General features: G+C 43.4%; 6 protein-coding genes, 1 long non-coding RNA gene, 1 other non-coding gene and 2 pseudogenes across 14 annotated transcripts; 3 read left to right on the top strand and 7 right to left on the bottom strand.

Annotated features, from left to right (window-relative positions):
- Positions 1 to 7,965: 7,965 nt before the first annotated feature.
- Positions 7,966 to 11,953, bottom strand: LOC128573818 (uncharacterized). The gene is made up of 3 exons (XR_008376556.1): positions 11,748 to 11,953; positions 9,687 to 9,719; positions 7,966 to 8,173 (listed from the first exon to the last, which is right to left on the bottom strand). It is a non-coding gene; the product is annotated as an uncharacterized LOC128573818 (long non-coding RNA).
- A 54-nt stretch (positions 11,954 to 12,007) lies between these two features.
- Positions 12,008 to 27,564, top strand: NAA20 (N-alpha-acetyltransferase 20, NatB catalytic subunit). The gene is made up of 6 exons (XM_053574265.1): positions 12,008 to 12,131; positions 17,896 to 17,920; positions 21,027 to 21,117; positions 21,980 to 22,115; positions 26,522 to 26,667; positions 27,052 to 27,564. The coding sequence occupies exons 1-6, from the start codon at positions 12,079 to 12,081 to the stop codon at positions 27,135 to 27,137; spliced, it is 537 nt and encodes a 178-aa protein (XP_053430240.1). The 5' UTR covers positions 12,008 to 12,078; the 3' UTR covers positions 27,138 to 27,564.
- A 2,407-nt stretch (positions 27,565 to 29,971) lies between these two features.
- CRNKL1 (crooked neck pre-mRNA splicing factor 1) lies at positions 29,972 to 46,539 on the bottom strand. The gene is made up of 14 exons (XM_053574248.1): positions 46,358 to 46,539; positions 44,028 to 44,180; positions 43,121 to 43,212; positions 42,089 to 42,247; positions 41,467 to 41,633; positions 38,805 to 38,983; positions 37,330 to 37,500; positions 36,222 to 36,413; positions 35,431 to 35,490; positions 34,638 to 34,718; positions 33,394 to 33,633; positions 31,806 to 31,907; positions 31,105 to 31,353; positions 29,972 to 30,190 (listed from the first exon to the last, which is right to left on the bottom strand). Exons 1-14 carry the CDS (start codon positions 46,406 to 46,408, stop codon positions 30,023 to 30,025), a joined length of 2,064 nt encoding a protein of 687 aa, XP_053430223.1. The 5' UTR covers positions 46,409 to 46,539; the 3' UTR covers positions 29,972 to 30,022.
- An 85-nt stretch (positions 46,540 to 46,624) lies between these two features.
- On the top strand, positions 46,625 to 414,618 carry CFAP61 (cilia and flagella associated protein 61). Its single transcript, XM_053574251.1, has 27 exons — positions 46,625 to 46,719; positions 51,267 to 51,416; positions 68,149 to 68,299; positions 71,408 to 71,484; positions 72,351 to 72,418; positions 72,619 to 72,745; positions 91,941 to 92,073; positions 104,153 to 104,312; positions 158,780 to 158,862; positions 163,435 to 163,509; positions 168,046 to 168,212; positions 169,939 to 169,978; positions 172,763 to 172,902; positions 207,979 to 208,105; positions 213,704 to 213,781; positions 218,232 to 218,438; positions 223,178 to 223,312; positions 254,007 to 254,134; positions 269,995 to 270,093; positions 274,923 to 275,091; positions 289,742 to 289,916; positions 305,671 to 305,963; positions 335,588 to 335,915; positions 337,820 to 337,911; positions 343,168 to 343,373; positions 405,094 to 405,184; positions 414,210 to 414,618. Exons 2-27 carry the CDS (start codon positions 51,274 to 51,276, stop codon positions 414,408 to 414,410), a joined length of 3,693 nt encoding a protein of 1,230 aa, XP_053430226.1. The 5' UTR covers positions 46,625 to 46,719; positions 51,267 to 51,273; the 3' UTR covers positions 414,411 to 414,618.
- Positions 58,850 to 59,080, bottom strand: LOC128573813 (small nuclear ribonucleoprotein G-like; annotated as a pseudogene).
- LOC128574288 (U6 spliceosomal RNA) lies at positions 73,153 to 73,259 on the bottom strand. Its single transcript, XR_008376665.1, has one exon. It is a non-coding gene; the product is annotated as a U6 spliceosomal RNA (small nuclear RNA).
- Positions 82,687 to 84,702, bottom strand: LOC128573811 (heat shock cognate 71 kDa protein-like; annotated as a pseudogene). The gene is made up of 2 exons (XR_008376553.1): positions 84,136 to 84,702; positions 82,687 to 84,043 (listed from the first exon to the last, which is right to left on the bottom strand). The product of XR_008376553.1 is annotated as a heat shock cognate 71 kDa protein-like (transcript).
- Positions 414,619 to 421,696: 7,078 nt separating the features above from the next.
- Positions 421,697 to 424,518, top strand: INSM1 (INSM transcriptional repressor 1). Its single transcript, XM_053574250.1, has one exon. The coding sequence runs from the start codon at positions 421,869 to 421,871 to the stop codon at positions 423,402 to 423,404; it is 1,536 nt and encodes a 511-aa protein (XP_053430225.1). The 5' UTR covers positions 421,697 to 421,868; the 3' UTR covers positions 423,405 to 424,518.
- A 14,926-nt stretch (positions 424,519 to 439,444) lies between these two features.
- Positions 439,445 to 821,931, bottom strand: RALGAPA2 (Ral GTPase activating protein catalytic subunit alpha 2). 6 transcript variants are annotated; one of them, XM_053574245.1, is made up of 41 exons: positions 821,641 to 821,931; positions 792,090 to 792,200; positions 784,879 to 784,931; positions 762,651 to 762,708; positions 755,663 to 755,706; positions 738,667 to 738,844; positions 737,765 to 737,880; positions 725,593 to 725,731; positions 723,694 to 723,893; positions 715,392 to 715,619; positions 691,451 to 691,618; positions 690,308 to 690,445; positions 685,965 to 686,113; positions 680,535 to 680,646; positions 673,860 to 674,097; positions 670,431 to 670,595; positions 666,376 to 666,516; positions 659,683 to 659,817; positions 657,964 to 658,058; positions 653,065 to 653,155; positions 651,633 to 651,809; positions 637,878 to 638,071; positions 636,963 to 637,061; positions 636,577 to 636,732; positions 611,748 to 611,876; positions 597,986 to 598,114; positions 597,159 to 597,217; positions 592,882 to 592,990; positions 586,564 to 586,674; positions 585,234 to 585,302; positions 584,821 to 584,958; positions 580,588 to 580,771; positions 572,981 to 573,752; positions 572,104 to 572,175; positions 562,955 to 563,078; positions 560,590 to 560,745; positions 552,064 to 552,222; positions 529,287 to 529,414; positions 467,527 to 467,648; positions 452,544 to 452,583; positions 439,445 to 440,131 (listed from the first exon to the last, which is right to left on the bottom strand). In XM_053574245.1, exons 1-40 carry the CDS (start codon positions 821,744 to 821,746, stop codon positions 452,579 to 452,581), a joined length of 5,757 nt encoding a protein of 1,918 aa, XP_053430220.1. In that variant the 5' UTR covers positions 821,747 to 821,931; the 3' UTR covers positions 439,445 to 440,131; positions 452,544 to 452,578. The 6 variants fall into 6 exon arrangements, with proteins under 6 accessions (XP_053430220.1, XP_053430217.1, XP_053430218.1 ...); XM_053574242.1 differs by lacking the exon at positions 439,445 to 440,131 and adding an exon at positions 442,810 to 449,526; XM_053574243.1 differs by lacking the exon at positions 439,445 to 440,131 and adding an exon at positions 442,810 to 448,987.
- On the bottom strand, positions 816,578 to 817,003 carry LOC128574136 (39S ribosomal protein L42, mitochondrial-like). Its single transcript, XM_053574820.1, has one exon. The coding sequence runs from the start codon at positions 817,001 to 817,003 to the stop codon at positions 816,578 to 816,580; it is 426 nt and encodes a 141-aa protein (XP_053430795.1).
- Positions 821,932 to 947,689: the final 125,758 nt, after the last annotated feature.

The raw sequence follows: 947,689 nt of genomic DNA, 5'->3' as shown, positions 1-947,689 counted from the left end.
AATATAATTTTTTCAGACCATTTTCATGATGGTGAATCTGAGACTAAAAGTGCAGTTTGCCATTTAGTTAACCCCGACAAGCTGGAAACATGAAAGTGGTGGTAAGGAAAGGCAGCCCCATCGTCCCTCTTCTTACCATCCCCCCACTTTGCAGGGTGGATTTTCCATCCAACAGTAGGTTTTAAAATGCTCTTACTCTATTCCAAGGCTTCTTGCCAAAAATCAGGCTCTGATCCTTTTTACAGCTTGTTCAGTTCCAGCCAGAGACTCTCAGGGTGAACCAGGCCCCGCTGCAGACATGCCCCGCCCACACGGTGGGTGTCCCCAACTCAAGGGCCCCTGAAGTTCATACTGGAATAAATGGTTCCCAGCTTTGGCTGCACCTTGAAATCACCTGGGGGGGCTTTTTTTTTTTTTTTTGTAGAGACAGAGTCTCACTTTATGGCCCTCGGTAGAGTGCTATGGCATCACACAGCTCACAGCAACCTCCACCTCCTGGGCTTAAGCGATTCTCTTGCCTCAGACCTGGGGGGGCTTTTAAAACTCCAATGCCCCAGCCACCCAGAACATCAGAACCTCTGTAGATGGGACCCAGCCAGCTACATTTACTTAAACTTCCAAGGTGCTTCTATTATGAAAACAGGGCTGAGAACCCCTCCCCCGTTTACATTAAGACATGAATCTTAAGATAAAAGCACACATGGGAGAGGTGACTGTTACCACTGACCTCTGACCAACACCTCTGCCGCCCAGCAAAAATACGAAGCAAGCCACGTAAGTAATCATAAATTATCTGGTAATGACGTTAAAAAGCAAAAAGGAATGGGTAAAATCAACTCAGTAATGTATTTTATTTAACCTATGATATCTCAAATGTATTTCAACAATTAATAAAAATATTACAGGTTTTTTTTTGTGTGTGTGTAGAGACAGAATCTCACTTTATCACCCTGGGATAAAGAGTGCCATGGCGTCACACTGCTCACAGCAACCTCCACCTCCTGGGCTTAGGCGATTCTCTTGCCTCAGCCTTCTGAGTAGCTGGGACCACAGACGCCCGCCATAACGCCTTGGCTATTTTTTTGTTGCAGTTTGGCCAGGGCGGGGTTTGAACCCACCACCCTCAGTATATGGGGCCGGCACCTAACTGACTGAGCCATAGGCACCGCCCATATTACAGGTATTTTTAAGTATACATCTTTCTTTCTTTTTTTTTGACAGAGTCTCCCTCTGTTGCCCAAGTTACAGTGTAATGGCATCAGCCTAGCTCACAGCAACCCCAAACTCTGGACTCTAGCAATCTTTCCAACTCAGCCTCCCAAGTAGCTGGGACTTCAGGTGCCCAGCATGATGCCTAGTTAATTTTTCTATTTTTAGTAGAGACGAGGTCCTGCTTTTGCTCAGGCTGGTCTCAAACTCCCAAGCTCAAGCAATCCTCCTGCCTCAGCTTCCCAGAGTGCTAGGATTACAGGTGTGAACTACTTGCTCATGGCCCAAAGAGGTATTTTATATTTTTAATTTTTAATATTATCTTCAAAATCTTGTGTGAATTTTGCACTTATGATGCATCTCATTTCACACCAGCCATATTTCAAATGCTCAACAACCACATGTGACTAGTGGCTACCATACTGGATAGGATAACTTCTAGCATATTAATCAAAATGGTTGTAAAAGCTACAAAAAAATTAAAAAAAAGAGTATGCATAAATAAAATAAAATCACATCTGCAGGATGTATCTACAAAGAAACACACACATGCACACTGTCAAACATATGTACTTATTACTAGCTGAGAATAAAAATAGCATCTCGTCTTTCTGGGCACTGCTGCAAGACAGGCCTAAATTAATTCCTGCTGTTAATTCCTATGGCCGAGCACCACACCCCACGACCATTAAACGTCAGATGTTATTGTCATTAGATAATCAACTGCTTTGACATTTTCTCACTACTGCTGATTGTTATTTATCCATTCGTGTTGTTATCTGCTGGCAAGTTTCTTGCGAAATAGAAGAAAGGCTGTAACAGGTATCAACAGTTTAAGACCAAAGTGTTGGAGTGGGGTGCCTGGTGTGGGAGGACCAGAAGCAAAGTCAGCACTGTGCACTGACTTTGCTGTAGTTGCTGGTGCCGGTGGTTGCGCAGAGTGCTGTGTGAATCAGGAGTAACCTGTTCCTCCCAGCATCCCCTACTGGCCATCAGTATCATCAGGCCCACAGCCAGTGGCTTTTGCCAAGAAGAGGGAAAGGGAGCAAACGGGCTTGCACAGATGAGTCTTGCTGGTGTCCCTGCAGTGGCCAGAGGAGTCTAAAGTAGCACTTATCAGAAAGGAATCACAGCAGAACCTCCGTTATGTGACCACCCAAGGGACTGTACCAAGTGGCCGATATGTGGAGGTGGCCAAGGTAAGGGACCAGGCCTGCTCTGCAGGTGGTGGATGTCTGGTCCGTAACAGTGAGGTCAGTTTAAGGAGGTGGTCAATACAGGGATGTGGTCAGCTACGGAGGGCCTACTGTGTTTAAATAAAAGCATAATTATTCTCAGCAATTATATTCCCCCATGTTTTCCCTTTTTATTTGGTTATGTTCACTATTCACTTAGATATATATACACTTAGATCGTTTAATAAGATTTTTCTTTAAAACATTATACTTAACCCCCAAAAGTATTTGATGTGATCATCTTTATTTCTAATGTCCTGGATTCTTATTTTTTGCCAATTCTACAAAATTTTATGAGAGAATGGACTTATTTTTCAGATTGTAGTTTCGGGCAGTTTTACCTTTCTCGCCCTTACTTTTCTCTGCAGTCGACTAATGGACAGTCCCACACGGGACAGACTCATGCACACACTGTGTTGTGGGAGGAAAACCGCAAAGAGCAGCAAGCTACTGAGGACTCGGCTGGTGCGAGACACAGAAGTGAGGGCACCTGCGAGAACACGGGAGCCCTGGTCTCACCAGCACATCAAAACAATACTTGGCAAAGTGCAAAATCTCACTTAACAGACGGTTTCAGTGTCTTGCTGTGAAAATATAATCCATGGGCCAAGCATCACGTCTTTTGGGAGCTTGTTACAATCTCAGAGCCCGCTAGCCTGCTGACCAGGAATCTGCATTTTGAGACCCCCTGAAGATTCACATGTACCGTTGTAGTTGGCGGGAGAAACCTTGGTTCTGAGCATATTTGGGGCAATGGCATTTGCACAACTGTTAAAAATAAACAAACGTAGTAGGTGGGCTGCTGTTGTAAACCTGGAGGAAAGGAACAGAAAATAGCTTGTGATCCTTACTCAAAGTAAGACTTAACATCGCCTAAAATCACTTGCAAATCCACAAAAGGCTTAAAATGCAGCTGTCAGGAAACATGTTTTTGCTCCATTGCTTTACAGGATGTTAAATTTTATCCTCCTTGCTTTGATAGGGAAAAGGGGCCTAAAGCTCCTGGGGAAAAGATTCTGACAGGGAGGTGGAGTGGATGGGGGCAAAGCTAAAGATTCTGCTGATTTTGCCTGAGCTTGGCTTCCCTCCAGCGACTGCATGAGGGCAAACAGAGTCAGGAAGGGCAGCTGAGTCAGGAAGTTCTTTCTGTCCTCTCCAGCTGTGTGCACATTGGCCCAGCACACAAGCAGGGACCTCGTTAGGGAGTCCACAAAATTAACTAGTCACACTGTCTGCACGTCATGTAGGGAGTTTCTGAACTGTTCTATTTTCTCAAAGGACAGCCAGGTTTTTAAAAAGCATTTCATTCCCTGAGGACCATTTTACTCATTGGTTTCTAGAAACAAAGTTCTACTTTAATAAAATGTATTTGGTGACCATGGAGGAAATTATTCAAAACATCTTTGGAAAAGTGGGCTCCTGAGGAACCCACAGCAGTTGATTTCAAAGGAAAAGAGCTGTGGGCCTTACAGAACTCTTTTATTTCTCCAGGTAATAATTCTGCACAACTCTCAGCCCTCATTTGTTTTTCAGATAATTTTGCCCTATCTTTTTCTGGAAGTGGAGAGAGATTTAAAAAAAATAAAATAAAGGGGCGGCGCCTGTGGCTCAGTGAGTAGGGCGCCGGCCCCATATGCCGAGGGTGGCGGGTTCAAACCCAGCCCCGGCCACACTGCAACAAAAAAAATAGCCGGGTGTTGTGGCGGGCGCCTGTAGTCCCAGCTGCTCGGGAGGCTGAGGCAAGAGAATTAGGTAAGCCCAAGAGTTAGAGGTTGCTGTGAGCCGTGTGACGCCACGGCACTCTACCCGAGGGCAGTACAGTGAGACTCTGTCTCTACAAAAAAAAATAAATAAACACAACGCATAGGCAAACACCAGCGGGTTTCTAATGGAAAGTGGTAGTACTCTGCACCCCGATCCACTCTGACACCCCCTCCCCAAGACGCTGCTCCAGCTGTGTTCCATCATTTACCTGCATTATTTGCCCTAACGTGTTTATACTGCTGTTCATTGGTTTCTTTTTCAATATTAGATATTAATTATCGATTCCATATTATTGAAGGTGAAGATTTAACCTACTTATATGGTGGTTCCCCCTTAGGATGACCATGTGGCAACCTGGTCATTTTATTGGAGGACCAAAAAGCATGAATATCTGTGGGACTCTTCTCCTGGGTAAGTGATTTCCCCACAAGAAAATTCTCCCACATCCTGCTTGGAGAGTGCAGGCAGAACGGGGACCAAAGACCTCATTCTTGGTAAGGGAAAACACCCCCAGAAAAAGGGAAAAACCGAGAAATAAGCTGAGCAAGGCAGAATAAAAATAGGTTAGCTACCTTACTTTTCAACCAGCAGATAAATTCCATTATCTGAGCAGTTCCTGCTTTTCCTAGAAGCCTGCCCAGTAAGGGATACAGCTTGCAAACACCCCTGCTGGTCTGTAAACACTCTGAAGACGACAGTGATGGTGGAGGCAGCTACAGCAAGGCCTAGGAAGATGCGTTAACCAGGCTGTCCCCTACCCAGTCAACAGTCAAGGCAAATACCCATTGTGGGGATTTGTGTTATGGCCAGGGCAGAGATGGGGGAACAGCTCCAACCCTGAAATATGGGCAGGAAGGCTTGTATGCCTTGATCACAGAGGAAGATGCCTCTGGGTTAGAGATAAGAGGAAAATTCTTCTTTCCCACTGATTCTTCAGAGGAGACTGATGCTGGTGGTGTCTACTCCACAGAGGCTTGGAGGAGGTTGATCTGTGTGCAGGCCCACAGGCAGGAGGCTGCCCCCACCCAAGGCTCAGGTTCTGGATTTCTCAAGGCCGCTCAGACCCTTAAAGTTAATGATTATAGATAGAGTAAGGGCTGACGTGCTTCTTCAGAGAAACTGCTGACATTCTTGTTCCCTTCCTCAGCTTACTCTCTGGGCTAAATGAGCAAATAGCTTTCAATAAAACCTGAGTGGGACACTCAGGGCCATTCACTGTGAGCCCCACAAGCTGGCAATGGTCCCTTGTGTTTCCCACCTTCAAAAACTCTATTCTGCATGGCCTCTTTATCTCTCACCGCTTCTAACTTGACTTTTAAGTCGATTGCTGCCAGCTCCCCAGGTCTTAAAGGACCGTGCCCGGGGTGGGACCTGGCAGGGAGTGTGGGTGGGGTGTGATCTGACTGCCAGTGTGCTGGGAGCGAAGCTGGCAGGGCTCTCACCTTGCTGTGCACTGACTTCCACACTCACTCCCATTTCTGAGGTAGTGTTGTGTCTTAGCCTCGCTCTTTGCTGCCTGTGCTCTGAGAACTCAGGGACACAGCTTTGTAGTCTCTCTGGGGACTGACACACGTGTCTTCTCCCTTGCCTTGCTACGTGGTGGCTTCTCCACCTGCAGGTGGTTAAGTTTTACTTTCTCCCGCCTGCGCAGTGTGTTTCCTAGCATCCGAGATCTTGAGGCTTGTTTTCATCGCCTTTTGTCCTGTCTTCCATTCTCTTTGTTCCTGTAGATTTATGCTGTTTGTTTTTTTTTGAGACAGAATCTTACTCTGTGTCACCCTGGCTAGAGTATAGTGACATCATCATAGCTCACTGCATCCTCAAACTCTGGGCTCTGGCGATCCTCATGCCTCAGTCTCCTGAGCAGGTGGGACTGCAGTGTGCCTGCCATGCTCAGATAGTTTTTCCATAATTTGTAGCCCCCGGGTCTTGCTCTTGTTCAGGCTGGTCTCGAACTCCTGGCCTCAAGCAATCCTCCTGGCTTGGCCTTCAAAAGTGCTGGGATTATATGTGTGAGCTACTGTACCCATCTGTTTGATGCTCTTTTAAAATTTTTTTTAAAAGTTCTCTTTACTTCTCATTTTAGTGAGTTACCAGTAGGGAACAGATGTGTGCAGGCTGCCTTGTTTAATTAAAACCTACAGTCGGTTTTTAGTTTGAATAGTGGACACATTTATACATCCTAGTTTGCACAACTGAAAATAGAGTACCATATGGGTGGTCAGGGTCAACGCATCTATCTGCTGTCATTTTATTATTTTATAAAAAATAAAATGTTTATATGAAGGCATCCAACAATCCAAGCTGTCTTATTGTAAAGTGTGCTGCCTAGGATATATCAAAATACATATTTACTGGGCGCTTTGTATTTTCCATATAATCTGAAGGAAAGAGCAACAACAGATGAAACGCCAAGTTGTTTGCTTGTTTTAAACGCGGGATTTTGCAATGATGGATTTGAATCTAGGTCAGCACTATTCACAGAGAGCACATGGTGTTTGTCTCAATGAGCAGGAAAATGTTTTGTGATTAAATGTGGTAAAAGAGCTTGTAGTTTTTTCCAACTAAGCAGTAAAAAGAATTACTCAATGTAAAATGATAAAGAAAGAGGTCTGTGAGTCATATTTAATGTGGGGAAAATGTGCAGTCAGGACGGAAACAGTGCTTTGCTGCCTGCGAATGACAAAATCCAACACTGAAGCAGAAATCGATGACCACGTCTCCGGGAAGCCCAAGTCACTGGAGGACTCTCACGGGATTTAATGTAGCTCACGTTTTTCAAATAAATTTCTTTTCTTTTTCTTTTTTTTTTTTTTGAGGTGATCATATGATTTTTATTCTTTATTCTGTTATGTGGTGTTTCACTTTTTTTTTTATTAAATCATAGCCGTGTACATTAGTATGATCGTGGGGCACCATACACTTGGTTCATAGATCGTTTGACACATTTTCATCACATTAGTTAACATAGCTTTCGTAGCATTTTCTTAGTTATTTTGCTAAGACCTTTACATTCCACATTTACTAGGATTCACATATACCCTTGTAAGATGCACCACAGGTATAATCCCATTAATCCCCCTCTCTCTACCTACCTCCCCCCTCCCTCCCCTCCCTTTCCCCCTTCTCCCTATTCTTAGGTTGTAACTGGGTTATAGCTTTCATGTGAAGGTCCTACATATAAATTTCTTGAAATGATAGTAACTGTGATGAAAAGGCCTGGGCTGATGTTTTTGTTTTGGTTTTTGTAAGTCAGGTTTATTAAGGTATCACTTTCACACAGTAAAATTCACTCTTCTTAATATATACTCTATGAATTTTGAAAGACACATGTGGTCACGCAGCCACCACCATCTTCAGTTCTAGCCCTGGGAACCACTGTGTGTTTTCTATTCCTGTATCTCTGCCTTTTAAAATGTTATATAAATGGAAACATAGACTATGTAGACTTTTAACTCTGGCTTAAATATTTGTGTGTAGGTTTTTATGAGAACGTAACTTCTCATTTTTCTGGGATAAACGCCCTGGAGCACAAATGCCAGGATAAGTGGTTAGCTGCATGTTCAGTTTGTAAAGAAACTACCAAACTGTTTTCCAGACAGTTTTCCAGCCCTACCATTTTACACACCCCACCAGGTATGTCTGAGTGATTCCACTTTGAAATTTTTGGTAAATTTCAGTGTTCCACTGCTGAAATTGTTAGATTCACTAAGTTTAAACATAGCTTTATTTCTGGAAGTGTCATTATGAACAACATTCTAATATAAACTAAGTCACTTACAAAAGGAAAAAGAAAATCAAACTCACGCTGGCCTTATTTCTTTTGCCCCCAGAAACTTTATACATCAGAAAACAATGGAGTAATGATGTTTACAAAGTTCTGGGAGAGGAAAACATGGGACTCGGGACTATCCAGCCAACATAGACAAGGGAGCCCTGGGAACAGATCCCCAGCACCACGAGGCCTGAGGAAAAACAAAGCAAAACAAGAAAGAAAAAACTATCATGAAATCCAGTCAACCCATAAACAAATCAAAATGAAGAATGGAATAGGAACATCATAATAAAAAATGGTGGGGAATTGGTGGGTGTTGCATCCTCTCAATCACAGACAATTACAGACTCACAACAACGGACGTGGCCTGTATCTACAAACCCTGAAAAGTAACAGTAATACAAGCAATGTAGATAATCAACAGACATAAAAATCATAATCAGCTCGTGTTTCATTGCAAAGAGTCAACAGTGCCCTAAATCGAAATTTATATGTGTATATTTCATACACATACAATGCTGTATATTTCTTTAGAGAAAACTTTTAGGTACTCATATTTCTGTGTGGTTGCTCAGCAATCTCTTTAGTTTTAATTCAATTCTTTTTTCTTCTGTTAAACATAAGGAAAATTCAGTTCCTCATATTTAACAGTGACATATATAATATCTGCCCCTTTTTAGTGAAGGCCTTTTTCTCATGTTCCTTAAACTATATAGAGAGACATCTAAGTTCCCCAAGGGTTAACGTGGTTTGGTCCCAGATGGTAAGATTTTGAGTGATTTGTTGCTTTCTTCTTTTACATTTCTAAAGGTCCTTGATTTCTTAATAATGTTGACGTCACTTTCATTAAAACAATACTGGCTTTTAAAAACGTAAATATCGGGCGGCGCCTGTGGCTCAAACGAGTAGGGCACTGGCCCCAGGTGCTGGAGGTGGCGGGTTCAAACCCAGCCCCGGCCAAAAACTGCAAAAAATAAATAATAAATAAATAAAATAAAAAATGTAAACAGACCTAAAAGGCATTTTTAAAAGCCATAAATCAAGTGTGTGGACATGTAGAATTTTCCAGGCGGAGCCAGACAAGAGAAAAAGCCCCAGAGGCTGCACCTGTCCAGTGTAAGCTGCTCATCCTGGAACCCAGGCACGGACACTCCTGAGGCGCTGGGTGTCTGTAGCTGAAGGTTTACCTCTCCTATACTCTACAGTTCTGGATTCCTGTTCTTCAAAATGCAAAATACCTAATTTCATGGATTTTCCTTAACAAAGGTTTACATAACTCTGACAGGGTGGCCAGCACTACACTAAATGCTTTCCAAATACAGTAAGAACCTCCACAGCTGACCACCTCCCTAAACTGACCACGTCTTCAGTGACCTAGTTTTCACAGACCAGATGTGCACCACATGTCCGTATCAGTACAACAGCCCTAGTTCCTCATGTCAACCACCTCCCTGGGTTGGCCAGTTTGTTACAGAAGTTCTGCTGTGACAACTCATTTAATCTTCATAACAACCCAAGGAGGTAGAGGCTGTGATATGCACACCCTTTATGGATATAAAAACTGGGGTACAGAGAAATGAAATAACTTAGTTGATAACTTGAATATCCCATTTTCAAACTACTAAGGATGATATTATTTTCTAGATAATCTCCATGTCACCTTTTTCATTCAGCCATCCAACTGATATTTGCTGGGTACTTACCAGGCATCCTTCCGGATTAATTCTCAGGAGGTGCTAAACAATGGAAATTGGTAGCAGTTTTAAAATAAGTAGAAAAACAGGAGAGAAGGAAGATTCAGCTTGCGCTTCCTCTGTTTCTCTGGGCTTTCCTCCATGTCCCTTGTGAGAGGCCCTGTGTGGGAGTGTAGCTCCAGGACAGCTCTGATCTGGGCCTCAAAATGACAGCTCCGAACCATGATTTCCATCAGTGGTTACACACGGGCCACCCAGCATCCAGTCTCTGTCCGCGTCAAGCGCGGCCTTTGTGTTAAATCCATGGTGTTTTTGTAAAAATCAAAATCAGGCTAATTAAGCCATTACTTAAATAGGTACAAACAAAAGGTTTGCATACATTTCTAATATTTATAGTGCTAATAATTCAGAAACAAATAATTACAGAAACCTTCAAAATTTCACAACCAACAGAATTCAAATCAACATGCGTTCAGGAAAAAAAAAAAGTGAAATGGCCAGAAAAAGATTTCTGGGCATCCTGTCTAGGACACCCTTCCAAGTTTTCTTTGCCTTTTATTGTCTTTGACCTATTTTACAAACCTGTAAGCTGTAGAAAATTTACAGTAGTGAAAATTATCCTGGTCCACATACATACAAATGCAGTGTGTTACATCCAGCAGAGACACCACCGGTTACCGCTCTGTGAGCAGGGATCAGTGTTACACCTAATTCGTAAATACACTTCAGCATTCCTGACTACCTCATGCATTTTAATTCTTCTTTGAACCAACTGTCATCTCTTACTGGCTCTTTCTGTAATGAATGAGTTAAAAATCTTTGACATAAATTCATTTTTATATTTGTACAAGAAACATAATTTTGCCTTTTCTAGAAATGATCCTTTAATATTCAATTAACATAGCAATTTAATATTCGTTTAATTAAAATGTAAGGTTTTGCTGATATGAGATCGCCTCTAAAATTCCTCCCTGGCAACAGGACCTGTCTCCCGTGGCAGTTGTGGCAACTGTGGACATAACTTTGTGACTCCCAGGGGCTCCCGCATCTGCATTTACACTGTGTGTTGTTGGGATTGTTATCCGGCCTACCCAATTCCTCAACCACCTGTTCCTCTCCTCCTGCTGTGCCTGGGCTACCCCTCCAGGCAGCCTTGGAATTGAGACTTCGTGATGAAGTATTTGGGTTGGTTTGACCTCTGCAACTTGTTCCTGAGGTCTACTTCACTAATTGGATGAAAGAGGGGTGAAAGAAGCTGGGAAATCAGGTGAATTAGGTTCTTGTCTCAGCCTCTGGACCTGCTCTAATACAGCAGCCACCGCCCATGGGGCTGAGACTTGAAATGTGGCTGGTGCAATTGAAGCGTGAAATTTTTATTTATTTAAATTACTTGTTTTTATTTGTTTTCAGTGACCGCCCACTCTTGACTCCGAGCCCAGGCGGCCCCATCCAACAAATTATTTGCGAGTTAATTACTTGCGTTTTCGTTTTCACCAAATCCGAAGTACCGAAGCATGGAATTTTTAACTTTTAATTTTAACTAAATTTAAAAACTGATGTTCAATGTAGTTATTTGAAAACATACTCTATCTGGAATGTCTTGGATATGTGAATCTGCTTTTTTTTTTTTTTGTAAGTATAAGCAACTTTATTACCTGTATAGGATGTGAATCTGCTTTTTAACCATACATTTTATGACGTCTAAATACAGAACAAGTTCTCCTAACGGTGAGGGTGGATGTAAAATATACACATACCTACATATATAAAAAGTGTTTTCCATGACAGTTTCTCTCTCAGATTCACACATGGGGCAAATGTAAAATACACTTTCAAAGTCTTTCAGAAAAAGAACGTAAAAGATCCCGCCAATGTTTTTTGTATTGATTACATGCTGAAATAATAACCTTTAGCGTATACTGGAAAAATATATTATTAAATCACTTCCACCTTTCTTTTTGTTTTTAAACGCAGTACTGAAATTTTAGGATCACATCAGCCACCCCACCCCTGGAACAGGCAGCTCTGGACGGGAATCCTCCCACCCTTCGGCACCTGTGCCTTCCTCACTATGCGGCCCCGGGGTGGTTGTGAGCTCCGCTTGTTGCGTTGGTTCCCTAGTCCCGGCACCTTTTTCTTCCTCCGAGGCGATCACGCCGCCTCCTTTCCCACGCACTGGCCAGGAGGGGTGCGGGGCTCCGCGCCCCGAGCGCCCCCTGCGCGCCGGAAGACCTTGCCGGAGAGCGGTGGCAGTTCCACACTCCCTCCGCCAGAGGGAGCTGCGTCGCTGCTCTCGTTGCCAGGCAACTCGTGGCCCGGAAGCAGTTCCGCGCCTCGCACCGCCCCGCGGCCGCTGCGTGCGGGGTGGCGGCGAGCCGGCCTCGGGAACTGCGGTGGCGAGATGACCACGCTCCGGGCCTTCACCTGCGATGACCTGTTCCGCTTCAACAACATGTGAGTGCAGCGCGCCCGCAGCCAGCCCTGCTGGGCGGGTCCCCGACTCCCGGCCCCGCAGCTCGGGCCGTGGCCGCGCCCCGCCGGCCGGACCCCTCACCCCGCCCAGGACTCGCCGATACGGGGCGCCTCCCTCGGGGCCGCGGCACCCGGGCTGGACGCGCGCCGGCCTTGGTGACCTTGGCCGAGGTGCTGGTGGGCGGGGGCGGCGCTCACGCGGCCTCTCAGGGTCGCTGTCGGGACGCGCTGAGCGGGGAGGAGGAGGAGTGGGGGGCCCCAAGCCCCGACCCCGCCTGACCCCGCGGCTGCCGACCGTAGGGGGGGGAGGAGGAGGAGGAAGAGTTGGGGGGCCCCCGAGCCCGCCTGACCCCGCGGCTGCCGACCGTAGGGGGGGAGGAGGAGGAGGACGAGTTGGGGGGCCCCCGAGCCCGCCTGACCCCGCGGCTGCCGACCGTAGGGGGGGAGGAGGAGGAGGAAGAGTTGGGGGGCCCCCGAGCCCCGACCCCGCCTGATCCCGTGGCTGCCGACCGTAGTGGGGGAGGAGGAGGAGAAAGAGTTGGGGGGCCCCCGAGCCCGCCTGACCCCGCGGCGCCGACCGTAGGGGGGGAGGAGGAGGAGGAAGAGTTGGGGGGCCCCCGAGCCCGCCTGACCCCGCCTGATCCCGTGGCTGCCGACCGTAGGGGGGGAGGAGGAGGAGGAAGAGTTGGGGGCCCCCGAGCCCGCCTGACCCCGCCTGATCCCGTGGCTGCCGACCGTAGGGGGGGGAGGAGGAGGAGGAAGAGTTGGGGGGCCCCCGAGCCCGCCTGACCCCGCGGCGCCGACCGTAGGGGGGGAGGAGGAGGAGGACGAGTTGGGGGGCCCCAAGCCCCGACCCCGCCTGACCCCGCGGCTGCCGACCGTAGGGGGGGGAGGAGGAGGAGGAAGAGTTGGGGGGCCCCAAGCCCCGACCCCGCCTGACCCCGCGGCTGCCGACCGTAGGGGGGGGAGGAGGAGGAGGAAAAGTTGGGGGGCCCCCGACCCCGCCTGATCCCGCGGCTGCCGACCGTAGGGGGGGAGGAGGAGGAGGACGAGTTGGGGGGCCCCGAGCCCCGACCCCGCCTGATCCCGCGGCTGCCGACCGTAGGGGGGGAGGAGGAGGAGGACGAGTTGGGGGGTCCCGAGCCCCGACCCCGCCTGATCCCGCGGCTGCCGACCGTAGGGGGGGAGGAGGAGGAGGAAGAGTTGGGGGGCCCCGAGCCCCGACCCCGCCTGATCCCGCGGCTGCCGACCGTAGGGGGGGAGGAGGAGGAGGACGAGTTGGGGGGCCCCGAGCCCCGACCCCGCCTGATCCCGCGGCTGCCGACCGTAGGGGGGGAGGAGGAGGAGGACGAGTTGGGGGGCCCCGAGCCCCGACCCCGCCTGATCCCGCGGCTGCCGACCGTAGGGGGGGAGGAGGAGGAGGAAGAGTTGGGGGGCCCCGAGCCCCGACCCCGCGGCTGCCAACCTTAGGGGGGAGGAGGAGGAGGAGAAGTGGGGGGCCCCGAGCCCCGACCCCGCGGCGGGCTCCGCGAAAGCGCTGGCCGCGGAGGGCGGCTGCGCGCGGCGGGATGAGTCCGCTGCGGCCAGTCCCTGGTAGGGATGGTTAAACTGTATCTGGGCGCGATAACATTGTCATCCCTGTGCCGGGTGGAGCTGGTGCGCTCGTCGCCACTGTAGTTCTGTTTTTAGGTTTAGTTACTGTAGCTGCGCGTCCGGCGCAGACTTTCGTCTTTTGCGAAGAGTGGGGGTGGGGTGGGGTGGGCAGGTGAGGCTCCCAGCACGCAGTTACGCAGGATCTTTACCTTTTTTTTTTTTTTAACTTTTATTATGAAAATTTCTGAGCATTTAGGAAAGTTGAAAGACTTTTACCGTGAACTTTTTTTTTTTTTAGAGACAGAGTTTCAAGCTGCTGCCTGGGTAGCGTGCTGTAGCGTCACAGCTCACAGCGACCTCAAACTCTTGGGCTTAAGCGATTCTCCTGCCTCAGCCTCCCAAGTAGCTGTGACTACAGGTGCCTGCCCCAATGCCCGGCTACTTTTTGGTTGCGGTTGTTGTTGTTTTAGGTGGCCTGGGCCGGGTTCGAGTGTATGTGGCCGGCGCCCTAATCACTGAGTTACAGGTGTTGCCACTTACTGTGAACTTTTTAGACACTCCACAGTTGACATTTGGCAGCATTGACTTCCTCACATACTTCTCTATCCATCTGTCATCCAGAGCCACTTTTAAAAACAGGACCAAGTGCTTCAAGATTCAAGTGGGAGGAGGGTAGGAAGAAGGGACGTTGAGGTGAGGTAGCTGGAAACATTTCAGAGAGGGGTGAGCCTTGAAGGGTGGGCAAAGTGTTGGTAGGTGAGAAGGAAAGACATTCTGGAGAAGGAAGCAGGTTTGAAGGTGGGCAGATTTGAACTGTGCTCTCCCTGCTGGGATCAGTGTGGATATAGTGGTTGGTTTCTGTCACTGAGCAGTCAGGGAGAAACAGGCAAATTCGGACTTTGGTTTCATCGTTGAGTGGTTTAGGCTTGATCTTGTAGGAAGAATTTCCTCTTTTTTTTTTGGAGACAGTCTCATTATGTCACCTTCAGTACAGTGACGTAGCATCACAGCTCACAGCAACCTCAGACTATTGGGCTTAAGTGATTCTCTTGCGTCAGCCTCCCAAGTAGCTGGGACTACAGGCGCCCGCCACAATGCCCAGCTATTTTTTGGTTGCAGTTGTCATTGTTGTTTAGCTGGCCGAGCCAGGCTTGAACCTGCCAGCCTCTCTGTATGTGGCTGGCGCCCTATCCACTGCACTACGGGTGCCGAGCCAGTAGTAAGAATTTTCTATTGGGCCTGTCGGGGTCAAAGCAGCATAGCTACTGTGACTTATGTCAAGAGTTTTATGTAATCCAGTTAATCCCCACAATTCTCTGCCTGCATTTTATACATGAGTAAACTAAGGTTTTGCAAGCTCAAGTGCATCGCCCAGGTGACGGGCTCCCTGAGGTGGGAGTGAGTAGAGCAAGGCCTCCTACCCAAGAAGATGGCTCTGGAGCAGTGGTCCTTAAAAAGAGTTGGGCCCTGAAACTTCTCGGAGAATCTGAGCTGTTTGCCAAACTCCCAGCCACTGAGCTCTGTGGGGTGTGAGTTCACTAGAGGAGATAAACCTGGCAGGTGAGCCCTTTGGAAGACCTTAGCAGTGGCCCAGAGATGATGACTTGACAGAGGCCGCAGTGTGGGAGCTAACAGGGTGCCTTGAAGCCTCAAGAATAGACAAGACATTGGTGAATCAGGTTTAGCTAACGAGCTAGGAGGGGACACCACTGCTTTACAGAAGGAACACACACAGGACCACTTACAATAAACAATAGATTTTAGAGAATCATCTGGCTTGTTAATAACGCCCTCTCCAGAATATGCCAATAGGGGAGCCCCAACTTCCTCCCCATTTTCTTACTGCTTTAATGAGGGCATTTTGGTAGAAACCTCAGAATTTCTCAGATTTGTCATTGCAGTAGGAATTGAAAGAAGAAATGGATATAAAACATTTTACTAATTTAACAAGTATTCTTGGAAAAATAGCTGAGTGCCTACTGTGTGCCAATGCTAGATATGCAGCAATGAACAACAAAAAAAAGTTGGTGTCTTTGTGGAACTACATTTTAAAGGGGAAACAAATACACATAGAACCTAGTGTTAAGTACAAAGGAAAAAATGGAAGCAGGGAAAGGAAATCGTTCAAGGAAGGTGTCTTTGAAGAAGGGCCTAGGGAAAGTGGTGAAGTGAGAAAGGGAGTTAATGTGGATATAGGGGCAGGGAAGCTTCCAGGCAGAGGGGAGGATGGTAAGTACAGAGATATCAGTTTCGAATAGGATAAGGAGGTGAGCCAGGCTGGGGTAGAGTGAACACAGGCATCTAAGGGGACAACGTCAGAGAGTTGCAAGGGGTAGGTCTTGGAGCAGCCTTCATAGGAGTTGAGCTTCTCTGCCAAGTGCGCTGAGGAACCCAGGTAGAGAGGTCACATAGGCATCTGGGTATAAGGGTCTCAAGATTAGGTCTGAACTGAAGGTAGTCGTTTGGGGTCAACACTGTAGCTGGTGAAAGGTGACCTGGAGGGTGGGTTGTCATTGATGGAGTGAGCATAGAGTCTTCAGAATGGCATCTCAGGGCATCAAGTGTTAGTGTTAAGAAGACTGAGTGGCTCAGTGAGGTGGGAAGAAACCTGCTGGCAGGTCTCAGAAGCCCAGTGAAGAGAGGGTTTCAGGCAGAGGGAGTGGGGAACTCACCAAAAGCTTCTGAGGGAGACGTGTACATCATATTTGTACACTTCTTCCAGGAAAGAGACAGAATTAAAGATGCAGACGCAAGAGAGAGAAAATTGCAGGCCCCAGTTCCAAGTGGCGGGAGGAGGGCCCACACCAGCACTCTGCACAGCGGCCCAGCCAGTAGCAGTAGCATGTGGGTGCAGAGGCGCATAGTGGGCGGTTCCGGGCTGGACTTGGTGAAGGGTTTCTCCTCAATTGCTGAATTTTCTTTGTGATGAAATAGGCAGCAGCTGAGATAGAGAAGGGACCTTTTGGGGAGTGGAGGGGAGGCTGGAGGACATGAAGCAGTTATTGAGAAATGTGGGAGCCTGCTGCTCCAGATGGGGGGCCCCAAGGTTGTTTTGAGAATGCTGCAAGGTCAGAGTAATTTTCATGATAATCCTGAGATGATTTTTTGCCCTTTCCACCCTCATTCTCCTAACATCTGCATCTGGAGTTTTCCAGATGTGTGATCTTTCAATAGCAAGGATGCTTGAGACTCCACTGTCTTTTAAGGAGGACTTCGCAAAATCATTAAAACAATGTCATTGTTGTCATTAATTTTTTGTTTTGGAAATACAGTGAATTTTTCGTACAGTTACTTATTATGTTACCATGTAATTGATTTATTTTTAAATGAATATTTTTAAAATTAAGTATCAACAGATATAACCCACATAAACAAAAGTTCTTTGGGGGTCTAGAATAATTTTTTAGTGTAAATGGGTTCTGGAGACAACTTGGAGAACTGCTGGACTACAAAAATATAGTATGCCTCTCTGGCAGGGTCCCGAAGAAGAATGTGAGTAGAGATGGGAAGAGGAACAACTGAGAGTAGCTGGGTTTGAGCCTGGCAAAGTACCGACTTCACTAATTGAATAGTAAAGTGAAGGGCAGAGCGGTGGGGATGGAGGAATGCAGACTTGGCACCGGTGCGATGAGATGGTGAGGCATCCAGGCACCAGGGCCTGGCTGGGGAGGCATCCTTTGAGAGCAATTCAAAGTATAGGAATGGGGGTGGTGGGGAAAGAGGTGGGAATGCAGAGGAGAAGTGGGGTGTGAAAACTGAGTTGGGGGAGGGCCCGTGTAGACAGCAGAGTCAAGGAGAAAGTGTTGACGAAGAGCCAATCCTTGTAGTCAGATGCCACAGCAGTGAGTCTGAGCCTTCAGTATGGGATTCATGCCTTTTTGGTCCGCGGTTTCATTAACAAGTTATTGTCATTTAGAAAATGCCATTAACTGATGTAGATTTATTAACTTTAAACTATTTTGTAAAGCAGCAGCAGTTAAATGAAAATGTATAAATACCTTTATGTATAGTCACTGTGACAGCTCATCAGGGCCCTGAAGTTGGTTGTCGGGGAAGCCTGTTGTTTCTCTGCCACACCCTGCTTTTAGTTTAGCAGCTTATTTAAACTGGTTTTTGTAAACACTGCTTACTGTTGACATTTCGTTTCTTTCAGTAACTTGGATCCACTTACAGAAACTGTATCCTTTTGTAAAAAAAAAGTTGAATAAAGATCTACTAAGAGTAAAGAAAATGGGGAAACAAGGAAAAAACAGACTGGAATGCTGAAAAAGTTTTTTTTTTTTTTTTTTTTGTAGAGACAGAGTCTCACTGTACCGCCCTCAGGTAGAGTGCCGTGGCGTCACATGGCTGACAGCAACCTCCAACTCCTGGGCTTACGCGATTCTCTTGCCTCAGCCTCCCGAGCAGCTGGGACTACAGGCGCCTGCCACAACGCCCGGCTATTTTTTTGTTGCAGTTTGGCCGGGGCTGGGTCTGAACCCGCCACCCTCAGCATATGAGGCCGGCACCCTACTCCCTGAGCCACAGGCGCCGCCCGGAATGCTGAAAATTTTAAAAACTTGTAGGCCAGGAAATAACGTAAATAACCCTGAAAGCGATTTAAAAACAAAACAAAACAAAAAACTGAGAGCAAGAGTTGTCTTAAATCTTCCTGACAAACTGTTAACATAAAGAGCTCATACCAAACTCTAACATTACAACTCCCCACCCACCTTGCCCTCAGTAGTGAGCACGGCTGTGGCTTATTTCTCTGTGATATGAACAAAGTGCAGGTGAACAGTCCCAGGTGAGCCATGGTTCTATGGAGTCACCAGTGACTGCTCTGTGCAGTTTAACCAGGGTGGCTGCCAGAGCAGACAGCATCACATCCACGTTCCTGGCAGCAGAACCAACAGAGGGGAAGGTCAGAAGAGTACCTTTGGGAAGTCGCACAGCCCTCCTTTGTCTCATTTACCTGCACCTGTCTCTTGCCCCTACCAGTCTAGTCCTGTCTACAATCCAGACATGTCCCAGCTTTAAACTGGGATTTGCTTCTAAAATGAATAAAGGATTTTTGGTAACAATTAGCAGTCTCCATTATGCTGCTAGTAAAAGATGCTCGGATTATGCTGCCATAACAAACAATAACCCCGTATCCTCAGTGGCTTAAAACACAAAGTTTGATTTCTGGGTTATGCTCTATTGCTATTGCAGGTGGGTAGGAGGATTCTATTACCTGACAGTTTACCAAAAGAGGGCACATAGAGGCTGATGAACATACTAAAGAGTTTGGTTTCACCAAAGACAAGCGATTAAAACCACAATGTGGTGCTGTGTTTTGTTTCAACTCATTCAGGATTTTAAAAACGATAAACTCAATGCTAATGATGGTGAGGGGAAAGAAACAGTCCCAGGAATTGCTAGTGTCAGTAGAAACTGCTGCTGTCTTTCTGGAAGGCACTTTGGAAATGTAATACTCAGTAATTCCATTTCTTCAAAGCTTAGAATAAAAAATAGAGACAGTATATGTCAGGGGTTGGTGAACTAAAGCCTGTGGGCCAAATCTGGTCCACTGCCAGTTTTCATAAATTAAATTTTATTGGGAGACATCTGTGCTGGTTAATTTACAGTAGAACCTCCACAGTTGACCACCTCCCTACATTGACCACCTCCTTAACTTTCATAAATGGACATGTACCACATGTACTCAGTATACAGTAGGCCTGGTTCCTTATGTTGATGGCCTCTGTGTGTGGACCAGTTTGTTAACAGTCCCTTGGGTGGTCAACTTCCAGAGGTTCTATTGTATATTTTGTTTGCGGCTTTTATAGTTGGAGTAATTGGAAGAGAAACTATAGGATCCAGAAAGCCTAGCATATTTATTATCTGGCCTTTTACAGACACAGTTTGCAAACTGAGTCACATCATTGCAAAAATTATTTATTGTAAGAGAATTATAGTATTAAAAATGTGGAGTAACATTCATATGCAATAAAGAAATTGGTAAGTAAATTAAGGTATATTAATGATAGATTTTAAAAGCTTTTTGAGAAAATAGAAAGGACCCAGCTGTCCTGTCAGGAGACAGGACATTTAAATTGTTTTTTTACACAAGGAAATGCTATACAGAAATAAAAAGTAACTACAGGTACAGGCAACAATAGGACTATGTATCAGAAACAAAGTTGAATAGAAAAGGCAAACAAAATATAAAGTCATTTGTGTTTTAAAAATTATGGTTGATTAAGGATATCACCAGTTTAAAAAAGTAAAAGCTTTTTGAATTTCAAATGACACAAAAATTTTCACTGTATGGTAAGGGAAAATTAGAATGCAAATCAACTTACATTGTGTAATTCTGATGACTTTTAAAATTCACAGTAAAGTCCTTAATCCAGAAGAGTCCGTATTTGAAAGTCACTTGTTGGGTCCTTGAGGAGAGGTGGGTAGGACTGTCTGGGGCTCCTCCGTTAGCCAGAGGAGAGATGGTTCCATGTGCATCAGTGGCTGGCTGGCTTGCCATGTTAAGGGTTGCATTTGAGAAGTACTCAAAATAATGACTGTCAGAAGAGATTCTGAAGAATTTAAGATTGGACGGGTTTTCTAGGAACTCTTTTTAATTTAAAAATGTGTGATTAATGTTGTCATGTCAAAATTGCATCAGAAAGCTTCACTAAGAAGAATTAGAGGAATGAGCACATGTGAGGACATCTTCCACTGGAAGAGTTAAGTCGTGAGCAAAGGACTCAGGTGTTTACTCTGAATATACTTGATTCCTTGAGTCAGCTTTTGTCTGCAGTAGCAGAAATGGAGAATTTGAATCAGTGGAGAGAAAAAACGGGGTAATTGTTAAGTTGCCCCTGGAAGGAGTTTAAGTTGTAAAGTTACTTTCACAGTCTGATAGCTGTAGCCAAAGTAGGAACTAGCCATTAATTTTCAACGTAATTCTGGAAACATAAATGTCCTTAGCATCCACTGTGCGCCCATACCAGGGAAGGAGTGTGACGTTCATCATCTAAGGAACGAGTAACAGCAGCAGGTGATGTAAACAGAGGTTTAGTTACAGTGTGATCAGTAGAGAAACAGGTTGTAGAGCTTTGGAGTCCTGACTCCATTCCACACGTGAAGTTGTATTTATCCAGGCTATTTTGTTAAAAATCAGCCAACCTAAATATTTCAAGTCATACAGAACTGGGGATAAAGTAACAATATACGTTTTAAAGGAAGCTTTTTTTCAAAATATCCCTTTAATAAAGAAAACATTTTACTGTCCATTGCTTTTTACGCTCCTTAATAAGACTCTAGTATGGGATTCCCTTTTACTTACAGTACCTCGCCCACTGGCCAGAGTATTTCATCGTTGCAGAGGCTCCTGGTGGAGAATTGATGGGTTATAGTAAGTATAATACCACTAGTGTCTTGGGGGCCAGTTAAGATTTTGATTAGGTTTCAACCTGATTGTTTTAGACTGCAGGATTGGAATATAATCATGAAGACTATAATTTTATTTCCTTTTCAACCATTTGACAACCCACTGATCTCTGCTATGTTTTAGGTATTGTGCTAGGCCCAGGGGATGCAGCAGTGAACCAGACAGACATGGGCTCAGTCTTAGATCTTTCATTCTACATTAAATTTCTACATGCTTTACTTGGGACATAATGCAGGATTGCAGCATCTTCATTGAATGAGTAGCATTACTAATGAAGATTCAAGCTGTGAACTGTCTCAGTTTTATGTATACACATACTGCAACATGTAGATATCTGAAGAAAGTGAATGCCCTGGTTCTTTGTTCAAAACTAGTTGTGTTTTATAGCCGGGCGTTGTGGCGGGCGCCTGTAGTCCCAGCTACTCGGGAGGCTGAGGCAAGAGAATTGCTTAAGCCCAGGAGTTGGAGGTTGCTGTGAGCTGTGTGAGGCCACGGCACTCTACCGAGGGCCATAAAGTGAGACTCTGCCTCTACAAAAAAAAAAAAAAACTAGTTGTGTTTTTAGTATGGCATTCTTTTTTGTGTATCATTCCTTTTTTAAAAAAACTATTTCTAATTCTGATTTTAGAAAAACTTCGAATTTTAAAACTGCATGTTACATTTACAAGTTTCTAATAAAGGCACTAATCATCAGCTAGACTACCTCATTAAAAATTGAAACTTGTCATTAGTTTCCTTTATAATAAAAATATACCGAACAGCACTTCTTTGTTTATGAGTAAATTGGCGTGTCTAATTACTAAATGTGATTTGTTGCTGTTTACAGTTATGGGTAAAGCAGAAGGCTCAGTAGCTAGAGAAGAATGGCATGGGCATGTCACAGCTCTGTCGGTTGCCCCAGAATTTCGACGTCTTGGTTTGGCTGCTAAACTTATGGAGTTATTAGAGGAGATTTCAGAAAGGTGAGCTCCTGTTTTTTACATATACTTGTTGATTTATGTACCCCTAAGTCTTTCATTCTCTCTTGTGAACATAAGATTTTTTTTCCCTCTTGAGAAAAAAATATGAACTATCATGCTTTAGTTTACAGGAATTTCATTTTCAGTCTCTAGGAGTCCTGACAACAGTTCTGTGTAATTGTTTGTTTTTGCCATTGAGGAAAATTAAGGCAAAGTGATGGGATACCTGTAATAAGCCTGTAAGTTGGGTGACTGATGGGCTCGAACACTAGCTCTGAAGGTTTCTCTTAGTAGTCTTGCCATTATAGCATACGTTCCCAAATTCTCTGCTAACTCTGCGTTGGCATCTGAGTAAATTTTTAGTGCTCCTAAGTCAAAAGAAAATAGTTTTCAGTAATTATGTTCTGTTTAATAAGTATTTACAGTCTAAAAGCTAGTAGTCATTTAGAAATACATGAATAAATTGAAGGAAAAATATTTTTATTTTATTCTTAAAAAAACTATGGTCACCTACTAATAAGATGTGTACACCTGTTGGGCACTCAGACCCGGAGACATCCAGCACAACCACGCGCATTGCTGTTTCACAGTAATTTTCATGTGGTGCTGGGTTTTTTAATCACAGCAACTGCCAGAAACCCAGATTTATAAAAATAAAAATGTCATTGAAAGGAATGTAGTATGATCTAATGTTGAATTTGTGAACCATTTCAAACATTTGAAATATCCCATGGCACCTGCGCTGAGTTTGGGGCACCTTGGGGTGCCTCAGTGCAGTCTGGGAACTATCAACATTATGGCGTTTGTTTGTTTTTTTTTAAAGAAAAGACCTGTTGTATATAGCAAACACCCTCACTATTATGAGCTAAAAGTGATACAGTAATTAAAAGGGAAAGCTCCTGTCCCCATCTCCCATTCGAGAAGAAATGAGAGAGATGTGTATAAGCTCGATGTCAGGCTGCCATATCTTTCTCCACTGTAAATGCCAAAAAGTATAGTAGGAAGGAGAGTAATAGTTGAGGAAAAGGGCTTTTGAGGCTTAATTTTCACTTAATTGTTAAATTTATTAAAGAGAAGTTTAAAGAAGTAACTGTAGCTTGACAAATGGTCTTAGCCAAGTTAGAGAAGAGAAGAAACAGTATTATCTGAAAAAGAAGTTAACTCTAGTTTTAAAGTTCTCTCCAGGCTGAACAAGGAAGGGAAGAAAATTTTTAGCAAGATTATAAGGACAAACCTTGTTGAAAAAAGGTATTTGGCATTATTGTATAGTGAATAGGGAGTTAGGAAATGGGTTCTCATGGGTTCTAACTAGCCATGACCTTGTGCATGTGATTTAATGTATTTATAACAAGCTTCTCTGTCTCTTTAAGTCGAAAACCACTAACTTATCAGTTTCTAAACCTTCATTATTTTAGAACAGTTGCTAAGATTTAAGTAAATATATACATTAAAAATAGAAATAGTATATAATTTCCAAACAAGTAGAGGAGGAAATAAAATCAAATAATGAAATCAATCCCAAAGGAAAAAAAAAAAAAGGAAATTAAACTGATAAAGCAAAACACGAAACAGGGATGGTAGCTATAAATCCAATTATTGTCAGTAATTACACAGTAAATATTAATGGGCTAGTGATTCCAGTGAAAGGATAAAAATTTTCAGAACCATATTCTATTTATAAGAAATAGGTATAAAGATTAACATACAGGAAGACTGAAAGGAAATTTTAAATTACTGTGCAAACTCTAACCAACAGTTACCATACTTATATTAATAATAGTTACATTATAGTTGATTAAGTATTACTATTTTTTTAAAAGGCCACTATTCCACTACTAGGCATCTACCCAGAAGAAAAAAAATAATTTTATCATAAAGACATTTGCACTAGATTGTTTATCGCAGCTCAATTTACAATCACCAAGATTGGTAACAACCTAAATGCCCATTAACTCAGGAATAGATTAACAAACCGTGGTATATGTATAACATGTAATACTGTTCAGCTGTGAAGAAGATGGTAACTTACTTAGATCTTTTGTATTAACCTGGATGGAGTTGACACATTCTTCTCAATAAATTATCAGAGAATGGAAAAGCAAATATCCAATGTATTCAATAGTAATATGAAGCCAGTAGACGGTCTAATTCATGCCCACAAAGGAAAAAAATTCAATTCAAGTTGGGGGAGGGTGAAGAAGGGGTGGATTGGCGTGCTCCTATTTAATGGGCACAATGTGCCCAAATTTGGGTGCAGGACACAGCTACAAGAGAGACTCTACCTAACAAATTCAAATAGTGTGACCTGGTTGTTTGTACCCTCACATTAACCTGAAATTTAAAAAAAGGGTCCTTGCATAGTGATAAAAATTCTACTCTGTATGTATACTATGGAATACTACTAAGCCATGAAAAAGGATAAATTAAGGACTTTTGCAACAGTTGGGATGGAACTGGAGACCGTTATCCTATGTGAAGTATTTAAAGAATGGAAAAACAAACACGCTTGCTATTAAACTGGAACTAACCAATGAGCACATATGTGCAGAGAGGGAAGTACAACAGTAGAAATCAAGCAGGGGGGTAACAGGTACAGTGAACACTGGCCAGGGGATAGGTGCACTTACAACCCTGACTCAGGCATAACAAAATCAACACATGTAACCAAAAATATCTGTATCCCTGTAATATTTTGGGGAAAAAAATTTACTCCATCATGGTGTAACATTTAAAAATTTTATGTACCCAGTGACATAGATTCAAAGTAAAAATGCAAAAATGGTCAAAACTACAAGAAATAGGTCATTATCATGGGAGATTTGAACATGCTTTCTGATGAAATTGGTTATTAGCATAGAACAAAGGTAAGTTTTTTCTAGATCAGATAGTAAATATTTAGGTTTTATAAGCCAGCTAACGTGTCCTGCGTTTTATTTTCCTTCTTTAAAACAAATGTTCAAAGTTGCAGAAACCATTCTTAGTTTGAGGACAATACCAAAACAGGTTGTAAGCCAATCCCTGCTTTAACTTCCCACAAAGCTATGGAACAGAATCTGAGAATCACCCAAGAATACGTGGATTTTAACATACCTCAGGAGTCACTGCAGATCAGGACATTGTTCAGCTAAAGTGGTGGGACAACTGGATATCCACATGGGAAGAAACACAACTCAATCCCAGATTTGTTAAAAATCTGTATGTGAAAAGCGAAACTAAAAATACAGGCGAGTGTCTCCATGACCTCTTAAACAAGCGTATGGAGGGCTGACGTAAGGCTCAGCTATTCAGCTTCACAGAAGTAACTTTATCGAAAGACACTAGGAAGACAATGACAAGACAAACCACAAATTGAAAGAGCAAATTTGCAAAATCCTTACACAGTGTTACGTATCCAGAGTAACTGAATGATTCATAACCTGTAAGATGGGAAAAATAAAAACGTCTGATGTGCTGAGCCTTGCTCCTATGGAAGTGGAGTCCCAACTATTTCTCTGAGAGTGTAAGTTGGTACAAGTTGGTTGGAAACAGCTACCACTAAAGTTGAAGATGTGCACACCCTATGACACAGCAATGGCACTCATAGCTAGACCTGGGTTACCGTACCATGAGACTGAAAAGAAGTATTTACGGCAGCATCGTTTCTAACAGTAAAAACTGGAGATGTGTATCAGTAGGACCATGGATGACCATGTTGTTGAGTGTGCAACAGAACGCTAAACAAAGTGAAGACGAGCAAGCTCCAGCCCACGAGGCCGACTCCAACAATACTGACTTCCAGAGGCCAATCACAGGACATACCATGTGTGATTCCATTAAAGTTCATAAGCAGGAGAAACTGTAACAGGTAGTGATCTACAGCGGAAAGCGAGGAGGTAGTAGTATGGGCTCCAGAGTCAAGGCAGGGAGGCTTCGGGGCGAGTGAGGGGATGCTAGTGACCCGAGGGACCTGAGAGCTTCAGGGTAACCGTTGTCCTGTAGCCACACTTGGACCATTGCCACATAGGTGCCTGTTTCATAATCTTCTGTTTGTACATGTGGGTGAAAAAACTACGCTATGACTACTCTAGAAAATGAACACGTCAGTTACTATGACGTAAAATATATAGGAATTCAGGAATTGGAGCCAGGTAGCCGAATTGTTTTTTTAAAAAGGTTTTTTGAATTTATCTTTTAAGAAAACATGTATTGTAGCTTTTGAAAAACACAAGAGTCCTGTTTCTGTACTGTGAAGTAACTGTCCTAAATCCTAAGTAGTAAAAACTACCATGTAAAGCTTCACGGTCCTAATTCCATTATACTTTGAGTAGTGGTCAAAGCCAAGTAAGAACAAGTGTTATTTTAAAAAATATATTTCTATTACTTTTTTGGGTTTCTCATATTCTAACATTTTCCTTTTCTTTTTTTAAAAGAAAGGGTGGGTTTTTTGTTGATCTGTTTGTGAGAGTATCGAACCAAGTTGCAGTCAACATGTACAAGCAGTTGGGCTATAGCGTGTACAGGACGGTCATAGAATACTATTCAGCCAGCAACGGGGAGCCCGACGAGGATGCTTACGGTGAGTGCCCTCCCATGGCACTGTCCCCGAGAGGAAACGGAAACATTTACATAAATACTTAAAAGAATCATGTTTGGCCTCAATACTTAAATCTCCTTTAACTGCCTTTATGAACCTGTTAGTCATTATCTTATTTTCCGTAAATTGACTTACTGTGCTACAGTACGAACATTTGCCTCATGAGCTGAATCCTGGGGAGGGTTTGGTTAGTATCTGATATACTTCCAATTGGCACATTTATTTATAAATACATTTTCTTAAAAGCCTGGTGGAAGTAGGGGTAGGGAACAAAACCTCTTTTCAGAACCTTTCCTATGTACTTTAAATTTGACATGAAATGTCAATGTATTTGGTTGTTCACATTGAAAATTTGCTTCCTTGCAGACATGAGGAAGGCACTTTCCAGGGACACAGAGAAGAAATCCATTATCCCGTTACCTCATCCCGTGAGGCCTGAAGACATCGAATAACCCTGGGCAGTGGTTCTCAGGCAGATGCTCCAAATGTTATGTGGACAATATTATTTTCATTGGGTGATCTTGGAGTTCTACTGGAGAAAAATAATTTAGGTCTGAAAGACTTGATGAAAATACAGGTTATCAACTTACTTTAAATCTCATTGTTTTCAATTAGCAATATCATACCTATTAAAGCTGTTCTCTGTAATAAATTCAATCAAAAAGGCAACTGGGTCAGAAGGAAACATATCATGGTTCATAACATTCACTGTGTCGTAGGGAAAAGACTTGCTCCAGTCTCCTGCTAAATTGTGCCTGAGAACCACTGCTGCATATATATATATATATATATTTTTAATTTTGTATTGAACTATTGAAGCTTTAAAAGCATATATGAAATGTATAAATCTAAGATGTATAATGAAATACATTGTTGACTATGAATGTTTTCTGGAAGTTCATTTATAAAACTAAATCAGGATTGTGAAATATGTGATTTTTAAATTTGTAATTTTTATATATAGTATTTTTAAATGCATGCTCAAAACAATCCCTGCCCAGCATTCTCAAGCTTCCTTCTTACTGTGTAGTAAATTCTTCCCAGTTACTTGTTCTTATATTGTTAGTCCTGGATCTTTTCTCTTCTTACAGTACTTTGCTTAAATCCTCTTTCTAAATATAAAAAGATGCTGAGGTTTTTTTTTTTTTTTTTTAAGAGGAAAATGAACCTAATTCTTAAAGAAAGGACATGTAACTCTTATCACAGGCCAACCACATATTTCCCTATGTAGTTTTTATCACCTGTAATATCTGAAAATACCCAGTAAGTAAAATATGTAACTAAAGAAAAATCCACAGGAAATGATTAAAAAGCTTTTACTTTGAAGGGACTTACTTTGATGGAATTGAGGGTAGGAGTGCAGTGAATTGTTTTCTCACGAGACAATACCTCTTTCCAGCATCTCACACTAGTACTTAAGCTTGCTGTAACACACACTATATTGAGAACATCACTGATCTTTGCACTGATCTTTGCCTGTGTATACATGCAGCATTAACAGAAGAGGTCATTCTAGAAAGAGGGTAATTGTCTTTCATATTAACTTTCTGTTCCTGTTTTAATTTCCCCTTAACTCTGGACTATCAGAAGCAGTGGTTCTCAACCTTCCTACTGCCGCAATGTATTTTCATTGTTAAAAAGGGGTCACAACCCATAGGTTGAGAACCAGTGATCTAAAGGATATTAAAATCACAAACTGTCCTCTACACTGACTAGACAGACTGTAGTACTCAAAAGTGAGAACCAATGTGACAGTCCAGCAGCTGACACCAGTGCTAATTTCATTTGGGCGCTCAACATTTCCCCAAAGTGGTCGAGCTTTGTAATAGCTTGTTTACCTATGTGCTGTGACAGCCAATGTCCCGTGTGCACATAAATTTGGAAGGCTTTGGTAAGACTTAAAACTTGTTAATGAAGTCTTTCTAGTTAGGCTTTTTGGAGCCTTTGACAAGGTTCCGAACCTTAGGAGTGTCCAGTAGTGATGTTGCCATATTGTTTCCTAAACTTAAATGGTGGACTGACTTCTAAAGTCCCAGTAAATATCTCCCAATGTGCTACAGTAGAAACTACTGTAACTTCTGAAACTACTGTAACTTCTACTCATAACTCCTGACATGTTAAAGAAATATAAGCAAAAACACCTAAAGTAACTATGCTAAATAATAAAACCTTTAGAGCAACACAAGAATGGTAATGTATTTGCTAATAACGTTGCTCATATTCTCAAGCAAATATTTTTTTCTATTGCAAAGCTCAACAACTTTGGGAAAATGACAGCCTAACGGAAATTAAGACTAAAATGTTCTTGGTAAACAAGACCTCATTCAGAAATAAAGTCACTAAATTATTTTCTTTTTTTTTTTTTTTTTGTAGAGACAGAGTCTCACTTTATGGCCCTCGGGTAGAGTGCCATGGCGTCACATGGCTCACAGCAACCTCCAACTCCTGGGCTTAAGCGATTCTCCTGCCTCAGCCTCCCAAGTAGCTGGGACTACAGGCACCCGCCACAATGCCCGGCTATTTTTTGGTTGCAGTTTGGCCGGGGCCGGGTTTGAACCCGCCACCCTCGGTATATGGGGCCGGCGCCCTACCGACTGAGCCACAGGCGCCGCCCCACTAAATTATTTTCTAAGTAATGTTCTAAAAAGCACTTGGTATAACTGGCCACTATTAAGAAGGTAAGAATATTTAGAAGTTAATCCACACATAGCTCTATAAGGAATGAACATATTTAAGAAAGTGGCTTGGAAGAAACCTTTTATTGGGTACTATACTATGAGCCAAGCATTATCCTTTCCTAATGTAATCTTTAATATTGGCTATCAAAGTAGTAGCCTATTTTATGAGTGAGAAACCTGGAAATTAAGTTGAATAATCATGGCACCACTGGGAAGTGCAGTCATGTTTGTGTTTCAGAAGATAGGAAACATGACGGGCTTCAGATGAATGCCTCCATCACTACGAAGACCACAGTGAGAAAACCACACCTGGAAAGGTACTGGGGAATGTAACCTGAAAACTTGTAAAACCTCAAAAGTCTGCAGGTTCACCTAGGATGGATGCTAATCATTGCCTTAATTATGTTCCTAACATATGATGCGGACAAAAGTTAGAAAGGTCTGGACTCATCAGACGAAGAACTCCAACAGTAGAAAATTCTTTACGTACATTACCCCACCCCTAGCTAACCAAAGAGCATTTTAAAAATAATTACAAAGTAGCTATTAAACATACCAATCAATTCCTTACTGGTGAAATATATAAAAACTTCTAGGAGTCACAACAATTCCAAACTATTAATTTATAAAAATAAAAACATTTATCTACAACAAAAAGATCAGGCGTCAGTCTCCTCAATGTCCTTGTCTGGATCTTGCTCAGCGTCCTCCTTCTCCTGTTGCTGTTTCTTCCAGAGTTTGGCCATGGCCAGGAGCTTGAGGTTAGGTTGGTTGGCAGCATCTTCCGGAAAGATATAATCAAAGTATTCTTCCCAGCCTGCATCTGACTGTAGAAATAAAATAATTAAAAGAAAACAAACACACAGCTGAAATACTCACTTTACCTGAATCTCAGAGTTCAAATTCAACTTAACTACATTTCACAAACAACATCAAAGTCTACTACAGAAAGAGCAAGAGTTGGGTCTGGAAGATAGGAAGTAAATAGGCAGCTGTGGGACTGGTGGTGCTGCTGCAACTGTAGCTCAGAGAACTGAAAACCTGGTGGAAAAAATTCTAAAAATCTATAAGCACAGCTCCTCTATAATCAAACAAGATATTCAGGGTCTCCAAATCTGTCATGAAGTTTTATGTTTAACGTTTAAAAATTATAGAGGTTTTTTTACTCAGTATTTACCCTGTAAGCAAAAGCCATACATCTGTGATTATTCCAACTCGCTGCCCTCACAGGCTCACCTTGCTTCCCAAATACTGTTCTGAACAGACCCGGCTGTAGTTGCAGCTCCAACACCTCTTGCTTAGCTTACAGAAAGAACCTCCTGACGGTCTTATTCCTCCAACCTAAGCCCCTTGAGTCCACTGGTATGATGCCAGCAGTCTGGTCATATCTTATGGATAAAAGCCCTCAGTGACTCTCATCGAACTCCATCCTACCTTCTAAAGAGTCTTCTCTAGATTCACTCCTCCCTGAAAACTGAGTTCGTTTTCCTCCACACTGCCTGCCTGCTTAGTCTAGCAGCACACACTTCAGGTAGTTCTTGGGTTCAACCCCCTGATCCCTGTGCCAACCAGCTCCCGTCCTCTATTCCTGGCTGGACGATACATTCTGCCCTATTAGTCAGATTTCAACCACCTCCAACTCCAGGCTTTCTGCTCCCTTTCTAAGACTACACATCTCAAACTCAGATGTATTTCTACTCAGGTGACAAGAGATGAACAACTCCAGGGCCCCAGTTCTTACCCCATCATCAGCCTGGACCTTTCTTCTCTTCTTGACTTTCTCTGGCATGAGTTTGTCCACTCTCTCCTTATCTGATGCTGTTCCAAATTCTTCTTCAAAACTTCGCCAAGATTCCAGCAGCATAAGTCTCTCTTCCTTTTCTTCACAGTTTCGCAAAGTTTTGTTAGCTTCTTCATAAATCTGTCTGCATTTAGCCAAACTTCCTTCCTTCCCTGAAGACAACTCAAACTGAGCAAAACTGATCCACACCTTAAAAACAAGTTATCACAGAATGAATGACCCATGTTGCCCAGAAGACAATAATGTCGCACTAAGTTAGCACTTAAAGCTAAGTGCTAATTAATGACATCTGAAGGATGTGTTCATCTCCAGTGTTATGCAGAATGTAACATATTGAATATATGCTTCAACATAACACTGATTCTATATCCAACTGGGTGTCTGACCATGGTCTTAAAATCTTAAAGAGTTTTACTTCTCCTTTTTCAATCCTGTGATATCCAGGTTATTCACATGCAGTACAAAACACCAAACTGACATGAACTGCTCATTCCAAACTCCTCTGAGACCCATGAGTTTTCTTTAAAAGAAAGTCATTTAAAAAAAGAAATACTTAAAATACAGAAATATATAGAGTCTTCTTCAGGACTGCTGATTTAAGCAAAACCAAAGATTATAGATGTATATACAGCACAGGGTACCTTGACATGTTGCGTCCGCTGAAGCAATCGTCGGTAAAGATTCTGTGTTCTTTCAGTTTCTTCTTGTTCAATTTCAAAATCAATGTATGATTTCCAAAGCACCTAAGAAAGATAATAGTTCAGTCTTGACGTTTACAAAGCAGCATACCCCTATCCAAAGCACAGCGTAAGTATCATTCTAGCCTATGCCCAAGAACACAGGATTTTTACTGAACAATTAACACACTACATATGGACAGGATAAATAATATTAGCATTTACAAGCTGGTCAAAACTTAGCTAGAATTCTAGATTATAGGAATAAAGGGCTTGGATTCAGTCTTGGCTTCTCTTTGAGATTTTTTCAAATGCTTATCAAGAGGAGCTGAGAAACTTTCCAAGAGACTCCCATGTACTCTTCAATAATCCAATTATGTGCAATTTAACTTTTGGGGAGAAAACAGGTCCAGATTAGCCAATATGTAACTCCACTGTAAATTCCATGTTCAAGTTCGAATTCAAGGCTGGGCTCATGCCTATAATCCTAGCTAGCACTCTGGGAGGTGGAGGCAGGAGAGTTTCTTGAGCTCAGGAGTTTAAGACCAGCCTGAGCAAGATTGAGACCCTATCTCTACTAAAATTATAAAAATTAGCTGGGCGTTGTGGCAGGTGCCTGTACCAGCTACTGAGGAGGCTGAGGCAGAAAGACTGCTTGAACCCAGGAGTCTGAGGTTGCTGTAGCTAGGCTGAAGCCATGGCACTCTCACCCGGGTAACAAAGTAAGACTCTGTCTCAAAAAAAAAAAAAAAAAAGTTTGAGTTGAAGTAAATAATCATTCACAGAACAGGTACCTACCAGCTAGGTACAGCTTGTCAGGACACAAAGAAACTGTGGCCTGGACACTTACAAGCTGGCATTCTAGTGAAGCAGCTGAGGTCGACTGACACATAAAACCCTGACCTACTGCAGTCAGCGGGGCCCAAGCCACTAAACGCAAGGTCAAGTAGTGCACAATTAACAAGATGGCTGGGTGAGTGTTGTGGGTCCCGAGAGATTTAAGTTGGTCCCAGCTGTGATTTGGCGCCACCCTGTGGCTCCAGCTTTACTAACGGCAGCTCAGCACTTCCAGGAATTCAGGATGCTGCCTAGTAGTTTAGGGAACATCCTGGGTTAGGTGGCGCCTCTTGGATTGGCCTGCAGAATGCAGAGACATGCAGTTCCCACACCCATCTCCCTGGGTTCCCCAGATGGGGTGACCTGCTGGATGAATGCTTCCCTGGCCTTTTCTCCCCGACCCCTTTAGCCTTCCCTGTTTGAGAAAGGAAGGGAGCCAATTACCCACATCCACAGTATCCCAATGCACCTAGAGTGTCATCCTGGAGGTCGACTGTGCTCTGAGGTCTGGCTAGGGGCTACTTCCCCTGTCCCCACCCCACCCCACCACCCTACCCACCTTTCTATCCTATGAACAGAAAAATACCATCTGTGTAGAAGAGACTGTAAATTAGTGACATCATCTTTGTACTTTAAAATACACATTTAGATGCTCATCTAAAATAAGACTAGAGAAGTGTCTAAAACAAATTCATATCCAACTTGAGAGTCTCACCTCTGGCATGTCTAAGCGAGGCTGGCTGATGGCTAATTCGTAGATTGCTCGAGCTCTGTCAATGTCACCAAGGATTGTCTCTAATTCTGCAAATTTAATCCACGAAGTACAATTTTCAGGTCCAAATTCCAGGAACTTTTCATAAAGCTTCCGGCATCTGTCAAATTCTCGAAGTTGTAGTTCCAATTCTATGTAAACTTTAAATAATTTGTTTTTTGGACATTTGCCAATGGAAGTTCCCTGGAAAATAAAATGGCCAGACCACTGTCATTCCTTAGTGGATCACTGCACAGTCACTGCACTGTCCTAGAGGCTGTTCTTTGTTGAAGAACCTTATGGATTCCACAGGCCAAACCTTTCTTTCCCTTGTGGTACCATGCTATTCACACCAGTTCTTGACAAAAGATCAAGGGAAACCCCTCCAAATTCATTAAGAGGCGGTGTTCCAGAACTATTTGGACAACTATTATGGATTTTAAAGTTTCTCAGGATCTCCCCAGGAATATAGATGTCAGATGTATAAAACTTCCTATAAATACAAAAGTAATCAAAGAATAAAACCTTCCTTGCCACCCAGACAGCGTAGGTTATCTGAAGGATCAGTAATTAAACACAGTATTTGATCTGAAGACATTTTAGAAGAATTATTAACAAAATAATGCACTTTTTCTTTTTTCTGAGACAGAGGCTCACTATGTCGCCCTGGGTAGAGTGCAGTGGCACTCACAGCAACCTCCACCTCTTGGGCTTAAGCGATTCTCTTGCCTCAGCCTCCCGCTCACTACAGGTGCCTGCCACAACACTCACCCATTTTTTGTTGTTGTTGTTGCAGTTGGCATTGTTGTTTAGCAGGCCTAGCCCGGGCTCGAACCTGCCAGCTCTGCTGTATGTGGCTGGCGCCATTAACAACTGAGCTACGGGCACCAAGCCAAGAAAACAGTGCATTTAATATACTAAAAATTTGCACAGGATCAGACCATCAATTCTAGTATGAGGTGAGATCTAGTAACTGGTACCTGGAGAAGTTTCCAATGTTGAAATAAAATGTTAATTTGCCTTAGGTACTAAGAATTTAAGCATTGTTACCCAGTATTTTTTCAAAGGCCATCTGTTTTCTACCATGTTCCAGGCTATACAAGCATTTTTCTGTTGCTTTTTTAGTATGAGTTATACAATTTGTCAGCACTCAGATTTTAATTTCCTTCTCACAGAACTTAATGAGACATCTTGATCCCTTTACTTACCAAAGCTCTTCTCGCAAGTGATAAATTTTTCTGTCTTATTTCAAATTGCGCATACAGTATCCACATTTTGGCAAATGTGAACTAGAAACAAAAGCATAAAAATATCTATCTTAAGAGGCTTATTTAAACTGAATTAAATTAAGTTATTATAGTAAAATTAACCAAAGTCATTGGTAGATTCTGCAAAAATTTCAGAGTGAGATGTATTTTGCTTATTTATAAGCAAAGATTTATTTTACATGAATTAAAAACAAACATATCACGAGCAGATACTTCACTGCGCTCGTGACACTGTGGCCTCTACTTAGCATAGGCTTTGCTTTGTGGGTATGCTGCTAAGTGGGCAGAACGTCCCACCTCTATCCTAAAAAGTAGCTCAGTCCAGATTTCTATAGCACGAAACATTCTGTTTCTTTTGCTGGGAAATATGGCTGAGGGAACATCCCAACCATCTATAGAAAGGCACAATCCCAGTACACATTCAGCATTAGCGACAAACTCATCTCTCTCCCACGTGTTGTAAGATCTTTGCACGTATATCTTCCTCCTTCCACTCAGGCTATGAAAATTAACCAACCCGTTCTGAATTTCTATCTTACCATCTACACTATTCATTGGTCACTCGATGCAGCCTGCCTTCTGACCTATCCTGGAGCCCATCTCATTCTCACTTGTGCTTTCCATGGCGCCTGCCACAGGGAAATATCAATAAATATCACTGCACTGAGTTATTTCAACGTCACAGAAGGGGATTTGGGCCAATTTGGAACTGAACATGTTGGAGCACACGTACCTTTTTGTGAGGAATTAGTTCCAGAGAGGCCTGGTACACCTGTCTCGTCCTCTCAGGATCCTGTATGAGGATAAGAAATTTCCACAAAACAATGAAGCCTGTTGTTGACACTAATTTTACTAGTTACTAATTTTACTAATACTAGTAAAAATGTTACACCCCCAATATCGTTTTCACATGTTGCTGTTTTCAAACCCTGATTTCATTTATGATTAAAAGTATGAATTTCCTTTGGCCACCAAACTTTGGTTTAAGAATCACCAATGACACAGCCATCAAATTCTGAGCACTTCCTTGTAGAAAGGCTTTTTTGCCTGCTAGCAGAAACAAAGATGACTCATCTGAAATGACTCAGACTAAGAAAAAGAGCTCATCTTTCCCTATTAACTTACATATGACCAATTTCTGAAACTGCCTCTTGATTTTTACTAAAAGCAAACATGTACAATCTACTTGTAATCCCTATTTATGAGAAAATCCAGGAAACTGTACATAACCATAATAAGGGCTGGTTCATTATTCCCTTTCAAGTTCCAGATGATATCTTATTACGCCTCATGTTTTAAAAAACAAACAAAAAACCATCTCTGGTGTGACCACAGAAGGCACGGGCAGTTTAAAATTTTGCAGAGAGAATATATAAATGTACGACCAACAGAGGTCTGTAAGAATTTAAAACTAAGTTTCTCTGTTTTAAGGATTGAAAATGCCAGTTACTACCCATGGCGGGCGAGCTGTTGAGTCCAGGGTGAGGAGACCATTAGCAGCCGACAGAGAGGCCCGCTCTTCACCTTCGCCTCCAGCTCTTCGTAAAGAGCGTAGTTGATCCAAAGGTAGACATAGCGCTTCCAGTGCCTCTTCTCCTGAATGGGGGGGACGTTGGCGATGGCTCTTTCATAGACTTCTCGCACCGTTTCAGCCTCTGCATCACTTTCCACCAAGCGCAAGTAATCAAACCATGCATCATAATTGTGAGGATTAGCCTGGAAAGACAGCCCACTTACTGAATAAAAACAGAAACAAAAGCTGCGCTTGTTAGGCTGTGGGGGCTGAAAAAAAGCATCAGACTGACTTTCTATATTTTAGCAATTGTTTTCCTAAATTTTGTACATTCTCTCATTTTAAGAACACCATCCCTGAGATTGTGTAAACAGAAAAAGGAAAAGAAGACGTAGACAGATTACCGCCGGCCAGGGATCCCGTGCAAGACCCCCTCCATCTACAGCCATCACTCCCAGGATACCATCAGATGCCTACTCTGATCACTGCACTTGTTTACATATGTAACCAAGTATCATTATGTTGATGATAAATTTCATTTGTAATGATTCATAATTGTGAAACCTGCCGTTATGATTAATGGTAATTTATCCTGAATATATCTTACGAACCTACCATCTCAATAGACTTAGTCCTTTGATGGGGGTATCTTAATCTAAGCATAAGTATTTTCAAATACACAGCTGAAGAATGAAGGAAAATGCTACCATCTTTGAACTGAAATGAAAATAGTACATTACAGATAGAGATGGGAATGGAACCCTATCTACTCCACATCTTTCATTCAGGCAGTTAAGCCAAAAGGTGATGAGGCAGTACAGGTTCTGGATCAATCTGACTCCTGTGCGTTTCTTTTGCTCAAGTTTACAGACACAGTCAGCAATCAACACAATGACTTTCAGCATGTGAGTGGCAGAGCAAATCTGAGTGCTGTTTGCTTGCCTCTTCTATCAGCCATGGTGATTCCTACATGTCTGAAATAAGCTACCAATTTACCACAGACACATCCTCATGGCAGTGATCATGGGCAGCCCTACCTACCTGTTGCTTCTTTTATTGTAGGCTGTATGATCAGCACATCTGAGTCACGCACAGCTCACTGTCTAGCCCAGCACTCACCTTCACTTCCTCTTCATACTGGAATCTCCGTTTGCTCACGATGATATCTTCTATACCCCGCCTATCACCAAACTTCTTCTCAAAAATGGTGTAATTTTTAAAGAGTTCTTGGGCCTCTTGTTTTGAAATTCTATCCAGGGCATACTTGTAAATCACGCGTACTCTTTCAAACTAAAAGCAAACAGGATGATTACCTTCCAGAACATAATATTCTCATCCTAGTCACAACCTGGAGAGTAAGCAGGCCATAAAATACTACTTATGTGATATCTTTTAGGGCCTTACAATGTTCAGAATAAAACTTTTCTCTCTTTTGTTGTATGAATTTCTGTCAGAAGGGACATCCTTGTTTGAGGTCCACATTTAATGCTGTCTCCCTAATATTTCCGGGTAGATGTCTGCTGCCCCTCACAAACTCAACAGGCCCAAATCGAGCTTTTGTTTTCTCCCCACCAAATCTGAGTCTTTCCCAGTCTCCTGACCTTAGTGGGCACCATGACGGTCACGTACTTGTGGGCGTCCTCCGTGGCGCCTCTCCCTAGACATGTCCTGCCATTCCTGCCGCCTCCACACCAAGCTCCATTTCTTACCAGAACCATTTCAAAAGTCTCTCCACTGTTCTGCCCAGGTCCACTTTTGCCACCCTACCCCCATACATTCTCCAGCACGTAGCCAGAGTTCTCTTTAAAACATAAATCATATCCAATCACTCTTCTGCTTAAAACCCTTCAGTGCTGCCCACTGATCTTAGAAAAGCATCTGAACCCCCAGCAAACCTGGGCCAGCTCTTGACCAGGATGAGTACCCTTATCCCAAACGTTGGAGAAGAGACTGTTTCAGCTTGCAGGTTTTTTTCAATTTTGCGATTTCCATTTCACTTGCTGATTCAGCACCCCTAATCTGAAAAGCCCAAGGAGCATTTCCTTTGAGTGTCATGTTGGTGCTCAAAAAAGTTCTGGGTTTTAGAACATTTTGAATTTCAGATTTAAAAAGATCAACCTATGTTTGGATGGACTTCAGCCCACTTCTTTCAATCCGATTATTAGAACTATTTAAAGGAATTATTTTTTCCCCATATATACTAGGGAAGAAAAGAACTGATTTGTGGATCAATCTCCGTTTAAATTCTAAATTCTATTTTCTGTTCTCAGGGCTTTTGGCTTTTCGTTTCTCACGTTTGTTACCTATAAAGCCCTTTAATCAGGATGCCAAATCACTCTCAGCATACAGACATTCAGATTTAAGAACCTAATTTTCAAAGTACAACAACATTAAGATGCATAATACACTGTTCAGTCACTCAGCTCCTAATCTAAAGCTTTTCTTAAAGTTGTATGCTATTTTCTGTAAGAATCTGCATTTCTTTAGTTTAAAAACATTTTCTCTAAGGATAAGGAGGAAAAAATGGAAATAAATTCATTATGCACAATTAATAGGGTCTAAGTTATTTTGCGATCAAGTTCTAGCATACTTACTTCTTTCTGATTTTCTTCAAATTTGGCAAAGGCAACATAAAGGTGTTCATCCATATGTTCATCTCCAAAGAATTCAACAGCTCTCTCGTATACTTTACGTGCATGAGCAAAATAAGCATGTTTTTCTTCAAAGCGGGCATACTTGATCCAGTTCTTAACATCCGGGTGCACGAGGACAAGTGCAGGGGAATTAAGGAAATGCCAGGCACATCGGCACCGCTTCAGCAAGTCACGACTGAACACACCCCAAGACCACACCAAACTCTTCAAACTCTAAAGCCCCCGACGATTCAAAACATACACAGCAGAGAACACACACACACAAAGGTTCACGACTGAACTGTGGCCTCCACAAGGGCCAGCCCTGTTTTGTTCATCTCCATCTTTCTCCAGTGCTTAGTCAAGATTTTAGTAATGGCACAAACACAAGTGTGGATCAAAGAAATATCCTGACCCTGGTCACTAGCCACGTGACTGTGGACAAGTCAGGGAACCTGGCCGAGTCTCAGTTGTTTCTGGCCACAAAACGTGGTCAAACAAGTGGAACCTGCTGTGCTTGTACTCAGTAGGAACATTAATATCTGAACTGATGATTAAGGAAAAAGCAACACGGCCATAAAAAGGAAAACTGCTAACTGCAGTCACAAGTTTTGAATTGCCATTTTATTTCTTAACAGGACATATTTATTTTTACTCTACCATCCTTTTAGAAATCATTAATTTCTTTTTTTTTTTTTAGAAATCATTAATTTCCAAAGCAGTACTACATTCAAATACAGCAAATACTCTAAGAGCATTGGTTCTACAGCGGCTCTGCTGGGATCACATCCTACCTCCATCACTGCCTGGGGATTCCCGTCAAGCTACCCAGTTTCCTCACCTGTTAAATGAGGTAGTTCCTACATTGCAGTGTTGTCATGAGGATTAAATGATAGTATTTGTAAAGAGCTTAGGACAATGCCTGGCACACAGCAAGGGCTACAAAAGCTATTGTCAAACTAACAATATTAAAACGAGTAGAGGTAATTAAGATCTTAACACTGCATAATAAAGTTGATTCTCATTATCTGCAGTAGCTATGTATTATAAAGCCACTGGGAACACTTTTATTATTGAGTAATGAACATTGTTTCTAAAGAAAGTGTATACAGACACATACCACACAAGATTACATCTTAGATCTAAAGAAACAACTCATCCTGGCAGGTTCTACTTTCTTTATCTTATAAGAGAAAAAGTGGTTCAGGAGTGTTAAGGGGCTGGCAGAGACTGCCCCACAAACAGGAGCCAGAGTGGAGCCTCAAACTCCATCTCACAGGCCCCAGAGTTGGAGCTCCTCGCCCCACACAGTACTGGTCGCCCCATCTCCATCTGGGCCTGGACAGATACATGAAGCTGGGATGAGGAGGCCCTCCGTCTCCACGGCTTCTGCCTCCGTGAGAACATGCACACGGGGCAACTCAAACGTTGCACTGTTCTGCAGTGTGCAGACAACTCTGACAGGGCTGTCATTAGTGATTTGGGCTCACAAACAGATTTCAGAAAGTATGCTAATTTCTAAACGTGGAATATGTGAATGATCAGGACTCAATTATACTTTCAACTTTTGTAAGTGTTTTCCTGTGTTTCATTTAATCTTCACAAACAGCCCCAAAGACATATTTTTATTCTTATTTTTAAAAAGAGGACATCAGGGGTCAAAAGAGTTAATTGACTCACTATGCAGCCAGTAAACACACCAAAACCACACCAAACCTACAAGCCTTTACATGAACTCCATTAATGGTACCAATGACCAATACAAACCCTGTAAAAACAGAGCTGGCCACAGCAGCCAGGACCTTAGTGCAGTCAGCCTTTCGTATCTAAAGTTTCTGGTTTCTGCAACTGCGTATCAGCCAGACACAGATGGAAAACATTCAGGAAAAAACCCCTCCATCTGTACTGAATACGTGTACACTGTCTTGTGTCATTATTCCCCGAATGATACAGCATAAGCGCATAAGCGACATGCTCTTACTCACCCAGGCTACAGTGTAGCACCACAAACACAACTCACTATAACTCTGAACTCTGGGGCTCAAGCCATCCTCCCATTGCAGCCCCTCAAGTAGCTAGGACTACACAAGAGCCTGCCACCACACCTGGCTAATTTTTTAAAAAAATTTTTGGAAAGATGGGAGATCTTACTGCATTGCCCAGCTGGTCTTTAACTCCTGGGATCAAATGATTCTCCCAAAGTGCTGGGATTACAGGCACAAGCCACCATCCCAGACCTTATATTATATATTGTAAGTAATCTAGAGATGATTTAAAGTATATTGAAGCATGTGCACAGGTTACATGCAAATACTACACCATTTCCTATCAAGGACTCAAATGTTATCTGCCCAAGCTCCAGGAACCAATCCCCAAGAGGTATCATTGCCTATAAGGAGTCACAACATTAGTACTAAACTATAATTGAACCCAAAGTCTCACTAGGAAAGACTCAATTACCCAGACCACAAACTCTAAATTTGACCAGTCTACGCCCTATGTATGTGAGGTTGATGAAACCTACTCTGCTGACATTAATGACCGACCATCCACATGCCTTCCTCTATGGGAGGAGCAGCACCCCGGACATAATGGCACCACTCAGGTCTAGTCCAAAGGATATAGCGTTCATAAATGGTACGGGCCCGATCCACCTCTTTGTACCTCAGCTCAAAGTTGATGTATGAATGCCAGGCTTGTTCCTCTGGCTGCCATTCCATCCAGCGCTCAAACACCTGCCGGGCGCCAGCAATGTTTCCCAACATCTCTTCCATATATGTGTACTTGTACCTTTAAAAAAAATTATCCAAAAGTATCCATCGTGGTCAAAATGACTTAAGGAAAAAATGATCTTTCCTAGTTTTTCCACTGTTGAATAGGAAGATGATTTAAGGTTTTATCTTCCCTAAAGGGTGAATTAAACATGCTTTCTCATGGAAATATAAATCTGAAAAAGGATGTACCACTGGAAAAAAGGCTGTTTTATTTTCTTAAAAGTTGCCTAGTTTGACAAGAAGTTTTTTCTGCATAAGAAACCGCAAAGTTTTAGTTTGGATACACAGCTATTAAACATTGTAATTACGACCGAACAGACTATGAGACAGTAAAAGGCACTAAGAGTATGTTTAAGGAAAAAGTAGGAGGTAAGGTTAGACACAATGATAACCACGTACCTCATACACATACACAAACATGCGCAACTTTTCTACTTTACAAAAGGCTGTTTTGTTGAATCAGAGACTCACCAGAACTGGTTGACCCGAGGCAGAGTTGTTATGGCCCGGTCCCAGATATTTCGGGCATGATTGACCTGGCGATTCTTCATTTCCATTTCTGCATATTTCAGCCATAGAGTAATGTTTCGATAGTCTACATCTAAAGCACGCTCGTATATGGATCGAGCCCTTAAGAAGCAAGATTTGGAGGGTATCAAAAGTAGTATCTACAACATATGTAGCAGTTACTTCAAACTATATGCAACGCCCTGCTGTTTTACTGGATGTCTACTATGAGCCAGGTGTGGCTTAAAAAAATGAAAAGATATAAGACAGACTTGCATGCAATTATAATGCATTGCTGAAATATATTAAAGTCAAGACCTACACAAGAAGCAGAGAGAAGAAATGAAAATGTCTGGTGGAAAAGGCTAGGTAACTCCAGAATTGAGAACTTGAGGAAAGTTCCAGTTTACAAAGATGTCATGGTTGGTGGGGACAGGTGCTCATGCCAGAGAATGGCCAAGCCTCACGGTAAGGACAGATAATGCATCAGAGAGAGGAGAGTTGGGGGAGGTAAAGGAGGACAAAAAAAGCAGAACAAGAAGGGCCAGACCACAGTTTTTATCTAGTACGCCACCTGATTTTGGCTGAACACTATTATTTTTAAAAAATTTCAGTATAGGGCGGGGCCTGTGGCTCAACTGAGTAGGGCGCCGGCCCCATATGCTGGAGGTAGTGGGTTCAAACCTAGCCCTGGCCAAAAACTGAAAACAAAACAAAACAAAAAAACCCCTCAATATATGGAAAGCAGATGAAACTGCACCTCTCTAGCTACAGGCATGCTGGCAGAAAACCCATCCAGAGAGCCTCCTCCTGCCACTCCCCTTGCTCACCACGGTGCTCCTAAGACCCCTCAGAGAAACCCTAGGATTCCAAGAACAAAAGTTGAAAATTACTACCAGAGGCACACTCTTTGTGCTTTAACTTTTAATACACTTTTAAAAACTCTGTTAACTCATGAGATCTTTATGTACAAAATAACATTCTCAGCAATTTTACCTCTGAATCTCCTTCAGACTTTCTTCCCATTGTGCATATTTTATCCAGTTACTAATCACAGTCCTGTTTTTTCTTATGTTATCTTCAAAAGTCTAGAAGACAACAAAAGATGTCAAATAAAAGGAAAATTCACTAAAAATGACTTCATTCTTGCCCAATAAAAGTCTTGTCCTAAAAAGGTTATTCATTTTGTTTTTATGTAAGAAAAATCACATCCTGGAGGCCCTGAATCCTAAGAAGCCCACTGCAGAAAGTTATAATTGCTGGAGTTTCTTTAAAGTTTTACAAGTGAACAAGGAGAAAACTTTAGATACAAAGAATTATAGAATTATTGACATTTTCTCCTGTTGTCCATGACAACTAACACATTAAATAAAAAATTTTTTTGATTATTATTTAAGTCTTTTGGGCAATTCTCAGAATTTCATACATAACTCATTGAGAATAACAAATGAATAGATACAACTGAATTTCTAGTTTAAAATAACCTCACATTCTAGAAAGAGGAGGTCAAATCAGATCCCAAAGTCTTCTCGTGGTCCTTCCCAGATCCCAACTCCTGGCAGAAGGCAGTACAGACAGGACGCGACTCAGCCTTGCTAAGTATACGCCCCCCCCCACCCCTGTCCCGTGTCCCTTGTTCTGTTAAACTCCCTCCTAGCTTTGATTTAGCCCCCAAAATAATGTCTCAATTTATTTATACTTTAAGCAGACAACTTATGGCATATTTTATATAGGTTAGCAAAATGCAGTTATGCAGTATCTGGTAACCAGAAATTAAATTATTCATGTGGCTAAAAACATCACCCTTATCTTACCTTACAGACGCTAACTGATAAGGAACTTTTCCAACTCTGACCTATAATTCTTAACAATTAATAGAGCAAAAGCAACCACATTGACCGACCTTCCTTTTCCTTAGTTTGTAGTCATTTAATTCTTCTTCATCTGTGATCTTCTGTTGAGGTGGAGGTGGAAGAAGCTCAAGTTCTCTCTCTTTAGCTTCCCTTAAGAGTTGTTCGGCAGTTATCTGTACTTCAGCTGGAGCTTTGTTTTTTACCTTTTAAGAAGGAAGACATTTCTATTTTTGGTAGATGGTCTTCGTATAGGTTTAACAAAAAAATACACAATTTTTAGAACATAACCTTCATAAGAATTACCACAAGATGCCCTCTTTGTATGACATGTTCCCATTTCTCTGTGAGACTAAACAGAAAAATACATTATGTTTTCTCTCTTATACATGGTATCTTATTACAAAGCCATAAGTAAAAGTCTGAAGAGGAAAGAGTGGCAAAAATAATACCAAGTTTTCTCTTTTAGATGAGTATTATAATAAACTTTGGGGATGTCTAGGCAAAATTCTCACCAGAGGGTTTGCTTTATCAAGATGTGTGTTGGCTTGGTGCCTGTAACTTCAGTGGTCAGGGTGCTGGCCACATACACCTAGGCAGGTGGGTTCAAACCCAGCTCCAGCCTGCTAAACAACGATAACTGCAACAAAAAATAGCTGGGCGTTGTAGCCAGTACCTGTATTCCCAGCTACTTGGGAAGCTGAAGCAAGAGAATGGCTTAAGCCCAAGAATTAGAGATTGCTGTGAGCTGTGACGTTACAGCACTCTACTGAGGGCGACACAGAAAGTGAGGCTCTGTTTCAAAAAAAAAAAAAAAATTAAAAAAAATTAAAGATGTGTGCCATATTTCATGTAGCATTAAAACCTCTATTTACAGAATTCTTCAACTTGTTTTAATACCCCTCGTGGATGATTGGGTTTTGTTTTTCAGAGTACCTTAAGTCAAAGACAGTAACTTCTTATCTAAGCTTCTTAAAATCTTAGAGTTGTGCTGCTCAACACAGTAACAAGTCACATAAGTCCAACTGTCCAAATTGACACAGGTTGTAAGTGTAAAACACAATGATTCTGAAGACTGATTATGAAAAAAAGAATAAATGAGCTCATAAAAATTTTCTGTTGTTTACATGTTGAAATGATATTTTGGAAACACTGGGTTAAGTAAAATATATTATTAAAATTAATGTCACTTGTTTTTCGTTTTGCTTTGTTTTTATTTTTAATATTAGCTATTTTGCATTTTTATTGGACCCAGTGTGCCCAATAAAAGTTTACAGAATTGAATTATAAGAAATGTGGGGGGGGGGAAGAAATGTGATTTAGGGCCGCAGCCGTAGCCAGCTACATACACCAAGGCTGGTGGGTTCGAACCCGGCCCCAAACCCGGCCCCCGCCAGCTAAGCAACAATGACAACTGCAACAAAAAACAGCTGGGCGTTGTGTACATGTATGCACCGTTATAGTAAGAGCAGCTTCACCGCCCCCCCCTCCCTCCCTGAAACCCTTACCAACTACTGATCTTTTTACTGTCTCCATAGTTTTGCCTTTAGTCCCAGTCCCCCATAGTAGCCTGTAGCCCCAGCTACTTGGGAGGCTGAGGCAAGAGAATCGTTTAAGCCCAGGAGTTGGAGATTGCTGTGAGCTGTGACGCAACAGCACTCGACCCAGGTGACAAAGTGGGACTGTCTCAAAAAAAAAAAAAATTGTGATTTAATGCCACACATGGAGTAATGACCAGAACCCTGATAGCTCATGTTTAGTGAGCACTTAAGCGCCACTGTGCCACTTGTTTTATGGGCATCACCTTTGAGCGTCATCTAAATGGATATGTAAACGTCCAGCTCAGAGAGCCAGCTAAATTGGAAAAACAGACCAGAGGGAACGCATTTGTAAGGGCTCAGGACAAAGCACTGGTAAGTATCAGCCACCGATGGAAATAACGGGGAATGAAGCTTTCGTTGAATTAAATCACGCCACTGCACAACTCCTGTCCTCTCCTCTCATTCCCGACAACACCAGCCAGGCTAACTCCTACCCAGCTTTCCAGTCTCAGCTCGCGTGTCACGAAGAAGACCCCGTCACACGGCCTCCCTAACTCTCGCCCACCACCCAGTCTGCTTGCCGGGACCCCCGGCCAGGTCGTCATTTTACACCCACTCCGGCCTGGGGTCCCGCTCGCCGCCGCATCCCCGACGCAGCTGCCAAGCACTCCGCGCCGCGCCCGCTTCGCTGAATCTCCGCCCGTCCCCCGGCAAAGGCCGGGCCCACGCGGGTCGCGCTGCCGGGTGACCGACCGGCTCCCGGCTGCCCCTTCTCCTGCCCTGGGCAGCAGCAGGCGGCGGCCGGGCCAGACCCCTCCCTCAGGCCCCTCGCCGTCGCCTACCTTGGCCACTTTGGGAATCCGCTGCTTCCCGGCCGCGGTGGAGGCCGCCATGTCTGCAGCAGCGGCCCTCGGGAGACCCGCGGCGCACCCCGAGCCCCAGAAATCTGCTGCGCGGAGTTGGCGGTAATGCAAAGCCCTCCGAAAACAAATGGGCCCGGAACCGGAAGCGGAACTCGCTGTGCTGGCCTTTGACCTCCCGTACGCGCCGTGACGCAGGCAGCGCCGTTTCCAAGGTGATCGGGCTGCGCGTCCTGCTGGAAGCGGCGGGTGGCGAGCGGCGTCCCGGAGTCGCGGGTGCGTGGGGAGCGCCTGCCGGCCCCGCAGCGACCCCGGGACTCGGTCCAGGGCGCGTCCCTAGCCAGGTCAGTCCCCGCGACTGGGCTGACCGTGTGGGGACGGGTGGACCTTTGAGGCCTGCGCTCTGCTCGGGGACTAGCAAGCGAGGTCCTGCCTGGGTGCTGGAGGGCGGGGGACAGAGGCCGGCGGCTCCCGCTGGCTCTTGATGTTATAAATTCTGTGGATTTAGACAAACGTATAATGACGTGTATGCACCATTATAATAAGAGCAGCTTCACTGCCCCCCCATCTCCCTCCCCGAAACCCCTGGCAACCACTGGTCTTTTTACTGTCTCTATAGTTTTGACTTTTCTAGAATGTCATACACATATGATTGAGATCACAGTATGTGCCCTTTCCACATTGGCTTCTTTCACTTAGTAATACGCATTTACATTTCCTCCACGTTTTTTCATGCTTGTTACCTCGTTAGCTAAAAGAATTTTCACAATTTCAAGTCCCTTTTGGTGTTTGAAAAATATATATTTATATATTTATGTATAAAGTAATAACACATCTACTTACGCAGATACTGCTTTCAAAAAGTTTATGTAGATTTCTTTTCTTTTTGTAGTTTTGGCCGGGTCCGGGCTTGAACCCGCCACCCCCAGTATATGGGGCCAGTGCCCTACTCCTTGAGCCACAGGCACCACCCTAGATTTCTAAAACTAAAGTCAGTTATAAGCAATATGAAATGTTTGCCATAACTCTGTCACTCATATTATTTAAATATTTTTTAATCATCTTGTTTTTCAAACTTTAAATGAATTGAATGAGAAGATTTTATATCACTATCATAAAGAGGGGTCACCTAACAAAATAAACATTTGTTAAAATGAAAAGATGTTTCCTGTAAGTGATTTTCCTTAAATTTGTAGCTGTAAATAGTGGCTTTAAAAAATGAATAATTTAATCATCTCTAGTCTCTGTTCAAAGGTACAAACACCTTAGAATACTTTCTTTCTTTCTTTCTCTCTCTCTCTCTCTTTTTTTTTTTTTTTTTTTGAGACAAAGTCTCACTCTATAACCCTTGGTAGAGTGCTGTGGTGTCACAGCTCACAGCAACCTCCAATTCTTGGGCTTAAGTGATTCTCTTGCCTCAGCCTCCCAGGTAGCTGAACTACAGGCACCTGCCACAATGCCTGGCTATTTTTTTTTGTTGTTGTGTTGTCATTGTTGATTGTCATTGTCATTGTCATACACCTGCCAGCCTCGGTGTATGTGGCTGGTGACCTAACCACTTAGCTACAGGCACTGAGCCAGAATACTTTATTTCTGATTGTCATTCTTCTATCTCTCATGTTTTTCTTGCATGTAATTCATTTCAGCTTTTTTTTTTAAGACAAAGTTATCATCATTCTTTTATCCTTTTTGCCATCAATACCTGCATGTTTACCTCCTCATCTCCCAGCATTTCATCTTGAATGCTAGTACTTTCTGGTTTTAATTTTATTCTTCCTGAAGTACACCTTTTCTTTGTTATTTCAATCTGATTATTCAAATGGTATTTTCTTCCAGTCTTCATATGAAATTGTCTTTATTTCACCTTCATTTTTTAATGATCATTTAGCTAGGTATAGAAGTCCAGGTTAACAGTTACTTTTCCCTTTGTAGTTTAAAAATACTATTCTAGTAATATGAAAACTACAGCCCATTGGCCAAATTCAGCCCTTCATCTATTTGTTTGGCCTGTGAGTTTAGAATTTTTTTTTTTTTTTTACATTTTAAACATTAGGAAGAAATCAAAAGAATATTAGATGGAACCCCCAAATTATATTTTAACACAGTCAAATTTCACCATCCCTAAGTAAAATTTATTGGAATGCAGTCATGTTCCTTTGTGTTTATTTTTTTTTTCTGACTGTTATTGTGCTACAATAGCAGAGTGTATTAGTTGTGAAGAGAAAATTTGGCTATAAAGCCTAAGGTATTTATTAGCTGGCCCTTTACAGAAGATGTTTGCTAACCCCTCTACTGCTGGCTTCTCTTGCTGATGAGAAATAGTCTGTCTTTTATTGTTTGCTTTGGTCTTGTCTTATCTTTTCTTTTCTGTTCTTTTTTTTTGAGATAGAGTTTCACCATGTTTCCCTCAGTACAGTGCTGTGGCATCACAGTTCACAGCAACTTCAAACTCTCGGGCTTAAGTGATTCTCTTGCCTCAGCTCCCCAAGTAGCTGGGACTACAGGCACCTGCCACAACACCCAGCTATTTTTGTTGTTGTTGCAGTTGTCATTGTTTAGCTGGCCTGGACGGGATTTGAACCCGTCAGCCTTGGTGCAGGTGCCAGCACCGTAACCACTGTGCCTCGGGCGCCAAGCCTGCTTTAGTGTTTTCTACTTGCCATTGAAGTTTTATAGTTTCAATGCTATGTATTTAGGGTTTATTTTTATCTTTCTTGTCAAAAATGAGGATTCATGCATGTGTTTCATCAATTCTGAAAATTCAGTCATTATTTTCAAATACTTCATTTTTTCTTTTTGGAATTCCTGTAAGCATAGATTTTTTTTCATTCTGTCCTACATATGTCTTAATTGCATTCTGTATTTTCTAATTCTGTGTTGTCTTTTCTAGATAATTTGTTCATAATGATTGTCCAGTTTATTGCTTCTCTTCAATCTTGTCTGTTTTAAACCCATCCAATTAGTTTAAATTTTAATAACCATATTTTCCATTTTTATTATTTCTGTTCTTTTACATTAGTTAGCCTGTTCTCGTCTCATTACTTTTATTCCTCTTTTTATATTTCTAATTATTATAAGCATACTTGCTTTCTGGTCTCTTTCAGAGTCTGTTCTCTAAAGTTCTTGGTAACCCTCACACACAGTGTGTATTAGAAGGCCATACCCATGTTAGTCAAGAATTTGGATTTCCCATAAGTATTATTTTTTGTTTTCTACCTAAAGTTTTGAGTAGAGAAAGCTTATTTGTCATTTTTTTAGGCTAGTGGGTTTAATTTTTCTAGTCCTCCCATTCACCGAGGGGCCCATCTTTCCCACTTTTCCAAAGTCTTGGTTGAATGCATGGTTTTAGTTTCAATTCCATTGGAATAAGGTCTGTGATATCCCTGTTGAATGTTAAAACTCTGCCCCAGAGCCCGTATCAGATCTGATCACTTCTTGAGCTGCTGCTAACAGCATCATTGCTACCTGGGTGGAGAATTTATCTTCCCTGCTCTTTTCCTTCTTTTGTTCTTTTTACCCCCTATGTTCAGCTTTTCAATTATGTTTCCTTATTTTGTGTTGTTCTGAGTTTTTATATACTTATATCATTAGTTTATATCATTATTTGCAAACAAGATGTCTCGTTCCAATTCTGCTTTTAAGTTAAAACCAAAACCAGGAATAACAATACTTATGGCTAGCTTTGACAGAAGTCTAGACATTATTAATTTCCTTATCTTGTTGTTTTCAGCTTATTAGCTAGTAGGTAATAAAATGATTTTCCCTGGCCAGACACAGTGGCTCATCCCTATAATCCCAGCTACTTGGGAGGCTGAGGCAGCAGGATTGCTTGAGGGTAGGAGTTTTAGAACAGCCTGGGAAACACAGCAAGACCCCAAGTCTAAATATAAAATAAAATTTAAAGACATAGGTGTGGTGGTGCTTGCCCATAGTCCCTGCTACTCAAGAGGCCGAGGGGGGAGGATCCTTTGAACCCGAGAGTTTAAGGCTGGAGTGAACTGTGATCTCACTACTGTACTCCAGCCTGGGCATCAGAGCAAGACCCTGTCTCTTAAAAAAAATGAATAAAATAAAATAAAATAGTTTTCCCTAAGAAAGAAGACAGGCAGGAAAGAATAGAGAGAAAAGCTAAGAAACAGACATACATTGGGACATTGAGAGAGAGATGGAAATCATTTGTAAACTTATTTCTGCAAGCAGAATTTCTCAAAGTGTCTTTCTGGAATTTTTGACTCTTCACTATTCTTATGTTAGAGATTCTGTTTAGAAAGAGAGGGGGAAAGGCTGAGTTATACAAAGGAAACAGGGCACTTTGTTACGGAACTTTTGAAAGACTTACTGGGCATGGTGACCCACCATGGGAAGGAACGCCATGGGAAGCACTTCTTACATTTATTTGACCACAGAACATTTTTTATCTCAAAATATCTCTTAAGTCTGCTGTCCTTCAGGACTCCAGTTTGGGGAACTCCATTTGGAACACAGGCAGCAGCTGCCAATATTTCCCCTGGACCTCTTGACCACATGCTGTGGTGGCCAATTAAACATAAGAGTTCACTGAATCCATTAATTATCCTTTCAATATTTTCCAGTCCTACTGTCAGAATATTTTAAAGTGGCTTTGTTGGAAACAAAGAATACAGATGCAGAAATTTCTAGACAGGCCAATTCTCAGAAACATCATTTTCCTGTAGAGAAACATGTCAGCTGCTTTGCCTTGACCATTGTCACAGACTCTACCCAGGGGAGAATGCGTCTCTCCAGTGCTCCCAGACCACATTCACCGTGAGTGTATGGAAATTAAATTAATGTTCAGTTTTATGTGTACTGCAACCAGAGTAATTTGCCACATCAGATTAACAGTGAACTATTTTCTCTCTTTTTGGGACAGGATAAAAATGTCAATACTTACTTCTCCAAGAGGAAAGGCAGAAATTGTTCACTGCCGAAGAACAGAATCACAGGATATTTATTGTATCAAAAGCCTCATTAGGAAATTTACCCAGAAGCTGTTTGGGAGGATTAATATCATCTATCTTCTGTAAGTACATAGCTGAGTAAGCTCAGGAATGTTCATCAGCTTCATTACATGCCAGACACAGATCCCACTGCTTTGTCTTTGTGGTACCCATGACAAGGAAGTGGGCAGCTCACTGCACAGTGACAAAACCTATAGCATGAAATCTCTGGGAACTGTGTCCTTGAACAACATGCAAACTGGAAAGGATTCTCATGGGTTTTGGGTTCTAGCAAACTTGGGATCAAATCTCAACTGCCACACTTTCTAGTGGGTTCACATGGGGCATGGGATTAGCTACCAGATTTTGAGAATTTATTTATGTCAGATTCTGTACCTTGCCAACATTATTTCATTTAATTATCTTGCCACCTCTCTGAAGTAGCTACAGTTGTGCCTATTTCACAGATGAGAAGAGGAGGCCAGCCCAAGGCCAAGCAGTGAGCAGCCAAGCGTGGATTTGCTTTTAACCACTACCGTTAAAATTGTCTTCTAAACTTTAAAATGTGCATAAATTATTTTCTTAAAAGATCTTTTTTTCCCTCTTATTTATAGACCTTCTGTAGACATCAGAATATAAATACCTTTTAATCTGTCCTCGTGTTTTTTTTTGGAGACAGGTTCTTGCTATATTACCCAGGGTGAAGTGTGGTGGTGCAATCGTAGCTCACTGCAGTCTTGAGCTCCTGGGTTCGGTGATCCACCCTTCTCAGCCTCTGGAGTAGCTGAGACTACAGGCACATGCCACCGTGACCAGAGAATTTCTTTTTTCACTTTTTTTAGAGATGGGGGGTGGGGAGGTGGCCTTGCTATATTGTCCATGCTGGTCTCAAACTCCTGGCCTTGAGTAATCCTCCCAAGATCTCCGGGATTACAGGTGTGAGCCACTGCACCCAGCCCGTTCCTCATTATTTTTATTAAAAATATGAGATAGTCTAGTATTTTGGATTTCAGAAGGCTTCACATCAAATATAATTAAAATGTTAGTAAACTAAGACCAGCCTAAGACATTATAGTCTATAGTTTCTGCTTACCACACAGGTAAGTGTGATATAAGTGGGCACAATTTTAGTGTAAGACAGTAGGAAAGTCTGCATAAAATGCTTTAAAAATGTATATACCAGAGAACCCTCAAAGAACTCAAGCTAGACTTCCCATTTGATCCTGCAATCTCATTACTGGGCATCTACCCAGAAGGAAAAAAGTCCTTTTATCATAAGGACACTTGCACTAGACTGTTTATCATAGCTCAATTTACAATCGCCAAAATGTGGAAACAGCCTAAATGCCCACCAACCCAGCAATGGATTAACAAGCTGTGGTATATGTACACCATGGAATACTATTCAGCCATTAAAAAATGGAGACTTTACAGCCTTTGTATTAACCTGGATGGAAGTGGAATACATTGTTCTTAATAAAGCACTATAAGAATGGAGAAGCATGAATCCTATGTACTCAGGTTTGATATGAGGACAATTAATGACAATTAACAACACAGTGGGGTGGGGGAAGGGGAGAGCAGAGAGAGAGAGAGAAGGAGGGAGTGCTGGGGGAAAGAAAGAGCAGAGAGAGGGAATGTGGGAAGGGGGGTAGGTCTCGGTGTGTGCCACACCTTCTGGGGGCAAGACACGATTGTAAGAGGGACTTTACCTAACAAATGCAATCAGTGTAACCTGGTTTCTTGTACCCTCAAAGAATCCCCAATAATTAAAAAAAAAAGAGGAAAAGGCTTGGCACCTGTGGCTCAAGCGGCTAGGGCACCAGCCACATACACCTGAGCTGGCGGGTTCAAATCCAGCCCGGGCCCACAAAACAACAATGACAGCTCCAACCAAAAAATAGTCGGGCGTTGTGGCGGGCACCTGTAGTCCCAGCTATTTGGGAGGTGGAGGCAGGAGAATTGCTTGAGCCCAGGAGTTGGAGGTTGCTGTGAGCTGTGATGCCACCGCACTCTACCCAGGGTGACAACTTGAGGCTCTGTCTCAAAAAAAAAAAAAATGTATATGCCAAAGAAATGATTCCAAGTTTTGGCATTATAGTGGACTAAATACCTTAATGATGTCCACTGGATGTGAACAACTAAAATGTTGGCATTCACATACACACAAACAGAAAAGCTAAGGACTGTACAGAAAACATGATCACATTGAAATCGGAACCTCACGAGATAAGCAGAAACCAATACCAGCATTCTCCTTGAAGATTTGTGCCACATTCTAGAAACTTCATGTTTCTGTTAAGACAGCTTTGCAAAGAATGGTAGATAACTACTCCCTCCGCCCAAGGAGGAAAGTATGACATCCCTTTGTATAAATTAGGGATCCGTACTGTACCAATGAACAAATAAACCCACTAAATAAAAATGAACAGCATGGAGTGGAGGGGGGATAAAATCTCTCCTGAGAATTCATGAGCACATGCTGATTTGAGATCCATGTTAATTATTGGCATGGTCCCCAAAACCATCAAGTGGAGAATTTAATTAAAAATGGCCACAGGTTAATAGTGTGTCAGGAGACTGGCTGAAGTAAATGCAAATCAGCTCTGAAGGGATACAGCTTCAGCTCAGACTTCCAGTAATAGCCACAGATGAGTTTCTAAGGAACATGAGCTTACAGTCAAAAATAATAAATACACAAGGAAATGTGTACCGTTAGTGAGAACCAATAAAAACAAAGCTCTCAAAGACTTTAAATATTAAGTTATACAAAAAATATAACTGCATTTACTATGTCTAAAACAAAAAGGTAAGATTAAAAAGATGGTCCAAGAATAAAAAGATCATAAAAGTGAATAAGCAGGTTCGAACAAAAGTAAAATAAACCATCTAGAAATGAAAATATAATTGATGGTAAAAGCAGCTGAGGAATTATACATCATTATAGACACAGTTGAAGACATAAGTAATGAGCTAGAGGATCAATGCCAATAAATTATCTAGAATTGAGCACGAAGGGGAACAAAAGATACGAATAGAACATGGGGCCTACTCTCATTAGACTTCTAGAAGGAGGTAACAGGAAGGCTGAGTTAATATTTGAAGAGAGAATGGCCCAGAATTTTTCAGAATTGTTGGGAAGCCCCAATTCTTAGATCCAGAAAACTCAGTGAATCCCAAACAGGATAGATACATGATTAAATCTGCAACTAAATCCACTGCAATGAAAAAGAAAAATACCACAGCTAAAGAGATCTGAAAATTAATCAGAGAAAAGGCAAATTATCTGCAAAGAACTAATGCTAGCCACAGTGATAGCCAGAAGACAGGAGAATACCTTCAGGATTTTAGAGAAAGTAATGATTTAGAATTATATATGCAGCAAAACAATTTTTCAAGACCTAGGGGGAAATGATTGCATTTTCTGCCCAAACCGAGATAGTTTATCTCTGGACTCTGCATAAAGGAAATCCTTGAGAATATGCTCTCAAAGAAGGAAAAATATCTCAGCTGGAAAGCTCAAAATACAAGAAGGAATGTAAAGAAAAATATGGGCAAAAATGGGGATAAATCTAAGAAAAAAATATGACTTGTATAAGACAATAATTATAACTAATGTGTGAAATATAAATCATATTTTAAAGCTAAAATGCAGGACAAATACAACATATAAATTGGGGGAAGCATGACCAGAATGGGAGTAATCTTCAATTTTTATTCAAGAGGAGAATGTGACAGGTAGTGTGTTAAAGAGGTTTCCCCTCCCTCCCTCCCTCTGGTGAACCCTTGCTCAGTCCCTTATTTATGTACTTGTTCACTCCCTTCTCACACTGAATTAGGGCTGGCCCTTGAAACAAATGAAAAGCAGCAGGAGTGATACTCTAATTTCAAGTTGTCAGAAGTCTTACAACTTCCATTGGGTCTCTTGAAATGCATCCTCTGAGAACCATATCGGTAAAGCTCAAGTCACATGACCACATGTAGGTGCTTCATTCCATCGCCTCAGCTGAGCTCCCAGCCAACAACCACCATCAGCTGCAATGCATGTGAGTGAGCCATTTTAGACGTTGAGCCTTCAGGTGACTTTGTAGCCACGGTTTGACTACCGTCACGTAAGAGATCCCACACAAAAACTGCCCAGTCAAACCCAGTCAACCCACACAATTGTGAAAGATAACAGTAAGTTGTTGCTTTAAGCCTCCGAGCTTTAGGATGCTTTATGATCAGTTGATAACTGAAAACAGAAGGTGAAGACTTTGTTAGGAATATATGTTAACGTGGGTAAGATAATCATTAAAAAAAAACCAGATAAAGAGATTAAAGGTGCTGATCTATAGAGGGAAAATGGCATGAGGAATCAAAAACAAACCCCGAATCTAAAAAAAGGGCAAGAAAGGGGGAAGAAAAAAAAGAAATAAAAAACATAGGCTATATTAAAATCACATAAGAAGAAGATAGAAAAAGTTCAGCTATATCAGTAATCATAATTGCTTTTGGACAAAATTCTTCAGTTAAAAGATTAAGATCAACAGATTGGCTCAAAACAAAACACAATCATTTAATTGTGAGACATACCTAAAATATAACGTCACAGAAATATTAAAAGCCAAAGTATTGGGAAAAAAGACAGGACAGCCAAAACATTATCCAGAAAAAGGGGAGGAAGCTGGTTTTACTATGACATTAGCAGACATCATAAACTTTAGGGCAAAAACCATCAGTCACTACAAATAAAGAGGGTCACTATATAATGATACAATGTTTAGTTCTCAAGGGAGTTATGACAGCTTTAAATTTATATGCTCCTCCTAACACAGTCCCAAAATATATAAAGCAAAAATCACTAGAACCAAAAGATAAACTAGACATATTCACCATCAGAATGGAGGATTTTAATATATCTCTCTTAGTAGATGGGATATCAAGCTACTAAAAATTAGTGACTATATAAAAGATTTCAGCAATTACACAATCAAAGAACATGATCTAATGGACCTCTATAGAATACTGTATCTGATATTGGAGAATAAAAAACCTTGTCACATACATGGACCAGCAGTTGTCAACCTGTGGGTCACGGCCTTAGGAAGGTTGAGAACCACTGTGTTAGATCATCTGTTAGGCCATAAACTTCAGTGCTCATGCAACACATTTCAGTGCTGAGTATCATACATAACACATTCTTCCACATAGTGCCATGGAGTTAGAAATCAGTAACAAAAAGATAGCCAGGAAACCCCCATATATTTGAATATTTTCAAATGCAATTATAAATACTCATGGGTCAAAAAAGAAATAAAAATAAAAATTGGAATATAGTAAGAGTTGAATGAAAACAAAATATATTTTAATGTATTTTAGTTATATATTAAATTTGTTTAATTACATAATTATATATTAGATTTAATTGTATATTACATATATAATTATAACATTAACTACATTATACTATCATATATTAAATATACCTACTTACATAAATATAAATAGATTACGTATAAAATATGTACATTTAAATTTGTGTAATGCAGCTGAGTCAGGTGTGGAGTTTTATTGCAGTGGAGGATCCAGTGTTTCCCTGTATTCCCCAAGGTCTCTGTATCCTTCCCCTGCTGTAGTCCCCACCTGGTAAATCTGGGCTCGGCCTGTGACTCACCCGGTAGAAACAGGGCTGCCCTGGTCCCAGGCCCAGTCTTTACAGTAGCCTGGCAGAAGCGAGAGGCACACTCACTCCCAGGTTCTGGCCTTCCACAAGCCCGACAGTCAGCACTTCCCTCAGTATTTGAAATCCTGGACCTGCCGGCCTAACCCTAATCTCAGCCTTGCTTGGTAGCTTTAGATTTTGTGCTCTTGGAGCCTTATGCCACCATGTAAGAAGTCTGGCCACTGTGCTGGAAAGACCATGTGGAGAAACCACCTGGAAAAGCCACATCACAAAGGGGAGGGGTGTGGCTGTGTGGAGGAGCATTGCAGAGCCCATCCCAGGGCAAGAAGGAAAGCCCAGGTCAACCTTCCCAGCAAACCTCGGCCCAAGACGCGAATGAAGAAGCTGTCTGGACGTTCTTGCCCCCAAAGATATCCCTACTACACCCTATCAGAATTTCTTACCCATGAAGTCAGGAGCAAATAGAGCAGTTACTACATTTGGGATGGTTTGTTATGCAGAAATAGATGAACAAAATAGCAGGTCTTAGAGGGAACTTATATCCTTAAGTGCTTATCGTGGGAGATAAGAAAGGTCTGAAACAAATGGTCTGAGTTAACCGCTAAGCTGGAACAAAAACTATAGAATCAACTCAAGGAAAACAGAATAAAGGAAAGAAAGGGTGAGAACACATGAATGAAATAGAAAGCAAGCGTCTGGTAGAGAGTAAGCAAAGCCATCTCAGTTCTTTAAAAAAGGCTAAAGAAAGGAAAAGATTCTGACAAGATTAATCAAAAGAGAAAGAAAACCTGTCAAAAGAATGTGACAAGGATGTAACTACAGAAGTTTCCATGATTGAACAGTTAATAAAAAGGTACTATAAATGCACAATCCCTTAACCAAATCCCCTAAGAACAGTGCTTCAGAACTTTTGAAATTAATTCCATTTATCGATCAAATATTGAACTCCTCTAGCAAGGGCTAGAGCAGTTCCCCATAATCACATACATTGATACTTCTGTGACAAAAAGGTAAGAATATTTTCTAAATTGGGTCAAGACTATACAGTAACATCACTTAAAAGTCCAATTTTGCTGCCAACTGATAAGCTACCAATTTTCAGAGTTTTGTGGATTTTGAGGTGATCAGGAACCTATATAAAAAACTTCATGTCATAAATTTTAAAACATAGGTTCCTAGGAAAATAAATTTTCTCAAAATCAACAAACATAACGGGCAATGGAAACCCAATAAATTGGATCAGTAGTTTTAAATCTTCCCACCAATAAAATAGCAGACACATCTGCCTTTACAAGGCTCTTCTACCAAACATTCAAGGATTCGTTACATCCCAATTAAATCAAGCTTCCTGGGAGCAGAAAGACAGACAATACTTTCTAGCTAACGTTATGAGGCAAGCATAATGTTGGTATCAAAATCAGACACGGGACATCTGGTAGCTCCATTTTCAGTTTTTTGAGTAACCTCCTTACTGCGCCCTGTAGTGGTTGCACTAACTTACATTCCCACCGACAGTGGACGAGGCTGTTTCTTCACATTCTTGCTGGCATTCCTTACTGCCTGTACTTTTGATAAGCCATTTTATCTGGGTAAGATGATGTCTGGTCGCAGTTGTGGTTTGCATTTCTCTGGTGACTAGTGCTGTAGAGCATTCTTCACAAACCCATTGACCATCTGTGTCTCCTTCTGAAATGTCTAGTCAGATCCTTTGCCCATTTTTTTTCTTGACTATTAGAAAAGTTTATTTAACAAAAAGTTGAATATGAAAATGTATAAGACTCGATTTTGACGTCATGGTAAAACAGGCTCATTGGAGATGGGACATGGATTTATCTGCAGAACAGCCATCATTTATACTCGTTCCAAGGCTTCTAACATGATGATACTGTTTCCTCATCTTACCACCATTCCAGTGTTGTTTTTTTGCCCACTAGTTGCCATCTCCACACATTCATCTATCACAAGATTCATAAAGGGATCAAACCCCCGCAGTATTCCTTGGACATGTCTTCCACCATTTAATTTCAATTATAGCTTCTTGTCCATAAATTTTTTCAGTTTGGGAGGGTGAGCTTTGCTCATGGTAATAACTCCACCAGATCAAAGATGAGCAGAAACGTAATTCACAGCCTCCCTTTACCCATTTTTTAATTGAATTATTTTTCCTATCAAGTTGGAGCTCCTGTGTATTCTAGTTACTAATCCCTTCTCAGATGGGTAGTTTGCTCATGTTTCTCCCATTCTGTGGCTGTCTCTTTGCTTTGCTGTGTGTAAGCTTTTAAGCATGGTGCCATCCCATGCGTCCAATTCTGCTTGGGTTGCCTGAGCTTCAGGGTTATTACTCAAGATGTCTTTGCCCAGACCAATGTCCTGAAGTGTTTCCCAATGTTTTCTTTTAGTCATGTAATAATTTCAGGTCTTAGATTGAAAATTTTAATCCATTTTTATTTTATTTTTATATATGGCAAGAAATAAGGGTCTATTTTCACTCTGCATATAGATATCCAGTTTTCCCAGCACCACTGATGGAAGAGAGTGTCCTTTCTCCACTGTATGTTCTTGGCAATTTTATGGAAGATAAGCTCACTAGATGCGTGGATTTATTTCTGTTTTTTCTATGCTGTTCCCTTGGGCTATGTGTTTGTTTTTGTGCTAGTTCTGTGCTGTTTTGGTTACTGCACGTACGTCTCTGTGGTATAATTTGAAGTTAGATGATATGATTCTTGCTGTTTTGTTCTTTTTGCTCAAGACAGCTTTGGCTATTCTGGATCTTTTGTCGTTCCGTATGAGTTTTAGGATTATGTTTTCCACTTGTGTAAAGAATGTCATTGGTATTTTGATGAGGATTGCATTGAATCTGTGATTGCTTTGGGTAGTGTGGGCATTGTAATAATATGGGTTCTTCTAATCTATGAGCATACATCTTTTGTGAGTATGTCATCTTCAATTTCTTTCATCAATGTTTTAGTTTTTATTACAGAATCTTTCCACTGCTAGGTATATTTATATCCAAAAGAAGGGAATTCAGTATATTGAAAAGATATCTGCACACACATGTTTATTGCAGCACCACTCACAATATTGAAGATTTAGAATCAACTGAAGTGTCCATCAGTGGGATGAATGGATAAAGACAGTGTGGTACATTAATATGGTAGAATATTATATGGCCATAAAGAGAATGAAATCCTGCCATTTGCAACAACATGACAGGATTTGGAGATGGAACCAGAGAGCATTATGTTAAGTGAAATAAGCCAAGCACAGAAAGACAAATCTCACATGTTTTCACTCATACGCAGGAGCTAAATATTAAAAACAATTGGTCTCATGGAGGCAGACTAGAATGATGGTTACCAGAGGCTGGAAAGGGTAACAGGAAGGGGGAATAAATTGGGTATGATTAATGGTTGCAAAAATATAGTTAGATAGATAGAATGAACAATATTTGATAGCACAACAAAGTGACTATAATCAATGAGGTAGGTATACTTTAAAATAATAGAGTGGAATTGCCGTGTTCTTAACACAAGGAAATGGTAAGTGCCTGAGGTGGTGAATACCCCGGTTTCTCTGATTTGATTAATTCATATTATATGCCTTATTCAAAACATCACACATACTTTGTAAATACATACAGCTATTATGTACCCATAATGATTAAAAATAAATTTTAAAAAATCAGACAAAGGAGCAACAAGAAAGGAAGGTCAACAGCCCATCTCACATTGAAAGAGAAATGAAAATTATCTTGCTCATAAACATAGATATAAAAGTTCTAAAGAAAACATTAGAAGATTACCTAACAAAAGACATGAAAGATCTCTATAAAGAGAACTATGAAACTCTAAGAAAAGAAATAGCTGAAAATGTTAACAAATGGAAAAACATACCATGCTCATGGCTAGGAAGAATCAACATTATCAAAATGACCATACTAACCAAAGCAATATATAATTTCAACGCACTCCCTATTAAAGCTCCACTGTCATATTTTAAAGATCTTGAAAAAACATTACTTCGTTTTATATGGAATCAGAAAAAACCTCGAATAGCCAAGACATTACTCAGAAATAAAAACAAAACAGGAGGAATCACACTACCAGACCTCAGACTTTACTACAAATCAATAGTGATCAAAAGAGCATGGTATTGGCACAAAAACAGAGAAGTAGATATCTGGAACAGAATAGAGAACCAAGAGATGAATCCAGCTACTTACCGCTATTTGATTTTTGACAAGCCAATTAAAAACATCCAGTGGGGAAAAGATTCCCTATTTAACAAATGGTGCTGGGTGAACTGGCTGGCAACCTGCAGAAGACTGAAATTGGACCCACACCTTTCACCATTAACTAAGATAGACTCTCATTGGATTAAAGATTTAAACTTAAGACATGAAACTATAAAAATACTAGAGGAGAATGCAGGGAAAACCCTTGAAGAAATTGGTCTGGGTGAGTATTTCATGAGGAGAACCCCCCGGGCAATTGAAGCAGCTTCAAAAATACACTACTGGGACTTGATCAAACTAAAAAGCTTCTGCACAGCTAAGAACACAGTAAGCAAAGCAAGCAGACAGCCCTCAGAATGGGAGAAGATATTTGCAGGGTATATCTCTGACAAAGGTTTAATAACCAGAATCCACAGAGAACTCAAATGCATCAGCAAGAAAAAAACAAGGGATCCCATCGCAGGCTGGGCAAGGGATTTGAAGAGAAACTTCTCTGAAGAAGACAGGCGCACGGCCTTCAGACATATGAAAAAATGCTCATCATCTTTAATCATCAGAGAAATGCAAATCAAAACTACCTTGAGATATCATCTAACTCCAATGAGACTAACCTATATCACAAAACCTCAAGACCAGAGATGTTGGCGTGGTTGCGGAGAAAAGGGAACACTTCTGCACTGCTGGTGGGAATGCAAATTAATACATTCCTTTTGGAAAGATATATGGAGAACACTCAGAGATCTAAAAATAGATCTGCCATTCAATCCTGTAATTCCTCTGCTGGGCATATACCCAGAAGACCAAAAATCACAACATAACAAAGATATTTGTACCAGAATGTTTATTGCAGCCCAATTCATAATAGCTAAGTCATGGAAAAAGCCCAAGTGCCCATCGATCCACGAATGAATTAATAAATTGTGGTATATGTATACCATGGAATACTATGCAGCCTTAAAGAAAGATGGAGACTTTACCTCTTTCATGTTTACATGGATGGAGCTGGAACATATTCTTCTTAGTAAAGTATCTCAAGAATGGAAGAAAAAGTACCCAATGTACTCAGCCCTACTATGAAACTAATTTGGGGCTCTCACATGAAAGCTATAACCCAGTTACAACTTAACAATAGGGAGAAGTGGGAAAAGGGGGGTGGGTAGAGGGAGGGGGATTGGTGGGATCACACCTGTGGTGCATCTTACAGGGGTATTTGCGAAACTTGGTAGATGTAGAATGTAAAGGTTTTTTCACAGTAACTGAGATAACGCCGGAAAGGCTATGTTAACCACTGTGATAAAAATGTGTCAAATGGTCTATGAAGCGAGTGTATGATGCCCCATGATCATATCAATGTATACAGTTATGATTTAATAAAAAAAAATGAAAACATTAGAAGAAGAGTCTAGTAATGAACTAAAAAGATAATATATCATTACCAAGGTGAATTGATCTTGGAATTCAAAGTTGGTTTAATATTAGAAAATTGATTAGACTAATTCAAAGGAAAAAACAACTATGTAATCATCTCAATCAACGAAGGAAAAACATTTGACCAAATTCAACATTTATTCTTAGTAATCACAAAATGAGAATATAAGAGAACTCCTATAACATGCAAAAGCTATTTATCAAAATCTTTATAAATACCATAAATAATGATAAAATATTAAAGAATTCTTTCACAATAGTGAATGAGGATGTCTCGTAATGGCTTCTGTTTGACATTGAACTGGAGATTCTAGCTATTGTGGTAACAAAGAAAAATAAATAAAATATATTAGGATTTGAAAGGAAGAAATAAAAATTGCCATTATTTGTAGATGGTATATTTTCTCTATAGAAAATTAGATGAAATATGTAAACAAATTGCTAGAATTAATGCAAAAGTTTAAAGTTGCTGGTTATTAGATCATTAAACAAAAACTAATTGCACTTTCATTTCTAGTAATGAATAGTCAGAAAACATTTTACTATTTATATTCATGCTAAAAAAATGTAAAGTACCTAGTGGTAAAACTGACAAAACAACGCCAAGCCCATCTTGGTGTAAATTGTTAATTATTGAAAGACATTAAGGAAAACCTAAATCCAGCAGTCCCCTTAAATGAGCGGAATTTGTTCCAAACTCCCCAGAAGATGCCTGAAGCAAGGGAAGGACCACAACCAGTTGCCCATTTAAAGCCTTTTCATATTAACTAAGCACTTATCCTGCACTGTAGCCATAACTTTGCAGTTTGAGGTGGTTCAAAAAAAATGGCATGGATTTCTTTTTCCAGCTTCATAATTTCACAGATTGAAGATTTGTTCTTATTGTAGATCTTAGCAACCTCAGCTTACAATTTTTTCCTTATTAGGTGGAGAATTTTCACCTCTTCACTTAACAGAAGCACTTTATGGCCTTTTTTTTGGGGGGGGGAGGGGATATCCAGATCACCAGCATAACTACTGTTGTGCTTTGGGGCCATTATTAAGTCAAGTAACAGTGACTTGAACTCAAGCACTGTAATACCAGACGGTCCATCTGAACACCAAGGTGGCTACGAGGGGAGGAAAGGGTGGCAGGATGCACAGCATGGGCCCACTGGACAGAGGCCTGGTTCATGTCCAGGCGTGCTGGAGCAAACAGTGCAAGGTTTCATCACATTCTCAGAGCAGCCCATGTTGTAACACTTACCAACAGTTTATTTCTGGAATTTTGCATTTTATGTTTTCTGACCATGGTTGACCACATAGGATAAGGGGGACTACTGTAAATCAATGGGTATACCACGTTTTGGATAGGCAGATTCAACATTACAGAGTCAATGCCCCCACCCAATCAAAATCCTAACAGCATTATTTGTTGACCTTGGTAATATGAGTCTAAGTTTATATGGGAAAGCGAAGGATCGGGATAATCACAAGGTGGAAGACGTGCTCAGGAATGGCTGCAGGTGTGCAATCAGGGCAGCGTGGTGATGCAATCGACAAAAGACGGGTGGGCCGGGGTGGAGATCCCAGAAACCAACATGTCCATGACATCTTGATGATGACCGAGGCCAGCATGTGCAGATCTGTGGGAAAATGATGTGCCATTCAATGAATGATGCTGGAACAATTTATTATTCACATGGAAAAGAAAAGTGTAAAGACCAATCTGATATCATACAAAATTAAAAAAAATCAATTCTGGGTAAAATTATGACATAAATATGGAAAACATCCAACATCATTGACAGAATCTCCTGGATTCAAATTCATTCATCCAGCTTCCTGGTGGCCCCCACCCCTTGGACACCTCGTTGATACTTGGAACAACCTGGCATGATCTTCCCTTCCCCTACCTTCAGTCCAACCCCTCTTACCTTCCCCATCTCAGCAACTTCAGCCTTCCCCTGGCTGAGACCCCAAAGAAGGTGCCATCTTCCTGCTTTCTGTCACATCCCACGTGGGCAAAGGCTGTCAGCTCTGCCTAGCCTGATGGGAGGCAGAGGATCCACTGTCCCTGGGATCGCAGATTCTTTCTCAGGCTTTAAGAGCCAATCTTTTTATGGGCTCTGCAGAAGATGGAATGCAGAGGTGGGGTGTGCTACAGCTGGAGCCTTTCTACAGAAATTCTCCAAAAGCTCACCGAGATCTGTTTTCTCAAGTCCTATACACAGTCACATTCTAGTTGCCTGAAAGTGGCCTTTGAACAGCCAGGTATTTCAGTAGGCAAGCTTATATTTCTGTTGAGTCTTGGAGTGATTGTGAGGGTACGTCAGATTCACGTGTATCATGTGTTTGTATTTCTGATTTGAGAGAAATGAAAGTATAATTTATATCATGTTGGAGAGGAGTAGCTAAAAAAAAATGTATGTTAAAAAGGGATCTTTATAAATGAAAAAGTTGTGACCTACCTTAGAAGCTAGCATATGTTCAGATGTAAAAATAAATTTACATGTTCGGAATGACCTGGAGCTTCCAGAACAGCTGTTACCAAGCCTAGGTAGTCTTTTGTTTTTAAGATGAGGTAAGTCTTGTCCCCTGGCCAGTCCATCCCCAAGATTTAGGAACTGACTTTATAGGGATTTCAAAGAAATGATGGCTCTTTTTAGGTCTTTTTGTCTGTTTTCTTTTATTGACTGGTTGCTCAGTCACAGAGAACTGATCTCACGTGACCATCTGGCTAGATCTTAAAGGTGAAAATGAGGAGAATGGGCATAGCACATGAGTTGGGAACAAGCTAAAAGAATCCCCCATGTTGAACGCAGATAACCCAGCGGCAATGGGAGTGGGTGGAACACACACCCAGGGTGCCGTTCCCTGTGCGACGGGTGCAGGGAAACTCTGGGGGCTCCTCTTTTTTGGTTAAACTAAGCAAAAAGGGGGATATTGTTTCGCCAATATTTCCATCAAGTATAGTTACAGAAAATAAGTTTTGATTGTATTTGGAAAATTTCCTAACCTGGCTGAATAAATGAGAAATCACTCTAATGAAAAGAGCTACCATGTCTATTGTGTATGGAATATTTGTATTAATAGGGTTCTTTGAGTTGGGCTTTGGCTTACTACTATGAACAGTTTAAAATCCAAGTTTTAAAAATATGCCTTCGTTCTGCATTTTTCTTCCCCATCTCTCCCTTCTTCTCCCTTGAAGATTTTTATCTGTCCTTTAGAGGTGACAAGAGGTAGAAAGTAAATACACGAAAGGATAATGCTGCAGAAGTTAATTTTTATGATCAGCTATTTGGAAATCCTGGTCTGTTTTCCCACTGAAACAAAAGAATTCATGGCTGGCTTCCCAGGCCAGCCCACACAAGCTTGTTTAATCTGCATTGTCTGTGAGTGTGGTACTGTGCTAATAGCACTGTAGAACCCAACCTCCATCCTGAGGTTCCCATGGACAAGTGCATTCCAAGTTTGAATTGGGAGTCTAGGAACACATTGTCACGTGCTTCCCTGAAGATTTGGTGGCTGCCCTGTCCCCAGTTTCTGCCTATCTCGTCCTCCTGGCACTGTTGTCAGTGCTGGCATGTGTGGGATCTTGTGCCATGGCCACCTTCTCATCTGAATTAGAGGGAGAACTCTCAGCAGAGAAGCCCAGGAGCCCAAAAGCTGGAGGAAGCTGCCTCAGGGGTGAGAGAGAGTCCAGGGCTTCAGTGACAATTTACAGAGCTACATCCTCCTGCTAAAGGGTCCCCCGTGTGTGTATTCTAGAAACCAGAGGGACAATCCGCTCCTCCTTTCACTGATAGCCAGTGCTTGGGCAGGACCCCTGGGCCAGCTGCACCCCTGGCTTATCCTCCTGGGGCTGAGGGTGTGACCAGACATGGCTGCCTATGACTTGCTGAGAGAGGGGACAGTGGCCAATGTCCTGAGCACACCATTCCCCAAAGGTGTTGGTATAGCTGGTGCCATACCGATGCTCAGGGTGCTATTTCCTGAACGTGATGAAAAATTTTTGTTCTAAATGTTGTATCTTTATTTTTACAGTTAGCTTTTATTTATAGCAAGGGATACTGATTTTCCATTTCCTATTAAAATATTCTTTCTTAAGCCAAAATTAAATTGATTTAAAGAAAAAAAATTGAAGTTTGAGAAGTGCGTGTATGTGAGAGTCTGCTGTTTGGTGAACTGCACTAATAGAATGATAGACCATCAGGTGGGAGAAAGCAGCTACAAGAGCACGGCTTGTGTGGTTCCATCGTTCAAACACACCAAGTGCATTTCAACATAAAGTTGCCCTCAACAGCGGAGAAATCCAGAGACATAGAAACCAAAGTGTTGGTTATCTGTGGGTGGGGGGATTAAAGTTGATTTTTTTTCTATTTTTTTTTCTCTTCTTGCTTGTATTTTCTCATTTTTGCCTGTACTAATAATGTTTTCCTTTTATTATTTTCCCCATCATCTCTACCCATCCTCCTTCAATTATGTGTTCTTCTGCCTTATTCTGCTCAAGAAGGAAAATGGGCAACTCCTGCATCATTTTTTGAAAGAATATTTCAATCATTTTTCCTCCAACTTAACAATAAGCAATAGAATACATATTGCTAAACGGTCTATGAACTAAGTGTTTGGTGCCCCATGATCATATTAATGTACACAGCTATGATTTAATAAAAAAAGTACATATTGCTAAAAAAGTGAAAACTTCGTTTAAGTTTATGTGTGAATGGCCTTTGGTGTAGTAAACGATGTGCTGTCTCTAAGTGATGGCTCTTGCTGTCTGGAAGGGCCGGAGTAGCTGCTGGGTGGATCATCAGTGTCATCCCTCTGTGACAACCTCTGCAGTGAGAGTTGGCCGGCCTGCCTCTCCTCCCGGGGTTTTGTGAACTCTCTGGGTTGCTGCAGCTTATACAAGCCCCCTCCGAGTCTCCACTCCTGCAGGCGGATCAGGTGGCATCTCAGATGCTCCGGCTCTGTATGAATCAGTTAGCTCAGGGACCCAGGGCTCAGGGCAGGGGATGTGCGCAAGTGCCAGTTTGTCCAGGAAATTCCTTTTTCTTTTTTAAGCACTGAAAGTCCTATATCCTGTGTACCCGCCTCTGTCCTGGACAAAGAGAGACTTTTGGCCACCCTCACTAGGTGTGTTCAGACCCCCGACACTGTGGCCTTGACAACAGGGAGCAGATGGGGAAAACTGTGCAGTCCAGTCTTTTCCCTGCCAGACTCCCAGGGAAGAGTTCTAGACACTTACTATCATGGGTACAGTATCTTCCCAGGGAAACATGATTTAAAATGAAAACTTCAATGATAGCACTGGTTGTCCTGAGAAATCCACTCCCAAAGTTGCTGGGCATCATTCCCGACTTTGCAGAAGATTATCACACGTCAGACTCCAGTAGCCAAAGGGAGGGGAAAATGACACGTCCTCAAAAGGGAGGGGAAAATGACACATCCTCATCTCACTTTCAGTAATTTTATTCACAGTTGCAATTCTACTCACTTTCCACAGAGAAAAGGCAAACCTTGCCATAACTCTCTGCAGTGACAAGGAGGAGGTCATGGCTCAGGCCACCTTCCTGGACTACCCCAACTGGAATGTCGCCAAGCAGGATGACTGGGTGTCCGTGTTCCGGGAGCTCGACAGCGACCTCCCATGCACGGTAAGAAATCCCACACAGAGCTTACCAGAACAGCCTGGACTTTGAAGGAAAGTCCTGTGTTTGGAATTATATCTTTGTGGATTTGGCACTGAGCGGTGCAAAACCCTTACTGAAAGTGTCTGACATGACAGTTAAAGCTGGGGTCAGCTGGTAGGCAGGGAAGGGGGGCTGAGAATAAGGCCAGAGGGGAAAGGGAAGGGGGGGCAGTAGCCAAATCAGTCTGCCACTGGTGAGGCCCAGAACTCCATCCTGCGGGCCGAGGGCGGGAAGCAGTGGGAGTGTCTGCCGTGTGTTCCCCGGGCACCGGTGTGCGAGGTCTTTGATATGCCTGGAGGGCACCTGTCACCTACACATCTGCCCATGTAATAATGATGATAGAGCCTCAGACTTATGCCACATTCTCTGACTTTCAAAGTGCCCTCACAGATTTTGGCTCATTTGATGTCTTCCAGCTGCAGGCACTTGACAACCTGTCCGGTCTGGGCTAACAGGAGCAGGTTAGTGGTTCCCAGGAGTCCGGACTGGGAAGCTGATGCCAAGCCAGAGCTTTCCCTGCATGCAGCCTGCCGGAGCCAGGCCAGGGACTGGCCCCAGTTTCTGTTGAGTGCCGGGGGCTGTGACTCTGAGTAGTGCTCTTGCGGGTTGGTGGAATTCAGCAGCGCGTCCCCAGAGTCCTGATGTCAGAGAATGGAAGGCCAGATGAGTGCATGAGTGAATTCACCCTCCCACTGTGCCTGCATGGGCACACATGTGCACGCACACACACGTGTGTGCACACACGCACATGCATGTACACATGCACACGCGCATGCACGCACAAACACACGCACACATGCACGCACACACGCACACACACGCACGCACAAACATGCATATGCACACACCCATGAGCACACACGCATACACACGCACGCACATGCACACACACGCACACCCCTAAGCATTGTCTTTTGTGCTGCTTTCTACTCCTGCCACCCCACACCCAAGCATCATTGTCAGAAAAATTATCCCAAACTCTGAAATAGGCCAAAAATATTCCTCAGTCCAGTGCTTGTGCCTCTGACCTTCTCCTGAGCGGCTACTTGGCAGTTCTGTGGGGGCAGCAGTTCACGCGTAGACTTTTGTCCATTTGGATGTAAATAATTCCCATCCGGTGAAAGAGCTTGCTTCAAAGGTTATGGTTTATGGCCCTCTAGGACTCTAGCCATTTTGTATCTAACCCAACAATATTATTCTTATATTCCCCTATTAAATCACCAGAAGTATCCGGCTTTTCAAGTATAAGGAATTGATTTTGTCATCTCATTAATTGATGAGTTGGAGTAGCGTGAATCTCTGGCACGTGTTCAATTTGTATTTGCATTAGGGTTATGATTTTGCCTTTTGAATATTATAAATTAACACTCTTTTTTTTTTTTTTTTGCAGTTTTTGGCCAGGGCTGGGTTTGAACCTGCCACCTCTGGCATATGGGGCCGGCGTCTTTGAGCCACAGGCACTGCCCCTAAATTAACACTCTTATTCATAAACTCATTTCTTGTTCTCTTGAGATTGTTTCTTTTTGAGCTATTTCCAATAGCAGCCATTAGCCATCAGTAGCTATTGAGCACTTGGTCTGTAGTCAGTGTGAATTGAGATGCGCTATAAGTATAAAATATACACCAGATTTCAAGTACATAGCAGGAAAATAAAAGATGTAAAATATCTCATTAAAGATTTTATACTGGTTATTTGTTAAATGCTAATAATTCGATTATATTAGGTCAAATAAAATATATCAAAAATTAATTTCACCCTTTATTAATGTGCCCACTAGAAAATTTTAAAATACATGTGTGGCTTGAGTTATTTTTCTATTGGACAATTGTAGTAAGAGCCTTAAGGTTTAGTGTACCACCTATCCTAGGGATATTTGCAAGCAAAGCAATGATTTTTATAAAGGTAAAGAATAAATTTTGAATTATATTTCCAATAGAGGAGATAATTTGGGAGACAAATCAAGTAAGTAATAAATCAGGTGTTCCTAAGGCTAGTCCTATTCAGAATATAAGGCAGATGCCGAGTAAGACTATTGTAGGATTAAAGGAGCTAATACATAGTAAGTACTTAAAATCGTGTCGTCATCACTGTCATCAGGACTTTATGAGGTTTGTGTTTGCCTTTGGGGAGTTTTCAAGCTCATGAATCAAACTCGTGCTCTTCTCTTGCCCTTTTTTGCACAGTACAATTCCTTCTGAGCACTTCTGAGTCACACACTATCAGACGGGAGTGGAGACGAGGCACAAGGAAGTGCAGCTGGTCACCCAAAGCTGTCTCGAAAATAACTCAGATAAAAAGAAACACAGGCAGGCCCCTGCTGTCTTGATTTGGGTGCAGTCAACCACCTCACCTCTGCACAGAGGGGTACTGAATTGAGCAGCTCAGAGTGGACATGTAGAGAACCACTATTTGTTATTTAAGCCACTTAAGAGTCTGCAAAAGTATGGGACAAAGCTCTTTAAAAACTTGGAAGATTTGACTTGAAACTCATATTAGACTCTCACTGCTTTGAGTTTTCAGCTCCCAGGATTTCTGGATCCCAAGAGTAATATTTGATTCTGACTCTGGGAATGTTGAACAAAACAAGCCATCAGATTCATAACGTGGCATCTGCCTTCCACCCTTCAAATTCATAAGAGAATCTTTCCCTCTTGTCACATGAATAGGGCAGCAGCTGCTGACACAAGAGCCCTGGGGAAAGGGTGATTGTCTTTCACTTGGCATGGACACCCTGAGGATGAGACTACTGAGTTAATAATGGATTTCACTCCCCTGCAGGCTCTTCCCTGCCCACAGCTCACTTGTGAGCGCAAGAGGAAGGGCAGGCGCTCTGCCTCCTTCCTTTATGATCCCTGTTTCCTTGAATAATTCTGAGCTAGGAGGACAGAAGGCTGAAAGCAGAGCCAGTGAGACAGCTCACAGGCCGCCTGGTTGTCTCATCCTTAGATATAAAATACCATCTCCCAGTGGCAGGCAGCGGTGTCTGGGGATCCCCTGAAACCCTCCTCCCAGGCTGCTCCAACCTGCACAAACGCTGACTCCGCCTTTAATCCCTCTTCTCTCTTCTTCAGCCTCTGAATACGTTGTTCATGCACCTCTTTGTGGCTGTGGATGAGTATTCCACCGGCTGCTGCAAAGAGATTATTCGGTGAGTGGATGGGGCTTTACAGATGGTGAACATGAAAGAGACCACGTAGAAAGTTTTGAAAGATATTTTAAAAGAAGAGAAATTCTTTGCACCATTTAATTTGCTTGCAGTTTAGCTATATTAATGTATTTTTTTTGAATAGCAATGATATTTCTGAAATAAAATAATTCTTTGACTCTATTCTCCATTCCACGAATGTTTTTAACTGTTATCACTTGAGGCAGATGACTAGTAGAGTCATTTAAAGCAACAGATTTGAGGCCAGGCATGGTGGTACACGCCTGTGGTCTTAGCTACTCAAGAAGCTGAGGCAGGAGGATTACTTGAGGCCAGGCCAGGCAACATAGCAAGACCCTGTCTCTAAAAAAAAGGAAAGAAAAAAATGGATTGGGGGAGAGTAGGAAGAGTGTAGTAGTTCTCCTCCATCTTATCCTGAGAAGCATCCTGAGTGACAGGGCACACGGAGAGGAGGTCGGCAGAGCCACTGAGTGACCGGATGCGTCTTTGACAGCCTGCACAGACATTTGGCGTGGGGATGGCCTCAGCTTTCAAGTCACTTTGTAATGTCACACCACGCTATCCAGATGCCAGGTCAGAGGTTAATATCAGCAGAAATCTGGTGTGCCATATGAACATGGCACCCTTTATTTTCTCTGCCCTCCATCAGGCAGATAGAAAAGGGGCCCTCTGGAATCCAAGGAAAAGTAGAGAAGAAAAAAAAATTGCCTTTGCAGGCCGGGTGCAAAGGAGCCATGTGGCTAGATGAACACCCCCCACTTTTTTAGTGATAGCTTTATCTGCGTCAAGTGCCAGCTAATACGGTTGCTCCATTCCTAACACTTGGCTCCCCTGTCTTTCCTTGCCAGAAGCGTGTTTAAGGCAGTGCCGGAGCTGCACTTCATCTTCCTCACAGTACCGTCCTACATGAGCATTGGTAAGGTCCCCAGGCGTGAGCACAGATCGGTGCTTGGGGGAACGGGAAATAAGAATACGCTCCAAGTCCTAAATGCACCACGTCCGGTTCTGATTATAACAATTACAACACAATTGAGCATGGAAACTATAATTTGTTCTGAAACCCCGAAGTTATTCCTTGGCAAAATGAGGACATGTTTCTTTGTCTCTGCGATTTAGGCTCAACCCTCATAACTGTTTTTGACCAAGTGGGGAACGTTCCAAGTCTGACGTACTCGGAGGACTTCACTGTGTACATGTGTCACCGGCACAGACACTACCCCCAGCTGTACATTCGCAAAGCCAGGTAGGGTGGAAATCGTGCCTTGTATAACCTGAGCTTCACTGAGAGCGTCACCGTAAAAAGAGTCTTAAACAACCAGGGCTAAGTGAGAATGGCATGGATTACAGTTCAGCGTTACTTTGTTTGGAGAGGTTTATAGTTCCCCTTAATGACACAGTTGCAGAACTATCTGATGATACTCATTTGGTCCTATGTGGCTGTGAAGTTACACATTTACTGCTTGGGGCTTTCTGAAAATACATCATCCTCGGTTCTGTAACAGAATAACTTTCCAATAAAACAAACTTAAAAATGAATCTGCCTGTTCAATTTTCCCAGTAAAACCCACCCATCTTCTGACATTCAGTAAAGGAAGATGCTGTTGACCCCAGGGAGGAGTTTTCCAAGTGGAGGGTTTTTTTTTTTTTTTTTGAAATATGGAACGCTTCACGAATTTGCGTGTCATCCTTGCGCAGGGGCCATGCTAATCTTCTCTGTGTCGTTCTAATTTTAGTATATGTGCTGCCAAAGCGAGCACCCAAGTGGAGGGTCTTTACTGTGATGCGCCCCACGTGACATGCCCCGTGTCCAGCCATCTTAAAGAGCCAGCTGTGTTTTCCAAAGACAGCCAGTAGGCCGTTTCCCACGTTGGGGGCTTCTGTGCTGTGATCTTGCCATTCATCTCGTTAAGCCATGGGGTCCGCATCCCCTCTGTGTGAAGCTGGGCAGATGTGACTGCTTCAGCCAGCAGAGTGTGCAGAAAGAGTGCTCTGGGCCTTGGGAGGCTGGCTGGGAAGCTCCTGCCTGGCTCTCTCGGGATACTTGCTCTGGAGGAAGTCAGCCGTGTTTAAGAAGGCTGCGCAGGCCTCATGTCAACACCAGGGTGGGCAGCCCCAGCTGGCGCCCGCTGACCTAGCATCAACTGCTGCCTGTGTGAATGAGCGCAGTAGATGTCTAGCCCGTGTATCTGCTGTTCAGCCGATGCCTGACCTCAGCCACAGGGAAGACCCGAGTGAGCACTGCCCAGCTGAGCCCTGCCAGAGTTCCGGCTCACAACATTGTGAGCGAAATAGAATGGCTGTTTGGAAATAACAGTGCATTATGAAATCATTTCGGGAGGATGATTGCTTGGCTTATTTGATGAATGTTAAAGTTCTTTAGTTCTTTTCTTGAGAAAAGTACTGAATTTAAATTTTTAAAAAGTGAGAACAGGAGTGTGGTATTATGGCATCATCAGTGAGAGTCCTCAGTGCTGGCGTCTGATAGAGCTAGATTCTGATCTTGGTTGTACTACTCCCCAGATGAGTTAACTTACAGAAAGAACCTCTGCAGGGCTCTGTTTCCTCTCCGTAAGTGGGGATAAGCTCATTGTCTAGGGAGGGGGTTGTTGGGGTGAGCCATGAGCTCATGAAAGTCAAGCACTTCCTGTCACGTGTAAGTGCCTAAGAAATATTAAATATTATACAGGCAGCCCCAGGATATGAACAAAATAGGGTTTGTAGATTGGTTCTCAAGTTGAATTTGTATGCAAGTTGGAATAGGTATATTTACTTATTACCTGTAATACCCTTCATTTGTGAGAGTTGTATATAAGTAGGATGTTTGTAACTCAGAGACTGCCTGTAATTACAGAGGGGCTTAGAGTTAAGTGAGCAAGAGAGACCCACCTGCAATAAACTATAATGTGTGTAGCTCAGAAGAGGGAGGAGCAGGGACATATGAAGACAACCTCATTGTAACCTCCCCCGTCCCCCCAACACGCCGTTAAATGTCCCTCAGTGAGTAAATGCTTTTACACTTCCGAACTGTGGTAAATCACGCGATGGATATTGCTCAGCAATTTAGTGGAATGAACTATTTATATAAAAACATCATGAATTAATCTCAGGAGGTTTATGCTGAAGGCAGACATAAAAGCAAAAGATGTGTACAGTACTGTGGATTACACGTTTATGATTTACCGAAACAAATCTGTAGAGGTAGGATTCAGATCAGCGGTCGCCTGTGGTGGGGGTAGAGTGAGGCTAGCACGGACGAGACAGGTTCCAGGATGACGGCGATGCTCTGCCTGTGCACGGAGGGTGTGCAGTTGTCCAAACTCATCAAACTCTCAAAGTCTGTGTACTGGATATTATTGTGCCGCAAAGAAAAAGCAATTTAAAATAAAAAAGGCTTCCCAGAGTAGGTGACCTCTAAACCTCATCTGGAAGGATGAGTCAGAATTCAGTCAGAGGGGCAAGAGGCAGGAAAGCTTCTGGAAGGACCATTCACAGGCAGGTAGACAGGTGTGTCTGCTGTTCCAGGTGTGGGGAGGAAGAGCAGACCACTGGATAGCAAAGGCAAAGCTGGAACTCAAAGGCTTGATCCTGGAGCCAGCAAGGAGTCCTGAGAGGAAAAGAAGGTTACAGGCTGTATATTAAAAAAAATAACGCTGACTGATCTTCATATGGTCAGTAGCTTAAACGGCAGGAGCACAGAATAGTTTAGTGGGGCCAAGAATTAATACAGGTGGGAATTGTGGCAGTGACAGATCACAGAGACCCGGGTGGGGAAAGGATCAGGGCAGGTTTACAGATGCAGAGACACGCGTCAGAGGGAAAGTGGCACTTGGTTACCAGTTAGCTGGAGAAACTGAAGGATCAGAATGAGTTACTGGGTGACTCAAGGTTTTTAGGGGTAATAATGGTGATATCATTAGCTAAAAGTAGAAATAGCAGATTTAGATGAACAAGAGAGAGTTGCAAATAGAAATCAAGAGTGAAGCCGGATGGAGATGCAGGTTATGAATCGACAGTTTGTAGGTAAAAGTGAAGGAGATTGTCTTATTGAGGAGGAGATTTTAAAGTGGAAAAGCAAAGGACCAGGGCAGAATGTTGAAAGATGAAAATGACATAATAAGAAAGAAAATCAGAAGAGAAGACAGGGAATGTGATAGATAACAAAGACTCCTGAAGTGGGCAGAAGATGCAGGGAAATCAGACCATTCGAGCATAAAAGAAAGAGGCCATTAAATTTCACAATTTAAACAGGCAGAGATGAGACTGATAAAATTGATACTTCCAGCCAAATTGACCAAGAAAAAAGAAGACAAATTACTAGTATCAGGAATAAAACAGATGCTACAGATGCTGAAAAGATGGTAACAGAATGTTATGGACTATGTCAGTAAAGCCAATGATTTAGATAAAATAGGCCAATTTCTTGAAAAACACAACTTACCCAACTCAGAAGAAATAGCAGGAATCCTTCCATATCTATTAAAGAATGAATTCTGGGTGAGAGGGAGAGTCTGCCTGCCTGGGCCCTGGCTTCTCCCCCACCCCCTGGTCTGATTTGCTTCTATTTTTGTCTTGTTTTCATGGCTCTGAACTCTGACTTCCCCAAGTCTACATCTCAGTTTTCTCTCAAATTCATCCCTTTGGATCCTCTGTGCCAACCTTGGTCACTCAGTCACCACTCCCCCATCTCTGGCCACTTGGTTTGGGTTCTGATCATGTCTCTCTTTGAAAGGCAAAGTTGGACAGGGGAGATCAAATGGCAGTGAACTGAGTAAATGAGAGGTAAGGAAGTGAGGCGAGGGAATAGAAAGCAGAGAGGAGGAGGTCAGAAACGTACCTGCAGCGGTGGAATGTTATGCAAACCGTGTAATGCAATTCCATGTTTACTCTCCACATAGAGCATTTGATTTGCATTAGTGAGCCTGACAGCACGTGTCTGAAAGTTCACCCAAAAGTAGAGTCAATACAGATACAAATTACCCATCCAATTAGGAAAACTAAAATTCCTCCTAGAAAACTACCTTTCATTACTTTTTATTATTACCTAAAGACATTACAATCCTCTCCTTATAAAACCCGTTTGATTATGATACAAATACTAGTGAAAGCCAAAGGCATTCTGAAGACAAGAAGTTTTGTGAGTGGCAGCGCCTGTGGCTCAGTGAGTAGGGCGCCGGCCCCATATGCCGAGGGTGGCGGGTTCAAACCCAGCCCCAGCCAAACCACAACAAAAAATAGCCGGGCATTGTGGTGGGCGCCTGTAGTCCCAGCTGCTCAGGAGGCTGAGGCAAGAGAATCGCGTAAGCCCAAGAGTTAGAGGTTGCTGTGAGCCGTGTGACGCCACGGCACTCTACCCGAGGGTGGTACAGTGAGACTCTGTCTCTACAAAAAAGAAGTTTTGTGAGTGACATAACATTTTTAATTGATTCTCTCACACCATTCAAATCTATATTCCCGACTTAATGAAGTTTCTCTCGTTAGCGTCAACAGAGGCAAATAGGCCCTCTTGCCCTTCAGGAATACACTCTACTTACAAGTAGGTAGTTTTAACATTACGTTATGAGAAATCTTCACAAATTATTTAGGATATTGTAAGTAGTCTAACAATTGCTCTTTCTGTGATCAAATATTCTGAACATGTAATCATATGTATGTGCGGGGAGTTGTATGTTTTAGTTTAACATAGAAGCTCATCCTCTTGGTGGCTGCCTGGCATATAATGGCCTGGCCATGACGTGGCTCTAATATAGTTCACTAGTTATTCTTTATTATGGTAATTTAACATTTCAACATTTCAACATTTTCTTTAACAGTATTGTGGTAAAAAACCTTGTATATACATCACCAAGTACTCGTGCTATTTTGTTTTCTATAGTATAGAACCTGAAAGAATTTTGGGTAAGAAATAACCAGATATTTGCATAAATACTAATATTTTATTTTATTTTATTTTTTTATTGTTAACTCATAGCTGTGTACATTAGTGCAAACAAGGGGTGCAATGTGCTGGTTTCATATACAATCTGAAATATTCTCATCAAACTGTTCAAAGTAGCCTTCATGGCATTTTCTTAGTTATTGTATGTAGACATTTGTATTCTGCCTTTAGTTAAGTTTCACCTGTACCCATTCTAAGATGCACCGTAGATGTGGCCCCAACCATTACTCTCCGTCCACCCTACCCTCCCCCCTCCCTTCCCCTTCCTTGGCCCTTTCCTCATAGTCTTGTGCTATAGTTGGGTTATAGCCTTCATGTGAAAGCTATAATTTAGCTTCATAGTAGAGCTGAGTACATTGGATACTTTTTCTTCCATTCCTGAGATACTTTGCTAAGAAGACTATGTTCCAGCTCCATCCATGTAAACATGAAAGAGGTAAAGTCTCCATCTTTCTTTAAGGCTGCATAATATTCCATGGTGTACATGTACCACAATTTGCTAGTCCATTCATGGGTCGATGGGCACTTGGGCTTCTTCCATGACTTAACAATTATGAATTGGGCTGCAATAAACATTCTGGTACAGATGTCTTTGTTATATTGTGGTTTTTCGTCTTCTGGGTATAAACCTCGTAAAGGAACTATAGGATCGAATGGCAGGTCTATTCTTAGGTCTCTAAGTATTCTGCAAACATCCTTCCAGAAGGAACGTATTAGTGTGCATTCCCACCAGCAGTGTAGAAGTGTGCCCTTTTCTCCACATCCACGCCAACATCTCTGGTTTTTGGATTTTATTATATGGGCTACTCTTACTGGGGTTAGGTGATATCTCAAAGTAGTTTTGATTTGCATTTCTCTGATGATTAAGGATGATGAGCTTTTTTTCATGTGTTTGTAGATCGTGCGTCTGTCTTCTTTAGAGAAGTTTCTCTTCAAGTCCCTTGCCCACCCTGAGATGGGATCATGTATTCTTTTCTTGCTAATACAGTTGAGTTCTCTGTGGATTCTGGTTATTAGACCTTTATCGGAGGTATAACCTGCTAATATTTTCTCCCATTCTTAGGGCTGTCTGCTTGCTTTACTTACTATGTTCTTGGCTGTGCAGAAGCTTTTTAGTTTGATCAGGTCCCAGTAGTGGATTTTTGATACTGCTTCAATTGCCTGGGGAGTCCTTCTCATAAAATATTCACCCAGGCCGATTCCTTCAAGAGTTTTCCCTGCACTTTCTTCAAGTATTTTTATAGTTTCATGTCTTAAGTTTAAATCTTCTATCCAGTGAGAATCTATCTTAGTTAATGGTGAAAGGTGTGGGTCCAGTTTCAATCTTCTACAGGTTGCGAGCCAGTTCGCCTAGCACCATTTGTTAAATAGGGAATCTTTTCCCCACTGAATGTTTTTAATTGGCTTGTCAAAGATCAAATAATGGTAAGTAGCTGGATTCATCTCTTGGTTCTCTATTCTGTTCCAGACATCTACTTCTCTGTTTTTGTGCCAATACCATGCTGTTTTGATCACTATCTATTTATAGTACAGTCTCAGGTCTGGTAGCATGATTCCTCCTGCTGTGTTTTTATTGCTGAGTAATGTTTTGGCTATTCGAGGTTTTTTCTGATTCCATATAAAAGGCAGTATTATTTTTTTTAAGATCTTTAAAATATGACAATGGAGCTTTAATAGGAATTGCATTAAAATTATATATGGCTAAAAAAAAAAATTATATATGGCTTTGGGTAGTATAGACATTTTAACAATGTTGACTCTTCCCAGCCACGAACATGGTATGTTTTTCCATTTGTTAACATCTTCAGCTATTTCTTTTCTTAGAGTTTCATAGTTCTCTTTGTAGAGATCTTTCACATCCTGTGTTAGGCATACTCCCAAATATTTCATCTTCTTTGGCACTACTGTGAAAGGAATAGAGACCTTGACTGTTTTTTCGGCTTGGTTATTATTGGTATATATAAAGGCTACAGATTTATGGATGTTGATTTTGTAGCCTGAGACATTACTGTATTCCTTGATCACTTTAAAAGTTTTGTAGTAGAATCCCTAGTGTTTTCCAGACATACGATCATATCATCTGTGAAGAGTGAAAGTTTGATCTCTTCTGACCCTATGTGGATACCCTTGATTGCCTTTTATTCCCTAATTGCAATGGCTAAAACTTCCATTACAATGTTAAATAGGAATGGAGACAATGGGCAACCTTACCTGGTTCCTGATCTAAGTGGAAATGATTTCAATTTAACTCCATTCAATACGATATTGGCTGTGGGTTTGCTGTAGATGGCCTCTATTAGTTTAAGAAATGTCCCTTCTATACCAATTTTCTTAAGTGTTCTGATCATGAAGGGATGCTAGTTATTATCAAAAGCTTTTTCTGTATCAATATTGTGAGAGTCCGGCAGACATTTTTAATGCTTTTGCAACTGTGGAAGTTGAAATTTGATCAAAATTTTCTGGGTGGTTTTACTTTTGTGGTGGAGGATTACGCTGGTCTTTATGGAGGATAGGTCTGAGAATATCCTGGAGAGCTGGTTTAGTTAGGGCAATTTTCTTCAACATGTGAATGCCATTGAAGTATTTAATTTCTCCATCATAAATGAAACTCAGTTTAGTGGGTACAGGATCCTGGGTTGAAAGTTATTTTGTTTTAGGAGATTAAAAGTCAATAACCATCCTTTTCTAGCTTGAAAGGTTTCAGCAGACAGAGCTGCAGTTATTCTAATATTCTTGCCCTTGTAGATGATGGTTTTCTTCGTCTGGCTGCTTTCAGAATTTTGTCCTTCATATTAACTTTAGTGAAATTGATTATGATGTGTCTGGAGGATGTGTTATTTGGGTTGAGTCGTGCTGGAGTTCTGAAACTGTCTGCTATCTGAATTTCAGAATCTCTTGGCATGTCTGGAAAGTTCTCCTTCATCATCTCATGGAGAAGAGGCTCTGTGCCTTGTGAAGCCACTTTGTCACTTTAGGGTATCCCTATAAGATAAATATTAGTTTTCTTCTAATTATCCCAGAGCTCTCTGAGAAAGTGATCTGTTTTTGCCCTCCATTTCTCTTCCTCTGAGAGTTTGGAAGCATTCGAAAGCTTTGTCTTCAAGGTCAGAAATCCTTTCTTCTGCTTGCTCCATTCTGTTACTGAGGGATTCTACTGTGTTTCTCAGATCTTTGAGGGCTTCAAGTTCTTGTCTCAATGTGTCAAAATCTTTGGTCATTTGGTCTTTGAATTCGTTGATTTCTTGAGATATCTTTTGGGTTACTGCTTGGAATTCTAATTCGATCTTATTTGCTATCCAGATTCTGAATTCGATTTCTGACATCTCAGGTATTTGTTTGTGCATGGGATCTTGTGCTGTGTCTGTCCCATTGATCCTTGGGGGAGTTGATCTACTCTGATTATTCATATTGCCAGAGTTTTTCTGTTGATTTCGCCTCATGATTGTTTTTCACCGTTGCCTCTGGCCATCCTCAGAGTTGGGGAGGTTTCTCTCCAAGATTAGACCCCAGTGGGATCACTCTGTTGTTGCTGGATCTTTGTAGCAAGTGACCCTGTGTAGTTCCTCTGCAGCTGCCCCAACCAAGGAGTTCTGGTTGTGGAAGCAGCTCCGGAGTGTGACACTTCCAGATCCAGCAACAGGGCAGGAGGTGGTGTGCATGGTTCTGGGAGTGCCTGGCACCCAGTGACTTTGGCACAGAGAGCCCAAGGTTCCAGCAGTCTCTGGTCAGGAGAAGCGCTCTGAGTAGAGCCAGGGTGGGGTCCGGAGGGCACGCGGCTACCAGACTCCCTGGCCAGACGAGTGGGTTGCTTCGCACTCCTGCTCAAGCTCTACCCAAGGCAGTTCAACTGAGTTCCAAGTCCAAAAACCAAAACAGTTCACAGATAAGGCCTTTCCGGTTTGCAGTCTCACTGCTGCTTGTACTTACATCTGCCAGTGGGATTAGGGCGATTGAACACACGCAACCACTTCCCAGTTTTCCACTGTTTTTGTACTCCTGTTGAGGTCCAGAAGTCCCGTGCTGACTCCCTGTATCCTCAGAGGGATTGATTATAGGCAGATCCCACCAGCCAGAGATGCCTAGAGTCTTACCTCCCCAGACTCACCATGCCCAGTTGCAGGGAAGCTGTTACTCGGCCTCCATCTTCATCCAAGATCCAATACTAATATTTTAAGATAAATGCTACCAAATTATTCAACTGAAATATGTCAATTTATATTTCAACCAGTAGAGTTCTATCTCTTTACACCCATATCAATGCTGGGTATTTTCCATTACTGAAACTGTTTTCAGTCTGTTAGTCTCAAACAGTATTTTGTTGTTCTAAATTGTATTTTATCTAAATATGTGTGGATTAGCGTGCCATTTTACAGTTTCCATTTTAAATGAACATAATACTTGGATTTTATTTATTTACTTATTTACATTTTACTTGGATTTAATTTCCAGTTAAGAAATTATCCTGTTGGGTGATTAAATAAACATGTGTCTGCAGAATAGGCAATTCTTTGAGGGAGGTTTGGAGGAGAGGTATGAGTTACTGAGGAAGGCACATTTCCAAAAGTATTTTTTTCTTGAGACAGAGTCTTACTATGTCACCCTTGGTAGAGTACCATGGCGTCATAGCTCACAGCAACCTCAAACTCTTGGGCTTAAGCGATTCTCTTGCCTCAGCCTCCCAAGTAGCTGGGACTACAGGCACCCACCACAGCGCCTGGCTAATTTTATTGTTGTTGTTGTTGTTCTCATTGTTGTTTAGCAGGCTAAACAACTGGCTGAGTTCAAACCCATCAGCCCTGGTGCACGTGACCAGCACCCTAACCATTGAGCTGCGGGCGCTGAGCTAGTATTTTCTTAATGTGTAGGCAGTATTCCCAATTTGGAGAATTGTCATTTTCTTGAGGAATATATAGCTTAAATAAATACTTTCAACATATTCAGCAAGACATTATTATTTGTTATTACATAGAAAATGTCTATATAAATTTATTTTTTTTCCAGACAACTGTATGGTGCCAATTTTAAATACAGCTTTATTTAAGACATTGCATTTTCCACTTACAATACAGTACTTTTAAAGTGCAATGTTATTTCCTTCCCCTGTGCGCATGTTCCATATTCAAGTATTGAAAATGCCCAGTAATTCACTATAGCAGCCCAACTTTAACTCTGCCACGTAATTTTCTACAAATTTGGATCCTTCAATATTTTACTGTGTGGAACAATGCTGCATCTACACTTGGACTGGCTTAATCAACCTCTTCAATGGTGGGGCCAGAGGAAGCACCACCAGAAGGAGGACACCACCACCAGGGAAGCCTCCCGGCATTCCTCCTGCACTCTGGTACAACTTGGTAATGATGGGGTTGCAGACTTTCTCCAGCTCCTTCTGCTGATGTTCAGATTCTTCCTTCTCTGCAGTCTGGTTCTTATGAAGCCAGTTGATAATTTCATTACACTTGTCAAGAATCTTCTGTTTGTCCTCATCATTGATCTTGCCTTGAAGTTTCTCATCTTCAACAGTTGCTTTCATGTTGACTGCATAGGACTCAAGTGAATTCTTTGATGAAACCTTGTCCCTCATCTTCTCATCTTCAGCCTTGTACTTCTCAGCTTCTTGGACTGTATGTTCAATGTCTTCCTTGCTCAAACGTCCCTTGTCGTTAGTGATGGTAATCTTATTTTCTTTTCCTGTACTCTTATCCACAGCAGAGACATTGAGAATGCCATTGGCATCAATATCAAAAGTGACCTCAATCTGAGGAACAGCACGGGGAGCAGGAGGTATGCCTGTAAGTTCAAACTTGCCAAGCAAGTTGTTATCCTTGGTCATGGCACATTCACCTTCATAAACCTGGATGAGCACACCCGGCTGGTTGTCAGAGTAGGGAGTGAAGGTCTGTGTCTGCTTGGTAGGAATAGTAGTATTGCGCTTAATGAGCATAGTCATAGCTCTACCAGCAGTCTCAATACCCAGAGAAAGAGGAGTGACATCCAATAGTAGCAAATCTTGAACATTCTCAGATTTGTCACCAGATAGGATGGCCGCTTACAGGCTGTAAGCAACAGCCTCATTGGGGTTGATGCTCTTATTCAGTTCTTTTCCATTGAAGAAGTCTTGGAGAAGCTTTTGAATCTTGGGGATATGGGTAGAACCACCAACCAGGACAATGCATGAATCTGTGACTTGTCAAGTTTGGCATCTCGAAGGACTTTCTCTCTAGGCTCCAGGGTGCCACGGAACAGATCAGCATTCAATTCTTCAAATTGGGCACGGGTCATGGAGGTATAGAAGTCGATTCCTTCATAAAGGGAATCAATCTCAATACTGGCCTGGGTGCTGGAAGATACAGTACCCTTAGCACATTTGCAAGCAGTACGGAGGTGACGGACAGCTCTTTTATTCTCACTGATGTCCTTCTTATGTTTGTGCTTAAACTCAGCAATAAAATGGTTGACCATTCAGTTGTCAAAGTCTTCGCCACCCAAGTGAGTATCTCCAGCTGTAGATTTGACCTCAAAGATTCCATCCTCAATAGTGAGGATTGACACATCAAAATTGCCACTTCCAAGGTCAAAAATTAGCACATTTATTTCAGCTCCAACCTTTCATTAAGAAAAAGAAAATCACATATATAAATTTTTGATAACCAATTAAACGTTAAGTAACCTAGACCTGCACCAGAAATGGCACATACCTTTTTGTCTAAGCCATAAGCAATAGCAGCAGCAGTTGGCTCGTTTGTAATCCTAAGAACATTGAGACCAGCAATAGTTCCAGCCTCTTTGGTAGCCTGACGCTGAGAATCACTGAAGTAAGCTGGTACTGTGACCACAACATTGGTAACAGTCTTTCCAATATAGGCTTCTGCAATTTCCTTCATCTTTGTCAGAACCATGGATGACACCACCTCTGGATAGAAACTTTTTGTCTCTCCTTTGTATTCTACTTGGACCTTGGGCCTGCCTGCATCATTCACCACCACGAAAGGCCAATGTTTCATATCAGACTGGACAACAGCATCATCAAACCTGCGTCCAATCAGACACTTGGCATCAAAAACTGTGTTCGTGGGGTTCATTGCAACTTGATTTTTCGCAGCATCACCAATCAATCGTTCAGTGTCAGTAAAGGCAACATAACTTGGAGTGGTTCGGTTTCCCTGATTGTTAGCAATTATCTCTACTTTTCCATGCTGGAAAACACCCACACAAGAGTAGGTGGTGCCAAGATCAATACCAATGGCAGGTCCCTTAGACATGGTTGCTTACTCATTCAGCCGGTACGGATTAACGTAGAACACACAGAAGACCCAGGAGCTACCACCGCGTTCAATCTATATAAATTTAATACTGAAAATGGCCTGCACAGCAGCAGCCCACCTAACAATTCCAGTCTCTGCCTCTGTTTATTTTTGCACTGCTGTGTGCTCAGCCCCGTGAGTGTGTGGTCACAGATGGTTTTTACTGGCCTCCCTTCTTCCTTCCTTTCCTTCCCCTCCTTTCTTCTTTTTTTCTCTCGAAAACTTTTGTGCTGTGAACTATACCCTGCACGGGGACGAGTCCCACAAAGCTTGTAGTAAACCTTCACCTGAGGTCTTGCTCTTACCGCCTCTGATGGCACATCCACAGAAAATCTGAAAGCAACTCGCAAGAGAGGCATAGTCGTGGTTACACAAAGATGACATTGGTGATTTGTAATGAGGAGGGGACGTTTATAAAAAGACAATTGGATAGCAGTGAATTCATGTAGAAATCGTGACACTATGGCAGTCAGTGCCTTTGCTTGCAAAAGATGGGAAAGCTTGATACATTTTAGAAAGCCCTCTATACGAAGTGTTCATGTTAGAGCTTTGGTACTTGCAGATTCAGAAGTTCCTGTCTCTGGGGAACACAGTTATGTGGACTGTGTCCCTCCTTAACAACGCTGGAAGAACAAAAGACGGCTCATAATGTCGAGCGGGCATGGCCCTGTGAATTTTAGGCATCCTAATTTTTCGTATTTTCCCCACATATTTTTTTTGACATCTGTTTCATCAGTAGTTACTTTACACTGATAATTAATGGTGAAGAACATAGTTCTAAGACTAAACTAGAAAAGGGTTTGGGGATGTAATTATCTTTCAGCCATTTGGCGAGCAACATATTCAGAACCAGCGAATTAGCACTGTAATCCCCTGTCCTGTTTCTTTGATTCACCCATGTGGAAAATTATGCTGTAATCTGCCCCTCTACTTAGACACTAATTAATGAAGTTACTCTTCTGTATTTTCCATAATACCTGAAATAAAGCATAGCCACTTCCAGATACGCCTTTAAAATCTACGGTGGGTATAATGAATCATTGGTGGCAGGTTTGAGATGTTCTCAGATTCAGAAACTATTGGCATGGTCTTTCTGGGGAAACTATCTTTTTCAACTCCTGACGGGGATGGGGAAATTCCCAGCCAAGAAAGGATCATGTGCTTCCAAACAGTGTTGTACAGTAGCTAAAATTTCTCTTAAGGGAAAGCTGCTCTTTTGCTGATAACAATGGCTAACCAAATTATTCCTCTTTCAAGTAGAAGAAAGAAAAATCAGTTATTTAAAACTTAAGACTGGCAGGTTTTAAAAATGTTTTTAATTGGAAGTTTTTAAATATTAACTTTTTGCCTCTTAAAGTGACTATTTATGAAGCATCGTCTCAGGCTTTTTAGAAATCCATTTCAATTCGATTCTGAAATTCGGGTAATTTCAGATGAATGGGCATTCTGATGTTCAAGTTATGAATATCATAAAGAACTCAAAAAGGTGGGGCAGAGCAATTACGGGCTTTACCAGTGATCTTCCTGAGCCCTGGTAAGTGACTCAGCAAATGGAGTTCTGTTGACAGTCCCACTAGGACTGTGCTGTGCCAAGAAGACTTTTGGATCAGAACCTGGTATATAAATGGTAGGACTTGTTATTGGCCTTGGGACATTGGGGCTTAAAATCCTTCATAATTTTTAAAATTGCAACGTATTTCTAAGGATTTTCTAACGTTTTTCTAAAACCCGTTTTAAAGTTCTACAATGAAGTGTTGCACGGTTTAGAAATGATGGATTTGGTTTTCTTGAAGAAGACCTCTAGAGGGCACAAGAGATCTTGGAAAGGAGAGGGTGCTTTGTTTCACATTATTTGAATAAAAAGAAGTCTTGTTGGTGCCGACTGTAGGCTTTCCTACCCATGTTGAGGCAGTGTTCATGGCAAAATGCTGGTTTAACCAGAACGTTCTTTAGCACTCTCGCTAAACTGGATTCTCTGTGTTGTTTTTCTTTCTTCACTGGTTTCTTAAAATATGTGCACACACCCACAGGTTTGAAGAAAGATATTTATGGCATTTGAGGTGGCAACAGAATTACTTTTTTAATGGCACATTTTTAAGCCAAGTTAATGAAATGCAAATCCTCTCTGGATATGGAAAATACCGTCAGATAGGAATAAGACAGCTGTGCCAGGACTAACGCGAAGGTGGCCTGCTGCTGCTGCTGAGTGACACCTCCCACACCGGCTTTCCATGAGTGACGTCGCGGTGGAAATGGTCCCACCTCCCCGAGTCAGGGAGAGCTGGCCTTTAGACTGTCCTCTAGGGCAGTCGGGATGACGGGTGATGAAGTAATCTTGGGATTTGCACGTCACCGGCTGCCAGGAAGAGTTCCTGGAAGCCCAGCTACCTGACGGAGCAGGGATGATGAGTGAGATTGTTCCCTTAGCTTTGCCACCTCCTGAGTTTAGAGATACCCATTCCCCAACTGAGGTGTCCATGAGAGGCTATTGATTTTCTTAATGTTTGGATTCACCTCCATCTTCATCTGGCACAGTTTCAAAATCTTAAAACTTTTATTTCCTCTAAACAAGTTGAAATAAAATATTCTACAGCTGATTTTATTAACAAGCATACCTTTGCTCCCTCCAAGCCACATTCTGAATGAAAAATATAAAGGGACTTTGCTTTTCACTCCAAGCATTGTTCTTTCCCCATTGCTCGTTGTACTGATGAACTCTGACCGCGCGTGATCTCCCCCGTCAGCAGCCTGTGCGGCTCCTCCGTGCCAGGTACTCACAGACAGGTGCAGTTTTCCCGCGTCAGACTTGGCCAGGCTGCACCCATTGTCTCACTCGGAACTTATGTTTCAACATTTTACTTCGTAAATCGTTGTCCATAGCTGGGGAGTTCTGTTGCTGTGGGGTAAACTCTGTCATATGCCTTTTGAGACTCTCTGAGGCTGATGTCATACGTTAACATTAGCTCCTGGGATGATGCGAGGTCCTAAATTGTCAATTACCCCATCGAATGCGTTTAGCTGAACAAGTTTCTCTTTATCCATTCTGGGGAATATCTTAAGCGAGAGCCTCTTCAGAACGCCAAGATTTGTATTTTGTTTTTCTTTTTTTTCTCAGAACTAGTATTGAGGCCTGATTAAGAATAACTTTGTTAATGGGCTGCTGGGGCTCATGATTTGGCCTGGAACCTTGTCTCTCTGACCCTTACTCCTGATTTTGATATCTGTAGCAGAATACTTTTGTGTCCGTCAAGTAAATAAAAGCCCATGGTGCTCAGCTGATTTTGTGTGATTACTATCTTGATTGATTTAAAATGATTAGGGTATTGAATTATTTTTCCATTATTTAAAATGTTAACAAATATTGATGCAACCTTTTTATTTTTGTCAAAATGTTTGAATATGGATTTTTTTGGCTATTCTGTCCTTGAATCTTTTTTTTTTAAACCCATATCATCAAGGATTCTTACAGAGAAGCTAAGTGGGCAAATGAGTTGTTCCTGCAAGGCAGAATATTCTAGGTTTAGCCAGGGTTCTGAGGGCTCGTGTGGAGAGCAAACCCTTGCTGAGGGCTCACTGTGCACCTGTGAGGCTCGAGGCTTAGGGCATGGTTTTGTCACCACATTACATCCTCATAGCTAGTCTTGTCCCGACTCCTTTTGAAGAAGAGAAAAACAAGGCTTAGCGTTGAAGCGACTTTGCCAGCGTTCCTTTCAGGAGAGTCAGAAGGCTAAGTAGAGGGGCTACGGAGCCACCACATGGGACCATGGCTTCAGACTTAGCCATCATGCTCCTCAGTCTGTGAGTGTCTGCGGGTCCCTTAGTAAGGGCCTGGCCCATAGTGGCTGTTGCTGTGGGGTTGCTCGCTATAAAACTGGTGCACCACTCCCTCTGTGTCCCCAAGGAAGCATATTACCTGGTTGAGAAGATGCCACAGCTTGTCATAAGAAATTTACACCGGAACTGGACAATATGGGTCCCGTGGTGACCCTGGCATTGGATTCCTGGGAAGGGAGGAGGAAAGGGAAGAGTCCCTGGAGGGTGCAGAGCTGAACCCCGGTGTGTGGGGCAGGCACAGGGTTCAGAGTGCTGGAGAAGAATGGAGGTGGACAGGAGGGAAGGTGGCCAGGTCCCCTTCTAGACTGTGAGTGGATCAACTCTTGTCACTGTTGGTGATCAGTGGACAGGAGGGAAGGTGGCCAGGTCCCCTTGTAGGACAGTGAGTGGATCAACTCTTGCCACTGTTTGTGATCAGTGGACAGGAGGGAAGGTGGCCAGGTCCCATTCTAGACAGTGAGTGGATCAACTCTTGTCACTGTTGGTGATGAGTGGACAGGAGGGAAGGTGGCCAGGTCCCATTCTAGACTGTGAGTAGATCAACTCTTGTCACTGTTGGTGAGAAAGATGGGAAGATGGAGGTGAAGGACCTTGTGCCCATCCCAGAAACAGAAAGGAGGTTGCAGGAGTTTTTGAGAAAGTGGAGAAAACAAGTTTTAGACATAATGGCATGGCTGGAGTCTCAGCTACTCGGGGCACCAAGGCAGGAGGATCACTTGAGGCCAGGGGTTCAAGGCTGTAGTGAGCTATGATCGTGCCTGTGAATAGCCACTGCATTCCAGCCTGGACAATGTAGCAAGAGCCTGTCTCAAAAAAAAATTGTTGTGTTTTTTTTTTGTGTGTGTGTGTGTGTGCTTGCCTATTGGCATTAGAAAAAATAAACAAAACAAACAAACAAACAAAAAAACCCAAGCAGTGTTCTAAGATTAGTAACAGTGGATGGATCATAGAGTTTATACCCGTGGTAGCCTACGGGAAGCAGGTGCGGTGATTCCAGCTTCCGTAGTAGAAACCCTCTCATTCTGCTCCTGCAGACTGTGGACGTTCTCCAGTTGTCCTCTCTGGTGTTTTCTAACTAATGATGATGAAAACAGCAATAACCCTTCACATATGTTCTTATCTGACCATTTATACCATTTTTATGACAGTTGAGAAAACTGGGACATAGAGAGGTAAAGTACCATGCCAAGGTCATTGCTAGGACGAGGCAGAGGCAGGATCCAGACCCAGGAAGTCCTGCTTGGCCGGATCTTTTTCTCTCTAATCTTTTCTAAAGAGCACCATACACTTGGACATACTTCTGGTGGAGTCTTGGTGCAGCTGTCCACAGGTGACCACTGATAATGTTTAAAGTGGTCATATAACCACAAAAATAGCTGGACAAGTGGTCGAGACTCCTTTTGAAAACTTAGTGAGGGCTGAAATAGCTTGAAAAATGACCACAGCATTAGGAGTGCAGTCACCTTTGTTGTAAAAGCAGTTGGTGTCTGTGCCTGCCCTGCCTTGTTCTCAGCACCAACGCTTCCACTGCTGTCCTGGTAGGACGGAGTAAGACCGTTGGTGATGACATCAGAGCCAGGTTGATAGTGCAAGAAAAAATCTGGTTTCCTGGTAAGGACCCCCTGTCAGGTCTCTCCTTCCAGAGAGGGTTGACAAGAGATTAAAGACTAAGATCCAACCTGGGGAGTCATAGGGAAGGTCCCCCCGGCTGCTACCGTCTCTGTTTTTTCTTTCTTGTACCATGGTCTGTTAGCTAACCCTCTCCTTAGCTCTGAGGTTTCACAGAGCAGAGATCTGTTTTTCAAATATATGCGTTAATATTTCTTCATCAAGATACTTTCTGTTTTTTTATGAAAACCAACATAATTCCAGAAGTTATACCTGTGTCACCAGAGGTGACACTTTTGTTCTGGGAGCAGATGGAGATTTTCATCCCTAGGGCAAGGAGTCCTCCAGTTTGAAGCTCTGGGTGGAGGGAGTGGAGCTCTGGCAGGATCAGGGAATTGTTCCTGCAGGGGCTAAGAGAGTGGTGATGGGCTGGCTGGACCATGACCCCTGGCCCCCGAACCAAGGACTCCCCTCTCAACTGTTTTACTTCCTCTTATGAATTTTCAAGAAATGTCAAGCAGATGAAACACACAGTGTGGCTCTGCAGCCAGGTGTCTGTGACCTCAGGCATAAGCGTTCCTCGTCCCCAGGAGCCTTGCTCTCCTCTTCCCTCTGTGAAGTGAAGGTGGCCTCCCTCCCGGGATTGCTGTGGGAAGTTGAGCAACAGAGATCATCTGGATATAGCCTGATGTGCGTGCTGATCACTCAATAGAGGGAGTTGATGTCAGTGCCAAGGAGAGCACCCCAGAAGATAAAGTGGGGTGATGAAGATGGCAGAGTAATGAAGTGGGGTGTGTGTGGGGGGGAACAAAGGTTAGTAGCCAAATCAGATGTAGTAGAAGATAAAAGTAATACAAACTGGAACAGGAAAAGTAGTATAAGAACATCCCAGGCAAGTAAAATAAAATGCTAAACTTACCGAGGAATGTACTGAAAAGAAGGAGGGAATGTCAAATACGGTAGCAAGATGGAGTCCACGAGCCAGCATGGCCGTCCTGCAGTAAAGCAGAGTCTCGCTCCCCCGAACACTCCACTAGTTGTCTGGGTCACTGAGAATGTCCTGAGAATGGCAGTCAAGGAGCATATCCCCAGGATAGTGACCAGAGCCACCTTACCCATTTTTCCCATGGGAAGTGCAGTGATGTCTCAGGAATAAAGGGTTTTTGAGAAATTTCTAAGCAAAGTTAAGCATTGTTTGTGGTAGAGCTTCTCAGAGTTCTTCCGAGGTAACTGTGGCACTTGAGGAGGAGACCTGTGGAAGGTTGTTGTTTGTAGGCATTGGAATTCTCTGGTAGGGGATGCGATGCTGGGAGCTGGGGACCATGTCATTGAAGCGGTGTTTGTTGGAACACCCTTGGAAAGTGCTGCCCCCAGCTTCTAGTCCTTTGGCCCGTGACAAATGCTGCTCTACACTTCACATCCAAACATGCTGATTGTTTTCCTGCTACCTGGAATGTTCTACCTTTCAGGTTTCCTCCCCTTCTCCTCGGTCAGGTGTCCCTCCTCACAGAGGCCCTCCCTGACCACTGGATCCTCTCGTTTCCATCCCAGAGCACAAATCACTATTTGAAATGTTTGAACGTTATTTAAATTTATTAACTTCTCATCATCTGTTTCTCCTACTAGAATGTAAGTTCATTTCATGAGAGTATCGCTGTATCCCTGGTACTTACAAAAGGGTCTGGCATACGGGAGTTGCTCTGTGGAAGGGACCGGTGAGTGAATGAACACTGAACTTGCGCCTTTCGGTTGTACAGGGTGGAAGATCATGACGAACTCATGCCAGTGTTTATGCACCACAACACTGTTCTGAAGGAGACTTACGGCGAATACTTCCTGGCCGAGCTCATAGAAGCCCAGGATGAAGAGAATCATGCTGTCGTGTGTGAGGTCGGTGACTGACCCTCCTGGGGATACGCTGAGTGAGGGAAACGAGTTCTGTCCTCCTGGTCTGTGGCACACCCCTGGAGCAGCCCTCCCCTTGTCCTCTTCCCAGGGCCCTCCTGTCCCCCCCTTCCGGGGGCCCCAGGCCAGCTTCTGAGCCTTGGCATTGCCCTCTTCCCAGGGTTACCGGCCTGAGGCTTTCTTTCATAAGGTCCCCTCGGACACACAGGCTGCTGTAAGTTCCCTGCCCTGTTCCTAGAAGGAGGATTACAGCTAAGGGGAAGGAGAAGATTGGCCCTGGGTGTGCAGGGGGATTTCTGGGTATCTCAGGATCTAGACATCAGAGATCATGAACAAGAATTCTGCTGGCAGATAGAGCTTTTTGAGTTGGAAAGCGCTTAATGTTTCTTAACTTTTTGTCTTGACATAATTTCACACTTACAGAAAATTTGTAAGGACCCAGATGTCATACACACACACACACATTTTTTCTAAACCATTTGCGAGTAAGTTGTGGACATAATGTCCCTTTACTTCGAAATACTTCAGTATATATTTCCTAGAAGCAAGGCTGTTCTCTTACATGACTATTATATTCTGACCCAAATCAAGCAATTTTGATTCCTACAATACTATTATCTAATCTACAGATATATTAACTGAATGTCCCATGAATAAATCCAGGGGGTTCATTGCATTCCAGCCCCCTGGCTCTGCCGTCTCTCTCAATCCAGAGGACACCCTGGTCCACCACAGTCCCGTGGGATGATTGCACAAGATCTTTGACGAGGCTGGGTCAGTTCCGTTTAGCACATCTCTCAGTTTGGATTTGTTCAATGTTTCCTCACGATTTGATTCAGCTTCTATATGATTAAAGGGTGTTGAATGAGTGACTAACATAAAAATTCAGAAAGTGTCTATGACGAGTTGAATGTCTAGCTTTTCTAAAACAATCAGGTCTGGCCTCTTAGGTCCGAAAGACAGAACCCACACCCTGTAGTCCAGCGGTTCTCAACCTGTGGGTCGCGAGCCCTTTGTAACAATGAAAATACACTGCAGCATTAGGAAGGCTGAGAACCGGTGCTCTAGCCCATCATTCTCCACGCACTTATTTCTCATGTGCTGCAACTGCAAGGGCTGTTTGATGAGTCTCCATTTTAGTGAAACTTGGAATCCAAATTTCTCCAAGGCTTTGGTCTATATCAGAGGTTCTAAAACCTGGTGCATGTGAGAATCATCTGGAAGGCTTTTAGGCTGTCCATACTGTGCTAAGGGACTTGGATCCAGAATATATAAAGAACGCTTAAAATAGGAGAGGGTCAAATAATACAATAAAATGTGCCAAAGGGTTCAAATAGGTATTTCTCAACTGATAAGCACATGAAAAGATGCTTAACATTAAGGAGATGCCGATCAAAACCCCGCTGAGATGCCACTTTACCTCTGTTAGGGTGATTGTGATAACAAGGGGCAAAAGCACATGCTGCAAGGAGGCGGGAGTGCGGATGGCGTAGCCATTTAGGAAGATAGTCCGGCGTTTCCTCCTCAAGTTAAACCTAGAATTACCATTTGACCCAGTAATTCTATGCCTAGAATTGAAAACATGTCCACACAAAGACTTGTACACACACGTTCACAGCAGCATCATTATTAATAATAATATCCCAAAAGTGGAAATGGCCCAAATGTTCATCTACTAATGGATGTGTTATATCCACACAATGGACTATCATTAGGAAACAAAAGAAAATGAAGCACAATGGTGCACGCTGCATCACATCTGAACCTTGAGAGTGTTACGCTGAGGAAGAGAAACCAGGTGCAGAGACCGCATTACGGGACCACCTTCATGTGAAAGCCTAGTGTAGAAAGTCCGGAGAGGAAAGAACCACAGACCAGTGTCTGAAGGGAGACGGAAATGGCAAGTGACCGATAACGGGTACGGGGTTTCTTTGCGGGGAGACGAAAATGAATTAGATAGTGACGAGGGGTGTACAACCTTGTGAGTATAATATTAAGTAAGACCACTGAATTGTACACTTTTTCAGGATTATTTTTATGGTAGCTGAGTTTTATGTCAATTTTTTAAAGCCTGGATGCTTGGAGTGAATGCAGGCCGATTAAATAAATCTTGTGGAGTGGAACACAATCTGGGTGTTTTAAAACCTTCCCAGATGATGCCAGTGTGCAGCTTCGGTGGTGAACCACTGATCTACATGGCGGTAAGACACACCTGGTGAAGAAAGGAATGAATTTAGAAACATAGGGGCATTAGTTTCTGAAGGTGAGAACTGGCCCTAAAAATTAGATTCTGAGGTACTACATTGAAAGGACTTCACTTTATTTTTAAACATTTTATTTTTTCATAATTTGGGTTTCTGCATTGACCTTTACCTTGCTTTCTCACATTCTTATTTGGTCATTAGCTTCAGGTTCATGATTTAGGAAGGGTTGAGGAGTATTGGATCCAGGAGCACCATTTGGAAAGATTACGTCTTCAAACGACTAGGCAAAAACAACTGAGAAGTAAAATGATTCCTACAGACCCCCAAAAGGACCTTTAATGACCAAACTGTATCCACCCAGTTTAATCAGGTCTTTGTTTTGGGGAAGCTTTTAATTCTTTGGTTTCAAAGTAGTAGCTTCACCCCGGATCACTTGAGTTAGTGCTTATGGAGAAGCTGCGGTGCCCTCCTTCCCCAGTTCTTTCTCTCTCTCTCCCTCTGTCTGTCTGTCTGTCTCTCTCTCCACGTTTCACGCTTCCAGAGTGTGAAAACATAAACCACAGAGCAAAGCCACAGGCTGAAGATTGCATTCCCAGCCTGCGGGGACCCTCTGGCATTGCAGAATAGGCACAAGTCCAGCCTGATCCCCTCCCCCAGGCCAAGCTGCCTCGGGCATCAGAGTTTTGTGTTCTGTGGAGAATTCCTGAACCTCCATCTAAATGTGGAAGGGCAGAAATAGGACCTGTGAACTGACCTTTAAGGGGACGTCCAGTCTGAACTGATTGCTTCTGATGTCGGAAGCCTTTTGGCTTTTGGGGTTCAAAATTAGTGCTGTTACTGCCCTCCCACCTACTGCCCTGGGGGCCCTTTAGGAGCTTGTTCTGGCTCAGGAGGGTTGATTATTAAATCCTCAGGAACTTTGCAGGCTGCTTGTTAAACACAGCCATTATTAAAAATTAAATTGTGTAAATTTACAGTGTAATAAATTGTATTAAACTTAATACTCAAGATTCATGACCCCCGATTATTTTACTATTTTTTAATTTCAAAATATTGAAGGGGTACTACTACATGTGTAGTGCTAAGTCCAGACTTGAGTTCCTTGTGCCCTGTGGGTAAGGTTTTACCTCTCATCCCCTCCCGGCCTCCACCTTTGTTGCTTTCCGATGAGCTTTATGTCTCCTTGTGCCCATGTGTGCCCGTTGCTCCACTCCCACTTGTTAGAAGGTGGCATCTGTTTATCCATTCCTTAGATACTTGGCTCCTGTGTAGTGATCATGTTTATTGATTTGCATTAGGATAATGGTCTCCGGTTCCATCCAGGTTGCTTCAAAAGCTGTCATCTCTTCTCATTCCTCTCTGTATTTGAGTAGTATTCCATGGTGTGTGTGTGCGTGTGTGTATAACAAATTTTCTCACTCCACTCGTGGATTGATGGGCACGTAAGTTGGTTCCACATCTTTGCAATTGCGAATTGTGCTGTGATAAATATTCAAATGCAGGAGTCTTTTTGATAAAATGACTTCCTTTCCTTTGGGTAGATATCTGGTAGTGGGATTGCTGGACTGAATTTATTTCTTCGAGGAATTTCTGTGCTGTTTTTCGCTACTGTTTTTCACACAGGCTGTACTGATTTGCAGTCCTACCAACAGTGTTAAAGTGTTCCTGTCTCTCTGCATCCACACCAGCATCTACTATTTTTTGACCCGTCTGATAACAGCCTCTTTCTCTATTTGGATACATTTTATTTCTTTGTCTTGTCTGATTACCCTGGCTAGGACTTCCAGTACAATACTGAATAGCAGTGTGACAGAGGGCGTTCTTATCTTGTTCTGGTACTTAGGGGTAATGCTTTCAACTTTCCCCTACTCATTATGATTTTAGCTATAAGTCTGTTGCATATGGCTTTTATAACGTTGAGGTATGTTTCTTTTACATCTAGTTTGCTGAGGGTTTTATCATGAAAGGGTGCTGGATCTTGTTGAATGCTTTTACCACATCTGTTGAGATGATCATATAGTCTTTGTTTTTGCTTTGCTCTATGTGGTGAATCATGTTTATTGATTTTCATACCTTAAGCCATCCTTGCATCCCTGTGATGAAACCCAGTATATCAAGACAGACTATTTTAATGATGTGTAGTTAAATTTGATTTGCTAGTATTTTATTTCTGTGTTTATAGATACAGGAATATTGGCCTGTATTTCTATTTTTGCTGTGTCCTTTCCTGGCTTTGGTGTAAAGACGATATTCGTTTTATAGAATGAGTGAGAAAGGACTCCCTCCTTCCCAATGTTATGGGATAGCTGCCGTAGGATTGGTGCCAGCCTTTTGTAGGTCTGGTAGCATTAGGCTGTGCATCTGTTTGGTGCAGGGACGTTTTTGTTTGGAAGACTTTTTTTTACTGCTTCCATCTTGCTGCTCATTATTGTTCTGTTAAGGATTTCTGTTTCTTGAGTCACACTTGGCAGGTTGTGTGTTTCCAGGAATTTATCCATTTCCTCTGTTTTCTGGTTTGTGTGTGTAGAGATTTTTGTTGTATGATATGTTGTATTTCTCTAGTGTCCGTTGTAAGGTCTTCCTTGTCATTCCTGATTGTGCTTATTTGAATCCTTTTCTATTTCTGGGTAATCTAGCGAGTGTTCTATCAATTTTGTTCATCTTTTCAAAGAACCAACTTTTTGTTTCTCTGATCTTTTTTCTTTTTTGGTTTTAATTTCTAACTTAGTACTTACTTAGTGAGCTTTGTTATTTCTTTTATTCTCCTGGCTTTGGGTTTGGTTTGCTCTTCTTTTTCTAGTTCCTTGAGACGGGTTGTTAATTTGTGATCTTTCTAGATTTTTAATATGGGCTTTTAAGTCTATTGATTGCCTGTACTGTGTTCTATAGATTTTGATAGCTTGTGTCCCCTTAGTTGTTCAATTTGAGAAACCTTTTGATTTCCATCTTCATTTGACCCTTGACTCAGGCATGATTCAGCATCAGGGTGTTTAATTTCCATGACTTTCTGTAGAGTTGAGGATTTTTCTTGAAATTGATTTCCACTTTTATTCCACTGTGGTCTGAGATGATACATTGTATGGTTTTGATTTTTTTGAATTTTCTAACACTGTTTTGTTGGCTGGATATGATCAATCTTAGATCATGTGCTAATGAGAACTGTGTATATTCACTAGTTTGGGGGTAGAATGTTCTGTAAATGTCTGTTAGGTCCATTTGTTCTAGAGTTCCATTTAAGCCTAGTGTTTCTTTACTGATTTTGTGCTCCAGTGATCTGTCTAGTTCTTTTTTTGTTTTGTTTTGTTTTCTTTTTCGTTGGCAGTTTGGGGCCAGGTTCAAACCCGCCGCCCTCGGCATACGGGGCTGGTGCCCTACCCACTGAGCCACAGGCGCCACCCTGGTCTGTCTAGTTCTTTCATTGGGGTGTTGATGTCTCCAGCAATTATGATGCTACTGTTTATCTCTTTGCTTAGATGTGGTAGATTTTCTTTATGAATCTGGGAGCTCCTAAGTTAGGCGCATATATACTTAGGATTGTTATGTCTTCTTGTTGAATTATTCCCTTCACTATTATATAATGACCATCTTTGTCTTTTTTCTTTTGCCATTGTTGATTTAAAATCTATTTTATCTGAAATGAGAATTGCTATATATTTGTTTCCATTTATATGGATTTTTTTCTGTCCCTATACCTTGAGTCTATGTAAGTCTTTGCAAGTTAGATATGTTTCTTGAAGACTGCATGTACTTGTTTTTTAGGTGAGGGATAAAGACTATTCACATTCAGTGTTAATACTGATATCTGGAATACTGTTCCTCATGTTGGAGGATACCTTGTTGTTTTGTTTTCCCTCTTGTGCTGTTGTTTTATAAGAGCTGTGAGCTGTAACTTTTGGGTTTTTTTTTACACTGATGGGCTCTTCCATGTACAATGCAGTTCTGAGTATTTCCTACAGGGCAGGTCTAGTTGTGACAAATTCCCTTAGTGGAGTGGTTCTCAACCTTCCTAATGCTGCAACCCTTTAATACAGTTCCTTGTGGTGTGGTGACCCCCAACCATAAAATTATTTTTGTTGCTACTTCATAACTGTAATTTTGCTACTGTTATGAATCGTAACATAAATATCTGATACGCAGGAGACCCCCAAAGGGGTTGTGACCCACAGGTTGAGAACCGCTGCCTTAGTGTTTTCTTGACTGGAAAAGTCTTTATTTCTCCATCACTTATGAAACTTCGTTAAAATTCTTGGCTGGAATTCTGTTCGAGAAGACTAAAAATGAGATTGGATGGTAAAAGTGGCAGCTAGTGGCTCTCAGGGACATATTCTATAAGGTCTGAATTGTTTCTCCACGTTTCCTCTCTATATTCCCTGGGTCTTCTAGATCTGTGCAGTGTGAAAGGGTCTTTACCATTATGGGGGGCAGAGACCTGGTAAGTGGAGGGAGACCTGGGTTGGGAAGAATTGAGGCTTCAGATGGACGGCGGTTAGGGATAGAAATTGACCAGAGGAGGGGGTGAGGTGGTAAGAAAACAGGGAGTAGGTAATCATAAAGAATAAAAGTAGGGTCCCAGTCCCTTCTGGCTTGTAAGGCCTCTGCTGGGAAGTCTACTGTCAGCTGATGATGAGTGTTGCTTTGTAGCTTCACTGTTGCTTTTCTCCTGCTGCTTACAGGATTTTCCCGTTCAGTTTGATTTTGGCCAAGTTGATGACTTGTCCTGCAGATTCCCTGTTTACTGTGAATCTTCCTGGTGTTCAATGACCGTCTGGTATCTGGATATCTGAATCTTTGGTGATGTTGTAATCAACTATTCCATGGAATAGATTGTGCTTTTTGCTTTTTTCTTCTTCTCCCTCAGGGAGACCTGTAATTTGTCTATCAGTTCACTTCACATGGGCCCATGTTTCTGAGAGATTGTTCATTCTTCTTTTTTCTCTTTTCTGCATCTTTGATTGACTGGATTAGTTTGAGAGCCTTGTATCCAAGCTCTGAAATTCTTTCTTCTGCTTTGTCTAGCCTGTTATTGAAGCTTTTTGCTATATTTTGAAATTCCCTAAATGACTCTTTCATTTCTTTAAGTTGTTCTATCCTTTCTTAGACTGTCTATCCCTTCAGCAAGTTTTTCATTTGTGCCCTGAAATATATTTTTGGTTTCTTTGTTTGTTTTCAACTTTCTCTTCAATCCTATTCATTTTTTTTTAACCATCTGTATTCTGAATTCCATTTATGACATATGAGTAATTTCCTTTTAGTTGGGGTCCACTTCTAAAGATCCACTGTGGTCGCTGGGGGTATCTGACTAGCTTGTTTTCTTCATGTTGTTCTCTTCTCATCTGAAACCTCTTCTCTCAGCTCAGGGCAGGCATATTTCAGCACACCTGTTCTCCTAATGCAAAGAAGGAGAGGTTGTTAGATGGCATTTTGGGGACTTACTCGGGAGATTGACCTGGCGGGGGAAGAGCAGATATACTGAAAGCCTATAATGCAGCTGTTCTGTGCTGCCCCAATCCCCTGTGATAGTCACGTTCCAAACTGGTGCTGGATGATTTTGGTGCTGAGTTGTGGAAACTCAAGTTGGGGACCAAGTGAGGCCCCTCCAGGGAGGCTGGCATTGCAGATTTCTCTGCTCATTTCTCCCTGCAGCAGTGACGGTGGCAGCTGGGGGAGGCTATCTAGGCAGTGATCATAGGTGTCAGGGCTATAGGTGTTTGATCCAACTCAGCCCAGGTGTGATGGCAGCTCAAGGCTAGTGAGTCCCTGGCAGAGTGCTGGACTGTTGGGAAGTGGCCACCAGGCAGCCAGTAGGAGCAGCAATGGCAGGGCCATGGGTTCCGACAGCAGCACTGCAGCCTTGAGGGTGAAGCTGCACTGCCTGGCAGCTGCACTGGAGCCTCAAGGGCAGGGCTGCCTGGAGACTTGGGGTTGGGACCACGGGGCCAGGTGTTCCTGTGGCACAGAAACTGTGGGGGTAGAGACGTGGGATGGGGTGGCGGCAGTGGAGCCTTGGAGACAGAGCTGCAGGGCTGCGGAGCAGCATGGGAAGGAACCACTGGGGCAGAGCCTGGTGCTGGGTGGGAGCATGGGTTGGGGCCAGGCAGCTGGTGCTCTCCCCTGTGAAGGTCCCAGAGCCAGGTGCTGTGGGGCTTCTCAGGTGGTGTCTTTGTGCCTGTGCTGCTCAAAACTAGGAGTGCTCAGCTCCTAGTCATAGGGTGCAAGAGGATGGTCCTCTCTTCCTGCTCCCTCCTCAGCCTGGCGGGGGCAATGCAGAGGCAGCTGCAGGAAAGCCGATCCCTGTGTAGACTAGGTGCTCAGGGCCTGAGAGCTCAGAGTGGCATCAGGTGCCACACCCAGGAACGGAAGCCGCCAGGTCTGTGCGGTGCCTGCTGTCTGGCACAGTGTCCTGCACAGACTCCAAGCAGCTCCCTAATCAGCATGGAGGGTCCCAGAAGTGGGGGGCCCATTACAGTTTGGGTCGCAGTGTCTTCAACATCTCTTCGCCTATCTTTCCCCACGTGTGGATGCCTCCCCCATTGACCTTCTGATCTTGCCAAGTGGATCATCCACAACTTTCTCCTTTGCTTAGAATGCCCCCCATTGCTTCTCCAATGATTCACAATTCTCTATCCAAGAAGGCCCATCCATAGGTGGGCATCCACTTGAAACCCTTGATCCTTTCCTCGAGAGTGGCATACACAGGCTGCGTGCAGTCCACTGTCTTGTCCCTCTGTAACAGTTACTTTACTGCTACCTATGAGGTGGAGGTTTTTATGTCTGCATTCTCTTGAGAGTGGGTATAATGTATAACGGCATGCTACTGCAACTTGAGGTTGGCACCATGAGAGTATTTACACCACTGACATCAGTCAATGCTACAGATCCAGGCATATTTTCCCTGCATACTCATTGGGCAATTACTGGCATACCATACTTTGAGGCAGCCATCCCTGACCAGAGCTAACTGAACAAAATATAAGGCCTACCCAGAAAGTACCCAGCAGCATGTGTGTCTTACATGATACTTTCTGGGCAGCCCTCATGCCTCGTGTCTGTCTCTTCTCAAACCCACCATGGCAGTTACAGGTCACACATGCAGAATGCCTGGGAGCTGTGCCTGTGCCCCTGGGAAACCCCGACTAGTCAAAGCGTTCTTAGGTCTGAGGACTTTCTTCAGCTTGATAGCTACTTTGGAGAAGTTTTGAGTTGCCACTTGGATGCAAGTTCCTCGTCACAACTGTATCCTGGCTCACCTCGACATCTGGTGTTTGCTCCAAGCTGGGATTTCAGGGATAGGAGGTTGGAGGCCAAGGGTGCCTCCTAAAGACAGATGGGCAGAGCATCTGCTTTGGCAGCAGACAGGGCGTGGGCAGCAGTGGTCTGAGTAGGGTCTGCTGACCCACAGGCAGGGAGAGCCTGCCAGGCCAACCATGCACGTGGCATCAGGAGGAGAGGAACAAAGCAGCCCTGGTCACAGGAACACTGTCCCCCGGAAATGTGAGTGGCTGCAAGGCTTTTTGGATAGAAGCATAAACAAGTGTACATGTGAGTGTAAGTGGACCTGTTTATGGTCCCATAAGGCAGGGCCCCTGTGATTATGGTTTTCTAGTGATCTAACCTCAGGCATCATTATGCAGGTTCACAGGATAAGCAAGAATGACCAGAAAATGTCCAGTTTTGTTCTCTAGGATGAAGTAATTGAAGACGCTGTGGTAATAGAAGGTACTTCTGTCCCCTGGAAGATAGATGATAGCCTGAAGTCAATGTAAAACAGTCCCTTAAATCCATTTATTATTTTTTTTTTTCAGAAAATACATGCACAAAGATTTGTGTGTGCATTTGGATACTCCTGCAAATTCATCTTTTAAAATAGTGTATCTCAAATCATTTGAAAGAAACCCAAAGGGAAAAGCAGACACTTCCACAATATGTCCTTGCTCTGTTTTTAGTGTATAATTGTGAACTTTTGTAAATTGTTACAACCCTGGACAAATGATGGGAATATAACAGGTTGTAGAATTGGAGACCGTTAAATCTTTGTTTCTAATGGCAAAACATGTTTTTCTCATTTTCATCAGAATGTGTGATCCATGCCATTTGAAATCAAATTCCAAACACAATGAGCCATTAGTGTAATAGCTCATTACTAACAGCGGTCTTATAAATAATACATTCTTATCATGCACATGCAGCTCGCCGTGAAGCCAGCAAAAGGTATTTGAGGCCATCGAAGTCTCTTTGCGCCAGCATGGCTGTAGATTAGAAGGACATCTCCATGTGAACCAAGATGGATGCCAATTTTCCCTGCAGAGCATGAGGCTGGCCGTCTCTTTCTGCACATATGGTAGATGGATTGGTTAATCAGCGTCTGCTGAGTCTTGGGCCTAAAATTATAGAGCAGCCAGACAAGCACGGCGAGGCAGCCTTTGTTCACGAGCGCAAACAAGACAAACAATCACTTGTTATTTGGGAAAAAAATTAAAATGTTTATTTTGGACTTTTATTAAAGTGCCAATGGCTTTATAAAACAGCTGTGTAAATCCAGACTTTAACAGCAAGTATCATTTTGGGGGACCTGTATAAAAAAGGAATATGCATGGAAAATTAATTTTTTTAAATTTCCCTTGTATTTCAGTATTAAGGGGAAAATAAGGGGAGTCTCACATTTATTTTACAAACGCATGTTTAAGAACAAATGATTTTTAACTGGAAGTCATATTTAAGAACTAATAGTTTAATAGCTAATTTTTTCTGTGCCATTTAAAAGACTGAGCTTTATTACAGTTGATTTTCCATTTTAGGAGATTAAAGCATTAACCATTTTCTCTGCCTAGGCATTTATGGAAAGGTGCTGCATTCTTGGGAATAAGGAATGCCTGTGAATAAGCTCTTCTGCTTTCTGAATGGAATGGTTATCTCAGAAATGAAGTCTGGACACTTGAGAGACAGGACCCAGGAAACTCTGGTTTCTAATAATCAGCTGTCAGAATTTGCTTAAAATCTACTTAATAATCAAGGTCGGCGCCTGTGGCACAAAGGAGTAAGGCCCTGGCCCCATATGCCGGAGGTGGCAGGTTCAAACCCAGTCCCGGCCAAAAACTCCAAAAAAAAAAAAAAAAATCTACTTAATAAATACTTTCCTTATAGAAAAGAATAAAACACAGAATTATTAAAGTGACATAATAATTAACTACAATCACGGTCATCTCTCAATGTGGAATATGAATTAAAATCTGTTGTTAATTTATAATATTATAGTATCAATAATATTGATCAAGATCAGATAATTACTCATATTCCCACCTGTGTATTCCTCATCAAAATCCTAAAATCACAGAGGCCATTGCATAAGGGTCACAACCAAGCACCTGTTAGGGTGCCAGGAGGTGATGTGTTTGCAGATGACCTCTCCTGGTGAGCCAGCCCGGCCTGACTCAATTGGATGGGCTCTGGAACTGCAGGGAAGGAGGGAGGAAGGTGGACAGGAGGGCCAGGCATGCTGTGGACTAAAAAAAGACAGCAGGTAGCAGAGGACATGGGGCAGGCGGGGGCATTTCTGTGCAAAGGGGGCAAGTGTTAAGTTCCAGTAGTTTCCCTCAAGGACTCTCTGGCAGATCTCCAAATTAGTTACGTACCTCTAGGATTGTCCACAGTGGTCACTCATCAGACTTTTCTTCGAGGATTTTTGTATGTGCTGTGCGTTGTGTTAGATAATAGAGCTATGTAGGAAAGATACTTCTTCGTCCTTTAAAGATCTCAAAGTGCCTGCCAACCCCCGACTGACCACATGTTGAGGGCTCGAGCAGGTTTCACGGTGGGAACCATTTGCAGTCTGATAGAGTAATGCGGCCTTCTGGACATTTCAGGTGGAAGGCGCAGCGGTTGGGTTCATGAGCGTGTGCTCAAGAGTGAACATGGAACTGTTACATGCCTGCTTTGACTTGGGGCCTTTCCACGGACTCTGTTTCCCACATCCCGAAGATGTTCTGGAACCACCACAAGAGCTGAGTGTCCAAGGAAGTCAAGGTACTGTGGCTATCACAGGGACATGACAAAAATTAAATGCAACTGTGCTGTTGGCTAAGTGAGGGAGCTGAACAGGGCATCTTATATTTCCTTTCTCCAATCTCCTTTATGGATGAGTTCCCACAGTTAATCACATCCCTGCACAAATATCTATGAACACAGGTAGTCAAAAGTACGCAGGTGTGGTTAGCTTTGCAGCTTAAGGTTTCCCAAACTCAGAATGTTCACTTTTGGAATGTTCATGGTTAGAGTCGATATAAACTATGGTGAAATAGTTACCAGCATTTCAGGATTTTACACAACACACACACAGCCAAATACAGCAAGTAAAATTTTTGAATCAAGGACTCAAGAAGTTCTATGCTTTTAAGGCTTAATCCCAGCCATTAGTGCTTCTGTGTTTATATCTTTGACAAATCATTATATAGTATAGGTCTAATACAAGTAGTCATTTTTAACCGGCTTAAGTTATAGAATCAATTTTAAAACATTGTCTGTGTCAAGAATTTCAGCAAGTAAATCAAGTAACTTTGAACTTTTAAATGATGTTTTAATTTAAAAAGGTCTTACTGCATGTGCAGATACCTTTGCAGTTAAAGTATTTGGCTTCTTATGGCAGACAGATGTAGGTCGGCAAGTGACCTTGGTTACGTTAATTCACACTAAACCTGACTTTCTTCATTTGTAAAATGGGCATGATGGTAATAACTCCCCCAGAGAGGGGCTGTGAGGTTCCACTGAGCTGACCCATGAAACATGCTGTATACAGTGTCTTGAGTAAACGTAGTGCTCAATAAATGTGGCTCATCATTAGCAATTCATATCTCTTGTGGCTGGGCTTTCATCTACCTGAGTCTTCCCAGCATAAAATCAGGGTATTTTGAATTGCTCTCTGCTTTCTCCTTTCTGAATTTCCCGATCACTCAAAAATAGGAAGAAGGCTCGGTGCCCATAGTTCAGTGGCCAGGGTGCCAGCCATGTACACCTGGCCTGGTGGGTTTGAATCCAGCCCCAGCCAGCTAAACAACAATGACAACAACAACAACAAAAAAAATAGGCAGGTGTTGTGCCAGGTGCCTGCAGTCCCAGCTACTTGGGAGGCTGAGGCAAGAGAATTGCTTAAGCCCAAGAGTTTGAGGTTGCTGTGAGCTGTGATGCCACAGCACTCTACTGAGGACAATAAGTGAGACTGTCTAAAAAAAAAAAAAATAGGAAAAAGAGTACTTTCAGTGGTGCTGGAGGACTTGTCACTCTAAGCAGTAGCAGGTGACCATTTGGCTGATCTTATCCCCTGGATGGGAAAACCAGGCATGTGGGTGTGTAGACTTCACATGAATGTACATGCTTGTTACAGAGACTTTCCAAAGCCACAGATGGACAGGTGTTTGCCTTTTAGACTGATGACAACACCCTTCCCAGAAGAGAGATTTACGGTCACTGTTGTTTAAGAGCAAAGGCTCACTCGTCCGTGCTTCTCAGTGAAGAGCTATCATAGGAGGGTTCTCAAGGAACTTTGTAGCATAAGACAGTCTTCAACCATAAGTTGTCATTGTCATTTTCAAATGCGTAAATTCTTCTTTGAAAGCAGTAGTTGCTTCCCTCCCCCACCCCCCACCGACAAGTGTCTCTTGTTATGAGAACCAAATTGGAAAGATAGAGCCCCTCACAGTGTGTTCCTGAGCGGCTCTGATGCTGCTGCTATTTCATACATAGAATGATAGAGCATTCCTCTCTCTGGAGCAGCGTGAAGGGATAACAAAAAGGAAGTCTCTGCACAGCAGGAAGAGCGTCCTCCCAAGGCACCGGATCAGCCAGCACCTTGATCTTGGACTCCTCGGCTACAGAACTGAGATAAATAAATTTCTTGGGTGTGAGCTACCCACCCTACGGCATTTCTGTCATAACTTGAACTAAGATACTGTGAAAAGTTAACTAGTTATTTTATTTAAATCACTTAGGATAGGGATACAGAACATGATATCAAAAAGCATTAAATATAAATACTAATACATAAATAAATGACCTAAATTTATAGCAACTAAAGAATTCACAATTCATCTACAGTGTGTGATAATCAAAAAGAATACAAGTACATAGATTTGGTAGCATTAAAAAGTAGATTGATAACTGATTAAAAGCAAATGCAGAATATATGGTATATTTAATTTTTTTAATTTAAATTAAATTTTTAATAAAAATTAAAAAAAAAGAATATTCCTGTCTTTGAAACTTTACTGGAGGATGAAATTCAAAATTCAAGCTGAAGCCCGGATTTAAAAACACACAGAATCTAACGTATCTTGATCTACAGAGACACTACGTGAAGTCCTACTTCTCTCTACTCCTTTAATATCTTTACTTAAAATCAGTGGATCTAGGACAGAAGGGTAAGTAAAATCAGAAAACTTTTCTGAGCCTTGCTTATTTTTTGGAAATAAGCTTTATATTCATTGACACAGAGATGATTCTTTATGAAATTTTCACCAGGGAGCTACTATTGTAGACTTACAAATAATCCAGGGATGGATTCACAAATCACCAACAGCCCATTATGTCTAAGGAAGGCGCCATCAGCACATCTGCTGCCATCTTCTTATCAACAACAACAAAGAATAAGGCTCCAGAGAAAATTTTAAATGCACTGTGATCTGTTATGAAAGTCTCAAGTTAAAGGAAATATAATTTTTCTAAAATGTGAACTAAGATTCTTGTTTTGAATCAGCAGACATCCTTGTGTCTCGGGCCTTTTCTTTGGTGCTTTTTTTTTTTTTTTGTAGTTTCTTGTTAATTCTATTGCATATTTTTCTTTTATTTTTTTTTATTAAATCATAGCTGTGTACATTACATTTCAAAGGATTCTTCTATATATTAGCGCATAACGTGATATAGGAGAGCTGGGGGAGGTGACGTTTTCATACCTGCTTAGCTCCCTCAAGGCTTTAAAGCTCGTCAGGGCTGACTCAGAATGCAGACCCAGCCTCTCCCTGTTTGTGTGCAAGGTGACGTTCTTGGCGAGGTGACTTTTTATCTTAGATGGCTTTGACTGAAAACTCCAATGGTGAGTCTGCTGCACTGGTTACCCGGTCATTTTTTTTTTCACTTCAATGAGTGATTTGATGAATGATCACTTTAATGACTCATCAGAGACCTGCCCATATCCCTCAGGCTTTATTTTGTGTGTGTTCTGTGCAGCTTCTGTCTGCCAGAATCTTCACCTTTGTATCTGCAGGTGTTTCAAGAACTGAGGCGGACCATGCTGACCTGCATGAGAGGCAGGTGGAAGGGCCACAAAGTTCAGATCCCAGAGCAGGCTTTCCCTGCTTCCCTGCTGGTGCTTGCTCCATCAGCTCCCAAATAAGTGGTTGTGTTTGAATCTTTAACCCAAGGTGTGTGTCCAAGGGAATTCAGGCCAAGACCCTACCGGTCTGGTCTTTTCCTACCAGCAGCGAAAGCATTTATTCATACATGACTGACCCGAATAGGGTATAAACAGTCCAGCTTCCTCACCCTGTAGGTGGGTTCCGCCATGGGGTGAAGTGCAGCTGTTCACGGCGGGAGTTGGAGTGAGGGCACAGATTTTATTAGTTGTCGGAGTGACGCCACAGATTTTATTACCCTGTTTCCCCGAAAATAAGACAGTGTCTTATATTAATTTTTGCTCCCAAAGATGTGCTAGGTCTTATTTTCAGGGGCTGTCTTATTTTTCCATGAAGAAGAATACAGAACACATTTATTGTTAAATGAAAATAAAGGAAATTTATTACCTGTATATGGTACGGTAGTACGGTAGTTGTCAACACAAACCAGACAAACTGTGAATCCTACCTTCAGCCATCATGAGGGCGGTCGCGAGCATCAGGCGGTGTCACCAGAGACCGACCGGCACTCACCACCTTCGCGGTGTCCGCCCGCTCTGATCCTCCTGTTCTTCTACACGCATCTGCGAAAGTCTCCTCCCCTCTCCCGCCCCCCCCCCACCACTCACTCCGACCTCCACTCTGCCTCCACACAGCAGTGACGTCAGGACTTCGTGTAACGTCACTGGTTGCTAGATGCCAGTCGGGGCGGCTCTAGCAACCAGTTTAAGGTAAATTAATTTTCATTCTGAGACAGAGCCTGGGGGGGCCTTATTTTCGGGGGGATGCCTTGTGTTTCACCCAGAAGGAAACCTGTAAGTAGGTCTTATTTTCAGAGGATGTTTTATTTTCCGGGAAACATGGTAGTTGTCAGAGTGACGGCACAGATTTTATTAGTCGTCGGAGTGACGGCACAGATTTTATTAGTTGCATGCGTCCCCCCGTCTGACTCTTCTTCACTCTCCTCGTGGTGCTTCCTGGGATCACTTCCCACATATTCCCAAACTTTTGACTCAGGTCTAGTCTTTCCCCATCAGTTGGGAAAACCTGTCGTTTCAGACCAACCTCAACCCTGTCAGGAGTCGAGTTGTTAAACTGATCGCTTCTTTCTCTAGTTTCCTACCTGCATTATGATTTGACGACTGTTCTTTATCAAGCGCTTAAACAAGCACTTGCAGCCTTGTTACAAGTTTCCATTGAACCTAAAAAGTTTAATATGTACATTCAATTTGCATTTTACCTGAACAATTTATATGTGTTCCCATAGCTCCCCATGTTGTCTATATAACCTTTTACATGGTTGTATTAAACTTTGGGACTAAACTGGGAGCCGTTCTAAGAACTGCTTAAGAATCCTTAAGTTCTAAGGATGTAAACTTTGTCCAAGTATAAACAACTATTCAATGTTTATATATTTTTTATTTAGTGGCAGACCTAGTTTAGAAGTAGCAAATTCCTATGATATTAGAATAATTTGTAAAGACATAGTTATGGACACTTAAAAGGATTTTCTGCTTATGTGGGAGATGGTACTAAATGAGATCTAAAATCCCCTTAAAAGCTCTGGACACTTACTGAACACACATCGGGATGTTTCATATACCTGGACACTTTATGGATATTTTCCTTCAGTGGCCATCAACTGGCTCAAAACGATATTTTTTCAGTTGGCCCCAGCGCTGGCCTGGCCTGATGGTTAATCAAGCTGTGTCTTTTGTTAGCTACATCATCACAATAAAGATTTTGGAATCAAAATTGAACGGGCAATTTTCTTGCTGATGCATAAGGCAAAATAGGGCACAGCCTGTGTTTCCACAGCTGTATTGGCATCGCCGCATTTAATAGTTAAAATTAAAAAAAAAAGCAGAAAACAAAACTTTTGTTCGTCTTGTAGGCTGTTGTGATCTGGGCAGCATGAATCTCTGTTTTAAAAGACCCCTGCAAGGTTCAGATTTGTAAATCTCATTATGGACCCAGGGCCCAGTTTACAAAATCTCTGTAGAACTTGATGTGCTCCTTGGCAGGAAGAAATTTAATTTTGTATAACAGAATTGTGAGCTTTCAAAAGAATACCCAATGAAGCCCCTTGTGACTAAATCACCCGGGAAAAGTAGTGCTTATTATACATTTAAAATGCCCTTCAAAATGTAATTTTTGTAACATCCGCATGTAAAACATGGCAATTGTTGCCTTTAATTTTTTTTTTAAATTACTCTTGCTGTTGGGAAATATTTCTTTCTTTCTTTTTTTTTTGGTCTCACTCTTGTCACCCTGGGTAGAGAGTTCAGTGACATCATAGCTCACAACAACCTCAAGAGATCCTTTTGTCTAATTTTTTCTATTTTTCATAAAGATGGGGTCTCACTCTTGCTTAGGCTAGTCTTGAACTCCTGAGCTCAAGCAATCCACCAGCCTGGGTCTCCCAGAGTGCCAGGATTACAGGTGTGAGCCCCACACTGGCCAGGAAATGTTTCTTTACGTCTTATTTAAATTCTGTTCATTGAACTTACATTTGCTTCAGGTTCTCTCCTCTTTGGGGAAACATCTGGAACCACTCTCATGTGCTGGAGCTGAGAAACAATGGCTATATTAAGTCTTATTTATTGTATGTTAAATAGTCCCAGGTCTTTTAGCCTCTCTTCCTGAGGTTCCATTTTATATCCTGGATTCCCTTCTATTCCACTTTATTCTTCTTTTAACATGGACTCTAGTAGGAACGAGACACTTCTCTGGGCATAGCAGTATTACTGCCAACGTGTTTGCATGGTCTGTCTCCGAACATCTATTTTAACACCCAGTTCATTCTGTAGTTACTTAATCAGTGGCACAGTGGGATTCTGTAATAGTCTTTGAGCTGCCATAACTAAGCATCATAGACTGGGGGGGGGGGGGAGCTTGAAAAGCAGTTGATTTTCCCACAATTGTGAGGCCAGAGTCAAGGTGTCAGCAGGGCCGGCTTCACCCGAGGCCTCTCTCTCTGGCTTGTAAATGGCCATCTTCTCCCTTTGCCTTCTAAGGGTTTCTAAGCCCTTTTAAATGTCTTCAAAAACAACAATAAAAATTTCTACTTTTTATTTATAAAGACACCAGTCATACTGAATTTGGGCTTTCCTTGGTGACTTTAACTTGTCGCTTTAAAAACCCTGTCTCCAAATACAGTCACACTCTAAGGGGTTAAGACTTCAGCATGTGAATTTTTAGGGCAGAGAGAGAAACATCGCAGCCCGTCAGAGCCTCTGTGCTGTTACCGTTCCTTCCTCTGGTCCCTGTCCGGGTGGAAGTGGTGGGATGTGCTCAGGGTGAGGCCTGTTTGGGTATTTCCCCACTGGCTGGATGTAAGTTGCACCTGTCCGACCTTCTGTCCCTACAGTGACACCCGTCCCCACTGAGCGGGCTCCTTGCTGCTTCTGGTTGGGTTTCACGTCACCCTGGGAGAGGAGCTCTGCTCTGCAGCCTTCAGCGTCCTGTCAACTGCATTCCAGGAGGCTGAGTGGGTTCTGTGGCCTCCTTCCCATCCCTCCTCTTGGTGGCCATGTAGTCTTTTTACCTCCTCAGCAGCAAGTGCCACCAAATTTGCCATTTTTTCACTATGATTTGGTCTTCGAGCATCTCAGCCCCCCTCTTCATCTCCCTTTTCTTCCCCCAGGTCCTGCGGAATGGTTCTTTGGTGCCTCATGGCCCAGGCTGCAAGGCTGTGCCAATACTTAACATTTATATAAAGCCTAACATACTAATTTATATTTGTCACAGTTTGAATTTTATTTTTTTTTGAGCCACTGAGTATCTTTTAATGTATGAATAGCAAAATTCCATTCTCAAAGCTTTAGCTACTCTTGCCAACTTTGGTTTTCTAGAATTGGCTATATGCCTTCTAGTGCTTTACTAGAGATGTGGCGAAGCCAGTTCATCAGACCAGGCCTGTGCCCAGTCTCACAGGGGTTCAAGGCACAGCCCCCTGATGGGCAGCTCACCAGGGAGAACGTGACCCAGACCCGAAACACAGAACTTGTTGTCGGGGGCACTGCCCCAGAGGCCATCTTGGTGAGCTTTTCAGTTATTTAATAAAGCCTGTTGCTAATTTTCCATCTTTATTCTGATACTGGTTTCTAAGCCCTTTTCAATGTCTTCAAAAACAACAACATCAACAAAAGATGGCAAACCCCTTAAGAAGCTATTATTTTTGCAGAGAGCAAGACGCCTGGGGTCTGCCTTCCGACTTTCCTCTTCAGCACGGAGCGACCTGTGATAGGAATCAGCCTCGCTCTCCAACAGTCAAATTCATTTCACAATGCCAGAAGTACAAACGCATTTTTATATAGGGCCTGGAGGTCTTTGAAAGAAAAGTGGTTTTATTTATATTCGTTATGATCATTATGTGCTGGGATTATTTTCTCAGTAGGCAATGTCTCTTTTGCCCACATATATTTATGAAGCAGGGGAGAGGCATTTAATGAATTTCAAGGGGGTAGTGTATTTGCTTGTAAAACACATCTCAATATATTCACATGTAAATAACCCTTTCATTTGTTCTCTCTGGTGACCTTTTTCCTTTTGGGGGTAGATCACAGTTTGTTGTTGTTTTTCATTTCCAAATAGAAGGCTGAATGATAATAATGAAAGATTATGCAAAAAATCCATGTTTAAAATAATGTTGATATGCCACTTGTGTTGCAGGATAATTATAGTAATTTGGCTATTACGCTATATGGAGTCAGGAGTTAGTTACTAGAAAACACAGTGATAGGGGTGATTCAAGGGATTTCCGTCCCAACCGGCTGTTTGATCCTGCTGACTTTTCTCTTGAAAATCAATTGCTTGCCGAGAACACTATGAATTCCTCCTTGATTAAATTGGCCCGTTGGTGGCCTGCGCCCATTGCACTGAGGTCACTGTGAGTTCTGTTGACAAAGGGATTTTGACAACTCTTAAAACATTATGAGCCACATTTAATCTGAGCAAAGCGACTGAGGAAGCAATTACTAAGAAAATCACAGTTTTTGCACATGGCAACAAACAAAGGAAAATGTTTTCATTCTAAAGCCCAACATGAAGCAGTCATTTTGCTACCAGGTCACAGGCCTTCTTTGCTTGGGTTTTTGGTGTTTTGAGACCTCCAGGGACAGATTCGCTTGCTACGCAAAAGACCTGGAAGAGGCACCTTGGAGGCATCTTTGACTTTTCCATTTCTCTTCAAGGTTATTCAGATTCACCTTTTCTATTTCTTTTGAATCAATGTTAAAGAATTAGAGTTTTCTAGAAAAGCTTAATTTAGTATATGAAGATTAAAAAAGTATTAGCATATGGGGTGGTGCCTGTGGCTTAGTGAGTAGGGCGCTGGCCCCATATACCAAGGGTGGTGGGTTCAAACCTAGTCCCGGCCAAACTGCAACCAAAAAATAGCCGGGCATTGTGGTGGGCACCTGTAGTCCCAGCTACTTGGGAGGCTGAGGCAAGAGAATTGCCTAAGCCCAGGAGTTGGAGGTTGCTGTGAGCTGTGACGCTACAGCACTCTACTGAGGGGAACAAAGTGAGACTCTGTCTCTGGAAAAAAAAAAGTATTAGCGTATGGTTATGTATATACTATATAGGTGTGTGTGTGCATCATATATCCATCATATCTATATATATGCATATATTTACCTGTATGTAAAAAAGACCCTTTTTTATTGAGTGCTGATTTAGATGTGCATGAAATATTCTGGGATAAAAAGAAAAATTAGCAAATCATAAAACTATACAAAAATATTTATAATAAGTGTGGAGAAATATTCACCTTCCCTAAAACTGAAACACAGATTAAAACCCAACCTCTCCTCCCACTCCTTTTTTTGCCTACTGAGTTGTAACTATGTGTTAGAATTAAAATACTTAGTTCTGGGGGGAAAGTACCACAGTGAGCTGTAAAGTAGCATAATGAGCCGTCGGATTTTCTGATAGCTCTGAAGGTTGACCAGCATGATACTCTGGAATACAATTTAGTCGTAGGTACCAAGACCCACAAAATGTTCATATTCTTTGACCTCAACTATAGCAAACCTAAGAAAATATTTCTAATACTATAAAAGTTACATATTCCAGAATATTCACTATGCCTGATCATACCACTAAAAATGAAAACAAAAAAAAAATCAAAAAGAGCAAGTTAAAACCCCAAATTTCCCACAAGAGGGATATGGCAAAAATTATAAATACTAGACAAATAAGCAGCAGGCTTTAAAAAGAAGGTTAGAAACAGTAAGGGGAAATGATTAAAAATAATCTTCTATAAAAAAATTAAGGCAAAGTGAACTGAAGTATAAATAAAACTACCAATGACACAGGCTATGAAGAATTCTGGGAGGTAAGGAATTAAAATGACAAGGTAGTACAACAACAATGCTTTTATTTCCTGTATTTTTTAGAAAGTGGAAACAATCTTAATTTTACAGAAAAGTTGCAGGTACTTTCTTCCCCATTCTTGATCCATTTGGGAAGAAGTTGCCAACGTGATGCTGTATCGCTTCTGAATACTTCAGTGTGTATTTCCTACAAAGAGAGATACTCTACAACCTCAAACATCCTCCAGAATCAGAGAATTAACATGAATTTCTGAGTACTGTTAATCTGCAATCCCCAAACCCCATTTCCTTTTCTCCACTTGTCCGAGCAATGTCCTTCAGAGAAGACAGATCCAGCCCAGAGGAACAAACCTCAGTTTGATGTCAGACTGTCTTTCAGCCAGAGAAGAGCCTCAGTCTCTCCTTGACTTGCATTGTGTGATCTAGACACTTCTGAAAATCACAGGCCCACAATTTTGTAGAAGGCACTTTAATTTTATTTTGTGTTTGGCTGGTGTTTCTTCAAGATGAGGTTCACCTCATGCATATGGAACTCTGAGTTCCCAGTCTGTACTATCTGCTATGACATTTTCAGTCTGTCTCATCACTAATAAGATTAACACACAATTAAGACAGATCAATAAGAGGAAGAGGTTATTTATTGTGTGCATGGTAAGAATCACAGAGTGATTATCAGTATCCCAGTGGGGTCCATATATTTTTATACCTCTTTCTAGAGGGGTGGGGGAGATGAAGAATTTAGGTAATGGTATTGTTCCTGTTTAGGGACAATAAATAGTTACTAAGGAGGATGGATGGATGGGAGAAACAGATTGACTTGTAAATTAACCTGAGAGACAGGAATTATGTTTAAAATAATTTGGACCAGGTCTAGTTGCATTCTTGATTTTCTTTCCTGCAATATGGTTAGATAAGGGGGAAGAGAAGGGAAGGCCATTGTTCTTTTGATGAGTCCATTGTCTGGTTACGCAGATAGAGGGAAAGCCCCTTCCAAGGGCCTATTGATCTCTAAGGTCCTGTTATGAAAAATACTCTTATACCAAGGAGTCATGTTTTGTGCTGAAATTTTATGAGCTTCTTCAACCTCATTGGGAAAGTACGGAAGGTTTCACTCATTTTTTGTTTGTTTTTTGAGACAGGGTCTCACTGTCACCCAAACTAAAGTACAATGGCATCATCATAGCCAACTGCAACCTCAAATTCCTTGGCTCAAGCAATCCTCCTGCCTCAGCTTCCTGAATTGCTGGGACTAAGCATATGCTACCAAACCCAACCAAGTTTTCTATTTTTTGTAGAGAAGGGATTTCACTCTTGCTCAGGTTGATCTCAAACTCCGAGCCTCAAATAATCCTCCTCTCTTGGATTCCCTAAAGGCTAGGATTACAGGCCAGAGGCACTTTGCCCTCAGCCCTCTACTGGTCTTTTTGATGCTAATGGGAATGGTCAGTCTTCTTCTGGGATAGAAACTCCCCGAGGTGGGGAGGGTTGTGGCAGCTGAATTAGCATTTAGGATTAGGGTTAGGGAGGCTCTGGTCGAGTTTGGATAATTTTTTTCCTGTGGCTGCTGATAGTTTTGATGTTTTCAGTTTAAAATAATCTCCATACCACATTGGTGGGATTTTAATACCTTCATTCCCCACGTTTGAAACTTCTCAAGAAGTTTCACAAACAAGGAATAGGGTTGATTGCTATGGAGAGCAGTCTAAGGCTAGAAGTTCCGAGGTAAGAGATCTGCAAAGGGGAAGATAACATTGAGCTCTTTAGTGCATTCATTTTTCAGGATAACAAGGCTGTCACTGTGGATATCCTTTATCAATATAAAATAACTATGTTTGTCCCATATAATAAGTTTAGCTTTGAATTATATTTAATATGATATAATATTTCCATTCCTGGGCCCATACTGTACCACAAGAAATTTTATAATGAAATGTTCAAAACAATGTCTTCCAAGTCTTGGACACAGATAATTTTGGCTAGGGACTAGGAAGAGTGCATCCTAGACAACTTGACTCAAGTCTCTTGCTCCATGTTCTTTTGCCCTTCACATTTAGGTCTACCTACCGTCCACACGTAGCTGATTTTCATGGATAGAGTGGTATAGTAATCACATTTTATTTTTTTAAAGTATGGATAGCCAGTTGACCAAATACCATTTATTGAAAAGGCCATTCTTTCCCCCAATTGCATGCAGTACCACTTTTGTCATAAATTAAGTGTCCATAAATGGGGCACCTCTTGGGAAATCTCTTTTTATCTGTCAACAGTATACTGTCTTAATTACCATAGCCTTATGATAATTCTTGGCAGAGAAAGCCTTTCTACCATGTTTTTTTATTCTTTTCTTTTTTTTTTTCTTTATTGTTGGGGATTCATTGAGGGTGCAGAGAACCAGGTTACACTGATTGCAATTGTTTGGTAAATTCTACCTTGTTTTTTAAGATTGACTTTTTAATTCTTAGTTGTCTGATTTTCCACATAAATTTGAGCGTTAGCTCAAAAATATAATAACTTTTGGGATCTTGAATGGTATTGCTTCAAATTTACAGATCAAAAACTCAACAGAAATCAAGTAGGAAGGGGGAGGAGGAGAAGGTTGAAGTCATATGTAACAGGTCAATGTACACTATCTGGGTGTTGGGCACACTTAAAACTTTGACTCAAGCAGTACAAAAGTAATCCATGTAACCAAAATATTTATAGCCCTATAATAATCTGAAATGAAACAAAGCAAAAAAAAAAACCAACAAATTTTAGCTTGGCACTAACCTATTGGATGACCATATTACTTAGCCACTGAGTCTCATCTCCCGTCATAGCCCACTTCTGACACCACTTGTCAGGGCCTGGCCAGGTCTCGGGCCCGGCTTAACTAGGTTCCAGATGCACACTGCTAAGCTACCTTGCTCAGGAACAATTTCTCTTAGGTGCCTGAGGGCTATCTTTAGCTGATGGGGTCGGGGGGGAGAGAGAGAGAGTCTTTGAGAGAGTAAAGCAGTCTTAGTGTAGACAGATCTTAGCCTTTAGTAGAGCTTGGCAATCTTCAGCAGAGAGACGCTGTGCTGGCGTTCTGTAGGCAGGAGAGACAGAGTCAGAATAAGCCGGTCAGGGATAGAATGCGTTCCTGACTGCCTTCTCCTTCAGCCTAATATAAGGCTGATCTCGTGCCGCTCAACACTACAGGTGTAGAGACTTCCAATTCACCAGTGCTCTCATCTCTCAAGCTCTCACGCTTGGTAGGAGAGCTAAATCCCTCTCCATGCCCTTTTCACCAAGGTTTTCCGTTATTGAGCAATACTGTTCTTTCTTGTAACTCTTCCTCCTCCTAGCCATAGGCTATATGGGCTGCTACAATCTCCCATGTATAAATTGTGGGGGGGGGACAGGGGTGGATATTAATATGTCCTCTGTAGAGTAGTGTGAAAAGCAGAAGGCAATGTTTGGAAATATTTTTGAAAATCTTACACAGTAAGATATTATGTCAATGCCAGGTTTTTACAACAAACCTGACCCCCTCCAACAAAAAGTTAATTAAATTGAAACGTTTTAGTGAATATTTTTTAAAAAACAAATTTATAGAACAGTTTGGGAACTGAAGTCTTTACAATTTATTATGACTTCTAATGACCAAATGAGATATGACCCTCTATTGAGGGATAAATTAATTTCTTTCTGCAGCATTTTGTGATTTTTTACATAGAGGCTATGCACATCTATGTTAGATTTATTCCTGGGTATTTGGTATTTTTACATCATTGTGAGTATATTTTAAAAACCTTTCTTTTCAGATTTTTGTGATTGTTATGTAGAAATGCAATAGATTTTTTAAAAATTTTTTTATTGTTGGGGATTCATTGGGGGTACAAAAACCAGGTTATACTGATTGCATTTGTTAGGTAAAGTCCCTCTTATAATCGTGTCTTGCCCCCAAAAGGTGTGGCACACACCAAGGCTCCACTCCCTCCCTCCTTCCCTCTCTCAGCTCTTCCTTTCCCCACACCTCCCTCCTTCTTTCTCTCTCTGCTCTCCCCTTCCCCAACCCCCACCGTGACCTTAATTGTCATTAATTGTCCTCATATCAAAATTGAGTACATAGGATTCATGCTTCTCCATTCTTGTGATGCTTTACTAAGAATAATGTGTTCCACTTCCATCCAGATTAATACGAAGGCTGTAAAGTCTCCATTTTTTAAAATGGCTGAATAGCATTCCATGGTGTAAATATACCACAGCTTGTTAATCCTTTCCTGGGTTGGAGGGCATTTAGGCTGTTTCCACATTTTGGTGACTGTAAATTGAGCTGCAACAAACAGTCTAGTGCAAGTGTCCTTATGATAAAAGGATTCTTTTCCTTCTGGGTAGATGCCCAGTAATGGGATTGCAGGATCAAATGGGAGGTCCAGCCTGAGTTCTTTGAGGGTTCTCCATACTTCCTTCCAAAAAGGTTGTATGAGTTTGCAGTCCCACCAGCAGTGTAAAAGTGTTCCCTTCTCTCCACATCCACTCCAGCATCTGCAGTTTTGAGATTTTGTGGTGTGGGCCATTCTCACTGGGGTTAGATGGTATCTCAGGGTGGTTTTGATTTGCATTTCTCTAATAATTAGGGATGATGAGCATTTTTGCATGTTTGTTAGCCATTTATCTGTCTTTAGAGAAGGCTGTATTCATGTCTCTTGCGCATTGATATATGGGATTGTTGGCTTTTTTCATGTGGATTAATTTGAGTTCTTTATAGATCCTACTTATCAAGCTTTTGTCTGATTGAAAATATGCAAATATCCTTTCCCATTGTGTAGGTTGTCTCTTTGCTTTGGTTATTGTCTCCTTAGCTGTACAGAAGCTTTTCAGTTTAATGAAGTCCCATTTGTTTATTTTTGTTGTTGTTGCAATTGCCATGGCAGTCTTCATCATGAAGTCTTTCCCCAGGCCAATATCTTCCAGTGTTTTTCCTTTGCTTTCTTTGAGGATTTTTATTGTTTCATGCCTTAAATTTAAGTCCTTTATCCATCTGGAATCAATTTTTGTGAGTGGGGAAAGGTGTGGGTCCAGTTTCAGTCTTTTACATGTGGATATCCAGTTCTCCCATCACCATTTATTGAATAGGGAATCTTTCCCCCAAGGTAGGTTCTTGATTAGTTTATCGAAGATTAGGTGATTGTAAGATGTTAATTTCATTTCCTGGTTTTCTATTCCATTCCAAATGTCTATGTCTCTATTTTTGTGCCAGTACCATGCTGTCTTGACCACTATGGCTTTGTAGTACAGCCTAAAATCTGTTATGGTGATGCCTCCAGCTTTGTTTTTATTACTAAGAACTGCCTTAGCTATACGGAATTTCTTCTAGTTCCATACAAAACACAGAATCATTTTTTCCAAATCTTGAAAGTACAATGTTGGTATTTTAATAGGAATGGCATTGAATAGGTAGATTGCTTTGGGAAGTATAGACATTTTAATGTTGATTCTTCCCAGCCATGAGCATGGTCTGTTCCTCCTTTTGTTAATATCCTCTGCTATTTCCTTTCTGAGGATTTCATAATTTTTTTTATAGAGGTCCTTCACCTCCTTTGTTAGGTATATACCTAGGTATTTCATTTTCTTTGAAGATATGGTGAAGGGAGTTGTGTCCTTAATTAGCTTCTCATCTTGACTGTCATTGATGTACACAAAGGCAACTGACTTGTGGACATTGATTTTATATCCTGAAACATTACTGTATTTTTTGATGACTTCTAGGAGTCTTGTGGTTGAGTCTTTGGGGTTCTCTAAGTATAAGATCATGTCGTCAGCAAAGAGGGAGAGTTTGACCTCCTCTGTTCCCATTTGGATTCCCTTTACTTCCTTGTCTTGCCTAATTGTATTGGCTAGAACTTCCAGCACCATGTTGAATAGTAAAGGTGACAGAGGACAACCTTGTCTGGTTCCAGTTTTCAGAGGGAAAGCTTTCAGTTGTACTCCATTCAGTAAAATATTAGCTGTGGGTTTGTTATAGATAGCTTCAACTAGCTTCAAAAATGTGCCACCTATGCCTATACTCTTCATTGTTCTAGTTATAAAAGGATGCTGGATTTTATTGAATGCTTTTTCTGCATCTATTGAGAGGATCATATGGTCTTTATTTTTGCTTCTGTTAATATGGTGGATAACATTTATAGACTTGTGTATGTTAAACCAGCTTTGCATCCTGGTTGGGATGAAACCTACTTGATCATGATGCATGACTTTTTTGATGATAAGCTGTAATCTATTGGCTAGGATTTTGTTGAGAATTTTTGCATCTATATTCATTAGTGAAATTGGTCTGAAGTTCTCCTTTTTAGTTGGGTCTTTTCCTGGTTTTGGTATCAGGGTGATGTTTGCTTCATAGAATGTGTTGGGAAAGATTCTGTCCTCCTCAGTTTTTTGGAATAATTTCTGCAGTATGGGAATAAGCTCTTCCTTGAAGGTTTGGTAGAATTCTGGTGTGAAGCCGTCAGGACCAGGGAATTTTTTTTTTTTTGTTGGAAGCTTTTTTATTGTTTCTTTAATCTCAGTGCTTGAAATTGTTCTGTTCAGGAGCTCTATTTCTTCCTAGCTAAGTCTAGGGAGAGGGTGTGATTCCAAATATTGATCCATTTCCTTCACATTGTCAGATTTCTGGGCATAGAGTTTCTGGTAGTATTCAGAGTTGATCTCTTATATCTCTGTGGCATCAGTTGTTATTTCCCCTTTATCATCTGATTGAGGTTACTAGAAATTTTACTTTTCTATTTCTAGTTAGTCTGGCCAATGGTTTATCTATTTTATTTTTTCTTTCAAAAAACCAACACATTGTTTCCTCAATTTTCTGAATGATTCTTTTGTTTTCAATTTCATTGATCTCTGATTTAGTTTTGGATATTTCTTTTCTTCTACTGGGTTTAGGCTTAGATGGTTCTTTTTTTTCCAATTCCATAAGATGACTTATGAGTTTGTTGATGCGCTCTCTTCCTGTTTTTCGAATGTAGGCATCTACAGTGATAAATTTTCCTCTCAAAACTGCTTTTGCAGTATCCCGCAGGTTTTGATAGCTTGTGTCTTCATTGTTGTTATGCTCAAGGAAGTTAATGATTTTCTGTTTTATTTCTTCCTGCACTCAACCATCATTCAACAGAAGGTTGTTTAATTTCCATGCCTTTGGGTGGGGTTGAACGTTTTTGTTGGAGTTGAGTTCCACCTTTACTGCCTTGTGATCTGAGAAGATACAAGGTAAAATTTCAGTTCTTTTGATTCTGTTGAGGTTTGTTTTGTGGCCTAGGATATGATCAATTTTGGAGAATGTTCCACGGGGCGATGAGAAGAATGTATATTCTTTATCTTTGGGATGGAGTGTTCTATATGCTTCTGTCAAGCACAGTTGTTCTAGGGTCTCATTTAAGTCTCTTATATCTTTGTTTAATTTCTGTTTAGAGGATCTGTCCAGCTCTGTAAGAGGAGTGTTAAAGTCCCATGTTATTATGGTATTATAGGATATCATATTGCTCAGACTGAGTAAGGTCTGTTTCAAGAATCTGGGAGCATTTAAATTGGGTGCATAAATATTTAGAATCGAAATGTCTACTCATTGTATTTTTCCCTTGACCAGTATAAAGTGACCATCTTTGTCTTTTTTAACTTTAGTTACTTTAAATCCACATGTATCTGAAAATAAGATTGCAGCTCCTCTTTTTTTTTTTTAATTTTTATTGTTAAATCATAGCTGTGTACATTAGTGCAATCAAGGGGTACAATGTGCTGGTTTCATATACAATCTGAAATATTCTCATCAAACTGTTCAACGTAACCTTTGTGGCATTTTCTTAGTTATTGTGTGTAGACATTTGTATTCTGCCTTCAGTAAGTTTCACTTGTACCCATTCTAAGGTGCACTGTAGGTGCGGCCCCACTCATTACCTTCCCTCCACCTTAACCTCCCCACTCCCTTCTCCTTCCTTGGCCCTTTCCCTATAGTCTTATGCTATAGTTGGGTTATAGCCTTCATGTGAAAGCTATAATTTAGCTTCATAGTAGAGCTGAGTACATTGGATACTTTTTCTTCCATTCCTGAGATACTTTTGCAGTTCCTCTTTTTTTCTGAATTCCATTTGCCTGAAAAATTGTCTTCCAACCCTTCACTCTGAGTTTTAATTTGTCTTTTGAAGCTAGGTGTGTTTCCTGCAGACAGCAAATGGATGGCTTGTGTTTTTTAATCTAGTCAGCCAATCTATGCCTCTTCAGTGGGGAATTCAAGCCATTAACATTTATTGAGATAATCAATAAATGTGGTAGTGTTTTATTCATCCTATTTTGTGAGAATCCATTGCTTAGTTTTACCTTTTGCATCAGTGTGGAAGTTAGGTTCTGTCCTTTAATTTCTGAGTTCTTACTTTGCTGTTGATCCAGTGTGATGGTCAGTGTGTAGAACAGGTTGAAGTAATACCTGTAGAGCTGGTCTTGTTCTAGTGAATTTCCTCAATGTTTTCATATCAATAAAAGATTTGATTTCTCCATCAATTTTAAAGCTTAGTTTAGCAGGATATAGAATTCTGGGCTGGAAATTGTTCTGTTTAAGTAGATTAAAGGTAGATGACCATTGTCTTCTTGCTTGGAAAGTTTCATTAGAGAAGTCTGCAATCACTCTGATGGATTTGCCCCTGTAGGTCAACTGGCACTTACTCTTGGCAGCTTGAAGAATCATTTCTTTTGTCTTGACTTTGGACAAGTTCATCACAATGTGTCTCGGAGAAGCTCGGTTAGAGTTGAGGTGACCTAGGGTCTGATATCCCTCTGAAAGGAGTGTGTCAGAATCTTTGGTGGTATTTGGGAAATTTTCATTTATAATATTCTCTAGTATGGCTTCCATTCCCCTGGGGCATTCTTCTTCCCCTTCTGGGATACCTATAACTTGTATGTTTGAACACTTCATAAAGTCCCGTAATTCTGTCAGTGAACATTCTGCTTTCTCTCTCTTCTTTTCTGCCTCTTTAACTATCTGAGTTATCTCAAGAGCTTTGTCCTCTACCTCTGAGATTCTTTCTTCTGCATGGTCTAATCTGTTGTTGATACTTTCTGTTGCATCTTTAAGTTCCCTAATTGACTGTTTCAGTTCCTTCACCTCTCCTATATCCTGTCTATATTCTTCAAATTGTTCATCTCTTATTTGTGTTTTTGGATTTCCTTTTGGTTATTTTCTACTTTATCAGCAGTTTCCTTCATTGTCTTCATCATTTCCTTCATTGTTTTCATCATGTGTATTCTAAATTCCCTTTCAGTCATTTCTAACATTTATTTATAGGTGGAATCCTCTGTAGTAGCTTCCTCATGGTCTCTTGGGGGCAGAGGGGGTTGCTCTTGACTGGTTTTTCATGTTGCCAGGTTTTTTCTGCTGATTCTTCCTCCTGAGTGATTTATTTTATTGTTTCCTTGCCCTTATTTTCCTTTCACTTCCTCTTGCTCTTTAAGTTACTGTGCCTCTGGACTAGGGTTTCGACGAGTCCCAGTGTGCCAAAACCGATCTCACTCTATGCCCCTGAGAGCTAAAGGTGTAAGGCATCTCAGTCCTTGCCTTTAGGCTGCTCAGTCACTAGATTACTAGCTCCCACCTGATCCTTGCTCTGAAACCCTGAGGGCAGAGCTTGCCGGGGCAGTTCTTCCACAGTGGCTCTGCATGGCCCACAGCTGAACACTATTAGCTCTGACTGGCTCTGCAGCTCTGTCTGGGGCCCTAGACAGCGCTTAAAGTCCTCCGCACTCTTGCCCAAGTTCTCCCAAGGTAGTTCAACTGAATGCCAAGTCCAAAAAAAACAAAACAGCTTACAGGTAAGGCCTTACCAGTTTGCAATCTCACTGCTGCTATATTTACAGCTGCTTGCGGGATTAGATTGAACGAACACACGCAATCGCATGCCGGTTTTCCACTGTATTTGTCCTCCTCATGGGGTTCAGAAGTCTACTGACTCTCTGTGTCCTCGAGGGGATGTTTATGGGCAGATCCCACCAGCCACAGATGCCTGGGGTCTTTTCTCCCCAGCCTCACTGTGCCCAGTTGCAAGGAACACTCTTGAGTTCACAGGCCAGAAGTTTGCAATCAGTTTCAATAGGTTGAAATCAGGGCAGGGCTGAAGAAGCTCCAGACTGGGAAATCCATTCCTTGCCTCTCATGCAATAGGTTTTTTAATATGAATTTACATTTTGCAATCTTGCTATACTGACTTATTAATTCTAACATTTATCTATAGATTGTTTTATATTTTCTCCATAAAATAGAATTTTTTTATTTTTTACAGTCCGATCTTTATACTTTTAGTTTTTTAATTCATTGGCTAATACTTTTAATAGAAGCTTTGTTAGCAGGCATCTCAATATTAACTAGAAAACTTTTAGTTAATGACTTTGTAAATACTTGTTATCAGATTAAGAAAGTTTCTATGAGTTTTTTAAATCAGGAATGGTTTGATTTTTTAATCCAATTGAATTATATAAGATGCTTTTTTCTGTGTTTACTGAGATGATCATATGAATCTTCTCCATTATTCTGTTAATGAGGTGAATTACTTTGACTTGTATGTTAACTATTTTGTTACTCTTAGCCCTTTTAAAAATCTGATATGTAATGAACTTAAAATTGAGTCTTGATGTATTCTTTTTCTGTAATGTTGGGTTTTATTTGCTAAAGTTTTGTTAGGATTTTGCAGCTATGAGTGAGATTGGCCTGTGATTTTCACTTCTTAAACTGTTTTGGCTAGATTTTGGAAATGAGGTTATTCTAGCCTCATATAACAATTTGAGGCATATTCTGTCTTCTACACATTGGAAATTGATTACTTAGGTTTTCTTTTTTTAAGTTAGCTTATTATTTCCAAAGAATAGAAGAGAAATACTTTTGGGATACGTGTGACAATTTAATACATTCATACAATTTTTAAAGATCATGTAGTGTAATTGACATATCTATCACCTTAAATATTTATCCTAATGCTAGAAACAGTTGCATTATTTTGTTCTAGATATTTTGAAATACACAATATGTTACTGTAAACTATGATTGCCCAACTGATCCATCAAACACTAAATTTTATTTTTTCTTTTAAACTGTGTATTTTTACCTGTTAACCAGCCTTTCTTCATGCCCTCCTGACTACCAGCCTTCCTGGCCTGTGGTAACCACCAGTCTACTCTCTATCTTCCCAATATCCACATTTTTAACTCCCACATATGAATAAGAACATGCAATATTTGTCTTTCTGTGCTTGGCTTTCTCCATTTAGCATCATTATTCCAATTCCGCCCATGTTGCTGCAATAGGATTTCATTCTTTATTAATGGCTGAAAGATATTCAATTACGTACCACATTTTCTGTATGTGTTCATCATTGATGGGCACTTAAGTTGATTCCATATTATGGCTCTTATCAGTAGTGCTGCAGTAAATGTTCTGAGAGTGCAGATCTCTCCTCAATATATTGATTTCCTTTCATTTGGATATACACCTAGTAGTGGGATTGCTGAATCATGTGATAGTTCTATTTTTAGTTTTTGAGAAATCTCTCATACAGTTTTCCATAATGGTTGGTACTAAGTTATAACCCCACCAATGGTGTATAAGGGTTCCCCTTTCTCTATAGCCTCAGTAGCATCTGTTATTCCACATCTTTGAATAAAATCTATTATAACTGGGATGGGATAGATGCTATCTCATTGTGGTTTTAATTTGCATTTCTCTGCTTACCAATGATGTTGAGCATTTTTTCATTTATTTTTTGCCATTTTGTATGTTCTTGTTTGAGAACTGTCTATTCAGATCTTTTACCCATTTTTGGACTGGATTATTTGGTTGTTTCTTTTTTGCTATTGATTTTTTGAGCTTTTTATGTATTGTGGTTATTAATCTAGATCAGATGGGTAATTTGCAAATATTTTCTCCCATTGTGTGGGTTGTCTCATCACTTTGCAAATTGTTTCCTTTGCTGTGTAGAAGCTTTTTAACTTGGTGTATATCCCATCTGTCTGTTTTTGCTTTATTAGCTTGTGCTTTTGAGGTCTTACACAAAAATATCTTTGCCCAGAACCCATGTCCTTGAGCATTTCTCCAATGTTTCCTTCTAGCAGTTTCATTGTTTCAGGTCTTAGATTTAAGTTTTTATGCATTTTTTATTAGATGTTTGTATGAGGCAAGAAGTAGGGATGTAGTTTTGTCTTCTTCATGCATTTACCCAGTTTCCCCTGCCCCATTTCTTGAAGAGACTATTCTTTCCCCACTGTATGTACAATGCCTTAGTCAAAAATTAGCTAGTGGTAAATGCATGGATTTATGTATGAGTTCTTTATTCTGTTTCATTGGCTTTTGTGTCTGTTTTTTATGACAGTACCATGCTGATTTGGTTAATGTAGCTCTATAGTATGATTTGGAGTCAGATAGTATGATACCTCCAGCTTAATTATTTTTGCTAAGGGTTGCTTTGGTTATTCAGGGCCTATTGTGGTTCTATATCAATTTTAGAATTGTTTTTTCTATTTCTATGAGGAATGTCATTGGCATTTAGGTAGACATTGCATTGATCTATAAATTTCTTTGGACAGTACTGTCATTTTCACAATATTAATTCTTCTAATCCATGAACATGGCATATCTTTTTATTTTTTTGTGTACTCTCCCGTTTTTTTCATCAGTTTTTATAGTTTTCCTTATATAGATCTTTCACTTCTTTGGTTAAATTGATTTCTAGGTATTTTCTGTTCTTTGTAGTTATCATAAATAGGATTGGTTTCTTCATCTCTTTTCAGTTGTTCACTATTGGCATAAGTATATAAATGCTACTGAGTTTTGTATGTTGGTTTTGTATATTGCAACTTTACTGAATTGGTTTCTCAGTTCTAACAGTTTTTTGATGGAGTCTTTAGATTTTTCTAGGCATAAGATCCTGTTATCTGTGAACAAGACTGATTTGACTTCTTCCCCTTGAATTTGGATGCCCCTCATTTCCTTCTCTTTTCCAATTGCTCTTGCCAGAATTTCCAGTATTATATCAAATAAAAGTGACAAACATGGGTATCCTTGTCTTGTTCAGATATTAGAGGAAAGGCTCTTAATTTTTTCATTCAGTGATAGTAGCTATGGGTTTGTGGGTTCTAACAGAATAAAGAACCCATACATAAATATATGGATTTTATTATTTTGAGATATGTTCCTTCTATACCCTGTTTGTTGAGAGTCTTTATCAAAAAGGGATATTGAATTTTATTGAATACTTTCAGTATCTATTGAAAATGATCATGTGGTCTTTGTTCTTGGCTCTGTTAATGTGCTATATTTTGTTTATTGATTTTTATATGTTAAACCATTCTTGTACCCCTGGTATGAATCCCACTTGATCATAGTGAATGATCTTGTTTTATATTTGAGATGAGGTCTTGCTGTGTTGTAAGCAATCCTCCTATTTCAGCCTTCCAAGTAGCTGAGATTATAGCTGTCCCTGGCGGGGGTAAATGATATTTTTAATGTGTTGTGTTGTATTTCGTTTGCTAGTATTTTGTTGGGGACTTTTACATTTATGTTCATTAGTGATATTGGCCTGCAGTTTTCTTTCTTTGTTGTGCCCTCGTCTAATTTTGGTATCAGGGTAACCCTCATAGAACAAGTTTGGAAGAACTCCTTCCTCTTTATTTTTCTTAAAGAGTTTGAATAAGACTGGTATTTGTTCTTCAAACATTTGTTAGGTAGAATTCATTAGTGAAGTGTTCCGACCCAGGCTTTTTTTTTTTTTTTTTTTTTTGTAGAGACAGAGTCTCACTGTACCGCCCTCAGGTAGAGTGCCGTGACGTCACACGGCTCACAGCAACCTCTTAACCCTTGGGCTTACGCGATTCTCTTGCCTCAGCCTCCTGAGCAGCTGGGACTACAGGCGCCCGCCACAACGCCCGGCTATTTTTTTTTTGGTTGCAGTTTGGCCGGGGCTGGGTTTGAACCCGCCACCCTCGGCATATGGGGCTGGCGCCCTACTCACTGAGCCACAGGCGCCGCCCCCAGGCTTTTTCTTAATTAGAGACTTTGTATTACAGCTTCAAGGTCTTTACTCATTGTGGTTTGTTGATGTTTTCTCTTCTTCATGGCTTCAGTCTTAGTAGGTTGTATGTGTGTAGGAATTTATCCACTTCTAAATTTTCCAATTTGATTCTTTACATTTCTGTGCTCTTAGTTGTTATGTCTTCTTTTTTGTTTCTGTTTTATGTATTTGGGTCTTCTTTCTTTTTTCTCAATTAGTAAAACCAAAAGTTTGTCTATTTTATCTCTTCATTCCATTGATCTTCTATATTTTTTTCAGTCTCAATTTCATTCACTTCTCAGATCCATATTATTTCTTTCCTTCCACTAAATTTGGGTTTGGTCTATTCTTGCTTTTCTAGTTTTCTTAAGGTACATAATTAGGCTATTTATTTGAAATCTTTCCACTTTTTTGATTTAGGCATCTATTGTTATAAACATCCTCCTTAGTATAACAGTTTCTGTATTCCATAGATTTTGGGATGTTGTATTTTCATTTTTATTTGATTTTTTAAATTTCCTTGTTAATTTTATCATTGTCTCATTGTTTGTTGGAAACATGTCCTTGGATTTCCGTGCACATACATAAACTACAAAATTTAGTTTCTGAGGTTTCTCTTATTATTAGTTTCTAGTTTTATTCTATTGTAGTCAGAAAAGTTGTAAGTTGATGTAAATTTTACTTTTTGAATTTTTTGAGGCATTTTGTGGCTTAGAATATGGTCTATTCTAGAAATGTTCTATATATTGATGAAAAGAATATATATTCTATAGCAGTTGAGTCATTTTCTGTAAATGTCTGTTAAGCCTATTTGGTCTAGTGTGTAATTTAACTTGGATATTTCTTCACTGATTTTCTGTCTGGATAATATGTCCAATTCTAAAAGTGGGGTGTTGAGGTCTGCATCGATTATTGTATTTGAGTCTGCCTCGATAAAAAAGAAGCACCCAGTCTATCTATCTGGGTGCTTCAATGTTGCATGCATATATATTTAGAATTATTATATACTCCTGCTGAATTGAGCCTTTTACTATTACATAATGAATATATCTATTATTACCATGTTTTGTCTTGAAATATATATTATCTAACAGAAATATAGCTATTCCTTCTCTATTTTGGTTTCTGGTTGCATGAAATATCTTTTTCTATCTTTTTTTTTATTAAATCATAGCTGTGCACATTAATGCGATCATGGGGCACCATACACTGGTTTTATATACCATTTGACATATTTTCATCACACTGGTTAACATAGACTTCCTGGCATTTTCTTAGTTATTGTGTTAAGACATTTATATTCTACATTTACTAAGTTTCACACGTACCCTTGTAAGATGCACCGCAGGTGTAATCCCACCAATCACCCTCTCTCTGCCCATGCCCCCCCTCCCCTCCCTCTCCCCTTTCCCCCTATTCTTAGGTTATAACTGGCTTATAGCTTTCATGTGAAAGCCATAAATTAGTTTCATAGTAGGGCTGAGTACATTGGATACTTTTTCTTCCATTCTTGAGATACTTTACTAAGAAGAATATGTTCCAGCTCCATCCATGTAAACATGAAAGACGTAAAGTCTCCATCTTTCTTTAAGGCTACATAATATTCCATGGTGTACATATACCACAATTTATTAATCCATTCGTGGATCAATGGGCACTTGGGCTTTTTCCATGACTTAGCAATTGTGAATTGGGCTGCAATAAACATTCTGGTACAAATATCTTTGTTATAATGTGATTTTTGGTCTTCTGGGTATATACCTAGTACAGGAATTATAGGATTGAATGGCAGGTCTATTTTTATTTATTTATTTTTTTTTTCATTAAATCATAGCTGTGTACATTAGTATGATCATGGGGCACCATACACTTGGTTCATAGACCGTTTGACACATTTTCCTCACACTAGTTAACATAGCTTTCCTGGCATTTTCTTAGTTATTTTGCTAAGACCTTTACATTGCACATTTCTAAGATTCACATATACCCTTGTAATATGCACTGCAGGTGTAATCCCATTAATCCCCCTCCCTCCACCTACGTCCCTCCTCCCTCCCCTCCCTTTCCCCCTTCTCCCTATTCTTAGGTTGTAACTGGGTTATAGCTTTCATGTGAAGGTCCTACGTTAGTTTCATAATAAGGGACAGTACATTGGGTACTTTTTCTTCCATTCTTGAGGCACTTTACTAAGAAGAATATGTTCCAGCTCCATCCATGTAAACATGAAAGAGGTAAAGTCTCCATCTTTCTTTAAGGCTGCATAATATTCCAGGGTGTACATATACCACAATTTATTAATCTATTCATGGATCGATGGGCACTTGGGCTTTTTCCATGACTTAGCAATTATAAATAGGGCTGCAATAAATATTCTGATAAAAATATCTTTGTTGTGATGTGATTTTTGGTCTTCTGGGTATATGCCTAGTAGAGGGATTACAGGATTTAATGGCAGATCTATTTTTAGATCTCTAAGCATTCTCCATATCTCTTTCCAAAAGGAATGTATTAATTTGCATTCCCACCAGCAGTGTAGAAGTGTTCCCTTTTCTCCACATCCACGCCAACATCTCTGGTCTTGGATTTTGTGATATGGGCTAATCTTACTGGAGTTAGATGATAAAGTAGTTTTGATTTGCATTTCTCTGATGATTAAGGATGATGAGCATTTTTTCATATGTCTGTAGGCTGTGCACCTGTCTTCTTCAGAGAAGTTTCTCTTCAAGTCCCTTGCCCAGCCTGCGATGGGATTACTTGTTCTTTTCTTGCTTATACGTTTGAGTTCTCTGTGGATTCTGGTTATTAAACGTTTGCCGGAGACATAACCTGCAAATATCTTCTCCCATTCTGAGGGCTGTTTGCTTGCTTTACTTACTGTGTTCTTGGCTGTGCAGAAACTTTTTAGTTTGATCAGGTCCCAGTAGTGTATTTTTGAAGCTGCTTCAATTGCCCAGGGGGTCCTCCTCATAAAATACTCACCCCGACCGATTGCTTCAAGAGTTTTCCCTGCACTTTCTATAAAAATCTACTATTTTTATAGTTTCATGTCTTAAGTTTAAATGTTTAAACCAGTGAGAGTCTATCTTAGTTAATGGTGAAAGGTGTGGGTCCAGTTTCAATCTTCTATGGGTTGCCAGCCAGTTCACCCAGCACCATTTGTTAAATAGGGAATCTTTTCCCCACTGAATGTTTTTAATTGGCTTGTCAAAGATCAAATAACAGTAAGTAGCTGGGTTCATCTCTTGGTTCTCTATTCTCTTCCATACATCTACCTCTCTGTTTTTGTGCCAGTACCATGCTGTTTTGATCACTATCAATTTATAGTATAGTCTGAGGTCCAGTAGCGTGATTCCTCCTGCTTTGTTTTTATTTTTGAGTAATGTCTTGGCTATTCAAGGTTTTTTCTGATTCCATATAAAACGAAGTATTATGTTTTCAAGATCTTTAAAGTATGACAGTGGAGCTTTAATAGGGATTGCATTAAAGTTGTATATTGCTTTGGGTAGTATGGACATTTTAACAATATTGTTTCTTCCCAGCCATGAGCATGGTATGTTTTTCCATTTGTTAACATTTTCAGCTGTTTCTATTCTTAGAGTTTCATAGTTCTCTTTATAGAGATCTTTCATGTCCTTTGTTAGATAAACTCCCAAATATTTCATCTTCTTTGGCACTACTGTGAATGGAATAGAGTCCTTAACTGTTTTTTCAGCTTGTCTGTTGTTGGTATAAATAAAGGCTACCGATTTATGAGTGTTGATTTTGTAACCTGAGACACTGCTGTATTCCTTGATCACTTCTAAGAGTTTTGTGGTTGAATCCCTGGTGTTTTCCAGATATACAGTTATATCATCTGTGAAGAGCAAAAGTTTGATCTCTTCTCACCCTATGTGGATACCCTTGATCGCCTTTTCTTCCCTAATTGCGATGGCTAAAACTTCCATTACAATGTTAAAGAGCAGTGGAGACAATGGGCAACCTTGTCTGGTTCCTGATCTGGAAACAGATGGAATGGAAATGAGTTCCATTGAACTCCATTCAATATGATATTGGCTGTAGGTTTGCTGAAGATGGCCTCTATCAGTTTAAGAAATGTCCCTTCTATACCAATTTTCTTAAGTGTTCTGATCATGAAGGGATGCTGGATATTATCAAAAGCTTTTTCTGCATCAATTGAGAGAATCATATGGTCTTTGTTTTTTAATTTATTTATGTGTTGAATCATATTTATAGATTTATGTATATTGAACCAGCCTTGAGACCCTGGGATAAAACCGACTTGGTCATGATGTATAATTTGTTTGATGCGTTGCTAGATTCTGTTTGTTAGGATCTTGTTGAATATTTTTGCATGTATGTTCATTAGTGATATTGGTCTATAATTTTCTTTTCTTGTTGGGTCTTGTCCTGGTTTGGGGATAAAGGTGATGTTTGCTTCATAGAATGTGTTGGGTAGTATTCCTTCTTTTTCTACATTTTGGAAAAGGTTGAGTAATATAGGTACTAGTTCTTCCTTAAATGTGTGGTAGAATTCTGATGTAAAGCCATCTTGTCCCGGGCTTTTCTTTTTAGGGAGATTTTGTATGGTCGATGCTATTTCAGAACTTGATATAGGCCTGTTCAACATTTCCACTTGATTCTGGCTAAGTCTTGGAAGGTGACGTGCTTCCAAGTATTGGTCAATTTCCTTTATATTTTCATATTTCTGAGCATAACGTTTCTTGTAATATTCATTAAGGATTTTTTAAATTTCTGCAGAGTCTGTTGTTATTTCGTCTTTGTCATTTCTGATCAATGAAATTGGGAGATTTTACTCTTTTTTTCCTGGTTAGGTTAGCCAAAGGTTTATCTATTTTATGGACCTTTTCAAAAAAACAACTTTTTGATTTATTGATCTGTTGTATAATTCTTTTGTTTTCAATTTCGTTTAATTCTGCTCTAATTTTGGTTATTTCTTTTCTTCTACTGGGTTTGAGGTTGGAATGTTCTTCTTTTCCAGTTGCTTGAGATGTCTCATTAAGTTCTTAACTTCCTCTCTTTCTGTTCTCTTGAGGAAGGCTTGCAGTGCTATAAATTTCCCTCTTAGGACTGCCTTTGTGGTATCCCAGAGATTCTGATAATTCTTGTCTTCATTGTTGTTTTGTTCAAAAAATTTGGCAATTTCCTTCTTAATCTCATCTATGACCCAGCTATCATTCAGCATAAGGTTATTTAACTTCCATGTTTTTGTATGAGTATGCAGATTCCTGTTGTTACTGAGTTCGACTTTTATTCCATGTTGGTCCGAGAAGATGCAAAGAATAATTTCTATTCCTTTAAATTCACTGAGGTTAGACTTGTGACCTAAGATGTGATCAATTTTGGGTTATGTTCAGTGGGCTGATGAGATGTATGTGTATTCTGTTTTGTTGGGATGAAATGTTCTGTAGATGTCTGTTAAATACAAAGGTTGGATGGTTCGGTTTAAATCTAAAATTTCTTTGCTCATCTTCTTATTGGAGGATCTATCCAACACTGCCAAAGGAGTGTTGAAATGTCTGACTATTATGGAGCTGGAGGAAATCAAGTTGCTCACGTCTGTTAGAGTTTCTCTTATAAATTGAGGTGCATTCTGGTTGGGTGCATAAATATTAATAATCGAAATCTCATCATATTGAGTATTACCCTTAACAAATATGAAGTGACCATTCTTATCCTTCCTTACTTTTGTAGGTTTAAAACCTATTGTATCTTCAAATAGAATCGCAACACCTGCTTTTTTCTGATTACCATTTGCCTGAAATATGAATGGCCATCCTTTCACCCTGAGTCTATATTTGTCTTTTAAGGTAAGATGAGATTCTTGTATGCAGCCAATATATCCCTCGTTTTTTGTATCCTGTCAGCCAACCTGTGCCTCTTTAGAGGACAGTTTAAGCCCTTCACATTAATGGGGAATATTGATAAGTTTGGTAAAATTTGGGGTATTGAGTTTTTGGAAAGTCCAGTGGACATTTTTAATCCTTTCGCCACTGTGGAAGTTGGAGTTTGATCAAAAGTTTCTGAGTGAGTTTACTTTTGTGGTAGAGGATTGGGCTGGTCATTATGGATGATAAGTCTGAGAATATTCTGAAGAGCTGGTTTGGTTATGGCAAATTTCTTCAACATGTGAATATCATTAAAGTATTTAATTTCTCCATCATAAATGAAACTCAGTTTAGCTGGATACAGGATCCAGGGTGAAAGTTATTTTGTTTTAGGAGATTAAAAGTCAATGACTACCCTCTTCTGGCTTGAAAGGTTTTAGCAGAGATATCTGCCGTCATTCTAATGTTCTTCCCTTTGTAGGTTACGGTTTTCTTACGTCTGGCTGCTTTGAGAATTTTTTCCTTCACATTAACTTTAGTGAAGTTAATTATGATGTGCCTGGGGGATGTCTTATTCAGGTTGAGTCGTCCTGAAACTGTCTGCTATCTGAATTTCAGAATCTCTTGGCATGTCTGGAAAATTCTCTTTCGTAATTTCATGGAGAAAGGCCTCTGTGCCTTGCGAAGCCACTTCATCGCTTTCAGGGATTCCAATGAGGCGGATATTAGCGTTCTTCAAATTATCCCAGATGTCTCTGAGATAATGATCCATTTGTGCTCTCCATTTCTCTTTTTCTTTGAGGGTTTGGGAGCATTCAAAAGCTTTGTCATCAATGTCAGAAATCCTTTCTTCTGCTTGCTCCACTCTGTTACTGAGGGATTCTACTGTATTTTTCAGATCTTTGAGGGCTGCAAATTCTTGCTTCCATGTGTCAAAATCTTTGGTGGTTTTGTCTTTAAATTTGTTGAATTCTTGAGACAACTTTTCAATTGCTCCTCAAATTTCTAATTCCAACTTTTCTTCCATTCTATTAATCTTGTTTGCAATCCAAATTCTGAATTCAATTTCTGACATTTTGGCCATCTGTTTATGAATGGGATCTTCAGTTACATCTGGGGGAGAGGGGCGGTTGATCTACTCTGGTTATTCTTGTTTCCAATGTTTTTCTGCTGATTCCGCCCCATGATTATTTTACACCGTTTGACTAGATGAGTGGATAAAGAAAAGTTGGGTTCGGGCCTCCAGGAGTAGTGATTAACCAGCCCTTTGCCCAAAAGCTGGGACTGGTGTCTGTGCCCTTTCCCCTGGAGCTTTGCTGAGGACATGTACAGTGCTATGGCCTGATAAAATGGGGAATTGCTTGGTGTGGTGGGGCTAAGTGGCTCTGTCTTGTTTTCATCTGGTCTGTGTCTGACCCTAGTGAAACAGTTACTCTGGGTTGTAGTCTCAGCTGTGAAGAAATACCAGCAATTAAGTCACCCTGCCCCCCCACAGGCAACAGTTGGAAAAGGAAAATCAAACCTTCCGACAACCACACACCCAGGGCACCACTTGGATAGTTATTGGGTGATTGGCTCAGTTCAAAAGGTCCAAATCAATTGTCTCAGTCAGCACCTGTCTCAGGTGGAAGAGTTTAAAATGTCTTTGGCAACTAGATCGTAGGGGTCTGCTGAGAACTCAAATATGACTTGCTCCGGTGCTCCGTGAGGTCAGGAGGACCCACCCAGCAAATAGATTAGGGAAGGTTGATGCCAGTCACTGATAACCCCACAGGGCTGTGACCCAGTTGCCTCCAGTGAGCAGATACTCCAAGGGTTTGCACCTACCTGAATCACAAGGAGATCTATGTTTCTTCAGCCAGGCCGCTGCGCTCTGCCTCTATCTAGCAGGGGGAGGTAAGGCCTGACAATTGGGCGCTTGATGGAGGCTGGGGCTGTTCACTCAGTTACAGCCCCACCCCTGATTGATGTTACTGACAGAAGAGAACAACTTTGTGGGAATTTGTTTCTGTCTCAGCTAAATTCCCCTGCAGAAGAAAAGCTGTTTTGAGTTCACAGTGAGAGAGGATACCTGAGAAGGGTGAGGTCTAGTAGAACAGGTCTTCTCAATGAGACCACAAAGATACACATGCAGGGTCCTCTCCACAGTGACTCAGCTCTTGGGAATTTTTAAACTTAACTTTCCAAGTTCTGTGAAATCCTGTAGTTCTGTAGGGGTGGAAATAGCATCTCCTGCTTGATTCAAACTGGCCAATGAGAAGGGTACCTGTGGGGTGGAACTTTTTGACTGTCAATAAAAAGGGAAAGACCAAGACAGTCAGGGAGTGTGGCCATTTGGAATTCTTCTATGCCATAAGCTCTTAGCTGGTGAATAAAGCCCTTCCTTTCTCTTTGGGTGTTTGGGTGCTCTTTCTCTCCATTGGGCCTTGTCTTCCTGCAACATTTTTGGTTCCCTGACTGGGAAGTGAGATCACCCCTGGAGAGAACATGCACCTGGTAGTTGCCATCAATCCTCTGGACATCCACGTGGGGGCCCCTGATTGGCCTGGATGACGTGAACCACCGAGTGTGCCAGGGAGGCAGTTTGGCCTCCCTGTGTGGACCCCTCGACTGGGCTGAGAAAGGACCTCGTTGGTGGGTCTTCAAGAGTCAAACACCAGGAGGAACTGGCATGCAGGAACAGGTACCTAAACAGGGAGACATCTAAGGCAAAGTATGATCGATCTGGGGATCCCACTGCAGTTTTACTGGAAGAGAAGCCTGATCAACTCCTTGGGCATTAGATCACTGGCAGGTCTGTTGAGAGGTGTGTGAGAGTGTGTGGATGTGGTGTGATTGAGAGAACTCTGAGGGTGGAGTTGGACCTCCGTTCATAGGGCCTAGGGGAGTGTTGGTTGCCTCCTATGGCTAAGTGGCAGCTCGAGTGGGAAATCGAGGCTGTCCAGGTTAAGAAGTGAGTTGGAATTATGTGCATATGAGTGCTTTGAGAATGACTGAGATGCGTAACAATAGGTGGGGTTTCACCGCCTCCCCCGATTCATCGGGTGAAAGGAATCTGTGAGTGTGCCCTTCTTCCCTGCTCCAACTTTGCCCCCTGGCTATTCTGAGAGAATATGGAAGTTTCAGGTTTTCCACTTTCTGTCTTTGGTGGCGGCCACATAGCCATGTGGGACTTGGGAGAAAATGAAAAGACATTAGAAAGGATGTTGTTGTAGTTTTGTTACTGGAATGTCTTCAGTGAGTGTTTGGCCTCAGGAATTTGAGAATTGAGCCCATGGGCCATAGATCAATAATAAAATGGCATTTTGTTTGACTGAGGGGCATGCAGAGAGAGTGGAGAGTTCCAGAACTATTGGCAGAGGGGTTGTGCCTTGAAAAATGTTGCAGTTCAGGCAGTCCAGTGAGCTCTGGATGGCCCTTGAAAATCTTGGGAAGAGAGTGTAAATCTCATGCTGGATGAGGCTGTATCGATATAAGCAACAGGCCTCCAAAGTGAACAGCCTCTGGAAGGGGTGGGGGGTGGAGGCCCAGATCGGAGGTTTCCTGCATAAGTCCTCTTTCTAGGGGTAAATAATTAGCCCTTAGAGATATTTTGGCCAGGACTTGGTAGATGGAAAAATACCTTTACAAACTGAAGGGGTGTTCTAGCAAATAAATGAATGCAGCGCCTCACCTTGGACAAGGTTATTAGGTCTTTGCTGCAGTTTTTGTCTGGGGAGGGGATTAGGGTGTGTGCTCCTTAGTCAAGGTGGAGCCATCCAAAAGGTTTTGGGCTGCTTTGTCCATGACCTTTCTGGGGCTCAGAGGGTTTGTGCCTCAAGATGGGAATCTAATGTGTAAGCTCACCTGAGCCTGAAAAATGGGGGTTCTCTGTCCAGCCCTGAGTGGGAAAATCCTGTATCAATGTTACATCTCATAAAATGTCTCTCATTTGTAAAGTGTAATAATTTGGTTGTTTAAATTGTTGGGGAAACTGAATCTTTGTCAAAGGATAGGATTCTTGCCTTTAAAACCTTCTAGTTATCAGTTTGGCTGAGTGAATGGGTGACTTCATGGTAAACTGGGATCCTGTTTTGTGGAAAGTGAGTTTTTGAGAGTAAGAGAAATTAAACAGAAAGGAGAATGGCATTGTGTAAAGAAAGAATCTTGTGTGATAAATTTTGTCCTGAAACAGAATGGTTGTGTAAGAAAGTGAAAGGCAGGGCAAAAGTTAAAGAAAGTTTAGAATGTTTGTAGATGGTCTGTGCAGGTTAAATGAAGCTCATAAAAGAGAATTTGTGAAAGAATTTACATGTGATCGAATTGACTATGTATTTCCTTTTAAATCTTTTGGCTTGTAATTTTGTTTAAACAAATGTTTTAGGCCTTTGATATTTGACAAACCTTCCAAAATAAAAACTCTAAATCTGGGGCTTGGCACCTGTAGGGCAGTGGTTACAACGCTGGCCACATGCACTGAGACTGGTGGGTTCAAACTTGGCCCAGGCCAACAACAACAACAACAACAAAAACATAACTCTAAATTTGGTCTTCTTGAAATATTAAGACCATTGAAAGTCATGGGAGAACAAATTAAACTTGTTTCATTTATTAAAAATATATAGGAAACGTTGTCAAATATGAAATGGTGATTAATTTTGTGTGGGTTAGGGTTATATATATGTTCCAATATTATAAAGCATTGGTCTGTCCTAACATATATTGTTGGTAATAATTTTAATTCATCTAAAAAAAGAAAGTATTTTTTATGTAACTGGCTGAGTCCAAAGTTTATCCTAAAAAAGAAAAAGAAATATTAAGAGAGGCTGATGAATTCTCTCAAATTCAAATTCCTGATGTCTTTGGAATTAAATACCTTCAGACTAAAAAGCAGATTTTTAGAACTTTCATTGGAAAGTTAACATGTCTATGAGTATTGCTAACCTAACTTCAATAGAACAGAAATCAGTTACATGGAACTGGGCTAGTTTGTAATGATTTTTGTTCGAAATGTTGATTCTTTCTGTGTTCTGTTTTCCAGAAGTCAAGAAAATAATTTTCTGTCTTTTGAGCTAGTTGTAGCTTTTCAAGCAATGTATGTACTTATAAGCAGAGTTTGATACATGTATTTTTCTCTCTCCTTGATTTCTTCAGAATTTGAAAGCCATTTGTAAATATTCTTAATTTCTGACAATACAGTTATTTGCATAAGTTCAATAAGAATCTGTTTTGTTCTATAGGACATGATGAAGGCACTGGTTATTTTACCAAGGCTTTGGCTAGAATAGCATTTCCAGAGGTGTCCAGAGTGCGTTAAGGAATTAAGGTTGACTTTATAAGGCCAATAAAAAAAGCCCTTTGGAAAAATGGCCAGATACCCATCAGTAACATTTCCTGATCTGTGGTAAGTAATGAAGGTCGCTTGCTGACAGGTCTGGGAATCAAAATGCACTTGGGGACCTCAAGAGAAGAGGAATTTACCCAGTGCATACAGGTATCTAATGGCACAGATGAAACCTGGGCTCCGAAAGGCTTTCAAAAAGTTCAGCCTGAGATTCCTTATAAAAGGTTCTAGCAAAGCCAATTTTAAAGGAAAGAAGATCCTAGATGGCTAATAATTAATTATTCTTACTGCACTTTATGCAAATAATCAGACCCCATATACTGAAGGTACAGTTTATTTTGGCAAATAAGTTAGTTCTACTATAATTTGCCTTTAGTAAAAAGAGAAATTGGAGAGAGAAAAATAGTTTAAAGGAGGAAAAAGAGGCTGTGGTCCACCTGTATTTAGATCCCAGCCTTGTCTGCACTGTCAACTCATAAAATGAGACATAACTGTTTTACTAAATTGATCTGTTAAATGGGACTAAGAGAATGGCCAAAGAGTATAGAATTATATACAGTAATTATATTTACTCTAAGACCTTAAGATTCAACAAAGGTGGCCTGTTGGCTACACTGGAAAAACTTGCGCAGTATTAAATGTTATCTAGAATTTCCCAGTAAATGGTGTAACTGTAAACACTGCATCCTACTCTGCTGAATCTGCTGCCAGCAGAAGCCAAGTGGCTCACTTGTCTGAACTTAAAAGAGGCCTTTTTCAGTATAAGGCTGGCTCTGGGAAGCCAGAAGCTGTTTGCTTTCCAGTGAGAGAGACCAGACATAGAAACAGTACACATGGACCAGGTTGCCACAGGGGTTCAAAACACCCACGATTTTTGGAGAAGGGCTGGCTCGTGACCTCCAGAAATTCCCGGCTGAGGAATTAGAATTTGTGCTGTTCCAATATGTCGATGACCTCCTTTCAGGACACTCTACGCTGGAGGGCTGTGCCCAAGGCATGGACTGTCTCTTACGACATCTAGAGGTATGTGGCTATAAAGTGTCTAAGTGGAAGGCCCAGGTCTGCCAGCAGCAAGTACATTATCTAAGATTTACTATCCAGCAGGGGTAGAGGTATCTAGGCATGAAATGGAGGCAGGTCATTAATTGCCTCCTCAGCCCCACGAGCGAAAAGCAGGTTTGGAAATTCTTAGGCCCGGTTGGCTTCTATCATCTTTGGATCCCCAACTTTGCCATTTTAGCTAAGCCCTTGTATGAGGCAATTAAAGGAGAGGAGGGAGAGCCCTTGGAGTGAGGAGGAGAACAGGAACATGCCTTCTCCCAGCTAAAGATGAGGCTAATGGCTGCACCTGCATTGGGACTGCCAGACTTGACCAAGCCCTTTACTCTGTATGTATCAGAGAGAGATAAAATGGCTATGAGTGTGTTAACCCAGCTGGCTGGGTCCTGCCCAAGGCCTGTAGCCTACCTCTCTAAGCAGTTGGATGGAGTGGCAAAAGGATGGCCACCCTGTTTACAGGGCTCTAGCCACTACTGTTCTCCTTGTGCAAAAAGCCACTAAGCTGACTGTTAGACTTTCAGAGTGAAAGTGCCACACTCTGTGGTCAATTTAATGGACACTAAGGGACATTTTTGGCTCTCTAATGCAACACTCTGAACCAAGCCACGCTCCTTCTAGTCAGTGGAAGAGAAACTGAGCATGACTGTATGGAAGTTATAGATAATGTGTACTCTAGCAGACCTGACTTGCGTGACCAGCCCTGGACAGATGCAAACTGGGACTTGTACGTAGATGGAAGCAGTTACGTGATGGCACAAGGTGAATGGTGGGCTGGGTATGCAGTGACTTAACAGAGACTGTGGAGGCTAAGTCCCTACCTCAGGGGACATCTGCTCAGAAGGCTGAGTTAATTGCCTTGACCCGACCCTTAGAATTAAGCCAAGGAAAAAGTGTAAATATTTTCTCCAACTCTAAGTATACTTTTCTGACTCCCCAAGTATGCAGGGCATTGTACAAGGAGAAGGGACTATTAAATTCTGGAGAAAAAGACATTAAGTATCAGCAGGAGATAACTTCAGTTGCTAGAGGCAGTATGGAAACCCCGGAAAGTGGCAGTAATGCACTGTCATGGACATCAAAGAGATGCTTCCACCATCACTAAGGGGAACACCAGAGCTGACAGTGAGTCAAAGAGGGCTGCCTACCAGCCGTACCAGACGTCGTGAGTGGCTCCCCTCTTCCCAAGGGTTCCGGAACTCACCCCTATCTACTCCCAGGAGGAGAAGGAATGGTTGGCAGTGGAGGGGAACCAGGAAGCAGAGGGAGGATGGATAAAGATGCCAGACTGACGAGTAGCAGTTCCCCAGATTCTAGGAGCCACCGTGGCGACAGGAGTATTTGATGAAACTGCTGGGCCAGTACTTCTACATCTCCCACCTGGCAGCCCTGGTCAAACTGTCAGTCTACAGTGGGTCACTGGCAGCCAGTTCCACACGTGCCAAGAACCAGTGGTACCCCCAGGAATAACTTCTACCTTCCAGGTAGACTTTACCAAAATGCCCAGGTTTAGAGGGAACAAGTACTGGCTGGTGATGGTCTATCAGACTTGGAATAGGTAAAAGCCTTCCCCACCGGGATAAAAAGACTCCTGAAGTAGTAAAAATATTGCCCAGAGAAATCATCCTATGGTTTAGGTTGCCACTCTGTTTTAAATTTGACAATGGGCTAGCCTTCACAACAGAACTAGTGCAAATAATAAGCTAAAGCTTTGAATAATTTATAGGCCTCAAAGCTTAGACGGGGTAAAGTGCATAAATAGGACCATAAGTGCAGAAATTGGTAAACTCTGCCAGGAAGCAAAGCTTAACTGGATACAGGTCTTGCCACTGGTGTTGTTCAAAGAGGCCTCTGTCAATTCTCTGCAATTTAGCAGGAACTCCTAAAAGAACTGGAAAAACCTGAACTGAATAGATAAAAACCCTAAAAAGAGTAACAAGGAAAATCTCCACTGGGGTAATTAACTGTGTTCTGTTTAGTCTTTTGTGTTTGTACATCTTTTCTCTCTGGAAGATCAAGGGGACCAAGGGGTCTGGAATCAGAACCTGGTCCCCCTGAAACCAAGGTAGAAAGGACTTTACACCATCATCCTGACCACATGCACAGCAGTGAAGGTGAAAAGAACCCTCACCTGAAGTCATCACAGCTGGCTGAATAGGGCTTCACTGCCCCTTGGAAAGTAAAGGTAACTTTTAAGACAATCAACATGCCCTGCTCCAGCCACATACCGGGAGCTGGCTGGTCAACGCACGGCTGAGGCCTGAGGAAACTCCTTGAGGGACTTGTCTTAATTGGACTTTGGGAAAAGGGGGGAAATGTCACAGGAAAAGTAAAAACTCATAATGTATATTAGCCCACCACCCTGGTACTAGTAAGGCCTGAGTAGAGAATCCAAGAAGAGTCACAGTCCCTAAAACCTCAGTGCTGAAAAGTAATTAATTTTGGCACCTGCAGAAACAAGCTGATATTGAGACCCCAAATTAAAATATATTGGAGTCTCAAAAGGGGGGAATAAGAGAGGATAGCCAAGAAGGGTGAGGTCTAGAAGAACAGGTCTTCTGAAGGAGACCACAAAGATACACCTGCAGGGTCCTCTCCACAGTGACTCAGCTCTTGGGAATTTGTAAATTTAACTTCCTGAAACTTGGAAATTTCCAAGTTCTGTGAAATCCTGTAGTTCTGTAGGGGTGGGAATAGCATCTCCTGCTTGATTCAGACTGGCTAATGAGAAGGATACCCGTGGGGTGGAACTTTTTGACTGTCAATAAAAAGGGAAAGACAAAGGCAGTTGGGGAGCGTGGCCATTTGGAATTCTTCTATTCTGTAAGCTCCCAGCTAGTGAATAAAGCCCTTCCTCTTATAAACATGGTGTTTGGGTGGTCTTTCTCTCCATTGGTCCTTGTCTTCCTGCAACAACAGAACCTGCGCCTCAGCCCCTGTCTTTGTTGCTACCTGGTAGTTTGTATTTGCAGCACGGTTAGCTGTCAGTTCTAGCCTCCTGCCCTCCTTTGTCTAGGCTGATGATCCCCTGAGGGCCGGGTGTGTCTTAGGCTCATAAAGCAGTCCTCTGGGTCAACCCCGCCCTGGGAGTCTGCAGGCACTGTGTGCGTTTTCTAGTCCCTGTGCTCCACTCAGGCTGGTACTGCCTCGGGCAAACCCTTTACTCATGGGGCCTGCGTTTCCATCCCAGATCTGTTCCACTGGTGGTTGCCACCTGAGAAGATGCCCGGCTTCCTCTGGTTGCCCAGAGAAACAGGGAGTATGACTCCAGAATATCCGGGAATGAGCCCTATTGTTGCCAAAAACGGCTGCTGTTCTGCGCCTCGGGGCACCGCCGCTCCTTGTGTGGTTCCCTCTCAGCCGACCATCCTCTGCTCACTCCCATGCCACAGAATCAGCACTGACCAACAGCAGTCCAGTCCCTGTCCACACCTCTCGAGAAAACACCCAAGAATCTAGACTCCTGGGGGACAGGCCTCCAGACCTCAGAGTGAGAGTGGAGGGGAGTGCTGGGAGATCAGAATTGCAGATAGAGAATATACACAGTTTTAGGCTTGGCAGGAGAACGCTGTGGCACCCTAGTAGGGGAGGTAGGTCCAGTTTTTAGAGGGTCTTTCCCGTGGAGTATAATGGGAGGACTTTTGAACTCTGCTCATTTGTTTATGGGGTACTCCGAGCCATTCTCATGGGGGAGAGGACTCCCATCCGCTTGGTGATGGATTTTATACCTTTTGTTTGTATCCTTGGGGTTGTACCTTACCTCAGCAGGGTTGTTGTGCGTTCTTCAAACTACTCTCTTGGTGCAGCTCTAATCTGCCAGGTTACTTGCTAAATTTCTGTCCTTTAACTCTCCTTCTGGATGGGAGCCTCTGTGGAAAGCTGGCTTCAGTCAGCCATCTTGGCTCTGCCCCTCCTCAGGTCCTTTGTCCTCCTGTGCGCCGCATCCCCACTCCCGAGCGCCCGCCGTGGTAGGAGGGCCACTCTTATCATTTTTTTTTTTCAGTTTATGTGTATCTTTATAGATGAATGGTTTCTTGTAGATAAAGTATAGTTGGGTCAGATCGAAGAACTCCTTTTAGCATTTCTTTGTGTTGATGAAATCCTTCAGCTTCTGTTTATATAAGAAAGTCTTTATTTCTCCTTCATGTCTGAGGGATATTTTTGCAGGATATAATATTCTAAGATTAAGGTTTTTTTCCTTCAGCACTTTGAATATGTTGTGCCCCTCTCTTCCTGATTGTGAGGCTTCACTGAGAAGTCTCCTACCAGATGTATTGGAGCTCTTTTATATGTTATTTTTTCTTTCTTCTTTCTTCCCTTAGGACCCCATCTTTATCTATGATCTTTGGGAGCTTGATTATTAAATGCCTCATGATAGTCTTCTTTGGGTTTAATCAATTTGGTGTTCTACGACCCTCTTATACCTGAATAGTGATATCATTTGCTAGGTTCACAAAGTTCTTTGTTTGGCAATATTCTTTGAATAAACTTTCTACCCCAATATCTATATCTGTGTATATATATATATACATATGTATATATATACATATGTATATATATATATATGTATGTGCGTATACATATATATAGAGAGAGAGAGAGGGAGAGGGAGAGAAATAAATTGCCCTAGGACTGCAGCCTTCTGAGTTTAGTTCAGGCCCTGGGCTGCTTTTGTCAGCTGGTGGTGAGGCTAGCTGGAAGTTGGGTTTCTCTGCCCAGGCTAGTCTAAATGCTCCCTCCATGGGCCCCAGCAGAATTCTTCCCTGTGCCAGGGCAGCCCCGAGTTTCTTTTTTTTTCTTTCTTTTTTTTTTTTTTTATTGTTGGGGATTCATTGAGGGTACAATAAGCCAGGTTACACTGATTGCAATTGTTAGGTAAAGTCCCTCTTGCAATCATGTCTTGCCCCCATAAAGTGTGACACACACCAAGGCCCCACCCCCCTCCCTCCTTCCCTCTTTCTGCTTTCCTCCCCATAACCTTAATTGTCATTAATTGTCCTCATATCAAAATTGAGTACATAGGGTTCATGCTTCTCCATTCTTGTGATGCTTTACTAAGAATAATGTCTTCCACTTCCATCCAAGTTAATACAAAGGATATAAAGTCTCCATTTTTTTTAATGGCTGAATACTATTCCATGGTATACATATACCACAGCTTGTTAATCCATTCCTGGGTTGGTGGGCATTTAGGCTGTTTCCACATTTTGGCGATTGTAAATTGAGCTGCAATAAACAGTCTAGTACAAGTGTCCTTATGATAAAAGGATTTTTTTCCTTCTGGGTAGATGCCCAGTAATGGGATTGCAGGATCAAATGGGAGGTATAGGTTGAAATTGGTCTGTTCAGGAGGTCTATTTCTTCCTGGCTAAGTCTAGGGAGAGGGTGTGATTCCAAATATTGATCCATTTCCTTCACATTGTCAAATTTCTGGGCATAGAGTTTCTGGTAGTATTCAGAGATGATCTCTTGTATCTCTGTGGGATCATTTGTTATTTCCGCTTTATCATTTCTGATTGAGGTTACTAGAGATTTTACTTTTCTATTCCTCGTTAGTCTGGCCAATGGTTTATCTATTTTATTTATTTTTTCAAAAAACCAACTCCTTGTTTCATTAATTTTCTGAATGATTCTTTTGTTTTCAATTTCATTGATCTCTGATTTGATTTTGGATATTTCTTTTCTTCTACTGAGTTTAGGCTTAGATTGTTCTTCTTTTTCCAATTCCATAAGATCTCTTGTGAGATTGTTGATGTGCTCTCTTTCTGTTTTTCGAATGTAGGCATCTATAGCGATGAATTTTCCTCCCAAAACTGCTTTTGCAGTATCCCACAGGTTTTGGTAGCTTGTGTCTTCATTGTTGTTATGCTCAAGGAAGTTAATGATTTCCTGTTTTATTTCTTCCTGCACCCATCTGTTATTCAACAGAAGATTGTTTAATTTCCATGCCTTTGGGTGGGGTTGAGCATTTTTGTTAGAGTTGAGTTCCACCTTTAGTGCCTTATGGTCTGAGAAGGTACAAGGTAAAATTTCAATTCTTTTGATTTTGTTGATATTTGTTTTGTGTCCCAGGATATAATCAATTTTGGAGAATGTTCCATGGGGTGATGAGAAGAATGTATATTCTTTATCTTTGGGGTGGAGTGTTGTATATGCGTCTGTCAAGCACAGTTGTTCTAGGGTCTCATTTAAATCTCTTATATCTTTGTTTAATTTCTGTTTAGAGGATCTGTCCAGCTCTGTAAGAGGAGTGTTAAAGTCCCCTGTTATTATGGTATTATCAGATATCATGTTGCTCAGACTGAGTAAGGTCTGTTTCAAGAATCTGGGAGCATTTAAATTGGTTGCATAGATATTTAGAATTGAAATGTCTTCTTGTTGTATTTTTCCCTTGACCAATATAAAGTGACCATCTTTGTCTTTTTTGACTTTAGTTGCTTTAAATCCACATGTATCTGAAAATAAGATTGCAACTCCTCTTTTCTTTTTTTTTTTAATAGGTAATCAAAAATGTTTTAATGATTAATGTTGAGACACTATTTAACACTGTGTGTATATCCAGATGAGCTAAGCACACTTTGACAGCACACTATAGAATGTTACAGTTTCTGTACTGAAATATGTAAAGACATCTGCAAATTAGTACCTAGGAATGAAGGCAGACATTTATAAATATACACATTCTGGGTTTGATAAGGTAAATGTAAACAGATGTCAAGACTCCTTTCAAACAGAAAACCCACAAGACTAATAGGAGAACCACTGGCTCCCTGTAATATGAATGTGCAAAATTAAAGCATGGTAAACTGATATTTACATAAATATAAAACCAACAATTAGTTATACATTGTCAATGACCTTCTAAGATGCGTGATGAGTGGTTTGATAAATGTATTTTTACCCCAACAGAGAAGGTATTCAGAGGCTAAATCCTGACACTTTAAAATGACACACATAATAGTCCCCATCTGTTTGACCACTGCCTCAAGTGTGAGAGACATGATTTTATGATAAGCAGTCTGCAGTCTGTTATTTTTAAACAAGACATTCTAAACAAATTTTTAGATTCTAAGCAGAAAAAAATTACAGGTACTGTTAGATTTACATGGAACAAGTTAAGTTAACTCTATCCGATTTATCAGTTCTCTTATGCTGTAGCTCTGTTTAATTTTACCTTAAAATTTTCTTTTTCTTTCTTTCTTTTTTTTTTTTGAGACAGAGTCTCACTTTGTTGCCCTTGGTAGAGCTCTATGGCGTCATAACTCACAGCAACCTCCAACTCTTGGACTCAAGAGATCCTCTTGCCTCAGCCTCCCAAATAGCTGTGACTATAGGCACCTGCCACAACGCCTGGCTATTTTTTAGAGATGGGGGTCTCACTCTTGTTCAGGCTGGTCTCAACTCCTGGGCTCAAGCAATCCACCTGTCTCAGTCTCCCAAAGTACTAGGATTATAGGTGTGAGCCACTGTGCCCAGGCTTACTTTAATATTTTTTAAGGTTCTTTATCTCCCCTTTGTTAATTTTGGTAAACTAGGCACATTTTAAAAGGAAGTTTGTGTCAAAACAGACAGCGGTACAGAAATCAGTTCAAAATTGGATGCTGGAAACCAGTTTCTCCCTGCCTATGTATCTGATACTGTCAAATGATAAGGATTCAATCTCTTCTGAAAAGTATACATCTTCTCTTGCACTGGTGGAAAGCAAAACAGACTTTTTGTTTTCTGTATAAAAACACTTAGCACTTGGAGAGAAATTAAAAAATGGCCTACTCACTCTACACTCTTCCTAAAATCTTGAGGACAAAGAATATATATTTAAGTTTCATCAAGACTGCTTTAGAGCCCTCTCCCCTTTTTTACGTTATTAATAGTGGCACTCAAAATAAAAAAATAAGATCTGTTAAAAAGTTAAACTGACTGTTCCACTAGATTTGAGTCAGCCTGATTCAAAGCCAATATTACAAAACTGAAGGTGCCGTTTCTGATTTCACATCTACAAGTCACTTGAAATTATATGTCACACGCTAGTTTCATAAATCACGGTCTTTGATTTTTCTAAACAGAGTTATCACAAGTGAATACAAACTTGAAACATACCCTAATTTAAATTAATAAGCTTTGGGCCCTGCTTTTTAAATTTTAAGGCATGTGTGTTTCTCTACTGTAACAACATTGTACAAATTTACATTTACAATCACATGCATGATCTACAGTAAAAAAAAAAAAAGTTTGGATTACAGTGTTTTTAAATTGTGAATCACAATTCAGCACCTATCATGTTATAACTAATAAGGCAACAGCAGCGTTGTATACTACAATACTCCCTTTCCATAGTCTAGCGCAGGGTGGAGGTTGATAAGAGCCCAGAAATGTTAGAAATCTTAATCTACTTGTATAATCTGTATACGTTTTCTAAGGGTTTTGAACTGATGAAAGGGGTCCTACACGAGTCACACTATTGTAGGCTGGACTAGTTACAGCAGCTGTTAATGAGCATCGGGCACAACTCATATTGTGCTTACAATCAGATGACGTGGTTTGGAGGTTTTCAACTCTTGGATTTCAATCCTTCCTTGGCTTCCTTGGCTTCACATTGTTTTCCAGGTAAGAAAAGCTGTTGGTGTGTCCGTTCGCAGCAGCCACGGACCCGTTCTGGTGGTCCTTCAGGTGGTCTTTCCTCCAGGAGGTCCCCTTCCTATTGTAGGTCTGAATATAGAATTTTGTGAAGAGAGCAATCAGGGAAATCATGTATCTGATCTGGAAATACAACCAACCGAGAGGGAATGTGCACGGCCAGATGACCCCACAGCTGGTCTGGACGATTGTCAGCACAAACAGGTTCATCACAATGTGTCTTGGAGAAGCTCAGTTAGAGTTGAGGCGACCTGGGGTCCGATATCCCTCTGAAAGTAGTGTGTTAGAATCTTTGGTGATGTTAGGGAAATTTTCTTTTATAATATTCTCTAGTATGGCTTCCATTCCTCTGGGGCATTCTTCTTCCCCTTCTGGAATTCCTATAACTCGTATGTTGGAACGCTTCATAAAGTCCCATAATTCTGACAGTGAGCGTTCTGCTTTCTCTCTCTTCTTTTCTGCCTCTTTTACTATCTGAGTTATCTCAAGAACTTTGTCTTCTACCTCTGAAATTCTTTCTTCTGCATGGTCTAACCTGTTGCTGATACTTTCCATTGCATCTTTAAGTTCCCTAATTGACTGTTTCAGTGCCTTCAGGTCTGCTATATCCTTTTTATATTCTTCATATCATTCATCTCTTATTTGATTCTGTTTTTGGATTTCCTTTTGGTTATTTTCCACTTTATTAGCAGTTTCCTTCATTGTTTCCATCATTTCTTTCATTGTTTTCAACATGTGTATTCTAAATTCCCTTTCTGTCATTCCTAACATTTCTTTATAGGTGGAATCCTCTGCAGTAGCTACCTCATGGTCCCTTGGTGGGGTTTTTCTGGACTGGTTCTTCATGTTGCCTGGAGTTTTCTGCTGATTCTTCCTCATGAGTGGTTTCTTTTATCTGTTTCCTTGCCCTAATTTTCCTTTCACTTCCTCTTGCTCTTTAAGTTCTCGTGCCTGTGGACTAAGGGTTATAGGACCAGAGGAGTGAGAAGGTTGAAGAGCAAAAAAGCGATGAAAGAAAGGAGGACCGAGTGATAAGAAAAAAAAGAAAAATAGAGAAAGGAGAGGGGGTGGGTAAAAGGAATATTGACAAAAAGAAGAGAGGCACAGAAAGAGGGAGACAGAACAGTATAGGTGTACAGTAGGGTACTTTGACACAACCTTAAAAAAAAACCACCTTCTGGGTATGCCCAGTTGGGTGGTTCGCTTGAGGTCAGCAGCTCTTTGCTAACCTGATCAGACACAGTACCCCACCTTCACCCAGTAGAGAGGAAAGACAAAAATGCTATAAATCAAACCAAAACAAGCAAGCAGAAAACTTTACGGGATAAAATTGGGTGAAACACTGAATAATAGCAGTAGAAACACTAGCAAAAATGAAGTTCTAATTATTGAAAAAGACAGCAATGGGAAATTATAATTAAACTAGAAAAATTGAGAAAGAAAAAGGATCTGTATGGAAAAGGTTGAACTTATAAAACAAAACAATATCAACAACATCAAAATAAACAACAAAAAAAAAACAACCAACCCCCCCCCAAAAAAAACAAAACACAATTAAAAACAAAGCAGTATGTATATGTTATTGAATATTGTCTGGGCAACACGTGGTCTTCTGGGGTATGAAATGTTAATCACAGTTCTGATACAACTGGAGGGTGCTGATTTCTCAAACCCCAGCAGGTAGACACCCTAAATCTCTCTTCAGCCCACTTAAAAGGCACTTTGAACTTGTTCACTTGCTGAGCAGAAGCTTTCCCAGGAAAGTGCTTGTCACTGGAATCACTGCTGAAGTGCCTATCCACTCACCCAGTGTGCCAAAACTGGTCTCCCTCTGCCCCTGAGGGTTAGGGCTGCAAGGCGGCTCAGACCCTGCCCTTAGGTTACTTGGTCGCTGGGTTACTAGCTCCCACCCCATTCTAGCTCTGCGACCCTGAGGGCGGAGCTTGCCAGGGCAGATTGCTCACAATGGCTCCCTGTGACCCACCGCCAAACACCATTAGCTCCGTCTGGTTCTGCGGCTCAGACTGGGGCCCTAGACAACGGCCAAAGTTCTCCGCACTCCCACTCAGGCTCTCCCCAAGGCAGTTCAACTGAGTGCCAAGTCCAAAGACACCAAAACAGTTCACAGGTAAGGCCTTTCTGCTTTGCAGTCTCGCTGCTACTGAACTTACAGTTGCAGGTGGGTTTGATTGAACACACGCGACCACTTGCCGGTTTTCCACTGTTTTAGTCCTCCTCTTGGGGCCAGAAGTCTCTCACTGACTCCCTGTATCCGCGCAGGGGTGATGATAGGCAGATCCCACCAGCCAGAGATGCCCGGAGTTCTGTCTCCCCAGACTCACGGTGCCCAGATGCAAGAAAGCTGTTACTCGGCTGCCATCTTCGGTGACTCAGCTCTTAAGAATCTGTAGACTTAACTCCTGGGACCTGGAAATTTCTACTTCTGTGAAATCCTGTAGTTTTGTGAGGGACGGAATAGCTTCTCCAGCTTGATTCAAACTGATCAATGATTCAAACTGTGGGCTGGAACTTTTTGACCAGAGATAAAAAGGGAAAGACCAAGCCAGTTGGGGAGCATGGGATTTGCCTATGCCATTCACTCCAATGGCTGAAGTACAGCCCTTTCTCTTATAAACATGGCATTTGGGTGCTCTTTCCCTCCTTTGGGCCTTGTCTTCCTGCAACAGCTGAACTTAAAAAAAAAGTTTGTCTTCTCAACAAAAAAAATTTTTTTAAGTTACAACTCAGACAGATTCCATTGTAAAAGCTAGTTATGTGGTAGCATATTTAATACCAAAAAAGTCAAAACCATTTACTTATGGTGAGTTTATTAAGCAATGTATGGAAAGGCCAGCAGATATAATTTGCCCTCGTTTATCAGTCAGGATCCAATCAGGAAAACAGAAACCACTTTAGATATTTCCAACAGAGGGAATTGCTCACAAAGATTACTAACTGCAGGAAGGCATTACCACCCCCAGGCCGGAGGAACAAAAGGGGAAATGGTATCACATCGAACCTACAATCAGAGCTACTAAAACCGCTACTGTTGGAACCAGGAAGGCCTAGCCTTCCCCGTGGCTGCGCCTGCTGCCCTGCGGAGAGGTGGCCAGGAGCCTGATCGCAAAGAAACCCGAGTTTCTATATAAAGTCCACAATCACTTTGCTCTTCCTCCCCTAGGATTCCCTTTCCACTCATTGTGCTGACGTAGCATGGCCTAGACGGCCTAGGCAACACAAGATTGCCTTTCCTGCCTCTTCAGTGGTCTTTCTGATATAATGGTAAAACCAAGCACTATGATTGCTCACCTAATTTTGGGATTTTCTGATAGGGCTTGCTTATGTGGGTAATTGTTGAATTTTGTGTTCACGTGGAGAGACCGTTACTGGAGGCTTCTCTTCAGCCATCTTGCTCCACCCTCTTTGTGAGTAAGGATCTCAAGATGAAGAGATTGTCCTTGATTGTCTGAGGATCCTAAGTGCAATCACGGGTATCCTTGTAAGGGAGAGACAGAGGGAGATTATACAGGGGAGGGAGAGGCAATATGATCATGGAAGTGGAGTTTGGAATGATGTAGCCACAAGTCAGGAAGGCAGAAGTCTACAAAAGCTGGAAGAGACAAAGAACAGATTCTCTCCTACAACCCTCTGGAGTGAGCATGGTGCTGCTGAAGCCTTCATGTCAGCCCATGGTTACTAAATTCTACCTTCTGACCTCCATAAATATAAGAGAATACATTTCTATTGTTTTAAGCCACTAAGGGAGCAGCAATTTGTTAGAGCAGCCAAAGGCAAGTAACACAATTACAAAGAAGACTAAAGGGAAAGAGCCCAACCAAAGCAGAAAAACATGTTGTGAAAATATGGATTTCTTCACTCTTCAGAAAAACTCCTGGAAAGAGTTATCTGTGCACATTGTTCCCACTATCTTTGTTGTTGTCTCCAGGCTATTTCTTGTCATTCATATCACAGCTTAAATGTCAGGAGGACTTCTCTGACCACCTTATCCAAAGCATCCCCCGAGATCTGATTTTCTACATTCCATCCATAGTATTTTCTTGTATACTTACTAACGTGCTTCAGCAGTGCAAGGCCATCTTCTGTCTTGTTAATTGCTGAACCCCCAGCACCTAGAATGTCTGTCTAACAAATGGTAATGGTGAAACATGTATTTTTAAATGAGTGAAGGACCACTCAGTGTGTTTTGTTCATACCTAGGCTGTAGCTACTCTCACACAGTAAGATAGTGTGTTCCCTGGTCACTTGGGAGCCTTTAAGAGTAAGGTGTGCAACTCATTTATTGTAGAGTATCTGTATCTCATCGTCCATTGAACTTTGCATTGAGTAAAGTTAACTTGAATCTCTCATCTTTCCTTTTTCCTCCTCTTAAAACTGAATGCCTTAAATACATTAGTCAGTCTTCTCTGAGGTTATCAATAATATTAAAACACTAAACAAAAATGACCATTTTATAATATTTTGAAGATAGAAATTCATATTTACAATTAAACTTGCTTGGAATTTTAATCGCATTAGTAATAAATAAAACTGTTGTTCTTTTTTTTTTTTTTTTTTTTTTACTGTTGTTCTTTTTAAAAAAGTTGGGATTATGCAGTTAACGATGAGTCCTTTCAATTAGCTCTCAATCCTGGTTCTCTCTCACCTCCCTACAAATAGCCATGGTCATAACTTTAGTATGTACACTTCCATATTTCTTTTTTTGTAAATTTATTTAAAGTTCTTGTATTCACAGAAAAAACAAGGCAATGTTTTTCCCTTTTCAAGGCAATGTTTTTTACATAAATGGTGTCATATGGGTATGCAATGGTTAAAAATTTCCTTCTTCAACTTTTGAGGAACTAATAATTCATTTTTTTACAGAAAGAGACATTTTTGTTTTGTTTGAACTCCCCTGTGATCACACTAAACACAGGGTCCCATGCAAACAGACTGCCTTTATTCTTTTTAACAGCTGCAAGATCAAACACTTGCTATGCATAGGTCCAGGACATTCCTTTTGCTTCTAGGTAGCAATGCACTGTATGGAACATACTATATTTGTCCTTGGATGGGTATTTGGATCATTTCTGTTATTGTGTTATTGCAAACAGGGCTGCAAGAAGCATCCTTTGTACATGTCTCCCTGGGCTCCCTGCAAGACTTTCTACAGCCTGTATTCCCAGAATGGTTCTGGGCAGACTTAGAGATACGCTGCCACCAAACATGGCTGTACCAGTGGCCTATCTCTCCAGTACTGAGTGTTGTCTGAATTTTTAACTTTGTCCAGTTTAATAGGTCTGAAAAGAGATACCATTGTTTTAATTTTATTCTCCAAATACTGTGAAGGTTAAACACTTTTCATGTGTTTATTGGTCACTTACATTTCTTGTCCAATTATTTCCTTTGTCTCTTGGGTTGTTTCTGTTTTTTGGAATTCAATCATTGGTCTGTTATCTGAGTTTCAGATATTTTCTTATTTTTTTGAACACTTTTGTGGAATTTTTTTTTTTTTTGAGACAGTTTCACTCCCCTGCCCCAGGCCAGAGTGCCATTGTGTCATCCTAGTTCACAGCAAACTCAGACTCCTGAGTTCAAGTGATCCTCCTGCCTCAGCCTCCCAAGTGTGCCCACCACAACGCCCCAGTTAATTCTTCCATTTTTATTAAAGACAGTGTCTCACTCTTGCTCAGGCTAGTCTTGAACTGCTGAGCTCAAAGGATCCTCCTGCCTTGTCCTCCCAGAGCTTTAGGATTACAGGCACGGGCCACCAAACGCAGCCACCGAACTTTAAAATTTCAGTGTGGTCAAATATGTCAATTTTTCTTTTATGAATTCTACCTTCTGCATTTTTAAGAAAGGGTCTCCACACCTACAATATCATAGAGATATTTGCCTATATTTTCTTCTAGTAATTTCAAAGTAGGCTTTTAAATTTTTATTTCTTTTCTAATTTGTTTAAATTTCAGATTCATATGTGGGTACAAACAATTAGGTTACATTATTTGCATTTACTAAGTAAAGTACAAGTTGTAGTTGAGCTCTTCACCCAGGAGGTGTGTCATAAGGTGAGAGCTTAGCAATCACCCCTCTCCTCCCCTTTCTTCCCCTCTCCTCCCTCTTTCTCTCTCCCCCCACTTGAATTTAATTATGTTTTTCTCCTGAGTGGGTGTGGACTTGTTCATCTACTGGCTTCACATTGATATTGAGTACACTGGATACTTAGTTTTCCATTCTTGTGATACTTTAATGAGGAGAATCTTCTTCAACTCCATCCGGGTTAATACAAAAGACGTAAAGTCTCCATCTTTCTTTATGGCTGAATAGTATTCCATGGTGTACATACACTATAGTTAATTAATCCATTCAAACCCATTCTTGAGTTGATTGGCACTTGGGTTGGTTCTGTATATTGACAATTGTGAATTAAGCTGTGATAAACGTTCTAGTGCAAATGTGCTTATGGCAAAATGACTTTTTTACTTCTGGATAGATGCCAAAGTATGTTTTGTTCTGTTTGTGTGTTTGTTTGTTTGTTTGTTTTGTAGTTCTTCACATTTAAACCTTAAATCCTTCAGGCTATAATCTATCTTTAAATGCCTTTTTTTTTTTTTTTGACATAGAGTCTCTCTTGGTCGCCCAGGCTAGACTGCAGTCCTATCATCATAGCTCATCACAACCTCAAACTTCTGGGCTCACATGATCCTCTTGCCTCAGACTCCCAAGTAGCTAGGACTATAGGCATGTACCACCACAACCAGCTAAGTTTTCTACTTCTTTGTAGAGATGGGTTCTTGCTCTTGCTCAAGCTTGTTTTGAACTCCTGACTGTCAAGTGATCCGCCCACCTTGGCCTCCTAGAGTGTTAGAATTACAGGTGTGAGCCACTGCTTCTGGCCTGCAAATGATTTTTGTGTGTAGAATTAAATAAGAGCCAAAACTTATTTTTTCTCACGTGATTAGATAACATTATCAGATAGTTTATTTTTTCTGCAGCAATTTGAAATGTCACCTTTAATATTTATCAACATTTTATAACTGTCTGAGTTTTATTCCATTCTAGTCTTACCCCAATAACCTACTGTTTTAATAACTGTGGCTTTATAATATGTCTCAAAATTCAGTAGGGAATTTGACCCACTCTGTATTCTTCTTTCTTAAAACTTTGTTTAATAACTATTCCTCCATATTTACTCTTTGTAAATCAATCAGTTTATTTCATTACTCACAAAAAGTGTTACTGAGATCTTTGATGGATATTTAAAATAAATATGAAAGACATAAGGTAATATATAGATTATTATATATTCCTAAAACTTTCAACATGTATTACTTCACATTCCCTATGTGTTATTATTATTCCTATTAAATAAGGAGCCGGGCAGATCCTGAAGTCCATACAATTTGGATACTTCTTTAAGAATAACAATGAAAAATTATGAATGTAAACTAGATACTGTGTGTGGAGGGCCTGTGCTAGGGAGGGAACTAAACCTATTGCTTTATTAGCTTCGTGGTAAACCCACTTGAGATGAATAGTCTCACCTACAGAGGAAGTCCTGGAAAGTTGTGCCTTCACTCCTGCTAGAGTAAACCATCAGTTCATGACTTCTAAGCTACTTGAGGTGGTGGAAGCCATAAAATAACACATTGACAGCCTCGGCCATCTTTTTAGTTATATGTTACCTAACATCATTGCCTCTGTTTTCCATGGGATAGGATCTCACATTTGAGGATCTCAGGGAACACCATGAACAGTGACTAATTAAACTTCACAAAACCCCAGAGACACCAGAAAGAGAGATATACCATCACCTTGCCCAGTTCTGAAATGCAGCCACCTCTAGGGACAAGCAGAGCAGCTGCTTAGTAGCAGACTGCAGCTACTCAGGGCAGTGTGGCCAAGGCAATTACTCACTGCAGTAGGTGACTGTCTCATGAACATCAGACTGTCAGGCCAGTTACCAGGGTTCATCACAAAATTAGTTCATCACAAAAATGACCCAAGCTTTAACACTTTTTAGATTTTAGTAATCTTCTCCTAATTACAAATGAATGTCTGCCTTCCTTTTAGTTGTACTTTTTGTAGTTATTTAAATTTAAACCTTAAAATAGAAGAGAAGTATCTTTTTTAAAAAATAAAGTGTACCTTAAGAATAGGGAGTTACTGGCATACCATTTTCTTTGTTCACAAGTGTGCTGCTAAGCAAAGCTAATTATTAATAGTAAAAGTCAGAATGGTGAATATTTTTGAGTTGAATATTGACTGGACATGGACATAAGGGAATCTGGAAATGCTTTATATATTCAGCTAAGTGATTTCTAAATAGAGGTGGACATAGGTAGAAATTCACTGAGCTATGCGTTGTATGTCAACAACAAAGTCAATTAAAAAGCTGCTGCTGTCATCATCATGAGAATGCTGGGACCCCACATAGACTACCTGGAGAATGCTGCAGGGTGCAAAGTATACTCGTGAACCAGCAATGTGACATTTTCTATTTTCCTCAAAGCATTTTTTTCTAGACTAGAGCTCCTAAGTGCTTTGCCCTTCTCTTCTTAGGACATTTTCCCTTCATGCCCAAAGAGCTACCTTTTAAGCTGAGATGTGACTCTCTCTCGTTGTACCTTTAACACTGTGTACCTTTCCAATTATGCCTTTTACACTTCCCTTGGCATCTAATTTTTCTCTTAGAATTTCATTCTATTTCATTCACCTGTATCTTTGCCAGAGTAAGTATAAGGCATTAGTGATCTGGTAATTTGGGGCTGAGAGGTCTCTGCAGGGGCTGTTGCCATGGCAGGCACTAGAACAGTGGGAGGGGGGAAGAGAGGACCCTGGGCTGCCTCTGGCCTCACAGTGTCTGATGTGAAGGTTGAGAACAAGAAAGCAAAGCAGTGTGGTGGCAGCAGCCCATCTCTGGAGCCTGCCGACATTGAGCTGCATCTGTGGCAGCTGCTGAGGAGGGCAGCTTCTGGCAGAGCATCCTAGGGCTGCTCTGAGTTGAGGCCCCAGGGCTGAGGGCAGATGTGGCAAACACAGTGGGTACCGGTTGAGGCAGAAAGCAGAACAAGCATTCCTGCAGCGTCCTCTCCCTGATGGAAGATTTGAAAAAAGGCAGGGAAGGGGGGCAAGGAGGGATGGAGAGAGGAGAAGGAGGAGCAGGAGGAGGAAGAGGTGGAGGCAGAATGGGAATTTTTTTTCTATTCTACATGTTAGTAAAGGCTAAAAACATGAAGGCTACCCTGATTATTGACTTTCCAGAATGTGTTAAACCAGAGTGCTCAGCTCCAGATCTTCCTGGTTAGAAAATAGAAATGTGTACATCATGGTCACTGGCAGACCAGTATTTCCAAACAAAGACTAAGCCACCCGTGTGCCACACATGGCATTCAGGTGGCACCAATGCAGCTGAATGTGGGGTCTTTTCCACCTTCTGTCTTAAGATCTCTTCAAAGTCTGCCATCCACGAAGTTGATAATTTTTTGTAAAGTTCAAAGGGAAAAGGAAGACCACTATTGAAGGATCTCATTGCCCAGCGACTGGTGGAGGTCAAGGGCCACCTGTAGGCCAAGCCAAACCAGGCCTGGGCCTGTCACCTCCATGACCCCGCCAGGGAGCAGCTGTCTTTTATCTCCATCACACAGATGAGGGCACAGAGAGGAAGGGGGAGGCATTCACTCAGGATCCCTTCCTCAGTGTTGGCACTGGGTGGGCTGCAGAGACCCTGCTCTTCCCACCTCAAGGTAATGCCCTTTGGAATAAAATTCTTCAGACATGCTGTAGTTAAAAACACAAGGCCATGCTGACCAGTTTCCTGTGGTTCTCTAGGTGTTTATCACCTATTTTCTGTGCTTATTCTATTCTTTCTCTCACAGATACTGAGCTCAGCCAGAATTCCCAAAAAACAGTTGAGGAGCTGCAGGAACCTGTCACTCCAGCAGCCATGGAAAGCACCCAGGTAAGGGAGACCATTCCCCTATGTCTGGGGGCAGGGATGGACGTCGGGGCCACATAGGACATGAGGGGTCTCTGTTGCTGGGGCCATTACTGAGAAGTTCTGATGCTTCACCAGTACTGGGGCTGGAGAGACCACAGACCTATGTGTAATAGATGAATCAAAGCCTCATTGGCCTCCAGAATGCAGGTCAGAATGGAGTGTCACCCTTTTCTACCTTCTTCCCTCTCCATCCCTTGACTTCAAGGGGCTGAGGCAGATAAAGCTGCTCATTCAAAGCTCACTGGGAAATCCAGACTTTCTGAGAAAATGTACACAGTATCTGAGAATGAGGCAGCATTTTCCTTTCTGACTTCATTGACCCTGCAAACCACAGAAATGCTACCACAGCTCCAAGGAGAGCAACTAGGCTTCGTTGTCTTTGCCTGGCTTAGTAGGAGCCTCCCTTGCACCCTCTTGCCACCAGTGAGACGCTAATGAGTGCTGTGTAGTGCTGTTACTGCCCTACCTAAAGGTGGTGCATCCTCACCAAGGGTCTAGAATCAGCCATGCTATAGATTAGATGGGCCCAGGAATCCACCCATCTTTGTCTCTGCCCACCTCTGACCACTAGTGGGTTCATAATAATACTAAGATGCCCACATTTCCTGGGCTCTGGGTCCTCACATACCCCTATGGGGCCTCTGGGTTTGTCCCTTGTGTCCTCAGGAGCAAGGCTACTCAGTTCCCCTCCTTTTCAGAAGGCTTCATCAAGGGGATGCCACAAGAGTAGGGAAGACAAATGGGCTCACTTGTAGGCTAATGTTCTCAGCATGGTGCCACATCAGTGCTGCGTGTAGCCAGAATCTTGTGGTATGTTTCACTCCACATCTCCTTCAGCCTCTGTCCTACTCACTTTCCTACCCAGCTGGGCCCAGAAACCCTTCCGCATCCCAGGATAGGACAAGGTGCAGTACCATTGTTTCCTGGCCTTCAGCCTCCTCCTCTTTTTTTTTATTTCGTATCTTGGACAAAACTATGTTCTCCTTTACCCATCAACTCATGCAAAGAAAATCTTAGGAAGAAGACTGAGGGACGCAGAGGAAGTGGTGGGACCAATCCAAGATGGCGGCTGAGTAACAGCTTCCCTGCAACTGGGCACAGTGAGTCTGGGGACATAAGACTCCAGGCATCTCTGGCTGGTGGGATCTGCCTATAATCATCCCTTTGAGGATACAGGGAGTCAGCAAGGGACTTCTGGACCCCAAGAGGAGGACAAAAAAAGTGGAAAACTGGCAAGTGGTTGTGAGTGTCTGATCGACCTAATCCTGCCGGCAGCAATGAGACTGCAAACCGGAAAGGCCTTACCTGTGAACTGTTTTGGTGTTTTTGGACTTGGCACTCAGTTGAACTGCCTTTGGGGAGAGCTTGAGCAGGAGTACGGAGAACTTTGGGCATTGCCTATGGCCCCAGACTGAGCCGCTGAGCCGGACAGAGCTACTAGTGTTCAGCTGTGGGCCGCAGGGAGCCATTGTGAGAGAACTGCCCCGGCAAGCTCCGCCCTCAGGGTAGCAAAGCAAGGATCAGGCGGGAGCTAGTAACCTAGTGACTGAGCAGCCTAAAGGCAGGGACTGAGCTGCCTTACCAGCCTTAACCCTCAGGGCAGAGTGAGACCGGTTTTGGCACACTGGAGCCTTGGGCTGTTGCCCTGGGTAGAGTGGCGTGGTGTCACAGCTCCTAGCAACCTCAAACTACTGGGCTTGGTGCCTCCCAGACCACCATAAGAGCTGCGCTGCAACCCCCGACCCGCGACCTGCACACGCTGGGCCTCCGCATGCCCTGACCAGGAACTGCGGGAGCCACGCAACCCTGCATCCTCACTCCTGAACCCTCCCTGCCTCCACACCAGCCTGCTCATCTGGCCAGGGACTCTGGTAGCTGCATGCCCTCCGGAGCCCTCCCTGCCTCTGAGCAGAGCCTTTCTCCTGGCCAGAGACTGCTGGAGTCTTGGGCTCTCTGTGCCAAAGTCACTGGGCGCCAGGCACTCCCAGAACTGTGCGTACCACCTCCTACCCTGTTGCTGGATCTGGATGTGTCACACTCCAGAGCTGCTTCCACAACCAGAACTCCCTGCCTAGGGAAGCCCCAGAGGAACTACACAGGGCCACTCCCTACAGAGATCCAGCAACAATAGAGTGATCCTGCTGGGGTCTAATCTTGGAGAGACACCTCTCCAACAGAAAAACTCAGAAATCAACAGAAAAACTCTGGCAATATGAATAGTCAGAGTGAACTGGCTGGCAACCTGTAGAAGATTGAAACTGGATCCACACCTTTCACCATTAATTAAGATAGACTCTCACTGGATAAAAGATTTAAACTTGAGACATGAAACTATAAAAATACTTGAAGAAAGTGCAGGGAAAACTCTTGAAGGAATCAGCCTGGGTGAATATTTTATGAGAAGGACTCCCCAGGCAATTGAAGCAGTATCAAAAATACACTACTGGGACCTGATCAAACTAAAAAGCTTCTGCACAGCCAAGAACATAGTAAGTAAAGCAAGCAGACAGCCCTCAGAATAGGAGAAAATATTTGCAGGTTATTACACCTCCGATAAAGGTCTAATAACCAGAATCCACAGAGAACTCAAACGTATTAGCAAGAAAAGAACATGTGATCCCATCTCAGGGTGGGCAAGGGACTTGAAGAGAAACTTCTCTAAAGAAGACAGATGCACAATCTACAAACACATGAAAAAAACCTCATCATCCTTAATCATCAGAGAAATGCAGATCAAAACTACTTTGAGATATCACCTAACCCCAGTAAGAATAGCCCACATAACAAAATCCCAAAACCAGAGATGTTGGCGTGGATGTGGAGAAAAGGGCACACTTCTACACTGCTGGTGGGAATGCACACTAATACGTTTCTTCTGGAAGGATGTTTGGAGAATACTTAGAGACCTAAAAATAGACCTGCCATTCGATCCTATAATTCCTTTATTAGGTTTATACCCAGAAGACCAAAAATCACAATATAACAAAGACATCTGTACCAGAATGTTTATTGCAGCCCAATTCATAATCGCTAAGTCATGGAAGATGCCCAAGTGCCCACGAATGGACTAGCAAATTGTGGTACATGTATACCATGAAATATTATGCAGCCTTAAGAAAAGATGGAGACTTTACCTCTTTCATGTTTACATGGATGGAGCTGGAACATAGTCTTCTTAGGAAAGTATCTCAGGAATGGAAGAAAAAGTATCCAATGCCCTTAGCCCTACTATGAAGCTAAATTATAGCTTTCACATGAAGACTATAACCCAACTATAGCACAAGACTATGAGGAAAGGGCCAAGGAAGGGGAAGGGAGGGGGGAGGTTTTGGTGGAGGGAGGGTAATGGGTGGGGCCACATCTATGGTGCATCTTAGAATGGGTACAGGCGAAACTTACTAAAGGCAGAATACAAATGCCTACATGCAATAACTAAGAAAATGCATGAAGGCTATATTGAACAGTTTGATGAGAATATTTCAGATTGTATATGAAGCCAGCACATTGTACCCCTTGTTGCACTAATGTACACAGCTGTGATTTAACAATAAAAATAAATTAATTAATAAAAAATAAATAAATAATAAAAAAGAGAAAACATCAAAAAAAAAAAAGGAATGAACTATTGATCCATGCAACAACACAGAATAAATAATGCTGAGTGAAAGAAGAGTAAATACTGTATGATTTCATTTATATGAAAGTCCAGAAAATACAAACTAATGTGTAGTGACAAACATTGTGTCAGCGTTTGCCTGTGGTCAGCAGAGGAGCAAAGGGTGGGAGGGAGGGGTACAAAGAAACGGGGAAGCTTGGGGGAAGAGGGTTTGTGGTGGTTATTTTCCTACAGGTACAGAAGGTATACTTTAAATATGCATAGTTTATTATGTGTCAATTCTACTGGTGGGTCACATCTGTAATCCCAGCACTTGAGAGGCCAAGGCAAGTCCATTCCCTGAGTTCACAGGTTCGAGACCAGCCTGAGCCACAGCAAGACCTCGTCTCTAAAAATAGCTGGATGTTGTGGCAGGTGCCTGTAGTCCCAGCAACCTGGGAGGCTGAGGCAAGATAATTGCTTAAGCCCAGGAGTTTGAGGTTGCTACGAGCTATGACACCATAGCACTCTACCAAGGGTGACCAAGTGAGACTCTGTCTCAAAAAAAAAAAAAAAAAAACTACCTCATTAACTAAAAACATTAGCACAGCTTTCAAGTTTAATAGAAGAATAAGAATAACGAAGTAATAACTAATATCTGTAGAGAATTCGAAGGTGCCCACCCTGGGCTAAGCACCCATTTATCTGACAGACTGTCCTTATTTTACCCTCACAACAACCTTGTGAAATAGATAAAGTAGATACTCTTCTCGTCCCCTTTTCAAAGGTGAGGACGCTGGCACTCCATCTGTTTCCCAGGGCCACATCGCCAGCAGGCAGTGGAGCCAGGGTTTGAAGTTTGGGAGCTTGCTCCAGAGCACGGGCTATAGGCCACTAGGTGTCAATTAATTTTTGTGTTTTCTTGTTGCCATTTTCAGGAGAAAGTCATAGGAGAAGCTGCGTCTGAGGAAGCTTCATCTGCAGTCCAAAGTGGAAATACGTCTGACATGGAGGTAGGGCGTGAGCAGGGCCCACCTCCAAGCCCGCGGGTACCCGCTCCCTCTTCCAGGCCCATCTGTCTCTCTCTACCAGTTCCTGCCTTCCACAGACCCTCAGCTGATGAACTCTTACCCCACTGTGATTATCCCTTTCTTCTGAACCTTCTGTACAGCTTAGACTATAAATTACATTTTCTACATGAATTATTTCCAACAGTTTCAGTGAATAGTTTTTCACTTCTCGTTGCCCAAACAGAAAACATTGGATGGTGTTTTCCCCACACCCTATGCACAGGTGCAGCCCGCCTCCACACCTGTGTGGAGCACACTTCATTCCTGTGCGCCTCAGGGTTCAGCAACTGCTCCCTCCCGGCAGCTTCAGGCCAAGGGCTGGTGGCTGTCCCTGGGCACTTCACCACCCTTTCCTGGTTTCCCTTCACCCCACCCACATCTTTGCAGGTGGTCCTTTGTTAACCTTTTGACTGCCAGTGATGCCTTCAGGGGTTTAATACAGGATGTTCCTTTGGCACAACCAATGCCTGTAGACAGTGTTCATTTTACAAGAGAAACTGGACAACACATTACTGTTTATTACCTGACTTGAGTCTGTAAGCGTCATATGCTTTGTTCTCAATATTTTTTGTGGTTGTGCCTGAATTAATTTGTGTACAGGGAGTGGATTCCTGTACACAGGGAGTACGCATAAATATGGGGTACAATAAATTTAAAGTGTCGTTAAGTTTAGAAGACTCATTCATGGTTGGGAAAATTTGGATATAGAGGTAGCTTCAAAACAAACTGTCAAGTACTTCAGAATCTGATTTGGAAAATCAAAGCATAGAAGCTATTTCAAATTTATAAGAAGTCAATCCTCAGCAACTTCGATGGAGAGAAAAATCTAAAAATATAGATTTTGATGCCAATATATCAGGAATAAAAGCCAATATTCATAACAAATCATCAAATTTTCAGCCCATCATCTCAGAACATCTGTTTAATTATATTGTATGATGTTGGAGGAAGAGCCATTTGTGATAACAACCATTCCATCTCACGGAAAGGCATTTTTCATGAAAGTCCAGCAGTCCAGCAGGATAGGCAGAAGGCCTGCCGGAGATGTGCTGTTTGCACAAAACATGAAAAGCGAAGTGAAATGTGGTATCAGTGCACATACTGTGGGGTCAGGTAATGCATCAAACTGTGTTTTGAGTTGTACCACACAAATAAAGGATTATTAAATGTTTACTGACATGACAAAGTTTTAATATTTCATATTAATTGTTGTTTGCATATTACTTTTTTTTTGCAGTTTTTGCAAAAAACCCAGGGCTGGGTTTCAACCCGCCACCTCCAGCATATGGAGCCAGCACCCTACCCCTTTGGGCCATAGGCATTGCCTTGCATATTACTTTTTTATAAATATAAATATGAAATATTGAAACCAAAACCAACTTGGGTGAATTATTTTGACTAGTAAAAAACCAAAGCACGTCCAGCAGCTGTGCATCCCGAGGGTGCGTGCACTCACCTCACACCTCAGTTGGCATGTTTCATTTCTGAGTGCTCTGTCCACTCTGTTGGAATGTCCCTTCCCTTTCCCACTGAGAATCTGAGGATTCAGGAAGAGACTGGCAGGGCTCTGTGGACCCTGTGGATCCTGCTTAGGACGGCAAACTTTTCCTCAGGAGCAGAGGAAGGCAGTGGTAGGCTTTAAGCAGAAGGCTGGCATAGTCACAGACATTTCCCGCCCCAATGAGACCCTAAGGGCCTCTGTGCTGGGATGACCAACCAGCAGAGTGGGCCTGAGAAGCCCATGGAGTCCCTGCGGAGGAAACAGGGCGCAGGGCTAGTCACATGCATGGAGGCCCTGGGCCAGGTTCACTGAGCCCTAGTCCCAGGCGTTGAATTCTGCCAGAGAGCCAGAGCCGCAGCCCTCTCCTCGCCAGATTCTGACCAGTGAGGGAGTCTACCCAGAGGTCAGCTAGAGATAGGAGTACCCTGTACCCCTTAGCTGACACTGAACTCGAGAGCAGAGCTCAGATCTGGAACACAAAAGGATTTCCCATTTCTCCCCACTGAATTCAATGTCCACACTTCCTCACTCTTGGGGCCGAAGTCTCCCTCTCCCAGACTAACTGTATGGGAGGCTGGAGAAAGCAAGCAGCCTGGGAGCAGGACGTGCTGCCAGAAAGAAAACGCAGCAGGGCCCGTTCTTTGCACCTCGAGTTAGACCCCCACCTGCAGTCCTTTGCACTTAGCCTTCCTGAGCACCCTGAGGCCGAGGACTACAAGTGCCTGGTCTCTCCAAAGGCTTTACGTGCAGCCGGTCAGGCTCTTTTGGGGAGAGCCATCAGCCAATGAGTGAATCTGTACCCCAGATCTTCACCTCTTTGGGGGGGAGCTCTGCAGCGTGTCCTCCTGTCCCCCAGAGATCTCGGGGGCTTGAGTTCACAGTGGTAACCCATACCTTAAAGCACCCTGCGTTCGTGGCTGTCCCTCCCTGCCTCACCTCCCCACTCCCATCACAGAATTTCCTGACTTTATTCCCTGAGTCAACTACTAACTCTACCCCTAACCCTAACCCTAACCCTAACCCCTAAGAGCCTTAGCTCTGAGAGCCTTAGCTCAGGGTTTGCTCCTGGGGGAAGCCACCTGAGGAGACCCACTGACCGACAGGCCATTCCTCGTGCCCTGGGAAGGGGGGAGTGGTCACGCAGCAGAGGGTGGTAGTTTTCTCTCTGATATTTTCCTAAAGGGCAGCCACTGCTTTACGAGCCCAGACAGGGGAGTGGAGGGAGGGACGGGACGCCCCTACCCTGCATCCAATATAAGGGAGCCCCAGAGGACATCTGGGTCAACAAGGGGGATCAGTAGCTCATTTTTATCTCCTCGCCCTTCCGGAAAAGAACCACTAAAAAAACCACATGACAGCAAAGGAATAAAAAGGGCACAAAGACAAGACAAAGAATAGATATTGGAAGATGAGCACTTTAAAAAATAGTGGGCATAAAAAAATCGATAGAGCCGTTTACCCTGGCTTAGCTCAGCTGAGGAAGGTGAGGCGCTGCAGCTCTGTGAGAGGAGAGGTGGGGGAGGGCATGACTTCTCAGGCTGAGAAGGTGGAGTGAGGTCGGGGCTCACAAGGAGGGGTGTGCTGGGCAGGCTGGAGTGAGGAGACACTGGGTTCTCTGCAGACTCCACTTGGCTTGTCACCCACACCCCGAGAGAAAGGACCGGATAACCATTCTCTGGAGAGATTGGACAGAGGCAGTTCCACGTGTTGACTCGGCCTGCCGAGGAGAGGGATAGGGAAGGATGGAGAACAGACAAGTGCGTGGAATCCTCCACGTCAAATGGACCCTCCTGCAGCCACATCCTCTGAATCCCAGAAGCCAGGTCTTTGCATCTGTTTTCTACTTCTGCTGTAACGTCACCACAAACCTGGTGGCTTAAAACAACATAAATGTATTATTGTTACAGTTCCAGAGGCGAAAAGTCCAAAGTGGGTTTCAGTGTGCTAAGATTCACGTGAAGACAGGGACCTCTGTCCCCAGAGGACCTGGGGAGTTCTGGAAGCCACGGGCACTGCCCGGCCTGCGGCCTCCCTCCACGGTCAGAGCGGGCAGTGCCGCATCTCCCTCTCTGGCCACTCCCTCCCGTAAGGACCCTGATCACCACGCGGCCCAGCTGGATAATGCAGGCGTCATCTCATATCAAAATCCATAACACAAATCCTTCTGTTCTGTAAGATCACACATTTCTACAGGTCCTGAGGGTTAGGACATGTACACTCTCACAGTCCACTGCCCCGGCTGTCACAGTTCCTCATGGAGGAGATTTGGAAAATATAAATCCCTCAAAACTCACGGGTCCAAAGCAAAGGCCTTCAGAGAATATCCCTGGGGATGGCTACCCAGGACAATGCCCTAGTTAGTTAGCCAGTGGCTATGAAGTTTTAGGGAGCTAGAAATGTGCTATAGTGATAGAAGAGCTTAAACAACAAACGAAGACCAGGAGAAGACCTGGAGCTTAAGAAACAGGAGTTACAGACCAAGAAAGCAAACAGAAAGGCAGAGCCACAGCCCAGGTTAGAGCAGAGGGAGAAAACGTGAGGTTCAGGTTACATGTACTGTTTCAAATGCCTGATTGCTTAGAAAATCACAGTGACCAGCACATGGAAAATCTGATAAAGCAGGTAAAAAAATTAGGAGACCAGTGAATAAAAACAAAGTACACAATTGGACACATACCGTGCTGTAATCTCTACCAGTCTCTAATCTCAGGCTTGTGGTTAAATGATGGGCCCACAGCGAAGGCCAACTGAAACCATTTGTTTTCTGACCTTCATGTGAGATCTTATTTTAATCATTATATAAATTTTGAATATCCCATTAAGAACATCTCCTTAAAACCAGGCTCAGCGTGATTGTTATCGGGGAGACGGTCATACCTGTCCTAGGGACACTGTCATGTGGGGATGATGCAGCCACCAGCACTAAGCTGCGGGAGTGGATAAGGTTCCCATTGGTTTCTCCTCTCTCCTTGTTCTAGGACATGGAAAAACTCAGACACATCCCCACAGGTCACGGTGCCAGCAGTAAGGCCTCAACATCCACCTCGCTGCTGGAAGAGCCCCGCCACTTCCGCCCCATCTACAAGGGGGCCTCAGCTGCTTTCTGCATCCAGCTATTCTGTATTGATGAGAAATATGAAGCAAGGCAAGTGCTGACCTGCAGGTGTCTGTGACAGTAAGAATGTCCCGTGGTGCTGGTGGCCCAACATTGTCATTTTCCAAACCTGTATCCATATCCTAATCTCCTGGGGAATTTTTTAAAAACGCAGATTCCTGAGCTCCACCCAGAAATTCTGGTCCATAAAATTTGGGTGAGGCCCAAAGAAGTGGGCAAGAAAGGTGCCCAGGCCTGGGCGCCTACACAGCAGTTGGGATCTGGGAAGTTATCACTTACATATTCACACACTGCTCCCATACCCCTAAGTTTGGATTTCTGGGAGACTGTGGATTTGGGTTGCTGCTTATTTAGAGTCTTTTGGTTGCAAGTAACAGAAAATCCAGCCAAACTGGCTTTGAAAAAAATGGAATAGTTGCCACATGTAAGTAAGGGCAAGCTCAGTGGTAGGACTATTTTAAATATGGCTGGATGTAGGACTGAGGCAGCCAAACCAAGGAGCAGGTTCCTCTCTCTGCCTCTTTGCCCTGGCTCCTTGCCTTTGGCCCCATTCTCAGGGGAGCGTTCTAATTCCAGGGCCAAGACCACTGACAGTCTCAGATATGTGTGAAAATTCACTGAGGAGCACATCCTGGTTTGGGCCTGGCTTTCCAGCAAAGTCCCATGAGGCCCGTCTGGACTGCATTTGCTTCTGAGCCTGTGTGTGCTGGAGCCCACAAGGGAATGGGCTCTGTCCCTTCCCTCATGCTTTACCCTAAATCTGCAGCGGGAGCCTCACCCAAAAGGCAGGATCAGAGAGGGAGATAGTGGAACACACAGCAACAACCCAGGCAGCAACAAGGGGGAGGCATGGCACCAGGCAGAGCCCGGGTGTCCCCAGACCTCTCCGTCTCCCCACCTCCCCGAGAAGACACGTATGTTCAGCGTTTGCTGTCCTTGTCGTCTGGGTGTGGACCCCTGCCCTCAGCGCCAAGATCACACATCCTGCCAACACACCCACCTACTCCACCATCTGTCCATGGGTGCATTTTGATAGGGCAGAAGGTTCTGAGTATCTTCTAGATGACCAAGAAGATTCTGGGAATTTCCTTTTAAGAGAATGTATTCATAAACACATTCCCAATCTCCCAGCCCCTCTGGAACCATTTGTTACTTTTATCTTTTTTGTCTTCAAGTTTCTGTAGTGATCTGGAGGGTTGAAAAGGAAAATTTTTTTATTCATATTATATCGAAGCTATCTAAAAACCGGTAAAACCCTCTATACTTGTTGTTTCGTATTTATTTTCCCTGTGCATGTAGATACTATTGTGCTCAGAATGTAATCTTTGGATTTTCAAGCAGAAATTCAATAACCCATGTGGTCTGCCTGTGAATGTGTAAGACATCGCAGTAGGTCAGAAACTTCCACATACGAGAGAGGAAAGATCAGAGTAGTCTGAGATATCTCTCCGTCTCCCCTCAACTCTCCCAAAGAAGAGGGAAGAATCTTGTTCACAGAACAACCATCTTTTATTTTAGCTTTCAAATGCACAGAGATTGCTAATTGCTGTGATAGTTCCTTTAGTTCTGCAAAATACTTTATGACTGACAAGTGAAGCTGATGACTCAGGCAACCAATTACTGTTCAGCTAGACACAAATTCTGACTAGTGGTTGGTAATCACAGCCTGAGGGGAAAGGGCCACAAATCTCTGTAAATATCTCCGGATGCGGCATTTGCTTGAAGTCTGTGACAGTGCTGACTGTCTTGTTTACAGGTCACTGGATTTTATGAATTTTGTCTTCAGTCTTTTCCCTGTAAGTATATGCTGAATTTTCAGTGACTGGTTTTGTTAAGTTGGAGAAGCTGGGGAAAAATAAAATGCCGTATTTGTCATCCAAACATTGAAAATGTTATGAATGTTGAGGTCTAAACTGCTTCTGTGTTCTGAGAAGAGGATCAAATGGCATGTCACCAACTCTTAAACATAGACAGTATATTGTCATTTTCTTTCCTTTTTTTTTTGAGACACAGTCTCACTTTGTCACCCTGGGTGGAGTGCCGTGGCCCAGCTCACAGCAACCTTCAACTCCTGGGCTTAAGCGATTCTCTTGCCTCAGCCTCCTGAGTAGCTGGGCCCACAGGCACCTGCCACAACGCCTGGCTGTTATTTGGTTGCAGTTGTCATTGTTGTTTAGCTGGCCCGAGCCAGGTTCAAACCCGCCAGCCTCGGGTTCGAACCACTGAGCTACAGGTGCTGCCAATATTGTCACTTTCAATCAGTCTTCAGTCACACTATTTTAGCAGTTTTCTTTAAATGCATAATTTCTTTCAGAGACAGGTTTACCAGTGTTTTATTAGAATCAAATCACTCATGGTAGCACATGAGTGATGAAATGGAAGTGAAGTGGCTGCGGCTGTTATATTACTTTGTAGCTTATGTTGGCTTGAAGTATTGAAGCTGTCACATTGCTTTTCTGGGGGTGGGAAAGTGAGAACTGTGGTTAATTATTTGGCCTGCCTTTCTTTCCGTACTGGTCATTCAGGCCTGACCCCAGGCCTGGCTTGTAGGATGGGCACACCCCACATTGGTGAAGGGGCCTGACGGACACATCCAAGTGCAAACAGGACAGGCCACGTCCAGGTGCCCCTAGCTTCTTCCCTGCTTCTTGTTTCATTGTCTGGGGATATCACTTCATTAAAGGGAAGAAAGCAGAGAAAAAAGATAATTGAGGGATAAATGGGTCTTTTTAAATACTGTTTTTCATGATTGGCCTGTCAGTTAAGCCAACAATTATACTCCTCAGTTGGCTAATTTCAAGCAAACTATCCATTACTTTATTTTTCCTTAATACTTTTTCTCATGAGATAAAAACAAATATGGCTTAATTGTTTTGCCCAAGCATAATGTCATTTAGGTGTTATTTCCTCATTATTTTTTAAATACAATGAAGCTTTGCAATAAGCAATATGCTTTGCATGGTGATTTTTAAGGCATTTTCAAAGCTCATCTAACAATGTAGATTACCCTGTCAGTAGAATTTACAAAGCCGATTTCCCTCAAAGATTCCCCAAAGAAACTTCAGTAAGTTTAACTCTTTCCTGTTCTAAAGCAAATGGAAAGGCAAATCTTTAGCTTTATAAAAGGTAAAAGACCTGTTTACATTTCAATACTATTTGATTTTGGGATATGGGGACACGGCAACAAAATACCTTAATTACTTATCCTTGATCTTTCAAATTCAAGTTGAAACAACTCATTATAGTTAGTCTCACTCTCCCAGAGGAAGCCCACCCAGACTTGGCACCCCATCCTTATTTTCAGTTTGAGTATCAGTAACTTGACTCTAAATTTCCCCAAAAGGAGCTCTGTTATTTTGCTAGAAAAAAAGGAAGATAAAGTCAAACAATGATTCACTCCTTTGGGTTGTGCAAATGTCCCCAGGGCTTGGGATTAGCACAGGTAATACCTTCACAGGGTTCAGGGGGAGGCCAGATCCCAAAGGGACAAATTAGCTCTGGGAGGAACAGGCTGCTTCTGCAGGGACCTGGTGGAGGATCAAGTGGCTTCCCAGAGCTCAGACAGCCAGAGCAGCACTCTCCTCAGACGAGGAGTGTGAGCCACTCCACAGTTCTGAGTGCTCCAGCAGCCAGATGAAAAAAAAAAGGAAAAAGGAACGGATGAAATCCATGTTATAATCTTCTTTAATTTAGTATGTCACAAATTTAATCATTTCAACATGTAATCAATATGAAAAATTGTTCTTTTTCTCATACTAAGTCTTGGAAATCCAGTGTGTATTTTACAATTATTGCACATCTCAATACAAGTAGTACATTTTCATCAGAAATACTTGATTCCTAAAATTTATAGTTGGATAAGTAGATGCATATGGTCAAGTTGGATACATAGAGTCACACAACGTAAATACACATAAAACTTTTCTAATAATGGAATTGCGTATCAGTTTTTAAATATAAGTGAATTTAAATTCAGCAAAATAAAAAATGCAGTTGCTCCGTCATGCCAGCCACATTCCAAATCCTCAGTGGCCAGATATGCATCTGCTAGCCAAAGCCACTTCCTGAGTTTGATGTGATCTTAAGTCTGTTCACCCAAGTGGGTCCATGTCATTATAAAATACACATCCGTTTATGTATAATCACAGGCTTTTATAGCCAGAAAAGGCCTCGTCTCACAGAGGATGAGAGATGCAAGGCTACTCAGCACAGGGCCTTCGCAGGGACATCCCTGCTGCCTCATTTACTCCCCGATGCAAGGGAATTCGCAAATGCAAATGGTATTAGATTCAAAACCTACTCTACAAGAGAGAGGCTGTGCTGATGAGTACCACTGTTCATGGGATTCATTTATTTAGGCTTCAGACCCCCAGATTATTTTCTTCATACTCTTGTGGCTGCTTAGCTCCTAGACTCTTTTGTGCTTACTTTCCAAATTATAGGAAAGTTTAGCTTGAGTTTACTTTCCTTAATGAATGCATTTTGCTTCTATTTTCCTTAGTGGGTTTTTAAAGCAGGACTTGGTTTATCGATAAACCATCTTTTTCCTTTCCCTGCATCCTGGTTTCCAATGACGTCAGGACAAGAACTTCTGTATCATCTCTCTGCCGCATCTCACCCCTGAGTTTGTCCTCATCCAGAACTTCGTCAGGATGGTGCCCTTCCACAACTGCAGCCTCGAGCAGGACCTCTACGTCTTCCATCGGGCTGGACTGCTCAAGTAAGTGGACGCATTCAGTCGAGTGGCAATTCACGACATGGAAAGGGAGAAAGGAATTACTTAATATCATTTTAAAGATTGTCCTTTATTAGTAGAGGGCTTGAACAAGGGATTTTAACTAACACATTTAGGGAAAGAGTAATACTGAGAAGGGATTTGTACCATCAGTTATAAAACACAAGATAGCTTCACAATAATCAGAACAATGCCACATCCAGAGAGTCTGTGGATAGAGCATCGTAGCACAGGAAAGAGTCTCACCAGCAAGCCAATATGTGCAGTATGCGTGTGAATGTGTACACAGACATACATGACAGAGTATGTGTCACAACAGCAGGGAAGGAAGTGGTGGGACAAATAAAGATAAAAAAACTTTTCATATTCTACAGTAAAGTAGATTTCCTGGTAAACAAAGAGTTAAATGTAAGTATTGAAAACAAACAAATTAGAATTTATACTTACGATGCTAGGTTCTGTGCCGAGTTCTGGACATACAACAGGGAACAACAGACATGGTCCCTGCCTTTTCAAGTCTCATGAACACTCACCTAAATGTAACACTGCTGTGAGGGGGAGTAACCAGTGACGGGCACGTGGTGCTGAGAGTATGTGACGTTGGGAGATTCAACCCAGTCAAAGGAAGCTTTCCTGAGGAAGTAATATTGAATGCTACGTGAGGAATGTGAATGGAAATCTTATCATATCTCAGAATGGGCAAGTTTTTTATAAAACATGAGAGGATAAAAATAAAGGTTTTTTTTCTATATAAAGTTTTTGGGGACCAGATGCGGTGGCTCATGTCTGTAACCCTAGCATTCTGGGAGGCCAAGACAAGAGGATCTCTTGAGCTCTGGAGTTGGAGACCAGCCTGAACAAGAGTGAGACCCCATCTCTACAAAAAATAGAAAAATTAGTTGGGCATGGTGGCACATGCCTGCAGTTCCAGCTATTTAGTTGGTTGAGGCAGGAGGATCGCTTGAGCCCTGTTTGAGGCTGAGCCACCATTCGAGGTTACTATGATGATGCCACAGTACTCTGTCTCAGGAAAAAAAAAATCTTTTTTGAACCACCACAATTTAATTAAAATGTAACTAATTAAAAGGAGGATATTTTAGGGCGGAGCCTGTGGCTCAAGGAGTAGGGCGCCAGCCCCATATGCCAGAGGTGGCGGGTTCAAACCCAGCCCTGGCCAGAACTGCTTAAAAAAAAAGGAGGATATTTTAAACAAATGAGACAGAGAAAATGTTGGCATATTTAATATATGTTGTTATAGCTTTAATAAATCAATAAAAAAATCATTTAATACCCAAATAGAAAAACTAACAAAAAGCATGGCAGACTGTTTACATATAAAGAAAAACAAAGTCGCTGGATGTTTACGAATCTCCTGCCTTATCACTAATCAGAGAAAGCAAAATCAGGAAGCCAAAACAAATCTGAGATAATATTTTTGGTCCGTTGGCAAGAATTAAAATATAGAAATTTTCATCTTTAATGAGACTCTTGTAGGGCTGGTTAGAATATAAATTAACATGAAATTTGAAAGAGCAATTTGGCAAGAACTCTAAAGTTGTCCATATACTTTGACCTTTTAATTCTACACCTAGAATCCTAACAAACAAATCAGAGATGCAAACGAAAATTTATGGATGGAAGATTAAAAAATATTCACAGCACTCTCAATGTTCAATAGTAAGAAAATGTTCAAAAACTTTACAGCATCTCTAGAAGGAATCCGTATTTATGTTTACAATTTGTTTGAAGAGTATTTTATGATTGGAAAATGTTCAAAATGTAATGGTAAGCAAAAAACTATAATAATATAGAAAATAATTGTTAAGTATGACCACATTTTTAAAGAAAGGAGAAAACCATGTGAATAAAGTAGACTAAAAGCCCTGCAACCCAGGACCCTCTGCCTCATGTCCCAGCTGCCGGGTGTGTGAGCACCAACAGCGTGAAGCTAGGACCCAACCGCAGACATTGCTCTGGACTGAACCTGAGGGCTTTACTGGAGGTCCTGCCCAGCCCCAAGGGCAGCCTCTATCCAATAGGACCAGTGTGTGTGTGTGTTGTGGGGGCAGGGAGGGTAGGAGAGGCAGTATGGAGAGCAAGCTCCAGCCTCGAGGTGGGGCAGCTGCGAAGGGTCTTCCCAGGGTCGAACCCCAACCGTGCCAGCTGGACGTTTGGTGTGATTACATCACTTGCAACCCAGTTTTCCCCTCTGCCCCACGTGTGTTTCTCATGCCCCACAGTTGTGGAAGTCCCAAGAGCTCACCCTAATAACCTCTGGCGTGCAGATTCTGTAGATGGCCAGTGGTTGCCTCTAGTCTACATGGTAGTAGGAACATCAGCTTTGGTTTTTAATTTTTTTTTTTTTTTTTTTTGAGACAGAGTCTCACTCAGTCACCCTTGGGTAGAGTGCTGTGATGTCACAGCTCACAGTAACCTCAAAGTCCTGGGCTCAAGCGATTCTCTTGCCTCAGCCTCCCGAGTAGCTGAGACTACTGGCACCTACCAAAACGCCCAGTTATTTTTAGAGTCAGGGTCTTACTCTTGCTCAGGAGGGTCTCAAACTCCTGAGCTCAGGCAATCCACCCGCCTCAGCCTCCCAGAGTGCTGGGATTGCAGGCATGAGCCACCGCGCTCAGCTGTTTTTAATTTTCTCCCTCATATTGTCTTAATTATGGAATTTTTCTACAGTAAGCCTGAATGTAAGCTAGAATTCTTTTTCTGGCAGGTGGTAGAAATCCATGAAAATGACTTAAGTAACAAGAGATTTCCTGTAGCCTGGTCCTTCTTAGCGGGCCCGGGATGGTTTAAGTATCTTCAGACCTTGTATCACTCCAAGTCCAACAGGAAAAGGATGATGCCTGTGCTTCTTTTCAGAGACCCCAACATAAAAGCCTGTCTGTGCGTGCAGCGCAATTCCATCTGATTATTTAGTATACGTGCGGTAACAGAGAGACCCCAAGCACAGTGGTGGGAGCAGCTTTGTGCCAGGCACCTGAGGGCTCAGACAGGAGCAGGTGGTCTGAGGAGAGTAGCGGCTTCTCCCATGAACTTATCCAGGGACCCAGGCTTCTTCTCTTATTGCTGCTCCGTCCCATAGAACAAGGGTGTTCACCTGACATATTTAGAGGGAAGTCAGGGGGGTCTGTGAAGTTGGATGGGAGGAAAACTGCATCTTGACTTCATTGACCTCTATTCAAACTGTGTCCTTCCATTGTGAATGGAGGCAACAGGCTTAATCGTGTCAGCAGAAACCACAGCTTTGTAGCCAGAAGAAATCTCATGTCGTGCTGGACGTGTCTCCAGATCTCACACGCACTCGCTCTGCTTTAAAATTTCAGTAGTTATTTTATTCTCAGCCAGAATTTGTTATTGAGTGCATTAATGAGGAGGCACAGGCATTACTCTAACACACATTTTTAAAAACATTTTAATAATTGTATTTCAATATAATCTATTTCCCTGGTAATCCTCTGTCTTTTATTTTACACATTTAGAAACATTTATCTGGGAGGAGTTCATAGCATCACCAGACTGTCAGTGGACTCTGTGACATGTGAAAGTTTCAGACTCACTGCCAGAGTAGACTTTCCTCCTTGTGTTTAGAGCTAGCTTGGAGGGCCATAGCACGTTTCAGTTCACTGGGAAGGGTGGAAAGGGAAATGGGTGGAAGGCACTTTCCTTTTATGGGACACGTATCATTTCTGTTCCTATTCTGTGGGCAGGAACTTGGTTGCATGGCCCTCCTCAGTCACACAGGAGCCTGGGACATGTGTCACTAGTGGGTCAGACATGTGTCTGGTAAAAGTTCAGCTGATTCTGTTATTAAAAGGAAGAGGAAAAAGGACACTATGGCACCATCACATCTAGTTTTTATCTTGCATATGTATAAAAGTTCCAGAAAGGTACACAGTTTTATTGACCTTATGCACCTCTGAAGAGCAGGACTAGGAAGTTGGGGTGAGGCGGTAACTTATTTTTTTGCGTTATGCTTATCTGTTCTGTTTGATTTTTCATTTTTTTTTTTTTCATTTAGTGTTGGAGAATCATTGAGGGTACAATGAGCCAGGTGATACTGCTTGTGTTTGCTGGGTGAAGTCTCTACTAATAGTGTCCTGCCCGGAAGAGATGTGTCACACATCACAGCCCCACACCCCCCTCCCACCTTCCCTCTCTCTGCTCCCCCATTCTCCACCCCCCACCATACACTAGCATCAGTTTTCCTCATATCAGAATTGAGTACACTGTATTCTTGCTTCTCCATTCCTGTGATGCTTTACTAAGAAGAATGTATTTCAGCTCTATCCAAGTTAATACAAAAGATGTCAAGTGACCATCCTTGTTAGTGGCTGAATAGTATTCCATGGTATACATATGCCACAATTGGTTAATCCATTCCTGGATTGGTGGGCATTTAGATTATTTCCACAATTTGGCAATTGTAAATTGAGCTGCAGCAAACAGTCTAGTGCAAATGTCCTTATGGTAAAATGATTTTTTTTTCCTTCTGGGTAGATGCCCAGAAATGGGGTTGCAGGATCAAGTGGGAGGTCTGGCTTGACTTCTTTGAGGGTTCTTCATACTTCGTTCCAAAAAGGTTGTACTACTTTGCAGTCCCACCAACAGTGTAAAAGTGTTCCCTTCTTTCCACATCCACACCAGCATATGCAGCTTTGAGACTTTGTGATGTGGGCCATTTTCACTGGGGTTAGGTGATATCTGACGGTGGTTTTGATTTGCATTTCTCTGATAATTAGGGACAATGAACATTTTTTCATATGCTTGTTAGCCATTTGTCCGTCTTCTTTAGAGAAGCTTTCTAGTCATCTCACTTGCCCATTGATATAGGGGATTGTTGGCTTTTTTTTGTTTTCGTTGCTTAACTTGAGTTCTCTGTAGATTCTAGATATCAAGCTTTTTTCCGATTCATAACGTACAAATATCTTTTCCCATTCTAATGGATCTCTGTTTGCTTTGGTTGTCTCCTCAGCTGTACACAAGCTTTTCAGTTTAATTAAGTCCCATTTGTTTATTTTTGTTGTTACAATTGCCACTGAAGTCTTCATGAAATCTTTCCCCAAGCTTATATCTTCAAGTGTCATTCCCATACTTTCTTTGAGGATCTTTATTGATTCATGCCTTAGATTTAGATCTTTTATCTATCTTCAGTCAATTTTAGTGAATGGAGAAAAGTGTGGGTCTAGTTTCAGTCTTTTACATGTGGTTATCCAGTTCTCTCAGCATCATCTATTGAATAGGGATTCTTTCTCCCAGTGAATGTTCTTGTTTGGTTTATCAAAGATCAAGTGGCTGTAAGATTTTGGGTTCATCTCATGCTGTTCTATTCAATTCCAGATGTCTATGTCTCTATTTTTGTGCCAATATCATGCTGTTTTGATCACTATGGCCTTGTAGTACAACTTAAAGTCTGGTAGGCTAAAGCCCCAGGTCTTGTTTTTATTAGTAAGAACTGCCTTAGCTATACGGGTTTTTTTCTGGTTCCATACAAAATGAAGAATTAGTTTTTCCAAATCTTGCGAGTATGATGTTTGTATTTGAATAGTAATTGCATTGAATCTATAGATTGCTTTGGGAAGTATAGACATTTTGACAATGTTGATTATTCCCAGCCATGAGCATGGTTATGTTCCTCCATCTGTTAATATTTTCTGCTATTTCTTTTCTTAGAGTTTCATAATTCTCTTTATAGAGATCCTTCACCTCTTTTCTTATGTATATTCCTAGGTATTTCATTTTCTTTGAAGCTTCTAATAAGGGAATTGTGTCCTTGATTAGCTTCTCATCTTGGTTGTTATTGGTGTATACAAAGGCTACTGCTTTGTGGACATTGATTTTATATCCTAAGACATTACTGTATTTTTTTTTTCATCACTTCCAGAAGTCTTGTGGTTGAATCTTTGGGATCTCTAAGTATAAGATCACATCATCGGCAAAGAGGGAGAGTTTCACTTCCTCTGCCCCCATTTGGATGCCTTTTATTACCTTCTCTTGCCTAATTGTATTGGCTAGAACTTCCAGCACTATGTTGAATAGTAGTGGTGATAGAGAACAGCCTTGTCTTGTTTCAGTTCTGTGTGGAAAAGCTTTCAGTTTTACTCCATTCTGTATAATATTCGCTGTGGGTTTGTCATAGATGGCTTCAATCAGTTCAAGAAATGTGCCACCAATGCCTGTATTCTTCAGAGTTCTAATTAGAAAAGGATGTTGAATATTATCAAATGCTTTTTCTGCATCTATCGAGAGGATCATATGGTCTTTGTTTTTGCTTCTGTTGATATGGTGAATTACATTTATGAACTTGCCTAGGTTAAACCAACCTTGTATCCCTGGGATGAAACCTACTTGATGGTGATGTATGACTTTTTTAATGATAAGCTGTAATTTCTTGGCTAGGATTTTATGAGAATTTTTGCATCTATATTCATTAATGAAATTGGTCTGTAGCTCTCCTTTTTAGGTGGATCTTTTCCTGATTTTGGTATCAGGGTGATGTTTGCTTCATAGAACATGTTGGGGAAGATTTCTTCCTTCTCATTTTTTTGGAATAATTTCTGCAGTATGGGTATAAGGTCTTCTTTGAAGGTTTGATAGAATTCTGTACTTGAAATTGGTCTGTTCAGGAGATCTATTTCTTCTTGATTAAGTCTCAGGAGAGGGTGTGATTCCAAATATTGATCCATTTCCTCCACATTATCAAGTTTCTGGGCATAGAGTTTCTTATAGTATTCAGAGATAATCTCTTGGATCTCTGTGGCATCTGTTATTTCCCATTCATCATTTCTGATTGAGGTTACTAGAGATTTTACTTTTTTGTTTTTGGTTAGTCTGGCCAAAGATTTATCTATTTTATTACTTCTTCAAAAAACCAACTTTTTGTTTCATTAATTTTCTGAAAGATTTTTTTGTTTTCAATTACATTAATCTCTGATTTAATTTTGGCTATTTGTTTTCTTCTGCTGGGTTTAGGGATTGTTCTTCTTTTTCCAATTCCATAAGATGGTCTGTGATTATGCTGATGTGCTCACTTTCTGTTTTTTGAAGGGAGGCATCTAGCATGGTAAATTTTCCTCTCAGGACTGCTTTTGCTGTATCCCAGAGATTTTGGTAACTTGTGCCTTCAGTGTTGTTATGTTTGAGGAAATTAACAAATTCCTCTGTTATCTCTTCAGGAACCCAGCTATCATTCATCTCAAGGTTGTTTAGTTTCCAAGACTTTGTGTGGGGATGAACAGTTTCGTTGGAGTAGTTGAGCGTCACCTTTATAGTCTTATGGTCTGAGAAGAGCCATGGTATAATTTCTATTCCTTTAATTTTGTTGTGGTTTGATTTGTATCCTTGGTTGTGATCTATTTTGGAGTATGTACAATGAGCTGATAAGGAAAAATTATATTCTTTTGCTTTGCAATGGTGTGTTCTGTATATGTGTATTAATCCCATTTGTTCTAGGGTCATGTTTAAGCCTTTGTATCCTTGTTTAGTTTCTGTTTAGAGGATCTGTCCAGTTCTGTCAGAGGGGTGTTGAAGTCCCCGACTCTTAAGGTGTCATGGGATATCATATTGCTCAGACCCCTCAAGGTCTGTTTCATAAATCTGAAATCATTTAAGTTAGGTGCATAAATGTTTAAAATTGAGATATCTTCTTGTTATATTTTTCCTTTGACCAGTATGAAGTGTTCATCTTTGTCTTTCTTTTTTGCGTGTGTGTTTTTTTTTGTTTTGAGACAGTGTCCCACTCGGTCACCCTTGGACCCTTGGTAGAGTGCTGTGGCATCTTAGCGCGCAGCAACCTCAAATTCTTGGGTTCAAGTTATCCTCTTGCCTCAGCCTGACAGGTATCTGGGACTACAGGCACCTACCACAATACCTAGCTATTTTTTAGAGATGGCATCTCACTCTGGCTCAGGCTGTTCTTGAACCTGTGAGTTCAGGCAATCCACCCACCTCAGTCTCCCAAGTGCTAGGATTACAGGTGTGAGCCACTGTGCCTGGCCCATCTTGATCTTTCTTAACTAAAGTTGCTTTGAGTCTGTTTGTATCTGAGAATAAGATTGCAAACCCTCCTTTCTTCGATTTCCATTTGCTTGAGACACTGCTTTCCATCCCTTAACCCTGAGTCTTGATTTATCCTTCAGGACTAGGTGTATCTCCTGGAGGCAGCATATGGAAGGCTTATTTTTATTTTTTTTCCAATCAGCCAGCCTGTGCCTCTTTAGTGGGGAATTCAGTCCACTGACATTTATTGAGAGTATCGATAAGTGTGGTGGAATTCTATTCATCTTATTATGAGATAGTCTGTTGTGTAGTTTTATCCTTTGTGCCATTGTGGAAAATAAACTCTGGCCTTGGCTTCTAGGTGTTTACTTTGCTGATGGTCCATTGTGGTGTTCAGTATTGAGAATAGGTCTAAATATTTCCTGTACAAATGGTCTTGTTGTGGCAAATTTCCTCAGTGCTTGTATATATGCAAAAGATTTGATTTCTCCATCAATTTTGAAGCTAAGTTTAGCAGGATATAGGCTTCTGGGTTGAAAATTACTTTGTTGAATGATGTTGAAGGTGGATGACCATGCTTTTCTGGCTTGGAAGATTTCAGTTGAAAAGTCTGCCATCATCCTAATGGTTCTGCCCTTGTAGGTTATTTGGCACTTATTCCTAGCTGCTTGCAGGATTTTCTCCTTCATCTTGACCTTGGACAGGTTCATGACAATGTGTCTTGGAGAGGCTCTGTTAGAGTTGAGATGACCTAGGGTTAGATATCCATCTGAAGGGAGTGTGTCAGGATCTTTAGTAAAACTTGGGAAGTTTTCATTTATGATAGTCTCCACTATGGCTTCTGTACCTTTGGGACAATCTTCTTCCCCTTCAGGGATTCCTATTATCCATGGAGTCTCGTAGTTCTCTAAGCTCCTGCTCTGCTTTCTCTCTCTTCTTTTCTGACTCTGTAACTACCTGTGTTAACGGAAGGACTTTATCCTCTGACTCTGATGTTCTTTATTCTCTGTTGTCTACTCTATTTTTGATACTTTCTACTGTTTACATTCCATGATTATCTCCTTCATCTCTTTAAGCTCATCCATGTCTTTTCTATATTCTACATATCTCTCATCTGACTTTGGTTCTGTCTTTTCATTTTCTCATCCATTACCTTTATTGTCTTAATCATCCATACTTTAAATTCCCTTTGTCAGATCCATTAATTCTTTATGGGATGAGTCTTCTGTAAAAGCTGCCTTGTTGTCCCTTGGAGGAGTTGCTCTGTTTTAGTTTCTCATGGTGCTTCAATTTTTCTGTTGGTTCCTCCTCATGTCTTTCTTCTTGTTCACCTCTTTGTGCACCTTTTTCCTTCTCAGCTTCTCCTTTGCTTCAAATTACCTTGTCTCAGTTTATGTGATGAAGAGACCACTTGGTGTGAGGCCAAAATGAGGAGAAAGGTAAGGATCAGGCAGGGAGAAACGGGAAAAAGAAAGAAAGAGTAAAATGAAGGGAAGAATAAAAGAAAAGAAGAAGAAGAAAATTAAAAAAGGGAAGGAGGAATAACAGAAGAAAAAAACCTTGGAGAACAGGAGAGAAGGAGGTCCGGAAGAGAGGCCAAGAGTGATGGAAGAAATGGTATTGATCAGGATGGTGCTAAGGCCGTGCTTGTAACTCAAGGGTTTTGAAGGGGCTGCACTAGGAGATTTCCTCGAAATCAGGAAATCTGGCTCCACCAGCCTGCATGGAGCCAGATTCTTCCTCTGCCAAAACTAGGAAGGGAAGGAGAAGAGCAGAAACAAAAAAACACTAAAGAAAAATTAAGAATGAAAACAAAATAGAAAAATTCTGTGGCATGGTCTTGCTTATAACTATCTTCCTAAGGCCAGAGGTAGAAAGGTGTCTTAGCCCCCTTGAGCCTGATCACTGCTGTGCCCTACATGCCAGACCATAGCTGTGCCCCCCAGCTCTCAGCAAAAATAAATAAATAAATAAGAAAAGGAAAAATAAATAATATTAAGATAAGAATAGATAAAAGAAATTAACAATACCATTGTATCTAATAGGAGAGAGAGAGGGAAGTGGCGTAAAGAAAGAAAGGAGAAAGACAAGAAAAAGGGAGGGAATAATTTAGCTGTTGCAGAGCTGGTTATTGTGGGAGAGATGAGAAAGGTAGAAGAGCCTCTGTACAAAGAGAGAATGTTCTGGAGTGAAGTATGGAGAGAGAAATGAGGCTAACATACTGTAACCGAAAAATACAGGAGCCCTTGCTCTTGATCAAAATAAAAATAGAAGTTAAGAACCAAGCATACAAATAAGCAAGAAACAAAGCACGTCAATGCAAAGTATTCAAAAGCTCTAAAGAACCAAAAATAAGATAGGTAACCTCAGTAACAAATAAACAAAAGAACAAAAAAGAAAAAGAAAATACTAACAACAAGAAGAAAAAAGAAACAAAATAAAATCTAATTACACACACACAATTTATGTGTAATATTTAATTTATTAAATATAATTTAATTATATATAATTAGTTTATATTATAATTATAAATTAAAAATTAAAAATATATATCATTATAAATTAAAATATATAAATTAAAATATATATTATATATAATTATATATATAATTATAATTAGTTTATATATGGTGGGAGAATCCAACTTTAGTCCAACACAAAAATATTTGTTTTGCAATATATTGCCAGAATATCAGGTGACACTGCAGTTTTGTGGGACCGACAGCATAGCTGACAACCTCTCTCTAGAACCCTGGCATAAACCAGATCCCCAACTTAATTGTCCACAGTGATCACCTCATTATTTCTTCAGCACTCAGGTTCTGCAGGGTTGGGAACTCAGATCTCTCCTGAATACTTCAGAGGCAGGTCTCACTGTGCCCCCAGACAGTAGTTCTTACGTGGTGCTGGAGTCCGTGAGTCTGTCATGACTAGAAGATCAATCCTAGCAGGTGAAACTAAAATGGCTATGTTCCCATACAGGGGCCTGGCCTCATGACCTTCTCACAACCTTGCCATAAAGGCCAGCCCCTTGTTGCCAGGACCTTCCCAGAAGTACTGTCTCTACTGTTGCCAAACCACTGGCAAATCCACTCCAGCTAGCCCTCAAATCTGGCTGCTGTATACTGTTGGGGTTTGCCCACTCTTCCAGGCAATCCACTCAATGCACTTGCCCTGAGAAGTCACTTCCGGTACCTCTGTGGCTACAGGTGGCGACTGCTACCCACCCGGGTCTCCCACCACAGAGGGACCGGGCAAGACTTGCCTAGTGTCAGATCTCTGCCCTCACTGCTCCAATTCAAGTACAGCAACCAGCACCCCACCCCAAACTACAGCCCCAGGCAAATCTCTTCTGCAAACGCTGCAGGACTAACTCTTATTTCTTAGTTGCTCTGGGAGAGCTCGGCCTGACACTCTTCCTAATTCACCGTTGATTTTTTTGTTTCAATTCAAGTTTTTAAAGAAGAGTTTTAGATTCTCAGCAAAATTAAGGAAAGAATAAAGAGAGCTCCCACCACCTGCCCTACCCACATGCACACTCTGCCATCATTAACATCCAGCACTAGATTCGTTGTTAAAATCAATGAACTGGCATTGACACATCATAGACCCCATCCACAGTTCACTTTAGGGTTCAGTCTTGGTGTTGCACGTTCTATGGGTAAGGACAAATACGTAAAGGAGGTACCTCCCATTACAGGACCACACAGAATGGTTTTGCTGCCCTGAAAGTGCTCTGTGCTGTCTATTCACCTGTCCCTCCCCAACCCATCAACCACTGGTCTTTTTATTATCCTCATAATTTTGTCTTTTCCAGAATGTCATGTAGTTGGAATCACACAATGTGCAGCTTTTTCAGATTGGCTTTTTTCACTTAGTAATAAACATTTAAGGTTCCTCCTTGTATTTTCACAGCTTGATAGCTCATTTCTTTTTGGTACTGAATATTTCATTGCCTGGATGTTTCCCAGTCTGTTTATCCACTCGCTCACTGAAGAATATCTTAGTAGCTTTCAGGTTTGAACACTTACGAATAAAGCTGCTATAAACATTCATGTGCACGTTTTTACGTGGACGTAAGTTGTTGATTCATTTGCGTAACTACAAAGAGTGCAGTTGCTGGATCCTATGGTCAGAGTGTGTTTAGTTTTATGAGAAGCTGTCACAGTGGCTTACGAAGTGGCTGTACCACTTTGCATTCACACCACCCATGGAGGGGGGCTCCAGCGCTGGCTGTGGTGAGTGTTTGGGTTTTAACCTAATAGTCATCTCAGTGGCTCTCATCTTTGCTGTGATGACAGACGGTGTTGAAGCGTCTTCATATCCTTGTCTATCACGTGTGTAGCTTCTTTGGTGAGGGGTCTTCTGCCTATTTTTTAACTAAGTTGTTCCTCTCTCACTCTGTTACCTGGGATAGAGTACAGTGGTATCATCACCACAACCGCAAACCCCTGGGTTCAAGCAATTCCCTTGTCTCAGCCTCTCAAGTCGCTGGGACTATTGGTGCCCACCACCATGCCTGGCTGATCTCGCTCTTGCTCAGGCTGGTCTTGAACTCCCGAGGTCAAGGAATCCTCCCATCTCAGCCTCCCAGAATGCTAGGATTACAGGTGTAATCATGGGTCTGTTACTTCTTCTTCTTCTTTTTTTTTTTTTTTAACTTTTTTCTTTTCTGAAAACAGTTTTATTGAATTTTAATACACATAAAATTTACCCTTTTTTGGTATACAGTTTTATTAATTTTGATAAACAAATTTAGGATTATAATGGCCTCCAGAAACTCGGTATTAGAAAACATAATTTTATATACACTGAGATTCTAAATTTTATTGTGATTTAAGTAGAAATTTTTTTTAATTAACTTTACCCTGTCTACATTGTGAAGCAGGGTGCATGGGTAACATTGAGTTCTGACTTGGAGTTCTCCTTCAGAGAGGGAGAGCAGTCGGAGGGCGTGGATGGAGCTGGGTCGTCAGTAGGACTGTAGCGGTGGCTCACTCTCGGGGGCTCCATTACATGGTTTATATTCGTGTTCTTTTCTTTCACACTCTCTCTTCTACTGTGAAGAGAAAATAAAATCTAAATTTTTGAAGTGATGAGACTTCTGGGAATTACCCCTGGTTTCGGCAGCGCCCTATTTTTTTCTTTGTAACAGTTTTCAGTGTCAACTTTATTTAGTTTTTAACCACTTGCATCTAAATTTGAAGCAAATAACATACACCTGGGTTCTTTTCTGAAAAGTCAAAAACTCATAAGCTGAGATAGTTTTCATTTCACGTCTTTCCTTCCACAAGTCATGTGTTTTTGGCACTGTTGCCGTCTGAGCCCTCAGGGAGGGCTGTCCTTCCCAGCCACAACACATCAGGTACTTGGCTTGCACATTTAAACTAGATTCTAAGTATAAAGGCTTTTTGGTGAAATTGCACACTGAGTCTTAGACATAGCTTTGCCTGTCAAGATCTCTTAATTCTTAGAGGGACTACAATATCCTTCTTCCCTCTGCTCTGTTAAACCCCAAACTCCTGCACCCACTTCAGACATCTGATCTCGGCTGGATGAAGGAAAGGAGTCTGGCTGACCTGAAGGGCATCTTTCAGAAGAAGGACCGCCTCACACCCTTCCATCCTGGCAGCATGTGTATTTCTGAGAAATTATAGGGCTAACAAGTAAATGTGGAGGAATTTCATTTGTACAAAATGAAATTCAGAAACTTGAGCCTGGAAATGACCACAAAGAAGACTATCCATCACCTTTGTTTGGCCTCTGGCATCAGCCTGAGGGGACCCTTCCTCCCCAGAGCCTTCCCTTTCTATCCATCCCCCACAGTACTCCCTGAAAGTAACAAGATGTTTTCACAGTTTGTCCCCCGCAGGGGCACAGGAGGAGTCCGGGGTTGGCAGCCAGTGTCCTTTGTAAGTCAGGGCTCTGGAGGGTGATGATCTGTGACGGGCAACCTCCATCTCTGAGCAGACTCATACTTGGTTATTAGTAAGAGAAAACTTACAAGGTTTGCTCCCCTTTGTGTCAGGAGACCATCCGGGGACACTGGCAGCTCCACGAGGCTGTCGCAGCTCAAGGCCCTTCTTGCCCCTTAGCACGTGGCTTACCTTCTCAAGGCCGCCTCATCTTTTCTCAGGGACAGTCTTTAGTTCATGTGCTCTCTGTTCTACTGCAATCACGGTCCAGGGATCAGCATCCACTAAGGACTTACTGAAGTGCGGAGTCCCAGGCCCTGCCCGCGCCTTCTGAGTCTGTATTTGCCCAGGAATCTGTTGCTAAGAGGTGCACCTGTTGACTTGGATGCTTGCTGAAGTTTGAGAAGCACTGGGGATACTTCTGCTTTTTATAAATAAATATCTCATTTGGTAGAAAAGAATCATGATTCTCTCTCTCTTCTAAGTATGAATTTTCTATAACGTGTAAGCCACACCTACTATAAACCTTTCATTATCTGATAATTTGGGGTTCGGTTGAGTTATAAACTCCCTTCTTTATTGTATCAATACACCTTTAGGCCAGATTTTTTTGTGTGTGTGTGTATGAGATTTCATATACCCTGGCAATACGAGTATTTCTTTCTTTCTTTGTTTTTATTAATTAATTTATTTTTATTGTTAAATCATAGCTGTGTACATTAGTGCAATCAAGGGGTACAATATGCTGGTTTCATATACAATCTGAAATATTCTCATCAAACTGTTGGACATAGCCTTCCTGGCGTTTTCTTAGTTATTGTATGTAGGCATTTGTATTCTGTGTTTAGTAAGTTTCACCTGTACCCATTCTAAGATGCACTGTAGGTGTGGCCCCACCCATTACCCTCCCTCCACAATAACCTCCCCCCTCCCTTCCCCTTCCTTGGCCCTTTCCCCATAGTCTTGTGCTATAGTTGGGTTATAGCCTTCATGTGAAAGCTATAATTTAGCTTCATAGTAGGGCTGAGGACATTGGAAACTTTTTCTTCCATTCCTGAGATACTTTGCAAAGAAGAATATGTTCCAGCTCCATCCATGTAAACATGAAAGAGGTAAAGTCTCCATCTTTCTTTAAGGCTGCATAATATTCCATGGTATACATGTACCACAATTTGCTAGTCCATTCGTGGGTTGATGGGCACTTGGGCTTCTTCCATGACTTAGCAATTATGAATTGGGCTGCAATAAACATTCTGGTATAGATGTCTTTGTTATATTGTGATTTTTGGTCTTGTGGGTATAAACCTAGTAAAGGAATTATAGGATTGAATGGCAGGTCTATTTTTAGGTCTCTAAGTATTCTCCAAACATCCTTCCAGAAGGAACGTTTTAGTGTGCATTCCCACCAGCAGTGTAGAAGTGTGCCCTTTTCTCCACATCCACGCCAACATCTCTGGTTTTGGGATTTTGTTATGTGGGCTACTCTTACTGGGGTTAGAGGATATCTCAAAGTAGTTTTGATTTGCATTTCTCTGATGAATAAGGATGATGAGCTTTTTTTCATGTGTTTGTAGATTTTGCGTTGGTCTTCTTTAGAGAAGTTTCTCTTTAAGTCCCTTGCCCACCCTGAGATGGGGTCACGTGTTCTTTTCTTGCTAACACATTTGAGTTCTCTGTGGATTCTGGTTATTAGACCTTTATCGGAGGTATAGCCTGCAAATATTTTCTCCCATTCTGTCTGCTTGCTTTACTTACTATGTTCTTGGCTGTGCAGAAGCTTTTTAGTTTGATCAGGTCCCAGTAGTGGATTTTTGATACTGCTTCAATTGCCTGGAGAGTGTTCCTCATAAAATATTCACCCAGGCCGATTCCTTCAAGAGTTTTCCCTGCACTTTCTTCAAGTATTTTTATAGTTTCATGTCTTAAGTTTAAATCTTCTATCCAGTGAGAGTCTATCTTAGTTAATGGTGAAAGGTGTGGGTCCAGTTTCAATCTTCTACAGGTTGCCAGCCAGTTCGCCCAGCACCATTTGTTAAATAGGGAATCTTTTCCCCACTGAATGTTTTTAATTGGCTTGTCAAAGATCAAATAATGGTAAGTAACTGGATTCATCTCTTGGTTCTCTATTCTGTTCCAGACATCTACTTCTCTGTTTTTGTGCCAGCACCATGCTATTTTGATCACTATCGATTTATAGTACAGTCTCAGGTGTGGTAGCATGATTCCTCCAGCTTTGTTTTTATTGCTGAGTAATGTTTTGGCTATTCGAGGTTTTTTCTGATGTCATATAAAACAAAGTATTATTTTTTCAAGATCTTTAAAATATGACAATGAAGTTTTAATAGGAATTGCATTAAAATTATATATGGCTTTGGGTAGTATAGACATTTTAACAATGTTGATTCTCCCAGCCATGAACATGGTATGTTTTTCCATTTGTTCACATCTTTAGCTATTTCTTTTCTTAAAGTTTCATAGTTCTCTTTGTTGAGATCTTTTACGTCCTATGTTAGGTATACTCCCAAATATTTCATCTTCTTTGGCACTACTGTGAAAGGAATAGAGTCCTTGACTTTTTTCGGCTTGGTTATTGTTGGTATATATAAAGGCTACAGATTTATGGGTGTTGATTTTGTAGCCTGAGACATTACTATATTCCTTGATCACTTCTAAAAGTTTTGTAGTAGAATCCCTAGTGTTTTCCAGATATACGATCATATCATCGGTGAAGAGTAAAAGTTTGATCTCTTCAGACCCTATGTGGATACCCTTGATCGCCTTTTCTTCCCTAATTGCAATGACTAAAACTTCCATTACAATGTTAAAGAGCAATGGAGACAATGGGCAACCTTGCCTAGTTCCTGATCTAAGTGGAAATGATTTCAATTTATCTCCATTCAATATGATATTGGCTGTGGGTTTGTTGTAGATGGCCTCTATTAGTTTACGAAATGTCCATTCTATACCAATTTTCTTAAGTGTTCTGATCATGAAGAGATGCTGGATATTATCAAAATCTTTTTCTGCATCAATTTAAAGAATCATATGGTCCTTATTTTTTAGTTTGTTTATGTGCTGAATTACATTTATAGATTAACATACATTGAACCAGCCTTGAGACCCTGGTATAAATCCGACTTGGTCATGGTGTGTAATTTTTTTGATGTGTTGTTGGATTCTGTTTGTTAGGATCTTATTGAGTATTTTAGCATTTATATTCATTAGTGATATTGGTTTATAATTTTCTTTTCTTGTTGGGTCTTTCCCTGGTTTGGGGATTAAGGTGATGTTTGCTTCGTAGAATGTGTTGGGTAATATTCCTTCTTTTTCTATATTTTGGAAGAGGTTTAGTACTATAGGTACTAGTTCTTCTTTAAAGGTTTGGTAGAATTCTGACGTAAAGCCATCTGGTCCTGGGCTTTTCTATTTAGGGAGGTTTTGTATAGTTGATGCTATTTCAGAGCTTGATATAGGCCTGTTCAACATTTCCACTTCGTTCTGGCTAAGTCTTGGTAGGTGGTATACTTCCAGGTATTGGTCGATTTCTTTCAGATTTTCATATTTGTGAGAGTAGAGTTTCTTGTAGTATTCGCTAAGGATTTTTTGAATTTCTGAAAGGTCTGTTGTTATTTCATCGTTACTATTTCTGATTGATGAAATTAGAGATTTTATTCTTTTTTGTTCTGGTTAGGTTGGCCAAAGGTTTATCTATTTTATTGATCTTTTCAAAAAGCCAACTTTTGGATTTATTGATCTGTTGTATAATTCTTTAGTTTTCAATTTCTTTTAGTTCTGCTCTGATTTTGGTTATTTCTTTTCTTCTGCTGGGTTTGGGGTTGGAGTGTTCTTCCTTCTCCAGTTGCTTGAGATGTCCCATTAAGTTATTAACTTCCTCTCTTTCCATTTTCTTTTTTTTTTTTTTTTTGGCCTATAACATGTTTTTATTTAATAATATCTGTTACTATTTGAAAGCTGATGTTAATATAACAATATAACATCCTTTGGTTAGTCATTGGTATGTCTTTTTAAAAATTTATTATTTTACTTTCAACTTGTGTGTGCTAAGATTGTTTACATGTAGTTCTTGTGAACAGCATATATGTGGATTTTTAAAATCCAGTCTGCCCATCTTAAAACTAGAATTTGTTTTTTTTTCTTATTTTTATTTTTATTTTTTTTATTTTTTTTTAATTTTTTTATTAAATCATAACTGTATACAATGATATGATTATGGGGCATCATACACTCACTTCATAAACCATTTGACACATTTTTATCACAGTGGTTAACATAGCCTTTCCGGCGTTATCTCAGTTACTGTGCCAAAACATTTACATTCTACATTTACCAAGTTTCGCAAATACCCCTGTAATATGCACCACAGGTGTGATCCCACCGATTCCCCTCCCTCTACCCACCCCCCTCCCTTTCCCACTTCCCCCTATTGTTAAGTTGTAGCTGGGTTATAGCTTTCATGTGAGAGTCCCAAATTAGTTTCATAGTAGGGCTGTGTACATTGGGTATTTTTTCTTCCATTCTTGGGATACTTTAATAAGAAGAATATGTTCCAGCTCCATCCATGTAAACATGAAAGAGGTAAAGTTTCCATCTTTCTTTAAGGCTGCATAGTATTCCATGGTATACATATACCACAATTTATTAATCCATTCGTGGATCGATGGGCACTTGGGCTTTTTCCATGACTTAGCAATTATGAATTGGGCTGCAATAAACATTCTGGTACAAATATCTTTGTTATGTTGTGATTTTTGGTCTTCTGGGTATATGCCCAGCAGAGGAATTACAGGATTGAATGGCAGATCTATTTTTAGATCTCTGAGTGTTCTCCATATATCTTTCCAAAAGGAATGTATTAATTTGCATTCCCACCAGCAGTGCAGAAGTGTTCCCTTTTCTCCGCATCCACGCCAACATCTCTGGTCTTGAGATTTTGTGATATAGGCTAGTCTCATTGGAGTTAGATGATATCTCAAAGTAGTTTTGATTTGCATTTCTCTGATGATTAAAGATGATGAGCATTTTTTCATATGTCTGAAGGCCGTGCGCCTGTCTTCTTCAGAGAAGTTTCTCTTCAAATCCCTTGCCCAGCCTGCGATGGGATCCCTTGTTTTTTTCTTGCTGATGCGTTTGAGTTCTCTGTGGATTCTGGTTATTAAACCTTTGTCAGAGTTATACCCTGCAAATATCTTCTCCCATTCTGAGGGCTGTCTGCTTGCTCTGCTTACTGTGTTCTTGGCTGTGCAGAAGCTTTTTAGTTTGATCAAGTCCCAGTAGTGTATTTTTGTAGCTGTTTCAATTGCCCGGGGGGTTCTCCTCATGAAATACTCACCCAGACCAATTTCTTCAAGGGTTTTCCCTGCATTCTCCTCTAGTATTTTTATAGTTTCATGTCTTAAGTTTAAATCTTTAATCCAATGAGAGTCTATCTTAGTTAATGGTGAAAGGTGTGGGTCCAATTTCAGTCTTCTGCAGGTTGCCAGCCAGTTCACCCAGCACCATTTGTTAAATAGGGAATCTTTTCCCCACTGAATGTTTTTAATTGGCTTGTCAAAAATCAAATAGCGGTAAGTAGCTGGATTCATCTCTTAGTTCTCTATTCTATTCCAGATATCTACTTCTCTGTTTTTGTGCCAATACCATGCTGTTTTGATCACTATCGATTTGTAGTAAAGTCTGAGGTCTGGTAGTGTGATTCCTCCTGTTTTGTTTTTATTTCTGAGTAATGTCTTGGCTATTCGAGGTTTTTTCTGATTCCATATAAAACGAAGTAATGTTTTTTCAAGATCTTTAAAATATGACAGTGGAGCTTTAATAGGGAGTGCGTTGAAATTATATATTGCTTTGGGTAGTATGGACATTTTGATAATGTTGATTCTTCCTAGCCATGAGCATGGTATGTTTTTCCATTTGTTAACATTTTCAGCTATTTCTTTTCTTAGAGTTTCATAGTTCTCTTTATAGAGATCTTTCACGTCTTTTGTTAGGTAAATTCCCAAATATTTCATCTTCTTTGGCACTACTGTGAATGGGATAGAGTCCTTAACTGCTTTTTCAATTTGACTGTTGTTGGTGTATATAAAGGCTACCGATTTATGAATGTTGATTTTGTAACCTGAGACGCTGCTGTATTCCTTGATCACTTCTAGGAGTTTTGTAGTAGAGTCCCTAGTGTTTTCCAGATACACAATCATATCATCTGCGAAGAGCGAGAGTTTGATCACTTCTGACCCTATATGGATACCCTTGATCGCCTTTTCTTCCCTAATTGCGGTGGCTAAAACTTCCATTACAATGTTGAAAAGCAATGGAGACAATGGGCAGCCTTGTCTGGTTCCTGATCTGAGTGGAAATGATTCCAATTTAACTCCATTCAATATGATATTGGCTGTGGGTTTGCTGTAGATAGCCTCTATCAGTTTAAGAAAAGTCCCTTCTAGACCAATTTTCTTGAGTGTTCTGATCATGAAGGGATGCTGGATATTATCAAAAGCTTTTTCTGCATCAATTGAGAGAATCATATGGTCTTTGTTTTTTAATTTGTTTATGTGCTGAATTACATTTATAGATTTACGTATATTGAACCAGCCTTGAGACTCTGGGATAAAACCAACTTGGTCATGATGTATAATTTGTTTGATGTGTTGTTGGATTCTGTTTGTTAGGATCTTGTTGAATATTTTTGTATCTATATTCATTAGTGATATTGGTCTATAATTTTCTTTTCTTGTTGGGTCTTTTCCTGGTTTGGGGATAAGGGTGATATTTGCTTCATAGAACGTGTTGGGTAGTCTTCCTTCTTTTTCTACCTTTTGGAACAGGTTGAGTAATATAGGTACTAATTCCTCTTTAAAGGTTTGGTAGAATTCTGACGTGAAACCATCTGGTCCAGGGCTTTTCTTTTTAGGGAGGTTTTGTATAGTTGATGCTATTTCTGAACTTGATATGGGTCTGTTCAATATTTCCACTTGATTCTGGTTAAGTCTTGGAAGGTGGCGTGCTTCCAAGTATCGGTCTATTTCCTTCAGATTTTCATATTTCTGAGAATAAAGTTTCTTGTAATATTCATTAAGGATTTTTTGGATTTCTGATGAGTCTGTGGTTATTTCGTCTTTGTTGTTTCTGATTGATGATATTAGAGATTTTACTCTTTTTTTCCTGATTAGGTTGGCCAGAGGTTTATCTATTTTATTGACCTTTTCAAAAAACCAGCTTTTTGATTTATTGATCTGTTGTATTATTCTTTTGTTTTCAATTTCATTTAATTCTGCTCTAATTTTGGTTATTTCTTTTCTTCTACTGGGTTTGGGGTTGGAATGTTCTTCCTTTTCCAGTTGCGTGAGATGTCCCATTAAGTTGTTAACTTCCTCTCTTTCCGTTCTCTTGAGGAAGGCTTGCAGTGCTATAAATTTCCCTCTTAGAACTGCCTTTGCAGTGTCCCAGAGGTTCTGATAGCTTGTGTCTTCATTGTCATTTTGTTCCAAAAAATTGGTGATTTCTTTCTTAATCTCATCTCTGACCCAGCTATCATTCAGCATAAGGTTATTTAACTTCCATGTTTTTGTATGGGTATGCAGATTCCTGTTGTTACTCAATTCAAGTTTTATTCCATGATGGTCCGAGAAGATGCATGGAATAATTTCTATTCCTTTAAATTTACTGAGGTTAGACTTGTGACCTAAAATGTGATCAATTTTGGAGTAAGTTCCGTGGGCTGATGAGAAGTATGTGTATTCAGTTTTGTTGGGATGAAATGTTCTGTAGATGTCTGCTAAATCTAAATATTGGATGGTTAGGTTTAAATCTAAGATTTCTTTGCTCAGCTTCTTTCTGGAGGATCGATCCAACACTGCCAAAGGAGTGTTGAAATCTCCAACGATTATGGAGCTGGAGGAAATCAAGTTACTCATGTCTGTTAGAGTTTCTCTTATAAATTGAGGTGCATTCTGGTTGGGTGCATAGATATTAATAATTGAGATCTCGTCATATTGAGTATTACCCTTAACAAATATGAAGTGACCATTCTTGTCCTTCCTTACTTTTGATGGTTTAAAGCCTACTCTATCTGCAAATAAAATTGCAACACCTGCTTTTTTCTGATTACCATTTGCCTGATATATGGATGACCATCCTTTCACCCTGAGTCTGTATTTGTCTTTTAAGTTGAGATGTGACTCTTTTATGCAACAAATATCTGGCTTGAGTTTTTGTATCCAGTCAGCTAACCTATGCCTCTTTAGAGGACAGTTTAAGCCATTCACATTGATGGAGAGTATTGATAAGTCTGGTGGAATTTTGGGTATCGAGTTTTTCAAAAGTCCAGTGGACATTTTTAATCCTTTCGCCAGTGTGGAAGTTGGAGTTTGATCCGAGGTTTCTGAGTGAGTTTACTTTTGTGGTATAGGATTGGGTTGGTCATTGTGGAGGATAGGTCTGAGAACATCCTGAAGAGCTGGTTTACTTATGGCAAATTTTTTCAACATATGAATGTCATTGAAGTATTTAATTTCTCCATCATAGATGAAACTCAGTTTAGCTGGATACAAGATCCTGGGTTGAAAGTTTTTTTGCTTTAGGAGATTAAAAGTTGATGACCAGCCTCTTCTTGCTTGAAAAGTTTCAGCAGAGAGATCTGCAGTTATTCTAATATTCTTACCTTTGTACGTTATAGTTTTCTTTCGCCGGGCTGCTTTGAGAATCTTCTCTTTCATGTTAACTTTAGTGAAGCTAATTATGATATGTCTGAGAGATGGCTTATTGGAGTTGAATCGTGCTGGGGTTCTGAAGCTGTCTGCTATCTGAATTTCAGATTCTCTAGGCATGTCTGGAAAATTTTCTTTCATAATTTCATGTAGAAGGGCCTCTGTGTCCTTGGCAGCCACTTCATCATTCTCCGAAATTCCTATAACCCTTATGTTGTTTTTTTTCGAATTATCTGAGAGCTCTCTGAGTGAGTGATCCGTTTTTGCTCTCCATTTCTCTTCCTCTTTGAGAGATTGGGAGCGTTCGAAGACTTTATCTTCAATGTCAGAAATCCTTTCTTCTGCTTGCTCCATTCTGTTACTGAGGGATTCTACTGTATTTTTCATATCTTTGAGTGCTGTAAGTTCTTGTTTCAGTGTGTCTAAGTCTTTGGTGGTTTTGTCTTTAAATTCGTTAAATTCTTGAGACAATTTTCGAATTTCTCCTCGAATTCCTAATTCCATTTTATTAATCTTGTCTGCAAACCAAATTCTGAATTCGACTTCTGACATCTCAGCCAGTTGTTTATGAATGGGATCTTCAATCACATCTGCCGTATCTTTTCTTGGGGGGGTTGATCTATTCTGGTTATTCATGTTACCAGAGTTTTTCCGCTGATTCCGCCCCATGGTTTACTCCCTTTGGTTTTTCCCCTGGGGTTTTATCGAGGGCCCGTACAGTGTTGTGGCCTGAGAAACTGGGGCCCTGTCTGGTGTGGTGGAGCAAAGTGGTTCTGTCTTGTTTTCAGCTGGTTTCTGTTTGATCCTATTGCAACTTCTACTCTGGCTTGAAGTCTCAGCTGTGTGGAAAAATCAGCAATTAAGTCACCCCGCCTGCCCACCTCTGGCCCCAGTTGGAAAAGGAGAATCAAACCTTCCTACAATCGCACACCCAGGGCACCGCCTGAAGAGTCCTCAGTCTATTAGCCCAGTTCAAAAGGTCCGAATCAACTGTCTCAATTGGCACTTGTCTCGGGTGGAAGGGTTCAAGAGGTCTCTGGGAACTGGATCACAGGGGCCTGGTGACTCCTCTGACACAGCTCACCCCAGTGCAGCGTGGAGTCAGGAGGAGTCACCCAGCAAACAGAGCAGTCTGGGAAGGTTGACGTCTCCTTCCCCACTTTGCCCCTCCGTCAGACCCAGTCACTGGTATCTCTGCAGATGGCTAACCCAGTTGCCTGCAGTGAACAGACACTCCAGGGGTTTGCACCTGCCTGAATCGCAAGGAAGTCTGCCAGGCCCCCGCAGACTGCCGCTATCTAGCAGGAGGAGATGGGGCCTGACATCTTTGAGTGTTTGATGCAGGTGATGGGAAGGAGGTGTTCACTCAGGCTTAGCCCCGTCCCTGATGCATGCTGCTAACAGAACAGAACAGAACAGAACAGACAACTTTGTGAGGTTCTGTCTCTGTTCCTGTCGTCGCCTACAGGAGACGGGCTGTTTTGAGTTCAAACGTCTTTGCTGCTGGAGAATTGCGTCTGAACACCTCTCTGGGTCGGCCCCGCCCTGGAGGCTTCCGGGTTTGTGAGCCGTGTCACCGGTGGCCTCCTCTGGTTGCCCAGGGAGACAGGGGGTGTGGCCTCAGAATATCCAGAAGTGAGCGTTCTGCCGTTAAAGAAAAAATGGCTGTTGATCTACCTCCAGGGAACTGCTGCTCTGGTGTGGGCACTCAGGCGACCCTTTTCTCCTCTGTCCCGCGCCCCAGAGTCAGCACTGAGCGGCCGCAGTTTGTGCTGGGTCCACACCCCTTAAGAGATCCCCCAAGAATCAGAACTCTTGGGGGATGTGCCCCCAGACCCCGATTGGGAGTGGGGCAGGGGGAAGCTAGAGTTTCATTCAGTTTCACGCAATACTACGGTCCGGGGAGGGCTCCTGCACTGCACCGCAGGGAAGTGCCGCCAAGGCTTGATTTCCCCTCAGCAGAGTGCCCTCTCCTCACTCACGTGTCCCAGAGTCAGCGCTGACCTGACGCAGCTCAGGTACTGTGCACTCCCCTGGAGAAATCACCCAAGGAGCCGAACTCCTGGGGGATAGGCCCTCAGACCCCGAGTGAGAGTAGGGGTTCTCAGCTCTCAGTGGGGAGGCCAGAGTCTGATTCAGTCTTGGGCCCCGTATGCCCGGGGAGTGTTGCTGCACTGCACCGCAGGGAAGTGCCGAGGCGTGACTCCCCCTCAGCCCGGTGCCCTCTCCTCACTTGCGCGCCTCAGAGTCAATGCTGACCAGTCGCAACTCGGGGACTGTCCACTCCCCTTGAGAAATCACCCAAGGATCCGAAGTCCTGGGGGACAGGCCTCCAGACCTCAGTGGGCGGGAGGGGAGCGCCGGGGATTCAGGGTTGCCGGCAAAGGATTCCCAAAGTTTTATTCAGCCCTATGTCCGGCAGGAGAACGCCACGGCACCCCAGTAGGGGAGGTAGGTCCAGTTTTTAGAAGGTCTCTCCCGTGGAGTGTAGTGGGAGGGCCTTTAATTTCTGCCCGCTTGTTCTATTGTGGGGCTCTAGAGCCGGTCTCATGGGGGAGAGGGACTCCCGTCCGCTTGGTGGTGGATTTTGTACCTTTTGTTTGCCTCCTTGTGATCACAACTTGCCTCAGCGGTGTTGATGTGCGTTCTTCAGCCTTCTCTCTTGGTGAGGCTCAAGTCCACCAGGATACTTACTAAATTCCTGTCCCTTAACTCTCCTTCTGGACGGGAGCCTTTGTTGAAAGCTGGCTTCAGTCCGCCATCTTGTCTCCCACCCTTCTCCATTTTCTTGAGGAAGGCTTGCAGTGCTATAAATTTCCTCTTAGGACTGCCTTTGCAGTATCCCAGAGGTTCTGGTAATTCATGTCTTGATTGTTGTTTTGTTCCAAAAATTTGGTGATTTCCTTCTTAATCTCATCTATAACCCATCTATCCTTCAGCATAAGGTTGTTTAGCTTCCATGTTTTCGTATGGGTATGCAGGTTCCTATTGTTATTGAGTTCAACCTTTATTCCATGATGGTCTGAGAAGATGCAAGGAATAATTTCTATTTTTTTAAATTTGCTGAGTTTAGATTTGTGGCCTAGGATGTGGTCGATTTTGGAGTATGTTCCGTGGGCTGATGATAAGAATGTGTATTCAGTTTTGTTAGGATGAAATGTTCTGTAGGTGTCTGTTATGTCCAGATGTTGAATACTTGAGTTTAAATCTAAAATTTCTTTGCTTAGCTTGTTTTTGGAGGATCTATCCAGCACTGCTAAAGGGGTGTTAAAATCTCCAACTACTGTGGGACTGGAGGAAATCGAGTTGCTCATGTCTGTTAGAGTTTCTCTTATAAATTGAGGTGCGCTGTGGTTAGGTGCATAAATATTAATAATTGAGATCTCATCATATTGAGTATTACCTTTAAGAAATATGAAGTGTCCATCCTTATCCTTATTTTGGTTGGTTTAAAGCCTAGTGCATCTGTGAACAGGATTGCAATGCCTGCTTTTTTCTGCTTTCCATTTACCTGGAATATAGATGACCATCCCTTCACCTTGAGTGTATATTTGTCTTTTAATGTAAGATGCAATTCTTGTATGCAGCAGATATCTGGCTTGAGTTTTTGTATTCAATCAGCCAACCTGTGTCTTTTTAGAGGACAGTTTAAACCATTCACTTTAATTGATAATATTGATAAACCTTTCGAGAGTCCGGTGGACATTTTTAATCCTTTTGTGACTGTGGAAGTTGGAATTTGATCAAAATTTTCTGGGTGGGTTTATTTTTGTGGTGAAGGATTATGCTGGTCTTTATGGAGGATAGGTCTGAGAATATCCTGGAGAGCTGGTTTAGTTATGGCAAATTTCTTCAACATGTGAATGTCATTGAAGTATTTAATTTCTCCGTCATAAGTGAAACTCAGTTTAGCTGGGTACAGGATCCTGGGTTGAAAGTTATTTTGTTTTAGGAGATTAAAAGTCGATGACCATCCTCTTCTAGCTTGAAAGGTTTCAGCAGAGAGATCTGCGGTTATTCTAATATTCTTCCCCTTGTAAGTAATGTTTTCTTTCATCTGGCAGCTTTCAGAATTTTCTCTTTCATGTTAACTTTAGTGAAATTGATTATGATATGTCTGGGGGATGTCTTATTTGGGTTGAGTCATGCTGGAGTTCTGAAACTGTCTGCTATCTGAATTTCAGAATCTCTTGGCGTGTCTGGAAAGTTCTCCTTCATAATCTCATGGAGAAGAGACTCTGTGCCTTGTGAAGCCACTTGGTTGCTTTCAGGGATCCCTATAAGACAAATATTGGTTTTCTTCGAATTATCCCAGAGCTCTCTGAGAGAGTGATCTGTTTTTGCCCTCCATTTCTCTTCCTCTTTGAGAGTTTGGGAGCATTCAAAAGCTTTGTCTTCAAGGTCAGAAATCCTTTCTTCTGCTTGCTCCATTCTGTTACTGAGGGATTCTACTGTGTTTCTCAGATCTTTGAGGGCTGCAACTTCTTTCTCAATGTGTCAAAATCTTGAGATTTTGGTCATTTGGTCTTTGAATTCGTTGAATTCTTGAGCTATCTTTTGGGTTACTGCTTGGAATTCTAATTTGATGTTATTTGCTATCCAGATTCTGAATTTGATTTCTGACATCTCAGCTATTGTGTTTGTGCATGGGATCTTGTGCTGTGTCTGCCCCATTGATCCTTTGGGGAGTTGATCTCTTCTGATTATTCATATTGCCAGAGTTTTTCTATTGATTTTGCCTCATGATTGTTTTTCACTGTTGCCTCTGGCCGTTCTCAGAGTTGGGGAGGTGTCTCTCCAAGATTAGACCCCAGCAGGATCACTCTATTGTTGCTGGATCTTTATAGGGAGTGACCATGTGTAGTTCCTCTGGGGCTGACCCAGCTAGGGATTTCTGGTTGTGGAAGCAGCTCTGGAGTGTGACACACCTGGATCCAGCAACAGGGCGGGAGGTGGTGCGCATGGTTCTGGGAGTGCCTTGCACTCAGTGACTTTGGCACAGAGTGCCCTTGGCCCCAGCAGTCTCTGGCCAGGAGTATGGCTCTGTGCAGAGGCAGAGAGGGCTCCAGAGGGCACGCGGCTACCAGAGTCCCTGGCCAAATGAGCAGACCAGTGTGGAGGCAGGGAGGACACAGGAGGGAGGACGCCGGGTTGTGCAGCTCCTGCAGTTCCTGGCCAGGGCATGCAGAGGTCTGGCGGGCACAGGTCGGGGGTTGGGGGTCGCAGCGCAGCTCTTGGAGGTCTGGGCGGCCCCAAGCCCAGGAGTTTGAGGTTGCTATGAGCTGTGACGCCACGGCACTCTACCCAGGGCAACAGCCCAAGGCTCCAGTGTGCCAAAACCAGTCTCACTCTGCCCCTAGGGGTTAAGGCTATAAGGCAGCTCAGTCCCCGCCTTTAGGCTGCTCAGTCACTAGGTCACTAGCTCCCGCCCAAACCTTGCTCTGGGACCCTGAGGGTGGAGCTTGCAGGGGCAGTTCTCTCACAATGGCTCCCTGCAGCCCAGCTCAGTGGCTCAGTCAGCCCTAGACAATGGACAATGCCCAAAGTTCTCCGCATTCCTGCTCAAGTTCTCCCCAAGGCAGTTCAACTGAGTGGCAAGTCCAAAAGCACCGAAACAGTTCACAGGTGAGGCCTTTCCAGTTTGCAGTCTCACTACTGCTTGTACTTACGGCTGCTGGCGGGAGTAGGTCGATCGAACACATGCAACCACTTGCCAGTTTTCCACTGTTTTTGTCCTCCTTTTGGGTCCAAAAGTCCCTTTCTGACTCCCTGTATCCTCAAAGGGATGATTATAGGCAGATCCCACCAGCCAGAGATGCCTGGAGTCTTATCTCCCCGGACTCACCATGCCCAGTTGCAGGGAAGCTGTTACTTGGCCGCCATCTTGCTTCACCTAGGCCAGATTTTATAAGAATATGCAGACTATTAATGGAAACAAGCCTCCCATGTACTCAATACTAATTTGAAGCCGGTAGATGAACAAATACAGGCAAACAAGAGGGGAAAACACAATTAAATTCAAGAACAGCAGAGGGGGAGGGGGGGGACTCAGAAGCTTCCACCTAACAGGTGCACTGTCGGGGGTGTATGGCATGCCCCTGGGAGAGGACTTTGCACTGTGGGGGTGTATGGCACACGCCTCCTGGAGAGGACTTTGCACTGTGGGGGCGTGTGTGTGGCATAGGCCTCCTGGGGAAGGACTCTACAGTGTGGGGGCATGTGTGTGGCACACACCTCCTGGGGAAGGACTCTGCAGTGTGGGGGCATGCATGTGGCACACGCCTCCTAGGGAAGGACTTTGCAGTGTGGGGTCGTGCGTGTGGCACAGGCCTCCTGGGGAAGGACTCTGCAGTGTGGGGGCGTGCATGTGGCACAGGCCTCCTGGGGAAGGACTCTGCAGTGTGGGGACGTGCGTGTGGCACACGCCTCCTGGAGAAGGACTCTGCACTGTGGGGGTGTGTATGGCACACGCCTCCTGGAGAAGGACTCTGCAGTGTGGGGGCATATGGCATGTGCCTCCTGCCGAAGGACTTTGCCTAACAGATATAACAATTCAGGCTCGGCACGTGTAGCACAGTGGTTACAGAGCCAGCCACATACACCAAGGCTGGCAGGCTTGAACCCAGCCCAGGCCAGTTAAGCAACAATGACAACTATAATCAAAAAATAGCTGGGTGTTGTGGAGGGTGCCTATAGTCCCAGCTACTTAGGAGGCTGAGGCAAGAGAACCGCTTAAGCCCAAGAGTGTGAGATTGATGTAAGCTGAAGCCACAGCACTCTACTGAGGGCGCCACAGTGAGACTGTGTCTCAAAAAAAATTAACCTAATCATGCGTACCCTTATATAAATCCCAAATCAAGACATTTTTATGCGTTTTTTCCTCTCTTACCCATCCCTAGTTCCTTGCCCTGCCTTACCATACAGCCCCACCATTAACTTGTTTTTCTAAAACTAGATTTTTAAATTGCAGCATTTGGATGAACAGTGAGAATACTTTCAGTTGGAAATGAAAGAAAACCCAGTTCACAGTGGGCTCTGCCGTGGGGCGTTTACTGGCTCCTGTGAGTGAGAGGCCTCAAGGTCTGTGTGCCCAGGCCTTGGTTTCTGTCCTTAATTCTGCTCTCCCCTGTGTCAGCTCCATCCTGAAACTGGCTTCTATCATGATGGCAAAAACGGCTGCTGGGTTCCAGGGAGGGCTGTAGGGGAGAGTGCTGGCCGGCGGTGTGCTTTCTTCCCCAGAGCGCCCCGGCAAACCTCCACCATGCACCCGATAAAACACCAAGCTTCCACCGTGTGCAGGTGCCTGCAGCATTCCAGGTGCTGGGAAAACAGAAGTGCTGCACAGCCCTGACCCTTATGGGGAGAAAGACAAACAGAGAAGAGCCCAGACACAGGGTGTAGGTGAGGAGGGCAGCAGGGGAAGGGTGCGGGGTGCCGTTTCCCCACAGCGTACAGCTAAGGTGGGAGGAGCCGTGTGGGCGCAGCGAGGCACAGCTGTGACACCTGCTCTTCTCATGCCGTAGTTTAAAAAATATATGCTGTTCTTCCATTTTTTGTTTCACTTCTCTTGACATTTGGCATGAATTGCTTCTGCTCTTAAGTTTGGTTACTTTAAATTTCATGACCTCGTGCTCTGGTCTCCTACCTCATTTCATTCTTCTTCCCTTGGGAAATTATCCTTGTGTCTGTCATGTGTCCTCTGGCCGTGCTGGTGAGCAGGGGGACTGATAACTCACGTGTTGTTAGTGACGGCTGCCTTCTCTGTCAACAAACTCCGCGCTCAGCTTCCTGCTCATTTTGTTTATTGACTATGATTCTTTGAGATGAGAAAGTTTCCTGATAACTTTCACTTTACACGTGGACAAATTAAATGCTTTCTTTTTCAGACTTTTACTTGCTATGGCAACCTCTGGGATGACTCCAGTCTTATTATGGGAGGCGTAAGTGGCATATGTGACTCTTTTTCCATTTTCCCTGCTGGCCGGCCCTGAACCTTCCCTCAGCTTCTCCTTCCTCTGGCTCGTTCATTGGTGGAGAATATGTTTAGGTGACTGGCCACTTGCTCCATCTTGCCACCCTTTCACATTATGCTTTTTTGAAATTTGACATTTTTTATTTGGGGGAAATATGTTCCAAACTTATACAGTCAACTAATGCTCATTATACTAGGAATTATTTTCTATAAATAAATATTTACTACTGAGTTAGATCATACAACCGTCAACTTCGCTCAGTAAATAAAAATGCCCTGAGGTTGTTGGTCCTTAAATGCTTCCTCCTCTCAGTGTTTTCATTATTTGCTTTTCTGTGGGTGGCTCACTCCTGCCTGGTCACCACTTTTCCTATTAAGTCACCACTGTACCTATTTTAGGCCTGTGTCATTGTGGAGAGTGTTTTAGTATTATCAGTCCTCAGCTCCTTCTGCTTTTAATCAGCTTCCTTGAATAGAACCCAGTAGAAACTTCATTTTTTATTTTGTGATTTTCTTGTTTGTTTGTTTTTGTTTAAACTGAAATATTGATGACTGTCAAGTAGTTTTATGATTCTATTACATAGATCACTCCTTGGGAATTCAGAAAGATTCAGATCACTTTCTCTCTTTTCAGAATTTTATTTTTGTTTTACTGGAATCAAAAAAATGCCCTGTTTTCTGTAAAGTTGAGTGACTATGCAAACACATAAATTTGTAAGTGTCTAAATAGCTCAGTTTGGGATTGAAAAGTGTTAAATCTTTTTCCTTCTACTTTTATATATGATTTTCAACTTTGTTATACATGCAATCTGATTAAATACTATAAATTCTGACCTTTAAGGTCAGAGTCAGCAAAAAAATGGGAGAAGGAGAAACCCTTTCATTGTGGAGCAATTGAAGAGGCTATGAAACTTTAAAGACCCAGGAAGGGGTCAGTGGGTCGCCTTTCCTGGACAGGTGACATTTCCTGAGGTCTCGCAGCTTTGGGCAGTCAGGTACCTCAGAGAGAGAGAAAGTGTAAGAGAGAAGTGACTTGGGGAAGGGTGAGGAAAAGAGACTCCTTGGGAGACCTTGCTTTTTCTGTGGATAGATAAAACCACAGCTAACCTCCCTCACTGATTCAAGGCGGCTTTAACATCATGCCACACCCTCAAGACAAGACAGCTAAAACATGATGGTTACTAGAATATACTTTTGCTTCCAAGAAGTTTGGGCAAGGTGACAGGCAGAATAGTCAGAGGGAGGTGGGAGTGTTCCCCGTCCTGGTTATACGCCTGGGACTAGAAGAAGGGGGCTACCATAAAGGCTACAGCCACAGAAGGGAGAATAGAAGCTTCTACATGGGACTTGAGGAGAGATGAAAGGAGGGCCACATGGAGCCACTTCCAGTGAGCTGCTAAGTCTGGCATATCAGTATTGCAGTGGACTTTGTTTTGTGGGGCATTTATTTAGCAGATTGAAAGTTCATTCTGCACCTGGCCTTGGTTTCGTTTTCTAGACCCTCAGAGGTTAATCTTCATCATTTATCCGAGAACACATCAAGAATAAAGATATCTGCTTTATAATTTAATGATGTATTCTCCCTCTGCTTTTGTGCACTTATAGATGACATTATATGTATTTTAAGGTCAATTTCACTTTAATTAAGAATTGTGTATTGATATAGTTTGAATATTTGTCCCTTCCAAATCTCAGGTTGAGATTTGATCTCCAGTGGTGGAGGTGGGGCCTTTTTCTGTCTCATCGGGGATTTGCAGATATCTGCAAAATATCACCTGTTGCTTATGCTCATCAATGCAGAAAAATTATGGTAATTATCAGACCACTGCTGAAGCAATGAGCTCATATATTGTGATCTTACGTATCTTATTTTATGCACTTAAAAACATTATTCTAAGAGAAGCCCTAGAAATAAAAGAGGTCAAAAACACCTCCATTCCTGGGATTTGAGTAGGAAAGTCTTGGGATCTGATTTACCCATTTTAAAAACATCACTTGGCAGCTTGGGGGAGGATGGACTGTTGGGGGCAAAGGTGGAAATGTGAAGACACAGTAGGATGAGTTCTAACAACACTGGGGAGAGGTGGTGCGCGGTCAGCATTGGAGGGTTTGAGAAGTGGGTGGATTCTTAGATGCATTTTGAGGGGGAACCAGCCTGATGTTGGGCTGAAAGAGGCATTTAAGAAAGCCAAGAGGAGGCCAAGGGTGGGCCTGAACTACTAGAAGGATGGAGTTGCTGTTAATTAAAATGGGAAAGACAGCCGGGTGGAGGGCTCTGGAGCGTGAGCGTTGAGATGACTGTTGGCCAGCCAGGTCTTTTTCATCTGGAGGATGCAGTGTCCTTTAGATTAAGCCTACCCAAGTCTTCTACAGTATTTTAAGTCTTTTGTCTGATACCAGTTTCTGATTAACAGTGTATTAAACTCTACCTACCTTCTCCTAACCCTGTCAATTTTCACTACAGTATCCTGAGACTGTGCTGTTAGACACATAGGGTTTGACATAGCTGTATTGTCCTCGTGAATTTTTACTTTAGTTATTGAATGATGACCTTTTTCTCAGAATGATTTTCGCCTTAGGTCTCGTTCACCTGATATTTATGTAGCAATACCAGCTTAATTTTTTGGCCCTTAGTTCCCATTCCCTTCTCCTTTTTGTTTTCCTTTCAGCTTTCTGTGATGTTACATATTTTTTTCACAGCAGCTTTATTGACATGTAATTCACATACCATACAGTTCACCCACTTTAGGTGAAGGATTCTGTGGGTTTTAAGTATATTTACAATGCTGTGCAGCCGTCACCTCTGTCTGGTACTGAAACATTTGGCCGTCACTCCCACTCTCATCTCACCCCAGCCCTGTCAACCAATAATCTACTTTCTGTCTTTATAAATTTGCCTATTCTGGACATTTCATATAAATGGAATTATACGCTATGCGACCTTCTGTATATGGCTTCCTTCACTGAGCACAGTGTTTTTAACGTTCATCCACGTTGTAGCTTGTGTTGGTATTCCATTCCCTTTATGACTGAATAATGTTCCACCTCATGCATATAGCACGTTTTCTTTATCCATCCACCAGCTGATGGACATTTGGGTTGTTTGGATCTTTGGGGGCTATTATGAGTAAGGCTGTTAGGAACATTCATGCACAAGGTTTTGTACAGACGTATGTTTTTAATTCTCATGAGTAATTTCCTAGTACATTTGTGGTCTTGTTTTTTACATTTACATCTTTAATTCATTTGAACCAGATTTTGGTGTAAAGTGGTCAAGTTCTTGTCTTTTATTTAAGAGTTGCTCATAAGTATTAAGGTGATATTAATTGACCCTCTTTTTACCTTATCAACATTGGGAGGGATCACATTGTCCTACTGAGTAATAAGACCCTAGTGACTAGACAGAATTCAGTGTAAGACCAGCTGCATACCACGCAGGACATGCTACAAATTGCAAGTGCAATTACAAGCGTAAGGTTCTGGAAGTTGGGCACACCTCCACTCCAACCGTGACAAACAGGCTTCCAATGTCTGCACGGGATGCACCTGGCTGAGGGTGGGGGGTAGGAGGTCCACACTGAGTGCCAGCTGGACACATCACAGCACACCTGCCCAGGGTAGGAACTGTTCTCTACAGGTCACGCACCAACTCCCACCCTCTCTGTGCCTTGTCTAGGAGCTTGTCTACGTGTGAAGGGGGATGGCTGAAGGTGGGCTTCCCCAGAATGCAGCCCAGTTTTCACCCTTGGCAGAAGGAGGTAGTGGTTGTGAGGCAGGGATGAGAAGGTGCTTTGGGGCCTAAGTCCCAGCTGCAAGGAGCAGGTGAGAGAGAACCATCAAGGAGACACAGTGGCAGGTAGGACCATGCGTGAACAGAGGCTCAAAGCCCCCGACATATTCCATTAGCTCACTCAGCTTCACCTAAAAACACAAAATCAAAGATAAAATTATTAAGAATTTTAAGGCAGTAACCTCAGGTCATTAAATTCCAAGAGGGACGCCCTTCAAAGCATGCAGTGCTTTGCTGTTCCTGGGTCCCACACTCATGGAGACAGCCTGGGTGCAGTGTGATTTCTTAACTTCCCAGCATACTTTAAAAATCTGGGGGAGTCTTTGGGGGCTCTAGGTATAAAATAAAAATGAAAATAAAGCACCATGCTGAGCATTTCTAATTAAATGCAGTTTAAGTGCAACTTTGTGTTGTCTTTGGTTAATGGCATTACCACTGATTTTTATCTTTGCACATTTGTGTCTGTGTTTCCAGGTTTTATGCAATGAAATGAGTTGCTTTTATAATAAAATTATTCAAACCCCAATGTTCTATATAAATATATATCTTACTGAATATTTTCTATATAAGTATGATATATTATAATTTTGTCTCAGGGGGTCACATATTTAGTACTTTCATCTTAAAAAAATATTTCTCTCCTTACTTACCCAGGTCCATTAATATCAGATTAGCCACTCTGTTGGATACTCCTGGTGTGGAGAATCTCGTCAGCACCCTCCTGCTGAATAAAAGCATACTGGAGGATTTGACCCAATATAACAAGGCTCGCAGAGACCCTGTAAGTACCAATGTGTCATAATATGGGACCACTGTGACCCACATGGATTCAGCCCTGAAGTTTCTGGACCTCAGTTGGGAACCTGTGGTGGGGACTGGTAGAGGTGGGTTCGGAAGACGGGAACAAGAAGAGAGACCATGGAAACCGGGGTTTAAGGAAATGCGGCTGTTTTCCTGACTGGTGGACCCTAAGAGGACTGATAAGATCCCCCAAATCCTTATCATGAAGGTGGGAAATTTGGACTTTGATCCAGATAAATGCCACAAAATGAGATAGAGCTTGGTGCTTGGTCTTCAGAGCTGGCAGATACAGTATGAAAGTAGCTTAGGAATCGTGGGTACTGGTGCTCACCCAGCAGCACTGGGCATTAGATTCAGGGCCCAGGACCCCATCTCTGCCTATTGGATGATGAGTCCCCTTGTTGAGCTGGATGAATCCTCAGGGATTGGATGGGCAGGGAAAGATCCCATGTGATGAATGTTGTGTTCTAGTTTTCTAGCATGGCAGCGTGTGTGCGCACGATGGGCAAAGGCCAGGACTGCGGTGGCCTCACATTAACACCGCTAGTTTAAAGGCCATGCCATGTAACTAGACATGAAATGATGCATATAGGGATAGAGACAAATAGTTGCTTTTTTGATACATTTTATTTAGAGATAAATTTATTGAAGTATAACCAGTACACAGTTTGATAGATTCCACAGTTTGAATATATGGTGTAACCAGCACCTGTTCCAAGAAACAGACTAACCCCAGCCTGCCAGAGGTCCCCCCGATGCTTCTGTTGGGGCACTTGACCACCATTTGTTGCTCATTAGAAGCCTTCATCAAGAAAACAGAAAGGGAGAAAGTCAACAACCTAATGGGTCATCTCAAGTAACTGGAAAAGGAAGAACAATCCAACCCCAAACCCAGCAGAAGAAAAGAACCAGAATTAGAGCAAAATTAAATGAAATTGAAAATAAAAAAAGAATCATTCAGAAGATGATCCAAATTTGGAATTTGATCCAGCTAAATGTCACAAAATGAGATAGAGCTTGGTGCTTGGTCTTCGGAGCTGGCAGATACAATATGAAAGTAGCTTAGGAATTGTGGGTACTGGTGCTCACCCAGCAGCAGTGGGCATCAGATTCAGGGCCCAGGACCCCATCTCTGCCTATTGGATAATGAGTCCCCTTGTTGAGCTGGATGAATCCTCAGGGATTGGATGGGCAGGGAAAGATCCCATGTGATTAATGCTGTGTTCTAGTTTAAATGAAATGAAATTGAAAAAAAAAATCATTTGGAAGATCAACTAAACAAAAAGTTGGTTCTTTGAAAAGATTAATAAAATTGATAAGCCTTTGACTAGCCTAACCAGAAACAGAAAAGTAAAATCTCTAATAATCAATCCAGAAACGGTAAAGGAGAAATAACAACAGATACCACAGAAAACTCAAAAAATCCTCAATGATTACTACAAAAAACCTCTATTCTCAGAAATATGAAAATCTGGAGGAAATGGACCAATACCTAGAAGCACACCACCTTTCTAGACTCAACCAGAAAGAATTAGAAAGTTTGAGTAGACCTATATCAAGCACTGAAATAGCATCAATTATACAAAATCTCCCCAAAAAGAAAAGTTTGGGACCTGATGGCTTCACATCAGAATTCTACCAAACCTTCAAAGAGGAACTAGTGTCTATGTTACATAACCTTTTTCAAAACATAGAAAAGGAAGGAATCCTACCCAATACATTCTACAGAGTAAATATAACCCTGATCCTCAAACCAGGAAAGGACCCAAGAAAGAAAGAAAACTATATACCAATATCATTAATGAACATCAATGCAAAAATATTCAATAAGATCCTAGCAAACACAATTCAACGACACATCAAAAACACCATGATCAAGTTGGTTTTATCCCAGGGTTACAAGGTTGGTTCAACATATGTAAATCTATCAATATAATACACCACATAAATAAAATAAAAATCAAAGACCATGTGATTCTATCAATTGATACAGATACCATATTGAAAGGAGTAAAATTGAAAGGATTTCTACTCAGATCTGGAACTAGACAGGGTTGCCCATTGTCTCCACTGCTCTTCAATATAGTAATAGAAGTCCTAGCCATCGCAGCCAGGCAAGAGAAGGCTATCAAAGGTATCCAGATGGGGACTGAGGAGGTCAAACTCTCACTGTTTGTGAATGACATGATCTTATACCTGGACACCCCCAGGGACTCAACTACAAAGCTCTTAGAAGTGATCAAGGAATATAGCAGGGTCTCAGGTTACAAAATCAATACTTACAAATTATATATTTAGTCAAGGATTCTATTCCCTTTACAGTAGTGCCAAAGAAGAAATACCTGGGAATTTATCCAACAAAGGATGTGAAAGATCTCTATAATGAGAATAATGAAACCCTGGGAAAAGAAATAGCAGAAGATGTTAACAATGGAAAAACAACCATGCTCATGGCTGGGAAGAATCAACATTGTTAAAATTTTCATATTACCCAAAGCAATCTACAGATTTAATACAATCCCTATCAAAGCACCAATGTCATACTTTAAAGAACTGGAAAAAATAGTACTTCATTTTATATGGAATTAGAAAAAATCTTGAGTAGTTAATACATTACTGAGAGATAAAAACAAATCAGGAGGCATCATATTACCAGACTTCAGGTTATACTACAAATCTATAGTGATCAAAACAACATGGTACTTGCACAAAAATAGAGATTAATGATATATGGAATAGAATAATCTAGAGATGAACCCAGCCACATATCATCATTTGATTTTTTTTTTTTTTTTTTGAGACACAGTCTTATTTTCTTGCCCTGGGTAGAGTGCTATAGCATCATAGCTCACAGCTACCTCAAACTCTTTGGCTCAAGAGACCCTCTGGCCTCCCAGTATCCCAAGTATCTTGGACTACAGGCACCCACCACATGGCTATTTTTTAAAGATGGGGGTCTCACCCTTGCTCAGGCTGGTCTTGAACTTTTGAGCTCAAGTGATCCACCTGCCATGGCCTCCCAGAGTGCTGAGATTACAGGTGTGACCCACCACACCCAGCAATCATTTGATCTTTGACAAGCCTGACAAAAACATACGTTGGAAAAGATTCCTGTTTAACAAATAGTGCTGGGAGAACTGGCTAGTGATTGCAGAAGACTGAAACTGGACCCTCACCTTTCACCACTAACAAAAATTAATTCTCACTGGATAAAAGATTTAAATTTCAGACACGAAACTATAAAAATACTAGAAGGGAGTGCAGGGAAAATGCTTGAAGATATTGACCTAAGGTGGACACCCCCCCTGCCAATTGAGCAACACCAAAAAATATTATTGGGATCTGATCAAGCTAAAAAGCTTCAGCACAGCTAAGGGCACTGTAAATAAAGCACACAGCCAGCCTTCAGAATGGGAGAAGGTTTTTGCAGATTATGATTCTGACAAAGGTCTGATAACTAGAATCTACAGAGGACTCAAATTAATCAGTAAGAAAAGAACAAACAACCCCATTTCTTTGTGGGCAAGAGACTTGAACAGAAGCTTCTCTGAAGATGACAGGAAAATCACCAACAAACATGAAAAAATGCTCATCATCTTTAATCATCAGAGAAATGCAAATCAAAACCACTTTGACATATCACCGAACTCCAGTAAGATTAGCCCACATCACAAAATCCCAAAACTACAAATGTTGGCGTGGACGTGGAGAGAAGGGAACACTTAAACACTGCTGGTGGGATTGCAAACTAATACAATATTTTTAGAAAGCAGTATGGAGAATTCTCAAGGAACTAAAAGTTGACCTACTGTTTGATCCTGCAATTACATTACTTGGTATCTACCCACATGAACAAAAATCATTTTACAAAAAAGACATTTGCACCAGAAAGTTTATTACAGCCCAATTCATAATTGCCAAGTCATGGAAGCCCAAATGCCCATTAGCCTGTGAATGGATTAACAAATTGTGGTATGTACAATTTGTACACCATGGAATACTATGCAGCCATTAAAAAGGTGGAGACTTCACATCTTTTATGCTTACCTGGATGGAGCTGGAACATATTCTTCTTAGTAAAGTATCTCAATAATGGGAAAAAAAGTATCCAATGTACTCAATACTGTTATGAAACCAGTATATAACCACTTAAATATTCATACAAATGATAAAACACAAATATAGTCCAGAAGGAAGGAGGGAAGGGGAGGGAGAGGGTAGGGGAGCGGGGTAGGGCTAGTGGAGAGAGGGTATTTGGTGGGATCTCACCTAATGTGCACAATGAGAGTGTACATTTCAAAACTAAGAGTAAATTATAAATGTCTTACCAAAAAAATAAGTAAGTAAAGTGATGGTTATGTTAATCAGTTTGATTTAAGCATTCCACATTGTATATCAAATCATTACATTATACCCTATAAATGTGTACAGTTATGATTTAATAAAAATTAAATTAAAACATTAATTAATTAATTAATGAAAAATAAAGAAAATGTGCCTCTTGTGAGCCACTATTTTCGAGATAAACAATGCATGATGTTACAGAAGCATGTATAGGTAAAAGATTCATTGAAAGGGCACAGCAAATTGGTGAATTTTAACACTGTGGAGAGGGACATATAAAATTCATTGATACGGTTTTCAGATTTTACATTGCAACCAATCTTTAAAACACTACGACTCTTTGAGATTGGCGGCACATCAAAGAAGAAGATCCATGATCATCTGAAAGGATTATTTAAATACTTCTCCTTTTTCCAACTATATATTTTTGTGAAGTCAGATTTTTTTCGTATACTCATATTTCAACTGAAACAACATATTGTAAGAGATTAAATACAAAGCAGATAGGATGAGAATCCAGCTGTCTTCTATTAAGCCAGACACTAAAGAGATTTGCAAAAATATAAAACAATGTCACTCTTTAAATATTTTTGTGTAGGAAAATGTAAGTTTTTTTTTTTCTTTTTTTGCAGTTTTTGGCCAGGGCCGGGCTTGAACCCGCCACCTCCGGCATATGGGGCCATCGCCCTACTCCTTTGAGCCACAGGCACTGCCCTGAAAAATGTAACTATTTTTAATTAAAAATACGTTATACTAACATGCAATGTGTTGTTATTTTTAATTAATGAATTTGGAATTCTGTTTTAAATTTATTAGTTAAACAAAAATGAATAAACAAATGTAAAATTTTTCTAACACATAAAATATTGATAGATATTGCACACAGCGCATCATAAAATTGGAGCACCACCGATTTAGAGCTAAGGAAAGCAAATTCTGAGTAAAAGGGACGTGAGGTTTGGATCATAGATCCATCCTTACTAGCCGGAGAACTTGGCAAATTACTCAACTGCTTCCTTATTTTCTCATACATGAAGTAGATATACAGTGATAATAATACTTACCTCCTGGATCTTCTAGACACAGGGAAGGATTAATACCTGACCCAAAGTAAGTGTTGGTAGATATTTTCTTTGATTGTCACGTGATCATGACTAAAACCCATTGTTGACCGTTTACAGCAATATTGATAACAATGTTTGAAGGGTCTTAAAATATATGCTTATCTTTTCAGGATGGAACACCCCTGCAGGCATTTGTAGCCGAAGTTGCAGAACAGATAGTTGGCATTGCAGTGATCAGAAATGAAATGGTAAATTGTGGAACAAGCACGGTTTCCTGGACTGGGCCTTATTATGTCACGGGAGCAGCATGTGATGCCACTTTTGTTTTTACTTATTTAACAGAAACACCTCCTTTTTCTGAAGGATATCTTCGTCATTTGCCACATCCCTTGGAAGCCTTTCAGTTTTACTTTTTTTTTTTTATTTTTAAACTGTTAGGCTCCGTGGATTTATTTGTTGATAACTATCACATTAGTACTATATTACCATCTCTGGTAGGGAGTCTCACTCATCTTCTTTTTCTAAATTTTTAAAATTTTTCTTGGGTGTTTCCTCTTCCAGATAAATCTTATAATACTTAGTAGGAATTTATTTGCACCTATGTGGATTTTGTAGAACAAGTTATCGAGGCTTCCATTCTAGCACACGGCCTCCTGGGCTATTGCTGCTGTGGTTTAACTCTTCGGTTTCTTTAGGACAATTGCTTACTTCTTTCACACACGTTTTCGTGCCATGTTTTGTGCTGAGGGTTTTTTTGTCTGCCCTGCAGTTCCACTTTCCACCCTCCTCCTCCCTGTTAGGTCCTAGGGAGCCTGAGCAGATGGCAGGAGGGGAGACAGTGAGCTGGGTTGCCTCTCCTGGGCTCATCTCCACTGAGTCCCCTGTCCTGTCTGAAGTGGCCTCTTCTCCGTGACGCTGTCCCCTTGGACTCCTCTGACTAGCCTCTTGCAGTTGTAGCTGCACTCTCCCACTAATGTCCTCACCCCTGCTCCAGCCTTGTAAGCATTCCTCTTGTTAAACCCACCTCCAGTTATCCTAATTTGAGCATGCCATCTGCTTCCTGCTGAGATCCTGACCCAGTACAGTCTCAGAAATTTATCATCTGTTTCTACGTGTTTTGTGATTTTTCCTGGTATTGTAAATAGTTATTTTTTTCCTCATGCTTTCCAGATGTTCATTTTTGTACGTGGAGGAAACCACCAGTTTCTGTGTTCCGGTCTTGTATCCCTTTTCTGAAGTGTCTTTGTAGCTCTGAGAGCTTTTCACTTGATTCTCTTTTTTTGGTACAGTATCACTTGTACCATCTTATTTTGGTCAGAGCAGGTAGAGCGCAGGCTCAGACTCCGCCTCTCAGTAGGAGTGTGCCAGGCTCACTCTGCAGAGGAGGATGTGGGAAGGGAGATGCCATCCTGGTGGCCGTCCTGGGAGTCTATAGGGGGACAGAAAGTGCTGCACCTTCCTTTGTAATATTTGTGCCTTTTATCTTTCTCCAGTTTTATTGTATGACTAGAACAACATTGAATAGAACCGTTAATAACGGCTACTTTTGTAGTGTTCTTGATTCTAATGGGGGTAATTCTGTGTTTTTCCCTTTAGCACACTGTTTGTAGTAGGTTTCTGGGGAATCTCCTTCATCAAATTGACAAAGGTTCCTTCTATTTCAAGTGTACTAAAAGTTTTTTATTATGGATAAGTGTTGAAATTTATCAAGTATGTTTTGGGCATTTATTAAGATGTTCACATGGTTTTATTACTTTTATATACTATGTATGATCTTTCTTTGATTTTTTTTCTCTGTTTTTGATATACTGTGAGTTATTCTTTTAGAGAGCGTGGTGGGCAGTAAAGTCCCCGAGTCCGTTCGTATTCAGGAAGTTTTCCGTCTGTCTTCGTACTGCACACTTGTTGGCTGTGTACAGAATTAGAACTGTGTCTCATCGGAATGTTGTTCATACTCTCAGTGTCTTCTGGTATCCAGTGTCACTGATAAAAAATAATCAGATAGTAAGTTAATTCTCGGTCCTTTGTGAATAAATGTGTTTGTTTGCTCTCTTTCTTAAGAATTCATTTTTTCAATCCCTGGAATTCTGGAAGTTTACTAAGTATCTTATGCTCCCTTTGATGGTTTTTCTTCTTTGATGTCATTAATTATTTCTTACCCTCTGTTTTCTCTGTTCTCTCCTTAAATTCCTTTTCAGATGGATGTGGATTGGCTCTTTTGAACTGATTCTTCAGTGGCCCTGAACACACCTGTAGTGCGTCTTATTTGCCATCTGAGACCGTCTCTATCTTGTCTTCTGAATCCCTAACTCAGTTCTGTTTTCCGGGTCTTCTATTGGAAGTGTTCTTTCCAAGTTCATATATTGAACTTCCAAGTCTCCTCTGTTCTCTGAGTGTTCCTTTTTGTCAGCGTGTTTGTTATGTTATAGGCAAGATGCTTTTTGTATCTCAGAGGACACCGTGTAGAATTTTTTAAAAACTCCCTCCTGTTTCCTGAATAATAGATGTTTCCTCTGTGATAGCTTGTATATTTCTTCATTCTGGTCTTTCTTATTTGTGAGTTTTCCTCAAAAGTCTGTCCATGTGATGAATGAAAGATTGAATTATCGGTACGGACAGCTGGTATGGGCATCCTTGACAGTTGTGCGTGCGTCTCTGTCGCTGGCAGGGCCGTGTGCCCCTCTGTCTACTTGGGAGGGGCAGCCGTCGTCTGGCCTGCTCTCGTGTGCTTGAACACAACGACTTGGGTCGTCAGATGACCCAAGGCAGGAAGATTTAAGCGAGGGATAGAGTTTCTTTCCAAGGAAAATTTTCCTCCAAGGTAAAACTACCTTACTCCCCCACCCATTACACAGGCATTCTTAAAAAGAAAAAAAAAAATGGTTTTTTTTTTGTTGTTGTTATTTTAAGGGACTAGGATGGGAGGAAAATTAGATGCACATGGCCCATCTGCTGTTTTGAGCTAATAATCTCAGTTGGCTCTTTGCTTTTTGTTTTTCAATGATTTTTCAGTACTAAACTTATCACTCATTTTATTTTATAATGAAGGATGCCTCCTCGGTAATTAAAGAAAAGTCTTATAATATAAAGGCTGTTACAGGGTCAGTCCAGATTGAAAGGTTGCCAGAACGGCCCTGAGGCACCACCCCTGGCCAGGTTACTGGGATTGATTCCTCTGTGCTTTGTAGCAGAAGCTGGGAAAAACAAGGAACCTGGAGGGGCTTGGCCACAGACTCCACAGTGTTCATGAATTTGCTAAGTGCCAGCCTGGCTCATCACAGAACACATCAAGGTCCTTGCATCCTCCAATTTCTTTTCTCAGAAGTGTGCTTTTCAAGCAATTTTATTGTGGAAAACAAGAAGAAACATAATCGGTGTTTTTCAGCCTGCACACGATTTGATTTTTTCCTGCATTTTAGATGTGTTAACTGCTCCTGTCATCAGAGAGAGTCACACTCACCTTGGATTGTTTGTGCTGCTGGGAAGCCGAGCAGGACGGGCTGAACCAGAGCACAGTTCACAGGGATGAGTCCCGGGTTCCCAGAGCAGAGCAGGGACAAAAGCAGCGGACCAGGACTGGGCCTGCAGAAACAAGAGCAAGTGCCCATATTTCCTTTTACACACACACACACACACACACACACACACACACACACACACACACACACACACTCATCAGTCCATGAAGTTCCCTCCCACTGCATAAAAACATCGTACATCAGAAGAGCAGAAAGTTTAAGGGGTGCATGTAGATGAGGCCAACCTCACAGTTTGACTGTAGGCCAACCGGGCACGTGTGGTAAAGTGTACGACTTGGGATGGCACATTTCCACATTAACAGGTGAATAGTAACAAATCCAGAGAACGCCACTGGGTCCATTTGCTCGACTCCTAAATTTTACAGTTGCTGGCCAGCTTGTGCTCAGCTTGCCTGGCAGTGGTCCATCAGTGGGAGAGACCCAGGGCTCCAAGCCGTGCGCATGTAAAGAACAAATTGCACAGCTTGCAGCCATCCTCAAACATGCTCCATCAGAACAAGTAATTTTTATTTTATTTATTTTTTTTTTTGTAGAGACACAGTCTCACTGTACCGCCCTCGGGTAGAGTGCCGTGGCGTCACATGGCTCACAGCAACCTCTAACTCTTGGGCTTAAGCGATTCTCTTGCCTCAGCCTCCCAAGCAGCTGGGACTACAGGTGCCCGCCACAACGCCTGGCTATTTTTTTGTTGCAGTTTGGCCGGGGCTGGGTTTGAACCCGCCACCCTCGGCATATTGGGCTGGTGCCCTACTCACTGAGCCATAGGCGCCCCCCAGAACAAGTAATTTTTAGGAAAAATAATGTTTACTTAAAAAAAATTATAAGACCTCATCTCTACAAAAAAATTTAAAGAATTAGCCAGGCACGGTGGTACAGGTAGTCCCAGCCCCTCAGAAGGCTGAGGCAGGAGGGAGGACAGCTTGAGACGGAGAGTTCAAAGTTCCAGTGAGTGAGCTCTGGTCACAGCACTGAGCTCCAGCCTGTGACAGGGCAAGGTCCTGTCTCAAAAAAATTTACAATGACAGTGACATGGTGGATACTGGGAGGGAAGCACACTTATTACTGAAGTACCTAAGGTAATTTTTAAAGACATTTATCGCCAAATTCTTGTGTTTTGTTCAGAGTGCTTGTTGAAATCATCCTTCCCTGCCTCCTCTAGGACATCGAGTACATACGAGCCCATTACAACATTGACGATTTTATCTACTTCAGTCATCACCAGCGCGAAGAACACGGGCACTTGTACCACTTTGCCCTCAACCCTGTTTTCCGGCACTACACCAAGTTTTTTCTGAGGGAGATCCTTCGTTTAGGCTACAAGTCCTGTCTTTACTACCCTGTTTACCCCAGATGCAGGGACGGCAAGGTGAGAGAACGATGTTTTCTGCTTTCCCAGCAGCTCGGCTGGGCCACAGCTGCGTCCTGCTCTTCCCTCTCTTGATGGGTATTGATGACGTGGGTCTGAATTTCCAAGGGCCATCTTGAGTTTGGCCCTTTTCTGATACTACAGAAGTCCAGAAGGCTTTGAATTTCTGAAACAGTAACAACCAATAGAATTAGTAGAATAATTTGTTGGCTTTTCCATACTGAAAAAACAGAGATTGAAAACTATGCAAAAATGCTCTAAGAGACTTGAAAATCTAATTATTTCATATGATGCGTTACTGCAATGCCAAAATGCTCCTATCACGTTCCTTCAAAGAACATTGCAATGATGAATCCATGGGAAACATTAGTTCTGTTCTGTAAGGTTGGTTTGCTATCATGGCTTTCCAAATAAGCATACACTACTGGATAAAAGTGATGGCTAAAAAGTGGAGCTCGGCCATGCGATGACTCACACCTGTAATCCCAACACTGTGAGAGACCAAGGCAGAGAGACTGCCTGAGTTCAGCAGTTCCAGACCAGCATCAGCAAAGTGAAACCCTGTCTCTACCAAAAATAGGGAAAAAATTAGCCTGGTGTGGTGGCATGCACCTGTAGTCCCAGCTACTTGGGAAGCTGAGGCAGAAGGGTCATCTGAGCCCAGGAATTTGAAGTTGTTGTGAGCTGTGATTATGCTCTAGCCTGGGCCATAGGAGTGAGACTCTATCTCCTCCCACTGCCCCTACTTAAAAGTGGGGATGTAGTGTCCTGATATAACTCTTATGTGGTAAATATCTACATAATCCTGTGTAATACCTGTTATGCTTGCAAAGACTACCATGTTGGAGTAGACGTGAGTCTGATGCATCTCATTTACGTCTGTACCCCTGGCCTGCTTCAGTTTTCCTCACTGCATTTTTCACTAGTTAAAATTACACATTTTGCCATAAATTTTAGCACAGGCATTTGTCTGTCTTGTTCAAAGTGTACTCCCAGGGCCTAAAAGAGGTACACATGCCCACATTCATACAGGAACCCTCACACACACACACACGCACGCACTCACACGCACATACATTCTTACACACACAGATGCACTCACACACAAACAAACATGCACTCACACACATCCACTGTCACATACATACGCACTCACACACACACACATACATACTCAGGCACATCCACTGTCACATACATACGCACTCACACACACACATACGTACATTCTCACACACATCCACTGTCACATACATACGCACTCACACACACACACGTACATTCTGACACACATCCACTGTCACATACATACGCACTCACACACACATATACATGCATTCTGACACACATCCACTGTCACATACATACGCACTCACACACACGTACATTCTCACACACATCCACTGTCACATACATACGCACTCACACACACATACATTCTCACACACATCCACTGTCACATACATACGCACTCACACACACATATACATACATTCTCACACACATCCACTATCACATACATACGCACTCACACACACATATACATGCATTCTGACACACATCCACTGTCACATACATACGCACTCACACACACGTACATTCTCACACACATCTACTGTCACATACGCACTCACACACACATACATTCTCACACACATCCACTGTCACATACATACGCACTCACACACACACATACATTCTCACACACATCCACTGTCACATACATACGCACTCACACACACATATACATACATTCTCACACACATCCACTGTCACATACATACGCACTCACACACATGTACATTCTCACACACATCCACTGTCACATACATACGCACTCACACACACACGTACATTCTCACGCACATCCACTGTCACATACATACGCACTCACACACACACGTACATTCTCACGCACATCCACTGTCACATACATACGCACTCACACACACATACATACATTCTCACGCACATCCACTGTCACATGCATACGCATTCACACACACACATACCTACATTCTCACGCCCATCCACTGTCACATGCATACGCACTCACACACACACATACCTACATTCTCATGCACATCCACTGTCACATGCATACGCACTCACACACACACATACCTACATTCTCACGCACATCCACTGTCACATGCATACGCACTCACACACACACATACATTCTCTTGCACATCCACTGTCACATACATAACACACTCACGCACACACATACCTACATTCTCACGCACATCCACTGTCACATGCATACACACTCACACACACACATACATGCATTCTCACGCACATCCACTGTCACATGCATACGCACTCACACACACACATACATTCTCACGCACATCCACTGTCACATGCATACGCACTCACACACACATACCTACATTCTCACGCACATCCACTGTCACATACATAGGCACTCACACACACATGTACATTCTCACGCACATCCACTGTCACGTACATACGCACTCACACACACACGTACATTCTCACGCACATCCACTGTCACATACATACGCACTCACACACACACGTACATTCTCACGCACATCCACTGTCACATACATACGCACTCACTCACACACACATACATACATCGTCACACACATTCACGAACTCTCACACATGTGCACTCACGCACACTCACACATACGCAGACATGTGATCCCACACATGCACTCATGCACACACATGCACTCACACACATACATGTACTCTCACACGTTCACATGTGTGTCTGGTTGTTCCATAGGCAGAGGCCTAGGCAAGTGAGAGCCCCAGAGAGTTGTTTCCTGTAGATTATTCTCTTGGTTTTGACAGGTTGGCCTCAACTGACTCAGATTCAAGGTGCCTTGGGATTCAGTCCCTACAGTAGGTAGCGGTCGTCCCATCAGATCCCGTCCCTCTGCTCCATCTTGCTCGTGTTCTGCCTGGAGCCTTTGGCAATGTCCTGTTTCTTCTTAGTTACCACAAGTTGCTGAGTAGATTTTAAAAGGACCGTATGTATAAAACTATCAAACAATCTCAAGTGTACTAGTGCATAGATATGACAATAATTTTGCTAATATATTTTACTTAGCAAAAACCTTTGGAGCAGCCCAGATGGAATGAGGAAGAAAGAAGGAAAAACACGAAACAGAATTTTAGGGAGATGTAGACCCAACTCTAGGTCTGGGTCAACTCCAGGATCTTCCTGTCAAAATGCAGCCCAGTAACAATATGACTGCAGTAGATTTGAACTCAATGAGATGTGAAGGTAGAAGTTTAGCTGAAATACCTCGGCCCCATCCCCTTTCCTTTACTTTGCACTTGGCCACAGGCCAGTTGTGTGACCTTCAGGATGCAGCATTAAAGTCTTGCTTTTAGTCACAATCTTGCCTAGATGTGCTGGGTTGGAAAAGGTCCCTTTGTATCCATAATGGGAATAACCCTATGGGCCTTGGTCACCTGTTGATGTGCTCACCTCGACGGTGCAGCGTCAGCTGTGAGTTATGAACTCTGCTGGGTAGTCTGTACTTCTCATTGGTTTACACATAGGCATTTAAAACAAGTATAAGAAGCAGTTCCAAATAATTTGGGTAAGAATTCCCAAATTCTGCTATTAATCCCCAGTTGAACTTTTTGGCTCACATTATGAGGGTGATTTTTGTCATAACCCCTTGCCCAGGCCATAGATTAAAAAGATCTTCTAGGCATAAAAGTAGAGCACTGGCTAAGAATTCCTGGGTTCTGTTTTCAGATTTAAAAGTCAGAGTATGAAGCTTAATGGTGAAAAATTTTAGAAAATCCCTTTACAAGCTCTTAGAAATGCCCCAATACGTTACGTGTAAACCATGTACTAAAATGCATCTACACTTCAGTTTTACTTTCTTTGCTTTCCAGCTTAAATTCAATAAAGATACCATTCAGAGTTTTCGCTTCGCAATTCAACTCTTGAGGTTTAAATGGTTGTAATGCTGTGAGCTGGTTTCACTAAACCCCTAAGATTTCATCACTGTGTGAGGAACCGAAGTCACCATGTTCAGTTTTCTCTAACAAGTTTAAAAAACTGGATAAAATTAATATTTAAAGCTTTCTTCTAAAACATAATTTATCAAAGCTTATTTCATTAAGCATAAATCCATCCCATATCTTAGAATAAGTCAAAATAATATAACTGACTTTCCCCACACCCACTCCCACTTTCTGGTTTTATCTTTTGTTCTAAAGCTGTTATTTTAGTAACAAAGGTCCAGTTGAATTCACTGCTGGTGACTTTCACAAACAGGCGAATTTTTACCTCCAAGCTGAGTGGCCCCTTGAATGACATTTTTATCTGTGTGCCCTCTTAAACAAGCTTGTGCCAAACACACAAAGGTTAACGGGAGACAGAGAACACAGCTGAGTGGGGTCAGATCAAGCTGATTCATGATCACTGTGGAGAAGAAGATCCTCCTGGGGAAAATACTTGTACTGAAAAATCCCATAAACCAAACCACTTGTTTATCTGTCATTCCCACAGAGATAGTAATGTAATTACTCTCATAATTATCTTCATTAGTGTCAGGCATTATCTACAATTCATTCCTCTGCTCGGAGAGTATGTTTGTTTATTTGCTGATTTTTTTTTCCTCTCTGACTTGGCTGAGTTAAGAGTTTTGTATTTGTAAAGCTGCACACAGACATCTGTGCTGCGCTCCTCTGACGTTCTCTGCCCTGAAATAGAGATTGCTGTCTTTCAGTTCCAGAACCCCTACGCCCACTCGCTGACATCTGCCCTTCATTATTTGGTTCCCGTGCGACCACGACGACAGATTGTCTATCCTCTGGAAAAGCTTGGCATAAACGCTCCATCAAAGGAGGTCTCCAAGGATCTGGTGCGTAGCAGGGCGGCAGGCAGGGAGGCGCGGTGCCAGCTCCCGCAGGCCTGGCAGATGGGGCGGCTGCACCGTCTTTGCGGGAGCAGGCTGCTTCTTAATTACAGGGAACCTGGTGCTCATACCCTTACAGGCAGCACCCTGCGAGGGCTCCCTGCAGCCAGTTCCCTCAAGCCTAAGACAGTAGCCACTTGATCCTGCAGAGGGTCACCACCAGGAGGCCCCCACCCCCGCTGTGTCCCCAGACAAATGGCCTGGAGTCACCCTCCCAGCATATTTTGCTTTCTTTCCCTTTCAATCCGTGTTTTACTTTCAAGGCATTAAGTGGTCATTGGCTATCAGGACAAAGCTGGCAGCAGAAACAGAGCTAGCTGTTTGGTTCCAGGGAAATCAGGATGATTAACAGGAACATACTCCTGGCCTGGGGCAGCAGGAATTTCTGACTTAAAAATGAATGGCCTTGGGACACTCTTATTGCCAGAACAACAGGGACTGAAATAGAACCTAGATTTTACTTTAAATGGAAATATCCCTGTCTGCACACTCACAGCCATTTTCAGTAACTTAACTGGAAAACATGATTTTGTCATATTGACTGACACGTGGGCTTATAATATTTGTGTATACTTCCACTTAATTTTTAAAAATCCCTCAGTGGGCTAACATGTCCTTGGTGAGAGAGAAAAAAGGAAAGTGTAATTTTAAACTCTCCAAACATTTAGCAAAGGAGTTGCTCATCAGAACTGGAGACAGTGCTCAAGTGAACACCTTGGGCCAGCCCAGCACCCCTGCAATGCCTCGGCCCCACCCCCAGCCCAGCACCCCTGCACTGCCCCCACCCCACCCGACCCCCAGCCCAGCATCCCTGCACTACCCCAGCCCCAGCCCAGCACCCCTGCACTGCCCCAGCCCCACCTCACCCACCAGCCCAGCACCCCTGCACTGTCCCCGCCTCACCCCACCCCACCCACAGCCCAGCATCCCTGTACTACCCCAGCCCCAGCCCAGCACCCCTGCACTGCCCCAGCCCCGCCTCACCCACCAGCCTAGCACCCCTGCACTGTCCCCACCCCACCCCACAGCCCAGATCCCAAACACACATTAACAGAGGCCACTTCAAGTACTACATTTATCTTTATATTTATAAAATTTTAAAAAATGATTTTCTGATAAATCGTAAATTCATATTTGACTAGAGACTGAACACAAACAGCAATTCTTTTTCCCTGTACCTCTGTGTTATGGAAAATTTCGAGCTTGTACAAAGGCAGGGAAAACTACCCCAAGCCAGGCTGTTCCAGCTCAGTGGTTCTTGCTGTCTTTTTTTTTTTTTTTAATGTACAATTCATCACAGACTGATAGTTTTATAAATAGTGAATTCCTGGAAAAAATGAGATTAAAAAGCAAAGACAGAAAAAACTTCAAGTCTAATTATTTTATTATTAGATTTAGCAGATGCAGAATTACTCTGTCAAATTGCTGTAAAATCTTCTGAATGTGTCTCTCAGCTCCTGTACTTACGTCTTCATAGACCAGAAACGGTTCACACATGGGCACCTGCCCCAGACCACACCTTGAGTAGCACTGAGACGCCCATGTACTCAGCGCCCAGCCGCAACGATTCAAGTCCTGATCAATTTTTAATCTTCTGCACCTCCACCCACTTCCCCTTCCTCCTTCATCATTTAATGCAAACCTCAGACACATGTCATTTCATCTGTAAGTCACAGTCATATTCTTAAGCAGGGTCCATACATGGCACTGGAGAGATGCACCTGAGCCCACCTGGAGAACCTCCGGGATGGGCCACCAAGGGGTCTGTTTGTACCTGGAGATGCTGGGAAAGGACTTCTTTGGAATGAGAACCTGTAAATTTGGGGCAAAGATAGTGCCCTGGGGTCAGAGAGACTGACCTTGTACTATGTCCATCCCTGATGTCAGAGTCGGGCACAGTGTAGCCCATGACAAGCAGGGAGGGGCTGGGAACCACAAGTGCACAGCCGCCCCCGGCACACGGCTCAGGTAAGGGTGACAGATGTCCTTCTGCACCCAGGGCTGAAACACCCTCCACTGTGGATGCCCAAAGGACTGTGCCAAGAGAAGCCTTTATACATGGAAGGGGACCCAGGGCTCCGGTGCTCTCGGCCATCCTCTTGTGGCATGTGTGGCAGGGCTGAAGCTGGGCAGGAGCACAGAGCTATCACCTGCATATCAAGAGCAGTGTTTTTCTGAGCACCGGGGACCTTCTTCCCCCCTTTCCCACCTTCTCTTGTGATTTCCAGAATTGGGCAACTTTGAGGTGAGCTGGAGCTCCAGGTAGGGAGAAAGATGGAGAAAGCATTTTGTTTTATTTAAAACGTTCCTATCACAACTTTCCAGGTTAGAATGATTTGAAGTCACTGTTTACATTTAATAGTCTTTTCCGAGGTCACCTCTGTGTGCTGTGCCCCCTCCCTTAAGCCATGGCGTATTTCAAGACATAGGGACACAGCAGAGATGGATTGTTTAAACAGAGGAAGACAACCAGTTAGTGAGGGCCTGGGAGAATGACAACGCAGATGCTCGCCCTGCTACACTGTGCTGGCCTGTTTATTTTATTAAAGATTTTTAATTTTTTTTTTTTTTGCAGTTTTTGGACGGGGCTGGGTTTGAACCCGCCACCTCTGGCATATGGGGCCGGCACCCTACTCCTTTGAGCCACGGGTGCCACTGATTTTTTACTTTTTAAGAAGCACTTTTACTGCTATTCCTTGTCCTCAGTCCTACAAAGATTTGCATGTAGTAGACAAGCCTAGTAAACATTATGGAAGTCTTAAAAGTTCCATCAAAGAATTATTTATCGAGACCATAACCTACATGGAGTGAACCTGGATGTTTCAGTAGTTAAAATGCTAAATCGTATTATTTTAAGTTATTTTCTCTTTTTAACATTTAGATGGCTTTAATGTTTTAGAGTGATTATCTGATACAAGTTGAGCCAAGTAGAAATATTTTAGGAGGAATTTCTACATAGTCCTCAAAACAGTGTTTTCTTACTATTTCCACTATAGCGATAGCCTCTGAGCAGTTGAACCGTGTGAGCGGGGGCCATCACTAACTGAATGCCTCTTTCCCCTGTAGGTTTCCTGTCTCCCTAGGCCCCTGACACCCCACCCACCAGTGCGTGGAGCTTGAGTTCCCCCACCATGTCCATATCATTTCTCCTGCTGGCCACTCACCCCTCACACCTTTTATCCTATTTTAAGCATGTTTGAGTGACCATCCAGTCCCTAGCTCTCACCTAGGAAGCCAATCTTCAAGGGAGCTGATCACTCCAGGCATGAGTAATGGGATAGAAAGTGTTTCATCTCAGTGGGTTGCCAATTTGAATCTGGCACAGGGAGCAGTGATTGAAATTCATCACTGCATGGCAGGGCAATGCGCCTCCCTCCCCACCCTGAGGCCCAGTCTCTGCCTGGGTCGGGTGATAGCTGTCGCTGCCACAGCACCTCCCCTACTGTTTCTATTCATTGACAGCCGGGCATAAGAAAGGACCTAGAAAACATAAGTGATTTTCATCACACACTGCAGAAGTCGACCCCAAAGATTCTTTTTTGTCTTTTTTTTTTTTTTTTTTTGAGACGGTCTCACTTTGTCACCCTCCATAGAGTGCTGTGACATCACAGCTCACAGCAACCTCAAACTCTTGGGCTCCAGGGATCCTCCTGTCACAGCCTCCCAAGTAGACGGGACTACAGGTGCCAACCACAGAACCCAGCTGTTTTTAGAGATGAGGTCTTATTGTGGCTCAGGCTGGTCTCTAAAACATGAGCTAAGGCGATCCACCAGCCTCAGCCTCCCAGAGTGCTAGGGCCCCAAAGAGTCTTTATTAAATTAAATTAATTCATTCATTCATTTTCTGAGACAGAGTTTTACTATGTCACCCTCGGTAGAGTACTGTGGCGTCTCAGCTCACAGCAACCTCAAACTCTTGGGCTTAAGCGATTTCTTTTGCCTCAGCCGCCCAAGTAGCTAGGACTACAGGAACCTGCCACAATGCCCAGCTATTTTGTTGTTATCGTTGTTGCAGGTGTCATTGTTGTTTAGCTGGCTTGGGCCAGGTTTGAACCTGCCAACTTCAGTGTATGTGGCTGGTACTGTAACCACTGTGCTATGGGCACCGAGCCAGCCCCCAAAATTCTTAATATCTCCAAGGTCAACCAGTATAAGTTATGGATAAGAGAGAGGACATTTTCCTGACCAAGCTCATTCTTCTTGTAATGGACCTGGAAGATTCTTTTCTTAACTTGAATGAGGCATTTAGACCTGTGTGTTTACATTCTGAGAGTTATTCTGATGGAAGTTTTTTATTAAATGAATCATCATGGCCCACTTGCCTGAGAACTGTGATCTGGGAAGCACAAAATGTGGCTGGATTAACTGAGTGGTCATATGAAGTAAAGACTGTGGATCAAGTTGCCCTGTACTTACCTTGGGGGTGGCTCTGTGTGCCAGCCTATCCTTTCCTTCCTGGCTCTCACAGGGACTCGGGGATGCCTGTGACTTACCCTGCCTTCAGGAAGCTCCCAGTGGTGTTTCAATACTAACCAGGGGTGGGAGGGGGCTTGCACTGGCCTCCCGGTGGCACCAGCCCAGTCGCTGGAGAAACAGCCACACTGGGATTAGACTTATTTCTGCAGAATGCCTGGGTGGGAATGTGTTTGTATTCCCAGCCCTGCTTCATATTCAAGAGAGGGAGTTTAAATACTATTGTTTGTCACATTAAACAACATGAAATCTTCTTTGAACATAAACAGCCGCTACCCTTGCTTCCCTACCAGTAGACGCCCCCGTCATTTCAGTCTCTCACTTCTTCATTTGGGCTTGTAATGTCCAGAGATTTACAGTGTGAACACTTCCATCCAGTGTTTTTTGGGACTACATCCACCCTTCCTCTTTCCTGAGAAATCACACTTTTAGAGTGATCAATGCCTGATTTCTTCTTTTTGTCTGATTATTAGCAATGCGCTGCTTAGATCTTCACTAACGAATTCTTTGGAGGCCGCCATTTGTATTTATGCATTTGATTTCTCCGCATTTCCCCTTTGTCCTCCTACAAAGAAAAATGATGGTTTCTTTAACCCCTCCCTGTCAGAGCTCAGTGATGCCCTGCTTTTTCCTGGGATGTGAGCTCTCGGGAAGATACCACTCCCTGGCGCTCAGTTACCCTTTGAATCGCCCCTTTTCATGGCTGCTGTTCCTCCCCAGTCCAGCTCTAATCACCATCTGATGGACTGTTATGGATACTGTTTCACTTGTGCATCTGCTGCGCTGGGAAATTGCATTATTCCCCCAGCACCTGCTAGATTTTCCCCTGCTTAACCGTTTCCCAGCCCCTTTCTAAACTTGGTAACTCTCACTGCTGGTGGTGAGACTTGGTAGCAGTTGAGGTTGTGGTGTGTGGGGTGTGTGGTAGGTGTGTTTTTAAAAATCAACTCTTTGGCATCTCTTTGGTAGAAGTTTCCTGAAACATAAATCCATATTTTTCCTGATCATAATCAATGTGACTATGGGAGAAATATTTTCTTGAAATGAAATTTACTCACTTTAAATCACCACCATGAGTCAAGTTTACTTTCTCAAGCCTCTTCTCAACTCGTGTTAATGCTACCTTGGCAAATGCTTTTCCTTCTACTGAGATGAGCCCTTTTCTCTGAGATTCTTAGAATAATTTATTTAGATTCCTTTATGGATTCCTTCTTAAATTCAGACCATACAAGTTCTCTGGTCATTGTTTTCTTATGAACACTTTTCTCTGAACACTAGCTTAATATATTATGTTGTACATAGTATACATCAGAATGATTTATCAACCAGCAATTTATTCTCATTATTATCGTAATTTCTCCCTCTTAGGAAGGTTACAAAGTAATAAAAATAACAAACACTACCACTGTGGTGACCAACACACCCTGAGCTCTTGCTAAAGGCTTCCCAGGGATTATATCATTTAATCCTCACATCAGCACTTGTAAATAGTTATCGTGATTACCATTCTCAGTGTACCTGAAGAAAACTAGCTTTCAGGAGGGCAGGAAAATGACTTGTCCAGAGGCAAATTAATTGACAGAACTTTAAACTCAAGCAGTTGGCTGCCCAAACTCCTACCTTTTGCCTTGAACCATATATGAACTTTCTTCCCTAAAGGCCTAAAGTACTTGTACCAAGACTCATTCTAAGGAAACCCACCCACAGAGAAGGAAGCTGGCTTGACACAGATCTTTTGAACCTCCCAGATCATTGGCAGCAGGTTCTTAACCTAAAGCCCGACCCATATGGAGGCGGCTTCCCCCAGTGCAGTCTGAATCTTCCTCTTGGCTGAGTCATCTGCTCTTGGGTTTGGTCTGGTAACAGCCTGACCCTATCTGGGCTCAGCTGGGAAGGAGCAAATATAAGGGTCCAGGTTAATGTGCCATGGTCAGTTGTGGGACACCAGCTGACCCGGGCTGTCTGTAGTCCTCTCTCTCTCTCTCTCTCTCTCTCTCTCTCTCTGTGTGTTAAATCAGTTTGTTGTTACAAACCTTTTAGAATCATGTGGTGGCTGCAGGGAAAGGAGGAAAAATACTGTGACCCCATACATAGGTCACCTTATAAATTTCAGTCCATGTGGTACGTGGCTTCACCGTGTCCTTAGAAAGTGCTCAAGTCACTGCTCTCAGATGAGTGACTGAAGATTTTTTGGTGGGAGGGGATGGGCAGGATGTGAGTTAGTGACTCCATCAACAAATCCTGGAGAAATTGGGTTGTGATAGGTGACAGCACAGTGAGGCCTCCACGGTGTGATGAAAGAAGGAACTGGGTAAAGGAGCATCTGGACATCACACTATTGTTACAAGTCAATCCTACATCTGATCCTCGCCTTCTAGAACAGATCTTGTAGGACAGTCTCTCCCCACACCCCAACTTCAGTGACTTCCTTGTGATATAAATCATATCACCCTACAATCCACCCATTTATATTGTTCACAGAGTTCTGCAGCCATCACCACTGTCTCATTTTAGAATGTTTGTCATCCAAAAGAGAAGCCTGTGCCCACTGGCCCACTCCCTCCTCCCCCATCCTGAGGCAGCTACTAATCTGCTTTCCACCTCGGTGAGCCTGCCTGCTCCGGGCCCTTCCTACACGTGGGTCCCACGAGGTGTGGCATCTGGGGCTGGTTCGTCCATGTGGTAGCACCTGGCTGCCCTTCATTCTTCATTGCTGAGCACCCTGTCGTATGAGTAATGCTACATTTTATTTTTCTATTCAGCTGTGGATGGACATTTGAGTTCTTCCCACTGTTTGGCTTCGTACAGTAGCTGTGAAGATTCGCTGCAGGCTTTGGTATGCGTGTATCTTCATTTCTCTTGGGTGTGTGTACTGAGGGGGAGTTGCTCGGGTATATGACGACTCCGTGTGTGATATTTTGAGGAACTCCCAAACCCTTTTCCAACGGCTGCACCGTGTTGCATTCTTTCAGTCTGGCTGGTGAGCCGTAAGGGCTGGTGCTCTTCAGGAGGTTGGGCGGCAGCCTACTTAACCACCGTGTGTGCTTAATCTCACAAGTGTGAGATTAGCCTACTTAATCTCACAAGCTTGTGTGAGGCTCTGTTGTGAGATTACGCCACTAATAAAAGCCCCAGTTCCTTTGAAAGAAGATTTTTTTTTTCTAAAATAAAATCTCTCCTGCTCTTATTTTCTCCGCTTCATTCACCCTTTTTGAGGCAGCAGCCTCTTGTGGTCCAGCATGGACATTTGGGAGGGCTCAGGCTGCACAGAATATCCCTGTCCAAAAACAGGAGTGAAATGGAGGACTCTCTGGTCTTGTTAAGCCACAGGTGTCTCCTTTGTTCAGTCCCCACCTTAGTAACGTCATTGTTCTTTAAAAGAGGCACCATGGCTCCCATCAGAAAAGGGAGGAACCCGGGGAGGCTGATCTGCTGACGCTAGGAGGTGCAGAGGCACCCGGGGAGCCCGGGCCCTGCAGAGCCCTGGCCCAGCTGCCCCTGCAGATCTGCCTCGGGGCTGGAACTGGCCTTCACAGCTAAGTGGCTTCTGCAGAATCCGCCTTTGGGAAGGAGAGGGATGGAGGCACCTAGGCCAGGCTTTGTGTATTTTAAAGTAACTGGGAAGACAATTAGAGCGGCAGATGCTGGCTAGCAGTGTGCATTTATGGCAGAAATTTTAGGGAAAAAAAACATAGAAAGAGCAAAATCAACCAAGCTTGCAATCCTATCTGTAGATAACCCTCATTAATGTTTTGATGTTTTTACCGCTAGGTTATTTTCTGGGGGGAGTGGGGAGATGGGGGGGAAACATGTATGTACAATTAAATATGGGGTCATATGCACATGTGCTTTGAAATATGCCCCTCACTGCAGATGTCACAAACCAATTTCCGTGTTTCTAGGTGTCCCAAAGTGTGTTTTTAACGGCCCTGCAGTTTTCTGGCCAGCAGGCACTCGTGCCCAGCGAGCTTGCTCTGTGCCTGCCCTGCGCCGCAGGCTATCACAGGTCATCTTGTTTCATTCCTGCTGAGTATGATGGCGCCTTCTCCATTCTGCAGTAGGGGAAACGGAGGCTAGGAGGAGAGCTTTGACAGTGCCAGGAGGATGTGTGGGAGTAGGCACGAAGCCGCTCAGTTCCTGCCGCCCATCACCCTGCAAATACACTGTGGCTGGGTTTTCTCTGCACCCATGTGCAAAGTGGGCAAGTCCTGGGGCTTTTCCAGTCAACTCCAGTTAATTAAAGTGTGCGGGTCACTTCAAATCATGATACGTGATCTCGATCCCATAAAATGTCCAATTTCATTTGATATAATCAACAAAACTCAGTTTCCATCCAAAGGTTAGATTCCCTGTCCCTCTGCGGAAACTCAAAGCCGGCAGCATGTGGGACCCACGGCTGGGGAGGGGAGGGGGTCTCTTCTCTCTCCCCAGGCCCTGCGCCTTCCTCTTTCTTAGCATGGATACAGCTGATTCGTAGGTCGGGCCTTCTTTTGTTTATAGCCTGTTAGATTCTTCTGTATTTCGAGTCCTTCTGAAATTGGGGGCACGATGGGGAGAAACATTTGGGAGACAGGCAAGTCTGAATGCAGCCACTACTGTCACTTTTGTCACAAGACAATCATTGATCCCAGGTGTTTGCAGTTTCTTCAGGGCCGGGACTGTACCCAACATTCCCATATTGCAAGCCACGCAGTTTGACACTTGAGTCTGATTTGCCCCCCAAAGTGGCCCTGTAGGAGGGGCCTACGTAACAGGTCCTCCTCTGAGGGTCAGCAGACCCTGCCAGGGCTGGCCACTGTCCTTCAGCTCTCCCAGCTGCAGCTGGGGTGCCCACTGTACCCTTTAGATTCCTCAGATGGGGGTCACATACTCATTGACTGTGTCCACTAATGGAGGGGATTCGGGAAGCTCTGGGGGAGCTACCGACCATCATTGCAACTTGAGACAATCATCAGGCACCCTCACTCCTCTTAGGGTGGGGTGCAAGGGGCTGAGAGCACATCCACAGGGCTCCCTGGGGAAGTCTCCAGCGAATCTTCTATCCATTCTTCTAAGCCTTTTATGTCTTCACTGGAAATTAGGGGTTTAAAAGTCTTTTAACCTGTGCTTGCCCACCTACAGACGTTTTTGCTCCTTTGGATTGCAGCAGCCCCTGTCTCCATGAGGCAGTTGTCTCGCTTGAGGTTAGCTTGCCCGAGGCCACACGGCTGCTGAGTTGGGGTCCCAGGCGCAGCGCCTGTGAGTCACCCTTGTGGTGTGTCGCCAGGTCCCTCTTGTTGGCCATTTAGATTCTTATCCAAATCTTCCTCCTAGACAACACTACCACATTCACCTTTATCATTTTTAGTACATTTATGATTATTTCTTTAGAACTAAATCCTAGAAATAGTGCTGCCAGGTCAAACGTGTAGCTATTATCTTTTAAATCAAACAGCATAAAGCTATAGAATTTGGAAATAAAAACTTACGATTCCAGACTTTTCCATTTTCTCTTGGCAATATGTTGTTTTATCTAAGTAACATACTCCAGAGTACAGAGAAGCCTCTTTTTTATCAACAAACATGTTTAAGACAGATAATCAGGTGTGGAAAATGATAAGGCTTTTGTTTTTCTCTAACTCAACTGAGTCACAGCTTTGAACGGTCATTCCACCTGATGGGAGTAAAAGTAACCTCCATCAGTTCCAGGTAAATTTAACCATTTCATGTTGACACTGAGTGCATGTGGGAAATTTCCCTCTTATTTTATTTTGGAGGCATAGGGAAAACATGTGAGCTCTCCGGAGGTCTTGGACCTGCAGCATCTTGGCATCTTGGGGGCAGGGATGTTGGCGTTTGTCCTCAGAAATCCTGCCGAGTTTACTGCCTGGAGGCTGTGTGACCTGCCCCTCCCCTCCTTGCTCTGGACTCTCCCTCCATCATCGCCCTGGGCTGTCCTCAGAACACTGTGGCAGAGGCATCCTCCTGGGGCACAGCTTCCTTCAGACTCACACTTTTCTGACCTTAGCCAGAGGGAAGGGGAGGGCTGTGTTGCATTTCTGTCTTTCCCTTGGTGTTTGAACAACAGGCTGTGCTGTTGACGTGTGTTCTGAATTCTGTCATGTGAGACATCAACTCTGACTTTTGATGCACAGCAGACAGGCTTTTGAGATCCCCAAATCTTCTTGAAACCATTACCTGCCTTGAAATGAAAAATCACAGAACTGTCCCATTTGTACTCCTGGGATATGTCTGTCCAAAAGCCCAGTGTCCCCAGGGTGCTGCCTGAAGCATCAGGAAGGACTGTGGGTGAACAAGGACTTGGTGGGAATAAAATCCATCTGCTAACGTAAAGGTGGCACCCCACTGCAGTGGCAGCAGCAATACACTGGACTGCAGACCAAGGAGGCACCTGTGGGCTGGGTGGCTCCCTCCGGCCTCTGAAAGAATTATAAGAGTGCGACTCTCTTTGTTACAAAGAGATTCGACATCAACAGATGCATGGATCATAAAGTATAGTGTCTTAAGTCTAGCTTCTAGATCTTTTCATTAAAACTTTGTGGGTCATATTCTATTAATAAATTCCGGTTTTATTTGAGTGTGTTTTTTTTTTTTTTGAGGTCTCATTTTGTCACTCTCAGTAGAGTGCCATGGTGTCAAAGCCTACAGCAACCTCCAACTCCTGAGCTCAAGTGATTCTCTTGCCTCAGCTCAATGCCTGGCTGTTTTTTGCGATGGGATCTCGCTCCTGCTCAGGCTGGTCTCGAACCTGTGAGTTCAGGCAATCCACCTGCCTCAGCCTCCCAGAGTGCTGGGATTACAGGCGTGAGCCTCTGTGCCCAGCTAAATTCCAATTTAAAAAAAAACTTTCTTGGACATTTACACTCGATTGTTTATCAAAGCTCAATTAAGATGTAGAAACAACCTAAATGCTTACCAACCTAGGTATGGATTAACAAACTGTGGTATATATATATGTATATGGAATACTATTCAGCCATAAAAAGATGGAGACTTTACATCTATGTATTAACCTGGACGGAGGTGGAACACGTTCTTAATAAAGTATCATAAGACTGGAAAAGCAAAGATCAAACATACTCAATACTAATGTGAAGCCAGTAGATGATCTAATACACGCCCATACAAAAGAAAAACCCAGTTCAAGTTGGGGGGGAAGGACAAGGGGAGGTGATTGGTCTGCTGGAGCTTAATGGGCACCATGTCGGGGTGTACGGCATACCTCCTGGGTGTGGGATGCAGATTCAAGAGGGACTCTATAAATGCAAACATTGTAACCTAGTTGTTTGCACCCTCACATTATCTTGGGGGAAAAAAAAAACTTTCTCAGAAGTTGTGAGAGATCAGGAAAAGCGACCCAGAACCTAGAGAGGATTTATGTTCCAACTGAGCTCAGGTGGATTAAGTCCACAATTTAGTTATCTTCAGAAAGCGGCCGGAGTCTGTTTATGGTCGTCATTTACACATTCACCAATCTAGAGTCTGTCGGAGGCAGAGTGTTAAATGAGCCTTGGCAGCTACAGTACGGCCTTGTCTGAAGGCAGGTGCTTCTGCCCTGGGCTGCCCCTGTGCGCTTGACCGAGGGACCACAGTCTGAGGGAGCAGTTTGCCCTCCACTGGAGAGTCCTCCGGTTAGAGAATCAGCGCAAGGTCGCAGTCCTCAGTCCCCAAGCTGCCACCTTCTCTGGGATTGATGCACTATGCGTCCCCACGTATCACAAGCTTACGGTGAATGTCCCCTCAAGACCACTGAGCTCAATCAGGGTCGCTGATGTCATCATCTCCATAGTAACCAATTTAATAAGCAGGAAGAAAACAAAAAGATGACTTAAAAACAGGGGGAAAATGGAATAAATAAGGCATGAAAATAGCCTGTGAGTCATAAAGGATTTTTATTGCTGCTCCTTTGCGACATCACACATGACGCAGCCCCGGCAGGGAGGCGGGAGCCACCGCTCGGCTGGAACCCCTGGTCATGAGCGTGAATTCCACGCCATGCCAGCACCCTGCCTGTCCTGCCACTCGGTCACGTCCAGGTTTTGTGCGTTTTGTTTTTTTCATATAGTTCAGTGCATTGAAAACACCACCATGGTAGTCACTGTAATTGTAGGGTTTATGGTAGTTTATGTATTTAAGCTAAAGGAACTCTGCTTCTGGGGAGAGGGTCTCAGGCGGCACTTTGTGGGCACTGGAGGGCAGCTTCACTCACCGGAGCAGACACCCCCACTTCCCCCACGGCTCACCTACCCTCAGGACGGGGCTCCCAGGGAACTGAAGTTAGTAATTGATTTTAAAAATGAAACCAAGTATGATCTGTCACAACTGCAACTGAGCAGGCCCCAAAGCTGGTCCAATAGTGTCCCACAGAATTCTGTACCATAGACAAGTGTTTTAATTTGTTTATCAGACAGCATCGATCCCCACACGCTGGGTCTTGGGCTGCTCTGTGATGGGACTGGGGCTGGTGGCTGCCTTCTAAGAGCTCCCTGCTATCCTCACCCACATGGGTAGGCGGAAGAGACAGCCTGCAGGGCCCACGTCCCAAAAGGAGCTCCAGCCCCCTGAGTCGTTGAATACTTTTTATGACTACCCCCATACCCACACTCAAAGAACACACAATCACCACCCAAATATGGCTCTGGAGACGTGCTGCTCACACTCTTCCCAGGGAGCTGAGTGTGCAGGGTGACAACAGCCTGATTCTGGAGTTCTGGACCCACCCTGGCTCCCCAGGAGCCAGGCCACACCACCAGAAGCCAGGCAGGTTAGTCCCTCCCTGAGGCCACTTCTCCACCCCAACAATGTTTTTACAGGCTTGTTGCTTTTTGTCCCCCAGCTCTGATACGCACTACTACGCCTGTGCCCTTTCAAATCAGAGGGAACCTACTGCCTTCCCCTACCCTACCTGCCTCAGGGAAGTCCCCTGCATTGGCCACGCCCTGCTTCTCAGACAGGAGGGCCTGCAGGTGGATGCCTGATCCAAGCTGCCCACTCACTAGGTCAGCGCTTTGTGGTCTGTGTTCTGGGGTGTGGCCGTACAGGTGGACAGATTTCTGCCACAGGGGGCTGGCATTCTAGTGGGGAAGCTGACAGGCAGCAGGCAAGGTGTCAGGCTGCAGCAAGTGTGGTCAAGAAGAGAAGCCCAGGGAGGTGGGGGCGAGGGGGTGTGACCCCCCCAGAAGTGTCACGTAAGCAGAGCCCTGACCTCTGGGGCAGACCAGGAGGAGAAGCTGATGCCACTTGTTCCTTCAGACCCCCCAGAAGCCACTCCACTCCAGGGGTAGGCTCCTACCTGAGCCTGCCCCTCCCATGGACACGCTTCCCCACACAAGTGCTTTTAACTTTTTTTTCATAATGATTTTAAAAGAATTTCATGCAAGAAGCCCATCGGATGCAATTGAAACATTTCAAATTTGTTCTTACAACAAATCATCCCATTCTATTTCACCTTCCATAGCTTGTTCAAAGCATAACTACTGCTAAGTATGGCTTTAACTCCCTTGAAACTACAATTTCGGTTTTTGAAAAAAGGGAAAAGAAGCAAATCCGTGGACTCAGATAACAGCTTGAATTTCAGGTATCTACATGTTTGGAAAAGGTGAAATACTTTACCTCCATGGCAGTTGGCCTCCCAGGAATTCCTGGGGAAGACATTGTATCTATTTAAGAAAAATGACAAAGTAACTGCCATTTTGAAGGCTCTACTTGACAGATGTGTAGAGTATAGAAATCTATGTATTATTAAATAATTCTTTTTAATATGCTCAAGAATAAGCAATTTGTAAGCCTGTTTACATTCTCACCATCTGGGTGCATTCTGTCACCCATCTGTTTCGTGTAATTATGTAATTATCAATATAAGGAAAGAATAGGTGATATAATTAACAAGAAAAACTGATCCACGCTGAAGGGTAGAAATGACATGCATCTGTTGAATGGCTTTTGTCTCTCTCCCTTCATTGTTAACTGTTTTTTTCACACCCTACAGGAGAGCTGCTTTTGCCATGGTGTGTGCAATCTCTCTCTCTCCCCACCCCCCAAAAAAAACACTTAGGTGGCGATTGAGCATCCCATAAAGTATTACGGCAGGCAGCACAGCCTTGAAAGAAATGAGCAAGGCCTTCCTGGAGTTATTCATTGGTTCTGCACCTCTGGGAGAGCCCCGATACTCACTTGCAGAAGATGTAATGTAGCAGCTAGAACTCTAGGAAATATTTTAATTAATTAGTGACAGCTGGAAGGACAGGGCAGTAGTGGCTTTCCCTAGGACAGTGGATAGAGAAACTCCTTCAGAAAAATCCCCACACTTGGTGATTTTGTTTTAACCTCGAGGCTTGAGTGCTGTATGCTGTTTCATAATAATACCACAGCCCCGCCAGACCCAGTTAACGCTCACGTGATCCCACTGAGGTCAGTCCTTGGAGTAGCTCCTGTGTGTAGTGGAGACATGTGGGTGTGTAGACGGGACTCACACCATGGACAGCAAAGTGGGGACAGTGAGAGTGGCCACCCACTTCTCCGCCTGACCAGGACAGTGCTAAGCCCCTCCGTGACTTGGAACCACATGTGTGTTCAAGGAGGGCCATCTCAGGGACCTTTTGACTCCTGGGTCGCCCCCCCCACCTCCACCTCAGGTTCTTCTGTGGATTCTTCACCTCGGTTCTCCAAAGGAACAACCTTCTCCATGGAGGTTCTCCCCAGCACCTGAGGAAACCATTGCTGGAGGTGCATGGTCTCAATGAACCCTTGGATTTCAACCCCAGAACACACAACAAAGAGGCAGCAACCGCCGCCCCACCATTTGGACGATAGTCGCTAGAGAGACTGAGGTGTAAAACCTCAACCCTTCCTTCCCCTGATTCAGAACGGGGGGGGGGTGGCAGGACTCACGGCCCGGCGCCTGGTGTGGGGGTGAGTGTCTTCCCTCCTCTCCCGCAGGGACCCCGCCTTCCGGAGGCTGCACCTGCTTCCCAGTCAGGGCAGTGGAGGGGGGGGGGTTCAGAGAGAGAGATGATCTGAGGAGGGCCCACAAAGCTGCAGAGGCTTTTTAAGCAACAGTTCTCACCAAGGAATGAAATCTCTCATTCAGTCATGTCCTAACTACTACCTGGGACTTTTATGTCTCTTTAAACAACACCACTCCCTTACACCAGGGCTCTATTTGCTCTCGCTGAGTGATAATTCTGTGTGTGGAGATTGTGCTGTTTTAGAGATCCGTCCTCGATCCATCCTCATCATGGTGTCCTATGACGGAGCCTCCTGAGTGCACGGTCTGTGTCCAAGCTTTGCTTCTGAGGCATCTCTCATCTCACACAAGGGAAGCCGTGGCTTCTCCACCTTCATGTCATGGTCCATGTCCAAGCAAATAAAGAACTAGTCCCCGCCTAGGTTTCCCTTTGTTGCTTTGAACCCAGCAGTATTCTTTGATGAATCCTTCATAAAGCCGGTCACATTCCCCAATGTATCTGTATTTTGAATTGTTATTTCTGGGGATTTTTTTTTTTTCTTAAAGCAATGGATGCTTATAGGAGCAGTGTACAGGAGAGAACGGCTGGTATGCTTTGGGGGGAGTATTTTAACAGAACAAGTATTGGGGACAATGGTGGCTAGATTACTCAAGGGATTTTTTTTATTTTATATTTGTTTCCTGAATCCAAAGTTAAAATTATTTAATTGCAACCATAACTGGCTAATCCATTATGGATTTTAAAGAGAAGAATACCATTTGATTCCTAAAGAACCTTTCTTTTGCCATTTCTAGTTTTGAAAATGTTTTAACAATGATTTCTTTCTTAAGAAACATTTCAGGTATTTTTTTCAGTATGTCTTGAACAAAAGAGCAGACAGTGATTGTTCCTCAAGAGAAAATTATTATAAAATAGCTATTCACATATATATATATAATACTCAACTACAAAATAAAAATCTAAAACTCCTTGTATTCTGTACTGAACCATACATATTAAAAGTCATGAAAGCTTAGACTAAATGGTTTTCATTTAACCCTCAAAAGTGGCATTAATTTTTCAAGCAGTAACTGTTGCTTAAGATGGTATTGTGCCTGTGTGATAAATGTTTAATGATTCCTAGTACATGCATGGCTTAAAATTCATTATTTATTGCACCTTTGCTTGCTTGGCAAAGGTGACAATTTTATAGCCCCAGCAGTCATGCAAACACATTTATACCAAACCAATGACTGATAATAAATTTCCTTACTGTAAATGTCAGTGGGTTTCGTGTGTCACTGCCATTACATCTTGTTTGGAAGCTGAATGCTACACAGTTATGGGAGGCGCCAGATGGTGTCATTAACACGGACGCTGAGACTGTTTACCACTGACTTGTGTGTGAGAAATTAAAAGTATGTGACCTATCTTTACACTGAAGCATGATGTCAGTGGTGAACGGGTGTTAATTACGGTGCAATATGCTTGCTTAGTCCGCTCGTCCCCCTCAGAGGGAGTTTAGGGATTTTCTGAAAAAATGATTTGTTTTTGCACATATACAGAGTGAGCAAAAGGGTAAATTCTTCCAAAGACTCCTGTTTGATTCTGTGTTTGGAATCCCAGACACCCTGGATGTCACAGCTGTGGTCAGGTGGGTGTTACCCTCTGAGCAGCCCCGCAGTCAGGACTTCAGGCTTGGCAGGGCCTTCTGTGCTGATGCAGTGCAGCAGTTTTTGCTGTTTGTGTGTTTGTTAATTTGTTTGTTTGTGTCATAACTTCAGCTATTTCAAATACTATTTTGGAAAAGTTTCCATTGAAAGCATGGAATTTGTGTTTTTAAAAATGTGATGTCAAGATGATCAGGAATTTATTCAAAGAATGACAAGGAAAAGAGTGGAAAAATTCTGTACCAATTTCTTTCATGCAGTGAGCTCTTTATTTCTTAAAAATTAGCAGTACAGGGCGGCACCTGTGGCTCAAAGGAGTAGGGCACTGGCCCCATACATGGAGGTGGTGGGTTCAAACCCGGCCCTGGCCAAAAACTGCAAAAAAAAAATTAGCAGTTAAGACTAAGACCTGTATTTTCCCTGATCTGATGTGAAATACCTGAATGACTAAAATTCAGCCCGTGTGTTTTATTAAGATACATCTCTACCTGGTACTCAGCCATGGCCATGCCCCTTACTGTATTTCAGCTTCCTTCCTGTTGAGGTTTCTGCTTGGCTCTCTTTTCATTTCAATTTAAACAGAAGGTGGATTTATTTTATTCCCCCTTCCCAGTCCTTCACTTGAACCAAGAGGTTGTTCCATTGAACTTGACCAAATTCCTTTGAACTTGTTTTAGCCTTGGCGTAGTCTGTAGGAATTTTTCAGAAAGGCTTATTCTTTCAAAACAATCATTGTGCATTGCTTTTACAAAAGCGCGGCAAGCCTTTTGGTGTGCAAGATTTTAAAGTCATGTGGAAGAGAATACAGACCATTGTTTGCATTGAGATGAAAGAGATGCCTCGTTTCTTCAGACTAAGTCGGAGATGCAACTGGGTGGTAACAGAAACAGTGAACCTCACCGACAGACGGGACGTGTGCGGGGAGGCACACACTTGAAAGGCAAAATAGCCATGCAGGTCAGCTCCCTTACAGGACATGGAAGTGTGTGTTTGAAATATCCAGGAGCAGAATTGAAGAAAGTTTGGGGAGACGGCAAGACTGAAAAGTTGTATCTGTGAAACAGCACTCACTTTTAAAACTCAGAAAAGTGAGTTTTCTGCCTCTACTGTCCTTTTCCTAGCAAATGAACCAGATGCCTCAGCTAGCAGAGCAAATGGCCATTACCTGACCTGTGCAAACAGTTTATTCTCTGCAGAAATAGAAGTTCTCGTCTTATTCCCTGTCCAGAGATTTACCAAGTAACACCGCCTGCTGGGAGGTGCTGGAATGTAGACAGTGAGCATCAGCTTCCCCTCCTCCAGCCTCTGTTATGACTCTACTCCACCCTTTTGCCCCTTTGACATCTGCTTCCTGTGCTGCCCTTGGATGCCCATGTAGCCTCCCCCTGCCTGTCAAAGGCTCTGCTCAGGACGTCAGTCTGCAGATCCATTCACAGGTGGGTCTGTACTTCAGGGGTGTGTGACCTTTCCAAACCCTTACCCTGGCTTTGCCTCTGCTCCAGAACGTTGTTCTCACCCTGGTCTACCTGGAAATAGCCTATTGATCCTTCTAAATCCAGATCAGCTGTCTCTTTCCCCGCCATCCCAGACCAGCCTCAGCTGATTCCCTGGCTTTCCGGGTGAAAAACTGCCTACCCGAGCACAGCCCACACTACTGACCCACAGAACCCCGGGCAGCATGAATGTCTGTTCTTGCAGCCCACCACATTTTGCATTGGATTGTTACACAGCAATAGCTTCCCGATACACTGCCCATATCACAGGCACTGGCATATGTTTATTTATTTGTCTGACTCTCCAACTCTGAGAATTCCTAAGAGGCAGGAGCCATGTCCCCCTCACACCTCAGCACTTGGGCCACTGCTCGGCACCTGCTGGATGCTTGACAGGCATCTATTGGTTAAGATTGTTGAATTAAGCTCTATGCTAAAGTTCTGAAGGTAGCATTTCAGGCAATAGGACACTGCATATGTTATCCCAGCACCCTCAGAATTGCTCCATACAACCAATGGCCTTCTCCACAAAGAACTTGGATGCCCTTGTTGCTACTGTTGAAGAAGAAAGCAGACCCAAAATGGGATCACTTATTCTAAAGCTCCACATCCCCACACCAAAGCCCAGATTGTTTAACTGTAAGATCCAACCTTCTGAGAAATCAGAAGAGAAATAATAGTCAAATCTCTTTGAGCCAAAAACATTTTTCTCACATCTCTACAGGGAAACTCATTTTGCTGCTCCAGTTTTTATTCCTCTTTTTTTACTGCCTATAAATGCACTCTGCCCCGCTCATCAGAGCTCCTTTCTGTCTTGTAGATTAGATGCTGCCCAGTTCATGAATTGCTAGTAAAAGCCAAACTGGTCTATGAAACTCAATTTCCTGAAATTTTGTTCTTTGGATACTGATTTTATCCAAACTTTTTTTTTTCCCAGAGTTGCTTTTCTAGTTGAGGAAGTGACTCAGTGGCCTAGTCTGGCTTAGGAACTCTTTGCTATATATTTGTAAGTTGCTTCTATAGGAATCGGGGGAAGGCAGATTCCAGCCTCCTTCTGAAATAGGAGGTATCAAAAATATTTTAAAACTGTAGCTAAATAGTGACTTTCATGCATCTTTGACATGCCACATGCCCACTCTTTATAACATGGGATGGAAAGAGAGCGATGGCCTCACATCCTTTTTCCTGTGAGCAAATAGTACTCAGACAGATGCTGCTCCACACGTTCTCCAAATAAATCTTTCTTTTAATTGTTTTTAAGGAGGAAAAACAACCAATAATGCAGCTTTTTTTCATTTCACAAAAATGTTAAGAGAACAAATTTATCACCTATTATTTCATTATTTCTTGGAATTTCTTCATCATCAAGATAGTCATGGGCAAATTCTACATTCTAAGCATATGTATCTATGCTGTGATATTGTGTATATTAGGAAATATATATTTAGTCTTCATCCCCAGCTCCTGCTCAGAGGTCCTGAACCCCTTGTAAATTTCCTAAGCAATAAAAAAGCAATAGAAGCATCGTTTGTTACAATCTTTGTTTTTCACGCACCCACCTCCACCCCACATCCTGCAACAACTGCAAATAAAGGTGAAAGTCGTGTCTTTCGTTATTTATAACAAGTATATAACATTTCATGTTAATGAGGCGATTTTGGTTAATGAGGCCACTTTTGTTAATGAGGCGATTTTTGTTAATGAGGTGATTTTTGGAAAGCCTCAAAGGAGGGGGGATGCTTGCCAGGAAAGCCAACCACATGATTCAGGGGTTGGAACTTTCGGGTCCTCCTGCAATCTCCAGGGAGGGGGGAGAGGCTGGAGGTTGAGGTCAACCACCAGTAGCCAGTGATTTAACCAGTGACTTTGTGGAGCACAAAGTCTCCGTAAAAACTCTCCCCAAGGAGTTTGGAGAACTTCCGGGCTGGTGGGCACATGGAGGGCAGCATATCTGCGCTCCCCCCACCTGCACACCCTGCCGCATGCATCTGGCTATTCCTGACTCCTACCCTTTTATAATGAGCCGGTAATCTAATAAATGAAACGTTTCCCTGAGTCCTGTGAGCTGTTCTAGTAAATTTTCGAACCCGAAGAGGTGGACTTTGAGTTTACAGCCAGTGAGTCAGACGCTCAGGTGACAACCTGGGATTGAAATTATTAACTGAACCAGGGGTGTAGGGAGCAGCCCGTGGGACTGAGCCCACGCAGCGTGGGACACCCAGCTGATGTTGTAGAATCAGTTGATACGGGAACCCCCCACACCACGTGCGGTGTCAGAAGTATTCTAAGTGCGAGACAAAGAGAACAGAGTTTGTTTACTTGGTTTTCCTTTGAATGCACTTCATGTTTCATAGGTGGAGGACAGCTTTTGTTCTCACAACCTGTATGGAAAAGCCATCATTTCAGAAGGGCACCGTTTAATAAGAACAATGTCTTCCATCACTTTTGAATGTAAGAGTTTCCAAAGCCTTTGAGGCCACATCCTCATTTTATTCCAGTACAGATGGTTCTTTCCTGGGTGTACAGAAGTCCACAGTTGGTTAGGTAGCTATTACATTGATTAGTTGTTTAAAGAGATACATACATATATAATGTCGCGGTAATGCGTGCTTTTAGGATGGTGACAGTGAATGACACTACTCAGGTAATTGGTTCTGGAAACCGTGTTCCTGCCTTCTCACCCCAGAGAAGTCATTTCTCCCGTTTGTAGCTGACACCGTATTGATACCTGGAGTGTCAGCGAGCTGGCTTATAGCAGACAGGGCTCAATTAGGATGCTGCAGAGACTCAAAGGACATTTCTGAACATTTGACACTACTCAGGGTGAGAAAAGAGAGACATGGAGCCATTTGACGTTACCTTGGTGCACATGCCCTAAATTGGGGATTAATGAATTTCAGTGTTTCTGAAAAGCCAACCGCAGATCTCCCTTGACAATGCTTGTGCATTGCAGAAAGCCAATCATATTTTTAGTGATTATATGAGCTACTTGTTTGAGCTGTTACATTCAATTGAAAACAAGTTAATTAACCACCTAATTTATCCAATCTAAGATGCCATCAATTATAAGATGTACCTCTATTTTATGTACCATTAAGGGGAAAAAAGTGGCCAATTTAACTGTGACACAGTGTCTGAATGAGAGTCCTGAACAGCATATCAATCAGTCATATAAGTCTTATTGCTTTGAAATTTCTTTCATCTATTCAGAGAGGGGAGGCAATTTATGTTCCCTTCAATTACATTGTTTGCTGGGTGATGAGAAAAAATTTTCTGCATGTGATTCAGTAACAAAATGTAACACAGCTTCATCTACTTGTGGGTATCCATCACTCTTTATTTGCTCCTGAGAAGTTCTCAGTTGTTGCATTGCAAGAAAATATGGAATTACAGCCATTCCTCCAATATTTGGTTCACTAATATCAAATTTGGACTTTGCTGCTCAGTTTCTGAGCCTTTCTAGGAATATAGTAAGTGTTTACTCTGATGCCAAATCATGCTGTCATCTTTTTGAAGACATTGTCAGGGGCGTTTAACTCAACATATATTGTGCACATGATGCCCATGACTCTCTTGAGATGACAAGAGCCACGACCAAGTCACCTGAGCACAGGTGAGGACAGCTGTGTCATGACTGCTGCCTGGCTGGCGCAGCTGCTAAGATACCACTGAGTGTAAGGCTTATTTCAGGAATGCTATGTGGGAAAACATGTATAAACTAGATGAAATCCCGAAGTCACTCAACTCAGATTCCAAAACCATTGCTGAAATACAGATGGTTAACAATAGTCACAAGTAAGTGTCATAGGATGGCAATAATTTTAACTTTTTAGAAAAATATTTGCCAAATAATGATAATGACCAGATGGAGAATATGCACAGGAGGGATTTGGACAGATGGAGTTGATAAGAGAAATATTTAAAAAATACAAGTTAAAGAAATTTACTTCTGGGTGCAGTGGCTCATGCCTGTAATCCTTGCACTCTGGGAGGCTGAGGTGGGTGGATTACCTGAGCTCACAAGTTCGAGACCTGCCTAAGCAAGAGCAAGACCTCATCTCTAAGGCGTTGTGGCGGGCACCTGTAGTCCCAGCTACTTGGGAGGCTGAGGCTAGAGAATCACTTAAGCCCAAGAGTTTGAGGTTGCTGTGAGCTGTGACACCACAGCACTCTACTCAGGGTGACAAAATGAAATTCTGTCTCAAAAAAAAAAAAGAAATTTACTCATTGAATTAAGGAACTCTAAGGCCACTAATGTGCTCCGCAATTCACACTCTTCCCTTTAGCCTTGGTAACGGGACCTGAATTTTATTCAAGGCAGTAATCTGCCCATCTAAGAGAATACGTTTCCAAGCTTCTTTTGTATCTGGTGTGACACGTGGCTAAGTTTTGGCCACTGAGATAGAAGCAGAAGTTGCTGCAATAGGAATTATTGGAAAGGTGCTTAACGGTAGTGACCAAGCTAGGACAAGTCCCCTTTCGCAAGCTTCTCCTTCCTGCTGCCTAGAATGAGGATGTGATGTCTGCGTCTCCATCCCTCAGCGTCCTTGAGGTAGGATGGTGAGTTGGGCAAGTAGAAGGAGCCTGGGTCTTTGATGAGCTTGTGGTACTCCCTGGACCACAAGAAATTTCCAGATTTCTTTTGCATAGTGAGCAGTTATCTCCCATCTTGTTTAAGGTATTTAGGGTTTTCTGTTATACGCAGCCAAGCCCAATCGTAATGGATAGAGGAACCCTCTTTCTTCAACTAGTAATCTATGTGGGAGAATGCCACAAGGATCTATTAAGCTCCCATTCTTGGGGGTAACGTGAAGTATATAAAGGAATTAAAGGTGTACTTGTTCCTTAAATAACAATTCTTTGTGGGTAGCATTACTAATAATTTTGACCTTCACAAACCTCGTGTAAGTGCCTGCAGCGTGTCTAGTGCAATGGTGGGACACGGCAGTGTGTGGGTCACACAGGACCACAGCCCGCTCTCGCCCCCATGTTGCACAGTTTTGAGTCTGTTCTCAACTGTACTGAAAAGCCAGAGCGTGTCCATGAGTCATCACTGCCCTCGGCAGACACCATCAGCAAAACAGGTTGCTTTTGTCTGAAATGCTGGGTCTCCACGATGGTTGGGAGTCCCAGCTCCCCCAACCAAGAGGAAAGTTAAGAGAATAACTCATAAAGTAAGTCTCAAACCTACAGCACCGTTTCAACAGACTATGCTCTGTTGGAAGTAACAGGTTCATCTCAAACTTTTTAACCCCTTTAATAATGTAAGTAGAAAGGCTTTTTAAAATTGCATTTTTTAACATTGATTTTAGAAATTTATTTGCATACCTTGGATGGAAACGATTGATACAGTTCACTAGGAGTTCCTTTCAAATCAGGAGCTAGTGGTCTACTCCAAGGACTGGAAGTGTCTTCGTTAAGTATCAGAGTTGTCAAAATGGAATTTCTCTCTTCTTGCAGTGTTGGCTATTTTTGATAGATTATTATGCTGAGTACAAATTTTATCACATGAACCTAATATTCTCATGGAAGATTCCTCATCTCAAATTCTAAGGCATCCCTTTCACTTTCTATACTTTTTAGTTTTCTACAATTATTTTGTCTTCAGTAAGTCTACTGATGCTGTTTTCAAATTTTATATTTTCTTGGCTGTTTCTTTAATTCTTCTCTTAGAATCTCATTATCTCTTTTAATTTCCATTACCACTTGTGGTAACATTTCCAAGTCCTTGCTGATTTCTGACGAGCTGTTCTTGCAAAAACTTGCTTCTGAGTTTGCATTTTTTCTTTGTTTCAGAGAATCCTCTTCTGCAGGTGACTGGTAGGTTTGAATGTTCTGTTTCTCTTCCCATCTTTAGTCGAGCAGTGTAGATTCTTGTCATGTTGCTTCAAGACTGAGGTTTTTCATTTTTACTTGTTTCTATCACTTAAAGAGGCATCTCTTGTACAGTTTTTGCTGATCTCTCCTTCTCTTTCACTGCATCATCTCTAGCTGGTTTTCTTTTATTTCATTTTCACGTGAGTTTTTTTCTTGAGAAGCGGGTATGTCTTTTTCTCTAACGTTTGTTTTTCATCTTGAATCAACAGAAGATTTTTTTCATTTGATTATTTTCATTACTGACAATGACCATATTGCTATGAGTTTTGTGTTCCTCACTTTTTTTTTTTTTTAAAAACTCCTGGCAGCTTATGGCCAGGGCCAGGTTTGAACCCGCCACCTCCGGCATATGGGCCCTGCGCCCTACTCCTTTGTTCCTCACTTTTTAATTGATCTAATTCTTCTTTTTAGTTGATTTGCTACTTCTCCAAAGAGAGTTGGCTATTTTTCCCTCTAGAGTTTTATTTTGGCCTTGAAGAACACTACATTTACTGATTTTTTTTTAAATTCTTTGAGATACTATTTCCCATCTTCTTCTGTTTTAATTAACTTAGATTGAATAACACTCTTTCCTACCACCAGATCCTTAAGTCACTTTTTGTATGTTTCAGTTTTCTGTATCAGAGATTATGTGGTAAAGACAAAAGGTTTTATTTTGGACTTAAGGTTTAGATTTTCTTACCCTAAAATTGCATTTTGTATCTGCGGAAGAGATTTTCAACTAACTGGTTCTGTGGTAAATGTCTATACTTTCCTACCCTTTATTTATTTGATAATATTGCAATACTTTGCCCCCAAGAGGTCAACCTGTGAACTCTGAACTTTGAAACCTACCCTGATATTTGTAGCACTGTCAATCTGTCATCCTTTGTTTTGCTCCGATTGGGAAAACAGAGGGCTTCTCAAAGAGAAAGGGGAGAATGGAGAAGCGTAAAGAAAAAAATTATATTTACAAAGCAAAAGTAGGCTTATTAAGGACTTCAGAAATTTTGCTCCTAATGGGTTTGAATCTCTCCATCCCCTTGCAGGGACAGAGTTCCCTTTGAAGTCTTTGGAAGCTCTCTGTAAGAAAAGACATACACACACATATGTACAAGTGCGCATGGGTGTGAGCTGAAAATTGAGCTCATGGTCTTGCTCTTGCAAATGTCTTTTTCAAAGCTTTGCCTTTCATTTTGCAGATGGGAGAGAGGACGTGCAATTCTACCTTCTGTAAAATCTTTGCCCGAAAAGCTCAAAGTATTTGTAGACAATTAACAAAAAAGTAGTTCCTGTGTTTGCCTGCTGAGGAAGGCAGACGTTTCTGTAATTTACTTCCATTTTGCAACTGAGGAAACTGATATTTAAGGAAAAGAAGCTCAGAATTTCAACCAGTGGCAGAAGGAAGGAAACAAGCCTAAACCTGCCACCAGGCTAATGATGCCCAGTCTAATGAGTCTAGAGAGGTTGAACGTAACCTCCAAAAAAAAAAAAAAAATGCTGTCATGAGAAAAAGTTTAGTATAGATATTGTCATGTTCCATTTTAGTATGAACCTTGCATTGATTACGTCGGATCACTTGTGTTTATTTTGATCACCTACTAGTTTATTCTGTTTATAGTTTTAGCAGCTACTGTGTTGAAATTGAGTTACGATAATGCTTTTGTAGTCATTCTAACCTATTCCAAGGACGGAGGAGAAACCAAATCAGAAGTGGAAACATGGTCTAGGTATATCAGCCAAAATTATATTTTGGCCAATGTTTTATGCACACAGAGCAGGTAACAAATGTGCACAAAACACAAACTATGTATTTAAGTTCTCTAGAATAATTGTGTGTGAATAATGGCATCAACTCAACTGGATATACCTAGTTTATGTCTAAATCTTTCATTTGGTCATTTAAGCGGGAAAAGAACCCACTGAAATAATTTTGAATAGTAGAAATTACTCCAATTCCCTTTAAGAAGGGTCCATGCAACACAAAGTTAACTTGTCTATTCTTTCACCATTCATCAGATGCCCCAAAATATATGGCAGAAATTGTTCAGATAAAAATTCCTTTTAATGCTTCAGAAAATGAAGACATAGCTCCGGACCTCCTGTGGACAGTCTAATTGGAGGGTGGCGGACGAACCACATAAACGGGTGGGAGTGACCAAAGCTCCTCACTGGCTCAGTCACCCACACGTGTGGTCTCTGTTTCAGAAGCTCGTAGGAAATTACACAGGAAGTCATTAAAACTTAAACATTTGCTCATTTCTATTCCCTACTTTATCATGTCAATTTCTCTCCTTGCGTCTGACCTTTATTATTTGTTTCCCATGGAATCCTCCCTGGACCCCCCCTCCGCCCCCCACCCCCCGGCTCAGCTCTAGAATGTCCTGCCTGGGGTACCTGGTGTTATCATTCTTTCCTTTCCTATCACAGGGGTAGAATGTAAGGTGTGTATTCTGTGCTCCTATGAGAGTCAAGAACAGCTCTAAGGAACGTATCTCTAAGCCTTAAAAGTTCAGCTTATCCACTGTGATATATGGTCATTTTTCCTTGATGGGGTCGCTACATTTAAATCATCCCTTTGTCTAAAATGCTAACCTTGTGTCATCAGAAAAACAGAAACAGAATTTTTTTGAAGGAATATGGGGGTAAGAACCTTATTTCCCATCCGTATTAATCCTGGCATGCTATGTAGGTAACAGCATCCTCTGTTTGATCGTTGAAACAATTTACCGTTACCAGGCACATTGGATCCCCACCTCCCAAATATTGGTCAACAGCTGGGGCTTTATTTTTACTTTATTATTAAGGAAATGGGACCCAGAAGAGGCTCTCCAGTGCATGGTACATTTTTTGGTAGATGTTGACTCGGAGGGTCTTCCATACCTGTTTTTCTCCCCCACGAAAACCCATGGTTTGAAGGAGCATGAAGGAAATATTCTGCTTTAATTTAAAAATGACCTGTGCTCCTGGTTATGGGCAAAATCACCCCTTTGTAGAACCTCAGAAGCAGTCTTCATTCCCAGTTGTCGCTGAAAGAGGTTTCCAGGCTGGAAAGAATTTTTTTTCAAGGCATTTAAAAACTATCTGTACTAATAAAAGAAAAATGGGATATTTTCAGGTCAGAAGACTTCATCATACCTGACGATGGCTATGTTTTTAATTAAAACCCGGGCACAAAATTGGGTTTACTGTGTCGCTGGGATGCCTGATCTCTCTCCCGAGACACCACCTCACGGGTACTGATCGCTAACTCTTGACACCCGGAGGCCACTTTGTGTGTTTAGCAGTTAGCAAGGTGATTTCTGAGGCCTGGCAGCTGTTGGTGTTAAAGCTATTGTGTGGGAAACAAAAGCCATTCTGTCCTGCTCCCCAGCCGCCTTTGTAGCGCTGATACAGGAGCTGTCTCATAAATGAGGCGTAATTCTTCACCAGGGAGATTGATTACTGCCACGTTTCAATGTTAGCTTCCCCTTACAACATCAGACGGGAATGTTTGAACAGACCCCCTTCTGGAAGAATCTTGGCTTCTGACCTCCCTCAACATGCTTGCATTTACATCTGTTAGCGAGACCTGTGATCAGATGCCATCGCACCAACATACATGTATCCTCCCTCCCTCACTCTGTACCAAGCTCCAAGGCCGGCTGGGTAAATGACGGTCAGCCTGCGTGTCCCGGGAACGAGGCAGAGCACAGCAGCATCCATGTGCCAGGATGCACTGGGTCTCCCACACAGCCCTTCACTGAAGTCCTCGTAGAGCGCATCAGAACTGACATTTATTTGAAGTACATGTACTTTCTCACGCAAATGGCGCATTCATATCTTCATATAGAAAGTTTATCAATCTAGAAAGTTTCCGATTGCATATAAGAACCCAAACTAGCCTAATGATCAAGGAAGTGAGATGGGCTGCGTCCTCAGCTGTCCTCCTCGCTGGGCTGAGCCCCTTGCTGTGTCACTGCGGGGGTGTGACCCACCAGACGTGAGTGTATTTCCTCACCTCATGAACACTGGCCTCAGCCACATGCCGTGCTTTGGTGAGGCTTACGAAGTGTGGATTATTCTCACTTACCCTTTTGTGTTCCTGCCATTGCTATGAAAAGAGTACACCCCAGCGATCTCTGCGATCTCTCATCAAAAAGAGAAATGCAAGGCGGGTCTGGATCCCTACTGTCTGGAGCCAGACCCACCTGAGTCCAGCCTAAGTCAAACTACTTCCAGCTAACACAGAGGTGCATAAGCAAGAGTAAGTGACAATCGTTTTAAGCTCGTGTGTTTTGAAGTGGCTTGTGACACAGCACTATTGTGGCAGTGGCTGAATGATGGGTTTTGCTCAGACAACCGAAGAGTCCTAAGGTGTTCTGGGTCTCAGCAGGGTTTGAAAGGAATTCCTGTTCCATTTCTCTGGGCTTCTCCTGGGACTTCAACCCAGGATGGTTCCCTCTTAGTGACCGTCATTTCAGACTTCTCTTATACCCCACACCATCCAGAAAGTAAGAAGGCTTCTCCTCGTCAACCATCATACGACAGTTCTGGGCCTCGCTCTGATTAGGCTGACTTAGGTCACATGTCCATCCTGGGCCAATGATGAGCACAGAGGCTGGTATGTGATGGAGTTTATTTCAATCAGAGTCCCCTATTGAAGATGCAAGTGGACCCCATCTCCTTCAAAATCCATGTGGTGCTGGATTAAAAGTGGGAGTAGAGGGTGCAGCATTAATCAGGGAGGAGAGACACTAAAGTCTGCAACCTTAGTTTCTGATTTCCATCAGTATACTATTTGCCTGAAGACATTTTTCTAGATATCGTCATCCAGAAAATCTTCGTGTTGCCAGATTATCTAGAGGTAAAGAGGAGGGGTGCATTCTCCAGCCAGACCCTAAATGTTACCTTGTAAATGGGAAAGCATATGGCCACACCTGTGCCACCGAAGGCACCGGAATGTGGGTGGGTACCCAAATAGGACTTCGTTCTGACTCCTAGTAACTCAGGATTTTAAGAGAATTAGAAGTCATTTCCACCTACTAGAATGTGGAGACTTCTCATCCAGAGGCTGAGCTGTTGCTGATGTAATACATTTAACAGAGTGAGTCAGGGTGTTAAGAATGTCCTTCCGCTGGCACCTGGCCTCCATTGCTTCTGAAGAGAAGTTAGCTGTGATGTTGTTTGTTACTGTTCAGACACATAACAAGAATCAAATAAAATGTGTGTTGAATTGATGAATTAAAAATAGCACCAAGATATTTGGGCACATGGTCTTCTTTCAGATTGTAAAATCTTCCTGGCACATTTACTGCCCACACTGCAGCCGCTGCAGAGCAGGGAATCAAAGCAGCAACTACCCCAAGGGTTTTTGCAAACATGCACGTTAAGGTGATGACCAGTTACTTCCTCTGTTCCTAGGAGTCCTCCCTGACCCCGAAGCACTTGTAAGATTCAACAATCTTAGCATTCAACCCATTTTTTTGTCATTTAACACATGTTTATTAGTCTACAAATATTATAGAGCCAAGGACTGTGTTAAGGAAGATAAGGGGTGCAGAATTGGATGTGAGATGAAATTTGCTTTCTAGTCCCTAATTAATATGTAGTAGAACCTCCGTGAGTTGACCACCCAAGGGACTGTAACAAACCAGTCAACATATGGAGGTGATCAACATAAGGACCTAGGCCTGCTGTGCTGATACATACAGGGGTGTGTGTCCAGTCTATGAAAAGTAGGTCAACTTAAGGAGATGGTCACTGTAGGGAGGTGGTCAACTATAGAGGTTCTACTGTCATTTGTCACTCGAGGTTTTAGGGAAACCTTGAGCAGAAGGAAAGACTTAGGACCTTCTATGGAACTACAGATTCTCAGGGAGAAGCTTAGCCATCTTCTTGTGGTTTTATTTACCTTGTCATTTCTAATCATTAAGGGACTTGGTTCTGTATGAACATGTGTCAGCAATAAAGACAAAATCATCTTAACCAATCATTTTGATGTGACTCAGCCAAGGCATTAGGCCCATTCCCACATTCTTACATTAATTTTTTTAAAGTATCTTCCCATGCGCTTTACTGCGGCTGTGCACAGGCATTATTTGGTTTGTTTTGCTGGTAATGTCCTGGTGAAATAATCCCACGTGATTGCTACTCTGAGAGTATGGACTCAGCTATGTTTTCTTTGACTCCCTCTTTCTCTTTGTATTTTTTTTTTTTTCAGATAAGCTATGCCTTAAACCATACAAACAGAAAACTAACACTGGAACCTAAAATAACAGTCAATGCCAAGATTGTTGTGGTCGGTGCATCTAGTGTTGGAATTTCCTTCCTAGAGACGCTGGTATTTTGGTGAGTTGTTTTACTTTATGCCTTGATTTTTAAACAGTAAAAATTATCTTCCTACACCTGAAGAGATCCCCTTGTGAGAAAAGACCTGCGTCTGTTTGCTGCCCCCCCCCACACCGTGCCTTTGTGAATTCATCAGTAGAATTTTCTAGACCAGGGGCTAGCAAACTATAACCCCCAGGCCAAGTCTGGGTTTCCACCTGCTTCTGTAAATACAGCTTCATTGGAACAAAGCCACACATTTATTTATTTGTTATCTGTGGCCCTTATTGCACTGCAGTAGAAGATGTGAGGAGTAGCTGCAAACAGACCACGTGGCCTTAAATACCTAAAATCTGTCCTCTCTGGCCATGTCCACGACAAGTCTGCTGCACCCTCTTCTGAATGTTTCTCTTACTGGCCAGACCCTAAGAATCACCTGGTGCATTTGTTAAAGATGTAGATTCCCAGACACCGAACCGACATACACAACCAGGAACTCTTGGGGAAGGGTCTAGGAATCCGTGTGTTAACAGGTCCCCCAGGTAATCAGGCAGCCAGGACCTTTCTTTCGACCCCCGCCTTGGGCACCAGGGAGCAGGGTAAACCCTTCAGGGAAGACGGAGGCCTGTGTGTCACTTTGGATGCTGTTTTCTCATGGTCCTCAGAGCACCCACCAGGCTTTCTTTCAGAGCCCATTTTCCCCATAGATGATTCTCAAGGATTCTTCGTGTCAGGGTGTATCTTTTCATCTGCTGGTTCAGTGTCTGCACCTCTTCAACAGGAAGAGCCCAGGGCCAAGGCCTGAGAACTCGGGTCCTGGCCTGGCATCTCTGACTGAGGAGCATGACCCACCCCCTCTCAGCTTCGAGGTCTTCCTTGATTTTTTTACAAAGTCTCAAAAATGTTTTTTAAAGCCTTACTTCGGGGATCACAGAGCCCTAAATTAAAAGAGTCCACTTTTTTCCAATCTTTTGCTCAGGGTCACCTGAGACACTTCAGCTATCTTTCAAAACCGCAGGTGCTAAGATGTGAATAGGACACAGCCCCCCACGGACCATCCTAGAAGCTGGCAAAGTGAGCTCAGAGAAAATAGGTGGGGCTCTGTGAGGGGGCAGATAAGAAAGGGGGTGGAGGAAATGACTCCTGAAAGGTGTTTATGCCTGGTTAACAGAGAGATGCGCTCACTTCAAATGGTTATTTTGCTCATTTGACATCACATTAACCAGATAAAGAAAAGATTTTTTCACTTTCTAGCCAATTTGTTCGATTCTCCAGAACATACCGTTAGTTAACCAGAAATAAATGACACATCTTTATTGAAGTTAGCTGCAGAATTCCCTTGCCTTAGATGATGTGGTCAGTTTGTAGCGCACCTCATGGCCGCAGGGAACGGTGAGCAGCTCCTGGACTGCTGGCCTTCCCTACGCCACGCTGCACTGGACAGCGCTGCCCGTTCTTGTGGGTCCCTGCATCTAGACCTTCTGAGCAGCAAGTCTTATGCAAGCATTTCTGAATGATGAATTATCAGGGTAGAGTTGCAAAATTATAGTCATTAAGAAGTTATCATAGATAGGTCTCAAATCTCAATTCGGCCGTGTACTTAGTCATAACGTTTTGTTTAAATGGTTACATTGACATATATACATATATACATGTAATTTTCCTTTTGTGGAATCAACTTAGATTTAATAAAGACAAGTATAAATTTTGATCTAAGTATTGGGTTGATTAAATTTCCCAAACAGACCTTTTTGAGGCATTTCGTAGTATTCATAATTCTCTTTCATCATTACACAGATTAAGTGCACTGAACGTAGACTAGTATCAGTTTACGGATCTCTAATCCTTAAGGGAGGAAATGGTTTTCTCATTATTTTCTCTAATTATTTTAAATTAGCAATCACCATAGTAACTCCTGCATATTTTACTCTCCCAGTTTAGCTCCCTCTTGAATTTAATTTCTATAAATGATTTGAGCCAGGATGAAATTGAAGAAATAAAAGTTTCACAAAACACCGCCCACCAGTAAGGATTAAATCCACATTTTTGAAGCAAGATTTAGGAAAATCACCCTCTTTGTACTCTTGAGCTGCATTACCAGACTCTGCAGAGGAACTCTCCTTCCTGGAAAACTCATCCAATGTCCAGGACAGTGAGCTCTTCCAAAAAATCTGGCAATTCTGTCATCTGGTGATGCAGCAGACACAACTCTTTGTTCTTATATTATTTCCTTGCAAGAAGTTATGAAGTGGCTCAGCGCCTGTGGCTCAAGTGGCTAAGGCGCCAGCCACATACACCTGAGCTGGTGGGTTCGAATCCAGCCTGGGGCTGCCAAACAACAATGACGGCTGCAACCAAAAAATATCCGGGCGTTGTGGCGGGTGCCTGTAGCCCCAGCTACTTGGGAGGCAGAGAAAGGAGAATGGCTTGAGCCCCGGAGTTGGAGGTTGCTGTGAGCTGTGACACCATGGCACTTTACCCAGGGCAACAGCTTGAGGCTCTGTCTCATTAAAAAAAAAAAAAAGTTATGAAGTACATTTGGTCTCCTCTTCAAAGGATGCCAAAACAGTGCTTGCATAACTCCTGCATCCTTGGCGTCCTTGGCGTGTCCTTCCTTCCCCGAAGCGGAGGTGATTTGCAGAAGTCACCGCCTTCTGCCCTGAGACATAGGGAGGGAGCATTGAGGGTGGTGGTCTGATTTCCTTTGTAACTGCTCCCATCTACAGTTGCGTCTGCACAGACAGCCTTGTTGTCTTTGCTTGTCCCGCCTCATCCTCCTCGAGGAGCTTCTCTGGCCCTCCAGTGCTGGGGACATGTGTGGCAGGCTTTTCCCTAGGGACACACCCAGTGTTCCAGCCTTTCACCTCCCTTGCCTCACGTCCTCCTGGTCCCTGCACTGAGGCTCTTCCAGTGTGGTGGGGCTGCTCTTAGAGGTGGGGAGGGCAGGGCCCAGCATCATTCAGGATGGGCTGAGGCTCAGATAATTGTTCCTGCCCCCGTCTGGTGCATCTGTCTTCTGACAGCACTGTGCAGCCCCTCCAAGGGATGCGGAGAGGGGAGAGTCGTGGTGGCTTTCCCCTCCCCGCCGTGCCAGGGCATGGGCCTCCATGGAGAGCTCAGGAGCTGGGCAGGGCAGGACAGCAGGGCAGAGGGAGGGCCTGGGGGCAGTTCTCACTGCACACGCCAGCCTGCCCCATGGAGTGGAGGGCAATGATTGAAAGGAGAGTCTAGGTTTCACCAGGTACGTTGTGCACCAAGGCTAGCCCTGCTGAATGCCCCAGTGCTATACTTGGAATATTTCAGGTTTTCTACAAAAATACTCCAAAATCATCTTTAAAAAGAAATACAAAAATTCTCTACCTAAAAAGTCCAGGAGCCCAATCTCTGAACTTCTGTTTTCACGCACCTTTGCATCCTTTGCCTGGGATGCATTGGCATCTCCTGCAAGCTGGTCAGAAATCAGAACCTCAGGGCTGGTCAGAAATCAGAACCTGCCGTCCCACAGACAGATTTCCCCAGCACCGTACAGAGCAGCTTCTCCGCTGTCTCTCGGGCATGAGCCACTGAGCAGCCCCGGCTTGTGCGCCTTTACCCCTAACTGTGGGGCAGTTCCTTTCAATCCATCATTTATTTTCAAGTCCTTCCTGATTTAATTCCGGCATAAAGAATCTCTTGGAGAGCCTCTAATGGTGTAGAAAAGATCCCAGTTATCAATGGATGGTGGTGACTGACAGCCGCCCGGGTGATGTCCTGAGGCCCCTGTGTGCGACTAGACGGACACACGGTGACTCTCAGAAGGTGCCCGTGGGCCCTGGGACGCCCGAGACCCTGAGTCTTCTTCCATACTGAGAAGAGTTTTCTCAAAAAACAACCAAATCCTCTCACCAAAAGATGAAGTCACAGATTTTTTACCTAGACGTTGATCACCCCTCTGGTTGAGTGTATTGAGGTGACTAAGACTAGCTGGGAACTAGCAGGGCATGTTTTAAAAGCTACAACTGTGGCCAAATGACCGTGAGTCCTGTTATCGGGCCATGCAGTTCCGCACAATATCCGTCCGGCACAGCTGTGGGCTCTGGCAACAGCCAGCCCAGCGCTTGCAGCTTAATTAGGCTTTTTATCTTTACGTTTGTCTGAGGACATCTGAAACCTTCAGTGTGGCCTGTCACTAATTAGGTGACTAATTAAATAGTCAGCACTTCCTTACTGATCTCAGAGCTAAACCGCTGTGAGCAAGCAGGTTGTGATTGTGACTGTCCCATCCTGTTGGTCTCTGCCATATGAATCGATGGACATGCCCCCCACCCCACTGCTCTGTGCAAAAGCAGCAGTGTGGTGGAGAGGCCCGTGTACACAGGGCTGCCGTCCCACAGGCCAGGGGGCAGGCAATAACTTGGGGCAGAGCCCCAGGGCTGTAGCGCTACGCTGGAATCCCAGCGGGGTTATCTGCTGGCTGGAGCAGAGAGGGCTGGGAACAGTGCGCGACAGGCACAGAGGCTCGGCCTCCCCAGGCGGGAGGACTTGACATTCTGCTATCAGAAAATAATGACCCAGAATGCTCCCTGGTGTCACTAATCACAACTGGGCTTCCTAATTTGATTCCAATATTTAAATGTAATTAATGTTAAATAAAAGTACCTTCATTTACAGAAATTACCCGCTCCTGCTCACTTCAGTATAACTTCTCTTCTGTCCTAATACACAGAATAATTCCCAGAACAAAAGAAAAGCAATCCACTTTGAGCAACAGTGGGGCCTTTTTTGGTGGAGACAGAGCAGCTGATTTTCGTTTTTTGTGGCTGCTTTGTGGTTCTCAGGGGTGAAGGTGTTAAGTAAGAAACGCATTTTCGTGGTCATGCAAAGTGCAAACCACATACGGGAGCCCAGTGGTCTACTCGTCTACTCAGTCTCCATCATCCACTTGGGTAATTTGGGTTTGTGTTCCTTCAAATCAGGCTGAAAGTGAAACATTGGGCTGCAAGTGGTTTATTTGGGAGTGACCCTAAGGGACTGCCTGAGAGAGCAGGACAATGCGATGGGGGAGGGAGGCAGGCCCCTGAACCCAAGAGACAAACCCCTGGGGGCACCCGAGGCTTTCCATTCCTGCTGGGGCCCTCTGAGGGAAGCAGCTGAGATGGGCCCCTCTGAGGGGAAGCTGGGGTATTTCCCTACTAGTCCCTGCCTTGCTTATTGTGTGGCCACTGTGGGATGTTCTTCCAGCCCATCCCGCTAGCTCAGGGGTCCTCAAACTGAGGCCTGCGGGCCACATGAGACAGTGTGATTGTATTTGTTCCCGTTTTGTTTTTTTACTTCAAAATAAGATATGTGCAGCATGCACAGGAATTTGTTCATAGTTTTTTGTTTTGTTTTTTTTAACTATAGTCCAGCCCCCCAATGGTCCGAGGGACAGTGAATTGGCCCCCTGTTTTAAAAGTTTGAGGATGCCTGCTCTAGCTCCTTGGCCCAAGAATGGCCTTAGGCTCAGTGAGGCAAGGAATCACTGGATAGGAGGGTCAGCTGCAGGTGACCAGGTGGGCCAGGATGAGGTGGGTGGGCCCCAGCAGCACCTGCCGGAGCCCTTCCTGTGCCTCAGTTTCCTTAGCTTGTTCTTGTCTTGTTAATGTTCTTATCGTTGCCTTTATGGAAGCTGTGAGCACAAAGGCAGAGAAAAGGCCAGGTTCGATGAGAAGGCTTGCTGAGAGGATTTCATGGTGTTCTGCCAGCTCTAAAGAGATTCCCAAGTGTACTCCTCCACCAGGAATCTTTGCTGGGAAAAGTTGACATTTGGGGCTCGGTGCCTGTAGCTCAAGCAGCTAAGGTGCCAGCCACATATACCAGAGCTGGAGGGTTTGAATCCAGCCTGGGCCTGCCAAACAACAATGACAACTACAACCAAACATAGCCAGGCATTGTGGTGGCCGCCTGTAGTCCCAGCTACTTGGGTAGACTAAGGCAAGAGAATCACTTAAGCCCAGGAGTTGGAGGTTGCTGTGAGCTATGATGCCACAGCACTCTACCGAGGGTGACAACTTGAGGCTCTGTCTCAAAAAAAAAAAAAAAAAAATTTGGCATTTGAGCCCTTGTCTTAGCAGATGTTTTATTTCTCCTTTGGGGTGGAGACAAGGTTAAATCAATAGTTTCCCCCATGTGGCGTGTGGAACAGCACCTTCAGCAGTGCCTGGGGGCCCTCTAAGGAGAACAGAAATCTGGGCAGTGAGGCCTGGACATTTGTGCTTTCATGACCCTCCAGGGAAGTCTGAAGGTCACTCCTTCCTGAAAACCCTGAGTTACAGTGGAGTGGACGCATCAGTGGTCAGGCTGGTGGAAACTAGAATTATCCAGTGTCCACAAACCCCCATCTCCTCACCTGTGCTGTGTGAGAATCCCTCCTCAGATAGCAGCCGGGGGGTCAAGTCAGAATGCACAGCGTTCAATGCTCGGCGCTGGAAGTGCATCTCCAGGGCCTGGTGGAAGCCAGCACTGACTCCAAAGGAGGGGAGTGACTAGGGAGACGGGATGTCCTCAGTGAGGAAGACACCCTCTTCCAGAAGTGTTTCCAGCCAGCAGCTGCATCTGACCCCTTGTGAGACAGTCCCCTGGAGTCTGGCTAAGGGGGACAGCGCCTTTGCTTTGACTTCAGAAGACCCATCATCCCAACATCCTGGGGTGTTTCCGTTTTGCAAAACGGCTTGTCTTTAAAGAAAATTATTGTTGCTACTTCTCTGTTACCTGTGAACCCAAACTGAGGGATGTCCAGCTCCCTATGGACATGGACCACCGCGGATCTTTTCACAGGGCTGACCGCTGCTGCGTCATGAGCTACCAGTGGAGCTTTCTTAGGCCTTTTCCTGGTATTTGGATGCTTTGAAATCCTTAACCTTGATGTGCCTGGGGACCTTTGTTCTGCCAGTAACCCAAGTTGATCAAGTAAATCTTAGGAAGCTGTGACTGTACCACAGCCAAGAGCTCTACATTTTAAAAAGTGAGGGGAGACAAAACGTTCACCCTTCACTCCTGTCTCTCAAGCATTCAATGTGCTCATGTGCTTCCTTCACAGACACGCCAACTCGACCCTCTTTCTTGAGCACCCCAAACTCCTTCCTGGAAACCTCCTAGTTTTCTATTCCTAGACTAGTATCATCCTTGAACCACCAGTGTGGACATGATTTTGGAGCTTTTATTCGTGTTTTAAATACCAGTTCACATTTTAAATACGAATTCTCAGGTGCTGCCCCAGACCTGCTGCCTATGAAACTCTAGTAACTCACCAGTAATCTGTGTGCTGACAAGGCCTGTGGATGCGCCTGCTCCTCGGGGCCCCTCGGCTGATGCTGTCTTTGCCCTGCCAGCTCCATCCTGCCCTCCCCACCTTTTTCACGTGCAGAATTGTTCCCCAAAGAACAAAGGACGCTGCACATGCTCCAGCTGTGCAACCTGTCCCCCTTCCTCAGCTCTGAGTCCATCATATTCTTTCCTCTGTGTAGAGGAATGATTAAGGCTATAACACCCACCCACTGAGCTCTTTTATCCTAGTACAAAGAGAACCAGGTACAAGTGCATTGAGGGGAAAAAGAGGTATCAAACCCCACCACCCCAACAGCACTGGATGTTGGCTAGAAATTGGGAGGGGAAGCCCAGAAGGAGCCTGGCTGAAACCCAGGCAGAGGGGCCCTTCAGCAGAGATGACAGGTGGTCATCCTCTCTGGGGAGTGGGGTGCTGGGAGTCGCTATGTGAGACCCAGGCCAGGCGAGCCGTCACTGAGCAGATGGCTTCTGGAGGCTGTGGTTATCTCTACATGTCTCTAAGAGCGTTTGTCTCTTGTTCCCTGAAGGTAATGCCTTTCAGAGGCCAGTCCAACACTGCCAGCGCAGTGAGGCATTTAGATTTGAAAACACCATTTTTAATTTCCCCTTTTGTTTTAAGAACTTGTGGTGGAGAAAAATGTTGTGAATCACCTTCTAGATGTTAAGGTTAATGCTGAATAACTGTTCCTATAAGCAATGGATTGTCAGTGTTCCAGATGCTACATCATAGCCACTTGGGAGGGATGGGGAGCATTATAAAAGTAGTTTCCTGGGCTCCTATTCCTGAAGTTACAAGTAAGAAGGGCTGCGGGGTGGGGGATGGGGGAGTTCTATGAGCAGGTACAGTGTTGCGAAGACTCCCCAGGTGATTCTAATGTGCAACTGGGTTTAGGGACCATTTATGTAACATTTCCTTAAAATTAGTGGTCTTATCTGTAAGGAAACCTATTTCCCCCTATAACTGCTCATTGCAACCAATTGTTTTTATGGGCTTGTTTTTCAAACCACATTTTCTAATTCTCAACAAATTAGGTAACTTATAAGTCGCATCATTACTTTGGGGCATACTAGGCCTCATTACTGAATTATCATTAATGGTGTATAGCTGAAGTCGTGCCCCCATGTTCACGGCGTTAACTTTCTAAACTGGACCCAGCAGAAAGAATTTTGCAAAGCTTCATGCCTAAACTATCACTGTCAAGAAGGAAGGAAACCCTCCCCTGTGGCGTTAATAAAGCCTTCCTAATAGCCAGCGCTTGCCAAAGCATAAGACCCGCCTTCGTCCTCCCCTTCATCCTCGAGTGAGACGTGACCTCGCTTGATGTTGAATTCCCAGAATGCTTCACCATTCCAGTCGTAAGGAACTGATTGATTCCTGTCTTATATTTTGCCATCTCTTGTATGCAAGGCCTTTCTGATGTGTCTTTTGTAAACTTCCATCTTGGTATTTACGTTATGTATATTTTTAGTGTATATAAACATATGCACAAAGTATAAATGTATAATTTTTAAATTGTTTATATATAAAGACATCATTAATCCCCTCCCCTAAATTTTAAAGGCGATTTTTATTTTATTTTAGTCTATTTTGCCAGAACTTCCAAATTTTATTCTTATTTTTTTCAATTGACGTCTCAAGCATGGCACACATTTTTATTTTTTCAGTAAGGCTGCGTGTGTTTCTTTTGTGTGGGGATACGTGAGCAAACCCCCCCCCCGCCCCACCTCTTAGCGTAGTCACCGTGTCCCCCCACCCCCCATAGGCCTCCACGGAGCACCCAGGGCACTCCAGACAGACACCTGCGCCTTCATGTCAGGGAGGGATCAGGGTAGGGGGAAGAGAATTGTCCAATTCTTTCCCCAGGTCTCATCCTGGGGCCTTCGGGGGCGGCCGAGACGAGGGCAGCTGTGACCCACCACCCAAGGTGGAGCCAGGCAAGATGGATCCCCAGAGAAGAGAAAGGCAGGGTGGGGGGAGAACTTTGACCTTTGCCTTACTCCATGAACTCTACTCCCTTCCAGCCTCAGAATCCTCCATCCTCCTCCTCCTCTTTGGATCTCTCTGTCTCCCCCTGGAGGTCAGCCTGTGCCATTACGGACAGCTTTGTGGGCGTGAAGGCTTCTGCTGTTTCATTTTTTTGTGTGTGTGTGTGTGTGGTTTTTGGCTGGGGCTAGGCTTGAACCTGCCACCTCCGTCTGAACCTGCCACCTCCGGCATATGGGACCGGCGCCCCACTCCTTGAGCCACAGGGGCCACCCTGCTGTTTCATTTTTAATGGCACCAGAAAGTACCATTAACACAAACAGAACCCAATACTCGTTTAATACCATCTGATACTAGGCCATGTTCAGTTTTACCCAGTGGTCTTAAAATTGTCTTTTACAGTCAGTTTGCTTGGATACCGATGTGTATAATGTGTGTGGTTAACGCATCTCTGAAATCTCTTTAGATGCATGACAGTTTCCTGAATCCTCCCCTAGTCTGCATTTTATTTTACTTTTTAGATTCTTACATGTTAGAGAATTTGTGGTGAAATAATGCAAGGTGTGGGTTTACTTTAAAATACTCCAACAACATGGCTCGGCGCCTGTAGCTCAAGCAGCTAAGGCAAGGGCCACATACACCAGAGCTGGCGGGTTCAAATCCAGTCCAGGCCTGCCAAACAGCAATGACAACTACAACCAAAAAATGGCTGGGTGTTGTGACGGGAGCCTGTAGTCCCAGCTACTTGGGAGGCTGAGGCAAGAGAATCACTTAAGCCCAGGAGTTGGAGGTTGCTGTGAGCTGTGATGCCACAGCACTCTACTGAGGGTTAATGAGTGAGACTCTGTCTCAAAAAAAAAAAAAATACTCCAACAATAAGAAAAAATGTTGGAAATTTAAAAAGCAACAGAATGTTGGTCGATAAGCTGCTCCCACCTACTGTGTATGTGTGAAATTTTCCAGAATGAAAAGGTTTTCAGAAGTAAAAAAAAAAGAAATTAAATAGCCCAGGACATTATCAAAAAGCCTCTTCTGACCTAAATAGGAAAAAATACTGGTGAAAAAAGTTAATTTTTCAGAGAAAAATCAGCAGATTTTCTTAATCTGCTTCACACTTATAACAAATATTCTAATTTGTTTTGCCCTAATTTTTTCTAATATTAGGCATTCATATAACTCCCAATTTTTAAGCCCCGTCTTTATAGCATCTTAAAACATTGTGTGTTATTATTAAAACAATTAAATCTGAGTTATTCTTTGACTAGGAAAATACGTAGTTAGGTTAAATATCTATTTGAATTAGGATTTATTACCATTTGGCAAATATTTTTGTCAGTTTTGAACCCTTCAGAAATCAGAGGTTTTAGTAAATGAAAATGAAGCATTTAAATTGATGCGGGGTGATTATTTTTTCTGTACAGTATGTATATCTCCAAACAAAAGCATTTTAAAAAGTAGTTAATTAAATCATTTGTTTTGGTTGCATTTACTATATTCTCTCCAAAAAAAAAAAAAAATCATCTAAACATTAATGAGGGATTGTCATCAGGGTAACAGGTTTCTACCGCCCAGAAGGGTAAGCAACATGAAAAGTTTTATGTTTCTTTTATCGTGTTCACGATAAATTGGCAATGTGACTCTCTTTATTGGAAGGATAAGGATGTTTAGACCTAATTTTGTAGCTGTCCTCCTGAAGCATGGAATGAAACACAATACCTTTTACTTATTTCCCTGGATACCCTAATCCCTCCCTGCTTTACAAGTATCTTTGAGCTGTTCCTCCCTTTGTATCACAGCAACGCGAAATCCCCACTGGAATTATTTGCTGCGAAAGTGCAGGTGTACTTGTTTAATGTTTCATTGGCTTGAGCACTAAACTTGAACTTTTTTTTTTTTTTTTTTCCACGATATGGTGACCTTTGATTCTGGAGCTGGGGCTCAGGATGATATTAGATATTGTTTATATACATTAAGTCAACGCCACGATCTCCAACTTGGCTATTCCTGCTATTTGACCTAACCCACGTCCAAACCCAGCCTGCACCCCGTGACCCACTGTTCAATTTGCAGGAGCTTTTTGAATATTCACAGGTGACCAAATTAAAAATCAACCTATTAGAATTGTACATTCTAAACTTCATGATTTTGGACCAATACGCTTCGATTTAAGGATTAACTATTTGGGGTATTGCTAAAATCAGATTACAAAGGGAACGATACAGTAAAACTGAGTTTGGAGGAAAAAATGAAATGCCAGTGTTTTTTTAAATAGAGGCAGAAAAGGGCAGAGAGACTTTGCTGAATGACAAGAAGGTTGACGTAACAGAGAAGGTTTGGGAGTTAGCTTAGGCCCCAACTACAAGGACACTATATTCCCTGCTAGTGAACCTGGTCTTAATAGTTTGGTAATAAAAATATTTAACATTTTCTGAAAATGTACTATACAGATACGACTTCATTTTATTCCCACCTGGTGACCGGTTTGGGAAGTGGGAAGAGGTCTGAGACGGGCTTCCCCACCCTCAGCTTGGCTGAGGCTGTGATGAAGATGAAGGAGTGAGGGGGGGCTTCCAAGAGCTTTGTTCAGTCTCACACCAAACTGGGGATGGCTAGGCACTTGGAAATTAGATTATAGCTCCAAAAAACACTGCAGCACAATGTACAATGTAGTTCTGTGGAGTAAATATGTCAGATAAAGTCACGGGGAGGTCAGATCACTGGGTAGAGAGCAGGCAGGAAGGAGAACCTCGGGGACATTGTCTCAGACCCACGTTCTCTGGCTGCAGCTACTGGGGTCTCACACCTCCTCCGTCCTCTGCTGCTTTAGGCTTAGGATCTGCAATGGCATCCCACTGTTGGAAGCCCCTGGATACCCCCAATGCTTTTCAACTCCTGTGACTCTAACATACCTCCGCCTGCATTTGGGCAGGCCCTGTGGAGTCTGCCTGCATTTGGGCAGGCCTCGTGGAGTCTGCCTGCTGTTTTTCGCCAGCAGCCTGATGAATAGCATCTTCTCACAGCAGGTCTCGTGGAGTCTGCCTGCATGTGGGCAGGCCCCGTGTAGTCTGCCTGCATTTGGGCAGGCCTCATGGAGTCTGCCACACCACTGCCTGCATTTGGGCAGGCCCTGTGGAGTCTGCCTGCATTTGGGCAGGCCTCGTGGAGTCTGCCTGCATTTGGGCAGGCCCCGTGGAGTCTGCCTGCATTTGGGCAGGCCCCGTGGAGTTTGCCTGCATTTGGGCAGGCCTCGTGGAATCTGACACACCACTGCCTGCATTTGGGCAGGCCCTGTGGAGTCTGCCTGCATTTGGGCAGGCCCCGTGGAGTCTGCCTGCATTTGGGCAGGCCTCGTGGAGTCTGACACACCACTGCCTGCATTTGGGCAGGCCCCGTGTAGTCTGCTGCATTTGGGCAGGCCCCGTGGAGTCTGCCTGCATTTGGGCAGGTCTTGTGGAGTCTGCCGGCATTTGGACAGGCCCCGTGGAGTCTGCCTGCATTTGGGCAGGCCTCGTGGCCTCTGCCTGCTATTTTTCGCCAGCAGCCTGATGAATAGCATCTTCTCACAAGCCTCATCACCCTTCATGAATCAACTACAGTAGAGACGTGAACGTGGCTCAAATTATGCATCTTGCACTGTGTCCTTGGTGACAGAGCCCTCGGCAATGCAGGTCTTTGAAAAGCCACTGTGGTGGTGTTATTGTTTAAACCACTGTGTTTTGTATTGTTTTTAAAAACTACATTTTGCAGCCTCTCTCACTGCTCTTCTGGCCATGTCACTGAGTTCCGGCAATGTAAACAAAAATGTCCATGGAACTTTTTAGGACAGTCCCTCACTAGGCAGCCCTCCCTGCCCATTCGTCCTTCCTTGTGGCCATCGTGTGGCTGTCCTGGCTGGAGCTCAGGAGCCACGTTGGGCCCGAGATGACCCTGAGAATGGAAAGCACAAGTGGGGAGCAGAGAAGCAGGCCGCAGGCTGGCCCCAGCACAGCTGTGTTCAGTCTAGTTAGAGAGAAACGTGCCGGCGTGGGGGTTGGGAGAGGTAGAAGAAGGACTTGAAGCAGAGACAGGGTTCCTGGAGAGACAACTGTCCTCTGACTCAAGGGAATGGAGGGGTCTCCTGAAGATGTGTCCAGACATGGCAGGAAGGGAAAAGGAGGGAAACCTGGTGGCTGGTCTGTGTGTTCCTGTACGATGTAGGGCAGACGGTCACATGAGAAGGGAGGATAGTAGGAAGGACACGGGGACAGCAGAGAAGGCGAAGATTGCAGAACAGACGAGAACATGAAAGGAATTTGACTAGGGCTAAGGAAAAGGAGTGGAAACCTGTGTGTGTGTGTGTGTGTGTTTTAATTTATATATAATAATCCAGAAAATGTCTCCCCAAGCCAAAAAAAAGTCTTTATACTATGTCATTATAGATAATATTTTTAAAACCCACTGTTTTTAAGGGAAATTGTTAATTGTATAATAGCCTAGCATAATTTAGGATAGCACCAGGTGGTAAGTTAGCAATGTACAAGTCGTTTGATACACGTTGTTAGATAATTCATATTATTCGGTACCAAAGAGATTGTCTTGCAGTGAAAGATATAGCTGGGTAATTGTTAAGTGTTGTATTTACACAGAGCTGTGGAAAGGGCCTGTGCGTAACTGCTGTTAGTATAACGTAACCCACATGTCAATCACATAGGATCCATAGCCAGGACAAATTCTTCCTGCCTGTGAGTATAAACACATATTATGATTATTGTTTGCTTTTCCCCTTCAATGCTAATAGCTCAGAGGCCTGCCATCGACGTGCACCTGCAGACTGGCAGCCCCGAGTAGCTGGGGTTAATTGTGACCTTTATGTTATTTGAAGATATTCAAAATTTGTATTTTTATTATTAGAGGATAAGATGTGCTCCATTTTCTTCATATAAAATAAGAATATTCATTCTTAAATGACACCCATCCTAAGAGAGTTTAGAGCAAAACCTCTCCTAATATTTAGCTGTTTTTAAATGTCAGGTGCCGTGGAGTTTATTGCACTGCCCCCACCAAGGTCTCCTGCTCTCAGCACTACTTACCAGCTTGTCAGTAAATTGATAGCACTTCCACATTTGGAACACTTCCAGCCTCCTCCTGGGAAGGGAGGGCAGGTGTTTTCCTCTGACTTGGTGAAGCCTTCTTTTTTTTTTTTGGCATTTGGTTGATTGAAGGGGAGATGTGAACTAAGGAGCAATTTTAGAAGAAAATATCTTTCTCATCAGCCTGAATCCTATGAAAAGATCAAGTCACCCATATAATTTTGCTGACTCTAAGCAGAGGGCAAGTTTCAAATGCTGAAAAACAAACAGAGAGTGAATATTCAGCTGGTGAGTTGGGAGGGCATCCACCTGGGCAGCCCTGAGCACAGAACAGGCTGGAGGGGCAAGGTGACGTCAGGTCAGAAGACCTGGCTTTCTTGTCCAGCCCCGCTACTCCTGAGCTTCACGACCTTGAACAAATTACTTACCACTTCCAACCTTGATTTTCTTACATGGAAAATGTGGTTTGTAAAGCCTGCCCTTTGCCTGCCCCAGCATGCACCACCCTGAAGATGTATCTCTGTGGTTGCCTGGGAAGGTGCCTTGGGCTCTGGAGATCCTGGTGCCAATATAAGTCACTTTTGCTGTAGAATTTTCTCCTAAGTGACCATTTAATGTCTTGATTTGAGTAAATAAATATATGTATATATATATATATATATATATATATATATATACATGAAAGTAATAAAGCTGATGTTTACCAGTGGGAATTAGATGATCTTTGAATCCCTCTCAACAATTTGAGCTTAACAGAGCAGTGTCAGCAAACATGAGGAGAGAGGATGCCGGAGCCAGACGGCCTGGGTTCAAACCCTGCTCCAGAGTTCCCAGCAATATGGTGTCAGCAAATCACTTTGCCTCAGTTCCACCTGATAGAATATGGATAATACCATTACTGACCTCATTACACGCAAAAGGCTTATTGTAAGCACTAGGCAAGGTTTAACTGTTGTGGTTATGCTTCCCGGAAGTTTCTCAGAAGTAGTCTAAAATTCAGACTCTGTACTAATATATTCCACGGGGCGTCCAAAAAGTCACCCCAAAATCACCATACATGGGAAAAATGGGAAATTATAGCTACAAAATATTAATTACAAAATTTTACAAAGAGGTGACCAACACAAAGAGAATACTTTGTAAATGTTTTGTAAATAAAGGTACATTTAGCTACAATTTCCCATTTTTCTAGTGTGCGGCAACTTTAGGGACAACTTGTGGGACGCCCTGTGTGTTTACTTCCACTCTCTCAATTTACAGGTTTTATTTTGTTTTACTTTGAGAAGTAAATGAAGAAAGTCAAACCGTTCTGTCATTATTGTAGGTGGCTGGAGTTTCTGCTGTGGCAGCTCAGGGGCTACCTTTCTTTTTGTATTCAAATTGTAATCTGTATTTGGAGGGTTCTATAAAAAGAGTTGTTAGTTTTGGAGAAAAATTCAACAGTTAAATTGAATTGTGATAAACTTTCACTAAATCACGGCATGGACTCTTTTGTTCCTTTCCTTTTTTTTCTTTCTCCTTAGCTCTCACCTGAAGTTCAATAATCTCACCCTGATTTCAACTCACGGACTTCCAGGCAAAAACCTTCTGGGAGCTGAACAGAGGAAGTTTTTAGCCAGCGAGTATGTATTCTGTTTGCTTTTTCATTCTGAGGCCTAAATGTCCTAATTTATGGGCAGTCTTTTGCTGTTAAACAATGGATTTCAGATTAGAACGGGAAAAGCAAAGCCGAGGATGGGGGACAGGAGGTGTTGGGTGCCAATGAGTGGGGTGTGGTTCAGAGGTCATTTAGGAGGCGCGAGCACAGACCTGCAGGGTCGGGCCCCGTTTAGTTACTGTGGAAAGACATCTGCCCTGTGCCAAGCAGCTGGGATGGAGTCTGCGGGCCCAGGCACGCAGACTCCATCCTGCTTTGGGGTTCTGAGTCACGCTACAGGGGAATGGAGGTTGGTGACTATATTTGCCTCCACAAGGCGCCTCACTGGGGTATGCGTCTTACCTAATCTGGCCATTTGTAATCAGAGAACTTCCATGCCAGTCTGGGCAAGCAGTATAGTTATCATCCCAGCTGAGTTATTATTTGATAAAATCCCTTCTAGACGATACCATTTCCTTATCACACAGCTTTTATTAATTTTAATTTCCTGCAGCAAAACATGAGTACGAGAAATATTAGGCTCCCTGCCTCAAGAAACAATCTCCCAATTTTTCCAATGAGGATGAAGGAAATTGTTCCCTGTCAGGGGGTTCATTCCAGAGTCCGTGATGAAGGGACCCTCTTCCCTCTGCAAAAAAGACTTGCTTTGCCTTCAGTCAGGAAAACCACAGCTTTCTTGTCCGCTGAACCATGCTTGCTTCAACCTAATACTCCCATCAAACTATAAATTTCACATTTTTTAAGGATGTCATTGTGGTGTAGAATAAAGGGCATGGGTTTCAGGCCGGAAGAATTCAGATTCACAGCCACCCCCTACTACTAGGCACCCAGGGAAGGGATTTCATTTCGCTGAGCTTTGCTTTTTTTGATTGTGAAAAGTAGGTGATACGCCAAACTTGCTGTATTTTTATTAAAATTAGCACAAATGCCAAATTCTGCCCAAGAACACATGGATATACCCTTCCCTCTATTCTCTCTTTCTAAATTGTATGATTTCTCAGGAAACACTGTTTTATTGATAAATGTCTTCAGAGGCATTTAGTTCAGTCAGCTTGGTAGGGTCTCTGTCCATCCCCTGCTGGGCGTGTCACACGACAGAACTGCCCCCTGCCACTGCCCTTGCCTCTCTGCGGTTCTCAACACGGTGGCCAGAGCAAGGCCACAGAGATATGAATGAGACCACAAGTCCTCACAACCTGGTGCTGCACTATCCAAGGAGGTGGCCACTGGCCTCATGTGACTGTTTAAATTTAAATTACTTAAATTAGATGAGATGACAAATTCAGCTCCCCAATCACACTGGCCACATGGCCGGTGGCTACCATATTGGAAAGCACAGGTATAGACCATTGTCGTGATCACAGAAAGTTCTAGAAAGCTGTGCCCTAAACTCTCTCCTTGTCTAGTTACTTTTCTGGCCTCATCTTGGACTATTTTTGCCCTTTTCTTCTCATTACTTCAACCTTCCCGATACCCCTCGAACATAACAGTCAAGTCCCCCCCCCGGGGTCTTTGCTTCTCTCTCTTAAATGTCACCTTTTCTTTGAGGCCTGCCCTGACCACACCGTTCACTGGCACTCAACACCTGAACGTACCCCAGTCCCCCATACTCTGCTCTATTTTTTTCCTTGCTACTGGAAATCCTTCTGAATAATGTATAATTTGCCTTTTAAAATTATGCTGCTTCTTTGAATCCCAGTTCCTTTGACTATACTATAAACTCCACAAGGGCAGGAACTTTTGTCTTTCTATTCATTGGTAGGGCAGTGCCTGGGACAGAGCTTGACACGCTGACACAAGCAAGTGTTCACTGAATAATGTGGACCCAGTGAACGTGACCTCCAAAAATACCTGCACACATCCTTCACTCGAGTATTAGGCAGGGACTAAATAACACAGCCAGACCACTTGGCAGAAGAGCTACTTGTCATCGTGCTTCTTAGAAACCACAGACTCATGGTAAACCAACAGGTGTCACCTTTCACAGGGTCCTCATGCCCCATAAAGGAAATTAACTCTGAGCGAGGAGTTTAAAAATATCAAGCTTGAATGACACCAATATTTTAATAGGTTAAATTCCTCATTCTAAACACTAATTTTGAACTTGTCCTTAACTGGTATTTTGATTTATTAGTATTATCATTGTGAGTGTGTTTGCCCTCTTTCCCCTGCCCAGCCTCTGTGGAGGCGCTGACCACACGCCTGCCTTGGAAGCAGCTCAGTGGAAGGCTGTGGGGGCAAGAGGCAGAGAAGTCCTTTAACCAGACCATCTGAATGCTGATTGTGATGGTCCTTCCTGTAGCAGTGTCACAACTAGTATGAGAAGCTCTAAGGTTCTTTCTGGTTCTAAAGAGTTTTGGCCCCAGGAGGGCCCGGTGTCCACTGACATGTGGGCCCTCCAGGCCCTGGGCTGGGCCTTCTGACTGCTCGGCTGAGGGCTCTGAACCTTGAGCAAGTGCCTACTCCCCGCATATGCCGTCTTTCAGAAACCTCCTCATCTCGAGTTTCTGCTTTTTTTTCCCCACCTGTCTGTCTCCAGAATTTCCTGTGAAGACAACTTTTATGTTCATTTTGAGCCAGGGTCAGACTCATGTGAGAAGCATGAAGTTTCGTTGTCTGTGTTCTTCGGTTTCTTCTGTCCTTTCCAGAGAACCCTAGTGGAGACATTTCTCTTGTCACCAAACCATGAGACAGGGCGTGCCAGGTCAGAATCTTTTTTTTTTTTTGCAATTTTTGGTCAGGGCTGAGTTCAAACCCACCACCTCCGGCATACGGGGCTGGCGCCCTACTCCTTGAGCCACAGGCACTGCCCCATGGTGACATTTTAAACTGAGACATGCCATTCAGTACGTGCCATAAAAGCAAGCACCCCACATTCTTCAATGCTTCCTTTTGCATCTGAATAAAGGTTCCTAAAACATCAGTGTTCCCCAAGGCCAGTCCCCCCCTCCCCGACAGAGCTCAAAATTTTAATTTGAAACATGTATTCTGACATTATCAACAATACTGTCTTACTGTTATTAAAGATAGCCTTCTCTCCGCCTTCCGCAAATTTCCCCCAGGAGCTTTTATCTTTGGGCAAATCCTCCTAAGACTAATCCCTGTGCACTAACTGTATTTAATTTGTCATCCTCCTCTCGGATGTGGCTTACAGTAGGGACTAGGTGACAAATAAGAACGACCCTCCGTGGCTCTCTCGCCCGTGTATGGGCTCACTGGAGTTGCCCGTATTCCTGCAAAGCTATCAAAATGGTTTTTTAAAAGAAAATTTCATCTGACTATCCATTATTTTCTTGTGACAGGCCAGCCCCTGATTTTTTCTCATTAAGAAGAAATTTTCTGGTTCTTAAGTGTTGTTTCGCGGAGAGACACAAAGCCCAGAGCTCCTGAACCTTTTACGAGTCTAATGCGCAGCCATTACTAGGGTTCTCTTTGTGCTGTAAGACCAGACGCGTGTGGATCAAAAAGAAAAAAATGTTCTCCCATTACCGCTTCAGAGTCCTGTTTGCCTCCAAAGAAAGTAAACAGGATTATGTATCATTAATATTGTTTAGAATAATACCTTTCGTATATGCAGCCCACTTCACAAAGCAGCACCTTCTCCTGTTCCTTCTATACGATGGATGAGACGTGTAGGGAGGGCTCAGTACCCTCCTAAGGGGTGAGGTGAGAAACTGCGATGTGTCCAGGGAGTGCAGACTCTACACAGCACGGTCCTCTGTGAAGAAGACCACGCTGCTGGGTGTGGAGGTACACACCTGTAGCCCTAGCTACTCAGGAGGCTGAGGTGGGAGGAGGCCTTGATCCCCAAAGTTCAAGGCCAGCCTGGGCAAGAAAGCAAGACTCCATCTCTAAAACTGAAAAAAAAAAAAAATTGTTAAAAATTGTTTTTAAAAGAATAAAGAAAAGGATCATGCAGCTTAAATTCCCATGCACCACTCACTATCCTATCACCATAGATTCTCCGTCTTAGAGCAGAATCATTCAAAAGTCAAACCTTGCAAAAAATTCTGGAAAGAACCCTCACAAAAACCGTTAAACAAACCTAAAACCACAAGAAGCCCCTCTTAACCTTATTAACGTAGAGTGCTCAAACTCCTGCAGAACCCAGAAAACAAAAGCCCGCCCAGCCTCTGGTCCCCCAAAGCATTAAAGGCATCGCTGTTTCTAGAGATACCAGTTCCCTGTAAACCACCTTTGCCCTGCACAGTGAGTCTCCAAAGTCTCCAGGAAGTGTACTTGCTACAGACATAATTCTGTAATTGACATCTTCAGGAAATAAACCTTGTTTTGGCATGAAGCCAAACATTAATTCTAAGAATGAGTTTTGTATTCAAGTATCAGCAAATAGGGAGGATTATGGATACTCAGGGCTCTGACCCATTTTTGGGAATCCTCCACAAAGTCACTTTCTCCTTCCTCACTCCCTTTGAGTCTGTGGTCAATAAGATAATTCAACAGCTAAAGCAAATTTACAGCTTTCACTAAACAGAAGCAGAAGAAAGAGCCTACTATTAGTGATCACACACACACACACACACACACACTTGCGCGCACACCCTCTTCCTGTTGCAGGCTGGCCTAAGCCGGGTGGAACAGTTTAGCTTTAATGGGAAGATGTCAATCTGTGACTAAGTGTTTCGTAACGAAAACTCTGCCAGTGTTAGTTCTGGTAAACTCACAGCCAGAGCACAGACTCGGCCCACTAGGGGACTTGAACCAGCTCACCAGATGTCTAATTAACGCCCGCTGTCAGCTGCTCAAATGTCACTTACGGAGCTTCTCTCTTTGCAGCCACTGTTTTAATGATAAAGATTACGCGTTGATGTCGCTGTGTTCCTGGGTGAATGTTGTGGTTGGTAGAATGACTGGCATAGACCGGGCGGCCAAGCACGTCGTGCTTTCCAAGGGAGAAATTGTGCTCTATGACCACCTCGTCCTCTGCACCGGGCAGCAGTACCAGGTAGGCTGGGCACTTGAGGCGCAAATGGCACATTTGGAGGCCTCCCTGAGAGCCGTCCTGTGTTTACTGGGGCCCACACTTCCTGGGTAAAGAGCATCCCTTCTTGTCTGGACAGCTGCCGTGCTAAATTCACAGAAGCACTCTTCAGGGCCTGCACACATGACCAAAAACGTGTCCGCAAACCCTCCCAGAAACCCATTCCAAGAAAAACATTCTGCTCAAGGATAAAAATCAAGTTGGAGAAATGTCATTCTTTAAGCTGTTGTCCAAAAGTCTCCCACTTACCGCTCACCCTAGCATAGTCCAGACGCCAGCAGGCATGCATCTGCAGTAAATTAATTCATACCTCAAGAGGCTCCCATTTGGCTGTGGCAATGGGCTCACGCAGAAGTATTTCAAACATGCGCCCCTTCTGTCAGCCCTTACTTTATTTTGTCTCTCGGTTATAACACTAGGAAATGTGATTAACTGGCTTCCCAGTGACCATCCTCTCCAATTGTTAAACTCTCCAGCCGCATCTGAATAAAGCGTCGCTGGAGACAACTGAAGCTGTTGGCCGTCTCAGGGCAGCAGATTTTAATCTTCCCACTTCGCAGTTCACATGCACGTTTCCCATAGTCCACAGAAACATGGCCTCTCTCCAGAGGAAAATAGATTTCATCTCTCACTCAAGGGTAGTAGGCCATCTGGTGAATGGTCGTGGACTTGACCCACGCCTCTGAGCACTGGTGTCTTGACATCAGCAAGGCCACAGGAGGTGGCATGTGGAGGAGACGGCATCTCAGACCAGGCTTTGTCACAAGATGCATTCAGTGGCTCTGAGGACCCCGAAACCAGTGGTTTTGCTTTGTACATGTTGAGATCACCTCAGGTGTTTGAACACACACCTGTGCCTAGGCCCCACCCTCAGAGACTGTTTTCATCATGTGCAGTGGCACTCGGTCATAGGTATTTTGTCTTAAGCTCCCAGATGCTTCTAAGCTAAGGCTGAGAACCGCCAGCTTGAACTTCCTCAATCGGGAATCCCTCATCCAGGACACAGCATTTCCCAAACTGCACTGTGCACATGGATCCCCGTGCATCCTGTTGCAATGCAGATTCAGAGCAGGGGAGCTGGGGCTGCCGTGCCCAAGCCTTTCTCACAAGCTCCCGGTGAGGCCAATACTGCCGCTGCATGGACCACACTTGGGGCAGTTTGGATCGACCCTGAGTCATCCCTTTCCCTTCTCTTCCTATTCTTTCCTTCCTTTGCTTTGCTTTCTTCTTTTTTTAAAAAAGTAGTCTCATTCTCAAAGGATAAAAGGATTTTTCTCCTGGTTAAGGGGGAAAAAAATAGCTGGCAGAGTGCTTCATTTTTATTAAATATTCCTCTTTTTAAAACATTAAGCCAGAGGAAAATATCCTGCACCTTTTTAGCCTATCTCGCCTTCACCTGCCTGCCGGTTCCAGCTGCTGCCCAAACCAAGTACTTTGGAAGCTGTGAGTGGAAGACTCTGCCAGCTGTCCAGAGACTCGAGCATCTGCCCCTGTGTGTCCAGCTGCCCTGCAGCTGTAGTCTGTGCCACATTAAGCTCTTGCCCTTTTTACAATGAAAAAGTGAAATGAAGAAGTGATAAAGGGAGTTCCAATTTAATTTTTCCAGAAGGACACAAAAATCAAAGTACATAGAGTGATACAAAAGGGGCAGCTGGATTCCCTGGGGAGCTTCTTCTTCTTATAATATTTTTTCCCTCATACTTCCTTCTCTTCAGCGCTCAATGGTTTTGTCCCAATTTTGTGATTTTTTTTTTTAAAAAGCAAATTAAAATGATTAAAATAAAGCTTAAACCCAAAGCAAGAAGACAGGCTGTTATACATATATAACTACAAGCCTTAACCTTTAATCAGACCTTTTAATTGGCACACCTCACTCTAAAATATTATGTCATATTTTTGATATCCAAATACACATCACTTTTTTATCAGAAACTCCACGCATGAAGTAAAACATTCCATTGTACCATGGGGCTGAGCCTGAGGGGGGCCAGCCTCTCTCCAGCCCTCTCTAACCTCTAACTCCTCTTTCCAGAGGCAACCAGTTTGAAGCATTTCTGTTTTAACTTCTTCTGTGGTTACTCCAAATACAGTTAATATGTTTATTGAAGTTTTTTCCTTGATCTATCAACTTCCGGAATTAGCTCTCGCTCTCCATTTTGGAAGATGAAGATTTAGCAGGCTCACTTTCAGAACCCTCTAGCTCCCTTCCTCACCCCTCCTATCAATTCTGACTTTTTAAAAAAAATTGGTAAACACATGTTGGATTTGAAAAATACTCTGGGGGAGGGCGGTGCCTGTGGCTCAGTGAGCACGGCGCCGGCCCCATGTACCGAGGGTGGCGGGTTCAAACCCGGCCCCGGCCGAACTGCAACCAAAAAATAGCCGGGCGTTGTGGCGGGCGCCTGTAGTCCCAGCTACTCAGGAGGCTGAGGCAGGAGAATCGCCTAGGCCCAGGAGTTGGAGGTTGCTGTGAGCTGTGTGACACCACGGCACTCTACTGAGGGCGATAAAGTGAAACTCTGTCTCTACAAAAAAAGAAAGAAAAATACTCTGGGGGAGCTTACAAATGAGATCAAAGAGAAACTCTCTCTGACTCGCGGACAGCTGTGGAGAGACAGAGAGAAGCCTGCCCCACACCTGGATTTGGGTAACTTTATAAAAAAGAGAACAAAATTTGTCAACTCAAGGTCAAATGGTTTGGCATGGACTGTGAGAAGACTGTGGCATGGACTGTTCAGAGGCGCAGTGCTCTCCAGCTGCCAATAGGGAGTGAGTACCTCCAACCAAGTGAGAGAAAGAGCTGAGGATTGTAATTTACAGTAGGCTTGACACAATTCAGCAATATGTGTGGTCTCCAAAGAGGTTATCTTAGACTGGGTAAATAATAGTGTGGTGTCCAGAGCAGCCAGCCTCACGTGAGCACCTGTCACAAACAGGGGTTCAGAGAGACAACTCTCTACACCAATGTGTCTCCCAGTAATAGACGTGAGAAAGATACTCCCACGTGTCAACTGACAGAAATTAGTGTGACACGACCTCAATCTGAAGATGACTGAAAAGGAAAATTGACAGCACGCGGTCAAAGAAAAGTGGCTGCTTTAAAACATGGCTGCAAAAATCTTTGATGTTTCTTCCATCCAATCTGGGTAGGTTTGTGACAGCCTTAACCAACAAAGAACAAAGGACATGACATGGTGTGACTTCTGTGAGGCCAAGTCACAAAGGCCATGCAGAACCGTCTTGGTTGTAGAAACAGTAGCTCCTGGAGAATTTCCGATGCCCTGGGATTGCCATGCAGGAGATGCCATGGGTGGGCTCTCTGCCTGACAGTCCCAGCTGAACCCAGCCTTCCAGCAGTCTCTGCGAGGCCCCAGACATATGAGTGAAGCCCTCTCGGACCCTCCAGTCCATCCACCAGCTGAATATTGCCAAGCGACTTCTATCTCTAATACATGGTACTAAAAAATTGTCTACCCAAACCCCACCCAAATTTCTGGGCAAGAAAATCATGAAAAGTTAGTAAAATGGTTGATGTTTAAGTTTAATTTTTGGTGTGAGTTTGTTCAACAGAAAGAGACAACAGGAACAAAAAGATACACAGTAAGAGAAAGAGAAAGGGAACACCATCAGCAAAAATCAGGAAATATTTTTGGAAAATATTTCAGAAATACACAATTCTCCTTCCCCCCCGTTACCCCCAACACAAACAGAGCAAGAAACTATTCATCATCTTCAGTTCAATTTCATCACCCAGGCTCTGAAATGGGAGCTGAAGCCATCAGAAGAGCAGAAGCTAAACTGAAAAGGCCACAGGATTAGATGAATAAGAAAGAACTAAGGGCCACACCCATAGCTCAGTGGGTAGGGCACCGACCACATACACGGAGGCTGGCAGGTTTGAACCTGGCCTGGGCCTGCTAAAACAACAATGACAACTGCAACAACAACAAAAACAGCCAGGAGGTGTGGCGGGCGCCTGTAGTCCCAGCTACTTGGGAGGCTGAGGCGAGAGAATTGCTTAAGCCCAAGAGTTTGAGGTTGCTGTGAGCTATGACGCCCCGGCACTCTACCCCAGGTGACAGCATGAGACTCTGTCTCAAAAAAATAAAGAAAGAATTGAAATTAAATCCCTATCAGAGCCAGAACCGATGCTGTACAGCTAAGGTTCTGAAGGCAAACCACAAGCTCCTCTGGAGAGCAGAGGCAAAGGACAAAGGGGTACACTTGGTGCAAGAGACAACAGGATATGGCAGACATGGAAACAACAACATGACTGGTTTCCTGAAGAAGGGACCCAAGGAAATGAAATAGAGACAATAATTAAAGATGCTCTAAAAGAAAACTTTCCAAGAACACACTAAGTAAAGCAAATAGACAGCCCTCAGAATGGGAGAGGATTTTTGCAAGTTACATTTCCGACAAAGGTCTAATAACCAAAACCCACAGAGAACTCAAACTTATTACTAAGAAAAAAACAAGTGATCCCATTTCATTGTGGGCAAGAGACATGAACAGAAGCTTCTCTGAAGAAGACAGGCGCATGGCCTACAGACACATGAAAAAATGCTCATCATCCTTAATCATCAGAGAAATGCAAACCAAAACTACCCTGAGATACCGTCTAACTCCGGTAAGAGTAGCCCAAATCACAAAATCCCAAAACCACAGATGTTGGCGTGGATGTGGATGTTTGTATTAACCTGGATGGAGGTGGAACACACTCTTCTTAGTAAAGCATCATAAGAATGGAGAAGCAAGAATCCTATGTACTCAATTCTAATATGTACTCAATTCCACGTACTCAATTCTAATATGAAGGAGGCAGTAGATGGTCTAATACAAGGCAGGGGTGGGGGAATAAGGGAGTGGGGAGAGGAGAGGAAGGAGGGGGATGAGGGTCGTGGTGTACGGCACACCTCTTGAGGGCGGGACACAATTATAAGAGGAACTTTACCTAACAAATGAAATCAATGTAACCTAATTCTTTGTACCCTTAATGAATCCTAAATAATAATAATGATGATGATGATAAAAAGATACTGTCCAGCTGACCACGTTCCAGGCAAATTCAAAGAAAATTGTTCTTAGTTGCATTCTGAAAAAATTTTGGTTCTGTGAGAATGTTGATGATGGAGAAAAAATAAATAAACTGCAAAAGAAAAATAACAGATTACCAACCTTTCCCCTGAAAAGGGAACAAAAATAAGATGCCATTGAATGTTTTCTCAAGTATTAAATGGCAAAGTAAAATGAAACTAACCACACAGAATTTTGAAGGAAATTGATGATTCCATAATTATACACCCACCTAATTCCCTCATAATTGAAGATAAAGCGCAAAGCCTCAGAAAAATCACATGTGTTTTTCTTTAATTTGTATGCCAAATAACCAAGATAGTAAAGAAAATTTGGATTTTCACAATAGTAGAAAAGGACAGGTGGCAAGCACCATAAATAATTTAAGAGTATAATCTAAATAATTTTTTGTAACCCTGTGAATAAATGCAAAATATGAAATAATGTCTCATCTAAATTAACCTAATGAAGAAGTTGCTGAAAACAGAGAGCAAGCTGGCAAAGGCATCATGTTAACTGGGGAAATACAAAGGTAATATTTCAGGCTGGACTCTTATATTTAGAAGTAGTTATGGAGTCTTGTGGAACAACATAAAGAACCTTCCAAACACTGGAAAGAAAACTAAGAAAACAGACACAATTGTTGACCAGCACACTGTACCCCATAAATGCATTAACGTACACAGCTATGATTTACTTTAAAAAAAAATCTATATACATATATATATTTAAAAAATGGTTGGTTAAAAGTGAAGATGTGAACTCGAATGATATAAAGAGAACAATCCGACAGTTACAACAGTGGGCAACGTGGCTTCAGCCCATCCTGTTACAAGACTCTGCTTTAGACTAAGTTCAAAATGCAAGAAAAATGCCCAACCAAAAGGACAGCAAAAATTTAAAAGCAAAAAGATGGTTAAAGGTCACAAAAAGTGAATTTGTTAGGCAAATTCACACAGGTATTAAAAGCAATAGCAATAGGGGTAATACTCAATATGATATTAATATCTATGCCCCCAACCAGAACGCACCTCAATTTATAAGAGAAACTCTAACAGACATGAGCAACTTGATTTCCTCCAGCTCCATAATCGTCGGATATTTCAACACTCCCTTGGCAGTGTTGGATCGATCCTCCAGAAAGAAGCTGAGCAAAGAAATCTTAGATTTAAACCTAACCATCCAATATTTGGATTTAGCAGACATGTACAGAACATTTCATCCCAACAAAACTGAATACACATACTTCTCATCAGCCCACGGAACATACTCCAAAATTGATCACAAGTCTAACCTCAGTAAATTTAAAGGAATAGAAATTATTCCATGCATCTTCTCAAACCACCATGGAATAAAAGTTGAGCTCAGTAACAACAGGAATCTGCAAACTCATACAACAACATGGAAGTTAAATAACCTTATGCTGAATGATAGCTGGGTCAGAGATGAGATCAAGAAGGAAATTGCCAAATTTTTGGAACAAAATGACAACGAAGACATGAACTATCAGAACCTCAGTTCTGAGAGGGAAATTTATAGCACTGCAAGCCTTCCTCAAGAGAACGGAAAGAGAGGAAGTTAACAACTTAATGGGATATCTCAAGCAACTGGAAAAGGAAGAACATTCCAACCCCAAACCAAGTAGAAGAGAAGAAATAACCAAAATTAGAGCAGAATTAAATGAAATTGAAAACAAAAGAATAATACAACAGATCAATAAATCAAAAAGTTGGTTTTTTGAAAAGGTCAATAAAATTGATAAACCATTGGCCAACCTAACCAGGAAAAAAAGAGTAAAATCTCAAATCTCATCAATCAGAAATGGCAAAGACAAAATAACAACAGACCCCTCAGAAATTCAAAAAATCCTCAATGAATACTACAAGAAACTTTACTCTCAGACATATGAAAATCTGAAGGAAATTGACCACTACTTGGAAGCACGTCACCTTCCAAGACTTAGACAGAATCAAGTGGAAATGCTGAACAGGCCCATATCAAGTTCTGAAAAAGCATCAACCATACTAAACCTCCCCAAAAAGAAAAGCCCTGGACCAGATGGTTTCACGTCAGAATTAAAGAGGAATTAGTACTTTTACTGTTCCAAAAGGTAGAAAAAGAAGGAAGACTACCCCACACATTCTATGAAGCAAACATCACCCTGATCCCCAAACCAGGAAAAGACCCAACAAAAAAAATTATAGACCAATATCACTAATGAATATAGATGCAAAAATATTCAACAAGATCCTAATAAACAGAATCCAGCAACACATCAAACAAATTATACATTATGACCGAGTCGGTTTTATCCCAGGGGGTCAAGACTGGTTCAAGATCCATAAATCTATAAGTATAATTCAGCACATAAGCAAATTAAAAAACAAAGACCATACGATTCTCTCAATTGATGCAGAAAAAGCTTTTGATAATATCCAGCATCCTTTCATAATCAGAACACTTAAGAAAATTGGTATAGAAGGGACATTTCTTAAACTGATAGAGGCCATCTACAGCAAACCCGCAGCCAATATCATATTGAATGGAGTTAAATTGGAATCATTTCCACTCAGATCTGGAACCAGACAAGGCTGCCCATTCTCTCCATTGCTCTTTAACATTGTAATGGAAGTTTTAGCCACTGCAATTTGGGAAGAAAAGGCGATCAAGGGTATCCATATAGAGTCAGAAGAGATCAAACTTTCACTCTTCGCAGATGATATGATTGTATATCTGGAAAACACTAGGGACTCTACTACAAAACTCTTAGAAGTGATCAAGGAATACAGTAGCATCTCAGGTTACAAAATCAACATTCATAAATCGGTAGCCTTTATATATACCAAATAGTCAAGTTGAAAAAACAGTAAGGACTCTATTCCATTCACAGTAGTGCCAAAGAAGATGAAATATTTGGGAGTTTATCTAACAAAAGACGTGAAAGATCTCTATAAAGAAAACTATGAAACTCTAAGAAAAGAAATAGCTGAAAATATTAACAAATGGAAAAACATACCATGCTCATGGCTGGGAAGAATCAACATTGTTAAAATGTCCATATTACCCAAAGCAATATATAATTTTAACGCAATCCCTATTAAAGCCCCACTGTCATACTTGAGAAAACAATACTTCATTTTATATGGAATCAGAAAAAACCTCGAATAGTCAAGACATTACTCAGAAATAAAAACAAAGCCGGGGGAATCACGTTACCAGATCTCAGACTTTACTACAAATCGATAATTGTCAAACCAGCATGGTACTGGCACAAAAACAGAGAAGTAGATGTCTGGAACAGAATAGAGAACCAAGAGATGGATCCAGCTACTTACCGTTATTTAATCTTTGACAAGCCAATTAAAAACATTCAGTGGGGAAAAGATTCCCTATTTAACAAATGGTGCTGGGTGAACTGGCTGGCAACCTGTAGAAGACTGAAACTGGACCCACACCTTTCACCATTAACTAAGATAGACTCTCACTGGATTAAAGATTTAAACTTAAGACATGAGACTAAAAATACTAGAAGAGAGTGCAGGGAAAACCCTTGAAGAAATCGGTCTGGGCGGGTATTTTATGAAAAGGACCCCCCGGGCAATTGAAGCAACTTCAAAAATACACTATTGGGACCTGATCAAACTAAAAAGCTTCTGCACAGCCAAGAACACAGTAAGTAAAGCAAGCAGACAGCCCTCAGAATGGGAGAAGATATTTGCAGGTTATGTCTCTGACAAAGGTTTAATAACCAGAATCCACAGAGAACTCAAACATATAAGCAAAAAAAGAACAAGTGATCCCATCGCAGGCTGGGCAAGGGATCTGAGGAGAAACTTCTCTGAAGAAGACAGACGCATGGCTTACAGACATATGAAAAAATGCTCATCACCTTTAATCATCAGAGAAATGCAAATCAAAACTACTTTGAGATATCATCTAACTCCAGTAAGATTAGCCCATATCACAAAATCCCAAGACCAGAGATGTTGGTGTGGAAGTGGAGAAAGGGAACACTTCTACACTGCTGGTGGGAACGCAAATTAATATATTCCTTTTGGAAAGACATATGGGGAACACTTAGAAATCTAAAAATAGACCTGCCATTCAATCCTATAATTCCTCTACTAGGCATATACTCAGAAGACCAAAAATCACACCATAACAAACATATTTGTACCAGAATGTTTATTGCAGCCCTGTTCATAATTGCTAAATCATGGAAAAAACCCAAGTGCCCATCGATCCACAAATGGATTAATAAAATTGTGGTATATGTACACCATGGAATATTATGCAGCCTTAAAGAAAGATGGAGACTTTACCTCTTTCATGTTTATGTGGATGGAGCTGGAACATATTCTTCTTAGCAAAGTATCTCAAGAATGGAAGAAAAAGTATCCAATGTACTCAGCCCTACTATGAAACTAATTTATGGCTTTCACATGAAAGCTATAACCCAGTTACAACCTAAGAATAGGGGGAAGGGGGAAAGGGAGGGGAGGGAGGGGGGAGGATGGGCAGAGGGAGAGTGATTGGTGGGATTACATCTGCGGTGCATCTTACAAGGGTATATATGAAACTTAGTAAATGTGGAATGTAAATGTCTTAGCACAATAACTAAGAAAATGCCAGGTAGGCTATGTTAACCAGAGTGATGAAAACGTGTCAAACGGTCTATGAAACTAGTGTATGATGCCCCATGATCATATTAATGTACACAGATATGATTTAATAAAAATAAATAAATAAAAATAATAATAAAATGAAAATACTCAGTAAATAGAATTGGAGGAAAAAAACACTAATGAGGCAAAGGGAAAAATCCATGGTGACAATATAGACATCATGAACCTGTTTTGGCTGAACATCTCTGTGTCAAAGAATGCGTCACAAAAACACATTGCACTTGCAATATGATGTTGGCTTCTTGGAGTCTCATTTTAAAAGAGAAAGAACAAGCTGAAGCACAGCCAGAAACTCAGTCCCTCCAGATACATGGCCAGAGGAGTGCAGGTTCAGGGCAGACAGGATGCCAACCAGGCCTCAACACCTGCAAGGTTTTCATGTGGAAAACAAGTTAGACTTGTGCATCGCAGCCTGGGAAGCAGATTTAGAGCAGAGCCCAGAAGCGGTGAGAATACAGTGCTTATTGATCTTAAGAAACAACTTTCTAACAGTATGGAAGTCTGTACAACAAGGGAGCAGACAGCTGCAGAGATAGGAGCCCGGCGGCATGCCACGGGAACCCTCGGCTGGGTGGGAGGAGCCCCTGACCCTGGTGGGATGCTTGTGGAAAGACAGACATCCGTTAACTGACGGAGCCCTCACCATAGCTCAGGTTGGTGCCATGTCCATCCCCATTTTATAAATGAGGGAACCAAGGTGCAGGGAAGCTTAGGTGATTTATTCAAGGCCAGTCAGCAAGGAAGTGGGGAGCTCTGCAGCCTTCTGATTTCAAGATTGTTCTTTAGTAAGCACCAAAGAAGGCAGAGAAAGCATCAACTTTCCCTGCTGCACTCTTTTAATAAAAAGATTTGTTCTATGCAAATTGTTCTATACAATTCAGTCAGAAGGCCACACATAAGGACTTAGAAGGCTCCTTGTGGCCTTAAGGCTGCAGGTTCCCCACCCATACACAGTCTGGCTCCAGAGCCTGAGCTGAACCACCATTTCTTTCTCTCTCCTCTCCCTCCTTCCCTTTCCACCTCCTGTCTCTCACTGATATGGCACAAGGATTACACTTGCTGGCTTTTAAAAGTATTTACAACAGAGATTCTAGAACTTAACTGTTTATGGGTAGAGCCAAATAAGCAGTTCAAAAAGAAGAAAGAAGTTTCTTTCTTTCTCTTACTAAAACTGTCTGGAGAAAAACAACTCAGGTCCAGTAAGGTGGCGCCCCGTTATCATCAGGACCTCAGGCCCCTTCCATCTTTAATATGTGGTTTCCATCCTCAGCATCTCAATAAGGCTGCTGTGGCTCCAGCCATTCCATTTGCAAGAAGCAGGAAGGAGGAAAGACTAGAGGAAAATGAATTTTCTCATTGCCTCACCCAAGTACTCCTGATATATCTCTTGACTACCTCTTTGGTCATCAGTTAGGAAATATAGTTTGGCATCCAGGTGTATTTCCCAGGGGTCTGATACTAAGAAAGGTAGACTATTAGGGAGGTCACCATTAGTCCATGCCACCACAGGGTATTAACTTGCTGCGGGGAAAGGAGCTCCCGCCGCCACTGCTCAGTGTCAAGTCACTGATGTTATGTTGGAAAGTTCTCCGATGCTCTCCAACCAAAAGTTAGTGGAAGTTTAATTAGTAGCAGAGAACCCTCTAGTTTAAATTGCTAGCCCTAAGAGGTGGCACTTCTTCATTAAATATACCCATGCCCTTGTCTTAAAGTTTATTCCCAACCTTACTTTGATGACATAGTATCAATGTTTTTCCACAGATAATTTTTTATTTATTGAGTTCTGCTGAACTCCGTGTGTACATATTAGTTTGGTTTGGGGATTTAAAATCCTAGCTTGAGTTTTCCTTATTTTGTAGAAAGATCATTATGTGAATATAAGAAATACATAATCTCATTAAGTTTTCTTTCATTTTCTTAACTGTGTGTCAAGAGGTGTGCAAAAACAACTGCACACATCTGAATGCACGCGACAATTATAGGGTTATCAGAATGCACCTGCATTTCAAGATTGTAGGGAGCTAATTTTCAGTTTGGATCTTATTCTTTTTTCTCCTCTTCCTTTTATTTATTTATTTTGTCTGAACACTCACTTTTTGGAAAAACTGAATAACTGAAAGTTTTAGAAATTGAATAATTCTGAATTCGTTCATTTGCCCTTCAACTTTCTGCTAAGGATTTTTCCTGATTTGTTAGACCAGGATTCACTAAACTGACAGAGTGTTACCCAAATTTCATTTTCTTTTTTACCGTAATGTTCCTTGTAATTCCAGTGAGGGTTCAAACCTCCAAAGCACAGTATTTAATACTGTGCACTTCAAGCCAAAGTCTTCGGTAGACTACTTGTTAGTAACTGTGAGCAGAGTACTATCACCATCTTTATCAATATAGTGCAATGTTGCTAAACAAGTTCTATTGCTAATAAGAAAATTTTACCTCCACAATTATGGTTACTGTAAATGACCACTACTTACTGAGTGGTTCCTTTTCATATTAAATATACCATATTCTGCCACGTATAATGTATACTTTTTTGCCCAAATTTTTGAGGGAAAAATAAGGAAGCACATTACATGGGTTGTACTAATTCCATGTCCACATACGTTTAGGCAAAACATGGGTGCGCCTTGTATATGGGAGCCTGTTACATGTGGTGAACTACAGTTATTCTCCTGCAGCCCTTCACAGAAAGGGGACATCCAGCTTTAAATGTTGATTCAGCTTTGTTTTGTTTTAATTTAATCTAGTTTGAAATTGAATTAAATACGTCACAGTGATGTACTAAGGCTTTACAATTTCTATTGAGGAGGGTATAACCAAGAGTGTCCTGTCGAGTGGGATTTAGTCAAGCACCAGCCAGCACTGCCCCAGTGCAATAAAGGAAGGAAAAAGCTCCTCTACCCCTATTCCTGTGGTCTCATGCCACACTCACACAGTGGGTGTGCCAGGTCTGCCCCCAGAGGTCTTGAGGTGCCGTCAAGGCTCGAACCCCTCTGTCGGCCTCTTTTCCCTCCGTGTATTCTCCACCTGACAGCCAAACAAACATCAGAGGGACACAGTTGGGGCCCACTGGGTAAACTCAGGTCACTGCTTTTTTATTTGGTTTTCTAAGGGCATTTTTATAAGGGCATTTCTCTGTTTGGTTTTAATTTGAACCCATATAATAGGAAATCAAGAAGCAACATAAAACCCCAAGGATCTGGCATTTGTTGAGAAATCAGATCTGGCTGTCCTGAACCCTTACTCTACCCCGACAACAACGGGACGGAGCTGCCTCGTAGCAGGACCCTAGGCCAGGGCAGACCCTCCTCCAGGGGGCTTCCGTTTTCGTGACACAGAAGACGGCTGTTAGCTGGCATCTTTTATTGTGTTTTTACTGCTGCTTTCCTTGTAGTAGAGGAAAGCTTCTGTTCCCACTCAGGTCAGTGTCAAAGTGAGAGAACAGAAGTTATAGTGAGGGGATCTATGTAGAGAGAGAAAGAGGGAGGGAGAAGGGGAGAGGAGAGAGAGAGAGAGGATGTTTCCCCGACAACGTGAAGAATAAGTCTAACATCTTCTAAGGATATAGTAATTCACTTTGCCAATTTTCTTTCTGCCCAGCTCCTCTAACCAATTTTCTTTCTGCCCAGCTCCTCTATACACTTGCATTTCAACTCCAGATGTAATTGTGTTTCCAGCAGATTCTTCTTACCAAAAACGGCCCCATCGGACTCAGTTGTATGTCCTGTGCCCGAGCCTTGCCGTGCAGGATGAGGTGGAGGCGAGATCCTTGCCCGCTGGTCCCAGGCAGGCCTTTGTGACAACCTGCATGAAAAGCGCATGGTGGATGACAGTGCTTGACTTCCAAGATTAGGTTAAAAAGGAACATGGAGCCCTCCGTACTGATTCTCTCTCTCTGAGGCGCTTGCCCTTGGACCCCAGCTGCCAGGTTATGAGGAAGCCTAGGCCACATGGCGAGGTCCCTTGTGGCCAGCAACCCCAACTCACAGCCAACATCAGCTCCTAGACAAACAACAACTTGTTGACATTTTGAATACCCCGTGTGTTTTCTGGAGGAAGAAAAAAGATTGAGAGGCTGGGCATGGTGGTTCACACTTGCAATCCTGGCACTCTGTGAGGCTGAGGCAAAAGAGTCCCTTAAGCTTAGGAATTTGACCGGTCTGAGCAGAGTGAGATCCTGTCTCTACTAAAAATAGAAAATTAGCTGAGCTTGTGGTGGATGCCTGCAGTCCCAGCTACTCGGGAGGCTGAGGCAGGAGGACCACTTGGACCTAGGAGTTTGTGGTTGCTGTGAGCAAGGCTGATACCGTGGCACTTTACCCAGGATGACAGAGTGAAACTCTATCTCAAAAAGAAGGAAGGAAGGAAGGAAAGGAGGGAGGAAGGGAGGGAGGAGAAGGGAAGGAAAGGGGGGAAGGAGAACGGGAAGGGAAGGGGTAGGGCAGAGAAGAGAAAAGGAAAAGGATGGAGATCGTTTAATTATCTCCACATGTTCTTGTCCCCCTGCTACCAAGTCGCCCTCCTGGCCTTTGAGTCTTCCCAGACATTGTGGAACAGAGACAAGCTGTCCCCCACCTTGCCTGTCTGAATTACTGACCTAAGGAATCTGGAAACCTCATAAATGGCTGTTTTCCACCTCTGAGATTTGAAATGACTTGTTGTGCTGCATTAGATCACTGGAGCCACTTTCTAGAACTTGTCTCTAAAGTGGTCATTCCTCCTGGGCTTATTTCCTCCGGGTGAAAACCTGACTGATTATATCTGGAAACAGGAACAAGGCATACCCGTGCTGGATATTGCCATGTCTACATCTCCTGTTACCACTGAAGTATCACTTCTTTAACACTCCTCAGGTCCCATGCCCCACAGGGGCCGACATCAGTCAGCACCTGACCAACCGAGAGGTCCCCCACAGCGGCAGGCGCCGCTACACGGGGCAGGTCCCCTGCAATCACTTCACTCTGAGTGACGAGGAGGACTGCCTCAAGGCGCTGGCGTGGATGCGGAGCAACTCCATCACCTCCGAAGGTAAGGACGTGGGGACTGTGCATGTCTTCAGGATAGTGTTTTATCTTTATAATGAGTCTCATTCTTCATCTAGTTCCAGGATATAATTAGTGCCTAATTAATTCCAACCAAATCATTCATCTGTCATGCTTTGTTTTCCAGATTAATTCACAACTTGTTGTCATTTTTGGATACCCAGCATGTTTGCTGGGGGAAAGAAAAAGGCTTGAGATAGTTTAATTATCTATAATTATTTTATGACACAAAATGAATATCTGAAGAGCAAAGCATGGCTAAAATCATTAACTAATTAAAGAATAATTTAATAAGCAAACATGTTTAGCAATTATATGGAAAATATGTCTCCTTTTGTGAAGCTGAAAAGACCTAGGAAGAAAAAGAACAGCCTGTGTGGGCAGGGCCTTTCTTCTTTTCACAACCCATTGTTCTCTTTCTTGGTGTTGCCTGCGTAGGCCTTCCCACAAATACCCAGATTCAAGTTGCATGCTGTTTTTTGAATTGAAATGAGAAAGTAAAACATTTGTGCAAATGCCTGTGCCACTCAGAAGTGCCTCCTAAGGATCTTCCTCTCTATGCTCAGATTGCGTTGAAATTATTCAGCTCCTTAAACAACCAGAATGGGGCCAGGCTACCTGTCTGTCTTGAATTGACACTTCGAAGTCAAGGTTTCAAGACTGCCTGGTGCAGCCCTTCCAGTCTACCTAACGCCCAGGGAGGGTCAGTGACCCGATGGAGTTACACACCCACCTGTGGTTAGAGCTGTGATTCCGGACCTTCAGTTCAGTAAGTGCACAGAAGTGGGTGTCAAGTGTAAAATTCAATACGTAAATGTATGTAATCTATGTATTTAAATAGAATTTAATTATATCTTTAATATAAATGGTACATTAAAATTAACATAGTTTCTTCTGATCTGGGATGGACACTTTAGGTATCAATTAACACTTTGCAAGGTTACTACATTTTACTAAGTTAATAAGTTATGAGCTTAATACATTTATACTTTTTTAATAGATGTCAAATAGCATTCAGTGCATTACTGGATTCAATTTGCTGATTTTCATAGGCTGTTTGCCTCTAAATTCATAGATGAGATTGGCCTGTAGTTTTCTCTTTTGTGCTTTCTTTGTTAGGTTTTTGGAATCAAGGGTATTCTAGACTCAGCACTTTGGGAAGCTTTCCATATTTGGGGTGATCTAAAATACAAAGTAACTAAAAGGTTAGCAAGAATCACCCATAAAACCAGCTGGGTCTGGAACCTTTGGGCTGACATGGAATACACAGAGATAGACCAGCAATGCATATTTAAAACTTGTAGTCAAATATATTTGCATCTGCATCCGAAGTTGATATTATTCCAGTTTTGTAGCTATGTGTGTTTAACCCTACCTCAACATTTTTGTCTTTCTTTCATCACTGCCCCAAGACCTATGGAGACTTAGGGAATTTTCTAATCCAGGGTTCAGAAAGCTTTTGCTGTGAAGTCCCAGATAGTAAATGTTTCAGACTTTGCGGGTCTGGCAGTCTCTGCCGCACCAGTTCACCTCTGCCGTGTTAGCCAGAAAGCAGCCACAGACCACACGTAAACCAAGGAGCATGGCTGTGTGCCAGTGAAACTTATTTGCAAAGATAGGTGATGACCTGTAATTTATAGAACCCTGCTTTTATGAAAGCATATGTGGCAAATAGCTACCATTTCATCAAGTCCAGGCCTCAAAATGTAACTTAAATTATCTAAAAACATAAAAGCTCATGGTTCAGTACAAAACCCACAGTATGTCTTAGGACTGCACCCCATCCCATTAGCGTGAGGTGCTTCAACTTTGAACCTTTGACTGCTTTGGATGTTAGGACAGATAATTTGACCAATAAAAAAGGCTTTGTAGGTGGCACACTCTCAAGGTTGAACGTTGATGGCAGAGAATTTAGAAATCCCAAAGAAAGAAGCTCTATGGCAGTGTTTTTCAGCCTCTTTTTATCTCATGACACACTTGAAGCTATAGTTAAACTTCCACATCATACGTAAATTATGTTGATCAAAAAGAAGAGTTAAAAAAAGGAGTATGCTTACTGTGTCTTGAACTTCTTTCAAAAATGATTTAATTAGTCTTATTTAGTGTGAATCAGCTAGAATTATAATTAAATGTACTTAATTCGAAGCAACCTTTGACTATTCATCACAATAGAAAGTGAAGAGAATTTTCTCCTGATTTTGTTTTCTGTAGTTGGTTTGAGTGGAGTAAATGAATGTTCTAGGTAATACGTCTATGGAATAAAATTCTGGGTATTAGGTATTTTCTCATTTGAAAGGAGTTCAGCTTTAAGAAGGAAACAGCAGGATTGTTTCTGGCCCTGTTGTGATTTGCCTCAGTAAAGATGCACATTTTGAGGGGAGACATTTTTCTTACTTTTTAAAATATTTTTAAAAATTCTTTCAGAGATAGGGTCTTGCTCTGAGGCTCAGGCTAGAGTGCAGTGGCACTGTTACACCTCACTGCAACTTAGTACCCTTGGGCTCAAGCAATCCTCCCACATCAGCCTCCCAAGTAACTGGAACTACAGTTGTGTGCCACCATGCCCAGCTAGGGTTTTTTTGTTTTTTTTTTTCCTGTAGAGACAAGGTCTTGTTATGTTGCCCAGGATAGTCTCTAGAGATCCTCCTGCCTCAGCCTCCTAAGATGCTGGGGTTACAGGCAAGAGCCACGGTGCTCAGCCAAGGAAATTTTTGTGATAAAGAATTCAGTTACTGGCGGCACCTGTGGCTCAAAAGAGTAGGGCGCCGGCCCCATATGCTGGAGGTGGTGGGTTAAAAACTGCAAAAAAATAAAAAAAAAAAGAATTCAGTTACCCTGTGTGTTTGCCAGGTGCAATTCACTTGGAAACTTACATGGCCCTGAGAAGGGCAGAGGTCAAGAATGGAGTGAGGGGCGGTGCCTGTGGCTCAGTGAGTAGGACACTGGCCCCATATACCAAGGTGGCAAAACTGCAACAAAAAAATAGCCGGGTGTTGTGGTGGGCACCTGTCATCCCAGCTACTCAGGAGGCTGAGGCAAGAGAATCTCCTAAGCCCAAGAGCTGGAGGTTGCTGTGAGCTGTGACGCCACAGCACTCTACCAAGGGCAATAAAGTGAGACTCTGTCTCTACAAAAAAAAAAAAAAAAAGAATGGAGTGAGTAAGGGATGAGTGGCCATGTGCAGCCACATGAAGCCAGTGCGACAGTCCCAGGAGTGGCGTGTCTGGCGGACTCCACAGGACTGCTGTGAGTGAGCAGGCTGCCTCCTCTTGCCCTGCCGGCCACTCTACTTTGGGTGGATTCTCTTAGCTGCATTCAGAATTTACCCCCCTCCCGGCTTTTTTTCTTATTTTAAGTTACCAGCTTATTCACTAAATTCTCAAGAAAGGTAAAGGATGCTTCCAGGTGATTGGTTTGAAAGCCGAATGGTCCTTAGCTGGATTCTGCCGTGGAGTTTTACGTCTGGGCCCAGCACGGCAGGGGGTGTGGTGCACTGAGAGGCTCACTGAGATTCCACGCCCCAGATTGAAACTCAGTGTTCTAGAACATTAATGCTGTAGACACCTAGCTTACAGTCGCTTCTGCTACAGCCCTTGGTGACAATCACTGGCTCAGCATCATTACAAACGCGCTGATGCTCTTCCTGTGCGCTGACACCTCTGAGACAATTGGCTTGGTGTGGACCAGGAAGGCTCAGCTCAGGACAAGTTTGTCACAGGGCTGAAGCCCGTGTAACCTGCCATATGGAGCACAAACAGCTATAATAACTTAAGCATCAAAACTTGGTTGAGAAAAAAAAATTTGTGCAGATTTAAAAGACAACCTGGTGGGAAGAGCCTGGGTCCGAGGTGGACATACTGGAAGCTTCTCTCTCCGCTCAGAGTGTAGGTGATCTCTTTCAGCTGTGAAACTGCAATTTTTTTCTGTTACCACTGACTTGTACAGAGATCTTAGCTCTCATCCCATTCTGAGGCTCTTTGAAAGACTATTTGCCTTCTGAGTATCTCCTCTGAGGTTGCTAGATAAAATACAGGATACCCAGTTAAACTTGAACTTCAGATAAACAATTCTATTTTTTAGGAGAATTATACCCCATATATTGCATGGGATGCATTTATATTAAAAACTTACTTATCCAAAGTTCAAGTATTTGGGCATCCTGTATTTCTGTTTGCTGAACCTGGCAGCCCTACTGTCTACCTAGTGTAATTAGTTTATAGCATCCCTGACATTTTGTCTGGTTCCCACTTAGATGTGGCGTATTTTAAGTTTTCCTCAGAGGAGCATCTTGACCCACCTGAATGTAGGGATTGAGAATAAGAGACCCGGGCAGAAACAGCTGGGAGCAGGAGGGAGCCTGCCCTCCAGGGCCTGGAGGGCTTCCTGGAGCTCCCCTTCCACCTGCTGAGCCACTTCCTGGGGTTTGGGGGAGTGTGTGGGGAAGACGGGGAGCCAGGCATCTGCTAAGTAATGGCATTCTAGATTATTCTTTGCAGTTTTGGAAACAGCTCTAAGGCTGTGGGTTCTCAAACTTTGGTACTTGTATTAAACTTGTCTGATTGCTGGGACCATTTATGATGCAGCAGAACTGGTGGTGCCTGGGAACTTGCATTCCTCTCGAGGCCTCAGGTGATACAGGTGGTGCTGGTCAGGGGAGCAGCTGGAAGACCACTGCCCAAAAGCTTGCATGTGCCTGGGATCACCTGGGGTCTTGTCCAGAGGTTTTATGTTCTCTCACTGCGTTTGTAGCAGCTCCCAGGTGATGGCAGCATGCTAGTCTGTGGGTCACTTCCTGAGTGTGGCTCTCCATGTGTTGGAGAGGTGAACTGCCTACCTTTGTTCAGTCTAAACTTGAACTGTCGCCTCCTGCTGTCACCTCGGGAAGGCCCTCTAACTACTGAATTGGACAGTGATGAGAGTGACAATCAACAAACAGGTTGTTTGAGGTTTATTTAAAGTACAGAGACCCAGCCCAACTATGTGCATTTCAAGGCGGGTCTCACAGTCTCCTTCACGTGGCTGTGAAGATGCCCATGCTTCATTCTGCCACTTCATGTAGTGCAGCCCAGCTAGGGGCAGGGATGGAGTTGCAGGTGGGTACATGGGGCTGGTTGTAGGGGGAACAGCATGGCAATAATCTTTCAACTCAGTTTGGGAGAGGGAGAGCTATGTCAGAACTTGATTGAAGTTATGAATGTATTCTAATTGAAATTGTAAGAATAAAGTGATTATGAACTCATGGCTTTGGTAAAAAAGAAAAAAAATGATTTAATTAACGGTCTTTACAAATTTTCCTGGCCCACCGGTTGAAAGTCACTGCTCCGTGGGCTCCTTCAGGTGGCTCCAGCCATGGCTCTCTTCCTTCTTAGATGGGAAGAGCGTCAGCGTCATTCTGCCGACTTGACCAGTTGTCTCAGATGGTGATGCTCAGGTGCCCACAAAAGGGGAATGATTTTTCAAGATTTAGGAAATGTCTCCCATCAGCCACTGCATAAAGCCATTCTGAGTGCCTGCTTCTGTCCACTCAACAGCCAGGATAAAAAACAGGAACATAGGTTTCTTGTCTTAAAGAACAAGTGACTAAAAGAACAAGTCTTGTCAGTGATTCCCCCTCCACACCCCCCCACCCCCCGCCAAGGGCACCTCGCAGGTAGGTGCTCTTAACACTCAGATGCTTGGACCAGGTCTGGGACCTATATGAGAAATATGACCCAGCCAAGTTAAGTTAACTCTGTGCAGAGGGTCTTTTCAAATGACTTCTCAAGTTAAAAAAAAAAAATTTAAAATACCAACCTCCTGCCTTAAGGAAACTCTCTCTCTGTAGCTATCCCGTCATTTGAGTCCTATGCAGACATGACTTTATGACCATTCAGGTCTTATTCTTGCAGCATCACTTGGTGACAGTCCAAATTCCAGAGCAGACAGGGTCTAGGATAGTCACCCGATTGCCTGTAGAAAGTCTTACTATACCTGAGAGCCAAGAATCAACAATAGAAAGTGTTATGCCCGCCAAGGTCTCCAAGCAAAGCGTCCTAAATACACCAGGGCTTGCCAGGCAGGCTGCAGGGTGTTAAGAAGGGAGGGCAGATCCAGGCATAAAAACACATTTGAGATACCTCGATGACCTCTGTTTCTTAACTGAGAGTTGGGTCATCATACTTCACTTTTATTGCTGGGCTTTCCAATCCCTTCTGATATTAAGGAAACCCTAGTGGTCTTTCCAGAGTGGCATTTTGAAAAGAAAATCATTTTTGCATCATTGTTTCTGAGACACAGAGCATGTCCCACCTGCTGAAGCTCCAAGATCAGCTCCTCTTTATCCCAGTGTCACTCGTATGCAGGACACTGCCTGGAGGGCAGTGGACGCTCAGTAAGTAGTTTAATAATGAATGTAACTCCGTCCCCTCCCCACACATGGTGAGTCTCATCAGAACTTTTCCATTCAGCCCAATCGATGGCCAGTTGAGAAGAAGACAGGCGAACCCTTGAGCGAAATTGATGGCATCTTTGAAAATGCCTTTGCCCTTAATGAAAGTAGTAACATGCCGGCTAAAGCTAAGGTCTTTGTCACAAATAGCAGTCAGGGATCGAGGCAGTCTAGCTCAGAGCCTGGAGCGATGGCCTGGTTTCAAACCTTGGGCTCACCATTTTCTGGGTCTAGTTACTGAATCCCTCTGCATCTCAGTTTCTGAGTAATAGCTTCCTTACAAAGGTTGCTATGAGCTTTAAATGAGACAAATGAGGTAGCACTTGCCATACTCAGGACAGTCTCTCACACAGAGTTCTGTACTCTGTGAACAACAGTGGTGCTGTTACTACTGTGTATGAAATCACTGCCACACCCGGGGGGGGGCGGGCTTCCTCAGAGGACCAGTCTCAGCCCCTGCCCCCCGTGACGGTGAAGTCGAGGAGCTCAGTCTCTGTGCAACAGGGGGGATTTCTGTATCTTAGTCCCTGCCCCCCGTGATGGTGAAGTCAAGGAGCTCAGTCTCTGTGCAACAGGGAGGATTCCTGTATCTCAGCCCCTGTCCCCCGTGATGGTGAAGTCAAGGAGCTCAATCTCTGTGCAACAGGGGGGATTCCTGTATCTCATCCTCTGCCCCCCGTGATGATGAAGTCGAGGAGCTCAGTCACTGTGCAACAGGGGGGATTCCTGTATCTCAGCCCCTGTCTCCCGTGATGATGAAGTCGAGGAGCTCAGTCACTGTGCAACAGGGGAGATTCCTATATCTCAGTCCCTGCCCCCCGTGACAGTGAAGTCGAGGAGCTCAGTCTCTGTGCAATAGGGGGATTCCTGTACACCAGGTGCCAATCGGTTGCAGAGGCTCTGTGGTCTACAAGAGAGCCTTGGGGCTGTGAAATTTGGAGATGGTGTCCCTGAGAAGGGAGAATTTGAGCTGAGCCTTAAAGGAGGGGAGGATAAGCAAATAGTGGGGGAGAGGAGTGGGGTTGTGTCCAGAAGACACTGGGCCCATATCCTCTTGGAGCAGAGTCTGGGAAGGGCAACACAGCAGATGAGGGCACAGGAGCAGGTGGGGCAGACCCTGAGGCAGACCCCAGTGCCCTGCCATGTGCAAGTTTAACTGGTCACTTTCTAGGGTATGAGGCCCCACTGAAGGGGGTGGCCAGGGGGGCATGCAATGCATGAACAGCACTTTAGGAAGGTGAGCCTTCCATCTGTGGTACCCACACAGCAGGGAGAGAGTGACCTAGTAAGAAAGGGTTCCCAAGGATGGCAGTAGCCGGTTGAGGCCAGGCAGCAGGTGACGGCTGGAAGAAGTCACCCTGCTCTAGTTGGTGGTCTGTTGGCACAGCTGCTTCTAACTTATCACCGAGTCAGTTCTGGGATTTGAAGCCAGAAACTAGAAGTTTGGTGCATCATGGGAAACAAGGGTCAGGACAGCATTCCTGCTCAGCTGACGATGGACAGTGCTGTCTTTTACCGTTGTTGGACATCTCATGTCACTCTAGTGACAGAAGAAATGTGGGCATCTTTTCATAGTAGTTTACTTTTACTTCCTTAGGGCTAATTTCCTCTTTCCCAAATAGTTCAGGGTGCAGGTTGGGGCAAGGCAGCTGAGGACAGCCCCCTCCTCCCAGGAGTCTGAGAAAAGATGTCACGGTGTCTCACTGGCTGTGCCTGGGAGGCACGTCTGTCTGGAACCATGCCCTGAGTCCTGGGAGAGCCAGGCCTGACTTGAGCAAAGCCCAGGGACATGAGGAGAGGGGCTTGTTCCCTGAGAATGGTGGAGGGATTATTCTAGAAGGATGGTGGATGCCAGGCAGCAGGAATGATGGGTGTTCCCAGGAGGAGGTTGGCTCTGCGCACTGGAAATACACACAGACACCACCCCAATTTCAGGCCCTGTTTCACATCACCGTTCTCTGCTTGCAAAGGAGGACAGGGAGGTTCTGTGATGGAATTAGTCTAGCCGGAAGGACCTCATTTTCTCAGCTGTGGAGTTGGATGGGCTTACAGACGGAAATTACCCTAAACTATTAGAACTGCTCCCAGGGCCAGGGAGCAGCCTGACATCACCCGCTCAAAGGCTGCTTTCAACTGCAACAAAACGTGGAGTGTTGGGGGTTGGGGGGCCTCTGGGAGAACCCAGCAACCTGATACATTATAACAGTTTATCGCACTAATTGGAACTAATTGAAATTCATCTGCTATTACCTCAGTACTTTCCATGAAAATGAAAAGTAGGATGAAAGTAAAGTAAAAAAAAAAAAAAACTGCCTTAATGGCTTGAAATGGATCAATTATTTTCATCTTTAACTCAATACAGTTTACCGCCTCATTAAAAGCATGTTTATAGGAAAAGTATAACATTAAAATTCCAGTGCATACATCACTGAACAAAGCCTTTGTTAGGTTATATCTAATATATTCTTCCCTTTTTCTTTGGCAGAACAAAATGGGACAGGTCAGGTTTGGGGCATAGAAATCTTATGCTTTTGACTTATAGAAAAATAATAGCATTATCTGGTCTGTTCGTGGGCATAATATGCTTTTTTAAGTGAATCTTTATTTCATAATTTATTAATATTCTACGATGTCTATTTAAAATGGTTTCATTATCTAGTTATTTGCCTGAGATGTTTATCCAGATAAAATGCCAACTTGGGTATATTTTCAGTAACGTGTTCCACGTCCATCTGCAAGCCTGGTACAGGGGTGCGAGCTCCGGTTCTGAAACAACACTCCCAGGATCCCGGCCCTGCTGGCCCACCTATGTGCTGTGTGAACTTGAGCTCATTATTTAACCCCTCTGTATCAGTTTTCTGGAGAAAATAACAAAACCTGTCCCACAGGCCTTTTCTGAGGATGAATGAGGTCGCGCATAACCACTGCATGTCTCCCTGAAACGGAAAAAGGAAATATAATTCTTCATTAAAACACAATGGAATAGGCAAACATGCATAGAAACAATTAAAAATACATAGACTAGGGCGACACCTGTGGCTCAGTGAGTAGGGCGCCGGCCCCATATACCGAGAGTGGTGGGTTCAAACCCAGCCCCGGCCGAACTGCAACAAAAAAATAGCCGGGTGTTGTGGCGGGCGCCTGTAGGCCCAGCTGCTCGGGAGGCTAAGGCAAGAGAATCACATAAGCCCAAGAGCTGGAGGTTGCTGTGAGCCATGTGACGCCACAGCACTCTACCGTGGGCAGTAAAGTGAGACTCTGTCTCTACAAAAAAAAAAAATACATAGACTATAAAATGCATATAATTCTTATTTTCTCAGGCCTTAAAAATATAATAACTATGAGGAGAAATTCATGTCCCGTGTGCATAAATCCTAAACTCCTTTCTTATACTCCTGAGATCTGCTTTCATGACCCGAAATCAGAAGTCCTCCCTGCCTTCGGAGTCATGGTTATCTCCTTGGAGAGTCCCTCGTCTGCACAGCACCAATCATGAGTGTGAAATGGCAGCAAAGCTCACGTCCCAGTTCATTAAAAGCCCAAGGACAGGAGGCTCCTGTGGCTCAAAGGAGTAGGGTCCCGGCCTCATGTGCCAGAGGTGGTGGGTTCAAACCCAGCCCCAGCCAAATACTGCAAAAAAAAAACAAAAACGAGGACTCTGTTCAAGAGAATAAAATGCATTTTGGCATCTACTGAAAATGCTGTTTTTAGAAAAGTTGTCCCATTACTTTTAGGAAAAATCAATGACTAGAAAAAATAACACTGTATTTTGTTTCATGAACTTGATAGGGAAATCAGTTTAGCTTTTCTTTCCTATGAAGTCGTTTACCTTTCATTATTAGTGAGTTTTCTAACTCCTGAAACTGTTATTTACCGTCTTTGGAACCAGGATGCTGAAGCTGGCGTCTTCCCCCCCACTCAGGAACATACACTGAAGAACCTTCTGAATCTGGGCGTCTCATTGTACCTGGAGCTTTAAAGTGGGGTCACCTTATTCAGGGGATCACTACCAAAGCTGCTGATATGTCTGTTTTCACCTTCAAGCAGTGTGTACCTGCGCCTCTAGGCCAGAGGTTTGACGGGCCTGTCCCAGTTCCTGCCGTCTGGGGAGGGGATCGGCAGCTGCACAGGGCTGGTTCCACATTGCTGTCACCACTTCCTGCCCGCGGGGCTGTCCACACAGAGGCCCCTGATTCCTCCTGGGAGCACCCTTGCACATTCTGTTTCCTCGTTCGTTTTTGTGTTTTCCTTTTCTTTCTTATTTCGCATTCCGTTCCGAAGGCTGCTGCCTGGTTGCATCGAAAGAATGACGTGGGGCTCCTACTTTCCAGCTTCAATTTTAGCTTTCACTGCCTTTTCACTGGGGCTCTCCTCGAGCCCTGCTGCCCAGTTCGTGTCTGTAATCCTAGTAAGGAATGATTTATTCCCTAAAAGGTGTGACGAAGACTGGCCTTACGTGAAACGTCTACGGTCACGTTACCTTATCCTTTACTGAACAATCTACGCAGTGTTTTAATCATCAGTTACCATTTGCTATTTCAAAGTAAGGCAGCCCACTCTACCACTGTCACCTGTCACATCTAGCACAAAAATCGGTCGTTTCTTATGAGATAAGGCAGTGACCAAATCTTTTTGCATAAAATTGATACCCAGGGAAAACCCTCAGTTTCCCCACTCTCTTCTTCCACTTGTGCACAGAGCTTCAACACAGTGTGTGTGGCACCCCAATCACGTGGAAAGAAGCCCCTGCCTTGCGTTAACTGCTTCTAAATATTTCCATGAATTATAAAGCACCAAGTGGTAGAAAAATGGGGATTAAATTCCTCTCGAATTAACTGAAGTTTTCTGGCTTATTAAAAGTATGCTCTAAAAGAACAGTTGTCACGGGGCCCCCATGAGCTGGGGCGGCCTCACTCTGTCCACACAGCTGTGCCCGGGGAGCCCCTGCCACCCCCTGCACACAGTGGCTGGCACACAGCGGTCAGCGCAGTGCCCTCTGTCCACACAGCTGTGCCCGGGGAGCCCCTGCCACCCCCTGCACACAGTGGCTGGCACACAGTGGTCAGCGCAGTGCCCTCTGTCCACACAGCTGTGACGGGGAGCCCCTGCCAACCCTTGCACACAGTGGCTGGCACACAGCGGTCAGCGCAGTGCCCTCTGTCCACACAGCTGTGACGGGGAGCCCCTGCCACCCCCTGCACACAGTGGCTGGCACACAGCGGTCAGCGCAGTGCCTCCTGCAGGCAGAGCCAACGTGGCATGGCGTCTCCCTTTCGTCACGTACCCGCTGTCCACCCACCTGCATGTTGAGCAGCCACTTTCTGTCACCTACTCTTAAACTCCTTCTGCCTAACTCTGACCCAGCGGCTGAGGAAGATGTGTGCCTCTGAGGCTCTCGCCCATCTACCTCTGCCCACTTTTCCTCCGCTCCCCCGTCCTTTCTTCCACATCATCCCTCCTTGATTCAGACCAAAATTGGCCTGACCATCACAACATGCTACCCTCCAGCTGACATTTCAGAAAGACTTATGACCTGAAGTCAAATTTGCATCTCAGGAAAACCAGTGCTGTAAACCCTTCGAACTCTCCCACATCCTCAGAAGTTCCCTTCAGCATCATTACAAACCTCTTCTTCTACCCACTCAACACCTGTCCTGCCTTAAATAGCGTATTTAGGGTATGATTTCTTGTTTCCCCGAGTTTAAATGTCACCAGTTTGGCAGGAGTATTCTTTTATATCTATGATTTGTTGTAGGTGCACCCAATTTTTGTTACATTTAGGATTATGTAGGATTTTGTAAGTTATACCAGAGACCTAATAACCAACTCTAACATTGTTAAGGGGAACGTGGTTCTATTTTACACATATCAGGTACGCAATCCATTCTGCAGCCGGATATTTCTTGTAGCACTAGCTAAATAGTCACAGACTGTGGGGGGGTGAGCGGAAAGCAGGGATGGTTTGTTTTTGCATGTCCCCGAGCCCCTTCATTTGTTTACTACTGTTTCATAGTGAGTAACAAGTACAAATATGTAGTAGGAAAATCTGGCCACAGTGAAGTCATTTAAAGGGCACAAAAGGATGGTTCCCTTAGCAAAAAAAAAAAAGTCTTAGGATCAGCAATCTAATAAATCTCAAATGCCCATGTATCTAGTTGGGAAACATGGTTACACCTGGAGGCCAGGCCCCAGGGATATGCAGTGGGAAGGGCAGATGTGGAGCTTACAGTACAGAGAAATCATCTTCCAGAGAAGCCTGGGTGTGTAGGAAGGAAGGAAGGTGGAGCCCTCACCCCCCCGGGGCTCACCCACTGGAAGCCCAGGCCGAGGAATAGGGAAGGCTGTGGCCTTGACCTGGATTCTTCAAAGCACTAGTTCCAGCTCATCCAAACTAGTAAAATTACTCTTGTAAATGTAAAGTAATCATATTTTCATGCTTAGATTGATTCATCATGAAGTGAATAATCAAAGTCTTTGGCTACCAGTTTTTTCCAGGGGGCCTCCAAAGATACAAGACTTTGGTTATTCTGTGAATTATCACCATGCTTATACTTTTTCTGTCAGCTTATGAAGGAATTATTTATAGGTGTGTGAGTGAAGTCAATGTTATTTATAATCACTCTCATCTAAATGTTATCGTGTAAACTGATAATAACAGTAACATGAGAATTATGTGTAAAAGTGCCTAACTGTGTGCCTGGTATGCACATATAGAAGTCACAAGATAAATATGAACAGAATCTAAACATTCTTCACAAAGTAAAAGTGAGAATTAATGTTTTATGAAAGAACTCACAATTTTGCAAAGGTGTTGGAAAGAATAATCTCCTACAGAATGGAGATGTTCAAAAGGCAAGAGATTGGACTGGCAAAAAGTAACAGGCTTATTTTTACATGGACTTTTTATCATCTTGTTGTATTTGTGGAAGGAGGTGATTTGACCTGTAACCTGTTATTTATTTATTTATTAACAAATTATATTAAGATGAGATTCTACTATATGTAATGGGTAGTGAGAGAAATATACCTAAATAATCATACAAAGCATGTCTAAATGAAATGTTTTAGATGAAATTACATAAGTAGGCAGCTATTTAATACGTGACTCTGATGGTTTGAACTATCAGAGTTTGGCAAACATTCATCCTCCTCCCGCTCCCTTTGTGGGCAGAGTGTATTTCCCCACCCCCTTAACCACGCAAGTTGGTCTGGTTGATAAATTGTTGATGAATGGGATGCAGGCAGAGGCTGGAGATGTGCCCTGGCAGCTGTGTGCCCTTCTGTGCCCCTACACAGAAAGTGCCTCAGGTAGGTGTCAGTCCACGGAGATGAAACACATCTGGTGCAGACCTGAATCCAACCACAACCTGAAGCCAGATCAGCTGACATCAGCCTGCCCACAGTAGGGTGAGCTGATGCACAACATGCTTATCATTGTTTGACATCAATTTGGGAGTGGCTTGTTACGCAGCAATATTACCACAGTGCTGACTGTTACGACAAGCAAACTCTCATATTTTTTGTAAGGGAATTTTGTTTCAAATTAAACTTTAAAGATAGCCAAAACTATAATACCTATAAAAATGTAAGAATCTGATGTTATAATGTTATAATGTAACATCAATTGTATTACCTTTTGAATTGAAAACCATCGTCCTCTCAAGCTGCCTACAGTTTGTGGGCAACCCTTGCCAGCTAGCACAGCTCTCCAAACCCCAGGAGGACTGTGTACCCAGTCCTCCACAAACCTGTAAAGAAAAAGCCCAGCTCACAGAAGAGTTGCTAACAGCTAACATAAACGAGACTAGAAAAATACTAAACTCGGAGTTGCATGGGGCCTAAACACTTAAATTCATTCAACTGAACATGAATATTGTTTTGGCATGTGTACTTTCTAGGGGCAGGAGACCTCAAACCTCTGACAGTTTTAGGCTCAAGTTTTGCCTTTCCTGGCAGGCTGAGTCTTTGTTGCGTCAGACAGCCAAGATTCATTTTTCGCAGCAGGTGGGAGCCTTAATAATTCAAGCAAAATGTTGCCTCTTTCAGCCAAGGAAAATGCAGCTCCCCAAGGAATGTTGCATTAGAGCATCCAAACAGAAAGCCCTACCCACACAATCAGAGCCTCCTGGTGCAGGCAGGAAGGGGGGCCCCACTCTCTCACTCCATCACCCCCTTGCCTCTCCGTGGTGGAGGAGCAGGGAGAGCGGGAGAACTGACTAGGTGTTACCTCAGAGAAGCCAACTGAAAATTATGCTAGCTTATTTTTCCTAAGTAAATAAGACAAGCTATTGTCCCGCTTCTCAATTTTGGATTGAAATATATTTGGCATAATTTCCTCAACCAAATAGAATTAATATACTTGACATTTATTTTTCCTTGTGAATTTCCTTTTCATCCCATTTCATAAAAACTAAAAAATAGAAATTAAATGAAATGTACATTTGGGTTAAAATTGCTACATCTTCCTTACTTACAAGTGAGTCTGCAGCAGCTTTTCTCTGTGGAACAGGTAACGGTGTCAATTCAGTGTTCAAACCAGCATAGATTGCATTTCACTTATTTATAGTTTCATTGATTTTAAAACTGACAAAATAGTAGGATGGCATCTATAATTACTTCTTGGTATTTTTGAGAACTATAAATAAATGGCATTGATTATTACAATCAAAATATTCTTTTTTTGATCAAAATATTCTTAAACAAGGGAAATATTTCAAGATTATTTTGTAATTTTTTATTTTCTGACCAAGGCATATGCTTTTGGTTAGGTCTAAGCACATTAAATTCTAAAAGTTAGAATTTGAATTTTTATAAAATTATCTGGTGAAAAGCGGAATGTTCTAGTCTTGAGTTCTCAAAAAAGGAGCAATTTCCTTGAAGCCAACGCAATTCAACACAAGTTAAAATATCAATAACATCACGTGCATGAATATTTTTTACCTCTGCCCTCTCCTCTTAGAGCTAGCATATATTGCAAACTTTGGTAATTGTGTTTCCTTAATAAGAGTAGCAAATAGGAAACAAAAATAAGATAAAAGGTTTATTTTAGACAGTTTGATTCAGCATAATTTCAACTTTCAAATTATAGGAACATAAATGAGTGTCCTACTTCTCCATTAAAAGTACTTGACCACTTTGTGGGATGTTTTGTGCCAATTCTTTACTAAATTATCTTGGTCGCCGTTGCCAAGTAACACCTCTGCCTTCCAGCAGTTGAAAAATAAGAGGGTTATAGGGAGTGATCCAGCATTATTAGCATTTGACTAATAAGGTTTTTTATTTTTTTTTTCTGGACTGTTTCCTCCTTTCCCAGGGAATGTCATTGTCTATGGAAATACAATTGATACTTACACCACCGTGGAAACGCTCTTAAACCTGGGGGTGAGGGGCTCCTGCATCTTCCTGGTGAAGCCCCCGCCCGCCTCCACCATCACCTGCATCAACAACTACCCGGTGGAGAGCGCCGTGGAGGACGCGCTCAGGGCCGCCGGCGTGACCGTGTTCCAGGACGCGATCTTGGCCCAGTGGAATGACGGCCTGGACCCGGACCCCATCCACAGCGCCAGCTTCACCACGCCCACCAAGCCTTTCCGACTCCAGTGCTCCGTGAGTGCCCCCCACCCCTGCTTCCCAGGCCACCCCCCACCTCCCAGGGATGTGGAGTATAAAAGATGTTGGGTGGTGAATTCACAGTCAAAGGCTGGGCTTTGCGTTCAGACTGACTGCTCAGATCCTCTCTTGCTGTGTTTAAGCCACCCCCAACTTGTGGCATAAAGCTGCGAGGACCACTGACCCTCTCTGGGTCTGGAGGTTGGACTGACCTCGCTGGGCAGTTCTCACCCAGGTCTTTCCTACGGTGGAATCCAGACCCAGGATGGGGCTGGAAGCATCTAGAAAGTACGTTCGCTCGCATCTGCCTGCTGAGGCAGAATCAACTTAGCTGAGATTTTGGGCAGAACACTTACAAGTGTCCCTTTCTGGAACTGGGCTTCTTCATGGCCCGGTGCCTGGGTTCTCAGGGCTTCTTCATGGCTTGGTGACTGGGTTCTCAGGGCAAGCTGAGAGAGAGAAACAAAGATGGGGTCGCCCCCTGGTCGAGCAGCCTCACTTCCCCCATATTCCATTCTGCACTTCCCCATGGCCAGCCCATACCTAACAGGAGGGGAACTAGACTCTCTCCTCTGTGGAAGGAGTGTTACCATTTCCTGAGAGCTCTCCGCATCCCAGGCAGGGTGCTGTGTGCTGGCAGTAAGCTGTCACCTCACCAGGACAGAGAATCATGCCCATTTAATGGATGAGAACACTGTGGCTCCACGTCCGTGGTGGTGCTGGGATCCTGGCCGCAGTCAGCAGGGTCTTTGAAGACAGGAGTACCTTTCCTCTGGGGTGTGTGACAGGCCAACTTCCAGCCTTTGTCCTCAGAGTTCCCAGCTCAGGAGGTTAGTAGGGGAAGGGGCCAGTCCATCTAACTAGGAAGCAGGAGACCCCTGTAGGAGGGACTCTGAGGTCAGTGTGAGGACTGAGCTGTGTAAGTCAAGAGGGCATGTTGGCAGTTGTGATAAAGAGTGCCAGCTAACCTATGGTAGATGGACCAGGTGTGGGTGGGGTTCACAGAAGTCCCTCCCTGAGAATAAGGGGTGGTCAGCCTAAGTCAGGGCTGGCTTCCCGCCCAGGTACCTCCTCTAAGCCTTTAGGACAGTGACACCCACTGCCTCTCCTCCAACCCAGAGTCTATACAGGGGCTCAAAGCAGACCACCACCACAAAAGAGATTTCTTGAGAGTCTCTTTTTTGATCCTGGGATCCATGGAAATTTTGTGTTCTGCTGTTTAGATGGTCCATTTCTTTTGTTATTCCACAAATCTTTATTAAACACCTGCTAGGCTGTGTCCTAGGTATTAGGGATATAGCATGTGAAAGACAGGAAAAGTCCATTTGATTTTAACAGGAATACTCTCTTCACACATATGTCACAACACCTATGTAAGATAGGAAAAATAAAAATGTTTTTACCCAAATTTCCCCCAAAAGTAACAATCTTGGAAAACTGCCAAATTTATCCTGACCCTCTGGTGGTAAGCATGTGCTCTGTTTAGGAAGCAGAGGCCCCAACCCCAGCCCCAAATTCCTGGATACCATTTCTCTGGTAGTGCCCTCTGACCTTTACTTCCCTATTCAGGTTAAAAATCAGAATCATTATTCTGATTGCAAAATCATCTTGCAAATATAGTTGGCCCTTCAACAAAGAAGGTTTAGGAGTATTAACCCCCAGTACGGTGGAAAATTGCAATATAACTTTCAACTCTTCCAAAACTTAACCTCTATTATCCTATTGCTGACCACAGCGTGACTGATAACATAAACAGCTGACTGACATACTTTGTATATGTATTATACACTGTAGTCTAACAATAAAGTAAGGTTGAGAAAAAATGTTCTTAAGAAAATCATAAGGAAGAGGAAATAACATTTACTAAGCATTAAGTGGAAGTGAAACATCCCACAGGCCTTCACCCTTGTCTTCAGGTTGAGTAGATTACGGAGGAAGAAGAGGGAGTCATTGGTCGCACTGTCTCAGGGCAGAAGAAAATCCATCTACAAATGGACCCACACAGTTCACAATGGCCTTAACCACCTTGACCCAAAGCACCTTCCTGTTGAACCTCGTCCTAAAGCTGTCTGGGTCAGACACTGGCCTGTTTGCTGTCGGATCCTGTCTCCTTCCTTCCCCTGACCCACTGGGCATCTCAAGGAATGGCTCCTGCAGACAACACTCCCCAAGCTCTGGAAATCTCTGGTTTTCACCTGTGTTTGGCCAACAGCGTGTACTTGTGGGAGATGGGAAATGGGAAGGGAGAGGTCAAGACACTTATCGCTCCTGTGCCTACTCTGGACAGCTCATATGTTCATTATCTCACCTGTGGTTCTAGTGTTGTGGATTGAACCGTGTCCCTCAGAAAGGTAAGTTGAAGGCCTAAAGTCCTGAAGCAAACATGGTCTTATTTGGAAATAGCATCTTTGTAGATGTAACCACATAGAGAAGGTCATCCTGGATCAGGGTGGGCCTTAAATCCAATGGCTGGTGTTGGCGAGATTTGATGACACAAGGAGGAGGAAGATCATGGGACAGTGGAGACAGAGATTGAAGTGATGGCAGCTACAAGTCATAGAATGTCAAGAATTGCCAGCAACCACCAGAGATAGGAAGGGGCAGAGAAGGTTCTTCCCTGGAGCCTCTGGAGGGAGCGTGGTCCTGACAGTACTGTAATTTCAGACTACTGGCCTCCAGAACAGTGAGAGAATAAACTCAAGTAGGATCGAACTACCTAGGAAACCTTATACACTATGCTTTTTTTTTTTATTAAATCATAGCTGTGTACATTGATATGATCATGAGGCATCATTCACTAGCTTCACAGATTTACCAAGTTTCACACATACCCTTGTAAGATGCACCACAGGTGTAATCCCACCAATCCCTTCCCTATACCCACTTCCCCCCTCCCTCCCCTCACTTTCTCCCTTCCCCCTATTCTTAGGCTGTAACTGGGTTATAGCTTTCATGTGAAAACCCTAAATTAGTTTCATACTAGGGCTGAGTACATTGGGTACTTTTTCTTCCATTCTTGAGATACTTTAATAAGAAGAATATGTTCCCGCTCCATCCATGTAAACATGAAAGAGGTAAAGTCTCCATCTTTCTTTAAGGCTGCATAATGTTCCATGGTGTACATATACCACAATTTATTAATCCATTCATGGATCGATGGGCACTTGGGCTTTTTCCATGACTTTGCGATTATGAATAGGGCTGCAATAAACATTCTGGTACAAATATCTTTGTTATGATGTGGTTTTTGGTCTTCTGGGTATATGCCCAGTAGAGGGATTACAGGATTGAATGGCAGATCTATTTTTAGATCTCTAAGTGTTCTCCATATCTCTTTCCAAAAGGAATGTATTCATTTGCATTCCCACCAGCAGTGCAAAAGTGTTCCCTTTTCTCCACATCCACGCCAACATCTCTGGTCTTGGGATTTTGTGATATAGGCTAGTCTCACTGGAGTTAGATGATATCTCAAAGTAGTTTTGATTTGCATTTCTCTGATGATTAAAGATGATGAGGCCATGCACCTGTCTTCTTCAGAGAAGTTTCTCTTCAAATCCCTTGCCCAGCCTGTGATGGGATCCCTTGTTCTTTTCTTGCTAATGTGTTTGAGTTCTCTGTGGATTCTGGTTATTAAACCTTTGTCGGAAACATAACCTGCAAATATCTTCTCCCATTCTGAGGGCTGTCTGCTTGCTTTACTTACTGTGTTCTTGGCTGTGCAGACGCTTTTTAGTTTGATCAAGTCCCAGTAGTGTATTTTTGAAGCTGCTTCAATTGCCCAGGGGGTCCTCCTCATAAAATACTCGCCCAGACCAATTTCTTCAAGGGTTTTCCCTGCACTCTCCTCTAGTATTTTTAAAGTTTCATGTCTTAAGTTTAAATCATTAATCCAGTGAGAGTCTATCTTAGTTAATGGTGAAAGGTGTGGGTCCAGTTTCAGTCTTCTGCAGGTTGCCAGCCAGTTCACCCAGCACCATTTGTTAAATAGGGAATCTTTTCCCCACTGAATGTTTTTAATTGGCTTGTCACAGATCAAATAACGGTTAAGTAGCTGGATTCATGTCTTGGTTCTCTATTCTGTTCCAGACATCTAGTTCTCTGTTTTTGTGCCAATACCATGTTGTTTTGATCACTATCAATTTGTAGTAAAGTCTGAGGTCTGGTAGCGTGATTCCTCCTGTTTTGTTATTATTTCTGAGTAATGTCTTGGCTATTCGAGGTTTTTTCTGATTCCATATAATATGAAGTATTGTTTTTTCAAGATCTTTAAAGTATGACAGTGGAGCTTTAATAGGGATTGCGTTGAAATTACATACTGCTTTGGGTAGTATGGCCATTTTAACAATGTTGATTCTCCCAGCCATGAGCATGGTATGTTTTTCCATTTGTTAACATTTTCAGCTATTTCTTTTCTTAGAGTTTCATAGTTCTCTTTATATAGATCTTTCACATCCTTTGTTAGATAAACTCCCAAATATTTCATCTTCTTTGGCACTACTGTGAATGGGATAGAGTCCTTAACTGTTTTTTCAACTTTGACTATTGTTGGTGTATATAAAGGCTACCAATTTATGAATGTTGATTTTGTAACCTGAGACGCTGCTGTATTCCTTGATCACTTCTAAGAGTTTGTAGTAGAGTCCCTAGTGTTTTCCAGATATACAATCATATCATCTGCAAAGAGCGAAAGTTTGATCTCTTCTGACCCTATATGGATACCCTTGATCGCCTTTTCTTCCCTAATTGTGGTGGCTAAAACTTCCATTACAATGTCAAAAAGCAATGGAGAGAATGGGCAGCCTTGTCTGGTTCCTGATCTGAGTGGAAATGATTCCAATTTAACTCCATTCAATATGATATTGGCTATGGGTTTACTATAGATGGTCTCTATCAGTTTAAAAAATGTCCCTTCTATACTGATTTTCTTGAGTGTTCTGATCATGAAGGGATGCTGGATATTATCAAAAGCTTTTTCTGCATCGATTGAGAGAATCATATGGTCTTTGTTTTTTAATTTGTTAATGTGCTGGATTACATTGATAGATTTACGTATATTGAACCAGCCTTGAGACCCTGGGATAAAACTGACTTGGTCATGATGTATAATTTGTTTGATGTGTTGCTGGATTCTGTTTGTTAGGATCTTGTTGAATATTTTTGCATCTATATTCATTAGTGATATTGGTCTATAATTTTCTTTTCTTGTTGGGTCTTTTCCTGGTTTGGGGATCAGGGTGATGTTTGCTTCATAGAACGTGTTGGGTAGTCTTCCTTCTTTTTCTACCTTTTGGAACAGGTTGAGTAATATAGGTACTAATTCCTCTTTAAAGGTTTGGTAGAATTCTGACGTGAAACCACCTGGTTCCAGGCTTTTGTTTTTAGGGACGTTTGTATGGTTGATGCTATTTCCGAACTTGATATAGGCCTGTTCATTATTTCCACTTGATTCTGGCTAAGTCTTGGAAGGTGACGTGCTTCCAAGTATCGGTCAATTTCCTTCAGATTTTCATATTTCTGAGAATAAAGTTTCGTGTAATATTCATTAAGGATTTTTTGGATTTCTGAGGAGTCTGTTGTTATTTCATCTTTGTCATTTCTGATTGTGGAGATTAGAGATTTTACTCTTTTTTTTCTGATTTGGTTGGCCAGAGGTTTATCTATTTTATTGACCTTTTCAAAAAACCAGCTTTTTGATTTATTTATCTGTTGTATTGCTCTTTTGTTTTCAATTTCATTTAATTCTGCTCTACTTTTGGTTATTTCTTTTCTTCTACTGGGTTTAGGGTTGGAATGTTCTTCCTTTTCCAGTTGCTTGAGATGTCCCATTAAGTTGTTAACTTCCTCTCTTTCTGTTCTCTTGAGGAAGGCTTGCAGTGCTATAAATTTCCCTCTTAGAACTGCCTTTGTGGTGTCACAGAAGTTCTGATAGTTTGTGTCTTCGTTGTCATTTTGTTACAAAAAATTGGCAATTTCTTTCTTAATCTCGTCTCTGATCCAGCTATCATTCAGTATAAGGTTATTTAACTTCCATGTTTTTGTATGAGTATGCAGATTTCTGTTGTTACTCAGCTCAAGTTTTATTCCATGGTGGTCTGAGAAGATGCAAGGAATAATTTCTATTCCTTTAAATTTACTGAGGTTAGACTTGTGACCTAAGATGTGGTCAATTTTGGAGTAAGTTTCGTGGGCGGATGAGAAGTATGTGTATTCAGTTTTGTTGCGATGAAATGTTCTGTAGATGTCTGCTAAATCTAAATATTGGATGCTTAGGTTTAAATCTAAAATTTCTTTGCTCAGATTCTTGCTGGAGGATCGATCCAACACTGCCAAAGGAGTGTTGAAATCTCCGACTATTATAGAGCTGGAGGAAATCAAGTTGTTCATGTCAGTTAGAGTTTCTCTTATAAATTGAGGTGCATTCTGGTTGGGTGCATAGATATTAATAATTGAAATCTCATCATATTGAGTCTTACCCTTAACAAATATGAAGTGACCATTCTTGTCCTTCCTTACTTTTGATGGTTTAAAGCCTATTGTATCTGCAAATAAAATTGCAACACCTGCTTTTGTCTGATTACCATTTGCCTGAAATATGGATGACCATCCTTCCACCCTGAGTCTGTATTTGTCTTTTAAGTTAAGATGTGACTCTTGTATGCAACAAATATCTGGCCTGAGTTTTTGTATGCAGTCAGCTAACCTATGCCTCTTTAGAGGACAGTTTAAGCCATTCACATTAATGGAGAATATTGATAAGTGTGGTGAAGTTTTGGGTATTGAGTTTTTCAAAGGTCCAGTGGACATTTTTAATCCTTTCGCCAGTGTGGAAGTTGGAGTTTGATCCAAAGTTTCTGAGTTAGTTTACTTTTGTGGTATAGGATTGTGTTGGTCATTGTGGAGGATAGGTCTGAGGATATCCTGAAGAGCTGGTTTACTTAAAGCAAATTTTTTCAACATATGAATGTCATTGAAGTATTCAATTTCTCTGTCATAAATGAAACTCAGTTTAGCTGGATACAAGATCCTGGGTTGAAAGTTATTTTGCTTTAGGAAATTAAAAGTCGATGACCACCCTCTTCTGCCTTGAAAAGTTTCAGCAGAGAGATCTGCAGTCATTCTAATATTCTTCCCTTTGTACATAATGCTTTTCTTTCACCTGGCTGCTTTGAGAATCTTCTCCTTCATGTTAACTTTAGTGAAGCTAATTATGATATGCCTGGGGGATGACTTATTGGGATTGAATCGTGCTGGGGTTCTGAAGCTGTCTGCTATCTGAATTTCAGAATCTCTAGGCATGTCTGGAAAATTTTCTTTCATAATTTCATGCAGAAGGGCCTCTGTGCCCAGCGAGGCCACTTCATCATTTTCAGAAATTCCCTTTAATCGTATATTGATCTTCTTTGAATTATCCCAGAGCTCTCTGAGAGAATAATCTATTTTTGCTCTCTATTTCTCTTCCTCTTTGAGAGTTTGGGAGCGTTCAAAGGTATTATCTTTGATGTCAGAAATCCTTTCTTCTGCTTGCTCCATTCTGTTGCTGTCGGATTCTACTGTATTTTTCATATCTTTGAGGGCTGCAAATTCTTGCTTCAGTGTGTCTAAGTCTTTGATGGTTTTGTCTTTAAATTTGTTAAATTCTTGAGACAACTTTTGAATTTCTCCTCAAATTCCTAATTCCACTTTATTAATCTTGTCTGCAATCCAAATTCTGAATTCAATTTCTGACATCTCAGCCAGTTGTTTATGAATGGGATCTTCAATTACATGTGCCGTATCTTTTCTTGGCGGGTTTGATCTATTCTGGTTATTCATGTTACCAGAGTTTTTCTGCTGATTCCACCCCATGGTTATTTTACTCCCTTTGATTTTTCCCGTGGGGCTTTATCAAAGGCCCGTACACTGTTGTGGCCTGAGAAACTGGGGCCCTGTCTTGTGTGGTGGGGCTAAGTGGTTCTGTCTTGTTTTCAGCTGGTTTCTGTTCTACCCTAGTGTAACATTTACTCTGGGTTGAAGTATCAGCTGTGGCAAAAAACCAGCAATTAAGTCACCCCGCCCACCCACGTCTGGCACCAATTAGAAAAGGAAAATCAAACCTTCCTACAACCGCACACCCAGGGCACCGCCTGAGAAGTCCTCAGTCTATTGGTTCAGTTCAAAAGGTCCAAATCAATTGTCTCAATCATCACCTGTCTCGGGTGGGACAATTCAAGAGGTCTCTGGGAACTGGATCACTTTGTTGTGATGTGGTTTTTGGTCTTCTGGGTATATGCCCAGTAGAGGGATTAGAGGATTGAATGGCAGATCTATTTTTAGATCTCTAAGTGTTCTCCATATCTCTTTCCAAAAGGAATGTATTAATTTGCATTCCCAGCAGTGCAAAAGTGTTCCCTTTTCTCCACATCCGTGCCAGCATCTCTGGTCTTGGGATTTTGTGATATAGGCTAGTCTCACTGGAGTTAGATGGTATCTCAAAGTAGTTTTGATTTGCATTTCTCTGATGATTAAAGATGATGAGCATTTTTTCATATGTCTGAAGGCCGCGCGCCTGTCTTCTTCAGAGAAGTTTCTCTTCAGATCCCTTGCCCAGCCTGCGATGGGATCCCTTGTTCTATTCTTGCTAATGCGTTTGAGTTCTCTGTGGATTCTGGTTATTAAACCTTTGTCAGAGACATAACCTGCAAATATCTTCTCCTATTCTGAGGGCTGTTTCCTTGCTTCACTTACTGTGTTCTTGGCTGTGCTGAAGCTTTTTAGTTTGATCAAGTCCCAGTAGTGTATTTTTGAAGCTGCTTCAATTGCCCGGGGAGTCCTCCTCATAAAATACTCACCCAGCCCGATTTCTTCAAGGGTTTTCCCTGCACTCTCTTCTAGTATTTTTATAGTTTCATGTCTTAAGTTCAAATCTTTGATCCAGTGAGAGTCTATCTTAGTTAATGGTGAAAGGTGTGGGTCCACTTTCAGTCTTCTACAGGTTGCCAGCCAGTTCACCCAGCACCATTTGTTAAATAGGGAATCTTTTCCCCACTGAATGTTTTTAATTGGCTTGTCGAAGATTAAATAACGGTAAGTAGCTGGATTCATGTCTTGGTTCTCTATTCTGTTCCAGACATCTACTTCTCTGTTTTTGTGCCAATACCATGCTGTTTTGATCACTATTGATTTGTAGTATAGTCTGAGGTCTGGTAGCGTAATTCCTCCTGCTTTGTTTTTATTTCTGAGTAATGTCTTGGCTATTCGAGGTTTTTTCTGATTCCATATAATACGAAGTATTATTTTTTCAAGATCTTTAAAGTATGACAGTGGAGCTTTAATAGGGATAGCATTGAAATTATATATTGCTTTGGGTAGTATAGACATTTTAACAATATTGATTCTTCCCAGCCATGAGCATGGTATGTTTTTCCATTTGTTAATATTTTCAGCTATTTCTTTTCTTAGAGTTTCATAGTTCTCTTTATAGAGATCTTTCACATCCTTTGTTAGATAAATTCCCAAATATTTCATCTTCTTTGGCACTACTGTGAATGGGATAGAGTCCTTAACTGATTTTTCAACTTGACTGTTGTTGGTATATATAAAGGCTACTGGTTTATGAATGTTGATTTTGTAACCTGAGACGCTGCTGTATTCCTTGATCACTTCTAAAAGTTTTGTAGTAGAGCCCCTAGTGTTTTCCAGATATACTATCATATCATCTTCGAAGAGCGAAAGTTTGATCTCTTCTGACCCTATATGGATACCCTTGATCGCCTTTTCTTCCCTAATTGCAGTGGCTAAAACTTCCATTACAATGTTAAAAAGCAATGGAGACAATGGGCAGCCTGGTCTCATTCCTGATCTGAGTGGAAATGATTCCAATTTAACTCCATTCAATATGATATTGGCTGTGGGTTTGCTGTAGATGGCCGCTATCAGTTTAAGAAATGTCCCTTCTATACCGATTTTCTTGAGTGTTCTGATGATGAAGGGATGCTGGATATTATCAAAAGCTTTTTCTGCATCGATTGAGAGAATCATATGGTCTTTGTTTTTTAATTTGTTTATATGCTGGATTACATTTATAGATTTACGTATATTGAACCAGCCTTGAGATCCTGGGATAAAACCAACTTGGTCATGATGTATAATTTGTTTGATATGTTGCTGGATTCTGTTTGTTAGGATCTTGTTGAATATTTTTGCATCTATATTCATTAGTGATATCGGTCTATAATTTTCTTTTCTTGTTGGGTCTTTTCCTGGTTTGGGGATCAGGGTGATGTTTGCTTCATAGAACGTGTTGGGTAGTCTTCCTTCTTTTTCTACCTTTTGGAACAGATTGATTAATATAGGTACTAATTCCTCTTTAAAGGTTTGGTAGAATTCAGATGTGAAACCATCTAGTCCTGGGCTTTTTTTTTTTTTAGGGAGGTTTTATATGGTTGATGCTATTTCCGAACTTGATATGGGCTTGTTCAACATTTCCACTTGATTCTGGCTAAGTCTTGGAAGGTGACGTGCTTCCACGTATTGGTCAATTTCCTTCCAATTTTCCTATTTCTGAGAATAAAGTTTCTTGTAATATTCATTAAGGATTTTTTTGATTTCTGAGGAGTCTGTTGTTATTTCATCTTTGTTGTTTCTGATTGATGAGATTAGAGATTTTACTCTTTTTTTCCTGATTAGGTTGGCCAAAGGTTTATCTATTTTATTGACCTTTTCGAAAAACCACCTTTTTGATTTATTGATCTGTTGTGTTATTCTTTTGTTTTCAATTTCATTTAGTTCTGCTCTAATTTTGGTTATTTCTTTTCTTCTACTAGGTTTAGGGTTGGAATGTTCTTCCTTTTCCAGTTGCTTGAGATGTCCCTTTAAGTTGTTAACTTCCTCTCTTTCCGTTCTCTTCATGAAGGCTTGTAGTGCAATAAATTTCCCTCTTAGAGCTGCCTTTGCGGTGTCCCAGAGGTTCTGATAGTTCATTTCTTCATTATTGTTTTGTTCCAAAAAATTGGCGATTTCTTTCTTAATCTCATCTCTGACCCAGCTATCATTCAGCATAAGGTTATTTAACTTCCATGTTTTTGTATGAATATGCAGATTCCTGTTGTTACTCAGCTCAAGTTTTATTCCATGGTGGTCTGAGAAGATGCATGGAATAACTTCTATTCCTTTAAATTTACTAAGGTTAGACTTGTGACCTAAGATGTGATCGATTTTTTGAGTAAGTTCCATGGGCTGATGAGAAGTACGTGTATTCAGTTTTGTTGGGATGAAATGTTCTGTAGATGTCTGCTAAATCCAAATGTTGGATGGTTAAGTTTAAATCTAAGATTTCTTTGCTCAGCTTCTTGTTTGAGGATCGATCCAACACTGCCAGAGGAGTGTTGAAATCTCCGACGATTATGGAGCTGGAGGAAATCAAGTTGCTCATGTCTGTTAGAGTTTATCTTATAAATTGAGGTGCATTCTGGTTGGGTGCATAGATATTAATAATTGAAATCTCATCATATTGAGTATTACCCTTAACAAATATGAAGTGACCATTCTTGTCCTTCCTTACTTTTGATGGTTTAAAGCCTATTGTATCTGCAAATAAAATTGCAACTCCTGCTTTTTTCTGATGACCATTTGCCTGAAATATGGACGACCATCCTTTCACCCTGAGTCTGTATTTGTCTTTTAAGTTAAGATGTGACTCTTGTATGCAACAAATATCTGGCCTGAGTTTTTGTATCCAATCAGCTAACCTATGCCTCTTTAGAGGACAGTTTAAGCCGTTCACATTAATGGAGAATATTGATAAGTGTGGTGAAGTTTTGGGTATTGAGTTTTTCAAAAATCCAGTGGGCATTTTTAATCCTTTTGCCAGTGTGGAAATTGGAGTTTGATCTGAAGTTTCTGAGTGAGTTTACTTTTGTGGTATAGGATTGGGTTGGTCATTATGGAGGATAGGTCTGAGAATATCCTGAAGAGCTGGTTTTGTTATGGCAAATTTATTCAACATATGAATGTCATTAAAGTATTTAATTTCTCCATCATAAATGAAACTCAGTTTAGCTGGATACAAGATCTGGGGTTGAAAGTTATTTTGCTTTAGGAGATTCAAAATTGGTGACCACCCTCTTCTGGCTTGAAAAGTTTCAGCAGAGAGATCTGCAGTCATTCTAATATTCTTCCCTTTGAAGGTAATAGTTTTCTTTGTCCTGGCAGCTTTGAGGATTTTTTCCTTCATATTAACTTTAGTGAAGTTAATTATGACATGCCTGGGGCATGTCTTTTTGGGGTTGAGTCGTGCTGGGGTTCTGAAGCTGTCTGCTATCTGAATTTCAGAATCTCTAGGCATGTCTGGAAAATTCTCTTTCATAATTTCATGCAGAAGGGCCTCTGTGCCCAGCGAAGCCACTTCATCTGTTTCTGGAACCCCTATGATTCGGATATTCGCCTTCTTCGAATTATCCCAGAGCTCTCGGAGTGAGTGATCCATTTTTGCTCTCCATTTCTCTTCCTCTTTGAGAGTTTGGGAGTGTTCAAAGGTTTTATCTTCGATGTCAGAAATCCTTTCTTCTGTTTGCTCCATTCTGTTGCTGAGGGATTCTACTGTATTTTTCATATCTTTGAGGGCTTCAAATTCTGGCTTCAGTGTGTCTAAGTCTTTGGTGGGTTTGTCTTTAAATTCATTAAATTCTTGAGACAGCTTTTGAATTTCTCCTCGAGTTCCTAATTCCACTTTGTTAATCTTGTCTGCAATCCAAATTCTGAATTCGATTTCTGACATCTCAACCAGTTGTTTATGAATGGGATCTTCAATTGCATCTGCCATATCTTTCCTTGAGGGGGGTTGGTCTATTCTGGTTATTCATGTTACCAGAGTTTTTCCGCTGATTCTGCCCCATGGTTGTTTTACTCCCTCTGACTTTTTCACCGGGAACTTTGTCGAGGGCCTGTACAATGTTGTGGCCTGAGAAACTGGGGCCCTGTCTGGTGTGGTGGGGCTAAGTGGTTCTGTCTTGTTTTCAGCTGGTTTCTGTTCCACCCTAGTGAAACAGATACTTTGGATTGAAGTCTCAGCTGTGGAGAAATATCAGCAATTAAGTCACCCCGTCCCCCCACTGGCAAACAATTGGAGAAGAAAAATCAAACCTTCACCGTGCACCCAGGGCAACACCTGATTTGTCCTTAGGCAATTGGTTCAGTTCAAAAAGGTCCAAATCAATTGTCTCAGTCTGCACCTGTCTCGGGTGAGAGAGTTTAAGAGGTCTCTGGGAACTGGATCATAGGGGTCTGGTGACTACTCTGGTGTGGCTTGCTCCAGTGCTGCGTGGAGTCAGGAGAAGCCACCCAGCCAATAAATCAGTCTGGGAAGGTTGCTGCCTCCTTCCCCACCTTGCACCACTTCACATCCAGTCACTGATAGCCCTGCAGTTGGCTGACCCAGTTGCCTGTAGTGAATTGGTACTCCAAGAGTTTGTACCTGCCTGAATCACAAGGAAGTCTGCCAGGCCGCTGCGCTCTGCCTCTCTCCAGCAGGAGGAGGTGAGGCCTGACAACCTTGGGCACTTGATGAAGGTTGAGGGGTTTTCACTCAGGTCCAGTCTCACCCCTGATTAATGTTACTGGCAGAACAGAACAGAACAACTCTGCAGTTCCCCTGCAGAAGAGAAGCTGAATTGAGCTCCAAATCAGCTTGTCTTTGCTCCTGTATTGTCTATAGGCTGACGATCCCCTGAGGGCCAGGTGCGTCTTAGGTTTAGTAAAGCGGACCTCTGGGTCAGCCCCACCCTGGGAGTTTCCCTGGTTTGCAAGCTGGAGTTGCCTCAGCCAAACTCAGAGTCTCTGGTTGCCCAGGGAGACAGGGGGTGTGGCTTCAGAATATTTGGTAGTGAGCCATATTGCTAGCAAAAGAGGGCCGCTGCTTTATGGCTCAGGCAACAGCCGCTCCGGTGTAGCTCCCCTCCGGCCAACAGTCCTCCCTCCGCTCCCGCACCCCAGAGTCTGCACCGACAGGCTGCAGCCCAGCACTGTCTACACTCCTCGAACAATCGCCCAAGAGTCCGGACCCCTGGGGGACAGGCCTCCAGACCTTGTAGCGACAGCAGAGGGGAGTGCGGGGAGCACTGGCAGCCTGGGGTTGTGGGCAGAGAACACACACAGCTCCACACAGTTTTAAGCCTGTCCGTATTGTCACCAAATGACGGCTGTCGCACTGTGCCTCAGGGAACTGCCACTCTGGTGCAGTCCCGTCTCCGCCGACTGACCAGGACTGGCCTCCAGACCCTAGTGTGAGCGAAGGGGAGCACTGGGAGCTCAGAATTCCAGGTAGAGACTATATACAGTTTATACAGTTTTATGCCTGGCAGGAGGACACTGTGGCACCCTAGTAGGGGAGGTAGGTCCAGTTTTTAGGGGGTCTCTCCCGTGGAGTGTAGTGGGAGGACCTTTGAACTCTGCCAGGTTGTTTGTGGGGCACTCTGAGTCATTCCCATGGGGGAGGGGACTCCCGTCTGCTTGGTGATGGATTTTGTACCTTTGTTTATATCCTTGTGGTCGCAGCTTGCCTCAGAGGGGGTTGACGTGCGTTCTACAACCTTCTCTCTTAGTGCAGCTCAAATCCACCAGGTTACTTGCTGAATTTTTATCCTTTAACTCTCCTTCTGGACGGGAGCCTCTGTGGAAAGCTGGCTTCAGTCAGCCATCTCGTCTCCTCCCCCGATGATAATGATGTTTGACTCCCCTTGGTCTTAACAGATATTTTTGTCTAATTCTGTGAATTGGTGAGAGAGAAATATTAAAATATCTTACTATTTTTATGGAAGTTTCTATTTCTCCTTTTAATTTTGTGAATTTTGTTTTGTCTTTTTTAGGGCTTTGCTAGTAAGCCCATGAAAATTTCAAATTGCTATATCTGCCTTATGAATTGTACCTCATATCATTTGGAATGTCCCTATTTATCTCTGATAATATCCCTTATCTTGAGGTCCACATGACATTAATGTGGCCATTCCATCCATCTTATATTTACTATTTGCATGGTATACTTCTTTCATCTGTTTACTTTCTACTTATCTGTGTCTTTATGTTTAAAGTGTATCTCTTGTAGGTATCATAAAATGCATCATATTAATATTTTTTATTGAAGCATAACAAATTGTCACAAACTTAGCAGGCTAAAACATCATACATACATTAGCTTCTATTTCTGTAAGTTTTTTTTTTTTTTTTTTTTTTTTTTTTTTGGCCGGGGCTGGGTTTGAACCCACCACCTCCAGCATATGGGACCGGCGCCCTACCCGCTGAGCCACAGGCGCCGCCCTATTTCTGTAAGTTTTGATGTCAGGCTGCATTCAAACTGGAACTTGGAGCCCTCTTCCAACTTCCTGTGGTATTGGTAGAACCTAGGTGTTGGAGCTAAAATCTCAGATCCTTGTTTCTTTGCTGGTTCAGCTAGCAAACATTCTCAGCTCCTGGAAGCCATCCATTTCCTTACCCCATAACTTCTTCCATTTTCAATCTAACAACAGAAAACCTCACTCATGTCAAATTCCCCTCACATTTCAAATTTCCTTCTTTAGCAAAGGCCTGGTCCCTTTTGAGGGTTCACCTGATTAGGTAAGACCCACCAAGCATGATCCCCCTTTCTTCAAGTCAGCTGTGCCATTTAACCTCACCTCATCATGTTCATAGTTCACACCTATACTAAAAGGGAGATGAGAATCTTGAGAACCATCTTACCTACTAAATGCTTTTTATCATTTATAACTATCACTGCATTTTAATTCAATTGTTTAGACCATTAATATTTAATGTAGTTACTGATATGGTTAGACTTAGGTCTACCATTTTATTTTATTTCTTTACTGTCTGTCCCCCCTGATTTTGTTCTTCTGTATTTTCTTGCTTCCTTTCTTTTGGATCATTAGTTTTTAGTCTATATCAATTGTTTTTTTACCTACATATTATTTTATTTTTTAATGATTGCTATATATAGCAGCAATCCTTCACATTCAATAGAGTTAATATTGTACCATTTCATTTAATATGTAAAAACTTTGCAACTACATAGATCCTTGTTTCCATACATGGGACATCCATTATATTAATAGCCACTATGTGTATTACATCTATATACATTGAAAAATAAGTAAGACAACATTATAATTTTTGTTTTAATAGTCACATATATTTTAAAGAACTAAAAGGAAAAAAAAATCTTTTGAAGGTACCTGCTACTTTCTAATTTTGTTGCTCTTTCTTCATTCTGTAAATCTAAGTCTTCCTCCAGCCTAACATCTTTCTATGGCATTACTTATATTGTAGGTCTGCTAGCAACTAATTCTCCAGTTTTTCTCTACCTGAAAATATAAGTATGTTGCTTTGATTCTCAAAGCACATTTTCACTGAACATAGAATTCTTGGCTGACAGATTTGTGTTTTTTCTCCCCCAGCACTTCGAAGATGTTTTTCCACCATCTTCTGACTTCTTTACATTTTGATTTAAAAATTTATAGTCATTCAAAACATTGTTCCCCTATATGGAATGCATTGTTTTCCATTGGATGCTTTCAAGTTTTTCTCTTTATGCTTATTTTTTTTGCAATTTGATGCTTGTGTGTCCTGAAATATTTTGTCTCTAGGAATGGTTTTTCTTGAATTTATATTGTTTGGGGTTCACTGAGATTCTTGATCCTATAAATCTATGACTTTTACTACATTTTAACAAGTTCTTGGCTGTTATTTCTTCCCTCATTCTTGTCTTCTTGCTGGGATTCCAATTACATATCTGCTAGAGTTTTTATATTGTTCCCTGGGGCTTTAAGACTTCGTTCATTGGTTTTGATATCTTTTTTAACTTTCTCACCATTCTTGAAATTGGAAAATTTCTTTTCATATCACTTCAAGTTCACTGACTCTTACTTCTGACTTCTCTATTTTTCTGTTATGGCGTAAAGTAACTACAGCTCACTTTCTTTAAACATCCTCTAAAACAGTGCTTCTCAACCTTCCTAATGCTGTGACTGTTTAATACAGTTCCTCATGTTGTGGTGACCCCCGCACACGAGAAGCAGTGTCTCAGTTCCTAAGAACATTGGAAATATGTGTTTTCCGATGTTCTTAGGTGATCCCTGTGAAAGGGGAAAGGGTTCTTTGACCCCCAAAGGGGTTGCAACCACAGGTTGAGAACTGCTGCTCTAAAATAAGGGAAATACCCCCATGCTGGTTATTGCTCCAAATATTTTTCTCAATTAATATGAGGGTACATATGCATAGATAACATAGTTCGCTTTTGTACAGTTAAAGTCTGACTTGTAGCAGTATCCTTCATCCAGGAAGGGTGTCCTACACCCAGGCAATGTACCTGTTGGTTGTAAGCTTACCCAACCCCTTCCCGCCCTTCCCCTTATTTGAATTTAATTGAGTTTTTCTCTTATGTGAGCATGTAGTTGTTAATCTTCTAGTTTCAAAAGAGTACTGAGTAAATGTAATGCTTATTTTTTCATTATTGTGATACTAGCTTAGGAGAATATTTTCCAAATCATCCAGATAGTTATAAAATAGTTATAAAATTGGGCAGCGCCTGTGGCTCAACGGAGTAGGGCACCAGCTCCATATGCCGGAGGTGGCGGGTTCAAACCTAGCCCTGGCCAAAAACTGAAAAAAAAAAAAAAGTATAAAATCTCCATCTTTTTATGAGTGAATATTATTCCATAGTATACATATATCAAAGTTTATTAATCCATTCATGTGTTGAAGGGCAGTTGCGTAGTTTCTACATCTTTGTGATCATGAATTGTGTAAATGTCCTTATGGTAAAATGTCTTTTTCTCTTTGGGGTCGATACCTAGTAATGGGATTGTAGTATCAAATAGTAAGCCTACATTTAGTTCTTTGAGGAATCTAAATACTTCTTTCCATAGAGGCTGTACTTTGCCATCCAACCAACAGTGCATGAGTGTTCCTTCTATCCACACCCACACCCAACCAACAATCTGTTGTTTTGGTTCATTGTGATGTGGACCATTCTCACTGGGTTTAGGTGATATCTATTTGTGATTTGTGTTTCTCTGATGATTAGGGAAAAATGAACATTTTTTCATGTGTTTGTTGGCCATTCATCTGTCCTCACAAGAAAAGTTCTGTTCATGTCTTTTTCCTAGTTCTTACTGGGGTTATTTGATCTGTTCTTGTCGATTTGCTTGAGTTCTTTGTAGATTCTGGTTTTATCCCTTTGTTGGATTCATAGCTGCAGATATCTTCTCCCATTCTGAGGTTGTCTCTTTGCTTTGATGATTGTGTCCTTAGCTGTGCAGAAACTTTTTAACTTGATCATGTTCCATTTATTTATTTTAGTTATTGCTGCGATTGCCTGCAGGGTCCTTTTCATAAAGTCTTTCTGCAGGTTGATAAGATTAAGAGTTTTTCTCACACCTTCTTCTAGAGTCTTTACAGTTTCTTGCTTTGTCAAAGATTAGATGGCAGTATGAGGTTGGTATCATCTCTAGCCTCTCTGTCCCATTCCATAGATTGATGTTTCTATTTTTGTGCCAATACCATGCTATTTTGGTCACTATAGACTTGTGACTTTACTATGGGTGAATAGTAAAGTGATGCTTCCAGGTTTGTTCTTAATTTGGAGAATTGTGTTGGCTGTTCAGTGTTTTTTTTTCCTACTTCCATACAAAATGCAGAACTATTTTTTTCAAGACCTTCAAAATATGACATTGGTATTTTAATGGGAATTGAATTAAATTTGTAGATTGCTTTGAGTAGTATAAACATTTTAACATTGTTGATTCTTCCAACATTCTTCCAATATCTTCCGTGAGCATTATTGTTTGTCTATCTGCTAACATCCTCTGCTATTTCTTTTCTCAGTGTTTCATAATTCTCTTTGTAGAGAGTCTTCAGGTCCTTTGCTAAATATATTTCAAGATATTTCATTTTCTATTGTAAAGGATATTATATCTTTGATTTGATTCTCAGCTTGCCTGTTGTGAGTATATATGAAGGCTACTGATTTGTGGACATTGATTTTATATTCTGAGACATGGCTGTATTTCTTGATTCCAGGAGTCTCATGGTTTAGTCCTTGGGGTTTTCTAAGAATAATAGTTTGACATCCTCTGTATCCATTTGGATACCCTTTTTATCCTTCTCTTGTCTAATTGCATTGGCTAGGACTTACAGCATTATACTGAATAGCATTGGCAATAGTGAACATCCTCGTCTAGTTCCAGTTCTAAGTGGGAATGCTTTCAGTTTTTTTCCATTCAATGTGATGTTGACCATTCAATGCTTTATTGTAGATGGCTTCTATCAGTTTAAGGAATGTCCCATCCATACTGATTTTCTTAAATGTTCTTGCAAAAAAACAATGTTGAATTTTGTCAAATGCTTTTTCTGCATCTATTCAGAAGATCATATAGTATTTGATTTTACTTTTTATGTGGTGAATTACATTTGTATCCCCAGGATAAAGCCCACCTGGTCATGATAAATTATGTTTTTGATGTGTAGTTGAATTATGTCTACTAAGATTTTATTGAGTATTTTTATATCAATATTCATTAATGATATTGGCCTATAGTTTTCTTCTTTTGCTGTGTCATTTTCCGATTTTGGTATCAGAGTGATATTCACTTTATAGAAGAGTGGAAAGAGTTGGGGAGGGTCCTTCCTTAGCATTTTGGAATAGATTGTACAATACAGGTATAAGCTGTTCTTTGAAGGTTTGGTAGAATTCTGGTGTGAAGCCTTCTAGTCCAGGATATTTTTTCATTAGAAGTTTTTTATTGTTGTTTCAATTTTGGTGCTTGAAATTGGTCAGTTCAAGAGTTCTGTTTCTTCCTGGTTGGGTTTTGGGAAGTAGTGTGATTCCAGGAATTGATCCATTTCCTCCACATTTTTAATTTTATTGGCATAGAGATCTTTATAGTGTTCAGTGACAATATTTTGTTTTTCTATGGTATCTGTTGTCACGTTCCCTTTTCTGTTTCTGATTGAACATATTAGAGAGCTTATTTTTCTACTCCTGGTTAATCTGACCAACGGTTTATCAATTTTGTTTATCTTTTCAAGAACCAACTTTTTGTGTCGTTAATCTTCTGTATGGTTCTTTTGTTCTTGATTTCCTTTAGTCTGATGTGATTTTTGTTATTTCTTTTCTTCTGCTAGGTTTGGGACTGAATTGCTCTTCCTTTTCCAGTTCTTTGAGATGGCTAATTAGATTGTTGGTTTGTGCTCTTTCTAATTTCTGGATATAGGCATTTAATGTGATGAATTTTCCTTTTAGGAATTCTTTTACAGTATCCCACAGGTTTTGGTAGTTTGTGGCCTCATCGTCATTTTGTTTGAGGAATCTAATGATTTCCTTATTTATCTCCTCCTTTCATCCAGCTACCATTCAGCAGTAAGTTGTTTAGTTTCCATGACTTTGTGAGGGGCTGAGTGTTTCTGTTAGAATTGACTTCTACCATTATTCCATTTTGGTCTGTAAAAATATATGGTATAATTTCTATTTTTTAAAATTTGTTTAGGCTTGTTTTGTGACCTAGAATGTGATCAATTTTGGGAAATGATCTATATGCTGATAAGTAGAATTTATATTCAATAGTATTAGGGTGAAATGTTCTGTAGATGTCTATTGTGCTAGAGCTGAGTTTAAGTCCAAAGTTTGTTTATTTTCCGCTTGGAGGATATGTCTGGTTCTTTCAGTGAGGTGTTGAAGTACCTAACTATTATGGTTGTTTATCATATTATTTATATCCAGTAAAGTTTGTTTTATAAATCTAGAAGTGCCTGAGTTGACAGGATTAATATGTCTTCTTGTTGTTCCCTTGATCAATATGAAATGTTCATCTGTCTTTCTTTGCTCCTGTGGCTTTAAAGCCAATGGTATCTGCTATAAATATTGTGACTCCCACTTTATTTTGGTTTCCATCAGCATAAAATATTATTTTCTGTCCCTTCACCCTGAGTGTTGATTTGTCTTTGAGGTTTAGATGCATTTCCTCAAAACATTAGGCTTGAATTATTTTATCCAATCAGCAAGTCTGTGTCTCCTCAGTGGGGAGTTTAAGCCATTCACATTTATTGAGATAATTGATAAGAAGAGTAGACTTCTGAATCATCCTGTTGTGAGGGACTCTGTTGCTTTGTTTTATCCCTTAGGCCATTGTGGTAGATAGGCTTTTTCCTTAAGTTAGTAGGTAGCTTTACTTTGCTGGGAAATGGTTGTGTTGGTCTGCATTTAGTACAGATCTGAGTACTTTTGACAGAGCAGGTCTAGTCATGACAAATTTCCTCAGGGTTTGCATGTCAGGGAAATATGTCCATTGAATATGAAACTTAGTTTCAAATACTAGGCTGGCAGTTGTTTGACAAGATTAAAAATGAGAGCCCACTCTCTTCAGGTTTATAAAGTTTCTGCTGAGAAGTCAGCTGTTAACCTGATGCGTTTGGTCCTGTAGGTTAGGTGCTTCTTATACCTGGAAGCTTGTAGAATTTTCTCTTTCATTTTGCCTTTGGCTAGGCTAATTACAAAGTGTTTAGGAGATGCTTTGTTTGAACTGAGTCATCCTGAAGTTCAATAGCCAATTAGTAACTGTATTTCTGGGTCTCTGGCAAAGCTTGAGAAGTTTCAACTATAATGTCTTCAACTAGAACTTCCACTCTTTTAGGACTCTCTTCTTCTTCTTTAGAGATACATATGATTCATATGTTTGATGCTTTGAATTTTCCAAGATCTCTCTATGAGATTGCTCTGCTTTTGCTCTCCTCTTTTCTGCCTCTACAAATGATTGGCTTTAATCAAAAGTTTGGTCCTTGAGTTTCAAGATTTTTTCTTCTCCATGGTTTAATCTGTTGCTGAAAATCTCTGCTGTGTCTTGAAACTCACTGAATGATTCTTTAAATTTTTTAGACTCCCTTATATACTTCCTAGTGATGTCCAGATCCTTGATGACTTTGTCTGTAATTTTGCAGATTTCTTGAGATAATTTTTTAATTTCTTTTTGTTGATTTTCTACTCTCTCTTTAATACCATTCATTTTACTTGCCATCCATATTCTGAATTCCATTTCTGTCCTTTCAACAATTTCTTTATGAATGGAACTTTCTGCTATAGCTCCATTGTAATCTTTTGGGGGAGTTGATCTACTCTGATTCTTTTCATGTTACCAGTGTTCTTTGACCGAATCTTCCCCATGTGTGGTATCTATTTTTTTCACTCTAAGATAAAGTATTTCTGAACAGTAGTTGAGAAATATTCCAGTTGGATTCATTTAGCTAGCTCACAGGAGATAGGATGTATAGGGCATAGTCTGAGCCAACCAAGTGGCTCACTTATCTGCTGGCTTTAGGGCCATTTAGCTATAGTGCTATTTGGATGCCCAGTCTGGCAGTCTGATGTTGGCACTGGCTCCCCAGAATGCAGAGGTCTCTGCATGTCCCTTCTAGGACTTGCAGGGTGATGCTGTTGCTCCATGTTCTACTAGCAAGTCAGCAGGTATCAGGGCCCCGTGGCTGCCAAATCTTGTCAGTTTCAGAGGCCCCAGAAGGAGCTTTCCATGCCTCTTCCAGGACCTACTGAAGCAAAGTAGCAGCTTACTGGTCCACTGGCCCTTCAGCAGAGTTTAAGGCCACTTGCATGCCCAATATGAGAGCTGATGTCAGTTTCAGAGGCCGCAGGACATAGAGCTCACCACACTCCTTCCAGGACCTGCCGAAGTGAAGCAGCAGCTTACTGTCCCATCAGGGTTTTAGGGACACTTAAATACTCAATCCAGCAGGCCAATACCAAATTCAGAGGCCCCAGGATGTGGCATGCTCCATGCCCCTTCCAGGACCTGCCAGAAGCAAGACAGCAGCTCATTGTTCTCCCACCTGCTCAGTAGGTTCTAGAGCTGTCAGGATGCCAAATCTGGTGGACCGATGTGAGGTTCAGAAGCTCCAGGGATGTGGAGCTCTCTGAGCCCTTCCCAAACATGTAGGAAGTGAAGTGGCAGCTTGTTGTTCCACCCACTCTGAGGGCGTTAGGGCTGCTCAGTGCACCAAGTTTTTAACGCAGTACACAATCTACCTGTTTGTAAATACTAATAAAAATCCTTCTTGCATTTTGACCAGAGTTTATAGTTATTATCACTTGGAGGCTTAGTCTCAGGCATTATACCAGAAGCAGAACTCTTTTGAAACTGGCATTTTAACCCCACATGAAGCCCTCACCACATCCTGCCTGATACCTAGGAATAGTGCCTCCCAGCTTAGACCCTAGTCACACTGGCTCTCAAGCAAAGCCTTTCCCACTTTGTTGGTGTTCATCTCTCCAATTAGATTGTAAGCTCCATGTTTTTTTTTTTTCACCAAGATATTCCTGGTTTCTTGCACAGTACCTGCCGTGAGAAGTATTTGTCTGAATGCATGAATGAAGTTTATCAGATCTCTGAATCCCACTCTTCCCCACAGCTAACCAGGGAGTTTTGCTGTCCTTACAGAACTACCAGTATAAGTGGTCTTGGAATATGTACTCAGAACATTAATGTGGTGTTTCTACCTCATATTTTCACCCAGCATGTAATACATAGTACTCTGTTGGCATGATAAGCAGCACATTTGAGAGGTCTGTACCTTAGAGCAGATGTTACTATTTAACCACGTTATATTTGTTCATTCAGTTTTCAATCTTGTCCACGGACATCTGAGAAATACTGAGTTTAGCCAAAATTGTAAATGCCTACACCAAAACGCTATAAACAAGTATCATTGCAATATTAATAATCTTTAAAGTCCGTGAAAATATGAACTAGTACATTTAATGTAATACTTTAAAAAATTAGGCTTAATTAGAAAAAGGAGATTGCTTGCAGTGGCTTACACCTGTATTTCTATCACTTCGGGAAGCTGAGGCAGGAGGATTGCCTAAGGCCAGGAGTTTGAGACCAGCCAGAACAACATAGAAAGACCTCATCCATCTGTACAAAATAGAAGACAAATTAGGCAGCCATGGTGATGTACCCTTGTAGTCCTAGCTGCTTGGGAGGCTGAGGCAGGAAGATCTCTTGAACTCAGGAGCGTAAGGCTGCCTTGAGCTATGATGTTGCTAAGACACTCTAATCTGAGAAACAGAGTGAGACTCTGTTTCAAAAAAATAAAAATAACTAAGAAAAATAAAACTGGGTAAGCAGAAGAACTTTTGTGGGATGCTGAAGGAATCTTCTAAACATTTTCAAGGGCTTAAGAGGTTGATGACGTGGCTTTTCTGTATCATTTAAATTTAAATCAAATGGCTTTCTGTGTTTTTGTAGGCATGGGAAATCTGTTTTATACATAGATGGGTAAGGAGACAGGGAGAGAAAAAAGGAGTGTAGGGAGACAGAAAGATCCAGAATCAGGGAGAGACTCAGAGAAATGTATTTGCCTGTGGTCGCTGGGTAAGAGTTCAAAGACAGAAAAAGTTTTAAAGAGACTTGATAGGAAGAAGCTGCTTGGTTGGGAATAACGGGAATGGGATTAGACAAGGGAGTGACAGAGACAGGGAGAAGGCGGGGAGCATGTCGGCTCCCTGCGGTGACTGAAGGACAGCACCAGGCTGGTGCATCCGGGTCTGGCTGTTTAATAGAACCTTCTGTGGTGATGGAAATAAGGCTGTATCTGCACTGCCCAACATGGCAGCCACAAGTCACCTATAGCTATTCAGCACTTGAAACGAGGAGGAACTAACTTTTAAATTCTATTCCGTTTTAGTTGATTTAGATTTAAATTTATATAGCATACGTGACGCGTGGCTACCACAAGGTCAGACTGCTCCCTGCACTGTTAGTAGGTGTGAGGCAGAGGTGCAGAAGGGAGCAGGGTGCCTCTGGCCAGAACGGGTGATGCTTGTACAGAACTGAACATGTGGGTAAAACAGGCATACAATGGAAGTGGGGAGGGCCTGTCAGTATGATTAGCACCATGTCTTATGTTCATCTTTTAGCATGATTTTAGTAAGGTGGCAAACTGTATTTAGGTAAAGATAAAAGTAATTAAACTTGAGATGACTCTGCAACAACCTCTGTCACCCTGCGAGCTGCAGGTACTCAGAGATCTGTAGGGATGACACCAGGACCTCCCAGAAGCTGGGAAATGGGACTGTTCTCATTCCAGGACGTGTCTATAGAGTTCTCTATGGCTGAGTGGGCCTGCCTGGACCCTGCTCAGCAGACTTTGTATCGGGATGTCATCTTGGAGAACTACAGACACCTGGTCTTCCTAGGTCTTACTCTATCTAAGCCCAATGTCATCACCTGTCTGGAGCAAAACAAAGAACCCTGAAAGGTGAAGACATACCAGACAGTAGTCAAGCCCCCAGCCATATCTAACCATCCTGAGCAAGACAGTTTGCAAGATCTGGACACAAATATTTTATTCCCAGAGATAATCCCGAGAAGATATCGAAGCTGTGCCCCTGAAAATTTAAACTTAACAAAAGACTGGGCAAATGTGTCTGAGTGTAAGCAGCAAAAAGTATGTGACAGTGGACTTGACCAATGTTTAATGTCTACCCATATCAAAATCTTCCAATGTAGTGAGTGTTTGAAAGCCTTCACACAATTGTCAAATCTAAGTAGACATAAGATGATATATACTGTGGGGAAAACGTTTCACTGTATAAAGTGTGGGAAAGCCTCGAGCTCATGCTCCCATGTTAGTAAACATGAGATAATTCATATTGGAGAAAAAGGGTACAAACGTAAAGAAGGTAGCAAAGTCTTCAAATCTTGCCCAAGCCTATCTAAGCATAAGAGACATCATACTGGAGAGAAACTGTACAAGAGTGAAAATGAGGGCAAATGTCTTAGCTGCAGATCAAAATATCGTACCCACGAGAGTATTGATAGTGGAGGACAACCCCACAACTCTGAAGACTGTGACAAACTTACCAGGCAGTACATACACCTTTCTGGACTTAAAAGAATTCAATCTGGAGAGAATCGCTGCAAATGTCAAGAATGTGGAAAAGGCTTTAACAAGTTCTTTATCCCCTCCTGGATATCAAAGAATTCATTCTGGAGAGAAACATTACAAATGTCAAGAATGTGGCACAGCCTTTAACTGGCACTCACAGCTTTCTAGACATCAAAGAATTCATTCTGGAGAGAAACCCTACAAATGTCAACAGTGTGGCAAAGCCTTTAGGTGGTACTCAACCCTGTCTGTACATCAAAGAATTCATTCTGGAAAGAAACCCTACAAATGTCAAGAATGTGGCAAACCCTTTAACTGGTACTCACACTTTTGCTAGACATCAAAGAATTCATTCTGGAGAGAAACCCTTCAAATGCCAAGAAGGTGGCAGAGCCTTTCACCATAACTCAGACCTTTCTGTACATCAAAGAATTCATTCCGGAGAGAAACCCTACAGATGTCAAGAATGTGGCAAAGCCTTTAACTGGCACTCAAACCTTTCTAGACATCAAAGAATTCATTCTGGAGAGAACACCTACAAATGTCAACAATGTGGCAAAGCCTTTAGTCTTAGTTCAAGCCTTACTAAACATCAAAGAATTCATTCTGGAGAGAAACCCTTCAAATTTCAACAATGTGGCAAAGCCTTTAATCGGTACTCACACCTTTCTAGATATCAAAGAATTCATTCTGGAGAGAAACCCTACAAGTTTCAATGATGTGGCAAAGTCTTTAACCAGTACTTAGGCCTTTCTGTACATGAAAGAATTCATTGTGGAGAGAAGCCCTAGGTGTGTCAGCAGTGAGGCAAAGCCTTTCATGTTAATTCAACCCTTACTAGACATCAAAAAATTCATTCTGGAGGGAAACCCTAGAAATGTTAAGAATGTGCCAAATCCTTTCTGAACATCAAAGAATTCACTCTGGACAGAAACCATACAAATGTCAACAATGTGGCAAACCCTTTAACTAGTACTCAAACCTTTCTGTACATGAAGTAATTCTTGCCTGAGACAAACCCTACAAATGCCAAGCATGTGGCAAACACTTTAACCAACACTCAGGCCTTTCTTGTACATGAAATATCCATTCTGGAGAGAAACCATGAAAATAACAATGTGGCAAAGCCTTTAATCGGTGTATGAACCTTTCTGTACATAAAATAATTCATTCTGGAGAGAAACCTATAAATATGAACAGTGTGGCAAACCCTTTAACTCACATTCAAACCTCACTGTACATAAAATAAATCCTACAGGAGAGAATTCCTCGAACTATGAAGAATGTTTTAGTACCTTTACCTGGTGTTGATAACTTGCTAGGCATAAAAGAATTCACACTGGTGAGAAATCCCACAACTGTGAACAGTGTGGCAATTCTCTTAACTGGAACTCAAACCTTACTACACACAACAAAATTCATACTGCAGAGAAATCTTACAGATGTGAATAAAGTGGCAAAGGTTTCTCCAGCCCTTATTAAACATAAGAGAAATCATCCCAGAGAAATAATGTGACAATATGAAAATGTGGCAACCCGAATGCCAGCACTCACATTTTCTGTACACAATAGAATCCATGTGCAAGAGAAACTCTACACATGTGAAGAACTTGACAGATGTTTAACTTGTGCTCAAACCATTGTATAAATTAAAACTTTATAACAGAGAAATCCCCTACAAATGTGAAGGAAGTTTTGAATCCTATAACTACTACTCACACATTTCAGTCCATAGCAGAATTCATAGAGAAATTGTATATATGTGGAGAATGTGACAATGTCTTTAAATGTTTCTCATGCTTTTCTAATCACAATTCATATGAAAGAAATACTCTACAAATGTCAAGCATGTCTCAAAGCCTTAAAGTTGTCTTTGTCCGGTTAAGTAGGGCTGAGGAGAGACAGGGTCAGATGATACCAGGAGATCCTCTGTCCACAAAATGAGCAGAGGGGGCTTCCATGAAAGACAAGCTGGCATTTTAAGAAGGCTTCCAAAAAGTGAACTGATGTTTGCTCTACAAAAATGAGTCTCAGACGTCGAGAGGCCACAATGTGGACATACAGCCAATGCCACAAAAAGGGATGTTTGGATTATGGGTTCAAGTAATGTGACTGTAAGCTCAAGTAACCTATTTTCATTGACATAGTACAATTTGCACCAGTTCTATCACGCTACACAAATACAATGATAACTTCTGGAAATTGCCTTACAGGGACCGAACATGGGAAGACTCTCCTTTCTGGAAGTTCTCCCTCCTTCCAGGAAAAATCATGAATAGTTACCCCCACACCACTTAACATAGAATTGGAAAGTCTATATAAAAGGAAAGCATCTTACTAAACCCAGAATCTTCTCCACTTGAAAGATGTGTTCGTTCTCTGGACTGTACTGTTCTCTAATAAACTTTGATCTTTTGCGAACATGTATCTCTTTATTCTGCTCATTTATTCCACTGTCTTGGTACGAGTAACCATTCTTTGACCCCTGGAACAAAAAAACAGGGAAGATATACCTGACATCCGGTCTCCATATGTGACATTTTTGGGGCCAAAATTTGAGAGGAAAATACACATCTTCAGCAAGATAAGTTAATAGAACAATCAACATTGTTAATTCAAAAAAAAAACAAACTCATTGAACTTACTTCAATTACTCCAATAACTAAAGACTTAAAAACCACTAACTTGGACTGCCTTAATGACCTCCAACATCAATACGGAAGAAGGTACCCAGATGAGCATGAGAGCACTGAAATCCGGGCAGAGACTAGAGGGGGCGCGCAGATATTCCTAAGGCGTGTGCTAGGAGCTCGTGGCCCCTCGTGGCATGGTGCCTGACACGTGGCAGGTACACTGTAGATATTTTTTGAGTGGCCATAGCAGGGTAGAATACAGCAAGGCAGGAGCCAAGCCCTGGTAGAAACAGAGGCTGAGGGGGCTCCCATCCTCCCTGGGGCATCATGCAGGGATAAGCTTTTCAGGTTTCAAAAGCCAGGGGTGGAGGTGCTGAAGGCTCACAACTGGATGAGTGAATCCCAAGAAAGAACCCAGAGAGGCCTAAGTTCAGCCACAGGCAGAGAAGGATGGACGTATTGAAAACGTAGGAGAAGGCCAGGCATAGTGGCCCACGTCTGTAATATTAGCACGCCAGGAGGCCAAGGCAGGAGGGTCTCTTGAAGCCAGGAGTTTGAGACGAGCCTGAGCAACATGGAGAGATGCTGTCACTACAAAAAAAAATGTAAGAATTAGCCGGGCATGTTGGTGTGCGCCTATAGTCCCAGCCACTTGGGAGGCTGGAGAATTGCTTCAGCCCAGGAGTTTGAGGATGATGTGAGCTGTGATGATGTCACCGCACTCTAGGGCTGGCAACAGAGTGCGACCCTGTCTCAAAATAAATAAATAAACAAACATTCAATGTAAGAAAATGAAAGGAAAGTTAGGTCTTTATAAAAGGGGGAAAACCTTATTCTCGTGGTGGGTATTTCTCCACTTGTCATCCTCTCCTCTGGATGTCTCAATTGAATGTAAAAGAGTGGCACTTGGTGATCTTACTTGTTCTTCATCTCCAAGGCAATCTGTCTCACATGTGCATACACAACAGTATGACAAAGTTTTGGTAGATTTCTAATAATGAAATTCCCTGGGGACTTTCCCATTCATGGGCAGAGTGATAACTAGTAACGACCCGATTGTTCACTTTGCAGATGTTCTTCAGCTTCTGTGAGAAGAACGTAGATTACGAAACCTTTAAAGCGTTAAATGATGCATGCCTTGTCTATGACGGTCGACTCGTGATTGATACCAACTTCCACACCAACGACATAGCCATCAGAGCTGCTGGCTCCCTCACCAAATTCTCCAATAGATATTACTCAAACGAGTGGACTCACAGCAACTTCAATTCCAAAGAAATCGGCTTTCAGCTGGCAGCAGCTATGCTCAGCCTTTTTGATCCAACCCTCGAGCCTGTGACAGAGCCCCCGGCTGATCTTGACCGGCTCATCCCCATGTACAAGGGAGCCAAGATCCAAGGTGTGTAAAAGGCTGCCTTCTTCCCTCTGATGAAGCCACAGGCTGGAGCTGGGTCAGCATTCAGACCGGCCCTCTATTAGGGCTTGGTGTTTCTCTTAGGCTTGGTGATAAAGCTCCTCAGTCCCTCAGTGAGTTGTGCACAGATTGAGGGGTCTGTCTCATTTTGTAAGCATGTATTATGAACCTGGAATTAGGATTATTATTATTATCATTATCATTATTATTAGCCTTTATATTTTGAGCATTTTCCATGATCCACACCCTAACAGTGGTCTCTGTTCGACAGATCAGAAAAAAGTCTAGGGAATGGCAAAAACTAGCCAGAGGGTCTCACAGCTGGTGAGTGGTGGTTTACCCTGGTATCTTTCTTGCCCCAAACTTTCATTCTCACTGCAAGTTCAGAGATAAGGAGATGCTTCCAGGCAGCCCAGGCCTTAGCATCCTATCTGGATGGATAAGCTCAACCATTTGCAGTTGTAAACAGCCCACTTTAACCCTGTAAGCCTTGTTTGACCCCTAAGGAGATGATTTCCTAAGTGACTCAAGCTTCCAAGCTTTCATCATCTAGTTTAGAAGGTAAGAAATATCTTTAAAAATGGTGCCTTTGAATGTTGTGGACCTTCTACTAGAAAAATACACATATTTACAAAATCATATGTTCAATTCCAAGTTCAGAGATAACCCCTAAAGCTACACTTAGACCTCTAGGGAGGCCACAGACCCTGATGCCATCACCAGCAGAACATCAGACGAAAGAAACAAAATCCCCACACTGCAGTCCTCGTCTTTTTTTTTTTTTTTTTAATTAAATCATAGCTGTGTACATTGATTCATTCATGGGGTACAATGTGCTGGTTTTATATACAATTTGAAATATTTTCATGGAACTGGTTAACATAGCCTTCATGGCATTTTCCTAGTTATTGCGTTCATTTATATTCTGCATTTAGTAAGTTTCACGTGCACCCTTCTAAGATGCACCGTAGGTGTCTCACCAATTATCCTCCCTCCACCAAGCCTCCTCCCTCCCCTCTCCTCCCTTGCCCCTTTCCCCATATTCCTGTGCCCCATAGTTTCATAGTAGGGCTGAGTACATTGGATACTTTTTCTTCCATTCTTGAGATACTTTACTAAGAAGAATATGTTCCAGCTCCATCCATGTAAACATGAAAGAGGTAAAGTCTCCATCTTTCTTTAAGGCTGCATAATATTCCATGGTGTACATATACCACAATTTATTAATCCATTTGTGGGTTGATGGGCACTTGGGCTTCTTCTTGCTCTTCCTAACTAGATGACTGCAGTGACATTCTGCTGGCTTCTCGGTCTGGATGAGACCTTGGGAAAAGTGGTGGGTGGCTGAGGGGAAGCAGGAGGAGAGAGGGAGTATCAGAAACCAGAGCTGGATAGGGCTTAGACTTGAGGGACAAGTGAAAAATACTAAGAATTTAATAATGATCTTTTCTAAAGCCATGAACAAAGACGTTTGTTGGTTTTCCTTATTAAGTTCAATATTTTTAATATTTTGGCTATATATTGGAGAAGGATTGAGAAAAGGGAAGGGCATTGCAATATTTAAGGCTTGTACAGGTCTCTACCTGGTGTTGTCAGGTACAGGGTAGGGTTCCGGGGCTGTGGGTAACCACAGGATGTACACAGGGTCAGTTTGGCACATCATGGGGCATGGTGTCTATATTCAGGGCTATCACTGTCATTCACTATGATTTGATGATACGAAGCTCAATACCCCAGGGCATTTCTTATTGTCAGCAGAGCATTAGTGGGAAGGTTTGAGGAGCATACATTGCTCTAGGCAACTCTGTTTTCCCTGTGCTGAAAATATAGGCCGTTACCCACCTTGTTAACAATTAATTTCAAATGTGGAAAATTGCCTTCTCCTCTAGGAGGCATTCTTCCTGGGTCTTACCATTATCTGCATGTTGCCAAGCCTGCCATCCCGTCTCCCTTGGAGGTAGTAATGGCGCAGCCTAATTTTGTAAGTATTATTTCTGAATTTCATTTCACTTTCTTTCTTTTTTTTTTTTCCATTTTTATTTTTTTATTGTTGGGGATTCATTGAGGGTACAATAAGCCAGGTTACACTGATTGCATTTGTTAGGTAAAGTCCCTCTTGCAATCATGTCTTGCCCCCAGAAGGTGTGGCACACACCAAGGCCCCACCCCTCTCCCTCCAAACTTTGTTCACAGGAGGCTGAAATTCTTTACTCAGAGACTTCAGTGGCTGTCATATGCTGGCTCACACATCAGAAGCTTCCTATGTCAGTCAGCCTCCCAAAGGGGCCTCCCCAATGATAGGTGGCCTTTGGTCCTCATGCCCTAGCATAGCCTCCGCCCACATGGAGTAGAGCTGACCTGTGTAGCCAGCCAGATACTGTGGAAATGACAGTGTGTGACTTCCAAGGCTAAGTCAAAAAAGATACTATAGCTTCCAACCTGCAGCCTTCTAGATGACTTGCTGCTTAGTGCCGTGTTATAAGGACCCCTTTGGAGGTGTCCTTGTGATAAGGAACTCAGGACTCCTGCACCAGCTGTTATCAGTGTGCCAGCCAGATGAGTGGGCCACCTCAGGAGCAGATCTTCTGGTCTCACTTAGCCTCCAGGTGACTGCAGCCCCAGCAAGAAGCCTAGGTGAAAACTTATGAGAGCCCCCCCACCCCCCAACCCCTGGGCCACTCTTAGCTTCCGCCTCCCAGAAACTGTGAGATAATCTAAGTTTATTATTGTTTTAAACCATTATATTTTTTAAAGTAAACCTTATTTTTAGAGCGGTTTTAGGTTCATAGCAAAGTTGAGCAGAGGTGCAGAGATTTCCCATCTACTCACTATGGACATCACCCACTTCCCAGAGTGATGCGTCTGTTACAGCTGATGAACCTACATTGACCCCGGTTACCAAAGTCCATAGTTCACAGTCAGGTTCACTCTCGGTGTTCTACATTCTGTGGGTGTAGACAAGTATATGATGCTGTGTATCCCCCGTGATGGTATCACATGAGGCCATTCCGCTGACCTAAGAACCCTCTGTGGTCCAGCTATTCCTTCCATTCCAAGTCCCGGCAATCATGAACCCTTCTGCTGTCTCAGCAGCTCTGTATTTTTAGTTGGATTAATGCAGTAGGTAGTCTTTTCAGATCAGCTTTGTTCACTTAGTAATAAGCAGGTATGTTTCCTCCATGTCTTTTCATGGTGTGATAGCTTACTTCCTTTTACTGCTGTATAATATCCTGTTGTCTGGATGGGTCACAGCTGATTTATCCATTCACCTGCTGAAAAACATGAAGCCACCAAGTCTTGTGATAACCTATGATACATCAATAGATTACTGAACCCCTCGGGATTCCAGAGGAGGTGGACAGAGAGTCCACCTCTCAAGGAAAGACTGTCAAGGTCATCTTGCAGAAGAGTACATGGGACATGGGATGGGGATATTGCTGTGGCCGTCTTTGGAAAAGGCAATCTGCCCCCAGTGAGGTGGGGCATTAGAAACGTTTATCCTGAGACTTCAAAGCCAAGCCCTTTGGTCGTCACAGACAAGTGACTTGAGTCTAATGTGTACAAGAGAGAATGTTGGACTTGGTTTCAGACAAAACCAGCTTCTTCACGGACACTGTGTGCTTCCCTGCATGGGTGTCATTTATTTAAGAGCCGCTGATGCTCTCTGAATAAAGTCAGAGGAGGAGCCAAAAGGGATTTCTAGATAATGAGAGTTGTAATAAGAGTGCAACTTAGATAGATTCTTTGGCTGGTGCTATGACAGTATTTGAACAGGACCCCTGACTTTAATTAACCATTTTGCCAGGTGGGCCTCCTTTTTAATTAGTACAGAAGATCTAAACAGATTTTTTTTCCATTTTATTATCCAAGAAAAAAATGTAGGATGGTTCCATGGCAATCTTTTGGATTTGGAATTAATTTGATTAAGCAAATTTTTTGCCAAAATGGTCAGGCAGTCACCTAAATATAGCCAATTGATTGAGAATGGAGTCCATTGAACATCTCACTAGAGAAATTGAATTACTATTTTTACAATAAATGTAGTACAGATGAATCTTGTCAGACGTTCATAGTACTCACTAATTGGAATATTTAAGTAAGAGGATACTTTGGTAATTTACAAGCTCTTTGAGAAGTAACCTGACAAGGAAGAAAGGAGACCCCAAGTCGTCTACATAATAAACTAATTTGCAGATCCCAGTCCACATGCTTCGTTGGCTTATACACCACAGAATAAAGAAATTTGTCACAACAAATTCTGCCTTGGATACCATTAAATTTAAAATTGTGTGTTCACCATGAGAGCTGGGAACTTGATTTCTTGAACACTAAGTCTGATTAATCTCCAGTCTTCCATTTGGCATGAATTTCAGAGCTATTTTCCAACCTTTGTCAAAACCATAAAGGAACTCAAAAAGATAATTGCATTCAGGGGAAAAAAGTAATGAAAAAAACCACATGAGAACCGTTTACTCCGTTAAAATCTTAAATTCAGAATCCAAATTTTCTGACAATTCACTTATATACTTAAAATAAAGGAAGATACAAGAAAGACACACCCCACCAAATGTCATTATCCCAGAATTCCTGGGTGGATGGTGGGGCTGGCGCAGCCTCACCTCGTCCTCTAGTGGAGCAATTTTCTGTGAGGAGAGGCAGGAAGAATTCTGGGCCTCACTGGATTTTCCTGATCTGTCAGGTAAGGAATGAGAAGAGGAATGACCCAAACTAGGAGGGTAATTTGTGCCTGAAAATCTCCTCCGTAGGTGAATTATCTTCCACGTAATGGAAAATATTTTTATGCCTTCTAAGTCCCCAGAACAGCCCCTCCGGTTATGCGGAGACAGTGCCAGACCGCATTCAAATGGACGTAATTCCTTCCCTAGTGAAGCTCAGCTACCGGCACAGCTATGTCTCCGTTGTCTCTGTGGTATGGCTGCTTTCCGGACTCTATGCAGGGGTGTCCAACTTGCGGCCCATGGGCAGCATGCAGATTTTGAGGCCTGTTTTGTTTATCTGTGCTGTCAGATTACATGAATGTACGCACGGACCTTCTGTTTTGCTCATCAGCTATTGTTAGTGTTTGTGGATTTAATGGGTGGCCCAAGACAACTCTTACTCTTCCAATTTGTAGCAGAGGACCAAAAAAAAAAAAGGCTGAACAGCTCTGCTCCTCATAGCTATAAATCACTGTATGCTCACGATTATGCTGACAGAGCAGGCACAGAAGACCCTAGGAATGTTATTAGGTCTTTGAAAAAGACAAGCAAACGTGGCGTTGCCTGTGGCTCAAAGGAGTAGGGCACCAGCCCCACACGCCGGAGGTGGTGGGTTCAAACCCAGCCCCGGCCAAAAACTGCGACAACAACAACAACAACAAAAAAAAAGCAAAAGAAAAGGCAACAAGTGATTGAAAACAGTGCTGATGGTCCGGCTTAGGGAGCAGGCTGACTGCAGGGTCACGTAAAGTCAGACCCTTATCTCTTCCAGCTGGCAACCTGCTAGGGCCCCTGTGACCTTGCGAAGGCTAAATAACCAACTAAATGACCAAAGCCCTCACCTTGCAGTGCTCAACATGGCCAAGTTTGTGAAATCCAAACAGCCTCCTCAATGCAAAGAAGTCCTTGCAAGCTGAAGGTTGGACATTGAGTGCACCTCTTTACAAAGTCAAATTTCTGGTAACCACGTGGGTGGATCTCAAGGTGTGCCCCTTGAAAGCCTGGGTTCCCTTTTCTTAATTTCTCAGTATAAAGAAACTGTGAAGAGTAGGCTTGGGGAAAGCTAGCAGCTGGCATCCTTCTCCCAGACACCCAGCCGCCATCCTGCCTCCTCAGATGCTCATTCACCTGAGGTTTCCCAGCTTTTCCACCAATTGTCCCTTACTGTAACGGGAACACCTACCCCCAGGGTCAGGACCCCAAGCCCAAAGCTGCTGGCTTCAAACTCAAACGGTCTTTTCAGTGTACTTAACCTTTGAAATGCATGTGTAGGTCAGATTCTTCACTGTCTTTATGCATATTTTTTCTGAAATATTATTTAGTGTTACATGCCATCAAGTAAAGCCGGCACTGAGCATTTGTTCCTGCCCTGCCCCCAAATATCCAACTTCTCATTCATTCTCGAGTGGCCCGGAATTGCCCTGACGTGCCTCCATTATCTCAGTCGGCACATCCTGGCTGAGTCCTCCTTGGAGCTTTGACGTGTGATACCCAAACACCCACTAGTTGCCTCTATTTAAAAGTTAAACTATACGTCCTTATTTCACCAGAATCCCCAGGCGATGTGCAGGACTTAGTAAATGTTTGGGATTAGTGAAGTATTCCAACTTGCCTTGGATTTCTAAATGCCACATTCAAGTTCAGACTAAAAGCTTAAATCTACACTCACACAAGATTGATTGATCATTACTGTATTGCAGGCTCAGAGTCTAAGGGCAGAGGGAAGGTTCAGTTACCACCAACAAAACCAGTGTTTGTCCCTGAAGCCACCTGCTGCCAGAGCTAGTGGGGAGCACGTCTCTGGTTGGTGGGTCAGCAGCCATCAGGGCCTGAAATAAAAACAGTAGCTGTGACTTAGAATTAGAGCAGCATCTTTCCTTGTCTTTTGGGGTCAGACAGCAGTTTTAGCCAGTTTGTAAAGGGCATAAAGTCACAGATCCACACCTTTAACAATTTATAAACTAGAATGTGTTTCCCATGGTCTTGAACTTTTCTTCGCGGGAACAGACCTTGTGAAATGACTGGCCCACCCCAAACCCTGCTATCAGGAATTTGCTTATACTTGTTTCTTTTGTTTAAGTGCGTTTCAGAATAACCAAAATTCTTTGTCAACACTTTTGACTAGGGTTTTTTCTCAGAATAATGTTGTGAAACCTAAGAAATTTAGCAGTCTTAAAACACCTCAGAAAAGAGAATAAACCCAGTTTTGCGTGTTAGGTGAGTGAGATATGGAGTAACAGGATTGGTTGTAACGTAGCCACTAATTTAGGGACACAGAACAACGTAGTCACAGTTGAAAATATCCCAAGGAACCCTTAGTAATTGAGTCCTCCTATGTGGTTTCTGACACACCGTTATCTTCTGTTGAATTTAGTCGGTATCTGTTACTGTTATTTGCAATGAGCAATAAGGTCTAACGTGTCTGTTATATCTGAAAAATAAACTGCTGTGAGAAAGTTGCCAAGGTCCAGAAATGTTTCTGATGTTTGTCTGATCTTCCTCCCCTTCCCTACTGCCAGGGTTTAGAAATAGTAACAGGCAGTGCGAAAAGCGGGACCTACTTCCGAATTCACATTAACAAGTATAAAATGGTGGAGACCATCACGTGCCTCTCCAAGGAGCCTTTTCCCGCCTCCAACTACATCCGCTTGTTTGGGCAGCATGAGCAGCTCCTCAACAACCTGTGTGCTCGGTATGATGACAACCTCATCAAAGATTTCTACAGGTGAGCTGGACACTCCGTTTGACCACGGGGAAGTATAAATGTATGTCCTGTCCTATGAAGAGGGGGGTGTGACGGGATGTGCCAGGAAGTCAGAAGTCCCAGGGAGAAGCAGGGGCAGCAGAGATTTCATTCTAACTGAATGGTATCTGAAGAGCAAAACGTCATCAGAGGAGGTGCATGGATTGCAGACGTGTGCACACCTGGCTGCCATGGCCACGCATGGGCCTGGACCCCAGATGCACACCACGCCCTCGACCAGTGAGCTCAGATGAGGGGATAGGCAGGTCCCTTGGCACGTGGGCCTGCTAAGAGCAGTGGTCAGAAACAGAAGCAGTAGGCTTGGAAGCAGGATGTGGAAGAATCTGGTCCTGATGAGAACTCCACAAGCACAGGCCAGGCCAGGCCAGGACGTTTGTGATCCCAGCCTTCCTCCGGGATGGCGTGTGCTCACACGGATGGGAGCACCATTCACCCAGGATATTGATAAGGGGACTCTACACTGGAAGGTCAGTGAGGCTGGATGATCTAAATCTTTACATTTCCAAACTCTAAGACACTTTTCACCCTATACCACTAGGAAGGTGTAGAATTTTAGAACCAAAAGCCTGATTCATCCTTCTAGAAGAATTCCCCGTATCCACAAGACAAGATGCTGCAAGCACAGCAGCAGAGGACTGATGTAGGGTGTAAATCGCAGGTTCAGTGTTCTCGGTGAGCACAGGGGTAACTGCCAGAATCAGAACCAATCTCCTCCCTCTCAATGTTGTTTTTTTTTTTTTTAATTGTAGAGTACATCAGACAAACAGAAAAGTATGTGAAACATGTATGTACACTTATATAATAATGCTGGGAATCTGTGTGCCTCCCATCTGTGATAAGAAGTAACTCCTTCCCTCAGGAATTAGTGGAATTACTAGAAGCCCCTCTCTGATCACATCCATCGTGGAGGTAGCCACTGTCCTGAATTTGAGTTAGGGTCGGGTTTCCTGTACAACACAGATCAGCAAACTTTTCCTATACAGGGCAGACATGGCCACTGTTGCAGGTACTCAAGTTCAGCCCTGGCACTGAGAAAGCAGCTACAAACAGTACATAAACTAACAGATGCAGCTGTGTCCCAGCAAAGCTTCATTTACCAAAATAGGCACCATTCAGAAGAGCCTTGGACCTTTCTAATTGGAAGGCCGAAACAAGCACCTGGCCAAATTTGGTCTGAGAGTTGGAATTTGCCAACCTGGGCTCTATTTGTGTCTTGAACCAGCCTTTATTTTAAAGATGTGCGCACACACATGTATGACTTCCTAAATAACATATGAATTTATTTGACCTACTTTTGAAAAAGAAATCCGTGGCTTCCCAGAGAAAGCCAACACTGTGGAAGGCGCTTGATTTGTGAGAACCGCCCGTGTTGACACGTGTAGCTGTGGTTCTCGTGTTCTCCCTGCTGTGTGGCAGTATTGCATTACGTGGCTGGGTCACAGTTCATTCATGGAGTGTCTTCTTGGTTGATGTTTAAATTATTTCCAGTTTGGTGCCATTAAAAACAATGTCATGAAGATTGTAGACATAAGTCCTGTGCAGGATTTCTCTGCAATATCCTAGGCTTAGAAGAGTTGGGTCACAAGAGTTGCATGTCTTTGACTCTTTTAGAAGATGCCCACATGTTTTCCACAGTACAGTCATGAGCTAACTGCCGCCATCTTGGTCAATGATGGACTGTGTCTGTGACAGTGGAACCATAAGATTATAACGAAGCTGAAATATTCACATTGCCTACGGACATATTCCTGTTGCTTAGCACAACGTAATACTCACGTGTCTATGGCAATACTGGTGTAAATGAACCCCTGAGCTACCAGTCACCAGAACATAGCACATACGATTTATATACGGTACATAATACTTGATAATGAAAATAAATGGCTATATTAGTAGTTTATACGTTTATAGTGCTATACTTGTATTATTATTTTAGAGTGTCTTCCTCCTACTTATTTTTTTAAAAAGAGTTACCCATAAAACAGCTTCACGCAGATCCTTCAGAACACATTCCAGAAAAAGGCATTGTTATCACAGGAGATGACAGCTTCACGCACGTCAGTGACTCATAAGTCTTTGCAGTGGGAGAAGATGTGGAGGGAGAAAGCAGCGATATTGATCATCTTGACCCTGAGTAGGTCTAGACCAGGGGGCCACATATAGCTTTCCAGGTCTAAGTGTGGCCTTTTGATAGGATGCAAATTTCACAGAACAATTCCTTTTATTTTTATTAATATGCTTTAGTTCATCTTTTATATTTTTATTTTATGTTTAAAATGAACATACTTAAAATACCAAAAAATAGGGTGGCGCCTGTGGCTCAGTCGGTAAGGCGCCGGCCCCATATACCGAGGGTGGCGGGTTCAAACCCGGCCCCGGCTGAACTGCAACCAAAAAAAATAGCTGGGCGTTGTGGCAGGCGCCTGTAGTCCCAGCTACTCGGGAGGCTGAGGCAAGAGAATTGCTTAAGCCCAGGAGTTGGAGGTTGCTGTGAGCTGTGTGATGCCATGGCACTCTACTGAGGGCCATAAAGTGAGACTCTGTCTCTACAAAAAAAAAAAAAAAAATACCAAAGAATAAAACAAGCTTCAATGAAATAGTCATCCCAGATTGACTGATACAATTACAGCGTTAGTAAGCCCTAAGGGCTAACCTGATGGCTGCCACACTCATGACTCAGTTCTAACTTCCCCCACTTGACTGGCAGCACTACCGCACAAGGCCGGTTGGCGAGAGTTTATGGGGGTCCATTGTGCTCATCTTTTTTTCAGCTTTTGACAACAGTGTACTGAATTTCTGTTTAAAGTAGAATTTGTGAATATTTGCACAGCTTGACAGTATTTTTTAATTCTGGCTGGTTAATAGCCCATCATGTCAAAGAAGATCAAGAGAATGCTGAAAGAAGAAAACAGATTTTTTTTTTTTGAGCTTTCTCAATCTTTTTTTTTTTCTTTTTTTTTTATTGTTAAATCATAGCGGTGTACATTACTGCAATCGCCTGTACCCATTCTAAGATGCACCATAGATGTGGCCCCAACCATTAGCCTCCCCCCTCCCTTCCCCTTCCTTGGCTCTTTCCCCATAGTCTTGTGCTATAGTTGGGTTATAGTCTTCATGTGAAAGCTATACTTTAGCTTCATAGTAGGGCTGAGTACATTGGATACTTTTTCTTCTGAGATGCTTTGCTAAGAAGAATATGTTCCAGCTCCATCCATGTAAACATGAAAGAGGTAAAGTCTCCATCTTTCTTTAAGGCTGTATAGTATTCCATGGTATACATGTACCACAAGTTGCTAGTCCATTCGTGGGTCGATGGGCACTTGGGCTTCTTCCATGACTTAGCAATTATGAATTGGGCTGCAATAAACATTCTGGTACAGATGTCTTTGTTATATTGTGACTTTTGGTCTTGTGGGTATAAACCTAGTAAAGGAATTATAGGATCGAATGGCAGGTCTATTTTTAGATCTCTAAGTATTCTCCAAACATCCTTCCAGAAGGAACGTATTAGTGTGCATTCCCACCAGCACTGTAGAATTGTGCGCTTTCCTCCACATCCATGCCAACATTGCTGGGTTTGGGATTTTGTTATGTGGGCTACTCTTACTGGGGTTAGGTGATATCTCAGAGTAGTTTTTTTTTTTTTGGTCTTCTAGAATAAGAGTATAATTTAAATAATTTTTTTTTTTATTGTTGGGGATTCATTGAGGGTACAATAAGCCAGGTTACACTGATTGCAATTGTTAGGTAAAGTCCCTCTTGCAATCATGTCTTGCCCCCATAATGTGTGACACACACCAAGGCCCCACCCCCCTCCCTCCTTCCCTCTTTCTGCTTCCCCCCTCATAACCTTAATTGTCATTAATTGTCCTCATATCAAAATTGAGTACACAGGATTCATGCTTCAGAGTAGTTTTGATTTGCATTTATGTGATGATTAAGGATGATGAGCTTTTTTTCATGTGTTTGTAGATTTTGCATCGGTCTTCTTTAGAGAAGTTTCTCTTTAAGTCCCTTGCCCACCCTGAAATGGGGTCACGTGTTCTTTTCTTGCTAATAAATTTGAGTTCTCTGTGGATTCTGGTTATTAGACCTTTATCAGAGGTATAACCTGCAAATATTTTCTCCCATTCTGAGGGCTGTCTGCTTGCTTTACTCACTATGTTCTTGGCTGTGCAGAAGCTTTTTAGTTTGATCAGGTCCCAGTAGTGTATTTTTGATACTGCTTCAATTGCCTGGGGAGTCCTCCTCCTAAAATATTCACCCAGGCCGATTCCTTCAAGAGTTTTCCCTGCACTTTCTTCAAGTATTTTTATAGTTTCATGTCTTAAGTTTAAATCTTTTATCCAGTGAGAGTCTATCTTAGTTAATGGTGAAAGGTGTGGGTCCAGTTTCAATCTTCTACAGGTTGCCAGCCAGTTTACCCAGCACCATTTGTTAAATAGGGAATCTTTTCCCCACTGAATGTTTTTAACTGGCTTGTCAAAGATCAAATAACAGTAAGTAGCTGGATCCATCTCTTGGTTCTCTATTCTGTTCCAGACATCTACTTCTTTGCTTTTGTGCCAGTGCCATGCTGTTTTGATCACTATGGATTTACCAGTCACAGGTCTGGTAGCGTGATTCCTCCTGCTTTGTTTTTATTGCTCAGTAACGTTTTGGCTATTTGAGGTTTTTTCTGATTCCATATAAAACGAAGTATTATTTTTTCAAGGATCTTTAATAGGAATTGCATTAATAGGAATTGCATTAAAATTATATATTGCTTTGGGCAGTATGGACATTTTAACAATGTTGATTCTTCCTAGCCATGAGCATGGTATGTTTTTCCATCTGTTAACATCTTTGGCTATTTCTTTTCTTAGAGTTTCATAGTTCTCTTTGTAGAGATCTTTCACGTCCTTTGTTAGGTATACTCCCAAATATTTCATCTTCTTTGACACTACTGTGAAAGGAATACAGTCCTTGACTGTTTGTTCGGCTTGGTTATTGTTGGTATATATAAAGGCTACAGATTTATGGGTGTTGATTTTGTAGCCTGAGACATTGCTATATTCCTTGATCACTTCTAAAAGTTTTGTTGTAGAATCCCTAGTGTTTTCCAGATATACAATCATATCATCTGCGAAGAGTGAAAGTTTGATCTCTTCTGACCCTATGTGGATACCCTTGATCGCCTTTTCTTCCCTAATTGCAATGGCTAAAACTTCCATGACAATGTTAAAGAGCAATGGAGACAATGGGCAACCTTGCCTGGTTCCTGATCTAAGTGGAAATGATTTCAGTTTAACTCCATTCAATACGATATTGGCTGTGGGTTTGCTGTAGATGGCCTCTATTAGTTTAAGAAATGTCCCTTCTATACCAATTTTCTTAAGTGCTCTAATCATGAAGGGATGCTGGATATTATCAAAAGCTTTTTCTGCATCAATTGAAAGAATCATATGGTCTTTATTTTTAAGTTTGTTTATGTGTTGAATTACATTTATAGATTTACGTATATTGAACCAGCCTTGAGACCCTGGGATAAATCCAACTTGGTCATGGTGTATAATTTTTTTGATGTGTTGCTGGGTTCTGTTTGTTAGGATCTTATTGAGCATTTTAGCATCTATATTCATTAGTGATATTGGTCTATAATTTTCTTTTCTTGTTGGGTCTTTCCCTGGTTTGGGGATCAAGGTGATGTTTGCTTCGTAGAATGTGCTGGGTAATATTCCTTCTTTTTCTATATTTTGGAAGTGGTTTAGTAGTATAGGTACTAGTTCCTCTTTAAATGGTAGAATTCTGACGTAAAGCCATCTGGTCCTGGGCTTTTCTTTTTATGGAGATTTTGTATAGTTGATGCTATTTCAGAGCTTGATATAGGCCTGTTCAACATTTCCACTTCGTTCTGGCTAAGTCTTGGTAGGTGGTGTGCTTCCAGGTATCGGTCGATTTCTTTCAGATTTTCATATTTGTGAGAGTAGTGTTTCTTGTAGCATTCGTTAAGGATTTTTTGAATTTCTGAGGTGTCTGTTGTTATTTCATCATTACCATTTCTGATTGACAAAATTAGAGATTTTACTCTTTTTTTCCTGGTTAGGTTGGCCAATGGTTTATCTATTTTATTGATCTTTTCAAAAAACCAACTTTTGGATTTATTGATCTGTTGTATAATTCTTTTGTTTTCAATTTCATTTAATTCTGCTCTGATTTTGGTTATTTCTTTTCTTCTGCTGCGTTTGGGGTTGAAGTGTTCTTCTTTCTCCAGTTGCTTGAGATGTTCCATTAAGTTATTGACTTCCTCTCTTTCTGTTTTCTTGAGGAAGGCTTGCAGTGCTATAAATTTCCCTCTTAGGATTGCCTTTGCAGTATCCCAGAGGTTCTGGTAATTCATGTCTTGATTGTTGTTTTGTTCCAAAAATATGGTGATTTCCTTTTTAATCTTGTTTATAACCCATGTATCCTTCAGCATAAGATTGTTTAGCTTCCATGTTTTTGTATGAGTATGCAGATTCCTGTTGTTATTGAGTTCAACTTTTATTCCATGATGGTCTGAGAAGATGCAAGGAATAATTTCTATTTTTTTAAATTTGCTGAGTTTAGATTTGTGGCCTAGGATGTGGTCGATTTTGGAGTATGTTCCGTGGGCTGATGAGAAGAATGTGTATTCAGTTTTTTTGGGATGAAATGTTCTGTAGATGTCTGTTAAGTCCAGATGTTGAATGGTTGAGTTTAAATCTAAAATTTCTTTGCTTAGCTTCTTTTTGGAGGCTCTATCCAGGACTGCTAAAGGGGTGTTAAAATCTCCAACTACTATGGAAGTGGAGGAAATCGAGTTGCTCATGTCTGTTAGAGTTTCTCTTATAAATTGAGGTGCGTTGTGGTTGGATGCATAAATATTAATAATTGAGATCTCATCATATTGAGTATTACCTTTAACAAATATGAAGTGTCCATCCTTATGCTTAATTATTTTGGTTGGTTTAAAGCCTATTGCATCTGCGAACAGGATTGCAATGCCTGCTTTTTTCTGCTTTCCATTTGCCTGGAATATAGATGACCGTCCCTTCACCTTGTGTCTATATCTGTCTTTTAATGTAAGATGTGATTCTTGGATGCAGCAGATATCTGGCTTGAGTTTTTGTATCCAGTCCGCCAACCTATGCCTCTTTAGAGGACAATTTAAACCATTCACATTAATTGAGAGTATTGATAAGCCTTTCGAGAGACTGGTGGACATTTTTTATCTTTTTGCGACTGTGGAAGTTGGAATTTGATCAAAAATTTTTTGGGTGGGTTTACTTTTGTGGTGGAGAATTATGCTGGTCTTTATGGAGGATAGGTCTAAGAATGTCCTGGAGAGCTGGTTTAGTTGTGGCAAATTTCTTCAACATGTGAATGTTGTTGAAGTATTTAATTTCTCTGTCACAAATGAAGCTCAGTTTAGCTGGGTACAGGATCCTGGGTTGAAAGTTATTTTGTTTTAGGAGATTAAAAGTCGATGACCATCCTCTTCTAGCTTGAAAGGTTTCAGCAGAGAGATCTTCAGTTTTTCTGATATTCTTCCCCTTGTAGGTAATGGTTTTCTTTCGTCTGGCAGCTTTCAGAATTTTCTCCTTCATATTAACTTTAGTGAAATTGATTATGATGTGTCTGGGGGATGTCTTATTTGGGCTGAGTCGTGCTGGAGTTCTGAAACTGTCTGCTATCTGAATTTCGGAATCTCTTGGCATGTCTGGAAAGTTCTCCTTCATAATCTCATGGAGAAGAGACTCTGTGCCTTGTGAAGCCACTTCATCACTTTCAGGGATCCCTATAAGATGAATATTGGTTTTCTTCAAATTATCCGAGAGCTCTCTGAGAGAGTGGTCTGTTTTTGCTCTCCATTTCTCTTCTTCTTTGAGGGTTTGGGAGTGTTTGAAAGCTTTGTCTTCAATGTCAGAAATCCTTTCTTCTGCTTGCTCCATTCTGTTACTGAGGGATTACACTGTGTTTCTCAGATCTTTGAGGGATGCAACTTCTTGTCTCAATGTGTCGAAATCTTTGGTCATTTGGTCTTTAAATCCATTGAATTCTTGAGATAACTTTTGGAATTCTAATTCGATCTTATTTGCTATCCAGATCCTGAATTCAATTTCTGACATCTCAGCTATTTGTTTGTGCATGGGGTCTTGTGCTGTTTCTGCCCCATTGATCCTTGGGGGAGTTGATCTACTGTGATTATTCATATTGCCAAAGTTTTTCTGTTGATTTCGCCTCATGATTGTTTTTCACCGTTGCCTCTGGCTGACCTCAGAGTTGGGGAGGTGTCTCTCCAAGATTAGACCCCAGCAGGATCACTCTATTGTTGCTGGATCTTTGTAGGGAGTGACCCTGTGTAGTTCCTCTGGGGCTGCTCTATTTAGGGAGTTCTGGTTGTGGAAGCAGCTCCAGTTTGTGACACACCCGGATCCAGCAACAGGGCTGGGGGTGGTGCGCACGGTTCTGGGAGTGCCAGGCGCCCAGTGACTTTGGCACAGAGAGCCCAAGGCTCCAGCAGTCTCTGACCAGGAGAAGAGCTCTGCGCAGAGGCAAGGAGGGCTCCAAAGGGCACGCAGCTACCAGAGTCCCTGTCCAGATGAACGGGCTAGTGTGGAAGCTGGGAGGACACAGAAGGGAGGACGCAGGGTTGCGTGGCTCCCGCAGTTCCTGGTCAGGGAATGTGGAGGCCCGGTGGGTGCGGGTCACCGGTCAGGGGTCACTGCACAGCTCTTATGGAGGTCTGGGCGGCGCCAAGCCCAGGAGTTTGAGGTTGCTATGAGTTGTAACATCACAGCACTCTACCCAGGGCAACAGCCCAAGGCTCCAGTGTGCCAAAACCGTCTCACTCTGCCCCTAAGGATTAAGGCTGTAAGGCAGCTCAGCCCCCGCCTTTAGGCTGCTCGGTCAGTAGGTTACTTTGACCCGCCCAATCCTTGCTCTGAGACCCTGAGGGTGGAGCTTGCCGGGGCAGTTCTTTCACAATGGCTTCTTGCACCCAGCTCAGTGGCTCAGTCTGGAGCCCCAGACAATGCCCAAAGTTCTCCACATTCCTGCTCAAGCTCTCCCCAAGGAAGTTCAACTGAGTGCCAAGTGCAAGAACACCGAAACAGTTCACAGGTAAGGCCTTTCCAGTTTGTAGTCTCACTGCTGCTTGTACTTACGGTTGCCGGCGTGATTAGGTCGATCAATCACATGCAACCACTTGCCAGTTTTCCACTGTTTTTGTCCTCCTCTTGGGGTCCAGAAGTCCCTTGCTGGCTCCCTGTATCCTCAAAGGGATGATTATAGGCAGATCCCACTGGCCAGAGATGCCTGGAGTCTTTTCTCCCCAGACTCGCTGTTCCCAGTTGCAGGGAAGCTGTTACTCAGCCGCCATCTTTAATCTCTCCTCAAAACAGATTTTTTTTTAATGAGGATTGGGAATTACAATATTATCTTGTTTCTGCCAAAGATAAGATGATTTGCTTGCTTTGTGATACTGCAGTACCTACATTAAAGAAATTCAGTGCTTATCAGCATAATAACACACATAAAGACCACATCTATTTTAAATTAGAGGGAGAGGCACAAAAGGTTGTATTGCAGAAATTTACAGATGAAAAGCAAAGGCAATTTTTTCAAGCCACAATAAGACCTGGAAATAATGGCACTGGAGAAACTTACAAAGTAGCTCATATACTTGGGGGGGAGGAGGAGTGAAGCCATTCAGTGATATAGAAATTGTGAAGAAATGCATTGTTGAAGTTGTAGGATGCTTAGCCCCTGCTAACATTTCAAAGTATAAACAAATGCCTCTTCAAGGAGAACCATAACTGATCAGATGCAATGAATTGGCCTTCAACTTACCAGAGCAACTTCATGCAATACTTCAAAAGGAAAATATGTATTATTCAATCATTTTAGATGAATCAATTGATACTACTGACTCAGCATAGGTTTTATGCTTCATCGGGGCATACCAGATTTTCCTTGCCATGAAGAGTTACTCCCTTTGAGCACTCTTGTGAACAGAACACAGGTAATAGATAACTTCAACAATTTTCAAGATAAATGTCATGAAGTTGGACCAAATTTTATCAATTTAGGGAGTGTATGTACAGATGGTGCACATTCCAGGACAGGAAAACATGAAGGGTTTATTACACAGATTAAAAAAAAAAAAGTATTAACAGATCCAGATGCTCTCGCTTCTTTTCATTGTATCTTGCATCAGCAAAATCTCTGGGCGGAAGCTATTTTAAGTGACACTTTGCAACAAGCATCATTAACTTCATAACATGCTAAAGTCGAATGATGAGGAAAAGGTGGATTTGCTGTATCATTCTAAAGACAAATTTTTGCAGGACAAATGTTAACCAAACTTTTATCTCTGGGAGACCAGATAGTTAAATGTTATGATGAACACAATCAGCAATGTGAATTGTTGAAAGAAGATTTCTGTAGGAATGGAACTCTCCTGTGTGGTATACTATCAAATCAAAACAACTTGAATATTTTTTTGCAAGGTAAAACTAAGTCTGTACATAAAAGCTATCTTTTTTCAAAGCATTTCTTCTTCAAAAGGAAATTTCAGGTGATATTTTCCCCAGTTAGCAAAGGTCACTGATGAATAGGATGATAAATGCGAATCATTTGAAGAATACGCAGCTGTTACAGACCTATTAGTTGGGGAATACCATGAAAGGTTCACTGACTTTGAAAATCCTGACATTACACTCAAATTAGCATTTTGGTCTCAACTATTTGATATCGCCAAGGCACCTAAAGAACTACAGATGGAATTGATGGAACTCTCAGTAGATGACACTTTAAAGTTATTGATGGTAAGATCGAGTTGAAAGATGGAAAAATGCAATAGAATGCCCACATCGTTGGCAACATGCCCAAAAAATGCTCTCTTGCTCTTCAACCACTTACTGCTGCAAATCTGCATTCTCTTACCTAACCCAAATCAAGACACCCTTAAGGTCACGAATGACTGAGACCCATCCAGAGGATCAGCTGAAACTGCACACTCCAGGCTGCCACCAAATGTTCAAATGCTTTCCAACAAAAGGCAGACACAACCAAGTCATTAAAAGGTTTTCGTTTTTGAAATTATCAAGTACATAGTAAGATTTTTATACAATTAAAAACTTTTAAACTTAAAAATACATTTTAAGTACAGTAGAAACTCTGAGTTGACCACCCAAGGGGGCTGTAACACGTGGTCAACATAAGGATCTAGGCCTACTGTACTGATATTTACTTGTACTTTACTTTCTTGTACAGCCCTTATTGGAGAATATCATACAGAATCATAATCAAAACACAGTACAATCGTGTACAATCTCCTACAAAACAAATGCATTTACTCTTTTCTCATGGTTTAATTGTTATTTCTGAAAAAAAGAGTCAATCTTGGTCTGTTTCTTATTCTTATTACAACCATAAGTGGAGAAAACACTCTCAAGGCTGGCTACACCACCCAGTGTCCCTGGACATTTTCCCACAGCAAATGACTTCAACTGCATGGTCAGATGCCTGACATCCTCTTCTTTTGGAGCCTCTCAAATTTCTGTATCATCTTCACTTGCTTCTTCTACTTCAGCTGCTTCATGCACTTTTACACTGGTCTTTTACACTTTTACACTTCAGTCACTATCACTTGCAAAAGTGCTTCCCAGCTAGGTTCATTACAGGTTGCCATCTCATCATCTGTTGCAACAAAACCTTCAAAATCTACTCATTCCATAGATTTTTGGAGATGGACTATCTGATGGGGCCAAAACATGCTCTGCGGCTGTGATGAACCCAACTTTCTCAAAACAGTTCTATATCATTTTTGGCTGAACTTCATTCCAAGCAGACTGACCCAGAGCACGGCATCCAGAGTGTTAACTGATCCAGTAGATGAAGTTGCTTCTGCAGGCTGACCGCAGGTTTTTGTTTTAGTGATGACCAACTGCAGGATCTGGGTTTGGTACTGCCCAAAATATTTTAAATGTTTCGATGAGGACTTGGTCAAGAGGTCGATTTTTGAGGTCATGTTTGGAGGTAGCAGTGTCAGTCTTCTGTTTGTGAGATGATTCACTGTGGGATACAACAGACTGCTTCTTCATTTCTCAGTCAAAAGTTTTCTTTTGGTAGAAATTTTTCTACCCTTACACTTGTCACCCTTCACGATAAGGCTCCTGTCATGAGGGAAGGCTCCTAGAAAAAGAGTCCACATGCATCAGCGTTTAAGATGTCATCTTTGAAGCCTCTGGTGAAGTCTGAGAACTTTTTGATGCACTTCTGCAGCTTCTACTGGACTTCCCTGGATTCACCACAGAAGACTTTCTGGAGATCCTGAGCTGCAGTTTGAATTTCTCAAGCCAACTACTTGATGCTTGGAAATCTGCCACCCCAAATTCCTGTGCCAGTTTTTTTTTTTAGCAACTTCTTGGGTCATCAGAGTGGAGGTTCAGGCATTAACTGCCCTCATTTGTTTGAACCAGTTTAACATGGCTTCGCTGTCTTCATCGAGGGAAGTTTCCCTCCTTTTCCGCTGAAGGTCTCAGCTTTCCTTACCGTATCTCTCCGAGTACTCATGTTTACATTTTGAGTGTTGCTAACTGCGATCTTGCTAACACCAAAACATTCCGCCATCTTTCCCTACCAGCTGCTTTCCAGAAAACATAGAAGATAAACCTTTTTCTTCCAAGTCATCTCTTTGAGTTCTTTTCTTTGGGCCATCATGTCTCAATTAACTGTAAAATTTTTCAGTAATTATAGGATGTACCTACAATTCAGACCAGTTCTTCACATTGAAAAAATGTTCCATAACGTGTGATAAACAATAGGATGTTGGGCCTCATCCAACACAGGATGATATTGAAACATGAAGAAGAACTTCTACTAAAGAAAAAATAATACAGGGCGGCGCCTGTGGCTCAGTCGGTAAGGCGCCGGCCCCACATGCCGAGGGTGGCGGGTTCAAACCCAGCCCCGGTCAAACTGCAACCAAAAAATAGCCGGGCATTGTGGCGGGTGCCTGTAGTCCCAGCTGCTCGGGAGGCTGAGGCAAGAGAATCGCTTAAGCCTAGGAGTGGGGGTTGCTGTGAGCTGTGTGAGGCCACGGCACTCTACAGAGGGCCATAAAGTGAGACTCTGTCTCTACAAAAAAAAAAAAAAGAAAGAAAGAAAAAATAATACAATGAAGGGGCACAGCCTACACCTTCTACACCTGGGTACAGAGTGGACTCAACTGGTCAGGTTATAGAGGGTACATTAATATTGTATGTACAGTCCAAGTAGTCAGGATACAACTTACAGAGGTGAACAGTGAATAGAGGTTGTCTACCACTGAGTACATGTGGTACACGTTTGGTCTGTGAAACTTAGGTTGACTTAAGGAGGTGTCCGTGTATGGAGATGGTCAACTATGGAGGTCCCACTGTATCTAACTGAAGTTCCTTGAATGCGGCCTTATTTGATTATAGCTAAATTAATGTGGCCTTCCAACAAGAAAAGTTTCCCCACCCTTGGTGAGGCTAATGTGTGTTTGTGTCTTCATTTTTAACTAAAGAATCTAAGAAGTAAAAAAAAAAAAAGAAAATGATAAAAAAAATTTTAAAGTATAAAACGTTTATAGAATAAGGATATAGAGAAAGAATTTTGTACAGTTGTACCACGTGCTTGTGTTTTAGGCCAAGTATTCTTACAAAAGAGTCAAAAAATTTAAAAAATTAACAAGTTATGAGGAAAACTTACTGTAAGCTAAGGATAATTTGTTATTGAAGAAAGAAAAAAATTTTTTGTAAATGTAGTACAGCCGAAGTTCACAGTGTTTATAAATCTGCAGTAGTGCACAGAAGTGTCCTAGGCCTTCACAGCGACTCAGCCAGAGCTGATTCTGGCCCCGCAAGCTCCATGCATGGTGAGTCCCCTGGGTAGGTGTACCACCTTTTATCTCTTATACCATATTTTTCCTGGGCCTTTCCTCTGTTAAGATACACAAATGCTTATCATTGTGACTCAGTACAGTCACGTGCTGCCCAGGTTTGTATCCTGGGAGCAATAGGCTAGACCACATAGCCTAGGAATGTAGCAGGCTACCCCATCTGAGTTTGTGTACGTGCTCTCTGTGACATTTCCATGATGAAACTGTCCAGTGATTCATTTCCCAGAACGTATCCCCATCATGACACATGACTGTGGTTGTATCGACTTAAACTCCCATCCCCCAGCAGTGTGTGAGAGCTCAGCTGGCTTCATAGCCCCATCAAACATCAAATTGGCCAGTCCCCCATCTTCCCCTATGGCTTCAGTGTACCCTTCTCTGATTAATAATGAAGGTAAGTACCTTTTCATTTGTTCCTAGGTCACACGTGGTTGTTTCTGTGAAATGCCTGTTTATGACATTTATCCATTTTTCTTTTGGGTTATCTTCTTATTAATTCACAGGAGTTACTTATAAACAACCTTGTGTTGGTTATATATTTTTAATATATCGTCCCCCACTTTAAGGCTTGTATTTTCACTCTTTATGGTGTCAACAGCTAATTCACAATTAATTTAATCCATTTGTCTACGTTAGGTTGTCTTTGTTTTTTGTCCTTTTGGTCTTCTAATCATTTTATAATCAACTTGTCAAGCTCCATGAAAAGCCCCACTACATTTGATAGATAGAAAATGCATTTGATCAATGGGGGAAGAATTGACATCTTTGATATTGAATCTAATACCATAACACAGTATAGGTCTTGATTTATTTAGGTACTCTTTAATGTCTTTCAATAAAGGTTTATCACTTTTCTATAAATAGCCCGCATAATTTTTGTTTGATATGATTCCAAGGTGCTTTCCATTTTTCATTGCCGTTATAAATATTGCTTTCTTATTGATTGTTGCTGGTATGTAGAAATACACTAATTTTTGGTATAGTTCCATATCCTGAAAATTTGCTAAACTCTCTCATTTATTCAAATAATTTACCTGTATGTTCTTTCATATTTCCACATAGAAAGATTTGATCTTCTGCTTTTTTTCTTCTTCTCCAATAGAAGAAGAAAATTTTTATTTCTTTTTCTTATCTTACTACACTGGCTAAGCTTTGTAGTAAAAAATACTGAGAAGTCATGAGGAATGGCCCCTTCCTTCTAGTCTCAGAGGGAATGTGTTCAATATAAGTGCATGATCTTTGCAGACATATCAGACTAAGAAAGTTCCTCTTGATTGCTGGCTCGCTGAGCAGTTGATCATAAACGGATTCTTTTATTTTCCCCAGAAGATGTATTTCATTCCTAAAATCTTTTTTTGTATAAGGCTACCTTCCTAATGCTTTTGAATATAAGCTACATTTTAATCAAATTATTTAATCCTAGGCATTCTGTCCTCAAATCTTTGTATACTTGACTCCAATGTTTATCTTAAATAAAGAAAATAAGGCCAGGCATGGTGGTTCACTCCTCTAATCTTAGCACTCTGGGAGGCCAAGGTGGGAGGATCACTTGAGGCAAGAAAGAGACCTCATCTCTATTAAAAAAAAAAAAAAAAATAGAAAAATAAGCCAAGGGTGGCACACACTTGCATTCCCAGCTACTTGGGAGGATGAAGCAGGCGGGTGGCTTGGGCCCAGGAGTTTGTGGTTTCTGTGAGCTATGATGACACCACGGCACTCTAGCCTAGACAACAGAGCAAGACCCTGTCTGAAGGAAAATAATAATAATAATAAAGAAAAATACAAATATTTAGAAAATGGGCCAAGCACAGTGGTCCACACCTATAATCCTAGCACTCTTGGAGGCCAAGACAGATGGATCACCTGAGCTCAGGGGTTTGAGACCAGCCTGAGCAAGACTGAGACCCTGTCTCTACTAAAAATAGAAAAACTAGCCAGGTATTGCGGCAGGCACCTGCAGTCCTAGCTACTTGAGAGGCTGAGGCAAGAGGATCATTCGAGCCCAAGAGTTTGAGGTTGCTGCGAGCTATGACGCCACGACACTCTACCCAGGGCACTAGAGTGAGACTCTCTCTCAAAATAAACAAACATCTAGAAAATGAATTTGTTTGCTCCTTAGTGTATTCATAGCGGTTTGTTGGTGATGTCAAACTTGCCCAGGATATCTGAGTCAGAGGGAAATCAGTTGTTTGTTAAAGATAATTTTTACCTAGTGAGGAGTGATACACTAAAAATCTTCCCCTGGGGGAAAAATGTTTTCACATTTAACCAAACTCAAAGCCCTGCCTGGTCTGTTTCTCCTTTGAAACAGATAGACTAAGTTGAGACCACTGGGGGCAGGGGAGCTGTTAACTGATGATAGTAATAATTTTAAAGTGAATTTGATTTGTTAAGAGTGATTATTTGGGACGGCAACACCAGACAACAGTGTGTATTAGGCAGCTGCAGACTGACATCTGTCAGACAGAATCGGGGTGGAAGACGGCACTTCGTGTGCTTTGTACGTGTGGTCCCGAGAGCTCTGCACGCCTCTTCAGTCACTCCCACACGGGTGTCAGTGTGTACACGCAGCTGCGGCCACAAAACACTGCCTGGTCCCAGTGCTAATCCTTGGCCCATCAATACCCCCTGTCTGTTGTCAGGCCGTCAGGCAGCTCTTTCCAAGCAGGGTGAATGGCTTAGCTGATTTTGGCTGTGATGTGATTACCGATTGTGCTCCTGACCTTGGCAGCACTAGCAGGGATCTCTTGTTCAAACCTGGGCACGATTCCTTTTTGCACTTCAGCCCATCGTGCTGGGCACCTTCCTCCACGTGAGGCATGGCCTGCAGGGTCAGCCCCTCTGAGCAGCAGAAAAGCCCTCCGGACCTGCCTCGCCGCAGCCCCCAATCTACTCTCGGTCCCTTAGGGGCCAGAGCAGCACAGGCACGGACTATGCCAACGGGGCGGTGATGGCCACATGTGTCAGATGTTGCTATGGCAATCAAGGGCCCACAAGCAGACTCTGGCTGCTTGTGAGCATTCACTTAGAGCCCTATGCGGACACGAGGTGGCAGCCGAGCAGCCAGACACAGTGACACCCAGGTGGACAGCTGTTACAGGACCACAGTGCAGCTAAGGGCCTGCAGCCCAGGCTGGCTTGGCTTCCGCCGATATTTTATTCGTTGTTTTTAACCTTAGAGTGCCAATAGAAACTGTGATGCTGAGGAAGGGGAGAACCCATTCACCACTGGTAACTATGTGTGTGGGAGAGAGAAAGATGAATTGATCAATCGATTGATTTACCACTTTGGAAAAAGAATACAGCCAATTTTATACCATCTGTTTCTTTTTGAAACAGCCAACAGTTAAAGTCACACAAATATGTTACTAAAACTTTCCTTTTCCCACTCTCCCCTTAAGAGCATTTTTGTCTCACCTTGCACACTCACACAGGCACACACTGCAGTCCCCGGCCTGCCAAGAGCTCCTGCCCTGCTGACCCTGCTCCTCCCTTCAGGACACTGGTGGTGACCAGAGGAACTTGGACAAGGACACTGGAGACATCAGGAAAGGGAGCTGAGGGCAGGAAGGAGAAGGGAGGCTAAGCCGCTTGCTGCGATGCTGCCTGCCAGGCAGTCTGAGGAGGCCTGTCCTGGGTCTCCTCTGCTTTCTTAACCCCAGATCATCTTCTTTTCCTCCCACTGCAAAGGAAAAGTCTTACCTACAGAATCTCCCCCAACCCCTCTGCCTTAATTCAGTCTGTATGTCACTCGTCTCACCCCAGCTTCTTTACGTGAGCCATCGGATACTTATCAACCCTGAATAAATCACCTCTTTTCACGGCCTAACATGCTCAGCTCCCAAAGATGGCCCTGAGACGCCCTGCCTCCTCCTCCACGCCTTCTTGCATGCTCCAGCAGCCCGTCCTTAGCGGGGGAAGTGCTGTGGTGCGTGGTGACACAGGCCCCGAAAGGCCACCACTGCCTCTTTCAACCTTGACGACCCAGCACTGCCTCCGTCTTTGGAGCTGCAAAGTAGCAGCTACCAACCCAGATGATCCCTTGATCCATTTATTCCAATCCAATTGGAATCATTTCACCATGACTTGAAAACGTTTTCCTGGCCCTCTGTAGTCAGCGCTCTGGCTACATCTAGTAGTGAACTGCTCCTCCCTTCAGGACACTGGTGGTGACCAGAGGAACTTGGAACTGCACAGCAAATGCCAGGTGCCTGTTTTCCCACTTATCAGAATCTCCTTGAACTATGACTGCCCACTGCAGCCTCTCAATCAATCTTTTTGTATATACCTACTATGTGTTAGATGATAGTTCCCCAACATACTCTGTCTCTCACAAGCTTCCCTGCCAGCCAAATGCCAAGTCACCAGTCTGCCCTTCTACAGACTCTTTAAAGGGATTCCTGTTTATTTTACTTAGGATAATACCAGTTCTGTTTGATAGCCTTGTAAAGAATTCTTTCCCAAATGATTTGCTTAATTCAAAGTCCATCCTCTTCATTTTGCTGCCCAGTTATTTAATTATGGTCTCTTTCTCCATCCCGTAAGGGGGAATTTAGATCCAGTTTGCTCACAGATGTGGTCTGGGATTCCTCACTGATCCTTCTTCCACCTCGTTGCTCCAACAAGCAGATCTTTACCCAGCAGTGTTTATCCTGCAGTTACACACCCTATGAGGCTGAACCAATCATCCTCCAATCTGTAAATATAGACCAAGGCAAGGTCCAAAGTCCATTCAACACAACCTGTGCCCACTTTTTTTTTCTCTTTATTAAATCATAATTGTGTACATGAATGCATTTATGGGGTATAATGTGCTGATTTGATGAACATGTGGAATGCTTACATCGAAATAATTAACACATCATCACCTTGCTTACTTATTTGTTGTGGCAAGACATTTATATACTGTTCTCAATAATTCTGAAATGTACCATTGCATTATGCACATTGGGTGAGGTCCCATCAAATACCCTCCCTCCTCCCAATCTCCCTCCTCCCCTTCTTCTTCCCCCCCCTCCTTCTTTCTGGACTATAGTTATGTTTTATCATCTGTATGAATGTGTAGGTAATTATATATTGGTTTCATAATAGTATTGAGTATATTGGATACTTTTTCTTCCATTCTTAAAATATTTTACTAAGAAGAATATGTTCCAGCTCCATCCAGGTAAACATAAAAGATGTAAAGTCTCCATCTTTTTATGGCTGCAAAGTATTCCATGGTGTACGTATACCACAAAGTCTTCATCCATTCATGGGTCACAGTGGGCACTTGGGCTGCTCCCATAACTTGGCAATTATAAATTGAGCTACACAAACATTCTGGTGCAAATGTCTTTGTTGTAAAATGATTTTTGATCATGTGAGTACATAGCTAGTAGAGGAACTGCAGGATCAAATGGTAGGTCTACCTTTAGTTCCTTGAGTGTTCTCCAAACTTTTTTCCAAAAAGGCCATATTAGCTTGCATTCCCACCAGCACTGTAGAAGTGTTCCCTTCACTCTGCATCCACACCAACATCTATAGTTTTGATATTTTGTGATGTGGGCTAATCTTACTGGAGTTATGTGATATCTCAATGTGGTTTTGATTTGCATTTCTCTGATGATTAAAGATGATGAGCATTTTTTCATGTGTTTGTAGGCCATGCGTCTTCTTCAGAGAAGCTTCTGTTCAAGTCTCTTGCCCACAAAGAAATGGAGTTATTTGTTCTTTTCTTATTCGTTAGTTTGAGTTCTCCGTGAATTGTCGTTATCAGACCTTTGTCGGAAACATAACCTATAAAAATCTTCTCCCGTTCTGAAGGTTGTCTGTTTGCTTTACTGACTGTGCTCTTGACTGTGCAGAAGCTTTTTAGTTTGATCAGATCCCAGTAATATATTTTTGGTGTTGCTTCAATTGCCAGGGGAGTCCTCATAAAATATTTTCTCAGGCCAATTTCTTCAAGCATTTTCCCTGCACTCTCTTCTAGTATTTTTATAGTTTCATGTCTTAAGTTTAAATCTTTTATCCAGTGAGAATCAACTTTTGTTAATGGTGAAGGGTGACCCCCAAGCCAGGAAAGGACCCAACAAAGAAAGAAAGTTTCAGTTTTCTACAGATCCCAGCCAGTTCACCTGACACCATTTGTTAAATAGGGAGTCTTTCCCCCAGTGAATATTTTTGATAGGCTTATCAAAGATCAAATGATGATAAGTAGCTGGGTTCATCTCTTGGTTCTCTATTCTGATCCATAAATCTACCTCTCAATTTTTGTGCCAGTACCATGCTGTTTTGATCACTATAGATTTATAGTATAGCCTCAAGTCTGGTAACATGATAATCTCCTGATTTGTTTTTATTTCTGAGTAATACATTGGCTATTTGAGGGTTTTTTCTGATTCCGTATAAAATAAGGTACTATTTCTTCAAGCTCTTTAAAGTATGACAATGGTGCTTATACTAGGGATTACATTAGATCTGTAGCTTGCTTTGGGTAATATGGACATTTTAACAATGTTGATTCTTCCCAGGCATGACCATGGTAGGTTTTTCCATTTGTGGACATCTTCAGCTATTTCTTTTCTCAGAGTTTCATAATTCTCTTTATAGAGATCTTTCATGTCTTTTGTCAGGTAAATTCCAAGATATTTCATCTTCTTTGGCACAACTGTAAAAGGAATAAAATCCTTGACTATATTTTCAGCTTGACTATTGATGATATATATGAAAGCTACTGATTTGTAAGTATTGATTTTTTATCCCGAGACATTGCTGTATTCCTTGATCACTTCTAAGAGTTTTGTAGTTGATTCCCTGGGGTTTTCCAGGTATAGGTTCATATCATCCACAAAGAGTGAGAGTTTGATCTCCTCTGACCCTATTTGGATACCTTTGATTGCCTTCTCTTGCCTGATTTCTATGGCTAAGACTTCCATTACTATGTTGAAAAGCAGTGGAGACAATGGGCATCCTTGTCTAGTTCCAGATCTGAGTGGAAATGTTTTCAGTTTTACTCCATTCAATATGATATTGGCTGTGCGTTTGCTGTAGATGGCCTCTATCAGTTTAAGAAATGACCCATCTAAGCCTATTTTCTCAAGTGTTCTGATCATGAAAGGATGATGAATATTATCAAAAGCTTTTTCTGCATCAATTGAGAGAATCAGATGGTCTTTGTTTTTTATTTTATTTGTATAATGTATTACATTTATAGATTCACATATAAATAAACCAACTTGATCATGGTGTATAATTTTTTTTGATGTGTTACTGAATTCTGTTTGCTAGGATCTTATTGAACATTTTTTCCATCGATATTCATTAATGATAATTGGTTTATAATTTTCTTTCTTTGTTGGGTCCTTTCCTGGCTTGGGGGTCAGGGTGATATTTGCTTCAGAGAATGTCTTGGGAAATATTCCTTATTTTTCTAGGTTTTAGAAAGGTTGTGTAATATAGGTACCAGTTCTTCTTTAAAGGTTTGGTAGAATTCTGATGGGAAGCCATCTGTTCTCCGACTTTTCTTTTTTAGAAGATTTCGTATAGTTGATGCTATTTCAGTGCTTGATATAGGTCTGTTCAAACTTTCTAATTCTTTCTGGTTGAGTCTAGGGAGGTGGCATGCTTTTAAGGTATTGGACCATTTCCTCCAGATTTTCATATTTCTGAGAACAAAGTTTTTGTAGAAATCATTGAGGAGTTTTTGAATTTCTAAAGTGTCTGTTGTTATTTCTCCTTGATCGTTTCTGATAGATGATATTAGAGATTTTGCTTTTCTGTTTCTGGTTAGGTGAACCAAAGGTTTATGAATTTATTAATCTTTTCAAAAAACCAACTTTTTGTTTCATTGATTTTCTGAATGATTCTTTTGTTTCCAATTTCATTAACTCTGCTCTAATTTTGCATATTTCCTTTCTTCTGCTGGGTTTGGGGTTGGAATGTTCTTCCTTTCTCAGTTGCTTGAGATGACCCATTAAGTTGTTGATTTCCTCCCTATCTTTTTTTTTTTTTGTAGAGACAGAGTTTCACTTTATTGCCCTCGGTAGAGTGCCGTGGCATCACACAGCTCACAGCAACCTCCAACTCCTGGGCTTAGGCGATTCTCCTGCCTCAGCCTCCCGAGTAGCTGGGACTACAGGTCCTCCCTATTTTTTTAATGAAGGCTTCTAACATTATAAATTTCCCTCTTAGAACTGCCTTGGCAGTATCCCACTGGTTTTGATAATTTGTGTCTTCATTATCACTTTGTTCCAAAAATTTGGTGATTTCCTTCTTAATCTCATCTTTGACCCAGCTATCATTCAGCATAAGGTTATTTAGTTTCCATGACTTTGTATGACTATGAAGATTCCTGTTGCTGTTGAGTTCAACTTTTATTCCATCATGGTCTGAGAAGATACAGGGAATAATTCCTATTCTTTTAACTTGGCTGAACTTAGACTTGTGTCCTAAGATATGATCAATTTTGAAGGATGATCCGTGGGCTGATGAGAAGAATGTATATTCAGTTTTAGGATGAAATGTTCTGTAGATGTCGGTTAAATCCATTTGTTCTAGGGTCAAGTTTAAGTGCACCATTTCTTCATTTAGTTACTTCTTGGAGCATCTATCCAAAACTGCCAAAGGGGTGTTAAAATCGCCAACTATTATAGTGCAAGATGACATCAAATTGTTCATATCTGTTAGGGTTTGCTTTATAAATTGAGGAGCATTATGGTAGGGTGCATAAATGTTAATTATTGAAATCTCTTCATGCTGAGTGTCTCCCTCAACAAATATGTATCTTTGTTGGTTTAAAGCCAATTGTAACTGTAAATAAAATTGCAACCCTTGCTTTTTTCTGATTTCCATTTGCCTTTATTATAGATGTCCACCCCTTCACCCTAAGTCTATTTTTATCCTTTAAGGTAAGATGATATGTACAACAGATATCTGTAAACAACAGATATCTGGTCTGAGTTTAAGTATCCAGTCATCCAACCTATGCCTCTTTAGATGACGATTTAAACAATTCACCTTGGGACAGCACCTGTGGCTGAAAGGAGTAGTGCACCAACCCCACATACTGGAGGTAGTGGGTTCAAACCCAGCCCTGGCCAAAAACTGCAAATAAATAAATAAAAAGTAAACCATTAACCTTAATTGAGAGAATTGATAAGCAAGGTAGTGTTTGGGGTGTCATGTTTTTCAAATGTCCAGTGGATATTTTTAGTCCTTTCACCACTGTGGAAGTTAGGTTTTGTTCAAAAATTTCTGGGTGAGTTTACTTTGGTGGTAGACCATTGTGCTGTACATTATGGAGGATGGGCCTGAGAATATCCTAGAGAGCTGGTTTACTAATGGCAAATTTCTTTAACATGTATAAGTCAGTAAAGTATTTGATTTCTCCATTACAAATGAAACTCAGTTCAACTGGATACAGGATCCTAGGCTAAAAGTTGCTTTATTTTAGGAGACTGAAGGTCTATGACCATCCTCCACTGGCTTGAAATGTTTCAGCTGAGAAATCTATAGTCATTCTAATATTTCTCCCTTTGTAGGTAATGCTTTTCTTACATCTGGCTGCTTGCAGAATTTTCTCCTTCATATTAACTTTGGCAAAGTTAATTACAATATATCTAGGAGATGCTTTATTTGGATGCTTTATTTCTTCCTGGGGTTCTGAAACTGTCTACTATCTGAATTTCATTATCTCTTGCAATGCTTGGGAATTTTCCTCCATAAATATCCTGGAGTAGAGCATCTGTGCCTTTAGGACCACCCTCTTCTCCTTCAGGAATTCCTATAAGATGAATGTTTGATCTTTTGGAATGGTCCCACAACTCTCTCAGGGAATGGTAAGTTTTTGTTCTTCATTTGTCTGCTTCTTTGATCGTTTGAGAACATTCAAAAGCTTTGTCTTCAATTTCAGAGATCTTTTCTTCTGCCTGCTCAGCTCTATTACTGAGGGACTCTACTGTATTTCAGAGCTCCTCAAATAACTTTTTCATTTCCTTGAGCTTTGCTATCTCTTTTCTCATTATGTCCATATCCTTGGTGATTTTGTCTTTGAATTCATTAATTTCTTGAGACAACATTTGCCCAACCCTTTGGATTTCTATTTCCATCTTTTCCTCCATTGTATTCATTTTATTTGCCATCCACATTCTGAATTCTATTTCTGACATTTCAGCCATTTGTTTATGAATGGCATGTTCCAATATATCTCCTTTGAGATTCCTTGCGAGAGTTGATCTACTCTGATTATTCATGTTGCCAGAGTTCTTCTGCTGGTTCCTCTCCATGATTATTTTCCACAGTTTAACTAGTAAAACTGGTAGGGTGAGATTGAATTGAGGGCCACAGGAATTGTAGTTAACCAGCCCTTTACCAGAGAGCTGGGACTGGTGATTATGGCTTTTCCCCTACAACTTTACAAAGGTTGCTTTCAGACCTGCAGCCAGAGACTCTGAGGACCTGATAGGTGTGATAGGGCTAGCTAGCTCTGTCCTGTAGTCAGTCAGCCTCTATCCAATCCTATTGAGTCACAAATTTTGTCTGAAATATCAGCTGCAGAGAGATATGAGCAACTGAGACACCTTGCCCCCACCAGTGACAACCGGAGGAGGAATCACAGTCCCTCCCACTACAACACAATCGCCATTCAACCTTCGAGGGTTCCTGGGTGGACAGCCCAGGTTGAGAGTTCCAATGCAATTGTTCCAGGCAACACAATTATTGCTCAACTGGGAGAGTTCAAACAATGTCCAGCAACCTGATGGTAGGGATCCACAGGCAACTCCATCCCAGAAACCTGAGAAGCTAGAGCAGGGGTCCTCAAACTTTTTAAACAGGGTCCAGTTCACTGTCCCACAGACCACTGGAGGGCTGGACTATAGTTAAAAAAAAAAATGTGAACAAATTCCTATGCACACTGCACATGTCTTATTTTGAAGTAAAAAAACAAAACCAGAACAAATACAATCACACTGCCACATGTGGCCCACGGGCCTTAGTTTTAGGACCCCTGGGCTAGAGTGTGGCTATCTTTGGTGCTCAATGGAGTCAGGAAGGCTCACCCAGCCAAAGAGTCAGTCCAGGGGGGTTAGTGCCTCCTTCCCCACCTTATGCAGCAGCTTCAACCCACCACTGGTAACCCCACGTGGCTCTGGCCTGGCTCCGTTCAGTGAGCAAAGATGCCAGGATATTTGCCTGCCAGAGTCAAAGGGGTGTCAGTGCCTCCTCCCACTCTGCACTCTGCCACTGGGGCTACCTCAAGGACCAGAAACCTGGCTCCCTCCAGTGCTTAACGGCATCTGGGTAGTATTCCACCAGAGTCAGTCACAGGGTGTGATCACTGCTGTCTGTGGGTGGGTACCCTCACAGCACATATTTCTGTCTCATAGAGTCTACATCTCTGCCCCAGCTGCACTCCCCCTCTGGTCCCTCAGAGGTTGAGGCCCAGCTCCTTCCAGTGGTCAACAGAAATGAGAAGTGTTTCTCCAAATCTAACCCAAGGCATGAACCCCCCTATAGCCAGGTTTTTCCCTCTTCCATTTGTCTCTCTCTCCCTCCACCCCCCAACATCCACTCGAGTCACTGTTATAGCCCAGTCATGCAGTGGTCCATGCAATGCTCAGATCTCTCAAGCAATTGCCAAACACTCTGGGCTCTGCAGGGGACAGGCTTTCAGACCAACAGGTGAGGGGGAAAGGGTAGACTGGGAGTTCATAATTGCAGAGAAATATTTGTCCAATTTTATGCTGGGCAAGAGAATGCCTAGACTCATAGGTGGGACCTCTCTGGAGAAGGAGTCCCAGTGTTTAGTGGCTCTCTCCTGTGGGGTACAATAAGAGGTCTTCTGAACACTGCTCACTTGTAGAGAGCACACAGCAAGCCACTCTTTTGGGGGAGGGGTCTCTCATCCTCTTGGAGATGGGTTTTGTACCTGTAGTTTATTTCTTTGGAGTTGCAGCTTGCCTCAGCAGGGATGATGTGTACTCATCAATCTTCTTTCTTAGCTCAGCTCCTGACCTTCAGCTTCATTGAGTTCATTCTGTCCATTATCTCTCCCTCTGAAGGGAGCTTCTGTCAAAAGCTGGCTCCAGTCAGCCATCTTCCAGAGGATACTCTCCTGTGTGTCCACTTTTATTAGCAATCTTGTTCTGATTAAAAACTAGGGGTCTTGGAGGGCCAGGTGTAGTGGTTCTGGCCACACTTGTAATCCTAGCACTCTGGGAGGCCAAGGTGAAAAGATTGCTTGAGCTCAGGAGTTCAAGACTAGCCTAAGCAAGGCTAAGAGACCCTGTCTAAAAATAGAAAAACTAGCAGGGCTTTGTGGCAATTGCCTGTATTTCCAGCTATTCTGGAGGATGATGCAGGAGGATCACTTGAACCCAGGATAATGAGGTTGTTGTGATGATACCTCAGCACTCTACCCAGGGTGACAGAGTAAAACTCTGTCTAAAAAATAAATAAATGAAAATAAAAAAAAAAACTAGGGGTCTCAGAATATACAAGGAACTCAAACTCAGTAGGAAAATAATAATAAGAATCCCATTAAAAAGTGGGCAACAGGCATGAATATTTACTTCTCAAAAAAAATCATGCAAATGGTCAACTGGTATATGAAAAATTACTTAACACCACTATCAGGAAAATGCAAATCAAAACCACAGGGAGAAATCATCTTACCCCAGTCAAAACGGCTATCATGAAAAAAGACAAAAATAGCAGATGTTGGTGAAAGAAAAGGGAACCTCATCCACTGTTGTTGGTGGGCATATAAACTAGTGCAGCCGCTGTGGAGAACACTATGGAGATTTCTCAAAAAACTAAAAATAGGATCGTGTTCAATCCAGCAATACCACTACTGGGTATCTACCCAAAGGGAAAGAAATCAATGTATCAAGGAAGTACCTGCACTTGCCTGTTTATTGCAGCACAATAGCAAACATGTGGACTCAACCGAAGTGCCCATCAAAGCACGAATGGATAAAGAAAAGGTGGCTTAGTACCACATTTTTATTGGCCATAAAAAGGAATGAAATCCTGTCATTTGCAGCCATATGGATGGAACTGGAGGCTATTATCCTAAGTGAAATAAGCCAGGTAGAGACAGACAAATAATGCATATTCTCCTATCTGGGAGCTAAAATACTCGATCACATGGAGGTAGATAGTGGAATGACAGATCCCAGAGGGTGGGCAAGCTGAGTGCAGGGAGAGGGAAGGAGAAAAGGGAGGGGGTCAAAGGACGACATACAGTCAGAAGAAACAAATCCAGTGTTTGATAGCAGAGCAGAGTGACGACTTAAAAAAAATGTCTTGTGCTTGGGAGATGAACACCCTAAAAAAGAACTATGGTTTTTTCTAGTGTATGTCACTTACCCCCCACATCTTCCCACTGTGACATCTGTGTGAAATTAAACTTTCCTGGGATGAAAATCAAGATTGTTTTGAAATTCCCTGAAATTACAGCCAGCACATATTCCTTCAGATATTCACAGCAAAGGTTATGATGTAGAAAAAAAACAAATGCACCCATTCATATAGCCAGAAATGCATGTCAGAAGTGAGGCCCGCACAGAGTTCTGCGTGAAGGATAAAGGGTTTCTTTTTTTATTTAATTTACCCTATTTGTCATGAAAATACCACTTGGCATATCATGTTAGGATTTATCAGAAAGGCCTGGATTGAGATTTTTTGAAGGCTTTGGGGTACCAGGAATATGTAAGTTCTTATTTCAGACACCAGAGTCTTTGCCTGGACGACGGTGACCATGAATGAATGAAAGAAAAATGAGCATCTCATCCAACAGCCAAGATTTTGTTTTGTGTTAAAAACCTGTATTAGTGAGGATATAAAGAAGGAGCAAGGAAGTTCAGGACCAGTTAACACAGTTAACAGCAGGGGGGGGCAGGGGGCTCGGGTTTACTGACGACTCCATGCCAGCCTTTCCAGCCTTGTTCACTGTGAGCTCCTGCAGGCCTGAGGATACCCTTTCCAGGAGGGACGATTACCTCCTAAAACAGGGAACTTGGTGTTCTCCAAACTATAAACGAAAACTTATGCTTTCCTGATTTGAAAAGAAATATATATATTCAAATCATGTATCAGTGCCTGGGGAAGAAAATTGCACCCTGGAAGTCACAGCTGGAACTTAAACCATACACGGGGCAAATCACATGTGCAAGACGTAAATCACACACATATCTGCAACATAATTTAAAAATTCAATTTTTCCACCAAGCTTTATGAAGAAATACCTTATGGTGAGACCACCACTGCTGCCTCTAAGTCATCGATAGCCCTGTCGCCACCATCTTTGTCATGTACTCCTGTGAGCTCTCGGTTTATATCCTGAAAGAATTTGGTTTGAAACCCCTACAGTATGTAAAAGGTGGAAAGAACACTAGATTAATTTGGACAGAGGGTTCAAATTCCTGGGTTGCTGCTTAATAATGTTGCAAACTTGGACAAGCCAATTCACTTCCTTGAGCACCAATTTCTTCCTCCATAGAATGAAGACAGAATCTAGGATAAGTCTTCCCACATCACAGGATAAAAGTAGATAATGATATAAAAGTAAAGGTTAAAAAAAGTGATATGAAAAATTACACAAGTGCAGGGTGTGTCACGCTGACTACGGGTCAATGTTAGCCTTTACTGAGAGGTAAAAACACTTTTAGCCACTTATGCAGTATTCTTCTCCCTCCCAAATTAATACTCATTTTGGAGAACAGTGCTCCCTTTAATAATTTAAGTGAACACATGTGTAAAATCGCATCAATGCATGTGCCCACCGTATCTTATTTTTTAGTTGTCTATATGGAAAGGTACACAGGATATTTAATGCACTTGTTTCCAGAGTTGTGCTCTGAGAAAAAGATTTACTTAGGGGGAAGTCGTTAGCAAGAATTAAATCAGTGAGAAATCTAGTGCTTCCTTCAGAGTAATAAACACTGAAACTGGAGTCCGTGATGGACCTCCCGGGTGCTCTATAGCAATGAAAGGGATCAAATGTTCCTGTAACGCTGAACTTGAAGATGATTTCACTTCAAATCCCTGGGTACCCAAAACAACCAAACAGCTCTGAATATCATTAAGAACTTGAAATTATAAATGTGTGAGTTATGAAGTATGTCTAGGATCTAGTATCACATAGTTTTAAAAGTTGCTTTGGAAAATTATCTCACTCATTGTCAGTAATTATAAATACTAACACCACACTGTCTACTGTGATTGTCAATTGCCACAATAGACGTATTTTAATAACGATTAATTAGAACTAGACATTCAGTTCCTCAGTCACACTAGGCACCGGCACCTTCCTTGTGCTCAGCGGCCACATGTGGCTTGTGACTGCCTGTCAGCAACGCCGGGCAGCGCGCCTCTGTCATGGCCCAAAGCTATTTGCTGTGGTTGCTTTCATGATACTCGTAATGGCTGGTGTTGGATTCGGCACCTGCAGACAGATGGAAATTTTGTCTGTTTCACATGGCCCTAACGTACCCAAGGTAATGAGGGCCTGTCACAGCTTAAAAAGGTCAACCTCATCTGTTAGCTTTGCAGCCTCCTGCACTGCTTGTGCAGCTAGTTCTGCTTTTAACTAAACTCACTTCCACAATATGGACAAGAGCACTTAAAAGACTTCTGCAAAGAAACTACAGGTTGAAAACCCTCGTAGAGCATGCACATGTGAACCAGGAAACAGCAGCGCCAACCTATCTCCTGTCCCCTGGGAAGCTCTCCGACAGCCACATCAGCAGGGAGCACAGTAGCTGATCTACCAGCGAGGGCTCCATTACAGACACCAGGATCCTCCCTGGCTTGTTTAAACCGAAAGCAACGTACTGCCAATTGTGGGTGGCTTGTAGAATGTCTTGAATAGGCTGAAGCAGTACACTTTAGTCTGGCTTCCAGGAAAAATTCAGAAAATGGCTCTGCAGACCTGGCCAGTCTCTGCCACAGAGAGGAATCTGTGGAACTGGGAAGCCCCATGACCACACATTTCTGCCACAATTCACACAATGAAAGTGGACACCCTGCCCTCCTGCATTCCCCTGTGGGGTTCTGCTACCGCTGACACCAAACCCTGCTACAGCCGGGCTCCAGGCACAGCAAGGTGCAGGGAGGCAGAGACTCCACCTCACACCCTCCAGTCCATCTTCCAGGACCTGCCCGAGGCTGACTCTCCAGAGGAAACGCAGGCTCTTGTGGGGTTTTGCCTAAATCATGCTACAGAGGGTCTTGAGTACGGCTGGCTGAACCAGTCTGCAATATGTCTCAGAGCTAACTAACCAAACTGGACCAGCAGGCAGCCCCCTCTCAAAATGCAAAACTGCCAAGAAAACCATTTGAAATTTGTATTTACATCTGCTATCAATAAGAATGAACTTTGTCCTGACTTACACAGCCCTTATCCCAAATCCTACAAGTGGATGTTGTGAAATTCAAATTTTTTTTCAAATGTAGGGGGGGAAAGGACTTACCATCTCCCCTGACACAACTAAAAGCCTTTCAAATGTAAGAAACAATTTTTTAAGGTAATGGACATCAGATGGCAAATGACCATGATCTCTGGGAAACGAGAAACAAATGAAGGGGAGCCCAGGATGGATCCGGCTTATTGCCTTGAAAGAGTTTGCTCCTCCCACAGCACAGGGAGGCGGAGCCCTGGCAGAGCCCAGCAGACTCCCCTACTTGAAGGGATGCCAAGCGAGCATCCTTGATCTGTAATACGTTCTCAGCACTAAGGTGAAGCTAGCAGGTGAACCCCCACACGAGAGAAAAACCAAACTGAACTCAAGTGCGGGAAGTGAGGAAGAGGGTGGGGAGTCGGGGTGGAGGGAGGAGGACCCGTGAGCTCTCACCTGTTGGGCACAATGTAGGGGTGCAGAGCACACCCCTGGGGGAGGGGCACAACTGCAAGTTGGACTTTACATCACAAATGCAAACACTGTAACCTAATCGTCTGTACCCGCATATTAATATGAAATTTAAGAAAAGAAAAAGGTCTATCCAGCTACGCAGGCTGGGTGGGGACAGCCCTGGCTTCTGCCGCAGGCTTCCCTACCACATCACGACATGGCAGGGGAGGTCAAAGAGGAGCAGACAGTGTCACGAGAGAGAACTGGAGGGTGTCCTGGCTTTATAGCAGCCCACACTGGAGATGCATTCCCATGAGAACTAATCCAGTCTCTCCAGAGCAGGAACTCACTACGCGAAGAAGATACCAAGCCAGTGAGGGATCTGTCCCCACGACCCAAACGCCTTCCACCAGGCCCCCTCACAATACCAGACCACAGCAGTGGGGCTTCCAGACCACCTCGTGCTGCCTCTCTGTGAGGAGGCTTATAACTATTTCCTGGGGTTGCTGTGCAGACTGAGTAAAATGACACTGGGGAGATGTTCAGCCCAGCGCTGGCCCAGGGGGCTGCGTTCCTGCCCCACCCGCAGGCCTGGGTGGGGCACCCCTGCAGGCCCCAGCACTCCAGAACCCGGCTCTGCATGTGCCTTGTTTCCCAGCGCCAGCTCTGCAGTGACAGATGGCATCACCCCAGCATGTCCTTAGCCACTTTTCCTTCTTTAAAGACACTTTTTGTCACTCTCCCAGCAAACCCTGAGCTGCATCTCATGACTTATTATTCACTCTACTTGATAATTTGGGGGAGAAGAGAGCACCAAATGCCACCAATGATGCCCTCACAGCTGCTAATAGGAGCCACTCTTTGGATCCCACGGTACCCTCCTGGCCTCAGTGGCTCCGACAGCTGCTGGGCCACTGGCTGCCAGGTCCAGATACGTGCTGAAGGCTCCGAGGGCAGAATAGAGCCCAGTTCAGTCACGCTGGGATCCTGGAGTTTCGCAGCGTTAATAATCTATAGTGCAATCATTAGGAGCAAATCCAAGAGAAAGAGGAAAATACACACCATGCTGGAGGCCGCAGGGCTGCTGGGAGGAGCGCCTCTGCTTCTTGGCAGCCTTAATGATTAGTTCCCAGCCACTAGCAGCCCCAGCTGACAAACGGTGCCTGCAAGCTGTGGTTTTCTGCATGTGATAACTGAACAGTGCTAGAACTTCTGCGGGACATTAACACAGACTCCCGACCAGTGATCTGCTGGCTTTTCGGGCCCCCAACTTGAACCCTCTTCCCTGCAAAATGAATGATAGCCCCCCTTTGCATCAGTTATTGCCCTGAGGACAGATCTTCAAGTGGATCTCATGCTGGGTAGGATCCCTTCTGGGGTCCTGGCAAGACTTTAATATGCGTACTAATATGACCGCACTCTGATTTTCCCAATTATGCTCTGGCCTACAGTGCTAACCTAGGCCTTCATTGCAAAAGCTCAGCCTGTAGCCCTCCAGGTAGGGAGAGATAGGAAACAGAGAAGCATTTTTAATTTTAGATATTTTTTTAAAAGTCATTCATTTCAAGATGTTATTGGATAAAAGATTAACAATGACAACAAAAAGCTTCATTGGTATTCTTCTGAGTTATAGCCATTAGTCAGGAATTTTGTCTGCAAATGCCATGTGCCTAGCTCAAACTGGTGGACACCCCAAGGAGACTTTGATGTCTCCCACACCTAACTCAAAGGAGCCCAGCACAGTCACACCAGAATCCTGGAGTTTCACAGGATTAATAATGGAACTTCATGGAATCCTAATTGTGGGGCAGAAATTTATTAGAGAACTCTGCTAAATCAACCTGAGATCTTTGTTCCCAAAGATTTGAGGATGTTTGGTAAAATTTAAAAGCTATGTTTGTGATTTTCACTGTTATAATAATGGGTTCCCTGCTCTCCCTAGGAAGCAGAGCCTGAGGCAAGGATTGAATGTTAATGTTTTATTTGTGAGGTGCAGGGGAGTGGCAGGAGTGCATTAAAGCTAGGGCCTCTTAGAGCTAGGATTAGAAACACCATTGTTGCTTCCCTCTCTTGGAAGGGCCTTCCCTCAGGCGCGTGCATCTCAGAGCTTAATATTAAGAGAATAGAGGGGCTTCTGCCATTTTGAAAGAAATGGGGAAGGGCTTAGAATGGCCTGGCTCCCATAATGTGCCTGCCCGTGACCATCAGCATGGCCACATCTCAGCCCTGAGGCCAGGAGGAATCCTGGGACATCGGGTGTACACTAGGCATGTCCACAGTCTCCCAGCCTCACTCCCAGTATCCCTGCATGTCTCCGGCTCCTCCTCCCACTTCTGGACTCAGATAAAATCTTACACCACAGGTCATGTGATCTGACTCCCAGGACACTGCCAAAGAGGCTGCATGACGATGCAATGCAGAAATGCAGGGCCTAAGTCTCTGGTAATAGAAAGGAGCCAAAGAAGATAAACCTGCCTTTCCCTGCCGCCCATAGACCATTTCAAGATCCAGTTTCTCATGTAACCAGTCCCAAGCCTCCCTCCATGGCTCAGTGGGTGCCACAGCATGAAGCGGCAGCCAGGCCATCATGCCTAATCCCGTGTTGCTCCCCATCTTTTATCTCCTCAGTTCCCTTTCCTTTCATTGTCCAGGAATTGCACTTCCCAAATAAAACATTAACACTCAGTCCTTGCCTCAGGCTCTGCTTCATATCAAGAAGGATGAAAATCACAAAGACAGTTTTTTAATTTTACCAAATATCCTCAAATCCTTGGGAACAAAGATTTCAGGCTGATCTAGAGGGAGTTTTAATAAACTCCTGTGCAGGATTAGGATTCCATGAGACTAAATTTAGATCAGAGTTCGCTGAGAAGACTGACTATTTAAGATTGTATTGGAAAATAATGTAGTGGCTTCTAATCAAATATGGCAGATTGAACATACGAATTTACCTCCTCTCCCTCTTAAATCCTCCATAAAATGACAGTAAAACAAGAAAAGAAAATGCTAGACCTTCCTATAGGGAGAAAGGAGACTGGAGAGAAGACAGTGGGGGATGAGAGAACTGGCCCTGCACAGCAGGGAGCACCGCCATTTAGGTGCCTGCTGGGGCCCTAGGAGATGCCACTAGGTCATTGTGGAAGGCCAGGATCACAGGAATGACTGACCGTACACAGCCACCTCCACCCAACCCTCTCCCCTCCCTGCAACAGCCAAGCAAATGCTCTTCCCCGTCACCTCCTCACAGGACACTGAAGGGTGGTTCTCTGGAAAATCTGAGCTGGAGAGAATTCACACATTAGGGCCCAGCAGAGGAAAAGTGTGAGATGTGAAGCTGAAAGAGAAAGAATGAAGTGGAAGTCCAAATACTGACTGCTGGAGTCCCTGGCCCCCTCCTCTTGCCCTGCCGCCAGAACAGCAGCAGCCAGCTGTAGAAGAACAGGGGAATGCAGCCAAGGAAGCTCCCCAACATAGAGCACAAGGCCCTCCGTCTGACTGACAGGAATTCCAGAAAGAGGGAGCAAGGGAAACGGACTACAGAGGTCTGTTAAAGACATGATAGAAGAAAAGAATCCCAGGACTGAAAGATAGCAGTCTTTAGGTTGAGAAATACACCAAGGCCCCCCACACCAAACGACAGTGCAGCACTCTCCATCAGAACGTTCCAGAACACCAGGGATAATGAAAAGCTCCTAAAAGCCGCCAGTGAGTAACAGTGGTCACTTAAAAAGGGACTAGAATCAAATTAGCATCACATTTTTCAATAGCAGCCCCAGAACCTAAGAGACAATGAGACAATGTCTTCAAAATCCTGAAAGGAAATTCAGTAGAACCTCCACGGCTGGGCCCTCCCTGCACCAACCACCTCCTTCAGCTGACCTAATTTTCATGGACTGGACATGCAGCACGTGTCTGAATCAGTACAGGAGGCCTCGTTCCTTGTGTTGATCACCTTCCCGTGTGGACCGGTTTGTTACAGTCCCTTGGGGGTCAACTGTAATTCCAATCACTCCATGACCATCCATCAAGTAAAAACCAATGGGATAGGACCATCGCTGTTCATAAATGAAGAAGGAACGGTATGATTAGAATCCCGCCATTTGAAACTCCCTAGGGAATTCCGGGACATAGGCATAGAGTCTGGGCTGCTGCTATGGGAAGCCAGACGGTATGCCCTTGTTGATGGGAAAACACACCACCTTTGAAAAGCAATCCACCAAGCGAGCCTGAGCCTGAGTCTGACCAGGGCTGTGGGTCTGCCACCAGTTTATAGGAACTGCAAAGGACAGAGGAACATGTCAACACCACCCCTGAGCTTTAGTGCGCTGAGTTCAGAGTGTGGGGACTCTGGGCAAACAGCTGATTCCTCCAACAAATAAACTGCCAGAAATGAAACAGAGTTTCATGGAGCCTGTGGACCAGAACTGGTTTTAAAAACTTGTCAACCTGTTTGGATCTTGATTCAATAAGCTGTACAATACTTATGCATTTCATGAAATAATTGGAACTTTGAAACTCATTTGATAATGTTGAGTAATTATTAAATTTTTTAGCTGTGAAAATGGTATTTTAGTTACATATATCTTTCAAAACAGAATCTGTATCTTCTAGAGATACATACTGAAGTGTCCTGGGATTTGCTTTAAAGAAAAAAACCAGAAAAACCCAGGAGGGCAAGGAGCAGATGTCACAAGAGTGGCCCTGAATCAGTAGCTTTTGAAGCTGGGTGATGGGTGATGGAAACTAATTACGGTTTACTTCGTGTTTAAATGTAATTTAAAATGCTCATAATAAAGAGGTATTTTTAAGAAGCAACCAAAGTTTTAAACTAAGAAAGAGTAAGGCAGCATCTGTGACCCTTAAGGATGCTGTGAGGGTGTTCCAGCAGCCAGGATGACAGCCAAGCCAGAAAGGAGGGGGTGTTCCAGAAACAATTAATTATTGGAATTATTTGATGTTTTTATGTGACAAATAATATTGATGGGAATTTACTGAGCTGCTGGAACATTTTGAAAAAATTATGCTAGATATGTTGAAAACTAAGAAAAACGAGCCATTATTAATTCTAAGGAAAGTAAAAAGTTATACAAAATAGGACGGTAATGAATATTTGCGCTGTTAATGTAATCAGAACACAAACCATAAACTGTGACACAAACTATTTGAGAAACTTGGGAGAGGGAGAAGTAGGAGTTTGTGTTTAAAAAAATAAAATTTCATTGACCATAACCAGAAGTCAATAAATATGCCTGAATTAATAAATAAGAATTTACATCCCTATGTAAGAATCACATTTATATCAGCAGTCACTTGAAAAGTCTCCGAGTCACTCCAGACTCTGTGGTTGAAAGCAATAAAAACCAAACTACGCTGTAGATTTAAGGTAAAAAGAAGACTCCATTGTCAAGATTCATGGCTCTGTGTCACAGGACAAAGGGCAGAGATATGACAGGGACTTGGAAAAGGACCACAGCAGCAAGGACAGGGCAGACAAACCAGGCGGAACTGCCCCCTCTCTGCAGACTGGCCTTCTCTCCTTGCTCCCCTGGTTCCCCATGTTGAGTATCCCCAAAACCCACAGAAATTATCCAGATGCATCTCAGTCTTTACTCCAGATTCCTTGGAGAGTGACTAACCAGCATGAGGGCAGGGCAGTTTCAAACTATGACCGCAAATTATTGGGCCCTCCTCCTGGAGAGAGAGTGGGTCCACATCCCCTACCGTCAAATCTGGACACGCTTCTGACTGCCTTTACCAAGAGAGTCTGGCAGAAGGGGGCCCATGTGGCTGCTGGGCTGACCGACAGAGGGCCGCGCAGCGTCCGTCTTGTTTCCGAGAGTGTCCACTCTTCCTTTCCTGGCCGGTTATATCAGAAACCCAACCACTGTCAGGCTGCTGTGCTGTGGGGAGGTCCCAGCCATGTGGAAAGGTCACACAGGCACTCCAGCTAGGGTCCCAGCTGAGCCCAGCCCAAACCAGGAGCCAGACCTGTGAGTGGAGAAGCTTCCAGATGGCTGCAGCCCCGTCATTCATCTTCCCATCTGAAGCCGAAATCAAGGAGCAGGGCCGACTGCCACGGGCACGATCAGATGGCTGCTGCTTCATGCCACGCAGTTGTGGGTGGCTGTTGCACCCTAAGGCGTAACTGGAATGCTTGGGTCAAGTGACTATCCTGCTTCCCAGGATTATGAAGTCACAGCGTGGCTGCAGGGAACCTGTCCCCAAGGAGGTAGGGAGGGCAGGGAGTGGAGCTGAGTCCAGCAAACTAAGGCTAGGCGAACAACCCTTGAGGTCTCACTCCACTACCTGTCCTGGTCTGTGGCAGCCTGTCACTGGCCTCAGCAGAGGGAAGGACACCCGACTGAGGACTCTCGACCTCTCATCTTTGAATCCACTTCTCCCATGTTCTTGCTCTCCCAAACAGTAAGGGAACGAAAAGGAGATAAAAGCCAAGAGGCCTGTGTTTCCCTGCCAGCCTCACAGTGGTCCTCCAGCAGACACAGTTGCCGAGAAATGGGGCTCTCGTCGGAGCTCGGGAATCTTCCTCAGGGGCCTCTCGAGAACAGAGGAGATCATTAGAGGGCCCTCATGTTGCCTAGCAACCTGTGAATGCTGTTTGCTATCATGTCATTAATATGATATGAAAGTGTTTCATAGAGAACATTCATCTTGCATTAATGAAAATCAAATTTACTAATATGACACAAAATCTGTTCTTCCTTGTGACTTTCTATGCTTAAGTAGCTTATTTATTGAATTAGACCGTGAGTGGTTTTCAGGCTTGAGACTGTTAAAGTATCATAATAATGACTTTGTTTTCAATAATATCAGATGGCCCTTAATGATGTGATTATGCAGCTCTACCTCTGTGATCACTGTCCTTAGACAAAGTACCCCTGCCCGGAAGCCTGGCCCTGACACCCTTAACTACTCTGCCCCTCCACCTGCTGTGGCTGGAACCTGGGGGAGGAGGGCATTCTTGCCTGAGCCAGCCACTTTCCAGATTAGCTCTACCGTTCTTCAGAGCTCCAAGACAGAAAACTGAAGACACGTCTTTATCCTGAGGAAGGTTCCAAGTGATAAATGAATCATAAGCATGAAAGGAACTACCAGAAGTTATCAGCCTTCCTAAAAAAAAAAAAATGACAATGTGTCAGGCACTAAAACCATATCATTGTATACAGTTATGATTTAATAAAAAAAAAAAATAAAACAGAAGGTAAGCAATGCAGGCAGTTCCCCATTTCAAACACAGTGTGTGTCTGAAAACAAGTATGGAATTCAAATGCCCACGAACCACGCGGTAAACCAATCTCTAAAAAAGGGAATTCCCTTCCCAGAGTTAAAATGTGACTGCTCAAAATGTTCTTCAGTATCTCCAAACTCAGCAGACAGAAAGAAGTTTAAGGGTATCGATAGCTAAGGTAGGAACAGGCAAGCTGTCTTACAGCTGAATGCGCCCGGAGCCAGCATCCAAAAGCCAGAGCTGCTCCTGAAGGCACCCAGAAGGCATACGACGATCTAAATTACCAAGCCGTGTTTCCAGAAATGTTATGTTTTACAAAACGTTGTTTTATATTTAGAAAAGTAATATATGATCATTGCAGAAGCCAAAGGAGTAGGGTATAAAACAGAATTGCAAAGAAAAAACCACAAGTTACCCACAAGCCATCACCCGGAGATGATCATTGCTAATATTTTGGTATGTGAGCCCTTCCAACGTTTTTTTCTCTAATATACATATGTACATATACGTACAAACAATATTTCACATGCTGACTTACAGCTTGCTATTTTGGCTTCTCAGGATATTCTGAACATCTTCCCATTTCTTGGGATATCATTTTATTTTGCTTTATTTTATTTTATTATTTTATTTACCTTTTCTGGTAGAGACAAGCTCTTGCTGTGTTGCCCACACTGGCCTCAAACTCCTGGCCTCAAGTGATCCTCCTGCCTCAGCCCCGCTGGGATTGCAGGCCTGAGTGACCACGCCCACTAAGAAATCATCTTAATGGTATGATTTTTTAATGACGGAGTAAGGTTCTACTACATTAATGTGCCTTACTTAATTAAACAGAGGTTTTAACTCTCTGTTTTTATAATTGACTCTGTCACAAAAATCCTTAATGATGTGGGATATCTCTGGCATATCTCTGATTACAATTACAATTGTTTAAATATCATTAACTCTTAACTCATTCAATGTATTTTTATTGAACGCCCATGTGCTAGGGACTTGGAACACATTCTCCGAAACTTGTTCCCTTCCTTCAAGGAGCTTAAAATTAAGCAGGAAAGATAAAGATTTTACATGGCTGTCAAAAAAGCGTTTACCACCACCAGTGGAGTTTTTCTGCCTTCTCTCAATCCTATTCCCAGGGCCAACCACCATTCTTGATGTGTGAATGTTTCTCAAATGAGCCGTATTGTATGTATTTGCTTTGATTTTTTTCACTTAATAAATATTGAATATCTTTCCCTATCATGCCTACAAATCTTGCTTTTTTGAATGGCTCCTTTATATTTCATAGAATAGCTAAAGCCCAATTTACTTAACTGTTTTCCTATTAATAAACATTTAGGTTATTTCCAATTTTTTCTTGTTATTGTAAGTAACGTTTCTATTGAACATACGTCTTTGTGTACGTGAGTGGAATTTCTTGATTAATGGGTAATGTACTTGTAAGTTTTGATCAAGATATTATGTTAAACGATCCTCACAAAAGATTACTCCAATGTGTATTTCCACCAACAGTATCTAAGAGAACTTGTTTCTCTACATCAATACTGGGTATATTCCATGCTTCATATTTTTGTCAATCTCCAGGAGGAAGAAAGGGTAAAAAGTGTATTTCATCATACCTTCCGCTTGTATTTCTTCAGTGTCAAGTGTATCTTTGCATAGGTTTATTAGCTATTTGTATTTATTCTTCTCTGAATTACTTGTTCTTTTTTGCCCGTTTCTTACTGGGTCACCTGTTCCTTCTTTATTTATCAGACTTTATGATTTAAAAAAAAAACTAGTGATCCTCATTGTATACATTGTGAAGATTTTCCAGTCTGCTCTTTTCTTTCTTTTTTTTTTTTTAATTAATAGGCTTTGGGGGAGGGAGTTCTAGTTTTGCAGAGCGATGGATCATAAAGTACAAAGTCCCCACGTACCTTCCCCCACTCCACCCCATTTACACTGTTTCCACTGTTATTTACATCCTGAATTAGTGTGGTTCATTTGATGCAAATAACAAACCAAAACCAACACACTATTATTAACTGAAGCCCACAGTTTACCTCAGGGTTCATTCTGGTGTTGTACACTCTGTCTCAACGAATGCGTAATGACATGAATCCACCATTACAGTGTCAGACCGAGCGCTCTAGCTGGTAAAAATCTGCCTTGTGCAGGCTCCCTCCCTCCTCTCTGTCCCCCACACTCCCGCCTACAACTGATCTTTTTACTGCCCCCCGTAGCTTTACCTTTTCCAGAATATCATACGTTGGGATCGTACAGTATCATAGCCTTTCACATGAGCTTCTTTCGCTTCGTAATATGCTTTTAAGTTCCTCCCTGTCTTTTTGGGGCTTGAGAGTCGATTTTCTTTTGGCACAGAATGGAATTCCATTGTACGGAATTGTTTATCCTTCCACTGAATGAAGGACAGTTGGTTCCTTCCGAGCTTCGGCAATTATTAGCAAAGCTGCTGCAAACATTCACATGCAGGTTTTTGTGTGGACATAAGCTTTCGGCACTACTGGGAATATACCAAGGAGCACAGCTTTTGGATTGTGTGCTAAGAGTATGGCCATACTATTTTGCATTCCCACCAACAATGAATGAGAATTCCTGTTGTCCCACATCCTCACCAGCATTTAGTGGTGTGTGTGTTTTAGATTTTAGATATTCTAATAAGCCATTTTTAATTTGCAATTTCCTAATGTTGAGCAATTTTGGATCAATACATTTCAAATGCTTACTTTTTGACATAGGGTCTTGCTATATTGCCCAGGCTGGTCTTGAATTCCTAGGCTCAAGAGATCCTGCCAGGGAGCTGGGATTATAGTGCATTCTTCAGTGCATATGCAATACTGGCTGCTACTTGTAGCATCTGTATATAACATGCAATCTGTGTATCTTCTTTGGTGAGGTGTCTGTTCACATCGTAAGCCTGTTTTTTAAATTGGGTTGTTTTCTTATTGTTGAGTTTTAAGAGTTCTTGGTATATTGTGGATACTATTTCTCTTATCAGACATTTTTTGTGAAGATTTTCTCACAGTTTCTGCCTGTCTTTCTATTCTCTTATCGTTTGTTTTTTATAACTTATTTCATATAAAAGTTTTAATTTTTGTATAATCAAATCTTCTTTAACAAAGAATAATAACACAATTTTTCTTTCTGAATTTCGCTCCCTACTTAGGCACCTGAAAGTTATAAAATATTCTATTTCCTTCAATCATTTTTGTAGTTTTGTTTTATATTGCCATTTTAAATTAGAGTCCATATTTTCTCTACTTAATTGAAATGCCATTATTATAAGTGGAGCCAAAAGTTTTTTATACAGATAAGTCAATTTATGAATTTTCCGTCTGTTCATTTTGTCTATTTCTGAGCTCTTTTATGCTGTTTTAATTACTGTACATCACAAGTTTATTTGATCTGTTGATATACAGCATTCTTAGCTATTCTTAGACTTTTCTAAATGAATTATCATATCTAGTATTATGAAAATTATTTTGGAGAATATTAACTAAGTTTGAATTGGAGTTTTAAATTTGGAGTATATTTATAAAATTGAATATTATACCATTCAGATCTTCTTTTACTTTTTTTGGTAAATGCTGATAGACTTTTTTCCCCCCCCATAGAGCTTGCACACTTACATTTAGGTTGATTTTAGTATTGTTTATAGTTTTGCTAGTCCTGGAGACGGGATGTTTTGTTCCATTATAGTTTCTGATTTTTTTTTTCAGTTTCTGGTTTTTAAAAAATAGTAGTAGTTGGGCGGTGCCTGTGGCTCAGTGAGTAGGGCGCCAGCCCCATATGCTGAGGGTGGCAGGTTCAAACCCAGCCCCGGCCAAACTGCAACCAAAAAATAGCCGGGCGTTGTGGCGGGTGCCTGTAGTCCCAGCTGCTCGGGAGGCTGAGGCAAGAGAATCGCTTAAGCCCAGGAGTTGGAGGTTGCTGTGAGCTGTGTGATGCCACGGCACTCTACCCGAGGGCGGTACAGTGAGACTCTGTCTCTACAAAAAAAAAAATATAGTAGTAGTTGGGGGAGATGTTAGGTTTTGTGAGCTGCTCCTTGTGTTGAAATCTCTTGTGTGTTTAAATGTATTTTATTAAATAAACTTGGAGTTTCTAGCAGATAACCTTCAGTTGCAGACAGCAGCAGCTCCCCTCCCACGCCCAGTACCTACACTTCCTATTTACTTTCCTTGTGTGATTGAATTGCCTGGAGTCTTGAGCACAGTGGTAAATAACAATGGAGAAAGGACCCACTCTCGTCCTGTTCTTGCCTTTTATGGAAAAGAGACAATGAACACGTAATCTTTTTAAAGAGGAACTAAATCAAGGACTTCAAAGGCTGGTGTATATTTCATGAATCGGGGTCAAACTTAAGGTGCCTTCTCCTTACATCTCTTCCCTCAGAAAAGTTAAATTGGGGCTCAGTGCCCATCCTCGGTGGTTAGGGCGCCAGTTACATACACGGGGGCTGGCGGGTTCAAAGCCTGGGCCTACTAAACAACAATGACAACTACAAAGAAAAAAAAAAAAAACATAGCCCAGCATTGTGGCAGGCGCCTGTAGTCCCAGCTACTTGGGAGGCTGAGGCAAGAGAATCATTTTCACCCAAGAGTTTAGGGCGACATGGTGAGACTCTGTCTCAAAAAAAAAAAAAAGAAAGAAAGAAAAATTAAATTGAAATATCCCTAAAACATATAGGCATGCCTCACTTTACATAATGGTGTGTTTCCAAAATGACTGGCATGAGCTCTCATCTTGGTTGTAAGAGATTCTCTCTGTGGCCAAGGTCACCTGTTTATATCTTTGGACTGCCATTTCCTTAGGATGTAGGTAAGAAACATTATTTTTGTTATGTTTATGTTACAACATAATCAAGACCTTCTCTAAAGAGGAAACGGAGCTATCTGTCCAATCCTAGAGAAGGCAAATGCATGGAATAAGGGAAAGACTGAGCTGCTAAATTTCATCCTAATATAGAAAGCAGAAGAGACGGGTATGAAGGTCCCTGTCGCCGGGATTTCTCATGAATCTTCCTGGTAGATCATATCTAAGTGTAACACAATTGCGGGGGGTCACCATAGTGATTTTGGGTCTCATCTGCCCTGGGTCAGCACTCACAGGCCCGGCAGTCATCCCACCTGCTCTTAGGCACTGCCCATCACTCCAGGGAATCTACACTGAATCTGTGCGGGGAGTCGGGCCAACAGGTGCAGACGGGGCCCACTGCTTCTTCTCTCTCAGAAGTAAGAAAGAATGGTATGTTTGGGTGACAAAAAAGAACCCCAGGGTGGCAAAGCAGAGTGGAAGAAGGCCTGAGGAGCTGGGTCGTGCGGCCTTGCAGGTCTTGGTTTGGACTTTGGATCTTTGTCTGAAAGCAACCGGCCAGTTCATGCTTTGAACATTCACTGTGGCTGCCATGTGGAGACCGGACTGAAGTAGCTAGTGGGAGGCTGCAGCTGTCGTCCAGATGAGGGATGGTAGTCTGGACTGGAGACGTAGGTAAAGCGGGCAGATGTGTGCACGCCTTGCTCTAATGTCTGGCTATATCCAGCTGCTTACTTGACTCTCAGACTTGACGTGACCAAACAGCTTGTGCTTCCCCACTTTGTGGTGGACACCTCCCTGTGTTGCCCTCCCCACACCGGCTCCCCAGCTTGTGAATTCTGGCTTGGAACACACAGCTGCATCCTTGATAAAACAAGCAAGGAGCCACCTTGCCCAGGAGGTGACTCTCTGCTCTGCTCTGGAAATTCCACCACCAATGACTGATCGACACGGGCTACAGAAGGCTGATCCCTGTCTCGAGGTCAGGTGAACTCTGTGGTGCAGTCCACACTCCAGAACTCACCATGAGAGCGGCCCGGTCCATATCCAGCTTAGACTCACCCTGCCCAGCTCTCCCCATCCCCGCTGCACTTCCGTCGGACCCTCCCTCAGTAAGCCGCTTGCAATGCCCATGTTCACAGTCTAGAAAAATCAGTACTATTCAAAGGTCTGTACTACCCAAAGTAATCTACACATTCAGTGCGATACTCCTCAAAATTACAATGGCATTTTTCACAGAAACAGAAAAAACAATCCTAAAATTCACATAGAACCATGAAAGAACCCGAATAGCCAAAGCAATCTTGAGAAAGAACAAAGCTGTCAGCACCCCTTCCTGATCTCCCCTGTACTGCAATGATGTGGTAAGAAAACAGCATAGTAGTTGCTTAAAACCAGACCCAGACCAATGGAACAGAATTCAGAGCCCAGCAACAAATCTAAACATACACAATCAACTAATACCTGACAAGGATGGAAGAATACACAACCGGGAAAAGACAGTCTCTACAATAAATTGTGTTGGGAAAACTAGACATCTATCTGCAAAAGAACAAGACTGGAACCTATTTCACATAATGCCCAAAAAGTAACTGAAAATAGACTCAACACTTAAATGTAAGAACTGAAATCACAAAATTCCTAGAAGAAAACAGAGGGAAAATGTCCCTTGACCTTGGTCTTACCAACGACGTTTTGGATTTGACCAACAAAAGCGTGGGCAAGAAAAGAAAAAAATAAACAAGTGGGCCTGTATCAACCTAAAAACCTTCTTCATAGCAAAAGAAACAATTTCAATAAAATGAAAAGACAACCTATGAAAGCTATGAAATGGGAAAAAGTATTTTAGACCATATATCTGATACGGGGTTAATATGCAAAGTATGTAAGGAATTCAGATAGCTCAATAGCAAAAGATCCCAGATAACCCAGTTAAAACATAGACAACTTTTCTGGAAAAAAAAACTTATAGAAGGCCATCGGGTATATAGAAAGGTGTTCAACATCGATCGCTAGTCATTAGGGACATGAGAATCAAAACCACGATGTGTATCACGTCACACCTGAGAGGAGGGCTGTTACCTGACAAGTAAAGGTTGGACACAGCCCAAGTCCTGGGAGAAGCCCTCCCTGCTCCTCCTCGAGACTGCCCTTGGAGCTCTGCTCTCGCTGCTGCGGTGAGCTGAGTAAACCTGACTTTGTTTTATCTCGAGGTCTTCCGTAAACCGGTCTCCCTGGACTCCAGTCATTTCTTCTGATGACACTTTGCTCAAGTGCTCTCCTCTGCCCCTGTTACTCCAACAACCCTTCTGAAATATCGGGGTCCCCTGCTTCTTGTCATCGTCTTAGGCTACACCTCTCCCTCGGGGCCGTCTGCGTTCCCATCAGATGTCCTAGCTGGTCTTCTGTAGGCCCTTCTGTCCCTCCCTCCTGCTCCTCCTCTCCCATTCCACTGCTCCACCCTTACTCTGCTGCCCCCCACCCCCCATCTCTGGAGCCAGGAACCTGGAGTCCAAACAGGCCTCCTCTGCCGGCTTTCCCCGCCTCCAGTGACTCTCCTCCTGACCTGGGATCCCCCACTCCCACGGCAGCTGCATCTGGCAGGTCCCTTCGCTCTGGCCGTGGCCCACTCTGGTTTCATCTGTCTCCACACTGCTTCCACAGCGTCTGCTCTAGAACACAAATAGGGTGGAGTACTCGCTTGGTTCAGGCTTTGCCCATGATTCTATGTCACTTAGGAAAAGAAGTGCAAGCCCCACAGACAAGTGCCGAGACGCCGGCCCCACCCACTGCCCGCCACCTCGCCTGCAAAGGGACGCTGGAGCAAACCCAGGCCGGGCTCCCAGCGAGCCCCGCTCCCGTTTCTCTATGCACCTGTAACCAGCTCCCTGTGGGGATGGGCCCAGCTCCTGCCCGCGCTCTTGCAGCCTCATCACGGCGCCATGGTTGCCCTCCACATGCCAAGCGTCTGCCTGGGTGTTTGGATTCACCGTGTACGCATCTTTGCATTGGACATGCTGCTCACAGGAGGCCTTCAGCAAAGACTGTTTCCTCCCTTTCTATCTAGACAACTGCTGTCGAATGGAAATAGAACTTGAGCCGCGTACAAAATGATAATTTATGTAGTGGTCACATCAAAAGCATGAGAAGAAGCAGATGGAATGACTCTAATATCTGTGTTTTGCCATGTATAATATGCACTTTTTGCCCAAATTTTTGAGGAAAAAAAATAGGAAGGCACATTTCACATGGGCAGTACTAATTTCATATTTGTATAAATGTTTTTAATTCTTTTATTTATGCTTATGCATTAAAAGTATAACTCTAGAAAGCAATAACAATATCTATATGCAAAATAATACCCTGGAATATGGTAATTGGTTTTGTTGGACTTGTAACAAACTTGCAATGAAAGTATTTTCGGCCAATAAAGAGTGATGTATTTTTCTTCATGCACTTTAGCCAGGCGCTAGCAATCTAGCTGATATTTTTACAAAAATTTTTGGGAAATCCCTTGGAAAATGTTGAAACGGTTTTCCCACACTGCAAACTTTAAGCTCTGAATCTGAATTGAAAAAACTTAAAATGAAAGATTTTTTTTCCTGAAAGTTTGGGCCAAAAATGTGAGTGCATATCAGACATGGGAAAATACCACGTATTTATTAGTCTAGGGTACTGAGTATGCCCCAAAAATCTACACGTATTTTGAGAAAAGAAAAACTGAAGTAAAATGTTAATACTCAAGTTACATTTCACTTCTGCAATTACAAGAGATACAAGATACAATATATAACAAATGTTATTGATATATGTTGAGTATGACAATTTTAACACAGTTTTCTTTCTTAAAATGTGTGTATCAAAAAGTAGTGTCTTATCAATGCAGACAATACAAAAGTATTCAAAGCTATTTTACTTTTTCTTTGTATTAAGTCTTCAGTAAAGTGAGACTCTGTCTCTACAAAAAAAAAAAAAAGAATAAATAAATAAATAAAAAGTCTTCAAGATCTAGCATTCAGGACTTGAGGAAAATCCCCCTTTGGACCGGCCATGTTTACCCAGGGGGGCACTGGTGACGTGAGGCTCCCACACTGGACCACATGTGTTTTGGCAGTTGCTGTTCTAGACCTTACCTATAAAACAAAACAGTCTCCAAGGTCTGTAATCTCTTATCCCTTCCAGTTCTTAAAAAAAAAAAAAAAAAAAGAGTTTTTACATTTCCTGAAGAATTGAAGAGAATGACCTCTCTCCAGTGAGGAGGGTCTGTCCCTCTCCCATCCCAGCTGACGTGCTGGACCGGGCTGTTCCCAGGCTGTGTTCACAGTGTGTCCCGTTGTACGAACGCGCCCCCCCCCCCCCCACACACACACGTTCTGCCCTCAAACATCCTGTGGGCACAAATTTGAAAACTTAACTCAATGGCCACTTTTTCACTCAGAGTAATACAACAAAAAGACTAAAAATTTAGTGATTTCTTACTTATTTTTTTGTTGAGACAGGGTCTCACTCTGTCACCTGGGCCACGGTGCAGTGGTGTCATCACAGCTCACTGCAACTTCTGACTACGGGGCTCAACTGATCCTCCTGCCTCAGGCTCCCAAGTAGCCAGGACTACAGGTGTATGCTTCCAGTCCTGACTAAGTTTTCTATTTTTGGTAGAGACAGGGTCTTGCTTCTGCTCAGGATGGTTTTGGATTTTTTCCGTTTTTATTTTTTTTATTAGATCATAGCTGTGTACATTACCGCATTTATGGAGTACAATGTGCTGATTTTATATACAATTTGGAATGCTTACATCAAACTGGTTAACATAGCCTTCACCTCACTTATTTAATTGTTGTGTTAAGACATTTACATGCTACTCTTAATATGTTTGACATGTACCCTTGCAATATGCACAATAGGTGAGGTCCCCCCAATGACCCTCCCTCCAGCCGGCCACCCCCCTCCCCTCCCCTCACCCTCCTTTTCCCTCCTTCTTTCTGGGCTTTAATTGCATTTTATCATTCATATGAAAGTGTGGTTGATTATATATTGGTTTCATAGTACTAAGTACATTGGATAATTTTTCTTCCATTCTTGAGGTACTTTACTAAGAAGAATATGATCTATCCAGGTAAACATAAAAGAGGTAAAGTCTCCATCTTTTTAAGGCTGCATAACATTCCATGGTGTACATATACCACAATTTGTTAATCCATTCGTGGGTCAATGGGCACTTGGGCTGCTTCCAAGACTTGGCAATTATGAATTGGGCTGCAATAAACATTCTTGTGCAAATGTCTTTGTTGTAAAATGATTTTTGGTCATCTGGATATATACCTAGTAGAGGAATTGCAGGATCAAATGGAAGGTCTACTTTTAGTTCCCTAAGTGTTCCCCAAACTTCCTTCCAGAAGGGACATAGAAAGGAAGTAGCTAAAGATGTTAACAAATGGAAAAACATACTATGCTCATGGCTGGGAAGAATCAACACTGTTAAAATGTCCATACTTCCCAAAGCAATCTACAAATTTAACACAATCCCTATTAAAGCACCACTGTCATACTTTAAAGATCTGGGAAAAAATAGTACTTCATTTGATATGGAACCAGAAAAAAAACTTGAATAGCCAAGAAATCACTCAGAAATAAAAACAGAGCAGGAGGAATCACGCTACTAGACTTCAGGCTATACTATAAATCTATAGTGATCAAAACAGCATGGTACTGGCACAAAAATAGAGAGGTAGATGTCTGGAACAGAATAGAGAACCAAGAGATTAATCCAGATACTTATCATCATTTGATCTTTGATAAGCCTATCAAAAACATAAATTGGGGGAAAGATTCCCTATTTAACAAATGTTGCTGGGAAAATTGGCGACGTGTACAAGACTGAAACTGGACCCTCATCTTTCACCATTAACAAAAATTGATTCTCACTGGATAAAAGATTTAAACTTAAGACATGAAACTCAGGATGGTTTTGAACTCCTGGCTTCAAGTGATCTTCCCACCTTGGCCTCCAAGAGTGCTAGGATTCTAGGTGTGAGCCACTATGCCTGGCCTAAACTTTTTATTTCAAAGTAATTTTATCCTTCCATCCAGTTTACAAAAATATAACAAAAAATAGCAGTACAGGCAGCACCTGTAGCTCAGTGGGTAGGGTGCTGGCCACATACACCGTGGCCGGCAGGTTCAAACCCAGCCCGGACCAGCTAAAACAACAATGACAACAACTGCAACCACACCAAAGAAATAGCCGGGCATTGTGGTGGGCGCCTGTATTCCCAGCCACTTGGGAGGCTGAAGTAAGAGAATCACTTATGCCCAAGAGTTTGCAAGTGAGCTTGATGCTACGGGCACTCTACCAAGGGCAACATAGTGAGACTCTGTCTCAAAAAAAAAAAAAAAAATAGCAGTATGCCCTTCACCTAGATTCCTTAGATATAATAAATATATTATTTATTCTCTCTCTCTCATACTCTCTCGATAGATAGATAGATAGATAGAATAATTTTTTCCTGAGGTTTTAAGTTGCAAACATAATACCCCTTTACCACTAAATATTTCACTAAGCATTTCCTGAGAATAATGGCATTCTTGCAAACCCATTGGACAGTTAATATCACTAATCCAATACAAATTTGAATCTTCTGTTAATTCAAATTTTGCCAATTGTCCCCCTGATGTTCTTCCTCTGTCTAAAATCCAGTCCAGAAACCCATATTGCAGCTCCCTGCCGTCTCCTCCGTCTTCTCCATCCTCGGACAGCTCCTCAGCCTTTTTCTTTTATGACCATCACTTTTGAAAACTACAGGCCAGCTATTCTGTAAATGTCTAGGAATTTGGGTTTGTCTCCTTTTCCTCCTTATCCAGTTCAGGTTCTGCACTTTGGCAGGGACTACAGGCGTGACACATGTCCTCCCCAGGGCGTCATGTCAGGAGCCCCATGATGCTGCAAGCTGTGGCCACTTGGCTGGAGTGGGGGCTGCAGATCTTCCCCAGGAAACATAGTATGTTTACGTTCGTGGTTAATTAGTATACTAGGAGGCCATGTAAATACTTCTCATCATCCTTTCCCCACTGATATTAGCATCTTGCCTGAAACGATTATTACTGTGTTGTTTGGCAAATGGTAATTTTTCCAATCCCATCCTTGGACAGTCATCACTCAGCACTCTACTGTAGGGAAGAATCGTACCTTCTCTTCCATTTGTTTGTTTATTCCTCTATTAAGAACCAGGAATATAACAGTTAAATTTCATGCTCGATGCTTGGAAACTACTAACCTGAAACCATCAGAGGCTAAACAAAGACGGTTTGCAGCTTTCCATTATCTCTGTAAAAGCTTCAGTAAAAAAATATGAGCACCTTATTTAGAAAAGCCTATTATAAAAGGGAATTGTTTTAAACATACGGTTCTTATTTAGTTATTTTAAATATGTATTAAACATGGTGTGTCGATTCTGTACTGGCAAATGATTTTGCTACTCAATCCTTTTTTTTTTTTAATTTAAAGAGCAACTAATTTAACCAGAGGATTACTAAAGCAGTCAAATATCTTGCTTGATGGGGTTTGGGATTCGTGTAGCTTCTGCCTCACAAACAATTCCAGCTGGCTCCTTTGTCCCCCTCACACACCTGGGGGTTTATGCGCATATAGGCACTTCTTTTCTTTTCCTGTAGAAAATAGATAGGAAATGGGCATGGCCGTGAGGGAAGCTGAGTGGCCGCCTGGCCTAATGCTAGCCTGGCTCTCTGCAGCCTAATTAAAGAAAAATGGTCGTGCTTTCTCTGAAGAGAGAACCAGAGAGAGAAGAGGAGCACAGGAAGGGAGGCCGAGCCCTGAGAGCTTCCCTTTATCTGCAGAATTAAATGCTGACCTCGCCTCATTCTATTAGTCCTGAACTTATAGAACAAATCAATGTAAATAGCCAGACAACTTCCAGAGCACTGGATTTATTGTACAAATTCAATTAATGCAGCCCCTAATCAGCCAGAGATGTGCAAAGAAATACTGCAGATGGAGTAAAGGAAGGACGGCAGAGGAACTGCAGTCCCAGTCTCGGCCCCGCTGCAGACGCTGCTGCCTCGGAGCCCAGCTCCCCAGCTCCCCAGCGGGGCCACAGGTGCGGCCGGCCGGCGGCACAGCGACCCTGCTTTGCCCCATGCACAAAGGTAAACTTACAGAAACAAAATTCCTAAGTGCATAAACAACATGCTATTTCTACAAGAAAACTGCTTTGTGCTGGTAAATCAGGTCAGGAGAAAATCTGGCCTGACTGGGCTCTGGAAAGCCTGGCCCTTAATCCCAGCCCTTATCCTGGCCCTTTCTTCCTGCCTGCCGTCCAGTACTGTCTGTGAACAACTGATTTAACCATTTGGATTTAATCGGCTCACCCAACGAAGTAAGTGAGCAGAAATGCAAAGAAATGACTCCATTTCTTTGAAGAATTTGTATTTAACTTTCAACGCAGACAAAAAAATTAATCAAGGCCTCAATTTAACAATAGTCATGTAATTTGTATTTATTTCCACATAACTTTTTTGCGGGACAAAACTTCATGGCTTGCTATCATGTCCCTCTGACCTTTCTTGATCTATGAAACTGCAGGGAAGTTAATTTATATAGACACCCCTGAATGGAGGAAAAGTGGTCCAGAGGAGGAAAACTGCAATTATGCCAAAGACTTCTTTCAATGAAGCAGCAATCCAAAAAAGTTCATTTCAATAGCTTATTTATTAGTCTCTCCTTCACACCAGACAGGATTAGAGACAGCCTATAGGAATACAGGTCACCGGGTCAGTGAGAACAGCAGCGATGGTAGTTTTCTTGGCGCCTCTCCCCTGTGCCAGGCGTAAAGGCAGACCTTTTACCTGGAGTGTCTCGTGAACGAGGACCGTCGTTATTCCATTTTTCAGCTAAGAAGACTGAGCCCCGGAGAGGTTAAAGCTCACTAGCCCAAGGTTGCACAAGCTGACAAGTGGCAGAGCTGGAGGAAAAGGAAAAAGGCTTCAGTAAATGGGGCTCCGAGGCCAGGCCAGAGCTGGGCGGAGCTGGACAGACCTCACTCTTTCTGCTTGGTAAGTTCGCGTCCTGAGAACGGATCGTCACATCAGCCCACACATGCAGCACTGAGCTCCCAGAGGTCAAAGCTGGAGGGAACCATTATCGGGCCCAGATTCATAAGGCTCGTGACTTAACGTGTTCCCTCATCCCAGGTGAAGTGCAGTCTGAGTATCCAGGATTCAGAAAAACAACTGGACAGCGACACATTTTTTAGATTATTCCCTAAGAATATTATTTCTGACAACTAAGATTCTGGTTGCAAGGGTGTTAGGGAGTTTGTGATTCCCAACAAATGTGCTCTGATAAAGGCACAGAAGGTTGGGGTTCCATGTTCTTATAGATACCAAGGAAACTTAAGGAAAGAGCACAGCCTCCCTCCCTCCACGGGGGGCCGAGGGGCTTATGGGCTGGTCAGAATGACCCTCTGGGACGGTTCTGGGAGTGTTCAGCTCACAGACGTGTTAATGCCACCAGCTTTCATGTTCTGCAACAGACAGCAGCCTGTGAAGCAGGAAGCAACGCCCACAGGAGCGGCTCCCAGCACCAGCACCAGCACCAGCAGACTGGGGCCGTGATGTGAGACCCCTGGTTTTAAGAAATGTTAGCTGTGGCCAGGTGTCGGGGCTCACACCTGTAATCCTAGCACCCTGGGAGGCAGGATCACTTGAGCTCAGGAGTTTGAGACCAGCCTGAGCAAGAGTGAGAGCGGAGTCTCTACTAAAAATAAAAAATTACCAAAGCATCACGGCCAGCACCTGTAGTCCTGGTCGGTACTCAGGAGGATCCCTTGAACCCAGGATGCTGAGGTTGCTGTGAGCTAGGCTGACACCACAGCATTCTAGCCTGGGCAACATAGTGAGACTCTGTCTGGAAAAAAGAAAAAAAAGAAAGAAAGAAAAGAAAGTAAGTAAAAAAAGAAAAAAGAAAGAAATGTTAGCTTCTGAGCTCCCAGGTAAACCAGGGTAATAAGCCAAGGTCCCCTTCTGTCACATTAAGAGAGAAAATTTTTATAACCCATTCAAAAGAGAGCTGATTTCTGCCGAAGGTAAGAATTTTGGTCTAATTTGCATCGTACGCCATTTCTATGCAGGAGCAAACACGCAAGTCCCATCTAGGTTGTGACCATGAAACCACAGACGCATTCTAGTCGGAGGGCACTTGTTTTTCTGTTGTATAGACCTTGGCAGGTGACAGTTACAACGGGTTATCAAATAATAAGTTGGTTTTGATTTTAAGATCATTAATCTTATCTTTCTAGATCTACCTCAAAGCAATAAAAAAAGGACTAGATACACGTTCTGGCAAATTGAGGACGAGCTCAAGGAAATGTTTGCAGTCAAACTTCTGTTTTGGTTTGAGGGTCTTTGTGACCAGGTGTCAGGGCTGCGTCTGCCCATGTAATCCTGCATGTGGCATCACGGGGTGTCAGGGCTGTGCCTGCCCGTGTAATACTGCATGTGGCATCACGGGGTGTTGGGGCTGTGCCTGCCCGTGTAATCCTGCATGTGGCATCACGGGGTGTCGGGGCTGCACCTGCCCGTGTAAGGCCTGCATGTGGCATCACGGGGTGTTGGGGCTGCGTCTGCCCGTGTAATACTGCATGTGGCATCACGGGGTGTCGGGGCTGCGCCTGCCCGTGTAATACTGCATGTGGCATCACGGGGTGTCGGGGCTGCGTCTGCCCGTGTAATACTGCATGTGGCATCACGGGGTGTCGGGGCTGCGCCTGCCCGTGTAATATTGCATGTGGCATCACGGGGTGTCGGGGCTGCGCCTGCCCGTGTAAGGCCTGCATGTGGCATCACGGGGTGTCGGGGCTGCGCCTGCCCGTGTAAGGCCTGCATGTGGCATCACGGGGTGTCGGGGCTGCGTGTGCCCATGTAATACTGCATGTGGCAACACGGGGTGTCGGGGCTGCGCCTGCCCGTGTAATCCTGCATGTGGCATCACGGGGTGTCGGGGCTCTGTCTGCTTGTAAATGCACGCATGTGGCATCCCCGTGTAAACTCGACTGGCCCGGCACCATGGGATTTGATTTCCAAGCAAACCAAAGGCTAACTAGGAATACATTTTTGTTCCTAGTCTTGACTTTGAAAATGTTAGTACAATGCACAAGTCCACTTCATGGGCAGAATAAACTGACGTAACAGTCTTACAGGGTGAGCACGGAGTACTCCCTGCTCTCTGCACGGAAGCCAGCCCAGGCCAGATGAGGGCCCAGGGAACTCTGAGGACACTGGCATGGACGTGGTAGTCACATATGGAAAATATTTTCTGTTTTTTTCCCCAGAATATTTTTTTTTTTCAATAGGTTGAAATCTAGAGTGATAGACAACATTCTAGGTCTGGGAACTTCAACTAAAAACTAATAGAACATGTCTATCACTCCCGAGTTTCGTCAACTTTTTAAGAAAAGATTTTTATCAAACATACAAATTATCAGTCCTACTGGGTATCTCAGAAGACACAACGTCCATTCTCTGTTTCTTCTTCAAAAGCGGAGTTCTGATTTATAGGACAGTACATCAGACCTAAAATAACTAACCCAGCCCTACCCCCATCCTACATCCAAGGAAGTCATATGTCCCATTGGTGGCCAGTAAGAAAGAAATAGAAGTACTTTGTGAAACTTCTAGGAACTTTCTTTTTTTTTTTTTAATTTTTAATTTTTTTTTTTTTTGAGACAGAGCCTCAAGCTGTCGCCCTGGGTAGAGTGCCATGGCATCACAGCTCACAGCAACCTCCAACTCCTGGGCTCAAGCGATTCTCCTGCCTCCGCCTTCCAAGTAGCTGGGACTACAGGCGCCCGCCACAGCGCCCAGCTATTTTTTGTTTGTAGCTGTCATCGTTGTTTGGTGGGCCCAGGGTGGATTTGAACCTGCCAGCTCAGGTGTATGTGGCTGGCACCTTAGCTGCTTGAGCCACAGGTGCCGAGCCAGGAACTTTCTTTAGAAAAAAAAATGAAGGGCGGCGCCTGTGGCTCAAGGAGTAGGGCGCCAGACCCATACTCTGGAGGTGGAGGGTTCAAACCCAGCTCCAGCAAAAAAGAAAAAAAAATGAAAGGGCCTCTTTTTCCTTTTCTGCACTCCAGAACATGTATATGATGGCAGGAGCTCAGCAGCCATTTTGTAACATGAAGCCAAAGCCTCTGTAAATGGTAAATGCTCTGATGTCCATGGATCTACCAGGCCACCCCTGGAGTATCTAGCTCATCTCTCTTCACATAAAAAAGTACACCTCTGTCTTTTTAAAGCATAGTGACTTTGAAATTTTCTCTAATAATAATCAAACCTAATCCTAGCTAATGTAGGAGATTTGAAGGAAACTGGGGTAATTAAGTTTCTAGAATGACTTGAGAATGAGCATAAGCAAATAAGAAGTGGTTGTGCAGTTGTCTGAACAGCATGGGTCATGCAGAACTATGGGTTAGACTCAGTTCATCCCCTCCTTAGCTGTGTGACCTTGGACAAATTATTTAACCTCTCAGAATTAGTTTTTCAGCTGCAAAATAGGCCAGCAAATCCCACTTTAGAGGATTGGCAATAGGAAGAAATGAAAGAATGCACAGAAATTATTTACAACAGTGTCTGTAGGTTTATGTCCCCAGATGAATATAATAGCGCCCCCAGCACCAAGCTATAACATGTCCCAGGGAGCAGGAAGCATTTGCCGAGCGGTACCAAGGTAACTTAGGCAGCACAGCCACACAGCTGCACAGCTTACTGATTATGAATTAAAATTTCAAAAAGATTTAGAAAAAATATAACAAGCCTATCAACCCTATGATTTCATTGATATTATTGCTTGGGACAAGGCAAAAGTAATTATTTCAATCTAAAAAAAAGGCAAATCAATGTAAAAAATTTTTGGAAGTAATGTCACAAAAAATGATGAGTTCCCAGGTGACTGGATCTTGGCAAACAGTAGTCCAAGAGAGGCAGACCTAGAAATGCAGCCACAGAAAGGATAAGGACTGGCGGCAAGTGGGCCACAGTCTCTGGCTGAGCCTGCTCTGGCCTCCCTGGAGTGGCCCCCGCAGCCCGTCCCTGTGGTGCCATCACCAGTTGCTCGCCTGATCCCCAGCCCACTCCGCACGCGTGCACTTTGAGGGCAGCAGGGACTCCCCTTCACTGCGGCCCACAGTATGGGGCATAATGGCTGCGCCTGATGAATGAGGAAGGGCGGCCTCCTAGGTATCTCCGTCCTTGCCATATGCAGCTGCCAAATCAGAAACTCTGGAAGACGCCTGGCTCAGAGAAGAGAGAGGAAGGACCCGGAGGACGAGTGTTTGTTGAGGGGTGGGGTGAGGAGCACGAACAGAGGACCTGAGGGAGGCGGGCGTTGGAAATATACAGGGTTTAGAAAGGGATCCTATTAGGACTGTGGACGGATGGGCAGGTGGGAAGGAGGAAGGTGGGATGCCACTCTGGTGTCCCTAGAGATCAGCACGGGGTGATGACGTGGCAGAACGGCTTCAGAGAACACGTTTACACACATGTTGACCTGCCTCCACGTCACCCAAACCTCTCAGCCAGGCAGGGCACGCCCAGCGCCAGCAGGCCCCTGGCATAACAAGGACGCACCACAGAGGGTGTCTCCAGCTGCCACACGAGGACCTAAGCAGGGTCCCCTGATCGATTTTCAAAAGAAAGGCCTGAAATCCAGATTTCAAAAGTTGTTCAACCCAAAGTAAACACGTCTATAAGTCATGCCTGGCCTCGGGATGTCTATTTGCGGCCATGACACTATCACTGCCCACCTTCTGTGTAGCAAACATAAACCCAGCACAGACAGGTCGCAGGTTGCTAGAGGAGGCCGCACCCCACCCGGCAGCTGCGCTATGTCCCATGGGGTCGCTGGGTCGAGACTCATCACTGAGCTGGGCATCTTAGGAGAAGACTGTCTGCCCTCTGCATGAATCTACGGTCTGTCTGTCCCAGAGACCACAGTGCACCACTGTCAGGGAAGCCCATGGGCCACCCTAGCTGCACTCCCCTCCTGGAGAAAAGGTGACTCTCTGCGAGTTTCAGGGCGAGCAGAACTCCGCAGCGTGAGTGGCAGATGGGGAATCCTCTTAACAGCTCTAAAAGCAAAAACTGGCTATTATTACATCAAGAGAATACTAGAATGCTTTTCATTAAAGCGAAAATCTTAGAAAAAGAAAAAACGTTTCTTCTCTGCCCGCCCACCTCCTTTTTGCTAACTATTGCAGCTTGCCAGGTGCCAGCTGAGCCGTGCAGAGGCCAGGGAAAGCACCTGGCTCCACACCCCTCCCTGCCTGCTCCTCTGTTGGACAAGCCTTGGCCTTGCAGTTAAGATCCAGGCCATTCAAGGACACCCTCCAGCCGCCTCTCTGCCCCAACTCGTGTGTGGTGCCTTTTCCTGCAGCTTCTTCAGTGTGCCGTGCCAAGCAGCTTTGAGCTGCCTCCCAGATCCCACCCCGTCTGCAGGAGTCTGTCGATAAAACAGCCTGGGTGACGAGGGGAGGGCAGCCTCTGGAGAAGGCTAATCAATTGCTTAATGATTGGTTCGTATTGACCAGAAATAGTTAATTCACTTCCCCAAGTCGACATTTCCTGGGCCTTCTAAGAAAGTGTATCATTTGCAAAAGTGATAAAGAGTTTACGTCGTCCCGGATAAGCCAGGCCAGCCGTTGGCAGAGTGAATGGAGATACTAACATCTTCCGTTTTGGTCCTAAAGACTTTCTGTGGCCCTTTCCTCACAGCTGGATAGACATGACTGTGGCGGGATTGGTGCTGACATGCACACGGCCGCTCATAAAGCAACTGCCCCTACACGGTCCTTCCTCAGGGGCTGAAATCCCCCCCTGCTTGTTTCCATCAGAAGTTCCTGCCCTCGAGGTCTATGTTCCCAGCTCTCTCCTGAAGATTTCTAGACAACCAGCGACTTAGTGGCTCCTATCAATCGTCTCTTTTTTTGAATACGAATTGGAAAAGAAGTCAATGTCTCGTTACTTTATAAATTCCCAATATTCGCAGAAATACAAATTTCCCAAAAGCTTATTGCTGATATTGATCATGCCAGAGCACTCAGCAGCCTCTGGTTCAGAAACCTGCCCTCGGCTCCATGAGAATATGGGGTGTTCCTCTCTCTTCTCTGGAGAAGGGAGGAAAATGGGGTCCGGAGGGCACCCAGCGTGCAGGGAAGGAGACCCCTCTCTCCCACCCTCACCTCGCGACTGTAGCTGGTGTGGACGCTCTCCTCAGATAGGCAGGAAAGGCAGCCTGAGGCTGACCTGTGCCTTCACCACGCAGGTCTCTCCCAGCCCCAGGCCAGCCGCTGTGGGTGCCCAGAGCTCCCGTCTCATGCCACCCACATGCCCATTCACCTCAGGTGCTGCTGGCAAGTTTGATTGGCATCCTGTTTTGCTATTGAGAGAAAACACTTCTTTTTCTTTTTTTTTACTTTATTAAAATATTGAGTTTATTTCACATGTATATTATATTTTTGTCTCCCCACCATTTCTATGACCACCACTACTACTAATGTCCTATTATAACATCCCATACATACTTAAGACCGAGTGAAGGCTGGAGTTCCTTCTTTAAAAACTAAACAGGCGGGCTGCACTTGTGGCTCAATGGGTAGGGCGCCGGCCCCATATACTGAGGGTGGGGGGTTCAAACTCGGCCCCGGCCAACTAAAACAACAACAAAAAAAAGCCGGGTGTTGTGGCAAGCACCTGTAGTTACTCGGGTGGCTGAGGCAAGAAACTCGCTTAAGCCCAGGAGTTGGAGGTTGCTGTGAGCCGTGACGCCACAGCACTCTACCAAGGGTGACAAAGTGAGACTCTGTCTCAGAAAAAAAAAAAACAAAAACTAAACCGGCATTTTGGACAACACATTCTTGGCAATGAAACCTGGACAGCATTTATCAAACACGGTAGGGAAAGTTCTCACCCTGCATTATAAAAAGGGCAGCCAGATGTTAACTGTTATAGAAATGAAATAAGACAGAAAATTTTAACAAACTGTTTAAACTATTTTCTTAAAAAGATGTCCTCCACTGCCAGAGATCTTGAATAGCCTTAGGTCGGTCATCCAGAAGCAACTCTTCACATAATTGATGAACTTGGCTTCTACTTTGGGAAGAGAACCTCCTTTTTCTATACTTGCTTATATTTTTGCCTTAATGTCTTCTACAGAACTAGCTCCTTTTGGTGTGTTAGGAGTTTTTTCTGGTTTTTGGAAGGATTCTTGACCTTTTGATCTTGGTGTGGATGGTTTTGAATCCTTTCCATTCTGGTTTGATTTTTCTGCATTTTTGGCTGGAGTGTCTCGTACCGATTTCTTCACTGGAGCTTCTTCAGTTTCCTCATCATCATCTTCATTCACCATCTTCATCTTCATCAGCAGCAAGTTTTACTTTTTTCTGTGGCACTTTGCTTCCACCTCCAGGGGCAGATTGCTCTCCAGACATACTTCAGAGTTTCCCATCCCCTCCTCTTCATCTTCTTCCACAGCTACTAAGTGCTGCCCACTACCACGCACGGGCCCTGAACCACACGTCAACCCTAAAACCGCAGGTGGTGTTATTTCAAAGCCCCCAAGAGAAACCATTGGCTGTACAGACATTTTCAAAGTCTCCAGTGTTCCTTTAATCAGACTGCCTTCCTAATTCCCTGCCTCTGCAACTCATCCTTTGCACCAGCCCCTAAATGGACCATTCTTAAAGATAACTGGTGCACGTTTTCATCATTATCCACCTTCAAGGGATAGTCTTTGTTGGCCTTTAGTTCACAACTGAAAAGATCGTTCTGAGGCCTCAAGGGGCCTCATGTCCACTGAATCCTCCATGAGGCAGTGGCACGCACTTGGGGGGAGAGGAGGCAGACTGACTTAAACGGCTACTGCTCCGAGGAACAGCCGCAGGACGGAACCACGCCAGGCTCATTCCTCTGTTTCTGAAATGAGTACTGGACCACTATAGGATTTTAAAACTATTTTATAGAGAGTGTTACTTGGCCCCCTTTTCTCTAATAAATGTAAATTTGCCAGAGGTCCAGAGGGAGGGATGGAGGGAAGGGAGAACAGGCGGAGCACGGGGAGTTTTTAGAGCAGCAAGACTATTCTGTGGGACAAAAGCTGTGCGCATGTGGACATTTTCAAAGTGGGCCAGAGCTCGGGAGCATCGGCCGTGTGCTCCTGAGGAAAGTGGAAGGTCTCTAGGCTCCCCTCTGAAGCAGGGAAGGAAGTCACAGTGGGCAGCGCAGCACCAGGGGCTGTACATTGTAGGGTTGGGGCAGAGGACCACCCAACAGCGCTGGGGCCCTGGACAGGGCCTCGCCAGAGGAGAAGGGAGCAGAGAGAAAGAGGCTGTGGCCACCTGGACAGATGTGGCTGTAGGTCCCCAAACTTCTGATGGTACCATGGGAACAAACACGGGGGATTTCAGCAACTGAGGAAAGACAATGTGTTAACAGTTGGACAGATACATGAAGTGAACAACAAAGTAGGCAACTCAGCAGGATTTTATGTCATATTCTGGTCCCGAGAGCAGCTCCTAGGCCTAACTGATGCAGCCAAGCGCCATGCTGGGCCTGATGCAGGCCCGTGTCAGTGGTTTTTTTTTTTTTTTTTTTTTTTTTTTGAGACAGTCTCTCTACCCTGGGTAGAGTGCCATGGCGTCACAGCTCACGGCATCCTCAAACTCTTGGGCTCAAGCAATTCTCTTGCCTCAGCCTCCCAAGTAGCTGGAACTACAGGCACTCGCCACAGTACCCAGCTATTTTTAGAGACAGGGTCTCGCTTTTGCTCAGGCTAGTCTCTAACTCGTGAGCTCAAGCAATCCACCCGCCTCTGCCTCCCAGAGTGCTGGGATCACTGGCGTGAGCCCCCACACCCACCTCAAGCGTCTTCTAAAGCCTCAGTAGCTCCTGGCTCTTCACTTCCATCTCTAAGAACTTTTAAGTCTTGGAAAACAGAAGGTGCTTATCTACACAGGCAGGTCACCAAGTTTTTGCTCCCCTGTGCACACACCTGAGCTCTATTAACAATCACAGGAACAAGTTCATAACCAGAGGAAAACAAAACCCATACAATCAACATGGCTTTGACCCTATGAGAAGCTGAGTGTCCTGTTCCAAGATACTTAGAATTAAAATAAAATAGCTTAAAATACCAATAAATGTTTGTGGTTATTCCAAGAATCCATCAATTTTTAGTGATCACCTGTAATTAGAAGACAGCCATATTGTTCTCGTGTAACAAAGCATTTATTCTTTTTTTTCTTTTCAGTGAAAAGTTAAGCAAATATAAACACTCAAGGAGTGGCTCTCCTGTAAGAGATTCAATTAAGCACGAGCCCAACTGTGTGAAGACCACGTTGCAGCACCATGGCAGCCTGTTTTTCTAGTCATTATTAATCCAGAAACCTTAATGATGAACAACATTTGCGTTACTGTCTACCCAAATTTAATTTGTTTATGCAGCAGTTCAGTTAATCTTGCAATCTGTTTTTCTCAAACGAGGGCAGATAATGGAGACACCGTTCTTTACAAGTCTTCAGGCTTTTAAATTCTGATAAAATCAGGATTCTTCACTGGGTCTTGCCCCGGCCCTGAATTAAACCACTTTAAATGTAATTATGGGAGCTGGCCTTCCAGCAGGAACATCCATTTAAAAAATTGATTGGCCCAGCTATTCCACGGGGCATTTCATGAGCAAACGATTGCAATGGGGCCAGAGCTATAATTTATAAAGGGAAAAAAGCAGGTAAATACTTTATTAGCGGTAATGAGAGCGTTGCCAGCTCACTGAATCTCTCCTTTCCTCACTAGCTACTTCACGGAGTCGTGGTGCCTGGCCCTGTTCCACGATCGTTTTATTGATCTCAGGAAAGAGTTACGCCAAATCTTAGCCTCTAAAGAGGTAAGAGTGATTAATGAATATGTGGATTATTCCTTGCAAATTATAAACAGTTGATAGTCGTTGATCATTTGGACTTTTTCCTACATTCCCATTTTATGGTTTTGCTTTTTAAACCAATTGTATTTCCTATAAACAAACTATGGAGTCTGTAAGCACAGACAGTGACAGTTTAGGGAAAGTGATTTTATTCAAATCCTTTCACAGGGGACAAATTTCTTTTCCCTTTTTAAAAGGAACTATATTTTTACTATCAGCTAAGAATGCTGGCTGATAACTGGACCTGAGTTATATTCAGGTCCCTCAATGAATAAAGACGGCATTCCTTTAGTTTCTGTCTGTTTTTGCCAGCCCTTTATGACCTTATATATATATACCATTTTAAAGATGTAAAGAGACGTCATCCCCTTTAGTTTCTGTCTGTTTTTGCCAGCCCTTTATGACCTTATATATATACCATTTTAAAAATGTACAGAGACGTCATCCAGATGTCATATGCACTCTGCCTATCATTGAAAATGCTTTCTCAAAGCGATGCAGTATTAACTGGAAGTCAGTCTACACATCCCAGCAACTCTACACGCAGCAAGAAATTTGACTGTGCAATGTAAATAGCATGGTGTTTGTGAAACTTCAAGTTAAATTATGTCTTTCACTACTGGAGTCCGAGCAGAGTTGTGGAAAGTTAACACCTGAGCTCAGAGAGTGGTCAAGTATCCATCCTAGACTCAGCAGACAAGGGCTGGGACCGGGGTCAGTTTCACATTGTTTTGCCTTCTAAATGGACAATTCCTCCATCTCCATTGTCACTTCCACTTGAGAGCATCCATCAGCCTGGCATATGTGAGCTACCCTATTGGACAGCACAGCCAGAGATCACAGGCCATGTTCCTGCTACATACCAGCAGGCAGCACATGCCACCTCTCTGAGTCATGACAAGAACCCTTTAGGTGGGTGGGTGCTAATGTTACCATCTTCCCTTTACCAGTGATGAAGGTGAAGCTTAGAGACTTTAAATGTCCTCCACGCTGACATGGCTAGTCAGTGGCCAGCAAGCTTCAAACTCAAGGGTCTCTCACCCCAAAGCTGGGCATGTTGACCCAAAGAGGGTCCAAATGCCCATCCAAGAACCTCCAACTGGCTCTACTATCAGTTTTACTCCTTGGGTCCCACTTGGAAATGTGAGTATTTGCTAATATGAAGTAGGTTCAGATTAGGGAACATCTAAAGCAAACTGAAATGTCTTTAGGATCCAAGCAGGTGGATGTAAATGAGGGAGGAGGGGCACAAGGTCCAGACTCAAAGGTCATCCGTGTGGAAACGCAGGTATGGGTTAAAGACGCTGCAGATCAGAGAGGTCCCTGCACTTCATCCAGGGCTATGAGGTCACCTCAGGTTGAAATCTACACCTGAGCTGCAAGCCTGGTGCTTACTGAACTTTGCTCAGTGCCTCAAACACCTCCCTCCCTCCCTCCCTCTCAGAATGTAACTTGCAATGTACTACTGCCCTCATAGGAAAGATTTCCTTGTTTTCTTGTTATCCCATCAAAACTCTTTCTTGTTTTAATATTATTATTATTATTAAAGACAGGGTCTTGCTTCGTTGGCAGGCTGATCTTGAACTTCTGGGGTCAAGCGATCCTCCCACCTCAGCCTCCTGCGTTGCTGGGACTGTAGATGTGTGCCACTGTGCCTGACTTTTAAACTACACATCCTCAGTTAACATTTTGCAGGGAACCAAGGAGCTTTAGGTGCCAAGCTTAAAAGGGAAGCTTTCACTTCACCTTTCCAAGTAAACAGTCAAGCCCAATGGGGTCCATCACTTTCGTGGTACTCACTGACACATCCTGAAACTTTTTTCCATCCCCTGACATTTGCTGTGGACCAGTTCACTATGAATGAACTCAGTGTGGACAGCAAGCCTGGTCAGGAGACCAGAAGTGGCCATGGACATTTGCAAAAAGAAAAAAAAAAAAAACACTAAGGGCTCCCCAGCCATTCTTGTGGATTTTCTAGATTTCCAGAAAATGTAACCTCTGGAAGAAAAACCTCCAGCGGAGAACTATTCTGTTTCCGGCATTTCCATTTGTCAAACAGGAAAGGCCACAGGGAGAGGTGGCTCATGGAGTGATGTCTGCTGCTGACTCAGCTGGACTACTCGGCAAGGCCTGGGCAGATCCTCTTGTTCCTGTGGAACAGGGGCCAGCTGGTTCCCCTCAGAGGGCACCCGCCGCAGGAGGATGGTCCAGTAAGTGCCGGACACCACGAGCAGCCACGGAGGTGACAGTTACAGTGGAGACGGGCAGGAGCTGACTGCAGGAGCAACAGCCACATACACAGACGTGTAGGAATTTAAGAATCTGGCAGGAGAGAAGTAAACTGGATAGCCTCATAAAGCGTAGTAGTCATTTCACTTCTGAGACACGGAAATGATACAACTCATTTCACTTTCTACCTTGTCCTCAGGGAAGTTCAGAAGTTCAGTCCCATGAACTATGATATCCTAAAGCCATGGTTCTCAACCTTCCAAATGCCGCAACCCTTCAATACAGTTCCTCATGTTGTGGTGACCCCAACCATACAATTATTTCCATTGTGGTTGGGTGTCACCACAACAGGAGGAACTGTATTAAAGGGTGGCGACATTAGGAAGGTTGAGAACGACTGTCCTAGAGTTTAGTATATCAATTTTCCCCTCCCTTCACATGTGAGGAAAAGAAAAAAAAAACTGTTATTAGAAATCATCTCAAATCTATATTTCATTTACTTTTTTAAATAGCTCATTATAAGACATCACAAATCTTTTTGTGAAAGTAAAGAGAAAGACGGATTATAAATCCACTGGCTCTGCAATGAGCTGTGGTGAAAGGCCAGCCAGTCCCTGACCTGGGCAAAATTTTGTGTAGTCAAAATGATCCTTCAAAATCGTTTAAGCAGGATGTAACAATTATAACCATTATAGAATTATAACCAATTATATACTCACTTAGCCACAGAGCCCCTAAATATATGAAACAAAGTTGACAGAATTGAAGGAAGAAATAGATGGCTCTAAAATGATAACTGGAAACGTCAATGTCCACTTTTGATAATGGAGAGAACAACCAGACCCAATCAGCATGCAGGAGGCTGCCCTCAGCAGGAGAAGGCACATTCTTCTCAAGAGCACGTAGAACACTCTCCAGGACAAGCCACACTTTAAGGCCACAAAGCAAGTGTTAATAAAATTTAAAAGATTTAAATCAGACCAAGTCTATTCTCCAAGCACAACAGAATGAACTGGAAATCAGCGACAAAAGGAAAATTGGAAAAGGCACAAATTTATGGAAATCTAGTAACACACTCTTAAATAATCAGTAGGTCAGAGAAGAAATCACAAGGCTTATCCGGTACACTTAGAAATGAAAAATAAAATACAAGAAGTCAATTTTCAGATGAGAATTATAGCTATAAATGCCTACATAAAAAAGCTCTACAATCAATAACCTAACTTTCTACCTTAAGGAACTGGAAAAAGAAAACCAAACTACACTCAATGTCTGCAGAAGGAAGGAAATAACACAGATTAGAGCAGAGATCAATGAAATGAACAGAAAATCAATGAAAAGAAAAGTTAGTTCTTTGAAAATATGGGCAAAATTGACAAAACATGAATTAGACTAAAAAAAAGGACTCAAATTATTAAAATCATAAGTGGAAGTGGGAGTATTATTATCAACCTTACACAAATAAAACAGGACTGTAAGAGAATACAATGAGTAAGTATATGCTGGCCAATTAAATAATCTGGATGAAAAGGACATATTCCTAGAAACTAAGAAATTAAAAACTGACTCAAGAAGAAATAGAAAATCTCAACAGACCTATAACAAGTAAAGATACTGAATCAGTAATCAAAAACCTCCGGAAAAAGCCCAGGACCAGATGGCTTCACAAATGAATTCTACCAAACATTGAAAGAAGATTAACACCAATCTTTTTGAACTCTTCCAAAAAAAAGAACCATTCTATATGCTAGCATCATCCTGATACTAAAGCCAAAGATACTACAAGAAAAGAAAAATACAGCCCAATATCTTTAGAATTTAGATGCAAAAATCTTCAGCATAATATCATTAGCAAACCGAATCCAGCATCATATTAAAAGGACTGTACACGATATAACCAAGGGCATGTAGGGGTGGTTCAGTGTGTGAAAATGAACCAGTGTCGTATGCCACTTTAATAGAACAAAAGGAGAGGGGGCACAGTCATCTCAAAGGATGCATAAAAAGCAACAAAAAAATAGCCGGGTGTTGTGGCAGGCGCCTGTAGTCCCAGCTGCTTGGGAGGCTGAGGCAAGAGAATCGCGTAAGCCCAAGAGTTAGAGGTTGCTGTGATCTGTGACGCCACGGCACTCTACCCGAGGGCGGTACAGTGAGACTCTGTCTCTACAAAAAAAAAAAAAGCATTTGACAAAATCAATCACACTTTCATGGTTAAAAACACTAATAAGAAACTAGCAATAGAAGAGAATGTCCCCCATCTGATAAAGGGTATTTATAAAAAAAACTCACAGCAACATCACACTCTATGATGAATGACTAAAAGCTGAAATCTTATCCTTAATATCTGGAACAAGACAGAGAGACCTGTTTTCACCACTTACATTCCACATGGTACTGGAAGTCCTAAATAGAGCAACCAGGCGAGAAGAAATAAAGGAAAAGGTAAAACTATCTCTATTCTCAAAATATCCACAGTCAGCAAAGTTGCAGGATATAAGATCAGCACCCAATAATCAGCTGTCCACATTAGCAATGAATTATCTGAAAATGAAAGTAAGAAAAAATTATATTCATGATAGTGTCAAAACAAATACAATACTTGGGAATACATTTCTCCAAAGTGGTACAAGATTTGTATGCTGAAAACCACAAAACATTTATGAAAGAAATTAAAGATGGTGTAAATAAATGGAAAGAGGCTTGGCACCTGTAGTACAGTGGTTATGGCACCAGCCACATGCACTGAAGTTGGCGGGTTCGAGTCCGGCCCTGGCCAGCTAAACAGCAATGACAACTGCAACAAAAACATAGCTGGGCGTGTGGCAGGTGCCTGTAGTCCCAGTTACCAGGGAGGCTGAGGCAAGAGAATCGCTCAAGCCCAGGAGTTGGAGGTTGCTGTGAGCTGTGACACCACAGCACTCTACCGAGGGTGACATGGTAAAGTGACTCTCTCAAAGATAAATAAATAAATAAAATAAAAAATAAATGGAAAGACATCTATGTTCACAGATTTGAAAACCATCTTCAGATGCAATGTAATCGTCTCAAAATCCTAAGCATTTTTTACAGAAATGCCAATCCTGGCGGGAGGGCGTCATCCATAAATGGATGCATGACAAAGCAAGAGGGCTACACACACACAATGGATTACTATTTAGCATAAAAAGAAGGAAATTCTATCAGTTGCAATAACAAGGATGAACCTGGAGGGAATTACGCTAAATGAAATAAGCCAGGCACAGAAAGATAAATACAGCATGATCACATTTACATGTGGAATCTATAGAAGTTGAACGCGTAGAAATAGAGGGTAGAATGGTGGTTAAGGAAGCGTAGGGTGAGGGCTTGGGAGGCAGGGGGAGATGTTCAAAGGGTACAAAGTGTCGGTTAGACAGGAGGAATACGTTCAGTGATCTGCTACACAGGATGGGTACCTAAAGTTACTATAATAATGTCTTGTATATTTAAAAATGGCTAAATGAGTAGATTTTAAATGTTCTCATCACAAAGAAATGATAAGTATGAGAGGTGATAGATGTTAATTAGCCTCATTTAATCATTGACAATGTGTATGCGTATCATAAATCATACTGTACCTCATAAATACAAATACAAAATTACCATCGATCAATTTTTAAACTATATTTAAAAAAAATAAAGGAAAAAACTTTCAGATTATAAAAACCAAAACATTTTGCTAAGCAAAAGAAGCCAGTCAAAAAAGCTCACATATTATATATATTATAACAGTTGAGTTGATCACAGATGAGCACTGTGTGAGGGGAGGCTGTCACACTATGAGGGGAGTTGGTCACACTGAGGGTGAGGTGGTCACACTGTGAGGGGAGGTGGTCACACTGAGAGGGGAGGTGGTCACACTGAGAAGGGGAGGAGGACACACTAAGGGGGAGGTGGTCACACTGTGAGGGGAGGTGGTCACACTGAGGGTGAGGTGGTCACACTGAGGTTGGAAGGTGGTCACACTGAGAGGGGAGGTGCTCACTCTGAGGGGGAGGTGGCCACACTGAGAGGGGAGGTGGTCACACTGAGGGGGAGGTGGTCACACTGTGAAGGGAGGTGGTCACACTGAGGGGGAGGTGGTCACACTGTGAAGGGAGGTGGTCACACTGAGAAGGGAGGTGGTCACACTGAGGGGGAGGTGGTCACACTGAGAGGGAAGGTGGTCACACTGTGAAGGGAGGTGGTCACACTGAGGGTGAGGTGGTCACACTGACAGCAGGTGGTCACACTGTGAGGGGAGGTGGTCACACTGAGGGGGAGGTGGTCACACTGAGAGGGGAGGTGGTCACATTGAGAGGGGGAGGAGGACACACTAAGGGGGAGGTGGTCACACTGTGAGAGGGGAGGTGGTCACACTGTGAGGGGAGAGTGTCACATTGTGACAGCAGAGGTGGTCACACTGTGAGAGGGGAGGTGGTCACACTGTGAGGGGAGGTGGTCACACTGTGAGAGGGGAGGTGGTCACACTGTGAGGGGAGAGTGTCACATTGTGAGAGCAGAGGTGGTCACACTGTGAGAGGGGAGGTGGTCACACTGAAAGAGGGGAGGTAGTTATACTGTGAGAGGTCACACTTCAAGAGGCAAATGTCCAAAAATCTGTTTACAATCTAGAGCAGTGTTTGTCTTGGATAAACTTTAAAATTCCTATTTTGTGATCTTACACTAATTACCCTGACATCATAATGAGTCAGAGTCTTCTGTAATTTTAGTAAGTTCATTGCTTTATTTTGGTTTGATATGACGCTCAAAAAAATTGAGAAAGAATAAACCTCCTATACATTGCAGAATATATCCATGGGGGTGTGTTGGTGGCACTCAGTTTTCATCGCCTCTAATTCGTAGCTAGAGCACCAGTTGGCTTCTCCCTCTCACTGCCTTTTGGGGACTCTTTTAAATCCAAATTCCTGGGACCTCCACTGACTGTTATTCCAAATGTTAGGGTATATAATCTCTGAGATCTACTCCTGTCTAGCTTAAATAACCAATGATAATTATGTTAAGTCTCCATACAGCTTAAATCTATTTTTCTTTCTATAATTCCTACCATTAATAAATTAATGATCCAGTAAAAATCCCATAAATAATCACTTTTTCTTTCTGTTCATAATCAAAATAACTATTGGAAGTCAAAATAAATATACAAATTCCATGTGACTCCTCCTTGAGGGTGATGTTCAAGGATCTCATTGTTCAAAAAGCACATAGCTTGGCCAGGCACGGTGGCTCACGCCTGTAATCCCAGCACTCTGGGAGGCCGAGGTGGGAGGATTGCTTGAGCTCAGCAGTTTGAGACCAGCCTGAGCAAGAGTGAGACCCTGTCTCTCCTAAAAATAGAAAAACTAGCCAGAGGTTATGGTAGGTACCTATAGTCCCAGCTACTTGGAAGGCCAAGGCAGGAGGATCACTTGAGCCAAGAGTTTGAGGTTGCTGTGAGCTATGACTCCACGGCACTGTACCCAGGGCAACTGTCTCTGTCTCCAAATCAATCAATCAATAAATACATAATTATGTTTCTATGTATTTTTCTATAAAGCACATAGCTCAAACCTGGGTGAAGTACTTTTTTACAAGGACCCTATTCCGGAGGGGGAGATACTTCAACTAGAATGAAATGGTGACTGTAGATTGCAGATGGGGTGTGTGTGTACAAGTGTTCACTGCACAATTCTGTCAGCTTGTCTCTATGTCTGAAAATGTCTGTAATAAAATGCTGGGAAAACCCCTACTATATTATAAAGATGCCTAGCATATGACTCTCAGCTTCAAATAACTTTATTCTGAGCTGTATCTTAAAAAAAAATAATGAAATTTGACTTTAATATGAATTTATTCTAAGGTTTTTAAATTTTGTTTCTTGGTGACTGACATCAAGAAAAGGACTTTTCAAGTAAAAACGTGTAACCGCTTCTTTTCTTACTTTTAAAACAAATGTAATCTACAGATAATTTTTGTCTGAAAATTAAGAGCTTAAAATAACTGAATCCCTGGTGAATCTTGAGGACATTATGGTAAGTGATCTAAGCTTGTCACAGAGGGCAAACGCCATGTGACCCCATTGCTAAAAGTACCAGCACAGTCAAGGTCATGGAGTCACACGGTAGAGTAGGGGTTTCAGGACTGAGGGGAGGGGAAACGGAGAGTCCGGGGACAGAGTTTTGGCTGGGGAGGACAGGAACAGTTCTGGAGATGAATATTCGGTGGTCATGGTCCACAACAATGTGAATTACTTAATACGCCATACATTGAATACTGTACACTTAAACATGGTTAGAATAATAAATTGTAAGGTTACATATGTTACACGTATTTCGCCACACACTTTAAAACTTACTTTAAAATAAAGGCTAGAAAAAAGTTACCATCCTTGGGGAGCTGAGCACTGTCCTTTTCAATTATGGTGGGGAGGGGTTGTTTTAGAGACACAGTCTCACTTTGTCACCCTTGGTAGAGTGCTGTAGAGTCACAACTCACAAAAACCTCCAACTCTTGGGCTCAAGCGATTCTCCTGACTCAGACTCCTGAGTTGCTGGGACCACAGGCGCCTGCCACAAGCCCCGCTATTTTTAGAGATGGGGTCTCAATCTGGCTCAGGCTGGTCTCAAACCTGTGCCCTCGGACGATCCACCTGCCTCGGCCTCCCAATTGCTGGGATTACAGGCGTGAGCCCCACGAAAGGCCCACTTTTCAGCGAAACTGTCCTGTCACTGTACAGAATCAAAGTAATTTCTGTATTTTACAGGAAGAAGCCCTTCCTTCCATAGAACAGTTGGCCCATCAGATCGAAGATGAAGACTTAAGACTGAGGGAGAAGCCCAGGGCCTACCTGAAAAGAGTTTACCAGGAAACCATCTACAAGCCCCTGGTAGAAAGGAGCATCCTCGACTACTTGCACTACAACTATAACCACCTGCCCATGTACGCATGGCCAGCCATTATTTAGCTGTGTCCCGGGTCCCCACTTTATTGTTTTCATACATTCAGTTCCTGGAAGTGCTCTGTGGAAACGCCGTGTGACTCTGAAACCTGGCTTGACAACCAAGCGCCAAGTGTCCCCGCGGTGTTGTGGTCTCTTCTCCCCCGATTTACGCCTGTAGTTTGCTATTGTTCCAGTAGGTGGCGCGCAGCCGTGCGTCGCTGTTCCGGGGCAGGGACGCTCTGCAAATAGCAGGCATGTTCCAGTAAAGAATAATCAATCCATTTTAGCAATAAAATGAGATCATACTGTAAAAACTTGTTTTTTTTTTACTTTGGGTATCATTCTGTTTTGATTTCCTTGAATTTTCTGCCGCCAACCTTGTTAGTTCTTCACCTGTTTATTCAGTAATACTTGTGGGTGGTAAAAGAAAATCACGTGCCCAGAATGGAAAATTAGTAAAGCAGATGATATTAAATCTGTCCTCCAGTATCAGAAGCTCTGATTGTGTAGGAAATCTTACATGACCTTTAGACAGGAGGCTGCTAGCACAATCCCCGTATTTCTGTTTCATGCAGATAGCGTAAAGATACTGAAAAACTGGGAGGATCAAGGGATTGACACATAGATGCTAGGTTTTAACTTAATAATGGGAAATTAATCTAGTTCATTTGCATCGACCCTTAGCACCACTGGTTTGGGGGGGCAGGTCCTCTAGTACAAGCTGCCTGTAATGCAGATCAGAAGGTCTTTCTCTTATAAGTAAAGCAATTCAATTGCCCATGACAAAACACAGATTCAGAAACCAGTGGGAGCAAAACGTAAATAATTATTTTTATTTATTTGTGTCGTGTCTCTCTTAATAGACAGTGTGACATAATTTTTGGCCAGCAGGGGTTAAAATTGGTTTTCATTAACAAAATTCCAGTTTCTGTTCTTTTTTCTTTTTTTTTTTTTGTATTTACGTTAACATTTAACAAAAGCTGGCACAATCGCAAGGATTACACGGCTATTAAGAGGAAAAGTCGGAGTTGGCATTGCAGAATTATACACACATGATCAAACACTCTGCTTAATTATTTGGAACTACAAAGTCATTTGACATTTCTCAAAAATAAAATTGTTCCCAAACACTGGACTCTGATTTTTCCAAGGCAGGCAAAAGCTAGCAATAAACACCTCTAATTCCTTCACACGTACATACATTTTACACAAATACCGGGGTCATTTGGGGAGGAGTCGGCACTGGCCATATGGTACAAACTGTGTAGCTTGAATGGGGAACATAGCACCTGGTCCACTCTTCAGAATTCAGACCCAACACACGTGGAACCACATTTCAGGGGCTGGTGAATGAGTCAGCTCAAGTGACCCCCTGGTCCCCTTCCCCTGACAGGACCTGGATCAAACTCATCAGCAAATGGAGTGGATTTCTGTGACAGGTCCTGGGACCCTTAGATGGAGATTAACAGAACAACCTCAGAGGATCAACAGTTATGACTTATGCGACCAAGCATTAGCATTAAAAAGCCTCCAGTCACAAAAAACTGACCCCAAATGACCATGTCAACCTTAATACCAAATCATGCATAAATTTGACAACAGTTGTCCTCTGTTGCCTTTTAAAAAGTAGTTTTGAACCTCCATAAGTAACGCATCAGATTTGAAAATATTTAGAATATGTCTTAGTTTACAAAGCATATTGTGTCACACTTAGAAAGTGGGAGATTCCCTGAATTAGGAAATTTAGCATGTATGCAAAATAACTTTCTGAATCAAAGAATTTTAGTGTATCTGTCCAGATAAAAGAGCTTTATCACTGAAGAACAAGCTACCTAAGAATAAAAGAATAATTCAAGAGTTGTTGGTCATCACTTGACAGTGGCTGTATCAAGGGCTTTGGGAGAATAAAGCTGATGATAAAGCTTGGCAAAAGAAAGGGTTTCAAAGAGACCCAGTTTTGGACTTGGTGAAGTCCCTACATATTTCAGCATTTGCTGTTTAGCTGGGGACATCTTGGGCTCTAAGCCTAATCTTGGAAGTCAATGGTTGTAAGTAAAGAACACCAGGTATTGACAAGAAAATACCAAAGTTAATTTTCCAAAGTTTTATTCTCCCAAATCACAGGCAACGCCCCTGCCCACTGCCGCCTAATGATGTCCCTACAAAATCAGTTTGTAATAAAGAATGCAGCCTCCTCCCTTCCAAAAAGGGCCCCTGTGGTTTTATTGCACTCAAATATCACGGGAAGGCAAAGGGAAATAAAAGATGAAGTGAGTGAGGGATGGAAACACTGCATGGAGGATAAAGTGTAAAGCCGGCCAGTCAATATTTACCCTTAGGAGAGGGGCAGAGAGAGAGCGGGAGCGCGCGCAGCCGGGCGGGCCTGCCTGAGCCAAGAAACAGGCAGAGGGGCTGCAAAGTCGCAGTGCGCGGAGCGGCTGATTGTTTTCTGGTTGAGAGAAAAAGTGATGATAAGGCCGGGATAAAGTAAGCGCCGGGAACGGGGCACGGAGCCCGGCAGCTGTATGCTAATGCTCGCGGAAACCAAGCCTCCGCGTCCCCCATTAAAGCAGGCGACCAGGAGGCCACACATCACTGAACAAATAGGCTCTCTCAAGACAAATAAAATAACACACGTTGGCCTGTGGGGAGGAGGCGGGAGGGGGGGCTCGGGGAAGAGAACGAGAGAAGAGTGAAGGCGGGGGACAGAGAAGGGACGAGAGTGGCGGAGAGGAGTGGGGCTGGGAAAGACGGGGTGGGGGCGGTCAGACCTGGAGCGGAGAGGGCCGGGGAGGGGCGGAGGGGAGACTGAGGGCGAGGTGGAACAGGTGGGGAGCCGGAGTGGAGGGGAGAAAGAAGGGAAGAGACCAGGAGGGAGCGAGGGAGGGAAAGTCCCCGAGAGACGGAGAAAGCGGATGAGAGGAGGGGCCGGCGGTGGCGGGAGGGACCCCCTGCCCTCCCCGAGAGCAGGAGCCCAGGCCGGGGAAGAACTCGCGCCCGGGGCCGAGCCCGGCTGCCTCCCAGTCCCCCGGGGCAGGCGAGGCCCGGGGCGCACGGGGTAGACACGGTCGCTGCGGCCGGGCCTGTTCTGCTCCGTGCTTCGGTTCGTTTTCTGAGACTGAGGCGCTGGGGCAGGAGGCCGCCGGCAGCGCACAGGTGGAGACAGATCTCCTTTCCGCCTCTGGTTAAGTGTCAGTTTTGGTTGGTTCAAGGTCCTCTCAATTCTTCCTGACTTACTTCTCTGGTTACAACTTTCCCCTATTCCTGGCGTCGCCTGGGCCTGCGTTCTCCAGCACAGCTCTTCCCCACGCCAGGCCCGGGCCTCCTGCCCCCTCTCGCTCCCCAGCCCGACGGTCCCACCCCGGCAAAAACAAACAGCCCCGAGGGCACTTCAAGGAGCGTGCGGTGGCCCCGACGGCACACGCAGGAGGATAAAAGGGACGACCAGCCACCCGGTCGGCCCCGGCCGAATAATGGGCGCGCAGCAGATTGCCAGGGGGCACTTGAAACTCGAGGGGAGGGAAATACTTGAGCGCGGTCCCTCCCGCGCCCAGCGCTCGGCGCAGCCTCGCGGATCCCCCTTGTTCGCCCTCTTTCATGCGCTCTCCTTTTGTGTGGAATTATTTAAACGCGAGATCCCGGGCAGCTTTATGCTAATGCGCCGAACAAAGGCAGCGGGCCGCGGGCTGGGGGCCCGGAAGGTGCCCCGAGGCCAGGCCGGGCGGGGCGGGACCCGGGCAGGCTGGCTGCGCGTGTCTCTCGCGTGCCCCTGGGACTGACACACAACCCCTCATTCCTGCAAACACAAAGCTGTTCCCGGACGCCGGCCCGGCGCGCTAGGCGCACGGAGGCGGGGGGTTTCTCCGGGACCTGGAGGCCCGCACTGTCGCTGTAACGCGTGGCTCCTGCCCGGTCGTGGCTTGCAGGGACCGAGGCCCGGGAGTAGGGGCTTCTGTGGAGCCAGGTCCGCAGCAGAGTGAGGATAGGGAAGAACATGACAACTCCCCTGCTGGTTTCCCCAAACGCCCGAACTGCCGAGGAGTGAAAAGACCGACCCGCCCAGGTGCTCCCTTGAGTTCAGGAGCTGTGAGTACTCCTTGGACACCCCAGGGAGCCAATTCCTCCGCGGAAGTTTCCGTTTTAGCGCCCATTTCCAAGCGATTCGCCTTCTAGAATCTCCCTGCAGTCTTGACTTTCATTCGAAGCCGAGCTGGAGGGTGGGGGTGTCCCAGTGATCCCTGGCGCACGCCCTGACGGCGGCCCTGCACACCAGGACAGAAGTCCTGGCAGCGCTTGCGGGCCCCAGCTCGGCAGCCGTGGGAGGAAGAGCCCACAGCAGGGTCTGCGCTGACCAGAAGCCAAGAGACCCCCTAGATTTTTACAAAGCGCTGGCCAGTGCGCCGCAGAGAAAAGATGTGTCCTAGGGCCGAGCAAGCACACGTCGGTGCCCTCCCCTGAATCCTCGTGCTCGCCGACCGCAGGGAAGCCACCTCGGTGGGGGTGAAATCCACACTCAAGTTTCCCCAATTTAACTCCACGAATCGCAGTGCGCAAAGTCTGGCGGGCCGCAGGCGCGCAGTGTTGTGGCGCTTAGCTCTTCCCAGAGGAAGACAAATAATCTCGATCCGATGTCCCCATCCCTGCGGACACACAGATTCTGAGAAAATTACGCATAAGGCCGAGGAGGCCCACAAACTGGTGTCGGCTACAGCTGCTTGCAAGTTGCTGTGTGCGGGAGCGCGCGTGTAGCCTACTTCTCGCCAGCCGGGGGTGATGAAATTAGTTTCCAATACTTTGTACCTTTTGAGTTTCCATTTATTTTGACTTTACCGTCTGAAAGCAGATTTCATCTCCACAAATAAAAAGAAACGGATCCACTGAATCTCAGTGTCTCAGAGTTCAGTGGAGTCTCTCGGCTAAATTCAGAGCCCTGTTTGAATTTACTGAGGCAGGAGGGTCTTTGGGGGGGGTGTTTGTTTGTTTGTTTTTTAGTGGCAGTAATGGTACCCTCTACGCCTTATTTACAATGACCGGTATTGTTGTTCTTAAGGATTCACAAGGTGACGGACTCTCCCGGTTCTGATCCATGGATGAAGAGCTATACCCAATCGCCTGCCCTCAGAGGGGGACGGAGGGCCCAGCACCCCCGCCTCCGCCTTATTATTTCACAATCCAGATGGGATTCCTGATTAGAAAATAAAATTGGCCAAGGCTGTCTCGGAATCCTTTTCCCACTTCTAATTTCATCAGCAGTATTAATCAGTCCTCAAAGGGGAAAGCAAATAACGTCAGTTCCTTTTAGATAGAAACAGTTATAAATTTTAGATGAAGTCATTTTAACATTTTTACATTTTGAGGGCGACTGGCACTCATCACAGCATTTTTAAACTAGGGTTAGATCTTTCGAATTATATCCCATTGAATGCATGTGGATTAAACTATCTTTTCAATGTGTGGGTTAAACTATCACAAACAAAACCACCAGATATCTTTTCCTTGATTAACCAACTTGATTTACCCCTAAATTGACTAACTTAACAACTGTTCCCCTCGAAACTAATAAGTAATAACTCATGTCGCCTCTATTTAAAAATCCGTTTGACTTCTAAGCCAGGGTATTTTTAGAGGGAAAATCCAAAACAATTAAATACCTTCAGTGGAATTAAGCATAACTCAGCAAAATCTGCCTGGGTGTGCAGAACTTTGCAGAGAGATGTTTCCTTATCTTTCAATAAAGTGACATTTTCCTCACAACGCGTGACGCTTTATCTGGCTTTTTGCTATTCTTCAGGGACAGACGACCAGGACCTGTACGCAATCGTGAGGTTCTGCCTCTGTCCCCCGAAGAGCCTGCTTTTGTGTTTTCCCGGGGCTGGGCTGGGCTGAGGATGGAGGCTGTCTGGGTCCAAACCCGGAGGTGGCGGCGGGGTGTGTGCGTTTGGGGGAAAGAGGTCTTCGCTGTTGTCTTTCCTGGTGGCACTGGGCAGGCGGCTAGTCCTCCCCGAGGCCGCAGCCAGCCTCCGAGCACAGATTGCCCCCCCTCCCCCAGCAGACAGCACGCGTCTCCTTTGCGTCCAGATTGGCCGCGACCCCCGCTCAATAGCGGGAGGTTAATTTCCTTCACAGAGGTGAAGGGGGCACGGCTGGGGGGGTGTCGCGCCCAGACAGGCGGCCCCTTTATTCCGCAGCGCCTTGATTGGAGCCCTTGATTTAGCATCTGATGTCAACCGCAAACAAAATGCCCGCTCAGAATGAAAATGCATGAGGCCGCGCCAGAAGCTAGGACACCAACTTCGCGGGGGCGCACGAGGCTGATCCCGCGTTTCGGGCTTTGGCCGGCTCGACCCAGATTAACCCAGCCCTGGACAGCGCAGAGGCTCCGGGCGCCCAAAGATGCCAATCCCAAAGCCTCCAGGAACTTAAAAGAAAAGTTCAGAAATTCACGTTCCGTCTGGAACTCAGCCCAGCCCTCTCCCCACTCCAGCCCCGCGTCTGTTGGTGCCTGAAGAAGCACCGTGCCAACTGCTCCTCAAACTCCAGCGAAGTCTCCGGAGACCAGCGGCCGCGCAAAGGCTTCAAGCACAAACATCGCCCTCGGCTGCAGCCCGAAGGTCCAAGCCTCTGTCTACACTCGGAACTCCGGGGTCCCATTTTTCTCTTGGACCCTGGCTCCCGCAGGCCACCCATCCGAGGTACAGGCGGTGGCCCAGACTTTGCAGCTATTCTTATTTCACCCACACCACGCAGCGCCCTGCGTCCGGGCAGCAGCCCTCAGATGGCCCCGAGCTCTCGCTGCAGCTCGCCCCGCCCCCACACGATCAGCGCGCACAACTTCCCCCTCCGCTCCGGCTCGCGGACTGAACCCTCCTGACATATTTGGGGCCATTCTTCTCCTTTGTTGCTATTTTGCTCGCGACCCGCGGGTAATCCCCGCGCGGGAGGGGGCGTGCATTGTCGTGCTGATGGACGGGCCCATTTGGCGGCTCCGCGCCCCCGGGAGGAGAGACACAAAGCCCAGGCACGTGCGCCTCGCCATAGAGGAGCAGCAGACCGTGAAGGGGGCGGCGCCGGGCGTGTGCCGGGGCCGGGCGGGGCGGCCAGGGGCGCGCGCGGGGGCCCCGCGCCCTCAGGTACAGCTGCCGCACCTACCGGGCGACCCCCGAGTCCCGGCCCCCTTTTTTTTTTTTGCCACCCGGTTGCCCTCCCACCCTACAAGGCAGAGGAGCTGCGGGCGCGCTGATTGGCTCCGGGGGAAGCGGGAGGCGAGAACAATGGCCCCCTCCCCCCGTTAAAAGGGAGCGGCTGCCGGACCAGGGGACAGGGACGCGCGTGCAGGGCGCACAGCCAGGCCGAGCTGCTGCCCGCGCCACGCGAGTCCCGCAGCCGCCGCGCTCGGGCCATGGGCCGGGGTCACTGAGGGCCGCCCGGGCCGAGCGCGGAGGTGGGACCGAGCCAGTTACCGTGCCCTCGCGCCGCGCCAACATGCCCCGCGGCTTCCTGGTGAAGCGCAGCAAGAAGTCCACGCCCGTGTCTTACCGGGTTCGCGGCGGCGAGGACGGCGACCGAACGCTGCTGCTCTCGCAGGGCTGCGGGGGCGCCCGCGCCGAGCCCCCGGCGCCGAGTCCCGGGCCAGGGCCGCTGCCGCCGCCGCCGCCGCCTGCCGAGCGCGCCCATGCGGCGCTCGCCGCCGCGCCCGGCCAGCCGCCACCCTCTCCGGGCCCGCGGGCCGCGCACTTCGGTAACCCCGAGGCCGCGCACCCCGCGCCGCTCTACAGCCCCACGCGGCCTGTGAGCCGCGAGCACGAGAAGCACAAATACTTCGAGCGCAGCTTCAACCTCGGCTCGCCCGTCTCGGCCGAGTCATTCCCCACGCCCGCCGCGCTGCTCGGAGGGGGCGGCGGCGCCGGCGCGAACGGCGCGGGCGGCAGCGGCACCTGCGGCGGCGACGCGCTGCTCTTCGCGCCCGCGGAGCTCAAGATGGGCACGGCGTTCTCGGCGGGCGCCGAGGCTGCCCGCGGCCCGGGGCCGGGTCCCCCGCTGCCCCCCGCCGCCACCCTGCGGCCTCCAGGCAAGAGACCCGCGCCCCCCGCGGCTGCCGCCGCCGCAACCGAGCCGCCGGCCAAAGCAGCCAAGGCCCCCGGCGCCAAGAAGCCCAAGGCCATCCGCAAGCTGCACTTCGAGGACGAAGTCACCACGTCGCCAGTGCTGGGGCTCAAGATCAAGGAGGGCCCGGTGGAGGCGCCGCGGGGCCGCACGGGGGGCGCAGCGCGGCCGCTGGGCGAGTTCATCTGCCAGCTGTGCAAGGAGGAATACGCCGACCCCTTCGCGCTGGCGCAGCACAAGTGCTCCCGCATCGTGCGCGTGGAGTACCGCTGCCCCGAGTGCGCCAAGGTGTTCAGCTGCCCGGCCAACCTGGCTTCGCACCGCCGCTGGCACAAACCTCGGCCCGCGCCCGCAGCCGCCCGCGGGACGGAGGCCGAACCCGCCGTCAGGGCAGAGGCGCGAGAGGCGACGGGCGGCGGCAGCGACCGGGACACGCCGAGCCCGGGCGGCGTATCCGAGTCGGGTTCTGAGGACGGGCTCTACGAGTGCCACCACTGCGCCAAGAAGTTCCGCCGCCAGGCCTATCTGCGCAAGCACCTGCTGGCGCACCACCAGGCGCTGCAGGCCAAGGGCGCGCCGCCAGCGCCCCCGGCCGAGGACCTACTGGCCTTATACCCTGGGCCCGACGAGAAGGCGCCCCCGGAGGCGACCAGCGACGGCGAGGCGGGTGGCGTCCTGGGTTTGAATGCGTCCTCCGAGTGCCACCTGTGCCCAGTGTGCGGGGAGACGTTTCCTAGCAAGGGCGCCCAGGAGCGCCACCTGCGTCTGCTGCACGCCGCCCAGGTGTTCCCTTGCAAGTACTGCCCGGCCACCTTCTACAGCTCGCCGGGCCTCACGCGGCACATCAACAAGTGCCACCCGTCCGAGAACAGACAAGTGATCCTCCTGCAGGTGCCCGTGCGCCCGGCCTGTTAGAGTGCGCCCTCCGCCCCGGCCCGAACTGTGCCTTCGCCTGGAGACCCACGAAGAGAGCGCGCCGTGCACGCCCCGGGCTGCCGGATGCAAGTGTGGTCTCCGCTTCCCTCGGTGTGGCGTATCGGTAACCCTGTCCTCTCGTTGTGACTCCTTCGGATCCCCCTTTTGCGTTGTGTTCCCCCAGTCCCTACGGCGCAACAGGAGTCCACCTCTTTCTGTACAAGGGAGAAAAGCTGTACGCGTTCGTCTCGTGGTTGGAAGCCTCCCCTGGCAGGGGAGAAGCTGTTTTTCTTGCTAGTATTCTCTGTGCCCATGGTCTAGAAATGCGGTTTGTTCTCGCCTACGCATCTCTGCTCTCTATGTATGTAGCGTACGGGTTGTTTTGGGTGAATCTTGAGGAATAAATGCCTTTATATTTCACAGGCTGTAAATTGAACTTCCCACACGATTAGCTTTATTATGGCTTGTGAACTGCTGGAGTCTGGCTTTACCTTTTTGTATGTGAACAAATCAAATTGCTTAAAAAAAAAAAGTTTTCTTTAGTATAGCCACAAATGCCTTGAACTGTTGTCTGTTTGGGATTGTTTTGGGGGGAGGGAAGGGAATTTTCAGAAGATGCTGTAGTAACTGCCTCAATATTTCACTTTTTGCTTTGATCATCCATCTTTGTTGAGGTAGGACGTATGAGTTCCCTCCAAATGTGTATGTTGATTTATGAGTAATTGTTATTTATTCTTTATTTATTTATATTAATTATGAAGATTATGATATTATTTGATTGCAAATCTTTTTTTTTTTCGGTGTGCTTTCCCCCCCGCCACTCTTGACATTTCACTGTGCATTTTAGAAGAGAGCCTTTTTCTAAAAGGATCTGCTAAAAGTCTTAACTTTTATACCTGTCTGAGTGAATTACAGGCAACCTACCATTTTATTCTGCTTGGAAGGGCCTGCCAGGCCCGCCCCCCCATACAACCAACAGCTCTTACTTTTAAATGCAATCTCTTTTCTACATACATTATTTTCTTAATTGTTAGCTATTTATAGAAAGCTTCAATAGAACTGTTTCAACTGTATAACTATTTACTATTCAAATAAAATATTTTCAAAGTCAAAATGTGGTGGACCAATTCCTGTATCCCACGCTTTCAACAAGGATTTAAAATGCAGTCTCTGATGATTTCTTGAAAGTGAGCTTTATTCTTTTATCAAGAAAAAGGAAACCATTGCCATCAACAGGGCTATCAGTTTTAAGAGCTGAACCCAAACTTCCAGCTTCTGCCCTTAATGGCAGCTGATGGGTGCAGCCTTGGAAATGGCGAACTGGAACAGAAGCCTTGTTGGGGTCGTATGTGCTGGAAGGCAGATTTCTAACCTTCATTCTATGAAGGCCATGGACATCTTTTCAGAGAAATCTAGATAAGTGTTTGAAGGAATCCATCCTTTTCATCAAGGGGATGTGAGAATGGCACTTTCATTTAGCAAATCCTTCATTTCCTGACATGTTAGGGCTCAGGATAAAAGCAATTGTTCAGATAAATAAAGTGGGTGGGTTTTGCTCATTACGTATTGACTCAAAGAAAGTAGAAATGACTCTACAGTCAGATTTCCCGAGTGAGAGAAGCAGACCAATTGATGTCAGCACGCAGTGAAAGTTCAGCAAGAGCTCAGAAATAATTTTCCAATCAGGTGAGCAATCTATTTGGTGGGGGGGATGGAACACCATCTGTCTAGAGTATTAAATTTAATAACAGGTAATTACAATGTTTCCTGTTATGTGTCACTCAACCCTTTGAAGAATAATTCTGACTTTCACCAGCGAATATTTTGAGTTATTTGTGTCTGTCTTTGAAATGTCTGATTAAGGAGCTGTGCTGAACATCGTACGTAGTTTTTCATTTCCTTCCTTTGGGGCATTTTGTTACTTTTTTCTTGAGGCTGGCTAAATCTAACATCGGCCTGCCAAAGAGGTTTTAGAAATTCGTACAGTGAAGGGATTTGCATCTCCAAAGAGTAGCTGGGATGAGGGTGGGAAGGCAGTCCAAGAAGAACCTGGGACAGAAAAATTATTGAAAGATCATTTTCGGATTGTGAGCCTAAGTTTTTTTGTGGGAGAGGGTTTAGTCGGAAGCTCAGCTAGCAGGAACATTGCATATTCCTCCTTTTGTGAGGATCTGAAGCAGCTTTCAGAATAACAATGAAGGAGAAATCGTGACAGGTGAGCTGCCTCCAGCGCAAAGTGTCACTGATGACTCCATATTTTAACAGTTTAGAAAACAAAAGACAAAAGCTTATGGCTGGTACAGCATAAAAGCATAGGGACAAAGCATTTATACCATCCCCAAAACTTTGAATGAAACAAAGAAAAACCCAAATTTGTGGGATGATTGCTGCTCCTCTTTGCTTCCAGCAAAAATATTATGGGTTAAAATCTCTGTGAACTATGCCGTACATGGAAAGATCCCTCCGACTGAAGGTCAGTGTATGTTATGTACATTGCAGGACAATAAAGTTTCCTTAAAAACCTGAAGACGGGCCACATACGAATCTACTAGACTTGTCTACAGGGACTGTATCTTGTCGGTATTAGGCAATTTTTCTTGTCCATAATCATAAAACATGAATTCATCTAAGATCCATCTTTATGAGGGTAAATATAATGTGGTTGTTCACAAACATGCTCCTTTATCCCCTGTGGAAATTTATTTCAATTGACCAAATACACCTTTTTCTAAACCAGAACCCCAAATTTCATTGATGTGAAATATTAAATGAAACTATGGTAAATGGAGCATGTTGACGGTGACTAAACGCTGCAGAAGACATTTTTTTTAAAGCTTCCTCGATTTATTTCAAGGGAAAATAGTAGGAAGCAGCAGAATATTCTACAGGGGGGAATCAAATTCTCTCCCGTTTTTTATGCCTCCCTGGATATTAAGTTTACAGGGTTCCCGTTCTAGGACACCAGGTGGAACCGCAGGCGTTTTCCTTATAAATACGCAAAGGATGGTGAGGAAGTCCTGTGTGCTCACAGGGGGCTGCAAGCCTGGACCCGGCCCGAGACTCCCATAGCCAGGGATGGAAGGTGAGAGGTCAGGGGGTCAGGGATCTGGTTTTGACAGCCCCACCTCACTGCTCTGCTTCCATACAAATATGGTACAATAAAAAAGCACCCCAAGGCCATGTAGCATCCCTTGGTTCCAAAGCGAGCCCCTGGGCTGAAGTAGCTGCGAGACACTCGCGCTCCCTTGCCCCTTCTTGGTGGCTGACAATGTTTTACTACCCCGTGGCTGCCTGTGCTTCCCCCGAGGCCCGTGGAGCTGGAACTGGAGCAGGCACTGGGAACGGCCTGTTGCAGGGAGTTTACTCAGAACCCGGTGCTGTGGAGGTGTCCCTCCCTCCCCTCCTTCTGTGTAGTGCCACGGTCCAGGTGGTTGTGCCTTTCAGGTGACCCCAGGCCCATGACCGAGTTCAATCAGGGCCTACCCAGATGGAGCGGAGCAGAAATGAAGCCGGGAGTGTGGCTGGACTTCAACAGCCCAGTGGCCGCTGGTGGGCATGGTGGGGGGCCCTGCAGAGACCTGGGTGGGCCAGGTTGGACAGGGCAGCGCCTGCCACAGGTGGTTGTCACCCCCTTGTCTGCACTCAGACATGGCTGCCAAAGGTGCGCCGTCTCTCACCTGTTTCCCTTTGCCATGAGTTTCTGTTTCCTGGTCTGTTCCATCCCATTGATGGACTTAATTCTACAGCCATCCACAGAGTCTTCACACAAAACAAAGCAGAAGAGACTCTTAACAACCCGACCAAACAGACGTGACAGGACTTCTTCACGTTCAACTGTCTTGCAAGAGGCCTGGCGTAAGGTTTGGGGCTTTCGCAAAAGTCGGGTCACTTGGCCTTCTATATCCCTCTATCTTTCCTCTGTAAACCAGAGATAACGTCCCCGGCAGATTCCTTGTGGGGATCTGTGAGCCTTGGAGAGAACTTTGGGGAGGATCCCTGAGCCTCTCCTGTGGGAGGAGAGGCAGTAAGACCTCACGGCACCCCCATTCCTCCCATAGACAGGGGAGGACGTATTTACAGGGAGTGCTGTTCCCTGGCATTTAGGATTATTTGTAAACCCACTGGCCTGTGGCAGGCTTACTTTGAGCAAAAATTGCTATCTGTTTGCAGAAGGGACATTTGGGTCTTGTAGAGAAATTTTCTGGCACATGGAGCCTAGTGTATGGGGTAAAACAAATCACCCAGTTACTTGTACATGGTAAGGCCCAGAGTTTCCTGATGGCCAGGCTAGAGAAACCTGGCTTGTTTGGTAGTTTCAGGTATAAGCTGTGGAATTTTGAGCAGCTCGAGGAGGAAGATGAGTTGTTAAAGCCCACAGGTTGCAAACACGCCTGCTGCGAGGGAACAGGTGAACGGCAACTCACAAGGGTCCTTGATCCTCTTTGGTTGCCAGCACAGTACCAAAGAACGGGGCACAATTTGGGGCCAAAAGATGCGTAGATTCTAACCTGAGATTATGGAAACATCTGAAAGGTATTTTAGCAACATGACCTGAAAGTAATAGCCGGGAAACGCCACCTGGATGGAAAGAAACCAAATGCATCTTCAAGGCACCTCCTACCTTATACATTGAAGAAACTTACTGTTTCTTTATTACCAATCTACAGCATTAAATGACCAGTACTCAAAGAAGAGTCCAGCACACTCATTACTCATGGGTTCTCATACGACAATTGTCTCTAGCAGGCTCCTCAGCAACACAAAGGAAAATTCAGAAGTGGGAGCTGGCTCTGCAGCTTCACGAGACCTGGGGGCAGGCCCATGAGTGTCTCCACTCAGCCTCCTTGGGATGAAGAGCTGCTCCTCAACGCCCAGGACAGGGAGACCATCCTCTGATGAGCTGCTGTCAAATCATCCTGTCCCCTGGCAGCTGCATCAGCCAAGGTTGCCAAGCAAGGTAAGGTGTATTGGGTCCAAAGGAAGAGGGGCAGAGAGGACAGAAGGTACCTACCCGCCCAGGGATTTTGAAGAATAGGGAAATCTCCCCCCCGCTGCCCCCACCCCAGCACAACTAGGGAACTACTGCCTCCTTCTGTGGTTGCTAAGGAAACAGAACAATACTTTTCAGCATCCCCTCATCTTTTGCAAATACCCAGCTGCAGGTTTTTGGTGTTATCAAGGCAGCTTCCCAGCCACAAGGGGATTTTCTGAAGACAGACAAGGCCTATTTCTTGGGGTACATTCCTTATGAGGAACTACAGGGAAAATTACAACAGCCCACCAGGCCGCACTGGGTTTGAAAGCAATAGAGCCCAGTGAGAGGTGTGGTCAGATGGACCTTTGGGGTGAAGAGAACTTATTTCTCATAGCTGAGTAAAAGAAACAACTTGACTCACAGATTTACCATTCACAAGTCTGTCTTGGTGGTTATGGAGGACTCATGCTTCTCAGAATCGTAGTAGATATTTGGGCATATGATTTGAAGTCGCTTAACGTGTTTTCACTAACCCAAATACACACCCCTTCATCTCTTAACCCCTAACTATCATCATGTGTATACCACAAACTGGTGGGCTTGCTCTGCCACATCTGGAAAGCAGAATATTCCAGACACACGTGGTGAGCAGAGGGGCTGTGGGGTGCTCGCCGTGTTTGAACATTCTACAGCGTGTGGTCTTCCCAGTGGCCCTTCCACATCAAGCATCAGGAATGACGTCATTTTCTTTAAGTCATCCCGTAAACCCACACTACTGGGAAAAACTCTTCTTAAAACAATCGCAAGACAGAGATGAGACTTACAGAATGTTTCCTGCCAGGAGGACGCATGGGAGGTGTGAGCACTGAGAGCCAGTGTTTCCAGCAGTCGCGGCTCAGCCCTGCTCAAGGAGCCTGCTGGCACACTAGTCTGCCCAACCTGCCCCCCTTCCGCAGAGCCCAGGCACTCCCAGTAATGCCGGAAACTTCCACCGGCATTCATTATTCTTTTCTCTCACTCATCAAAGAAGTCCTTTTATGTGAACGCAGCATCTGCTTTGTCTGTGTGCAGGACCAGGGCCCTGATGCCAGGATCCCTTCTCAAACACCAGAGCCAGGTGACAGTCACACCTGATGGTGAGAGGCTGGGCAGAGTGAGCCAAGCAGCTATTGTGTGTCAAGTCTGATAGGACACAAAGAAGGTGTTAGTGCATGGGGGGTGGGGGGTCAGAGGAGGAAAAAACACTAGCCTAAGATTTCCTCCCAGCACAAAGAACAGAAAAGGATGAGGAACTTAGGCTGGAAGGCACGCGTCCGGTATTGCCATTCAAAGCTTGTAATGTCAATTGATTGCAGTCCTTTTCTGTGGCTATCTACTCCAGTGTACAGAGTGAGCCTTTGCCAGTCTAGAATACAGCTACAAAGAGGTGGTTATTAAGAGATGGGCAGAAACTGATAGAAATAGTGTATATGAAAATAATCAAGTTCAGGCCTGTCAGGGACAGAGGGAGATGAACCAAGCCACAGTCTCTAGGTGCCCAAATTTGGACAGAATCATTTAGGTTTCTTCCACTATTTTACTCTGCAAAAGAATACAAAGTTTCAGGCGGCGCCTGTGGCTCAGTGAGTAGGGCGCCGGCCCCATATGCCGAGGGTGGCGGGTTCAAACCCAGCCCCGGCCAAACTGCAACCAAAAAATAGCTGGGCGTTGTGGCGGGCGCCTGTAGTCCCAGCTACTCGGGAGGCTGAGGCAAGAGAATCGCGTAAGCCCAGGAGTTGGAGGTTGCTGTGAGCCGTGTGATGCCACAGCACTCTACCCGAGGGCGGTACAGTGAGACTCTGTCTCTACAAAAAAAAAAGAATACATTGTTTCTTCCCTCGTGTCTTTGAATAGAATATCTTCCTTGCATCTTTTAAAACAGAATTCTTATTCTTAACACCTTCCTAAGGGTTTTCACATGTCTATCTCAATAAATCACTGAACACAATTTACAATTTTAAATCATTTCAATAAAAGAGTTATACAATTAAGATTTAGGATTTGTATCAGGACGCTTTTTGCTCTATGAACCACAAAGAAAGCCATGTTTTCGAAATTTGGTAATTCAGATTAAAAAGGTCTAAAACAAGTTAAATGCATATTATACTTACCTTGATTTATTCGTAGTAGTAACTATGATCTTAGACATTTCAAGATTATAATGAGATTCCAGAATTATTGCCACCACCATCTCTAATAAAAAAGGATAGACCAGGGGTTGGTAAAGTCAGGTCCATGGGCAAAATCCGTCCATGAGCCTGTTTTTGTAAATAAAGTTTTATTGGAACATAACCATGCCCATTTACTTAGGGCCTATGGCTGTTTCCATGCTATGGCTACAAAGTCTTGTAATTTTGATAGAGACTCCATGGCCCACAAAGCCTAGAATATTTACTCTCTGGCCCTTTCCAGGGAAAGTTTCCCAACTAATATCACACAGTAGACAATAAAATGGTGCAACTGTGCTGCTGTAGCTCTCCCATGTCCTGCCCTGGGTTAGATGGAAACTCCGTCCTGATGACAACTGTGCTTTGCTCAGTTGTGTGTTGAGTGTCACAAACTCAACAACTCAGCACACGTAAGTCTTGAAAATTGCAAGATTTAGGACCTCTATTTCTTCAGGTGTCACCGCCTCGGGGACCATGGTTTTTAACATAACTGTTTAAATGAGAAAATTTACTAGTTTTTCTGGAAGTAGGAAACTGCCTCCAAGATAGATTTATTCATTCTGCTCCTGGGTGTCCTGTCAGTCACAGGGACCCTCAGGTAATACAGACAAAGCCCACCCTATTCATCCATCTGCACAGATAGAAACGGAAGAGGAAGTTTGTCTCCTGGTTTCAGGGTTGTTTTCTCACGGTGATGATGATTTTTATTTATCAAATGGAATCACAACTTTTATATTGAACCCTAAGAAATCGCTCTTTTTTTAATTTTTTTAGAGACAGAGTCTCACTTTGTCACCCTCTGTAGAGTGCAGTGTCGTAATAGCTCACAGCAACCTCGAACTCCTGGGCTTAGGCAATTCTCCTGCCTCAGCCTCCCGAGTAGCTGGGACCACGGGCACCCACCACAATGCTCGGCTATTTTTTGTTGCAGTTTGGCCGGGGCCGGGTTCGAACCTGCCACCTCCGGTATATGGGTCCGGGGCCCTACTCACTGAGCTACAGGTGCCACCCAGAAATCACTCTTTTTATAAGCAAAAATAAGTTTCATACCAACAATTTTGTATAGTTCAAGGCAACATTTAAAGAATTTTTGGTAACCGTTGGCTTAAAAATTGAGTTAAAGACAGAAGATAACTAACTCAGCATTGATTTGCTTAAAAATAGAGTTAATTCAATAGCAATAAACATCTTCCTGGCAATAAACGTCTTTTAATTATGCAAACCTTTGAGCGTTAGGGAGCATAGGCCAGTGTCCAACAGGGGGACCTCTGCTCCAATTACAAGTCCCTAATCATTATGAGCAATTTTGTTCTGAAATGGGTTTCTGACACAGTCTCACAAGAGTATTAGTTACGGCAATTCAGTGGAAAAGGTTCTGTCCTTTCTTGCTATGCAAGATGTGGACCGTGGGCTGTGGACACACGAGTGTCACCTGGGAGCTGGTGAGGAAAGCAGAATCACAGACCCCACCTCGCACCTACGAAATCAGAGTCTCATCGGCGTTTTAACAAGACACCCGGGGAATCTGTGTGCTCACTGATGTTTAACATGCATTGGTTTAAAGTTTGGGGTCCTGGTCACAGACTGAGTTCTCTGAGCTGTTGCCTGGAAAGTTAAGTTTGTCCTGGAAGAGCTGATGGTTTGAAGCCTTAACCAGAGACCACTAACCCCAACTAATGATGGCCTTGTGATAATACTAACAGCTGAAGCTCATATCATTTGCCTTATCTGAAGCCTTCATATAAATTACTCACTGAGTTCTCACAGTCATGCTAGGAGGTGGTATTGATCATTATCCCCGTGTGACAGATGGAGAAATGGACGGCCCTAAGAGGTGACATGGCTGGTGAGTAGGGAAATTTAGTTAAGATCAAGAAGGAAACTGGTTCATAGAGAGAAACCATGTTCCGGTGAAGGAGGAAGCAAATGGGTAGTGAAATACACAAAGGACTTGATTCCATCTTCCTGTCAGGGGCTAACGTAGCGTGAGAACAGGTTCCGTTCTCATCCCAAATCATGGGAACAGCAGAGCTCTGTTCCGGACAAAACTACAGTGTGAAAATCCCACCTGCATCAGAGAGAGATGAGCTAAGTACATTCTCTTTTCAAGTTATCTCCTGGGTTACATATTGGAGAAACTCTCTCTTCCTCCTCCCTTCCCTCCCCTGGGAGGGGTCTTACCCAGGCTGCAGTACACTGGTGTGAGCCTCCAACTCCTGGGCTCAAATGATCCTTCTGCCCCAGCCTCCTGGGACTACAGGCACATGCAGCTAATTTTTAAATATTTTATAGAGACAGGGATCTCTTTTGCCCATGCTAGTCTCAAACTCCCTGGCCTCCAGTGATTGCCTTGGCCTCCCAAAGCCGAAGGATTATAGGCATAAGCCACCATGACTGAGCGAAAACTCATTTCTCATGATCCAACCTGCAAGCACAAATAACCAGTACTCATGAGAAGATCAGATAGGCTGAGCACTCCCTGACTGTAACTAAGGCTCTCACAGTGGCATGTTTGTGGCACCAAATTCATAGACCCTGCATCACTTTTAAGCTTGCTTTAACATCCTCAGATGCAACCGTAAGAGAAAGAAAGAAACTCATTCCTGGTGAACGGGGGTGCCCTAAGCAACGGTGAGACTGTCACTGAGTGCTGGCTCACACGGCCACCTCCCTTCAAGTTCTCTGCCCTGCACTTGGTTCTAGAAGCACACGGCTGTGGAAATCACTTCCTATTCTACAGCTGCGAGCATGTTAAAGGCCACCCCAGCACCTTGGTGACAGCACGAGTGAAGGAAGGCAGTACCCCCGAGCGCAAGGCCCCCCAGAGGCAATCCCCGCCATCTTCAGCCGAAGGACCGGGGAGGGTTGGCACACGCACCAAACCTGATCCGTAACTTGGGTTCTCACTGTCTAGTAACATTTAAGAAAATGTGCTAATAATAAGTTTAATCGTATACCTCAAAGAGAGTTCCAGTGTGGTGGCTTCTCCAAGGAATAGATTTTTTTTTTTTTTTTTGTGGTTTTTGGCCGGGGCTGGGTTTGAACCCGCCACCTCCAGCATATGGGACCAGCGCCCTACTCCTTGAGCTACAGGCGCCGCCCTCCAAGGAATAGATTTTGATAATCCTGGCAGGTCGTTCCCTCCCTCGCCCACAGTGGTGGAATTTCACGTGTTCACGTGGGACCCAGCTCCGTCTCCAGCAGGCTGGGGCTGGGGGTTTGGAGCTGTGTCTGCTTTTACCATCTTGTTCCCACCACTTAAAAGCTGTGTGGCCTTGGGCTCCTTTTCTTTCTTTCTGTTTTTTGGGATTAATAGGAGGATAATACAATGAGGTTACATTGTTTTTGCATTTGTGAGATGAAATCCAAGTTGAACTTGAGTCCTTCACCCAGGAAGGGTGCCATATGGGTATGCATTGCACCCCTCAGGTGGGAACTTATAGAAACCCCCTTTCCCCCCTTCTTAAATTTAATTTTTCTTTCATGTGGACCTGAGTTGTTAATTAGTTGCAACTTAGTATTGAGTATATGGGATGGCTTGATTTTCCACTCTTGTGTTAGGAGAATGTTTTCCAAATCCTTCCAGGTAAATACGAAAGATACCAAGTCTCCATCTTTTTTAAGGCTGAGTAGTATTACTTAGGGCACACACACCACAGTTTAATATCCAGCCTCTCTCTGCTGTTTTCTCATTGACAAAATGAGGAAAATCCACCTGCCGGAGATATTTATCACATTTTCTGCTTGCCTCATGCCTTCTGAACAGTCTTTTGTTTGCTAAGATTTGATTGAGAACTTTTGGGTCTCTGTTCATTAGAGAGATTGGTCTATAGTTTTCTTTTTTAGGTCCTCACCTGGCTTTGGTATCAAGGTGACATTGGTTTCATAGACTGAGTTTGGGGGTTCCTTCCTTCTCGATGTTGCAGAATAGTGTCTGGAATACAGGTACAAGTTCTTTGAAAGTCTGGTAGAATTCTGATGTGAAACCATCTGGTTTGGGACTTTTTTTGTTGGAAATTTTCTTTATTGTTGCTTCAGTTTCAGCACTTGATATTGGTTGATTTGGGAGGTTTTTATTTTATTTATTTATTTTTTTTGAGGCAAAGTCTCACTCTGTTGCCCAGGCTAGAGTGCCATGGCTTCAGCCTAGCTCACTTCAGCCTCAAACTCCTGGGCTCATGTCATCCTTTTGCCTCAGCCTCCCAGGTAGCTGGGACTAAAGGTGCCTGCCACCATGTCCAGCTAATTTTTCTATTTTTATTTTTTTTAATTAATTAATTTATTTTTTCAGACAGTCTCAACCTGTTTCCCTGGGTAGAGTGCTGTGATGTCACAGCTCACAGCAACCTCTAACTCTTGGGCTTAAGTGATTCTCTTGCCTCAGCCCCCCAGGTAGCTGGGATTACAGGCGCCTGCCACAACGCCCGGCTATTTTTTGGTTGTAGTTGTCATTGTTGTTTGGCGGGTGGGGCTGTTTCGAACCCACCAGCTCTGGTGTTATGTGGCTGGCGCCTTAGCCACTTGCGCTACTGGTGCGGAGCCATTTCTATTTTTAGTAGAGATGGGGTCTCACTCTTGCTCAGGCTGGTCTCTAACTCCTAACCTCAAGTGATCCTGCCACCTTGGCCTCCCAGAGTGCTACAATTATGGGTGTGAGCCCCCGAGCCTGTAAGACTCAGGAGTTCTAGCTCTTGCTGGTTGAGTCTAGGGAGGTATTGTGATTTGAACACTCTTCCTGTGCTCTGATAGTTTCCCATCTGGTGAGTCCTGCCTCCCCAGTAGAATCTGGAAACTTGGTTTCCAGCTTCCCTTGCAGTTAGGCCCTCCCGTAACAGAAGGACAAGCGTGCTGGGCTTAAGGTCAGGGTCTGACAGTGAGGATGAAGTTGCCCTCACAGCTCAGGTCAGAGGCGCCTCATCTCTAGTCAAACTCGCCTACTCGACATGGATCCGGAGGAGAGACGTGAAGGAGGTGGCACCAGGGGCCCTGGTGAGGGGCGTGGAGAGGCGTTTGGTCTCTCAGGGTGACTAGTGATGGCCCAGCGTCATGGGATGAGCTGCCTTTGGGTCTGGTGGGGTAATTTGAATGTTTTTCTGCATCTTTGAACCCCACAGCCTGATTGCGTGGCCTCCTGGACACAAAGTGAAGTAGCCAAGAGCCTTTAATAAACATTTATCTCTTTCAGCTGGTAAAGTGGTGGCTGTTAGTAACCCAGTACCTTCCAGGGCTGTCGTTATGATGAAATGAGTTATTCAGGTCGAGTGCCGGTGAGGACTCACTCACGACCCTTGGTATTTTGGGTTTTTGATGCCCATCTAACTCATCCACGGATGTGAGAGGACACTGATTTCAAATGCCACATATCGTTCCTGCCGCCTGGTGCAGGGTTTCAACACTTCTGCCAAGCCTTTGACACGCTCCCCCTGCGAGGCGGAGTCTGTGCGCCCGGCTCCCAGAGCAGAGCAGGCTGTCATGGCTGCTTCTCAAGGCAAGTGCTGTGGGAGGACACCGGGTGACTCTGAGGCGAGGTCCAAGAAGGCCAGGCAGGCTCTGACTCTGAGAATTGGGAAACTCGGTCCTGGTGCTGTGGGGAAGCCAGAGCTACACAGAGGAGCCATGAAGTGGCTGCACTGATGGCTGGGGTCAGCTCCACAGCAGAGTCTCAGCCAAGAGCCACATCCACCCTGAGCTGACCCCAGCGCCCACCTGCATCTCTGCACTTGCACTAGAGAATTGGGCAAGAACACCCCCGCTGGGCCTGCTCACCCCCAAACTGCGAGATAATAATAAAATGAGTGTTGTTGCTTTAAGCCGCTGAATTTCGGAGTGATTTGTGATGCAGTAACAGGCAACCGCCCCGCACCTGCTCTTTTGTATGGTGCTTGCCAGCTTTCAGAGAGCTGAAACGTGAATGCTGATTCTCACTTTGTCACCCTCAGTTGAGTGCTGTGGCATCATAGCTCACGGCAACCTCAAACTCTTGGGCTCCAGCAATCCTCTTGCCTCAGCTTCCTGAGTGGCTGGGACTGTAGGCGCCCACCACAACACCCAGCTATTTTTTAGAAACAGGGTCTCAGTCTTGCTCAGGCTGGTCTCAAACACCTGAGCTCAAGCAATCCACCTGCCTCAGCCTCCCAGAGTGCTAGGATTCCAGCCATGAGCCACTGTGCCGGGCCCAAACATGAATTTTCTATTTGGTCTTCATGTTAACCCTACATGGAAAGTACTGTGATTCATCGATTTGTATACGGAGCACACGTTTGTGACGTGTGGGTGGCTTGCACTACTTCACAGGCTCCTGTTCTGGGGGATAGAGAGACCTGGCTCTCTGGCTCCCCGGCACAGCATTCTGTCCATGAAGTGACATGGTCTGGGTCCTGAGGTAGGACTTACAATCATCTCATCACCCTGTAATGTAAGCCACCATCAGGACATGCTGTCTGCGGTGTGTGCCTCTGAGCACCGTCTTCAGCTCACCTTCAAAGCAACCATTATTAGGTTAATGTCACAGTTAGTTATTATGCCTGCATAACAAATGACCCCCAAATTTAGCGACTTTGAACATTATGTCTATTTATGTGAGTCAGGAATCCAGCAGCAGCTGGCTGGGTGGTGTTGACTTCAGTTCCCTCATGAAGTTGCAGTGATTTGTCCACTGGGGCCACCACAAGTGAGGGACTGACGGGGCTGGGAACCCACTTCCAAGATGGTTCCCTGGCACGGTTTCCATAGCACTGTTGGAGTGTCCTCAAAGAATGGCTTTTTCCAGAGCAAGCCAGCCAAGAGGCCAAGGTGGAAGACACTTCTGCTGTGTCGTGTTGGTCCCATGGGTCATCTCCGTATTGGTGTGGGAAAGACCATACAGGGGAGTGAACGGGGGGAGGTGGTGACCATTGAGGGCCATCTCTGAGGCTGATTGCCACAGTCAGCGTTACAACCCCGCATCACTGGTGGGGAAACAAGCGACAGCATGGCTGGGGCTCAAGAGCTCAGGGCCATGTGCTAAGTGTGCAGCGGGATTCGAAGCCAGTACTATCTAATTCCCAGGCCCAATCTTTAGTAAGAGGCAAATTTATGGTGTACTTTGAGGCATTTGTTAGTATTAATATTTTCAGAAATTTCTTTAAAAATAAAGAAATACTTTAGAATATTACCATGGAACATGCAGGAAGGACAAACAGAATGGGAGCTCCCACTCTCTCTGGTCACTAAGAGCCTCATTTCATCATGGCTGAAAACACGCTTTTTCTCAAGCAGGTGTATAATGTAATAAGTTCTTATGCAAGTATGGGGAGATACGAATCTTAGCTTCATTTTGTTATATAATTCCAAAACTGACTTTACAGAATTCTGAGGTGATCAAAAATCTATTAGGGCTAAAATTTCTATCTCTTGAGCTACTGTTAACAAAATACCACAGACTGGGTGGTTTCAACAGCAGGAATTTATTCCCCAAAGTTCTGGAGTCTGGGAAGTTTAAGATCAAGGCACAGGCTGAGTCGGTTCTCCAGGGAGGGCAGCTTCCTGGCTGCCAGACAGCTGCCTTCTCCCCGTGTCCCCACAGGGCAGCGAGAGACTCTGGCCTCAGTGTTCTCAGCAGGGCACTAACCCCATCGCGTGGCCTCACTCTCACAACCTCCTCCACCTCCACCTCCCAAAGGCCGCTGCTCCCAATACCATCACGCTGGGGTCAGGGCTTCAACATGTGGATTTTGGGGTGACACACACATTCAGTCCATGATGATTACATGTACTCTTGGCTCTGCAGTTTTATTTTGGGGGATTTTATCTTACAGAAATAAAACAACAGTGTATCAGGACATGGGTGTGATGGTGTTTATAAGGTTGTGCTTGTTATAAAAACACTGGAAACCACCTCCATGTCCACAGATGGCTGAGTGAATTAAGACGTATCTATATGGAGGAATAACATCCAACTGCTAAAAACGATAAATTAGAGGGAGGGGTGGCCGTGAAGGTTTTAAAAGGAAGCTGTAGAATCATGTATGTTATATGGTGCTGTTTTTGTAGAAAAGCAAATCCTGCACCTTTGTATGTGTTTGCATTAATCTGGAGGGAGTGGGACTGAAATGGGGGGGGAATCATTTTTAGAAGGAAAAAAGTATAGAATACCTGGTGTAACGTCCAAATCTGTCCTCTGGCCATTTCATTAAAATCTCCATAATTGGGAAATAACCAACCCTTCCTTGACTGAGAGAAGCCCCCATCTCGAGCTGCCTTTGGGTCTGAACAGTTCCCGGGGTTCACTTGGTGCCTGGAGTGAAGATGCTGGGTCTCCCTGAAGGAAGCTGTGGAAATAACCATTTCCAGTGGGCCCGTCCTCAGCCTTCAACGTGGAAGACAGACTAGGGTGACATTTTTTAACAGGAGATGATGATGCCGTTAATGTGCAGCCCTCGCCGGTTCAGACTGTTCGGGAGAGATCTGCCATGGAGGCTCTGCAGGTCGGGGGGAGGGAGACCTGTTATCGAGGCGCTCTGCTTGCACTTAGCCCAGCAGCCATTTCTTAGGGAATATTGATCCAAAGTACTCTCCTCTTCATCTGAGGGGCATAATGCAGTCCCTGAGCATTCACGGAAAAAGCTTTTCTTTGCCAGGCTATTTTCTGAAGTCAAAAAGCTCCTTTCAGGATCTATAATAGCAACCCCCTTACCACTTCACACCCTTGGTGAGAAGCACACTCCAATTTTCAGACTTCTCGGGCCCCCAGCCGAGGAGGCGGCTGACTAGCACGGCTTCTTCATGGGAAATAGCCTGTGTCACACTCAACGTGGATCTTGGCAGGGGGAGGGGGAGACACACACGGAAGGTTAAGAATTACACCGGGGCACAAAGGAAAGGGCCTTCTTGTCCCAGAGGTAATTTATACATTTATTCTTTCATTTTCTAAAATAATGTTTGAAATAGAATTTGCAAGCATGTACGTTATGTTCTTTCACATGAGGCAGGAATATTTCGATATGAATAGAAAAACAACACTCTGGCGTTGCTCGTGTCTGACGTGGGGCGGAGGGAGGATGCTACTGGGCTTCCGCGCTCCTCCTACCTTCACCCTGTAAACGGCAGGGTCTTCCAAATACTTTTTAACGCGGCTGCTTGTTATAACCCCTCATCTCATACAACTTAACTTAGGCCAGTGGAGACTTAAGTATACAAAGTATTTTTAATTTAAAATTCTAACAATGACAAAAAGGAAGCAATCTCATTTCTAGCACATTCCTTGCTATTACTCTGAAAGAGCATCCTCTCAGAGTTCGTACTGTTCCTGCGGTACGTCCGACGGTGTGATCTGGAGGGCGCATCTGAGCACATTTGGGGCTATTGCCTGAAATGCCCCTTGCTCCTGGGCTGTCGGTTGCCTTCGTCCTGTTCTCTGAGGGTGAAAATACCGCAGAAGCTGAGCAGGCGGCACCCGGGAAGCCTTGACCTGGGTTTTGGGAGCAAGTTCGTTCTTTCCCACTCCAGGGCAGTTGCTGTGGCATATAAGGACATTGACATGTCTTAATCTTCTTTCTTTGAAACTCCTGAAAACATAAAACTTTCTTTCAGGAGACAAAAAACAATTTTGCCCAAACTGTGGCAAGTGTTAACAAACATGTGCATCTGGGTGCCGAGCAGACAGCAACCTCCTGGAGTGTGGTGAACTGGCCTGGATATCACCCCGACAAGCACACAAAGCCAGCTTTTGCTCTAGGTCCTTCATCTCCAAGTCTGTTTTTCAGTCTCCACGTACAGGGCCAGTTGGCGAGAGTCTCCTATTAAAACAAATTCACAGTGCGAAGACCCTGGCCTGTAGGAGAGTGGCCAAGGAGGCCTCTGACTTAGCATTAGGGACACCTTTATGGTGGCCAAGGGCACATGGAACCTGCTGTTTTCATCAACAGACCACGCTCTGGTTAAAAACAATGACTGCTGCTTAAGGGGGTGTCATAAGAAGTGGGGACTGAGGAATTCAGCTCCTCCCTGAAGCCCCACTTTCCAGCTGCGTGGAGCCTGTGTGGAACCTGTGAGAGCACAGGGGGTAAGCAACCATTCATTGCAGATCTGTCTTCAGTAAACCAAAATGTGCAGAGATGAAGGTTACTTTATGTTCTATTTCCATGATCTTTATTTTTTGGTTCAAAAATAAAAGGCAGCTAACACTATTTCCATTTACAGAAAGAAAAACAAGAAAATGAAAGTGGCCTCCCTTTAGTAAACACACACACAGCACCACAATGCCAGCTCAAATGTGTACAGAAGTGAACAAATACAAAAGTCGGAGTCTTCCTGCTGGCAGATACTGTTTATTGTAGGAAACATAAGTAATTCTGGCATCCTTTTTTCCCGGAATACTTACAGAATTATACTATGACTAGAGTATACCTTTAAGAATATTCTTCCTTTAAATTCTAGTATTTAAAGCCAAGAGAGATCTATGACAGCCTTGCTTACAGCAGTGGAAGTGGGATTCTTTCTGAAGGTCTTGCATGATATGGCCTAAGATTTGATGACTATTTCTTGAAGATAACCTGATCATTTATAGGAAGCACGATGGCCTGGAATGGCTCTCCACCCTCCCATCTTTTTGCCACAAGGATGTAGCCTGAGGCAAGAGAATCATGAGAGCCCAGCAGTTCAAGAGCAGCCTGGACAACACAGCAAGATCCCTTCTCAGTAAAATAAAATAAAACTGTGTTTTGAGACTTTCATAACAATATCCCTTGAATTTCAAATACTCATTTCCAGACCTAAAAAGTATCCCTAAATTGCCTGGGGAAAATCTCCAGGGCTATACAGCCGAAACGTGAAGGGTGGGAGTGCAGGTCTAAGGAACACGCTGCTGTCTGGGAAGCGGCCCTGAGGCTCCCTCCATGGTAGGCATGCAGGGTGGGCGTCGGGGCGGGGGTGACAGGGGTAAGGGCTGCCCAGAGCATCACCGATGGGGACAGTCCAAGCTCCAAACCAGTATCTGCATCCTACTTGGAAAGCTTCCTGCATGACACTGCTGCACGAGGCTGGGGACCACTGCTTCCAGGCTGTGAAGCTCTAAACCTCCTCCTCGAGCTTTCTTCTAAGAGGAGCCAAATATTAAAAGCAGGGGTCCTCAACTACAGCCTGCGGGCCACATGCGGCCCACCGAGGACATTTATCTGGCCCATGGGGTGTTTTTGTCACCACTGCCTGTCCTGCTTAGCAGCTGACTAGTCCCGGGCCTGCAGTGTGCATGTGTGGAATGTGAACCGAACTCTCCGACTCCCCTGCATTTATATTCTGATTGCTATTCAGTTGTGTATGATGTTGTATGTTGTGTGCTGTGTAAGCCCTGGTTCACACTGTTGCGATCTCTGAGCAGTGTGAGTTCAGCCATATGCTTGTACGGCTGAACTCTCATTAGATTCGGAAGAAAAAAGGCATACGTGCCTTTTTTCCTGCAGTGGAATCTGATCACATGGGTCTTCTCACCCATGCGATCAGATTCCTGTGTGAGTTCACAGATCACAGTGCAGTTTGCACAGGGTAGTGTGAACTGGAAAGGTGGTGGAGGAACCGGCTCTGTAACCATGCCTGTTCCCGCACCGCACAGTGTGAGCCTGAGGTAAAAGCAGAGTTCTACCATACGGGCACTGGCGAGGCTGAAATGATGTGGACTGGCAAGGCTGCATTGATGGACACTGATCAGACTGCATTGATGGACACTGATCAGACTGCATTGATGGATGCTGATCAGACTGCATTGACGGGCGCTGATCAGACTGCATTGACGGACGCTGATCAGACTGCATTGACGGGCGCTGATCAGACTGCATTGACGGGCGCTGATCAGACTGCATTGATGGGCGCTGATCAGACTGCATCGATGGATGCTGCTCAGACTGCATCGACGGGCGCTGATCAGACTGCATCGACGGGCGCTGATCAGACTGCATCGACGGGCGCTGATCAGACTGCATCAACGGGCGCTGATCAGACTGCATTGACGGGCGCTGATCAGACTGCATTGACGGGCGCTGATCAGACTGCATTGACGGACGCTGATCAGACTGCATTGACGGACACTGATCAGACTGCATTGATGGGCAGTGCAGTCTGCATGTCTCTGTGTGGGCAAAGTTATTGCTGGTATATTGTTTTTGGAGCGCTATATATATATATATATATAGATATAGATAGATAGATATATGTATTTTACTAATAGCAATTTGGAATCCCTAGGAAACAATGATATCAAGAAAGAGAAAAATTGACTCGGAGTATAGAATATTCAAAGAACAGTGGACTTATGATTACTTTTTCATGCAGTACAAGGAAAGAGCTGTGTGTTTGATATGCCAGAATATAGTGTCTGTGTTCAAAGAATACAATTTGCGTCAACACTACCAAACTCAACATAAAGATAAATATGATTGTTTGGTTGGAGAAGTGAGAAAAGATAAAATATTAAAACTGAAATATACATTGACAACTCAGCAAGATACTTTTGTGAAGCAGAAACAGCTAAATACTTCATCACTGCGAGCAAGTTTTCAAGTTGCCAAGCTAATAGCGTGCACTGGCAGACCATTCGTGTTGGGAGAATTTGTTAAAGAATGCCTTCTTTCTGTTGCCAAAGAGATGTGTCCAGAGAAGGCCGATTTATTTAGTACAGTGAGTCTTTCAGGACCCTCAATTACATGAAGGATTGAAGAAATGGGAGACAATTTGCATCAGCATTTTCAAAACTCCACAAAAAAACTTTCCTATTTTTCCTTGGCACTTGATGAAAGTAATGATGTTCGTGATTCTGCACAACTTCTAATTTTTATTCGTGGAACGAATGACTATTTCAAAGTTGCAGAAGAGCTTGCTGCACTGTAAAGCATCAAAGGAACAACTACAGGATAGGATATCAATGAAAAGGTTTGCCAAACTGTGAATAGTTTGGAGCTGGACTGGGCAAAACTAGCCAGTGTGACAACTGATGGTGCTCCTAGCATGGTGGGGTCTAAGAAAGGAGTAATTGCTCGCATTAACCAAGAGATGGACAAACATAACCATTCTCATCCAATAGCCATACACTGCCTCATCCACCAAGCGCCGTGTAGTAAATCACTGAAATGGGACTGTGTTATGAAAATTGTGGTATCTTCTGTTAACTTTATTAGAGGTAATGCACTAAACACAGACAATTTCAGGAATTTCTGTCTGAGCTAAATGCTGCCTATGAAGATGTTCTGTACCACACAGAAGTCCGTTGGCTGAGTCGAGGGAGAGTTTTGAAACATTTCTATGACTTATTTCCACAGATTAAGCTTTTCTGCTTTCAAAAAACAAAGAAGTACCAGAGCTCAATGATGCAGAATGGAAATGGCACCTTGCCTTTCTGACAGATGTAACAGAGCTACTCAACAGTTTCAGTGTGCAACTTCAAGGAAAGGGGAAGCTCATCTGTGCTATGCAATCACATGTGAAAGCATCTGAAGTAAAATTAGGCCTCCTCATCAAACAAGTGAAGGAGGAAAATTTCTGCCATCTCCCCACAATTCAAAATCTGTTAGCGGAAAATCCATTGGTTGCATTCCCAAACAAAATATGTGTGGATTCACTGGAAAAGTTGCAAAAGGATTTCCAATTTAGATTTAAAGAGCTTCAGCTCCATGAACAGGACATACAGCTTTTCTGTAACCCATTTTCTGTTGACATTGAAAATGTGGATACAACTTACCAAATGGAACTGGCTGAACTGCAGAATTATGACTCTCTGAAAGACGCATTCAAGTCGAGCAGCATTCCTAATTTCTATGCATCTCTCTCCTCTGAGACATACCCTAATCTCAGGAACCATGCACTCAAAATGGCAACCATCTTTGGCAGCACTTATGTCTGTGAACAGACTTTTTCCAGAATGAAACATCTGAAATCTCCAACCAGATCTAGACTAACCGATGCACACTTGTATCACTTGTTACGACTAGCAGTGACAAATATGGAGCTGGACATTGACCATCTCATTAGCCAAAAGCAGGCCCATAGTTCCCATTGAAATACTGGTAAGTTTGTTGATTTAACTTTACTTGTTCTTCATTTTAAATATTGTATTTGTTCCCATTTTGTTTTTTTACTTCAAAATAAGATATGTGCAGTGCGCATAGGAATTTGTTCAGTTTTTTTTTTTTTTTAAACTATAGTCCGGCCCTCCAACGGTCTGAGGGACGGTGAACTGGCCCCCTGTTTAAAAAGTTTGAGGACCCCTGATTAAAAGCATGACAGAGGCTGGATGTGGCAGTTCAAGGCTGCAATCCTAATACTCTGGGAGGCCCAGGGGGGTGGGTTGCTTGAGCTCAGGAGTTTGAGAACAGCCTGAGCAAAAGTGAGACTCCCTCCTCTACTAAAAATAGAAAAACTGGGGCAAGAGGATTGCTTGAGCCCAAGAGTTGGAGGTTGCTGTGAGCTATGAAGCCATGGCACTCTACCCAGGGTGACAGCTTGAGACTGCCTCACAAAACAAAAAAAAAAAAAAAAGACACAACTTTAAGCAAGTTCTTGCTATCAGTCAAAAGCTAAAAAAGAAAAAAGAGGCCAAATCAATTCAGGCTCTGCTTCACACTCCAGGAAAGTATGTTGGCCCATCTGAGGCCACAGAGTTCAAGCAACAGGTAGTCAACACATTAGTTGCTAAATGGGCAAATGGATGAGTCCTACGGACTTAGTTGTGCGATGTCCTGAGAGACCACTGTTGTCCAGCACCTGCCGGTAACCCAGGACACTGGCAGAGCCACCTGGCCAAGCCATCACGTGACAGCTGGAGTCTGAGGCTGGGCCATCAACCTGGCTTTGGCCATTATTCCATTTTCCCTGTCACTTATTCATAGAGACAAACCCGCAGAGTCTGCCTCCTGCTCATGGGGCACAGGGACTCCAGACCACCAGAAGGGCGGCTGGTACACTGGCTGCCCCGGGGGTAAGGGTAAGGCGGCACAGCCCATTGATGGCGATCACAGAGGCAGGCAGCAATGGACTTCAGTAGATGAGAAGGATGATGCTTGGACGCAGATCCTCTTGTGATCGGATCTGAGCATTCCATGTGAGGAACAGAGAGGTCTGTTACACAGACACCTTTATAAACTTCTCAGGATTGGCAAAAGCTACCATTTTGGATACATTTTTAGGCTTTGGTTAAAAAATGCTTTTGAACAACTTTGTGCAAGAAAAATGCAAACCACTTTTTTATGAGATGTCAGGATATACGTTATTTTCCTACCAACTATAATGAAAATGAAAGAAACGTACCACCTCAGTGCTGTTTCCCCTTTATTACATCATCACAGTAAATCAGAGTTAGGAGCAGAGGAAGGTTAAGCAGGGAGCCAGGGCGGCCTGAGTGGAGCTGTGTGTGGCGCCTGTGCCGGGATGTGCCCTGGTGCTCACGCACACACCTGCGGAGGCGGGGTAGGGCTCTACCACCCAAGAACGAACCTAGATGGGGAGAATTCCCTGATTTTAGGAAAATTAAATAAGAGACAGCAAAATTCTCAAAAGAGAATCAAATGACACACTATAACTTAATTTACCATATTCATCAATTTTCCTCCTTATTTACATGTACTAACATTATAGACCTGAAAACAGAACATTCACTTGAGGTGTATGCCACAGACAGATGTGAGGGCAACTGAAATGGTGGTTTCACGTCGAGCTTCCCTCCAGATGTGGTCAGTCCCCTTGGGTAGATGCAGTTACGTGTAGACATCACACTAAGTGTAAAGGGCTTGTCAGTCAGCGAAGCACAGGCAGCTGAGGGTCAGGACGACCGGACCATGTGGCTCCGTGGATCTGTGCGATCTCATCTTAAGGCTAAGGGTCCCAGCAAAAACTCACATCATAAGTCAAGGGTCACTCCCATCCCCCACAACCTGGTGCTCAGAGGCTGCAGATAAGTAACGGAAGACTCTGGTGACACTCATTCACCCGGGCTGGATTTTCTTATTTGTTTGCTGAAGGCTTGACTGTTTTTAAAGTCATTGTTTTGCGGGCGGCGCCTGTGGCTCAGTGGGTAGGGCGCTGGTCCCATATACTGAGGGTGGTGGATTTGAACCCGGCCTTGGCCAAACTGCAACAACAACAACAACAACAAAAAAATAGCTGGGCATTGTAGTGGGCACCTGTAGTCCCAGCTACTTGGGAGGCTGAGGCAAGAGAATCTAAGCCTAGGAGTTGGAGGTTGCTGTGAGCTGTGACACCATGACACTCTACCAAGGGTGATAAAGTGAGACTCTGTCTCAAAAAAAAAAAAAAAAGTCATTGTTTTGTGAAATTAATAATTTTTTAAATATATAAACCTACCCAGTGGAGCCCATAAACATCAGCATGGAAATCTAGAAACCCTGTGCAGAGACAGAGGGAACTGGCCTGGCCCTGCCCGAGGCCCATGAGTCTTATCACATTTGGGGCAATTAGGGCCACTTTGATTTACAGATGGCTGACCTAGTGATAGTAACCTGAGGAGTCAGCAGCACCTACGGTGGGTCCCTACTGAACCAATGACCCTCCACAATTTTGCTGAAAGGCATTTATTCCAAAAATACATATTTACTTTTCTAAGAAAAAAACTTAATCATTTCGATTTTCCACCCCAGATAACAAAAATGACTCAAGTCCACGCATCTCAAGCAAAAGCAGTTGCTAGATTCCCTGCTGCCCTGTTCCAGATCTCCAGACCAGGGGACTCAAAAACAACCTCAGTCGAAAACTGTTGGCTGTGACCTGGTGTCATGGGGTTGTTAACGTTATCAGGGGTTATCTGAAGGCAGAGTTATTTGCTAAAGTCAGCACCGCTGGTACACGGGAGCAGAAATCCACAAGAGTTAACTGGGACCTCCCCATCCTAACACGTCTCTTCTGCGAAAGCCAGGACTTCTGTAACAGGGGTAATCCTGAAGATGTAATTCTCCCAGCAGCTCCTTGCTGCCAGAGACCTCCGGGGGACTCTGGAGCCCAGGACAGGCCGGGTGCTTCCCTGCAGAAACGAGGCTCTGGGTACTTTGTAAACATAACTGAAGCAGCTCAAGACCTGCCTGGGGTATGAGTGACACTGGCCAAATTGCGACCAGAGAGCTCAAATCATTAAGAAGGAGGGACGGGGAGAAGAATCATAGCATTTGCTGACACCACAGAAAATGCCATGACTCGTAGCAACCCTTATATTACCATTAACCCCAGTGAGAGAGGACGTGGGCCCCGCACAAAGCAGCCCAAAGTGACAGAGCTCAATTTGGCTTCAGAACACCTCATTCTCTTACTTTCAGACAGTTCTCAAGCTGCTTCTGTCCAGGGCACCTCGAAGCCTACCTGTAACTCCCCCTAAAGCAGAAAAATAAATTCTCTCTAGAATTCGAAGGTCTACCCTCTGATAGGAACGGCCGTCTCAGTCCTTCTCAGTTAAGGCCAAGCCACCTGCCAGACCAACTCCGAGACTGACAGAGCAAACCGCTCCACTGTGAACACGGCGGCTTGATGGGGTGGGCGGGCTCAGGGGCTTCTCCAGACCCTCAGTGACCACGTGGGCTGGGGTCACATGCAGTGTGTGCAAGGGCAGGGGGCAGAGGGAGACGGGAAGGCCTCTCAGCATAAGCGTTAGATAGTGGCTATGTTTTACATGCTGTTCCCTGTTCTCGGGACACGTGTGTGAGGAAATTGTCTCACAGAACAAAGCCTGTGCTGTGGGGATGGGCTCTGGTGAGCTTCCTGGGTTTCCCTCTGAGGCACAGCTGGGAGGGAGCAAACCTCCAGCTCTGAGACCAGGCAGGGGCCAGGAGAGAAGCAGGCGGTTTGTGCCAAACAGCCCTTCCCAGCTGGCTGATTTCTCTGCGGCTAGGCGGGTAGAGTCCACCCAGAAACCCCAGCAAAGGGAGCTGGGCAAGGCCAGACAAAAGCCAGGGCTTGTCAGTCCTTCTTCCTTCTTTCCTTCTGATTTTAAAAAAACAGGCCCAATGTGCCTTCCTTGGAGTCAAATGGGTAAAAAATAAGGATTGAATCCCTTGTATGGAATTGTTTTCCTAAAGCTTTGTGTGACAAGAAATGTTTTGTTTTGGCCTCTCCGAGCAATAGCTGGGAGCAAAACTGCAGGGTGAAGCTTCTGGAGGCATAAGGAGACCCGCGGTGTCCACTGCAGCCCCATGGCCGAGGCTGGGCACGCCCTTCATGTTGTGGTGGTGCTGTTGAGCCTTGGGGACACTTCCTGTCCTGCAAGAACTCTTGCAAGGACAGGACCTTGTTTTCTGGAATCATCTGGGTGTTCTGGGATGGAACTGTCACTGTTTTGCCCTGTAGGGCCTCTGGGTGGTCAGGAGAACCTCTTCTCTGTAGGCGGCAGGTGGGAAACACTCAACATCTGAAGTGTGGTTTCTCCCAGGCAGAGGACCCTGGGGAAAGCCAATTTCCATGATGATGAAATTTTTGAGTAAACCATAAATCCTAACATTAGAGGATAAGCAGCAAAATCAATGCAGAGAAAATTCTCCAAACCAAAAAAAAAAAAAAAAAAAAAAAAAAAAAATCAAGCAGTTGTCTGCCAGCCTCTCTGTGAATCATACTTAGATGTATAAACAAGAAAAGACAACTTGGGGTACAGAAATCAACTCCTCTCTACTTCCCTGAAAGCTCAGAATCTTTTCCCGTGTGACAGTGGTTTGTCTCTGGTTACTGGTAACTTTTTCTATTTTCTTTGGAAGCTGAAGGACAAGGTGATGCAGCCTTGTTTGGAAGTTTCCCCTGTAACACTTGAGTGGAAATCAGCTTTGACTTCAGAAGCCCACTGCTGGGAAGACTCGCTGAGGGCCCCAGGGCAGCAAAGGCATCTCCTGGAGTCTCCGGGTTCACGGGTTTGGGCAGGGGCAGGAGGGTCTGATCTGTCGCCTCCTCACCCAGGGGCTCCTCGAGGTGGGCACTCAGGCAGAGGTCCCTGCAAAGGCAGCACAGAATGGCTATGTCGTGGAGTCAGCTGACGCTCTGTGGCCCCTGATTTAAGGGAGGATGTGTGGCATTCAGGAGAAATAGAGCCACATCCTCAGGAGCAGGGTCTGATGATCTGTTCCTGTGCTACGCCCGCAAACAAATGAATGTCTTTCCTCCTAACCTTTTCCTCGGCTTTTCAGCATAAAAGAAGCTATGAAACTTTTAAAAATTAATTCAGACCTACTGTCTAATCTGCAAGTAAAGAATGAAGAGAGAAGAATCTGACTGGAGTGGAAGAGAGGAGAGGCTGAGGAAGGTCTGGCCAGTGAGCCGGCCCGGGAAGCTCTGGGGATCCCTCCCTTCTGGTGTCACTGTAATCGCCACGTGTTTACTTATTGATATTTTACACAGTGAGTTACAATTCAATTACTCCCCAAAGGGTCTAGGACTAGAGGTCAGGACTAAACTGCTCGTCTGCGTGAGTCCAGATGAGCATACAGCTGTTCAGCACTGGAGGGAAAAAGGAATAAAATTAAAAGCTGCTATCTGCACCCGTCCTTCCCCAGGGTGGCTTTCAGCACTCAGAGGAGCACAGGAATGCCTGTTGCAATACCCAGCCATTGTTGCCAGCAAGTTTGGGGTCCCCCAGGACTGCTCTGTGAACGGGAGGCTCATTTCATCACCCTTCCCCTTGTAATGTATTTTTAAACCCTGCTGTATTATGACCCAAGTTTCCCTGTGTGATCTCTGCGGGGAAGAGGCACTCACAAAGGCAGAGTTTCTGCGTCTCCCCCCCACATGCTTTAGTCCAGGGCTGTGGCCTTTGACATTATTATTATTGGCATTTGAAATTTGTGTAAGTAGGTTATTTTATTCACTGCATTTTTTTCACTGAATTTATCTGACTGTCTCTAGGAAGAGTTTCTGCAGTCAGTACTTGCAGACATGGTCAGACCTGTGAGGCAGCCTGGTCCAGTGTGTTCTGAAATTTGCACTTTCAGGCCCCAGGGGCTGCGGATTTCTTCCAGGCTCAGTAAGGATGGGCAGAGAGAGTGCCCTGGGCCTCTCACGTGATATTTTTGTATTTAAAAACAGGCTGCCTTTGACAAAGTAGCAGGGTTAGACGATCACCCAGGACAGAGGGGGGACTGTTCCAAGGTATCTCTTCACCCTTGGAATTGGTGCTAGACAACAGCATTTAACCCAGGGCTGGAGGTGGCAGGGGGAACAAGACCTGCTTTAATCCCACGTAATATTCCACTGGGAAACACCACCCCACCTACTACTATAATCATATCAATTGGGAAAAGGAAGCAAAAAAATTTTTTAAAAGCAAGTAAATGAAAGTATAAAGGGATGTTCAAAGATGTTAAGCAAAAAAGCAAGCCACTACTAATTCTGGATTAGAACAAAAATACTGCAGCCCATCCATGCCAGCACACGCTCCAGGGAGGTCAAGGACGGAAGGAGTAATTCACCTTGAGTCCTTGCAGCCATGTGGATGAACAGAATAATGCCAGCCTTGTCCCCAAGTGGACCTGAGCAAAAAGCCGGCCTTGTCCCCCGAGTGGACCTGAGCAAATGGCGTGAAGCTCTACAGTGAAGGGCACAGGAGTGTCTGAGAGCAGGGACCCTGGGGGCCGGGGCCAAAGGGCAAAGCCTCACCTGGGGCCAGCTGTGAGCCAGTGCTATGGTCCCCCATGCACACCCCCAGGCTCCCAGACTTTTCCTTTGTTGAGTCACCCTCCTGTTATGGCTCCTGTTGTGCCTGCTATAGCCTGAGGATGATGGCAAGGCAGCAGTGGCAGATTGAGCAGGGAGGGAGGGCCGTCTCCACCATGTGGGAACTCCACTCCCAAATGCAGGGAATGGCCCCATCTCACCACTTTCGTGGTAGGAATAGGAGGATATACATGGATGTGAGGGGTTCAGCAAATAAAAATATCTGCAGGGAGAGGGTGGAAAGCCCTGCTCTCCCCCATTCCAATGTGAGTACTGCAGCACTGTCACCTGTGTGTTTGGGTTAAAGTGATGGCTTAGGGACAAGAAAGGGTAAATGGTCAGAGCAGCGGCTGGCTGGCGTTCTGGCTGCTCATCTGACCTGCAGGTGTAACAGCCCCAGCCTGGTGGGACAGGGGAGATGTTTTGGATAAACCAACAAATCTGGCCCTGACATCCCACCTCTGTGTTCACTCAGACGGTGACTGGCATTTGTGCCGTGGATTCCACTGTGGGTGATAGGGCTGATACATGACAGCTCCTTCCTCGCTTTCTCCTCTAGCAGAATCATTAACTGTTCTCTTTCCACCTGTGATTTGGGAGCCAGGCTGCATGGGGGGTGGGGGGAGGTTGAGGCCAGCCCTGCCAGTGTGCCTGCTGTCCCTCAGAGATCTCAGACCCAGGCCCGAAAGGCAAGGCTGGGGAGGTCACACCTGTCACCACCCGTCTGCCCTCTGGGTCCTAGACCACAGCCAGCCCCCAGGTTCCCCGCCCTCCATGCTCTCCAGCTTCTGTCTGCTTTTCCTCTCCCAGCTGCTCCATTCAGTAGGGGCCTCGACAACCTGCCCTCCCCGCCTGGAAGCCTAGAAGGCCTCCATTAAGGCTGCTGGTCGGAGGCGGGCCCAGCACGTGCCACATCTTATCAGCCCATCTCAAGACTCTGCTCCTTCAGACTCAGGCAACAAAAAAGGGGGCGGCCAGTGTCCACCAGCTCCCTGCTGCCCTCCATACAAAAGGGCGGGCAACAAAGACATTTCTGGGGATGGCAGGTGTTGGTGTCGGATTCTGCCTGGAGTTTTGCAGGGCAGAAGAAAGGCAAGGCTGGGCTTCCCTGGGCAGCAGCAGCAGACGTGCAGGGGTAGGAGCTCCACAGGGCTCCCCTCGGGAGGGAAGGCAGGGACAGCAAAGGCCCAGGGCAGTGAGGGTCACTGCAACAATGCCAGCTATGGAGGAGGCCTGTTAGAAATTCCAACATCTCCTCCCCCAAATCAGGGTGGTTGGGGGAATCAGGGTTGCCAGCCTTACCTTGCTCAGATGTTGTGATGAGACCTTTGAGTATTTTAATCTGAAGGGAAAGAACATAAAATGGAATGAATATGTGCACAGCACCTTCATGGCTCCAACCTGATGCTTAACACAGCGCTAACAACACGTCTCCCTGAGCTGTGGGCACAGGCTCACAGCATTGCAGATCAGTAAGAACTGAAAATCCACTTGAAAATTCTACTTAATAGACAAAATACTCGCTGGTGCCACATTAACAAATGGGAACTGAGAGAGACATTGAAACTCCTAGGATATATGAGTGCAGCTCTTGTGAGGAGGCCCGCAGGCCCTGGGCAGTACTGACAGCTGTCTCCTTTTCCTGGTGTCCAAACTTTCCTGACTTGGCCTAAAATACAATTAAACATAAAAGATTGTTCAAGCTAAGCATCTGGCATTCAATGGATAGTCTGAAAAACATAATTGAAACCCCCAGGTGTGCAAGTTTACGTCTCCACGTTTCATTTTACAGGTTTCTGAGTTGTATGCGGTGTGTTAATTCAGTACTTATGTCGCCTGCAATGTGACAGTCCCCAGGGAGGGAGCACGCAGCATGCTGTGCAGACGAAGGCTCAGGAGGGGACCCCTGTGACGGCAGAATGAGACTGCAGCTCACTCTGTCCCACTGGGCTGGAGGGCTGCGGGCACACAGGACGGGGGGGGGGGCGCAGGGCGGTGGGTTTATTCTTTCCACACTTGGTGACAGGGTCTTCCAATCGCCCTGCCCCCTCTACACCGTCCTATTTCTTACGTGACCCTCTTCCTGAGCCAGGCAGCAGTTTGCCACCCTGACCCCCACAACTCTCCCAATGCTCCTGAATGCAGTGCCTCTAGACCACCACTGGATCTGGACAAAAGACATTCATCAGTGACGTGGACCACAGTGTCTGCACGACACAGTTACAAAGTTGGATTTTCTGCTGACCCCATCTGCCAAGGCTGGCACAGTGACCAGGGTCAGTTTCTAAGACAGTGGCTCAGGATGCCGCTGGAAGAAGGACCATTGACATTTTCTCAGCGGGGCCCTCTGGAAGAAAGGTGTACTTCTGTGAAGACACAGAATGAAAATTAGCCCCATCCAAAAGGAAAATTATTTGGAGTTAGGAGTTTCGGGACCAGTAACTGATCACACTTGGCGATCGGCAGCTTTCTCCAGTCCGCTTAGTCTGACTTCCAACCGTGACCCCCACCGCTTCCCCGCATGCCGGCTGCACTCCTAGGGCATGAGCGGTTCTGGGCTTTCAATTGTTGGCAATAGTCGAGAATGTTTTCCGTGGACCCTCTGGATAACACAGTTACCCGGCACTGCCTCTCAGAGATGACAGATACAGGGCCTCTCTGTGTGGGTCCTCCTGGGGCTGGGGCTCCACTCAGAGCACCACGTTGCTGACTCTCAGTGTGAGCAAAGGGTCCCTCTGTGAAGGGCTCCTTGATCTCCCTCCCTGCAGCCCTGCAGCCCTGCAGCCTGGGGTGTGCTGTGTGTACAGGCACCCGATTGGTAGGAAGCAAGAAAGCAGATGGCGTGACTAACAATGGAGGACTTGTTTGTAATTGCTGATGAGCGCTGGTCTGCTCCTCTCCTGAGCGTCCCCAGACGCAGCCTGGTGTGGTGCGCTGGACCACAAAGAATGTCTCAGTAACTGCCAACCCATGGTTGGTTAAGGAGATGCAGAGATGGAGACAGTGAGGGCTGCCTTGATTATTCCATGAGGCTCACATGTTACTTGCCCTTGACACGTAGGCAGTGCTCCCAAAGGGTGGGGTCCTAATCCCTGGGACAGGAGTAGGCTGTCAGCTTCCCGATGCACCCTGGGGGTGGGCCTGAGGTGCTCACTGACATGGGCAGTGTTGGAAGGCACCAGAGGGAGGATGTGCTTAGAGATGGGGGTGAGGAGCGCCTAAGAGGCACGTGATGCCCAGGGGACTAGGGAAGACACAAAGCAGAATTACTTTATCCTTCCATCAACTGGGCACCAGATGTGTGCCAGGTACCATTGTAGGCTCTGAGTCATGGCAGTGAAGGGACAAAACCCCTGCCTTGGGGGGCTTTGGGGAAGAAGTTACAGTGTGCTGGCTAGTGAGGCAGCAACACCCGTTAGGGGCAAAAAGATCTTACTCTGTGTGTGTATAAAGCACAGATATTGGTAAATAAACAGATACACAGTACTGTGATGTGTCAGGGGAGGGGACAAATTAGGAAATAAAAATGCCTTAAAAGACTCCATGGTGGGGCAGCGCCTGTGGCTCAGATGGTGGGACGCCGGTCCCATATGCCGGAGGTGGCGGGTTCAAACCCAGCCCCGGCCAAAAAAAATAAAAACACACACACACACAAAAAAAAAAAGACTCCATGGTGGGGAGATAACAGAAAAAAGGTTAAGAGACATGGGGTCAGCGGGTGTGGTGGCTCACGCCTGTAATCCTAGCACTCTGGGAGGCTGAGGCAGGTGGATCGCCTGAGCTCAGGAGTTGGAGTAAGATCCCATCTCTAAAATAGTAAGATCCCATCTCTAAAAATAGCCAGGCCTAGTGGTGGGCGCCTGTAGTCCCAGCTTCTTGGGAGGCTGAGGCAAGAGAATCACTTGAGCCCAGGAGTTTGAGGTTGCTGTGAGCTACGATGCCACAGCACTCTACCCGGGACAAGAAAAGTGAGACTCTGCCTCCGCCCCCACCCCCAAAGAAAAGAGATGTGGGGTCATAGGGTAATATGCATCTTAAATTTACAGTTATTTTTATGTATCAGTGGCCCTGGGAATGGAGAGTCAGCCACGTTCCTTCTAAGAACAGTGAGCGAGGTTCCTCTGGGAGTGCCCTTAACAGTTCAACTCAGACACCAGAAGACTGAACTGTGGCCAAGTGGTGGCTGGGACACAGAATTTGAATCTGGGGAAGCCAGAAGTTACTTTTAAAGAAAGATGTCTTCTTTGGCCTCATGTGACTTTCCTTGATACTCTGGAAATCAACAGGGATTTTAAAAAATGTAGAGCCAACCACAGGCAGTTTGGAGATGCAAGGTATGCTCCACAGCTCTGCCTTGTGGAGGGTGTGCGGGGGTTGGTGGGCCTTTTTACAACATGTTTTCTCCAGCTGTCCTCACTGGGATAGCAAAAGAGCAAGGGTTTGAAGCAAGCTTCTTATCTCCGAGGAACGGCTGCCATCCAGGGCTGCCACCTGGGAGGACGCTGGGCAGGGCCAGACAAGAAAAGTAGCTTCCTCTCCCCGGATCCTTGTTACCAAGCAGTCAGTGTGGAAAATGATTAACTGGTTCAAGATAATTAGGAAAGAGAATGATTTTGAGAGCTGGCATGGATGAGGGAGAGAAATAGTGGACTAGGGCTCCAGCTTTAGGCGGGTGCTAAATACCCTACCAGCAGGAAGGCAGACAGAGCGGGAGATCAGAGAGCTGTCTGGGCTATTCAGACCCCTTGGAATGGCTCTGAGGATGGGAACAGGTGCAGGCAGTGGATGGGGTAAGCTACACACTCGACACTGGCAACCCCAGACCAGTGGGCATCAGCCAGCCTCATTAACATCTCCAAATGTCCCAAGGATGGCTTCCAGGATTTCCCGTCCAGCAGCAGTGGCTGTGTCCTGGCCTCGGCCCTAGCTCTGGGCTTGGCTTGCTCTTCCAGGTTATTGGTCTTGCCCATCAACGTTGGTTCTGAAGCAGAGCTAGGGCAGCTGGACCAACAGGAAAGAGGGAGTGGGAGGGAGAGAGGATGCGCGCACACGCCTGTGAGGGGCTAAGTGCACAGCGGAACACTCAGGAAAAGGCTGTCCTGGCATTTTCCTCTTTCCCTTCCACAGCCAGAGTGTGTGCCTACGGATCTATGACTATATTAAACCGCACTGTAAAACTGCAAATTTAAAATTAAGATCTTGGTGTGAGCTTTCTCGTTAGGCCATCCTAGAGACAGGTTTCCAGGCCCGCTCACTATCTCACTGAACATGAATACCAAGACTGCAGTTGCTTCTTGAACAGAGGGTATTCATTTCACTGGAATGAATTCACATTAGTAAATGGTGAAACGGCACATGAACGTTCAAGGCACGATATTCAGAATAGCTGAAAAGTGGAAGAGGCCAAATCCCCATCAAGTGAAGAACGGACAAACAAAATGCAGTCTGTCTTTACAATGGAATATTATTTGGCCATAAAAAGAAATAAAATACTGATATTTGCCCTAAGAACATCCTAAGTGAAAAAGCCAGTCATCATAGACCACAGAGGTGGATCTATTACATACGCTGTCCAGGGCAGGGACACCGGTGGAGACAGGGTGAAGATTAGCGGCTGCTTAGGGATGGGGCAGGCGGGGAGAACGCGGAGTGGCCAGACTGTGGTGATGGGGGCTGGCACGGCCTTGTGAATATACTAAAAATTTCAAATTGTACTTTTTAAACGGATGAATTACATGTGACTTACACCTCAATAAAGCTATTGTCAAAAATGGCAAAATCACTGTGTGTAGTAGCTCACCCTTGTAATCCTAGCACTTTGGGAGGCTGAAGCAGAAGGATTGCTTGAGGCCAGGAGTTCGAGGCTGCAGAGAGCCAAGATCATTTCACTTACTCCAGCCTGGGTGATGAGGGAGACTCTGTTTCTTAAAAAAAAAAGACAGGAAAAAAGTGCAGAATAGAAGTTGGTGTGGGCTGCACAAATGCTCCTGCCATTCCAAAAGTGACACAACAGAAATGGCAGAAGTGGCTCTGAGATTTAGAGAAAAAAAAAAATATCCCCTAGAGGCACCTGGACCCTCAAGCAAATGGCCGCACCTACCCCAGAGGCTACTTTCCGGCAACTCACCTTTCCCTTCAGGGCTGTCTCTCACGTTTATTCTGACTTGAATTTATCTGTCTCCTAACAGCTCAGAAGGACTTGTATGGTGAGGTGGGATTACACATGATTTGCCCCAGGACACATGGGGGTTGTGTGTGCCATGGTGGACTATTTTAAAAAATTTCCTACAAATCAGGCAGCGCCTGTGGCTCAAAGGGGTAGGGTGCCGGCTCCATATGCCAGAGGTGATGGGTTCAAACCCAGCCCTGGCCAAAAGCTGCAAAAAAAAAAAAAAAAACCAAAAAAAAAAAAACAAAAAAACTTCCTAATAATCAACGGCTCAAGAAAATATAGCAGTGAAGTCTGTGGTGACTTGGGGGAGGACAGGGAGTTCCAGGTATTTGTCTGAGGTGTTTGAGGAAAGTTTATAGAAGCAACAGAACTATCTGGCAGTTTCACTGATAAAAAACGGTCCTGCACTCTTCAGACATCAAGAAAGCAAATTTGGTCCAATTTCCCACAGTAGGAACTGAAAGGCAGCAGGAGGGCTTGCCGGGTGGGGGGCAAAGGGTTCTTCTACCTGGGACACAGGACCTGCGTGCTTGAACCCTGGTCTTGACATGGTCACCACCTGATGATGGAAAAAACCACCCTCCTCAGTCCCTCAGCTGCCAGAGAGACGGACCTGGCCCTGCTGAGGTGGGCTGCGGGGCCGTGGGCACGCGTCTGCACGCAGGTGAAGAGCGGTTACCACCCACAGATTGTTCTAGAGACCACATCCTTGCTCTTCTGGATCATTGGGTCATCTTCAGTCTCTTGAAATAATTTCTGTCTGTGTGACTCTTCACATCCACGGGCTCACAACCACATCCTGTGTGAGTCTGTGGGGTCTCAAGGACCGGGCAGGGGGTGGGGGACACATGTGGCTGAGGTCAAAGCTCTGTCCACCTCCGCCCCTTCTTGTGCCATGCAAGAGGGGGGTGTCACTGAGCTCCCTGCCCCAGGGCTGTGCTCTGTGGCACTGGGGTGGGGCATTCGTGGGAATGCTCAGGAGCACACCTCTGTGCATTTGCCAGGCATGTGCTACAAGCCTGTGGTGTGCCCGGTGATGGGGACGCCTGGCAGACATAGTGTTATCTAACGGGTCCTCACCCTACACATGATTTGCCCCAAGACACACCTGGCTCCCACAGTGGGAGCTCCTACAGTGTACGCTCCCCACTGAAGCCAGAGTGGCCTTTTTAAGCGAGAATCCCGTCGCAACACCCCCGTGCCTAATGCCCTCTGACAGTGGCTCATCTCACCAGAGGAACGGCCAAGGCCATGCCCTCAGCCTACAAGGCCCCTCTCACGGCTCCTCCTCGGGAAGAGGGGCTCTGCTCCCTCCGCTCTACCCACACCGAGCCCCTCAGTCCCTCGAATGTGCGGGGGAGGCGCCCTCCTCTCTGCACCCGCCATGTGGCACACTCCTCAAGTCTTTCCTCAGATGTTACTTCCTCAGAAGGCGGCCCTGGCCCTATTTAACCCCCCCAGGGCTCCTTTTCTCTCCAGCTCTCCTGAGCCTCCTTTCTTGTTGCCTTTTTCTTCTCAGTGTTCATAAGCTCCTGCCGGGGGACTCCGGCCTCCTTCCCATCTGGAGGGTGAGCCGCACCAAGGTCAGGCTGGTGCACATTTGCCCACTCTGCGTCCGTTATATTAAGTGCTCAGAAAACATTTATGGGACGAGTGTCTGCAGACCCCAACACCACAGGGTTTACAAGAGGCTCTGAGGAGTGAAGCTACAACCCCACCTACCTAAACCGCAGCAAAGACACCCCTGAATTTTAATGTCTAAACGCAGCTACCAGCAGGTCGCCAGCTTTGAGTAATCAGGATACAGGGCAGAGCTGGCCGAGGGGCCTGCCAATTCCCATTTCTGGCTTCTTGCTTTCTTCTTAGTCCTGGTGCTGCTGGGTGAGCTCCGTCACAGGTCTGGAGCGCCTGGCCGCAGGCTCACAGGTTAGCGGGAGGGCTCTGGCACCTAGTGAGCTTGTTTCTCTAGCTACTTCTCTGCGCCCTGGGGTGGTAGCTAGGGAGCAAGTTCCCTAATGACCACACATTGGCTCTGGGACACGCACTGGTTGCAGGGCCTGCTCAGATGCGCTCGAGCAGCGAGGCCAGGCAGGGCTGCCTGAGGTCCGGGCTACTGGCCTGGAAGCTTCCCCTTCCGATGCTTTTCCTCACCCTCAGGCCATCTCACACGTCACACACCCTGCTCAGAAGACAGGTATTGGGGATGTGGGAGCCACTGGTCTCTGCCACAGTAACAGCTGAGCACTGCAGGGGAAGGCACCGGGAGGCCCTGTGTGGGGGTACAGGTAGGTAGAACAACGGGTGGTCTTTCATTTGGGATTTCGGGGTCTCATACCACTTCAAGCAGCCGTAAAGTTTGGTTTTGCCTGGTTTTTTTTTTGGTACTCTCTGCAGTGATGCTATTGAGTTTTCTATGGGCTGGAAATGAATTTTGGCCACACTAATGGGGCAGATATTTTATTTATTTCAACAATGACTGGCACATTTCCCATTTTTAAGGAACTTAGTTCCCATCCATTTGAGGGACTTTAAAGGCAAATAGGTCAAAAAGCAAGTAGCCTTTTCTCCTTATGACACCACTCCCAGGTTTATTTCCTGATTGTCATCCTCTATCTTTCTAGGAAAGGGTAGAATAAAATATTCCTCTTTCCACCAGCTGACTTAACTGCTAGTGAGAGAGGTCCTATTTCTCCTGCTTCTGTTTGGTTATTACTAAATAGGATTCTAGCAAATTTACTGCATCTTCCAGGAACCCCCTCAATGGCTGAGGTCAAACACTTGTCAGCTGCTAGGCCAGAAGTGCTCAAGGGCCACAGTCACAAGGTTGGCAAGGAGCATATAACTGGGGTGTCAGAAGCTCTAGGTTCTTCTGAGACAAGTCTTCAAGTTTATTTCAAATAAGCTTCAATGAAGAGTCATTTCCAAAAATTGTATGGAGAAAAATTCTTGGTACCTGCCGGCCTTCTCTTGGCAACTGCTAAAGCGTCACCCAGTTGTAATTAGCAGTGAGGTGAGAAGAAGTTGCCCCCTGCACTCAGCCCTGTGAGGACTGGGACTCACCTAACACGGCATTTCACAGAAAAAGCAGCATCTTCAGAGTTCCTCCAAAGGACACTTTAGAACGAATGATCTCAGTTCCCTCTTATTCTGGGAACTGATGAATACCCCCAATCTCAGCACCAGCTCCAAGGTCAGGAAGGTCCTAAGATGGCTCTGAAAGGTGCAGTTTTCTCCTCTCTGCAATTCTCACATTTAATCTCCTCCTCCTTATTCTTCTGTCCATGGCCCTTCTAGTTTTCAGACATCAGCCAATGCAGGGAAGTGAAAAACAGGCTGCTGGGAGTCTTAGTAGAAACACCAAGGCAAGTTTTCACTCACTTAGAGGCTCAAGGGCAGACGGCCACTCCAGGGAAATTTCAGCCCGACTGACCTACAGCACTGGCTGACTATTTCTTTTTGACATGTAGTTATAGTTTGGAACAAACTAATCTTGGCTCATTCATAGCCATTTTTGGTTGTAGTTCATAAGCATTTGTATCTCTCCACGACTCCACGTTTCACAAGGGGAAGGGAGAAAGGCCTGTGCCTGGTCCCCAGAGCTGCCGGTGTCGCCGTGAGTGCCCCCGCACAGTCCGCGCGGCACAGCTGCCTAGAGCAGGGAGCGCCGGGTCCGAGACAGTAACATCGCACGTGTAGTGGCAGTGAGTTCTAGTTGGTCAGGTGGGAGAAATGGATGTCTCTGGATGTGTCATCTCCCTTTCCCACTTCCAAAGCTGACACTAAGGACAGTAAAAGATGTTTAAAAGGTCGAGGGGACGAATAAGCATGAAGCAAATGTGGGTGCTAAGCAAGGCTATTGAGAGTCCTGTTTAAAGCCCTCAATGCCATTTATGAAAGCATCTTGAATCAAGTTTAAGTTATTAAAAACTGCACTGCACGTCTGTGGATTCCCCAGGTGCCTGGCTTCCCCTGCGGCTCCCCACAGCCGGCTGTGACCACACTGCTCACCGCTGGCCCACGCACGAAACATGATTACAGGTGTTTGTTCCAGGTCTTGCATCAGCCCAGCACATCTGTAGTCTAGGGACACACCTGTACTGCTTAAGGCGGCAGCACAGCTCCTTTCTGTCCCATTTGTTCTTGTAGCATGTTTTCTAAGTCTGGGTGTCCAACCCTTTTCCCCCCTCTATTGTACATTAGAAGAATAAGAGCTGTCTTAGCCCACACATTAAGTATACAAACTCTAAAGAAAGCTGATTAGCAAAAAAAGGCCCATGCATACTGTTTGAGCTATCTGATGCTACAAATAAGCAAAAAATAGCCTCACAAAATCAGCACATGGTCTGGGCCTGTAGGCAGCAGGTCCAACACTTCTTTCTTCAAAAGCAATTCCATGGGGCAGTGCCTGTGGCTCAAGGAGTAGGGCGCCGGCCCCATATACCAGCAGAGGTGGCAGGTTCAAATCCGGCCCTGGCCAAAAATTTCAAAAAAAGAAATAAAAATATGAAAATAAAAGCAACTCCATGTATCATGCTCTAAAGAATTTGCAGTCCATTCTTGGTACAACACACACACAGGATAAAGACTTACATTTGTTAAGGAAAATCAAGATCTAAGTAATCACAAGTTAGCACTAAAACAAAAGACCCAAACATCACAGAGGGGCCTTGGTTTAGGACAGTGGTTCTCAGTCCTGCCTGCATATTAAAATAGCTTCAGGTTTGTTATGTTCTTTCTAAATCCCATGTCCAGGCCACACCTCAGACCAATGGTCCTCTTCTCTGGTGGAGGTGCCCAATTATCAATATTTTTATAGTTTCACAGGTGAGTCCAACGTGTAGCCAGGGCTGAGCACTGCTGGGTTAGGATGATGGGATCACGGAAGCTGATAACTTTCTACAGATGTTCTATTACCTCTTCAAGAAGAACACATCTTAAATTAAAAACAAAAAGCAAAGGGGTCAGGCTTGAGCACTGAGTATGTTACATGGACGCAGATTAGGCCTGGGTCCAGGAGGGATTATGGGGGTGGCAGAAACGTCTGTGCAAAGCAGTTAGTTGTTCGCAGGACGTGAGGCCACACTTGGCCAGCTATAGCCGAGCATGCTGAGGGTACAGAGGGGTGAATACACAATGATGTAAGAGAACTTGTGCTTAATGAAAATTTCTGGATTATCTGAATGGAGTTCAGAAACTTACTCCTTGATTTTAATAACTAACTGGCGGTAGCCACGGCTCTGAGTATGGGATTGTTACAGCAGGGTAGGCGCTGGGCTAGCATTTCGACGTGGAACAGGAAGGGGACGACTGGGTTGGGCCAGCTTCCCGTCTGCTCGTGAACTCTGCTTGCTCCTCATGGCTTGGTCTACAGCTTACTCAAAATTAATGTGAAGGAGTTAGACCTTATTTTTCTTAAGTCCCTTCTAGCTCAACATTCTATGATGTTCTGGGCTGGTTTCAGCAAAGTTATGAGGAAGTTGAACACATAAGATGCGTGAGAAGTGCCATCGATTAACCCTCATCACGGCCTCTTTAATAGGGTAGTGAAGGTGGGAGGGAGAGAATCAACATGGAAGTATTGAATGAATGTGCACCATGACCACTTTTTTTCCAATGAATGAGGAAAATCTCTTTGGGGGTTGGAGTTGGGGGTTACCTGTGCTGTTTCTGGGTGATAATTTGATTATTAGCTGTCCAGTCAAAGAGTCAACAAAATATTCCTGTCAGCATCTGCATGCAGATGGATGTGCCGTGATGGGCCACACAGACCCAAAGGGTGCAGTGGCCGGTGCAGCTGTGCCGCCTGGACAGAGGCTGTGGCTCTCAGCACAGTCCGGGCAGCATCTAATCTCAGACTCATGGGGACCAGTATAGAACACGAGCACCTCTGCCTGCAGTTTGTGAGAGGATTTCTCTAGGGATGACTAGTGACACCAGGCAGAGTCTTCTGGTAAAGTTTCTGTGAACTTAATGTAATCATGTTGCTGTAGAGAAACAATCACGCGAGTCATTTCTATTAGGTAGGTGGGCCTTCCCAAGAGGGCACCACCCAACTGTGCACAGAATGAACGTTCCTGGCCTGACAACACGGCAGGAGTGGCAGTGGCATGCTCAGATCGACTCGGACTAATCTGGTCTAAACTCCAAGAACGAGTGACGTGGACAGTGGCAGGATCTGGGAAGGCACAGTGAGGAACTTCCTCCCACTTGTTCTAAATCCTGGAGCCCTCACAGTCCTGCCTATCATGAACGGGTATTTCTGATCGTATCTTGGAGAAATCAAAGGCTGTGTTTACGAAAGGCTAACAAATAAACACAGGTCTATGCTCCCTCTGCTGGCTCGCTCTAGAAATATGGGCATAGAAAGGAGGCCTAAGTAGTGTCAGCATCTTCAGCAAACACGAGGCAGTTTGTGTACCCCGAGAAGAACCACTCGTTTAGCTTGATTTTAGGCATTCTTTGGAAAAAATCCATCTTTATCAACTTCTGGCCAAGAGGCACTTGGAAATTCTCAAAATTATACAATAAAACGAGACATACCTATAGTCCTTGGCTACCAAAGTGCTAACTGTGATAGTGGTTTAGGATTCATTTATCAAAAGACACCGTGGATTCCTCCAAGATCGTTAAAGGTCAGATACCATCTTTAAAACGGTTCTGGAAAGAAAATTTAAAGTACAAACTAAAGGATTTTCTTCCCCCTCCTTTTGTTCTGTAAGAGCAGCTTCTAAAAAGTAAAGATTTACACTATTTATATCCTTTCCGATAACGTCAAACATTAGACTTGATTTTCTAAATCATTAGCATGCAGAAGAATGACCTCATGGTGAACAGATGCACTTGGCTGTGAGCTGCAGTGATTACATCAGTCCTCCCAGCAGTCGAGGTGCCCATTCCAGTTAACCCTTGAAAGGCCGCCCTGCTGGTCCCCCTTCCTTGGTAACATGATTGAAAACGCTGACTTTGTTCCCCAACATGTATGTGTGTGAAATATACATATATATACACATACACTCGTAGATATATAAAACACGTATGTGTTAATTGCAAACAATATTTTAACACTGGGCACTTTTAGTTTATCTATTGCCAGTTGATAAAGAAAGGCAACCATGGGGCTAAGTTAAAAACACAGTGCAAACATCTGTTCCACACCAGGCATTGTCAGTACTAGTAATGGGTAAAGTAGGTAGACAATGTTTCAAAATGAATTTTTCAGATGAGGAAAGTGGGTTTGTCTGTTCTTCCAGAGCCCTCTGAGAAGTGTCCAGCACTGGGGTGCTGGACTGCAGCCTCCTCAGCTGCATCTCGAGGCAGCTCTGCAGGGGACGGCACGTGTCTAACAGGGGCATCTTGGGGCACAGGCCACCCCTGCTTAGCACATCTCTCACTTTTGCCCCGGACTTAGGGCTGATGCTGGGCCCTGTGTGGACTGCAGGCTGCTTCCCGCTTGCTGCCACACGCAGTTTGGGGTAAACAGTGTTGGGGGACTCTCCCTTTTCCTTAGCGATAAGGCTCCTTGTTGTGAGGGTACCAAGAAAACCCAGGAGCCCCCAACTCCTCAGATTGTGCACTTGCATGTGAGCAGAAGCCCATGGCCCTACTTTGATGACAATGATGGCCAGAGATGTTCTGATTGGGTCCTAAGTGCACTAGGTGAGCTTCAGCCACTCAGGGTCAATTTTTCCAGTTGGCTTATTGCTTGGAAAAGCACCTCAATTTCATAGTTTAAGCAGGCCAGCTCTTCTGGGTCTGATTGTACTTGCCCCAAGAAAATAAAAAACACGGTGAATAAATGTAAAAACAGTCACAGATAAGGATCGGAATTCCTCAAAAACAGAACAGGACCAGTTCTGATAAAGTGCCTGCATACAGTATTGAAATGCTCCGCCTCAGTTAGCCCCCACACCTCAGGTCAAGTTTATTTCCAGTTCCTGTTCGAAGCAGATATGCAAAGTGTTAAAATAGAACCTTATGCCCAGACTTAAAAATCACCCAAAGATAGGTGTGATATGTCTCTATAAAAAATGTATCATTCAACACTGAATACCCTAAACCATGAACGTTATGAAATGTGAGACAGTTAATAATTTGAAAAGAGGAAGGATCAGCATTTATCTTGATATCCCATGTGTGATTTCTCGTATCTTTTCAGAAGTTCTACTGCCCACCCTTACTCGCTGTCTGAATCTTTATTCTGCTAAGTTTTCAAAAATACGATGCTATCAAAGAGGCCCACTTACAATCTTCTCCAAGTAGAGGCCATAAAAACTCAAACTGCTCCTAGAGTCTCACTTAAGATGTTACCCCTACACTGATACATTTCATTTGGTTTAAATAATTATGAACTTTTGGAAAAGATCAAATTAATTTACATAGAAGCTAAAATATAGATTGAAAATAAAGTCTATTATTATTTGTTTGGATAACATCTTCGTCAATGACCTTAAGAATGTAATAGTTAAGGAATGTAAACATCTAGTTATTTACTTTTTTCCTTGTAATTTTAAGAAATGAAAAGTTAGCTCAAGAGTTATTTAAAAACCTGCACTGAAAAATCAAGTCTTCATGAGGATTGGAATATCTCATGAAGATGGGGAAAAAAGCTGAATGAGATCTTTTCAAAATTAGTAGCTACAGATCCTTCGTGTTTTTTCATTAAATTAAATTTAGAAACAACTTTAAGCCTCTAGCCAGACTGAGTAAGAAATTTTCATTTCCCTTGAAACAAATTTTTTTTTGGTGGGGTGGGGGTGTCCTAGAACGCTGGCAGAGTATATACAAGAATTCAATTCACAGCTGTTCTACTTTTTTAATGTAAGAAACTTTAATCAAAGCATTAAGTTATAAGCTTTCTCATGTTGTTTAGTATTCCAGTTCAACAAAGATCAACAGAGGCCGTCCCAGCGTCCCCAACACCTCCCAGGAAGCAGAGGCGTGATTATGTAAATGGGGCCCCCACCTCTGCCAGCCTGCTTATCTCCCGAGCCTGTGCCTGCTGCTCCTGGCTCCCTGGTGAACACGAATGCCTCTCCTCTTATCTCTCAACAAAGCTCTGAGAGGCAAGGCTTGACGCCAGCGATGTTAAACAATGAGGCATGGCTGATTTTATTTGTAAGTGATTTATTTCACTGAAGCTAGGTTTTTTTCATTTTGTGTGTAAGATATTTGTTACGAGTCAGAGTAGGAGAAATAGGGCAGTGTTCAGAGACAGCCCATACAGGTTAGAAATCTATTAAGCACGTTAGCAGTTGCCTCTAAACCCATGGAAGATGAAGGAAGAGCCTCTTTGAGAATTTGAACATGCATTGACTAGATGTCCCATTTACTTTCTGAAAGGCAATTAATCTGTAATTAATTTACAGAAATTTACAAGTAATAATTTTATTCTTTGATAAAAACCCACAGTAATCATATAATCACAGTTTAAGTGGAGTACACATTTTTTTTTTTCAAGTTTGGAAATATAAAGAGAGTAAAACCCCCTAAACAAGGGATCCCACTGAAATTTTTCCAAGTTGACACCGGCCTACTACGTGAAAATGAATGTAAACTAGTTTCTAAACAGGTTCTGCAGCAGGTGCTGCTCCCGCCGGTGGCTCGTCCACACGACACAGACCACTCCAGAGACACGCGCACGCTGCACTGCTGTAATGATGGACCCAGGGACAACGTCCTTCCTTGTCGCCCGCATTAATCCCTGACCCTCGTATCTCGGCAGCATAATCCCCATTTAGCATTAGTAGCAACGGCTTCTACTGCGAGGAACTCTTTTTTGATAAGTAAGCACTGATTCGGGCATCGCTTTTAAACAACATATTCCCAGCTCAGCAAGAAACCCACTCCTGAATGAACCGGAGCACATTACTGAGAAAAAGTTCATTAACCTCGCTAGATTTGGAGGTTAACAGGATAGCTGAAGAAAGGAACTGAGTGAACAGCTCGGATACAAAACAAATTAAAATGAATGTCATCATTCCTTTTGATATTCATTAGTTGATTCAGAGGGAGAATGCTCTTCTTAAATTTGCAAGCATTTATCTGTGAAAAACAGGTGTACATCTGCTGCTCCAATGCGTCATAAGCGCGCGGGAGAATAATGTGGACACTCACCCATTCCACCGAGTGCGTAGCTGGGAGAGGGAGAAAAGACCTGGGCTGCGAAGTCCTCAAATGTCATTACTTCACGGTGGTTCTGAATTATTGCTTCGAGGTACAGAGCTCGTTCTTCATAGCTGCAGAAATTAGTTAAGGAAACAAATGCATGTGCAAAATGGTGTGCCCGCCAGGGACACAGTTCACCCTGTCTTAAACACAGGCAACTTTTACATTTGTGTGTAGAAACAGTACCTTATAAGTTGCTTATTAGCACTGTATCGGAAAAATTAAATCTTAGTCGTAATAGATAATAAATTTCTGAGTGTTGAGACCTAAGCTTCTCTTAGATTTCAGCTGCGTTCAACACCAGTATCGTTAAGAAATAGGCAAAACAGCAGCTACAGAATGACGTCAAAAGATCACCCAACAAAACACAAGACACACCGATGGCAGTGGCACTGCTTCCCACGGGAAAGCTGTGGGATCGTCACGTCTAGTTCAGTGGCTGATACGCTCTTCTCAGCCCACTGATGTAAGGAATCGAGACTTCATGCAAGGACTGATCTGACAGTGAACACACTTCTTTAAAAATAAGAAACTGCTTCGGAGGCTGAGGCAAGAGAATCGCTGAAGTCCAAGAGTTTGAGGTTGCTGTGAGCTGTGACGCTACGGCACTCTACCGAGTGAGACTCTGTCTCAGAAAAAAAGGAAGAGGAAACTGCAAGTTACTGAAGAAAGGCCAGGAAGGAATACTCTGCAGAGGCATCAGACCTCTGACCAAGACCGACTCCGAGCATTTGAAATAAGCAACTATTATGTGAGAGAATCTAGTAGAGCACACAATGCAATAAGAAAAAAAAAAAGACTATTGCCTTTTAATTAAAACTGCAGTCTGCTACACACAGCATTGCATTCAAATGTGTAATCAAAAACCAGTCGCCAATAAAACTTACAAGCGTAACAGACTGAAGCAACTTTCCAGCTGTCTTAATAGGACCCCTGCGTGTAGCAGGCTTCCACAGGGCAGAAAGCAAATCTCCCCCCTTTGTGTGCGGCTTCTGTTTCCTCAGAGGTACGTCATGCACGTCCAGTGACAGGGTAACCTCAGGACAACTGGACATCGGAGGGGGCACACAAAACTTTATGAACTGACGCTCAGGGAAGTCTGCGGGATGTCTCCTTCTCCCCTTCCTCAGTATCTATGCAAAAGTTAAAAAACGTATTTTAGTCAATCTGAAAATCATGCTAATTGTCCAGAAACACAGGGAATGTGGATCGCCATCAGTTTAGCATTTGCAGCTGCAGAAGAGGAAAAGCAACGCCAATGCTTCTCACTGTATCTTAAAACTACCTTGTCAGACGACCTCTTCAAAACCCAAGGTGATGACAATTCTGCCCTTCCAATGAGCTTTTCATAGAGCACCTGCTTTCTGTTTTCTTACGATTTCCCTGCCCTTTAGTTAGGTTCAGATGAGGACTCTGCAGTATGGGGCCTCATGTGTTCTAAGGCTGTGCTGCCTAGTGTAGTAGCCACAAGCCACACGTGGCTATCTAATTCTACATTCTAATGAATTAAACTGAAAAGGTAAAAATCCTGCTCCTAGGCCTCACTTGCTGCCTTCCCACGTGGCTCGGGTGACTGCCCTGGGTTGTGGAGAGCACGGGACCAGTGCTCTGCCAGCCCTCCTCTTTAAGCTTGCTCTGTGCAACTTTAGACAAGGAAAATGAGCTCGAAGATTGCAGTAGTGGCCTCTCTGATGATTTATGATCTTACACAGAGATGGGCGGCATGAGCCTGAGCCAGCTTTGCGACTGTGTGCTGAACTCCTGGTGACTCGCCTTAATGAACAGGCTGCCAAACTTCCTTGGCGAGAGGCGCCTGCTCAGGCCCAATTCTAGAGGGACCCACTAATGCCATTCGTGTCTCATTATGAACACGCTTATTCTGCACAGCACTTGGCTGTCGCCACTGCTCGGCCCTCCGTGCACGGCCCCAGCAAGCCGCTGGTCCAGGGAACAGCAGGACGTTAGGCCTGAGTGGCCGTCTGGCGAACAGGCACTCTGACACTAAGCTGGCACGTGCTGGCCCAGCGGGGGCTGAGCAAAGCGTGACAAATTACTCAAAGAGCTGAGCTAAACTTATGGCTGACAACCACCTGAGCCTTCGGACCGCCATGGCCCGCTGTCAACGCTCAATTCATGGCTCCCCTTTCAGGCCCCAGTCTGCTTGTGGGCCTGGGTTAGAGCAGGCACATCACTCTAAAGACCTGTCATGCTCTGCCTCCTATCACCCTGCTGGTTCCTGAAAGGCCCCACTGCGGCCGACACATCCACATACAGTGCTCGGGACAATGGTGAACAAAGCAGAAATGCGTGTGCATGTTGCTAACTGCTCTATGGAAGACACGTATCTGGAAAGCAGCTTGCTGCGTTCATCAAGCTCACAGTCACGGTCACGAAGGGAAGCTGTGCACAGCACCCTATCAAGTGACCCCAGACAGCAGCCCATCATTCTCATCCTGAAGACACCATTCAATTGTTGTTAAGTTTGCCCTTGTCAAGGCTGAGAGATCTGGGCTCCTATGAGAAAGTCCAGCACTACATTTATAGGGAGTAACAGTCAAATTTTGAGATTCTCTGATTCAATGAATATCCTAAGTTAAGGCACCATGGGAGACAGAGAAAACAAAAAGGTCCTTCCAGAACTGCACTCAAGAGAAGGAAGTGTCTACTTCATAGCAGGTTCCGATCTTGCATTCACGCCAACTGTCACACGCAGCACACATCCTCCCATTCCACTTGCTGGAGTGTTAACAGGGCTAAGATGGGTGTTGTCAGGTAGACAAACATCCACTAGGGAATGGGGTGAGACCAGAAGATCCTCAAATGCATGTAAACACCAAGACAAAGAGAAAACAAACATCACCCTAACTCTGCAGCGTTTAGAAACAGTCAAGAATCTCACAGGTGCCAAAAACCATTTCTTTTAGTGCCCTTAAAAAACATAGCCCTGGGATGTTAACGGAATTTATTAGCCGAACTCCTAGCAAGGGCAATCTGCTGTGGTGTCACCTGACATTCTCTGACCTAATATCCTTAGGGCTGCAATGCTGGCTATTTTCTATAACAAAGGCACATATAATTGAATGTCAAAATGCTCCTAAGGTTCTTCTCACATGTAAGACCGTGTTAAAATGTGAACTGAGTGACTAAACGATGCCCAGGAGTGGATGGTCAGAGACCTGTGGCTGAAGGAGGTGGCAGGGCACCATCCAATACTCACTTCAGTATTAGCCGCTGACTCTCTTTGAAGTCCACTAACAAATGTGAAACCTGTAATTCTGTACTGAATTACTATCCCACTAAAAGCCATATACACAGTAAGTTCTTTTCTAATCAGCAACTTTTCTCCTTGGTTACTCAAGGCAGAGAACATGTGAATTACTAACCAGGAACCCACCTTAGTTTCTGGGTATTTCTAAGTTTCTTTAGAGACTCTTGTCTACATTTTCCTGTAAAAAGTTTTAGTAATTCTTAAGCAAGGCACAGTGGCACATGCCTACAGTTCCAGCTACTCGGGAGGTTGAGGCAGGAGGATTGCTTGAGCTCAGGACTTTTGAATGCAGACTGGGCGACACAGTGAGTTCTGACTCAAAAAATATTATTAATATTTGTCAATTTGACTAGAAAGACTATATATCTTTACTGGTTACATTTTCTCACAGACTACCAAGACAACTTTCTGAGACCCTCTGCTGAATCTGCTTGGGTGTCAAGAGCCTGAGAATCCACACCTGTCTCAACTTTACTCTGATTATTGTTTAGTGACAGTCAGGAAGGAGCTTGCATTTCGGCAGAAGAAAGCCTGGCTCTTTCCTCTCCCAGCTGGGGGACCCAAGGTAAGCTACTGGAACCTTCAGCTTCAAATTGTCTTGTGTGTAAAGGAGGACCGCTGACATGTGCTGTTTGGGACTGGCAGGAGGGTTACATGGAATCCCAGGTAGGAAAATCTACCCAGGCTCCAATGCAGAGGCAAAGAACAGCCTGTCAGGATCACTGGTCCCCTCCTACTGTTGGCTTACGTGTTCCATTCCAGAAAGAATGTGGGGGAAAGTCAGAGGCGACCTCTGCCTCTGGCCGTGTGGTGGGCAAAGCTCTAAACCTCTTGAGCTGGGAAGTCCTATGGTCCCCACTTACTGACCAGCAAGTGGAAGCTCAAAGAGTTCAAGAAATGTTCTGGAATCACAGTGCCTTACTCGAGGAATTGAGACTGTAATCCAGGTCTTCTAACCTTCTTCACTGCTTTCAACTAATGTCCTGACTTGTAGAACATACGGTATTAAGTTCATGTGAGGCTAGGAGCTAAACTGCAGCTGGTGACAGTCAACTGTATTCGACATGTGTAGGCTACAAACAGCATGTGGCAGCTTTAACCTGGGTAGATATGTTGAAGCCGTTGTCTATACCCACAGACCAGACTGATTTCATGAAATACAGAAAAACAAAAGCTATGCCATTTTAATTTCTTTTTGCTTATTCAAGTTATATGTTTGCTAACTGCCCTTCAGCGCTTTCAACCTCTCTTAGAATAACTCCATCTTTTATCAAAGGAAAAAGAGAACTGTTTGGAAGAGTCTATACTGCAGATTGCATTTTTTGCAGCTCTTGGAATCCTTGTTGCTGGAACCTTCTCTAAATTTCCCAAGAGTGGCCATGACATGCAAAGCGACCCTTGTCGTCAGCACGCATGCTCTGCTCTGGCCCCTCATTCTCTTTCTTTGCCCATGACGCAAGGGGCCAGAGCTTGCCACTCTCTCGACTCTGCACACTCTAGCCCCCTGCCCCTGGGCGGCCGCATGCAAAGGAGGGGAAGCCGTGCCTCAGGAGCACCTGGGAGGCTTCAGACACCCACATGCACTGCTCTCAAAAGTTCTGGAGCTCCCAGTTTTGGCTGCCGTGGCTCGCTCCATCCCTTGAGTGCATGAAGGTACAGTGACCACCTGGCTACAGTTAACACGTGTGGCCATCTCATCTCAAAATGCCTTCTGTTAGTGTTGTGTGGCTGCTGTAAATGATCACAAAGTGAATAGCTTAAAACAGCAGAAACTTACTCTCTCACTAGTCTGGAGGTCAGAAGTCCAGAACCAAGGTCAGCAGAAACGTATTCCCTGTAGACCAGGGCTGTCCCACCTGTGCCCACGGCCACAAGCTGACTTGGTGAGGACTTCTTTTGGCTTAGCTGTGGTGTCAGATAGCATGAAAAGTATGCACGGACCTGGAACTTTTCTCTTTCCTAATCAGCTTTTCTTAGTGTTTATTTAACATGTGGCCCAAGACGATGCCTCTTTTTCCAATGTGTGGCAGAGGGAAAAAAAAAGCCTGGACACCAGAGGGCCTGGGGGAGATTCTTCCTGCCTCCTCTCTGCTCTCCTGGGCTCAGGCTGCGTCCCCCGACCTGCCTCCCTGGCTGCATTGACTCTCCCTCTTCTGTCTGCCCTGCCTACTATCAGCCTGCGGTAGGGGCCTTGTCCTTGGATTTAGTGCCCATCTGGATAACTCGGGACGATCTATCTCAAGACCCTCAACTTACTTACATCTGGACATTTTTTTTTTTTTCCAAATAAGTTAATATTCACAGGTCCATGGACTAGGACATGAGCACATCTTTTGAGGGGCCACGGTTTAGGCACTAGATGAACTGGGTTCATCCTTCCATCACTCACACTATCTGCTCACAAGCACCGTGCACAGGGTGCATATTGAGGGGATAAATGAATGCCCAGGATCTGTGTCCACTACTTCTAGATATATTCTAGGGCAACTTGGAAGGAGGCTAGAGAGTTCTCAGTTTGAAGTAAAGGGCTACCTAGATTAAAAAAAAAAAATAAGTGACATAAAACTTTTAGAAGAATGTTCAGGTAAACTCTTCACAACTGTGGGGTATGGAAAGATTCATTATTAAACAAGACACCAAAAACAGGAACAAGAAGGGAGGAGATCAGCACATCTGACCCCAGTCAGATTAAAGCTCTCCTTCCCCACAGCACCATAACGAAGGCAGAGATGCAAGATACCCGGGGGAGAAGGCGTCAGGACACAGCCGACAGAGGAAAAGACGACTAATCACCTACCAGAAAAATGGCCAAATACATAAGCACGTCCAGAAGATAAACTATGAATGGCTATTAAGACGCTCAACACCACTAAAATTAGGGATTATTAGAATCACATCACATACACCAGGTTGGCAAAACAGAAAACGTGTAATAATGCCAAATGTGGGAACGCTGAGAGACGGGGAGACTGCTCTGGGAGGACAGCAAGTTGACATTATCATCTGGGGAAGGGCAGAAGCCTGGGCTCCACGGACAGCAATCCCACTCCTTGGCATGTGAGCTCTTGTACATGTTTGTTCATTCAAGAATGTTTGCAACGTTCTGTAGACAGCAGCAAAAAGAGACGGCGGAAGAAGCTATTTCTAACTTGCACTGAGACTGCGGCCGCACAGTGGACTGCTACACATCAGGGACAGGAACGGCTGCAGGGGGTGTCAGTATGGGTGAAACTCCAGACAAGGCTCACGGCAAAAGCAGACCACTGAAGAACACGCTCAGCACGAGTGGGGAACACGCTCAGCGCGAGTCTAATGCACATTGTTCAAACACGCCAAGTGCAATGTGCAGCTCAGGGCTGTCTGCAATGCAGAGAAGGCATTCGGGTGTCCCCACGGTCACCTCTGTGTGCTGGCAGGTACACTCAGAGTTCAGCACAGGTTTTAGCATTCTTTAGACCTTATGTAAATAATAGATGCTTCCTAGAATGTACAAAATATTTCATAATAAGAATAAGTGACATGGTGGCGGTGCCTGTGGCTCAGCGGGTAGGGCACCAGCCCCGTATACCAAGGGTGGCGGGATCAAATCCAGCCCCAGCTGAACTGCAACAGAAAAATAGCCGGGCGTTGTGGCGGGCACCTATAGTCCCAGCTACTCGGGAGGCTGAGGCAGGAGACTCGCCTAGGCCCAGGAGTTGGAGGTTGCTGTAAGCTGTGACACCACAGCACTCTACCAAGGGTGACAGAATGAGATTCTGTCCCTACAAAAAAAGGGATAAGCGACCTAGTGAGAGGGGACTGAGCACTAATCTAACAGATCATTTCTACCTTTGGAAGAACAGAGTGAGCTTTTTTTTATTTTTATTTTTTTTAAATATTTCTTATTTATTTATTTATTTTGTTGCAGTTTTTGGCTGGGGCTGGGTTTGAACCCTCCACCTCTGGCATATGGGGCCGGTGCCCTACTCCTTGAGCCACAGGTGCCACCCCAGAGTGAGCTTCTTTAAGTCAAAGGTTGATATCATAGGTTTGTGTGGTTGTTAAAAACAATGATTTAAAAAAAAAAAAAAAGTCCACTTGACTCAGACAGAGATTTAACAGAAAAGAGACAGGGCTATTTTTAGGTCCTTAGTTCCAGAAACAGACCAGAAAGATCTCAAAATTTTCAGAAAGTGAAAGGAGCTGTGGATAGAAGGTATTTGAAGAGCTCAAGCCAGATACGGCCAGCACACCATGGTGGGGACACCGCTCTTCTCTACAGAGCACTCCACTCCACTTTAGTTAGAATTACTATGCATTAAGAATGATAAAATGGGCTCTATTTGAGAACAGTCTAATACAGGGGCTTTTGCGTATGATTTCTAGACATTGCCCTAGTGTGCTCTGCTCAAAAAGCTTGATCTCATGTGACTCTACCATTTTCAAAAAGCAAATCCACCTTTACCCAAGTGTTCTATCATTCAAAAAATATGCACTGAGTGTCCTTGTTTGCTAGGTGATGGGCATGTGACCGGGGAGCAAGGCAGAGTCACCTCCGCCCCCAGTGAGCCTGCATTCTAGCAGGGAGGCAGACTTCAAACTACGCAGAAGACAAGTCCACAGGATAAGGCAAGCTGCCATTACTTCCGTGCCAGGAAGCAGAGAGGGGGCTACAAGGTCTGGGCAGCCCGTGAAGGCAGGAAGGAGCCAACCAAATGTGGGCAGGGAGGTGAGGAGTGTGAGATCCCTTCAGGCACAGAGACTGGGCACAAGCCGGAAGGAGCTTGGGGTGCTGTGGGAGGAGAGCAGAAACGAGCTGGGGGTGGTGAGGGAGTGGTGAAAGACGGGCTGGGCCAGGTCACAGGGGCCCTGAGTGTCTCTGGGTCTGAGGTCAAGGCTGCCTGGCATCTAATGTTTAAACAGTAGGCTTATTCAAACATCTCAACATCCTACTCATTCTTTGCCTGTTTCTCGAAGTAGATGACAGATGCATTGAGGGCATGTGGGAAAGGTGAAAAGGTAACTTGCAGATCTGAAATGCCCAGAACCTCTGAGAATGGCCTGGGGCTGTAGCAGAGAGAGGGTCATTTTAGGTGATGCACCCTGCTGTGCAGGGAGGAGGGAAGGGGGCAGGTGCAAGGTAGAAGCAGAGAAATGTGGCCACACCCCTCTCACGGGAAAGAAACCTCGCAAAGACAAGATGACCCGAGACAGCTGTGGACTGCAGAGTGCCGTAGTGAATCAAACCCTTAAATATATCCACGGATGGATTTCAACCCTCATAAACAGACAAACCCACAGTGGCTGAGTCTGAGCTCAGAAGAATGGCTCAGAATATTTCAAAAAACTGGGAAATGAATTAGCTCATTTCTTCTGCTGGTCCACAGCACTGGTAACTTTTGGAGTAAAGGATATGGAAGAAAATAGCCTTTTTCATATTTTTTCTGTGAGCTGTTTTGATAGTGATAAAGGGATAAAGTCTTAAAATGCCTAAAGGTTTTAGACACTACATTAGAAGCAAGGAAAGAAGAAAAATTAGACTTCACCAAAATAAAAAAAGTTTGTGGTTCGAAAGACACCATTAAGAAAAGTAAAGGGGCAACAGGAGAAAATATTTGTAAATCATTCGTCTGATAAGGGTCTTTTCATTCCAAATATATAAAGAACTCTCACAGATCAACAATAAAAAGATAACACAATTAAAAAATGGGCAAATGATTTCAATAGACATTTATCCAAAAAAGATACATAAATGGACAGTAAACACAATAAGACACGTTCAACATTGTTGGTCATTAGGGAAACGGGAGTCAAAGCCACAGGAAGGCACCACTTCACCTGTCCCAGGAGGGAAACCAACAGGGCCAACAGTGACAAGCCTTGCTGGGAGGAATGTGAATTGGTGTCATGTGGTGCAGCGCCGGCAGGAAAGTGTTCAGCAGTTCCTCAAGAAGTTAACACACAACCCAGCAGTTCTACTCCTAGGTAAATACCTAAGAGAAGAACTGGAGATACATGTTCACACAAAAGCTTCACACCAGCTTATTCATAATAGCTAAAAACTGGAACAACCCATGTCCACCGCTGATGGGAAAACCAAATGTGACACATACCCACAGTGGGGTATCACCGCGCGCCCTGGGCTTGGAGTGCTCAGTGGGGCATCACTGCGCGCCGTGGGCTCAGAGTGCTCAGTGGGGCATCACCGCGCGCCCTGGGCTCGGAGTGCTCAGTGGGGCATCACCGCGCGCCCTGGGCTCGGAGTGCTCAGTGGGGCATCACTGCGCGCCGTGGGCTCAGAGTGCTCAGTGGGGCATCACCGCGTGCCCTGGGCTCGGAGTGCTCACCACTGGTGAAGGAGGGAGGAGGAGTCAAGAGAACCCAGGATCGTGGTTTGTTTGGGTGAAGGTCCAGCAGGAGCCTCAGCTCCCATGGCTTCTGTGCCCTGAACACGTTTCCTATACCTGCCACCCAGAGGAACAATCCACAGGTGGGTTCAGCTGGCATTTAGTAACTCTAAATGAACGGACGAAATTCCATAATTATCAAGACAGGAACAAATGCCAGTTACATCCTCAAGCACAAAGATTTTGTTTGTCTTTTGATATAAAGCAAATTTAAATTCTAGTACTGTTTAAGACCCCAAATAAATGAATCATTCAAAGTAAATGTCACGGCCTGGAATTGGATAAAGAGGATGACTTTACTGAACAATGTAACCAAATAAAATGGATGTTTTGGAAAAGGAAATTAAACACATGGAGGTATAAAATATTAGATTAGGTTTCAGGCCCTCATGGTGCACTCCTGAGGGGGCACAGCGCACCACTGCTCAAAAAGAAGAAAGATCCATTTAACCAAGTTTAAGAATAATTCTGAGGAAATGGTAAGAGCAAATGAAAATGGGGAAAAATAGATTTTCCTCAGGCTATTAAGTTATAGACTTTTGGAGAAGGTCTGTTCTCATATTCCCATGACCTTCCGGCACAGGGAGCTGCAGGTCTCTCTCTGAGAATCTGAGACACTCCAAGGGTGCAATGCATTTGGCCCCTACTTTTATTAGAAATGTTCCAGCTCTCTCCAGGGGACTGCTCTGTAAAGGAGCACACCCTCCCAATTCCATCTTCTCCAACCCTCTGCATCTTGCCTTCTATAAATCACCAGGTGAGAAAATGCCCCATGATAATGTCACCCAAAGTCTCACATCGGTAAAAAGGCAAGTGACAAGAAAATTAGTCATTCGGCCTATTTCAAGTCTGGAGAAAGTGCTGTCAAATTGAGTGAGAAAAGATTCAGCAGGCTATGTTACTGATGGAAACGACTGGGAAAGTGGCACATCGGAACAAACAACAGGGACCTCACAGTTCCCCCAAGCTTACGCCTGGAACTTGACTTCTGGGAGGGAGGGAGTTAGGGTTCCGTGAATTGTTTCTTTTTCATGGGGTTTCCTCATGCTAAAGACGTGGTATGATAGAAGCTAAAACATGTGCTCCCAACTGATTATTAAATGCAAAAAAAAAAAAAAAGATGTCAGCAATGGTCATTTCTACATCTACAGAGTGACAACTAAATGGGAAATAATTAGAAATGCACAACGTCTGTAAATGTCTTGAGTACTGTTTGTGGCAAAATATAAAAAGAGCAATTAAAGAGCAATACACACAGATTTTAAACTTTGGCTTTATCATCACTGGCCTGTAAGAGAAAAACATTATTAAATAAAATACATTACAGGTATTAGTGCAACATAATTTGAATTGAATTAGTCAATATTTACTCTTCAACCACTCTGATTTTGAAGGTAAAGGAACTTCCATTTGGCCTACAGATTAGTTTATAACTAGATTGATTCTAAAATTTTAAAATAAAATAAAATAGAATCACAATGATGCATGATAGACAATAAGAAAACATAACTGACAAGTAGCAAAAAAATCCGTAATCGCCACTTGGAATATCCTCAACTGTTGTCTATACACAATGTTTTGGTCCTGCATGAGGTCAGACTGGGTTTAAGCACGGCAGAATTAAATTTTTTAGTCCACAGTATTTGCACCAAGCTCTGTACAGATTTTCTTGATTTTTCATTTCTGAAAGCAATTTTGGAGAAATATTTCCTTCTCATAATATTTACAGCTTGATCTGTATTGAAGTTTTTCTGTGCATTTAAAAATAACAAATATCACTAGATCTGGAAGCAGAAAACAATTATTTCTATAAAATAATTAAGAAGGCTTAAAGGATCTGAGTTTTCCAGGAAGTTATTCATCTTATATCAAGTTATCAGATGTCAAGAAGAAACTCCAAGAAAAGTTAGGGGTTTACCAAATGAAAGTGACCTAGGAAACAAGGAAAGCAGCTCATGTGAAGGTTGCTGAACAGCAACCTTCCCGGCCTTCTTCAGACGGTGGGAGCGGTACGCGGAGTCACAGTGCACCTGGGTGAAAATTGTCACCGCTCACCTACACCTGAAACTTAACATGCCCTACAGACTTAGCAGAGCAAAAACAATGATGCCACAATTGTCAGAATCTGACTGGAAATTTGGGGGATTTCTAATAACATGAAGCTCCTCCACGATCAGAAGAAGCAAAACTATGATTTCCACTTAATGTTAAAGCAACTGATTTCTGGCTTTACGTGATGCAACTGGCTCGCTGAGGTGGGAGCTCCCCTGGGCGGAGCGGAGCTATCACACTAAACAGCACTGGAGCCTGTCTCCGGGTGGCACGGCCACCTCTGTCCACAGACATGACACCTGTGAAAACCAAAACGGCCTGAGGAGTGTGGAGAACACTCACTTCATTAACCTCAGGACTGGGAAAGGGGGGAGCGGGAAGGCAAAAGTACTTCTTTCACTCCTCTTTTCCCCCAAGCTAAGTACCTTTTATCTTACTTATTTTTCCTCTTTTGAAATTTTCTTGTTTCAAATTAATATGAGGATACAAATGATGAAGTCACGGCGTCTGCACGTGTTAGGTAAGGTCCCTCTCCTACACCAGCTCCCCTCCCAGCTTCTGGTCCCCCTCCCCGTCTCCCAACTTGAATGGAATTGAGTTTTTCCGCTTCTGTGGGCGTGTGTTAGTACTGGCTTCATATAGTATTGAGTACACTGGATACTTGCCTTTCCATTCTTGTGATACTTTATTAAGAAGAATGTGTTTCAACTCTATCCAGGTTAAAATAAAAGATGTAAAGTCTCCATCTTTTTTTCAAGGCTGAATAGCATTCCATGGTGTACACATACCACAGTTTATCAATCCACTCCTGGGTTGATGGGCACTTAGACTGCTTCCATCTTTCACTTCTTTTACCTCTGTCTCAGCATTTGGTTCAGTGTCAGGTAAAATAAAATATGACCGGGAAGTATATGTGAGTGGCTTCAACAGTGTGGTATGAATGCCAAGGCTGGTCATGCAAATTCCCAGGGCTTGCTGGAGTGACTCAGTCTGATTTCCCAGTGGACTCAAACACATTGTTCTACATTCTCTGATAATCTTGGTTCTAGGCTGTGCAAAGAAAAATCATACACATACAGATCTGTGAGAGATCATTTATCTTGGTGAAGCTCTCGCTGTCTGCGTGGAGCAAAGACACTGCTTGTTTCCTAACAAGCTCCCAGCTCAAGTGCACTGGGGGCTGAGGACCCCTCAAAACGGCCATGTGTTCCAATGACATTCCTGCTTAGTGGTGAGGAAAGGAAACTCTCTATCACGACACCAGAGGAAGACTGGAGGATCAGTAGGGCGTGGTGTGATAATCAGCAGCACAGGGAAACAAGATGCTGGTTTGCAAAGGACTCCAAAGAGAAAGTCCCTGCTCTGACAGCCCCTCAGGGGAGGCGTCCGCAGCATATGAACCAAGCCACGCTGTGAGTATCAGCAAGGCCCTGGCCAGGGGCACCTCTGCGGATGCTGTGTCAGCCAAGGGTTTTACTGAGATAGTGATACCAACTAAGACAACCGAAAGCTGTTTTATAGGTTCTCTCTCATTTAACCCTCACAACCACTTGCCACGCTGTGTGCTATTATGATCTCTTATAGAGAAGGACGTCAAGGAAGGGCAGGTGTTTTGCTCTGGGTTCCTAAGACAGTGTCAGTAGCCTGACTTGACAGCCCCAGCCAAGGTCAGAATTCTCCCCTAAGAGAAGAGAATAGTGACACCACAACTAGCAGAAGGCCCAGGTGTAGTGTTTTTACAGAAATCTGAGGAGGAAATGGAGGCCCTTCTCCCACCCCTCCAATTTGGACTATTATCCAACAACTTCAGGAGAAAAAAATCATATTATTAATTTAGGAAGATTTCTCCTCCAGTAAATTAAATAAACCTCAATGCTTGTATCTCCAGTAAGTATTTTTGGTCCTGTCATGCCAGTCAGAGACATCACTGTGGGTTAGAGCAGAGACAGCAATGATGCTTTCACTGACCCCATCAGCGCGTGGTCTGCAGGGTGGAGCTCCCGCAGCACAGCACACAGGCCCTTCATCCAGCACCTGCTGACGGAGATGCCGCTTTCTGTCACGTGTCCTTCTGTTAGGACTCTCCCAGCCTGGCTGGACCAGGTGCTGGGGGCCTCCCAGACCCTCAGGCCTGGCACCTGTGTGGCCCGCTGGCTTTCAATTCGACAGGGAATAGTGTCACACCAATGGCCCACAGGCTGTCAGTTACTGGAAAGCAATTTTCGGTGTGAGCTATGATTAAATTTGGCTCAGGATGGACTGTGGGGGGGGGGGGAAGAAAAGCAACTTTTAGGGGAAGGGTCTTCTGTTCTTGCAGAAGATATATTATCAGGGGCAGAGGAGATATTCAGTCTGATTCTGACATTTAAACAACAGATTCAACGTTTTGTTATATTTCAGTAGGTTCCTCTGAACATCTAAACATTTTCAAGTTTTAAGAGTAAGGCAGAAGGAAATAAGGTAATAGGCTGTCCCAGCAGGAACAAAGATCAGCATCAGACCTTCTCTTGTCTTAACATATGCTTTAAAAAGAAAATTCAGGATAAAAAAGGATAGATGCTTATATTTTGATTTTATGTCTTTATATTCTGGGATTATTCTCCTTCATACTTTCATGAAAACTGTCTGCTTTTTTATTCCATTTACAGTATGTCCAAGATCCCATCCATTCTGTCTAAAATACACACATAAAATACACAAGTAACAGAAACAACCCTGAATGCTGCTGAAGATAAAATTTCCAACTCACACAATTCTTTGGGACTTTCCACATTTAAGCCTCTTAGAGTCACTCGATATCATCTTCGTGACTAAAAATATAACTGCAGTATTACTTAAAATTATAATCAAATCATTCTCTGGCAAATTAAGACACTTATTCTTGGAAAAATAGCCAAATTGAATTAGGTGTTTTTTCTTGATAGATCAAAAGCAGCTCCATTAAATCAGCAGTTTTATATTAATGACATGAGACATGGCCTGGATGAGAAAAATGTCTTTTGGAGCCATTTTGTATTTTATTTAAAAAGAGATAGAAAAGTTCTTCACAAATTCATATCTGAAGCAGCACCGCATTGCAGATCTCAAAACCAAGAGGCCAGACATGGTTCCTCTGTGGTCGGCCCGTTCATACCACACAGCTCAGGTCCATCCTCTGAAGCCTCCTTATTTCTTCACATTACTGTGCCTACTACCCACCCATCTAACCACCCCCCCATCTACCCATCCATCCATCCATCCATCCATGTGATATTTACTAAGTGCCTCCTACATATTCATTATTCTTCCATCAGATGTAAGAAAATTACTTTTCTCCTCAATCCCCTTCTAAACCTTGGCTCCTACAAAACTTAACCACTGTACTGAGTGTTATAATATTTTGTAAGAGTCTAAAACACATCATGGAGGCATTACATTATAATTTGCCTGAGTTCTACTGGGGCAATATCGCACTTAGAATAAAAGACACAACCTTTATGAGATAAAAACAACCTACCCTGGGCTGGCATGATGCTCTGCCACCTCTGCAGCCCTTTTGTAGCTGTGTACCCATTGGATCCCCCTGTGAAGCCTCAGACCATAGATGATAAAGCAGAGACGGTTTGCAGAAATGATCCTCTGAGACCACCCAGCTAGTGATGAGCAGGGCTCAAACGGGAGCCCAGGCCCACCTGTCCCCAAAGCTGGCTTCTTTCTGCTCCATATGCTGTCTCAGTGTAATCTTTCAAATTTACTTCAGTTAAGAAGTTTGTAATGTTCGATGCTAAGTTAATCCAAACACTGTTGTTGGATGCTAACAGGAAGAATGAGAGTGGACAGATCAGACCTTTCTCTCTTCAGAACCAAGAGTAGCACAAAATAAGCTGTCAATTTTTATAGCCAATCTGGCGTAAATGGTTGACTTCTTGGCTAAATTTTTATCCATATAACTGTCATAAGCAGCCAGAATTTAGAGTAATGAATATATATGTGAATTCAATTTTTCCTTTCTGCAGCAGGCTCTGGGAAGTGATATGAGCTCATCAAAGCAAAAATTATCTCACTGTATTTATTTCTGGTCATATTTTGAGGAAAATGAGTATAAAATTCTGAAGTTTTATTAATTATTCCGAAAGGACCTTTTTGACAAGAAGGCTTTAGCATCAGCAGACATGGATTATGAAGGCAGACATGCAGTAACCCGGGAGAAAGACAGAGCTTCTTGTTGAGACCATTCGGCTTTTGTATCACAATCAAAACACTCAGAGGGAATAAGAATGCACTGTCATTCTTCACCTGCTAGCTCCCAAGGGTAATAAAGCTTCTAGTAAACCCATTTTTTTAAATTATCTGCCTCTTGGTATCCTCCAAAAACATTGAAGAGGGTTGAATCATCTGTAAAATGACCCCGAGCAAAGGAAGCAGCAGAAATTTGGGCCTAATGTTCCCTATGTCATCACAGCACATTTAAGTCAAAGCCCTGAGTCCAGATGCAGCCCCCACAAGTGCTGGCCCTGTGGCCTTAGGTAAGAATCTCCACCCTCTCACCTGTGAAAGGAGGCTCAGGGCCGAGCTGCAGCCCATGTTGCAGTGAGGGGAATGATGGCATGTGTGCCTGGTGGTGATCACAGAAGCAGTTACTGGGCTCGTGGTATCTCAGGTCAGCCAGAGGAGCCTAACAGGGAGCAGTTAGCAAAAGAGAGTCATAGTGTGCAGAGCCGGCCCCTGGAGTGGAGGGCACAGGATGAGCTGGGACCTGATGGCTTCTCAATCACTGACTGCCTGGCACCTGGCCACATCATTCCCTTGTCCCATGGCCAGAATGCTTCTTCAACAGGTGGAGAAATATTTCAGGGAAAATGTTTTTATCAATTATCAATTAAAAACCGAAACACAGGGACCAGGGCCCTGAGTCCACCGAGAGCAGATTCTGCAGCTGATCAAGCACCTTGGTGATCTTGGGGCGTGATGTTTCTGTACAAGTTACACCAACAGTTTAGACTTATGTCACAAGGAGGAAATGTTTCTTAGATGAGGTCTCACAAGTGTAAATATTCATGAACAAAGGCACTCAGGGCATTTAAAGCAAGCTCTTGCTAATTAATTTCATAATTACCGTGTTCTCTGTTGAATCTGGTCAGCATTGCGCATCCAAAGGGGTCGGAGACAAGGTCACCTGAGAAATTAAACAGCCTGGATGTTTTTTTGAAAATAAAGATAATGTTCGTGAAGAACTAGGACTGAGGCCTTTCTCTGCTTCACCACATAAGAGGTGAGGCCACGGTACCTCAAAACGCAGGAAAAGCCCTGAAGTCAGTGAGGTACTGAAATGTATCAGAGCAGAGGGAGCCTGAGTCAGAAATAAAATATCCCATAATGTGCATTTTATACAGTGAACAAAAGTACACTTAATAAAATGTAAACCAAAGTTTTGACCGTGTTCTTTATACAAAAAAGGTACTTTGTTTTAATCACAAGTCTTCTGACATGGCAGTTGTCACCTATGTGCTGTGGGGTGGCAGAGGGCAGAGAGAGGACGGACAGTGAGGGACTGGGCGTGTCCCTGACTTGGTGTCCAGTTGAGGGTCTGAAAAAAAAGCCCTGGAAAACCCCAGATCTAGCAATTTAGCAAGGCTGGAATAAAGTATACCTGAACAAAATGAAAACAAGAATAAAGCAAATTTTCATAAACCTGGTTAGCCTCCTGTAAACAAAAGTTGCTCTTAGCCACACACACTGGCCTCTCATGGGGACTCATGACAAGTGCCAGCAGCTACTCTCAGCAAGGGGACCTGGCACAGTGTTGAGCTAAAACCCACTTCAGCGACTGGACCTTAGACTTTAAAACGAGTTAAGTTCAAAATCAGAGAAGATGGGAAAGGTTTTAGAAGTATCTTAAACATGAATGGAAAAGCCCTGAGCTCTGCAGGGAACAGAAGAGGCTGAAGGTGAGTCACCGACACCCTGACACCAAGACACGGAGAAGCCACCAGCAGCCCAGTGGCCCAGAAGGGAAGACGAGGCAGGAAGAACCCTGCCCCTGACGGCCAGTGTGCCGGCACTTTTTCTCTGTTTGCATGGAGGACCGTAATAAAGTTAGAGATAGGCATTCAGAGCAAACTTAGAAACAATTCTACAACTTATTCTTAGGTTCTACGCTATGCCGTGGAGCAGATGTGACATTGCAGAGATGGCGCTGACGTGGAATCTGCTCTTCACCTACATTTCCTGAGTTTAATGTGTGCCAGGGCTTGAGGGGCCAGGGGAGCACTTGCTCCCACAGGGTGTGGGCCGCACAGCCTGTTTCCTTGCAAGGGGCCCTCCCTGCAAAGCAACCTAGGTGCCCCACCCTCTCCCAGATGACAGACCCTCTCACAGCTATGGAGACTCCTGGCCCTCAGCTTAGCCCTGCTTGAACAGAATGGTTGAGAGGCAGTGAGAGGGACAGAGAAATGACGCAGAAAACAGGAAAGGAAGTTCCATGATGCAGAGGCAGGAGGAAAACTTCACAAACGTAAGGTTTTAGCTACTCCCCAGCCAGGGAAGACGAGGCTGTACAACCCAGCCTGCTTTTTAGAACACGATCTCATAGGAAGCAGAAATGGACTCAGATGCAGCTGAAGCAGAGAAAAGAGAAGACAAGGAAGGGTGAGCTCTCCAGTGTGGCCCCTAAACCACACGGCGTCCAGGGTGAAGGGTGAGCTCCCCAGTGTGGCCCCTAAACCACACGGCGTCCAGGGTGAAGGGTGAGCTCCCCAGTGTGGCCCCTAAACCACATGGCATCCAGGGTGAAGGGTGAGCTCCCCAGTGTGGCCCCTAAACCACACGGCGTCCAGGGTGAAGGGTGAGCTCCCCAGTGTGGCCCCTAAACCACACGGCGTCCAGGGTGAAGGGTGAGCTCCCCAGTGTGGCCCCTAAACCACACGGCATCCAGGGTGAAGGGTGAGCTCCCCAGTGTGGCCCCTAAACCACACGGCGTCCAGGGTGAAGGGTGCGCTCTCCAATGTGTGGTCCCTAAACCACACGGCGTCCAGGGTGAAGAGTGCTCTCTCCAGTGTGGTCCCACTGTGTCCAGGGTGAAGGGTGCTCTCTCCAGTGTGGCCCCTAAACCACACAGCGTCTAGGGTGAAGGGTGCTCTCTCCAAAGTGGTCCCTAAACCACACGGCGTCCAGGGTGAAGGGTGCTCTCTCCAGTGTGGCCCCTAAACCACACAGCGTCTAGGGTGAAGAGTGCTCTCTCCAGTGTGGTCCCACTGTGTCCAGGGTGAAGGGTGCTCTCTCCAAAGTGGTCCCTAAACCACACGGCATCCAGGGTGAAGGGTGCTCTCTCCAGTGTGGCCCCTAAACCACACAGCGTCTAGGGTGAAGAGTGCTCTCTCCAGTGTGGTCCCTAAACCACACGGCGTCCAGGGTGAAGAGTGCTCTCTCCAGTGTGGTCCCACTGTGTCCAGGGTGAAGGGTGCTCTCTCCAAAGTGGTCCCTAAACCACACGGCGTCCAGGGTGAAGGGTGCTCTCTCCAGTGTGGCCCCTAAACCACACGGTGTCCAGGGTGAGGGGTTCCCTCCCCAGTGTGGCCCCTAAACCACACAGCATCTAGGGTGAAGGGTGCTCTCTCCAGTGTGGCCCCTAAACCACATGGCATCCAGGGTGAAGGGTGCCCTCTCCAGTGTGGTCCCACTGCGTCCAGGGTGAAGGGTGCTCTCTCCAATGTGGTCCCTAAACCACACGGCGTCCAGGGTGAAGGGTGCTCTCTCCAGTGTGGCCCCTAAACCACATGGCGTCCAGGGTGAAGGGTGCTCTCTCCAATGTGGTCCCTAAACCACACGGCGTCCAGGGTGAAGGGTGCTCTCTCCAGCGTGGCCCCTAAACCACACGGCGTCCAGGCTGAGGGGTGCCCTCCCCAGTGTGGCCCCTAAACCACACAGCGTCTAGGGTGAAGGGTGCTCTCTCCAGTGTGGTCCCTAAACCACACGGCATCAAGGGTGAAGGGTGCTCTCTCCAATGTGGTCCCTAAACCACACGGCGTCCAGGGTGAAGAGTGCTCTCTCCAGTGTGGTCCCACTGTGTCCAGGGTGAAGGGTGCTCTCTCCAGTGTGGCCCCTAAACCACACAGCGTCTAGGGTGAAGGGTGCTCTCTCCAGTGTGGTCCCTAAACCACACGGCATCAAGGGTGAAGGGTGCACTCTCCAGTGTGGCCCCTAAACCACACGGCGTCTGAGGAGAGGAGGGGAGTGGGGGTCATGGGCTGGTACAGAGCTGACGACTCTGCCGAGCAAGGAGTGGACAGCACAGGGATGCTCTCGTCATCACCCCTGCTCAGGAGGAAGGAGCCCAGCTAACACTGCAGCTCTCAGGAGGGCACCCAGGAGTCCCAGTGTGGTGAGGTGAGGCAGCTGTGTCCTGTGTCCTTTGCCTAAAGGAACCAGGGACAAGGGAGCCGTGATGTGTCTGCAGGCTCTTGCCTTTCCAGGGACGGCTCTGCATAGAACTCACATGGGCAAGAACCCAGATTAAGTCTTGTGAGCAGGATTAGCACAAATTTGTAGAGGTTTCTAGCTCCAAATTCTGTTTAAATGAACAATCCCAGAAATGCTGTGTGTGGTTGCTCAAGTTCTTAAAATGGGGTGAGTCATGTATTAGGTTGACTTCGGGGGATGGTGCCCCTCTTCTTCTTCACTGTGGCTGCCCATCTCACAAATGCGCTGATTTTTGACTTCCAAAAGCAGCCATTTCATGTGCTCTAACACTAACCTAATACCACACTCGTGATTACTGTGAAAACCCCGAGTCCATGGGGGCCACGACCCTGTGTGCTGGCCTGGCTCTGATGGCGCTGAACAGCACAAAGCTGTCCCAGCACATAGCAGAACCCTCGAAACCAGATCCCACGGAGGAACCACAGGGCTACTGAAATCCTTAGCACCTCTTCACCCCCGTCAAATCGGGAAGACCTTCCTGAGTTTCCTGAGAAGACCTCGGTTTCCCTGTAAGTACGCCCCTCCCAAACTGAACGACATGGGGAGTTCTGGCTTGAAGACGTTACCTCTGTTTCTCCTCTTCCAGAGACACCCTACATGAAGGAAGAACCGATGGTCGATCAAGTGTATTTAAGTGTCACAGCAATAAATGAGTGATGAGGCAAAGGGTCCCTATCACACAGCTGGCCCTGGAGACAGCAGCCCGGCAGCCTTCTTGTGGTTCTGGGGCAGCTGCCTCACTTCCCCCAGGGAGACAGACACTGGGGTGGCTTTCAAAGGCGTCAGCTTGTTGACACTGTGGACTCTGCTGCTGCTATAAGGTTGGAAACAGAAAAAGGAAAAAAGGAATAAAGCCCTGGGCTCATGGGGACAGGGAAGGAGAGGTGTCAAGGCTGAGGCTTCTAAAGGGGGCAGGGAGCAGAAGCTCCACTTTGACCTCCTCCCATGTCCAGTGGGACACACACCTGGGGCACGCCTGAGCTGACTCATCTCTGCCACAGGCCTGCCATGGGCACAGCCGAGTCTGTGTGTGGCCGTCACGCTGTACAGACCAAGTCCAGGGCTATCTGGTGGGAGGCTCAGAGTTCTGCATGTTGCTGGTGGGTCCCTGGCAAGGTTTCAACCCTCCCTGAGGACTGTGGCCTGCTCTGTAACGTGGCATATTAACATAATCCATCTGTGCACGTATGTGTAATTTATAATACGTATAATTTAATAAATGTTAGCTGAATGAATGCTGGCTGTCATTACTAGTTCAATACAAGTTTCCCTTCTGTAAATGGGGAAGTTAAGGAGACTCGAGACCACAAACTACCTCGAATGCTCTGAAGACCACACGGTGACCTAGGACATGCAAGATGCCACACCCTCTGACACGTCAAATCCCATCTGTCAGCAAAGCACCATCAATCCAGAACCCAGTCACTTGTCACAGTCAGCCCCACTGCCCAGTCCAAGCCATCGCCATCTTGTCCCTGGATTATAACTGCGGCCTCCTATCTGGTCTATGGGCCTCGCGTCCAGCAGCAGGGCCTCTGGGGGATGGTGTTCCTGTTCTCGTCAACTGCGGCTGTCCATCTGACAAGGAAGAGGGGCGGTGAGGACCTGCCCTGCTGGGCGGCTCTGACCTCAGCCCCCTCCCCACTTCCCGTGCATGCCTAGGCTGTTCTCCCCAGACCCCTCCCCGGCTGCACCCCTAACCTGCACAGACAGGTCTTCACGCAGGAGGCACCGAGGCCCAGGCCCGGCACTCCTTCCCTCTCCTTAGCACACACATTCTCACAGCCTGTCGTTTCGTGACCTGCCTTGTCCGCTGTCAGCCTCCCCGAGTGGAGAACAGGACTTTATGCCAGGCCTTGTCCCTACAGGCACCCATGACCCACTCCGAGTGTAGCTGAAGGAGTGACCTGCGGGACTCTAGTTCTCTATCTCAGCGCAGAGCACCCAGTGAGGTCAGGGGCTCCTGACTCCCTGGTTCTTCTTCTGGCCCATGGATCCTCGGGGGTCTCTTTTGGGTGATGATCAGAATCCAAGGAATCCAGGAACTTGGATGGTAAAAAGCACTTCTCTGTTTTCACTGTTCCCTAACTGCAATGAAGCTTTTTGCTCCATTATAAATATGAACGACAAACCACAGAGATTCTGTGACTGTCACTGTCCGAAGTCACAGATATTTTCATAGCACATTACGTTGTTGCCAGTGTCTCAAAATATTGATTTTGCTCATCACTAATTCAAAATTACAGTAGGTCCTGCACACATGGCTAGAGCTTGTTATTTGATATATGAATAGAGATGGTCCCATATTTGATGACTCACTCTGTAAGTGAAAGAAAGTGCTTTACTTTCTGTTTATAATTATTCTGAGAAGGGCAGGAAGTCTGCAGCGCAAATACTGTGGGGAGACTCAGCCACTGGGACTGCCTCCCTTTACCCGACTTGGTATCCCTGCTGGGTCCCAGGAGATACCCAAGGCTGAGCCCTCAGAGTGACACAGCCACGGGGACCACAGGCAGCCCGCCCAGCTGACAGTACACACACCACTGCGCAATCCGTCCAGCCTCTTTGAGATGCAGCACTGACTTCAGCCCCACCTTACAGATGAGAGGCTGGGCACTGCTGGGGCCCACGCTGGGGAGCAGGGGTCCGATCCAGGCCTCTGGCTCTTGATCCTGATACAGGGTCCAGGTAGAGCTTCTCAGTAAGTGTGACCACACAACACAAAATGCAGCACCAAGCCAGGAGACCAATGGGGGGACTGTTAGAATAAACGAGGAAAGACGTGTCCCCCCAACAACTAAGTCGGCTTTGTCCTTGCAGAGCAATGGAGGCTGGAAAGGAAACCTTTTAGGAAAGAAGGCCCGAAATCCCATCGTTCTTCAGACTTCCTGCGTCTCCTAAGCAAATGCAGGGTCACTTTCCACTGAGAAAGGCCCAGCCGGAGAGCGGGGAGAGAACACGGTCTCAGCAACCCTTCACTGCTTTTCACGAGCCACATGTTTCTCACCTCTTTTCACGGACATGGAAACTGAGGCTACGAGACAGGACCAAAGTTGGCCCAAAGTCATTCTCCCAATTTAGTACTGAGTGGCCCGACAGACGTCTGGTAATGAACGGGGAAACACTATAGACCGAATGTTCTCAGGAGCAATCTTGGTAACATTTTGCATTTAAGTACCACTGGAGAGACTAAATACCCAACTGAAACATTTTTCTGATTTTTATTTTCCAGGGATAGATACTGACCGCGGGGTGGGGGGGCTGGGCAGGGTGCTGGATTAGCCCACAGAAAAGCTGTAGGAAACAGTTAAAGTCTCTGAAGCAACAGCTACACCACAGCTTCAGAGCAATATGGAACAGGTGATTTAATTTCATAAAAGGATCTTTCTACAGTTTGTTTTTTTCCGCCCAACCTACTGAAATGTACACACCAGCAGTACAAAGTGCAAGGCACTGCTCAGCTGTAATTGCACTTCTGCACGTATTTAATGTGCTGCTGGGGCTGAAACAGTTCGTGGCTCCTGTGCTCAGCAAATGAAATAAATCAATGTGTTAAGAGAGAGCGATTTTTTTTCATGCTGTTTGGGGAAAGTGCTCTTTACTTTTCTATTAACAAAAACTTAATGAACCATTTCACATTCAAAACCCCTCAGAAAGGTCATAATGCCTGTTTCTTAATTAAGTTTTTAAAAGTCAAATAATGCAAATTTTCTTTTATATCTCCACATGGGTAGTAGTGCTTCAAAAAAATGACTGAGAATAAACATCACCACAGAGCGCGGACTGAGTCAGTTCAGTATAGATGCTCATAGGGCTTTGTAAAGGGAGACAGAGTGAAACGGCCCAGCCCTGCATTTACTAAGTATAATCAAAGAACCAGGGAATTGGGGTTGCCATGGAATTCGAACAAAATAAAGTTTATCGTATGGTGACAAGTTGGCATTATGCTTAAAAACAGGAAGCATAACAATGCACTTTAAGAACCGCTAGTCACTCAGTGTTTAGGTGGCTTTTCTTGAATTTCTTTTAAATGGTTATGCTTACACTTCCCAGCCTGTGCTAAACAGGCCTAGGCTTTGCAGGATACAGAAACAGGTACTTGAGGCTCACTGCTAACGCATTCTTGGGTTTCTTTCTTTTTTTTTTTTTTTTTGTCCTAATTGCAGCAGACAGCCTCAGAGCTTTGTCAGCTCTACCTGCTCTGAATAGAAGTACTTTTGGCCCCCCTCGTCAAAGACTGGGAAAGAAAGCGTGCTCTCTGGCTGGCAGCAGCGTCGGACCCTCGCCCCCGGCCATACTGTGCAATCACGCTGTTTATTCCACTGTAACAATCAGACAGCCAAAGCGCGGCACCTGGTGCTCCCAGCCCCGGCTTTCCTTGGCAGCTGACCGGCAACCTCGCTGCCAGGTGGTCGTGCTTCAATTACATTAGCTAGCCATTCTAGGGTTAACGAGGACCGACTTTCTTCAGAATGCCCCAGGAAAATCAGTTATTCATAAAAGACAGTATGTCTTTTGTTGATCGCTGGACAATGTTGCTGAAAATCCATTAAATTAAATTCTCTTTATTGGACTGAATAATGCAATAGCGATAGCCCCAGCTAGAAGTTTGCATGTTTATTTACCAAATTTTTGAATAATTTATACATGGATCCTGGCTTTTTTCATTAGTGGCCAAATGCTTCTCCAAAATGGCAGAGGGTGGCTTTGCCTTCATTTTAATATGTGCTAACCCTCACTTGCAAATAAAAAACAAACAAAAGCAGAATTTAATAGAGTGGTCAGAAGGGGGAATCTTATTTTTAATTCGGAATTTACATTCCAATTTTCTTTTGCAGGAGGACTTTCAAATATTGTGACATGAATTTACATAATATGCTTTTGGGAAACTGTTTCATATGTGGCCTTTTTTCATAACAGACTATGAAAGAGAAGGAGAGGAGTAAGAAATGTGAGGAGCCTGAGTCTCTAAGTCAGGAAACGGTTGCCAACACGTAGGTGCAAAGTGGGAGGAGAGATGGGGTGAACCTTGGTGTAGCTGGTAGTTGAATTACCAGGCGTCCTCAAACTTTTTAAACAGGGGGCCAGTTCACTGTCCCTCAGACCGTTGGAGGGCCAGACTATAGTTTAAAAAAAAACAAAAAACAAACTATGAACAAATTCCTATGCACACTGCACATATCTTATTTTGAAGTAAAAAAACAAAACGAGAACAAATACAATTACACGGCCTCATGTGGCCCTTGGGCCGCAGTTTGAGGACCCCTGATAGACGAATGGCTGGAATGTCACCCCTCCCCCCAACACTGACCAGATTGCTCTCTGTGGTCCACCAGCAGTGACCAGACCTGACCACAAGGCAGGGCGGGGGAGAAACAAGCCTCCCTACCTTAGGTCTCCTGCTTCTCTCCCCCAAGTATCTGGGAGTGGGTCATTGGAGGAGCTGACCTCTTTCCCCAGGAGAATGTTTCAGCTTTCCTGTGGTTGGAGACACAGGCTATGAGCCTCAGATACATGAGAGCACAGCTTGAATACACTCGGAAGGTTTTTTAAGTGGAAGAAATGAAAGAAAAACAAATGTACTCAGATACCACAGAGTAATTTAAACACTGTGAATATGGCCTTAGCTGTCGGGGAGATAATTTCAAAATACTATTTTCCTTTTTTTAAATTTAGAAGTAGCATTCCAGAAACACCAGCAGAAATTTAAACTACCTGAAATACATATTAGTTCTCAAAAAATATTGGACAAGCAAAGGAAACCATTCCACTGGATTTCACATTCATTTAAGCAAAAAAATTATCCCCTCCCCCCTTTATGGAGTTGAAAAAGAATGAATACATTTAGGAAGAAAGGCATAAACTTCAGCTACATTCAAATAGTCTGTGCTCCTAGTAATTAATAAGGATGCAGCAGGCAGCCGGGAGATGGCAGACACAGGGGCTCCAGCACCCAGGCCAGCTGTGAATGGCCTCTCACCCTCGCTGGCTGAGAGTCCTGGGCAAGTCACTCGACTTCTCTCTGCCTTAGTTTCCTCTCTTGCAAAATGGGACAACCCCACTTCCTGGTGATGACAAAGCACACTCAGGACATTCAGCATACTGCACACATTTTAAGAGCTCACCAAAGGACCCATAAGCGGTTCTATGAGGCACCTTCACTCTGCTCTCTGTTACCTTAGCCTGACTCAAGTTGTGAGCACACACTCAGCTACTTTTGATGCTTTAATGTAACCACCTAATTCATTTCCTTTGCAAAAGCAAATTAGAACCCAGTGCCAGAATAAAGCAAGCACCCAGGAATAACTATCTGTTATGTTGCTAATGAAATACATGGAGCACAGGCTACCGTGGGAAACTGAGATGGAAATGTTTTAGGATTGCTTCCTGGTCACTGTCAGCAAACACTCTGGCTCTGCCTGGCATTTATCTTTCCAAGGCAGCCTGGTGTCTAGTAACACACGGTTCTGGTCACATTATCTCTGAATTATAATATCCACCTTGAACGAGGTTCCAACACAAAGGTATTAGGATGTGTGATGACAAGCGGATGCTCAAAAACAAAGGCTGACACTTCTGTGTGAATAGGCAGACTGCGCATCAAAGGCAGCCTTTCATAGGGAAAAACTATCTGCTACCCACTTTGGTCTCTCCGAAAATCTATGCACAAACTGAAACCGATTTCATTTTTCACATAAATGCCGAGGCTTGATACAAGGACATTTTTTTCTTTATAGTTAAAAGATGAGGAGACAAAAGATGTGCTAGCACAGCCTTTGAACTTTTAAAGCCGGATCAATGGACTATGATACTTAACCACTGATACAGGGCACAGATTTTAAAACAGTTGCATTTAAAGCATCCTGACTAAAACCAGTCATTATTGCAGATTAAAGAAAGGCATTACTATCCATGTTTTCCATAAAGCTGCATAATTTTTTTTCTTTTTCTTTTTTTTCTTTTTTTGTAGAGACAGAGTCTCACTGTACTGCCCTCTGGTAGGGTGCCGTGGCGTCACACGGCTCACAGCAACCTCTAACTCTTGGGCTTACGCGATTCTCCTGCCTCAGCCTCCCAAGCAGCTGGGACCACAGGCGCCCGCCACAGAGCCCGGCTAACCTGCATAATTTTTATACTTTTAACCCTTTGATCAATTAACAAAGGTCTAAAATGGTAAGATTGTATCACAAATGTCTATAAAACTATAGCGGCACAGGGATATGATCTGCAGGGGATTTTGTTCATCTCTCCTATAAGGAAGGAGGATGCAGAACAAACATCACAGGGGACAGAGATGGGAAACGTCACTAGTGAACGGAGGCCTCAGAACTGACACACTTGCATCACAGGGACAGAGATGGGAAACGTCACCAGTGAGCGGAGGCCTCAGAACTGACATATGCCGGGCAGTCAGTCTTCTGACACTGCAGTATTTTTTGAGGGGCAAGGGCGATGAATGATTTCTCCAGACAGTTCCTGAACATCACCTTTTCCCCTTTGTATCTCTGATCCTGTGGTTGCCCCGTAACAGGTGTCCCCGATTGTGAACATGGTGCTATCTATCCTTCAGTTTCAGCATCCTGAATCTCCCAGCACCCCCCCGCCCCCCCGCCTGCAGCCAGCCAGGCGGCTACTGCAAGTCTCACTATTGACACTCCCGTAAGGCAGGTGGCCCAGGCCCACTGTTAACACTGTCCTCACTGAGCAGCTCCGCTTCTCCACCTCAGCGTCCACATGGCTGAATGGGGAACATGGCAGTGCCCACGTGAGGAGCTCAGGGCAGTGCCTGGCCTCAGCTACCACCTGCACTCTCAGTTCTGGGGTAAACCATGGGGGAACTTGACTCCATCTCCCACAAATGGCAGCCACCCTTTCTTCCCACTCCCAGGGCATCCATGGAATCCCTGCTAATGGGGCTGCTTATGCCTCAAGGCAGCAGCTTGTTCCCGGATCAGGGGGTGGTGCGTCAGCACCGAGGACGGCTCCCTACTCCAAGGCCTGTGGGGTGGTGTTGGGCATCAGTCTCTATCATCACTTCCCACGTGACTCTACTGGGCATCTAGGGTTGAGACCCAGAATTGAGAACTACATAAGGAAATGAAACACAACTACTTCCCCTCAGGTTCTCCCTCTGCACAGGGACGTAGAATGAAAGTGCAAGACCTGCAGGGGCCCCCAAACAAGGAGTGTATCGGATTTCTCTGTCTTATGGCTTGTGCTTATTTTAATACAAAAAGACTGTGGAGTTTACGCTCCAAGTGCCGCTTATGACCTGCAGATACACTGTGCTCCTCACCTGCCTCCTGATCTGAGAGGCTCTGATTCAACGTCTGACTATCTCAGGAATGCCTAAATCAGCGGTTCTCAACCTGTGGGTCGCGACCTCTTTTTAACAATGAAAATACATTGCGGCATTAGGAAGGTTGAGAACCACTGGCCTAAATCTTTTGAGAAGATTCATGAGACAGAAGCCAGTCACACCGAAGTGCTGAAATGCAATGGCAAAAGGCAGATACGGGGACACGTGCATCAGTCGGGTGTCGGCTTTGGGTGTGGAGGACAGTGAATGTACACTGACCTTGGAATCGGAAGCTTGGGACAGCATCCCTGGGATTTAATGTGGGCTTTAGCTCAATTTGTGGCCTTGACTAGTCCACACACTCAGAAAAGGCTTCTTCTTCAAACCCTTGTTTTAAAAACAAATTAAAACAAAAAAGGCCAATCCTTCCCTCATTCAGCTAGGCTGTCCGCCCATGGCCACTTGCCAGGGCCGAGTAAAGCAAACTCCCAGGACAGCTCAAACAGTGCCATCCCCTAGACCAGTGGTTCTCAGCCTGCCTAACGCCGCGGCCCTTTAATACAGTTCCTGTGGGTCGCGACCCACAGGTTGAGAACTGCTGCTCTAGACAGCACCCGTACTTTTGATACTAAACTGTCAAATAGGTTTTAAGACTCATATTTTAGTGTAATTTTAAAGATTTAGTCGATTTGCCCAATGCCTTTGCTAGTCTAAGAAGCAGCATGTAAAGATACACACTCTAAAAAAGAAAAAACTAGCAACATCTAGCAACTGCTTTGAAAGAAACTGTAAGATTCAAACTCATAAAAACTTTCTGAGAAGCTGGACCTGTGACTCGGCCAACACAAATGCATTCTGCTAGTGTTGAACAAAGCATGTTTGCTTTCAGAAAGTTTTTTTAAGTGACTGAATTTACAAACTCAGTCCACTTTCTTCTTAAAGCCAAAAATATCATCCATCCTTCTGGGGCATCATTTGTTCTCCCCTTTAACAGGAGCTGTGGCCTGTCAGAATATTTTGTGATAACTGTGCGTTGTTTACAGAAACCCAAACTGTGACCGCTTGGGTTGCTGAATGGCTGTGCATGTTTTCAGTTAGCAGGTGCGCACTGTCAAAGGTGACAGTCGTAAAACAGAAACATGTGAGACTTTCCCTTAAAAAAGTAATGAAAACCATTTAGAGAAATGAAAAACCGTTCTCAACGAATTATAAATTAAACACATTGGTGGCAGACTAAAATTATCAATCTTTTGTTTTGGGAACCACCACATCTTCTTTAGTGAGACAGGTACATTTTCAAAAGAGGTCTTACAACTAACGAGCACCAGATGGAGGAGGAGGAGAGGAGGAGGAGGAGCAAGCGAGGTCTTAGGCCACCAGCATAAGAAATGTAGGACCTTAGCTTCCTGGGACTGCTGTGCAAAAGAAACATTAATACAAGAGATGACACTTGCATGACTCAGCGCTGCCCCTGGGTGATACAAAGCTGACTTGGGGGCCACAGGTATAATCCCGCTGGGCCAGTTTTATGTAAATGACAAAGTGACTTACGGAACTTGTTTCTGCAACTTCTAAATGTGTCCGGGGCTATGATGAGATGGAGATACTGGGTGACTTCCTAGAGGGATTAGTCACCCATCTGCTTTTGCTGGCTGTGCCCAAATTTCCACATAGGAAATGCTCTAAGGCCAAATTCTATTCTGGAACTCTTGGGCTGCCATGGTTCTGCAAAGTTGTTTATTAAAAAGATGGGGGTCTTGCTCTGCTGTCTACTGGTGAGATCATCCGTCACTGCAGCCTTGAACTCTTGGCCTCAAGGGATCCTCCACCTAATTAATCCCTGCTGAGTAGCTGGGACTACAGGTGGGAGCCACAGCACTGGGCTTTCCGCTATGTTTTAGCATGATGGTCCATTTGCTACGATTCATAACCCATTTAAACTAGTCTCCCAGCAGACTGGCATGGATAATATTTTAGTTATCCTGCTTGTAGATTTTAATATTCTAATAAAACGTGCATATAAAGCAAAGGAAATGTTTTCCATTTATATTTTTAATTGGGTCAGTAGATGAAGGGGGCTGTCCACTGTTCGGCACTGGAAGGTGGTCAGCTGTCTGGGTCAGTGACAGTATTGAGGATTTGCTAACATGGCAGGCAATTAAAAGTTTCCTAGGTGGGCAGCGCCTGTGGCTCACTGAGCAGGGCGCCGGCCCCATATACCAAGGGTGGCGGGTTCAAACCCAGCCCTGGCCAAACTGCAACAAAAAAAAAATAGCCGGGCGTTGTGGCGGGTGCCTGTAGTCCCAGCTACTCGGGAGGCTGAGGCAGGAGAATCGCTTAAGCCCAGGAGTTGGAGGTTGCTGTGAGCTATGTGACGCCACGGCACTCTACCGAGGGCAATAAAGTGAAACTCTGTCTCTACAAAAAAAAAAAAGTTTCCTAGGCAAAGAAATATTTCATTTATTAATTGATTTTTGAAAGCTCTTATCACAAAAACAGGAGTGGAGACACTGCATATAATAAACAAAAATAGCATTCACTGGGCAGGATGCCCAGAGTAACTGGATCCACAGACACAGGCTAAGGGGAAAGGACGGTTCCACAAAGAGACCAAAATGGTTCAACAAGTAGTGAGCTCAACAGCAAGGGCCCCAGAGAAGCCTCCCACACACAGCCCTGGGCTCTGACAGATGTCCTCCAGGAGGGCAGCGAACTCCTGTCAGAGCATTCCCATGCACACAGATTTCTCTGGGTAGAATATTCTATATACTTTTGTAACCCCCCACGTTTGGCTGAATTATATGCAAATGCACTTTTTCCAAGGTCAAAACCAGTCAGATATCAGCAATTTCATATAGTTCAACCCCACAGAAAACAAAGGGTAGATTTTGGAGCTCACCCTGTAACTTGTCTCTGATGTTTTACCTTTCTGAGCACCTGCAGAGGGGACAGGGTGAGACATGTGCCTGCTGGACTGGGCCACGTGCGCAGTCTGAGGATCCCTGACAGCCGTGCCAGGCCCTGACCACACTGTTCTGCATGAGCCGGAGGAGAGGCCGCAGAGGAGGCGCCCTGCTCCCCGCCTCCTGCCCCACTTACTCTTCCAGTTCTTCATCCCTTTTGCTTTTTCTTTTGAGACAGAGTCTCAAGTTGTCACCCTGGTAAAGTGCTGTGGCGTCATAGCTCACAGCAACCTCTAACACCTGAGCTCAAGCAATCCTTTGCCTCAGTTTTTCTATTTTTTTTTTTTTTTTTTTTTTATTGAGACAAGGTCTCGCTCTTGCTCAGGCTGGTCTTGAACTCATGAGCTCAAGTAATCCACTTGCCTTGGCCTCCCCAAATGCTAGGATTACAGGTGATCTCTTTTGCTTTTATGCTCACTGTACATATTAGTTTGAAACAAATTTAACATTGAATACAGTTCTCCTCTCTCCCCAATTCAGATGGATGTGGGTAAAAATTGGTTTTGAAAAATAAATATTCAGGCATATATTTTTACTACTGTAGGAATGTGAGTTAATATTGTGATGAGGAGACTGGGTTACAATCTCACGTGGGGCTCTGTCATGTTTCAGGACAGGAAGAATGTCTAAGATTTCAGAGTCCTTGACACAGGAGACTAGAAAGTATTAATATTTAATTTTAATATTATATAGTCTTAAAGAAAAGGCATATGAACTACAGGTATGGTTTTTAAAAATCAGTATAAACTGCTGGTCTTAGTTGGTAATAAGGTTTTGCGTAAATGAACATGACTAGTTTGATGCCTTTAGTCCTTTAATGTCAAATTTATCAAGTTGTTGAACAGATGCCAATAAAACATCTTTAAATCTGGGCATAATTTTAAAACACACTAACAATTAAAGATACTGAAATGTAAAGAATATCTTACTTGAGTCGTACCATTTTCTAAGAAAAGGAAATTCAGTTGTTACTTTTAATACTCCAAAGTTTCTTGGACAATTCCATAAAACAGAGATACTGAAAAACAGTAATACAATTTTTAACATTTAAGCACTTCATTAACTTTAATTTCAGAAGGGAAAATCTCAAATTATGTAAGACATTACCGGTATGTTTTTACGGCACTGAAGGCAAACATAGCTTATCTTATCTGAATCTTTACTTTCAACCAAGAGAAAAGCTATGAAAACCTGATCAATCATTTGCTTACTTAAAAAGTGATATTTGGGCTTTGGGTTTGTGAATACACATTGAAAGAAAGATCAAATCTGCCTTCAAACTTGAAGACTTAACAGAAGTTTGGTGCATCCATAATTAGCACCTCCCACGGCAGGCTTTCCAGCATCTCAGCATAGAAAACACGGAATGCACATCTCATTCAACAACCTGCGAGGACACAGGGCTTTTCACAGGCAAAGACACATTACGAAGTTCATTAAGGAAACAGTGCGGGTGGAGCAGATGGATGCTACCTACGCTCGAATGACGCTAAACTGGGACAGAGGTTTGCAGTCTTTAATGAAGCTCCATAAAGGGGCTGATTACACAGTGACCACAAGTAAACAAACCTTAGAAGCACTGGATCATGGGGCAACAGGTCCTGCAACATGGTAACAAGAAGGCCGCGCGCAAGTGTGCGCGACACACAGACTGCCTTTCAGGTCGCTCAGTCCCATCCCGTCCCCGGGCTGAGGAAAGCTGCTCCCGTCCACAAAGAGTTAAGCATGAAATGACAGTCAGTGGGACAATGATCTAAAAATGCCTGGCCATGGAAATGAACGGAACAGAAACCTTTTTGTTGCATAAAATGCATTACTGAGAATGAGACACTCAAGTTTCCTTTTATCTTCACAGAAAAACAGATGCAAAATGTCAGGTACTTGGGCTTTTTTAACTAAATGGCTTAGCAAAAGTAGTTATGCAGCGAATGTGGGCATTAAGATTTTTTTTAATCATACTTTTTCCTTATCACTAATTAATCCTTTACTTTTGTAGCTATCATCAAACTCTTTTATTTTTTTCAAGCAGAATTTTTTTATTAAATCATAAACACATAGATCATGTATACAGTAATGCATTTACTGATTTCATATATAATTAGGAACGCTTACATCCACTGGTTAATATATTTTTTTAATTAGTTATTTTTTATTAAATCATAACTTTGTACATTGATGCATTTATGGGGTTCAGGGTACTGTCTTTTTTTTAAAGAACTAATTACCTTGTAATGCACATGAGTTTGTGTATCTGCTCCAAAAATATCTTTTGGGCACATGGGGGCAGAATAAAAAATTATTTTGATATTAAACATTTTCTGTAAATATTTATTATTGTCTGAAACATTCTGGAATCAAGAATATATTTCTTATAATGATCTATGAAGTCTCTCAACGTAGACATAATATAATTTAATTAACAGTAATGGAAAACTTTGGACGGAGAGTGAGAAGGCATTGGTAACAACCATCCCAGCACGGCTTTCGGGTCAGCAGCAGTGAATGTGACGCCGGCTCTTCTGCCATTGCCATTACCGGGACGCTCTGTGATGCCCAAAGACGCTTTTACATTAATCCTCTGTGAACTCTTTCAAATCGACCTTACTACAGAGGGAGAGTATACATAGATCTCACTCATGGAAATGAATGTTTTGTTAATAAAAAGCTGTAAACGTCACTGTGATGCTGTATTCTCAACAGTTTATCAAGCACAAGCATGGGGAGTGACATCAGGTAAGTGCTTATTTGCGGCTAGACTCTGTTGTGAGGTATGTCACTGCAAATATTTAAGCTTAACGTTTTCGCTGCTTTTTAATTATAAAGCACACCTGTTTAGGTAGAAGGGATGGCAATGCTTTCCATTCTTACTTACAATAATTTTGTTTCCATCTTTATTCCATAAAATCAAGGTTTAAAGGTTTGGATGCTCTTGGTAATAGTAATGACAGAACGAGATAAAATTAAGCAGAATTACTTCACTTCCCAAGTGATACCATTTTGAAGGCTGCCTGTTCTTAGGTCAGACGTGTGCTCAAGTGAGAAACAGCAGAGGCCTGGCCACGGGCCACGCCAAGACCCTGCTTTCTGGAGCTTCCCCATCTGTGAGGCTGGGTTAACACAGCCCATTCTTCAGGGTTGTTGCCAAGAGAGAGAATAATGGTCCAGTGGTCCTCATCTTCCGAGTGCCTATGATCAGCCTGGGCTTTTGCACCTCATCCACGCATGTCCCCAGTGACCGCCCTTTGGAGGGTGCCCTCTAGCCTACCAGATGGCAGAGAGAGCACTTTATCAGTTCATGCACACCACGAATTGAGGCTTGGCCATGGCTCCACTTCTGTCCTTATGTAACTCTTTGAATATTTCATTGCATTTTGCCACTTCATAAAAATGAGTGGAAATAGGGCAAAATAAAGCACCAGAAGCAGGAACAACAAATGTAGCTCTCAAATTCAAGGCAGTGGGAGCAAAACTGGAAATCTCCATACATGCTCAAAGTGGGGAATTCTAACTGCCTAATACAGTTTTAAGTTCACTAAACACACACAAGAATGATTTTAATGGCAAAGGGCAAGAATATTAGAGAACGTATTAGAAAAACAGCATCAAATGGCGGGATATAGACCCTGAGGCATGTTGAGACATTTTATGGATTTCTGTTTCATTTTCTAAAAGTAGAATGTTCTTTATAAGAAGACAGACACATATTTGAATTCTTACCTATAGATAAGAAAGCACAAAGTTTGGATTTAAAGTTGAAACTAAAATGAAATTTCAACGTGGAGAATATGAGTCTCTGGCTTCTTCCCCCAAAGAAATCTTTCGGGGTTGCAGAATGTAATTTATTTGTAAAAATTCTGTAATATCCTGCCAGGTTGCAATTCTTTTGTAAATTCATTTACTTGTTGAATTATGATTGCAAAAGTTCTCATGTGCAGGACGGACTACAACGGAGTTAGTAAATGGGACCATAATTAGAAACTGTCTAATCATTTTATATTGGCAATTATCGACTATGAAATGTTTAAATAAAGTGTTCAATAAAACATTATTTATGAACAAACTAATATTTTGATCAATAACACAAAGAAACTCTTGAGTATATAAATGCAAATGACTGTCTTGTTCTAGTACTTAAAATCTCAGATTAATTTAAATAGCTATTAGTACAACTGATACAAAATTTAGGAGAAAACATTCTTTTAGAAGACCCCACCTATATAATTTATAGTTTGAAAATGGCCATTTTAATGGAGATTTATAATCTAAATTTATATTGGTAGAATTTGGTTATTTAAATGGGCTTTGTATTTAGTACATCAGGAGGGACTATGGAAAATCATATTCTACTCAAGAATCAACCTTCTCTTACAGCTTTCAAATAGAATAATGTTAGGAGCTCGAAATGTTCCACAATTGAACTGACACAGTATCAGGCAACAGTTTCTATGAAACTTTTGGAAGAGCAAGTTAATTTCTAAAAAAAATAGTCAAATGGTCAACTAACACAGGGTCTTCTGTCTGATTTTTTGCCAATACTTAAAAGAAATCCACCTATCAAAGTTAGACTCTTCCAATGTGAGAAAGGAAATCGAAAATTAAAGCTTAAAAATTCCCCTTCTCTGGAGAAAAAAAAATAATTTAAAATAGAAATTTAAAATAACTGTAACCCAAAGCAAAGCAAGATTTCCTATGTGCCTTCAATATGTATAACACATTTTATAGAGCAATCCAGAAGCCAAGACTCAAGACTTTTCAGCTGGAGGGGTTAAAAGCGTGGGTGTGGAAGTCAGCTTTTGTCTGAAAAATTAGCAATGCTATGAGTCATCATGCATTAGCTGCACAAGAGTTTTGCATCTTGCACGAATCCAGACACCATATGCCATGCGAAGGCCTATTACTTTATTTGGTGCCACCACTGACAGGCAGCCACGTGGGTATCCCCAGCGGAAGGGCTGTCTCCTCCCGGCGGCGGCGAGGACAGGAACCCAGTGAGCTGAACACAGCGGACATTGTACAGAGCAGCAGGGACAGCTGGTGAGCAGCGAGCAGCAACGGCCCGTGAGGAGCGCGGCTGCTAATGAGCCTGGCGACAATGCCGGCCTTCGGAGGGCGAGTGCCACGTCTGCGCGTTCCCACAACAGCTTCCCGAGTGGAGCCTGCTTGTTCATGCCTTCAGTCTCATTATAACATGATATTGGTACTCTCGGTTGATCAAAATCAGTTGTAAATCACAAGTTAGAAATCCAGCCAACAGATCCAACATGCTTTAAAGAGCTGCACTGACACGTATGTCAGCTTCAGATCCCAGGGAGGGGCCTGCCGGGCAGGCGGTGAGGGACAGAGGCTCAGCAGCATGGGCAGAGCAGCTGCTGGTACGTTCAGGTCCTGGTTTCCTCTCTCAACACTGTGTGGCCTCGGGCAAGTTATTTAACCTCTCTGGGCTTCTGTTCCCTCAATTATATTTTTAAAAACAGAATAAAACGTGTGACATTAACAGATTGTATAAGACACTGAGATGGGATGACAACTGCACCTTCCTCCCAGGATTGCTGTGTGGCCTTCTCAGTGACTGGGCAGGGCAGGTGCTGGTGACCTAAGTGACTATGTCTCTTGGGCAGAGCACCAAGTGAGGGGCCTACTACGTTGTGGAAGGCGTCTGGCAAACCCAGTGAGCCCAGACGGTGACTACACATGGAAGCAGGGAGAGCTGGGGCACATCAGCCCTTGGGTCTCAGGCATATTCACTCGGGGGGCAGAAGTTTGGGTTCCTGGCAGCATCGTGGGCTCCCAGAGCACTAAGTTTCTTGATGGTTCCAGACGCACTGAAGCTCCGTCCTGCTAAACAGTGTTTACTTTTGCTGAACATTCCTTCCAAGTGTCTCTGTGACCCCTTTTCAATACTCTCCAAATACCAGGTCAAAGGTCCCTCCTTTGGAGGCTTTCCTCTGGGCAGAACCCTCCACCTGGAGCCCTTACATGGCTGCAGATGGCTCTTTTCCTTAATGTGCTCTGCAGTCCACAGAGAGCCTTCCAGCATGGGCACCCTCAGGAACCGCACAGTGCCTGGCATACAGGAGAGAGCCAGTGCATATTTGGTTGAATGAATAAATAAACTAATGAGAAAACTGTTTTTAGATGTCATTTTTAGAACTGGTGTCTGGAAGTGTGAATGAGATTATCAGAATCTATTGATCACTTTTTTACCAAGTTATTTTTCTTAAGCTCTCATAAAAGATACTTTATTGAATGATCACTGGTAGCAACAGATTCACCTTGCAGCTCTATTTCTGAGAGCTGGGTGTGTGTAAATACATGAAAACATGGTTCTTGAGGAAAACTTTGCCTCCTATATAAGTCTTCCCCTGAGCTGAGCTTGACTGTCAGGTCTTTCCAGGTGACACCATCCCTTGTGAAAAACAGAAAGGACGCCATTGCCGATGAGGCACAGATGAGAGAAAGTGGCCTTAGAGGTGGGATGATCACCCACAAAGTTTAAAAGACCTTAGAGACTAAGAAAGATGAACAGGAGAGCTCCACCGGGACTTAAACAAGGATGATGATAAATACTCTGTGCAAAACACAGTGTAAAATTCAACAATGACCTCAGCACGTTTTAATTTAGAAAACTGAGTTCTAGGAGAGAGTCTTGGTCCTTTCTGGACACCAAGCAGCTGCCAAGGCTCTGCCACGCAGCAGGATCTGCCCTGATCCTGCCTGTGCGTCACCGCACTTGTCCCTACAGGCAGGAGGGGCACACGACAGCAGCCAGCCCTGACCTGGGGAGGACTTGTTGTCTCCCACATATTTACTTTCTTTAGCTTTAGTCCTTAACTTCTTACTATATTCAGAATTCCACCCACAAAATCAGAATAAGCAGATCTGGAAATGAGGATTTCGAGGCTGGGTAAGGAACTGGAAGGGCTTTTCTGACTCCCCACTCTGCTTTCAGAGGATGCCACAGAGGCAGTTCCAAAGCTCAGCCCAGCAGTCTGCTGAGGCCTCAGGGGGCCTGGGAGTCGGCCTCTCACTTGGTCTCAGCCATTCAAAGATGGTCACTGTCCTGTGACACTGTTTTGTGGGAAATTAGATGCTGAAATAAGAATGCTCTTCAGTTACTGGGGTTTCCCAAGATTTTTTGTTTTACATCTTTAAAGAATACCCGGAACAGAAATAATTACAGCATAATGCACAAATATAGACAAGACTTGGCGGGATGTGGTGATGATGAGGGAAAGCTGGTGCAAGGCCTGGGAAGGGAGTGCAGTGTGCTTGGAGCTCACACGCATACACACCCCAGGAGAGCCCGTCTCTTGAATCAGGTTTCAGAGGAATTGTGATCCACGTTACAAATGGAAGCATCCCTAGCAAGGGTGCTCTGAGTCTGAGCCACAAAGCTGCAGCCCCCACACCCCCACGTAAGGCCACCTAAATGCTCTGCCTCGCATGACTTGCCACAGGCCACGGCAGATTAGAGCTATCGATCGCTCCCCGCAGAAGGGTCTTGCCGTGTGAAAGGGAGGTGAGTGTATCGATCTGCTCTAGGGGGAGGCTGTGGCTCCAAGTGAGGGTCAGCACTCCTTCATACCACCTAGGAGAGCTCCGGTAATGTGCACGGGACGCTGCAGAGCGGCTGAGCCAGCGAAATGCTGGCGGCTCACTGCTACCTCTTCTCCAGTCAGCTGCCACTTGAAATCTCTGGCTTTATAAAAAAACACAAAGACAAGATGGGTATTTCTATGTTTCTCTAAGGTAGGACAAAGGCCTGCCACAGAGCACTGCCAAGGCAATGTGGACGCATCTTCAAGTACATTCTGTCAGAGAGGCTCACCAAACACAGAGGGCTGGCTCTTGTTAACAAAAGACAAAAGCCTTTCCCCACTAAAAATGGACCCCTCCCCTCGCTTAAAGCCGAACATTAAAAAAATTGGCCCAAACAGACCTTCTCCTTAAGAAAAACTCAGGTTGTACAGTCTGTAATGGCTTTCCAAAGAGTTCCACAGAAACAGGCACAAACTCATCTTAAAAGCAAAAATAAGTTATGAGGTACATCGTAATTTTTTTTTTTTTTTGAGACAGAGCCTCAAGCTATTGCCCTGGGTAGAGTGCTGTGGCATCACAGCTCACAGCAACCTCCAACTCCTGGGCTCAAGCAAGTCTCCTGCCTCCGCCTCCCAAGTAGCTGGGACTACAGGTGCCTGCTACAATGCCCAGCTATTTTTTGGTTGCAGCCGGGTTGAATTCAAACCCGCCAGCTCAGGCATATGTGGCTGATGCCTTAGCCGCTTGAGTGACAGGCACTGAGCCGTAATTTATTTTTTTAATTGAGACAAGTCTCACTTTGTCTCCCTGGGTAGAGTGCCGTGGTGTCACAGCTCACAGCAACCTTAAACTCTTAGGCTTAAGCAATTCTCTTTGTGTCAGCCTCCCAAGTAGGTGGGACTACAGGTGCCCATCACAATGCCCGGCTATTTTTTTGTTGTAGTTGTCACTGCTGTTTTAGTAGGCCTGGGCTGGGTTTGAACCCACCAGTCCCAATGCATGTAGCTGACATCTTAACCCCTGAGCTACGGGTGTTAAGCCAATAACTTATAATTCTTGAAAGCAATATAAAATTAAATAAAGGATTAATGAGAGCAGATTAAACTGAAAATAAGGAACCAAATAAATCAAGCTAAGAATAAAATGCACCCTTTAAATGTGTTGCAGAGTGAACTCTAGTGCTTTTATGATTATGTTCTTTGGATTAAGAAGACATAATTTGGGCGGCGCCTGTGGCTCAAAGGAGTAGGGAGCTGGCCCCATATGCCGGAGGTGGTGGGTTCAAACCTAGCCCTGGACAAAAACTGAAAAAAAAAAAAAAAAAAAAAAAAAAAAGAAGACATAATTTAAAAGTTATCTCTTTTTGGTATCCATATTAAATCATTTCCTCCTATTAACGGGTAAAGACATTTTGTGATGTAATTAAATAAATGGCACTAGAGACTCTGTTTCCCTAACCAGAAATGCCTTAAAATGTTTGCATTTCAATCCAGCTAACACTTACTGAGTTCTTACTATGTTGGATGCTGGAAATTTAAAGATGAGTAAGATGCATCCTTGCCTTTAAGGTCGTCCGCACCCAGTGGACGGAGGAAGGCCCCTTAGCATGAGCCTTCCTTGCACCTTCCACCTGGTGTCTCAGAGCCCTGAGCAGCCACGTAAGAAGTCTGACTACCGTGAGAAGATCCAAGCCAAGTGGAGAGGCTGCCAAGTGAGGGACACCTGGACAGCTCCCAGCTGTTCCAGCTGTGCCAGTGCAGGTGCCAGACATGTGGGATAGCCAGGTAAGAACCATCCAGCTGATCCTAGCCAACCCACAGAACAGTGCAAGATCCTCCCTCCATCATCTCCCTTTTAAAAATATCTGCAAAAGCCTCTTAGAGGTGGGTTCTCATTATGTTGTCCAGTTTGGAGTGCAGGGACGATTCACAGGCATCACCATATAGCCTCAAGCTTCTAGGTTCAAGCAAGCCTTGGCCTCCTGAGTAGATGGAACTTAAGGCACTGGCCACCATGTCCAGCTCTTGCAAAAATCTTTGGACTTAATCCTGCAGGTCTGTAGCATCTAGTGGGAGATGACAATTTCAAGAGTTCCATTGAAATTTATTTTTTATCTAAAATTAGGAACTAAGGGCTGGGTGTGGTGGCTCACACCTGTAATTCCAGCACTCTGGGAGGCCGAAGCAGTTGGATTGCTTGAGTTCACGAGTCAAGATCAGCCTAAGCAAGAGTGAGACCCCATCTCTAAAAAAAAAAGTAGCCGAGTGTTACAGCAGGCGTCTGTAGTCTCAGCTACTCAGCAGGGTGAGGCCAGAAAATTGCTTGAATCCAAGAGTTTGAGGCTGCTGTGAGCTATGATGCCACAATACTCTACTGAGGGTGACAAGTGAGACTCTGTCTCAAAAGTAAATAAATAAAATTAAGAACTATATTAGGCTTTATTAGAAGCTTGACTAGCAGCCCTCTTGGCAGGTCACCTATCAGACTGTCCTGGGCGTACACATGAACCAGCCAGAGGAGAGGAAAGGCCGGGCTGATGGCAGAACCCTCACTGCTGTCAGCAGTGGGACGTGCTGGGCTTTATGTGAGCCTCTGTGCTAAAGTTTAGAATTTTGTTGTCTTACGGTTAGCATCATCTTTACAATATAATGTCTTGAAGCAAGGTATGACTGTGACAAATACTTTCTACTACACATAGGTTTGCTGTTTACCTTATACAAGGTTCTTCTAAAAGCTATTGAACATTAAGATGAGTTACTCATTTTTCTTTTTTACAGAAAGACAAATGTTCTAAATTTGGTGACAATTTCTGTGACGACAGGAGTTGAATTCATTCACTCACTCTTCCCTGAACACACATCTGCTCTGTGGCAGGTGCTGAGGTGACACCCAGGTTGGTATTCACCTGGAAAACACCCGTGTGGCCAACATCCCAACAGTGCCCTGGTCTTAGGGGTTTTTAAACATTTCCACCATCACCTGGAGGCATCAGTTAATAAAACAACTCTAACATACTTCTTGGGGACTGTCACAATTATAAGAGGGACTTTAGCTAAAAAAAAATGCAGTCAGTGTAACCTGGTTCTTTGTATCCTCAATATTAAAAATAAAATAAAAATCTCTGTCCTCATGTGGGCGGTACAACATGAGTGAAATAGATGAATTTAGTAGTAAATTAGAGGATGATAAGGGCTGTGGAGAATGTGAAGCATAGGTGTGCCACAGGCAGGGCTGACGGGGTGTGTGCAGGTGTGGGGGGCTCTTACACAGGGGTTGGGAGAGCCCCTAAAGGGGTGAGGGAACAAGCTGTGTGACCTGGGATCAGGGGTGTCAGTGGGGCGCAGAGGGCACAGGCCTCCCCTCTAGGGTTCTGCCCTCGACCCTGAGGTGGCTGCCACACTGCAGAGACTAGGATAGAAGGCATGGCCAGCGACACGCCATGGAAGACACGTTGACACTATTATGTTGAAACCAACATGCCACGGGAATAAGACCTTGAATAGAGATGCTGGAAAGTGCTGCCCTCCAGTGTGGGAGTTTACTGTTGAAGGTGAGTGTGTTGGTGGTGTACGTGTGACCAAAACACTCATACACAGAATTTTGTAAGCTGTTTCTAACCTTCCAAATAAGCTTTTAGTATACTTGGAATCCGTCTCTTAAAAAATATAACAATGCAACAACCAGTCTGACATAAAGGAAGAAGGAATTTCCAGCCAAATGTCAACAAGATACAGGCTCAGCACCTGTAGCTCAGTGGCGCTGGTCACATACACTGGGGCTGGTGGTTTGAACCAGGCCCTGGCCTGCCAGACAACAACGATGAGGACAACAAAATAGCCGGGCGTTGGGGCGGGCACCTGTGGTCCCAGCTACTTTGGAGCCTGAGGCAAGAGAATCACTTGAGCCCAAGAGTTTGAGGTTGCTGTGAGCTGTGATGCTACGGCACTCTATCAAGGTAACATAATGAGACTCTGTCTCAAAAAAAAAATACTAAATAAACAAATGTCAATAAGAACCTCTGTAGAACTGAGGATGAAAACTGAGCAGGATACCACAGTTTTGCCAGGGCAGCAGCAGCTCCAGTGGCTTGTGCATCTCTGCAAAGTTTTGTTTTCAGCTATGAAAACAAGCATCAAACTAAACAGAGAGCTTACGCAGACCCCCTTGGAATTACTGAATCACAGAACCATTAAACAAAGATTATAAAAATAAAGCAGTACATTTAATTCCATTGTATTCACTAAAATACTATTAATTTCTTAGTAAAAGGAAAACAATTTTATACTATTAAATAAAATACTTCAAATTATTGTTTGTTTCCTTTTCATCACATGCTTTTAAAATTGTCATTACCAACTATGCTTCATGAGGTATTATATTGGTTCAGTAGAACGAGCCTGAAAAAAAGCCTCGGCACCTTGGAATGGCCCATGGGCATTTATGTAATCCATTGTAACAGTTTAAGAGTATTTTTTGTAAAACAAACAAAAATGAACAAAATTGTTGTGAACTTCCCAGCCTGTTGAGCTGTAGGCAACCAACACGTGAAGAGATAACTAATCAAAGTGACACAAAAACATCCCAGGAAGCAATCGGACGCTGCAGCTGGAGAACAATCTTTCCCCTCGGAGCCCAGTGATGCTGACTTTGGTATTGTGTTTCCATCACTCGGTGAGCACCTGCTGGGCACTGACTGTATGCCCCTCCCAGGACAGGTGGGCGGCATTCTGCCCTAGGTCATAGTTCTTCGAGATTCCTATGGCTGGGAAGCTTCCCCAGGGCAAGGCCACTCCTCTCTGCCCCCTACAGTGTGCAGCTGTGCATGTGCAGGCTGGAGGGACAGGAAAGCTCTGCATGGCTGCCCTGATATGCTGTGGCCTGCATGGCAGAATCTGGGATCTCAGAAGGTCTCCTGGGGGAGCAGCCACTGCTGGTAACAGAGAATGAGCGAGGGGCAGCCCTCCTCTACATGCCTGTGCTCCTCACACGTTTGCTCATCAGTCCCCAATCTACTTTTATGGTGAGTATCTCCTGCCAGGTCTTATTCTGGGCTCCAGGGCTGGGGATACAGCTATGAATAGAACCAATTTCCCACTCTCACCTGTTCACCTGCTAGAGGGAAAAGGAAACATTAAACAAATGGCAGGAACGAGACTGCAACTTCAGGAGCCTTCCTTGGGAGTGACTTCGGAGCCTTTAGGGAAGGAAAGGAGTGAGCTGGGCAAGATATTGGGGTGGGAGTGGGAATTCCAGGCAGAGCAAGCAGGTCCTAAGGCTGGAACATGCTTGTGGGTTGTTAGAAAGATTCTGGATTCTTATATGGGTGAGAAGGGAAAGTGATTAAAGGGTCTGAAGCGATGATATGCTCTAATTTCTATTTCACATGGAAATCCCTGGCTGCTTGACAGTTTCCCTGGGGGAGCAGGGAGAGGCAGGGAGCCTGGAAGGAGGCTGCATACCAGGCTGGGGCGTGACGAGGTGACTGGGCCGGGGCAGGGGCTGCAGGATGGTAGGAAGGAGCTAGACGCCCCTTGTGCATTATGTATAAGTTGATTTTATATATACTTCATTTCATAAATTCTTACCATAAACTGTTTGTAAGGGATTATTCTCCCTGTTTTACTGATAAGGAAACTGATATAGGTAAAAGTATTTGTTCAGAGTCTGTCACACATTACCTAATCATCTGGGCACTACACAAAAAGATACATCTTCAAATTTAGCACTTGAGGAAAATTGCTGCTGTGAACCAAAGCGAACACCCTGACGTCTCCCTGTGAAGACGGCTTCCAGTGACAATCACAGGATGTCTCCTGGTGAGATCGGCTTCCAGTGACAATCACAGGGCGTCTCCCCGTGAGAGCGGCTTCCAGTGACAATCACGAGGGCGTCTCCCTGTGAGAATGGCTTCCAGTGACAATCACGAGGGTGTCTCCCTGTGAGAATGGCTTCCAGTGACAATCACGAGGGTGTCTCCCCGTGAGAATGGCTTCCAGTGATAATCACGAGGGCGTCTCCCTGTGGGTGTCTCCCTGTGAGAATGGCTTTCAGTGACAATCATGAGGGTGTCTCCCTGTGAGAATGGCTTCCAGTGACAATCATGTGGGTGTCTCCCTGTGAGAATGGCTTCCAGTGACAATCATGAGGGTGTCTCCCTGTGAGAATGGTTTTCAGTGACAATCATGAGGGTGTCTCCCTGTGAGAATGGCTTCCAGTGACAATCATGAGGGTGTCTCCCTGTGAGAATGGCTTCCAGTGATAATCACGAGGGCGTCTCCCTGTGGGTGTCTCCCTATGAGAATGGCTTCCAGTGACAATCATGAGGGTGTCTCCCTGTGAGAGCGGCTTCCAGTGACAATCATGAGGGTGTCTCCCTGTGAGAATGGCTTCCAGTGACAATCATGAGGGTGTCTCCCTGTGAGAATGGCTTCCAGCGATAATCACGAGGGCGTCTCCCTGTGGGTGTCTCCCTGTGAGAATGGCTTCCAGTGACAATCAGGAGGGTGTCTCCCTGTGAGAATAGCTTCCAGTGACAATCACAGGGCGTCTCCCTGTGAGAGCGGCTTCCAGTGACAATCACGAGGATGTCTCCCTGTGAGAATGGCTTCCAGTGACAATCACGAGGACGTCTCCCTGTGAGAATGGCTTCCAGTGACAATCATGAGGGTGTCTCCCTGTGAGAATGGCTTCCAGTGACAATCATGAGGGTGTCTCCCTGTGAGAATGGCTTCCAGTGACAATCATGAGGGTGTCTCCCTGTGAGAATGGCTTCCAGTGACAATCATGAGGGTGTCTCCCTGTGAGAATGGCTTCCAGTGACAATCATGTGGGTGTCTCCCTGTGAGAATGGCTTCCAGTGACAATCATGAGGGTGTCTCCCTGTGAGAATGGCTTCCAGTGACAATCATGAGGGTGTCTCCCTGTGAGAATGGCTTCCAGTGACAATCATGAGGGTGTCTCCCTGTGAGAATAGCTTCCAGTGATAATCACGAGGGCGTCTCCCTGTGGGTGTCTCCCTATGAGAATGGCTTCCAGTGACAATCATGAGGGTGTCTCCCTGTGAGAGCGGCTTCCAGTGACAATCATGAGGGTGTCTCCCTGTGAGAATGGCTTCCAGTGACAATCATGAGGGTGTCTCCCTGTGAGAATGGCTTCCAGTGATAATCACGAGGGCGTCTCCCTGTGGGTGTCTCCCTGTGAGAATGGCTTCCAGTGACAATCAGGAGGGTGTCTCCCTGTGAGAATAGCTTCCAGTGACAATCACAGGGCGTCTCCCTGTGAGAGCGGCTTCCAGTGACAATCACGAGGATGTCTCCCTGTGAGAATGGCTTCCAGTGACAATCACGAGGACGTCTCCCTGTGAGAATGGCTTCCAGTGACAATCATGAGGGTGTCTCCCTGTGAGAATGGCTTCCAGTGACAATCATGAGGGTGTCTCCCTGTGAGAATGGCTTCCAGTGACAATCATGAGGGTGTCTCCCTGTGAGAATGGCTTCCAGTGACAATCACGAGGGCGTCTCCCTGTGAGAATGGCTTCCAGTGACAATCACGAAGGTGTCTCCCTGTGAGAATGGCTTCCAGTGACAATCACGAGGGCGTCTCCCTGTGGGTGTCTCCCTGTGAGAATGGCTTCCAGTGATAATCACGAGGGCGTCTCCCCGTGAGAATGGTTTCCAGTGACAATCACGATGGTGTCTCCCCGTGAGAATGGCTTCCAGTGACAATCACGAGGGTGTCTCCCCGTGAGAATGGCTTCCAGTGACAATCACGAGGGTGTCTCCCCGTGAGAATGGCTTCCAGTGACAATCACGAGGGTGTCTCCCCGTGAGAATGGCTTCCAGTGACAATCACGAGGGTGTCTCCCCGTGAGAATGGCTTCCAGTGACAATCACGAGGGTGTCTCCCCGTGAGAATGGCTTCCAGTGACAATTACGAGGGTGTCTCCCCGTGAGAATGGCTTCCAGTGACAATCATGAGGGTGTCTCCCTTTGAGAGGAGCTCCAGTGACAATCACAGGGCCCAGAGTCACAGTGTCAAGAGATGCAGCATGACACAGGAGGTTGTTTGCTATCCCTCTGAGCTATGTCCACATAACAAACCCACCGAGGAAACCGAGGTCCAGCTCAGTCTACTAGGAGCACCCACCCTCAACAGCCACAGAGCTGATCTGGACTCCAAAGCTGAGCTGCTACAGGGCTGACCGTCTACGGAGGGAATCACTGGGCAAATTCATCCAGAGAGTCTAAAAATTTATGTCAGAGGAAGCCAATATAAATTAAAAGGAAAGCACAGCCTATCCTGATCTAAACTAAGACAAAATAAAGAAGTCTGAAATGCTACAAAAAGCAGAGTGGTTTATGTGAAGTGTTTTCCTTATACAAACTTTCTGCACCACTTGACAAAATTATGGAGCATAAGTACAAAAATGTTTCTTTTTATTCAAATAATTCTGTTTTCTGATTATTCAAATCCTGTTTTTCCAACGGGCATATTGCCATCATAGACACAGAATGTTTATCCTGTTACAGAGGTATAAATACTATTTTTCAAACCAAAGAGCAGATAGCATTTCTAAGACATTCTAAAGAGGCTCTTTTTTTGAAAGAGGTTAAAAATCCTATGAATACACTCCTGAAATTTAAAACTAATTTACATTTTCCCTGATATTCATATTAAAATTGGTTTCTATGGAGTATAAATTCAGTTTAAGTTCAATTCATTCGATTTTAAATGTGCAAAGAAAACGTGTATCTCATGGATTTCCTCATAGCCAAAGCTGAGCTCTCCGAAGGAAAATACAATACGATGACAACGTCCACCTTCTTCTGGGAGAAAGTTATGGTTCTCGGATGTGAAAGGCAGCAGACTATGGAGGGCAGTAGTGGCTCTCTCCTTCAGCTCAACGCCTTCTTTAAATTCCACTGAGGATGGCAGTTTGGATGTAGAACCCAAAATCTATTCTGTCCATCTGTTTTATTATTCTTAGAACAACTGTCAAAAGTTGCCCAGGGATCAAGTTGCAAACATACTAATTTGCCTTTGAAAAGTAGGCCCTGGGGGAATTCTGGAGCTCTGCTTATAAATTCAGACTCCCATCAGCGGCCAGCCGGCCCTGCCCTTTGTGGAGGAATGAGACTTTGCACTTCCAGGCATACATCTGCCTCGGGATGCACTGAGATGCTTACACCCCACTTCATAGGCAAATGAAGGGAAAACCAAAGGGGCTTGGCATCTTGAGGGCTGGCTTGTTCCCTGACAAGCAGACCCTGAGTTTTTAGGAGGCGGCCCCTTCATTGATCCTTTGGAGGATTAAGGAGCAAAGCTTTGTACTGCAGAGTTAAAATGAGTGGACACAGCCCAGGGACACATACTCTGTACTTTCACATCATGGGGCCAAATCGGAAAATTGAAGAAATCAAGCATTAGAAGAAAGCAGAAGATAAAAATCATAAGCCACTAAATAGTTATCATTTCATTTTTGTGATGCTGATGAAACAATTATAAAAAGATTATTCAGACATATAGAATATCAGGATTTATAAAAAATAATGAGAAATGTCCAAAGAGGTATCTAAAATATGGTGGCGTTTTGGGAACGTGCTACTCTGTTAGACACTGAACAGCTCTGCTAAAGGCACGTGCGAGACACAACGTAAACGTGGAAGGGCACCTGGACAGCTGGACCCTGGTCACCGGGGGAGGAGGACAGGAAGCAGGAGCAGCACTGACCCTTACGGCACCTCACTGCCCTCGCCGTGGTCCCAGTGGTCTCTCTCAAAGGCTTTCAAAGCACAGGGCTTCAGAAACGTATTTGAAGCACAAAGTTGCAAGTGCCCACTTTAGAGTCTGGTACAATTCCTCAGTAATAAACTAGAACAGTGGTTCTCAACCTTTCTCATGCTGGGATGTATTTTAATTGTTACAAAGGGGTGGAGACCCACAGGTTGAGAACCGCAGAACTAGAAGGTACTTCCCTTCAAGGCCACCATGATGGCATTTGGATTGTATTCACCCACAGATTACCAAAAAAGTATTCTGCTTTGACTAAAAAATTTGCTTGAATGTGTTGCGAATCACTCCAGCGTGGAAGCCCGCTGGGCGCTGGCTGCACACCCAGGCAGGCGGGCACAGAGGGGCTCAGCATTCGGACTTGCCTGCTTTGTCCTTCTTTGGCTTTGCACAAGCTCTGATTATAATCAGGCATGTATTATCCTTTCTAGAAATCTGAATAACAGAAAGTCTCACTTTCAAAATACTGCTCATAATGCCAGAGTCTACTAAATGTTCTGAGGACGCTGTCCATGGCCTTCTGCTCCTTTCAGAACAGGACTGATAATGAGTGAACTGAAATTTGATTAATGTTGGATTAAGAAGTTCTGAAGTTTCGCTGCACTGTGTTATTTCAGGCTGTGGGCACTGGAAGAGACGGTCCTTAGGAAACTTGTTCCTTCCCCTTTCCAGAAGGGGATGATGGCCTTATAACCCTCACTTTTTTAAAAAAGAGAATTCATTTTGTGTTCAACAATTTGTAATGTAAAATTAGGGTTTTTTTTCCTCACTATGCTTTGTTTGTTTTCTCACTTTGAAGCTGGAGCCAATGAATTAACTATTTAAGACAGAACAAAATGAACTAGAAATAAAAGTCGTCCTCCAAAAATGTCAAGCGTGAGCTCTTCTTAGTTACCTCTTAGTAACTGGGCGTGGATAAAGGATTCAGAAGGCTCAGGTCTCAACAGGCTCTAGGACAGAATTCTGAGAATATTAATAACTCCTCTGAAAACAAAGGACTTGTCTGGTATAAATATTAAAGCTTGTGAAAATGACCACTAGATGATATTTGAAGGAAAAAATTTATTTTATACTACTTCATGCTTTTTTTTTAAGTTAAGTTTAGGGATAAATCTTTATCAATAGTTTCATTAAGATTATAAAAAGTCCTGTAATGGCCAGACTTTTTTTTTTCAAGCTCTATCACCAGAAGATTCCATGTTTCTTCCTGGCCTGTGTTTTAAAATTCCTAATCTTGTTTTGCCTACTACTGAGAAGTGTGAAAGAAACAGGAATAGGTCCCTTTGAAGCTGTGTCATTCCCAAAGTAAGGCGAATGCTAAAGAAATATTGTTGTTTATGGGAGGACCCTCTGCTCTTTGAAACACCCTCCTGCATGCTTTTGATATGAAGAGCATTTCCACTTTTCTAACAGCTTTCTAATAGCAAAATGTATTTGGGAACAACAGTGGAATTTGTGTCATCATGACCAAATGATTATAGTGCAAACCCAAGATTCTTCAGGGGCCCAGCAGGCTTCTGGTCCCTATGGAAACGAAACCTCCGACATTGTCCTCCACTCAGCTGGAGGACTCAGCGCCGGGAGGCTTTTGTGCTTGAGAGATTTCTTCCCCAACCTTCCCTCAACAGACCCCAGGGCTTCCTCCCGACTCTTTTCTAGTTGAGATGCAAATTAATCTTTGGCTGATTACTCTTCCCTTAAAGCTACTGACAAAGGCAGCTGTAACCAGAGTTTGCGGACTTTCCAACAAGTGACTTCAGCTGTCAGTATTTGCATGCGCGGCCAAAGGCCCAGCTCGCTTCCATCTCAGACCTACGAGCAGCTTCCTTTTGGTCCTGCAGGCGTTTTATTTACTTGTAGAAAATTTACATGCAATTATGTTCCTAAAATTTGGAAATGGACTCCGACACTGAATTTAAGGCCTGTTGAGACACTGCTTTCTGACGGGGACTAGCAGGCCGCTCTTCCCAAGGGGCTGTGGCTTTCCCTCCTGCTTCCTTCTTCAAGTTTTCCGACCTTGACGATGTTTGAATTCAATCTCTTTCTCAAAAACTAGATAAAAACTTATGGCTTTCAGAAAATGGAATTACCGAATAGTTTTCACTTCCTTTCACTGTTCTCAATAAGACTATCAATTTTGAAATAAAATAACAAGTCAATATTCTAATTGTCAAGATTCCCACATGAATGTCCTTCAATAACTTTTTGGGTTGGTGACAGAAGAATTATTATTTTGAATGCAACAAAAAGAAATATGTTAATAGTGCTTTATCTTTTAATAAGAAAAAAACATACACAGGCTGGGCAAGGTGACACACGTCTGTAATCCTAGCACTCTGGGAGGCCGGACTGCTTGAGCTCAGGAATTTGATACCAGCCTGATTAAGAGCAAGACCCCATCTCTACTAAAAATAGAAAAATTAGCCAGGCGTTGGGGCGCACACCTGTAGTCCCAGCTACTTGGAAGGCTGAGGCAAGAGGACAGCTTGAGCCTAAGAGATGGAGGTTGCATTGAGCTCTTGATGCCAGGGTGACAGAATGAGACTGTCTCAAAAAAACAAAACACAAAAAACCACCAAACAAGAGATTCCCCCCCAAACACACAAATTTTCAGCACAAGTTCTAACTTGTTTTGCTCTTGCATGCCACTATGTACTTTTTGCCAGTAGAGTTCACTCTACATGCCAGGTGCTGTTCTAAGGGTTGAGGACATAGCTGTAAATATTTTAAAAACAGGTGAAAGGACTTCAAAAACATATTTATACACATGTGTAGATGCACACACATTCTATCTGTAGAGCTCTATCTCACCTTGGACAATCGTGCTTTTCAGTTTTGAAAAATGCAATTTTATAAAATAGGATTTGCTTTTTGTCTTCTGATTCTGCTTTCCAAAATATTTCTTACCCACTTAATCTCTCTCCATCTCCTTCCCTCTCTTTGCACCTTCACACACACATATTAATAACGTACTAAGAGGTGGACTGATAGGGTCCCCCCAGAATGGAAACCAGGCCCCCAGCTGGGAGCCAGGTGGGCAGGAGCTGCTCTGCACCTGAGACAGAGGGGGCTGGCCCAGCCCAGACTGGCGAGGACAGAGTTAGGGGGTGAGATGGTCGTGAGAGTCACAAGAGAGACTCCGGGGCAGTGTGGAGGTGGCCGAGGGGTCACCATGGAGGGGAGCAGCACACTCTGCTGAGGTCCCCCACGCAGGGTGGAGTGGGGAGTGGCACGAGAGGAAGGCTGGGGCTGTCCTTGAAGTTTCCCTAGATGCAGCCTTAGCCTGATTTCTCCAGTCTCAGATTTACAGGAAGCTTTCCTGAGAGGACGCTATCTGGTTTCACAACCAACTGGCTACCCTGCCTCCCTCTGGGGAGGTTTCCCTGCAACATGGCAATCCTCATTGGCCCCACTTCCATCGTCTGAGGGCAAGGGCAGCTCTGACCCCGGGAACCACCCTTTCATCAGAGGAGGGCCTTCTACAAGTCACTGAGTGAGACACACTCTCTTAGCCTTTATTTTAACAGTAAATTTTCCCAAGACCTAACTTCACAGTGAGGTGGGTCTAGTTTGTACAGAGGTCTGAAGAGCCAGCATCTACAGGGTCCAGGCTGAAAACATGGTCACAGCAGCAAGTAACACTTCCGGGGCTCTCACCAAGGACCAGGTAGTGGTCTCCTCGGTGGCCCAGGAACCCTCTCAGTGACTCCCAGAGGAGCCAGCTGGCACCAGGCTTCAGCATGGGGAGACTCAAGGAGGGGCTGCGGGGCAAAGAGAGCACTCGCCTTGCGAAGGGACTGACTGCCAGCAGACCGCAAACTCCCAGCGGCGCCTTCTGATTCTTTAAGATAAGTAAAAAATACAGACTTTAAAAATGCAAACTCCCAATTTCTCAGTGTGGCAGACAAACTCAATTTTTAGTTTTGTTTTTATTAATGAAAGGAGGCCAAATGTAGTTCAGACAAAGCCCATCAGTAGGCTGGGTTTGCCCTTCCGGGCAGCAGGCGATTGGCTCTGCTTTTTGCTTTAATACTGAGCTAAAGCTGCTTCCTAGTGGCCGCTACGCATTGAGACTGATTTCCTCTTTTAAAAACCTTCTAGGCTCCTGAAAGAATTCCGTCTTAGTTTTAATGGCTCCCCAACACCTATGGCACAATAGTCACAATTTCTCTGGACTGGTTCCAGGTTGGTCAACGTCCCGCTGAAGCCTCCTTTTGGAGCAGACACAGCCCAGCTCCTGTGCGTGGCCATCTCATGGTCCTCGTGCTGCTCGATCACGAGGACTCTGCTGTGGTCGCTGCTGCATCAGCCTCACGCATCTCCTTGCAGATCTGTGGCCAACTGAAATCCTCAGACAACCCACAGTGCCCATCATCAGGCCACCTCACCGTCATCCTTCATGCACCCAAAGCCAAGCACACAGCATTACCTTCTACCTCCTAAATGTCACCTTGTTCCTTGGGCCTGGAAGTCTCATCTGTTGAGGTAATTCTAATGTCTGACTTTGCCTTGTGTCAAATTAATCTCAGCTTTCTCACAATGAGAATCTGACAAATACGTCCTTGACCTTTGTGAAAGTTACTGACAAAACTGTCAAATGGTGGAGGGAATGGTCAAAGCCATGGGACAGAGACGATCTGACCAGCAGACTGGCCCATGAATCAATCAATGCATTTTAGGTTTGGCCACAATAATATTACCCAGCTCCCAGGGACCCAGTTTTCTCCCATTTCTGCCAGATGATCATAATTTATATTTTACCAAACTTAACACATAAAAGTTTCCTCTAATCTCTGAAAAGAGTAATCTTATTAAACATATTTAAGTGTTGGGGAGGGTCTAATGCAGCCTCACACAAACCCTTCCTCCTCCCTCTCCTCCTCCTCCTCAGGATCTGACTAGCCCACCTCCTGAGAAATTTACACCAAAAGACCCTAACCTGACAGGCGACCTGCAGCAAGTGCCCCTCACCATCTTAAAGGCTTAAATCTAGCCATGGCAGAGGGAAGGAGGACAGTGTAAACACCTTCTCATGAGAAGCATGCTGTTTCTATACCACCAAGTCCTGGTCCAGTCCCAAAGGGCATCATCTGACTCTGGAACAAGCCACCCATCTACGCTCTCAAAATGAGGGGTCCTGGTTCAGTAGCCCATGGGAACACTAGATTATACACCCCTGAGCCCCTTTACTGAATTCTCTAGTTAATAACCACCACCCCTTGTGTCATCCAATTTCTGTCTTCTTTTATTCAAAACAGGATAAAAAAGGTGTCAGCTGTACTTGCAACCCAATTTCTACCACTCCCAACCCCTCTCCCAATGTATCCCAAACCCACGCAGACTTCCCAACATCTAACTCTTCCCTCTGAAGACAGCTACTGCCCTGTCCAGCCAGAAGCAGTTTCAGAAGACAGACCATCACCCCATCACCCCTGTTAACCAGAGTCGTAATGTTGGGGGGAGCCTAACACAGCCCCACTCAAACTCTCTTCTCCCCCACCCCCAAGACAAAGACCCAAAGGATCTGGCCAGCCTCACCCCCTGCTTCCCCAGAAATTCAAAGACTCTAACCTGACAGGCGACCTGTGGAACATGCCCACTACCCACGCCTGTATTTAAGTGGTCTCTAACTGACCCCCACCCCCACCTGACAGGCGACCTGTGGACCGTGCCCACTACCCACGCCTGTATTTAAGTGGTCTCTAACTGACCCCCACCCCCACCTGACAGGCGACCTGTGGACCGTGCCCACTACCCACGCCTGTATTTAAGTGGTCTCTAACTGACCCACACCCCCACAGATGCCGTCTTTGCACCGCCCAGGCGGGTCACCCTCCCCTTTCACTAAACCTGGCCTGACCTTCTCTGTGACCTCTAGGCACCACTGTTTAGACCTTTCAAGAAGTGTGTTTGGGATACTTGATTGTTGGCGAACTTCTCTGAAGGTTCCCAAGCAATTTGACGATCTAGTGTAACAATTTTACAAGGGATCCACCCAGCATTCCAAAATTCATCCTTTAATCCTATTTGAAAATAAGGAATATTATTTTCCTGTTTTATTTTGGGCACGTCCTTCACTGTACATGATTTCTAAAAAAAGTAGTTCTCATGGTTCTGAGGAGTCACTGTTGTAAATCTGTTCTACAACCAGAGATAGGTGGCCCTGAAGGAAGGACCTTACTTGCAAGGGTCAGTTCTTTTTTTTATTATTGTATTCCCAGTGATTTCAGTTTTAATTCATCCACTAAGACACTTTCCTGTCCCTTCCTATGTGAAGAGGATGTGATAGAAGACAGAGGGCCATCAGGACTCTGGTTACAGTGCCGGCCTGCTAGCGGCAGGTGGGAGCTGCTCTTCCGACCATGATGAACACACTGTAACCAGGAAGCCAGGGGCCACTGCTCTGTGCCACCACCCTGGCTGCTCTTGTATACCGTCCTTTTTTCTTTCTCAGAGAAATGATTTTAATTTTTTACCTTAAAAAATTCCATTATTAAAAATCTCTCATTCCTCATTCCCTTTACAGTCTCAACCGACCTGAAGGGAGTGCCACTTCTTTCTCAGACGCCACTTTTTGTAATGTGCTTCCCAAATGCGCAGGGCAAAGATTACCTGCGTTTTCTCCCATTCTTATATGAAGTCAAATACCAACTCACTACTTTTCGCAACACCCAGAGTTACAAATCCATCCTTTCAAATTGCTGAGAAATGGATCTAAAACAAACAGTAGTTCCTCATTTGCTTCCTTAGCCTTCTGAGAGATGAGACTGTTTGCCAGCCAAGAATTTATCAAATGTTTGTCACCTTTAGTTGAATGTACCTGGAAGCTAAGATGGAGCAGTAGAAATCCCATTAGGACTATATTCTGCTCTGGGTCTGTGTAGAATTGAGTTAGAAGGCATGTCCCTCCCCCTCCCATGTGGGGTGTGACTCCCTCGCGGCTGCTGCCCACCCAGCCCCTCTCCACTCACAGGCACTTCTCTTCTTTTTGGTGCTGTTACTGTCCGATGTTTTGCTTCTTCCCTGGCAGGCATTCAGTCCTGGTCCTCCGGTGAAGACCTGGGACGCTGGCACCAGTCACGGGTACGACCACATGTCTTTCTTGACCAGTCTGCTGGAAGCAACCCTTTATTTCTCTCTTCTTGGTGCTTCTGGGAAAACGATTCTCTCTCATTTTCCTCTGCCTTTCTCTACCTTCACACCTCCTCCTTCCAAGCCTACTCTTCCAATGCTCCAGAGAGTTCCGTCTGTGATTCTTTCGTCGACATCCCTATCGAGCTGATCTCCTTGCACAGGAGATCCCTCCCCTGCTACCTACTTCAATCAGGCCTGACCCTTTCAGAACCCCTTGCCTTGCCCTACCAGTACCTCCTCCTCCATCTTGCTCGTGTGTGTGTGTGTGTCCAATCCTCTGCCATACAGACGGACCTGTCATCCTCAAACATTAGGAGCTCTTTCAAAGCTTAGTCCACGGCAAGCACTGTCCCATCCTGTGGAGTGCCTCGTTCCCATTTCTATTTCTAGCAGCTGGGACAGTGGCTGGCACGTGGCAGGGACACTGTCAGTGTGGACACTGCTGACTGGTTCTCAGGGCGAAACTCAACACGGGCTACTGCTTCTTTTCTGAAGTACGAGCAGTGAGTAAAAGAAATTAGAAGTCTGCCCAGAAAAAAGCACTGAAGATCCTACTGCAGGAGAAAGACACAGGGCTGATAATGTTTTAGGGAGAGGGTCATTTGTAAAGATGTGTAAAACGGGAGCAGGACTGAGCAACGACATCATAAGCTCAGGGTCTACAAAGGAAGGTCTGATATTACCAAATATGTCTGTTAACTGAAATGAAACTGAACTTCACTTGTGAAGAATGAGCCACAAAATCACTCTCTCAGCTCAGTTTCCCATCAAATGCCGATAGTTACAAAGAGCAGAGATGGCGATGCCATTAAGAGCGAACATTTATTTAAAAAGCCACCATCTGTTTGATTCAGGGTGAACGGTTCCTAACGGGCATACTGTATATTGTGTGGCAAGCTTCTCCTTGAGTTATCTGCTGTGGAAAATGAAAGCCATAGCTCAAATGGTTTGGAAGCTTCGATCAACTGACCATGGTTTGGTTTTGGAATCTTTAGTTGGCTTGGGAACTGTCAAAGTGGCATGCTTCCCGCTCGCAGCCCTCTAGGCACAGGGATAGGCCCACTGATTGCCTGCAAGGAACAGACAAAGCAGATGGCAGGTGAGTTGGCCTCATCACTCCCGAGAGCAGTGGCCGCGGACGAAGGCCCCACCTGACAGATTTGATTTTGCTTGCTGAAGATGGCACAGGAGAGCCCGGCTGGACAAAGGCAGCAGGACGCCATGTCACCAAGGGTGCTCTCCAAACACATCCCTGCTGTGCTCACGGTGTCTTTGGATCAGGTGAGACAACGGTACTTGTCAGTCTGCTATGTGCCTTTGACACGTACTTCTGATGGTTTGATCATTTAGTCAATGGGCCCACAAATAAGAACTCCTTTAACACTGATTCTAAGCTAGTTTTATGGCTCAGAAAGAAGACCCCCAAAGTGCAAATCTGCTCCAGTAATGCCCCCCATATTCAGCTTAATCAGGAAGTTTTTTTTTTACTGAACACTGTTGGACAGAAGTAATATGTAGCTGTCCACATTTCTACTTCTAGTTAAATATTATATAAAACTGAATCCCAATTGACACTATTTTAAGGCATTTAAATGTCAATCATTAGCCGGGAAAGGATAGGTAGATAAGAATAACTACCCCAAAGTCATTCCATTGATTTTCTCCTTGTTACCAAGTTCAACGTTTGGCTATGTATGGTAGATATGAGAAAGTAAGTGCCTCTTTCTGAAAGATTCATAGAAGTCTGAACATGTTCTTTGTTCGTAGAACAGTGATTCTGAAACCTAGGAAATGAGTGACATTTGGATGAAATGAGCAGTTTGGCAATGTTCTACATAACAAGTGTAACCCACATGTTAGAAACAGATCAGGGATACAGGGTTGCCCATATAAAATGCCCTGAGTTGACAAAGAATTTCCCTTCGTCAGCACTCGCTGCTGTACCTAGTCTCTCAGGGAAACAGAAGAGTAATTCTTTCTCAAATTTTCTGCCTCTTAAATGAACTTTTCTTTTAGGGCTGTGCATCTGCCTCCCTCCTTAACAGGTCCTGGTTCATATGTCAATACAATTTTGCCAAGGGATATCCTGCCAGGCTTCAGGAAAGGAATCAACTCTAACAAATGCCCAGGAATGGAGTTGCTTGTCCTGTACTGAGGCTTTTGGGAGGGGCTGCAGGGGTGTGACCTGTCCCCCTGCATAGGAAGTGTGTTTTCCTGTGACTGAGAATTCAAGGGAGTGGCTTACCCTGGGGGGCCACTCTCCTTCCGCACCAGAACATGCTCTGAGTGCAGGAAGAAAGCAGCAGTGCCGGAAGAACATGAAGAATGACCAGGGGCCACCCGTATGTCTCCTTTCTTCATGGTGCAACTTCCCTGTTTGTGTATCAGCCAACCACTTACTCTGACAATGATGACACAGAAGGAAAGGGAAAATCAGGCTGACCCATGGTCTCCTTTCTTGCCCATCCTTCCTTAGTCATCAACAGACTGATGGTAGAGAGTGCAGCTAGAATGTGTACATATGAAAAAGAAAAATACCACGTTTTATGATGTTCCGATTCTTCTGATAAGAATAAAAAGATACACACATTCATAAGCTACAAAATATAAATTGTGTAATTCTGGTCATTCCCTATATGAGCGAGATATTCTTTTGTCTTTATATTAACCTGGCATTGCACAATATAAAGAAAAATGATGTCTACGGCCATACCACCCTGACCATGCCCCACTGTGTGACCTCAGAAGCTAGGCAGAGACATGCCTGGTTAGTCCTTGGATGGGAGAATAGTGATGACTTCAATGCTAATAATTTAAATTTTTAGTATTTCTTTAGTTAGAATGACACTGAATAGAATATCAAAGCAAACCACAAATCAAGACACTGCAGAAGAATAGACATATTTTAGTACCTTTAAGGTACTAAATGGTGCATTCTCCTGCTTTTTGAAAAAGGGGCCCTGCATTTTCTTTCTGCATTGGTTTGTTCAAGTTGCAGAGCTGGCCCCGGCTCCAGCTGTGCCCAAAGTACTACTGATCTCCTTAGCCTTTGGAGGGCTTAAATAGGCTTCTGGTGGTCAGACCTACGCTCCCTCCCTGACTGCCACACCTGCTGTCAGGCAGACTTGAGTTTTCATGCCAAAGTGTGGCGCCAAGATGAGAACGTCCAAAGTGGGCATGAGGAGAGAGTCGGGGGAGCCTGGCTTCCACCACTTCTGCTGCAGTCTGGCCTGTGGACCCATCACAGGCACTCCGATGGACTTGAACTTGTATACAATCTGCTGGAGGGCATTCTGAGCCCCTGCCACTCGTGCTGAGAACAATTTCTCTCTCCTCCCTCTGACTCAGCCAAAACTCTCTCTCCTCCAAGGCCTTTGCCCACCCGACCCTTCTTCACTGCAACTCTATTGAGTTTGTACACAGAGCTTCTCCCAATTCACACCTGTATTCACTGGTGTGTCCACCTCCCTATGACATGTGTGAACACAAACCTGGTCTACCACGCATGCCCCTCTGCGGCCCTGGAGCTGGCAGACAGTGAGTCCACAGTAGCTATTTGTTGGGTAGATGAATAAGTATCATCAGACACCTAGGATTAGGATTTGTTAGATTATTCACTGGTTTTCTAAATACAAATACTTATCTCAGTGTGGCAGCAAATTCCAGACATCAGGTAATCAGCTACGACATAGTCAAATGAGTTTAGACTTTTGCCAAAGAAAGTTGGCCTGAGTTTTTTAATAATAAATTATTAATAGCTTAGGTGGGTGCATATGGTTTTACAAATTAGTCATTTTTTAATGAACAAAAATATTTTAAAAATCCTCCCTTTTTCCTTACTGGCCTGAATATTTTTCTGCAGACAAAAATTAAAGAATAGAGTATGTAAATGCAAAGTTTTTAATGTATAACATATATTTTTTATTTTATGTGAGTTACTTGAATAGCAACAAGTAAAAAATATATAAAATTTTTATAATGGTGAACATATTAGGTTTTATTACTTTCTTTCTCCAAGTTTCTGTACAAAGTTGTCCTCTGCAACGTCAAGTTGGTTACTTAATGGTTTTGAATGTACACTTACGAACCCACATTAGCATCAGTAGCCCTAGCTGATCACATTAGTACTGATGTGATTGCTTAAAAAAATGTTTAAAGTGGGGTGGCGCCTGTGGCTCAAGGAGTAGGGCGGTGGCCCCATATGCCTGGGGTGGTGGGTTCAAGCCCAGCCCCAGCCACAACTGCCAAAAAAAAAAATGTTTAAAGTGCACTTCCTAAAATACTGTTTTTCTCTAAACCTGATTACTCCAATGGTTCCATATTAATTCTTATTTGAGAAAACAGCATTAAACAAAATAACAAAGTGAGTGTTTTATAATGAGAAGTTCAATAAAAGAAGAAGGTGATGTGACAAAAATCACAATGGACTTAATATAAAATGGAATTTTCTTATTTGTAAAATAGAATTTTTTTGCCCTGGTCCAACATACTTGACCCCTGCCGAGTGTCCAGCTTCTCCTAGTTGACATGCAAACTCACAAGCCAATCCTGAGTAAGTCTTTCTCATTTCTGCCAAGAAGCTCTTTTTAACAACATGTGAAATAAAGACCTCCATGCTTAAGGCTGAATTGACACCACCCATAAGATTAAGTCTAGAGTGTTGCGGAAATCCCTGGAAAGAATGCCATGTCCAAAAACTCACCACCAGCCTGGACAAAGCACGGGAGAGCACAGTGCAGGGACGGAGGCTGCCTCGGCCCCAGGGAGGGACCAGATGGGACCTAAGCTCTTTCTACTATTAATTTTTATGATAATTCCAAGTTGCCACATGGCATATGTATTTTTTTTTTATCTAAAGGCAAAATATAAGTGAATGAAGCAACTGGGATTTTAATGAAAAGTATTTTTCATGAACTATATCTATTCACGTGGTATATTTCTCAACTACTCCCTACCCCCACCCACTAGCGTCACCTCACTTCCTATTAAGTTTTTAATCATTATCAATACCAATAAGAAATAAAGAACTTCTAAGTATTATCAGGAGGTCAGATGTTTTTTGCAGCAATTTTATGAAGTCACTCACCTTAATCTCTTTTTCTTATAATTCAAAGTCATACTTTGATTTAAGGATTACAGCATGCCAATTAATATTTGAGGAAAAAATTACCATACTGAGATTTTTTTGTGTGTTTTTAGGAACAAAATCAGGAACTAGAGAAGAAAATATTAATACTTTGGGAAAATTACAAAAAGAATTTCTAGCTATTCTTAATGATGAGCACAAAACACAACTTCATTTGGAATGCCTTTCCCTCTTCCCAACCAGATGCAATTTCTCCCTCCTCTGGGCTTCCAGGACTCTATTTGCACTCCTGAGGTGGCACCTGCCACATTCCTTGATCTATTAGAGTCATTTCATTCCCTCCTGGTTTCTGGGAGGCGCTATGAGTGAGACGTTACTTTGCTCAGCGTCCCCCATACACACAGTTGACTGCAACAGATAGACAGGGTGCAGGGGGACACTGACCATGGGGGAAACGCCCACAAACCGAAGAGCGTCTCATAACAGTCACAGCTTCCTAAGCACAAACTTATGTGTGTAAATTATAAAAATAAATTTTTCTTAAATTCAGTGTGCCACAAAATCATTATATTTAATACAAATTAACAAACGGTATGAAAATCACATTGTGTTATTTTCAACATAGATTGAAAAAATTCTTCCCTTTTCAACTTGGGTTTTAACACTTACCTCCAATGAAAAACTGGCAGGAATCTTGATTCTGGGAGGGTTAACAAGTTACGTATGTAAAAGATACAAGCTCTGGTAGAGGGGGATGAGGCACTTCACAGCCCTGCTGGCGTTGATGCACGTAGCACAGATGAGGCTCGGCAGCAGCTTCCCGCTCACTATGGCCCCATCGAACAGAGGCCCAAAAAATGGAACCTGTTGATCCAAAATGGAAAACACATGTCAAACCCAGTAAAAGGCAAACTCAGATGTGAGAACAGTTGATTGGCTGACTGATGCCTGAGATCTGAAATGCGCACGCTGGCTGTCACCCACAGGGGAGGTGGTGGTCTCAGGAGGACACAGTCCAGGGCCTGTGACTGAGGCAGGACAGCTCTGCAACGCTCCTCCTCTAGGGACTACCCAGCAAAGCTTTCAACAACAAATCATCGCCGGGTCATTCTCGTTCTTCTTGCAACAGGTAGATGATGCGCATCACACAAGTGGGCCTCACCGTATCCTCCTGACACCAGACTTGGGATTGGGGGTCCCGAGGTGTATGACTCTTAACGGAGATGGCGAGTGTCCTGGTCAACAGCACAGTTCTCACTCTCACCCTCTGCTCCCAAGGTACTGCACTGTTCTTATTTCCTTCTGCTTCCCGAAGAGAGAAACGGCTTGGCTTAGCTGGGCTGGACCCACTTCTACCACGCGGGCAACCCACAGAGTTTTTTGTGCCTATCTGGTTTGGATTTCTTTCTTTTTTTTTTTTCCCTCTGCTACAATTTCATTGACTCCATCCACTAATGTGAAGATTGTAAGGTCCATGGAAGGTCAGGGTCTGCCCTGTAACTCTTATATTCATTCACTTTTTTACTCATTTATTTACAAATATGTACTATTGTGATAGATGCCATTCTATTCACTGGGGACAAGGCAGTGAATAACACAAAAATCTGTGATTTCATTGAACTTAATGTTCACAAGAAATTTAAGGGAATAAACATAAAATATGTGATGGGTAGTAAAAATGCTAAGGTGAAAATACAGCTGGACATTCTTTTGGGGGAGGGGTCTTCCAGTTAAATCAAATGACCAGGAAGCAGTTTAAGGAGAAGACAACATTTCAGTAAAGACCTAACGGATGTGAGGGAATGAACCACAGCTCTGAGGACATCTGATGGAAGAACATCCCAAGCTGTGGAACAGCACATGCCTAGCCCTGTGGTGGGAGTGGAATTAGGATGCTTCTGCAACAGCAGGAAATCCACAGTGGCTGGAGCCACGCGAGTGCAGAAAGAACAGAAGCAGATAAAACTGGACAGGTGACAAGAGGGGCCTTGCAGAAACTGTAAAGATTCTGGATTTCTACTCTGAATAAGATGAAGCTCTTAAGATACAGATCTAACCTACATTTTAAAGGTACTACTAAGGCCCCTGTGGTGGATTACTGAGACCAGTTGGGGGACTACTAAATAATTTCAGCAAGAACTGATGGTGGCTGAAATCAGAACGGTACTAGGGGTCACGGGGAAAGGTGGGGGGTTTCTGGATATATTTTAAAGGTAGAGTTGATAGGATCTGTTGAGGATTATTAATGATGTGGGAGGGAGAGAGAGGTATTAGGGATGCTGCCATGGTTTCCAGGCTGGCATTTAGAAGGCATGAGCTACCTTTTCCTGAAGTGGAAAAGACTGAGAAAGAGCATCTTTAGTTCAATTTCAGATGTGCTAAGTGGGAGGAGGCTTTTTGGTATCCAGCAACGATGTGTCAAGGAGGCAGTGATACACCAGGCTGGAAGTCAGGGGAAAGGCCTGGGCTGGAGACGTAAATATTAACAGAAAAGTCACTTTTTGGTGTTTCTAGCCAAGGAGACTTGATGACATCACCATGGGGCAAGAGAAAAGAGGCTCAAGGACAATATCCTCTGGCTTTCCAATGTATAGAGATAGAATACATGGGAAACAATTCTAAGAGAAGGCTGAGAAAGAATGACTAGAGACAGAGGAGGAGGATCTTCGGTGGTGAGTGAGCGCCTGGCTCACGAGACCAGAGACGGAGGAGGAGGATCTCTGGTGGTGAGTGAGCACCTGGCTCATGAGACCAGAGACGGAGGAGGAGGATCTCTGGTGGTTAGTGAGCACCTGGCTCACGTGACCAGAGACGGGGGAGGAGGATCTCCGGTGGTGAGTGAGCACCTGGCTCACGAGACCAGAGACGGAAGAGGAGGATCTCCGGTGGTGAGTGAGCACCTGGCTCATGAGACCAGAGACGGAGGAGGAGGATCTCCAGTGGTGAGTGAGCACCTGGCTCACGTGACCAGAGACGGGGGAGGAGGATCTCCGGTGGTGAGTGAGCACCTGGCTCACGAGACCAGAGACGGAAGAGGAGGATCTCCGGTGGTGAGTGAGCACCTGGCTCATGAGACCAGAGACGTTGGAGGAGGATCTCCGGTGGTGAGTGAGCGCCTGGCTCACGAGACCAGAGACGGAGGAGGAGGATCTCTGGTGGTTAGTGAGCACCTGGCTCACATGACCAGAGACGGGGGAGGAGGATCTCCGGTGGTGAGTGAGCACCTGGCTCACGAGACCAGAGACGGAAGAGGAGGATCTCCGGTGGTGAGTGAGTACCTGGCTCATGAGACCAGAGATGGAGGAGGAGGATCTCTGGTGGTGAGTGACCACCTGGCTCACGTGACCAGAGACGGAGGAGGAGGATCTCCGGTGGTGAGTGAGCACCTGGCTCACGTGACCAGAGACGGAGGAGGAGGATCTCCTGCGGTGAGTGAGCACCTGGCTCACAATTAGGATGCAAACATCTGCTTAATAAGTGAAATTAGTCAGTACTGTAAATAAATTAATGAATGTGGGTCTCCATCATAGGTTTTTGACTTATCTCAACAACTGTAATATTTATTCTTCAAATACCTTTTCTGAGGCTAGCATGAGGGATGGGGATTGTGACACCATAGTGAATAACTATCATTACCCATGAGGAGCTGACATGAGGAAACTACAGACTAATATCCCTCAGCAAAGATGCGAAAATTGTCTACAATTTTTTAGCTAATTAAATCCAATCATATAAAAAGGGATGACTTATCTTGACTAAGTGTAATTTTTTTATAGGAACTTAAGTTTGGTTTAACATTCGTAAATTCATCAATGGAATACAGAAGAAAAACTATTTGACTTTCTTAACAAATATAGAATAAGTATTAGATAAAATTCAACTCTCATTCATAATTTAAGCAATCAAACAGAACAAAAATTCACAGCATATTGGGAACTGTCTTAATTTAATGAGATTTTGAAGGAAAAAAATATGGCATTATAAATAATGATGTAATAGTATATGTTTTCTACCAAGGATCTAAAAAGGCAATGATGGGCGGCGCCTGTGGCTCAGTGAGTAGGGCGCTGGCCCCATATACCGAGGGTGGGGGGACTGAACACAGCCCCGGCCAAACTGCAACAGAAAAATAGCCGGGTGTTGCGGCGAGCGCCTGTAGTCCCAGCTACTAGGGAGGCTGAGGCAGGAGAATCGCCTGAGCCCCAGAGCTGGAGGTTGCATGAGCTGTGATGCCACAGCACTCTACTCAGGGCAATAAAGTGAGACTGTCTCTCCAAAAAAATAAATAAATAAAAATAAAAAGGCAATGATATCTATGCTTACCTCTTCCACTCAACATTTGGAAGGTCCAAGTCATTACAAAAAGGAAATCCAAGAGGAAGAAAGAAAAGGGAGGAAAAGAGGAAATGAACATAAAGATTACAGATAAGTAGAACTGACCAGCGCGGTGGCTCACACCTGCAGTCCCAGCACTCGGGAAGCTGAAGCAGAGGATGGGTGAGGCCAGGAGTTCGAGAAATAAATAAAATTATTTTTATTCACAAATAACATGATTATGTACATGAAAATTCCAAAGGAATTTAATTAGAACTAATAAGTTAATTTTGGTAGGTTTCAGGATATATTTTTTATATATATATATTTTATATATATATATAAAAAATCAGTTATATTTTTTAATGTTAGCAACCAACTGAGAAATAATATTTAAAAATGCTATTTATAATAGCATCAAAAACCAAGAATAAATTTGACAAAGGAATTTCAAGACATCTATACTAAAACTACCAAACAGAGCTGAGATAAATTAAAGATAACCTAAACAAATAGAAAGAGGTACCATGTTCATGGACTAGAAGTTTAAATATTTTTAAGGTGTCCATTTTTCTAAAATTGAGTACAGATTCAACCAAACCCAATCAAAGTTCTGGCAAGCTTTTTTGTTTGTTTGTTTGTTTGTTTTTGTTAATGAGGCCCAGATGAGGTTTGAATTTGCTGCCTGTGGTGTATAGGGCTGGTACTAACCAGTGAGATACGGCGCCCAGCTACTGGCAACCTTTTTTGTACATATGTACTAGCTAATTCTAAGTTTATACGGAAATGAAAGGACATAAATTAGACAAGGCAATAAGAAAAAGACTTACATTACCTGATTTCAAGGCATATCATTAAAAGTTTAATAATTAAGAAATCCTTACAGCAGCACTGGAGTAAATATTTCAATGGAACAGGATATAAAGTCCAAGACTAGAATCACATATATGGTAACTGATTTGCAATAAATGCTGCATATTTGGTGGGGAAAGCAAAGTCTGTTTCAATAAAGACACTGGAAAACTGGATAGCCACACGGAAAAGTGAACCTTAATCTTCACCAGAGACCACACACAAAAACTGAGATGAATTAAAGACCAAAATATTGAAGCTAAAACCATAAGGCTAGAAAAAAATATGAAAAAAAGTTTCACAATCTTAAAATAGGCAAGGATTTCTTAAGATACAAAAGGCACCAATTATAAAAGAAAGAAAATAAAATAGATTTTTTCAATACATTAGAAATTCTGCTCACCCTGAAACTGAAAGGCAAATTATACACATTCACCAAACAGGACAAAACCCCTCGGTCCATCTGCAGGAGGATGAATCAAAGATTTGTAAAATGTCCACCCAACAGAATATAACACAGCAATGACAATGAACAAACCATAACCACAGGAACCTTCATGGAAATGGCCCAAATAGAACGCCGGATAAAAGAAACGTATACAAAGGAGTTCCTAGGACATCTTTCCATTCACAGAAAGATCAAAACAGATAAAACTAATCAACGGTGCCAGTGGTCAGGATGGAGGCATCTTTCCAGGCCATTGGTGACTGGAATGGGGCACGGTGGAGACTTTTGGGGTGGGATGACACCGGGTATTTTGGTCTAGGGTAGCACTACACAAACATCTTCACTCTAAGAACATCCGTCATGCTGGATACTAACCGTTGTGCTCTTAAGGAAATATTTTCCAGCAAATAGTAAGAATATAAAGGATCTGAACAACACAACTAACAAGCCCATCCTAGTGGATACATATAAAATACTTTCTCCAAGGAATTGCAGAAGACATATTCTTTTTTTTTTTTTTTGCAGTTTTTGGCTGGGGCTGGGTTTAAACCCGCAACCTCCGGCATATGGGGCTGGCACCCTACTCCTTTGAGCCACAGGTGCTGCCCAAGAAGACACATTCTTTTCAAGCACGCACAGAATACCTTTTAAAAAACTGACCACGTTGTAGGCCAAGGGTCCACAAATATGGCAGGCAGGGCCTATTACTAACCTGGCATCTAGTTTTGTATGGCCTGCAAGCCAACAATGCTTTTTACTTTTTAAATGGTTAGGAAAAAAAACACAAAGAATAGTTTGTGATGTGTGAAAATTGCATGTGATTTAAATTTCAATTTATAAATAAAGTTTTATTGGAACACAGCCACGCTCTTTCACTTAAATACAGTCTATGGCATAGTAATAGCAGAGGTGAGTAGCTGGGGCCAACCATGGGTGGACCACAAAGCCTAAACTATTTACTATGTGGCCTTTTACAAATAACATTTTGACAACCACTGATCTAGGTCATAAAGCAAAATCTCAATACGTTTCAAGGGATTGAAATTTCACAGTCTCTATTCTATGCCCGAAAAGCTACTGCCAACAGACAACAACAAAAGGATAATTAGCACAAACTTGTATGTTTAGAAATTAAGAAAAATACTTCTAAATAACTCATGGCCCAATAAAATATTGGAATAGAAATTTAACAGTATGTTAAGCTAAGTGACAATGAGAATAGGAGATATGATAACATACTACAGCAGTAACTACAGGGAAACGGGTGGTATTAGATGCTTCCTTTAGAAAGGCATAAAGGCTGCAACTTGATGGGACAGGCACTTAGCTCAAGAAGTACTGAACAACGAAAAGAATCAAACTCAAAGAGACTAGAAGAGAAGAAATATTAAAGATAGAAGTAATAAATAAAGAAATAGAAAACAATACACAAGAGAGGATAACCAAGATCAAAAGTTGGTTCTTCTAAAAAAAGTCTAATACAATTGACTGGCCTTTGGCCATGTGAATCAAGAAAAAATGAAAGCGGAAATAAGTAACATTAGAAATAAAAAGGGTTACATATAATTGCTTAGGATGTAAGGATAATTTATGTCTATGAATTTGAATTTAGATGAAGTGGCCAAAACCTTAGAAAAATACAATCTAGCAAATACAGATATAAGATGACATATTAAAAAAAACTATAAACCTGAGTTTAAAATAATTGAGTCACAGTGGAAAATTTTTAACAAGGAAAAGCTAGCTCAGATGATGTCACTAGCAAATTCTACAAAACCTTCAAAAAAAAAGTATTAAAGAAATCTCCAGAATATAGGAAATGAGAAAATAAACTCATTTTATTAGACTAGTACAATCTTTTTTTGTTTTGTTTTTGTTGAGATAAGGTTCTACGCTTTGCCCTGAGCAGAGTGCAATGGTGTCGTAGCTCACTGCAATGTCAGATTCAGGCTGTGGTGGGCATCCTGCTGCCTCAGCCTCCAAAGCTGCTGGGATTACAGGCGTTCACCTTGATACCTGGCTGGGTTTTTCAATTTTTTCATGAGTCAGGGTCTCACTCTCACTCAGACAAGCCCACGAACTCCTGAGCTCAAGCAATCCTCCTGCCTCAGCCTCCCACAGTGCTGGGATTACAGGCGTGAGGCACCACGCCCGGCTAGACTAGTACAATCTTAATACCAAAATACTAGTACAATCTTAATACCAAAATACTAGTACAATCTTAATACCAAAATACTAGTACAGTCTTAATACCAAAATACTAGTACAATCTTAATACCAATCTCATTCGCAAACCTGCAGGCAAAATTTTTAACAAAGTATCAGTAAACCAATTTGGTAGTGTACAAAAATAACATAATATCATGACCAAGGTGAGTATATCCCAAGAATACATATGTGGGTTCATTTAAAAGTCAATTTGTACACTTAACTATATTAATAGATTAAATGAGAAATGTCAGATAGTCACTGCCAAAGATTAATTCATGATCGGTTTTTATAAAAAAATTTCTTGGTCCCAGCTGCTTGGGAGGCTGAGGCAAGAGAATCGCGTAAGCCCAGGAGTTGGAGGTTGCTGTGAGCCGTGTGACGCCACGGCACTCTACCCGAGGGCGGTACAGTGAGACTCTGTCTCTACAAAAAAAAAAAGAAAAAAATTTCTTGGCTATCTAGGAATAAAGGGAACTTCTTTAATCTGTCAAAGCATATCTACCCGGGACTATGGCCACCACTGAATCAGCAGTTCTCAACCTGTGGGTTGCGACCCACAGGAACTATATTAAAGGGCCGTGGCCTTAGGAAGGTTGAGATGAAAACATCACAAGGCTGGTAGGTGAGACTGCGAGGCTGAGGAGAATGTGCCCTGACGTCAGCCCAGCAACGCTGGCACCAGAGATCCCTGCAGATACAGGAAGGCAGAAACATAAATAGAAGGTCAGGAATTAGAAAGGAAGAAGCAAAACCATCAGTATCTCAGCTGACACAACAATATTCACAGAATCTCCAAAAAAATATGGAAAACAGTCAGAACTAATGAGAGTTTATCACAAAGGTTATAGAATAAACTCATAAAAATCCCAATGTTTTTCTTTCCTATAGCAACATATGGTTAGAAAAGGAAATGATATTATTTGCAACAGCCTGAAAATATGAAGTCCTCAGGAAGAGATCTAACAAGGAAAGTATAAAGAAAATTACAAAACTTCACTGAGACATGTTAAAGTAGTCTGAATACAGGGAATGATCGATTTCTTTGTAGACTAGAAGACTCCATATTGCTGTGGTTTCCCTGCCGAGAATGATTTATGGGTTGCATACAATGTATGTATACTTTGACAAGCTGACTTTAAAACAGTTACAGAAATAAAATAAGCCTAAGAAAAGCAAAGGCATTCTTTAGAAACAACGGAAAAGGTGCACTCTAAGCTGCAGTCAGAAAGACAAGTGTGGAAGAGGCACATGGGGCCAGTGGTGCTGAGGGGAGGTGCACACAGACACAGCCTCCCACGTGCTGACGCCTGCGGAGAACTCACAGGGCTGAATGCACACTCCACCCGTGAGTTGGGGTATGGCTGAGGGGAGGTGCACACAAACACAGCCTCCCACGTGCTGACGCCTGCGGAGAACTCACAGGGCTGACTGCACACTGCACCCGTGAGTGGGGGTATGGCTGAGGGGAGGTGCACACAAACACAGCCTCCCACGTGCTGACGCCTGCGGAGAACTCACAGGGCTGAATGCACACTCCACCCGTGAGTCGGGGTATGGCTGAGGGGAGGTGCACACAAACACAGCCTCCCACGTGCTGACGCCTGCAGAGAAAACACAGGGCTAACTGCACACTGCACCCGTGAGTCGGGGTATGGCCCAAAGATGTGCAATGTCTTCCACAGCTGGAATACTTAGGTCCAGGGTCTGGGGTCCTCTCGCTTGACAACTCCTGACCCACAGACAGTTTTTTTTCCTGTTCCAATGATGCTGGTCTCTCACTTTAATTTTTAGTACTTAAGGGAGCAGCACTCCTACCAGAACAGGACCCAGTGTTCCCCTCGGGGAGAAGCAGAAACTGCCACTGGCTACTTCAGGCTTTGCAGAGTACGGGCCACAGAGAGTAAAGGTGGTTCCAGGGTAGACAGGGTGAGCTGCTGCACATGGGGACAGGGAGGGGGTTCTCCTGGGCACCCTCCTGACCCCATGCTTGGAGGTGAATTCAGCAGAGGAGCACATGAAGCACAGTGCTAGTCAGGACCTTGGCTGAGCCATCCCTGCTGGCCATGGCTATCTGGGCCCCTCAGTTTCCGAGTGACTCATGGTGCCCTCTCCTAGCATGATGACCAAAGCTTGCGGCTAATGAGATTTTCCACAACTGCGGAAGGACAAACCCACTCTCCTTCCCAGTTAGGAGATCCATGTGGGTTCCCGATCGAGTTCCTTGACTAAAGAAGTGGAACTCTGGGGGAGGATGGGACGCACAAACCTAGAAAGTGAAGCCACACTTTCTCTGTGACAGGCCTGGGCCAGGTTCTCCTCCGCTTTCTGCAGGGAAGAGATGACGCTGAAGTCCAGGCTGCAATGCCGCCCAGCAAGCCTGCAACAGGCCAGCTGCTGGGGCAAAGACAAGTAAAATCTTTGGAACATAGAAAATGACCCGAAACAGCCATTTGTTTTGCAGGAATTAACCTTTCTAGGTACCACTGACACATCTTAAAGTTCCAATGCAGGGAAATGAACAACTGCACTCTCCAAATTCCTCACAGATCCACCTCCAGCTTTGGGAATTGGAATATCGCTATTTCTTTTTTTTTTTTTTTTTTTTTGTAGAGACAGAGTCTCACTTTATGGCCCTCGGTAGAGTGCCGTGGCCTCACACAGCTCACAGCAACCTCCAACTCCTGGGCTTAAGCGATTCTCTTGCCTCAGCCTCCCAAGTAGCTGGGACTACAGGCGCCCGCCACAACGCCCGGCTATTTTTTGGTTGCAGTTTGGCCGGGGCTGGGTTTGAACCCTCCACCCTCGGTATATGGGGCCGGCGACTTACCGACTGAGCCACAGGCGCCGCCCAGAATATCGCTATTTCTAAAAAAGTAATAAAAAATTAGCTGGGCGTGGTGGCACACACCTATAGTCCCAGTTACTCAGGAGGCTGAGGCAGGAGAACCACTTGAGTTCAGGAGTTCCAGGTTGCAGTGAGCTATGATCATGCCACTGCACTCCTTCATAGGGGACAAGGAGAGATCCTCTTGCTAAAAAAAGAGAGATCAAAAGAGAAAGATGTGATTTCTGAGTACCCAGAGAGAGAGCTGTGTGCACCTTGGCTGGTCCTATGCTCCAGGGATGCTGGTACACTGACATAGGGTGGGTTTACTGTCAAAGTAATCACGCCTAAGGTCAGAACAGACAATTTTTAAGGGTCCCTTTAATTCAAGGACCTGCCACAGCTTTCCTGTTTGGGAAATTCACAATCCCACAGGAATTATGTGAGTTGGTATGTGTGTTTTTATGCCTGAGATGTCAAAGTGGGTAACAAATAAATTACAATAATTTTCCTACTAGAAAAAGACTAGTCATCTTATGTGACGGAAAGACCAAGGACTAAACTAAAACTTTGATAAAATGTTATGAAAGGGAAAAAGTGTTAGATCCCAGTTTCTTCTTGTGGCTCTGTGATTCCAGGTAGGATTGGGGAGGGGGGGGCATTCAACTTCACATGCACCCGTCAGGGCAGCCTCTCTGCGGGGGGCGGCTAGGAAAATGGCTCACTGGACTTGGGCTAATTCCTTGAAAAGTGGGAAAAAACCCTATTTAACAGAGCCTGGGCTATTTTTTCCTATTTATTTTTTTATTTATATATATTCGTGGAGATACTACACTGTGGTGAAGTCAGGACCTTGGGCACACACGTCACTGAAGCAACATCGTTGGGCTAGATGCAGAAAAGAACTTCCGATGTTGAGAAAGTCCCCAGGGGACAACACATCATCACCAGGAAATGTGTTTTTTAAAGCAAGACGATCACTTAATTGATGATTCTGGAGTCAACGATTCTTAGTAATTACAGGTGAAGATAACATACATGATGATTTTTGGATTAATTAGGAGATCATACCAAGACAAACTAATAAATGAATCACAGAAAAGGGGCTTAAAAGTTTAGGAACAATCAGTGTAACCTGGCTTATTGTACCCTCAATGAATCCCCAACAATAAAAAAAAAAAATTAAAAAAAAAAAAAAAAGTTTAGGAACATTGATTTTTGATGATGAGCCTAGTGACAGCTGCTACTGTTCCCGAGCCCCCTGATGCGGGCCTCCTTCTGAGCCCTGGGCTCAGTGTGCAGCATGTGACTGCCACCACCACCCCACGGGCAGCACCCTGTCTCTACCTTATAGAACATGAGATGCAGGGGAGAGAGCTGGCTGCTTTCTCAAGCCAACGCCTCACCGTGGCTCAACAGGCTTGGTCTGGCCTGACCTGCCAACCTCACTCACCTCCACCAGGCCTCTCTCTCCTTTGCCCGTCTGGCTTGGGCCGCTGCACATCTCTTTTTGCAGACTCAGGAAGCTCACGCCCACCTCAGGGACTTTGCTCCTGCTGTGCTCTGTGCTTGATGCCTGCTGAGGGCCGACCAGCCTGCCCCTTGTGGGCTCAGTTCAACTGTCCTCTCCCCAGGGAGCTTCTGCCCACCTGACTCGTTATGTAATTGATGCCCTCATCAGCCCTGTTAATTTTCCGTGCTCTGAAGCCAGCTCTGCCCAACATTAACATAGTTACTCCAGCTTTCTTTTGATTTGTGTTAGCATGATACATCTTTTCCCATCCATTTGCTTTTAATCTGTATTTTTGTATTTAATGTTCTTGTTTTTTTCTTTCTTTTTTTCTTAATCTGCTCTGACCTATTAACAGTCTTTGCCTGTTAAGTGATGATGTATTTACACCAGTGACATAACTGGTGTAACTGACTAACTCAGCGAGGTTGGCACCTACCCTCTTGCTGTGTTCCAGTCCCTGCCCTTCTGTCCCCTTTTTGGTCGTCCACTCTGCCTTCTCTAGTTATAACTGAGCATTTTAAATGATTCTACTTTTCCCCTCTGTTAGCATATCAAATTTTTAAAACTTTTTTTTTTTTTAGTGTTTGCCCTGAATTTGAAAATACATTTATAATGAACCCAAGTCTCCTTTCAAATAACACTATACTGTTTGACAGAGGGTGGAAGTACCTTGTAATAGAGCATCCCAATGCACTTATCCACACCTGTAACCATTAAATACCTGCTGCTGTTGTTATTTAGGACACATTATTATCCATTAGATCAATTAAGATCAATTAAGAATAAGAGAGATAAACATTTCACTTTACCTTCAGTTCTTCTTTCTCTACGACTCTCCCTTTCTTTATGTGGGATGGAGCTTCCGATGGGTCATTTTCCTTCTTTTTGATAAATTTAACATTTACTGCAAGACAAGTTTCTAGCCATAAATTCTCTCAACTTTTGTTTGAGAAAGTCTTTCTCTTTCACTTTTGAAGAATAATTTGACTTTATTTTTTTCTTTCATGTTGAATATTATATATCATTCCACTCTCTTCTTGATTATATAGTTCACGAAGATAAGTCCTATTCAATTATAATCCTTGCTCCTCTATGGCTGTTTTCGGCCGGGGCTGGGTTTGAACCCACCACCTCCAGCATATGGGACTGGTGCCCTGCTCCTTTGAGCCACAGATGCCACCCTAGCTGTGGTTTTTTTCCTTTGGCTTTTTCCAAGATTGTCTTTCTTTTTGGTTTTTTGCAGTTTTTATGTGACGTTCCTAGGTGTAAATATTTTGGTATTTATCCTGCTCGGTGTTCTTGGTACTCCCTGGATCTTGGTACTTCCTGTTATTAATTTTGAAAATGTCGTAGCATTCAAATGTTAAGTATTTTTCTTTTCATGCTTTCTTCCCTTTGCATTCCTGTTACACCTTTTGTAATTGTCCCACAGGTCTCAGATGCTCTTTTCAGACTTTTGAACACTTTTCCTTTGTGAATTTAAGTTCCAAGGTCTTTTCTCTTTTTAAGAGTCACCTGAGTGAGACTGTAGTAGCACCATCATAGCTCACTGTAACTCTGAATTCCTGGACTCAAGTGGTCCTCCTGCCTTAGCCTCCAGAGTAGCAAGGACTACAGGTGTGTGCTACCACCCCGGTTAATTTTTAGGTAGAGAAAGGGTCTTGCTACATTGCCCAGGCTGGTCTTTTAACTCCTGGCCTCACACAATTCTCCCACCTCAGCTTCCTGAAGTGCTGGGATTAGAGATGAACCACTGTGTCTGTCAGTTTGTTTCAAGGTTTCTACTGACCTATCTTCAAACTCTCTTTCCTCAACTATGTTTGTTTTATTGATGAGCCAATCAAAGATATTCTTCATTTCTGTTACAGGGGTTTTGAATTCCAGCATTTGCTTTTAATTCTTTTTAGGACTCCCGTCTCTCTGCTCACATTAGCTATGCTTCTGGTCTGTTGCCTGCTTTTCCCATTAGTGCCCCTGGCATATTAATCACAGTTATTTTAAACTATCATTCTGATAATTCCAAAATCTCAATCACGTTTGAGTCTGGTTTGAGGCTTGCTCTGTTTCTTCACACCACCTTGTGATCCTCTCCTCGGATGGACCGAGGCCGCAGGTCTTCAGCGTGAGGCTTCACACTGATGTTGCCAGAAGGTCAGCTGTGCTTGTCATCTTCTGTAGCCATGAATGTAGGTGCCAGAGGCTGAAATTTCTTCGGATGACCTGCTTTTATCTCCCGTTACCTTTGGGTTTCCCTTTAGAATTCTTCCTAAGTAAGTTCTGGAGGTATAGCCCCTTTCCTTTCACTTTCTTTCTCAGCTGTCACACAGGAGCCTGTCCATGTGGTGGCAGGGTCTGGGGAAGGGGAAGCAGTCCTGGGATCAGTGAGTCTGTGTCCTGCACACGCGCTCCTCAGTTTGGGGTTACAGAGGAGGACTGAGGGACTTGGGTCTTTCCCTCCCCCCAGGTCGGAGTGGGTGTATTAAAAGCTTCTCTTGAAGGTAGACCTTGTTAAGAACAGAATGCTTTGGGTGTATTTCAAAATGGCTATATTCTTCCTCTCTGGGCAACGCATGGGTGTATTTCTCCAATCTTTACTGTGAGAAGTTGGTAGGGCTCCAAGAGAAAAAGCTCACAAAAGTGTGGGGATCCCTCTAAGACCAGCCCCCTAACTCTTTAACCCTGGGCCTCCAGCACTCAGTCGATTATAATCCCTGCCCTGGATCTGGCTTCCCAAGGTTTCTGCTCCTGGACTTCTGTCTTAGTGAGCTGTGGTTCTCGGTATCTGCTTGCTTTTCTCTCTGACTTTGGGGACAGGATTTAATTCCATGATGAATCAAAGATACCCTTCACAGTATCATTAAACAAAATGAAATACTTTGGAATGTATCTAACAAAGAATGTGAAGGATCTCTACAGAGAGAATTACAAAATCACTGAGAAAAGGAATAGCAGACGATCATGCCCTTGGCTTAGAAGACTCAACACTGTTAAAACATCTATACTACCCAAAGAAATTTACAGATTTAGTGCAATCCCCATTAAAACACCAATGCCTTATTTTGAAGATCTTGAAGAAGTAATTCTGTTTTGTATGGAACCAGAAAAAAATCTGAATTAGCCAACCCAATTCTATGAAATAAGAATAAATCAGGAAGCATTGCCTTGCCCCACTTGAGGTTATACTACAAGTTTATAGTGACCAAAACAGAATGTGCTAGCATAAAAATAGAGACACAGATCTCTAGAAGAAGACAGAGAATCCAGAGATAAAACCAGTCTCATATCGCCATCAGATCTTTAACAAATCAAACAAAAGCTTTCATTGAGGAAAAGAATCCCTATTTAATAAATGGCTCTGGGAGAAGTGGTTAACCGCATGTGAAAGAATGAAACTGGACCCACCTCTCATCACTCACAAAAATTAACTCACGATGGTTAAAAGACAAATCTAAGGCTGGGAGCAGTGGCTCACGCCTATAACCCCAACACTCTGGGAGGCCAAGGTGGGTGGATTGCTTGAGCTCACAGGTTTGAGATCAGCCTGAACCAGAGCGAGACCCCGTCTTTAGTCTCTAAAATAGCCGGGCGTCGTGGCAGGTGCCTGTAGTCCCAGCTACTTGGGAGGCTGAGAAAAGAGAATAGCTTGAGCCCAAGAGTTTGAGGTTGCTGTGAGTTATGACGCCATGGCACTCTACCGAGGGCAGCAAAGTAAGAATGTCTCAATAAAAGTCTAAATCTAAGACATGAAACAATTAAAACCCTAGAAGATAGTATGAGAAAACTCTGAATCTTATCAGCTTAAGAAAACAATTTATGAAGAGGACCCCACTAGTAATTGCAGCAGCAACAAAAATAAATAAATGGGACCTGATCAAGTTAAAAAGTTTTTGCATAGCTAAGGACAAAATCCAAAGCAAAAAGACTACCTTCAGAATAGGGGAAGATATTTGCATGCTACGAATCTGACAGAGGGCTTATCACCAGAATGTATAATGAACTCAAGCATATAAACAAAAAAAAAGCAAACAACTTTTAAATGTAGAAGAATTGTTGACTTTAAGTCTAATAAGTGTTTTGCTGCTATAAGGATGGGAGTGACAACTGCCAGCCTCCCTGCCTGCTGGACTAGAAGCCAGAAGTCCCCTGTCTAAAGTAAGGTAGCCTCCCTCAGACCCACCTTATCACTCTGCTAGCCTCTCTACCTACTGGACTAGAAGCCAGAAGTCCCCTGTCTAAAGTAAGGTAGCCTCCCTCAGACCCACCCTATCACTCTGCTAGCCTCTCTACCTGCTGGACTAGAAGCCAGAAGTCCCCTGTCTAAAGTAAGGTAGCCTCCCTCAGGCCCACCCTATCACTCTGCTAGCCTCTCTACCTGCTGGACTAGAAGCCAGAAGTCCCCTGTCTAAAGTAAGGTAGCCTCCCTCAGGCCCACCCTATCACTGTGCTTTATTTTCTTCGAAACACTTTTTTTTGGCAACAGAATCTCACTCTATTGCCCTGAGTAGAATGCAGTGGCATCATAGCTCATAGCAACATCAAACTCTCAGGCTCAAATAATCCTATTCCCTCAGCCTCTACCATAGCTGGGACTACAGGCATGTGCTGCCATGCTCAGCTAATTTTTCTATTTTTAGTAGAGACAGGGTCTCACTCTCACTCAGGCTGGTCTGGAACTTCTGTGCAAAAGGGATCCTCCCACCTGGGCTCCCCAGAGTGCCAGGATTACAGGTGTTAGCCACCATGCCAGGCCGAAAAATGTATTCTTATTGGAAAGTCTCTTGTTCAGCCATTCACTTACTTATTCCTGGCTATCTCCCTTACTAAAATTCATATTGTAGGAGAATGGGACACCCAGCCCTGGAAACAGCACCTGGCAGGAAGCAGCTTCGGCAGATATGCATCACCTGCTTGGCTGAATGAAGGACTCTGCTCCCAGGGGTCTGGCCGCTGGACATTAACCAGCTCTGCTGTCCTTGTCTGTGCTTCTAGAATAACACCTGCTGAGACTATCTTTTGCTTCACGGAAACAGATGCCAGAAAGGCCAGGGTGAAAGGGTGGAGTGGCCCTGGGGTCTTCGTGTGTTTCTTTGGTGGATTTGAGGAAAGGGTTCCATAGTTGAAACACAAAGATTTAAAAACTGCAAATACTGGACAAAGCCATTTTGGTACTAGTGTCTGTAGCTCAGAGGAAGCAGCCAAACTTGAGAAAACCAAATGGAACAAGGAAGGACAAGACTGTTGGTCCTCCTAGTGATGACTGCCAGGAAGCCTGTCCTCCTGTGACGGTGCAGACAGGACAAGTGGGCATCTCAGTCCTCCTAGTGATGACCGAGAGGAACCTGTCCTACTGTGACGGTGCAGACAGGACAAGTGGACATCTCAGTCTCTTAGTGATGACCGACAGGAAGCCTGTCCTGTGACGGTGCAGCCAGGACAAGTGGATGTCTCAGTCCTCCTAGTGATGACTGCCAGGAAGCCTGTCCTCCCGTGATGGGGCAGCCAGGACAAGTGGATATCTCAGTCCTCCTAGTGATGATCGAGACGAAGCCTGTCCTCCTGTGACAGTGCAGACAGGACAAGCGGGCATCTCATTTCCAAAGAGGAAGATCAAGGGGCTGCATGAAGCCTAAAAATCATTCAGTGTTGCCAGCTCTAGGCAATAATGACAACGACAAACAAATAAGAAAACTTGAAGAAATAATCTTTTCCTCCTACCTTTAATAATAGCACACTTTTAAAATTTTATTTAAAATATGCCCTATTAATAAAAACTGCACTTCCAGGGTGGCTCCTGTGGCTCAAAGGAGTAGGGTGCTAGCCACATATGCCGGAAGTGGTGGGTTCAAACCCAGCCCCAGCCAAACACTGCAAAAAATAAAAAAATTAAAAAATAAAAACTGCATTTCTTCCTCCTAAAGCTTATACTGAAAGCAGTCCAGTCATTAGTGAGGTGGAGTTGTAAGGAAAGGATTCTTGAGGAAACAAAACCAGGTAAACAACCCAATATCCACAAACAAATAGTAAACTAATAAATTTCAAATACTGCACAGAAAACAGTCCCCTAAGGGTGAACCTCTGACTCCGGGGCAGTGGGCACTGTTTCCTTCTCACAAAAAGGTTCTAAGTGCTTCCGACACCCCCTGCCAGGCTAAAAGGCCCACAGCCTGTGCACCTGTGGCCACAAACTTAGGAATGGCTTGCTGAGACTCTGGAAAACTGCCCTCTGTCTTTTGAGCCAAAAGACTCTTCCTACCAAAACAGGCCAGAGGTGGAGAACGAGAACTGTCCTGCGTCTGACACAAAGCTGAGTCCAGTGGTTCTCACACGGTGCACATGTGCACAGCCTGGCTCTGCGACCAGAGGGAAGAGTGCAGCAAGTGCAAAGCCAGGAGCAAAGACAAAACAAAAGCAAAAATCAGCTACGAAGGAATTCTCAAAGCCACAGTGTTGAGACAGGTAAGACAGGAGTTAAGAGTCAGTAACAGGCTATACGTCTATATATACATCTATTTATATGTAATACATATGTACATATAATATATGTATATAACGTATGTATGTATTATATGTATATATGTATTACATATAAAGAGATGTTCTTTAGCAACTGCTTATGAGTGACTGTCTTTCAATAACTGGACAAAACGAATAATACAAACCTATATCCAGGGAATTCCTCTAAGTAGAAGTGGCAATGCATTAGAGAAGAAATTTGATTTTAATATAACATCTGCAAATGACAGATGCCTTTTTATGTAGTATTAAATGTCATTCCTTTACTAAAAATAATACTAATGATAATAATGGTAAATTATGATAATAGAACATACCACAGTAATCCGTTTGATAACTTATTTTAGTAAATTCTGGTTGGTATTTTCGATCTTCTTTTCTAAATAAATGACTCTTTTCATATTCAAGAGTAACAACTTACTTTCCCTGAGAATTTCTCCAAGTATTTTAAAGTGCATGATCTAATGTCAAATGGGTTATTTGGTTGGGATTGTGGTAAATATTTAAGAAAACTGTACATTTGAAATAAAAAGAAACGTATATAATCGTATTGCAAAGTCAAACACATTCCCTATATAATAAGGCCACATCAGTAAGCTTAAAATATTTTCTTTCAAACACAAGAACCAATACTGGCCTCCTCTCAGCCTCTTATGTGCATATGTTTTTGTGACTTCTGGCATATCAGCCTTTTATTAGCATTTTTGGGCACCCACTCCAGGTAAAGTTCCTGGGCCAGATGTCATTCTGAAGAGGGACACACACTCCCAACAGCTGCTGAACCTGCAAGAAAGCCAGACACTGTCTTGACCGTGCTGTCGTGTCAGGGCAACCTGAGGAAAAGTACAGGCTTCTAGGAGTAAGGGGGTCCAAGAAAGGCGTTTAGAATCCCTGCTGGGCTGTTAAGAGACCTTGGTCTTCAACCTTAATTTTACGGCAGAAGAAACTAAGGTTGAAAGAAATAGAAAGAGCTGCCCAAGGGACCCACTCACTTGTGGTGGCCTTGAGACTAGATTTTGGGGTCTCCTCTTCTCTCCTGGTGCTCTGTCCTTCCTTCATGCCTCAGAAGTGACCACATCATTACCAGATTGTCTCCCAGCCCATATCTAGCAGGGCCAAGTGAGTGGAGCTTGGACGACACTCTCATGTTTTTCACTTAACAAAAGCGACACTCTAGTTGAGACAAAAAGGAGGCCCCTTCACCAAAACTTCATCCTGTCTCAACTGTACGCCAGAACATCTTCATCTACCCTCTGGTCACTAATGTACCTGAAGATAACAAACACGCCAAAACCACTAAAACTGATCTTCACAACCTTACAGAGATAAACACTCTGGACACCAACATCACTTGCCAGTTACCAGAAGGCAGGGGAACAGCACAAGCACTCACTGCAGTGAGGATGCCCTGAAGAACAGACGGGGTATGTTCACAAACTCTCCAAAGCGCTCACATTCTGCTCTACACACAAGCCCTTCCTTGACTGCTGTCTTGGTTTTAAAAAAGCAGGAAAAAACATAAGTGTGACAATAACACATTTCTATGACCAAAGGACTATTGTGTGAATATTTATGGAGACGGACTTCTTTGAAAGTACTTTAACAATCAAATGATGCCACTAAACACACTGATTTTTTTTTTCTTTTTATTTAATGAAAAAAAAGTTCAATGCAAATCTCAAGAAGTGAACAGGCCCCCTGAGATGAGAGGGTTTTATACGTTCACATAAACACACCCACTTCTTCAACGTACCATTTCGCAAACGCTGTATATTATTAAGAGGAGGCGGATTCTGCCAGGCCCATAATTTGTACATTTAAGGGAGGTGTATGGAATGAAAAAGCGAAATATGTTAAATTTCAAAGGACTTGGAAGCAATGCTGCCTGTGAGCTTGTATTACAAACAGCCCTACATTATTACACACGCTATTAATGAGGCCCAGTGAATGAAAGTACAATTTGAATATGCATGACTCTATCAATGAGCAGGACTTTTGTGTACTGATGAGGTTTTTTTTCCTCCTAAAAAAAAGGATTAAAATTATTCTTCAAGAAGTATGGCTGCCCAGAGACCAGTAAAATAAATATGCCTAGACCACAGAGTCATACTATATTCAGATGAGATACATAGATGGTAAAAGAATGTCTTAGACCCCACCTACAATTTCTGAAACTTATGCATGTCCTGTTTTCCCCAGAAGGAATTACTCTGTTAACTTTAAGCAGCTGCATCTTTGTAATTTCTGTGCAAAAATAATGATTTTGGTAGAGATCCCTAAAAGTAGGCAAGGTTAAATAAACCTTTCGAGTACAAAGGTACTCCTTCCCTTTCATAGTAAGGAACACTAGTTAAAAGACTAGGGAATGGGTAAATTATTGCACCAAATGGCTGAGAATTAATCTCTGCTGACTAGCTGTAATCTAACGAGGCGTCTGTGTCCCAGGGAGCCCGCAGCATGTCCCTGGCGGTATGTGCAGTGTGTCGAGTCTGCGTGGCATCCTTTGTCCTCACTCACAGGCGGCCTTCCCCTCATTGTCCGTAATATCCTCATGCATCTGGGACGCGTGGAATGCATTCACCCTAACAGACTTACCATTGTTTTCTCTCAGAAGCTTTGTTGAGCAAAGACTGCATCACGGTTACTGATAATTATATTGCTTAATTAATCAAGACAAAAAAAATTTGCAAATCATTGCCTGGTTGCCAAGCAGGGAGATAAAAAAATGACAACAATACAAGCTGAAGCAATATAACAAAAGTAACAGCTATCTGATCAGAAATTCTTATATAATGAAGCTATTAATGCTAAATCGGTTAATGTTAACATTGCTCCAGGTGTCTCTACTTAGATGCAAACAAAAAGGCTAACATTATGGATATAAAAGGCCAAATGTTGCCATGGATTCTGTAACCTGATAGAGAGGACAGCCTTTTCATTTGATTAGGGAATGCAATTTAAATACCAGGGACTGAAGCCAAACAAACAGACTTTCCCTCTATAAGCCTCTTGCATTCACCCTGGGGTCAGTGGATGGTGAACAAAAGGTCAACCACACTTGCCCTGGAAATGTCTGGATTAATTTTATTACACTGTAATGGTTTGTACTTTAAATGTAGAGATAATACTAAATTTCCAGTTGGCCATTATTTTCTTCCCTTTAGGCTTTTTGAATTAAAATATTAAGAAAGAGATTTGCTCAATTCATCTTGTCAGAATTTATGACCAAATTTATAAAATTTAACATTTGGTAAGAAATTTTAAAAGATAAGTGAAGGATTACTTTCATGTATTATAAGTGTTACTGTATTTTTAAAAAATCACTTTTGACATTCTAAAGGGAACTGAAATGCCTTTTATGTTCTCCATATACTTTGAAAATAAAGGTGATATTTTTAGAACATGAAATGACATTTTAGAGGGACATGTTGAATATGAACTAATGAAGTCAGTTAATCAATACTAAATATTAAAGAAACACATTTTCTAGTTTTGAAAGCTATAAGATACTATATTTGTTGATTCTCTATACTAAAATTTTCAATCTGATTCTTAAAAATAAGTGGTGCTTTTCATGGACAAATGCAAATGTCACTAAGAGCCATTTTCGTACATAAAACCGAAACTTAGAGAACTGAATCAAAGGTAGTACAGATATGTAACATGAAATGACTTTTAGCATCTTTACTCCCTGAATAGGAAAGGCGGGGTCCCTTAACGGGAGGCTTTGCAACTGCTACCAGGGGACTTTCCCGGGTTCACTCTGAGAGACAATAAGCACGTGGATCTTGGAATTCATTATTTATTCTATTTCCACGGTGCTAACTATAACAAAAAAAATTTCAAACAATCATAACAATAGCTAACATTTTAGTAGCTTTTACTCTGAACTAGGCCCTGTTTGAAGCACTTTTCATTTATTACCTCATTTAATCCTCATAACTTTAACACTTTAGGTTACAAACCCCAATTTGAACAATAAACTTCAATTATGTATTATTTTAAAGCTTAAAAATGGAGTGTTTTTAGTAGGATAACTTTCAGCTCCTTCAGGAGATTAATTCGGAATGAAAATGAAGATTACATTTAACATCATGCCGAAAAACACGAAGTCCTTCTTCTTGAGGAATGGCTTTAATATGCTAATGTTTAATTTAAAACGAAAAAAAATCTTTTCTACTTAGTAATTCCAAAATGAAAACAAGTCACTATATAAAATAGTGCCGAAATCCTACTAGAGGTATGACAAGGATTGAAACTGCAGCCAATTTAGAACATGTCACACAGACCCGTGGATTGTTCCAGCCATACCCCATGATCAATACCAATTGACACGGCTGAATTGATTCCGTGGCAAGGTGCTTCGATTGTTAGAAATCATCACACGGGCTGTGCTCCAGAGGCCAAGCCTCCCCGCAGTCGTGCCCGCAGTCCTTTAGGAGTGACCCCTCAGAGCACCAGCCAGCCGCTCAGTCAGGGAGGTTGCCTCCCCGTCAGGCAAGGCTGCATCCTGAGCCCACAGTTAATCCACAAAATGCTACATGTGATGTGAGCTTCCTTCAACTCTTCTTGTTAGTCAAAGTGCTGAGATTTAAAAATCACAATTTTTAGAAAAAAATTATAAAATTTAAAAAACTTTAAAACATTTTAAGAATCATACATTTATTTGAAAAACCCAAATCGTATTTAATTCCTCAATAGTGCATGAATTCAAATATATGTCAGACATTCACCAGTTGGAAAGAGTCCCCTTTAACATATTTACATCCCTGGTTTTTCAGCAACAGCGAATCATATAGCATATGCTGTGTGAGAGCAATCATGTGGCGGAAACTGACCTCAGGTTTCTTCGTAATCGCGATAAAGAACATGTGATTCTTCATTGGGTAAATAATGATGGAAACGTCTCCAAAGGCAGTTGGGATGATCCCTCTGCGGTAATCCCTGGAGTGTTCAGACCAGACAATGTGGACCTCGTCATTCCCCAAGTGACGGAGCTGCAACAGCAAAGTCGGCGATGTTTTATAAGAGGTTGTGGCTTACAAACTGAATTACAAAACTCAGAGGTAAAAATATTTCACTACTAAGGAAGACTACAACATTGATGTCTTCTACGAGGATTTTAAAAAACCATAAATGCCTAAGAAGAAGCTCGTCTCCTTAGAATGCTGGTACTAAGATAACCCATACCTCATTACAGGCACGTTAGGGAGGGGTGGCGCTGAGACCTTTTAAAGAATTTGTTTTTTAATGCCATGTTATTCCTGCATCAGAGTTTTATGTCTGTATTGTTGAGCACATCTATAAAGAATTAATGGTGTGAGTCTTTTATTCCCCATCACACGAGTGGTTCATACGACTCTTCACTGGATCATTATTAGGAAACTAAGAATATGAATGTAAGAAAACGTATACCACTATAACACAATAGTTACCAAACATATATAGGAAGCATGACTTGTGCTAAACCTTTAAGGAAAAGGATACATAAAAGTACCTTGTTTAGGGAATAAATATTACTCAAGTCCGTTGAGGACACTACCACCTAGCTCTCAGAGTCCTTCTTCTACAGAAAGCATGTTTATACGAACTGTCCAATTCACTCTTCTCACTAACTCTCTGAGGTAGATGATACCATCTTTATCTCGTCTTACAAAGAAACGGGGCTCAGGAAGGCGAAGGTGCGTCCGTTCCAGGTTGCGTGAGCAGTGAGTGGTGGAGCAGGCGTGGGGACCTGGCCCAGGCTGTCATCTCAGCACCATGTCTCCTGTTCCACAGTAGCTCAGTGTGTACCAAAAGCTACTTTACTGTCATAGTTCAAATAGTTTAGCCCACTTTTTTCTTTATCATTTTGTAGACAAAGAGGCAAGCAAGTCCAAAAACAAATCGCAGACTCTGGGCCTCTTTGAGGAGGCTCGGCAGGGAGAGCAATGTCTGAATGCAACAACTCGTGGACTGACACCCCTTGGATGTGCTGCTAAGCACCCAGTTTGGTACCCCAAAACCAGAGGTAGGTTTTGATCCACAAGTAAAGTTGCAAAGCATTCACCCTGAGGTGACACAGTGACTACTGTCATTTTAGTTACTCTTCCCTTTCTAAATTGGGTTACTCAATTATACATACAACCCAAGTAAGTCTCTCCTAATTTTCTTTACAGCTGTATTCTCAGAACTACAGGAAGGGAAGGCGCAGGAAGGGGAAGAGTCATTCTACCGGTGTGGCACGTCTGTAATTAAGGAAGAGCTATTTTTGTGCAGTAATAATGCAACATTCACCATCGCAAAGCTGCTTTCTTTCTTTTTTTTTTTTAGAGAGAGAGTCTCACTTTATCCCCTTGGTAGAGTACCATGGCATCACAGCTCACAGCAACCTCCAACTCCTGGGCTTAGGCGATTCTCTTGCCTCAGCCTCCTGAGTAGCTGGGATCACAGGTGTCTTCCACAACGCCCGGCTATTTTTTTGTTGCAGTTTGGCCAGGGCCAGGTTTGAACCCACCACCCTCGGTACATGGGGCTGGCTCCCTACCCACTGAGCCACAGGCACTGCCCTCTCAAAGATGCTTTCAATCTGATGTGCCTCAGACTTCTGGACACACTTATTTAATTAGCTAAATCACAAAACTAAGAGCTAAGGACACAGGATGAATTGGCTGATAAAACTGGAGCAAAGCAACAAATACCCCCTCCACATAAAGGCTGCGCCCCTGGAGCGTAGCACACAGGATGACTTTTAACAAACTGAAGCACCCTGCCACAGAATTAATTCAGAGATGTCAAGAACACAAGTAGGTAAAAACAAATAAAATTAATCTAGCCAAACCGTGAATCATGTCAGAAAATAATGGAATACTCTGGAAACCTCAAAGTATTGCTCAGTTTAAAGGGGGATTTCATCATAGAGACATTGCTTTGCGAGTTTTGGAGAATTCTGACGAGAAGCCCTCAAGATGCAAATCCACCGCCAAGTTTCAGCCAAGCTAGTCTGGTTCCTGCAATCCACAAGGAGAGTGAGGAGTCTCCCCTGGGTTGGAGCTGGCTACACAACGGCTCCCAAATACCCCCAGGCTTACTGGGCCCAGCACAAATGCTCAGCTTTTAAGTCCTAAGAGATCAACCTCATGCCCTGTCACCTCTCGTCCTGACAGTTTTAAAGTCCCTCTGCCCGAATCCTTCTTCCCACTACCGCCAGGCTGCACGCCACTGGTGACACTGGTCATGGTACGCACCTAATCGGCTGACCTCCTTTCCCGACTAATTGCATTACATCGCCAGCTGGCTCCAGAAGGAGTCGTCCGTTTGACTGACGAATTCCTGCTCCTCAGTGGGCCCGGCTGCTACTTTTACTAAGTAACAGTCAAGCCTGACATCCCCATTGTTCAGCTGACAGTGTGCCCATCCTAAAATCTAAGTTTTATTTGTAAATTAACCAAGAAACTTCCTGCCAGAACAGCGCTGCCTGGAGACTGATAATGTGGGCCTTTCATCCCTTTTCATCATACTGTATCACTGCCAATTTGTTTTTTATGCGGCTGGCCAGCCTGAGGCTATAAAAGCCTTGTAAGACATAAGTGCAATTATAGTCCTGGAGTCAAATGAATTGGACAAATCCAATAGCACAGCTCTGTCCTCACTCCGCAAACCCCTACAGCAGTTAGATTAGCTGTGAAAAATCTAATCTAGCTAGAGCTAACAAATTTCTGAAGTGAAGGATCAAGAGTTCACTATGGGGTTGCAACCGGATTGCAGAATTGAAAAAGTCCCCCCATGATAAGGGCAGAAGAGAGCATGAATCACTTTAGAATTTTGCAGCTCATTTTTAAGCTGTTAGGAACAATTTAGTTAGAATAAGACAAGGAACTGTGGGCTGCTGTTACCGTGACTGATTTTGGTCTAGCTGTGAGACATCCTGATAAAGAGAGATTATTGCTAATGATGCTAAATCTGGGAGCTGCAAAAACTATCAGCTGAATTTTGATTATTACAGTAGGGAATCTTTCAACTGGGCCAAGACTTTAAAGTATCACTTTTGGTCAAGAAAGCATGTCTTTTCTCAAAAAAAAAAAAAAACCCTCTTCAATAATTTAAAAACATTATGTATATAAATTTAGCTTCTAAAAAAAGTTTTCAGTCATAAGAAAAATTATATAATATAGTGAAATATTTGCAAACTAACGACAATTTGCAATCTGCTGCTAATAAAAAAGATGTGTGAGCCCTGCTCAGGGTCCTGGTAAGCTACACTAGATAGAGTCTCAGATACGGGTGAGCTCTCAGGGGACAAAGTTCCCTGCCAGGCGCAGCCATCGGCCAACCTAGACGCAGCTAGTCCACGTGGCTGCTGTACTCCCACACTCCAGGAGGCCCTGACAGCATGCAGGGCTGGGCAAGGGAAAAGCGGCTAAGTTTTTGAATTCAAATGGTGCTTTGTACATCTCAGACACTTGAGGTTTGTGAAGTTGTCTGTGGTTTAAGTTCTGACTTCTCACATCCACTGTTGCACACGACTCACAGAAATACCTCCGAGATACTGCACGTTCAGGTCCAGACCAGTGCAATGAAGCCAATAGAGTGAGGCATGCAAATTTTTGTGTACATTGCTTTCCAGTGCATATAAAAGTTACCTAAAAAAATGTACATACCTTAATTGAAAAATTTATTACTAAAGAATTCTAACAGTCATTTGAGCCTTCAACAAATTAAAATCTTTTTTTGCTGGTGGAAGGTCTTGCCTAAATGTTGATAGCTATTGCTGACTGGTTAGAACGGTGGTTACTGGGGTAATTTCTTAAATAAGACAACAATGAAGTTTACAGAATCAATTCTTTCTTTCACAAAACATTTTTCTGGAGCATGTAATGCTGTTTGATATCATTTTACCCAAGTAGAATTTCTTTCAAAATTAGAGCCAATCCTCTCCAACCTTGCTACTATTTATGGAATATTCTAAAACCTTTATTGTCATTTTGACAAACAAAACATGTTCACCAGGAATAGATTCCATCTCAAGAAACCACTTTCTTTGTTCATCCATCAGAAACAACTCCATGTCTATTCCAGTTTTACCATGTAGCAATTCAGTTATATCTTCAGGCTTACATCTGACTTTAGTTCTCTTGATATTTCCACCACATCTACAATTACTTCCTCCAATGAAGTCTTGAATCTTTCAAAGTCATCATAAGAGTCAGAATCAACTTCTTCCAAATTCCTGTTAATGTTGCCATTTTGACCTTGTCCCATGAATCACAATATTCTTAATGGCATGTGGAACAGTAAATCCTTTCCAGAAGGTTTCAATGTACTTTGCCCAGATCCATCAGAGTAATCATTATTTATGGCAGCTATACCCTTACGAAACACAGTTGTTAAATAAGAAGGCTTGAAAACAGAAATCATTTCTTGATCTGTGGGCTGTAGGACAGATCTTTTAGTAGCAGGCATGAAAACATTCATCTCCTTATACAGCTCCACGAGAGCTCTTGAGTGACGAGGTGTATTGTCACTGAGCAGTAATATTCTGAAAGGAATCTTTTTTGTTGAGTGGTAGGTCTCAACAGTGGACCTGAAATCTTCAGTAGCTGTTGCTGCAAATAGAAGTGCTGTTGTCCAGGCTCTATCCTTCCATTTGTAGAGAAGAGGCAGCATTATTCTTAACACACAGATGGCCATACTGGAGAAAATTGTTTTTTTCCTTGAGGTCATGGTGTTTTATTATGAAAACATAATAACAACTTTGAAAACAAAAGGATCCTTTCTGGTTTTTTTTGCAGTTTTTGGCCAGGGCTAGGTTTGAACCTGCCACCTCTGGCATATGTGGCTGGCGCCCTACTCCTTTGAGCCACAGGTGCCACCCCAGGATCCTAATTTAATTTAAAAAAATTATTTTTTTCTGTGCATGAGTTATATGCAACTCACATGGCACTAGAATCACTTCTTAGACTGCACACCATGTGAGTTGTATGTAACTCACACCAGACTTATTGAATTTACTTCTGAGAATTGAGTCTTTTGACATTCCACAGGCATTTAGTCATATCTGGAGTGAACCTCTGAACAGACCCCTGAGTACCTGCGACTGCATCACGCTGCCATCACATCCATTACCTTCAAAGAGCCGCCAGGTAAACATTCCAGGGAAATGCATAATCGAGAACAAAGTCAGCCTGTGTGCAGGCGTCTTGCACAGGCCAGCTAAGGCAGGACGACCGGCGGCGGGGAGACATGCTCACTAACAGCAAAACAACGAGCTGAGGTTTCACAGCATGAGGCATACTGGAGACCTTCCCACCCACCCACTAGTTCTACTTTAGAACAGCTTCTGTGGACAAAACTATCATCAGCACCTAAGTTTATCTCGACTTTTTCATTCTCAAGAGAAAATGCCCAGAGAACATGAGCGTAAGGAATTTTAGAGGAAATAGTGAATCAAGTTTTGGACACGAGTGATGAAGATGTTGATCTATTTGGGGATGATTCATGAGGCCCTGGGCTCAAAGCTAGCATGAGTTAAATACAACTCACATGGTAGTTAACATGTTAAAGGCCCTAGGGTTATCAAAATGGTAAATGAGCACTGGCTTCAACTCAAGTTACCTGCTGCATTAGCCCTTAACAGGGGAGTCAGACTGTCTTTAGATGTTTCAAAGCCAGGAATTGACTGCTCTTTAGTTATCAGAGTCGTACACGACATCTTGTAGTTGAAGGTTTTTTTGATCTACTCTGAAAATCTGTTGTCTAGTGCAGCCCCCTTCACTAATTATCTTAGCTAGATCTTTTCGATAATTTGCTGCAGCTTCTGATACAGGACAAGTGGCATCCCAGCCAGCTCGTGGAGCTGGGGGGCGCAGACTGGCTGCCTCCACCTTGGCGGTGTTGGTGCGGTGGCAGGGGAACCAGCGGGCTGGAGGGTGGCCAGGGGAGCCCCATTTCCTAGGTCTGGGAATGAAAGGGATTGTAGTCATTCATTTGGGACCCAGACAGGACCCAAACACAACCCAGACATGCTAAATGTAACCACCATAAATGTAACTACCAAGCCTCACTAAAGGGCTAAACGTAACTACTGAAGGCCAGACATGTCCCAGACATGTTGTCCCAGACACAACCCAGACATGTCCCAGACAGGCTAAATGTAACTACCTGTAACTACCGAGGGCACCGTGTGACTATATAGACCCCTAGAAGAAGAGCCTGGAGACAGACAGACAGACAGACAGACAGGGAGCTTTTCTCTCCCGACTTGGGTTTTCTCTCTCTGCCAGGAGCTCTGGCACGTCTGTATTCTTTTCTGTAAATAAATACTATCTTGTCACTGATCTGTGGTCCGTGGATTCATTCTTCGAATCACCGAGACCAAGAACATACTGAAGCGGGAAATTCCCGTATCACTTCTACCTCGGCCCCTGCTGTTTTCACTTTGTACTTCTATTATGGAGAAGGCTTCCTTCCTTAAGTCTTATGAATCAACTTCTGTTAGTTTCAAACTTTTCTTCAGCAGATTCCTCACCTCACAGCACTGAGGGAAGTTAGGGCCTTGCTCTGAATTAGGCTTTGGTTAAGGGAATGCTGTGGCCAGTTTGATTTTCTGTCCAGACCACTCTAACTTTCTCCCGGTCAGCAATAAAGCTGTTTCTTTTTGGGTCATTCATGTATTCATGTTTAATTTCCTTCCAGAACTTTCCCTTTGCATTTACAACTTGGCTGTTTGATGCAACTGGCCTGGCTTTCAGCCAATCTCAACTTTTGACCCATCTTTCTCACTAAGCTCGATTATTTCTAGCTTTTGATTTAAAGTGAGAGATGTGCTGTGCTTCCTTTTACTGGAACACTCACAGGTCACTGTTAACGTTGTTAGTTGGCCTAATTTCAATACCGTTTTATCTCAGGGAATCAGGAAGCCCAAGGAGAGGGAAAGAGACGGGGAATGGCCAGCAGAGTAGTCAGAACACACAGGACACTCAGCAATGAACTTCATCATCTCAGATGAGATAGTCTGTGCCGTCCCCCAACAACTACAACAGCAACTTCAAAGTTCACCAATCACAGATCACCATAATAGACACAGTGATGAAAAAGTCTGAAATAGTGAGAATAAGCAAAATGTGACAGAGACGTAAAGTGAACACCTGCTGTCTGAAAAAACGGGCATGTGCTGATAGATGTGCTTAATGCAAGGTTGGCACAGACCGTCGATGCGAAAAAACGAAGTGTCTGTGGGGAACCAAGTGAAGAGTGGGAAAACAAGGTGTGTCTGCACACAGTCCAGATACCTGTGCTACAGCAAGGGAAAAGTAAAACCGCAGAAAATAAAAACGAGGCCAGTATTGTGGAGCCCATCAGCCAATGTAAATTATCTAATAGGGCAGCAGGATCAGTTAGACTGATGGGCAAGGATGAGGGCTAATAGTCAGGGGTCTCCTCTCAGGCTCTGTGCTAAGCTACTTTGCTTCACTCGACAGCCCCGTGCCATAGGATGTATTTTAAATCCCAATTAGTAGATGGGAAATAGGAGCACAGGCTGGTGAAACAGCTGAACACACTCTTGGGACCAGGAGCGCACATCCCCAGGGCCCGGCTACACCACCACGCTGCCCTTGCCAGTGGCCACCATGAGACAGCATCTGAGGTGCCGTCCGCAGTCCCCTGCATCGTGTCATGAGAAGGGGGAGGGGGGAACTGGGATTCTAGGATCAGCCACCTGCCAGCAGGCCAGGAGAGTGTAAATCACAGTTGATTGGAGAGACTCTTCTCATCTGTAAACTTACAGAAGTGATCAGATTACCAGACTTCCTTCCTAGACTAAAATTCCTCTTCTATTAAGGGAGGAATTTCACAGGGATGGCCTTTCCCTTGAACTCTGGGTTAAAGTGCCCAAAGAGAAAGCTGAGGGAAGGCGAAAAGTAAGTGGCAGGGCTGGGCCTGCAGTGCCAGCAGCCCCCCAGCACTGCCCACAATGGATATTGCCAAATTGCCCACAGCAAGTTTGAGAGTGGCCTCCCTGCTCTTGGGCATTACATTCTGTGACCTTTAACAATCTATGAGGTCCAAAATGTTATTTTCTGTCAGCTAATATTCATGTGAAGGGAGATCCGACAATAAAAAAAGGAAGTAAGACCCTTCCTTTTCCTAAACCTCATTCTCGGGATTTAAGACTCAAAGAACCGATTCCTTTTCATGTCCTTGGTTATCCAGTTTGTGCCAAGCAGCATTCAGGGCACCCACAACTGCAGCCTGAGGAAGAGCCACGCAGATGCTGGGTCCAAGGGAGCCAGTCTCAGGGCTTTCTGTGCACTGCACACTGTCCAGTCCTGGCACAGCCTCCCTATGAGCCAGGGCCACCACGGTCCCACAAAGAGGTCCCTTACCTTTTTGGTGAGTGAATCATCTGAGTCTGAAGGCATCCGAGTAGAAACGTGGAAAATCACTTCCACGGTCGAGGTAGCATAGTAAGGGGCGGTCTGCCCGGTGCTGCCGTTGCGCTGGAGGCCACCCATGAAGCCGCAGTGGGTTGAGAGATCCACCTGACCAAGAGCGCAACATGGGAGGGCGAGGGTCAAAAACCAGCTGGAATGGGGATTTTAAAATAGCTTTTCACTTTGCAAATATAATACAAAGTTAGATAAGATTAAAATAATAAAGAAATAAGGAATATTAAAGATAAAGGTGCTCCATAATCCTACCAACTGAAAAAACTAACAAATTTTTGGTGCATATTTCTTTTTTCCCTCCTATGTGTGTGTGTGTGTGTGTGTGTGTGAATATGTATGTGTGTGGGTATGTATGTACACACAGAGGTCCCTACTGACAGGTCTATGGTGTTTTTTGCTTTCTCAAATCAGGAGCACTCAAAGGAGTGTTTCTCTAAGACACTGGGTCAAGGGGTGCAGACACACACTTTAGCAGCCACTGCTAAACTGCCTGTCAAAGGGTTATTGTACTTTATATCCCTGCCCAAAGTTTATGAGCGACAATTCATTTTAACCTTATGGCATAAGTGAGTCTCACTATGTTGCCCGGTAGAGTGCCGTGGTGTCACAGCTCACAGCAACCTCTTGGGTTTAAGCGATTCTCTTGCCTCAGTCTCCCAAGCAGCTGGGACTACAGGCGCCCACCAGAACACCAGCTACTTTTTGGTGTAGATGTCATTGTTTAGCAGGCCCAGGCCAGGTTCGAACCCACCAGCCTTGGTGCATGTGGCCAGTGCCGTAACCACTGTGCTATGGATGCTGAACCACAAGCTAGTATTCTTTCAGTAAAGTATTCTAACATACATGAAAGAAAAAAAAAAAAAAAACAACAGAAGAATTTCTTCTGGGTCAAATGCAATCATCATATACTCTGAATTTATGTTTTAGTCTTTTCTTAAAATATTAGTAGACAAAGTTTGGTTTAAAAATACATTAATAAATGTATTCTAAGACAAATTAGAAGCAACCTTACTAGTGAAAACCATGACTTACTAGAAGTGCAATAACTCTTTTAGACTAAAACTGACTTGACTTTTGAGAAAGTGCAGTCATGACCTTGATGTATTCTTATCCTGCCCCCATCTCCAAGGTTTCCCACAGCACAGATAACTGTGAAACTCAAACAAAGGAACAAATAAAACACTGTTGGATATGCTGATTTTCCCTTTAACTACTCCAAATTCTTTCAGATCCTAGGGATACATTTTCCTTTAGAATCATGTTTCCGAGAGATGGAGATGTGTGTATATGTATAAATGCACATTATGTCTATATGTCAGAGTATCATTTAAGAAAAAATAAACTTTTTTTTTTTTAATATCAATCATCCTGGGATCTACCTTAGGGAAAAAGGCTGATAGCCAAACCATCACGGCTACTACTACGTATTTTCATGGCAACTGTTGACTTCATACAACCCTTTCTGTGACTTTTCATTTATGAAGTCACTGAATTCTTCTTCAATTTCCATACTGTGGCCAAAGTCGCTGCCCACATTTGTTTTCTCTCACTACCCGGTTTCCCCAAAAATAAGACAGTGTCTTATTTTAAGGTTTGCTCCCAAAGATGCGCCAGGTCTTATTTTCAGGGGACGTCTTATCTTTCCTGTAAGTAGGTCTTACTTTCGGGAAAACGGTACAAACTGACTATGGCTGGGGAAGCCCATCTGACTATGTAGTTCTGATAAGAAGCAAATAAAAAAATATTAAGAGGAAAGTTAAGGTGAAACAAAAGCTCATGTATAGTACTCAGCCCTACTATGAAACTAATGTATGGCTTTCACATGAAAGCTATAACCCAGTTATAACCTCAGAATAGGGGGAAGGGGGGAAAGGAGGGGAGGGAGGGGGAGGTGGGTGGAGGGAGGGTAATTCGTGGGATTACACCTGCGGTGCATCTTACAAGGGTATATGTGAAACTTAGTAAATGTAGAATGTAAATGTCTTAACACAATAACTAAGAAAATGCCAGGAAGGCTATGTTAACCAGTGTGATGAAAATGTGTCAAATAGTCTATAAAACCAGTGTATGGTGCCCCATGATCGCATTAATGTACACAGCTATGATTTAATTAAAAAAAAAATTCATGTATAAAGTACTAAAAAGCAACTAAATATGTGAATAAAGAATTCAGTAAGTTCTTCAGGTCCAGATCTTTACTCATGTTATTTCTGCACATAAAAACATACATAAAAACACACCAAGCCTGGTCTGTACACACGCTGCTACCTGTTAGTAAACATCTGCTGAATGGAGTGCATACCTCCCACCCGAGACCCGCCACGAAGTCCTCATAGGCCTGGCTGCCTCGTTCATTGGACAGGATCGAGCACTTGTCTTCTTGACCTTCAGCGATATAAAACACTGCGATTTTATGTGTCTCACGGCTGTAAATTTTTAAATTTAAATAGGAGTTAGCATTCTTACCATAAAATTTTATTTCACCACTACCACCAGCTCCCACTACTGAGCTGACATTAACTAAGAACTTATCAGGAGTCGTCACTGTTTTAGGATGATTTGACACATGATCCCACTACTTTTGAAACTGCTCTAAGAATATTATTGCCGTCACCTCCCTTATAAAGGTGGCTGAAAGGAGGCACAGGAAATTAAACAAAAAGCACACACAGCAATCGAGAGAATGGCATTGTAACCACATAGTCTGGCTCCTGAAACCACACGCTTTGCCATGGTGCACACTGCACAGAGGGTCAGAGCACGGCACTGCGGACCTCTCTCCGTTGCTGTGTGGAATATCTTTTAAAGCATTTCAAATAGGTATCAATTGTGAGTAGGTCTGTGACTGCCCACATTTCACTCATAGGCTACTGGGTGATTCTTTGTTTGGAATTGTAAGATATGACACCCTTTTAAGAAAGGGAAACTTCTTCCGAGCAGAACACACTTAGGTAAACCCCTTCATCTGTTTGCTCCATGATAAATTCGGGGTAGGCTGTAAAATCAAGTAAATGTGATATGCACTTTGAGGAATTTTGCCTTTTTCCCTTTTGTATATCCAGTGTCTTCCTTTGCACCAAGTAGGTGTTCAGTTAACTCTCTGTTAAACTCACCAGACATACATTTGAATGTATTAACAAAGCAACAATTCAGTGACAGTTAAGAGACAAAAACACTGTTCTTTCTCACACAGAACTTTGCTTTATTTGTTTGTTTATAGACAGAATCTCACTCCGTCACCAGTGGTGGAGTGCAGTAGTGTCACAGCTCACAGCAACTTCAAACTCCTGGACTCAAGTGATCCTTTTGCCTCAGTCTTCTGAGTAACTGGGACTACAGGTGCCCCCAAACAACGCCTGGCTAGTTTTTCTGTTTTTGGTAGAGACGGGGTCTCGTGCTTGCTCAGGCAACCCACCCACCTCAGCCTCTCAGAGGGCGGGCAGTACAGGTGCGAGCCACCACCTGCAGCTTCACACGGAGCTTTAATCAAGATTTACCATTTCACAGCCCAATCATCTAAGAGTTTTACTACAGTCTTTATTGTTTTAAAGTTTGGATCATCATATCCGCAGCAGTTCTAACCTTTTTTTTTTGCATCACATACTAGAATCTCATAGGAAAATCAGTGCTTAAGCCAAGGGTCCTCAAACTACAGCCCATGGGCCACATGAGGCGGTGTGATTGTATTTGTTCCCATTTTTTTTTTTTTTTTACTTCAAAATAAGATATGTGCAGTGTGCATAGGAATTTGTTCATAGTTTTTTTTTTAAACTATAGTCCGTCCGCCCCACTAACGGTCTGAGGGACAGTGCACTGGCCCCGTTTAAAAAGTTTGAGGACCCCTGATAGAAACGGTTGTAGTGTCTGTTTACTATCTCCATACTGTAATCTGATTAGATGCCTATATTGGTAGAACTGGGCTCCATATTTTAGAAAATTCTCTAATATATCCTTCTGCATGAGTTATTTCTTTACATAAGTAGAAATAATTGATCCTAAAAGTTACTTATATAACTGGAAGAGGAGAGATCTAATTTAGTTTTAGCTTATCTGTATCCCCCCATAGCTTACATGTAATAAACATAATTGGAAGAAGAATTAGTAAATACTATTAAGAAAAAGAAAAGAATAAAAATCAGTTGTAATTTCAACATACAAGCAAATACCACAGCTTTACCACTTAAGGATGAATTTTGTACACAAATGAAAAGCTACTACTAAACTGTTTTGAAAATTATTTTTTTCACTTAAAATATTTGTGAACACTTTTTATTGTGGTAAAATACACATATCATAAAATTTGCCATTTCTATTTTTGAGTAATAAACTCAAGACATTTTTATAACATGTCTTTCCTTTCACTACAAAGTTATTTATGTTATGTACAGCATCCCATTATGTTAAACACAACCCATGTCCTCATGGAGGTCGCTTTCGTTCTTTTTTGGTTTTTTGTTCTTTTTTGAGACAGAGCCTCACTCTATTACCCTGGGTAGAGTGCGGCGACATCATCACAGCTCACAGCAACCTCAAACTCTTGGGCTTAAGTGATCCTCTTGCCTCAGCTTCCTGAGTAGCTAGGAATACAGGTGCCTGCCACTGTGTCTATCTAGTTTTCCTATTTTTAGTAGAAATGGGGTCTCACTCTTGGTCAGGCTGGTCTCAAAACTCCTTACCTGTCTCAGCCTCCCAGAGTGCTGGGATTACAGGCGTGAGCCACCGTGCCCAGCCTGGTTGCTTTCATTCTTAAAGACATTTTCATATTATCTTCAACGTATTCTTTTTTTTTTTTTTGGTTGTAGTTGTCATTGTTGTTTTGGCAGGCCTGGGCTGGGTTTGAACCCGTCAGCTCCGGGGTATGTGGCTGGCGCCTTAGCCACTTGAGCTATAGGAGCCGAGCCATGTCAATGTATTCTTAAATATAATCTTTAATCTTTTTAATATTTTCATAATCTTTTTCCACATATTAGAAATAATTTAAAATAAATTCATAGAAAAAGATTTTCTTGGTCACTGACCATTTTTAAGGCTTTTGACACATACTGTCTGGCTGCCACCAGAAAGGCTGGACATTCTGAACATCCTGATTAGAACCAGTATTGTAAAAAGGAACTTTCACGGTCATGGATCGAAGGGGGCCAATGCTTCAACACAGACTTCGTGCCCTCAAATAGTCAGAAAATTTATCCTTGTGTAGTAGGGAGCCCTGAAACTGCCACACCATTTACTGCCCTGAGCTTTTGCAGGGAATGCCAACAGCCTAGAATCTGATGGGCCCATTGCAAGAGCTAGAAAAATTGGGGGGCTTGGATAATAACAGAAATCAAGGAGGAAGAAGTACAGTTACTCACTTTCTATCTGCAGCTCTCTCTACATGTTTAAAAGTCCTCAGCATTTAATTTTTCTTAGTTCTACAGAGTTCACATACATAAAAACAATCTCAGGTTTATCTGAAATGTTTCTGTTTATTTGCCTTCAAGTCTAAGCTTTTTCCATTGCAGCTGTTCATGGGTCCTTGAGTCCTCATTAAATCAAAGTGGGAACACAGAGAGCTCAGCCGAAATGACGGGCTGACCCACTGGGTGCGAGGAAAGATGACCTTTAGTTGTAAACATTCATCAAATTTCACATCCTCCAAAATGTTAGCACCGCAGAGAGCCTGCTAGAATGCAGAGCTGTATCTGGCCTTATTAGAGCCAGGCTTTTGAAATGGTAATTAGCAACATCAACAGCACTTCACATCCATAAGAAGCACAACCAATGCATGAAGAAGCAGGTAATTCAGGAGCACACACAGAAAACCACAGCTTCCCATCCTCACCACAATGCATTTTTCTTTTCTGACCAGAATAGCTCAGTTTCCTTGGACTGTCACATTAAAAAGCCAAACAAAGGAAAACGTGATTTTAATATCTACCTCATTGTGTGGTGGCAAGAGGGTATTTACATTTATTAAGAATGACCCCTCTGTGGTCTGTGTGCATGTTTGTTCATCAGTCTTTAATAACTGCACAATATACAGACCATAGTTGCAAGGTAGTCTGAACGCCACATCAATAGCAGTGTGCTCAACTGGTATCAGAAAAGAACAGAAATGCAAGTTGAAGGACAAGGTGTGTCCTCACCGGCCACCTGGCCAGTGTACAGGACAGTCGTGATTTCTCATACTGAAATGAAGAATCCCAGACTTATTCCTAGGTTCTTCAAAAAGAACCCTGAAATGCCCTTCACCATAAAATAAGATGATACCCTTTTGATGTCAAGAGGACACTAAATCCAGGAGTTGGGGTTTTAAGTGAAGGGTAATCAAGAGACAGAAGACTGGATTCTAAACCATTACTTTACTGTATCAGCACCTCCAGTAGCTAATTCACTTCTACCTCACGCAACTAACGTACATTAACACTCAAACTGGCCACAATCACAAGATACTGATGTATTCTTCAATACTAAGAAGAATGGAGCAATTCAGCACAGGCCTGAAAAGCTGAGTTTGGAACCCAGATGCTGCTTGTTTAATACGGAAGAACAGAATGGAAGTGAATCCCTGGGTCCTTCAAAGAAGTATCTCATGAATTTCTACAGAGAACAGGGTCTCTGTTACTCTAGAGAAAAAGAATCACAACAACCAGGAAACTGGACTCAATAAAGGACGGTGTTAACAGTGGCTTTAGGTTTTCATTTCTAATGAGTTTTTTCTTCCTTTCTTTTCTTCTCTGTTACCCGGGTTAGAGTGTAGTAGCATCATTTTAGCTCATCTCTTGCAACCTCAAACTCCTAGCCTCGAGAGACTGCCCCCACCTCAGCCTCTTGAGTAGTGAGTGTCTGGGACTGCAGGCTTATGCCACCATCCTAGCTAATTTTTTTACCTTTTTTAGGGATGAGGTCTCGCTCTTGCTCAAACTCCTGACCTCAAACAATCCTTCCTTCCACTTTGGTCTCCCAAATGCTAGGATTATAGGTGTGCATACTCAGCTCTCTAGTGAGTTTTTAAAAATTATTTAAACTCAAATCTTTGAATCCAAGTTTCACTTGATGAATCAGGAAATACAGACATTTAAAATAGCACTGGAGCTGTGGGCTTCTGGGAGAGGATGGTTCCTTTACCCAGGTTTAACTTCACATGCACATTTTAATGTTGTTCTTTTTTAAAAATCCTGTATATTTCATGAGACTAAAATATTTGTCACTCTCTAGAGAATAGTAAGGCCATCTTCCCAAGAATTTAGAAGAGAATTCCAACAGGAGTTTGCTAGTTATTAGGTGCGTATCCACTTCAAGAATTCAAATCACTGAAGAAGAATCATCGTTGCGAAGGTGATACGCAAATAACAGTGATGAGGACCGACAGCTTGCTTAAAAATGAAGCTGAGGGCGGCACCTGTGGCTCAGTGAGTAGGGCGCCAGCCCCATATGCCAAGGGTGGCGGGTTCAAACCCAGCCCTGGCCAACTGCAACCAAAAAATAGCCGGGCGTTGTGGCGGGCGCCTGTAGTCCCAGCTGCTCGGGAGGCTGAGGCAAGAGAATCGCGTAAGCCCAAGAGTTAAGAGGTTGCTGTGAGCCGTGTGACGCCACGGCACTCTACCCGAGGGCGGTACAGTGAGACTCTGTCTCTACAAAAAAAAAAAAAAAATGAAGCTGAAAGATGTGACTTGAGTTTTTGATCAGAACTGTGAAATAAACAACAAAGGTAAGTTCACTATAAATGTGTGGATTTATTTCTGGTTCTCTGTTCTGTTCCATTTGTCTCTGTGCTGCTTTTTATGGCAGTACCATGCAGTCTGGTGACGACAGCTCTGGAATATGATTTGAAATCAAGTCATGTGAGTCCTCTGGTTTTGTTGTTTTAGCTCAGGAGAGCTTTGGCTCTTCTGGGTGGTTCCATATAAATTTTAGAATTATTTTTTCTATTTCTGTGAAGAATGTCATTCATGTTTTGATGGACATTACACTGAATCTATAGATTGGTTTAGTAGTATCGACATTTTAATAATATAGATTCTTCCAGTCCATGAGCATGGAACATCTTTCCTTTTTCGTGCGTCCTCTTCCACTTCTCTCATCAATCTCCTGTAGTTTTCATTACAGAGATCCTTCCCTACTTTGGGTAAGCTTATTCCTAGGTATTTTATTTGTAGCCGTTGTAAATGGGATTACTTTCTTGGCTTCTTTCTCACATTGTTTACTGTTGGCATATAGAAATGCTACTGATTTTTATATGTCCATTTTGTATCCTGCGAGTTTACTGAATTTTGTTTTTCTCAGTTTTAAGTAAACTTTTTTGTGGAGTCTAGGTTTCCCTAGATATAGGATCATACTGTCTGCAAACCGGGATAACCTGACTTCTCCCTTTCCGGGCTGGATGCCTTCATTTCTTTCTCACCTGACTCCTCTATCAACAACTTCCACTACTTGTGGACTAACAGTAGTGAAAGTGGGTATCTTCATTCCTATCTTAGAGGAAAGGCTTTCAGCTTTCTCCTGTTCAGTATGATGCTAACTGTGGATCTGTCATATATGGCTTTTCTCATGTTCCTAAGACAAAGAATAAATGGCTGAGGTGATGGATATCACAATCACCATGATTAGATTCATTCATGCTTTGTATGTCTGATTTTTTTTTTTTTTTGTATACCCTCGGTAGAGTGCTGTGGTGTCACACGGCTCACAGCAACTTCCAAGTCTTGGGCTTAGGCGATTCTCCTGCCTCAGCCTCCCAAGTAGCTGGGACTACAGGAGCCCGCCACAGTGCCAGCTATTTTTTTTGTTGCAGTTTGGCCGGGGCCGGGTTTGAACCTGCCACCCTCGGCATATGGGGCTGGCGTCCTACTCTCTGAGCCACAGGTGGTGCCCTTGTGTTCTTGTTTTAAAACCCCACACGTGGCCAGGCGCAGTGGCTCATGCCTGTAATCCTAGCACTCTGGGAGGCCAAGGTGGTGGAGTACCTGAGCTTACAAGTTCAACACAGCCTGAGCCAGAGTGAGACCCCGTATCTACTAAAAGTAGAAAAAGTGAGGCAAGAGGATCACTAAGCCCAAGAGTTGGAAGTCGCTCTGATCTATAGACACCAGGGCACTCTATCCAGGGTGACAGTTTGAGACTCTGTCTCAGAAGAAAAAAAAAAAATCACACATACCCTGTGTACCCAGAAAAATTAAAAATATTATGCAGCAACAAAATAAGATGGAGACTTCACGTCTTTTATGTTTACCTAGATGGAGCTGGAACATAATCTTCTTAATAAAGTATCTCAAGAATGGAAAAAAAAGTATCCAGTGTATCCAATACTACTATGAAATTAGTATATAATCACCTACACCTTCACTGGGATGGTAAAACATAACTATAGTCCAGAAAGAAGGAGGGAAGAGGAATGAGAGGGAAGGGGAGGGACGGGAGGGGAGGGTGGAGGGAGGGTATTTGTGGGGGAATCTCATCTAATGTGCATAATGCAATGATACATTTCTAAACTATTAAGAAAAGAGTATGGGGCAGCGCCTGTGGCTCAAGGAGTAGCGCGCTGGTCCCACATGCTGGAGGTGGTGGGTTCAAACCTAGCCCCGGCCAAAAAAAAACACACACACACACACACACACAAATAAATAAATAAATACAAATATGATTTAAAAAAAAAAAAAGAAAGAAAAGAGTATGAATGTCTTACCACAACAAATAAGAAAGTGAGGAGATGGTTATGTTAAACAGTTAAATGTAAGCATTCCACATTGTATATCAAATCAGCACACTGTACCTCATAAATGCATTAATGTACACAGCTATGATTTAATAATTAAAAAAAATAAAAAATTTAAAAATAAACAGCAAAAAAACATAACAAAGCTGTCTAAATACACATGATGGTGAAAATATTTGCTTAGCAGGTCGTAACTCATCACTGTAAGGGCCAAACAGAGAACCTCATGCCTTAAAAGGGAAACAAGACAGTGGACGGATGAATGAAATAAAGAGCTCGAGTCATTTCCCGAAATGTCAAGAAAGGGCTGACAAGATGAAGCAGGGCTCTACTATTTGCTTTCTTCCTCCTGTTGCTTAGCTTGCATCTGTACTACTCAATGCACATAGCTCAAAATATATTTAAAAATTTAAGAGAATAAAAAAAATTGAATGAAATATAATGTGGAGATTTATTTTATTTATTCAAAAATAAACTTGAGGAAAATAATCTGAATTTTTATTTGATAGCTGGTGGAATATTAGGATATTTCTAAGAGTAAAAAAAGGAGAACAAAGTTTAGTCCCCATAGCATAGTGGTTACGGCGTCAGCCACCTGCACCGAGGCTGGCAGGTTTGAACCCAGCCTGGGCCTGCTAAACAACAATGACAACTGCAACAAAAAACAATAGCTGGGCATTGATGGCAGGCACCTATAGTCCCAGCTACTTGGGAGGCTGAGGCAAGAGAATCGCTTAAGCCCAAGAGTTTGAGGTTGCTGTGAGCTATGACGCCACAGCACTCTACCAAGGGCGACATAGTAAGACTCTGTCTTGGGGAAAAAAGAAAAGAAAATTTTAAAGTAACTGTTATGTACTAAGTATATACTTCTTAATGTAGATGGTTTTGGAAACATGTTTTTCCCCAAATCAAAAACTTTTCATTGTTGGCCAGGGATGGTGGCTCACACCTGTAATCCTAGCACCTTGGGAGGCTGAGGCAGGAGGATCACTTGAGCTCAGGAGTCTGAGCAAAGGAGTCTCATCTCTAATAGAAAAATTAGGTAGGTGTCATGGGTGGCACCTGTAGCCCCAGCTACTTGGGAGGCTGAGGCAGGAGGACTGTTTGAACCCAGGAGTTTGAGGTTGCTAAAAGATATCTATTGCCATGACACTCCAGCCTGTTCACCAGAGTGAGACTCAGTCTCCAAAAAAACCCAAAACAAACAAAAAACAACTCTTCATTGTTGTGAGCTCAGGTTTAGAAATACTTTTCAAATTGTATAGAAAAGGGGTATATGTGAGAATTTGATTAGCTTTGGGGAATAAAGCCTACTGACTATTAATATAGTTAATTATTATGACACACTGGTTTTAATCTTTCTATCAGTAAAAAGCCAAGACTAGAGAACGTCAGTGCTTTGGTATACGGGGACTCCGACGTCACTCACTGGGCTGCCAATACTACGGGATAAGCAACCATGAACTTTGCTCCCTCACTGGAACCAGGTGGTTGCCGAGAGCAAATGAAAACAAAGGTCACAGATGGCCACCAGGAAGGATGCCTGATCTCGAGCACAGATCAGGCAGGAGCAATGACACCTTTCCAGCAGCAAACATGATAGTTTATTCCTCAACCATGAAAATAATGAAGGGGTGTGGCCCGTCACAGAACTACCCTCAAATGTCTCTGCAGGTCTATTTGTTCCTGCAGACGTGTGTTATCCAAGCAGACCCAAAGATAAGCAGGGAAAAGTGGGTTCATGGGCGCTCACGTACCACTGACGGGAGTCCAGATTTTTTAGCTCTCTCAGTAATTTTGAATTTTTCTTCAACAGATGAAAATTCTTCCTATAAAGATAAAAGGATGGAAGAAAATCATGATCACAGACCAATTTTGCTGCTTCTCAATCAACTAATAAACCTACCCATTATCCATCCATCCCCCAACTCATTCACAAAAAATATGTGATTGAAAATGACACATGAATTCCATTCTCCTTAAGATGCATAAAGGCATCAAAGTGCCCCCATAGCCCATCACCATCCAGTGACAGTGAGGGCTCTGTGGGCAAAGAGTGTGTGACTTGAGTGCGTGTGCCGGTGTTTCTGTTTTCACTGTCAGCTCTGCTGGTGAATCTTTTCTCCACCCCTGCCCTTAAAAAGTCCTCTCCACTCTCAGGGTCCAGCTCAAATCCACCTCCTTCCACAAAGTCTTCTCCACTGTCCTGTGCTCCCCCGTAGGACCTAGCTGTTCCTCTGAACTCATCTGTCACTCCACCTTTTATCAATGTTGTACCAAGTCCACTTCCATCATCAGATCTAAGACTGTGGCTGGGTAGCCTTGTAGCCATCTGTGCCTTGCATGAAGTTATTAATACAAATAATAATGGATAGAGCATTAATTCAACACACATACGGACAATGCTTGAGACCCTTTAAAATGTCCAACGGATAACTGGAATTCAATCTGTACACCAGTTCAGCACAATTAGTTTCATTTCTAGCTTTAATTTAGCAGCAGAAAATAAGGTATAAATGTCGAAAGACAAAACTCTCCATTTCTGTTTTTTTCTTCCCCAAATGCAAATTGATAAAGAGAAAAAGCACATGAAAATAATGATGAAATAATTGAAGGAGCAGTGTGGATAGTTACCTTCTATCCCAAGAATTCATTCCCAAGTCATCAAGCAACAACCTACAGAAATAAAAGGGTCCTCGGGGTTCCACTGGCGAGGGCTGCCCTTGGCTAGTGACCTTCATTGCAGAATCAGAGTTACACCTCTGGACATACTCGTCTTCCTGAGCACTTTGGCGCAAAATAACCTCAATAATTTCCTTCTCTTGGTCACAGTTCATTCCACAGGGAGGTGGGGAAGGCTCATTCAGATTTAGTTGTGATGGTAAAAGGCATTCAGGACTTGTGTGGCCAATGTTCTCAAGTAATTTGTCAAGGACATCATCTCCCTCCTCAATTTGAGAAAAATCCTTCTGAGGTCCAAACGTGTGATGATGCCAGCCCGAAATCAGAAAGGAAGGATTTCTCTCACTGGGTGCTAAGCACCCCTCCAAAGGTCCATATAAAACCTTACCATCCCAAGAGTACTTCCCAGAGATATCCCGCACGATCACTCTCACATCAGAGAGGGCACCCACTGGGGATCCGCCCACAGGCCCCTCCATGGGTGTCTGAAGGTAGGAGATAAGGGTGCTGTCATTAAAGACAAACAGCTGCAGGTTTGGGCTCCTGAACACCTCGGAGGACAGCTCGGAGCCCTCCACGTGGGCATTGTCGTGGTTCTCACTGACAAGGCTGTGCAGCACGGCAGGGCCCCCGCTGAGCGGGTAATGCCCCAGGTGGTTCACCAGGTGGGCCATCACCATCCGGGCAGTCAGCGGGATCAGCTCCAAGCTTCTCCTCTTCTTCTCTGCAAACAGCAGTAAAGAAACATAAGCAGACAGCAGCAAATAATGATCAAAACTAATTCCCACCAACTTAGAATCTCTGATTTTTTTGGTCTGGGAATCTTTTCACACTACTTTCCTTTTTGAAACTAGTTCTATTTGAATTTAATAGCACAATTTAAATGGATTGCTAAAAGAATCAACTTACAAGAAGATTTTATTCTGAAAGGGATATTTAAAAATCTGTAGATACAGCTGTAAACAAAAGAGAAGCATCACTGTCCTTAAAGAGAACACAGCTCAGAGAACTCTAAAGAAGACAAAGTCCACAGTCAAAGGGGCGGCTGGGGGCTTGGGGACTGGGCCGATGGGCCACCCTGCTCCCCTCAGTACAGTGAAGGGAGATCTGATAAAAAAATATGATCAAGCTTGTAACTGTTTAAATATATTTGAAGCAATCTGCTTAATAATCATTGTGACAATTTATGTTTTGTTTTTAGGACATTTTAAATATTTAGGAGAATCTGCCATATTAATAATTCATGGAACTACTTAGAAGGCTTTAACTAAATTGGCAGTTGATGATTAAATGACCAAGAGCAAATGCTTTGCAGAATTTTTAATACTTAAATGTACAGCAAGACTTTGACAAGAGCATGTATAAAGTGGGCCTTGTAAAATGCGGCCTAAGGAACAAGCAAACAGACAAAGCCCAACAGTAGGTACTGAGATGATTCCTTCAGCACGAGATAGGGTGGAAAGCTTTAATCTGCTCAATGCATAAAAATATGCATTAATCTAGGAACAAGGAAAAATGAAATCCTCTAATTTTAACAAAAAATTACTAAATATTTAAATAAACTATGATTTATAATTTGAGCTTAAAGCTTTAGGAATACTTGGTTCTATTTTGCAACACAAAACCCCAAATATTGATTAAACTTTAAATTACTGTAAATATGCTTTTTCAGGCTAAACACTCTCCCTCTCAGACATGAAAAATCCTATTGACTTATTTATCATACATCAATTTTATGATGTATATATCTTAAAAAGAATCCCAGAATCTAAACAATTCTGTGTTGCAATTGAGGCGTATAAGATTGTACTAAGCGGGTGGCGCCTGTGGCTCAGTGGGTAAGGCGCCGGCCCCATATATCGAGGGTGGCGGGTTCAAACCCGGCCCCGGCCAAACTGCAACCAAAAAATAGCCGGGCGTTGTGGCGGGCGCCTGTAGTCCCAGCTACTCGGGAGGCTGAGGCAAGAGAATCGCGTAAGCCCAGGAGTTGGAGGTTGCTGTGAGCTGCGTGAGGCCATGGCACTCTACCGAGGGCCATAAAGTGAAACTCTGTCTCTACAAAAAAAAAAAAAAAAAAGATTGTACTAAGCTTTCTTGGTTTCCTTAATTTTTTCTTTTGAATGAATAAGAAATCATTTACATTCAATAATAGAAAATAAAATTTCATATCAAAAAACTCGTATTTTAGGGCGGCGCCTGTGGCTCAAGGAGTAGGGCACCGGTCCCATATGCCAGAGGTGGCAGGTACAAACCCAGCCCGGGCCAAAAACCACAAAAAAAAAAAAAAAAAGAATTCTCAAAAAAAACTCATATTTTAGAAGCAATGGAGGTCATCTACATTTAATCTACAATTAAGCTCTTTTTCCCTACACAGTAGAAGCATGTATAATTTCCGCACAACTAAGAAATATAATGTCCCCATTTATTTATTTATTTTTGGGATATTATATTCAGTTTAATATATAAGTCCCATACTAAGTCATGTGCCTTTAAATATTAATTTCTATTTTTTATTTCAGATTAATATGAAGGTATAAATGATTACATAGTTTGCATTTGTTAGGTAAAGCCCAAGTTGTAGTTGAACCCCAACCCTAAATAATGATACCTAAAATGAATGGTAGCAGGTATCAGAGGCTGAAGTATAGGAAAATAAACAAATGAACCAAAAAATGTTTGCTTTTGTTCAGCAAAACAGCTAGGTTTTATTCAAAGAATTATAGAACATCAGGTTCAGTGCAAAGAACTCAAGTGGTAGGGTGAACAAGATGGGCAGACTCCCTGCCTTGACGGAGCGGATAGGCTGGTGGGGAGTAAAATCGCCATTCTACCTGTGCGGTGAGTGGTATGACACAGCAGAGACTGCTGGGAAGCCTGTGCCAGAGAGTCTGGGAAGGCTGCTCACAGGTGTGACAGCACAGGCTGCGACTCTCAGAGGCTAACGAGGTAGAAAGGAAGGAGCTGCTTCCCGAGAGGCTGGGAAAAACTCAAAGTACATACGACCAAGGGAGGAGCTCAAGTCTCAAGGCTGTCTTCAAACGACCAGTTTTCGGCAAAACAAGGCTGCTTGACATTTATTAAGAAACGTTCGGGCATCTGTTTCTTTCACCTCACCTCCTAGGGGCAGCTTGTTTTAATCAGTTGTCAGCCAAACTCCGGGATATAATCTGGATATAATTTATCTATGTAGACCACACAGTGTGGGAACCACCATCACTCCAAAGGATTTTTAGCCTTAATTCTACAAATACAGTGAACTGAATTTACAAGTGTGGGATTTATTCAATTTGGAGGTAGGGAATGTGATAAGAGCAAACGGGACTGGATGTTCCCTAAGAATCTCTCATGTAAGGGGACTCAGAAAAGATTCAAAATGGCCCAAGAAGAAGCAACAGTGGTGAAAACATTTCAAATAAGGATAACTGAAATAAAGCGAAACAAGTACAGTGACTGTTAAAGAAAGGGAAACGGCAGGTTAAATTAAAAAAAGGTTTCATCTTTTATATTAGCCTAGATAGAGTTGAAAACTTTCTCCTCAGTAAAGTATCACAAGCGCGGAAAAGCAAGTATCTAATGTACTCAATACTAATCTGAAACCAGGGGATGAACAATTACACACCCACAAGAGAGAAAAACACAATTAATTCACGTGAGGGAGAAGGAAGGGGGGAGACTGCCCACAGCACACCTCCTGAAGGGCTCAACTTGGACTTTACCTAACACACACAAACCATGTAACCTAATTGTTTGTACCCTCATATTAATCCGGAATTTTAAAACATTTCAAAAAGTTTCATATTCTTGCCTTCTGGCTTTAAAGGATGAAGCTAAAGCAATTGTAAAAACCCTTGAAGAAGGGCAACCTACTCATCCCATAAGCACTCAGTGGTGCTGGGTTCTGGCTCCAGAACTCCAGTCCCAGCAAGCCCAATCAAGGGAGACTGTCACACACTTCCGTCCATCGGACTTCGCTGCTGCACAAGTGTGGGTCTGGATGCCAGAGACACACGGTCCTGTGCTCACATCCCACAGCTTTGCAGACAAGTCATCTGCCCTGCACAGGAAGTCTATGTGAGTGGGGAAGGGCATACACTCCGGCGCTGTGCCCAGTGAACGGTGAGGTCTCAAAGCCTTCGTGGTCCTCCAGCGCTTTGTTCTCTAAACAGCCTTCAAATAAACCTTCTGCCAGTGCACAGCGTCCAAGCAGGGCCGTCTGTCTGCCATCTGTAGGCCTCTGTAGGCACTCGTCACCTGTCCCCCGTTTCGAGGTGAGGCGGCGTGACAGTGAAGTCTGAAGATGGAACCAGGGAGCCGCCAGGGAAGGAGTCTGAGGCAGTTCTGCTCCAGGAAGGTGTCCAGTTACGGGAGCGATGCCCCAGCTGGACTGCCCCACTCAGACTAATCAGGTGATACAGAGTTTCATTTCTCTGCAAGTCCTTCAGAGAAAGAAAAGTAATAGAAATACCATCTAGCCATGTCTCAAAGTCCTTTCTCTCTATAACTTTATGGAAAAATTTACCTGAAGGAGTACCCAGGGCGTGGACGCTCAGAGTGCTGTGCCGGCTGCGGACTCAGCTGCACGTGTCACCACCGAGCCCTCCACCGTCAAAGGGCTGACACCCGAGCTAAGAAACACTAGTGTCCCCACAACAGAAGTGAAGGCAGCAGGGGTTCACGAGTGTTGAGACAGCGCAGCAGGCCACAAAATTCAGATGATAAAGGTCCAAGGCAGGTAAAATACAACTAGAAAATTAACTTTCTTCTACTTTCACTTGACTCACATGGGTTGTACTTTCAACATGAGGTAAAGTGTAAGCGTGTACTTCATGAAGCGTGTACTTCATGAACACATTTGAATTCTATATTGGGAAATTAACTTGGGGTCATTCTAATCAAACCATAAATCATGACATAGCCAATAAATATCCCATGTATCTCTGGTACTGTAAAGTAAGGAGAAAGAATATTTTTGTTTCTTCATTCTTTGTTTTTTATTGAGACAGAGTCTCACTTTGTCATCCTGGGTAGAGTGCTGTAGTGTCATAGCTCACGGCAACCTCAAAAGTCTTAGGCTCAAGCAATCCTCTTGCCTAAGCCTCCCAAGTAGCTGGGGCTACAGACAAAGCTAGTTTTTCTATTTTTAGTAGAGATAGGGTCTCGCTCTTGCTCAGGCTGGTCTCAGACTCCTGAGTTCAAAGGGTTCACCTGCTTTGGCCTCCCAGAGTGCTGGGATTACAGGTAAGCTACCATGTTGGCTGAAGGAATGTTTAGGAATGATAATAGGAGGAATGATAATAATCATTTTTCCCTGACAGACTTGAGCCTGTGGGCTCCTTGAAACATAAGAGAAATTCTGGACCCCACTAGTGAAAAAAAACAAGCTCATGACTTCCATAAACTACTGAAAAACAGTTTCCAAATACCTTGAATTTATTTTTCTAAATGTAAAGATGAAATACACAAGCAGGGGAAGCTGTCCTCTCTCTCTGCTTTGTCATCTGGGCACAGGCCGCTGCTGGGGGCTTTCCTGAGAGCTGCGGGTAGGAGAATGCATCTCTTCCTTGTGACTTTACTTGAAAGTAGTAATTAAATCAAATAACAAGTAATGATACATGAAAGAATCATTAAAAATAATACGTTACAATATAATACTGTTGATCAGAATTATCTGACTAGAAATAGTTCTGCTACGAAAAATTATGACATTTAGTAAAAAAAAAAAACCACCCTCAAATATAAGTATACTCTGTTTAACTAAAATACCTAAGTTATCTCACCTTGATTTTCCCTCCCCTTGCTCTACGGTGTACCTACGTGGCAAGTGTGTACATATCATTATGCTCTGAAGCTTCTTACTTATTACTTAGTTACCATGTTAGTGAATTTTAAAATGTCCTTTGCCATAGAAGTTTAAGTAATTTTTTTAGTACTTTAGAACTGTATTGGGAACATTTGCATAAGGTCCATAGGTTTTCTGGACATGAAATGTTCAAGTCAAAAAGTGCTGTGCATCAAAAGAAAAATGGCTTCAAGATTTAAACGTGCATTTTTAGGTTTTTCCTTTGTCAGTAGCTCATTTTTCTTCTGCTATTTTCAAGTGGCAAGCCATTATAAGTGGTGAATCTGTTTTAGGGACAGTCATGTGGGAGGAGTGTAAATTAATGACTTTAGGAAAAAGTCAGCTAATTGTCTCCTAAAATACGGACTTGTAAGACTTACGGACTTATGGCAGTAAGTAACAAAAGAAATAGACCAAGAGTGATTTTGATTACTTAATAAAAATATGGTTTGAATTTATAGTTGTGGAAAAAAGATATTGCTGTTAACAGAGCAATTCCAGAAAAACCAATTAAGTGATTAAATAGAGAGCAACTCCAGAGGACAACACGGAGATGGACTGTCACCATCTGCCACCAACACAACTCAGAACAAGAGCCCTTCGTCTGCCCTAATTCCACCTTCATTAGATCTGATCTGCACACTGCTGAGAAAATCCCTTAACCTCAGTGTGCGCTTCTACTTAATGGAACTAAAATGGAAACTGTCAGACTTGGCGCCTTTGGTCCTCACTGGAGCTCCATGTCCTGTGCTGTCCATCTTCCCCTCCACCGCAGCCTCAGTTTTAGGCTCTAAACTACACTCCAGACTCTGCAGCCGTGCAAGCACACCCTGCAGCCTGTGCCCTCTCCCACCAACATCTGTTTCTGGGACAGTCATGTGGGTCACTGCTCATGCTACCTGGCTACACCAACCATTCTGCCAAAAGTGCTCTGCCAAAATCCACCACCAAACACCTTCCTTGCTGGGAAGGAGAACAGCTCCTGTTTTGTCTTCACCTTCCCTGAGCTGTCTGAACCATCCAGCACTGCCGACCTCCCTGAGCGCCTTCCCTGCGTTCTTCCCTGGCTTCCTAGAAATGACTCATCCTTAGCCATTTCTTCACTTTTCTGGTGACATTACTTCACTTCTTTCTTTATCCTTAGGATGTTTTTATCTCTAAGGTTCTATTCTTGGGCCTAGGTTTCTAACTTGCAAAGTCCATACTAATTTTCATGGAAGAACTAATAATCTAACTTATCTAACTAATCTAACTCCACACCCACACTTTTTTTAAGTTTTAATTTTGAGACAACTGAAGATTCTCACGTAGTAAGATGAGCAGAGCAACCCTAAAGTGCTGGCAAGTAAACTCTCAACTCCCTTCACGAGGCTCTAATCTAGAACACTCCACAAGCTCCTTTCAAAGCCTGCCTGTTCTGCTAAATCCGGCTTTCATCTTTCTCTGTGCCATTTATCTGCAGAGCAGACCTTCTAAATTCATTCTGTCTCTCCCATTAGATGTAAACCTTCTTGTGGAGAGAAAAATGAGCCTTTTTTTGAGTTCCAAAGGTCTGAGACATATAAGGTCCTTTATAATACAAAAACCATTTCAATAACTCAGATGGGAAAAGAAAAAAAGAAATACCAAGACAGATTTTTAAATGACAACACAACAAACATGGACAAAAGGCAGTTAGTTACACTCTTTCCTGGAGATTCCTCTTTGGAAGAACACTCACCCTCTTCAACAGTGAGCAGGTTACCCAGCTCAGCTGATGACTGACACTGGATGGGCTCAGAACTCTTCACATTTGCCAGTGGCAGGAAGGGGTCGTAATCCGTGGATGACAGGTCAGCCAGGGTCAGTGTGTAGTGACTCAGTTGGGTGTATGTGCTTGAGCCACAAACACAGCAGTGAAGGACCTGTGAAAACAGGAGAGAATTTGAACCTGGCTGCTCCCCCGCTATCTCTTGACTCCTGCTTGGTAAGATTTGAAAACATCGAATCGGACCCACTCTTAAATGCCTTAAATATCTTCTTGCTGTTAGCAAGTTTATTTTGCTCCTATTACATCAATGCCAATAAATACATATTCTCAAGGCAGAAAGAAGGCAGAAGTTAATGAGTGCTATTTCACCATTGAGCGTCCACTGCACACCTCTCGTTCCTCCTCCAGGCCACCAAAGTTAGCTCAAGTGGAAGGGACTAAGTCAGGAGATGAAGGGGTGGGATAAGCCACGAGGGCAGGGCAGAGCCCATTAGTGCACTTCACGACTCACCATGAATTCAAACCTGTATAATCTGACCCCATGAATTATAAGGGCTAACAAAATATGATGTTTAAAGTATTCCTGTTTCCACAAGATTAGATTGGAAGTCCACTGGTCATTTACAAACTGCAGCTACTTGAAGCTCTCTCTACTCATTTGAGCTTTTGTTCACATACAGGCTACACAAATGCAAACCATCTTGAATATGCTAACATGTATAACTGAGGGAATAACTGTAATAAATTTCACTTTTAATCATAAATTCAAAAGTGATTTTTATAAAAATCAAGTAATACTTTAGAAACTAAAGAAACATATTTGGGCTAAATAGATTTATGTAAACTAACTTCACTTTTAGATGACCAATGTTGGTTTGCTCACATCACAGGAGACCTTGTGATCAGATACCCTTGATATGCAGCTAAAAACTACCAAGAATTGCGATCAGCAGATATGTTCTCTTCCAAATGAAAAATCAGCATAGAAAAATCTTGGTGGTTGCTCTCTTATTAATGGAAAAATTGAGCTTCTGTCATTGAGAGAACTAGTTTCTATTAGTCAAAGTGTAATAAATATAAAAAATGCAAATTAAAAACCACAAGGCAATACCTCTGCATACCTATCTGATAGCACCAAGTATTAGCAAGAAGGCAAAGGAGGCGCAGCTCTCGGATGCTGCTGGTGACGGTGCAGATGGGCACAACCACTTGGAAAATCGTCTGGTGTTCACACTTCAGGCAGAACACGGGTCACTGCCGCTCCCCTTCTCAGTACACACCCAACCGAAACGCATGGACATGTACGCCCCCACCAAAGGTACATGAATGTTTACAGGGTGTTTTTTAATGGTTCAAAACTCTAAATGTGTTTGGGTAAAATGTCTATCAATAGTAAAATGAATAAATAAATTATGGCTTATTCGCCACGTAATACCATATAGTAATGAGAGTGAACAATCTACAACTCAAAAATAATGCTGAATGAGAGATGTCAGACACAAGAGGACAAACTGCATGATTCTATTAATATAAAGTTCAAAAAAAACTAATCGACCTGTTAGGACAGTGGTGACCCTGGCATATGTAAGGGCTTAGGGGTTAAACAGAGGCACAGTGGAGACTTCCGGGTGCTGAGAATGTTCTGTTTCCAGATCTGGGCTCTGATTTTACAAGTGTTCTCATTACTTTGGAAAAATTCATCAGACTTTCTTATAGATTGATTCAGTTTTCCAAAGCATGCTATACTTCAATACACAGTTTAAAATACAATAGAGTTGTTCACTAAATTTATGAATCATGTTTACTATGAGGTGACTTTTATATTGGTAAAGCAAATTTAGGAGAAAACATTTAAGAAAGTAAATGAGTCAGAATAGACATGAATGTAAATGATTATGGCACATTTAGTTGGACCAAGCCAAGTCTAACACAGGTTTATAAGCCACAAAGATAACAGCAGCATCTAATTATCCCTAATGTACTGAAGTCGTCAAAATATATACATACACACTTTAAGAAAGGAAAAACTATATTGAATTTGCAACACTTAAGTCACATTTGACTTCTGCCAATTATAAGAGGTGTTCAGAGTGACCTGTATTTATCTTTTGTTATCAGCATACATTATCACTATTTAAATACGGCTTTATTCTTTCTCAAAATGTGTATGCATTTTTGGGGGTGTCCTTAGTTATCAAAATCTGACCACTGAAGAAACCATTTAAAAACACACACATACTTTTTAGTAGAATTGCAACCATGGTTAAGTGTTTTTTTTTTTTTTTTTTTTTTAATTTAATAGCATTTTTAAAATAAGGCAACAAAGTAATCAGTTTACAACTTGGGAGTCTTTTTTTTAGTTAAAGGTTTATTATTAAAACAAATTCCCCTATACTAATAATAATTTAATAGACATGTGAATGATAAAGTTTGAGAGACTACTTAGATATTACAAACAGTCCAGAGCAAATGCCACATTTAATCATAAATTTGGGTGGGGACTGAATAAGAATATTTTAAATACTATAGAAATGACTCATTTAATTACTTTAATGTGACATACTAGCTTAACTTCTTTCTTTCTTTTTTTTTTTTTTTTGAGACAGAGATTCAAGTTGTCACCCAGGGTAGAGTGCCTTGAAATCACAGCTCACAGCAACTTCCAACTCCCGGGCTCAAGAGATTCTCCTGCCTCTGCCTCCCAAGTAGGGGGACTACAGGCGCCTGCCACAAGGCCCAGCTATTTTTTGGTTGCAGCCGTCATTGTTGTTTGGCGGGCCTGGGCTGGATTCAAACCCTCCAGCTAAGGTGTATGTGGCTGGCGCCTTAACGGCTTGAGCCACAGGCGCTGAGCCTCCTTAACTTATTTCTTAAGATTTTATAAGGCAAAGAGATTATGGAGACCATTATGCCTCTTTTTTCTTTGATAAACAGATTTTGTCAAACTAAATGCTACACAGAAACATACACTTAGAAGAAGTAAGACACAGTGTTCAATAGATCAGTAGGGTGACTACAGCCAACATTAATTGACTGTACATTGCATTTTTTTTAGACAGAGTCTTATGATGTTGCCCCGGTAGAGTGCCATGGCGTCATAGCTCAACTCGTCATAGCTTTGAGTTTAGTAACCTCAAACTACTGTGCTCAAGTGATCTTCCTGCCTCAGCCTCTCGAATAGCTGAGACTAAAGGCATCCGCCACAATGCCCAACTATTTTTAGAGATGAGGTCTCGCACTGGCTCAAGCTGGTCTCGAACCTGTGAACTCAGGCAATGCACCCACCTCAGCCTCCCAAGTGCTAAGATTACACGTGTGAGCCACTGCACCAGCCCGTGACTGTACATTTCAAAATAGCTAAAAGAAAATATTTGGGGCGGCACCTGTGGCTCAGTCGGTAAGGTGCTGGCCCCATATACCGAGGGTGGCGGGTTCAAACCCGGCCCTGGCCAAACTGCAACCAAAAAATAGCCAGGCGTTGTGGTGGGCGCCTGTAGTCCCAGCTACTCGGGAGGCTGAGGCAAGAGAATCGCTTAAGCCCAGGAGTTGGAGGTTGCTGTGAGCTATGTGAGGCCACGGCACTCTACCGAGGGCCATAAAGTGAGACTCTGTCTCTACAAAAAAAAAAAAAAAAAAAAAGAAAGAAAGAAAATAATTTGAATATTCGTAGCATAAAGAAAAGATAAATATTTAAGGTGATAGATAATTCCAATTATCCTGATTTGATTATGTGATTGAATTATCAATTATCAATCATTATCACAAGTACCCTAAAAATATGGACATTTAATATATATCAATAAAAATAAACAAATTAATTAAAAAAGAAGCTATATGCCCACGGGGGAAAGAAACTAATGCTGTAGATATTCCTATAACATAAACAGATTTTTCTTAACTTAGGCAGATAACAGATTATGTTCCATGAAAAATGGGGAATTCTAACCAAATTGCAGTTGTTTAAAGATTAAGTGACTGTTGTGTGAAAATGCATCTTTCACCTAATACTCACGGCTTCTCTACAATTGTCTCCGTTCTGCTGCTTTTTAGTTCTTAAGCTATTCATTAAACAAAAAAAAAAAGTTTAACTTACCATAAATCCTTTTCAAAAGGGGCAATGATAAACAAGTAAAGACAGAAAACGACTAGATTTCTGACACAAAGATCTACCCGCTCTGCCCTGAGGCCGAAGCAGAGGCTCACCCTGTAGATATAGTCCAGCAGGGGGGCTCTGGCTGAGTGCTGCTCCTCCAGGACCACTGTAGACACCGGGTGGAGAAGGGCATTCACTGGCAATGCCATGCACCAGTCCAGGAGGCAGAGGAGCAAGGAGACGATGAACTGGAAGGAAAACATGCCCAACAACTTACACTTTAAACCTCACTACGTATAATAATGAACAAGAGAATCTCTCCCACTTACAGCAGTTATTCAAGGCACACGCAGATGCAAGAGAGGAAGGTAAGTGAACAAAATAAACAGCATTTCACAGGGAAGACTGTTAAGGCCAATACAGAAGGATATTATAGAAGATAACACTACTTGTAATATTATTATTATTCTATTTTACCTTTAAAAAAAAATTCCTGGGAAAACTCAGCTCATCTGCCACCTACCTTCTTGTCTGTTTCCACTGAGGAGTACTCTGCGCTTGGCAGAAGAAAAGCGACCGTGGCCACGAGGATCTGCGTGAGAAATGAGACCCCATGAAACACACCACAGTTCAGTTCTGAAGCCACGCTAAGAGTCCTGAGACGACCTCAGGCTGAACCCGCAAATCACTAGACAACAGCGACAAAAAGCCTGGCTCCCATTCTATTCTACTGCTGGGGAAATTGGGGAGGGCAGAAAAAGGCGTATGTCTCTTGGAGTCACAAAACTTCCACTATCAGCCTCCATACTTCTCACAGTGAAGTCAAAAAATACTTCAGAAATAATTATGAAAATGCTCCCGTGTAATATTCTTATACATCACCCCAGGTCTCCACCTGCTGTTCCGGTCTAATCCCACCCCTTTCACTCTCATCAGTGTTGCTATTTAGATGATATATTACGTGGTCACCCCGGAAACCCTACTTTACATTTTGCAGCATTTTCTATTCCTGTGTCCAAAGTTTTATTTCACTCTAAGTCACTTAAGGTCCAAAATCACTCTGACTTCTGATGTGTCTTTGAGAGAACAAAGTGATCTTAGCAGTGAAATTTGTCTAGTGCTGAGAAAAACATACATCAGTATTGCCTCTTCTCCCTCCCTGTAATACCTCACAGGAACAAATCAAATTTCCTCGGACAGTCACTACTGGATGTATAAAAGAACAGAACATACTTTAATAAGTGCAGCTATAAAAATCAGCAGGACAGATGTGCCTCACCACGGACTCCCACAGGAGGGAGGGCGTGTGCTCATGTCCACGCAGACTGCCCTCGACTGCCCTCCAGGGCATCACTGTTGAGATGATGCTTCTGTCCCTCCCCCCATCCATCACCTCCAGGGAGGTGCTTACAGAAGTAATCTCATGACAGCTGGGCAATCCTGCTGTGCAGAAAGTGTGGTGCGGGGCTTTCGTCTAGGAGAGACTCCAAGAGGCACCCTCCGCCCTTGCATGTAGGGTGTCACAGCCCTTTGCCTACGGCTCACCAGCACCACCCACATGACTCCTGATGAACGGAGCTCAGTCTACACAAGGTCTTTCTCTCGTCGTCATGTCTGCCTTTCAAACTTCCCAAGTACAAGCCTCTGAAGGCTTGCACTCCTGATGCTGCCCTCCTTATGTGGTGCCTGATCACAGCAGAGAAGAACCACCCGGCTTAACCTTAAAACGAGTGATGAGTGGCAATTTTATAGTCAGTTGGTTCTCTGTCAATTAGTTGAGTATCTATAATCAAATGTCAAATACAATAAAAAAGGAAATGCTGATGTTTGAGCATTATAGAAAAAAGACTTACTTCTGCCATTTTCCGAGGCAGAGAGTTTTCAAATGTCTGAAGCTTTTCCCAGTAGGAGACCAGTAACTGAAGAACGTCACAGGCCACCTGGGCCACGGTTTTGTTAGGAAACTATATAAGGAAACAAGATCCCAGAATAAATACATAACTCAGTAAGTGCATTATTCTTAAGAACATGAGAGTTATTTCTTCCCAGGTCCAGTGAGGTTATGTTTATTTGTTGGAAACATGCCTCATTCCTAGAGAGTTTACACATAATCACACCACCATTCTATAATTGCCTCTTATGTAGCCTGGTTCAGTTAATTCATGTAACGTTCTATGAAAACAAGTGGCTGCCATTTAATCATTTGAAAATTAAAACCATCCCTTCTTTCGTGTACACACGTCGTATTTGTGACAACTAGAGGAAATTAAAACGTAGTACATTATCAACCGGTGTGCTGAACCTTTTATAAGAATTTCACTCATTCTCTCATTGATACATCTTCCCCGAAAGCTCTGCAAAGGTAGATGTGATTTTATTCTACACTAAGAGAAACAGTGATGGATCAAATGACTTTCTATCCTACGAAATAAAAGTTGACTCACTCTTACAACATACTGAGAATGTGCACGATTAGAGACTATGAGGACGTAACTCCGAGTTCTGATACACTGAGTTATCTGGAGCGTGTTCCGGAGGCTGGTGTGGATCTCAGGTCACCACTAAGGTCTCCTCAGAGCTTCCATGTACTGTGAGACGGCAGGTCAAAGGGGCAGCACCTACAGGCCTTACTTTCTCATACAGAAAATGCGTGAAAGGATGAAGGGCAAGACAGCTGCCCACACCTCATTACCTACAGCAGAAAGGTTCATCGCCAATCCTGAGTCCCTGGTCTAGGGAAACCTTACTTCAAGTCTGGGGCAGCTGACGCCCTCTGACACTTGCACCATGTAGACGCTGAAAGTTAGTGCCCAGTACGTCCATGACAGATGCCCAGAATGGGGAGAGGGGAAGTGGTTAACTTCAGTTCTACAGAATAAATAGCTACTGATGCCCCAGTTGGCAGGTGCGGGGAAAACCCAGGGTGGTAGTATCTGCACTCAGGGGCTCCTCACGGCTTTCCTCAGCCAGCCAGATCCTGACGTCCACAGGCCTCTTTCCGTCCCTCAGGTGCCGGCCTGCCTCTGCACAAGACGCTCATTGCTCAGGTCTGCACACGGCTGACATAGCTACATTCCTCAGATCGCGCCACAGAACATCATCTCCTCTGTTAGGCCACCACACCCATCCAGAGTGGCAGCCCACTCTCCAGCTCTGTCCTGCACTACAGGCTGTCAGAGCAGAGCTTTTGTATTTCTCATTGCCCTGATGATCTTGTCCTGTTCACCACCCCAAGTGCCCCGTGAGGCACATGAAGGACTGTGAAGATGGGCCACTGAGTGAGGGAAGGTGAGTGGGTACGGGGACATGGCTGCCACCCTGAAGTGGCCAAGTCACGGGGCAGAAAGGTAAGGCAGGCAAGTCTCTGAATTCAAGGACTATTAACAGATAAGAGGGCCATGACAAGAGCTGTGCCAGCCGAGACAAAAGGGTTGGGCATGAGAGAAGACAGACAGGCAGACAAGGAAGGCGCCATGGGGGAGAGTGCTGAGCAGCACTTGAAAATGTGGAGGGGTCAGGGCTCCTTCCAGGCAGGGCACAGGGGGCTGCAAGCAGGATGGAGTGACTGACTCATGATGGGTGAGGGGGGAAAGTGGAGATGAAATAAGCCATTTGCTCACTCCTCCATCCAGCACATGGTCATGGGGGACTGATGGCGCGCCGGCACTGAACTACGGCCAGCAGAGTCTCTGCTCTCAAGGCAATTGTGGGGCAGGCAGGGACCTGCTCACGTATGCCCCTGAACACGAGACTGCACACTCCAGGCTGTGGGCTGTGCTGCTCAGACCTGTGCATGGGTAGATTCCTCTGACAGCAGCATGAAGGGGGACCTGCAGGGGCCCGGCAAAGGCTACTTAGTCACCAGCAGAGTGAGCTGTGTGAGGGACAGAGCCACAGTGAGGAGGAGGAGGAGGAAGGCTGGGGACACTCAGGACACGGGGCAGAGGGGCAGGGTGGGCAGCTCACCTCAGCCTGGACTTAAGTCCCTCTGTGGCCCATGGCCCATATTCTCCAGGAAAGGATGTCAAGACTTGGTGAGCACAGCTGTGGCTCAGAACCAACCCAGCCAGCGGCCACATGCCACCCGCCTGCTACCCTACCACAAACAACTGGCCACGTGGAATTCTCCAGGCAGCAGGCAGCCCTGCCGCACTGTTCCACACTGCTTGTGGCCCAGGGAGTGTTCTCATCACCACCCCTTAGGGAAAACCTCCCCAGCCCACAGCCGGCCTTGCCCCCTCATTTGCCCCAGCACACCGGTCACCTAGCAGAGGGCTTCTAAAGGGCACGCTCTCTAGCAAGGGGATACTGGAGCTGCAGAGCCTGCAAGGCAGGTGGCCCTTTTGGGACAAAGCCCCACTGCCTCCTCTTCTCCCTTCACTTCCTTCCCTCCCGGCAGAACCCCAAAGCCTCCCTGAGGCCTCTCCCCTCAAGAGTGCTGCTGTTCCCTTTGTTCCTGGTGGTAACGCTTTCCCTTCCAGTCCTCAGTTCTTCAGCTGACTCTGTCCTAAAGTGAAGTAACCTCATCTGCACAGCAGGAGAGAGCCCATCCCTAGGGAAAGGACATACCCTTACCCTGCTGCTACAGGGAGAGCCCGTCCCTAGGGACAGGACTTAACCCTTACTGCAACAGTTAAAGGCAGCCTTGCTCAGCCCTCTGGCCCTCGGAATTCCCAGCAGTTCAAGCTGCAGCCAGTTCCTTGCCCCCTTCAGCCTTTTCCTATTTCTAACAGGAGGAATGCAGTACTGTCTATCCAGGGTAGGGATGAGTCAGCGTGCTGGGACACTGCCTGACACTGAGTAAGGTAGTCGCGTCGCAGTTTTCTAGTGCCTTACGTCTCACATTATTATAGAAAAGTTCCCTAAGTTTTGAAAATGTACAGAAATACAAAGAAAAAAGTCCATTGTTCTGCTATTTTATTCCTCTACTGTTACCGCTTTCCAACTCTCTTCCACACGACATACAAACACGTGTGATCATGCAACACCCAACGGTGCTTCTGTCTGTGCTGGACTGCGTCCACACAGGTGGTCCCACAAGATCCTAATGCCATGTTTTCATTGCACCTTTCTGTGTTTAGATACACACACGCTTAGTCCTGAGTTACAACTGCCTGGAACAGATGGTTTGGTAAGCACTGCCATAGGTTTGGGGTGTGGGAGCAATGGGTCGGACCTTGGCCTGGGCGTGCAGGGAGTGGGCTGCACGGTCCGGGTGTGCACAGTGACGCAGTCACCTAATGACACTTTTCTCAGAACACGTCCCACTGTTTATCAAGCTATGACTGTGTGTATAAATGTATTTGTGTATGTGCATACGTGTCACTTTCATTCTAAGTTACCATCGAATTACTGTAAGTGTTTCCAGGTAAGGGGACGACATGAGGGAACCACCTTACATTAACTATAGACCATCTAGAATTAAGAAAAGTTAAAATTTGGCACAGAGGCTCCCGCCTGTAATCCTACAGCTCCAGGAGACTGAGATGGGTGGATCCCTTGAGCTCAGGAGTTCAAGACCAGTTCTGAGCAAAAGCAAAATCCCACCTCTACTAAAAACAGAAAAACTAGCCCAGCCTTGTGGTAGGAGCCTGTGGTCCCATCTACTCAGGAGGCTGAGGCAAGACTGCTTGAGCCCAAAAGTTTGAGGTTGCTATGAACTATGATGATGCCACAGCACTCCACCCAGGGCAACAGAGTGAAACAAGAAGGAAGGAAAAAAAAGGAAGGAAGGAAAGAGGAAAGAGGGGTTAATTTAATAATAAAAGAATAGAAATAGCTAAAATTTGAAAGATCTTAGATTGAGAAAGGGTGTTTAAAAACTGAATTGGCGATAAGTGTCTGGGTTCGTTTGTTGGTTCTCTGTTCTGTTCCAGACATCTACCTCTTTGTTTTTGTGCCAATATCATGCTGTTTTGATCACTACAGATTTATTGTATAGATTGAAGTCCGGTAGTGTGATTCCTCCTGATTTGTTTTTATTTCTGAGTAATGTCTTAGCTATTCGAGGATTTTTCTGGTTCCATATAAAATGAAGTACTATTTTTTCCAGATCTTTAAAGTATGACGGTGGTGCTTTGATAGGGATTGCATTAAATTTGTATATTTCTTTGTGTAATATGGACATTTTAACAATGTTGATTCTTCACAGCCATGAGCATGGTATGTTTTTCCATTTGCTAACATCTTCAGCTATTTCTTTTCTCAGAATTTCATAATTCTCTTTTATAGAGATCTTTCACATCCTTTGTTAGGTAAGTTCCCAAATATTTCATCTTCTTTGGCACTACTGTAAAAGGAATAGAGTCGTTGACTATTTTTTCAGCTTGACTGTTATTGGTATACATAAAAGCTACTGACTTGTGAGTATTTTGTATCCTGAGATGCTACTGTATTCCATATTAACCAGTACGATGTAAGCATTCCAAATTGTATATGAAATCAGCACATTGTACCCACTAAATGCACTAATGTAAAAAATAAATAAAAACTGAATTGGTATCCACACAGATATATAATTTATATCCAACTTTTTGCACTTTAGTTATATGTGACTATTTCTCCAAGGTTTTGAGAGTCAAAGGTATCCTGTACACTTTAGCCATGAGAACCCCAGACTTGTGGCCCAAGGGCCCCGAGTGTGCTCCTGACAAGCTCCCTGGGGTCTCAGTCGCTGGTTTCCCTCACCTGGGAGGGGAGGTGGCACTGACACACCCCCTCAAGGGGCCTCTCTGCACATGAAACGTGGAGCTGACGAAGGTCAGGGTCTGCGCCCTGCTCAGGCTGAGGGCTGCTCACTCTCGGGTGCTTGCTGTGGCTCGACAGTTTCTCTGCCCTTCACAGAGACCAGCAGCCGTGTTTCCCAGCATCTGTGACATCACCGGCATTCCTGCCCCACCCTACCCCCCGCATGCTATGGAGGACAAACAGGGAAGGTGATGTGATGGGGGGGTGGCTAGAGGGTACACTTGGGCAGGCGGGGCCAGATGCCAAGCCAAGGGTAGGGACATCACTGGCTGGGTATTTCATGAGCCAAAGTATACAGTGCACAAAGGTGGCACTGAGGCTGTCATTGGCCTGATGGTGACTGTCTTACAGCCGCATGTGGCAAGCACCAGAGATGGGCAATCAAGAGCCTAGACATTGGTGCCAGATGGATGATTCAGAGTTTCAAGTACAGCTCAGCCAAGCGATTGCTCCAGAGGCTTGAACAATTTCTTTAGCTCCCCTGCACCCCAGTTCCTCCATGGTAAAAATCAGGACACTTACCTTTGAACTGAAAAGTTTCACACACCCTCAGCACAGTACCTGTCAGAGACTAGGCACTCACTGATTCTGGAAGGACAATGATGGCCAGGCTTATTCATTGCCATTTCTAGCAGGGCCAGGCTAGGGCGCGGGCAGCAGGAGTTGAGTTCTGGTTGAGGAAGCAGCCTAACGGCATGTGTGAAGTACAGTTATGTCTTTGATGCCCCACAGGTCTGCCTTTGATGCTGGGTCTGTCATTTACACCTGCAGGGCACTGGGACTGGGACCTAATTTCTCTGGACCTTGACTGGTGTGAAGGAGGGATTCTGACGTCTTCCTTGCAGAGCTGTCAGGAGATGAACAAAGGAGCTCAGAGCTCCCGTGTCCCAGCTCAGTGTGAGCACCTCCTCAGCGGCAGCTCAGTTTCTCATAACAAAGACAGGAAGACATCTCAACAGGACAGGTGGAGATGCTCAAGGCCACTCCCTGAACACTGCGCAGGTCTCTCCCAGGCCACCAAGTCTCACTTTCCATCAACAGGAAACAGGCATCCTCTTTGCCACAGGAGCTTCCTTGCCACCAGAGGAACCCCATTCGACCACTGGCGACCGGTTGCAGCTGCTAATAAGGAAGCAGCCCCTGGTGGCCTGTCCTGGAAACCTCCCAGCACATTCACCACGCTTTCGAAAAGGAACGTTCACTCACAACCTCTCTGTAATATAAGGGACGGTAACAATGGGGCTAAAACTGCTACCTGCCTAGGAGATAGCTTACTTTTTGGTTGTTGTTGTTGCAGGTTTTGGCTGGGGCTGGGTTTGAACCCACCACCTCCAGTATTTGGGGCCGGCGCCCTACTCCTTGAGCCACAGGCGCCGCCCCCCGGGAGATAGTCAATGTCAAGAAACATCACAAAGTGGCGATACCTTCAGAGTCACGCCTATCACATTGATGGCCTCCTTCACCTGAGGGTGGCGTGTGCACTGGGCAAGCTCTTCGCATATCCAGACGCCAAGGGAGCAGACGGAAATACATCTTTTTAAAAAGAAGAAAAAGGAAGAAAATCCTCATGAAACTTGTAACATTTTCTTGGAATTTCAAAATTAAAAAAATACTTCAAATCTCTTAATACTAAATGACAAAAGTGATAGATATATATTAACAGAATGTCTTGAGAGAAAATATAAGGCACTCTCAAGCAGTCAGTTTCTGGGACAAATAGAAACAATAACAATGGTCAGGACTTAAGTATTTAACAAGACAAATGACATATGTTCTGTTAATTGTCCTAGCCCATATACCACTTATTTTTGTTGAAACTAATCTGTAATTACATCTTATTGTTTCAAGGTATTTTTGAGGAATAAAAAACATACATCTTAGAAAACTGCTGAAAATTGAGTTTATAACTGTTTTCCTTACAATAACATGCATAAGACTCAACACAAACGTGAGATAAACCTTAGATTTGAATACAACTTCCAAAATAAATCGCACTGTTATTTCTTCTAAACAATGTGGTAGGACAAGTTATTCTTGTAAGAAAACCAACAATAACATACACATTTCTATTTTCTTTTCTTTCTTTTTTTTGAGGCAGAGTCTCACTCTGTTGCCCTGGGTAGAGTGCTGTGGCATCACAGCTCATAGCAACCTCAAACTCCTGGGCTTAATCGATTCTCTCGCCTCAGCCTCCCAAGTAGCTGGGACTACAAGCACCCACCACAACACCCAGCTATTTTGTTGTTGTTGTTGTTGTTGCAGTTGTTACTGTTGCTTTAGTTGGCCCAGGGCCATGTTCAAACCCACCAGTCTTGGTGTATGTGGCTGGCGCCTTAACCATTGTGTGCTACTTGCGGAGCCTTCTATTCTATTTTTAACTCTGCAGAAATGTGGCTGGCTTTCTATACTAAACAAAAGGGCAAGGAAGATGAATAGTCAAGAAGTATTGATGATTTGAATGTGGTAGACATACGAAAAAGGAAGAAATTAATAAGAGTTTTTCCCTAAAACCTGGGTAGATGGTGGCACCATTTGCTGAGATGAAATCTGAGGGACAGTCAGGCTCTGGAGAAGTGGGGGCCAGAGGACAGACTTAAGGGTTCAGTTATGTTTGTGTTAAGTTTGGACAAATTGAGGCATTCAAGTGAGATGTCAAGGATATAAACTTGAATCTACAAGGGGTTCAATGGAGGGGCCAGGTAAATAAACTGGGGATTGTTAGCAAGAAGATGGTATTTGAAGGCTGGTTAGAATGGGTAAGAGTGCCCAGGAAGTCACAGAGACATAATAGGACATGCCCTAAACCCTGAGATGCTCTAACATTCTGAAGTTCTGTAGAGGAGAGCGGCGGGGAGGCAGGAGCTGGACCAGGAGGCTACGTTGTAAGGAACAGGCACTGTTCAGAAAGAGGGTAAGGAGAGACAACTCAGAGCAGATAAGCACGCATGTCAACATTTCTAGATAGCCTCTGCAAGAACTGTAAGGGGGTCTATGGCTTCTTAAGGAAAACTGAAGTAGTAAACTGTAGTAAAACTGTAGAAGAGAGAAAGGGAGGGGGGAGAGAGAGAGAAAAAGGAGGAAGAAATGAAAGATAAATAAAGGAGAAACAAAAAAACATACCAAGAAAACCTAATCAAAAGTAAAGTATAACATAAAAGAATTACATCCAAATAAAGCAGTAATTACAACAACTGTAAATGAACTGAAGCTTAAATTAAAAAATAAAAGATGAGGCCAGGGGCTATGGGTCACACTTGTAATCCCAGCACTCTGGGAGGCCAAGGCAGGAGGATCACTTAAGCTCTGAAGTTCAAAACCAACCTCAGCAAGAGCAAGAACAAAAAATTAGCAGGCATTGTGGCATGTGGCTACAGTCTCAGCTACTTGGGAAGCTGAGGCAGGAGGATCGTTTGAGCCCTGGAGTCGGAGGTTGCTGTGAACTACAATGATGCCACTGCTGGGATGAGAGTAAGACTCTGTCTCCAAATAAATAAATATCAGACAAGTTTTGGCAAAGATGTCTAAAGGAAAAGAATATAGAAAGGCTAATTTAAAAGAATGGCTAATTTAATAGGAATATTATAAAAACAGCTAAATCAGTATCAAAGTGGTCTTTAAGATAAAATCATCCTTAGAAATAAAAAGGGTTGCTACATAAGTATTATAAGATTTGATTCACTACAGAAATAGGATAATTCTAAACTCTATGTAACTAATCACAGATATATAAAGCAAAATGTGACAGATATACAAGGCAAAAGAGATAAATCTACCATAATAATGGAAGATTTTAACATGTATCTTTCAGTAAGTTAGCAAGCTGATGAAAAATATTAACTTGGATACAGACTATTTGAAGCATCTGATTAAAACATTTTAATCTAATGGGCACACCTAGAACACTGTACCCATCTATTAAAGAATAGTGCATACATTCTTTTCAAGCATATATGGTACATTTCCCCAAAACTGACTACATATTGGGCATAAACTAAACCTCAATAATGTTTTGATTTACAATGTCATCAACTAAGACATTAGTAACAAAAACACAAATATTAACAGAAATAACCATATGTTTGGAAATTAAATATACTTGTAACTAACTCATGACTCAATGAAAGAATCATAATGACAAGTAGAAAAAAACTAGAATGGAAAAATATTACATATCAAGACATACAAAATTCAGATAAAGTAGCACCTAGAAATAAACATACAGTCTTAAATGTTCATATTAATAAAGGCTGAGAATTAGAATACTAAATATTCAACTTAAAAAGTAAGAAAGCTGAATGTAAAGAAGGTAGAAGAAAGAAAAACAATGAACAGAAAATTGGAAATAGAAACAAATAGAGAGGCTGAAAAAGACAAAAGTCTAATCTTTGAAAAGACTAACAAAGTTGACAAATCTTTGGCAAGACTAGTTAAAAAAATCCAAGAATACACAAGAAGTGTCGGAGATTAAAAGGTGGATAAAACTACAGAAGTGAAGACATGAAAGAGGAGGAAAGAGACAACTCACACCCCAATATATTCTAAAACTTAGGTAAAAATGGACAAATTCCTAGAAAGGTTTGGTTCATCAAAACTGCCAAAAAAAAAAAAAAAGGGAAGAAAACTTTAATACTCCCAAAATTATCGAAGAGAACAAGGTAGTGGTTAAGCTTCTCACAAAGAAAATCCCAGACCTAGACAGTCTTACCATCAAGGTGTACCAAAATACACAAGAATATTAACTCTAAATTCTGTAAAAACTCTTTCTGAATAAAATAGTAATTAACTCAATTTTGTGAGATCACATAACCTCATAACCAAACCTGGCAAAGGGAAAATGGGGAAGGGAAATTATAGGCCATCCAACTCCCTCCCGGTCAAAAATACTATCCAAGCTAGATCCAATACCACACAAACCAAGTTGGGTTAACCCCAAAATGAAAGTTTAGTTTAATGTCAGCAAATTGACAATGAATATGTAGTTCCTGGGAATGGCACATTAGGAAATTTAGGCTAAACTGTCCACTGAGGGTAACCAAGGAAGACAAAACACAAAAGGAAAAAAAACTCTTAAAATCAAAAAAGAGCTGATGAGATGGTGATGAGGGAGGGCTGCTGTCTTGGAAGGAGCCAATCCCTAGGAGGCCGCAAGACGCTGAGTGGGAAGTGGAGGACCAGAGACAGGCATCCTCCCCATCAGTGTTCCCGGCTGGGAGAAGTACAAGGTTTTCATCATCTAAGTGACCCAGAAAACCTCACATCTTGACCATACACTTCCAGTAACCTCAGAGGACTGGCAGAAGCAACCAAAGTATTTCCAGACACTTCCAAATTTATCTGTTGGGGTATAAAATCCTCATTGGTTGAGAACTGCTACCCTACACATACACCATTTCGATTAATTGTTGGCTTATACTTCCATTTTCTTTCTTACAGAAAGTATCAGGGCACCTATGTATATATTTGTAATACTGCTTTCCTTTACACAATAGGTAGTATATTATGCATAATTTCTGCAGCTTGCTATGTTCACTTACTAATGGTGCCTTTTAAAAGAATTAAGGAAAGATGTTCCCAACATAATTCTTTGTATGCTTTTTATTATGTGTTCGAGTAATGTGAAAGAGTGTTTTTAACATAAACTGTTTACACATAAATGTGTATCTTAACTTCTAAAATAGTTTGCCTCTCATTCAACATTTACCTTGCGCTTTCATTTGGTTCCTCTGTGGCATTCTTCAGCAAAATATTTATGAGGTAAAGCTAAAAACACAAAATTAAGTAAAATTAAAACTTTGTGTCATAGTTGGTTTCCCACATGTTCTGACCACACTGCAGGCAGCTCTTTTCCCAGAGAGAACCGGGAGGAAGGAGGAATATGGGGCTAGGACGAGCAGCCTGACCGAGGCCCCCACAGGCCCTCCCCGGGCTCACTAAGCGAGGCTGGAGAAGAGTGCTTCTGGTTTACAGTGAAAACTTCGCAAACCGAATGAGACTTTCAGATAGGAAAATCCTGGTCTTCTTTTACTTTAATTGGATTAGGTATTGTATGTCAAGTAACATATTGTAATTGTGTATTACAGACTGATTGATTCTAGGATTTTGAGACCATTTTTGTCTGCCTCCAAGTTAGCTGAGGAGAGAACAAATGCTTACTTTTCTTCTCAGGCCAACAATAGGATTGAAAATTGAGTTTATTTCAATTATTTTTTATAAATTAATTTGGTGCACGAATGCAACATGATTCATAGTTCAGCTAATAAAATTATTACAAAGGATAATTCATTATGTAACTATGATCCCTAGGTGCAATAAATAGGTCTAATAAAAAACACCCAAGGGACACAGCTATAACATCTATCTGCAGTATGCTGTGAATCTAATACATAAAATGGCCTTGTAAAAACACCTACTGAAACACTGAAAAGATAGAGCAAAATTTCAGGGACAAGTACATTAATGTAAAATAAAAGAAGAGACAACATATAGCTAGAATTATCAATTTGAAAGCCAGTGAAATCTGTTACGTACCTTGACATCTTCCGTTCCCGTAACAATCTCATTCTTCTCCGGCGCTGACTGCAGTAAAGGGATCTCCCGGTAGGTATTTGGAAAGCAGACAAGAGAACCCAGAATAGTGAGAGCTTCTGAACGAGGTGCCTGCACACAAAGAAGTGAGACACACATTTTTCTTTTTGTAAGTGAGAAAGTTTAGATAAGCAACAACATGTTTTACTCTTTATGGTCGTAAGAGGGAATCTTTATAATTATTTTATCCTAGATGAGAAATATAAAATTAGGCTGAGTTACTTTTCCCCAGGTGAATATTTGAGCAAGACATGTTTGCCTAAATGAAAAAGCCAATTTACAAGGAATGGAAAATATCAATATACTTGGTTATAAACAAGTGTTATGAAAACTAGTTTGCAGATTGATTCGGAATTAGGATGTCAAAAGATTTGGTTATGACTATTTTACAGTGTTTTTGAGTTAACGCTCTCAACACAACAGGGTAAATGATATCAACATAGTATTATTTTTGCTGTTAAGAACAATTAAGGAAAATGTAAAGAAAGTGCAATTGGAGGTAACCATCAGACGGCGACAGAAAGAGAAGACACCATTTCCCAAATTTCCCGATGTCACCAAGAACTACTTTGCAAAATCACATAAAGTGAGATACTATCAAGGGAGATACTCTTCACTTACTTGTCCATCATGGAAATCGGTATATATTAAAAGAAGCATTTTACTAGATTTCACCTCAGGCAACATGTACCAGCAGCTATGATTAGCAAAGAGCAGGTGCAGGGCTACAGAAGTCTGTCATCCACCTACTCACCTGTGTGTCCGTATACCCATGTGCCTATTGATTATCGTGTAACAATTTTGAACAGACTGAAATTGCAACAATAATAAATCTTCCAAAAACAAAAAGTCCTGAATCAGACAGTTTTACAACAGAATTCTACCAAACCTTCAAAGAGGAGCTCATACCAGTATCACAGAACCTATTTCAAAACACGGAGAAGGGGCTGCCGTTCTTCCTTTCTTTGTTCGGGACACCACACCAGCCTCTTGCTCCTTTCTCTCACTCCCCGCCCATCTCCCCCTCTCACTCCCTGCTCTGTTTTCTTTCTCTCTTTCTCATCTCTTCCCCCCACTTCTCTTCCCTCTCTCTGATACAAAATAAACATATACTTTAATATCCTTAAAAAAATAGAGAAGAAAGGAATCCTTCTCAACACATTCTACGAGGCAAATACCACCTTGGTATCAAAACCAGGAAGGACACACAAAAAGGAAAACTACAAACCAATATCATCAGCGAACACTGATGCAAAAATAGTCCATAAAGTCCTAACAAACAAAATATGGCTACACATTAAAGATGCGTGTATACATCAGGATCAGGGCTTTATTTATTGCAGGGATGCAAGGCTTGTTCAACATATGTAAATCCATAAATGTAATTCACCATATAACAGAACCAAAAACAAAGACCATCCTCTCAATAGATATAAAAAAAAGCATTTGAGAAAATTCAGCAACCTTTTCTGCCAAGACACTTAAGAAAACAGGCATATGGCTCAGCACCCATAGCTCAGTGGTTATGGTGCCAGCCACATACACCAAGGCTGGTGGGTTCGAACCTGGCCCGAGCCAGCTAAACAATGACAAGTACAACAAAAAAATAGTCAGGCGTTGTGGAGGGCACCTGTAGTCCCAGCTAGTCGGGAGGCTGAGGCAGGAGAATCACTTAATCCCAGGAATTTGAGATTGCTGTGAGCTGCAATGCCACCATACTCTGCAGAGGGCAACAAAGTGAGACGGGGAAGGAAAGTGGAAGGGAAGGAAAGAAAAGAGGCATAGATGGAACGTTTCTCAAACTGGCCATCCCTGAGAAACCACAGCCAATATCATACTGAATGGAGAAAAACTGACAACTTTTCTGCTTAGAGCTGCGCAAGGATATTGACTATTGCCACAGTGTTGGAAGTTCTACCCAATGCAATCAGGCAAGAGAAGGCTATTAAGGATACAAAAACGGGGACACAGGAAGTCAAACTTTCACATTGCTAATGACATGATCTTATACTTAGAAAACCCCAGAAACATAACCACAAGGCTCCTGGAAGTGATCAAGGAATACAATAAAAACTTGGGATACAAGATCAATGTCCACAAATCAGTAGCCTTCATATACGCCAATAACAGTCAAGCTGACAATCAGATCAAAGACACAATACCCTTCACAATAGCTTCAAAGAAAATGAAATACCTGGGAATATACCTACTAACACAGGACATGAAGGGTCTTTATAGAGCAAACTGTGAAACTCTGAGAAAAGAAACAGCAGAAGCTGTCAACAAATGGAAGAACATGCCATGCGCATGGCTGGGAAGAATCAATACTGTGTAAGTGTGCAGAGTACCCAAAGCAATCCACAGATTTAATGCAATCCCCATTAAAGTACCAATGTCAGACTTTGAAGAACTGGAAAAAATAGTACTTCATTTCATAGGGAATCAGAAAAAACTCTGAAATCCAATGCAATTTTAAGAAATAAAGAGTCCAGTCTGGAGGCATCATGTTACCAGACTTCGTGGTTGTATTATACTACAAGTCTATAGTGCTCAAATAGTGTGGCAGAAAAAACAGAAATTCAGACCTGTGGAATAGAGCAGAGAATCTAGAGATGAACCCAGCCGCCTATTACCATCTGATCTTTCATAAACCAAACAAAAGCATATACTAGGGGAAAGAATCCCTGTTTAATAAGTGCTACTGGGAGAACTGGTTACCCACATGTAGAAGACTGAAACTGGACCTGTACCTCTTATCACTTACAAAAATTGACTGTCACTGTATAAAAGATTTAAATTTCAGATACAAAACATAAAAATTCTAGAAGAAAGTCTGGGGAAACCTCTTGAAAAAAATCAGCCTGGGAAGAGGTCCCCTTGGCAATTGCAGCAACACCAAAGGATCTAAAAACTAAAGCAAACAGCCTCTAGAATGGGAGAAGATATTTGCATGCTACCAATCTGACACAGGGCTGAAAACTAGAATCTACAGAGAACTCAAACTAGTCAGTAAGAAAAGAACAAACAAGCCCATTTATAAGTGGGCAAAAGACTTCAACAGAACCTTCTCTGAAGAAGACAGACAAACACAGGAAAAAATGCTCATAGTTCCTCATCATCAGAGAAACGCAAATCAAAACCAGCCTGAGATGTCACCAAATTCCAGGGAGAATAGGCCACATCACAAAATCCAAATGCTACAGATGCTGGTGTGGATATGGGAAAAAGTGAACACTTTTATACTGTCAGTGGGACTGCAAACTAATATAGCCCCTTTGGAAAGAAGTATGGAGAATCCTCAAAGACCTAAAAGTAAACCAGTTTGATCCCACAATCCCATGACTAGGTATCTACCCAGAAGAAAAAAAAAATCATTTTACCATGAGGACATTTGCACTAGAATGTTTACTGCAGCTCAATTCACAATTGCCAAGATGTGGAACCAACCCAAGTGCCCATCCACCCAGGAATGGATTAGTAAAGGGTGGTGTATGTGTACCATGGAGTACTAACAGCCATTAAAAAGATGTGAAAATATATCTTCACTTTATATCTTTTGTATTAACCTGGATAAAGTTGAAGAACATTCTTCTTAGTAAAGCATCTCAAGAATGGAAAAGCAAGAACCCAATGTCCTCAATACTAATGTGAAGCCAGCAGGTAAACAACTACGTGCTCACAGGAGAGAAAAACACAAATACAAATGGGGGTTGGAGAGAAGGGCCATGGGTAAGGCGTTCCATGTAAGGGTACACGGCACACCCCCGAGGTGAGGGCTCAACTACAACTTGAACTTTACCGAAGAAATGCATACAATGCATATTTTAATCATCTGTACCCTCGTAGTAATCTGAAATTAAAAGAAAACCAAGGTAGTGCTCACTCTATGCCAGGCGCTGTTCTGAGTGCTTTACAAGCATTTCCTCAGAGAATGCCCTCAACAGCCCAGTGAAGGAGATACTATTAGCATTTCCATTTTCCAGAGAGAAAACTGAAGCTCAAAGAAATTTAAGAGCATTCAAAGCTATACGGTTCATAAGTGATGGACACTGGATTTGGCCATGGTCCACACTGGGCCTATCCTGTTAGGCACTGGAGGAATAAAATGAAAGAGAGACACGGGTTGTGGCATGTGGGCTCAGAGAGGATGGGCAAATTGCAGTAACTCGCGACTCTTTAAAGCACATGCTTTAAGATTGACCTATTGGGGATACCATGGGAACCCAGGTCTTCATTTTCCCCCAGCTGGGTCCTCAACAAGCACAGAGGTAAATAAAAGAAAATGTAAAACTCACAGAGAGAGATTCTCTAGCATGAGGTATTCACGGTCAGGAAAGTGCAACAAACTGCCGCTGGGAGCTGCAGAGCAGAAGTCAGGCAGGCTGGCAGGAGGGAGGAGCTGCAGAGCAGAAGTCAGGCAGGCTGGCAGGAGGGAGGAAGCCAGCTGAGGGGCAGGAGGCACACGGCAGGCAGCAGGGAAGGCAGAGGCTGAGGACCCAGGGGACCCACGTAACTGTGAGAGGTCCCACGTGCAGAGCCCAGAGAGCACCAGTGGGTGCACACGGGGCCCGGGGGAGCCACCACCGAAGGAGCCTGAGAAAACGATCCAGGCTGCCTGGGGAAGGACCCACAGGCCACAAGGCCCCATTGTCATCTCCTTCTGTTGGAGGAATGATGCTGTCTGACTCCCAACTCCAACAGGAGTGCCAATGCATGCCACCAGGGAGAGAAAGGTGTCACGCAGCCACGGAAGCAAGAATGGTGACTGCTCAGCACGGGGCAACGACATCAGGGATGATACAAACATTTGACATGACTGCAGCAAAACGTTAAGCTTTGCCAAAGCTGGGCAGTGAGGACATAGTTTTGGCACATGACCTCCGTAATGGAAACTCAGTGGTCATCGTCCAGGCCTTATCTGACCTGGCGATGGCACTTCATGTGGTTGACAGCTCTCTTGCACCTGACACTAATCAGGGGGACTCTGGGACACCTTTATTTTGTTCCAAGGAGCCCTGGCGGTCTCCTTTGCTAGAACCTCCCACTTCCCAGGACCTAACCTTTGGGATGGTAAATGCATTCTTTGTCCTCTCCCAAAGGAGCATACCTGAGAGAGGAGGGCCGTAGGTTAAACGCCCCTGCATGCTGCTGACTCCTGACACAGTCTCTCTAGCCCAGACTTCCTTCCTGAACTCCAGATCTGTGGCTCTGACTGCTTGTTTGGTATCTCCACTCAGGGTCAAGAAAACATCACACACCTCCAAGCCCTAGCTCACCAGAGAGCTCTGTAATCTCATGGCACAGAAGTCCACCTCCTCTACTGACCCCGTATTTAAGAAAATCTTTAAACTAAAAAGTGTGGAGACATACCCAACACCCAGATTCAGAATTTAGCACTCCTGCCTTACCTAGCCCCTTTTTATTTTTTCATTTAATAGGTAAAAGCCACTTAAAGTTCTCCACTTTCAATATTTTCATGTAAATGTGAGACATCATGCGTTCTCCAGGTGGAGAAATGACACCCAGCCTGTAGGCTAACTGGCTCCCTGCTTCCTGTTTTCCCTTTGCATTCGTCACTTCTGGACACATTATGCATTTCTTTGATGCCTATATTCCCCGTGGGGACACAGGGTTTGATGGCCTTCATCACTTCCTTATCCCCAGGGATACTCAACAGGCTCTGCTGTGAGATAAGGGAAGCCTGCTGTCCTCTGTGACTGGGTGAGGTGACACCCTGGCCTCATCTGTCAGGTCTAAGCATCAGGTCACTTCTTCCTTCAAGACTCCTCTGACATGTGTCCTCCCCTCCACTTTCACACAGCAGAATTAATGGTTCCTATACTAACCGCTCTCTGGGTCCTGGACATGATTCTACTGTGGCTGCTAGAATCTTACTCGCAAATCTTTTTTTTTTTTTTTTTTTTTTTTTGAGACAGAGTCTCACTATGTCGCCCTGGGTAGAGTGCTGTGGCATCACAGCTCACAGCAACCTCAAACTCTTGGGCTTAAGTGATTCTCTTGCCTCAGCCTCCAGAGTTAGCTGGGACCACAGGCCAGGCGCCCGCCACGAAGCTCAGCTATTTTTTTGTTGTTGTTGCAGTTGTCATTGTTGTTTTATTTGGCCCGGACCAGGTTTGAATCTGGCAGCCTCGGTGTATGTGGCCAGCACCCTACCCACTGAGCTACAGGCGCCGCCATTATTTGCAAATCTTAACACTGAGGTGGAGGGTATACGGTGACTCCCTGAAGATAAGGACCCTGTCGCACTTCTCCAGGCCAGGTCCTGGTACATAGGAGGTGCACGGTAAATGTTTCCCAAAGGACCTTGCTCTGTCTTTCCTCACCAACGTCTGCCCTTTACTGAACACAGTCCTGGTTTGCACTTTGCTAAGGTAGATTCTTTTCCTTGAACTGCTGTGTAGTGTGTGAACCTGGTGTGCACTGTGGAATTTTGGATCGAATACTAGGCCATATAACAACTGGATGCAAAATATTAGATCTTAAATAAAGAGTTGTTATATCTTTATTCAAAGAATGTAACTCTAGATAATTTTTTCCCTATGGCAAGTCTGTTTGCTGACAAGTATGATGAAAGCAGCCCACATATTTACGTCTATCGCCCAAGGATAGAGACAAGACAATGCTGGAACCAAATCCAGGACAGGCTCCACAGAGTGGTGGGATCCAGGATGGGAAGGGAGTGAAGGTGGACGGCACAGTGACCTGCGAAGGAAAAGAGGCAGCAGAGAGGTGACAGGCTCCATTCATGCTGCTCCCCTGCCCCTACTCTTCAAGCCCTTCTATACAATCTGAGCTTTTACTAAAGAAAATAGAGAAATGACACCCAGCTCCAACCTGTGGGGCTAACTGGCTTCCTGTATATTCCAGAAGCTCAGGCTGGTAAAGGTATAAAGGACGGCTTCAGGAGTGAGGGTGAGACTGGATTAGAGATCTTGGAGACCATTGCAATAGGCCTGGTAAAAACACAGCAAAGCCCTGCAGCCAGGAACCAGCAGTGGAGAGAGAAAGGTGAAGACTGTTATCCTGAGGGCTTGATATCTGATTAGCAGAGAGCAGGTAAGAGAAGCTACGCTCTGCTTGGGAGGATGGATGTCATGCATCTTGTGACATCTAGAGGCAGGTGACCCGGAGACAGGTGGCTGAAAGTGTTGGAGGCAGGTCTCCAAAATGTGCTCCACCAGAGCCATAGGGAATGTTAAAGGGAAAATAAAGACTGCAGAGAAAAAGAAGTTGCAGGAACACATGGTTAAGCACAGTCAAACAGAAGCCTTTAACATGCTAATGTCCACTGTAAACTTCCCTGTAAGGAAGTGTATTGCCCCAAATTATTTGAACATGAACATGGTTTTATTCTTTCCCTTTCCCCCAGAGTATCTTGGAGAATTAGTGTTCTGAAGACTTTCTGAATTACTTGTCTTGAGGTTAGGAAAAAGAAGTCTGGGATAATAATTTGGAAGGCTTTTGTGTTCAAAGGAACTCTATACACGCCTTCTCTGTGAGTGTACACAGAGAAAAGAGGTGATGACAGAGGTCAGAGCCCTGCAGACCAGGGATAGACGACAGGAAAAACGTGGTTACAGCGACAGACGTTCTCTCTGTGCCCCTCCTAGGATAGCATCCCCTCCCCAAAGTAACCCCATTCTGCCTGATGGTACTACAAATTGGTTTTGTCTGGTTTTTCAATTATACAAATACAATTAGAGTGTATGTCCTTTTATGCATGACTTCTTTCGTTCTTTATGTTATGCAATTGATCCTTGTTGTATTTTTATTGTACATAATAGTCCATCTTAACAACACACCATATTCATTTGTTTGGCAGTGGTCAGACATGTGGATGGCTCTAGATTTGGCTGTCACAGACAGTGTCACTGCACACAGCTTCTATCCGTCTTTTGGTGTCTTTTGTGTGGATTTCTCCATCCCCGTCATCTTCCCCCATCTCTCCTCTTCTCTCCCTCCCTTTCACTGCCTCAGTGGGCTGCACACTTGTAACCAACGTGTGTTAACTGAGCAGGTACCCTCCATCCAAACAGCTCTCACCAGTTCCCCTACAATGTTAAACCTCAAGTTTAAACAAGAAAGTGCTGTAATTCAAAGAGTTATAGTTCCTTCATGTAACTTTTATATTCATGGTCTCGTTCATATTCGATAAAACTCCTTTATTAAAAACTTCACATTCTCTTTTTCAAAAACATGGCCTATCTTGGTAGGCTACTTCATTCCTTTCCAGCTTTATTAAAATAAAATTGACAAACAAAAATTGTATACATTTAAGATGATATACATATACATTGTAAAATGACCGCCACAATCAAGCTAATTAAAATGTCCATCACCCCAGATAGTTCCTTCTCTATGTGTGGGTGGTGGAAACATTAAACTCTACTCTCTCAGGAAATTTCAAGTTTACAATACAGCATTGCTGACTACAGTCGCCATGCTGTACATTAGATCCACGTAACATTCATCCTGCGTAACTCAAACTTTGCACCCTCAGACCAGAAGCAGCCCATTACCCACCCTGTAACCACCATTCCCCTCTCTGCTTCTAGGAGTTGAACTTGTTCAGCTTCCACCTATTCAATGACATGATACAGTATTTGTCTTTCTGAACTTGCCTTATTACAATGGCCTTTTGGTTCATCCACGTTGTCACCAAAGATATAATTTTTTGTGACCTTCTCTTTTTTAAGGTCAAATAATATTCCATTAGAGATACATGCCACATTTCCTTCACCCACTCGTTGGTCCACAGGCCAATTCATTGGTTTCCATGTCTTGGCTGCTGTGAATAGTGCTGTACTGAACGTGGGGGCACAGATGTCTCTTGGACACCCTCACCGTAACGCCTTTGGATGTATACCTAGAAATGGGATTGCTAGATCTTATGGGAGTTCTATTTTTTAATTTTTTTGAGAAGCCTTCATACTGATTTTCATAATGGCTGTGCCAATTTACATTACCACCAACAGGGTACAAGGGCTCTCTTCCCTCCACATCCTCACCAACACTTGTTACCTTTTGTCTTTTCAGGGACAGTTGTTCACAGAGCTTTGTCTCATTGTGATTTTAATTTTCATTTCCCTGGTGACTAACAATCTTGAGCATTTTTAAATTTAATTTTTAACTAAAATCATAACTATATATTTATGGAGTATAATCTGATGATTTGCTACACAATGTGGAATGCTTGAATCAAACTAACATAAACATCACCTCACTTTTTGTGGTAAGACATTTAAAATTTCCTCTTAGTTATTTTGAAATACATCCTTGCACTGTGCACATTAGGCGAGATCCCGCCAAAGGCCCTCCCTCCTCCCACCAACTCCCCCCCTTGCTATGTTATATTGCTATATTCCTTGTATCTCCTCAGATCATCGAGGAATAAAAGTTGAACTCAACAGCAACAGAAATCTTCATACTCAAACAAAGTCACAGAAACTAAAACACCTTAGGTTCAAAGATAGCTGGAACAAGACAAGATTAAGAAGGAAATCATGAGATTTTTAGAACAAAATGATAATGAAGACACAAGCTATCTATCATATGCTGTGGGATACGGCAAAGGCAGTCAGTCCTAAGAAGGAAATTTATAGCATTAGAAGCCTATAGAAAAAAGAAAGAGAGGAAGTCAACTTACTGGGCCATCTTAACCAATTGGAAAAGGCAGATCAATCTAACCCCAACCCCATGAGAAGAAAGGAAATAACCAAAATTAGAGTAGAATTAAATGAAATTGAAAACAAAAGAATAATTTGGAAGATCAACAAAGAAAAAAAAAGGTGGTTCTTTGAAAAGATTAATTGCCAGGGCCTGGGACTGGCCAGGTCTCCGGCCCCAGCCTATCTAACTATCTGGACGCAGACCAGTGTGCTACTTTGCTCAGGATCAACTCCCCTTAGGTGCTGGAGGACAATTTGTCTTAGCAGGAGAGAGAAAGAGAATCTTTGAGGGAGCAAATCTTGGCAGTCTTCACAGACAGGCACCGAGCAGGAGGAGCAGAAGAGTTAAAGTGAGAAAGTCCGTGAGAGAATGAACGAACCTGGACTAACTTCTCCTGCAGCTACTTATACAAGTGATCCCGTGGCTATGTGCACCACAGGCATGGAGACTGCCAAGAGCTCATGCTCTCATGTTAAGGAGAGCTGAATCCCTTCCCCATGCTCTTATCACCAAGGTGTTATCGAGATGTTATGTCACAGGTGTTTCTTACAGTCACAGAATGTTCAGAGCTTAATTCTCACTTCTCCTTCACTTATCTGGTCTCCTACAATTAATAAATTGATAATCCTTTAGCTAGACTAACCAGAAAAAAAAAGTAAAATCTCTAATAACTTTAATCAGAGCAGATACAGAAGAAATAACAGATGCCACAGAAATACAAAAAAATCCTCAATGATTACTACAAAAAACTCTATTCTCAGAAATATGAAAATCTGGAGGAAATGGACCAATGCCTGTAAGCATGCCACTGCCCTAGACTGAAGCAGAATTAGAAATTTTGAATAGACCTATTATCAAGAAATGAAATACCATCAACTATACAAAATCTCCCAAAAAATAAAAGTCCAGGACCAGATGGCTTCACATCAGAATTCTATCAAACATTAAAAGAGGAACTAGTACCTATATTACATAACCTTTTCCAAAACAGAAAAAGAAGGAATACTTCCCAACACATTCTATGAAGCAAATATCACCTTGATCCCCAAAGCAGTATACAACAAAGGAAGAAAACTATAGATCAATATCATTAATGAATATCAATGCAAAAATATTCAATAAGATCCTAGCAAACAGAATTCAACAACACATCAAAAATGTTATACACCATGATCAAGTTGGTTTTATCCCAGGATTACAAGGTTGATGTAAATCTATAATTATAATACACCATATAAATAAAATCAAAACCAAAGACCATATGATTCTATCAACTGATGCAAAAAAGGCTTTTGATAATATCCAGCATCCTTTCATGATTAGAACACAAGAAAATAGGCTTGGATGGAGCATTTCTCAAATTGATAGGGGCCATCTACAGTAAACCCACAGCCAATATCATACTGAATGGAGTAAAATTGAAAACATTTCCACTCAGATCTGGAACTTGGAAAGAATGCCCATTGTCACCACTGCTATTCACATAGTTAGTACTTGAGCATTTTTCACACATCGTAGTCCCTCTTATTCAAAGGGGAGAGTTCTAAGACATACCCCCTCAACATGGCCCCACAGATGACTGAAACTGTGGACAGTACTAAACCTGTCTATGCTATGTTTTTCCCTATACACACATACCTATGATTGTTTAATTTATAAATTGGACACATAAGAGATTGATAATAATTGATAATAAAAAGAAAAATTATAGTAAGTCAGCCTCATTACTCTTGGGTTTTGGGGCCATTATTATCTAAAATAAGAGTGACTTGAACATAAGAACTATTATATCACAATAGTTAACCTTATAAAAGATACAGCTACTCAGTTTGGCATGCACTATCCCCTTGCCATGTGATCCCTGCACTACCAGCAAGAAGGGCCTTGCAACATGCAGACCCTTGACCTTGAACTTCCCAGTGTTCAGAACTATAAGAAATAAATTTCTTTTTTTATAAATTTAAAAAAAAAAAAGATATGGCTACTAAGTACTAACAGGTGGGTGGTGAATACAACATAGATGTGTCGGACAAAGAAATGATTCACATCCTAGGCAGGACAGGGCAAAACAGCTTGAGATTTTATTGTATTACTCAGAATGACATTGAATTTAAAACTCTGAATGGTTTATTTCTAGAATTTTCCACTTAATATTTCTAGACCACTGTTGACCACAGCTAACTGAAAAGTAAGTAAGTAAAACCAAGGATAAGGTGGGCTACTGTACCTCTTGGCAATAGTATGACTGAAAATAGCTCATCTCATCAAAAAGATAATTTTTCCAGAGAATTACAACTGTGTATGACACTATCTCTGGAAGAGACTCCAGCACTTTTACAGGAAACACTTATAACAAATAGTGAAAATTTGAAAAAAGAAGTTTGATTTTTCCTTCTTATACTTTGTAATTTTTTTCAAAATATGAGAAGGAAATTGATTTGAATAGTTAAAATATATATTCAAAGATGGGTGGCACCTGTGGCTCAAAGGAGCAGGGCACCAGCCTCCCCCCATATGCCAGAGGTGGTGGGTTCAAACCCAGCCCCGGCCAAAAAAAAAAAAAAAAATACACACACACACACACAGGTTTCTGAGACTGATTATCCTAAAATCTTTTTCAGAAATAATGAAGTATGAAAAGTTTATCCTATTCTTTACAAAAAAAGTTGAACAAATTCAATATACTTCTTTTCATTTACCTCTCTTTTCTTCCCTCATTCTTCCCTTTTTCTCCTGTCTCTTTTCCCTTCTCTTTGATATATAATTTATCCTTGTAAGAAAAAGTGTATAAAATTATGAGCATGAAATACCAGTTATCCAAAGTATTTATTTATTTGAGACAGAGTCACTTTCTGTCACCCTGAGTAGAGTGCTGTGGTGACGGCCTAGCTCACAGCAACTTCAAACTTCTGGGCTCAAGCCATTCTCCTGCCTCAGCCTCCCGGCGAGCTGGGACTAACAGGTGCCCATCACAATGTCTGGCTCATTTTTCTATTTTTTAGTAGAGACATGGTCTTACTCTTACTCAGGCCGGTATCAAATTCCTGAGCTCAAAAAATTCTCTCACTTTGCATTCCAAAGTGGTAGGATTACCAATGTTAGCTACCTCACCCAGCATATACAAAGTTTTCAAAAAACAATTTAATTTAAAACCTACAGTGTGGAGTTTAAATTTACCCTGCATAAAGGAATTAATATGACTGAAAAAGTAACCATGTATAAAACAAAATTTAAGCTGTTGGACAGTCACATTGACTTCAATATCAATCCACAGCAAATACCAAATCCAATTTTATTTGCATTGTTTGAAGGGGCAAATATGACTCTGAATACGTAACAGTTGTACACAGCACACATGGGAAAAGCTCTTTAAATTTAAATGGACACAAGTATTCTCTCACAAAGCATTAAGATATTGCCTTAATAGCAGAGTTCATATAGAGAATGAAAACAAATTCTCTTTGTAGTCCTTAATGTTCATTTCGTCCACTGGCTTCTTATTTTTCAGTACATGTATTCTGCTAGATATTTCTGGCATGTTATTAAGAAAATATACATTCATTTTGGATAAATTTTAATATTCTAACATTTTTAAGAAAATATTTTCTATAAGACTTATAATAACAAAGACAACTTAAAAATAAAAATCATATCTTACTACTAAGGTACACTTAAAATTCTCTCTTTACTTCTGACATTTACGTCTGTACCACCATTTACTGGAACAGCTAATAAGATTTTAAGAGACTAGTCCTGCTTCTGACTATGTAAATGTGCTGAACTATTAGTGAGGATATGATTTCTCACATTTTGGCCTTTTGATGAAACGCCTTTCCAATACCAGTGTGTCATCTCATCCTACAATTTCACACATCAGCTGCCAGGGTATCTGCCCCGACAGCCCAGTTTCACATTGCACTAATGAGTCAACACCTGTTAAGAGTGGAGCAATCTGAGCCTTGTTAGTGACTGTGAGGCCTCCTGGGAGCTGGATGCTGAGCGTCGTTGCACTCACCGTCAGCATGTCTGTACTGAGGACCCTGGCAGCGGCTGTGATGAAGTCCCCCACCAGCATCGAGGAGCCAGGCAAACCCAGGGAGAAAAAGCGGGGTGGACAGTGCCTTATGATGGTATTTAAGATATCCTAAAGGGGAAAACAAGAAATCACAATTGTAATTTTCGGAAACAAAATTCCAAAATAGTCAGTTTGTGTGTACATGGGACTATTGTATAATAATCAAAGAGAATACAGAACACAGAAATTTTTCAGTGAAAGAGGTACTGGGAGCTGAGTTACTATAGGATTACTGAACCCATTTTGTAGGTAAGGAAATGGAGACAGTAAACTTAAGATGACTTATCCATGACCTGTAATATGGCTTAGAGACTACACATTTCTCTGTCTCCCACCTAAAGGCAGATTCCTTGGAGTAGCTACAGGAATGATGAGGAAAACACATCAACAAAACTTTCAAACATCCATCATGAAAGCAACGAATACATTCTGTCTTTTGCTTTCCATTTTCAAAACTTAAAGCATGCTGACACAGTCAAAAAGCTTAAAGTACACAAGGAGGTAGAAAATTTCACTCTTCAGGTAATTTGATGCACATTTCTTATGTGTGAAGAAATGGGAACACACCAAGTGCTAAGGCAATGTTGTAACTAATGGCAATGCCGTAGCTGGTGGCAATGCCGTAGCTGGTGGCAATGCCGTAGCTAATGGCAATGTCGTAGCTGGTGGTAATGCCATAGCTTGTGGTAATGCCGTAGCTAATGGCAATGCCGTAGCTGGTGGTAATGCTGTAGCTAATGGCAATGCCGTAGCTGGTGGTAATGCCGTAGCTAATGGTAATGCTAAGGCCATCGAGCCAGCGTGGCTCTGAGCACCACGAGTGTGAGCTCCAGGACATGTGCCAAGTGCAGCGGCAGCCCCTGCATGGTGTGAGGCCTCAAGAGCGTCACCTGCCCAGATACCTGTGCTCCTGCAGCTCAGCAGCCTCTCACAGGCAGCTGGGTGGCCCCTCAGCTCTGTTGGGAAGTAGCCCCATTCTTACCCATGGCAGATCAGGGGTCCACCACTGGACAGCGCGCGTGACATCAATGGCCAGGCCAAACCTCTGAAGCCATGTGTGCAAGTTTATGTGCGTACAAGAGGGATTACTAAGAAGACCACAAACATTTATGTAGTTTTGGGCCATGCATATTAATCAAACATACTGAGGTAGTGATGTGTCACTTAATGACAAGGATACGTTCTGAGAAATGAACATCACATAGTGTATTTACACAGCCTACTACACACTGAGGGCACACAGTGTAGCCTCCTGTGTCTAGGCCACAAACCTGTACAGAAAGTTATTATACAGGATACTGCAACAGTAACACAATTTGTATATTTAAACATATCTAGACACAGGAAAGGCACAGTAAAAACATGGTGTTATTGTCATATGAAACCATCGTTGTATATGTGGTCCCCACTGGCTGGAATTCATGAGGCAGCGTGTAACTAAACTACAATTGAGTGGCTCGTAGTTAAACAACCTACAGTGAATCTCCGTATATGAGTAAGAAGCAATATACCAAAAAAAAAAAAAAAAATCCTAGTTTCCTTTTTTAGATTTCTGTGTGGCTATCTGAAAAAAACTTTAAAGTAATCCTGATTTAATTCGATTAAATGAGACCAGAGTAGTAATTTAACTTGCTCAACTCTAATATGTTAAATTTAATAATAAGCTAAGTTCTTCATTATAAAAATAACCTCATTTCACAATTAATCTCCTTAAAAGAGAATTTGTATATGATCACAAAACATTTTTTCCTAATATTTTTTTCCATACACAGTGAACACATTTATTTTCTACAATCTCACTATTCACATCCTTAAAATGACTATGTAATGCTTAATCCATTAGCTCACATATGGTAAAGAGTTTAGGTAGTACTAATTTAAAGTTTTAGCATTTCAACAGACTTTTCCTGATACCAAAAATAAACATACAGATAGAGACATAGATAAGTAAAAGGAAGGAAGAAAGGAAAGAAAAACCTGAATCATGCTTCTTCTGGGTTAATGTTTAAGCCCGCTTTAATAGCGTCCTTCTACCCTGCAGGGTCCATATCAGCCAACGCAAACATTCTAAGGGGCTGAGCAGGTGGATGCTGCAATGTGGGGAGTGTGTGGTGAACCCATGCTTCAGGATAGGAACAAAAGATCCACCTTTTCATAATTAAGCCTCTGATTAATGCCCTGGGCTCCTCACCACACACCTGTAATTACTCACAGAGGTACATATTGTGCTGGGCCTTGTCTCGGAATATCAGGCATCAAGCTCCCCGGCAGCAGATGGAAGCACATTTCTGTTGACATATGTTGCAATGAAAGGATTCGTGCAAACCTGGCTAGCAAGGTAGCAGAATGCCATGCATTTGAAGATTAATAATGCAAACAACCATGATGTTAACTTTGTTATGTTTGTGTAATTCCATCTGTTGAGATGAGGAGCTAAACCTTGAAGCCTGTGGGTTTTAAAAATCTTTAGCACAATAGGTGAGGTCCCACGGATTACCCAGCACATTGTACCCCATAAATGCAGTAATGTACAAAGTTATGATCTAATAATAAAAAAAAAAAATCTTTAGCACATACTTAAATCAAAGAAACCATTTCACCACAGGCAATTAGAGTTTTAACTTACAAACGCTTTTCTGGGATAAGTTAATGAGAATTATAAACTAAATCCTTTAACAAAGTAAAGCCAAAATTTGTAAATAAACCCATTTTGCTTCCTAAGATTCACACATATAAAGACAATGACTAAAAAATGAGGCATTAGGAAAACATTACTAAGTTACTATTGATGCTAAAGCCAGCAGATATGTATGCAGCCCAGATAAAGTCACACGGCTCCCCACTCTCTGGACCTCAGCCAGTCACTTCAACGGAACCTGTTTCTGTGGGCAAGGAGACTGGAAAGAGAGGGCGAAATAACAGATGGTGAGCCTACCCTACCCTGCCACCCACGTGAGACAGTGCCCTGAGGAGACGCAGGGCTGGAGCCACAGTCACAAAGACAGACCAGTGTTGGGTTCGTGTGGGGCTTAAGAGGGAACTATATGACCAGTGATTCAGGTTACAGCCAGATGCCTGCTTAGTTTGCTTCTCCACGCTGAAATGCAACAACGCAGACTGCACCTCTGCAATAACCCTTTACACCCAGGAACAACCCCCAGGTGCAGAAGAGAGGGCAGCTGCACACGCCCAGGGGGCACACCCACAAGGTGCTCCACGCTTCTCTAGCTCAGACTCCTTCTTTCGCCTTCCCCCACATTAATATCACATCTATAACTGCAATCTTTGAAAAAATGAAACAAAAGTCTTGAGACGCTGAAACTTCCTTCACAGCCTCCAAGGCTTTATATGCACTCGGGACAGCACAGTGCTTCCCTGACATCAGTCATGTGGCAATAGCCCTCTTGTCTTTTGCCACGGCTATGTCCAAAGTGAATGTTCTTTACCTAGTACACTTTACAAAGTGACTGTTTTTGAACTTATTTTGGAAAACCAACATTCTTTGTCATAAATAGAAAATAACCCTTAATCCAGTCCTACTGAATTTTTGCTAAAAATATTGCTGTCTGATGGAAACTCTGGGTCTGAGATCAACTATCCTTGTTCAAAGGAACAGTCTACAGTTCTTGGGTGATGTGAGAGAAGTTCTTCCCTAATTCCAGCCAGCCTACCTCAGAGTGTCACCAGGACGAGCAGACATGAGGAAAGGGGCCACAGCTCCCACCGTGTGACTCTGTGCCGGTCAGGCTGCCTCTGCTGAGATCGCTAACAAAAAGCACCTCTGTGCTCGAACACTGGTGCTGCAGCACAACTCTAGCTCAGCGGCCCTGGGGCCTAGGTTCCAAGCCCTGTGGACATGACTGTGCAGTATCTTGTCACACACACCTGGAGCTCACACTTCTCTTCCATAAAGTGGGATGCCACCTCCTTAAAGAGTGGTATGTAAAGGAACAGAGGATGTGAACACGTTCGCCTCTGTTCCACACAGAAGTAAGAAGAGTGGGCAACAAAGATTTTTTTTCAAAAAGGGAAGAAGCCTAATGCATTTTATTTAGTAGAATTTATAGATTTAGCTTATGTAATTCAGTGAACTATTTATTTTTCTAATGTACAGAAAAATATTTTTAAAACATTTCAAAGGTAGCACAGACAAGCCTCTTAGATTGCATATTATCCCAGAAGTTTAAAAGCTCTAGAAATTAGTGCTTTCAAATAACATCTGTGACAAAGCTTTATATAGCATTACATGGCCACAGTGTATCTAATTTATCAGGCAAATAATGGATGAAAAATTATCATTTTCTAGATTTCCTTCTCTAAGATGTTCTAGAACTTACCACAAGCAAGTTAGTCTTACAGCAAGAATTAGTTTCTTTCCTACACTCTAAACAGACTGAACAATAATCTCAATAATACATGGGATGTAAATCAGAATTCAGTGGGATGGTATAAAGCAGAGACAAAACTCCTTCACATGCTTTTGTTCAAAGAAAATACAATTCATCCTGCAAACTGTTGTAACACACAGTGAACAACCCAAAAGTAGAGTTTTTCTCTCATTTTGGTTAAGTGCACGAGCATGTTATGTACAGAGTGTGGAAAGCCAGACTGTAAGATGATGAGTGTACATTTGCAGCTTATCAAAAGATTCAGGTTTATGAGAAAGTAACTGGTGAGAACATCTGTCTCTTATCACTGATCTTACAAAAAATCAGGTAATTCAAACAGAGGGGCGTTGTTTCCTCTCCTCCAAAGCACAGTTCTATAAACACAAACCGTACTCAGCCTGGTAAATGAATCGCTTTAATTGAATGCTATGTACACAGTAACTGGAAAAACCATAAGTGATAACAAAAACATATGGTGATGGCAACAGAAATTGGTTTATTCATTTTGCATAGTGCTGTTTCTTTAGTTCCCTTATAATTGACCTTCAGAGCGATAAATGTGTAAAATAATTTTGTTTATTATGGCTCCAAACCTTCCAACAATTATGCAAAATGAAAATGTAAAAGGAAGGATTCATTCTGGAAGCATCTCCATTGTTTACATAACTGCACAGCTATAATTTAGTGCTCATGTTGTTACGGAAAATAAGGGTGATTACAGGCCATTTCAACTCAAAATATTACACAGTGGTGTCAAGATGGAGGAAAATGTTCACTTTAAAGCAGTTTAAAATGGATTAACCCTGTATACAAAAACACTTCAACATACTGTTCCATGAAATACAAATGTTTGAAAAAGTAGCTGTCCTTCAAACCATATTAGAGATGTTGCGACTGTACTTTCGCACCAATTCCATATACATTATTCACTTCATATTTGCTCAAGCCCGGCAGATGATGGCTGTAACACAATAGCCGGCCATCTGTCCCCCGCTTCTCCTTGGTGGACCTGCGGCTGCTTCTCAAGAGCAAACAGATCTGGTTATTTCACTAAACCCACTGGGTCCCTCCGTCAGGCCGAACAGAATCATCAAGATATAAAATCTGTGTATGAAAAGGACTCAACTCCTGCTGTAACTTTTTACATAGAGAAAACAGAAATGTTACACAGTTAGATGACTTCTTCACTCCTTTTCAGACAAGATGCCTGCCTTTTTTCTAGAAATTCTATAGGCCACATTTTTATTTGGTAAGGAGGACAATGTTGGAATCTGGTTATTCTAGTAATCTAATTAATTAAAAAAGATAGGATTCGTTACATACTTGGGTGATTATATAAAAATATAAAATATAAATATAAAAAATTTTGAATGCAGAGAAATATGTTTAACACTAAAAGCTGAATAGAATTTAAACTTTAACAGTGAAAAAGGCAGCCATAACCCTGCAGTATCCTGAGAAGAAATTTAAAAATAAAATTTATCCCATATATTCTAAAGAATGTATATTATTATTGTAACATACGTACATTATTTATTGCCTGATTGCTAATGTTGAGAAATGCCGAATAACAAGAAATTTTTAGTTTCCAGAAGACCAGCTCTGAAAAGACCTCCCGTGTCAAGGCCCGGTCTTCTCCTGCGAGTGGATCTTTGCCTCATCAGCTTTGGGCACAACGATAGCCAGCCTGTTACTTGGCCTCTGCTGATAAGAAATAAACCCTTTATCAATTGGCCCTGAAAAACCACACCAGAGTCTGGCACCAGTATTGTACTTCTGAAAGAATCACTGGGAGTAAAAAGATAGCAGGGCAAAGTTAAAAATCACTTTCAAGACCTGGGCCAAATAACATGTGGGATATACTATATATTATCTGTTAAAATGGCTAATTTGGTGCAATTTGTTTGGAAAAATAGCAGAGATTTTTTACAAGTGCTAGATAAAATGTGACTTCTTTGGGTGTAACTATGTTACCAAAGCCAGGAGAAATATGACAGGACAGAGTAATTGGGTTCCGCAAGAATCAAAATCGCCTAGAGCATCTCACACAGGAACTGCTACAAAGAACACCAGTTTCCTTGACAGCAGCGCGCTCACCAGAGGGGTGAGAGACACCTACAGACCCCCGGTGGCCACGGGAGCTGCTCTGACCACTCCACACGGTATCAGGGTTTCAGGAGCAGAACAAGCAGGCAGATGGCACAGTGAGTCGCTGTAAAGCTCAAGCCCCAAAGGGGAGCCTCGCATAAGTTTTATGACTGCTTATCAGGGAAGAGAAACTCATCTGCCTTTAAACATTTGAAGGCTGCCTGGTTGCTCCGCTTCACTCATTTAAGAAGCACTGACATGAATTCTACTTTACACCGGAGCTGGTAAGTCTCTAGGTTGTCTCAACTGGTTATTTTTGGTTTTTGTAAGAGTTTCATTAAGATATATTAGTATACAATAAAATTTACTCTATCAAGTGTACAATTTAGTAGTTTTTAGTATATTCACCATCCCCATTATCTAAGAACATTTTCGTTACACCAAACTGAAGCCCTGTACGCATCAACAGCCCCTCTCATTTCCCTACAACCCGGCACCTGGAACTTCTGGTCTACCTTCTGTCTCATGAACCTGCCTACGGCAGGCACTCGGAATAAGGAATCTGACAATACGTGGTGTTTTATCTTATGAGGTTTCTTTCACTTAACAATGTTTTCAATGTTCACCCGACTCTATTGTATTGATATACCACATTTTATTGATCTTTTCTTTTCTTCTTTTTTTAGAGATAGAGTCTCACTTTGTCACCCTCAGTAGAGTGCTGTAGCATCACAGCTCACAGCAACCTCTACCTCTTGGACTTAGGCAATTCTCTTGCCTAGACCTTCCAAGTAGCTGGGACTACAGACGCCCACCACAATGTCCAGCTACTTTTGTTTATCTTTTCATTCATGAGTCAATGAATACTCAAACTATTTCCACCTTTTGATGATTGTGAATAGAATTGCTATGGAATTTTGTAGACAAGTTTTCATTTAATTATCTGTTGTCAATTCTTTGGGTATATACCTAATAGTAGAATTGCTGGTTCTATATTTATTCTATGTTAAATTTTTAGTAACTGTCAAACTTTTCCATAGCAGCTGTGCTATTTTACATTCTCACCAGTAATGTACAAAGGTTCGAATTTCTCTACTTCCTCATCACCAATTGTTATGTTTTATGTTTGTTTTTTTTTTAATTCTCAGAATAAGGCTGGGCGGGGTGGGTCACTCCTGTAATTCCAGCACACTGGGAGGCTTAGAAGGTGAATTGCCAGAGCTCAGAAGTTCCAGACCAGGCTGAGCAAGAGCCAGACCCTTATTTCTAAAAAAAACAGCCAGGCATTGTGGCAGACGCCTATAGTCCCAGCTACAAGGGAGGCTGAGGCAAGAGGATCACGTGACTTAAGCCCAAGAGTTCGAGGTTGCTGTGAGCTGTTAAGCCACGGCACTCTATCAAGGGTGACAAAGTTAGACTCTACCTTAAAAAAAAAAATTCTTTTAATAGCTACCTCATAGTTTAGATTTCCATTTACTGGTGGACAATCACGTTGGATACCTTTTCGTGTTCTTGCTGACGACCTTTATATCTTCTTCGGAGAAATCTAAGTTTACTTGTGTTGTTCACTCACATATTATTTGGACTGAATTTTCGTGGTCAAGTTGTAAGACTTCTTTATGCATTATAAGCACTAGACCCTTATCAGATGTATAATTTATAAATGTTTTGTAGGTCATCTTTTTACTTGCCAGATAATATCCTTTGAAGCCAAAATATTCTAATTCTGATGAAGGACAACTTGTCCTTTTTTTTTTTTTTTTTTTTTTGCTGATAGTGATCTTGGTGTCATATCTAAGAATCGATTGTCAAATCAAAAGTCACGAAGATTTACCTCTTTTATTATTTATTTTGAGAATAAAAAAAATACTGAGTGTTAGTCACTTTGTCACCCTCTGTACAGTGCTGAGATATCATAGCTCACAGCAACCGCAAACTCTTGGGTTCAAGTGATTCTCTTGCCTCAGCCTCCCTAGTAGCTGGGACTACAGGTTCTCCCAACAATGCCCGGCTATTTTTTAGAGAGGAGTCTCACTCTTGTTTAGGCTGAGGCAATCCACCCACCTTGGCCTTCCAGAGTGCTAGGATTACAGGTGTAAGTCACCGCTTCAGGCCCATACCTTTTTCTTCTAAGAGTTTTATAATTTTAGCTCTTACAATTTAGGTCCTTGATCCGTTCTGAGGTAGTTTTCATATATGTTAGGCAGGGGTCTGACCCCCTCTTTTTTCATGAGGATATCCCGCTGTCCTGGCACCACTTGTTGAAAAGACCATTCTGTCCCTTGTCTTTGTACCTGTGTCAATGTTAACTTGACTACAGGTGCATGGGCTTATTTCTGGACTTGCAATTCTATTCCATTGATCTATATGTCTAACCTTTTATCAGTACCACACTGTTCTGATCACTCTTACTAAAGGAAGTTCTGAAATAAGGAGCTGGTAGCTCTCTAACTTTGTTGTTCTTTTTCAAGATTATTTTGGTTATTCAGTATTCCCTGCAATTCCCTGTGAGTTTTAGGATCAGCTTTTCCATTTCTTCACAAAGTCATTGGGATTTTGATAGGAACGTGTTGAATCTATGTATCAGTGTAGGGAAATAAGACATCTTAACAATATTGTTATTTTTAGTTCAGAGGTATGAGATATTTTTCCAGTTATTTAGGAAGTTTTTAATTTCCTATAGCAAATTTTTTAGTTTTCAGAATACACATCATGTACTTCCTTAAATTTATTTGTTAAGTATTTTATTCTTTTTGATGCTATTGTGTAAAAATAAGTGTTAATTTTATATATTAATCCTCTATCCTACAAATTTACAGAATTCATTGATTCATTCTATTAGTTTTTTTTTTTTTAAGCATGTGTATATTTCTTGGAGATTTCCAAATACAAGATTGTATCATCAGTAAATACACATAATTTTTCAAGTCTGAATGCCTTTGATTTCATTTTGTTAACTAACTGCTCTGGCTAGAATCTCCAGCACCCTGGTGAGAAGAAGTGGCATTGCCTTGTTCCTGATCTTAGGTAGGACACTGGAACTTAAAGTGAAAATGCCTGTTATTTCTTTGGTAGGAAGAAGACCAGAGTCTGACGTGGCATACAAGTCCAGAGGAACTTTTCTCAAAATACGTTTGGAGTAGCAAATTAGTACTCCCTGCAGGGATGCTCAGGGTGAGATCAGAGCCTTTAAAAAAGAATTTACACTCCATCACACGAATCTGGTCAATCCCTCAGCCCCAAGTCCTCAGCTACATGAACAAACATAAAGCCCCCTTCCTCTGATCAATACAACACTCTGCTTGCAGCCCAAGGGTCGCCAGGGCTGCTGTCCTGCACATGGGCATGTCACAGCTCACAGAGGACACTAACAGGCAGACGGCGAAGCCATTAGGAAACTCTGCCACATCTATACTTCTGTAAGATGAGGAAAACTGTTAGGAGTGTTGTGGAGAGAGGTGACTTACCAGTTGCAACAAGAGTGCAACACCACAGCTTGAAGACGCTGTGGCCTGTGTAACAACTGTCTTAGTCATGACCCTGATGCCTCACATCTATAACATCACAGTTTGTATAACGGGCTGGCTTAATGAGGTTGATACAGATGCTCGAGAGCAGTTATTAAATCCTCACAGGGATACTTTAACAAATGAGGGCTTCGACAAGTTGTTGCCAGTAAGTGAAGACAGTGGGAGTGAACTGTCTCCATCAGACTCACGTCCATGCTGAGCTCTGGGCACAGCGCAGCCCTCAGGAAGAAGGCCGGAGCTGATGGCCAAAGCTGAGGGAGGTCTACAGAGAGCCATTTCTACATCACTGAGGAAGTTACTCAGGGTTGGGGAGCAGGAAGAGGCAGCGTAGGAGGACATGAAAATCTGCCTTTTCCGAGGTGACTGGGTGCTTATTTCAGAAGCGGCTAAACCAAGTCCCATGGCTCTGCTTGTCTCCTCTGGCCTCTGCTCTGAAGCTTAACAATGTTCTCCAGCAGAAGCTAAAACAAAGACCACTGCCATGACACATACGCACACAGCAGATGGGTAAAAGAGAAACAGAACAAACACACGTACTACAGAGACAGGCGGTGATACTGTTCTCAACGTTTATCATCCTGTCCCAGAAATCCATTAGCTAGAAATATATTCTCCTTAGAATATTAAAGTGAAACCATAAACTGAGCAGTCAGGTGGTGCCTCGTGCCCTGGCTGCAAGGCTGCTGTGAAGACGCAATCGGCACTGCCAGGGACACTAAGCAAAACAATCATTTCATTCTAACGCTGGGATCTAGAGTGGGACCCAACTGCACGCCTGCGTTAGTCTGGAAGGTAGAGAAATTCCGTAGAGAAAACACACCCTTGTTGAATTTGGGTAACAAGAATATTTACTTTGTCCCCTTCATATTTAGACAAAATATTAAGTTTTGTCCCACAAAAACTTAGAAAAGGGAAAAAAACCAAGAGATCACCATCTGTCTTTTCATTTTACAAACAAGGCGAAGGAAAGCAATCATGGCCAAAATTACAGTTGGCAGCAAGGTTCAGACACAAACCCAGCATGCTCCTCTTCCTCACAGGGAGAGAGGACGTTAGTTCAGGGTCAGCGAGGCCCCGGGTGCGCTTTGCGAGCACCAGCCTTGTATATCCTGCACGGCGCCACTCGAGGACGTGGCTTAGCTCCGACAGCCTCGTATATCCTGCATGGCACCACTCGAGGATGTGGCTTAGCTCCGAAACGTGAATGCTTCTTGGATCTCATTTACTTGGCCTAATGATCATTTAAATACAAACAATACTTTTAAAGCTGTACTTCCAAGTGAAGTCAGTGGCTGCTACAGCTTAAAAATGTGCTTTCAAAATACACACGTAACTCCTACTGCCAAGGAAATACTATCAGATGATGAAACTGGCTCATAAAATGCTATCATCAAAATTAAAACAGGTCTCCCACCAAAGCATTCTTCTTAGGAAACTGCTGGAGGAACTTGGGGTGGGGAGGTGATAAGGGAGAATACAGTAAAAAGATCCTACGGAAAACAAACCAGGAACTTTAGCAGGATTCCTGTTTCCTCCTCAAAATGAACACCGGAGAACACTTACCAGTTGTGGCTTCTGAGGCCTCAACTCTGCTAAAAAAAAAAAAAAACACTTGGAGCTCCCAGGCCATCAAAGACTAATGCTCGTGTACTCAGAGGTGCGTCTGTCACACATGTGGGAACGGGAAGCCTGGCTCTTGGTCCCAGGGAAGGTGGGCCTGCTCTGCTGCCCTGGGCTTTGCAGGGCTCCTTCCCAGTCTGAGTCCAAGGACAGATTAAAAAGGAAAAGCTATTTGTTAGCGCTTCCCATGCCAAAGAAAGAAATTTGAAAATGTGATTACTCATTCTTTTCATTCTAGGATAACATAAAATACATGCTCTCAAGTTTGCTTTCTCATAAGTAAAACTATTCTACTTATGCAGAGCAATAAAACTGAAACTCCAACATTTTCATGTTCTCTTAAAAAAAAGAAGAGGTCACACAATCGCAGGAGTGCACAGATCTTCACCAATATGGGCGGCAGCCTGGGTCAGTTACACAGGACAGTCACAACACGTAACATTTTTAGTTTCTGATGGGGCAACAGAATTGCAAGACCTCACCCACCTCCCTGCCTTTTCTGTAAATTTGTGTTTGGACAAAAAGCTCTAAAGAATGGCTAAAATCTGACAGAAAAACACCAAAGAAAGCCAACTTTATCCACCTGCTTATGAAGAAACCCAAGAAGCCAGATCCACTCAGTAGCAACACCCATGTACCCCAGAGCACACCTCCACCACCTGCCTATGACAGAAACTCCCACCGTCTACGTAGAAATCCCACCACAGCAAGAAGGAAAAGTAGCCATCTCAATCAACCCTCGAAAGGGTCAACAAATGCTTCACTGCTTCAAATTCTAAGAATATCTGTTTTATTATTGGTCTTTAATTTAGAGATAATAAAATTCATTAAGAAAGTTCAAAAAGTAATTTCTTTTTTAAAAAAAGGTTCTTAAAAGTTGGTTTTGGAGGGAATGAAGAAGTAGGAAAAGGAGGGCTTTAAAGATAAGATACCAGTAAAAGATGACGCTAATTCACTGTCTGTCCTTGGACAGATACTTTACCTCACAAGCAGCAATTTCGTCACGTATGAGATGGGAATGGAAATGCCACATGCCTCACTGAGCTCTTATAAAGAACAAAGGAGATCATATCTAAAAGCATCTGTAAATTCCAGAGCCTAACACATTATTCTTATATTAAACAATAACAACTTAGAACCATGATCTTCTTAACATTAATTTTCCCAGATAATTTATTTGAAAAATAAGACTTAGGCTCACCATGGTGGCTCACACCTGTAATCCTAGTACTCTGGGAGGCCAAGGTATGTGGATTGCCTGAGCTCAGGGGTACAAGACCAACCTGAGCAAGTGTGAGACTATCACTAAAAATACCCAGCGTTGTGGCCAGCACCTGTAGAACCAGGTGCTGAGAAGGCTGAGGCAAGGGGATTACTTGAACCCAGAAGTCTGAGGTTGCTGCAAGCTATGATGCCACAGCACTCTACCGTGGGGAGGGTGACAAAGTGAGACTCTGTCTCAAAAAAAGAAAACAAAACAAAAAAGAACAATAAGACTTGAAGCAGATTTGATTTAAAATCCACTCATTAAAAAAAAAATGTCTGAAATGGAAGCCAAACCATTGTGACAATTTCATATAAAAATATTTAATAAGTTCACAAATTTTTCAAATGCTAACTAAGTTGAAGGTGCCTGTCAGTCTCTGTGTGGCTCTGAAGCAGAATGAAGCACGGTACCTGCCTTCCAGCAATGACCTGGGGAGGGGCAGGGAAGGGCTGACCACAGCTGAGGTGAGGCTGGGCCAAGATCAGAGGACCCCCCCCCCAACGCCCCTGGGTGCATGGGGCCGGCCAACAGGGATAGTGAACCACACAGGGAACAGCATCTTGACAACAGAACCATACTGCACATGTTGAAATAAGTCTCCCATACAGAAAAAAAAAAGGAAAAAGGTAGGTATTTTATTTTAATGGTTTATTACTAAAAGGTTCTCCTTTGCTAAAATTTCTTTAGCCCACAAATACCTACCAAAGAATATTTTTCCGTAGAACAAAAGAAAAACTGTTCATTGTTTCTTTAGAAAAATAATGTTCTCTCTAAAATGTATTCCAGTAAATAGCATTAATAGCTGAACAATCCGCAATTACCACATGACCACTTATTGTTATATATTAAAAAGAAAGCGACAAGAAAAGATTATTCCCCATAAGGAGAGCACTTTCTCACAGAAAGAAAACTTGCAATTTAAAGTGCTCTTCTTGATGTTATTTTCTTGTATCCGAACCTATCCTTTATGGATTTATAAGCCACAGTCATGATTAAAATCTCTTATATTCAAAACTCTTTACTCTCCAAATGACAGCTGATCCCATCTGTTTCTCTCAGTCCTTCTTTACCTAAAGAAAGATGTGAATTTTGTTAACATTTTCACAGAATTCTAAATGAGAAAAGGTGATCTTGTCGGCCAACAGGCTATATTCCAAACAGGAGAATCCTCCCACAGCAAAACCTCCTTACTGAAGGCCTAATCGTCGCCAGGTTCCTGAGGCTCCAGAGAGTCACTAGAAACCCATTTCATGGAACAAGTGGCTCAGGCCACGTGGTCCCTGACTGAGGGCCCAGTGCTGTAGGCCGAGGTTGGCCTGGCTCGAGCTCTGCGTGAACGAGCTCTCCCCTTTTCCTGAGGCTCCCTGAGAGGCAGCCAGACATCCTTGGATTGAACACCCCAGAGCTTCACCCGCTTACAAACACAGGAGCAATCGCCTGCCACACTGGAACAAAAAGCTGGGCTAGAGAGTGTTTCCTGATGCTGAGCTGGAACCCACTTATTAGTCCTGGCTCTGGAGGTGAAACAGCTAATCTCTCCTCCCCACACCACTGCTTCAAACATTTGAAGAAAGCCATTATCTGTGTCTGTGTGCCAACTCTTCTCCACGAAAGCCGTTCTCCAAGCTATTCTGCTTCCTCTCTGAGACGGGGCAGTGTCTGTGGGGGAGTAGAGCCCGAGCCCCCGGCTTTGCAGCTGCAGGCCACGCCACTGTTCAGCCTGGGCTTCCAGACAAAATCCACCTCAGATAACTTTCATGTTAACTCAAAATTAATCAAACCACTCCACATTTTACTTCTTAAGTTGATTTTTAAAAACTAAATGCAGAATTTAGTAAGCTGAACAATATGAAATTGTACCTCTTTTTTGAAAAATGGTCAAATATTGGCAATTTTTATGTAATTCAACCGAAAACATTTGGCTCTCTTAATCTTTCTGGCTGAACTTCCGTGTGCTTCACTTTCCTTAGTTACATTAAGAGAACTAGTCCCTCACACTTTTCTTGATCTCGGAGTCCCTCACTTAAGGTCTGATGCCAGCTGCAGTCCAGTGTCATCTGTTCTCTGCCAGGACAAGGGTTCTCAGCAGCACCACTGCTGACGTTTTGTGTCACAAATTCTTTGCCGTCCTTCTGTGCACTGCAGGATGCGCCACAATATTGGGGCTTTTATCTACGAGGTGCCGGCGCATACCCCACTTCTTAGTTGTGACAACCAGAAGTGTCTCCTAGGGGTACAAGTCCCCTGCCCCCCAAGAATCACTGTTCTAGCTCCTACAGGAAGAAGTTAATCCCTGCCTTGAACTGATGGCAGGAGTCGAGGTTTCCACCCCAGCAGCTTCGCTCAGCTGCTGTAGTCGCGCTTTCCCTACACTGCTGTGCAGACTGGGTGTAGCCAGAGTCAGAAGGGAGGTCTTTTGATTCCTCTGATTGTCTGTCAATCGACACATTTACTGAGCATCTCCTCTGTCTGGGAAAAGGCAAGATGTACTCCAGTGACTCTAACAAGGGAGATCGGGTGACGTGGGCCTCAGGTCACAGGAAGAGACCTCAGGAAAGGACTTGGTCTCTGCTGAAAACTGTGGGCAGCTCATACACTGCACCATGTGGTGGCAGTTCAGTAAGAACAAAGCGTGGGCGGCACCTGTGGCTCAAAGGGGTAGGGCACCAGCCCCATATGCTAGAGGTGGCAGGTTCAAACCCAGCCCCGGCCAAAAACTGCAAAAAAAAAGAACAAAGCATTTCACTTTTATGCATATGTTGACTTGCTATTAAACTGCATTTTAATGCTTTAATTACTTCATGTAGCATGTCTTATTAAACACGTGGGAGACCCACAAGATAAAAACACATAATTCATATTCGTTATTAACAGCATTACTTGAAAGAAAGTCCTTACACCTTTAAATCCAACAAGAGAAATCAAACAAACTCTAGTTTCCGGCCTTTCGGGCAGACCTTTTCCTCTCTGGATCAGTCTCGCTTGCTATCATCTTATACTGCTTAAAGCTGGGGACCAAGCTCATTGCACATGTGTTATAAACCTCATAATCCAAACTTCTACCACCTGTTACATTCTACATATTTCTACTTTCCTTATTGAGGTATAAATGTAATCAGTCTGTACATTAGTAAAAATAATTACTGGTTTTATAGCTGGAAAAGGAAAAAACTCCTTCCATTTACTGTGTGGGGGCAGCTATCTATCTGAAATCTTCATGCCCACTGATATCTGAACAAAGTTACAATAAAGTTTTCTTTGACAAAATTTGACTAATTCATGGCTTGTATATTGCCATGGAAAACATTAAGAAATACGTGGATATCTCATGGTTTGATATTCATTGTATAATAACATATATTTTATCACTCTGAACTTCTACAAAAAGCACATAGTAAGAATTATTATCAATAATAATAATTCATATCAGAAAAAAATAACAATACATGTCAGGAGAGAGCTGACACGGACCGCCTGTCCCAATCAATATTATTCTCTCGTCAGACCTAAGTCAAACTTGAAAGTTTTGTTTACTGCTACAGTAAACCCTTGTATTCAGTAAAATTTATTTATTTGAATAAATTCAAATCAACAAAACTATTTTTAGAAAAATACAAGGAATTCTTTATAAGGGTCACATTTTTTTACCTTCAGAAACAAACAGTGACAAGCAGTTGCTTTGGCTAACAAAAAATATCAAGTAACAGAGACATTTAGAAGTTCTATTTAAATGAATTCTAGCAGGGTTAGATTTTTTTCTTACATGGAAAGGAAATGTACCTGAAAAGCTACACATTTCTAATTCCTAACAGGGAAGAATTCTTTGGGGACAGCTGTCCTCTGTCACACCTGCTCAGCCGTCCTGTGCTACTGTGTGTAAGACCACCCACTCTTTTTTCTCAATTCTTCTTCTTGCCTTTCTAAATTGACATTTGATTTGAGAAATAATGGGAACAGTTCCAAAAGACTCTACCTTCCAGGACACGTACTACTCAGCACTACATCCTTTATTTCTCTCTCTCACACACAAGCACAAAATACATAAAATGTACAGACACACGTGTCCATAATAAACACACGGATACCCCGGAACCGTGCTGTGTCTCGGTTCCTCTCAGCTCTCACTATCTTGCTCCCGAGTGATCCCAACAATTCCCTTTCTGCACTTGTAGTATCTTTGTGCCGTGACTATAATCCACCTCCCACAATCACTGTAGTTTAAGCTTCTTAAATGCTTTTTTGGTCATGTTGAGTACTATACTCAAAAATCTTTAACAGCTTCCCGTTGTCCATGGGACGAAAACTGCTCTGAATCAAGGCTCCTTGGTGTGGCCTGGAGTCTCATCCACACGTTATTTCCATACACACACCTGGCACTCGGTCAAAACCATTCCAGTGATTGCTCCTTGAACAAGCTCTGTATCTTTGACATGTGAAATTTCATCCTGCTTCTTGTCTATCTAAATCCTATCTTTCCTTGAAAATCCTGTTAAATCCCACCTCCTCCGTGAGCTGCCTTGAAATCAACCTAGCTAGAACAAAATTCACCACAGTCCGTTTTAATAATGTGTATGTCACTTATTTGACCCTTGGCACAAACTGATCGATACTACAGGTCTTCCCTTCTGTGTCTTGTTCTCCCACAACCCGACTAGGTCTTTACCTTGGTGGGTAAAAATTCCAACATGAAAAGAGAACTGGACCTTGTGCTGTATTAGGAAAGCTGATGTGACCCCAGTAATACAAGGCCTAGAAACGGATCAGAGCACCCAAGAATGTGCAGTGGGAGAGGGACAGAGAGGTCGTCTGGCAGGATTCCTTCCCTGAGCGCTGTGTCCAGACAGAGTGATGACCTGCGTCCAGCTCTGGGTCTTCTGGTCCCAGTACGAGGCTTACCGTCTGTCCACAAAGCCCAGGGACTGAATGTGCACAGGGAAGTTACCTTATACCCTGCATTCATGGAGATGAGTTTCCCACTCTTAAAAACAACAGGAATAAGGCCTAGAATTAGTACTATTTTAACTCTGCTCAAGTCTATAGTTTTTTATTAATTGTTTTTAAACAAAACTTTTACAAAGTTATTAGCCTTCTAAAGTTCTACATTTCCTCTGCTGATACACACCAGGGTTATTATTTAATCCTTTGAACATCCGTTAGATCTTTCAATTCATAAAAATGTACTTTACCCTAATAGCATTGAATTAAAGTCCTGTGAACTCAAGCCTTGGTAAAACTACCTGCTATACAGAATGAGCACTTTAGAGACGTGTATTAAGATTATTTCCTTGTATATGAGAAAAACAAAGTCCAATTTGCTATCTCTCAATTTTTCTACTTTTTTTGGAACTAAATACTCACTTATATTTGACCTTAAATATATTTTAAAAGTTATGTGTATCTAACATATGTTGTTCCAGTTATAAGTCTAAATTTTCAACAAAGAGCAATTCTCTGTCTGAGAAATGGTGATGCAATTATTACATATCACTGCATGATGCAGGCTGTCTGGGGTTATTAAAAGAAACAGGGACGGCCAATTTACAAGGATCACCCCTGCACCTTGCTTTCAAAGCTCACAGCTGAGTCTTATGCTCAATGAAGGGCCTCGGGGGATCTTTGTACAAACGACTGTTTATTATGTTATTCCATTGTACCTCATGAGAGGAGGCTGTAACATCCGTTAAGAAAATTACCAACTACTTTGTGACTCTTATGATATAATATTGCTTTATATAAGGTGTTTAAAATAATTTTTTTAACATTGATATGGCAAAGGGTTCATTAAAATATGAAAAAAGTCAAATAAAAGTAAAATGTTTCTGGCTGGGTGTGGTGGCTCACGCCTGTAATCTGAATACTCTGGGAGGCTGAGGTGGGCTGTTTGCCTGAGTTCGCAAGTTCGAGATCAGCCTGAGCCAGAGTGAGACCCAGTCTCTAAATATAGCCAGTCATTGCTTCAGGCACCTATAGTCCCAGCTACTTGTGAGGCGGAGGCAAGAGAATTGCTTGAGCCCAGGAGTTTGAGGTTGCTGTGAGCTGTGATGCCATAGCACTCTACCGGGGGGACAAAGTTAGACTCTGTCTCAAAAAAAAAAAAAAAAAAACCCAGTAAAATGTTTTTACAAGTTAACTACTTTCTACAAAGTAAGTGGCTAAAATAGAGAAAACAGTAAGTAAATTACTCCTCCAAGTGCATTTAGCCACTGAAATGGAACCATTGTTGGTCAAGTACTGCCAGTGTGAAGAGCAGTTCCCACAAGCCAGGGTCTGTTTTACAGACAACAGAACCCACTTTTCCGAGATTAAGAGAAAAGGGATTTATATCAGGGCTTTAGATGTCTTATAAAATTTCTGGAATTGCCAGGGAACCAATCACAAATCCACAGCCAGGAAAAAGATGGCGAGCAGAGACATTCGGCCACACCTCAGCAGAGAGCCACCGTCTACTCCTGTCCTCGGTGGTCCTGCCAGGACCTGGCCCAAGGCAGGACCCAGCTCCCGCTGAGCTGGGGGCCCCCACACCCACGTCTGCTTTGAAGTGCCACAGAGGTACCCCTGCCAAACAGAACCAATCCAGCTGGGATTGGTCTGGGACATGCTGAACTCGTACTTAGAATTTCCCTTGAACAGAGGGAACACGGGGTAGGGCAGGACATGGGTGGAAAGTGAGCCAAGGGCCATGGACATACAAGAAAGGTTTCCGCATCACATGCAGACAAGGGTGTGCTTATTTCTCCACATATTCTGAAATTCCACAATGCCCTGTTATGTTTTTTTAGTCAAATCATTATGCACAAAAGTTAAAAAAAAAAAAAAAAAAAGTATGGGTAGAGAAAAAAGATCAGGCTCAGCGCCTGTAGATCAGCGGCTAGGGCACCAGCCACATACACCAGAGCTGGCAGGTTTGAATCCAGGCCGGGCCTGCCAAACAACAATAACAACTACAACCAAAAAAATAGCCAGGCATTGTGGCAGGTGCCTGTAGTCCCAGCTACTTGGGAGGCTGAGGCAAGAGAATCGCTTAAGCCCAAGAGATTGAGGTTGCTGTGAGCTGAGACGCCATGGCACTTTACCCAGGGCGACAGCTTGAGACTGTCTCAAAAAAAAAAAAAAAAAAAAAAGAAAGAAAGAAAGAAAAAAGATCAACACCTTATCAGAAAAATAAAAACATGAAGCTAATCAAGGAGTTGCTGTTCTCCTTTTGTCTTCTAGTCAGACAGATTGACCTGAGCCCCATGCTCTTAAGAGCTATCTCTTGTCACACTGTATTCTATTACATGGCAACTTTGTGCTGGTAGGGTTCAAATTTGTAGCTAGTTACCTCAGGGCAGAAAAATACTACTCCACCTGAGAGAAGCTTTTTTTATGTGTTACAAAATACAAGGATATGGATGAAAATGACAATGATACACATTTCCCCAAATTTCTATATGCAAATTACAACAATAATTTGCATTAATATAAGCTTTGCATTTAAAAGAGAATTTAACTTTGATGTACAACAGACAAATTACATTAAGACAGTAAATCTGTAAGTCATTGTTAAGAAATAGTTCACTTATTTCAAGTAAAGAAAACTTTCCAGTCTTTGATATATGTTCTTACAAACATGAAAATAAAATTCCTTTCTTCAAATGTCCTTTTCCATTTCACACATAGTGATCTTTCCATCTGTTTTAAATAACCATGAATATAATAGGAACTGTTTTTAATAAATCCAAATCATGGCTCCTTTTATGTCAAAATTTTGGGGGGAAGACTGAGGTGAAAAGCAGCTTAGGCATTAGGAGGAACTAAGACCAACAAGAGACAGCTTTAGAAAAAGAGCCTCTGAGATGATGGAGAACTGGGAAGGCAGCCGCAGAAAGGCATCTGCAGGGGCACTCGAGTCAGGGGGATTCTGGAGTGGCGTGTGACCAAGGCAGAGCCCAGGTCCAATAACACCAAGGGCGGTTTGACCGATACATGAGCGTGAAATCAGTGAGGACACAGCTGGTGGAGGAAGCCAAGCCCGCATGTGAATTCTAACGGCCTTCTTAATGCGTGGTGTTGGACAAAAGTTCTAGGGTTTTTTTTTTTTTCAACCTTTGTTATTTATAAAAATTTATAAAATGGGCCAGGATATTTATCTAGCTGAGGTGCAGAGAATAATCTCTGGGACTCCATCATGAGTCCCCAGCACAGAGGCACTGTGGGTGCGGGGGAAATGGACGCCCCTGACGGCACCCAGCAAGCACAAGAGGATGGCGGGGAGACCCCTCGCAGGTAGGCCAGGCAGCGCTATGTGTCACCCAGAATTTTCTTCATAATTTACAGTTTAAAATTGTTTATGCCTCAGTTATTTTCTACATCAGTAAAACAGTATCAATTTGTTTTTAAAAATCAATCATTGCCAAGAGAAAAAAGAGAGTTATTTCAAAGCATGTTTTCAATCACAATTATAAACCACAAATCCATACTATGTACATACTGTGGGGAAATACTATTTGATACGGTCACTGTGTTAGCTATTAAATTATTAAGTCATTAGGACAGCTACAAGTGATTAAAACAACAACAAAAACAGCTGTTTTGGAATGCATTATGTTTTGAATTCTGGCTGTTTGGTATATATATCATCATGTTTTAGGATAAAAATGACTCCACTTGCTTATATAATGAATTTGCTATCACATTAGATCAGCGGTTCTCAACCTGTGGGTCGCAACCCCTTTGGGGGTCTCCTGCATATCAGATATTCACATTACAATTCATAACAGAAACAAAATTACAGTTGTGAAGTAGCAACAAAAATAATTTTAGGGTTGGGAGTCACCACAACATGAGGAACTGTATTAAAGGGTCACAGCATTAGGAAGGTTGAGAACCAGTGCATTAGATAAACCACAAATGTACATGATTGTTTGAAAACACAGGGAAATTCGTGAGATATCTATTTTACAAATACTCAAGGTTTTTTTTTTTTTAATTTAAAGAAAAAAGGAGTTTTCAATTACTATAGACACCAATATGCCTTAAACGATTTTTTTAACGCATCCTAGAGCTTATTTAAATTCAGTACTTTATTGGTCATTCCTGACGTAATTTTGATGCTCTTAGATGTAGGAAAGTGCTTTGTAAAATGACCCTGCCACACACTTGATAATGTTCAAAACGGTCTTCAATCTCTCAGCAGGTTTACAGCTGAGTCAGGCAGACAAGTGTGCCACCCAGAGGCAGGAGGAGGAAACGCACCCTGGATTTTATTTGTTAGTCAAAACTACTAAATGTTCAATTGTTACTAATTATTTTCTATTAGTTATCTTATTTAAAAACCCAGAGAGTTCTTTATAAGGTACTCTCTGCATAAACAAACCATTTTTGGCAGGTTACATCAAAGTGCAGCTGTTTGAGATCTTGTAAAACAGAAACAAGCCCTGAGATTGTACCTGTGACAAAGTTTGACAATTAAAAAATTGAATTTAACTGTCTTTTCTTTTTCTTTTTTTTTGGCCGGGGATGGGTTTGAACCCACCACCTCCGGCATATGGGACCGGCACCCTACTCCTTGAGCCACAGGCGCCGCCCAACTGTCTTTTCTTTTTATAATTAATGTAACATGCTTTTTCAAAAGTACATATAAGTTATGGAATAACCACCATGACCTATTAGACATGTGGACCAAACGTTAAACTAATTACCGAAGACATTTCTTACTTAAATAAGAAGAGTTTCTTTCATTAGAAGGTCTTCTGTGTAATTTTCTTCTGGCAAAGGAATAAGTCTACTTAGAGTAATTCTATTTGGCAGACAGGGCTTCTAAAATATATACCAATAACTGTTTAGGTTAAAGAAAATAGTCAACTCTATAAACATAAATAAAAACTCTAAGTTCTAAATAGGGATTTATGATATCCCCACTTTGCTTTAGAAGTCTGAATGTGCAGATCACTGCTAGCACTGGACTAGATTTTAAGATTTAGATATTTTACGGTGAACTACAAAAGATAACTGAGCCTTCACCTAAAAAAAATGGTATACATTAAAATGGGAAAATGATTTGTAAATCATACTTTTTAGGTTCTTAAATGCTAGAATACATTCATATTTTACTTTATCACTTCATTTCCACACCAACACACCTTAAAATAAAAACATGATTCTAAACTTCACCTATTGATATGACTTTCTAGAAAACTCATTCTGAGGAATGCTAAGTATTTGTTGCCAACTTCCACTTTGTTTCTATTAAATAGGAAGATTCTCTAGTTAATTATTACTTCCAAGTAAACTTTTTTCCTGGAAACACTACTTTAAAAGATTGTCAGGTAAACCCTCCTCTCTAGGTTCTGTAACTGAGGGGTTCATTGTGATCTGGGAGAGCTAATCGTCTTTCCTGTGTTATAACCCCTTAACGTTCCATATGCCCTAAGTTGCATCATTCTGTAAAAGGTGCTGCCACTTGCAGTGATGGCTGTAAAATATTTGAGCAGAGTACAGGAACAATGCTACCTCGTGTTGCTACTGTTGCACAGGCACACTTAGTAAGTGTCTACACGCTACCTCTTCTACATGCTGCTAAATCAGAGCACATGTGACAAGGACAGCTTACTAGGACAGTATGGTTACTACCTCAGATCAAAGCTCAACGATTAAAGCTCCAAGTATCAGGGAATCTATTACAAAATCGTTAAATAGAGCCCAACGGTTGAAAGGTGCAAGTGCACTGTGAAGCAATTAAAAAAAAAAAAAAAAACTAACCAGAAAAATGATCTCCTATGTGTATCTTAGGGGTATCAAAAGGTCTGCGTCCTCATCATACCTACAAAGAATAGAAGAATCACAGAAAGGACTGCTGCACGGGAGCTAACAAACGATCCAAGTTCATTGATTAGTATTTACAATTTTAAGGGTAAATTTTGAAACGCTCCTCATATTTCCAATTGATAAGAAAATCTCGTGATGAAATGCCTTAAAATTTCTTGGATCTTTCCTATTCCTTTCTTCCCATCTCCAATGCTACCATCTTAGTTCTCATCTTGTGTTAAATCTGTATTAGTTTAACCACTTTCTAATTATTCCCTATCTTCAAGCCCCATCTCCTCCTAATGCCACGGCCACATTTTTAAATCCATCTTCCAGATGGAATCCAGAACAATCTCTATGAAGTAGATATCAATAACTAACTGCTGGGTAAAGTCTTTCGCAAAAACATCCTAACTACTAAAATAGAGTTCTAAAACATTTTTTTTTTTTTTTTTTGTTGAGACAGGGTCCCACCCTATGCCCCTGAGCAGAGTGCAGTGGGCGTGGTAGCTCACCACAACTTCAGACTCGGGCTGCGGGTACCCCGCTGCCTCAGCCTCCGGAAGCCGCTGGGATTACAGGCGCTCGCCGCAGCACCGGCTGGGTTTTTCCATTTTTTTCACGAGTCGGGGTCTCACTGTCGCTCAGGCGAGTCTCGAACTCCTGAGCTCAAGCGATTCTCCCTCCTCAGCCTCCCACAGTGCTGGGATTACAGGCGTGAGCCACTGCGCCCGGCTCTAAAACATTTTTTAAAGAATCACCCTCTTCAAACAGTATCAAATGCAGAACCCAAACAAAAATAGTTGAAATTGTATCCTGAGGTTGACAGCACAGGCTGAGAGAGGTCAGATCATAGGGGCTACAGAATAAAATTCAAATTTATTCAGCACAAGGCGAAATCAGTGGAGAGAAGAGGCCAAGATATAAGACCTATTTACATTTCTGGAAGACCACTGTGGTTGCTGTGTATAAAACAGTTGACTGCTGAGAAATGCAACATTTCTGATATATTTTTATAAACTTGAAACCTTTAAAGAGTGATATGAAGTTTCCAATTAATGGGAAATTATGATCAATTAGTCACAGAATACCTGATCCTCGCTGGTTAATCCCAAGTGCATCACAAGGTAAAAATGCACCAGGAAATCTGAGTTTGGCAGAACGTCCTGGCGTCTGGTCATCATGGCACAGATCAGCCTGTAGGCTTGCAGCTTGCCTTCCTTATACTCATTTGGCAATGTTGTTGCCTGCCAAGGAGATGATGTTTCAGATTAAATCAAGTCCAGATGCAGAGCATTTTAACATTTCATGTCTCAGTTTTCCGTTAAGAGTTGTTTACAGAGATGTGGAATGTAGTAGCTTTAGTAAGACGCAGTCTGTCTTCAAAACGTTTGGTCTTGAGCAATTACGTTTTTTTAACTCAATTTCAGAAAGGAAGAGGAAATTGCAATAAAGAAGTAAACACATATTCACTTGCCTTAAATAGCCATGATGCAAACATTCTGAGTGGTGGGACCAAGAGTGGAGGAGACGGGGAAGACTGGTTATCCAGACTTATTGCAAGATTGTCCCGTATCTAGTTCACAAAGAGGAGAATTTTAGGGAAGATAACACTTATCCAAACAGTATTTCAACATTGTCTTCCACAAATACCTGCTTCTAATTAAATTCAAATAAGTTGAGTGAAAACCTATAGTTTTTCCTTTATTGTAAGATCTATTGTCTTTTTGAACTGTGTGTCCGGTTTACTGTATGTAGTTTTAGATTTAAATACAAAACAAGGGCATCATTTGTCCTTCAATGATAATGCACGGAAAGGTCCTCAACTCCAGATGATAAGGAATTATTTAGTATGTTATACCATACAAACGTGAATAATGTTTTGAAAAAACATTTAACACAGTAAAAATGTATGTTAGAACCAAAACAAAAACTAAAATGAAAATTGTATGTACTCTAAGATTCTACTTCAGTAAAAATCTTATTCCAGAGAAATAAGACTATATATTCATATTGGTTATTTCTATGGGTGGTGATGTTAATTTTCTTCTTTGCTTTTTTCCCTACATTTTTCAAATTTTGTACAATACAACCAGCATCAGTTTTAAAAGAGAAAAACAAACTATTTATTATCCTATTTTTATCATTTTTTAATTTTATCATGTTTTAGTATCTATAGTAATTTTCTACTTTTGCACCATATAACTTTGTGCATTTATAAAATATTCGAATTATATGCACCATGATTTATTCTTTGATAATTAAGTGTACTATGTTTAAATGTCAAATTTGTGTTCTAGAATATGTTCAGCAGGTAATTAAAACACAGTTCTTACATTAAATGAGGAACCAATTTTCTAGCATTAGAATAAAAAGTAACAGCAGGACATACCTTTGCTAGTTTGTACCAGAGTTCATAGAGATAACCAAAAACTTTGGCATGGATCTTGGGTGACTGGATATTATTCACGTCTCCCAGGATTCCCAGGACTCTGCGCCATAGCACGGCAGCGGAGTCTGGGTACCAGCCAGCCAGGCTCCCTCCAGAGATTATGCTGCAGTCATCTGCCAGGCATTCACTGCTGTCTGCGGAGAGAAACGTGTTTTAGCCCTGTGAACATAATCCTGAGTTCATCATCACAGCTTTTTTTCCCCTCTAATGCAAATTACCTATACTTAAATTTTTATGCATTCAGAGTAAAATAAGGTAAGAATGTGAAAAATGTTGAAAATTTAAAAGGATAGAAAAGCAGGATCAATGAAGAAAAGTCAAATGATTTTGATTCTTCAAACTAAAATGGCAACAAGCTAGAGAGGGCATAACAATTCCCAGAGATCCTGTGAAGGACTTCAGAAATCAGGGGAGGGAAAGATGGGGACCCTGAAGTAGGACAGGCGGGAAACCATGGAGGTGACTGTCATTGTTAAGGACAGTTTACAAGGGCAAAGTCTGCACACAAGAGCTGCTCCTCCCTTGTAGGTTTCATCCCTTTTAGGTTTTAAGGAAGGTATGTATTTATGTAATGGTGACATAAACCACCCCATAACTGAGATAGGGAAGAATCCTGTCAGTCCAAAACATGTCCCCTTTTAAAGGGTCGCCTCCCTCTACTCAGCCGTCACAACCACCGCTCAGTTTCCTGTTCATATAGTTTTGCCTTTTCCAGAATGTTATTTACATGGAGTCCTACGGTACACAGCCTTTTGTCAGGTCTCTGTGACTTAGCGAGATACATGGCTGTGTACAACAGTAGTCTGGCCTTCCTACTGCTCATCAATATTCCATTTTACAGATATATTAGAGTTTATCCACTTGGTAGTTGAAGGACATTTAAACTGGTTTTGGCTCCAGTCTGCACTCCTACCAACAAAGTACAAGAGACACACTTGTCTCACACCCACACCAGCACTTGGTACCCTCAGTCTTTAAAATTCTAACCATTCCGACAGGTGTGAAGTGGTGTCTCACTGAGGTTTTCGTGTGTGTTTCTCTAATGACTGAAGACGCTAAGTGTGCCGCGACATGTGACCCAGACTGGAGAGCACACCGGCTGTGCAGCTGTCGGGGATAGCCAGTCAGGGAGAAGGGTCAGGGCAAAAGTCAGAGATGGCAGTGTGGTCGCAAATTCCAGGCACAAGCATGTCTTTGTAATATATATTTAATTATGAAATACAAAGTAACAGACTTGGAAACAAAGAAGTTGAATTATGGAATTTTGTTCTTTGGATGCCAATGCTGCAGGATGGCTAAAGATCGGGGAAGTTTGGGTTGATTCAATCTTCAGCTTTCTAAAATCACGTGCCTTCTGACTTTTAGAGAAAACAGGAAGGCAGCCAAAAACACATGAACATAACTTAAAGAAAATACACTTCATAGACTGTATGTAATGAGCAGTGACAAACATTTTAACTGCCCATTGTACTTTCCCGCTCTTCATCCTTTTGACTTTCTCGTATCATTGAAGATTTCTCCCTTATGCTCTTTTTTTCACAATTCTGCCTCTACAAGCTTCCAAAACCAGGCATACACCTCTGACCTCCAGAAGCTCACAATTTTAATTCTGGTTCCATATCTCCAAACTGGAGCTTCTGCACAAAGTTCCACTCTGCGCTTCCGTGTCAGAGCTTTGGCACCCTCGGTGTTCTACCCCGTCCTTCCCACCTGCACTGTGCTTGAAAAGGCCGCCAGGGACCTCCATGTCATGTTCAGTCCTCAGAAGCACGACTCCTTTTTGAAATGTTTCATTCATTTGAAACCCAGGTATGACACTCACCTGGTTTTCCCCTTTTGCTGGTTCCTCTTGATCTCAGACTTGCAAATACGGAAGGACCCAAGGGTTCTTCTCTGTCTACTCTCCTCCCTTCTCCATCTCATACAGACTTAAATGCTCATTTAATCCCTTCGTTTTTTAGACGGCTTCTCTGCACTCAGCAATGTGTTGGTGACTCCAACCAAGAAACCCCCTAATTCGCTTTTTTTTTTTTGCAGTTTATGGCCAGGGCTGGGTTTGAACCCGTCACCTGAGGCACATGGGGCCGGCGCCCTACTCCTTTGAGCCACAGGTGCTGCCCCCACTAATTTACTTTTTTCACAGCAAAACAGCAGCAGCCTGGGGGCAGCAGAGCTCTCACTAGTCTGTCCACAGTCTCACAGTCTTTCTGTTTCTAGCCCACCATTATCTCTTACTCCTCCAGCTCCTTCACATGGGGCAGTTTTCCAACCCTTGTAGAGAACCTACAATACTTGTAAGCAGGCTGTTTCTTCACTTTCCCTCCTGTGGACAAAGAGCTCAATGTCCTCAGGTCCATCATTTCCTTTGTCATGCGCCACCTGTTTTGCGGCTTCACAAAGTGGGTTGCTGCTGACCTTCTCCTGCGGTCTTTGTCCTGTGGATTTATGTCTCATTTAACGTCAATCCTTTCCATGTGGCTGAGGTGGGGTTTGGAGAATAAGCAGGGCCATTTGTCTCTGTTCACTCAACTATCTTCAACGGGGTATGCATTAACAGGATTTATTTTAATGCCTCTGTCACTCGTTTCTTTAGTTTATTTTTAAAAGCCTCTTATTTTATTTTCTTATTTTAGAATTTTTATGTCTGGCTCTAATGCATTTACTTCCTACTTGACAATTTTCCCCTGAATTACGTTTTTAAAAATAAACTTTACTTTTCAAAACTGTTTTGGGATTTATAAAAAATTGCTAAAATATAGAGTTCCCATAGACACCATCCCTAGATTCCCCCATTATTAACATCTTACATTCCTATGGAATATTTTGTACAATTAACTGATACTAACAATTATACAGTCAGTCCACACTTTATTGAGATTTTCTTAGTTTTCTTCTGTTCCAAGATCCCATCCAGGATATCACATAACAAATAGCTGCCTCCCTTTGGTTATCACTTTCATCCGTCTTGCATTGTTCTCACAGGACATTCGTGTTTTTGCACTTGCCCTCATGGAACTCAATTCTCTTAGCCCTGATGTATGTTATTTTTCTAATGTTCTTGGCTTTCACTTGCTAATGCTTTATGTAGGATTTTTGGCTTGTATGCTTACAAGTTAGATGACCTCTAATTTTATTTTCTTCATACAGATGTTGTCTGGTTTTGTTATCAAAGCAACACACAGTAGATGAAGGTAAGAGAGCCTTCTTTCTCTTTCTGTGGAATGGGATGAAAAAGATAAAGTTTCTCTTTTATTTGAAGGTTCAGTAGAACTAGAAATGATCCTTTATTTTTATAAATATGAGCACAGTATATTCTTTTAAAAATTTCTAAGTATTTTTGTTTTTGTAATTGTTCCTTTTTATGCCCCCAACATTGCTTCCTTGATCAATCTTGCCTGTTTATTTTTATTAATTAAAAAAAAATGGTTTTTGGCTATCTCCTCTATTGTTTCCTTTCTAATGTATGCATGCATGCTCTCAGCTTTATTAGTTCCCTTTTTAAAATTGACTTCTTTAGGCTCGGTGCCCATAGCTCAGTGGTTAGGGCGCCAGCCACATAAACCACGGCTGGCAGGTTTGAACCCAGCCAAGGCCTGCTAAACAACGACAACAACAACAAAATAGCCAGGTGTTGTGCTGGGCGCCTGCAGTCCCAGCTACTTGGGAGGCTGAGGCAAAAGAATCAATCAAGCTCAACAGTTTGAGGTTGCTCTGAGCTGTGATGCCACAGCACTCTACTGAGGACAACACAGTGAGACTCTGTCTCAAAAAAAAAAAAAAAAATTTGACTGCTTCATTTATTTTTGTTGTTGCTTCAATTGCCAAGGGGGATTTTTTTTTTTTAATTAAACCATACCTGTGTACATTAATGCAATCATGGGGTACAATGTGCTGGTTTTATATACAATTTGAAATATTTTCATCAAACTGGTTAACATAGCCCTCACTGCATTTTCTTAGTTACTGTGTTAAGACATTTATATTCTACATTTAGTAAATTCAACATGTACCCTTATAAGATGCACTATAGGTGTGGTCCCACCAATTGCCCTCCCTCCACCCATCGTCCCCCTTCCCTTCCCCTCCCTCTCCCCTTTTCCCTTCTTCTTGGGCTATAATTGGGTTATAGCTTTCATATGAGAGTTATAAATTAGTTTCACAGTAGGGCTGAGTGCACTGGATACTTTTTCTTCCATTCTTGAGATACTCTGCTAAGAAGAAGATGTTCCAGCTCCATCCACGTAAACATGAAAGAGGTAAAGTCTCCATCTTTCTTTAAGGCTGCATAATATTCCATGGTGTACATATACCACAATTTATTGATCCATTCGTGGGTCGATGGGCACTTGGGCTTCTTCCACGACTTAGCAATTATGAATTGGGCTGCAATAAACATTCTGGTTCAAATATCTTTGTTATAATGTGATTTTTGGTCTTCTGGATATATACCTAGCAGAGGAATTGTAGGATTGAATGGCAAGTCTGGGCGGCACCTGTGGCTCAGTGAGTAGGGCGTTGGCCCCATATGCCGAGGGTGGCAGGTTCAAACCCAGCCCTGGCCAAACTGCAACAAAGAAAATAGCCGGGCACTGTGGCGGGCGCCTGTAGTCCCAGCTACTCAGGAGGCAAGAGAATCGCGTAAGCCCAAGAGTTAAGAGGTTGCTGTGAGCCGTGTGACACCACGGCACTCTAACCGAGGGTGGTACAGTGAGACTCTGTCTCTACAAAAAAAATAAATAAATAAAAATAAAAAAATGAATGGCAAGTCTATTTTTAGATCGCTAAGTGTTCTCCGAATTTCTTTCCAAAAGGAACATATTAGTTTGCATTCCCACCAGCAGTGTAGAAGGGTTCCCTTTTCTCAACATACAGGCCAACATCTCTGTTTTGGCGATTTTGTGATGTGGGCTAATATTACTGGAGTTAGATGATATCTCAAAGTGGTTTTGATCTGCATTTCTCTGATGATTAAGGATGATGAGCATTTTTTCGTATGTCTGTAGCCTGTGCACCTGTCTTCTTCAGAGAAGTTTCTCTTCAAGTCCCTTGTCCACCCTGAGATGGGATCACTTGTTCTTTTCTTGCTAATTACGTTTGAGCTCTCTGTGGATTCTGGTTATTAAACCTTTGTCAGAGACATAACCTGCAAGTATCTTCTCCCATTCTGAGGGCTGTCTGCTTGCTTTACTTACTGTGTTCTTGGCTGTGCAGAAGCTATTTAGTTTGATCAGGACCCAGTAATGTATTTTTGGTGTTGCTTGAATTGCCTGGGGGGGTCCTCCTCATAAAATACTCACCCAGGCCGATTTTAAGTGTTTTCCCTGCACTTTCTTCTAGTATTTTTACAGTTTCATGTCTTAAGTTTAAATCTTTTATCCAGTGAGAGTCTATCTTAGTTAATGGTGAAAGGTGTGGGTCCAGTTTCAGTCTTCTACAGGTTGCCAGCCAGTTCACCCACCACCATTTGTTAAATAAGGAATCTTTTCCCCATTGAATGTTTTAAATTGGCTTGTCAAAGATCAAATAACAGTAAGTAGCTGGGTTCATCTCTTGGTTCTCTATTCTGTTCCATACATCTACCTCTCTGTTATTGTGCCAGTACCATGCTGTTTAGATCACTATCAATTTATAGTACAGTCTCAAGTCTGGTAGTGTGATGCCTCCTGCTTTGTTTTTATTTCTGAGTAGTGTCTTGGCTATTCGAGGTTTTATTCTGATTTCATATAAAACGAAGTATTATTTTTTCGAGATCTTTAAAGTACGACAGTGGAGCTTTAATAGGGATTGAATTAAAATTGTATATTGCTTTGGGTAATATGGACATTATAATAATGTTGATTCTTCCCAACCATGAGCATGGTATGTTTTTCCATTTGTTAACATTTTCAGCTATTTCTTTTCTCAGAGTTTCATAGTTCTCATTATAGAGATCTTTCACGTCCTTTGTTAGGTAAACTACCAAATATTTCATCTTCTTTGGCACTACTATGAACGGAATAGAGTCCTTGACTGTTTTTTCAGCTTGACTATTGTTGGTATGTATAAAGGCGACCGATTTATGGAGGTTGATTTTGTAACCTGAGACGTTGCTGTATTCCTTGATCACTTCTAAGAGTTTTGTAGTAGAATCCCTGGTGTTTTCCAGATATACGATCATGTCATCTGCAAAGAGTGAAAGTTTGATCTCTTCTGATCCTATATGGATACTCTTGATCACCTTTTCTTGCCATTCAAGAAGCGATTAATAAACTGTGGTATATTCATAAAGGGATTAATAAACGGTGATATATGTATACCACAAAATACTATTCAGCCATAAAAAAGATGGGAGACTTTATACCTTTTGTATTTACTTGGATGGAGTTGAAGAATATTCTCAGTGAAGCATCACAAGAAGGGAAAAGCAAGTATCCAACATATGCAATACTAACATGAAACCAACAGATAAACAACTGCATACCCATGAAATTAAATTCAAGTGGTGAGAGGGGGTAGGAAACAAGAGGTAGTGGGAAGGAGGCCAGTAAGTTCTTTCCTAATGGGCACATGTAAGGGTATGTAACTCACTCCCTGAGAGACAGGCTCAACCTGAACTTGAATTTTACCTTAAAAATGCAAACAATGTAACCTAATTATCTGTACCCTTATATTAATGTGAAATTAAAAAAAATAACTTCAATATGTTTTTCTGAGGTTTCCTAATTTTTTGAATAGAGCACAGTATGTTACTAATATAATTATTCCCAATGTTCTAGTCCCCATTCTATATAAGTAATTCATATGGAATTATCTTGAGTATGTATGTTATTCATGTTTTTAAGAAACTGAAGCACAATCTCTAGATCTGAAAACTCAAGTAGAGGAACAATAAGGGCAACCAGAGGCAAAAAGAAATGAGTCCAAAAAGGGGCCAGGGCAGGTCCAAACTCGGCTCCAACAGCTCATCACATCAGTGATGGAAAGATCTCAAAACGCTGAAACAAAGGGTTTACTAGTGAGGGCACCATGTCAAGGAAAGGGTTCCCAAACACATAGGCACTGTTCCTTCTCAGAGCAGCGATTCTCAACCTGTGGGTCGCGACCCCTTTGGGGGTGGAATAACCCTCTCACAGAGGTCGCCCAAGACCATCCTGCATATCAGATATTTACATTACGATTTATAACAGTAGCACAATTACAGTTATAAAGTAGCAACAAAAATAATTTTATGGTTGGAGGTCACCACAACATGAGGAACTGTATTAAAGGGTCACAGCATTAGGAAGGCTGAGAACCACTGGCCTAGAGGAAAGCACGTCTGTAGTTCCCACAGATGTTCCAGGCGCTGGATTGAGGAGAGATGCTAAAACGTGCAAACAGAACCCAAACTGTAATTCCTACGCTCTATACCCAGAAGGAGGGAAAAACCACTAATTATGGGCCTCTGGGTTCCCTGACTTATGTAAAACCTCAGAAGGGAGACGCGTGCCCTGCGTAAGCCCTTCTCGCGCCCGTTAGTCTGAGAAGGCGTGCTGAAGCATTAGTGAATGTTATGAATCAACATATGCCCCATGTGAACAAGTAATGGAACATGGTTTCTCATAAAGTATGCCAAGGGGTCTTAAGTCTCTTGAGGGTCAGGCCGGGCGCAGTGGTTCACGCCCATAATCCTAACATTCTGGGCCACGGAGACGGTTGGAATGCCTGAGCTCACGGGTTCAAAACCAACCTGAGCAATAGCGAGACTCTGACTCTAAAAAAAATAACTGGGTGTTGTGGTGGGTGCCTACCGTCCCAGCTACTCAGGAGGCTGAGGCAACAGAATTGCTTGAGCCCAGGAGTTTGAGGTTGCTGTGAGCTGTGACACCACGGTACTCTACCAAGGGCAACAAAGTGAGACTCTGTCTCTAAAAAAGTCTCGAGAGTGAAACAAAGTAAGAGTTTAAATAATTTACAGCTTCCTCCTACTCTCAACCCCCACCGTCAAGGTGTAGCCATCCCAAGCAGAGACAGCCCCCAGCACTCCAATCACACTGGAGCTTTGGGTCCCCCTGCAGGTAACTGCAGGCCAGTGCGTCCCCACCCACACCTCCCCCGCAGGTAACGGCAGGCAGGTGCATCACCACCCGCACCTCCCCCACCTCCCAGACAACACATCATCAGGTAGGAAGGGAGTCCACACAGAAAATTCCTTTCAATACTGCTTTGCACTCAGAAAAATACATGCCTCAAAGGAAAAAATTTCATTGCTGGCATTGAAAAGCGCTGATATCCTCCACTATATTATCAAAATATGCTAACCTGTAGAGGTTTCTGAAATGCCTGTATGAGTTTCCTCAATATTATTGTGGAAAAAAATATTAATGAACTGAATATTTTTGCCCAAAATTATTCTGCTGGTGACATAAGTAACAGAACAGATGCTGACAGTTTACATGTGGATGGTTCCTCAGTGAAGGAGCACTTAATTAAAAATAGGGATTTGTGGGTGGCGCCTGTGGCTCAGGGGAGTGGGGCGCCAGCCCCATATGAAAGAGGTGGCGGGTTCAAACCCAGCCCCAGCCAAAAACTGCAAAAAAAATAGGGATTTGTAAGATTTCAGAAAATTTCATGTTCACCCTAAAAATACCAAATATTTTCTTTTTCATTATCAAGCTAGCATGCTAGCCTACTATCTTTTTGTTATTACTAAATGCTAACAGCTGTTTAAAACTACTTTATTGAAGTGGGAACTCTTAAAAAGATTGTATCATATTTCTCTAAACATATACATGATTTTTAAAGAGAAATATGAAGTTTGGAACTTGAAAATATGAAGAGCATTTTAGTCATGAAATATGTCTTGATAATTGACAAAATAGGCACTTAGGACCAAATGGCTGTTTCTTGTGTCTGCAATTTTATGCAAGCTTGGTAGACTGCTGAGGAAACATAGCCCCCGTCTTGGAAAATGAATTTCCATTCTGATTTGAAAACTAAAGATACAAACTTGAAGGTTTCATTGAAACATCTTAATTCCAGGGCCAGAAAATCAGCAGCAAGGTGGAGTCCTGCTGCCCACCACCATGGCCTGACCACCCCCCGCCTTCTTGTCTGCTTTTTGCGAACATCCAAGGGTCACTGGAACGATCTCAGAAGGCGAGCTACCCAGGCCACAGTAATGCCGCTGGTGTTTTTCTTCATGATCTCAAAATAGATCAAAGGCTGATTTAAAAAATGCCAAAATCAGTGTGATGACAAGAGATAACTGACAAAAACAAATAACATTTAGATTCAGAGCTGTGATGAATACACTAAATAAGAGACTTTGAATCTTTCTTATTATTTTTGAAAAGTTTAAAGTTAATAACTGTTTTTAGCTATACAAAATAATATCCTACAGCTTAAAGTACATTTGTTCATTGATTCAAGTATTTACCGAATGCTTCCCTCCTGTCATGTACCGTTCTTGAAGCCAGGAATCAGCTCCTCTGGATAACCAACCTCCCCTCTTTGATCCTATGTTCCAGCTGGAGAAGCCTCCGGACCCTCCCAACTAAACCAGTATGTTGGATAAGGTTTCTTACTAAACCTCACCTTAACCCACTTACCACTGAGTTGATAGGAACCTGGAAAGGAAAGAATACCAAAGCCAAGTTTTATGCTCTGGGGTTCTGTGAAGCCACAGAATTTTTAAAGTTTCTTTGGTAATTTTGCTGCGATTGAGTTATTGATACTTTTCTTATGATTAGCTATTTTCTTATTTAAGAAAACCTTCCCTACCCTAAGATCATAGGCCCTTTTTTTTTCAGAAGATATTTCCTTCCAAAAGTTTTTAAGTTTTCCTTTTTATATTTATGTATTTTCTCTGTCTGGAATTGACTTTGGGCAGGGATTCTATTTCATTTTTTTCTCGCATGGCTAAATAGGTGCCCCACCGGGATTTGTTGAGCAGGATGTTCTTTCCTCACCAGCTCCCAGATCTGGAATGCTGCCTCTTTCATTGGCCTTCATGCCCTGACTGTGCCCACTCAGCTCCGTCCTTCACATTCTGTGACATGAGTCTGCTCGTCCATCTCCGTGACTGAAACTTCCTTCAAGTAAATCTCACAGCATTTATCACCTGGTTTGCGACTATCAGCATGAATGTCTTTTCTTCTCTCCTCTTGGTAAGCTCTGAAGACTACAGTGGCCATGACCTATGACCTTTTTATTTCTTATAGCATCTAAATCACTATTGCTAGATCATAAGTTTATCTGCTAAATAAAGGATGAGGTAAGTGGCAATACTAATTCTTAGCTGGAGAGTCATAAATGCCTCCTTCCCCTGAACCACTACCTCAACAGAACTGAATTTATGCACGTACTAACTGTATTTTCTAATTTTCCTTATTCTTTTTTTTTTGAGACAGAGTCTCAAGCTGTCGTCCTGGGTAGAGTGCTATGCCATCACAGCTCACAGAAACCTCCAACTCCTGGGCTCAAGCAATTCTCCTTCCTCTGCCTCCCAAGTAGCTGGGACTACAGGTGTCCGCCACAACGCCGGGCTATTTTTTGGTTGCAGCCGTCATTGTTGTTTGGCAGGCCGGGCTGGATTAGAACCCACCAGGTCAGGTATATGTGGTTGGCACCCTAGCCACTTGAGCTACAGGCACTGAGCCTAATTTTCCTTATTCTTAATGCTGTAGTATCTAGGGCAGTAATTTTCAACCAGTGTGCTGTGAGAGGATCTTAAGTGTGCTGAGAAAATTTCTAAAGATCATTAATTAAATTATTTTTGAAAGAAGTTCAAAGCATAGTAAGTATGTTCTTTTTTCTGCTTTTTTTTGATCAACATATTTTAAGTGTGCTGTGGAAGATTAACTATAGGTTTAAGTGTGCTGTGAGATAAAAAAAGGGTGAAAAACCGTGCCCTAGGGCCCTGCTAATCAGGGAGGGGCTGCCCTTCCAGGGCTAGCTAGAGATGGCAGTCATTCATGGGAAGCGCGCCTTTCCCATACAAACTAACCAGTCCAAGTTCATGTCCTCCCATTACCTCTTTTGTGTGGCTTTAACACACCAAGTCAGTATCTCCCACCCTAATCAAACCAGGGCTAGACACTCTGCACCTAGAGACAGCACCTACGCCCCAGAGCCCACTAAAATCACTCACACTAGCCATCCTCTGTCTGCGTGCTCTGCCTTGCCTCGCTTTGCTAATAGAAGTGACAGTAAAGGCTGTTACCCACGTTCGGTTCCTTCTGCCTCCTGGTCGACCCTGCTGCTTCCCCATGGGGCCCGTTTCTAGGGACCTTTGAGTATTAACTTCTTCCCTCACGACGTTCATTTCCATGTCTGCGTGACTTACCCATACCTTACTAAAGCAAATCTCAGGCAACGCACAATGAATTTAGCTGTTATTTTTCAGCAAACAGGATGCGATTTAAATGAGAAAGCAAATACAACACTAAACTGTTAGCTTGCCAATGATGAAGAAATTTAAGATTTTAGAAGCATTTGATAACTGGTATGATTATTTAACGAGAAACAAACGCACACTCAAATGGTTTCTCTTTGCATGTCCTATGACCAGGCGAATGTGAGCTTTATGTTGTACATTAATGAAGAAACTGTTCTCCTAAGAACAGAAAGTTAAATTCAGAACCGTGATAATCCTTAAGCCTCATCAGGTTACAGTGTGTCCTTTTCACAGATGACAAGATGAACTATTGAACTGAGTGTACTGATTCTCTGTATTCGTGTTTCAAAGAAAACTAAGTATTTGGAGGAGTTAATCACAATGTAGAGGGCGTCATATAAAATTACCTCACACAAGTTTATTAAATTGAGCTGTCCAATGCATACTCTCAAATGGCATCAAAACTAATCTTTCCAAAGGACAGACAAAAGAAGTAATCACCTAATTTTCTTTACTTTCAATAAAAATAATTAAAACTAGTTCGTGTTTAAGTACATTCAACTTACTGAAGATTCAGTATTGCCTTCCATAGCTCCACAACGATGAGTTTCTCTTGGATAATCCGTACCGATTCCCAAGTGGTTCAAAGGGCTTTAGCATTATGGTTTTAACACACAGCAGTGGGCAAAGTGCACGACGCAGCACAAGTAGAGTCAACACCCCCTCTCTGGAACCTACTCTCTAGCTCCCCGACACCACTTCTTGGGTCTTAGCTTCCTTATCTCTGAAACAGAGATGGTAAGACTTGGTCCTGCTCCCCACACTGAATCCAAAGGATGCCTCAAAGCTCTCTGTGAACTGTTAGATCCTATATAAACTTTCAGTATCATGGTCAAAATCATTGCGTGTTCTGTAAAAATTGTACCCAGAATCACTGTCACACGTTAATTTTATAAGGATTAACGTTACTCCAAATTTCCCAAAATATCAAAGACTTCAGTTAAATTTGATATCATAGAGAAAACTAGTTTGCTTAGTAAAAATGTTTACTTAAGGTAAAATACTAGTCTTTAGAATTTTAAAGTAATTTTTGGCATTTTGATAAAACCCTTTACTTAGCACGTGCCATGTTTTTACTTTGTGGTGGTGACGATTTTCATCCAAGATGTCTGTGTGTGAGCGGGAACTTGGCCCCCAGTAGATCTCAGCTCTGGTCAGCATTCCCCACATTGAGCTCCTCAGAGCATGGTCTTCCCCCCACCCATTGACAAAGCCAAACAAGACCCCTCTCTTGGTTGGTGTCCTCATTCTCATCAGCCTGGTCACAAATGCTGAGGGAGTTTCACCGACCCAGGATCAAACAGCTTGTGCACAGGTGACACTGCAGACACCTCCGCACACGCTGCTGTGTACCCCACGTAGAGGTTCACTCATTTATTCTGCCACCAACCTTATGAGGTGGGGACTATTATGATCCCATTTTATAGACAAAGCAACTGAAGAACAGAGATTAACTAGCTCAAGGCCACCCAACAATTTCTTGGCAGAGCCTAAACACAGACCCAAAGCGTTTGGGTCTGTAATCCAGGCGTGAATCTTAGAAACATAATACGACCATAAAAAAATACAGAGTATGACATCATTTTTAAGTTTCAGAACAAAACTAAATAATACACTGTTCAAGGATATACGCACATGCTAGTACTAGAATGAAATCCAGGGAAGCAGTATAAAAACAAGATGAGGCCAGAGTGACAAGGGAAGAGAAGGACATGGGAAGAGCCTCTGGAGGACCTTGCTAGGTCAGCTGCTGGTCCAGCTCTTACGATGGGCAGTGGACTCCCCGCTGTTCATGTGGTTACTGTGCCCCGTAACTTACATACTATGAATTTCACACCACATGTTATCTGTATCAAATGTTAATACTATACAATAAAATTTTTAAAAATATTAATCAATAAACTATCTAACTCCCTTAACTTATCCTGGATTTATGACATTTGTGATTTGGAAAAATCACTCTTCTCTTTACAGAGTAGAGACAATTTAATCGGGGGTGGCAAATGCTGGAGGTGAATACCATCACCTCCTCCTGTGGCACACAGAGGTCGTGAGCATGACACGCTTCCCCACCTGACTGTTTTAGAGCCCTTTAAATACAGCACTCCAAGAATTCATGACTGATCATGAACAGTTGGCTGGGGCTGCTATACCAATGTAGCTGGAGGTGGCACTCCCCTCACCATTGTGCCAAAAGACCCCTAGAGTTCTTGCAGTTCAGAAATTCTGCAATCTCCCAGTTGTTTGAACTGGTACTTCTTTTCCAAATATGCAGTTACCTGTTAAGTGTGAAACATCAGTGGGACTCAGCTGCAACCACTGGCGGGCATCTGAGTCAGCCAGAACCTCGGTGGGAGTGTTCAGCTCCGGGTCTTCCTCACAGGCCTGCCATGGGCTTGTGGACAGCTCTGCCTCGCTGCTACAGCCCAGGGCCGTGTCACTGCTGGTACTTTCACCTGGCACAATGGAAGAAACGAAGTTTGAGATAACAAACAGCTGAAAATTGGCATGTCCACAACTAAGGATACGCAAGTAATTAAACAAACAGCTGAAACAGCGGGAATTGTTCAGGGACTTGGGCAGAACCTGAAAAACCTGACGAGGGCTCAAAAAGTGCCCACGTGGTCAACAAGATGTATCGTCCAAGCACAAGACTTTCACAGTCCCTACACGCACCAGGCTGTGCCGCTCACCTGGCAGTCTGAAATTTCAAAGTGTCTTTACTCAGTATCCCATAGGCCAAAAAGACTGCACCAAGTTCTGAGTGAGTGAAGAAAAGGTGGGAAGCGATTCCATCCCAAATACAAGTTTATCCCACTGGATAGCAGAGTCTAAACACGCTGTCCACCTGACTCACCCAGATGACTCACTTAGGGTGAGGTGTCCGGATACAACAGATCTTTTACAATAGAAATTCTGCCTTGAGACTAACAAGTTCTAAAACATAACGAGGCTGAGCTACTGAGGATCACATAAACAAACCTGCGCGGTTCTGCTCCTGAGCGGCTTCTTTACCGGCTCACCTCCCCGCTGTCCTCTGCATCTACTGCTGACAGTCTCCCAACCTCACTCTTTCCAATCTGTTGCCCTTTATTCACTTGCAAAGAACTGAAAGTTGTCTCAGTAGCCAGATGACCACTCTGCAACCTCACCTTGCATGGAACCTAAGCCGGCACGGTGAAGCGTGAGGAGGGCTCCACTGCCCCCCACCAGGAAGCAACTTTTACCACATCACGTGGAGGAGGAGGTGGCCTGGCACTGACTTCAGGAAAACAGAGTACTAAGGGCCATGTTTACAGCTTATGGTAGTACTTATCAGGATTCTAATCAAATTTTATTTTAAAGTACTTATCACGTTGACATCAATCTACTTCTGAAGCTTTTTACTATTAGCCTGTGGGAACTTCCAGGGGAAGGTAAGTTCTCCTTTTGGGTCTGTCTGTTCGATCGCTCCCTCAAGCCATCAGTGTCTATTGTGCCTCTTACCTGAAGAAAGGCCTAGAGGTAGAAAGACAGAACTAATAGGCCTGAGCAACTGAATGAGACTGTTTCATTATACGAGTGGGAGTATAAACTCTCATCAACCCTGGGAGTCCAGGGGTAAAAATGTCCCATTTCACAACCACTGCTCTTCACTTGATAGGGTATCACTCAGGTTAGATAAGACACCAACTCTGCAGAGGACCAACACGGATAATTCCCAGAACTTACCCCTCTGTCTTTCCCTACATCCTCCCTGCATCTGCTGCAAATCATCCTTCAAATCCAGCTCAGCAGGGCTGCTGCTGCTTCCAACTAAAATCTTCAGACAGAAAGAAACACTGCATTTATTATAGGGAAGTTTTAATTTTTGTTAAGACTTAATTTTCTGGCCCAAATTTCAAAAGAAAAAAACTATAATAATAATAGCAACAAAAAGTTGAACGATGTTTTCCTTTTGAAGGGTATGTGTGCACGAATTACTGCAATTAAATTATGTATTACTCAAGATCTGAAATTTATATTCCCTACTTTGTCAGCTGACATCCAATTAAACAAACAAAGAATGCTGAATTATATGGAAGTAATTTATTTTAAAGTTCTATTTCTTGCTCCAGTCAAACACATGCACATAGTGAACTCAATTCTCACCCACACAGAAGTTGAGTGTGCTGGCAAAGGAGGCGCAGGCTCCACCCAGACTGCTAAAGCTCCACCGAGTGCTTTCCTGAGCACTGCTTAACACTTAACACTTAACCTTGGATTAAATACAAAGGGTTAAAAGAATCAAGAGGCAATCTGCATCCTCTAAAAATTTATAGTTTGCTTGGAAAGACAAAACGTACACAAATTAAAATAATCACAATGTACATAGCAAAATAAGCAAATACACTCTCTCTTCAAGGTATGCACAATAAGCCATCACCTTAGTAGGTGCACAGCTACGGGGGGACAGTGGTTCAGAAAGGCAACATCAGAAAGTGGCAGAGGACAGACCGGACGGGGTTCAGGGCAGGAAGCATCAAGTGGTCATCAGCAAGTGCACACGGATGAGAAGCCGCCGCCAACAGCAGGCTGCACAGGGCAGCTGGGGGGAAGGAAGAGACAAGAAGAAACCAGATCTTCTGCAAAAGGCAGCTGCCTCAGCCTGAGACCTTCGGGTTAGGACTTTCTACCTAATACTGACAAACTAAGCAACTATCTGTTACATTAAATGGCTTATTGTGATTAAAAACATAACTAGGAAGACAAACCTAGTAGTTACCTGTGGGATAGATTAGAGTGAAGAATAAAGCTGTAGGGAAATGTTATGGCAATTTAGGGATGAGGCATGAGGCTTTTGAGAGTGGAAAGAAGAACAGATACGACAAATGCTGAATAACAGGCAAGAGCTTATAATCAGCTGCACACGGGCGTGAAAGACAATTAAAGGTATAAATCTAGGTGAGAAGGAGAATGATGGAAGGAAGTGAGGGAGGGGTGAGTGAGTTTGAACAAACTTGAGGAAATTTCTGATAATTTAACTTTCATCTCTGAGCTGAGTACCCAAAGAAAATGTCTTATAATTGGGCAACAAAAATCTAGGAGTGCTGAGATAGAGAACAAAGCCAGGAATCAAGATGCAAATTTAAGGTCTTCCACTGCAAACACAAGACCAAAAACAAAAAAACCCTGGGATTCAATGAGCCAAATAAAGGGATAAATACCAAACAAGCAAACAAATGAAAAGGGAGCACAAAGATGTATAATTAAAAGAAAGAATTATTAAGCTAACAAAAGAAGTAGGCCATGAATAAAACATTTACAACTCCAACACTATATGAAAAAATTATTACACAGCTTTAAAGAAGGATAATATATACATCTAGTATGCTAAAAGGAAACATACCCAGGATATTTTCTTCATTAAAAAGCAGAATGCAGGCCCTCCCGACTGTAGGAAAGGCAAAACGCCCTCCAGCCAGGAAAATACAGCCTACATAAAAACAATGGTTGCAATTTGGGGCTCACAAAAAGTAAAAGAAACCTCCAAGAGATCCACACACTCCTTAAAAGTGAGCAGAAAACAGAGCACTGAAATGTGGCTATTTTCAGTGTAAATCCAATGTTACTACTGTCAGGGATTAGTCAAGTTGAGACTGCAGGATTAGTCGAACTCGTCAAGGGATGAAATAATCAAAAGCAAAGGTTGTAAGATCAGCTGTTTAGAAATCCACAATCCCTAATCACCAGTCTCAGAAACAAATCCCCAAGGATTTCAGACATACAGATAAGAAATTTAGAATTGCAATTTGTGAACATTTTAAAGGAAAAAAAAGATGAGAATTTAAAAACTGAGCAAGCAATGAGTTTTTTAGAAATTATAAAAAAATGTTTGAAAAGTATAAACATGAACTTTCAGAAGCAAAACATATAATTGCTGAATTAAATGTCCCAATGGAAGAAGTTTATTAAACAGCAAAGACAGAGTCACTGAACTGACCCCAGACAGAGCTAATGGAACCATCCAGAATGCACCAGAGGGGCAAGGACGGTGGACGACACGACAGGAAGCTCAAGAGACTTGGAAGACAGAATGAGAAAGTCTAAGGGGTCAGTACCCAGAATTCCAGAAGAATGGAGAGCAGGGAACAAAACGCAGCAACATGTGAAGAAATGATTGTCAAGCATTTTCCTCAAATGACAGCAGACAAGTATCCACAGACGCACACACGTAACACGCACCCAAAGGTCAAAGGTACAAGAAACTCACACCTGAAGATCCTGCCATGAAACTGGAGGACAAGGACAGCGAACAGCAAGAACAAGACGGGATGGACAGAAAACTCAGCAACAACGAGACAAAATATAATAAAAGAGTTTCCTTAAGAAGGGGGAGGAGGAAAGAAACAATTAATCCACAGTGATTAAGACGTTGTAGAACTGTCCAGAGAGACTGAGTAACCAGTGAATCCAGGTAAGAAGCACCAGCTGGCATGGAGGCTCACACCAGCACTCTGCGAGGCGAGGCAAGAGGATCTCTCGAGGTGAAGAGTTTGCGACCAGCCTGAGCAAGAATGACACCCCGTCTCTACTAAAAATAGAAAAAACTCAGCTGGGCACGGCGGTGCACGCTTGTGGTCCCAGCTACTTGGGAAGCTGAGACAGGAGTACAGCTTGAGCCTAGGAGTCTGAGGTTGCTGTAAGCTATGATGACGCCAGTGTATTCTAGTCCAGGCAACACAGTGAGATTCTATCTCAAAAAATAAATAAATAGCAACACCAAAGAAAGCTTTGTACATCTGGGAAATGGCATACATGAGAGAGAGATGGCATTTCACATTAATAAAAAAAATGGAGTCAATAAATGGGACCTGGGGACACAGTTATCTATCGACAGGGATAGAGGAATGGAAGTGGATCCCCAGCTCACATGATAAACAAGGATCATTTCCAGATGAGTGAAAGACTTAGCTGTGTAGAGCAAAACTAAAATAAACCTTATAGGATGAATATAAGGTGATATTTTCATCCCTGTGTAGTTTAGATTTTTAAAAATTCCATAACACACTAGCCATTGAAGTAATAATAGAGAATATCAAAATGAAGACCTATTAATCAAAAGACACTGGAGAAAGTAAAGATATAAGCTACATACTGGACGAAGATGTTTGCTGCAGACATAACCAAAATAGGGTCATTATTCAGACGAAAGAAAGAACTAGCATAAATAAAAGAGAAAAAAAGATAATCAATAGGGAAACAACAAAAGACATCCGTAGGCATTTCTCAGATTGAACAAAAATGGCCAATAACTGCATGGGAAAAAATGTTTGCCTTATTTGTAATCTGAGAAATGTGGAATAAGAGACCCCATTTTCACTCAACTCAACTCTACACATTGCCTGCAGAAAACAAGTGGTGCGACCACTTTGGAAAAGAAGAACATTCTTCTATTCTACAACTCTTTAATTCTACTCCTAGGTAGCCCTACCACCATAGTGAAAAACTTAAAAAGTAGACACTGAAACACACTCAAAAATGCACACAGGTATAACTTTCATAAAAACACATAGCTGGAAACAATCAATAAGAGAATGGAATCTTTTTTCCATCAATAAAAGAATGGAAAAATAAATTATGGTATATTCACTGTAGAATATAATACATCAAAGAAAACTTGATGAACTACAGCCACATGCCACAATGTAGATAAATCTCAGAAATACATAACCGAGTAAACGAAGCAGCAATATGACTATATACTATATATGTTATGTTATATAATAATATAACTATAAAAAGTCATTACAAAGTTCAAAAACAGAGGAAAGTAAAGAACGCATTGTTTGGAGATACAGACGCAAGCAAGGGAATAACAGACACCCGGGCGGCTTCCTCCACAGCCGAGGGGAGAGATCAGGAACACAGGAGCCAAGAAACCACACTGGAAACACTCCAGTTCCGAAGGTGGGTGGGGGGTTGGTGGGTGTTTCAACAATGAAACACAGAATATATAGAAGCAAGCTGGGGTATGCCCTTTACAAAAATAAAGAAACAAGACACGTATCGGCGATAGTTATCTTCCAGACAAGCGTGAGTAGGACGAGGCCTTGTACCTTTCTGAGACGTTTGAGTTTTCCATGGGTATATAACACATTTTTTTTAAATTAATAAATAGGGGTTATCCATGTAAATGAGTTACAGGCTATGTTTAAATTGTCTTCTTTATAATTTGTTTTTATTAAAAAGAAAACAATAAATACGACTTTGTTTTTTTAAATAAAGAAACCCTAAAATATCTTTGTGAATACTCGTGTTTTTAGTGACTCACGTCAGGAATTAAGAATCTGACATGCAGGTTTAATTGACAAGGACGTCAGCTTAGAAACACACGGTGCCGCACACAGACCAGGCAGTAAATTCCATGTTCCTGTTCATTTTTTCCTATTTTTGTAATGGGACTAATCTTTTATAGAAAGCAAGCAAAATCTTAAAAGATCTCAAGGTCATTTGGGCCTACAACCCATCTAAAAATGGAAATACATATATTTTTTAAGTACTACTGCCACCCAAACAAGTATCTACTGCACAATAATTTGTGTTTGCTAAATCTTAGCGACAACCTGGCATGGTCTGGGAATATCTTACCTGTCCTTCGTGCTCTCTTTTTATGTGTCCTTTGTTCTCCTGAACAGACTTCGGCTCTGAAGAACTCAAATTCTGTACATTTTCTACCTTTTGACCTAGAGATTTGGGAGAGAACATTGATAGAAGAAATGTTTTAGATGGTAAAACTGGAAAATGATTTTACATAGAGGTGGCTTTTAAATTTAAATATCCTAAGATCTATAAAAGCAGGAATTAAAGGTCAAGTCCACACTCCTGGCCTGGCCTCTGGCCCACAGAGAGCTCTGGGCAGAGCAGACTGGGAGCTGCTCCCGGGGGCCCGGATGTTCACTAGCACATCACGTCAGCACAGGGCTGGGCACCGAGACCCACCCTAGGGACCTCGTGGAAGGTATCTCAGAGAAAAGCTGCCAGGCCTGGCAGGGTGAATCGGCAGTGCGGGAGCAGTCGGGGGACTCGGCGTTACTTGAGAAGGAAGGCTCATGAGAGCTAGGGCTGATCGATTTGGAAAAAAATAAATGAACAAATTCCTAGAAAAACATAATCTACTAAATCGAAATAAGAAAAGGAAAATCTAAAGACCTACGATTATTTTTAAAAAAACTTTATATTTTAATTTTTTTAAATTGACAAAGTTATATTTATTTATCATATACAACATGTTGTTTTGAAATATGTTTACATTGTGGTATGCCTAAATTTAGCTAACACGTAATATCTCAAATACGTAATTTTTTGTGGTGAGAACACTTTAAATCTACCGTAGTAATTTTTAAGAATGTAATATATTATTACTAATTATATCACCATATTGTACGACAACTGACCTCCTGTACTCATTCCTCCTCTCTGACTTAAAATTTTGTTAAAATATGAAGATTTTAAAATCTTTTTACAAGAAAACTCTAGGCAACTGGTAGTTTCTACCAAATATTTAAGGAAAAACATAAAAATCTTACACAAAACTTTTCAAAGAGTAGACAGTAACCTTTTCTCAAGTTAATTTTTATGTTTTCTTGTTTCAAGAGGATTTCTAAGAAGGAATAATTAATTCCCTACTGATTTGATAAGCTCAGCACGACCTTGACACTCAGAGATGGGATGACCTGTTGATTAACAAGGCTGGTTTATTTCTCAGCTAACTCTGACATGAGCCGCAGCAAGCCTGCGCTCTCACTGGGAAGTGCGTCACTCACTGCTGACAGGGGTCACCTGCCTTCCTGCTTTCCACACCCTGTTGTCACTGAATGTCGTTAAAGAAACATGTGGATTAATGCTACTGAAAGTTGTTATTTTCAACGGTCAGCAGAGTCTGAAAGCTGCTAATAAACTTCTTCAGAAGCTGGCTCAGCTCTGCGTACTTTCAGCTCCCATGGCTCTTCCTGCAGCCCTCTCCCCACACCTCAACTGATTCTGCCTCTCTGCCTTCTCCCTAATGTGACACTCCTCCTGGCTGTCCACCCCGCCCCCCACTCCAGCCACTCAGCCTCCTTCCTAGGACTAAAACATGTCAACCTTGAAAAACATGGGATGTATAGAGATAAAAATAGAAAATTTAGGTAACTACATTAAAATAAATAGTGAAAATATTTCATTGCCAGAAATCACATCCTTTCAATTAATTAAAAAGTAAATTCCCTTAACAAATATATTTAGAACAAATGTAGAAAGCAATACATGCAGCTTTTTAATCCCCAGCCAGTCTACGGTTCTGCCGGAGTAACTGAGGACTTCACGTACCCTGAGGCGGCTCTGAGCACAGCGGCTCCGAGATGTCAGAGGCGCTACTGCTCCGAAGCACCTGCTGCTGTCCCAGCACGAGGTGGCCCAGCCCAGCTGCAGGAGCCTGCTCTGACTGCTGGCTCTCTTCCACTTCTGTGAGCATTAACACAAAACACGCACAGCTACAGTTAAAAACTTCCGAAAATATTTTCACCACTTAAAACAACTAATATAAAAAATGAATTTCACAGTAAGATAATCTGTTTGCATTATCAAATTTCCTATACTTGCTAATTAATATACAGGCTCCAAAAATACACAGTCCTCTTAAGTTCTAGAAAGCCTTTTCTTTTCCAAACGAGTGAAGGGGGAATGGTTAAGAACTATAAAAGTCATTTGGAATGTTAGGGGCAAGGATGCCAGGAGGGAGCGACCCAGAGCCGAGGACATGCACAGAATGGGTCATTTAGACACGGGGAGAGTGGGAAGTGACACACACCTACACACGCCCTAAGGAAGACAAAAGGGAATGTGGGAATTTCAACTACATTATTTGTTTTAAAAGTCAAATATTCACTGTCCAAAATGAAATGCTATAATTATTTAATTGATAGGTGATATATATGATGTAAGCCAATGTTGCATTAATCACTAAAGCACAAAAATGACACTGGTATTTTTAGAGAATTAATACATATACCACATAAAATAGAAAACCATAGACAAGCTCTGAGTACTGGATAATCTTGGCTAGTATTATTCACATTATTTTCCCCTAGAGTTTCATCCTAACCTATTTCTGGACTGCACAGTTCATTTTAATCTTTGAAGACCACACAGGGACATTTATTCCAATTTCCCTACCTTCTCCAGAGTGCACTTCAGGGTTGAGTCATCCTTTGCCTGGGTTGTGTTAATAGCCTGCCAATTGGCCACTGCTCCCCTCTTCTTGCCACCCTCATACCTATCCCCACATGACCACCGGAGAGAGAGGTCCTTCTAAAATGAAGATCTGATCACGCCACTCCTCTTACGCCCTGTGAAGCCTCTGTCTTTATCCCTGCTCCTGGGGGGGAACGCAGGGCTCTCCTTGATCTCGCCAACACGACGATGCCCCACAAGGAGTCAGCTCTCACTTAGTCCCTGTCAACAGTACCTACTCGGCACCCACACCTCTTCCTTTCCTGCTCCATCCTGCCACCCTGGGCACAGTCCTACGTGTAAAATCCCACCACTGTCTTCTTCACTGGACTTTGCACTCATAGACATAATCATAAAACTACTCGCACATAACTAGAACATTGTATTTTCCAAAAATTTCAATTAGCTAATTTCCTACAACCAAAAAGAGGCTGATCAAAATTCAGCCATATGATCATAGCTGGATGTGTCACCCAGTTTCTGAAATGGAGACTTGCTGCCAATGGGCCACCCTCTGTGCATAAACCAAAGTGACAGCTCAACCTAACCAAGAAGTTGTATAAAGGAAGATACCACATTTAATACACAGGACTTCACCAAAGACTTGCTGCTTTATTTTTCCTATCCAAATGGAAAATTCCATTTTAGGGCGGCTCCTGTGGCTCAGTGAGTAGGGCGCCAGACCCATATGCCGAGGGTGGCAGGTTCAAACCCAGCCCTGGCCAAATTGCAACAACAACAACAACAAAAAAAAAAAAAAAAAAAAGCCGGGCATTGTGGCAGGCGCCTGTAGTCCCAGCTGCTCAGGAGACTGAGGCAGGAGAATCGCGTAAGCCCAAGAGTTAGAGGTTCCTGTGAGCCGTGTGATGCCATGGCACTCTACCCGAGGGCAGTACAGTGAGACTCTGTCTCTACAAAAAAAAAAAAGAAAATTCCATTTTATAGTATGCTGGCGCAATTAGAGACCTCAAAACTATGTAATTTGTGTGAACCTTCACTTACAATTCAAAGTACTGGACCACAGTCTAAATTTGGGTGCTGATGGGAAACTGCATTCAGAGTATAAGTAAACTGAGGCAGCAAGAACAGACCCCTTAAGCCTTGTCTTTCCCAGGATGTCTCCGCCTTCCTCTTTTCTTGCGTAACCAAGAACTAATCCTTTTTCCAGAGAGACATAGGTGTGTGCACAGATTTTCGTACACACATCCCACAGTGGACTAGCCCTTGTTCACAGGTCTATTTCTAGTCTCTCAGCCTGTGGCAGGAGAAGCTAGATCACGCCAGGGGGCCCAAGCCCTCTGGCTGTCTTCTTTCATTATGCTGAAACCTTCCGGGAAGAGTTGACCTTTGTTAATGAACCTACTGGTTAATACAATGTCAGTAGAGGGAGCCCAAGAGCTTCCCAACTTCCTAAAAAATAATTGCCAACTGCCAGTTTTATAGATAGTAGGAAGAATGGATTTTATTCTCCTAAGCCTTGTGCCAAAAACTGATAAACACTGGTTCCTGGGCCATAAGCAAAAGCAAATAAGCACCGAGCCAAAGCTGGCAGCATCTTTCTAAAGATAAAGCACATCGCCATCTGGTGGGGTGTAATGCAGCCACAGCCCTGTGGCTTCCAGATCAGAGTGCCCCACTGGCCCCAGCACAGCAGACGGCTGAGGACCTGCCACACCAGCTGGTCGGCCTCCCCAGCAGGCTGGCCTGACGCAGCTTTGTTTTTATAAAAGTGTCAGGAGGGACTTCTCAGATGGAGCAAATCTAAGCCTACATAAACAACCATCAGGGGCCGCAGGAGAGCACTGGGGGTTGCAGTGGGAAGGAGGGTACAGCTGCCACACCCCGAGAGTGGGCTATCGAGCTGCCGGGTACGGGAGCTACTCCTACAGCTGACTGTCAAACGAGACAGTGTAAAATAACATTCAATTCTCCTTATCCCATGACAGAGCTCAAATTTCCTGATTTATAATTGTATATTGTTTGGCCTTTTCTCATGCTTTGTATTAAGCATATGTTCAATACATGTTTTGTATAAATGAAGGATAAAAACATCTTCTTGATACCGTTACACTTTTTAAATAGTTCTTGGGCTCCCTCTGCTGGCATTTTATTTCTCAAGAAAGAGCAATTTATGTTAAAGCTGCTCCCAATGGATATTGTCAGCTGGAGCAACTGCTATTCCACAGCCATGAAAATCATTTTAACACTGACATGAAAACATCAAGATACTGGATTATCTGATATTTGTAATAGAAAAGAACAATCTAAATTTTTTGAAAATTATAAATCCTAGGAGATCTAATGCATTCTGTTTTCAATGTCACATAATTTCTATTTGAATCACTTCAAAGAGCTAAATTTTATCTCAGATTCACCAAATCATTCACTCTCTCTAAAGACTAGCTAACCCAATAACCCAAATTTTAAAAGCACTAATTTTCTCATCTCTTAATAGTGTAAGTTACACAATACCATTACTAAATCATTACTTTCTAAAATGCCATTAAAAACACTGGAAAAACAAATAGGACTTAAGTTAGTAACTGTGATGGAGTTAAAAAGTATGCAACCTCTTACATGACTTCTATTTTTCCCCAAATGCCTTACTATTTTTCAAAGTACACTCACTCTGCAATATGCTTCTTTGATCCATCTTATTAAATGCAACGAGGCTCATTCTCCAATAACCAAAATTCTGGGTTCCATTTATTTCTTATGCAAAGTTGCACAGTAAAATAAACTGTGCAATTTTCTAATTTTTTAAGCATCGTGCATAGTACTACCAACTTGACCCTATAAAAAGCACAGGAAATGCGTATCAACTCAACATCTTATGCTAGTACATGGTGGGGGATGGGGGTCAGAGAGGGAAGGAAGGAGGAGGGTGGGGGGGGTCATGGTGTGTGACACACCTCTTAGGGGCAGGACACAATTATAAAAGGGTCTTTACCTAACAAATGCAATAAGTGTAACCTGGTTCTTTGTACCCTCAATGATTCCCCAACAATTTATAAAACACCTCAACATCTTGAGGTTTCCGTTAAGGTCAAGCTTTCCAAAGGTGAGTCAGCCCAGGTGCTCACAAGGAGCACTCCCTGCAAGCCTGCAAACCAGACATAGAAGCAGCTAAGCAAGGATTCCACCAGGTCCCAATTATGTCTTCTTACAATGAGGGGACACTGCTGATCCCCTAATTACTACTATTACAAAATTCCTAAAAGAAAAATAAAACATACCATCTACATGGCCTGTGTTATAGAGTGATATATGTCCCAATATAAACAGCAGTTTAAAATCGCAAACACCCGTAAGAAACTGTTCCCACAAAAGAAAAAAGAGAAATAATAGAGAGTGCCAGTCCTTCCTCCTGGGTGTTTGCTGTATTACAGCAAACAGGTAGTTGTGACTCTCCCAAAATGCAAACATCACTTCTTTCTCCCAAAATACAAATAACCTTTCCAAAATTCTGCTGCCACCAAAAAGAATCCTAAAAGGATCAGAATAAGATAAATTAGTGGCTGAAGATAAGTAATTCTCTACTGCTTATACATATATTATTGAAACAATTTTGGTGGGTTGAATAGCCATATAGATTAGAAACAAAAACAAGAAATATTAATTTAAATGAAAATAAAACAGCAATCGTTGATATGATAACTTATGGCCAGAGAGTAAAATTAAAAGAGTCTACATATTATCTAGCAGTAGGTTAGCGGTATAAGCACCAGGAATTAACTGGAGCACAAATTTTAATATTCTAATTTACCAACCAGTGGAGAATATACAATCTAAGACTGGGGATTAACATACATTGTCCTGGGGTCAATCTCTTGATGACAGTCACAAAGGACAATGGCATCCTTTTAAACAGTAAAGAATAAATAGCATGGAATAAAGAAGGGGCTCACTACTGTAACTGTCAGGTGAAACGAAGAACAGCAGCTCATTCTCAATCGCCCAAGAACTTTCATTCTTTGTGCCATAAAACCAGGAACAAGAATGGTAAAGGCTTTTAGAAAACACAGAACCAGCCCAGCTTGCCTCTGGGTTCCTCAGCCTCAGCATTGCTAACACTTTGGGCTGGACACTTCTTTGCTGGGGAGGCTGTCCTGCGGAGGCCATCCTGAGAAGGCCATCCTGGGGAGGCTGTTCCGAGGAGGCTGTCCTGGAGAGGCCATCTTGGGAAGGCCATCTTGGGGAGCCCGTCCTGGGGAGGCTGTCCTGGGGAGGCCGTCCTGTGCATTGCAGGGTGTTCAAAAACAACTCTGGCTTCCATCCACTAGATGCTGATAACTAGCAGTGTCCCATTTGGGACAATAAAAATATCTCCAGACATTGTCAAAATTGTCTCCCCTTGAGAATCACTACTCTGAATCATATTCACCTTCTGTTGGAACTGTCTATGTATTAAACATATATAAGAACCAAGATCTTAGTAAACCAAAATATAACACTGAATAAGAACAAACATTTCCAAAACAAGATTACTAACAGGAAGAGATTTCTTATGAGAACATATTCTGAACTAGTAAAAAACTTAACTGAAACAATATAAGAAAAAATACTGTGAAATAAGAAAGCATTTCATCATAAAAAAAAAATTCCTTTTGTGTATGTATTAGCCAACAAGGAAAATTATTTTAAGAACTTTATTAATCACCTCTAAGCAACAGCTTTTTCATTGACAATCAAGCTGTTAATATTCATCAGTAACTGAAGCAAGTAGTGGCCATTTTCCCATCTACCACTGTTACTAATTTCACCTTCGTTATTTACTAGGGAAAAAGAGTTTCTAAGAAACATTATAGTCTTCAGTCTCAGTAAAACTAACTTTTTCCCTCCTGTTCTGTAAATTAAATAACATAGTATTTTACATACCCATTAGATGAATTAAGCTTTAATTTTGCTTTGCTAAACCACAGTACAACACAATTTAGTATTATCAAAAGCCACAATTAGGCTATCTTCAATAATAAAAAAATACTAATCTAGAATGTCAAATTCATGAAAATATTTCTCTCTTTAATGAGAAGACATGGTTCATCTCAGAATCACTGAAAAATAACTAGACAGACATCTGATTATTCACTGTAGAGCAAATTACATCCTTTTCAATAAAAGGATGTAACTTCAATAGTGACTGGGCTAAAAGTCACAGTTGGTGCTATGATGGCCTAACAAAAAATGTACTGTGTGTAAACCCCACGTGTTTAAATTCAGTTTAAATTGCCCGAAGTACAGGTGTAATGGTTTTTTTATTTTGGAAATTACTTTTTCACATTTTTTCACTCAAATCTCAATAGTCAGTATCAATCTGCATAATTCATCATTACATTATATATGATATATATGATCATAACTGCAAGGAACTCCTAACCTGCATAATTCTTCCAGTTTATTCATTTTTTTGTAAGGTACAGCAAGCACTGACATGCTCAAAACTTTTGTAAATTTTTTTTTTAATTCCCTGGCTTTCTAAGGCACTCTAGAGAAAACACACTAAGGTAGGTGTCACATTTCCCCCTAGTAAAAACTATGGGCTTAAAATCCTTCTATCCTCTGTAATTGCAAATGCAAAGATCATTGGGACCATAGAAATTTTTCTTGACTAACTGCAACTTAATGTCAAACCACATAAAAGCAGTAATTCGTATTCACTGAAATTTAACATGAATGCACTGTCAGGCACCATGTGATGTGGGGATATTTCAAAGGAAGCAAGGCCCAGAGGCAAAAGGGAGAAGCCCAGGGACACTGAGAGAGAGAGAGAGAGAGAGAGCGTTACAGTACCTGCCAGCCTGGAAGGGCAGGGAGAGTAAGAGAGGCCGGGCAAGAGAGCGCTCGCGGTGTGGGGCAGGAGCGGGGCGCTTTTAGTGGCAGGCAGAGCCTCAGAAAGGTGGACACAGTTGCTGATAGACTGGCTTCGCTTAGCTTCCAGGAGAGATAAAGTAATAATTAAGTCAGAAGAACATCCCAACCTTCACTTCTTTATTATTATTACTGTTTTCTGGGCCCTCTTGAAACATTTAAAGGATGTCATTTTAAACTTTCAAGAAAGTCAGTACAAAGCACAGCATTTCATCCAAGTTTCTAAATACAGCCAACTTTCAGTCAGTCATTCTGATAACACAGGACAATGGGCAACCCACAAATAATCAATTTTATTTTGTAATGCTTCAGATGTTTAGCCTTTCCTTTTCTCCTGCTGTGTACAGGGATTCACATTACAGTTTTCCCTTTCTTTTTTTTTTTTTTTTTTTATTGTTGGGGATTCATTGAGGGTACAATAAGCCAGGTTACACTGATTGCAATTGTTAGGTAAAGTCCCTCTTGCAATCATGTCTTGCCCCCATAAAATGTGACACACACCAAGGCCCCACAGTTTTCCCTTTCTAAAGGATACATACAAAAAGACCATGGTGAGAGAGAAAATATATGACCTAAAAATTAAAATTCTTCTGTAAATAATAAATAATGCAGAAATGGGTTTACTGAGAGATGACTGTATTCAAACTCATCATTCAGAAAGTATCTCGAAACCTCCAGAACACAGAAAAGTCAAGTTGAACATTAAAAGATTTGATATTTAAAGACAACGTAAAATGCCCATGAAACCCACCCCTTATGCCATATTTCATGGTTATTATGCCCATATTTCCTTAGTGTCAATGTTAGGATGTTCTTAAATTTTCCAAACACTGCTCGTCAAATTAACACTAGAGAAAATGGACGGAAATAGGAGGAGAACACGCCTCATATATGTAAAGCCACAATCAGTAAAATCAGTTGTACCCTAAAACAAAAATGTAAAGGTTTACTTATTATTTTTATGTGACTTCAATTAACATTAATGAGAAAGAACTATAAAGAACAGTGACACATTCGCAAAAAATGAAAGAAATTTTTAAACTTACTGTCTTTCCCCCACCCTTTGCCTGTTAGAACTTCCTGCAATGTGCTTGCAGTACCATTCACACGCGTGTAGGAAACGTGCAAATGGAAACTTCCATTACATGTCAAATTTACTGATTTCAAATTTCCTGAAAAATTTGTTCATGTCTCAATATGTCAGACTATTTGAGTGTTGTTTTGAAAAGTTTTCCTTTTATAAATCAATGATTATGTATTTTTCCAAAATTAATTACCAGATATTTCAGAAATAATAAAATATGGAAAGTTTTATGGGGAAATTAAGACTTGCTTTAGGCCAACGCCCGTAGCTGAGTGGGAAGGGGGCCGCCCACATACACTGAGGCTGGCAGGTTCAAACCTGGCCCGGGTCAGCTAAACAACGACAACGGCAATAAAAAAAAAAAAAGCTGGGCGTTGTGGCGGGCACCTATAGTCCTAGCTACTTGGGAGGCTGAGGCAAGAGAATTGCTTGAGCCCGAGAGCTGGGGGTTGCTGTGAGCTGTGATGCCACAGCACTCCACCCAGGGCGACAGCCTGAGACTTGCTTTGGTGACGGTCTCATTTTAGACATCCAGACTCTTACCATCATTCATACTCAGGAACAGAGTTTTCCATTATAATCTTTTCAAACTCCCCTTTCTCAGGCCTTTTAAGTTATAAACAACGATAGTCTCTGTTAAACTAATTTTCATTTCTCTGCTCTGCAACTGCTTCTATTTCCCTCAGGCCACTACCTGCATTATTTTCCCTACCTCAGGGAAACCTGGGGGAGAGCCCATTTTGTAATGTACTATTTTCTTACTGGGATAAGGGGGAAAGGTTACATTTAAATGGGTCTTCCATAATAAACATCCATCCAGCTAACTTCACAGCCTGACATTCTCTCATAACAAGGTGGCCTCTACACCCATCTACCATGAAAATACTCTAGGCCTTAGAAGAAAAGCTAAGTTATTACACAACATAGAAAATAACAGAACTGAGTAAAACGCTAATATTTAGCCTATACAGATTATCTTAAAAAACAGCATGGCATAATAAAACCTTCAAAGACCATTGTTTTACAGGTAACAAAAAAGATTACTATTTTGTTATAACTTTTTAAAATGCAAAATACAATAGGAAATGTGTGTCTACATGAACATAAACACACATTTAAAATACTAAGCTGTCCAACTCAAGAGTGCTCATCTTCGTTATCTTTTAAAGGTTATTGTTGCAAATGTTTTTGTTTTTTTTTTTTATTTAATTAATCCTAAAAAGGGCAGGCTTAGTGTTTTTAAGCACAAACTCCACAAATACCTTTATACAATTTTCTAAAGTGCCTGGTTTTGCCTATCGTGGCTTCTCAGACAACTGGAGCACTGAAAACACACAGCCGCACTAGTGAAGTGCACTGAGACGGCTTCCTAAAACACACTGCGGCCTCTACCCTGTCGCTGGCTTAAAACGCAGTCATGCTGAGAACTAAGACGGCTTCCTAAAACACACTGCGGCCTCTACCCTGTTGCTGGCTTAAAACGCAGTCATGCTGAGAACTAAGACGGTCTCTCCTGTGATTATGCTTTAGCCAAGCAGTGGCATACAGAATATCCACCTGGAAGTAAGATTCAGTCAGTGTTAGTGAATTCATACTTTTATTATAATTGTGATTCGCGGATTGTGTGGGACAGCAGGAAGTCCGGGCAGCTCAGGCATGATGCCGCCTTTGTCACAAACTTCTGATCCTTTTCTTTTAAGGATCTAGTGACTGAAGAAAAGAGTTTTTAGGAGTCAGAATGAGAAAGGAAATCGGTGAACAAGCATCCTCAAAAGCTGCCTATTAGTTAGGAATCGGATCTCTCCTTGGGAGAGAATGATGGAAAGAAAGGAGAAGCAGGACAAACGGTGCGCGTAGGTAAGATGATGGTCACTACACCAGCAAGTGCTGCAGCCAAAGGCCGCCGGCAGTTCAGGCTGGGGTCCGACACATCTTCATGAGAACTCCAGCATGATTCTAAACCACCTGCTTAAGCCTTTACTAAGCAAGCACTGTAGAGTATGTTCAGCTTTAATGAATCTGTTTTATGGCCAGAGAATCTTGTGAGTTTCTGAAGTCAATACCTATTGTAATTGCATTGTATTACTGATGAGAAAAACTATAAGAAATGAGATAAAGCTATTTTAAACCTAAATTACAGGCTCAAAGTCACTGGCAAAGAGAAGAGTTTAACTACACATAAAAAGCTTGCCTCAGTACTTAAAGTTCTTCTTAAATACTGGACACAAGATTCCTTTTTAAAGATTTATCTTTTTGAATTAAGAGTGAAATGTACCCGGGCAGCGCCTGTGGCTCAAGGAGTAGGGTGCTGGTCCCATATGCCGGAGGTGGTGGGTTCAAACCCAGCCCCAGCCAAAAAAAAAAAAAAAAGAGTGAAATGTACCAAAGCAGTCCAATTAACTGGGGTTCTTGGTCAAGTTCTTATTAATTGAAATAGGCTACAAAGACATTTATGGGCATGAAAAGCTCAATTTTCCAAAGCAACAAAAAAGAAAATGTCTCTGTCTGGTCTTGAACACTTAAGTACATCATTCTTCTTTTCTTTGCCAGAACAGGTTGCCACACACTTAAGATTAACATAGTTTAACAATGACAATAATGTAACTAACATTTATTAAGACTATTTTTTTCAAGGTTCAAATAAAACCTCTGTTTTCTCTATTTTGCACAAATATCTCACTTAATATTAACATCCCAAGTTCTTTTTCACATAGAGGATTTAGAAATAAGTATCTAAAACTGTGACTTGAAAAGTAACCAAAACAGAAAGTTAAAATGTAGAACATTTCATTTAATAAAAGGTTGAATATTTAAATTCTGAACTTCAAAACATTTTATTCCTATAAAACTATGTCAGATAAAAACTCTTTTTGAGAAAGAAATAAATATTTACCAGTTGCTTTTTGGCGAACGGTATTTCTTGCCTTCTCAACTCCCGGTGCCCCGGAAGTGGTGGCGCTCCTAAACCGCATGGGCTCCGTCACATCCGGGTGGCTCCTCCAGCTGAGAGAAAAGGACCTCCCCACGGTGGCTCCCTTCTGAGGATCTAGAACACAGCCTGATAAAGGAGGATAAGAACGTTAATCTAAAAGCAGGATTCGTTATTATTCACTCTGTAGCCTGTGTTGCTCAGCAAACAGTGCTCATACAATTATACATATAATGAGCTGATTCCCTTGTTGCAAATTAGGTACCACTTTCTTGCGCTATGGAAATCAGTCACATATCACTAATCTAAAAATTCCTGCTGCCAACATATTTTCAAGAATATGTAATAGTCTCATGAAAGTTAACCTAATTTCATACTCCTCACTCCAATATACAAACAAACATATTAACGAACCTTTCTCAATACAAGAACAGTGTCAAATGAAGTTATATCCCTGTTCCTAGGACAGTCCACAAACCACTACTTACACACCAAATACTTAAGGATGCTGATGCTAGAACACTCCTGCATTGTAGCTGCCAGCCCTCCACAAACACCCAGAGAAATCCATGCCTGGGAATCCACTGTTGATTCCTGCCAAATGAGCAGGACAATGAAAATCTATAAACAACACAAAATCCTTCTTTAGCAAACTCCAGAAGAATAAAACACTGCAGTATGAGACTCAACTTCCCTTCTTTTCTCTTATATTGCTCTTGTCAATTACTTTACTGAGAGGTCAAGACTCCAAAACAAACGGCAGGAGGAGGAGAATGAGCGACTCAGAGGTCTCGGCACTGGTCCCACGTGGCCGGCGGCCGGTTTTCAGGCCAATCTCCTCTGCCTGTGTTTGTTTCCATTAGTCCGGTGTTTAGATGGCAAGTGTTTCTGTATCATAAATATTTAAATCCTTTTTAGAATAAAGCAAAATAAATCTGAAATATTTGTCCTGGTCAATAATTAAGCAGTTTGTTCCGTACTATTTTGAAAATAGTGCTTTCCAAGGTGTTTGCTATCCTGAGACAAGTCTACGTCGCTGTATGAATCTGTGTCTGCACACGGAGAAGGGAGAGAACGCTGCAGGGAGCAGGTGTGTGGGGGTGTCTACATGCGGTGTGCACGTGCTTGTGTGTGCACACGTGTACATGCACCTGTTTGTATCTGCTTGTGGTATGTGCCCGTGCTTGTGTGTGCACACGTGCACATGCACCTGTCTGTATCTGCTTGTGGTATGTGCACGTGCTTGTGTGTGCACACGTGCACATGCACCTGTCTGTATCTGCTTGTGGTATGTGCACGTGCTTGTGTGTGCACACGTGTACATGCACCTGTCTGTATCTGCTTGTGGTATGTGTACGTGCTTGTGTGTTGTGGGTTACACGAATTTCAAGAGGTAGGTGCTTAGTTTGAGGACGGAGGTCCTCTCCTTCTCCAGCCTAAAACAGGGAGCTTCTCCTCTGGGCCGAGAACCACTGTCTCAAGGGTCCAAGTTCCTGGTTAGGAGCATCTAGATCCCGTCAGGCCCTTGGTCCACCCAGAGGCACTCAGAGCTGTAAAGAGGATGATATGGGGGCCGAGGGCCAAGGCTTTGGGCTCCATGCTCCTATTTCAACCCCAATATTCCGATCTCACAGTTTATTAGGGGTTCTGTACAACTTCAGCCAGGGAGAAAAAGCATCTTCTGCTAAAATATATGTTAGAAAAGAACTTCTTTAGATAGTCTAACTCTAAACTAGGATGAAACTGTTCCCCTGGAATGCCAGGTACTTATACTGCTTTGTTTGGCTTCTGACTAACTTGCTTTTATTAACTGGTGCTCTGGCCATTCTCAGACCATAATGAAGGTATTATAAGAATCAGTCACATTAATTACACGTCAATATGGTTATAACTCATCATCGTAATTGTTGGCACTTCCCCAAATCCACATTTGCTTTGTTCCTCCCCACACTGACTTTAAGCTTCTCATGTGACTGACTTTGGTGGCAACACTGAACAGGGAGAGACTTGAAACGCACTTGAAAATCTGCCCTTTCACTGCTCCTGGAACTCTGAGCTACCCTGTGAACAAAACCATTGCTAGCCTGCCCACAGGTGAAACACAGCCAGCCAGTCCCAGGAGTAAGCTCCCTCCCTGACAGCTTCATGGCCCACGCTGACCACAAACACAGACGTGAATCCAGGTAAGTCTAACAGAAGAACTGACCAGCTGAGTCCAACCCACACTGTTATATCATAAAATCATGATTTAAATCAATAGTCATGTTAAGCACTAAATTTGCAGCAATCTGTTACACAGCAAATCAAACCGATCCTGTTTATAATAAGGTTACTATTGAAGTGTGTAGCCTACTACAATAAGCAGTGTGTATCCTTTATCAGGCTTTGAAGGAGATATTCCTCCCAGGTCTCAGGAACCAAAAAAGCTACATACCACCTAAGTAAGAGAAATTTTTTTTTAACTTACTTACTCTGTCATTCTCTGTTTAACGTAATGTGCGAAGATCAAAGTCCAATGCAATGCTGGACTCTCCCATTTCTCCAGCAAGCACACAGGGCCCTAAGGCACTCAGCGCAGCTCAGGAACCATCCCCAGGGCTCCCGCCACTCATTCAGTCCCTACCCCGTTTACATTTGATACACTGTATCTCATGTATTTCCATAAGCTGCCTCAAATCTTTACAGAACAAGTTGGAGTACAAATGACTTAACCCAAGGACCACGTCACAGTCCTAGGAGCAGTAAGGAAGACGAGGTGCCAAACTGCCATTCCCAGGAGAAACCACCAGTGGTGTCCTCTGCCTTGAAAAATCACTTCCATTTGAGGCTCCTGGTCTTAAAACAATTTTACCCAGAAACACAACAAAGCCAGAACGGCTCCAATCTGAAGCATTCAGAACTTGCCCACAATGTTCCCAGGAATCCAACAGAACACACCTTAGCAGGGTGGCTTCTTGAGCTGAACTTGTCTGACTTTGACTGCTGGCTTTACCACTCCTTATCTATGTGACCGTAAAAGAGGCAATCACTGTAAAGTCCGTGTACTCTGTCAGGGACACGGGGATAATACATCCAACAGCATATACTTGACTAGGTTATCAAATGGGTGAAGAGAGTTAACATGTACAAAGCACTAGCCATTATTATAACCGTTATTGTTACCATCACTGCTACTACCACTATTTCCCTTTCATTTTCCTCTTCGGAAATTTATCAGCCTCATTAAAGGACACAGTGTTATGAGACACAGGCTAACACCACCATTAAAAAGACACTGTCTGTGTAGTTGGTTCAGTTCTTTATAAAAGTTCATGCATTAATTGCTTACACATATAAAGACGCATTCCTTTCCAACCCCAAACAGCCGGTGTTACTCTGGAAGAGTGGAAATACCTTTGCCTCGCTGCTTCTTCTCTTTTTGTTCACTTAATTTATCCAGAGGTAGGTTTGTCAACTCTACACCGTAGACCGTTCTTGCGAGTACTGCTGTCAAGGAGTCCATGATGCTGGCCCACTCGCTGATGAGCTCCTCCCACTCGGTAAGGGAGGACAGCACGCCGAGAAAGTCATCCCAGAGCTCTCGAGAAATGTACACAAAGAGGTTTGCACGGATCCAAGCCACAATGAGTGTCTGAAACCAACAAACCAACAGGAGAACCCAATCATATTCAGAAGAAGAAGTATGATTTTTCATGAAATATTTTTAATTACTATTAATAAAGTAAATTTTAAAATAAAAAGTGCCTTTGGATGCTGTTTTTCTTTTAATTTCTCAAAATTCATTTGACCAATTGTAATCAGGATTTGAGCTCTGGTGAAAATAGTTATTATGAACAAAGTTATTGATTCAATATTACCTACTGTCTGTGGCTGGCTCCGGCTATAATCAGAGGGAAGACAAAGCCCCCTGTACAAGTATTCTGCTTCCTGAGATAGCTTTTTTCCTAACTCTCCATAGTGGCTATTTCAAACTTCCTCTTCTAGATGAAAACTTCCAACCCACCCACTCCTAATTTTTACTATGCAGACTCACTACAGAGTTGGAAGAAACAGAGCCCATTAAATGAGACTGCCCTCAAGCCCTGCTCTGCCCTCAAGCCCTGCTCTGCCCACACCCGCCCAGCTTCTCCTCCACCTGTGGGCCGTGACCCAAGGGGGCTTCCGTACTGGGTCCCGCTCATCCTCTGACTTTTTCCTTGGAATCGCTGTGCCTCTACTGACCCCACCTCTCCCTCCAACCTATCCTCCTTCCCATCACCATTTAAATATCTTCCAATTCTTCTTCATCTTAAAAACACAAAAAATTTCCCTTGAACCCAGACTTCTTGCTCGAGCTACAGTCCTTCTCTGTCCCCTCCACAGGCAAACTTCTTGAAAGAGTATTCCACACTCTCTCCATCTCCACTTCCCATGTCCCAGGCTACGGCCTGCTCTGGCTTCCTCCTGCTCCAGCTTCTGCTGGGGTTTTGGTCTCCACTCCGATCCTCTGCATGCCGGCACCCTCTGAATATCCACATCCAGCCTGGTCTCTTTCTTGGTCTCCTCATCTGTCTACCTGGCTCAGCGGACAGCTCCACCCCACAGGCACCTACACTACAGCATACCAGGAAGACGAGTCCAGTTTCTCCCGATGAGACTCTCTCCACTCCTTGACCTGCTTGCTCCTGCCCCTGCCCTTTACACACAGACTTCCTTCCCTCCTTTTTACCTTTGTACCTCCTAGTCATTCTTCAGGTCACAATTTGGACATTGCTTCCTCCGAGAACGTGTCCTGACTACCCACCCCCACCTCCCGTCCTCTAGGGAGCATCCTTTGGTTCCTGCAGCTCCCCCCAGGGCACCTGTCCCTCCTTTCCTTAACAGTCTATTCCCTTCTCTGTCCCTCCTCTAGTCGTATGGTCCTTAGCACTACAACTAGTCACACGGACAACCCTACAAGACAATTATTCTCATATACCGGGCATTTCTTTACCTTGAAACTGCCCCATTTCTTATTTCTGCTAAAATATTCCATATCCTTTAAAGTTCAAATCAAAATATATGTCCCCTAAAAGAAGTGACTCTGCATAACCACATAGCCACATTCATCTCAAATGAGCCCCAAATAGTTTCCTAACCTTACAGAAAGTAATCCTTCTATCCAGAGTCGTTGTAAATCCCCTGGTTAGTCTGTTGTAAGAGACAAACGCTTGCGGTAAGGTACCAGCTTCCAAGTATCTTTCTTTGAACAACCCAGATGTAAACAGGCTCCCACTGTTGTCAGTTGTATCATGGGTGATGAATTAGCTTTGTAATTTTCCCCCCAAATTATATATAGATTTAAAAAAGAAACTTTCTTTTTATGTTAAAGATATTTTTCTTTAACATAGACCCAATAAAACTTTGTTAAACAGAAATCAGTCCTCACTCAGGCCTATTCTGCCCACTTGGGAAATCACATTTAAAGTGGCTCTTCTCCATTCACCTGGTCTCTGGGCTTCAATTCACAGCCATCTCACTTTTTAAAAAGGTAAAAATGTTAAATTAGAACTAAAATGGTTAAGTGTATTGAAAAAAGATTTTAACCACTCGTATTTTAAAATCTAACACCACCATAAATGGATTTTGTGATAATTAAGAATGACAGAAAGTAATTTTATTATCAATACCTTATTAAATATTCATATTATGACATATTAAGCCATTACGATAAAGTAGATATACACAATAAAATTAATAAATATTAGACCAGTAAATATAATCTTAGCAGAGCAGGAGGGGAAAGTCGACTGTTAATGCCACTGTGGGGATCTGGTCTCATCTGGATATAGCACCAGCCTCAGGGACCAAGCCGGACGTCTGGGTGGAATCAGACGCCCTACACTGGGAATCCTGTAATGGCTTCACTTTACTGAAGTATAAAGTATAAAATAATGACAGAAGGACATTTGTCAGCTTATAAAATTCATCTCAGCAAATAGCACGAACATGGGCCCAGACCAATACGTGATGAAACTGAATCATCATAATTCGAAATTGACACTATCTGTATACAGAGCAAAACTGTAAAGTACAGTTGAGTAGACGGTGGAGGAATGGACACCATGCTTGCAAAGGACAGTTACTGATTCTTATTGCATTGAAAGGACACGTTGAGAACAGGACAGTCTCCGGGCAAGCCCAGAGACGTTTTGTGACTTGGGAGCAATCCCCCAAGTAACTCAGTGTTCTGGAATGAGATAAGATCGGTCTTAGTAAGCATGTGGTAAACACTGATGCTTAGAACTTCTTCATGAGGGCTGTGGAGAAAGAACATGTGAGGAAAGAGCGCGTGGTAATCCTTAGGCACGCAGCCCTCGTATGTAATCACCTTAACTCTCCACACCTGCTGTGTATGTCAATTACGTCACTCTCCACACCTGTTATGTATAACCTTAATAAATAGCCGTTGCGGAGGGGGCTCGGGGCCACCCTGCAACGAAGGTTAGCCTGCCTCCCGCAAGCCTGTACTTCTAATCTGTATCACACCTGGTTCTTTCCTGTGGCGACCGAGACCAGTGCCAACGGGTCGCGACAGGGGATGAGGGGTGACATGTTTGGACATGAAGGCATGATTACCTTTTTCTGAAAGTCAGAGAGAAAGATAAAGCTCCAGGGGTTCTGTACTGACTTGGTTTTTCACTAGGGCTCACATTTCTCACTAAAAATAAAACAACTAGATAAAAGCATGGCTAGCGGTTCTTCAGCACTGACATCCAGCATTTTGTCAGATACGTCCTGGCACACAAGCTGTATAAAAAAAACAATCTTAACGCCTTTTCTTATGAACATTTGCTAACCAACCACTTCCTATGCCTCTACTCACAGTAAGGGTACTATGAAATTTTAAAGTAAGGATATCACAAACACAAGTATAGTCTCCTGACACACCTTCAGAATATCAAGCATAGGTTATATGCAGCACGATTGCTGACTAAAACATTATTTAGGGCAATCACAACAATATGGCAAATATTTAAAACTAGTCAAACTCAACCATCATTTGAAGAAAATTTGCTGACCCAGATAATCTACTCACAGAGAAATTAAACACTAAAGAAAAAACTAGAAAAAGATAACAGCAACTTAAAATTTCTGTCCCTTTTAATAGTCTGTGTGTTTAATTAAAAAAAAATCAAGTATCCTGTCATTTTATTTATTTTTTGAAATGGAATGTCACTTTGTCACCCTCAGTAGAGTGTCGTGGTGTCACAGCTCACAACAACCTCCAACTCTTGGGCTCAAGCAATTCTCTTGCCTCAGTCTCCCAAGGAGCTGGGTCTACAGGTGCCCTCCACATGCCCAGCTATTTTTAGAGACTGGGTTTTGTGCTTGTTCAGGCTGGTCTCCAACCCATAAGCTCAGGTGATCCACCTGCCTCAGCCTCCTGGAGTGTTAGGATTACAGGCGTGAGCAGGCGCACCCAGCCCCTATCTGGCCACTTTAGACAGTTTACATGACCAAACGAATAATCAGACTGCATGTTTTCATTGTGAATGGCACCAAGCTGATGCCTACTTGACAGCCTGGCAGACCCAGCCACATCTTTACCCTCTCCTCCCCTCCTATAACTCACATAAGGACTTGTGAGGTCAACAGGTTTATCATTAAATCCCAGTGAGTCCACTCTGACTCTGAGGACAGCCCTGCAGGGCAGCAAGATGTCCTCTCCTGATTGTGACAGGTTAGGGGAGACTCAGAACATGATGTCATACACTGCAGGCCACACAGCCAGGGTGTGGCAGAGCTGGGATCAGAACACAGAACGTGTCTAACTCCAGAGAGCTCATCCTCTCTCCAATACTTTATGATGGTTCTTAATTTAAGCATCATTTTTGATCTATATAATCACTGTCAAACTAATAACAATGACATCAAAATCATTAGTAATCATGGATTCAAAATTAATGTTCAAGTTCTTCAAGTAAGATCTGACAAAATTTCTCAATTCATGAGGAAAATTTGTTTCTCCAAAAACCAAACAAAAAACACAACTCCAGAATAGACTGTTTAATTCTGTGACAAGTTGTCGTTCTAATTCCAACACACACAACAGATGCAAGGCCAGGCAATTGGCTGGAATGAGGCCCAAGCACCAGCCAGTATGAGACTGGCTTCAGCTTATGTCCACTTGGCAGCCCCGGGATTGGGAGTTGGGGAGGTTGCCAACGATGAGACACCTCCCTGAACAAACCAAGCAAGCACAGTGTCCGTATGTCCAGGCAGGCAGCAAAGCAGTGGTCAGTGCCACCCTCCTGGCAACAGCAAAGCAAAGTTGATCACGTGCAAATATACAGGGCCACTTCACATGTCCAATATACTAGGCAAGGCTATCAGTATAAAAGTAATTATGTATTCAGGCAGCCAATTATTTCTATAGCCTCCCATATATTTTTTTATCCAGCCAAGAGCATTCAATCAAATTACTCTGAATTAACATGAATAGTTATCTTGTGTTGCAATGGGAATGTTCAGTTTGCAAGAAATAATTTCTCTTTTTATCACCTACACCTACCTGTGCTGCCTGTATTCTAGATAAGTTTTTAATATAATATTCTCCCAACCTCCTTCAGTTCAAATGAGGAGGAACTTAGTTTCTCCTGCCTACACTCGTCACCTCCAGATCAGGATGCTGTCTCCTACTGGATTATCCAAAGTTGGGCTCCCACAGGGTACCGAAGTCTTTGTGTAGAATGGCACATCTTCCCAGAACTCTTTTACATTCTTCTCTTTCGGAAATGCTTCATAACTTCCATAACCCTTTTAAATAATAGTAATGTCTGGCTCGGCACCTGTAGCTCAGCTGCGAGGGCACCAGCCACATACACCAGAGCTAGTGGGTTCGAATCCAGCTGGGGCCTGCCAAACAACAATGACAACTACAACCAAAGAATAGCCGGGCATTGTGGCGGGCACCTGTGGTCCCAGCTACTTGGAAGGCTGAGGCAAGAGAATCACATAAGCCCAAGAGTTTGAGGTTGCTGTGAGCTGTGATGCCACAGTGCTCTACTGACAGTGACAAAGTGAGACTCTGTCTCGAAAAATATATATATTGGCAATGTCATAGCAGGCTGCCACCACTGGGACCCTTGTGACACTCCCACTTCCCCAGGCAGCTTGATAGGTATCAGCCTGCTCACCTCCTCAGATACAAGAAGACAGATATCTCCTTGGCTCTGTGCTCGCACCAAAGGGGCCCGGCTCTCCACCACCTCAGAGACTTCACTCCTGCAATAACCCTCTCTCTCCCCCAGACTGTCCCATCTTCCCTTACTGGCCCACACCACTGGTGAGCAAACACACTTCATACCACCCACCTCAACCTCACCCTCCACATACGCCACCCACTCCAGCTCCCTGGCCTTCTCCCTTCCTCATCAAGACCTCAGGAAAGCCTTCACTGTGCTGCTACCTCTACTGTCCAGCCCTCATTTTCTCATCCTCCTAGAACATTCTCAACCACCTAAATCTTATCAAAGCCAGTAGTCAACTGGCTGCCCTCCTCTTACCCAACACTCTTCCCCAGACACCCAGGACACACACGCCCTAGTTCTTCTCCCAGCTAACCAGCCATCCTTTTTCACATCTCTGGCGGGTTGCCTCTTCTTCATCAACTGCAGAAATGGTCCTCTTCTCTCTCTGACATACAGTCTCTCCCTAGACAATCTCACCCCATTTTGTCGCTTCAAATACAATTGTCTAACACACCAGCGGCTCTCGCATTTTTAATCCCATCCCAAGCTCCTGTTCACCCTTCACCTCTCCAAGTATACTTGGCCCTCCACCAAGGGCATCAGCTCCTGTCATCTTCCCAGGTCCTACCACTCGCAAGCTAATCAGAAGAGGCAGTAGATGGCAGAGAGGTAGGAAAGCTTTAAAGCCCAGTACTAATTATAAAAAATAGATTACAACCCTCGGACAAAGCTAAGAAGGAAAATTTCCTATTTGATTTCTAGAAATTTAAAGTTAATGTTTCTCTTGAAATTCCCAGTGATTAAAATTAATTTGCTAGAAAGTGTGATTTGCAGAGTTTTAATAAAAAAGACTTACCCTAAATAGTAACCCTGCCAAGCTCTGGGCAAACAAGTCCTTTATTTGTTTATCCTTCGGCTTCTGCATGACAGCTTCTGTTATCCTGAGTAGTATTTGCAACATCTGTTCCCTGGGCCACCCAAAATAAAAGCTCATATTAATAATCACATCTCCAAAGCACTTTAATTTATAGGTATGAGAAATTCTCTTAAGAATTCAGCAACACTGATAATCATGTATTACTTGAAAGTATTAAAAGTCTGAACACCAATTACACACAAATCCCACATTTTATCAAAATAAACTCCCTATGTTACAACAGTTCTAAAAATACACCTTCCGCATCCACACCGTCAGGGAGGGTCCCATCATCCCAGCCTGATTTTCTTGCTTACAGAAAAGGAGGCAAGACTGTTTTCCTCAACTGTGCCAGCACCATCAAAGTACTCTGTGAATAGCTATGCCTTTTTGAACTTACACAGCACTCTGCTTTTCCCACCCACTATTTTACTTAACCTGTAAGGGCTCCCCATCTTTATGATACAAAATAAAATTAGCTGGGGGACATGGCAGCCAGCGTCACAGCACGGCCATCCCCACGTTACACCCACAGGCAGGAGGGCTTGTGCAAGTGGACACTGAGGCAAGGGGCTGCTGTCTGGGGGATCCTGACTCCACACCACAGGGCACAGCAGGGACAGTGGCCGTCACTGCATCCCTGTCTCAGAGGGCAGCACTGATACAAGAGGTTTTATAAAAGGTCTTTGACGAGCTAAAACATTTTAGAGACAACATAAATTCTTCAGAATAGCCAAAAGACACTTTTCTCTCATATCAGAGTGTTTCCTTTCCCCGGGTTCCATGGGAACAGAGAACAGACCATCTTTTGTACCTACGGGAAGTCCATTTGTCTCTGAGGGAAATCATTCCAGTTCCTCTGAGGTCCCATCACTAACCCTTCACTCATCTTTACAACTCTCTTCTCAGCCCTGTTACTCTTTATTAACAAAACTGGGAAAGGGACAAAGTCATCCAGTCTGGGCCAGATAATGAGATGGCTAAGTCAGAGTTCTTTTATATTTTCCTTGTTATCTCTGCAGATCAGAACTGCCTTTTCTCCTCACAGGATGACCCCTGGGGCTTTCCTCCCTCTCTGTAGATGACCCCAGATCCTTCCTGGGTTGTCAGCTCCCATTCTCACTCACTCTATTCACTTGCTTGCTTTTGCTCATATCCTCCCTCTAGGAAAGTACAGAGACAGGCCTTTAAGTCGCCTTCAGGTCCCATGAGAGCGCAGCTTGTCTCATGAACAGGACAGTGACTCTGAACAGAACTCGGAGAAGAACAAGCACCGTGAGGGGCAGCCTGTCGCTCCAAACATTCAGAGTACCCAAGCCCCTGTCACGAAGATCTGCTCACATCATGTGACATTCCAGACATGACAAGCAGTCCCTGGCACACAGTAGTTACAGACCCATCATGAGAACCTGATGCGAGCAACAGGCCTCCTAAGTCTCAGCAAACCCTGGTCCTGGGAACTGCTATCAAAACGTACAAACCCGACCAAATCAATCCCTGACAAGACGCAGAGATAATTCAACTTCTGAACCTATAAAAGCTTGGAAAGCCATGGAATTCCCATGTACAGTCTTCTGGAAGAAAATGAGGAAAAAACTGTCTACAATTTAGAAAACTTGCCTAACAGAAGAAAGACACGCAAACCGCCAAAGCTGTCAATTTGGACAACAGCTTGCTCCTGTCTACGGCGTGAAACGCGGACCAGCTCACTGCTCCCTCAAGGGAGAGCTGCTCGGAGTGAAGGACCCGTCAGAGCACAGGGAACTGCTGCCCACGCGCCTAACAGAGAGCGAGTCTTCGCTGTCCCGTTCCTTACTCACTTACCTCTGTCTCCTCACACTAGCAATATTTTTACTCACTTACACATCAGTTATTCCCTATCCCAGAACCACTTCATTTTTTTTTTTATTTACGGTCTAGGATTCATTGAGGGCATAAAGACTTAGGTCACACTGATTGCATTTGTTAGGCTGGCGAAGACCCTGGTCTCAGCCACCGTCACCTATGGCCACAGCCTGTGTGCTCCACTATGCAGTACCTTCTCCACAGAGACCCAAAGGGATCCTCTGCAGTGTAAGTCATGTTACGTCACACTCATGTACACATGCAGAGAGGGAGCCAGTGTCTTTCCTTTGGCCTACAGGGCTCTGTCCCGTCCCCTGCCCACCCCTTCTCACTCCATTTGCATTGGCCCTTACCCTTCTCCCATCAGGGTATTGTACCTGCTGCTCCCTCTCCTGGGAATGCACTTCCCTCAGACCTCCCCAAGGCTCCTGCCTCCCCAGCTCAGAAAATCCTTCCCAGACAGCTGATGAATATAACTCTCCTGCTTTCCACACCAAGCAACACCCACAATTCACTTAACACAGCCTGAAAAGTTTTATGCTTCTGAGTCTGATGCAGATGTAAACCTCATGAAGGCAAAGATCTTATCTACAAGACACAACTATTTCCTCACAGTGAGAAGCTATGGAGGGAGGAAAGGAGGCGGGAAGAGAGGAGGAAAGGGGGACAGAGGGAGGAAAGGAGGCCGGAAGAGAGGAGAAAAGGGGGACGGAGGGAGGAAAGGAGGCGGGAAGAGAGGAGAAAAGGGGGACGGAGGGAGGAAAGGAGGCGGGAAGAGAGGAGGAAAGGGGGACGGAGGGAGGAAAGGAGGCCGGAAGAGAGGAGAAAAGGGGGACGGAGGGAGGAAAGGAGGCGGGAAGAGAGGAGAAAAGGGGGACAGAGGGAGGAAAGGAGGCCAGAAGAGAGGAGGAAAGGGGGACGGAGGGAGGAAAGGAGGCGGGAAGAGAGGAGGAAAGGGGGACGGAGGGAGGAAAGGAGGCCGGAAGAGAGGAGAAAAGGGGGACGGAGGGAGGAAAGGAGGCAGGAAGAGAGGAGGAAAGGGGGACAGAGGGAGGAGAGGAGGCGGGAAGAGAGGAGGAAAGGGGGACAGAGGGAGGAGAGGAGGCGGGAAGAGAGGAGGAAAGGGGGACGGAGGGAGGAAAGGAGGCGGGAAGAGAGGAGGAAAGGGGGACGGAGGGAGGAAAGGAGGCGGGAAGAGAGGAGAAAAGGGGGACGGAGGGAGGAAAGGAGGCGGGAAGAGAGGAGGAAAGGGGGACGGAGGGAGGAAAGGAGGCGGGAAGAGAGGAGGAAAGGGGGACGGAGGGAGGAAAGGAGGCGGGAAGAGAGGAGGAAAAGGGGATGGAGGGAGGAAAGGAGGCGGGAAGAGAGGAAAAAAGGGGGATGGAGGGAGGAAAGGAGGCGGGAAGAGAGGAGAAAAGGGGGGATGGAGGGAGGAAATGAGGCGGGAAGAGAGGAAAAAGGGGGGACGGAGGGAGGAAAGGAGGCGGGAAGAGAGGAAAAAGGGGGGACGGAGGGAGGAAATGAGGCGGGAAGAGAGGAAAAAGGGGGGATGGAGGGAGGAAAGGAGGCGGGAAGAGAGGAGAAAAGGGGGACGGAGGGAGGAAAGGAGGCGGGAAGAGAGAAGAAAAGGGGGACGGAGGGAGGAAAGGAGGCGGGAAGAGAGGAAAAAGGGGGACGGAGGGAGGAAAGGAGGCGGGAAGAGAGCAGAAAAGGGGGGATGGAGGGAGAAAAGGAGGTGGGAAGAGAGGAGAAAGGGGGGATGGAGGGAGGAAAGGAGGTGGGAAGAGAGGAAAAAGGGGGGATGGAAGGAGGAAAGGAGGCAGGAAGAGAGGAGGAAAGGGGGATGAAGGGAGGAAAGGAGGCCAGAAGAGAGGAAAAAGGGGGGTGGAGGGAGGAAAGGAGGTGGGAAGAGAGGAGAAAAGGGGGACGGATGGAGGAAAGGAGGCCAGAAGAGAGGAAAAAGGGGGGCGGAGGAAAGAAAGGAGGCTGGAAGAGAGGAATAAGGGGGGGCGGAGGGATGAAAGGAGGCAGGAAGAGAGGAGAAAAGGGGGATGAAGGGAGGAAAGGAGGCCAGAGAGAGGAAAAAGGGGGGGCGGAGGGAGGCGGGAAGAGAGGAAATCTCTAAATTATTAAAGAGCAGAATGGCTTAATTTTATTATCTAGAATTTTCACCAAAATAAAAATATTATCAAAATATAACTAATACTGTGATATACAGAATTTACAGTTTTCAAAGGAAAAAAAATCATAAAAATTGCTACTTATAAGACGATGGTATTGAGATGTTTCCATTGAAAGCATACCAGCCTTTCTCATTACTTTCAATATTACTAATATAGCATTTCATTTTGTTTAAACCACGTGTTGCTGTAATACTACCATTTTTAACAACTGCTTCACATGGCAAATAGTGTTATGTTTAAAAGCCTAGGAAAGCTGGACTCTACACCTTAAAATCCTTATTTTGATACTTGTATTATAGTTTCTGCATTTGTGAACCTTCTGCACACAGAGCTCCCTCTGGGTCCACCCTTACCTCAACTCTGAATACAAAAGGGCTGGACTTGGTGGCCGTCAGTCTGCCAGCTCAGACCTGCCCCCTCCCTCTCTGTGGTCTCCCAACAACTGCAGACAGAATACAGGTGTACAAACGTGGATAGCCGTGGGAATTCCGGGAGAGAAGGGTGCCACCAGCTCTGATCTGCAGTGGGCTTGTAGACCGAGAACCAAGACAGAAGACCACCTGGGGGTGCCAACCTCATCAGTGAGCAGGAAGGATAACTTATCTACAGGAGGGCAGTGGCCCACCAGGAGGAACACGCAACACACAGGCCTGAGAGGCATTTTAAAGGCAGGAATGAGAGGCTGCCTTCTCAGTCATGAAGAGAAACAGGAGTGGAAAGTGCCTGTGAGGCTTTCAGGGATGCTGCTGAGGACCCCTGAAAATACCTCACAAGACAGAGTGACATGACATTCAGGAAAAAAATCTAACTCACTGTTTACCTTTAGAGACATAATAAACACAAAAACATCAAAGAAAAACAAAGATAAAAAGGAAAAACACTTTGTTTCTTTAATGACACCACTATATTTTTGAGTGTACTATTAGTCACTTTGATAATTTATCAATTAAAAAATTATTTTTCCAAAATGAATTTAAAACATCTAGAAGCAATAAAAATCAGCTATAGCATTTCAGGGCAATTAATAAACTCTCCTGGACTCTGAAGAATATATTATAAATCACCAGTTACAGTTCAAAATAGAAAAAAAAATCTACTGTTAAGTAACATGACTTTTTATCCTTAGTTTAAGAACGTCTTTAAAGATAATAATGAAAATAAATGAACTTTCAAAGTATTGGGTGCTCATCTACTTCATAAATCACAGAAATTATCAAAGACTGATTATCATTTTATTATTAGCTCTGTAAAATCATTAAATAAATGGAAGCTTTAACATTTTAATTATGTTGAAAAACAGAAACATTTGTCTTACAATATTAAATAACTGATGCAAACTTACCATGTCTTTTTATTCATTGTAAGATCCATTATCATGCGCCTAAAAATAATCAAAACAGCTTTACAAGCATCAACTTGTTCTTTCAAGAGCACAGGAACTTCAGCACATGGTTCCAACAAAAAGACATTCGCAGAGTTCGTCAAAAATACCTTAAAAATCAACAATTTTACATTAGAAAATATAATTAAAATATATATCTGAATGTATTTTGCTTAATGATATTAATTTCACTCTCTCAGTGAATCATCTTTGAGTTATTTCCAGACAGATTCTGTTTCAATAAGAGAAGTGTTTTAAAAACATATTCAAAATATATATATATATATTTTTTTTTTTTTGCAGTTTTTGGCTGGGGCTGGTCTTGAACCCGCCACCTCTGGTATATGGGACTGGTGCCCTACTCCTTTGAGCTACAGGTGACGCCCATATTCAAAATATTTTAATTTACTCCTTAGAATCACTTAAATATTGAGACACCTAATGGCCTTTTCCTTAAAAAGAATTACTGTTACATATTGATACGGCAACTATAGCCACATTTTGAGTCAGAGAAGCTTCTCAAGACATCTTTTTGACATTCCCTCAACAAAAAAGGAAATAAAGGAAAAAGATAAGATCATTGTATTTGGGTAAAAACTGTGAGGGGAGAAAAGGAAGGGAAAGAGGATCTATGGCCAGATATTAACAAGACACAACTATGTGATTCTTAGAGCATTTCCCAGCACGTAGCACGGGGCTCACAAAACCTCCCATGCCCACAAGCTGAGAACCACCAGGAGTCATGGTGTGCTCACAGACACACAAGGCCACGATCAAGACCACAGCTCCCACGAGTATATCGTTTTAAATATTACATCTACATTATGGAGTAGAATAGAAAATCTACATGAATTCTAAAGATAAAAACTGGGCTTTCAAAAAATTTAGATACTCAGCTATTTTATCCACTGCCCCAGACTTTTAAGATACAAGTTCACTATTTTTTACCATCAAGGTTATCTCAGGAGAAAAATGTGAGAAGCACCAATCCAGGTTACTGCTTAGAGTAACTACAATGAAATAATGATGTGGCACCGTCTCTGCAGAGGGCGCTAGTGCCTCACCAACTTCAGACCCTCCTGGTGGCCAGACCTGCAGTATCTACCCACAGGCGTGTTTCCTATTAGGTCTCCTTTGTGTTAAACAGCACAAACTCAAAGGATTTGGGAACAAACAGACCTTCTCTGGCTCATCTGTGGATAAAATCCATTTACACAATGTCTCAAAATAAATGCACAATCTAACCAAATTAAAATCAACATATTCAAAAGTAGGTGGGTGAACTAAAATGTTGATAGCCTCTAAAGTTATCTTAGGCAAGATTAAAGAGATACCATGTCCAATTTTCTGCAAAGAATCACTAAATACGCACTGTTAATAGTTGATAACAGGTGATAACATCCATCACGAAGAATTTAGTAGCCTTCACGTAAGAAAAAAGAAAACAGACAACTTTTTGACTGACTATATCATTTTTACTGTAGTTTTCTTAACTATATTTTTTAAATTACACAGATGATATTTTATACTATATATCTACCTTTTAATTCAATGCATTTGGCTTCTTGAATTTTAATTCAAAACTTCCCAAGTAAGGGCGGCGCCTGTGGCTCAGTCGGTAAGGCGCCGGCCCCATATACCGAGGGTGGCGGGTTTAAGCCCGGCCCCGGCCAAACTGTAACCAAAAAAAAAAAAAAAATAGCCGGGCGTTGTGGTGGGCACCTGTAGTCCCAGCTACTCGGGAGGCTGAGGCAAGAGAATCGCTTAAGCCCAGGAGTTGGAGGTTGCTGTGAGCTGTGTGAGGCCACAGCACTCTACCGAGGGCCATAAAGTGAGACTATGTCTCTACAAAAAAAAAAACAAAAAAACTTCCCAAGTAAAAGTAAGGAGTCTTCACCTATTATGCTTTTTATAAAACATCAAAATGCCAACTGAATATTTCTTACTAGTATCTCAGTAACAGTTAAGATAAAAATAAACAAGATCAATACGTGGTCTGACGATTAAGTTTGCAAACTTGTCCTAGAAAAAGTGCTGCACACCTCACTGCTGAATATTCCTATGGTCACCTTTCAAGTGTTCTCCTTGGCCATCTGGTGACTATATGACAGCAGCTCTGATGGCCATTCTAGAAAAGGAATTCCAAAATTGCTTTGAAAGGTGGACGAGACTCTGGCACCAGTGCACAACTTCCCTCAGGGAGCACCTGGAAGGTGGTTATAATGAGCCAGCAATGAGATCATGAACCTAATTGTCAGAACTTGTACGCCCAGTGTGTACTTGTCAAACACAACTACACAAAACTACCACCTTATCAAATCACCATTTGGCCACGTTTTCCTAATGAACAAAGTAAAGACATTTAAATCCAAACTAAATACTTTTAAAAACTGTATAGCAGAGCTGTAATCAAGTTGAAAATTTTTCCTTGGTTCATCCTAGGACAGTAAGTCCTCACTTAACATCCAACCTTTTTGGAAACTGTAATAGTAGCTTCTCAAGTAAAATTGTTGTTCAACATCATTTCTTTATAATGTTGATGAGAAAAAATAATGGTTTGATGAAATGATTTCTTTTTCTTGAGTAGATGTCCTTAGTAGTGAGATTGTGGGGTCAGATGGGAGATCTGAATTCTTTGAGGATTCTCCATATTTCTTTCCAAAGAGCTGTATTAGTGTACAAATGCACTAGATTGTTCATCACAACTCAATTTACAATCACTAAGATGTGAAAACAACAAAAATGCCCATCAATTGAGGAATGGATTACAAACTGTGGTATCCGCATACCATGAATACATTCAGCCATAAAAAAGGGGGTGACTGACTTACATCTTTTGTCTTCACCTGGATGGAGCTGGAACACATTCTTCTCAGTAAAGTATCACAAGAATGGAAAAGCAAATATCCAGTGTACTCAACACTAATATGAAGCCAGCAGACAATCTAATTGATGCCCACATAGGAGAACTGGGAGGAGGGAGAATGGGGAGGGGGTGGGGGTGCTCCCTCTGAATAGGCATAATGTATGGCGCACCTTTCGGGTACAGGACATAGCTACAAGGTCTCTACCTAACCAATTCAAATATTGTTGTTTGGTTGTTTGTACCCTCACGTTAACTCAAAATTTAAAAACAAGAAAAAAAGAAAAAACAATGGATTGCTACATGTCACTTCACTTAAAGTCGGTTTCCAAGAGCTCATCAACAAGGCTATCAGCGGACTTATTATAGATGAAACTTATTCTTTCAGAAAACCGGAAGGCTCTTCTGCACCCAGGGAGGTAGCTGCACCCCCAGGTTGGCGAGGGGGATCCACCGGGAGGGAGGGGCTCCTGAGGAACAAGGGCGGGGCCTACTGCACGTGTTTCTCTGACAGCAACACAGGTCATGTTTATGAACTGCACCAACGTTCCCTGAAGCAGCACAAATAAAATCACCTTGATTCTGTTAATTTCGGAATTATTTTCTGATTTTCACTGAAAACCGAGCAAATTCCTGAGAATAGTGTATTAAACTGCTAATCAGCTTGAAAACAAAAAGGGTGCCGTAATGATGAAGAGACAGACAACAGAAACAGCACCGCGGAACGCTGGGAGCACATGTGCCTTCCCAGATGCTCCCGACTCCACCGCGGGCCTCTGCAAGGGAAGTCTCAGGGACAGAGCCGCAGACTGGAGTGAGAGGCAGGGCAGCAGGGGAAGGAGGAGCACCCCACGTTTTCCCCTCACTCCTAACAACCTTCAAGCTGGATAGGACTTTCGAGATAATCTCTCACTCCTCATTCTTTAGAGAAAATCCTGAGCTCTGGGGAGATTAAGTAATGAGCCAAAGTGGCTCTTTTCAGTGTTCCCAAAGGATGTCACTTCTTCTTCATATATTCATTTATTCAAATATCTAAAAACGACCACATCATTCATCATTCTTCATAAGGACAGTTACTCTTGAGAGGAATATCACTTATGAGATTATATAATCACCAAGCTTGTCTTATAAATTAGAGTCCACCCAACTACCCACATGCGTTTGGAAGATATTTTTAAGATTTAAATCTGTCATTTCACATTCACGGAATAATAATCCCTCTCAAAAAATTACAACCAGTTTTTACACCTTCTTCAACAAGAAAAAATTTATAAATTGCAGGTGTGAAAAAGAAAAAAACATAGAACAAGAATTTAAGAGCTGTTTACTGACAGATAGCTAAAAATATCACCATATTTTATATGACATTATCCCGAATAAACACAATGTTTAAAATCACTCCGTCTGGAAGGATGCTCTTGGTGCCGCACCGGCCCCGTACCTGCAGCAGAGCCTGGGCCCCGGCTTTCACGTTGGGGTTGTCCTCCTCTGTCACACACCCTCTGCTCACTGCACTAGTGAAAGAGTACGTGCGTCCCCAACTGGAAGATCGCTTATGACCAGAACTTTCAGATGAGACCTTCAGAAAATAACAATCCATTAACAAAGCAGGAAGATGAACACATTTGCATACTTAATTCCTTATACTCACCAGGATTCACAGAATATCAGTTTTAGGAGGACAAATATTTTCCCTATTTCCTTAGCAGTCTACTTTGAGCACCTAAAATGTCCTCAGCACTTAGTATAAGTGAGAGAGAATAAGTCATATTTGTTTAATGACTGAGAAAACATGGGCCATAAGCCTGTAAAATGAATGATGAACGCTATTTGCTTACCTCTGCACTCTGACCTCATGATTGTTATTAAAATAATTTCACCAATATCGAAAAATGAAAATTATAGCATTAATAAAGAAATTCAGAAGTGACACGCCCCTAGTGAAGAACTGTAAACACTATAAATTAATTTCAGAACAGTATGACAGAAATATAAGTATGACACTGAGTTTCTTTTTTGTTTCAGGAGATGGTCTATCCACTCTGTTGTAGATTTGCCTCGCATGCACAGCGCCCTCTCCAGGAAACAGCACTTGGCACTACAGTGAGGCTTACAGTGGAGGGAACACCTGCTATTTGGTTAGTCCTCCCACATGTGTGACATCCTAACTCCTTCTGGTACAGCCCGCTGCAAAGAAAAGTCCGCCAAAACATTTTAAACTTAGTTTCTTCAAATGCTATTTAAAGAAGTCAAGAAAAGAGCAATGATACCTTTTAGTATTACACAACGATGTGTAAAATATGATGGCTTATAAAACACTCCTCCTACAACAGTGACTAACAAAGCTGCAATGCTCATTCGACCCCAGCCAGGGTGTTAGGACATGACTGCCAATCTAGTTTAGATCAGAGAAGCTGGCCTCTAAGGCAAGTAGGTCCTCACAGAGCTCGGCAACCCAAGAGTGTCAGACAGGATGAAAAACAGATACACCTCCCTGTTGTGGCCACTGATGGGATCCCTGCTGAGCAAATGTACTTTGCTAAATTACATATAGTCCCACTCAAAAGACAGGTAATAAAATTACCTCCTTGCTATCAGTCTCTGAAAATCCTAATTTTTCTTCATCTTCTTGGGCAACATCTTTTTTATCTGGTTCCTCCATGAAGACAGGTTTGTCTTGGAGGATCCACTTTCTGTACACCTGAACGACTTTTCTTGTTACAGCTATCTCACAGGAAGGCAACAAAAATGCCTGAAAGGAAGAGAAAAGCGCCTTTAATTGCTCACAAACACAGATCACGAGAAAGCTGCGTAACAGACATTTCCAAGGCCCATCACCAATTTCGGACCTTCCTTTGAAACATACAGTTGAAGAATATACTACATAGTGTTTATCTGTGAAAAAAAGATATTCCCATAACTGAGCCTGAAATCATAATGGCAGTTTAAAAATAACTGTATTCTAAATAACTAAATATTTTAATTTACTATACAATTTTAACTGCATAACTTGGAGCTTTTGCCATCAAATAAGAAATAACGTTATTAGAAAATAAACACGCCAGCACCACCAGTGATAGCCAAGGCCACCTTTCCTCAATTCCATGTTTAGTGACATCATGTTGGTGGCTTGAATTGGCCATGGTGGGAATACTTACACCACAGAAGTTGGCAAACACTACAAATCAGGATGTTGTTTTATGGGGTTTTTTGGTTCTGTTTTTTGTTTGTTTGTTTGTTCGTTTGTTTGTTTTTGTAAGAGCTAATTTTTCAACATTTATCAGGATACCACTGAGTACACCAATGTTAACTAGAGCCACTGGCAATTTTTAGCGCTGTGCATACTTACGAGAACTTTTTAATCCATTTTATTTTTGACACACTTCAAAGTCAGCTGCAGACATCTGTAAATTTCCTTATAAACACTTCAGAATGTATTTTAGTGACTTAGGAGTTCAAAATTTCTTTATGGGTCTTTAGGTAAAATTTGCTATAATAAAATGTACAAATTTTAAGGGGACCACTGGTTAAGTTTCGACAAACATAGACTCTATGTAAACCAAACCCAATATCAAAGTATAGCACATTATCCTCCTCACAAATAACTCCACTTTAGAGAAATATACAGCCACAGTAAAACAAAAATTATTTCCATAAAAAGTCTGGTTAGCATTTCAACCTCAAAGCCCAGAGGCAAAGAAGATTAAAGAGAAGGATGAAGTGAAAGAAATAAGCAGGGGAAAGGAATAAAGAATAAAAAACCACACAAGGAGAAACCAACAACAAAAACCCCCCAGCAACATGAAGAATCAGAACACACCAGTTACTCTGATGGATTGCACGGTAGCTACCCTTGAACATCCTAATTATAGAGAAATTGTGGAAATGACAGAAATGGATTTCAGAGTATGGATGGCAAAAACAATGAAGAGAATTGAAGGAAAAGTAGAAAATCAACAAAAAAGTGACCCAAGAATTTAACAAAAAACAGAACAAAGTCTCCAAGGATGTGGACAAAATTAGAAAGGATATAATGGAGCTTAAAGAAATAAGTCATTCAGGAGTTTCAAAACATAACAAAGTTTCAACAACAGATTAAACCACAGAGAGAAAAGGATCTCAGAGCTTAAAGTCAAGACTCTTGAACTTACCTGGTCTTTTAAAGAGGCAGAAAAGAAGAGAGTAAAAGCAGAACATCCTCTTAGAGAATTATGACACTGCATGAAGGGTACAAACATACAAATTATAGGGATCCTTGAAGAAGAAGAAAAGAATCCCAATGGCATGGAAGCTCTAGTTGATATCATAACCGAAAATTATCCAAGCAACACCAAGGAGTTACACATTCACTTACTAGACAGATTATCAAATCCCAAGCCAACTCAATTCAAACAGAGCATCTCCTAGACACACGGTAATTAACCTGGCCAGAGCCACAAGGGAAGAGAAAATTCTGCAGGCAACCATTCATAAGCAACATGGGACCTACAAGGGCAAACCCAGCTGAAACTTTGCAAGCCAGGTGGGCTCCCACCTTCAATCTTCTCAAATAAAACACCCCCTAGCCTAGGATTCTGTATCCCAGTAAACTAAATTTCAGATTCAATTGCAAAATCAATCTTTTACTGACAAGCAAACATTAAAGAAATTTGCCATTATAAGAACAGCTCTGCAAGAAGTGTTTAAACCAGTATTTTATGCTGACCAGCACAACAAACCACCAGCAAAGACACCTGGAAACTGAAGGACAAAGCCTAATTTCCACAATGGCTCAACCAGTCTATATCAATTCTCTCAATAATGTGAACAGCACGAATTCCCCACTAAAAAGACACAGCTTGGCTGACTGTATAAAAAAGTACAAGCTAAGTATATGTTGTCTTCAGGAAACACATCTAACCTCCAAGGACAAAACAAGACCAAGGGTGAAGGGTTAGAAAACAATAATTTGGCAAATCTAAATCAGAAGAAAGTGGGAGTCGCAATCCTATTTGTGAATACAATAGGCTTTAAACCAACAAAAGAAAGACAAAGATGGGCACTATATATTAGTCCAGGGAACAATACAACAAGAAGACATTTCGATCCTACATATTTATGTACCCAACTTAAATGAGCCCAGATTTATAAAAGTAACCTAACTTGGTCAATACTGAAAAGGCTGGGGACTCCAAAACCCCACTGACAGAACTGGACAGATCCTCCAGGCAGAAACTAGAAATGATGGACTTAAATATGACTCTAAAGCAAATGGGTTTAACAGACATATACAGAACATTTCACTCCAATACTACTGATTATAGGTTCTTCTCATCAGCTCATGAATCATTCTCCAAAACTGACCACATCCTAGGACACAAATCAAACCTCAACAAATTTAAAAGAACAGAAATAATACCTTGTATCTTTATGGACAACAATGGAATAAAAGGAGAACTCAATTCCAACAGAAACCTTCATCCCCACACAAAGTCATGGAAACTAAACAACTTTTTATCAAATGAAAGTTGGGTCAAAAAGAAGACAAAGAAGGAGATCATTAGATTCCTCAAACAAATGACAATGAAGCGTAAGCTAAACCTGTAGGATACTGCAAAAACAGACCTGGGAGGGAAATTTATGGCATAAAACATCCTAAAAACAGAAAGAGGAAAAAAATCAGCAATCTAATGAAACATCTCAAGGAACTGGAAAAGGAAGAGCAATCCAATTCTAAATATAGCAAAAGAAAAGAAATAACCAAAATTAGATCAGAACTAAACGAAATCAAGAATAAAAGAACCATTCAGAAGATTACTGAGACAAAAAGTCGTTTCTTTGAAATGGACCAATATCTGGACTCACACTACCTCCTTGAACAGGAAGAAACAGAACTCTTGAACAGACCAATATCAAGCACCAAAATGGAAATAAAAAAGCTTCCAACCAAAGAATTCTGCACCAGTTTTAAAAAGAATTCTACCAAAGCTTCAAAGAAGAACTTGTTCCTATATTGCAGAATCTATTCCAAAACACAGAGAAGGAAGGAATCTTCCCTCAACTCCTACTATGAAGCAAGTGTCACCCTGATACCAAACCCAGGGAAGGACTCAACAACAACAGAAAAAAATTACAGACCAATATCATTAATGAATACTGATGCAAAAATACTCAGTAAAATTCTACCAAGTATACCTAAGTTATAAATCAAAAAATAATACATGATATGACAAGGTGGGCTTAATCCCAGTGATGCAAGGCTGGTTCAACATACACAAATTCAGGCTCAACACGTTGGCTCAAGCAACTAAGGCGCCAGCCACATACACCTGAGTTGGCAGGTTCAAATCCACCCCAGGCCCGCCAAACGACAATGATGGCTACAACCAAAAAATAGCCAGGAGTTGTGACAGACGCCTGTAGTCCCAGCTACTTGGGAGGCTGAGGCAAGAGAATCACTTAAGCCCAGGAGTTGGAGGTTGCTGTGAGCTATGATGCCACAGGACTCTACCTTGAGGCTCTATCTCAAAAAAAAAACAAAAACACAAGTTCATAAATGTAATTCACCACATAAAATAAAGATCATACATTACTCTCAACAGATGAAGAAAAAGCATTTGACAAAATTTAGTTCCTTTTCTGATAAGAATACTTAAGCAAATAGTTATAAGGCGGGTACAGTGGCTCACACCTGTAATCCTAGTACTCTGGGAGGCCAAGGCAGGTGGAATGCTTGAGCTCAGGAGTTCAAGACTAGTCTAAGCCAGAGTAAGCCTCTGTCACTAAAAATAGCCGGGTGTTATAGCAGGTGCCTGTAGTCCCAGCTACTTGGGAGGCTGAGGCAAGACAATCACTTGAGCCAAAGAGTTTGAGGTTGCTATAAGCTATGATGCCATGGCATTCTATCTACTGAGGGTAACAAAGTGATTTTCTGTCTCAAGAAAAAAAAAAAAGAAAGAAAATAGGTATAGACGGTACATTTTAAACTGATAGAAGCCATCTATGACAAACTCACAACCAATATCATACTGAACAGAGAAAAAGTGAAAGCATTTCTGCTTAAAACAGGAATCAGACAAGAATGTCCACTATTGCCACTACTACTAAACATAGTGCTGAAAGTCCAAGTCAGTGCAGTCAGGAAAGAGAAGGATTTCAAGGATACCCAAATAAGGAAAGAGGTCAAATTTTCTCTCTTTGTTGATGATATGATCTTATACTTAGAAAATCCCAAACACTCAACCATGAGACTCCTGGAAGTGGTCAAGAAATACAGTAATGTCTTGGGATATAAAAAAATCAATGTTCACAACTCAGTGTCCTTCATATACACCAACAATAGTCAAGCTGAGAATCAAATCAAAGTCACACTACCCTTCACAGTAGCTTCAAAAAAATGATATATCTTGGAATGTACTTAACAAAGCATGTAAGGATCTCTACAGAAGGAACTACGGAAACTCTGAGAAAAGATACAGCAGAAGATGTGAACAAACAGAAGAACACACCATGCTCATGGCTAGAAAGAATCAACGTTGTTAAAATGTCTATACAGAGCAATCTATAGATTTAATGCAATCCCCTTAAAACACCAATATCACACTTTGAGGACCTTGAAAAAATAGTTTTTCATTTCATATGGAACAAGAAAAGGCCTCGAATAGCCAACGCAATTCTAAGAAATAAAAACAAATCTGGAGGCATCACATCACCAGACTTCAGGTTATACTACAAGTCTACTGCAATCAAAACAGCATGGTATTGGTATAAACATAGAAACATGGACCTGTGCAACAGAACAGAGAACCTAGAGATGAAACCAGCCTCATATTGCCATCTGAGCTTCAATAAACCAAATAAGAGCACATACTCAGAAAAAGAATCCCAATTTAATAAATGTTGCTGGGAGAACTGGTTAGTCGCATGTCAAACTGAAATTGGACCTGCACCTCTTAGCACTTACAAAAATTAAGCTAGATAAAAATTCAAGCTAGATGAATGATTTAAATCTAAGACGTGAAACTATAAAAACTCTAGAAGGAAGTGTGAGGAAAAACTCTTAATGATATTGGGAGAGAATTTATGAAGAAGACCCCACTGGCAATTACACTGACAACAAAAACAAATAAACTGGATATGACCGAGCTTAAAAGTTTCCGCATAGCTAAGGACAAAACCAAAGAAGCAAACAGGCCACCTTCAGGGCTCAGAAGACACTCGCATGTCCCACATCTGACAAAGGCGGCCACCTTCAGAGAGGACACTCGCGTGTCACACATCCAATAAAGGCAGCCACCTTCAGGGCACAGAAGACACTCGCATGTCCCACATCTGACAAAGGCAGCCACCTTCAGAGAGGACACTCGCGTGTCACACATCCGACGAAGGCGGCCACCTTCAGGGCTCAGAAGACACTCGCATGTCCCACATCTGACAAAGGCGGCCACCTTCGGAGAAGACACTCACGTGTCACACATCCGACAAAGGCGGCCACCTTCAGGGCACAGAAGACACTCACATGTCACACATCTGACAAAGGCGGCCACCTTCAGAGAGGACACTCACGTGTCACACATCCGACGAAGGCGGCCACCTTCAGGGCTCAGAAGACACTCGCATGTCCCACATCTGACAAAGGCGGCCACCTTCAGAGAGGACACTCGCGTGTCACACATCTGACACAGGCAGCCATCTTCAGAGAGGACACTCACGTGTCACACATCCAACGAAGGCAGCCACCTTCAGGGCACAGAAGACACTCGCGTGTCACACATCGATAAAGGTGGCCACCTTCAGGGTGGAGAAGACACTCGCGTGTCACACATCTGACAAAGGCAGCCACCTTCAGAGTGGAGAAGACACTCGCGTGTCCCACATCCGACAAAGGTGGCCACCTTCAGGGCTCAGAAGACACTCGCGTGTCCCACATCCGACGAAGGCGGCCACCTTCAGGGTGCAGAAGACACTCGCGTGTCCCACATCCGACGAAGGCGGCCACCTTCAGGGCGCAGAAGACACTCGCGTGTCCCACATCCAACGAAGGCGGCCACCTTCAGGGTGGAGAAGACACTCGTGTGTCCCACATCCGACGAAGGCGGCCACCTTCAGGGTGGAGAAGACACTCGCGTGTCCCACATCCGACGAAGGCGGCCACCTTCAGGGTGGAGAAGACGCTCGCGTGTCCCACATCCGACGAAGGCGGCCACCTTCAGGGTGGAGAAGACGCTCGCGTGTCCCACATCCGACAAAGGCGGCCACCTTCAGAGTGGAGAAGACACTCGCGTGTCCCACATCCGACAAAGGCGGCCACCTTCAGAGTGGAGAAGACACTCGCGTGTCCCACATCCGACAAAGGCGGCCACCTTCAGGGTGGAGAAGACACTCGCGTGTCCCACATCCGACAAAGGCAGCCACCTTCAGGGCACAGAAGACACTCGCGTGTCCCACATCCGACAAAGGCAGCCACCTTCAGGGCACAGAAGACACTCGCGTGTCCCACATCCGACAAAGGCAGCCACCTTCAGGGCACAGAAGACACTCGCGTGTCCCACATCCGACAAAGGCAGCCACCTTCAGGGCACAGAAGACACTCGCGTGTCCCACATCCGACAAAGGCAGCCACCTTCAGGGCACAGAAGACACTCGCGTGTCCCACATCCGATGAAGGCAGCCACCTTCAGTGTGGAGAAGACACTCGCGTGTCCCACATCCGACAAAGGCAGCCACCTTCAGAGTGGAGAAGACACTAGCGTGTCACACATCGATAAAGGCGGCCACCTTCAGAGTGGAGAAGACACTCGCGTGTCCCACATCCGATGAAGGCAGCCACCTTCAGAGTGGAGAAGACACTCGCGTGTCCCACATCCGACAAAGGCGGCCACCTTCAGAGTAGAGAAGACACTCGCATGTCCCACATCGGACAAAGGCGGCCACCTTCAGAGTGGAGAAGACACTCACATGTTATAAATGTGACAAAGGCGCAATAATCAGAGTCCACAAAGAACTCCAGCAAACCAACAAGAAAAGAGCAAACAACCCCATTAAAGCATTGGGGAAGAGTCATGAACAGAATCTGTTCCCAAGAAGACAGATGAGTGGCCAACAAACACATGAAAAAATGCTCATTGTCCCTAATCATCAGAGAAATGCACATCAAAACCACGTTGAGATGGCACCTAACCCAGTGAGAAGAGCTCACGTCACAAGGTCCCAAAGCTGCAGGTGCTGGTGTGGGTGCAGAAAGAGGGGAACCCTTCTGCACTGTTGGTGAGATTGACAAGTATTATAGCTTTTTTGGAGTAAAGTATGGAGAATCCTCAAAGAACTAAAAGTAAACCATCCATTTCATCCCACAATGCCATTAGTAGGTATCTACCCAGAAGTAAAAAAATCATTTTGCAATAAGGACATTTGAATTCAAATATTCACAGCAGCTCAATTCATAACTGTGAAGAGATGAGGAAACAACCCACTACCCATTATCCCATGAACAGATTAATAAACTGTGGTATGTGTAGGCCACAGAATACTATTCAGCTATAAAAAAGATGGGAGAGTTGGTACGTTTGTATTTACTTGGGAGGACTTGGAGAACATTCTCCTAAGTATCTCAAGAATAGAAAGTCAAGCATTCTATGTACTCAATACTAAGTTGAAACTAGTAAATTAACTACTCCAGGCCCACATGAGGGAAAAACACAATTAAATTCAAGAAGGGGCAGGGGATTCAGTAAGTTCCCTCCTAATAGGTACAATGTACAGGTATATAGCACATGTCTTGGCTGAAGGACTCAACTATAACTCCGACTTTACCTCACAAATTCAAACAATGTAAACCAGGGGTACTCAAACTATGGCCCGCGGGCCAGATGAGGCGATGTGATTGTATTTGTTCCCGTTTTGTTTTTTTACTTCAAAATAAGATATGTGCAGTATGCATAGGAATTTGTTCACAGTTTATTTTTTAAACTATAGTCTGGCCCTCCAATGGTCTGAGGGACAGTGAACTGGCCTCCGGTTTAAAAAGTTTGAGGACCCCTGATGTAAGCTAATCACATGTACCCTCATATTAATCTGAAACTTTAGAAAAAGCAGATTTGGAGGAAAAAAGTGTGGTTAATACAAGACACAGTCTATTTGTAAAAAGTAGAAATGTGACAAAGAAGTCAGTATGAACAAAACCACAATAAAAAATAGAAAATAATTTGGTCACATAGGATATGTAGATAATGACAGTATCAGAAACCAAGGTAAATGGAATTTAAAAATAAAACTTGGTGTATGTAGGTTGGACAGAACAGACATAGCTAAAGAGAAAACTGTAATAAAAAAATCAGAAGAAAATATCTAGAAGAAATCATAAAGAGAAAAATAATTAATAAATCAGAAAACATAAAAGAGAGAAAATACAACAGAGAGATTATTCTATGAATGGTTGGAGGTGCAGAAGGAAATGAAAAAAGGGGACAGAAACAATATTTGAAGAAAGAATAGATAAGAATTTTGCCAAAATTAATGATTTATATTAACCCACAGATTCAAGAGTCACGAAGACAGTAGAATAAATACAAAGCTTACTACAATAAAACCACTGAAAAGCAAAGAAAATCAGAAAATCTTAAAAGCAGCCAGAAGAAAAAAGACTTATTTCCTCCAAAGATGCATCCACACGACTTCTTAAAGAATCACTGGAAGCCAAGAAACTATGGAAAAAATGTTCAAGTGTAGAGAGCGGCCAATGGAGAGTCTGACATTCAAGAAGAATATACTTCTAAAAGGAAGCGAAATATAGATTTTTTCAGATAAGAAAATGAAAAAAACAGCTAGCTGGGAGGCTGAGGCAGGAGACCACTTGAGCCCAAGAGTACAAATCCAGCCTCAGAAATACAGCAAGACTCTGTCTCTTAAACAAGAAAAAAAGAAAATGGGGAACTTTGTGCTGAGCTAAGGGAAATGTTAGAAGTTATCCTTTAGGCAGAAAGAAAGTTAGCTTAGGTTCAGAAATTTGGAAAGGAATAAATGCAACAAAACGGTAATCTGAATAGACCTAAATGAATAAAACATAGATATGAACATACATGTGAATAAAAAGAATAAAACTAGAGCAAAAATTACAGCAGTAAAACTGGAAGTAACTTATAAACTTATAAAAGGGATAATATATATTCGAAATATGAAATGTGAATACGTAACAGCATAAAAATCAAGGCATAAATAGATCTTATATATGACTGAAATAAGAGGGTAAAAGTTGGAATCAACGCTAGATTTTAAGTTTAGGAATGTACATTGTTAACCATTAATATAATTACAAATGATGTAACACTATTAATCTAATTAGAGAAGAAAAATGCAATACTAAAAGCCTGAAAACATGCTATGCAACTAGAAAGTAAAAGGTAAGCTAGCAGCAGACTTAAGCCTAAATAATAGCAGTTGCTGTGTTAAATGTAAATGGAATAATGTTCTAATCAAAAAACTACAATTTATTTTTTTTTGAGACAGAATCACTTTGTTGCCCTCGATAGAGTGCCATGACGTCACAGCTCACAGCAACCTCCAACTCTCGGGCTTAAGTGAGTCTCTTGCCTCAGCCTCCTAAGTAGCTGGGACTACAGGCACCTGCCACAAGGCCTGACTATTTTTTTGTTGCAGTTGTCATTGTTGTTTAGCCGGCCCAGGCTAAACTATGGGTGCAGAGCCTATAAGATAATTTTTAAATGATTTATAAACATTTAAATCATTTATGTGTGATAATTTTTAAATGATTTATAAACATTTAAATCATTTATGTGTGATTTATAAGACTTTCCTAATATATGGATGTGAGAGGTTGCAAGTAAAGAGTTAGAAAACATATGCAAACACTGAAAGTGGTAGAGCTACGTTAACAGGCAAGATATATTTTGTTGAGGGGATTAGTATTATTAGATATGAAGAAAGAAATTTCATTTTTTTTTTGCAGTTTTTTGGCCAGGGCTGGGTTTGAACCCTCCCCCTCCGGCATATGGGGCCAGCGCCCTACTCCTTTGAGCCACAGGCACCGCCAGAGAGAAATTTCTTAATGACAAAAATTCAATTCAAAGGAACATAAAATAATTCTACACCTATACTGCAACTAATAATTTTACCAAAACCTGGCAAATACTATTAAACTTTCAAGAAGAAAACATCCCAATCCCCAGTCACAGCAGGATATTTTCAGTACCTGGCAGAACATCACACAAAAGCTAGTGCGGCTGGAGAAGTGACTGCACACTCCACTCCCCAACCTCGCCTGGTTCCCTCTCTCTCTCTGTCTCTCTAAGGTGCATTCAGGATAATTTCTTTGGATCTGTCAGTTTATTCTCCCTTCAACTATATGTAATCTACTATTAAACTTACTCATTGAAATGTCTTCTTAATATTCCAATTATTACTTTTTTTCGTTTCTAGATGTTCCATTTTCTCCCTCTTCAAATCTGCATTGGTCATCCATCTATTAAGGCTTCTTGTATACTATAAACATTTTCAATTTGTCTTTTACTTCTTCAAACATGTTAAAAACCATTCTTTCTAAAGTCTCAACTGTGTAACTGAAGTCTTTGTAAGGTATTCCTGCTTCTTCTGATTTAGATGTTTAGAAAAGTTTTGACTTACAAATGTCTAAGTGGAAAAAACTGATCTAAGATTATTATACCCAGTTAAGCTACTGAATAAAGGGAATAAAGTTCTTGAAAACACTGAATGATAAAACAAAGCCAACCAAGTCAACCAAGGCAAATATTTCAGGACTGTGGATCCAGAAGAACAGAATCTGTCCAAATATAAAAGCCAGACCAACAACTGCAAATGATAGTACGCTTATAATATAAATTTATAATATGCTAATTAGCATATTAATTATAATATGCTAATAATGAAATTAGCAGATAGAGAGTGGTTAAAGAAAATGCAAGGCTCCTAATTTCTTTATATTTCACAGCAAGAAATCAGTAATGCTGCCTAAAATTACAATGTGTAATTAAAAAATGATTCCAACACCTTAACATTATAATCTTTTTTTATGATCGATAAATCTTTTAAAGGAACCTTTATTCAGTTCCACCAATTCCTTTAGTTTTGCTATGTCTTCTTTTCTTCTGTTAAATTCAAGTAAAATTTCAGAATTGTGGGGGAGGCGGAGCAAGATGGCAGCCGAGTAACAGCTTCCTTGCATCTGGGCACCGTGAGTCTGGGGAGATAGGACTCCAGGCATCTCTGGCTGGTGGTAACTGCCTATCATCACTCCTATGAGGATACAGGGAGTCAGGGAGAGACTTCTGGACCCCAAGAGGAGGACTAAAACAGTGGAAAACCGGCAAGTGGTTGCGTGTGTTCAATCCGTCTAAACCCGCCCACAACTGTAAGTTCAGTAGCAGCGAGACTGCAAACCAGAAAGGCCTTACCTGTGAACTGTTTTGATGTCCTTGGACTTGGCACTGAGTTGAACTGCCTTGGGGAAGGCCTGAGCGGGAGTGCGGAGAACTTTGGCCGTTATCTAGGGCCCCAGTCTGAGCCGCTGAGCCAGACGGAGCTAATAGTGTTTGGCGGTGGGTCACACGGAACCATTGCAGTGATCTGCCCCGGCAAACTCTGCCCTCAGGGTCGCAGAGCTAGAAACGGGTGGGAGCTGGTAACCCAGCAACCAAGTAGCCTAAGGGTGGGGTCTGAGCCGCCTTGCAGCCCTAACCCCCAGGGGCAGAGTGAGACCGGTTTTGGCACACAGGGTAAGTGAATAGCCACTTCAGCAGTGATTCCAGCGAGATAGCTGGGAAAGCTTCTGCTCAGCAAGTTTACAACTTCAAAGTGCCTTTTAAGTGGGCTGAAGAGAGATTTAGGGTGTCTACTTGCTGGGGTTTGAGAAATCAGCAGCCTCCAGTCGTATCAAAACTGTGACTAACATCTCGTACCCCAGAAGACCACGTGTTGCCCAGACAATATTCAATAACATATACAAACTGCTTTGTTTTTGGTTGTGTATTTTTTTCTTTTTTTTTGTTTGGTTGTTTTTGTTTGTTTGTTTGTTTTGACGTTGTTGATGTTCTTTTGTTTTTTAATTTCAATCATTTCCATACAGATCCCTTTTTCTTTCTCAATCTTTCTAGTTTAATTATAATTTCCCATTGCTGCCTTTTTTAATAACTACAACTTCATTTTTGCTAGTGTTTCTACCACTATCATTTGGTTTTTCACCCAATTTTATCCCCGTAAAGTTTTCTGTTTGCTTGTTTTGGTTTGATTTGTAGCATTTTTGTCTTTCCTCTCTACTTGGTGGAGGTGGGGCACTGTGTCTGATCAGGTTAGCAAAGAGCTGCTGACCTCAAGGGAACCACCCAACTGGGCACCCCCAGAAGGTGGGGTTTTTTAAGGTTGTGTCAAAGTACCCTACTGTACACATATATTGCCCTGTCTCCCTCTTTCTGTGCCTCTCTTCTTTTTGTCAATATTCCTTATCCCCACCCCCTCTCCTTTCTCTATCTTTCTTTTTTTTCTTATCACTCGGTCCTCCTTTCTTTCATCCCTTTTTTGCTCTTCAACCTTCTCATCCTTCTGGTCCTGTAACCCTTAGTCCACAGGCACGAGAACTTAAAGAGCAAGAGGAAGTGAAAGGAAAATTAGGGCAAGGAAACAGATAAAAGAAATCACTCATGAGGAAGAATCAGCAGAAAACTCCAGGCAACATGAAGAACCAGTCCAGAACAACCCCGCCAAGGGACCATGAGGTAGCTACTGCACAGGATTCCAACTATACAGAAATGTTAGGAATGACAGAAAGGGAATTTAGAATACACATGTTGAAAACAATGAACGAAATGATGGAAACAATGAAGGAAACTGCTAATAAAGTGGAAAATAACCAAAAGGAAATCCAAAAACAGAATCAAATAAGAGATGAACGACATGAAGAATATAAAAAGGATATAGCAGAGCTGAAGGAAATCAGGGAACTTAAAGATGCAATGGAAAGTATCAGCAACAGGTTAGACCATGCAGAAGAAAGAATTTCAGAGGTAGAAGACAAAGTTTTTGAGATAACTCAGATAGTAAAAGAGGCAGAAAAGAAGAGAGAGAAAGCAGAACGTTCACTGTCAGAATTATGGGACTTTATGAAGCGTTCCAACATACGTGTTATAGGAATTCCAGAAGGGGAAGAAGAATGCCCCAGAGGAATGGAAGCCATACTAGAGAATATTATAAAAGAAAATTTCCCACATATCACCAAAGATTCTGACACACTGCTTTCAGAGGGATATCGGACCCCAGGTCGCCTCAACTCTAACCGAGCTTCTCCAAGACACATTGTGATGAACCTGTCCAAAGTCAAGACAAAAGAAAAGATTCTGCAAGCTGCCAGGAGTAAGCGCCAGTTGACCTACAGGGGCAAATCCATCAGAATGACCGCAGACTTCTCTAATGAAACTTTCCAAGCAAGAAGACAATGGTCATCTACCTTTAATCTACTTAAACAGAACAATTTTCAGCCCAGAATTCTGTACCCTGCTAAGCTAAGCTTCAAAATTGACGGAGAAATCAAATCATTTACGGATATACAAACATTGAGGAAATTCGCCACAACAAGACCAGCTCTACAGGAAATACTTCAACCTGTTCTGCACACTGATCACCACAATGGATCAGCAGCAAAGTAAGAACTCAGAAATCAAAGGACAGAACCTAAACTCCACACTGATGCAAAAGATAAAACTAAGCAATGGACTCTCACAAAATAAGACGAATAGAATACTACCACACTTATCAATTATCTCCATAAACGTTAATGGCTTGAATTCCCCACTGAAGAGACATAGATTGGCTGACTGGATTAAAAAACACAAGCCATCCATTTGCTGTATGCAAGAAACACACCTGGCTTCAAAAGACAAATTAAAGCTCTGAGTCGAGGGTTGGAAGACAATTTTTCAGGCAAATGGAATTCAGAAGAAAAGAGGAGTTGCAATCTTATTTTCAGATACATGTGGATTTAAAGCAACTAAAGTCAAAAAAGACAAAGATGGTCACTTTATATTGGTCAAGGGAAAAATACAACAAGAAGACATTTCAATTCTAAATATCTATGCACCCAATTTAAATGCTCCCAGATTCTTGAAACAGACCTTACTCAGTCTGAGCAATATGATATCTGATAATACCATCATAACAGGGGACTTTAACACACCTCTTACAGAGCTGGACAGATCCTCTAAACAGAAATTAAACAAAGATATAAGAGATTTAAATGAGACCCTAGAACAACTATGCTTGATAGACGCATATAGAACACTCCACCCCAAAGATAAAGAATATACATTCTTCTCATCACCCCATGGAACATTCTCCAAAATTGATCATATCCTGGGACACAAAACAAAAATCAACAGAATCAAAAGAATTGAAATTTTACCTTGTATCTTCTCAGACCATAAGGCACTAAAGGTGGAACTCAACTCTAACAAAAATGCTCGACCCCACCCAAAGGCATGGAAATTAAACAATCTTCTGTTGAATAACAGATGGGTGCAGGAAGAAATAAAACAGGAAATCATTAACTTCCTTGAGCATAACAACAATGAAGACACAAGCTACCAAACCTGTGGGATACTGCAAAAGCAGTTTTGAGAGGAAAATTCATCGCTTTAGATGCCTACATTCGAAAAACAGAAAGAGAGCACATCAACAATCTCACAAGAGATCTTATGAAATTGGAAAAAGAAGAACAATCTAAGCCTAAACTCAGTAGAAAAAAAGAAATATCCAAAATCAAATCAGAGATCAATGAAATTGAAAACAAAAGAATCATTCAGAAAATTAATGAAACAAGGAGTTGGTTTTTTGAAAAAATAAATAAAATAGATAAACCATTGGCCAGACTAACTAGAAATAGAAAAGTAAAATCTCTAGTAACCTCAATCAGAAACGATAAAGGGGAAATAACAACTGATCCCACAGAGATACAAGAGATCATCTCTGAATACTACCAGAAACTCTATGCCCAGAAATTTGACAATGTGAAGGAAATGGATCAATATTTGGAATCACACCCTCTCCCTAGACTTAGCCAGGAAGAAATAGACCTCCTGAACAGACCAATTTCAAGCACTGAGATCAAAGAAACAATAAAAAAGCTTCCAACTAAAAATGCCCTGGTCCAGATGGCTTCACTCCAGAATTCTATCAAACCTTCAAGGAAGAGCTTATTCCTGTACTGCAGAAATTATTCCAAAAAACTGAGGAAGAAGGAATCTTCCCCAACACATTCTATGAAGCAAACATTACCCTGATACCAAAACCAGGAAAAGACCCAAACAAAAAGGAGAATTTCAGACCAATCTCACTCACGAATTTAGATGCAAAAATTCTCAACAAAATCCTAGCCAATAGATTACAGCTTATCATCAAAAAAGTCATTCATCATGATCAAGTAGGCTTCATCCCAGGGATGCAAGGCTGGTTTAACATACGCAAGTCCATAAATGTTATCCACCATATTAACAGAGGCAAAAATAAAGATCACATGATCCTCTCAATAGATGCAGAAAAAGCATTTGATAAAATCCAGCATCCTTTTCTAATTAGAACACTGAAGAGTATAGGCATAGGTGGCACATTTCTAAAACTGATTAAAGCTATCTATGACAAACCCCCAGCCAATATTTTACTGAATGGAGTAAAACTGAAAGCTTTTCCTCTTAGAACTGGAACCAGACAAGGTTGTCCTCTGTCACCTTTACTATTCAACATAGTGCTGGAAGTTCTAGCCAATACAATTAGGCCAGACAAGGTAATAAAGGGAATCCAAATGGGAGCAGAGGAGGTCAAACTCTCCCTCTTTGCTGACGACATGATCTTATACTTAGAGAACCCCAAAGACTCAACCACAAGACTCCTAGAAGTCATCAAAAAATACAGTAATGTTTCAGGATATAAAATCAATGTCCACAAGTCAGTAGCCTTTGTATACACCAATAACAGTCAAGATGAGAAGCTAATTAAGGACACAACTCCCTTCACCATAGTCTCAAAGAAAATGAAATACCTAGGAATATACCTAACGAAGGAGGTGAAGGACCTCTATAAAGAAAACTATGAACTCCTCAGAAAGGAAATAGCAGAGGATATTAACAAATGGAAGAACATACCATGCTCATGGATGGGAAGAATCAACATTGTTAAAATGTCTATACTTCCCAAAGCAATCTACCTATTCAATGCCATTCCTATCAAAGTACCTACATCGTACTTTCAAGATTTGGAAAAAATGATTCAGCGTTTTGTATGGAACCGGAAAAAACCCCGTATAGCTAAGGCAGTTCTTAGTAACAAAAATAAAGCTGGGGGCATCAGCGTACCAGATTTTTGCCTGTACTACAAAGCCATAGTGCTCAAGACAGCATGGTACTGGCACAAAATTAGAAACATAGACACTTGGAATCGAATTGAACACCAAGAAATGAAACGAACATCTTACAACCACCTAATCTTCGATAAACCAAACAAGAACTTACCTTGGGGGAAAGACTCCCTATTCAATAAATGGTGTTGGGAGAATTGGATGTCTACATGTAAAAGACTGAAACTGGACCCACACCTTTCCCCACTCACAAAAATTGACTCAAGATGGATAAAGGACTTAAATTTAAGGCATGAAACAATAAAAATCCTCAAAGAAAGCATAGGAAAAACACTGGAAGATATTGGCCTGGGGGAAGACTTCATGAAGAAGACTGCCATGGCAATTGCAACAACAACAAAAAGAAACAAATGGGACTTCATTAAACTGAAAAGCTTCTGTACAGCTAAGGAGACAATAACCAAAGCAAAGAGACAACCCACACAATGGGAAAGGATATTTGCATATTTTCAATCAGACAAAAGCTTGATAACCAGGATCTATAGAGAACTCAAATTAATCCACATGAAAAAAGCCAACAATCCCTTATATCAATGGGCAAGAGACATGAATAGAACTTTCTCTAAAGACGACAGATGAATGGCTAACAAACACATGAAAAAATGTTCATCGTCTCTATATATTAGAGAAATGCAAATCAAAACATCCCTGAGATATCATCTAACCCCAGTGAGAATGGCCCACATCACAAAATCTCAAAACTGCAGATGCTGGCGTGGATGTGGAGAGAAGGGAACACTTTTACACTGCTGGTGGGACTGCAAACTAGTACAACCTTTCTGGAAGGAAGTATGGAGAAACCTCAAAGCACTCAACCTAGACCTCCCATTCGATCCTGCAATCCCATTACTGGGCATCTACCCAGAAGGAAAAAAATCCTTTTATCATAAGGACACTTGTACTAGACTGTTTATGGCAGCTCAATTTACAATCGCCAAAATGTGGAAACAGCCTAAATGCCCACCAACCCAGGAATGGATTAACAAGCTGTGGTATATGTATACCATGGAATACTATTCAGCCATTAAAAAAAATGGAGACTTTACATCCTTCGTATTAACCTGGATGGAAGTGGAAGACATTATTCTTAGTAAAGCATCACAAGAATGGAGAAGCATGAATCCTATGTACTCAATCTTGATATGAGGACAATTAATGACAATTAAGGTTATGGGGGGGGAGCAGAAAGAGGGATGGAGGGAGGGGGGTGGGGCCTTAGTGTGTGTCACACTTTATGGGGGCAAGACATGATTGCAAGAGGCACTTTACCTAACAATTGCAATCAGTGTAACCTGGCTTATTGTACCCTCAATGAATCCCCAACAATTAAAAAAAAAAAGAAAAAAAAAATTTCAGAATTGTTCATGAAAAATGCATTAAAGATTCATTAAGAATTAAAAATTCCATTGTCATAAAGTAATTCTGTCACTCCCAGCCCCAGGCACTTTTCCGCACCTGTCCTTGCACCTTAATCTCAGTGACCTTTGTCTGGTTCCACCATCATCTGTCTCTGCCTCTGGCCTTCCCCCTATTTCCACCTCCTTCCGCCTGCCTGTTCATCTGTATTTGCCTGTTTCTGCAGCTGTCTACCTGCTTGTCCTCACCTACACACCCATCCATCTACCTGCCTGTCCATCTGTATTTGCCTGTTTCTGCAGCTGTCTACCTGCTTGTCCTCACCTACACACCCGTCCATCTACCTGCCTGTCCATCTGTATTTGCCTGTTTCTGCAGCTGTCTACCTGCTTGTCCTCACCTACACACCCGTCCATCTACCTGCCTGTTCATCTGTATTTGCCTGTTTCTGCAGCTGTCTACCTGCTTGTCCTCACCTACACACCCGTCCATCTACCCTGCCTGCTGACCTCCATCTCTGCCGGTGGCCTATCTACATCCACCTGTCTGTTCTATACCTGCCTGCCAGTTTGTTAATGTCTATCAACTCATCTGTAAATATTCCCACCTATCTGCAGACCTGCTTTTTGTCTCCTCGTATCCTTTTTTCTCCATCTCCCCTCTGCTGGTCTCTCATCTATGGAGCCACATGTAAAAACACTTAGAATGACTCTCTCCAAACAATAATGACAATCCCTTAGATGGTGGTGTTAGAGCAACTTACTTTTGATCTCTCCTCTATAATCACAGAGAGATTGTGTTTCTCTGATGAACATATATTTTGTAATAAAAATAAGGTTCTCTAAAATAAAACCAACCAACAAACTAAACAACTCAATGAACAAACATTAAAGAGGGGGGGGGGGCTACTAGCCACAGTCAAATGAAATGAGCGGCAGGAAGGGAGCAAAGCTCCTATCTGGCTGGTCCACTCCATCAGAGCAGAGCTCCCTACGTCCAGCTCAGAGCCTAACCAGGACATGTCATCAAAGTACACACACATTCATACATGCAGCACTGGCCATACATAATTAAATCAAAAGTTTCACAAATAAATGCTAAACCTTACAACAGGAACTGCACTATAAAATGTTTTGGTCTATTCTGTTTCATTATATAACAAAAAGCACTGACTCTGACTAAGCTAACTTCGGGACCTGTGAGTGGCTCATAACAGGTAGTCTGAAAAAACGACAGAAGACAAGCTGGCAGGTGAGCGACCCAGTGACCAGAACTGCCCTCCCCTAAGCACTCGACCGCCGTCGGAAGGTGAGCAGCAGGTGGAGACTGCCCTGAACCTTGCAGAACATTGTCCTCCTTCAGTGACTGTATTTCTACTGGTTGCACAAAGGCAGCTTGCGTCCTGTGCCTTCCTGCCCCACTGGTTCCTGTCGTAAGCTGCTCTCTGTAGCATATGCATACATCTTACCTCCCCATGAGAATGTACACTTCTTAAATGTCCATTTCAAACTTTAATAAACTTTAATCTTAAAAAGTCTCTGAACAGGTGGCGCCCGTAGCTCAGTGGGTAGGGCACCAGCCACATACGCAGAGGCTGGAGGGTTTGATCCCAGCCCGGGCCAGCTAAAACAACGACAACTGCAAAAGAAAAAATAGCCTGGCGTTGTGGCAGGCGCCTGTAGTCCCAGCTCCTTGGGAGGCTGAGGCAAGAGAATTGCTTCAGCCCAAGAGTTTGAGGTTGCTGTGAGCTGTGACGGCACGGCACTCTACCCAGGCCGACAGCTTGAGACTCTGTCTCAAAAAAAGTCTCTGAATATATTTATCTAAAATTGAAAAATAAATTACTACGAAGAAGTCCTATTTTCTCTTCCATACAAGGAAAAATCATGACTGACCAAGAGAGGGCAATAAAAGGTATTATTAAACCCATGCCCCTTTTCCCAAATGTATCCCTCTCAGTATTTTCACAGTGCATAATACTTATATTTTAAATTTCACATATGTAGTTATTCTCTAAAATTACATTCGGTTAAGAATAATTATAAAGTGCAAATGTTTTTGAACTTCGTAACACAAAGACATGTCATAACTTCAGTCACAAGGAGTATGCAGTCACCTCAATGATTCAAGCTACTTCAAAATTGAATTTAGATTGGGTTTAGGATTTAGTTTGAATTTAGAATTTAGAGCACACCATTGCCAACTGGGCAGAATGCCAGTAACAGATGCCAACAGAACCGTGAGTGTGGTAACAATTCCACATATAGGTAAAACCACACCAGTGGAACACTTATCTCTTATACAAAATTTAAAAACCTTACTAATGACAACATGTCTGAAATGAGGCATTCTCATCCAAGGGTCTTAGAGATGAGAGTCAGCAAACCATGACCCATAAGCCAATTACCTTATTTTTGTAAATAGTTTCACTGGCACACAGCCATGCTGGTAGCAGAGATGAACAGCTACCACAGAGCCCACACAGTCCATGGCTCCTAAAACATTTACTATTTGGCCCTTTGCTGCAAAAAGTGTGCTGACCCCTGCTATGGATTATACAGACACCAGGATCTTAACTATTTCAATTCAAATTAAATATTTACCGAGCACCATTCATGTCGACAACAGGAGATGAACATGACAATGTTCATTATGAAATAAGATTTTAAAACTGTGAACTACCATGATAAGAGAAGAACGCTTCGGCAACATCACGCGTGCGGTGTAAATTAGACAGGGATGACGCAGCGGAGGGGCAGCCAGGCCCAGTCAAAGGGAAGCAAAGAAGGGGCGGGGAGCAAGCGGCTGCTGGACCAGCACAGTGACTGTGACTCAAGGACAGGGACCCGGGAGGCCCAGGACTAGAACTCAGGTGGAGGTGTGACACAGCTTCCTTCAAATAAGTAGTCAACTGGGAGGAGAAGCTAATGTTATGAAGGAAAACAAGACAGGCTTTCATTTCGTTAGCATTAGATAAAACAGGAGCTGAGCAAGGAGGTTCACACCTATAATCCAGTGCAACTCAGAAAGCTGAAGTGTGAGGATCACTTGAGGTCAGGAATTTGAGACGAGCCTGGGCAATGTAGCAAAACTCCATCTCTAAAAACTCCAAGAAAACGTAGTGGTGATCTTAGCACTTTGGGAGGCTAGGGTGGGAGGATCACTTGAGGTCAGGAGTTGAAAAGTTCAAGACTAGCCTGAACAAAAGCAAGACCCTATCTCTACAACATCTAGAAAAATTAGCTGGGCATGGTGATGCACACCTGTAGTCCCAGCTACTCAGGAGGCTGAGGTGGGAAGATCACTTGAGGCCAAGAGTTCGAGGTTATAGTGAGCTATGACTGCACCACTGCACTCCCAGCCTGGATGACAGAGTAAGACCCCATCTCTAAAAGGAAAAACAAAAAGCTACAGGAACATCAGATGAGATCACGAGTGGGCATTTTAAAAGGCAAACACAGCAGGCGTCACTGTGTCAGACTGTCTACGTGTCCAGTGAAAACACAGAGACTGATGTCTGCACCTGCTTCCCCCATCACTCTGCTTGATGCTGGCTGTGTGATTAGTGAGGTATAAAAGACATCTCCACACCTGTAACCCCAACCCTGTGGGAGACCAAGGTGGGAGGACCACTTGAGGCCAGGAGTCAGGCTGCAGTGAGCTACGATGATGCCACTGCACTCTAGCCTGGACAACAGACTGAGATCCTGTCTAAAAGATTAAAAACGCCTCTCAGTAAACTTGCGCTCCATCCTCCCCAAAACAGCCACCTCATACTTCACTTTCATGTTGATGAATCACGATTCTGAAACCTGATCTATATTCTGTGCAACTAAGAACAGAGCCTGGGAAATGTGCCCAGGTGTTCCAGGCCTCTGTAATGCTGCCTACCATTTCTTGCTCCTGGTGTTGTGTATACGTTGCCAGTAACAAATCTTTCATTAGCAGAAAAAAAATTTAATGTAAATAAATAAAAGGCAAGTGTGGAATATAGACATTAAATCAGACAAAGCCATGACCGGGAGTCACAGGCCACAGTGCTTGTTGGCACTGGACAGCGGTGAAGGCCCCCAGGAGGCAGGTGTACGATATAAGGAGCCTGAACTCCCCATCTTGACCAATACCTGAAATGTGGGGTGAAACAGAAAGAAAGGCTAAGAAATGAGACAGAGAAAGCACAGTCAGGGAGCGGGAAGAACCAAGGTAGTGCCAGGTCACAGAATCAGAAAAGTATTTTCAATGTGGAACTTTAATTAAAGGTTAAACAAACTTTTTTTTTTTTTCAAGAGATAGTCTTCTTCTGTCCCCCAGGCCAGAGTGCCATGACATCAGCTCACGCAACCTCCAACTCCTGGGTTCAGGTGATCCTCCTGCCTCGGCCTCTCAAGTAGCTAGGACTACAGGTGCCTGCCACAATGCCTGGCTGATACTATTTTTCGTAGAGACAGGGTCTCCCTCCTGCTCAGGCTGGTCTTGAACTCCTGAGCGCAAGGAATCTTCATGCCTCCCCATCCACCTCCCAGAGTGCCAGAATTACAGGCATAAGCCACCATGCCTGGCCTACACAGATATTTTCTTAAGTAAAATATTTTTATTCGCTAAAATGAAAATATCATAAAACCTTTACTTTGCTATGGATTGTGCTGGGATTTTCATTCTTCATTGATTTTTCTTTAATGGAAGTCCCAGAAATGAGTGGGTTAGTCATCCACCACCTACATGAGAGTTCTCCACGGTGCACGTGCATTGCTCCCGCGCACACAGCATCCCTCCCCTTCCCTGCACCTCTAACTGATCTCTGTCATTCAAGGGCCTTCACCTCCTTTTGGGTACAGAGGCAAAGCAACGATTCCCCCATCAGACATTTACTCCACACCCATGAACAAGCCACACTCCCTGTTTTCAAGAACTCTGATGCCTGGATGCAGGTGGCACTGGCCATGCCCCACAGCCCAGAGCTGCATGCTCCTCCTCGGCCGCAGATACTGACACGCTGGGCAGCCACTGTGGTGAGCACAGGGGCATTCTGTGCCGGGCAGTACATTTAACAACATCCCTGGCTGCTACCTGCCGGATGCCAACAGACTCCTCCCGGCTGCAATGACCCAAACTGTCCCAGACGTTGCTCAGTGTCCCCGGGGATGCATCCGCCCCAGCGGCAAACCTCTCATGTTGCTTGTGGCTGCTAATCACAGCCTGGGCTTCCAATCTCGTCCCCTCCCTTGCTCACAGGGACCTACCTTTCAACTACCACAATTTCTACCACAAGTCTGTTATTTCAACATCTTGGCCTCCGCTCCCACCCATTTTTTCTCTCACGCCATAAATACTTCTATCACATAGGAGTACTCCATACCTCTGTCGGGAAAAGTGAAAATTCTTCAGAAACCTCCAGCTCAGGGAGAGCTCCCAGAGGCCCTAAGGAATAGGACCAGTCTCTTCTGGTCATCAGGAATGCTTTCTTACCACCTGCCTCTGGGCTTAGTTTAGTTTGTTATAGAAACATGAAGGCATCTGTCAAATGATTTTACTCAAATATAGAATTTTCCCTCATTATATAGAAACTTCTCAAAGATAAAATTTAAAAGTTACCAAACACCCCACAAAATCACAACAATCCATGTAACAAGCCAAAAGCAAGACCACAAGGATCATTATTCAGTTTTGTCATTTAGCACAACTCATTAATAATATTTCTTGGAGTATTGTAAGAGAACAACAATCACTTAAATTGCATGACCTTAGTTACATACACACTAACCTGGTGAAACACTTCGTTCACGAAATTCACATAACCCCGCGTGGACAGGAGGATCCGCTGCACCATCTCGTACACCGCCCGGTGCTCTTCCTCAATGCTGCACAGGCTTGAGCTGCTGAGTCTTCGGTCAGACAAGGTGCTGCTATTGGAATGGCTTTTGTCCTGCTCAGGGGACCCAGCACCATCCAGTTCTGGTGCCCTCTCTTGCGGGACCCCACCTCCGACAGACTGGAAGAAAGTGATCACATTTCCCAGTGACCCACATGCCCACTCAAGAACACCTGAGACTCAAGTCCTGCCTTCTTTAAAGACCTCTGGGCACCTCCAACCTGCACGGTGCAGTAAGCTGGATGCCACCAATTGCTTGAAACACAACAGGCTCCAGCACCTGTACTTACCCGTTTTTTCATTAACCAACTAATCCCTCTCCAATTCAGTTATTTTGAGAGAAAAACTACTTAAGTATTTCAGGGATGAATGCTGTGAAATTTTATAAACCTAAAAGGTTTAATTTCCATAGTAAAAGCACAGAATAAATGAATGCACAAATTAAAATGCACTATTATCACACAAGGTCTCCAGACTTCAGCAGACTTCTGTGGTCTACAGGGTATGAAAATTCTTGCAGCAACAGTGTTGGGATGAGTCAATTTGATTCTAAAAATGAAGTGGCACCTTGATGGGGGAGTGCCGAGACCTTTAACAGGTATTTAATGAGGATAATATTGGTCTCAGTTTTACCCTCAGAAAATTTTTCAAGACTTTAGAATTACAAAGAAATGACGTCATTTATGCGATGACTCATGAAGTTTAACTCTGCTCTCATTTCCCCACAGGATGAAAGGTTTCCTCTAAACATAATATGCGTATAATTTTGATTCATCTTTGTCAACTCCATTATTGCTTTTAAGTGTCAAAAATATATAGCCCAAATACCACTATAATTTTACCCACTGTGAATATTTTTTATAAAAAGTGATAAGATACAAGATACGAGTAGTACAAAACAGTAATTTCAGTAACTACCAAGGACAGTTTGAAAACAAAACAGATATCCAATAGGAATCCCTAGGGAAAATTAATGGGAGATTATACCCATGATAATTTTTCTCTTCATGCCGTAGTTACTAAGCCCATGTGGTTTATCACAGGCTCTGTCACACTGTGAGATACACCACCCTAAAGAAATTATTTGATCTTTTTGATGGATCCATAATCTTCCACAGAAAAATAAAATTTTATTCATTTCATTCTTTTTTTAATCTGAAGCTTCAGTAACAATGATTCAAGAATAAGATGAATATAATACAGAAACAAAAGGGCTCATAATAAAGTATCAAAATATTTATTTCTACACATTCCTGACTGTAAGGCAAGTCACGTAACTCACTTGGATTTCATGTATATTATACATATATATTACTTATAATATATATATTTTAACCTGTAGAGCAGGGTGGTTATTAAAGATGATCATAAATGACTTGACACTCCTTCCACAGACAGGTGGTATCTAGATCCCTCCCTTTGGTCTCCATGGACTGCATTATTGCTTTAGACACTCCAATAGAGTTGAAGAGACCTGTGCCAACATCAGAATCAGGTCCAGGAGGCAACGGTTAACACTTCCCTTGAAACATTTTGCTCGTGGAGCCAGGGGTCACCATGTAAGAAGCCCAACCTCCCAGCTAGGGAGACTACATGGAAAGGAGTCCCAGAAAAGGCCAGACTTCCAGCTGCCCCCACCAAAGTAACAGGTATGAAGTCACCGTGACCCCTCCATACACCCCTTTGCTGAGTGACCTCCCCAAAGATGTCCATATCCTAGTCCCCAGGACCTTGAACCCGGGACCTCACATGGCAAAAGTTACCCACTGAGACTGGGTTTGGATTTTTGATTTACAGAACTATAAGATGACAAATTTGTTGTCTCAAGCTATAGTTTGTGAGAATTTGCTTTAATAATATAACAACTCACTATGAGGTGAGGTGACAGGCTCTACAATGGCAATGGTCGTTTCTAGGCACAGCCACCTGTAAGGTATAGGAGCACAGTGGGTACGGACAGCCCAGAACTGCTCCTCCCTGCATGTCTGCCCCCAACGTGCCCAGGTGACTCACAGGAAACAGACCCCAGACAGCTCTTCCTGTTCCTAGAAGCCAATCTTGACCTCCGGGCCCATTCAGACAACCTGGTTTTAAGTTGATTAGTGCCTTATTACTGCTCTAGGGCTGAGCAGGTAGCCTAAGTTGTTCACTCAGACAAAAGGGAAACGCCTTATAACTCTGGATTGTCTCTAAATGTCCACAACACAAGCAGTGCCCGCCTGCTGGCAGCCTTCTGGAAATCAAGGGGTGAACTGCAGACGAACCTGTCAGAGGGAAAGGGCAGAACAGAGACCACGGAGACCAGAGAGAAAGCGAGTGAACCACGTCCTCAGCTGTCCTCATCACCGGCTTCTTTCTAATAAGATTAAAATATTTCCCTTATGTTTCAGACCATTTGAGCTGCACTGCCCTTTCCTGTGAGGAGGACAGAATCATCCTAATTGATTCATGACATACAACTCCTTTAAGACACCAAAAAGCTAGATAATAAAAGTAGATGACTCACAACTGTGAAGAGTCAACAGAGGGGAAAAAATTATAACCTTGAAGCAGTGGTTAATTTGCTATTCTTTCTATTTCTCATTAGCCAAATGTATTTCTCAAGAATGAGCAATTTATTTTCAATATGTACAGGTGATGGTTTTCCAATCTTTCAAAAACAAAGAAGAAAGTATACATCCTTTAATTTTGACTATTTTAAATTGAGTGACAAACACATAGATGTAATCGAAAATTCACCTGATAGTGTGACTGGAGTTTCTCGCACATAATTTCATACAAACATTTGTCTACCTGATAGTTTTTCAGTTTTTCTCTTACCTGATGAGTAATAAAGGTACTTCATGATGATTCAGAACTAACAGCATTTCCCCAGCTGCTAGTGAAATACAGGGTAACTGCAGTCCCTCTTCTGTAAGGTGCCCTTTCATCTCCTCTTGCGATGGGATTAGTTGTTTGTCTTCATGGCAGCTGTAGGTACTTTTTTTTCTCCTTGACAGATAGTCTCACTCTATCACCCAGTTTAGAGTGCCGTGCTGTCAGCCTAGTGCACAGCAACCTCAAACTCCTGGGCGCAACCAATTCTCCCACCTCAGCCTCCCAAGTAGCTGGGAATACAGGCACCAGTCATAATGTCTGGCTAATTTTTCTATTTTTAGTAGAGACAGGGATCTCATTCTTGCTCAGGCTGGTCTCGAACTCCTGAGCACAATTGCTCCTCCTGCCCCGGCCTCCCAGAGTGCTAGGATTACAGGTGTGAGCATGCCTGGCTATGTAGGCACTCTTTAAATAGCAGGCATTAACTCTTTTAACAGTCAGGATGTTACTTCACTATCTATTGCTTGGATTTGGCTTTATGTTATCTTTTCACATAAAAATATTTCTTTATGTTTTTTAATAAAGTCAAATCCCACTTCTTCTATGGCTTCTGGGTCTTATTTCTACTGAAGGTAGTCTCCCACTTCCCAAATTTATACGTCCCTCTAAATTTTTCTTTCTTGTAAATTCATGATTTTGTTTTTATTATGGATATTTTATTATTAAATCAATCTGACACTTGCTTGTATGTTGTAAGTGGCAAGGTTCTAACCAACATCATTTATTAAAGATTCTTTCTTTTAATCTTGACTGCTGTCATCCTTTGAAAGAAAAAGAAAGAGCAAGAGAAACGGAAGCACACACGTGGTTTTCCAGCTTCCATCCACGGTTGCAGACTTGATTAGATGTTCAACACTAACCTCAGTCTCATTCCTGTGAAGTAACCTACGGTTTCTGACTGGAAGCCAATACAATTTTCTCATAAGCCTGAAAGTCAAATGTCTAAGTTTGTGTCTGTGTTGCTAATTTTTTCTGAGACTCAACAACCCTTTTGGTATGAAGTACGTCTTGTTTTTAGTGCAGGTAAACTTTTCCTCTTCCAATTTGTTCAATTACTACTTCTCACTCTTTTCTCCCTCTGTCCACATAGTGTTTGCAAGGTAGGTCTGGACCTCTCCTCAGGTCTTGTCTGTTAATTTCTGGTTTCTGTCTCCGCCTGTTTTTACTCAGTGATGTAGATTTCCTTCAGAAAACCAATTTTGTTCTCAGCGGTGATCATTACCATTACTATTATATTTTTAAATTAAGAAGTTTAAGGGTTTTTCAGACTCTTGTCAAGTTCAAGTTGCAGTTGTGCCCCTCCCCCAGGAGGTGAGAGCCCGTCCACCCCTGGCTACTTCCTTCTCCTCCCACTTGAATTTAATTGTGCTATTCTCTTGTGTGAACATGTACTTGTTCATACACTTGTTGTGAACTGAGTACACTGGATACTTGCTTTTCCATTCTTGTGACACTTTATTAAGGAGAAAGTTCTCTAACTCCATCCAAGTTAATACAAAAGATGTAAAGTCTCCATTTTCCATGGCTGAATAGAATTCCATGGCACACATACGCCACAGTTTGTTAATTCATTCCTGTGTTGATGGGTACTTGGGTTGATTCCACATCTGGGAGATTATGAATTGAACTAGGAGAAACATTCTAGTGCAAATGTCCTTATGGTAAAATAATTTTTTTTTCTTCTGGGTAGATGCCTAGTAACAGGATTGTGGGATCAAATGGAAGGCTTACTTTTAGTTCTTTGAGGACTCTCCATACTTCTTTCCAAATAGGCTGTATTAGTTTGTAGTCTCACCAACAGGTGTAAAAATGTTTCCTTTTTTCCACACCCTCACCAGCATCTAAAGTTCTGGGACTTTATGATGTGGGCTATTTTCACTGGGGTTACGTAGTATCTCAAGGTGGTTTTGATTCACCTTGAGATATTATGGACAATAAGCATTTTTTCCTGTGTTTGTTGGCCATTCGTCTGTCTTCTTCAGAGAAGATTCTGTTCCTATCCCTTGCCCAGTGATAGGTACCATTGTTTGCTCTTTTTTTGCTGACTGAGTTCTCTGTAGAATCTAGCTATCTACCCTTTGACTCATAACACACAAATATCTCTTCCAATTCTCAAGGTTGTCTGTCTACTTTAATTGTTGTGTCCTCAGCTGTGCAGAAACTTTTAAGCTTAATTAAGTTCCATTTATTTATTATTATTGTTAATTGCCAATGGAATCTTCTTCATAAAGCCTTTCTCCAAGCCAGAATCATCAAGAGTTTTTCCCACACTTTCTTCTAGGGTTTTTATCATTCTGTGTCTTACATTTAAATCTTTTATCCATCTTGAATCTATTTTTGCAAGTGGTAAAAGGTGTGGGTCTAGTTTCAGTCTCTAACATGTGGCAAACCAGTTCTCACAGCACCATTTGTTGAATAGCAATTCTTTTTCCTAGTGTAAACTTTTTTTTTTTTTTTTTTTTTTGAGACAAAGAGTATTAAGCTGTCACCCTGGGTAGAGTGCCATGGCGTCATAGCTCATAGCAACCTCCAACTCCTGGGCTCCAGAGATCCTCTTCCCTCAGTTTTCCTATTGTTAGTAGAGATGGGGGTCTCACTTTTTGCTCAGGCTGGTCTTGAACTCATGAACTTGAGCAGTCCACCCACCTTGGCCTCCCAGCGTTTTAGGACTGCAGGCGCGAGCCACTGCGCCCGGCCCCTAGTGTATGCTTTCATTTGGTTTATCAAAGATCAGTGATATGAGGCTGGTTTCATCTCTTAGTTTTCTATTCTGTTCCATATGTCTATGTTTCTATTTTTGTGCTAATACCATGCTGTTTTGATCTCTGTGGACTTGTAATATAACCTGAATTCTGGTAGAGTGATGCCTCTGGCTTTGTTTTTATTACTAAGAATTCCCTTAGCTAAAAGGTTTTTCTGAGGTTCCATACAAAACAAAGAACTATTTTTCCCAGTTCTTTAAAGTAAGATGTTAGTATTGTGATAGGAATTGCATTGAATCTGTAGATTGCTTTGGGTAGTACAGACATTTTAACAATGTTGTTTCTTCTCAGCCAAGAGCGTGGTGTGTTCTTCCATTTGTTAATGTCCTCTGCTACTTCTTTTCTCAGGGTTTCATAGTTCTCACTGTAGAGATCTTTCACCTCCTTTGTTAGATATATTCCCAGGTATTTCATTTTCTCTGAAGCTACTGTGAAAGGGTATCATGTCCTTGATTTGCTTCTCAGCTTGGTTGTTATTGGCATATGTGAAGGCTACTGATTTGCAGACATTGATTTTATACCCCATGATGCTAATGTAGTTCTTGATCTTTTCCAGAAGTCTTGTGGTTGAGTCCCTGGGGTTCTCTAAGTATAAGATCATATCATCAGCAAAGAATGAGTTTGACCTCCTCTGCCCCAATCTAGATGCCCTTAATAGCCTTCCTCTGCCTGATTGCATTGGCCAGTAGAACTTCAGCACTATGTTGAATAAAAGGGGCAAGAGAAGAAATCCTTTTCTGTTCCAGTTCTAAGTGGAAAGGTTTTCAGTTTTACTCCGTTCAGTATGATGTTGGCTGTGAGTCTGTTGTGGATGGCGTCTGTCAGTTTAAGAAATGTCTGTCCCTCTATGCCCATTTTCTTAAGTGTTCTTATCAGAAACGGATGCTGAATTTTGTCAAATGCTTTTTCTGCATCTATCAAGAAGATCATATGGTCTTTGTTTTTGCTTCTATTTATGTGGTGAACTACATTTATGGATTATGTTTATGGTTTATGTTAAACCAACCTTGCATCCCTGGTATAAACCCTGCTTGGCTATGGTGTGTAGCTATACTCTATTTGCTAGGATTTTATTGAGTATTTTTGCATCAATATTCATTAGTGAAACTGGTCTGCCGTTTTTTGTTGCATCCTTTCCTGGTTTTGGTATCAGGGTGATGTTTGCTTCGTAGAACATATTGGGGAGGATTCCCTCTTTCTCAATGTTTTGGAATAGTTTCTGCAGTAATATATTGGGGAGGATTCCTTCTTTCTCAAAGTTTTGGAATAGTTTCTGCACCGTGGGTACAAGCTCTTCTTTGAAGGCTTGACAGAATTCTGGTGTGAAGCCATCTGATCCAGAGCTTTACTTTGTTGGGAGCTTTTTAATTTTTATTACAATTTCTGGTGCCTGATTATTTCTTCCCAGTTAAGCCTAGGGAGATGGTGTGATTCCCAGGTTACTGGTCCATTTCCTCTGGGCATAGAGAATTTTGTAGTAATCAGGGATGATATTTTGTATTTCTGTGGTATCTATTGTCATTTCCCCTTTAAGGTTTTTTTAGACTTTCAAGCAAGAATTCTGTTGTTCTTAGTGCAATTGTAGCTCCCTCAGACTTCTTAAAAATAAGTTTGTCCTCTGGACTCTGTGTTCCTCCATCTAGGCTCCTGGGGACCCTGAAGCACATGAGCTACTGATCTGCCTCCCCGGATATTTGTGTTCTCCCAGCTCAGGCCTACGTCATGCTCCTGGGACTTTCAGGGCATTAAGCAAATCTGCAGTAAGTAGACCACACTTAGTCTGTCACTGTTCTTGGGGACAAGAAACAAAAAAGCACACAGAACCAGGACCCCTCAGTCAAGTAACTGCTCTCGGATCTCTACAAGCAGAAGTGCATCACCAAGTACAAAGTCCCTGAGCAACTCAGCTGCTGGGCAAGTCCCCAATTGGGGCTAACAAGACCAAGCAGGGGATTGCAGACCCGTCCTACACAAGAAGAGGTCATTTCCAAGGTGCTAGAGAGAGATGGCCTTCTCTTCCAGAGACCCCATCACAGCTCAACAACCAGCCAGAAACCCTGAGCTACTGATATACTTCCCTCCCCTGAGATGCCAGAGGGACTTGGCAGCCTCATCGTGGGCCCTTTCCCATGGGCCACCTGCACATTTCCTAAGAGCCTTCTAGGTAATGAGGACAGGCGAAGGCAAGACAAGCTTCTGTGTTCATACTCAGGTTAGTCGTGGAAGAGTGAGCGGGCAGGAGAACCAGGAGTGTGCACAACAGCCATCTCGGAGGAGTGAGCGTGCGGGAGAACCAGGAGTGTGCACAACAGTCATCTCGGAAGGCCCCTGCCCACCCCGAGATTGCCTCATAGAGGCAACCACAATAGCACACAGCAGGCAGTTCTAACTCACAGCTTTCTCTGAATCCTCGGCATCACAGAGTGGGCCAATAAAATTGATTCCCTATAACCAACAACCTGTAAGGACCAGTAACTCTACTAACCAGTTACTTTAGCTATATGTTAATATGCTTTGTTATGTAAGTATTAAAAGAAAGATGATGAAGGGCATACCTGGATGATCTTAGGCAACACATCAACTCCATTTTTAGTGCTTTGTGATGTAGTTAGATACTTTTTCTCCGAAAAGAACGTCACAATCCACTTAATAAAAACCACACGAGCTGCCATGTAAGGAATTTTTGTGCTGTAAATATTTTCATTGTCTCGAATTGTAGTAACATACACTGGCTTTGGTCTCAAGTGGGGGATGTCTAGTAGAAAAGAGAACACGTGATGATTAGGTTAGTGAACCCAACATTAAGTGACCCCTATAAATGTTTCTGTTTCCAAATAAACAAACATGTTTTTGGTGTTTGAAGAGCAACTAAGAATGAAGAACCATAAATTACTAAAAACAGTATCTTCTGTTACACCATTTCTGATTCTGCCTCCCAACCTGACCAAGAACGGGTGGTGCCTGTTCTGCTTACACATGACTATGGTGTACAGCTACAGAAAGCAAGCTGACTCTTCTTAACAATTTTGAGAAATTACATGAGAATATAATAGCAAAAATCTTTTCACATCTAGTATAACTAATTTAATCTTATTTTGTAGCTAGAACCATGTAAAAACATATTTGAACATTTTAAAAATCATTTCAGATTTTTAAAAATCATTTTAGTAGTCAATACTGTACTGACTAAATTCACTGAACTTTAATTTCACATTCTTCTTTTCCCTTTAGATAAATCCAAGGAAAGCAGAATCAATACCATCTACTTTATGTTGAAAAGAATTCAGAAAGTCATGTTTGAGTTATCAAATGCCATTTTTCCAAAGAATTAAAAAGAGCCCATTTTCATTCTTTAAATTCCATAATCAATATGAAAATTGTATTATATTGGATTTAAGATGCTACTTGCCATAAATCCCACTCCCTATCTCTATTTTTATATATCTGGAATACCTGCATGAGACAGAAAAAATCTCAATAAATAACTTGTAATCTAGGAATGTTAAAAATACACAATGTTTTTTACAATGAATATAGACTACATATAAAATCATAAACAAATTTTAGAAAGACACCAGTATATAGCTAACAAACATACATCCCAGTGCTCTAAACATTAGCCCTTCCACATCTTTCAAAATGCACCAAGCTCCAGCCACTCTCTCCTGCCCAAGTGTGTGTGTGTCTGTCTGTCTGTCTGTCTGGGGGCGGGGGGGCATTCACACACAAATGAATTAGTTGGTTATGATCCCCAGATAATGTCCCCTGTGACCTTTCCCCTCCAGCACTGTTCTTGATTATTTATTTGAACTAATTTCATCTGTTTTAAGTAACAGAGAGAGGAAGGTCTATCCCCCCACCACTGTAAGGAAAGCTTCTGTCCTCTAAGTCCTCATTTCTGATAGAAGTGAACCTTCAGAGCTACATTAGAAATTCCTTTACGTTTCCCAGCCCTCTGAGGCTTACTGTCCATAGCCTGTCCAATCTGCCTTCCATAAGCAACCATTAGGGTGTCTGCTGGATGCAATGTCCAGCATAAAAGAAAGCGCATGCTGTGGGCAGCCATGTGTCCTGGGCCGGACTGCCTCATCACCCAGCAAGGCCTCAGGTCACAATACCCACCACCCCCAAGTGAAGACTTTGGGAAATGCAGGCTTTTTACATTAAAAATGTTCAACAGAATTTCACCAAAAACATCACAATACATTTCAAATTATTTCTGAGTATAGCTATGAGCCATGATTCCCTTTTATTGCTGTGAGTTGTGATATAATTTGGTTAGTACAAACAAATAAAATCTCGTATTAGGAAACTTTAAACCTCTTTCAATAAAGCCACCATTCAGTACAAGAATAAAATAATTATTTTTCTTTAAAATAATCAAATGCTACTTTGAAAGAAACTGCATAGCTTTCCTGAGGATGTCCTCTAGACATGGCTCACACAGTACTTACCAAGCACAGGTTTGTAGATGTTTGTTAACTTAGTAAATGATGGAAATAAATGAGGAAGATAATACTTTCGAAATAATGTAAAAAGAAATTTAAAACCAGTATCTTGATTCTCCTTATTCTTCCACTCCAAGCTTGCAGCCTTTGGATTATATGTGGAAAAGAACATAATGTATATTTACATTTCAAATTAATATATACTAAACTGAAATGATGTTATGTTATTAAAATTTCTATCCTAAATTTAAAAAGATGACAACTAACATTGACAATCATGTAATATCTTAACAAAGCTCAAAAGATGACGAGAATGAACACTTAAAAACAAAATACTAACTTAAAAATAGTATGTTTACTGAGTATGCTTTTAAAATCACCCAATGATAAATCTTTTCAAACTTGCTCTACTGTATCATGGACAAATTTTTTTCCACACGTCCTCTGTAATAATCTATCATTCCTTATATCTTTAATCAGAAACAATCAAGTCCCTTTTTTTAATCTAAATTCAAAAACGAGCATTTATAGTAAACAGGAGTAAAATAATCCCTTTCAAGGATTCTATCCAGAGCTACCTACATGCAAAATAAGTATCAAAAGGTGGAAGAACTCTTGGACTATGTAGTTACCTTATTAAAAATGATTTACATGCTAAGATAACCAGGCCAGCTAGTCCAGCTAAGACTGTGTTTAAAGCTTTCATGATATTGAAATAATATTCTCCCCCTCAAAACCCTCACAGCGTGTGCATAGGGGAACACTCCTAAAGAGGCAGGCTCCATCTCGCTCAATAGCTAGGAAAACCACACAGGAGCGAGGACAACCTGGTTACCCACGCCCTGATCTCCTAGGGAAACACATTACACAGAGAGACTTGAAGGAAGACCTACCAGGTTCTCACAACTTATTAGCCCACTGAGCACTCTGCAGCAGAGCTTCCCAACTTCCTTCATGACACGCCCCCTAAGAAAATGATGTTTACTCAGCACCTCAATTAAAAGGATGAGGTGTTTGGCTGCCCTGAGGGTAAAGGGCTCAGCCTCCATGACCAGCGAGAAGTTCTGCTCCGAGGGCTCATCCCAAAACACAGAAGGGAAGCAGGGGAGGTACACACACCACCGTGCACAGTTAGGGCCTTGCAGTGTCTCATCGCAACAGACAGTAGGGAAGCAGGGGAGGTACACACACAACTGTGCACAGTCAGGGCCTTCACAGTGTCTCATCCAAACACACAGAAGGGAAGCAGGGGAGGTACACACACAACTGTGCACAGTCAGGGCCTTCACGGTGTCTCATCCAAACACACAGAAGGGAAGCAGGGGAGGTACACACACAACTGTGCACAGTCAGGGCCTTCACGGTGTCTCATCCCAACACACAGAAGGGAAGCCGAGGAGGTACACACACAACTGTGCACAGTCAGGGCCTTCACGGTGTCTCATCCAAACACACAGAAGGGAAGCAGGGGAGGTACACACACAACTGTGCACAGTCAGGGCCTTCACGGTGTCTCATCCCAACACACAGAAGGGAAGCCGAGGAGGTACACACACAACTGTGCACAGTCAGGGCCTTCACGGTGTCTCATCCAAACACACAGAAGGGAAGCAGGGGAGGTACACGCACAACTGTGCACAGTCAGGGCCTTGCAGTGTCTCATCCCAACAGACAGTAGGGAAGCAGGGGAGGTACACACACAACTGTGCACAGTCAGGGCCTTCACGGTGTCTCCTCCAAACACACAGAAGGGAAGCAGGGGAGGTACACACACAACTGTGCACAGTCAGGGCCTTCACGGTGCCTCCTCCAAACACACAGAAGGGAAGCAGGGGAGGTACACACACAACTGTGCACAGTCAGGGCCTTCACGGTGTCTCATCCAAACACACAGAAGGGAAGCAGGGGAGGTACACACACAACTGTGCACAGTCAGGGCCTTCACGGTGTCTCATCCAAACACACAGAAGGGAAGCAGGGGAGGTACACACACAACTGTGCACAGTCAGGGCCTTCACGGTGTCTCATCCAAACACACAGAAGGGAAGCAGGGGAGGTACACACACAACTGTGCACAGTCAGGGCCTTCACGGTGTCTCATCCAAACACACAGAAGAGAAGCAGGGGAGGTACACACACAACTGTGCACAGTCAGGGCCTTCACGGTGTCTCATCCCAACACACAGAAGGGAGGCAGGGGAGGTACACACACAACTGTGCACAGTCAGGGCCTTCACGGTGTCTCATCCCAACACACAGAAGGGAAGCCGGGAAGGTACACACACAACTGTGCACAGTCAGGGCCTTCACGGTGTCTCATCCAAACACACAGAAGGGAAGCAGGGGAGGTACACACACAACTGTGCACAGTCAGGGCCTTCACAATGTCTCATCCCAACACACAGAAGGGAAGCAGGGGAGGTACACACACAACTGTGCACAGTCAGGGCCTTCACGGTGTCTCATCCCAACACACAGAAGGGAAGCAGGGGAGGTACAAACACCACCGTGCACAGTCAGGGCCTTGCAGTGTCTCATCCCAACAGACAGTAGGGAAGCAGGGGAGGTACACACACAACTGTGCACAGTCAGGGCCTTCACGGTGTCTCCTCCAAACACACAGAAGGGAAGCAGGGGAGGTACACACACAACTGTGCACAGTCAGGGCCTTCACGGTGCCTCCTCCAAACACACAGAAGGGAAGCAGGGGAGGTACACACACAACTGTGCACAGTCAGGGCCTTCACGGTGTCTCATCCCAACACACAGAAGGGAAGCAGGGGAGGTACACACACAACTGTGCACAGTCAGGGCCTTCACGGTGTCTCATCCAAACACACAGAAGGGAAGCAGGGGAGGTACACACACAACTGTGCACAGTCAGGGCCTTCACGGTATCTCATCCAAACACACAGAAGGGAAGCAGGGGAGGTACACACACAACTGTGCACAGTCAGGGCCTTCACGGTGTCTCATCCAAACACACAGAAGAGAAGCAGGGGAGGTACACACACAACTGTGCACAGTCAGGGCCTTCACGGTGTCTCATCCCAACACACAGAAGAGAGGCAGGGGAGGTACACACACAACTGTGCACAGTCGGGGCCTTCACGGTGTCTCATCCCAACACACAGAAGGGAAGCCGAGGAGGTACACGCACAACTGTGCACAGTCAGGGCCTTCACGGTGTCTCATCCCAACACACAGAAGGGAGGCAGGGGAGGTACACACACAACTGTGCACAGTCAGGGCCTTCACGGTGTCTCATCCCAACACACAGAAGGGAAGCAGGGGAGGTACACACACAACTGTGCACAGTCAGGGCCTTCACGGTGTCTCATCCCAACACACAGAAGGGAAGCAGGGGAGGTACACACACAACTGTGCACAGTCAGGGCCTTCACGGTGTCTCATCCCAACACACAGAAGGGAAGCAGGGGAGGTACACACACAACTGTGCACAGTCAGGGCTTCACGGTGTCTCATCCCAACACACAGAAGGGAAGCCGAGGAGGTACACACACAACTGTGCACAGTCAGGGCCTTCACGGTGTCTCATCCAAACACACAGAAGGGAAGCAGGGGAGGTACACACACAACTGTGCACAGTCAGGGCCTTCACGGTGTCTCATCCCAACACACAGAAGGGAGGCAGGGGAGGTACACACACAACTGTGCACAGTCAGGGCCTTCACGGTGTCTCATCCAAACACACAGAAGGGAAGCAGGGGAGGTACACACACAACTGTGCACAGTCAGGGCCTTCACGGTGTCTCATCCCAACACACAGAAGGGAAGCAGGGGAGGTACACACACAACTGTGCACAGTCAGGGCCTTCACGGTGTCTCATCCAAACACACAGAAGGGAAGCAGGGGAGGTACACACACAACTGTGCACAGTCAGGGCCTTCACGGTGTCTCATCCAAACACACAGAAGGGAAGCAGGGGAGGTACACACAGAACTGTGCACAGTCAGGGCCTTCACGGTGTCTCATCCAAACACACAGAAGGGAAGCAGGGGAGGTACACACACAACTGTGCACAGTCAGGGCCTTCACGGTGTCTCATCCAAACACACAGAAGGGAAGCCGAGGAGGTACACACACAACTGTGCACAGTCAGGGCCTTCACGGTGTCTCATCCAAACACACAGAAGGGAAGCAAGGGAGGTACACACACAACTGTGCACAGTCAGGGCCTTCACGGTGTCTCATCCCAACACACAGAAGGGAAGCAGGGGAGGTACACACACAACTGTGCACCGTCAGGGCCTTCACGGTGCCTCATCCCAACACACAGAAGGGAAGCAGGGGAGGTACACACACAACTGTGCACAGTCAGGGCCTTCACGGTGTCTCATCCCAACACACAGAAGGGAAGCAGGGGAGGTACACACACAACTGTGCACAGTCAGGGCCTTCACGGTGTCTCATCCCAACACACAGAATGGAAGCAGGGGAGGTACACACACCACCGTGCACAGTCAGGGCCTTGCAGTGTCTCATCCCAACAGACAGTAGGGAAGCAGGGGAGGTACACACACAACTGTGCACAGTCAGGGCCTTCACGGTGTCTCCTCCAAACACACAGAAGGGAAGCAGGGAAGATACACACACAACTGTGCACAGTCAGGGCCTTCACGGTGCCTCCTCCAAACACACAGAAGGGAAGCAGGGGAGGTACACACACAACTGTGCACAGTCAGGGCCTTCACGGTGTCTCATCCCAACACACAGAAGGGAAGCAGGGGAGGTACACACACAACTGTGCACAGTCAGGGCCTTCACGGTGTCTCATCCCAACACACAGAAGGGAAGCAGGGGAGGTACACACACAACTGTGCACAGTCAGGGCCTTCACGGTGTCTCATCCCAACACACAGAAGGGAGGCAGGGGAGGTACACACACAACTGTGCACAGTCAGGGCCTTCATGGTGTCTCATCCCAACACACAGAAGGGAGGCAGGGGAGGTACACACACAACTGTGCACAGTCAGGGCCTTCACGGTGTCTCATCCCAACACACAGAAGGGAAGCAGGGGAGGTACACACACAACTGTGCACAGTCAGGGCCTTCACGGTGTCTCATCCAAACACACAGAAGGGAGGCAGGGGAGGTACACACACAACTGTGCACAGTCAGGGCCTTCACGGTGTCTCATCCCAACACACAGAAGGGAAGCAGGGGAGGTACACACACAACTGTGCACAGTCAGGGCCTTCACGGTGTCTCATCCCAACACACAGAAGGGAAGCAGGGGAGGTACACACACAACTGTGCACAGTCAGGGCCTTCACGGTGTCTCATCCAAACACACAGAAGGGAAGCCGGGGAGGTACACACACAACTGTGCACAGTCAGGGCCTTCACGGTGTCTCATCCAAACACACAGAAGGGAAGCAGGGGAGGTACACACACAACTGTGCACAGTCAGGGCCTTCACGGTGTCATCCAAACACACAGAAGGGAAGCAGGGGAGGTACACACACAACTGTGCACAGTCAGGGCCTTCACGGTGTCTCATCCCAACACACAGAAGGGAGGCAGGGGAGGTACACACACAACTGTGCACAGTCAGGGCCTTCACGGTGTCTCATCCCAACACACAGAAGGGAGGCAGGGGAGGTACACACACAACTGTGCACAGTCAGGGCCTTCACGGTGTCTCATCCCAACACACAGAAGGGAAGCAGGGGAGGTACACACACAACTGTGCACAGTCAGGGCCTTCACGGTGTCTCATCCCAACACACAGAAGGGAAGCAGGGGAGGTACACGCACAACTGTGCACAGTCAGGGCCTTCACGGTGTCTCATCCAAACACACAGAAGGGAAGCAGGGGAGGTACACACACAACTGTGCACAGTCAGGGCCTTTACGGTGTCTCATCCCAACACACAGAAGGGAAGCAGGGGAGGTACACACACAACTGTGCACAGTCAGGGCCTTCACGGTGTCTCATCCCAACACACAGAAGGGAAGCCGAGGAGGTACACACACAACTGTGCACAGTCAGGGCCTTCACGGTGTCTCATCCAAACACACAGAAGGGAAGCAGGGGAGGTACACACACAACTGTGCACAGTCAGGGCCTTCACGGTGTCTCATCCCAACACACAGAAGGGAGGCAGGGGAGGTACACACACAACTGTGCACAGTCAGGGCCTTCACGGTGTCTCATCCCAACACACAGAAAGGAGGCTGGGGAGGTACACACACAACTGTGCACAGTCAGGGCCTTCACGGTGTCTCATCCAAACACACAGAAGGGAAGCAGGGGAGGTACACACACAACTGTGCACAGTCAGGGCCTTCACGGTGTCTCATCCCAACACACAGAAGGGAAGCAGGGGAGGTACACGCACAACTGTGCACAGTCAGGGCCTTCACGGTGTCTCATCCAAACACACAGAAGGGAAGCAGGGGAGGTACACACACAACTGTGCACAGTCAGGGCCTTCACGGTGTCTCATCCCAACACACAGAAGGGAAGCAGGGGAGGTACACACACAACTGTGCACAGTCAGGGCCTTCATGGTGTCTCATCCAAACACACAGAAGGAAGGCAGGGGAGGTACACACACAACTGTGCACAGTCAGGGCCTTCATGGTGTCTCATCCAAACACACAGAAGGGAGGCAGGGGAGGTACACACACAACTGTGCACAGTCAGGGCCTTCACGGTGTCTCATCCCAACACACAGAAGGGAAGCAGGGGAGGTACACACAGAACTGTGCACAGTCAGGGCCTTCACGGTGTCTCATCCCAACACACAGAAGGGAGGCAGGGGAGGTACACACACAACTGTGCACAGTCAGGGCCTTCACGGTGTCTCATCCCAACACACAGAAGGGAAGCAGGGGAGGTACACACACAACTGTGCACAGTCAGGGCCTTCATGGTGTCTCATCCAAACACACAGAAGGGAGGCAGGGGAGGTACACACACAACTGTGCACAGTCTGGGCCTTCACGGTGTCTCATCCCAACACACAGAAGGGAAGCAGGGGAGGTACACACACAACTGTGCACAGTCAGGGCCTTCACGGTGTCTCATCCAAACACACAGAAGGGAGGCAGGGGAGGTACACACACAACTGTGCACAGTCAGGGCCTTCACGGTGTCTCATCCCAACACACAGAAGGGAAGCAGGGGAGGTACACACACAACTGTGCACAGTCAGGGCCTTCATGGTGTCTCATCCAAACACACAGAAGGGAGGCAGGGGAGGTACACACACAACTGTGCACAGTCAGGGCCTTCACGGTGTCTCATCCCAACACACAGAAGGGAAGCAGGGGAGGTACACACACAACTGTGCACAGTCAGGGCCTTCACGGTGTCTCATCCCAACACACAGAAGGGAAGCAGGGGAGGTACACACACAACTGTGCACAGTCACGGCCTTCATGGTGTCTCATCCAAACACACAGAAGGGAAGCAGGGGAGGTACACACACAACTGTGCACAGTCAGGGCCTTCACGGTGTCTCATCCAAACACACAGAAGGGAAGCAGGGGAGGTACACGCACAACTGTGCACAGGCAGGGCCTTCACGGTGTCTCCTCCAAACACACAGAAGGGAAGCAGGGGAGGTACACACACAACTGTGCACAGTCAGGGCCTTCACGGTGTCTCATCCCAACACACAGAAGGGAAGCAGGGGAGGTACACACACAACTGTGCACAGTCAGGGCCTTCACGGTGTCTCATCCCAACACACAGAAGGGAAGCAGGGGAGGTACACGCACAACTGTGCACAGTCAGGGCCTTCACGGTGCCTCATCCAAACACACAGAAGGGAGGCAGGGGAGGTACACACACCACCGTGCACAGTCAGGGCCTTCACGGTGTCTCATCCAAACACACAGAAGGGAAGCAGGGGAGGTACACACACAACTGTGCACAGTCAGGGCCTTCACGGCGTGCATACACACCTCTACCCTGTATCAACATCATCTTCCTCTAACAGTAGTCCCTGAAGAATCTATAGAGGGGACTGGAGATCACAGAACTCATTAGTGACACACCTAGATGAGAATCCCATAGCCCCCAACACATCAAATTTCACAACTCTCGGCTGATTTCCCAAGACAAGCAGAATTCCAACCACATCTGAGCAGGTGGCCTGTTAGATACCTACAGAATGGACAGTTAAAGTACAAGGAGTAGCACCCAACAGAAAGCCCTAGTTGGGCTTTCAGGATTTTCACGTCCTTGTGTTTCTGAGGTGGCTAAAGGAAACAGAAGAGAAAGGAGGCAAAATTTCCCACCAAGACAGAGCAGTCAGAAAGGACAGGCATGTACTCAATCTTGCAGGACAGCAGAGAAAAAGCACAGTTCCCTAAGGAAAACTAGAAAGAGAGAAATAAAGGGAGGAGAAAAGCCAGAAGAAAACATCATGAGACGAGGAACCCTGACGAAGGAGGGGTGCCGCTGTCAGAAACCTCAAAGAGGGAGGAGAGCACAAACTGACGAGCACCCTCCCTCTGCACTGGCCGCAAGAACCCCTCTGCAGTCGGGCGCTGCCCCTTCAGCGGTGACAGTGCACAGGCAGGAACAGTGGGTGTCAAAGGAGCATTAAGTGAGGAAGCAACTTGGCAGAGATTATTACTTCAACAACTTGGTTACGAAGGAAAAGAGACTGGACAATACCCAGGAGGAACTCAGGGACAAAAGAAATGTTCACAGAGAAAAAAGAACCAGATTCTTTCCACGTCTTGAAAATAGGATGTTGGTATTTTAACAGGGATGGCGTTAAATCAGTAGATTGCTCTGGGAAGTACAGACATTTTAACAATGTTGATTCTTTCCAGCCATGAGCATGGTATGTTCTTCCATTTGTTAATGTCCTCTGCTATTTCCTTTTAAGGATTCATAATTTTCTTCATAGAGGTCCTTCACCTCTTTTGTTAGGTATATTCCTAGGTATTTCATTTTCTTTGGGGCTAAGGTGAAGGGAGTTGTGTCCTTAATTAGCCTCTCAGCTTTACTGTTATTGGCGTATACAAAGGCTACTGACTTGTGGACCCTGATTTTATATCCTGAGACATTACTGTATTTTTTTTTGATGACTTGCAAGAGACTTGTGGTTAAATCTTTGGGGTTCTCTAAAGATCATATCATCATCAAAGAGGGAGAGTTTGACCTCCTCTGGTCTCATTTGGATGCCCTTTATTTCCCTGTCTTGTCTAACTGTACTGGATAGAACTGCTATGCTGAATAGTAGAGGCAACAGAGGACAACCTTGTCTGGTTCCAGTTCTAAGTGGAAAAGCTTTCAGTTTAACTCCATTCATTACCTCCCCATTAGCTGTGGGTTTCTCATAGATAGCTTTGATCAGTTTAAGAAATACGCCACCTATGCCTAGACTCTTCAGTGTTCTAATTAGAAAGGATGCTGGATTTTATCAAATGCTTTTTCTGCATCTATTGAGAGGATCATATGGGCTTTGTTTTTGCTTCTGTTGATATGCTGAACAACAAATTTATGGATTTACGTATATTAAACCAGCCTCACATCCCTAGGTTGAAACCTACTTGATCATGATATATGACTTTTTTCATGATAAGCTGTAATCTATTAACTAGGATTTTGTTGAGAATTTTTGCATCTATAGTCTTTAGTGAAATTGGTCTGAAATTCTCCTTTTTAGTTGGGTCTTTTCCTGGTTTTGGTATCAGGGTGATGTTTGCTTCATAGAATGTGTTAGGAAAGATTCCTTCCCCCTCAATTTTTTGGAATAATTTCTGCAATATAGGAATAAGCTATTCTTTGAAGGTTTGATAGAATTCTGGTGTGAAGCCATCTGGACCAGGCCATTTTTTTTGTTGGGAGATTTTTTATTGTTTCTTTGATCTCAGTGCTTGAAACTGGTCTGTTCAGCAGATCTATTTCATCTGGGTTAAGTCTAGGGAGAGGGTATGATTCCAAATATTGATCCAAAATACTTTCCTTCAAAATGCAAAATGATTCTGCGTTTTGTATGGAACCAGAAAGAAAACCATATAGCTAAGGCAGTTCTTAGTAATAAAAACAAAGCCAGGGCCATCACCATACCAGATTTTAGGCTGTACTACAAGGCCACAGTGGTCAAGACAGCATGGTACTGACAAAAAAATAGAGATATAGACATTTGGAATAGAATAGAAAGCCAGGAAATGAAACCAACAACTTACAACCACCTAATCTTTGATAAACCAAACAAGAATGTCCACTGGAGGAAAGACTCCCTATTCAATAAATGGTGCTGGGAGAACAGGACATCCACATGTAGAAGACTGAAATTGGACCCGCACCTGTCTCCACTCACAAACATTGATTCAAGATGGATAAAGGATTTAAATTTAAGGCATGAAATGATAAAAAATCTTCAAAGAAAGCATAGGAAAAACACTGGAAGATATTGGTCTGGGGAAGACTTTATGAAGAAGACTGTCATGGCAATTGCAACAACAACAAAAATAAACAAATGGGATTTAATGAAACTGAAAAGCTGCTGTACAGCTAAGGAGACAACAACCAAAGCAAACAGACAGCCTACCCAATGGTAACGGATATTTGCGTATTTTGAATCAGACAAAAACTTAATAACTACGATCTATAGAGAACTTAAATTAATCAACATGAAAAAAGCCAACAATCCCATACATCAATGGGGAAGAGAGATGAACAGAACCTTTCCTAAAGATGATAGACGAATGGCTAACAAACGTATGAAAAATGCCCATCATCTGTAATTATTAGAGAAATGCAAATTAAAACCATCCTGAGATACCATCTAACCACAGCGAGAATGGCCCACATCACAAAATCTCAAAACTGCAGATGCTGGCGTGGATGTGGAGAGAAGGGAACACTTTTACACTGCTGGTGGGACTGCAAACTAGTGCAACCTTTTTGGAAGCCAGTATGAAGAAACCTCAAAGAATTCAACCTAGACCTCCTGTTCGATCCTGCAATCCCATTACTGGGCATCTATCCAGAAGGAAAAAAAACCTTTTATTATAAAGACACTTGTACTACACTGTTTATCACAGCTCAGTTTACAATCGCTAAAATGTGGAAGCAGCCTAATGCCCCTCAACCCAGGAATGGATTGGCAAGCTGTGGCATATGTATACCATGGAATACTATTCAGCCATTAAAAAAATGGAGATTTTGCAGCATTTGTATTAACCTGGATGGAAATGGAACACATTATTTTTAGTGAAGCATCCCAGGAATGGAGAAACAAGAATCCTATGTATTCAACTTTGATATGAGGACAATTAATGATACAGGGCAGGGGGGTGGGGAAGGGGAGAGCAAACAGAGAGAGAAGGAGGGAGGGGGTGGGGGAAAGGAAAAGATAAAAAAAAGAAAAGAAAATAATGATTCTCACATAAATTGGATTTAATTTTGACCAAAGTACATTATTTGAACAATAATTTTTAATTCAACTTGTTAATATGTTGTTTAGGATATTGCATCCTCATTTGTAAGTGAAATATGTTTGTAATTTCCCTTTATAATAATATATGTTTTCCAATTTTCATATTAGGTATATCCAGATGAAGTAGAATGAATTTGAAGCATTTCTTCTTTTTCTATTGTCTATAAGATTTGGCATGATCTGTTTTTTGAAATTACCTTCTATTTTTATTTATAAATATTAGTTGTTTATTTTTTGAGACATTGGGGAAAAAAAAACAAAACAAAAAAGAACCAGATTCTATTCTAACCATATTCATGTTCAGAAATACAGAACAAGGGCACAAATCACCTATTAAAATCATAAACTAATGATTTTGGGTCTATGCATTGTTGGCAAACACAAGACAAAAAATAGGCCTGTGTGCGTAGTACGATGGGGCCATCAGTTTGCTTTCCTCCAGCTCTCCTGCCCTGTTCAGCCTCTAGCCCTCCTCCTTCACCCTGTCCTGCAAGCACAGAGATCCGGGCAGGAAAGGCTCAGAGGGGAGAACAGCTGCAGCGCTGCAGGAGATGGCAGGTATGCCTGAACTTGCTGATGTGACTTACAACGGCTCATACTCTGTGCTTAGTAAAATGTCACATAACACCTCAAAGAAAATGCAGAAAGGAAAAAATATGACAGAGAGGAAACAGGCAGTATTTTTCTCTTTCCTACGAAGAAGCAGCCCATCACTGAAATATTTACGATTTTTTCCTGACCTGAATAACCATATACTTCAAAAGTATTTGCAGAAAAAAGCAGGTTTGGTCCTCAGCAATCTTCTCCCCGGAAATGGCCGGCAAGAGTGGCGTGATTTCTTCTGGATATACTTTGGCTGCAGGATGGAAATGAGAAGCTCCTTCAGCAAAGTTGAATTTCAAGTAGGGTTTAAGATTTTTAAAAATGATGTCTATTAAAATGCATCTATCCATCCCCTGGCACCACTCGCCCTGAACTCCAAGCCATTGAGCATAACGGGCCTGAAAATACAGTGCAGATACCTGGGAAGCCACCTCTCCCGGTGGACCACTCTTTCCCTCTCAAATTCTGCTCTGGTCAGCCCAAGATCAAATGCCAGTCACTGGGCAATAAAACAATATACAGTAATAAATCAATGACCCTCACAGGCAAGGTCCTTGAAAACTCACAGGACACCAATGGCCACATCCCATGAGGCCATTACTATCCTTCCATAAACGCTGCACGAAAACACACAGCTGGCAGGGTAAGACCCTGGTGAGCAGATGCATGTCCACCTATGGATGACAACAGTGACAAGAACAATTGACAGCGGTGTCACAGCAGATTTAAATCTCACTGACGGCCAGAACGCACTCCAGACACACCATGTGTCTCCACTTCCCAACGCTGTCAACATCTCCTTTTTATTCCTGTTTCCATCACTTCCGTAAATTTCTCTTGTCATCATTTCATATAAAACAGGCTCCAAATCTTTTGATTCTAATGTTTACATGAATCTACTGTGAATATAAAGAGGAAATAATTCTTCATAACCCATCTACAACATCAGGATTTCTAGACAAGAAAATGAAAAGGCAAGGAACTCCTCAAGGTGAGTTCAGGAGTAATTTCAACAATAAGACCTGCCAACACCACTTACCATCAGCTACACTGGGGCTGGGGTTGATGAGCGTCTCCAGCGTGCAGGGCCCCCTGGAGGACATAACTGCTGGGAAACCAGGCACCAGGCAGGCAAAAATCAGCACCTGCTCTTCTGCACAGTGTGTCTGAAGTGCTTGAAGCCATAAAAGAAATAGCCTGATGCCTTCACATCTTATCTGAAGACAAAGTGAAAAGCAATGAAAATGAAACCTGTATTTACAGAAATGCAGTTACAACATAGCATCAGTCCTGAGAAAAAAAAACTATAAGTTAAGGTATCTTTAAAGTACTTCACCAAGTTCCTCACATAGTACAAGGGTTCCAAGCCTGGGTTCTGGAGCCAGACGGCCTGGCTTCAGTGCAGGCTCTGCCACCTTGTAGTTGTGACCCATGGAGAACCGCTTATTCTCCATGCCTGAGTCTCCCCATCCGTGAAACAGGGGCTGTACGAGCATTTACCACAGAGGACTGTTACAAGGGTTCAGTGAGCTGACATGTAAAGCATGTAAAGCAGTGCTGCTCCCGGGAGGCACTGAGCAGGCGTCCCTGTCAGCAGTGTTTCCGGCTGTAAGGCCACAGCACCCTTGTTAACAACATGAGATTATCCATGAGAATTATGACAAAACAAGTCTCCCGCCTACTGCATGCATGTTCGGGACGTTCTTGAAAATCAGAATCCCTGTAACTAAACAGGACCTGGACGGTCTGGATCTCAGTGAGACAGAGCAGGTCTCCAGCAGCTTCCCCGTCTCGCAGCCCTACTCTCTCCTCGCCAACTCCTCTGCCATGCTGGGGGTGGTCAGCATCACTGGTCGAAAACGTCAACATGGACAGATGTGCCCTTTTTCCTCCTCTACAATTCCAAATTTATCCTATTCCTAAAACTCAAGAATACACGTCCTCCATTTTTGTATTCCTAAATGGCTGAAAAATGATATTAATAAGAGAAGCTAAATAAAAGAGATAAAAAATAGACACAGCTGGAAGACACAGAAAACCCCAAATGCAGGCAGCTGGAGGGTTGCCTGGTCCCCCATCCATTAACCTAAAGGTGCTCACAGCCCAGAGCAAGAGCTGCCAAAACACCAGGCTCTGGTCGGAAACCAAAAGGAGGCGAGCCCCACCCCAACCACCAAGAACTATATACCTGGCTCTGCTGACTCCCAACAGAAGTAAAAATACATCCAGACACCCTTGCGGTGACAGTGCTATACCCCATGAACAAAGTGGACACACACCATACTTCTGAACGCCTTCCTGGATTCCACCAAGGCTCTGCACAGACCTCCCAGCTCAAGCACACCTGTCCTCCTCTCCCCAAACAGGTGAATGAGGGATAATATAATACCAACCAGTCAGAGAACAAAATGACACAGCTCTGTACATAGCTAATAAAGTTATATTTGACAAAAGGAAACTTTTTATGAAATTCTACCACAAGTCTCCAATTTTTTACGCTAACTATATTTAAGAGAACTAACTATAAATAAAGCTAATCAATTGCAATCAGTGTAAACTGGCTTATTGTACCCCCAATGAATCCCCAACAATGAAAAAAAAAAAAATTTGAAAAAAAAAAAAAAAGCTAATCATAAACATAACAACCTAATAGGTTTTAATTATTACAGAAAGGACAAAATATGGACTCTGCATGAGGCTACGAATAGCTTGCTTTTCAACATCTAAGAGATAAACATCATATCAAGTTTTAAGTAGCTGTGATTACCTAAACTGATGGAAAACAAAAAAATGTATGAAGTTATTAAAGGCATTCACAGAACTTAATTAGCTACAAGTGAATTATCTTCCATAAAATATTTATCCCAGACTGGTTTTGTTCCTGCCACTTACATTTTAGGGTCATCTTATTTCAGCATCAAGTGATATATGTCACTATAAAAGGTTAACCCAATTTTAACAGAAATTACAAGATCAATCTACAGCAAATAAATATTCAAGAGTGAGGCTTTGCTGTTCTTTTCTCCTACAACAGTTCTCAAAATTGGTAAAATTAAAACAGAGATGATCTTTTAACGTCCAGATTACTGAGGTGACCAGAACCCAGTATGTTAGCTCTGAAACTTAGAGAGGAAAAGTGTGCCCTTTCACGGATGATAAAACTGGAGTAGTTAGTGCTGTGCCCAGACCCCCCAGCTATACCCAGCAGACCCAGAATTAGACACTAGAACTTCAAACTCTGAAGCCCAAGCCACTTTCCCCAATACCATTTAAAATATGCAATGTAAGAATAAAAGCTCTAACGATATTCATAATATAATTTATCAATTAAAAAATAAATACTAAGTCAAGTGGTTTTCAAAGATCTTTTAAATTTCAAAATAGTCAAACATTACTTTGTGCTATTAATAAATTTCAGAGGGGAGGTGGAGCATGATGGCAGACAGGACGGACTTGTAGCCCACCTCGCCCAAGTCATCATGTGAGAGGAAAGGGAATCTGGACCTTTTCCCTGCATGGATTATTGGTGTGGACAGACAGCTGGACACGCACAGCGAATTGGCAGATTGTTATATATAAGGTGTAATTTAAAACCATGGACTCTGTTGTAGAAATTTTCCCTGCTTGGCCTTGCTGGCGGGAAGGCCCCTTGCTCACGGAGGACAGCAGGTTGCAATTCCTGGCAAAACTCAACTGACGAAAATTTATTCCTGAGCAGAGATTGGCACCGGAAAGGGGAGCCACTCAGAATCATAAGGAACTAAGCAAACTGATGGAAAATTGAAGGGAAAATTGAAGGGAGGGATCCTGCCAGGGAAACAGACATTTTGAATTCTCTGAAATGGTGGGCACAATCCACCAGAACACCAGGAGTGATGAAATAGACCGGCCATTCCTGGTGGGGAATATTGGTGTGGGCTGACAATTCAGGCTTTGCAACAAACTAGTGGGTAGTGGGACTCAAAACTCCAGAGGCACAAAAATTGAGTATAAGGTTCCTGTGAACCGCAGCTGGGGTGGCAGCGAGACCTGGCAGCAGCCGTGGTAGCCGGCAGCAGCGAGACCCAGCTGCTGCCAGCACCCTCCCCCACAGCCAATTGCAGTTGCCAGTTTGCAGGAGAACACGGAAGCAGAGTAGAAAGATCTGTGAAGCATGGACTCCTACACTGAGTTGGGAGGTCTCAGTGTAGGAGTCCATGATAGGAGTGCTGTCTCGAACAAAGCAGTTGAGGTTGCACAACAATTAGGTACAAAAAAAAAACTTTTACAGAAACTCCAAAATGGAGATCAGATTAAAGATGGCGGCCGAGTAATAGCCATAGCAACTAGGGACGGTGAGTCTGGAGAGATAAGACTCCAGACATCTCTGGTTGGTGGGATCAGCCTATAATCATCCCTTTGAGGATACAGGGAGTCAGCAAGGGACTTCTAGACCCCAAGAGGAGGACAAAAACAGTGGAAAACTGGCAAGTGGTTGTGTGTATCTGATCAACCTAATACCGCCAGCAGCCGTAACTACAAGCAGCAGTGAGACTGCAAACCAGAAAGGCCTTACCTGTGAACTGTTTCGGACTTGCCACTCAGTTGAACTGCCTTTGGGGAGAGCTTGAGCAGGAGTGCGGAGAACTTTGGGCATTGTCTAGGGCCCCAGACTGAGCCCCTGAGCCAGACAGAGCTAATAAAGTTCAGCTGTGGGCCGCAGGGAGCCATTGTGAGAGAACTGCCCCGGCAAGCTCCGCCCTCAGGGTCCCAGAGCAAGGATGAGGCGGGAGATAGTAACCTAGTAACTGAGCAGCATAAAGACAGGGACTGAGCTGCCTTACAGCCTTAACACTCAGGACACAGTGAGACCGGTTTTGGCACACTGGAGCCTCGGGCTGTTGCCCTGGGTAGACTGGCGTGGCGTCACAGCTCATAGCAACCTCAAACTCCTGGGCTTAGCGCCACCTAGACTGCCATAAGAGCTGTGCTGCATCCCCAAACCGCGACGCGCAACCCGCACCTGCCGGGCCTCCACATTCCCTGACTAGGAACTGCGGGAGCCGCGCAACCCTGCGTCCTCCCTCCTGAACCCTCCCTGCCTCCACACCAGCCCGCACGTCTGGCCAGGGACTCTGGTACCTGTGTACCCTCTGGAGCCCTCCCTGCCTCTGCGTAGAGCCCTTCTCCTGGCCAGAGACTGCTGGAGCCTTGGGCTCTCTGTGCCAAAGTCACGGGGCGCCAGGCACACCCAGAACCATGAGCACAACCTCCGGCCCTGTTGCTGGATCCAGGTGTGTCACACACTGGAGCTGCTTCCACAACCAGAACTCCCTAGCTGGAGGAGCCCCAGAGGAACTACACAGGGTTACTCCCTACAAAGATGAAGCAACAACAGAGTGATCCCACTGGGATCCAATCTTGGAGAGACACCTCACCAACTCTGAGGATGGCCACAGGCAATGGTGAAAAACAATCATGAGGTGAAATCAACAGTAAAACTCTGGCAATATGAATATCAGAGTGGATCAACTCCCCCAAGGATCAATGCGGCAGACACAGCACAAGATCCCATGCACAAACAAATAGCTGAGATGTCAGAAATCGAATTCAGAATCTGGATAGCAAATAAGATTAAATTAGAACTCCAAGTGGTAACCCAAAAGATATCTCAAGAATTCAACAAATTCAAAGACCAAATGACCAAAGATTTTGACACATTGAGAAAAGAAGTTGCATCCCTCAAAGATCTGAGAAACACAGTAGAATCCCTCAGTAACAGAATGGAGCAAGCAGAAGAAAGGATTTCTGACACTGAAGACAACGGTTTCAAACGCTCCCAAACTCTCGAAGAGGATGAGAAATGGAAGGCAAAAACAGATCACTCTCTCAGAGAGCTCTGGGATAATTCGAAGAAAATCAATATTCGTCCCATAGAGATCCCAGAAAGTGGCAAAGTGGCTTCATAAGGCACAGAGTCTCTTCTCCATGACATTATGAAGGAGAACTTTCCAGACATGCCAAGAGATTCTGAAATTCAGATAGCAGACAGTTTCAGAACTCCAGCACAACTCAACCCGAATAAGACATCCCCCAGACACATCATAATCAATTTCACTAAAGTTGAAGGAGAAAATTCTGAAAGCTGCCAGACGAAAGAAAACCATTACCTACAAGGGAAAGAATATCAGAATAACTGCAAATCTCTCTGCTGAAACCTTTCAAGCTAGAAGAGGATGGTCATCGACTTTTAATCTCCTAAAACAAAATAACTTTCAACCGAGGATCCTACACCCAGCTAAAGTGAGTTTCATTTATGACGGAGAAATTAAATACTTCAATGACATTCACATGATGAAGAAATTTGCCATAACTAAACCAACTCTCCAGGATATTCTCAGACCTATCCTCCTAAAAAGATCAACATAATCCTCCACCACAAAAGTAAACTCACCCAGAAAATTCTGATCAAATTCCACAGTCACAAAAGGATTAAAAATGTCCACTGGACTCTTGAAAGGCTTATCAATATTCTCGATTAACGTGAATGGTTTAAACTGTCCTCTAAAGAGGCACAGGTTGGCTGACTGGATACAAAAACTCAAGCCAGATATCTGCTGCATACAAGAATTGCATCTTACATTAAAAGACACATATAGACTCAAGGTGAAGGGATGGTCATCTGTATTCTAGGCAAATGGAAAGCAGAAAAAAGCAGGCGTTGCAATCCTGTTCGCAGACGCAATAAGCTTTAAACCAACCAAAATAATTAAGGATAAGTATGGACACTTCATATTTGTTAAAGGTAATACTCAATATGATGAGATCTCTATTATTAATATTTCTGCACCCAACCACAATGCACCTCAATTTATAAGAGAAACTCTAACAGACATGAGCAACTCAATTTCCTCCACTTCCAGAGTAGTTGGAGATTTTAACACCCCTTTAGCAGTGCTGGATAAATCCTCCAAAAAGAAGCTAAGCAAAGAAATCTTAGATTTAAACTCAATCATTCAACATCTGGTCTTAACAGACATCTACAGAACATTTCGTCCCAACAGAACTGAATACACATTCTTCTCATCATCCCACAGAACATATTCCAAAATAGACCACATCCTAGGCCATAAATCTAACCTCAGCAAATTTAAAAAAATAGAAATTATTCCTTGCATCTTCTCAGACCATCATGGAATAAAAGTTGAACTCAATAACAACAGGAACCTGCATACCCGTACAAAAACATGGAAGCTAAATAACCTTATGCTGAAGGATAGATGGGTTATAGATGAGATTAAGAAGGAAATCACCAAATTTTTGGAACAAAACAACAATCAAGACACGAATTACCAGAACCTCTGGGATACTGCAAAGGCAGTCCTAAGAGGGAAATTTATAGCACTGCAAGCCTTCCTCAAGGAAACGGAAAGAGAGGAAGTTAATAACTTAATGGGACATCTCAAGCAACTGGAGAAGGAAAAACACTCCAACCCCAAACCCAGCAGAAGAAAAGAAATAACCAAAATCAGAGCAGAACTAAATGAAATTGAAAACAAAAGAATTATACAACAGATCAATAAATCCAAAAGTTGGTTTTTTCAAAAGATCAATAAAATAGATAAACCTTTGGCCAATCTAACCAGGAAAAAAAAATCTCTAATTTCATCAATCAAAAATGGTAAAGATGAAATAACAACAGACCCGAGATGATGGGAAGATGACGGACTGAAGCCAGCTTTCCACAGAGGCTCCCGTCCTGAAGGAGAGTTAGGGGAAGAAAATTTAGCAAGTAGCCTGGATTCGAGCAACACCAAGCGAGAAAGTTGAAGAACGCACATCAACCCAGCTGAGGACAGCTGCGACCAAAAGGAAGCAAACAAAAGATACAAAATCCATCACCAAGCAGACGGGAGTTCCCCCTCCCCCACCTGATCGGCTTAAGGGCCCCACAAACAAAAGGGCAGAAATCAAAGGCCATCCCACTATACTTCACGGGAGAAACCTACTACAAACTGGACCTACCTCCCTTACTAGGATGCCTAGGTGTTCTCCTGCCAGGCATAAAACTGTATAAATCTGTAAATATCCTTTGCCGGCAACTCTGAGCACCCAGCACTTCCCTCCACTCTCTCTGAGGTCTGAAAGCCTGTCCCCCAGGAGTTCGGATTCCTGGATGACTCCTAAAGGGGAGAAGACATTCCCCGAGCTGCAGCTGGTCAGCGCTGATTCTGGGGACGGGAGAGAGGTGAGGACAGTCAGTGGAGGGAGACCCTCACCAGGGCAGCACTTCCCCGACGTGAGGTGCAGCAGCCCTCCTTGGGCAACAATACAACCAGGCATATAACTGAGTCGAACTCGCTACCAGCTGCTCTGAGCTCCCTGCTGCTCTGAGCTCCTGGCGCTCCCCCCGCCCTCGCTCTGTGGTCTGGAGACCTGAGTGCCTGCCGTGTGACCGGGCAGGGAGCCGGGTGGAGCTAAGTCTGTTTTTCGCTGCCCAGCAGTTCTGGGCTCCAGCCACTCCCTCCACCCCGCCCCCACTCTGAAGCCTGAAGGTTTGTGCTGCGGTGGTACAACCGGGCAAGACACTGGGAGAAACTGAATTTGCTCACTGCAGACTGGGCTCCCTGCAGCTCTGAGCCCTTGCTGGCTCTGGGCTCCCAGCGCTCCCCCACCCTCACTCCGTGGTCCGGAGACCTGAGCGCCTGCCGTGTGGCCGGGCAGGGAACTGGGTGGAGCTGAGTCTGTTCGCTGCCCAGCGGTTCTGGGTTCCAGCCACTCCCCCCACCCCGCCCTCACTCTGAAGCCTGGAGGCTTGGGCTGCAGCGGTGCGGTGGAGCCAAAGATTGGGAGGAATTGAGTGAGCCTGCTGCGGGTGGCTCTCAACTCCCAGCACCCCACCCACCCTCACACTGGTATCTGGAGGTCTGTCCCCAGGGAGTCCAGATTCTTGAGGGATTTGTCGGGGCGTGGACAGTGCCTGAACTGCGGCTGGTCGGTCCTGACTCTGGGACACAGGATTGAGGCTGGGGGAGACCCACATCAGAGCGCCAGTTCCCTGAGGCGCCTGAAGCCATACCCCCTGCCTCCCTGGGCAACCAGAGGAGGCCACCCCTGAGTATAGGATTTGCCTGAGGTGACTCACAGACCCCGGAAACATGCAGGGTAGGGCCAACTCGGAGAACTGAGACTTCAACCCAGAGTATGTGCTTCACTGAGGTCAAACAGAAGCCAGCTGACAGTAAGTCAGAACCACTCAGCCCCACCACACCAGACAGGGCCCAAGTCTCTCAGGCTACAACACTGAACAGGCCCTCAACAAAACCCTAGGGGAAAAATTAAAGGGAGTAAAACCACCATGAGGCGGAATCAGAAGAAAATCTCCGGTAACATGAATAACCAGAATAGATCAAACCCCCCCCACCAAGGAAAGAAATGGCGCATGTAAATGAAGATCCCATTCATAAACAACTGGCAGACATGTCATAAATCAAATTCAGAATTTGGATTGCATACAAGATTCATAAAATGGAATTAGGAATTTGAGGAAAAATTCAAAAGTTGTCTCAAGAATTTAACGAATTGAAAGACAAAATCACCAAAGACTTAGACACACTGAAGCAAGAATTTGCAGCCCTCAAAGATATGAAAAATACAGTAGAATCCCTCAGCAACAGAATGGACCAAGCAGAAGAAAGGATTTCTGACATCGAAGATAAAGCCTTCGAACGCTCCCAAACTCTCAAAGAGGAAGAGAAATGGAGAGCAAAAACGGATCTTTTTCTTAGAGAGCTCTAGGATAGTTCGAAGAAGGCAAATATACGAATAATAGGAGTTCCAGAAAACAATGAAGAGGCATCGATAGGCACAGAGGCCCTTCTGCAAGAAATTATGAAAGAGAATTTTCCAGACATGCACAGAGATTCTGAAATTCAGATAGCAGACAGTTTCAGAACTCCAGCACGATTCAACCCCAATAAGTCATCCCTCAGACATATCATAATTAGCTTCACTAAAGTCAACATGAAGGAGAAAATTCTCAAGGTTATCAGGTGAAAGAAAGCTATTACCTACAAAGGTAAGAACATTAGAATGATTGCAGATCTCTCTGCTGAAACTTTTCAAGCCAGAAGAGGGTGGTCATCGACTTTTAATCTCCTAAAGCAAAATAACTTTCAACCCCAGATCTTGAACCCAGCTAAACTGAGTTTCACCTATGATGGAGAAATTAAATACTTTAACGACATTCATATGTTGAAGAAATTTGCCACAACCAATCCAGCTCTTCAGGATATTCTCAGACCTATCCTCCATAATGACCAACCCAATTCTCTACTACAAACGTAAACTCACTCAGAAACTCCTGATCAAACTCCAATTTCTACAATGGCGAAAAGATTAAAATTGTCTACTGGACTTTTGAAAAACTCGATACCCAAAATTTCACCAAACTTATCAATAATCTCCATTAATGTGAATGGCTTAAACTGTCCTCTAAAGAAATACAAGTTAGCTGACTGGATACAAAAACTCAGACCAGATATCTGTTGCTTACAAGAGTCACATCTTAACTTAAAAGACAAATACAGACTCAGGGTGAAAGGATGGTCATCCATATTTCAGGCAAATGGTAACCAGAAAAAAGCAGGCACTGCAATTTTATTTGCAGACACAATAGGCTTTAAACCAACAAAAGTAAGGAAGGACAAGAATGGTCACTTCATATTTGTTAAGGGTAATACTCAATATGATGAGATTTCAATTATTAATATCTATGCACCCAATCGGAATGCACCTCAATTCATAAGAGAAACTCTAACAGACATGAGCAACTTGATTTCCTCCAGCTCCATAACAGTCGGAGATATTAACAATCCTTTGGCAGTGAGGGATCGATCCTCCAACAAAAAGCTGAGTAAAAAAATTTTAGATTTAAATCTAACCATCCAGCATTTAGATCTAGCAGACATCTACAGAACATTTCATCCTAACAAAAATGAATACACATACTTATCATCAGCCCACAGATCTTACTCCAAAATCGATCACATCTTAGGTCACTAATCTAACCTCAGTAAATTTAAAAGAATAGAAGTTATTCCATGCATCTTCTCGGACCATCATGGAATAAAACTTGAGCTGAGTAACAACAGGAATCTACATACTCATACAAAAACATGGAAGTTAAATAACCTCAGGTTGAATGATAGCTGGGTCAGAGATGAGATCAAGAAGAAAATTGTCAAATTTTTGGGACAAAACAACAATGAAGACACGAACTATCAGAACCTCTGGAACACCACAAAGGCAGTTCTAAGAGGGAAATTTATAGCGCTGCAAGCCTTCCTCAGGAGAACGGAAAGAGAGGAAGTTAGCAACTTAATGGGACATCTCAAGCAACTGGAAAAGGAAGAACACTCCAACCCCAAACCCAGAAGAAGAAAAGAAATAACCAAAATCAGAGCAGAACTAAATGAAATTGAAAACAAAAGATCAATACAACAGATCAATAAATCAAAAAGCTGGTTTTTTGAAAAGGTCAACAAAATAGATAAACTGTTGGCCAACCTAATCAGGAAAAAAAGAGTAAAATCTCTAATCTCACCAATCAGAAATGACAAAGACGAAATAACAACAGACTCCTCAGAAATCCAAAAAATCCTTAATGAATATTACAAGAAACTTTACTCTCAGAAATATGAAAATCTGAAGAAAATGGACCGATACTTGGAAGCTCGTCACCTTCCAAGACTTAACCAGAATCAAGTGGAAATGTTGAACAGGCCCATTCCAAGTTCGGAAATAACATCAACCATACAAAACCTCCCCAAAAAGAAAAGTCCGGGACCAGATGGTCTCACATCAGAATTCTACCAAACCTTTAAAGAGGAATTAGTACCTATATTACTCAAACTGTTCCAAAATGTAGAAAAAGAAGGAAGACTACCCAACACGTTCTATGAAGCAAGCATCACCCTGATCCCAAAACCAGAAAAAGACCCAACAAAAAAAGAAAATTATAGACCAATATCACTAATGAATATAGACGCAAAAATATTCAACAAGATCCTAAAGAACAGAATCCAGCAACATATCAAACAAATCATACATCATGATCAAATAGCCTTTATCCCAGGGTCTCAAGGCTGGATCAATATACGTAAATCTAGAAATGTAATTCAGCACATAAACAAAGTAAAAAACAAAGATCATATGATCCTCTCAATCGATGCAGAAAAAGCTTTTGATAACATCCAACATCCCTTCATGATCAGAACACTTAAGAAAATTGGTACAGAAGGGACATTTCCTAAACTGATAGAGACTATCTACAGCAAACCAACAGCCAGTATCATACTGAACGGAGTTAAATTGTAATCATTTCCACTTAGATCAGGAACCAGACAAGGCTGCCCACTGTCTCCACTGCTCTTTAACATTGTAATGGAAGTTTCAGCCACCGCAATTAGGGAAGAAAAGGCGATCAAGGGCATCCACATAGGGTCAGAAGAGATCAGACTTTCGCTCTTCGCAGATGATATGATAGTATATCTGGAAAACACTAAGGACTCTACTACAAAACTCTTAGAAGTGATCAAGGAATACAGCAACGTCTCAGGTTACAAAATCAACATTCATAAATCGGTAGCCTTTATGTACACCAACAATAGTCAAGCTGAAAAAACAATTAAGAACTCTATCCCATTCACAGTAATGCCAAAGAAGATGAAATATTTGGGAGTTTATCTAACAAAGGACGTGAAAGATCTCTATAAAGAGAACTATGAAACTCTAAGAAAAGAGATAGCTGAGAATGTTAATAAATGGAAAAACATACCATGCTCATGGCTGGAAAGAATCAACATTGTTAAAATGTCCATACTACCCAAAGCAATATATACCTTCAATGCAATCCCTATTAAAGTTCCACTGTCATACTTTAAAGATCTTGAAAAAACAATACTTCATTTTATATGGAATCAGAAAAAACCTCGAATAGCCAAGACATTACTCAAAAATAAAAACAAAGCAGGAGGAATTACGCTATCAGACCTCAGACTATACTACAAATCGATAGTGATCAAAACAGCATGGTATTGGCACAAAAACAGAGAAGTAGATGTCTGGAACAGAATAGAGAACCAAGAGATGAACCCAGCTACTTACCGTTATTTAATATTTGACAAGCCAATTAAAAACATCCAGTAGGGAAAAGATTCCCTATTTAACAAATGGTGCTGGGTGAACTGGCTGGCAACCTGTAGAAGACTGAAACTGGATCCACACCTTTCCCCACTAACCAAGATAGACTCTCACTGGATTAAAGACCTAAACTTAAGACATGAAACTATAAAAATACTAGAAGAGAGTGCAGGGAAAACCCTTGAAGAAATTGGGTTGGGTGAGTTTTTTATGAGAAGGACCCCCCGGGCGATTGAAGCAGCTTCAAAAATACACTTTTGGGACTTGATCAAACTAAAAAGCTTCTGCACAGCCAAGAACACAGTAAGTTAAGCAAGCAAACAGCCCACAGAATGTGAGAAGATATTTGCTGGTCATGTCTTTGACAAAGGTTTAAAAACCAGAATCTACAGAGAACTCAAATGCATTAGCAAGAAAAGAACAAGGGATACCATCACAGGCTGGGCAAGAGACTTGAAAAGAAACTTCTCCGAAGAAGACAGGCAAGCAGCCTTCAGACATATGAAAAAATGCTCATCATCTTTAATCATCAGAGAAATGCAAATCAAAACTACTTTGAGATATCTTCTAACTCCAGTAAGACTAGCCTATATCACAAAATCTCAAGACCAGAGATGTTGGCGTGCATGTGGAGAAAAGGGAACACTTTTGCACTGCTGGTGGGAATGCAAACTAATACATTCCTTTTGGAAAGATATATGGAGAACACTTAGAGATCTAAAAATAGATCTGCCATTCAATCCTATAATTCCTCTGCTGGGCATATACCCAGAAGACCAAAAACCACATCATAACAAAGATATTTGTACCAGAATCTTTATTGCAGCCCTATTCACAATTGCTAAGTCATGGAAGAAGGCCAAGTGCCCATCGATCCACGAATGGATTAACAAATTGTGGTATATGTACACCATGGAATACTATGCAGCCTTGAAGAAAGATGGAGACTTTACCTCTTTCATGTTTACATGGATGGAGCTGGAACATATTCTTCTCAGTAAAGTGTCTCAAGAATGGAAGAAAAAATATCCAATGTATTCACCCCTACTATGAAACTAACTTAGGACCTTCACATGAAAGCTATAACCAAGTTACAACCTAAGAACAGGGGGAAGGGGGAAAGCGTGGGGAGGGAGGGAGGGGGGAGGTGGGTAGAGGGAGGGGGATTGAAAGGATCACACCTGTGGTGCATCTTACAAGGGCACATGTGAGCCTTGGCAAATGTGGAATGTAAATGTCTTGGCAAAGTAACTAAGAAAATGCCAGGAAGGCTATGTCAACTAATGAGATGAAAATGTGTCAAATATTGTATGAAACAAGTGTATGGTGCCCCATGATCATATTGATGTACACAGCTATGATTTAATAAAAAAAAAAAAAAGGAAAGGAAAGAAAAATACTAGCACAAGGATATAAAGAGACATGCAATTACGAGAGGATTTTTAAAGTAAACACTGCATCTCAGTTAACGTCATATATGACTCTGTTCAAGAATGATCTCATCATACTCTCTGTAACAGGAAAAAAATGGGAAGAATCTAAATGCCCATGTGTAGGGGAACAACTAAATAAAATGTAGTGTGTTCACAGTGGAACATCATATGGCAGTTAAAGCAATGAGTGAGACAATGGTACATGGAAATCACACACAGCAGAATCAGATGTGCAGGAGGATACTATTTAAGTGAAAAAATTCACACGTAAGATATAGAGATATATTTACATCATTTAGATAATATAAATAGAAAGGTATAATATGTTTTGATATTTTTACATTAAGCCTTTTAAATAAAATTAAATGCCAAATACAAAAAAAAAAAAGAAATAACAACAGACCCCTCAGAAATTAAAAAAATCCTTAATGAATACTACAAGAAACTCTACTCTCAGAAATATCAAAATCTGAAAGAATTCGATCAATACCTGGAAGCACGCCACCTACCAAGACTTAGCAAGAATGAAGTGGAAATGTTGAACAGGCCTGTATCAACTTCTGAAATAGCATTCGACTATACAAAATCTCCCTAAAAAGAAAAGCCCAGGACCAGATGGCTTTATGTCAGAATTCTACCAAACCTTTAAAGAACTAGTACCTATACTACTAAACCTCTTCCAAAATATAGAAAAAGAAGGAATATTACCCAACACATTCTATGAAGCAAACCTTGAGCCCCAAACCAGGGAAAGACCCAACAAGAAAAGAAAATTATAGACCAATATCACTAATGATAAATACTAAAATACTCAATAAGATCCTAACAAACAGAATTCAACAACACATCAAAAAAATTATACACCACGACCAAATGGGATTTATCCCAGGGTCTCAAGGCTGGTTCAATATACGTAAATCTATAAATGTAATTCAGCACATAAACAAACTAAAAAATAAGGTCCATATGATTGTTTCAATTGATGCAGAAAAAGCTTTTGATAATATCCAGCATCCCTTCATGATCAGAACACTTAAGAAAATTGGTATAGAAGGGACATTTCTTAAACTAATAGAGGCCATCTACAGCAAACGCACAGCCAATATCGTATTGAATGGAGTTCAATTGAAATCATTTCCACTTAGATCAGAAACCAGGCAAGGTTGCCCATTGTCTCCATTGCTCTTTAACATTGTAATGGAAGTTTTAGCCATTACAATTAGGGAAGGAAAGGCGATCAAGGGTATCCACATAGGGTCAGAAGAGATCAAACTTTCACTCTTCGCGGATGATATGATTGTATATCTGGAAAACACTAGGGATTCTACCAGAAAACTTTTAGAAGTGATCAAGGAATACAGCAATATCTCAGGCTACAAAATCAACACTCATAAATCTGTAGCCTTTATATATACCAACAATAACCAAGCTGAACAAACAGTCAAGGACTCTATTTCTTTCACAGTAGTGCCAAAGAAGATGAAATATTTGGGAGTATACCTAACAAAGGATGTGAAAGATCTCTATAAAGAGAACTATGAAACTTTAAGAAAAGAAATAGCTGAAGATGTTAACAGATGGAAAAACATACCATGCTCCTGGCAATCAACATTGCTAAAATGTCCATACTACCCAAAGCAATATATAATTTTAATACAATTCCTATTAAAGCTCCATTGTCATATTTTAAAGATCTTGAAAAAATAATACTTTGTTTTATATGGAATCAGAAAAAAACCTCAAATAGCCAAAACATTACTCAGCAATAAAAACAAAGCAGGAGGAATCACGGTACCAGACCTGAGACTGTACTATAAATTGATAGTGATCAAAACAGCATGGTACTGGCACAAAAGCAGAGAAGTAGATGTCTGGAACAGAATAGAGAACCAAGAGATGGATCCAGCTACTTACCGTTATTTGATCTTTGACAAGCCAATTAAAAACATTCAGTGGGGAAAAGATTCCCTATTTAACAAATGGTGGTGGGTGAACCGGCTGGCAATGTGTAGAAGACTGAAACTGGACCCACACCTTTCACCATGAACTAAGACAGTCTCTCACTGGATTAAAGATTTAAACTTAAGACATGAAACTATAAAAATACTAGAAGAAAGTGCAGGGAAAACCTTTGAAGAAATCGGTCTGGGCTAGTATTTTATGAGGAGGACCCCCCCGGGCAATTGAAGCAGCTTCAAAAATACACTACTGGGACCTGATCAAACTAAAAAGCTTCTGCACAGCCAAGAACACAGTAACTAAAGCAAGCAGACAGCCCTCTGAATGGGAGAAGATATTTGTAGGTTATGTCTCTGACAAAAGTTTAATAACCAGAATCCACAGAGAACTCAAACGTATAAGCAAGAAAAGAACAAGTGATCCCATCGCAGGCTGGGCAAGGAACTTGAAGAGAAACTTCTCTGAAGAAGACAGGCACACAGCCTACAGACATATGAAAAAATGCTCATCATCTTTAATCATCAGAGAAATGCAAATCAAAACTACCTTGAAATACCATCTAACTCCAGTAAGATTAGCCCATATCACAAAATCCCAAGACCAGAGATGTTGGCGTGGATGTGGAGAAAAGGGAACACTTCTACACTGCTGGTGGGAATGCAAATTAATACATTCCTTTTGGAAAGATATATGGAGAACACTCAGAGATCTAAAAATAGATCTGCCATTCAATCCTATAATTCCTCTACTAGGTATATACCCAGAAGACCAAAAACCACATTATAACAAAGATATTTGTACCAGAATGTTTATTGCAGCCCAATTCACAATTGCTAAGTCACGGAAAAAGCCCAAGTGCCCATCGATCCACAAATGGATTAATCAATTGTTGTATATGTACACCATGGAATATTATGCAGCCTTAAAGAAAGATGGAGACTTTACCTTTTTCGTGTTTACATGGATGGAGCTGGAACATATTCTTCTTATTAAAATATCTCAAGAATAGAAGAAAAAGTATCCAATGTACTCAGCCCCACTATGAAACTAATTTATGTCTTTCAATGAAAGCCATAGTTATGAAAGCTATAACCCAGTTATAACCCAAGAATATGGGGAATGGGGAAAGGGAGGGGACGGAGGGGGGAGGATGGCGGAGGGAGGGTGATTGGTGGGATTACACCTGCGGTGCATCTTACAAGGGTACATGTGAAACTTAGTAAATGTAGAATATAATTGTCTTAACACAGTAACTAAGAAAATGCCAGGAAGGCTATGTCAACCAATGTGATGAAAATGTGTCAAACTGTTCATAAAACCAGTGTATGGTGCCCCATGATCGCATTAATGTACACAGCTATGATTTAATGTTAATAAAAAATAATAATATAATAAAAAATAAAAAACAAAATAAATAAATAAATTTCAGAGTAATTAAAAATGTCATTACACTGTAAATACCTTAGTAGAATTTCCAGTGTGTAGAAGCTTCTTTAAAGTTGAGCCTGAAAGTTTAAAACAATGAATTAGAAAGAGTATATGAACACATATTTAAGATACATTTTGAAAATATCAGTTTTAGAAAGAAAAAAAATGTACCTATGACAAAAGGCATAATTTCTTTTAAATAAAAGGAAGAAGGCCGACCTTCAAAAGCAAAGCAATGTCACAGAGAAAGATGTTTATAAGATAAAAGTACTTTGAGTATGTGCCTCTTCAAAATTCTTTTAAAATAGTCAAAATGACTGATATTAAGGTAACACAAATGCCTACAGTGGATTATGTGCAAATATCTCGTCATGCATAAAATGATTCTTTTTAAATCTCTAAAGGTAAAAGTGATGACTGCTCACAGAACATTTTTACAAGAACATTTTACAGATATTCAGGAGGCCTTCTTTGTGTCCTGCAGTGACAGCTGCATCTGTGGGGCTTGGTCCATCAGGAAACCCTACCAGAGCGCTCTGGTCACTGCCAAGGAGACAAAGTCAAAATCACTCAGAACTACACCAGTCAACTCCAAAAACTCTGGGGCTGCAGCACCTATGATAAGAACTGTCTCTCTTAGGAGATGGAAACATATTACCAAGTATTCTATAAGTAAGTTCATGCCCTCAGCATTGACACAGCCTTGACAACTCCACCTAATATCACACGTAATCCTCTAATATGGGGTATGAACCTCGACAAAGGACATGACCTTGTAAAATAGGGATACAGTGTAAGTCTTAGGCAAGAGAACTTTTCTGTCAATCAAATTACACATCTTTTAAGAAAAAAATTTATTACATTCCCTGATGAAAGGTTTTGTGCAATATTTTTAAATTAAGTATCAAATCACACTTACTCCACCAATGAATTTCAAAGAGCTATTCCACCAAGAAACTGAGCCAGTGTCTCAATGGCTGACACAAGCCCTCTCTGTGTGGATCTGTGTAGGAGATGGTTAAGTGCTTACTTGTTAGAAACTCATCAGCCAGAACCAATCACTGGCAATGTGACAGAACCTCCTGGAACAGTTCTGCTGCTTATCACACCGCACATCTAACATGAGAGCTCCCTGGAAACTCATTGCCACGACTCAGACTAGGCTACAGCACAGAAATCACTAACTTTGTGACCGAGTGAAAGAGGTTGAAGTGTCCCCCCGCCCTCTCCGCACACACACACCTGTCCCTTCACTAGACCACATCCAGTGATTTGTGGTTTGGGCTTTTTGTCTACAACCAACACTTACTAGGCTGGGCTCCATCTCACAGCTAAGGTTCTAGTGGCTGCGACCAGGTGACTTTTCTATCCCACACCTTTTCTTTCTCCAACGTCAATTCCAGACATCATCCACATCCCCCCATGGAAACCTCTCTCCTCCCTTGCCCGTGTAAGACCCTTCCCTGGGTGGCACTTGTGGCTCAAGGAGTAGGGCGCCAGCCTCATATACCAGAGGTGGCGGGTTCAAACCCAGCCCTGGCCAAAAACTAAAAAAAAAAAGTGGTCTGTTAACTCAAGTTTGTATGGATTTGTATACAAATATGTTTAAAAAAAAAAAAAAAAAGATTCTCCTTCCCTGCTGATGCCCATTCTACCCAGAGGCATTCATTTCAGCCATGCTTTCGCAAACATGGGGGCGGGCAAGATTCCTAGGTGCTGCTCGGCCTGGCTGAGATGCACTCCTGAAGGAGTCCCAGTGTGACGTGTGTGATGACACGCTGCTCCCTCTAACACTGGGCTGCAGTGGCCTGACCGTAGGGGGACAGGGAAGCTGTCAACTCAACAGAGAAGAAGTTACATCCAGTGGGCAGCAGAAGCTCTGAGAAATGAGCCTGTCAGAGTTGTGTTCACATCCCAAGCAATGTGGGCCCCCAGGCAGGGAGCTAAGAACAGCCTTGAAAAGTCAAAAACAAATCTGCAGCTTAGTTATGGGTATGAAAAACTTAGTTGAACAGGCTAGATTTAACAGTAACCCACACACGTGTGAGATATTGCTTATACCATAGAACCTTTCTCTGTAAGTTGACCCAGGGACCGTACCAAACTGGTCAACAGAAGGAACTGGGCCTACTGTTCTGACACAGTCTACAAAAATTAGGTCAACTGGGGAACCAGTCAACGTAGGGAGGTTGTCCATAAGGAACTGGGCCTACTGTACTGACACGGTCTACAAAAATTAGGTCAACTAGGGAACCAGTCAACGTAGGGAGGTAGTCAACTATGGAGGTTCTACTGTATATGAATTTCCCACTGATTGAGTCCTACCCTTTTTTTTTTTTTTTTTTTGGCCGGGGCTGGGTTTGAACCCACCACCTCCGGCATATGGGACAGGCGCCCTACTCACTGAGCCACAGGTGCCGCCCTGAGTCCTACCCTTTTAAGCCCAAGGGTTATTAATTTTTAACATTCTTCTTTCTTTCTTTTTTTTTTTTAGAGACAGAATCTCAATTTGTCGCCCCCGGTAGAGTGCTATGGCATCACAGCTCACAGCAACCTCCAGCTCTTGGGCTTAGACGATTCCCTTGCCTCAGCCTCCTAAACAGTTGGGACTACAGGCGCCCACCACAATGCCCAGCTATTTTTGTTGTTGTTGTTGCAGTTTGGCCAGGGCCGGGTTCGAACCTGCCACCCACGGTACATGGGGCTGGCACCCTACTCACTGAGCCACAGGCATCACCCTATTTTTAACATTTTTCATTGTCACTATAATATTTTTTAGAGATGAGATCTTGTTATGTTGCCCAGACTGAGCTCAAACTCCTTCCTGGGCTCAAAGTGATCCTCCTGCCTGGGCCTCCCCAAGTAGCTGGGACACAGGTGTGCACCACCACCCTCAGCTATTTTTAACACACGATAGCACTGAACACTGAATGAGACAGGAAATTTGCCTTGAAGAGGCTCATTAGCAGTAAACCTTCTTAAAAAGGGAAGATACACATACCGTTTAAGTCCTGTGTTGATTACACACAGGCACATGAAGGGGGGTCTAAACCTGGCCTTGCCCTGAATTATCCCTGGTTTGTGCCACTTTTTCTCATGCCCTCACTCAGTCAGTTCTCGGTATTACCAGAGATAAAGTATCAAAGCAGCTACCTTCATCCACCATGATCTACTGGCCTAAAAATGGCTTCAGGAACATTTTGATAAATGATTTTTCCATCTGTAATGATCATGGGAACTTATAAACAGTTGAGCCACAGATGAGCATATATCAAAGAGGTCATGAATGCTGTGCCAGCTACTTCCGTGATATTTTTGTTTTCCAAGCATCACTTGACAAAGTACCTCCAGATGCTTGGAATAGTGAACCTGTGTTCATTTCACATTGTGAAACTTAAGAGTTCAAATGTTTCCTCATTTGATGATTTAAAGCAAGGAGCCAGTCATTAAAAATCAAAACAAAGTGAAACTACACACATTTCTTCCCCCTAAAAACTGCTTTAAGGAAAACAGCATGTCTGCCTACCACCAACAAAACAAGAAACAGACATCAAGCACTATGGTGGCTGGTGTTTCAAATCACTTTCTTCCTTCTCAGGATAAAGTGTGGCTATCAGGTAGGTCTGAAAGCTTTTGAGACTTGCAGAATACAAATAGTTACAACTACTTAAACTGCACACAAACTTTATGGCCACCCCCTACAGAAGTAGCTCTTAGTTCAGGTTTCTCTACTCAGTGACGCTGGCATCCATGGTGTGGACAGAAACTTTAATGTATTAGTGGTACACAGATCAAAACTTCAAATGTTGAGCCAAACATTTCAGAGTATCTTGACCCCTCCAGGCTGCAAGAACATTTAAGAAGTTAATGCAGCAGTGTCACTCCTATTAAGTAAGGAGTATTCGCTCCCTAGAATGCCAGGCATTGACAGGTGAGAAGGCCCTGCCCTACGCGGAGAGGTTGTGCACAACTCAAGATGCCAGGGCTGAGGAGACACTCACAGCACGTTCGTTTCCTCGGACATGTGGTGTTTCCCTACAGCGTCTTAGTTTCAACAACTAACTCAGTCAAGACTTAACTGTTAGTTTTAACAAACAGTAACAGTTTTAACAAACTCATACTAACTGGAAAAAGTTCAACGGGCATAGTGAGGCATATAAACAAATGCATATAATTACAAATCCACAATCTCCTATCAGCAATTTCAAAATCCAAAAGGCTACAAAAACTGAAGCTTTTCTATATAAATCATTAGTGGACAAGACCCGTTCTGAATTCATATGTTGGCAATACCTGAGTAAGGCTATTTTAGGTTTACTTGCTCCACCGATGGTGAATACTCTTATCTTTAGCTACAGGAATAACAACCTGCTTGGCAGGAGGGTCCTGTCCAGACTCCTGGAGGAATCACAGTGACATCAACGCTGTCCTGACGCTCTGAACTGTCTGCTTCGTTGTACTCAACACACCACACTGCTGTTCCAGCATCTAAAAATGCTTCATTCCAAACCCCATCTAGCCTGAAGGTCATTGTGAGGACATGTCGACCTACAGTAAATACCAATTTCTACCCAATTTGATTAATCATACAAAAACATATTTATCTGAAAAGAACCTGCTTGACTCAAGTACCCAGTATGTAAACAGCAATAATAAGCAAGGATGACTTCATAAGCCAAAGCTCACACTTCATTCAGCTGGCACTTGACTCATTCTGACCACTGTCTGGCAACAGGTGCCAGGTAAACAACACACACTGCTATTGTGATGACCCCGGGACCTCACACTCAGCCATCTCGACAGAGGCCTGAGGGCTCCAGTCACTGTTCTTTGTAAGATGCTACCAAACTGGGTAAAAAGCTACCTGTACCAGTAATTTTTAACCAGTTTACGTGGTATTAGGCAGAATTAAAGTAATACCACACACTGCCTACTAGACGCATGAAGTTTTATAACACAAAAGCAAATTAATTTTCACACATAGTTCTAATAAGTTTATTCATGCTGAGAAGGGCCTACTAATCTTCAGACGTTCTAAAGTGCTATCTGAAGAAAATGAGTATAGTTTTCATACAAATGATATAAACAAAACTGAGAAGGATTATATCTAGCACAGACGAAAAACACTGCACACAGCTAGGCCTCATTGTCGCCCATTCCTACTACTCCACGGAGCATCGCAAATCCCCATGATGTTTCTTCAGATTATACTTTGCATTTAAATTTTTTATTTTTAACTTTAATTTAAATGCACCAGCTCAAAGCCTCAATTAAGCAGAAATGCTATGAACTCTCTAAAATTTAAAGGAAAACTTTCTCTGTTTAGTTGAAAGATTTAAAGATCAAGCTACTGTCTTAAAGTAATGATTCATGCATCAGTTCAATATACCTATTTACTATACAAACTTTCTTTAAATTTGTAATATACAACTTCAAACATTTCCGTTTTTTAAAGAGTCAGCTATTTTTTACATAAATAATCCTAAATTAGGGCGGCACCTGTGGCTCAAGGAGTAGGGCGCCGGTCCCATATGCCAGAGGTGGTGGGTTCAAACCCAGCCCCAGCCAAAAGAAAAAAAAGAAAAAAGAAATAAATAAATAATCCTAAATTAAATTCAGGATTCTGAATTGTGTAGTATCCACTGACAATGCCTTACTCTTTCGGGTTCCGTGACTTTGTAGGTACTGATCTCCCACCGAGGAAGCCCCTTCCACACCCACACTTCCCACACTGCACCGATACTCCTCCTTCAAGGCTCAGATGCCTCTCCTGAAACCTCCCTCAACTCCTCTGCACAGAATTATTCGACGGGTCTTCTTTGCTATCATCATACTTCTTTCATAGTGACAATCATACTGTAATTAATTTTCTCAGCTGTCCCCTCACTAGGCAACAGGCCTACATAACACATGGATGGCGAGATGGTCTCCGTTTCTGTCCCACAAGTTTGTACACAAGTATCTTTCCCTCAGTGAACCCTTGAATTAAGGAGCGACCAGAGTTAGACTCCATTATCAGGCCATGCTCTCCTACTTGCTAAGGAAGAAAAAAAATACGTAAAAACAAATAATTTTTTTTTTTTTTTTTTTTTTTGAGACAGAGCCTCAAGCTGTCGCCCTGGGTAGAGTGCCGTGGCATAACAGCTCACAGCAACCTCCAACTCCTGGGCTCAAGCGATTCTCCTGCCTCCGCCTCCCAAGTAGCTGGGACTATAGGCACCTGCCACAATGCCCGGCTATTTTTTGGTTGCAGCCATCATTTTTGTTTTGGCAGGCCTGGATTGGATTTGAACCCGCCAGCTCAGGTGTATGTGGCTGGTGCCTTAGCCGCTTGAGCCACAGGCGCCAAGCCAAAACAAATAAATTTTTAAGAAGAAAAACTGTAGGAAATGCCAGATTCCTGAACAGCAAACAATTGAAGGAGACACTCTAAAACCAAACACAGGATTCAGAATGGGTATCACAGACTCCATCCCACAGTGCAGTCCACATCATGTTAGATGCTGAAAGTTGGGCAGAAAGGGCAGCCGTGGCAACCTGCTTCAAGTTTCCTGTTACTGCCACATCCCACAGCATCCAGAGATAAAATAATTTTCAGTCAACAACACAGGCTTGAAGAACAGAACTTTTTGTAAAGAAAAAAATGTAGAAATGTTTAAGAAAAATCCTCTCAAATTAGTGCTTTTCAAACTTCACACACACAGGAATCCCTAGGACCCTGGTTAAAAACACAGACCGCTGGGACTCGGCAGGCCTGGCTGGGACCTGAGAGTCTGCACCCGGACGACATCCTTGGTAAGGCTAATGCTGCTGGTCTATAACCACACTTTAGGTAGGACATGTACAGAAAGAGCTATTTTTCCTCCAAAGTACAGGCTGGGCTTGTCTACATTTTAATTACCATATCCTTAGTAATAGTCTTTGCAATAAGCTATCTTGATGGTGTTAATTGTATGAAACATTATAAAAATTCAACTGGAAGAAATGTGGATTATTAAAACAATTTTTAAATTGGTCTTACCTATACTCTGGTAATGCCATCGAAAGAAAATCCGTTCAGGTAGAAATTGCAGTATTTTCTACGAAAAAAAATAAGAAGAAGGCATAAAGAAAATAAACAATGCCGTCACATATTTTCATGGCAAGCATATAGTACCTGCTATATACACGAGTCTCAGAAAAGGAAATGAAAACTAGTTATTAACAACACAAAAGCCGTGCTTTTCACATAATCCTGTAGTTCTTTTACTTGCCCCTCAAGCTTCCTTCACTGAATGTTTTAAAGAGATGACCATCCCAACTTTAAATGTAGGGAGGAATCCAAAAGAAAACAAGAAAAAGTAAAAAACCTAAAACGATAATTTTATCTTAAATAATAGCTACTGCTTAAATATTAAAAGAATAATTTCCCAAATGCCAGATTCCCCAAGTTCCTTCTCTTGGCCCTTCTCTTTCCTATTTCCAATATAATCATTTTCAGACTCTGGACATGAACAGCGTTAGGAAAAAAGATAAACCACAAAGAGGAGGAGCCATAAATAACTCAGCAACATGGGAAAATGAACATGGAAGCAAGAATTCAGGACTCAGGGGACCAAAAACACGTTTCAGGATTGTGGTTCCAAATTCCCCCTAACTTCTTTAAGTTTGACTTTTTTAGGTTCCACAAAAAAATAAGTGAGATCCCGCAGTCTCTGTCTTAGCGTAACGTCCTCCAGGTCCATCCACGTTGCCCACACGACAGAATCTCCCCCTTGTTAAGGCTGAATGCCACTCCACTGAGTATTTATTTACAGCACATTTTCTTCATCCATTCGCTGATGGATGCTCAGATTGTTTACGTATCTTGGCTATAAATACTGCTGCAAAAAAGGGGGGAGTGCAGATATCTCTTCCACATACTGATTTCAATTCCTTTGGATGTGTACCTAGAAATGGGATAGCTGGGTCACTGGGTAGTTTTCAGTTTTCTGTGGCACTTTCATGCTGTTCTCCATAATGGCTACAGTAATTTACTTTCCTAACAACAGTACCAGGGTTCCCTTTTCTCTACATCTTCTTTTTGATGTATATACCTTTTTGATAATAGTTAACAGCTGTAAAGTGATATGTGTTGTTATTTTAAGTTATATTTCCCCAATGATTAGTGACGTTGAACATTTTTTCATAAACTTACTGGCCATTTGTATGTCTTCTTTTGAGAAAGTCTATTCAAGTCCTATTGTATTCAAGCCCTTATCGGTGAACCACGTCCCAGACCTTGTGTTACCACGTGATGGTGCTAACATACACACAAACACCCCCACACATCCCAAATCCCATTGAGTGAAAAACAGACTTCACATCTGAAGCACAGGAATAAAATTAATATTTTAGCCCTTACTTCGTAGGATTTCATGATTAGTGGGCAAGAGAATTGATTTAAAAAAAAAAAAAACGAGTATTGTTAAGCCAATTAAAAGAAAAACCTCCTGCGATGTCTGCAGGTGGTGGAGAATGTCTATAATCCCAGCACTCTGGGAGGCAGAGCTGGAATGGCTCAAGGGCAGGGGTTTCAGACCAGCCTGGACAATAGCAACATCCTGTCTCTTAAAAAAAATTTTTTCTTTTTAATTAGCCAGACATGATAGTTTGCACCTATAGACCCAGCTACTCTGGAGACTGAGGCAGGAGGATCGTTTACGTCCAGGAATTTGAGGCTGCAGGGAGCTACAGTGATGCCACTGCACTATAGCCCAGACAACAGAGTGAGACTCTGTTCACTCCCCACCACCCCACAAAAAACCCAAGTTTGTATGAGGTACTAGAAAGAGGTGAGGGGAAAGTGTCTCCTCAGCAAGGGCCTCCTGGAATACTTCTGGGGACAAGAAGATACTTGAGGGGAGGCACAGAGGATTAATTAAACACACCTAGTAGAGAAGAAGGGCACGGGGGCAATGCCAAGGGGCAAAAACACAGCATGGAGCCCCAAAGAACAGCAGGATGCAGGAGGGTCATCTTGGCAGGCAGGTGGGTGACAGGACTAGAGAGGAAGGTCGGGGGTTAACGTCTTCCCGGGGGCACTGGGCAGTCCCTGAGTGGGTTCCAGGGGGAGGTGAATTTGAGACGCTGAAGGGAGAGGGAGATACTCAGTGAAGCAGCAGGGGTGGTGAGAATACTTCAGAGGAGGAAAGAAACGGCCTGGACAAGGTCAGCAGGGTGAAGAAGAGAAGCGCTAACAGGGATACTTAGGAGGTAAAATTGTCAGAACGGGTAGGGAGAGCGGCCGTGGTACATGGAGGACTCCAGAAAGACTGGCTCCCAGTGGCTTAGTAAACGAAATGCTTTTATCCAAGAGAACTAATCCAAAAGGAATCTGAGGCCTGGGGAGAACGTCCTGGAATCTGAGGTGTCAATGGAGATGTGCTTCTAGGAGCTGTGGCAGCTGAAGTTGTGTATGTGTGAGATCTCTCTGGGGAAGAGTTAAAACCAGAAGAGGAAACGCTGGTGGTGTCAGTGAAGCGAGGGAGTTCTGCTGCGAAGGTTAAGACAGTGAAGCACGGGTGGAGACAAACGTGCTCAAATCAAGAAACTTTAGATGTACCAGCTCTTTGTATGCTTGTTTATTTTAAAGAGTAGAAATACGTATGATTATTCATATGCACAACTGGTTTTTAAGAGTTAAGATGCTGGGAAATATGAGAAAATAGATGACACACAAAATAATGACTTCAGTATTAAGTCAAGTGAGCTTGATGTTCTCTCTCGCCTGGAGAATCCACAGCCTCTCTCAGCCAATCATCAAATTCCAGGCATAAGAAATCCATCTATAGGGCAGCGCCTGTGGCTCAGTCGGTAAGGCGCGGCCCCATATACCGAGGGTGGCGGGTTCAAACCCGGCCCCGGCCAAACTGCAACCAAAAAATAGCCGGGCGTTGTGGCGGGCGCCTGTAGTCGCAGCTGCTCGGGAGGCTGAGGCAAGAGAATTGCTTAAGCCCAGGAGTTGGAGGTTGCTGTGAGCTGTGTGAGGCCACGGCACTCTACCAAGGGCCACAAAGTGAGACTCTGTCTCTACAAAAAAAAAAAAAAACAATCCCCCCCCAAAAAAGAAATCAATCTATAAAGTGCACAGAAGCAAATGGTTGTTTGTGGGAAGAAAGATCAAAATAGATCTTCACCTTACAATACACACTGATGTGAACTTTAGATGAGTAACACAGAGGAGCTAAATATAAAAATTGGGTTGTCACGTTAAGTTCCGTTGTGTTAAATGGAATCAGAACACGTAAGCATGTCCTGTAGAGCGTCTTAGAACCCACATGACTGCTGTACAACGTGAACATCCCCCTGAGCTCAGAACATAACACAAACTAAGCAAGGAACCAAGGAGCTGGCTCCAGCCCACAGGAAAACATCACAGGCAAAAAAGCTGGAACAAGAAACCCAACAAATGACTCTAACTGCAAAAACTGAGAATAAGGACAAGGGTCTCAGCAGTCAGGCTGCTGCCAGGCCAAACAAGCACCTCTGCAGTGCAGGTGGGCACCACCTGGGGGTGGTCTGAGCAGCGTGGGGTCACAAGACTCAGGAACAGTGATCTGTCTGCATCTAAGCATTAGGATTCTTTTTTTTTTTTTTTTTTGTAGAGACAGAGTCTCACTGTACCGCCCTCGGGTAGAGTGCCGTGGCGTCACACGGCTCACAGCAACCTCTTAACTCTTGGGCTTACGCGATTCTCTTGCCTCAGCCTCCCGAGCAGCTGGGACTACAGGCGCCCGCCACAACGCCCGGCCATTTTTTGGTTGCAGTTTGGCCGGGGCTGGGTTTGAACCCGCCACCCTCGGCATATGGGGCTGGCGCCCTACTCACTGAGCCACAGGCGCCGCCCAGCATTAGGATTCTTTAACTCATACTTTCTCTTCACTGAAAAATTGCTATAAATCCTAGTTTATTGTCTTTGATAACAACAAACTAAAAGTAATCATTGCAAGTTGTCATCTGGGAATGTACTGCCAGGGAGGAGTTAAGAGCATAAATGATTCACGGACCCTCTGACAGTGTCAATCTCCACCAGTGAGAGCTCGGCCCAGAAATCACAGGAGTCCTACCGGCGGAGGAGGAGAAATGCCTCCTTCAGTCAGTGGCTGGGGACCACGATACGTGTGACTGAAGCTAGAAAGCTGAATGTGTGAACAGCCAGGTGCCATCACCAAACCCTCCTCGCAGCTGGCAGAAAATTCTTTCTTGAAGGGGAATGTGAGCACCACATCTCTGCCATCATAATCTTCAAGTTATTAATTAGAACATTTATATGTTAAGAAGCTGAAGCCCTGAGAGTAGCAGCCCCTACTTCAGAGACACGACCTCTGCACCAGCGCTTTTCCTATCAGATAGCCTGGTTCCACTGCATCCTTCTACAATTTTTCTGCCTCCTTCTACGCAGCTCACTCTGCCTGAGCAAACGGCACAGCAGCAACTTGGTGTCCCATTTTCTCATGCATTCTCCTTCAAAGGCATCCTGGCCCCCGGCACCCCACCTACATTCCAGCATCATCCTTAGAGCTCATCTTGCCACTTAATTAAAAATACTGGGTGAATACTGCCCACTGTACTCCAGATCTTTAATCTAATCAGCCAATTTAGCAATGAATCATGTTTTTCAGTTTTCTGGAACACACACTGGTCTTCTTGATTTAGTTTTCTTTTGTTAAGATGCAACAGAAAAAATAACTTTTTTTTTTTTGGATGGGGCTGGGTTTGAACCCACCACCTCTGGCATATGGGGCCAGCACCTACTCCTTTGAGCCACAGGTGCTGCCCAGAAAAAATAACTTTTTAATAGGAAAAAAAAAAAAAACTCAGGTAATGTAGCAAAATGATGTGTATATAGATGATTGGATATTGTCAGTCTGCCACCAAAGTAGTCTCCGGCTTTTTTCTGAGGTCAGCCTATGATGAATAAAAGTTTTCAGATTTACAAAATGGACGGACTTTAAAGACACTCAAAAATAAAGACAATAAGGTTTGGGTATAAAACACACACCCAATCTCTGAGCTGCTAAAAATATTCCCAAATGGACAGAATCTTGTACAACAATTCAAAGGCTGAAACGTTACCCAGACTACATGCTTCCTTTTGTGCCCAAATATTTCAAGGGCCACTTTTTATATATTAAAGCTGAGCAGGTCAATAAAAACAAAGCCCAACATAACTGTCTATGTCTGAATGCAGAGCCCGTCCCTCCGACAGGCCCAGAGGAAGCCACATTTGCTGAAGCAAAGACAATCTGGCCTTTCCTCTATGGCAGCCAGCATCCCAGGATACGCTGCTGTGAATGCCACACGAGCTTTTGACATCTTGTTTGTAGTTTCACTGGAAAGTAAAATAAAAAAAAAAATTAAAAAAAAACTCACGAAAGCCACACAGTGTGAATAAATATTACTTTTCTGAAAAACACATGGCTCTGCTTAATGCTCAGTGCTCAGCTGCATCTATATGGTAATCCACTACAGCACACTCGAAATCGAAATTAGGTCTTACTACTGATCAGCACATCGGGGAATCTGTCATTCTTTTAACTGATTATCCATAGTTCTTTTTTTCTTCAGAGTCTACCGCATGACCAGGAATAATGTGGAATGTAAGCTGGAGTTTATACAAGATGCCCCAGTGTACTTCAAAACTCCCGGTCTTCATTTAACTTGTGTGGGAAACTTTTTTCCCCAAAAATTATTACCAGATGATTTCAACACATCCCAGTGGATTGACACTTGATTTCAATCCCACTTAGACAGAACAGTGAAGAATAAGGAAAACATTACATACTGACTCCAGTCCAGAAGAGTAATCTACTGAACAACGACCAACGAAACACCAACGAAACCTGTCGTGTCTGAAAGTAGAGACCTGGGGGCGACTTTCCCCAAATCTGTTTGTGGGGGAAGACAGAAGGGCACTGGGCAGAGAAAATGCTGACCAGGAAGAAATAGAAGACTTGGTTTAAAAGAATAGAGGTCTTAGTTACTTGACCTTTTGAATAATAAAAATCCAGAGAACTCACTGAGAAATTGGCAGGAAATACTCTGAACGCCTGTGTGCCAGGCTGGACGGTTTCAGGCTTCAGAAGGACCCAAGTGCACAGGAGCCCCACGGCACAGATGCTCCCAGGGACACTCAGAGAAGGGAACTTGACCTTCTACTGCCTCAGGCACGGGCACTCACTTCCTACTAAACACGACTGACTCTTCGATGTAGACAGAATGTTTCCATTGAAATGAGTTTCAACACTTGTTTGTAAACCTAAATTTCAAGCAAAATGACACTAATAAGAAGTCTATAATCTTTAAAATAAAATGACTACACTTTTAGCTTTTCTTCTTAGACCAGCAATCCCTTCCAGTGCGGTGTACTACTTAATCTCGGGCCTCACTGTTACGGGGCAAAGGAAGCACCACTCCATCGCTTCACATTCTTGTCAACCACTAAGCTCAAACTCAAATGTTACCTGTGCGAAGCCCACTCCACCAGGTGGTTCACCAATATGCTGCTCAGCTGGAGGGGCACCAGCAGAGCCCTCTAGAACCACAGAAGTGGAGAAAAGAACCTTTGATAATGAACAAAATAAAGAGACAGAAAACATTTTTACAGCAAACCCATAGTCTGAAACCACAGGTAGTCCCAAACCCTTTACATACTATGCACAAATTTCTTCCAGATTCTTCACAATTTCACTGATTCATTCTTCCTGTAGAATCTTAGCAATCTCAGGGTATGATTCTTTTTTTCTTTCTTAATAACAACTTTCATCTTTTCACCTAAAAAAAGCATTTTACAGTTCCTCTCTGCATATCCCAATTGGCGTATCTTGAGCCCAGAAGCTATTATTAAGTAAAACCAGGGCACTCAACACAGGCACTGGGACCGTACAGTCCATCTGATAACCAGAGCACTGAACACAGGCACAGGCACCGTACAGTCCATCTGATAACCAGGCCACTGAACACAGGCACAGGCACCGTACAGTCCATCTGATAACCAGGCCACTGAACACAGGCACAGGCACCGTACAGTCCATCTATAACCAGGGCACTGAACACAAGCACTGGGACCATACAGTCCATCTGATAACCAGGGCACTGAACACAAGTACTGGGACCGTACAGTCCATCTGATAACCAGGGCACTGAACACGGGCACTGGGACTGTACAGTCCATCTGATAACCAGGGCACTGAACACAGGCACAGGCACCGTACAGTCCATCTATAACCAGGGCACTGAACACAAGCACTGGGACCGTACAGTCCATCTGATAACCAGGGCACTGAACACAGGCACTGGCACCGTACAGTCCATCTGATAACCAGGGCACTGAACACAGGCACAGGCACCGTACAGTCCATCTATAACCAGGGCACTGAACACAAGCACTGGGACCGTACAGTCCATCTGATAACCAGGGCACTGAACACAAGTACTGGGACCGTACAGTCCATCTGATAACCAGGGCACTGAACACGGGCACTGGGACTGTACAGTCCATCTGATAACCCAGACAGCTATTCAGTGTCCAACAGGTGGGACTGGACACACTGTGGACATGCTGGACAAAGGGACAGATGATCCACAGGACGACGAGACTTCATCACACTACCCAGAAAGGAATGCAGCTTAAAGTTTACGAATGCTTTATTTCTGCAATTTTCCACTTAATCCTTTTGAATCTCAGTTGACCTCACGTAACTGAAACCTAGAAAAGCAGGTTCCGGCTTATTGTACCCTCAATGAATCCCCAACAATAAAAAAAAAAAAAAAGAAAAGCTGGTTCCTTGAAAAAGAGGGACATTATTGTATTAGTTACTAAAATGTAACATTCAAAACATTTTTATTAGATACAAAAAATGCAGTACTCAAAAACTTGGTAGAATAGGCACTTTGTAAATTTCAAGAGGTTATATTTTTTACTTTGCTTAGGATCAGACAAAGGTTAATCTCTTTATAAAGAAAATCAAATTGCACTAGACTCTCTACTTTTGATGAGAGAACACTCGGTGACCTTCGCAAATCCCCAAATTAGTAGCATATAATCCTACCCATAATATGTGGGGTTTGCCCTAAATAAAGCACTCACTAAAACAAATCCAAGAGAAATCTTCTTTTCACACAGGACCTCACCTACGAGATCTCAGGTACAACCAAATTTGCCAGTGTTCTTCATTTCGCGCAAGTCTTTATTTTCTGGCTAAAAAACTGCATTTTTTCAGATTTCTTTAATTTTTGTACCAGCACAACAAAAAAAAAAAGACAGTTGGCTATCTTTTCTGTCCCATTTTTTAGAAAAAGATGAGAAATTCACTTCCAAAGAGTTTCCACATAAGTGGTGAATAGAGAAATAACCAAGACCAGGTGAGAAGTCACTCCCCACAGCCCTAGGAACTTAGAAGATTTAAATGCTGGCCTCAGCACCATTAGAAAGTGTCGGACCCCTGCAGGTCAGCTCAGGACTGGCCACCCTGCAAAGTTCACGCAGCAAATGTCTGAATCAACAGCCCTGCAATGCAAGGCCTCAGAGGCCGACTCTTTCTTCCAACCCATCCCATGTCACGAACACTTCAAACACTAGGTGTCACTCTGTAACAGCCACCACACTCCACAGCCAAACAGAAAACAACTGGCAGAAAAATTTATGAGATAGCAAGGATTTGTACAAATCGCTCCTGAATGGATATAAAAAAGAAACCAACCCATACAAATTGCATTAACACATCAATTTTAATTAACGGGAGGAAAAAAGAGTTCTTTACTTATCCTCTGTGGTTCTAACAATAAATACAACATGCTCAAGTTTTACTGTGAATTTTCCATGTCATTAGCCCTGATGCAACTTCTACCATCTGCCTTTAAAAGCCTCTTGGAAGTATGTTTGCTAGTGCTGCCTCCTCCAGGGTTCCTCTTGAGAGTATCAGCTACTAACACGTCAAGTGGCACACACCTCACGAGAGGCTAGCGTGCCCAGAAGCTTGGAGCACCTGGGCTGCAACATCTAATCGCAAGGCTGTAATTTCAGACTTCCACAAACATCTCATCTCTAGTTCCCCCTTCTCCAAGGTGAACCGAGTAATTTGGTATATCCTGTTGGGTCGATCCCAAGTTTCTCACCTTGATGCAAAAAAAAGAGACTACAGAATTAAATATGGAGTATTAAATTTAGAAGTTACAATGTCCACTAAAATGGCTCCGTTCAACTCAAACACTGGTGGCCTGATTCAAATTATTAACACGCTATAATAAGATAATCAACGAATCTCCAGAAAGGACGAAACGTTTGTGTTTTCTTTCCATCTTCTAGTTTGTAGAAATCACAAACATTTTACAATCAAAAGCAATCACCAGAATAACCACATGCCTTAGAAATAAAAGATGCAGGCCTTGTGTTTTATTATTTCCCAAGTTTCCAGAATAGAGCATAGGACTGAGGAGCAATTGCAAAGCTAATTCACCACAATAGGCAACATGCGAGACCAGTGAGAAGGGCACGCTGGCCACCTGTCCCTCTGCTATGATCCCTGCAGGGCAGGCTCAGGAGCATCTCAGAGCAGACTCTGCTACGCTGTAACAAGAATGCTGCATCACTGGGGTTGCTCCCAATCAAGGGTTTAATGTCAGTAAAAACCACAAGTATGGGCGGCGCCTGTGGCTCAGTCGGTAAGGCGCCGGCCCCATATACCGAGGGTGGCGGGTTCAAACCCGGCCCCGGCTGAACTGCAACCAAAAAATAGCTGGGCGTTGTGGCAGGCGCCTGTAGTCCCAGCTACTTGGGAGGCTGAGGCAAGAGAATCGCTTAAGCCCCGGAGTTGGAGGTTGCTGTGAGCTGTATGATGCCATGGCACTCTACCGAGGGCCATAAAAGTGAGACTCTGTCTCTACAAAAACAAAACAAAACAGAACAAAAAACCACAAGTATGACTAGCATTATAAAGAAAGCCAGAAGGACTATACACTTCTATTGTAATCTAAAATATTTATAACACATTAAAGTATTCCCACCATGTCAGAAATGTGGTCTGATATTCTGGTCATGTTAACTACTAGCATTCATTTTCCTTGCCAACTGGAACTCAAGGAGGCTTTGGGTACTGAAGAGGGTGTCTGTGTCTGCTTAGTTCTTTTCAAAACGTTCACCAGGAAATGTGAACTGCTATTCACTTTTCCTCAATTGCAATCAGTCATTTAGAATTAGGACGACATCCAGGAGCTGCATTCAAAATTGGAAACATTACTTTAAAAGGAAAAAAAAATCCACTGAAGAATCCGAATATTTGAAATCCTCAATAAGAACTTAAATTCCAAGGATTTAAGAAGAATCTGCTTTTCTTATTAATTTTATTTGTTCTTGTCTCTTCTCCACCCCGTAACAATAAAGTGGACCTTATGGGAAAAAGAAATAAAAAGCAACAACAGCAACAGCAGCCTGAGTTCTGTGGAAGGAAGCCCTTCCCTTCGGTGTGGATGGGGCAAGGGGCCCACGGGTGTCTGCGCCGACAGCCTGGAGGAAGTACCGACAAAGCAAAGGGAACCAGTGGCCGTGGGAGCCGACTGACTGTAAGGGCGGATTCTGCCACCGTGCTCTGTATTATCTGCTTGTAAGAAAAGGCATGAGCCATTGTCTAAAGAAAGAAAAGGCACTGTTACTTAATCCTGCAGGTCACCTGGTCTGAATGTGTCACCCTGCCCAGGATCCAGCCCCAGCCTTTCCACTGAGCCTCCACAGGAGCTGCTCATTTGTTCTCCTTTTCAAAGAATTATGAAAGATACACAGCTCCAACCAAAGGAGAAGCAGGGCAGTGAGAGGAGAGGGGGAAGGAGGAAAGGGAAACAGATAACAATTTCAGAAATGGTCATAATCCTCTTATATTCAAAATTCTCATTTTTCTTTAGGCAATTCACTACTAATATCTGAAGCAGAATGGTGTTAATAAATATGAAACAGAAGTTATAAATACATTTGTATGGGAAATAAAATCCGCATTCAGATTACTGGATAGTGTATACAAAGCGATGGTACAGAGAGTACAGCCGGCCAGGGCCTCGCCTTCCTCTGCACAACTGAGCCACTGTCCTGGACACAGCTGTGCTGCGATTCCGAAAGCCCTGTCCCTGCTTTGAGGGAAAGAATTAGAGGCTAAACCCACTATCTGTAGAAGCTTACGTGGAGCAATGAAGAACAGGAGGCCCAGTGTTGAATTCCATTAAAGTAAGACACCCATTCCACTACAGACCTGATTTCCCACTGGTCAGATAAGGACTCCCCAACGTAACTGCACCCAGCAGGACTGAGCACTCGTGAGTGCTGCTCTCCAGTCCAGCATCACCACCGCGCTGCTAGACAGGAAGGGAGTCAGGACACAGGAAGGGAGTCAGGACACAGTGAACTGCAGACGGTCAAGTTGGACCACACAAAACCAAAGGAGAAACCAAGGAACGCTTATGTCCACAGACAGCCCTTCCTCTGTGTGACTTGTAAGAAGCCGGTGGGCCGTCACCCACTGCGGCTGCCCTTTACGTCAATGCTTCTCAAACCACAATCTCCCTCCCACACCAAAGGAGGAGTGAAGAGGAGACAGTTGTGCTCCACTTTGTGAATCACAAAGATACAACTGAGTATCTCACACATCTGGGTTCTTGTGGGGCAAAGGGACTTTAACGGAAGGTTTAGGGGTTTCCTGAAATGGTTTCCCTGGGCTTCTTGGCTGAGGGGAATGAGCAGTTACCTCTACAGGCTGGGCAAGGGGGCTCTAAAGCAGCCTTCTATAAACACAAAATTGAAAAGCCATGACGTGTCATTCTGGAATGACACAGAAACCGTTGTCTTTAACTTGGTAGAGAGATGGGTGGGAAAAAGATGGATGGTGGGGCAGGGAGATGAAGTAGTAAGGAATTTGAATAGTCATTATTTAACACTATTTTCATCTTAAAAACAAGCATGAAAACAGCAGAATCAACGTGTCATGGCTTTTCAATTTTGTGTTTATAGAAGGCTGCGTTAGAACCCCCTTTCCCAGCCTGTAAAGGTAACTGTTCATTCCCCTCAGCCAAGAAGCCCAGGGAAACCATTTCAGGAAACCCCTAAACCTTCCGTTAAAGTCCCTTTGCCCCACAAGAACCCAGATGTGCGAGATACTCAGTTCTATCTTTGTGATTCACAAAGTGGAGCAGTCTTTCAAATGATATAAGAGGCTCCATTGGAAGGCTCACAGGGGGTCCACGCTTTTTCTCCTCTGCTACACCTTGGAAGAAATAGTTATTTGGGGCCACACATTAAGTACACAAACACTAACACAAGCTGACGAGCAAAAAAAAAAAGTCTGCATAATCTCTGCAATACTTGACACCACAGATAAGCAAAACAGCCCTCATATAACTCACAGCCCACGGGGCAGTGCAGTGGGTCTAGAGCCACATGCGGCTATTTAATTTTAAATCTGAATCAAATAAAATTATTTAAAATTAAGTCCCTCAGTAATGTTCATACCAGCCTCATTTCAAGCACTCGACTGCCTCCAACTGAACGATGCAGAAGAGAACCCCCTCCCATCATCACAGGGCGAGCAGCACTGCTACAGAGACAAAGCAAGTGAAATGTTTAAATCCGCGAAGGCTAATCAGAGTCCAGTGGATTTAATATTGAAAATGAAATGAAAGCATAAAACCAAATGTCATGCTAAAAAAGACCTCCCCTATAAACTTTTTCTTTTGAAGACTCCACCTTGGAGACTTCAAGCAAAGCTTCGTTTGTAATGCCACAGATTTGCAGAGTGGAGGAAACAAACCCCTGAGCCCACCCAGTTCCATCCCCTCCCTTTACAGACAAGTAAGGTACACCCTTGGAGCAAAGCCACACAGCTTGTGAGCGTCTGCGCCTGACCTAAACCTCGTCAGTTCTTCACATACCTTTATCCCATCCCTTTTAAGTGAGAAAAGAAAAAAATTAGCATAAAAATACCAAGTACAGGTTGGGCATCCCTAATACAAAAATGTGAAATCCAAAATGCTCCCCAATTCCTAAACTTTGTGACCACCAACATGACACCACAAGTGGAAAATTCCACACACGACGGCATATGGCTTGTCGCAGTCAAAACTCCGTTGCAGGCTTGGCACCGTAGCTCAGTGGGTAGGGTGTTAGCCACATACACCGAGGCTGGGGGGCTCAAATCCGGCCTGGACCACCTAAAACAACAATGACAACTGCAACAAAAAACAGCCGGGTGTTGTGGCAGCACCTATAGTCCCAGCTACTCAGGAGGCTGAGGCAAGAGAATCGCTTAAGCCCAAGAGTTTGAGGTTGCTGTGAGCTGTGATGCCACAAACTCTACAGAGGGCAACCTTATCAGATTCTGTCTCAAAAAAAAAAAAATTTTGTTGCAGGCATGAAATTGTATAAAATTGTACAAAAATATTGTATAAAATTACCTTCAGGCTATGAATATAAGGCATATATGAAACAAACTTCTTGTTTCGACCTGGGTCCTACCCCTAAGGTATCTTATTATGTTTATGCAAATGTTCCAAAATCTGAAGAAGTCCAAAATCCAAAATACTTTTGGTTCCAAGCATTTCAGGTAGAAATATTCAACCTGTAACCAACCCCATGGTCAATAAGTTGAGAATTTAACCGACTTTAATCCAACAATAAATATTAACAAGTGCAAATCTCAGTGGGAGACACACAGGTTATAAGGAATGGTTGGTGGCCTCAGGGACCTCATGGTCTCACTAGAAGCTACGACAGAACCACATCCAGGGAGACTGAAAACATCAGCTGTAATCAAACGGCTCCATGGGACAGAGCTGTTATAGTAAGTCCACAGGAAGAAAGGAGCACAGCTAGCTGGAGTTGCCAGAAGAAATTGGTAGGCTTGGGAAGAGTGTAAAAGAAAGGGCCAAGTGGGGAGAAGAGCAAAGGGCAGACCCTGAAGAGAGAATTGCATAAATCAGCTGCTGAAGTGCAGCTCTGCAGAACAAAGAGGGGAAAGGGCAAAGCAGCCCAAGCCTGATGGAGCTTCCGCAGCACAGCACAGCACCAAACGTGCGGGACGCCACGCTGAAGAGCAGGGCGAGGGCTCTGTGGACAGCAGGACAGAGCCACGCTGAGGAGCAGGGTGAGGGCTCCGTGGACAGCAGGACAGAGCTTCCACAGCACAGCACAGCCCCAAATGTGCGGGAGGCCACGCTGAGAAACAGGGCGAGGGCTCCGTGGACTTTAGGACAGAGCTTCCACAGCCAGCACAGCCCCAAACGTGCGGGAGGCCATGCTGAGGAGCAGGGCCAGGGCTTCATGGACAGCAGGACAGAGCTTCCGCAGCACAGCACTGCCTCAAACATGCGGGAGGCCATGCTGAGGAGCAGGGCCAGGGCTTTGTGGACAGCAGGACAGAACTTCCACAGCACAGCACAGCCCCAAGCGTGCGGGAAGGCCATGCTGAGGAACAGGGCGAGGGCTCCGTGGACAGCAGGACAGAGCTTCCACAGCACAGCACAGCCCCAAACGTGCGGGAGGCCATGCTGAGGAGCAGGGCCAGGGCTTTGTGGACAGCAGGACAGAACTTCCACAGCACAGCACAGCCCCAAGCGTGCGGGAAGGCCATGCTGAGGAACAGGGCGAGGGCTCCGTGGACAGCAGGACAGAGCTTCCACAGCACAGCACAGCCCCAAACGTGCAGGAGGCCATGCTGAGGAGCAGGGTCAGGGCTTTGTGGACAGCAGGACAGAGCTTCCGCAGCACAGCCCAGCCCCAAGCATGCGGGAGGCCATGCTGAGGAACAGGGCGAGGGCTCCGTGGACAGCAGGACAGAGCTTCCGCAGCACAGCCCAGCCCCAAGCATGCGGGAGGCCATGCTGAGGAGCAGGGCGAGGGCTCCATGTTAGACCAGCATGGGCCTACTTTATAAAGAACCTTTCAGTGCCTAGGGAGGATAACGACAAGATAAAAACAGGTTTAAACTGACTGGGTAATTTAGAAAATTTTATAAGAAGGAATCTAGAAGTCAAATGTCTTGTTTATCTGTGATTTATAATTCTATGATATTTGAAAAACAGGTGAATAGCATTCCAATGCCAGAACACATGTAAGCTTCGATATTAAACCTCTTCTGTCAATGTATTTTAACTGGGCTATATGAGGAGGGTAAGGAAGTATCTTCCTATCCAATTCTAGAAACTTGCATAACCATCTATGTGTAACTGCAAAGCATTCCATTTCTCTACTAAAAGGAGAGGACATACACCAGGGCAGATGGCTTGAACAATATCTCTGAATTAACTAAACTTCCTTATTTTCTACATTCTTAATGCTCTGGCATCTGAGGCCTCACTGACCAAGGAAGGAGGACCTCTCCCAGAGTTGGCTCATACGTAGGGATCCTGTCTGAGCCTGCCTCTGATATGCAAGCCAACCACTCACAAATCCATAACCCCAAACTTTCCACATGGGCTCCATCCCCCTGCCTTAATCAGCCGTGGGCCAGGAACTGTACAACAAGAGGCCACCTCCACAGCCCAGAGCAAGCTGAAATTATGCAAATGATCCAAACCTACATCCATGGAGTTTGCTGACCGTGCCTTGCTCATTCCTTCTTGTAAATACCACGGTGAAGTCTGGAATCCTCAGTTCCCCTCACTCTTCCTCTCCACCCCCTCCCCCTGCTGGTTTCACCTCAGTGCTGCTTCCCTGGGGGGGCCCAGGTGGCATGTTGTGCCTCCCACTCCTGTTTATAGGGGACTATGAGAATAATTAAAGGTTCTTCCCTCCTTACAATGATTATCATGTATGTGTGGCTTACCCTACCTCATCAAAGCAAACCCTATTACCATTAAAATAAACTCTCAAGACTGAATCCAGAAGGTTCTGGAGGTGACTGACCTTCAGGCCCATTCACCTGGCACCTTACACGTCCACACCAACCATCCTTTCCTTCTTTTATGCAAGCACCATCACCATCACTTCTGAAAAGGAAGACTCAGAAATTCCTGTGACTCAGAAGGTCACTACTGAAGTTCTGCCCTAACTTCATTCTTCTCAGTGGGCTCTGCAGCTCACCAGGAGATGCTAACATACGTCCTGTGGGGACAGAAGGCATTGTCTGTTCTGGTCACTGCTGTATCTCCAGCTCCCAGATATATGCCTCACACCGTGTGTACCCAATAAACGTGACTGCTGACTGAATGAATGCAACGAACAGGCACATGTGGATACAGACGCCTGCAGAACACAGCCTGAGAGGGAGGAGGATGGGAGACTCCTAAGCTGCAGGCAGCCTGCCCATGAGACAAGAAGATGAGCTCCACATCAGACTGGAGGTTAAATCCCTGCTCGGCCACTTGCTAACGTGTGACTTTGGACACGGTCAGACTGGAGGTTAAATCCCTGCTCGGCCACTTGCTAACGTGTGACTTTGGACACAGTCAGACTGGAGGTTAAATCCCTGCTCGGCCACTTGCTAACGTGTGACTTTGGACACAGTCAGACTGGAGGTTAAATCCCTGCTCGGCCACTTGCTAACGTGTGACTTTGGACACAGTCAGACTGAAGGTTAAATCCCTGCTCGGCCACTTGCTAACCTGTGACTTTGGACCAATCACCTAACTCCACAAAGCAACAGAACCTACTTAAGAAGGAAAGGATTCAATGGGCTAACCCACCTAAAACATTTACATTCTGGTCATGATGGCATTGTAAAATCATGTTTTGGGTCACCCACTTTTCCATTTGAAATACCCAGCAATGACAGATAAAATAGGTTTTTAAAAGAGTTAAGGTAGAGTCATAACCACAATTTTTAAAATGTGATAAACACATTCCACGAACCAGGAACAGAAACACTAAGTGGTACGTGCATTTGAAGCTATAGGCCAAGGTGGCTGGGCCGGCCCCAGGTTCTCCCTCAAGAGAGAAAAGCAGACAGAAAGCCTCACAGTGCCTGAAACCGTGACCTGGATGGGGCTGGTCACCTACCTTATCAGAACACTGTAACGCCTTCAACAGCTCACCACCTCCACAAACTACTGTTTCCTTTTCCAAAGGCCCCCTGCGGCCTGCCCCTGACTGACAAAAGCAAAGCAGCAGCTCCCTTTACACACTCGTCTCTCTTGCCCTAACTCTTAGCTGGCGCCAGGCTTTCTCCCAACCCTTTCTTATGTATCCAACATCCCTACACAGGGACCCTTTTGTGATTTAACATGTGTTAATAATTCTACCTCTTCTAAAAGGCATTTTCCCAATTATTTACACATTGGTAAGTAATCACCTCCAAACCCTCATAAGCCATCTCTTTATACGGCATAAAGGTAGAAAGCAGCAATGGAGTTACTCAGTACCCAGAATAAAACAAAGAAATTACAGCCTACCTTCTAGAGCCAGAGGTAGAAAGAACATAAGCATAAACAAAAGTAGCACAAGCTCATTATTCATTCACACTTACTATGCAAAATGAAAGTTTTATGAAGCCTTGAATAATGTATTATTTGTTATATTACACAGGCAGCTAATTCTCTGTAAGAAGTAACGTATCAGCGTATCAGTATTAACACTCTCCCTAACTTTTGGACGTGAAGGCATTGAAATGTCTCTGGGAAAGGGACAGGACTCGGGTCTCTGAAGGGGTGTCCTGCCGCAGGACAAGTGGCCTTGAGATAGGCAACAACAAACGTTAATTCTTAAGATATCGCTGGGCCTTGGAGAGCTGAGAAAAACTAACAAGGCCCTAAGGAAAAGCAGCGGAAGAAGCAGGAACAAACCGGGAAGAGAGGAAGAGTGAGCCAGAACTGACCTGTGCACAACATGCAAACGACAAAGAACGCCGGCGCCAGTATCTACAGTGCGGTCCCGCAGGCCCCCTCCCCGGACATGTAAGTTTAGGGAACTGATCCTGAAATTCCAGTAATAAACCAGAACCTTCACCTGGAGCTAAAGTGACCTCAATAAAAGTATTCCCAGCATCCTGGCAAAAGCAAAGACAAACCCTCTGAGAGAAACCGGGATTAACAAATATTCAATCTACAGTCAATTAACACTGATCTCAAAATCAAGTCTGAGGAAATATGCAAGAAGCCACCATGAATGAGCAAGAGCCAAAATAACAAGTTTAGACACCTAAAGACTTTACATATTACAATTATCAGATACAAAATGTGGAATTTATAGTAAATGTTTAAGAAAACAAAAGGTATCTTAAAAGTGAACAAGGAACCCAAGACAGAAGCCACCAGCCACATGAGGACCCCAAATCACACGAGCTGTTAAAAGGTGAAGATGAATCACAGAAATGTGCAGCTCAGTCAACTACTGAGCAGAAGGGGAGGCCCAAATGAAGAAATTCAGGGAACCAGAAAAAAGAACTGAAGGGATTTCCAGAATGCAACACAAACAGCTTGGAAGAGGAGAAAACAAAAGCAAGTTCAAAGACAGGGAGAACAGACAGAGAAGTTTAAACAAGAATCCTAGGAAGGATGGCCAGAAAGAATACAAACACATCGCTATTTCAGAAGACAACAGTAAGAATTTTACAGAAATGATGAAATATGAATACAGGGGCAGAGGAAGCACACACACCAAGCAAGAGAAGGGAAGAGACGGGAAGCCCAGCATTCTGTGGTCGACTGCAAAACACCAAAGTCAAAGAAAGGGATACCAGAGAAGCCAGAAGGAAAAGACATTTAAAGAACTGCAGGCTCGGCACCCGTAGCACAGTGGTTATGGCACCAGCCACATACACCGAGGGTGGCGGGTTCGAGCCCTGCTCAGACTAGCTAAAAAAAAAAATTAATTAATTAGGGCAGCACCTGTGGCTCAAAGGGGTAGGGTGCTGGCCCCATATGCCGGAGGTGGCGGGTTCAAACCCAGCCCCAGCCAAAAACCCCCCCAAAAAAATAAAAATAATAATAAATTAATTTTAAAAACCTGTTTAAAAAAATAAATAAATAAAAGAACTGCAGTTACAACAAACACAGACATTACAACTGCTATGACTGCAACCAGCAGGCAGCAGAGTGTGACACAGATGTCACTGCTGCTATGACTGATCTGTGGGGCACACGGACAGAACTGCAGATGGTGAGGAGCAATCTAAGGGGACAAACCCAGGAACTGTCACCTTCAAAGAGAAGCTTCGTTGCCAATAAGTTTTAAAACTTTGGTGACAAGAACAAATTCTTAGAAGTCTTTACTCAACTAGACAAATATTCAACTTACCAAACCTGAATCAAGAAAATAGAAACCCAGGCTCAGTGCCATAGCTCAGTGAGTAGGGCACCAGCCACTTACACCAAGGCTGGCAGGTTCGAGCCCGACCCAGCCCTGCTAAACAAGATAACTGCAACCAAAAAATAGCCGGGTATTGTGGCAGGCACCTGCAGTCCCAGCTACTCAGGAGGCTGAGGCAAGAAAATCGCTTAAGCCCAAGAATTTGAGGATGCTGTGAGCTGTGATGCCACAGCACTCTACTGAGAGCAACATAGTGAGACTCTGCCTCAAAAAAGGAAAGAAAAAAGAAGACCTGAATAATCCTACAGCTATTAAAGAAAGTGTAAGAGTTGTTAAAATCTTCCTATTTAAAAAAATTAAAAAGCACCAGTTTCAGTTTCAGATGGTTGTATAAGAAAAACTTAACAAAAATTCCAGCAACAGATCATTCCAATATTATACAATTTTATGTAACAGAAAAAGAAGAAATGCTTGACAACTGGCTTTATAACCTTTATAGAAAGACCAGTCAAAAACAATTTAAAGAAGGGAAATTTAGGCCAATATCAGTTATGAATGTAGAGCCAAAAGTACAAAGTATCTGTCCACCCAAAATCCAGAAACATAATTCACCACATTAATACTCAAGAAGAATCATCGAACTCCTGGCTCAAGTGACTCTACGGCCTTGGCCTCCTGAGGAGCTGAGACTGCCGTGATGCCCCACTAATTTTTAAAATTCTCTCTTTTTTTTTTTTTAGAAATGGGGTCTCACTATGCTGCCCAGGCAGGTCTTGAATTCCTGGCCTCAAGTTATCCTCCCACCTTGGCCTCCAAAAGAGCTGGGATTACAGGCCCGAGCCTCTGTATGCAGCTCCAGAAAGCATTATTCTTAATTTTGAAATATTAACAAACTCTATTTAGATCAGAAGTCAGATGACAGCCTTTTTATCACTTCTATTTACTAGGGCTGAGCCAGTGAAGTCACACAAGGAAAACAGACAAAATCTGTCCATTCACAATCTATCTGCCAAGAAAACAAAAAAAAACCTCCAGACAAAACCTAAGAATTAAATGAATCATATCTATTCACTTAATCCAGTAGTGGGAACAAAGGAACTAGAGCTAAATTCAAAAACATGAACAACGGGCAGCACCTGTGGCTCAAGGAGTAGGGCGCCAGCCCCATACACCAGAGGTAGCGGGTTCAAACCCAGCCCCGGCAAAAACTGCAAAAAAAAAAAAAACATGAACAAATGTGAGCTAATGTTGAGCGTGAAAAAGCAAGTCACAGATGAGTACGTACTGTATGAGAGCATTTACTGATACAAATGCATGTGGTAAAATCATTTTTTTAAAAGAATGAGACGGACAAAATGCAGGGCCGTGACTGCCTGAAGGGGTCAGAGAGGTCGGTGTCGGGGAGGAGCGCCAAAGTGGGCTCTAGTTCCTAAAATGGGGGTGGGGGGTCAAGAACATAAGCTCCAGTGTCACGCTTCTTGCAGACGTTCTAGAGTCTTTAGTAAATGCATCAAGTAAGCTAATGGACGAATTCAAACAAACAATGGTCAGCAGATACACTAAGTGACAGACTTCATTAAAGCTCCCATAAAAAACAGGCCCTCCCCAGAGGTTTCACTCCCAGGCCAGCACCGCAGGAAGCACAATGTCCACCACAAATACGCCACAAATCCATGTCTGCTACTCTGGGGAAGAGTGCGGCCCTCAAAGGAGAGAAAAGGGAACCACAGCCACTAAGCACCAGCCACGAGCCACGTTCAGCCTGGCGGTTCCCCATGTCTTCCTTTATTCCATAAGCCCAGAAAGCCCTCATCACACACCCAGAGGGGCTGCCCCAGCCAGCTCTGCAGCTGTGCACATCAGGCCTGTCTTCCCACATCCATCTAAGCACACGCCTCTTCAAACCATGAATACATTCTAGGAAATCAATAATTAACTTTCAGAACTAAGAACTTTCAGTTCTTAGTACAGTTATTCAGGAATCTGTAATCTGGCTGTTTGCCTAATACATTTGGACAAAGAAAGTCTTTAATAAATCAAACACCACACCCAAACATTCAATTTTGAAGAGAATATATGATCAACACATAAAAAGATCAGAACCTCACCAGTAGTGAGAAAAATACTGTGTTCTAAAAGTCTCCATATATGGGAAAAATTAAACTCATGTAATAACAGATATCTTGGACCATGTTCACCATGGCGTGGAACGTAAGACTGTGTGTGTGTGTGCGTGTGATGAATATTTTGTAAATAAAAGTACACGTAGCTACAATCTCCCACTTTCCCTGTGTAACTTTTGAAACACTTTATATTATTAAAAACTATGAGCTTCTGCATGTCAGATTTATATATATTAAAAAAACAAATCAGGCAGCGCCTATGGCTCAGTGAGTAGGGCACCGGCCCCATATACCGAGGGTGGCGGGTTCAAACCCAGCCCTGGCCAAACTGCAACAAAAAAATAGCCTGGTGTTGTGGCAGGCACCTGTAGTCCTAGCTACTTGGGAGGTTGAGGCAAGAGAATCACCTAAGCCCAAGAGCTGGAGGTTTCTGTGAGTTGTGACAGCACAGCACTCTAACAAGGGTGACAAAATGAAACTCTATCTCTAAAAAAAAAAAAAAAGACAAATCATCTCCAATGTTAGTTAAGGTATAAGACTTACGTTTAAGTTTGTATGACACTTTTGTAGAACAACTTAGCAAAATCTATTAGTTTTTTTAATGTGCATGCTCTTATAACTAATAATTTCACATATAGATGCCCAAAGAGGAAAAATTCTCACACAAGTGAAAAAAAAAAAAAAAAAAACCACAGGAAAATTCTTTGAAGGATTATTTGCAAAACTGGAAAGAAGGAAGGAAGGAAGCAAAGAATGAAGCAAATATTAATACATGTCCATCAATATTAATACATGCCCATTTTTATCAGTCTTTAAGTAAAAGCGACATCCAAAATACCTTATTTTCAAAAAGAATGGTAAAGCTAAATAAATTAGCCAAAACTTACTTCAAAAAGAAACAGGATAGAGTCCAGCTCCTCCCTTTGTGACTTATTATTCCCTGGAATATTAAAAAAGAAAAGAAACAATGAGTTATCGCAACGTTTAAGTTTTAGGATATTACAAATTACATTTAAGGATAGCTTAAAACATTTAAGCTTCAACATGCATTCATTTATTTAAAAAATAGCACAAAGGCAGTGTGGAGCATGAATTAGGATTACAGATGGGTAACTGACCCAGGCGGCTCTACCAGAGTTACTTATCAGCTCAAATGATGGCAGAGTGCACAGCAAAAACAAAGAAAAAGTTCCAGTTTGGTAACTTAAAAAGTCACAGAGCAGATAATAACTGAAAAGCAATGTCGCTCTTTACGCGTTACACACTGTCCTCTCGATAGTAACAATGATGAAAACTGCAACACCGGCAGCGGGCACCATTTACTCTCCCCTCTATTTACCCGGCGTTGTGCTAAGTGCTGGGCACACATCATCTAATTTAGGAATCAGTGCTTGTTCAGTAAAGAGCCACATAGTAAATATTCTTTTTTTTTTAAACAGTCTCACAATGTTGTCCTCAGTAGAGTGCTATGGAATCACAGCTCACAGCAACCTCAAACTCTAGGGCTAAAGCTATTCTCTTACCTCAGCCTCCCAATTAGCTGGGACTACAGGCGCCTGCCACAATGCCTGGCTATTTGTTGTTGTTGTTGTTGTTGTTGTTGTTATTGTTGTTTAGCAGACCCAGTGCATGTGGCCGGTGCCGTAACCACTGAGCTACAGGTGCCAAGCCCATCTAGTAAATATTCTAAGCTATGCAGGCCTCTCTTGCAACCACCCAGCCCTGCTGTCACACTGCAAAAGCAGCCACAGACAACACATAAATGAATGGGTATGGTTGTGTCCAGTAAAACTTTGTTTTAAAAAACAGGCAACAAGCTATAAATGGTGGACCCCTGACCTGACTGAACCCCCACAGCTCTGTAGATACTATTCACTCATTACAAAGTCCTAAATAGAACGTCTATATGTCCAGGACTATTCCAGGCCATGAGGATACAGAAGAGAACACAACAGACAAAATCCCTGCCCTGAGGAAGTTCACATTCTGGCAGGACGTGGGATTCTATAAACGAATAATCGACAAAAATGAGAAGGAAGGCAGATGGGGAAGCCAAAAAGGGTGGCAGGCAACTGTGACTGAGGAAGTCCTCAAAGACCCTGCTGATAAGGTAACATCTGAGCAAAGCTCAAATATGGAAACTTGGGGGTACAGAAACAGCCATATGGAAACTCGGGGTACAGAAACAAGCCATATGGAAACTTGGGGGTACAGAAACAAGCCATATGGAAACTTGGAGGAGCCCTGTTCCAGACAGAGGAATTGAACAGTGCGAAGCCCCCGCAGCCAAGCGTGCTCAGCAGGGTCAGGGAATAGACAGAGGCCCTTGAGGCCGGTGCAAATAAGGGGAGGGTGGGAGGAGAGAGGCCAGAGAGGCAGAGCCTGAGGGCACTGCCAGGATTCAGAGGGAGGAGCCACTTGAGGGTTTACAGCAGCAGATAATCAAGATTGGACTCACATTTTTTTAATTTTTATTGTAGGGGATGCATTGAGGGTACACTGAGTGCATTTGTTAGGTAAAGTCCCTCTCATAATTGTGTCCATCTCCATTTCTAAAGCATGGCTCCAGCTGGCAGGCACAAATGTGGGGGGGGACGCATCTAAGGCTACTGCTGTCCAGGTAAGGACTACAGAAGCCAACAGGGGCTCAGCATCAGTTTAGGCAACAAAAAGAAGATAATGATTCCAGCCTCTTTTTTATTTTGAAGATAAAGCCACAGTTTTGACCTGAATAACTGGAAGGCCAAAGTTAACACAAGATTTCACTCTTCCTAGGAAACATTTTTTCAAATTCCCTTTTTCAGGGTATACTTTCTTCCCTGCATTCCAATCAAATATAAAGTATACTAAAAACAAAACAAATCTCACTCTTTTTATTGGTTACTCATTATGGTCTGCAACAGATTGCAAAAAATGGCCAGCGATTTTCCTTCCCATAAAGATATCTATTTCTCTCTGTTCCTTGAATCTGGGATGTCCTGTGACTTGTTCTGGCTAGTTTAGCAAATGTGAGGCCGGCACACACTTAAAAACACATATGCAGGCTCGGTATCCATAGCAGGGTGGTTACGGCACCGGCCACATACACCGAGGGTGGCAGGTTCAAACCTGGCCTGGGCCAGCTAAACAACAATAACAACTGCAACAAAAAAATAGCTGGGCACTGTGGCCAGCTACTTGGGAGGCTGAGGCAAGAGAATCACTTGAGCCCAAGAGTTTGAGGTTGCTGTGAGCTGTGATGCTAGAGCACCCTACCGAGGGTGACATAATGAGACTCTATCTCAAAAAAAAAAAAAAAAAAAAAACATATGCACTTGAAGCCACACGGAGGAGAACCAAGGTGTCCTGGTCAACAGCCGGCCAACCCCAAGATACCTGCATGATACCATCAAGACCACCAGCTGGGAGTTCCCTCTTCACTGCTGTATCTTCAGGAGGACCTAGGCATCTATGCTGCAGCCTCTGCCCTCCTGTGACTTGCAGGTACTGGGACATTTGTAGAGGACACCGGGATACCCCAGAAGCTGGGAAATGGAACTGTTGACATTCAGAGATGTGTGCATAGAACTCCCTATGGCTGAGTGGGCCTGCCTGGGGCCTGCTCAGCAGAATTTGTATCGGGATGTCATGTTAGAGACCTACAGACACCTGGTCTTCCTTGGGCTTGCAGTCTCTAAGCAAGACCTCACCACCTGTCTGGAGCAAAGCAATGAACCCTGGAAGGTGAAGACACAGGCCTCCTTCCCAGGGCTTTAAATAGAAAAGACTTAACTGGGGTCGCATTTTCATTCAAAATAGATAAAAACTTAAGAGTAAGAAGGAACCAGGATGTAGGACAGAGATGTGAAGAAACTCATGAATATGAAGAAACATGGGTGGTAAGGAACACAAAAAGGAAAGAGTATGATTTTGTGTAGGACAAAACCTAATATAACAAGGTTTGTCCTAAAAAAAGTCATGGTCAGAAGGAAAATTTCAGACAAACATTGGGCTTCAGTATGTCGAAAATGGTCTATGTAAGGGATAATATTTGCAAAGGTAAATTTATAAAAAGTTTTATATGTGGGGCGGCGCCTGTGGCTCAGCAAGTAGGGCGCCGGCCCCATATACCGAGGGTGGCGGGTTCAAACCCGGCCCCGGCCAAACTGCAACCAAAAAATAGCCGGGCGTTGTGGCGGGCGCCTATAGTCCCAGCTACTTGGGAGGCTGAGGCAAGAGAATCGCTTAAGCCCAGGAGTTGGAGGTTGCTGTGAGCTGTGTGAGGCCATAGCACTCTACCGAGGGCCATAAAGTGAGACTCTGTCTCTACAAAAAAAAAAAAACAAACCACCAGCCTCACCATATCTACGGTGCCTCTTACAAGGGTACATGTAGAATATACCCTTACTAAATGTAGAATATAAATATCTTAACATAATAACTAAAAAAATGCCAGGAAGTCTATGTTAACCAGTGTGATGAAAATATTTCAAATTGTATAGAAAACCAGCACATTGTACCCCATGACTGCATTAATGTACACAGCAATGATTTAATAATAATAAAAAAAAAGACCACCAGCTGACCTCAGAGGCAGAAGCCAGCCTAAATCAGAACTGCCCCGCTGACCCAGAGAATCATAAGCTACATGGCTGGTGTTTCAAGGCATTCGGTTTGGGGATGGTTTGTTATGATGAATTGGTCTCAGCATAAACTGATTCAGTCTTGAACAGCTATTTTTCTAAAAGGGTGAAGGGAAGAAAGAGGAAAAGAAATAAGTAGGGAGAGAAGAAAAGTAGGAAGGAGAAGAGGAAGAAAGGGGAAACGCTTTACAAACAACTTTTTAGCTGGCAGGGTTTAGAACTTTTTTTTTTTAATCTAGGGTTTTAATTATTTTTCTTTGCTACTTTGCATACAATATGAAATTTTTCTCTTCCATACACCTGTGAAAGAAAATAAAGTGGAGCAAGGTAGAAAGCAAAATGCAAATCAGATGGTTTCATATTTGTAACACCTACCAATTTAGCAATAAAAAAATTAGGTTTGTGATTTATATCAGTTTACAGATCACAAGGGGGACAACTGGGCAACCCCAAGATAAGAACGCGTTGGCACCCGGGCACACACCCAACCAGGGCTTGCTGGGCTGAGAGGCTGAAGCACTCAGTGAGACTCTGAGCCACCTGTATCCATCAGAAACCACTCCCTGCTGGACAGGTGCCTCTGTCACAGGAGGAATCCGGACATGCAATAGGAGGTCCCCAGTTTCTCCTCTTTACCCCAACATGTCCTCGCTACTCACCCTCTCATCCTTCTTCCTTACATACAGGACCACCTGGACACTCCTCTCCTTGTCCCTTTTTCTCTTGACCCTATTCCAATTCACTTCCCCCAAATCCTGCACCATCGATTACCCCCACCCCCACCCCCACCCCCACAGCTGACCCTCTCCTCAGCCTGTGAATAGGCAGGTGCACCCTTAAAAACTTTCCCATGACCAGCCTGAGATATGATCTGTCTTCATGTGAAGCTTTCTAAAGGGGATTCTCACAGGTCGCCCTCACCAGCCCACCAGCTGTTACTCCGTGTCAATCTGCCTCCCTCCTGACCTGCTGCTCCCCTAGAACTTTTCCCTCAGGTGTCACTGAGCACCTCGGGGATGGGATGGACTATCCCTGCCCAGCTCCGCTGCGCTCACCCCTCTGCACCATCAGGCAGTGCTGATCTTCCACGCCTTCAACTCTGCTTCCCCTGGGCCTCAGTGCCAAGTCCCTTTCCCAGCACCCCTCTCAAAACACCAAATTTATCTGGCCAATAAAAGAAGGAATTACCCCAAAGTTCTGACTGTCTCTGTTTTTCTCTAAATATACTTTCTCCTTTGGCAACAGTGTGATTTCATTGCTCTTCCCCAGAATCAAGTCCTCTATAGTTTTACTGCCCAGCCAGTACCTACACTGCACGTCCCACAGGAACCTCAAGCACAGACTGCCCAAAGACGGGCCTCCACCTCCCCAGCCTGGCTCCCTCCAGGGTTCCCACTGCTGTGACAGCACCTCACAAATCAGACTCAGCATGAGGAGGGCATCTGTGATTTTCCCTTTCTCTAACATCCAAATATCTTGGGACAATGGACCCAGTAAGACACAATACTTTCTTTTCCCTGGGTCAGGGGTCACCAGCTCCCATGCAGATGACACCACCAGCCTTCTCATTGGTTTTCCCACCTCTAGTTTACTTACCACTTTTGAAGACATTTGTCTTTTTGTTTTTTGGAGACAGAGTGTCACTTTGTTGTCCAGGCTACAGTGCTGTCCCATCATTATAGCTCACAGCAACCTCAAACTCCTGGGTTCCAGTGATCCTCCTGCCTCAGCCTCCCAAGTAGCTGCCACAGGAACCTGGCTAATTTTTCTACTTTTAGTAGAAATAGGGTCTCACTCTTGCTCAGGCTGGGCTCAAACTGCTGAGCTCAACCAATCCACCTGCCTCGGCCTCCCAGAAGGCTAGGATTACAGGCATGAGCAACCGCGCCCCGCCCAAGACATCTGTGTTAGTAGCAAATATTTTTAAGAGCTCTAACCCCATGAAGAACAAAGTCCAAACTCCTTAGCCTGGAATTCAAAGCTCCTTGTAAGCATAACCTGATTTCCTACAAATCTCTTTACATACTTCATGCTGCAAGATAAAGGAATGCATACCTTGTATGTGCTGTTAGAACGAACTCTGCCTATAACATCTTCCCCCCTTCACCTGCTCTTCTCTTCCACTTGAAATCTTCTTCCGTGTCTATCTCTTCCCCTAGCTGCCTCTTCACCCAGAGCCTCACCAACAGGCTCAGCAGGAAGTCAGCCCTCTTTCCAACAGCCACAGAACTGTGCCTCTGTCTTTTTTTTTTTTTTTTTTTTTAAGACAGTCTCACTTTATCGCCCTTGGTAGAGTGCTGTGGCGTCACAGCTCACAGCAACCTCCAGCTCTTGGGTTTAGGTGATTCTCTTGCCTCAGCCTCCCAAGTAGCTGGGAGTACAGGTGCCCACCACAACGCTCAGCTATTTTTTTTGTTGTTGCAGTTTGGCCAGGGCCAGGTTCGGACCTACCACCCTCCGTATATGGGGCCAGCACCCTACCCACTGAGCACAGGTGCCACCCAATCTCTGTCACTCTTACAGCACAAATGATTTTCTAACTTGTTTAACAGTTACTTTGCATATGGCTTATCCCAGACCAGTCCACAGACAGACTGTGTGTAGACAAAAGACAACAGCAGCAGCTAATAGCCACTGGCCATGTGCTATGTGCCAAACTCTGTCCAAAAGTCCTAGGATACCTCTCTACCTGTTCAATGGTGACAGGAGGAAGCTGACTCAGAGGTTAACTTGCCCAAGGAGAAATAGTGAGAAGGGCAGGGCCGGCATCCAAACCCAGCTGGCTCCTAAGGCTGCACTACCCTGCCCCCTAAATACAGAGCAGAATGCGCAGTGTGACCTTTCTGGTTTGAGTCCAAAAAATATTTTATATATGGGCATAACCATAATCCCTTAATAGTATATATAGAAAGATAGACAGGGTATCTTCAATAGTGTTGCCTCTGCAGAGCAGGACTAAGGATCCAGGCAAAACAGACACTTCAGTTTTCATTTCAAACCCTTTAACGGAATCTGCATTTTTAAAATACTATGTATGTTTCTTTCTAAATAAATTATTCCTTTGGAACCCATCTCTGTTAGCCACTTCTTGTTCAATGAACACCTGTAAAAGCAAAAGCTCAAGGGAAACACAGATACCAGCCCGTGTTCTCACAGCTCTGCAGACAGCTTGGGAAGAAGGAGAGCTTGACAATGTGTGATTTGTGGCTCATGATGACACAGAAATTTGTAAAAATACTCAAATGTTTTGTTTTGTTTTCTCTTCTTCTATTTTTTTTTTTTTTTTTTTTTGTAGAGACAGAGTCTCACTTTTTGGCCCTCGGTAGAGTGCCGTGGCCTCACACAGCTCACAGCAACCTCCAACTCCTGGGCTTAAGCAATTCTCTTGCCTCAGCCTCCCGAGTAGCTGGGACTACAGGCGCTCGCCACAACGAAAATACTCAAATGTTTTTAAAAAACTTTGTAGAAATGCTTACCTTTTAATTTCAAACTATTTTCCAGTGTTATAAAACTTTCATAGAAGATGAAATATATCTGAGAATAGTTGGCCTCAAAAAACTGCTTCAGATCACTCACATCCACGTTATCTGAAAAGAAAAAGTTTACGTTTATGACAATACATTCACACATCAGAACTCAGAAACCAACTTTACAGAAATGAAGGAAAGTAAAATTAGCTGTATCCCTTACATAAGACAAAACGGAACTCTGTCCCCACTGGTTTACTCTCCATCTAGATACGCTGTGAAGTGCGTCTGGGGCACCACCGTGGAGGGGCCAGTTCAAGGTCAGAGTTGATGGAGTACCACACTGACCCACCAGCTATACAGCTGGCGGTAAGGAGGAGACGGGTCTGAGGTCTAACAATATGACTTGTTAGGGAATAAGGACGTGGAGGTCCATGGAAAAGGCACCTTTGACACAAGCCACAAAGAGAAAAGGGTTTGTGCCTCTGAAGAACAGCCTAGCAGGCGCAGGTTCCACGTGGATCAATCCTCCTCCCTCCCCACCAACATCACTCTCTGGACATGAAAAGAAAAGCCAGCTCAGGTGAACTAGCTGTTCTCTCCCCTAATTCCACCTGTCCACTTCATCTGGGCCCACATATGTCACCTGCCCTCTAGCCTCTCGATGACCTGTCCCCCTTTCCTGTGTGCACACTGTAGGGCCTGCCCTGTGCTCCTAAAGTTGTCCCTGTTTTAGGAACTTTGCTAAAACCAGGGACTGCAGATAGACAGGCGGGTAGTGTAGCCCCACCAGAACTCCCTTTGGGACTGAGCAGCAAAGCAGACATCCATCCGTGTGCATTTTCCTCAGCAAGAAAGGCTGTGCCATTGAGGGTCCCGACCCAGGAGTGGTTAGCAGGGGACATGACGTGGGAGAATATATCAGTAACCTGAGGAAAATTATAAATAAACGGCTTCCTTACAATTCCACAAGGAAGGCCAGGTGTGGTGGCTCGCACCTGTAATCCTAATAACTAACATATTTAGCTGTGTAAAGAGCAGCTAAGAGTATCATCCACCCACATGAATATGATCATGCTTAGGACCTACACAATTTTGCCAAGAATTTGCCAGTACCTAGGAAGAGTTGTGTACATTCTAACTCCAATGCAAACTGCTAGCCACTCTGCCACTAACATGCCCTCCACCCCAGGCACGCTTCACTCGGACAGCTCCCACCCACTCACCACTCACTGGTCAGCTGTAACACCCCCACCCACCCCATGCTTCACCTGTCACAGAATATGTCACACTTCACTTAATTCTCACAGAATCTCAACTGAATTTCTGACTTAATTTGGACTGAATGATCTGTCTTCTCTGTTAGATAAATCCCTACCTTCAGGGAGCCCACAGCCTATCTCACACATCATTATGTCCCCTGCAACTAACACAGTATCTAGGTCAGTGTTTTCTTAAATGAATTGAAAAAAGAACAGCCTATAGCCTACACTGATAAAAGGAAGACTACAACCTATAAACCTACAGGAAAGATAAGAGAGAAATTTCCTCCTCTACTCGGACTCCTAACTTCTGACTGCAGCCCTGGCATCTGCCCTGCAGGCTCCACACTCACAGTCAGCTGCCAGTCAGACTCCTCCACGCTGGGGTCCAAAAGGCCTTCCAAATAAAACACGTACAAAGGGAAGATCTCCCCTCAGACCCTGTCCTTCCCACAGGCTTTAACATCTCCATATGTTTAAACCATCGTCCAGGGCAGCACCTGTGGCTCAGTGAGTAGGGCACCGGCCCCATATGCCGAGGGTGGCGGGTTCAAACCCAGCCCTGGCCAAACTGCAGCAAAAAAAACAGCCGGGCGTTGTGGCGGGCACCTGTAGTCCCAGCTGCTCTGAAGGCTGAGGCAAAAGAATCGCGTAAGCCCAAGAGTTAGAGGTTGCTGTGAGCTGTGTGACGTCATGGCACTCTACCGGAGGGCGGTACAGTGAGACTCTGTCTCTACAAAAAAAAAAAAAAAAAAATTGTCCACCCCACTGCTCAAGCAAAGCCGAGGTGTCCCAGGTTCGCTTCTTCCCTGCCCGTCTCAGGCAGGTCACTCACCAGCCCTGCCTGGTGCGTGTCAGACGCTGTGGCCTCTGCCCAGTGCTAGGCTCCATGTTTCCACTCTTCCTCCATAGCAGCCAGCACGAAAATGTAATAACGTCAACCAAATCAGATCACTCCTCTGCTCAAAACCTTCCCTCAGCCTCCAGTAGTACGTAAAATAAGCCATGAACTCTTTACCATGGCCGACAAGGCCCCGTGTGATTCCCCATCCAACACCGACCTCACTGCACACTGCTCTCCACTGCACACCATCCACTCAGCCGCTGGGCTTTCCTTCCATTCCCCAAACTTCCCAAACTCATCCTCCACTTGGGAACTCTCGGGGATGCTGCCCCCACTGCCCAATCTTTATACAGCTGGTTGGGAACCAGGATCACATATTATCTACTCAAAGAACCCCACAAGGGCCCCCATCCGCCCCTCTTTGCACTTCCCCGCCTCCCCCCACCTCCACCCCGGCCTCAGAAACAGAATGAGAAAAACGAGCCAGCGATTTCCTTAGCAGGGAGGGTGTGGAGCGCTGATGCACAAGATGGCACAGAAAATGACGGACAGTCAACAGCTCCCCCATCTCCCCCTCTGTCGGCCCCTCAGAGATACTCAAATATCAGAGACCTGAACAAAAGGAACCCTCACCAAGGGTGAAGGGCGCTGAGACACTCTGAGAGGCAGAGAGTCCAAGACACAGCCGCTGTCTGCCACCCGCGGTCTGACATCTTCCTGGTGGACCAGGCACAGATGATGCTGAGCCTGGAGTACCCACTGACAAGACAGCTAGAGGCGTCCAGTGAGACCATGAGATACTAAGTTTTATTTACACGCACTGAGGACTCCTCATCGGTCTGGGAGTTCTCTTCCCATTGCTCCCCCTACAGCACTTAAGACCAGTGGAAATTACCTATTCGTGTGTTTACTTCACTGTCTGGCCCCCTAGCATGGAAGCTGCATGAGGGCAGGACTCCCACCTGCTTGGTTCATTGTTACGCGCCTGCCCCAGGAACAGAGCTTGGTACATAGAAGGTGCTCAACGCATACTTGTTAAATGAATAAGCAAAGAATCAATATCAAATATTTTGTATCTCTAATTCAAAATCTAGAATTACTTCTTGATCTGTCCTTTCTCTAAAAAAAACTCATCAGAATAATATTTATAAAATAAGCACAGACCTTAGGGAAGGCGATCCTGTTAAAAGGAACACAGTGAAGCAGCAGTTCTCAACCTTCTTAATGCCACAACCCATGGGTTGAGAACCGCTGATTTGAAAAGTACAATGAAATTTCGTCTGCAAGCATGTGCAAGTGTACTTTTATGAAATTATCGTAATCATTTTGTCTGGTTCAATATCATGTTCCTCAAAGAAAGCAGATAAGGTAAACAACATGTAAATTTTATTTTCATCCAATTTTTTTGCCAAAGCTCAAGTTTCATTTGGAATGATCGGATCTTTTCAGACAAATCAAGGCATGTTACGTTTGGTCCTTGCAGCGACGGCACATTCAAGGACTCATTCAAGATGGCAAAGATGTCAACCAAGTAAGCTATTTTCTGCAGTTCACTCTTACTGCTGAAAAGCGCTTCAAACTGTGGTCTTGCTTTCTGAGTAAAAAACGTTTTGAGTTCATCACAAAGCTCAAAAACACATTTTAAAACTTTCCCCTCAACGACCGTCTCACTTCAATGTGAAATAGCAGAGCATTATTCAGCACATCCAACTCATCGCACAGTTGCAAAAACAGCCGACTGTGCTCGTCTTTACAAAACTGACAGAACTTATGACGCTTTTCATTACTTCTTGTAACTCCTGTGGCAGTGTCTTCATTGCTAATATTTGCCAACAAATCATACAGTGAGTTCTGATGACTTTTGGTGACTCATTCAGTACCAAACACTGAAATCCGGATTGACATCCTAGCATAGCTGGAGCACCATCTGTGCAAACAACACAAACCTTTTCCCAAGAGATCTTCTGCTCTTTCAGAAATGAACCAACTGTGTCAAATACATCACGTGCAGTAGCTGTCGATTCAAGAGGTTTGCAAAAAAGAAACTCATCTTTAAAGTCTCCATCATTAACATATCTCTCATAAACCAGTAACTGTGAACAGTTTGCAATGTCTGTAGATTTGTCTAGCTGGATACTAAATGCTGGAAGTGGAGCAGATTTAATTTCCTGGATTACCTGATCAAGGATATCAGCAGACGTGTCGTCTATTCTTCTGTGGACACTGTCGTCAGACAAGGAATTTGCACTCAATTTCGTAACCAATTCATCTCCCATCCTAACTCGAACAATGTCTTTGGCCGCTGGCAACAGTAAATCCTCAGCAGTGGTGTGAGGTTTCATAGCTCTGGCGATTCTGAGGGCCACCAAAGGAAGCTTCACAGCTGCTACGTTTTGTTTGTGGTCCTTGCCACAGTGTCGAGTCTGGCTTTCTAGAGGCCATCAGCGCTGCTTCTAAAATAGTTGGTATCCTTGCCCGCAAAGCTCGGATGCTTGCCATCAAAACGGCACTTTTGTTTGTTCGGCTTCATAGATTTGGCTAATAGAACTTTACAACAAATAACACATTGCGGTTTCTCAATTCCTGCTGTAATTATTGAGGTAAAACCATACTGTTAAAAATCCTCACTATATTTTCTTTTCTTAACGTTCTTTTCTGGTTTGCTAATGAAAATAATATATAGCAATAGCTTTAATAATACAAAAGATAACACATGGCGCAGTTCAGTCGATACAGTTCATTAAAGTTTCCCATGATTTACCATTCTCTCTGTGTTGTTTTGACATACCTGTTACCATTACAAGGAGGCAGTACTCACATCAACCACAGCTGAACATAAAAAGACCGATCAGCATCCAGGTTAAGTTCCCATCGTAGGAATATTCTTTTTCTTTTTTTTTTTTTGTCATAGTCGATGATTTTACAGTACATGATTTTACATTTACCCAGTAATTATAATTCATAAGTGTCATTTACCTCTAATACTGCTGTTTTCAACACAGTAGCCGCTTTTAACAGAGTAGCTGCTTTCAACACAGCAGCTGCTCTCTACACGTGATTGGTCCACATAAGTACAGTATGGCGCCAATCCTATCACATTTACTTGCACAGACTGTATGTGATGGGGTTGGCTCCAGGATGTCATCATGCCGAGTACTCGTATGTGGGCGTATCTGCATGTGGGGGGACCCGCCTACAGAGGATAGGGGAGCGGGGTCTCGGTTCTTAAGACCATCAGAAATATGTTTTCGATGGTCTTAGGTGACCCCTATGAAAGGGTCATTCGACCCCCAAAGGGGTGGCAACCCACAGGTTGAGAACCGCTGCTTTAAAGATACATTCTTGACCCATTCATTCATTCAAACATTTAATAACCCCTGCCCACAGCAGCTAGTGCCATGCTGTGTTCTAAGAAATTCAGAGAGAACGAGACCTGAGGCCCTTGGGGTGCACAGGTGTGAACAAGCCCGTGACAGAACGGGCGCCATGGGGGAGGCCCAAGCTAGGCGTCCATTCCCAGACGTGGACAGGGCCACATATGGAGGTGAGAATATTACACCACCACATATTTATGTCATGCTTTGTGGTTTAAAGTTCATAAATTTATTGTATCTGACCCTCACCACAACCCTATGAAGTAGATGGGTGGATGTGGTCAAAGGAAACCACCTGGGAGTCAGGATCTCTCGTGACCTGCCCAGGGTAACAGCCAGGTGGAGTCAGCGGAACTCCTGCTCCGGTCTGCTGACCCCAAGCCTGAGTGGCACAAAGGCTCAGGGACAAATGGGAAAAAAATCAAAACTAGAACTCAGTCAGGAATGGAAAAAGAATACTTCATGCCTTGAGGATGAGCAGGGGAGCCAGAGGAAAAGACCTGGAGAGAAACAGAAAGGTGAGGAGGACGCAGAAGCAGCCGTTCATGGAACCTCCCCCCAGCCCTGCGGGGCCAACAGGGAAGAGCGAGAGAGGACCGGGCAGGAAGCACCACACAGCCCAGGCTGGAAACCTCGGCCAGATGGTTCTTAGCACTAGGGAAGCTAGCGCACTTCCTCGTTATTACCACAAGACTCGAGGAAGTACACCCACATTAACCCTAGAAAGGCCAATGGCTGGTCCCCCTGAAGAGCTGGGGTCATTTTCTGAATTTTTAAAAAAATGTCTTTTAATTTCCCTTTCTACTTCACCGCCAACAGACAGTAAATTGTTTCTATTATTTTCCCATTAAATCTCAAAGATAATCTTCCATATATCACATGAAACTCACTCTCTCCTACCCCTTTGCTCAGCTAAACCTCTTGTTGACACATATTTTCCACATCTGGCTGAAAAGCAGCAGCAAAGGCTGAGGGAAAAACCCCCACAGCAGACTGAGTGTGGATGGACCTTGGACAAGTTACTAAAACACTGTGTACCTCATTTTTATCTGAAAACTCGGGTTAACAATGGTTTGCACATCACACAGCTGCTGCAGTGGTCAGATGAGGCTAGGCAGAGTGCTTATCCGCGTGTTGGTCAGCATTACATAAACGCTACGCTGTTCTGGGGTTACTGAGCTCCTAGCAAAGGTCACTCGTCCCAAACATAGCAGTAAGCACCACCAATAAACATGCCCACAAAACTGCTGGGATCAGCTCTGTATTTCCCCCCATATAATCTTCAGTAGCAACTCTACTGCTTTTTAGTTAGAAGGGTCATAAAACAGCCTCACAAAAACCTGTTCCAGGAGACCCCTAGAAAGCACCAAAAGGATGAAAAGTCTCTGTCACACCCAGAAGCCCCAGTGAGACGCTCTCAGAGCAGGAAGGAGCTCAGGTTCAGGGGAGAGACGGGGCCGGCAGACGAGGCAGCTTCCACCTCTCACTCCAATGAGCAAGAAACGATTCCTCCAAACCAGGAGAAGGCACCAGGGCTACTCCCTAGATACTAATGACGAACTGACAAAACAAGGGAATGAGCAATAAAGACCTACCCTAGAACTAATATTAATTTCTAGTAAATGCTAATATTTCCAAAATATTGATGGCACCAATGTATGCTCACCCCTTAAACTACCAATGATATTCACCTTACTAAAGCATCTAACAGTTAAATACCACATATTACAAAGTCTATGTTATGTAAGAAAAAAATCTAAAACTAGAAACCTCGTACTTGACATAAAGCCTTTAAACTTGTCAACATATATTTTTAAAGTGAATTTATATTAATCTAATTATATTATCTTGTACTATTTAACAAGTTATTTTCTACAAAACAGCATGGAATTGCCATCATATTTTTTTACACACACATGTATTTTTATGCCTGTTACAAATCTAATAACTTAAGGCATAACTATCATGTAAGTAAATATTACCAAAATTGCACCTTAAAAAAACTAAATAACATCATCAGCCCCATGATTACCTTCTGACAGTCAACTAAAGTGAGCAAAATTGGTGGGGACCACAAATGTTACAATGTTACAAGAAATTTCAAGAATAAAAGAAAATTCACATAAACCACTCTTAGTCAGAACTGGAATATCCACCCCTCCTGCAGACTTACCCACCGTCAAGACAGAAGAGTTTGTTCCATATCTGACCCTTGGTCTCTAGCCTTGAATCTGAGTTCTGTCCCGCAAACCCACACATCAATAGAAAATTCCTCCTTGGGTTTCCTGCTTCAGAGTCAGATCGAAAAGAAATTCCACCCCAGCCCCCTCCTTCCCCACACCTTCACTGATCCCAACCCTCTTTTCATCTCTCTCCATCCTTTTCAGTTTAAATTTATTTACAGAAATTCTGTAAGCCTTTATGAACCAAAAGATCAAAGCCTACTTTACATCTTTCTAATATCATGGATACTTTATAATTTCAGGAAAATTCTCTAAAGAACCACACTTGCAATCTGCATTCACTTTCAGGCATAAACATCATAGGACATATTTGACGTGGAATAAGTCCTAAAGTCATCCAAAAGTAATGTACTCAAGATAATCCCACCCCTCCCTTAGCACACCCTACCAGAGTGATGGGATGCCCTCCCCTCACTCTTTGCAAACCCCCCATTCCTCCTTACCTAGCTATCACATGTCGCCTAAGAGGCCACATTGGGTAGGAGTCAGATGTGATCACGGACCCCCCTCCCCACCAAGTACATACCAGGCAACATCCCATCAGGCCGTGCACAGAGGCCACAGTCAGACGCGATCACAGACCCCCCCACGCCAACCAAGTACATACCAGGCAACGTCCCATCAGGCCGTGCACAGAGGCCACAGTCAGACGTAAGCACAGAGCCCCCTCCCCACCAAGTACACACCAGGCAACATCCCATCAGCTTTCCGTCCATCTCCTGGGATATCAAAGCTTCCCATGATTCCCACCTCTGTCACCCACATACAGCTCTGGGCATCACCTAATCACACTCCAGCTTCTAACCCTACCCTCCCACCCACTCATACACTAAAGCTCACCAAACCCCTTCTCCTCCATCACATCTCTAAGGCTCGCCTTCCTTTCAGCTCTACCTGAAACCTGTCGGTTGTTCCCTGAGCACACTGCTTCCCTGCAGTCTGACAGTTAAGACTTTTTTTTAAAAAACAGAATCTTACTCTGTGTTGCCCTGGCAGAGTGCTGTGGTGTCACAGCTCACAGTAACCTCAAACTCCTAGGCTCAAGTGATCCTCCTGCCTCAGCCTCTCAAGTAGCTGGGACTACAGACGTTGCCACAACAATGGGCTAGTTTTTCTGTTTTTAGTAGAGACAGGGCCTCCATCTTGCTCAGGCTGGTCTCCAACTCCTGAGCTCCAATAATCCACCCGCCTAGGCCTCCCAGAGTGCTAGCTTGATAGGAGCGAGCCACCACACAGCTTTGTGGAGGATGATTCCCTGAACGAATGCGAGCTTTGTTAGAAAGAGCAGGGTCTGTTTGAAGGGGGGCAGGTGAGGTTATGGGAGCTGGAGAGTACTACCAGTGTCTGTTTCAGGCTGGTCTTGCTTTTTAGTTTAAAATGCTGTAGAGAACACCTATGGAAATAAATAATTATAATAAATTTTGAATATATGTATATTTTTAGGAGAAAATTTTTAAAAAATTTTAACAGTCTAGCTAGTGTGTACAACATGGCTGTAATATATGTAGGAAACAGCTGCCAGTGAAGCTATAAGATGAATTTGTTTCATTTTCTGCAAATAAAAATATGGGATTTAGGCCCCAACATGCTGGGGGCTGAAGGTTAATAAAACGGCTGATTAAAAAGATGAACTGTGGAAACTAAACTGGGAAATAAAGGAAGTGAGGACTAGAGGGGTATCAGATAGTGACAAGACGGTGGGGTCACTGGATTTAAGGACGCAGAGGGTTGAAGAGCTGTTGGAATTAGGGTTCCAGGAGTGGATAGGAAAGATAAAGAAACGGGAAATGGCAAGTGGCAAGAGTGGATTGCATGAAACCAAGACCTTATAGGTGGGGAGAGCATCAGTAATGTGCTGGGTCTAGGATCTGGGTCTGGGTGTGGGTGTGGGTGTGGGTGCGGGTGCTGGACGTAGGTGGGGGACAGCCTCATTAGAGGTGAGAAGGTCAGGTCCCACCCACAGAATGGTGAAATTAGGCCAGGCAGATGGCTCGCACGGATAATCCCAGCACCCTGTCCTGGGAAGATGGCTTGAGCTCAGGAGTTTGACAACAGGTTAAGCAAGAGCAAGATCCCATCCTACTAAAAATAGAAAAACTAGCTGGGAATAGTAGCAGACACCTGTATCTACTCGGGAGGCCGAAGCAGGAGGATCACCTGAGCCCAGGAGTTGAGGTTGCTACCATGACTCCATGGCACTCTCCCAAGGGTAACAGACTGATACCATGTCTCAAAAAAAAAAAAAAAAGAAAGAAAGCTGTGTTCCTCTGGAAGGCCCGCCTATTCCCAGCCCAGCTATTCCCAGCCCCGCTAAGCCAATTATGGTGGCAAGGGGCTCAAGCCTGTGACCCAAAGCTGGTCAACATGAAACAAGAGGATATCTGATGAAGATATCAGGGGAAAACTGGTTTTAAAAGAAGTGTCCCCCTTCCTTCTGCCTCAGGATATCTTTTTATCTGGATGATGCTTGCAATGGTTGTGGACATTTTATCACCCTGAAGACAAACCCTGTCACACTAAGGATAGCAAAGCAGAGGAGCAGAAAGAGCCTGGATTGGCAACGTCACTGAACTGGTGACTCTGCTAATCCAGGGCTGCACTGCCTTGAGACCTCTTTCTATAGGAGAAAAAAAAATCCTTGTTTGCTTACATTTGAGCGTCTGCTCCTCACAACCTTACAGACAGCTGAAGGGAAATCTGACAACAGCAACAGGAAGCAAACACTAACGTCAATTGAAAAGATCACAGAAATCATACTCATCTCTCTTCGTCTCCTAAAGGTACATGGTTTTCATTTCCTTATGCCTGTAAGTAAATCAGATGTAGAAAGTCAAATTCTGAGAAATCAGACAGATGGTGATGCCATGCTGTCCAGGACTAGCAGTCTGTGTGTAACATCAATAATTCTGTATAAACATCTCATGCTGAAGTTTTAAGAAGTGGAGCTATTTTCATTTTAAACATTTTTTTAATAATACGGGGTCTTACTCTCACCCAGGCTAGAGTGCAGTGGCAATTATCACAGCTAACTGCAACCTCAAACTCCTACCTCAGCATCCCAAGTTGCTGTACCACAGGTGTGGGCCACCACACCAGGCTAGTTTTTCTATTTTTGGAGAGATGAGGCCTTGCTACCGTACTCAGTCTACTCAAACTCCTGACCTCAAGCAGTCCTCCTGCCTTGACCTTCCAACGTGCTAGAATTACAGGTGCAAGCCCCCATACCTGGCCCTAAAAACATTTGTGTAGGACTCTAAAACTTTGTTTTTACCAGTATGATTAAAAAATACTACAGGCAGTCCTTGAGTTATGAACAAGATAGGTTCTGTAGGTTTGTTCTTAAGTTGAATTTGTATGTAAGTTGGAACAAGTACATTTACCTATTACCTATAACAGCCTCCATTTGTAAGTATGAGTTGTATATAAGTCGTATGTTTGTAATTTGGGGACCAGAGACTGCCTGTATACTCATAAATAAAATACAGTGTTCAAATCAAATGCTGTTTATACACATTGTAATATATTTATCTCTTTTATAGAAATCAATTTTTCTTTTTTTTGAGACACAGAGTCTCACTCTGACACCCATGATAGAGTGTGGAGGCATCACACTTCACAGCAACCTCAAACTCTTTGGGCTCAAGCGATCCTCTGAGAGACTACAGGTGCCCTCCACTACACCCATCTAGTTTCTCTATTCTTAGTAGAGATGGAGTCTCCATCTTGCTCAGGCTGGTCTCGAACTCCTGAGCTCAAGCAAATCCTCCCACCTTGGCCTCCCAAAGGGCTAGGATTACAGGCGTGAGTCACCATGCCCAGCCTCGTCAGACTGTTTAAAGTCAACGCACCCTTGCTTTTCTTGATCTGAATTGAGGCTACCTATATTACAGTCAAACACTCCTGAGAGAAAAAAATCAAAGACACAAATAAAACGGCTAAAGTAGCTCTGCCCCTCCGTTCCCCCTAACTAAGGAAGTAAGAAAGTGATAACAAGAGTGTCCAGAGCCATCCAATGATGTCTTATGTCAATTAATTACTATGAATACAATAGAACCTCTGTCTATAAGCTGACCACCCGAGGGACTACAACAAACTGGTCAACATACAGAAGTGGTCAGCATGATGAATGAGAGCTGCTGTACTGCTGTGTACCTGCGGCTCATCTCCGGTCTGTGAAAAGTACGTCAATTCAAGGAGGTGGTCACTGCAGGGAGGTGGTTCTACTGTCATTATAATAACAGCCCACAGAACAGATCTGTATGCACTGACTCGATTACCCCTCCAACAACGGGAGGAGGTGGGCACTGTCCTTATTACCAGTAGGAAGAAAGGTCAGAAAGGGCAGGTCCCTGCCAGGACTCAACCCAGGTAATCAGGCTCCAGCGCTGCTCATCTGATTATATCTAGTCCTAACTAGCAGAAAGTGAGGGAGGTGGTGCAGGGAAGCATGCCTGGAAATAAGTTTTGCTTTGTTTGAAAACAAAAAGAACACACAAGAGATATGGTACAAGTCATAGAACTAAGCAGTTGTTAAATCCAGAAGAGAGCCCAGGAGAAGGCTTATTTAAAAAGGACATCAGAGCCAGGCAAAGTGGCTCACGTCTGTAATCCTAGCACTCTGGAACCTGAGGTGGGTGGATCGCCTGAGCTCAGGAGTTCAATGTTAGCCTGAGCAAGATAGAGACTTCGTCTCTACTAAAAATAAAAAAAAAACAGCCAAGCATAGTAGTGGGCACCTGTTGTCCCAGCTACTTGGGAGGCTGAGGCAGGAGAATTGCTTGAGCCCAGAGAGTTTGAGGTTGATATGAGCTATGACATCACAGCGCTCTACCAAGGGTGACAAAGTGAGACTCTGTCTCAAAAAAATAAAATAATAATAATAATAATAAAGAATATTAAGAGCTTGCAAGTTCAATGACCTCCCCCCTAAACAGGTTAGAAGAATGGTTTTTCTGTGAAATTAACTCAACAAAAACTGAAGTGGGCTTCCCCAGGGGCTGTCTACTCACAGAAAATCATCATACTTGTGTCCTGCCGGTCAGTCATCTCTGCGGTATTCCTTACACAAGAAAGCAAAGGCCTTCTGGCCACGGGGGAGCTGCCTGCAGCCACAGCAGCATGTGAAGGTCTGAACCTCAAAGCTGAAGAATGGCTGGTAGACAACTTTCCACAGGAGTTCAGTAGAAAACACTACAGCCGTTTAATATGACATAAGTCTTCACTTACTGGTAATGCAAAAAATGTCCAAGGCTTAAGCAGCAAATAGCATATAATGACTGTGTAAAACTGTGCTTGTGTGAGTGAGGAGAAGGGAAGGGGTGGGGGGTGAACGTGAGCAAGAGCAGGCACAGAAGGCAAGTTTACCAAAATTACAAGGGTTATCTGAGTATAGCAGAATTTGAAGAGCTTCTTGATACTTATTTTTTCTATGCTCACATTATTCAGATCTTTATAATGAGCATGTACAATTTAAAAACCAGAAAAAAGCTATTAAGTTTATATATATATATATGTATACACACATACACACATACGCATATATGTGTGTGTGTATACATATATATATTGGGGTGGGGTGGGGAGTTCCAGTGTTTTGTAAAGAGATTTTTTCAAAACCTAAATATCTGCCACAAAAGACTCAGCATTCATAGCACCAGGCCATACTTTTCTCCCAAACTGTTCTTTCTTTTTTTTTTTTTTTTTTTATTGTTGGGGATTCATTGAGGGTACAATAAGCCAGGTTACACTGATTGCAATTGTTAGGTCAAGTCCCTCTTGCAATCATGTCTTGCCCCCATAAAGTGTGACACACACCAAGGCCCCACCCCCCAAACTGTTCTTTCTTTCAACTTTGATGAAACCCTAAGACTTAAACAATATGTAAAATAGCACCTTTACCAAATTCTATAATGTTCTACAAACAGCAGATAAGTTCCTCTAATGTTATCATTAAACCTCTGCAATAAAACACACACTGCACGTAACACCTTACCATTATCTGTATGAGGAAGTTTGCTGTCTTTATGTTTCTCTGGGTATCATTCACTGACAAGTTCAGAGAAATAGCAGAATTGGGCAGGAAGAAACGCCTCTGTCTAGCCATTCAACAGCTTACACTGAGTAGAAATGAGCAAAAGTGCAATCTGTCATTTTGAACACAAGAAGGTGATGAAATTTCCAGTCAGGGTAAGATTAATTTTTAAGACCTTAGTCCACATGAGTCAACTTCTCCCTGTTCTGCTTGAATCTGGCAGTGATTATCAATCACCAAAACAGAATCTTCTTAATAGCACAATGTCAAAGTGCCAGAGAGGTAACACTCAAACATGTTACGTCTCGGAGGACACACAAGGTCCTCCTCCCACATCCACCCTTCTCATGCTGTCACACTTTGAAAACACCACAGCCACCTTTCTAAATAAGACGTAAGACTCACTTAGCTGCACTGGTTCATAAAATCACCTGTTTTTGCAACTAACACTAACCCAAAGATCAAGACTCCTTCAGGTCTTCCCACTAAGAAACATACAATAGGCCAGGCCCTGTGACTCATGCCAGTAATCCTAACAGTCTGGGAGGCCAAGCCAGATGGATTACTTGAGCTCAGGGGTTCAAGACCAGTCTGAGCAAGAGTGAGACCCTGTCTTTACAAAAAAATAGAAAAACTAGCCAGGCATTGTGGTGGGTGCCTATAGTCCCAGCTACTGGGGGTGGGGTGGGGGGAGGCTCAGACAAGAGGATCTCCTAAGCCCAACTGTTTGAAGTTACTGTGAGCTATGAGGATGCCACAGCACTCTACCCAGGGTGACAGAGTGAGACTCTATCTAAAAAACAAACAAACAAACAAAACATAAAGGACAATTAGGGTCCTAACTTAGCTGGCACCTGGAATGGAGCCAGTCTACAGCGTCTGCTGCCTTTTCCAATCATTCATATTAAATAATCACTACTGTACTGACCCATCAACATTTTTCTGGGCTCACTGTTTTTCAAATACTGGCAAGTCTCCATTTTTTTGTCACCATCAGGATACGCTAATGTGTCTGCCGTCTGCCTGTTACTGGAGTGTGGGGTAATAGCAAGCCAGTCTCCACATCGTTACAAGCTCAGGCTGCGGGTAGGACCCAGACATGGCCCCTGCACTCCACCTCCCTGTCGCACTGGCCACCAGGTATTTCTGTCCCGTCTTCTCATCACCACGCACGTCCACAGCAGGAAGGACACAGACTGCGTCTGTCCTCCATCTCCCTCAACACCTGTGCCTGCCACGACCTCCACGTCTCCCGACTTCTCTCCTCCAATATCACTTCTCTCTTTCTCTTCCCTCTTCTCTTTTCTGTCTCCAACCACTATTCAGTTTGGGGGGGAAATGATCTGACTGTTAAAAAGTAAACCAAAGAAAGCTTTCTTTAAAAAGAAAGTTTGTGGTCAGAAAGTCAGTCTCTGGTGGGCTACCAAGCAAGTCTACAGGGTGGCCCAAAGGTCACCCCTGAAGTCACCTGATACAGAGAAAGTGGGAAATTGTAGCTAAATACACCTCTGTTTACAAAATATTCATTACAACATTTTACAAAGAGGTAGCCAAGATGTAGAGAATATTTTATAAATATTTTGTAAAATTTTGTGTATTTTGTAAATAAAGGTACATTTAGGGGTGACCATTGAGACACCCTGTAGTCTCCAGGCAGGAACCACAGTGAGTCCTCTGAAACCTAAGGGTCAGTGCAATCCCTCCTCTGCTCTTCTCCTTCTTATCCTCCCTGAGTCCCACAAGCCCTGCCCATCTACCCTTCTCTTCCCTCCCCCACCCCTGCTCCTCTCCCTGCTCCCTCTCCTCCAACCCCATCCACTTCCAGGAGAGCCTCTGGATTTATTATTCCCTCTGCTCAGAATACTATTCCCCAAAATAATCACAAAGCTGCTCCCTCCCTTAACTCAGGTCTCAGTCCAACCCCCTCTTTGTAGAGGCCTTCCTTGATCCCAATATCTACGGTTCAGGGAGTAACCTCAGGCTTTCAGCAATTCCGTCAGATGGCCTGGGCAATTCAATGGGTTTCTGGTTTTTATAACCAATGGCTGATAGGGTTGACAGAGTGCACTTGCTCTAGTAAATGGTTGCTTAAACAAATGCCTTATACTTAAACGCTCAATCTGAGAGATCTTCACTATTAAGGGAGCATTATTCTCAGATCTCCCACAAGTTTAACAAAGCACAAGCATAATACACCCTTATCACGCTTCAATCTTCTATTACCATTGAAATCACAGTATACAGTTGTCATTTGTTTATTGTCTATCTCCCCTAATAAAATCAAAGTCCCAAGAGGACAAGGGGTTCATCTGTGATAGTGAGTACTCAGTTGACTATGTGTGGAATGACTCCCAAGCAATCCCATTTGTGAAAGGGGCAGCCTTTTACTTTCCTCAGATTAAAAAAACAATCCTCAACTATAACTCCCATCACCTTTTTTATTTCTCTTTTTTTTTTTTTGGAGACAGAGTCTCACCCTGTTACCCAGGCTAGAGTGCCATGGTGTCAGCCTAGTTCACAGCAACCTCAAACCCCTGAGCTCATGCAGTCCTCTTGACTCAGCCTCCCAAATAGCTGGGACTACAGGTCCCTAACACATTTTTCTATTTTTGGTAGAGACAGGGTCTTGCTCTTGCCCAGGCTGATCTCAAACTCCTAAGCTCAAACAATCTTTCTACCTCAGGCTCCCAAAGTTCTAGGATGACAGGTGCGAGCCACGATGCCCAGTCAACTTCCATAGTCTTAAACAGAACTTATAGAATGTCATCTAAGGTTTTCTCACTGATCTAGGATTATAAGCACAAAAGTCAATGAACTTAAAGATACTAGCACTTCTGTTTTGTGTGGCAATGTACCAGGATGCCTTTCCAGATCTGCTTTCTCAGAAATACAGGAGCCAAAATGAGACATGGTCTCTAGGAACAAGACCAGTGATCCAGGCTAGACAGTCATAGTACCTCATCTCCCTCACCCAGGGATGGGTGCAGGAATGGGCACATAACCCAAGTAGGGCCAGGCACGGCGGATCTCTGACACTGGCTGGACCTAGTGGAGGGGCCACGCTAGCTGCTAGAACAGGTAGGACTGGCAGTGCTGGGGACTAGCACTCTTATACCTGCCCTGAGAATGAAGGAGCAGGGAAACAAAAACAAATACAGAAGAGTATTTTCCACCAAGGGGGAAGGCGGGAAAAGAGAAGAGGAGACCTGAGCACGGGTAAGAACCTGGATACATCCCGTGGACAGCATCCCTAACGCCACACGTCCCCTTAGTCTGTGGAGTCTGGTTTGTCATTAAATACCCTTTGCTCAAGTTAATTTCAGCTGGGTTTCTGCCACTTATGAACAAGAGTCCTGACTAGTACAAACAGACCCACTATATACTGCCCTTCTGGTAGAGCAGAATAATTAAGAAAAGCAAAAAACCCCTAGTCTGGTTAGACACATACACACATGGGGCTGGCCAGGGGCTGAGGGAAGGAGGCAATAAGGAATGAAGGTTTAGTGGCTACAGGCTTCCCAGGGACGACAAAGATGTTCTAGAACCAGACACGGTAGCAACTGCACAACACTGTGAATGCCCCAAGTGCCCTCGAATCGTTCACCTTAAAATGATCAATTTTATGTTATGTGGATTTCACCTCAAATTAAAAAAAAAAAATTTAAACATGCAAACAATGCCGCAAAGCATTTAAAAGAATAGGCTTTAAGTAATATCCATCTAATTTTCTCCAAGAGGAAACTGTGTCAAATGATACACACATTTTAAAGATATGTATTAACAAATTAGTTTGTAGAAAAGAGTATACCAAATTACCGTTCCATCAAGAGTGTATTAGCTCACATGGTCTATTATCGTTAGGGGAAAAACAGCTAACTTTATTAATGGGTAAATATATATTTTTGTTGTTGTTGTTGTAGTTTTTGGCCGGGGCCAGGTTTGAACCTGCCACCTCCAGCACATGGGGCCGGTGCCCTACTCCTTGAGCCACAGGCACCATCCTGGGTAAATATATTTTAATCTTTAAGTTTATATGTCTTAGATAATTACTGAGGAGTGCCATTCCTATTGGTCTTTCATTTGTCCATTGATGACTTATGTCTTATTTATTTTAGGGGTGGGAAAACAGGGGTGGAACCATTCTTTCTAAATTAAACACTTGCAACAGGACACACTGCCAGCTACATGCGGAGGAAGACTAGGAAATACTTTACCTCCCACCAGAAATTCAGTATCAACTCTACCACAACCAGCCTGTCTGGTTCAAACACATCCTCATCTTATCAGATACAACTGAGTCCATGAAACAGAGATATCCACACTGATTACACCAGAAACATGACCAGTCAGCATTATCCCTTTAAAAAAAAAGCTGTAAAGAAATAACATATTTTCAATTCCCCTCTGTTTCACGCAGTTTTGAAAATACTATCAAGGATTTCACAGAAAAAAATTTCCTCAGTCACTATAACAAGTGTTTTGAGGGTTATAATGACTCATTTTGGGGTTTTTGTAAATTTTAAATTTTATAATAACGTGTCTCCCATTTTGTTCCCATCCTAACCGTGCACCCTGGGCATTTCTGCCTGTCCTTCCTGACACCGTCCTCTGGTCACAGAAACAGTCCTTTCCTACAACTATTCCCTTAGGAATCCAAGGGGTTGGCTTGGTCACAGAAAGCACAGACACAGGGAGAAGGTGAGGGCTCCTCTAGGACAAACTAACCTTAATTCATGGTCTTAAGCTATTTATGTCGGCTAGAAGGGCAAGGTGGATGGATCACTTGAGCTCAGGAGTTTGAGACCAGCCTGAGCAAGAGTAAGACCCCATCTCTACTAAAAATGAAAATCCGAGGCAAGAGGATCACTTGAGCCTATGAGTTTGAGGTTGCTGTGAGCTATGACACCATGGTGCTCTACCGGGGAAAAAAGTAAGTCTGTCTCCAAAAAAAACCCATTTGTGTTGGGAACATCTGACTGGTGAAAACAACCACAAGGATGGCTAGCTAAACCCCAACAGCCTTAGACACAGAATAATTAATATTTACTCAGAAAATATGTCTTTTGCTGTTGTGGGTTTTTCTCTGTAGTAAGAGGTGAAAGATTTATGTGGTCTTTAATAGGTACATATTCCATTCCTAGACGGCAGCTCCAGCCCCCCAGTGCTGCGCAGCACATCCGGCACACAGGTGGTGCTGGACACACAACTGTTAAATAAAGAAGACAACTCTCAAGCCAGCTCCCTGTTTCCTTCAGTCTGCCACTTACTAGCTACATACCTTGGCCAAGGTTCTCAACCTCTCTGTATCTTACCTATAAAATGGGGATGATAATAGTCCCTATTTAATTTGGGAGAATGAGTTAATACATGTGAAAGTATGTTTGCGAATGTGGTCAGCACATAAAGCACTGAATGTGCTGTTACAATTTGAAATAAGGAAGTACACTACCCCGTTTCCCCGAAAATAAGACATCCTCCAAAAATAAGACCTACTTACAGGAAAGATAAGACGTCCCCTGAAAATAAGACCTAGCGCATCTTTGGGAGCACACCTTAATATAAGACACTGTCTTATTTTCAGAGAAGCAGGGTACTAAGAGGAATCCAGACGCACGGGCCACCCGCGCCCTCCCCATGCCTGCCATCCAGTGGGAAGCTCTGGCTGACCACACACATGTAATTCAGAGCCAGAGGCTACAAATGCTAAGTGAATGGTACAAAGTGCTGCGGGGATTCTGAGAAGAGAGCATTTCATGCCTAGAGGGCAAAGAAAGTTCATGTGGCAGGGGAGACATGTCCGAACTTGCTCCTACAAGACCTTTCGATGGGATGAAGGGTGCCTTCTGGGAAAAGAGATGGCACATTAATTTGGGTTCTCTGAGAAGTAACGGCCAAGACAGGATTCAACACGCAAGAGATTTACTGGGAAAATGCCTGAGAAGGACAAAGGAGACAGAGCTGGTGAGGGCAGGGAGAGGATTCTGACCCCACTTGCAAAGGACGGGATGGGGAAGGGAGGAGAGTGGAGTAAGGGGTCTCCGACCTCAGCGCAGTTCTGAGAAGGTCCTGGCCAGGCCAAACACAAGTCCTCAAGCACAGCCACTCATCAGCAGCCCCTGGATCTCAAAGGAACAGGCAGCATTTGCACCCAGTCCTCAGTAACAGTCAGGGAGAAACCCGAGGGAAACTCGGCTTTGGCTCAACACGGGTGGATCCAGAGGGCAGCAGCCGGACTGTCAGTGAATCGTGCTGCTCACAGTAAGAGCAGACGCAGGATGTTGCTGTGGCTCTCACAGTCAGGCGCAGGGAGTATCAGTAGAACCTTACGTATCCTGGAAAGCATGGCTGAGGCTCAGTGAATACATGCCATCGCTTAAAAATCAAACACAAGACCTACTGATGGGCTCCTTAACTTTATCAAGAGCGATTATTTAAAACTAAACCACAATTATAGCAGAAAAATCAAAGTACATATTTGCCGTTAAAGATTACGACTACTTTTAAAATAGTGTTCGATATCTTCCAGATGTGGCTTCAACTTCCTGAACAATATAAAAACATAAAAGGGTTACGAAACATCTTTTGTCTAAAACTCAAAACTAAAATCCTGAAATAAGAATTCAGAACTGAGCACCCAAGTTCTACCCTACTATCTATAAGGTAAATCCTTTAAAAGATGTAAATGCTGTAAATTCCTCTTTTAACTTCATCAAATTCTCAACTGAGGGTTTTGCTAGTAGATTCTGGATCTCTTCACCTGAAAAAGCTACTTCAACTGACGCATCTAAGAGGCTGTAACTGTAAAACTAACTTGTATTGCAGGCCACCTAAAATACACTCATGGACTTTAATAAATGGCTTTTATGATTAATATGAACTGATTGCTTCATTTGATTAAATGAGAACAAGGGAAGACATTTCACAAAAGTATACATTGCTACATGAAATATCAGTACAGAAGAGTTACATCTTACATGGGGCTAAGTCACATCAAAGGCACAGCGGGAAAATCAAATGATCCTTTAACTTGAGTCCAACCCAGAATGGGGAGGCTCCAGAACACAAGGCACAAAGGAGAGAGAAGTACACAGGGCCTAGCGCGGTCCTGAGTGGAGGGCAGCAGCGTGTGCACCACCTGAGCTGGCCTCGGTGGACACAGACTTTCCCTGCTCTCACCCAGCAATCAACATACAAATTAAACTCACTGAAGAAATCACACCCTCCCCCCAAAAGTCTTCCAGTTACAGTATTCCCTTTTTTTGTTTTCTGGAGACAGAGTCTCAAGCTATCACCATGGGTAGAGGGCCATGGCGTCATCATAGCTCAGAGCAACCTCCAACTCTTGGGCTCGAGCGATCCTTTTGCCTCAGTTTTTTCTATTTTTAGCAGAGACAGGGTCTCACTCTTGCTCAGCTGATCTTGAACTCCTGAGCTCAAGTAATTCACCTGCCTCGGCCTCCCAGAGTGCTAGGATTACAGGCATGGAGCCATTCGCCTGGCCAATATTTCCTTTTTTTTTTTTTGTTAAGGAGATACATGGTACAGAAGAGGGAGCAAGACGCATTCGTGTTCCTGCCGCCTCACAAGGGAGAAAACTGGCGCAGCAAGTGATTTCCCCTCCACCTTCGCAGAGAGGGCAGGAGCCGTCAGGAGAGCCCCCTCCCGGTCTGCCTCCCATTCTCGCTTCCTTCAAGTGGCCTTAGCGCCCTAGTTCTCAGCCTTCCTCATGCCACGACCCTGTAATACAGTTCCTCATGGTGTGGTGACCCCCAACCATTAATTATTTTCGTTGCTACTTCATAACTGTAATTTTGCTACTGTTATGAATTGTAACGTAAATATCTGATATGCAGGACGGTCTTAGGCGACCCCTGTGAAAGGGTCATTTGACCCCCAAAGGGGTCACGACGCACAAGTTGAGAACCGCTGCTTAGAGGATGAGCTGCCCCCTCACTGAGGTCTTCGGCAACCCCTGTGAAAAGGAGTCGCAACCCACAGGGTGAGACCCGCTGCTCAGAGGACAAGCTGCCCGCCACTGAGCCCGCTCCCACCCTGCTCTCAGCCCCAGTGCACAGCGCACCTTTCCGCATTACTATCCCCGTTTCTTCACCTTTGCTTTCCATCAGCTTCTCCTATATATAGATTCAAATTCCCCAGTGCCGAAAGAAACATAAAAATCAAATCTCCATGTATAAACACACACATCCCATCCTTGATATTCTTTTAGTTGCAAGACCCAGAAATATGGCTCAGTCAGTTCCCACAACAAAGAGCTCAGGGATGGAGCTGGCAGAGACGCAGCTGAACTCCTGGGCTCCCTCTCACTCTCCATCTCTCTGAGGTCCTTCCCTAGGGAGTGTGAGATACAATTTGAGGCTTGTGCTTGCCACGTGCTGGGAAAGAGGACCACCCGCTGCCTAGCCATACACACAGGGCTTGCTCTGAAAAGGGAGCTGCCTCTCTCCCAGCACCCATCTTTCAAATCTCAGGGGACACTGGGACTCCTGGACACTTCACCAAGGAAAGACATTGGATATGGCTTCTCCTCTGCTTAAAATTCTACATTGAATTCCCAACACCTACCTACATCACAAAATAAAAACCACCACACACTTAACTCCATAGTGCCTCACAATCTTACCTTTGCACAAGCTCCTCTCCTGGCAGTGCCCTCATCCCCAACTCGTCCACATGGTACACTCCCACACCCACCTCAGACCTGACCTCCATCAGGAAGCACTGGCAGACGTCTCCAGGAGGCCCTGCTCCTGTCCCCCCCGCACCCGTGGCCACCACCACAGTGCGCTCCCCCTGCAATGCACCACGGCAACCCTCTGTGGCGAACTGCACAGTGTCATGGCTGTTACTCTAAGCCCTGGGCTTACACCTTGCCAGTCTCTGAATACACAGACTCACAGCAGACATGCACACAAATACACACACACACACACACACACACACACACTTGCAAAGAACAGTTTGCAAACTAAATTTTTTAACAATTCAAGGTCAAGATAGTTGTCTATTACATTGTATTAGTTATCCCCAGAAATTTGTTTCTTCTTAAAAATAGTTTTAAAATTCAAATTGAATCACTTTGCTAGTTTGAAAGCCAACTTTTCTAACTAAATGATTCTCTATAGTTTTATCTATACACTCTGATGACCAAAGATCAGTACTTTAAACACCTAGGAAAAGTATTTATGACTGTCCATAAATACAGCACTTACAAACAAACTAAAAGTCCAAATTATAAAAGTGTACATCAAAATATTCTGGACCTACTAACTATGTCTCTTCTCAGAATAAAAGATGGAAGCCAACCTTTCTTAGTTACCTCAAACAAAATCTCTAAGCTCAGGCATTTACCCTATCAGAATAAATGATGACCTAAGCCCTGGAACCAGGGAGGACGCATGACGTAATGAACAACTATCTTGACCTTAAAATGTTTAAAAATTCAATTTCAAACTTTTTTTTGTAAGAGTGTGTTACACATGTTTCCAAAGTCCCTTTTACATTCTAGGGGCTATGAATATAAAGTATTGATAAATGATGAAAAATATGCAAAGGAAGCATTGTGGCAAAAGCACTTTGCTTCACACAAGGTCAACTGAAAGAAACCATGCTAGGGTTGCATGAAGATCCTGAAATTATACTTCTTAGCTTTGTTCTGGTTTTAGAATGTCCCATGTGGCACTGATGTCCACGCAAACCTCTCACCATCTGGTAGGCCAAGGACATGGAGAGGGCAATGAGCCCCAAAACAGGGAAAGAGCCGTATCTTCAGCCACGCTCAAACCCAATAAGACAGCCCCAAGTCTCCCCAGGAGAGTACAAAAGAAAAAAAAAACAGACCAGGAAGACGGAAGCAAACATCACAGCCACGTTTCAGAGAGACACAAAACCTGCTGGGGTTTTGTTTATATGTTAACATTCATTCTGGTGGGTAAATATATTTTCTGATATGTAAATATCCTGTTCAATCAGACAACTAGCACAAGTTCAACATGGGCTTTATAATCATATGAGCAGGCCCCAGCTTTGCCACTTATCAGCTGGAGCTAGCAGGCAAATACTAAGCCTTACTGAGCTTCAGTTTCCTCATCAGCAGGCTGGGGATAGGAATACAACCTTCATCGTAGGTTGTAGGAGATTCAATGAGGTTGCAATGATAATAAACACTGTCCCTCCTCTGCCCCTGTGGCCACCACTGCAGTCCCCTCCCCCTGCACTGCACCACGGCAACCCTCTATGGTGAACTACACTGTGTCATGGCTGTTACTCCTGCCCACCTCTAAGTCCTGTAGTTCAGCAGCTAAGATGCCAGCCACACACACCGGAGCTGGCGGGTTCAAACCCAGCCTGGGCCTGCCAAACAACAATAAACAATTATCTGTTGACATAATACACATTAGATAGTAGAGTTATGTAAAATACACTATTAAAATAAATATCACCTGTTTCTTTTTACTTTTTAAAATGTTGTTATAAAATTAATTTGGCTCACGTTATACTTCTCTGGGCAGAGCTAGTCTAACCATTCCTTAGGGACCAGTCTACCCTCCTTCAAGATGTCCCTATTTTTGTGCCATTCTTTTTTCTTTTTTTTTTTTTTGATATATGAAAAGGCATTTTATTATTACCATTTTATATATAACATATCAATGAATATACCACATTGCATTTTCTCAAATGCCATACTAGGCACATTTTTCTCTGATTCCCCGGAAAACCTCCGTATCAGCTGTCCTTTGGAGGATTCAGTTTCTTACGACGAGTGTGATACTGTCCGCAAGGATACCAATGGTGCTTAATAGTAAAGAACATTTTGCTAAGTTGTTCTATCATGGGTCCTTGTTCAAGGCGTTCACTTTTTTCTGCTAATCTGGTTTTCAGCACTTGATCATGTGTTTCTCCCTTATTACACACAGAATCTGGTAGAGGAACAGGTTTTGTGTGTTCATATGGAATGTCCACAGAAGGATGGTAGCATACTATTGTCCTGCCAGATGTCAAAGCAAGCTCTACTTCGCAATTATAGTCATCTGGTAGAGAAGAATATGTAGATTTATGATGAACACAATATAAAGCTCCATTTTGGATTGGAAATAAATGTTTCAAGATACTTCTCTTTGATACCACCCATTTTACTGCTGCTCCAGCCATGGTATATCAAGACACTTATGAAAAAAGATGTTTTCAAGAAACAGTGCTTTTAAAATCTGCTTCTAGGAGAAATCAGTTTTCACCCCTTGACAGTGCCTCACTGTGAGCCCGCCATCTGGTTTCCTTTTGTACCATTCTTAATAATCTTTTGTGACCTTTAAAAATTTATGATGATGTCTACCATATAACTATCTAATTACATAAAATACTATATATTTACTATAATTTCATATCTATCCTTCTCACTGTATTAATGTCATTTCTTACAGCCTAATTTGGGACTCATAAAGGCACTTAACTTTTTTTTTTTCCTGAAGACAAAGTCTCACTTTGTCACCATTGGTAGAGTGCTGTAGCATCATCGTTCACAGCAACCTCCAACTCTTGGGCCCAAGTGATTCTCTTGCCTCAGCCTCCCAGTAGCTGGGATTATAGGCGCCCGCCTGTATTGATGAAGCAATACAATAATACATGGGGGGAGGAGGTAAGGGGGAGGTTGGGTTTTGTTTTGTTTACACACTTACTTTCTCAATGATGATTTCAACAGTGGCAGGCAGAACTAGAAGTTGGAGGATCTAATAGCTCTGCTCTCCTCTAATAACATAATACATGTAAGCCATTTAGTGCAGGCCTGGCTCCATGCAGTAACCTGCCTATGCCTCAGTTTCCCCCTCCGTAAAATAGTATCAGACTAATCTACAATTTATAGCCAGGCCAAACCATCTAAACACATTCAAATTGGAATTATTACCATAAAACCAAGAAATACTGTACTTAGCTCTACTTTCCATAACTAATTTTATGTTTCTCAGCCCAATGTCTTAAATACGGACTACTTTTTATGAAAAGAGAACAAATCCATTACCATGGAAAAGAAAGAAGGGAGAAAATTACCTATCAAAATATTCGCCTATTGGCTTGGCACCCATGGCACAGTGGTTACGGCATCAGCCATGTGCACAGAGGCTGGCGGATTCAAACCCAGGCTGGGCCAGCTAGACAACAATGGCAACTGCAACAAAAAAATAGCCGGGTGTTGTGGCGGGCGCCTGTAGTCCCAACTACTTGGGAGGCTGGGGCAGGAGAATCGCTTGAGCCCAGGAGTTTGAGTTTGCTGTGAGCTGTGACGCGATAGCACTCTACCGAGGGCAGCATAGTGAGACTCCGTCTCAGAAGAAAAAAAAAATTGCCTATCTATCCTTTTAATGGTAGGAGATAAATTATGTGAGAGAAACTGTTAAATGCCCACTCCAAACTTCAGTCACTTATACATCACACTCACAATAATCCTTTATAGCTTCAGTCCACGGCCCCCAGGCTGCAGACCAGTACCAGCCCATGGCCTGTTAGGAACTGGGCCTCGAAACATCACGGCCTGAGCTCTGCCTCCTGCCCCATTCCTCCTCTTCCCAGTCCCCACTCCCCCATCTTCCCTAAAACTGGTCCCTCAGTACCAAAAAAGCTGGGAACCACTGCTTTACCAGACAAACATTACCATACCCATTTTACAGAGTAACGAAAGAGAGGTTCTGGCTCTGCGCCCATAGCTCAGTGAGTAGGGCGCCAGCCACATACACCAAAGCTGACGGGTTCAAGCCCAGCTAAACAATCACAACCAAAAAATAGCTCAGCGTTGTGGCAGGCACCTGTAGTCCCAGCTACTTGGGAGGCTGAGGCAAGAGAATCGCTTGAGCCCGAGAGTTAGAGGTTGCTGTGAGCTGTGACGCCACTGCACTCTACTGAGAGCTGACAAAAAAAGTGAGACTCTGTCTCAAAAAAAAAAAAAGGAAAGAAAGAAAAAGAAAAGAAAGTGAGGTTCCAAAATAAGCTAAATAACTAGCCCAAGTGATGGAGCTGCACATGGCAGGGACAAACTACAGACCTAGATCAGTCGTACCATCTCAGTAGGTTAAAAAAGAAAACTTGAAGATAAAATACATGAAAAGTAGAAGTGTTATACAAACATACACATTAAAAACACACTATAGTAGTTACAATACTATTCATTTGCTTACAACAGTTTCCCTGATATTGACTTAATTCCTATCTTTCAGTTCAAGAGGGCTTTGTCTTCTAAGCAAACTTTATTTTTAAGTAGCAACCAACTGGGGTATGTGATACGTGTGGTAGGAACTAGCACATTAAATAATGTAGTATTTTCTTTAAGTCTTTAAACCACAATTGGAAGCGAAAGTTAAACATGAATTAAACATCATGACTACCCTCACACATTTTTCAAAAATCTAGTCCCATGTAAAGATCACAGTAATAAACAAAAGAAACAAATAAATAATGCACATTCCACACATAAATGCACCAACAAAAAAATATACACCTAAGGAAATATCAAAGAGCCTCTCCATGTTACTAAACTGAAATCAAATTGAGTTCCACGAAATGGTAAAAGTTCCTTAAAATAAGACACACACCAGGAGTGAAGCCACCATCAGAAGACTTGAAAAGTATCTGCTTTCTCAGAATGGTAACAATGTGCTGTGTAACTCTAAGAAACCACCTGATCCAGGCTTAACTGATTCTGCCTTTACAAAATGTAGCCAACTTAATCTTGTAGATTTGGACAGAACAAAAGGTTAATTCCCAAGCACAGAAAAAGTCCCAAAGAATCAAATTCTTTAAAGTACTGCTCAACTCTCCTTTGTCAAACATATTCCTAGCTGGACATGATGGCTCACGCCTGTAATCCTAGCACTCTGGGAGGCCAGGACGGGTGGATAGCTTGAACTCACGGGTTCAAGACTAGCCTAAGCAAAAATCAAGACCTTCGTCTGACTCTACCAAAAATAGAAAAACTAAGGCAAGAGGATTGCTTGACCCCAAGAGTTGGAATTTGCTATGACCAATGACACCAACGCACTCTACCCAGAGCAACAGCTTGAGACTGTCTTAAAAAAAAAAAAAAATCGTGTAGTAGGGGTTAAGCAGTTACTACTAAGAAGCCTGTAAAATGCAACCTGTGCCTACGTGGTATTTTACTACAGGAAGTAAAAAATTCAGCTTAACAAGACACCACACTTCACTTTCAAAATTCTAGAAAACTAACCCCTCTAATCGTTATTAATTTACATTTCATTCCAAACTGAACAAGTCAGTGTAACTTCAAAGAATCCACAAGGAAGGCTGCAAATAACTTCAGAAATCAGAATCAGGTGTTCCTTTATTGTTTAGTTGGTTGGGGGTTTTTTGTTTGTTTTGTTTTGCTTTTTTTCCTTCTCCCTTTAGAGGTAGTTTGTTGAATATAAATAGAAATAATTAGCAACTTTTACTCTCCTGGACAAGATCTTTATTCAAAGTTCTCACATGGTCTTGGGCAGTGGCTTACACCTATAATCATAGCACTCCGGGAGGCTGAAGTGGGAGGATCCCTTGAGCTCAGGAGTTCAAGACCAGCCTGAGCAAGAGCAAGATCCTGACTCCACTAAAAATAGAAAAATTAGCCAGCGTTGTTGGCTACATTGTTGCATTACACCTGTAATGTTAGCACTCTGGGAAGCTGAGGCAGGAGGATCACCTGAGCCTGGGCTCATGTGAGTCTGAGGTTGCTGTGAGCTATGATGACACTATTGCACTATACCTGGGGACAGTGAGACTCTGTCTCCAAAAAGAAAAAAAAAGTTCTCACATGTTACTTTAAGCCACATTTCCTCAGGTTTCAAGACACACTAAGCCAAGGTAATTTCTGTTTATTTTATGACTCAATGACATCTAGAAGAAACATAAGCTGATCTTTCTTAGGCCCCCCAAATAATCAAGTATAAGTCTGTCTCCACACAGCAAAGGTGTTTTCATTCCAAACAGAAGTTAAAACTAAGGAGGTAAAAAATAGAAAACAATACAGCCCAATCAAAATAGCCATAGATCACACAAAGCAAGTGACAGGAGACTTCTGGACACTTCACACCCACAGGGGTGAGCTTCATCACAAGTCCACCCCAGGCCCACCTGAGCTCCTCAGAACCTCTACCCAGCAGGCCATAAACCAGAGGTGACATAGAATCATCACTGTCATCCTGGTGATAAAGGAGACGCAGACTCCCTGAACCCAAGAAAGTCACCCCTCCCTCCAAGCAGGAAGAGAATCCCCCCTTCACTCCAAGGACATAAAGAAACTGAAGCAGCCAGATCCAAAATAAAAGTTACATTTTTAAAAAGGCGTGGGAACAAAGATGATAGTTAACTTTGTACTGGGGGCCACTTGGAATCTCGGTCAATTTGAGGGTCTCAGACTCAAAAGTAAAAACAAAATTTAAAAGAGGACTGAAAGAAATGAGACTTCGATTAAGTCTGGGCTAGGACCACTTAGGCTTTCAGACTCAAAAATTAAAATTTTAAAAAGAGAAAAGGAGAGATGATAGCTCCGTGTGTGCGTGCATGGTGAGTATACGATTTGGGGTCCAGTTTATTTGCTTGAAGGAGGGGCGGGGAGGGTTACCCGGCAGGGCGGGCGCCCAAGCGAGAAACCTGGGTGAGTTTACATTCCAGGGCGACAGGAACGACTTTCCGGGAAACAATGCCCCGAGGGTCCCAGCGCTGACCCAGACGAGACGCCCACCCGTCCCCCCACCCCCATCCGCACACGGGCAGGTGCCCCGAGCCCCGGGCCGCGGCGCGCGCCTCACCCAGCAGCGCCCGCAGGTGCTTCAGGCGGGTCAGCACGTCCTTCTTCGGGTCCAGCACCTTCTGGATGGATTTCTTCACATCCCCGTGGCTCTTTCGGGAGAACATCCCGCAGCGGGAAGCCCGGGCCCGCCGGCAGGACAGGAGGCGCTGCGCCGCGCGAATCACTGCATAGGGTCGGGGCCGGCGTGTGTCGCGCGGGCCACTCGCCGTCCCCCGCTGCCGCCGCCGCCGCCGCCTCGGCTGTGGCTCCAGGAAGGAGGGGCGGGTCAGGAAGGCGGTGTCGACGCGGAACCGACCGCTCCGCCCCGAGGGAGGCGCCGGCCGGCCCTTCTGGAGCAACGCGCGCGCGCGCCGCCGGGACTCGCCGCGCGGGACGCCAGTCGGTCCGCGCCAGACCCTCACGCAGAAGCGTCCCGAGCGCCCAGCCGGCGCCGCGAATCACAAAGGAGCGTGCCTCGTGCACGCGCTGTACTACAGGTCCCGGGATGCATCGCGGGAGGGCCCTCCAATCAGGCGGGCGGGCCTTCAGCACGCTGGGAGGCAGTAGGCTGGCTCTGAGCACGTCGCCCCGCCCCGCCGCGGGCCGCGAGTGCTCCTGGGAAATGGAGTTCTCCAGGAGGCGAGACGCGGGGACCCCCCCACTTCCCGGCTCCCGGAGGTGCAGAGCCGCGTCCACCTGCCCCTGCCCCCGGAGGCGGGACGTCAGTGCTCTCACTCCCCAGCTGGCGCGCCTGCCCTACTTCCCTCTAGTGCAACATGAACCACCCGGAAAAGTTTCAAGGCTTTTAAAATGCAAACTATTTTTAGATTTAACTTCTGGATTCACTCCAGGAAGCGAATCGAACCCCGCCCCCCGACTGTGCGAAAATCGGAGCTCCCATTTCACACTAAAGTGAATGCCTTTGGCTCTTGGGAAAGACATACCTACTCCAGTCGCCTTGGTAGCTGGGACCCATCACTTGCGGTTTGGGGGTCTCTCGCTCAGTGGGCTCCTCAGGATCTTGGCTCTTGCTCTGTGGGAAGTACACGTTCTCCGTGTTTTGCAAGGCCTCAAGGCAACCCAGTAACAGAACCAGAAATAAAACCTGAGGTATCAAAACTAGGCCAGTATGCTTTTTAAGCCAAGAGTCTTAGTCCCCGGGGCTCTACTTTGAGAGAGAAAGTAGTCAGGAGATTACTTACAAGAGAACTTATTTAGCGGCATCTGAATCCTCCAAGTTTTGACAACATTTCAGCTTTTTCAGCAAATACTTAAAGTACTTGCTGAGAATCACATAGTTTCCATCCAAAATGAGACAACTGTCTTTTTCTTGTCTAGCTGTACTATAACTTAGGGGAAGAGCCAGGGATTTACACACCATTGAATCCCCCTTACTGAGCACAGAATTTGGCCTCTAGAGGCACTCAATAAAAGTTTGTTAAATAAAATACAATAAGAAGTTAAAATAATTCTGCAGGCTCGGTGCCTGTGGCTCAAGCAGCTAAGGCGCCAGCCACATACACCTGAGCTGGCGGGTTTGAATCCAGCCCGGGCCCGCCAAACAACGATGACGGCTGCAACCAAAAAATAGCCGGGCATTGTGGTGGGCGCCTGTAGTCCCAGCTACTTAGGAGGCAGAGACAGAGAATCACTTGAGCCCAGGAATTGGAGTTGCTGCCAGCTGTGATGCCACAGCACTCTACCCAGGGCGACAGCTTGAGGCTCTGTCTCAAAAAAATAAATAAAAATAAATAAATTCTGCTTATTTCAACCAGGCATGCAAAACAAAAAAGTATTATAGCTATTAGAGCCTCTCTCTATTTTTAGAGTTGACAAAATAGCATTAGTAGAACTGGGAAATATAAATAGAAAGAAATATACTCAACCATAGAAAGGAATGTTCATGATAAACCCAACAACATGGGTGAATTTCAGACCCAGAGCTGGAAACAGGATGCTCAAAATGATAGCAGAGCTGCTCCACCAGCCTGAGTCCCCAGATACAATGTAGATCAGTGCCACAAACCCTCCAAAAATTGTTAGGCGGAGCAGGGTGGCTCACGCCTGTAATCCTAGCACTTTGGGAGACCAAGGCGGGCAGATTGCTTGAGCTCACCAAGTTGGAGACCAGCCTGAGCAAGAGCAAAACTCCATCTCTAAAAATAGATGGACCTTGGGGTGGCACCTGTTATCCCAGCTACTTGGGAGGCTCAAGCAAGTGGATGGCTTGAGCCCAAGAGTTTGAGGTTACTATGATCTATGACTCCAAGTTAGGGCTACAAAGTGAGACCGTCTCCAAAACTGTTAACGTTCTCTCTGAAGTCAAAGCATTGTGCAAGTCTGTTACGGCAACTGTAAGCCTATTCTGGAACACAAAAAGTAAATCACAATGCTCACTGCCCCATTTCTTTGAGGGAGATGCCTTTTTTTTTTTTTTTTTTTTTGAGACAGAGTCTCGCTTTGTCACTCTCGGTAGAGTGCAGTGGCTTCAAACCTCACAGCAACCTCAAAATCCTGGGCTCAAGCCATCCTCTTGCCTCAGCCTCCTGAGCAGCTGAGACTACAGGTGCCCACCACAATGCCCAGCTATTTTTAGAGACGAGGTCTTTCTCTGGCTCAGGCTGGTCTCGAACCTGTAAGCTCAGGCGATCCACCCACCTTGGCCTCCTGAGTGCTAGGATTACAGGCGTGAGCCACCATGCCCAGCCAAAGATGCCTTTTTTTTACACTGAATATAGTTGTCTTGGGGAATTCGATTTTTCTATTAAGAAATTTCATAATCATCAAACATTTACTGAGCACCTGCAACGTGCAAGTCATGATTCTAAACGTTGGAGATAAAAGATGTATTAGATGCACCCTCTTAACCTCCAAAGCTTTCCATCTAGTTTAGTAGGCGGAGCAACCAGATAAATGAGGAGATAAACAACCCTGTCCTGTGAACATGTGATACTGTAAAACTTGGTAATACCCAAAACAGGCATCCATACACATGGATTCATCTCCCTCACATCTAGTCCTTACTTACTTATGAACATACAGAAATCCAAATCTTCTCATAAAAAGGAAAAGACATGTAATATTATTATCTTGATGCTTTTCCACCCACATGTATATTCCATATGGCTCATCTCATTTTTCAGTTTTTCTCTCTAAAATGATTCCTGCTGTACTGTGAACTTCTTGAGGACATCACTTGCTTTCTTCTTTATCTCTGGAGATTTAAAGTATCAAGTATCTAGCAGACACTTAGTACCACTGAATAAATGACCCCCTTTAATCGATAAATAATGACAACGAAATTAAAAGTTTGCTACTTGCAACACAAATTAAAACTACCGTGAAATAGGGGCAGTGCCTGTGGCTCAGTGAGTAGGGCCCTGGCCCCCTATATCGAGGGTGGTAGGTTCAAACCCAGCCCCGGCCAAACTGCAACAAAAAAATAGCCGGGCGTTGTGGAGGGCACCAGTAGTCCCAGCTCCTCAGGAGGCTGTGGCAAGAGAATCACCTAAGCCTAAGAGCTGGAGGTTGCTGTGAGCTGTGATGCCACAGCACTCTACCAAGGGCAACAAAGTGTCTAAAACAAACAAAAAAAAAAAAAAACTACCCTGAAATAAAATTGAATTAGGAAAAATACCCACATAAACAAGGTTTTGCGACACACTTTGATGGCAAAACTACAAAAAAACATAGCTGGTAGAAAAGTAAAATAGTACAAGTCTTGTAGAGGGAAGTTTGGTAAGATTAAATTTTATTTGCCCTTTGGCCAGAAATTCTAAGAATCTGCCCTGAAGATACATCTCTGCCAGTATAAAACCTCCCATATGTGGGAGGTTATTCCTTCCAGCAGTATTTGTAATAACTCACGTAGTGGGTTGAACTGTGCCCCTCCCCCTAAAAAAGATATGTTTATTTTCTAATCCCCAGAAACCGTGATTGGGACTTTATTTGGGGAAAGGGTCTTTGCAAATGTAATTAAGTTAAGGAGTTCCTGCTAAGATCATCCTAGTTTGGGTGGACCCTAAGTCCAGTAGCAAGTGTCCTTGTGATTGACAGAGAGGTGAAAACACACACAGGAACAAAGGACAAGGTCACGGGGGACAGAGCCTCCCCTGGAGCATTCCACAGGGAGCCTGACCCTGCCAACACCTTGAGTTCAGACTTTAAGATTCCAGAACTGTGAGAAAAAATAAACTTCTGTCGTTTTCAGCTTCTCAGTTTGCGGTAATTTGTTGCTGCCACACTAGAAAATAAGTAATGCTAGATCCTGGAGAGAACCCTGGGAGTGTCTAACGGTGTGTGACGGCTGTGGGACACATGTAGGCACACTTCTGAAAGGGGTTGATTGAGCCCACACAACGTAGTACCATGGAGTACTATACGGCAGTAAAAAATTTTTTTGAAAGATGTTTTTCAAAGGAACACTGAAAAGATAAATCCAAAATTAACATTAATGCCTACCTAAGCAGAGAGGAGGATAGGGAGAAATGAGATAAAACAGGGTCCTCTCCAAATATGCCTTTGTATATTGTTTTCTCGTTTAAACCATTTATATTTTACATATTCAAAAATTAAAAGAGAATGAAACAAAATAGAATGAACCAAAAACAAACAGAAACAAACGGCCCAACCATATTTGTAATTGGTAACATAGCTATCTAGAGAAAAGAATTACTTCAAGTGACTTTTGAAAACAGTATTCTCATTGTACCTCCTTATTGTAAGGGCGAAAAGATCTGCAAAGAAACATTAATTATTATTAGGAACCAACATTTTCGGTGTATGATAAAAGAGATCCATAAACACAGAATCAAAAAGAAAAATCAAGTAAAACTCTGTTTATTAAAGTTTGCTCCAAATGTCAATTTGGATCATAATTTAAAACTACATACATGGGTGAAAATTCATCCTTTTCCATATAGACACATAGTTGTCTGGCAATATTTATACCAAGACTTTTCCATCCTGCGTTGAATTAACTTGGTGCCTTGGTCAACTGTCAATCAATCCCACCTTTACGTCTGTTTTCTGAACTCCCTGTTCCTGCTTCTTTGATCTGGTTTTTTAACCTTAAGTCATCACCCTCCATCTTAACTACCGAAAATTTATTTTAAGTCTTGATTTCAAGTAATGTATATTCTCCTTGTTCAAGATTCTTTTTGGCAATCTAGGTCCTTTCCAGTTTCATATAAATTTTAGAATCAAATTGTCTGTTTCTTTTTTTAGACATTCCAATTGTGTATCGTTGTTCTTCCGATCTCTGAAGGTCACTAGAAGCAATGATCCCCACGGGAATAATGAGATCTTGGTTTCCAAATATCGTTCTGTCCATTCAAAGCAATCAAGGTTATTTAGGGAAATGTCTAATTCCACTTTGGGGGCAAAGAAAATATAGAGCAAACAAGACTGTGCCCAAAGATCAGTGAAAAAGACTCAAAATGCTTGTGGCCACTCTGGGATAATTTGATCATAAAACAGAATAACTATGATTCATTGCAACACTTTGAATAAATAAAAATTCAGGGGTGGCACCTGTGGCTCAAGGAGTAGGGCGCCGGTCCCATATGCCAGAGGTGGTGGGTTCAAACCCAGCCCCGGCCAAAAAAAAATTCAGAAATCCATAGTGATATTCAAAGGAAATTTATTTCAATGTACCAGGTAGGTATTTCAAGCAGAGAACATTTCTGGCACTTTAATAATTTCAGGCTGAAAGGATGTGTGTTTTTTTGTTTCGGTTTTTTTTTTTTTTTTTTTGAGACAGAGCCTCAAGCTGTCGCCCTGGGTAGAGTGCTATGGCATCACAGCTCACAGCAACCTCCAACTCCTGGATTCAAGCGATTCTCCTGCCTCAGCCTCCCAAGTAGCTGGGACTACAGGCACCTGCCACAATGCCCGGCTATTTTTGAGTTGCAGCCATCATTGTTGTTTGGCAGGCCTGGGCTGGATTCGAACCCACCAGCTCAGGTGTATGTGGCTGGCACCTTAGCTGCTTGAGCCACAGGCACCAAGCCAAGCTGAAAGGATGGGACTAAAACCTTTTCCCAACAGCAAATGGGAAACTCCATCTGAACAGCTGTGTATTTTAAGATCCTAACCAGGGAAGAGCATCATTTTTTTCCTGATGACACCAAATTGAATTTGATTGCTTCAAGAGACAGTGACCATGGCAAGGTAAGCAAAGTGAGATGACAAACTAACACACCCAAAAATAAATAGAAACTCATCAATTCTTGATGGTGTCTGGAGTAGAACTGGAGATTTTTTTGTGTATTATTTATATAAATTGAAACCAACAAGAAGTCATTGAACAACTACTATGGCTTAATTATGATGATTATAGTTTTTCATTTTCCCAATCTTTTTTATTATACTAAAATTGGTCCGTCAAGGGCCTACGTGACAATTGCAACTCAAATAATCTATTTGTTTTTGGTTTTTTTGCAGATTTTTGGCAGGGCTGGGTTTGAACCCACCACCTCTGGCATATGGGGCCGGCGTCCCACTCCTTTGAGCCACAGGTGCCGCCCGCAACTCAAATAATCTGATGTTAAATGTTTATCAAACAACTCTATTATTAATTGTTACCAGGCTGTGCCCATCACAGGGCAGTGTCAACATTCAATCAATAATTCATTCATTTAGGCTCACACCTGTAGCTCAGTGGCTAGGGCACCAGCCACATACACTGGAGCTGGTGGGTTTGAACTCAGCCCAAGCCTGCCAAACAACAGTGAGAACTACAACCAAAAAAAATAGCCAGGTGTTGTGACAGGCGCCTGTAGTCCAGCTACTTGGGAGGCTGAGGCAAGAGAATTGCTTGAGTTTGGGTTTGCTGTGAGCTGTGATGCCACAGCTCCCTACTGACAGCAACAAAGTGAGTCTCTGTCTCAAAAATAATAATAATAATAATAATAATAATTCATTCATTTATTTTTCATTGATATCTTAGCATAATTAGGGAATGTATTTAGTACAATGTTTCAAATTTAACTAAAGAATTATTCACCCAAATTTTAAAATTTTATCCTTCTTTTCTTAGACTTGTTCTAAAATATGCATTAGGCTTCCTGTCTTTTAAAACTGATTATTCATCATTGTTAAAACCACAAATTGTCCTCCCCCCTTACCTTTTCTTAAATTGTTGTTGCTACTTGCAACAAAGGAGAGATGCCTCATAGGCTTTTCCCATCTAAGGTCAATCACTTCTCTCCCCCAAACTCAATCATTGCTATTAGAGAAAATTAGTTTGCCTCTTTAACTTCAATAGTTGTAATCATTCCAGACACTTAGACCTGCCAATACTGTAGTTTCCAGAAGACTTAAAAGTTACTATATTTTATTTCTGACTTTTTATTCATCACAGTTTTTTTTTAGTCTGGGTGTATTGACTTTTTCAGACTGACTAAAATATCTGCCTGCATGTTAATCCTAATTATCACAAAGATTATACAACTCCTAACGTGTGAGAAAATTCCCATTTTTAGCCACAAATTTTCTGTGAGATCACCTCCTTGTGCCTGTCCTCAGGAGTATGATCTGTCAGGGTGCCGGGCACACTGTGCCTTCTCCTTTAGATGCCATTGCCAGAAAAAGCACGCCCCTGGTAGACCCGCGTGACAGAGGCAGTCTGCTTTTACTGATCATAGAACCCTTTGCATTCTCATTTTCTATAAAATAACAGCAAAATATGCAGTTTAATAATGCTTTAAATAATGCATAAATAATAATGTTTAAAATGCAGTTTAATTGAGGATTTTTTTGTATCATATTTCACCATGAAATTTCAACTTAGCAGCCCTTCAGATATCCATACTGTGCTCCTAAGAATCTACACCATCTAAAATTCCTAAGAAAAGGATTACAACCCACTGTAAGAATGAAGTGCAAAACCCAGCGCTTAAGAAACAAAAAAACCCCAATGTCTCTGTTTTCCAGATGATATATAACTGCATGCACTGAAATATATATTATTTTCTCCTCCAAAAATATTTCCTATTAGTTGCTTTTCCTTCCAAGTATCTGTCAAGCAAGGAGATTTAATGCTTAACTTTAAACTTGACTATAAATCATTTTATATGAGAATTTCACTGAAGGGCAGACTTGAAAAAGTTTTTGAAAATGTGCTAGCCATTTCAATTTGTCTGATGGATGCCTGATAACAGAGTAATGCCTGAAGGGAAAGCAACCCAATCATTTTTCTAAATTTATTCAAGCAGATGTATTCACAGTTGTAGATTTCAACCACAATGTCATCTGCTTTGGATATATTTTCATTTTTTTGTCATCCAAACAGAATTAACATATCAGCATTGACTCATGATTGTATATCAATGGTAGAAAAAACATAAGTCCAAAGGTAAAAACCATGAGAACTTTTTTTTTTTTTGGCCGGGGCGGGGTTTGAACCCGCCACCTCCAGCATATGGGACCGGCGCCCTACTCCTTGAGCCACAGGCGCCCACCCAACCATGAGAACTTTTATAAGTAAAGAAGCCTATCTTTGAATGATAATGTTGGAAAAATCAGCAATCAGGGAAACTGTCAGAAGAGTAAATAAAACTTGAATAGAAGATTTTACGCACCATCGAGAGAGAGATGAAGTTACACGAGGTAAGAAGCCTGCGCAGGTTTATTCGATACCTACGCTGTCCTCAATAGAGTAGCTGCCACCATTATGTTTAATATTAGACCAGATTTGCTTCTTAATTTAAAATTGGGTGTTAGACTTTCTAAAAATGAATTTAGATTATGGAGCATCAACAAAAACTATTCATTCAAAATGGAGACGTTCATCACACAGTTTGTATGACTTGGTAATTCCTATAATTTTCCAGAAAAAAAACATTGAATCTCAAAGTGATTTTTGGAAACATGGTATAAGAACACACTTTTTTTGGGTGGTGCCTGTAGCTCAAAGGAGGACGCTCTGGAGAGGCCTCATCATAGAACAGGGGCACACGGTTATCACACTACAGCTTCCGTGACAACCTAGGACCCCTAAATACCCCTTACAGCCTCAACTTCAGTCTCAGGAGAGAATGTCCAGTTGGCAAAGCCTTGGCCAGATGCCCAGTGTATGTGTCTGCCCCGAGGCTGCCCTGGGACAGATCATGTCAGGTGCCACCACCCTTTGTAACAAGAGGTGGGTACTACCTCCTAGCAAGACTACACAAGATAGGACATCCTCAAAGAGAACAATGGAGAGCTTTGTTGGAGGAAGGTCTTTTAAATGCCCAACAGCCAAAATAACAACAAAAAATCAATACATCTTTCACAAAGCAATAAAAAGAACAGAATCATCATTATTTATCATTCACCTGACATAAATTAATGCCTGCCTTGCAATCTGTCCACTTATAAAATTGACTTGTAATGAAGATCTTGAACTTTCATAAGATGACTGCAAGACAGACGTGGTTTATTACTTTAAATCAACCCTACGGAAGAGAGACCTTTGGAAGTTTTTCCACATTTTAAGTGGGAACACCTTGATGTTACATATACATAGGAATTACATGAAGTATTCATTATTTCATATGTGAATTATGGAAATATTAAAGTCTGGGCGGCACCTGTGGCTTAGCGGGTAGGGCACTGGCCCCAAATACCAAGGGTGGTGGGTTCAAACCTGGCCCTGGCCAAACTGCACCAAAAAATAGCCGGACATTGTGGTGGGTGCCTGTAGTCCCAGCTACTCAGGAGGCTGAGGCAAGAGAATCACCTAAGCCCAGGAGCTGGAGGTTGCTATGAGCTGTGATGACACGGCACTCTATGGAGGGCAATAAAGTGAGACTCTGTCTCCATAAAAAAGAAAGAAAACATTAAAGTCATCATATAGAATAATAACCAAAATGTAAGAATTCATTGCCACAGACATCATCACAAAGACATTCCCTTGATATCTTTGAAACACAAAAACCTTTCTCTTTATGACATTATCCTTCCTTACCTTGTCCTGTTTTTCTTCTTTTCTCTGAAGTGTCCCTGTATAAGCCACACTAATAGTTATTATTTTTTATTGTCCTTCTTGGCAATGTTTTTGATCCTGTCAATAGACTTTAGCCCCTAGTCATACATGGCAGGGAAGTTATAAAGATCATGAGAACATAGCCACAGACCCCAGAACCATCACCATCCAACAGAGAGGAGGCCGCAGGCCCCAGAACTATCATCATCCAACAGAGAGGAGGCCGCAGACCCCAGAACCATCACCATCCAACAGAGAGGAGGCCGCAGGCCCCAGAACCATCACCATCCAACAGAGAGGAGGCCGCAGGCCCCAGAACCATCATCGTCCAACAGAGAGGAGGCCACAGGCCCCAGACCCGTCATCGTCCAACGGACAGGAGGCCTCAGGCCCCAGAACCGTCATCATCCAACGGAGAGGAGGCCGCAGGCCCCAGAACCGTCATCGTCCAACGGAGAGGAGGCCGCAGGCCCCAGAACTGTTATCGTCCAACGGAGAGGAGGCCGCAGGCCCCAGAACCATCATCATCCAACAGAGAGGAGGCCGCAGGCCCCAGAACTGTCATCATCTAACAGAGATGAGGCTGCAGGTCCCAGAACCGTCATCATCTTACAGAGAAGAGTCCAGACACAGTCTTGACCTCAGAGGTCTCACAGTTCAATAGAGGAGACAGATGCCTGACTAGACAATAGTAATTAATAATAATTATGTATAGGAAATTATAGAGTAATATAAAGAGAGGGTTCCTGAAGGCCAGTGTTTCAAAGGATAGGGCAGTAGAACTACAGGGAGGGCTCAGAGCCTTCCTGGAGGAGGTGACACCTGAACGGGGGAAAGAGCTGACTGTATCTCAGGCCCAGGCAAGGGGGTAACAAGCAATGGCTGTGTGAAGTTCACCAAAAGCACTTTCCTTTGGTGTGGTTACCGCCCAGGTTTGTGCTCAGGGCTGTATTCTGTGTGCGGTAGGCACTGTAGAAATGTGTATATGTTCTTGTATCCTTGTAAGAACAGCAAGAACAGCACGGCCAAATGATCATAAAAGACAATGATGCCAAAATGAGAAGAGACAGGTGAGCTCCCCAGAAAACTGTGGAGAGAGGTATGGGGCAACGACAACAGATGCTGCAGGTCTGACTCCCAGCCTTCGCCTTCCAGCTGAGCAGTCTTAAATGAGACGATGACTTAATTCTCCATCCTGAGTTTTCTTTAGCTGTAACATGAAGACAAACTTGCATTGGGCTATTTATGCTGTGGAGTAAACAAGTGTAAAAAGAATTGAGCTCAATGCCTGGTACTAAAATGTTCAATAAATATTGAGTTTTGTCTTCTTCTTCTTTACTTCCCAGAAAACATGAACAAGGCAATTTCTGTTTGCTCATATTGTCCATTTGTGTGCTCACTAGATTTCTAAACATGTTGAATGGAAGAGGTTGACACAGCTGAGGTTTCCTATCAGAACAGGTCAAAGCAATATCCCAGAACCCTTTATTCCCCACCTTTGCTATGTGCATTCCTTGGCAAGGAGGGGGAACTTCACTGATACCTTCCCTTGTACCAGGTGACATACGTGCTTCTTCCTGGATCATGTGTGTTACTGGAATGAGAAGGCTGGCTGAAGACGTACAGACATAAACGCTGACTCAGCATTTTATTCTAAACTGCATTTTACCTCCTCTGGTTTCCATAACACCAAACTCATGAATAGTTTGTGAGTCCTGTCAAAAGTTGAAGTAATGTTTCAGATTATTATAAACTCAGATTATAATAGCCCAATAACTTCAGATATAACAATAATAAAAGCTAAAATAATACCTTAGAGGCCAAAAAGTTTAGAACGAATGATCTATCCAAAATATCAATGGATATTTCTCTCTATCATCTAAATGTTCACTTTAAAAGTAAGAAAAGAGAAAAAGAAGGAATATTACCCAACACATTCTACAAAGCAAACATCACTCTGATCCCCAAATCAGGGAAAGACCCAACAAGAAAAGAAAATTATAAACCAAAATCACTAATAAGTATCGATGCTAAACTACTCAGTAAGATCCTAACAAACAGAATCCAACAACACATCAAAAAAATTATACCACACGACCAAGTGGGATTTAAGGCTCTCAAGGCTGGTTCAATATATGTAAATGTAATTCAGCACATAAATTAACTAAAAAATAAGGTCCATATGATTCTTTCAATTGATGCAGAAAAAGCTTTTGATAATATCCAGCATCACTTCATGATCAGAACAGTTAAGAAAATTGATATAGAAGGGACATTTTTTAAACTAATAGAGGCCACCTACAGCAAACCCACAGCCAATATCGTATTGAATGGAGTTAAATTGAAATCATTTCCTCTTAGATCAGGAACCAGGCAAGGTTGCCCATTGTCTCCACTGCTCTTTAACATTGTCATGGAAGTTTTAGCCATTGCAATTAGGGAAGAAAAGGCAATCAAGGGTATCCACAGGGTCAGAAGAGATCAAACTTTCACTCTTCCCAGATGATATGATCGTATATCTGGAAAACACTAGGGATTCTACTACAAAACTTTTAGAAGTGATCAAGGAATACAGCAATATCTCAGGCTACAAAATCAACACCCATAAATATGTAGCCTTTATATATACCAACAATAACCAAACCAAAAAAACAGTCAAGGACTCTATTCCTTTCACAGTAGTGCCAAAGAAGGTGAAATATTTGGGAGTATACCTAACAAAGGACGTGAAAGATCTCTATAATGAGAAGTATGAAACTTTAAGAAAAGAAATAGCTGAAGATGTTAACAAATGGAAAAACATACCATGCTCATGGCTGGAAAGAATCAACATTGTTAAAATGTCCATACTACCCAAAGCAATATACAATTTTAATGCAATCCTTATTAAAGCTTCACTGTCATACTTTAAAGATCTTGAAAAAACAATACTTCCTTTTATATGGAATCAGAAAAAACCTCAAATAGCCAAAACATTGCTCAGAAATAAAAACAAAGCAGGAGGAATAACGCTACCAGACCTCAGACATACTACAAATTGACAGTGATCAAAACAGCTTGGTACTGGCACAAAAACAGAGAAGTAGATATCTGGAACAGAATAGAGAACCAAGAGATGAATCCAGCTACTTACCATTATTTGATCTTTGACAAGCCAATTAAAAACATTCAGTGGGGAAAAGATTCCCTATTTAACAAATGGTGGTGGGTGAACTGGCTGGCAACCTGTAGAAGACTGAAACTGGACCCACACCTTTCACCATTAAATAAGATAAGACTCCCACTGGATTAAAGATTTAAACTTAAGACATGAAACTATAAAAATACTAGAAGAGAGTGCAGGGAAAACCCTTGAAGAAATTGGTCTGGGCAAGTATTTTATGAGGAGGACCCCCTGGGCAATTGAAGCAGCTTCAAAAATACACTACTGGGACCTGATCAAACTAAAAAGCTTCTGCACAGCCAAGAACACAGTAACTAAAGCAAGCAAACATCCCTCAGAATGGGGGAAGATATTTGCAGGTTATGTCTCCAACAAAGATTTAATAACCAGAATCCACAGAGAACTCAAATGTATAAGCAAGAAAAGAACAAGTGATCCCATTGCAGACTGGGCAAGGAACTTGAAAAGAAACTTCTCTGAAGAAGACAGGCACACGGCCTACAGACATATGAAAAAATGCTCATCATCTTTAATCATCAGAGAAATGCAAATCAAAACTACTTTGAGATATCATCTAACTCCAATAAGATTAGCCTATATCACAAAATCCCAAGACCAGAGATGTTGGCGTGGATGTGGAGAAAAGGGAACACTTCTACACTGCTGGTGGGAATGCAAATTAATACATTCCTTTTGGAAAGATGTTTGTAGAACATTTAGAGATCTAAAAATAGATCTGCTATTCAATCCTATAATTCCTCTACTAGGTATATACCCAGAAAGACCAAACAAAGATACATCATAACATCATAACAAAGATATTTGTACCAGAATGTTTATTGCAGCCCAATTAGCAATTAATACATTGTGGTACATCTACACCATGGAATATTATGCAGCCTTCAAGAAAGATGGAGACTTTACCTCTTTCATGTTTATATGGATGGAGCTGGAACATATTCTTCTTAGTAAAGTATCTCAAGAATGGAAGAAAATGTATCCAATGTACTCAGCCCTACTATGAAACTAATGTATGACTTTCACATGAAAGCTATAACCCAGTTATAACCTAAGAATAGGGGGAAGGGGGAAAGGGAGGGGAGGGCGGGGAGAGGTGGGTGGAGGGACCGTGATTGGTGGGATTACACCTGCGGTGCATCTTACAGGGGTATATATGAAACTTAGTAAATGTAGAATGTAAATGTCTTAACACAATAACTAAGAAAATGCCAGGAAGGCTATGTTAACCAGTGTGATGAAAATGTGTCAAATGTTATATAAAACCAGCATATTGTGATCACATTAATGTACACACCTATGATTTAATAAAAAAAAAAAAGACATGAAACTATAAAAATACTTGAAGAAAGTGCAGGGAAAACTCTTGAAGGAATCGGCCTGGGTGAATATTTTATGAGGAGGACTCCCCAGGCAATTGAAGCAGTATCAAAAATACACTACTGGGACCTGATCAAACTAAAAAGCTTCTGCACAGCCAAGAACATAGTAAGTAAAGCAAGCAGACAGCCCTCAGAATGGGAGAAGATATTTGCAGGTTATACCTCCGATAAAGGTCTAATAACCAGAATCCACAGAGAACTCAAATGTATTAGCAAGAAAAGAACATGTGATCCCATCTCAGAGTGGGCAAGGGACTTGAAAAGAAACTTCTCTAAAGAAGACAGACACACGATCTACAAACACATGAGAAAAAGCTCATCATCCTTAATCATCAGAGAAATGCAAATCAAAACTACTTTGAGATATCACCTAACCCCAGTAAGAGTAGCCCACATAACAAAATCCCAAAACCAGAGATGTTGGCGTGGATGTGGAGAAAAGGGCACACTTCTACACTGCTGGTGGGAATGCACACTAATACGTTCTTTCTGGAAGGATGTTTGGAGAATACTTAGAGACCTAAAAATAGATCTGCCATTTGATCCTATAATTCCTTTACTAGGTTTATACCCAGAAGACCAAAAATCACAATATAACAAAGACATTTGTACCAGAATGTTTATTGCAACCCAATTCATAATCACTAAGTCATGGAAGAAGCCCAAGTGCCCATCGACCCATGAATGGACTAGCAAACTGTGGTACATGTATACCATGGAATATTATGCAGCCTTAAAGAAAGATGGAGACTTTACCTCTTTCATGTTTACATGGATGGAGCCGTAACATATTCTTCTTAGCAAAGTATCTCAGGAATGGAAGAAAAAGTATCCAATATACTCAGCTCTACTATAAAGCTAAATTACGGCTTTCATGTGAAGGCTATAACCCAACTATAGCACAAGACTATGAGGAAAAGGCCAAGGAAGGGGAAGGGAGGGGGGAGGTTAGGGTGGAGGGAGAGTAGTAGGTGGGGCCACACCTATGGTGCATCTTAGAATGGGTACAGGCGAAATTTACTAAAGGCAGAATACAAATGTCTACATACAATAACTAAGAAAATGCCATATTGGCCTGGGGAAACAATTCCTGAAGAAGACTGCCATGGCATTTGCAACAACAACAAAAGTAAATAGAGTTTGTTAGACTTCATTAAACTGAAAAGCTTCTGTACAGCTAAGGAGACAACAACCAAAGCCAAGAGACAACCTACACAATGGGAAAGGATATTTGCATATTTTGAATCAGACAAAAGCTCGATAACTAGGATCTATAGAGAACTCAAATTAATCCACATTAAAAAAGCCAACAATCCCATATATCAATGGGCAAGAGACATGAATAGAAACTTCTCTAAAGAAGACAGACGAATGCCTAACAAACTTATGAAAAAATGTTCATCATCCCTATCTATTAGAGACATGCAAATCAAAACCACCCTGAGATACCATCTAACCCCAGAGAGAATAGCCCACATCACAAAATCTCAAAACTGCAGATGCTGGCGTGGATGTGGAGAGAAGGGAACACTTTTACACTGCTGGTGGGACTGCAAACTAATACAACCTTTCTGGAAGGAAGTATGGAGAAACCTCAAAGCACTCAAGCTAGACCTCCCATTTGATCCTGCAATCCCATTACTGGGCATCTACCCAGAAGGAAAAAAATCCTTTTATCACAAGGACACATGTACTAGACTGTTTATTGCAGCTCAATTTACAATCGCCAAAATGTGGAAACAGCCTAAGTGGCCACCAATCCAGGAATGGATTAACAAGCTGTGGTATATGTATACCATGGAATACTATTCAGCCATTAAAAAAAATGGAGACTTTACATCCTTCGTATTAACCTGGATGGAAGTGGAAGACATTATTCTTAGTAAAGCATCGCAAGAATGGAGAAGCATGAATCCTATGTACTCAATTTTGATATGAGAACAATTAATGACAATTAAGGTCGCAGTGGGGGTGGGGGAAGGAGAGAGCAGAGAGAGAAAGAAGGAGGGAGGGGTGTGGAAAGGAAGAGCAGAGAGAGGGACGGAGGGAGAGGGGTGGGGCCTTGGTGTGTGCCACACTTTATGGGGGCAAGACATGATTGCAAGAGGGACTTTACCTAACAAATGCAATCAGTGTAACCTGGCTTATTGTACCCTCAATGAATCCCCAACAATAAGAAAACAAAACAGAGAAAAGAAAAGAAAAGCATCCCATTTGCTTTGCCTCTGTGTAATTCCACCCCATCCCACCCCAGCCTGGATATAGTATTGCCTAGGTTAGATGATTTCATATAATTGTCAGGAGTATTGGCAAGAATATTCTGGAATCAGAAAATGTTTTGAGAGTACAACGTGACTGGTAGGTTTAATCCCTCATTGTAAAGAGGGAAAATAGCAGAAGTTTGGTTGGTTAACTGATTGCTACCAGAACTAGGGATGAACCCATGCCATGATACTTCTGGGCTGGTTAGGAGGGCTGGAAAATGCCATCTCATCTGAGTACCTTTGCGTAAAGCAGTCCCATGCACCTTTTTCTGTTTAACATTCTCCCAGCCCATGAAGTTGGGGTTACTATCACCATTTCTCCTTGATGCAGAAAAGTTGTATGGCTGGCTCAAAGTCATCCAGCTCACAGGAAACAAGGTAAAAGGCCAAATTAGAAGAAGGACTTAGAGGGCAGCGCCTGTGGCTCAGTCTGTAAGGCGCCGCCCCATATACCAAGGGCCGCAGGTTCAAACCCAGCCCCGGCCAAACTGCAACCAAAAAATAGCCGGGCGTTGTGGCGGGCGCCTGTAGTCCCAGCTACTCGGGAGGCGGAGGCAAGAGAATTGCTTAAGCCCAGGAGTTGGAGGTTGCTGTGAGCTGTGTGAGGCCATGGCACTCTACCGAGGGCCATAAAGCGAGACTCAGTCTCTACAAAAAAAAAAAAAAAGTGAACTTCCTTAAAAAAATAAATAAATAAATAAATAAAGAAGAAGGACTTAGAAAGGCAAAGTACAGGAAGGAAGGAAACGACTTGGTTAGTCCTCTGCAGCTGGAAATCAAGATAAACCAACTCAGAGAGAGCAGGAGAGACTCTCAAAGAAGACAGACGAATAAATAAAACGTGACAGACATACAGTGGCTTACTACTCAGCCATAAAGAAGCACGAAATCCTGTCATTTGCAGCATGAGTGGAAGTGGAGGCCATTATATTAAATGAAATAAGCCAGAAACAGAAAGTTAAACATTATGTGTTCTCACTCATATGTAGAAGCTAAAAACGAAGTTGATCTCATAGCAGCAAAAAGTAGAACAGAGGATATTAGAGGCTGGGAAGGGGGAGATTTGTTAAAGGGTATAAAATCACAGCTAGATAGGAAGAATAAGTTCTAGTGTTCCACACCACCGTAGGATGACTTTAGTTAACAGTAATAACTGTATAGCTTCAGGTAGCTGGAAGTAGGATAGTGAATGTTCCCAACACAAACAGACTGCGTTTGAGATGATGAATATGCTAATTACCCTGATCTGATTACTATACATTGTGTTTATCAAAACATCATTATGTACCCCTTGGATAGGTATAACTACTGTGTGTCAATTTAAAAAATGTAATTAGCACTCTGCCGAGGGCCATAAAGTGAGACTGTCTCTACAAAAAAAAAAAAAAAAAAATGTAATTAAAACACAGCCAACGTTCTTACGATGCTGAAAAAGACCGGACGTAATCAGTGGTTCTCTATCTGTTTTTATGCTTTGGTCAGTTGAACTTTTATATGAACTGGCTGCACTGAAAAAGTAGAGCTTTGTTTAATCCAGTAGAGTAAAATCAAATGTACACATTTAAAAAAAAAAGCCTCACCGGGCAGCTCCTGTGGCTCAAAGGAGTAGGGCACTGGCCCCATATGCCAGAGGTGGTGGGTTCAAACCCAGCCCCAGCCAAAAACTGCAAAAAAAAAAAAAAAAGCCTCACCTAGGAACTGAAGACCTGCAAACACTGAGGATTCTGCATTTAGAGGCAGAGGCTACATGAAAATGTATTCAGACAGGGAAATTTACAGAGTTCAGGTGACACTTCAAGTCTCTCAAGCTGATTAATAGTCAGGGCAGGTCAGAAGCTCAGGTCTCCTGACTCCAAGGCCGGTGTTCAACTACCCACATCACCTGCTGGCCTGGAAACTTCAGTGGAAGCTCAATATTTAGTAAACACTGCAAGGACAGTGAGTTAATTTTTCACGCTGCTGTTTCTTAATGAACCACATCTCCCAGGATTCATGGCCTTGTATCTCTCCTGCCTCCAACAGAACATAGAGGAAGTAGGGAGGGTGACAGTTCCAACTCCAAGTCTTAAAAAGACCTGGCAGCTTTCATTTTTGCACTCTGAAAGAAGTCAGCCGCCATGTAAGAAGTTTGGCTGTCCAGACTGCCACACTGTGAGAAGGCTGACCCCGCCCTGTGGAGGTCCATGAAGAGAGGAACTGAGGCCTGTGGACGGCAGAGAGAGAGAGGCCTGTGGACGGCAGCCCCGCTGAGCTCCAAGCTGACAGCCAACACCAACCTATCAGCCATGTGGTGAGGTCATCTTGAAAGTTCATCCTTCAGTTCCATACAAACTTGTCAGCTGTGGGTGCTTGAGATGAACCGTCCCAGCCAAGCCCTGCAAATTGCAGGATTGTGAGCAAAGAAACAAAATGGTTGTTTGTTCACCCACTAAGATGGGAGATGGTTTGTTTCACAGCAACAAGTAGCTGAAACACTGGAAGTGTCTTGCTTGCAGCCCCAAGGATCTGGGACTAACAAATCTTGAAGACTCATCTCTTTAAAGGGACAAAGACTGACATTGTCCCAATAACATCCTTCCTAACATCCTTCCAATTCCAAGATTCTTTGAGTGTGTGAGTCCTTAGCTCATTCCTTGTAACCTCAGAATAGCCTGTGTCTACATGATTGTAGTGCCTAGGACTTCCTCAAAGACCATAGCAGAGTCCTTTTATTGAAGAGCCTCCGGTGACTGCCTCAGTGTCCCAACATGGGGTTTCTGAGAGCTGCCCTGAGTGCTTAAGGAGTCAGGTTTTTAAGGCTTGGTCTGCATCCTGGTGGGCATGCAGGCTGTCCAGGTACATTTGGGGGAGTGGGCAGCATTGTACAGAAGCAGGATTTTGTGGTTAGTTAGCCATACGTCATACATCTTTGTTTTCATATTTCCCCGCACATTTGAGTTCCAGTTCTTTCCCTCCATACATCTTTGTCTCCGTATTCTCTCCTGGCCTTGTTTAAAGGCCAGTCTGGGCATAGTCGGTTCATTTCCCAGGCCCAGGAGTCAGTCAAGCAAGAAGTTAGTGAGTTCTTTCCCATCTATCCTGGGAGTGAACCAGACTTACTCCATTTTCTTGAGGACTTGCAGCCCAGGAATTTGTTAGGCGTTAACTGGTATTTTTCTACTTTAGCCCAGACCTAACATGATAACAAGATTTTGGTTCATGGAAGCTGATTGGCCTGACAGGGCTTGCTTTTCCCACCAGTGAGCAGAAATTGCAAATGATAAGAAAAGAGAGAAAATGACCTTCCAGAAAGGGAGGAAGACAGAAGGTTCCCCATGAGTTTGGGTGCTGGTAGCAGGGAAAGAAAATACAAAGCTTGTCTCCACGGAGTATCTTGGTGGGTATTTATAGAGTAAATAACAGAATATCTGTAGGAAAAGCACCAGGCAAGCCTGAAACAGGCAGGTCAGAAACTGACTTGACAAATAGACTTTTGATTCATCTAGTGCTAGAGGAAGCATTTTAGGAAAGTACTGGGGTTCAGGAGCTTGAGGTTGCTGTGAACTAGGCTAAAGCCAGGGCACTCTGGGCAAAAAAGCAAGATTCTGTCTTAAAAAAACAAAACAAAGCAAAAGACGTACTAGGGTTGTTACTAGTTACCTGCAGACAGGAACACAATTGGAGGATTCTTTAGAACAGTTGGGAAGGAGGTATATCAACTGTCTATGCCACCAAAATTCTGTGTGTCAACTAGCCACAAAAATTTAGCGGCATATACCAACACACACTCACTCAAGTCTAGGAGGTTCATCTCACCTGGGTTGAACTTGGCAGATCTCAGTACAGGACAGACTGGGTATGCCCTTCTCCTGGTAATGACAAAGCCAGTTGTACAAACAGTGTTAAGCTTATAATTGCATGTTTGCTATTGTTCTGTGGTCAAAGCAACTCACATGTCTGAGCTGAGAGAAAAGAGCTCAGTAGTTTACTCTGACAGACAAAGTGAGGATATAGTGATAGGTAAAGAATTAAGACCAATAGTCAATCTACCATGGAATTAATTTTGTAAAAACCAACTTTGCAAATTGACTTTTCAGCCAGAGCAAGAGTGTGACCCCCCCATTGCTACAAAAAATAAAAAATTAGGCCAGGGGGTGGCACCTGTGGCTCAGTGAGTAGGGCATCGGCCCCATATACTGAGGGTGGTGGGTTTGAACCCGGCCCTGGCCAAACTGCAACAAACAAATAGCCAGGCGTTGTGGCGGGCGCCTGTAGTCCCAGCCTCGGGAGGCTGAGGCAAGAGAATCGCCTAAGCCCAAGAACTGGAGGTTGCTGTGATCTGTGATGCCATGGCACTCTAGACAAAGCAAGACTCTGCCTCTAAAAAAAAAATTAGGCCAGGTGCCGTGGCTCACATCTGTAATCCCAGCAGTCTGGGAGGCCGAGGCAGTGGATTGCTTGCGTTCATGAGTTCAAGACCACCCTGAGCAAAAGCAAGACCCCCCATCTCTACGAAAAATTGAGGCAAGAGGATCACTTCAGCCCAAGAGTTGGGGGTTGCTGTGAGCTATGACACCACAGCACTCTACCCAGGGCAAGAGCTTGAGACTCTATCTCAAAAAAATATTAGCCAGACATAGTAGTGTGTGCTTGTAGTCTCAGCTACTTAGGAGGCTGAGGCAGGAGGATCCCTTGAGCCTAAGAGTTTGAGATTGCAGTGAGTCATGTACTCTAGCCAGGATGACAGAGTGAAACCTTGTACTCATATGAAAAAAAGAGAGAAATAGAGAAAGGAAGGAAGGAAGGAAGGAAGGAAAGAAAGAAAGAGAGAGAAACAAAGAAAGAGGGCTGCTCCTGTGGCTCAAAGGAGTAGGGCGCTGGCCCCATATAGTGGAGGTGGTAGGTTCAAACCCAGCCCCTGGCCAAAAACTAAAAAAAAAAAAAAAAAAAAAAAGAAAGAAAGACTTAAAGCAAAGGAAAGTGGCTTGTCCCTTCCACAAGGAATACCTGAGCTCTGCCTGGACCGCAGTCCTTTATCCACACGCACATTTAAAGCGCTCCTGTCTCTGCCTGGTCATTCCCTCAATGTCCCACACTCTTTCAAAGTCACATGATTTTGAGGAAGGGGGCCATCTTTAGAGACAGGGAATACATTTGTTAATTGCAATACTGGTAAATTTTCCAACTCTGTTAGGAGACCAAGGTATAGTCTCAGGAAAGAATTGCTGAAATGAACTTCCAACCTTATATAGTCTTTTGTGACTTGGGTTTATCTGGCGTGGATAGTTACCCGGTGCTTGAAAACCATAGGCAGATATGGTAACACTGACCTTCTGGACCTGTGTGACCAAACTCCAGAAGCCAGATGCGTCGTGATCCTAACCATAAATTCAGACCTCGTGAGGCACTTGGAACAGCAGTATGTCTCCTTGGCCGACACTCCGTTGGCTTCAGGACACCACCTCAACCTCACGTACTGTGGTAGAGCCCTCACACTCAAGAAGCCTTGAACTCTGGGAGTTTGAGGGGAGTCTTCAGAAAGTTCATGGAAAATTCGTGTTTTGAAAGTGGCTTTCTTATTGTGTGTATGTGTGTGTGTGTGTTTGCACCAAAATAAACTTGTGCTAACTTCTTGTAACATGTCTATACAGGATCTAGTTCAAGGTACTAAGAAGGAAAAGACTTCACTTTGAAAAAACCCTTTATCAGAGTAACATGAATTCTGCTAAAATTGAAGCAAGAACAAACGTCACGTTCATAGTGGATCTTGGGTAGAAGAATGGTGGAACCACTGCTATACGCAAAGTTTATGAGGACAATGCTCCAGAGAAATCAGCAGTTTACAAAAGCATAATGAATTTTGAGAAGGGACAAGATGATTTTGGAGATGAAGCTTACCATGGCAGACCATCAACATCAATTTTTGAGGAAAAAGAAAATCATCTGTTCATGTCCTAATTGAAGAGGACCAATGACTAACAGAAGCAATAGCCAACACCATAGAAATGTCAATTAGTTGTTCTTTAATTTTGACTGAAAAATTAAAAGTTCAGCAAACTTTCCACTCAATGGGTGCCAAAACGGTTGCATCCAGCTCAGCTGTGGACAAGAGCAGAGCTTTCAATGGAAATTCTAAATAAGTAGGATCAAGATCCTGAAGAATGTTTTCAAAGAATTGTAACAGGGATGAAACACAGCTTCACCAGCACCATCCTGAAGACAAAGCACAATCAGAAAGGTGAAAGGGGTCCTGTCCAGGCAAAAGCAGACTGGGCGAGAGCAAAGGTCACGGCAGCAGTTTCTCGGCATGTTTAGGGCCCTTCACTTGTTGACTTTTTGCAGGGCCAAAGAACAGTAGCATCTGCTTATTGTGAGAGTGTTTTGAGAAAGTTAGCCGAAAAATACCCAGGGAAGCATCCCCAGAGAGTCCTTTGCTGTGACAAGGCCCCTGCTCACTCCTCTCATCAAACAAGGACAATTTGGCAAGTTTCAGTAGGAAATTATTAGGCACCTACCCTATAGCCCTGATTGGGCTCCTTCTGCTTCTTTTTGTTTCTTAAAACTCTTTAAACATCTTTAAAAGGCACCCATTTTTCTTCAATTAATAATGTAAAAAAGACTATGCTGACAATTAAATCCCCAAGATTCTCAGTTCTTTAGGGAAGGACTCAATGGCTTATGTTGAGAAATAAAGCTTATAATTTTTATTTTTATCCATTAATTCCATTTTTTCCACAAACCTTTTTTTTTTGTTTTTGTTTGCTTGTTTTTTAAAGACAGAGTCTCACTTTGTTGCCCTGGGTAGAGTGCTGTGGCGTCACAGCTCACAGCAACCTCCAGCTCTGGGGCTTAGGAGATTCTCTTGCCTCAGCCTCCCAAGTAGCTGGGACCACAGGCACCCACCACAATACCCGGAAATTTTTTTGTTGCAATTTGTCTGGGGCTGGGTTTGAACCTGCCACCCTCTGTATATGGGACCGGCGCCCTACTCACTGAACCACAGGCACTGTCCCTTCCACAAACTTTTTGAGGTCCCTTTTTGTGGTTGGTGTCCTGGCATAAAGGGCCTTTCTGAATAATGTGTGGCTTGCAGTGCAAACTTTGTATGATTTAACTGTCTCTTGGTTTGGAAAGTGAAATCCTAGCAAATAGTTAACTTGTATTTAATTTGCCTTGGTATGCCACATGCTAAATAGAATCTTAATTGGAATATACCAGTATACGTAAAACGTTCTCTGGTAATCTGGACTCAAGATGTTGAGTGGACGTTGTTGGTGGTCCAGCGAATTCCTTCTGTACTCACGCCTACACCCTAAGACCACTGACAGTGAAAGCTGTGACCCTGCCTGCAGGCTCTCCTCCTGTGTGGGAGTGTACTTGGTCCATGTGCAGGGAAGCTGGACACACTGGAGAGTTAATGATCTCAGAAGCAGCCCTTAACCAACAGCAGACAGGGAGTTGATAAATAAAAATCCCAGCTCTTTCATCTAAAGGGAGGCATAATTCTGAGGAGTGTGTTCTCTAGTCTTCCACCCAGTGGTGCCAGTGGGCTTGAGCTCCAGGCATCCACTGTGCTTCCGTTCTTGATTATGAACCCTGTGCAGGCTGCGTCCCACCTCTCTTTGTCTGTGATAGTCCCTTGCAGGCGTTTCCTGGGATCTCTTCCCAAACCAACTACTTGCTCTCAAATCTGTTTCAATCCAAGACAGCACCTAATCTCCTAAGAAAATAGTCAAAATAATAAGCCGAGGTTGTTAGCAGAGTAAAATTTAGGATTTTCACAGTTTTTCCTTGCCAGTGTTGAATTCAAGAAAGTAGGAACCAATATTGTAGGCAAAATAAAAGTGAATTAAGTGGGTAAGATTCGAGCAAGACAAATCTCAGGGCTTCTAGGTGGGCGATAGATGGACAGAAAATCAGATAGAGGAAAGGATGTCTGCTGCCGTCTATGTGATCTGTCATTCCAGACCTCAGCCTGGGGCCAGAGGCAGGAAGCCTGTGAACTTGGGAAGACCTCCCTAGTCCTTATTGTGAAATAGATATATATTTATTTATGTTTATATAATATAAATAACTATTTATTCTGTGAAACTGCATAGAAACTGATGTGAATTACAGCTTCATTCTCTCCGTCTCCTCCTACAACTTGCTTTTCTTATTCAATGTTATGTTTCTGAGACTTTTTCAATGTTGATGTAGCACTTTTATTTTTATTTATTTATTTTTTTTGCAGTTTTTGGCCAGGGCTGGATTTGAACCCGCCATCTCCAGCATATGGGGCCAGCGCCCTACTCCTTTGAGCCACAGGCGCCGTCCTCTGAGACTTTTTCAATGTTGATGTAGCATTTTTAATTTTTTTTTTTTTTTGCAGTTTTTGGCGGGGGCTGGGTTTGAACCCACCACCTCCGGCATATGGAGCTGGCGCCCTACTCCTTTGAGCCACAGGCACCGCCCTGTAGCATTTTTTATTTTTTTTTGAGACAAAAGTCTCACTCTATTGCCCTCAGTAGAGTTTCATGAAGTCACAGCTCACAGCAACCTCAAACTCTTTGGGCTTAAGCGATCCTCTCCGTCTCAGCCTCCCAAGTAGCTAGGACTACAGGCACCCACGATGCCCAGCTAGTTTTGGGGGGGTTTTTTAGAGACGTGGTCTCACTCTTGGTCAGGCTCATCTCGAACTCCTGAGCTCAGACAGTCCACCTGCCTCAGCCTTCCAGAGGGCTGGGATTACATGCATGAGCCGCCACGCCTGGCCAATATGTGTAGCTTTAATTTTAACTGTTTCATAGTCCTCATGTAGATGAATATGGCACAGTTGTGGTTTCATTCTCTTGAAGGTAGATATTCAGCTGCCATAACATTTTGTGATTACAGTTCAGGCTGTCTGTTCCTCACCCTGGCCCGTGTGTACAGAGCTGCTGAGATGTGGGAGTGGACTTGCCGGGTGGAAAACACCAAATCTACAGCAGTGGTCACCACTGGTGACAGGGACGGCCATAGTGGGTCCTTGTTCAATGGGTATTGATTTATTTCATCATTTCTGTCCTTCTTTGTCTAAAATACATTGTTCATAATTTAAAAACACATGAATCAGTCCCGATACAATGTTTTTCTGGCTTTCCTTTGTTGCCTTTCCGTTCTAAAAGTTTCTCTCAAACCTGCTGAAATAACCAAAGCCTGCAAGAAGCATGTGCAGTTTAAAATCAGCTTTGTGCAGAGTTAGTGAAACTGTCACTAGAAAACAAAATTTTCTGACCTTAAGTTTTTTCTTAGAAAACGAATAGAAAGACTTTATTTCTGACTTTGAGTTATTTCTTCTTCCCTCAGGTTTTTAAAAAAATTTGTTTTCAGAACATTGACTTATGTAAACAGTCCCTGCCTCCGGGGAAATTCCAGGATATGCCTTATCCATCGGGCCCTGCAAACAAGTAGCTCTGTGAGAAAAGTGATCTGGGTCATTTCAGGCTCTTGTCCTTTGTTATTTCAAGTCAATAAAAATAGTTGGCCAGGAAGATGAGTCAGGACCTGGTTTGCCGTATCTTACTTGATTAAAATAATAGAAGATTAATTTGGCTCATTTGATTACTTTTCACCTCTTTATTCTTGCTGGAAATTAGATAAAATGACTATTATTTCTTTCTCCCTTCCCAATTAGGTGAATCTGAGAAAGAAATTCTTTTTACCGGATTGATGTGATTGCCCACACGATTTCTTAATACTTAGCCTGGTTTTCACTCACTTCCTCACCAAAAATTCCATCCATGAAGGTAAATTTCAAAAATAGAAAGTGAACACAGCAGCCATGTGAGTTTTCAGTGGAGGAACAGGGGCTGTGATTCAGCAGTTTGTGGGCACTGAGAGCATCTAATCCGGGCGGTGACAACTCTGCTGCTGTTTAGAGGTGACACCCTGAATAATAAAAATGTTCTCTTTCTGAGCATTCCCTCTACTTTAGAGATCTCAGAGTGTTTTAAAATATTTATGAAACACAGCTAGTCAGTGCTACAGCCAGGATTTAAACCCAGGCGGCCTGGGTTTTCAGTCTGTAGACCTGGCACCTCTGCCACCCTGAGGATTGAGAGACTAGACAAGGTGCTGTCACACGGCTATGGAATGGTGGAGCCAAGGCTTTAGGTAGCTCATCTTCTTGTGAAGTCTGATATGTTAATAACTGCTTTTCTTTTTTCTTTCTTTTTTTTTTTTTTTTTTTTTTTACAGTAGCCTTTTATTTTTAATATCTATTATGTAATTCACAGCAAGGGAAAAGATTCCACCAGCTCGGGGATGCAACTTTTCATTGAATAGTGACAAAGCTTGCTATGCTATTATGCCATGAATTCTTGGAGAATAGCTTCCAACACCTTATATTACTGTTCCGTCGGTTCCCTTGGTTCTCCCATGTGCTATGCTGTACGCCTATTGCCCCATGCGTTCACAGGGAATGGGTTCCAGGAGCTCAGGCTCCTTTCTGTTGTTTCTCACAGTGGGCTTCTCTGGGTGGAGCAGCCTGACACTTCAGTTGAACCCAGGTACCTCTCTCTTTGGCTTCTTCCTTTTTCTGATCATTTTCCTTCATGTGTTTTAGGCAGGTCTGTTTTGTGTTTTTTTTTTTTTGAGACAGAGTGTCACTAAGTCGCCCTCAGTAGAGTGCTGTGGTGTCACAGCTCACAGCAACCTCAAATCCTTGGGCTTAAGTGATTCTCTTGCCTCAGCCTCCTAAGTAGCTGGGACTATAGGTACCCACCACAACACCTGGCTATTTTTTGTGGCAGTTGTCATTGTTGTTTTTAGCTGGCCCTGGCCGGGTTTGAACCCACCAGCCTCAGTGTATATGGCTGGCGCCCTAACCACTGTGTTCGGGAGCCGAGCCTGGAACAGTGCCCATTCCCTTGATGTCTACAACATCACCTTTCTTGTAGATTCACATATATGTGCCAAAGGAACAGCTCCATGTTTTCTAAAAGGCCTGGAGAACATGTACTGGGGGCTTGTCCGCTTTCCCTTTGTGTTTGTCATTTTGGTGAATTACTGGAAGACGGCGTCTCCTCACTTTTCTTTAAAAAAAAAAAAAAGCTGTAAGTTTTAATTCCTTGTGGTTCAAGATCCTCTTTTGATTATTGGCAATTTGTTTGAGAATACTGTTTCTCCTGTCAGGCCACCTCTGAACTGCTAGACAACAATTTCAAATGAGAAATCTTATAGGGTGGTGCCTGTGGCTCAAAGGGGTAGGGCACTGGCCCCATATGCCGGAGGTGGCGGGTTCAAACTCAGCCCTGGCCCAAAACTGCAAAATAAATAAATAATAATTTTTTTAAAAAAAGCTTAAAAAAAAAAGAACTCTTATAGGACATAGATTTTATATACATAAAGGCTTTGCTCCTAAAACAAGAGAGATAAGACCCATTTAAAGATCAAGTGCATCAGAACTTACCTGTATACTGCAGAAAAAAAGAGAGAAGAAACAGTTCTCAGCTGTCCTGGTGTGGTTTGGGTTTAGACTCTTCTACTTGTCTTTGGCTCCTTGATGCTGTAAATAAGATGCTTGAAGAGTCTAAATTCGAATGACACTTTTTCTCTAGCAAAAGCTCCATGTTCTCTGGACCTAACTGAGCATGGTTCACAGTTGAGGATCAAACCCCAGAGGGAGGCAAAGCCCTAGTGTGGGTCTGGCTACAAACAAGAAACCAGTTCCCTCAGTCAGGGCCAGGGTCTGGCTTCAAGTAGGGTAAGCTGGGCACCTGGGCACAGGGTCCAAGGTGAGGACCCGCACTCAGGGCTGGGCAAGTGCTGACTGGCAGCATTTTCCAAGTCTGACTCTTGAGTGCAGGTAAAGGGAGGTTTCCCTAAAGCGTTCCCCAGAGTTGCAGAAAAAGCCAGCCAGAGCCTGGAAGCATGCACTGTGGGGGTGTCCGTGGAGAGCAATTGGCCATGTCCTCCTGTCCATCCATGTGGGCCTGCGTGGAGGCTGGCAGGCCAGGGGAGGTGGAGGGAGGGATGGGCCCAGCGGGTGAGCTGCATATCTGGGGACTTTGCTCAAGGGAAACTTCTCCTGAGGAGACTGCCACCTGAGTGGTAAACACCCTCCTTTGGCCCCCAACGCCCGCCTTTCCCGGCCTCCTCTGACCTCTAGCCTCTCTTTTCTTATACTCCTGCATTCACGCCATTCAGTTGTCAGGTTTTCTTTCTGTTGCTCTCACATTCCAGCCTCATGGTTTTGATCCTGTTGTTACCTTGACCACAACCAGGTCCCAGCCTGCACCCGGCCCATTCCTCCTGTCCGAGGCTCCTTTTTGATATCTCCACCAGCGGGGGCTCTTTGCAGACTCCCAGGTAAGGGAGCACCCAGCCCGCCGCCAGACCTCTAACACCAACAGGCTTTATTTCCCTTGGGCCACTTTCCGAAATCTGAAATGATCTTCCTTAACTTGCTGCAGACAACCGTCAGCAAGGCAAGCTCTCTCTGTAACATGAGTTTCATTACATCTGGAATATTTTGCTACTATCAAGACTGCCTGGTCAGGCCAGGAGCAGTGGCTCAGGCCTGTAATCCCAGCACTTGGGAGGCTGAGGCAGGTGGATTGCCTGAGCTCACAGGTTTGAGACCAGACTGAACCAGAGTGAGACCTTGTCTCTAAAAATAGCTGGGCATTATGGCGGGTGCCTGTAGTCCCAGCTACTGCAGAGGCTAAGGCAAGAGGATCACTTGAGCCCAAGAGTTGGAGGTAGCTGTGAACTGTGATGCGACAGCACTCTACTGAGGGCAACTGAGTAAGACTCTGTCTCAAAGCAAAGAAAAAAAAGAAGAAGAAGAAGAAGAAAAGAAAAAAGACTGCCTGGCACCTAAAGGGCTCTCAGGGGAGGTGTGTTGCAGAACTGAGCTCCACCTGCCTGCCTCAGGCAGGGACCTGTGATTTTTATCGTTCGCCCACTGCTCCCTGTGCTGTGTCTATTGGGCCCACCCTCTCTGATGAGCACTTGTTTGAGAAACCAGAGCTTGGCAGGTGAGTTTTCATATCTGAGATATTACCGGGTCCACACTGGGCTCACAAGTTTTATATGACATGCATAAGAAAAAAGTCTCATCTGTGAAACCAGGCAAACGTCCATGGTGGAAAAGGATGTTTATTCAAACTACCCATCTGTACTTCAGGATACAAGTCACCCATAAAATGGGAAGAACTGCTGGTCCACACAACAACACAGGTACATCTAAAGAACATGATGTTGACTGAAAAAAGCCAGACTCAAAAGAACACTTGATGTATGATTCTGTTTATATTTTAAGTTCTAGCAAAGGCAAAGCTAATCTCTAGTTAAAGAAATCAGACTGTGATTCTTTATGTAGGGGCTGGAGACTGACTAGCAATTGAATGAGAAAATTCTCTAAGTGGATAGAAAATGTTTGTTTTTAGATGATCGTTACACATGTATATAGACGTACGTGTGTCAGAAACCATCTTTGTATATTTAAGAACTATGTATTTTGTTGTATGTCTTAAAAAGTTATTTTAAGAAGTCTCTTTTCAAAAATACCAGGTTGAAACAATGAGATAAAGCAACATGTTTAATAGGAAGGAGGATTCAAAATTTCCATTATATATTACCTAAAGGAAAAGGAATCAAGGTATCAAAGGGACGCCTGCACTCCACGTTCACGGCAGCACTGTTCACAATAGCAAAGATACAGAGTCAACCCAAGTGCTCATCAAGGATGAACCACGTGTAGTCCCCCAAGGGCAGGGGAGAGGAGGGTGACTGGCAGGATCTCACCTAATGTGCACAACAGGATGGTGTTCAGCATACTCTCTGGGTGAAGGGCTCAACTACAACTTGAACTTTGCCTTAGAAATGAAAACAATGTAACCTAAACATGTGTACCTTCACATCAATCTGAAAGAAAATAAAAAAGAAAATATGATATATGTATATATATATATATAATGGAATACTATTAGGCCATAAAAAAGAACAAAGTCGGGTGGCGCCTGTGGCTCAGTGAGTAGGGCGCCGGCCCCATATACCGAGGGTAGCGGGTTCAAACCCGGCCTCGGCCAAACTGCAACCAAAAAATAGCCTGGCGTTGTGGCGGGCGCCTATAGTCCTAGCTGCTTGGGAGGCTGAGGCAAGAAAATCACTTAAGCTCAAGAGTTTGAGGTTGCGGGCGGCGCCTGTGGCTTAGTGAGTAGGGCACTGGCCCCCTATGCCGAGGGTGGCGGGTTCAAACCCATCCCCGGCCAAACTGCAACAAAGAAAATAGCCGGGCGTTGTGGCGGGTGCCTGTAGTCCCAGCTGTTCGGGAGGCTGAGGCAAGAGAATCGTGTAAGCCCAAGAGTTAGAGGTTGCTGTGAGCCGTGTGACGCCATGGCACTCTACCCGAGGGCAGTACAGTGAGACTCTGTCTCTACAAAAAAAAAAAAAAAAAGAGTTTGAGGTTGCTGTGAGCCGTGTGACGTCATGGCACTCTACCAAGGGCAGTAAAGTGAGACTCTGTCTCTACAAAAAAAAAAAAAGAACAAAGTCACGTCATTTGCAGCAACGTGGATGGAACTGGAGGTCATCCTGTACAGTGAAATAAGCCAGGTACAGAACAACAGATACTGCTTGTTCTCACTTGTATGTGACAGGTAGAGGGTGGAATGATAAACACCAGAGGCTGGGAAGGGTGTGTGTGTGTGGGAGGGGTGGGGAACAGGAGAGGGCGGTTAATGGGAATAAGCGAACAGACAGAAGGGATAACTTCTGGTGCGTGATAGTAGAGCATGTGACTAGAGCTAACAACAAAGTGTTGTGTACAGTATTTCAAAATAACTGGGAGAGAGGATGTAAAATGTGCCCAAGTAGGAAAGATGACTATTCAGGTGATGGATGTTCTGCACTGACTTCAACATTACATATTCTGTGTATGCAACAAAAGTTTCCCTGTAAATATGTACAAATATAATGTATAAAACCTTTTTTAATTGTTAGAGTATATATAAAATAAAACAACGCAATAAGTTGAGACTTTTTTTTTTTTTTTGAGACAGAGCCGCAAGCTGTGGCCCTGGGTAGAGTGCTGTGGCATCACAGCTCACAGCAACCTCCAACTCCTGGGCTCAAGCAATTCTCCTGCCTCCACCCTCCAAGTAGCTGGGACCACAGGCACCTGCCACAACACCCGGCCATTTTAAGACTTTTTTTTAAATGTCACCCCAAGGAAGCTCAACTCAAGCTGGTAGGAAAGAAAATGGAAAGTCTCGTGAGTGGGGCTGGAGCAGGGCTCCAGGTCCATTGGAGCCGGTGCCTCCTCACTGCCCTCCAGCCTGCTCCCCTCCCAGCTGCTCACTGTCCGGCTTCAGGGCGGGGTGGCCAGGCAATTCAGGGGGTCCAGCCAAAGCCCTGGAATGACTCTCACTGGGCCCTTGACAACCACTGTGGCAGGTGATGAAGGAAAACCGAGTCACATGCGAGAGAATGGGGACAAGGGGCCCCAAAGGAAAACTCAGACTGTCAGGATAAGTACTGTGACTGATCAACCGCACTACGAAGCAAAAAGCCATAGGCCTCTGCAGCACCAGGACAGAAGGACAGGTGAAAGTCCAGCTCTTCAGCTACTTTAGTGACGCCGCTCACTCTACTGCAGGCCAAGGCAATATGTTTTATGATACCAGCCAACTCCCTCCAAGTTGGTGGGCTGGGGAAATTTGCGGTGAGAAGTGTTTCACATTGTACCTTCTTGCGGAAACATCTAAAACCAGCAGAGATGAACAACAAGAGTTGGGTCACCGGGCTGCTGCTTCCTCTTTCACACAAATGTATCAGCACTTCATTCCAGGAAGGGCAAAGGTGCGTTAGAAAACTGCCTGATAAAGGGGCTTCCTCGAGGCACTAACCTCTGACAGAATCATGACCAGAGACCCGTGGGAAGCATGCTTAGAAAATGGTGTTTGGGGCAGCGCCTGTGGCTCAGTGAGTAGGGCGCCGGCCCCATATGCCGAGGGTGGCGGTTCAAATCCAGCCCCTGTCAAACTGCAACAAAGAAAATAGCCGGGCGTTGTGGCGGGCGCCTGTAGTCCCAGCTGCTCGGGAGGCTGAGGCAAGAGAATCGCGTAAGCCCGAGAGTTAGAGGTTGCTGTGAGCCATGTGACGCCATGGCACTGTACCGAGGGCAGTACAGTGAGACTCTGTCTGTACAAAAAAAAAAAAAAAAAGAAAGTGGTGTTTGAATGCCACCCGGTTTAAGGGTTTTAACAAACAGAAAATCCCCAAAGTATTAGGTCATCTCCTCTTACCCCCAGAGACAAACAGCCTTTATGCTCTCCTTAAGCGAGGGGTTTGCTTTTTGAGACAGAATCTCACTTTGTGCCTTAGGTAGAGTGCCATGGTGTCATAGGTCACAGCAACCTCAAACTCTTGGGCTCAAGTGATCTTCTTCCCTCAGCCTCACAGCTACGCCTGGCTAGTTTTCTCTCTTTTTTTCTTTTTTTTGGGGGGGTGGGGGTGGGGGGGTGGGGGGGAGGATCTTACTGTTGCTCAGGCTGGTCTCAAACTCTGAGCTAGGCAATCCACCCACCTCTCAGAGTGATTATAGACGTGAGCCACCATGGCCCATCTAAACTAGTTTTTTGGAAAACATTGAAACATTTTTTGATTGTTCACTTTCCAAAATCTTAATCAACACTTCTAAGAAAGTAAAGGGCCTCTGTAGATTTTTTAGGGGGCTGTAGGGGGACCAAGTACAGCTTTAGCTACTAGTTTCAAGAAGAAAAGTTTAATTGTTCTTTGCCTAAAATATGCAACTAAATGGTTGTTAAACTTACAATAATTTATTAGAAAAAATGAAAGTAGACCATTTGTATGAAAATAAATACTGGCAATGGTAAGAATTAAATGTAAAATTGAATTTCTATTTTTTAAACTAGAAATACATGTGGGAAATTTTGTTTAAAAGCACATAAGTTACTTCAAAATCTGGTACAAACTGTAAAAATATTTGCAATAGATGTGATACACCACATGTGTCCATTTCTACTGTGCATGAACCTCATACCAGCTGAGAAGACATTCACCAAAATTCCAACGGAAATAGGAACAAAGGTTTTAGTGCTCTGTTGCACTGTGTGACCACAATTAGTGATACTCCATTGTATATTTCAAAATTGTTAAAAGAATAGATTTTCAATGTTCTCTCCACAAAAAATGATAAGTTGGTGAGATGACGGATATGTTAATCAGCCTGATTGAATCTTTCTATTAAGCTGGTCGCAGTGGCTCATACCAATAATCTTAGCACTTTGGGAGGCTGGGGCTGGTGGATTGTTTAAGCTCAGAAGTTCAGGAGCAGCCTGAGCAAGAGCAAAATCTCGTCTCTAAAAAAAAACAGCTGGGCATTGTGGCAGGCACCTGTAGTCTCAGCTACACGGGAGGCTGACACAAGAGAATCACATGAGCCCCAGAGTTTGAGGTTGCTGTGAGCTATGACACTACAGCACTCTACCAAGAGCAACAAAGTCTCAAAACAAACAAACAAACAAACAAAAAAACCCATCACATTGTACCCCACAAATATACACAACTATTATTTGTCAATAAAAAATAAAATAATATAAAAGAAAAATGGGCAAATGCTATAAATTAAAAATTCACAGAAGAGGGCGGTGCCTTTGGCTCAGTCGGTAAGGCGCTGGCCCCATATACCGACGGTGGCAGGTTCAAACCCGGCCCCGGCCAAACTGCAACCAAAAAATAGCCGGGCGTTGTGGAGGGCGCCTGTAGTCCCAGCTACTCGGGAGGCTGAGGCAAGAGAATCGCTTAAGCCCAGGAGTTGGAGGTTGCTGTGAGCTGTGCGAGGCCACGGCACTCTACTGAGGGCCATAAAGTGAGACTCTGTCTCTACAAAAAAAAAAAAAAAAAAAATTCACAGAAGAAATGCAGAAGAAAATATCATTCTCACTACCAAGAAAAGAACTACAAATTAAAGCTGGAAAGGTATTTTATCACATCAAATTAGCAAAGTACACATGTACCACTGGTTTGAGTATAAATTATGGCGGCCTTTCTAGTGAGCAGTTTAAATACATTTGGATTCTTTGTCCCTATAATTCCCCATGTAGGAATCATCCTAAGGAAATAATTTTTTTTTTTTTTTTTTTTTGCAGTTTTTAGCCAGGGCTGGGTTTGAACCCACCACCTCCAGTATATGGAGCTGGCGCCCTACTCCTTGAGCCACCAAGTGCCACCCCCTAAGGAAATAATTTAAAAAATTGAAATACATGCATATATTTATGCTTCACAAGACAATTTATGTGCAGGTATCATAGCATTGTTTAATAATATCAAAAATTAAATTAAGTGTGCTATGGGAAAATAAAATTATAGGATATTCCTTCAATGGAGTATCATGTATGCAAACACTAAAATAATTTTATAAATATACTACCACAAGAGAAAATGTTAATATTATAATGTTAGATTTTTAAAAGAAAGGGTAGGAAATTGTGCATACGATATGATTGACATTTTATAACCTTATGGACACAGACATGCATCTACATTTCTATATAGTGCAGTAAAAAGAAAACACAACTCCAAAATGTTTACCGGGATTTTATGAAGGCAAGACTTGCATTTATTTTCAGGGCTGGGATTTCCAGATTCATTACATGAACATGTATTACTTCTGATTCTTTTTGTGAACTGCTATTACTTTTATTACCAATGTATTACTTTTGATAACAACAAAAAAATCATTTAAAGTAAAAGAGATGAAAACTTGAATGGCATTCTCTTAAAGAACTAAAGTAAGTGTAAGGGTAAAACTCGGCAACTTTCCAACTAGGTCCTTCAGCTTCTTTGTTATTTTCATTTTCAAGCTTGTATAAGTTCGTAAAGAAAACTAACTAAACATTTCCAACCAACTCAATGGAGAAATTAGGTGGATACTAAGAGATTTATATTAATCTCTGCTCACAGATGTCGTGACTAACTTCCAAAGGGATGACTAGAGTCTCCTCCTCCTCCGTAATGAATTGTTCCAGTAGTTAAGGCTGCTCTGATTATGCTGTGTTCCTGGGTTTACTCTTTCACTCTTTTTGGAGGGCAGTGAAGGAGTTCACTATCACTAAGGCTGTCTGGGGGGCTCCTTAGGCCCTCCTCATCCAGGCTAAATAATATGAGCACCAATTTAGCATCTGAGCAGTGTGTACCTGTGAAAGCTTAGCTAGGCTGGACCAGGATCATGGAGAAAATCCTAACTCCTGTGTCTCAAATTTAGAGACAGGGCATTAGGCAAGACCAAGCACCAATGGCAAGATTTGGCAGGAGTGAGTCAAATGCTACTTAGGAATTCTGTTTTCTTTGCATAATTATCTCTGTGCTTCTCCTGCCTTTGACAGTAGCGCTCTGGACAGTAGAACATTGAGAGTGGTTTAGCAGAAGTCACAAACCGTTACTAAGACCCTACCCTATGCACAAGGCTTTGGGGTATTAAGAGATGATTTTGTATGAAACTTGCCTGGAGGGTGTGCCCAGTCTCACATTCTCTAAAGTCAGCTTTCCAGGGCTGTGACCTGCTAGGAGAGAGAATTTCACCTGCGATGTCACCTGGGAAGACGACAGTCGGTTGCAGTGCGTTAGGCTGACTCTAATGAAACCCAAATCAAGTCCATGGTTTGACAGTTTCACAGTAACCTATAGGGTATGGCAACATGTTGAAATTACTTTCTTAGGATAGAAAGCTGGCCTGAAAGACTCTGAGCTCCAAACCGCTTCATAGGGAAAATAACAGATTTGGACACGATGCAGAGCTCAGATCCCCTGGGTCTGATGTGCAGGGAGGGGCAGGACTCTGAAGACCACAGTGCAGTGTGCCTTAGACAAGGGGCTTCTGAGATGGACAGCTGGGATCTGAATCTCTTGCTTTGCTATTTATGAACTCAGGGAAATGACTGAAACCCTCTGAGCCTTTGGCTGCTCCATCTTTTATTACCATGATGGTGAGGACAAGTCTAACTGTGTTATGCTGATTTTTCTCCATTTGCTTTCCCAGGATCTGTTCTCTACCTTTTTCTGTCCTGTTCTGTGCTCAGGAGACTGACCTTGCTGGCAGTATCCCCCAGGCCTTTCTGTCTGCCAGGGGTGTGTGGCCAATGGGAGCCACTTGCATGAGCTTGAAAGGCTGCAGGAGGCAAGAGGGCTGGAGAAAGAGGTCAGGGGTATTTATGCCTCTCTCCTGCCCCCAAACCAATCCACACACACACACCTTTCTGGCCCAGGTGCTGAGGATGGCTGTGCTTCTTTAGAGCCATGTTCTTAGGTAAATGGCCCCTCTTCCATGATGCCAGCTCCCACCAGAATACCTCTTCCCTTGCTCTGTCAGGCCTGGTGTGGTAGAGCTGTCCCATGGTTGCTATTCCCTAGGCATATCACCACCCCATGTAGGTCCCTTAGCTAGCCCTGTGCTCACCTTGGTAAATATCCCTTCATTGAACTCCCTCGGCCTGACTCTGAGTGCCACCTGTTACCTGTTGGATGTAGGCTGACATACGCAACAGGGAGCTGCTGAGAAGAGTAAATGAATGCTCCTCTAAAGCACTCGATATGTGACCCAGAACTTCAGAAGTGCTTTAGAAATTGTGTGTGTGCTGTTATCATAACTTCTCGTATCACCCTGGGAGGCCTCACTGCCTGATGACAAAAGCAGTTTCTTTAGAAGGAAGTGAGGGAGAGGTGATGTTCTGGAGCAATCTGCTATACATGGGGCCAAAGCCCAGGATCACAAACACCTGTGGGATTAAAGTCAGCATAGTGGAGTTCTACCTGGGCATTCTTGGCACTGTGTCAAAAGCAATTAGTGCAAATACAGTTTGGCATTGATCAGGGTGACTTAAACGTGATGGGCATATTATATAACCTGGTTTATGAGGAACAGCCCAACTGAAATAATGAAAAATTCCCCTTTTAACAAATACTTCAGAGCAATTTTGTCTATTCGTATCCTGGAACAGTGGAAAATCCAGCAGAAACCCACCAGGTAGAAGCTTCTGTTTCCTAAAATACACAGACATTTTTAGCAATACCCACTGGGTCAGCCTCGTCTCCCTGGACCCATTTTGGAAGGTAGTCCCGTGGCTGTGACGAGAGTGGGCACATGGAATTAAAACATGTGAAATGATCATCCCTTGGGAAATTTCAGTGAATAATTGGCTACAGAAAACAAATCCATGGTCAGTAACTTTGCTGCCATTTTTTTCAATACTTGGTATGGAGGGTGCATCTATTTGCAGTATGATTGTCATGACTGAAACCAAATCAGAGAGATGCTGTAGGGCTGAAGTATAATTTGCATTCACTATTTTAAAAATGCTACAGGGGAAGAGACAGTTTAGCATTTATTAACCTCATCTTGGATATTGTGGGGAGAAATGCACTCAAGTGAACATCCCCCAGTCCTGTTTGGAAGTGCTGGTGAAGGGACATGTAATGAGAATCAGATTGAGTCAGTCAGGCTGGGTGGACGTGACACAGCTGGTCTGGTCATTTTAGGCCAGGTCTTTTTTTTTTTTTTTGAGACAGAGTCCCACTATGTTGCCCTCAATAGAGTGCTGTGGTGTCACAGCTCACAGCAACCTCAAACCCTTGGGCTTAAGTGATTCTCTTGCCTCAGCCTCCCAAGTAGCTGGGATTACAGGCGCCTGCCACAATGCCCTGCTATTTTCTTGTTGCAGTTGTTTTAGCAGGCCTGGGCCAGGTTTGAACTGGCCACTCTCGGTGTGGCTGGCGCTGTAACCATTGTGCTACGGGCACCGAGCCTTTAGGTCAGGTCTTCAGTGACCTTCACCTACTGTCTCTTATTCTTGTTGTTTTGTAAATTTAGCTCATACCTTTTTTTTTTTTTTTTTTTTGTAGAGACAGAGTCTCACTGTACCGCCCTCGGGTAGAGTACCGTGGCTTCACAGGGCTCATAGCAACCTCTGACTCTTGGGCTTACGCGATTCTCTTGCCTCAGCCTCCCGAGCAGCTGGGACTACAGGCGCCCGCCACAACGCCTGGCTATTTTTTCTTGTTGTTGCAGTTTGGCCGGGGCTGGGTTTGAACCCGCCATCCTTGGCATGTGGGGCCGGCGCCCTACTCACTGAGCCACAGGTGCCGCCCAGCTCATACCTTAAAGACGCTCATCTTGAATAGCTTAGGAAATTGACTTTTGAACTGGAAATGTTGCGATAGCTCACCGAGCTGTGCTTAATAAGCGTTAATGTGGTCTTTACTTTGACCCATTATGTAAAAAACTGTGATTTTGGAAATGAAAGAACAGAACAGTCTTGGAGAGGCTCCTCTCACTATTCTCCAGAATCTCCAGCCTTCTGACAAAGTGTGGTGGACCTGTCCCCATCTCTCAATCTTGGCTCACAGTGACTGACAGGCAGCCAGACCCTCTTCTTCCAGTAATAGAGGGGTAGTGAGAGATGCTCTTTTTTCCTGCCTTGTCCCTGTTTCTCAGCTGTATTTCTAGAACTGGAACAAGAATCAGTGTTGAAAGGTAAAGGGAGAAGCTCCCTAAGGGAGGATTCAGCGTCGCACAGATTTCAGAGAAGGTCACTGCACTTGTTCACCTATATGTGGGGAAATGGGGACTGTGACAAGGATCTACTGAAAAAAATTTATTTAAATGAAGGTAAAAAATTTAACCTGCCTATCCTGCTGACCTTGTGTCCAGCAGGAAAGCGAGTCCACGGCAGATGACAAACACCAGGTTTTCAGAGCCAGCATGTCATGAATGACGTGACTTGATTTTAGACCTTTGTAAAAAAAAAAAAAAAAAGAAAAAGCAAACTATATGCCTGCTTTTTAAAATTGTAACAAGGAAGGTTTTAAAGGAAGTTTCAGAGAGAGAGATAGGAAGCAGTTTGGTGAGGAGGCATGGATTTTAATTTTGACTTCCTGGTACTTAGCAATTACGGGATTAGAATTTGTGGCTAATTCTTTCTCTTAGCCCAAGTTTCTTCAGATGTAGCATAGGTACAATGATAATAAAGGGTTGCTTTGGGTGCAGGAAGGATGCCGAATGTGGCCTGGCACGGAGGTCGGGCTCAGTGCACAATTCCTGCTGTTAACACTCTCGCTGCTGCTATGGTTACGCTCCCCCTCCCTTTGCTGGCTGCAGACAGCTTCTGGCCCTTAGTTTTTGAGCTTATCCTTATGAAAAGTCACTATGCTGCCAGTAAAGGAAATGGCCTGGAGCCCTATTCTCAGTTATTGTTCAGGATCTAGGAACCCGCACTCACTGTATGTTTACTCAAGCGAGAGGATTCAGACAGCTTCCTCTAATGGTTGCAGAGAAGGGCTGAAGCTTTGTCAGTGGAGCTTTTGAGATCTGGCTAGCTATGAATGAATAATTAAACCCCTGCCAATGCCAAGGTACCGCATAAATTCCCTAAAGCAGTCTCTTTTCTCTATAATGCGCCCCCACCGCAAGTCAGATGTATTCTATGTAGCCAGAAGCTACCCTTTTCCCCATGAGCAGTTTCTCTGTAGTAGCTGTGTGGTGGCCTTATAGGGAGGCCCAGGGCCCCACAGACCTGCTGAGAGGAGATGGATCCAGGCCCACTGGAGCTGAGGGTGGCCAGTTCCTGTCTTAGCAAATTGCAGGAAGAGCCACTCCATGGGAATACAAAACCTGAAGGGAACAACAAGAGCCTTTTTTGCATATGGATACCCTCCTGGAAGGAGGGAAGGAGAAACACAGCCCTGTGGAAAACTTGGCCTATTTGTATAACATCCTGTTTCTGGAGGGCCAGAATTCTTGGGTGGAGAGGTACTTTAAACAAACAAAGAGCCACTCTTGAAAGTGTGCTGGGATTGAAAAGAGGCCAAGTCAAATCCCAGGGAGATCAGAGGATGTTATTAAGTGTGTTCCTGTCTCTGTCCATCAGCGGTGGCACATGGTAGCTCTCCAAGCTGTTTGAATCCTACGGGGACTGGTTCCCAGCATAGACGTCTGCAGCTTGGCCCCACAGGCTGCTTGGCTGGATTATACACCACTCATGGCTGCACAGAGCAAAGAGAGCTAATTTTACTGTTTGATGCTAAGCCGCCTCCCATCTGTGAGCAGGAGAAAACAATCTACTTTAATGACCAGTTTTTTGGATTTTTCTATCTTCTGCTTCTTTCCCAGAATCCTTGCAAGGCGGCTTGCATGGCAGAGAAGATTGGGGTGCTCAGGGGTGGTATCCTTCAGCTCCCTCCTGGGCACTGGCCCCCTTGACTCTGGTCTCTTGCTGGCCTTTGGGTCAGAAGTTTGTGGCTAGAGGCCTCAGGGTCTGTCTCATGCCACAGGGATTCACAGCCTCCTGTTAGCTCTGCCTGACTGAAGACCCAATCGCCTGCTAAATTTCTAGCAGCCCGGGGCCTGCACACTGGCCACTGCCTCTGCTGAGAGGGACCCCTTCCCTCCTAGCAGGCCCTGAGGTAGTTCTTGAGTTCACTTTTCTCTGTGTCACATATTGAGTATTGTGTCAGATTATGAGTGCAAGCTCCTTTCTGGGCCTTCACATTCATAAAAGATACAGAAGAGTCACCTTTTGTCCTATCTTAGTGGTGTGGGTGCACAGATCAAGTCCCATGAGGAATTTCCTCAGCTGTGCATTGACCAGCCAGCTTCTGGTATGTGGCTGGAGCAGGCCAGGTTGACTGCCTCAGAAGTTACCTTTCTGGGATTGGCCAGATCTATTTTTGCAGCTCCCTTGGGTCAGTGAAGCTCTCTTTAGCCTGCTGTGATGGATCTAGGTGAGGATCCCTTCCACCTTCGTTGCTGTGGGTGTGGTCAGGATGATGGTATAGGGTCTCTTCTACCTTGGTTTGAGGGAGACCGAGGTACGATCCTTGACCTAGACTTGATCCCCTTGAGAGAAAGGTTGTACAGACACAAAGGACTAAACAGAACACGGTTAATTACCCAAGGGGAGATCATCCTTGCTGCTCTTCCTAGGGCTTCTAACTGCTTTTTCAATTCAGTCTCTCCCAGTTCTTTTAGGAGTCCCTGGAAAATTGCAGAGGATTGGTGGAGGCCTGTTATACATTATTTCATAAGGGTAATACCCTGACCCCTTAGAAGGGGCACATCTAATATTGAACAAAATCAGTGGTGAGGCCTTTACCCAGTTAGGCTTTGCTTCCTGGCAGTTCACTGATTCCTGCTTTGATGGTTCTGTTCATGTGCTCTACCCTGCCCGAGCTTTGAGGCCTGTATGCCTTGAAATGTGATATTCAAGCTGTCATTTGCACTATTTCTGTTATGAAGGCCAGTCCGTTGTCAGATCCAATCAGAGTGGCAACCTAAACTGTGGGATGATTTCTCTGGGCAACACTTTTACTACTTCATGAGCCCTCTTTACCCTGATGGGGGAAGGGTTCCCCCTATCCCGAGTATGTGCAATATGAAGGAGTAGCAGTTTCCTACACACTGGACTACTCAATATAGCCCATTTGCACATCTTCCAAAGGGGCTTCCCTGTAGGGCTGAATTTCAAGTAGCAGGGATGGTCCCTGTTTAGCATTGTGTTGGTTGCATGTCACACAATACTAGCTGACTTTCTTGGCAATGGTGGCCAACAGGGGAATGGAGAATTATCTCTCCAGAAGCTTCTTAATTTTCTTTTTTCTTCTGTCCTAAGTGCATGGCCTCATGCATACAACTTCTATAACCAACCTCAGATTTTTACACAGTAAGCTTTGATGTTAAGTGAGGCATAAGTTGGTGAACCAACGATACCCCTTTAGTGTTCATAAGAGTGACCACTGTGTATGGTACCCAGACTCTTGAGTTTTGTCCCAAAGTCAACTTATTAATCTTTTGCACCAGCATTGGTAATGTCATTTCGAGACCCCTCGGATTCTACATTCTGGGTGCGTACTCTCCCAGCTGTTCTATTTCAGTTTAAAAGGCTTGCCAGATCAGGGAGGCCTAGAACCAGGGCTGCCTGCAGTTTTTCCTTTAGCCTCTTGAAGGGTTTTGGTTGGTCAGATTTCTACTCTATTGGCCTTTTCTCTCCCCACTTTGTGGTTTCATATGATGGTTTGGCCAGTCTGTATGTTCCACACAGTCTTTCATAGACATCCCCAGGCCTTTCTTCTGGCTTCTACATAACCTCAGTCACCTAGCATATGTTTGTGGCTTTCTGCTTTCCTACACTGACAGGGACGAAGTAAAAGTTGGGTCCAGGGTAAGAGGATAAAACCATTTAGCAGTCACCTACAAATATCTACAAGTTCTGGATTTCCAGGTTAAGGTTTACCTAATGAGAACATTAGTATTTTTATTTACAAACATAGCCTAGTTTTTAAAATAATACTTAGTTTTAAGAGTCCCTACAGTACAGATTCAAAGTTCTGGGGAATTCATGTGAATATTCCTAAACATCAGTTTGGTGTGGGACCACTTATGAGGCCATGTTGCAGCGACAACACTTACCAGGAAATTTTTATTCAGGTTCCAATTTCTCCTGAAGTATCTACATAGACGCAGCAGCTAGAGTTTAATACTGCACAGATTTTTTCCAGTGTAGCCAACAGGGGACCTTTGTTGAACCTTAAGGCTTCAAAGCAAATATAACTATTGTATATAATTCTATCCTCTTTGGCAAGTCTCTTAGTCCTGTTTAACAGATCAGTTTAGTTAAGCAGCTATGTCTCATTTTATGAGCTGGCATAGCTGACAAGGCTGGAATCTAATACAGGTGAGCCAGAATTTTTTCCTTTTGAATTTTTTCTGTCTCTAATTCCTCACTTTACTAAAAACAAATTATAGCAGAACTAATTTAATTGCCAAAATAAACTTTACTTTTAATATGTGGGTTCTGATTATTTGTATAAAGTGAAGTAAGAATAATTATTAGCCATCTGGGCCTTTCTTTCTTTTAAAATTGGCTTTGCTGGAACCTTTCATAAGGAATCTTAGGTTAGACTTGAAAGCCTCTCACAAGCCCAGGTTTCATCTATGCCATTAGATACCTGTATGCATTGGGTAAATTCCTCTTCTCTTGAGGTCCCCAAGCAAATTGAGATTCCCAGACCTGTCAGAAAGTGACATTCTTTACTCACCGCAGATCAGGAAATGTTATTGATGAGGAATCTGGCCAGTCTTTCCAATGGGCTTTTTTATTGCCCTTATAAAGTCAACCTTCTTTCTTTAATGCAGTCTGGACACCTCTGAAAATGCTATTCCAGTCAAAGCCTTGGCAAAATAACCAGTGCCTTTCATCATGTCCTATAGAACAAAACAGATTCTTATTTAAATTATGCAAGTAACTCTATTGTCAGAAATTAAGAATACTTACAAATGGTTTTCAAATTCTGGAGAAATCAAGGAGAGAGAGAAATGTTTCAAATTTTGCTCATAAGTACATACACTGCTGAAAGCTTCAAATAGCTCAAAGGACAGAAAATGGTTTTCTTGACTTCTGGAAAACAGAACACAGAAAGAATCAGCAATGTTTCAAACAAAAAGCCATAATAAATCATCTTGATTCCATGTAACTAATTTCTGTTCTGTTTGAAGTTAGGCTAGCAATACTCAGGGACATGTTAGCTTTCTAATTAAAGTCCTGGAAATTTGCTTTTAGCCTGAGAGTATTTAACCTCTAAAGTCATCAGAAATTTGAATTTGAGCGAGAACTTGCCAGTCTTCTCTACTACTTTCCTTGAAGGACAAACTTTGGACTTAGCCAGTTACAAAAACACTTTCTGAAATGAATTAAAATTATTGCTGACAACATACACTAAAACAGACCAATATTTTATATATATATATTCCACAAAAAATTAACCACCATTTTGTATTTGACAATATTTCCTATACAGTTTTAACATACCAAATAAGTCTCACTTTCTTCCTACCAAGCAGGCCAGTGCCCAGACTTTAGAAGAGACGAAATTTCCCGAATGGGTTTCTCAGAAAAGACCCAACTCTCCCCTCAATTAAAGGCACATCCTTTAATCCCTTAATTCAAATTAGTCTTTCTCAGACTTTCAGTGGTCTTAATATTTCAAAAAGACCAAATTTAGAGTTTTGATTTTGAAAGATTTGTCAAATATCAAAGGCTTAAAACATATTTGTTCAAACAGGATCACAAGCCAAAAGATTCTAAAGGCAATACATAGTCAACTGGATCCCATGTAAATTCCTTCTCTAATTTCCTTTTATGAGCTTTATTCAACCTGCACAGACAATTTACAAACATTCTAAACCTCCTTTCATTTTTGCCCTGCCTTTTGTTTTCTTAAATAACCATTCTGTTTCGGGACAAAATTTACGACATAAGATCCTTTCTTCCACAATGCCATTTTCCCTTCTGTTTAATTTTTCTTACTCTAAAAAACCCACTTTTCACAAAACAATCACAGTTTACTATGAAGTTAATTATTTACTTGGCTAAACTGGTAATTAGAAGGTTTAAAAAGGCAAGAATCTTTTTTTTTTTTTTTTATTGTTGGGGATTCATTGAGGGTACAAGAAACCGGGTTACACTGATTGCATTTGTTGGGTAAAGTCCCTCTTACAGTTGTGTCAAAAGGCAAGCATCCTAAACTGTAGTACTCTTATCTGTGCAAGTTTCATATTAAACTTTATTCAAATTAATATGAGGGTACAATATTTATGTTACACTGTTCTTACTTCCAGGTAAAGTTCCATTTGTAGAAGACTCCCTCACCCAGGAGGCGTGTTATACACCCTCACAATGTGCACACCAAGATCCCACCTCAGGCCCTTCCTCCTTCTGCCAGACACCCAGTCCCCATCCCCCCCCCGCTTTACCCCAAAACTGGACTATAATAGTATTCTATTATTCTTAGGAACATGTAATTTTTTTTTTTTTTGAGACAGAGTCTTAAGCTGTCACCCTTGGTAGAGTGCCATGGCATCACAGCTCACAGCAACCTCCAACTCTTGGGCTTAAGTGATTCTCTTGCCTCAGACTCCCGAGTAGCTGGGACGACAGGCGCCCACTACAACACCTGGCTAGGAAAATGTAATTGTTGATGTATTGATTTCATATCAGTATGGAGTACATTAGATATTTATTTTTCCATTCTTGCAATACTTTACTAAGAAGAATGTATTTCAACTTCCTCCAGGTAATTAAAAGATGTAAAGTCTCCATCTTTTTAAATGCATGAATAATATTCCATGGTGTACATATGCCACAGTTTGTTGATCCATTCATGGGTTGATGGGCACTTAGGTTGCTTCCATGACTTGGCAATTATGAATTAACCTGCAATAAACATTCCAATGCAAATATCTTTGTGGTCAAATAATTTTTGTTCTTCTGGGTAGATACCTAATAATGGGATTGCAGGGTCAAATGGAAGGTCTACTTTTAGATCTTTGAGGATTCTCTATACTTCTCTCCAAAAGGGCTGTATTAGTTTGCAGTCCCACTGGCAGTGTAGAAGTGTTCCCCTCTCTCCACATACCTGCCAGCATCTGGTGTTTTGGGACTTTGTGATGGGGGCTAATCTTGCTGGAGTTAGGTGATATCTTAGAGTGGTTTTGATTTGCATTTCTCTGATGATTAAAGACAATAAGCATTTTTTCATGTGTTTCTTAACCATTCATCTGTCATCCTTGGAGAAGTTTCTGTTCAAATCTCTTGCCCACTTGTAGAGAGGGTTGTTTGCACTTTTCTTATTGTTTAATTTGAGTTCTCTATAGATTCTAGCTATCAGGCTTCTGTCAGCAAAATCTTCTCCCATTCTGAGGGCTATCAGTTTGTTCTCTTTGTAGTACTCTTAGCTGTACAAAAGCTTTTTAGCTTGATCAAGTCCCAGTTATTTATTTTTGGTGTTGCTGCAATTGCTAAGGGGGTCTTTCTCATAATTTTTTTTCCAAGGTCAATATCTTCAAATGTTTTCCCCATACTCTCTTCTAGAATTTTTAGTGTTTCATGTCTTGAAGGCTTTGCCCCTCCTTTTGTCTGCTCCACAATCAAAGACTGTTTAACTTCTTACCACTTGTGGACTCTTTCACGGCTCTCTGTACACTCTCACACCACCACGCTCTGTCGATGTTAAAACCAGGGTGTTGGGAGCAACAGGTCAGATTCTACATGATCAGGCTGGGACTAGAAGTCCAGGAAGCCCCATGGAGGGAATTGGCCACCAGGGCCCTAAACAGAAGTCTTGCAGAGGACACGTTACACCAAGGATGTCCTGTGGGGCTTGGAGTGCAGGAGGTTAAGAGTCAAGCCTGGGAAGTGGATACCTTTCAACCCTAGGAGAGACGCAGGCATCCTGAGTCTGGATGGTATTCAGAAGTGTAAGTACCTTTCCCTAGAGGGAAGATCAGGTGGGAAGAAGACAAACTAGGAGACCAGGAGCAGGACTGGCAGCAATGGGTCTGGCAGACTCGCCAAGACAAAGATCTTGCCTTTAGGTTCGGTGCCCGTAACTCAGTGCTTAGGGTGCCAGCCACATGCACTGGGGCTGGTGGGTTCAAACCCAGCCTGGGCCTGCTAGAGCTCACTATCAGCTGGTCTATTTCATTTAGTGCTTTATTTTAAATTATTTTTAATTGTTCCCTATTTGCGGGCAAATCTCACGTATTCCAAAACAGCGTATATTTATATCCTTTCCCCTCTCCCATCACTTAATGCAAAGTGAACATGCAAAGCACGTTGCCAAGTTGATAGTTCATTTCAGCTATCCCTTCAGGTGCCTTTTAACACTAGCTCAAACGAGCACGTCACAATACCCACCAAAATTCAGCCTTATGTACAGTACATCACATATAACATATACGAAGCTTTCTCAGAAAATAAAACAAAAAGCCACAAACACATATGCTCAAAGTGTTAAAAATGTGCCAAGATAAATTTGAAAGAAGGCCGGGGGCGGTGGCTTATCCCTGTAATCCTAGCACTGTGGTAGGCCCAGGCAGGTAGATTGCTTGAGTTCAGAAATTCAAGACCAGCCTGAGCAAGAGCGAGACCCCGTCTCTAAAAACGGTTGGACATAGCGGCTGCCACCTGTACTCCCAGCTACTGGGGAGGAGGCTGAGACAAGAGAATCACTTGAGCCCAAGAATTTCATGTTCCTGTAAGCTGTATTGTGACATCCCTCCACCCCAGAATGATTGAGTGAGACTCTGTCTCAAAATAAAATAAAACATAAAAATAAATAAATAAATTTGAAAGAAAACAAGAGGTTTCCATAATAGGAATAACAAGTGAGAAGTAGGTCGAAACCTGGTCCAGGAGGGAATGGAGCCTCAACTTGCTCTGCTGCCAGCACACGGATTAGTCAGAGCTCCCTGAGTGCATTTTCTAGTGTCACGTTTGTTTCCTGTGCTTTTTTTTTTTGTCTTTCTTTTGAGACAATCTCACTCTGTTGCCATGGGTAGAGTGATGTGGCATCATAGCTCACAGCAACCTCAAACTCTTGAGCTCAAGCGATTCTTCTGCCTCAGCCTACCCAGTAGGTGGGACTATGGGTGCCGCCACAATGCCTGGCTAGTTTTTCTATATTTAGTAGAGAAAGGATCTCGCTCTTGCTTAGCTTGATCTTGAACCCCTGAGCTCAGGTGATCCACCTGCCTCAGCCTCTCAGGGTGCTGGGATTACAGGCGTGAGCCACTGCACCCGGCCCTGTTTCCTGTGATCTTGTACCTCATGGGGGTCGGGGGTCCAAGTTTGAAATGGACCACATGCCACACAGACAAGGACCCTGACATTGCACATGTTTGTCCAGAGCATTTAATTCTCTTCCAGTGCAGTCTATTCTGGAATCAAAGTGTAGTGAGAAGGTTATTATCTTGCCAGTGTGGGAGAGTTAGAATTTTTTGGCTAACATGGGCAGAATATGGAGGCTGGGCAGAATAATGGTAAAGAGCAGTGATCAGCTTAATCTAAACACCCTGCAACTGCTTATGAGATAAAAGATAAGCAAGTTCTGTTACAATAAAAATCAGCATACTCTTGAACTTCTGAATTGTAAATAGGAATGGTTAAACCGGTTTGGTCAAAGACACTGCCAATTCTTTAAGCTAAAAGCTGAAGCTTTGTGGGAGATCTTCTCTCCCTGCTATAAAGATCAGGATATTATTCTCAATGGCTCTAAAACTATTGGAAGGTCAAGTCAATATCTCTGGTTCCTCCACATTTAAGGAAATCTCAGATTAAAAAAAAAAGGGATACATGTTGTATTAAGACTGCTTAAAACAGGTCCCACAGTGTCGTCTGGAAAAAGGGACCAGAGAACAAAGAGACCGACGTTTCCGAGGTTCCGCATTCAGAGAACTCCGTTGCTGGGGTTAGGCTCCCAGGGCATCAGAGAGAATGGGTGATAAGGGCAGCAAGGTGCTTTGGGTCAAGACAGCCTGGCTTCCAGAAACCTGTGTGCTGATGTGAGGTGGGGAAGCTACCTGCTCTGCTGAGCCTGTTATAAAAGTAGAAAATGGTAAAAAATGGTAAAAATGGTAAAAAATAGCCGGGCATTGTGGCAGGCGCCTGTAGTCCCAGCTGCTCGGGAGGCTGAGGCAAGAGAATCGCATAAGCCCAAGAGTTAGAGCTTGCTGTGAGCCGTGTGACGCACAGCACTCTACCCGAGGGCCGTGCAAAAAAAAAAAAAAGTGAAACTCTGTCTCTACCAAAAAAAAAAAAAAAAAAGTAGAAAATGGTGATAATTATCTTTCCTGCTTACCTCACAGGATGTTATAAGCTTCCACTGAGATAATATATAATAAAAAATATTGGAAAAAATTCTGAAGCACTGTAAAAGATTTCAGCTAAGATACTAACCAGGGGGTGCAGACACAGGAAGGGAAATGCTGGACCAGCGCGTAAACCAGCCGACTGGACTTATAAATGAGGGTGTGATCAATGTCGTGGTAAATGTGTGCTGTGTGAGCTATGGGAATTTATACATGATTCCAGGGAAATTTGATATGTAAACTCTATCTTCTGATTAGTGGAAAGGCTTTCTAGGTGAACTGGAGTTTTGGAGGCTGGAAGGAAGAAAAGAGAGATGAATGGATGGGAAGGGAGGGAGAGAAGTTCCACCAAATTAGCCTTAGGAGACCCAGCAAGCGCCATCTACAAAGACAAGGAAGAAATGAAAGGAAGACTCAAAGGATAGGCGAGGGAAGGACAGAAAGCAACAGAACATTGTGGCAGTGGCAGCAACCTGATGCTTCTCACATTCATCTCATTGGAGGCTCACAGGCCACCCGAGGACGTAAGTATTATGATCCCCATTTTACAGAGGAGGGAACTAGGGATCAGGGAGCCTTATCTGGCTCAAGGTTTATCCATTAGTAGATGAAACTTAGATTAAAAACTCAGATCTTTCTGAGACCAAAACTCGTGTTCTTTCTCCCATGCAGGGATCAAGATTTATAAAGTCATAGGAGATCCTAGAAATCCCAATGGGAGTCGGGGTAGAGTGGTGGGTGTGGCAGGAACAACATGGCCCCATCCAGGAGCAGAGAAAATTCCTCTTCTCTACAACTGCATTTTGGTTTTAAATGACTTAATTCCCTTCAAAATTATTTTAATATGCTCATCTCCTAAACCATCAAACTTACCTGTGTTTCTTCTTTTTTTCCCCCCTTTCTTTCTCTCTCTCTCTTTAAGAAACAGAAAAGAGGAGGCAATGACGTTCAGGATAACCCCTGCCTCTTTAAACAAACAATGGACAACCTCTTGGCCATCCCCTCTTCCCACCAAACCACCTCCTTTGGAAATAAATGCATCACCAGCACTGGAGTTGCTGCATGACCAGAATTACAGGACAACCAACGATAGGAAATGATATTGCAAATACAATTGAGGGCAAAATGCACAAACAGCCTTGTCAAATTCCCCTTACAAAACTTCCTCTTGCAGAAATCATCTCTTAATTAGGGTGTGATGGCATTGGCCAAAGTATCAGGGCTGAAACAGTGAGCCTCCTGGCTCTTATTACAATTATAAAATAATTGGCTGTAATAGAAACTTGAAACAATCGGGTTCATGATGTAATCGTGACATGTGTTTCCTTTGATGAAATCTTTCATAGGCTGCAGGAAATGGGTCGGTAGGGAAGTATCCATGCACCAGGCACACAAGGGCCACCGAAACTACTTGTGTCCCCACCCATAGGCCAAGTCTTTTGCTGCAACCCTGTTCTAGAGAGAACTCAAAGAATTAAGAACTGATTTCTGAGAAAAATGACCATTAGTCTTTCAAAAAGCACTTGCTATAATGTCACCCAGGGCTTAAAAACAAGCTGTCACAACATGGCAAACCTCTGAGGTTCCTCTAGATCTGTTTTTCAGAGCTCCACTGACTATCAATACTGATTGCTCTTTTTTATTCTCTCCTTTTTTCTGACTAGATGTTGGACTGTAAAAGATGTCCTTGCTATTACAGGAGCTGGGCAGCCTGGGTATGAGTCCCAGTTTTGCCACTCGCTGGTGACTGTCTATTCTAACCTCTCTAAGCTGAAGTTCTTCATTCTCAGATGGGGATAAGTCAAGTCTGTAAGCTTGAGCGGTCCTTCAACCTCCTGGAACCTACAGCCTGTAGACCACCCTGTGTCTCTGCGGAGCTTCAGCCCTCGCACAACTGCCCTTTTCTCTGAGTGCAACTTAAATTCCAGGCCCACTCCTTGGCTCTGCCCCTCTCTGGTTAAGTCCAATGCCCCTCTGACCTTGTGCTTGCCCCTGGGCCACTGAATATGTCTGGACAACAGCGTCATCACACTAACAGCTCTCCCTTGAGCACTTGGCTCCTTGGGCATCTGGGTTTCTCTGTCCGTCTGTCTCTCTCTTCACATGGTAGCAGCAGCATCAGAACTGCTAAGCTTTTCACCTGGTGGCTCAGGCCTCCCAAGGCACGTGTCTCAAGAGAAAGAGGCCAGACAGAAGCTCTATCACCTTGCTTTTTAGTATCTAGCCTTGGAAGTCATCCAGTTTCGCTTTCGCCATAGTCACAGGCCTGCCAGATTCTTAGGGAGGGAACCCAGACCCTGCCTCTTGCTGGAGCAGTTTTTTTTTTTTTTTTGTAGAGACAGAGTTTCACTTTATTGCCCTCGGTAGAGTGCTGTGGCGTCACACGGCTCACAGCAACCTCCAACTCCTGGGCTTAGGCGATTCTCCTGCCTCAGCCTCCTGAGTAGCTGGGACTACAGGTGCCTGCCACAACGCCCGGCTATTCTTTTGTTGCAGTTTGGCCGGGGCTGGGTTTGAACCCGCCACCCTCGGCATATGGGGCCGGCGCCCTACTCACTGAGCCACAGGCGCCGCCCTGCAGCAGTGTTAATGTCACGTTGTGAGGGAGGTAGCGAGGCCATCTTAGGGCATCGTTCGTCACACGCGGCTTCTGGGGGCCGCCGTCTCTGTCTCAGTACTAGGTCCTTCTTATGCTGCTTCACTGGTTCCTCCTCATCTTTTCTACCCTTCAGATTTGGAGTTGCAGGGCCCTGTCCTTGGACTTCTCTTTCGTATTTCCCTCTCTTTCTCTGTGATCCCAGAGCCTCATGGCTTTAAGTGTCACCGATAGTCCAATGACTCATCCGTCCAGGCTGGACCTCTCCCCCAAACTGCTTACTCAGTGTCTTTTCTTGGATTCCTACCAGGAGTCTCACACTTAATGTATTAGAAAAACAACTCCGGATCCTCCCACCCAATATGGCCACCCACACTGCCCCTGTGCAGTTGACGGCACACATTCAGTGGCCCAGGGGCAAGGATGGCACCACCAAATCAAACCCTTTTTTCTCTTCGGCCACAGTTCACAGCTATTGATGAGCAGATCCTGTTGGCTTTGCCTTCAAAACACATCCAAGATCTGACTTTTTTTTTTTTCTCACTATGTCACCCTTGGTAGAGTGCTGTGGCGTCACAGCTCACAGCAACCTCAAACTCTTGGGCTTAAGCGATTCTCTTGCCTCAGCCTCCCGAGTAGCTGGGACTACAGGTACCCACCACACCGTCCAGCTATTTTTTGGTTGCAGTTGTCATTGTTGTTTAGCAGGCCTGGACCAGGCTTGAACCCACCAGCTTTGGTATATGTGGCCAGCACCCTAATCACTGAGCTATGGGTGCCGAGCCGATCTAATCACTTTTACACGTGAACTTGCACTGTCCTGCTCCAAGCCACCTTCTCTACCTCTTGCAATGACTAACTCTCTCTGATTCAGAGCAAGAACTATTTTTGCTGTTGCTATGCATTCTGCCGTAATGGCAAAAGTCAAATTGAGAACAAGTTGGAAAATGTAGCTGCACAGTGGGTAAGTTTGAGAACTGTCCCAATTTCCTTGATTTGTGTCTCCTTTCCAGTCCCTAAGCTGCTTCTGATGACCTATAGCAAGGTGACCAACAGTACTCCGCATCCTTCCCCTGGTGTCTTGAGCCTGGCTTGACATGAGGCAAAGCCAGGGTGGGGGCCAAAGGTCATATTCTATCTGAGCAGAACTGGGATATTCTATTGCAGGGATTTTTGAGCAAATTCTGAGCATGAACCAATTTGAAAATCTGGTAGGAGCTACAGACACTATTCCCCAAAAAGGCAAGTACAACACAAGAAAAGAACTTGAGGAGGTCCATGTAGAACTCTGCTATCCATTCTTGACTTCCTATGTTAAAGCCCACGGTAAACACCTGGTTTGTTAAAGACTAAGGACCAGGAGCCACTAATTAGGCTGATCATCTCCGTGCTTTGACATCGATGTAATCCTGTCCTTATAGCCAGGGGTTGGGGGTGGAGGATAAGACCTGCCCCCCCGAGAGCCAGGAGGTGGCTCCCGCCTGCAATCCTGGCACTCTGGGAGGCCTAGGTGGATGACTGCTTGAGGTCAGGAGTTCAAGACCAGCCTGAGCAAGAGTGAGACTCCATCTCTACTGAAAATAGAACTGGCTGGGTGTTGTAGGCAGGCACCTCCAGCTACTCTGGAGGCTGAGGCAAGAAGCTTGAGCCCAAGAGTTTGAAGTTTCTGTGTGCTATGATGCCACAGCACTCTACGTGGGGTGACAGAGAGAGACTGTGTCTCAAAAACAAAAAAAAGAATGTATGTTCTTTAGCTACTGGAATAATGTCTGCACAAATATGGACATTCTGTGCAAACAGCTGAAGTGTTGAGAAGTTATTCTCCTCCAGTGAAGTTATTGTCCTCCCTTGAATCCCCTGAATTATCAAAAAATATGTTTTTAGCAAAACAGTTTGTAGCAGTGATTAATTACCCACCTGCCTAGTTCTGCTTTGATCCTGGAGTTGTGAGAAGACAGTGCTGTGTTTGGGAGAATAGCCCCGTTTTGTGTTCTGCTTTCAGTCACACAACATCTGCTGTAATCTCAAGAACTTAACAAATACTTGATTGGTTAATTATTATTTTTTTTTTGTAGAGACAGAGTCTCACTGTACTGCCCTCGGGTAGAGTGCCGTGGCGTCACACGGCTCACAGCAACCTCTAACTCTTGGGCTTAAGCGATTCTCTTGCCTCAGCCTCCCGAGCAGCTAGGACTACAGGCGCCCGCCACAACGCCCGGCTATTTTTTTTTGTTTGCAGTTTGGCCGGGGCTGGGTTTGAACCCGCCACCCTTGGCATATGGGGCCGGTGCCCTACTCACTGAGCCACAGGCACCGCCTGGTTAATTATTTTTAAATCTATTTACAAAAATAGAAGTTGAGCCATTGACACTAACAGTCATCTAATTATTCTTTTCCATTATTCCAGGGAGATTTCGGAAATAACTACAAGAAGAGTAAGAATTCTGTTTGAGGGTGGCGCCTGTGGCTCAGTGAGTAGGGCGCCGGCCCCATACACTGAGGGTGGCGGGTTCAAACCCAGCCCCGGCCAAACTGCAACAAAAAAATAGCTGGGCGTTGTGGCGGGCGCCTGTAGTCCCAGCTGCTCAGGAGGCTGAGGCAAGAGAATCGCGTAAGCCCAAGAGTTAGAGGTTGCTGTGAGCCGTGTGACGCCACGGCACTCTACCCGAGGGCAGTACAGTGAGACTCTGTCTCTACCAAAAAAAAAAAGAATTCTGTTTGATTTTGAAATTACAAACAAAATAGTCAAGGTCTCCTGGACTTCATAAAACTTAAATTGGTTACTGATCCCCTCTATTCAGGAATGCCGTGAATTCAGAATCTCTGTGAGTGAATGTGTGTGTGGTTCTTAAAAAGGGCTGAAATATTTTTCAGTGATACATTTACCATTATACATATGGAGTGAAAATGACAAGAAATCTAGTTTATTTCTTTACTTTATGTCGTGTAAGGAGTGAGAATTTGCTTTATATTTCAGCTAGCTATGTTGCTTTGAAATAATAAAAATGCAATAATTACTACCCTGTGTTTGCAAGTCTTTGAATGGAAGGATTTATGTTTATATCCCCTGTTCTCCAGAGATAGATAAGATGGGTAGTTTGTGGTTGTAACTATTTTGCACTAACCGTCATTTTGAAGTTATGTACCATCTACCATGCAAATGTCTATGTTCTGATGCTAACATTAAGTTGATAGCCCAAAGGTATTGAATGTTTAGAAGGAGTATAAATAGTTAGAACAGTGGCAAATTCTTGCAAAAGTCAACAGAGGGTGAGGAAGAAAATCAGCACACTGAGTAGACCAGCTCCTGGCTCCTCGCAAATCCCTACCACCACGCAACACTTGTGAAACTCAATATGGAGCCGACAGACTCAGGTTCGGGGTCATCTTAGTTCAGGTTCCCCAGAAGCAAACCCCGAGATTTATATAGAAGTGATTTATTGAGGAAGTAACACCCCTCTCCAGCCCCAAAGTAAGGAAATATGGAAGCAGCAAGGGAAAAGGAAGAAACCCGCAAAGTCCTGAAGAAGGTGACGTCAGCCCAACCCTGCAAGGGACTCGGGGGTGTAAATTACACCTCGGGATCGGTTTCACCCTGAGACAGGGCTCCGGGTTTCCAGCCTGCAGCCGTCACTGGAGGAGAGTAACTTCCCAACACTTCAGCTGTTTGCACAGAATGTTCATATTGGTGCAGACGTTACTCCAGTAGCTAAAGAACATAGCTTCAAAAAATGGTTGTAGGTTAGGCGGTTGGAAACAAAAGAACACCCATGTTTGGAGGGTTGGCAGGGACATAAACACAGTGACAGGGCATCTAAGGAAATGGGGGCAGAGTGCCAGCAGTGGCTGCTATAGGTCATTTAGCCTCTGGGAGCGCAACGTGGGGCTTGGGAAAACGGGGTCTTGTCCCTCCAGGTGTTGGAATTCATCCAAAATGACCCGAACTTTTTATGATGTCTACAGACAGAATCAGCTACTAAGCTTTAGACATGGTGATAGGATCTTTATCAGTTAACTTCCTGGTTTACTTACAGGTCTGAACTTTATTCAGGGCAGAAGTTAAAAAACAGACTGGAAAGAGTCATTGTGCACGCAACTGAAAACAAGCATAAAACTGTCCAGCCTTCTCCGTGCACGGGTTTTATTAACTGTTCTTGGTTCACTGCTAATGTAGGGGAGGTGACACTTCTTTGCTTTCACATGGATTACTGCAAAAGAAATTACAATAGTTACCACTTCAAGAGTAATTTAATAATTTGTCAAGCTTTTTTCCCCATCCAACAACCAGCAGAACACAACAAATAGATTTATTTTTAGCAACACAGCCAATGTTTTACAGAAAATCATGAAAGAAAAATTTTTTTGAAAATAGACTAAGACACAAAACAGGGCATGGTGACTCACACCTGGAATCCCAGCACTCTGGGAGGCTGAGGTGGGTGGACCCCTGGAGCTCAGGAGTTCAAGATCAGCCTGAGCAAGAACAAGACCCCTGTCTCTATTAAAAACAGAAAAACGGGCGGCGCCTGTGGCTCAGTGAGTAGGGTGCTGGTCCCATATGCCGGAGGTGGCGGGTTCAAACCTAGCCCGGGCCAAAAAAAATAAAAAATAAAAAAAAAAATAAATAAATAATAAAAACAGAAAAACTAGCTGAGCATTGTGGTGGGCGCCTGTAGTCACAGCTACTGGGGGGCTGAGGCAGGAGGACCACTGGAGCCTGAGAGTTTGCGGTTGCCGTGAGCCATGGCACTCCAGGGACCTCATCTTAAGTGTTGGTGTATAGCTGGTGTTTGAGCCCAAGAGTTTGTGGTTGCTGTGAGTTATGATGCCACAGCTCTCTGCCAAGGTGAACAAATTAAGACTGTCTCAAGAAAATAGATTAAAAGTACAATGTTAATTAACCTTTTCCTCAAAAGGTAATATCTGAATAAATATATACAGTAAAATATAGAACAATTATTTGTACTTAAACACAGACAGTACACATAACAAAGTAATTACGATATACGGCACCATGGAAGATTCTATATGACCCAAATCATTGGCATCTAATAAGTTCAACGGTGAGATTATGGCTGAGAAATAAATCAGGGTTAGTAAAGATCATGCCTCTTTATTATTATTCATTCTGAGAGATTAATATACAACAAACTGATTTATTAGTATTCAAATGATTTTTTTCTAAGTATAAATCTAAGTATTTATGGATTATCTTCCTTTGTTTTCAGGGTCCCTGAAATATTAGATAATAATTCTAAATTATAGATGAATTATTTGCAAAATAGTAGCCTTAACCTACCACTGTGTACCAGGTGGTTTTTATACTCAATTCTTTTTTACTCTGTCTTTTTTTAGTGATAACTCACACACAGCAAAGGAAAATAATAGCAAATATATAGCTTGATAAATTTTATGTATGTTTACGCCCATGGACCCACCAAGACATAGAATATCTCAGACACCCGAAAGGCTGTCCCGCGCCCTCTTCAATAACCCTTAGAAGTAGCCAAAAAAAAAAAAAGTTTTTTTTTTTTGTTTGTTTCTGAACTTCATACATGTACAATCCTACAATATGTAGCTTTTGGGGCTTGACTTCTCTTGCCCAACATTACGTCTGTGAAAGTCATCCATGTTGCTATGTCTCTCGCTCCTTTAACTATATAATTTCTTCTCCACAACTCAAAAAGCCTTGATAATTAAGTCACGTATTTTGTGTTAGACAAAATTGGAAAACTGAAACTAAGCAGAAATTCCACCCCTCGATTAACTTGCTTTAAAAATCCATCAGTCTCAAGCGGTCAAAGGCAATGTGACGTTTTGCAATGCTATATTAATTTTGCACAGTTCTACTTGTAATTTCAATAGTGTTCTATAGTCATCAATTATTAAACCAGGTTGCACTTCCAGTTGGACACTAGAAGACAGGTGAAAAGCTACATGGCTAAATAAAAATTTTTATCAGATAAGTTCACTTAACTTGCCTGAGGCAAGTTGATCAATGCCAGTTGAACTTCAGCCTCATTTAACAGCCTCTGTGGGTGGGTGGCTGAACAGCTCTTTCTCCTACACTAACAGCTCAAACGCAGTTGATGCAGGGATGAGACATTCACCAAGTTCTGTTGCCCTGGGTAGAGTCCTGCGGCATCATCACAGCTCACAGCAACCTCAAACTCCTGGGCTCAAGTGATCCTCCTGCCTTAGCCTCCTAAGTAGCTGAGACTATGGGTACTCAACACAATGCCCAGGTATTTTTTTTTTTTTTTAGTAGCAGTGGGGTCTCACTCTTGCTCAGACTGGTCTCGAACTCCTAAGCTCAAGCAAGCCATCTGCTTTGGCCTTCTAGTGTGCTGGGATTACAGGCGTAAGCCACCATGCCCAGCCCCTCCTGAGATTCTTAATCAATGAAAATAACCTCAAGATCTTACATGAAAAGTTGCCTGTGTATGTGAGAGAAACAAGGCAGGGTCTCCCTTCCCTTATTTTCTTGATTCTGGGTGGAGTTCAGCAGGCACCAGCCGGAGAGTGGGGGCGCGTGGAAGAGAGAGGTTGGACTCTTTCCTCCTCTTTTCCTCCATTCTCTGGACTGTTTTCTGGCCCGGCTGCATCCCTCCTCCACCAGCACCCCAGCAGGCCCCTCTCCCTGGAGCAGCTCTCACCAGGCTCCTGGGACACTGCTTCTACCCTCCTTCTCTTTACGTCTGGGTGATGACTCCTCACTGGTATTGGCTCCAGCGGTTCTCCAGACCCTGTTATTTTCACCTGCCCCCCTGCAGAGGTCTTCCATTAAATTCCATGGAAAGCCTAATTGTTTCCTAGCAGGAAACTGGAAGAAAAGTGAATTGGGGTGAAAAGATAGTGTTGTATTTTTATTTTTTAATGAAAATGTCTCTTCTACTTCATTTTATATCACCCAAATCCTCCTTGAAATATCAAGGGTATGGGTGGCTCCTGTGGCTCAGTGAGTAGGGCGCTGGCCCCATATACCGAGGGTGGCGGGTTTAAACCCGGCCCCCGCCAAACTGCAACAAAAAAATAGCCAGGTGTTGTGGCGGGTGCCTGTAGTTCCAGCTACTCAGGAGGCTGAGTCAAGAGAATCACCTAAGCCAAAGAGCTGGAGGTTGCTGTGTGCTGTGACACCACGGCCCTCTACCAAGGGGGACAAAGTGAGACTCTGTCTCTAACAAAAAAAGAAAAGAAAATATCAAGGGTTGAGTCATTGCTTGGGCAGGAAAAAGTCTGAAAGAGGTTGGGTTGGGGTTAGAGTGTGGGTGAGTGGTCACTCTGAGGTCGCGACAGTACAATGATGGGGAAGCTGAGGCCCATGAGCAGCCTGTGAGACAGCTGACCTCGGCAAAGACAACTCCTAGTAATGTTTCCTTGAGAGAGGCTACCGGAGAAGGGTGAGGTCTAGGAGAACAGGTCTTCTCAAGGAGACCACAAGGATACACCTGCAGGGTCTCCTCCATGGGGAGTCAGCTCTTGGGAATTTGTAAACTTGACTTCCTGGAACTTTGAAATTTCCACTTCTGTGAAATCTTGTATTTCTGTGGGGGCTGGAATAGCATCTCCCGCTTAATTCAAACTGGCCAATAAAAAAGATACCTATGGGTTGGAAGTTTTTGACTGTAGATAAAAAGGGAAAGACCAAGCCAGCTGGGGAGTGCAGCCTTTTGGAATTCTTCTGTGACACAAGCTCTGGCCTCTGAATAAAGCCCTTCCTCTTATAAACATGGCGTTTGGCTGCTCTTTCTCTCTGTTGGGACTCGTCTTTCTGCAACTTCCTCCAAATCACAGTCACCTACATGCCAGCGGTGTTCAACCTCACAGCCAGGAAAGGAAGACAGGGGAGACGAGCCAGCTCAGCTCCAAACAGAGCAGGGACCAGACGGCCTCTCAGGGAGGCCAAAACGCTACCGCCATGAGCACAGGTCAGTTTGAGCTGGGGTCTGCTTTTCATAACTAAGGTTGTTAGAAGTCACACACTAGCTCCATCAAACAGTGCGGTGGGAGATGTGGGGCTGGGATGCCACAGTTCATCAGAGACAGCTTTAATTAGAGCATTGACTGATGATGGCGGCTTGCTAGAGTCCCCCAATCCTGCCATAGGTTCCCACATCCTATTTACCAGAAGTCAAAGGCAAAGTGGGAAAGGGAGGGCAGGAGGGGACGGGGAACACACTGGGGCTGTGCAGCTCATCGCACTTTCACCTATGAAAAATGAAGAAAAATGTTGGCCTGTAAATAATGTAAGCGTTATGAGAATTATAGTAGTGCAAGCACAGGTGACCAATAATTATTTTAATTTTTAGTCAGGAAGGAAGGAAGAATGCGGAAAGAGAAATAGCCACAAAGAGCTATAATTCTTATGTGGGTACATTTTGAAGACGTTTATCTAGAAAATCAAAATTTCGTAAATTCAATCCTTTTGGGGGGACACGGTGGCAACTTGTTCATTACAGCAAAAATAAATTGGATAAATGAAATTCTCACCAACTATCATTGCAGGGTTCTTGGGCAGCAAGTTTAAAAAAATTCTGTTAGAAGAAGGAAAAATTAAGATCCTACATGATTATATACACTGTTTCACCAAAGAATATACATTGACTTACTGCAAAATAAATGGTACCCTGGGTATAGGCTCACACCTGTGGACTTAAGTCTCTTAAAGTCTTTATTCTAAATATGAAGTCAGACCTCTTTATACATCATATTTTTTACTCCACTTTTAGCTAAAACTCAAAACTTTAATTTCCTCCCATGACATTCGTCTAATAGGCATTGTTCCTCTATTAAGTTTGCAGGGAAGTGTCTGAGGTTACTAGAAGTGTATTAAAATCACGTGGCAATAAAGGTGACCTTTGAAATTCCTGTTTGACTAAATTTCTGAAGAGAAAGGAAAGGGAGGAGGAAAGACAGTGTCGTGTATCTTTGTTAGTTTAATTTGCTGATGACTAGTGATGACTGCCAGGAAATCATTGTATTGTTCCCAAGAACCTTGACATTGGCCTCCCACGTGGATCACAGGAGCCTTGGAGTCCCGGCTTCCAGACACTGGCGAGAAGGCGAAGTTAGGAACCACTGGAGTCTTCCAGAATCTCAGACAAACTGCTAACAAACGCACAAGGGGGGTTGGGGGGCACTGTCGCTTCCTGCACAGAAAGCCAGTGAGCGAGACAATGAGGTTTGTCAAAGAAGAAGGGATTTATTTTAAGGGCCCATCAGAGTGGGCGGTGGGGGATGGACTGCCCCAAATCCACCTCCCGGACCAGCAGGGTCTGGGGTTTCTGGAAGTGAAATGAATAATATGTGAGGGGGTAAGCATCATTTCCCGTTTGGGGTGGGCTGGGGCAGCAAGGGCTGTGAGCAATCATGCTAGTACAAATGGTCCAAAAAGGGTGATAAGCCCCCACCCCAGGGCAAGAATTTTAGTAGCATAATGACTGTAGAGGTTAATGCTGGTCATTCTTTCAGCCTTGTGTGCAGGGCGGCTCAGCGGGGCCTTGGGCATGGTCTGTGGTGGAGTATTGCCTATTTTGTTTCTCTGGACAACAGCTGATGCAAGGCTTTTTACTTATCTTGTGGCTGCAAGGATATCCCATGGTTTCTGGGACAGAATCTCAAAAGGAATACCATCAAGACAATAGAAAGTTGGAAAAAAAAAAAAGAAAGAAAGTTGGGCGGCACCTGTGGCTCACTGAGTAGGGCCCTGACCCCATATACTGAGGGTGGCGGGTTAGAACCCGACCCCGGCCAAACTGCAACAAAAAATAGCCGGGCGTTGTGTCGGGCGCTTGTAGTCCCAGCTACTCGGGAGGCTGAGGCAAGAAAATCACCTAAGCCCAGGAGCTGGAGGTTGCTGTGAGCTGTGATGCCACAACACTCTACCAAGGGCGATAAAGTGAGACTCTGTCTCTAAAAAAAAAAAAAGACAATAGAAAGTTACAAAGTTTTGGTCAGCCTATCTTACCAAATCTGCTAAGCTTTCTATTTTCTTTTCTTCCTACTTTGAAACTACAGTTGGTAAGTTACCGGTGTTGAGATAAGACTCACAGTCTGTGATACCAATTCAAGGCCACTTAGGGGAGCCAGCTCTAGCCTCAGTGTGAACATGGAAAACTTATTTGAAACATAAAGGAACTAAAAACACTAGTAAAAAAAAATGTCTTGCTTAGGAAACTCTATCGATTCTCAGAAATCAAGCTTTCTTTTGTAGCAATAAAGAAATCAAAGAAGCTAGAACTTCAAAACAGTTTATTTTTACTTTTTAAATTTCATATTAATATGAGGGTACAGTTAGGATACAGTGTTTGCATTTGTTATGTAAGGGCCCTGTTGTAGCTGTGTCCTGAGCCCAGGAGGTGTGCCATACACCCCACACTGTGTCCATTTAGTGGGAGCTCACCAACTTCCTCATTCCTCTCCCCTGCCCCTCTCTCCTCTCCCCTAACTTAAATTGAGTTTTTCTTGTCTGCTGGCTTTATATTAGTATTGAGTACATTGGATACTTGATTTTCCATCCTTGTGATATTTTACTAAGAAGAATGTTCAACTCCATCTAGCTTAATACACAAGAAGTAAAGTCTCCATCTTTCTTTTTGGCTGGGGCTAGGTTTGAACCCGCCACCTCTGGCATATGGGACGGGTGCCCTACTCCTTGAGCCACAGGCGCCGCCTAAGTCTCCATCTTTCTATGGCTGAATAGTATTCTGTGGTGTCCATATACTACAGTTTTTTTTTTGTAGAGACAGAGTTTCACTTTATCGCCCTCGGTAGAGTGCCGTGGCGTTACACAGCTCACAGCAACCTCCACCTCCTGGGCTTAAGCGATTCTCTTGCCTCAGCCTCCTGAGTAGCTGGGACTACAGGTGCCCGCCACAACGCCCGGCTATTTTTTGGTTGCAGTTTGGCCGGGGCCGGGTTTGAACCCGTCACCCTCCATATATGGGGCCGGTGCCTTACCAACTGAGCCACAGGCGCCACCCCCATATACTACAGTTTATTAAGCCATTCCTGGGTTGATGGGTATTTAGGTTTCCACAGCTTGGCAATTTTAAACTGAGCTGCAATAAACAATCTAGTGCAAATTTCCTTATGATAAAATGATTTTTTTTTCTTCTGGGTAGAAGCCTAGAAATGGGATTCTGGGATCAAATATAAGGTCTATTTTGAGTTCTTTGAGGATTCTCCATCCTTCTTTCCAAAGAGGATGTATTAGCATCTAATCCCACCAACAGTGTAGAAGTGTTCCCTTCTCTCCACATCCACGGCAGCATCTGCAGCTCTGGTACTTGTGATGTGGGGTATTCTCACTGGGGCTAGGTGATATCTCAGGGTAGTTTTGATTTGCATTTCTCTGATGGTTAGGGACGATGAACATTTTTTCATATGTTTGTTGGCCATTCCTCTGTCTTCTTCAGAGAGGGTTCTGTTCATGCCTCTTGCTCAGTGATAGGCGAGATTGTTTGCTCATCTTTTTTTGTTGATTAATTTGAGTTCTTTGTAGATTCTAGTTATCACCTCTTTGTCAGATTCATAACATGCAGTGTTTCCCATTCTGAAAGTTGTGTAGTTGCTTTAATTGTTGTGTCTTTAACTGTGAAGAAGCTTTTCAGTTTAATTAAGTCCCATTTGTTTATTGTTTTTGGTTGTTGTGATTACCACTGAGGTCTTCATCATAAAATCTTTCTGCAGGCCAACATCCTTGAGAGTTTTTCCCATACTTTCTTCTAGGATTTTTATAGTTTCATGCCTTAAGTTTAAATCTTTTGTCTTTCTTGAGTCAATTTTTGTAAGTGGTGAGAGGTGTAGGTCCAGTTTTAGTCTCGTACATGTGGTTATCCAGTTCTCCCAGCACCCTTTATTGAATAGGGATTCTTTTTCCTAGTGAACAGTGTTGTTTGGTTTATCAAAGATCTGATGGCATTAAGGGACTGGTTACAACAATTTAGTAAAAAAAAAATATCCATTAATAACATCAGAATGTGCTCACTCTTAGACTTTCACCATTTCCATGTCTTTCTGATGTTTTTTTCCCTTGCCTATTTTCTTAAAAGTGTGTATTTGTCATCACAGCAGGTGTTCAAATTTAATTTTGTTTTGTTTTTTCCCCCAAAGCATTTCTGCTATGTCAACATGATAGCTACATTTTAAATGGCCATAGGAAATTCCCTGGAGTGGATTACCGGAATTCACTGAACCGGTGCTCCATTTAGAGGCATGCAGGGCATATATTTTATCTGCCTGGGTCTCTATCAGAGAACTTCACTGTAGTTGCTGGCCAGGAGGAGCCAGAAATAAAGTCCAACAAAAAGTTCCCATTGGAACCAGTCAGATCTGTCCCTTCCCATGCCCCCAACCAAGGCCTGGTCAGTGGGACAAAAAGCCCCAGAGTATCCATAACTTAATCCCTGCCTTGCAGGGGTTTGGTGACAATGAAACAATCTCAAGAGCCCAGCCCAGAGGAGTTCATCAAATGCCAGTTTTCTCCTTCAGGCTGATTAATGAGGACATTTTAGATGCCAGACAGCCCGCCGCTTAAAGTTAGCATCTCGCTTTCTTTGGGGGTGCAGCTAGGCTACAGTGCAAAGAGGCACCTGTGTGTTTCCATGTGAAGACACCCTTGGCTCCTTCCACATTGCTCCTCTGGCCAGCTTCTAGAAGTTCCTTCCATTGTAACTGTCCCTAAAATAAGCACACTTAGATACTCTTACCAAGGATAGAGATTAAGCTATTCCTGCCCTTACCCTAGACCCTAAGTGATTATAATGCCTTGAAAAGGATTCAGATTGCACCATTTCTCCTTCAAAATCCTGCAGTGGCCAGTCCCTGGCCACACCAGCCTCTGGCTGCACCCTCCACCCCTGTCAGCTGCACTATTCCCTCTGTCTGGAAGTCTCTTCCCCAGGTGTGAATAGTTCTCTTCCCATCCCCTTCCAGATTCAGCCCAAGTGCTGTTACCTGCTCCATACTCGCTCTGACTTCCACTTTGCCTTGTCTGGTCCTTTCCCCTGGCACTCATCATCATCTGACACTCTCTGTATTTTTCTTATTTACTATCTGTTTTACACAACTAGATGACCATTTTCACCAAGGTAGGGAACTTTGTGAGTGTGGGTCACTGCTGTGTCCCCAATATCAAGAATGGAGTCTGTGGCTTGGCACCTGTAGCTTAGCAGCTAGGGTGCCAGCCACATACACCAGAGCTGGTGGGTTTGAATCCAGCCTGGGCCTGCCAAACAACAATGACAACTACAACCAAAAAAAATAGCCGGGTGTTGTGGGGAGCGCCTGTGGTCCCAGCTACTTGGCAGGCTGAGGCAGGAGAATCACTTGAGCCCAAGAGTTGGAGGCTGCTGTGAGGTGTGACACCACAGCACTCTACCCAGGGTGACAAAATGAAACTGTCTCCAAAAAAAAAAAATGGAGTCTAGATGTTGCAAGATTCTCAACGAGGATCTGTTAAATGAATATTTCAAATGAGTGACTTAGTAATCCCTTTGAGTCATATCTTAATGAGAGACACGTTAAACTTGCTCTTAAAATCCATCATTGACCCTCCTTCAAGGGACCACCATTTAAGATGCGCTCTGATTGTTTCAGTAATGGAATTTCATTGACTACATGAGCGAAAATACAATCGCTGCAAGTCACACCCTGTTCCACACATCCTATGCCTTTTGGCTTAGGATTACTCTGTCTGCAATGATCATTGCAAGAGATGAGAACTTTTTATGAAAGGTGCTCATATGAAATACTTACTGGAACTTTCTCTATTCGCTAGGAGAACTGCAACTGTGGCCAGCTTATTGGAGCATAGAGGGTAACTCCCTGGCTCTGTCCCAGGGTGTCCTTTCTCCCAATGGGAGTACAACTCCCTGGTGAGAGAATTCACTGGGTCCCCTTGTTCTGAGATGTTGAAACAAAGCTTTGGGATCAAATTTAAGTCAAGCAGAGATGGCATGATTGCTTTTTTCTTTGAAATGACAATAATAGAGACTTATAACAGGAAAAGATTAAAACCAATTTGGGCAGGTACCTGTGGGTGCCCTGTCCACCTTCTGGTCAGTCTCCCTACTTCGTGCTTGCTGGGCTGGCCTTGTTGTCAGCTGCCACTCACTTTGTGCCCAGCTGGCATTTCCTTGTGACAGGCCAGAAGCACCAGGGGAGTAACGATTTCTGGGGATCGGCCCTGTAACAGTGGCTGCTGGCAGTCAGGGCACAAATATGGCCACTCCCTGCCCTCAGCGGGGAGAACTCAGGCTGGCGGTCCACGCTGGGGCTAAGCCCACCAGGAGGCTGGCTGGGTCACACCCTTGGACTGCTGCCCTCTCTTTCTTGTGTCCCTTATGTTCGCTTCTCACATCCACTCTCTGAACTCCAGTCCTTCCCTGAAGATCACTTTCTGAGGGAATCCAGTTCGAGACAATACCCAAGTCAAAAGGGCACCTCCCTGTGCTAAGGCTCTGATCAGATGACACTTTCTCGTTAATGCTCTTTCCTATCGTCTCTTTCTTTCCATCACTCTTTCCTGTCTCCTTCTTCTCTCCTGCTTTTCAAACCTGAGAATTCTTCTCTTTTGTCTCTTCCCTATTTCTTTTCTTTTTTTTCATTCTCTGAAGTGTCAGCACACCCAAATCATTGCAAACCTTGGGCTGCTGCCAAAAGCAAGTGGACATTTTTATGGAACTGCACCTCAGGCTGTTGGGAAGCGTTAATGGGATTGGGACATTAGGAATGATTCAGACAAGGTAAAACGAGATCCCTTTGCCTGCGGAAGTCTCATCTTGCTGACGATCATGCCAGAGCAGCCTCTGGAAATTTGGCATGGCCAGGGAGAAAGTTGATAAACCCAGGGCAGACCGCGCCAATGTGGCACCTTGCTGTCGGGGGACTTTACGACGGGCCCAGACAGGCTCGCCCTGGGACTCCCACTGGCACTGGCACTATGGCCTCCAAGCAGTTAGGATTGCCAGACTAGAGCACTTTTTTTGTGAGTTTGACTACATAAAGGAGCTTGTGGGTCAACTGCTACATGGACTATACATTGGACAAGGAAAGAATGATTTCCGCCTCAGACAAAGCATTACCTCCCCTTCTGGGACACCTCCCTGCACTGTGCTGCCAGGGCTGGACATTTACAACCCCTCTTTGGTAATTTGTCATTTTTGAGGCTTGGATTTGGAAAAGATGGAAATATATGGAAATAAATTAATAGGGGTAACAGCTGTAAATCAAAGTGAGGATTTGGTCTTTCATTTGCTGGTTTCATAAAGTGTGTTTCTAAAGACGTTGATGGTCACTAGGGCACACACTGCCCTGTCTCCCCTCTCCGACACCCCACACTCCCTTAGCACACCACCGCCTCTCCCCAAAGTCCCCCAGGTGTAGGCCTGGCAGGTCTGCTGAGGGCCTCTGGAGCCCTCCCGTCCTTGGGAGCAGCTCTGCACTTGTGGCCAGTAGGAACTGACTGATCAATGCTCCAGCAGCCCTGCCACCTGGGAAAGGCAGCCCTGGGATGAGCTCCACGCAGCCTCCCGGAGGTCCCCTGCCCAGTCTCTGGCTGTTTTCCTCCCCTGTCCCTCTTCCTGCTGCTCCTACCACCAATGAATGTCTCCTAAAGTGGCCTCAAAAATACACCTTTACCCTCTTATCTTTGTTTTAGGGTCAATTCTTGGGGGACCCAGGCTAAGACTATCACAAAACCCAGAAGTCTATTTAATATCAAAATTATGCTAAAAACTAGAATGCTGGAATGAATTAAGAATATTGTACCTGATACTTTGGTTCTGTCCCGGCAGCTCCAGCAGCGGTGCAGGCGGCAGGAGAGCCTTGCTCCTCAGCGCCCTTGCCCTCCTCTCACTGGGTCAGGCGTCCAGGGTCCTCAGCTCCCTGTTTGGCAGCTCTCAGACTGTCCTGAATGCCCCTTGCCCTTCCCAGACTCCGCTCTCCATTTGTAATCGGGCTCTGGGTCTTCCCAGCGCCCCTGTGACTGTCAGTCCCCTCCGCACTGTGTCCTTGGGGGCTGCACAGAGCCCTGAGCGTGAGTCTCCAGAGATCCGCCTTCCCGCCTGCTGCCTTCCAGACACGGGCCGACCGCTCCAGCTGCCTTTCTCTCCCCTCCTGACACTGCTGACATTTGCATCCTCCTGGGTGAGTCAGTCTTCATCAGAGCCTCCACTGCAACCCCCCAGGACAGGAAATACGTGGCCCGTTACTAGAGTTTTGAGATATACTAAAATCGAGAAACAAAAATGCACTAGCAGAAACAAATGAAGGTCCCAGCAACCCCATAAGCCGAGAAAGTCAAAACTCACAGGGGTGGAAATCAGAAAGGACGCTGTCGACTGTGCTTCTTGGAAGTGAAATAATGGACACAGTCTGTCTCAAAACTTTCGTAGTGACCCACGTACCATAGGTCAAGCACCCAGGGACAGTTTTCCCTGGCTCCACATGCCAATCCTGTCATGGACCATAGGCAGAAGATTAAGTCTGGACACAGATCCATTGAAATTCTTCCCGCCGAGAGCTTGAGTCATTCTCCTCTCCTGAATTCGGAGATGGCCTTGGATTTGCTTTGACTGTGGCAGAAGTGACCCTGAGATGTACGAGTTATAGAGCGTGCAGGGCGGGACCCTTCCTGGCCTCGCCCCAGCGGCAGTGGTCAGGCTTAGCGACACATCTCTCCAGCCTCATCTTCATTCACATTGTGCTGTCCCAGTGTCTCTGCGTCGTCACCCTGAGTCCAAACTTCTCCCGTTTATAAGGACACCAGTTGCATTGGATCAGAGCCCACCTAATGACACCATCTTAACTCGGTTACCTGTGTAAAGACCTTATTTCCAAGTAAGTCCCCATTCTGCATTCCTGCGGGATCAGGGTCTCAGCATATCTTTTTTGAAAGGACAAAGAATACAACCTACAACCTAGTTTGGAACATCTGGAAATAGGAGCCCGTCTCACAAATCCATAACAACAACTGGATTGGTATCATTGCTTTCAATTCCCTTTTCTAAAAGTCTAGGTAACATTGAAACACTATTGTGCTATCTTTCCACAAAATTTAACTCAGTTGGAACGATCTGTAAACACTTCTGTGCCTTTGCATGCAGGTGTGATTTGATGTGCAGGTGAAGACACACTTTTTAAAATTGGGGTGTAATTCACGTACCATAAAGTTCGCCCCTTTAACGTGTACAATTCAGTGATTTTTGGTATCATCACCAAGTTGTGTAGCTATCACCACCAATTCCAGAACATTTCTATCACCCCTGAAAGAAACTCTGAACCCATTAGCAGTCATGACGCCGTTGCCCCACCCCACACCCTGGCAGGTACTAATCTCCTTTATGTCTATGGATTTGCCTACTCTGGTGATTTCATTTAAATGTGTGACCCTTTTTTTGTCTGGTTTCTTTTATTTAGCCTAATGTGCTTAAGGTTCATCAAGTGTTAGCACATATCAGTAATTGAATAATAGTCCATGGCATGGATATACTACATTTGTTTATATGCTCATCAGTTCAGGGATATTTGAGTAGTTTTCCCTTTTTGACTGCTATGAATTCTTGAATAACCCTGCTATGATATGCATGTGATAATTATGTCTACACATGTGTTTTCAGCTCTCTGGGGGCTATGCATAGGAAGAGAAATACTGAGTCATGTGGTAATTCTATGTTCAACTTTTTGACAAACCACTTTCCAAAGTGGCTGTACCATTTTGTATTCCCGTGAGCAATGTATAAAGGTTCCAGTTTCTGCACATCTTCATCCAAAAATGTTGGGCTTGTGACCATATCCATTCTATAGTCAAACACATTTCTTATGTTTATTAGCCATTCATGTATTTTCTCTGGAGAAGTATCTATTTAAATCCTTTTGCCATTTTTGAACTAGGTTTTTTCTTTTATTGTTGAGTTGTAAGAGTTCTTTACATATTGTGGACACGAGCCTCTTATCAGACACATGATTTGCACATGTTTTCTCCCATCCTACCAGTTGCCTTTTCATCTTCTTGAAAGTCTCCTTTGAGGTCTTTGATGACGTCCAATTTACCTGTTTTTTATTTTGTTGTTGGTGCTTTTGGTGTCATATCTGTGAAACCATTTTCTAATCCAAGGTCAGAAAGATTTACACCTATGTTTTCTTCTGAGAGTTTTTTTTTTTTTTTTCCCCACAAAACAAGCACAGCAATTTATTAGTGCAAAGCGTGGTTATAGTGGCCAGTCACAGTTATTATATCACACGAACAAGCTGACGCCTGGCACCAGCTACCACTCCTGGGGACATGTTTACATGGCGGGGTGGGGGGAGGCATTGGTCAATTTGTTGAGCAAGCATGAGGCTGGAACCATGATTACTCCCAAACCATCTTGAACCAGGAGAATCAAGGACAGGTTGGCCCCAGACATAGGTAGAGTTTGACTATTGTCCTGGCAGAAGGAGAGATCAGTCTGTCCACAAACAGACCCCAGTCACCAGTGGGGCTCAGCGGTCTTCACTCTGAAGAAGGAATCACCAAGATCAAATGACAGCTGGCCCAGGAGTAGGTGGAAATCCTAGGCTGGGACATGGAAAGAGAAACCAAGGCCAAGGTAAAACGTAAAGACATCCTAACAAATGCAATCAGTGTAACCTGGTTTCTTGTATCCTCAATGAATCCCCAACAATAAATTAAAAAAAAAAAACATAAAGACATTTCCCTTCTTCTCTCTGGCTTCCTCCTCCCCACGCCAAGATGTTAGAATTGAGCAATGTCCTCAACCTCTTTTTCTTTGACCAGAGAGACGCCTAAGACTGAAGAGATTTACTCTAAGCTTAGAAATAAATTGCAATTTACTTTCCAAAAGCACTTCTTGGATCTTAGTGAGAAGTCAAAGGGGTCAAACTGAATCAAATATAATGCCAATGTTCTCACATCAGTATGGGCAGTCCCTGAGTTACAAACATCCAACTGATGTATGACTCACACTTACAAATAAAGGCTATTACAGGTAATAGGTAAATATACCCATTCCAATTTACATACAAATTCAAGTTAAGAACAAATCTACAGGACCGACCTTGTTTGTAACCCAGGGACTGCCTATAATGTGAGAGTAACTTGGAATGTTTTGCTATGCAGCAATAGCTAACTGATAATAGTAGTTTGCTACGTCTTTGAATTAGGTCGATTTACTTAAACTTTCTGGTCCTTGGTTTCTATATCTGTAAAAGGGGGAGGATAATAATAGTAGCTAACTCCTAGGTTCTTCTGAGAGTTTTATAGTTTGTCTCTTATATTTGGGTCTTTGATCCATTTGGGTTAGTTTTGGATAGAGTGTAAGGTAAGAATCTAACCTTATTCTTGTGAAAGTGGATATCCCGTTGTCCCAGCACCGTTTGTTGAAAAAGACTATTATCAAAAAGATTATTGTCAAAAATTAATTGTCTATAAATATTTGAGTTTATTTAGGGACTCTCAGTTTTATTCCATTGATCTTTATGTCTGTCCTTAAGTCAGTACCACACGATGCTGGGTACCATAGCTTTGCAGGAAGTTTTGAAATTGGGAAGTGTGGGTCCTCCAGCTTTCTCCTTTTTTCATTGTTTTGGCTATTCTGGGTCCCTTGCATTTTCCTATGAAATTTAGGATATGCGTATTCATTTCTGCAAAAAAATCCAGCTGAGAATTTAATAGGGAAAGCACTGACTCTATAAATCAGTTTGAAGAGTGCTGTCATCGTAACAATATTACACATTCCAATCCATAAACCTAGAATGTCTTTTCATTTAGGTAGGTATCCTTTAAATTTTTCAACAATGTTTTATGGTTTTCAGTGTATAAGTGTGTACTTTTTTGTTGAATGTATTAGTAAATATTTCATTCTTATTCATATTGTAAATGGAATTTTTTCTTCATGTCATTTTAATTGTATTTATTTATTTATTTTTTTTTGTTTTGAGACAGTGTCCTACTTTGTCACCCTTGGTAGAGTGCTGTAACCTCATAGCTCACAGCAACCTCAAACTTTTGGGCTCAAGCAATTCTCTTGCCTCAGCCTCCCAAGTAGCTGGGACTACAGGTGCCCCCCACAATGCCCGACTATTTTTACAGACAAGCTCTCTCTCTGACTTAGACTGGTCTTGAACCTGTGAGCTCAGCCAATCCACCCACCTCAGCCTCCCAGAGTACTAGGATTACAGGTGTGAGCTACTGTGCCCGGCCTATATATTTATTTATTTATTTGGCTGGGGCTGGGTTTGAACCCACCACCTCTGGCATATGGGGCTGGTGCCTTACTCCTTTGAGCCACAGGTGCCGCCCCGGCCTATTTATTTATTTTTGAGACAGGGTCTTGCTCTGTTCACCCAGGCTAGAGTGCAGTGTCATCAACCTACCTCACAGCAACCTCAAATTCTTGGGTTCAAGAGATCCTCTTGCCTCAGCTTCCCAAGTAGCTAGGACTCCAGGCTCCTGCCAAAACACCCAGCTAATTTTTCTATTTTTAGTAGAGTGAGGTCTCCCTCTTGCTTAGGCTGATCTCTAACTCTGGTGCTTGACGGATCCTCCCTCCTCGGCCTCTCAGAGTACCAGGATTATAGGCGTGAGGCACCCCACCTGGCCTTAATTTCATTTTTAGATTATTCATTATTAATATATGGAAATATAGATGATGTTTTTATAACAAGCGTGTAACTTACAACTTTCCCAAACTTTATTATTAGAGCCAATAGCTTTCTGGGTTTATTTGTGGATTCCCTAGGATTTTCTATGTGCAAGATCATGTCATAAACACATAGAAATAGTTTTACTTCTTCCTTTCCAATATGAATGTCTTTTCTCTCTTTCTCTTTACTGACCTCCCCAGCTGGAATCTCCAACACAGTGTTGAAGACAAAAGACCGGTGGAGACACCCTCACCTTCCCTGAGTTTAGGAGGAAAGCTTTTAGTCTTCCACCACTAAGTGCGATGTTAGCTGTTTGTTTTTCACAGGTGTTCTTTATAAAGTTGAGGCTGTTCCTAGGAGATATTTTTAATTTGTTTGCAAAATATACCTCATAGCATACAGGTAATTCACATATCATTTGCTGTCTGTTGTTTCCCGTATATGGAAAATCAGAGACCAGTGAAGAGCCCAAAGATTGTAATCCTTGAATTCTTTTGAAAACTCCAGGATTATAAGAAGCTTATGGTCTACCAGCTCCAACTCAGATGAAAGGGGGATTCTTGGCAGATCTTGAGGAAAGGAGACTAAAAGCTATACCCTCCTGAGAGTTCTACCCATTTTAGAGCTGAAGAGACAGGCCAGTGCTCCTGACGTAAACTCCAAGGAGTGTCAGTGGTCATGTTTTTCCGGTGGAGAGTGCAGTTGTAAATGGGCTTCATTTACGAGTTTGTTGCGAAAGTGTTTTGTTCTGTGTATGAAAAAATATATTTTCAGAAGCCAAAAAGGAATAGGAATTTTGCCTAACTTTTGAATGCATTTAGATAAGACATTGGGATTAAATGGGAAACATGGTACCTGTATTTTAAGAATGCGGGAAATCCCAGCTGAGAGCAAGGCTGTGTCAAGAGTTTGCTCACTCGGGTGGCGCCTGTGGCTCAGTGAGTAGGGCGCCGGCCCCATATACCGAGGTTCAAACCCAGCCCCAGCCAAACTGCAACAAAAAAGTAGCCGGGTGTTGTGGCGGGCGTCTGTAGTCCCAGCTACTCGGGAGGCTCAGGCAGGAGAATCGCCTAAGCCCAGGAGTTGGAGGTTGCTGTGAGCTGTGTGATGCCACGGCACTCTACCGAGGGCCATAAAGTGAGACTCTGTCTCTACAAAAAAAAAAAAAGAGTTTGCGCACTCATTTTGCCATCATAGAGAATGCCAGCTCTAACAAGCTGTCCTTGAGTAACCGTGTAAAAGCCTCCAACATGTCAACAGGGTATTATTCATGGACGGTGTCTGTGAAAGGTATGGTATTCATACTCCTGGTGGTAGACAAGATAATTCTAGGTATCACACTTTAGGAGTAAACTCAAACTTTAGGAGTAAACAGAACAAAACCAGAGCCTTAATCCTGACTTGTTTGGCTGCGCAATTGGTCAGAAACATCTCTGGGATGGTGGGCTGCTTCCTGGTCATTACTTACCACCTGGGCCATTGGTAGGTTTCAAATAGTTTTGCTTTTGAATTGGCTGAATTTTTTCACTGTTTCAGTTCTTTGAAGGGTGCCTCAGTATGGATTCTTGGAACAGAATAAACCTTGAGTTTAAATACAATATAAGTGACTGACTTATTTGTGTAAGGAAATGTGGAGCAAACACTACACATTGACAATTGCTCAGCACAGCTAATTTACTGCACAACAGCATTGATTTAACTCCATATTTGACCGTCAAATAAGCTTAGTTTCAGGGCCATAGACTCTGCCTCTCAAGTGGCTGCCTACTTACCACCAACCTCACAATATTGTTCACACAACACCATTGAGCCTTAAACCTAATTACATCAGAGGTCTTTTGATATGAAGCATACAATTGATTATCTGGGGCTGGAAAACTTTTCCATATACTTAATTCTATAAGAACCCAAATTTACCTAACACTCAAAGAATATTTATGATCACTATGCTTTCCCAGCTTATCAATTTTATTCTCAAGAGAATTTTTGATTCAGAATGGATATAACAAAAAAGATGATAAAAACCAGTGAGCTCTTATCCACAATTAGTGGAAATAAATGCTGCTATAGGAATTTTATAAATTATTTGATAGACTCTATTAAAACGAATGTCTGAGGTGACCATTCAACTTTAAGATACATATGCAGCAGAATCCTGCACATGTGGGCCAACGGAGGCATCCTGCACATGCGGCCGGTCCCATATGCCGGAGGTGGCGGGTTCAAACCCAGCCCCGGCCAAAAACCAAACCAAAAAAAAAAAAAAAAAAAATTATTTGGGCGGCACCTGTGGCTCAAGGAATAGGGTGCCGGTCCCATATGCTGGAGGTGGTGGGTTCAAACTCAGCCCTAGCCAAAAACCGCAAAAAAAAAAAAAAAAAAAATCCTGCACATGTGTTCGTGTAGAGAGATACAGTGAAATATTCAAAGCAGGACCATCCACATCAGCCCTGTCTAGGGCTTGGCCCCTTGCTGTGCTGAGCTCTTTGAACTGAAGGCCCCGGAAGGGGCTCAGAAGCAAAATCTCTCTGACCGCCTCCTGCTCGCCTTTCTTTTGCTCCTTTTTATTCCTACAAGCTATGTCCTAGAAACCAGAATTCCTCTCTTCTTGAAGTGGGTCACAGGAACTAGAACTCTGCTTCCCCAAGGCAAGCCACAACCTCTAGAAAGGTCACTCTCTTATAATATTTACCTCCTCTGAAGTCAGGATCTTTCAGGAGGATAAGATCTTTCTAGGAGGAGTCCTGTCCCATACCCAGAAAGGCCAAGAATCTGAACCAAAAAACAAAATTTTTTTTTTTTTTTTTTTGAGATAGAGTCTCACTTTATCACTCCTGCTAGAGTGCAGTGGAGTGGTCATAGCTTGCTGTAACCTCAAACTCCTGGGTTCAAGCAATCCTCCCGCCTCAGCCTCCTGAGTAGCTAGGACTGCAGGTAAGCACCACCACCCCTGGCTATTTTTCTATTTTTGTAGCTGTAGGGTCTCACTCTTGTTCTGACCGGTCTCAGGCTCCTGTCTGCCCTCTTCACTTCCCAGACTGCTAGGATTACAGGTGTGAAATACCATGCTTGGCCTAAAAAATTTTTTAAATGACTCAAAAAATTTAAAATGTAAGAAATGAAAGGTAAATATAAGAAAGAATAATGAATCTGAATAAACAAACAGGCTTTGCTGTGTTCTCTCCCTTACTCCCCCTTCCCTACCTCCAATTGTGGAGAAGTGTGATTGGACAAAAAGCATTAAAAAAACCAGTTTTCCCCGGGTTTTGAATCTTCAGTTCTGAAGGTTCCCATGTCATGTAAAACTTAATACAGCCGGGCGTTGTGCTGGACGCCTGTAATCTCAGCTACTTGGGAGGCTGAGGTAAGAGAATCGCTTAAGCCCAAGAGTTTGAGGTTGCTGTGAACTATGATGCCAGAGCACTCTACCCGGGGTGACAAAGTAAGACTCTGTCTCAAAAAATAACCCAAAAAATATTTGTTGTGTTTTTGTCTTGCTAACCTATCCTTTGTCACAGGAGTGCCAGCCATGACCTTTGAGATGGGTGAGGACCAGGTGTTACCTCTTCATGCATATACTCCAGACTTGGAAGGATCCCGGCGTCCAACACTGTCAGAATGGATAGACAGGCATTGGTGTCATCACAGAGAGGGATCCAGCCAGAAAGTTGTTCCTTTACAATTGGTGCACATTTCTGTAAGTGTGCTATACCTAAATATGAGGTTTATTACGAGGAATATCTGATAAACACTTCTGCTTTCTAAACATTCTTTTTTTTATTTTTGAGACAGAGTCTCACGCCATCACCCTGGGTAGAGTGCTGTACAGTCATAGCTCACAGCAACCTCAAACTCTTTGGGCTCAAGTGATTCTTCTGCCTGAGTAGCTGGGACTACAGGCACCTACCATGACACCTGGCTAGTTTTTCTATTTTTAGTAGAGATGAGGTCTTATTCTTGCTCAGATTAGTCTTGAACTCCTGAGCAATCCACCGGCCTCAGCCTCCCAGAGTGCTAGGATTACAGGCGTGAGCCACCGCACCCGGCCTCTAAACATTCTTTTAAAGAAATGACTGTATCTTAAGCTCCACTGTTTTGAATTAATAGCAATATAATGGGTTCATTTACTCTCGTCCACCTCAGCAGGCACCAAAATCAACAAGAGTGAAGCAAGGCTTTGGCATGGTCTGGGCATGTCTCTTCTCCATGGTGGCAGGATTCCTGCCAGGCTGTGTTGCAATCGACATTGCCTCACGAGACACTTGTACTAACAGGGGTGTTAAATCCTGCACTCCAAAGCAGAAGCTGAGCTACAAGTCTTGCATCTGAATTTTGAGAAAATGTAGTTCCTGAGCAAAGTGGGGGTGAACGAGAGGGGCTCAACGCTGGCTCTATTTTGTCGCACTCCTTAAATCGAAGATGTCAGCTCCCTGTGAAGCAATCCCGGTAATCAGCTGACACTTCCTCCTGCAAGGCGACCAGTGCCTCCCCTGGCTCTGCCTGCTCTGCCTGGCTGACTCGGAGTTGGTACAGGTCCCCAGCACAGCCCTCTTTGCCTACATTGTTTCCCAGGCCAGGAGAGTGGAGCAATCACAGGTCCATGTCACAGGCTGAGCCAACGGAGGCTTTCGAGCTGTCTCGAAAATTGGCCTAAGCCTTCTGGTTTCTTTGCCATATCCCCAGGGTGCCAAATGTCTGGAAATCTTCTAGAATGGCTTTAAGATAAAACGACCTTGCTGAGGTTTCATTTACTACAATAAACAATGTCCATGCTGTAAAGGGTATGATCTCATGAGTTTCTAGAAGATAAATATATCCATAAAACCATGGCTACCATCAAAACAGAAAACATTTCTTTCATCCCTAAAGTTTTCTCAAACCCCATTGAAGAATCTCCCCTCACCATGTTATTGTCGTTGTAGACTAGTTGACATTTTCTAGAATCATCTGGCCTTTGAATAGGTGAGTGTGGTGACAGACCCAGCCTAAGCATATCACACCTGTGCACACACACTCTCCTATAGGTGCATGACGAAGCAAATGGCCTTCGGTGGCTTCAGAGCATGTCCTGTGACCTCCTGGCCACAGTCAGCAGGTTGGGGAACTGACCCAGCAGCCAGCAGGGAGGGCTGGCTTGAATGTTCTGCACAACAGGAGAGGCCCCAGGATGCTGCACCTCCCATAAGCAGCCATCTGAGGCTGCACAAGCCACAGTCTGAACCTGCCCATGTGACTGCATTTCACCTAATCACGTAACTGCAAAGGCCTTATCTCCTAATAAAGTCATAGTCTGAGGTTCTGGGGGTTAAGATGTCACTATATGAATTTTTCAGGGACACAGTTCAGTTCATAAAACCTCACAAAGGTGGGAGATTTGTGAACTTCTGTGGGTGGAGGGTCAAATGTTTCCTCCATGGGCCTGAGACATGGGATTAGAAACCCCTGTTGGTTTCAGACACGAATCCATCAGTGCCTGAGAGGCTTACTCAGCAAGTTATCTGTGAATTCTTAAACATGCCTTCTGCCCTTGGTCTTCACCTTTCTGTGGAGTAAATGAGGATAACAACTGAGGAGCTTTTGCTGGAAGCTGAAAATGTGAAGCCCAGTGAATTATAATGTATGTGGCTACTTGCAAATAGGTGGATGTGGGGAGACAGGGTTGGGAAGGAACTCTCAGGCTGTTGGCCCAGGAGAGGAGGTGGCTGCTTTTCATGTCACTTGTCATAAAAACCTTTTTTTTTTTAATGTTCAGGCAATTAAGGTAACAGTAAAATCAGATAACTACAATTATTACAAAGAGGCATTTCTTATGCCCTTTTAAATCAGTGTTTATAAACTTCTCTTGGGTATATGAAAGAGAAGTACCCAGTTACCCTTTGTTTAATCAAAAGTCGTCCTGAGGGTGGGCAGAAACAGCAGGGCATTGGCTCCTGCTCCAGGGAGTCACGGGTTTCAGGGCGGCTGATAGGGGAATTTTCTGCACTTTTCTAAATATAACCTTCTGCCAAGTTTTCTCAGCAAAGTAGCCTTATGACCCATAGGAACGAGACAAAGGCAAGTTCTTACAGGAAAAGGACTCTCAGACCACAAGGCCCAGCAGTGAAACAGGAAGATGTTTCCCTCTACTCTGCTGGGGGGTAGACGTTCCGTGTGGAAGTACTTTTTACTTTATGCCTCATAAACCGAACAGAACACAAAATAAAGATAATGGAAAATGTTCTTGCCAAAGAGCAGCATTTTTATGAAGAAAGAATGGTCAGGGGTTCCCTTTTGTTCCCATTAATTTATGACGAGACTGCAAGCTGGTTGTTTGAGGGCCAAAGCTCCTCCACAGACGGCTTTTGTTAGCTGGTGCATTATATTAATACACAGATATTTGGCCAGGCAAGGTGGCTCACACATTAATCCTGGCACTGTGGGAGGCTGAGGCAGGTGGGTTGCTTGAGCTCAGGGATTTAAGACCAGTCTGAGCAACAGTGAGACCCCATCTCTACTAAAAATAGAAAAACTAGCTGGATGTGGTGGTAGGTATCTGTAGTCCCAGCTACTCGGGAGGCTGAGGCAAGAGGATTGCGTAAGCCTAAGAGTTTGAGGTTGCTGTGAGCTGTGATGCCATGGTATTCTACCCAGGCCACAAAGTGAAATTCTGTCTTAAAATACAAGAAAAAAAAAAATATATATATATATATATATATACGCACATGTATATTTGAATAAGTTACCAAACTTGAAAAATGAGACTTAATAAAAATATCTGCATTTTTGATTTTTCTTCCACAAAGGAAGGCCTGGCAATGTTGGGCCTATGGGGTAATAACACCCCACTCCACCCTCCCCCACTGTGAGTGGATGGGGGTCACACACTTCTAGTTTACTCCAGGCCCCCCCATACTGCCCCATCTCTCTGTCTGGGGTGAGTCTGACTTGCCAATTATCAACCCCCTTGTTATGCTGTTTCACTTACAGGGAAGAGGTACATAAAACGAATTTTATGCCCTTATGTCCCCTGCCCTCTGCCGAGAGGGAAAATGGTAGATACAGAAGGTCGTGTTGAAAGACTTGGGATAAGACCCCCACTCTGTCCTGGACTACGACGACTCCAGTCAACCGCAAGAGACGGCACTTGATGCAATCAGCAAGAGGGTTTTATTCCAGCATGCTGGGGCTTAGCTCGTAACTCTCTCAGGAGCAGAGGAGTCAAGCCCTGAACAGCAGGTTTTACAAGCTTATAAAGGCAAAAACCACAAAGTAGGGAGGGGTAGCAGACATGGCAGGGGCTTTAACCACAAAGTAGGGAGGGGTAGCAGACATAGCAGGGGCTTTCTAGATAAGAAGAACTCTGGTTCATTACTCAACTGTCTTAAGACAAGATTAACAGTTAAACATTTGCTTAGCCCTTTTATCTGCTTCAGCTCGGGGCTATCTCCTGGAACAGTTACAAAAGGTCACATTCTCATGGTAGGGGGCGAGAAGTGCTGTTACAGGTCACATTCTCATGGTAGGGGGCGAGAGGTGCTGTTACATGGCTGGTTCCCCTCCCCCCCTTTTGGATTTGGTAGTACTTTCCTTCATTCCCCCATTTGTTTTTTGGGAAGTTCTAATCATGGAACTTCTGGCTCTATGTATTCCCTCTCGCGGCTATCGTCTCGGCGGAGAGACTGGTAATGCTGTCTGAGCATTAACACTTGTACAGCACTCACTCTCTCCCGGATGAAGGTGACTAAACAGTTGAAAATGCAGGGCCTAAAGGTAAGAATTAGAAGCAGTATAATAAGGGAACCTATTAAACTGGAAACGAGAGTGGTGAACTAAGGGGATCGGCTGTACCAACTTTTAAATCACTCTTGATGGGCCTCTTGGTCTCGTTGCCTTTTTTCTAGTCTCTCCCTGAGTTTAGACATGGAGTCTTTTACCATACCAGAGTGATCTACATAGAAACAGCATTCTTCTCTTAGTGCAGCGCATAACCCTCCATCTTTTAGGAACAGGAGATTGAGTCCCCGTCTATTCTGCAATACTACTTCAGATAAGGAGGACAGTGACTCTTCTAATTTTGTGATCGATTGTTCTATGGCTTTTAGGTCCTCATCTACGGCTGCTCTCAGTTCTTCGAGATACTGTGGGGTCTGGACAAGCACAGCCGTTCCTGTTCCTACTCCGGCCGCCACCCCTATACCCATCAGGACAGCTAGGGTAATAGAGACTGGTTCCCTCTTCTGTCTACGGGGTCTGAGATCGAATTCTGCCTCGAAGGAACTCGCCTCGTGGTAGATAACTCTAGGTATTAACTGTACGAGGATACAGTAGTATGCAGTGGAGTTAAACACTGATGAGGAAATGCACGGGGTTAGCCCGGTGCTGCAAGCCCACCATCCTCTTTTAGGGGGCACTAGATAATAATTGGTAGTGGTTGACGGGCTCTTTATGGTCTGATTACACAGATGCCGGCGATTTTCGGGTATTGTGCCTAGGCAAGTGCCTCATCCGGAGACTGCTGTAAGGGTGATCTTGGACCCCCAGTCACAGGAATTATGGGAGGTGGTATTTTGGAAGATACCTGAGAAGGCTATTCCTTCATAATAGGGTGGGCCTGAGGCTAGGCACAACCAGCAAGATTTGGTAAGATTAGGGTTGGAAGTATTGAGGACATTGAAAGCCCCCTGTATTAAGTTAAGGAGTCTCTGCCCGGTGCTTGGAGTCTCCAGGGATGTTACCTGGGGAGACAGTTCTGCAGGCGATGGGGCTGTGCTGGCCCCAGTTAATTGGGTGCTCCCCGGGGTCTGGGGCATACGGGGGGGAAATAGGCGGCCTGGCTGGCGGCTGCTGTCCCGAGAGTACGATGTTGGGTCCTATCTGGACAGCGACAGGGGTTTCTATTTTTAATTTGATAAAGAAGGTAAATCCCTTATCCCACCCTGACATATAGAAACGGAATCCCCATGTTCTTCCTTTTATCCAATCTCGGGCTTGTTTCCCCCTCTCCGTGAAGGAAATATTTAGGGGGTTTGACCCTGCTCCGGTACTGCTCCTCTTTACGGTTATTAAGTCCCAAGAGGAGAAGGGGTGCCAGAAGGCCTGCCCAGTCGTCTCACATCCCCATTGTTTAAATAGAAATTTTCTACCCCCCCGCATCTGTTGGCCTGGCTTCTCGTTCTCCCATCCCGGGGACAGATATAGAACTTTGTTTGTAAAAAAAAAAAGAACTCCGTTTGTTGCATCCAGCGCTGGGCGGGCGAGTTGCCACAGCCAGGGGCGTCTGCAACGTACTGGCCTTGGGATCTGGAGCCTTGGGTAAGCGAGCGCTTTGCTAAATGGTGATCAAGGCTCGATGGAACCTCCTTAAAGATCTCATCGGGGATATCCCAATTATCTAGCCCTGCTATTAAGGCGCAAATATCTGGGGTGAGGGACGGCCACCAGGTCCAAGGAGGGTCCTCTTGTAGGACTCCATATTACATCACCAGTCTGAGAGAGAACCTGCCAGGTTAACCTTGGGGGCATGGGGGTTGGGACCAGAGTTACTTATCACTGGGAGTTGTATCAGCAGGAGCAGGGCTACTGCGGCGAATGCGGAGCTTGAGGGGGTTGTCCGTCTTTTCCACTTCCCACCCGGAATCTGGCGGCGGTGCTGGTTTGACATGAGACGTGTGGATCCAGGCTGCGATGCCATCAACTTTTACTGCGGTCGGGGTTGTGAGCAGTACTAGGGTATGGTCCTTTCCACCGTGGTTCAAGGTTGGCTGTCTGGTGGCGCCGGATGTACACCGAATCTCCAACCTGGAACTGGTGAGGTATTTGCAGATCCCCGGGCTTGTAGGCCTCGATCAGCCGGCTCCACACCTCTTTTTGCACAGTTTCAAGGGCTTTTAATCTGGTGTATAGAGATTGAGAGGAGTAAGATTCTGGGGAAGGGAAGTGCTGCATGGCAACAAGCAGGGGGTGAGCTCCATATAGGATTTCAAAGGGGGTCAGCTTGAGAGTGCTAGGGGTGTTGTGCATACGGAACAGAGTAAAGGGAAGGAGGACTGTCCAGTCAGTAATGCCAGTCTCTAAGGATAATTTAGTCATGGCCTCTTTTAGGGTTCTATTCATCATCTCTACCTGCCCTGAGCTTTGGGGCCGATAAGCACAATGTAATTTCCACTCAAGCCCCAGGATTTTGGCCAAACCCTGACTAACCTGGGCAACAAAAGCAGGACCTTTGTCGGATCCGATTACCTTGGGTAGTCTAAATCTTGGAAAAAATCTCTTTTAATATTATTTTGGCTATAACTTGAGCAGTCTCCCTTTTTGTAGGAAAAGCCTCGACCTATCCTGAGAAAGTATCTATGAACACCAGCAAGTACTTGTATCCGTACTTGGCCGGCAGTGAAATCTGTTTCCCAATAGCTCCCAGGGCGATCTCCTCGGAGTCGTTTTCCCTGAGGTAGTGCTAGGCTGGGTGTTTACTAATTGGCAAGGTCTGCACTCTTTTGCAGCTGTGTCAATGAGCTTACTTAATTCCATAATATAGTATGGGGAGGACTGAACAATAGTTCTTAGATGCTTGGGGCCCAGATGGGTTAATTTATGAAGTTGTCTGAGAAAGGTGATCGCCTGCTCCACAGGGAGGATGATTTTTCCTTCTGGGGTTTCTCGGATCCCCTCTGGGGATTCTAAGTGGAGACCTAATCTGTCCATCCTCTTGAGATCCCGCTCCGAATATTTAAAGTGTTTGACAAGGGGGGGTGCTATTTCTTTAAGGCTAGGCCTTAAAGTGTTTTCATATAGCGGCAGGATGTTGAGCCTTTGAGCCGCTCGCTTAGCTTCTCGGTCGGCTCTTTGGTTTCCCTCGGCAACTCTGGACCCCCCTTTCTGATGTCCAGGGCAGTGGATAATGGCCACTTTCTTAGGGAGGTGAACAGCCTCCAGTAGACTTAGGATTTCTTCCTTGTGTTTAATTTCTTTTCCTGCTGAAGTCAGCAGTCCTCGCTTCCTGTAAATGGCCCCATGAACATGGGCTGTAGCAAAAGCATACCTGCTATCGGTGTATATGTTAACCTTTTTCCCTTCTGCCAAACGTAGGGCCTGGGTCAAGGCGACCAGCTCAGCCTTCTGGGCCGACGTCCCTTCAGGCAGACTACTTGCCCAGATGGTCTGCTTATCGTCCACTACCGTCGCCCCGGCCACCCTTTTACCTTCTATTATGGAGCTGCTCCCATCAGTGAACCAGGTCAGCTGGGCATCCGGCAGGGGCTGATCACAGAGGTCCCTCTGAGTTCCAGTCTCCTCAGCCAGTACTTCTTGGCATATGCGTAATACGTCCTCCCAGACAGAGGTATCAGGTAGTAGGGTAGCCGGGTTGAGGATGACAGGTGGGCCAAACTGACTCTGTCTCCATTTAATAGGAGACTCTGGTAATGTGTCATGCGGGCATTGGACAGTCACCGGTCAGGGGGCTGTCTGATGATGCTTTCTAACGCATGAGGGGCAATGACTGTCAACTTCTGCCCCATAGTCAATTTGTCTGCATCTTTTACTAGTACCGCCACTGCCGCCACAGACCTCAGACAGGCTGGCCAACCACCAGCAACAGGGTCCAATTTCTTGGAGAGGTATGGCACCGGTCTTTTCCATGGCCCTAAAGGCTGTGTTAGCATCCCTCGGGCTATCCCTCTCTTCTCATCTACGTATAGGACAAAAGGCCTTGTTACATCTGGCAGAGCCGGGGCTGATAATAATGCCTTTTTAATGTTGTCAAAGGCCCGCTGTTGGCTGGCACCCCACTCAAAGGGAATGCCTTCCTTGGTCAAAGGGTAGAGGGGGGCTGCCAGAGTAGCAAACACCGGTATCCATAAGCGGCAGAACCCCGCAGTCCCTAAGAATTCTCGCACCTGGCGGGGCGAGCGGGGAACTGGAATCTGAGTCACAGTATGCTTCCTGGCTTCTGTTAACCATCTCTGCCCTCCTCTTAGGGTGTAACCCAGGTACGTTACCTCCTTCTGGCAGATCTGGGCCTTCTTGGCGGAGGCTCGATATCCCAAGCAGGCTAGTTCTTCCAGCAACAGTTCTGTGCCCCGATGGCACTCTTCCTTTGTCGTTCCAGCTAGTAGCAAGTCATCTACATATTGTAGGAGCGTTACCTGAGGGTGGCTGGCGCGAAAGTGAGCTAGGTCTTGGTGGAGGGCTTCATCAAAGATGGTTGGGGAGTTCTTGAACCCCTGTGGAAGTCGGGTCCATGTCAATTGCCCCGTCATTCCAGAGTCCAGGTCTCTCCATTCATACGCGAAGATGTTCTAGCTAGAGGAGTGTAGTCGGAGGCAGAAGAAGGCATCCTTCAAATCCAGGGCGGTGTACCAGATATGGTCCGGAGGGAGAGAGCTCAACAGATTATAAGGGTTAGGCACGGTGGGGTGGATGTCTTGCGCCCACTTGTTTACTTTTCTCAAGTCCTGCACAGGGTGATAATCTCCTGTGCCGGGTTTCTTGATGGGTGATAAGGGGGTGTTCCATGGTGACTGGCACTTTACTAGTATGCCCAGCTGTAGGAGATGCTGAATGTGAGGCCTAATCCCTTCCCGAGCTTCCCAAGTCATAGGATACTGGCGCACCGCCACAGGAGTGGAAGTAGCTTTAAGTTTTATGACTATAGGCGGCCTTTCTGCGGCCAGTCCCATTCCGGCAGTTTCGGCCCACGCCCCGGGATATCTTTCTAGCCAGTCTTGTACGAGACTAGTCCCTTTCTCCCGCTGCTTTTCAAAGAGTCTATGGTCATTCTCCAAACACATGGTCAGGGCTGTTACTCTCTTATTCTGGGTTACCTCTGGGCCATCAGGGGTGAAAGTGATTTGGGCTTCCATTTTGGTGAGTAAATCTCTCCCGAGGAGGGGGGCAGGGCACTCAGGGATAATTAAGAACGAGTGGGTTACCCGTCCCACTCCCAGATCTACTGATCTTTGGGTAGTCCATGAGTACTGCTAATGCCCTGTGGCCCCTACAACCCAGGATTTTTTCTTGGAGACGGGTCCTGATGGTTCAAGTAGGACTGAGTGTTGAGCTCCGGTGTCTACTAGGAACTCAACTGGCTTCCCCTCCATCTTAAGTATTACCCTAGGCTTGGGGAGGGGTTCCGAGCCCCGTCCCCGCTAATCTTCTTCTTCCTCTAGGGCCAGTACTTTCTTGGAGAGTTCTTTCTTCCTTTTTTTAGGACATTCCCTGGCCCAGTGCCCCTTTTCTTTACAGTAGGCACATTGATCTTTATCTAACAGGACGCAGTTGCTCAGGCTACCTGACTTCTTAGTTCTACCTTAGGTCTGTTCCTGGCTCTTCTCCCCTACTACTGCGGCCAAAATCCATGTTAAGTTCTTCTCCTGTCTTCGGTCTCTCTTATTTTCCCTTTCCTCTCTCTCTTTCTCCTTTCTCTGCTCTTTTTCTTCCTCAGTTTCTCTTTTATGGTATACTTTCTCAGCTTCCTTAACTAAATCCTGCAAGGTATAGTCCTGCAATCCTTCAATCCTCTGTAGCTTTCTTTTAATGTCTGTAGCTGACTGCCCTATGAAAGTCATGGCCATGGAAGCCCTCTGTCCCTCAGAGGCAGGGTCAAATGGGGTGTAGCGTCTAAAAGCTTCCATTAGACGCTCAAGAAACACTGAGGGGGGTTCCGTGGCCCCCTGTATTACTTCTCTTACCTTAGCCAAATTAGTGGGACATCTTGCCGCCCCACGGAGGCCAGCCACTAGAGCCTGGCGATAGACTGTCAGTCGCTCCCTACCTTCTGCCGTGTTGAAGTCCCAGTCAGGTCTGGAGAGGGGAAAGGCGGCCTCGATGATGTTGGGGAGCTGGGTAGGACGTCCGTCCACCCCGAGTACATTCTTCCTAGCTTCTAGTAAAATCCTCTCCCTCTCTTCAGTAGTGAAGAGAGTCTGTAGGAGCTGCTGGCAGTCATCCCATGTGGGCTGATGAGAGAACATCAGGGACTCTACCAACCCAGTCAGGCGTTGGGGGTCATCTGAAATAGGGGGGTGATTAGTTTTCCAGTTATACAGGTCTGCGGAAGAAAATGGCCAGTACTGGAGGGGCTGGAGAGGAGGTGGTCCCTCATCTGTTGCCACTGGCAGGGGGCCGTATGCCCTCTGGGGTAGGGCAACAGTAGTGTCAGGGAACATTCCTCCCCAGCGGTGACTCCTGGTACGTTGTGCGGGCACCCGTGAAGGTTCCCCTGGGGATGCCGAGGGGGCAATCGCCGGATCCGGACAGGAGCCAAGGCGGGAGGGTATGGGGGAGGAGGGGGTGGAGGGTCGAGGAGAAGAAGATCAGCCTGAATTTCTGGGTAGATCTTCTTAGGGGGGGTCTGAGTTGTCTTCCCCTGTTCTGGAACCAGAAGATTGAACAGTGAGCACTCGAGGATTAGACGGAGGCCTGGATGTGGCAGTCCACGGCTGAACCCAGAGGGGCGGATTCTGTACCAGGTCCTGCCAGACTATGATGTAAGGTTGTTGATCCAGATGGGCTCCCGGTCCTCTCTGAAAAACAATCTCTTTAATAGCAAAAATAAGAGATAAGTCAAAGGTTCCTCCTGAGGGCCAGCCAGCATTAAAAGTAGGCCACTCCAAGGAGCAGAAAGTCTGCCATGGACCTTTTTTAACCTCTACTGACAGATCACGACCTCTTCTCTTCACTTCAGCCCAATGATCTAGAGTTAAACTCAGAGGGGTTGTCACAGTCTGTCCCATCGTCAGTGGATATGTCAGAAACACAAATAACAGGAATAACAGAAATATTACAGATACAAGGACCCACCTACCACACTTGGTCCTTCACAAGCTTATAACAGAATCAGACGGGCGCGTTTCCTGTAATTTTTGATCGAACAACCGGACTCGATCAGCGCCCTTACAGTGGGAGACTACCAGGCGTCCCTGGTTCTCCTCAATTCCTGGGGCGTCCCCCAGGGTTTCAGCCTGTGGTCCTCCGGGCACGTCTACCGACCACTGTCCGACCACTCTCACGAGGTGCCGAACAGCTGCGAAATCGAAAGCGCGCACAAAAAGTCAAACAAAAGGACTGAAGACACAGACCAGACCGTTTTCGGGGTACCCCTTTCTTACCTCCAAAGTCGACTCTGCAGGTGAGGGGTGGTCGTTATATCCTCGACGAGCCCCCAAATGAAAGACTTGGGACAAGACCCCCACTCTGTCCTGGACTACGATGACCCCAATCAACCGCAAGAGACAGCACTTGATGCAATCAGCAAGAGGGTTTTATTCCAGCATGCTGGGGCTTAGCTCGTAACTCTCTCAGGAGCAGAGGAGTCAAGCCCCGAACAGCAGGTTTTACAAGCTTATAAAGGCAAAAACCACAAAGTAGGGAGGGGTAGCAGACATGGCAGGGGCTTTAACCACAAAGTAGGGAGGAGTAGCAGACATAGCAGGGGCTTTCTAGATAAGAAGAACTCTGGTTCATTACTCAACTGTCTTAAGACAAGATTAACAGTTAAACATTTGCTTAGCCCTTTTATCTGCTTCAGCTCGGGGCTATCTCCTGTAACAGTTACAAAAGGTCACATTCTCATGGTAGGGGGCGAGAGGTGCTGCTACAGGTCACATTCTCATGGTAGGGGGTGAGAGGTGCTGTTACATGGCTGGTTCCCCACCCCTTTTGGATTTGGTAGTACTTTCCTTCAATGTGTTTCAAGATAATTGGGCAAATGTGTTTTTTTTTTTTTTTTTTTAGAAGTAAAGGCAATATCTACTTGATATGACATAAATTTCTTGGTCAGTTTGCACCTAGACATTACCGGGCTGAAGCCTGAAGACACCCGTGCTTGGACCTGGAAGGTGAAGTCCAGACACTTCACTGACTACACCAAGCCACTGTTGAAGGCATGCACAGCTGAGCCATCTGAACAACAGTAGTAAGATTTCACAGGGGTCCTCAAACTTTTTAAATAGGGGGCCAGTTCACTGTCCCTCAGACCGTTGGCGGGCTGGACTATAGTTAAAAAAAAAACTATGAACAAATTCCTATGCACACTGCACATACCTTATTTTGAAGTAAAAAAACAAAATGGAAACAAATACAATCACACAGCCACATGTGGCCCACGGGCAGTAGTTTGAGGACCCCTGGTAGGCTTAAAAGCTACCTGTGGTCCTTCTGTGCCCTCCGGCTTCCACTGGAGCTGATCCCTGACTTCTAGACTGGACTCCATGGGAGAAGCATCCTCAGCTTTTAGCCTCTGATTTCTCATCTTCTGCAAAGCCGAACTCAAATATTTGTCAGGCAAAGGCATTTTGGAGAAACCTGGTGGCAGGCAAAGGAGCATGTTACACTCGGGGTGGTTTATTGTCCCTGCATCACTGCGTCTGTGGGGCTGCAGATTGGACAGGACTGACGTTCTGGGACACTCACATCACAAACTCTGAAGGGAACGGAAGCGTTACAGCTACCAGCGTCAGTCACAGGGCAGCCAGAGCCGAGGCTTGTTAAATCCCATTCCAACTAATACTTGTTTCAGGCTAAGAACCTGACAACTACCCAGGCAGCTAAAGAACTAGGTTGTATCAGTGTACAAGACTTTCCTGATAAAAGCTAGAAAACCATTAACATTTTTTTGAACAGGAAATGGTCTGAGCATTTAATTTTGAGATAATAAATTGCAAAGGAATGCTTTCATCCCTGGGGAGCTGGTTGGGGAGTCAGGGTGGGCCACGGTTTCTTTTTTAAATGTTATTCATGTTTGCACAAATATGTCTGTTTAAGAGCTGATGGCTCTCCTTCCCTGAGAGAATGCAGAACAGTTGTCAGGGTGCTCGACAAGACCAGGATAGCAGGAGTCGGTGACGGCAGGGACCACCCAAGGCACCCTGGAACAAGCTTCATGGTTTGTATAGGGCCCAGAAAGGATCTACAGGCACAGATTGATTTTTTACAGGTGAATCACTGGCTCTCAGGCCAAGGAGAGAGAAAACACAGTAACAACAAAGCACTAAAGCTGGGGACAGGGAGGGTGAGTTCTGTGTGGACCAACCTATAATCGTGTGTGTCTGTGTCTGTGCGTGTTGGGGACTGGGTGTACCAGCAATCATCAGAATCGGCTGGGCTAATCCTATTCCATTCTAGGGAAGATGAGCTTATTTATTTAACTTTCCATTGTGGAGACTGTGCAATGTAGGTTAACAGAACAGAGTGAACGGCCTCAGGTGCAGAGTGAACGGCCTCAGGTGCAGACCACCAGCCCCACCCACTAGCCACTAACCCAAGTCTGCTCTGCCTCCAGCTCATCCCTCCCTATTTTAATGCAAATTTTAAAGATTATATCATTTCATTAGTTAGCTCTAAAAATAAGGACATTTTTTAATATAACCACAATATTAGACCAAAAAATTAACAATAATTTCTTCAAATCACCATTTAAATTTCTAATTGTCTTATAAACAACATAATTTTTTAAGTTTGTTTGAATCAAGATCCAAATAAGATTCACTCTATGGTCAGGTTGCTAGCCATGTGTCTTTTTAATCTTTTTTTCTTCTTGCAATGTACCTGTTGAATGAACTGGAGTTTATTTATTACTTGCATTTTGAAGTAGAAGAACACACAGATGAATGAATAAAAGACCTTGCCCCCGAGTCCTCCTGCCACTGCGGTACTTGGTTCTCCTCTGCTGTGTCCCTGACTACGTAACCCTGGAATTGTGAGTCTTGTCGTTCTCCCCCCAGGCAGGAGCTCTCGGAACACAGCTGTCTCTTTCTGGTTTCCGGGTCCCTGGGACTCCACAGGATTCCTCGTGTCTTAGTATCCCTCACTCCAGCTCCCTGGGATCACTTCCCAAATAAACTTCCTATATCTGAGCCCTTGCTGCAGGCTCTGAATTCTTTGGTTTCAGGATTACCGAAACCAAAGCCTCCAGTCTTCTCCTCCATGATCCTGGTGCCCAGTTGTTCCAGACAAAAGCTAAGTATTGTCCTGGCCCCTGCTCCTTTGATCTGGTGCCCCATCACACCCCACTTCTCCCTCTCTTTACACCTGCCCAATGTGACCCCTCATCCCTCACCCAGACTTCTGCAACGGCCTCTTCACGTGTCTCACTGACTCCAGCCTCCAAAGTGATCTTTAGACATGTCAATCATGCCACAGTGCTCTTCCACTGAAAATGTGTTGGTGGCAATAAGAATGGTAACATTTATGGAGCATTTTCTGCGTGCTATAATTTGTTCCAAGGATGTTGTATGTATCAAATTCACTTAAACCACACACACGCCCTGGGACGTACATGTAGGGACCACAATTATTATTATCCTGTGTCTCAGCAGGGGAAACCAAGGCATGTAAAAGTTAAACAATTTGCCACTCTCTTTGGCACCTGGTGTGGTGACTTACCCCTTTTATGTCCTCAGACACTGGATGGCAACCTTTATTTATTTTATTGTTGGGGATCCATTGAGGGTACCAGAAACCAGGTTACACTGATTGCATTTGTTAGTTAAAGTCCCTCTTACAATCCTGTCTTGCCCCAGAAGGTGTGGCACACACCAAGGCCCAACCCCCCTCCCTCTTTTCTCTCTCTGCTTTTCCTTCCCCCACCCCCACTGTGTCCTTAACTGTCATTAATTGTCCTCATATCAAAATTGAGTACATAAGATTCATGCTTCTCCATTCTTGTGATGCTTTACTAAGAATAATGTCTTCCATTTCCATCCAGGTTAATACAAGGATGTAAAGTCTCCATTTTTTCAATGGCTGAATAGTATTCCATGGTATACATATACCACAGCTTGTTAATCCATTCCTGGGTTGGTGGGCATTTAGGCTGTTTCCACATTTTGGTGATTGTAAATTGAGGTGCAATAAACAGTCTGGTACAAGTGTCCTTATGATAAAAGGATTTTTTTCCTTCTGGGTAGATGCCCAGTAATGGGATTGCAGGATTAAATGGGAGGTCTAGCTTGAGTGCTTTGAGGTTTCTCCATACTTCCTTCCAGAAAGGTTGTATTAGTTTGCAGTCCCACCAGCAGTGTAGAAGTGTTCCCTTCTCTCCACATCCACGCCAGCACCTGCAGTTTTGAGATTTTGTGATGTGGGCCATTCTCGGTGGGGTTAGATGGTATCTCAGGGTGGTTTTGATTTGCATTTCTCTAATAAATAGTGATGATGAGCATTTTTTCATAGGTTTGTTAGGCATTCGTCTGTCATCTTTAGAGAAAGTTCTATTCATGTCTCTTGCCCATTGATATATGGGATTGTTGGCTTTTTTCATGTGGATTAATTTGAGTTCTCTATAGATTGGATGGTGACCTTTTTATTTTGCCAGACTGCTAGTGCAAACTATTTTGTTAGACTTATTATAGTTTTAAAGGAGTTCCTAATTCTCTTCTGAATTTTTTCTTTTGTGTTTTAAACATTGTCTCTATTCCTGTAGCTACTACTACTATTACATATGTTTTCAAAAGGACTGGAGAATTATTCAGATATAATGGAGAATTAAGAAATTCACAGCTGGCTTATAATTAAAGCAGAAAAATACTTGATGACACAGAGAAATAATGAATCAAATCGTTGGGTCCTCTTGGAAACAAAACAATTAAAAAATTAAATAAAGGCATGAAGAAGGAAATGGCATAAAATTGTAGCTATTTAACTAACAAGAGACGCCATGATCCCCTAAAAAAAAAAAAAAAAGAGAGAAAACAATTTTGTTATTCAAGGTCCCCATTGGATACAATCTAACAGAGAGGATCCCTGGGTGGAGGGATTGACTTTGAATTACTTCAAGTTCATCGAATCAAATTAAGTGCAATCCAAGAAGAAAATGAAGACTGAACAATGAAGAGAATCTAACTGTGTTATAAATGTCTAAAATAACGTCACTGAAGGAGGTAGGGGAACAGGTGCTGATCCGAGTAACCTGGGCAGTGAACGGAGTCTATGGGATTAAGGCAGAAGTGGGCCAGGCACGCGGCTCACGCCTGCAATCCCAGCACTCTGGGAGGCCAAGGCAAGTGGATTGCCTGAGCTCACAGATTCGAGACCAGACTGGGCAAGAGCCAGACCTTATCTCTAAATATAGCTGGACCTTGTGGCAGGTGCCTGTACTATCAGCTACTTGGGATGCTGAGGCAAGAGAATAGCTTGAGCCCAAGAGTTTGAGGTTTCTGTGAGCTATGACATTGTGGCACTCTACCGAGGGTGACAAAGTGAGACTCTGTCTCAATAATAACAACAACAAAAGAGTCCCCAGTGCCCAAAGCTGGAATAATTTAAGCTATAAAACAAAGATCAACCAAAGTAGGTAGCACCTGTGGCTCAGTGAGTAGGGTGCCAGCCCCATATATCAAGGGTGGCGGGTTCGAACCTGGCCTGGGTCAGCAAAAATAGCAATGAGAATTGCAACAAAAAATAGCAGGGTGTTGTAGCGGGCCCCTGTAGTCCCAGCTACTTGGGAGGCTGAGGCAGGAGAATAGCTTAAGCCCAGGAGTTGGAAGTTGCTGTGAGCTGTGACAGCACAGTACTCCATCAAGGGTGACAAAGTGAAACTCTGTCTCCAAAAAAAAATAAATAAATAAGATCAACCAAAGTAGTGGTAAAGTTGAAAATAAGCACTTGAGTCCATACTGATATAAATAAATGATAAATACACGAATTCATGGGAGAGAAGATACAAATCTCCCAGGCAGAATTCCCAGGGAATTATGTAGATGGTCCAGCCTCAAAGGGGTAGAGCACCACTCCCACTCCTCACGTGTGAGCTGCAGGTGGCGGCTCCCTTCCAAGGAGTGCAGTAAGAATTGGGGAAATAAATGAAAGAGTAACTTCAGAGAGGAGGAATCTGAAGATAGTACCAGGTGACCAAGGTCGACATCAACAGCCACCGTCAATTCAAAGTGAACCACTGGAATGAAGGGAAGCAGAACTTCGTCTCCGTGACCTTCTGCCCCCAGCCCCACAATCACGATTCAACCATGAGAAAAACACCAGACAAATCCCAGCAGAGGGTAATCCTGACCAGTACTTCTCAAAAGTGTCAACGTCATCAAAAACAAGGAAAGCCTGAAAAATCATCATAGTGCTGAGGAACGTGCAGGAACACGACCACCAGAGACAATAAACAGAGCAGCCGGGACAGAATCCCAGGAGAGAGCAGAAAACATCCTGAGGTTGAAAACTGAGGAAGTGTGAACAGACTGTGGACCGTGTTTCGTAACGATGTGTGAATACTGCTTCATTAACTGTAGAAAACGTGCCACACCAAGGAAAGATGGCGGTAACCGGGGTCTGTGTGCAGGGAGCTTTACACTACCTTCTCAGTTTTTCTGTACATTTAAAACTATTCCCCCCCCAAAAAAAAACCAAATAAAATAACATAATAAGCAAAGTAAAAGAAAAGGCAAGTTAAGAGAGTTACGTGACATGTGGTTAGATGCTGCCCCATAGAGGTTCCACGATTTCTGGCTAAACTTACAAAAACCGTCCACATGGAGCACTCAGATTTCAGAGGCAGGAGTACTGGGCTCAGGGGTCCCTGGTTCCACATCTGGCAGTGGTCAGACCAACTGCAGGAATTCCAAGTGAGCTCCACTTGGTGTGGAGAGACAATTTGGACCCATCTACCATCCCTGCAAGAACCTAAGAAATAAGAGTTCTGAGGTTTCTTTCTGGAAGCTTCTCTGTAAGAAAAACGCATTGAATGTAAGGAAAATTAGTCTGTAAACCAACTTCTGCAGGTGACTGTGAGGTAAAGCATTTTGAGAGTAACTTCTGATTTACCTGAACTGAATCTTTAGTCTTTGTTAGAGCTGTTTTTTTATTTGTTTGTTTGTTTTTTGGCCGGGGCTAGGTTTGAACCTGCCACCTCCGGCATATGGGACTGGCGCCCTACTCCTTGAGCCACAGGCGCCGCCCCTTGTTGGAGCTATTGATGGACTTTTTTTTTTATAATCCAAAGACCTCGCTGAGGCAAAGTTTGTAAAATACGTCTCATTTTCTCACCAATGCAAATGGCTTCACATCTCCTTGATTTGCCCTTAGTACATTTTACTCTACTAACCTGTCACTGGGTCTTCACAAGTACCTCAAATATTCTGGGCAGGAGCCATCAGCTCTGAAGAAAAGGTAGCAGGATGAGGAGCTTATTTGCCAGCTCCAAGCCGCATGCTATGCTGATATTTTATGTTATTATTTTTTTAATAAAGACTTTATATATATTTATTATGAATTTATTTATTTATTTTTTAAGACAGAGTCTCACTTTATAGCCCTGGGTAGAGTGCCATGGTGTCATAGCTCATAGCTACCTCAAACTCCTGGGCTCAAGCAATGCTCTTGCCTCAGCCACCTGAGTGGTTTGGACTACAGGTACCCCCCACCACAAAGCCCAGCTATTTTGTTTTTGAGATGGGGTCTTGCTCTTGCTCAAGCTGAGCTCAGGCAATCCACTTGCCTCGGCCTCCCAGAGTGCTAGGATTACAGGTATGAGCCACCACGCCCAGCCTATGTTGATATTTTAAAGAAAAAAAAAAAGTCAAGGTTGACTTTTAAATGAATAGTTTCACAAAATTTTTAAAAGAATGGATTCTCTTTTCAATTTTCCTTCTCTACATTGATAATATGTGGGTTTCAGCCTGTACTGGGTGCTGCCAGAGCTCCATACACACACCCCTGGGCTCTTGGTCATTGCCAAGCACAGCTGCATCTGGGGCACCTTCCCTGCCAATAGCCAGCACCTGCGTCCCTAAGTTGGGGCTGCCCAGTAGTTTCGGGAACTGACTTTGTCTGCGGGCACAGGGAACAAGAAGCACCTGAGATTTTACTACCCCTGCGGGGGTGGGGGAGAACAGGACGGGTGTGAAGATATGGACTGGGCCTGGCTGACCTTGATCCCTGCCTGATTGGTCAGCTCTGAGCATGACCTTCGCAAGGGCTAAGCCAAAGTTGCTCTAGGTGGGACTTTGGTATCTTGCTTGCTTTATGCTCACTCCCTTCTCTGGTCCACTGGCCTACTCCTCATTTTTTTCCTGGGAATAATTCCTCATAAATCACTTTCAAACAGATCTCTGCATCAACATCTGCTTTGGCACATTCAGATCTCCCTTCACGAGAGGAGGTGTTGCCCAGGAGTGTGGCTGGCTGATGGGCGGCCCCTGGCTGAGAGGAAGGCTGAGGTACGAGGCTTGGCTACCTCCTGTCAAAGGGGCCTCCACCCACTGGCAGCCATTGCCTGGAGCTCCCTGCGCATCCCCACAGCGCACCCACCTGTTTTTGTTCACAGGTGTTACCACCCAACGAATCTTTTGCACGCCCGACTCCATCTCAGTGTCTGCTTCTTGGAGGACCCGTCTTGTCCCGTGAATATTGCATTCCCTCTCACGACGTGTCCTGGTCTGCACAGATGACCCCTGTGTCCTGTTGTTTCCCATTGAGTGTTTGCTTGTTTTACTTTCCTTCCTTTCTTCTTCTTTTTTAAATTAAAGTAAAATCTTTTTACTTTAGCCACTTCCGAATGAGGTTACCTGAAAAATCTTTCTGGAAGTGCTTGTTTCCCTCCCCACCCCTCCATACCCAATTTTCTAGGCTCACTTTTTTCTCAGAATCCTCCATTTCCTTAAGAAAGAGTAAACAAATCCCAGCCCCACAGATGATGGTCAAGGTGTGGCAGGGCTGGGAGAACTCTGGATTTTTTGGGGGGGATCATCTTTTACTTCCAGGTTCAGAGGGTGGGAAAAAAAGAGTGTAAATTTCTGAATCTCCACATCTTTGTTGGCAGGGAGAAAAATGGAGATGGAAAAAAATGGGGCCAGTTTAAAATGGAAGATGCTTTTCTCAAAGCTGATGATGAATTGCAGTTTTTACCTGAATATCTTCTACTTGACTTGAGCTCGTGAAGCTCCGTGTTGTACCCCATTGAATGGAACTTCTCAGCACCACAGACATTTGGGCCAAATAATTCTTTGTTGTGGGGGCTGTCCTGTGCATTGTGGGGGGGGGTTGACATTGCCCCCGGCCTCTTCCCTGTAAAGTCAGAAGCACCCCCCTGCCCCAGCCCCAGTTATGGTTCAAGTGTTTCTAGACATAGCCAAGGATCCCCTAGTTGGCAAAATCCTTCCCTCCCTGGCTGAGCCAGACACGGAGCTAAAGCATCCCAAGAAGCCAAATAACAATGGTGACTTCCTGGTAAGTTGTTGTAAACTCCTTCTGCCTGAAGGGAAGGCAGTCCTGTTAGTTCTGTCTTCTTTCTCGTCAAGGGAACACCAGAGCCCTGACTCCAGCGGTTCTACTCGGCAGCTGACCAACTCTTAGGTCACTTGGTCCCCCAGGAGCAGCTGAAAGGGAAAGCAAGACCCACCTTTGTGGGAGGTGACCCCATTCTCTACAGGGAAGATTTGCAACAAAGTGATGTGGTGCTGTCCCTGAATAACTCTGAGAGACAGAAGAAAGAAGCTGCAAGTTCAGTGCCATGGGATGGTGGTGCCCAGTTTACCAGCAAACATTATAAGGGCAGCTTCATCAGCCCAGAGCAGCCGGATGCTCAGGACCGGGCTTGAGCTCTGGCTCTGCCACTGGCCAGCTGTGGTACTTTAGGCAAGTCACTTTGCCTCTCTGAATCGCCATTTCTTCATTTATACAATGGCAAGGTTGTTGCGAGGATTCGATGAGAACTGCGCCTGGTGCTCCGTGAGTGCTGGGCATTCAGGGATTGGTCTGGGAATGGGGGATACATGACCGGCAGGGCTCACACACTCACCAGGCACCAGTCACCTGGAACAATTCTATCCATACCAATAAGATAATTAGTCATATCACGTCATTCCAATGCTCGAACTTCAATCTCTTTCACCACTCCTGGGCAGTGAGCACAGGTGTCTTCTGTAAAGCACATAGATTGTCTCGGCTGCACGTGAGCTGAGGCCTACGGACGGGGTGGTAGGGAAGGGCCCTTAGCCATGTGGCTGCTGAAACACTCCAAGGGGCCTGGGACTTTGTAAATCTCTATTCCAAAAGAAAACATGTGTTTCCCTTGTATCTTTTCCTCAAGAGTGATTATGCTTTTCTCCTTAACGGTGAGACCTTTGAGATTGGCCAAGAACCAGTTCCCACTGTGTTTTATTTCTCAGACACTAAGAACAGAATCCCTGCAACTCACTCGGCCTGCTCTCCCATCTGAGCCAGCTGGCCAGGTTCAGGACTATTTCTCTGGCTGGTCTGTCAGCAGCCACAGACTTCGGGACTCAGTTCCTCCCACTTGCTCGTGGTTATACTATGGCTGCAGAACAGCTTTCAGGAAGCAACCTGGCTTCCCACAGAGGTGATGCCTGCGGCTCAGTGATTAGGGCACCGGCCCCATATACCAGAGGTGGTGGGTTCAAACCTGGCCCCGACCAAAAAAAAATAAAAGTTTAATAAACTTCCTAACCTCTGGGGTCTCCCAGAACAAATGCTGGGCTTTTTGCTCCTACTTCTCATGATCGACAGGCCCCTGGAGCAGATCAGTGCTTGTAAAGTGTGTGTCCTCCTGAGTAGGGAAGGCCCTGTCCTCACCTCCTGAGGGCCTGTCTGTGGTGCACAAAGTCTCTGTCAGCCCAGTTCCTCAGCAAATATTTACTTGTCACAATTGGGTTGTGGTTGAGAACACTCTGAAGCCATCTGGGTGCCCATCCTAGATTGGCCAATCCCTTACCTCAGGCAAAGTAGTCCATCTAGGCCTCAGTTTACTTATCTGTCAAATGGGAGACGGTAATGCTGAAAAGAGTCACCTCCAAAGTCGATGTCAATTATAAACAGGTTTGTTTATAATTATAGAAAGTCCACAGAGAGCATAAAGAGCAACGCCCGGACCAGATGACGCATTTAACAAATGTGATACGTGATTATTACTACATTCTTGAGTCCTCTTGGAAGGAGAGAGATGCATGGTTATGCTTGGGGCAGGTAGGTTGTGGGAACTGCTGTGGGATAACATTGGGATGGCCACAGAACATGGTTAGAGCAGGAGCCGGACAGAGCAGGATTTCTTGACACCAGCACTCTTGACGTTGTGGGGCTGTTCCCCGTGTGACAGGACATTTAGCAGTGTCTCCGCCAATCTCCCCATCCTCAGTCATGAGACACACAATGTCTTCAAACGTCGCCAAATGTCCCCGGGTGCCAAAATCTCCCACTATGACAGTCAGTGGCCTAAAGGGACCAGATGAAGCCAGAGCAGCAGATCAAATGAGAAACCCCCAGGGTAGTGACAGGAACGTGACTTTTCCTGGAGAGTTCCTTAGTTAGGCAGGGCATCCCATATGAATAATGTTTCCCTAGCCGGGCGTTGTGGCGGGCGCCTGTAGTCCCAGCTGCTTGGGAGGCTGAGGCAAGAGAATCGCATAAGCCCAAGAGTTAGAGGTTGCTGTGAGCCGTGTGACGCCACGGCACTCTACCCAAGGGCGGTACAGTCAGACTCTGTCTCTACAAAAAAAAAAAAAAAAAAAAGAATAATGTTTCCCTTCTATTTTCCTGGTAGTCCACATGGAATATGTTTATTGGAGTAGACCTGTGTTATGGAAAAACAGGCCTGAAAAGGGAAGGAACAAAAAAATACCTCCACAAAAGGCAAATTTGTTAAATAGAAATAGACTCTGATGACCTGAGAATCACGTAAAAATACAGAATCTGATTGAGAGAAGCAGGGGAGGGACTTCAGATTCTGTGTTTCTAACAAGTACTCAGATGATACCAAAACTGCTGGTACAGGGACCACTCTGAAAATCAAGTGGGCATGTCCACAAGACGTGCTCTTTTTTCAGGCCTAAGACTGAGGGTTTTTAGCAACAGTTTATAGAAAGTGAAGAGGCATTTTTATTATTGGAAAAATAACCATCCAGGTGAGCAGTGTTTTGGTTTGTTTGTTCTTGTATGCCCACTAGACAAGCATCTCCTTTTAGGTGTTTCCAGGGTCGAGGCAGGTGGGAACGTGGAATGTGGTCATTTGGCTGGTGGCTTTGCTTTTTCATGCTGTCTTGTATTAGCATCAAGTGTGCAGTGCAGCATCAGCTCCTTCGAAGGGAGATAGCAGAGGCAGGAAGGGGGGATAGAAGGAGGCTGGGGAGAAGGAGGAGGGGAGGGCCTCCCCCAGTGTTGGGTTGAGCCCCTGAGTCGGTCCTGGCACGTGGGCGTGTGCCAGTGCTGGCGGTGGCCACCCTGTGTGTGGAAATCCCCCATGAAAGGCCAGGAGGAGCTGGGAAGACGAGTGTCCTGAGACACGGCTGCAAACTACACTGGTTTCCCAAAGGATTTTGCAAGTGCTCACAAAAATAGGGAGGATAACCTGAGCCTTGTGGGTCCTTTATGGACGAGGAGATTATGGTTGGGCTTCGCCACAGACTAAGTGTGCAGTACAACAAGGCCATTGTAAGGCTGGGCATTCATATTGAAAATAAAATATTAGCTGGGTGGTCTGGAATAATGAAGGCATTTATGACTCCAGCTCAGCATATGTATGTCGGACTGATCCACAGATTACTCTCACAGAGAGGCTGGGCTCATGCCCGCTCCAGAGGGCTGAGGCCACCGGTATAGATCTGGGATAAAAGGCCCAATGATCAAAGTGACTCAGGAGGACTAAAGAGCTGTTTATCTGTGACCTCAGGATACAATGGAACGAGGAATACAATTTCATTGAAAACTGGGACTGGTTTCCAAGAGCGTCCTTAAAAACTCTGAATGTCAGAGAAAATGGTCTTGATCCGGCAATCAGAGGGGAAAGAAAACACGAGGCCAGAAAAACAACAGGCAGCCTAGAGGGGCTTGGGAAGCCGGTGGGACCCGGTGGCCCCAGCACAGGTCCACAGCTGGGATCTGAGAGGACAAATCACTGGCTCGGCTGTGACTTAATGAATGATGCGGGGCCTTCATCACATCACCTTGCATTTCCCTTGTCTGCTGAGGACAGAGTTTGACCATGAGCTCTGAAGTCACCAGGCCCTCAAAAGCACATGCACAGATCACACTTGCTCCATTCCGTTTTTCTTGCAAAAGATAACTCGGAGGCCTGGCAGAACACCTCTCTATGAATGTGGGCTGGAGACTGGAATGTTCCAGAACAGGAGCATCAAATGTGCTATGTGCCACGCCTCCTTTCCCACCATAGGAGAAAAACTTTGTTTTCAATACACACATCAGTGATTTCTGACACATGTGTATACCCTTGAAAATGCCCCCTAATTATGGGAATGAACATATTCATCATTGTTAAAAGTACATGTGATGTTTTGATACAGGCATACAGTGTGAATTAATCAAATCAGGGCCATTGGGGCACCCACCCCCCAGGCACTCATCATTTCTTTGTGTTAGGAGCATTCCATTCCACTTCTCTAGCTTTTTTAAAGTATACCCCAATATCTTGTTGGTTACCATCACTTGTTGTGCTATCAAAAATTGTTCATTCTATCTACTATATTTTTCACCCATGAACTATCCCCACTTCATCCTTCCCTCCCCATTACCTTTCTCTGCCTCTGGTAACATTATTCTCCTCTCTGATTTCCATGAAATCAACTGTTTTTAAAATTAGGTCTCAGCCCTGAGTGAGAACATCTGAGATTTGTCTTTCTGTGCTGGTTTATTTCACTTAATATAATGTTCTCTAGTTTCTTTCTTTTTTTTTTTTTTGTGGTTTTTGGCCGGGGCTGGGTTTGAACCCGCCACCTCTGGCATATGGGACCGTCTCCCTACTCACTGAGCCACAGGCACCGCCCAATGTTCTCTAGTTTCATCGTGTTGTTGTGAATGGCAGAATCTCATCCTTTTTATGGCCATATAATATTCCTTTGTGTATTTGTACCACAATTTCTTTATCCCTTCAGCCATCAATGGACACTTAAGCTGATTCCAAATCTTGCCTATTGTGAATGGTGCTACAATAAATACAAGTGTGCAGATATCTTTTTGATATACTGAATTCCTTTCTTTGGATATACACCTAGCAGTGATTGCTGGGTCACGCGGTATTTTTAGTTTTCTGAGAAATCTCCATACTCCATACTGTTTTCCACAGTGGTTGCATGAATTTACATTCCCACCAACAGAGTACATGTGTTCCCCTTTCTCCCCATCCTCACATTGGGTAGTGCTGAAATGTCTCCCTCCCACACCTGCAGTCAGGTGGAATTGCCGTCTCACTGTCTGCAACATTAGTTATTGCCTGTCTTTTTGATAAAAACCACTTTAACTGGGGTGAAACTATTCTGTAGGATTTGTTATTGCCTGCCTTTTTGACAAAAACAGCTTTAACTGGGCGGCGCCTGTGGCTCAGTGAGTAGGGCACCGGCCCCATATGCCGAGGGTGGCGGGTTCAAACCCAGCCCCGGCCAAACTGCAACAAAAAAAAAATAGCCGAGCGTTGTGGTGGGCGCCTGTAGTCCCAGCTGCTTGGGAGGCTGAGGCAAGAGAATAGCGTAAGCACAAGAGCTGGAGGTTGCTGTGAGCTGTGTGACGCCACGGCACTCTACCGAGGGTGGTACAGTGAGACTCTGTCTCTACAAAAAATAAACATAAAAAAAAAACACTTTTACGGGGGTGAAACTATTATCTCATTGTAGTTTTATTTGCATTCCTCTGATCACTAATGATGTTAAACATTTGTTCAGGTACCTGTTGGCCATATGTTTGTCTTCTTTTGAGAAATGTCCTTTGGTTCTTTTAATGATAGTGAGATGGAAACATCAGGTCACCTTGATTCTATCTCAAACGTTGTAGGGGCTTTGTAAGCCACGCAGAGCAGTGCCAAGTATAGCCTGACTGCTACGCAGGAGGTTTAGTTACTTGAACAGCTCAGGGCCCAGAATGAATATTCAGAGTGGATGACAGAGAAGGTGCTGCCAGGCACCGCAGTTGAACCTGTTCAGGTCTAACCAACAACATGCTGTAAAGGGAGGACATGTTCATTGTTCTTTTATTCTTCTAGATAAAGCTGCAGGTCAATAGGGGTCTCTAATCCCCACTCTTTCCCTCCTGGTGCTATCCTTCCACAACTTTCTCACCTTATTTACTAACACTCAAGGGGCAGCTTTTTCACTATTATTTATAGAAACATAGAATGATAATCAAAAAATAATAGCAAGATGAAAAAGCAAGTATCACGGCTCTCCTTTTAATGAAGAGCAGATATTTGTAGCAATTTATCAAGAAACATTTTGTTCCATGGAATGATGATTTAGGGCAGAACATGAGATTAGTTCCTCACAGCCTCATGATCCAAAAACCCACAGTTCGAGCGGCTGGATGTGAAGTAGTTTAAAATGGCCCAGTTTCTCAGAAGACATTGCATCAAAGTTTTCAGGATATGGACTTCTGAGCTTGCTTCACTCTGAAAATGAAGTATGGGTTTTAAAGTCCTTTCCGTAATCCGTAGCCGCTTCCTCAGACCTGGACTGAATGTTTCTGAATCTGTCCGTTTCTTTGCCTGTCAGATTTTCACCATTCCACAAGACCAAGTGGGGCCAATGCTTTTCTTGCCTTGTGCTGTCTCCTGCCCGTAAACAGTGAAGCTTTGATCTCTAGTGCAGACTTAACACAAAGCTACACAGGTGAATTGATTGACAACTTCATTTACTCAAGAGGCATTACTGAGTGTCCCTGTGTGGCGGTCACAAGAGGACCCAGCAACCACAAAGCCCTGTCACTGTCCCACTGTCCGACATCCTGTCATATCAGTCCCACACGTCTTTAAGATGGCCTAGAAAATCCAGAACTTTTTCTTGCTCCAAGATAACTTCTTCCAATTGGATGACATGCGTCTTCAGGCCAGCTTCCCTCATTTTAACTTAGGAAGTTATAGCATAAGAAATATTTCATTTGATTTTGGTTCAGAATCCTTTAAAAATCGTTTTATGGGGTGGCACCTGTGGCTCAGTCGGTAGGGTGCCAGCCCCATATACCGAGGGTGGCAAGTTCAAACCTGGCCCCAGCCGAACTGCAACGAAAAAATAGCTGGGTGTTGTGATGGGCACCTGTAGTCCCAGCTACTTGGGAGGCTGAGGCAAGAGAATCACTTAAGCCCAAGAGTTGGAGGTTGCTGTGAGCTATGTGATGCCATGGCACTGTACCTAGGGCCATAAAGTGAAACTCTGTCTCTACAAAAAAAAAAAAAAAAGTAAAAAAAAAAAATAGTTTTATGATTCCAAAGTCAAATCTATAAAATAAGATACATGTGAAGAAGCTCGACTTCTCTCCCTGGTTCCTCCGCTCTCTTCTTCCCTGGAGACATCCGTGTCCATTTGTCCTTATCTGCCCTTCCATTTTAAATAACCTACGCAAAATGGTGCATACACTGAGAAATTATATGCACGTTTCCCCACCTTGCTCGTCACATTAACGAAGTATCCTGGAGACTACTTCACAGCAGTAGACCTGTGCACGGGTGTGTGTACAGGATATACATGTATGTGCGTGTGGGTGTATGTGTACACACAGGAAGGTATTTATTATAAGGAATTGGTTCACACAGTTATGGAGGCTGAGTCCTAAGATCTGCCGGTGAGTCGGCAAGCTGGAGATAGGACAGCCGGTGTGCAGCTTCAGACTGAAGGCCTGCAGGCTCAGGACCCAGGAAGAGCGAACATTTCAGCTCCCCAGCGAAGACGTCCCAGCTCAAAGAAAGTCAGGCAGAAAGAACTCTCTTAGTCAGGGGAGGGGCAGCATTTTACTTCCATTTAGGTTTTCTTTATTTCTTATTCAGTTGTTTCAGGTTAATTGAAGGTACAGATAATTAGGTTACCAGTTTGCATTTGCTAGGCAAAGTCCCTCTTATGATTGTGTCCTGTCCCCAAGAGGTGTGCCATGCATCCCAACACTGAGTACAGTGTTGGGCTCTATTTAGGCTTTCAGCTGATTGGATGAGGCCCACCCACATCAGGGCTAGTCATCACCCAGACAACTGACTAAACTGCTAATCTCCACCTTCACAGAAACATCCGGAATAACAACTGACCAAATTATCTCGGCACCTTGTGACCCCATTGGGTTGACATCCAAAATTAACGACCACAATATCCTTCACTTCTTTTAGCAGCTGTGTTGTACAAATGTGCTACCGTTTGCTAAATCATCTCCTGTTGATGGGCATTTGATTATTTCCAGCCTTTTGTTATTAACGAACAGTTCTGTGATGAATAGCTTTACGCATGCACATTCTGTTTGCCACTGTATTGGGAGGGCTTTGTGGGAGTTTTTGTGAAAATATCAGGGCAGAGAAGCCGCCTACCCCTGGGTTTACTCAGCTCGCTGTTGGGAGCCTTGAGTCTCTACGGGCTACCGCACGGAAAAGCCTGGCCAGGAATCATGGCAATAAAAAGGGATCAAAGGAAGAGCAGAGAGAACAGCCTCCGAGATGTGGCATTGCTGGGTCAAAGGGCGAATGCACACGTAATCGTCCCTCCCTGGGGGCTGTGTCAGTTTGCATTCTACCAACCGTGTCCAGGAGGACTTTTTCCATGAGGAACATGTGTCATTTTGGTTGGGGACAGCACCACTGCCCTTGGCCATGGAGATTCGTTCAAGACCACTCTGGCTAATGGTAGGGCTTGGTGGATGTTTTTGTGAAAATATCAGGGCAGAAAAGCCGCCTATCCCCAGAGATACTCAGCTCACTGTTGGGAGTGTTGAGTCTCTAGGGGATGCCAGGAATGATGGCGATAAAAAGGGATCAAAGGAGGAGCAGAGAGACCCAGAAAGAACCCCGATGGGCCGATGGAACCTGTGACTTCACCTGTGAGGAGCCAGAGGCTAACCCTGTACTTTTCAGTTATGAAACAAAAGTTTACCTTTTAAAGATCCAGTTTGAATATTTTTTTCCTGCAACTCAGACAGTCCTGCCAATGCAACCAACATGGAACATGGTTTCTGCCTTCAAGGATTTATGCAGTTGAAACGAGACCAAACCAGTGGATGGAACGCATGAGAGAACAGCGCGGAGGGGTGCTGCCCTGTGGGGCTGTGTGTTGTCACAGAATTCAGAGGAGGGGCCCTGAAGGGGATGGGCACGGAAGCAGGCCTTGAAGTGTAGCTTTTGTAGAGCAAATAGATCCAATATCCATTACTTACAATTGAAATCTGAAATATTCTAAGAAGAGAACCAAATGTTTCAGTCAGTTTGGGGCAAACTTGTGTTAAACACATGAAGATGCAGAACTTTTTTTTTTTTGTAGAGACAGTCTCACTGTACCACCCTCGGTAGAGTGCCGTGGCCTCACACAGCTCACAGCAACCTCCAACTCCTGGGCTTAAGCGATTCTCTTGCCTCAGCCTCCCGAGTAGCTGGGACTACAGGCGCCCGCCACAACGCCCGGCTATTTTTTGGTTGCAGTTTGGCCAGGGCCGGGTTTGAACCCGCCACCCTTGATATATGGGGCCGGCGCCTTACCGACTGAGCCACAGGCGCCGCCCAAAGATGCAGAACTTTTAACCTGTTTGATCAGTGAGTGGAGTCCCAGACTCTGCAGGGTCCTGTGTGTCAGCTGCGGTGTATGTGGCCCGTTACCCTTCCAAACTCCGAGCTGCTCAAATGCTGAAACGTGTGGCTGTGAGGAGTTTGTGGAAGAGACCACGCATCTGTGCTTCACAGCTCAGGGAAGAGAAGGGATGTGTTTGCGGAGTCCCAGACATCAGGCAGCTCCAGAGAGATCCCGGGCACTACTTGTAACACTCCAGTCCCACACGCAGATGGAGAAAGACAGGACATCGTAAGCACGGTAGATGCATAAACTGTCCAAGTCCTTCATAAACTCTCATAGAAACCACCCCAGCAAGACTGCTGGGTAGAACTGATGAGCCTGCACGAGGGACCAGGTCCGTGACGCCCAGGCCGAGCCCCTCTCCTCTGGGTGCTCCCCAGCCTGGCCTGCCTCCTGCTGGAGGATGTCAACTTCTGATTCACACAGAAGTGCCACCTGGGGTCTCAGAGCCACCTTAGTCTGGGCTCTTAGGGGTGTGTTGGTGAGTGAGTTACCACAGAGGACAGCAGGGCCCAGGTGGTCCTCTGTGTAGGCCACCTCAGAACTGCCCCATGGAGCAGGGAAGATGTCAGCACACAGGTTAAGTGCCTGCCACGTCCTGCGTCCTGCAGCCTGCCAGCAGGGAAGAAGGAGAGGCAGGCAGGGCGCAAGGAAGGAAGCCCCAAGTGTACTTAGAAAATGCAGGTGATCCCAAGGTGGGCCAGGAGAGCCTGCTCCCCCGCCCCTGTATCTCCTTCCACAGCCACTAAGGGCTTCCACTGAGGCTTTGCTGATTTGGATTTTGCCAGGCTGTTCATTTCCTCTTTTATTTTGGCCCATGAGCTCCTTGAGCTCTGGGACTGTTTCCATTCACAGTTTATCTGGCAGCTTGCGTGATGCCTGGGGCAGACCAGTGTCCAGGCCGCATGTGCCAGGTGAACTGAAGCCACCATCATGTCCAGGCTCTGCTATGTTCTCTACTGTTCTCCAAAGAGCACACTGCAGGTGACAGCCATAGCACCCCCGCTACCACCACTGATGGGGATTGAGAGGAATGCCACTTGGTACCAGTCTGGGTGCTGGGCTGAGCCATGACCCTGTGGGGCACCTGCTCCTGGCGGGGGGCAAACCTTTGCTTTAGGTGTCTTGGCAGAGTCAGTTGGGTAGGTCTGCTCCTCACGTTCTGGACAGTGGCTCTCACCGTCAGAAAGCTCTCAAAGACCAGTTGGCTCTCTTAGGGTTTCCAAAGAGGAGCAGACTTCCTGCCATCCAGATGTCTGGCTAGGACCTTGTTCTCACACAGGTCTGTTCGCCAGCTTTGCAGGGATGTAGAGAGAAGCCTCTGTCAGCTCCGGATAAATGTAATCCCCTAAGCTGCGAATGATCCAAAATTTCCACACAGGATGGGCAGCCATCTGGTTGGAAGGGGATCATGGGACTTGTGTTAGAGTGACCTGAGCGTGGAGCACCCAGTGTCACTTGGGTTGTATATGACTTTGGGATGGAGGGGTTAGTAGATACTACAGGGAAGCTAACAGATGTCACCCCTTGGCGCCCTCATTCCTTACGAGCAGGACATCCTACAGATGGAAGAATTTGGCAGGAGCGTTATGGGGGAGGGGCAGAACAATGCCCTAGGAGACCTGGATAGTCAGACACCAAGAAGTCACCAGGCCTTTGCTTGGTTTTAACAATAAGTGTTCTGTAGGCAAATCAGGTCATATCTCTGTTAGGAAGAATCACTCTTGAACCCCAGTGGAGATTTGCTGTTTTTATTGTTGTGATTTCTGATAAATCCCTGGACCCAGGCCTGCAGTACAGACCCTCGCCTCCCTGGCCGCTGGTGCTGTGGAGCCGCCTCCATCTGTCCGGCTGTGAGCCGCTTTCAGCCATCGTTCTTCCATCTGCGGGGATTTCAGAGTTTATAATTCTCAGTAGTTCAGTGAATGAAGACAGACGTTTGGCCAGAAACTCACTGTCAAAGAGAAACATTTAATATTGGTAATTAGCAAATAAAAAAGAGGCCCAAGTGCCCAACTCAAACTACAAGTCCTCCCTGGGTGGGGGGTGAAGGCGATGCCGCTGGAAGCAACACATGGAAGTCTCTCCTTTATGACTCTCTGTGTGGACCAAGAGAAGGTCCTGATTACAGTTTGGACAAAAGGGACATCTGTCAAGAACATTTTATAATCTCACCACTGAAGAGCAGACCCAAATGTCCGGCGTCTTCTGGTAGAACAACAGCGAGCATTATAAAATGTTGCAGTCATTAACCTCGCGAGACCTCATCTTTTCATTTTTTTTAACCACAGAAAATCATGCTTTATTATAAATTGTGTCGATCCAATGGGCAAAATTTTGGTGGTGATAGAACTCCTTGTATCCCATAAGATAAAGTTTAAATCAAGGATGTCCAACCTTTTGGCTTCTCTGACCACATTAGAAAAAGGGTTATCGGGCGGCGCCTGTGGCTCAGTCGGTAAGGTGCCGGCCCCATATACCGAGGGTGGCGGGTTCAAACCCAGCTTCAGCTGGACTGCAACCAAAAAATAGCCGGGCGTTGTGGCGGGTGCCTGTAGTCCCAGCTACTCGGGAGGCTGAGGCAAGAGAATCGCTTAAGCCCAGGAGTTGGAGGTTTCTGTGAGCTGTGTGAGGCCACGGCACTCTACCGAGGGCCATAAAGTGAGACTCTGTCTCTACAAAAAAAAAGAAAAAGAAAAAGGGTTATCAAGATAGATCATAACTATAGCCCATGATGAAAGAGAGAAATGGAGTGGGAAGGGAGGGGAGGGGGGAGGTTTGATGGAGGGAGGGTAAACAGCGGAACCACACCTATGGAGCATATTGCAAGGGTACAAGTCAAATCTACCCAAGTGTAGAACATAAATGTCTTAACACAATAATCAAGTAAAAGAGGTAAAAGCTATATTAATTAGTTTGATGTAAGCACGTCGAATTGTATAAAAAAACAACACATTGTACCCCACTTATGCATAAATGTATTCATGATCTATGTGTGTATGACTTAATAAAAAAAAGAAAAAGTGTTATCTTGAGATGCACATTAAATACACAAACACTAATTAGAGCTGATGAACAAACAAACAAAGGCCAGGTGCAGAAGCTCACACCTATAATCTCAGCACTCTGGGAGGCTGAGGTGGGTGGATCACTTGAGCTCACGAGTTTGAGACCAACCCGAGTAAGAGAAAACCCCATTTCTACTAAAAATAGAAAAACTAGCCAGGTACTATGATAGGTGTCTGTAGTCCCAGCTACAGGGGAGGCTGAGGCAGGAGGACCACTGGAGCCTGAGAGTTTGAGGTTGCTGTTAGCCAGGCTGATGCCATAGCACTCAGGGACCTCATCTTAAGGATTGGCGTGTAGCAGGTGTGGGCTCAGATGCTGGAAAAGGTTGCTATGGTATCAAGAAACCTGGAGCCCTTTGGAGGGTAAGTTCTTGGTTGAAGGACAAAGTAAAAGGGAGACAGCTTTGTGTAGTAGTACATTGGGAGATAAACTTACATGTGACTCCTGAAAAACAGGTGCTTATGGGATCACCAATGCTCTATCAGCAGATGGAATTGCATGGCTATGGGACGAGTTCCTTTGTCTACAAATAATGCAGACCTTGGGATGGGAAATGATGTTTTAAAATGGAACTCTTCTACGAAAAGGGACACCATGCCTACTCACACAATATCAGATTTTAGATCTGTGTTTTAGAAGCGGAGTCACATTTTTTCATAGCGGAACTAGGTTTTTGTTTTTTTTTTAATTTTACTTTGTATTGTTTAGGAACTAGGTTTTAAAACAAAAAGATAATTTATACCTGTGGAGTTAAAAGCAAATAAGTCCTACTAATACGAGGCAATGAGTCAGGAAAAACACGAAGTATATACCATTTGTGTATTTATTTATTACTGTTCCCTGAGCAGCTAACATTGGAGGTGACTATTTTTACGTAGCTCAGTCCCTCGTGTCCTCAGAGTGTTTCGTGGCCTGGAACCAGTCCATTTCAAGCCATTCCTTGCAATAGTGCCAGACTTTTGACATTCAGAAATGATGACTATGAAATAGATCACATCACTTACGTGTCCCTTTATAGAAGAAAATTCTCGCAGTTCCAACGTAAACCCTACAATTTTGAATATTCATGGTGTGACTAGCCAAGGCAGGAAGCCAATGCCATTTACAGAACAATTCAAATACTCCATCATTTTGTCTCCATAAACCTCTAAAATGTCTCAAAATAACAGTATTCCAAAGCCAGGTATGTAACCATTGAAAGACATCCATAAGCATTATTAAGACTATATTTAAAAGTCACATCAGATCCACAATGATTCCACCAAGATAAAATATGTGTTCACTAGCCTATTTTCTTTATGTATTATTGCTGTGGTTACTTTGTGTATTTGGGCTTTGTTTCTGAAGTCATAAACCTCATGAACATCTTGCTGATATAAACGCCTATTCCATTTTGACTACAAATTCTGTTACACACAAGTTGATGCTAACATGCTAGGGATGACAAAATTTCTGAGTCCAGTTGCATGTAGTTCAAATTTAGGAGTGTTTAAAATATCATTCAATTACAAAATGCTATCCAGTGTCAAAGTGAGTGCAAAGAATGGCCTGGAAGCGACCTCAAAAACTAGTCTTAGGTTTATCTATGGAGCAATGAAAACAGCTCAGAAACGTTATGCTCATCAGCTATGTGACTCCTAAATAGTGAGCAATTATAGGAAAGTGAGTCAGGGGACCATGGCTGGTTATATACATATTTCCTCTACCACAGTTCCCACGTTGGGGCCCTTAATTTACTTTCTAAGGGGTAGTTTCAAAACTTTCAATGTTGTTTTCAAAATATTTTCTTTACAGTTTTTATTTTATTATTACCCTTCATAATATTCACCAATTAACACCTCACTTTATTCAAAATAGGTGTATTTTATATTTTAGAGAGAAATTCAGTCTCTCTCTCTCACACTTCCTCTCTCTTTTTAGCCATCTTTTTATTTTGTCAGGTCCTAATACAGGACCATGTGTAGAATGAACACACCCAGTAAATCCTTGGGAACAAATGAGTTGTTAAATCTCTCTCCTGAATTAATATCTTTCACATAATAGATTTTAAAGCACCAACAATGGAACGGAATCTCAGTCAATTTCAAACGAACCTGTACATCAGCCCTTTCACGAGTAGACAGTACAAACATCAATGTTAGTGAGTTGCCTTCCATCAGAAATGAAGCCAGTGTTTGAAACTTTCACTGTACTGACATGATTTCATTAACTTAAGTCTCTAAGTTTTTCATAATACAATCTGCTGAGAAACAGGTGATCATTTGGGCATTCAAAGGTTGTCACTAATTTTTCTGCTTACTTTTCTCTCCCTCATAAATAATGATATGACTAGTAGTCATATTGATGAAAATTCACTCCTGCGATTTACTTGATCACACAGGAACTTTCTCACTTAAAAACAATCTATTTGGCTGGGCTCAGTGGCTCACACCTGTAATCCTAGTGCTCTGGGAGGCCAGGTGGGTGAATTGCTTCAGCTCAGGAGTTCAAGACTAGCCTGAGCAAGAGCAAGATCCCATCTCTAACAAAAATAGAAAAACTAGCCCTGTGTGTTGGCGGGCACCTGTAGTCCCAGCTACTGGGGAGGCTGAAGCAAGAGGATGGCCTGAGCCCAGGTTGCTGTGAGCTATGATGATGTAACCACACTATACCCAGGGTGACAGAGAATCTATCTCAAACAAAACAAAACAAAAACAATTGATTTACTGTAAGAACCCTCCCTTAAACAAAGGTCAATGACCCCTATATCATCCTTTCCCTTATCTTATTACTCCACCTACTAGATCTTTTGAGTTGTTTCCCAGAAATTGTGAATTTTGTGCAGGACAAAGGAGCTGAAGTTCTGAAGCCCCTGGGCACTTTCCGACAAGCACCTGCCCGCAGGGCATGCAGCCCTTGAGGAGCTATCTGGTGACCTGTGCCAAGGCACATGGCCCCTCCTTTAAAAGCCTGTGATTTTCTGTAGGGGAGATAGACTTGAGAAAGCTCCTCTCATTCTTCCAACAAGATGCTCGTGATATCAAAAATTCCTTTCTTCTTTGGCAATCCATGTTGTTTCAATAATTGGATCCCTGAGCAATGAGTGACTGAACCTGGACTGAACCCCTGTCAGTTTCAACAACGCTACTATACACATCTGTCTCTTACGCCTCCTAACATCTGGTTAAGCAAAATTATGGAAGGGCGTGGTTTTGAAGTGAGCTCCTGCACTAGGTCCCAGCAGATCACACCAATGGAATCACGTATGCTGAAGATGCTTAATCAAACTTCAAGAAAGCAGTGAGAGTCCAAACAGACCAGTCTTTCTCTGAAAACAGGAGAGTCCTGTCTACCTGAGTCAGTGTAGTAAGGAAACCCCCTCTACTTTAATCCTTACCAAAAAAGGAACATGAAGTAATTTGACCTGTTAACCCATCAACTGTTTTTCTGTTGTTCAGTTTCCTTGCCCGGACTTGCAAAACCCACTGTTCTGTGGTTCGCCAGCGGGAGCTCTTGTTCTATTTTGTAGAGTGGGGACTGTCTTGATTCATAAATCACAAATAAAAGCCACTTAGGTCTATGACTAAATTTTTTCATTTTGTCTTTAGACAGTCTAATTGAAATAAAAGTTTAATAATATAAAAAAAATAAACTTGTAACAGAACTGGGGGTTGCTGAGGAGTAGATAAGAGATTCCAACAATTTCTGGGAAGTGGACAGTGTGTTGAGAGACAAGACAGAGGAAACGCAGCCACTGGATTATGCTGAGATTGTCTGAATTCCCTGCAGCTCCAGGCTTTAGACTGGCAAGCACAGGGAGTGGAAACGAAGAAATGTTTGCACAACAAACATTCCTGCCATGTAAACCTGTGAAGCCTTCTCTAAGGAAGTTAGCGTGTACAGGGAAGAGTATGTTCTTCTGGGCAGGTTGGTACCTCTCAAGTGCTGCCTTCCTAATTTTGGTACATGCAGAGTGTTGGGGCTCAGGACACGTCACCTCAACATGTGACTGTAGGAGATGCCATACAAAACACACTTCCTTAGCAAGTATTTCAAGCTGGTTATTCTGAAAAACTGAAGATATAGGAGTAGCTTTCAAAAGCTGTCCTTTTGTAAAGAAAATTTACATTTACAGGGGAAGTCTACATTAGTAAAAGTATCCAGAAGAGGGCTGCTCTGAGATGTTTATGACCTGAGAGACTTTCGGTCTGCACAACAAGGCAAGCTTTTACTCATCTACACTCTCTCTCCTCTCTTCCATCACTTTTCCCCCCACTCCCCAGAAGACCCAGGCCACCATTCCCCTTATGTAGCTCAGGACACTATGTAAGCTTCAATCATCTGACCCTTTGTTGATGATAGGGTCACACCCCACCCAAATAGGATGGACCTGCCTAAAAGAATCAACCTACCCTACCCCACAGGAGTCCCACATAGGAAAGGTAAATGGGCCAACCCCCGCCCAGATGTCCAACCAGGAAAGGGAACGTCCTGACCCCCGGCTTCCTGACATTTAAAACCCCTGTTTGACATTACCCACATGTGGATTTCTTCCTGGTTGGAAATCTTACGCCACCTAAAGCCATTTTAATTGCACAAATCGGGCCTCCATTTTTCTTTCATCTTGTGCCTTGGAATAATCTTTTATCTTTGGCTCTGTAACCTTTCATTTGGTGCCAAACCCGGGATGGGGAGAAGCCCCTTTGGGGGGCTGAAGTCTACCCCATAAGACTCAGCTAAATGGACCCTTCTTCTGGTGAGACAAAAGAAAAGAGACCCTAAACTTCATCTGATGGTGAGGGGAACATCGTCTAAAACTCCTTTTCTAAACTTTTTTTAACTTCTCTTCCCATCTTCTACTTGTAACTTCCTCTTTCCTTCTTCCTCCATCACTGGGTCTCTCTTATTTCCTTCTCCATTTTTTTCCCAGCTGGTCTCACACGTAGAGGCCTTGCTTCCCTGGTCTCAGCCCCAGCCACCCCAGTGATCCAGGCTCGGCTGTCCATCCACAGCCTTGTGTTTGGGAATGCCCTCTTGTAGGCCTGGGCTCCGGCTGGTGCCCTGCTGTGGGCCTAGACCCCTCTGGCTAGTTAAGGGGTCAGGCCCTCTTTTGACCAGAGTCATATGTGGAGAGTTCGAGTAATCTCCTGACACCAGCCTCAAGGAGCCAGGCCCTACTGTGCGCTGGACCATTTTCGGTAGTTCTGCGAGCCAGGCTCACCTATCCTGTCTGGATCACCACGTTTTCCAGCTGGTCTGACTTTCTTCTTCCTCCTCCTCCATTCTCCCTTTAATCTCATTTCTTTTCCTACCTCCAGTTTTCAATACGGGCACCACTCAGTCACAGATTTCCCCTTGCTCACTTCTAAACTGCCTTCTACCTCCAGAGTCACACATGCCCCCTTCTTCACCTCTAAACTGCTTTTCGACTAATCTCAAGCCTCTAAGCTCTATCCTAACCTCAAACCAAAACGTCTCATTTTTTTCTGTAATACTGCTTGGCCTGTGTACAAGCTTGACAGTGGCTTGCAGTGGCCTCAACATGAACCTTCGATCTCTCAGTTCTCACTGATCTCAATAATTACTGTCAAAAATTAGGCAAATGGTCAGAGATCCCTTATACCCAGTCCTTTCTCATACTCTGAAACATTCCTGGGCGGCGCCTGTGGCTCAAGGAGTAGGGCGCCGGTCCCATATGCCAGAGGTGGCGGGTTCAAACCCAGCCCCGGCCAAAAAAAACACACACACACACAAAAATGAAACATTCCTTCCCTGTGTTCATACTGTGAGCCCTCTTGGTTTCTCCTAGCTCAGGTAACACTGGGTTCCCCTGATGCCCTTCACAACCCCTACTGCTTCTCTCCAACTCCCTCCTACAATCCCTCCATTCTCTCAATCAGAACACCTGGGAAGTTTCTCTGTGTGGGATATCTGTCTATAACCTCCCATCAGTCACCCATTCTCATTGCCTTCCAACCCCCACTTCCACATCCTTCCCTTAAACAATACCCCCATTCTCACCGTCTGCCCTCCACCACTTGTAGTAGAACAAAAAGCCGATGGCTCAGTCGGTAAGGCACCGGCCCCATATACCGAGGGTGGCGGGTTCAAACCTGGCCCCGGCCAAACTGCAACCAAAAAAATAGCCGGGCGTTGTGGCGGGCGCCTGTAGTCCCAGCTACTTGGGAGGCTGAGGCAAGGGAATCGCTTGAGCCCAGGAGTTGGAGGTTGCTGTGAGCTGTGTGATGCCATGGCACTCTACTACCGAGGTCCATAAAGTGAGACTCTGTCTCTACAAAAAAAAAAAAAAAAAAAAAAATGCCAGAACTTCCCCCAGGGCCCTCAGACCTCCCAGGGAGATCTCATTGATCTGGCCTTCAAGGTGTGGCAGGGCCCTCAGAGCTCCAGTATTTGGCTTGCCCATTCTTAAAACTCCGTGAGGCATTCCGGAAAAAACAAAATCTTCCTAAGGATTATGCTTTAACTGCAGCAAATCAGGCTTCTGGGCAAAGCAGTGCTTCAAACCCAGACCCCTACTCCCCAAAGAAAACCATGTCCAGCCCACAGAAGTCTGTCTGCCTGAGTCTTTCGGAAGATCTGGTGTAGACACTCTCAGAAAGTGGCTGAAATTCCCTCCTGAGTTTAGCTGCAAAAGACCGATGATCCCTGGGAAATCAGAATGCCCCCGGACACTGTCCTGGAAAACTGAACTTTAGGTATTTTTGCTTACAGAAGGTAAGCCGATCTTTTCTCTTTTCTAACAAACATGGGAGCAACTTCAGCCATGCTACCACCTTGTAAAAATCCTCTAAAAATGGGCAGAGATCTTGGTAATGGATACTGTCCTCTCAGGATTGCTGGGGGCCCTGGAAGCTCCCACTGGTCCCCTTCTCTCACTGTTCATCTTCCTCTATGGTTAGTGTCTGATGATTTTTCTCATTCACTAATGATGATTTTTCTCATTCTCAGTTTCAAACCAGTAACCCTCTGCCTCATGTTTTGATTTACTAACCAGACTGCCACCCAAAAACAACTCCTGATATCCTCGCCTTACTGGCCACCAACCAGCTCAGACTGAAAAAGCCAAAGCGTTCCTGTAGATGGCACTCCCTTTACCTCATCCCCTTCCCCTTTTCATTCTGTTTACAGGCAGTCCATGCACTCCCTCCACCCGCAGGAAGGAGTCAAAAAAATACCATGCCCATCATCCCACCTCCTTTTAATAGACAAAAAAGACTAGAATGAAGGCGGTGCCTGTGGTTCAGCGGAGTAGGGCACTGGCCCCCTATGCCAGAGGTGGCAGCCCTGGCCAAAAACTGCAAAAAAAAAAAAAAAAGACTGGAACGATAGGGTCAAACCCTGCCCAAATTGGGTGGTCTTGCCTAAAAGAATCAACTCCCTACCCTCTCCCACTGGATAGCCTACTAAGAAAGGTGAATGGTCAACCTCCTACCCTACCCCACCAGATGTCCCATCTGGGAAAGGTAAATGGGCCAACCCTTATAACAAATGTCCAAGCCAGGAAAGGGAATGTCCTGACCTTCACCTTCCTGACCTTTAAAACCCTCGTTTGCCATTACCCACATGTGCCTTTCTTCTCAGTTGGTAGAATAAACGCAGGTGGAATAAAGCCATTCTAATTGCACAAACCGGGCGTCCATTTTTCTTTCATCTTATACCTCAGAATAATCTTTCATCTTTGGCTCCAGAACCTAGCAGTTTGACTCTCCTAATTTTGTGGAACGTTGGTGTATATGATTAAACATACTTTCTCCCTTGTTAATCTGTCTTACGTCAATTTATTCTGTGGCCTGGCTAAAATCCCCAGAAGGCTGGAAGGAAGCCTCTTCTTTCTCCCCTACAATGCTGTGTTGCAGGAGTCCCACACGTACTCAATTGTATTATCAGGGTCCTAATGTGAGGAGGGTGTTTTTGTAAGGTACTCTGCTGGATTCCCCGATGCTGCACTTCAGATCCCGTGGGGCTCTATTTGTCTTTTGGTCCAGCCCCAGCTTCAGTGACCATCTGCCCTTTTGCTAGTGTAATTCAGCAAGGTGGAGTCAGGTCTTAGCATCTCGCAAGGGTTAAATTCAGTCATAATTTAAAATTAAGTTATATAAACTTACAAGTAAATAAAATACATAAAAAGGAAGATAATAATTACTCAAAATTCACCACTTCCTAACTTCAATACCCTATAAAGTACCTCTTCCCAAGTCTGTGTTCAGTGTCGTCATGTTGTAACTTGAAACTGAAAGACTTGGGGCAGGACCCCCCCACTCTGCCCTGAGCTCTGACGACCCCCCAATCAACCGCAAGAGACGGCGCTTGATGCAAAATGCAAGAGGATTTTATTCCAGCATGCTGGGACTTGACTCACAACTCTTTTAGGAGCCGAGAAGTCAAGCCCTGAACAGCAGTTTTTACAAGCTTATAAAGGCAAAAACCATAAAGTAGGGAGGGGCAGCAGACATAGCAGGGGCTTTAGGGAGGGGTAGGAGACATAGCAGGGGCTTTAGGGAGGGGTAGCAGATATAGGGGCTTTTCCAGATAAGAAGAACTCTGGTTCATTACTCATCTATCTTAAGACAAGATCAGCAGTCAAACATTTGCTTAGTTTTTTTCTTTCAGAACCAGTTACTGGTTATCTGCTTCAGCTCGGGGCTATTTCCTAGGACAGTTACAAAAGGTCACATTCTTATGGTAGGGGGCGAGGGGTGCTGCTACATATCTGGTCCCCCCCCCCTTTGGATTTGGTAGTACTTTCCTTCATTCCCCCATTTGTTTTTTTGGAAGTTCTAATCATGGAACTTCTGGCTATGGAACTTTCCACCGTGGTTCAAGGTTGGCTGTCCGGTGGCCGGATGTACACCGAATCTCCAACCTGGAACTGGTGAGGTATTTGCAGATCTCCGGGCTTGTAGGCTTCGATCAGCCGGCTTCACACTTCCTTTTGCACAGTTTCAAGGGCTTTTAATCTGGTGTATAGAGATTGAGAGGAGTAAGATTCTGGGGAAGGGAGGTGCTGCATGGCAACGAGTGGGGGGTAAGCTCCATATACTAGGGGTGTTGCGCACACGGAACAGGGTAAAGGGAAGGAGGACTGTCCAGTCAGTAATGCCAGTCTCTAAGGATAATTTAGTCATGGCCTCTTTTAGGGTTCTATTCGTCCTCTCTACCTGCCCTGAGCTCTGGGGCCGATAAGCACAATGTAATTTTCATTCAAGCCCCAAGATTTTGGCCAAACCCTGACTAACCTGGGCAACGAAAGCGGGACCGTTGTTGGATCCGATTACTTTGGGTAGCCTAAATCTTGGAAAAATCTTTCAATATTATTTTGGCCACAACTTGAGTAGTCTCCCTCTTTGTAGGAAAAGCTTCGACCCATCCTGAGAAAGTGTCTATGAACACTAGCAAGTACTTGTATCCATACTTAGCTGGCTTAATCTCAGTAAAATCTGTTTCCCAGTAGCTTTCAGGGTGATCCCCTCTGAGTCGTTTGCCCTGAGGTACTAATTGGCAAGGTCTGCACTCTTTTACAGCTGCATATTTAAAGTTTTTGATAAGGGGGGGTGCTATTTCTTTAAGGCTACGCCTTAAAGTGTTTTCATATAGCGGTAGGATGTTGAGCCCTTGGGCCGCTAGCTTAGCTTCTCGGTAGGCTCTTTGGTTTCTCTCGGCGGCAACTCTGGACTCCCCTTTCTGATGTCCAGGGCAGTGGATTATGGCCACCCTCTTAGGGAGGTGAACAGCCTCCAGTAGACTTAGGATTTCTTCCCTGTGTTTAATTTCTTTTCCTGCTGAAGTTAACAGTCCTCGCTGTCCGTAAATGGCCCCATGGACATGGGCTGTAGCAAAAGCATACCTGCTATCGGTGTATATGTTAACTTTTTTCCCTTCTGCCAAACGTAAGGCCTGGGTCAAGGTGACCAGCTCAGCCTTCTGGGCCGACGTCCCTTCAGGCAGACTGCTTGCCCAGATGGTCTGCTTATCGTCCACCACCGCCACCCCGGCCACCCTTTTACCTTCTATTATGGAGCTGCTCCCATCAGTGAACCAGGTTAATTGGGCATCCGGCAGGGGCTGATCACAGAGGTCCCTCTGAGTTCCAGTCTCCTCAGCCAGTACTTCTTGGCATGTGTGTAATACATCCTCCCGGACAGAGGTATCAGGTAGTAGGGTAGCCGGGTTGAGGATGACAGGCGGGCCAAACTGGACTCTGTCTCCATTTAATAGGAGACTCTGGTAGTGTGTCATGTGGGCATTGGACAGCCACCGGTCAGGGGGCTGTCTGATGATGCTTTCTAAGGCATGGGGGGCAATGACTGTCAACTTCTGCCCCATCGTCAATTTGTCTGCATCTTTTACCAGTACCGCCACTGCCGCCACAGACCTCAGACAGGCTGGCCAACCACCAGCGACGGGGTTTAATTTCTTGGAGAGGTATGCTACCGGTCTTTTCCATGGCCCTAAAGGCTGCGTCAGCACCCCTCGGGCCACTCCTCTCTTCTCATCTACGTATAGGACAAAGGGCTTTGTTACATCTGGTAGAGCCAGGGCGGGAGCTGATAATAATGCCTTTTTAATGTTGTCAAAGGCCCGCTGTTGGCTGGCACCCCACTCGAAGGGAGTGCTTTCCTTGGTCAAAGGGTAGAGGGGGGCTGCCAGAGTAGCAAACCCCGGTATCCATAAGCGGCAGAACCCCGCAGTTCCTAAGAATTCTCGCACCTGGCGGGGCGAGCGGGGAACTGGAATCTGAGTCACAGTATGCTTCCTGGCTTCTGTTAACCATCTCTGCCCTCCTCTTAGGGTGTAACCCAGGTACGTTACCTCTTTCTGGCAGATCTGGGCTTTCTTGGCGGAGGCTCGATGTCCTAAGTTGGCTAGCTCTTCCAGTAACAGTTCTGTGCCCCAATGGCACTCTTCCTTTGTCGTTCCAGCTAGTAGTAAGTCATCTACATATTGTAGGAGCGTTACCTGAGGGTGGCTGGCGCAAAAGTGAGCTAGGTCTTGGTGGAGGGCTTCATCAAAGATGGTTGGGGAGTTCTTGAACCCCTGTGGAAGTCGGGTCCATGTCAATTGCCCCGTCATTCCAGAGTCCGGGTCTCTCCATTCAAATGCGAAGATGTTCTGGCTAGAGGAGTGTAGTTGGAGGCAGAAGAAGGCATCCTTCAAATTCAGGACAGTGTACCAGATATGGTCCGGAGGGAGAGAGCTCAACAGATTATAAGGGTTAGGCACGGTGGGGTGGATGTCTTGTGCCTGCTTGTTTACTTCTCTCAGGTCCTGCACAGGGCGATAGTCTCCTGTGCCGGGTTTCTTGACGGGTAATAAGGGGGTGTTCTATGGTGTCTGGCAATTTACTAGTATGCTCAGTTGTAGGAGATGCTGAATGTGAGGCCTAATTCCTTCCTGAGCTTCCCTAGTCATAAGATACTGGCGCACTGCCACAGGAGTGGAAGTAGCTTTGAGTTCTATGACTATAGGCGGCCTTTTTGCGGCCAGTCCAATGATCTGGGCTTCCATTTTGGTGAGTAAATCTCTCCCAAGGAGGGGCGCAGGGCACTCAGGGATAATTAAGAATGAGTGGGTTACCCGTCCCACTCCCAGATCTACTGATCTTCGGGTAGTCCACGAGTACTGCTGATGCCCTGTGGCCCCAAGATTTTTTCTTGGAGACGGGTCCTGATGGTTCGAGTAGGACTGAGTGTTGAGCTCCGGTGTCTACTAGGAACTCAACTGGCTTCCCCTCCACCTTAAGTATTACCCTAGGCTCGGGGAGGGGTTCTGAGCCCCGTCCCCGCTAATCTTCTTCCTCTAAGGCCAGTACTTTCTTCCTTTTTTAGGACATTCCCTGGCCCAGTGCCCCTTCTCCTTACAGTAGGCACATTGATCCTTATCTAACGGGACGCGGTTGCCCAGGCTACCTGACTTCTTAGTTCTACCTTGGGTCTGTTCCTGGCTCTTCTCCCCTACTACTGCGGCCAAAATCCGTGTTAAGTTTTTCTCCTGTCTTCGGTCTCTCTTATTTTCCCTTTCCCCTCTCTCTTTCTCCTTTCTCTGCTCTTTTTCTTCCTCAGTTTCTCTTTTATGGTATACTTTCTCAGCTCCCTTAACTAAATCCTGCAAGGTATAGTCCTGCAATCCTTCAGTCCTCTGCAGCTTTCTTTTAATGTCTACAGCTGACTGCCCTATGAAAGTCATAGCCACGGAAGCCCTCTGTCCTTCAGAGGCAGGGTCAAATGGGGTGTAGCACCTAAAAGCTTCCATTAGGCGCTCAAGAAACACTGAGGGGGGGGTTCCGTGGCCCCCTGTATTACTTCTCTTACCTTAGCCAAATTAGTGGGGCGTCTTGCCGCCCCACGGAAGCCAGCCACTAGAGCCTGGCGATAGACTGTCAGTTGCTCCCTACCTTCTGCCGTGTTGAAGTCCCAGTCAGGTCTGGAGAGGGGAAAGGCAGCCTCGATGATGTTGGGGAGCTGGGTAGGACGCCCGTCCGCCCCGAGTACATTCTTCCTAGCTTCTAGTAAAATCCTCTCCCTCTCTTCAGTAGTGAAGAGAGTTTGTATGAGCTGCTGGCAGTCATCCCATGTGGGCTGATGAGAGAACATCAGGGACTCTACCAGCCCAGTCAGGCGTTGGGGGTCTTCTGAAAAAGGGGGGTGATTAGTTTTCCAGTTATACAGGTCTGCGGAAGAAAATGGCCAGTACTGGAGGGGCTGGAGAGGAGGTGGTCCCTCATCTGTTGCCACCGGCGGGGGGCTGTATGCCCTCAGGGGCAGGGCAACAGTAGTGTCGGGAGACATTCCTCCCCACCGGTGACTCCTGGTACCTTGTGTGGGCCCCAGTGAAGGTTCCCCCGGAGGTGCAGAGGGGGCAATCGCCGGATCCGGCGATGCTGGTCCTCCCTGCCCCCCGACAGGAGCCAAGGCAGGAGGGTATGGGGGAGGAGGGGGCGGAGGGTCGAGGAGAAGATGATCAGTCTGAATTTCCGGGTAGATCTTCTTAGGGGGGTCCGAGCTGTCGCCCCCTTTTCTGGAACTGGAAGATTGGACAGTGAGCACCCGATGATTAGACGGGGGCCTGGATGTGGCAGTCCACGGCCAAACCCAGGGGGGCGGATTCTGCACCAGGTCCTGCCAGACTATGATGTAAGGTTGTTGATCCAGATGGGCTCCCGGTCCTCTCTGAAAAACAATCTCTTTGATAGTAAAAATAAGAGATAAGTCAAAGGTTCCTCCTGAGGGCCAGCCGACGTTAAAAGTGGGCCACTCCGAGGAGCAGAAAGTCTGCCATGGGCCTTTTATTTTTAACTTCTACTGACAGGTCACGACCTCTTCTCTTTACTTCAGTCCAATGATCTAGAGTCAAACTCAGAGGGGTTGTTACAGTCTGTCTCATTGTCAGTAGATATGTCAGAAACACAAATAACAGGAATAACAGAAATATTACAGATACAAGGACCTACCTACCACACTTGGTCCCTCACAAGCCTACAACAGAATCAGACGGGCGCGTTTCCCGTAATTTTTGATCGAACAACCGGACTCGATCAGCGCCCTTACACAACAGAATCAGACGGGCGCGTTTCCCGTAATTTTTGATCGAACAACCGGACTCAATCAGCGCCCTTACAGCAGGAGACAACCAGGCGTCCCTGGTTCTCCTCAGTTCCTGGGGCATCCCCCAGGATTTCAGCCTGTGGTCCTCCGGGCACGTCTACCGACCACTGTCCGGCCACTCTCACGAGGTGCCGGACGGCTGCAAAACCGAAAGCGCGCACAGAAAGTCAAACAAAAGACTGAAGACACAGACCAGACAGTTTTTGGGGTACCCCTTTCTTACCTCCAAGGTCGACTCTGCAGGTGAAGGGTGGTCGTCAAATCCCGGGAGAGCCCCCAAATGAAAGACTTGGGGCAGGACCCCCCACTCTGCCCTGAGCTCTGACAACCCCCCAATCAACCGCAAGAGACGGCGCTTGATGCAAAACGCAAGAGGATTTTATTCCAGCATGCTGGGACTTGACTCACAACTCTTTTAGGAGCCGAGAAGTCAAGCCCTGAACAGCAGTTTTTACAAGCTTATAAAGGCAAAAACCATAAAGTAGGGAGGGGCAGCAGACATAGCAGGGGCTTTAGGGAGGGGTAGGAGACATAGCAGGGGCTTTAGGGAGGGGTAGTAAATATAGGGGCTTTTCCAGATAAGAAGAACTCTGGTTCATTACTCATCTATCTTAAGACAAGATCAGCAGTCAAACATTTGCTTAGTTTTTTTCTTTCAGAACCAGTTACCGGTTATCTGCTTCAGCTCGGGGCTATTTCCTAGGACAGTTACAAAAGGTCACATTCTTATGGTAGGGGGCGAGGGGTGCTGCTACATATCTGGTCCCCCCCCTTTGGATTTGGTAGTACTTTCCTTCAAAACTATAGAAATATGAATTTAAATAATTCAAACTTAAGGATATTGGAACTTTAAATTATTCTGAGCCTTGAGAGGAATTTGGCTATGCAAACGGAGTCAATGTCTGCCTTTTTTCCCTGTAAATAATTAGGAAGACCAAGCAGTTCTGGAGAAAAGACCCCCTCAGATTATTGTCCCTCCTCACAGAATAATAAAGTAATTTTCCTGGGGATGGAGCGATCTGGAACCAATCAAATTGCTGTAATGTATGTGCTAGACTTGCATGGGAAATGGTGTAATCTTGCTAAAATTTCCGTCTCTGGCTAAATGAATGCTGACCCTGTTTGTTTGGAGTTGGTGTCTCCCTGGTGGCTTTCCTCAAGCTTTGTGCTCTAGCAAACTCTATATCTAATCATGTTTTCTAAACCTCGTTATTTAAGGTTGACAGACTAGGAGAGCCAGTTGTCAAATGCTTACCAGCAGCACCCTGGGGCAATCCATTAGCACCTTCCTTCACAGCTTCAAGCACAACTTTTGCCTCCTGGTCTGGGGAGGAGACTGAGTTGCAGGGCATCAGGCAATCACTCTCAGAGCCCACCATGTAGGAAAGCTAATACCTCATGGGGCTAATGTTTGACAAATACAAGATGAGAACTGGTAGATTAATTCTTACCTCTTGCCTCTTCTTCTCCCCAGATGGACTACCTTACTCACGCCACATCTGAGAGTGCTGTTGGATCCAGGTATTACCTTTCCTTTGCAGCAGCCAGCTCCATTCTGCCTCCTAGTATCAGCTGTTCCTCCTTGTCCCTTGTTCTCTTATTCCTCTGCTCTGGGGTTGAACTCCCTGATACCAATAGCACATCGCCTCTGGCTTGGCTTGGCTTTGCTTTGCAAGGAAGTTTAGAACTCCTGGGTTCCAGCTGTGCTCCTGCCTCAGCCTCCTGTGAAGCTGGGACTACAGGTGCCTACCACCATGCCTGGTTAATTTTTCTATCGGTTCTTTCTCAGACTGGTCTTGAACTTCTGAGTTCAAGTGATCCTCCTGCTGGAGTCTCCCAGAGTGCTAGGTTTATAGGCACGAGCCCCCACCACACATGGCCAGGAAACAGAGAGGATTGGGAATTGCAATATTATTTGTTTCTGCTAAAGGTAAGATGACTTTCTTGCTTTGCAATACTACCATATTAACATCAAAGAAATGCAGTGCTCATCAGCATTATAATGCTCATAAGGATCACAGATACTTTGAATTAGAGAGTGAGGCACAAAAGTTGTATTGCAGAAATTAAAAGATGAAAAGCAAAAGCAAAGATAAGTCCTTTAAGCAGCAATAAGACCTGGAAATAATGCCACTGAAGCAACTTATAAAGTAGGGAAAAAAGAGAAAATATTCAGTGATATAGAAATTGCCTCTTTCAAGGAGAACCATAACTGATCAGCAACATGAATTAGCCTTCAACTTCACAGAACAACTTCATCCAATACTTTCAAAGGAAAACACATATTATCCAATCACTTTGGATGAATTAACTGATACTACTCACTCAGCACAGGTTTTATGCTTCATTTGGGTCATAACAGAAGGTTTTCTTTGCTATGAAGCATTACTCCTTTTGGGCACTCTTGTGAATAGATATATCCTCAACAACTTTCAAGATAAATGACATGAAGTTGGACTGAATTGTTCAATTTAGTGAGTCAGTATGTACTGACCAGGCACCTTCCATGACAGCAAACATGAAGGGTTTATTACACAGATTTTTTTTTTTTTTTTTTTTTTTTTGTAGAGACAGAGTCTCACTTTATTGCCCTTGGTAGAGTGCCATGGCATCACACAGCTCACAGCAACCTCCAACTCCTGGGCTTAAGCGATTCTCTTGCCTCAGCCTCCCAAGTATCTGGGACTACAGGCATCCACTACAACACCCGGCTATTTTTTTGTTGCAGTTTGGCCGGGGCCGGGTTTGAACCTGCCACCCTTGGTATATGGGGCTGGCACCCTATCGACTGAGGCACCGGTGCCGCCCTATTACACAGATTTTTAAAAAAGTATTAACAGATCCAGATGCTCTCATTTCTTTTCGCTGTATCTTGCATCAGCAAAATCTCTGTGCTAAAGTAACTATTTCAAGTGACTTTGCAACAAGGTATAAGTATTGTTAACAACAGGGCATCATCAGTTTTGTAACATGCTAAAGTTGAACTATGAGGTATTTTGCAGTATCATTCTAAAGGGCATTGGCTACCGCAGGGACAGGTGTTAACCAAAATTTTATCTCTGCAAGAATAGGTACATTTTATGAAGAACAGAGTCAGTGATGTGAATTATTGAAAGAAGATTTCTATAGGAGTGCAGCATTTCTGTGTGATAGCACGTCAAATCAAAAAGACTTGAGTATTTCTTTGTAAGGTAAAATGAAGTCTATATAGAAATGCGGAAAAAAATCCA

This window comes from Nycticebus coucang, chromosome 21, assembly GCF_027406575.1.
Source record: "Nycticebus coucang isolate mNycCou1 chromosome 21, mNycCou1.pri, whole genome shotgun sequence".
NCBI lineage: Eukaryota > Metazoa > Chordata > Mammalia > Primates > Lorisidae > Nycticebus > Nycticebus coucang.
This window is presented reverse-complemented; position numbering and strand designations above follow the sequence as displayed.

What these genes read in the sequence shown, in the direction of transcription:
- CRNKL1 (XM_053574248.1), bottom strand. Translation starts at nt 46,408, where the DNA reads ATGGCGGCCTCCACCGCGGCCGGGAAGCAGCGGATTCCCAAAGTGGCC. An exon ending in AGTATGAAGAGGAAGTGAAG is followed by an intron (nt 36,414 to 37,329) that starts GTGAGTGCTGGG and finishes CTGTCTTTCCAG; the next exon opens with GCTAATCCTCACAATTATGA. An exon ending in ACGAAGAGCTGGAGGCGAAG is followed by an intron (nt 35,491 to 36,221) that starts GTGAAGAGCGGG and finishes ATCCTCATACAG; the next exon opens with GATCCTGAGAGGACGAGACA.
- INSM1 (XM_053574250.1), top strand. Translation starts at nt 421,869, where the DNA reads ATGCCCCGCGGCTTCCTGGTGAAGCGCAGCAAGAAGTCCACGCCCGTG.
- CFAP61 (XM_053574251.1), top strand. Translation starts at nt 51,274, where the DNA reads ATGTCAATACTTACTTCTCCAAGAGGAAAGGCAGAAATTGTTCACTGC. An exon ending in ACAAGGCTCGCAGAGACCCT is followed by an intron (nt 208,106 to 213,703) that starts GTAAGTACCAAT and finishes TTATCTTTTCAG; the next exon opens with GATGGAACACCCCTGCAGGC. An exon ending in CAAGGGAGCCAAGATCCAAG is followed by an intron (nt 335,916 to 337,819) that starts GTGTGTAAAAGG and finishes CTTCTCCTCTAG; the next exon opens with GAGGCATTCTTCCTGGGTCT.
- NAA20 (XM_053574265.1), top strand. Translation starts at nt 12,079, where the DNA reads ATGACCACGCTCCGGGCCTTCACCTGCGATGACCTGTTCCGCTTCAAC. An exon ending in TGGATCCACTTACAGAAACT is followed by an intron (nt 17,921 to 21,026) that starts GTATCCTTTTGT and finishes ATAAGACTCTAG; the next exon opens with TATGGGATTCCCTTTTACTT. An exon ending in TGGAGAATTGATGGGTTATA is followed by an intron (nt 21,118 to 21,979) that starts GTAAGTATAATA and finishes TGCTGTTTACAG; the next exon opens with TTATGGGTAAAGCAGAAGGC.
- RALGAPA2 (XM_053574245.1), bottom strand. Translation starts at nt 821,746, where the DNA reads ATGTTCTCCCGAAAGAGCCACGGGGATGTGAAGAAATCCATCCAGAAG. An exon ending in ACACTGGAAATTCTACTAAG is followed by an intron (nt 738,845 to 755,662) that starts GTATTTACAGTG and finishes CTTTGTCTTCAG; the next exon opens with ATAAGATGTGAAGGCATCAG. An exon ending in CCTGCTCACTGTTGAAGAGG is followed by an intron (nt 573,753 to 580,587) that starts GTGAGTGTTCTT and finishes TGCTGTTTGCAG; the next exon opens with AGAAGAAGAGGAGAAGCTTG.
- LOC128574136 (XM_053574820.1), bottom strand. Translation starts at nt 817,003, where the DNA reads ATGGCTGGAGCAGCAGTAAAATGGGTGGTATCAAAGAGAAGTATCTTG.